Here is a 968,709-nt window from a genome sequence, read left to right as displayed (position 1 = left end):
CCCAGCGGGCCTGTCTTGCCTGGAGACTACCCAAGGTGCCTCCTCCTGGGCCCTGGGGTGGAAGCCGGGCCCAGGGACGCTGAGCCTGGCTTGTTTACTTAGGGCTCCTCCAAGGCACAGGGTGGACGGAGAGCTGGAAGAGGTGGCAGTGACCAACTCCCCTAGCTCTAGGCTGCGAAGGGCACAGCATCCCTAGAAGTGTGTTGCCAGAGGAACCAAGTTGCTATGTCTCAGAAACTTGGGTGCAGGTGCAAGAGCCCAGGCACATCCCACGCTGTCCACAAAAGCCGCTGGAAGAGGGCAAGGTGGAGCACCCTCCAGAGATGTCTCAATATGTGGACTGACAACCTGAGGTACCAGGGAGCCCTAGGGAAAGCCCAACTAGGCCTAGGGTCAGGAGGACAGGGAATGTACAGAGCCGTTGACACGTTTATCTTGGATTGGTTCACCCCGAGGTCAGAAAACTTTTCCTGCCCTGTGCTCTGTACCCATACCTGTGCTGGACCTGGGGAGGCAGAGATAAATTAATCTCCCTTCAGGCATCAGGGAGAGGAGGCAAGCAAATCTATAATCACTGTGCAAAGAGATTAGGGCTGTGCCAAGAGCTCAGAGAAGGCTTATAATCTCCCAGGCTGCAGGCGTCCACAAGGCTAAGTAAGAATTGGAGAGATGGCAAGAAGTGAGAAAGATGGTTCCACACATAGAACAGATTTCCAAAGACTTGGAGACCAGAGAGTACACGCAGTGAACAGAAGCCAAAGGTAAAGCCAGATGAAGGGGCAGGATACTGCAAGCCACTGCAAGGTGTCTGGACTTTATCCTGAGTGCAGGAGGGAGCCACAAAAGGGTTTCCAGCAGGAGACTTCCATGTTCAGAATTCTGAATCTCTGGATTGGAGTGGGGGAGGGGAAGATTAGAGGCAGAAGGAGATAACAGTAGTCAAGGAGAGGGAGCAAATGGTATTAAGTGGGTGAAATAGCCTTCCAATAAGCAGTCCTGCCTTCAAAGGATATCCAACCTTGAGGGCCTAAGCGTGGAATTTAGAGCCCAAACTCCACACTAACTTTACAACTTTCGGCCCCAGGCAGATGGTTGGTCTGCCAATTGGTACTACATGTAACATGACCCTTAGTATAGTAAAAGGCCCCAGAAGCTTAGCCAGCTCACCTCTCCTCCTCATAAAACGATGCAGTTTTGGGATGTGTGCCCCCTACCACCACCCCCCCACAATACCTCTCAGGTTATCATCTGGATGGAGAAAATGGACCTTCATCTAACCCCTCTGCCCTCGACACATGACTTTACCTGAACCAGGGGCTCAGCCAGCCAGGCCAGGGGGGAAGGCAAGAGGGAGATCATGGGCCCGTCAGCCCCACCACTGGGAGGGGACCAGAGAAGCTATAGGTGGCTTGAAAATTTCACCCATTCATCAAATGCTTAGCGATGCATCTGTGTTCCCAGCTACCATGCACCTGGAGAACACTTAAAAGGGCTCATGTCTTGGGGAAGGTTTCTGCTCTGGAGGAAACTGAGAACCCTAACCTGGAGTGATGAGGGCTGAGGCAGGGGGTGGGCACCAACTGCAGGAAGAGTGTTGCCACCTTTGTAAGAAAGGCAGCAGTGGCTGGGAGCTCTGCAGGCTGTGACGAATCAATACACAGACATCAGTATACAAACTGTCTCCACCCCTTTTCCTTAGCCAGGTTCAGGACCTCCCCCATAAGCTCCTCGTCAGGTCAGCTCCAAAGCTCTCTTAGGTGGCAGGAGGCCATCTGACTCACCTCCAGCCTTCTGAGAGCCCTGTGAAACCAGGAGGCCCAGGGACCCAGTGCAACAGATAGAACCCCAGACTTGGCCAGGCTGGTGGACAAGGACAGTGTGGGTCCCCTCTCCCTCCTGTGTGCATGCCAGCCAGGCTCGAGACTGAGGAAAACCATCCCTTTCATCAGCTGCTACAGGCCTGGCCCTGAATTCTCATCGCTGAAGGCTCTCCTGTGGCCTCTTGAGCCATGGAATGGTACAGCTTAGCTCAGTCCAGCCCCCCTTGTTCCACATTAGGGCAAATAGGAGCCTTGGAGGAAAGTCAGAGTTTAGAAAAGTTCCTCCTCTCCATGGCACACATCCCCCCAACACAAGCTCTTGTTTGATTTTTCCTCTGTGCCTGCTCCCTACCCCCATGCCCAGGCTGGCCAGAGGGGACACAAGGAGTGCCCTTGAGCAGTTCTCAATCTGGGCAGAGGCGATATGACCAGCCAACTACAATCGAAGAAAGTTAGTTGCTGAAGTCAGCACATGGTGCTGAGAAGACAGGGTCAGCACTTTGTCCTCAAGCGCTAGGCTGAGGAGTTTGGACTTGATCCAGGGGGCAACTGAGAGCCATTGAGGAGTTCTGAGCAGGAGTGACACCTGGAAGGACTGAGTATGCAGGACTGCAGGGGCAAGAGATGACCCACCCATCTTTGCACCAAGTCCAGTCTGCTTGCTGTGGCCTTTGGAAGACCTGCCACCCTCTCCAGCCTTGTCCCTCCCTCTTGTGCTCATATCAAAACCATGTGTCCCCAAAATACGATGAGCTAGGAGGAAGTCCTCAATCAGGGTGGCTGGAATGGATGGATAAGTATGGTGGTTACCAGACCAGAGAGGGGTTTGGGCATCTAAGTGGCCTGAGTTTAAGGTGGGCATGATGAGAACAGTGGGTGGAGCTTTCAGACCTGACTGGGCCCTCCCAGTTGGTCCCAGCTCTTAGGCAGGTCTCTCTGAGACCAGGGCAGGCATCACTGAGGTGTGCTAAAGCGAGACCATTTGAGGGCCAACATATTCAACCAGGATTTTGCCAGACGTCCTCAGTCAAGGAACACACACTAGCCCCTCCCCACCTGCTCCCCTGTAACTAACCCTTTCCCCACTACTTTTCCTGGGCCTTCAAAGTCCCCACACTCTAAACTCTATCTTAGCGACTGACCTCTACCCCTGCCTTTCCTTCCCCATAGCCCAGAAATGAATGTGACCCCTCCAGAGAAGGGGCTTGCCCAGGGAAACCACACTGATGGGAGAAGAGGTCTGAGGACAGAGCCCAACCCCAACAGGGAAGTGGGTCTTAAGACTTGGTACCTGGCCCACACAGGGTCCTCCCACAAGTTCTGACTAGCTCAGGATGCCTGAGGGGTCCACTGGGGCCTCTCTGTCTGTCCTGTTCCAGTTGGGGTATGAGGAAAGGCAAAGGGGGCATTTTGACTGAAACAGTTTTTTGTAAGAAAAATCAAATAAATTGTGCCTAAAGTTTGATGGCTGAGACTGAACCAAGCCTCAGTCTCTCTCCTGGGTGGGGCTCCTTCTCTGGAAGCACTGGTCTGGGAAGTTAGTTAGGGCAGCCTCGGTATGGAGTGACCCCATTAGCTGCACAGTGCCGCTATCATAGGGCGAGACTATCCTCCAGCCAGCCTCGAGCAGGAAGAGAACACCTGATCCCACTTAGAGAAGGGCCCTTGGGCCCAGCAAGAACTAGAAGTGACTTGCCCAAGGTCAAAGAGTGATGGGCTCTGGGAGGCCACTGGTATTGGTATCCTTATCTGCAAACAGAAGAGCAAGTGTGGGTGCATGGAGGGGCTGCTCCGGGACTGAGACAGGGGCCTTACCTGCCCAACCCCTGATTCAGGTCATCAGGGCTGGGGGTACTGACTGGCACAGGGGCCTGACCCTGAGTAGATGGGAGAAACAAGGCCTTGGCCCAGAGGGGAATCCCCCCCTCCTCACAGAGCTTTGAAAAGGGGAGGAAAAGCAGCATGTTTACAGCTGAGGAAGCAGAGGCGGTGCTGGGCAGGGACCTTTGGTCAGAACGCCCCTCCCAGTAAGCGGGCGGTGGTGGGCGGGGGGGGGGGGGGGGAGGCCCCATAAGATGTGGTAGCTGTTTGTTTGCTTCTCACTGCCAGAAGGAAATTAAAGAGAATCTGCCACTTCCTTCCGGCCCGAACGGGATGGTGGGGGCGGAAGGGGGGGTGGGCAGTGGCATGGGCGGGCAATCACAAGGGCCCCAAATTGCTGCCATCAGCAGCCTCCAGTGTTCTCTGCTCAGAGCAGGCACCTCACAGGTCTGAGCTCTAGCTGGGGTCAGACCCAGCACCCCCCCTCACCTGAGCTGGTCCCTTACTAGCGCACCAGATACCCTAATCGTTCCCCCAGACTCCATATCACCTCTCATCAGGAAAGCCAACTGACGGCCAGTACCTCAGGTTTACCATCAGGAGAATGGGCTTCTTGGACTTTCCTGGATCAACTCAAGTCCAGTGAGCATTAAAGGTGATAACCAACCCACCACCTCCATCTAGACTCGTAAGGATGGGTAGGAGAAATGTTTTAGAAAGCCCCAGCTCTGCACAGAGGGTGGAAGCAGAATAATTATGCCAGGACATCTGTCCACGTGTAAAGGTGCCAGGCTGAAGCAACCAGCCATGGGTAAGGGTGAAGGGTGTCTTTATTGCACTGTACCAATGTCAGGTTGGGGAGGTGCCACCTGAAAAGCTCCTGTTTTCAAAGAAAATACTGAGGTCACTGGGAACTTGGCTCTGCTACTCAGACCCACCAAAGGAGATGGGCACTCTGGGGATCCCTTGGCCTGTGCTCCAGGCTGCTGGCCCAGGCCAGAACCTCATAATTCCTGTCAGCAGTGGCAGCAAATTGTCCAGTGGCACCTGGCTGATGCTCTGCACCATAGCCATCCTAGGGCCAGGCCCAGGGAGGGGCTGACCAGGGTAGGGACAGTAGTCACCAGCCTTCCAGGGGGCTCTCTTTACCACTTGCCAAGGCTAAAAAGGGCTTCTTGCACAGCTCCCCAGGCATGACTGGCTCCTGAGCTCTGGGGTCCCCAGTGTCTTGGTCAGGGGCCTCCCGCTTGCGCTTGTGCAAGGAGGGGCCCTCCTCACGCAGCCGACCCTCAGGGAGGCCCTGGCTCCGCAGACAGACGATGGCTGCAGCCTGCTCCGCCAGTTTCTTGGACTTGTCCCTAGGCAGACGAGGCATGGGGCAATAAGGCAGGGAGACAGGCAGACTGGTTACAGGACTAGAGTCTGGGAGGCCTGACTCTACACGCCCTTGGCAGAGATTCTGACAAAACTAGGGAAGGGGTCATCACCCAGAGATGCCACTGCCCAGGTACACCATCCCCCTAACCCTCCCAGGCCAATGCGAGGATCAGGCCCTGTTGACAAGCCTCATGCCCACTGATAAGGAAACTCACCACAAGGTGGACTGGTACTTTTGTTCAGCAACAGTGACAACAGAACAGAAGAGGCGATCCAGGGGCCGTTGAACCTGGTACAGAGAGTGCAAAGGAAACAGGGATGGCTGCATGAGAGCAAGACGGCCAAGCCCTGGAGGGAAGTACTTCCCACCTAAATCAAATGAAGGCTACCTGTATCACATGCTCCTCCCCAGCAGAAGTGCCAGGTGCATCTTCCAGGGAAGAAACGTAGATACACAAACAGTCAGTGACATCCCAGTGTGTCAGGAGTTCTGTCATGGACCTAAGCAAAGGTCCGTCAGAGCCCTTAGCTGCATGTGACTATGGAGCTTCCTCCTACTGACATCTGGGTGGGCCAGGTCCCCCAAAATGAGAAGGAGTTCACCAGATGGCAAAGCGGTGAGAGGGGACAAGGACTGGGGCAAAGAAGGTACACCTGGCAGAGCGACCAGGTGATGTGGCGGACAGAGAGCTGAGTGGATGTGACCTGAAGCAGAAAGATACATGGGGGTCTCGTGCTCTGGGCTGAGGTAGTAGGGCTTGATCCCAAAGGTGCTGAGGAGCTGATGAGGACGTGAGCAAGGGGGACAGAAGCAAATTCGTTTTGGAAAAGTCACTCTGGCAGAAGGGAACCCAAGGCCCAGAAGATACAAGCTTGGAGGTCAGAAGGCCAGTCCAAAAGAGACTAGGCAACCTAAACAGGCCATGGGGACCAAAGAAAGTGAAGCAAGACCGTCTCAAAGTTTCCCCTGAGGGGCCCCAGACATGGGGCCCAATTCTGTGCCCCATCGGCTGAGGCCTGGTCCAAAAACATGTCAGTCTAACTTTTAGGTTTGAGCGTCCTTCCTAAGCCAATTGGCCCTCTCCAGAGAAGTCTCTCCTGCCTAAGCAATGCCACTGGAAGGGACTGGCTGAAGTAGCCTCTTAGGCCTCTAGTTCAGTTTTATGAAAGTGGCCAGAACTAGACAACAGGTCCACTGTCAAAGGGAAGGAGCTAGAAGGCAAAGAAGGCAAAGCCAGGCTCCAGCCAAGCAGTCTGGAGTGCACGTACGAGCTGTGGGTGGACTGGGGGTGGCGGCACTAGCTGTGGGAGTGCTGTGGGCTGGATGCAGGGCAGGCCACAGGCAGGAACTCACCGTTTCATACACAGGCTGTGCCAACTTCTCCCTCCGGCACCACTCCAGCAGGCACATCTTGGGGGTGATCTGGGGTGAGTATGCTCTCCTAAGGAAGGAGGGAAAGGTGTCAGGGCCCACCTACCATGAGAACTCCATTCCTCAGCAGGGGCCCTACTCAGTTCCTGGTAGGAGCTACAGGAATGAGACAGCAAACTCCTGCCTTAGGACTCCTGCACCTATTCCCTTGAGCTCCCATTTCTGTCCCACCAGTGGCTTGGGGCCTCAATTCTACCTAAAGGGAAGATGGGCTTCAGTTGTTTGGGGAATTGGAATGGGAAGTGAACTCCAGCACTCTGAGCTCCAGCCTGGAAAACAGCCTTCAACAGCCAAGAAGGAAGGTACAATTTGCCTCTCAAGACAACATCAGGAGGGAGTGGGTGGGAGTGGGGACACAGGTGGCCATACAGTGGTCTCAGGATCTAGCTCAGGGCCCACCCTGATTATGTCCACCAAGTGTCAGGGTGATCCGCTGCTGCCTTGGGCACAGTGGACTCCAGTTTCAGAGTCAGGCCATGTTCTAGCTTCCCACCAGGAGCTCTCCCTGAATATGACTGCCCAACAGCTGTGCCTATATCCCTCCTCCCAAGACTCTGCCAGACAAGACTGACTCCTGCTCTGCGCCTGGGGACCCCAGAAAGGTTCAGATTCCAGATCGCAGAGACAAGGATGAGGGCCCCATTCAAAGCTGAGTCACAGTCTGAGGCAATAACTGGCCTGAGGCTATTTCTGCCTAGAGAGGGCACCACGGGGCTAGCGAGGGGCAGTGAGGGTAGGCTGCTTAGGCAGGTGAGGGTTCAGGTCCTGCTGGTATTCTGGAGCTCCCTTCAGGCAGCTAATTCCTGAGGGCCAAGGAGAAAACACAGACTTTGAGGAACAGAGGGGACAAGTCTCCCCAGCCTGAGTTGTGGGAAGGGGTGGGTCAGGAAAAAGGTATAGTTTAGTCACCCTTGGGAAAGCATGCGCAACCCTGACAGCACTGCCTGGGCTTTCAGCGACTGTCTTCTCCAAAGTGCCTTCTTTGGGTTGCTGAAAACTGAGAACAAGCATCCAAACCAAGGAGATGTGTGGTCCCTAAGCTTGGCAATAACCATGGACGGCAGCCAGCTTGCTGGCCCAGTCAGACCTGAGGACACTGGCCCTGGCCCAAGCTGAGGCCGAGCTGGAGACCTACCGGTCAAACTTGACAGCCATCTTAATGATACCAGAGGTATCTTCAGCTGGCTCCTCCACCTCCTCTGGGCTCCTGGCCAAGAGTTTGGCCCGCCGGGCATCCAGCTCTCGTGTGGTCTCCTCATAGAAGGCACCAAGGCCAAAGGCCTCACTATGAAGGGACAAGCAGAGTAGGGGAAGCCCCTTAGTGGAGCCAGCATTCAGGAAACTACTGCAGGAGCCCAGGGCCCCACCACTGAGAAATGCCCCCCACATATACCCAAACACCACCAGGGCCTAGCCATCAGAAGGTGCTTTCTACACACCCCTGTGATCAGCCTGAACTGACAGATGGAGAATGAATGCAGGTCCCTGAGCGTGAGCACTGGAGGGCAGGCTGGGCTGGGTGGAGTAGATTCCAAAGGCCACCTGCAGCCTCTCTTCTGAGGAGGAACACACAGGCAGGTGTCCCTAGCCAGCAGTGAGTGAGTTGAGCTATACTGACCAAGCGCTGGGGGTATGCACAGCCTTGTCCTCATGCAGGCCCGTGGGAGGAAGACACGGAGGTCTGACCACTGACTGGTTCCCCACTTCCCGCCCTGACCACACACAGGCCAAGCCTAAACTGAGGTACCAGCCAGAGCTACAAAGTGATACTCTTGAGAGTTATCCTCTTGAGTTCACAAGATACTTGGGTCGAGCCGGTTAAGCTACATGGGCTAGGGACAGAATGAATACCACAAGCCCAGGGTGAGGAGGAAGGTTCTGGCAAGGCTCTTCCCTCTAGGAAGCATCTTAAGGGCTGGAGGACATTCATGAAGATGGCTGCCTGAGGGCAAGCCTAGTCCAGAAAGGCTTCTCTGGAGGAAGGAGAGTATAGACAGCTAATGTGCGGGGGAGACAGCATTCAGGCAGGAGACCCTGTACAAGCACAGGCAGACAGGGAGCTGTGGGAACAGGCACTAGACCAGGTTGTGAGGGGCCCCAAATGTCAACCACCTGAGCTGTAGCTCTACCAGATCTAGAGGATCAAGCGGTGGCCTCTCAGACTGCAAAGTGATGGGGTGTGGGTGCCGGCTCAGGCCAGGGGCTCCATTCTACAACCCCAACTCTCCTAACCATTGGATCTTGGTGGCCTGGCATGTGACAGATCTGTTACCAGGAAAGCCCCTTCCTCCCCAGGGATTCCCAAGCCCAGCCCTCACCTTCCTCCATCCTACTAGTGCGCTAGTTCCCGAAATTCTGCTCCTGAGATCAGTCCAGGGATGGAAAGTTCTAAAGATTTGAAAGTACCCCCTTCTGTGAGGCAAAGCTGTACCACCTCCCCACTCCAGCACATCCACCTCCAGAAGCTGTGTCCTGGGTCCCCTGGTAGAGTCAGCTTAGGGCTCAGAGTCAAGTCTGGGTAATGTCTGCAAGGACAGATGAACAGCCCATTGCCCCTCTCACCAAATTTCCTGGGAAGACTGGGCGGCATGGAGCAACCTCCCCTGGGGCGACTCCAGCTGTTCTCGTAGCATCTGGCACAAGCAGTACTTGGTGTTGGTGTAGTGGTTGTCATACTGCACAGCCTGAGAGAAGAACTGCCATGAGCCCCCCTGCTGCCCAGGCAGGCTCTGAGGCCTGAGCTCCGCTCTGATGGCAGGAAAAGGGGCTCCAAGGGGGCATCAGAGGGGCCTGCAGCCGAGGCAGTGTGACCCCATAAAAGAGCCCTCTCCATCTTGGCCATCTACTCCTCTAGTTAGTGGCACAATGCTTGAGGGTCACAACTGAGACCCACAGTCAGGAGCACACTCCACTGGACAGCCTAAGGTCCACATGCGCCTGGAGTTCCTCCTGCATCGGCTACCACAGAGGACCTGTTGCCGAGCATCTTCCAAGGCAGGGAGTGGGGAACAGCCAAGTTCTGGTGTGGCAGGACCAGCCCCGGGACAGGGGTGAGATTCTTCTACTCCTTATAACCATGGTGAGTGCCTGCCTCGCCCACATCTTAAACAGCCTGTCTCCAATTTCTCCCAACATGGGAAAAGCCCAGCACCATTGACCAAGCATGTTTGCACGTGTTACTTGTCACTTCATTGAGCTAAACAAGTAGTTACCACTACTCAGACTGGGAAATGCAGGCTCAGGGAGGCCAGACAACTGCCCAGGGATACCCAGTGGAAGTTGGCCTGGCTGGGGCAGGCAGGAGAGCAGTGGGTAAAGGGTGCCTCAGCCCCCCAGAATCCTCTCCCTGTCTCGCCCCCTATCAAATCTTCTAATACCTCCAGCAAGGCCTATGTCTTCAGTGCCTTGGAGGTGCGACCACATGTTCAGGACAAAGAAGGGATACGTGGGTAAGCCACGGCCAGCAGCAAGGCCTTGATTCAGCTTGTTTGGGACAGAAGGCACCTGGCTGGACCAGAAGCAGCCCTGCCTATGCTTGAAAGCCGCTCCCTTTCTCTGGCCCAACACACCCCCTTGAGGAGTTGCCAAGGGACAGGCTGAGAAGGAAGGATAACATCACCTTTCAGCCAGTGAGCAAGCTTGGCACTACTGAACGTGCCTTCCCTGCCACAGACCTGCCAACCGGCCGACCTAGACTGAGCTAAGCCCCCCTTGCCTCTGGTTGACCCAGGCCATTGGAGAGCCAACCTGCCCAACAGGACACCCAGAACCAAGAGGATGAAGGCTGCAGCATCAAGCAGAAGAGGCTCTAGAACAGAGGCTTCCCAGCTCTGGGCACAGGCCTCAGGGCCTCCAACCACCCCCAGCTTGCACAGCCCTGGGGACACCCACATGTCATGGCAGCCACAACTGCCCATGGCAGCCTGAGGATCTGAGAAGCTCCTGACCCCCCAGGTGGGTAGGAGCTCCAGGACTGAAGAGGAGGGTGGAAGTCTGCTCAGGGTGAGGGCTGCACTCTCTGCTCAGGCCCAACTCACTGAGGAATTCGAGGACCACTCACTATCTTTGCCGACAGACATGCACAGCTGGTCAGAGTCTCACAGGGTGCCAGGGCAGTGCCAAGGAAATAGTGCAGGTGTCAAAAAACTCCTTTACAGGGAAATGCCCGGGCACTACCATCAAACCCCGGGTGAGAAGAAAAAGCTATTACCTGAGGAGAGGGTCAAAGTTAGGCTATTTCCTAAGTCAGAGGCTAAAGCATTCTGGGAATTAGCAAGAGAAGACTTTTAGAAGTGACTATGACTGACGACCAGTAGACACGTCTTTACGGAGAGAATCTGTCCTCACAACAGCTACAGTGGCTCCTCCTGGCTGTGGCTCCTCTGGTGCCAACCCACTGGCATGAGTGACACAGACACCACTGTCATTGTGCATGCGTGTGTATGTGTAGGGGGGCAGGGGGTGACAGAGACTAAGAGAAAGATATCATGTGTTTGGGGTCCCAACAGCATCCTGGATCCAGAAGCCCTTGCTATGATCCTCACACCTTGAAAGCTTTAGAAGGGGGCAATGGTAGGGCCATGCCTCCCCAGCACCCTGCTCTTCACATTGCAGCCAGGGAAACCCAATGCTACGCTACACTAAAAAGAAAAGGAGAGGGACTTCCTTGGTGGCACAGTGGTTAAGAATCTGCCTGCCAATGCAGGGGACACGGGTTCAAGCCCTGGTCTGGGAAGATCCCACATGCCACGGAGCAACTAAGCCCGTGCGCCACAACTACTGAGCCTGCGCTCTAGAGACTGCAAGCCACAACTACTGAGTCCGTGAGCCACAACTACTAAAGCCCGCGCACCTAGAGCCCACGCTCTGCAACAAGAGAAGCCACCGCAATGAGAAGACCACGCACCGCAACGAAGAGTAGCCCCCGCTCGCCGCAACTAGAGAAAGCCCGCACACAGCAACGAAGACCCAACGCAGCCAAAAATAAATAAATAAATAAATAATAAATTTTTTAAAAAAGAAAAGAAAAGGAGAGCTGCTGGGGGCTGGGGGCTCACCCAAAGCACTTTCTGCAGGAATGTGGCAGACAGTGAGAAATGATTGTTTTGAAAAAGTGCATAGACATACGTATCTGATGTACTTCTGCATGACCTCCTCCAAGGGTCGTGGACCCTCCTTGAGGAAGATGGATGGGTTCCACATGGCCGCTCGGGCCACCATCACTGAAGAGGCTGCCGTGGCTTGTCGAAAGTCCTCTATATCCAAATATCCTTGGATGTGGTCGTGAGATCCTCCACTGAAAAGCAACAGTGGGGTGAGCGGTATCCCCATCCTTGTACAAGCAATTTCAGAAAAAGGCAACTCCTAAATCTGCCATTTATTCAGTGTGTGGCTTTGGCCAAGTCCTTCAGCTACGAGAGCTTCGGGACACTGGAGATTATAACACACACCCCACTGTGGGGTCAGGAGCACCAAGTGAGATAACAAAATAAAGCAGTCCAAACCGTGCCTGGCACTTAAGAGGTACTCCGGAGCGTTTACCTTCCTTCCCCCTCATCCCGAACAGTGGCTAAAGCCGGCCCACATCCGAAGGGCGGGGTCTGTACGTGGATACAGGGATCACAGGAAAACCCCCAGGCTGGGGCACCTATATGCCCACTGACGGCTGGGTCAAAACCCTAGAGAGGGAACAGACGCAGTGGTGGTCATGAGAGGAAGGAAGGAGGCCCGGTTTGGTTGCAATTTCCCTTTCAGCCACCCTGCAGCCCCTTGGAAACTGCTCTTTGTCTGTTCCATTAGGAGCCGGGCAGCAGCCTCAGCCCAGAGACAGCACTGTGTGTGAGAATGCGGGTGGGGGAACCCCTCTCAGGTGGCAACAGCAGCAACAGGGTCCAGGGTCTTGAGCAGCCCTACCCTCTCTCCAAGACACCCCTAACACCCCTTGGCCTGGGGACCACCCCACCCTTAGCTCCCCCGTCCCTCCCTCCAGTCAGGCATGCCTTTTGTCAGGGCTTTAGGGCTTCAGAACTTCTCTGTTCCCAACCTGCCATCAGACAGGTACAGGGTTGAGCTGGACTCCCGACTGGCCCACACAGGCCAGCTCCCCAGTGGCAACAGGACACTGCTGTCTTACTGCTAAGCCTTTGGGCTGGTCATCGGTACCTCACACCTGCCAGTCTAGGTTCTGGTCCTGTCACTGTCCAGGATGCTCATCTGGACTTTAGTCTGTGACCTGCCTCATGCTCCTGAGCCATGGCTCTCTGTGCTCTGCCTTGAGACGCCTCACCCTACACCCTACACACCTAACTCTGGGTGTGATGTCACCTTCCCCTGGGCCTGTTTCAGCAGCCACTCTCTTGCTCTCCCTAAACACTCCCACCTCAACCCGTGCATCGGAATGTCCTGGGCCCCTGTCTACTGCATACCTACATCGGCCACTCACCAGAGGCCAAGGGACACAATGGGCCCTTCTCAGCCTCACTGCCAAGTTCATTTTTGTCACACCCTTTTTTTCTTTTCTCTTACAGTCATTTTTTGATGCTATCGCATTCCATTTTCTATTTGTCAGTTCAAATGCCTTCCAAGTGAAGTGAGGCATAAAAAAATAAACGAGGAAGAAGGGAGGCTTACTTGGCTATGACAGGAATGGAGAGGGTTTCGGCGACTGCTTTGATGGCTTCACAGCTGACAGGGTGCTGAGGTCGCTCCTCCCGCTTCCTTGGAGATAAAGAGATGGGGCTGGGGACTGAGTGCCAAAGGTCACGTCACACTTAGCACCGGGTTATGTCAGCCAAATCCTACTGTCCTCCTTGCTGAACCTCAGGAAGGCCATGTGGCCAGCAGGGACAGGGCTCTGGGCTACAGGGGACGGCTCTCCCTGACCTCTGTTGTGCCGGGCAGCAGCAGCACAGGTCCATGCTGAGAAGGCAAGTCCAGCTCTCAAAGGTCTGCAGGTGAGGCATGGCTGCAGGAAGCCGATGTGGGTGGTCACACTGCCACTCCCCAGCTTCCCCTCATTTCTGCCAGAGATGAGGGACGGTGCCTTAAGAATGCTACCCCTACTGTCCCAGTCTTGCCCTCCCAGAGGGACTGGGAACAGCTGCCGCCACTCAGACTGGCCACTCCCACACAGCTGCGTGTGCTGAGGCGAAGTTGGGCAGCTGATCCTGGGGAGAGGCACCTGGCACAGGGTAGGCCCAGCAACCAGAGTAGGCCACAGACCATGGCTGTCACAAAGAGCCACAGGGGAGGCAAGACCACAACCCAGGGCCCCTGCATCCAAGGTCAACTGCAAGAAGCTCTTGTGTATGAGTGAGTGAGTCTTAGGGATGCTAAGGTAAGCCCTAACTTGAGCTGTGCACAGGGACAAGCCAGAGAGGTGGTCGACCAGAAAGCCCTTGCCCAGGTCCTATCTGCATGTGTCCCTCTGCTATACTCTTCAACAAAATTGTCAGGGGCCACAGGGCCTTACAAAGCCCTATCAACCCAGCCTCCACCTCCACCTCCCTGCTCCCCCAGCAGCCCAATTCTAGCCCATCTTTAACAACTTTGATGGCCAGAAAGTCCCTCTTTAAACTCACCCAAATCTGTCTTCCTAGTGTTTCCAACTACTGGGAAAAAGGAATAGCTTTATTTATTCAGAAAACACTCTATGCCAGGCACTGTGCCAAGGCTGTATATTCACAATCTCATAAAAGCCTCGTGACAACCCTATCAAGCAGAAATTATCTTAATTTCCAAATGAGGACTGTGGTGCTCAGAGAGGTTAAATGACTTGTCCAAGGATACACAGCCAACAAGCAGCAGACCTGGGATTTGAACCCAGACCTGGGATTTGAAACCAGGCAGTCTGAGCCCAGAGCCTGCTGCCTCCAGGAGGGGCCTGTGTGTACGCGTGTGTGGCCTTTCACCATCCCCTGCTGGCTTCAACACGCACAGCTCTGCTTTTCTGTTTTTATGTGTTGGAGTTCTGGGTTCCCTTCTCTGAAAATGCTGTAATAGATACAACCAGCAAAAAATGCACTGTTCCTACAAGACCCCTGAACTCAAAAGGAACACCACTCAAAAGAGAGGTCATCCTGGCCAAAGTTTGCTGACCTGGGATTCTGTACAAAAGTACATCCTGGACACGGGGAGCGAGTTCGACTGGGAAACCAAGGGTAGCCTTCAGCAATACCTCAGCTCTCAGTAGACAGCAGATTCAAGGACTGTTTAAAGTGGTCACTGTAACAGTTGGCAGTCCAACAAGGGCAGACAAAAGAGGCAGTGCCTTTAAAAGAACAGCAATCTGCCTGGGGTCATTCAAGGGAGGAGCTATTGCTGACTGTAGTGTAAAGAAAATGAGATTCAGAGTCAGAGTTCTAATTCCACCACTTCCTGGCTACGTGATATAATTTTGAGCAAATCACTCATTCTCTACCATTTACACGTCTTGAGGGTAGGGGTGTTTCTCCTTCCCATTGGTCCCTCTGTATCTCTAAAGCTCGGTGTAGTGCCTACCACCAGTAGATGCTCAATGAATGAAACAAAGAAAAATGCAACCCCCATAAAGAGTTTGACTGCCCTCTGAACTTAGGGGATATCAATGAGCTATGCAGAGCTAGGCTGTGTATGTAGAAGAGAAGCTGGTAGTCACCTGGGGTCTGGTGAAGAATCATTAAGATGGCTAGGGTCCTCCTTGCAAGTCAGTCACTAGTAAGGCAACCACTCACCTCCCATGAACCGCGATGGCTGCAATGCCGGTCCTCTCTATCCGCTTAACAAGGCTCAGGGTATCTTCCAGCTGAGGGACAGGACCACACAGGGTGTTTACTGAAGCCACAGAGGGAGCAGCTGCCAGCTCCTAAAGTGGGCTCAGCTCTACCCCCTCCTCCAAACATAACTCAGCCCCACAAGAATCATTCACACCCTCAAATCAGCATCCCCAGAGAAAATGGACCTTCAGATGTAAGATCTTTACCGATGGCAGGATGCGAATCTTGCAGGTCACAGGTCTCTGTGTCCCTTTAACAAGAGTGCTGAGGATCTGCAGTGGGAAGAATACAAGAGCATCTGCCTCTTCTGGAACAAACACCACAACTGCTTGTACTAATGAATTCTGCTCCATACCTGTGCGGCCCAGTGGCATGGACATGTTTATGTCCATGTATGTGTCCATGTGACTGCGTCTGTTGCACGCATATACATGGAAGCTCCATGAGGGAAGGAGTTCACCTTTTTCTCTGCTAGAGCCGCAGCACCAGCAGCCCCTTGCCTGGTATATAGCAGTATACATATATTTGGTAAATGAACGAATGAGTGAATGAATGCATGACTGGATCTGCATGAATGCTTGTACAGAACACAGTGATCCTTTGCCAGGGCAAACATCAGAATCACCTGGAGAGCCTAAGAAATACAGAATCTTAGATTCCACCTCATCTTTCCTGAATGAGTCTCTAGGGACAGGGCTTAGGAATATGTGATTTCAAAAGACTCTGCCCAACACATTCCCTCCACAAAATGATTCTGAGGCCTAACCCTGGTTGAGAACACATGGCTCACAGCTCCGTTCCTGATTGAAGGCATGTTTCCTGAGTGTTGTTCCAGGATCTGCCAAGTGAGTGAGCAGGAAAGTTTGAGCAGGTCCTGGCCCTGTCCTCAGGTACCCCCTCTCTTTAGGGGAGTCAGATATACAGGAATGAAACTGGCAAAGGAAAAGACAACATAGTCAACATATTTTAAAGTGTTTATTTTGCACAGTAATTGCAAAGGACTCCAAATAAAGATCAAGAAAGTCACACAGGAAAGTGTCAGGGAAGTAGCAAGTCCAGACAAAGAGTCAGACATCAAGAAAGGTGTAGATGACACTGCATGTCTGTGACCTTGCTATCTTTATCTTCTTCCCTCATCAAAAATTTTGGGCGAGGCAAGCTAGGGGGAAGGTGATGCCAAGAGCCCTCTTCCAAGAAACTGGATCCCTGTCCAGCAGAGCAGAGGGGACATCCAGGCAGCAGCTGCCAGCCTGGTTCTAGACAGGTGGGGGCAGCAGAGAGCCGGGTCACAAGAACCAGTGAAGGAGGCCTTTCTCTCAGGGACAGGCTAAGGCAGGCCCCTCCAGGAGACATTAGACCAAGAGCCTGGACTGATAGGACAGATCATGGGCAAGACAGGGCCTGCTGGCCCAGGCACAACTGCCAGAGGCTGACAGGAAAGAACAGTCCCCAGGTGCTGCCGCAGGAGGCTGACTGGGCCTGAGGTCCCAGGGTGACTCTGGCAGGGCTTAAAGGGGCACCTACCCTTTAAGGGAGGAAGAGGGACTGCCAGATCCATCAAGATACACAATAAAATTTCTCACTCTAGTCCTGTCCTTCAAGCTGACAATAAAATCTCTGGAGGGTTCCTTTGCAAGTGCTGACTCAGAATCCTCTGATGTCTGGTGATTTAAGCAACATCAGCTGCTTTGACCCAGTTCTCTGTTTTGCAGAGCTTCCTCTTGGTGTATTTTATCCAAGCAACTCTAAGCACCTTCTTCAGTTCATTTTCTGTTCATTTCACGTGCATGTTCAGGACCAGGAAGGAAATTAGTAACGAAAAGTCCTAGCCCTTTGCAAGAGTCACACTGAGAGGAAAGGGCAAATAGAGTCTGTCTTTTGGTCAGACTCTAGCAGAACCTCTCCTGGACCCAACTCTCCCAGATCCAAGCCACACCCCATGTCTCTGTGGCGTGAAAAGTCTGTGGGGGAAAAGGACCTGAGACGGGCCCGTATCTGGGCACATCTACCCACGGGCAGGCACATCTCCCCAGATCCACTGGTTGACTCAGGAAAAGCAGACTTTGGCTCCCCTGGTTGTTGGGGAGGGGGCAGGGAGGAGGACAGGAAAGCACAGGCCTGGGAATCAGTGAGAACTGAGCTCAAGTCCTGGCCCTGCTGATTGTTAGCCATGGCCCAAGTGCAGTGCACACAAGGGGATGCCCTGAGCAGCCGGGGGCCCAGGGAATGTGGGGCAGGGGTCAGAGAGAGGCTATTACTGATATAGAGTCTTAAACTGAGGTTCTTAATCCAGGGAGGGTACACCAGAGTCACCTGGGAAGCTTTTTCAAAAGACTGATACCCTCTCCCTGCCTCTGTCTACCCCAAGAATATGCAGAATTCTCAACAGATAGCATCCTTTTTAAAAAATTATTGTGGTAAAACATATATAACATACAATTGTCTGTCTTAACCATTTCTAAGTGTATAATTTAGTGGCATTAGCTCAAGATGTCATACAACCATCACCACTATCTATTTCCAAAAACTTTCATCGCCCCCAAACAAGCAGTCTTATTTTGAAAAAATCTCTAAGGTGGTCCTGAGATGTTCCCACAGATGGAACCATGGACCTAAAACACCAAGCCTGGAAGGACCTACAAAGCTCTCATCCAGCTCACCCAGTTTGCCAGCAGAATTTGAGCCTGAATCTAATCCATCCCACTCTTCCTGAGTCTCATTTGGCTTTACTGTAGAAGCCTGCATCCTCTCTTTCACAAGGCAAACCCTGTCCACTAGCCCGACCTGGCTCAACCGACCACCCTGCCAACCAGAGAATTAACGAAATGAACTGAGCTTCTGAGGGGTAGTGTTAACTCTGCTGCCTCATGTGTGAAATGTGCCCAAAGAAGGGCAGTAGCGAGGACAGAGCCAACAGCATGGGTGGGAGAAGCCAGGACGCCAGAGGATAACAGAAATGCCTGTATGTATGTGCTGTGAAGCAAACCACCCGCTACTGAGGCCCCTTCCCTAAGTGTGGAATGCACAGTAGTCCACGTCCACTCCAGCCTGCATACAGGTGTCTGACTGGAGGTCATTACCTGTGCCTGTCCACACACGGGAAAAATGAGGAGGCACCTAGCCCATAAACACACGAATTTTCCTAGATCCCAGACACAGTAGGGCTGGAAGAATAACACGGTTGAGCTGCTGACACAGCAGTGGCAGCTCTTAATGGTGGTGCCTTATCCCAAGTTGCTCTAGCCTATGGGAGGCACTAGGAGGCTTAAAGCCCAGAGGTGGAAGTGGGGATGGAGAATGAAAAGGAAATCAAAGGAGCTAAGGGGAGCAGCAAGGAGAAAGCTGGTGAACTGTGAGAGGAAAGTAAAAGGTGCATGTGGTATGGCAGAAGATGTCACTCCCACATGTACTGGCAGCTCACAACACTGGTGGCAAACATCAACCTGACCCTAAGGCCTCATAAACCTGGCCACCAGAATCACCAAGGGAAGGAGATCAGAAGAGACTAACTTCAGCTTACCTTGTATGGCCCTGGCCTGGCCTGCTCTCATACTGATGGTGGACTCCATCAGTGTACAAGGCACCCACTGATGCTCTCATCAAGCCCCCAGGGAGAGGCCAATCCCTTACCTGACACACACAGCCACTGAGCCTGCCCACCACCCACAGGTAGCCTGGCATATGCTCTCATGATCTTCTCAGAAGGGAGAGAGGCAATACAGAAGCGGCTCTAAATGAGTCCCTCAGGACCCCTGGCTCTCTACCGACATGTCCCTAGCCCTGGGCTTTTAAGGAACTCCAAGGCTACTGCAGGCTGGCTCAGGGGTTTCTGAACCTGGCTATATGTCAAAGTCACTGGAAAGCCTTTGAAAAAATTTCCAGACCCCGGGTGGAGTGACTGATTCTCTAAATCTGGGGGAAGGGTAGGGGAGGTGTTCCAGGCAACTCTAGTTCATAGGCATGTTTAAGGACCTCTGCTTTCACTCATGCAGGACTTACCTTCTCAATCTTGTCAGGATCTGATAGCAGGGCAGCTCCCATTCCTCCCTAAGGAAAAGCACACAGAGGGGCTCTTACAGCTGGAGGAGGGTGGCTCCTCCCTGTGGTATGGCAACCTGGCAGTACCCCAGCACTTGCCTCCAAGGAACCAAGGTCCACTGGCAATCGCCTGTGCCCACAACATCAGGGATCAGTTTGATGAATTCTAAGAGCCAGCACTCTGATCCCCTTAGCAAGACCCACAGATCTATCTAGAAGTGGGTTCTAAAAAATCATTTTTCAGGACTGCCCATTTCCTACCCAGGGTCTCAGTGCCTTAATAAACTAAACCCCACCAACTGCCAAGCCCTTAAAAAAACAATGGGTCATTCTTCCTTTGAAATGAGATCAAATGCAACTTCTTCCTATCCTACCGTCACTTGCTTGGATACCACCTCCGCCAGCAAAGCCACTCAGAGGCACACAACCTCCAAACCTTGTCCAGGCCCTGATCCCCTGCCAGCAACAATGGCCGGCCCAGTCCTGAGCACCCAGACCAATGTCAAACTCTAACAAAAGCCCTAGCTAATGGAATCAACAAACCCTGGAGTCACTTAAATCTCAGCATTAACACCAGGGGCTGTCTCTTAACGGTGTGATTACTGGTGATTTTATTGTTCTTTTTTGTACTTTTCTATATTATCCAAGTCCTGGGCAATGGTATGAATTACTTTAATAAGTGGAGCAGGGGAGAATGTTAAAAATCATTAAGAGTGAGGTGAAGGGGAGAAAAAGAAATCCAATAAATATATGCTGTCAAGTATATAGACTATGTACTAATGAATGCTCAAGGAATGTGCTCAGAAGGTTTAAATTCAGTTATTACAGTTTAATTTCATGTTTAAGAACTACACATTAGAACCAGAGAGAACCAGCGCGGACTGAGCCTGCATTTCAGAGGAGAGCTAAAAGAACAGAGCTACTAGCCCTGGGCTACCTCCAGATATAAACCTTACAGGCCTTCAGGAAGCCCTGGACACTCACCCTGACTCCATCTGTTCTTCACCTAACACATGATTCAGCCCTTCCTTGTTGAATCACAGGATCTAAAATCCAGTCTCACTGCCCCTTTGACAACAATGGCTTTTCCAATTGGTATTTCCTTCCTTCCTCGCTTTCTATTTAACTTCTTAACTTGCTTTTTAGAATAGGCAACATATTAAAAATCTTAAAGGCTCAAAAGGATAAAGAGTAAGAACTCTCCCTCCTTAGAAGGAGGGGAAACTATTCAATTAATTTTTTTAATATGACTTCGGTTTTTGAACCATGAGAAGAGAGCAGATATTCAGCTGGCATGTACTGGTACGGCACACTGGGAGGTATCTCTTCTGACTGGCTGCCAGTCTTTCCTCCCTCTACCCCCACCACTCACCCTGCCTCCCACTCCCAGTCCAATCATTTGCCAGCCAAATCCTATCAAAGTCTGCTCCAATTTGGCTTCTCTTGTCTCCATCCCTGGTCTCTCCTGTGGACCCAAAACACTCATCTCCGACATCTGTATCCTGACCTCTGGCCTCTTTCCACTTGAATACACTAGACACATGGCTTTCAGATTAGTATTTCTATTTATAGAATATATTTGGAAAGACACACAAGCAACTAGTAACATTGGTTTCCCCTGGGGGAAGAAACTAAGTTTCTGATCACAAGCCTTCTCTGTTTGAAAAAGATCAGAGGCATTTAAAATCAAAGTTCAGCTAATCTGGTCCCAACCAAGATTTCAATCCTGTGTTCCTCTGCTTCCTCTTCACTACCCACTTCCCAACCCTCTGGTCAAATCAAGGTTCCCTGCCTCTACTTCACATTGGCCTCTGGGTCCCTGCTTGTGCCACTTCCTCTGCCTGCAGAGTCCCAAACCTCCTCATCAAGGACTACATTTCCCCACAGGATCCTGAGTTTAAGGGCTGCCCTTCTGCTGCTTTCTCTGAGCTCATAGCAGTCCTGTCTGGTCTCTTCTGATATGACAGTGGGGACACATGTATTGCATCCTCTATTTTTATTCATGAAAAAACAAAGCCCGGTTCACATTATTCTTTCTTTTAACATTTACATCATTTGTTTTATTACTCGGGCACAAGTGCTGTGTGTGTGTGTGTGTGTGTGTGTGTATTTATTTATGTATATATGTATATGTTTGTGTGCACATTTAAAATTTTTCCTGAACCATTTGAGGGTAATTACATATATCATAGCCCTTGACCCCTAAATATTTCAGTGTGTATTTTCTAAGAATATGGATATTCTTACATAACCACAGAAGTTATCAACTTCATATATTTTCACTGATACAGTATTTTTAGCTAAGCTACAATGGTCTATATTCCAATTTTGCCAGTTGATCTAATAATATCCTTTTGAGCATTTTGCCCATTAGTACAGGATCTAGTCCAGACTCAGGTACTGTACTTAGTCGTCACCTCTTGTCAGTCTCCTTTAATCTGCACCCTATATTTGTGAAGAGTATAACAAAATCAGTTTACCTTGGTGGAATACTCTTTAGGACAGCCCATGTTGACGTCGATACCAGCCACATCATTTTCTCTGGAAAAACATGAAGGAGGAAAGATAATAAATATTCAACTTGAGGGTAGGACATAAAGTCAAAGGTATGCGTCTGTGCTCATGAAATTCTTAATGTTCCCTGGCCCTCTAAAACACACCAGCCCTCAGAGACAGAAGCTGAAAAATCCTGTCTCTAAAATGTGCAACAGCCTCTCCTCCTGGGTAGAGCTCCAGAGGAAGAACATAACGTGCTCACACATGTAGGAAGGGCTAGTTGTAGAGGATCTTGCTAGTTCTGAGTTGTATCAGATAACTCGAATATTGAATGACGGCCACACTGCACTCCATCCCAGAGTTCCAGTGCTAACTGGGTAGTGAAAGCCATAATGCATAAAAGTGACATAAGCACAAACGCCCTTTCCCAGATCACTGATTGTGGAGGAAGTGGAGGACTGTCTTCGCGTGCTAGGCTGCACAGCTGGCTTCCTCCAAACAAGTCTCAGACGTAGAAAGGACCCTTTCCTCATCATCTGCTACATACACAGTTACCAGTCTGCGACCAGCAGCAACGACTGCCCGAGTTCCTTCTCACCCTTGTTGTAATTAATAACAATAGCTAACAACTTACTAAACGCTCACTGCGTGCCACATACTGCAAAGACATTTACATGCATCATTTCATTTACCTTTCCCTATAACGCCAGAGGGAGGTGGTACTATTGGTATCATTTTATACATGAGGAAACTAAATTCTCAGTGAGGTTAAGTAACTTACCTAAGGCCACACAGTCAGCAGGTAGCAAAGCCAGAATTCCAACCCAGGTCTAAGTCTAAAGCCCCTCTCCTTAACCACATTATTCTCCTGCCTTCATTAATTTAGGAAACAGTAAGTCTTACCTACACTTCATGAGATTTAAAACCTCAGAGTTCACAGTCATGAGAGTCTCTGCAAAGGAAATCTCACAAATAAACACTAAAAAATAGGCTCCCACCCAGAGGTTCTCTGGAGTCCAGACACAGTGCGTTCACGTGAGTCCCAGGGCAGCCCTTGGATGCAACAAATAGAGAAAGGAACCTGAGCCTTTTAACCTGGAAACAGAAAGTAGTGGACTAGGAAGCAGGAGGGTGGTCACCGCCAAAGTCCCCAGGAACAGTAAGACCTCACAGCCCACAAGAGAAGCAAAGACAGTACCAAACAGGGAAGAACTTACACAAGCCTGGCCACAGCAAGAGCTCGCTCTGCATCTGAAGTCCCCTGGGAACACAAGAGGCTATATCAACCACTGCCCTGATACAGGTCCATATGCATAGACAAACACACTCAGGCACGCCATGCACACACACAGACACACACACACATCAGCAAGTGAAGTCCAACTGGCATTCTCTCAAACAGCTAGCCCACGGGACCAGCTCACTGTTGGAGGCCAAAAGTGGACCTGGAAGGCTGAGAAAATGTCATCAATGCTGGGAATACTTTCAAACATACAAAAAAGTTGGAAAAATTTTATAGTGAACATTCATATAACCACCACTTAGATTCTACAATTAACATTTTGCTATATTTGCTTTATCATAAGGCTACTCATTGTTATCAATTTTTTACAAACCTAAACATCATTCAGGAAGTATTTCTGAAAAAATACTAAGAAATGCCCAAAGCGAGAGAACTAGAGAATCACTACAATCCTAACACAAATCTTAACTACTCTTCAAGAAACTTAATTTCTTTTTATGGGAAATATATACAGATTACACAAAACAAAGACCATGATCTGAACAACCAATGCTAGGGAATAAAAATATACAGGTCATGCCAAATAGACAGTCCCTACAATGAAGGAAATTAAATTAAATTAAATTAAACTTGAGACTGGAGGCACGTAACAGACTGCTAATAGCTTAAACCATCTCCAACAGTGTAATCGCTCATGAGCAGATCTCTGAAAACCGTTTAAAGCAGGGTCTTCAGGAAGACTGAAGGCCACTGTGCAATGGAGCCCAGGCGTGTAACATTGGCCCGGCACAAGGCATGAGACGGGAAATGTGCTCTGTCCCGGGATATGGTACCATCTGGAAGACGACCCTGCTCTGCTCTCTTTCGCAGGTGCGGAAGACTACTCGGTCGTCGGGAGCAACAAAGTCGACTGTGCTGAGCGCCTCTGCAGGAAAAGACAAACATACAGGGCCACTCAGTGAAGAAGCAGGTTCAACCTCACCTAACCCCTGGAAGAAAACACAACAAAAGTATCACCTTGAAGGGAAAAACGGGATGCTAGAAGTACACTATACTTGAGAGAAATCAGGGTATACGTGGGAGACTTCTGAGGTGCTGATGATGGTCTATTCCCTGACCTAAGGATGGTGAGTTACACGGTCCTCGCTTTACAGTTATTTATTAAACCGTGTGCTGTGTTTTATGCACTTTCTCTGCATGGTGTTTACATTTTGCAGTTTTTTTTTGAGAAAAAGATTTTTTAATGAACTATTCATTGCTTTGGATTCCTTCTTTCTGCAATGTTTACTTTATTATGGAACCCTCAAAATAATACAAGATACAATATATTGTGAATATCTTTCTCATATATAATTGAGTTTTTTCCCACATTTCCTTCAGTCTATAAACCCAGAAATGACCTTTTTTAGAAGAAATTTTTCTGCTCAGCTAGAAGTGACCTCATGAATCTTTGGAATCATCTGTACTTTACATTTCTTTAAGAAAATTTTATTGGAGTATAGTTGGTTTACAATGTTGTGTTAGTTTCTGCTGTACAGCAAAGTAAATCAGTTATACATATACATACATCCACTCTTTTTTTAGATTCTTTTCCCATATAGGTCACTACAGAGTACTGAGTAGAGTTTCCTGTGCTATACAGTAGGTCCTTATTAGTTATCTATTTTATATATAGTAGTGTGTCTACGTCAATCCCGATCTCCCAATTGATCCCTCCCCCACCCCTTTCCCCCCTGGTAACCATAAGTCTGTTTTCTACATCTGTGACTCTATTTCTGTTTGGTAAATAAGTTCATTTTTATCATTTTTTTAGATTCCACATATAAGTGATATCATATGATATCATATAAGTGATAACATATGATATTTGTCTTTCTCTGTCTGACTTACTTCACTTAGTATGACAATCTCTTGGCCCACCCATGTTGCTGCAAATGACATTTCGCAATGCTTTTAACGTTGAAAAAAAAGATGTACAAAGATAAGAGGAACCTTATCTTTGCTTCAGATTTTGCCCAAATTTTCCCAGAAGATGTCACTCTGAAGTTCAGCAAAGTTGCTGTTCTTAATTACTTATCTATCATGTGCTAGGTACTGTGAGTGGAGACTTACGATATTACAGTCAATCCTCATTATTTGCAGTTGTGTATTTGCAAATTTGCCTGCTTGCTAAATTTATTTGTAACCCCCAAATCAACACTTGTGGTGTTTTCATGGTCATTCACAGACTGCAAAAAATTTCTGTCACCAATGCACACATTCCCAGCTGAGGTCAAACAAGGCAACATTCTGCCTTCTTGTTTCAGCTCTCATCCTGCAAACAAGTGTCTTTATGGTGGTATATTTAATGCCACTTTTTTTTTTTGCATTTTTGTGCTTTTTGTTGGTGATCTCAATGTTTAAAATGGCCCCAATCATACTGCTGAAGTGCTATCTAGTGTTCCTAAGCATAAGAAAGTTGTGGTGTGCCTTACGGAGAAAATACATGTGTTAGACAAGCTTTATTCAGGCATGAAATCATAGTGCTGTTGGTTATGAGTTCGATGTTAATGAATTAACAGTATATGTTAAATAATGTGTCTTTAAACAGAAAGACACATAAAACAAGGTTATATATTGATCTGAAATACATAATGAAAGAGCGTGACCAGAGGCTTACAGGAACCTAACTCTGTATTTCCCCTAGGAACAATGGTTCTGTATTCGCTAATTTGGTGTTCTGAGCAACTTTATAGAACATAACTATTGCAAACAACAAGAATCTCTCATGCTCTTCATAATGAAGTTCTACAATAGGTACTAACATTATTAGCTTTCAAAGATGACTATCACATGGAAGGGTCCAATGTGGCAGATGGGAGAATATGCCTATCTCAAAGGCTATTCTGAGAAATAAATGGGATCTTTAATGCACGTAAAGCACTTCCATAAAGGGGAGCTGTTATTATCATCCCAGCAACAAACAGATTAGAAGGTTAAAAAGGTGGGGTAACAGCACTGACATGTTGGGAGAGGTAATCGAAGTGATCACCAACAGCAGAGACTTCTCATGACTGGCAGTAAGCAGTCTGTGAGAAGAACGACAAAAACTGAGTGTGTTTATACTATGCTTTTCTGTTTAACATCAAAATACTGAAACCCCTGTTAAAGCACTGGCGAAATCAATTCTGGCACAGTCGTCTATAGGTATTGACATGGGAAAATGTCCTAATAGAAAAGTAAGTGGCAGGGACTTCCAGGGCAGTCCACTCGTTGGGACTCTGCGCTTCCACTGCATGGGGCATGGGTTCAGTCCCTGGTCGGGGAACTAGGATCCTGTGTACCACGCAGTGCGGCCAAAAAAAAGAAGAGAAAAGTAAGTGGCAAAACGTGTATAATGATCCCAAGTGTGTGTGTGTATAGGGGAGAGAGTATATATAAACATGTCATATTTTTATACACACACTTTACGAAATGTGTAAAAAGTACATGTTAATTCTCCTTGTGATTGCTCTTCAAGTATGGGATTATGGGGGATTTTCATTTTTTAGGTTATACACATCTATAACACTGAATTTTTCATAACACAAAGAAAATATAAATCTAAAACAAAAGACAAAATTGACAAAAGTTCTAGTGAACTTATATTAAGATTTCACAAGCGTGTATACTTTTCAAAAACCTCAAACAATACTACAACTCTCATCAAAGCAGAATCAGCCTCATCAATAAAGTATAAGCAAAACCACAACTCAGCACAACCACTTCCATTTGCAAAGGTCTTACATGTCCTTTATCTTATTTGATCCTCACTCCAACCCTGTAATTTAAGTAAAGCAGGGATTATAATTTTCCTTTTACAGCTAAAGGAACTGAGGCAGAGAGGTCAAGTGACTTGCCCAAGGTCACAGTTAGCAAGAGGCAGAGCCAGGATCAGTGCTGAAGCCATCCTGACCCCAAAGGTCCCTCCTGTACTATGAAACCTGGTGATTTATATGTCAGCAAGCCTGTTGGTAGAAGGCATTCTCAGCCTGTTTCACATCTGGCTATTTGTCATGGTCTCTGGAGGGCAGTGACTACTCTCAAGAGAGGATGTGGGGACTTTCCTGGTGGCGCAGTGGTTAAGAATACACCTGCCAATGCAGGGGACATGGGTTCACGCCCTGGTCCGGGAAGATCCCACATGCTGCGGAGCAACTAAGCCCGTGTGCCACAACTACTGAGCCCACGTGCTGCAACTACTGAAGCCGGTGCACCTAGAGCCTGTGCTCTGCAACAAGAGAAGCCACCGCAATGAGAAGCCTGCGCGCTGCAAAGAAGAGTAGCCCCCACTCGCTGCAACTAGAGGAAGCCCACGCTCAGCAATGAAGACCCAAGGCAGCCAAAAATTAATTAATTAATTACTTTTTAAAAAATTGGCTTATAATCAATGTATCTTTAAAAAAAAGAGAGCATGTGATCCACAAAATTACACAGGTAAGGAGCACCCTGGAGGTAACTGACACCCAGGCAAGGGCAGTGGTAGCACAGTTTGGGCATGACCGGGCATACACACAGTCCTGGGACCACAGCTGCACTCACCATTGACAACTCTCTTGCACTGAAGCATCTTGAGGTCAATCAGCTCCTGCAGAGGAATCAGAGGGCACATGTCAGTCCTGGACACATAGGTCCTGGGCATAGTGGGGAAGACCTTCATCACACACCTGATGGGGGCTACTTTGCCTGTCACCCTACTACCAACATCAAATCATGGCTTTGGGGACACGTAGTGCTGTCCTCCCCAACCAAGCATGGCAAGCATGGGCCTAAGTGAGCTCCCCTCCATCAGCTGCTCTTCCCAGGGACCTTGCAGAGTCTCGGGCCTAGAAGGATTGAGCCACTCAGGGAATCAGAGATCAGACAATAGCCTAGGATGTGGACACCTGGACTTTTCTCACCTACTAGTCTCAACTCTAGTCCATCCTCTCAAAGAACCTCCCACCTCATCCATATGCAAATGGCAAGATGAAGGGCTCCCAGGAAACGTCTAAGGACAAAAGTGGGGCCAATGAACGAAACACAGGGAGGAAGATTTGAGATTGACACAGGAAAGAAAAGTCTAAAACCCTATTCAACCTGGGTCACACTATGTGGAAATGAAAGGGGTGAGCTCCTCAGCTCTGGAGATATTCAAAGACTAAGGAAAGAAAGGAAAAAGGGAGTTCTTCAAAACCAGGATCATAAAAAACGAAAGGAAATTCAAGTCTCCTAAAGGGTTGACATTCTCTACCTCTTGGTGGGAGACAAGGCTGCTCTGCTTTGTTCAGTGATCATTTCAATAGATGTGGAAGACAGATCTGAAGAGCCAGGAACCTGTCACACTGCCCAGAAGCTCCTGCCCAGGGGTTCTGGGAGACCAGAAGAAGATAGAAAGAAACTCAGCCCTGGAACTCATCGCCATACTGACTCCCTATAAGCCTCAGCAAGTCACAATCCCAGCCAGGTGAGCACAATGGCCTTTGCTCCCTCACGGGAGCATTTAGGGCTAAAGTGGCCAAAGGTGTCCTATGGCATCCATGGGGATCCCCCCAGCATATCCACCATCCAGGTTAATACATGCTTTATGGGACTTCCCTGGTGGCGCAGTGGTTAAGACTCAAGCTCCCAATGCAGGGGGCCCGGCAAGCCACAACTAAGGAGCCCGCTTGCCACAACTAAGACCTGGCGCGACCAAATAAATAAATAAATAATATATATTTTTTAAAAGAATTTTTAAAAAAAGCATGCTCTAGGTATTTCTGTGGCTATTCTCTCTATGCTGCATCCAGGTCATCAAGTATCTGACACTCACCAGGCCTGACCACACAAATCACCACCACCAAGCAGTATGGATGCACGGTTGGCATCCAAGCCCCAAGAATCAGTGTGGTGTCCCAAGGGACGGACAGACCCCAACACAGAGCCCCTGTAGGCAGTGATCCTGGTTGCAGGGGCAGGCAAGAAAGCAGGTGGACAAGTGGGCAGCACTGAGTGGCCTGTGCTTATAAAAAGAAGGTTTGCAGCCAGGCTGAGCTTCGGCTAAGAACAAGCAGGGGAAAGTGAGGCAAAACCTTGCTGGGCCCCCACCCCTGCCAGCAGTAACTTGTCCTCCTTGGGATTCCTCAAACCCCCTGCCCAGTCTACTTTCACAGCCTGACCACTTCCTCTTTGTATGCTAGTTACAGATGCACCTGTCATACCTTTACCATTAGACAACAAACGCCCTGAGGAAGGTTCTCGCTTCACATAAAGGTGGGGTTTGAGGATGCTGACCAGGTCCTCCTCAGGGCCCCAAGAGGAGGAGTTGAGGCAAAATGGCCCTTGAATGGTCTTATTTTCTTTTCTGTCTCCCCACTACACTGAAAGAGACTTTGGGACCTGGTCACAGTCTCATTCATCTTTGCATCACTAGCACCTAGCACGTTGCTAGTGCTCACTGAACATCTGCTGGAGCCACTTCAATGCCTTACATGCAAGCAGATGCTCACCTGGTTGTTAAGTGGAGAAATTAAATTGTCATCAATAAAACCACACATGTGCCTGCTCACCCACACACCAACACTATTGTTTACCAATTTTATTCATTTTAGTTAGCTCTTTGGTTATAGAGTAGAACCTCACAGGTTTTTTTTCACTGCATTTCCTTAATTGGTGAAAACAAACATTGTTTTTCCACGTGGTAGAGTGTATCATCCAGGCATCTTCCTACCAAAGTGCCTTTTACATCTATACAAGTTGTGCAGAAAAAAAAACTATCTTTTGTCAAATTGGATGTTATTTTTCTGTCTCAATTATCACAAATATTTTTCCTTTATCAATATCACTTCCTCAATTTTTATCATACATATCTTTTTATTTCTATAGAAGAGACAACTCCAATTTTGCCACAAACAATGCCTTCTAATTCCCAAATCTATCTCCATCACAGTTAAGAATATAATTATAGGGCTCCCCTGGTGGCACAGTGGTTACGAATCCACCTGCCAATGCAGGAGACATGGGTTTGAGCCCTGGTCCGGGAAGATCCCACATGCCACGGAGCAACTAAGCCTGTGTGCCACAACTACTAAGCCTATGCTCTAGAGCCCACGAACCACAACTACTGAGCCATGTGCCACAACTACTGCAGCCCACGTGCCTAGAGCCCATGCTCCGCAACAAGAGAAGCCACAGCAATAACCCCACGCACCACAATGAAGAGTGGCCCCCACTCGCCACAAGTAGAGAAAAGCCCATGTGCAGCAACGAAGACCCAATGCAGCCATAAATAAATAAATAAATAAATAAATTTATTTAAGAAAAAGCATATAATTTTGATTGGTTTTTCTCTTCCTTTTAAAACTAATTTGCTTTTTAACTTATCTGAAAATTAAGGCCCTTTCTAAGTCACTTTTTATTCATATGGCTACCCAATGTTTGAACAGCATTTAATTTTAAACTGCCTTATTATATACGAGCTTATTCTTCCTTGTCTGTCACATGTTATGTTCCTATTACATCCTGCTGCCTTCATCTCCTCCATTCCACTTGGCTTGCTTTCTCTATCTGAGCTGATCTTGCTTATCACCAGTGTCTCTCCATTCTACCTTTCCATCCCCATCTCTGACCTATCTTCATAGTCTTTTAACCTCCAGCTTGGTTAAAGAATCTTTGGTATATCTCTGTTTTCAGAAACACAAATAAACTCAGATTGACAAACTGTGTGACTGCCCACTCAAAAAAAAAAAAATCACTGCCAAAATGAATAATGGGAGTTGCAAAAGGAGAGAAGGGATAGAATAAATATTTGAAGAAATAATGGCAGAAAATTTCCCAAATTTGATGAAAAACATTAATCTATACATCCAAGAAGCTCAACAAACTCCAAGTAGAATAAACTTAAAAGAGATCCACACCTAGACACATCACAATCAAACAGCTGAAAATCAAAGACAAAGAGATAATCTTGAAAGCAGCAAGAGAGAAGTGACTTACCATGTACAAGGGATTCTCAATAAGACTAACAACTGATTTTTCATGAGAAACAATGACAGCCAGAAACCAAGGAGGTGATTCACTAAAAACTATAAAATATTGTTTAAAGAAATTAAAGGAGATTTAAATAAATGAAAAGATATCCGGACTTCCCTGGTGGTCCAGTGGTTAAGACTCCACGCTCCCAATGCAGGGGGCCCGGGTTCGATCCCTAGTCAGGGAACTAGATCCCGCATGCCACAATTAAAGATCCCGGATGCTGCAACGAAGATCCCCTGTGCCGCACTAAGACCCGGCACAGTCAACTACATAAATAAATATTATTATTATTATTTTTTTTTAATAAATATTATTTTTTTAAAAAAAGATATATCATGTTCAACGACTGGAAGATTTAATATTGTTAAGATAGCAATATTCCCCAAACTGATCTGTAGATTCAACACAAACCCCATCAGAATCCTAGCTGCCATTTTTGCAGAAATTGACAAGATGATCCTAAAATTCATATGGAACCTAGAATAGACAAAACAATCTTGAAATAGAAGAATAAAGTTGGAGGATTCACACTTCCTAATCTCAAAACCCACTAGCAAACTATAATAATCAAGATGTATGGTACTGGCATAAGGATAGACACATAGACCAATGGAATAGATTTGAGAGTCCAGATACAAACCAAAACATCTATGACCAACTGATTTTTGACAAGAGTATCAAGACAATTTATTGGGGAAAGAACTGTCTTTTTAACAGGTGCTGGGACAACTGGATATCCACATGCAAGAAAATGAATTTTGATCCCTACCTCATAATGTACACAAAAATTAACTAAAAAAAAAATTAACTCAAAATGCATCCAAGACCTAAGTGTAAGAGCCAAAACTATAAAATTCATAGAAGAAAACCTAAGTATAAATCTTTGTGGCCTTAGATTAAGCAATAATTTCTTAGAGATGATACCAAAAGCACAAACAACAAAGGAAAAAATTAGGTAAATTGGACTTCATTAAAATTAAAAATTTTTGCATTGATGCAAAAAAATTTTGCATCAAAGGATACTATCAATAAATTGAATCAGGGACTTCCCTGGTGGTGCAGTGGTTGAGAATCCACCTGCCAACAAAGGGGACATGGGTTCTATCCCTGGTCCGGGGAGATCCCACATGCCACAGAACTGCTGAGCCCGCGCACCACAACTGCTGAGGCCCGTGCACCTAGAGCCCATGCTCCACACCAAGAAAAGCTGCCATAGTGGGAGGCCCGCACACTGCAACAAAGAACCAATGCAGCCACACACACAAAAAAAAAACCAAAGTGAATCAATTATACTTAAATAAAATTTTAAAAAATAAAACTAAAGTCTTTTAAAAAAATAAAGTGGAAAAGACGATCCACAGAATGGGAGAAAATATCAAATCATATATCTGATAAAGGTCTAGTATCCAGAATATATAAAGAACTCTTACAACTCTTAGAATAAAAAGACAAATAACTCAATTTAAAAATAGGCATAGCATAAAAAGAAATGAAATTGAATTATCTATAGTGAGGTGGATGGACCTAGAGTCTGTCATACAGAGTGAAGTCAGAGAGAGAAAAACAAATACCATGGCTAAAACATATATATGGAATCTAAAAAAAAAATGGTCTGATGACCCTAGGGGCAGGACAGGAATAAAGACGCAGGCGTAGAGAATGGACTTGAGGACACAGGGAGGGGGAAGGGTAAGCTGGGAAGAAGTGAGAGAGTGGCATTGACATGTATATACACTACCAAATGTAAAATAGCTAGCTAGTGGGAAGCAGCTGCATAGCACAGGGAGATCAGCTCAGTGCTTTGTGACCACCTAGAGGGGTGGGATAGGGAGGGTGGGAGGGAGACACAAGAGGGAGGAGATATGGGGATATATGTATACATATAGCTGATTCACTTTGTTATACAGCAGAAACTAACACACCATTGTAAAGCAATTATACTCCAATAACGATGTTAAAAAAAAAAGATATACTGATGGCCAAGAAGCATATAAAAACATGCTCAACAACACTAATCTTCAGAGAAATGCAAATCAAAACCACAATGAGCTATCACTTCACACCCATTAGCATGGGTACTATCAAAAAAAAAGAGAAAATAGCAAGTGTTGGCAAAGATTTTAGAAATTGTGGACTGCTCGTGGGATTGTAAAATGGCGCAAAAGACAGGGAAAACAGTATGGAAGTTCCTCAAAACATGAAAGTATCCTACTTCTGGGTATATATATATATATATATATCCCAAAGAATTGAAAGCTGGATCTCAAAGGAGTATCTGCACACCTACATGCACAACACTATTCAAAATAGCCAAGAGATAGAAGCAACCCAAATGTCCATCGACAGATGAATGGATAAGCAAAAGGTAGTATACATATTACATAATATGATATTATTCAGCCTAAAAATGGAAAGAAATCCTGTTACATAGTACAACATGGATGAACCTTGAGGTTATTATGCTAAGTGAAATAAGCCAGTCACAAAAAGACAAATATTGCATATTTCCACTTACATAAGGTAGCTAAAGTATTCAAATTCATAGAAACAGAAAGTAGAACGGTGGTTACCAGGGGCTGTGGGGAGAGGAGTTGTTGTTTAATGGGCATAGAGTTTCAGTTTTGCAAGATGAAAAAGTTCTAGAGATCTGTTTCACAACTACTGAACTGCACACTTAAAAACGGTTAATATGGTAAAATTTGTTATGTGTTTTTTGCCACACAAAAAAATTTAAGTACCCATTTTGGTAATCATAGTCTCTTAAGAATATTGCCTTCTCCCTTCATCCTGCCTATTAAAAGGTAGGTGTCCTCTCACGTCTAAGCCACTGGAGTCCTGTTGTTTTTGGTTTTTTGTTTTTATTTAATTTTTATTTGAGTGTAGTTGATTTACAATGTTGTGTTAGTTTCTGCTGTACAGCAAAGTGAATCAGTTATACATATACATATATCCACTATTTTTTAGATTCTTTTCACATATAGGTCATTACAGAGTATTGAGTAGAGTTCCCTGTGCTATACAGTAGGTTCTTATTAGTTATCTATTTTATAAATAGTAGTGTGTATATGTCAATCCCAATCTCCCAATTTATCCCCCTCTCTTTCCCCCAGGTAACCATAAATTTGTTTTGTACATCTGTGACTCTATTTCTGTTTTGTAAATAAGTCCATTTGTACCATTTTTTTAGATTCCACATATAAGTGATATCATGATATTTGTCTTTCTCTGTCTGATTTACTTCACTCAGTATGACAATACATGGTCTGTCCATCCATTGTTCTTATAAAAAGGAATAGGGGGCTTCCCTGGTGGCGCAGTGGTTAAGAATCCACCTGCCAGTGCAGGGGACACGGGTTCGAGCCCTGGTCCAGGAAGATCCCACATGCCACGAAGCAACTAAGCCCGTGAGCCACAACTACTAAGCCTGCGCTCCAGAACCCACGAGCCACAAATACTGAAGCCCGCGCGCCTAGAGCCCGTGCTCCGCAACAAGAGAAGCCACCGCAATGAGAAGCCCATGCACCGCAACGAAGAGTAGCCCCCACTCTCCACAACTAGAGAAAGCCCGCACGCAGCAATGAAGACCCAACGCAGCCAAAAATAAAACAAGTAAATTTTTTTAAAAAAGGAATAGTTAAGTGACATCTGATGAACCCCTAGAAAACTCCGTCAATAGGGCAGACCTTGGTGGGGAATCAGAGTACTGCTCCCTTAACCTTTGCTGAGCTGGTTCATCCTTTCTTCACCTCCAACTGCTGAGGGTTCTGCAGGCCTTTTAAGGAGCTGCCTGTATGCCTGGTATGCCCTAGGTCCTACACGAGGTCCTGAGAGGTGGATGGTGTGGTTTGACGATCTAACCCACAGATGGGTCACCTCAGGGGAACACAGTAAGTTCATCTACACAGCTGGCCTGCAGAGCAACTCTGGATCCACCAGGGGGCACCAGGCGCCATGCTGTGCCTTTCCCAGTACTCAGGGCCCAGTTCCCAGAGACCTACTCACCACAGGCAGGGGCCAGTTGGCCTGCCCACCGGCCTCTGCTCCACAGCAGCTAGGTCTGGGTAAAGGGCCTAGGTCTCTTCTGGCAGAGGTCCCTTAATTTATTCATAAGCTATATTGACTCTCCCAGAGCAAGTGCTCGTCAAACATACAAAGGGTTTAAAAAAAAAAAAAAATACAAAGGGTTTTAATCAGTATTTACTCTGCTCCAAACTCAAGAAGAGTCCTGGAAGAATGGATTAGTCACAATCATGAGGAAAACCAAGCTTTGACCAATTAGGAGAGTCACATTCTGAAGTCACCGCATAAATCCTGGGACCATGACTTCCCAAGTGCTTGAAAACAACCCTAAGAATTCTCAACAAAGCACCTGATGAAGCATCCGGAATCTGCGGGTCAGCTCTGTTTCTCACTACCCAGCTTCCGTGACCTCATCACAGACTGATTCCCCCAGGGCTATAAACATATAGTGGCTGTCTAGAGCAGACACCGTGCTGTCATACACTCACTCACTTCCATCCTGGTGTTTCACTCCACATTATCTCCAGGTGAATACAACTCCACCCTCTGGGGTCCCAGAAAAATGCTGCTCGCATAGCAAAAGTGAAGGCCAAGGAGGCTGAATATGTCAATGTAGGCACTACTGCCTTTTCCTCAATTTTAGCAACCCTCAGAATTGTGCCCCAGAATAAGTTTGAGCCCTGGTGAGCTGGTGCTTTAAAGGCCTGAAGCCTTTACCACCACTTGGTCTAAGAGAAGAAACCAGCAGGATGGCCACCGCAGGGACATAAATGAATCTGAAAATAAAGGGTTAGCACTCAATGGACCCACTCTTACTTTCCGTGACAGCACAAGATTAGGGAGAGTAGGGACATGAAGGGTCATCAGAGTAAGCAAATAATTGATGGAGACAGTATGTGAAGCATGGGTAGAGAGAAGAGGGACACTATACATCCCGGGCCTTGAAGCAACCATGCGGGGCTACAGCTGGACAGTGATGGAGTTGGGGCAGCAGGGAAGAAGCAGAGGGCTTCATCCTTGAGTCTGAGTCACCCCACAGGACCCTATTGGTAAACATGGACTAAGTGGATGAAGAGCTATCATGCACCCTCTGTCCTGGGGTAGAGGAGAATCACAAGTAATGAAAGGTAACAGCTGTTCTCTGGGATTTCATCTTTTTGGTTCCCAAGACCTCAGAATCTGAGTCCCTGATTCTTCATAGTTCCTCCTCCCAATCCCCTTCCAAATCCAAGAGGTTTTTTCTGGAGGCCAAGGAGAGTGCTGGCCAGGAAAGGCTATACCTAACCCATGGCTGACCACCCTGGGGCCAGAGTGTAGGCTCAAGGGTTGAGTGACCAGATGAATATGCTCAGCACACTACCACATTCCCCTGGGACTGGCCCCTGGGAACAGGCTCCTCCCTGCCGTAGGCACGTTCTGGCAGCCTGGAAGATTTATGGATGTACACTAACAGCCCATTTCACATGTTTGGGACCTCCTCACCTGTACTTTGACAAACCACTTAAAAGTCAGGTCTTGGGTCTCTGTGACCCTAAACTCTGGAAAATCCCTTTCTGACTCCCACCTTTGGACAACACATACTCCCTCCTTCCCATTTCACCTTGTCAGCACCCTAGATGCCTCTGCCCCTGCCCTGCTGTAGATACTGGCATGCCAATCCCTGCCATGGGCATCCCCCTGCCAGGCTTCTCAAGCTCTCCTTCCTATAAAGCTGCAAACCAGTATCACTGTGCACACCTGCCTGCCAGGCACATCTCCCAGTGCCCATTCCCCATGGGAATAGGACCAAAACACCTTCACTTCCTTTCCTCAGGTCCCTAGCCCACACTTGCCACCCTCATTTCCAACAGAAGACTGACTTCCTACATCTTGTAAAACAAGTCTCTCAGGCAAAACCCCTCAGTTTCCCTCATCATCTTCGCCCTCTCCTCCTTGCCCTATCTCAGTGGAAGGCAGGTCCTACCACCTCGTCAAGAATCCTGTCCCCTCCAAGACCTGGCCCTACAAATCCCCCTAATGCCCCAAATCTTCAGGCCTCCCCTCATTGTTAAGCCCTTCTTCCTACGCTACAAACAAGCAAGTTACCAACAAACAACTCCATTCACCCCTCTTCCTTCACCTCCAGCTATACACTTCCTCCCTTCACCTCTTGAATTTCTGGGGGGTAGTCAGCAGCCTTATTTCTACTTCCTCATTTTGCTGCTTACTCCTCAATCTATTAACCCCTCAAGTGTTCACATCTATGTGCCACAGCGGTGCCCTAATCAGGTAATTTTCTTTTTTAAAATTTATTATTTTATTTATTTATTTTGGCTGCACTGGGTCTTAGCTGCGGCACACGGGATCTTCGTTGCAGCATGCGGGCTTCTTAGTTGCGGCATGCAGACTCTTAGTTGTGGCATGCCTGCGGGATCTAGTTCCCTGACCAGGGATCAAACCCAGGCCCCCTGCATTGGGAGTGCGGAGTCTTACCCACTGGACCACCAGGGAAGTCCCTATACCAGTGTCTTTCTTTTCAATTAAACTTTTTTTTCTTTAATATTTATTTATTTATTTTGGCTGCACCAGGTCTCATTTGCGGCATGTGGGATCTTCGTTTCGGCGCGTTTAGTTGCAGCATGCGGTATGTTTAGCTGCAGCATGCGGGCTCTTAGTTGTGGCATGCAGGCTTCTTAGTTCAGCATGCGAACTCTTAGTTGTGGCATGCATGTGGGATCTAGTTCACCGACCAGGGATCGAACCCGGGCCCCCTGCATTGGGAGCGCAAAGTCTTAACCACTGGACTACCAGGGAAGACCCTACACCAGTGGCTTTCTTTTCAATTAAACTTTTTATTTTGAGATAATTGGAGGTTCACATGCAATTGTAAGAATGTGAGATTCTATGTACCCATTGCCCAATTTCTCCTCATGGTAACATCTTGCAAAACCGTAGTACAATATCGCAACCAGGATGTTGACACAGAATAGTTCTACCACCACAAGGATTCCCTGTGTTTCCCTTTTATAGCCACAGTCCTCATCCCACCGCCGGTGGCTCTTAAAGATGGAAATATCAGAAGCACTGGGGTAGTTTCTCTAACCTCTCACACCAACTAGAGGGACATATCAGGATTGGGGATTGCGGGGGAAGCTGCCCAGATAATTCTGATGCATGCCCAACTGAGAACCACTGCTCCCAGTCCCTACCCAATATCAGCTACTCCTGTAACTCTAGTTTTCCTAGAAGATGCTTTCTAAACCTGGGTCTCAAGTCTTAATGTTCTCCACAGCAGCCGGCCAGTAGCTGGTCCACTAGCTACTGCCACCAGAAAATCCTATGGTTCCCAAAAGCAGCCCCATCCAGCTTCCCTGGCCTGAATCTGGTCCTTTTCCTCCTCTTCCTGATCTTGAGTTCACTCATTCATGTACTGAATGTGTATTAACTCCTATGGGGGGCCACAGCAGTGACCTGACACGATGCTCATCTAGCCACCTGGCCCAGGTGTCCCACAATGCCTCCGTGCTGCCCAGGCTCCTGGTCCTCAGCAGGGCTCACAGGACTCCTGCGTGTTTGTGCTCTGCTGCCTTCAGTGAGCACCTGTGAAGGGAGAGCCCATTCTGCCTCCTCTGACTCCTGACCGCTCCCACCCACAGATGGGGAGGCTGCACCTGTGGAAGAGCTCTCCGGGAAGATCAGGAGCCCCTTACCTCACAGTACACAATGTCCGCTCCATAGTCCAGGGCCAGCAGCCGCATTGGGAGAGTCCCTACCCGAACCATAGGGGCTAAGATGAGTTTGTTGTGGTAGCACAGAGAGAGGCTGTTCACAATCATTCCTGAAGAAAGAGAGTCAGAAATTCAAATGGAGAAAATCTCTTCTGTTATCCAGAGAAGGCTTTCCTTCTTCTTTCCAACACATAGTATTTGGTTTTCCTTTTCTTTTATCGTAAAAATAATGCATGCTCATTTATGCATCCAACAAATATTTATTAAGTGTCTACTCTGTACCAGTCACTGTCCTAGTCTTTGGGGATACATTAGAGAAGAAAACAGACAAAAGATTCCTACTCTGGTAGAGCTTTCATTCCAGTGGGGAAAAAGGCAAAAACAATAAGCATAATAAGTAAATTACATAGTATGATGGAAAATTGATAGTGCTATAGAGTAAAAAAAAGCAAGGAGAAAGGAGATTGAAAACTGCAGATGGGTTAAAAATTTTTTCCAGTTTCACTGAGATAAAATTAACATATGATATTGTATTAGTTTAAGCTGTACAACATAAAGCTTTCACATATGTATATATCACCAAATGATTACCACAATAAGTTTAGACAATATCTATCACCTCACATAATTTTTTTCTCATCATGAGAACCTTTAAGATCTACTCTCTTTGCAACTTTCAGGATACAATACAGTATTACCGGGACTTCCGCGGTGGCACAGTGGTTAAGAATCTGCCTGCCAGTTCAGAGAACACGGGTTCGATCCCTAGTCTGGGAAGATCCCACATGCCGCGGAGCAACTAAGCCCGTGTGCCACAACTACTGAGCCTGCACTCTAGAGCCCGCAAGCCACAACTACTGAGCACACGTGCCGCAACTACTGAAACCCGCGCACCTAGAGCAGGTGCTCCGCAACAAGAGAAGCCACCACAATGAGAAGCCTGTGCACCGCAACAAAGAGGAGCCCCCACTCACCGCAACTAGAGAAAGCCCACGTGCAGCAACGAAGACCCAACACAGCCAAAAATAAACAAATAAATAAAATTTAAAAAGAAACAATACAGTATTGTTAACCATAGTTGCCATGCTGTACATTACATCCCAGAATGTATTTGTCTTGTAACTGGAAGTTTGTATCCTCTGACCACCTTCACCCATTTCCCCCCCACCTCATCCCCATAGGTTAAAATTTTAAATAGAGAAGCCCAGATAAGCTTCAATGAGAAGATGACATCTGAGCAGAGATTTGAGTTAGCCAAGTTGGTATCTAGTGGAAGAGTGCACAGGAGAAGAAAGGGCCAGTGCAAAGACCCTGGGGCAGGAGCTTGTCTGGTGTGTTAGAAGAACAGGAAGGAGGCCACTGTGGTTGCAGCACAGAAAGAAGAGAGTAATGGAAGTCAGATACACAATGGATGGAGAGCAGTAAGCAGATAGGACACAGTGGTCAGGCCCCGAATGGCCTTGTAGGACGCTCTGCGGGCTTTGTTAGCTCTTCACGATAGGAGCCAGTGAAGGGTTTTAAGGAGAGGAGTGGCATGACTGATCACATTCCCCATTATCACGGTGACTGCTGTATGAAAAACAGACTGTGGGGGCCACGGTAGACACAGGCAGATCAGTTAGAAGGCTCTTCACTCACCGATGTCAGAGATGATGGTGGCTCAGGACAGAGAGATAGCAGGGGAAGTGGTGAGAAGTGGTCACATTCTAAAAATATTTTAAAGGTAGAGCAACAGGAGTAAATCGAAGAAAATCAAAATCCCATGTCCCAGAGATAACTGTTAATTTATTTATTCTAAGCAAACATGGTCCCCTCTAAAAACCACAAAGCTTGCTAACTAACTTTTTACTCCTCAGCCTACTCCGGCCTGGCCTCCCCCTCTGCCACTCTCCCAAAACTGCTCTGATTAAAGTCACCAATTACCTCGAAGTTGCTCAATCTACGAGACACTGACCTGTCCTCAATCTTGTTTTGCTAGCAGCACATGGCATGGTTGAGCCTCCCCTCTTCCTTGATCTCTCTCCTCCCTGGGTTCGTCGACCACACACTCTCCCAGTTTTTCTCTCTACCCCTGCTTTTCAGTCTCTTTTGCTGGTTTCACCTCCTCCCCTCACAGGTTGAGGTTGCTCCTTAGTCGTGGGCCCTCTTCCCTTCTAATTTCACACATCCTCACAAATTTATTCACTCCCATGGTTTAAAATAGTGGCCATGATCATCTCCAAAGGCATCCCAACCTCACACCAACTGCTCAAAACACATCCCCACTGGGATGTCTTAAGGGCATCTTCTACTCAACATGTAGAAAACAAAGCCTTGATCTTCCCTCCTAAGCCTTGTCCTCTGTCTCCAATTATTTATTCAACAGACACTTACTGAGCCCCTAAGATATGTCAAGCACTGGTAGGCACTAGAGATAAAATGATGAAAGGGATACTTACAAATATGTTATAGAAAGGGGACTTACAAATATGTATGAAATTAAAACTGTGTATGGTGCTATGAAGGAGCAGTTACATAAGGCTGTGGGAGTCTATGTCAGCAGGAAAGAGACTCATGGGGGTTGAGGAGGGCCTCCCTTAAGAAATAATCTCTGGGGACTTCCCTGGTGGCGCAGTGGTTCAGAATCTGCCTGCCAGCACTATTTACAATAGCCAGGACATGGAAGCAACCTAAGTGTCCATCGACAGACGAATAGATAAAGAAGATGTGGCACATATATACAATGGAATATTACTCAGCCATAAAAAGAAACGAAACTGAGTTATTTGTAGCGAGGTGGATAGACCTAGAGCCTGTCATACAGAGTGAAGTAAGTCAGAAAGAGAAAAACAAATACCGTATGCTAACACATATATATGGAATCTAAAAAAAAAAAAAATGGTTCTAATGAACCTAGGGGCAGGACAGGAATAAAGACGCAGACACAGAGAATGGACTTGAGGACACGGGAAGGGGGAAGGGTAAGCTGGGATGAAGTAAGAGAGTAGCATTGACATATATATACTACCAAATGTAAAATAGCTAGCAAGTGGGAAGCAGCTGCATAGCACAGGGAGATCAGCTCAGTGCCTTGTGACCACCTAGAGGGGTAGGATCAGGAGGGTGGGAGGGAGACGCAAGAGGGAGGGGATATGGGGATATACGCATGCATATAGCTGATTCACTTTGTTATACAGCAGAAACTAACACACCATTGTAAAGCAATTATACTCCAATAAAGATGTTTTAAAAAAACAAACAATCCGCCTGCCAATGCAGGAGACACGGGTTTGCTCCCTGGTCCGGGAAGATCCCACATGCTGCAGAGCAACTAAGCCCGCGAGCCACCACTACTGAGCCCACGCGCCACAACTACTGAAGCCCGCACGCATAGAGCCCGTGCTCCGCAACAAGAGAAGCCACTGCAGTGAGAAGCCCGTGCACCGCAACGAAGAGTAGCCCCTGCTTGCCGCAACTACAGAAAGCCCACGCGCGGCAACAAAGACCCAACGCAACCAAAAATTAATTAATTAATCAATTAATTAAAACTTATATTAAAAAAAGAAAGAAAAGAAAGAAAAGAAAGAAAAAAATCTCTGCTGGGAATTCCCCGGTGGTCCAGTGGTTAGGACCCTGTGCCTCCAGTTCAGGGGGCCTGGGTTCAATCCCTGGTTGGGGAACTAAGATCCTGCAAGCTGGCGTCACAGCCCAAATAAAAATGAAATAAAATAAAATATAATAAAAGAAAACAAGAAAGAATCTCTGATTCAAGGTCTAGAGGATGAGAAGGTGTTTATCAGGTCAATATGTGGGGAGAAAAATTTTCCCATTTCAGTAAGTAGCACCTCCATTTACCCAATTACACATCCTTAACCCACATTCCCCACATCCAATTCATCACTATCTCCTATTCACCTCCAAGCCATCACTAACCTTCCAAATATGACTCTAACCTGCCTGCTTTACTCCATCTGCAAGGCCACCACTGTGCACAAAGCCAGTCTCCTAATGAGTCTCCCCAAATCTACTCCTGCCCCCTCCTATCCATTCTCTTACAATAGCCAGTATGGTGTCTGAAAAAGGCATCTCTGCTAACACCACTTCTCTGTTTATACCCTGCAATGCCTTCCCACCAAGTTTAGGATAAATCCCAAACAGATGATGGACTGGAGGTTGAAAGACAGGAAGGAGGTAGGGTGATAGGTTAGAAAGAGGGATAAAGGGTCTAGGCAAACAGCGAAAAGGGCTGAAAAGAAAATGATCAGCACTTGTACAACAGTCCTGATGCAGGCAGGAAAATGCAGGAATAGTGAAGGAATACCAATAGCCACTTTTTATTTCTGCAATGCCTTTGCAATTCCCAAAGTGCTTCATTTATAACTGTGATTCTCAAACCTAGCTGTACATTAGAATCATCTGGAGAGATTTTAAAAACTACCAATGGCCAGGCCTAACCCCAAGCCAATTAAATCAGAATATACAGTTCACTAGGGCAGGAATTTTGTCTGTTTTGTTCACTGTCCATATGAAAAGTACCTGGCACATACATGGTGCTCAGAAAATATTTACTAAATGAATAAATGAATGAAGGAATGTACCACTATCACCTGAGATCCAAGGAAGAATTCTTCTCAAACCTTAGGGAGTAAGCAGGCAACGTCAGTTACCATGGCAGCCCTGGGAAAAACATTACCGAGTGACACTAACACTCCCAGGAGCCTACATTTGTTTCCACAATAAGTAAACCTTTCTCATTTCTAAAGTACTATACTGTGAAATATGCATCTCAGTGACAACTAGAGGTTACTCAATGTCTGCTGTCAGCAGGAGGAAAAGAGAAGGGCCTTACACAGTAACTAAAGCAATGACAAGAAGAAACTAGGGGCCATGGGCAGAGACAGACAGGCTCAGACAGGCTCCAATCCCTATTACATTCTGAGGTGATCACATTGTAAGGGCTCCAGCATGAGAAAGCAGCCACTAACCAGCTACCCTGTCTCAAATATTTGGAGAAAGTCAATGCAAATACATACCTATGTATTATTCTTTTCTGATAATTCTTTCAGTGTATCCCTTCTGGCTTTGTGCAAAGCGATTCTTTGCTTTGTACCTGAAAAATGAGTGGCACATGTAAACAGATGAAACATGTCAGAGCAGACATCCAAGAGCTCTTCAGCTAACGAACGAGGAGCTCCGAGTTCTGGGAAAGAATCGTAAAAGTAGTGTAGAATCACAATATCTTAGAGCATCCTTTATATCAACTCCCCTCTATCATATCACCAATCAGTGGTCATCAGCCTATACATGAACTTTGCAGTGACAGAAAACCCAGCACTCTCTAGACAGATCTAGGCATTTCTAGTTGCTACAGCAGTCTATATCAAATTCAGAATCTGACTCCCAGTCAAGCATCAGTCCCAGTCTGCCTTCTGGAATGGTACACCCCATGGCACACCTCATCTCTTTTCCATCTGGCACATTTCCCAAACACATGAGGACAATTTTGTTCTTCCTAAAGTTCTCTTCTCCCTCGTCACCCTCCTAAATCACTCCTTCCTGTGTTTATAACTTTCAGGAGCCCCCAAGGTTTTCTCATCCCAAGGACATGACAACCACGGCATCAGTGTGCCTGCTACAGATTCTGGGAAAGGGGCAGGGCCACACAATAGTCTGGCAAATGTGACTGACCACCTGAAGTGAGAGTACATGTGACAACCTCAGCTTCTCTTCAGTCCTCAGCCTCTATCCAAGGTTTCTCCATAGCACACTACTGACATTTGGGGCCAGATAATTCTTTGGGGTGGTGGGGAGGGCTGTCCTATGCCTTGTACGATATGTAGTAGCATCCTGGCCTCTACCCACTAGAGGCCTGCAGCACCCCACCCCACCCCCCGGATGTGACAAAGAAAAATGTCTCCAGCCATTGTCAAATGTCCTGGGGGAAGGGTGAGGGCAAAATCACCCTCACGCAAGAGCCACTGCTCTATCCAATGACTCTGTTCACCCATGAGTACTCAAAACTCTCTCCTCTGCTGGCTTAACAGGTAACTCTCCAGAAAGTCTATCGTGTATCAAAATGCTATTTGAAATTTAATAGTATTTATCTCTATAACGGTATCTAATGAAAGTAAAACTCTTTCTCCAGATGTTAAGAACTTCCCAGATGGTTAATCCACATTTACCTTATCTCCTACCCCAGGCACTGGAAATTACAGAAATGATCTGACACCCATTTTCGGGATCCGTTCAAGAAGTACCAGTAGTGTAAGGCTTTTGGGCAACCTGAACAACTGAATTCAAGTAAAATATTCTGCCTGACCGTGGTTTTGTGAGACAAGCCACAAATCTGTAGCAGGACCCTCCTCGCTGCTATTTACGGAACTGAGGTATCTGACTGGAAAGCCGGTGGAGGTGAACTAGCCAAGAAAACAGTGGGTTCAGGATGAGAAGCTGGAAAGGATGACAAGGGAGGGGAGAATGACCCTCAGCTGAAAAGAGAGGGGAAAAGTACCAAGCGATGAGTTCTCTGGACTGAAGAGAAGATACGCTGAAGGCCATCAGCTTGCCCTCGGGGCCCTCAGCTCTCTGGGGAGCTCTAAGGGAAGGGTGAGCCTGGATCTACGACTCCGGACTCCTGGTCTCGGCCCCCAGGCCTCGGCCCCCAGGCCTGACCATTCACTCAGACTCTCAATAAATACTTGTAAAGTTACAGGAGGAGACCCGAACTGGCCAAGTCATGACAGGGGCTGTGAGGGCGACAAATGAGCGTTGCAGGGATCGGACATCGGATCGCCACAAGCCCTCCGCCCTCCTGGTTCGTAATGCCAGGGCCCCATTGCCGCGTATCGCCGGACCCCGGTCCTGCCTCCATCGCGCACCCTTCCCCAAGGTTGGCCGGGGCCTGGAGTCACCATCCCCTGTTCGGACCTACAGACCTCGCCGCTGCTGAGCTCTACAGATCCCGCTCCTTCCACACAGTTCGCCAATTCCGCGGGCCCTACTGAGCCGCGCCAGCCACCGTCCGCGAGGCCTTGGCGCGCCCGTGACGTCACTGTCGTGCGCCTCTCCCGCACCGAGGGGAGTATGGCTCTAGCGCGGCGGCCGGGGCTGTTGTCGCTCGTGGCTCGGTTGCTTCTGGCGCCTCGCCGGGACCTGACGGTCCGCGGTCCCAACGAGCCCCTGCCCGTGGTGCGCATTCCGCGGGCTCTACAGCGGCGGCAGGAAGAGCGGCAGAGCGGGCAGCGGAGCCCCCCGCGGCCGGTGCTGGTGCGACCTGGGTCGCTGCTGATCTCAGCGCGGCGACCGGAGTTGAACCAGCCGGCTCGCCTCACGCTGGGCCCTTGGGAACCCGCGCCACTCGCTTCGCGCGGCTGGAGGAATCGGCGCGCCCACGGGGACCATTTCTCCATCGAGCGCGCGCAACATGAGGCTCCAGCGCTGCGGAACCTCTCGCCCAAGGGCAGCTTCACCGATCTGGGTCTGGAGCGACGCGTTCTGAGCGCACTACAAGAGGCTGCTCCCGAAGTTGTTCGGCCCACAACCGTGCAGTCGAGTACCATTCCCCCACTCCTCCGCGGTCGCCACATCCTCTGCGCCGCAGAAACCGGCAGTGGCAAAACTCTTGGATACTTACTACCTCTCCTTCAACGGCTCTTGGGCCAGCCAAGCCTGGACCCTTGTCGTATCCCTGCGCCTCGAGGCCTGGTTCTTGTGCCTTCTCGAGAATTAGCCGAACAGGTGCGGGCCGTGGCCCAGCCTTTGGGCAGCTCCTTGGGCCTCCAGGTGCGGGAGTTAGGGGGAGGCCATGGCATGAGTAGGATCAGGCTGCAACTGTCCAAACATCCTCCAGCAGATATACTAGTGGCCACTCCGGGGGCTCTGTGGAAGGCCCTGAAAACTCAACTGATCAGCCTGGAGCAGCTCTCCTTCTTGGTGTTGGATGAGGCAGACACGCTGTTGGATGAAAGCTTCCTGGAACTGGTGGATTACATCTTGGAGGGGAGCCATATAGCAGAAGGCCCAGCTGACTTAAAAGACCCCTTCAATCCCAAAGCTCAGTTAGTGCTGGTGGGGGCCACATTTCCCGAAGGTGTAGGCCAGCTGCTGAGTAAAGTTGCCAGCTTAGACTCTCTAACCACTGTTACCAGTGACAAGCTCCACTGCATCATGCCTCATGTCAGACAGACATTCATGAGACTGAAGGGAACAGAGAAGGTGACTGGGTTGGTGCCGATCCTCAAGCAGCGTGACAGAGCGTATAGGACTGGCCCCGCAGGAAGTGTTCTGGTGTTCTGTAATTGCTCCAGCACTGTGAACTGGCTGGGGTATATTCTGGATGACCACAAAATCCAACACTTAAGACTGCAGGGACAGATGCCAGCCTCAATGAGAGCAGGCATCTTCCAGTCCTTCCAGAAGGGCTCCCGAGACATACTTCTCTGCACAGACATCGCCTCTCGGGGCCTGGACAGCACCCAGGTGGAGCTAGTCATCAATTATGATTTCCCTCTCACCCTGCAAGACTACATCCACAGAGCAGGGAGGGTGGGCCGGGTGGGGAGCGAAGTGCCAGGCACTGTCATCAGCTTTGTGACCCATCCCTGGGACGTGAGCCTGGTTCAGAAGATTGAGCTGGCAGCTCGCCGGAGGAGAAGCCTTCCAGGACTAGGTCCTCAGTGAGACAGCCTTTGCACCAGCAAACCTTATTGCAGCAGGCTTATATATGATGCCATAACAGGGACCTTTCCCTCTGTGCTGGATGGCTGAGCACACTTGTCAGTAGGGTGCTCTGGGCTGCCTAGTCACCTTCTGAAGGCCTGGGCTGCTGTCTGCCTTCAAAAGGTAAGCTGCTGGCCAACACTGGAGGGTGAACTACTAAGCATGGCTCTCTGTAGTCTTTCACATGAAGAATAAAGTCGATCTTGGCTCTGTATTGTGTCATGATTTCTTACAGTAAGCAGTGTTTCTATGGGTGTCCCTTAATAACAGTTTCCACTGGAGCACAATTCACTAGACTCTGAGAAGATTCACACTCCAAACTACCACACTTAGGACGAAGGCTCTTTCAATTGATGTTTTAGTTTAAATTTTATTTCCTGCCCCCAAACATCCATTAAGCCCCCAGGAGAAGGAAAAGGGGATGTGACTAGCAATAGAGAGAAACTTTCTTCACAACAATGGCCATGGCAAGCTTAGGCACTTTTGGTGAAATCTCTCTGGGAAGTACTGGCAGAGGAATAAAAGGCAAACTGACACAGAAGTATTGCTTGGTGTGCATTTCCAGGCTCTGCCTTCTTTCTCATCTCTTGGTGGCAGGTGGAGGAAGAGGAGAAAAGGTTAAACTTTTTTATAAACCGGCAGCATAAGCTTATAACATCCTCTCACTATCTCTGCATAGGTTCTAGTCTCTGCAGCACTACATAAGCTTTGCCCAAAGGAATGAACAGTTAAAAGTCAAGTGTAGTACTTCACCAAACAACTTAAAAATGCTTGCGCACTGGAAGGGATTAAGCTTCAGAGAACACACATGGACCCAGAGCAACTTTTGCCAAAAGAGAATATTGTGCTAAATGTACAGCCATAGCTCTTTTCCATATGAAGAAACAGTCAGAAGGATAAAAGAACTTGGTCAAAATCACACAAGTAAGTAGGACAGAATCTGGTCTGTCTGTCCTAAGGGTTGTGTTCTTTAACCACCAGGCTAGCTTTTCTCAAATCTGACTCATGCATAGAATAACTATACACCTCTGTTTGCCTTGAATATTCCCTGTTTATATGTATGCCTGCTGCAGTTTTTAATATTGCCCACTTTGACTCCCAAGAGCAACCGAGAATACACAATAATTTGGTCACTCTATCCATGGACCACTGTGGTGGACTGCCCAGGAAGCTTATTAAAAGTGCAGCTTCCTGAGCCCTACTCCAGATCTAGATAAGTTTTCTGAGGGTTGGCTCAAGAATCTAGGTACAAGTCTTTTTAAGTGCTTTTGTGGAACCCCCCAGGTGAGTCTCTCGCTCTCGTAAGTTAATAAACCATTTATTCTGCCTCCCCCAGATGCCCAGCCAGGTCCTGTTAAGGTAGGAGTCCCCCCACCACATCAGAGGGATGCTCCCAGCCAAGTAATCTCTGGAGCCTTGGAGAATCTGAATGGTCTCATGCTGGCCCACCTGCCATGACAAACCTCCTCCAGAGCATTCCCCTTCACATTTTACATTCTACCACTCCCAAAGGCAGTCTGCTCCAATGAGGCCTGACTTCGTCTGTCCTAACGTGCACCCGCTGATTCAAGCAGTTTAGGAATAGAAGGTGCTGTGGTTCTCCACCAGGGTGGCCCAACCTCTAAAATGGTAGTCCAAGCAGTCTCTACCTCCTGGGCACATCGCCTCTGCAACAGCCCCATTAAACGAATGTCCCATCTTTGCTTTTTCAAGGTCGGCAACAGGGAGTCCCCTCCTAAAGAAGGTTCTCTCTCATTGCCACACTATCAAAGGCTGCCCCAAATGTGGTTCCTTCCTGTGGGCCTGATCAGGCTAAGGGCAGAGTTGTCTCTTTCCTTCTCTGAGTCGGACCAAATCGTCTTAGTTACACCTCTTCACACTGTTGACCATGTTTTTCACGGGGGCTGCTGCTGAGCTTTTATCTCATTCTTTCATGGTGGAGAGAGAAAGGATTCTAATGATTTTTACTTCTAGGGGAGAGGGGAGTGTAATGATTATGTTGTCATTTTGTATTATGTCCTTTTGTCATGAATTTGTTTTCAATTTCATGTTAAAATGGGCCTATCATTCCCACTTTGTGAGGTCATTCAGCACCCTCATTTTGCACCTTTAACATCTCTCTCAGTATCACTTGGAAATGTTTGAAATGGCATGAGCTTGTCCTCACATTCCTATCAGCCATAAATCCGGAGCCCCGACATGAACCTAACCACTGAGCAGAACACCTCTCCACTACCTGTGTAACACTGGGTAGGCCCCTTAACCTCTTGGTTTTTTTAAGTCCTCAGCTGTAAAAATGTGAGGGTGCTATGAATTTATATTTGGGGCAGGACAAGGTCGAGAGAAGTGTGTCTTTGCTTTTTTTTTTTTTTTGCGGTACGCGGGCCTCTCACTGTGGTCGCCTCTCCCGTTGTGGAGCACAGGCTCCGGACGCGCAGGCTCAGCAGCCATGGCTCACGGGCCCAGCGGCTCCGCGGCATGTGGGATCTTGCCGGACCGGGCCACGAACCCGTGACCCCCGCATCGGCAGGCGGACTCTCAACCACTGCGCCACCAGGGAAGCCCTGTGTCTTTGCTTTTATTCTTCCAAACTGGGATGTCTTCCCTCTCTCCCCCATGGGTCCAAATCTCACTTGTCCTTCAGGCCCACTGCCAAGGAGCCTTCCCTGATTCCCCAGGCCACACAAATCTCTGCCTCTTAGGGTCAGTGCCATACAACCTAGCTGTCTCTTACGTTAATCTTGCCTCTCAAGCCAATCTCAGAATGTGGGTCTCTCTTGCCCTCCTGGGGATCCTGGGGCTGTGCCAGCCCACCGGCACGCCCCACATGGGGTGGTCTATTAGACTAGGGCATGGGTGGGGAGGCCCAGGTGTGAGGGGCCAGGCAGAGTACCTCTGCCTCTACCCTGTTCTCCTCCACAAAACTGCCCCTCCTCCTGAAGCCTGCCGCCCAAGTCACAGGTTCCTTATTATGACCTCACTGGGTAGTGATGACCTCACAGAACTTCTCACAGTTTCCATGGCAGGGTAACTATGCAAAAGTGCTGCCCTCAGAGAAACTTCCCTACCAGTTCTCCACCAGATACCAATCTCTTTTGTTGTCTGAGAGAGAATGTCTGACTGCATCGTCTATACTTACTCTGACCTGTGCTCTGTTCCCTGGGTGGGCAGTGCAGCAGGTACACCCAGACCGGGCATCTCTACAAGCAATATGGTGTACACACAACCCCACCTGGCTGGCACATGTTGCCGTGGGTCTTGCCCACCACATACACCTGAGCACTTTCACAGATGTAAGTAATACCAGTGACCTGGGACACCTTCAGGGACCCACAGTGCTCACTGCTGAGGACAAGTGAAAGGTCATCCCTGGACAAGTGTGCAGGACGGTTCTGATCTTTATAAATGTAGCCTTCCCCTTTGGGCTACAGGATGCTTCCATTCAGACCCTTTCCCGATTGGCCTCTTAGCAAAAGACAAGTGAATTTTGTTGGCAAATGGTAAATGGAGCAGTCTGAGGAAGAGGGCCACTCTAGAACCGCCCCTTCAAACCCAGGCACCTCTGTGCTGTCATGTAGACGTCTATATCGGTCCCCTCAGACACATCCCATACTCAGCTGCTGAGTACTAGGGGAGAAGGTGGTGCCATATTGATGGGAAGACCGGAAGAACCAAGGGGGGGTGATGAAGTGCTAATGAGACTGGAGGGCCGAGGAGATGGTGTCCCAGGAGGCTGGGTTGATGTGAGCCTAGACTTGGTACCCAGAACCCGGTTCTGAGTGTCCTGATCACTCTGCCTCAGCATTTGGCCTTGTTCTAATCTACATAAAAGTATCAGAGGGCTAGAGTTCAGTGTGGTTGAAACAGGAAGTATAAATGGGGCCCAAGAGGGGTTGCCAAGGTGGGTGGGGTTCTTAACCAATTTATATTAGATTATTTTTTTCCAAAACTTGAAAGACATTTCCATTAAAGCCTCAGAAGTGACAGACCATTAAAGCCTCAGAAGTGACAGACTGCAAGAAATGTTTTCTCTGTTGTGGAAGGGAGAGATGGAGAGGATCATGATTGCAATTACTTTCGGGCTCTACTGTTTCCCCTGGAAACGGTGGAGAGACTTCCTCATCTGCTGCAGCCCTAGGCTCTAGGGATTGCTTTTGCAGCCAGTGTCCCTTCTCTAGGGACTCATAGGGGTGATGGGCCAAGCCTGTGTTTTGGATGTCAAGTAGATTAAAGGTCTTCAGCTAGAAACTGGGAGAGACATGAGAGAGGGAAGTTCTGGCAGGAGACTGTGCACAGCAGAAGTGACTGATCAGTTCTGATTTTCTTTGCAGCAGCAGTGGCTCCCGTTTCTCCTCCTACACCTGGTCACTACCATGTCCTCTGCCGAGGGTGTGGAGAAACGCAGTTGGGCTGGCACGGGGAGACATACTCCCTAGTTGGTGGCAACCGGGTCTACGGGGATGTTCCTTTGGCCTCGCCAGCAAAGGTGGAAGCAGAGAAGCCAGTCCCTAGACGTGCTCCCAAGAGAAAGCACGCTCCGGAAGAGTCCGACAAAGATCTCAGTTGCTCCAGACCGAAAATCCGTCGATTGTAGCATGGTGCCCGGAGGCGGACTCCACAGAATCTTTCTGGCTGAGCCATTCTGAAGAGAGGGCAATGGTTTAACTGCCTAAGGCAGCGCCCCACCCCCCCGCCCCCCCACTGCCCACTGCCACAGATTTGAACCTGAGTCATTCTGCCTGAGCCTTCCTCAGCCAGGAGCCTCCTTCCACACTAAATGGCCGTAAGCAAGGAGCCTCAGAAACTGAGTTTTGAATGAGAATCTGCCCTGAACATCCCAGGGCTGAAGCTGGCCTGGAAGAAAACCTGACGTTCCTCTGCTCAATCCTCAGGGGCCCCTTTGTGAGCTGAAGAAAGAAAAGTCTACACTCTGCGAGCCGAGGAGGATGCAGGAGCACAGACAGGGTGCAGAGAAGCCTTAGCAGTCTACCACATGGGCTCCCGCCCCAAGCCATTGTCAGTGGCCACCACCACAAACCAGGGGGGAGCTGGGCTTTTTGAAACTGAAAGCAGCAATCTGTGGCTTCCCAAAGAACCTCCTGCCTGGGGTCTCAGGAGGCAGGACAGAGAGACCCAGGAAGACCTGCTCCCTGAAGCAAGAACAGGATGGAGAGTCAAGCAGCATGCACCCTGCCCCGAGGTTCACATGCTCCTTTATTGCCAGCCCTTTCTGTCCCCAGTGGGGTCACTTACTGCTCAATAAAATGTTTTTGTGTAACAGATTTCTAGGGTCGCCAGTGCTCAGACTTAGGTCACTACCCCTGTGCTAGGCATTCCTGCCACCCAGGAAAGGTTCCAAAGGTGGAACAGCTCCAGGGCGTGCCAGGGATCAGAGCAAAAACTTGAGAGGCTGGAGATGAAGGAGTTTGGGCACAGTCCCTAAAGCATCTCAGTGGTTGAGCTTCTGTGAGAAGGCACATCCCCAGTGTGTGTGTGTCTGTGTGTGTGTGTGTGTGTGTGTGTGTGTGTGTGTGTGTGTGTTGGGGGGAGGGGGTCCCTAGAGGAGGCAGCTGGGGGAGGGCCTGAGGCTGGAAATGGGGAATGGCGTGCGGCCTCTGAGCAAGCACAGGCACTTAGTCCTTGAGGTTTCTGGGGAAGCTAGAGCCACAAGGGCCACGAGATAAGGCAAGTGTAGCAGCAGAACCCAGGTGCCAGGTCTTTCCTCAGAATCTATACTTCTCCACGAGGCCGGGCCTTCCACACTGAGGTAGGAGGGATCCTGGCCAGAAGGTCAGCCAACAGCTCTGGGAGGAAGGTTGCTGTGGTGGGGGCTCTGCTGCCATGGAAATGACTTCATTTCCTTCCACTCAAATAGCCTGCTGACTGGGTTCCTGCTCTGTTGAGTAAAAGGGTCGCTGACTCTCCCCAGAAGGTTGTTCAGTTCACATCCCAAAAGTCCCTCTATTCAGGCCCTGAGGAGGTGTAGCAGCTCCTGAGGGCGCTCTTTCCTGAGGCTGGCTGACAGAAGTGGGGGAGGTTCCTGATAGTTCCCAGGTGCTGGTTGAGGTCCCCAGAGAATGGTCATGCAGTTTGGGGAGTCGAGTAGGTGGAGAGAGAAGGTCGGGGGCAGAGGGCCCCTTCCTGAATCCAGAGCTCACAAGGTTACCCCCCTCCCATTTCCAGAAACTATCTCTTCCCCCACACCAGCCACCATGGCCCAGTACCGGGAAACCGGGAGCCTAGAGCATCTGTAGCCACAGAGACACTCACACGCAGCCCTCGGGGTGGGCAGGGCCGGCTGCAGGCAGATGGGGATGACGTGTGCTCCCGGGAGGCCTCGGGCTGAAGGTGGCCCTCTGAGAGAAGCACCCCAGCTTGGACAGGAAGGTTAGAGGCGGGGGAGAGCAACCTAGGGCGCCCCCTCGGAGCAGTGGGAGTGTCAGACACACAGCCCGGGCGCTGCCCATCTGTGCCTCTGCAGGGGCTCCTAAAGCGCACTGCCCCTACCTCTGGCCAAGGGACTGGACAGCTCCTTAGGTCTCTGGGGTCTTCATCAGTTGTACTCTTGTTCCTCTCTCATCCTCCACACCCGGGGAAAGGAGCCCCCACAGGTTCTCAAGGAGACTGGAAGGCAGGGTGAATCTTGGGTGGGAAATGGCCCAAACAGGGGGCTCTGGGGTCCACTCCAAATCTGAAGTCCAGTCTAGAGCCAGCTGGGATCACTTCAGATCAAACCTCAGGACCCTCTAGTTGGTACTCTCGGTGCCAGGCCATGAAGGAACTGGCCTGTTTGGCCTACAGGCTGCAAAAAGGGGAATCAACAGAGGCCAGTCATCACCCCCACCCCTGCCCTGGAAGCCCCACACTGCTGACTTTCCATTCTTCAGATCACTTTGACCACATCAGGGCAGTCATTGGATGCAAGTTCATCGGGATTGGCGGAGATTATGACGGGGCTGGCCAGTGAGTGCTTCACCGTGGCTTGTCTCGGGCTGGCTGGGCAGCAGTGGGGCTTTCACAGCCACTGTGCCCACCACACTGTGGTCCTCATGGCCTTGACCATAGCCTCAGGTGTGCTGGCCCAACTGGTATCTCCCCTCCCCCAGGGTCTGCTTCCTGGGCTCTTCTGTCTTTTTGGCCCTACTCTAGGTCATCATATTTGTCTCAAACACCACAGAGAGCTCATCTGCCCAGCATCTGCGCCCATCCAGTGCCAGCAGACCCACGGCCTCTGAGCAGACTCTTAGCAAGGTCTGGGCTGGGCTAACCATCTTCTCTGCCTGCAGTTGGGCCTGTGCATGCAGGGGGGTCAACCCAGTTCTTAAAAAGCTTTTCTTCTCTTTATAAATGGAGGCAAAAATTGCATTCAGTGAAAGGCATAGATCTTAACAGTACAATTCGATGACTTTTGGTGAATAGTCGAGGTGCTTTTGGGGGCCTTCCTCTGAAGGATGAAGAGCAGGAGTGAATCATTTACTCTCTCCAAGTCTCCATTTTCCACATCTGACCAGGGCTGCGGTTCAGTGGACCCTGGACACATAGGGCTTCTGTTCTGACTCAGGACTAGGGAACAGGTCTGAGGCCCAATAGCTGGCTGGCTGGTGGCCACACAGGTTCCCACAGGGGCTGGAGGACGTGTCCATATACCCGGTACTGATAGAGGAGTTGCTGGGGCATGGCTGGAGTGAGGAAGAGCTCTGGGGTGTGCTTCGAGGAAACGTGCGGCAGGTCTTCAGACAGGTGGAACAGGTATGCTGGGCTGGGCAAAAGAGTAGCTCTGAGCAGATGGTCTGAGCAGGTGTATGCGGGGGTGCTGTGAGAGGTGCTGCCCGCTGACTGCCACCTCCAGGTACAGGAAGAGAACGAGGGACAGAGTCCCTTGGAGGATGAGTTCCCAGATGAGCAGCTGGGCAGCTCTTGCCGCTCCGTCCTCCCACGTCTGCATCAGAGAGAGGATCTGGCTCCAGACCAGAAACTAACCAGAGCTGCGGTTCGTGGGAATCCCATTTTGTCACCTAAGTGGTCATTCTCAAAATCTTGCCCCCACATGGGCCCAGGCCCCACAGTTATTGCTGCCTTCCCAGTCCTCATTATTTGGCTCTGGTGATCCAGTTAATCCTGCCAGATGTCACTTTGGCAGCCACAGATACCCCACAAAGTTTCCTTGCATGCGAGCACAAACATTTCGTGAAAATAAATGCTTTAGAAATGGAATCAGCGTGAGTGTCCTTCTCCGTGGTGGGGTCTGTGGTGCAGGCTCCCAATACTGGGGTTTGGTGGGGGACCCTGCAGTTTAGACACCGGATACTCAAGGAAGACCTGTTGGCATTGGCCTGAGGAAACACAGGTGGCTTGGCTCAGCACTGGAAGAAGACAGTGGGTGGCTCGGTTCCCTCTGTGTAGCTCACCTCAATCCAGATCCTGACCCACTGAGTACCACCTGGGGATCTTTCAGGGAATGCTGGTTCAGATGCCCAAGAAGAGAACATGCCTAGATCACAAATGATCTTTGTACCTATTTGGACAGAGCCCAGAATCTCAGGCTACTTAATGGGCCATGGACCTCCAATGGCTAGACTGCTCTGGATGTGGGCACACCTCCTCCCCTGTTCCTCAGGGACTTCCTCTCTAATCGGTTCAGACTACTTAGACAACCACCCCATCTTCCCCCAGTTCATTAATGATAATAGCAACTGCACTAATTATAGCCAAAATTGAGTTAATACACTGAGTTAATAATGAGAGGTAGGGCTTCCCTGGGGGCACAGTGGTTAAGAATCCACCTGCCAATGCAGGGGACACAGGTTCGAGCCCTGGTCCGGGAAGATCCAACATGCTGCGGAGCAGCTAAGCCCGTGCGCCACAACTACTGAGCCTGAACTCTAGAGCCAGCATGCCACAACTACTGAGCCCCACGTACCTAGAGCCCGTGCTCTGCAACGGGAGAGGCCGCCGCACTGAGAAGCCCGCGCACTGCTGCGGGAGTGGCCCCCGCTCGCCACAGCTAGAGAAAGCCCACGCGCAGCAATGAAGACCCAACGCAGTCAAAAATAAATAAATAAGATAAAATAAATAAGTTCATTTAAAACATAATGAGAGGTAATAATAATAAATAACATGATAAAAAAAGATAATGACTAATAAAAGATAATAGTTAATGCTAACAATCTACACATATCCCATTGGCTGAGCAATTTCATCCCAGCTATATATCCAAGAGGAATGCATACATATGTTCCCCAGTTCCCTAAAAAGGTATATGAAATAATATTTATAGCAGCACTATTCATAATACCACCAAATGCATTTCAAAATCAAACTTAACAGAAAAAAAAATCAAACTTCAAGGAGCCAAAGACCAAAGGTTGTTTTTTGGTTTTGGGGTGTTTTTTTTTGCCATGCAGTGCGGTTTGTGGGATTTCAGTTTCCCGACCAGGAACTGAACCCTTGCCTTAGGTAAGGAGAATGCGGGGTCCTAACCACTGGACCACCAGGGAATTCCCCCAAAGATTATCTTAAAAGCTGTCATAGGGCTTCCCTGGTGGCGCAGTGGTTGAGAGTCCGCCTGCCGATGCAGGGGACACGGGTTCGTGCCCCGGTCCGGGAGGATCCCACGTGCCGCGGAGAGGCTGGGCCCGTGGGCCATGGCCGCTGAGCCTGCGCGTCCGGAGCCTGTGCTCCGCAACGGGAGAGGCCACAACAGTGAGAGGCCCGTGTACGGCAAAAAAAAATTACTGAAGAATGTCACTTGGTCAAGAGAAATTGTCAAACATTCAATCTATCAATAGAAAATGAACTAAGCGAAGAAGCAGGTTTTGAAAATATTATTCATGAGTTTGCTTCCATTAAAGCCAGGGAAATAAAATTATAATTCTGGTTTGCGTGTAAGTAAAATATGGAAACATAAAATAGTGTTGTGAGTTTTAATACACCTACTTTTAAGTTCTTCCATTTTTTTCAACTATTTTAATATTCTGGAAAAACTAACCATTAAAAAATACATATATAATGTGTATAGAAGTACACATTTTTCCTCTTGCCTCAGGGTCCAAGTTGGCTGGTCTCTGAACTGTTACTCAGAAAGTTCTAATAGTGCTTTCTATTTGTTTCACCTGTTCTCTCCTTGCTTGACTTCTTTTGGATGGATTGAGCAGCACTCCGAGATCACCTTAATCCCATTTCAGAGCCTTCCAAGCTGAGCTGATCCAGCTCAGAGTCCAATTAGGGGGAAATGGGAAGAGGTGGAGGTTACTAGAAGATAGAAGCTTATAGAAGGGCCCTGTGTTGCTGGCGCTCAGACCTCTAGGGTATCTAAGGCTCTGCTCAGTCGGTACAGGTGTTCTGAATGGGCATGACAGGGCTGCTCAACGATGGCCAGAAGAAGTTGGAGCTCGCAGCCAACTGCCACTGCTTGGAGCCGCACTGACATAAACACAAAAAATGAGGGAGACATTCCTGTTTTCCTCTCCTGTCTTTCCATCTCCCTTTCTCTGGTAACTCCTACTGGCAGAATGTAATAGGAAGCCAGCTGGGTGGCTAGGAAATGTGGTTTCAAGAGTTCAAGCCCCAGCCTCACAGAGCAGAGAATAACATAAGGCTGGATCTAGAGTTGAGAGACAATTGTTTGATAACCAGGATTGCTGAGGCCTGATTCACTCTTTCCCCTAGGGTGCGCTGTCTTGTGTTCTAACTCCTCAGGGTTCTTCCTTACTTTTGGGGGACCCTGGATACTAATCTCTATTTCCTTAGCCCCACAAAGTCCCTAGTGGAAGAAACAGCCCAAAGACCTGGCCCACCTCTGAGTTTCCACCCTCCCTGGATCCTTCACAAGTAATTTTTCAGTATCTTGTTAACTCCCTGATGCCTTCCAGAAGATCCTTTTCATATTTTTCCCAACTTTTCTAATGATTGTCAGGAGGACTGTAACTTTGATTTATTTACTTAGTCAACCAGACATTTGAAACTGCGTATGCATTAATTTGATAACATTTTAAAATTAACTGTAAACATTATGCCCTCTCCTTTTACCTAAGACTAATATAGGAAACAAATGTATACGAAAAGCTTCTGCACTTTTGAGAAACTATCAGCAAAGTCATCATGCATTAGGTTGTTTAATGTCACTTAAATGAAGACCTCCGTGGCAGGTCAGCTCAGATGTATGAGTCACCAGAATATAAACACCTCCACCCCCCTTTGTCCTTCCTGAGCTGAGGAAGGCAAGCTGGAGGCAACCAGGTCAGACTTTGTCCTTACCCCTGAGGCATGAGAAAGAGGCAGGGGGCAGTGATGGACAGAGGGCAGTGGTCACCAGAGGCCAAGGTCCCTCTGGCGCCGAGAGGGGAGGCCGGCTTGTCAGGGAGTCCAAGAGAGAGGAGACACACACAAATGCAAAAGGCGGGGGACAACTCAGACTAGATTTCAGCCTGTGTTGTTGGCCCCTCTCAGCCTGGCAGGACCTGATGCAGGCCCAGGAGGCTCAGATGCCACCCAACTGCAGTTTTGAGATCAGTTCCCCCTAAACCGTAGCTTTTTCTGCAGAAAACAACGAATTATACTGTCCAGGCCACTGCCCAGCCGGGAAACCACCTTGTCCTAAAGCAGGAGTTCTGTCTATCCTTAGGAGACTAAGCCTCTCATGCTCTTAGCACCAAGGGCCCTAACTGGACCCTGTCCCCCTACTCTGTGCCTTGGAGACTCTTCCAGCTCTTTCCCCACAGCACAGTCATCCTGCTCAAACCAGACCTTTGCCTAGGCTACTGGCCAATCCAGATGCCCTCTCCACTCCCCTGCAGTATCCAAGCCCCATCCTTTCAAGGCTCAGCTACTGTTCTGGTGCCTTCATGAACCTCTTACCACCATGGCCAGCCTTCACCAGCACTGCCTCCGACTTCCCTCAGCCAGGATGACCATATACAAAAAAAGATGAGACAGGGGCCTCCCTGATGGCGCAGTGGTTGAGAGTCTGCCTGCCAGTGCAGGGGACACGGGTTCGTGCCCCGGTCTGGGAAGATCCCCACATGCCGCGGAGCGGCTGGGCCCGTGAGCCATGGCCGCTGAGCCTGCGCGTCCGGAGCCTGTGCTCTGCAAAGGAAGAGGCCGCAGCGGTGAGAGGCCCGCGTATCGCAAAAAAAAAAAAAAAAAAAGAGACATAAATTGACCAGGGAGTAGGTAACCCCCTTCCCAAGATGGCGACCATTAACTAATGTTTAGTATGTATATTCCTCTAGGGTCTTTTGTGTGTGTGTGTGTGTGTGTGTGTGTAACAACACATACACAGAAGTAAATTTTAACACGAGATACTAAAACAAAATGGTCTCCCATAAGTATTATTCTTACATTTCATTTTTATTAAAAATATATAGGGAATCACTTTTCTGTCCGTCAAAACATACAGATCGAATTCACTCTTCTGAATTCTAATTCTTCCTAGAATTTCATGGAATATTTAACCCGTTGGAGGGCGGGAATATCCCTGCAACTAAAACCCCACATGGACCTGCGACCTGCTTGGCTAGAGGTGAAATTAGGAAGATTCCTGGACCCCTCCCAGTTCCCCCACGGGCCTTCTCCCCGAGTCAGTAAGTACACACAGCTCAGGAGGGGTGGCTGGAGGGCCGGGAGCAGGGGCGGAGGGAGCCCGCGATGCATCGCTAGCGGGCGCTCGCAACAGAAGCCAGCGTGGCCCACTAGTGCGCCGTTCTAGTCGGGGCGGGAAGATCCTATCGCCCCCTGGCGGCCACGCTGTGAGGCGGCATTGTGGGTCCCCGCGCGTCTGTCGAGCGTCCTGACTCCAGCCGCGCGTCAGACGAGGCCGCGCCGCTGGGTCACCTACATCGACGGTCGGGACCCCATCGTCGCCCTCTGACTCTCGCTCGCCCCTCTCAGGCTCTCGAGACCCGCCTCTGCCCGCCTGCTCGGCCCTGTGCAGCATGCTGCCCGTAGGCCTCGAGGCTCCCCGCGCACTCACCCGGCGGCCTCTTCTGCGTCTGCTGCTCCTGCTGTGGCTGCTGCTGTGGCCGGTAACCCGCGCTCGGACCACGCAGGGAACCCCCAGCGCCTCGACCAGGCCGGACACCTCCAGCGCCCCAACAGCGCCGGGCTCCCCGAGAGCCCCGAGTCTGCATGAGCGCGCGCGGGCCCTGATGCGGGACTTCCGGCTCGTGGATGGGTGCGTCGGTGCTGTGTGCCGGCTGGTGGGGGCTGAACCCGACCCTGCGCAGGAGAGGAAGGGCTAGTAGGAGGCTCCCTCACACCACCCCTCTCTCCTCCATCACCCCTGGCGCCTTCGTCCCCATTACCCCGTTGTCGGTGGAACGCCCTACCTAAGAACTCCTCCTCAGGACTACCGTCTGTGTGAGGGAGGAGGTGGGCTGGGACAGAACAGGCCCAGGACCTGGAGGCCACGCCCCCTACTCTTACTTTGTCCTGACCCCACCCCCCCAGCCAGAACCACCTGCCCCTGTTCCTGAAACAGCATTTCCGGAACGAGCTACAGGAGGGCAACCTGCGCAATTTCAGCCTTGGCCAAACCAGCCTGGACAAGCTCAGGGATGGCCTCGTGGGTGCCCAGGTACCAGAGGGACACACTTAACGGCCGCTGGGGAATGTGGGGGCTACAGGAACCTGGGTAGACAGGCCTCTGACTATCAGAGGACACGCAGTCTGCCATCGTGGGGCTGCTGGAGAGTGCAGGGGTGTTGGAGGTCAAAGCAGGCCAGAGGCATGGGTGCCCAGGTTCTGTGGAGACTCAAAGAAAGTGATCAGAAAATCCTTGGCAAGCGTGGGGGCTCTGAAACCACAAAGGATATGGTGGATTGCCTTTGGGGCATTCACGTAGCACATGGACAAACGGCAGATGAGGACGGGTGCTGCCGGTTTGGCTGCTGGCAGCAAGCTGAATAGTCCTCAAGGTACCACGGGGTCATGCAGTGCCGCACTCAGGGCCACTGACCCAGATGAGTATCTTGGGGGCCGAGGAGGAGTAGCAGGCCAAGGGCACTTGGAGTCCACCCTGATCTCATTCTGGACCCCTGGACCAACCCCCAGTTCTGGTCAGCCTACGCACCATGCCACACCCAGGACCAGGATGCTGTGCGCCTCACGCTGGAGCAGATTGACCTCATTCGTCGCGTGTGTGCCTCCTACTCTGAACTGGAGCTTGTGACCTCAGCCAGAGGTGGGCTGGGGAATGGGAGGATAGTCAGGGCCTCACTCTGGTGGTTCTGGCCCTGGGCTCTGACCGCTTGATTCTCTGCCCTCTTCTAGGACTGAACAGCACTCAAAAGCTGGCTTGCCTTATTGGTGTGGAGGGTGGTCACTCACTAGACAGCAGCCTCTCTGTGCTGCGCAGTTTCTATCTGCTGGGAGTACGCTACCTGACACTCACCTTCACCTGCAACACGCCCTGGTGAGCAGTGCCTGGCCAGGGTGGAACGGTAGACGCATGGTGGGGAAACTGCCAGAGAGGTGAGGACAGAGGGGTCCACAGAGGGAGGCTGTGGGGTCTCAGCAGGTCCCTCACACTCCCAGAAAGCAGCTGGTCCAGATCCTCACCCTGTTCTGAGGTGGGATGGATGGACAGAGAGCCTGGAAGTCCAGGCTCTGTTGGCCAAGGTAGGGCCTGCTAGGTTGCCTTCCTCTGGCTGTCCTTCAGGGCAGAGAGTTCCACCAAGTTTCAACACTTCTACACCAACATCAGTGGGTTGACAAGCTTTGGTGAGGTAAGGACTCCTTTTCCACATCCTACCCCGCACGTTCCCTACAGATATGTGCATACACGTGCGTCCCTCCCGACCCACCCCCCTGCAAAAAAAAAACCCACCTGTCCCTGCAGAAGGTGATAGGGGAAATGAACCGCCTGGGCATGATGGTGGACTTGTCCTACGGGTCAGACACCTTGGCACGGCAAGCCCTGAAGGTGTCAAGGGCCCCTGTGATCTTCTCCCACTCAGCTGCCAAGGCTGTGTGCAACAATATGCTGAATGTTCCCGATGACATCCTGCAACTTCTGGTGAGCAGCCACCCCAGCCCTCAAACCTGGGACTAGGCATGCTTCATCCAAAGATCCTTTTTTTAAAAAATATTTATTTATTTATTCATTTATTTGGTTGCTCTGGGTCTTTGTTGAGGCAGGCAGGCTCCTTAGTTGCAGCATGAGAACTCTTAGTTGTGGCATGCATGTGGGATCTAGTTCCCTGACCAGGGATTGAACCTGGGCCCCCTGCATTAGGAGTGAGGAGTCTTAACCACTGCGCCACTAGGGAAGTCCCTATCCAAAGACCCTTGACCCTGAACAAAGCTACCAGCCCAGGCCTCACTCACCCTTGGGTTCCACCCAGGGGCCAAGAGAAGTGAAGCCTTACCCAACCCCTCAGGCAAGGAGTGAGCACTTACCCTATCAGGGCCCCCAGGGCATAGGTGGCAGGCCATCAGGCCGGAAGTGCCAAGCTGAGTGTCCACTTGTTTATCCATGTAGAAGAAAAATGGTGGCATTGTGATGGTGTCGCTGTCCACGGGGGTGCTGCCGTGTAACCTGTTTGCTAACGTGTCCACCGTGGCAGGTGAGCCCCGCTTCGACTCCTTGTGCAGTTGTAGCTTGGCCTGTGGCCACTAGGGCCCTCAGGACAGCTCTAGGCGTCTGGCGTACCTGCTGGGCCCTGGGCAGGCCTCCCAACAGCTCAGGGGAGCAGACACAGCTCTTCACTGCCCTGAACCCAGATCTAGGGATACAACCAGTGCTGATGGGTTTTGGGGAGGCAATTGCCTCTGCCTCTGAGTCTCACATTTGCTCCCACATCTCTGGAAAGGGCAGGCAGAGCCCCGCAACCAGGCTCTCAAGGAACCCAGAGGCATGGTGGCTCCTGGGCAGGAAAAGATCCAAAGGGGTTGGTGGCCCTGAGGTTCACTCTGGGTCCAGTGTCTAGCCTATAACCACTTCAGAACTCACAATGGGCTGGGAGCTCTGTGGAGTCAGCTGTTATGTCCTGGAGTGCTGTGGGCAGGGGAATTGGCCACGCTGAGTTCCCCCAGACCAGGGCTGGTCCCAGGATCTAACTCTAGCCTCGTGCTGCCCACCAAAACGCTCACCCCCTAGATCACTTTGACCACATCAGAGCCGTCACTGGATCTGAGTTCATCGGGATTAGCGGAAACTATGATGGGTCTGGCCGGTGAGTGTTTCCCCTGGGGTTTGTCTTGGGTGGGGGTTCAGTGGGGAGTCCTTTAGTCTCAGTTCCTTATCCCATGGTCCTCCCATCCTTCAGGCCTCCACCACAGACTCTGGTCTTCCAGCCCACCTGACATCTCCCCACTCCCAGGACCTCTTTCCTGGACTCTCCCTGTCCCTCCTGTGGCCCAGTGGACCCATTCCCACTCCAAGCCATCACAGTTGTTAAGTACCCACCCCCTCACAGGAGATCTCATCTGCCCAGCACATGCTCCACTCCCAGCCCAGTAGATGTGCTGTGGACTGAGCATCTGCTCGGCAGGTAAATGCTGCAGAAGCCCAGTCTTCAAGGAGCTTCCCAAGTTCCATTCAGTAGCCTGAAGAACACGGACCTTCATTTCCCGCATGTAGCTGGGGCTGGTGTGACAGTGGGCCCTAGGCCAGAATCGGGTCCACAGCTAGCCAGCTGGTGGCCACATAGGTTCCCACAGGGGCTGGAGGACGTGTCCACATACCCGGTACTGATAGAGGAGTTGCTGAGGCGTGGCTGGAGGGAGGAAGAGCTGCAGGGTGTCCTTCGTGGAAACCTGCTGCGGGTCTTCAGACAAGTGGAACAGGTATGCTGGGCTGGGCAAAAAGATGGTTCAGTGTTTCAGCAGGTGGCGGGCATGGGGGGGTGGGTGCTGGGGAAGCCACTGACTGCTGACTTTCATCCCCAGGTGAGAGAGGAAAACAGTGGCCAGAGCCCTGCGGGGGATGAATTTCCAAACAGGCAGGTGGGCAGGTCGTGCCACTCCCACCTGACTCAGCCTCAGAATGAACACCTGGCCACACACCGGGTGGGAAACAAGTGGCCAACCAATCAGGCCCTCCAGAGGCCCTCAAAAGCCTCCCCACACCTTGTTCTAGGGCTCATGGCTGCTGCCACCTTCTCAATCCTCATCCTGCGGCTCTGGTGACCTGGCCAGTCCTCCAGAGGTCACTGTGTCAAAGTCTCACAAAATTCCCCTCCTAGTGGTCCAGGCACAAACATAGGTGTGCTGAGAATAAATATTTTGGGTACAGAGCCAGGTGTGAATGTCCTTCCTTCTTCACAGGCAGGGGGGTTGGGTCTGGTGGGCTCTTGGTTGGTGAGCCGTCTTATGTTCTAGCCCCAGCTGCTCAAGATGGGTGGTTCCCATTGGCCTCCAGCTTTGTCTTTCTCAGGAAAGGCAGAGGCATCTTACCTTATTTTTCTAGAAGCCTGAGCCCACAGAAGAGCACTACGGAATCAAGTGCAGAGTTGATCCCATCGTGGAGTGTGACAGTGGTAGTTCCCAATCTCTCTCTGAAAGGTTTAAAAAATTTGTTTGTTTTTGTTTGTTTGTTTTTAAAGGGTGATACCTTTTGTAGCATAAACTAACTTGTTTGGAAATATCAAGAGAGGAAGCATGAAAAGCTTTTAGATTTTTCAGATAAGGTCCTCTTTTTTTTCTTAAACTGATTTTTTAATGGAGGTGGAGAAATCAGGTCTTGGAAAGAAAAAAAAAAAGGAACATAGTGCCATCTGCTCAGCTTACTACAGGCCTTCCATCTCGGACCACTTTCCTCTCCCAATCCACAAGGGTGGGCCAGAGCCAGATCGAAGTTCCTTCCATGGGAACTCGAAATTAGCAGAGAGACTACAGTGCCACGTATGACATAAATTGTGTCCATATATATGTGGGTCTGTCTTTGAATTCTGTTCCATTTATTTGGGCTATTTGTTTATTGTATTATCAATACTATAAAATTTTAATCACGGCAACTTTATTTTTTCTAATTAATTTATTTTTGGCTGCGTTGGGTCTTCGTTGTTGCACGCGGGCTTTCTCTAGTTGCGGCGAGCAGAGGCCACTCTTTGTTGCGGTGCGCAGGCTTCTCATTGCGGTGGCTTCTCTTGTTGCGGAGCATGGGCTCTAGGCACGTGGGCTTCAGTAGTTGTGGCACGCGGACTCAGTAGTTGTGGCTCGCGGGCTGTAGAGCGCAGGCTCAGTAGTTGTAGCGCACGGGCTTAGCTGCTCCGCGGCATGTGGGATCTTCCCGGACAGGAGCTCAGTGTCCCCTGCATTGGTAGGCAGATTCTTAACCACTGAGCCACCAGGGAAGTCCCATGTCGGCAACTTTAAAACAAGTCTTGACATCAAATAGAGTGAGTCTTCCCACTTTAAGAGCATCGTATCAGTAAATATTTGATCAGATAAGTAGATCCACAGTGAATGATATAAAATAAGAGATTTATTATAGGGATTAGACTTTATGCACATATAGGAGACAATGGAAAAGGCTGCTTGATCTGGTGTTGGGTATTAAATCTGTACAGGTAAGCTGGGCCAGAGTTAAAAAGGAGAGCTGGATGTGAGGTGGAGGAGAAGCTGAATGAACCCATAAGGACAAACTGGATGTCCATTTGTGAAAAAAAAAAAGAATATTTACCCCTAGTTCACACCATATAGAATAAAACATACAAAATAAAATTATTTGAATATGTTATTGATCCAAATGCGAAAGATAAAAGTACAAAACTCTTAGAAAGGGACTTCCCTGGTGGTCCAGTGGCTAAGACTCAGCGCTCCCAATGCAGGGGGCCCGGCTTTGATTCCTGGTCAGGGAACTAGATCGCACATGCTGCAACTAAGAGTTCACTTGCCACAGCTTAAAAGATTACACATGCCACAACGAAGATCCTGCACCAGCAATGAAGATCGCGAGTGCCACAACTAAGACCCAGCACGCTCTTCAATAAGTGATGCTGGGAAAACTGGACAGCTACAAGTAAAAGAATGAAATTATGAACACTAACACCATACACAAAAATAAACTCAAAATGGATTAAAGACCTAAATGTGAGACCGGACACTATAAAACTCTTAGAGGAAAACACAGGAAAAACACTCTTTGACATAAATCACAGCAAGATCTTTTTTGAACCACTTCCTTGAGCAATGGAAACAAAAACAAAAATAAATAAATGGGACCTAATGAAACTTAAAAGCTTTTGCACAGCAAAGGAAACTATAAACAAGATGAAAAGACAACCCTTAGAATGGGAGAAAATATTTGCAAACGAATCAATGGACAAAGGATTAATCTCTAAAATATATAAACAGCTCATGCAGCTCAATATTAAAGAAACAAACATCCCAATCAAAAAATGGGCAGAAGACCTAAATAGACATTTCTCCAAGATATACAGATGGCCAAGAAGCACATGAAAAGCTGCTCAACATCACTAATTATTAGAGAAATGCAAATCAAAACTACAATGAGGTATCACCTCACACCAGTCAGAATGGGCATCATCAGAAAATCTACAAACAACAAATGCTGGAGAGGGTGTGGAGAAAAGGGAACCCTCTTGCACTGTTGGTAGGAATGTAAATTGATACGGCCACTGTGGAGAACAGTATGGAGGTTCCTTAAAAAACTAAAAATAGAATTACCATATGACCCAGCAATCCCACTACTGGGCATATACCCAGAGAAAACCATAATTCAAAAAGACACATTCACCCCAGTGTTCATTGCAGCACTATTTACCGTAGCCAGGACATAGAAGCAACCTAAGTGTCCATCGACAGATGAATGGCTAAAGATGTGGTGCATATATACAATGGAATATTACTCAGCCATAAAAAGGAACGAAATTGAGTTATTTGTAATGAGGTGGATGGACCTAGAGTCTGTCATACAGAGTGAAGTAAGTCAGCAAGAGAAAAACAAATACCGTATGCTAACACATATATATGGAATCTAAAAAAATGGTTCTGATGAACCTAGAGGCAGGACAGGAATAAAGACGCAGACATAGAGAATGGACTTGAGGACACAGGGAGGGGGAAGGGTAAGCTGGGACGAAGTAAGAGAGTAGCATTGACATATATACATTACCAAATGTAAAATAGCTAGCTAGTGGGAAGCAGTTGCATAGCACAGGGATATTAGCTCGGTGCTTTGTGACCACCTAGAGGGGTGGGATAGGGAGGGTGGGAGGGAGACACAAGAGGGAGGAGATATGGGGATATATGTATACATATAGCTGATTCACTTTGTTATACAGCAGAAACTAACACACCATTGTAAAGCAATTATACTCCAATAAAGATGTTAAAGGAAAAAAAAAAAGACACATGCACCCCAATGTTCATTACAGCACTATTTACAATAGCCAGGTCATGGAAGCAACCTAAATGCCCATCGACAGATGAATGGATAAAGAAGATGTGGTACATAGATACAATGGAATATTACTCAGCCATAAAAAGGAACGAAATTGGGTCATTTGTAGAGTCATGGATGGATCTAGAGACTGTCATACAGAGTGAAGTAAGTCAGAAAGAGAAAAACAAATATCACATATTAATGCATATATGTGGAAGCTAGAAAAATGGTACAGATGATCCGGTTTGCAGGGCAGAAATAGAGACACAGATGTAGAGAACAAACGTATGGACACCAAGGGGGAAAAGTGGCAGGGGGGATGGTGGTGGTGGGATGAATTGGGAGATTGGGATTGACATATATATACTAATATGTATAACATAGATAACAAATAACCTACGTATAAAAATAAATAGAATAAAATTCAAAAAAGATGTTAAAAAAAAGACCCAGCGTGGCCAAATAAATAAATAAATACTAAAAAAAGAAAATGAAAAGGTAGTCAACTTTACTAGTCCCTAAGGACATGCAAAATAAAACTCACAAAAAAGGATAACTAAAATTCAACAGATGAAAGATACCAAGCGTTTGTAAGGGTGTGGAGCAGCAGGTATTCTCTCATACCCTGCTGGTGGCAGTGTAAACTGATAAAAACTGCATTGAAAAAGAGTTTGACATTATTTACTAAAGTTAAAGACGCATATTCCCAAGGATTTAATTTTTTTTTTCCCTAAAGACCCAGCAGAGGGACTTCCCTGGTGATTCAGTGGGTAAGACTCTGCGCTCCCAATGCAGGGGGCCCAGGTTCAATCCCTGGTTGGGGAACTAGATCCTACATGCATGCCACAACTGAGTTCTCATGCCACAGCTAAGAGCCTGCATGCTGCAACGATAATCTGGCATAGCCTGCATAAATAAATAGGTAAATTAATTAATTAATTAAATTAAAAATAAAGACCCAACAGAAATGCCTGCACACATGTGCACTGAAAGACATGAACAAATATATTTATAGAAGAGCTATTTTTAATAATTTCAAATTGAAAATAACCTAACAATAGAGAAATCAATGGTGCTATATTAACTCCATGGAAGAGTACACAGCAATGAAAAAGAACAAATTACAGTCACACGCCACAACTTGTGAGAATCTTACAAAATAATCTTGAGTGAAAGAAGCAAGATATAAAATAATACCTATCATATTATTCCATTTCTATAGAGTACAAAAACAAGCAAAACTGATCTATGATGTTAAAAGTCTGTTTAAGGGTATCCCCAGGGGAGGTAATGACTGGAAGGGGGCATGAGGAAGGGCCTCAGGATTGTTGGTAAAGTGCTCTTTCTTGATCTGGGTGCTGGTTACCTGGTGTGTTCATTTTGTGAACTATATACTGTATATTATTATGGTGTGTGAATATTTGGCCGCTGTTACACAATCGTCATTGGAAGCAGAAGTTCTGTTGAGGTATTCCTCACAACCAATAATCATTTTTTGTAAATGTTCCAAGTATACTTGACCAAAATAAGGAATTTTCCAATTGTTGTATGTAGAACTATATACATGTCCATTAGGTCACCGTCATTAATTGTGTTATTAAAATCTTTTATATCTTGCTGGGGGGGTTTTTGTGTTTTTTTTTTTGACCTATTTGTAAGCATGACAGTTGTGGTGAAATCTTCCACTGTGATGGTGTATGTATCAGTTTCTCCCTATAGTTCTAGCAATTTATTTTTATTGAAGTGAAATTCACATACCATAAAATTAACCATTTTAAAGTGAATAATTCAGTGGCATTTAGTATATTCACAATGTTGAACAACCACCACTTCTATCTAGTTCCAAAATATTTTAGTCACCCTAAAAGGAGACCCTCTACCCATTAAGCAGTTGCTCCCCATCCTTCTCTTTCCCCCTAACCACCAATCTGCTTTCTGTCTCTATGGATTTCCCTATCCTGGATATTTCTTACAAATGGAATCATATAATAGGTGACCTTTGTATCTGGCTTCCTACAGTTAGCATAATGTTGTCAAGGTTCATTCACGTTGTACTTTTTCTCCATTTTTATTTTACTCTTTTTCTGGAATTCCTATTGTGCAGATGTTAGAACTTGTTTTTCTATCCTCCCATATCTCTTTTCTGTTTTCTCTTTCTTTGTTTTTTATTTCTTCTTTTGGAAGAATTTCTTAACTTGGTCTTTCCAATTTATTGATTCATTCTCGATTATAACTTTATGCTATTAGATTACCTATTGTGTTGTTTCAATTATTGTGGTAATTTTAATATATGGTCCCATGTGCTTCTCCCATCCAAAGATGGGTTCCATGTCTGCCCACCCCTTGAATCTGGGCTTTGTAACTGCTTGACCAGTGAAATATGGCAAAAGTGATGCTGTGCCCATTTCCAGGCGTAGGCCCAGAGAACTGTCCTGCTTCTTGGGATGCTTACTCATGGACTGTAGCCACTATACTATGAGGAAGCCAAGCAGCCCAGGGAGAGGTCCACATGCAGAGGACCCAGCCCCTGGTGCACAGCCCCACTGAGCTCTTAGCCAATAACAATTTGCTGGTAATGTCAGTGAATCGTCTTTTTTTTTTTTTTTTTTTTGGTCACGCCCCACGGCTTGTGAGATCTTAGTTCCTGGACCAGGGACTGAACCCGGGTCCCTGGCAGTGGAAGCAGGAGTCCTAACCACTCAACGGCAAGGGAATTCCCATGAATCATCTTGAAAGTGAATCCTCCAGTCCTAACTGATGCCATGTAGAATAGAGATGAGCTTACTCAGCTTACTGATTTGTGAGCAAATAAATATTTTTGTTGATTGTTGCTTTAAGCCACTGTTTTGGGGTAATTTGTTATGAAGCCATAGATCACTGGAATAATTATATTTTTCTCTACCTTATATTTCTGCTTGTTCTTTTTTATATTTTCATGTTTCATATTGCTAATATTCTCCCTTATCTTTTGTAATATGTTTATTAGGCTAATTTTGAATTTTTCATCCATGTATTCTAATCATTTTCCTGATAGATGTTTTCTTTTGAAATGTCTGTTCTTCTAAATGTCTGTTAGTTTTTGCCTGTTATTATTGCCCACGAGTACCCCGATGGTACAGGCTATGTGACCAGTCAATAGTATGGGGGAAGTTGTATCCTAGCTACAGAGTCCCCCAGAGTCTAAGGTTTCAGTTGTGCTGTAGTGGCCTGTCTTCCACACAGCACCTGACCCCACCCCTGAGGAGAGAGGCCAGGTAAGAACTATGGGGAACCTTTGCAGAGCATCAGGGAAGACCAAGGAGGGGGCACCTGTTCATTCTTTAGTCAAAAAATGTGTTGGGACCAGGACTGAAGATACCAAGGTAATGAGACCAAAATGGTCCTGCCAATGTGAAATCCACAGTCTAGTGGGCATGAAAAATATTAAAGATCTCCACCAACACGTTTCTCCCTGCAGTGGGTCCTATGAAGGGAAAGTGCCCCAGGGGAACACAATCCAGGGGAGGGTGAAGCGGGGTAGGAGGGAGGTGGGGTGTGTTTCAGAGAAGTCTTCTGGGGAAGTGGAACTCCAAGCTGAGGCCTCCTCCACACAGAGGAGTTTGGTAAATGAGGGTGGGGGCAGAGGGTTGAAAGGCATTCTGCCAGGTGCAAGTGCTGCACAGAAACTCCTTGAGTTTGGGGAAGTGAAAGAAGCCAAAGCATCTGAGCATCTGGTCTTCCGTGATGCTCAGCCAGAAAGGCTGAGGCTGGGGAGGAGGATAGGGAGAGATGCAGCTGGAGAGGTTGGAGGGGCCAGAGGGAGCAGGGCCTTGTGGACCAAGAGAAGAGCTTGGGCTTTTTCTTCAGAAGAGGTGGCTCTACCAGGAGCAGGGAGTCCATTGGAAGGCTGCTACTGTGGGCAGGTGAAGGTGGCATGAAGGACAGGACAAAGCAACAGACCCTGGCCAGGATGACTGTGGGGTAGGGGACAGAATAGGGGTCAGCTCCGAGGTCTTCCTGCAGGGCCCAGCGACTCTGATCCCTTATTCTGCTCCAGAGTTTGGAGGTCAGAGGGCGCAGAGTCTGAGGTAGGTTGGAAAGATACCACTAATTCTGATATTCTAAAGCCCTCTGAGTTATAAAAGGGAGGAAAAAAATGGAGACAGAGGTGTGAGGTGGCCTCTGGGCTTTTCTGATAGAGAAACAAATAGCTAAAAGAATGGCCTAGAAAGATAAAGATGTTAAAGTAAAGCCAACTGGATACGTTATCTGAAGCAGTGGAGTAGAAAGTGAAAGAAAATTTAAGAGCAAAGAAGTAAATGGCTTGGGTAAAGGAATCCCTAAGAGGTGAGACAGTAAAAGATAAAACTGAGATGAAAGATCTTGGCTAAAGAATCCAATGCAGCGTCCAAAGAGGCAAACGGGGCTGGGCAAGGGGGATGGGTGTCCTTCCTACCGAGGCGGAAGCAGCCTCTACTGAAGGGGCAGGAATCCCCAGCAGCCTCCAACAGGGAGACATGGAGGGTGGGGGAAGGGAGGGGACTTTCCTGGGTTTCCGTTTCCAAGGTTGCGGAGGAGAGAGGTGGAAGAGAGAGATGATGAAAATGGGGAGGGGGTACTCAGGAATGGTGGGAGGCCCTGGGCAGGACCGGAATGACCTTTGCGCTCCTCCCTATCCTTCCCCGTCCCTGAATCACAGAAATGTCACTGAGCGCTCACTAGGCACAAAGCGCAGGGCCAATGCACCCCGTACCCCATCTCACGGCCCTCAAGCAGCCCCAAGAGGTGGAAGCACATTTCCCCATTTTACAAGTACCGCAACTAAGGCTCAGAGAGGGCGGCTCACCACCCGAGGTCACACAGGAATCGAGCCTACCCAGCGCGTGGAGTACTACTCCCGCCCCGGGGGCTTCACTCCGCTTGCCCCCCCCCTCAGGGAGGAGCCGGCCCGAGCCCCTCCTGCTCCCCGCCCCCGAGGGGCGGCCCGGGGGGCGGGCGGAGGAAGTGAGCGCAGCGGGGAGGAATGTGAGCGGGCGGGGCACGCCGGCCCGGGGCGGCGGGGACGGTCAGGCGGGCGGCAGGGGCGGCGGGCGCGGCGGGGCCGAGCGCGCAGGATGCCTCACTTCACCGTGGTGCCGGTGGACGGGCCGCGACGCGGCGACTATGACAACCTCGAGGGTATCAGTTGGGTGGACTACGGGGAGCGAGCCGATCGGGAGGACTCGGAGGGTGAGGACGCGCCCGGAGGGGTCCTGGGCGGGGGCGGGGGCAGGGAAGCTGGCCACGCGGGGCCCGCTCTCACACCGACGCCGGCCGGTGCGCGCACACGTCGATGCGGGCCCAACTTTTCTTAGACTGAGTCGCCGCCAGCAGTCCCTTACTCCGCGCGCGCAGAAACAATTTTCCTCGGCCCCCGGCGCCCGCGCTTAAGGTCGGGCCTCCCTCCCCGCCCCAGCTCCTCCCTTGCGGGCCGCGGGCGGGGGCTGCAGACGTGGCCAGGCCTGCCGGGCCAGCCGGGCCGCCCGGGGCGCGGAGAGCGCTGAGCCTCCATCTCTGGCCCTTCCCGGCTGGGAGCAACGACCGCAGCCCGGACCCCAGACCCTTCACTTCCTACCTCCTGTGAACCGCCCCTAAGCGCTTCCCGTCTTGCCTACACTTTTGTGCGGCAGCACCTCTTTCCCTAAGACTACCCTCTCTCTCCTCCCTTCCCCTCCCCTTCCCCCTTCCCTGCCAGCACTCCCGGGCCCTGGAAAGAAGGCTGTGCCTGCCTGAGGGGGTCAGTGGGTAACTGCCTGTGAGTGCACTTGCGTGGATCCCAGCTTACATCTGTAGGTACAGTGGGCATCTGTGGAGCACTCACACGGGACCAGGCTTGTCTAGGCACTTGAAGTGAATTAACTCGTTTAATCCTCCTAATTTCCCCCATGGGATAGGTCATGTTACTCAAGCTTAGGAAGGAGCGAATTGAGGCATGGAGCCTTTATGTAACTTGCTCTAGGGGATTCAAATCGAGGGTTGGAGCCTCCAGAGCCCTAACTCTTAACCTAGATGTTAAACTGGGCCTGAAGGTAAACCCCTCCTCCCCTCCTAGGTGCCTGCCCTTGACCCTTTCACCATCTCCTCCCCCAGGAGCCCCCCAGGGGGCTGTCCTTGCAGGGCCCACTCTTGGAGTCTGAACACTGCCGAGAACATGTGTCTGTATGTGTAGCAGCATATGCATGTGTAATTGTGCTTGTGCAAGTGTATAGCTGTGGGATACCGCAGAGTGAAGGTGGGGTCAGGATAGCACTTCTTGTGGGCCACCATTTCCTGCAGGGTTATCGATGATGAGGATGGTGATGTGACTGATGACAAATGCTTCGTCTGTGACTGACCGTGATGGAGATATGCAGGGAACGTGTGTGTTGGCATGTATCAGGTGATGTGATGTTGATCTGACGCTGATTTGTCTGTGATGGTGACATGACTGAGGTGACCCATGCCTGATGTGGGTGATGGCTATATGTGTGTCACCTGGCTGCTGTGTGAGGAGATGGCACAGGACAGTGGCAGAGGCTGCTGGACATCATGGTCATTTAACAGGCTTCACGGCTGTGTGGGTGCACACATCTCAACCCCTGCCCCATGCCGGCACCTGCCCCTAGCCTTGTTCCAGTGGCCAGAGCAGGAGCCAGCATCCACGCCTGCTCCTCTGTTAGCCCTTGGAGGCTCGCTCTCCCCAGAGGCTGGGCTGGGCTGGGCTGCATCCCTAAGATCAGCCTGGACCAGTGGGTAGGCAGAGCGGAGTCCTGCCTCTGGCCCCGCCTTGGCCTCTCACAGGCTGACTATAGGGAACTGGAGCTACATTGGCTGAGTCCTGCCAGGTCCCTCCAGGCTGGGCCAGCTCCTCCCGCTATCCCCCTTCTTCCTCCTCTTCCTCCCTTTCAGCCAGATCTTGACTGCGTCTGCGGTATGGGGGACACTCTGCACCCTGGTGAGTGGTTATGATCCTTCTTGGTGGGGGCTGCAAAGGGTTAGGGGCACGAAAATAGTGACCCCTCAGGTCCATCTTATGGGGACCCCCCAGCTTGGTGTCTGAATCTCTCAAGGTCCATACCTCTGCTCCAAAGGCCTAGATGAGCCTGTTCACCCAGCTCACTGTGGCCTGTGGGCAGGGGGTGAAGAGGCTCTAGAGGGGTACCCCTGGCAGATACCTGTGAGCAGAGGGATCAGGAGTGTCACCTGGATCCCTGCTTGCAGCTGGTACATTCACAGCTGCTGGCAGGAGCACACATATATGTGTACCTCACAGGCAGCGCCCAGGCCCAGCCTTCATGCTGTGGTTCGCCAGGGGTCTCAGGTGGTATCTGAGCAGCTTTGGCCTGGCAGGCATGCCCAGACCTGCCGTGGAATTTTTGGAATAGCTGAGGGCAGTGCAGATATCCAGGCACTGCTTAGACACCAGCCCCCCCCCCCACCCCAGTTCCCACAGTCCCATGGGAGCTGTCTTTAAATGAGGTTTTGGGGAACTCCACGGAATCCCTGTTGAGTGTCTGGCACCAGATTGTCCCTTTTCTGATGCATCTGGGCAGTTGGAAGAGTAGGTGTTACTAGCTCTACTTCATAGAAAAGGAAACCAAGGCAACACAGAGAGGGTAGGCAGGTTGCCCGGGGTCACACAGTGGGAGGTTCAGGAATCCAAGCTAGTCTGCTGGCCACTGAGCACCAAGAGCCTTGGGTATGCACACCCTGGCCAAATTGCAAACCCCAGACACTCTTCTCTAGTTAAAGGCTTGCACTGCACCCTGGGGTGCCTCCTGGGATGGGTGGGGGTCCAAAATAGGAGTAGAACCTACAACTCAGCTCCCACCTGGCTCTGGTGGATCCTGGGACCCAAGTTTGGCCCTCTCACTGAGTGACCTTGCCTCTGAATCTCTCTGAGCTTTACGTTCCTTGTTACTAAAAGGGGGTAAATGATATCTACTGGAGTGTTGCTCTGAGGACTAGAGGTAACCCTTGCAAGGGCTCTGAGCTGCCCTGGACTCATGGCTGAGGGACAAGGATCAGCTGGGTCTTAGAGGACCATCCACAGGCATTTTGGGGGAACTGCTGTGTGCTCAGCTCTGTGTTTTCTGGATACTAGTGCAGTCTTCAGAGAGATGAGGTTAACAGTGGTGGGGCAGGCTGCAGTGCAGGAGTTTAGAATAATTTATACTTTACTTTCAACCTACTTCCACAAAAGGATCAGAAGAGATGTGCAACAGAAATGCCTCCCCAAGGGACTGTTACTGTCAGGTCAAAACCGTGCAGAGGAAAGAGGCAAGGACTCTGAGACGAGGTAGATGGTGACTGCATCTAAAAAATAAATTTAGCTTAGAGGTTCCTGGCAGCCAAGGTAGAAAGGGAAATAAGATGAGCTCTTATAGTTGCCTTTTTTTGACAAAATGAAGCCTCTGACTTATTCAGGGGAGATTTTTTTTGTCACAAAAATCCAAGAGTACTTCTCAGAGGCTTCTCACTGAAGGGCTGTCAGTGTAATGGGCATTGTTACTGGGTTTTCAGATTTTTGTTGTGGCTTCTTATCCTGATCCTGAACAAGCATCAAGGGCACAGCAAACGTCACAGGGTGTCTGAGGAGCTACGTGACCCCACGAGGCTTTTTTAAAAAAATTATCTATTTATTTATTTTTGGGTGCGTTGGGTCTTCGTTGCTGCGCGCAGGCTTTCTCTAGTTGTGGTGAATGGGGGCTACTCTTTGTTGCGGTGCGCGGGCTTCTCATTGCGGTGGCTTCTCTTGTTGTGGAGCGTGGGCTCTAGGCACGTGGGTTTAAGTAGTTGTGGCACGCAGGCTCAGTAGTTGTGGTGCACTGGCTTAGTTGCTCCATGGCATGTGGGATCTTCCCAGACCAGGGCTCTAACCCATGTCCCCTGCAGTGACAGGCAGATTCTTAACCACTGCACCATCAGGGAAGTCCCCGCACGAGGCTTTAACATGGTTCTGTAGGTTGGCCTGAACTCCCACTACCTTTGTCCACTGTGCCGTTGGCATTACCCTACATACAGCCATGTAGCTTCTGGGACTGAGCTTCTTGGCTTACTTAGCTAATCCAGGTTCCTAGATGAGGCGATGTACCACTTTTACATACTGTGGGAAGGAACAGCTGATTTTGCCCCGGAAATTGTCATCAGCGTGCTTTCCCTGTCAGTCTCTTTGGACAGTAAAGAATCCACAGTGTAGCACCTGCTGAGTGATTGGTGGCTCAGAGAAGGCAAGTTAAGTCTCATACTGATGGCAAGAGGATGTATCAGATGGAAGAGGATGTATCATCGTTCAGTATTCTTAGCTGCAAACAAGAGAAATGGATTGCGGGCTATTTAACCAGAAAAGGTTGGCAGGTAGCTCTCACAAAATCAGGCATGGCTGGAATACCCCACTAGGCTGGATCAGTGAAGCCACTTCTGTTGCCGCCTCCATCACTGGACACCAGGCCAACACTGCTGCCACAGTCATTGCCATCCAACACCAACGTGGCTTGTTTGAACCAAGATGTCATCTTTCCATTTGCTGTGAAGCCTCCAGCCACTGCCACTGCAGCTGTCAGACTGTCTGAAGGGGGTTTTACTGTTAGCAACTAGAAAAGGAGTACTTGGTGTCTTCTGCCTGCTTGATGAAAAAATGGGAATGTCACCCACTGAGACTCACAGTGGACACAGTTTGGAAAACAGGGAAGAGTGTGAATGCCGGTGGCCAGAAAATGCAGCCAAGCTTTGAGAGTTGAGGCAGGCGTATTAAAAAAAGGTGCATCTGGCTCCTTTCTGTGAGGTTTTCTTGGTGCTGAGGCACTGCCTCACCAGCCTGGGGGGTAGGTGGATGCTGGGATTGGCCACTTGCCTAGTCTGGAGCAAGCAGCTGCGATCTGGGGACAGGGAGGTAGGTCAACAAGAGGGTCCTGCCAACAGTCCTGCTTAGTCCCACACCCACCTGGTCAGGCTTCCGTAGGGCTTTCCTAGATGACCCTAGACAGCTTCAGGCACCCACTTCCGCTCTCTGGCCAGTCTCCTGCTTGCCTCTCCTCCCGGCATGCCTCGGGTGGCCCTCAAGGACGCCCCTGCGCAGTGCATGGTGGGGTGGCTAGTAGGCGGCCGGCTGGCCATGGCGGCAGAAGGAGCCCTGTGTGGCTTCATCTGTCTGGAGGGCAGCACCTCGGGGGAGCCCTGAAGACACCGAGCCCTGGGCACCCGGCACACTGGATATTCCCGAAGGGCTGGAAAATGGGAATGTGTGTCTCAGGGGTGGTCTGAAGGTGGGCCATGACTGGGCCACGCCCTCCTGCAGTTGACTCTGCCCCTTGGTGTTAACACGTGCTGTCTGGGCCCTTCACACCTGTGCCCTCTGCTAGATGAGTGTACACGCTGTTTTTTTTTTTTCCTTTTTCTTTTTTTTTTTTTTCTTGCGCGGTACGCAGGCCTCTCACTGTTGTGGCCTGTCCCGTTGCGGAGCACAGGCTCCGGACACGCAGGCTCAGCGGCCATGGCTCACGGGCCCAGCCACTCTGCAGCACATGGGATCTTTCCGGACTGGGGCACGAACCCGTGTCCCCTGCATCGGCAGGCGGACTCTCAACCACTGTGCCACCAGGGAAGTCCTCTTTTTTTTAATTTATTTTATTTTTGGCTGAGTTGGGTATTCATTGCCGCGCGTGGGTTTTTCTCTAGTTGAGGCGGGCAGGGCCTACTCTTCGCTGCGGTGCGCGGGCTTCTCATTGCAGTGGCTTCTCTTGTTGCGAAGCACGGGCTCTAGGCACACGGGCTTCAGTAGTTGTGGCATGCAGGCTCAGTAGTTGTGGTGCACGGGCTCTGGAGCGCAGGCTCGGTAGTTGTGGCACACGGGCTTAGTTGCTCTGTGGCATGTGGGATCTTCCCGGACTAGGGCTTGAACCCGTGTCCCCTGCGTTGGCAGGCGGATTCTTAACCACTGCGCCACCAGGGAAGCCCTACGTGCTGGGTTTTGATCATAGGTCACTGCCAATTCTGGCCCTTTCAAGGAGGCTGGCAGGGTATGATGGGGAAACAGGCCCAGCATGGTAACACTGGCCCACAGAGTGCTCCACAGAGATGACGGCACGCCTGCTGGGGAGGAGTGCATGCTGGGGTTTCAGTAGGCAGCCCCTGACTGGGATTCCGTTCCTCTCTCTCCACAGGACATGGCAACCACAAGGAGAACAGCCCTTTTCTTTGTCCCATGGAAGCTTCCAGAGGAAGTGACTACCATGACAGGAACCTGGCACTGTTTGAGGTAGCTGAGGAGCCACTCTGGGCCCCAGGTGTGGCAGGGAGGTGGGTGGGCAGGGACCTGTCAGGACCCAAGCTTTAGCTCAGCAGACAGGCTGGATGTTGTGCCTCCTTATGTCTCGGCTTCTCCTCCAGTCTCCCCTTGTCTGTGTCGCTCCCTTGGCAGTCAGGCTGTGGTTCCCTCGGCCCTTTGAACTGAAACTGCTTTCCCAGAGGCCACTGTACCCCATTACCACCTCCAGGGGTGTTCACCTTTGACTTCCATGCAGCCCCTCAGCAAGGTCACCACCTCTCAGTATTTCTTGCCTCAGGATTTCCTTTGTCCCCTTCACTTTTAGGACTTCTCATAGTCCATGATTCTTCCCTCTCCTGTGAACTCTTCCCTGGCCTTCCTGGTTGACTCCTCTAACTCTGTCCCCATCAAGTTTACTGAGCCCTGGTCCTTCTCACCGGATCTGCCCCCTCTAGCCATATCTGCAACCTCAGTGGATGTCTCTTTGGAAACATTCCCAATTTTGTGCCTTTGAACTTGAATTTTATCATTTTCAGACTCAAGCTTAGAAGTTGTATCTGGATTGAAGTCATGGTTTAGGCCCCTAAATTCTGACCCACACATTCAGCTGCCCCATGGAAGTCTCATAAGCTCTTCAATCTCCATATACCTGCAAAGACCTGCATCTTTACTTCTTACACCAGACCAGCTTCTCCTCGTGTGTAGGGTCAGAAGGGAGCTGATAGACAGGGAAAGACTAAATGTGGGCCAGAGGCAGGCGGAGGCACAGTGCTGGGGAAGCTGTGCTGGATGCTGCATGGGAGCTGGAGCCCTGGGAGGCCTCTTGACCTGGCCCCACCTGCAGATGGGCTAGGGCTCCAGGATCCCATCTTGGGGATTGAGGTGGGTTACTCACAGGGTGTGAGGCCTGGTGAAGACCATCCAGGACAATCAGGGTTTGGGCAGATAAGAGAGACTTCACTTGTCCCACACCTCTTTTGACCTCCTTGGTTCCCTGGGGTGACTAGGGTGGCTTTTTTGTTGAGGGCAGATATGAGTCCCAGAGGCCTACTCACAGCTGGGAGGTGGCCAGGCCGAACAGGCAGACTAAAGCGTGCCATTCCCCTGTCTGCCAGCCATGCCCTGTCCTGCCCTTTCCCCCCAAGGCAGGTAGTTTTGCAAATGGGCTGGTAGTGATTGTAGCCAAGGTGGGGCAGAGAGAAGTGAGTCCTGGGGTGTGGCACCCACACCTGCCCAGTGGGCTGGCTTGGGTTTCCCCAGGCAAGAGCCCAGGCCTGCCTCAGGGCTTGGCAAGGGGCCAGAGGCCAGGCTGCTGTCTACACACAGGTAGCCTGGTGCCAGATTGCCCTGTGGCTCCGTTTACAGGAAGAGCTGGACATCCGCCCAAAGGTATCATCTCTTCTGGGCAAGCTCGTCAGCTACACCAACCTCACACAGGGCGCCAAGGAGCATGAGGAGGCTGAGATTGGAGAGGGTGCCCGCCGGAGAGCAGCCAAGGTGCGCTGGTCAGGGGCAGCAGAGAGGCCGCTCCTAGGAAGACAGATTCAACACCATGGAGTTGGCAGTTTCCCCACATAGTTATGAGCATCCTGGGGGAAGTAGGTGCCAGGTTTGGTGAGCATGGAGGATGGGCACTGAGTGCTTTGGGCTCAAGGAGGCTTCAAGGGGTGGGCCAGGGAGGTGGCCCTCAGGGCATAGGACCAGGGAGGCCCTCAAAAATAACAGTGGAACGTGACGTTACTTAGGTCTGTCTGTGTGTGAGGCATCATGCTAAGCAGTGGGCTTGGGTTCTTGTATGTTGTCTTCACAACAAAGCTGTGAGGCAGGTGCTGGTTTCATCCCCATTTTACAGATGAGGAAGCTTGAGTGTTGGGGTATTAAGTAACTTGCCTAAGGTGACTAAGCTAAACAAGATCAATGCATAACGCTGGGAGACTTGTGGGCTTACTGCGAGGTATGTGACTATAGAATGCCAGATCACTGGCATCCCATCAGGATGGATAAGGATATTACCTTTGGATCCAGGAACCTGGTTGTCCCTCGGGGCTATGTGACCTAGAGCAGTTGACTAAACCCTTTTGCTGTGTTAGCTCCACTGGCAGACCCCTCCGACAGTCCCTGGGTTCCTTGAGCACCAGGGTTGGGGGTGATAGGAGCATGCCTCTTGGGGCTTCCCTATCCCTCTGCTGGTCCCATCCCTAGTCACTATCCAGGCCTCTGGCCCTCCAGCCGTCCTCTCTTCGGGATGACTTTGCACATCTTTGCTCAGCTCCCCTGTGTGACAGGGCTCAATTTAACTGAATGCTGGGTTTTTCCCCCCCTACGTTTTCAGTTTGGAGGCAAAGAACGTTCCCTCCATGTCTACTGACTCCCTGAGGTTTGAGAAGAAGCTGTGATTTGGAAGCAGCTTGAGTCTGGCACTAGCTGTAGTATTCTTGCTGGAGGTCAGCACAGGCAGGAGGAGCTCTTGGTTGAAATAAGCCAAATCCCCAACCTCAGACCTGCCCATGAGATTTGGACCTTACTGAGGTGGGCCAAGGCGAGAGGCTGATGTGCACCCCTCAATTCTGGGAGGCAAACTAGCCCACGCTTGAGAGAGGGCTGACTATCTGTGGCTATCTGTGTTTAGCCCTGCAGTGGGTGATGGGATCCTTGGGTAAAAGCCTCCTCCCTGTCCCTTCAGACCAAGCCCAGGAAGCTGGTGGCTGGGAGTAAAAAGGTCCCTAAGAAAGGCTAGTGTACATCTCAACAAGGTGTCAGAAGAAATTCTGAGTTGGTGAAGGGCCATGGTCCCTTGGCCTTATGAGGAGCCTGTGAGGATGCTGGGGTCCAGCCTCAGCTTACCTGCCAGCTCACCTGGCCCTAGGTTAAAGATGTGAGAGGATGGCTGAGTGTCCCAGCGCCAGTGGCTTTTTCATGGAGAAAGCAGGAGCCTGGTCAAGTCCACAGAGAGTCAGTAGGAAGCTAGGGAGCTGGGGCCGCTGATCTGTGGCCCTCGCCCAGGCAGGTCTGAGCAGGGGCCTCAGAAAAGGAAAGCTTAAAGCCGGAAGGGCGGTCCTCCAACCAGACCACACCAAGACCCAAGGCAGCCTCTCTGTGGCAGCCGCTCCGCCTGTGGCCTGGTGACCTTCTGAGGCTGCCAGAGGTTATTTGGAGATGCAGAAAGCATTTCCGGCCCTGCCCTTTCCCACACTGCCCTTTTCCCAGAGTGACTCAGCCTCAAATGGGGGACTGGGAGCTGCTACTATCCAGTGGGTGGTCCAGGGCCTCTGAGAAGGGCTCAGACAGAGCCCAGATGAGGTGTGTCCGTTACCTACACTGTGCAGGACAGTTTGAGGGACCATTTGTTTTTACTCGGGCCCTTCTAGGCCCTTCTGTGGTCCTTAAGGCTGCACAAAGATACTGCCCCAGGCCTGGACCCTTGAGAAGAGTTCCTGTGACCAGAGTTCTTTCTCCCACCCCAGCTCCAGGGCAGCAGGCTTTGCTGGGGCTCTGGTGGAAGCTCTCAGGGCCCCACTACTCTGGGCTGCTCTCATGTGAGGCTCAGTTCTTCAGGAAGGCACCAGCACATGGGGCTCCCCTGGTGGTCTAGTGGTTAAGACTCTGCACTCCCAATGCAGGGGGCCTGGGTTCGATCCCTGGCCAGGGGACTAGATCCTGCATCCCGCAACTAAGAGCCCACATGGCCGCGACTAAGACCCAGCACAGCCAAATAAATAAATATTTTTTTAAAAAAAAGAAGAAGAAGGCGGCACCAGCCCTAATCCTGTGCTTCAGCGTCTGCCCTGACCTCCTGTTTGGCCCCTACTCTACCCTTAGGTAGCTGAGAAATCCTGCCTGGATATGCCCGTTAGACCTTCCCTACCTGCCCTCCAGCCTGAGTCTCTACTCTCTATGCAGGATTTTCCCAACAGGTTATCCCAGAGGCCTTCTAAGGCATCGCTCGCTGGGCTCAGGAGCACTTTTTGAGTACCAGCAGGGCCTGCTGATAATAGAACAGTGAACAAGCCACGTCTACCCAGTATGGTCATTCGAGTGAACAGTTACCGTGACCACTATGATAGAAGGGTATATCAGATGCTGAGGGGATGCAAGAGGAAGTACCAACTCCAGCTAAGGCAACCTGGGGGAACTTCCTGGGAGAGGAAGCAGTTACGTCTCCTGAAGGTTTAACTGAAGAGGAATTTGCCAGGCAGTGAGGCAGGGGTAACCCTCCCAGGCAGAGCCCAGCACATGCCCTGGTTCAGAGGCTCTGAGGGACTGATGTTGTCAGGAGCTGAGGCTGACAAAGGTGATGGGGCAGGCCTGGTGGCCCAAGCCAAGGAGGCTGGCCCACACTATGCATTACAGTATAGACAATGCAGAGGGGTTTTAGTAGGGATGATGAGATTGGACTTGGTTTTCAGAGACCTGTTCTGGCAGCAGAGCGGGCTGGAGTGTGGAGAGGTTGAGAGGCACAAGAAGGCACCATCCAGGTGCCCCAGATGTAGTGCCCCAGGTTCAGGGGACTAAGGCTGAGGCAAGGAAGGCTGATCTCAGGGCAGCTTGAGAGGCAGACTGGGCAGGACTCAGTGTCCACTGGACTGAACTGGGGGGTTGGAGAGAGGGAGGGTCAGGAACAACTTCTTAGACTCTGGCTTGGGTGACATGGGTCATGCTGGGTGGGAAGGTGGAGATCTGACACAGACCTCACTTTGCAGAAGTATAAAAGAGGAGAGGAAGGGAAGGGGGCAGTACCATGAGGGGGAGGTGAGGCTCAAAAGCTCACACGTGCGGTTTTGAAAAGAATCAGGTTTTATACCTTCCCAGTCCCAAACTGTTTCTTCATGTATCAAAGTCAACACAGACATCCTCCCACCTTACCCCCTGCACTCCCCAGGACTCCACTTGGAATATCCCTCTCCAACCTGTTCTCTGGTAGAACACCCTGGGGGCGGGGGACTGTCACGTGACCAGGGGCTGGCCTTCCGTGGAGCATCTGGGCCCCTCTGACGCTCTGTCTCCCCCTCCCTCTCTTGCTCCATAGGCACCCAGCATGGGCACCCTCATGGGGGTGTACCTGCCCTGCCTGCAGAATATCTTCGGGGTTATCCTCTTCCTGCGGCTGACCTGGATGGTGGGCACGGCCGGTGTGCTGCAGGCCCTCCTCATTGTGCTCATTTGCTGCTGTTGTGTGAGTATCCCAGCTGGGGCAGGGCCCCAGAGCCCACCCAGCTGAGCTGCTCACCTAGGCCCTCCTTTCCACAGACCTTGCTGACGGCCATCTCCATGAGCGCCATTGCCACCAACGGTGTGGTTCCAGGTGGGTGAGCACCACTCAGGCCTGAGGAGGGGATGGGCCCAGAATCCACCTTGACATGCCTAGGAACACTCATTGCCCCGCTTCCAGGCAGTTTTCTGGTGGGATCTTAGTCCTTGACGTGATGACAGTGCTACCACTTAGGAGCATCCTTGCTTGACAGAGTTTGAGATTGCTGTTGTTTTGTGTTTTGTTTGTTTGGGCTTTTTTTTGGATAAAAGTACTTTTTTTAAAAGCGGGGGCTGGGGCTGATAAAGAAGGTGATGGGGCATACCTGGTGGCCCAAGCCAAGGAGTCTGGGCCACACTGGATTACAGTATAGACAATGCAGAGGGTTTTCAGCCGGGATGATGAGATTGGACTTGGTTTTCAGAAACTCTGTTTTTTTACTTACTCAACCATGTATTTATATCACTGTGGACTCCTGGATATTTATTTTATTCTTTGGCTCATAATCTTAGTACCATCATTATTTATTGTTTTGCTTGACCTGTTCCACTCTGGCTATTTGGCTATTCGGGTTGGCTTCTGTGTTTGAATCCTTTTCTGTTTTTTTCAAATAACAGCTTTATTAGCATTAGTATAAAAGTAATAGGGGAAAAAAGGCAATATATGTTTACCATAGAGGGTTTGAAAGTGCAAAAACTGTAGAAAAGAAAATGAAAAGTACCCATAATCCCACCATCCTAAGGTCAAAACTGTTAGCCTTTTCATACATGGTCTTAGGGTCTTGTAAAGTATTGAGATGTATTGTTTTCCCCAAACTCTGTGTGTGTGTGTGTGTGTCTGTGTGTGTGTGTGTGTGTCTGTGTGTTTCTCAAGTGCTGGAAACAGTTCATTTGTGTTTTTAAAACAGGATTGACATTACCTAATTTTTGTTATTCTCCTACTCTTGGGTTCTACTTTTTCACTATTGTAAACATTATTGTCATAAACAGCCTTGCACACTGATCTTTGTTCACGCCCCTGGCAGTTTCCTTAGAAGAGGGTCCTAGAGGTGGGATTACAGCATGAAAGGGATTATTAGCCTTTTTAAAGCTTCTTGATCCCTGTTGCCAGATTTTTCACCAGAGAAGTTTCATCAGGAGCAGCTTCAACCAGCAGCATGGGATTGTTCTTGTCCCCTGCACCCTCACTGGCCCTGGGGTCCAGTGTTGACTCAGTCTTGCCAGGGGTGTTAGACTCTGATGGAAGCACAGATTCAGGGCAGGAGGGTCAGCCATGGACATTCACCCAGTGGCCGGCCCTAGGGGCAAAAAGCTAGTCCCTGCCCTGGTCTGGAGGGTCAGACTAACAGAGATAGCTCTTGGGAGGGGTGAGGCATGCTGAGATAGGACACACCCAACCAGGGGAGGCTGCGAGGACTGACCTAACTGCAGGGAGGTGGGGGACAGTAGGCCACTTAGGCTTTGCTGCGGACCTAGAGCTGCCCCAGCAGAGTATTCATGTCACTGGCCCGTGCTGGGTGTTGGAGTCAAATGGAAATCAGGTCCGACCGCAGCCTGGCCACTTATTAACCATGCTGCCTTGGGCAAGTCTTCTAACCCTTCTGCTCGTTCATAAATGGAAAAAGCAGTCCCTGTCCCTCTGGATGGTTGTGAAGGGTTGTCATGGGAGACGCCCCCTTGAAGAAGAACCAGCCTTGACCTATGTATGCTTTTTCTGTTGTAGCTGGGGGCTCCTATTTCATGATCTCCCGCTCGCTGGGACCAGAATTTGGAGGGGCTGTTGGCCTGTGCTTCTACCTGGGAACAACATTTGCAGCGGCTATGTACATCCTGGGGGCCATTGAGATCCTGCTGGTGAGTCAGGCTAAGCCTTGGCCAACTCTGGTCTTGTCCAAACAGTCCATTTCCCGTAGGCCCAGGCGGCTCATGCTCCCTTCACCTCTGGTCAGGGTCTAGGGCTTATAATGAGGGAGGCCTCTTCAAGGGAGAAAGATCTTTGTTCAAGCCAGTCTCCCCTTCAGCCCTTTCCCAGTTTGGGCCAGGCAAGCTAGGGGCCTGGCTGTCTTCACCTTGACCCTGGATGTTCCATCCACTCGGGCAACATTTCAACCATGGCAGGTGGTCTGTGAACTGCTGCATTTAACTCAGAGACAGATCTTGGTGGTGACTCAGAGCCTGCCTCCCAGGCTCATGTGGGCTCTAGCCATCTCTGTCTCCCCCAGGGCTCTGTGCTAATAAAGCCCTTCAGATCCATCTTATCCTCATCCCTAAATCAGGGTGAACAGCCACAGGACCCTGTTTGGAGGTCAGTGCCACCTCTGTGGGCCTCATGTGTGCTCTGAATCAGTTTCCCGCTTCCCACTGAACTGCCGTCGTGGTGGGAGAAGAGGGGGAGGAGCAGTGGGGAGCACAGGGTAAAGAGTGCCCACCCCTGGGCATCCAGACAGTAGATGTCTAGAGGAACTGCCTGTCTATTCCCACCTCCAGGTCCCCTGTCTGTTGCGTGGAGCCTGTTCCTGGATATTCTGGGGGTTTTGTTGTTTGTTTTTCTTTTTCTTTTTATAAATTTATTTATTCATTTATTTAATTTTTGGCTGCATTGGGTCTTTGCTGCTGCACGCGGGTTTTCTCTAGTTGCTGAGAACGGGGGCTACTCTTCGTTGCGGTGCGCGGGCTTCTCATTGCGGTGGCTTCTCTTGTTGCAGAGCATGGGCTCTAGGTGCGCGGGCTTCAGTAGTTGTGGCTCACGGGCTCTAGAGTGCAGGCTCAGTAGTTGCGGCGCATGAGCTTAGTTGCTCTGTGACATGTGGGATCTTCCTGGACCAGGGCTCAAACCCGTGTCCCTTGCATTGGCAGGCGGATTCTTAACCACTGCGCCACCAGGGAAGCCCTGTTTGTTTTTCTATTACCCACATTCCTACTTTTTTTTTTTTTTTTTCTTTTTTGCGGTACGCGAGCCTCTCACTGTTGTGGCCTCTCCCATTGCGGAGCACAGGCTCCGGACACGCAGGCTCAGCGGCCATGGCTCACGGGCCCAGCCGCTCGGCGGCATGTGGGATCCTCACGGACCGGGGCACGAACCCACATCCCCTGCATCGGCAGGCGGACTCTCAACCACTGCGCCACCAGGGAAGCCCCAACCCACATTCCTACATTTGTTATGTTGATTTTTTCTGTAAGGAAATTGTCCTTTTTCCATTTGTTTATTTATTCAACCATGTATTTATATCAGTATGGACTCCTGGGGATATATATATATATTTTTTTTTTTTTTTTTAAATAAATTTATTTATTTATTTATTTTTGGCTGCCTTGGGTCTTCGTTGCTGTGCGCGGGCTTTCTCTGGCTGTGGCGAGCCGGGGCTACTCTGTTGTGGTGCGGGCTTCTCATTGCAGTGGCTTCTCTTGTTGCGGAACACGGTCTCTAGGCAAGCGGGCTTCAGTAGTCGTGGCGCATGGGCTCAATAGTTGTGGCCTGCGGGCTCTAGAGCACAGGCTCAGTAGCTGTGGCACGCAGGCTTAGTTGCTCCACAGCATGTGGGATCTTCCCAGACCAGGGCTCGAACCCGTGTACCCTGAATTGGCAGGCAGCCTCCCAACCACTGCGCCACCAGGGAAGTCCCATGGACTCCTGGATATTTATTTTATTCTTTGGCTCATAATCCTGTGCTGTCATTATTTTTTTGCTCCTCAAACTGTTCCACTTCTGCTATTTAGCTATTCAGGTCAACTCCTGTGTCTGGATCCTTTTTTTCTTTTTTGTAAATAATGGCTTTTTTTTTTTTTAATTTATTTTAATTTATTTGTTTTTGGCTGCGTTGGGTCTTTGTTGCTGTGTGCGGGCTTTCTCTAGTTGCCGTGAGCAGGGGCTACTCTTCATTGCGGTGCGCGGGCTTCTCATTGTGGTGGCTTCTCTTGTTGTGGAGCACAGGCTCTAGGTGTGCGGGCTTCAGTAGTTGTGTCTCACGGGCTCTAGAGCGCAGGCTCAGTAGTTGTGGCACACGGGCTTAGTTGCTTCGCGGCATGTGGGATCTTCCCGGACCAGGGCTCGAACCCGTGTCCCCTGCATTGGCAAGCGGATTCTTAACCACTGTGCCACCAGGGAAGCCAATAATGGCTTTATTAAGAGATAATTCACATACCATACAATTCACTACCCATTTAAAGTATACAATTGGATGGTTTTTAGTATATTCATGAAGTTGTACAACTATCACCACAGTCAATTTTAGAACATTTTCATCACCCCAAGAAGAAATCCCATGGTCATTAGTGATCACTCTCCATTCCCCCCAGCCCTAGGCACCCATTAATCTGCTTTCTGTCTTCAATAAGATTTAATCAAGGACTCCCCTGGTGGTCTAGTGGTTAAGACTTCATGCTCCCCATGCAGGGGGCCCGGGTTCGATCCCTGGTCAGGAACTAGATCCCGCATGCTGCAACTAAAAGATCTTGTATGCCGCAACGAAGATCCCACACGCTGCAACAAAGATCCCACGTGCTGCACCTAAGACCCGGCGCAGCGAGATAGATAGATAGATAAAGATTTAATCAGGTTTACCTATTCTGGACTTGTCGTATACATGGACTCATACGATATATGCTCTTTTGTGACTGGCTTTTTCTGAATACTCTTTTTTGGTTTTGTTTTTTTTTGGCCGTGCAGCTTATGGGGTCTTAGTTCCCCAACCAGGGATTGAACCTGGGCCACGGCAGTGAAAGCACTGAGTCCTAACCACTGGACCGCCAGGGAACCCCCCTCTGGATACTCTTAAAAAAAGAAAACCAAAATATTGGGCTTGACTCTCCACATAGGAAGATTGAACCTCCTCTATCTGTTTTCTTGTTTCAGACCTACATTGCCCCACCAGCCGCCATTTTTTACCCAACAGACACTCATGACATGTCGAGTGCCACCTTGAACAATATGCGGGTGTATGGGACCATTTTTCTGACCTTCATGACCCTGGTGGTGTTTGTTGGTGTCAAGTATGTGAACAAATTTGCCTCGCTCTTCCTGGCCTGTGTGATCATCTCCATCCTCTCCATCTATGCTGGGGGCATCAAGTCTATTTTTGACCCTCCCGTGTTTCCGTAAGTAACCTGGGAATACATCCAGGCATTGCACTGACATCCTTCCCACGTGGATGGCCTTTGATGCCTTGAGTTGTAGAGGCTACAGGGTGGAAGCAGGTTGGGGTCTCTGGCTGAACAGGTGCTGATGCTTCTGTCCCCCCCTCCGCCCCACAGAGTATGTATGCTGGGCAATAGGACCCTGTCCCGGGACCAGTTTGATGTCTGTGCCAAGACAGCCGTGGTGGACAATGAGACGGTGGCCACTCGGCTCTGGAGCCTCTTCTGCCACAGCCCCAACCTCACCGCAGACTCCTGCGACCCCTACTTTCTGCTCAACAATGTGACTGAGATCCCTGGCATCCCTGGTGCAGCTGCTGGCGTGCTCCAGGGTGCGTCCTCCCTCCTGTCCTGCTCCTGCCCCCCACACTGAGCAGGAGGTAGGGAATGAGCACAGAAGGATGGATTAGCACAGAGCCGTCCTTGTGTGTCCAGCTCAGGAATGGGAGGCAGTTCTGGCTGCTTTCCCAGCCCAGCCGTGTCCTCTCAGCCTGGCTCCTGGCAGCTGGGTTTCGGGTGAACGGAGCCTGTTTGGCCAGTGTCCCAGGCCTTCAACAACCCCCAGAAAGTTCTGGCAGCCCATTTCTCCCCAGCCACCAGCCCCTGACCCTGCCTGTGATTGTTCTCACAGGAGCCATAAAGGGCCTCTGTCTAGGAGGCAGGCAGTGGCAGGTGATGGTGGTTCAGCCACCTTCGCCTTTCAGACTTGTAGCCAGACAGCTCCTTCCCTGTGGCCAGAGCAGCCCGGTGGCTGACACCGTAGCCATTCGGCTGAAGTCACCCCCCTGAACCCCGAGAACCTCTTACATTTGCAGCCTCTGGCTGGGCTGCCCCAAACTTCCCTGGGAAGTAGGTGGGGCTGCAGTGGTGATGCTGCTGCTCCCACAGAAAACCTGTGGAGCACCTACCTGGAGAAGGGTGAGGTCGTGGAGAAGCACGGGCTGCCCTCCACAGACGCCCTTGGCCTGAAGGAGAGCCTGCCCCTGTATGTGGTGGCCGACATCGCCACATCCTTCACCGTGCTAGTCGGCATCTTCTTCCCCTCCGTAACAGGTGAGCCCTCTTGCCCACCCACCCTGCCCTGCCCCCACTCCCGGGGAGCCCCTCAGGGAGTTTCCTTGTTTTTGGAGGCATTATGGCTGGCTCAAACCGCTCCGGGGACCTCCGAGATGCACAGAAGTCCATCCCAGTGGGGACCATTCTGGCCATTGTTACAACCTCCCTTGTGTGTATCCTTTCCCAGGCCTGGGGTGGGTGGGGAAGGGGGACAGGAGGTACTTGCCTGTGTATAAGTCACCAGCTGGCACGCGCAGACACACTCCCTATGTGTGCATGTGTACCTCACCCCTCACACACACACGCACACTCAAGGGGTGTGTACACAACACGAAACCCACAGCTGCAGGTGTCCCAGCTGAGTCTTCCAGCTAAGGCTTGGGCGAGGGGCCCTTGGGCGCTGTGCGGGGATGCACGGGGACGGCAGTGGCAGCGGAGGCCGAGCTTTCCTTGACGCAGCCACAGACTTCAGCAGCGTGGTTCTCTTTGGCGCCTGCATCGAGGGTGTGGTCCTCCGGGACAAGTGAGTGATCTGGGCCCCTCCCCGTGGCACTGGGCTCAGCTTTTGCTGCCCTGACACCGGCCCCCCTTGCACACGTGGTTCCACACATGTCCTCAGGCTGCTGGTTGCCAGTGGTGGGTCAGGCCCCAGCAGAACTTTTGCTTCTGAGAGGATGGTGACATCAGATCGGGACTGGGCTGAGGGGAAAGGATAGGGGCTGGTGGCCTGGCCTCTGCTGAGGGGCCAGAGCTCTGTCCACCATAGCCATCCTTCCTGACTTCTGCCAACCCTCACTCTGGGCGACCCCACCCAGGGTTTGGGGGGCTCCTTGCATGGAACATGGCCTGAGTCCGGCCCCTGCAGGTACGGCGATGGCGTCAGCAGGAACCTGGTGGTGGGCACGTTAGCCTGGCCTTCGCCCTGGGTCATCGTCATCGGCTCCTTCTTCTCAACCTGCGGCGCCGGCCTACAGAGCCTCACTGGGGCACCACGCCTGTTGCAGGCCATCGCCAAGGACAACATCATCCCCTTCCTCCGGGTGAGCCTTCTGCACTTCCCCACCGCCTGGGTGCTCCTGGCCCCTCACACCGGCTGGGGCAGAGAGGTAGGAGATAAGTATGGGCGCGTTTTATCCTGCTGGGGGCCAGGGCCATGCAGCTATCCATGGAGAGCTGCTGAGAGCTGCCCTGGCCCTGGCCCTGCCCTGCTGTTGGCAGAGCTGCTTGGGCCCAGAATCCCCAAGGCCTGTCTGTGGCTCATCCACAGCAGAGAGGCCTGAGGAAGTGGAGGGCAGAGGAACTCGTACCTAGCAGGATAGGCATGGGTGTGACCTGAGCCCCAGAAGGACTTCATGATAGAGGCCAGACTGTGACTTGTGGCCTTAGGTGTGGAATGGGGGCAGTGGAACCAACTTCTTCACTTCGGACCCCACTGACCCTGGTGCTTGCAGGTTTTTGGCCATGGCAAGGCAAATGGCGAACCAACATGGGCACTCCTCCTGACAGCACTCATCGCTGAGCTGGGCATCCTCATCGCCTCCCTTGACATGGTGGCCCCCATTCTATCCATGTGAGCTGGGGCTCAGGGCAGGGCTGGGGGATGGTCTTGGGAAAGGCTCCTTGCACTCTCAGCACTCCTCAGCCGGGGGCCCTGCCCAGCAGCTCTGTGACCCTGTCTGGTGTTGAGGGCGCAGTAGGGAGATGTGTCAGGCTGTATGGGGGAATGTTTGCCTGGCAGAGCTCAGCCACTTCTGCCTCTGGAGCAAGCCTGGCACTTACTCAGAAATTTTAAAGAGACCAGTAGGTCCCATGTGCCTCTGTGGGAGACCCCCAGAGCAGGGTCAGGGCAAGCATTGGTCTCTAGCACCTTGATGAGGCCACCACTACCTCATCCGTTTTCAAAGTTGTTTGCTTTTAAAGTTCTGGAATGCTGGGCATCTGAATCTGCCAGTGCCCTGCAGGAGGTGATGAGCACGCGGCAATTTCCAGGGGTCCTGGCGGCAGGGCTCGTGTCCTTGCTGTGTTCACCTCTGCCAGGGTTGGGGCCCACTCCACCTCTCTTCACACATCTTGCTCCACTGCCAGTGCTCCTTTTGCTTGTTCAGTTATGACTGAGCCAGCCTTCGCTGCCCCACTTAGCCTGTGAGACTGAGAGGGACCCCCTTCCCCCCGAAGTAGCTGCCCCCCAGCCCCAGCCAGGCCTGCTGGGGTCAGTGCTCTCTTGTTCCCCCCAGCACACCTCTGCCCATTACTGCCCAGCTCCACCCACACATCAGCGCACACCTGAAACTGTTCTTGCCACAGTCTTCTTGGGTGGTGGCCCCTTACTGCCCAAGTCAGAGGATGTATCTCAGCCTTATCACTTGGCTCCTCCTGGCAGCCCTAATGGGACACCTCATGGGAGTCCCTGCCCCCTGGCACGCCCTCTTTCGTAAGCCCTGCTGCCTTCTTGAGGATAAAGGTTGGCGTCCCCTCCACTCAGTCCTCTGCCCCTCAGCTGTCATTCCTGGAGGGCTCATGCGGTAGGCCTCCCCCATCCCAGTCTCCCACACCCACCGCAGTGTCCCTCAAGTGTCTTTAACTCAGTGATTCAAAATGGCCCTTGTTGTCTTCCCCTGACCCACTCTCCCCACATTCATGACAGCCCCTCATCCAACTGGTCACCCAGGCCAGAGGCCTGACTGTTGTCTAGCCGTCTCCAGACGCTGAGCCCTCCTCGATACCATCCTCTTCCACAGCTGTTCCCCCTGCCTGAACCCCCTTCCCCTCCTCTGCCTGTGAACACTTGCCCATCCTCTAAGACCTGGTTCTGCGGACACTGCTGCAGTGTCCCATCTGCATCAGGCTGTGGGACTGGGTGTGGTGAGGCTGAGAAGACCTGCCTGAGCCTGTGCACGGCAGGGCCATGACATGTCCTGGTTCCTCATCCAGGCCCAGCCTGGAAGGGCAGGGACATCAGGTACCTGGCTGCCAAGGAGGCCGCTCTGTACCGGCCACTCCCTGTGCTGCAGGTTCTTCCTGATGTGTTACCTGTTTGTGAACCTGGCCTGTGCTGTGCAGACGCTCCTAAGGACCCCCAACTGGCGGCCTCGGTTCAAGTACTATCACTGGTAAGTGCCAGCTGGGCCTGAGCCAGGTCCTCTGACACAAGAGCTGTTGGGGAAGCCGGGAGCCCCATTCTGGATGGGGTTTGAATTTTCTGGGCAGCAGTTGCTATTGGTGAGAGATTGGGGGTCTGGGCCTGGGGCCCTATTGGTCTCTCCCTGATTCTGGCCCTTTCCCACTCTCTGGCCCAGGGCGCTGTCCTTCCTGGGCATGAGCCTCTGCCTGGCTCTTATGTTTGTCTCGTCCTGGTACTATGCCCTGGTTGCCATGCTCATTGCCGGCATGATCTACAAGTACATTGAGTACCAAGGGTGAGTGAGGGCTGCCACCTGCTTGGGGCCTTTGGGCCACTCTTCATTGGGTTGTGGGGAGCTGAGCCGTCCTTTGTTAGCCACCGTGGTGCTGGGGCTGGGGGACTGTGATTCGGGCCTGGCCCCTTCATCTCACCTACACACGGACGCAACCCCTGGGTGGGACCAGGGGCTTACCAGGTTGTGGGGGCCTCTGCAGGGCTGAGAAGGAGTGGGGCGACGGGATCCGAGGCCTGTCCCTGAGTGCTGCCCGCTATGCACTGCTGCGGCTAGAGGAGGGACCTCCTCACACCAAGAACTGGCGGTGAGTCACGCCCGGCCTGGTGGGGCCCAGCTCAGGCACTGTGAGGGTGGGAGAGTCAAGAGGTGCTGGCTCCCCCTCCCTAGTCCGTGCTCCCTGTCCTGAGTTGCCAGGGGCAGCATCCTGCTTATTTGGCCCTTGGATCACTGCTACGTGTAGGGGCCTGTGAGCCAGGAAGGGAAGGAGCTGGGCTCCCTGGAAACCTCTGGCCCTGGTCTCAGGCTCCCTCTCCATTCGGCCACCACAGACCTCAGCTGCTGGTGCTGCTGAAGCTAGATGAGGACCTTCATGTGAAGTACCCACGGCTCCTCACTTTCGCCTCCCAGCTTAAGGCCGGCAAGGGCCTGACCATTGTTGGTTCTGTCATCCAGGGCAGCTTCTTGGAGAGCTATGGCGAGGCCCAGGCCGCTGAGCAGGTGCCTGCTGCAAGGGGACGGTGTTGGGAGGACACTGAACTGGACTAGAGTTGTCTGGGCTGCAGCTGGTGCACAGCCAGCCAGGTGGACAGCACTGCTGCCAGCTGAGAGCTGGCGCAAGGGGGTTATAACTGTTCCATCTTGAAAACATGGCATCTGGGTGGGCAGCTTGCCCCCGTCTCCTCCCCCACCCCCACCCCCACCCTCTGCGCCCTAGGGGCCTTGGTGGGGAGCCCAGCAGAGGGGACGCTGATGGCCTTGCTTTTTGACTCTGCTATGTTCCCCACAGACAATCAAGAACATGATGGAGATTGAGAAGGTGAAGGGCTTCTGCCAGGTGGTGGTGGCCAGCAAGGTGCGTGAGGGGCTGGCCCACCTCATCCAGTCTTGCGGCCTGGGTGGCATGAGGCATAACTCCGTGGTGCTGGGCTGGCCCTACGGCTGGCGACAGAGTGAGGACCCACGTGCCTGGAAGACCTTTATTGGTGCGTGAGGGTCAGGGCCTGGGCTCGACCACATAGGACAGGGGCAGGGGTCAAGTGGGGACAGAGGCCAGAGGGTCACAGGCTGATGATCAGTAGTGCCCCTCCTCCCCAGACACCGTGCGCTGCACCACGGCCGCCCACCTGGCCCTGCTCGTGCCCAAGAACATCGCCTTCTACCCCAGCAACCACGAGCGCTACCTGGAGGGCCACATCGATGTGTGGTGGATTGTCCACGACGGCGGCATGCTCATGCTCTTGCCCTTCCTGTTACGCCAGCACAAGGTGGGCCAGGCGGTTGGGCCCCGGTGAGAGGGGCTGGGCCCTTGAAGGGGTGGGGTGTGATTGAACCACCACCTTCTGTTGCCACAGGTCTGGAGGAAGTGCCGGATGCGCATCTTCACGGTGGCCCAGATGGATGACAACAGCATCCAGATGAAGAAGGATCTGGCTGTCTTCCTGTACCACCTGCGCCTCGAGGCAGAGGTGGAAGTGGTGGAGATGGTAAGCCACCTGCCCGACGTAGCCCTGTGGATACCCTGCCCCACGTAGCGCGGTCCTCATGGCTCACCCTCTCCCCAGCATAACAGCGACATCTCTGCATATACCTACGAGCGGACACTGATGATGGAGCAGCGCTCCCAGATGCTGCGGCAAATGAGGCTGACCAAGACTGAGCGGGAGCGAGAGGTCAGTGGCCTTCTCAGTCCAGGGCAGGGTCAGGCCTTGGGAGACGCCATCAGGTGGGAGCATCAGAATGATTCACCCCAGCCCCACCCATTTCCCTAAGGCTGGGTGATCACGCTGGGCCAGCCAGGCCCACCCTTTCCCATGGCACTGAGGAGACTTCCTCTGATTGTCCTCAGGCCCAGCTGGTCAAGGACCGGCACTCAGCCCTGCGGCTGGAGAGCCTGTACTCAGACGAGGAGGAAGAGTCTGCAGCTGGGACTGACAAGATCCAGATGACATGGACACGGGACAAATATATGGCAGCAGAGCCCTGGGACCCCAGCCATGCCCCTGACAACTTCCGGGAGCTGGTACATATTAAGCCGTGAGTGCAGCAGAAATGGACCCAGCCACATTAGGGTCTGGGGTTGGAGGTGGGATGGGGGCAGACAAGCCCTGTGGGTGGGCCAGGGGCGGGGCCCATGTTCAGCTGCATTACCTTCAGGGACCAATCCAATGTGCGGCGCATGCACACGGCTGTGAAGCTCAATGAAGTCATTGTCACACGCTCCCATGACGCCCGCCTGGTCCTACTGAACATGCCCGGCCCACCCAAGAACAGCGAGGGCGATGAGAACTGTATCCCTTTGTAAAGAGGTGGGCAGTGGGGAGGTGGACAGTGTGTGAGGTCAGGCCAGGAGCTCCTCTCCCTGGGTACCCTAGGGGGTGCCAGGGCACCCAGCTCTGACTGACGGGCCAAACTTCCCTGGGTGCCCCTTGGTGCTTCCCTGGGTGCTGCCTCCTTGACTCGATGCCCTACAGACATGGAGTTCCTGGAGGTGCTGACTGAGGGCCTCGAACGGGTGCTGTTGGTCCGTGGTGGTGGCCGTGAAGTCATCACCATCTACTCCTGAGCCCAATACAGACTTGTGGCCTAGAGTGGAGGCGTCCAGGGTAACAAACAGCCCCCTCCCAGCACCCGCCCGCCAGCCCTGCTTTGCCCAGCCCTGCCCTGGACCCAGCTTTGCTAGGTCTCCTTGGAGACTGGGCCCAGACCTGACAATGGAGGTGGATCCGAGGTCCTGCAAGACCCTGAGAGGTTTGGGGACTTCCTGTCCAGCACCCCAGGACGCCTGTCCTGACTCAGAAGACTGGTGGGGGCTGATGTGGGGTTTGAAGGCAGCTGGCCCAGGAGTGCTATTTATTGCATATTTATTGTTTGAATGTCACCATCAGAGAGGAGGGGAAGGGCGACCAGGGAGGGGTCTGGCCAAGCCAGCCTGCAGGAAGATCTGACTCAGGCTACTGTGGGCAGGGACTCCCACCAAGCCGAGCTGAATGGAACGAGCCAGCTGAAGCCTGACTTTTTTCAATAAAACATTGTGTACTTCTGGGCCTCCCGCTGCCCCGGCTCTGTTTCCCCTGGCACCAAGGGAAGGAGGCGGAACTGAACCCAGGCCCAGAGCTGGCTCCCTGAGGCTGTGCCCCTTTCCGGAAATCTCTGGCCACCCCCATTGGCCAGGCTGTCCCTCCCACTGACCCTGGGGCCCCTCCCACCCCAACTCCAGATAAGGCCAGCCCGGGACTGCTTCACTGGGCACTAGGCACAAGGGCTGGAATGGGGCCGCCCGGCTCCCCACGGCAGTGGGTCCTGCTGCTGCTGGGGCTGCTGCTTCCCCCCGCCGCCCCGTTCTGGCTCTTCAATGTGCTCTTCCCCCCGCACACCACGCCCAAGGCTGAGCTCAGTAACCACACACGGCCCGTCATCCTCGGTAAGCCCCCACCAGGCCCCTGATACACCAGGGCAGACCTTGGGGAACCTGGGCCCCAGCCCCTGGTAGCAGAGCCTGCTGAGGCCCTTCTGCCCTTGCATTAGCCCTGATCACTGCCTCAGCATCTGGAGGGGCCAAAGGCTTGTCCTGCAGAGAAATCAACCCCTTCTCGCACCACACTGTTCTCGTGTCTCGGAGTTGTCTCCCCGAGGTGGGTGGAGTAGAGGGTGGGTGTGCCTGAGGGCTTGGCTGGGACATTACAAGTTGTGGTCAGCTGTAGCCACTGGACCCCGGTCCAAGCCCCACCACTCCTTCCTCAGCCCCCACCCCGGCAATGACAAGGTGCCCAGCCCAGGTGAGCAGGAGAGGCTCATCAGGTCCTGCCCCTACTCCTAGGCCCGGCCCCACTCCCTTGTACTATTTGTTCTCCCCTTGGACTTTGGCAGTGATGGAGAGCCATGCTACATGTTTGCTTGGTGGGGGCAGGGGGCAGTGGCCTTGGCCCCTGTACCTTCCCTGACCGAGGGGAGCCTGGGCTTTGTGGGGACGGGGCAGGGGATGTGATCAGAAAGAGAGGGTCTTGTCCTTCATCCCTGGGGGTGGAGGGTGTGGGAGATGAAGGGGCGGGGCTGGTCACTGTAGTGTTGGGGAGGTGAGACCGGGGTGGGGTCCACTGCAGGGAAATGGGAGGGATCCAGAGTGAAGGCTGGTGCCCGCAGTGCCTGGCTGCCTGGGGAATCAGCTGGAAGCCAAGCTGGATAAACCAAATGTGGTGAACTGGATGTGCTACCGCAAGACAGACGACTTTTTCACCATCTGGCTGGATCTCAATATGTTCCTACCCGTTGGGGTAGACTGCTGGATCGATAACACCAGGTTCGTGCCATCCCCTCTGGCCTAGCCCCCCACCCTATTCCTTGGTTGCCGCTCCGCTGACTGTCCCACTGCCCCCAGGGTTGTCTACAACCGCAGCTCTGGGCGAGTATCCAATGCCCCCGGTGTACAGATCCGTGTTCCCGGCTTTGGCAAGACCTACTCTGTTGAGTATCTGGACAACAGCAAGTTGGCAGGTGTGTGTGTTGCAGGAAAGTGTGGGGCTGTAGGCTTGGTGGGCTTGCAGGAGCCACGGCCAGAACCCCCAGTGCCACTGCCTCGCCCACAGGTTACATGCACACACTGGTTCAGAACCTGGTCAACAATGGGTATGTGCGGGATGAGACGGTGCGGGCCGCCCCCTACGACTGGCGGCTGGAGCCCAGTGAGTGTCTCTGTGCATAGGGGGCTTGGGGCAGGGCAGGTGGCCCCTAGTCCCAGCTGTGCTGACCCATCCACCCACCCCTGCAGGCCAGCAGGAGGAGTACTACCTGAAGCTTGCTGGGCTAGTGGAGGAAATGCACGCTACCTACAGAAGGCCTGTCTTCCTCATTGGGCACAGCCTCGGCTGCCTGCACTTGCTCTATTTCTTACTGCGCCAGCCCCAGGCCTGGAAGGACCGCTTCATCGATGGTTTCATCTCTCTTGGGGCTCCCTGGGGTGGCTCCATCAAGCCCATGATAATCTTGGCCTCAGGTGAGAGGGCCTCTGATCACTTGTGTCCCATGGGGAGGGGTGGGGGGTGGAATGAAGCTGACCGTGGGCCTGCCCTCACTCCTGTTTCTTCTCACAATGCCAGGCTGGGGGTGTTGTCTACCACCTCTGGGGCACAGCCCCTTTCATTGGCCCTCTGAGAGCAGTGAGCCTGGCCTGGACCATTAGAGTGTCTCCCGACAGTGTCTCAGCGATAACAAAGGGGAAGTAAACAAAGAGGAAGTTAACCCCAGCAATCTGACTCATTGCTGAGGTCTGTTCCTTGTAGCCTCAGGTCCTACCCACTCAGCTTTCGGCTGCCTTCTGCTCCCAGGAGCCCCTTTGCCCAGGGATCTGCCCTAAGCCAGGGCCAGACCCCGGGAGCCCCTCTTGCCCTTCCCCAAGGAGTGGCATAGCTACCACCTGCGGAGCACCCACTGTATTCTGAGCACAGCCAGACGTGGCCTTACCCCTAGGAGCTTAAGTGAAGGAAACACTCCCCAGACTATATCAATGAGTGTCAAACAGAGATTGGTCTCATTTCATTCTTCCCAGAACACAGCTCTGAGCCCTGTGCAGCACAGGCCACAGGGGCCGACAGACACTTGCCTGAGAGAACTGCCAGCACCATCCCCCACTGTTCACACACACAGGAAACCCCTCCCTGCCCTCCTGTTGAAGCTCTAGAGCTCTGCCTCACAGAGGTGCCACTAGGGCTTCTCACTTAACAAGTACACATGGAGCCCCTCCTGAATGCCAGGCTGGTTCTAGTCCATGACTTGGAGTTGATGTTTGGAGTGGGCAAGACAAAGTTGAGCATCCAGCTGAGCTTGGGCTGGGGGGCAAGTTGTGGGCCGGGGGTAGCCAGGACTGGCTCCCTGCCCTACCTTGCTCTGTGTCCACAGGTGACAACCAGGGCATCCCAATCATGTCCAGCATCAAGCTGAAAGAGGAGCAGCGCATGACAACAGCATCCCCCTGGATGTTTCCCTCCAGCCAGGCATGGCCCGAGGACCACGTGTTCATTTCCACCCCCACCTTCAACTACACAAGCCGTGACTTGCAGCGCTTCTTTACAGACCTGCACTTTGAGGAAGGCTGGTACATGTGGTTACAGTCACGTGACCTGCTGGCAGGGCTCCCAGCACCTGGAGTGGAAGTATACTGTCTGTATGGCGTGGGCCTGCCCACACCCAGCACCTACATCTTTGACCATGGCTTCCCCTACACGGACCCTGTGGGTGTGCTCTATGAGGACGGGGATGACACTGTGGCCACGCGCAGCACCGAGCTCTGTGCCCAGTGGCAGGGCCTCCAACAGCAGCCTGTGCACCTGCTGCCTCTGCCTGGGGTACAGCACCTCAATATGGTCTTCAGCAACCAGACACTGGAGCACATCAATGCCATCCTGCTGGGTACCTACCGAAATAGCACCGCCGTACCCCCAACTGCCAGCCCAAGGCCCATGCCCCCTGAATAAAGACCTTCCTTTGCTGCTATAACCCCTGACGTGTGTTATGGGTTCAGGGAAAGACACTAGGGTCCTCACACCAGCACTCATTCATCTGCAGACCTGGTGCTTTGTGGAGCACAGGGCAAGAACAGCTTTGCTAGAGCCTGGGATTGAATTGGGCACCTTGAGATATACAGCTTCCCACTCTTCTGGTTGAGCTATTTAAGCAGCCTCTCTGTGCCTGCCTTTGCTCTGGGCATGGGGACTGGAGGGAGCTGCACACACAGCTGTAGAATGGGGGTACGTGGAGCCTAGGGTACAGGATGGAGAAGATCTGAGCTGCCCCTCCTAGCTCCCAAAAGGGCAGGTGAGACCCCACCTCTAGACAGACTTTTGAGTGCTAGGTGGGTGACAGAAGCACAAGAGTTTAGCATCTAGGAGAGTGACAGCCACTAAATAGGTCATTTCAATATTGAAGATTTAATTAATGGAGCTAAGTGATCTGAGAGAAAAGTTTAGGGAGGAACAAGGTGGTGATTCTTATGGGTCAGGGAAGGCTTCCCAGAGGAGGTGGTGCCTGTGCTGAGATCAGATGGAATGAGAAGGGTAACTGTAAAGACTGGTTTCAACCTAAGAGCAGCATGCAGCTGATACAGGGTTTAACCAGGGAAAGAGTGTGACCAGATCTCCAGTCTAGAAAAGAGCCCCCTCTCTGCAGGGCAGAGTGTAGCCTGGGGGTGGGGGGTGAGGGGCAGGAAGTGTGGGGAAACCAGAGAGGCCAGTGCAGTGTCCAGGGGAGAGGATGCTAGCTGAAACAAGCAGTAAGTAGGAGAAAGAAGTGGATAAAGGGTCATTTGGGATGTGAAATAAGGTTTAGCCATGGGTAGAGCCCAGCATGCCTACGAGCCACCAGATGGACACCTACGGTGCCCCTCTTGAGAGAGGGAAGACAGCATCCGAGACATGGAAGACGGAAGGATCAGCATCACCTTGGCCGAGGACTGAGCCTCCGTGTTTGAGGTTTTAGGAAGAAGGCAAAGGTAGCAAAAGAGAGGCAGGAGTTGGGAGAATGACAAATGGCAGCCATGATTGATGCTGTTGGAAGGCCACTAACAATAACAGAGACCTGGTCAATGTGACAGCCTCAGGACATTGGGACCTGAGGTTAGAGTTGGGGTCAGGGTAGGCAGAGCTCGGGGCTCAGGCTGGACAGTGGCCAGAGAGGAGGGATCTGTCCCTCTGTTCAGACAGAGGGCCCAGGAGCAGCATGGAGAGCCAGGCAAGAGGCATCTCCCCCTTCCCAAGCTGCCTAGGACCAGAGCTGAAGGTGAAAGTGAAAGAGAAGATGCAGAAAAGAGGGGCTGGCATGCTCTGAGGGAAGGTGAAAGCGAAAGGAGGAAGCTCAGTAGTGCAGCCCGAGAGAGGTCAAGGCTTCGGCCTTCCTCCGTGTTGATCCCACTCCTCTGACCCCCTGCCCACCCGGAGATGCAGAAGACAGCGCTAGAACCCCAAAAGGGCTTCTCCTTCGAAAACTGCGAGAGGTGAGTGGGGGGATGGTTGGTTCCCCACCTGCCTACGCCCTCAGTGGGGGCTTCCGGGAGTGGGAGCCCCAGGGTCTTTAAAATTCCTGGGGGCGAGGGTGGGGGAAGGTACGTGTGTGGAACGATTTGGGTTCCCAGGCTTACCCGAAAGGTGAGGGTAACCGGGACGGAGTTAGGGGATGTGATGACGGTCCCAGAAGAACTGAAACCTGGGTTTCTCCCCTCCGTTTCCAGAAACGCAGCCTTGGAACGCTCCCTCCCGGGGCTCCGTGTTCCTCATGCACGCAAGACCGGAACCACCATCGCAGGCCTTGTGTTCCGAGTGAGTAGGGCGTTGGGATTGTAACACTCAGAGGAGCGGCCGGGAATGGGAGGTGGGCACTGAACCAATGGGTCCTCCCCCCCCCAGGACGGGGTCATCCTGGGCGCGGATACGCGGGCCACTAACGATTCGATCGTGGCGTACCAGAGCTGCGAAAAGATCCACTTCATCGCCCCTAAAATCTAGTGAGCATTCCCCCGCCCAGTTCCCCCCTCAAGAACCGCCCCCTCGTTCCCATCCCGGGTCCCAGAACATCCATAGTCCCGCCCACACGAACCCTCCCTTCGCCTTCAGCTGCTGTGGGGCTGGAGTAGCCGCGGACGCAGAGATGACCACGCGGATGGCGGCGTCTAACATGGAGCTACACGCGCTGTCCACAGGCCGCGAGCCCCGCGTGGCCACGGTCACCCGCGCTTTGCGCCAGACGCTCTTCCGGTGCTGGGGCGGGGCTAAAATGATCCTGGGGAGGGGCAGTTGCGGGGAGGGCAGGGCTGAGAGGAGGCTTGACAGGAGGAAGGGCGGGGCCTCGAGGTCCGAGAGACCGGAAGAGGATGGCCTAAGAGGAGCTAAGAGAGTGGCAGGAAGGAACGCTGTTGGTCACGGGGCGCCAGACCACGGGAAGGGGCGGGGCTCGGGTGCAGGGGCGGTATCGAGGAGGGGCGGGACCTAGATTCCTGTGCGTTCGACTGACCGCACCCACTCCGCGAAAAGGTACCGGGGGTATGTGGGCGCCTCGCTGATTGTGGGCGGCGTAGACGTCACCGGACCGCAGCTCTACTGCGTGCACCCCCACGGCTCCTACAGCCGTCTGCCCTTCACGGCCCAGGGTGAGCGCTTCCGCCCCCTTCCCGCGAACCCCGCCCGTGGGACCTCAACGTTTATCCCGCGACTGGGAGGCCGCGGCTGACCTCCGATGCCCTTCCTGCCTGCAGGCTCCGGCCAGGATGCGGCCCTGGCAGTGCTGGAGGACCGGTTCCAGCCGAACATGACGGTGAGCGACATCTCCCCCCGCCCCCACTATGCGTGCATTGGTGGGAAGTGCACACCCGGGAGCTGGGGAAACGCAGAGGTACCCTGGCCTACTCTAGAGCTAGGCTTCTCGGAGGTGACGACTGAGTGGAGACTGAGGGGCCAGTGGAGTGAGGGTGAAGTGCTATTCCAACAGTGCTAAAGCTTGGACTGTCCCAGAAGTCAAAACTCAGGGCCATTTGGTGTTGAGGGAGAAGGGAACAGCAGGTGGGGTCGAGTCTGGATTTTGTTTAGGGTGGATGGAAGCAGAAGGCATATATCACTTTATAGGTGCTTATGGCCCAGAAAGAAAAAGGCAGTGAGCCAGGGATTGTGGGTGGGTGAATAGCCCACTGGAAGCAGAGCCACAAGTGTGACTCAGAGAAGTTTGTGAAGATGGGGGCAGTGGGAACATTGGGGTCTCTGGAAAGAGGGATACTGAAACCAGGGTAGAGGAGCCTGGGGTGGAGATGGGGGTGTAGGGAGAGAGAGGAGTTTGGGTGTGAGCAAATGGTAAATAGTCCAGCCTTCAAGATTAACAGTCTCCAGGCTGTAGCCTGAGGGTGATACTAAAGGGTCCATCAGGACTCACACACACACACATCTTTACAGCTGGAGGCAGCGCGGGAGCTGCTGGTGGAAGCCATCACTGCAGGGATCCTGGGTGACTTGGGCTCTGGGGGCAGTGTGGATGCATGTGTGATCACTGGGACCAGCGCCAAGCTGCTGCGAACACTGAGCTCTCCCACAGAGCCTATAGAGAGGTAGGAGCATAGGAGATGGGGGAATCACAGGGGAGGATGGGGTGGTAGTAAGGGAAATAGGGGGCTGCAAAGAGAAGACGGGCCACTTGATGAGGTCATCCTTTCTCCTTCCCAGGTCCAGACAGTACCGCTTTGCCCCTGGGACCACAGCTGTCCTGTCAGAGACAGTGATGCCGCTGACCCTGGAGCTGCTGGAGGAAACTGTGCAGGCCATGGATGTGGAGTGAAGTAGGCTGAGGCTTAGAGCTTGGAACAAGGAGGAATAAACCCAGAAAACACAAATACCTAGACAGATGGCTGTGTCCTTCTTGGGTGGAGGGGGACAAGCAGCCAGCGGGGCTCTGTGCCTAAGGTATCCCTGCAGGGCCACTTCCTCCCATGGCTTCAGTGCCTAGCCTAAGGGGTGCACTTCACCCATCACCTTAGGCATCTACCCCTCCAGAACCCCAGCCCTGGCAAGTATCACAGGCTCAAAGTAGAAAGCCCCCCTCCTGACTCTCCACACTACAGAGGCTCCCCCTACCACTCTCATGCCTTGCTCTTGCCCTCTAGTCCACTGAGGGCTGTTGTACAACCCAAAAGGCCCTATGTGTTGCCCCCACATAGAGCCTTTACCTGGCTCATCAGTGGCCAAGGACACAGCCCACAGCTCTCAGTCAGACCCCCCCCCATCCCCACTGATGGCTAAAATGCCGGTGGAGGAGCTGCTCCCTTATTCCAAGGGCAAGTTCTCACAAGCGCACTCCTCACCCCTACAACGGCTTTATCTGTGAAACCCTTCTGATGACCAGGCATACCTGAGGTGCTAACATGATGCTGAGCTTCTGTTTGCACGTGTTGGGCTGTGACTAAGGGGATTGACTCCAAGTTTTCTGGGTGCCAGGGATCACAGGGCTCATGTGGGGAGAGATAATATGACACATTTATCCAGCAGACTTTTGCTGAGCACTCACTGAGTGTCAGCCCAGGTGCAGGGTGCTAGTGGGAGCATCCTGCCTTGGGAGAGAATGGCTGAGCTCCCCTGGAGCTTTGGAACTGTTAGAGAGAGTCTGCCCAACCCCTGGGGAGGGTCTACTCCAGGCTGGACATCCCTGGGTCCCTGATTATGCTTTTTCCCTCAGTATTTTATTATGAAAATTTTAAAACATAAAATCTGGAAAAAAGTTGAACACCTATATACCCACTGCAGACTTTACAATTAGTATTTTGTTATATTTGCTTTACCATGTATCTATCTATCCTTCCCTCTAGTCAGCAATTAACTCATTTTTTTGACTGATGTGTTCTGGAATCAGCCAAAGCCCTCACACCCCTAGAAGGAGGCAAGCCAACTTACCTGTTGCAACTTTGCACACAGGGGTGTCTTCTCTCCCTCGGTTCAGGCTCACCTTGGGGCTCTACAGTGAATGGACTGTAGATACCAGGGGCTTGTCCATGGGAGCCCCAAGGCCTGGAGGCTGTCAGAGATTTGATGGCTGTCATTCTTCCACCCCTGATCTCCATCTAGGATCGGCCAGTCACCAAGGGCTCATACCTTGCCCTCCTGTGCACAAGGCCCCTCCTAGGTGTATCATCTCATCACGAACAGTGTGGGCTTTGGAGCCAGACAGATGAAGGTTTGGGTCCAAACACACCATGTGGCGGGAGAGTCAGCATCTCCCTGAGCAAACCGTGACACCCATTCCAAGTTGAAGAGGAATCACTGAGGTGATATGTTAGGATTTGCAACCCGCCAGCACCCCCGTCCTGGCCCTGGCCCTTCCACAGCAGAGCCGGTGCAGGTGGACATTCCCTCTACCAGTCAGGAACACCCCTGGGTGCTGAGCAGGCTTCTGTGAGTTTGGTGCTCCTGATAGCCCTGAGAGACTTCCCTGATCCCAGCCACCAGGTGGTTACCGTTAAGTCTAACCACAAGTCCTCGGTACCTGGTGCTCAACATTTGGGATGTGAGGTGGTTCAGGGATCCAGTCAGGGGCCAGGCTTTGGGAGGTGGAGGAGGTGAGAGCCTCACACCTGGGCTCTGTCTGATAAGTCAAGGCCTGAGTGGAGGACCTTGACCCAAAGAGACCCTCCTCCTGCCTAGAGCAAGGAGGAATAATGGCAGGGAGCTGAACCTCCACAGCTGCCTGGCCTCAGTCCTGGGACTTTGGCTCAAGGATGAAGAGAACCATAAAGCCAGGCCCAGTTCTCAACCTCACGCCTGCCACAGTGTTGCTGCTCAGCCTCATCCTTACCCTGGTCCTCCTTGGCTCCTCCTTGGCTCCTCCTTGGGTAAGTGGGCCTGGCCCAGCCCTGACTGAACAGCCTTAGGGCAACCCAGCTCCCAGCAGTAGCCCAGGCTTCCTGCTCAGGGGCTCAGGGCAGGGGCCAGGCTGGCTAGAAGGGAAGCAGGTGGACAGAGTGGGCAAAGGAGAAAGGATGTGGCAAGGCTGGGCAAGAGGGGGTCAGGGGCCAGTCTCACAAATGGGACAGGAGCTTGGGCTGGGCCCAAGAGCCGGGGAGGGTTTAGGAAGCTGAGAAGCAAAGGTTGGACGTGTAGTTTAGGAAGAGCCTTCTGGCTGCATGTGGGGTATGGACCGTTGAGGTCTGGACGGAGTGAAGAGGCTAGGAAGGAGACAGGAATATTCCTGGGGACAGGGAGAAAAATGGCCTGGGATCAGGGGTGGGGTGGAGTTGGGGAATGGTGGGGCGTAGGTTGGAGAGAGATGAGGAAGAATGAACAGAACTTGGGAACTGGTTGGATGGGGGCAACTGAGATAGCTATAGAGGCCCAGAGGTGCTCAGGGTGAGAAGGGGTAGTGATGAGCCCTCTTGATTTGGACCCCTCTTGGGGGGCACAGCCTGGGAGCACCCAGGAGGAGGAGAGGAGAGGTGTGCTGGGATGTGGGAAGCAGGTCCTCACCAGCCCAATGGTCAGGTTGTGGCGTTCCTGCCATCAGACCGGTGCTGAGCTTCAGCCAGAGGATTGTCAATGGGGAGAATGCAGTGCTGGGCTCGTGGCCCTGGCAGGTGTCCTTGCAGGTACATGCACCCTGGGGGTGGGGCAGGGTTTCAGGTGTTTCATGCCTGGGTGTAGCCTGGGCCCACGCCCACTTCTGACCCCTGACCCCAGGACAGCAACAGCTTCCACTTCTGCAGTGGTTCCCTCATCAGTCAGTCCTGGGTGGTCACTGCTGCCCACTGCAATGTTGTGTGAGTGCTTCCCTTCTACCTGCACCGCCCCCAGCCCCCACCCCCCCACGCCCTTGCCCTGGAGGCCCCTCTCTTGTCACTCTGCCCTCCTTGTGGCTGCCCAACCCCACTCTCACTGCAGCCCTGGCTGCCACTTTGTCATCCTGGGCGAGTATGACCTATCATCCAGCGCTGAGCCTTTGCAGGTTCTGTCCATCTTGCGGGTCAGTGCCTGGGCTGCAGATGGGGAAGGAAGAGTGGGCAGTGTAGGTGTGTGGGCTCTGGGGGTGAGGAATTCGGAGCATGCTCTGGCCTAGTCCCCTCAGCACCCATCACACTGGGGGCCTGTGCCCATCCCCATCCTGCATGGCCCCTTCCTGGCTCCGCAGGCCATCACGCACCCTTTCTGGAACCCCACCACCATGAACAACGATCTGATGCTACTAAAGCTCGCCTCCCCAGCCCAGTACACAACACACATCTCACCAGTTTGCCTGGCTTCCTCAAATGAGGTGCTGCCTGAAGGCCTCACGTGTCACCACTGGCTGCGGCCGCCTCAGCGGTGCGGGTAGGAATTTGGGCCAAAACTCTGGGTGGGAGGGCAGGGTGGGGACAAGTCATCTGGGACCTAACCACCCACTCCCGGCCCACAGGCAGTGTGACTCCTGCACGCCTGCAGCAGGTGATTCTGCCCCTGGTCACCGTGAGTCAGTGGCCAGCAATACTGGGGCTCACGCATCACCAATTCTATGATCTGTGCAGGGGCCTCGGGGCCTCCTCGTGCCAGGTGAGCACTGGCACCCTGTCCTGTCCTCTGCACTGTCCTGTGGCACTCCCACCCTCCACACTGACTTCTCCCCTCTCCTTCCATCAGGGTGAATGTGGAGGCCCGCTTGTCTGCCAGAAGGGGGACATGTGGGTGCTCACTGGTATTGTCTCCTGGGGCGCCAATAACTGCAACATGTGCGCGCCTGCCACGTACACTCAGGTTAGCAAGTTCAGTACCTGGATCAATCATAGCCTACAACCAAGCCCACCACAGGCCCTCTCCCCATCTCAGTCCAATAAAGACCCCAGGCTCTGTCCTCTTGTGTATGCCTGTCTGTCTTCCTGGTTCAGGGAAAAGCAGAGGCTAGGGCTTCCCTGGTGGCACAGTGGTTGAGGTTCCGCCTGCCGATGCAGGGGACACAGGTTCGTGCCCCGGTCCGGGAAGATCCCACATTCCTCGGAGCTGCTGGGCCCGTGAGCCATGGCCGCTGCACATCCAGAGCCTGTGCTCCGCAACGGGAGAGGCCACAACAGTGAGAGGCCTGTGTACCGCCAAAAAAAAAAAAAAAAAAAAAAAAAGAGAGAGGCTCTTGGGGGCCCCACTCCCCAAGCGGAGTTTGTCTTCTGGCACGGCAGGTGTTGAGGAGTTAGGATCCTCCTAGACTAGCCGTGACCAGGCTGGGCTCTTCCCACCTCCCCACCGCCTCCTGGGCAACCTCTTGTCCACAGCAAGAGACTGGGCTGTCGGAATGAATGGGCAGCTTTCCCTGGGGAAGGCAGCCTGTTTATTGAGTACAAAGGATACATTTACAAACTTGAGTACACAAAATAAATAACTGCACATTCTCCATCCACAGCCCATGGCATAAAGGCCCAAGTCTCCAAACTCCCTCCGTCTTACCTTCAGGACCAGGCCCATCCTGGCCAAAAGAAATAAATCCCCAGAGGCACTGGGGGAAGTAGGGGGAATTCTGAGGCCATGGGGCTTGGGCTTTCCACTGCCTTGTGCTAGGAGAACTGGAGACAGGAGGAGGGGGTGTACAAGGCACGAATGACTTGGCCCAGAGTGGTCTCTTTTGGCTTGGTTTCCCACTGGAGGTGGCACATGCAAAAAGAGGAGGGCCTAGCCCAAGGGAACCCACTGGGAGGAACTAAGAGCCAAACCCTCCCTGCTGGCAGGGGACCTGCAGTCCAGCTAAGGCTAAAGCTGGGCCCTGGCTCCTTCCCACCCACTGAAAGCAGCTGTGGAGGGACAGGGCTTGGGTTCCAGCCCCGTCTGTGGTGGTGGGGAGGCACCATGACTGACGCGGTATGGTCTGGCTCAGACCTCTGGGAAAGCAGCCACCCAATTCCACCCACCTCTCGCAGGGGCTCCCTCCAGACGGAGATTCAGCGGGGCCCAGAATGGAAGGGTAATGCTGTGAAAAGAAGCAGGGACAGGCTGGACTGAGCAAGGCCACCGTGAGAAGGTCAGTGCCCCAGGCACTCAGGGTTCAGAGGCAGGTCACACAGTATGGCTAAGTTCCAGGGGGAGCTGCGCAGAAGCTCAGCAGAAGGGGATAGGGTTGAGCACCCCGGGGACCCTCCCTCAATGCAGCAGCTCCTTCCTTCCGACTTCCTCTTGGAGGATAAAGGGAGAGCATGGTGCTCATTCCTCGGCCGCCCATACTCATGCCAGACACTAGATGGCTCCTTCATGCAGCTGCAGAGGAGGGAACAGCAGCACCTGAAGGGAGAGGCAACACCAAGGGTGGAACCCAGGCTGACACTGGAATCCTGATGGGGCTCTCCCTCGGAAGCCCCTGCCCTTTGCTTTGGCCCAGGTGCCCCCATCCCCCAGGTAGCAGCAGTGGGGCTCCTTTTAACCCCGCACAGTTGGGAAGGAGGCACCTGGGGAATAGAATGGGCATCCAAGGGGGAGAGGGAGGTGATAGTAGGCTCTGTAAAGAAGGCACTGAGTGCAGTAGGCTGGTGGGCAGGAACTCTCATAGTCAAAGAGAGGCTGAAGCCTGGAGCAAGCCTGCTACCAACATGGCCACACAGTCCAGAGGGCCAAGGACCATTCCACGGTCCTACCACGAGAGATCCTGGCAAGTCCTCGGGCCGGGAGGGGTCCCCAGGGGCACCATGAAGGAAGACAGATCTTGGCTGGGAGGTGGGAGGCTGTTTAGACTTAGCCTGGGGCTGAGAGTCCAGCCAAGGCACAAGCTGTGGGCCTACCTGGGCCTCTCACTGGAGCATAATCATGAGGATCAGGATGCCATGGAATGTGGGGCAGGGGGAGGGCAGACAGGAAGGCTTGGTAGAGGAAAGGGGGGATTCCAGAAGTAACTGTCCCAAAGAGTCCTGGGACCACAGGACACCCTCTACCTGGCACTGCATGCTCCTTTGGTCTAGGGAAGAGCCAAGAGGTGAGGAGACTGAAGGCCAGATCCTGCCCTTCCCCCAATATGTACCAGAGCAGTTGTCCAGCAAAAGGAGCATTAGTGCCAGACCAGGCTCCCCGTTCAGGGGGCTCGTATGCCCCAGGGCTCCCTCCACTCTGTCGCACCAGACTCAGGCCCAGGGTGAAGATGGGGACTGCTGAAGGCACAGAGAAGGGGCTGGGGCCATTCACCTACCACTGACCATACAGACCTATCTCTAGAGAGGGCGGTGGGCCCAGATGGCACAGCAATGTGTGGCCAGGCTGGGGCCATGCCATGTCAGCACCCCAGCCTGGCAGCTCAGCCATTGTACTGCTGCTGGTAGCGCAGGTTGAGCTCCCGCAGCTCTCGCTCCCGCACTCGGCGAGACTTGTTGGATCGTGTAGAGCGGCTGGAACGCGTGGACTGGGCAGATTTGGTGCTCTGGCAGCGCGAGGAGGCGCGTTTGAGGAGGTTCTGGGAGATGGAGCGGTGCAGATTCTTCATAGACGAAGAGGCTGCCATGCTCACCACCCACGGATGCCTCAGGGCCTGCAGTGCCGTCATACGGGCGCCGGGGTCCACCGTCAGCAGGCGGTCAATGAAGTCCTTGGCCAGGTTGGACACACTGGGCCAGGGCTAGAAGCCAAGGACAAGCATTAGAGCGAGCACACTCAACATTGCCCTGAACATCCCGATGATGTCACCTACACAGCACTCAGACCTGTCCAGTAGCCCTGCACTCTCCCCCTAGAGAGAGGAACTGCCCGGCTCCTCTCACGTAGAGCATTCCGGGCCTCCCCTTCCCACCCAGTGCTGACCCAGGCCACTGAGCAGAGGCTGCTCTCTGAGTGACAAGGAATGTGACAGGAGGAGAAGGATCCACCCCCTCCCTGAGGAGCAAACTTCAAAGGTGCCCTGGACTCAAAGCCTGGTTCAAGGAGGTGGCCCCCGTCAAGACCACCCAACCTACACCAGGACCACCATAACTCAGGGCGATTTAATGAGAACGACCCAAACCTTCCACCATATCTTGAGCCGGACTTAAGCTCCCATCACTGGATGCCCATACTGAGCCACTTCCTAGTCCTTAGAAACAGGGTCTGCCCTCCCTTCCAACTGAAAAAGTGGCCAAAATAATCACTGCATTCTCTGCATCAGCCTCAGCCTCAGCCTCTCAGCCATGAGGAGAAAAGGAAACAATTCAAGGCAACTAGATTTCTCCATGTGCTGGGATGGCAGGGGGATCCTGGGAGCCCAGCAGGGATTAGGACCCTTCTCAGGGGTGCTTCTCATGTCTGCATGACCTCTCTAAGCCACACAGGGGCTCCTGGCAGTACCCTGTGCCAGCCTCGTTTTAGTACATTCTTTCCTCAGCACAAAGCCTGCTCTGCTACATGCACCCACGGCTGCCTCATCTCAGCCACACACCAAACAGCCGTCTGTCTCAGGGCCTCAGCCTGCACAAACTGTCTTCACCTGGCTGAATCCTCAGGTTCTCAGGTTAAAGGACACTTGCTCACACTGCCTCTCTTAGCCACCAGTGCTAAGCAACTATTCGAATAATTTCAAGTTTATTGTTCCCATTTGACCATGCTTAGCTATTCACCAGTGCCTGGTGCCGGGCATACAGGAGGCACTCAGAAGACAGAGGCTCAGAGAGTAAACAGCCCATGCATGGCACCTGATGGGTGCCCTCTCCTGCAGCTGCTTCCAGGATGTGGGGCTCAGATGCCCGGGCCCTTGACTTACTCTGCTGAAGGAGGGCAGATGCAGCACTTCTCCGAGTCCCTGCATCTCTTGGGAGCACTCTGGCACGGGCTCTGACACTCTCCAAAGGGTGGGTGGCTAGGACTTCTGCTAAGCCTGCTCCAGGTGGTTTGGCTGGGATGCCAGGTGTCCTATCACCCTCCTTCCTGTCTGGTGAGAGGTCTAACTGTTCTACCCCATGGTGCCCTTCACCTTGAGGAGCCCCTGAACACACTCTCCAAGGGGCTCCGGAAAGTCTGAGAGCCCACATTTGGGGTAGCTGCATGCCCACTCAGCAGACACACTAACACAGTTATCACTACCCCCAGTCAGGCTTCCTTGACCCCCAACTCTTCCCTCATGCCTTTCCCCACTGATGTCGATGTACCGGGAGGCAGTGGGTGGGGTGGGGTAGGAAACAAGGAAAAGACTCATCTGGAGTCCTGAAGAAGGGGTGGAGCTACTTGTAGTTGTTATCCTTACTTGCCCTTTGGAAGGCAAATCTCAACTTTTACTGAGCTGAACTGGAAGAAAGTCACAGAAAGCCCAGATTTCTAAACAGCCACCTAACAGGGTCCTCCTCACCAATGGGCCAGCTCCCAGTGATTCCTGGCAAGCGACTGGCCTCCAGGAGGAGGGCAGTTAGGGCCCATAAATCCCGTGCTGTCTAAGAGCAGTGAGGGAGAGCAAGGAGCAACAGCCCTCCCACGCAGGCAGCCTGGTCCACATTTCCCTGCAGGCCTGTGTAACTCAGGGCTCTGATACTGAGGCTGACATGCAGGGTGACTGGACTAGACAGTTGCCACAGTAGCTGTGGGCTCTCAGTTCAAAAAAGCCCCATGGCTTGCTGCTGCCACCTGAACACAAAGAGCCATTGTGAGGGGCCAGCCAATCTAGACCACAGACACACTGTGGCCCCTGTCACTCATTTGAGAAATGGAGAGACGCAGGCATAATGGGGCCACTGATGGACAAAGCAAACCTAGAGCTGGAACAGGTCATGGGAATACCTGTGCTTGTGCTGCACTGCGGCTTTTATGGTCTCCAAGAAAAGGAGAAATCACTGGGGAACACACTGCAGCTCAGCCTAGCCTGTTGGTGGGACAGCTCCAAGACACAGCTGCCAGCCCAGGCCAGCCAAACAGGGCTGGGACATGGATTCTGCCCCTGGCCCTTGGTCCAGTCAAGCCAGAAGAGAGGCAACTCCTCTGCAAATGACAGAATAAAAAGTGGCGAACCAGGACTCACAAGTCAGGAACCTGAACACGGATGGATCGGAGGCATCCCCACTTCATAACCATACCCAGCCAAACAAACCAAGGCCCCCTGCAGCTCCAAACCAGTCCAGTGCAGTCCCAGATGGGCCTCCCACTAGACACGCACTGTGGGCTTAAGCATCTCCACCTCCAGAGTGACACAGGCTCACACCAGCTGTCAACCCCTGCTGCTTGTTGCCATGATCGCCAAAGTGAGCCGGATTGATCTGCCCCTCCTCCTCCCCCAGGCGCTCGCCTCTCCAATTACCTGGTACAGGCAGCAGTGTGAGGAATGCTGATGGGCTCATTAGTCTGAGGGCCTGCCCACCCTCTCTGGCAGGCCCCAGCTCTCCCCATCTTTGATGAACTGTGCGCAGGTGGGTCCCCTAAGACAATGTGACTCGAGCTGTCCTGACATGAGAACCGGGCTGTGCAATAGCACCCAGCCTAACCCTCACACACTGAGGGACCTGGAGCGGGAAGTCAAACAGGACAAACACGGGAAGGTGGTCCTCGAGCCAGCCCACTGACAGTGGGGCAGGGGCTTATGTTGACCTCCAGAATAGTGGCCCCTTGGAGGTCTCCAACAGGGCTCACAAAGGAGAAGCAAGGCCTTCCACACTCACCCATGGCCACACTTCTGACCAAGTCCAATTCAGCACCTCCTGAAAAAGCGATCGGGACCTCCCTGGTGGCACAGTGGTTTACACTCCGTGCTCCCAATGCAAGGGGCCCGGGTTCGACCCCTGGTCAGGAAACTAGATCCCACATGCATGCCGCAACTAAGAGTTCACATGCCACAACTAAGGAGCCCACGTGCCGCAACTAAGGAGCCAGCAAGCCACAACTAAGGAGCCGGCAAGATGCAACTAAAGAGCCCTCAAGCAGCAACGAAGGCACCCTCGAGCTGCAACTAAGCAGCCCGCCTGCTGCAACTAAGGAGCCCACGAGCCGCAAATAAGGAGCCCACCTGCCGCAACTAAGACCCAGCACAACCAAATAAAAAAAGAAAAAGAAAGCGATCAACACATGCAGACCAACCCACCTGCTTCCCCAACATGCTCAGGCCTCTGGAGCCACATGAGTATGTCTGGCAGCCTCTGACTGACTGGCCAGGTAACATTCTGTTCCTCATATGCAGCCAAGTGAGGAAAAGAAAAACGGGAAATTCCCTGGCAGTCCAGTGGTTAGGATTCCACTCTTCCACTGCAGGGGGCACGGGTTTGACCCCTGGTCGGGGAACTAAGATCCCACATACCGCACGGTGGAGCCAAAAGAAAGAAAAAGAAAAATGGGCATGAGGAAAAAGGAAAATGATAAACTGTCATGCTCTTCAGTTTCCACAGCTCTAACTGCAGCTGTGGGTAAAGGAGAGAACTTTTGCCTCAGTATACTTGGGGCCAGATCAGGGACACATGTAAGCCTCAGGTGGGTGGCAGAAGGGACAGGCCCCAGGTACCACCTGGCCAGTCTCCTAGAGGTTTCCACCCATTTCTGGGCTGGCAAAGAGCATGGGGCATGAAAGGGAATATCAAAATGTCAGTCAGCCTTGCCTCCAGACACTCAGGCCTCCGTGAGACCTGAGTGTGCAGAGGACAGCTGCAATACTCAGGGTGACAGCCCGCACCCTCCTGTCCACAAGTCAGTCTTTCATGAGCTGTGTGGGTGAGGGGTCCTGCCCCAAGAGGAGGACAAGAAGAGGCTGTAAGAGGAAGGGTATCACCTCCACCCTGTTTCTGACCATCGAGCTGGCCGCCCTTCTGCCTACCCTGTAACCCCCAGAGTCCTTGCAGTTCAGATACCTACTCCTGATGCTGTAACAGCAGAGAAACCAATAGGGTAGAAGAAGGATCTCCCCCATGAGTACTTCCTAACCAACTTCACCCTCCTCATCGCTCTGCTTCTGTGAGACCAGTCACTCCTGGTGACACTCAGCAGCTGAATCCAACTCTCCCTTCAGAGGGAGGCACCAGACCAGAAAGGGTTTGCCACTCCAGCTCAGAGGACACACTTCCTCCCGTCCCAGTCTCATTCACTTGCTCTAGCTCTAATGTCACAAGGGCCTGGCAAGAATGTTACCCAAGCTACTTCCATGGTCCTGCCTTGAGCCCCAGGGCTAAGGGAACAAGGGCTGGAACCAGCTCTCGAGGCCTAGGCTGCAGAGGGAGAAGGAAGCTGCTTCCTTCCAGCAGCAAACCCAGCTCATGGGGCATACCCTAGACTCCCTCTGGTAAGCAGGTCTGACGGCTCTCAAGTAAGGGGAGAAAAAGGCCTAGCGTCTCTTTGGGCTGGAAGCCCAGTGACCTGTGTTCTAGGTCTACCGTCTCGGCTGACCATAGAGAAATCACAGCCTCCTCACTTTTCATATGAAGGAGCTGAATGCAATGAATTCTAAGTCTCTTCCAGTTTATAAAGTCCTGGGCTGTAAGAAGATGGTTCCCCATCTTTTTTCCCCACTTGGCTGCATGTGAGGAAGAGCAGTAGAGCATCTAACGTTTAAGCTGACTTGATGTCTTGACCTTTATGGGTTCTCTTCCAGCCCATGATGACACTGGGGAAGGTTCCCTGGCAGAGAAGGAAGCCCAGGCAAAGAGATGCTAGGGGAAGAAGGGGGAGAAAGAAGCCTGGGCTTTGCTCCCATGACTCAGTTCTTCCCTCAACTTTGTCTCAACATGTGTCTTCAGATACAGCATTCCCATGTTCAAAGTCCTCCTTCCTGTACTGACATGGGCCTGAATGAGAGCAGAGAGAAGGGCACAGAGGATATTCTGGGAAATGGAGCTTCAGGTTTACTCAGGAGAGCAGAACTATTAGTGTGATAAGAACAGCACACTCTGATGTTAACCATGAGGAAAAGTGTTTTGAAAAAATCAGCACAATTAGACACTGTGGGGCTGTAGAGCCAGCATCTCCTCCTCTGGTCAAGACACTCACCATCCTGGTGTCTGGACTTCCAGAACAGACAGTATCCAACACGCTGAGACCACGCTGTGGGTGGGGGGACCTGAGCAGCAGAAAAGAAAGATGTTGAGGGAGAGAGGCTGACAGGAGAAAAAGGAGGAAGATAATAGAGGTTTAAACAGAGGCAGAGGAGCTTCCCTGGTGACGCAGTGGTTAAGAATTCGCCTGCCAATGCAGGGGACACGGGTTCGAGCCCTGGTCCGGGAATATCCCACATGCTGCGGAGCAACTAAGCCTGTGCACCACAACTACTGAGCCTGCGGTCTAGAGCCCACGAGCCACAACTACTGAGCCTGAGCACTAGAGCCCGCATGCCACAACTACTGAAGACTGCGCGCCTCAAGGTCATGCTCCGCAACAAGAGAAGCCGCCAAAATGAGAAGCCCACGCACCGCAGAGTAGCCCCTAAAAAAAAAAAAAAGAGTAGCCCCTGCTCGACACAACTAAAGAAAGACCACGCACAGCAACGAAGACCCAACGCAGCCAAATATAAATAAATAAATAAATTTATATATATAAAAAAAGAGGCAGAGACTCTCAAAGATAAAAATAAAATGAGAAAAGGCGTGACAACTTAAAGGATGGTAAAGCTGTGTTCTAAAACTTGAGATGGGGACTACCCTGGCAGTCCAGTGGTTAAGACTCTGTGCTTCCAATGCAGGGGGTGTGGGTTCAATCCCTGGTCTAAGATCCCACATGCTGTGCGGTGCGGCCAAGAAAATATTTTAAATTATTAGAGAAATGCAAATCAAAACTACAAGGAGGTATCACCTCACACCAGTCAGAATGGGCATCATCAGAAAATCTACAAACAACAAATGCTGGAGAGGGTGTGGAGAAAAGGGAACCCTCTTGCACTGTTAGTGGGAATGTAAATTGATACAGCCACGATGGAGAACAGTATGGAGGTTCCTTAAAAAACTAAAAATAGAACTACCATATGACCCAGCAATCCCACTACTGGGCATATACCCTGAGAAAACCATAATTCAAAGAGAGACATGCACCCCAATGTTCACTGCAGCACTATTTACAGTAGCCAGGACATGGAAGCAACCTAAGTGTCCACTGACAGATGAATGGATAAAGAAGATGTTGCACATATATACAATGGAATATTACTCAGCCATAAAAAGATACGAAATTGAGTTATTTGTAGTGAGGTGGATGGACCTAGAGTCTGTCATACAGAGTGAAGTTAAGTCAAAAAGAGAAAAACAAATACCGTATGCTAACACATATATATGGAATCTAAAAAAAAATTGTTCTGATGAACCCAGGGGCAGTACAGAAATAAAGACACAGACGTAGAGAATGGACTTGAGGACACGGAGCGGGGAAGGGTAAGGTGGGACGAAGTCAGAGAGTAGCATTGACATATATACACTATCAAATGTAAAACAGGTAGCTAGTGGGAAGCAGCTGCCTGGCACAGGGAGATCAGCTCTGTGCTTTGCAGCCACCTAGAGGGATGGGATAAGGAGGGTGGGAGGGAGACGCAAGAGGGAGGGGATATGGGGATATATGTATATGTACAGCTGATTCACTTTGTTATAAAGCAGAAACTAACACACCATTGTAAAGCAATTATACACCAATAAAGATGCTAAAAAAAAAAAAAAAAAGATTACCCGGCAAGGATCTCATTCAGATTCGATGGAGAAATCAAAAGCTCTACAGACAAGCAAAAGCTAAGAGAATTCAGCACCACAAAACCAGCTCTACAACAAATGCTAAAGGAACTTCTCTAAGTGGGAAACACAAGAGGAGAAAAGGACCTACAAAAACAAACCCATAACAATTAAGAAAATGGTAATAGGAACATACATATCAATAATTACCTTAAACATGAATGGATTAAATGCTCCAACTAAAAGACACAGGCTTGCTGAATGGATACAAAAACAAGACCCATCCATACGCTGTCTGCAAGAGACCCACTTCAGACCTAGGGACACATACAGACTGAAAGTGAGGGGATGGAAAAAGATATTCCATGCAAATGGAAATCAAAAGAAAGCTGGAGTAGCAATACTCATATCAGATAAAACAGACTTTAAAATAAAGAATGTTACAAGAGACAAGGAAGGACACTATATAATGATCAAGGGACCAATCCAAGAAGAGGATATAACAATTATAAACATATGTGTACCCAACACAGGAGCACCTCAATACATAAGGCAACTGCTAACAGCTCTAAAAGAGGAAATCGAGAGTAACACAATAATAGTGGGGGACTTTAACACCTCATTTACACCAATGGACAGATCATCCAGACAGAAAATTAATAAGGAAACACAAACTTTAAATGACACAACAGACCAGATAGATTTAATTGATATTTATAGGACATTCCATCCAAAACAGCAGATTACACTTTCTTCTCAAGTGCACACGGAACAAGCTCCAGGAGAGATCACATCTTGGGTCACAAATCAAGCCTTGGTAAATTTAAGAAAACGGAAATCATATCAAGCATCTTTTCTGACCAAAACACTAGGAGATTAGAAATCAATTACAGGGAAAAAAACGTAAAAAATACAAACACATGGAGGCTAAACAATACGTTACTAAATAACCAAGAGATCACTGAAGAAATCAAAGAGGAAATCAAAAAATACCTAGAGACAAATGACAATGAGAACACGACGATCCAAAACCTATGGGATGCAGCAAAAGCAGTTCTAAGAGGGAAGTTTATAGCAATACAAGCCTACCTCAAGAAACAAGAAAAATCTCAAATAAACAATCTAACCTTACACCTAAAGGAACTAGAGAAAAAAGAACAAACAAAATCCAAAGTTAGTAGAAGGAAAGAAATCATAAAGATCAGAGCAGAAATAAATGAAATAGAAACAAAGAAAACAAGAGCAAAGATCAATAAAACTAAAAGCTGGTTCTTTGAAAAGATAAACAAAATTGATAAACCTTTAGCCAGATTCATCAAGAAAAAGAGGGAGAGGACTCAAATCAATAAAATTAGAAATGAAAAAGGAGAAGTTACAACAGACACTGCAGAAATACAAAGCATCCTAAGAGACTACTAGAAGCAACTCTATGCCAATAAAATGGATAACCTGGAAGAAATGGACAAATTCTTAGAAAGGTATAACCTTCCAAGACTGAACCAGAAAGAAATAGAAAATATGAACAGACCAATCACAAGTAGTGAAACTGAAACTGTGAGGAAAAATCTTCCAACAAACAAAAGGCTAGGATCAGATTGCTTCACAGGTGAATTCTATCAAACATTTAGAGAAGAGCTAACACCCATCCTTCTCAAACTCTTCCAAAAAATTGCAGAGGAAGGAACACTCCCAAACTTATTCTATGAGGCCACCATCACCCTGATACCAAAACCAGACAAAGGTACTACATAAGAAGAAAATTACAGACCAGTATCACTGATGAATATAGATGCAAAAATCCTCAACAGTACACTAACAAACAGAATCAAACAACACATTAAAAGGATCAAACACCATGATCAAGTGGGATTTATCCCAGGGATGCAAGGATTCTTCAATATATGCAAATCAATCAATGTGATACACCATATTAACAAATTGAAGGATAAAAACCATATGATCATCTCAATAGATGCAGAAAAAGCTTTTGACAAAATTCAACAAATTATGATAAAAACTCTCCAGAAAGTGGGCATAGAGGGCACCTACCTCAACATAATAAAGGCCATATATGACAAACCCACAGCAAACATCATTCTCAATGGTGAAAGACTGAAAGCACTTCCTCTAAGATCCAGAACAAGACAAGGATGTCCACTCTCGCCACTATTATTCAACATAGTTTTGGAAATCCTAGCCTCAGCAACCAGACAAGAAAAAGAAATACAAATTGGAAAAGAAGTAAAATTGTCACTGTTTGCAGATGACATGATACTATACATAGAGAATCCTAAAGATGCCACCAGAAAACTACTAGAGCTAATCAATGAATTTGGTAAAGTTGCAGGATACAAAATTAATGCACAGAAATCTCTTGCATTCCTATACACTAACAACGAAAGATCAGAAAGAGAAATTAAGGAAACACTCCCATTCACCATTGCAACAAAAAGAATAAAATACCTAGTAATAAACCTACCTAAGGAGGTAAAAGACCTGTACTCAGAAAACTATAAGACACTGATGAAAGAAATCAAAGATGACACAAACAGATAGAGAGATATACTATGTTCTTGGATTGGAAGAATCAATATTGTGAAGATGACTATACTGCCCTGCTGCCGCGGAGCCAGGCGGAGGCAGAGGCGCAGGCACAGGTGCACTCAAGATTCGGCTCCACCCGTAACTCACCGCCATGGCCAAGGAAGGCATTGCTGCTGGAGGTGTAATGGACGTTAATACTGCTCTGCAAGAGGTGCTTAAGACCGCCCTCATCCACGATGGCCTAGCACATGGAATTCGCGAAGCTGCCAAAGCCTTAGACAAGCGCCAAGCCCATCTCTGTGTTCTTGCGTCCAACTGTGATGAGCCTATGTATGTCAAGTTGGTGGAGGCCCTTTGTGCTGAGCACCAAATCAACCTGATTAAGGTTGATGACAACAAGAAACTAGGGGAATGGGTAAGCCTCTGTAAAATTGACAGAGAGGGAAAACCCCGTAAAGTGGTTGGCTGCAGCTGTGTGGTGGTTAAGGACTATGGCAAAGAGTCTCAGGCCAAGGATATCATCGAGGAGTACTTCAAATGCAAGAAATGATCAAATAAAAAAACTGGGCTCTTGTTCCTCAAAAAAAAAAGACTACACTACCCAAAGCAATCTACAGATTCAGTGCAATCCCTATCAAATTACCAGTGGCATTTTTTACAGAACTAGAACAAAATATCTTAAAATTTGTATGGAGACACAAAAGACCCCGACTAGCCAAAGCAATCTTGAGGGAAAAAAACGGAGCTGGAGGAATCAGACTCCCTGACTTCAGACTATACTACAAAGCTACAGTAAAGAAGACAATATGGTACTGGCACAAAAACAGAAATATAGATCAATGGAACAGGATTGAAAGCCCAGAGATAAACCCACGCACCTATGGTCAACTAATCTATGACAAAGGAGGCAAGGATATACAATGGAGAAAAGACAGTCTTTTACAATAAGTGGTGCTGGGAGAACTGGACAGCTACATGTAAAAGAATGAAATTAGAACACTCCCTAACATCATACACAAAATAAACTCAAAATGGATTAGAGACCTAAATGTAAGACCAGACACTATAAAACCCTTAGAGGAAAACATAGGAAGAACACTCTTTGACATAAATCACAGCAAGATCTTTTTTGATCCACCTCCCACAAATAAAAACAAACAAATGGAACCTAATGAAACTTAAAAGCTTTTGCAAAGCAAAGGAAACTACAATCAAGATGAAAAGACAGGGCTTCCTTGGTGGCGCAGCGGTTAAGAATCCACCTGCCAATGCAGGGGACACGGGTTCGAGCTCTGGTCCGGGAAGATCCACATGCCACGGAGCAACTAAGCCCGTGTGCCACAACTACTGAGCCTGCGCTCTACAGCCTGCGTGCCACAACAACTGAAGCCCGCATGCCTAGAGTCCATGCTCCGCAACAAGAGAAGCCACCGCAATGAGAAGCCCCCGCTCACCGCAGTTAGAGAAAGCCCGCGTGCAGCAATGAAGACCCAACACAGCCAAAGATAAATGAAATTTTTTTTTAAAGTTGAGAAAAGACAAAAAGACAACACTCAGAATGGCAGAAAATATTTGCAAATGAGAAACAAAGGATTAAACTCCAAAATATATAAATAGCTCATGCAGCTCAATATTTAAAAAACAAACAACCCAATCAAAAAATGGGCAGAAGACCTAAATAGACATTTCTCCAAAGAAGACATACAGATGGCCAAGAAGCACATGAAAAGCTGCTCAACATCACTAATTATTAGAGAAATGCAAATCAAAACTACAATGAGGTATCACCTCACACCAGTCAGAATGGGCATCATCAGGAAATCTACAAACAACAAATGCTGGAGAGGGTGTGGAGAAATCGGAACCCTCTTGCACTGTTGGTGGGAATGTAAATTGATACGGCCACTATGGAGAAGAGTATGGAGGTTCCTTAAAAAACTAAAAATAGAATTACCATATGACCCAGCAATCCCACTACTGGGCATATACCCTGTCTTCAAAAAGACACATGCACCCCAATGTTCACTGCAGCACTATTTACAATAGCCAGGTCATGGAAGCAACCTAAATGCCCATCGACAGACAAATGGATAAAGAAGATGTGGTACACGGATACAATGGAATATTCAGCCATAAAAGGAACGAAATTGGGTCATTTGTAGAGACGCAGATGGATCTACAGACTGTCACACAGAGTGAAGCAAGTCAGAAAGAGAAAAACAAATATCATATATTAACGCATATATGTGGAAGCTAGAAAAATGGTACAGATGAACCGGTTTGCAGGGCAGAAACAGAGACAGAGATGTAGAGAACAAATGTACGTACACCAACGGGGGAAAGTGGCGGGGGGTTGGTGGTGGTGGGATGAATTGGGAGATTGGGATTGACATATATACACTAATATGTATAAAACAGATAACTAATAAGAACCTATGGTATAAAAAATAAACAAAATTAAATTTAAAAAAAACCCAAGAACAAAAAAACAATGTCCTGGAACAGCCCTAGAAGGTTCTGGATTTCAGAGCTAGCTACATAATGGTCTCTTCTATCTCCACTCAAGGGTTCTGCTGAAGTGAGGTGATTTCCAGGGCCTAACCTGGCTTTTTTTTTTTTTTTAACTTCTTCCCATTCTAATTTCTGAGGCAGTTTGGATCCCTGGTGGCTGTCAGCATGTCACCCCTACTGTGGCCTCTGTCCCCAGAGGCTTGTGTCCCTGGAACCCTGGGTACAAAGGACTCGGCTCAGGGCAGGCACTAGGTCTACATGGGTTGGCAGGATGAGTGAAGAGACGAAGGTGACTCAGTCTCCTGCTCCAGGCTGGCCGGGCCATGCTGCAGCAAAGCTCAGGTCTGGGCACCACACTCGCACTGGGAGACAGAGAAACCTACGAGGAAGGAGAGTCTGGAGAGGCACGGCCGGGGGGTGTGGTTGGATCAGGTCACCTTTAACCACCTCAGTGGGGGCAGGCAGGGGATGAGTGTGGGAGGTCATAAGCAGATTTAAAGAGGTCAGAATGTGGGAGAAACAAGAGCCCCAGCAGGTCCCAGAGGAACTCAAGGGCCTAGAAGCAACAGGGCCTGTGAAAGGGCAGAGCTATTGAGGCAGACAATGGGAAGAGCAGGAGAGGGAGGGGATGGGTAGGGCACCAGAAGCTGCTCTGAACGCAACCCACAATATACCCCTTTGTTGGAGGAGACCTCAGCAGGGCGGTGGGAAACAGCAGTAATGAAAGGACCTTGGGATAACGAGATGCTGTGGGTGGTCGGAGCAAGGTGTTTTGGCAAAAATGCTAAATGCAACAATGTGGGGAGATGGGCAAGTTTCTGCCACCACAGGAGGTGAGTGTGTAACCAGGGCAACAACAGCAGAGGGATGCCAAGAGGATGGGGCTCCAGGGAGCCAAGCAGTGGCCCAGAGGTGGCACATGAGCCCCTATCCACACTGGCCATGGGAACACGAGGCAATTAAAGGCATCCAGCAGAATCCAAGCACGAGCCCAGAAATACACCACCTGCCTCCTTGCATTCCGCTCTGCTGCCCACACACGTCCAGTCTCCAGCTCTCCCACGTCCCCCGTGCAGTCCACCCCATGGCTCTGGGGCAAGGTCTTATCCCTGCTCACCTGGCCACTCCGTCAGAGCATATGAAGCAGGTTGCATGAGCAGCCCCCACAGGCGCAGGCGCCCTTCACGTGGAGAGCACCAGAACACACCACATGCCCTGCACTTCATTTTACTCTCAACATCCCAGGGTAGAATGGCCAGTGTCAGAGTCACTTTTGGAAGTGGCAAACAGCTGGGATGGGAATGTAGATGTCAGCTCTGGCTCTGGACACTCATCCTACTGCAGGGCTATCAGAACTACCACATGGTGTAACTCACAGCCCCTGAGCAAGTGCCCCTTGGCCCAAGTTGATGGATGGTCAGCCTGCAGCCCAGAGACCTACCCCTGGAAAGCCACCTCCCACCAACACAATCCCCCGGGAAGTGGTAGATCGGTCCTGCAGGTGAGCTTCGTCTCCCACCAGGATTCTGTCCTCCGCCTGGCAGCACCAACTCTCCTGAACAAGGCTCTGTGAGAACCTTTGCCCAAGCCCACCTGTTCCTGGCGCAGTCACCTGGGCTCGCCCACAGCTCAGAGACTGCCCAAGCAGAGGAGGGTGACAATTAAAAGTTGCTAAACGTGGCAGACAGCAAAGCTGCTGATGGCATCACTCTGTCATCATTCCCACAAGAGCCTCTTCATCCATCCTGCCTCTAGGAATAGAACTCTTGACAAAAGCAATAACGTTAGGCCCACAACGTCACATTTCATGTCAGGTGAATCACAGAATCTCCAAGTTGGCGGGACCATAACAGTCCTCTAGTATGGTCTACAGATGGTGACTCACCTTCTGTGTCACTCCTTTAGAAGCAGCTGCTCCAGGCCTCCCATGACAGGAAGCTCCCTCTTTCAAGGTGACTCTTTGTGTCTTCAAACTGCTCTCACACTCACACAGGCCTTCCTCACATCTGGCCAACATGTATCTCCCGATCACTTCCAACATGACCCTAGCTTGGCCCTCGCCACTCCAGCACCTCCAGTCACTGGATAAAAATTCAGATTTCTCCTCTCAAAATCACCTGTCACAGGCTTTCCTTTCCAGAACTCTCTCCTCTTCCAAGATTCCTACATTTGCTTATAAGCAGGTCTGGCCAACAACCCCCTAAGTGCATCTCCAGCAGGCTCCCCACTTCTTCCTGGAGCCCAGCCCCAGAAGAGAACACTCCCAGCCAGCAGGAGCAGCCTAGTCTACCTGACAGTCACTTCTGGGTCCTTGCCCAGGGCCTCACCAGCAACCACTGGTGCTTCCCTCAAGAGAAGCAGGAGAAAGTATTGGGAGCATATGTATTGATACACATGCTGTCCTCAAGAACCTTACAGGCTGGGGAGGGAAAAGATGTCCACAGATGACAGCCTGGGAAAGTGCTGAAACAAAGACTCCAGCAACACGCTGAGGTGTATGTGTCAGGGAAAGTAGACTGTAGGCATGGGAAGGCCAAGAACTCTGAAGCCAAGATGGCCTGGATTCAAATCCCAAGCCTGCCACCCTCTCTGAGACCCTGGACAAGCTACTTAACCTCACTAGCCTCAGTTTACTAATCTATAAAATGAGGGGATTATATCCACTGACAAGATTATTGTAGAGATTAGACATGCTGGGTGGAGAACCCTCAGACCTGTGCCTGGTACTCAGTAGGCTACACAATGGCAATGGTTGACATGATTCTTAATGGAAGCAATCTTTGAATTGGATGATTGAGAGCCAGTCAAATTTCTTAGGCTGACATTGGGAATAGAGGGAAAATCCTGAGCAAAAGCATAGTGTGAGGAGTGAAAGGAGCAAACATCTCGGGCCCATGGTGTGTAGGGAATGGGGTGGAGCGTGGGGCCAGGGCTGGGGGCTAGAGTGTCTAGAGTGTCAGCATTGTGGGGCAGGTGCTGAAGGAGGCCCCACTTGTGTGCATCCCTCCACTGCTGGGTCCCAGGTGGGGATGTCAAAGCAGGACTCTACGTACTTTCCGGGGCAGAGGGCAGCTTGGGGTCTTTTCTCAATCTGCCTCGTGAGATGATGCTCCTCCTGCAGGGCTGCAGGAAGGCTCTGCCCCCCAACTCCTTCTCTTTCTAAACTATGGCTCACATGTACTATGTTGAGCCCACTCGCTAGAATCCTTGATCTGACCCAAACATCCCCAGGACACCAGGCTCCCCCATTCCAAACTGGGATTATTCCAACAGCCCCCAGTTAGCTTCCCTCCAGCTAGTCTCCCACAACACTTCCTGTTACATTTCCCCTTCACTGTCAGAGGGCTCCCTCCCACCTAATGCTTGGAATCTCCAAATAATCCCTGGCACTACAGAGCTCCCAGCAACAAACACCAGGCCTGGCCCAGCCTCATCAACCTCTGCTGTTATTCCCAAACAATCTCCTGTTTATTCTGGAGCACAGTGAGCAACATCCCCTTCTCTGAGCTTCCTCCTCCTCAAAGCCCACCTCCTGAAGGAAGTCCTCTATTCAAGTCCACAGAAACTACTGAGCCTGAAAGAGAGCTGCATGGATAGAGCCCCTGGGAAACAAGCACACCAGACAGTGTGGTATACATGAGAAACCACTATAAGGGGGCAGGGTGCCTATTAGAAAGGCACCAAGTGCCATGGGACTTACTGTCAGGTGAGGAATGCACACCTCCAAACCTTGCTGAGTTCAAAGTGGGCAGTCCCTTATTTGCACAAGAAGCTAGATGGAAACACCTCCCTGAGGCTCTCAGACAGGGCCTTGCTTACTCAGAATGCCTTCATAAGGGCAAATGACCATCACACAGTAGAAGACAGATGGTTGGGTGAGGATGGGGGCAGGGCCCAGTCCTAAGAAGGGGGGCCAATCCACCACCTGACCTGTGCCCCATGGCCCATGTTCCAGACTGCCCAGGCCTGTGCTGGCATGTGCCTGCCAACAGGGGTTCGTTCTGTGGCCATTTCCTATTCCTAGTCCTTTCTCCCGGGCAATCTCAAGTTTCATGGGGATGGGGAACAGGCCTTCATGTCTCTCTGCATCATCCCCAGTGCACTTACGGGTAGGCAATTACAAGCAAAAGAGAAAGATGCCTGGTCTCCAGCTCAGAGAGCCTGATCTAATGATAAGGCATCCTTACCCAGGAAATACCCCAGACAAACTCCTCCCAATCCAGAGCTCTCTGCAGATGGTGGTGGAATCTCCTCTCGGGGTCTGCCAAGCTCCTGGTAACAGACAGGTGCCATCAGTGCTGGCCAGGGATTTGAATCTGGGACTGGGAACTGATGTTTTCAGCTTCAGATGAAGGGCAGTGGGGGCCAAAGGTTGGGCAGTGCCCCCACACACACCGGGAGCCCCAGACCCGTGCCACGTGATTCCAGCAGAGCAGGAAGCAGAGTCTCAGGACTCAGTCTGTGGCCACAATAGGAGCAGGAAGCCTGAGTTCATTCCCCACCCTATTTATTTGTCATTCTCTCACCCTCAGATAATCAACAGCCAGTTAGCAAGGCTCTGCAAGCTCCCATTAGATAAACTGCCTGATCAACGACTGCCAGAATCAGGAACTCCTGGGCAAACCTACAGACTTCTGGAAAGAATCCTTCCTTTGTCAGCAACTCTTGGGAAACCTCCCTGCCTCCTGTAGCTAAGCTACACCACACAGAGCTCCAAGGGCAAGCCAGGCAGGGCCCTGGCACAACACTGCCTCTGTGAGGTGGATTCTGGCTCTTCTGACCTGTGATGAAACCCAGCCAAAGGGTGAGCAGGGCGGTGTCTGCTGTGACCACTGCATCACAGCCTGGGCTTCCCAGCCAGTTGGCATTTGTTTTGTTGAATCCATTTGGAGCACAAAAGAAAACATGAAAAACTTTAGGGGAGAGCTGGAGAATGTCCCAGTTTCTCCTTCACCTGTGGTCAGCACAGAGCTGGCTGCAAGAAGGTGGCTTCCCTCCCTTCCTCTCACCACCCTGAGGCACGTGATGTGGGGACCCCCTAGGGAAGGCCAGCCCCCATGCTCACAGGAGGGAAATCCTTGACTGACCCCATGACCATGTCCTGAAGCTGACAGGGAAGATGATCAAGCACAGGACCACAAGCACTGCAGGCACTTTGCCTTCATGAGGCTTTGAGGCAACTCCTGTAGGAAATGCTGCTCTGGGCCAATTGGTTGAGACCAGGGAGGGCCCAGTCCAACATTCCTGGGAGGAAAGCTGGGCTGCAGAAGGGAGCTGGTCCCAGAGCTCCCTCCCCTCTCCATGGGTTGTTCAGGAGGCATGGATAGCAGTGCAGGCCTGAGAGGAACACTGTGGGGAGCACTCTGCAGGGGCCACTTGGGGAGGGGCCCTCACTGCCTTGGCAGAATCCTGTCATCCTGCAAAGCTTACCTCACCTCCCACATAAAGCCATCACACATTCTTTTCTTCACAACCTCCCCAAGAACATTCTATCCAGCTTGCTGTGCTCACCGTTTCCTGTGGTGAGCCTTGTCTCCTACCCCGTCAGCATCCTGTCTGAGGACCAACCAGTTCTTACTCTTTCTGCACCTCCCTTCAGCTCCCAGCAGTGCTAAAACCTAACAGGTCTTTTCAGGCATCAGGACTATCAGTGGATCCAAAGACACAAACTGATGGCCTGCTGGTTGAATTAGGGCCAGAAGTAAGCATTTGCTGGGTTAAGCACATGGTACTGCTTAAATATGTGAATTATATTTTAACACTTTAAGATCAGATTTTCTGGCTTCTCTTTAAAAAACTAGAATGTCTGGGTGCATGGAGTCCACCCTGCTCTGTGGCAAAACTGGGCTGAGATGAGAAGCAGCTGTTCCTTTAGACAGGGCACAGTCATTAGCTTGCCCTAGTCCTCTGGACCAGATGCTATGGATGCCCTGTCCTGCTTCCTCTCAGCCCACCTCTGGGCTCGCCTGCAGCTGCAGTGCTCATGTGTGTGCTGACAGCTTCCCATGGCCAGTGCCTGTATCTCTCTGCTTCTTTGCCTGAGGACTTTCTCCACCACTAGTTGGCATTCAGAACAGCCCAGAAGTGCCAGGCATTTAAAGCCCCTGCAAAGAAATTCTCGACTCATACAATAGTCAGTGGATTAAAACCCACCCACTTTCTTGCCTCTCCGTGGTACAATTCTGAGCACATTCCACATGATTATTCACAGGGTCCTCAGTCTGCTCCCAAGTCCTTGTCTCAGGGCTCACTTTTGGGGAAATCCAAGCTAAGAATCCCTACTAGTCTCACTTTACCATTTTTACATCATCTGTCTGGCCCCACGAACATGGCCCTGAGAGCACATGCCCCTGATTAAGGGCTGTAGGATAGGAGCCCCCACCCACCCAGGGGCCTCCCAACGTCCCCGAGACAGAAGACTCACCTCCCCCGAGTAACTGTACTTGCCCCTGAGGATCTGCCGGTACAGCCGGGTGCGGTTGTCATCCTCAAAGGGCATGGTGCCACTGAGCAGGATGTAGGCGATGACGCCCAGCGCCCACATGTCGACTGAGTTGGTGTAGGGCTTGCGGACCAGGACCTCAGGGGCAATGTACTCGGGCGTGCCACAGGTGGTCTTCATCAGGCAGTCGTCACCCTTCTTGCGGGCACTGGCCAGGCCAAAGTCGGTGATGATGATCTTGGAGTCAGTGCCTGGGTGGTAGTAGAGCAGATTCTCAGGCTTGAGGTCTCGGTGTGTGATGCCCAGTGCATGCAGATACCGGACGCCATCCAGTACCATCTGCAGCACTCGAGTGGCGTCACGCTCAGTGAAAGAACCCTTGGCGATGATGCGGTCAAAGAGCTCTCCACCAGTGGCCAGCTCCATCACCATGTACACGCGCTCCTGTGTCTCAAACACCTCCACCAGCTGGATGATGTTGGCGTGGCGCACCCGGCGCAGCACACGCAGCTCCGACTCACACACCTCCCGCCCCTCCCGGTACTTGGTCTCAATCATCTTAATGGCATATGGCTGCCGGGTTGCCCGGTGCTCCACACGCACCACTCGGCTGAAGCTGCCTCGGCCAATCAGGGCTTTGATGTCGTACTTGGCTGTCACACGTGGGTCGAACTTGGCCCTGTACTTAGCCACCCTGGCCCTGCGTGGTGGCTCTGAGGGAGGCTCTGTGTGGCCAGTAGTGGGGGCACCAGGGCAGGGGTTTGCACCCTGACTGGCTTCTGGGAACCCAGCTTTCAGAGGGCCAACACTGTCCACCTCTGTAATGAAGTGCTTGTACACATCGCTCTTAGTGCCACTGAAGGGCTCCACCTTCTTGACCAGATCCAGCTGGACATCCTTGGGCGGCTCGGGAAGGACCTTGCTTGTCCCACAGCCCATCACGGACACGGGGGCATCCTCTCTAGCGAGGCTGGCAGAACCTGCTCTGCAGGCAGTGCCCCGTCTACACCTACACAGACAGAAGAAAGGAACTCAGCATAGCCAGGGACACTTCTGGAGGGATCCCAGCCATCCTCCTTACCCCCTCCCCCCTGGCCCTGGATAAACCCAGACTGAAGACCTGACTCTGGTATGGTTCCCTGGAAGGGAGAATGGCTTTGGCCCCTGAGTGCTTGGAGCCCAGATGCCATGAAGGATCCACATGAAAGACTGGGTCTGAGTTCCGTGGTCTTGATGTACATCTCCCTGGGTATAATTTTCATGCTGCTCTTCAACTCTGAAGAGGGGCAGGAACATGCACCAGGCTCAGCTGTCACTGCCTCCACCCTCCTCCCTACTCTCCCTGGGTCCCTTATCATAGTTGAAGTCCTATGTTTTTTAAAGGTTAAAATTATTCCTCTTATTACTCTGACTCATCTTTTCTGAAACGGGGGCGTGGAGTGTTGGAGGCCTGTTCTCCAACACTATCACCCACCAGGGTGTAGAAAGCCACTTCCCCAAGGCCTCCTCCCTCATGGATACCTTCCTAGTCCTCTAGGCCTCCTGCAGGGGTTGATCCCCCACTGCAACAACCCACCACCACCCACTGCTCTGGGTGCTGCCCTAACCTCACTCTTCCCTTGATGGCTCGCACTACTTTTCTAATGTACCATCTTCACCCTGGCAGTTTAACACCCTGTTCCATGGTCTCTCACTTCCCCAGTTTACCACATAGATGGCTAAAATGCCACACAAGTCCCAGAAATGGCTAAAATCAATTCCAGTGAAGTAGGAACCACAAGCCTTAGCACACTGCCACCAGAGAGCCACCAAACTAGCCTGGGCTTCATTTAAGAGGCAGAGGGGGGAACTTCCCTGGTGGCACAGTGCTTAAGAATCCACCTGCCAAGGCAGGGGACATGGGTTCGAGCCCTGGTCCGGGAAGATCCCACACGCCATGGAGTAAATAAGCCCGTGTGCCACAACTACTGAGCCTGCGTGCCACAACTACTGGAGTCCACGCGCCTAGAGCCCGTGCTCCACACCAAGAGAAGCCACCGCAACAAGAAGCCTGCGTACCACATAGAAGAGTAGTCCCCGCTTGCCGCAACTAGAGAAAGCCCGCGCAGCAAAGAAGACGCAGTGCAGCCAAAAAAAAAAAAAGAGGCAGAGGGGGCCTTGAGCTCAGAAAGGACACTAACAACTTCATCCAGATGAGACTCAGGCTGTGGATTGGGGCACTCTTCTTCCACGGGATGAGAATCCAGGAGACTTTCCCATTTGCTTTCCAGACAAAGATGTTCCAACTATTAATACCTTGTGGCTGGTGGGGCCCTGGACAAGTTGAAGTGCTGAAGTACCGTTTTCCAGAGGTCACTTCTATCCAGCCTGCCCTTCTCTAAGTCGATCTGAGGGCCCCAGGAGTGAAAGAAAAGAGCTGAGAATTTCCTATTAATTAGGATATACAGAATTGGGGATAAAATGATCAACTCAGAACAAGCGTTTACTGAACATCTACTAGCGATACAGGAATGAATAAGACGTCCAGTGCAGGTATATTTTAACATACCCAATATAGGCAAAACATGGTCAATAAACTCATTGTCTAAATGAAGAGCAAAACATCAAAACAGGTAATTTCAATATAACAAAGTAAATGTTAGGCTTGAGAAACAATAGTAGATACATGAATGACACAAGAATGACACAGGGATTAGGGAAAGCTTCCTGGAGGAGGCGACCCCCACGCTGAATTTGAAGTAAGAATGAGGCAGGTGAGGAAAGGTGGGAATGTTGTTTCAGGCAGAGAGAATGACACACTCAAAGGCTCAGAGGCCCAGAGCAGCATCCCGTGCCTGGGAATGTGCAGTCTGGTGATGTGAAGACAGAACTGGGGGCTGAAGTGTTGGAAGGTCAGCAGGAACTAGGCTGTGGAGAGCAGCCCAAGTTACAGCGAGGAGCCAGGACCTTCCTGGGAGGTGAAAGGAAGCTACCAAAGGGTTTACAAGGAGAGGCGACTCTGTGTTTAGAAACAAGTATAAGGCTGAACTGGAGGAGGGTCAAAGTGGACTGAAAGGGCCAGTGAGGAAGGTAGCAGCACAGACAGGGTGGCGGAATGGAGAGAGGTCAGCAGGAGAAGTGACAGGGACTGGAGGCTGGACATAGGGTTGAAAGGGAGGAGAGGACAGCACTCCAGTCCCTCACTCCAGCTCCTGGGCAGAAGGTCAGGAGTGCAGCAGGAGGGACAGGCTTGGGAAGCAGTAGGAAGAGTTCAGTTCTGGAAGTGCTGCAGTGGGGTGGCTGGATGTAGAATCTAATGGTTGAAAAGATCTGGTCAACCAAGGGGGAAAGAGGGGGATAAAATGGGAGATTGGGGTTGACATATACACACTGCTTTATATATAAAATAGATAATAAGGACCTACGGTATAGCACAGGGAACTCTACTCAATACCCTGTAATGACTGATATAGGAACAGAATCTAAAAAAGAGTGCATATATGTATATGTATAACTGATTCACTTTGCTGTACACCAGAAACTAACACAACATTGTAAATCAACTACACTCCAATAAAAATTAATTTAAAAACAAAAAAGAAGAAGGAAAAGAGCTGGTCAGGGTCAGAGATTCCATGGCTGCCCAGGGGCAACACCAACCCCCACCCCCAACCTGTTTCAAAGCCAGCAAAAGATCCCATGAAAGGCAGCAGAGGGAGACCCAGGGAGGTTTTTGCTGGGGCACCTTGAGGGTCACAGAGAACCCACACAGAGGCCCTGAGTGAGCGTCTGAATCCAAGATGGTGATAACTGACCAATGTGGCTCATGTGGTAATAACTGACCAATGTTCCCAAGGAAAAAGCTCACCTCTGAAATGTACACAAGACCTTGATTACCAATCCATCAGACAAAAAGACCAAAGATTAAGGGCTTAGGTTTTAATCAGTATGTCAGTATGACTCTCAGCAGAATGAGATTTATCTTGCCTCACATAAGAGGAAAAGATTCCTCAACCAACATGGGCTCTTCAGGATTTGCTGCAGTTTTCACCCAAATGCCCAGGAGATCCCATATAGCAGCTTAGGAAATCATGTTTAAACACAGGCATTTAAGGATTCCCTGGTGGCGCAGTGGTTAAGAATCCGCCTGCCAATGCAGGGGACACGGGTTCGAGCCCTGGTCCAGGAAGATCCCACATGCCGCAGAGCAACTAAGCCCGTATGCCACAACTACTGAGCCTGTGCTCTAGAGCCCGCGACCCACAACTACTGAGCATGCGTGCCACAACTACTGAAGCCCACGCACCTAGAGCCCGTGCTCCGAAACAAGAGAAGCCACCGCAATGAGAAGCCCACGCACCGCAACGAAGAGTAGCCCCCGCTCGCCCCAACTAGAGAAAGCCTGAGCACAGCAACGAAGACCCAATGCAGCCAAAAATAAATAAATTAATAAATTATAAAAAAATAATAAACAAAGGCATTTAGAAACAAGGTTCTTTTTCACAGAGGCCAAAGATTAGAACTGTGGACTTTGGAATTTTGCAGACTCATCTCTTCCTTCAGGGAAAATACAAGACTTAATACAGTAAAGGGCTGCAGCTCAGGAAAAAAAAGCTCTTGGGCCAGGATTCCTGAGGCAGAACACAGGCCCTGATCCCCAAGACCGCACTGTGAACAACATCTACCACCATTCAGAGAGAAGACAAATTGCATGGGTGACGCAGCACAGCTACTCAGATGTCACTTCTTCCTGGGGAGGAGGTACTACCCTAGATCTGCAAAATAAGTAACTGTCTCCAGGTGTACCCACAGGCTCTTTTTGTTTAGATGTGCATACCTAGTCTGGTCCTGATGAGAAAAACTAAGGTTTACAAAAGAAAAGGGCTGACTTTTCACTTTAAACAAAGTCTAAGCAAGGATCTCAAGTCAGCAGTGAGACAGCCAAAGATTATCCCTCTCTGACCTTCCTTATTCCTTTCTGGGACACAGTTTCTCTCATATTTGTTCCAATTAGAAACTCTTCAAAGACAGGCTGATGCTGGTACTCCACCTTCCCAACTACAGATCAAGAGTGCAGGAAAGAAAGTGCCAGCTCTGATGCGGGGAATTGCTGATGGCCTCCAGGTGATCATAGCTGCTCCACACTCCAATCACATCTGTTAAATTCTCTTTTCACATCAGTTAGGTGAAAAGGCAAACAGGGACAAGGGAAGCAGCTGGCAAAATTCCTTCTGTGAAGAGAGCAAAGTGTTTTCCTGTCCTCAGCTCTCATGTATGTGCCCCCAGCAGAGTGACGAGGGTGGGGGTGAATGAGGAAAGCCTCGAGAGGTGACCTCCCAGGAAGGTCATGCTATGCCACCTCTCACAATCACTATTCTGTCTCGTGACACCAATCCTAACACATCTTACAGAAAGTATTGAACTCTCTGGAGTCGGCCTCCACACCTTCAACTCCAAGCCTGATCCAAAGCACTCCTCAAAGAAGGTAAGCATATTGGACAGAGTGCAGCAGTAGGCGTGAGCATTCAGCACTACTGTCCTCGCTAACACTTTATAGAAATGACATGCCAAAAAGGTAGAAACTTGTCCAAAGCCACTCAGACAGTGACAGTCGAGAACAAGCCAAAATCTCATTCTCCATCCAGAGCTCCTTCCACCAAACCAGACAGACTCCAGAAGTGCCTGGGGCCTAGCTGAGCTCAGACTCACCAGGCCAAGGTCTCAATCCTTCCTCATACCACTCAGCTGATGAATCAAAGAACCTTCACTGAGGATCTTTTTTTTTTTTTTTAATTTATTTTTGGTTGTGTTGGGTCTTCATTGCTGTGCACGGGCTTTCTCTAGTTGTGGCAATCAGGGGCTACTCTTCGTTGTGGTGCGAGGCTTCTCATTACGGTGGCTTCTCTTGTTGCGGAGCACGGGCTCTAGGCTCACGGGCTTCAGTAGTTGCGGCACGCTGGCTCAGTAGCTGCGGCTCATGGGCTCTAGAGCTCAGGTTCAGCAGTTGTGGCACACAGGCTTAGTTGCTCCGCGGCATGTGGGATTTTCCTGGACCAGGGCTCGAATCCATGTCCCCTGCATTGGCAGGTGGATTCTTAACCACTGCGCCACCAGGGAAGCCCGAGGATCTTTTCTGAAGGGCATGTTCTGAAACCTCCATTCCACGTACAATCTGGGTCACACTGCTCACTGCTATACTCTAGATTACTTTTGATCACTAGAGTTGTCAGCCTTTTGAGGGAAGGGGCCACTTCTCAGGTTTCTAGAACTCTCTGGCTCCCAACCAAGTGCTGAGCTCCAAGCAGGCATTCAATGTTTGTTAACACTGAGTGAAAGGTGGGCTGGTTCTCAGGCTTCTTTTTGCTGCGGGGCAACAATCCCAGAACCTCAGAAATTTTCAAGTGGCAGGAAGAGGCCAGGTTGGTGGTTAAACCAAAGCCATGCTCTTTGGGCGCCTGTATAAATGTCCTCAAAAACAAAGGAAGCCAGAGTTCTCGGGTCTATTTGGGTCTTACAGATTGTTATCTGAACTCCAAAGCAAGTTTGTCCATAAACTGCCAGACTCATCTGTGGGGAGACCAGGGGCCTAGGAGCAGAGGACAGGGATGGATCCTGAAACAATTTTCCCGGCCACAGAAGTCTGTGGATGCCTCCCAGGCAGGCACCCAGCCCACTCCAATAACACCTCCTAAGACCGTTCTCCACGGCAAAGCTTCACAACCTTTTGCCTGCAAAGATCTCTATATTCTGCTCCCATGTTTTGAAAGACTGTCTATCAAAATGAAGTAGGCAGTAATCTCTCAGGAATCCCAGAAATAAGTAACTGCTAAACAGCACTTCTAACCATCACGAGGCAAGCAGGGATAGCAGGCAAAAAATTCTGTCACTTTAGATAAAAACCCCTGACCCTCACGCCACACACAAAAATAAACTCAAAATGGCTTATACACTTAAATATGAGACAAGACACCATAAAACTCCTAGAAGAGAACACAGGCAAAACATTCTCTGACATAAATCGTACCAATGTTTTCCTAGATCAGTTTCCCAAGTCAATAGAAATAAAATCAAAAATAAGCAAATGGGACCTAATCAAACTTATAAGCTTTTGCACAGCAAAGGAAACCATAAACAAATCAAAAAGACAACCTATGGAATGGGAGAAAATATTTGCAAATGATAGGACCAACAAGGGCTTAATTTCCAAATTATACAATCAGCACCTACAATTCAATAACAAAAAAACAAACAAACCAATCGAAAAATGGTTAGGGCTTCCCTGGTGGTGCAGTGGTTAAGAATCCGCCTGCCAATGCAGGGGACACAGGTTCGAGCCCTGGTCCGCGAAGATCCCACATGCCACGGAGCAACTAAGCCCGTGTGCCACAACTACTGAGCCTGCACTCTAGAGCCCGTGAGCCACAACTACTGAAGCCCACGTGCCACAACTACTGAAGCCCGCATGCCTAGAGCCCATGCTCCACAACAAGAGAAGCCACCGCAATGAGAAGCCGGCACACCACAACGAAGAGTAGCCCCCCCCCACCACAACTAGAGAAAGCCTGCGTGCAGCAACGAAGACCCAACGCAGCCAAAAATAAATATAAAGCAAATAAAATAAATAATTTTTTTTAAAAAAAGAAAGAAAAATGGTTAGAAGACCTAAATAGACATTTCTCCTGAAAAGACATACAAATGGCCGATAGGCACTTGAGAAGATGCTCATCATCGCTAATTACCAGAAAAATGCAAATCAAAACAGTGACGTACCACCTCACACCAGTCAGAATGGCCATCATTAAAAAATTGACACGGCTTTCCTGGTGGCACAGTGGTTGAGAGTCCGCCTGCTGATGCAGGGGACATGGGTTCGTGCCCCGGTCTAGTAAGATCCCACATGCCGCGGAGCAGCTAGGCCCGTAAGCCATGGCCGCTGAGCCTGCGCGTCCGGAGCCTGTGCTCCGCGACAGGAGAGGCCACAACAGTGAGAGGCCCGCGTACCGCAAAAAAAAAAAAAAAAAATGACAAATAATAAATGCTGGAGAGGGTGTGGAGAAAAGGGAAACTCTCTTACACTGTTGGGAGGAATGTAAATTGGTGCGGTCACTATGGAAAACAGTATGGAGGTTCCTCAAGAAACTAAAAATAGAGTTGCCATATGATCCAGCAATCCCACTCCTGGGCATATACTCAGAAAAAACTATAATGCAAAAAGATACATGCACCCCTATGTTCACAGCAGCACTATTTACAACAGGCAAGACATGGAAACAACCTAAATGTCCATCAACAGATGAATGGATAAAGATGGTGTGTGTGTGTGTGTGCGTGTGTGTGTGCGTGTGTGTGTGTGTGTGTGTAATGGAATATTACTCAGCCATTAAAAAGAATGAAATAATGCCATTTGCAGCAACATGGATGGACCTAGAGATTATCATACTAAGCAAAGTTAAGTCAGAGAAAGACAAATACCGTATGATATCACTTATATGTGGAATCTAAAATACGACACAAGTGAACATATCTACGAAACAAAAACAGACTCACAAATATAGAGAATGGACTTGTGGTTGCCAAGGGGCGGGGGGGAGGGAAGAATTGGGAGTCTAGGATTAGCAGATGCAAACTACTGTATATAGAATGGATAAACAACAAGATCCTACTGTATAGCACAGGGAACTATATTCAATATCCTGTGATACATCATAATGGAAAAGAATATGAAGAATATATATGTGTAACTGAGTCACTTTGCTGTACAGCAGAAATTAAACACAACACTGTAAATCAACTATACTTCAGTAAAATTAAAAAAAAACAAAACAAAACCCTAAACAAGGACCTCTGCAACCTTAGGGGGAACCACACGATTCTGCTTTCTGAAACAGGAGAACTGGGACTTCCCTTGTGGCGCAGTAGCTAAGAATCTGCCTGCCAATGCAGGGGACACGGGTTCATGCCCTGGTCCGGGAAGATCCCACATGCTGGAGAGCAACTAAGCCCATGCACCACAACTACTGAGCCTGAGGTCTAGAGCCCACGTGCCGCAACTACTGAGCCCGTGTGCTGCAAATACTGAGCCTGCATGCTGCAACTACTGAAGCCCATGCACCTAGAGCCCGTGCTCTGCAACAAGAGAAGCCACCGCAATGAGAAGCTCACACACCACAACAAAGAGTAGCCCCTGCTTGCCACAACTAGAGAAAGCCTGCGTGCAGCAACGAAGACCCAATGCAGCCATAAATAAATAAATAAATAAATATTTAGAAAACTAAAACAGGGAAACTGACACAAGACCCAGCAATTTCATTTTCAGAAATAATTCTACAAAACCACTTCCACAAGTACACAAAGATAGATTTGCAAAAGAAAGCTCATGGGACCATTCTTTATAATAATGAAAAAATTGAAACAACCCAAATATTCATCAGGAAGGAAATAATTAAATAAACTAAGATACATTCACATAATGGAATGCTCTGCAGCTGTTGAAATGAATGAGGTAAATCCATATATATTGACAAAGAAAGAAAGATACCCGTCAGTTTGAGTGGCTTTGTACTGGTATCCACGTCTGTGATGTACCAAGGAGTTTAAAACAGTCTGTGAAGGGACTTCCCCAGTGGTCCAGTGGTTAAACTCTGCGCTTCCACTGCAGGGGGGCAGGGGTTCAATCCCTGGTCGGGGTAGTTCCGCATGCTGCGTATTGCAGCCAAAAAAAAAAAAAAAAAAGAGTATGTGAAGCATATGTCTAATGAGAAATTTCTAAAAAGGTATAGACATATACATGGGAAAAAAATATCCTGGAAAGGTAGAAGAGAAGCTGTTGACAGTGACTGTCTCTAGGGTATGGGAATGTCGGGGGAACAGGTGGAAGGAAGGGAGACTCTTACTTCTCACATTACATACTGCTGTGCTATTGCTATATTTTAAAGTCATCACCACATATTATATTTTTAAAGTTAAAAAATACATATTGTAGAAATGTATAGACTAGTATATACATAAGAAAAAAAGCTGGGGGAATATACACCAAATTATTATACCAAATATACACCAAATTATTTTAAAAATGATTAGTGTTTGTGTCTAAAGACACAGTTCATTATTCACTTCCGTAATGTTTTAACTTTTAACACTATTTCATAATAAGAATTGTTATAACTTCTTTTTGGAATATAGTAACTCAGGACTCCACCTCTTAAAGACTCTACGCACCACTGCTCTACACGGTAATAACTGGTGAGCAGAGACTCCTGCTTTAGGGCTGAGAGAAGGAGAGTTCAACAGTTTGTCGTGTCCTCCTCATTTTATCCTGACCCTCAACTCCATCTGAGACATCCCACCCACTGCCCATCCCATCATCAGAAATACAGCCTCTGGCAATGTACCTGGGGTTCTCCTTCCAAAATCCCGAAGTTCAACCCATAAATATTTACTGAGCTCCTGCTGTGGGCCAGGAACTCTGCCAGGGGCTGTGACAGACAAAAAGAAGGCAGTTATAATCTCTGTTCTCAAGGAACTTACAGCCCAAATGGCTCCACACCAAGTGTCCCCTGATCCATTACTCTTATGATGCCCTGTGAGGCCACTTCAAGGCTGGCAGCCTGGAAGGGGTCCCTCTGTGATAATTTTCCTCTAGCAAATGAAAACAGCACATTTTTCTACTTTAGCATCACATGAGATGCCATGGCAACAGAGGGCTGTACCAAGAATTAGCTCAGTGATGACCTAGCCAACACAAATTGGCTTAATACTTACTGAGTAAGATTCCTGGAAGAAAAGAAAGTTCAAATAAATAAGTCTCTCTCCAGCTCTCAACAAGCGGAATTGTTTCCTTTCTTCCAGGGCTGTACTTCTCAAATTTTTCTCTGTGCACCCTGGGCCAATGGAGACAGCTGTTCTCAGCTATCTCAAAGCTTAAGGGTCAGTACTTTGGCACACCTATAGCCACTTCACATCACACACTTAGGAAGCAATGGAGAGGATCAAAGTTGCCCAAATAGGGCTTCCCTGGCGGCGCAGTGGTTGAGAGTCTGCCTGCCGATGCAGGGGACACGGGTTCGTGCCCCGGTCCGGGAAGATCCCACATGCCGCGGAGCGGCTGGGCCCGTGAGCCATGGCCGCTGGGCCTGTGCGTCCGGAGCCTGTGCTCCGCAACGGGAGAGGCCACAACAGTGAGAGGCCCGCGTACCGCAAAAAAAAAAAAAAAAAAAAGTTGCCCAAATAACATGCTCACACTTACAAAGTAAAAACAGACGGCTAAACCAAAGTCTCACTCACTTAACGATGAACTTGTGAGTGACTGAGAACCCCAGTATCTAGTTCAGATTTCACAGACACTAGGATCTTCTGGGGTATTCCATTCCAAGTGAGGCTCAGCTCTAGCTCAGTGTAAGAGGCAAACTAGGATCTTCTGGGGTATTCCATTCCAAGTGAGGCTCAGCTTTAGCTCATTGTAAGAGGCAAACAGGTTTCCTGAAAGCTGCACTTTCTTTAGATCATTTATACAACTTAACAAGAATTGCAATTAAACCTGGACAACATACTTATTCAGCAAACCCGCCCTCCAGTGAGTCAGCAATCCACATCTTTTCTAGGGGAGTAGCCAACTGCAACTGCCCTGAGTAGAAGCAGTTTTGTCAGAGCTATCTCTGATGATCAGAAATTACCTCAAGGAAATCACATAACATAAGGTAGCTTCCTACACAAGACTCAGTCTGAAGAGCAAACAGGCTTACTAAGATGAGATCCCCTTTTGACATGGAATAAACTCTGAGAAGAACAGCCATTAGTAATAACAGTGGCTTCCATTTCCTAAGTTTCAACTGTGCTAAGCGTCTTATATGCATTCTCACTCCTCTCTGCAACCACATAAAGTAGGCATGATTATTCCTATTACGGGATGAGCAAACTAGGACTCAAAGTACTTCAAGATCTCATAAAAGTCAAGAACTGAATCAAAGTCTTTCTTATTCCAAACCCCATACTTCTAACCACCAAATCATCCTGCCTCCCCAAGATATGGGAAATGAGACTGCAACAGCAGTTGTGTGCTACAAGGCACAGCTGACCCTTCCCACTGGACAAAGACACAACAGTTTCCTGGAGTAATGACAAAGATTTTCAACTAAGGAGCATAGTAAAGTCACCTGGAGAGTTTTTAAAAAATACAGATTCCGGGCTTCCCTGGTGGTGCAGTGGTTGAGAGTCCGCCTGCCGATGCAGGGGACACGGGTTCGTGCCCCGTTCCGGGAAGATCCCACATGCAGCGGAGCGGCTGGGCCTGTGAGCCATGGCCGCTGAGCCTGCGCGTCCTGAGCCTGTGCTCCGCAACGGGAGAGGCCACAGCAGGGAGAGGCCTGTGTACCGCAAAAAAAAAAAAAAAAAAAAAAAAAAAATACAGATTCCTACCAGATTCCAGATATTCTGCATCAAAATCTCAGAAAATGAGACTCTTGAATTTGTATTTTGAAAAACCACACTAGGAGATTTTAGATCATCAGGTTGACAAGGCTGCACCACCTACCACATGCATACGTGTGAATGTGCAAACAGGACACTCGCATTTGCTGTGCTCATCTCAGGTCCTGGCCCCTGATATGTGCTCAGTAGTATAGCTGAATCTGTATCCATTCTTAAATCAGCAACCTATCACAGTTGACTCAGCTCCTACTTTATGCCAAGCACAGAGCCAGACACTGATATGCAGACAGAAGACACAATCCCCAGGCCAACCATCAGGTGACACAACACAATAAACTCCAACAGTAGTCACATGAATTGAAGTACAGAGGAGTCAATGGTTACATGTGAAGGGAGGCTTTTCCAAGGAAATTAAATCTAAGGTGGATTTTAAAGGACAGATGTGAATTTTCCAAACTGGTGGGTGGAGGTGGGGGTGGGGGAAAGAAGAGTAGTACAAAGTGAGAAAATTGCGTATCTAAAGCGAAAGGGTGTTAAAACACAGAGCTAACGGCAGATGTACATACCTCCAACAACAAACTATGTAAGCAGGAGACAGAAGTGCCCAGGTGTTAACTTCGGGGTTATGCCAGATTATGAAGAGCCCTGAATGCCCTGCTACGAAGTTTGGCCTTTACCCTGCAGGTACCAAGGAGCCAGTTTTAGGCAATGAAGGACTTATTCAGATTTTCAAGTGGGAATTATCACTTCACAGTTTCAGGAGAGGGAGTGAGCGTGGGGGAGCTGGGCTTCCCTTTATAAAAGCAGAGGGATAACTGGCTTACAAAGCAGGCGACCCAGCTGGACTCAGGTGTGATTTTCCCCAGCCTGAACAAGGAAGAGACTAGCTGCCCCCCGACCCTGTCGTTCAGTAGCAAAATAGGAGGTGTGGAGTAGGTGCCAGACACGAGAAGGTAGGGAGGACAACCAGGTTGGTTCACCCTGACCGATGTCGACTGGCTGAACAGCTGGCAGGACAGCTGACCACGTCCACCTGGCCCTTGGGGCCTCAGAGACGGGCTACCCAGCGCAGCAGCATGTTTCAAGGCCAGTCAAGCCTCGGACACCAGGGACCCCAAGCAGCCATCGCCTGGCCTGCTACCCACTCCCCCTAGGCCCCGGCGCAGCGGGCACAGGCCGAGGGCTCCGGGCTGGGCAGGGACGGGCCCTGTGCTCCAGGAAGCGACCGTGTCTGCAGCTCGTCAGCCCCTCCCGCCCATGGGGCCGTCAGTCCTGGCCGGGCCGCCTCACCTCGCGCGGGCGGCGGGCTCTTCGGCGTCCGGGCGACTGTGCTGACCCTCTCCGGGCCACGGACACAGCCCCGACCACCGACACCGCCGCCGCCGCCGCCGCCATCCTCAGGCGTCAGCGTCGTGGCGTCATCACAGCGCGCTCTTGACGCCAAAACAAATCCGGGCCGCCCACGGGGCGGGACAGGGGCGGACTCGAGAGGGCCGGGCTACGCGGTTGGCGGCTCTCCGAGCGTGGCTTGCCAGTCAACGCCTTCAGGGCGGGGTCGGGCTCTCTCTGGGAGTAGGAGGTAAGTCTCTGTGTCGCTCCAAGTGTCTCGACCCTAGGTTTGGGGCAGGCACCGTGGGAAGTAGGGAGAAAGTTTCAATATTCAGGTTGGGGCAGGGCGCTTTATAGTGCGAGGTTGGGTGGATTTCCATGGAGATCCAGAGGTTAAGACTCCGCACTCCCAATTCAGGGGCCACGGGTTCGATCCCTGGTGGGGAAAATAAGATCCCGCATGCCGCGGGGCGCGGCCAAAAATAAAATAATAATATAGTGCGTGGTTGGGGACGTAGTGCATTTCAGGAGGTTTCTGGAAGTGCCTCTGGAACTCCGGAAAGGATCGGTATAAATTTAATTAACAAATCTATTTTTTTAACTGAAATTAAAATAATTCAGGCACTCAGATATGTTGAATTTGACCTCCATCACAGCGGAGTTGCAAATGGTTAACGAGAATAGATGAGATTAGTTTGGGGCCAACTTCAGAGTAAGTTTAATTATTTTTGTTTTTATTGTTACTAAATTTAGTATATCCTGAGGCTGCAAAACAAGTAGATTAAAGAAAAATTGTTACCATTAACAGTTCCTCTATAGGGTCAGAATTATCTCACTTAACTTTACAATCAACCCAGATTCGGGGTGGAGATGGGGGGGGAAATAAATGTCTCAAGTAATAAGGGGATTTTTTTTCCTTCTTTAATAATATTTTTATTACTTACCTTATATTTACTATTGGGGCGCAATCCACGTGCTTGGTGGAGTCTTTCACTGAGCAACCATGAAGAGCAGGGCTGGAGAACAACCCAGTTTCTTTCTTTAAGGCAACAGCATTCTTCCCCAACTGGCTGTGACTCAATAGGGATCACCATAAGGGAGAGATGGCATAGTTTGGCAGGATTTGAACCTGCGCAGGGAAACCCCAATGGATTTCTAGTCCATCACCTTAACCCCCCCTGCCCCCGGCCACAACTACTTTTGAGTGATGATGGGATTGTAATCTCCATACATCTTCCTCATTGCAGTCTGTTCATTTCTTAAAATCTTTATTGAGCCCTTACTTCATACATGGAATTGTCTTTAACTGTATAAGCTAATGTTATACTTTAAACCTAAACATATATTAACACCAATAAAATATCACAGTCTGTTTTATGTAGTAGGGCTTCATAAAAGATTTTATTAAAAAAGAAAACTTTAGGGACTTCTCTGGTGGTCCAGTGGTTAAGACTTCATGCTTCCACTGCAAGGGGGTGTGGGTTCAATCCCTGGTCAGGGAGCTAAAATCCCACAGGCCACTCAGCCAAAAATAAAATAAATAAAAATAAAAAAGAAAACTTAAAAAATTATTTCCATATGTCTAGTGTGATGCTTAAGGGAATGAACTTAGGGGCCAAGCAAACTTGGGATCATATCCCAGCTCTGACACTTCCACAGTTGTGTGAACTGAACTTAAGCAAGACATCTTCCCCTCCTTAAGCTTCATGTTTCTTATCTGTATAATGGGGATCATAGTCTTGACCTCACAATTATTGTGAGGGTTGAAAATAATACAGAATTCCAGGGTTGGTGGGGCTTAGAAATCCACACAACACCTCTATTTTACAGACATTCAGCAAATTAATTCAATAAATATTTATTGAGCCCTTGCTATGGAAGGTGCTGGCCTGGGCTCTGGTGAAGAACACGGGGGCCCTGAGATGAAGAGGTATATTGATGCAGAGGGGACTGGGCTCAGGATATCCAACCCCCAGATTCTCCCTTGAACAATAAGCTGTTCCATGTCTGCAGAGCTGCAAACATGAGAAGCACCATTATCATGATGCTCTGGCCTGGGCAGCTGTGTCTAGGGCCCAGCCCACTTGGCTCTCAGCCCACCCCTTTCCTGCAGCTCTGGGATAAAACACACAAAGCTCTTAAGCCCCTGGCCAGAGAGCAGATTCTGTCCCCAACCCCACCCCCCTGCACACACTCCAGGTCACTCAATTCCAGGGAAGAGCAGGGACTTAGGGGGCAAAAACCAGGGGAAAGTAGGTCACAGCAGGAGGATGGTAATCCCTTTGATGGCTGGCCAACACAATCGAGCCCCTGCTCCTGGCCACCCACCAAGAGTAAGAGTGGCTCTAGAAAGACTTTTGGGGTTTGGAGCCCCAGCACCATCCCTCCAAATAGTATGCTCAGGTTAAGAGGGCTGCCCCAAGAAGACACATCCTCCATACTGAAGTCATTCTCAGTCCAAGCTTTTGCTGACTGTAACACTTCCTGTGCAGGATTTAGCAATTCTGTTTTTCATTCCACGCACTCCCACAAGTACACTCTTTATACCCAGCCTTAGGCTGGGTGCTAGAGACACAAAGAGGACACTTGGGGAATCCAGAGTGGGGAATTCTGACCTAGACCCAGACAGTAAGAAGCCAGTGAACCAGTGTTATCCGTACAGAGACAGAAGAAAGCCCAGGAGCTGTGTGGACCTGAAGGAGGCTTCTGATTCAGCTTGGAGTCAGGGTTAGGGAGGCGGTAGGTGATACTGAACAAGAAGTAGGAGTTCACCAGGAGGAAATGAGGAAGGTTATTCTGAGCACAGAGAATAGATGTACAAAGAATAAAAGGCTGGCCTTTCCTTCTGGAAGATACTGGTGGTCAAAGGGGGTGGATCTGGGAGGGTTTTTTTCCTGAAACTTCTCCTTCAGGTGATGTGAGATGGGTAAGGAATGGCTGAGAGAGAGAGAAGTGGGGATAAAAATACAGGTGAATGAAGTACAGGAGAAAAGACAGGGCAGAGAGTGAGTTAACTGAGGCATCTTAGCTAACTGGAATGGGAGGGTGTTTGGGAAGCGTTGCTGAGGTAGGGCTCCTACATGATAAAGTAGGGTGGAGGTCTCTGGAGGCACCTGTCACCCTGGAGCCTAGTCAAGGGTCCTATCAGGCCTGAATCTGTCCTAGGGCCAACAACCTCCCAGCATGGGCTTTAGTGCAAACCTGGCCTGCCAAGTTCTGGACTCCCACCCCTCCTCCCCTCCCAGCTGATTGCCTGGGCCCCCCTTGTAAAGTCCTCTCCAACTCAGCCCCAGTTCTCCTCCACCATTTGTAAGTCTTGTATCCTTACCTCCTATCACCCTCTATCATGGTCCTTCTCTGAAACCCCCCTTAACCCAAGGACTGAGTAGGTAGATCACTCCTCTGTGCTACTACAGAGGGGGAGTTGAAGGAGTAGACTGAATAAAATGTCCTATATATAAACATAGCTGGCTTACATAGGGCCTTATAGACAATGAAAAGGAGTTTAATATCAGGATTAGTTTTTCAATTTAGAAAATGGAGAATAAAGTGGAGGGAGTGAGAGTAGAAGCCAGTGAGGAGGCCATGGCAGTGCCCACACAAGTCGTGGGGTGATGGCTTGGAAGAGGATCCTGGCAGGGACAGTAGATGACTGATCAATAGAGGGTCTCACCCTCTCTGAGGCCTCCTCCTTCCCTCAGGATTCTGCCTGTTCTGATTCTTGCTCTTCTCCACCATGATGAACTGGGGCTCCTCTGTGCTTCCAGAAAGCCTTCTGGGATTGTTCTGACCTCACACTGCACACCTCTTCTCAAAGAACGAGCTTGTGGAGAGCATAAGGCCAGAGGAACCCTCATCGTGACCCCAATTTCTGAAGCTCCAGGTCACCTCAGGTACTTGAATGTAGACTCCAATGGGGGCTCCCCATCTTCTGGAACAGGCTCCCCTCAGATGAATCAGGACCCCAGAGAAGGAGAGGAAAGGGTACTTAATCTGAACTGTGTCTTGAAGGCTAAGGTGGTAGTTCAGCAGAGGGAGGAGGAGGTGAGATGGACAGGAGCCTGGAAACTGGAAAGAACCTGGGGAGGGGGGTAGACTGGCTGAGGGTGGGGTTGTGGACACTCTATCACCTCACATGGCCCCTAGGGGCCAGGACAGGAGGGGCAGGTAGGGCTAGGAATGCCAGCCCGGGAGAACAGAGAAATATGTGCATTCCCACACATCTTGGGTCACCACCAGAAGTCTTGGAACCTGCTGGCAATGGAAAGCTCTGCACTGCCCCTGGGAAATGAGTGTTTGTGAAGAGAAAGACTGAGTCCCCTATGGTGGTCTTCAGCCCGCCCATCTCGTCCTGGGGATCAGCTTCTTGAGGCCTCCACCCCAGCCAGGTGGGCCGCAGTGGAAAGAAAGGAAGGAGCTTGGTACAAATATAAATACCTTTAATGAAAGCCGAGCGCTTTCGAGACGGGGCGGGGGGGTGGGCGGGGGGGGCGGGGGGGACACGCTGCTACCCGGCCAGACCGGCTAGGCCAGAGGACCCAGGAGGCAGGCGAGTGCCAAAGCAGCCGCCAGCAGAGGGGGCTCGGGGACCCGAGTGGGTGCTGGCGCTGTCGCCCGCAGCGTCTGCTGGTTGGTCTCTGGGCCCGCCCCGCGCTCCTGAAGGCGCTCCTGAAGGCGTACAGGGGTGCCGCACAGAGTGTGCAAATTATCTGGGTGTGGGGCCCGGCGAGCTTCTTGCTGTAGTGACTCCCACACGGCGGCGGCCTCCTCAGGGCAGCCCAACAGGACTCGCGAGGCACAGGTGTGGAAATCATTCCAAGACCTGTCAAGGGTTTGGAGTCAGGGTAATCAGGTGGGGCAGGGGGCTTTGGAATGGGAGGGAGGAGGTTCAGACCCCAAGGGTGTGGGGTTGGGCTGCTGCCCTCACGCCTGCCCGTACCTGCAGACGCTCTCCAGCTCACCTCCGCGGCCCATGCCGTCCCCCAAGCGGATGAGACACTCGGCAAAGCCCTGGTATATGGTGTCACAGCGGCCTGGGACCGCTGTGGTTGCTGCCAGGGGAGATACAAGGACTGGGGGTGGGGGTGGAGAATAGTTGATAGGATGAGGTGGCGTGCCCTCACCATCCCTGCCCCTCGCCGCCAAACCCCAGGGGCTTGTTTACCAGGGAGCGTTCTGGGGATGTGACTCAGCGTGAAAGGGGTGCCCCAGGGAACTAAGGGGCACATCTGGGGACCACCTGCCTCTGCCCCCTTCTAGGCAGACCTGGACAGGATAGGTGGGGATGGGGGAAGAAGAAGCCTCGTCCCAGGAGTTGGCTCTTCTTCCGAGCTTCTGGGTCCCAGGTCAGGTGAGAATGGTCCAAATGAGAGTACGGACATGGTGAAAGGAGGCAGGTCCCCTGGCAACTTCCAGTTTCTCTGCAGCCTAGACAATCTTTGTTTGGCCTTTCCATCCCCTCCCCAGAGACAGGTGTTTTCTGACGGGTAGGGGAGAATAGAGGGGGTTGGGATCCAGGTTCGACCCTAAGAGAGGACCTCAGAGATCCCACAGTTGGTCTGGGAGTCCCGCAAGAGGTCAAGTCTCCCCTTATCAGGATGGGGATTGTGGAATTTGGGGGTTCTTCCCTCCGAAACTAGGGTTCAGTTCCCACCCTCACTTTACATCCTGAAGCCACTGGCACACAATCCCTCCCTGGAGCCCTCTCACCTCCTCTCCACCCTGACTCTCAGCGCTCAGGAGGGCTGTGCCTCAGCTCCCACACAACCTACACCCAGCCTGGGGAGGGGGTGTGTGGACTGGGCTGGGTCCAGCACGCCGGCACTCACCAAGGGGCGGCAGCAGCAGCAGCAACAGCCCCAGTGCACAGGGCGGTTGCCAGCGGTGACAGAAGCGGCAGCACATCTTCCCTGGGCTGGGAGCCTAGTGCCAGAGCTGGCAGCTTGGAGTGCAGCCCTTCAGCCCAGCCCCGAGAAGGAGGAATTGTGATTGGATGGGGGGTGAGGGTGGAGCTCAAACCAGCCAGCAGCCCCGCCCCCCAGTTCAGATAGGCAAAGAAGGGAGGGACTCCAGAGAGAAGAACCCAGGAGCTCGGGGTGGTGCTGAGCTGATCCCAGGGCCCTTGCCTTGCCTCAGAGATGGAGAGCGGAGATCTGGGAAGGCAGTTGGGCAGATGAGGGTGGGTGTCCAGGGCCCTGGGGTGGGTTGGCCTAGACAGAGCTCCAGGAGAGGGGGCAGGTAACAAAGGGCAGTTATCAAAGTCATGCCAAAGACATACGAAAAGCATACACATACTCCATTTTATTCCAAAAGCATTTAATTGAATTTCTCAATGTTTTTCAAAAACAAAAAGAACCAAACTGGTGGTAAAAAGGAACATGGAAAATTCAACTAAAGTGGTGTCATAATCTCAGGGGTCATGCTCCAGGCATGGCAGAACCCAAGAAGGCACAATACCCACCCTGGGCCCAGCCTAAACCTGCTGGCTACCACAACCTATAGACCATAGCCAGTGCTATCCCCATCAAACACGCCAGAGGTGGGAGCCTGAGCAGGTAAAGGGCAGACATGACCCTGCTTTGGTCTGGGCCTGTCTGCTGACCTTCAGTGCCACCCCATCCTGGGCAAGGCAGGCTGAGCTAAGGGAGGCTGGGGGTCATAAGGCCGTGCAGCATGAGGCTGAGACGCCGGGCCGCTTTGCCAAGTGAGTTGTGTGGCTCCGCCTGCAGGAACTGGAAGAGCTTCTGGCGCACCTGGGCCATGACGGAGCCCATGTGGTCCCGAGTGATGGGGTCACTGTGGTCCAGGTGCATCACAGCCTCTTCCAGGTAGCTGGGGGTTTAGGAAAAGGACAGGCTACAGGTGACCTCCAGCAGAGAGGAGTGCCCCCTGGTGGCAATGAGGCCCAGAGGCTGATAATGGAGGCCTCAAAGCCTGAGATGGGTGGGGACAGAGGGGATTGGTGGAGAAAATTAAGGAGGGGAGTCAGGCAGGAGTGGGAGTCGCTGCTTTGAACTGCTCCCTGCCCTTCACCACAGCCCTAGTCCCTGACTATGCCCACTCACCTGAGCTTGAGGTCAGTTCGAGTGCCAAGGTCAGAGGCCAGCTGCTGGATGAGTGAAAGGAGTACAGGCTGGGAGAGGGGGCAAGGTGGCTGCCCAAAAACCTGGCCTGGGTCTACAGTTTCACACACGTACAGCACCAGGTTCAGGTCGGCAGCTGTCAGGGCCTGAGTAGAGAACAGAGTTTATAGCTAATGTCAGGACAGAATGCCTGCTTGTCTGGCTATGTGGCCTGGGAGAGGATGACCAGAGTAGGGCATCCTGAGGGGGATGCTTTGGGGCCCAGAGAGAGCACTGTAGGGCTGTGTTGTTACTCTAGGGAATCAGGAAAGTTTTCCTGAGAAGGGTGGTTCTGAAACAAGGTAGACTGAGGTAGGAAGAAAGGGATCCAGGGTCCAGACAGAGGGAAAAGCAAGGGAAATGCCCTGGAGGCCAAAGAGAACCAAAAAGAGTCTGCTGAGGCCAGACCACCCAAAGCATGATGGGTAGAGTGGAATGTATGATGTGTGAGCCTTGTCAGGAGACTCCTGACTCTATCTGGGCTTAGTGCCCGGCTTACCTGCTGGAAGGCCTGATTGAGGTGGCCCTGCTGCAGCAGCTGCAGGATATGGGCTTGCTGGGCTTGGCAGTCGAGGTGGGTGGCAGGGACAGGTGTGCCAGCGGCTGAGCGCATGGCCTGCATGATGCTAGAGGTGACGGCAGCCTGCTGCTCCTTGAGTGCCACACTCACCTCACCCTTAACAATGCGCTGCACCTGTGCTAAAATTGCCTCTTGCAGGCTGCAAAGGCAAGTGAGGGAGATGAGGCTGACAGGCAGTTGAGTCTGGCCCTTTCCAAACCCACCACCTTGCTCAGTGCCCTGCCCACACACCTGCCCACAGCCACGTGCAGCTGGTGCTGCACCTCAGCCCGAACGCTGCTGGACACGGTAGCCGCCATCTGCTCCGTGGCTCCCTGCAGTGTGCTGACCAGGCCCCGCAGCTGGGCCAGCACGGGCTCCCGCGCCTCCTGTTCTCGTGCCTTTCGGCTCTTCATGTGGCTCTCCAGCTGCTGCAAGTCTGAGAAGTGACCATGGGGGCCATGAGAGGGATGGTAGGGAGAAGACGAGAGCCCTTCCCTTCTTGGGGCATATGACCCTACTCACATTCCTGCGTGCCCAGTCGGAAGCTATCATTGATCTGCTGGAACATGGCCTGGCAGCTCTTCTCAAAGGCAGGCAGTACCACGCTCTGGAAGGCTTCACGGTAGGCGGCCTGCATTGGCCCCTGTAACGTGTCTGCGGCTGCTCGGGCAATGGCATCTGTTAAGTTCTGGGGGTGGACGAAGGGGCCTGAGTTGAAAGCTGAGCCCAAGCCCACCAACCACCAACCTCCCTCACCTTGGGCCCCATAGCACCTTGGACTTCAGCAGCTTGGAGATATTCTCTTTCATGCTACCCTCCACGGCTGTGAGTTTGGTGGCCACTGAGTTGCTCAGTTGGCCTGCCACGGGCTCCAGACTCCTAGACACACCTGGGACAGGGTGAGGAGGGAAAAGTAGAGCCATGAGAAGAAGCTTGACAGGTAGGGGGCCCCACTCCCATCTGGCCCACCCAGAAGTCTCCATGCAAAACTCACACGGAGGAACCGTCTTCTTGATCTCATCCCGTATGCTGCGCTCCAGCCGCCCAGCCACAGCTGAAGATAGCGCTTGGGACAGCTGTTGCGTCAGCTGCTCCTGCAGCTGCCCACCACGCTGCTGTCCCTCGGCCAGTGCCCGCTCCAGTCGCCGCTCTGCATTGTAGCTAAGGAACAGGGCTGCAGCAGGTCCCATATCCCTTCCTGGGCCAAGAATGCTGCTGCCGCCCCATGCTGTGCCACTGCCCACAAGGATACGCTCCTGCTCGTGCCGTGACTCTAGGGCACGTTCTACGTGGCCCGTGACGGTGCTCTGCAGGCCTTCAAGTTGGGTGCACAGACGCTGTAGCAGCTCTTCTTGGCTGTGCCGAAGCTGTGCCAGCTCTCTCTGCTGTTGCCAAATTAGTGCTGGCCAGTCCTCAGGGGCCTCTGCCACCTGCCAGAAACACCAACAGCCACATGAAGCCCGCCCCGCCCATCCCCACACACCAGACCAGGGGAAGGCTTGGACCCTACCCCACCCCCACAGGCAGGAGTCCCAGAAGCAGAAAGGGTGTTTGCTCGCTCACCTGGTGCTCTGTGAGCCGGGATCCCACGGACGAATCCCTGCCATAGAGGAGAAGCACCTCAGGCCATGTCAAGCAGGCAGCCTGAAGACCACCCCTCTCCCTGGCCCCAGGACCCGTCCTACCCGTCATCCTTTTTGCCCTTTCGCTTGAGCTTGGGTGAGGCCCGAGGGGATCCTTTGGTCTTCCAGTCCTTGGCAGGAAGACGTGGAGTGGGAACTTTGGTGCCAAAACCCCCTGCAGCAGAGGCCAGGCTGGCCACCTCATCATCATGGTCGCTGTGGGAAGGGCAGGGAGAGAAATAGGCACCTACCCACTTGTTGGCCCTCCCTGTGAGAGGAACGGTGCGGGGTGGTGCCTACCTTTGCTCGGCACTGGCATCCTGACTGTCGTGTTGCTGTAGCAGGTGATAAGGTGGTCGGTGAAAGGCCAGGCTCTTGTGCTTTTCCTGGAGGCCATTCCGGGGGCTGGGGGGACAGGCCAACTCAGCAGTGGATGATTCTATCTGAAGCCCCTACCATCAGCACATTTCCCACTCCTAAGCTCCTCACCTCTCTGCCAGGCTGCTGCAGGTCTCACGAGTAATGTCTGGTGCCGTAGGCCAGACCTGACTGTCAGGGGCCGTGGCCTCCTGGGTCAAGGCTGCCTCCAGGAGGGAAGGGGTACTATGCCGATCCCCATCCCCAGGGCCTCCATCCAGGCTAAGCTGGGGGCCAAGCTCGGGTCCCGGCCGGGGCCGTGGAGACAGCAGGTGTAGTGCTGAAGCAGCTGAGGCCATACTGTCTGGCTCCAGGCCCTCCGGAGCGGAGGAGCCAAAGCCACGAGACAGCGCCTCAGATGCGATCTCAGGGATATCCTGGGACAGGGCAGTGGAAGCCGAGGAGATAACATCGGGGGAGCGGGTGCGGCTGGGGGACGCCTGGGGTAGCCCCAGGGGCTCCACTTCCTGCAGCTCCAGGGATAGTGTAGAGGCAGCAGTAGGCACCTGAGGTAGGCCAAAGGTGGGAACTTAGGTGGTGGGAAGTAGGAGTAAAAGGAGTACAGAGACGAAGCACTGGCGTGTGTAGTGATGAGAGATGGGACAACAGGGAAGGGGGAGGAAGGTCAAAAATGGCCGCAGCCCAGGAGGAGAGGAGGTGGGGATGGAAAGGCTGAGGATCTGCCCTCCAGGGACACCGGGGGCTGAGATACCCTCAGGGGAAACATGGACCACCTGAGGAAGAGCAGGACCAGAAGACAAGGTGCTGTGGGAGGAGACTGCCGCCAGCCTTCCCACTCCCATATACCTGCTATACTGCACTTCACACACACCCACATACGCACCTGCCCAGGCCCTTTGGGAGGCAATTTGTCGGCCGGACTTGGGAGCAGGCCAGGCAGGAGGCTACGTGGGCTTGCCTGCAGGCTGCTGCTGCTGCTCATTGTCAGACCGCCATCCAGCTGTAGCTTGGGGTTCAAGGTCAGCTCCTCAGGTGGCCTGCTGGCAGGAAGGATGAAGTGTAAGCAGCCAGAGCCTGGCATCACCTGGCACCAGCCCCTGACATGCCCTAACTCTGACCCTCATTTCACCTGGGCAAGGAGGGGTCCACGGCCGAAGTACTGCTCATGGCAGACACCGCCGTAAGAGAGGAACTGCTGCTGCTGCTGCTGCTGCTACTGGGAGATGCAGCGATCTGGGGAGATGTGGAGAACGAGGGCTGTGGCTGTGGGGGGCACTCCCAGGGCCTCCCTCCCTGTGCCCCACACTCCTCCCGCAGCATACCTGCTGCAGGGAGGTGCTAGGTGTCATGAAGGCGTCAGGTGTCATCAGCTTGGGCTTGGTCTCACTGCTCAGACTGAGGAAGTCGGCAGGTGCAGGCAGCTCCACGATGCGTCGGAGGTCAGACTGGGAACCGTGAGTGGCCGATCCCAGGCCCTCAGAAGCCAGTTCTGGTCGAGACTCTCCAAATGCTGTGGGAAAAGCTGCCACTTGAGTCAGATCTCAGACTCCAGTCAGAGCCTGCTTTCCTGTCACCCCCAACTCACCAAAGTCCTCATGGGCAGGGTGTGTAGGGAGCGGGACCACCACGTCAGGGTTCAGCTGTGGCTGGAAGCGGATCTGTACATCTTGCAATGCCCTGCAGGGAGAGCAGGGGGAGAATATGAGAGTCAGAGTCAGCAGGGTAGGGAGGGGCACAGACAGGGCACAGGCAGGCCTCCCCAGCACACTCACTTAGTGTGCACACAAAAGAGCTTGATGAGCACACCAGCTGCAGACTCCATGGCACCAGCTCCGTGGGTCCCATCTGCAAGGACAATGTGGACGACTAAGCCCCTGGCCCTCTGAGCCTCAGCACTCCCCTACATCCCAGCACACATCCCTGACCCTGAGCGGCTCACCAGCCCCTAGGCTGTCATTCTCCTCCTCGGCTGGCAGCACCTCAGTGTGCCGCAGCCGGCAGCGACTCACAACCTGGATACCGAAGCTCAGCACAGGGTGGGTGAGCAGGAACTCAGAGATGGAGCTGAAGCAGGCACGGCCCTCCTCCTGGTTCTGCAGCAGTTCCATCACATAGAGGACCTGCACAGGTTGCGAGTTCACAGCTGAGCTCAGGGGCTGGGAAGATGTGGATGTGCCACACACACCCTTGTCCTCCCTGATGATATCAGCTCTGCCCAGAGTGTCCCCACTGCTGCCCACCTTCCGTTGTACATCGCTGAGAATCAGGTATTCTGCTGAGAGGTCCAGGCAAACCTTGAGGCTGGGGGGCACACTCACTGAGCTGAAGATATCTGGGGAGAAGCTGGAGGGGGTGGCCACGAGGCAGGATGAATGAGACTGAGAGGGTGGAAGGAACCCAACCCTGCCCCTGCCCAGCCCCACAGCCCCTGCTTACCGAATGGTCTGCAGGCAGGTCCAGGACACCGTGCACCACATCTTCAGCTCCCGATTCTGGTCAGCACCAGTAATAAGGAACCTCCAGAAGGGGACCCTGCAAAGCAACAAGGCACTGAGTGGCTGGCTGGGCCCCTGCTGGGAGCCCAAAGTCCAGCCCACCACCCTCCTGCCTGCCCACTCACTCACTCAGGATCCTGTTTCTTGTGGTTGTCACAGAACAGGAGGCAGGAAAGGGGCCTCCCATCGTGAGGCTTCCACTCGTGCAAACACCTGCAGGCAGGTATATGAGTGGCCTGAGTGGGTGATCTGATCTCCTACCTGGGAGAGCCCAGGCCCTCAGGCTCCGCCTTACCTTGGCTCATCCTGCCCCTCAATGTAAATCTGCCAGAACTTGACGAAGCCATCATGACTTGCGGTAGCCAGGACAGTCCCATCAGGTGAGAGGGCCCCTTCACTTAGGCACTGGGAAGAACCCAAAAAGCCTTGCTTTGCCACCTGACTAGAGGTGGGAGCAAGTCCTCCTCAGGTGAGGATGGCAGTGAGCTAGGCTGACCCAAAGCGGATCTGCGTGTTTGTATGAAAGACAATGAATGGGGGCGGGGTGCTGTAGAGAAAACCAGCTCCATAGGGTGCACGGTTAGGTGTGAGCGCCACAGGAGTCGGGTCCCTCTGTGCTCCGAATTCCCATGGCAGAGTGCTAGAAAGCTATGTGGGCAGCTGTGGGAACAGGGAATAGATGAGGGACATAAAGGGGTGGGGAGAGGAGGGCAGCAAAGGCAGTCAGTTGCAGGCTTACTGTGCTGTGGCCTTTTACCACGATGAAGCCCTGCTTGATCTGGCTGACATCCACGGGCCAGGTGCTGTGGTTGGAGCGGAGCATGTCCAGGTCCCACACCTCAGCCTAGCAGGTACAGGGAGGTGAGCGTTCAGCCCATGACCACACCATTGCTACTTGGTCCCCTCCTTTCCCCCCAGGCCCAGCCCCCTCACCCGGTCCTCATGCAACAGGGCCACCGTTGGGCTGCCCTCCTCACAGCAGTCCTCACTCTCTTCGGGGATGAAGGGGCACCAGATGATCCTGCGGAAGTGATTCAGTGGAGTGCCCTCTGGCTGTCGGATATGGACCAAGATCTCTTCTCTGAGCAGGGTGTTAAGGGCTAGGCAGGTGGATAATGAGGTATGTCTGGCAGACCCAGCTCCGCCCACTTTTCTTCAGTCCCCCATCCCACCCTGGGAAAGGATACTGAATTTTGCCATTAACCAGGGCCAAGCGCCACACAAACAGGTTGCCTGCCTCATCCAGGCAGGCCAGCTGTGGGGAATTGAGGTGTGCAAAGGCCAGATCAGCCACACTGCCTGTGAAGCCTTTGAGCAGGGTCCTCTCTGAAGTGCTGACACTGATCACCCGTACCATCGCTGAGCCGTTGTTGGCAGCTAGAATCAGGAGAGCGGTAGGCCATGAATAAGTATCTAGGCCCAGGCAGCAGCAGAGAAGCCCTGCCCTTGCCTGCCTCTCTGCCACTACCAGTCTCAATCTCTGTTTTCTCACTCGGCTCCAGAAGGCCTGGCAGAGCTGGGGCCAGCACAGACAAGCCTTCCATTATACCTCTACGGTCTGAGTGGGCTGAGTGACTGGACAGTAGAGCTGCATCTCTGGGGCTACTAGCAGAACACCTCCCTCCTCCGTACTGTGCCTACTCACCCCGAATAGCATAGGCCAAGAAAGAGTTGGACACAGCAATTAGGTTGCCATAGTAGTATTTCTGCTCCCAGTCATACTTGGCGACGGGCTGGATTTTCACCTGAGAATCAAGAGTGAGGAAGGTCACAGAAGTCGAGGGCTGGGGCAGCTTTCCTGGAGCTGAGGTAGCCCCCAGCATGCCTGGGGACAGTAGAGGCCATATGCGCAGGCCCAGCCACCCATTCACAACTCTTGGGGCCAGATTCCCACAGAGACTTGGCAGCCAACCCTGGCTTCCTGAGACTGGGATACACTACCTGTCTGTCAGGATAGTCCCCATAGGTACTGGCAGCATGGAATGGGGGAGGGACAGCCTAAGTGTGCCCCATCCACTATACATGCCATGACATCCTGGTGCCCACCTTGTTGCTCCCCCGTGCCTTGCTCGAGATGCTAGAGTCACTGCTGGCCACAATCTCCACCTCCTTGGCCAAAATCCCGATGCAGGTGGAACTGTCGTCTCCTAAGAGGCAGCTGGGGGGAGGGGTGCATAGCGTGACTCTTGTCCACCCAAAGTCTCGATGGGCAGGGTTGGGGGGAGAAGATACAGACACTCTGGTGAAAGTGTAAAGTCCCAGATGCCCAACTCTGCCTGGTTCACTGGTCCCCAAACCTACAGCTTCCCTTGCTCACCTCCCTCCTTGGGAATGGCCCTACTTCCATGCTAAACCAGGTGCCCAAACTTCAGATCCAGGCCAAGCCCTTGAGCTTGTCGTTGCCCCTCATCCTAGTGCAAACTCAGTGTGGTTAAGTGTTCCACCCCAGGTCATCTAGTGGGGAAGCATCAGAGGCTGCTGGACCCTCTCCCCTCCCCTTATGCCTTTAGTTCACAAATGCCTCAAAGACCCCATCACCACCACTCCCAGACACTCACATGACCTGCTTTTCCTGCAGGTTAATAGGAGGCATGGCTCGGAGACCAGGCTTGTTTGTTGAAGTACCATCACCCGAGCAGAGGGGGTCTGGGACCAGGAGCCCATTGAGATCTCCATTGTAGGCATTAGATGGTCGCTGGCTCTCTGCACTGGGACCTAGAGACAGAAAGGGCCACTCTGATGAAGTTATTCCACCTGCCCACTGGCCTCTCCTCCTGCAGAGCTTCACTCAAGAACCATGAGGTGCTCTAGGAACACTCAACAAGGCTTGTCAGTGGGGAGGAGGGCCCTTTGTTCAACCTTTATTCCATAAACACTGATGGTGAACCTAATGCATGCTAGGACCAAGGATGAGCATGAAGCTCTTCTACCTGGGGGAAGGGTATAAGAATGCTCTGAGTCCAATTAATACTCAGGCCTCGGTCGGTACAGAGGGACTCTGTGTACTTGAAGGAGGGCATGGGAAGGGTCAGGACAGACTTTACAGAGGAGGTACCATCAGAGCCAGCGTGGCTAGAACACACAAACACGGGAAGGATGGAGGGAAAACAAGGCTGCAGAGGTCTCAGGTATGAGGCTAGGGTGCTTAGATTTTCCCTGTGGTAATGAGAGCCACAAAAGTTTTAAATAGGAAAGTGACATGATCTGCTATGGCCAGAGGACTGACTGCTCTAAAGTAGCATGCAGGATAGTTGAGAATCCAGGTGAGAGATACCAGGGCCTACATCGGTGGGCTTCTAAGGCATGGAAAAACATGATAAGATGTGGAAGTAAGAAAGGAAGGAGACTGCCTGACACGGAAATGGCTCAGAAGAAGCCACCCTGGAGGAATGGACATGAAGGAGTTGGACAAAGAGTAGAGAAATTATGGGGTAGGGTGTGTAATCAGGAAAGACAGCCTTTCAGTTGTTTACATTGGCTGTGTTTCAAGCACCCTCATAGGTTCAGACACTACTCCAAAACTCCCAGGTAGCAAGGAGAGTAGGGCCTCATATTCAAGGAATATGACAAGTTTCTAGTCACAAAACTGCCTGGGGTCTCACATGGTCCTCCAGTGAGAGGAGACAAGCAAGGGCTACTTGGCAAACAGGGGAATCAAGTACCAGTCAGTAAGCAAAGAGTTAAGAGGACCACCTCACTTGCCTCAGAGCCACCTTAGCTGCTCAGGGGTAAGCTGACCACTCTCCTTTCCAGGCAGGCTACCATGAGGACAAACAAACAAGCTACACATTACCCATGCCAGGCTCTACCAAACCTTTGTGAAGACTAGTTTGCTAGCAGCTAATAAGCATGAGAGGGCCAAGCCAAGCCCATGAGTCCAAGGAGCACACACTCCAGGCCTGGGGAAAAGGGCTTGGTGGTTCCAGGCAGCAGACAGATTTTCTCAGAGATTAGAGGTTAGCTAAACCCAGGAGTGAGCACCAGTGCCTGCTTCCAAAGGGAGCCAGTTTGGGCTTTCCAGCAGGTTTCAGAACAGGGTCTGAGGAAACACCAATTCTCAGCTCTGGCCACTGCACATCCACACCTCCATTACCAGCCAGTCTCTCAACCACTACAACATTTCACAGGTCCCTGAACCTGCCATGAAACTTTGGTACTTTCACATATGCTATTTCCTCTTTGCAGAATGTCTTTCCTGACATCCAAGCCCGTCTCCATATTATAAGACCTAGCCTAAACATTGCTCTTCTCTCAGATCTGTTCTCAGGCATTCTCCAGCCCCCACCCCACCCACCCTATCCCCATCACAGTGCCAAACACTTCTCTCTTTCAATGAGAAGAGCATTATATTACACCTTGTTAGCTCTGTGTCCTAGGAGCTCACTGAGGGCAGGAGCAGCTGAGGTACCACTGCAGACCCAAGAAAAGTTTAAACGAATGGACGTAAACTAGGGCTTGCAAGATGTTTGTAGATCCAATCAGGACTGTGCAGTCTGTGATTTGCCTTAAACCCAAAGAGGACACGGAATTGGGGGTGGTCACCGTCGTCCTGAAAATCAGTTTCAGAATCGCATGCCTAGAGTCTGTATTCCAGAAGGAAGGGCAAGTTGCATAGGAGATCAGCGGCTCTTCATTACAGCGCCTAGGTCTAGATCCAGAGCTCCGCATACAGAGCCCAGACGAGGCCTCTGAACTATGCCAAAAGGGTAGGGAACCCGGGCCAGTCCCAGGAACACTAGAGACGTTGCGGCCAGGACACCTGGTGGGCTCTGCGAATTCAGAGAAGGTGCCTCACCTTCAGCCGAGACGCTGAAGGACGAGGCAGAACGGCCCGGCTCCGGGATGGGGCAGGATCGCACCCAGGGGTCTGCGCCCTTCAGCAAGCACGCTCAGGGATTTGCCGCTCCAACCCTCGTCTGCCCTCACCAGCCGGGAGGATGCAGAGCCGGTCCTGAGTGACCCGAGGGCCATGAGGGTGGCCGAGGCCCGCACCGCCCTTCTGCCCGCTCACCAAGGACCCACCCCCCACCGTTCCGGCTCACCCCCCGCGGGCCGGTCCAGCTTGAGGATGTCCCGCAGGTGCTGCGTGGCGTCCTCGATGTCGATGCTCGCGCAGGAGGAGGCCATGGGCCCAGCCGCGGGCGCCCGGGTCCGCGCCGCGTTCGTTCGCCGCCGCCGCGCACCGTCCAGCTGAGCACTACCCCGCCAGGACCAGACAGTGGGACCAGTCACTACACTCTGTCCACCCAAAGCTAGAAAACCGCCACCCGCGCCGCGTCCCTGAGCCCCGCCAACCCCACCAACCGCCTCCACTTCCGGCCCGCCCCAGACTCGGCTCCCGGAACCTGAGCAGAGCGGAGAAGAAAGGTTCCGGGCTGGGGGTCGGACGCTTCGCCCCTCCCGGAGCCCGCCCCTACCGCGGTCCTGCCCCTGCGCTAGTAGGGTCTGGGGAGTTCCTTGAGGCTGAGGCAGAGCAAATGTCCACCTACTGGACCGCCCAAAGCGCCCTACTTGCCTCAGGATATCCCGCCCGGTCCATGTCCACTCCCAAAGCATGGGCTCATGGTGGGCCTAGGACCGGGTCAATTTGGTTGCCCAAGCTGAATCCCTCAGATGCCCCAGGAGCAAGCTAAATTGGTAGGAGCCTCGGTTTCCCCTTTGGGAAGTGGGTCAGTGTAACCCAAGACCTGAGGGGACCCGTGAAGTCACGGACCCAGGAATTGCAAGGGCAGAGGAGATGGTCCCACCACAAACATCCCATTGTTCCCTAACGTCTCCCAGCATCCCCCTGCATGACCTGGCACCCTCAGGCAAAAAGAAAGGAACCATAGTTTACAAACACCTCTTTATTGCAGACATTTCAGGCACAGATACATGGAAAAGCTGTATTGCAGATTTTATACAGGGTGGTTTAAGAGGCAGCAGGTTTCTACCTCTCTCCCCAACCTCCACCCCCCAAATACACAGCAGCCAAGAAATCAGCCCCATTGAAATCTCCTGAGTATGCTGTCCTTTCAAACAGCACATCATCCAGCCCAGTGCCCAGTGTAGCCAGGCAACCAGTGGGGGGTCTGAGGAAGTCCTTGGCTTCCATCCATAGTGCAGGAGGGAAGGGGGCTGTGCAGGTCAGGCAAAGCTGTGGTGCCCTCACCAATCCTAAAACCCCTAACAGGGCATCAGCCCAAGTCCTGGGTTTGGTTCTAGCCTGTGGTTGCTACCTTGCCACGAGTTTTACACCACCAAGGTCTCAGGGCTCAAGGGCTAGATTTGTACTAGGCAAGGCTTGTCCCCAAAACTGAAGAGCAGAAACTGCCCCAACAGCTGAGACTTCCCGGGATTTGAAGATAGTGTGAAGGTGTGTGTGTGTGGTCAGGGAGGGAAATGGAGGAGGCCTAGAGATGCCTTGCAGAGGTCTCAGGGGTGAGAAATCCTAGAACCTAAATCCCTCAAACTCAGAATGCTTTCTTTCGTAGTTCTAAATCTATACTCCAACCCAACCGGGCCTGGCTCCATGGGCATTGGAGGCTGGCTGTTCGAGTTACTCCCCTTTGGGTATGATATCCACAGCAGATGGTACAGCATCAGAGCTGCCCTCTGCTTGGCTTGGGATTTACGGGGCACACTGGATGTGATCCTGACCCTTCTGTGGATAGAACAGGCCCTTTTCCCTCAAACCTCTGCTCATACTTGGCCTTGCTGAGCCCTCAGTTCAGAGGGCCTGAAGCTAATGGGCCATTTTTGCCAAGGCTTTTCCATCTTCGGTGGGGTTCTGGGTCATCTCACATGTTATTAGAGCTTTGACCCTACCCAGCGTAGACGTCACAGGAGGTGTCAGAACTGACTGCAGAGGCTTCAGCGCAAGGGAAGCTTCAGGTCAGACCTGAGCTCTGCCTGTCTGCAGCTCACTTTCCCAAGACCAGGTGGGCCATGGAGGGAACACTATGCCCTACAGGGCTTCTGAGAGAAGCCAGCTGAGAGTGCTGCTTCAGCGTTTTCTCCTTGCAACAGGTATCGCTGAAGTGGGGCAGAGGTGGGAGGGTGAGACATGAGAGAGCCAAGGAGGCAGGGTAGTTACTGATGCCCAGCCAACTATTAAACTAATTAAAACAATTTAAACTGTTAAGAAAATTTTTGTGGTTTTATTGTATCATGAGGCATTGAAACATCTGAACAAATCAATATCTCGGTGGTGAGGCAGCTGCTTTCTCCTTCACTTCTTTGGGTTACTAGAGCAACTTGTCAGTAGATTAAAAAAAAAAAAAAAAAAAGACAACCTTTCGCATTACTTAAGTCTTTCCAAGGCATGCGCTGGTACAACACAAACTTCTCCCATCAGATGCAACTAGTCTAGCGTCCAAACATCATGCACAATACCTCGGCAGCAGTAGCGCACTGCGCCCACTCCCACCGCGGCCCTGCTCATTTGTGTATGATATTTGGAGCATCTGGAGGAGCATGAATAATATCGGGAAGAGGAGGGAGGAGGAAACAGCATGAGTGCCTGGCTGGGAGGAGGTCAGCCGAAGTTGTGCAGGGCAAGCCTGAACATGTCATTGGTGCAAACCCAAGCATCATTGATGTTCTTTAATAGGAACATCTGGTGGAACCCCATGATGGGGTCTTCATCGGCCTGTGAGGAGAGAGAAAATGGTTCAGTAAGGTGGCCAAGGAACAGGAAGGGTGTTCAGCAGGAGGTGAACGCTGACTTTGGGATCAGGCCCTACAATTTGGACGCAAATCCTAGGAGAGCTAAGGGGTACTTGTGACTGAATTGACACAATGTATGAAACACTAAACTGGGCACTAAACTGGGCCTTGAGATGGCAGCTCACACTGCTATGTACACAAACTGCAGAACAACTCACCAGTTAGCTACAGCAACAGAGCAGAGAACGTACATGCCTCTGAACCCATGTTTCTGGGCACAAATGATCAATTTGAAAGAGTTCTGCAGCACTTACCATGTAACTCACAGTAATCTGAAAACTAAACAATCTTAGTGTCTGATTATGCCAGTTAGTCCAACCAGGAGAAGGTACTACTAATACTGACTATGGCCAAGTACATGAGAAAAGGCTCAAAACCAAGCTCACACTGATTACAGCTCTACAGGGGAAAAAAACCAATGCAGCACTATCAAGTAATCTGTTTCTTGTCACGTAACATATTTGCAACGAAAAAAGAAAGGCGAGAGACTTCCACCCAAACTGCAGAATACCCAGATGAGGCCTAGTTGAGGTAGGAGCCCAGCCAACCAACAGTGTTTCTAATATCACTGTTTTTTCTAGGAATTATCATCAGCAAGGAGGCAAATCAGTCTTTTGGGGGTTGGACAAAAACACCAGAAAGAACCTGAAGCCAGGTGGGAAGAGGCACTGCTAACTGATTCCAGCCTGGGAAAGTGGGCACTAAGACCCCAGGAGAGAGCTCCTCACTCCCAAGGCCTATTTGAGCACACTCTCTGGGCACGGTATCTTGGACAGGCAGGAGAAACTAACAGGAAAGAACAGGCCAGAAGGCAGGTCCGTCTGGGTCCACTGGAGAGGCCTAGCCCCCCCCCACTTTCTTCCACCCTTGTAACGGACTCAAGAAGCCCTGCCTAGCCTAGGGAGAAGGCATGTGGGCCTGTTATTCTGGGCCCCATGACGCCACAGGCCCAGGAGGTTGGAACCTGGTTAAGGGGCAGCTCATTTGTCCTGCTTTGGGAAGGAGGAGAGGCTTTTTTTGGAAATCAAGAATCTGGCTTCAGCCTGTTAGAGCATAACAAGGAGTTCCTGGGGGGTACGGGACCACAGGAAGGCTTTGAAGGTAACAGGTCTTGAGAAGTGGAAGGAGAACTGCAAAGAGAAGCAAGAGTTTCAGGAATCTGCTTTGCTCAGCAGGTGGAAGGATCAGCAGCCAGCTTGGGGAGTGGCAGCATGGACTCCAGCTCAGAATCAGCTGCCTACAGAAGGCCCACCTACACCTTGGGGCAGTGCAAAGGCCCAGTGGCTTGGATCACAGCCCCATCCTGCTCCTATACCTCTTGTCCCTTTTCCAAAAATGCTCTATACGAGTGCTCTCCAATAGGACTTGTTGCAATAACAGAAATGTTCTATGTTTGTGCTGTCCAATAGGCAGCCACAAGCACTTGAAGTATGACTAATGCAACTGAGGAACTACATTTTAATTTTATTTCACTTTACTTAATGTAATTTAAAAATCACCACATGTGGCTGATGGCTGTTGTACTGAGCTACACAGCTCTAGGCATCACTTTGGGTGTCCCCTGAGAAGCAGGACAGCAGCACTATTACCTTGAGCTGGCCCACAACCATGCTGATGATGCAGCTATCTGGCGTGGGCTGATGGTCCTGCGCCGTGATGCTATGCTGGATTTTCTGGAACGGAAGGCTCTGCAAAGGAAAGAGTGGGTGGTGGGCTGTGGCCAGTGGGGTGGGGAAGGAGCTGCCTGCAGCCCAGCCCTGGCCCTTACTTACAGACAATTTCTCCACAATGGCAGCTTTCCCCTGGAATTGCTGTCCTTCCCACGTAAGGCATGACGCGTCAATCTGAAAACCAGGAAACCTGGGGTCAGGGCTTCAGAGCACAAGGAGTATCTCTGAGGCCCTGAAAGGACCCTGAAAAGGGTCTTGCTTGGGGAAATTAGTTCATGTCTTAGTTTCCCTGCCTGTAAAGAAGGAAAATGAGGGTAACTTCCAAACTTTACAGGATGAACAACTTCTTTAATTACACCCCAGCACTGCAGAACCCAAGCTCTGAAAGACTATGTAACAAAATACAAACTTATTAATAAGTTCACTTCCCACCTTTTATTCAAGAAGTTGTATGGCCTTTGATATGCATGAGCTCCAGGCTGGCTATATGTGGCCAGGGCTCAGTCAAAAGCCATCCTGCTGCATGGTCAGTCAGCACCAGTCCCAGAAAAGCCATCAGTGAGTTCCAAAGAGGTCCTTCCCATGGGGTCAGAGAGGAATGGAGGCTGACAAGGCCTTGCCTGGGACCCTCCCTACCATCAACATGTAACCCACTACCTTCACTTCTTCCCCGCCCCATCTCTCCTGCCACAGCCTTCAGGGGCAGAACTCAAAAGTGCCTCTGCTACTTACCAGCTCTGACATTAAGCAAGCTACTTTTTTTTTCTCCCCCTGAGTCTCAGTTTCCTGATCTTTAAAAGGAACATGTGCTGAGGTTTATATAAAATGACATACATAAAGTACTCTTTTAGGACCTTGCTAACTCTTCTCTGGGTCAGGCCTGCTTTAATTGATTTTAAAAGCAATATGGTAGAAGTGCCAAGGATCCCAGAGTCATACCAGTTTGAGTTTTTAAAATTCTCTACCTATGATAATGACAATCAAATACCTGTGCTGGATTTGTCCTTCCACTGGTAAGATCCTTTTCTTTTCTTCAAAATTTCTGAACTGGCCCTGACTTTTTGGAGGGAGACACAAAGGAGTTTGCCCACAGCCCAGTCAGGCTGCAAGGCTATGCTGGATGACTCCTACCTCTCCTATCCTAGGCAGACCTGCTAGGCGTGGCCTGATCAATCACATTTCTGTCTTGGGCAGGGTCAAATACAATTAACTCTTGGTATATATGAACATCACTAAAATAGCAGCAAATCATACCTGCATAGAAGGGTTTCTCAAGACACACCAACCTCCCTGGACTAACCCCATTTGTTTCCCATGAGCATTCAGCGGCTTTTGGCCCCCCAAAGGAAGGTGGACCTGGGGCCTCCAGGAGAGACCAGTGGGGCACTGATGATGCTCATACCTGCTGCCTCCAGAGGGCACCATGAGCCGTAGCCTCTGTCTGCTGCTGCCCAAACTAGAACAGAGGCACTCCCAGGACCATGGAATGGCAAGCCCAGAACCTGCTGCCTAGGGTATCAGAATCCAGTCTTATAGATGACAGAAAGGAATGTGTGGACCAGGGAGTTGGGCTAGGCCTTAAGCCCCCTGTGCCATGGAGAGTAGCTCAGATAAAAGGGGACAGCCAAATTCAGTGAGGGCTGCCAGAACTTGTGAACTGGAGGCACTGGCCCAACATCTGAATTGATTCCCTGAGGTCCCGTTCTGGTCCTAGAGCTGAAGACTTACATAAATTGCGCCTAGTTGGGTTCTGTCGTTATCAAATAACTGGTAGTAATGTTGAATGAAGCTGGATCCAATCTGCTCCCAAATTGGCTTGTCTCCCATTCTGGAGCGTCACCCGGCCTCGTTGAGACCTGCAAGTCCAGTGAGACAGGGAGAGTAGTGTTGGTACCTTGGTACCGTGGAAGCAGGAGGTAGCCAGCCAGTCTCCTCACTGACCCCCACCCCTCCCAGACCTCCTTGAGTAGGGAGTCTTTTGCTGAGGTCTGTTCTCCCAGGAAACACAGAGAGGGCCCAGGGAACTGACAGGCGATCCCTCAATACAGACCAGTGCAGGGAGCCCAGAGGTGGACCAGACCCAGACCCTCCTTTGAGGGGCTCTCGTGGATGAAACAGCAGGATGGGTGCTGAGGGTGGAGCCAGGACAAAGGAAGGTCAGAGCAAGTCCAATGGAGGGATGGGCTTTTAAGGAGGAGCTAAGCACTCTCCCCATATCTTTTCATTTAATCCTCTCAACAACCTGCAAGGCTGTTGAGAGTTATTGCTATTCTTCCCACTTTGCAGGTCGGGAACTACTGATGTCTGTATGTGGAGTGTCTTCTATTGCAGCCTTCAGGCCCACTCCTTGTCCTGCTGAGACTCAGTACTCAGTCCCTCAACACTGCCCTCCGGGCTTACTGGCAGGTGGAAGAAGACCCAGTGGGAGTGGGGGGAAATGGCTCCTCAAGGCCCCAATTGCAACAAAGACAGCGAGTGACTCCCCCCGCACACACTTTGTCTTAAGAGGGTAGTTTACGTCTTTGAGGCCAGGTGACATGATTTCGTCACTGATGGGGGTTATATCTACCCACTTCAGAGCTGGAACCATGGGTTCAGAGGATCACAGGTAATAACAGAAATGTTGGGAGGGGAAATGAAGGCTGTGAGGGGGAAATGTGTCATGTCTTCACATCCCCATCCCAGCACTCACTCCATCAGAAGGGCTGCCCCTCTCCAGTCTCTGAGGGGGGGGAGGAGAGGGAGGGGTGGGCCCCCCCCGCTACAGATATCAGGGACCCCAGGCTGCTAGACGGAAAACCCAAGCCCCAGATGAAAGAGTCGCTCACGCTTTGGCAGGCCCGGGTAGGGTGGCGTGCATCTCCCTGCAGGATCCATGACAGCAGACCTGTGTGTTGCTCTGTAGTCATCTCTGACTGTAGAGGAGCCCACCCCCTCTCTCCTAATAACAGGAACTCTGAACCAAAGCAGTAAGGAGGTGGGTTTGGCCCTGGCAGACAACCATTGGCAGTAGTGGGATCTCACGCAAGTCACTGCACTTCTTAGGGCCTCAGCCCCCTTCTCTATAAGAGGGTGGAACCCTGAGGTTGCCAGTGGTTGTGGTCTCACTAAGGGAACCTAGTAAAGCCCTCAACTCAACATGGTAAGTGCTAGTTTGCTCCAGTCCCTATGACCTCACCCAAGGCCAGAAGAACCAGAGGGAAGGACAGTGTTAGTGGGCAGTGGCTTATCCCCAATCCAGCCAATCTCCCTGCCTGTGACCAACACTCCAGCCAATGAGGGGCCAGGAAGCTGAGCCAGCTTTATTTTAGGTCCCCTAGGAGGTGGTGGCACTAAAAATAGCAGCTCAGTGCTGGGATGACTAAGAAATGTCCAGGAAAGTCTAAAACAAGCAGAGGAGAAAGCTTGGACCCGGTCACGCCTGCTTGGGACAAGGTGTGTCCCAGTTCACACTCCGCCAAGAAATACATCAACAAATGGGAAAAACATAGGATCAACAGCTGGTCCCAGCTGCTCTGTCTTGGTCACATTTCCAAGGGGTCAGACTGTGACTGTACCACATGCAAACTTGGGTTACTGGAGGCAGGACACAGCCCCACATCTCGCATCTCTGCCCCTTCCACCCTAGTATTCACTATGCTTGGCTCACTCATTGTGGCCCAACCCTACCACATCACGCTCTCAAGATGCCTTGCTGAGCATCTTGAACTCTGGGGCAGGGGGAAAGCTGGAGGAATGGATGAGGGCCATCTCCCCCTCTGTCCTAAGCAGCCCTCAGGGAAGGTCTTGGAGAAAGGAGTATGCCAGTCAGAAGAAACAACATTAGCAAATGTCTAGAGCCTCAGAAAGAGATTAGGGCAGGAAACTGAGAAGCTGGAGATGGAGGATGAGGGGAAATAAGGCCAGAAGCTGATCCAAAGAAAAAAGAAGTGGCGCTATGTGGTGGGACAGTGAGGTGAAGGAAGTGGGGGGGTGTTTTTTCCTTTTTCAACATTGTTCTTAACAGTGTGATAACATGCTAATACAAAAACTACTTGGCAGAAGTAGTGGTAGAGTAAAGAGGTGGAGGGATAAAAGGACAAGAAGACCCCTTTGGCCCGGTGGAGTGGGGCAGGGCAGAGTGAGCTCTCCTGAGGAACAGGACTGCTCAGGGGCTCCCAGAAAGTGGGAGAAGGAACCTTCAAAAGAATGTGGACTGAAGACTTTGCTTTAAAGATGTCAAATGGGGCCGCTGAGGCCAACACCAACCTCGTTCGAGGCCTTCTTGACCTTGATGTGTTTATTTCTATGTCGTGATCACATCACCATGTGGTCAGATTCCACTGTCAGCCCACTTTACAGGTGGGAAAACCAAGGTTCAGCTGGTTGCCCCAAGCTCACCCAGTACATCAGTGCTGATACTGGGTTCTCTGGTCAAGGTCACTGCTTGCTTTCTGCTAACTTTGCATCCCTGAGCTCTAAACCACAAGGCTGTCCATGTCCCTCCCCTACAAAACCCTCACCCTTGGGTTAAAGGTCAAACCCCCAAAGCCCCACAGGTGGCTATTCACACCCATCCCTGACTCCTCAGCCATTCTCTCCTATCTCCATCCAGCTCCACACATAAACACACCAGAACTCTCTGAGTGCTTGCACCCTGTGTCTTTTGCACAGGTGAGTCCTCCTGCCGTGATGCCCGCCCTCCCCTCAGGTCACTGTTCAGATGCCACACATTTGGGTCCTCCTTTCCAGACTCAACTGTTGACTCCAACCCCACGTGCAAGTGCAAAGCCGTATCAACACACCCAGGGCTCATTCCTCTGCCTAAACACAGCTCTAGGCTGTGAGGGTTCCAGTGTGGTTCTTGCCACACCCAACCCCACCCCCTCAACCTCCCAGCACAGAGTCCAGCAAACTGCAGGATTTATAGTTTCTGACTCCAAATCTTCCACAAAGCTTTGCACTCATAGCCAGGAGGCAGCATTCCTGAGTCCAGAAAAAGCAACAGGGTGCAGAGCCCACCTCCCATCCCCATGCAACATAGAGGAGAGGTGGGCCAGGCTGGGAGGATGTTCCCCAGGATGGCCAGCCAGCCCTGACCTTGTTTCTAATATATTTATTGTGGAAAGAACAGCCTGGAAAGAAACAAAATGCCAAGGCTGAGGGGCAGCCTCACATCAGATTGGAGAGTGACCTTCATGACAGCTTCTCCTACAGCTCTTCCAAGAGGGCTGCTGACCACACCGTCTCCTGCTTCACTTAGGCTGACTAAGGCCAGGCTCCTCGAGGAGCAGAAATGACCTTGATGACCTCTCACCCACTGAGCTTCAGCCTTCACTGACCCTTAGGTCTCTGTGGGTGCAAAGACGCTCTAAAAATGTCTCATAAACCATGGCCCTTTCCCAATAAATTTGCGCAGAGGCAGAGATGCCCCAGCCTTGTGAATGATTTCAAGTCATTCATACTCCCTGAGGTTGTCACAGACCCCAGGTTAAAACCTCTGGCCCAGGAGATTCCATTGGGTAACAGAAAAAACTTCATTTTTATCCTCAAATTCTGGGTCAGTGTTTCCATATTCTGAAACTTGAAACAGCAATGTCCGGCTGATAATGTCTCATTTTCACTAATGTGTATTACGCGTAGAAATGTGCTAAGGGCTTTACATGCATTTGTTCTAACACCCTGTGAGTCAACTCCCATGTTAGAGATGAGCAAAATGAGGTCCAGCAAGGTCAGCTAATTTGCTCAAGGTCACAAGCCTAATAAATGGTGGAACTGGATGGAACCAGGCTTAGTGGACTCCAGAGCCAGGACTCCCAGTGATAACTAGTCTGGAGATAAAAATGAACAACATGGGGGCTTCCCTGGTGGTGCAGTGGTTAAGAATCTGTCTGCCAATGCAGGGGACACGGGTTCGAGCTCTGGTCCGGGAAGATCCCATATGCCGTGGAGCAACTAAGCCCGTGCGCCACAACTACTGAGCCTGCATGCCACAACTACTGAAGCCCACACACCTAGAGCCCATGCTCTGCAACAAAAGAAGCCACCACAATGAAGCCTGTGCACCACAACGAGGAGTAGCCCCTGCTCGCCACGACTAGAGAAAGCCCGTGCACAGCAATGAAGACCCAACACAGCCAAAAATAAATAAAAATAAAATAAATTAATAAAAAAAAAAAAAGAACAACATGTAGGGCTGAAGCCCTGATCTCTGACCTTGGCTTTCTCGGACAGGGGCAAGACAGGTCTGAACCAGGGCTTCTGCCTCCAAACAAAGGCACCAGGCAGACTGCCACACTAAACAATGGGTGTTTTCACGGGGGATGATCTCACAGTTTTCCCAAATCTTCAAAGTCACAACCCCATTCTACCATCTCAGCAAAACAGATATAGATGCTGGCCTAGCTGGACCTGGGTCAGGGCTGGAGGCAGGAAAGTGATGAGGAAGAGGACATTACTGACTCCAGACTAATAAAACAGAAGGATGCTCACCTCTGAGGGCCCATCACCGGGGTCCGCAGAGAATGCCAGATATGCTGAGCTTATAGTGGGACCCTTGAAATTGGCACCAACCGTCTCTATTACCCTCACACCTACTGTCTGCTAGGCCTCCAAGAGCCCTGAAGCAGAGGCTGAGAAGGACTCCGACAGGTGGGACTGACAGATAACCTTGGCTTAAACCCAGAGCACAGGCGTGCACTGTGGGGAGTGAGAGGGAAGGCTGCATAGTGCCTGTCCTTCAGGAACAAACTGCACCTCTTTCCATGATCTGAGGGGTGCTGTATATCCTGTCCTACGGCCCTCCAATGACTTCCCTTCCCATTCCCCACTGACAGTCTCAACCATTTATCCTGCCTTCAAGGCCCTGGGTGACCTGGCCTCCCAGCTATCCAACCTTGTCTCCTGCCACCCACTCCTTCCCGTCCTCTGCAGCCACTCTGGGCATTTTCCTGTTTCTGGAACATGTTGAGCCTGTCTCATTGGAGGGGTTTGCAACTGTTGATCCTTCTACCTGGATCACCCTTCTTCGTAGATCTCCATGTGTCTGCCTCCTTGTCACATATGTGTCAGGTCAAATGTTACCTCCTCATAGATACCTTCAGACACTGTGACCACTCCGTCTAAAGCAGCCACCCATTTACTCACTTCACCACCCCGTTTCATCTTCTTAGCACTTGTCACTGCATGAGATTGTCACATTTACATATTTGTTTATGGTCCGTCTCCCTGACTGGGGCACCCCTGTTCCCATGGTGCCTGGCCCAGCCCCTCTGCTCTGGAGGAGTGAGTTCTGGGCAAACCCCGTTCAATTTAAGTGGCCAAGTGACCCACTTCCCCTCCTCCCACACCTTCTGTCCAAGTTGTCAGGAAACAATCCGTTGCCTTCCACCCAGCCATCTGTCTGAGGCGTGTGGGAAGTGGGGCTTAGCCCCAAACACCCTCCCTCCCCCCACAAGGCTCTGATCACCTGAGGGACAACTGGGGCTGAACAGCAGGCACACAACCACTTCCCTCAAAGGCTTGGCCTCTAGCTTGCTTCTCCTCTCCCTCATGGTATGACCCTCTGACCCTGTCTCTTCATCAGTAATTATGAGGATGTTGAGGGGTAATCAACTGAGGGTATAAAACAGGACTCAGCTGTAAGCAGTCATTGGCAGGTGCTAGGTGAATACTAGGTCAAGAGCTAGGAAGAAGGTGGGTATCTCAGTCTCCTGTAGGGACACCACACTAAAGAGCAGCCTTGACCGAGGACTGGCAACAGCCTCATCCACCACTCCCCTGCCTGAAGTTGCGAGGGAAGTCAGCTAAGGTCTGCTGCCCAGATGGCTGGCCAGGACAGAACCCTCTCCTGGGGCAGACCCCTGATGTCTAGGTGCCCCCAGCACCCTAAGGGCCTTTTCCTTCTCTTCTATTTGAAGAAAGGGCTCCAGAGATTTCAGGCTGCCCTGGCTGGCCCAGAAGGTGAATCCCGAGACCTGCATTGTAGTCCCTCTGCTCCATGCTTATTCAGTCCTTGAGTGGCCACCCCTTCCCAGGTGGCTCAGGGATCTCTCAGGCCCCCGTCCTAGAGAGCTCCCATCCATGAACTTGCTGGTTCATGTACTGTAAGTCAAACTCCTGTAAGCCAAACAGTTACATGTGTTCTCTCATTGGAGTCTCACAGCCCTGTAAAGCTGGTGTGATTAGTGTAACTTTGTAGATGAAGAAACCAAGACTCTGAGAGATTAGGAAAGAATTCAAGACCACAGAAGGCCACTGGCATAGTCAGCATTAAAATGTCCACAAAATTGGCCTGGACTGGAGCAGCTGAGAGCCCATGTCAAGCAGCAGAAAGCATAGATGGCAAAATGAGGCTGTGAGGAATGGAGCCCAGGCCTTTTCTTCCCCTTTGAAATCAGCAAGCTCCATGGCCATCAGAACAGAAGCCTCTAAGTGCATGCTCAGCCTGTCAAAGCAGGTTTACAACCTACAAATGAGAACTTGCTTTGACCTGGGCCTGACCATCTCTGCAAGTGAACCAATGTCTCTTTACAGACATCCTTCCAGGGGGCCACAGTTTCTGCCCTGGTGAGACCCAGTGGCTCTAATGCAGCACCTGAGGCTTTAAGAAACAAACATTCCAGAATTCCCCCAGTTTACTGAGGCAAACTACCCTCAGTTCCCAGGTACCCTGGACACACCCCTCTCACGAGGGGAGGTTCTCCTTCTCCAGCATAGCCCCCACTCCAGCCTGGGTGCTTAAGGAGTTGGTACATAGCAGGTACCAGCAACAAATAAAGAGAAAGGCCTAGGGTAGTGAGAAGGGCCAACCCCAGCTCTCTTGTGTTCCTCTTCCCTGGCCACTAAGACACTTCCCTAGTTGTAGCCAGACCTGAGCAAATGATTCCTCCCAGGAAGACACATTCCAGCTGATAGGGTGAGAAGGAGAAGGCGCCACACAGACCTGGTGGTAAGGGTGATGACCAGAACGATCAGTCACTCCAGACTGACTCCAGGCCTGGAAGTCACTGCAGGGATAACCCACTGCTGTGGCCTCCCTCAGGGAGAGAGTCTTCAAGAATTCCTGTCACATATGGTCAAAGCAAGAGAATCACAGAATCTCAAAGTTAGGGAAGGGGTAGTCAACTCAAATCCAACTCCACACACACAAACATCCTCAAATGGCCCATCAGAAAAAAATAACTTTAAAAAGAGGCCCATCAGCATATACGACAAACCCACAGCAAACATCATTCTCAATGGTGAAATACTGAAAGCATTTCCTCTAAGATCAGGAACAAGACAAGGATGTCCACTCTCACCACTATTATTCAACATAGTTTTGGAAGTCCTAGCCACGGCAGTCAGAGAAGAAAAAGAAATAAAAGGAATACAAATTGGAAAAGAAGAAGTAAAACTGTCACTGTTTGCAGATGACATGATACTATACATAGAGAATCCTAAAGATGCCACCAGGAAACTACTAGAGCTCATCAATGAATTTGGTAAAGTTGTAGGACACAAAATTAATGCACAGAAATCTCTTGCAGTCCTACGCAATAACGATGAAAAAATCTGAAAGAGAAATTAAGGAAAGACTCCCATTTACCATTGTAACAAAAAGAATAAAATACCTAGGAATAAACCTACCTAAGGAGACAAAAGACCTGTATGAAGGAAACTATAAGACACTTATGAAAGAAATTAAAGACAACACAAACAGATGGAGAGATATACCATGTTCTTGGATTGGAAGAATCAATGTTGTGAAAATGACTATACTATCCAAAGCAATCTACAGATTCAATGCAAACCCTATCAAATTACCAGTGGCATTTTTTACAGAACTAGAACAAAAAATCTTAAAATTTGTATGGAGACACAAAAGACCCCGACTAGCCAAAGCAATCTTGAGGGAAAAAAACGGAGCTGGAGGAATCAGACTCCCTGACTTCAGACTATACTACAAAGCTACAGTAAAGAAGACAATATGGTACTGGCACAAAAACAGAAATATAGATCAATGGAACAGGATAGAAAGCCCAGAGATAAACCCACGCACCTATGGTCAACTAATCTACGACAAAGGAGGCAAGGATATACAATGGAGAAAAGACAGTCTCTTCAATAAGTGGTGCTGGGAAAACTGGACAGCTACATGTAAAAGAATGAAATTAGAACACTCCCTAACACCATATACAAAAATAAACTCAAAATGGATTAGGACCTAAATGTAAGACCGGACACTATAAAACTCTTAGAAGAAAACATAGGAAGAACACTCTTTGACATAAATCACAGCAAGATCTTTTTTGATCCACCTCCTAGAATAATGGAAATAAAAACAAAAATAAACAAATGGGACCTAATGAAACTTAAAAGCTTTTGCAAAGCAAAGGAAACTACAAACAAGACGAAAAGACATCCCTCAGAATGGGAGAAAATATTTGCAAACAAATCAATGGACAAAGGATTAATCTCCAAAATATATAAACAACCCATGCAGCTCAATATCAAAAAAATAAACAACCCAATCAAAACACGGGCAGAAGACCTAAACAGACATTTCTCCAAAGACATACAGATGGCCAAGAAGCACATGAAAAGATGCTCAACATCACTAATTATTAGAGAAATCTAAATCAAAACTACAATGAGGTATCACCTCACACCAGTTAGAATGGGCATCATCAGAAAATCTACAAACAGGACTTCCCTGGTGGCGCAGTGGCTAAGAATCCGCCTGCCAACGCAGGGGACACAGGTTTGACCTATGGTCTGGGAAGATCCCACATGCCACGGAGCAACTAAGCCCGTTCACAACTACTGAGCTTACGCTCTAGAGCCCATGAGCCACAACTACTGAAGCCCGCGTGCGTAGAGCCTGTGCTCCACAACAAGAGAAGCCACTGCACTGAAAAGCCCGCCTGCCACAACGAAGAATAGCTCCAACTCGCTGCAACTAGAGAAAGCCTATGCACAGCAATGAAGACCCAACGCAGCCAAAAATAAATAAATAAAACAAATAAATTTTATTAAAAAAAAAAGAAAATCTACAAACAACAAATGCTGGAGAGGGTGTGGAGAAATCGGAACCCTCTTGCACTGTTGGTGGGAATGTCAATTGATACAGCCACTATGGAAAACAGTATGGAGGTTCCTTAAAAAACAAAAAATAGAATTACCATATGACCCAGCAATCCCACTACTGGGCATATACCCAGAGAAAACCATAATTCAAAAAGACACATGCACCCCAATGTTCACTGCAGCACTATTTACTATAGCCAGGTCATGGAAGCAACCTAAATACCCATCAACAGACGAATGGATAAAGAAGATGTAGTATACACATACAATGGAATATTATTCAGCCGTAAAAAGGAACAAAATTGGGTCATTTGTAGAGATGTGGATGGATCTAGAGGCTGTCATACAGAGTGAAGTAAGTCAGAAAGAGAAAAACAAATATCGTATATTAATGCATACATGTGGAACCTAGAAAAATGGTACAGATGAACCGGTTTGCAAGGCAGAAATAGAGACACAGATGTAGAGAACAAACACATGGACACCAAGAGGGGAAAGTGGCGGGGGGGTGGTGGTGGTGGTGGTGGGATGAATTGGGAGATAGGGACTGACATGTATACACTAATATGTATAAAACAGACAACCAATAAGAACCTGCAGTATAAAAAATTAAATTAAATTAAATTAAATAAAAAAGGAGGCCCATCGGGCTTCCCTGGTGGTGCAGCGGTTGAGAGTTCGCCTGCCGATGCAGGGGACGCAGGTTCATGTCCTGGTCCGGGAAGATCCCACATGCTGCAGAGCGGCTGGGCCCGTGAGCCATGGCTGCTGAGCCTGCGCGTCCGGAGCCTGTGCTCCACAACGGGAGAGGCCACAACAGTGAGAGGCCTGCGTACCGCAAAAAAAAAAAAAAAAAAAAAGGAGGCCCATCAGGAGGTTCAGCTCAACCCCAGCACACAGAAATCCTGCCCAACTTTCAATGTCCATCCTGTGGAAAACTTTTTGGATCCACTACCCTCTCTCCAAAAGGACTATTCCCTTTCACTTACTTCTGGGGAGAGTGTCTCTGTCTGACTCTGGAAGATGTCCTGATATTTATCACTCCAGGAGCACTGGGCACTTGAATAAGTGACCTGAGAGGGTCTCAGAAGAGACAGAAGCCACAAACCCAGGTTCCAGGCAGGGAATAGGGCCACACACCACAGAATGCTGGTGAGACTCTCAGACACCAGGAGAATACCCAGCAGAGACCCCTGAGGAATGCAGGAGCTACCGATAGAAGACAGCTGCTAGACTCAACAGCCACAGCAATTTGGAGTGGTGACAGCCAAGTTTCTCAAGGGACCCCAGACTTTCCTGGCCCCAACATCCTGAAGTATACCTTGTTCTGTGGTTTCTCCAGGCACTGGAGAGGAGAGTGGGCTCACTAACAGACTTTCCTCTCTGGTACTCTACTCATTCAGAAGCCCCCTCTTTTGCAAAGGGCCAAGAGCCCCTTGTGGGTCCCTTCAACTTAGCCCTCAGCACATAATAGCAACATTACCTCTGTCTCTTCCACTACTGTGACATCCTTTCCCCAGCACCAGGACTTGGTAGGATTCATTATTCTACCTCCAGCCTCAGCCCAGTGGGCTGACATATAGAAAGCACTGCAAGAATGGTTGCTGAATAAAATGGATCATTGGTGTAAAAGGAGAAAAAAAAAAATTCAAGCAAGATACTAATGCCTCAGTAAGGGTATTCCAGAATTTTTTGATACAAGGTGCCTTCCAGTTCTAAAATTTGAGAATTCTTTCACTTAAATCATTCTTCCCATCCCAACCCACCAACTGCAAAGACAGCAGAATAAAGTGAAACGTGGCTCAGAGAGGAGAGGTGGTCTCCATGTCACTAAGGGACCTAGTTGAGCTGGTTGAGAGCCCAGCATCCTCACAGCCTGCCCGCTTGCTTACGCAGCCATATCCTGACTGTCCCATGCCAGGCCCCACCTCCCAAGTCAGCCCTACATGAATAGAGGGTGCAGACTGATTCTGGAGAACCTCAGGGTTCTGTAACGATTGGAATGAGAGGGAGGACCTGAATTCCTCCTGTTCCCAAGTAACCTTTGTTCCTTTTTCCCAAGGAACAGCAGCATTTTGACCTTGAAGAAAACCCTTGTTTTCAAGTCACCTAGGGCTTTGCAATGTGTGAACTAATCCACAGCCATAAAGCCTAATTCACCTTGACACCAGTGTCCTAGAAAGAACCAACCCAGACAATCTCAAGGTCTTGGAACAACTACTTATAGCACTAAGAAATCCAATCACACTGATCCTATTTGTGTCCTGTGGGTGGTCCCTCCTTGTTGCCCACCTCCACTGGCAAACCAGGCCTCTCCTAAGTCTGCTGAATGAACCTGACTCCCATGTGCTCGTGGGCTAGGATGTGGACTAGGAGGGTTGAGTCCAGAGAGAACGCAGGCCCTGGTGACGAGATCTGAACAGAACCTTCCTTGCCTGTCCTCCTTAACCAGGGAGAATGCAATTCAACTGCAGGAAAACTTCCAAGGCTAGAGTTCAATGACCAGAAAAATATTACCTGGGGAAATACTCAAGGGAAAAAAATTCCAAGGATGGTGGCTTCCTGCATTACAGGCCTAACTCAACTCTCCTAAAAGAACTGCATGCTGCTGAGGCCAGGTCTGCAGAGACTTAGCTGCTTCTTTATCCCTGCGAGAACTGTGGCTCAGAATCTACATTGGGGTCAGAGGAATCAAGGCTTAACGAACTGTCTCTTCTCCATATCCCATGGTCTTCTCTGGACTTGTCCCTTAATTTTATCACCAATCAGGAGTGCCTTTACAAAGCCTGCTAGAAGACTACTCTATGGCTAGATACTTCCCTACTCCCAGAAATCAATGGAGTCCTTAGAGCCATCATTAAAGGCAATTTCCCAAGGCCCAACCAGCTTCCTGCCTGTTCATAGGTCACTCAGTTGTTGGAAAGTGAGCAGGCAGGTGAGGGAAGCCTGACTTTGTGCAGCCTCCAGTTCTAGTCCTGCCACCCAGGCTTCAGAAGGGCCTCACAGAGCATCAATCTGAGCCCCACAGCCCAGATGTGCCCTATGCCCAATGTTGCTTGCAGCCCAGCCTCTTGTTTGGCACTAGGCTCAGGGACCTCAGACCTGGATTCTACTTTCCCCTCCATTAAACCCCACCTTACCGTTACCATTCTTATCGAATCATCCTCCTCTGTGGGAAAAGGGCAGATGACTCTGGGAGGGGCAGAAGTGAGGATTAGGCTGTGCTGAAGAGATCTAACGATGTGTTGGAGGCTCACACATTCAGCCTTACCTCCTTGGCTTCTTCCCTTCCTTCCCTCCCTCCACTAACGCGGCCGGCCAACCCACCCACGGCTGGGGCCTGATCACTGACAGAGAGAAGGGCGGGGACTGAGCCTACGAGCCCGGAGCAGCCTCATCTCATCAAGCCAGATCCTCCAAGACTGGCCGGGGATGAAGTCCCACGTGGAACCCCCTCCCTACCCCAGATTCCCTGACCCTGGCCTCGATGCAGGAGAATCTGAGTTCCAGGGTGGGAGATAGATTTCGTGCACTCTCAGCGGGCAGACAAGCAAGGGAGCGTTCGCCTACATCCTAGCCGAGCTATGGTTGAGAACCGGGTGAGGGTAGGGCTGCGGCAGGCGGGCGCCCTTACCCAGTGCTGACTCCGGAGCGGGCCTGGTGGCACCTGCCCATCCCCGGATCCTTGGCAGGCGGGCGGCAGAACGTGTGGCTGGGGTCCGCCCGCTAGCCTGCCTACAGAGTTTGCAGGACTCGGGCTGGCCGGGCTAGGCCAGACGGGGCGGGGCCCGGAGAGCCCCATCCGGGTGGTCCAGAACAGAGAAAAAGGCCCGGCCCCGGCGCAGTCCGGTGTGCCCGCCACGGGCACGGTACGCCTGAAATGGGTTCCTGGCTGTCTCTGTGTTCCCCCTGGCCGCCGCCTCAGAGGACCGACGGGAGGCGGAGCCGCACGCGACACATGGCCCCGGCCCCGCGCGGCTTCGGGCCGCCGGGGGGGGGGGGAGGGGAGGGGCGGCCCTGGGACTCGCAGCTGAGGCTCCAGGCGACCCGGAGCGCGGCTCCTGCGGCCCAGCCCCCGCCCCAGCGCGCTAGCCCAGACACTCACCCGACGGGCTGGCACGATGGCGGCAGCGGCGGCGGCAACCCAGCGCGGTCTGCGACCGACTGTCCCTTCCCCCCTGCCTTCCCTTGCCACCCCGCTGCACTCTGGGAAACGCAGTTCCCCCCGTTCTCCTTTTTGGCATAGGTGCGCCAGGAGAAAACTACAGTTCCCGACGTCCTATGCGCCGAGGCCCAGACACGGCCCGCAGCGCGGGAGGGGAGACTAAGTCAGGGAGGGAGGCCGCCGAGGCGAGCCCCTGAGAATTGTGGTCTAGCGGAAGCCTCTGGAACACCCGAGCTTGGCGCCAGGCGAGGGTCAGGGCTCAGTTATCGCCAAGTCCCAGCTGGTCCGGCCCAGCTCTGGTTGCGCGGCCGTTCGGTGTTGGCCCCGCCTCCGTGGGAGCTCGGCCTGGCCCCAAACTGGCCTAGCCGCCCCTCCCTGGGCCCTTGAGCTGTTTCCGCTCGCAAAGCCCCCTCCCCTTTGGTGCTCTGGCCGCCCCTGCAGCCCCTTCGAGTGTTGCTCTAAGGCCAGCCGGGGCGGAACGCACAGCTTCTGTTTTTCCAAACATTCTTGCGCCCTGCCCGGTGCTAGTCGGACCCAAAGCTGGTTTCAAGCAGGCGAGGCTTTTCTTGGGCTGGAGACAAGATTACTCTTTAGATTTCTGCAGTTAGGGTCTACAAGACATTCTCACAAGTTTGGTTTTTGTTTTTTTTCCAGCAGGCATGGCAGCTAAGAGTTTCATTTTTATTAAGAGAAAAGAGTAATAACTGGCACGCCCAAACCTTCCCCGTGATTTAAGTGATAAAATTGTCCATAATCTCCCTCCCGCCCATTGCCCTTTCCTTTCAACCCCCATTTTCATCGTTTCCCGGGCAACGCAAACTTTTGAAGTAAGGCCTGTCTCTAGTTCAGGCCTGCTGGGGAAATGCTCTGCAGCTAAGCCAGGGGGATCACAGGTAAAGTCTATAGCAACAAGTCTTCTCCTGACCAGAGATCTCTCAGTTCTCTTGTTCTTCCAGAAGGGTCCTTCACAGATCCTCACTGTCACCCCCACCGCTCCTCCCGGGAATGCCTCATACGACCAGGCTAGGCTTCTGTTTAATTAAATCCCAGATCTGTATTACTTTGCCTGACTAGATTCTTCTCTTATGACTCAGTCAGGGAGACTCTGTATTGCCCTGCTTGTGGTGTGTCTAGGACCTCCCTTGCTCTGAGCTGTCCTCCTCCCCTCCAGAAGCTAAAACACCAGATAGGTTGTGTGCTCACAACATTCAGACACCAGAGAGTCCTAGCCAGTCTGGCCCTCACCCTCTCCTGGGAGTGCTGCTGAGAGGTTCAAGTGAGCCAAAGCTGAAACAGTCTAAGTCCCTTCAACACACAGGAGCTAAAGGACACACTAAAGAGCATGGCTTGGGCCTGGGAAAGTCCTCACTCCTAATGAAGGAGGGTGGGGACAGTTGAGCAACTGATCCAATACCTACCCATAAAGGGCTTCAGTCCCACCTGGCCTGGAAGGTCACTGCTGTGCTTCCACCACCTTAGGACAAGCCAGAACTAACCCTAGGAAGGGACAGATACAGTCCCTTCCACATCTAGGTACTGCACAACCTATCTCCCACCCCTCCTCCCCACCACAGACTTGTTTCTCAAGTCAGTGCCAAGGGACCAGAAGGAGAGCAGAAATTAGAGACATTAATTTTAGAGTCATTCCAGTTTGAAAACACAGGGAAAGACCCCAGGTAAGTGGCTTTTTCCATAAGTAACAGAGAAAGGAGTCATATGCTTTATGGAGCCCAATAAGTGTCCATTTGTGCCCCAACACCCATGTTAAACATGACTAGCTTTAAAGGCATTTGTAGCTAGCTTTGAGCTAAATTACTTGGAACTATAGATAAAAATGTCACCTTGCCGCTACAATATCCAATCTAAAGAAAGATGTTAACAGCCAAGAAAATGAGTCAACGGGTCACAAATCCCAACTCCTATGCTTAAAGTCCTCTATGGATCCACCTCCTTCACAATGGAAATGTACCAAAGTCAAAGGTATCTGTATAAGAGTCCATGGCTGGCTCCAGCTACGGTCTTCACTTATTTAAGTAACTGCATGCCCATGTGTGCCAGACACCATACTAGGCCTAAGGGCTATAATAGTGAGCAAAATTCAACTCCAGCTGAAAATTCTTAAGGAATTCAAAACCCTCAGAGAAGTGGGCTGCCACTGTCAGTTTAGTTCTCAGTTGTTCCTTCTCCCAGTTGAAAGGACACAGGGAGCTAACCCATGGACAAACCAGGACCATTTGGTGCAATTTCCAGACCCTTCGGGGTGAGCTGGAACTCTGCAAAGACCTTATGAGGCCAGGGTCCTTGTGCTTAGGGCCTCTTTATGGAGAAACCTAGTCACTGAAGCATCTCTACTCTCAGGGTCAGCCTGGTCCTTGAGACCTAAAGCGGCAAAGGTGGAGGCCTATCAGGAAGTCCATCTCCCCATGTTTCAGGGACTCTTAGCTGAGTCCTTATAAAAATAAATTAGCGAAACCCAAATAAAAACCTTACTTTCTGTTTAATCTGTTTTGCCAAACAAACACAGTGAAAACTTTAGTCTGACTAATTGTACAGAAAATAGAATTTGTAACCAGTAGCAAACATAACAGGATAGACCAAAGTCCCTGGCAAGCTGGATCTCCATCAACAGGTCACCTAGATCCCCTTGTCGATGGCCTCCTGGGAGGGAGGTCCTAGGAGGCAGAGGCACAGATCTGCCAGTCCCCATCAGAATCACAGGCTGCACCTGGGAAGGAAAAGCACAAAAAGTAGAACTGATGTTACTTGGATCTCTTATCACTACACACAGAAGAGTTGTCTCTGATTGCCGGCCAAACTCAAGGTTTAGTTGTTTTCCCAAAGCCACAGTCCTTGGGCATCTCGCCTGCATCCCTAGGGGATAAGTTTCAAGTTCAGTGGTTCTGAAGCCTCTGCTTAACCAGAACCTGCAACATACACTTGGGGTTGGGGAGTGAAGGTAGGGAGGGGTAGACAAAGTCATAATTGCTGGTGTCACCAGTGCAGAGTCTGAGATCCCAGACTTCTGGACCTTGCTTCAGGAGGAAACAAGAGAGGGTGCTTGGTCACCAGCAAAAGAGTCCAGCTGCCCTAAGGCTCAGTACTGCCAACCTGTGCCCCAGGAGTATGAGGGAGTTCAACAGCGGCGGCCTCAGGTCCCTCTAAGCTGGCAGGAGTCTGGGAGTCCCGAAGGCCGAAAGGGGACTCGTTCACATTCCGTGCTTCTTGCGGATGACAGCCATGGCCAGCAGCCGATCCTTCTCGCGTAGTTCTTCACGGAGTTTGGCTTCGGTGAGACGCAGGTGACGGATGCTGCCCTTCATCTCCTTCATCTTCACCTCCATCAGCGCCAGGATGTCCCGCTGCTCGTTCAGCTTGCGCAAGAGCTCCTCCTCTGTGGTGCCTGACGACAACGAGTACGAGTGGTCGGAGCCAGTATCTGGGAAGCCCTCTTCCCCGACCACCACCAACTGGGGGCCCATGGGGCACTCGGCGGCCTCCAGCCCTGCTGTAGCAGCCTCTAGCTCCGACGCAGCGGCTGCGGCGGCTGCGCCTTCTGCGGCCGCGAACTCCACTTGCACCGTCAGGTCAATGGGCTTCACATCTTCTCCCGTGGGAGTGGTGGGAGCCGGAGGCACGGATCCCGGAGGCTGGCTGCTGTCCACAGCAGCCTGAAGGGTGAGGAGCACAGCCGCAGAAGCAGATACCAGGTTCGGCTGCAGCTGGGCGGTCTGGGCAGTGGAGGCGGACGGCGACGGCTGCTGCTGCTGCTGCTGCTGTTGTTGTTGCTGCTGCTGCTGTTGTTGCTGCTGCTGCTGCTGCCTGCGGCGGGCGGCTGCGGCCCCCGCGGGTCTGCGTGCTACTTTGCGCTCGTTGACGCCGCGCAGCGGGAAGATGGTGGGGACCCGCACCGTGTAGGTTTTGCGGCCGCCCTGGAAGTGAACGCTGCAGAGACGGTGGCCCGTGGTGGGCTGGAAGGTGGAGAAGCACCCACTGACGCCGGCACGGGACACATTCTTGAGCCAAAGGCGCCGCAGCTCAGCGTCCTTGGGAAACGTGTAGAAGTGCAACGCCTTGTCCCGGTGCGAGTTGTTGTAGCAGCCTGGCACGCAGCACGTAAAGCCAGGCATGGCTGCGCCGCGCGGCCCGGCCCGGCCCACCGACCTTCTGAGCCTTTCGACGGCCCGGTCGGTATGCCGCCGCCCGCCCCTCGACGGGCGGCACCGCGCGAGGCCTTCGGCGGCCTCCCACTACCGCCGCCCGGCGCGGCCGGCCTGGCCCGGCGCCCCGTGCCCAGAATACGCCTCCCGTCGGCCCGCGCCGAGCCAGCCGCCCAGCCGCCCGCCTGCGCTCCAGAGTGGGCCCCAGGGACGCCGCGAAGGACCGCCTGGGAAAGAGGACTACGCCCCCCACAATGCACCGCGGCAGAAGCCGCTCACTTCCGGAGCGGGGGCGCGCTTGTTCCGGTCTCTTTGCAGGGCACCGCGACAGCCCACGTAGAGCGGACTTTTCCCCTACACGGCTCACCCTCGGCGGACTAGAGAGGCGTATTCGGTTGGAACTCTGTCGCTTGGAGCGCCCTTCGCAAGGAACTGGAATCCTGATGGTGGTCGGGCGGCGCGCGTCTCTCCAGTGCGCAAGCGCCCTGGGCACATGCCCACGGAAACTACAAGTCCCGAAATGCCTTGCGCTAAACTTGGCGGCTGCGGCCTGGAGCGCCGCCTAAGGGAAAGGTCGGATTGCAAGCGGACCAGGATTCGGACGAGGTTGTGTTGTTCGCCGGAAGCGGTACCCCAACCTTGAGCTGCTGAGTCCACGGCATTCCTGCGGGGGAGGGGAGGAAGGACCTAAGCCTCAGCGCCCCAGAGGACCTCAGGGAACCCTTTTGTCTGCATTGGAGACTCTCCCCCGACTCAGATGCCGCTTGCCTTGACTGTCTTATTGACCTAAACATAGTCATCACTAGGCGCCTACTGTGCACCGAGCATAGTGCAGGGAGTTGGGAACCTTGCAGGAACCATACCGACCCGGTCTGACTATAGAGGGATGAGGGTCAGACTTTTGGATAATAGATGTGAATGAATGCACACTAATGGATGTCTAATCACAGAAATAAACGCTCCAAAAAAAAAAAAAAAATCAACAAGGGAGAGGGAAAAGTGGGAGGCGGAGGCCCAGGAAGAAAAAATCCACGAAAAGCTTGGTTAGGGAGGAGTCGCTGGTTTTTGCCCGGGAACCAGCTTGTAAGAACCTGAGGCAGGAAGGAGCTAGGCTCTGCCCTTAAGGATCCTCAAGGGTAGCCAGAATAGCAGAAGCTCCGAAAGATAACAAACTGGGCCAAGTTAAAAGATTTGTGATTTTATTCTGCCGGTGACTGGGAACTGTTGGAGGGGTGTTAAAGGAGAGGTTGGACAAGATTTGTATTGTAACAAGTCACCTCCCCACTCCCTCGACTTCCTTGGGGAAAGTGTTCTAAAGGGCAAGAGAAGCTGTGGAAAACCAGAGAGGAGGCCAGGCACTCGTCATGGAGAATTACCTGTAAGCTAGCCCTCCATTGCCGAGTTCCCCGTTTCTCCCACTTCTTGCCGTTCTTCACCCTTTCTCCTGACTCTCCTTCCTCACTTTTTTCTCTTCTGATTACAGACCACGGGTATGAATTCGAAGCCTAGTTTATATATTATTTCTAATTATTTGATATAAAAACAAAATAGATCGGGCCTTTTAAAAGTTTGCAAAAGCACTCCGAGTTAACTGTCACTTTTTTAGTTATTCCTTTTTATTTTTGGCTTCATTGGGTCGTTGTTGCCGCACACGGGCTTTTCTCTAGATGCGGCAAGCAGGGGCTACTCTTTGTTGCAGTCCTTGGGCTTCTCATTGCGGTGGCTTCACTTGTTGCAGAGCGCGGGCTCTAGGTGCGCGGGCTTCAATAGTTGTGGCGTGCGGGCTCTAGAGCACAGGCTCAGTAGTTGTGGTGCACAGGCTTAGTTGCTCCGCGGCATGTGGGATCTTCCCAGACCAGGGCTCGAACCCGTTTCCCCTGCATTGGCAGGCGGATTCCTAACCACTGCGCCACCAGGGAAGTCCAAGTTTGTTATTCTTTATTGTAAAACAGACCCATACTTAAAATGTTCTAGAAACATAAACGACAATGGGGAAAAAAAGAACTATTTTTCTGGTCCCAACACCCAAACATTACCATTGCATTTCTGTTTACAACCAATGTAATCCTTGGTTATTTGTGTGGATTTTTTTTTAAATTAATTAATTAATTTATTTTTGGCTGTGTTGGGTCTTCGTTTCTATGTGAGGGCTTTCTCTAGTTGCAGCAAGCGGGGGCCACTCTTCATCGTGGTGCGCGGGCCTCTCACTATCGTGGCCTCTCTGTTGCAGAGCACAGGCTCCAGACGCATAGGCTCAGTAGTTGTGGCTCACAGGCCTAGTTGCTCCACGGCATGTGGGATCTTCCCAGACCAGGGCTCGAACCCGTGTCCCCTGCATGGGCAGGCAGACTCTCAACCACTGCGCCACCAGGGAAGCCCCCAGTTTTTTTGATTGTTCGGTTTTGGTTTTGCTTTTTTGTGTTTTTTGGCCACACCACGCGGCTTGTGGGATTTTAGTTCTTGGATCAGGGATTGAATCCAGGCCCTCAGCAGTGAGAGTGCAGAGTCCTAACCACTGAACCACCAGGGAATTCCCCCAGTGTTTTATTATTTAAAACAATATTTATGGGGCTTCCCTGGTGGCACAGTGGTTGAGAGTCCGCCTGCCGATGCAGGGGACACAGGTTCGTGCCCTGGTCCGGGAGGATCCCTCACGCTGCAGAGCGGCTGGCCCCGTGAGCCATGGCTGCTGAGCCTGCGCGTCCAGAGCCTGTGCTCCGCAACGGGAGAGGCCACAACAGTGAGAGGCCCACGTATCGCAAAACAAAAACAAAAACAATATTTATAAAATATTATTATTATTTTGTCTGCATTGGGTCTTCGTTGCTGCACGCGGGCTTTCTCTAGTTGAGGCAAGAGGGAGCTATTCTTCGTTGCAGTGCACAGGCTTCTCACTGCAGTGGCTTCTCTTTGTTGTGGAGCACGGGCCCTAGGCGCGCAGACTTCAGTAGTTGTTGCTCGCGGGCTCTAGGCTCACCGGCTTCAGTAGCTGTGGAACTGAGGTTCCGTAGATGTGGCTTGCGGGCTCTAGAGCACAGGCTCAGTAGTTGTGGTGCACGGGTTTAGTTTCTCCGCAGCATGTGGGATCTTCCCGGACCAGGGCTCGAATGTCCTCTGAATTGGCAGGTGGATTCTTAACCACTACACCAGTAGGGCAGTCCCTGTGTTTTGTTTTGTTTTTTTGACAAATAGTAAATATAAAGTTTAATCAATCGTGTAAACACAGTAAAGACAATCTATGCAAACACAAATAATGCTGTGAAAAGTAAGCTCATTCTCAAATTGTTTTGAAAAGTTTTTAATGTTTTTTCCATATTATCCAGTCCAAAGCTTTACAAATAATAAATAAATATTGCACTTAGGTGGTTGATAGTGATCGTGGAACTGTGCCTGCAAAGGGCTAGCAATTTAAGCCAGATAACACAAAGGTCAGATCTAAATGACGAGGAATATTGATATGATTTTCCTCTGCAGTTCTCTAATTTTGAGAAGCAAGAATCTAATTTTTTTTTGCTCTATTTTTTAACATAAGCACAAATATGCCCATGCCACTGCCAGTATCTGAAACTTTACACACAATTTAGGAGCATGAAGGAGAACTCCACAGGAAACTCAGAGCTCAAGTTCTATTTCAGTTCCCATTAAAATGTAAGAAAGGGGGCAGGGGGCTGTCAATTGGTGAAAATATGGTAATGGAGTCTCCAGCATTAACAGAACTTTTGAGAGCCGAAATTCATCTCAGAATTGCTGATGTTTGGAGATTTTAACATCTCTGCTGGATCACAAACAGCCCACTAGCTTCTAAGCCCGCAAACTGATCTCTTGTGATAGATACAGGTCCTATAGACACATTGGTCTTTGCAAATGCAAATCTGATCAGGTCACATATAGAATACAGTTATTTTTTTCCTGGCCCAAATGTGTCTCTCCTCATCTTCGGAGAGGGAGATGAGAATGAGAGACATTCTCACAAATAGTCCCTGCTATTTATTCATGACCTGGCTTATTACTTGTCAGATCCTGAGTTAAACATTATCTAATTGACTCATTACACACACACACACCCTTATTAGGTGGTTATCACCCTCACCTTACCTTAGGTGAGGAAACCGAGGCTTCGACTGGCTGCACGTACTTGCCCAGGCTCAAGGTAAGGATGCCCGCAAAACCCGTTTGCTACCACCACTGTACACACCGGGCGAAGCCGGCGGCAGGACTAGAACTGCAATTCCCGTGGGGCTGTGCGGCAGCCTCGCGAGAGTTGACCTAAATTCAGCAGCATCGCGAGAGTTGGCTTAAATGTGGCGGCGGGAAGGCGGCGGTCTGAAGCGGCTACTGAAGGCGAACTACTGAAGCGGCTGGGAGGGCTGGCTGCTGAGGCGATGGCAGACAGCTATAGCCGGGACAGCGAGCCTACGACGCGCACGCTGCTACGGCGCGTGCTGGATACAGCGGATCCTCGCACCCCGCGGCGACCCCGGAGTGCTCGGACTGAGTATGTGAGGGCGCTGCCCCAACACAAGAGCAACCTGAGGGAGTGGGCGATGGGGTCCAGAGCTGACCCTGTTTGGAGACGGAAACTGAGTCTCGGAGAGGAGCAGAGTCCAGGGCTCTGAGAACAGGCTCCTTTCTCCTCGCTGGGATCGGGTCAGCTGTTTGTGCGCCCACCCCTGAGACTCCAGGCCGCTCGGGACCTCAGAGCTCAATTATACAGGCGCCCTTGGGGGTCCGCTTCTGGAAGCGAAGGATAGGTGCTCAGAATCTGGACCTCTGCTATGTTCTCTAGGCCAGTTTTCTCCAGAGTATGTCCAGGCATCTGCCCTGAACAGTCTCCCAAGCGGTTCCCAGCTGAAAGATGGGAAAGGAGTTGCAGAGCGTAGCCTGGGTAGCAGTCAGGAGGCAGGAACTGGAAAGATGCTTTGCTAGAGAGCAGCGAATTTGGCCTGACGTAGTGGGAGTGTCAGTGGGTGAGGGCTGTGGTGAGCTTATGGTGCAGAGAGGGTGGAAGATGGCATCTGCTGACTTCCTGGGGCAGTGCAGTTCCTTTATAGACAATGGGAAGCCATTCATTATAGTTTTTAGACCTGTGAGTGATGAAGTGGGAGTTGTGCCAGAGGAACATTTATGTGGTTCTGGAATCTGAGAGGGGATTGGATTGGAGAGAGTAGGGCTGGAGTGACCCATGTGGAGGTTGCTGTCAGACCCTGACTAGTACTTAAAAGGTTTAAAAATATTGAAATATCCCTGGATTGTTTTAGTGTCTAGAATGGATACATTTCCAGTTGTTCCTCTTATCTGTGTGGTTAACCCCTACTTCTGCCGTAGTCACCTCAGTGAAGCCTTCCTCAGCCCTTCTCTCTGGCTGGGTCATCATATTCCTTCTCTCTTCCCATACCCCTCGGCTCCCTTTCATCCACAACCCTGTTGACATAGAACTGGGAATAGGGCTGTGGGAGGGCAAGTGGTTTCTGGTCCCTGTGTCTGAGGGTAAAGGACTTCAGCCAAGATCCCTGACGAAGACCCGTCACTAGTTCACCCTCCCTACATAATTCTCACAATTGCTGCTCTTTACACAGTGTCCAGAGAGCCCTGCTTCAAACACCTTCCTCTAGGAGGCTGAGGAGCCAAACAAAGACGACTGCCAGGCGTTGTTCTAATAGAGCCAGGGTAAGTGCTCTACCCGCTGATCACTACAGGGCTCTGGTTGCCTTCGGGGGCTCTTGAGTTATAGCTCTGCTCTGGAGCCCACCTTGAGGGACTGTCAAGGCAAAGGAACAAACTGATTGCTTGATGCTTTTACCCAAAGTCTGTTGACAGATTGGCCCGTGTTCAAGCCAGTGGACACTTGGAGGAACAGACACCCCGGACTCTGCTGAAGAACATCTTACTAACTGGTGAGTGAGCACTGGCCTGCAGTGAGAATCAGGCACCAGCCCTGTGAAATCTCTCATTTAGGGCAGCCCTCCCTGCCAACTCCACTCTCTCCTTCCTATTTCTACAGCCCCAGAATCTTCCATCCTAATGCCAGAGTCAGTGGTGAAGCCAGTGCTGGCACCGCAGGTGGTCCAGGCTTCCAGACGGGAAAGCAGTCGGGGCAGGTGCAGTAAATTCCCTCCTTGGGCTAGGCTGCTGGGCATTACTAGTCAGGGAGCCTCTTGGGGCTCTAAGAGCCGGAGTTGGGTGCCCTGGCTTGTCTGAGAAAAGCTCCATCCTTGTAGCCTGGAGCTGCAGCTTCCTGAACTTGAGCCCCCCACAACCCTGGCTCCAGGTCTGCTGGCTCTTGGCAGAAGGAAGCAGAGACTGAGGTTGTCAGTGTTTCAGCAAGGAGTGGACTTGGGACTGCCTCCCTCCCAAGGTGAGGTCCTGGACAACACCTGTGGCCACCCTCTCTGTCCTCTGGAGAGACTGAGGAGGCCTGAGAGAGGCCTGGGTAACTTATTATGGTTTCTTTTTACATTCTCTTGCAGAGCCTCATGGGAATGTTGATGCCTCTTCCCTCACCAGGTGCTGTTGCCTGTTCCGGGAGTTGGTGGAGGAGAGGCTTGGGGAAGGGGGTGCTGAATAGAATGCAGTCTGGCCATAACTGCTCCATGCTCACAGCATGGTGGCTGGGTTCTAAGAGATGAGAGCACCGGGGCAGCTGGGGGACTCCTGGGGTGGGGGAGGGTGGTTGGACCTCAGGTACCTGACTTTCCTTTGTGCCTTGTCCCTCCCATCAGCTCCCTCAACTTGACCTTCGCCACACCTCTGCAAACACAATCAGTGAAAAGGCCTGGTTTGGCCCGCAGACCTCCTACCCGCCGAGCTGTAGATGTGGGTACATTTTTGCAGGATCTGCGAGATACTTCCCTGGCCTTGGCTCCTCCAGGTAGGGTTGAGATTTCTGTCTTCTGGCCTGTGGGGAAAGCTTTCCCCCCATGATTGATGGGAGGTGCTGCTGAGTCCAGGGCTGCTCCTCTCTCCTTTGAGTCAAGAACAGTGAGCAAGCCTGGCCAGTAGGTTTATGAGGACTTTCTGCTTTCTTTCTGCAAATTGCCTCTTGTCTTCCGGGGGCCCAGTCTTAGTCCCTCAGTATCTTCCAGGACCCCATATCCTTGAAGAGCTACAGGACTGAGGGTAGGAAAGGGGTGTGATATGGTGGCTGGAGCTTATTGGGAGGTTAAAAGGGGCTAGGTTTCAGGATCAGCTGTTCAGTCAGAGCTGACCTGGGAGCCTGATTCCAAAAGACAAGTCAAGTTCACCAGGATAAGAGAAGGGTTGCAGGCAGAGGGACCTGAATGAGAAGTGGAGAATGGAGGCATGGGTGAGCAGATTGGGTGGGGCAACCTATGGAGCCTGGGAATGCCAGGCTAAGGAGCAGAAAGGTAAGCAAGGAGAGCTGTGGAAGGGAGATTAGGCTTAGAATAGGCTCAGTCTTCTCTCTCTGAGGGCCACTTGGGCAGGCTTGTGGGTCCACTACCCAGGCCCTGGTGACTGGCTAGCAGAACAGCAGGTGGGCGTGCAAAACACTGAGTGCCAACTGGACCTTGATCTCCAGATGAGAGCCTCAGAACCCCTGTTGCTACTCTGCCAACAGACACAGTGTTGGAGGACACCCAGCCCTTCTCCCAGCCCTTGGTTGGCCGTTCCCCCAGTGTGCACCACTCCCTGCCTTGCTGCTCTCACTCTGGGGCTAAAGATGTGGAGAGGGCTGCCAGTCGCAGGACATGGAGCAGTGGGCTTGGGCTGCAGAACAACGGTGAGTATGTGGGGCACGCAACCTGGAGCCAAGCCTAGCTTAAGCAAGAATTGGCATTGGTGTTTTTTCCTCCTCAGGCCCATATGTGTACCCCGTCACCCCCGAGTCCCTTTGGAGGGCTGTTGATCCCTCCATCCAAGAGCAGAGTCAGTGTTGGGCCAGGAGATTCCAAACTAGTACCCTGGGGCTGCCTCTGGCCCTCTTCCCTCCTTGATGGGCTAGGCTGGGTTTTACTACTCCATCTTTACCTTTCTCAGAGCTACAGCCCTGGCCTACTGCTTTTCTAGCCTATATTCTCTCCCCTTGATTCAGGTGCTGGGAAAGCAGCCCAGCTTCTGGCAGGAAACGTGGAGGAGGTTGATGCCCTTGCTATGGGCTTTCCGAACATCAGCAGTAATATCTTTGGAGAAGATGGAGTAGAGCCCTTACAGAATGGAGTAGGTGAGGAGGCAGAGGAAAGAATGGAAGAAAGCTTGAGGGAAGTGGAGAAGGCAGCAGAAGCACAAGGATCCGCCAGAGCAGAAGAGCTTGAAGGACACATAGCAGTTACCGAAGCAGAGGGATCCTGGGGGGCTGTCGAGGCCAAGGAGCCAGAAGGATCTTCAGGGGATGGAGACACCTCTGGTAGAACAGGTAAGGGGCCCAGTGCAGGGATCAGGGGGTGGGTGGGTAAGGGACAGCTGTGTCCCTGGCCTTGGAGGAGGGGCTTACCTGGCTTGTGTTTCTGGGCACAGGTGGTCTTGGGCCAGGGAAACTCTGAAAGGCCCCTTGCTTGGCTGGAGCTAGATGGAGCCCTCGAGGAACAGGATAAGGAGGCTGTGGGGCTTCAGGGTTGAGTGAAATGGTCTGGCCTGTGCCCTCTGTAACCCTGCCCTTCCTCTGCAGCAAGTCCAGAGTTGGCCTCCAGCACCCCAGAGTTCCTTCGGGCCAGGCGACTTCAGTTTCTTGAGCCAGCTCCACCGCCTAGCACTGCAGTGTAAGATCCCACGACCCTGTTCCACATGGGCCTCTTGGAAGGGGGCAGGTACTAAGGTTGGCATTGGGTACCACAGAGTTATCACTCTTATCACTCTTCCTTTAGGTATGTAGATGATTACCCAGGAGAGCACCCTAAGGTGGGCTGGATGGGGCCCACTCAGCACATCTGACTGGTGCCTGCTTGCAGGGGCTTAGAGGAGCCTGGGCAGGGGGGAAGTGCCTAGGTTAGTATGCAGTCAGAGAAGGCTTCCTGGAGGAGGATTAGCAGAATGGGACAGGCAGCAGTGGGCTGAGTAGGGGGAATGTCCATGCCAAAGCCTGAGGATCATGGGCCTGAGCAAGTACTGGTTTGTATGATGAGGCTAGACTGGGACATTGTGTCCAGATTGTGGAGGGTTGGGGCCCCAGGGAAAGACCAGGCTTCTACATAGCCCCCTGTCCCCACTGCCCCCCAGAAATGGTTGGAGCTGTTGGTCCAGCCTGGTCAAGGAGCACAAGGGCCCCAGTCTTGGCAGGAGCCAGCAAGACTTATGTTTGATTAGCGGCCTCTTTAGGTAGCAGCAGTTCAGCTAACTCTGTTCACTCCTTGCCCCCAGGTTACCTTCAGAGCCTCCGGAGCCTCTGTCGGCCAGGCTTCCTCCCAAGCCCCGAATCCCTGGCTCCAGACCCCGTCAAGATCCCTACAAGACTGGACTGAACCACTATGCGAAACTCTTTAGCTTCTATGCTAAGATGCCTATGGAGAAGAAGGCTGTGGAGATGGTGGAGAAGTGGTGAGTCCTTGACACTTGGGGTGGGAGAGGAGCCCCTCAGATCATGAACAGTCTGTTTTACCCCTACTTTCTTGGCAGCCTGGACAAGTATTTCCAGCATCTTTGTGACGACCTGGAGGTATTTGCTGCTCATGCTGGCCGCAAGACTGTGAGGCCAGAGGACCTGGAGCTGCTGATGCGAAGGTAAGTGGATGGAAGCAGGGAGGTGCTGGGTGTGGGAGTGCTGGCGTTGATTCTCTCATTCTCTATCTTCCTCTGCTGCAGGCAGGGCCTGGTCAGTGACCAAGTCTCCCTGCATGTGCTCGTGGAGCGGCACCTGCCCCTGGAGTACCGACAGCAGCTCATCCCTTGTGCATTCAGTGGCAACACTGTCTTCCCTGCCCAGTAGTGGCCAGGCCTCAACACCTGCCCTGTCCCTACCTGGGGCCCCTTGGCCCCACATACACTTCTAGGTTTCCTCCCTGCCCCCCAGCATCAATAAAATGTCACAAACAGAATATGCTGTGCTTTGGTGCATGTTCTGGGACCAGCCAAGCAGGGACCAACCACCCTTCCCTTGACTCCCCAGCATAACCTAGAGAATAGCATGGGTTCAGACAAACAATTTTATAACAACAGTCAGAGGTTAGCAGCACGGGAGCACTCAGGCTGCCCACAGTGGCCTCAGCTTGCAGGTTCCTGCTCTCAGGGCCCCATATGCCTAACATCACTCATCTGAAGCTGTTCCAGTGCAGCCTGGAGCCTTATCACAATGCCTTCTTCCTTTTCCTCGCCCTCTTCTGGGAGTTCTGTCATGGGGAGCTGGAAGGCCTGGCTCAAATAGCTGTTTAGGGTCTGCTTGTCCAGGCTGGGATCAATGTTCATCAAGGCCTCACGTACCTTGGGTAGGGTCACCTCATCATGGCTGCCCCCACAAAGAAAGAGAGAGATAGACCTTGACTGTCCTCTCTGTACCTCAGACCCCAAGATGCCCTCTCCCAGGCTTGAGCAGTATGTAGTGCCCAGCAGCAAGCTCGGTGCATAGGGAGACCTGGGGCTTGAGGTGCTACTCTGTGGCCCAACCTGTAGGACTTGCCTATGACTAAGTGAGCCTGAGGTCCCCAGGGTCACTCACAGTTCCAGGTCCAGCTCCTGCTTTAACTCCTGTAAGTATTCATCCTTTTCATCCATGTACTGTTCCCACAGCTTTTGTACAAAGGGCACGCTCTGGCCCTCCTTGTCCTGGGAAGGGGCCACAAGGCAGGGTGAGAGTACACGGGCTAGGGTCCAGCAGAGGCTAGGGCAGGACTGGGCAAGCTCCTGGGCCCCAGCCCACCTCCATAAATAATACGCAGTAGTTGAGCAAGTCTGCATTGCTGCTGCTGGGATGCCAGCCCCCTGCCTCCATCAGCTCCTGAATTCTCTTGTCCTTCTTGAAGGGGAAAGTACTCTTGAGGGCAGTGCTGTAGGGAGATACGAGGGCTGACAGGCCTGGCTGATGCCTGCCTACCCATCTCCCCGCACCCCTCTGCCAGCCCCACTGGTGCTCAAAAGGGCAGAATGCACTGAGTCTGGCCTTTTCCCACCAGGCTCCCCTTCCCCCTGCATAGCTAGGAGCTTGGCCAGAGGTCATGCTGGGCTGAAGTTCGGGGTGGCCAACTGGTCTCGCACCTTAACTGCTCCATGGTTAGTAGCCCCTCGTTCTGGCTGTCAGCACTGGTCATCTCCTTCAGCAGCTATGCTGTTGTCTCATTCTGCTTGATGTACACACTCTCTTTCCTCTAGGGGGGAAGCGTTGACCATCTTGCTGTTTCCTAGAGGGGTGGGGATAGAACTGGCCTATGCCGGAGACAAAGGGTGGAGGGCCAGGCCCAAGCTTACCTTTCCCATCAAGACTGCATAGAACTGACTCATGACCTCATTGGAGTGGAAGAGCTTGGTATATTAAAAAATGGTGTAAGCCCAGGCCATGGCATCACCAGGCCCAAAGCGACGCTCCAGGAAATTGAAGAAGAAATCTGGGAACTTCTGCAGGGTAGGGGGAAGACTGCTTGGTCAGCCTGCCCCACGTCTGTTGGCCCTCCTCCCTGTTCCCTAGCACCTTGAGGGACACCCCCACCCCCCCATGCACCAGAGGACTCAGGCAGCCACACCAGGCCAAAATGGCTAGAGAGATCTGACCTGCTCCTCAGTGATACGTTCCTTCCAGGCATCCTTGAGGAGGTTTACCACATCCTTCTTGGTTGGCTTCTTGTTCTGCATGACACCATCAAACCGAAGGAAACGGGGGATGGATTCCCCATAACCCTGTATGGAACCATGTCAGCTTATCTCTGGGCCCCTCTGTAGCCCCACCAGCAAGCAGGGCAGAGCCCCAGATAGTTCCTCCAGAACCTCAAGTCTTCTCAGCAGCAAGGCCTGGCCATTCTGACTCTGGCCCCAAGCCTCCTGAGCCCAGGGACTCCCCTACCAGACCAGGGAAGAAGTCTTTCTCCTGGAGCAGCCCCTCACCAATCTCCAGGAGCACATCCACCAGCTGGTCGCTGTTCTTGCCCTCGGCCAGCATTTGCCAGCGATCTCGTCCTCCAGCCACCACATCTGCAGGTGGGGAGAGGGAGCTGGAGTCCAGACCACGCACTTGAGCAGTCCCTAGGGCTCCCATGGCCAGCATTACCTTCACACTTGGACCAGTCTGGCCGCGGTATGGCCATGTGCTGGATCTCCTGCAGCTCGGAGTATAACTGGTCCTGCTCCTTCAGCTCGTGTGCAACTGCAGCAGCATCTTGTGCTCCTTGCAGAACTCTTCATAGTCGTCTCTCAGGCTGTCCAGCTGTGGGCAGGGTGATTGGTCCTTGCTACTCACCTGCATGGCCCTTCGCTACCCTGCCTGCCCACCAGCACCTGCTCCTGCAGATCCTTGAGGGTCTTCTCCTGCATTTCAAAGTCCCTTCTGGGCACCACGTCTCCAAAGTTGGCCTTCACGGTGTTGAGTTCAATCTGCGTGCGGGTCAGTCTTGCCGGGCCATCTTCAGAGCCACTGTTAACTTCACAGGGTCCTCCTCCCAGACACCTGCCAGGGGGCCCGCCAGCTCACGTCACCCTGCCTCTGGTGCCTGTAGCCCAGGGCAGGGTTGAGTGTCCCTTGGGGCATGTCCCAGGTCTTCCTGCTCTCCCAGCTTGGGAACCCCTGAGTCTTTCCACAGTGCTACCAGCATAGGGCTTTGAGCTTAAATAGAGAAGCCCAGGATGTGGAGTACCAGGCCTGTCCTGCCCTTAGGGAGTCTAGGCTGCTTCAGCTGCCAGTGATTGTTTCCTTCGTAAACAACAAGTCTATGATTCTCAGGCCAGCTCAGAAGATCCACAGACCCAGGTGGCAGCAGGAACATCTCCCATCGTGAATGAGCAGATAATAGGAGAGTTGAATGAATAGGAGTGGTGAGAGCCAGATTCCTCTCCAGCACCTCTTCAGGGGAGAGAAACCCACCTTGGGCTTACCTGGGGACTGGGCTAGTGACATGTCTTCCCGCTGGTACCGTAGCTCATTCAGGTCTGCAATAAGGATCTCACGGGCATCTTGCTCGCTGAGGTAGCACAGATACTCCTCAGCCAAGTTCTTCCTCAGTTTGGTCACCTGTTGGGAAGAGAACAAGAAAGGTAGAAGGAGGAGGAGACTGGTCATTCCTGAGAATCCAGCAAAGTGCTGAAGCTTCCTCCTGTGGAGAAAATCTGGCAGCCAAGGAGCGGGACTCTGCTGGCATTTGGGGCCATACCAAGCCAGTGCTGAGCTGAGGAGGAGGGCAGCATGTGGAGAGAGGGGTATGGGGGGAGGTGGTGGCTCTGTATATCATTCCAGGCAGAAGGGTGGACAGAGCTAGGGGGTCACCCCAGGGCTGAAGCCCTGAAGGTCACCCCTGGGGTGGGAGTGGGAGGAATTCAGGGAGTTGGTCACCACATTACTCCCTTTCACCTCACTCTGCAATGAGATCTTCTCCTCATTTTTCTTATCAATGAAGTTTTAGCAAATTCATCTTCTCTTTCTTCAGCATGGAGATTTCATCTCTCTCCTTAGCCCTCATGGCCAGGATCCTCTCGTTGCAGTCCTCATTCACAGTGACAAGCTTCGCCTTCAGGGGCTCCAGAGCCCGAATCTTCTCCCTCTGGTCGGCTAAGCAGGGACAGGTGGGAGAGTCCCTTTGGGGCCATGGAGGACAAACAACCAGGAGACACTGATCCTGAGGTCACAGTGAGTGGCTATGTCCCTTGCAAACTCGAGGAGTCTATACATGCCTGTTCAAAGCATAGCTCCTGCTTAAGTCCTTCTTGCACTTGCTTTTAAACCAGGGGCAGAGTCCCGATGAGGACCAGGGTCTCACCTATGCCCTTTACCCATACGGCCTTTAGTCCTGCAGCTGCACCATGCCCAGCACCTCCTGAGCCTGGTGAGGGAAGCCCCCTCACTTCCCAGGGGTACACCCTCCCTTCTGGGCTTCACTGTCAATAGAAAAGATGCTCTATTTCCCACAGATACTGCCCCACCATGCTTCCCAAGAATGGGAGGTAGTCAGTTGCCCTGGGGTGCCCTATCACATGACAGTGTAAGCAAAAAGGCTAAGGGGGGCTTGGTGACCTCAAAGCCCAGTTTGTAGCTGCCCCAGCCCTGCTGCAGAACCCAGAAGGTCAGACTAGGATCCTCTCTGCCTCTTCCAGTCTGGGGCCAGGCAGGGAGGCTGCAGTCTTACCCAGAATCACCTCATATGCATTCTTGATGGAGGATAGCAATGGCTTGCATGTTTTGAAGTCCTCTATGAAAAATTCAAAGATCTCTCTGTAAGGCTGGCAAGAAAAGGGAAACTGTCACCTCCTGGCCTATAGCTGCCACCCTCAGTGGGACCTAAGTTTTTCTTTGCTTGGATTAGAAGTGTTCTAGCATGAAGCTGCCAGGCAACTCACATTCAAATAAATGCCACAGGCACCACTGGGGTCTCTCACAGTCAGGGAGCTGAGGGGCAGCTCCATCCCTCTCAGCTGCTCTCTGGTGACCTCTCCTGGTGCTGTCTCGGAGACCTGGCAGACGACCTGGGTCAGGACCTCCCCCTCTCTACCTGAGCCCCCTCTGGCTCTCCAGGCAGCCAGCCTCCTCCATGCACTGTGCTTCAGCTGGCCTCTTACCAGCACCCCTCCCCATCTTACAGCCCTGTGGAGGCAGGAGAAGGTCTAAGGCTCTAGCTTCCAAGTGGAGGTATGGTTTCTTGTCCCACTCGGACACACAGGAAGCTTTTGGAGGCAACATTGTGTACTGGAATGAGCACAGGCTCCCGAACCAGCCCTGAGTTTGAATCCTAGCTCCACTACTACATAGCCGGATGCCTTCTCTGAGCTTCTGCTTCTTTGTTGGCGAGGTTCCTTTAGCTTGTGAGACCATATCTAAGGCCCCACTCAGAGCCTGGCACACAGACAGTGCTCAGCAAATGCTTCTGTCAGTGACTAAGTCAGAAGTGAGGGGTTCCCAGTCATCATTTCCATCTGAGCAGGGATTGGGTGATTCCTTCCCTAATATGCATCAGAATCTAGGTTACATCTAGATTTCTCTCTGTATCTGGCTAAGTTCCTCAAGCTTGGGGCTGGTTACTGGGCTGGTAGACATTGTATGACCCCTGCTTGTCCAACTGCCAGGATTTAGGCTCCATTCACTGATACCCAGTGACCCAAGATAGGTGCTGGGCATCACAGAAGGGACTGGAGTCAGCATTCAGGCCACCTGACTCAGGTAAAGAAACCCAACCCTCAGGAGAGTTTTGGTTCCATGCTGGTAGACTTGCCTGCTCACTGGCTTTGTTAGAGAACAAGCTTCTCTTACCAGGAAGGGGAACTCAAGAGAGCTGGGAAAGGCTGGTCTCGCCTGAATGTCTGAAGTGCCTAGTCCTGGTGAGTAAGGTTTCTTCCCAGCCCTGCCCCTGCCCTCCCCCCAGTTATTCTGTGGCTCTGACCTGCAGCCTTAGCTCCTGGGCAGAATCTGTGCCCAGGTCCAGCAGGAGGAGCTCCTTGTGTAGGTAGTTCTCTAGTTGCTCTAGGTACCTTGGCTTGGTAGTGCCCAGGGGCTGCTGCTGCCAGCTACTGCAGGGAGTGGTGGACTGAGATGTGATGGACACCCCACCAGGCCCTTGTGCCCTGGGTCTGGGGCAGCAACACCCCTGCACTGTTTCTGGGCCCAGTCCGTCCACCATCAGGCTAACCCTGGTTTACCCTACTCGCTTCCGGTAGTCATCTGAACAGGGCTTTCGATTATGCAGAATGGTCTGGTCACTGATGTATGTAGGCCTTGGGGACAGGTGGCCACCGATGGAGAACGGACAGGACTATAAGAAGGGACAGGTGGGGTTACCATGACAATATTGCTCCCCTTCCTGATGTTCCTCTCCAGGCTCCTCCTCCACTCCTGGGTTCCGCCCCCCAACATCTCTTAATATGATTCGTAATTAAGACTGTGGTCCTTAGAGTTAGAGAGGGATTAGATTAAACCCTAGGGCCCCCTTATTGGTTATGTGACCACAGTCTGAGCCTCAGTCTCTGCATCTGTAAAATGGGAATGGTTGTGCTCCCCATTGCATTGTATTGATGTGAGAATGCAACGAGAAAGAATAGAGAGTGGTTTACACAGACTCAGGCACCTTCTAGGAGCTCAGTAAAGGTGAGTTCTGTAGGTTTGTCAGTGAGTATTGAATACCTATGCTATGAAAACAGATATGAGTACTTACTGGGACCATCTCTTGCCCCCACAGCACAGTCCAGCTAAAGAGAGACAGGGGAGGGCAGGCCCAGCCTCAAGCCTGGACTCTCAGGCAGGACTGCAGAGATGCAGCAGGGTGACCTGCGGACCCTGGGAGGAGACTAGGCTCTACCCCCTGGGGGAGGGGGAGGGGAGAGGTGGTAGGGCCCTGAAGCAGTGGGATCTCATTTTGAACCTTGAGCAGGGGTACGGGGTAGTAGTATTTATGAGCTTGTTTTTTCAACTTTTGATGAAATACTCAAAACATGAGAGAAAAAAATGACTCTCTTACCCAGCGAAGCCTACTTCTAGGGTTCATCCATTCAGTCATTCATTTGTTCATCAAACATTTCTGGGTCCATAGCACATGCCAGCCCCTGCTGGGTTCTGGGACATGAAGGAAGCTGGGGGTATGATGGAAGTGGGATGACAAATGAACTGATAAGCAGGTAGTAACTGAAGCTGATGCAGGTCACAGGAGTGTTGGGGCCCTGACTGGAGGGTGCCAGGGGAGGCTGGTCCTCTTAGAGGAGGAAGTGATGATGTCAGTGATTTCAGTAAACCTTGAGTGACTTCATGGGAGGAGCTGAGGTCACTCTGGAAGAGAGTGATGTGTCAGGGGAGGTGGGGGGGTGGTGCACAAAGACTGCCTGGGTAGCACCAATACCTCAGGGAAACAGCAGGAGTTTTGAAGGGCTATGAACAGCGGCCAATGCCCAAGGAGGGCAGGCTGGCTGAGGCTGAGGTCTGGGCTGGCCAGTGCATAGGGGACAGAGATGAAGCAGCAGCTTCATGCCTAAGGGCAGTCCTCAAAGCCTTACTTGTGACTATGAAAAAGTCAGAAAACTGCTAAGTGTCTAAAAACAGAAGATTCTTATACAGGCATGAAGTGTTTACAAAGAGGCTTAACATGTACTATATCTCTAAGCGTTAAGTAAAGCCTGAAATTAGAGAATAAGCACAACCAGGTAAGATGATAAACCAGAAAAGATGGAGGAAATAATCCAAAAGGTTATCAGTAATTATTCTCCAATGATAGGCCCATGGGTGCTTATGTGTCTGTAATCGTGTATTTTTCAAATTTTTCTACAATGCACATAAGTTACTTTGAAGTTTAAAAGAACATTGAATTATTGAATTCAGTATTAAAGCCTCCTCTGTGGAAGGCCCTGAGCCCAGCTTCCAGGTTCTTCTGAGATGGAGAGAGACTAGGCCTACCACCCATGTCCCACACATCCAGGTTCTAGGAGTCCTTCCAGGCTAATGGTAACTGGCTTCTGACCCTCTTAATGTGGAAAATGCCACTGTTTCCTTGGGCTCTTCTTTGCATTCTATTAGTTCTACCTATTTTTTCTCAATCTTGCATCATTCATCCTTTCCCTAAATATTTTGGAAAGTACATAGTAAGCCTTGTTGCTAGGTCCCAGGGAGGACTCCACCCTCTTGCAAGGGTCTAGGTTGACCCTATCTCTGTACTTCCAGAACTGATGGCATCATACTTCACACTCTTCATAGTCTTTTTTTTTTCCTAATTGAAGTATAGTTGATTTACAATGTTGTGTTAACACTCTTCATAGTCTTAAGTAACACTCAGCAAATATTGTGGAATAAATATTTAAGGGAGCACAATAATTTAGCTGGATGCAAGGCATAATAAAAACGAAAACGCTACTTATTGGGTGTATATGTTCACACATGCTTTCCCTGGGTCCAGAATGCTCCAGCTTGACTATTCAACCTTAGCATCTCAGGGGTTCTCCCTGATACTCTTCCCAATCCCAGCGCCCACACCTCCCCATCATCACACCCCCATCTTCTCTCAGAAACACAGACTTTGTCTGTCTTGTTTACCACTGTATCCACAGTGCCTGGCACACAGTGGGAATCAACAAATATTTGTTGAATAGATAAAAACATAGGGGGGGAAAGAGAGATGATGAAACAGAATTGTAAAGAGTTTAAAGCCCTCCTATCAAAATAAGCTACATCAAGCAGAGAAAAGTAAAAGATAAATACTAAGAGTAATACAGTTGATAATGACAGGTGAGTAGATTTATACATAAATTAAACAGAAATAAAGAAGGACAATCTTTTAATGTATACAAAAAACTAATCGTAGGCCACAGATAAGGTGTTAACACATTTTTAAATGAGAAACTGTATACCTTGGATTTCCTGATATAATACAATGAAATAAGAACTGATAATATAAACATACCTCTAAAACACTTAACCATTTACAGAAATTTAAAAATAAATTAATATTTTTCCCGACCCATTTATTACTTAAAGTAAAAATACAACATGTTATAGAAATGTTAAAATTACATGTTCAAAATGTTTGGGATATGATCAGAAAAGCACTCACAAGTTTTTAATTGCTTAAAATCCTTTCACTATCTAAAAATAAATGGTTGGGGCTTCCCTGGTGGCGCAGTGGTTAAGAATCCGCCTGCCAATGCAGGGGACACGGGTTCGAGCCCTGGTCCAGGAAGATCCCAATGCCGCGGAGCAACTAAGCCCGTGTACCACAACTACTGAGTCTGCGCTCTAGAGCCCGTGAGACACAACTACTGAAGCCCGCACACCTAGAGCCTGTGCTCCGCAACAAGAGAAGCCACCGCAATGAGAAGCCTGCGCACCACGACGAGGAGTAGCCCCCACTCGCCACAACTAGAGAAAGCCTGCGTGCAGCAATGAAGACCCAACGCAGCCAATCGATCAATCAATCAATCGTTCTGATGAACCTAGGGGCAGGACAGGAATAAAGACGCCGACATAGAGAATGGACTTGAGGACACGGGGAGGGGGGAAGGGTAAGCTGGGACGAAGTGAGAGAGTAGTATTAACGTATGTACACTACCAAATATAAAATAGCTAGCTAGTGGGAAGCAGCTGCATGGCACAGGGAAATCAGCTCAGTGCTTTGTGACCACCTAGAGGGGTGGGATAGGGAGGGTGGGAGGGACGTGCAAGAGGGAGGGGATATGGGGATATTTGTATACATATAGCTGATTCACTTTGTTATACAGCAGAAACTAACACAACATTGTAAAGCAATTACACTACAGTAAAGATGTAAAAAAATAAAATAAAATCCTTTCACTATTAGGAAAGAAAGCCTCAAGCCTGTGGTTGCCTGAAAAGGAAAAAAATATCAATAAAAATTTTAAACATAGGAAATAAAAGTAGAAATAGATAAACTGGAAACATGAGAAGCCAAACTTAAAAATCAAGACAGAAAAAGTTTTTTTGAAAGACTATTAAAATTGATGTGATTTTTATAAAAGGGCAAAGTAACCCTGGAAGACACCTGGGAAGTTGTCAAAAAAGCACCTAACCCTGGTCAGTTAATGATAAGTTTTTCACATTTTCAAGAGGTCAGGCCAACAAGCACATGAAAAGATGCTCAATATCGTTAATTATTAGAGAAATGCAAATCAAAAGTACAATGAGGTATCACTTCACACCAGTCAGAATGGCCATGATTAAAAAGTCTACAAATAATAAATGCTGGAGAGGGTGTGGAGAAAAAGGAACCCTCCTACACTGCTGGTAGGAATGTAAATTGGTGCAGCCACTATGGAGAACAGTATGGAGGTTTTTTGAAAAAACTAAAAATAGATTTACCATATGATCCTGCTCCTGGGCATATTTCCAGAGAAAATTGTAATTCGAAAAGATACATGCACCCCAATGTTCATAGCAGCACTATTTACAATAGCTAAGACATGGAAGCAACCTGAGTGTTGATCAACAGATGAATGGCTAAAGAAGATGTGGTACATATATACAATGGAATACTACTCTCAGTCATAAAAGAGAATGCAATAATGCCGTTTGCAGCAACACGGATGGACCTAGAGACTATCATATTAATGAAGTAAGTCAGAGAAACACAAATATATAATATCACTTATATGTGGAATCCAAAAAAATGATACAGGGCTTCCCTGGTGGCGCAGTGGTTAAGAATCTGCCTGCCAAAGCAGGGGACACGGGTTCGAGCCTTGGTCCGGGAAGATCCCACATGCCGCGGAGCAACTAAGCCCGTGCGCCACAACTGCTGAGCCTGCATGCCACAACTACTGAAGCCCATGCGCCCTAGAGCCCGTGCTCTGCAACAACAGAAGCCACCGCGATGAGAAGCCCACGCACCACAAGGACAAGTAGCCCCCGCTCTCCGCAACTAGAGAAAGCCCGCACAGCAACGAAGACCCAACGCAGCCAAAAATAAATAAATAAATTTATAAAAATAAAATAAAATAAAATTTAAAAATGATACAAATGAACTTATTTACAAAACATAAATAGGCTCACAGGCACAGAAAACAAACTTATGGTTACCAAATGGGATAGAGGGGTGGGTGTGGGGGAGATAAATTAGGAGTTTCGGATTAACATATACACACTACTATATATAAAACTGCTAAACGACAGGGACCTACTGTATAGCACAGGGAACTATATTCAATATCTTGTAATAACCTATAATGGAAAAGAACCTGAAAAAGAATATATATATTATATATGTAAAGCTGAATTACTTTTCTGTACACTTAAAACTAAGACAACATTGTAAATTAACCAGACTTCAGTTAAAAACAAACAAACAAACAAACAAAAAACAAGAACAAAAACAAAGGGAGACTAGCCTTGAAAATTTCCTGAGCAGACAAAACCAGTTTAGTCATAGAAATAAAGCTTAATTTAGCTTATTTGGGGAGACTTAAAAAATAAAAAAGGCCCATCTTCGTGCTCTGTCTGCCGTTTCTGTAAAGAGAAAAAAGTCACCCTACTTTGATTGCTGGGCATGTGCTGCTTTCTTGTCCTGGTTGTTAACAGCTGGTAAGGCCTCCACAAGCGGGTGGTTGGGAGGCGGCTTTCCCGGGAGCTCCGTGCTCTCTGCTTCCCCCTGCAGGTGAAAATGGGAAGGGCGGCCCCGGGGGTCGGGGGCGGCAGGAGGCAACAGCGTCCTCTGGTGGTTGAGAACGGTGTTACTGCCGCCGCGCAGAAGAAAGGGAGTGAAAGAGCCTGGCCCCAGGTCCACTGAGTAGGTGGCAGCTGAGGGGGACGGGGAGAAGGCGCCGCAAGTAATCGGATCTTTCGGGACTGTGGCTGCGCTTGGTCTCCGCTTAGAGTCCACATACCCCTTTCCCTCCCTGATGTCAGGGTCCCCATGTTTGAAGTACCCAGCCTCACAAAGTGTACAGCTCATGTGTCCCCAGATCCTCCAGACAAGACATACTCGCACAAAGAAAACCACCACAGCCCACAGTTCTCCACTGTGAGCTGGAGTTATAAATTTGCTCAGATGTGTTTTTTCACCTGTAAGATTTGGACAATGGCTGTTTGCTTTTTAAATAGTAATAACAATCTTATGATCGTATCAACAAAAGCCCCCAAATCTTAATAACACAGTATTTTTTTTTTAATTTCAGGGAAGAATATTCTTCCTTTTTTTTTTTTTTTTTTTTTTGCCACGCCACGTGGCATGCAGGAATGTAGGACCTTAGCTCCCAGACCGGGGATGGAACCTGTGCCCCCTGTAGTGGAAGTGTGCAGTCCTAACCACTGTACTGCCAGGGAATTCCCCAGCATTCATTTTTATTTTTATTTTTATTTATTTATTTATTTATTTTAGGTAAGAAGTGGATTTATTTAGAGAGAAACACACTACACAGACAGAGTGTGGGCCATCTCAGAACGTGAGAAAGGCACCAGGGTATGGGGTTGTTAGTTTTCATAGGGGTGGGTAATTTCATAGGCTAATAAGTGGGAGGAGTATTCCAGCTATTTTAGGAAGGGCCTAGGATTTCCGGGAATTGGGCCACCACCCACTTTTTGATCCTTATGGTCAGTCTTGGAACTGTCACGGCACCTGTGGATGTCATTTAGCTTGCTGATGTGAGCATATACTGAGGCTAAAGGTCTAGTGGAATTCGACTTGTCCGCCATCTTGGACCCATTGGGTTCTAATCAATTTATGTCATGTCCTCGGGCTATGTCATTCTTTCAAAGGCTGTGCCCTGCCCCCTTCCCTCCTGTTTCATTCCCCTCTCAGAGATTTTACTCCCATATTTTTATCGGAAGCAGAGGGCGATAGTCTGTCTTCTGTAACTGCTTCCAGGCTGAGTAGGGGCATCAATCCTGTCTGTCAGGGAGTAAAAATCTCCTGATGCCTGATCTAGGGGCCCCAGGGGCAGGGCAGCTCCTTGTTTTAAGTCGGTATGGGCTGGAATCCTCACATAGCCAGCATCTTAATGTGGAACTATTGTAATTGTTTCCGTAGCCTTTCTATGAATCTCCTTGATGATGAAGCACTTTTTTTTAACAGCATCAGAGTACAAAAATATAGTTTTAGATGCTATCCCTTCCAAGGTAGTCTCCCAACCAGGTGTTAGTTCCCTGGAAGTCGCAAAGAGATGGCACAGAAGACGTCACCAACGGTGTTGATGATGAACAGGAGTTGGTCTAGCTATAAGCTTATCACTGTCCCTTCGTGGTCACCAGCTGAAACTGTGCACGTCAAATACAGACTTGAACCCACGTGGCCGGGACTCAAACCCGGTCAAAACCCTGATTGGGACTCGAACCCACATGGCTGGGGCTCAAACCTGGCCAAAACCCAGACTGGGACTCAAACCCGGCCAAAACCCTAATTGGGACTCGAACCCTCATGGCTGGGGCTCAGACCCGGCCAACACCCACAGTCTTCCAACTGAGATCACACACCTGGTTTCAGGACTTAATGAAGCTCAGGTTCTTGACGTCTCATTGCAGAAAGAATTCAGTGAGAGACAAAGTAATAGGTAAGAAGTGGATTTATTTAGAGAGAAACACACTCCACAGACAGAGTGTGGGCCACCTCAGAAGGTGAGAAAGGCCCCCAGCATTCATTTTTATATAAAAACTTTAAAGAACATGAATGGAGGGAGAACCTGTCATGAGGCTGGTAAAGAGTCTCTACCTCCAGTGCAGAGCCAACAACACAATGGAGAAACATCCTTTACTACTGTCTTCACACATATACAGCAATTATGGTGCACATATACCAGCCACTCAAGTACCACATCAGGCACTGTGGCCATAAAGACAAAAAGATATAGTCATAGCTCTGAAGGACCTTGACAGATCTGGTGGGACCATCCCAGCACCCAGAAGAATGCCTGGCTCATGGCAGGCTGGATGAAGAAATGAGGTCCACGCCAGAATGCTGCGTTGCAGGGGAAGGTTATCTGTGGGTAGGAGCTGAGTCCCTCTCTGCTCGGGGAGGTCTGGGAAGCCTGTTCCGGTGAGGTGCAGCAAGTGTGCATGTTCCCCCACCCCAGAGCCTGCTGGGCCTGGCCTCTGAGCCACACTCCCCTAACTGGGGAGAAACCGCTTGGTGGGGCATGGTTCGGGTGGGTGGTGCTTTTGGGCTGCAAAGAGGGAGGCAGAAACGATCTGGGGATCAAAATTTAGGGTTCCAACAGGACACGGCCACTCAGAAGCAGCGTCTTCCGTTTCTGAGAAAGCTTGCGTTTCTGGGTATTCTTGGCTTCTGTGAGGAAGGAATCATCTACGATCACTCCTAAAGGTCGCAAGTGTGCTCTGCACAGAGAAGGAGAAGGAAGTGGTGGGTGACAGAGCCTTGAGTGGGAAGTACACTTCCGCTCTTCCCAGAGCCACAAGACATGGCTTCCTTTCCCCTCAGAGCCAGGCTCTGGGTCTTCCCAGTGCTGCCTCCAGATTCCCAGAGGTGCTGCCAGCAAGCTCCTGGCTTGGGGCCCAAACCATTTTCCCACATTCCCAGAAACCTTCTCATCACTAGAGTCTCAACAACTCCTGCAGTGGCAGGACACCCTCACCATGAACCCAGAGAACCCTGCAGGCCTATACTTCCCTTCAGTGTTTAGCTGTGGCTATGATGACAGTTCCGTGCATGTGACAGCCACATTCTGGGGGTGTGATACCAAAAGCAGGTGCTATAGGACAAGAAGTACAGGGTCTGGGGTCCAAGAGCCAGGGTGGGAGTCTTGAGCCTCTACTTACTGGCTGATAGGGCCCAGAGGCTGACATCTGTGTTTCCAATAGGGACCCCCTTGGGCAAGTCATTTAACTTCTTTCAGCCCCGTTTCCTCACAAGGAGGTGGAGACAGTTCTTGCATTTTCTATCTCACAATGTTGTGAAGTTTAAATAAGAGTAAAAGAGATATGCAAAAATAACCTGTAGGGACTTCCTCGGTGGCGCAGTGGTTAAGAATCCACCTGCCAATGCAGGGGACACGGGTTCAAGCCCTGGTACAGGAAGATCCCACATGCTGAAGAGCTACTAAGCCCGTGAGCCACAACTACTGAGCCTGCGCTCTAGAGCCCGCAAGCCACAACTACTGAAGCCCACACACCTACAGCCTGTGCTTTGAAACAAGAGAAGCCATGGCAATGAGAAGCCCGCGCACCACAGTGAAGAGTAGCCCCCGCTCGCCACAACTAGAAAAAGCCAGCAAGCAGCAACGAAGACCCAACGCAGCCAAAAAATTAAAAATTAATTAATTTAAAAAAACATTAAAAAAAATAAACTGTAAACTGCAAGGAGCTGCAGAGATATTAACTGTGACAGCAGGATGTGGGAAAAGTGGATCATAAGGAACCACTTTTAACTCCTAGGCCTCTTGGGGAGAGCCATCATTGCTCAAGCTAGGAAGGCATTTGGGGGTCTAGAGGAAGGGCTGCCTGTGGGCAGTCAGACTTAGGTGGAACAAAAGGAAGAAGTGATCCCAGTAATCCATGGTGGCGGCGGGTGGGAGTGATTTATGCCACCAGATAGACTTGTGTCTTCATTCCCCTTGCTAGCTGGTGGCCTTGGGTATGCTGTTTAACCTCTTGAAGCTCAGTGTCCTTGTCCATAAAACTGAGACAAGGATTACCCAAACTCCAGGGAAGTTGAGAGCAGTGACGTGATCCCAGTTGGGAAACCCTGTCCTGCAGGGTTCTTCAGTCCTACTTCATGGAGCAGTGACACCCCAAACTCCAGTTCTCTATTGTCTCTAAACTGAACAAGTGTGAGCAAACCATGTCGAATATGCAGCTGGTGTGGAAAAGGAAAGGCTTTTGCTCAGATGTTTATGGGTTTGAAACAGGATGCAGCAGATCAACCCACCTGCTCACTGGGTTAAATCATACCTTCCTGTCAAGACCAGTCAATTTTCTAAACTCTGTTCTTGCTCCTACTGGAACTACCACATGGGGCAATGTAAGCAAGAAAACTATGGGGAACTCTACAAATCCTGAGAAGTTGCCAGATGGAAAATCTCAGTAGGTAACATGTTAGGTTTTTTTTTGTTTGTTTTTTCAGAAAGAACTCAGTGAGAGACAAAGTGATATGTAAGAGGTGGATTTATTTGGAGAGAAACACACTCCACAGACAGAGTGTGGGCCATCTCAAAGGCGAGAGCGGCCGGTAACATGTTAGTTTTGAATGCCAAGGGAGACAGTAGTCAAAAACAGATTCGCAAATATTAATTTTAAAACCATCTGGGGCTTCACTGGTGGTGCAGTGGTTAAGAATCCACCTGCCAAAGCAGGGACACAGGTTCGAGCCCTGGTCCAGGAAGATCCCACATGCCGTGGAGCAACTAAGCCTGTGTGCCACAACTACTGAGCCTGCGCTCTAGAGCCCGCAAGCCACAACTACTGAGCCCGCATCCTGCAACTACTGAAGCCCACGAGCCACAACTACTGAGCCCGCATGCTGCAACTACCGAAGCCCGCGTGCCTAGAGCCCGTGCTCTGCAACAAGAGAAGCCACCGCAATGAGAAGCCTGTGCACTGCAACGAAGAGTAGCCCCCGCTCGTCGCAACTAGAGAAAGCCCGCTTGCAGCAACGAAGACCCAAAGCAGCCAAAAATAAATAAATAAAATAAATAAATTTAAAAACACCTGGTAGAGTCTATACACTTATCCAAAAAGCTTAGGATGCTTCTTTAGTATTATATTAAATATTTTACACCAATTCTCAGAGAGGAATGGGAAATAGATTATATTTCTACTTCAAAGGTGGAGAAAACTCAGTTATTTAACTAATAGCAAGCAGTGGGTTTGACAGGGGGTAAATCCTGGTATTGAGTGAAGTCAAGCTACTGAGTTCCATCCACAAATCTACTGTGCCAGGGATGTGAGGCTGATAGGAGAAAGCCAATGGGGAGGGGAAACCTGCCACAGGAAAATGCACAATTCAAAGGTCCCTTTATTTATTTTTTTGGGTACACTGTGTGGCTTGCGGGATCTTAGTTCCCCGAGCAGGGATTGAACCCAGGCCCTCGGCAGTAAGAGTGCAGTGTCCTAACCACTGGACCACCAGGGAATTCCCTCAAAGTCCCTTTTAGAGGGTCCTGCTGACATTCGTGTAGTGCTAAGGTCTGGCCCATGCTTCATCATCCTGGCCCTGCTCTAAGGTGAGCTGGAGGAGGACACCCACACTATTCCTCTAAGGGAAGCAGTGAGCTTGGCCCAATATACTACACACCACTAAACACTGGTGAATGAAGAATATGGGCAAGAATGATGTTTTGTACTGTCACCAAATTCAGCATCAGCAATTACATTGTGCTTCCTTCTTAAAATACATGGGGATTCTCTTTCTGAGTCCGTTTCATATCCCTTTCAAACATGATTGCAGTTTCCTAAATCATTCGTGTGCTGGGTAACAACACTCTTTCTCAAGCTTGCTGTCTGGTTTTTGTGATTCATTTCGTGACTTTTCTCGGCTTTCTCTGTCAAGGCGGCATTTAATTTCTTGACTTTTCTAGGCTTTCTCTGTCAAGGCAGCTGACCATGGGGGATTAGAGTTTAGGTGAGATCAGGTTTTTTGCATTAGGAATGAGTAGAAGCGAGAAAGTACATTCATTAAACACTTACTGAATCCTATTATGTGCAAGAGCTGTCATGAGAGCTTCATATATGCTGCCTAAATTTTCCCAACAGTTTAAGGTGGGCTGTGTCATTCCCATGTTTGAGATATGGAAACAGAGGCCCAGAACTTAAGAGCCTTCTCTAAGCTCTCAGAGCTAGAAAGGTATTTAGCCAAAATTTTTGTTTTAATATGTATACTTTGTGGCTTTCCTGGCTAACGGAGCTTGTTATCATATTTGCAGTGTCCAGATGCTGCACCCCTGAAGACAGGCAGGAGCTACCTTGAGGCCATGGGATGTTCTTGGGCTGCTTAGAGATGCTTCTTTGTCATAAGCCAGTGGGTGAAGAGGTTGTTTATCCTTGTGGCTAAGATCTCAGGTATGGGTCTCACATGGCTGGGTTCAAATACTAGCTCCATCACTTATAAACATGTGTAAGACACATGATCTCTTCAGGATTCTATTTCTTTATTTGTAAAATAGTGATATTACTACCTTATAGAGTTGTTGTGAGGGTTAAATATGGTGTAAAGAGCACTTGGCACACAATACACGCTTAATACGGAAAAGCTGGCTATTACTAATGATAAAGTGCGCCTGCCCTTTTACTAGAATATAACGACCTTCCTGGGCTGACAAGTCATCTGAGATTCTAACTGTGCACCACTGATTCTGTGGGGTTGGAGCCCCAAATCAAAGGACAGAGGCAGGAAGTGCAGAGGTCAGAATCAGGTACCATTTCTCTTTCTGGAAGTACTCAAGGCCTCCTCTCCGCCCTCAGTTAGGCCAGCGCCTACCTCAACGTGGTCGCGAAGCTGGGGCACTGCGGCTTCGGGGAGTCTATGACCCTATGGCAGCCGGGCAGCCAGCACCAGTGGCCAGGGAAGCTGTGGTAGTTTACAGCCCGTAGCCATGGCGACCAGGTCCCAGCAGCCCAGCGAAGGGGACGGGGTCAGGATTGTGCCACGCCTCCGAGCCCCGCACCCGCGGGCTGGGAGGAAGGCCAAGTAGCAAAGGTGGACTCGAACCGGGAATAGGGTGTCCTCAGAGTCAGTCACTATAGCGGATATGACCCTAGCGACCAGAACTGAGGCAGGGAGATAAACGGAGGCCATGGGGGAGAGAGGTGAACTGAGAGGCCGGAGCCGCGTTGCCAGCGGGAATTGTAGTTTTCGGTGTCCCAGTGTCTCAGCCGAGCAGGCTTATGGCTGAGCGGGTTTGTACTACATCTCCCAGAGATCCTTACGAGCCCAAGCTGGTCCGCCCCTGGAGAGCTCTGCATTGTGGGAAGTGGAGTCCAAAATGTGGCGAGGCATAGTGGTGTCGAAGGAGAGGTGCCAGACTGGGACTCGGTTTCCCTGCGGCCCAGGTTGGCTCGCTGGCCATTGGCTGAAAGAGGCGGATCTGGTCCCGCTTTTCCCCGCCCCCAGTGACACAATAGCAGCTCCCTCCAAGATGGCGGCGGCGACGGCGGACCTGGGAGCTGGGAACCTGCAGGTTGGAGACTCCTCCGGCGGGGGCACTGGATGCGGGCTGCCGTCCCCAGGGGAGCAGGAACTGAGCCGGCGCCTGCAGCGCCTGTATCCCGCGGTCAACCAGCACGAGACGCCGCTGCCGCGTTCCTGGAGCCCCAAGGACAAGTACAACTACATCGGCCTCTCCCAGGGCAACCTTCGCGTCCACTACAAAGGTATTGGCCTGTTTGGTCGCAGGGGGAGAAGGCCAGAGCGTCTGCGGGGTGGGTGTGCTGCCCAGCCCGTGCTCCATCACGTCCCTTACCCAGCTCGAGTGCTCCGGCTTGGGCCTTAGTTCCTGCGGGGTGTCTAGGGTGGTGGGGCTGACCAGGCCAAGGATTGACTGCCTAGTCTGCTCTGCCCTGAGACATCTGATGTCAGGAGAACCGCAGCAGGTGTCCAAACCCAGTGCTGGGGTGAACATTCTTCTCAGGGCCTTCCTGCTTCTTTTGGGGTACCTCCGACTCGAGCTAGGCCCTTCACCACTGCTTAGTTTCATAAGTGTCTGAAGAAAGGGGTGGTCACATCCCCTCCATTAGCCAGAGGCCCATGAGCTTGCTCACCTGCCAGACATCCCAGACAAGGCCTAGGGTTCTGCGCTAAAGTTGTGGGGGCGTCTTCCAGGGCTGCCTCTTCCTCCCCTAGTCTTCCAAGTGGGCTGCCTGTATCTTGGAGAGTCTGCCAGCAGCACTAGGGAATCTCTCACATATGCACCCACATTGCATGTACCCTCCTGTGGTTTGAATGGCAGTGTCTCAGGCAGAGCTGCTATTCTCAGGAGGAGGTGAGCCAAAGGTGGGAGGTTTATGTGTTTGCTCAGTTGTTTTCTAATTATTCCTTGGACTATGCAAGGGCTTTCTCTGGCCATGGAGGGGTGAAGTTGCCATGGAGCAGAGAAGAATGAGGCTTCCATTTGCATTTCCTTCTGCTGAAATTTCTTCCTTGCCCTCTTTTATTAGGTCATGGCAAAAATCACAAAGATGCAGCCTCAGTGCGTGCCACCCACCCCATACCTGCTGCCTGTGGCATTTATTACTTTGAGGTGAAGATTGTCAGCAAAGGAAGAGATGGGTAAGCCCCTCCTGACCACATTCTTTCCCCCAACACTGAACTGTTCCCTGTGGTCAGAGTTTGAGGTCTCCTGGTTGACACCTGTGACTGGTGTGAGCTGCTGAGCTGCATTGGTCTGGGCTGCAAAGGGTTGAATAGCGGATACCTCTGTTACCTGGCTGTGGGCATGGCCTGGTCTAAGCAGCAGCTTTTGATGACAAATAGGTACATTTTATAGAGGAGGAGCTTCTCTTTAGTGATAGTGTAATGAGATACATCAACAGGTCAGGGAAACAAATAACAAGTTTACATTAACAAATCAGCATCCAGAATGGAGTTCCCCCACTGTTGTGTGGTGTTTGTGACTTCCCTCCTTTCACACTCTTGCTGTATTCAAGGTTCCTTTTTATGGCATTTAGTCATGGTAGAGGCCCTTGTAGACTTCAAAGGGATAGTAGAGTCTTTGCAGCATTCATCAAAGCTGTGGCAGCCACTGGTCTGTCATCTTAGGGTAAACAGCATGCACATGGTCAGAATCAGATGAGCTTGCTACTCATAAACTTGTTTTTCAGTCCAGGGACTTGAACACCAGTTGGATCAGCTTTAGGAAGGTCCTCATTAAAGTCAGCATTAGGGAGGCTCCCTATTTTAGGGTGATCCAAGCAGATACAGGAAATCATAGGGGAGATTTTTCATTTTTCTTCCTTTTCTTCTCCTAGTCTCCCTTTTTTTCTGGCTGTTGTCACAAAGCAGGTGTTTAAGTTATGAAATAACATAATTTTAGCTGCTTTGGAAAGGTTTTCCTCATCAGACCTTAGGTCTGGTGTGGGTAGTTTGTGAACCCCACCAACGACCTTCCTTCCAACCCTGATGTGTGTTCTTGAGCATTCAGAATACTTCCTCTCTCCTAGAGACTGTTCCCCTTGTGGTACATGCAAAATGCCTGGCCAAGGGGCTCTGCTGGGGGCAATACTGCTGGAATTGGAGCTTTGCCTGCTTCTTCAGTGAAGTTGTAACATCTTTGCCGGGCAGGGCTCTGTGGTTGTGGGTAGGTCATGGGGCTTTGATCTCCTTGTCTGTACTCTGGGGAGCTAGGCCAGCATCTAAGCTACCTGTAATCCCAGAATTCTATGATTCTGAAGTTCTGATTGTGGCAAGCTATTGCATCTTTTACTTTTATCCCCATATAGAGCATTTACTGGTAGGAAGTTTATATTATTGGAGGGCTTTAAATCTTCTATTTTCCCTTTCCACCATCTGATAAAAGCGCATGTATTTAATGTGCTTGAACTAGTGTGAATGAGAACAGCCTCTTAAAACAAACACTGCAAAAATAGTTACAGTATAGACTGAAATGTTGGTGCTGCAGTCTCATATTGCCAAAGAAATGGAGGGGCATTTCCTAAACTTGTAGGGAGGAAAATGGATTATTTTCTCCAGAGTCCTTAATCGTAGATAACAGTGAGCTAATAAAAGACAAGAACGGTTTTTGAGAGGGTCTCTACATTTCAGTTTAAATGTGGAGACCTGGGTTCCTTCACCTGGCTTTTAACATTTCAGTTATAAGTGGATCTTGCTGGAAAAGGCCCTGTATCTTGTTAGATTGCCTTACTATAGGTATTGCCTGCAAATCCAAAGAAAGTTGAGCATCTTTTCCCAACTTTCTCAGCATTTTTACATGAGGTAAATATAGCTGTTAAGCTGACCTGGAAATCTCAGTTTTAGAAAGGTTCCAGGTCATGTATGCTTGTGGTGGCCTGCTTCAGTTGGCCACTGTCAGAGAAAAGGTGTGTGAATGTCACCTATGGCCTCTTTATGGAATCCCTGAAAGCCTTCCCATGTGGCTAAGATATAGCCAGATGGGCCAGGTGTGGTTTTCAGGAGGCCAAGGGCAGTTCCAGGGCAGACAGTGATCAGCTTGTTTCCTGTTTCCCATCAGTGTTGAAGGTGTTTGCTCCATGACCCAGGTGTTAACCGGTTATGTAGCTTTCCTGTATTATTTAGTTCCATCCTCATGGCATCTCTGGAAAGTGGCTGGAGCAGATGATGGTGTACCTGTTTTGTGGGTGAGCCCTGAGCCCCTGGGATGTTTGGTGACCTGCCCTGGCTGTGGGGCTTAGGGTGCAGCGGAGTAGCCTAACTTGTCAGATGCCCTCACCTGATCCCAGACACGTGTGTCCACGCTGCTGCTGCCTTTCCCTGTTGCATTCCTTCCCTGGGTAGAGTGAGGGAATGTCCAGTTGGATTCTTAGGGGATCACAGTGTTCTTAGGGGACAGAGCTGAAAGGTGCTTCATGCTGAGTGGGCCCAGACTGACTTACGTGCTTTGCACTGGGCTTGACTGACTTACCATCCCATTGAATCTGTAAACTTGTTTTTCTGTAGATTTGAGTACAGGCCTCCTTTGTAAAAGGTGTTTATGAACCCAGTTGTCAGTGTCATTGTTTTCCAGAAAGGCCTTTGTTCTGACGATGTCTTTTGTAGCAGAACACACTAAGCTTGTCTAATTAGAAAGGTTTCATTTCAAGGGTTATACTGATTCATACCTTCTGTGTGCCAGGTGCATGCTAGGTACAGGGAGAACAACAATAAAGCCTGCACAGGCCAGCCTTATCCTCAGAGAGCCTCTGGCCTATTCTGTAGAGAGTCCACTGAAAGGCTCTCTACAAGAGGAGGCAGAGCCTGGGTATGGTTTTGAGGGATGAGTAGGAGTTTCTCAGCAGGTGAGGCCTGTTGGGCCTAAAATGAGCCTGGTTGGTAACTGGCTTGACATCTCTGTGCCGGGCTTTCTGGGCACTCCTCAAATATAAGGGAGAGCTGGAGAAGGAGGGGTTATGTTTGAGCTAAGAGCCAGGCTTAGACTGATGGGCTTCAGCTGCATTTGCCGAGTCACCAGAGCTGGGAACCCCAGGAGCAGATCTGGTGGGGTGAGGAGACATCAGAGCCCTGCCACTGGTGCCAGGAGATAAGGGCATCTGGGTTGATCTTGTTAGGAAGCCAAGGAGGCCCTGAAACTGAGGGTCCCTGGGGAAATGACATGCTCAGGCAGAGTTCATGGACCTTTGGGTGTCTCCAGCTCTTAGTGATGACACATGGAGGGTGTGGCTGACTAGGCTGACAGATGCTCCAGTGTGACCCTCAAAATAGACTGTAACATCATCCCAGCAGTGGCGGCGGTGGTGGCCTCCTGACATGTGATGAGTGGCTCTACCCAAGAACAGCAAGCCTGGGCTATAGCACTGGATGGAGCTGCAGGGGTGGGATGCGGACGCTTTCCTCTCCTCTGCATCTGGTGCTCAGGCCCAAGCCCTGTGGCCCTTTGGCCACAGCCAGCCTGCCTTTCCTTTCACTTGCAGCCAGCTTCCTTTGGCCAGGCAGTAATGTGCTCATCCATTAATTCTCCACATGACAACGAGGCACCCATTGTTTTGTCCCAGGCCCAGACCTGGGCCCCAGGATAGGCCCTCCCTATCTAGAGAGGAGGCAGATAGGCCTGTGCACATGACCTCACAGGCTGGTGTAGGAAAAGCCCATCCATGGTGTGTGCTGTACCCAAGGGTGGCCCAGAGGTTGGACTTCCTCCTGTACCTGAGAGTCTGGGGAAAGCTTCATATAAGAGGTGATGATGCTGAATCTGGAAGGGTAGGTTGGAGGGTTCCAGATGGACAAAGTGAGAAGCGACGCTCTAGACGAAAGGAACAGTGCATCAAAGACGTGGAAGACAGAGCATGAGTTAGGCAGGGGCCAGGTCAGAAATACCTTATGTGCTTTTTCCAGAGAGCTTGGGCTTATCCTGAGGGCAGTAGCGATATACGAGGACTTTGCATCTGCCTGCACTTTTGTTATTTATTTATTTACTTGGCTGCTTGGGGTCTCAGTTGGGGCATGCGGGATCTTTAGTTGTGGCGTGTGAGATCCAGTTCCCTGACCAGGGATCGATCCCAGGCCCCCTGCTTTGGGAGCACGGAGTCTCAACCACTGGACCACCAGGGAAGTCCCCTGCCTGCACTTTTGAGAGTGGATAGGGGAGAAGAAACTCTGCTGGTTTGGTTCAGCCAGGCCCCTCTGGCTGAGATTCCTGTCCGGTGCAGGCCAGTGGCTTTATTTTTATTTTATTTTAAAGAATTATTTATTTATTTATTTATTTATTCATTCATTCATTGGCTGCATTGGGTCTTCGTTGCTGCGTGTGGACTTTCTCTAGTTGCGGTGAGCAGGGGCTACTCTTTGTTGTCTCTTGTTGCAGAGCATGGGCTCTAGGCGCGTGGGCTTCAGTAGTTGTGGCTCGCGAGCTCTAGAGTGCAGGCTCAGTAGTTGTGGCACATGGGCTTCGTTGCTCCGCGGCATGTGGGATCTTCCCGGACCAGGGCTCGAACCCGTGTCCCCTGCATTGGCAGGCGGATTCTTAGCCACTGTGCCACCAGGGAAGCCCTGGGCCAGTGACTTTAGGTCCTTGACTCTGGGCATGGCTTTCCTATAGCAGTTGTCTCTTCTCTCTCTTGGTTGGCCTTTCTCCTGTATGGTGGGATGCATAGGTAGGATGTTGAAGACTGGTAGCCAGAGTGGCTTCTTGGAGGTGAAAGGCCTCTGTGTGTGGCTGGTATTCTCTGGTACTCTGGTTTTGTTAAGTCCCATTTGAAAGACAACATTGTCCATGATTTTTCATGGAGACTCAGAGATCCACTCACCCAGTTAAGATCTCACCTGCCATGTTTCTGGTTTGCAGAGCTACTTGAGCGCAGGTCCTCCAGTCTAGAGACAGCTTGTGGCTGGCCTCTCACCCTGGGAACCCCACTCCAGTCTCTGTGCCTTGTACAGTGCTGTTGAGAAATTTGGTGCTCATCTGTGGACCTGGAGAAGGCCTGTCCTGCCAGCTCTGAGAAGTAGGTGCTGTCTTTGCCCAAGGCAGGTACAAACAGTGATCATGCCCTGTTCTCACCGACATCCCCCCAGTGCTCATGGCCTCAGGGGCAGATGCTGAGCTGTGGGCAGCATCTCTCCCTAGTAACACATTGCACTGTTTCTGGAGATGTGGTGTATTGGGGCTCTGGAGCAGCTTGGAGTGTTGTATTGCTTACCTGTATTGGGGGTTAAAGCCCAGGTCTAGTTGGGTGGGTGTACTGAGGTGCAGCTCTGGCCTAGAGTGAGAGGACTGGAGTCCACATGGCATCCTCTTTTCTGGTAAGACCTGTTCCTGCCCTGAGCACATCTGGGCTTCCCTGAGACCTCCCTGCCCACTGTATGTCACCACCCAGGCTCCAACTTCGAGGTGAGAGTGAGGAGTATGGCTTCTTTCTTCATAAATGGGGACTTTCTTGGTCAAAGATCAGCCTCTAGAGAAATTCCTAAAATTCACTTCACGCCTACCCCTCCCCCACCCCACCCCCATTATTTTTTGTTCTCGGGAATGTTTGGTCTTTTCTTTTCTTTTTGGGGGCCACACCGTGCAGCTTGCGGGATCTTAGTTCCCTGACCAGAGATCAAACCCGGGCCCCCTGCGGTGGAAGCGCAGAGTCCTAACCACCGGACCACCAGGGAATTCCCTGGTCTTTTCCCTAGATGAGTCACCAGGTAAGGGAGATTCCCTGTTAGAGGGGCAGCAGGGAGCTCATCAGAGTGGAGCACAGGAGGCTGGTCTCAGCAGCTCTGCATGGCAGGCACTGTGTGCCATCCTATTCTGGGACCATTGGGAGGGAATCAAGGGCCCAGAGTGGGTGGTCAGAGGTTAGAAGGAAGAGACCGATCACTAGGAGAGGGGTGGATAACACCGTGTCAAAATGCAAGGATGTTCCTCTGCCTCCCTAGAAATTTTGTTTAAAATCCACATAAAATGTCTTTCTAGCTCTAGGATCCTTGGTGTTCTGTTGTAATTGAATTGTGAGGTTGTGACTCTTGCTAGAAATGAGACAAGGGGACTTGGTGCTGGAACAGGGCCCAGCCCCCTGCCATGGAGGAGCCAGTGAAAGATGCTCTGGACTGTGTAGGGAAGTGGGGGAGGGGTAAGTCTTAGCATTCCTTGTACACTCTCTTCCTCTCCTACCTCTTGGACCTTAGAGATGGCCTGGGATTCAGGGAAGTTTAGGTTATGGATGACAAGTGTCAAGGCTCAAATAACCCCATTGTCCACTCAGCTTGCATGGCAAATGTTACGGATTGATAGCGGCATTTGTTCTTGTCCAGACAGAGCCCCAGATGTTTTCTCACTGCACAATGCACCAGGCAGCTGCTATCTTTTGGTCAGAGTTGCATCATGAGACAAAACCTACTTACTGGTCCTCAGGGCAGAGACAATTTAAGATGAGAAGAGGTGGAGAGAGGAGAAGGGCAGTTGTGCCCAGATGGTCCAAGGGCTCAGCTTGTCTCTTCTAGAGGACATTGCCGAGGCAGAGCTGAACCGAGAGGAAAGAAGTAGAGGGGATGGTTTGCTGAGCAGAACTGGTTATAACCTGGTCTGCAAAACCATGTGTCTGAAATTGGCATGGGCTATTTTATAGAATGCTCTCTTTTAATATCAACTGTTGTGTGAGGAGTTTATTGGTAGTTACATTTGCCTTGCCTTTTTTTTTATTTTTAATAAATTTATTTTTTTATTTTTAGCTGTGTTGGGTCTTCGTTTCTGTGCGAGGGCTTTCCCTAGTTGCTGTGAGCAGGGGCCACTCTTCATTGTGGTGCGCGGGCCTCTCACTATTGTGGCCTCTCTTGTTGCAGAGCACAGGCTCCGGATGCGCAGGCTCAGCAGCCGTGGCTCACGGGCCCAGCCGCTCCGTGCCATGTGGGATCTTCTCAGACCAGGGCTCGAACCCGTGTCCCCTGCAATGGCAGGCAGATTCTCAACCACTGCGCCACCAGGGAAGCCCAGGCTTGCCTTTTTTTTTTTTAAACAAAATGTATTTTTATTTTACCTATAATTTTTTTTTAAACTGTAAAGGAATACATTCGCTCTTGTAACACCTGACATGGTGTACATTTTAAAAATATCAATAGATAGCAGAAGGGACAGAGAGATGCAGGTTTAAACAAATCCAGGTTATTGCCATTATGTATGTTATATCATTTGAGACTAGTGCAGAAAACAGAAACGATTCCAGATATTTTAAGCAGGAAGGGGTTTATTACATGGAATTTGATGCTTTCAAAATCATTAGGACTTAGTTTCCATGTAATGGTAGGTTACTTGAATAAGACCCCGTGCTGAGAATAATGAAAGATGCTAAGTTACAAACCAGCAAACTCAAGGCCAGTTTCTGGATGAACACCTGTAACTAGAGAACACCTGTAACTAATTAAGGGTAATATCTGAGTACCTAAGAGCATTTGCTGTGTCCACACTGAGCTCTGCTCCAGCTTTATAATTACACAGGGCCAGAGAGGTTGGGGTCCAAAGCTTACGGGATGTGGGGTCTGGTGGGAACCCTCTCACGTTCAGGTGGGGTGCCAGTTGGTTATACCCTCTAGTTAAGGGCAGTGTCTTTGGTTTTGGAATGTGGTAAGCTCTGGAAATTTTCAAGGCTTGGTACCTGAGTTTCCCAGGAGATTCTTTAGGGAAGGAGCCAGAATGCAGGGTTGTGAATAAGCTGCCTAGGGCCACTCATGGGGGCTGTTCCTCCCCTTCCTGTCTTGTGGACTCTCTGGGTGTTTTGATGGTGCTGGTGGTAGTGTATGCATGAGTGTCTCCAGACCCACATTCAGAACCACCTTCCTCTCTGCAAGCATATCCTGTCTCATGGTCCCTTTGCCTTCAGGCTTGCTCTTTCTTGGATGGTACCGGGTTGGGCCCGTTCATCTAATACCCTTCCTCTCAGTGGGGGGGCCTGCACAGAATTGGGCTCAGTGCGTGACTGGGTGGCTTCCTGGTAGAGGGGCAGGGTTGGGGTGCGGCTGCTAGAGGAGCAGCTTGTACACAGTAGCTGGTGTCATGAAGGACTGTGGCTTTAAGCAGGTCCGTCAGACCAGGAAGTAAAATCCCCAGCATCAAATATTAGCCCTCGTTTCAGACCTAAATGTCAGTTGGTGTTTCTCCTGAAATGTCTCCCAGGGACCGTTTTGTAACCACGACCTCAGAGATCCCCTCTGTTGTGGAGGCTGTTGATTTCTTATCTGGGGCAGGTTCTGACAGAGACAAGATTGCCAGTCTTGCGAGCTGCGGCTTACGTGTTAGATGTTAAGAGGAAACTGTCCGATGAGATTCCAGTAGCTCCTTGGGGGGTCTGAGGCAGGGGACGGGGCAGTGGTGACTGGCCCTTTGACGTGAGAGGCTTGACGGCAGAGCTTACCTTCCTGCAGCCCCCGAGAGCCATCTCAGTCCTGAGGCTGAGGAGCTTGTCTCTTCTCTCCTCTTTGTCACTTCCTACCGGAGCTCTGTGAGCCTGGAGACGTTCAATTGATGGAACTTAAATTAAAAATGTTCAGGCAATTCCCTGGTGGTCCAGTGGTTAGGACTTGGCACTTTCACTGCCAGGGCCCTAGTTGGATCCCTGGTTGGGGAACTAAGATCCCGCAAGCCTTGTGGCACAGCCAAAAAAAAAAAGTTCAGGTCCCGTAATCATTGGCAACATTTGTTAAAAGTGTCTGTGGGCTTGCCAGTCCATAAAATCCACCTTCCCTCTAAGGAGAAATGGATGAAAAGTAAAAAGAGTTAGTTCTGTGTTCTTCACTCTTGTCATCTGCTGTGTGCTTATGGTGAGGGACTTCTTTCTTCTGGCCCTGACATGAGACCAGGATACTCTGATGCTTTCCACTGAGCTCTGCCAAGCCCTACTTGTCTTGTCCGGAAAAGCCAGATGAGGCTAATGCTGGCCTGCAGGGCCATAGGGGTGTTTTTGGTGACACTGTGTGTGTGTGTGTATGTATGTATGGTAAAATAAATATAAAACGTACCATTTTAGCCATTTTTAAAAAATAAATTTATTTATTTTTGGCTGCGTTGGGTCTCTGTTGCTGTGTGCGGGCTTTCTCTAGTTGTGGTGAGCGGGGGCTACTCTTCTTTGCAGTGCGTGGGCTTCTAATTGTGGTGGCTTCTCTTGCTGCGGAGCACGGGCTCTAGGCGCGAGGGCTTCAGTAGTTGTGGCACGTGGGCTTAGTTGCTCTGTGGCATGTGGGATCTTCCTGGACCAGGGATTGAACCCGTGTCCCCTGCACTGGCAGGCAGATTCTTAACCACTGCGCCACCAGGGAAGTGACCATCTTTTCAGTTCTTTTGAGTGTACACTTAAGAATTGCTTGATTAGCATTCCATGGCGGTCCAGTGGTTGGGGCTCTGTGCTTCCACTGCAGGGGGCCTGGGTTAGATCCCTGGTCAGGGAACTAGGATCCTACAAGCCCCTTGGTATGGCCAAAAAAAAGAATTGCTTGATTGTTCCATGTTTAACTTTTTGAAGAATCACCAAACGATTTTCCAAAGCAGCTATACAATTTTATATCCCCACCAGCAATGTGTGACGTTTCTAATTTCTCTACATCCTCACCAACAACTTATTTCCTTCTTTCTTCCTCCCTCCCTTCCTCATCCTAGGTGTGAATTAGTATCTCATTTTGGTTTTGGTTTGCAGTTCCTAATGACTAGTAACGTTGTGCATATTTTCATGTATTTATTGGCCATTTGTATATCTTCTTTGGCGATACAAATGTCTATTCAAGTCCTTTGGCTATTTTATAATTGTTTGTCTTTTTGTTGTTGAGTTGTAGGAATTCTATATATATTTTGAATAGTAGATCCTTATAGGATATATGAATTGGAAATATGTTCTCCCATTCTCTAGTTTGTCTTTTCACTTTTTTTTTTTGCCTCGCTGGGCAGCTTGTGGATTCTCAGTTCCCTGACCAGGGATCAAACCCGTGCCCCCTGCGGTGGGAGTGTGGAGTCCTAACCACTGTACCACCAGGGAATTCCCTCTTTTCACTTTCTTGATAATGACCTTTGATGCATAAAAGTTTTAATTTTGATGAAGTCCAGTTCATCTATTTTTTTCTTTTGGTGCTCATGCTTTTGGTATCATATCTAAGAATCCATGGCCTAAACCAAGGTCATGAATCTTTTCCCCTATGTTATCTTCTAAGAGTTTTATGGTTTTAGCTCTTGTATTATGATCATTGATCCGTTTTGAGTTAATTTTTATTTAAGGTATGAAGTAGAAATCCAGTTGTCCCAGCACCAATTGTTGAAGAGACTATTCTTTCCCCATTGAATGGACTTAGCATCCTTGTTGAAAGTAATTCAGCTGTATAAATTTATTTCTGGACTTTTACTTCTATTCTACTAGTCTATATGTCTACCTATGCCAGTACCACACTGTTTTGATTACTGTAGTTTTGTAGTAAGTTTTGAAATTGGGAAGTATGAATCCTTTAACTTTGTTCTTTCTTCAAGATTGTTTTAGCTACTTGGGATCCCTTGCAAGTCCATATGGATTTTGAGGACTGACTTTTCTATTTCTACAAAAAAGACTGTTGGAATTTTGATAGGGATTGTGTTGAATCTGTAAATCAATTTAGAGTATATTAACAATACTCTCCATCTTAACAATATTAAGCTTTCCAGTCCATGAACATGGGATGTCTTTCCATTTATTTTTGTCTTCTTTAATTTCTTTTAGCAATGTTTTATAATTTTTTGTATACAAACCTTTTATCTCCTTGGTTAAATTTATTCCTAAGGGTTTTTCTTGTTTGTTTCTTTGTTTGTTTTGATGCTATTGTAAATGGAATTGTTTTCTTAATTTTCTCCTTCGATTGTTCAGTGTTAGTATATTGAAACTGCTTCTTGTGTGTTGATTTTGCATCCTGCGACTTTGCTATTTATTAGCTAGTTTATTAGGTCTAGTAAGCTTTCTGTGTATTGTTTGGGACTTTCTATATATAGGATTTTCTAGATATAGGATCATGTCATCTGCAAATAGAGGTAGTTTTACTTATTCCTTTCCAATTTTTATTTCTTTTTCTTGTCTAATCGGTCTGAGTAGAACTTCCAGTGCAGTGTTGAATAGCAGTGGTGAAAGGTGGACATCCTTGTATTGTTCCTCATCTTAGGGTAAAAACTTTCAGTCTTTCACCATTGGGTATGTTGGCTGTGAGTTTTTCGTAAGTGCCCTTTATCATGTTGAGGAAGTTCCCTTTTGTTCCCAGTTTTCTGAGTGTTTTTATCATGAAGGGATGCTGGATTTTTCAAATGCTTTTTCTGTCAATTGAGATGATCGTGTGGTTTTCTTTTTCCTTCTTTCTGTTAATGCGGTTTATTATATTGATTGATTTTATTTTTTTCCTTTGGCTGCATTGAGTCTTCATTGCTGCGTGTGGGCTTTCTCTAGTTGCGGTGAGTGGGGGCTACTCTTCGTTGCGGTACGTGGGCTTCTCATTACAGTGGCTTCTCTTGTCGCGTAGCACAGGCTCTAGGCACGCAGGCTTCAGTAGTTGCAGCACGTGGGCTCAGTAGTTGTGGCACGCGGGCCCTAGAGCACGCTGGCTTCAGTAGTTGTGACGCATGGGCTCAGTAGTTGCGATGCGTGGGCTCTAGGGCACGCGGGCTTCAATATTTGTGGCTTGCGGCCCCTAGAGCACAGGCTCAGTAGTTGTGGCGCATGGGCTTAAGTTGCTCCACAGCATGTGGGATCTTCTTGGACCAGGGCTCGAACCCACGTCCCCTGCATTGGCAGGCGGATTCTTTTTTTTTTTTTTGCAGTACGCGGGCCTCTCACCAATGTGGCCTCTCCCGCCGCGGAGCACAGGTTCTGGACGCGCAGGCTCAGCAGCCATGGCTCACAGGCCCAGCCGCTCCGCGGCATGTGGGATCTTCCCGGACCGGGGCACGAACCTGTGTCCCCTGCATCGGCAGGCGGACTCTCAACCACTGCGCCACCAGGGAAGCCCCAGGCGGATTCTTAACCACTGCGCCAGGAAGTGCCTTGATTGATTTTCTTGTGTTAAATTGCCCTTGATTTCCTGGCATAAATCTCACTTGGTCGTGATATTAATCCTTTTAATGATGTTGAATTTGGTTTGCTATAGTTTTGTTGAGGATTTGTGCATCTCTCTTCAGAAGGTATATTGATCTATAATTTCCTTTTCTTTTGATGTCTTCTTGATGGCTTTTTGATTGCTGTTCCAGGGTCTGCCCCATCTTGGTCTTGGAACTGGGTACAACACATTTGCAACAGTACCCAGACATTATTCTGCCAAGAACCGAAGTCTCTAGGCCAGAGCTGGAAAGGTGCTTAGGAGCCCATTTAGTCCAGCCTCTCTTCTTCTGATAGGGAACCTGAGATGTGGGGTGAAATCAAAGACCCACAGTCCTGAGTTAGGCTGCAGTGTCTGAGACCAGGCTTCAGAGTCTGGGATGTTGTCTCTGGAGCCCTGCCGCAAAGTGTCCCTGTCACTTTAAAACTCTTCAGGGTCTTCTCTTCAGGAGGCAGGAAGGGAATGTCAGACTTGTTGCCAAAGAGGTTCCTTGCGTGGAGCGCTCCAAGCTATCTCTGAGGACCAGGTGGGGGATTACAGCAAAGGGGTGGTCTCCTCCCTCCAGGCCTTGCTGTATATCTTCGAAGGGTGTGAGAGTCCAGAGGCCTGCTTTCTAAGGTCCTGTCCTCTGTCTACCCCTAGGCCTGCCTGGGTCATGGAAGACTCTCCAGTCAATTAGAGCTGTGCTGAGGCTGTGTCACTTCAGCGGGGTCTCCTGAGGGTCTCCTCTGGGTTATGCTTGGGATGCACCAGGAGCCCCACCTCCTCTACTGAGCATGGATTTTGACCATTTCTTGCTGTTTCTGAAGGTGTGCTCTTCTGATGCAGATTCAGCCCTCCTGTCAAGGCTCAGGGAAGTGAGTATACTGAGGAGCTGACCATGAAGACCAGGTCCCTCATTGCGTCTCTCTGGCATTGAAATGTTGCCCTGGTACAATCCAGGGAGAGTCTGATGGGTGAGAGCCAGCAACCTCCTCAGTATGCAGCCATCAGCTGGCTCTTGAAAATGATTTTTCTATGATTATCAAAGTAATTTATGTTAATCGTAGAAAATCTGGAAAACTAAAGAGAAAAAGGAAGAATCTAAGCTGACTGGAACATGCTCGCAACTCTCTGCGTGACTGCAGTGGTTTCAGCGGACTGTTGCTTTTGTGGGAGAGTCAGCAGAGGCGGATGGAGGGCAGCACGGACCCCAGAAACGACCAGTCCATTCTCAAGGCTGGTCATTTTCCAGGGCCCTGGCTTGGACCTGCTGCCTCAGGGTGGACCTGGCTGTGTGGTCAGCCGAGGGCCACTGCTGCTGCTGCTGCTCTTCTCTCCTGCTCTCTGGGAGATCCTGACCCAGCCCTCTTCTCTCTGGAGCCTGACAGAGAGGCGGAGTCACTCTTCTAGCCCATGTTGTGGTTTTTGCGGTGAAGAGTAGAGACTGAGAAGGTAGAGGCCGACTCATGGCCTCTCTGCCATGAGAGCTCGTCTGTTGTCCCTCTACACTTACTGGCTGTTTCACCTCTCTGACAAATGCTATTTTCTATTTTGCTACCATATTAGAAGAAAGGAGTAAATCAGATGGGTTTACCTTACTTTCACTCATTTTATGGGGTAAATAACTGTTCCCCCAAGCTTCTCAGATATATCCTGCTACTTGAAAAGAAAGCCCTAGTGGAGATGTGAAGTGTGGGGAACTAAGCTCTGTCTGTGCCTGTCACCAGCTTGGGGAGTGAGAGCCCTTGTTGCGTCCCTCCCAGGAGACCATGGCAGCCTGTGTCTGTTAGTGTTCCTAGCATTGCCTGACCCATTACCAAGAAGGAAGCAAATGCTCACCTTCTTTCTCCTTGGCAGTCCCATGTAAACAGGCATTTGTTTTTAGATGTCCCAAGATCCAGGCCTTCAAGGATGGCCTACTTTCCTTTACCAGATTCCAATACTAGAAGAGCCTCCAGTGCATGAACTAGAGGACAGTGGGGTTGTCCACTCATTTCAGTGGCTGCCCTGAGGGCTCTCTGGATTCATGGTGATAGCTGAGGAAGCAGACTCTGACAGGCCAAGTGATGTGCCCTTGGGCACATGGTGAAGAGGTGATTTGAGTCTGGGTTTGTCCAATATATTTGCTCTGATACAGGTATGTTTCCTATTCAGCTGTTTGTGCACAGTGTAAAGGCTTGGAGCAGAGCTGGAGCAAGGCTGCTACTGACAGGCACTTAGGCTCCAAACTTTCCAAGTACGTCTCAGAATTGCCCTTTCTTTGGTGACTGGTTGTGTTGGGATGTGTCCTGGGCAGCTCCTCCCCCACCCAGTAAGTTCACCTTATTCTAAAGAACACTTGGCTCTCTCCACATCTTGCCGTCCCACTGTTTCTTTCCTTGTCCAGCCTTGTCATCTTCCACTGGGATGATTTTGGTAGCCTCTAGTTTTGCCTCTTCAATCCATTTTTCAAATATCAGATGTTTGATCAGTTGCGCCCTTTCTTAAACCCTTTCTGCAGCTTCCCAATGACCTCCCATGAAGTTCAAACTCCTTAAGCTAACATGCAGGCTGTGTGTGAATAGCTTGTTTCCGGCTCCAGCTTTGGCTCTTTTTAGGTCTACCCAAGCTGTGACCCAGCCACACTGAACTCTTCTCACTTCCTTGACCACGGGGCTGCTTTCTTGCCTCTACGCCTCAGCACATTCTGTTGCTTCTGCATGGAACAAGCTCCTTTTTTTTCCCCCTCATCTCCTTTACTAGGTCTTGGCTCAGCCTTCGCTTCCTCTGGGAACCCCCCACTCATTGCACCCTGATTCTCTGGCCCACCCCTGACTTGGCACTGGAAACTGTTCCAGGGCAGGGAATCCACCCTTGTGTCCCCAGCGCTGTACTAGGCACAGAAGATCTTTGTGGAATGGGTGACTACAGAGGCCTCTATGAAGAGACATTTATCACACCTGTTTTTACAACTTTAGCAAGGACCCAACAGCAGCAAACAACCCATTCATTTTCAAGTGCCACCAGAGATCAACGGAGGGGAGGCAGCATCTTAACATCATTCTTCCTGCTTCTTAGATCCAAAGGTGAACATACTTGGGTTTGGGTTTTTTTTCCTTATTGTTTTGCCTCATTCATGGCAGCCTATCGGAGAGCTGCGACCACATCAGTCCAGGACCTGGCAAGGCACTACACATGTTACTCATTGGTGATTTTTCTTTTTAATAAATTTATTTATTTTTGGCTGTGTTGGGTCTTCATTGCTGTGGGCGGGCTTTCTCTAGTTGCGGCGAGTGGGGGCTCTTCTTCATTGCGGTGTGCGGGTTTCTCATTGCGGTGGCTTCTCTTGCTGTGGAGCACAGGCTCTAGGCACGTGGGCTTCAGTAGTTGTGGCTCACAGACTCCAGAGCGCAGGCTCAGTAGTTGTGGAGCATAGGCTTAGTTGCTCCGCGGCATGTGGGATCTTCCCGGACCAGGGGTCAAACCTATGTCCTCTGCATTGGCAGGCGGATTCTTAACCACTGTGCCACCAGGAAAGTCCCCTCATTGGTGATTGAGAGGAAACCTCAGGTCTTACCTAGATTTTTTGTGAGTGGATGGAGAAGTGAACTTCCCTTGTGCCTGTTATGTCACTAGGTCTGTTGTTGTAAGTCATTTAATTTCACAGTGCTGAAGTCCAATGTCAGCAAGAGGGGAGAATAGTACTGGGGATGTTGTGGCTGAGTTCAGAGCTCACTTATCTGTCATATAGCTCTGTCATGACCTCATACCACCTAGAAGCTGAGGTTCCCATTGAAATGTGGCTGGGAGAGAGCCTGTGACTTTGGTGATAAAATTCTTTACCAACCTGTGAATGGATGAACCCTAGGCGTTTGTTGAATGTCCATTATTTGCCCAGCACTGCACTTGAGTCTTGCTTTTCCTCTGAGGGCTGGAGGCTCCGGCCCATAGCCCCAGCATCCTGAGGTGGGCAGCAGACACAGCACCTGTTCTCCCCACTGTGGCACGAGACGTAGGGTTGGAGCCTGCAGACTTAGACTCCATCTATTGTCCTTGTTTGTCTGGGTTGAGGGATTGATGTTTGGGAGATATCAGAACCAGATAAACTCATATTCACATGCTGGGTTTTTGGCCAGAGATGACACCTTGGAAAAGGCAGGTAAAGATATTATCTCCCTGGACCCTAAATGACCAAGCTTGAAGAGAGGAAAAGACTTTATGTAATAACAAATGTTATAATTGGTGGTAGTGGGCTTGAACCTTTTTTTTTTAAAGTTGTTCTGATATGTGTTCATTTATTTTATTGTGGTAAAATATAAATACATAACATAAAATTTACCATTTTAATCATTTTTAAGTGTACAGTTCAGTGGCCTTAAGTACATTAACATTGTTGTACAACCATCACCATCATCTGTCTCCAGAACTTTTTCCATCTTGCCAAACTGAAACTCTGTACCCATTAAACAATAACTCCCAATTCTCCCCTCCCCCTAGACCCTGGCAACCACCATTCTTTCTGTTTTTATGAATTTTATTTCATTTAGCATAGTGTCCTCAAGGTTCATCCATGTTGTAGCATTTGGCCGAATTTCTTTCCTTTTTACGGCTGTATAATATTCCATTGTGTGTATATACCATATTCTGTTTATCCACTCATCAACAGAAACTTTCTACCCGTTAAAAAACAAAAATTCAACTGGTGAATTTGAAGATTTAATTGGCTTTATTCAAGGGTTCATGAATTGGGCAACATCGCATTTAGCAAGTAGAGAGATACTCCTTCCAAGGGGTTGTACAAAATGAAAGGTTTTTATCTGGCAGAAGGAGGGTGGGGCAAGAAAGTTATTAGCAAAAGAAAAGAAAGGATTGTTTTAGGCAGGACATCTTTTGCAGGAAGGGAATGGTGGGGTTTTATCATGCAGATTACCTCAGTAGTGCTAATCAGGAAATTTCAGATTGATTGTTTAAAGGTCACATTCCTGAGAGAGGTTCAAAGTGCAATTAATTTTTTTTAAAATTAATTAATTAATTAATTTTTGGCTGTGTTCGGTCGTCGTTGCTGTGTGCGGGCTTTCTCTAGTTGCGGTGAGTGGGGGCTGCTCTTTGTTGCAGTGCATGGGCTTCTCATTGTCCTGGCTTCTCTTGTTGCAGAGCACGGGCTCTAGGTGCACAGGCTTCAGTAGTTGTGGCGCACAGGCTTAGTTGCTACGCGGCATGTGGGGATCTTCCCAGACCAGGGCTCCAACCCGGGTCCCCTGCGTTGGCAGGCAGATTCTTAACCACTGCGCCACCAGGGAAGCCCTAATTTTTTTTTTGCGGTACGCGAGCCTCTCACCGTTGCGGCCCCTCCCGCTGCGGAGCACAGGCTCCCGACGCGCAGGCCCAACGGCCACGGCCCACTGGCCCAGCTGCTCCGCGGCTCGTGGGACCCTCCCGGACCGGGGCACGAACCCGCGTCCCCCGCATCGGCAGGTGGACCCCCAACCACCGCGCCACCAGGGAAGCCCTACTTTTTTTTTTAAATTGGGGTATAGTTGATGTGTAGTGAAGTCTTGGTTTGCTGTCCTAGGGGCAGATAACTCCATTTTGGTCTTGTTATTTCTTTTTAATACACCTTTGGCTGATTGTGAATAAAGCCACTATGAATCTGGGTGTCCAGATACCTGTTAGAATTCTGCTTTCAATTCTTTTGGGTATATGCCCAGAAGTGGAATTGTTGGATCTTATGGTAATTCTGTTTGAATTGCCATATAATTAACTGCCATACTGTTTTCCACAGTGGCTGCACCATTAATACACATGGGTTTCAGTTTCTCTACATCCTCACTAATACTTGTTATTTTCTGGTTTTTTGATAATAACCATACTAAAGGGTGTGAAATGGTATCTCATTGTGGTTTTGATGTGTGTTTCCTAACAATTAGCGATGCTGAGCATCTTTTCATGTGCTGATTGGCCATGTGTATCTCTTGTTTATTCAAGTTGCCCATTTTAATAGAGTTGCTTGTTTTTTTGTTGTTGATTGTAAGAGTTCTTTGTATATCCTGGATATTAAACCCTTATCAGGTATATGATTTGCAAATATTTTTCCCATTTCTTTGGTTGCTTTTCTGTTGACAGTCCTTTGATGTACAAAAGTTAGATGTAGTCCAATTTATTTTTTCTTTTGTTGCCTGTGCTTTGGGTGTCCAAAGAATCCAGGAAATCATTGCCAATTCCAATGTCATAAAGCTTTTCTCCTCTGTTTTCTTCAAAGAGTTTTATAGTTTTAGGTTTTACATTTAGGTCTTTGATCCATTCTGAGTTAATTTTGCATATGGTGTATGGTAAGGGTCTCCAACTTCCTTCTATTTTTGTTGTTTTTTTTAATAAATTTATTTTATTTATTTTTGGTTGCGTTGGGTCTTTGTTGCTGTGCGAGGGCTTTCTCTAGTTGTGGCGAACAGGGGCTACTCTTCGTTGCAGTGCACGGGCTTCTCATTGTGGTGGTTTCTCTTGTTGTGGAGCACGGGCTCTAGGTGCGCAGGGTTCAGTAGTTGTGGCCCGTGGGCTCTAGAGCGCAGGGTTAGTAGTTGTGGCGCATGGGCTTAGTTGCTCTATGGCATGTGGGATCTTCCCGGACTAGGGCTCGAACATGTGTCCCCTGCATTGGCAGGCGGATTCTTAACCACTGCGCCACCAGGGAAGCCCCAACTTCATCCTTTTTCTTTTTTTTTTTACGGTATGCGGGCCTCTCACTATTGCGGCCTCTCCCATTGTGGAGCACAGGCTCCGGACGCGCAGGTTCAGCGGCCATGGCTCACAGGCCCAGCCGCTCCGCAACATGCGGGATCCTTTCGGACCGGGGCACGAACCCGTGTCCCCTGCATCGGCAGGCGGACTCTCAACCACTGCGCCACCAGGGAAGCCCCCAACTTCGTTCTTTTGCATGTGGATATCCAATTGTCCCAGCACCAGTTGTATATCTATTTGTATATCCACATGTCCCATTTGTTGAAAAGACTATCACTTTCGCATCGAATCGTCTTGGCATCTTTATTGAAATCAGTTGACCACATATAGGAGAGTTTATTTCTGGGTTCTTAATTTAATTTAATTAATTTATTTATTTTGGCTGCATTAGGTCTTCGTTGCTGTGCGTGGGCTTTCTCTAGTTGGGGCAGGCGGGGCCTACTCTTCATTTTGGTGCACAGGCTTCTCATTATGGTGGCTTCTCTTGTTGCGGAACATGGGCTCTAGGCGCCCGGGCTTCAGTAGTTGTGATGCGTGGGCTCAGTAGTTGTGGAGTATGGGCTTAGTTGCTTGCGGCATGTGGGATCTTCCCAGACCAGGGATCGAACCTGTGTCCCCTGAATTGGCAGGCGGATTCTTAACTACTACACCACCAGGGAAGTCCCCAACTTTTCTTTTCCCAAATGGATGGCATTGATTCTGTACATTGCTTTGGGTAGTATTGACATCTTAACAATATTGTCTTCCAGTCCGTGAACACAGATGTCTTTCCATTTATTTGTTTCTTTTTACTTATTTATTTAAATATTTAAATATTTGGCTGTGCTGGGTCTTATTTGCAGCATGTGGGATCTAGTTCCCTGACCAAGGACCGAACCCGGGCCCCCTGCATTGGGAGTGTGGAGTCTTAGCCACTGGACCAACAGGGAAGTCCCTGTGTCTTTTTGAAAATTTATTTATTTATAAAATTTTATTTATTTATTTATTAGCTGTGCCGCATGGCTTGCTGGTTCTTAGTTCCCTGACGAGGGATCAAACCCCGGGCCCCAACAGTGAAAGCCCTGAGTCCTAACCACTGGATTGCCAGGGAATTTCCTATTTCTGTCTTCTAAAATTTCAGCAACATTTTAGTTTTTAGTGTACAAGCTTTTTGCCTTCTTGGTAAAGTTAATTCCTAAGTATTTTATTTTTTTTGATGCTATTGTAAATGGAATTATTTTCTTGATTTCTTTTTTCCTTTGTTCAGTGTTTATGTTGAAGCACAACTGCTTTTTGTGTGTTGATTTTGTATCCTGTGACTTTGCTGAATTTGTTTGTTAGTACTAACAGTTTTTTGTGGAATATAGGATTCCTACATATAGGATCATGTCATCTGTGAACAGAGATAGTTTTACCTATTCCTTTCCAATTTGGATACCTTTTATTTCTTTTTCTTGTCTACTTGCTTTGGCTAGAACTTCTAATACTCTGTTGAATAGAAGTGGCGAAAGCAGGCATCTTTGTCCTGTTCCTGATCTTAGAGGAAAGGTTCTCATTCTTTCACCATTGGATATGATGTTAGCTGTGGGTTTCTCATATAAGGCCTTCCTTTTATTATGTTGAGATAGTTTCCTTTTATGCCTAGTTTGTTGAGTGTCTTTGAGAAGTAATTTAATATACCGTACAATTCACTCACAGTGTACAATTCACTGTTTTTTTAGTATATTCACAGTGTCCTTATAGTTTTTTTTCTGCTCTTTGCTGATCTTAGACTGGTTGGTTAACAGTTTTTAAGTGTATGAAGACTTGCTGGAAGGCTGCATCTTTTTGTAATTTTAGAACATCATACTTTTGGAAAAGACTTAATATCATCCAATGTTTGAAAAATTGGGACTCATTCCCTTTGAACACTGACTTAGCTTGACCTCATATGAACATGCAACTTAGGCTTCTGTGGGGCAGCTCCCTGTGTCATTGACACTCACGGGGGCATGACATCCAAGTGTGGGTATTGGTCTCCTCTGTGTGCTCTACCCTTAGCTTATCTACTCAGATTCTCAAGTTGACCCTGGGGTTTGAACAGAGGCTCCCAGGACATCCACTGGTAAACACTGTCCCACCTGTGGGGCAGAGTCTACAGGGAGGTGTTGAGGGCCAACTGCTGGAGGTGGAAGAGGCTTCCCCTATACAGAGACATAAGCAACTTGTGTTTGAGTGCATGTGCCTTAGTAGTTCCCTGTTCCCATGGGAAGTTGTGGAACCAGAGCTCTGTTGCTGGTGGCCAAGCATACTCTTCCTGGATGACCCTTGACCTCCCCTATTTGCAGTAGCCTTAAGCAGTTGGGGGTCACCCAGGAAGCACATGTGCTTCAAACACAAGCCCTCATCTTAGTGTCAGGAAACCTGTATGCCAGGGATGGGATCACATGTGATGTTGGGCAGAGGCCAGGCCCCTCTAAACAGGGCAGGATAAGTGGCCTGGCATCCAAGTCAGGAAAACTGGCTATGTTGCATTTGCATATGTTGATTGATGACTGCAGGGGCAGTTGGGGTAATTTGCTGCTTGGTCAGCTGTGGTGTAAAGGGAATGGAGACCAACTTTTGGCAGCATCTTCCACGTAAAGTAAGGAAGCTGATTATTTGGGCTGCTGTTTTTCTGGGCAAATGTGCAGGTTTTAGTCTAATGGGAATCCTGCCAGCAGGCTTACACAGCTTCTGCTCCTGATGGTCCTTGAAGGTCCCCTCCTGGCAGGAGGTAGCAGGCAGTTTGAGAGTCTTTTGAACCATGGGAGTCATTCTTTGAAGTGCTGTTCTTTTCCCTTTTCTCCTTTCCCTTCCCTCTCCTTTCCCCTAACCCCTTCAGGCCAGTTATTCGGCTGCTGCTATGTGTTGATGCTGTCGTTTCCTGGGTCCTGCCCAGCAAGATGGGGGGTAGCTGGTTTCAGGGGAAAATGGGTGGGTCAGAGCCTTCCTCCCTGCTCTCCAGCACCCAGTTGTGCAGCTGGCCAGAGAAGGGCAAAGGGGCATTTGCTGCAGGTGGAAGGCTCGCAGCTTCAGGAGCACCACGTTGTGAGGACTCTGGTAGTGTTAGGAAACAGGTACCTAAGGTGCATGGAACATGCCAGGAGAGAAAAAGAATGGCCCAAGGTGGGGAAATGTATGTAAAATGGTTTCTTGCAGAATTACAACAGGGAACAATTAGAATGTAAATGTAAGCTACTTGGAAATGGTCAAAATAAGGCAACCCCATGTAATTGCTTTTTTAAAAATACATTTTTATTGTGGTAAAATATACGTCACATAAATTTTATCACTTTTACTATTTTTAAGTGAACAGTTCAGTGGCATTAAGCTCATTCACATTGTTTTTATTTACTTATTTATTTTTGGTTGCATTGGGTCTTCGTTGCTGCACATGGGCTTCCTCTAGTTGCGGCGAGCGGGGTCTACTCTTCTTTGCCGTTGCACGGGCTTCTCGTTGCGGTGGCTTCTCTTGTTGCGAAGCACAGGCTCTAGGCACATGGGCTTCAATAGTTGCAGCACGCAGGCTCAGTAGTTGTGGCACACAGCCCTAGAACGCGTGGGCTTCAGTAGTTGCAGCGTGTGGGCTCTAGAGCGCAGGCTCAGTAGTTGTGGCACATGGGCTTAGATGCTCCGCGGCATGTGGGATTTTCCCGGACCAGAGATCAAACCCGTGTCCCCTGCATTGGCAGGCAGATTCTTAACCACTGCGCCACGAGGGAAGTCCTTATTCACATTGTTAATGCAACCGTAAAGTTACCCCTTAGCCGTCTTGGTTGGGGTAACCGTAAAGTTACCCCACGCCGTCTTGGTGTTTTCAATATTGTGAGCTTCTCAACTACCTCTTGATGCTCATATGCGGTTAATTCAGGCATCATGTGTGGGTTTCTACTATTTTACACTTAGATAGTGTTGACTTGTTTCTCTTATTTCTAAGTTCTTGGGGAAATAACTCACTGTTTCTTTGTACATTACAAATATTTAGACTAAAAAACCCTGTTCATTTCCTTTTCTGACCTGCCCTCTCATGAGTGCCACTGAGATATCTTTGACAGAGTTGCCCAGCATGGGTCCCACCTGGCTGTAGCTGCCTAAATTGTTTAGGTACCTGGGTGGGAAGAGTACGGGGTGGGTCTCTGGGGCCTCACACACCACCACCTTCAGCTTTGGATGACTGAGGAGACCAGTGGTGAATGGATAGGGCAAGGGTAATGAATTTGGAGACCCCAGAGAAGAAGCCCTGTGTGAGGGGTCTTTACGATCCTATATGGATCCAGCTGGCTTTACTTCTTCCATGTTTTGGTCTTTGCTGAAGAGTGACTTGTCCCTTTGGGCTTGATCTTGCATTATTCTGCCAAGCACTACCTAGGATTGAACTAGTTACTTTAGGCACTTCTTGGGAATAGATTCCGCCACCTTAGCTGGAGCCAGAAACCAAGGGACTGGAAGCAGTGACTCCAGGAAACTTTCCTCTGAAACTGAAGCCGGTGGTTCCTGGTTACAGACACTACCTCCTGTTTCTCCAGCTGCTTAAGGCATTGAGAGATTTCCATTAGAAAATCAAAATGTAAAGGTTCTCCAAGAACCACTAGTTTGTTAAAAGTGTCTCTACATTCATTGCTTTTCCTGTTTTTCTGTCTTTTACCAAGAAATATTTGAGAAGGGAGATGCATAATCATTTGCTAACCAGAATTTTTGTATGTATGCTTTTTCAAAGGTACATGGGAATAGGACTCTCAGCTCAAGGCGTCAACATGAACAGACTTCCTGGTGAGTCATTGGCTAAGAGAACATTTTTCTGCTCTCTTGATCCATTCTGTGATGAGAGTCATGGTGGCAGCCAACAAGCTGGAGAGGACTTTGTTTGCTGGCTGCCTACTTGCTAAGCCAAGCCATTGGGTGGAGGATCCTGAAAGGTGGCCATTGGGCCGGGCTGGTGTGGGCTTCCATTCCAAAAATTAATTGGCAAGTGATTGTCCTTCATGGAATTTGAACTGTTTACAGTCAAAACCAAGTGACCTGAGCTTGCTTCCAGTGGGAATACACCTCATTAGCCCTCACTGCTATTGGCCTTTGCTTACCAGCATGGGACTCTGGCATATATGGAGAGGAAGGCTGCCACCAACATTGGTTCCTTTTTTATCTTACCATGTTAATGACCAAAGTCTTTAAGTGACCTCCATGTGGAAGACAGTTGAGGCAGTTTCCTAATAAATAGGAGGATGTGCGTGAGACTTAGATTTACAGTCAGCAAACCTCAGATTTGTGGAAGGCTCTGGACCCTGCAGGTGGGCCTCCTCTACCACCCAGGCACCCTTTCAGCTGTTTTCTGCCCAGCAGTTCATGCCCAGTCCTGGGCTAGGCGCAGTTGAGGGGACAAAAGCCTCTACCAGAAGCTGGTGGGTTCTAGAATATGGTCCTCAGTCCATTTGTCCCTTGAGTGGTGTAAGTGGCATGGTGCAAGCTGTCCTGACACTGTCACGGAGGCAGGAAAAGTCCTTGTGTTTTTGCCCGGGCCCTCTCTACTTTTTGGCCTCTGACACAGAGAAGGCAGCTGGCTTTTTCCAAAGAGTGAGTAGCACTTAAACCGTATGTCTTTTCCAATCTATGTTTAATATCAATCAGGTTTTTCGTCATTGACTAATTTCAAGTACTTGAAATCTAGACCTGCTCAGGATTCAACTGTCAGGAACCTGACTTTTAAAAAAAAATTGGCTTTGATCTGAGCAAAAACTGTCCTTTAGTTATTAATCAGAATGTGTGTGGCATGTTTGGCCTCTTTGTGTAGCGTGCAGCTGTGATCTTTGTTATTCAAGCCTTGGCCTTAGCTGACTAGATGTATCTACAGTGTTCATAGCTCTGTCTCTTTGTGAACAGGGAGCTTAGAAAAATAATTTCCCATCAAAGGTAAACTGATTCTTAAATCTTTTTCTTGCACTAAATGTGCTCTTTGAACTTTTGCATGGCTTTGGTGGCAGAGAAAAGAGGCTTTTATAGGTTCGTTTTACAAAAGTAACTACTATAATCTGTTATTGGGTGGCACTTTAAGCAACTCTGAACATTGGTTAAATGAATTTTTGTTAATCTGTAAAAGGATACTATGCAGCCATGAAAAAAATGAGGAGGCTCTTCAAGTACTGTTTTGGAGTAATCTCTGGGATGTATCACTAAGTGAAAAATACAATGTATATTATGCTACCAAATGTAAAAAAAAATGAGGGAAAATGAATATATCTGTATCTGCTTGTACACGCATAGAATATCTTTGGAAAGCTAAGAAAAACTTGTAATATTGGCTGTCCCTTGGGACAGGGTGGCTGGGGATAGGACTGGGAAGGAAATTTTTCACTTTTGAAGCTTTCACATTTTCTTTCTTGTGAATATATTACCTGTTTTAAAAATATAAATAAAATTAAAATAAAATAACCAAAAGCAAATGCCCCTACATCAAGAAGCCCTCATGCCTGTCTTTTTTTTTTTTTTTTTTTTTTAATGCCTGTCTTTTAGCTGGTCTTGGAATGCAGTCTTTTACCATGTGCATGATATTCTGAGTTCCACACACTCATCCTTCTTTAGTAAGAATCGTTTTCACCTGGCCATTGGGTTTGGGATCCATGGTGTGGAGCAGGTGAGGTAGGAGGAGTTCAAGGTCTGCCTAAATTGACCTGAAACTGTTTGCGATGGAGCCATGTGGAGCTGTCTCAGTCTGTTTGCCTTGTTCATAAGATGGGTCTTTTGACCCCTCTGGGCTGCTTAGAGGTGAGCTGCGGGTCTTGTGCTTTGACATTGTTAATGTAACATTGTTGTGAAGTCGGACCCTGCCTGGCCCTGTAGGGAGAAGGGGCTTGGGGACAGTGGATAAGGTGTTAGTTCATGCACTAACACATCAGGAAAGCTAGCACCTTTTTTACATCCTCACTGGTGCATCTCTCTTTCGGCAAGAGAAAGGAGCCTCAGTGTTCTGTGGATATTGTACCTGTCTTCATTTTCACTCTGCCTGCCAGCTCCTGCGGGTTTTCCTTCCTGCTGTATCTGATCATCTCTCTGATTATTCCTTAAGGTGGAAAGTAGGAATCAGGTTGCATCTAGATAGGGATTCTCCCTAGGAATGATGGATGCCTCTGGCTTTCCCGGATACAGGGCTGGTTGAATGGCTGCGCAGACCTAGCACAGGACAGATGTAGGGATAGCAGCAAGACACTCCTCTCAGGAATGATGGGGGGGCCTGCCACTGTTTATCCCAGCACTGGGTTTGGAAGATCAGAATCCCCTTTGGTGCTTTCCATTTCCTGGGGTCACTGTGTGTGTGTGTGCACGTACATGCACGCATGTGTGTGTGTATGATGAGCGTAACATTCTCCAAAACCAAAAGTATCATCATTCATAAACAGTTATACCTGAAACTACTTGGATGTATTTTGGTAGTGAGGTGAGAGGTAGAGGATGATAACAGCTAAAGCCTTTCTGCCAGTTGCTTCTGATTTCTAAGAGGTCATTGGTTGAGGTGAAAGCTATTTGGACTGTTTGGATGTATGGTTGGTGGGAGGGGAGTGATGGTAGTGACCTTAGCTGTGTCTAGAATTTGAGACTTTGGTGTTAACTCCAGATGAGATGTTTGAGGGTTGATGTGTCTCCTTGATAGATACAGGTGTATTTAGTGGAGGGTAGCTGTAGGGGTGGTTACTGCACCACAGCACTGTGAAGTGGTGTTTCAGCCTGGCATTTAGGGGCAAATAGGAGTTTGCCCGATGGTTTTGGGCAGTGGTACTTTAGGGCCTGAGAGTGGATCCATAAGTTTTCTGCTGTGATGGGATGGCTTCCTGGGAACAGTCAGGATGAACCAGTTGAGGGAAGAGTCTTGTGTACTATGGCAAGGGGCCTGGACTTCTGTATATATAAGCAGTGGGAGCTGCAGGAGCGTTTGTTTTTTTTAATTTTTGTTGAAGTATAGTTGATTTACAATGTGGTGTTAGTTCCAGGTGTACAGCAGAGTGAATCAGTTATACATGTACATATATCCTCTCTTTTTTTTTTTTAAGATTCTTTTCCCGTATAGACTATTACAGACTATTGAGTAGAGTTCCCTGTGCTATACAGCAGGTTCTTATTAGTTATCTATTTTATATATAGTAGTGTGTATATGTCAGTTCCAATCTTCCAATTTATCCCTCCCCCGCCATATCCCCTGGTAACCATAAGTTTGTTTTCTACACCTGTGACTCTACTTCCGTTTTGTAAATAAGTTCATTTGTATCCTTTTTTTTAGATTCCACATATAAGTGATATCATATATTTGTCTTTCTGTGTCTGACTTACTTCACTCAGTATGACAGTCTCTAGGATCACTCGTGTTGCTGCAAATGGCATTATTTTGTTCTTTTTTATGGCTGAGTTTCAGGAGTGTTTTCAGCAGAGGCAAGATGTGATCATATTTGCTAGTCCAGGAGTGAACTAGTTTAGAAGAGGCCTTCTAGAAGGGGTCAAGGCTGGGCTGGGGCTCCTGGGCAGTAGAACTGTGAGAGCTCAGGCATGTCAGGGAACTTCAGGAGGTGGTAGATTAGTTTATCAGTGAATCCATCAGGGACAGTTGGTCTTTTAGGGAGGACATGTTTTGGTGTTCTCTTCCTCTCTTGTTAGCTTGTTCAAGTAGCAGCTTTTTCTTGTGGCATTGCTTTTAGTATATTCTGCTTTGGCCATCTGGTTCTCTTAATGTATAGGAAAATGACTATGATTAATATTACTGAAACCTAAAAATGTCTTTGTGACTGATCCTTTAGATTAATTGAATCCGTTTTGTTAATTATTAAATAAAGAACAATCACTGTTATCAATCTGTTGCTTTCTTTTTTTTTAATATTTATTTATTTATTTATTTTGGGTGCGCTGGTTGTTAGTTGCGGCACATGGGATCTTCGATGTGGCATGCGGGCTTCTTAGTTGCGGCATGCGGACCCTTAGTTGCGGCATGCATGCAGGATCTAGTTCCCCGACCAGGGATCGAACCTGGGCCCCCTGCATTGGGAGCGTGGAGTCTTACCCACTGGACCACTAGGGAAGTAAGTCTGTTTCATACATATTTTTAAATTGAGATATAATTAACATACCATAAAATTCACTCCTTTAAAGTGTACAATTCCGTGGTTTTAATATAGTTACAAAGTTGTGCTACCATCACTGCAGTCTAATTCCAGATTATTTTCATCATCCCAGAGAAAAACCCCATACCCATTAATAGTCATTCCTGGACTTTCCCTCCTTCTAGCCCCTGGAACCACTAATCTACTTTCTGTCTCCATGGATTTTCCTATTCTGGAGATTTCATATCAATGGAATCATATAATATGTTGCCCTTTGTGACTGGCTTCTTTCAGTTAGCGTGTTTTCGAAGTTCGCCTATGCTGTAGCATGTTTCAGAGCTTCATTCCTTCTTGTGGCAGAATATTATTCTGTTGTATGGATATATCACATTTTGCTTGTCCATGCATCTGTTGATGGTCATTTGGATTGTTTCCACCTTTTGGCTGTTATGATTGATGCTACTATAAACATTTGTGACAGGTTTTTTTTGTAGACATGTGTTTTCATTTCTCTTGACTGTATACCTAGGAGTAGAAATGCTCGGTCATATGGTAACACTGTTTAGTCATTTGAGGAGCTGCCAGACTGTTTTCCATAGTGGCTGCCCCATTTTACATTCCCACTAGCAGTGTATGAGGGTTGATTTCTCCATATCTTTGCCAACACTTGTTATTATCTGACTTTTTGATTATAGTCATCCTAGTGGGTGTGAAGTGGTATTTCATTGTGGTTTTCATTTCATTTCCCTGATGACTAATAATATCAAGCCTCTTTTCATGTGCTTATTGACCATTTGTCTGTCTTCCTTGGAGAAATGTCTATTAATATCTTTTACTTTTTTTTTTGGGGCCACGCTGCGTGGCTTGCCTATTTTTAAATTGGGTTATTTATCTTCTTATTATTGAGTTGTAAGAGTTCTTTATATGTTCAGGATACAAGTTTCTTGTCAGTTATATGATTTGAAAATCTTTTCCCCTATTTTATTTTTAATTTTTAAATTAAAAAAATTTTTTTATACAGCAGGTTATTAGTCATCAATTTTATACACATCAGTGTATACATGTCAATCCCAATCGCCCAATTCATCACACCACCATCCCCTATTCTTTAGGTTGACTTTCTTTTTTCATATCTTTTCTATTATGGTTTATTTTAAGCTATTGAATATAGTTCCCTGTGCTATACAGTAGGACCTTGTTGTTTATCTATTTTATATATAGTAGTTTGTATCTGCTAATCCCAAAGTCCTAATTTATCCCTCCCCTTACCCCCCCTTTCCTCTTTGGTAACCGTAAGTTTGTTCTTTATGTCTGTGACTCTGTTTCTGTTTTGTAAATAAATTCATTTGTATCATATTTTAGATTTCACATATACATGGTATCATATGGTATTTGTCTTTTTCTGACTTCACTTAGTATGATAATCTCTAGGTCCATCCATGTTGCTGCAAATGGCATTATTTTGTTGTTTTTTTATGGCTGAGTAGTGTTCCATTTTGTGTGTGTGTGTGTGTGTGTATTAGGTTGTCCTTTCTTTTATTCTTTTTTTTTTTTTCGGCCACACTGAGGCACGTGGGATCTTAGTTCCCCAACCAGGGATCGAACCCATGTCCCCTGCAGTGGAAGCACAGATTCTTAACCACTGGACTGCCAGGGAAGTTCCAGGTTGTCTTTTCTTGATATCTTTTGAAGTACAACAGTTTTTAATTTTGATGAAGTCCAATTTATCTATTTCTTTCTTTTGTTGCTCATGCTTTTGGTATCGTATCTAAGAATCCTTTGCCAAATCCAAGGTCGAGAATATTAAATATGTTTTCTTCTAAGAGGTTCATAATTTTACTCTTTTTTTTTGGCCACACCACATGGCATGTGGGATCTTAGTTCCCTGATCAGGAATTGAACCTGTTCCCCGTGCAGTGGAAGTGGGGAGTCCTAACCATTGGACTGCCAGGGAATTCCCATTTTACTCTTCTGTTTAGGTTTTTGATCCATTTTGAGTTAATTAAAAAAAATTAATTATTTATTGGGCTGAGCCAGGTCTTAGTTGCGGCGCGCGAGATCTTCGTTGCCATGTGTGGGATCTTCGTTGTGGCGTGCGGGATCTTTAGTTGTGGCACGCAAGCTTTCTCTAGTTGCAGCAAGTGGGGGCTACTCTTCGTTGTGGTGTGCAGGCTTCTCATCGCAGTGGCTTCTCTTGTTGCGGAGCACGGGCTGTAGGCACGTGGGCTTCAGTAGTTGCAGCATGCGGGCTCAGTAGTTGTGGCTTGATTAGAACTTAAAGTAGCTGGGTGAAGTGGGTATGGAGGTAGTGGAGGCAGTTCTCACCTTCCTTGAGGAACCCAGCAGACTCTCTGTTGCCTATGAATGGTTGATTGTGCTTTGCCAGGCCCTGAAAGTGCAGTTAAGGGGTAGCCGAAGAGCCTTCCAGGCAAGAGCACAGGACTTACTCCTCTGTCTCCACTCTGTCTTTGAACAGATCATGCCTCCAGAAACCCCAGTGTTTTGCTTAAGGTCCAGTAGACAGTGAACCCGCTTGCCCCAAAATGAGCTTACCTTCCTGCAGAAACCAGATCCTATACAGACTGCCAATAAACACATGAAAGAATGCTCAACATCATTAATCATTAGAGAAATGCAAATCAAAACTACAATGAGATATCATCTCACACCAGTCAGAATGGCCATCATCAAAAAATCTAGAAACAATAAATGCTGGAGAGGGTGTGGAGAAAAGGGAACCCTCTTGCACTGTTGGTGGGAATGTGAATTGGTACAGCCACTATGGAGAACAGTATGGAGGTTCCTTAAAAAACTAAAAATAGAATTACCATATGACCCAGCAATCCCACTACTGGGCATATACCCTGAGAAAACCATAATTCAAAAAGAGTCATGTACCAAAATGTTCATTGCAGCTCTATTTACAATAGCCCGGAGATGGAAACAACCTAAGTGCCCATCTTCGGATGAATGGATAAAGAAGATGTGGCACATATATACAATGGAATATTACTCAGCCATAAAAAGAAACGAAATTGAGCTATTTGTAATGAGGTGGATAGACCTAGAGTCTGTCATACAGAGTGAAGTAAGTCAGAAAGAGAAAGACAAATACCGTATGGTAACACATATATATGGAATTTAAGAAAAAAAAATGTCATGAAGAACCTAGGGGTAAGACAGGAATAAAGCCACAGACCTACTAGAGAACGGACTTGAGGATATGGGGAGGGGGAAGGGTGAGCTGTGACAAAGCGAGAGAGAGAGGCATGGACATATATACACTACCAAATGTAAGGTAGATAGCTAGTGGGAAGCAGCCGCATAGCACAGGGAGATCAGCTCGGTGCTTTGTGACCGCCTGGAGGGGTGGGATAGGGAGGGTGGGAGGGAGGGAGATGCAAGAGGGAAGAGATATGGGAACATATGTATATGTATAACTGATTCACTTTGTTATAAAGCAGAAACTAACACACCGTTGTAAAGCAGTTATACCCCAGTAAAGATGTTAAAAACAAAACAAAACAAAACAAAAAAACCAGATCCTCATGTGTTCCCTGTCTCTGTTGACAGTCACTGTCCACCTTGGCCCATAAGTGGGAGGAGACCTCAGAGTAATTGTCTCTCATCCTATGGTTCTGCTACTTCCCAAGCATCTCTTTAATTTGGCCCCTTTCTCTATCCCTACTCCATTGGGCTATTTCCATGGCCTCCTGATTAATCTCTTTACGTCAGGCCTCTGCTCTCCATTCCCTTTGTACACTCTGCCCCTTGCCTGCTTTGGATCTCTGACCCCTCTGCCCACAGGACACAGGTGCTGTGGGCCCTGCTCAGCCTTTTCTGCCACCTCTCCCCTCCACACACGCTGCACACCAGTATGCCTGTGTGGGACCCCAAACATCCTGCAGACATTTCCTGCTGTGCCCCTTGGCAGATGTCCTTCTTGCCCTGGAGGTGTCCTTCTTGCTTGTGACACCTCGTGCAGTCTTGCCTGACCCCTTCAGCCATGATCATGTCTCTGATGACACTTGCCACCCTGCCGCATGCGATCCTTCCACATTTATGCAACTGTATCCTTGCTGGGTTGTGAACTCCTTGGGGCTGGACCACATCTTTTTATAGCAGCTCTCCCAGAGTGAGCACAGATGCCCTTGGGCTATGGGAGCAGGCCATTCCTGCATTTCCCTGTGCTTTGCCTCAGTGAAGTAGCTTCAGTAAGCCAAATGTGTTTTGGAACCAGTGCCGAGTCAGGTCCCCCTGGCCTGCAACCTGCCTTGGGCTAGAAGCCTTCATCTGGAGCTCAGCCTCCCATCACCGCCCTATTGTGGCACTGGTAGTGCATGGGGGCTCTGCCACTACCTTCATTCTGTAGGAGGAGTCACTGTCTCCCCTTTTCTGTATGTCGGGGCTCAGTGTTGTTGAACCAACTACTGACTCACTTTTGCTCATGTGAAGAAAGACACCTAGGGCTGTGGTTGGCTTCCCGAGCAGTGTAGCTCAGTGGCCAAGAACATGGACTCTGGAGCCACACTGCATTTGCATCCTGGCAGCTGTGTTACCTAGAGCAAGTTCCTTAACTGCTCTGGGTCTCAGTTTCCCCATGTGTAAAATGGATGCGATACTAGTACCTAACTCATATGGGATGGGTATGGGGCTTGAGTGCTTAAAGCGCTTAGAATAGTGCCTGATACAAAAGAGGGGTACACAGATTTTAGCTTCTATTGTTATTGAGAAGGTTTTTTTTTTAATGTATGTATGTATGTATATATTTATTTATTTTTGGCTGCGTCGGGTCTTCATTGCTGTGCGTGGGCTTTCTGTAGTTGTGACGAGTGGGGGCTATTTTTCGTTGCTGTGCGCGGGCTTCTCATTGTGGTGGCTTCTCTTGTTGCAGAGCAGGGGCTCTAGGCGTGCGGGCTTCAGTAATTGTGGCATGTGGGCTCAGTAGTTGCGGCACGCGGGTTCTAGAGCTCAGGCTCAGTAGTTGTGACACATGGGCTTAGTTGCTCCACGGCATGTGGGATCTTCCTGGACCAGGAATTGAATCGGTGTCCCCTGCATTGGCAGGCGAATTCTTAATCACTGTGCCACCAGAGAAGTCCCCAGAAAGGTTTTTGTTTGTTTGTTTGTTTTTCCTACCTGAGGAAGAAAGTACCTATACATTTAAAGTTCTTTTATGGGTGTTTGTGTATCAGAGTGGAGTTAGGTGTAATCTGAACTACACTTTCTCTCCAGTGCTGTGTTTTCTGCATTTGAGTAGACACGTTTAGTACATTAGCTGGAGGTGAATTATGGAGGACAAAGATGGAATAGCAACCAAAGTCAGGATGTTGATGTTTTGAGTGTTTTCTTATAGGTTTTCCTGTACTGGCTCAGCAAGCCCATCTTTGCCTTTAGGGCTGTCAGGAGTCGAGGGTAGCCACGCCGAGGGTCTCACTTGGCTCTGGGAGCAGGTGGTAACAGGGAGGGCTTCTCGTGTGAGGCTGTGTGCTCAGTTTTTCCTGGGAACATATGGGCATGTTGTAGCTTGCATGGTCAGAGGTTTTCTGTTGGAAGATGTGGAAGTTTTGATGTTTATCTTTTATAAAGTGTTTTTGGCCTCCTTAAGTATGAACCAAGGAACAGGTGTGGCCCAAAATAAGAATGTCAGAACGCTTGGCTAAATGGCTTTGCAGCCAGGAAGGATGATCTGCAGGTAGGTGAGTGTACCTGCAGCCCCACCCTTCGGTTGTTGAGCTGGCAGCAAACCGCATGGGCTGGGATCCCTGGATTGGAGAAGCAGGAGGAAAGTCGGGGTGTGGATATAGGGGGATTTGGGCTTCTCCCAAGCTCGGGTGCTTTGAAGGGGGCAAGGATAGAACAGATCTTCCTTCTGTGTCTTGTACGTCAGACAGAGCCAGGGAGACTCAGGCTGTGTTGATAGGTGGCCTCATCCGCATCAGAGCTGGACAGCTGATAGTTTCCTCCTTGCCATTTCCTTGGAGGAGACAGCTGTTCTCTTGGGGTAGCATCTATTACCTTAATTACTACAACCCCTCAAAGGAGAACCCAGGCCCGTTGAGGCATCCTTTCCTTGAACTGTTGGAAAAGAAGCAGCTGGAAAACCACAGATGGGGATTGGGATGGGGGGCATATCTTCTGAAGCAAATGGCACCTGGCAGCTGGGCCTCAGTGGGGGTGAGAGGGGAGGGTGTAGTGGTAGGGCAAGGAGGGGTGGCAGGGCGACTGTCTGCTTGCATTCCACATGATGGGTCATGATCAAGTGAGCATCTTTTCCTCTCCCTGGAGCTGACCTTATTAAGACTGTTACCTTACTAACAGAGTGAGCTATTAGGAGCACACCCATGGGAGTGTTTGTGTCCTAACCCCTGTGGCTGGGGCCTGCTTCTGCTGGGTGGGACACATTCTGCAAACAGCTGATATTTCATATCTGCGTGTGCCATGGGAAAGGAACAGCAGATAGCAGAGATCAGGGCAGAGCCCTGAGGGTCCATGCCAGGTTCATGAGGGCAGAGGCTAGCTCCTGTCGGTGTGGCAATAAATAACTGAGTGTTGGATATCCTTTCTCTCTATCCTCCTAAGGATATGCAGAATAAGGTGTCTGCTCAGAGCAAATACCAATAGTAGGTGGCTTTGTGCAGCAGATGTCTTAGAGATTACTGACACGTAAGTGGGTTTCCAGTAGTCTGGAAGTGCTGTTAGTCTGTACCCACCAAATGGGGACTGCTTCTGTCCCACTCCATGTGGGCTGAGACCCTTGTTCCCCACAGCTGATGAGCCCCCTTTGTATTCATCATTGACCACCACCTCTCTTTGGAGCATCTTTCACCTAGGATCTACGTTGCTTCACAGGGGTCTGCCGTGGGGCTGCTCATTCCCTCTGTGAGGGAAGTCGTGCTTCTCTCCAGCTGAGAGGGTTGAATTATCAGGGCGCCACTGGGTGTCTGGGTTACCTCCTCCTAATCCCGGCAGTGCGCCTGGGAATAGGCCTCAGCAACCCTGGCTTGATTGTAGGTGCTGTACAAGCCTCCCAAGTGAGTACTGCCTGAGGCTGGTGAAGGGAAGAAACTGACTCGTGATGGTCCTGAGTTCACGCCTATAAGGTACCTTGAGGCAGCCCTCCCTGGAAAAGGGGGGCAGCCAGGAGATTCCCTGAAGCCACTGGAACAACTGCCCAGGACCTGCCCAGCTGTGGGAAGATAGGTTGGGGTTTATGCGCTTGGTGCTGCCCAACCCCTTGTTGCCTTTCTCATTCTGTTCTTTCTTTGAAATGTCCTTAGGAAATGACTGGGTGGGAGTGGAGGGATAGAAACCCAGAGGCCTTGTAGCTCTGGCAGCAGGCTCTACTGGGCAGTCCAGGCAGAGGGTGGTTTGGTAGTTGGGCCCAAGGGCCAGGTAGCTGGTCCAAACTCCTGGTGGTTCACATGGGGGTTAATGGTTTGTGCCACAGGACCCTCCCCAGTCCCTACTATGGAGCTTGTTTCATGTAAGAGGCCCTCTGTTTCCCTGCTGCTCCTCTCTGGGCCAGCAGTGCCCTTGGCCCTGTGGCCAGTTAAGCCCGTGGTCCTTTTCCATGGGCCTTTCTTACCTCACCCACAGGGAGAGCTGTATTACCACAGTGTATCAGGACTCCTTGGCAGCCTTTTGAAATGAGGCAGCCAAGATAACAAATAAGTTATTATTCCTGGGCCTGGGGATTTCTTGTCTACAGTATCCTGTTTTCTTCTTCCAGATACCAGCTCCTACCTCTCTGTAGCACAGAGGTAAAATTTTTGGATTTAAGGCTGTGTTTTTCAGGGCAAGTTAAGTCCTTTGAGATAAGAGGTTTCATCGACAGCAGAAGAGCCAGTTCTGAAACCTGAGTTTGTCAGTCTCTGAAAACAGAGATTATCAAGTGTCGTCTGGTGTGGCTGGAGGCTGGGGCCACATGAGGGTGGAGCTGAGTGGGGACCAGTTACTGCTCAACCTCTTGTTGCCTCCTTGAGGGAGTCTGTATCTAGGGGTCCTGGAAATACTGGACTACCACACTGGGCCTTCTTTTGGGAAGGGTTTTATGCATGCCCATTTCTCAGGATCTGGCAGTATGTGCGGAAAGTCACAGGCTCCTACATTACCAGGGGTCATCTGTCCACTAACTTTCCCCAGAAGTTCGAAAGGACCTTAGTGGAAATAAGGACAAGCCAAACCCAATCCCAGAGGAGAGATACCAAGGCCTGGGAGGTGAGGTTGTACCTCAGTTTAGTGGGACAGTTCACCCCTTTCCTTAGCCTGATTGAGCATGGATGACAGACCCAGCCTGTTCTCTGGGAGCCTGAGGCGTTGGCAGGTAGCCCTGCCAAATGTGCCAGATGCCACTTGAGCCATGTCTTAGCCAGACCCAGCAAGACCCACCCTGGATGTCCCTGGGCCTCTCCTGGCAATCAGGTATCTATTTCTGTCAGGGTTGGGGAGGAATATGACCTGTAGAAGGCCCCTTTTTATGCAGGTGCTGGCTGTACAGTCCCTCACCCTGCCCATGGCTTCAGGCTGACATCTATCTCAGTGTAGGGCCTGGGTGCCCCTATGAGGGCAGGCTCTACCTGGTGTCACAGCTATCTGCAGAGATAGCCTTTTTCTCCTGCCCTCTTTGCCTTGGCTTTCATGTTGAACTACCATAAAGAGAAGACCCTCCAGGGCACCCCTGACCCCTTTGGCCTGGAGCTGCCAGAAGCATCACCTTAGGCTTGTGTTGGTCCTGTTCCTTGGTCCCAAGGTTCCTAGAACTTGGGGTAACAGTCTTGTGAGTACTATGACAGGACTTCCTGATGCCACCACACGGAGTTTGCTGAATGAGAGAATCTCTTTTGCTTTCCCATTATCCATTGTCGAGCTGCTCCAGGCAGTGGGTCCTATCAGATTTTTTAAGATATTTGAGGTTATGGGGAAAACATTTGTCTGATGGATTTCCAGGGAGTGGTGACTCTGAGTGAGTGACCATCCTTGAGAAGCAGCCCTGCCATGAGGTCTCCTATGACATATGTGCTCTCTCCACGGTGACCCCAGGTTTAGGAAGCACCCTGGCTAAGCCAGCCCAGCGCCTTCCCTCCATAACCAGCCCCATGAATGACATGGCTGTTGAACTCTGCCGACTGCTCCGAGGGCCAGGTGACCTCCCCAGGAAACTGGGGACAAGTAAGAGTGGAACAGGCCTAGGACTGCCGTTGGCGGGCTGTTAGTTAGGAAAGCCAGCTCCACCCCGCTCGCTCCCTCAGGAAAGAAAGGAGCAGGAAGTCCGAAGTGCCCGGCTTGACCATGGAGCTGGTGTTAGAGACAGAGAGGGCAGGGAAACTTGCCAGGGAGTGCCTCCTGTAGGCTGGTGTTCCATGTCCATTCTCGTTTAATCTTCCACCAACCCTGAAAGAGTTCAGCCAAGGGAACTCAGAGGGCTAAGAAGAGACAGAATTGGGATTCAAACCCAAGTCTTTCTGATCCCAAAGTCCAGTGATGATCAGGATCCATTTCTTGGGGAGAGATGGCTGATTTGGTGGCATGGGGATCAGCGCTTAACTAGTTTGTGATGCCTGAGCTGGACCCTGTGTGCTGGTCATTTGCGGGCTAGGACTAGAACCTAGTGGACAGGCGCAGCACCAGTCCCCTTCCAGGTTTCTGTGCTAATGTGCTGATGATGTGGAAATCTTTCTACTCAGAAGTAGGAGTCCTCTCCATTCCTAGTTCCCCTGGGACTGAGGCCCTTGACGTGTCCTGCCATGTGGGAGTGGCATGGGGCAGCTCTTGGAGCAATCATGCTGGAGTCCCTGGCACCCCTATAGGGAGTCTCCCACCTTGAGGACACTGTAACCAGGGATGGCATCTGGGAGTGCCAAGATGGTGAGCCATTTCCTCAGCCACCCCCATACTTCTGTGATTGGGAGTTCCCCTCTGAGTGATGATGGAGGAGGAAGTGGGTGGTGCCAGAGCATCTGAACTGGGCACTTGGGGCCTCCTGCCTCCTGGCCTGAAGCCTCCTGGAGTGGCTTCTCCTTGCACCACTGGCATCTGATAGGTGTCTGACGTGGCAGGGATAGGCTTTTCGATGTGGGCACCAGGCTGGCTATCCATCCATTCTCTCTGGGAGAGACAGGGCTTATTCTCTTTGGAGAGGGAAGAATGGTTAGTTGGGTGGCACTCTCTGTCACAGTGTTGTCCCTATCATGCAGCACCAGCTATCCTTTGACCCAGAGCCACCTGGACCTGTCTCCCTACAGGGCCTGAAAGCTGTGCAGGGCAGCTGAGCCCCCTCGTTTTCTTCTGGCCCTCACATCCCACTGTCCTCTGAGACAGCTGGCTCTGGCCCTGTGGTGAGGGTGACAACTCTAATTCCTGGGCACATCACCCCAGCTTCACACCAGGCCCATCCAGGGATGGGTGACTGCTTATCCTGCCAGGGCTCACGCTTAGGAAGTTGTTGACTTTGACTCCAGGGCAGGAATAGGGGGTTGGAGGAGGTCCTGTCCTGAAGCTGAGGGTGGTGGGGCTGGAGGGGAGACTTACCCAGGCAGAGGTATGGGAAAGACCATAGTTGCTAGACTCTCTTAATGAGGAGGACTAAGAACCATGGGTTCTTCTAGAGCTGGCAGGGATATTTGCATCACCTACCCTGTTTCATAGATGAGGAAACTGAGACCAGAGAAGTTAAATGACTTTCCCAGGGATAGAGCCAGGTCTGCAGCCTCTTTCAAAGGTCCGGAAGTGGCTTCGCTATTAGTCTGTGTAAAAGGGGGCATGATATAGGCAGATTGCTCTAACTCCTTTGCTTTGCTTGAAAAGAAAAATCACGATAACAAAACTCACAGTCAAGCCCAGGATTGCCCATGGTGGTGTGTCAGCATGGTCTGACCCCAGTGTCTTGTACTTCAGGCTACCTGCCAGCCCTTGACCCATTTCCCTTTTCATTTCAACATACATTTCTTGAGCACCTACTGTGGGCCACGTGTTATGCAAGGTAAAGAAAAAGATGCTTGGATGTGGCCCCTTTAGTCAGAGAACTTTGGTTGCTTCAAGGTGGAGAATCCCATCTCTAACCAACTTGGTCAGCCAGACCTCAGGGCAAGCAGAGGAGTGAAGTCTTAGGGACTCAAATGGTGTCTGGGACTTTTCTTTCTGTCTCTGTCCCTGTCTTAAAAGTCCCTGCTTTCTGTTTATTAGCTTTAGTCTGTCAAACTGGCTTTCTACATGAAGTTGGAACAATGACAGCATAGAGCTTTGAGACCCGCTCTCCTCCCAGCTCCCTTGTACAAAAATTCCGGGAAGATCTCTTACTGGTCCAGCTTGGGTCAGGGAGGAGGCTAACTAGGATTGGCAGTCCCCACCGAAGCCACAGGGTTGGCACAGGGAAGGAGCTACTTCTTAGGAAAAGGAGTGCTATCCCCCAGTGAAGGGGAGCTGGCAGACAAATCCTGGCACTCCTTGTTCCCCTTTCCTGCTGTTTGTTCTTGCAGCCCTGGGGCACTTGTGCCCAGTCCCTTCTCAAAAGTTGATGGAACCCAGCCAGTTACCCACAGGGAGTAGTATTGGTCAGGTGACCAAGCCTAGGGTCCAGAAACCTTGTAGGGGTTACCTGAAGTTTGTTCTGATGGAGCCCAGTCTTCAGGAGCTCATGCTGTTCTACCTTTAAAGCATCTTCCTCTTCCCTACAATTGGTTGGGGCCACCCCAGGAAGGAGGAGGTTTTGTCTTCACCCTCATGGGTACCTGCTTGGAGCTTACTTGAATGTCCCTCAGAAGATAGGAGACCTGGCGACTTCCCTGGCGGTCCAGTGGTTAAGACTCTGCGCTTCCACTGCAGGGCATGCGGGTTTGATCCCTGGTCGGGAAACTAAATTCCCACAAGCCGCGTGCCTTGGCCAAAAAAAAAATAGGAGACCCAAGCTTCTGAGAGTGTAATCTGCAGGACCACAGGCCTTTGTGGAGCCTCTCAGTGCCTCAGCTTCCTCAGCCCTCAGATGGGGATTACCATACTTACTGATTGGTTTGGAGTCTTGGAATGTTTCTTACAAGTAGACACCTAGGGTCCTTTGACAATGATGTCTAATTGCTCCCCTTTCATTTTGTAGAGAAGGGAACCAAGGTCTGAGGAGGTGAGTGACTGCCCAGGGCCTACCATCTTGGAGGGACAGTGCTATGTCCAGGACCAGGCTGCAGGGGCCCTTCAGGCCACACTGGCTACCCTGGCACACAGGACTACAGTGTTTCTTTCTAAGAGAGGCCAAACCCCCCTCCTTAGCCCGAGACTGACAACACAAAACAGACTCACTGCAGAATGTGCAACAGCAGTTAGGCCTTGGCCTTGTAGTTTTTCTTCTGTCTGCCCGATTCCTCAAGAATGGCCGTGGTAGTACTAGCTTCTGTCTGCTATACAGCTTCTCAAGCCCTGGGGAGAAGGTTCATTGAGGGCGGGGTAACTGAATCCATTTAGAGTAACTTTGTGCCCTTTAACATGTCCTCATCTATTTTGGGCTTCTGGTGCCTTTCTCTTGTGTTTGTTCTGCCCTTTCTAGTCCTTGACTAGCCTGAATTTTTCTCCCAGAGGAAAAGCAGAAAGCCATTGTGTGAGGACAACACATAGGAAAATCCTCCAGTGACTTCATTTTAAGTTTTCTGTCCACACCACTGTTTGTTTAGTGAGTGTTCCCATGGCAGCCCTGCCACATCTGGGATGAGCCACAGTCATCTCACCTGCCTCATATTGCCACCCAACTGCTTAGATGTCTAATAAGACATCTCAAACTTAATGTGTCCTAAAGATCTCTTCCTTCTGCCCATCTTCCCTGTCTCTTAGTAAATGGTACCACCATCCACCCATTTGCCTGGACAAAAACCTGGGAGTCATCCTTACTTCCCCTCATACTATCAGTGCGCACATCCAGCAAACCCTGTCACCTCTGCTCCCAGTCTTTCCTAAGTCTCACTCAGATCCAGCCCCCCTGGCTCTGTTTCTCAGACATGCTGAGCTCATTCCCATTACCCCAAAAGTTCTTCCTTCTGATTCTCTCATCAAGCAGACCTCTGCTCAGGGGTCAGCCCTCAGCGAGGACTAACTTGACTACTCCATCTTGGTCAGTCCTCATCCCCAGTCCCACTTCCAGCCTATCATCTGGCTTTGTTTTCTTCAGAGCACATTTCCTCTACCAGGTGTTTTCTTGTTTGCTTATTGATTTACTTATATATTAATGTCTTCTCTGCTCCTTTCACACCACCCACCACCCTCACTTTGTCATCTCCATGGAGTAGGCCTTTATTAACTAATTGATGACAGTTGGATGATGTATGTTCTTTCCAGAGGATGGGAAAGTAGCACAGAGGCCTTTTTTTTTTTTTAATTTATTCATTTTATTTACTTTTTTTTGTCTGCACTGGGTCTTTGTTGCTACAGGCGGGCTTCTCACTGTGGTAGTGCACAGGCTCAGCTGCTCCACGGCATGTGGGATCTTCCCGGACCAGGGCTCGAACCCATGTCCCCCTGCATTGGCAGGCGGATTCTTAACCACTGTGCCACCAGCCACCAGGGAAGTCCAACACAGAGGTCTTAAACCAAGCTGCTGCTGCTGCTGCAGCCACTGTTACTAAATGAGCTGTATAATAACATTCTGTTTTTAACCCCAGCTACCTTTCAAACACATACATATACACCTTATACGCACACACAGGCTCTTAATTGTGTTTGGAAAAAATATTGGCTATGAAATGATAGCTTCAGTTGAATATACATTACAGCTCTGTGATTTTCTTTGAAAAGCTTTTAACTTCATAGCACTTTGACGAGCAAGAGACAAGTAGCTGAGGTGTTGCATCTCTGCACTGATCATTCCAGTTGCTCAGAAACAACTTCTATAGCCATAGTGGACTGTATTAGATTCCTATTGCTGCTGTAACAATAGTAGTGACTTAAAATAATCATTTTACAGTTCTGGAGGACAGAAGTCCTAAAATCAAGGTGTCAGCAGGGTAGTAGTCTTTCTGGAGGCTCTTGGGGAGAATCCATTTCCTTGCCCTTTTTAGCTTTTAGAGTCCACCTACATTCTTGATTTATGGCCCCCATCGTCCATCTTCATAGCCAGCAGTGTAATAGCATCTTTCATTCTTTCTTTGCTTCCACCGTCACATCACCTTTTCTGACTTGACTCTTCTGCCTCTCTCTTACAAGTACCCCTATAATTGTATTATCCTACCCTCCCTGCCCCCAGATAATCCAGGATAATCTCCCCATTTCAAGAGCCTTGACTTAATCACTTCTGGAAAATCTTTATTACCATGCAAGTTAGCATATTTCACAGGTTCTAGAGATTAGGACCTAGGACATCTTTCGGAGGCCTTATTCAGTGTGTCACAGGGACTATGAATTTTCTTCCTCTGGGCAAATCTATATAATTGACAAATCATTTGGAAATTGAAGAAAAACAAAACAGGAAAATGTATCTATTTTTCAGCCAAACTGAGGTGATGGTGAATCCTGAATTGACTCTAAATAAATATTTTTTTTTATTGAGTTCTTTAGTTTTTAAAAAATTTAAAATCCATATTTATAGCTTGAGTAGCTTGAGTTAAAAATCCAAAAATTCTATGGTAGGTTTGTCAAAATAATTATATAGTTTATTTTTGAAGAAAAGTATTCAAAAATACTTTAATTTTTATTTTAGGTCTTTGAAAATGTAAGCATCTGTTGTTTTGGTGATCATTATTGAGCACCTCCCTTACACTGAGACAAAAATAGCTCCCAGATATCCTTGAGTCACTGACCAAGTTGGAAACAGTTCTTCCGGATGATTTCTCTAGCTTTAATAAATCAAATGGCCACATTTGTATTCGTTTTTTAAGAGTTACCTACTGCTTCAAAAAAAAAAGTACCTACTGCTTCAATTGGAGAAAGCTAAAAAAAAAAAAAAAGCCTTCCAGTGTGTGTCTTTTACCTTCTAGACAGTAAAATCTGCATAAAAGATCTGTCACACAGGATCATCCTTGTGTGAGAAAGAAGTGGGCTGGAACTAGTCACTACACACAGACACACATACATGTATATGCACACACCTGTGTCACCGACTCCTGATGGTGGGGGTTGGGGGAAGGGTTAGGAAGCGGTGAGTGAGACAGGGACAGTCCCAGGAACAGTGACTGGTGATTGGAGAGGCTCAGCAGGAACCGGAATTGATCAAGGATGTGAGCAGTATGCTAGGGGAGGACCAAAGAATGTTACAGAAATCTTCAAGGGGCAAGCATGGGCAAACCCTGACGCACTGGCCAAAGGGAGGAGCCAGTGAGCACCTGTCAGCAGCGGTGGGCATAGTTCTGAGAGGAACCATAGGAACAGCAAGCAGTCTGTCTACAAGGACTCTTTGGGGACGGCTAGAATGGGCAGTGGCTTTGTTGGACAGTCTTCTCCCACAGCCACATGGCCTCAGGAGGTGGTAAGCAGTGGGCTTGGCTTTAGGGAAGGCTGTGCTGGTCAAGCAGCATAAAGAGAGCCCCACCACCATCCCTGGCATCCCAGGCCACTGGAGCAGAAGTTTGGGTTTCTAGCAGCTGCAGGGCACTGTAGCAGAATAGCCCATCTTGGGAGACTCCATGCCGAGAACTCAGGCCTCTAGCCTGAATTCTGGTGCTCCTGGCTTTCTCTGAATTACACATATGTTCTTTGTATGTGGGAAGTGGGGCTTCTTGCTTAGGAACCCTTTCCCAGTAGGCACTGTAATCTTCACAAAAGCTACCAGAACTAATTGGTGAGTTTGACAAGGATGCAGGATACCAGATGAATATATAAAAAATCAAATACATGTGTGTTTAATAGCTTTATTGAGATAAAATTTACATACCATAAAATCTACTCTTTTAAAGTGTACAGTTCAGTGGTTTTTAACATGTTTACAGAGTTGTGCAACCATTATCATAATCTAATTTTATTTTATTTTATTTATTTTTAAAAATAGAACCTATTGTTTGACCCTTAAGGATGCCCCACTTTCTGTACTCTTTTTTTAAAAATAAATTTATTTTTTAAATTTATTTATTTAGGCTGCTTTTGCTCTCCGTTGCTGTGCGCGGCCCTCCCCAGTTGCAGCAAGTGGGGGCCACTCCTCATTGTGGTGCGTGGGCTTCTCACTGCAGTGGCTTCTCTTGTTGCAGAGCACGGGCTCCAGTCGCGCGCGGGCTTCAGTAGTAGTGGCACTCAGGCTCAGTGGTTGTGGCTCTCCACAACTAGCTGCACACAGCAACGAAGACCCAACACATCCAAAAATAAATAAATAAAATAAATAAAAATTTAAAAATTCAATGTTATTATTAAAAAATATATATAATATTGAAAGTGAAATACTTAGAAATAAATTTGTTAAAAATCTGTTGAGAGAAATTAAAGAAGACCTAAATAAATGGAGAGGTATACCATGTTCATGGATTTGAATAATCAATATTATTAAGCTATCTATTCTCTCCAAATTGATCTGTAGATTCAACACAATCCCAATCAAAATCCCAGCAGCAAGTCAACTCTACACCAATTAAAAAAAAAAAAGTGGTAAAGAAAAAAAATCCCAGCAGGCCTTTGAGAGATACTGTTAAGAAAATGAAAAAGACAAGCCACAGACTGGGAGAAAATATTTGCAAAACACATTTTGTATCTAAAATATATCTATAACCTTATAGCTCAGTAAGATATACAACCCGAGTTTTTTAAAAAATGGGTTAAAAATTTGAATAGACAATTCAATAATTTTCTAATAAACTGATGGTAAATAAGTATATGAAAAGATGCTCAACATCCTTGGACATTGGGGAAATGCAAATTAAAGCCCCTACATACCTACTAAAATGTCTAAGAGAAGAAGAAAAAACCAAAACAACTGACAGTAACAAGTGCTGGTGAGATTGTGAACTCATACATTGCTGGTGGGAATGCAAAACAGTACTGCTACTTTGGAAAACAGTTTGGCAGTTTGTTATCAAGTAAAAGATATACTTATCTTGTGATGTGGCAGTACCACTTCTTAGTATTTACTTAAGAGAAATGAAAACATACATCTGCACAAAGACCTATATACAAATATTTATTGGCTTTATTCATAATAGCGAAAAATTAGAAACAACTATATGTCATCAACTAGTGAATGGACAAACTGTGGTATGTCCATACAATGGAGTACTACTCAGCAATAAAAGAAGCAAAATACTGGTACATCTAACAATGTGGATGAATCTCAAACGCATTATGCTAAGTGAAAGATGCCAGACACAAGAAACTCCAAATTCTGTGATTCCATTTATATGACATTCTGTAAAAGGCAAAACCATAGGAACAAATCAGATCAGTGCTGCCGGAGACTTGGGGGTGCGTGGAGTGGAATTGACTGCCAAGAGGCATGAGGAAAAACTCTTTGTAGTGATGGAAATGTTCTATATCTTGATCGTGGTGATGGTAACATTTGTTAAAACTTGTTCAAAAAAAAAAAAAACTTGTTCAACTATCAATTAAAAAGGAAGACTCTTATTACATGTAAATTATACTTAAGTTAAAAAAAACAACCACCATGGGACTTCCCTGGTGGCGCAGTGATTAGGAATCCGCCTGCCAGTGCAGGGGACACGGGTTCGAGCCCTGGTCTGGGAAGATCCCACATGCTGTGGAGCAACTAAGCCTGTGTGCTACAACTACTGAGCCCGTGTGCCACAACTACTGAAGCCCACACACCTAGAGCTCGTGCTCCACAACAAAGAGAAGCCATCAGGGTCTTCCCTGGTGGTGCAGTGGTTAAGAATCCGCCTGCCAATGCAGGGGACACGGGTTCGATCCCTGGTCCAGGAAGATGCCACATACCACGGAGCAGCTAAGCCCCTGCGACACCACTACTGAGCCTGCGCGCTAGAGCCCGCGAGCCACAACTGCTGAATCTGCACGCCACAACTACTGAAGCCCGTACGCCGAGAGCCCATTGCTCCTCAACAAGAGAAGCCACCGCAATGAGAAGCCTGCGCACCTCAATGAAGAGTAGCCCCCACTCGCCGCAACTAGAGAAAGCCCGCACGCAGCAACGAAGACCCAGTGCAGCCAGAAATAAATAAGATAAATAAATTAAAAAAAAGAAAAACAACAACCATGATACACCTCAGAGTTCAGTTCAAGCCTCTTCTCCTTCATGAGGCTTTCCCCAACCACCTCCTTGTTTCATGGCCCTCTGGTAAGTCCCTTCCGGGGCACTCATGGTTTTGGTTCCTGTCAACCACAGCTTGGGCTCCTTCTTCAGTAGGGCTGCCTCAACTCCTCAGGGCAGTGACTCGCTGAAGTCACTGCTCATTTTGCATAGCCAGACCCTGCCCACAGCTGGCTCTGTGAGAGGGCAGGAGTGCTGGTGAGGTGGTAGCAGGCTTGGGAGAGGAGCTCAGACCTGGGTGGGCTTCTGTGACTGTCTTGTTTTTCTCTCAAGTACCTCACCTCAGCTCTTGCTCTCTTTTCCCCCACAGGTTGGGATAAACATTCCTATGGTTACCATGGTGATGATGGGCATTCCTTCTGCTCCTCTGGGACTGGCCAGCCCTATGGTCCCACATTCACTACAGGAGACGTGATTGGCTGCTGCGTCAACCTCATCAATGGCACTTGCTTCTACACCAAGAATGGCCACAGCCTTGGTGGGTACATAGGGGACCTTGGAGGGTCTGCCCTGTGGAGCCCCTTGGGTTGGTGAGAGGCTTTGAAGCCAAAGCAGTGTTGTAGATCCTCTGCTGAGCTCAAGGCAACTGCAGTCATTTCCTAGCATCGGAGCCCTGCAAGGGGAACGGAGGGTATAGAAGTGGTCCCTTTGTTAATCCATCCATTCAGCAGCATTTATCGAGCCTGGGTCAGTGCTGAGAGAGCAGCAATGTCGTGGTCGTGCTCCTGGCCTGTGTGACACTCGTTGGAGCGAGGTTTAGGGTCAGTGAGAAGTTTGAGGGGCCCTAGTACATACTTCACAGTGGTAGTGATTTGCATGCCTGTCGCCTGGGCCCAGACTTTCTCTGGCCCTTCTGCAGGGCACTGGTTGCTATGGAGCAACAGTGAGGGCTGCTCTAGTACAGGAGGTAAACAGGCCGGAGTCAGATGGGGTCAGATCTCTTCTGGCCTGTTTGTGGTTAATAGACAGCAACCTGGACAGAGTTATATTAAAAAAGCCCCTTTGGTTAAACTGAGAAGGAGGGACTGATTGGAGTAAGGGCTGAGGAAGAGGCAGGTGGCATGAGCCGTGGCCGTGGTGATGGGTGCAGGCAGTGGAGAACAGGCCTGCAAAGGACTAGGGATGCCGCAGCGGAGCTTAGTGATAGATGGGGTGCACTGGAAAGAAGGGAACATGGTGAAGTGGCTAGATTAGTGGTGCTGTCAACTAGGATCAGAAACCCAGGAGAAGCAGCAGTCCTTGGAAGGTCTTGAGAACTCTGGAGGATACCTTGAAGAGTAGTCCTGTACACATATAGGAATTTAGGATTAGAAACTAAGAGAGAGGGGAACTTTGGCTATTCTGACACCTTGCCGTAGTAGGGCTGACTGCTATTTGGCCCTCGAGTGAGTGGAACCCGTGGCCAAAGTGGCCCTGAGGTAGTACCTAACTGCTGGGCCTGCCTGCCTGGGTTTGCAGAGGTCTCTAATCTGGCAGAACCCTACCAGCCAGGTTGACCACAGACCTTGCCAGGAAAGGGAGTTGGGCATTTTACTTTGAACCCAACTTGTAGGAGGCTCACTTCCCCTGGTTTGCGGGACAGTCAAAAAGGTGGCTGCCACTCCCCACATCCCTCTGTAGCTTCTCCAGGAGATGAGCCCGGGCAAAACCAGGGGACCTGGGTGGAAATGGGGTTTACTTGTGGCTGGGGCTGAGCGAGCAGGAGCCAGCATTCCTCAACAGGGCCGTCAGATGCCACAGCCTAGAATGGGCAGCCAAGAGCATAGCACAGACGATGCAGAGCTGACCCAGGTGCACATCCGGAAAAACTCTCCCCTGAAATCCATGGCCACCTAGCTGCAGTTGCTGGTATCCAGCCTGTGAGGAGCTAGCTGCTGGAGGGCAAGGCCAAGGTCTCAAGATGACTCCTCATTCCCCACTCTGTTCTCTGACTCCAGCTATTTCCTGCCTCTTGACTTTTCTGCTGTCAGAGTCCCAGGGGCCACTATTATGGGCTATCAGTCCTTACCCAAGCCCTGTTACACTTGCCTCTCCGAGCCAGGCCCAGTTCTGCCTGTCTGCTCTGAATACCTGCCCTCCTTACATCTCTTCAGCTTGTCCACACTTTGCTCAGAGCATGGCACCTGTTGTGGGACATAAGATTTGGGGCATATCTGCTGTCCCTTCTGCACCTGCACCTCCCTCCTCTGGGCCCTAAGGTCTTTGTCAGTCAGATCCCTAGGTCCCTAAGGAGCTCATGGCCACCTTAATGTCAGCCCAGACCCTCACACCGTTTTTATTTTATTTATTTGTTTATTTATTTAGGCTGGTTTGGGTCTTTGTTGCTGCACGCAGGCTTTCTCTAGTTGTGGCGAGTGGGGGCTACTCTTTCTTGCGGTGCGCAGGCTTCTCATTGCGGTGGCTGCTCTTGCTGCAGAGCGTGGGCTCTAGGTGCATGGGCTTCAGTAGTTGTGGCGCGTGGGCTCAGTAGTTGTGGGACGTGGGCTCAGTAGTTGTAGCTCGTGGGCTGTAGAGCTCAGGCTCAGTAGTTGTGGTGCACGGGCTTAGTTGCTCTGTGGCATGTGGGATATTCCCGGACCAGGGCTTGAACCCATGTCCCCTACATTGGCAGGCAGATTCTTAACCATTGCGCTACCAGAGAAGCCCCCTCACACTGTTTTTAAAAACTCATCTCCCAGGACTTCCCAGGCAGTCCAGTGGTTAAGACTCCACACTTTCCACTGCAGGGGGCATGGGTTTGATACCTGGTTGGGGAACTAAGATCCCACATGCCATGTGGCGCGACCAAAAAAAATAGAAAAATAAAAAAAACTCCTCTGTCTAGTATATGTTTTTTTTGTTTTGGTTTGGTTTTTTAAATTAATTTATTTATTTTTGGCTGCGTTGGGTCTTCATTGCTGTGAGCGGGTTTTCTCTAGTTGCAGTGAGCGGGGGCTACTCTTCATTGTGGTGTGCGGGCTTCTTTTTGCGGTGGCTTCTCTTATTGCGGAGCACGGGCTCTAGGCACGCAGGCTCAGTAGTTGTGTTGCATGGGCTTAGTTGCTCTGCATGTGGGATCTTCCCGGACCAGGACTCGAACCCATGTCCCCTGCATTGACAGGCAGATTCTTAACCACTGCACCACCTGGGAAGTTCCCCCTAGTACATGTTTATATAGACTCCATGGAAGTCCTCATACATCTTGTAATAAAACTTCCTTTAGGCCTATATTATCTATTTTTCAAGCCTGTCACGATCTTCTTTGGTCTTGCTTTTTCTATCTCGAATATTTGGTATCCTCTTCAGCATTGTATTAACCTAAATTTTGATAAACATGTTTATTTGTGTTTTCATCAAGATATAAAAATATTGGAAGAGGACAAGGCTGGATTTGAGCCCTTCAGCCTACAGCTTGTCCAGGTAGACACCAGCCATTTAAGAATCACTTCATTATGTTAATTGAATCTTGTGTTTTTCTGTCTTTTCCACAAGGATACTACTGAGACCTTACTAAAAAATGGATATGACCCGTCTTCTGCATTTTCTAGATCACGAAATTTGATGGAAAGTCAATGAAAGTGATAGACCACTTGGTGAATCTTCTAATGACCTTGTTTCCTTTTCACAAGCCAGCTTATCAATATAATGCACTTCAGAATCTCACGCAGGATCAGTGAGCCAATCATTGCTCTCTAACCTCAGAACATTTCTCCCTTTAGAGAAGCAGAGTGATGTTTCCTGCCTCTGGCCGCCCCGCTCCTTTTATTTGCTCCGTTGTCCTCTGTCACAGCACTCACCCTGTGTGTCATTGGTCAGTTGTCTGTGTAATTACTAGTTGCACACCATCTCTCTTGCTGGAGTTTGCAGCACTTTTAGGGCCAGGCTTACAGCTGGCTCCCTATTGTCTGTCATAAGGCCTAGCTCCTGGGAGGTCTCAGCAAATACTTGATGGGAGAACAAATGAACACTGAGTGAATGGAGACTGGAGACTGATGTCTCACCCACAAGTGGTCCATGAGCTTTCAGAGTAATTTTTTTTTTGCCTGCATTGCACAGCATGTGGGATCTTGGCTTTCCCACCAGGGATCGAACCCGCACCCCCTGCAGTGAAAGCGCGGATTCTTTTTCTTTTTTTTAAATAAATTTATTTATTTATTTTTGGCTTCGTTGGGTCCTCGTTGCTGCGCGTGGGACCTCTCTAGCTGTGGCGAGCAGGGGCCACTCTTCGCTGCGGTGCATGGGCCTCTCATTGTGGTGGCCTCCCCCGTTGCAGAGCATGGGCTCTAGGGCGCCTGGGCTTAGTTGCTCCGCGGCACGTGGAATCCTCCGAGACCAGGGCTCGAACCCGTGTCTCCTGAATTGGCAGGCAGACTCTTAACCACTGTGCCACCAGGGAAGCCCTGAAGCATGGATTCTTAACCACTGAACCCCCGGGGAAGTCCCCAGAGTAATTTTTATACAGGCTCTTTATACCCTCAGCCTCAGTGACCCCTGAGCTATGTCTTTTTGGCTCAGGGTACTTAGCAGCAGGTTTGAATGTCCTATTTGCATCCTGGATCTTTGCCTGGCCCTTCTCAGATCTTCCCGTGGGCCATCTCAGACCTTGCCATCACAATGTCTTTGTGGAGGCTCCCAGAGACCTACAGGGCTACAGGGAGCGATGTTGCCCTTGTTCAGTGCAATAGGGGGTGGAGTAGCCTCTTTCCTCATCCTCCTGGAAGCACCTCAAGGCCTTGTCCTTCCTGAGTGCCATTGTGAGTAGAGCTAGGCAAGCCCGAGTAGGTCATCCCCTGGGCAGAAATGTGGCAGTTGTCTCGCCCTGTGGCGCAACTCTAGCCAACTTGTACCTAGACCTCACAGTTTATGAAGCAGCTTTCATAGAGAATCTGTTTCTCCTTTCTTCTTGAGGTGTTGGGTATATTGTTACCCCCTTTTTTCAGATGGGCTCAGGGAGGTTGGGTAGCTTGCCAAAGGTCACACTGCAGATAATTGATGGAGACTGGACTCCACTTTCTTCCAGGGTTCTGTGGGCTTCTTCGCGAGCCTGGGAGTACAGCAGCAGTAGCCTGGCCACGCTGAGATTCATGGGGGCAGCTCCCATGCAGACCTGGTGGGTGGACACGGAGGGGCTTCCAGATTCCATCCTGCTAGTTCTGTGACTGCTGACTCTGCATGTGGGGCTCAGGAGTGGCCTCAGGCAGGAAGGTCATGGGTTTATGAACTTCTTTCACTGAGGAGCAAAATAGCCCAGTAAAGAATGTAAACAGTCTCTCTGTGCCTTGGTTTTTTCATATGTAAACTAGTGTCAGAGGCAGTATACACCTTCCAGGGTTGTTTTGAGGATTAAATGCTTCCTTGTAAGACATGATTCCAGTGCCCAGCACAGAGGAAGAACATGGGATGCTCACTTGGCTGCTGTCAGGATTCTGGCCCCAGGTTTACTGGGAGACCTATCATCAGACCCTCACCTGTTCTTCAGTCCTGCTGGGTTTCACTTTCTTTTTGGGGTGGAGTTGAGGGAGCAGACAGGGACCTCCAAATAGTCAGTGGTTTGAAAACCTCTCAGGCCGAAAGCGTAGGAGCTTCTAGAAGATATAAGAATTTAAAAAAATGGGAAGGCTATGAGCCCTTGGGAGAGTGTCCTTGGGCCTTGAGTCATTTCTCAATCTGCAGAATATGAATGCTCTGGTAGATATGCTGAGGCCCCTCTCCTGCTCAGGGCTGTTCCTATATTTAGGGTCCCTATCCCCTCTACCCTCACTTCTGATTTAGGACTAAGGTCCCTAGAAACACAGCTTCTTCTCTTGGCAGGAGGGTTCAGAGGGTACACAGGCCACTGTTAACTTGGGCTTTGTCAACTCAGAATCTCTGGGGACTCTGGGCAAGTATGGGCTGAAGATGGGCAGCTGCTGCCCTCTCTGTCTCCACTGCTCTGTCAGCTTAGAGATGATGTTGGAGCATCAGACTAGAAATGAGTCCAGTCCCACTAGCTTCTGCTGGTTTTATGACTGCTGGCAAATCATTTAACCTCTGAGGCTTACTTTCCACATCTGTAAAATGGGGATAAGAAAGTCTGCTACCCATAGTTGGTGTGAGGATCAGATGAGGTAATGGATGGAAAAGGGCCTGGCATACACGGCAGGTCTCCATAAATACATGTTGGATCAAGAGAACAATCAGGCCTAGAGAGGCCTCAGGGTAGATCATTTGGGTTTAGTCCTTCCTAGCAGGTTTTCCCTGAGAGGGTAGAAATGCTGTGGACAAATACCCAAATATCTGACTTCACTTCTGGCCAAGCGACTCAGCAAAGGGAAGGCCAGGGTGTAAACCTACCAGGCGGGACTTCCCTGGTAACGCAGTGGTTAAGAATCTGCTGGCCAATGCAGGGGACATGGGTTTGAGCCCTGATCCGGGAAGATCCCACATGCGGTGGTTCAATTAAGCCTGTGCGCCACAACTACTGAAGGCTGTGCGCCTAGAGCCCGTGCTCTGCAACAAGAGAAGCCACCACTATGAGAAGCCCACGCACTGCAACAAAGAGTAGCCCCCGCTCTTCGCAACTAGAGAAAGCCCACGCGCACAGCAACGAAGACTCGAAACAGCCAAAAATAAATAAATAAATAAATAAATAAATGTATTAAAAATATAAATAAAATAAAGTAAAATAAAAAATAAACCTACCAAGCCCTGGCTAGTGCTTGTCCTTCACCATAGGGGAGGTGTGATGACCAGCCCCTCCCCCAGCCATTGTGACGGACCCTCGCGGGGCCCACAGAGGCATGGGAAACCAGGTGGCCTGATGACTGTTCCTTTCCCTCCACAGGTATAGCCTTCACAGACCTCCCGGTAAGTACTACTATTGGGTCTCCTGCTCTGGCCCCGGGGGCCGACTGGGAAAGGGCATGGTGTTACCTGCAAGTGCAGGGTGTGGAGTCCTGCCCTTTCCCCAGCCAGGGATGTGTGCTGTGTCGTCAGCTTGAAGGTACCAGTAGGCGGTACCTGCCAGCCTTCTTCTCTCTCCAGCAGCAAGGCCTGGTCTTCCTCCATGACTCTTAGCAGGTGACAGAGATTTGTGGCATTTCCAAAGGCAGCTAGGAGGTAGGGGACGGTGTGGGCAGAGATGAGGTAGCTCCATGGTTCAGCTGGTCTGAACCAGTTCTGTGTGGCTTATAGCTAGTGGACCTGTGTGCAGAGTATAGAAAATTGTTCGTATAGAAACTTGTTCCTGAGCTGTTAGGGAGCCAGGTCCCTGTGCATACCCATCAAAGATCCCTGAGGAAAGCCAGTGCCCTAGAGGACTGAACCTGCTACTGTGCAGGGTACTCCTGGGCCAGAGAGGTGAGATTTATGGGTTTTTCTCCTCTTAGAAAAGGGTGAGGTTTCCTGCTGGCTTCGTTCAGGGCTCATCCCACCTCCTGCACTCCAGTCCTTCTTTGTCATGAGTCATCACAGGCCTTGTCACATGCAGGGCCTCCACCCAGAATGCTGGGATCCTGGCTTGGCTCTGTGTGCCCTGGCTGGGGTCTGGAAGGAGGAAAGGTTTGCTGACCCTGGGGGCTGCTTAGGGATCCTGGGCTCCCCTGTGATGCTGTAGGAATAGGAAATGCCCCTGTGATCTGAGGGGCCCTCTGAAGCCCAGACTGCCAACACGCAGGATCCTGTTAGAACCTCTGTCTATGTATCAAAATCCTTCCCTCCAACCTGGAGTCCCCAGAGAGGGGCTGTGGTCCTAAGCAAAGAAAGAGAACAGACACAGGAGGAGAATTCTGACCCTGAGTGGGGAAGAGTCTAGTGGTGGAGGTATGACATGAAACACCCAGACATGGATGTGATGGCACTCTGTGCCAAGTGCTAGAAAGGCTGAACCCAGTGTGCAGTACCGGCACGTGGTAGTCAGGAAAGATATGTGGTCTAAGGATGGAAGGTGGAAGAGAAGACTGGGGACCTGGGGCCAATGAGGAGGAGGCTGGTGAGGCATTGGGCTGTAGCAGTGGGAGCCATAGAAGGCATGGAGTGAGGGAGCAACCTGGCAAAAGCTGGTCAAGGCAGGGAATAGATGGGAAGCAGGGAGCCCCACACCCAGAGGGACATGCCCAAACCTCACTGGCCAGAAGATCCTCCTCTTAGTGAGCCTCAGACAGGAAGGGCAGCAGCCTTTCTTTACCCTTTTCCAGTGTCAGGGGGTCCATACCACCTAACCCCCTTGGCCATTTGGCCATACTCTCCTCTTCCTCCCCTCCTTTCCTCTCTCCCCGCATCCCTTCCTGCCCCCTCATATACCCCCCTTTTTTGTGGCAAAGGGATCCGTAGTCCTGGATCTTTCTGAGAGGAGCCATCATCCACCCCTGCGGCAGATCTTCACGGGCACACCTGCAGGGCTGTGGAGCCCAGCCTGCCTCTCTGTGCTCTGGCTGAGTCCCGAAGGGGGGCCTTGGGCTTTGGGAACACTACAGCCTCTGATGCAGGGCAAGAGACTCCATGATGAGCCTGCCTTGCTTTTCTTTTGCCATCTCCCCTCAAACTTTGGGGAATAGTGTCTCTGCTAGGGAGGTGGGCAGAATGTGGCTTAGCCGTGCCTCCCCCAGCCATGCTGCAATTCTCTCAAAGCCAAAGCAACGGCCTGCGGGAGCCAGCGCCTTCCCCTCTGTGCCGGAGGTGAGATGAGGCGAGGCCCTGCTGCCCCATTGCCCTCAGGGCCCAACTGACATTTCATTCTCCTCCTCAGGCCAACCTCTACCCCACCGTAGGCCTGCAGACACCTGGGGAGATTGTGGACGCCAACTTTGGGCAGCAACCCTTCCTGTTTGACATTGAGGACTACATGCGGGAGTGGCGTGCCAAGGTCCAGGGTACTGTCCACTGCTTCCCCATCAGTGCCCGGCTTGGCGAGTGGCAGGCGGTGCTGCAGAAGTGAGTGCCCCGCTCCTGCCCTTACCCAGCCCTGCCCCGTCCCAGGGGCCTCACTCTCCTGTAGGCCCCTGTACTGCTACAAGCTGCTCTTGTGAACTTTAGTGGGTAGCGTTCCTTCTGGAAAGCAATCCCAGGATGACTCTGCCTGCTGCTCTCCTGCTCCTCTCTTAGTTCAGTTCTCCAGAGCTGCTCCTAGTTAAACCTTTGCCCCCTCAACTGGATCGGAAGGCCCTGTATGTAATATCACCAGCAGGGCGGTTTTCCTTCCCCAGGTCATTTTGCAGAGGATGTGCTAGTATGCCCTGTGGTATCTTCCTCTGTGCACTTTTCTTTTCCATCATAGGGAGTGTCTGTCATACCATGACTCTGGCCTAAGGTCACCTCTCAGGGTCAGATCCAGCTAAGTCCCTTGCATCTGTGGCAGTGGTGGTGTGAAGAGGGTCCTCCCTAGGACCTAGCTGGCTGTTGGCTGATTAATTCCCAGCCTCTCCTGGGAAACAGTCTTGATGAGAATCCCAAGGGAGGCCAGATATGGTTCTCTCTTCCACTTGACAGCTGCAGGCCTGAGTGAGGCAATGACCTGTACCCACTCTGCCAGGAGGTGGGTTAGTTTGTTAGCTTGGCTCCCAGGGGTGGGCCGAGAAGGGCTGGGCTTCTACTAGCTCTGGTCATTGCCTTGCAGACACTGGGGTACCAGAGGCCAGCGGGTGGGGGTGGGTTGCACACTGGGTTCTTTGTGTAGCCTTCCTTTCTTTAGGGATTGATATTGAGGCAGGCCCCATGGGAGGGCTGAGGCAGGGGCTAGGTGGCCAGACCCTTCTCAGGAATAGCAGCACTACTACATCTTGTCCCCAGCCCCCAGAACTTATAAGAAGCCCTTCCTTGGAGGGCCAGCATGGTGCCAGTCCCCATAGCAGGCTTGCTGGGACAGGCAAGGGGAGAGGTGGGGCTGCCCCAGCTGTGTTGGGGAGGGACTAATACTCTCAGCTGACAGGGCCTGGGCTCAGCACGTGGGTGTATTTGTTTACATGTATGTATCTGTGTGCCTGTGTGTTCATATGTAGTATTTGCTGAGACCTGCATATAACTCATATCTGTGATTTCATATAACTTCGCTTTATGGACATTGTTAATGGCTGTATTATCTCGCAGACACATTTGCCACAAGCCCCTTGGCTGGCTTCCCTTGGTGGTAGGTTCAGGTTATTTCCTCTCTCTTGCTTGTGTAGGTCACCCTTTTGTACATAAAGAGTTTTCCATATTTAAGATTATTTTCTGGGTGTCCTTTCAAGAAGTGGAATTACTGAGTCAAAGGGACTGTACATTTTAGTGGCCTCTGACGTGCATATGGGCGCATCTGAACCGTGTTTTGTCAAGAATTTTTAACCTTGTGTTTATAATAATATAAGTATTATAATTCTTATTCATAATTAATGTTATAAATACATAATTTCATAATAAGAGGTTGTATATATTGACTTCTTGCTTTGCTAGGCACTTTATATGGATCATCTCATTTACCCCTTAAAACATGAGGGAACACACAGCTGAACTTCTGTGCCTTCTGCATGACAGCTCTTCAGACATTTGTGTTGGCAGTTATATTAATGACACTGACATATGCACACATCAAGGTATTCACTTTTGTACACATCAGATACGAGGACTCTACGTGTGCTGCTGCTTAGCCAGCTTCCAGTGGGATTAAATGGTTTCTGGGCATCAGGCTTCTCAGGGCCATCTCCCAAAGATTGTGTTCCTGTTGGCCACGTTACTGCCTGAAACCTTGGCTTCTTGGGCCCTTAATTTGTTGTGTATCGTGGGGTAACTTGGGTCGTGGGTTAGCTCCCCATCACCGTCTAGAGCCAACACTCCTGAGGGCCAGGTTCACCTGAGCTGGAATGTTTCTGCCGGGCGCGTGGGGCACCTGCAGAGGAGCTCCTGTGTCTGTAGAAGGTACGCACGTGGCATGCATCATCACTGGGCAGCTGCCAGACTGCTTGGCTGGCTGCCCTTCCAGGAAGCCCTCATAGAGACTCTCGGCAGTCTCTGGGTTTGCTTCAGGTCACAGGAGGCAGCCGCTTCTATAAGGAGATGGTATGTGCCTCTGTATGTACTTTTGTTATCATACTTGCCCACCTGTGGGCAGCATATCCCAGAGAAACTGCAGCCACTCCTCCAAGCTGTGAGGACAGATGTGGTGACCTGCCCCTCTTCTGCCTGACTGCATGAGCACTGGGGGATTTTTCATTTGTTTCAGCCCCTTTATTATTCTGTGGAGGTTGCACCTGTAAGATATGTTTAAGGAAGACCTAACAGGGAGATAGTCTGTCCCATCAGGGGGTTGGTGAGAAATGCAGTTCTTAAGTGTCACCTTGAGCATTTCCTTTTTTCTAGCATGGTCTCATCTTACCTGGTGCATCATGGGTATTGTGCCACGGCCACGGCTTTTGCCCGAATGACTGAAACCCCGATTCAGGAAGAACAAGCGTCCATAAAGAACAGACAAAGTAAGGTTGATTCTCCTCTCCCCTCTCCCTCCCTCTCTCACCTGTCCCTAATTCTGCTCTCTGGCTCATGACAGCCTTGGGTAACCTGTCAGGAGTCTGTTCAGCTCAGGTCCTCACCAGAAGACCGGCCCACAGCCCAGCCCCAGGCCCTTCTGTCCCTCTTTCAAGACCACACTGTCCAGAAGGACAGTCCAGCAGCATGGGAATGTCTCGGTGCAGCCTCCCTAATGCATACTCTGATGGCCTGGCACAGGCTGGGGCCTGGTATGGCTGGATCTTCCTCCATGCTTGTTTCCTTCCTCCAGCATCCTGGATTCCACTCAGCCTCCTGTTCACGGTCTTCGAGAAAGAGTGTGTTTGCATCTTACCAGTTCAGTGCCCTGCCTTTGCCACCATTTACTCAACCTTGGTAGTTCTGCCTGCCCCTGGGCAGAGAGGGGACTGAAGCAGTCAGACAGGGGGAAGGCTGATGCTCCGTGGCCACTGTGGTAGACCTTTCTCTGCTTCCCACCTCTGGTCCTGGGCTTTGCAGACCAGCAAAGAAGGAGCCAAAGGAAGCTTTCCTGGTATTCATACTAGCCTGCATACTGCGTGTTTGGGGCTCTTTTGTGGAAGGAGGGTGCTGGGAAAGAGGAAACAGCCCAGAAAGGAGATAGGAAGAGGAGAGGAGAGTGAGGGAGAGTAGGTGTGTGTGGACACGTGTGTCTGTGTGTGCCTGCTTGCATCACTCTGAGCCTGTCGTCTCTGTGTATGTGCATGTGTCTGTGTCTCCCAGAGAAGCCACGCCCAGCCAGACAGTCGGAAAGGGATCCCAGACTTGGGATCTACCCAGAAGTCGCTCCCAGCAAGACGCACCAGGCCCCAGGGCAAGAGCACGATGCCGATGGCCTTAGAGGTGTCAGCGTCAGAGCTGCCAGTGTGAGGAGGGTGACCTCCTCTCTCATCAGGGGGCGCGCCGCAGCCCCTGAAGACTGCCGAGACATGGGCCCTGGCCCAGAATCCATGAGCTCCCATTGGCAACCCCCTGTGAAGCCTGAGGAGAGAAGTCTGTCTGAAGAGGAGCCTCTCAGGCCACGAAGCTGCCCGGGTGCCCATCCTTAGATTATGCTCCCACAGCCAGGACCTCTTCCCCCGCCCAGGTCCCTGGCAACCTGTACTGCGTAGGAGCAGGCCTCCAAATTCAACCTGCTGCCTCTGGGCTAAGAGCACCCCCCTCCATTTTCCCCTCTTACTCTTTGAGGACTACCTGACACTTGACAGAAACCAGGATCTGTTGTGGGGCTGGTTGGCCAGGTTGTTTCTTCAGCCTCTTCTGTGAGCATCTCAGTGGGCTTGCCACTCTGAGCCAGCCCACCTGACTCTCAGCTGGTCCGTGCTTGGGGCTGGCAGTGTGTAGACGTGTGGCTGTGAGGAAGGTCTGCGGCCCCTCACTCACTGCCGCATTCTTGCTCTCTACAGAGATCCAGAAGCTGGTGCTGGAGGGCCGTGTGGGTGAGGCCATTGAGACCACACAGCGCTTCTACCCAGGGCTGCTGGAGCACAACCCCAACCTGCTCTTCATGCTCAAGTAAGTTTGGGGCACCGTCAGGTCCCCCACAGCCCAGCTGGTGGTGGGCATACACAACCCAGACCAAGCCCAGAGCGTTGCTGCTCTGCTCCTTCTGCAGGTGCCGACAGTTTGTGGAGATGGTGAATGGGACTGACAGTGAGGTCCGCAGCTTGAGCTCCCGAAGCCCCAAGTCCCAGGACAGCTACCCTGGCTCCCCAAGCCTCAGCCCCCGACACGGCCCCACTAGTTCCCACATGCACAACACAGGTCAGCCACTCTCCAGAGGGCTCTGGGAAGAACTGGTGTGGAGAAGCAAGGCCACCCATACACCCTTCCCTGGGATGGGCTCAGGGCTTGCTGCTGGATTGGGGGAAGGGAAGTGGGACCACTGTAGTTATTCCTGGGGCCCTGCTTGATGGCAAGCTGCCCCTCCTCTTCTGACTGTCCCCCGGCTTTTAGGAGGAGATAGTCCCAGCTGCAGCAATGGTGTCGCTTCCACCAAGAGCAAACAGAACCACAGTAAATACCCTCCGCCCAGCTCCTCCTCTTCCTCGTCGTCGTCCTCGTCCTCCTCATCTCCATCCTCAGTCAATTACTCCGAGTCCAACTCAACAGATTCCACCAAGTCCCAGCCCCACAGCAGTACCAGTAACCAGGAGACCAGGTGCCTGTTCTGCTCTGCTTCTTCCTCCTGCCTTCTGCTCTGCGCCCACTGCAGCCTGTCCTTTGAGCGCCACCCTGCCCTTTACCCCCACCTCCATCCCAGGTCTGTGCCTGGAATAGTAGCCGCTGAGCCACCAGGCCTGGCATTGGCTCCAGCTTCTGGTCCAACTCTTGATTCAGCTGCCACTTTCCTTGGCCCTGTCTTTCTCCAGAGGCACTGACACTGAGAATGTGGTTGCCTCCAAGAATACCAGGCCTCTCAGAACCCCCAGAGTCTATACTAAAGGAGCTTTTACTGGGCTTAGCTTGTGGTCAGCCAGGTTGGGCAGGCAGGGTTTTTAGGTTGCAGACTGTAGGTGGCTTTCAGTAGCCTTCCAGCATGCTACAGGGCTGAGCTGGGTTTGGCTTCCAGAGATGCCTATCAGGACTTAACCTGCCCTGGTCATTGGGGGTCAGGGGGTGTGTAGAAGGGGTGTATCAACTCAGAGGAGGGCCAGGGTGGGGACGGTCACAGAGGCAGCATGGGGACCAGAGTGGGAGTGAGATAACAAGCCTCTGGGATGGCTGGTGTCACAGTAGGGCCCAAGTATTAGAGCCTGGGAAGCCTGGGAGCTGTCCTTTCATGCCCTTTGGGGCGCCTCAGTTTACCCACTGCAAACTGCGGCTAAAGCCTAAATGGAGGCCCAACCAGGCTGCTCCAGTCACATCCCTTTTGCTAACTCCCACCTCAACCCTTCTCCACAGCGACAGTGAGATGGAGATGGAGGCGGAACATTACCCCAATGGTGTGCTGGAGAGCATGTCCACACGCATTGTCAATGGTGCCTACAAGCATGAAGACCTGCAGACGGATGAGTCCAGCATGGGTAAGGCCATGCCCCTGCATGGTGTTCCACAGGCGGCATTGCTCAGTCCCGTTGTCCTCTCCCCTCTGTGGTGGTTGGGATGGGCAGGCTTTGGTGGCTGGAGAAGCTCTATCCAGATCTGGTCCACTGCCTCCTTAGCCAATCATGAATCGGTGCTTGAGGTGGGAAGGCCTCAGCCTGCTGCCCAGAACAAGTTCCCAGCGTTTGTAGCTGGAGGGAGCTGGTGAGAGCAGACACCTTATGAACACCCTTGTATCTTGCAGAGGGTGGGAAGAGGGCAAGCTTGAGTCCCGTCTGACTCCTAGACCATGGGCTATAGGTGGACATAAGAGGAGCTCAGCTCCGGATGGTCCACCTGCTCGTCTCAGCCCTCACTTGCCTCTAGCAGAAGCTGCGCCACCCCAGCCTACCCCCAGCCAAGGTCCTTCTTGTCGTGCTCTCTTTGGGGACCCCACCCCAGCCCTCCCTTTCTCTCTTCACCCTCCTGATGTGCTCTCTGCTGGGCTCTGGGTGCAGATGATGGGCATCCTCGGCGGCAGCTCTGCGGGGGCAATCAGGCGGCCACAGAAAGGATTATCCTGTTTGGCCGTGAGTTGCAGGCACTGAGTGAGCAGCTGGGCCGGGAATACGGCAAGAATTTGGCCCACACAGAGATGCTGCAGGTACAGGACAAGCCAGGCCCTCATACAGAATGGGCCCCCATTTGGTGGTGGGGCAGTGTGACTGTGGGAGGGCACTGGGGGCAGGCAGCAGCAACGGGACAGTGGGCTCTGGTCAAGTCTGCAGTGGGGAACAGGACATCCAGGGTACACCCACCCTCTCTACGTTCTGGGGAGGACACAGCCCTACCTGACCCTTCGGTCAGGGTATGTTGTGCTCTCCGTGGGCACCACACAGGGCCCTGTATCCCCCTGGAGCCATGGAGGAGGGGGTGCGTGGTGCGTGCCACAGTCCTTTCAAGAATGCCCTGTCCTTTAGGATGCCTTTAGCCTGCTTGCGTACTCAGACCCCTGGAGCTGCCCAGTTGGCCAGCAGCTTGACCCCATCCAGAGGGAGCCTGTATGCGCTGCCCTCAACAGCGCCATTTTAGGTAAGTGGATCTAACAAAAACAGAAGCTGGCCTATGAGTACCTAGGTTGGCCCCTTCACCCCTCCCTAGAAATTGCTGATGTTTATCCAAATCTGGGCAGTGAGCTCTGCCCAGAGGCTCTCTGGTGACCCATAGGACTGTTGGGCTCCCATGGCTGAACCTAAACCCTCACCTCCCTCTGCCCAACTGAGTTGGCTGGCTAGATCATGATGGGCCCTAGACTATGACCCTGGGCCTTGGCTAGCTCATTGCTCTAAAGAAAGCTGAGATTCACAGGCAGGGCCATGGCCTGGTGACACAGAGACACATGAACGCTCTGTTCCAAGAGATTCTGTCCACTCCCCCCACCTTCTGCTCCCAAGGGAACTTTGACCTGGGCTTAGCCCTGAGCAGGGCAGTGACCAGGCCTTGTCTTTTCTCCACAGAGTCTCAGAACCTGCCAAAGCAGCCCCCTCTGATGCTCGCCTTGGGCCAGGCATCTGAATGTCTACGGCTCATGGCCCGAGCGGGCCTGGGATCTTGCTCCTTTGCCAGAGTCGACGACTACTTGCACTAGCTGACCACACTGTCTGGCCCCACCTGGCCCTCCCTCGGCCCCAGGGCTGGAGCAGCCCTGCCCTCCATCGGCACCTGGTGCAGGGACCTGGAAGCCATGGGCAGAGTCCACTCCTCTTGCCTGGCCTCCCCCGTTCCTCTCCTTCCTTCCCTTCCTTCCTTTCTTTTTCTCCCACCCTCAGTCTCTCTCTCTCCCCCCTTCATGTGCAGCGGCCTATGACACAGTATTGTCTGGTTACTTCTATTTTGAAAGAAGGGGTTTGTTTTGAGGAGAGGTTGGGGTTTTTTAATCTCCCCCCCCCCCCCGACTGAGCCACCAGTATTTATCTCTGGAGAGTTTGTGCTGAGCTGGTTTCTGCTAATTTAGTGGTGAAGCCTATCCAAGTTGGTGATAGCTTATTATTTTCATAAGTAAAAAAAAATGAGATTATATATATATAAATATATATATTAAAAAAAGACACAGTATTTATCGTAGTGTTAGTGGTCCAGCACCTCTTGGGTGAAGCTGTCCAGACACCATACGTTTTTGAGGCCAACTCATTTAAAAAGAATCATCTCTGTCACCTCAGCCAAGTGATTCGTTTATTTCAGGCTTCCCCTTTGTTGAGCCACAGGCCCAGCTGCAGCCTAGGGAAGCCCAGTAGGCTTTGGGGGCCACATAGTGGGCAGGTCAGGCTAAGCTGGTTTGCAGCATCTGAGAGGTGTGGGTCCCTAGGCCCCTGAGAGCTGAACTGAGCAGAGAACTGCAGGGCCCAGGTCCAAAGAAGAGATGAATTGGCCCCGGGGCTACACAGCAGAGCAAGGGAGTTAGAGGGCCCTTGGCTAGCACGCTATCTATCGTTCTACCCTGCCTCTCACTGCCTGCCTTGCCTCTCTCTCTCTTCCCTTTTCAACATCCTGCCTGCCTTTGTTGTTAAGATGGCCAAATAATTCATTTACTCTAAATTGATTGCCTGAGAGCTGCTGAGTGTCAGGCTGCGGGGAGGAAGTCTCCATACCCAGGACAGAGGCCCTTGAGTACAGGGGCTGCCTTTTTCCTGCCTGGATCGTCACCGTCTCTGCACAGCTCTGGTGGAATTGATGCTTTCTGTTGGAAAGCCAAGCCTTGTGGAGACAGATTTTTGGGCTGCCAGTCGCTGGATTGGATGGAACCCTTGACCCCCTAGGCCAGGCCTCACTGTAGCTGTGCCAGGCAGCTCCTTTGCAGTTTGGCCCCGGCCACTCTTAGGAAAGACTGTTAAGAATATTTGCTGGCCAGAGGAAAGGACCTCATGGGCTTTACAAATGTCCCACCGTCCATGTCAGACGGATCCTCACAGCTCGTGGGTCAGAAACAGTCCCGGTACTGCCATCAGGGAATCAGGAGAGGAAGGGTTACGATGCTGCCAGGACTTAGGCCGGCCATCTGTGGAGAGGACAGACTGCCCAGGAGGAAGAAAGGGAAGAGGCCTGCCAGAGGAGCACCAGGATGGGCTGGGATTTCCCCATCGGCCTCACAGTGGGAGGGAGTACCCAAGCAGCCCCTGCAAAGGGGCAAGGTCAGAAGTCGAGCTTCCAGTCCCTGCCTGGATCTGGGCTGGCCAAGCTCCTGCTTTCCATCAGTGGATTCAGGAATGGTTGGTGTGGCCTGAGATATTCAGTGCCCACCAGGACTCGCTGGGCCTACAGCTGGACAACAAGAGAAATGATTGAGTTGGACTAACTGCTGGTGATGGGCCCAGTGGCCCTGTGCTCTCCCAGAATTCTGCCCTGGGACATGATCCTGTAGGCTGCTGCTTTTTTCTTGGTCCCTACTAGGGCCCCAGCTGGCATCCCAGAGACTGCAACCCATCAGGGGAATGTTGTCCTGTCTGTAAAGGAAATTCATCCTGTGCAAACTTGGGGATGCCTAGCTCCCAAACCAAGAAGTTGGAAACATCAGGCTCTTAAAATGGTCAGAAGCAAGCAGGATTGGGAATTAAAACCAGAGGCTTTTGCAACTGGAACGAAGTTCAGAGAACATCTACTCCAACAGTCCTCTCCTTTTATAGATAAGGAAACAGGCCCAGGAGATTAAGTGACTTGGCCAAAGTCACACAAGAAATTAGGGCAGAACTGGGACTAACCTCATTCCTGAGGATTGGACAACACTGTTTAGTCCTAAAGCTGAATGGCGGGTGAGGGGTTAGGCTGGCGAGGCCTCCAGCAGTGTCTGCGCAGCTGGTACCTTCAGGGGTGTGTCAGGGATGGGGATGGGTGCCTGGGCTTGGGTTGTAGAGCAGCTGAGCAGCCCAGGAGGGCTCAGGACAGCTGTGTGCTGCTTGGGGTTGGGTGTCCGCCTGCCTCACACTCAGTACCCATGGCCACCTCCCCATTTTCTGTGCCTTATCTCACTGTTTCAGCTGAGTCCAAGTTGTTTACTCTGTTCCTCTCCAGAGGGGCTTTCTGTCCCAGTTGGACAGCATAGCTTTGGGACATAAGCCTTTGCCCCACAAGCCGTGGAGAGGTCCAAACTCAAGCTGCTTGAGCCCACTGTCTTGCTGACAGTCCAGGCCTGCCTGCCAGCCCGAGGAGCCCCTTATGCACACCCAGTCCTGCCAGCCTGCTTCCGGGAGCCGAGAGTGGGGAAGGCACCTGGGAGGAGTCCCGGTGAAGAGCTGAACTTGAACCAAGGAGGCAGGAAGAAGACCTGGCTCTGTTGGGTTGTTCAGCCCTCGGGGAGCAGCCTTCCCTACTTACCTTTTCCTCTTGCTTCACCAAATGGTCGCTCCTTCCAGAGCAGAAACTGGCGGACATGCAAAGAAAGCCAGAACCCCTATTCCTCACCTACATGGGTCTGTGGCTGGGTGTCGGCCGGCAGAACAGGGACACCAAGAGATGGAGAAGCGGGGACTGCCCAGCCTCCCAGCACCTTCCTACCCCTTAAGCAAGCACAAAGAAGATGAGGCAGAGACCTGTCAGAGCTGAAAGTTCCTTTGGTCGCTCACAACTCAGGTATGCACACCGTGTGGCAGCTGGGCAGGAGAGCCCTACTTGACCACCAGCCCCGTGCACACGGACCTGTGGCCAGATTGTGGACTCTGGCTGCCTCAGGCGCCGCATCTTTGCATTGGGTTTTCCTCCATTAGTAACTACAGCTGACACAGATGTCCTCCACATCGTGCACACTGGTTCTGCCTTTGTCCTCGCAAGTTGATACTTGGCATTAGCATGAAACTTGTGGGTGTGGGAGGGTTTAGAGAGAATTCTAACACAAAACATCCTATTAAATTGTACTTGAGAGATGAAAAAACTCCTGTTGTATTTTGACAGAATTATTTTTATTAAAATACACATCCATGAGTAGTCACGAGTGTCTGGTCTCTGTTGTGAGTCTTGCTGGGATTGGCACCCTTGGTGTGGCACAGCCATCCTGGAGGGCTTGGCCCCTTCCCAGGCTACTTGTCGAGTGCCTAGGCCCCTGGTGTCTCAAGGATTCTCAAGACTTTTTGCAAGACCCCAAAGAGCATAGATACTTAAAGCTTTGATTCTCTCCCGCGAAACAGCTTTCATCTGAGACAAAGAAAAAGTAGCAAATACAAAAAGGTGGGCCATAGGACCTCTTCTCCTCAAATTAAGATTTTAATGCATTCTAAATACGCTTGCTCCAAACACTGGTCACAGCTCTTCTGAGGGGTATTAAGGTTAGCTTCCTTTCAGTCTGAGGAAAAGAGCTCATGCTCAAAATCCCAGTTTGGGTGACCCCAGAAAATTAACCTTTCTCAGCTTCATTTTCCCCATTCTTAACATGTTAATCCTGCTTCCCCATGGTGACAGAGGATTACAGCATGCACAGGGCAGGGCTTGGCACCTAGGGACACAGTACATATGACCACCCTGCCTCCACGAGGATGCTCCCTAGTGTGACTGGCCTGCTCCTGCCTCAAGCTGCCTCCTCTGCTCGCAAGGCACCAGGGTTTTAAGCAGAGGAGGCATAAAATAGATTATGTTGCTGTCCACCTGGAGACAAGACTCGAAGCAAAGAAACCATCTAGAAGGACAAGGCCAAACACAAGAAGGCAGGTTTGAGAAATATTTAGGGGATGTTAGCACCACAGGATGAGTGACCGGATGTGAGGGAGATCGGGGTAGCAAGAGACAAGGCAACTGCAGGCTTTTTGTTGGGGTGAAAGGATGGATAATATAGGGATATATTATCCACAAGATAATACAGGGAACAGAAGGGAATGGGTGGTGGCTAAAAGTCACTGGAGTGAGGAGGTTTGCTGGAGAGCATATAAATCTATCTCAGAGAGACAGGTTTCCTGGAACTGGAGAAGGGTTCTGTGACCCAGTAAATAATGAAAACTGTCATGGATGCGCACAGTGAACATCACCCACTAATTGAAAGCTCTAAAAATCCTGTGTTAAGATGTGTAGCTTAACCCAGCATTTTCCAAACTTACATTACTACAGAATGCTTCCCTCAGGGGCATTTTACAGGACTCTCAGGGAAAAGCTAGTGTAGAGGGAAGAGTGGAGTATTAGATTAAGCACAAATGTCTGGTTCCATAAGTAAAGCCACAGTAAATTCATTTCCCTCCAGACACATTTCCAACATAGCCTGTTTTACACTAAGGCTTACCGGTTTATTTCGCTGCTCTAGCGGACAGTTGGTGAAACAAAGGGTACTCTCGTTACAAAGTGGTGTTTATTTGGGGGGAACTAGGTTCCAGTAAAGAGATCTGGAGGACTGAGGTCACAGTCTTGAAAAGCACTGACTTGTAAGGAACAACCAAAGAACATCCAGAAGAGGACCCCAGACAGGCACGAAAAAGCGAGTCATTAGGAGTCAGAAAGCCGCGAAGTCCGGCGAATTCGAGAGAACTGTCGTTCCGCAAAGATACATCGTTATCCAGCAGCAGACCTTCCTTCTTTCTGGGACAACCAATGCTCACCACACTACTCAGACCCTCCTCGCTCTTGCTGCCGGGCGACAGACCGGAAAGAAGCCTAGGCTGGGAAACCTCTCCGTCTGCCGCCTCCACCGCCGGAAACGAATGACCAGGGCTTCCAGCCAGACTGCTTAACCTCCGCCCCCAACCAGCGAGCATGCGCAGCTCTCGGCCACGGCCCCTCCCTACGGTGGTCCACCCCCGTCAGGGAGCATGCGCAGACCTCCCGCCGTCCCGCCCCTCCCTTTCCAGACCCCGGTTCCTTAGAAACCAGGCGGCGCGTTCCCGGTGGCTGCGCGCTAGATTCTGGGGCCCGTGCGTCCCCGCCAGCCTTCCTCAAGGAGGGCTGGTGGCCGCCGAGACCCGTCCAGACCCTTGGTCTCCGGTGCGGCGCAGGGCGGGGCATGCCAGTTTGCCAGGTGAGAGGCGGCCGGCGACGGCGGGTGAGGATGAAGAAGGGCATGGCGCGGCGGCGAGCGGGCGCCTGCCGGGCCTCCTCCGCGGCTCGGCGCCCGAGGTCGGAGGCGGGGATACGCAGAGCTGGGGCTGGAGGGGGCCGTTCTAACAGCCAGCGCGGGCTCGGAGTTCGGGGGTCGCCCCAGAGTTCGTCCTCCCGCCTCAGAAATAGGACCTGCAAGTTTGGTCGTAGGATTTTAGAATTTTGGCTCCTGGAAGGACCTCGGCCATAACCCATCCCTTTACCGGACGCGAAAACCTAGGCTTCCCCGCCCTGTGCCGAGCAGAACCCCCTACCTGTGTGAGGACCGACGCTTTGTGGATAAGAATGTGAGGTATGGGAACCTCAGACAAAGGGCTCGTGGGGTAGCTGGTCCATCGTCTTTCAGAATGAGATGGTACTTTTGGGGGATAAATCTTTAAGAAAAGAGCGTTCAGGTGGCAGGTGGGAGAAGGGACACTCCAGAAGGTGCGGTGGCTCTGCCAGTCCCGGAGTGTCCACTGGCCACATCTCCCTGGGCCTGGCCTACCTTTGAAGCTCAAGAAGGAAGCAGATGGACTTGCGAAGACAAAAGGTGAGGTGAAGTATTCTCAAGGCATTATCAGATGAATGGTGAGGGAGGAAGAGGGGGCCGGGAGATCAGGACTTGTGAATGGTGGTGTGAAGAGTTTACAGCAGCATGTAAAGAACAAGACAGGAGTAGAAAAGTTTAAAGCTGCCTTGGTTAGATACCAAGGAAGGTTATAAACCTTATTTTTGTTCATTGTTCCCACAGTGTCATGCTGAGGGCAAGACACACGAGGAAGGAAGTAGGTGGCTTTTAGTATCCAGAAACTGGTCGCACAGGGCAGAGGACCTTTGTAAGCTATGGGGCACAGAGGTCTCAGAAGGAAGAGCCCCGAGTCTGTGATCTTCAGGTGAACTGAACAACTGTTTAAATTAGAAAAGACACTTAATGCATTATTGTGATGTGGAGAGATATGGAGAAGATGGTAGTCAGGAAATCTAGATACATTCTTATTTATTTATTTTTGGCTGCCGTTGGGTCTTCGTTGCTGGGCGCGGGCTTTCTCTAGTTGCAGAGAGCAGGGGCTCCTCTTCGTTGTGGTAGGCGGGCTTCTCATTGCAGTGGCTTCTCTTGTTGCGGAGCACGGGCTCTAGGTGCACAGGCTTCAATAGTTGTGGCACGTGGGCTCAGTAGTTGTGGCTCATGGGCTCTAGAGCGCAGGCTCAGTAGTTGTGGCGCACGGGCTCAGTTGCTCCGCGGCATGTGGGATCTTCCGGGACCAGGGATCAAACCCTTGTCCCCTGCATTGGCAGGCGGATTCTCAACCACTGCGCCACCAGGGAAGCCCCTAGATACATTCTTGATAAGGAAACTCATTTCCTTCTGAAAAGCTACACCAGGGAACAAGAGTTTTAAGGCCATCCATTTTACAGAAAACATGAAAAAGTTAGTGCTTTTGGACTAGGAGTTTAGAGAATTTATCTGTACCAAGAGCTGAAAATTTTCAGCAGACAGTACTATTGGTAGACACCCACCCCACCCCCACCATTTTACAGCTAAAGATTCTATTGTGAGAGACTTTCTCTTACCACCTGGTTGTTCTATACCTTTCCTATGGAATGATTGGTCTGGATCTGATCTGTTATTTTTATTTGTTGGGAAAATGCAAATATGTGATTTCTATAGTAATACTAGAACCCATTAGTAGTAGGATTAGCAATGAAAAAATAAGTACTCCCCCAAAAGACATAAATGTTTGTAATATGGGGAAAAGAAGTGTGTGATTTTTAAAAGATGGTCCCTGATTCTAATCATCGAAGTCAGTTTGTTGCTAGCTTGATAAAACTAATTATCATTGTGTATTTGACTTTGCTGCAGGGTTGTTGTTTTTTTTTACCCCTCAGAGTGATAAGAGAAGATGCATTGAAAGTATGATGATGTTAATAGGTAAAATTAGTTTAAGGAAGAAAGCTTTGTTCTTCCAGTGTCCATAACTATGGCAATTGCGGCTTTGCATTTTATTGACTTTTCTTCCATCTCTGGAAATATTTGTATAAATACCTCAAGAAATAATGGGGTATTATCAGAAGGATACGTAATCTGTGGGGGAACGTTGGCACTGTTAACCAAATCCTGTCAGAAAAGCTTTATGAAAATTATTGTATTCTGTGTAGAAACCCTCATTACTTTAGCATTGGCCCAGATAGAAGACAGACAAGTAGGCCAAAATCAAAGTAGATGGAAGGGAGCAATTACCATCTGTGGCACTGGATAGGGGGTGGGAGGGTACTTTGAATGTCAGTGCAAATACTTCCTTGAATGAGCATTTGGAGAAGATAATGCTTAAATGTGGTGAGTGTGCCCCATGGATTTGTGTGCATTATTTTTGCCCCTCTAATCAGAAAGACACTTGTTTTCAGAGGAGAAAGATGCGCACACTCTCAAAGTGTTTCTTCATTGCTATGGCAATGAGACCTTTGACAAATAATTACTTAACATCCATTCCATTTTCTGGGACAGCTGAGCGCAGTTATCAAACCTGGCCTGTAGTAAAGTAATCAACAGTATTTAACAGGCCAACTTACCAGATAAACCAGTAATGCTAGCAGGATTTACTTTCACTGAACTGCTTTTCTAGTTATACAATAAGAGGAGAAATAAAATGGGCACACAGCGTGATCTCATGTAGGAAGTTGTAATACAGAGTTGGTGTTCGGAAAACACAGGAATCAGCGACCACTCACTCAGAAGCAGAAGAGCCCTTCTGATGCCTAACAAGTCACTTGTGTGTTTTTATAATAGGAGGTCCAATTCTAGGATAAATCCACTATTAGAATTGGACAGCGTCTAGAAAAAAATTGGTTGTTTTGCTATATTTGAGAATTCATTTACAGTATAGTAATAGGACATTATTTTTCTTACATACAAATAAAAGCAGCTTTGTATTAGTAAACTTCAGGACAGCCTAAAAGTCCAAATTACTTGAAAATTTAGATGTCAGGTGTTTTTAAGAGTGGGGAATGAAAGATAGTTGAAATAAGTTTGGGCTCATGAAAATCAGAATGATAAAAGATGCTGAGAAAAACATGAAAACAGTAAGACTTCCCAGCACACTAACATTCACTTATGAATTAGCCATTAGGCCAGGAATGAGCTCATTCAAGTACCATGTCTTTAAACCCAGACAAAGGAAATGAGAAATGGAGTAAATATTTCTTTTTCATGATGATAGGAATGAACACTTAGAAAATAGGATTAAACATTAAGAAGGAAGAGGTGAATGTTCCTGCATTACTTAAATACACTCAAACCCTACCCTTAACACGTGTTCTTTAGTTCCTGCTCTTAGAAGGGGAATTGCAAGTAGTGCCTTTGTCCTAAGTACTGTCGGTTTTCAAGGTTGCCAGTGACAAAATGCCACACTCTTTGGGACCCAGGATTGCCAGGAACTACTGTGGGGATACCTCAGTCTCCCAACCACCTCTCAGAGCCATTCCCAGAAGCTGCTTCTGTAATGGTTCCTATCTGTCTTCTACTATGAAAGATTAGGAACGAAGGCTTTGAGGAATGGGAACTAAGTACTGAGCACAGTCTTCCTTTCTGGCCTGGGATAACTCTGCTTCTCTCAAACTGTCAGCTCTCAATTTCTCATGAGAATAGATAATCCCAAAATACAACCGGAAACGCTTCTACTTGGCTTTGAGATTTACCATATCACTTTACAACCTCAAAATCTTTATTATTTACTTTCACGATTATATTTTGCTTAGAATGATAATGTTAGGCAAATCATGTAATTTCTGGGCCATAATTTCTTAACCTGTATAATGGTTATAACAGAAAATTGGAAAATGACATAGGTGCCTAACACTAGAGAAAGGAAAAGCTGGTTCATGTAGTCAGTAAAATACCACGTAACCCTTAAAAACTGTCTGTGACAACATGAAAAATGCATGTCAAAATAGTAAGTGAAAAAAAATCAGGATACAAAGTTGTGAATACAGTTGGATTACAAGTACATCAAACAGATGTAAAAACTTAGCAAAAAGGAACATAAAAAGAACACATAGTAATTTTCTATAATGAGTAAATATTAAAACAAAGAAACCAACAAACCCCTCCTGAAAGTTTCTTGCTTGTGTAAAGAATGATACTGAACTCGTTTTCTCTCTGCGAGCCTTCACCCCTTCTTGCTCTCTGACTGTATTAAAAGTGGTGGAGGGAGAACGGTGGCAGGGACGGGGCAGCACTGATGTTCCTAATTAACTCAGGTGTCATGAACCAAACAGTAGTGCAGTTACCTAGGATAATGAATTTACATGTGCGTATTTGAAAGGTGACTGTACAGATCTCATGCTGCTTTCTAAGACTGCTATTTCTTTTGGTGCTCGTTGATGAATAGTTTTGACTCTTAGGGTCTCTTTTGGTGCTTGTTGATGGATGGTTTTGTATTATAGCATCTCAAAGCACATTTTAGGATGTTCCACGTGGTTAATGGTTTCTGCAGCTTGGTGGTGGTTCCTGCTAGGAAATGGTTATCATCTCAGAGGGGCCTGTCTGGGGGTGGCTCTGGGAGCCTGTGAGATGTGTATTTGTCATCCAGGCGTCCTCTCATTGTCAGGGAAATGGGAGATGGTAGAGAGATCAGCTGTACTTCCTGTTACTTTTCAGCCTTTTGCACTCATATTTCTGTGCCAGGTGCTAAGGGGACATAGCTTGCTTTTTGAAGCACTGGGGGAAATGATTGAACATAGTATTTCTTATCTGATCTTATTTTCGAAGCTAAATCATTGTGCTTAAACGGCTGTTTTGGTTTCCCCGACCGAAGGCTTGCTCCCGATCATGGTAGTTATTCTTTTAAAATTTTTGTCTTTGTTTCTCCTTCCTTCACTGCTTAATATTCCTGATATGCTAAGATTGTTGTCCAAAGAACATTTAAATGCCTTCAGGTAATTTCCAAATTATTATAGGAGTGTTACCAAATACCTTGAAGTGTTAAGTTTCAGGGACCTGTTATCTCCTTAATACAGTCTTGGTCCTGAAAGAGCTTAGAGTCTCAATAGTGAGGTAAGACATTGAGCATCATTTAAACAATACTCGAAAATTCTAAAATACTAAAATGAATGGCTATTTTCAGGTGGGCATATCCCATATACACCCTGTATTTTATAACCGGCCTCCTTCATTACACATTAACCAAAAGGAAAACAGGAAAAAGGGGTGTTATGGCAAAGACTGTCCTGAGATTAGATTATTTTACATCTCAGGTTTAACACAGCTGAGCATGATCATGGCCTAGTTGGTAAGCAGTTTTCCGCATACAAGTCGAGATGTTTGTGAAGGGCACCAGGCATGTCCAGTCACTGGAGAACTACTCAACCTTCCTGGTGACCAGAGGCCATATAACAGAGTTAGAGAACACCGGTCAGGGTTGTTGTGTTCTGGGGTGCCCTAAGAACATCCTACACCCAAAATCTGAAGGAAGGCAGATAGGTAATTCTCTAAAGCGTCTCTTGCTGCCATAGAAATAGCCATTTTCACAGCGACAGGATGCTTGTATGCATATAGAATGTGGAAAACACAAAGGAAACCTTAGTAAATTAGGTTTGCACATTGAAAAATGTTTTATTATTACAATTAAAAACTCACCCTCTTCTTGGGATTACAGGTAAAACCAAAGTATGTAATATACCTCACTCTAGGGTTGGCTACTTCACATGCATCACAGCCAAGTGTGCTTTACTTCAGCAAAGGCAGAGTCTTTGTCACATGCCTGCCACTCATTGTGTTCCTCTGTCAAATTATTCCTTGGTATTCAGCAGTGGGTGTAGCAAGAAATGGAAACTAAGCTCCAGGAACCTGACCTGTCTGGATCACTGCTCCGTGCCCCACCTTCTGGCATAATGCCTGACTCATTGTTGCCCTTACAAATATTAGGGAACGAATGAGGAAAGAACTCTGGTGACTGGATATTGTACCATTAAGTGGAGTGAGGGAGCACAGGAGAAGGAGAGGAAAGATGATTTTGGGTTGGGAGAAGCTGGACGGTCTCTCGGGTGGGATTTCCAGTAGACACTTAGAAGTATAGAGCCAGTTAAGGACGTTTGCGTGGAGGTCAGAGTGAAGTTGAAGGATTAGATAAAATTGCTCTGTGAGAGAGTAGGGCTGAGGATGGAATTTTCAGGTTGATGTCAGTCTAGAACTCACTGTTAAGGCAATCTTTGAAAAAATAATCTCGTTATTGCCAGGCTTTCAAAAGCAATAAAGAATTAATGCAGCTGGTAGATAAGTACTTTTTCTTACTGTGATCATCCGCTGAAACTAACTTTCAGATAATAATTATCCAGATACCTCTGTGGGTGTTCAATTTACTTCTCCTTTATGACCCAATTTAGCTGACCCTTTTGTACATTGTGTAGTTACACCTCATTAGACAGGTCATTAGGCCTTTCATTAGTGTCCCTCCTAGGACACTGTGTGGAGGGTAGCGCAGAGGTGGGGAACTGGCATTTTTGGCTAGGGCTGGGTATGCTTTCCTGCTCTCTGGTGGCTGCCTGACAGTTTACCTCCGTGTCAGCTTGTAGAAATGGGGGAATAGCATTTCTTTCCCTGGTCCTGTTTGTGTTTTTGCTGTCAGTGAGAAGGCGGCGATCTCTATGTCATTGAGTCAGTGTAAGACACTTAAAATAAACAAATCATAGAAAAACTAAACCTTGCCACAGAGCCTTTGGATCGTTGAAACCCAGGGACCAAAGTATTTGTCATAACTCATGTGTAAAACTCAATGCCTGTTTGTTTTGTTTGGCTTTTATTTTTCAATGGAAACATACATGTAGGTAAAGAAACACTTTCACATTTATCTGAAAGCAGTCCTTCAGAAAGCAGTGTTACCCTTTCAGACTATAAGTACAGCTGGTTCATGGGGAGCTCTAACTGAACTGCAGGTAGTCCCTCTGCTGTGAACATGTAGTTCAGAACTCAAGCTGCATACTTCCCCTGGTTCCTGCTCAGGCTCGGGTGATGAGGTGTGGTTGTCTTCCCCCTTGGGTCCAGCACTGCTATCCACCCAGTGGCAGCGTGTCTACCACAGTGGCTCAATTCCAGGTGTTGGGAGGCCCAAAGGAGGGCTGGGGGACAGTTAGACATACCTTTCTAATTAGTTCTTGGTACATGACTGATGGTGAAGGCCACATGGAAGGCTACTAATTTCCCCACCAGTTTCCTGGGTTTTGCAAAAGGAGGATTGAGCTTAAAATTGACCTTTATGTTTTAATTTTATCTCCTTTACCATGCTCAAGAATTATGCTCTTATGTTATAGATCCCTTTGCAACTGGATGTTACATCATGGCACCCCCCTCCTATGGTAATGTTCCACGTATCAGTTCTGGAGCATCATTCAGAGAAGCTTATATTCAGGGAATTCGCTGGTGGTCCAGTGGTTAGGACTCGGCGCTTTCACTGCCGGGGCTTGGGTTCAATCCCTGGGCAGGGAACTAAGATCCTGCAAGCCCTGTGGTGTGGCCAAAAAAAACAACAACAAAGAAGCTTATATTCTTAAAGATTTTAGAACATATTTTGTTTACAGTAGGAAGGAGGGACTTCCCTGGTGGCACAGTGGATAAGAATTCGCCTGCCAATGCAGGGGACACGGGTTCGATTCCTGGCCTGGGAAGATCCCACATGCCGTGGAGCAACTAAGCCTGCGTGCCACAACTACTGAGCCCGTGTGCCGCAACTACTGAGGCCAGTGCTTCTAGAGCCCGTGCTCCTCAACAAGAGAAGCCACTGCAAGGAGAAGCCTGAGCACCGCAACAAAGAGTAGCCCCAGCTCGCCACAACTAGAGAAAGCCGGCGTGCAGCAACAAAGAACCAACACAGCCAAAAATAAATAGAATTAAATCTTAAAAAAAAAAATAAAATAGGAAGGAAAAGAAGAACTTGAGCAGGAAAAACTGTTGCCTTCTAGTCAGTGCAGCTACCACAAAGGCTTTGACCTGACTTCTTGATTCATCTGTTCTCGTACTTATTCATTCATATGCTCATTCCTCAATCATTACGCAGCAGCACCTACTCAGCTTCAGACACTGCTCTGTCCTGGTGACAGCAAAGTGTGAGATGGGCAACGTCTTGACATCATGACAGATCCCAGTGAAGTGTGACGGGCACTGTGAAAGCCAAAGCTCAGGCACAGCTTTTCTGAAGAAGTGGTGTTTAACTGGAGCCCTAACAGATCTGAGAAGGAGTTATCCTGAGGAAATAAGAAAAAGAAAAGATTGTTTCAGGCAGAGCAAACAGTTTGGACCAGAATCTCAGAGCAGGACTGAAAGAGTTAGATTTGGTAGTTGCTAGCATGCTGAGTGCAGTGTAAAGGGGAAAGTGGTAAGGTGGTGAGATGGGAAAAGGCCCAACCCACACTGGGGAGAGCCCGTGAAGGAATTTGGGCTTTATCTTAGGGTCACTTAGAGGCTGGGGAAGGAAATGGTCAGGTCCATTTCCATCGAGACTCACTCGATGTCTGTTCAGGGAACCAGAGCAGTGGATGAATTCAAGGGGCATTAAGATGTCCAATTGATGGGTTGTAGGGATGGACTGGCTGTGGGGGCAGGAAGGCTTCACTGCAGCCAGAGTGGTTCCTTAGGAGCTGGTTAGGTTTGAATCACTATCACTTGAGTCCACTATCACTTACTTTCCCTTCACGATTGTCTGTTGGCATTTGACTGAACATAGCCCCTAAGTGCTGGATCACTGTGGTCCTGCAAGCCTCGATTGATTATTTATTTACTTACTTAACTTATTTATTTATGTATTTATTTATGGCTGCATTGGGTCTTCGTTGCTGCACACGGGCTTTCTCTAGTTGCGGCAAATGGGGGCTACTCTTCGTTGCAGTGCGCGGGCTTCTCATTGCGGTGGCTTCTCTTGTTTCGGAGCATGGGCTCTAGGCGTGCGGGCTTCAGTAGTTGTGGCTCATGGACTTAGTTGCTCCACGGCATGTGGGATCTTCCCGGACCAGGGCTCAAACCCGTGTCCCCTGCATTGGCAGGCAGATTTTTTTTTTTTTTTTTTTTTTTTTGCGGTACGCGGGCCTCTCACTGTTGTGGCCTCTCCCGTTGCGGAGCACAGGCTCCGGACGCGCAGGCTCAGTCGCCATGGCTCATGGGCCTAGCTGCTCTGCGGCATGTGGGATCTTCCCGGATCGGGGCACGAACCCGTGTCCCCTGCATCGGCAGGCGGACTCTCAACCACTGCGCCACCAGGGAAGCCCAGCAGGTGGATTCTTAACCACTGCGCGCCACCGGAGAAGTCCCAAGGCTTGATTTACAGTGTGCTTCTCTGTTAGAGAGAGGAAACTTGACTACAAGGGGTCTGAGCTAACTGATAAGCTTGAGTCATGTCATGTAGAGGAGTGGTGGTAGTTGGAGAGACAGTTCTGGGTGAGGGCCCCTCTTGACAGGTCAAGTTGTAGCTTAAGACTGAGAGCATCAGCTCATTTTCCTAATCCCAATTGGCAGACAGAGCTATTCTGTTATATGATGCTTTCTTTCCTAAACCATTAAACCAGATTCTGCCCAAGACTATTTAATTAACAACGTAAGTACTCTCTTTATTACATTTGTGAATATATCCCAAGATCATACAGAATTATATACAGTTTTGATGAGTTCAGTATATACGTCTTTGTTTATTGATTAACTATGCAGAAGCAAGGACTGATATCTTTCATTTTTTTCAGCAAATATTTACTGAGCACCCACTACATATCAGACCTTGTTTTAGGAACTTGGGGGTACAGCAGTGAACAAAACAGACAAAAAATTCCCTTTCCTCAAGGAGCATGCTTTCTAGCAGGGGTGGTAGGATGAGACCAACAATGGGAAGATAAACCTGTTTCTGATAAGACAGCATTTGAGTAGAGACCTGAAGGAAGTGAGGGAGTGAGTAAGCCAAATTGATATCATCTGTACAGTAGAGGGAACAGCCAGCGCAAAGGCCCTGAGACAGAGACATACCTGGTATGTCTGAGATACATACAGCAGTAAACCACTGTGGCTGGAGCAGAGTGAACAAAGGGAAGAGAAATTGGGTATAAGGTCAGAAAGAGGATAGGGTGCAGACAGATCACATAGGGCCTTTTGTAGGTCAGGGGAAGAACCTTGGCTTTTATTATAAGAGAGATGGAAAGCTTGTGGCGCCTTCGGGCAGGGGAGTGGCTTGATCTGACTTACATTTTAATTGCGTCACTCACAGTGCTTTGTTGACAATAGATTGGGGAGCATGGGAAGGGGCAGGGTAGAATCTGGGAGACCAGGTGGGCTGTCATAGTAACACTGGAGAGAGGTGATAGTGACTTGAACTAAGGTGGTGGCAATAGAGTAGTAGGAAGTGCTTGGATACAGGATGCGTTTTGAAGGTAGAGAGCCAGCAAAACTTGTTTTTATGGATCAGGTGAGAAGTGTGAGAGAAAAAGAAGGATCAAAGACTACTCCAAGGTTTTGATTTGAACAGTTGGAAAATTTGTGTTACCAGTTCCTGAGATGAAGCCATTGTGGGAAGAGAGAGTTTGGTGGGGAGAAACATCAGGAGTTTAGTTCTGGACACCAAGTCGAAATGTACATCAGATAGGCGGTTGTTTATACTAGCCTGGAGCTCAAGGAAGAGGACCTGGCTGATAACTTTGGGAGTTGTCAGAGAATAGATAGTATTTAAAGCCATGAGACTGAATAGGATCATCAGTCATGAGCCAGGAGCAATGGTTACCATAGTCATTATCAGGAGAAACTAGCAGAGAAATGGCCAGAGAGGTAGGAGGAAACACAGCTAATGTTACAATCTGTTTTAAAAATAAATTGGGGGACTTCCCTAATGTCTTAGTGGTTCAGAATCCGCCTACCAATGGAGGAGACATGGGTTCGAGCCCTGGTCTGGGAAGATCCCACATGCCGCGGAGCAGCTAAGCCCGTGTGCCACAACTACTGAGCCTGTGCTCTAGAGCCCGCGAGCCACAACTACTGAGCCCGCGTGCCACAACTACTGAAGCCCGCGTGCCTAGAGCCCGTGCTCCGCAACAAGAGAAGTCACCACAATGAGAAGCCCATGTGCTGCAACCAAGAGTAACCCCTGCTCACTACAACTAGAGAAAGCCCCGTGCGCAGCAACAAAGACCCAACGCAGCCAAAAATAAAAATAAATTAATTAAAAAAAATAGATTGGGGAATTCGCTGGCTGTCCAGTGGTTAGGACTCTGTGCTTTCAACACGGAGGGCACGGGTTCAATCCCTGGTTGGAGAACTAAGATCCTGCAAACGACATGGCACGATAAATAAATAAATAAATACATAAATAGGGAGGGAGGGAGGAAGGAAGGAGGGAAGGGAAGGAAAGGGAAGGGAAGGAAAGGAAGGAAGAAAGATAGGAAGATTGATTGAGGGCCCAACTCAATAACTAGGGTCCTGGCCTCATCACTGGCCACAATGCTTTATTTTAGCGTATTTTATATTAAGATACAATTACTGAAAAAATTCATCCTCAGAAAAATCTAATTCCCAAACAAGCCCCTTGGTACTGGCCCCTTGGAATGTGTCTGAGGGGCCAGAGGCCTGTGGCAAAGTCTGAGGAGGGATGCCCTAAGGGTGCACAGCTCTCAAAGGCTGCTGCTGCTGGGGAGTTCCAGCTGTGGGCTGGTTATGGGGCGTGGGGGGGTGGGAGCTGAGCTAGCCACCCTTGTGGTGTGCTAACCTTATTGCCCAACCTGTACAGCTACAACCACAAACTGTTACACATTATTTCTCACTTATAGCCATCATTAACTTCACCTGCCTACGGCGATACCGGAGAAGAACTCCTTTCTGAACCCTCACTTCCTTAGTATGAGTTGTTCGTGAGTGGTGAGGACTTGCCTAACACCCACAGCTCAGCAGCTCATCCAGTGTGATGTTGGTTAGGGAAAAGTGCCCTCTTCAGATCCTCAGCAAGTGCCGAGACTTAGTAGATCATTGGCCTTAGCTTGGCTTCAGCCATTTTCTCCATACAGTCATCCCTCGGTACGTGTGTGTGTGTGTGTGTGTGCGTGCGCGCGCATGCGTGTGCGCACGGGTGGGTGTGGGGGTGTGGTTCCAGGACCCCTGTGGATACCAAAATACGCACATGCTCAAGCCCCTTATATAAAATGGCATATAACATACATTCTCTCATATGCTTTATATCATCTCTAGATTACTTAAAATACCTAATACAATGTAAATGCTATGTAAATAGTTAATACAATGTAAAACTATGTAAATAGTCACTGGTGTGCAGCAAATTCTAGTTTTATGTTTTGGAACATTCTGGTATTTTCTTTTTTTTTTTAATATCTTAGATCCATGGTTGGTTGAATCTGAGGATGCTTAGATACGGAGGGCCAACTGTATTGGTACCAAAAGTATTCTTACACGGTTTTTGTTTTGTTTTAAAGGAAAGAGACTTTTAATTCACACATGTCCATTTAATTTGATTATAGATGAAATCTGCAGGGTGCAAGTAGGTTGTTCTATACCCTTAGACACCACTTATGGTGGTTAAAAATTGAGGTATAATTTACATACAATTAAATGAACAGATGCTAAGTATTCAGTTTGATGAGTTGTGACAAATATATCCCCATGTAACCACAATGCAACACAAGATATAGAGTATTTCCACCATCATTCATTTCCTGGTGCCCCTTTCTGGTCGGTTCCACACCTCTCTCCTCCACACCCCAACTTGCCAACCACCACGCTGCCACTTCTGACTGCTGTCATTAATAAGTAAGGTTTGCCTGTTCCTGTACCTCAAATAAATGGAATCCTACAGTATGGGGGGTTTTTTGGTGTGTGTGCCTAACATCTTTCACTCAACATAATATTTTTAAGATTCACACATGTTGTTGCATATATTAGTAGTTCATTCATTTTTACTGCTTTTCTGTATTCCATTGTATGCCTATACCATAATTTGTTTATCTAATCTCATTCATAAACATTTGGGTTTATTACCAGTTTGGGGCTAAGATGAATTAGGACTGCTGAGAACGTTTTTTGTGGACGTATGTTTTCATTTTCTTGGGTAAATATCTACGAGTGGAGTTGCTGTGTCATTGAGTTGATATATGTTTAACTTTAGAAGAAAACGTCAGTTTTCCAAAGAGACTGTACTATTTTACACTGCCACCAACAATGTATGAGAGTTGTATTTGCTCCATATCCTCTCCAAACTTTGGGATTGTCAGTCTTTTTTTTTTTCTTTGCCATTCTACCAAGTATTTTGAGTATCTCAGCAGTGGTTTTAGTTTGCATATGCCTGATAACTAATGATGTGGAGTACCTTTTCATGTGCTTATTGGCTTTTCCTGTATCTTTTGTGTGAAGCAATCAAAGTCCTTTGACATTTAAAAAAAATCAAGTTGTTCATTTTTTCATCTTTGATTTATAGGATTTCTTCTGCATACAAGTCCTTTGTTACGTATGTGTTTGGCAAATATTTTTTGCTAATCTGTGGCTTACCTCTTTATTTTTTTAGTGGAGTCTTAATGAGCAGAAATTCTTTAAATTTTTGAAATCCAGTTTATCAATGGGTTAATCCTTTTTGTGTCCTGTCCAAGAAATCTTTACCTATTCCATGGACTTGAAAATGTTCTCTGATACGTTTTTCTAGAAGCTTTATGGTTCTGGCTTTTACATTTAGGTCTTTGATTCATTTTGAATTAATTTTTGTGTACACAGTGAGAAATGAAGGGTCAGGTTTTTTGTTTGCCATATGGAAATCTAATTGTTCCAACACCATTTTTAAAAAATTAATTTATTTATTTATTTTCGGCTGTGTTGAGTTTTCATTGCTGCGCCTGGGCTTTATTTAGTTGCGGTGAGCGGGGGCTACTCTTTGTTGGTGGTGCGCAGGCTTCTCATTGCATGGTGTCTCTTGTTGCGGAGCACGGACTCTAGGCGCATAGGCTTCAGTAGTTGTGGCTCGCAGGCTCCAGAGCACAGGCTCAGTAGTTGTGGCTCACAGGCTTAGTTGCTTCGCAGCATGTGGGATCTTTCCTGACCAAGGCTTGAACCCACGTCCCCTGCATTGGCAGACGGATTATTAACCACTGCGCCACCAGGGAAGCCCACAACACCATTTTTTTTTTTTTTTTTGGTGGTACGCGGGCCTCTCACTGTTGTGGCCTCTCCCGTTGCGGAGCACAGGCTCCGGACGCGCAGGCTCAGCGGCCATGGCTCACGGGCCCAGCCGCTCCGCGGCATGTGGGATCTTCCCGTACCAGGGCACGAACCCGTGTCCCCTGCATTGGCAGGCGGACTCTCAACCACTGCGCCAGCAGGGAAGCCCAACAACACCATTTTTTAAAAAGAGTTTTCTTTCCCCATTGAATTGATTTAATACTTTGGCTGAAAATCAATTGACTGCATTTGTGTGGCTTGTAGGGTAAATATACTATTACAAGGCAGTAAGTTGGTCTGTAGAAATCCCTAATGGCTTTTGAAGCCTGGCAGTGAAAAATAGAAAGCATAATTTGTAACTTAAAAATATATGTTACAAGGCAAAGTATTATAGATTTTTTAATAGCTTGGATGGAACTACCCCGGCTCCATCCATCTGTAAGCTTCTGAATATCTTTATGATTCTAATAGCATCAGGAAGACAAAATTCCAGAACAAGTAATGACACTTGATAAAAAACCCTGAGGGCTTCCCTGGTGGTGCAGTAGTTAAGAATCTGCCTGCCAATGCAGGGTTCAAGCCCTGGTCCAGGAAGATCCCACGTGCCGCGGAGCAACTAAGCCCATCTACCACAACTACTGAGCCTGTGCTCTAGAGCCAGCGAGCCACAACTACTGAGCCTGCGTGCCACAGCTACTGAAGCCCACGCGCCTAGAGCCCATGCTCCGCAACAAGAGAAGCCACCGCAATGAGAGGCCTGCACACTGCAATGAAGAGTAGCCCCTGCTCGCTCCAACTAAAAAGAAAGGTCATGCACAGCAACGAAGACCCAGTGCGGCCATAAATAAATAAATAAATAAATAAATAAATTTATTTATTTAAAAATAAAAACCTGTCATTTATACACCGATGTTCATAAAAGCATTGTTCACAGTAGCTAAAATGTGGAAGCTGCCCAAGTGTCTACTGACAGATGAATGAATAAACAAAATGTGGTATGTGCATGCAGTGGAATATTATCCAGCCTTAAAAGGAAGGAAATTCTGACACATGCTACAACATGGGTGAGCCTTGAGGACGTTGTGCTAAGTGAAATAAGCCAGTCACAAAAGCACAAGTATAATATGGTTACACTTATATGAGGTACCTAGGGTAGTCAGACCCATATAGACAGAAAGTAGAACGGTAGTTCCCAGGGGCTGGGGGGAGGGGGAATGGGGAGTTATCGTTTAATGGATATAGAGTTTTAGTTCTGCAGGGTGAAAAGAGTTCCGTGGATGGGTGGTGGTGAGTGTGCACAGCAGTGTGAATGTGCTGAATGCCACTGAACTGTACAGTTTTAAATGGTTAGGATGGTAAATTTGATGTTATGTGTATTTTACCACAATTAAAATTTTTGAAAACCTAACTATACAAGTACAGAATATTAGGACATGTGCAAAATCCTACCATGTGTCAGGATGACATGGCTGTCTAAATTCTAAAATGAATGGAAGCAACAGTAGTGTAATGTACAGGGAAGAAGGCCAGAATATGCTCAGGATATGGTGTTCAGTTCTGGGGCTGCATTTCAGGGGCATATTGACAATCTAGACAATGGACAAACCAGAGCAGCCTTAGCCAGCAGGATAGAGAATGTGAGGAAGGTCTGAGGGAATTAAGGGAGTTCAGTCTGTAAAGGAGTGTATCAGTTAGCTTTTGTGGTATAACAAACAACCTCAAAATTCAGTACCTGAAGACAAACATTGATTATTTCTCATGGTTCTTAGGGTGACCTGGATGGTGGTTCTGGTCCAGGTAAGCTCAGCTAGAACTGGATAGCCTGAAATGATCTCAGTCAACTGGCAGTTTACTCACTGTCAGCTGGAGCAGAGGGCATGACTTGGTCACATGTTTCTTATGATCCATTAGGATGGCCTGGGCTCGTTCACATGCTGATGCCTCCAGAGATCCCAGGAGTTGCAACAGAGCAAGCCTTAATGCACAAGTACTTTTCAAACCTCTTCTGTCATGTTGCTAATGTCCCATTGGCCAAAGCAAGTGACATGGCTAAGTACAGAGTCACTGTGCGAAGTGATTGACCACCCAAGGCATGAAAACAAGGAAGGGAATTACTGTGGCCATCTGCAAACAACCTAGGAAACGTAGAGGAAACATGAGAGTTTCATTAGCAACATCACAGGTTGTTCCACAGTGTAGAAGTAAGACCAATGGGATGGAAGTTAAATGAGGGTAGACTTCATGTCAGTCTGAAGTGGAACTTTCTGGCTAAAGTGGCCCCAGAGGAACAGAAGCGGACCACCAGTAAAAGGAGGGCCTTGCCATTGGATGTGTTGGAGAAGCTCTATGACCAGCTTTCTGACCAACTTGGACCTGTTACATCATCTCCAGGAAGCCTTTTCTGCTTGCACACCACCTGGGGCCCATGTAGTTAATGGTGCTCTTCTCTGTGCCACACACAGGTTCCTGTTGCTCTATCATACCATATAACAAATGTGTTTACCTGCCTGTCTTGTTGATGAAATGGAGTTCCTTAAGGGTATGGATGACATCTGATTCACCATCTCAGTGCCAATATCTGCAGGAAATTGCGTTCCATCCTCAGATTGCCTCCTGGTGGTCAGGTGTATGTGGCAACAGCCATAGAATCTGCATTTCAGGCAGAATGAAGGGGGAGGTGGGGGGGGAATATGCCCGACAACTGAGATTGCCGTCTTTTTAATTTATTTATTTTGGCTGTGCCGGGTCTTAGTTGTGGCATGCGGGATCTTTTTTGCGGCATGCAGGCTCTTTTTTTATTTTTATTTATTTTTATAAATTTATTTATTTTATTTTATTTTTGACTGCGTTGGGTCTTTGTGGCTGCGCGCGGGCTTCCTCTAGTTGTGGCGAGCGGGGGCTACTCTTCGTTGCGGTGCATGGGCTTCTCACTGTGGTGGCTTCTCTTGTTGCGGAGCACGGGCTCTAGGCGTGTGGGCTTCAGTAGTTGTGGTACACGGGCTCAGTAGTTGTGGCTCACGGGCTCTAGAGCGCAGGCTCAGTAGTTGTGACGCACGGGCTTAGTTGCTCTGCGGCATGTGGGATCTTCCTGGACCAGGGCTCAAACCCGTGTCCCCTGCATTGGCAGGCGGGTTCTTAACCACTGCGCCACCAGGGAAGTCCCCCAGGCTCTTTTTTTAGTTGCGGCGTGGGGTTCTTAGTTGCAGCGTGCAGGATCTAGTTCCCTGACCAGGGATCAAACCTGGACCCCCTGCATTGGAGTGTGGAGTTTTAACCACTGGACCACCAGGGAAGTCCCGCCCTATCTTAAAAGAACGTTTCCAGAAACTCTACCAAACTGTACCTTGTATTATTTGTCTTCCTAGACACACCTCTTTGCAAGGGAGGCTGGAAAATATAGGTTTTAGCTCAGCACGCTGAAACCCCCAACATTATAAACAAATTGTTGGTAGAAAAGGATTCATAGGCACCTTCTGCCCAGGGTCTGACCCCTACTTAAGCTGCCTAATGAATGAGTGACCTCTCTGAAGTTATGCACTAACGCCAGAGTTCCCAGAATCTGTGACTCTTCACCCACACAGTGAGGTAGGGTGTTCTTTTTATCATAATCCTGGCTACCTTCATGACTATACGCTGTCACTTGGAGCTCCTGGCCTTATAACCCCTGGGATAGGGCAGGGATCAGCACACCTTTTCCGTAAAGGGCCAGATGGTAAATATTTTAGGCTTTGTGGGCCATATGGTCTATGTTGCAGCTACTTTGCTGTCGTAGCACATAGATAAAGGAATGGGTGAAACTATGTTCCAGTAAAACTTTTTACAAAAACGGACTTCCCTGGTGGTCCAGCAGTAAAGAATCTGCCTTACAATGCAGGGGATGCAGGTTCAATCCCTGGTCAGGGAAGTAAGATCCCACATGCTGCGGGGCAACTAAGCCCGCGCAGCACAACTACTGAGCTTGTGTGCCTCAACTAGAGCCCATGTGCTGCAAACTACAGAGCCCATGCGCTCTGGAACCCGAGTGCCACAACTACAGAGCCCACACACCCTGGAGCCTGCACGCCACAACTAGAGAGCCCACACGCTGCAACTAAGACCTGATGCAGCCATAAATAAATAAATAATAAATTTTTTAAAAAAAAAAACAGGTGTCATATTGGATTTGGCCCACCTCTGTGATGGGGAGTGGGTCTCGTCCTGTGGTTTTGCAGAAGCTGTGGCTCCATGGACTAGACATACAGAAGGTTAGATGATATTTAGCCAGTCTGGGAAGAACAGAATCCACAAATCCCAGTTTTGGCACGTGTCTCAACCGTCAGGCCTCATGGCTTCCCTGTTTCTCTTAATGATACTACAACTTCCCAGGCTTAGAACTTCAATATCAATTTTTAGGGGGTCACATTTTTTTAAAATATAATTTACATACCAGTAAAATTGACCATTTTTAGTGTACAGTTCTATGAGTTTTGACAAATGCATATAGTCATATAACCACCACCATAGTCAAGATATAGAACAGTTCCTTCACCATTCCCCACCCCCAAAATTCCCTTGTGGCATTTTGTAGTCTCCTCAGGCCCCTGACCCCAATTCTTGGGAACCACTGATCTATTATTCTGCCCCTATAATTTGCCTTTTTTATTATATGATGTAAATGGAATCATGCAGTATGGAGCCTTTGGAGTCTAGCATATTTCATCTAGCATATAATACATTTGAAATTCATCCATGTCGTGGCGTGTATTAGTAGTTCATCCATGTCGTGGCGTGTATTAGTAGTTCTTTTTTTATTGCTGAGTAGTATTCCATTACATTAATATACTACCGTTTGTTGATCCACTCACCAGTTGAAGGACATTTGTGTTGGTTCCAAGTTTTGGCAGTTACAAATAAAGCCAACATTAGACATTATAAAGTAAGCCTTCACATATGGGTTTTTGTGTGAACATAAGTTTTCATTTCTCTTGGTTAATAGCTGGAAGTGGGATTGCTAGGTTGTATGCTGTGTATATTTAACTTAAAAGACGACACACTGTTTTCCAAAGTGGCTGTATCATTTTTCATTTTCACTAACACTGAACAGCTGCTTTATATCCTCGCCAGTTTTTGATATCAGATTTTCTGAATTTCACACATTCCAATAGGTGTGTAGTTGTAATAAATAAGTTTTAATTTGCATTTCTAATTAATGCAATTGAATAACTAATCTCATGACTTGATATGTTGAATTATAGTAATTGATTTTAGAATATTGAAACAGCCTTACATTTTCTTGGTCATCATGCATTGTCCTTTTAACACATTGCTGGATTCAGTTTGCTAATACTTTGTTGAGGATTTTGTGCCTATGTTCATGCGGGATGTTGGTCTATAGTTTGGCGCCATTTTTGGCTTTTCCCTCTCTGCTCATAATCCCAGGTCCTATTGATAGCTGTCTGCTCCACTTCATTCCCTCCGTCAGACCCTCCTTATCTCTTATTTTATATCTTAACTGGTTCTCTGTGTCTAGTGTCTCCTGAACTCTATTCCACCTACATCAAATTAAAAAAAAAGAAAATTCAGTACTTTGATTTGTTTACTGTGTTAGTTAGGGTCCAGGCAGGACACAGCCCGCACATTCAGAGGGCTATTGAAAAGCCTTTAATGGAGAGATTATTTACCATGGCGAGTGCGGTAAGGGAAACCTACAAGGGATGGTGGCCCACCCAGGGACTGACAGGGACTAGCTACAGCTGATACTGTTACCACCTTAGGCACAGTGGGGGAAGGGAGGGGTACAGGAACCCAGCAAAATCTGTGGCTATGGGAGAGGGGTCCACCGTAGGCACTGACCTGGGTCAAGGATCACAGCTCCTGCCAGAGCCACATGCTGGTAGGGAGAGAGGCAGAGAATGAATAGTGTAACCTTTCTTCCTGTGCTCTGATCTCCTCCTGAGATTGGCTGGACCCAGATGGAAGCCAGAGGGCCTGAAGCCCACGTGATATAGTTCTTAGAGACTGACCTTCTGATTCGTGGGGGACAGAGCAGAGTAGAGGCGATCAGGTGGCGAAGGTGGGACAGAGCAAAAGTACCGAGCACACCCACCAATCAAAGTCCAAACTCCTTAGATTAGCACTTGTGCCACCAGCTGTGGCTCCTACTCCCTTTCTGACTTGTTGCTCCCAAAGTTAAGACTGTGTCTTTTCATCTTTTTATCCCCTACAGTCTCCCTGGGGCCCTCAATAAAGGTGCGATGTATGAACAGAGCAATATTGGTTTGAATGGTGGAGCTGAGGCAAGCAGTCGCCAAGCCAGGGAGCAGAATGAACTTTCCTGGCTCACACTCATCGCTAAGGATGAGAGAAGAGTTGTTCCACACGTACAAGCCTCTGTTTTTACAGAGGCTCAGAGAAGCTCAGTAACCTGCTCCAGGTTTCACAGCTAGTTGTGGCAGGTGTGTTACACAAAACCAGCTGTGGAACGCTGGAAGAGTTACCTAGCCACTCTAAGCTTCTGCTTTCCTCATCTATAAGACAGGGTTGCATGGACTTGAAGGGATATACTGTACATTACACTAACACTGCCTGGCCTATTGCACTCACTGCATATTAGCTTAGAATATTATCTTCATAGTCCTACACAGCTTTCGAAGAGGAGATATCTAAGGCAGTCATACATAGCTTTAAAAAAAAAAAATCCATGTAGTGACTTACTATGGGCCAGGCCCTGTTTTAAATGCTCATGAATATTAACTCATTTAATCCTTAACTCCTCTATGAAGTACATACAGTTAACCCCATTTTACAGATGAGGAAACAGAGGCACAGAATGATTAAGAAACTTACCTGACGTTACCTAGTTGGTCAGTGGTGGAGCCAGGATCTGAGCCCAGGCAAGGTTGGCTGCAGATTCCATGCTTCTAACCTCTGTGCTACCTTCCCCATAACCTATAACCTTGTCAAACTATATATAGTCAGTCCTGTCAAGGCACTTTTCCCCCTCCATTCCTGACCAGCATATGATGATTGGAATGCATGTGAGCTAGGCAGGACTGGGTTTGTGGAGATCTTTGGAGGCACATGAAAGGTATGTACAAGGATGTTGGGGGCAAGCAATAGGACATGTTGGGGTGAGAAAGGGTAATCACTGAAATAAATGAGGAAAACCAGTTCTGTCTACTGGAGCAGGAAATACCTAGTCAAGCTTGCCTAGCTTCATGCCATCTGGCTTCCTCAGAGGCCAGCTCTTGCGCCTTTATTTATGGATGTTAATGAAGCTGCCCTTTGAGTCACTGTCAGTGAAACAGAGGTTATTAAAATCTCTTCTAATCCATTCTGTTGTTTTAAGCCACCAGTGCAAATATACGCCCAAATATAATTAGAGCATGAAGGAATGAGGTGTGAGAGAGGAAGAAGTGTGCCCTGGGCAGGAATTTAGAGAGGACACGGACATCCTTGCTTATGGTGGCTATGTCTCACTCACCTGACCCTTAGAGCTGTTGTAATGAATCACCCACAAAGTTTAAGCAGAATCTTACTGTGTAGTGCTACAGATTTTACACTCTCAAGCTCCATGACTTGTAAGTAACCCCCCAAAAACCTGTAAATGCAGGAAGTGACCAAAATAGCTAAAGGGAGTTCAGGACATGAAAATTATAGAAGATAGTATGTGACTGACCTGTTCTCTAACTAGAAAGGAATCCTGTAAGGGCAAGAGAATTATCAGCAAAGAGGAAAGAGAGGTGGCTGAGAGGCCACGGACATTATTCACCATCAGAAAGAAAGATGGGACTTCCCTGGCAGTCCAGTGGTTAAGACTCTGTGCTTCCAATGCAGGAAGCACGGGTTCGATCCCCGTTTGGGGAACTAAGATCCCACATAAGCTAGAACCCAATGGTAGAAATGGTAGCGTGCAGGGAACAAGCCAAGCTCCACAGCCCAGAGAGTAGAGACAGGAGGAGGCAGGAAGCTGACAGGGGTCTGGAGTTAGAGGCAGCTCAAGTCATGCTTATGTCCGTGGTTCACAAAGGCACAGGTGTCCTTCAGGTAGGATCAAGCAGTACTGTAGGATGCTGCACTGTGGGCTATACAGGCAAACCAACCCCTAACAGAGATGTGTACTTCGCACAGTTCAGTTGTATCTACGGTAGAAGCAAAAGAGAAGCTGGATCTGAAAATGAAATTAAGAAAACAGTTCCATTTACTATAGCATCAAATAAAATAAAATACTTAGAAATAAATTTAACATAAAAGTACTAACTTATACTCTAAAAACTACAAAACATTGTTGAAAGAAATTAGACATCCCATGTTCATGAATCAGAAAACTTAATATTGTTAAGGTGACAACAGTCCCCAAACTGATCTACAGATTCAGAGCAATCTCTATCAAAATCCCAGATTGACAAACTGATCCTAAAATTTATAGGAAAATACAAGGGTCCCATAATAGCCAAAATAATATTTAAAAAGAACAAAGTTAGAAGACTCACACTTACTGATTTCGGAACTTACTATAAGTTCAGGACAGATGTATAGACCAATGGAATAAAATTGAGAGTCCATAAATAAACCCATACATTTATGATCAACTGATTTTCGGTAAAGGTGCCAAGGTCATTCTGGGGGAAAGACTAGTCTCTTCAACAAATGGGGCTGGAACAACTAAATAACCAAATATAGAAGAATAAAGTTAATTAGTATACCGGGGACTTCCAAGTCTGCAGCACAAGCCCAGCTTTCTCTCCAGAGCTTCACACCCATCTATTCTAAGCTCCACAAAACCCACATGACCAAACCTGAACAGAAGCAGTAAAGTAAGATGGTGAGAACATCTTACTTTACTGTACCTCCCAATTCCTTCCTTTCCCCCATCCCTTAATTTACCTTCTGTCTCCAAGGATTTGCCTGTTCTGAATATTTTATATAAATGGAATCATATGTGGCCTTCTGTGACTAGCTTCTTTCACTTAGCATAATGTTTTCAAGGTTCATCTGTGTTGTAGCTTGTATCAGTACTTCATTACTTGTTGTGGCTGAATAGTACTACTTTGTATGGTTATACCAGATTTTGTTTACCAATTCAGCAGTTGATGGACATTTGGGTTGTTTCTACTTTTTGGCTGTTATGATTAATTCTCCTGTGAACATTCATGTACAAGTTTATATGTTAATATGATCTAAAAGGGGCTCAATAAACAACTGTTCCGCACTGTTTAATTCTCCCAGAAAGAAAAAATGCACTCATCAGCTGTTACTCTGAAGCCATTGTTTTCATCTTGAGTAACTGTCTCCCCACCTTTTAACTGGTTTATAGCTAGTAATTTCACAGAGCGTTCTTCTTACTAGGTTATCTAGGTAAGTGTTTTGAAACTCATCTCTTTTGGAGATAACCCTTGAAAGTGACCCTACCTAAAGCTAGACCTGTCTTGAGATTTCTGGATCTTGCAGGGCTTTGTAAGTCATACTAAAGCATCTGGACTTCATACTGAGTCCAATGGGAAGTCACTGAAGTGTTTAAAAAGGAAGGGAGTGATGTGATTCCGTTTGCATTTTAGAAAGATCTCTGCGCAGTATGAGGAATGGATGAAGGAAGGAAAGAATGGAAGCAAGAGAGATCAAGTAGAAGGTTGTTGCAGTCATCCAGGTGAGTGGCGCTGGGGGCTAGACTAGGGCAATGGCAGAGGGGATATCAAAGAAGGGGTAGATTTAAGACATAATAAAGAGGGAGGATCAACAAGACTTGATGACGAGTTACCTGTACAGGTAAGGGAATAAAGAGATTGCGATGCTGGCCAGCTTTCTGAGTTGAGGAACTGAGTTGATGGTGGTGACACACCAAGAGACAGAGAATACAGGAAGAAAATGTTTGAGGGAAGGCTTGTGATAATTATTAAATGCTGACTGTATACTAGATACTTCACTGGGCACTTACAACCGGACCTCATTTAATCTTCAAAAAACCCCAGGAGCTAAACAGCATTAGACCTGCTTTTCCCATGAAAAACATTGCATTCAGCTAGGAAGTGGTGAGGCCAGAATTTGAACCCAGATGTCCTGGATGCCTTCACTTTGTGTGTTCTCACCGTCTTACTTTACTGCTTCTGTTCAGGTTTGGTCATGTGGGTTTTGTGGAGCTTAGAATATATGGGTGTGAGGCTCTGGAGAGAAAGCTGGGCTTGTGCTGCAGATTTGGAAGTCACTGGTATACTAATTAAAGCCTGGGACATGAGTAGGAAAAAGAATATGTGGAGCAAGAAGAGAAGAGGACACCTCTGACAGAACCTCGAGAAGCTCAACATTGAAGGAGCTGAGGATAAGAGCAGGGGAGCCTGAAAGTAGTGCTCAGAAATGACCAGAAAGGTGGGGGGATGGCATGGATGGAGAAGGAAGAGATGTATATGTCGCTAGTGCTCACAGTTGGGGAAGGAGGTAGTTAATTATTATGGATTTACAAAAGGAATGCCATGTCTCCATTAAACTGACAAATAGGTTGACTGATCTGTGAGGAGATGCAAGTAAAGCAATGTTATGTGGATAAAAGTAGAACAGCATTTGGATATCCAACATTTGGATACAACTTTTTAAAAATTGTGATTTGCAGAAATTAGTCAGATTTTTTAAAAAGATAATTGGTAGACTAAGGGACTGTAAGTGTTTATAAAATTATTATTTAAAATGGTACAGGACCTTGGGAGTTCCCTGGCGGTCTAGTGGTTAGGACTTGGCACTTTCACTGCCATGGGCCCGGGTTCAATCCCTGGTCGCAGAACTAAGATCCCACAAGCTGCGTGGCTTGGCCTAAATAAATAAATTAATTAATTAAAAATAATAATAACTAAATAAAATGGTACAGGACCTGTGGAAAACAGTATTGCAGTTCCTCATAAAATTAAAAACAGATTTACCATATGATCCAGCAATTCCACCTCTGGGTATATACCCAAAAGAATTGGAAGCAGAGTCTGGAAGAAGTATTTGTACACCCATGTTCATAACAGCATTATTCATAGTAGCTAAGATGTGGAAGCTATCCAGGTGTTCGTGTACAGATGAATGTGTAAGCAAAATGTGGTATATACATACAATGGAATATTATTCAACCTCAAAAAGGGAGGAAATTCTGACATAAGCTACACCATGGATGAACCTTGAGGACATGCTAAGTGAAATAAGCCAGTCACAAAAGGACAAATGCTATAGGATTCCACTTATATAAGGTACCTACAGTAGTCAGATTCATAGAGACATGGTGGTTGCCAGGGGCTGGGGGGAGGGGTTGAAATGAGAAGTTATTGTTTAACGGGGACAGAGTTTCAGTTTTGCAATGTGAAAAGAGTTTTGGAAGTAGATGATGGTGATGGTTACACAACGGTATGAATGTACGTAATACCACTGAGCTGTACACTTAAAAATGGTTAAGATAGTAAATTTTATGTGTATTTTACCACAATAAAATAAGAACCAAAAAAAAAAGAAAGTGATGGTGACACAGCCTCATCCCTACAGTCTGATTCAGTGGGTCTGGGGTCACCAATGACTCTATGCACAGCTAGTGTGGGGACCACTGGTTTAGCTGAGGGAGTGCTGTGTGGAGAAACCTGAACCCTGCACACACCTAAATCTCACTGTGGTTTCCAAGCAGACTTTAGTTCGGTCTCGTTCTTTATTTCATTTTATAAACCCTTGTGATCAGAAGGAAGAACTCCATAATAAGTAAGAAACATTCATTGTAGAAAATTTAGCAAAGTTCAGAAAACAAAAATCATCCACAATCCCATCAATGTGAGTAATAATTATTAAATTCAGGTCCTTCCGTTATGTCCTCTGTATGGAGTATGGTTATTGATAGAGATATCCTGTATAGTCTCATACATACATACACCTTTTGTGCTTTTTCTGGTTTTGTTTTAAACGAAATTGTTGTCATCCTTCACGTACTGTTTTCTGTCTTTTCAGTGAATACATGGTGATGTCTTTCAGGTCATTGAGGGCCTTCTACTCATGATTTTCAGTGGCTCTGTAGTGTTAGCAATCTAACCCACTACTGTTATTGAACATCTATCTCATTTCCCAATTTTTCACTATCTTAGTCAACGTTAGCATGGATATTTTTATATTAAAAATTTCATTCTGGGCTTCCCTGGTGGCGCAGTGGTTAAGAATCCGCCTGCCAATGCAGCGGACACGGGTTTGATCCCTGGTCCAGGAAGATCCCACATGCCGCGGAGCAACTAAGCCTGTGTGCCACAACTACCGAGCCCCACAATGAGAAGCCAGTGCACCGCAATGAAGATCCAATGCAGCCAAAAATAAATAAATTTCATTCTAAATATCCTTGTTATTGCTGCTGCTGCTGCTGCCAGTTTGGTAGTTGAAATTTTTTTTTGGTATTTTTGGTTTCTAGTGAACATTTTCCTATGCTTGCTACCCTTAACTTTTAAATTATAACGTGTATAGCACCTAAATAGTTCTCTTTCATCTTTTACTGTAATATAACAGCACTCTTCTTTTTCTTCTGTAATATAATATCATAGAATCATGAACTTGTACAAATTAAGGCCCTGGAGGTTAAATGGTTTGACCAGAGTCACACCGAAAATTAAGTAACAGAACAGAAATTTGAACCTAGCTTTACTCATTTTTCATCCTTCCTCCTCCTAGTAGATAGATATTGCTAATATCCTTAAGTCTCCATGGGAGAAGCTTCTGCAGCGTTTCAGTTTGGAGCAATATTTCGTTTGTCTTTTGTGGCAGAGAACTTGCTGCTTCTGAATCAGCCCAGAAAGTAGCCTCAGCTGAGTGTGCCCTCCACTAACAGCCAGTGTCCTGCTTGCTGTTCCAGGAGCCATGTGTGACCAGGACTATGGGATGGTCGTACTCATGCTGGAGACTCTTGTGAGGAGATGAGTTGGTGAACAGAGAAGCCAGCATGAAGATGCTTCCCGGAGTGGGCGTGTTTGGGACTGGCAGCTCTGCCCGGGTTCTGGTCCCACTGCTGCGGGCAGAAGGGTTCACGGTGGAGGCCCTGTGGGGGAAGACTGAGGAGGAGGCGAAGCAGCTTGCCGAGGAGATGAACATCACCTTCTACACCAGCCGGACCGATGACGTCTTGCTGCATCAAGACGTGGATCTGGTGTGCATCAACATCCCCCCTCCGCTTACCCGACAGATATCTGTGAAGGCTCTAGGTACGGACAGTCAGGCCATAGCAAGGGCAGATTGCGCCTCCCTCTCAGTGGTCCTTGAGTGACACTGCTCTCCTCTGGGCCTGGGTGGTCCTTCTTGGGCCTGGGTCTGGGACAGCACTCATCCCTGAAGCAGTGCCGAGGGAGGGCACGTTGGGAGGCCTTATGGCTGGGGGAGGAAATGCTCCAGTGGCTGGGAGACATTCAGCGTTCCCCACCTCCAATAAGTAAATCCCTGAGCAAAAATTAAGCAAATGTCTTTCGAGTTGGCCTGTCACAGGGGCTAGAGATTATTACATCTCAGGCATTGTAAAGTTTGCCTCTGTGAAGTCAGAGTTCAAAGACCTGGGCACTGGGGAATTGGCTGTGATTGATGCATTTGTTCTTCCATTTCTGTGGCACCACAGAAAGGAGAAGAGGATGTGTATCAAGGCTGCCGTTTCTCATATTTTGTCAGTCCTTGACTAGATTGAGCACACACCCTTCCCGCCAAGCTTTGCAATTTTGTATGCCAGAGGGTGGGAAGGCTCTCTGACAGCGCTGGGTTTCCCTGACGGGATCCACAGATCAGCCTGCTCACATCTCTCCTCCCTCCGGAAATAGTTTGCTCGGCCACCTCCTGCCTCTGGCTGGGCATGGCTTGGTGCGCTGTTCTCCTGCAGTTCCTGTTGGGCTTCTCTTTCCTGTCAACTGTAGAAAAATTATTCTCTTTGTCTTATGTAGGAATCAGAATCTAATTTAGTAGGAAAACAAACCAGTAAACATTCATCCAGCAGTTTTTTAAAAAATGTCTCCTGTGTGCTAGACATTGTCCTGATGTCGTTCTTGACATTCAGAGCAGTGTTGGATTGGAGCTGTCTCTGCTTTCAGATTTCACAGTCCAGTTGAAGAGACTAGAAGTAACACACATTGCAAGGTAAATGAGAAAAGACTTAAGTAACAATTCAGGTAGCATATAATTAATTGACAGAGTAATTGTTTTATATAAGGTGATGGGAGCCAGGTGTCCCTCTGATGCAGTCAGAGATCTGTGGGTCCAGGAACTGGTAGGCCGTGAGGCTGACCGCCACTCCTCCTGGCCACTACCATGGTGGAGGGTCCAAGGCTCTGCTGCTTGTGTCTCCCGTAGTCTGAGGATAAGAGGGTGTCTGTCACCTCTAGCCCAGTGGGTTGGAGAGGATAAGTGTTCATTGAAGTGAGCAGGAATAGCAGTTTGTCTGGTTGTTGATTTAGGGCATGTAAGTTTTGGCCAAAAATTATAGATGGTTTGTCTTTTTCCAGAGACCTCTCTCTGAGGATGTGTGACATTGGAGCTATTCACTGGCCCTAGATTTTTAGGGCAGATAATGCTCCCAGATTGGGTTTAGAACTAGACTTAAGCCAACACTTTAACAGAGGGCTGGTTCAAGGGAATCAAGCTACCATGGTCACTTGACTTCTCACCATTCCTTGTGGCATGAATGCAGGTTGGTGAGGCCGGGTGTGTGCAGAGGCAGAGTGCTAGAGACTCTGGTTGCCTTCTTGAACTTTAGGGTCCCCACAGAGGCCATTTCTGAGCTGTGTAAGAAGAAAGAGGAAACCCCAGAGTTCTTTGGGCCCAAGCCTGCTGTTTTCCTGATACAGGAAAACATTGGACTTTGGGCCATTTAATATAAACAGGAAGGACAGGGATGACCAGAAGCTTCTGGGGTCTTGTATCCCAGCCCTCAGTGAAGTAAGGCCATCAGCCTTCTCTCCACATCTCTGTTGTCAGGAAGGAGGAGGCTATGAATGAGGGTCTTTGGTCTGTTCTTGCAGGTACATGACCACAGGGCCAATTTGGTTGGGCTGGGAGAGCCCTTGTCAGCTGGACCTGCCCTCAGGCACTGCCCACTTAGGCCCCAAAGGAGTCACTGAGCCTGTTGTGACCATGAAGTTGACTCCCTGTGTGCTTGCTTGCTTTTTTTTTTTTTTTTAAGTGAGAATTCTGTCTTAATTTTAACTTATACGGAAGAGGGCATGAGAACTCCTCCAGTTTTCCCAAATGACTTGGTGTGAGTACATGCACTGCTGTAGGTAGAGCACCAAACTGACCTTGACATCAGACCCCACTTCTGACCCTATTTCTGTCCCTCTCAACCTGTGTGGGCCCCTGTGAAATGAGGGTATCATTCAGCCTTTCCAGCATGATATATGACTGCCTCCGAGTACTGACCAAGAAAGACACTGGCATCACGTTACAAGGGAAAGCCAGGCTTTCCTGTTGTCCCACATGGAACAGCAGATTTGTTTAAATTAAATTCACATCAAAAATAAATGGTAGGCATCTCCTCTGGATGTTCGTTAGGTAAGTGTTCACTGAGTTGAATGTAGCTTAGAAATGGAACTAAGCGTTCTGAGTCATCTCAAATGTGAAACACTTTTCTGTAGGTTGGAGGACTATATATGTATATATCTTTATAAATATAAATTTATTTATTTATGGCCGCATTGGGTCTTCGTTGCTGCGCGTGAGCTTTCTCTAGTTGCAGTGCGCGGGCTTCTCATTGTGGTGACTTCTCTTGTTGTGGAGCACGGGCTCTAGGTGCACGGGCTTCAGTAGTTGTGGCACGCGGGCTCAGTAGTTGTGGCTCGTGGACTCTAGAGCACAGGCTCAGTAGTTGTGGCGCACACACTTAGTTGCTCTGTGACATGTGGGATCTTCCTGGACCAGGGCTCGAACCCGTGTCTCCTGCATTGGCAGGCAGATTCTTAACCACTTTGCCACCAGGGAAGTCCCTGGAGAACTGTATTTAAATTAATGCCTCAAAAGCATGACCCATTCTTTCCTCCTGTAATGTAAAGCTCTGGAAGGAGCTCCTTCTTGGACCTCCCTCCCACCCCCACCCCCCCATCCCACCTATCTAGCTTATCACAGAGTACCGAGCTGAGCTCCCTGTGCTATACCACAGGTTCCCACTAGCTATCTGGTTTACACATGGTAGTGTACTTATGTCAAACCTAATCTCCCAATTCATCCCATCCTCTCCTTCCCCCACTGTGTCCACACATCTGTTCTTTATGCATCTCTGTTCCTGCGCTGCAAATAGGTTCATCTGTACCATTTTTCTAGATTCCACATGTATGCATTAATATACAATATTTGGTTTTCTCTCTGACTTACTTCACACTGTATGACAGCCTGGGTCCATCCACGTCTCTACAAATGACCGTATTCTGTTCTTTATTATGGCTGAGTAATATTCCATTGTATATATGTACCACATCTTCTCTATCCATTCATCTGTCGATGGACACTTAGGTTGTTTCCAGGTCCTAGCTATTGTAAATAGTGCTGCAATGAACATTGGGGTACATGTGTCTTTTTGAATTATGGTTTTATCAGGGTCTTATTTTCTACTTTTGTTTGACTTTTCATTTTCTTCCACCTCAGATTTCATCTGTGTGGCTTTCCCATGAATTCCTTAAAGGAGAGGGAGGGACTCTAATGTTTTATTTCTCAATTTATAAGTGGTTCAGAAAAATTTTAATGTACAAAGTGCCGCACCATTTTTGCCATAGTTGAATGTTTTCTTAAATCTGTCACTAAAAGGTAAGTTTCTGTGCCCAGTTCTTGGCACTTGTGTGCTTCATTAGAAAAATGCTGGGTTTGCCAATCCTTTCCCCATGGGCTCTTAAGATAACAAGGGATCATTCCTCAAGCAGCCTGACCCAGAAAATATAATCCCAAGAACACCAGTCCCTTGGGATGCCTTCCCTGACCCCCAGTCCAGATCAGGTCCCTGCTATATCTTTCATATTAACATTAATATCATCTTCATTGCATTTATCACAAGTGCAATTCTACTTGTATTCATAGGATAATTTGATTAATGGCTTTCTCTCCCACTAAACTGTAGGTTGTCTGAAAGTAGAGATCATGCCTGATGTTGTATCCTCTGAGCTTAGCACAGGGCCTGGCACACTGGTTGAATGGAAGTGTTCACAAATTCTACCTGTGCAAGCCCAGTCTGCTGGTGTGACTCAGGGAGCTGACAGGGGCTTGTGACCCAGGAGAGACTGGGCTGTGGGCAGCAGTGATTCTGTCTGGTGGCTATCAAACTTTCTTTTCTAAGTAGCAGAACATTCTTTGTTAAAAAAAAAAAAAAGGCAGAATCCATGGATTTTGTAAAACATAAAAGTGTTGCTTTTTCTGGGGCTGCTTCTCTTCCCTGCTGTTTGAAATCATTTGTCTAGTCCCACACCTCTAAAGGGAAACAGCGATGTTGTCCCAGAGCTGTGAACCTGTGGTGCGTTACTAAGGAACAAAGAGGTGGTTTGGGGCAGCTTCTCAGGGCACTTTACTCCTAGGTCGTCTGGGGAGCATGAGCTGGAGAGAGGCTTGCAGTCTGGAACTTGTTCAGCCTCCAGAAGATCTGAGCTAATGGCACTCGGCATCCATGCTTTCCCCATTCCCTGGAGACAAAAGTGGTTTTCAGCTTCTCTAATATCTCGTTGATTTCCTAACAGGAAAGCTAGATAAACTTAAATAAACATGTCTTTCAAGGCAACACCACTCTTCCTAAAGGTACAGGACCTGTGCAGCTGGCCTGCAGGAGCCTGGTTTAACTCAAGATGGCCTTTAGCTCCCACACTAGTAATACTACTGGGTCCCAAGTTCAAGAGCTCTCTTACTGTTCAGGCTCAAGAAGGAAGGCCTCTTCCCCTTCCCTGACCTCTCGTGGCATGAAGTAAATATTACTTACTCTAGTTTTATCACCACCAAACTCTCAGCAGCCACAGGAGTCCTTTTCCTCCCAACCCACCTCCTCTCCTCCCCACATTGCAGTGTCCACCCCAACCCCTGCTGTGCATAGTTGTAGCAGGAAGCCTCTGGGTTGGCCAGAGCTGCTGCCAGGTGGCCAGATTCTCACCCAGTACTGTGATTCTCCTGTCCCCAATCCTAAAACCCCACAAGTGTGGGGAAGCATTGGAGACCCTCCAAGAGCAGAAAGTGATAGCAGTTAGGGGCTACTATCCTTGTAGGGCCCCGCTCCAGCTCTGGACCCCTGTGCAAGGACCTCTCCCCTTGCCTTGGCCCCCTGCCCTTTCCACACTGCTCCCCGCCTTGGGCATGTAACGCTTGGCTAGCCGTTCTCCTGTTGTCCTGCCAGTACCTGTTGTAAAGCTTTCATTACCGTTTAGAGGAGAGCAGGAGATTTCAACAGTTTTGTAAAGTGAAGAGATTGAATTGGGTCATAGGCTACACACGTGTTCCTCCTTGCCGCAGCACTGAGCTTCGTAACACTGGGAGTTCATGCCCGAGAATCCCATATGTGCAGATGGCACATGCTCTGTGGGGTTCTTGAGGGTCAGGGTGGCAGGGGAGAGGGTAGGAAGTGAGGGGAGCTTGGAAGGATTGGCCAAAGGCACCAGATTATCTCCTGTGGGCTTTGTCAGGATGTGAGCTTCCAAAGGACTGGTCTGGGCCTAACTCTATGAGAGGCCTGATAAACAGCACATAGAATAAGAAAACTCATCTATGTTCATGTTGATCTTTAAACTTCTTTTTAAAAATTAAAATTTCAAAATATTGAACATTGATATTATTGGCCTGGAAATGTAGCTTCTGTGTGAGTCTTAAAATCTGAGTCACAGTGGACCCTTTTTTTCCTCTATTTATGACATCTGCCGGGTCTCTCTCATGGTGATGGTTATAAAATGTACCGGGGACAGAGCTGTGCTGGGCTGAGCACTTTACATATACTGCCTTCATTTGACTTACTATTCTACCCTGCATGGTAGATGTGACTCTCCTTTTACAGTGTAGTAAACCAAAGCCCAGAGAGGTTTAGAAATGTCCCAGGTCATGCAGCAACCAAGCGAGAGAACCAGAATTTGAATCCCAGAGTGGCTCCAAAGCTCGAGTTTGGCACCAATAAATGGCCCTTTCTGAGCAGTCAGCTGTCCTGGGGCCCCATTGTTTCTGTTGCAAGGTGGCCAGACAAGTTCCCCTCCTGAGCCTGTGTGAACAGAATCCATCAGAAGAAGCTACACCCAGGGACTTCCCCGGTGGTCCAGTGGGTGGGACTCTGCGCTCGCATCGTGGGGGGCCCAGGTTCAATCCTTGGTTAGGGAACTAGATCCTGCATGCTGCAACTAAGAGTTCACATGCTGCGACTAAGAATTCCGCATGCTGCAACTAAAAGAAAAGATCCCGCAGGCCACAGTGAGGATCCTGTGTGTGCAACTGGGACCCAGCGCAGCCTAAATTAATAAATAAATATTTTTTATTTATTAAAATAAAAAATTAAATAAAAATGTAAAAAAGAAGAAGCCGGACTTCCCTGGTGGTGCAGTGGTAAAGAATCCGCCTGCCAATGCAGGGGACATGGGTTTGAGCCCCGGTCCTGGAGGATCCCACATGCCGCGGAGCAACTAAGCCCGTGTGCCACAACTACTGAGCCTGCGCTCTAGAGCCCGCAAGCCACAACTACTGATGCCTGTGCGCCTAGAGCCCGTGCTCCGCAACAAGAGAAGCCACCACAATGAGAAGCCCACACACCGCAACGAAGAGTAGCCCCTGCTCGCTGCAACTGGAGAAAGCCCATGCGCGGCAACAAAGACCCAACGCAGCCAAAAATAAATAAATAAATAAATAAAATGTATAAAAAAAAAAAAAAGACTGAGGGAGACCAGTTAAGTTACCATTGCAATAATCCAGGCAAAAAAGTGTGGTGACTTGGATGAGGAAGGTGGCACTGGTGGTAGTGGGAACTGGTGAGATCCTGGATGTAGTTTGAAAGCTAAGCCAACAGGACTTACTGATGATTGAAAGTGGGATGGATGTGAGTGACATCCGTGATTTTGGCTTGAGAAACGGGGAGAAATGAATCGCCATTGACTGAGATGGAGGAAACGCAGGGAAGGGAGTATCAAGAGCTCAGTTTGGGATTCCAACCCCAAACCTACCCCACCACCTTGAATGTCTTTGTGAGTGATGCTACCAATTATCTATCCAATTTCCTACATTTCTTATCGACCCTGTGTAAACCCTCCGACCTGTTTCCTGGTGTGCACTCAGGACTTTAGGAATCCCAGCCCTTTCCTCAGTGCCTTTGCACATGCAGTTTCCTGCCTGGGTGTCCTTTCCCCCTTATGCTCCTTGGAACATCTGCTTCCTTAAAGATCACCCTGGCGGCACTCCCCCATGAAGTCTTCCCTTATTCTGCCATCTGTACCAGACCCTTGAGCTTGTTCCCTCAAGAAGCCCATGACTTCTTGGGTGAATTGAGGTCGTGGAATTTGAGTTGCACCCCAAGGGCAGTGTCTGTGGAATGAGTAATGGAATAACTGGATGTCTTCACCCTTCCCTAGCTTGCTGTACCCCAAAACTTGTGTGTGTCCAGTCCATACGACCTCTTGGGCTTTGTAAGTTTTCTGTTGAAGATACTAGCATAAGACTTTCTTCTGCTTGAACCTTCCCAAGCTCACAGGAATACTCCAGGAGTTGGTGTCTTTTGGCTGTTCGTACCCTCATGAGCTTTCATCTCATGATGTGGAGGAGTGTTGATCCCTTCCTTTTCCTTGTGTGGGAGCTGCTCAGTCCTCTTGGTCTCTCTCTTCAGGGCTTTGTCTAGCTTTGTTTTGCTCTCTGGGTGCATTCCAGCTGCGATGTACTCAGAACAGGCATGAGACAGAAAGGATGTTTTCTCTCCCTTTCCCCTCCTACTGGAGCCAAGCATTTTCGGGCCTTATGACTACACTAACTTGCTGAACCAGTGTTTTCAGAGGACAATCTGCGAGGAATCTTAGAGCCCTTTCTGCAGTTACAACTGAGAGTGCCAAGCTCATCCCCTAGAATATAGATTTGATTTTCTTACCCCAAGCTGATGATCTAATAAATGCATAAAGGTACATAAGCATGTCCAAGAAGCATGTCCACCTCTCCAGCCCACTTGTATTAGGCAGTGTTCTCGAGATAAACAGAACCAGGAGGATGTATATTGAGAGAGGGTGGTAGAGATTTATTTTCTAAAAACTGATTCATGCTATTGTAGGAGCTGACAGATCTGAAATCTACAGAGCAAATCTGAATTCCAGCAAGAGGTGATGTTGCAGACTTGAGTCTGAAGGCAGTCTGGAGGCAGAATTCCTTCCTCTTTAGGGAACTTCAGTCTTTTTTCTCAAGGCCTTCATCTGATGAGTTGAGGCCTACCCACATTATGGAGGGTAATCTGCTCTACTCAAAGTCTACTGGTTTAAATGTTAATTTAAAGATCTAAAGATATCTTCCCAGCAGTGTCTAGACTAGTATTCGATGGGCACCATAACCTAACCAAGTTGACACATAAAATTAACCTTGTACCACCTCTCTACCTCCCACTCCTGGTTTGCACCTTCTGCCTCTACTCCTTTCATTTTTCCTTTAAGAACTTGCTTCTCTTTCTCGAGCCCGTAACTCTTTCTCTAGTCCCAGTCACTGGGTGCTGTTTTCATCCAAGCTGATCACCTTTCCTCTTGTCCCAGGTCACCACCTGGTCTGAGGCAGCTTTCCTGAGTCACCTGCCTTCCAGAAATGGGTTTTCTTTTCCCAGCGTAAACCCCTTGGAACTTCGAGATTTCCTGCTGTGTTTTATTCTCAGGCATTGGGAAGAATGTGGTCTGTGAGAAGGCAGCAACCTCGGTGGACGCCTTCCGGATGGTGACAGCCTCGCGCTACTACCCGCAGCTGATGAGCCTGGTGGGGAACGTGCTGCGCTTCCTGCCTGCCTTCGTGCGCATGAAGCAGCTGATTGCCGAGCACTACGTGGGCGCAGTGATGATCTGTGATGCCCGCGTCTACTCGGGCAGCCTGCTCAGCCCCAGCTACGGCTGGATCTGTGATGAGCTCATGGGCGGTGGGGGCCTGCACACCATGGGCACCTACATTGTGGACCTGCTGACCCACCTGACTGGCCAGAAGGCCGAGAAGGTACATGGGCTGCTCAAGACCTTTGTGAGGCAGAATGCAGCCATCCGCGGCATCCGGCATGTCACCAGCGATGACTTCTGTTTCTTCCAGATGCTCATGGGCGGGGGTGTGTGCAGCACAGTAACACTCAACTTCAACATGCCAGGCGCCTTTGTGCACGAGGTCATGGTGGTGGGCTCTGCGGGACGCCTTGTTGCCCGGGGAGCTGACCTCTACGGGCAGAAGAACTCTGCCACACAAGAGGAGCTGCTGCTGAGGGACTCGCTGGCTGTGGGCACGGGGCTCCCCGAGCAGGGGCCCCAGGATGTCCCGCTGCTTTACCTGAAGGGCATGGTCTACATGGTGCAGGCCCTGCGCCAGTCCTTCCAGGGGCAGGGGGACCGCCGCACGTGGGACCATACCCCCGTCTCCATGGCCGCCTCATTCGAGGATGGGCTCTACATGCAGAGCGTGGTGGATGCCATCAAACGGTCGAGCCGATCCGGGGAGTGGGAGGCTGTGGAGGTGCTGACGGAGGAGCCCGACGCCAACCAGAACCTGTGCGAGGCGCTCCAGCGGAATAACCTGTGAGCCTGCACGTGGGCTCCCTGCCACGGGGCAAAGGGTGAGGGAGGAGCTGTGATGGGAGGGCTTGGTTATAGCACAGTGTCTTTCATTTGATAGGTCAACTTGGGCAGAGTTGAATTCGGGTGAATCCGAAGGTGGCCCCAGGAGAACGCCCCCTCCAGTGCTCATGTACTCCTCAGACTGGTGAGGCGGTGCCGTTCCTATTGCCATGGCTGAGAGGGCCGGCACACTGCACAGGGCGGAGCTGCCCCAGTGTGTGAGCAGTTCCAGCAAAGGCTTGACTTGGGGGCTTCATCAGCCTATTTGTGGTCTTAACTGGATGAGAAAGCACAGCAGGGAGCCAGCTTGGCTTGATTCCTCAGGCCTGAGGAGAAATGGCAAGAGGCCTTGTTTCCATGCCCGTCCTGGGCTGGGGCATCTCAGGAATGGTGAGGGCAGGAAGTCATCCCTCAGGGATCTGCACCTGCCCTTGCTCCCATGTGACCAAGCCCTTCCGGCCTCCAGGCTGCCCCTTCCCTGGCAGGGAGGAGGGGTTCTGTAGTAGAAGAGCTCTCAGGGGCTGTTGACCTAGGGCAGAGGGCCCCTGAGTTGGCAGAGAGGAGACAAGGGAGAGCTCTGGGACATCTGATAAATGTTAATAAATCAGAAAGTCTGACACTGTGACATGTGGTTGTTGGTTGTTTGTTTGGTAGATTGGGTTTCTTTAATAATGAAAGGCTTGTTGATTGTTGTAGATTTGTTTCTATTTTTCTCTTTCCTCATGGCTCCATGGCAGCCCTGACCTGCTCTGGATCCTTCACTATCTGGCGGGACACACAGGCTCCTACCACTGTCTGCCCTCATCTCCTGGCTTATTCCTTGCAGCTGAATCCCTCCGGAGCCCTCCAAGAAGTCTTTCCTCAGCAAACAGGACTTAAGACTTCAGGGGGCCAATCAGGCTTGATGTTTAAGGGGAGATAGTGGGAGAGTTTGAGGTCTCTCTGGGCTGGAGGTCAGGAAGGGTTCTGTTCTTGAAACCAAGGGGTTGGCTCCAGAGGAGCCCTGGGAGAGGAGGGGTGAGGAGTGGCCCCAGGGAGGCTAGACGGGGTGAACTGGAGGAAGGTGCTGCCCCTCGGAAGCATTGTAGCCGGGGTGTAGCCGAGCACTGCCTGGCCTAGCCAGCCAGTCTCCAGCTCTGCTTTTACTAACCTGTTGTCCCCACAGGAAGAGGCTTTTAACCCTGTCAGTCAGAGGCAGGTGGGGCAGGACGGTGGGAAAGGACACATCTACTCCTTTGTTTCCTCTGCCAGAATTAAGTCTGGACCAAACTTTCCCCTTCTCTAATCTTCCCTCTTTCTGGCCTGCTGTGGACTCCTCACCAGAAAGAGAAAGGCTCAGAGAGGGCTCCCTCTTCCTCCTGGCACCCTTTATAGGAGTCACCAGGCCTATTTTCCTGTATTGTCCTGGTTTCAGACCTTGTCTTTGTGAGATAAAATAACAGTGGCTAGTGTTGGGGTGTACTTATTGCATATTGGGGCCCCTGGGATAGATGGTTCACGTGTATTATTCTATTTAATATCCAAACCACTCTACGAGGTACTACTATTAATATTCCCGTTATTCAGAGCAGAGAGGGGCAAAGTTACTTGCCTCCTGTAAGTTATAAGTGACAGAGCTAGGAGCCTGGTCAGGGTCCTCTTACTACAGAGCCTGACCCTGAACTATTCCTTCCTTAGTGCCTGTGGCATCTCAGACTCTTGAGTGCCCAGGCATTGCCCCTCCCCGCTCGGGTCCTTATCCAGGTTACATTCCTCTCTACAGCAGGAATCTCAGCCTGGCCTGAACTAGTAGGTGGACTGTAGAAAGAATCCCACCAGGCAGGATACTGGTAGAGGTGAAGGAAAAGAAGCTGCTCCCTTCCTCCCGGCTCAGCTCCAGGTCATCCTTCTGTGTGTTAACAGGATGTTGAGATCCCCCCTAAATTTGGGTATTGACCAAGAAAGCACATGCATCTATTGCATCCGACTCAGATGCTCTTACTTAAGAAAGGGCCACGTTATTGACCCACAGTGGCACTTAGGTTTTATAGGACTGCAACAAAACCTCTGGTTTACAAAGATGGATTCCGACCAAGTCCTGGGGCCGACTGTACATGGGCTTAGGGCAGAGCTACTCTTGAGGACCCAGGTCCTCTGTTGGTACTCTGCAGAACCTAGGTCCATGGCCATCCCTCAGACATCTTTACCATCTTGTATCTCTTGGATTGGTGAGGGGGAAGAGAGGTACCATGAAGTGACCCAGATGCCTGTTCCCAAAGAAGCCAGCAGGGTTCTGGTTCCCAGAGGTGACAGTCAACTGGTTCCAGGCTTGTCCTGCAGCTCCCCCTCCTGGAGGAAGTCAGCATCACCTTCCAGGACCTGTTTCCCAAATCTCAGGATCTTCCTTGGGTCAAAATAAAGTTTTTCCAAGCCAATGAAAAGGCAGTTAGCTTTTCCTCTCTGTTACAGCAAGCAGAAGAGAACTTCCAGAATACCTTTTGCTTATTTTCCAACCCCCAACCAAATCTAGGCCTCGCGCTCACCCAGACAATGGCAGCAGCCTCCTCACCTCCCTATCCCCAGTCTTTCCCTTCCTTATTCGGCCCTTCACGCTGATGCCCAAGCGACCTCTCCAAAACGTCAGGCCAATATCCCTCGTTGCCTACACCCAGCCTGGTCTGATAGCCAGGCCTCTGCTTCAGCCATGCTAAATGGCCCTCCTACATGGGGCTGACACCTTCCACACTAGTGAGGCTTCATCCCTGGCATATCCTCTGATTGGAAGGCCACCCAACTCTCTCCTTCAGGAAGCAGCTGGAGAGCTGCCTCTTCACTCCTGCAGGCAAAGTGGCAGTCACCCCCACTACCTGTGGCGCCACAGCTTTGGTCCTCAGCCCTTTCGTTATCACGTCTCCTTGAATTATGCTGCCTCAGCATTGCACACTTAGAGTGAGCTTCTAGGAGTGGTAGTGGTGTCTTGTTCCTTTCTGTGGCTACTATCACCCACCCTGCTTAGACAAGCCTGACAAGTGAATAAGCCCTCAGGAAACAGACTGATTCTTCTGTGGTTACTGAGTATTTCCTACGTCACCTGTGAAGAGATAGGAACAGATCTTCCTTATCAGTGCTGGCCTGGCCGACACCTCCAGCCCTGGAGACCACACAGAGAAAGGAGATGCTCAGCCTTCTTGGGTCAGGCCTTAGCCAGAGAGCCCCCAGGTTCAGAGATCTTCAGGGCTCAGGAAAGGGCAGGCCCTCCCTGGGCCCCAGGGTGTGGTCTCATGCAAGGCCACTCCTTTGCAGGCCTCTGCTTCCTCAGCCATAAAGTCAGGAGATCAAACTCAGTTATCTTGAAGAGCCCTCTACCTCTAAAATTCTTGGAGAATTCGTGCTCATCCCTATGGACAGCATTTCAGTCTGCATGGTCCCTGTAGAAGTATCTCCTAGCTCAGTCAAGTCACTGCCCAGGGAGAAGTGTGGGCAAAAAAATAAATGTCCTGACCCCATGGCTTGCCCTGAGGCCTTGTCATGGGGCCAGTGAGCATCTAAGTGACCCTTAAAAGAGGGAACAGCCTGGGATTATGCCCATTTTCTTCCTACTTCCTCCATCTGGGCCTGCCCACCCCCTCCCTTCCTGGATGGCCAGGCCATTATTACAGGGGCCCCCCCATATGGTCCTGGACTTTGGATGGCCTTAACCTTTCAGATCCTAACCTGTCCCTCTCTGCAGCTTCCTTGGCTCCCCACCTTGGTCTCCTTATCTTGGTGCCTTTCATGGGGCCCCTCTGTTAGGTGGATGCGGTGCAATGACACATGCCCTTGGGGAGTTCACAGTCTAGTCCCCGAAATAGTTCTATAACCCACAGTGATAGTAGCGTGTAGATGCTACAGTGCAGGGCAATACAGCACTGGGTACTGCCTGGCTCAGCAGGAAGCAAGGCACTGTGAGTCTTCAAGGGCACATGTATACTAGCCAGGTTGAGGGTGAAGAAATAAAGGCATTTTAGGCAGGGGAAACCCCACAGGCAGAGAGGGAAGGTAAGAAAAGGTGTAGTTGGTCAGGGAATTACAGGAAGCCACTAAAAAGTTTTAAGGTAGCTGGGGTAAAAGGGGCAGGGTGCTAGAGGGGTAGCAACACCATCAGGGGTTCAGGAGTGTGTAGCAGAATCATTGGGTGGGTTGGTGGGGCAAGGGCCCACCGGCAGGGAGACTAGTGAGCTCTCACCTGGAGATGACAGTGTCCCAGGCAAGGGTGCTGACGGGTGTCCAAGAGATTCTCTGTCTGAGAGGGTAGATTCACCTGCCTTCATGCCTGATTAGCTGGCAGGAGTCAATGAGCAAAGAATAGGATGGGGTCTGGGGTGCTATCAGGATTTTGGCTTGAACAATTGTGTAGATGAGAAACAGGAAGAAAAGCAGGTTGGAGGGAGGAGAAATCCATTTAATCTGGAATTCCCTGTGTTTACGATGTCTGAGGGACATGCAAGAGGACCAGGAGGCAGCAGGATAGGGGCTTTCCAAAATGGCCAGCACTGGCCCCCTCTTCCCAGAGACCCCTGAGGATGAGGCGCTGCAGTCATCCAGTGGCTCAGCCACAGGGGTCCAAAGAGAACATTCACCTCTACCACCACCCCTTGCCTGCCAGAAAAAGGCACCAATTCCTCTGTCACCAGGCCACTCTGGGGGCAAAGTCTGGTCCAGCTGTGAGAGCTGCCCCTCCTGGGACAGGCAAATGAACTCTGCCACCTCAGAAGGAGGATTCCAACTGTTGGCCCCCTCAAGGTCAGATCAACGCAGGCCCCTTCCCTGGGAGACAGGGAGCAAGGCCAAGCACCTGCTTCCCATGACCTGACAGTTCTTTTCCTTTCTCTTCCCCAAGTTCTTCCTTACCAACCGCCTTTCCATCCCCACTGTTATCTTGTCTGATCTTCAGGTTCATCTGAGGAGGTTTTAAATGCACAGAACCAGGCCCCGCCCCTGCAGATTCTGATTCATTTAGGTCTGGGGTAGTGCCCAGGAATCTATATTTCTGTCAAGTTCTTGGGCAATCCAGTTCACTGTACTGGGGAATCCTCCACCCTTCTTCCCAGCCTCTCCCTCTTCAGGCATCTTATTTGGGGGATCACAGTCTGAGAAAAGGAAAAACGTTTATTTTTAGCAAACCCAAGGTCCCAAGTAGGGGTAGGGGCAGAATCCCCTCTTCCACCTGAGTGCCTAGGGCCATAGACTGCTGCTCTGGTTCAGGCTTGGGAGAAGGGGAGCCCCCAGTGGGGCAGGACAGTCACTTGTATTGAGGAGAGGGTGGGGGTACAAGTGGGGCAGCGCAGACACTTAGCATCTTGTTGGTGTCCACCTGAGTTGACTTGAGCATCTCAGCCCTGAGGCAACCGCTGACGCCCAGGCTGGGCAAACCCCCAGGCTCCTCGCCAGCTTCCTCTCCCAGGGGAACCAGAGTGTAGGTGGGGGTCATGAACATATTGGGGCAGGGCAAAGTGAGGCCTGAGCCCAGCTCATCTGCCGTGGGCAGCAAGGCCTACAGTTGTTCCACACCTGTCTCCTTGGGGATGAGGGCCAGCTCCGACTCAGGCTTCACCTCAGCCTCGGCCTCCCTGTCCCCCTCCTGTGCCTGGTTCAGCTCAGGGTTGCAATAGTTGATGTACTGGTACAGGGGCCGCAGGCGCTGGGCCTTTCCTGCAAGGACCCGGGGCAGGGCAGGTGCTGGAGCGCTAAGCTGTGCCATGTCAGGGGTCCAGCAGGCGGGGGATAAAGGGAAGGCCTGGGGAATGCCACTCACGCTCCAGTCCTAAGGTCTCTGAGGGCGCAGACACTGTGCTGGCCACCACAGGGAGCACTGGGGTTCCCACACTCTTGCGCTTCTTGGCTTTTTTGTGCTGTTTGGCAGACGGCGAGGGCTCACTCTGGCTACTCTCCCGCTCCTCCCTCTGCAGCGGCATCCCCTGTGGCAGCTCAGCTTCAGTCCTAGGATGGGCTTGGTGGCTAGGTCCTGGGAGGCTAGGGGACAAGAAGGCCTGAGGAGCCAGCCTCCAGCCTTGGCTCCTGTGCCCTGTCCTAGGGAATAGCCCTGTCTACCTACCACCCCAGGCCCAGATTCTTGTCCCTTTCCTGGTCAGTGAGGCCTGGGGCTGGACAGGGGCCAAGAGCTCATGAGTTCAGCCCCTTACAAGGCTTTGAGACTCCCTCTCTGGATGTTCCCTACATCAGAGCTCTTGAGGGACAGAAGAAGGGAGGAGTGATGGTGGTGGCAGGGGATAAGTATGTACACTGCAGGAATGCCCGATTTAGGAATCCTACGTAATCCACCCCCATTCCACCTCCCCAGCCCTTCAGCTTCTTCCCTCTGAAAGCCCCCTCACTTGACCGGCTTCCTCTTCAGACCATGACTGGTCCTCACAATGGAAGCCATAGGCCTGGGGCCTCTCTCCTCTAGTGCCTGCACCTCTGGCTTGTGCCTCTCTTCCTCCAGCTTGAGTCTTTCCTCCTGGATCTTTGGCTCTGAGACTGGCCCTGTTGGACACTTGTCTTCACCCTGGGTTTGGCAGGCTTCATGGGCTGGCACTAGGCACTGGTCTCCCATAACTGGACACTAGAGGTGACACATAGGTAACTGGTCACCATGGCCAGGCAAAGGATACAGGGATCAGCCATTAGATACCAAATATGGATGAAGGGCACCAGCCCATGCCCCTCCCAGGCTGTGGAGCCTGTCCTGGCAGTTAGGGGGTCATTGCACAGAAGCTGGTCTCCTAAAGCTCTGTGGCCAAGTGTTTGAAGGCTAGACAGCCTAATGGTCACCTCAGAATTCTGCGCATGGCCACCAGGCACCACCGTAAGCTGTGACTGCCCCAATGCTGTTCCCTCTTGGGCCCCTGGCCGCTTCTCAGCCCCTGCTGAGACCATGGCTGCGGAGGATCAGCGCATCCTCGACGGTTGCTTGGGGGACGTGGGGGGTGGGAGGTGGAGGGCGGACCCTAGACTGGTAGACCGTGAGCTGACCCCGGAGAAGGGCCGGGTTGCGAAGGGCAACTGGCAGCCGGTCTGGCCCCACCCTCAGCTGGAACTACAAGCCCCAGAAGGCTTTGCGCCAGGGGGCATTGGCCCCTGACCTCAGGGACGGAAACCATTGTTACCTGGCAACAGCAAAGAGGTCGGGTGGCGGCAGTGGGCGGTGAAACTGCTCGGGTGAGTACCCTGCTCGGGTGAGTACCCTGCTCGGGTGAGTACCCTGCCCGGGTGCGGGGCTGCCAGCGGGGCAGGGAAGTGGGCTGAGAGCGGAGGTGGCGAGCGCAGGCCAGGGTCGGGAGGCGGGGCGAGGGCCAGGAACGCAGGCAAAGCGGCACAGCTGGGGTCAGGGTCCGGGTCCAGCGAGGAGGTACTGGGCTGAGGAAGGGGGTTCGGGGCCGGAGATGCGTAGCCCGGCAGGCCTCGGTGCATTGTTGCAGAAGGACGACGGCGGCATGTGCGAGGGTCCGTCCCGCATCTCGGGGCCCATCCCCCCAGACCCTACGCTCTGTCCTGACTGCTACCGGCAGCCGGCCTCGGGTGAGTTGTGGGGTGCCTCACCCTGGCGAAGCCAGAGCAAGGGTCGGGCCCAGCTCCACCATTGAACTCTGCGCTCCGCCCCGTCTGGCCTCTCAGCCCAAGGGCGCCTTGAGGGAAGCACGCTGAAGTTGGGCCTGCTGACTCCGGACCCCGACCTAGACGCCACCCCTCCCCGCGGCCCCCGCATCGGTCCCGGAGCCCGAGAAATCCTGGAGCGTGGTCGGCGCGGCATGGGTGGCGTGCTGCTGCAGCTCAGGGGTATTTCCCTAGGCCCAGGGGCCTCTCCCAAGAGTAAGTTCTGGACAGAAAGGACGAGGCGAGTCTGAAGTCAAAGCTGAGATCAAAAGCAGCTGCTTCTCCTTCCCTGAGGAAGGCTTAGGCTTTACCTCTCTGACTGTTAGTTTCCCCGACTATAAAAGTCCTCTCTTCTTCCTCGCAGGAGAGGACTAGATGAGGTATCCCCCAGAAAACCCATAGCTCAGCTTCATTAATTCATGCATCAATGAAAGGTTGTTTCTTGAGTGTCTCCTGTGTGCCAGGCCCTATAGGTGCTAGGAAAACAAGGTTGGAGAAGAGCATCATCGAATCAAGATGAGAGACAATAAACAAGTGAACTGGTGAATATGATATGCAAGATGATTAATGGTATACTTCGCAATAAAAAAATGTAGAAAATCATCAGGAATAGAAGAAGATAATTACTGTGTGAGGAAAGGAACAAGGTGACGAGGTGGACTTAGATGGAGATGTTAGGGAGATCTTTCTGTGGGAGGCAGGGTGTGGGCCTCTGTGTTCACTGTTGTGAGTTGGATTGCATGGGCTGTATGTAGGGCAGAGCCTGGCAACATCTTTTCCCCAGGGAAGGACCCTAAAGACCATGAGAAGGAGAACCTGAGGCGGATCAGGGAGATCCAGAGGCGCTTCCGTGAGCAGGAGCACAGCCGGGAGCAGGACCAGTCCAGGCCCCTGAAGGCTCTCTGGCGCTCACCCAAGTATGACAAAGTGAAGTCCCATGTCAAGGCCCAGCTGCAGGTACCTGCCTCAGGCAGCCAGAAGTATTGCCCATCTTTTTGACAATTATACTCTGATCTGAGTTATGAGGAGGGTGGAAAACCACAGGGAACTAAGGTAACAGGGGACTAAGAGATAGCTGGTTCTACTGCAGAGTGGGGCTGGGGGGCTTTCTCAGAAGTGATGATGGCTGGGTGATTCTGAGGGGCAAGTAGGAATTAGGCCAGGGGAGGATGGAGGAGAACATTCTATAGAGATGGAACCTCACGGATAGAAGTCCTAAGACCAGAGGGAGTGTGGGCAGTGGGGATGCTGTGTTCAATTCACTGTGAGGGAAGAAGAGCGTGAGGTTAGGCCAAGAAGTCACCTGTACCCACATCATAAAGGGCCACATAATCCACTTCTTACCTTTATTTCTAAGGACAATGGGAAGGGCAGGGGTAGGGGTATGTATGGTGGTAGGATTCTATCTGGGTAGATAGTGGCACCACTTCTCTATCCACGGGTCTGAGACGGAGAGGCAGGATTGAGAGAAAAGACAATAAGGTCATATGTGGATGTGTTGAATCAGGAGCATTTATGGGGCTCGCAGGGAGTGGGAATATGTCCAGCAAGCAGGTGGAGAATCAGATGTGGATGTCAGGAGTGAGATCCAGGAGTTATTGAGGATCTGGCAGAGGAAGATGAGACCAGGGAAGTGACCCTGGATTTGAGGGCTTGGAGACCAGCTGTTGGTGACCTTGGTGGGGACAGAGCCAGAAATCTTGGCTAGGAAGGAAAGAAAAAAGAAATGGTGGCTGAAGCCAGGACTGAGATAGAAGGAGGGGTATTTGTTTTCTTAAAGATGTGAGAAACACACATGTTTAAATGCTGATGAGGAGAAGTCCTCCTTCATGACGAAGGAGGCCAATTCCAGAGGACTGGTGATAGAGAAAGATCCTGAAAGGCAGGAAGGGCAGAGTCTTGGTCTTATGGCTTGAGACCCTGACCTCAGCCTGACTGATCCCTCTGCTATGCCTTGGCCTACAGGAGCCCAGCCCTGCCTCTGGGACAGAGCCTGCCCACTTCCTGAGGGCACATTCCCGTTGCGGCCCTGGGTTCCCACCACCCCGTGTCCCCAGTCCCCAGCTAACCCCACCAGGTCCCAATGCTAAGGTGAGAGGATGTGTGAGGGCTGGGAGGTAGGGCAGGGATTCTGGGGAGGTTCAGGGGCACAACACAGTGCTACCTCATCATGCTTGACATGTCCTGCAGGGCCCAGGCCCAAGTGTGGACTTCATTACCCACAATGCTCGCACTGCCAAGAGGGCCCCCCGGCGTCATTCTCGCTCGCTGCAAGTCCTGGCACAGGTGCTGGAGCAGCAACGGCAGGCCCAGGAGCACTACAACGCCACACAGAAGGGTCACGTTCCCCATTAGTAGGTCCTACTGCCCAACACCCAGGGTAAGGGACGCTTATGGTGGGTGGGAGCCAACATCTGCCCTGGGATTATCAATCCTGAGTCTGTTGCATCGCAGCTTGTTGGAGCGGAGGGATCTGTGGCGGCAGGAGGCTGAGGCCCGTCAGCACAGCCAGCCGGACCCGGCCATGCCGCCTGGCCACACTTGCATGCCTGAGAACCAGCGGCTGGAGACACTGAGCAATCTGCTCCAGAGTGAGTATGTGGCCAAAGGAAGCTGGATGGGGAACCCACTGGGGACCATGCACCCCTGCCCAGCACTTACTGTTCCTGGGGCCCCTGTAGGCCAGAGCCAGCTGCTGCGTGAGCTGGTGCTATTGCCTGCTGGGGCGGATTCACTGAGAGCCCAGAGCCATCGTGCTGAGCTGGACCGGAAACTGATGCAGGTAGAGGAGGCCATCAAGATCTTTTCCCGCCCCAAGGTCTTTGTGAAGATGGATGCCTGAGCCCTTTTATGGGGATAGAATCAGGGGTCTCACTGAGGATCGCTACATGGTTATAAAGGGCAGGACTGGTCCCCATCATAGAGTGGAGTTCGAAGACAGGAGCAGTGGGTGGGCAGTATCCCCAGAGCACTCTTCCCAGTCACTGGTGGCTGTGGAAGGGCCATCCCAGCCTCTTAACCCCTTTGTCAAAATTAAACCTTTTGTACACAGTGGGGTTTGTTTCCATAAGAGCTTTTCTTACCCTAGAAATGCCAAGTCTGGTGTCCTTCCTGCTGCTTGACTACAGGAAGGTTTCTCTGCTGCCCTTATCACTCCTCCACTTCTGCCTCATGTCCAGGCCAGAAGGCAAGATTGTGGGATCAAGGAGGAGGCTAGGGCTGGGAAACAGAAGGACCATAACTGCATTTGTAGAAAACCTTTAATGTTCCCCAGACTGAGAGGGCCCCATGAGCAAGCTAAAAAACCCCACTGGGGAAGTCCCTGCCATGTCCCAGCAGCCGGGAAGGGCAAGGGGTTGCATCTTTGCCTGTCAGAGGCTGAAGCCACTACCATCTCCTTGAATGCTACTCTCCCAGCCAGAGCTGGCCTGCTCCTTATCATCCAGGGAGGGCAGAGAGCTGCGGGCATCAGGAAGTAGGTGGCTTGGGTGCAGGTCCCAGCATGGAGGCCCCTGAGACAGCCCATTGGAACAGGGAGGCTCGCGGTTCTCAATGATCAGATCACTGCTGTCGTCGTCGCTATCAGGCTCAGCAGGCCCAGGCCCAGCAGAAGGAGGCCCTGTCAGACGCCCAGATGCCCCACGCACCACATTATTGCGCTGATTGGCTGGCTTGACAGTGACAATGAGGTTGTGGCTGTTCGCGACCATCATGTCTGTCACTTGGTCCAAGGTCTTCCCAGCTACCTCAATGCCATTGACCTCGAGGATCTCATCACTGACTGCCAGCAGCCCTGTACTCTCAGCCAGGCCCCCTCGTACCAGGCGGGAGATGAAGATGCCTGGAACCCGTTCCAGGCCCTGGGGAGCTACGCGCACACTCATGCCATCTCGGATGTAGAAACCCAGGGGGCGGTCGGAACCATGCTTATGCAGCCGCACCCGTCGGTGGGTCTCAGGCAGTAGGTCCACATCTATGACTGAAGAAACCTGGCGGAAATCATGTGGCAGGCTGATTAGCAGGGGTGGCCGCGTGCGCAGGGATGCCACTGGCCGAAGTAGGAGCCCTTTCTTGCGCCGCTGCAGAGAGTTGGAGGCAAAGGCCAGGCCACTGGAATCAGCTTCTGCTGCAGGAGAGGGGGACGCTGAGATCAGAGACCCTGCTTTCCCATTTGGGCCCTTTTCCATCAGACCAAGGCCTGAGGAAGGGGGCACTGTAGCTACTTCCTGCCACTTGGAGGTCAGGCCAAGGGCAGGGACTGCAGAGGGTGAAGCCTGGGCACACTGGGCATGGACTAACCCTTCTAGACTTGCCCTGTCACCCTACCCCACAGAGGCTGCCCACTGTACCCCATCCTCCTCACCCCGCTTCTGCACTAGCAGGCGCAGCGGCGGGGGCCCACTGGCCAGGGCCCGGCGCAGGCTGTCGTCGTTGGTGAGGGGCAGTAGGTTGCCGTGAGCATCCGTATAGCCAAGCAGCACGTCCAGGCCCGGGATCTGGTGTACCGCACGCAGCAACCGAGAGAACTCTTGGAAGCCGCTCACCGAAGCGCGGGGCAGCGCGAAGCGTCGGAACTCGGCATCAAACTAGAGGCCGGGGTGGGGGGGCGGGGAGGGGTTAGGATGGAGTCCGTGCCCTTTCTCACCACGGGTCCAAAGGTGGCAGGGGTGAGAAAGACGGGGGGGGGGCTTCACAACAGCTGCAGCCTTGCACCCAGTACAAGGGACGCTGTCCAAGGTCTTCTCCCCGCCCTCAGGTACCCAGGCCACAGAGGGACTCTTGAGGCCGACAGTAGAAGGAAGGAGGATGGATGGGGGAAAGCGAGAAGAAAAGCCGAAGAATGGGACGTGGAGGATGGAGGAGAGAAAAAGGTGGGGACCAAGGAGTCAGGAAGGGGAGAGTGAGGGAATTGCAAGCGCCTAGGGCCGAGGCCGGAGCCGGGGCTGGAGGGGCCCTTACTTTGCTCTTCACCTCGACGATGCTGTCGGGACTGCGTGCCGGAGTCCTCTGCGGCCTGGCCATGGCGGGGCCAGGCGGGCCGGGGATGATGCCCCAGGCGGACCGCCGAGGCGCAGGTGCACAGCCCGGCCGGCCCGCGCCGCCCCGCCCCTGGCGGTAGCACTCGCCCCGCCCTCCTGTCCGGACCGTGACGTCAAGAGGGCAGCGACGGGGAGTTGAACGCGGAGTCCACGTTTCCTAGGAAACGGAGATAAGGGTGGGAGAATCTTTGCGTCCTTCTACGTCATTACGCTACGGTCCCCGCTTCCCGGGAATCTGGGGGAGGGGCTTGGCCAATCCGAGGGGGGAGAGAGGGAAGTATTTGTTGAATGCTGTGTACCTTTTTGTAATTTATCATGTTAATCATTTTTAAAATTAATTTTTTTTTGGCTGTGTTGGGTCTTTGTTGCTGGGCGCGGGTTTTTTTCTAGTTGCCGCAAGCGGGGGCTACTCTTTCGTCGCAGTGGGCAGGCTTCCCATTGCGGTGGCTTCTCTTGTTGTGGAGCACGGGCTCCAGTGGTTGTGGCACGCGGGCTCAGTATTTGTGGCTCACGGGCTCTAGAGCGCAGGCTTAGTAGTTGTGGCGCACGGGCTCAGTTGCTCAGCGGCATGTAGGATCCCGGACCAGGGTTCGAATCCATGTCCCCTGCATTGGCAGGCGGATTCTTAACCACTGCTCCACCAGGGAAGCGTGAATGGTATATACTTTTATTTCCACTGGCCTAACAAGACTGCGCATTTTGTAGATGAGGAAACTGAGTCACAACAAATAATTGCTGAACTCCTTGGGGTCACAGGCGTTGAAGTGGCTTTGAGCCACCCACTCGGACCACCCTTGGCTGGAGCCTCAGGCCCCAGATCCCTCCCACTCCATCGGAGCCAGCCCTTGGCCCCTTCCTGCCCAGTGCCACAGGAGTCTTGAAGAACGGCGCAAACGCCCGGCCGCTGCTTGGAGAGATGCTCGGGTAAGAGTAAGCAGGACAGCATAGAGTTGAACCAACACGGGTCTGCAAATAACTTCCCGAATAGGACGCGCTCGTGCGCACGCGCGGGCACGCTCATGGGCGGGACCTCGACCTCAGGTCCCGCCCAGCCGCCGTACGTTTCCTCTTCCGAGGAGAGGCGGGGCCGCAGCGCCCGCGGGAAACGCGGTCCCGGTTTGCTCGGCTGGCAACCGCGGCGGGAATGGCAGGCTTGGGGAGTCTGGTCCTGCGGCCTTGGATTCGAGAGCTGGTTCTAGGGTCAGAGGCACTCTCAAGCCCGCGGGCGGGGCAGCTGCTCAAGGTGAGTCCCCACCCCCTTCTCAGGGCCGGGAGACCAGTGCTGGGCCCCGTGCGGTGGGTTTGACGCAGGTCGTCGCCGTCAGGTACTGCAGGAGGCCGAGGCCCCGGGCCCGTCCCGCGCTCCCGACACGTCTGAAGGGGCCACGCTACTTGTGTCTGACGGGACCCACAGTATTCGATGCTTGGTGACGCGGGAGGCTCTGAACGCCTCGGACTGGTGAGAGAGGTTCCGCGGAGCCTGGGAAGATTGGAATCCGGTGGGAGACCACGAGCCTTGAGCCCGAAGTGGGCGGGTTTCAGGCGGGCGGGCCCCAGGCGGGCGGGGCAGTGTTCAGGCAAGCGCGTTAGTGAGGATCGCGCTCGCTGCAGGGAGGAGAAGGAGTTCGGCTTTCGAGGGGCAGAAGGCCGGCTGCTGCTACTGCAAAACTGCGGGGTCCGCGTCCAAGTCGCCGAGGCAGGCGCGGTGAGTGTTGAGGCTGGCTTCGGTGGGTTACTGGGCCCGACTTCCTGACAACTCCTGAAACCCGGTCCCTGAACTCACTCCTCCAGCACGCGGAGTTCTACCTCCAGGTGGACCGCTTCAGCCTGCTGCCCACGGAGCAGCCCCGGGAACGGGTGACTGGTTGGTAAGTGATGCCTCTACCCTCCAGCTGTACTCCCCACACAGGCCTGGCTGGCGTTGGCATAGGCCTTGGGCTCCTAGTTATATTGACTGCCTCCTACTTCTCCTTCCCAGCAATCAGGACCCGGATGTGCGGAAAAAGCTCTATGACTGCTTGGAGTGAGTTTGGGGTTGGGCTCTTGGGTCAGGTGTGGTTCGGTCAGGGAATGGAAAATCTGTGTTATCAGGTAGGCTTCAGGATTTTTTCTCAGGCTTGTTCCCTCTTTCTCTAGGGAGCACCTTTCAGAGTCCACCTCTCCCAGTGCAGGTACTTATAGGGGTTGGCCAGTTGCCCATACTCCCTGTAGAGTGATCTCTCCAGCCATCAGCCCCCTGCTTCCTTAATAAGCTCTTCTCCCCCCTCCACCCCCACCCCCACCCCCGTTCCTCTTCTTTGAGCTTCAGCCCATCCCCGGGTCCTCTGTCCCTAGGCCTTTCACTGTCCCAACTTCTGGATGAGGTAGAGGAGGACCAGGAGCATCGGGGGGCGCTAGTGAGCCTGGCTGAGAGCTGTCTGATGCTGGCAGGCCCTTGCACAGCACCCCCCCTCACCCGCTGGGCGGCCTCACGCTGCAGAGCCACGGTCAGTCTGGGGCTTCTCTTGGGAAATGTCGGAGTGGGGAGTTGGGCAAGGGCCAAACTGAATGTTCTCATCCTACAGGGAGAAGCTGTGTACTCTGTCCCCAGCCTATGGCTGCACATCTCTGAGAATGACCAGCAAATCCTGAGCTCTCTGGGCCCAGGTCAGAGGGCACAGGGTAAGGAGGACTGGAGAGGTCAAGAGGGGAGTGCCTGCATGCCCAGTGCCCCCCGTGCTGATAAGCCTCCCCTGACCACCAGGCCCTGAGCTACCCCCACCACACCCGGCTCTACAGGACCTATCTCTGACTCTCATCTCCTCTCCTCCTTCCTCACCCAGTTCCTCAGGTAAGCTGGTGCTCAGGCCCCATGTTCTTGGTGCTGTTTATCAGTTAGATGCCTGGGCAACACAGGATGCTGTGAAAGGGTACACAGCTGGGTGGGGAGGTGAACACAGTTCCTGCAGGCCTATGTTCACAGGTCATTCAGCTAGTCTGAGCTGAGAGGTCTGTGCCCATGGTGAGTCCCCTTCCTCCTCAGGAACCCCTGCCCTACCCAGCCACATGCTGTCAGAGGAAAGTGGTGCCAGTATCAGCCTTCTACCTGCCTTGCCCTTGGCTGCTGCAGACCCAGCGCAGAAGGGCAGCTCCCAGCCCCTGTCAGCCATCTGCTCAGCCCATGGCCCCCTGCCCCCCAGTTCCCCACACCCCAGCCATGTACCCAACTCCCCACCCCTGAGCTGCACCCCAAATCTGTCACCCCTTGGCCATGTCCCCAGTCTACACCAAGCCCCTGTAACCATGGCCCAGAGGCCTAGTCTGGAGTTCAAGGAGCTAGGGTTACCCCCTAAGACTCGGCAGCACTCTCCAAGGACAAGAACCACCAAGGAAGCCCTGGAGTCCAGCTCTGTCTGGGTGAGCATAGCACCCCTTACAACTGGAGAGTAGAATGGGGCTGGGCTGGGGGTAGCCTTGGATGAGGTTAGGGGCCTTTTTGGCCCCTCTCCAGACACAATACCCGCCCCCTTCAGGACCCCGCAAAGAGGCATCGTGACGGTTCTGCCTTCCAATATGAGTACGAGCCACCCTGCCCCTCCCTGTGTGCCCAGGTCCAAGCTGCCAGGTGAGTGCCTGGGGGTGCCCCCACTCTCTTGGTTACCCGTCCCAGTCTCCATTGGCCTACAACCATGGTTCTCTTCCCAGGCTCCCTCCCCAGCTTGTGGCCTGGGCCTTGCACTTTCTGATGGAGCCACAGCCAGAGGCTGAACTAACCCAGGTGTGAGGGGTCGTAAGCACGTGGGAGGATGCGTGCACGGGTCCGTGCCTGGGGGTGGATAAACAGGGCTTCACACCAGCTTCCTTTAAGTTTTTTAATAAAATAATCTCATGCGGCAGGAAAGGAGAAGGTCAGGGGTTGGGGCCGCCGCCTCTTTGGTCTGTGGCTGGGGATGGTGGGCTCCGCTCAGGGCCTGAGGGCTCTGTAGACTGTGGGGGTAGAGGCTCGGCTCCGAGGCCAGATCCTGCACAGGGAGAGAGGAAGGGTCAGGACTGGACTGAGCAGGCCTGCCGCCCACCCAACTGGCTCCAGCCCCCTTTACCTATGCTTGGAGATGGAGGTGCCTCAAGCTTTGGCCTGCGCTTGAGGACAGGTGAGCGCTGCAGCCGCCGGGGCCGTTCTGAGGGATACAGAAAGACTTGGGGAGGGTTGCTAAGGGCTTGCTGCCTGTCCTCGACCCCCACGCACACTTGCCTTCAGAGCCTCCCCCTTCCCCAGCATCCTCCCACCCCTGGCAGAGGTTGCTTTTGTGGAGGTAGAAGCCAGGGCTAGTAGGAAGGGCTTCTCAGACCCTTGCTCCTGGCCCCTGGCTCCCTGATTTCTCAACCCCTCACGCCACTGGTGGCCCCCTCCGAGGACCAGAGCCTCGAAGGGAGCCCCCCCTCCCCCATCTCCTCCTGCACTCAAGCACACATGGAGGTGTCTCCCCTCACCAACAGGGGCCTGGAGCTGGTCCTCATGCACAGACACTGCTCGTCGACCCGCCAAGAGAGGCCTCGGCCTCAGCTGGCCATCTGGGGGAGGCCAGGGTATCAGGGTATGGTCCCAACATCTGCCCCCCGCTCCAGCCCTTGCCTCCCACCTTCAGGGTCTCCAGAGGAGCTGAGTTCCCAGTAGGGACTCCTCCAGGCCCTAGCCCAGTATTGGGTGGGGGCTAGGGTACCTGCTTACCTTCATTCCTGGAGCCTAAGCAAGAATCCTCTGGGAGGCCCAGGCTGTCTGGGGAGGGGCTGGCTCTTCGGAGGCTTGGGCTGGGACAAGGGGAGGGGGGGCCTGGACCATCCTGTTGACCCCAGCCACGGCCCCTGAGCTCTGCATTCAGCTGCTGCCCTAGTGTCTTCCAGGTGGCAGACTCGGGCCCCTGGCCCCCTGGACCAGGTCTGCATGAAGGGTCTGCAGGGAGAAAGGTGTCAGCCAAGACCTGGGCCAGGCGTCGGAAGTGAACCTGACCAATGGTTTGATCCCCTCCAGCCTGTCCCTGCATGACCCCACATGACCCCCAACATACACAGTGGCCCTCACTCACCAGCAGACACAGAGTGGGTGCGGGACTTGATCGAGATGGGAGGAGCCTCTGTGGAACTGTCCATAATGTCACCTGCAAAGGCAGGGCTAGGGGCTTAGGCTTAGTGAGGGGAAGAAAAACATGGCTATTCCCACTCTTCTGCCAGGGAGAGCAAACCCCTTCCCACTCTTCTGCCAGGGGAGCAAATCTCCTCCCCAGAAATGTACTGCACTAGCCCAGGGTCCCACTTACCATCCGAGCCAGCCTTCTTGATCTCTCCATCTTTGCTCTGTAGGAAATAGGGAAGTTAAGCTTGATCCTGTCCCACCCTCGTGCTAGCTTTGTCCTTTTATTCATTCTTGTTATAACCGCCACTAAATGCCCACCGTGGGCTGGGCAAGAACATGGCAAACCCAGTCCTGGTCCTCTTGGAGCTCAGTCTGTGATGGTGGACAGTTAACACACAGAAACATATGCAAGCACAGACACAGAAAGTAATTTCTTAATTCTGTGATTCACTTTCTATACCTTAATGTTTCTAAATTCAAGCTGAGTTTCACTTCATTTGTGTTTCTTATTTTCCTGAAGTTATTAAAGGGATAGTCCGTAGGGTGGTGGTTCTTATTAGGAACTGTGATCAGAGAGTGGCATTAGCAGGGGGGCCATGGAAGAGAGTGAAGGAAGGCCCACAGGGAAATACAGGGATGGATGAAGAGGGACCTGGTGTAGCCCATGGGTGGGGATGAGAGGCTGGAAGTGGGGCAGGGAGGAGTTCCAGACAGAGGAACCTGTGTAGAGGCTCTGAGATGAACCGGGGTTGAGAGCAGTGAGGTGAAAGCAGTGACCAGGGCTGAGACCCCACTGGGCCTTGAGGCAGGATCAGGAGTCAGGGCAATGTCTTGAGGGAGGAAGCCCCTGGAGGATTTGCTATTTCAAATGCAGATGGCAAAGCCAGATGTCTGTCAGATCATCTGTTAGACCATCCACTTCAAGGAGGAGGTATCAGTGGCCTGGGTCAGGGTAGAAGCCAAGAGAGAGAAGAAAGGTTGACTGATGACTTTTGTGGGGAGGGGAAAGAATCGACAGACCTGTCATGAGTCTCCTCCTGGTCACATAAATCACCCACATAAAACGAGCTACGTGTCACCTGCCTCCTCACTTCCCACGTGTGTCCCTTCCCAGCTCACTTGCTTCCTCTTGCCTTCGGCACTCCCGCTGCCTCTGCTCACGCCGATCCTCTGCAGCATCACTTGTACTCGCTGTTCAAAGGTTGGGGCCAGCTCTGTGTCTCCCCGCTCCAGGGGCTGCTGCTGGGACAGAGATAACCCGAGTGGGGAGAGAGCCCACTGCCCTCACTGTTCCTGCAGAGCCTTCACTCCCTGTCACCAGGCCTCACCTTGTCAGGTCTGGCACCCAACGTTGTCTCCTCCTCCTCAGCAGGTAGCAGTATCATGGAGTAGGCCTTGCTTTCCCGAGTGTACCGAGGCCGACTCCTGCGGGTAGGGTCGGGGCTGCTGGTGCCCCCCTCAGCCCCACCAGCCTCCTCACCACGGCCAGGACGGGCTGGTGGCCGAAGCAAGTCCCCAAGTGTGGTTTTTCGAGAGCGGGGAGCTGCCCCAGGGCTGGTCTCTAGATCAGGCCGTGACGCACGTGTTGAACGAGGCTTCTTGAAGGCAAAGAGAGTGCCCAGCTTCTTTCGAAGTGTACGGGGGACAGGGGTGGTACCCCCCTCGGCTGCCGGGTCCTCCTCGGGGGCCCAGCTGTGGGGACAGCTAGCAGTAAGTGGGAAGGCCCATGGAGCATTCCACCCTCTCCCACCCCTTGCAATTGCCCCTTACTCACAGGCGATCCTGATGGATCAGCCTTTTGGAGAAGAATTCCTCCACGCCCTCGTCCACACGGGCACTGAGCCCATTCCCTTCCTGCGGCAGGGCCGGGGGCACCTGAGGAACACCACAGGGTTAAGGCTCCAGGCTGAGTGCAACTGTGACTTCTCTCCCCCTTCCTTGTCCAACGGCAGGCTCTGGGCAACTCCAGGACTTGGGAGCTGCAGTGACCCTATAGGGCTGCTGACACAAGCTCTCCCACTGTGCAGCTGGTGGGCAGAGATGCTGGTTTCACGTACCCCCCCTCGCCTGTAGTTGGCCCTGGACATAACCAGTTCACACCCATGCTTGTCCCACAGAGTATCCTAAACACCCTGAACCACCTGGTCACCAGCAGGCTAGAGCCCACGCACCCGCTGGGTCACACGTTCCCACTTGCCACCCCCTCTGCTCCAAACAGTTCCCTGCAGTACCCTCCACCCCACCCCACCCCGCCTGCTGCCGGCTCAGCGGCGCCTGCTGCTGCGTCAGACCCTCTGGGGGGCCTCAAGCCGGCTCCTCCCCGCCTCTGGCCCCGTGCCCACTGCCCGCGCCAGTACCCAGCCCACACACACACCCGCACCGGACGTGCAGTAAACGCAGGATTGTCCCCACAGCCAGGGGCCCAGCATCTTTCATTAACCCCGGGGGAGGGAGGATAAGACAGACGCCCCCTCTCGCACATCTACCCATGCAGCGGCCAACCTGAGGCACAGTCCTACACCCAAGCGCTCCCCCAACAAAATCCACACACTCGTGACCCTGCATGAGCATGGGGTGGGGGGTTGGCCAGGAAGAAGCCAGAACTCGGCAGTATGACCAGGTGGTCTTGGGCACCCACCTCCCTGCCGGCCATCACCCGTAAGGCGCGAACGGGCGACTCGCGACCCCCAATTTCACGAGCTCTGGAGTGGGGGTAGGGCGCTCACCTGGGGGCCCCCCGGCGGCGGGCGGTGGTGGTGCTGGCGTCGTGGCCGCGGCCGGGCCCGGGTCGGATGGCGCAGGGGCTGCCCGGCGGGTGGCAGGTCCATGCGAGGCAATGGGCCGGCCAGGGGCCCAGGGGCGGCGGGGCTCGGAGAGCCACGAGCAGATGGCCCCGCCTGCGGCTCTGCATCTTCCCCCGGAGCCGCCAGCTCGGGCTCCGGCTCTGGTTCCTCAGCAGCACCTGAGCGGAGAGCACCAGAAGAGCACCAAGCGCCAAGCCCAGGGAGGTGGCAGCGGCGGCGCTAGGGCGGCGGGGGACCCGCCCAGGGCGCGGGGAGGGGCCCAGCTACGCTGCCCGCCCCCCCACCCGCCCCTCCCCCTCCGCCGCTGTCCGTGGTGCTGAGCGCGGCCCCGAGCGGCGCGCGGCGCCGCCAAGCATGCGCATCTTGGGGGTAGGGAAGGGGTGGGGGGGGCGGGGAGGTAACGAGGTGAGAGGAGGCTGTGTCCCGGCCCTGGTCTGCTCAGGTCCCACCTTGTGCTAACTGACCACAGCGGACCCCAACTTTGCACGCTGCACGGGGGTCCTGGCCCAGCCCACTCAAGGGTCAGGGAGTTCCCGGGACAGGGGTGAATGTATGTGTCCAGGTGTCCAGGTCTAATGGAACTTCAGCCCAACCTGAGTAGCTCTCTTTCCCTGGGTCCTGACTTACTGTGAGTGGAGGGGACCAGGTGAAGACAGCGGTTGGATTCAGGCCACTTCTGTGGAGGACTGTCATCCTAGTGGGGAAGACACAAACTCAGCCTGGGGTGGCGGGGAGCTGCCTCCCCTCCTTCTACACTCCAGAACAAGATGGGAAGATCTAGGGTTCTAGGCCCAGAGTTCTAGGACCACCTACCTTCTGTTCCTCTTCATTCTCCTTTTCCTTCTCCTCAGGGAAGAAAAGACCTTCCAATTCCCCAGGCCCAAGGGGGCTGGGCTCGCCTCCATCTAGTGCCGGTATGACAGGGGGCGTTGCCTCTGTTGCCTGTTGAGCCAGACTCTCCACCTGCAATACCAGGCACCCCAAAGATGGGAGGCAGGACCTCAGCCATAGTCGTATCAGTGCAAAGGGAACCCTGAAATACCCCTGGGCTATCTGACCCCAGAAGACATTACAGAACCCCTGCAAGGCAGTGGCTGTGCGTGTGCGTGTGCGTAAGCACGCAGTTCCTGCTCACCAGCCGATCCCGGGCTGCACTCAGACCCGCAACAGCCTGAGCCACAATGCTCTCTGCCAAGGTCCCTGTGACTGACAGGCGCATGTCCCTGACGGCAACAGAGGGCAAGGGTTAGTGTGCTGTCTCTACCCAGCCCAGCCCAGCCCAGCCCTATCCAGCCTACCTGAGCCTCGTGAAGGCATCTTGCAGCAGGTGCTCTGGGAGCAGCTCTGGGAGACCCCTTGAGCCTCCCAGGACCCCCTCTAGCTGCTCCCTCCACCTGGGTCCCTGCAGCATCTGTGGGCAGAGGCTCCTTGTGGTGTCCAGTGTGGTCTGAGTGAAGTCCTGGGCAAACGTCAGAGCATGGTGAGGGTGTGGCTGGGGCCCAGACCAATTGGCTTGAGGCTCCAACCCTCACAGAACATTGACTCAGGGGATATCACAGGCAAGCCTATGGATGGGGGTCAAGCCTGAATATGGAGGTGGGGCTGGGGCAAGGGCACTATCTCACCTGAATGTCCCGGCGGCAGACCTCGCCCACCTGTCCCAGGAGGCCCTCCAGCTTCTGCCGCAGCTGCCATTGGTGGCTTGGGGAGCTCCCAGCCTCATGTAGAATGGGGAGAATCTGGAGACCATGGAGGAAAAGGAGTTGCAAATTGACACCTAAGAGGGGAAGGGTCCTCGTAGTGGGAGGGGGTGCTCACACTGAGAGAGAAGTTGGCGTTTTGGATGGCATCCTCGGCCTGGTGCACAGCAGCTTCACCCTGGGGCCCAGCCCCACAGCCCAGCAACTCCACATGCTCCTGCACCGACTGACATAGTTCATTCACTTCCTGGAAGGCAAGAGGAATCAGTCTCAGCCTGGTCCCCTCCCCATCCCCTGACTGCTTCCTTCCCAAGGTGTCCAACAGGGTGAGTGAGGTCCTGAAACTGATACCATCAGGACAGCCACTTAGGGACCCTATCTGTTCAAGGAGGGAGAGCAATGTCTCCTTTAGTTCACTGTAGGTACTTTATATATACTTCCTAAGTGTCCAGAATGGGAAGGAAAAGAGCTGTTAGTCATGTCAGTGTTTTAGAAGCTCAGTCTGTTCATCATCCAGCTAGAGGACAGATTGAGGGATGAAGAGAAATGGGAGTGAGGAGTCATGGAGGAAGGATCAGGGGCAGAGAAGGATGGCTGGGGTGGGAGTAAAGAGTGGTGTGTTTGAGAGAGTCGGTCAAGAGGCAGAACCAAGGAGGTCTGTGGGGGCTTCGGTGTGGCCAAGAGAGACATGGACTGAAGCTCTGTCCACAGCACTTGGTGGGTGTGGGCACCAGTGAGATTGGGCTCCAGGGTAGAGAGAAGAGAGAGACGTGGGAGACGATGAGATCACTTGAAGACACAAAATGTGAAGCCCCTGCAGGATGTCTGGGTCACGATGCCTGGGCTCTGGAGCTTGGGAGAGAAGTGGGAATTGGGAATGGATGGATGGGGAACATCTCACCAAGACAAGGTACTGGAGGGAGATGAAGCCAGAAAAAGGGTCACTGGGTTTGGCCACAACAAAGGTCAGTGGAGAGGGGAGGGAAGCTCTGTGAATAGGAAGTCACAGGTGGGGCTACAGTTGGGGGTGGAGAGAAATGATTGAAGATTTTAAAATACCTCCTGTCTTTGACAGGGGAGCCTATTTAAATGCTTTAAGGGAATTCCCTGCAGTCCAATGGTTAGGACTCCACACTTCCACTGCAGCAGCCCCAGGGTCAATCCCTGGTCCGGGAACTAAGATCCCGCAAGCTGTGCAGAGCAGCCAGAAAATAAAAAAATAAAAATAAAAGGTTTGTAGGAGATACACGCTGTAAAGTATTTGCATAGGTGACAGGGCATATTGCTGGCAACATGCTCTTAAATAGCTCAGGACAAAAAAAGTTCTGTGTGCTAGTCTTGTAATTTTTCTGTAAGTTTAAAATTAGTTCAAAATTAAAAGAAAGAAAAAAATGCTTTAAAAAAGCAACTAGGAGTGTTATTTGGGGAAACTATTTCAAGAGCCTTTGGCTCCTCTGCAGATCAAGGAACGGGACTTGTCTGGGACAGCAGGATTCAGGCACCATGGCCCCAGGAAAGTCAGAGCCTCAGACTTATGGAGGCTCTCAGCTGCCACAGCTCTCCCCATCCCCTACCTTCTGTGTGTGCTCAACGTCGAGGGAGGGGATTCTGACCTGTTCGGAGGGGTCTGACCCCAGACCTAGTGGCTTCGGGTGGGAGGTGCAGTCAGTAGAAGCGTGGTCTGCGCGGTTGTTCCGCAGGAGACAGGCTTGGATCTGGGCACAAGAGATATTGAGAACTGGTGGGGGGTGGGGCCAAGGCACAGAGGAGGGCGGGGAAGAGAGGGAACCCCCACCTGATGCACCGCACGTGCTGTCAGTTCAGGGCGGCTGCGCTGCGCCTGGGCCACATCGTTCAGTGGCAGAGGCATGGCCTTCAGGCTGCGGTTCTGCTCCAGGGCCTGTGCCACATCCAGCAGGCCCAGAGCAGACGTGTGGTTCCGGTCCCAGACCACAGACCTGGGCCGGGCCAGGGTTCAGTCGGGGGTGGAGCTCTGCAAGGCCCCACCCAACCCCGCTTGCCTTTCCATTCGTCTGGAGCACCCCTGTGCTCCACTTGCTCCGCTTCGTTCAGCTCTGCCCCTTAGCCCAGTAAGCCCCTCCATACACGCCCTCCTCCCCCATTTGGTCCCATCCCTCTGACCCCGCCCACCGGAGCCTCGTGTTGACCCGAAGCGCCTTGGCCAGCATCTTGGCGCCGGTGTCCCCCATGGCGTTGCCGCTGATATCCAGGGCTCTCAGGTTAGGATTGGTGCCCAGGGCCCGGAGCAGGACGCTGGCGCCCAGTTTCAGTCGCGACTCAGCCACGGACAAAGACTGCAGGGGCTGGGGTTAAGAGAAAGCCATTTGTGGTTGGAGTCAGGGGTCAGCAAGCAAGGCAGGTCAGGGAGCAGGGGTCCATCGCCTGAGGATCCTGCATGGTTCTGTGAACTCACACAGTCGTCATCCTGCATGAGCTGAACAATCCGGTGCAGGACGTCGTCCAGGGTCTCCCTGTGGGCAGGGGCAGCGGTTGGCGGGAGACCCGGGTGGTGGGGTGCTGTTGGGAGGCCCAGGAGTGAGATGCGGGCTCACTTGCACCGGACGTTGAAGTTCCTTCCAAGCGCCACGTGTCGCAGGGACCGACTCCTCCCGATGGCCAGCACCAGAGTCACCATGTCTGAGCCGAAGCCTGGGGGTGGCTCAGGTCAGGCACAAGGCGAGGCTGCGGGAGTGGGAGGGGTGGGAATTTGGAGGATGATGGGAGGATGGGTTTCTGGGCAGCCTCACCATTATCTGCCAGATCCAGGGAGCTCACTGCGCCAGCGTCGCACACTAAGTCTTGAATCACCTGAGCGCCGGCGGAGCGCAGCTGAAGGTGGAAGGTGGAATGCGCTCAGGCCAACAGGCCACAGGTGGGGAGGATTAGGCCCTCAACTGCCCAGCGCTTCCGCCTCGCAGCCCCAGCCCCACAGCCGATGTGTGGGCCCACTGCCCGCTCTCGTCTCTGGGCCGGGCGCTCACCTCACAAGCGCTGAGGTCCAGGTGCAGGTCGTCCATGTGTGTGTTGAGCGCGAGGCCTTCCAAAAGCGCCCTGGGAGGGAATGTCACAGGGGGTGGCGGGAGCTGGGAACAGGGGCCCTAGAGCGCGAATAGCAAGAAGGAAGGGCCAGGATGCCAGGGGGGTCATGGGTGCGATACGAGCGGGGTGAGGTGCTGGAGGCCAGGCCTGGTGGTGGCCGCACAGACGGGGGCCTGGCCGTGGGCAGGGACACTGACCTGAGAGCGTCGGGCGGCAGTTTGCAGCCCGCCAGGCACAGGTACCGAAGCGTCCCGGCGCGGCTGAGGAAGAGCTGCAGCGCGTCCGGCGCAGCCCTGGACTTCCTGGGGCGGGGAGCGGGAGCATTTGGCTTCCTGGCGCGGGAAGGCGGCTCCCGGCAGAGCCCCACCCCCGCCCCGTCCCGCCCCGTCCGCCTTACGTGCGGGAGAACACGTTCCTCGAAGCGTCGAGGTGTGTGAGGCTGGCGCAGCAGCCGCGGGACAGCGAGGCGAAGAGCTGCGGGAGGAGCGTGTGGGCTACACTGGCCGGGGGACTGAGCCCCTTCCCGCCCTGCCCTCCAGTCGACCCTTGGGCCTCAGGCCTTGCCAGCCCGACAAATCATCCCCCCCCACTGACCACCCCCTCACAGTGTCCAGGGCGGTGTCAGTGCCTGCGAGATTCAGGAACGTCAGAACATTAGGACGGCTCAGGAAACTATAGAGGCCCTGGTGGGAGGATGGAGATGGGAGGGAGGGAGTCAGGGATCACCCCACCAAAAGCTTCCTGACACCCCACTGCCTGCGGCGCCCCCAATCACCGCCCTAAGGATGGCCACTCACCCCATTGTCCTCCGAGGCCCCCAGTGCCCCGGGATTCCCAGAAAGGTCCAAGTGGGTTAGGGCAGAGTCAAAGGCTGCATTGAAAGCCAGCGCCCGGCCCAGAGCCCTCATTCCTGGTGGTGGAGGAGGGGCTCACAATCAGGCTGCCCCACCTCCCAGCTCCACCTCCCCCAGCCATCCTCAGCCCACCTACCTCGCGGCGTCAACCCAGTCTGTGCCAGGGTGAGTCTTCTCAGGGCTCCAGGATGATGCTCTAGGTGTCTGCTGAGTGCAGCCACGCCTGGGGGATGGGGGCAGCCATATGGGTCTCACCTCCTCCAGCGCCAGCCCCCGGGGGGTTCCCCAGGCTCAGCCGTACCTCGGTCATCCAGCACGTTCCCCGCCAGGCTGAGTTCCCGCAACCCGGAGCTCGTGTGCCCTGCCAGGGCCTGGGCCAGTCGCCGGACAAAGTCTCTGGGGACCAGACCCCAGATGTGAGGCTCTGACCCTGGATTCCCAACTCCTCCCCAGGCCACTAGTCTCTCCATCCCAAGCCCCCAGACTCCGCTCCCCAATCCCTACACTGTGCCCCTACCCCCTCAGGCCACAGGTCTCCAGCACCAGCTCCTCCAGGTGGGATGACTGACTCATCATGTGCAGAATCTGTTCCAAGACCTCAAGGCTCTGAGAACCAGAGGATGGGGGGCGCTCAGTGGGCTACACCCCGGCCCCCAGGCCACGCCCCCACCCCCGCCGCCGCGCCTATGCTCTCACCAGCTTCATGTCCACGCAGGAGAGGCACCGGAACCACAGGTTGTAAGACAGGGCGGCCACACTCAAGGCCAGGTCCCTGGGTGGAAGAAAGGGCAGGGGCAGAGCTCAGGGCCCTCCAGCCAGATCCTAGGCCCAGCATCCCCCCTCCATGGAGAGGCTAAGGCCCAGGAATGTGGGTCATGGAATCTTCCTCTCTTCACAGACCTTGCAGGCCACTCACCGACTTCCCAGATGGCTGAAGTCGCCTAGGCTGAAATGGCGGCAGCCCTGACGATGGTAGATGGTGTCCACATCCTGGGTGGGAAGAAAGTACCTCCAACTTACTTGGGACACAAGGCATAGGGAGGGACTCAAAGCACATGGGGGATCAGATGTCTCCAGAGCCTCCAGAGAGGGCCCTACTCTCACCCACTGAATCTCCTCTCGGAAAGGGAAGCCATTGTAGTCACACAGAGCCTCATATGTCTCCGAAAAGCCACCTGAGTTGGTACCAGGGGTGTGATGGAGCAGGGGTGGGGGAAAGAGAGAGACAAAAGGTCAGAGATGGAGGAAGATCAGCCCGAAACTGGGTAGTGGCTGTGCCTTGAGTGGCTCTGTTCAGTTTGTGAGACCTCCAAATCCAGGGGTCAGGATGCAGGAGGGGGTAGGCTGAAAGCCCTGTGTGGCCCCACCTTGGCCCTTACCACAGGGGCTGCTGGGCGAGGTGGCCTCTGAGGGGCTGCTTCTCTCCAGCCGAGCCAGCATGGAGGGGGGCGTGGGCCTCCGGAATAGCTTCCTGAGGAGGGACATGGAGAAGGGGGCAAGGGACTTCTAGGCCCTGGAAGTGAGGTCACCCACTGCGCCATCCAGACCACCCCTTGCTGCCCTTCTTCCCCGCCAGCCCCCTCAGTTGCTGGGCCTCACCCAAGGGTGGAGCAAGGGAAGACCTTCCTGATGGCAGCAGCGATGTGCTGGGCCAGCTGTTCCAGGGCAGCCACACCAGGAAATTCCAGGACCAGATCAGGCAGGGACTCCAGCTCAAAGGTGACCTGGGGTGGGTGGGGCAGGGGCTGGGCTCCAAGTGTGGGGCAGGTTGGGGGGAGGGGAAGACCAGACTGCAGGCCCTGGTGGGGCACTAGGGGTCTCACCTGAGGGGGTGTCTCCTGCAGCGCCATGGCCTGGACCTCCAGGTAGCTGAACGTGCAGTCCACCTGCGGAGCGCCTGGGTCAGCCTGGACTAAGGCCTGAGCCCCACCCTCTTGGGAGCCCAGTCCTTTGTGCAGCCTGGATCTCAGAGCTGGACCTGCCTACACTCCAGTCCTGCCTGCTCCCGGGAGCCCAGAGCTGTTGGAAGGGCAGAGCCCGCAAGGACACCACCACAGATGCAGCCCTCATCAAGGAAGCTGCTGGAGGGCAAAGGGGTGGCAGCTGGGCCCTGGGACTCACCCTCAGGGGAAGGCAGGTGTGGAGCAGGTAGGCTCTCCATCGCAGCAGTGCCTGAGGGGAGAGAGTGTCTAACACCCTGGGCAGGGCAAGAGCCTCTTTCTGCCGGGGCCCCAGTGGCCCTCCCAGCCTCTGCCCCTGCCATACCAGGACATGACCTTGCTCAGCACCCTCCCGCTCTGGCAGCCAGGTTTTCAGCAGCAGCTCTGCCTCCTTGGGCCACAGGAACCTGGTGATCTCGCCTGTGGAAGGGCAGCCTGCTGGGCAACTGGTCCTCCCATGGAGGTCAATTCATGCCCACGGTCTGCATCGGGCTAGGGGGCCTGGGCTCATCTCTGGGCCAGCGAGGAAGGAGTGGAGTGGATTTCGGCCGCCAAGCCCTCCCGAGGAGCAGAGGGAACCGCTTGCCCGGTGCCACGAGGCGCTGGGTGGGCCTCTGCTTTCTGGGGCCGCTCTGCTTCCTCCCAGCCAAGAAGGCGACAAGGGCCAGGGCTTACCTCGCAGCTCGCAGGATATGCCGTCGGGGGTCTGGGCCATGCGGCCGGCCCGGCGGCCGGGTGGCCCAAGGAGCTCCGACGAGAAACGGTAGCGGCGGGCGAGCACAGGAAGCCTGGGGCCTCGGCGCGCACTGCAGCCACCTGCTCCTCCTGCAGCGGAAGGTAAGCGCCGCTTCCTGCCAGGCCGCCCCCGACCCGGCTCCTCCCTGCCAGGCCTCCGCGGGCTGGGAGAAGTCGCGCGGGTACGACGGTGTAGGAGGGGGGCAGATCCCAGCTGCCCGCCCGCGCCGTCGCTCAGGAGCTACTCCGTTAGGGCAGACCTGGGGAGGGAAGGGAGAGGTGTGGCCGGGAGGGTCTCGCGTGTCGCGTGCCTCTTTCGGTTCCTACCCCACTACTTCCACCCCGCGCCACAGTCCCCGCCGCGAGCACCAGGGGGCGCTGCCCGCTCGGGGAATCTCTGCGGCCCACCTCGGTCCGTCCCCTCCAAAGCCCAGCGGGGAAGATGGACAGCACTTAGGACGCAAGGGGCGTCTGTTCAGAAAGGAGCATCGGATCCCTCCTAAACCTGGAGGGCCCTATCTGTTGCTCCTAACCTGGAGTCCCTCAACCCGTCGGAGAGTCACAAACTGTTGACAGGGTGGAAAAAACACCAGATGGGCCCCACAGCCTTCTCTGTGGCAGAGGTTCCTTAGCTTTCATCAAGTTCAAGCTAGGTCAGGGCCAGAAAATGGGGGTGTACCATCAGGGGGCAGCCAGCCCCAAGGGCTGCAGGGAGGGATGGAGTGACTCATGAGCAAGGCAATGTATGTGTGTGTGTGGGTCCTCTCATGTCTGCATTCTCCCTGAGCTGGAGAGTTTGAGGAGGGGGGAACCACTAGGAGAGAGGCCTAGGAGGCCATCAGGTCATGGGATGCATGATACCCTATAAAAGACCAGGGACCTAGGGACTTCCCTGGTGGTGCAGTGGTTAAGACTCTGCGCTCCCAATGCAGCGGGCCCGGGTGCAACCCCGGGTCAGGGAACTAGATCCCACGTACATGCCACAACCAAGGAGCCCGCCTGCTGTAACCAAGACCCGGTGCAACCAAATAAATAAATAAAATAAATATTAAAAAAAAAACCAGGCACCTAGATTCCTGAGGGTTCAGAGGAGGGGATTCCATTTTTTTCTTCCATTAGTCTAATTAAACTCTATGAGATAAGGAACAGCCCTCTACCCTGCCCACAGCTCAGCCAGGCAGAGGTGAAACAACCTGAGAGGAGGTGAGAGACACTGGGCAGTCTCTTGGTTTCTTTCCCATCTCCAGCTACCCCTCCTCACCTTGAGGCCTAGAGGCAGTGGGAGCATTTTCCAGTCATCTGACTACCACCATCCCCCACAAAATCTCATCTCCCTTTGCTGAGGTCCACCATAGATTAGGACAAAGTAGAAACTGAATAGTAACAACTTGGAGGAAGCCCCCTTCCCTAAAGCAGCAGGCCCAGGTGTGATAGCCCAGGGCTGACAGGGCAAGACTCAGCCGGAGAGGGTGCTGAGTTCCTGCCAACAGAGGTGAGAGGATGTCCTGCTCTGCTGCCTCCCAACTTGAGAGAGAGTTCAGGTTAAGACTCTCACAAGAGACCACACAGAACCCACCAACTGCTTCTAGGGTGTGAGCTCAGTAGCTCTCACACACAGTATGGCCAAGTGGCCAAGAATGAAGGTTCTGAAAGCACACTGCCTGAATTCAAGTCCTGACTCCACCTCTTACTGGCTGTTTGACACTGAGTAAGTCACAATCTTTCTGCGCATCCAGTTCCTGTTTTGTAAGCTGGAGCTATTAACTTACCTTGAAGTGTAAGGATTAAATGTTTACAGAGGTGCTCACAACAGTGGCTGGAACTCAGGGAACACTCATATTTGCCAAGTCTTACCAGGGCAACCTTAAGACTCCAGAACAGAAGGATAGAAAACCCCCCTCACTGGGATTTTTCTGTTTTGAATGACAAGAATGAGAAATACAAGAGGGAATAAGTGCCAAAGGGTTCGAGCTGCTCCCAGGTGGAGGGCGTCTTGAGACCAACAGCTGCACTGGAGGCATAAGCCCCTGTCTAGTGAATGCTGTGAGGACAAGCAGGGGGCTGCGGAGGAGGAAACCAGGATCAGCCTGGAGATTAGGATGGGGTGCCAGGCTAGCCACACATCTCCGTAACTGCTGGCCGTCAGGGTGGTGGTGACAGAACAAGCATAACTGCTATCAGAGACCAAGTGGGACTCAGCTCCCACAAGTGAGTGACTCATGAGAGGGAGAGAGGCCTTCAACTTGTTCAAGACTGTCTCTGTGTTCTAGACAGCATGACACTCCGTGGGTGCTCAGGAAATGCTAAAAGCTCATAATGAGGAATAAGCCCCGCCTGCACAGGGTGACAGGCCAGGCTGCAGCTCCCAGAACTGCCAGGAGGCTCCCGTCTCCCGTGTGGAGTAAGAGTGTGAAGGTTTCACATTTAATGGAGTCACACAGGATGTATCATGGGCTATGCCAATGGAGGAATCTCCTTCCGGCCTTAGCTGCATCACAATGTCACTTTTCTTGCCCCCTCCCCAACCCAAACCAACCTACTTGTAAACAATTTGAATATATACAATTAGAACAGAAAAGCTATGCTGAAGATACAGATAAACTGCTTGCTGTTCTATGAAGAGATTTTCTGTTATACTTAAAAAAAAAATTGTTGGGACTTCCCTGGTGGCGCAGTGGTTAAGAATCCGCCTGCCAATGCAGGGGACACGGGTTCGAGCCCTGGTCCGGGAAGATCCCACATGCCGCAGAGCCACTAAGCCCGTGCGCCACAACTACTGAGCCTGTGTGCCACGACTACTGAAGCCCGCACGCCTAGAGCCCATGTCCCGCAACAAGAGAAACCACAGCAATGAGAAGCCCGCACACCACAATGAAGAGTAGCCCCCGCTCGCCACAACTAGAGAAAGCCCACGTGCAGCAATGAAGACCCAACTCAACCAAAAAAATAAATAAGTAAAATTAATTTTAAAAAAAATTGTTTTGGGGGGTGGGGGTGGGGCGGCTGTGTGGCTTGCAGGATCCCAGTTCCCCGACCAGGGATCGAACCCGGGCCCCCTGCAGTGGAAGCACAGAGTCCCAACCACTGGACCACCAGGGAAGGCCCTATGCTTAAAATTTTTAAAAAGCTATGTGGCCACTGAAACAACTCTGGTAGGGGGTGCTCTGGTTCCTGGTGGCAGTGGGGGTTAGCCCATGCCTGGGATGGAGACCAAATGCCCTGACAGCCTCGGGCCACTAACATTCAGTCCAAGTTGCTGATTGCCTGGTTCACAGTCCCAAGGCTCCTGACGATACCGATTTTTCTGGGAGACCCGACTGTATGGATACCACAAACCAGCTGACGCCTTCACACAGCTTCTCCACTGTTACTTACTTTTCACTGAAAACTGGAATTCTGGTTAAAAAACCCTATAATTACCTCGAGATCATAAAAGCTATTTATGACAAACCCACAGCCAATATAATACTCAACGGTGAAAAGCTGAAAGCCTTCCCACTAAAATCTGGAAGAAGACAAGGATGCCCTCTCTCACCTCTTCTATTCAACACAGAATTGGAAGTCCTAGCCACAGCAAACAAGAAAAAGAAATAAAAGGTATCCAAATTGGGGGACTTCCCTGGTGGTGCAGTGGTTAAAAGCCACCTGCCCATGCAGGGGACACAGGTTCGAGCCCTGGTCCGGGAAGATCCCACATGCCACGGAGCAGCTAAGCCTGTGCACCACAACTACTGAAGCTCATGTGCCTAACAAGAAGCCCCCGCAGTGAGAAGCCTGCGCACCGCAACAAAGAGTAGCCCCCTGCTTGCCTCAACTAGAGAAAGCCTGTGTGCAGCAACGAAGACCCAACGCAGCCAAAAATAAATTTTTTAAAAAAGTATCCAAATTGGAAGGGAAGAGGTAAAACTGTCATTATATGCAGATGATATGACACTATATACAGAAAACCCTAAAGACTCCACACAAAAACTACCAGAACCGATAAATGAATTCAGCAAGATACAAGATTAACATACTGGTTACACTTCTTTACACCAACAAGGAAATATCACAAAGGGAATGTAAAAAAAATACCTTTTAAAATCGCAATCCAAAGAATACTTAGGAATAAATCTCACCAAGGAGGTGAAAGACTTACAGGCTGAGAACTATAAAACATTAATAAAGGAAACTGAAGATGATTTAAAGAAATGGAAATATACCCCATGCTATTGGATTGGAAGAATTAATAATGTTAAAATGGCCATACTACCCAAAGCAATCTACAGTTTTAATGAGACTCCTATCCAGTTACCCATGATATTTTTCACAGAACTAGAACAAATAATCCTAAAATTCATGTGGAACCATAGAAGACCCAGAACTGCCAAAGCGATCCTGAAGAAAAAGAACAAAGCAGGAGGCATAACCCTCCAAGACTTCAGACAATACTACAAAGCTACAGTAATCAAAACTGGCATAAAAACAGACATATGGATCAATGGAACAGAGTAGAGAGCCCAGAAATAAACCCAAACCTTCAGTCAATTTATCTTTGACAACGGAGGCAGGAGAATATATAATGGGGGTTTCTCTGGTGGCGCAGTCGTTAAGAATCCGCCTGCCAATGCAGGGGACATGGGTTCGAGCCCTGATCTGGGAAGATCCCACATGTCACAGAGCAACTAAGCCTGTGCGCCACAGCTACTGAGCCTGCGCTCTAGAGCCCACGAGCCACAGCTACTGAGCCTGTGCACCACAACTACTGAAGCCCACATGCCTAGAGCCCATGCTCCACAACAAGAGAAGCCACCACAATGAGAAGCCCACTCACTGCACCGAAGAGTAGCCCCCGCTCACCGTAACTAGAGAAAGCTGTGCACAGCAATGAAGACCCAATGCAGCCAAAAATAAATAAATTAATATATATATATATATATATATATATAATGGGAAAAAGACAGTCTCTTCAGCAAGTGGTATGGGGAAAGCTGGGACAGCTGCATGTAAATCAATGAAGTCAGAACACACTCTCTCACCATACACAAAAATAAACTCAAATGGCTTAAAGACTTAAACATAAGACATGACACCATAAAACTCCTAGAAGGGAACATAGGCAAAACATTCTCTGACACAAATTGTACCAATGTTCTTAGGTCAGTCTCCCAAGGCAATAGAAATAAAAACAAAAATAAACAAATGGGACTTAATCAAACTTACAAGCTTTTGCACAGCAAAGGAAACCATAAAAAAACTGAAAAGACAACCTATGGAATGGGAGAAAATACCTGCAAATGATGTGAATGACAAGGGCTTAATTTCCAAAATATACGAACAGTTCATACAACAAAGAAAAACAAACAACCGAAGCTAAAAATGGGCAGAAGACCTAAATAGCCATTTCTCCAAAGAAGAAACACAGATGACAATATGCACATGAAAAGATGCTCAACATCACTAATTATTAGAGAAATGCAAACCAAAACTACAATGAGGTACCACCTCACACCAGTCAGAATGGCCATCATTATAAAGTCTACAAATAACATGCTGGAGAGGGTATGGAGAAAAGGGAACCCTCCTACACTGTTGATGGGAATGTAAGCTGGTGCAGCCAGTATGGAGGTTCCTCAGAAAACTAAACCATAATTCAAAAAGATACATGCACCCCTATGTTCAAAGCAGCACTATTTGCAACAGCCAAGACACGGAAACCACCTAAATGTCCATCGACAGATGAATGGATAAAGAAGATGTGGTACGTATATACAGTGGAATACTACTCAGCCATAAAAAAGAATGAAATAATGCCATTTGCAGCAACATGGATGCAACTAGAGATTATCATACTAAGTAAGTCAGAAAGACAAATACCGTATGATATCACTTACATGTGGAATCTAAACTATGACACGAATGCACTCATCTATGAAAGAGAAACAGAATCACGGACATAGAGAACAGACTGGTGGTGGTGGTTGCCAAGTGGGAGGGGGGATGGGGGAGGGATGGAGTGGGAGGCTGAGGTTAGCTGATGTAAGCTTTTATATATAGAATGGATAAACAACAAGGTCCTACTGTATAACACAGAGAACTATATTTAATATCGTATGACAGGGGTCTTCCCTGGTGGTGCAGTGGATAAGACTCTGTGCTCCCAATGCAGGGGGCTCAGGTTTGATCCCTGGTCTGGGAACGAGATCCCACATGCATGCTGCAACAAAGAATTTGCATGCCACAACTAAGGAGCCCACCTGCCACAACTATAGACCCGGTGCAACCAAATAAATAAATAAAAATGAAAAAAAAATCCTATGATAAGCCATAATGCAAAGTAGTATTAAATAAAAAAGAATGTATATATAACTTAATCAACATCACTGTACAGCAGTAATTAACATACTGTAAATACTTCAATTAAAAAAAAATTAAAAACAAACAAAAAACATATAATTAGTGGCCAAAGCTTTCACCTAAAAGGGGCTTGCCAAAGGAATCTACCCAGAAATGGCCAACAGCAGCAAAATGGTATTACACTAATGCATAAACTTCCTAACACACTCCCTTTCCATTCTGCTTCCTAGGTGCTAACAAGCAGCTGTGCTATATAGGACTCTCTCCCCACAGCCTGGTGGTGGCACATCTGTCTCCCTTTCAAATGAACTTCTCTAGGGCAGACTGGGCCCAGATTCTCTCTGTTCCCCTGCACTTGGCAGAGCTCAATGTATTTTGATCCCAGCTCACCTTGAGCTGAGATCTCGAGGCCAAAGATTCCCATCAGCCCTTTCTCCTCTAAGCTCTCTGACCCACCTGCTCTACCACAGGCAACCGGCTCTTCAGTTGGATCATGGGGCTGGCAGCTGTATACACTCACCTCTCTACTCACGTACCACTTTTGGGGCACTGAAACTTGCAGCAGGATGCACTCAATATTCCATCACCTGCCAAGATCATCTCTCATTTGCTAGAGAGGAAGTGGTCATCCTGGAAACATAGCTTGCGTCTGAAAGGCTAGGAGGCCTGCACTGCCTGAGGCTACGCACACAGACCCCTCTGGGCCCCTCGTTAAGCAGGAATCACACAAGTTGGAGTGTTTGGAGCACTTGTTAATCCGTTATGATTTATTAGCTGTACAGCAGTAGATCCTCCTCCCCAGCTTTCAACCCCATTACATATTTTATTACAGGTCTCATGTTGGCGTCCTAAAATAATGAAAAATATCACACAGTACAGCTAAGTACAAAATGCATCAACCTAGAGTCTGATAGCTAACTGATGGCTCTCTTAAAAGCAATACACAGAAGAAAAAAGTGTTTGAAATCAGCAAGACTGAGGCTCTCTAAAAAACACATTTTAAACATGTGACAGTTCATGTGCAAGAATCACTTTTTAGTTGGTTTTGCTTCACATTATTATTTTTTGAAGATTCAAAGTTTAAATTACTGACCTAGTGAAATTTTCTGGCCCAGCTTTTAAGAGCTGCTGTGACCCACTCATAATCACCCTTCTGCTTTAACAGAGGATGTATAAAACACAAAATTCAGCTACAAACAAAGCAAAGAAAATGTAGATGGGAAATCATAACAAAGTTAATTGTACAAGGTTCAAATGCTGGCTCCATGGGCTGGAAAATTATGATCTTCCATGTGGGTGTCCGTCACTAGCGGGCAGCAGTCTGGGTGCCATTCTGCTACATGATTGTGATCCAATTCCTTGTCAACATTTACATACTACAGTCTGTGGAAACTTAATTTGCAAGTAATTAAAATGCTGGGTTTTCTTACACTGCACTTCTTTTCAACCTCGTAATTAATGGAAAAGATTAAAATGTAAAAAAAGTTATTTACAAGCTTGACCATACCAGAAACTTTGCCAAGAAAGAGGCAAAGTCTTCAGGACAGAAACCAATCGTAGCATGCCATACTACTGGTGTGCAACTGACTCCAAGCAAAGAGAGTCAGGGCAAAGCAAAAGCAAAAACCAGTTTAAAAGTCTAAGTCCTTCCCAAGTCTGCATTTACAATTAAAAACTCTCCTGGGAAGAAGACCATAGAACTCTGGGAAACCCAGTGGTGGTTTCTGGAGTGGTTTACCATAGCAAGAGAGAGGGTTCAATGTCTCTGTTTCCATCTAAGAAAACCAGTTAGGCGTCAACACTGTCCTCAGCACTTCACAGTAAACCCTCAGGGACTCAGAACATTCCATTATTTGCTAACATCAAACAGCAAGTTCTAGTTAAATCACATTTTTCTAACATCATCCTTGAAGTTTTAGTTCTCAGTATGTTTGGTAAAATGATGCTTTTCCCAAAGCCAAAAGAAGAAAGAAGGGAGAAAAATTAAGATGCGGGCCGTTTAAACACAGCCCAGAGCAGTCCTGGCAACGAGCGAGGCCCCGCCATCACCGGTCCATCATGCTGAGGATCATCTCGGGCGTGAGGTCTCCGTTGGGGGCATCTGTGGCGGCTGGCTGGGGCTCCTCTTCCTCCCCCTCCGCAGGCTCTGCGTCTGGCTCTTTTTTGACTTCAACTATAATGTTCTCAATTGCACCTGTATTCTGGTCTTCGACCTGAATAATGGCTGTTGCTGGCAAAGAAGAGCATGAACAAAACAAATGCTCCATTAAAGCCCCCAAGGATTGCAAGGGTCTTTTCAGACTTGACACTAAATGAATGTCAGCAACACAGGAAAGCCTTAGATTCGATACAGAGAAAGTCAGTCAAAAAGACCTAATAACCTAAAATGCAGCCATACACAAAGCCCCACTACTCTAGATACTATCAAAGAACAAAATGTTGACATTCCTCTTCATATGACTCCCAAATTGCGTATTAAAAAACTTAGTTTTCCTTTATGTCATAAATTTGGGCTTCATAATAGTGTGTGTGAGACAGGCAAAAAATGCAGATGGTGCGGGACTAGGAATACTTCACAGAGTGTGGGGATGTAGGTCCGTTTTAGAGATGACCCACCTATAGCAAAGAACCTGACATTTTTGAGTCTGAAGTCCTCCCAACACCCAGGGCCCTCCCGCCAGTTCACTCACTCAAATGTGTGTAGGCAAAATAGTTCCCGGGATCTTTAGAGTCAACCACCCCACTGCAATAAGACATCTGGACACGGGGCTCAGGGAGCATGTTAAAAAAATAGATGAAACCCTGTATTTGTTAAAGAAAGAAAAAAAATTGCCAGCTTTTAGGAGATTCATGAATAGGACAGAGACCTGAGACCCTGCAGAGCCTGCTGTCACAAGGGCCACGTCCCGTACAGGACTGCTACATGGTGTGACGTGGAGGGTGAACACCTCCTCTGTGTCCTCTCATAAATCAGGAGGCCAGCAATAGAATCCACCGGCCTAGATTTCTTAGGAGGGACAGTGTCAGCTCAGAAATTGCTTTTTCCCTCTATCTTTTAAAATTTGGCTGTTTTACGTTCATTACCACATCAATTTTGCCAGCTGACTATGACTCTGGTTGTTTTGTAAAACTCTCCCACATTAACAGTACCCACCTTGTAGAACATAAGTACCCTTCTACTCTGGATTTTCTCTTACTGAAACCTAACAGGCCTCTAGAGATGTTCCTCCGTAAAAACCAAAAAATCGCTTCCTGAGAGTTTGTTCCCAGTGTGACCTTAATTTGTTCTCATGGCTCAGTTCCCATCTACCCAAAGAATAAGGACCTGTCTGCCTTCCCCACGTGTTAGGAGAGGACGCCAGCCTGCTGTGCTGAGACAGTCAACTTACGCTGGGTCTGTTTGGGCTGGTTGGTTCTGCCAGGGGGGCGTCCTCTCCGCTTCTTGGCAGGTGGTGGGGCTGGGGTCACAGGCTGAGGCTCTGGCTCGGGTTCAATCTCCACGGCAGGCTCCTCCTCATCCTCATTGTCATCCAGGTCTGGCTCAGCATTTTCTTCTCATGAAATCAGGAAGAAGAGGTAGTGGGGCAAGGAGAAGAGTGGTGGAAGAAAAAATAACACACAAATAATCACATATTCTGTGAAGTCTAGTTACGTATTTATTTTCATCGTTAAAAGCCCATTTAAAAAATGCTTTCACTGGAATTTTTGTTATCAGTGTTAACAGAGTAAACTGGTATTGATGCAGAATAAGCAAATCAACCCAAATACTATTGTTCATATTTTATGTGGACTGGATATTACTTTTTTCTATCAGCTTTAGATATCAGAATATTGAGTTTTGAATTCTTAGAGGCAAATCCACAATATGCCAGTTATATTAAAAAAACCCACAAATGGTGTTCTAAGTTGAAAATGAAACAAATGTTCCCTCTACCTACTACACAAGGATAAAGCAGGACACTAAGCCTGATATGGACCCCTGAAGAGTGATAGAAGGTGTGCATGCACGTCTGTGTGTATGAAGTTCTTGAAGCACCGTGAGGTCCTATTTCCTAGGAAAAGCATAAGGCCAAGTTTTGGGATTTAATTTAATTCCCAGCTGTTCCAAACCTAACAGGTCATTCTTAACTCCCTTACCTTCTCCCGAATGCCATTATCACATAAAAGGAGAGGGAACTACTATAGAAAGAACACTGACGAGGAGCCTGATAATACGGTTTTGAGTCTCAGATATCCTAAGTGTGTGACCTGGGACCATGACCACACTGAACCTCAGTTTCCTTGTGTAATCTCTAAAGCACTCCCAAGGATCACAAGGACTGAGATAATGTCTGTAATCGTACTCTGTAACTCACATTCTACTACATAATCACAGTTGATTTTTACACTGTACATCACAGTTTAAAAATTCTCCATTATTCCATTTAGGCTTCATTAAATAAGAGATATTACCCTCATTTTATAGAAATAGAGAGAAGCTAAGTGATTTGTAAGGCACAACTAACCACAGTTTGGGGCTGTTCTGCTGCCCACACCTATAGGCAACCAAAGAGTTCTTGCTACCCCTCCCCCATTGCCAAGGCACAAAATGTACCCCGTCTGCCTTCCTCCAAGAAATGCAGGTTACAAGCACATTCTCCTTCTCTAGCACCAAATGTTTAAATTTAGAAGTCTGTGGGTAAATGCCTGATCTTCAGGACAAAATGCCTTATTTGCCAAGCGACTGAAATCCTAAGTGAAAATGTGGGGAACGTACTGGTACGTGGCAGAGTGTCAAGGACGACACGCTTTCCTGCTGAACTTATTCAAGCCCCCTATTGCCTAAGTTGGCCCAATGCCTAGAAAATTAAACAAGTTCAGTCAGAATTGGGGGAAAAAGCACACAAAGAAGGTTAATAGGGTCAAAGGCTTATTGGCTGGGAGAGATTTTGGCAAAAAGCCTTTGAAAATAGCAGTAGACTCTGCTGGTCAATTTCTGCCGATGGCCAACAGGCAGAACTTCTGGGAGGGAACAAATATGACTGTGTGGCCTTCACCAGCCCAGAAATTCTGGGATAAAGAGACACTAGGGAGCTTCCCTGGTGGCACAGTGGTTGAGAGTCCGCCTGCCGATGCAGGGGAGGCGGGTTCGTGCCCCGGTCTGGGAGGATCCCACATGCCGCGAAGCGGCTAGGCCCATGAGCCATGGCCGCTGAGCCTGCGCGTCTGGAGCCTGTGCTCCGCAACTGGAGAGGTCACAACAGTGAGAGGCCCACGTACCGCAAAAAAAAAAAAAAAAAGAGACACTAGGTATGAGGTCCAAAACCAAACACTGTGCTGTACAAACCAGGAGTGCAGAAGACAAAAGGAGGAACTGTAGAAACCTATTAGGAACTGTCAATAAACTGCAGGTGAAAGATGCTTCTAGTAAAGTACAATTAGAGAACAGAGCTGGTCTTGTTGGTAGATGAACCACAGAAATGAACAGGGAAGAACCATAAGAAAAAAGGGTATGGGACAATGTCTGTGAGTAGGAGGCTCTGCAACGAAGAGCAACTACAGGTATCCTGAAGCTCAAGGTTATCTGTGGATCTCTGCTGGTACTTGAGGCCCTCTGACATTCCTTGGCACCTCCCAACAGTCCACTCAATTTCTTAGGCAAACAAAGGGATCCCACAAAATTCTCAGTAGAGAGTGATGCGCTTTTATAAAAATTAAGCAAAGTGACATTTTAAAAGAGGCATTCACTTAAAACCGAGTGAATGAAGATATTGCTTAAAATAGATTTTCTACTAAAAAAGGCAGCAAAAAATAAACTACTCTTATGCTTAGATGAATATTCTCCCAGAAACAGTTAAAGTTCTGAATAGAAAAGTGAAGCCTTTATTAAGATAAAAAAACAAAAGGGACTTTGTTATAGATTTACATATTAAAAACCTAGTACTGGGGCTTCCCTGGTGGCACAGTGGTTGAGAGTCTGCCTGCCGATGCAGGGGACACAGGTTCGTGCCCCGGCCCGGGAAGATCCCACATGCCTCGGAGCGGCTGGGCCCATGAGCCATGGCCGCTGAGCCTGCGCGTCCGGAGCCTGTGCTCCGCAATGGGAGAGGCCACAGCAGTGAGAGGCCCGCATACCGCAAACAAACAAACAAACAACAAAAAAAACCCTAGTACTTTCATGAACAAGTTTTATAATAAAACCAATAAAGTAACATAAGTTCTTTAATACATTTTCAGAAATTTCATTTCCTTCCCCACTATTTCTACTGACAAGCAATGCAGAAGACAAAATGAGAACTCCTTAGAAATACATTAGGCATCATCTGTAAGTGCATTCTCCAAAACAAAACCCCTCTACATCCTTTTCCACAAAAACCTTAAATCTTTAAGTCACAGATGTGACTTCTTAACTGGCTGCCAGTAGCCCAAGTATCCACATTATAAAACCTAACACTATGGAATAAGTTTGTATAATCAAACGTGATTCCTACATTACCAACACCTTTGTCTGCCACCCCTTTCATGAGTCTAGCACCACAACGCATATACTTTCTGTCTGGATTTCATGACTAACACCCCAAAGAACATCAATGGTAGGAAAATAAGCAAAGTTTTAAATTATAAATGGAGAGATTAAGGTAGGAAGAGAAAGGCTGACCTTCATGGATTTGATCAACACATCTCAAGGCTAGGCTGACACAGGCAGTCAAACCAGAAGTTGGTCAGGATGCTTAAGCAACCTTCTTCATGTCCATTAGATTCACTGCTCAAATCTAGACCAGCTTCCTAAATGTAAAAGCTATGAACATAGAAAAGAAACTCTGCTGGCCTTAGAATATCACTAATCTGAGTAAATTGAGTAAAGATATTAATTTTGCTTTGGCTTTAACTGAACATAACATATAATATCTTATCAAGCAATGGAATGCCATGAGAAAAAAAAAAGAAAAAAAAAATTTGCTCCAGGGATAAACTAACTGCTGTTGTAAATATATACATACATCAGGAAGATTAGAGGTTTAAAGGAAGTATGAGAGACTGGCTTATCTCTGTATTCCAGCATGTCCATATGTAAATACACCGGAAACTCTGCACCAAAACCTGCCATGTATAACTAACTCAAGAAACAAGTTACTTACCACTGTCAGAGGAGTCTTCCTTTTTAGAGCGCATCTTTCTTTTCCTTCCACGTTTACTCTTCTTCGTTTCTCCTCCATTTTCCCCTTCTACACCATCTGGACCAGCACAATTATCAGCATGTCTTGCCATGGTATTCTAACAAAAGGAACAAAACCGTCTTTCACATTACTAAAAAAGGTAAGATTAAAATTGGAAGTTCTCTTTTAGTTTAATAAAAAAAACAACCGGGTGGCAGCGGGTGTGGGGGGGAATCCTATTAAGTCTCAATGTTCTAGTATCTGCTCAATGTGTCCTGAACATACTCTCCCCATCAGAGGAAATGGTCTCCATCTGGAGGGGGCAGGGAGAGAGACAAGGGTGGGCAAGAGAGGAGAGTTGCTCAGAAGATGAGGTTGGATCCTCTGAGCAGGGGAGAATCAGACCAACCTCCCTGTCCTGTGCAGACCTGACAAACATGGTCCTAAGTGAAGATCCAGGACAGAACTGTTAAAAAAAAAAAAAGTACGGAGTTCCCAGGACTTCCCTGGTGGTCCAGTGGCTAAGATTCCACGCTCCCAAAACAGGGGGCCTGGGTTCAATCCCTGGTCAGGGAACTAGATCCCACATGCCACAACTAAGAGTTCACATGATGCACCTAAAGAGCCCACATGCTGCAACAAAGATCCTGCAGGCCACAACTAAGACCTGGTGCGGCCAAATAAATAAATAAATAAAAATATACTGAGTTCCCCATCAGTGGAAGGGTTCACACATGGACAGAAAACCTCAAGGTGGGGATGACTGACCCTTTTCCAAATGACAGTTCATCTCTATATTTATAAGCTCAGTGGAAAAAACTGCCCTGCTTTGCAGTGGAAGCTCAAGAACGTGGTATCAAGAACTGTGAGACAGGAAGTAAAGTTCTGACTCTTACCCGGCGTGTAAATGTTTTCCCACACTTAGAACAGACGAAGGCCGCGGGGACAAAGTTGGGGTCATGATAGCGTTTGAAGTGCATGTCAAGGAGCTGTTTCTGGCGGAAGGTCTTGTCGCAGTGACTGCAGGCATAAGGCTTCTCCCCGGTGTGGGTGCGCTTATGCATGATCATGTGCCTCTCCTGAAAGAAAGTGGGGTGGGGGAAGGTCTCAGAGCCTGTCCTAGGGCTGCTACCTCAGCCACCATCTGTGTGCGTGTAGCTGACAAGACCTTTCTCTCCCAAGGGTCTAGGCTCAAAGCTGCTTATTGAGAGGATAAAGTTAACCATACTGGGGTACAAAACTGCTTCCCCAAATCCTAGGACAGATTCGCTCACTCCTGCTGGGCTGCTTCTGTAGATCACTCCACTCCCAAGCATCAGGCCCCAGGACCAGATTCTTCCCTTCTCTCAAGTCCGGGACTTACTTCCCATGGTTTTGAGAAAAGCTAGCAGTCTGCCTGGAGCGGGTGGAGGGTAGGGGAAGGTGTGACTGAATAAAACTGTCAGTTGGAACCAGACATGATACAATCGAGAAGCAGGACCTTTGGTGACAATCTCATAAACCACGTTTGAAAATATTATCCTTAAAAATAGTCACCATACAAGGTATATAAAAACCCTCTGATAAAACCTAACAATAATGGGACATCAACCGTTTTCTAACTATGAAAGGCTCTACCTGTCTGCAAGCGTAATCACACTGATCACACTTAAAGCGCTTCTCGTTCTTATGTGACTTCTGGTGCTGGATGAGGGCATAGCGCTCATGAAACACAGCATCGCAGTATCGGCATTTCTTGCCCTGCTCAATGTAGGAATGCTGCTTTCGCAAGTGGACACCTGAAAGCAAAATAGAAAGCGCGGTCCAACTTGTGAAAACACAAACAAGCATTTCAAAGAGTTAAGAATACATTTCTTTCTGCTTCTTAAAATAATTACTCTGGCTGTTATACAGAAAATGAATAAAAAGAATAACAGACGTGGGGAGACTAGTTGAGACGTTGAAACTGGATAGGTGAAAGAAGGTGGTGGTTTGGATAAAGGAGATGGCAGTGGGTACGGAGGGAAGGAGAAGAACTAAGAGTGATGAGAGACCTAAGAAGTTGAATCGACAGGATTGAGTGACTGGCCAGAGAGTGAGGAAGAGAAAGGTGGGTATCAGGAATGACCTCCAGGTTTCTGGCTTGGAAAACTGAGCAGATGGTGGGCCATTTACTGAGACAAGGAATAGTGGAACAGGGCTGAAGCCCAAGCTGTGTTTATCTCTGGGGCAAGGGAGTAAAGGGGTTTTAGACCTTCAGTTTTGGACATGTTGAAGTTGAAATGCCAATGATATCAAGTAGGGATAGGGATGGCAAGGAATAGATGGGTACATAAGCCTAAATCAGAGGACAGATTTGGAGTAGGATTTGAGTGAGACCAAGAGAACTGATGAAATCACTAAGGCAAAGAAAGAAAGAGTATGGGTCATGCCTTAAGAAACCTAACAGTTAAGGCCAGTGAGAGGAAAAAGGATTAAAACAAGAGAAGGCTGAGAAGGAACAGTCAGAGAAATCAGAAGAAAACCAACAGGATATAGTGCCATGAAAGCCAAAGGAAGACAGTGTTTTAAGGAGGAGGGTGCAGCCCGCTATGAATAATGATGCTTAGAGATCAAGGCAGATGGGGGAGTTGAACGTTTCCTGCATTCTGCAATGTGGGGTCATTGGTGATCTTAGTCAGTCACTTTATAGAGTGATGGGTATAAGCCAGATGGGAAGGAAACTAGAAGCTGAGGAAGAGAGGGCTGTGAGGGATATAACTCTTCATGAGCATTGGCTAGAAAGGAAATAAGAGTTAAACCTAGAAGGGAAAGACTTTTTTTTTTAAAAAAAAGAGAGATGAAAGCACATTTAGAGTTGAGGCGGAAGATTAAGGAGTGAGAACATGAAAATGAAGGTAAAGATGCGATACCTGACCATGGAAAGGCTGCCAAGAACACAGGAGAGTGGGATCAGGGCAAAGGGACAGGCCACAGACAAGAAGAGTGACACAAACTCTCTAGTAGCAGATGGGGAAAGAGGATGAATGCAGGCAGATTTACACATCTGATAACAGGAAATGTGAAGTTTCAACCTGTTGCCTTTATTTTTTTGTGAAGTAGGAAAAGAGGTTACATACTGAGACCAGGGAGGCAAAGAGAAAAGGGAAGGAAGATCAGAGGTTTAAAGAAAGTTAACAATGATTTATCCTACTCTGTCATGGAACCTCCCACATCGCAGGCACCCAAACATTTGTGGAATGAATGAATGAATGGACAAACTCACTGAGGAGAATGGGAGCACAATTGATGAGGACAAACAGATGGATTACTCAGCCCAGCTGCATTTGGGATCATGAATTTATGGTGCTACCAATCTGCTCAATCAAGGTGATATCACATCAAACTTAAAGAGGGCCAATTCTGGGGAATGGAAATAAGGTAGGGGAAAGGGATGGCTCACTTTTAACTCTCTACACATGTTCACTATATGAAGGCCTTTTATACACACATATATTATTCCAAATAATTTTTAGGCCTCAACTTTCCCCTTCTGGTCCTCGGATAGAGACTTAATAAAGACTTTCTTTCATACATTCTTATTAAATACTTACAATAATGATTCTGTAAAGTAGGAATTATTCTTATACCTCAGTTAAAAAAAAAAGACTTCGAGCAGTAAGTATTTGAAGGTGAATCTAGACTCTGGTAGGTCTGTCAAGATTCTCCATGCTTTCCTGTGTCCCAAAAATGATGAATCTTAATTATTGCATATTAGTGTGAAATCAGACCTGCTTTGGGGAACACAAACTTGGTTGGGAATAGTTTTGGGAGATAACTATTATTTGACAGCTCCTAGGCAATTAAGTGCCTCATAAAGAACTCGTTATGCAGGGTCTAAGGGGTTTCATGCAAGTATAAAACACTCAAGGTTTTTATTCGCATCATGAAAGTGAGTAACTTAAAAAAAAAACTAAATAATTCAAACAGAGGCCTAACAGCTCACACACTGCCATGAGATATTACTGGTTTAGGTTTTTGTTTCTATACAGTGCGAACAGTAAAACTCTTTCATTTACCTGAGGACAGTACCTCTTAAGTTCTTCTAACAAAGTCCTTTCAAGAGCAGAGTAGGATGAACACATGACCCACTGGATCTTATGTGGAGCCCAAAGTCCTCTACTTCAAGCTCACAGTTTCATCTTAAAAACATTAGTCAGTCTACAGTTTGTTCAATATAGTCATATTAACGTAAAAATGTTTTAAGACACCAGCTCAATTGTATAACTTTACTCAAAACCTTCTGAGTATAACCGATGCTGCAGAAAGACAGGCCAAGTTTATGCTGTGGCTCAGTATGATCCTGATATGACCTGGGTACTTATGTACTCCCCTGTGTGAGAAACAGCTCTAGAGAGTTCGAGAGGACTCAAGTCCAGCTTTGCCACTCATAAGCTGTGTTGTGTAGCTTTGGTCAAGACATCTGTTCATCATCTATAAAGCTAGAATATACCTTGATGACTTCATATGGTAGTTGTGAAGATCAAATGAGTAAAGAAGTAAAATAAAAGTAAAAGACAACCTGGAAAGTACAATTTATCTAAGTTTATATATTATTATTATTATTCAGGGAGCAATGAATTTTAGATAGAGAACAGACTGGGGCAATATTTTTATCTCTTTTAAATAATAAAAATGAAGGGATAAATCCAGGTGACCTTATCTTTAAGAATATGGGTCACAGTATGGGACTTCCCTGGTGGTGCAGTGGTTAAGAATCTGCATGCATGCCAATGCAGGTGACATGGTTCGAGCCCTGGTCCAGGAAGATCCCACATGCCGCAGAGCAACTAAGCCCGTGAGCCACAACTACTGAGCCTGAGCTCTAGAGCCCACAAGCCACAACTACCGAGCGTGCATGCCACAACTACTGAAGCCCGCATGCCTAGAGCCTGTGCTCTGCAACAAAAGAGGCCACTGCAATTAGGGGCCCACGCACCACAACAAAGAGTAGCCCCCACTCGTTGCAACTACAAAAAGCCTGCGCGCAGCAACGAAGACGCAACGCAGCCACAAATAAATGAGTAAATAGATAAATAAATTAAAAAAAAAAAAGAATATGGGTCATACTAAAATTTCTACCACCGAACTCTGCCTCTATATAAACTCTAGTTTAATTATGCACAGAAATATAGCTATCACCAAACCAATAAAAACAGTCCCATTACCTAAAGTACAAATATTGTGAAAAAAACCTGAAGTCAACTGACCTTAGTTCGAATCATACTATGTCACTTCTCTATTTGGGGGCTTTAATTATACTGTTTTCTCTCATTACAGCTGCCATTAATTTATAGCTGAGCTATAGTCAGGGGAGAATCTTGTAGCCTAGCTTCAGTAAGAGAAAGAAGACAGAAGAAAGTATCACTAGCACCTAAGCAATGACTTTTATTAAACAGCAGGCCATTCACATTCACAAAACTTACATGAAGGAAGTAATTTGTGATCTCCATTATTTTCACAAATTTGTCAAAATATATTTTTCATTTGCCACTAGTTAATTTACTTACCCAAATCACTTTTTCGGGCTATGACAGTGTCACAGTGGGGACAGTGAAATTTGGCCACATTTTCTGTGTGCTTCTGTAAAATGTGCATCTTCATGGTACCACTTTGGGTAAACCGTGCATGACAAATATAACATTCATAAGGTTTTTCCCCTTAAAAGGAAATACAAAATGAACAACTTAGATGAAATAACTGAATACTATCATTTAATTGGAGGGTAATCCAGGTGGCAGATGTGCTAATCCACAGAGAATCTACAGTTCTTAATTTAGGAAGGATGAGGCTCAGGCCCACTGCCTGGCTCATGCCTATCTTCAGAGATGGAAAAGAAGTCCCAAACTATGGCCACCACCTCTGCTTTGCCCAGCTCTGCCACGGAGTCCTTCACATTTTAGTAAGAGTAGTTCCTACAGCAGTACTTACCTTTGGGGGAAAGCAGACGGGATGACAGGAGGACCTGCAAGATTTTCTTTTTAGGAAAAGAGAGTACTCTGGAAAACTGACAAGTTGGGTTACTTATGTAACCTACCCAGACTTCTTCTAACAGTAAAAACTTTCCATTCTCCAATGTATATTCAGAGCAATGAACTCCAAAGATATGCCAGAGAAGCATTTATCAATTATATACTACTCTCATGCCAGCTTCCATTCGGGTAACTAATAGGGGCATGTGGTGGTTCACAGGGTCCCACGGGATCCACTAAAAAGCGGTTCATTAATACGAGGAAGGGAGAAGTCCTACCTGAATGGGTTCTCATGTGCCTTTTCAGCTTGTATGTGTCCCTGCTGGCATAACTGCATAAGCTGCACTGGAAAGGACGCTCTCCAGTGTGAGAGCGAATGTGACGTTTTAATTTGCTGACCTGAAACACAAAAGCAACCGAACCTCTTAAACTTTCGTTAACATAGATTGTGACATGAGAATACTGTGGGTCAGGCACAAAAGCTTATTTTTTGGACACTGCAGTTCATAATACAGAAGAAGTCTAAAAGACAGTATTTCTTCCTCCTCATTATTTCTAACTGTTGCCTCTCAAATCCCTATCATAATCCAAGGGAAAAGGGTAAAATGGATAGGGGCATAGATGAGTCAAGATGGGCTATTATTAACTGTTAGGCTGGGTGATAGGTACATGGGGGTGTATTATACTAGTCTATCTACTTCTACATATGTTTGAAATTTTCCATAATAGTTTTAAAATAATCCATGCTTATTTATGGATCAATTTTCTAACAAATTTTGAATCCAAGTTAATAAATGCATTTTAATTCCCTTAAGTCTCTCTTCCTATCATCAGCACTTCCCTGACAAACCAGGCACCAGGGGCCTCTCACCTTCCTCACTATGGACTTATGCTTTTCATCTTTCATTAAGTACCTTTCCAACAGAACAGTGACCTTCAAACTTGACTCTAAGAAGTGTTTTGAACACTAATGTTTCCTTTGAAAATTTTAAAAAGTGTTCCAATTTTTACATTAAAATCTCCCTGTATTTCTAAGTGCTATATAGTCAAATTCCACACACTGTAAGGCTAAAGAATGGTCCCAACAGCATTACTGAATAATTCTCTTTCCAAAACTTGCCTATTTATCATATATTAAATTCCTATATACACAAGGATCTATTCTTTTTCAACAAACTATTTGTTTATTCCTGCTCCAATATCACAGTCTTCATTTACCATATAGTTTTCAAACAGCCAATAGCACAAGCCCCTCATTCTTTTTTTTGTTTTTTAAATTTATTTATTCATTTATTTATGGCTGCGTTGGGTCTTCATTGCTGTGTGCGGGCTTTCTCTAGTTGTGGCGAGTGGGGGCTACTCTTTGTTGTGGTGTGCAGGCTTCTCATTGCGGTGGCTTCTCTTGTGGAGCACGGGCTCTAGGTGCACAGGCTTCAGTAGTTGTGGCATGTGGGCTCAGTAGTTGTGGCTCACTGGCTCTAGAGCGCAGGCTCAGTAGCTGTGGTGCACAGGCTTAGTTGCTCCACGGCATGTGGGATCTCCCCAGACTAGGGCTCAAACCCGTGTCCCATGCATTGACAGGTGGATTCTTAGACACTGAGCCACCAGGGAAGCCCAAGCCCCTCATTCGTTTTTCAAAATTTTCTTAGTCATTCATATTTACTCTTCCAGCTGAAATTTAGAATCAAGCTGAAATGTGTATTTATTTATGTCCTTTGGAAAAATGTGAGACGTTTTCTTCTTACGGGTAGGTATCAGATGTTTTTTGCTGTTCAGTTTATCCCTAGGTCATTTTATTGCTGTTAAGAGTTTGAACCTGTTTCCTACTATTGATATTGTATAAATAAGTCACTGATTCTTGTGTATTTATCTTGGATCTGACCAGCCAAATGAACTCTTACTGCTTTAGGTTTTTCAGCCAATACTCCTGAATTTTCTATGTAAGCAAATATGTCTGTAAGACATGACAGTTTTGTCTTTCCATTTATAATTCATTTATTATTTTATACTATTAGCTAGGATTTCCAATACAATGTTGAAATGGTAACAGTAGGAATGGAAATCTTGTTCCAAAGTTTAATGGGAATACTTCCAGTGTTTCAGAGTTAATTAGGCTGGGTTTACTATAGCTTTCCAGTATATACTCCTTATAATAAATTTTTTTTTTTTTTTTTGGCTGCATTGGGTCTTCGTTGCTGCACGGGCTTTCTCTAGTGGCAGCGAGCGGGGGCTGCTCTTTGTTGCAGTGTGCAGGCTTAGCTGCTCCACGGCTTGTGGGATCTCCCCGGACCAGGGCTGAACCAGTGTTCCCTGCATTGGCAGGCAGATTCTTAACCACTGTGCCACCAGGGAAGTCCCTAAAGATATTTTTTTCTACTCTTGACTTGCTAGAACTCTAAACAGTAATAAGTATTAAATTTTATGATTTTTCAATAACCTATAGAAATGATATGGTTTTTCTTTAATCTCTCAGTGTAGTACAAACCAATAATATCCTAATGCTGAATTATTCTTGCATTTTAGATACATTCTATTTAGTAATCACTTATTTTTAAATCTATTACCAAATCTGGTTTGTTAATTCACTTAGAATTTTGGTTTTTCTGTGAGAAACAGAAACAGTCTTCTTTTGGAAGTATCCTTATCCAGCTTTGGTAACAGGGTAGCCTCAAACAATAAAGGTGATAAATAAAGCAAGCAAGCAAGCAAGCAAGCAAGCAAGCTAGCTAGCTAGCTAGCTAGCTGATGGGCCTTAGTTGCAGCACGTAGGATCTTAGTTGTGGCACACAGGACCTTCATTATGGCACACAGGATCTTTTAGTTGCATGTGGGATCTTTTAGTTGAGGCATGTGGGATCTAGTTCCCTCACCAGGGATGGAGCCCAGGCCCCCTGCATTGGGAGCGCAGAATCTTAGCCACTGGAGCACTAGGGAAGTCCCTAAAATCTTCCATTTTGAAGTGCTCTTGGTATAGTTACTCACGTCTTTGAAGTTTGGTAGAACTTGCCTGTAATAATATGTGGATCAGTGCTCTGTTTTATTAGATGATTTTTTAAAAATTAATTAATTATATTTTGGCTGAGTTGGGTCTTTGTTGCTGCATGTGGGCTTTCTCTAATTGTGGCGAGCGAGGGCTACTCTTCGTTGTAGTGTGTGGGCTTCTCATTGCAGTGGCTTCTCATTGCGGAGCACAGGCTCTACATGCGCGGGCTTCAGTAGTTGCAGCACACGGACTCAGTAGCTGCAGCACGTGGGCCCTAGAGTGCGCAGGCTTCAACAGTTGTGGCGTGTGGGCTCTAGAGCGCAGGCTCAGTAGTTGTGGCGCATGGGCACAGTTGCTCCAAGGCATGTGGGGTTGTGGTGGGTCTTCCTGAACCAGGGCTCGAACCTGTGTTCCCTGCATTGGCAGGCAGGTTCTTAACCACTGTGCCACCAGGGAAGTTCCTATTGCTCCTTTTTGTTTTTGTTCTTTTTTTTTGGTTGCGGGTCTTAGTTGCGGCATGCATGTGGGATCTAGTTCCCTGACCAGGGATCGAACCTGGGCCTTATCCACCGCACCACCAGGGAAGTCCCGTTACTACTCTTTTTTTAATGGGAAAAACCTTTCACACTCATTACAGGTTTTTTTTTTTTGGTGGTAGGGAGGGGGAGTGGGAGTGTAGTAATCTAGCAAGATTTTCTATCTTGTATTAAGTCAGTATGAGGACAGTTCATACTGGAATCATGATGATCTTCAGAGAGGAACCAACAAGGAGCTGAATACTCACTTCTACACTGGCGTAATCGCACATGGAACACTTAAATGGCTTCTCATGGGTGTGTTTGTAACGACGATGCCGCACCAATTCTCCACTAGTCACAAAGGCCATGTCGCAGTCTGGGCACTTGTGAGGACGAGTACCTAGAGAAAGGAGGGTATAAAAGAAAGACAAGATTAAGGGCACAGTTAATTACAGAGTTCAATGTGTGACACAACTGCTACATGAGGTTGGACCCTGGTCATCTCATCAACCCTGAGAGTAGCTCCAAAAACTATGGGTGAGCCCAGCTGACTTTACAACACTAACCCCAAAATATTAGAAACACATGCCAAACATTTAGTTTCTCTTAATTATCCATTTGAGTATGCTGCCTTTGAATACAAAATATTTTTTACCCCTATTTTGTGAATATTCTGGTCACTATGGATTAAAGGTTAACAGAAACACCATTCTGTTTCAACCCTTCTAAAAAATATACAACATCTTTAAACCTCAATTTTTATCAAGTACAGGCCACAGAATTAATAGTTATTTGACTCAAGATCCTTTTACACATCAAATCTTACTGTTATGATTATACATATAGGGCCACTGGGCTGTCCATATTGACCAACTTTTTCTTTAAAAAAAATACAAATATAATAACATGTTTTCTGTATAAATTTGGTTTGATAAGGTATTCTAGAGATTTATCAAAGGCTTTATAAAGTAGTATTGCCTTTTATGTTATGTGATTTAAACAGATCATTTTCAAACATCAATATCTAATTTCTGTGATCTGAAAGTCAAATCATGGAGTATTTAAATATTTTTATGAACTAATAATATACCCTCTATATTTGTTTTGTTTTTTCTTTCACTGAGATAACCTTACTGTTTTTAATATGTCTTCCCATAGTAGCCCCATAACATAACATTACTTTAGTAGATCTTCTCTAGCCACTTTATATTCTGAACACTGCACTGAAAATATCCTGCCCAGGTAATAATGATAATAAAGAGATAAAGCTGACAGTAGAACACAGTGCTACCTTCATAGGTTATTATTTAGAAACTAGGGACTATCTGTAATTGTGGGCTGTGGGTAAGGGGTGAACAGCAAGATAATCTCAAACACCAAAATCAAAGGCTACCTTTGAGAATGGAATTAAGAAGAGTCACAATGTAATGAATGGGTCCAGCCATCTGCAGAAATGATTATCCCAGAGATTGAGAAAACACTGGAGAGGGAAATGTGATTGGATATGATAGTAACTAGAAAGTTCCAAAGAATGTTCATTTGCTCAATTTGCTTCTTTACTACCACTGAGGATTAAGAGTGAAGGATAGAGTTCTTATCTATGAAAAATGTATAGTCTGGTGGTACAAACAGGTAAGTAAAACAATGACTAACAAGAGAAGGAAAGCAACATCCATTTCTATTAGGACAAGGTAAGTTGAAAACAAAGAATTTCCAATGTTTACCTAGTATTATCTAGGGGAGAGAAAGAGGCCTGCCTCTGGTAGACATAAGCATGGCAATTAGGAAAGAAGTGGACACTGCTGTGGGACAGAAGTTTTCATCGGGTTGACCCACATGACTGCCTACATCCCTCTGCTCAAGGTCCATGGCTCACCAAGTCACCCTTCAATTGCTACAGCATCCTGACATAGGCAAAGGCGCCCCCTAGAATGCAATACGACTGCATCTAGAAAATAAAAAGGTATATTCCTCCACATAAACTGATTTTCTGATATGAATCTGACTCTTGAGGATTTGGTTAGTATGAATTAGTCCTGCCAAATCATTCCTGAATAACCAGACAGACTGAATTTCTTATTTTCAAAGCTGAGGACTAGACCATGACATGCAGCGCCCACATCAAGGCACTCCCGTTCTGGCAAGTCCTATAATGCGGCCAGCTGCTTTCATGTAGTCATATGCCCTTTCCCTAGGGTTTCAAACTACCAAATAAAAAATATTATTATCAAGTGTCTGGGTAGAAGCTAGGTAGTTGGTGAAAAGTGGCCAAGTCACATTAGCAAATATACTAATGCACAGTATACTGCTCATTGGCCAATCCCTACTTGATCACATTCATCAGACAACCAGCACATCAAATAAAAAATAATCATCATATAAAATGAGGTGGAGAATCTGGATAGAGGAAAGCTATTCTGCATGAAGAACTAGGTGAAAAAAGTTTCTATTAGCACTTGCAGCCAAACGCCAACACCAGAGCCCAGAAGAGAGTCTAAAGAGAGCTTTAGCCCATAGTCTCTCCTCTTTAGTGACCCCAGAACATGACTGCAGCCAACATGAAGCTAATATTAGAGTATTAAGTATGTGTGGACCATGAATAAATAAATGTTTGAATTGCTGGAATGGTGCCTTAAATTTTCCATTCTGGGATTATGAATTATCTTCTTTGAGGTAAAACAACCAGAAACCATAGTTTTTACAAAGGTAGGATTTCATTTTTATTTCTAATGTTCTTCCTCATAATGCCTGGCAATTACTGCCTGGGAATTTAGGGGGGGTTAGTTTTTGTCATTGCTGTTAAAACCTTAGCAACACAGTGGTGATACCTTTGGGAAATATTATAGGTTAACTACCACAGAAAATATTTTTCTGAATCACCATCCTTATAAAATTTAGATTATTTTCCACTAAACTTTCTTTACATTTGCCTATAACTAAGTCCATCTGCTTACAATAAATCAAGATCACAAAGAGGGTACCATAAGAAAGAACAAAAATTCTTCCCACTCTTATTCCCACTGGAATCAGCTTAGATGATATTTAAAACCCAAGTTTAAACCTTTGCTATGCTGTAGCCCCCAACATTCTTTTTTTTTTTTGCGGTACGCGGGCCTCTCACTGTTGTGGCCTCTCCCGTTGCGGAGCACAGGCTCCGTACGCGCAGGCTCAGCGGCCATGGCTCAGGGGCCCAGCCGCTCTGCGGCATGTGGGATCTTCCCGGACCGGGGCGTGAACCCGTGTCCCCTGCATCGGCAGGCGGACTCTCAACCACTGCGCCACCAGGGAAGCCCCACCCCCAACATTCTTAACCAGCACCCACCTGTGTGTGTGTTAAGGTGATTCCTCAGAAGGGTGACTGTCCTGAATGCCCTGCCACAGAGATGGCACTTGTGTGGTCTCTCATCAGTGTGACTTTTCATGTGCCGATCCAAATTTGAACGCCGTGGACATGTGTAACTGCAAAGCTCACACTGGAATGTCTTCTTTACACCTATGTGCAAAATAAAACACTTACTTGTTGCAGGGTTTCAAAGTGTTAAGATTAATCCTCATCTTAAACTTCCACAAATATATTTCATTAGCCTTTTATAACTAAAGCCAACTAAGTCACATTGAGTTATAATTATCTCATGCCACTAATAGATTTACTTCTTTCTCTTCAGAACTTAAGAAGTACTCAATCTGGAAAAACTTCTTTTAGACTGGTGCCCACATCACAATCTTTAAAATAAATGCATTTAATGTAAAATCACCTGCACAGGCACTGTGTTATGTGCTTTATCCCAAAAAGGTTTTATGAGAGTATAATGGATAAACTCATTTTACCTTTCTTTTTAATTTTTGTTGGTTTTGGAGGCTTCATGTTACCAACCACTTTCTCTGCGTTAACCTCTGACAGCAGACCCTCCTGCTGCTCTTCCTCAAAATCGTACACAGACACATCCACATCTTTGCCCTCCTCCGTGTAACGCAGTTTGCTCTTTTTGGTTTTCTTTGTTTTTTTGGCTGGTGGTTGATAGTCTGGGTCTTTTTGCCAACTAGGATCTTCCTGAGGCGGAAGTTCCCCTTGCTCTAGCGTCTCCACCTCTCCATTGGCCCCCACTTTTACCACTTGAAACCCTTCAGGCAAAGGTAAGGTGTGACATATCATGGGTTCACTTTCTGCAAGGCCCTCTTTAGACACTTCATTCTCATAAGCCCCCTGAAGTTCTTCTACTGAAGTGGTAGCAACAGGTACAGTCACGGGAACGGGTACTTGCACAAGCTGAAGTTCTCCTATGTTTATAGGCTGTTCCTCCATATTTACAACCTGCAAGGTTATAATCTGGGTATCGTCTACAGCAGCCTCTGCTTCTGGAGCAACTGCACCCTCCATTACTTCAGTCTTCATCTGAAGAAGGGTAGGATCCAGCTGTTCCATCATTACCATCTGTACACTGCTATTGACATCCTGGACCACCTCACCCCCATCAGTCTGGTTCTGGGGTAGGTGGCAAGCGTCCTCTTCTTGGCCCCCTTCCCGGCGTCTCTGGTAAGTCTTTCTCTCCTTTCCTTTAATGAAAGTTTCAGACTCTTCCACAATGGCTTCAACCGCCTCACCTTCCATTTCCCCTTCCTTTATTAAGGGAGAACACAGATTATTATATAAAATAAAATTTGCCTAATTGAAAACATATACATTTTAAACAAAAAAGACCCCGATGAATGAATTAGGCACCAGTGGTTGTTAATATTACAAAAAGACACAACAGATATTATTTACCTCCTGATGGAAGAATGGAATACCACCTATGAAGCAGTCTTGTCAAACAAAACAAAAAAATCTGAAACGAATCAAGCCTCTAGATCCAACTACCAATTAACAGGAAACTGGTGACAGATGATATTAAATTACACTACAGGGATGAAATTCAGACTGAAGGAAACTGCAGGAATAACTACCCAGTTTCTTCTTCAAATAAATCACCAGGAGAAAAAAAAATGGGAAGGGTAGAGGGAGAACCTACAGATCAGTGTTTCTCAACCTGGGGTGACTATGCCTCCAAGAGACATCTGGCAAGGCCTGGACACATTTCTGGTTGTCACTACTGCGGCAGGTGTGCTACCAGTATCTAGTAGATGCTCTGGCAGAGGCCAGAGATGTTACTAAACATCCTGCTATGCACAGGTCAGTCCTCCACAGCAAAGAATTAATGGTCCCCAAAAGTCAATAGTGCAGAGGTTGAGAAACTCTGATATAGACAAAAGAGGCCTAAGAGATACAGCAATCACAGTGTATGGATCCTGTTTGGATTCTGATTCAAACCAACAAATGGTTTAAAAAATTGCCACGAGGACTTCCCTGGTGGCACAGTGGATAAGAATCCCCCTGCCAGTGCAGGGGACACAGGTTTGATCCCTGGTCTGGGAAGATCCCACATGCCGCAGAGCAACTAAGCCCGTGCACCACAACTACTGAGCCTGTGCTCTAGAGCCCACGTGCCACAGCTACTGAAGCCCATGCACCTAGAGCCACAAGAGTAGCCACCGCAAGAAGAAGCCTGCGCACCACAACGAAGAGTAGCCCCCGCTCGCCACAACTAGAGAAAGCTCGCACGCAGCAACTAAGACCCAACACAGCCCAAAATAAATAAAATGAAATCTTTTTTTTTTTTTTTTTAAAGGGACTTCCCTGGTGGCACAGTGGTGAAGAGTCCACCTGCCAATGCAGGGGACATGGGTTCGAGCCCTGGTCCGGGAAGACCCCACATGCCACGGAGCAACTAAGCCCGTGCGCCGCAACTACTGAGCCTACGCTCTAGAGCCTGTGCTCCGCAACAAGAAGCCCACACACTGCAACAAAGAGTAGCCCCCGCTCGTAGCAACGAAGACCCAACACAGCCAAAAATAAAGAAATAAATTTATTAAAAAAGAAAAAAGCCACAAGACAATGAGATTCAACTCTGACTGGATATTTGTTATTAAAGAGTTATTCACAAAACTGGTTTAAATCTTACACATTTCTTATATCTGGCAGAGGACCTCACTGTTTTTAACTAAATTCTCTCTTAGAAAACAAGCCACCAGAGTTTTTTTTGGAGCCAAAATCAGAACTTGGATCCAGATTCCAATAGTCCTGCTTGTAGCTACACACACCGCTACCTCCTGTCTCATACCATCAACTTGACATTCATGTATCTCTCTTGTCTGTAAGACCATGAGTTCCTTGAGGACAGACCATGAAAACAAGTAGTTTTTACTCTTGAGCACTACGCCCAGGTTGGTAAGAACACAATAAATGCTAACTGAATATATAATAGAAAACAGAAAAAAAAAATCAGTTTTTTTCTGATTCACAGTTTCTGGCTCTTATGTCTTGTGAGTGCTGAGAGTACCCAGATACCTAAGAATAAAAGGAGTTTGATCAATTATGTAATTCATATCAATAATCTGACTTAACAAAACTGACAAATACATAAAAGGTTAATTCAAAATTAAAATTTAAAGTGTTTTGTATTCTTGCCCTCGTCTCAAACAAAGCTTTTGCTACTTCTATTAGAGACACGTTTCTTCAATTCAGGTACCTTAACACTATCCATACTAGCAGTCAGAGAAGGCTCTCTAAGTCAGGACCACCTGTAAAGCAGTACAAAGACTAAGACTATGCAGGCCTGGTCCTGCATTCTAGGAGTTATTGTCTAACAAAAAAGACAGAATAGGTACAATGGCTCAAGGTAAAAGTGGTAGGTTTGGAGAACCCTACATAACCAGGTGTGAGATCAAGATGGGCAGGATATTTAAAGACAGCATGGTGTGTGTGCACACACACAAATTTTGCAGGGGAGGGGGTCCCTACGTAGAAAAAATATATGACGGAATTGGTTATGAGAAAGAATAAAACAGTTAAAGAAAAAAAGACTTAAAAAGCACAGGATAAGGCTTCCCTGGTGGTGCAGTGGTTGAGAGTCCGCCTGCCGATGCAGGGGACACGGGTTCGTGCCCCGGTCCGGGAAGATCCCACATGCCGCGGAGCGGCTGGGCCCATGAGCCATGGCCACTGAGCCTGTACGTCCGGAGCCTGTGCTCCGCAACGGGAGAGGGCACAACAGTGAGAGGCCCGCGTACCGCAAAAAAAAAAAAAAAAAAAAAAAGGCACAGGACAGAGGAAAGGGTAGAAAGAGATAGAAGAAAGATGAGTATACTGGTTGTGGCCATAGATTGGACGGTCTTGAATGACAAAATATTAAGACTATACTCATTTGGCTGTCAATGGGAAATCACATATGCTTCCTTTCTTTCTTTCCTTTTTAAAATTTTATTTATTTTATTTTTGGCCGCATTGGGTCTTTGTTGCTGCGTATGGGCTTTCTCTAGTTGCAGCGAGTGGAGGCTACTCTTCATTGTGGTGCACGGGCTTCTCATTGCGGTGGCTTCTCTTGTCGCAGAGCACGGGCTCTAGGCACGCGGGCTTCAGTAGTTGTGGCACATGGGCTTAGTTGCTCCGCAGCATGTGGGATCTTCCCGGACCAGGGCTCGAACCCACGTCGCCTGCACTGGCAGGGGGATTCTTAACCACTGTGCCACCAGGGAAGTCCCACATACGCTTTCTGAGCAGGGGAAATTAAGATTTACTTGGTTCATAAAGAATAGTGCTTGATTTCTTCAACAAAGTGTATCCGTATTTTTGCAAAAGGGAAAGATGCATGATACATATAATGCCCTCTGGCTTTCAAGGCCCTTCAGTATCTGACCCCAGATAACCTATTCAGATTCATGACTTGTTGGTCTTTAGCCATTACTTTTCCCTGTATGTGTCTGCTAATAAAACAACCACACTATTATGCACTTAAAATTTTTCTCAAAATGATCCATTTCCCCAGTTGGCTTATTAAAGCTCTTTGAGGGCAAAAGCCAGGCTTGAAGCAACCTACACATTTGGACAGATTCAGCAAACCTCACCATCTGCATGGAACGAAAACCAAGGCTAATGGAAAACCTTGTGGGTTGTTGGGTTGTCCTGATTTGTTCTGCCATTACCTGCTTTCATTAGTCCCTTATTCTCAACAACCAAGAGTATATATACTATTGATACAATGCTCAATGCAAAGATCTCTTACAATCTGTTCCATTAACAGCAAGGACAAATATAACAAAATGTTACCAGAGAACATGAGGGTCAAGGGACATTTGTGAAGTGCTTTGTAATTTGCCTGTAAATAAAAAATGTCTGCGCATCAATGTGCTAGCATTTTTATAAGATCTTATTTATATTTCTGATCACGAAAGACTACTTGAGCCAAGATCCTAACTATAATTACTTTTATATAACCAATACTGTTCAGATGGATTTGTCTCGGGACAGGAATGTTCTATACTGGCACTATCCAATAGAAATATAATGGAAGCCACAAAAGTGAGCCACGTATGTACCATTAAAAAATTTCCAGGGACTTCCCTGGTAGCACAGTGGTTAAGAATCCGCCTGCTAATGCGGGAAGATCCCACATGTTGTGGAGCAACTAAGCCCGTGCACCACAACTACTGAACCTGCACTCTAGAACCTGTGAGCCACAACTACTGAAGCCCGCGCTCTGCAACAAGAGAAACCACTGCAATGAGAAGCCCACGCACCACAATGGAGAGTAGCCCCCGCTTGACACAACTAGAGAAAGCCCGTAAGCAGCAACAAGACCCAACACCACCAAAAATAAAAACAAATTAAAAAAAAATAAAATTTTCTAGTAGCCATATTTAACAAGAAACAGGTGAAATTAATTTTAGTAATCTATTTTATTTAACCCAGTATGTCCAAAATATTATCATTTCAAGATGAAATCAATATAAAAAATCGAGATATTGTATATTCTTTCTTCATAAGCCTCTGAAATCTGGTATATATTTTACAGTACACCTCAATCTGAACTAGTCACACTGTAAGTTCCCAACAGCCACATGTGGTTAAGGGCTACTGTACTGGACAGCACAGTTTATACCTCTGTTATTCAAAGTATGATCTGAGGACCAGCAGCGTTGGCTTAACCTTGGAACTTGTTAGAAACACAGAACTTCAGGCTCCACCCTTGACCCACAGAATCAGAATTTGCAACTTAATAGATCCCTAAGTGGTGTCATATATTAAAGTTTGAGATGTACTACTTTATACCATTACTCTTCTCACATTTTTTTTTTTTTGCGGTACGCGAGCCCCTCACTGTTGTGGCCTCTCCCGTTGCGGAGCACAGGCTCTGGACTCCCGGGCTCAGCGGCCATGGCTCCCGGGCCCAGCCGTTCCGCGGCATGTGGGATCTTCCCGGACCGAGGCACGAACCCGTGTCCCCTGCATCGGCAGGCGGACTCTCAACCACTGCGCCACCAGGGAAGCCCTCACATTTTTTAAAAAAGCATTTTCCAGTCCATGAAGGTCTGAAATTAGTACCCCAGCAAAGATGATAACTTCAATGTTGGAGTTAGGAACAGAGAAAAAGCCCCATCCACCTTGGAAACAGTCTTGGAAAAGTATCAAAGGACAAAAAATTCACAAGCTGTAAATGTTAACGCTAGCCCTGCCACAGAATCACTACATAATCCCAGGCTATTTAGATATCCTCAATAATAAAGCCGGTAGAGGGACTTCCCTGGTGGCGCAGTAGTTAAGAATCCGCCTTCCAATGCAGGGGATGTGGGTTCGATCCCTGGTCAGGGAACTAGATCCCACATGCATGCTGCAACTAAGAGTTTGCATGCCACAACTCAGGAGCCCGTGCGCCACAACTAAGGAGTCTGAGAGCCTCAACTAAGTAGCCTGCCTGCCAAAACTAAGACCTGGCGCAACCAAAATAAATTAAAAAAAAAAAGTGGATGAAAAACATTTAATCTCTGAGCTCTGTGACATTTTGTAGCACACAACAATTTGAAGAACACAGAAAAATCCATGTTGTCTCTGCCATGAATTTGAGAACTTAAAATATTAGAAATTGCTTTTAATAACCAAGTACAACCTAAAAGAGGTTATGGAATTATAAACCAGGTGAAAAAGAATTGGTACAAAGGAGTACAAATTGAAACCAACTGTGCTGCCAGGGGGTTGAGCTGACAAGAGTGTTCTCTCACTGTGAAAAAACACATGGCACAAGGTCCATGAACATCAGCATCTATTCAGGGTCTTAAAGCAGTAGGTTCTATTTTCACAAAGAAAAATCAGACACAAAGTAGCAAGCCACCAGCCTCACCCATACACTGCTTGGAAATTCCTGCCAGCAGTGCATCCCTTCAGCAGTGGATCCTTCTACTTAACTTCCACCAAGGAAAAGGAGTCTATGAATCAGTAACAAACTTAATAGCCTGGACCAGGTCACTCTCCTCACTCCCTGGGGACTGTACTCTCCTAGCTGTATCACCCCGTTAGCGGTTCTGATCCATCCCTTTCCTCCCCCTATGGACTCAGCTGTGCCTCCTGCTTTCCACTCAGTTCCTCTGGAGTCTCTCGTGTTCTCTGCCTCTCTCCTTGCTTGAGTTAGGCATGCTTTCTAGATTTTGTCAAATCTTTTTGTGGACCAACGCCATTAAAAACGGGTTTACATTAACTTCTGGACACAACTTTTTCAGATTATTAAAGCATATTAGTCTATTTATAGAAGTCTGGAAAATGAAGTACATATAAAATTTTTTTAAAAAGTTGTTCGCAATTCCTATACCTAGAGATAATCACCTAGTATACTTTGGTGCTGTTTTCTGAGTTTTTTTCCTCTTATGGATATGTATTTTTAAATATAGATGAGATCGTGTATATGGCTTTGCTCTTAAGAACCTGTCCTTGCCCTGTCTAGCCCTCTGTGGTCCCTGTGCTTGGTCTACAAGCAACATTCACCAGGAACCACACCAGCCAACCCAAAGGCCTCCCCCTCATCCTCAAACTCAGTTTCTTTGGCATATAACAGTATGAAACTCATACTCTTCCTTCATCAGCCTTTCAGAATTCTCCCTTGGCTTCCCTTGTCTCTGAGAGCTCCTCCACCAGCCGCTCTGAGCACATCAAGGCTCTGGCTCTGTTCCCTTCTCCGTAGCCATTCGGTTCACTAGCCGTTTTACTTCAGCTGTCTCCACCCAAATCCACATGCGCAAACCCACAGTTTCACTGCCTAAAGGATCTCTCTCATGTGTTTGGCTATCACCTTCAACTCAATGGCATTGGATAAGGAATAAAGAAACCTGGGGAATTTCCTCGCAGCCCAGTGGTTAGGACTCAGCGCTTTCACTGCTGTGGCCTGGATTCGATCCCTGGTGGGGCAACTAAAATCCCGCAAGCTGCAAGGTGCGGCTTGAAAAAAAAGAAAAGAAAGAAACCTAGATTCTAATCCCTAATCCAACCAAATGAGCTTGGCAAATGGGTTAGTCTTCTGGGCTGCAGTAGCACACAAAAAATGGAACTCTGAAGACCAGATCCTTCCTGTATTCTCTACCATCTTGGTGAAAAACTGAAGCTTAGGAACACTTTTAAAAAAATCATTCTATCAACTTATGGGCAGAAGATGGGGCAGGAGGAGGTTCCCTCAGACTGAGGCAGAGTGAAACTGGCACATGGGGGTGAGGGAGCTGGAAGAGAGGAAAATGGTATTTGAGCACCACCCTGCTCTTGCTCACTGCTGTTCTCTCACTGTGAAAAAAACACATGCTGACCGGTTGAGTGGGAGGATACACAGGCCCAGACTCTAACGCAAAGGCCCCTGAGGTCAAGGCCCCTGAGGTCTGCCTATGCTCCTACACCACCAGCCTGGCCTGAATCCTAGGGGAACCTGCTGGATCAGCCCTCCCCCTCTTGCCTGTCAGCTCTATATTGCTCAAATCTTTTAATCTTAAAACTCCTCTTAACGCCTCTTGACAATTTAGCATCTGCCATCTCCGTATTCCCCCACACTCAACCCCACACTAGCTGTCTCTATACCTTTACTTCTCTTCCATGCCTCATTTCACCAGTCTGGTTTCTGTTCCCCAATACTCTACTGAACTGCTCTGAAGCCAGCAATGGCCCTTAACTGGTAAATCCAAAGGAGACTTTTCTGTCCTTATCTGACTTGACCTCTCTGTGGAATTCAGCATCCTATTCTAGGCTTTATCCCAGAATTATGCCAGACCATCAGAAAGCTGGGTATACTTGGGTCACATGGTCTTATCCCCTACAGAACTTGCTTTCACCAAGTTTTGTTTTGGCATTATGCCCATGGCTTACACTAAAGTATACATGGGAGAAATTTCATTTGGAGTTACATGCTTAGAAAAGCTTTGCTTCAACTAAGCAATTTTTTTCTTTCACTGTGAGACCTATGTAACAGGATCATGTTACCATTACTTTAGCTGGCCACACCCTAATAAATCTTTTTCCTCTCAAACTATGTAGTAACCTTTTATTCTAATTTATTCTAATTTGTATTTTCTGGGGTTTTGACTTTATATCATTTACCATTTGTATTTTCTATACATTTCTTCAAATTCTTTGTGGAACAAGATGAGCTATAAATAAACCTGAAATTGTATACACATATATATTTAATAGAAAATACAGAAAAACACAGAAATACAAAGTTGTAACAATCTTAACATAACCTCAATTCAAAATTTGCAGACCTATTTGAAGATCACAAAACTCTTCTAGGAGGCATAAAAGACCTCACTAAATAGGGGACACTACTATCTATATCCATGATCAGAAAGGCCAAACATTGTAAAGATGTTAATTATTTCTAGTTCATTTAATCTTCAAAATCTCTGAAAAATAAACAAGATATTGAGGATAGCAATAAAATTTCTGAAAAATGAAGCCCACTTTTTTTTTTTTTTTGGCCGCATTGGGTCTTCGTTGCTGTATGCCAGCTTTCTCTAGTTTCAACGAGCTGGGGCTACTCTTCATTGCAGTGCGTGGGCTTCTCATTGCGGTGGCTTCTCTTGCTGCGGAGCACGGGCTCTAGGCGTGCGGGCTTCAGTAGTTGTGGTGCCTGGGCTCAGCAGTTGTGGTTCGAGGGTTATGGAGCGCAGGCTCAGTAGTTGTGGCGCACAGGCTTAGCTGCTCCGCGGCATGTGGGATCTTCCCGGACCAGGGCTTGAACCCATGTCCCCTGTATTGGCAGGCGGATTCTTAACCACTGTGCCACCAGGGAAGTCCCCAGTAATTGTAAATTTTATAAGAATAAGACAAATACCAAAAGAGAAAGCTGGGAAAAGGACACAAGTACATCATTCAAAGAAATACAAATGGCAGATGAGTGAGAAAAAAAAAAAACACAACCAAATCTCCTAAACATTGAGAGGAATACAAATTAAAATAATGTCACAGCATTTTACCTCTATTAAACTGTTAAGGCTGTTTTAAAGGATAACTCCCAATGTTGGTCAAGGTGCAGTGAAATGAGCGAGGTAACTCACAGATACAGAGAACAATCTAGTGGTTGCCAGACAGGAGGTGAGTTGGCAGGGTGGGCGAAATGGGTGAAGGGGACTAGAAGTACAAACTACCAGTTACAAAATAAATGTTAAAGAGAAAAAAAAATATTAACTTTGTATGGTGTGCAATCTAAAAAAATATTGAATCACTATGTTGCACACCTGAAACTAATATAATGTTGGCGGTAAACTATACTTCAATGAAAAAACTCAAAAAAACAGCAAGGTAACTGGTGATATGAATCAAGAATTTTTAAAATATTCAAATTACTGTGATCCAGTAATTCCACTTCAAACTGTATGCCCAGAAATAATCAGAAGACTTCCCTGGTGGTTCAGGCTAAGAGTCCGCCTGCCAATGCAAGAGACACGGGTTTGAGCCCTGGCCGGGAAGATCCCACATGTTGCGGAGCAAGTAAGCCCATGTGCCACAACTACTGAGCCTGCGCTCTAAAGCCCACAAGCTACAACTACTGAGCCCGCGTGCCACAACTACTGAAGCCCGCATGCTTAGAGCCCGTCCTCTGCAACAAGAGAAGCCACTGAAGTGAGAAGTTCACACACCACAATGAAGAGTAGTCCCGGCACACTACAACTAGAGAAAGCCCGTGCGTAGCAACGAACACCCAATGCAGCCAAAAATAAATATTAAAAAAATAAATTAATTAAAAAAAAAGAAATAATCAGAGATGAACACGAAGATTATAAGGACATTATTAATCAAGAGTGAATAATTATAAACAACCTAAAGGTACAACCACAGGAGAATAGTTAAATTTGGTAAATGATGATACATCCATGAAATAGAATATTATGCAGATATTAAAAATCATGTTTTAATATAATCCTTATATGAGGAAAATGCTAGCTCCATATCTAAAAAAAAGGGGGGGGGCAAGAGGAGAAACAGAATGGAATAGTCATTAAGAGCTTAGGCTTTCCAACCAGAGACCTGCATTCCAATTCTGGTTCTTCTACTTACTAGCAGTGTGGCCTGGAGTGAGACATGCTACCCTTCTGTGCCTCAGTTTCCTTTTCTACAAAACAAAGATAATAATCGTATCCATTTCACTGGCTGTCATAAAGATTAAATAAAACAATGCAGGCAGAGCCTGGCTACTTTGCTCCTCTGTATCCTTATAGGTCACCCCAGAAGGCAATGAACACATGTTAGCTTAACATATGACCTTTCTGTTTCTTAGAATTCTAATCACAAACCTTAGATAAATTTTCCCCACAAAAATGACTTCTCTGATAAACTACCAATTATCTACAGAGTGAAGGTAGCAACCAGTAGACAGAATCTGGTGACTGATCAAATCCAGGAATGAAAAAGAAAAAGAGCCAAAAAGGAACAAAACAGCCTCCCAGGCTGGTCTATAAGTCTGTCCAGCATATTGCTTCCAGACTAAATCTTCCTGAAATGAGGCAGAAAAACTCATGAGGACTGAGGGTTACTCAATCAACTCCGAACTCTTTGGCTTCGATCCCAGAGTTCTGTATGATTTGTTACCATCCTTTTGACCCATCCAACCTCACCTTTGGGGTATCTCCCACACAAGAGCCTACTGTCTTGTCCCCTCCAGGTCAAGTTATCCCCTATTCAAAGTCTTCTCAACCTTGACCAGTGCAGACTGAACTCTAATTTATTTGTTTCATTTTGTTATTTTGTCTGTAATATACTGTTCTATGTATCTGTCTTTTCCCCTAATAGACTATAAGGGCAGGTACTATGCCTTTTACTTCTGAATACTCTATAGCAATGAACACAAAAACAGTGTTAGGTAAGCAGCAGACATTCAATACTGGTGTCACTGTCATATGAAACATGTATAAATGGTTCCTGCACATGACAAAAGCAGGAAGAGAACATGGAAAAACAAAACCTTGTTTGTATGCTATGTGGAACCTTAACTATATGAATTTATATCCTTTATTGCTATGTTTGTGTCATTTCTCAAATAGAAAAAAATAAGTCTTAACAACACAAGTACAGGTTTAAGATTTCAAAAATCCTGCCACAAAAATAAAAGCTAATTGTGAATACATTAATTTTTGAAGATGTTAAGACTTAGTAATTTATCACCTGATTATGTGGCTAGATAGCAAATGTGTCAGGTTATTTCTCAAAGGAAAACAACCAAAATAACCTTTCATACTCACTAGTTCAGAGTTTAGTCATTTGGGGACACTGGTTATTATAAAATATATGTGTACTAAGAATAACAAATGTGCATTGAGAATAAGACAGTAGAGAAGGACAATTTCCAGAAGTCTGCTTTATAAATGAAATCACCAAAACTTTTTGTTTAATACACTACTGTTGTTCTCTACAGGGACAACAGATAGCTAAAACCCCAACTTATTTCCTGGAGCATATCAGAAGACCGTCTACACTCTTGGCAAGAAACAGCAGCCCCAACTCCCCACTGAGATTCCATAAGCCACAGCAATTCTGAAATAGCCTAACATGGAGGTCACCTAACAACTTGCCTTCAGACTGCTCAATACAAAACATCAGACATCATTAGAAGGCAGAGGAGAGAGGAGACACCTTGTAGCTTTCTCTTTTCTAGATCTTTAAATTGGAAGAATGCTTTTAGCCAGGAGGCTGAAAAACCTAGTCCAGTATTCTGACTGCAGAGGATACTAAGTGTCATTAGGACAAGGAAAAAAAAAAAGGAATTACAAATAAGTAACCAGTTTCTCCTGAGAATGAAAGGAAAAGCTGACTTTTATTAGATGCAGAACACTAGCCAAAAATAACAAAAATTATTTACCCTTTTGGAACAAAGGTTAGGTTTAAAAAGTCAAATAAAATAACCATTTTATTCTACTATTTCTGAAAATATATACATCATCATCTTATCTGACAGCTTAAGATAACTCAAAGCAAAGTATCATGCTGATTAATACTGAGTACCAGGAAAGTTGCAAACTACCATAAAGAATGGGGAGGAGCTGAGTGGAAAGGATGACTCAGTCTGAGAAGCAGAAAAACATTAGCGTCCATTTACTTCAGGGTGACTGGAAGCAGAAGCAGCCTTTATCTGAAGTAGCACTCACCTACTCAGTCACATGTACACCTTTCTCTTCCCTATTGTGTGCCATTAACTTTAATAAGAACAGATGGGGCATTTGGGGGAGGGGGGAGAAGTAATTAAAAGGGAAATAAAATTGTATCTCTTTTAAGTAAAAAAGGTTAAGAGCACCCCAGTTTTTAACCCACCCTTCTCCCCATTTGTTAACATTAAAAGGTGCAGTCCAAGCAGAACAATGATTCTAACAGCTACTTGAAAAAATCTATTTATGGAGAGCTTTGAACCTAGGAGATAAGGAAATACATACATACTAATAAAATATTTGTAATTGCAACAATATTAATTCAACAATATGGTGAAACAATCATAGGAGGTGAAAGAATTCTTTAGCTACAAAGAATAAGAAGGGCTAAACCAATAATAATTCTTTTATCAAAAGGCACCTGATGCTGGGTACACAGAAATTAATTTCCCTTTTAATTACTTGGAAAAAAAAGTCCTAACTGCATAGGGCTTGGTTCTCAGAGAGCTCCTCAGCTGACAGGGAGACAAAGAGAACAAGAAACAAGAGCTATATAGTGTGTGCTATAACAGAGGTTAACACATACTTCCCACCATCCTGGCAAAAAGAATAGCTTAAGCTGGTGAAGGAGGCCTTTAACAAGAGGAATTGCTAAAGGTGGATCTTAAAGGATAAAATAGACCTTGACAGGCGAACTACAGTAGAGAGAAACATTCTAGCAGAGGAAACAGTAAGTGGAAAAGACTTAAATATGTACGGAATTAGACAAACTTTGTGCAAAAAAATTCAAGTGGGACTGCATTAAACCACCTTGTTTATTATTGTGACCTGGTTTCATAGGTCATGTTCTAGGCCCTCATTAAGGGTACCCTGTTTATTTCACTTATTGGACGTGAAACAGAAGACAAAGCCTTTCTGGCAGTCAGCATCCTAATGCCACAGTATGGATTGGAGGCTGCCTCCCAGGCACGAGCTATCCCTCTCTGCTTTCTACAGCCTGAATGACACTTTTGCTGGCATACAGCAACCTAATGCCTCATTTCTCCTTGTTCTCCCAAGGGTGACTATGTCAGAGACCACCAGGTCCCTCCTTGCCCTGCTCCAGGCCCATAATCCTGAAAGCAGCTCAGAGTTAAGACTGTCTTTAGAGTGCTCCTACAATGTTTCATCACTGAGAATATGAGAAAGGTTGGGGATGTACAGCAAGTATCACCTTGAATAAATAATTATGTTATAAAAAGGAATAAATTACACACATACAGTATAAAATATACAGTACACCTATGGATTGGGGGCAGGTTCTACCTGAGCAGTGGTTCCCAAACCTGGTTGGTGTCAAAATCACCTGGTGAGCTTTCAAATGCACAGATCCCAGAGATTCTGATTCAATAGGTCTGGGGTGGGACAGACCTTATTTCAAAAGGTCCCAAGGTAATCCTGATATAGAATGCCTGCTGACTATGGCTTTGAAGTGACTGACCTATTGATAGAACACAACAGTTATGCACCCTAAATGCAAGTCGACATAAATCAAAACCACTCAAATACCCATGGTTTTCTACTATTAGAATTTTTGGTTCATTCTTTACAACAAAGAATCATTTCATTTATTTATTTGGAATAATAAAAAAAAAGCCTACCTCAAAACTAATATGATTCCCATATAAGCAATAATGGAAGTTCTAAAATTTCACCTCTATTGTGGGTAGCATCAATATCAAAAGATCTCTCTAGATGGTATGGACAAGCTCAACATACGACAAAAGGAAAAAGGGGGAAAGAAAAAGAGAAATGGACACGCATAACGGAGTGAATTCATGGTTTTGCAGTGTGTGTCAGTGACCACGTGGCCACTGCTCCAGGGTCTCTATAACCCAGTACTCACTCCTGAAGGCTACTTTGTAGAAACAAGACCATTTTATTTGGTAAATGGGATCTCCTATAAGGTCAAGGTTAAATCAGAGTCAACAGCTTAAACAATGTCTGTACTAAAGGCATAGTAATAGCAATAATAAGTGGCAATATACTGCCTTTGAACAAAGATCAAAAAACAGTTAATATGAAAAAAATACAGAGACATCCTTAGTGAGTAAACAGTATAGCATAAAATATGAATAATAGTTAAAGTGTTGTTCAACAGAACAAAGAAATCTGAAAAACAGAAAAAGGCTATACACGCATAGGAACACAGAGAAGTTTAAACAATAAAAGAAACAAAATGCTACTTTGAACTAATATTAGGTTATAAAAACAAGTAATCTGTCAACTTGGTTACTCCTGAGAAAGATGGAAACAAATAGAGGAAAAAAAGAAATATAAAACGTAAAATAGCTAGCTAGCGGGAAGCAGCCGCATAGCACAGGGAGATCAGCTCTGTGCTTTGTGACCACCTAGAGGGGTGGGATAGGGAGGGTGGGAGGGAGGGAGACACAAGAGGGAAGAGATATGGGAACATATGTATATATATAACTGATTGACTTTGTTATAAAGCAGAAACTAACACACCATTGTAAAGCAATTATACTCCAATAAAGATGTTAAAAAAAAAAAAGAAATACAGACAAAAGCTTAATCAAATACTCAAAAGACAAGACAAAAGAAGGGTCAAAGGCCTTGTCCGCCAAGGAGCTGGAAAGTAAAAAATGTATTACATAATAAAATTTATTCCCAACAGGAAACCAAGTCACTACTATTTTATAGTCTCAACATATACCTACAACAAAAAGATTTTAAACAGAAGTAGAAAGCTGTAAGATACAAATAAAACAGAAACACAAGAAATACTAAAAACAATTAGGGTGTCCTCTATTATTATAGTTCTGTACCATACTTCTGTGAATGTATAGTATCTTGCACACACTTAACAATTTGTGACAGTGACTATGCTATGCTATACCAGAGTTTTGTAATACCAGAGTTTATCTAAAAAGTAGTAGGCTGGGGGCTTCCCTAGTGGTGCAGTGGTTAAGAATCCACCTGCCAATGCAGGGGACATGGGTTTGAGCTCTGGTCCGGGAAGGTCCCACATGCCGCAGAGCAACGAAGCCCGTGCGCCACAACTACTGAGCCTGCGCTCTAGAGCCTGCAAGCCACAACGACTGAGCCTGCAAGCCACAACTACTGAAGCCCGCACGCCTAGAGCCCGTGCTCCGCAACGAAGTGTAGCCCCTGCTCACCTCAACTAGAGAAAGCCCACGCGCAGCAACGAAGACCCAACACAGCCAAAAATAAATAAAATAAATAAAATAAATTAAAAAAAAAAAAAAAAAGCATCTGCCTTCCAATGCAGGTGACATGGGTTCGATCCCTGGTTGGGGAACTAAGATGCCACATGCTGTGGGGCAACTAAGCCCATGTGCCACGCTACTGAGCCCACGCTCTGCAACTGGAGAGAAGCCCAAGTGCCGCAATAAAGATCCTGCGTGCTGCAACTAAGACCCAAAGCAGCCAAAAAAAAAAAAAGATAGTCTACCAGACTGGCTCTCCCCCCACTCCATTAGGGTATGTTTTAAACTAGAAAGGCTGCTTTAAGTCAGGGTATAATTCCCCCCCCCGCCCTCCCCACTGCACACAAAGCATCAAGATATCTGTCTGCTCTTTTCTTCAAAAGCCCTCACCCATCTAGGACACTTTAGGACTCTATTTCCTCCTTCCTTGTTGGGGAAGCTAGTGTATCACCTACCTCTTTCAAAATAAGAAACACAGGATTTAATTTCAGTGTGAAAAATGCTTAGAGCTATAGCTATATACTTGATAGGATTCTGAATAGATTAAAGTCTATGCACTCAAAGTTACAATTAACTTGGCTTTCATTCAAAGTCAATTTACTCTTATTTTAGAAATAATTCAAACCATGGGGAATAAGGAGACATGAAGTATTAGAGGCAAACAGCTAAGGCCAACAACAAGGAATAGTTTAGAAAGCTTAACATTTAGCAATAAGGAAGTATGTTCCCAGTAATTTGAGGTAACATAGGGTATCTAACAAGGAAAATGTTCGTAACATATAACATGAAAAAAGGTTACAAAAGAGGACACAGGATAGGATTCCAGCTTAGTTTAACAAAACAAAACAAAAAATACAACAAAACTAGACAAACAGCAATTCTGTTGAGATCCCCTACCTTAAGTCAGGCCGACATTATATCTTGCCTGGCCAAGTGCGATGGCCTCCTGACTAGTTTCCCTGCTTTCCCTCTTGCTCCATTACCACCCATTTTTTACACAGTGGCCACAGATTTCTAAAATATAAATTCATTATCAGCAAGGAGACTTCCCTTCTGAAACCTCCCATGCTATAAAACTCTTAGGCTGAAGTCTAAACCCTTTCACTGGGCCTACAGGGTCCTTCAAGGCCCTATCAGCAGATCTGCATCCAGCCTCATCCACTCTGCTCTAGTCACTGCTTTCAGTATCCAGAACGTCCTAGGTTTCTTTTCTCTTGCCTCTGGGCCTTTGTACATGCCACCCCTCTTCTAGGAATATATAAGCAGTTCAACGTCTATGAATTTATCGTACAGATACACTAGTACATGTGCCCAAAGAGCTGTACGCAAGAAGGATAATTATTATAGCATCTTTCTCTAACAGCAAAAGATCGAAAACAACTCAAATGTCCAGAACAATGTGTATAGTATGCTACCATTTGTGTTTTTTTAAAAAAAGATACATAAACACATGTTTATATATATGTAGAATTTTCTCTGGAAGGATATATGAAAAATTGGTAATATTTATTACCTCTGGGGAAGAAAACTGAGGGATGAGAGGCAGGGGGAAGTTATTACTTTTCACTATTATCATTTTGTACTGTCTGAAATATTTCCTCTCATGTCCTTGTATTGAATGTGGTAGTCACAGAACACTTGCACAATTACATGTTGTTGTTGTTGTTGTTGTTGTTGTTGTTTTTGCGGTACGCGGGCCTCTCACTGTTGTGGCCTCTCCCGTTGTGGAGCACAGGCTCCAGACGCACAGACTCAGTGGCCATGGCTCATGGGCCTAGCCGCTCCGCGGCATGTGGGATCTTCCCGGACCGGGGCACGAACCCGTGTCCCCTGCATCGGCAGGCGGACTCTCAACCACTACGCCACCAGGGAAGCCCTACATGTTGTTTTAAAACCTGTACCATACGTACATGCCCATTTACAAAAGTGGAGGAAAAAACCGAAAGGAAACACACCAAACTATTAATAGTGTTTACCTCTAGGGAAAAGAGTAAAAGGTTCATTAGGTTCTAGTATAATTCTACAATTGTTAGACTCTACCAAAGAATGAAACTAAACATTACTCGAATGATACAAAAAAAGTTTAAGACCAAATTTAAGTAAGGAAAGTTTTAAGAATTGTCACTGCAACCTCAATTCCCTCTAACACTTGGGCAGATACACGGCTGCCAGTGCCCTCCACCTGCCTGCACTTTTGCAACTGTTCCTGCAAGGCTCTCGAGCCTAGCTTTACTAGGCAAAAATACTTTTATTATTTCTTTATACTTATTGGAAAGCTTCAGTACTACTTCCTATTGCATTGTATTCCTTTTTCCCTTTAAAAATTATACAATACAGATAATAGGAGAAAACTCTGATAAGCAAGAATATGAACTTATACATTTTACATAAACATAGTTTATATCCAGTCCCCTCCCCACATATACACGTATTTACTCTCACACGAAATCACATTGTGCATACTATTTGATAATCTGCTTTCTTTATGTAGCATGTCTCAAATCCCTCTCCATTTCAATATATTTCTAGATGTAATAAAATGGTTGCATGACATTCTATTACAGTTGTCCCTGGGTATCCACAGGGAATTGGCTCCAGGACACCTCCCAGCCCTGGCCAGATACCCAAATCTGTGGATGCTCAAGTCCCTTATATATAAAATGGCACAGTATAATGGTCCCTCTTTATCGCAGTTGGTTGAATCTGCAGATACAGAGGACTATCTGTAAATAGGTGTATTATAATTTAATTAGTCCTCTATTGTTGAATATTGTTACTCCTAAATTTTGATAATTCTGAGAAAAAAAACCTATTTGCATTATAAAATAACTATGTTATAAAACTACAGAAAACCAAGAAAAGTCACCCCAAACCTAACCACCCTCACACTACTAGTTTATTTTGTTCTGACTAGTGTTTTGATGCCTATCCATTTAGTCTTTTTTTCCTTGGCATTCATTCATTCAAACAAGCTCTTGCTATATGCCAGGTTATTACTGTTTGAGTTTTTCTTTACTTTTCTTCCATAACAATTTTTTGTACCATATTTTAATTTTTTTCTTCAAGTTTTACTTAGATATAATTGATGTATAGCATTGTAATAAGTTCAAGGTGTACAGCATACGATTTGACTTACATACATCATGAAATATTTACCACAGTAAGTTTAGTGAACATCCATCATTTCATACAAATATAAAATTAAAGAAATAGAAAAAAATATTTTTCTCCATGATGAGACTCTTAGGATTTACTCTTAACTTTCATATATAACATACAGCAGTTGTTAATTATACTTATCACCTTGCACATATAAGCACTCTAAGTGCTTATGTATCTTATACATAAGTGCTTATGTATCTTATAAATGGAAGTTTGTATCTTTTGACTGCCTTCATCCAATTCCCTGCCTACCCCTCCCCCCACCATGTACTATATTAAAAAACAAAAACAAAAACTTCTCATAAGCATTTTGCTGGTTAATAGTCTTCCCAATCAGCTTTTTTTTAGTGGTTGTCGAACATCACTTCCAACATGGGATTTGATCCTGTTTACTTATCCGTTTGTCTACTGCTCAATATATTTTCTGATTAACTTCCGGATAAGTCCCACTTAAGTTCACTTAACTTTTGTACTCTCTGGTGGTCATCACTATTCGATTCAATGCAAAATATATACAATGACCAACTACTGCTAAAGTGTAAAGATCATCGCTTTACCCCTATGTAGCACATTATAGTTAGTTACAAACACACAGCTGACTCTCAAAGAACATGGGGTTTAGGGGAGAGCTGAACTTCCATGTAGTTTAAAATCCAAGTTTAATTTATAGTCAGCCCTCCATATACACCACACCCTCATTAGTGGATTCAGCCAACTGTGGGTTGTAGCACCTTAGTATTTACTAGTACCGTAGTATTTACTATGGGGGAAAAAAAATCTGTGTATAAGTGGACCAAGCAGTTCAAGCCCACATTGTTCAAGGGCCAACTGTATATATTTCCCCCTAACGATACTACATTTAACTGTCATAAGCCTCCAATACAGTAGATATATCATTTTACAAATGGGAAGGAAGGGACAAGGAAGTAACCCTTAATGAACTTGCCACAGCTATTAAGCTGCACACTGGCTAAGCTCTGGTGCCCTAGTAAGATTAAAATCTAATTTTATGCTTCCTTTGTATTTCCTGATACACCTAGATCAGGGTCTCTCCTCCAGAAAGCCTTTCCCAACACCTTTCACTAACTTCTGTAACTGACCATCCTCCCTGCACCCTGAACATAGTTTTATCAGAGCACTGACAACACTTATTTATAGATCTCTTACCCCATACTCTACTTAAGACCCTCAGGAAAAAGAACCTTTTCTTACTCATCTTGAAATCCCCAGTCACCTAATGCACTCCCTGGCACAAAGTAGAAAGGCAAGTGTTCAAAGGATGGAATGAGCACATTACAAGTGCTCAATAAATAAATATTGCAGGTATTTAGAGCACATCTGAGTTGATCCAATTTACATCATTTCACAGAAAGTCACACTTCAGTATATCTAGAACCAGTTAGGTTCAAATATAAAACCTGTATTCAAAGAGCAGGCATTATCAATACAGAAAATGTAATTCTTAAGTGCCATTTACATTAAGAGCAATACTCTAGTAACAATACTTAGAAATTGTAAAACACACAAAACAGTTAAGAATAGATGCTTTCAAATAATTATTTTAGGAGTCATAAGGTCCACAGCTTAGGATTTAGCCATTTTATTATGACTCTGACTAACCTTAATGGGGGCGGGGGGGGGGAGGGTACAAAAACCAGTATAAATTGTTAATTATGCTTGAGTTAATGTGACATTTGTTTTCAAAATTCTGTTTTGTAGAATTTACAGTTTTAGACCTGATTTTGCTCATTACTGCTGCTTTTCTTTTAAATTATAATTCTTATGTCATTGGAATGGTCTTGATGACTTGGTCCAGCCATCTAGAACTGTCTACCAATCTGCAAAGAGCTCTTGTTCATGTTGGGCATGTGTAGTAACATGCATACAAGCAAACAAGCTCCATTTAATACAATTTAACTTCTACAGTCCACAGTAGATACTACAGGGGACAAAGTAAGGAGCTGGATGGTAGAGCTGTTACATAGCTCGAAAGTACTGCTTCTCAAATGTTTGCACCGTAGTACCTATACAAATAGGGCTTCCCACTCCCAAGCACTCGTGCCCTATTTTGTTGAAGACCTGTGTTATCTTAGACAGTCATAGAGTTCACATTCTTCTCCTAAAATATACATCTGCTTTAATGTAAGAAAATTTGTAATTACTTACCAGTTAAATTACTTAACTCACCGCCCCCTCAGTGAGCACAATTGAAGCTCCAAGAAGATGGGTCATGTTTATCTTGTGGCTTCAAGTACCCCGGAATCATACCACTTTGTACCCTAAGGGTATTCATATCCCAGTTTGAGAACCAGGGATCTAAACAATTAAACTAGTCATAACACTTAAAAGTGACCAAAATGTTCTTACAACCCCATTCCCAAAACTCTTAAGGCTAGTTTTCTCAATAACTTTTCAAATCAGTATTGTTTCTCTTTTCAGCAGCTCATTAGTATGCACTGTGTGTCAACATTAAAAGAACCTGCAGGGCACAAGTTATTTCTGGAGCGACAGAATACTAGCACATACATCTTGTCCTTCATATCTATCGAGGTACCAAGCTGCCCACTTGGAAAACAGAGCTGAAGAAGAGAAGAGCTTTCACTCCTGTTCCCTTCCTCCTCTCTATTTTCCAGGCACAGCTTGTAAGAAAAATCTTAATAGTCATTTAGATGATTCATTCATATAAGCTTATCTAATCTCAGCATTTGTAACCCTCACTTTTCCACTCCTTTTCGCCATTACACAAGTGCAATTAAACTATTTTCACATTTTTTAGGGGATAAGAAAGATGTTCTTCCTGGTAGCCTGAGAAGAGATGATTTTCACACCTAGAACCCTACTTTATTGTTAATGAAATCCCAAAGCCCAGTAGACTCTGACATTTATGAGAGGCCTGTTTCGAGTTCCCTATACTGTTCATTATATTTCATAGCAGAAATTGTAGGCTAAAGTAAATTTTAAGTGACCCTTGCAAATGTTTTTTAAAAAATTATTTATAATGACTGTAACACTATGAAGCAAACATGGGTTATCAGCTAGGTTAACTCAAATTAAGTGAGACAATTTTCATCTAGGATACCAGCTTCCCCAATAATAGGATTCCATCTGTTCCTCATCAAAATTACAAATTGCCACAAGCCCTGGACTTGAGGTCATTTGCCAAGAGTCAAAATATACATTTTGGAATGTATATTTGGGTTGAATGAAATGTATATTTGGAGTGTATTTTGGGCTTCTACAGAAAAGCAGCCACCATATCCTTGTGTCTTTCTATGTACATACTCAGAATGGTACTTGATGCTTTATACACATTCTCATCAACTCCGAGAATAGTCTCTTTAACTGGTATTATTCTCACAAATAAGGACTGTAGGAGTAGAAACGTTAAGTAATTTGCCCAGCGTCACCCAGCTAGTATACAATAGTGCACGCAGAGTTTCAAATGGAGTACTGCCTGAATATAAAGCTTGTATGCCCTCAATCACCCACTGTCCTGTATGTCCTATACCCAAGAATGATCCAGCAAATCCTCCAACCCCAGGAAGGTCTTATTACTCCTATTTTTAAGACCAAGAAATGGAAACAGCATTTACCTCTCCGTGGCTGCAAAGTCAGTTTGAGCAGGGAAGACAGAACTCAGCTCTTAAGCCTCTGGTCAGCAATCTGTCCACTACTGCATCTTGTTCTTTGGCCCCAGGTCTGTGATCATTCTAAAATAGAAGCACAAATCATTTTATGAACACCAAACACACACAAATGCAGATACAGTATGAAAAGCAAAATGAGGGCAAGAGGAAGACTAATAAAATTGGGAAACAATATACTTGCTAAAATGTCACATTACTAATTGACATGCTGTAAATGTCTATCAAGTCAATAATAAAACCTTCACTTATTTTTTTTTAAATTTTAATTTTTTACAGTACGCGGGCCTCTCACTGTTGTGGCCTCTCCCGTTGCTGTGCACAGGCTCCGGACGCGCAGGCTCAGTGGCCATGGCTCACAGGCCCAGCCGCTCTGCGGCATGTGGGATCTTCCCGGACCGGGGCACGAACCCGTGTCCCCTGCATCGGTAGGCAGACACTCAACCACTGCACCACCAGGGAAGCCCCCTTTACTTATTTTTTTAAACATTTGCTAAATATATAAAGAACTGAAGTTTCTGATTATCAAAATAGCACCCCATTGTGACCTTGCAACCAAATAATGTAAATACAGTTAAACTACCAAAAAATTAATTCTTACAGATGCAGTTATACTCCTTTAACAGTTTATTTCCTTATCTTCAGCAAGTAGTGGTTTTACTGATTAAGTTAGTTTAAACCACAAGTAAAGACTGTATTTTTCATGTAATAAGATAACTATGGGGGGAGCTTTCACTACTGACCTTTGAAAATCCTAGAAGCACAGCAACGAAATATCTTTTTTTAGACAGATAACAAAATACTTTTAGGTCATATTGTTACTTGACAATTCTCTCCCTAAAATACAAATAAATGGACTGTCAGGCTTCAGGCAATGGCAGAGTGGTACTTATCCGTGGCAGGGGGTGGGGGGGAGAAACTCCCAAATGAAATGAAAGAGCTAAATTTAAGCATTTCCAAAGAATTTGGCATATGAGGTAATTAAGAGGGAACCCATCTCATAACTAAAGCCCACAAAACTAAACTGATATAATACTTTACCAGATGAAGGTAAAGAAAAGTCTCCTCTGTTGAAAAGGCAATTTATAACAACATAAGAAGAGAATTAGTGCATTTAGTCCACGAAACACTTTTGTATTGGAGTCCATATATTGTCACTAATGTGCGTCAAAAGGAATGAAATTTTATGCCCCTGAAAACTGATGGGTGACTAAAATAAGATCAAGTGTGGAAAAATCACTATTCTTGGAGTATATGTTAGCAGTCTATATGCAATGCCACATCTTTGCATTCAAATACTAAACACTGAGAAAATGCACAAAGGTACTTCCAGGGAAGATATGAAGACAACAACTAGAGAAAGTTTGGGGATGTTTTAAAAAAAATATATGGTATGCCAAATCTACACATTTAATTGTGAACCACGGTCTTCAAAGTTATACATTACTTGCCATTATTGTTCTTTCTAAACCTGTATACTCTTTCTCAAAGCATTAAATTATGACAAATCCTACTTGTTTGAAGAGGGACCTAATTTTTGGCAAAAAAGCTTCTAGTCGTCTGAAACCAAGATAGGTAAACAAGTTAGACAGATGGTCAACTAGGTTTCTGGTTTAAAAAAATGAAATACAGCCTATAAAGTAGTTAATGTAGAGTGAATTTGATGCCAGTAGCATCCCTGAAGCAAAAAAACAGCCTCTGGAGGAACATTCTGCCAGCAGGCACCACTCTGCAAGGCTCTGCCTCAGGGCCCTAGTCAGCCACAGGTGGCTTCTGCCACTCCCAAGGAACTCCCCAAGCCACTCAGAGAAGTCCTTGGTGGGTGCCCTCATTTTTTCTATGTCCTTTAAAGCAAAATCCTAAAGCTCTTAAAATTTGAATGCATATTAAGGATAACTTTTACAGCTCCTAAATTTTAAGCTGGTTGAATGGATCCCTAAAGATAACTTTTACAGCTACTTTTTTTTTTTTTTTTTTTTGCGGTACACGGGACTCTCGCTGTTGTGGCCTCTCCCATTGCGGAGCACAGGCTCCGGACGCGCAGGCTCAGCGGCCATGGCTCACGGGCCCAGGCGCTCCGTGGCAATGTGGGATCTTCCCGGACCGGGGCACGAACCCGCGTCCTCTGCATCGTCAGGCGGACTCTCAACCACTGCGCCACCAGGGAAGCCCTACAGCTACTCTTAAATAAGCAGTATTTTCCTATGTTTACCAGCTACTCTTAAATAAGCAGTATTTTCCTAGGTAGGTAATCATTCCTGTTGTAATCTTCCTCATACTAGTGATTTAAGTTTCTTTGGGTAAACTTATGTCCTCAATTTATTCTCTCTGTAAACTTAGTTTTCCAATAAAAACAAAGGGGACTTCCCTGGTGGTCCGGTGGTTAAGACTCTTAAAAAAAAAAAAAAAAAGACTCTGCACTCCCAATGCAGGGGGCACCGGTTAGATCTCCGGGTTCTATCTCTGGTCAGGAAACTAAGATCCCGCATGGTGCACGGTGCAGCAAAACAAACAAAGTATGAATCCTGGCATACAGGAAATCTTAAAGGACAGCAACTCTGTAGACAAGATCTATACCATTAAAACGACATAAAGGGGACTTCCCTGGTGGCGCGGTGGTTAGGAGTCCACCTGCCAATGCAGGGGACACGGGCTCGAGCTCTGGTCCAGAAAGATCCCGCATGCCGTGAAGCAACTAAGCCCATGTGTCACAACTACCGAGCCCACACAACAAGAGAAGCCACCACAATGAGAAGCCTGCGCACGGCAACGAAGAGTAGCCCCCCCGTCGCGACAACTAGAGAAAGCCCACGCACAGCAAGGAAGACCCAACACAGCCATACACATACACATACATACATAAATAAATAGAGTATTAAAAAAAAAAAGACATAAACGATGTGTAAGACCAAGAAGCTGATGGCTGTACATGGCACAACTGAAATCAAGAAGCAAAACATGGTCTATAGAGCACAGTGCTACTGGGAAAACAAGCTTTCCTCCTGACTCAACTACAGACCCGCTGGATTTTAACCCGTGTGGACCTTATTTTAATAAGTAAAACATGCCACCTGCCATCCATAATTTCAAAAGGAAAGTAAAACTGAAAATTACAAGAATGCCAAAAATTACACAAACGGACCAATGTTTTAGACAATTAAGCGTGGTTCTATTCTCAAGCCTGATGCTCCATCAACACTACTGCATTTAGTTACTTAGGGCAACTTTATTATGGAGGAGAGGGAGAAGGAACATTTTTGTAGGGTTCAAAAAAGTAATGTTGAAAACACTCCCCTATGGAGGCATTTGCTGCAGAATCCTACAGATTGAGATTACACACAGTAGACCGGTCAATTTTGCTTAGCACCAGGCTGTTTTAATATCCTCATAAACTTAACATAGTCTCCCCACTCCCCCTCCCCGCTATTTAATCAAGACTTTCCTCTCTCCAAAGCAACCCCAGTTGATACATCAAGTGCTGCACGATATTGTATTAAGGTACTAGAATATTTGAGGAAAAAGAAAAAACTGGCAATTCGACAGGAAGCTTTTTAATGATGCAAGAGAACTTAAGGACAGAATAAATTTAACATACATTCCCTGTTTAACTTCTTTTGCCACCTAAAGGGGACCTGGAATTTTAACTTTCCTATTTGATGTAAACTCAAAGAAAGCAGGAAGACGCAACATATGCGAATGTTTACTTATTGCTGAACTCAGGGCTGCAGGAAGTCAGCTACTAAAAAGTAGTTACATTACGCGTAGATATTTATAAACCAACTGCAACTAGTGACCCAGGATTTAATTACAACATCATCCCTCATATTTCAGCATATGGGCAAATTACCAGTGGAGTCAAGAATAAATTCATTCTGCCCTACTGGCGCTTTAGATCGGGTTGCACAATCCCGGGGCAAAACTGCCTTCGCCTAGCCCTAAAAGCATCAGGTACTAAATACTGTAGTAAGTTAGCGTCAGGACGTTTTAAAGCGAGACGGAAACTCAAGAGTGCCTGAACCAATTTAGCCAGCCCATAATCCCGAATTCAGGAATCTGTCACGTCACTTGAGATCATAATGAAATTAAGTTTTGATCCCTTTGAGATCTCTTAGCGCACAAAGTCAGGCTCCTATCACTGCGAGGGGAATCCGACCCTGGCTCGAGAAAAACTTGTGGAACTCGTGTCCTTTCCGCCCACCGTGGGGGGGGGCCGCACCGGTCGGGTCGGGCGAGGAGCCCGGGCGCTAGTTTGGGGGCGCAGTGGGGCTCGGCGGGGGCGGCGAGCGCGCATCCCCCCGCCCGCTCAGGCGGCGTCGAGGCGCGAGCAGCTCAGCCAGCCTTGCAGAGGGAGCTCTCGGCAGCTCTGGGGTCCCTCTACTCGCAGCCGCAGCAGCGCCGCCTGCGCCACTCGGTGGAGACGGACACCAGCGGCGGCGATGCGCGGACTGGGAGCGACCGCGGAGCAGCCGGGCGGCGGGGGACGCTCGCAAGGCCGCAGGGTAGGTTCCGGGACTGGGCAGGCTGGAGGATGGGCAGCCCGAGAGGCGTCGGCAAGGGCCCGACACCCATACTGCATGGAGACCTGGCTGCGCGCGCGGTGGCTGGGTGTCGACACTTGAGCGAGGCGGGCGCGGAAGCCGGGGAGCGGAGATCGCCTCTCGGCTGAGGCCACCCATGACGGGAGGGGCGGAGGGCAGAGGGCGGGCCGCGGCCGGGTGATCGGTCGGGCCAAGAGCTGGCCTCGAGGGCAGAGACAAAGGAAGGAAAATGGAGTCGCCAGCGCGCGGGCCTCTGTCGGTGCCACCGCCGGAGGCCTAGCGCGCCGTAGGAGGGAGGCCTAGCGAGCGAGCGAGCGGGCGGACGGGGTGGGGGGGGGGGGGCCGGGCCGCGGCGGCGACGGGCAATGGCGGCGGCCGCGCCGCAGCAGGGACGGTAGAGGGAGACAAACACCCCCCGGCGGCGGCGCTGGCGCCGGGCTACAGCCAGCGCCGACCGGAGCGGCCCCATCGTGACACCTAGAGGCGGCCCGCGAAACCTCCTCCACCCGGGGCCCCCTTACCTCCGCGCCACACCCCCCGCAGCGCTCGCTCCGCCGCCGCTCCACCGCTCCGGCCACCCGGCGTCCCCAGCCAGCTCCGCGCACCCGCACCGGCTACCGCCACCGCCGCTGCCGCCAAAGAAGCAGCTCCGCGCACGGTTTAATCGCTCCACAGACTCGGACACAAAATGGCGGCGGCGCGGTGCAGTGCGCCTGCGTCGGCGCTGCCGGGGCCGCGGGTGCTGATAAGGGAAGAGACGGGTGGGGGGGCCGGTCGGGCGACGAGTGGAGGGCGGGGGAGGAAAGGTGAGGGGAGGGGTTCGCGCAGGGCAGCATGGGAGGCGGCCCCGGGCGCCAACTTTCAAAAGCGGGCGCGATGGCGTCACGGGACGCGCTGCGGGTCGCGTCACGCCGCACGCGCCCTAGACCGGTCGCGCGTGGGTTCTTAGGGAGCCCGAGGTCCGGGCTCCCGCTGGGTGGGGCTTCCTGGGCGGAGGCAGTCGCCTCTGGGCGGTCCAGGATCCCGGCCCGGTTGACCTGGTTCCTTAGCTGCAGTCACCCGCTCTGAATCCGTAAGGGAGGGGGTCGGGGGGGAGGGTGTTTGGAGGAAGCGCGCGCGGGGCTAGGCGGTGGGGCTAGGCGGTGGGGCTGAGGCGGTTCTTGGGCGGGGCCCCGCAGGGGGCCCCGCCCCAGTCTCCTCCCTAGCAGGGCCGGACCCGCCCTCCGAGCGCAGCTCCGCAGCCCGCCACCGGGTAAGGCCGGGCGGGTCCCTTCTCACTCCCGGCTCCTCAGAAACAATCCAGCGCCTGCGAGCCACGGCAAGCAGGGCTGTCCTTGCCCCGCGGTTTTGGGGGATCTCTCCCCCCTACAAGAGGGCCTCCTAATACCGGGTGTGAGAGAAGAGGGCGAGGGCTTTCTGGTGTGACCAGGCCATCTCAGCCCGGAGAGGCCAGAAGAAGACCAGACTTGATGCTTTTATACGATCGTAGCAGTCTTTTGCTAAAAGGACTTTCTGTATTTGGAGCGGCGTAATTGTGTATTTTAAAACGTACATTTCTTGTTTTTGCCCGAGAGCTGTTGAGCTCTTTGTGGGCGGGGTCCTTCAGCCCCTCACAGTGCGGTCGCCCCTCCACCTCCCTGAGATGCACCTGCGGACTCTACCCAACCAGCGGTAAAATTCCCAGAAGACTGACTGGAAGATGTTCTGGTGGCTCAGGGAGGAGAGTCTTTGATACTTATGGTAATCTGACTCAGGACTGTATTCTCAACGCCCTTACCTTAGATCACGAAGAACAAACGGACCCAGCGTTAAGTGGGCAGCTTCTGTTCCATTGAGCTGATTGTTCCATTATGAGAATGTTAGCCCAATGTTGACAGATATTTTGTTTTTTTTCTTTTTAAAGGAAATCTGGGGGGGGGGGTTGTGTGTAAAATCTCCAGGTGTTGGCAACTAAATCAGATGTTTTAAAACTGCATGAGCTGATTAAGCCGCACGTGGGGGCTGTCAGTTTATAAGACCTCTGACTTGGAGGAAAGAGTGAAGAGAAGTTCCAAGGCCAAATCCTAGGCACTCCAGCATTTAGAGATAGGGTAATGGAGAAGGAGACTGAGAAGGAACAGCCGGGAAGACAGAAGGAAGTCCACGGTGTTGAATTTGGAATCCAAGGGCAGAGAAGAATTCAGGTAGGAGGGGAATGGTCAACTGTGTTTAGTGCTGCTGAGGGGTAAACTTGGGCCAGAAACATGGCTATATTGAATTGGTCACCTTGGAAGACGAGATTATCATTGGTGACTTTGGCTTGATTCATGTTGGTAAATCAGAGGAGTGGACCTGACTAGAATGGGTTGAAGAGTGAACAGGAAAGTGAGGAAATAAAGACAGCACACATAGGCAACATGAGAGAAGCTTAGCTGCGAAGGGAGCAAAGAAATTCAGGGATAAATGTGGAAGGATATGGGGTTAAGGGAGGATGAAAGAATTCTAGAGCATGTTCTAAAAGATGAAAGGGTTCTAGAGCATGTTTATTTGTCATTGGGAGTGTGATACGGGAGAGTGAAGCCTTGCTTGACTTTTTTTTTTTTTTTTTTCCTGCGCCACAGGGCTTGCAGGATCTTAGTTCCCTGACCAGGGATCGAACCCAGGCCCACAGGAGTGAAAGCGCTTAACCACTGGCCTGCCAGGGAATTCACTTGCTTGACATAAACCAGGGTGAAGTTCATGGGAGGATATAAGGAAACTGGGAGGATTGACCCTGGATAGAAACAGGATGCTTCCACTGTGGGAATTAGGGTAACAAGGGTGAAGATGGGTGCAAATGCAGGGGAGAGAGAAAGAAAGCTTGCAGTTTTCCTAGTGGGACTGCCTTGGTGGTATGGGGTACCCATTTGAAGTTTGTGATCATGAGTTTAAAGTTAAACCAGTTGGCCCAGTGTGCGGTTTTTCTCTAAGCAACATTCAGCTGCTTGGGTACAGACATGAAGAAAAGGGATAATTTGGTTTCTCAGCACCAACACCCAAGTTTTCTGATTTCTAGTAATAGGTACTTGCCTTATGAGATTATTTACTATTCTCAAAATGTGTGAAGTATCTGGAAAATTTACATGTGATCCCTTTTTCTAGAAACCAAATTATTCCAGTAGTCTCTTATGTACACCTGAGGACTCAAGCATAAAGAAAAGGCAAACTTAGAGAAAAATTACCAGACACCTCTGGAATATTTGCATTTTTTTCAGCCCTCCACTCCAAACAGCTCCTGGTATACTTAGGAACTATGTACTGGAAACAAAGCTGACTTACACTTTAATGCTTAGCTTCTTTTCCTTCTGGTACCTTTAATAATCTGACTAATTCGCTTTCTCTAAGACCTTGCTCAAACCATCTTATCTTTAAGCTTCAAGAGTGTCTTCTAGTACTTCCCTGGTGGCGCAGCAGTTAAGAATCTGCCTGCCAATGCAGGGACATGGGTTTAAGCCTTGGTCCGGGAAGATCCTACATGCCGCGGAGCAGCTAAGCCCGTGCACCACAACTACTGAGCCTGCGCTCTAGAGCCCACGAGCCACAACTACTGAAGCCGGCACACCTAGAGCCCGTGCTCCGCAACAAAAAGAAGCCAGCGCAATGGGAAGCCCACGCACCACAATGAAGAATAGCGCCCGCTCGCTGCAACTAGAGGAAGCCCGCGTGCAGCAACAAATGCCCAACGCAGCCAAAAATAAATAAATAAATTTATTTTTTAAAAAAAGAATGTCTTCTTTATGTTTATTTATTTTTTTTCTTACTAGTCATCCATTTTATCCACATCAGTGTATACATGTCAATCCCAATCTCCCAATTCATCACCCCACAACCTCCCCCCGACACCCGCTTCCCCCCTTGGTGTCCATATGTTTTTTCTCTACTTCTGTGTCTCAATTTCTGCTCGGCAAACCAGTTCATCTGTAGCATTTTCTAGGTTCCACATATATGCGTTAATATATGATATTTATTTTTCTCTTTCTGACTTACTTCACTCTGTATGACAGTCTCTAGATCCAACCACATCTTTACAAATGACCCAATTTCGTTCCTTTTTATGGCTGAGTAATATTCCATTGTTTCTATGTACCACATCTTCTTTATCCATTCGTCTGTCGATGGGCATTTAGGTTGCTTCCATGACCTGGCTATTGTAAATAGTGCTGCAATGAACATTGGGGTGCATGTGTCTTTTTGAATTATGGTTTTCTCAGGGTATATGCCCAGTAGTGGGATTGCTGGGTCATACGGTAATTCTATTTTTAGTTCTTTAAGGAAACTCCATACTGTTCTCCATAGTGGCTGTATCAACTTACATTCCCATCAACAGTGCAAGAGGGTTCCCTTTTCTCCACACCTCTAAAGCATTCATGTGTTTAAATATAAGGCAATGTATTGATTTATTGATTTATTTAGTTTGGCTGCGCCCAGTCTTAGTTGCGGCAGGCAGGATCCTTTTTAGTTGCGGCATGCGGACTCTTAGTTGTGGCATGCATACAGGATCTAGTTCCCCAACCAGGGATGAAATCCGGGCCCCGTGCATTGGGAACACAGAGTCTTACCCACTGGACCACCAAAGAAGTCCAAGGCAATGCATTTAGATGGCAAAACCCCTCAATTGTATTTACAATTATATTTACAACTGCTAAGGTCTGAATATGTGTCCTCCCCAAAATGCGTATGTTGAAATCCTAATGCTAGATGTGATGGTATTATTAAGTGGGGCCTTTGGGAGGTGCTTAAGTCCTGAGGGCAGAACCCTCATAAATGGGGCTAGTGCCTTATAAAAGAAGTTTCATAGAGCTCCTAGCCCCTTCCACCATGTGAGGACATGGCAAGAAGTCACAGCTATGAACCAGGAAAAGGGCCTTCACCAGAATATGACCATGTTGGTGCCTTGACCTCAGATTTTCCAGCCTCCAGAACTGTGGACAGTAAACATCTGCTGTTTATAAGCCGCCCAGTCAGTGGTATTTTGTTACAGCAGAGCCTGAATGGACTAAGACAACTACTATATTTATATTATATCAACTATAATTACAACTATATGACCTCTGAGGCATCAGTTAGAAACCAGGAATGGGGTCCAAGTGGCCTTGGAGCCTGCTCTCTGAAGACAAAGATTCCCATATGCTGCTCTTACATGGCTGAGAAAATGCTGAGGATCACTAGGAAGGAACAAAAGGAAATGTTTTCTTCTTGCAGGAAATGGTGATGTGTCCTACTTCATGAAATTGGCCCCAAAGACCAAGGAACGGAAAGCCAAACCAACAGGATAGGCTGTTTCATGCTGGATAGAAACAAGGTGAGAAGGAAAAGTAATATGATGAGAGCCTGTGGAACAGTTGGGATGATAAAAATAAGGACAGGTTTGTTCCCTGCAGTACTATCCCAGACTGCGTCACCAACGAGAACTGCTGTGACTTAAAAGCACCAAGTGATTTAAGGAAGTGTTCTTCCCATGGACTATCTCAGGTTTGTAGTCCACAGGAGTTCAGGGCATTATCAGCAGAAGGCTGTCAGCTTACCACATGGCACTGGTGAAGTCACCACGTTCTAGGATCTGGCCCTCAGCCTCAAGAGTGGATTCCTTCCTTAGGGACTCATCAGGTGCCCAGGAGCTTGATGGATAAGCCAAGTGACTAAACTGGGAAGCGGACGGGTGCTCACATGCTGGCAAAAGGCATATTCTCACCTATAGGAGAGCCTCCTGGGAAGCCATATTACTGGAAAGCTTTGGTAAGCAGTTCCTTAGGTTGAGATGTAATTTATATAACTTAAATGTTTAATATCATCCTCTGTGATGCTGGAGTCAGATTGTCTGCCATTTGAATCTTGTCTTGGCTCCTTATTAGCTGTGTGATCTTGGGTGAATTAGTAACGACTCAACTGCAGGTTTCTTCTCCATAAGATAGGATGATAATTGTACTTTACTAAGGACTGAATGAGAAAATGCAAGTAAAACTTTAGGCATAGTTCTAGGCAGCACTAATCATACAATAAATGTAAACTATCATTATTATTTCTTTTATTTTTATGCTTCTTAGTAACCTACCCTCACTCCCAAATCTACCTTCTGATGGACATGGTCTTTCTAGATTAATTAATAGAATTACTGACTAAGCGTTCCTTGGCCTGGAAGCCATTCTTTCCAAGAAAAGTGTACTTTGTGCTGTAATTCTCAGGAGAACAATGCTATTTCCAACATCTTCCTTAGCTCCCACTATTGCCCCCAGGTAAAGCTTGCAATAATCTTGATCATTTATGTGTTTTTTGGAACTCATTAAGCAAGAGAATCAACAAATGGAGGAGAGATGTGCTGATTTTCTAAGTAACAATGGGCAAGACACTTCCTGCCCACTTTGGGGGTAAGACGTAAAGCTACACTTGAACACTCCCATTTCTCTGTGTCTGTTGAGGACATGTGTAAGATATATTCCAATTCAGCAAAGATTTATTGAGTACCAGCTATGTTCAGCTCCCTTTCTAGGCACTGGGGATACAAAGATGACCCAAGATGTGTTTCCTGCCCTTAAACTCAAAATTTAGAAAACAAAACCAAAAAACATTTAATGCGTTAATTGTTATAATGAGAAGAAATGAACTCATAGATAAAGGAGCAAATCATTCCCCAGGAGTATCTCATTTCAACTGGGTGTTAAAGGATCAGAAGGCATTAACGAGGCAAAGGTGTGTAAGGTGAAGAGCCATAATCAAGGACATAAAAGGGTAGAAGAGTGTTGGGGGGACAGCAAGTCATCCCATACTTTGAACTAGGGTGTAGTGATACTAAACCTTATGTTTGGAAAGCTTTCAATGTCAGCTGCCAAGGCGAACCGCTTTCTCCTAAATTTTAAAGACCTGCCCTTCTACATCATCTCCTACCCAGACCACAGGAATTTTTTTCCATATTGATGTCTGCTTTCTTCAGACCCCTGTAAAAACCCTGTTTATTTTTTACCTCTCAGCTCAAACTACTGCTCTCTAAAGTCTAAAGAAGGACTTTGCTTGGGCCTACATCTCACATTTGAGAAGTAGGTCACTTTTGTTCTCTTTGCTCTTACCTGCATTTTTCAGGTATTCATTGATCACCCTTAAATATTCCATTTAATCTGTACACTTTTCACTTTGCAAAACCTTCATGCCTGCTCTTTCAACTGATGTTCACAGTTCTTTTTGAAGAGCCAGCCACAGTTTTGTCCTAAGCTCTAGAAATGAAGTGACTTGCTCAGAGTCGTCCAGTAACTTGGCAAAACCAGAATGAGTACTCAGATCTTCCAGCCCCACCCTCTCTCTTCCTGTTCTTTCACTGGCTGCTCAGGGCTCCTCACTGTTAGGTAGCATTTCCATTTTTATAGGGATCCTCTGGACATGATGCTTTAGCTCAGGGGCTGCTTGGGAGGGGGAAGAGGAAAGTAGGTCTATCGGGCAGGCTCTGGGCCTCTCTGCTCCCTCATTTTCTCCCCCTTCTCCTAATTTTATGTGATTTGTTTAAGGGTAAAAAGGTGTCTGCCCTTTAATGCAAGTTGGACACTATTGCCTTAACCCAAAGGAAGAGCTTTTTTTAAAAAACATAATTTTATTTTAGTTTATTATTTATTTATTTTGGGGGTGCACACCACGCAGCTAGGATCTCAGTTCTCTGACAAGGGATTGAACCTGCGCCCTCTGCATTGGAAGCGCTGAGTCTTAACCACTGGACTGCCTGGGAAGTCCCAGGAAGGGCTTTAATGGAGGAAATTCCAGCCACTTGGAAAGCAGATAGCAGAGGTATTTGGAATCATGACTTATTAATCTGTAACCTGAATAACTGCTCGATGCCCAGGTCTATGCTCAAGGCTAGGGTAATACTGGAGAAAGATGATGTCCCTAGTCCTCAAGGGCCTTATGTTTTGTCTTATATTAGTCTGGAGACACTAAACCTCATGAGCATTAGTAGGTAAAAGTCAAGGATGGAGAAGCAAGTAAAAGGCATGAGCTGCATGTGTGGGAGGAACAGATTGGTCACTGGATATCAGTAAAGCAAGGAGGACTCTCAAAGTTCTGCCTCTAGCCTACACCCTTCTTTTCTTGCCCAGCTCTATGTATCTAGCTTCTTTCTGGACACTTCCTCCTGGATGGCTCCCAGGCCACCCTTATGAGCCTTGTCACTCTCCTCCCAATTTGCTTCTCTAGGGCTCCCCCTTTTCAGTGAAGGATGCCACAACCCATCCACCACACAGGCCAGGAACCTGAGCTTCATTTTCTCATCTCCCACATCCCATCAATCTCCAAATCCTGTCCATTCTACCTTCAGAACATCCCTTCACTCTAACCTCTCTATCTCCACTGCCTCCAACCTGGCTCAGGCACTGTCACTCTGACCACAGCCGCAGACTCCTCACTGCTCCCTGCTTCCTCCCTCCACACAACTGCCAAAGCAACCTTTCCAAAGCACAGATGTGATCACAAAATTCCCCTGCTTCAAGCCCATGGATGACTCCACAGTGTTCTGGGGGTAAATCCCAAACTCCTCAGCCACTCCACAAGCCCCTTTCTAACTGCCCCCTCTGGCCCCTGTGGATGCAGCTTGCTTGCCGCCTCCACTGGTCTGATCTCAGTTCTCCCTCCCTATATTGTCCCCTGCTCAGGCTTCCATTCCACTCCTTATTTGAGATCCCCATGGTAAAAGTGCATTTTTTTTTTTTTTTGCGGTACGTGGGCCTCTCACTGTTGTGGCCTCTTCCGTTGCGGAGCACAGGCCCAGTGGCCATGGCTCACAGGCCCAGCCGCTCCGCAGCATGTGGGATCTTCCCGGACTGGGGCATGAACCCGCGTCCCCTGCATCGGCAGGCGGACTCTCAACCACTGCGCCACCAGGAAAGCCCAAAAGTGCATTTAAAAAAAATTAATTTATATTTTGGCTGCATTGGGTCTTCGTTGCTGTGCACAGGCTTTCTCTAGTTGCAGCGAGGGGCTACTCTCTGTTGCGGTGTGCAAGCTTCTCATCACGGTGGCTTCTCTTGCTGCGGAGCACGGGCTCTAGGCGCGTGGGCTTCAGTAGTTGTGGCTCACGTACTCTAGAGCACAGGCTCAGTAGTTATGGCGCACGGGCTTAGTTGCTCCACAGCATGTGGGGTCTTCCTGGACAAGGGCTTGAACCATGTCCCCGAGCATTGGCAGGCGGATTCTTAACCATTGTGCTACCAGGGAAGTCCCAGTAAAAGTGCATTCTGAAGAGCTATGTTTCATGGGGGACTCTGGGGAGTATTTTGAGTATCCAGGCTTTTTCTGCATTAAACATACACTGTCCTTTCATGTTCAAAATATTTTCAGATCATGTTAAGTTTTAGCGGTATTCATCAAAAGCTATTTCTTGACCCACTTTTGCTGGGAACAGTAAAGGCAGATGCAGCCTGATTAAATAGAGAACTGCCTGGAGCACGTGTTTAAAATACAGATTCCCTGGCCTCTGAATTTGAATCTCCACGGAAGTTCTCAGGTGACTCTTACAATCGGGTAAGTTGGGAAGACCTAACCTGATTTCATTTATAAGAAACATCCAGGGACCTCCCTGGCGGTCCAGTGGTTAAGAGTCCACGCTTCCACTGCAGGGGGTGCGGGTTCGATCCCTGGTCGGGGAACTAAGACCCACATGCTGCATGGTGCGGCCAAAAAAAAAAAAATGTCTAGAATAGGCAAATCTATAGGATCTGTGGTTACAGTAGGTTAGTGGTTGCCTCGGGGTCTGGGGGCCGGGAAAGGGAAGGGGATGTAGAGTTCCCAGGGATGATACCTAAAGAGTGCCAAGTTTCTTTTGGGGTTGATGAAATCTCTAAAATTGATTGTGATGATTGTACAACTCTGTAAATATACTAAAAGCCACTACTGAATTGCACATTTTAAATGGGTGAATTGCATGGTACGTGGACTAAATCTCAATAAAGCTGTTTAAAAACAAAGCAAAACACTTGGACCGAGCTCTACAAGCAAGGCAACCAATCACCTTTCGCAGACTTGGGTGGTACCTGTTACCTAGTCAGCAAATACTTACGGATGTATATATTGGAGGGTACAAAGTAAATGAGCAATTGCAATGGGGTGTGATTCCCCTAGTACTGTACTAGGGGAAATGCATGCTTCTGTGACAGGAGCCCAGTGGAAGGGAAGCTTCCTGAAGAAATTTGTGATGTCTAGGTTGAAGCCTATCAGGTAACCAGGCATTAGCAAGGCAAGATGAGGAGTGGGAAGAGTGTACCACAGAGGGGCACGCAAGCCCTGCGGGTGGTTCGGTGAGGTCCAGTGCAGACTGAGAAGTTAGGTGGCAGACGTGAGGCTGGAGAGAGGAACACACTTAAAAGCCTTTGTGAGCCAGGTTGAGGGGGCTGGAATTTTCCCTAAGAGAAACTGTAGTGGTGGGTTTATGTTTTTAGAAATCACTTTGCACCATGGAGAATGGACGGAAGAAGGGCAAGATCAGAGGCAGGGAGCCTGTGAGGGGGCAGTTTTAGTGTTTAGGAGAGAGGTCAACATGTCCTGAAACTGAGTGGTGCCAATGGGGATAAAGAGAAGCAGACAGAATTTAGAAATATTTAGGGCATTTAATTGAGAAGATTCTGATGGCTGGGAAGAGGGGACAGGGAAAGAGTCAAGGGTGAGGCCGAGTTGCGTGGCTTGAGTACCTGAGTACTTTCTCCAGAAGTTCTGGAGGAGAAACAGGTTTTGAGATAAGTTTGATTTTGAGAATGCTGTTCAAAAGGTGTCCAGTCACCAGTTGGATATGGGGGTTGGGAGGTGAGAGAGCCGTGTGAATCACTGGCACACAGCCTCAGCGTATAGATGGAAGCCAGAGAAATGGATGAGGTGGTTCAGGGAGTGTGTTTCAAAAGAGAGGAGAAAAGGGCCTAGAATGGAATCCTGTGGAGTGATGTTTATAAGAGGATGCCTGAGGAGGAGGTGGAGGAGAAAGTTGTAAGGAGTTTCAGAGGAAATAGCTACAAACGTTGGTGTTAGCATGGCAATTCATCTGCTTATTCAGCTGCTCCAAGTCAGTACTTATTGAAGACCCATATGCCCTGGGTGTCTTCAGAGATAAGTGAGACGTGACCATTGACATTAAACTTAAACTGTGACCCCATTGCACACCCCATTGCAGCCTTCTGAAACAAGAGGCCCCTTCTCGCAGGTCAATGACAGTCTTATTTTCCAAATGATAGACGTTCTTCCTGAGCTGTTTGTATAGGCCCGGGAGTCCTTCCCAAGCTCACCCTTCTGTATTACGTAGGCCCAGAAGAGCCAGGTCTGGCAGCCAAGCCAAGAGCCTTCTGTCCATGGGTGATGGATGGCCTAAATAGGGCACTCCAGGGCTGTTTGGGGTTGGGGGGAGCATGTCATATGCCTAGGGTTCAGCAGATTGTACCCACACACCAGGCAGAAGCACATAAGGAAATCACCCCCGCTCTGTAGGCGAGACAAAGAAGCAGTTCTCTTCCCACGTGCCAACCCATCTGCTTCTTTGCATTTACCAACACGCCTTTTTTTTTTTTTTTCTTTTTTTTTGGTTCTCTGCAGCTTTGACTACATGAGGAAGAAGAGTGGGAGACTGGAGGAAAGGTAAGGTTGGAGGAGGGCAAAAGGAAACGAGGGGAGTCGGGGGAGCCTCCAGGGACCACCAACACAATAAATTGTATCCTGGACTACCTCAGCCTGGTCCTTTTGCAGTGCATGCTTATTAGTTTCTTCCGGGGAGACCCCCAACGATGGTGGCCAAGGCATGGCTGTGGCCTTGATGGACCTGATTGATGGGGTGCTTCTCAGTGTGTCACAGAACTTGGAGGCCCACTTCCTTCTGTCCCCTCAAGTGGCTGGCACAGGCTCCACAGGACAGCTGGGGCAGGCTTTCCCTGCTCTGGTGCATTTGACTCCCGATGGTGTCATCAACCTCCCATCACTGGAGACAGCAGGCTCTCAACTGTCCAGAGTCGCGGGAGTGAGTGCCTCCCCAGACCTGTGTGACAGCAGGGTAGGAGATAGGAGGTGTGCTAGGAGCAGCTTTGCCCTGTGGGAAGACCTATGTGAGGCTATGTGTATTAGGGGAGGGCAAGGTGTACAGGAGGGAGGACAAGGGCTCTCCCTGCTCCCCACCATCTCACAGACATGGGCCTGAGCCAGGGTACAGGAGGCCATCCAGCCTGACTTCAAGTCACTGATGGAGAGGGGTTGAGTGGCTGTTCTGGGGTTGGTTCACACTGCTCTGAGCTGGGTAGGGTTAGTGGGGCAAGGGCCCGAGGCTCTTTTTGTCTTGGCCTTGATAGTCCTTCGGCTGTACCTCATAGTGCCCTAATTCTAGCTCCTGCACCCTCTGACCTTCATATCCACCCTCACCTAGAGCTGAATACGAGGCTCGGGATTCAGGACTCTCCTTGTAGAGGACAGAGTTAGGTACCTTATCCCTTCCCAGAATTGGAATGCAGAGATGTAGAGCCATTCAAAGTTCCAATGACAGTCCCAGTTGACCCCTGGCTGGGATATTTTCCCATCCTACATTTCTTGCCCAGGCCCTGTCTTCTCCTGTGGGTTAAGCCATGAACTTGTGCTAGTCCAGTCACCCCCGCCTGCACTTTCACAGGACATGGTCAGCCAGTGTTCACTTCCTCTTTGCCCACCACACAGGCCACGCTTTGGATGTCAGTGGACAGTCCTGCCCTACTAGGGGACCTCTCGTGGGGCCTCAGGCCTGAGGGGCTCCTAGGGGTGGTCCTGGGACTGCAGCCCTGATGCAGGGGCCCCTGCGGCAGGCCCAGGCTGTGGCCAGCTTTGGGTACTGGCTTGGTCTCTATCGTTTGTTTGCCTTCCCCTCCCCTACCACTCCAGCCGACCACCCCAAAACTGAGTTACACTATCCCTCCCATGCCACCCGTCACAGTCACAGAGGGAGCACAGCGCTGCGCCTATGCGCTGAGGGCTGTCAGCCTGCCCCCACCCAACTGGAATGAGCCACCTGCATCCACACACAGGTGTTTCCTGTGCTCCTTCCTGTTACCGTTTTTTTTTTTTTCTGCTCAGCTTGGCTTCCCCAGCAGGTGGTTAAGGGCCCGGCCAAACCTCTTCATACACAGCTCTAAAACACAGGGGGGCAGGGCTCTCTGGGGATCTGGGTCACCCCCCAGTGGGGACTGTTGGCATCTCATTGGCTCTACCTGAGTGCAGGGACACAGACTCCCCCCAGGGTGTCACGCTGCTGTGCTACAGCCACAGGTACTGGGACGCCAGAGTGGGCTCAGGGAGTGGGGAAGGCCCTGCTCTTGCACTGTCTCCACTGAAAGCTCTGGAGGGAGAGGGGAAGGGTGGCAGACCTGTTTCTCCAGCCTTGAGTGTGGGCCTCCCTCGGGCCCTCCTTAGAACAGGCCTGCCATGCTGAAGTCCCCCCACCCTCAGCCTCCTCCCATTGAACACTTAACTTTCTGGGGTTAATAAACTCACGTGAGCCCTCTCCCTAGAGCCCTCTTTCCTGAAGCAGCACAAGCCTGCCAGCTGTGGCGAGGTCACAGGGTTTAGTCAGGTTTGTTATTATGGAGAGGAGGTGGCTCAGGGAGAGGAGTGACCTTCTGTTTAGAGTCACAGGGCAGCCATCCGGATCTCCTGCCTCCCAGGCCCCAGCTCTTGCCCTGGGCAAGAATCTCCTCTCAACTACCCAGCGCTCAAGGAGCTCCTTGTGCTCAGCCCCTTCTGTAGGAAGCTGCCTGGGCTGAGGCGTAGACCCAGAAGCCTGGCATTCCCTGACAGGGTTCTGCTGCTCCCTGGTGGCCAGAAGCTCCAGCCACCACCACACCTTTTCCTGCCTGCTTCCTCTTTGCCTCCTGGCCAAGTGAGCTGGCTGCCAGGGAGCCATTCCCAGGACTGGCACCCTTTGGGCCTTCTCTAGGCCAACTCCACAGTTTGGCTCCAGTCTAGGCCCACAGCTTCCAGGCCCAGGGTACACCCACCTGCAGGCTGGGCCTCCTCAGCAACACTCCACCACCCTCTTCCTCTGCCCTCTTTTCCAAGCGCAGTTCCAGCCTCTGGGCTCTCTTCCATCTGGATTTCCAGGGCAAAAGCACATGGCATTGTCACAGTTGGAGTGTGGACACACTAGTGTCAGGGCCACAGCCAGAGTGTGCTGGAGCAGAAGGTCAGTAGTGCACCAGTCCAGGCTACGTAGGAAAGGCATTTTGCTTTTTTATTTTCTGTAAAACTCTGTAAATAAAATACAAAACCAAGGGACGTGGCAGGGCAGAGGCAGGACGGCCAGGCCCGGGACACCGATCTATGGCAAGTGTGCTGAGCTGAGGCTGGGAGGCACTTGACTGCGGCACTGACTCTACCCACCCCGAGGACAAAAGGAGAATATATTAGATTTTCATTGATAGGAATCTGTGAGGGAGGAGTGTCTGGAGCCAGCCCTCACCCTCCCTGCCAGTGCCTGGTAAGCCCTGAAAGTGGGGGGAAGGGGCACTGGGGGCCGGTGGGTGGGGTGTTTAAAATGCCGTGCTGGCCATGCTGCCGGGCCCGAAGATGCGGGGCAGGGCATCCAGTGACTCCTCCAGCCGTCGATGGGCAGACTGTCCCTCTTCTCCTGTAATGGATAAAGATGGGATCAGGAGAGGCCCTAGCCCCGCCCTGGCCCTCCCACCCCTGACCCCATCTCACCCCTATTCCCAGCAGCCAAAATGTCATAGAACTCAACTTGACCCATATCTCCCATTCCCCAGTCTCACCGCATTGCTGCAGGCTCTGCCGAGCTGCTTCCCTCACGGCTTCTGTGTCCGTTTGGCACAGGTACACCAGGGGCTCAATGCCTTCAGGAGCCTACCGGGGGAGACAGCATTGAGGTGGGCCCAGTGCAGCAGGTGAGAAAGGCTCAGGACCCAGGGCTTGGGGAGCTGGGAGGGGAGGGAAAGGGGTCACCTTGATGCAGCCCAGGGCCAAGCAGCCAGCCACTCTCGTCTGCACATCCTCATCCTCGAGCTGGTCCAGGAAGCAGAGTAGAGCCTGGTTAAGGGTGGGAGGGCAGACTTAGCCAGACACTGGGAGCCTGGGACCCCAGCCTTTGCCCTCAGGGAGCCCTGCCTGACTCTTACCCTTTCCCGGAAGGCAGGGCCCAGTGACAGGCTCCGGAGCTGAGTGCTGACAGCAGCCATGACCTTGTTGTTGCCATGGACAAGCAGGGAGCTGAGGGCCCGGAGCCCATCCCTTCGAAGCCGCCCCTCAGGTGCCAACCTCAGGGCTTTCAGCACCACAGCCTGGTCATCTGAGTTCAGATTCCGCACCAGTAACACTGAAAAAAGGAAGCCGGGCGGGGGGTGTCAGTTGGAACAAGCTGGCAGGGCAAAGAGCCTCCCGGGGTGGGTTCTTTTGTACCTTCATGTCCTGAATTCACACCTTCAGACCCACCCATAGCATCAGGCCACTTTGTGACCAGGGCTGCTGCCTCACCCTCCTCGGCAGTCTCGGTCACATAGGCTTCCATGGAGGAGCTGTCCAAGGCTTCGAAGTAACTCCAGAACTGGTAGACGGTGAGCTGCTCTCCAGGGCCTGACTGGGGCCTCCGGGGCAGCTTCTGCCCCAGGGCATCCTCCAGGAACTTGACACACACTGTGGGAGGCAGTGCCGCAGGTCTCAGGGTGTGGATGGACCTGGGCCCTTAGGGGGAAGAGTGCTCCCACCCCACGTGCAGGTGCAGGGACCCAGCACAAAAGGGTCCAATCTGGGCCCTTTTGTGCTGAGGCATGAGCCTTCGATGTTTCTTCCCAGTGCTCATCTCAGCATGTCTGTGGGCTGACCTGGCTTTCCCTGAGGTCCCATCACTGGGGATCTGAGAAAGGAGAGCAAAGGGCGCAGGTAGGCAGCCCACTCACCAGCCTCGGCTAAGCCTGGCTGGCGCAGGGAGAGACGGGCGCCGTACTGATTGCAGAAGGTGAGGAGCACCCGCTCCACAGGGCAGATGAAGGGGCTGAGTCCCTCTGTACATTGGTCCCAGAAGGTCAGGAAGCCGGGCCGGGAGGCCGAGAACTGCACCACTGTGAGGAGGTGCAGGAAACTGTCAGCAACAGGACAGGCCGGTGGGGAGACAGGCGCATAGGTGGGATAGGGCAAGGGAGGAACTTTGGGGCAGACATGAGGCAGAGCCCACACAGCTTTTACCTTCCTGGGCAGAGGTGGCAGGGATTTCCCATCGCCTGCTAAGCTCACATACTGCTTCGAGCACTCGGGCCTCCCGTAGTAGCCGCTCCAGGGCCCATGCCTCTTGGCAGCGCAGGGGCCCAAATGTGCCCAGTTTCTGGAGAGTAGGGGTGGCCAAGTAGCTCAGACCTCAAGACAGAGCTTAGGGAGGGTGGAGACCAGGGACTACCAGTCCCTGCATGCATCGGGAGAGACTTGGGGGAGCCAGAGTGTGGGAGGTGTTCCATTCAGCAAGAGCCAGGCCCTGGGACATTGGGGAGTGGAACTTAGAGGAGGTGTGCAGGGCCAGGATTGAAGTGTAGGGCTCCCTGGGGGAAGGGGCTACAAGGGAAGGGTGGGGGAATACCACTAGCCTCACCAGCAGGAGGCGGCTGCAGTGGTACAGATGCTGGACCAAGGCAGTGTCCAGAGCTGGACACTCTGTGCTGAGGGGTCGGGCACTAGGTGAGTCGAGGCTGTCCTCAGCCCCAGGCTCCGGGCTGTTTGGGGGCCTAAGAGAAAAATGGGGTCAACCGCCCCAGGAGCACACATCATCATCTGGTCACCAGAGTATTTTTATTAAGTTCCCCCCATCCGAGAACAGAACACATCATGCACAAACAACAGACAATGGGTAAGTTCACGGAGGACTTCCAGAAGGAGGAAAGGGCTGGGACCAGCAGGTGGTAGCAGGGGTCTCCAGAGCCTGTCTGCCCAGGGCTACCTCCAGCTAGGACTGCTGGGACCTCTGGGGCCGCCGGGGCTGGGATGGGCGGGAGTAGGGTTGCAGGCGGGATGGTCTACGCAATGTGGACTGCAAGGGATTGCGGCCCAAGGGGCGCAGGGCACGGGGCCATAACCTAGGCAGCACTGGAGGGAGGAGGGGCTGGGCATGACCTTCAACTGGGAATCGGCAAAGGCCACTCTGGGACAAAGACCCAAGGGGCCAGGGTCTCTGGGAAAGCTGGGGTCCAGACAGAGGGGGTTGATGCTGGGGGGCACAGGATGCATGGGGAGGCACAGTAAAGGCTCGTTCATAGGGTAGGTTCAAGGTGAGGCCAAGGAAGAGAGGAGGAGCTGGAGGCTCAGGAGCTGGTGGGGACCGATGGAGGAGGCAGACACTGCAGGGATGAGGAGGAAGGTGACCAGAAGCACTGGGGATACAGATGGGATTAAAAACATGAGCAACAAGGACACACGAGGAGTACATGGGAGGGATGAACACAGATGTACCCGCCAGCAAGTCCATCCCCTCCCACCCACCTCCCTCAAGCCCACCACCCATCTTACTGCTCTCTTTACGTGCTCCCCCGGCCTCACCTCACCTGTTCCCCTTTCTCGCCTTTCTCCTTCACCTGCTACTCACCTCCCCTCTTCCCCCGCTCCTAGCCCCTCTCACCTGTCCCCAGGACTGTCATTGTCTTCATCTTCATTGAGGAAGCTGAAGCTCTCCAGGGCATGCTCCACAGTGATGCTAAGACTGGACGCCCGGCTGCGAGTCAGGCCTTGTCTCTGCTGGGGTTGTGAAGGGCGTCAGAGCTGTCGCCCCTGCCTGGCTGCCCTCCCTGCGCTGCCGCAAACCAGCCCAGCCCTCCTCACCATAAGCAGACTCTCCAGCCGTGTCACCTCCTGCTCCAGGCCCTGCAGCTCAGGAAACTGGCCACGATAGTCATCCAGGGCAGCCATTAGGGCCCCCAGTGCCTCTTCCAGTTTCCTGTCCCCAGCACCTCCAGCTGCCCCTGGAACTGGGGCCTGGGCAGCCCTGGCCACTCTAGGGTCTGAATGCTGGGGCACAGGGGCTAGGGGTGAGGGAGGGGGACTTGGGCTCTGACGGATGGCTTCTGGGAGTTTTGGGGAAGGGCTTGTGAGGGGTTCCCAACTGGAGCAGGTAGGACTTGGGTGGGAGGTGCTGAGGGCTATGGGGTCTGCCTGAGTGCAGGAAGTGGAGGCTGGGTAGCTACAGGACAGGGGGTCGATGCCTGGGAGGGGAGGGTCTGTGTTTGCAGAGGGGTTGGAGAGCGTGGCAAGGTCTAGAAAAGTGGAAGGGCTTACAGTTATAAGCGTGGGACTTGTGACAGAATGGGTAGGACTCCCGGTGATCTGGACTGGGTCCTTAGCATTGGGTGTAGCGGTGTGAGTTGAAATCCTGGCTGTGTGAGTAGGGGTTGCAGTAGTGTGGGTACTGCTTGTGGTGGTGTGGGTAGAGCTTGCAGTAGTGTTGGCAGGGCTTATTATGGTATGGGTGGGGCTCGTTATGGTATGGGTAGGGCTTGCAGTAGTATGGGTGGGGCTAGTGGTAGTGTGGGTGGGGCTTATGGTAGTCTGGGCTGGGTCTGTGATACTGGGGGTAGGGCCTGCAGTAGAGAGGGTAGAGATCACGTGTTTGTTGGTGGGGCTTGTGACAGTGTGTGTCAGGTTTGTGACAGTGTGTGTCAGGTTTGTGACAGTGTGGCTGAGGCTTGTGGTGGTCTGGACTGGGTCTGCAGTATTGGGGACAGGAGCTACAGGAGTGACGGTAGAAAGCATCGGCTTGTGGGTGGGACTTGTGGTCTGGACTGACCCTGTGGTACTGGGGGTAGGGCCTGTAATAGTGATGGTAGAGACCACAGTCTTGTGGGTAGAACCTGTGGTAGTGTGAGTAAGGCTTGGAGCACTATGGGTAGGGCTTACAACACTAGAGGTGGCGCTTGTAGTGGTGTGCGTGGGGTCTGGCAATTCAGGATAGCTAGAATTTATGGTCTTGTTAACTGAGTCTAGGTGTGCAGAGGGGGCAGGGTCTGTAGATGTGTGGGCGGGGCCTGTTGTACTGAGAGTGGGGCTTATGGCAGAATGGCCAGGGTCCAGGGCAGAAGGGACAGGACTAGGGTGCTCCCCATGTGTGGGATCTGGATGTGCAGGTGGGCTGGGTCCCTGGACTAGACTTTCTAGGCCTGCAGCCTCCACTGAAGCCTCAGCCATGGCAGCATCCACACTGGCCTCACTGATATGGCTCAGAGTCCGGCTATAGGGGGCATGCCCATTGGCCAGGGCTGGGGCCATGGCCCCCTCCTCATCCACGGTTCCAGAAGTGGAGGTCTCAGCCCTACGGAAGGCAACCTGGATGGGCAGAGGCTCAGGCTGCTGCACCAGGGGCCTGGGGGCTGAGGAGTGGCGCGCAGTGCCTGAGAGCTGTGGGCTAGAGGAGTCATCGGAAGATTCGGACGACAGGGACCACGCTGTCCCATTCTCCAGCTCCTCCTGCCGCCTCAGCATATTCTAGGAGAGAGAAAAGGACATCTCAGGACCACCCCCGGCAAACCCCTGGAGGGGGGGCTGAGCCTGGGATGTGACTCACATAGAAGGCCTGTTCCCGAAGTGAGGGCGTGTCTGGTGGGCTCTGGCTGTAGGTGGAGAAGCGCTTGGTGACTGTGGAGGCCTTGTTGACAGTAGAAGCAGCTGAGGGCTGGTCATCCTTGTCGAAGGGACTGGAGAGGGAAGAAGCTGTTAGAAGGTGCTAACATCAAGCCCCAGCCCCGTCTCCAAGCCCCTCAGCCCCACGAACCTCCACGTGACTTCCAGGCTGAGCTTGATGGTGCCGAGGTCATTAATGTCCACAGCTACAACCTGGGGCAGGGCAGCGAACAGATCCTTGGTCTCACAGGAGACGCTGCCTACAACCACATGGTTGGCCAGGCCCTTCAGTTCTGTCACCTGTAGCCAAGAATGCATGGTGGGGTCACAAGGGTGTAGGGGTCATGAGATTGTGGGAGATCAGAGGTCTGAATTTGCATAGAGGTTATGTGACAGTCACAGGGTCATTGGGCCATGAGGAAGTTACAGGGAATGGAGTTCTCAGGGTAATGGGGCCATGGAGGCTCAAAGCAGCCTGGGAGCACGGGGACCACAGAGGTCTAAATTTGTAGTCATTGAGGTCGTGGGAGTCACAGCCTCATGAGAGTTCAGGGATCATATATTCACAAAGTCAGGCGATCACAAGGAAATCACAGGGTCATGAAGGTCAAGGGGTCACGCATTCACAGAGGGCCATGGAACCAGATGGGGGTCACAGGGGTAAGGGTCTCAGGGTCATGAGGATCATAAGGGGTTCACAGGGTCATAGAGCCACAGGATCTTGGTGTCCTATGGTTCTGGGCAGAGACATCACCTTGATGGACAGGAACTCCGTGAGCAGAGGAAGAAAGACGGTTTCCTCACTGTCCCACACCTGCTTTCCACTACCCTCTATGCGGCCCCGTAGTTTCCAGCGCTGACGCCCATATTTCATGCAGATCTAGGGGGAAGAGGCAGGTTGAAGCAGCCCTTGGTGTTGCGACCCTGCCATCCCAGCCCTTCCCTGCCCATCCTCCTACCTCATACTGATCACCCACACATAGCCTGGCGAAGCCGGCCAGCCCTGGGAGTGGGGGAGAAGTAGATGAGCTGGGTCCAGGGGTCTCAGGCACACACCTCCCTCTCCCCGCCACCAGTCGGCCTCACCACTTGGTACCTTTCATCCGGAGATGGAACTCGCCCAGCTGTGCTTCCAGCTCGCTCTCCAGCAGGCACATGCTCTGAGAGGGATGGGCAGGGACAGGAGGAGGTCAAGAACCAGTCCCCTCTCACCAGCTCTGCCACACTCTGTGCCTCTGCCTCACAGGCACACATCCCTCACCTCTGTGTACTCCCGATGCCCCCGAGTAGCCTCGGCCAGGCTGTCCCGGGCCTCACGGCTCCCTGGGGAGCCGGTGCTGTAGGCCCGGACCATGTTGTAGGCGCCATCCCGGAGACGCCGCTGGACACAGTATGCCTCATACAGCTCGTCGATCTGGGCAGATGAGTGGGGTGGCAGAGGGGGGATTGAGACTCACTACTGGGGTTGCTCACCCAGGGCCTAGCATCATCCCATCTCCCTGTGATACCCAATCCCCCACCCCACGCTGCAAGCACACACGCATGCTGCACAAGTACCTTGCTGGCGTGGAACTCCAGCCGTCGTAGGAAGCGTTCAATGGACTTGACTTGCTGGGGGAGAGGTGCGTTAGGAGAAGCCTGAGGCCCAGGGCCCTTTACCTCCCCCTGAGCCAACCTCTTCCAACACCATTCTCTATACACTCACCTTGTCTAAGTCATACAGGAAGCCCTGCGGGGAGAGATGAGGGGGGCATTAGGAGGTAGGGGAAGTACTCCAGCAGGGGCAGTTGCTCACCCAGACCTACCTAGCTCCTCTTCATCACAGCCTTCCTCCCTCTCACACCACAGACCACAGCCATTCCAGTCAAAGCAGGGACTGACCTACCTTCCCACGTGCCTCGTCTTTGCTGGTGTCATAGATTTGGTCCCCAAGGCCCCTCTAGTACTCTTCCCCCCACCTCTTCCATGGGATCCCTCCCCTGGCCCACTGCCTTTTCTACAACCCCTAGGAAGAGAGCTCTGTGCCTCTTCATGCATGGTTCCCTCTACCAGGGAACTCCTGTTCATGCTTCAAGACCCAGCAGAAATGTTTCTTCCTCTGGGAAGCCCTGACCTGTCCCCCAGGCAGAACCATGGCTCTCCCTCAGTACCACTACAACATAATCTTATGCTGTCCATGTCTGTGGGGTTTGACCCAACCCACTGGAAGCTCCCATGGACAGGCACTGGGTCCCAGGCAAAGTACATGCAGCCTGGGAAAGCTGAGGAGAGGAACCTCCCCAGCCTTCCCTGATACCCCCTTTTCTAGTCACACCTGGACCAAATCACCCCAGAAAACAGCTCTGATGTCACCCAGGGCTGGTGCTGCCCAGTCCCCCACACCACAAGAGCAAAGGGCATATTAATCCTGGGCATACGGGATGCCAACCCTTCACTTACCAGGCGGGAATTCCTCTTGGACTCCCTTATCTGTCTTTGGAGTTTCTCCTGCTCCTGCTGGTGCACTTCCAAATAGGCCCTGGGGAAAGGGGTGACCACAAGAGTTATCTTACCTCTCCAGCTTCTACCTGCCCAGGGAACAAGCAGTGAGGAGAGGGTGTGAGGCTGGGGAAGGCTCCTACTAGCAGAAAGGGAATGAGGACTTAGGGAGGGATCATGGGACAAGGCATTGGGAGGGCACTGCTTACGTCAGGCCTCGCTTGAGCGCCGTGTACACCAGGTCCAGCCGCTCAGGCTGTGGGACCTTGGGGGCCGGGTGCGCCACTGAAAACATCTTGGACACTCGGGAGAGCGCTGGGGGCTTCCGTGGGGGCCCCGGGGGACTGAAGGCTGGGAAGCTCCTGAAGAAGAGACTGCACTCAGGAAGGGGCAAGAAGTCATTCCCCAAGCCCTCACTTGCACACTCCAACCCGGTCAGACTCTCTTGACCCCATAAGCCCCCCTCTGCCGCGTACCTGGGCCCCCGCTCCTGGCTGCCGAGGACGCCTGCGAAGGACTGGCTCCTATTGACCCGGGCGCTGAGCAGGCGGCGCTGCGGCCGCACCGACAGGGACATCATGGAATGAGTCCGCGCGGGGCTCCCTGGGGGTGGCGAGGGAGGATGTCCAGCGCCAATCAGGCCCTTGAAGCCCCCTCCCCGCGGCCCCGACTCTGTATCTCAGTCCTGCCGGCCACGGCCTGAGGCTGGAGTCCGAACCCCAGCTGCCCTGGTGCTTATGACAGGGCGGCCGCGGGTGACTCGGTGTCGGACTCAGCGTGGCCTCGGCTACGCCCCCACTTCCTGCAGAGGTGAGGGCTCCGCCTGCCGCGCGGGGCAGGAAGGGGGGTCGCACTGGGACCCTCCCCGGGCTGGGAAGGGGCAGGAAAGGGGAGGGGCGCGCAAAGAATGTGCGGAAGCGCCTGTTTACCCGGGGGTGGGGCGGGCTCCCCAGCCCTGCCCTGACCTCCTCCCCCCAAGTGGACCAGGAGCTCCCACGCCCACACCCCGAGAGGCCGTAGGAGGTCACGGGGCGGAGCGGGGTGCGTGCTTTGAGCCCAGCGGAGCTGCCTGGCAGGCCCGGCCTGTGCAGGTTGGGCTCCCCACACCGGCCGCCCTGCGGAAGCTGCTCCCCTCCAGCCCCCACCCGCTCCGAGGCGCCCAGACGCCAGAGCCCTCCCGGTGCCCAGAGCCGGGGGATTCCCAGGTTGGGGGGCAGTGCCGAGAAGTGCCCCGCCCCCTCCGCTTTCCTGAGACTCCAACCGGGAAACTGAGTCACAGACAGCAGCCTTTGCCCGTGACCTTAGCAGGAAGAGATCCTCCGCAGACCCCCACACCGCTCCGGCGAAACACGCGCCCCAGGCCCACAGAACGCGGCCCGCAGCCCCCTGGGACCAGCCCCGGAGCCTCCGCAGCCCCGGACCAGGTCCTACCTCTCTTCTTGGAGTTCATGGTAAGTCCAGGACAGCCCTCCAAGCTCCGTGCTTGCCCCCCGTGTCCCCGCCGGCCCAGGGCCACTCGGTGCCGGCCGGGCTGGGCTCCGCGCTCGCTCCCAGCGACTCTGGCTCCTGCTTCAGCTCCTCCTGGCGCCGCCCCCCGCCCAGTTCCTGCCGCCTGACTCAGCCCGCCGGGATGGGGCGGGACCCGCCGGACCACGGGGCCACCTGGCCCTTGGCCCCCCTCCCAGCCTCTGGGAGGGGTGACTGGAGGTTCCCCTCAGGCAGGGGACTTACAGGGGTCTTCTCGGCTGGGTCAGGAGTGTGGGTAAAGGGAGTCGAGGGCGGCGGTGAATATGGAGGGATAAACAGAGTGAGGACACCGGGTGGGGCTGAATTGGGTGCAGTTAGCACAGGGGGCTCATAGTGTGGCTGTTGAGGGGTGCTGAGAGAGAGCTGGACACAGAGGGCTGAGAGTTGGGGTTCTGAGTGTGTGAAGGCTAGAGAGCAGGGGCTGAGAGAGTAGAAGGAAGGGCTGGGGGTGCTGAGTGGAGGGACTGTGCCAAAGGACGGCAGAGAAGCACTGAGCATGAGGGGGTTTGGAGGCTGAGAAGGAGCTAAAAGTGGGGGACTGGATCAACCCCATATTATGTGTTGCTACCGAGAGAAGGAAGAGAAGCAACTGGGTGCAGAGAGTCCCATAGCACCATGCACCACCCCCATCCCTCCACCCTCAGAGGGGATGCTCAGTCTGGACACCCTCTCTACCCCCAGGCCACAGGGTAGAGGATCCGGTCCCATTCCCCAATCAGGGCCTTCTCTCTGGCAGAAGCTGCATCCTAGGGCAGAGGCCCCATCCTTCTGGCCCCCACCTCACCTGGGCTGAATCCCCTTGGTGTTGGCCCTTTCTTGCCCCCAGTATCTCTTTATTGACTATCCCTATCCAACTCTAGCCTGGATAAAGGCCACCATACTCAGGGTCCATTGAGCATCTCATCCTCTCAGATGGCCTGGGTGCTCCCCCACCCCATAAACACTCTTGCTCCTTGATGCTCAATTCTGCTGCACTGGGCTTACTTTTTCCCCAAGAGGCTGGGGTGGGCCCAGGGGTCTGCATTTCCAACCAGCCCACCACCCCGCTACAGATTCAGATGCAAGATGTCCAAGGATCCTAGTTTGAGAAATGCTATCTCCCCCTCCTTCCTTGAAGACTGGATGCTGTGCACCCTATGCTGGCAGCTATGCATTCCCATGGATTGCCCACTCAACACTGGCCTCTGCTCTGTGCAGCCACCCTCCATGGGAACACCCCAGTTTCATCACCTGGCTCTGGAATGACCCTTTCCTAAATCAGAACCACATCTCCATCACCCCCTCCTCACCTGCCTTCTACCTGTGACCTCTTGAGACCTCAGCTCATTTATTCAGCTATTTACCAAGTGACAACCCTATGCAAGTCTCTGGAGATAACAGCTGGAATTGCACAGACATTGCCCTGCACAGAGCTCACAATCCGCCTCTGCTTCCTTTCTCTCTGCCAGTTCCCTCCTACCTTCTCTTCTCTACCTTCCTTGCACACCCTTCTCCCCAGCCTGGATCTGCAGCCACCACTCCAGCTTGCTCGCCTGCTACCAATATCCCCAGCACCCTGGGCTTCTCTATTACCTGGCAGAAACCAACCCTGGGCAACCTAACCCCCTGCCTTCTCTGCACCTGTGCACAGGCTGGCGGGAGCTGCCAGAGGTCTTGGCACAGCAGCTGGGCTGGAAAAGAGCAAATCTCAACCTCAGCCAGGCTTTTGTTTCCCATGCGGGAAATCCTCATGTGTGACCTTAGCCATCTCTCTCCCTTTCCATGGAAGATGAGTGTTTCAAACTTTCTCCACAAGCCTCAAACAAGCTCAAGTCACTCCCACATAAAAGATGAAAACAACCTTGGAAACCATCCAAATGCCCATCAGTAGATAATGGAATGCTATACAACAAAAAGAATGGACAATATACAACCACATGCAACAATGTGGATGAATCCTACAGACATAATGTTGAGTGAAAAAAGCAAGACCACAAGAGAGGATATATGTTTGAGTTCCTTGATATAAAGTTCAAAAACAGTTAAACTTAATCTATGGTGACAGAAGTCAGAATAGTAGTGACTATTAATAGTAGTGACACTACCCCTGGGGAGTAGTGACTGGAAGGGAGCGCAAGGGGGCTGACAGGGTACTGATTATGTTCTGTTTCCTAATCTGGGTTGTATTTCCTGATCCTATATGGGTGTGTTCCTTTGTGAAAATGTCTTGTGAGCTGTACAGTTAGGACATATACCCTTTCTGTGTGAATATTATATTTCAGTATAAAGTTAACTTTAAATAAATAACTACAAAAAGAAATGACCCCTGTGGACTCCCAGCCTCTTTCTAGCTACCCTACCCCTCACCCTATTTGGCTCTTTTAGAGCCAAGTTTCTTGAAGAGGTGTCTACCTCCATTTCCTCTCCAAACCCACCCACTCTTCTTCCTATCTTGGTACAGCTTCTATACCCAGTACTCCCCTGACTGGTCTGGACAAGGTCACCAGTGACTTCCCCATTGCTGAATCCAGTGTCCAATGTTTGGTCCTTATCCTGCTTGATCTCAGCAAAGCTTTTCACTGTGTAGTTCTCTTCCTCTTCCTTGAGCCTTTCCTTGTCTTGGATTTCAAGAGACAACGTGCCTCTGGCTTTCCACCTATCGCTCTGGCTGCACATTATTATTTTCCCAGAGGATCTGCCTTTCTCCCCATCCCTGAATGGGCCTCATCCTCCCCACTCATGGGCTGGGTACATCTCCCACAGCTTAATGCCATCTAAATTTTGCCAGCTTCCATATCTCTTCTTTGCCCAAACCGTTCTTCTGAGCACCAGGCCTGTTTATCCAGCTGCCTGCTTGATACCTCCTGGAAGCTGAGTGACAATGTGGAGTGGGTTATTAGGGATGTGCTAAGTTTGAAGGCCCCAAACTAAAGTCACCACTTTCCTCCTCAAACCTGACTCTCCCCAGTCTTAACCTCTCCCCGACAGCCCCACCATCTATTTATCCAGTTGTTCAAGACAGAAACTAGGAATCATCATGGATCCCTCAGCCTCTGTTACCCCCACATCTACTCAGCCACCCACTCCTGCCGTCTCTGGAATCTGCCCCCTCACCTCCACCCCTATAGCTAGAACTCAAGGCCAAGCCATCACCAATTCTCACCTAGAACCCTACAGCAGCTTCCTAATGGGTTCCCTGTCTCCATGCTAACCCACAATGATCTATTCAATAACAGCATTGCCCCTCTTGAAATTCCAGTCACCTGACAATGCTAAAAACTGTCCTTTATCAAGTGATTTCTATGCCAAGCACTGTGCTTAATTAACAAACATCATCTCATTTAATTCTGGCAACAAACCTACGGGGTGTGTCCTATTAGCCCCACTTCACAGGTGAGAAACCTGAGGCTAACTGGCTGTGTGACTTTGGGCGAGACATTTCTTAACCTTTTGGGGCTGCAGGTATCCATCTGTTAAATGAGGATAACAACAATAATAATAACAACTATCTCACAGGGCTGTTGGGAGGATGAAATGAGATACTTCCTCTACTGGGAGTGTTCAGGGAAGGGAGAATTGTATGTGGAGTACAGAAGTTGGGGTGGACACAGTACCTCACTGTAAACACACAACAAATGTTAACTGATGTTATTAACAATTATTAATCTGCCCAAGATTACACAGCTGTTAAGTGGTAGGGCCAGGATTCAAACCCCAGGACTCTAAATCTTTAACTTCCCTCTATTCTAACTCTTGTGAAACATCCATGGGCATTCCTCTACCCCAAGGATAAAGTCCAGACTCTCTAACATGACCCACAAGACCTTCAGGCTCTGTCCCTTCCCTCATATACCTTCCTCCTCCCCTCTGTTCCCCCCATGATTGTTCTGTTCCAGATACTGTGAATTCTCCCCGTGCCTGTAGGCTCTTCAGCATTTAAGCAGCAGCTCTCATTGATCCTGTATCCTCTTCCCACTACTCTGAGCCTGGCCAGCTCCCTCTCTTTCTTCAAGTCTTACCCTACTACTTCTTCCTCAAAGAAGCCTGCCTTGGATTGGGCCCCCCTTTAAGGTGCCTCATAGTGTCCTCTCTCTGATCCCTGAGGCCACATAACTCAGTTGTCAGTTCCCCTTTAGGGTCTGTCTTCCAACCAGATTGTGAACTCTGGGGGCTGAGGCCTGTCTGCTTTGCTCACTGCTGTACCCTCTGCGCCCTGCACCAAAGCAATGAAGGAAGGCAGGAGCTGATTATGAGTTGGGGGCTGACTGAACTGGGTTGCCCAGATACAGGTAGATCCTGAGCTGCTGGAGGGGTAGATTTCAAGTCTCTATCTACCCCAACTCCTCTACCTCATGGACAATTTCCTTTTCCTTTCCTTACTTTCTGATTGTATCAGCAGGTGGGCTTTTGCCCTCTGAGAATGGGGCTGGGTGGGGGTTCCCTGGGATTCTGGAACTGAGTAGGTGGGCTGGACTCAGAGTAGGCTGAGTGTCCCATCAATTTTCTTTCTCTGGGCTTCTGCCACAGGGACCAGGATGTATAACTGTTGGTCTAAATGACCATTAGAATATCAATCTAAGTGACAATTCCAGGGGGTGAATAGGCAGGATCTCCCCTGCTGGGGGTGGGGGAAGGGAAAGAGCTGAACCCCTTGAGCTAAGGGAGAGGGGCCACCTCAACTGGTGCTGATAAGAGCCAGGGGATTTTCTGGACTTATGGCAGCCCTGAAGTCTGTTCTGGACATGGGAAAGAACCCAGGTCTCAAGGGTGATGGGGCCTGCAGCATAGCCAGCTCAGGGCAGCTAGGAATGGAACTCTGCCCGCTTGCGTGGCCCCAGATTCCGCGGCCTCTAATACCCTCTACACGCCAAAACTGGTGCACTTGCGTGGGTCAGGAGGTCCCGCCACCTGTGCGGCCCAGCTCAGTGGTATGCCAGGCCAGCCGCTTTCCCGGGAGTCTCCAGTCCAGCCCCGCCCCACCGCAGGGCCGTCCAGGACTGAGGTAAACAGACGCTAAAAATAACCCGGGCAAGGGGCGGCTTCAAGGAAGAATGGGGTCCCTCCTGAGCCTGCCCCTGTCTCCATGGCAACTGCCCCAAACCCGGCTGCTGACATCATGCCGCAGCTGCGGGAGCAGGGAGGGAAGGGGGCGCGGTGCGGCCTGGGACCCCCCACCCCGGAACCGGGCGGAGGCGGCCGGGTGGCCTCACTTCCTGCCGGCCCCCTCCCTGGTCAGCTGGTCACATTCCCGGACGGCGGCGCACTGGAAGCCTTGTGGCCTCCCCCGGGCCGGGCCTGGCAGAGGCGCTAGTCCGAGCTGCAGCGAGGGGCCCGCAGTGACTCAGCCGCGTCCTCCCCGCCAGCTTTTCCACCCGGGGAGGACCCAGCCCAGCGCCCTGTGTGCTCCCCTCATCCCCACCCATTTCCAGTTACCCCTCTGCAGCTGCTGCCCCACAGGACCCAGGACAGAGAGGTTTTTTTTTGTTGGGTTGTTTTTGTTTGTTTATTGTTTTTGACAGGGAGGTTTTGTACCTCACTCTCCAATTCTCATCTCTCTCCCCGCCCACCCATCCCCGCCGCTACCCTCCATGCCGGGGAAGCGGATGGTGCAGTGGCAAGAATTCAAATCTGGGTCTAATTCCCACCTCTCTCCAAACCAGCTGTGTGACCTTCAGAATATTACTTAACCTCTCTGGGCCAGTTTCTGCATTTGCCAGATCGTCTGGTAACCCTCCTCAGAAGGCTGTGCCGGCACTGAGCGATGCAGGCCCAGGGCAAGCCCCACAGATGGCCCACCGTATTGTTACACTGGACTGCACACAGTAGGTGCTCGGCCAGCCAGCCTGGACATATATTAGAAGCAACCCAGAACTGGCTGAGATGGGTCAGTCTTGGAGGCTGGACTCAGGCCTAACGGGGAGAGGAGAACAGAGGGTGCTGAAGCCAGGCTTACCCAGACCCCTAGCCCTGGTGAGCAGCCCCTTCCCCAAACTGGTTCTGCAGGCTGCCCAGGCCTGGCTGCTTGCAGAATTCCCACACCAGCCTCTCATTTCCAGGTACAGAGTCCGTTCCCCTACGGTGCCGGAGCTATCCTCTCCGGCCTGGGCCGCACCAGATTTGGGCGAAGAGCCCAGCCCAAGGCCGGATCGGCCACCTCGGCTCGGGGCCCAAAGCGGCTTAGGCCAGCCGGTGAGGCCAGAGAGATTAGCTCATCTCGGAGGCGGGCCTGCACCCCTTGTCGCCCTCTCCCCATTCCCAGCTCAGTCTCTCCTGCGGCGAGGGCAGTGGGGCTCCCGATGAGCGTCCGTGCCAGGGCCCAGGCTGGCGCCAAGGGCCCACCCTCAGGCCTGGCCCACCCCAGAGCCCCGGGGCACAGGCCGCCTGGGCCTTGCCGTGGGAAGGAAGGAGGCAGCGCCGGGTGCGGCAGGCCCAGAGGCGGCGGCTTTTGTGGGCGTCCTCCGCGCCCGAGAGGAGGGGAGGAACGACACCGCGAGGCCTGGGTTCCGGGGATGGGGCGATACGGGACAGGGCCTCAGCCGGGGCAGCAGATCTGGGACTCCCCAGGCGGGGGTAGGCACCAGAACCTCCGCGCCTGACCCCCGCCCTGCCCGCGGTCCCCGGAAACGGCGGGGACACTCACATGGCTGCGCTGGGCTGCGCGGACTTCGCGCTCTCCGTGCACTGGTCGCTGCCCGGCTAGGTCGCGCCGCAGCTGCCGCGGTCACCGCCGCTGCTGCCCGCCCCTCCCTCTGCTCCGCCGCCTGCAGCCCAGACGCCCCGCTCCTCCCCTGGCCAGCTGGGCCCCACCCCCTGCGCTCCCGCGGCTCCCGCACCCCTGGAGGCGCTCACGGCTCGCTCCGCCCTCTAGGCTAACGGGGCAGGCCGGTGGCTGGCGGCGTCCACCAGCTTGACGGGGCGGGGCGAGGCGGGACAGGGCGGGGTGTGGGGGGAACCCTGGACGACACGCGGGCGGTGGGAGTTCTCATTGCTCGGGATCCGGATACATATGCGGGAATAGGGCGGCTTTCGGAGAACCATTAGCAAAGGCAGGAAGGAACCATTCCTTCCCATGCAGACCCCAAAACCGGTGCACCGGAGAGCCTCGCCTGCCTGCTCCCTCCTTGAATTCCGTGGGCTCTAGAGACCTTTCAGGCCCCCATATGTGAAACAGGTCCTGGAGAGACCACGGCTGGGTTGAGTTGGTTGGAGGAAAGGATCAGGGCCAGTTTCAGAGAGGGGAACAGGAAGGCCTGAAGGCTACTCATCAGACACCTTCTGGGTCTGGACGCTGCCCCCGAGCCCTGCCCGTCCGCCGGCCTCAGTTTCCCTGCTGTGGGGGCAGGCTGTCCTTCCTGCCACCATCTGACACCGGTAAGTCTGAGCTCTTAGCCAGGCCACGCACTCACCACTCACTGGGTACTGCCATCTGCGGAGTCTCGGGCCTTGCTCTGGAAGCATGGGTGAGGACCCTGGCAAGGTCTGGGTACATGTTGTCCAAGGGGGCCAGAACCCAGTCTTTTCCAATGAGGGGCTAGAATACTGGCTCTCCCCTGGAGTGGGTTACGGTGGAGCTGACAGCTGACCTCACACTGGGGTAAAAGGGCCAGCTCCACTCCCCCACCCCTCCCATCAATAAGACAACACCGGTCCTCTCCAACCCCACCCTTCAGGCTTCACTCTGTAGTCTGTCACCTTTAGAGGTAGCAGGGGGCACTGACATCCTCTCCCTCGCTAGCTCTTACCAAAGACACACCTCACCTTCTCCCAGTTCTCCCCCTCTCCAGCCCCTCCTCTTTGCCTTCCTTTGCAGCACCCCCTTTTCTGTAGTCAGTAGACCTGGGGATTGCTTCCAGAGACTGGGTTCTTCTTTCTGTTTGCCCCCACCCTAAAATATCCAGTCTCAGGACTTCATCCGTCCTCTGCTGAACATCCTGAGCCTTCCCCTGTGCCCAGAGCCCTCTCCTGTTCCAGAGTCCCTGATGACCCACCAGATCTCATGACCTTCACCAGAGGGACTCTTCTTCCTTTGTTCTCATCTCTGCAAAGCACCACTGTCCACCTAGGCTCCCACCCAAGTGAGGCTGGGCCTCTCTGGAGCTCTCAAAACTGGCACCAATTGGACCCTGCCCACCTGGAAAGTCATCTCCTCAGCAAGGCATCCTCTGACCACCTTCTCTGAAGACAGCCTCTCCTTGGTACTCTCTGTCCCCATGTCCTGTGGACTCATGCCTTCATGTCACCCATCACCACCAGGTAGCATGTGTGCCCGTGTGTGCTCACGCACCTAAGCCTGCCTCACTGTGAGTCTCTAAGCTCTGTGGGGGCAGGGGCCACAGATGTCCTCATCACCACTGTCCCTGGCTCATATTGGGAATTCAAGAAATATTTATCAAATGAGAGATTGAATGAATGAGTAAATGCATGAACCCTGGACGTCCCCCTCTCTACCCCCACCTTAATTCAGCCTCCTAGTCCTGTAGATTCTATCTCCTTAACATGTTTCAGATTTGTTCCCTCCCTGCACCTCACCTCCCACTATTAGAACTCTGTCGTTTATTAATTCACTCAACAAACACCCACTAACCATTCAGGGCTGGGCAGCATGCTGGCCCCTGGGGTGGCAGTGGCACAGAGTTGTCCCTGTGCCATTGCTTGAGACTCTGATGAGGCAGCGGTGATTGTGGGGACTCACCAGGGTACTGTCTGAGGAACTCTTTCTTGGCCTGCAATTCTGGAATTCCACTTCCAGAAAATTCCCAATTGTAATAGATAACGCCCTTGCTTGTCACAGTCAATCAGTCTCTCTGTCCAGTGTCTGGCCACATCTCTGCATTGTCACAGCTGGTACCCAGGTCTGGGCCACTGTCTTTTCTGGCCTCCCTGCTGCCTCCTTTGTACCCTACAGTTGTTGTCCACCCAACAGCTCGAGTGATCTTTTTGGGGTTTTTTTGGCTACATCTTGTGGCTTGTGGGATCTTAGCTCTCCAACCAGGGATCAAACCTGGGCCCCCTGCAGTGGAAGCATGGAGTCCTAACCACTGGACCGCCAGGGAATTCCCTCAAGTGATCTTTTAAATCATAAGTCAGGGCTTCCCTGGTGGCGCGGTGGTTGAGGGTCTGCGTGCCGATGCAGGGAACACGGGTTCATGCCCCGGTCCGGGAAGATCCCACATGCCGCGGAGCGGCTGGGCCCCTGAGCCATGGCTGCTGAGCCTGTGCATCCGGAGCCTGTGCTCCGCAATGGGAGAGGCCACAATGGTGAGAGGCCCGCGTACCGCAAAAAAACCCAAAAAAACAAATTAAATCATAAGTCAGTTCATATTGGTTCCCCAGTGCCCTCAGGATACGTCCAGACTCTGTAGTAAGGCCTCCAAGACCCAGGAGATCTGGCCTTAGATGACCTCACCTCCTCATCTCCCACCTGTCCTGCCAGCCCTTCCTGCTCTGTTTCCACTACACCAGCCTCCCTGCGGATCCCTGGACATGGCCCCTACTCTCTGGCCTCTGTCTCTTCTCCCAGCCTCCTTTCTGCCTGGGATGCTCCTCTCCCTTATCCACTTGGAAAAGAGCTCAAATGTCACCTCCTCCAAGAAACCTGTGTCCTCTGGCTTCCCACTCACCCCTTCTGAGTACCCATCACTGCCTATTGTCCTTGTCTGTGACCACTCCTGGTTCCCCATCCTTTTTCCATCAGGGCCAGGCATGGATGGGGCTGCAGTGAGCAGACGGGACACCTGAGGCTTCACCTGGCCCTCTCCCCCTGTTCAGGGGCCTTGAGGGAGTGACAGCCTCCGAAGATCATGGGGTGCTAGAGGCCTGCCAGGCCTCTCCACAGCAACCAGTGAGCCAGGGGAGGAAGGACACAGCTGACACCCATTTCACAGAGGCGCCATCTGAGGCTCAGGGAAGGCAGGGCCTTTCCACGGTCAGAGGAAGGGGCAGCATCTGAGCTCCAATTCCGCTCACCGAATCCTAATTAGTTTGGCTCTGTCTGAGTCAGGCATCATTCCCTGAGTATTCGCTCTGCTGGTGCTGGCTGGGAGCTAGGGCAGAGCACTGAATCATCACCATTTCTACCTTTGAGCAGTTCACATTCCTGAAGGGATGGGCTCTGGCCTGAGAAAAAAAAATCCCTCTAATAGATGGCAGAGGGTGGTGAGAACCATAGTGAACTCCAGTTCCTCACACATGGTGCAGCTAGTTCCACTTTTGAGAGTAACGCGGTTCGAGTCCCAAAACGCAGAAAAACAGAAGCTTCCCTCGCCCCACCCCACAGCCCCCATGGCTACAGCTCTCTGGTGTGCAACGTCACCCCCCAGCTTCCTGTGACGGGACAGAATAAAGTCTGCCCCTTACTGCGCCTGTGCTCACAGGCCTCAGATAGGATGTACACATTCATTCATTCATTTGCCAGATATTCAGCAAGCTTTCGTGGAGCCTGGTGTGTGCTCGGCCCTGGGGGTTCCAGAAGGGTGGACAGAGGTGAGGCTACCCAGTCCCTGCGCTTGGGGACTCACTGTCAATTAGGGCAGGTCATCCCTGAGTCTCTACACCTCTTATGTCACCAGTGTGAATGTGCGACTGTGATTGTGTCTGTGTGCACATTTATGTGTGTGAGAGAAGGTGTGTCCTGGTTAGGAAGGGCTTTGTAGGAATGGGGCAAGTTGTTGAGGCTCCCTAGGCAGGCAGGGGGTGGGTCTTTAGAGGAGCATCTGGGGCAGAGAGCACAGCAGAGTTCAAGGTACAGGAGGGAGGAGCAGCCTCCTTTGCTGGCGGGAAGTAGAAGCTTAATGTGGTGGGAGAATTGTTTATGTGTTGGGGATGAAGTCAGCCATGAGGGGCTTTGGGGACTGGCTAAGGAGCATGGAGGGTGATGGGAACCTGGGCTTTAAGCTGGGGAATTCTGTGGCCATATCTGTGCTTTGCAAAGGTCATTCAGGCAGTGCTTGGAGGGGGGCAGGTAGAGGCAGATATCATTTCCCTGCCAAGGTCATGGTGGCCTGTGCCAGAGTTGAGGCAGTAGAGATGGAAACATTCAAGAGATGTTCAGGAGGCAAAATGGACGGCTGGGTGACCGATGGGATGTGAGGTCTAGAGAGGCAAGCATCCCAGATCATGCCAGAGTTTTGGGCCTGGGTGACGGGTGTTTTTCAGTGATGTGGAGAGGCCTGGAGGATCAGGTTAGGGGAAGGTGACATGGTCACTTTCGGCAGGTGGCATCTGAGGGATCTGGGAACTATCCATCCAGGAGGAGCTGTCCTGAAGACAGGTGGACATGTGGGTAGAGGAAAGAGGTATCCAGGCTAGAGACAGCTTTTGGAGGCGATGATGGTCAACTGGCTCACCAAGAGATCAAATGTGAGAGGGACCAGGGCACTGTGCTCCGCTAGGGCACTTCAGTGGGTGGTGGGGGCAGATGCAGGCTTTAAGGGGGCTAAGTGTGGGTCTGTGGGTGTGCCTGGACCTGCCACCACCTCCGCCTGCCTCCAGTCCCAGCCTGGCCCCTACTGCCCAATGTGTGTGTCAAAGGGCAAGGGCCAGGGATGCTGCCCGCGTTTAAGTCTTGGCTTTAGCACTCTCACCTTGCGGTTCCTGTAGCCACTTCTCTTTTCTGATGCTTTAACTGCACTCATCCATTCACTCACGAAAACTGCACTTTTAAGAGGTACTCTGTCTCATTAATAATCAACACAATGCAAATGTAAACAAGAGACTTTTTTTTGCTCTCTGAGATTGGCAGTGATGGACATGATGTGTAAGTGGATACTTTGTAGAGAATGGGAACTGGTTTGAGTATTTAAGAGTAGTTTTTTCAGTATATATCAGGATGTCAAGTGCAAACCCTCCTTTTCACCCTGAAGTTCCACTTCAAGAAATTTAGGGCTTCCCTGGTGGTGCAGTGGTTAAGAATCTGCCTGCCAGTGCAGGGGACACGGGTTCGGGCCCTGGTCCGGGAAGATCCCACATGCCGTGGAGCAACTAAGCCCATGCACCACAACTACTGAGCCTGTGCTCTAGAGCCCACGAGCCACAACTACTGAGCCTGCATGCCACAACTACTGAAGCCCACGCGATTAGAGCCCGTGCTCTGCAACAAGAGAAGCCACAACAATGAGAAGTCTGCGCACTGCAATGAAGAGTAGCCCCCGCTCGCCACAACTAGAGAAAGCCTGCGCAGGTCAACGAAGACCCAACACAGCCAAAAATAAAAACAAATAAATAAATTTATATTAAAAAGATAAACAAATAAATAAAAAGAAAAAAAGTAAAAGAAATTTATCCCAGGGACTTTCCTGGTGGCACAGTGGATAAACTCTGTGCTCCCAATGCAGGGGGCCTGGGTTCGGTCCCTGGTCAGGGAACTAGATCCCACATGCATGCCACAGCTGAGGAGCCCGTGTGCCGCAACTAAGACCCCATGCTGCCAAATAAATAAATAAATATTTTTTTAAAAAAGAAATTTATCCCAAAGGAAGAGGTATCCAGGCAAGAAAAGATGTGTCTAATTGCTGGCTTGTTCAATCAGAGGTAAAGGGATGGCACAGTCCTGGTGACCATCAGTGGGAGACAGAGGGTGAAGGAGGTTCGTGTGTGCCCTGAGATAACCCCTGGCCACTGAAAATGGATGTGGGGCATGGATTGAGCATCTACTATGTGCCTGGCATCATTCTGGATGCTGGGGACACAGAGGCAGACCAGATAGGCAAGGTCACTGCTCTCAAGGAGTTCACACTCCAGCCCAAGGAAACAGACAATAATCAAGCTCACATATCTGTAAGATGACTTCAGAGAGAAGGAGAAGCTGTGGAGAAAACAAACCAGGGTGATGTGATTTGGAGCGATGGGGCTAAGGTGCTACTTTAGTCAGGGTGGTCAGCGTAGGCCTCTTTGAGACAGTAACTTTGGAGCCAAGACCTGAATGTCAAGAAGGAAACAGTCACGAAATGATACAAAGAAAGAGTACAGTCGACCCTCTGTATCTGCGGGGGCTGACTGTACTACGTTATTTGATACAGGGACTTGAGCGTCTACAGATTTTGGTATCGGTGAGGGGGTCCTGGAACCAATCCCCAGAGGGTACCGAGGGACCACTGTATTCCAGGCAGGGGAAACAGCTGGGGCAACAGCTTGGAGGTGGGAATGACCTTGCTGTATTTGAGTCATGTAGGCTAGGATAGAGGGAAAGAAGGTAAGGTCTGAGAGGTGGCAGAGTCAGGTCAGGCAGAGTAGGGAGTGAGGGTTTTATATCTCTGAATAGGGAAAGGTGCTCAACACAACAGACACAGAGGACTGGGGGAAAGCACCAGAACAGACACCCGTTCTCCTGTAGCAGGAGTCTCCTCCGGTCAAACCTGTATCCATTGCCCTGGAGAGCTGTCAGGAGGCCTGTCCCAGCAGTGGCCATCATCTCTGGGCATAATTTCATGTGGCTTTCTTTTCTTCTTTGTATTTACTTATACAAAGAATGGTTTTTAATAAATGTATCATACATGGCCATTATGTATTCAGGCATTACCAGGCCCGCCCCTGCACCAGGTGGGTTTAAGCTTCTAGTCCGGAGTCGCCAGGCTCGACAGGTGACTTCCCTGGGGACTCACCCCCAGGTCGGGCTATCTCTGCCATTGTCCTGGGTGATCCAGCTTTGGCCTCCAGGGGCACCTGTGAGCAGGGCCTTGCTGGGGTGGGGTGACTGTGTCTCTCCGGCTGGGCCAGGCATTCTTCCTTCCTTCCTGAGACTCCCTTCTCCTAAGGAACAAGTGGGAGGGACATCTGTGCCTCTCCCAGATCCTGGGATGAGTTGCTTGCCTGGGACTCTTTCACCAGGCCCCCTAGCAAAGGCTCCAGTGTGTGGTGTGTAGTTTACTTCTGAGTTCCTACCACTACGCGAACTGTTCTGACAGAGATGTGGAGGGTGTCGAGGTGGGGAAAGGCCTAGTCACTAGGCATCTGGCAATACCCTCCACACATGGGATAATGACCTGGAGGCTAACGATCTTCAAACTGACCCCTGCCCCAGCCAAGCCCAAGACATAGTCTTGGTCTTTGGCGCCACCACGTGGGAAGTCTCTACACTGCAGTAACAGGCTTCACAAAATACCTCCAAACTCCAGGAGGTGCCCACTTACCCCAAGCCACATTTTCGTGAATGGACAGTCACTGGACTGTGCAGTGCGCAACCGCTTCAGCCCTATGCAGCGGTCCTGCTCACACTCAGACCTGGTTGCATATCATGGTCACAGGGAAGGCCACCACCACCATTAAAACCTCCTCCAGACTTGAGCCTTTTTGTAAAAGTTCCCTGACCCTCCACTTTTCAGTCCTCTCCGCCTTTGACCTGATCCACGTGTGTTGAACACGTATGATCTTCCCCCTCTTCTGAAACTCCCTCTGGCTTCTGTGACTGCTCCTCTTGGATTTCTAGCTGCTTCTCAGGCTATATCTCTTCATGCCCCTCTGTGGGCTCCTCAGGGTGCTGGGTCCCCTTCCCTCATCCTTGATTCTTTTCTACAGGCCATCCTGACAGCTTCCAGGGCCTTGTTTCTGTTCCCACAGTGATGCCTTGAGTCTTCGTTCCCCATCTCTTGTGCCATTTCCCCACTTAAGATGACCCTTGGGCATCCCAAACTCACTGTATAAAGTCGACCCCATCTCTTCTCCTCAGAACTGCTCTCCCTCCCAGGTTCTCAGGTTAGTCTGGGTGGCCTTTCCCCTGACACCTCTTTGGCCATCAGGTTGCCCCATCTTCTCTGCCCCTTGGCCAGGGCACCATCTGCACCTCCTTTCTGGCCTCTTAGTGTTCTTGGTTTCACCCGGCCTGGTCCATTCTCTACAGAGCCGCTTGATGGCTTCTGTATATTAAACCCTGTCCCTTCTCACTTCCCCGCTGGCCCTTCATCTCTGGCCAGTTCCTCCCCATGAGGTCCTAGCTCAGCCAGACTGAACTTCTTTGTTCCGTGAATACATCCTGCTTTCCCACGCCTCCATATCTTTGCACAGGCTGTTCTGTGCATCTTTTTTGTTTCCTTCACCTGGTAACTCCTGCCTACCCTTTAGGTCTCAGCTCAGACACCACTTCCTCTGGGATACCTCCCTGGACCCCAGGCCAGGTCAGTAACCTCTTCACTCTCACAATGCCCTGTGCTTCGCACATCACAGACCTTGTCTGCCTCCCCTCCCTAAAGGGCCACCTGCTCCTCTCCAGGGATCCCACACCAAGACTAGCTCTAGGTCGAGTCACCTGACTCTGTGCCTGGTTCTCAGATTCAGAGGTCCTAGATCTCAAAAGTCATCAAGTTGCAGAGAGAGCAAGGCCATGCCTGAGGCCAGTGAACCAGTGGCCAGGCTGGGATGGGAACTAAGACTCTTACCTTCCCTCCCCAGGCTCCCCTGCTCCCCCAGATGCCATTGTGAGTTGAGTAAGTCTCCTTGAGGGCCCGAAGGACTTTGACCAGCAGGGAGTTGGCAGACCTCTGGCCTGGGGGGAAGGCAGCCATCAGCCTGGGCTCTTGGGAGCCCAGAGAGGTGGCGGAGGCTGTCCCAGAAAGCAGACTGGTGACTCCAGGCCAGCACATCTGATGAAAGTGTTTAATGAGACTCCTTTCTCCCACAGAGCTGTGCAGTGGGAGTGTGGCCTAGAAGTCATGCAGGGAGGACTTGGATTCCTGAAGGGGGTGGTGGCAGCTGTTAGGGCCCCTGGGTTAATTATCTCCAGCGTCACACAGAAGAGAATGTGCTGAGGAGAGACCTCCCCCACCTGGCCTCGGCTCGTCAGGGCAAGGGTCTCTCCAGGACTCAACCTGCTCCCCACCAGGCTGGGGTCCGAACATCAGCTTGGTGTTCCCTCAGGCCTCAGCTCCCCCCATCCCACTCTGGCCCCAAAGGGACTCCTGGCTCTTCCCTGAGACTTCTTTGTGGGGTCCCACCTCTGGGCCTTCGCTCTTGCTGTGCCCTCTGCCTGCTCCGTGGCTGGGCCCAGCTCACTTGCTCAAGGAGCTCAGTAAACACTGGTGAATTGAATTGCTCTGTAAATAAACAGAAAGTGCCAAATAGACTGCCTGGCACTTAGGAGATGCACCTCCCTAAATCTGCTAAGCAAACAAATAACCCGAAATGAGAGAAGTGAAAGGATTCATCCAGTCTTTTCTTGTGCTTTTGTCCCCCAAACTGCTCGCCATTCATTTCTTCCAAGGAGCCCTGCTCTCTCTGATCCAGGCCTCTGCCTGAAATTTAGCCTGACCTTCGGTGTGTCTAGACAATCCTACCCTAGGTGTCAAGAAGCCTTCTAGGATTCCCACAGTGGCTCATACCCCTGAACCTTCCTCCTTGTCACTTGGCACAAGTATGATGACTTACTCAACGGCTGTGAGTTCTGTAGGACCAGGGACCACGGTGCCTCATGGACTACTCTACGCCCAGTGCCCAGCACAGGAACTTGATGGATGCTCATAAATATCAACTATTGCATTAGGAATGACTGTAGGCCTTGGAACACTGGGGTATTTTCTCCCTCTCTGAAACTGCCTGGATAATTTGCAGAGTTGGTTCCATCAGTCATTCCAAATTGCCCAAATGCCCAGGCTCTCACTTGAGCCCTGTCTGGTCCCTTGCTATTTCTCTAGTCTTTCTCACTGTTGTTTTTCTCCTTGAGTTCCCACAAGAGCATAGAGACTTGACAGTTTCACGCTAAAGCTGAAAACCTTCCCCAAGCTTCCTCCTTGCTTGTTTCCTGGAATCTGCTTTCCAATCTCTCTTGGCTTATAAAGCCAGTGACTCATTTACTGAGCCAGGCGTCTCCACAAGGATTTCTTTCTTGCAGAAAATGTGAAAGGAGCGGGTGACACCGTCCTTCATCCCCATCCTCTCTTGGCCCTGGCTTTTTAAAATCTAAAACCCCAGATTTGTTGTATCACGAGAGGCGGTGGAATTGCTGGGTTTCCCCTTGACATAGGCAGCCCTCCTTAAACCAGGACCCTTGTATCCCCAGGGGCTCACCTTAAGGCATTTTCAGAGCTTTCAGAGTTTTCAGATCCCCAACCTCCAGACTCCACAATGGCAGAGAATCACCTTTGTTTCCTTGCTAACCTTCCACATAATCACAACCTCTGGCTCTCCCTGGAAATCTAGAAAACTATAGGAATGTATCTAATGCCCTTTCAAGATGCCAAGCCTTCACATCCTTCATAGGCGCTAGAAATCACACACATGCATAATTTCTAATTTGTGATAAAAATTTTCAAGTGAAAATGATAGGGTTTGCAGCTTGCACATCAGCTGTCCCTGGCAGGAGTTTTCACATTGAACTGGTGGGGAATTGTACAGACATCACCCACACTCACCCAGATGACCTGGGTGAGTGTGGGTGCCGGTCCATGTGAATTCTGAGAGAATCTGTGGCAGCTGGGAGGGGTGTGGAGTGGGATTTTAGGGACCGCTGATGCAACTGGTTGGATGGGGGTTGAATGAGGGTGTCCAAAAATCTTAGTGGGTGTTTGAAAGGCTAGGTATGTATTTGTGTTAAATTCCTGAGGGTTATCAAAGGCACTGCTTGAATAAAAAATGCTTTGCATTTTTTCATTGTTTTCCTTTCAGTGCAACAAAGCAGAAGGATGGCTTGTGGACAGTGAATTAACCAGGGTTAAACAAAATTTGAAAAACGATGCTGGAGGAGTCCAATAACTCTTATCATCTTCATAGTCATCATCAATAACATAGAGTAACAACAGTCATCATTTTTGAGGACCTAATAAGTACCATACGGCTGTATGCACACACACACACACACACACACACACACACACACACTCTTGGGTATCACGGCACATACCAGTCAAGGTAGTCTTATCTACTGTGCGTCCCCTATTCTGCTATTCTACACTGGTCTTGGAACCTTTTACCCAGGACATATTTTATGGGATTCAGTGCAAAATAAAAAGGTAGAGCACCTTGTTCAGAATGATTATGAATTTCAAGGTGGCGACAGCAGGGCATTAAACAAGTGTGGGACCCTTTCGAGCAGGTTGCCCTGTGTGACTAAACAGCTCTCAGGCCTGTGAAGCAGGTCCTGCTTTCACCTCTGTCTAGGTGCACTGCTCAAACTTTTCTCCACTGGAAAGATTTCCCCCCACAGCTGGGGGTGCAGTGCAAGAGCAGTTCATTGTCAGTTTGTTTCTTTCACACCAAAACAACACGTCCTTGAACCAAGCCTGGGCTTTCTCCCTCTATTAGCCATTTGCTGGGTACCCCACCTGATGCATGGGTGTGAGATGAGCGATAGGTATCAGTGCAACAGTGTTAGGCAACATTGGTATTTGAGCCACCTGTTGATAGAGATTACTTATACTATTTGGATCTACCTAAGCTTGAGCTGGGATATACAAGATCTAATTAATGATGGACTCACTGCTTGGCCTGGCCAACCTAACGATTTTGTGTGTCGGCCAGCACCCAGTTCATGACGAGCAGGTCTAGCCACATGTTCACATGATGACCCACAGTCATGAACTCAGTCAATAACCAAGGTCAGCAATTTCTCTTCTAATGTTGTAGAAGAGAGTCCCTGTGACTCTCCTGTTGGGGCTTGCCCAAGGCTCCCCACAGCATCTTTCTCTGTGATGGAATCTACCTGATTGTTTGACATAAGCGGCAGGAATGCTCATACTGTAGCCTGGACCTGCTACAGAGTCCACTCTCGTTCTAGAAATCACTCGAAATTAGCAACCTTCCACATCGCCTGATAAATGGAACAGTGAGAATACAAGAGAATTTTGTATTCTTCCTCCAAAACCCAAACGGGAACAGAGGCACAAAAACAGTGGAAAAACAGAAAGTGAATATTAAAATCATGGAACTAAATCAACCGTATCAATAATATGAGTAATAATTAGATGTAAATGTACTACAATGCCAAGTCAAGGGCAGAGATTCTCCGATGAACAGAAAAGTAAGACCCAACTATATGCTGTCTATAATTACGCTCACTTTAAATATAAAGACATAAATAAGGTGAAAGTAAAGAATGGATAAAGATACGCCAAGCTGACGGTGAGCCTAGGAAAGCTGCAGTGGCAATAGCCCTATCAGACGTGGTAGACTTCAAGAGAATGGGTGTTATCCAAGCTAAACAGGGAAATCCATATGGATAAAATCATTCACTGGGAAGTCATAATAATCAGACATGTGTGTATATGTAGTAACAGAGCTTCAAAATATTTGAAGAAAAAAACTGACAGAAAAGGGAAGAACTAGACGAATCTATAATAATCATTGAAGACTTTTATACCCCACACATCAAAGAATAAAACAGCTGGACTAAATAATAAGGAAATACATAGAAGAACAGTAGAACGCTGTCAAGTACCCTGACTGTAACGGACATCTGTGAACACTAAACAGCTGCAGCGTTCATCTTCTTTCCCAGCAAACGCGCTCCCTTCACCACGATAGACCATATGTCCACCCATCAGATGATATCCACAAAATTCAAAGAATGTGCCAAGTATGTTCTGTGACCACGGTGGAAGGAAATGAAAATGAATAACGAGGAGATTCACAGAAAAATCTCAAACATTTGGAAATCATACAACACACGTAAAGGATCCGTAGGTCAAAGGAGACATTTCACAGGAAATTAGAAAATATTCTGAATGAAGTGATAATAAAAACTAAACATATCAAAATTTGTGGGATATACTGAGGCAGTGATTAGAGAGAAATTTACAGCTTAAAACACTTACATTGTAGAAAAGAAAAACATAAAGGGGGGGATTAGTCCAGCAACATTCTCATGGCTTTGTGGTAACAATGCAGAGTATGAGCACTGCAGGGCAAGAGACTCCTCCTGGTTTCCCTGCCTACAGGCTCCCATCCCTCTCACATGGTAGCCCGGAATATCTAAAACACAAAACTGTCTGTCACTCCCCTGCTCCAAACCCTCCCATGGCTCCCCACTGCTTCAGGGTGAAACTCAAAATGGACCTTGGCAAGGTCCATTTTTCTTTATTTTTTACAAATATTTATTTATTTATTTTTGGCTGCGTTGGGTTTTCGTTACTGCACACAGGCTTTCTCTAGTTGCAGTGAGCGGGGGCTACTCTTCGATGCGGTGCGTGCGCTTCTCATTGTGTTGGCTTCTCTTTGTTGCAGAGCACGGGCTCTAGGCACGTGGGTTTCAGTAGTTGTGGCATGTGGGCTCAGTAGTTGTAGCTCGCAGGCTCTAGAGTGCAGGCTCAGTAGTTGTGGTGCACGGGCTTAGTTGCTCCGTGGCATGTGGGATCTTCCCGGACCAGGGCTTGAACCCGTATCCCCTGCATTGGCAGGCAGATTCTAAACCACTGCGTCACCAGGGAAGTCCCAAGCTGACCTTTTCTGACCTTGCTCCTGCTCAACTTTACCTCTCATGCCAGGCCTTGTTTGTCTGTGTGCTGCATCTGGCTTCCTGAACGGTCCCTTGAAATCAAGAGGTTTTTTTTCTCCTCTGTCTTTTTTTGCTCTAGAACTAGGGTTGCCAGATAAAATACCTCGACTCCCAGTTAAACTTGAATTTCAAATAAATAATGAATAACTTTTTAGTATAAGAATGTCCCCGGGCTTCCCTGGTGGCGCAGTGGTTGAGGGTCCACCTGCCGATGCAGGAGACGCGGGTTCGTGCCCTGGTCCAGGAGGATCCCACATGACGCGGAGCGGCTGGGCCTGTGAGCCATGGCCGCTGGGCCTGCGCGTCCGGAGCCTGTGCTCTGCAACGGGAGAGGCCACAGCAATGAGAGGCCTGCATACCGCAAAAAAGAAAAAAAAAAAAAAAGAATGTCCCCAATATTGCACGGGGTATATGTATATACTAAAAAAGTATTCATTGTTCATCTGAAGTTCAAATTTAACTGGGTGTTAATTTTATTTTTTTTTTATTTGCCAAATCTGGCAACCTTACCCAGAACTGGCACATGGTGTTCCATCTGCCCTTTCCTTGCTTCTCTGCATGGGTGACTCCTTTTCCTGAGTCAGGTCTCAGCTTAGAAATACTCCTCCCCAGGAAGACAGTTCTCCCTCCCCCTTTCTCAAGCTGAGGCTATAGTTGTCTCATTACTGTGCCTGAGCTGTGCCCCCCAGGCAGGGTAGGTCCACCTCATTCACTGCTAACTCCTCAATCCCTGGTATAGTGTCTAGCACTTGGTGACTACTCAATAAATACTTGTTGAAGGAACAAGTGCTGACCTAGGTCCTAGCTATGGGGCTAGAGAGCTGGCCCACTTCCTGCCTTTCAAGCCCTTCCCCCCAGTAGGGGATGCATCAGTTATCTATCACTGCAAACAAACCACTCCAAAAATTAGTGACTTAGAAACACAGCAGCCATGTAGTTTGCTCACGAATCTACAAAATGAGCAGAGCTCAGCAGGCACAGCTCAGCTCTGCACCCCGCACCCCTAACCCCTAACACACACAGCTGGGGTAGGAGAATCCACTTCCAAGATAACTCACTCACATGGCTTTCAAGTTGGTGCTGTATGCTGCTTCTCTCCACAGGTGCCTCTCCACAGGGTGGCTGGGGCTTCCTCACAGCGTGACAGCTGGGTTCCAAGAGCAGTGTCTCAAAGGAGACAGAAAATGGCAGATGCTAGTTTTCTAAGGCCTAGATCTGGGAACTAGTACAGTGTCACTTCCACCATATTTTATTGGTTAAGTAGTTGCAGAGTCCATATTCAAGGAGAGGGGTCATAGACCCCTGTCTCTAAATGGAACAAGCGCTAAAGAGTTTTGTGACCGTGTTTTAAAGCTACCACAGGAGAGAATACTCACCACAAAGGAACTGACAGAACGTATCATCAGCACCAGTCTGAGTGTATGACGGTTCATAGGATGCTTTTCTCTCCATGGTGTGCAGCACGGGCCAAAATATTCAGGGAGTCTTAGAGTGACATAGGGCAGGAGCGACAGAGAGAGGAAGCAAGGGAGCAAGACAGAGAGAGGGAGCAGAGAGAGAGGTGTGCGAGGTAAGGAAAGTCCTCCCTCGGAGCAAGAAGAATGTGGGCAACTCAGCCAATGTAGGCACTTACGATAACGGTACCTGAAGGGAGGCTGCACAGTTGGCACCTGTCATGGGTCCGTTGGGATGTTGTAAACAGACAATTTCAAATTGAATTCTTTTCTTTTGGTTTTGAAAAAAAATTAGTCTATAGAAAGCTGACAGAACAGTCAAATGAACAACCCACACACCTGTCACCTAGTGTCACTAATGGTTAACATTTTACCACATTTGCTCTTTGAAAGTAAGTTACAAACGAGACATCTCCCTCCCCAATCCTTCGGCCTGCATTCCCTCTCCCGCCCCACTCCCTCCCACCAACCTTCCCACCCAGCAGTGTACTCTCTGCACCAGTGGTTTCACTTGGGGTGATTTTGTCCCCCAGGGATTATTTGACAATGTCAAACAGAGACTTTTTTTTTTTTTGCGGTACGTGGGCCTCTCACTGTTGTGGCCTCTCCCGTTGTGGAGCACAGGCTCCAGACGTGCAGGCTCAGCGGCCATGGCTCACGGGCCCAGCCGTTCCGTGGCATGTGGGATCTTCCCGGACCGGGGCACGAACCCGTGTCCCCTACATCGGCAGGCGGACTCTCAACCACTGTGCCACCAGGGAAGCCTGACATTTTTTAAATTACATTTTTTATTGAGAAAAAATTCACGTAAGATAAAATTCACCATTTAACCATTTTAAGGTATTTCTTTAGTAAATTCATGATGTGATGCAACCTTCATTGCTAATTCTAAACCATCTCTGACTTTTCGACTTGTTGCACCTGAAGCGGTGCTCCTGACACCTAGAGGGCAGGGGCCAGAAATGCTGCTAAAGTCCCAGAAGAGAGAATTATCTGTCTCCAAAGTGTTGAGGCTGAGAGACCCCACTCTACACCATTAGAGCACCACATCACATCCAAGGAAATAAGCAGCCATTCAGTCGTGTCATCCCTACTGGTCTCAAGAATGCCTTTACAGCATTTTTATTTCAGTTCAGGAGGCAAGGTTCACATGTTTGGTTGTTAGGTCTTTTTAGTCTCTTTTAATATAGAAGAGTATTCTCTGCCCCATACTCAGCCTTTTTGTCTGATTACTTTTTGTAAGAGTTCAGGCCAGTTTTAGCACCTCATTCTGTTTCCATATTTTATTATTATCTTTTTTTATTGAAGTGCAGTTGATTTACAGTGCTGTGCCAATCTCTGCTGTACAGCAAAGTGACTCAGTTTTACATACATAGACACATTCTTTTTTTTTAATATTCTTTTCCATTATGGTTTATCCCAGGAGATTGGATATAGTTCCCTGTTAGCACCATATTCTGGATTTACCTGACTGCTTCCTCAAGATTAGATTCACGTTAAACAATTTTGGTAAGAATATTATATTGGTGATTATTGCATCACGTCAGGGGGCCCATAAGATGAGGTTGCTGTGCTATTTATGACGTTGAAACTGGATGATGATGTAGTTCACAAGATAGAAGGTAGCTGCCCCCCACACCTCGCCCACCTAAGTATGGGGTCTAGGCAGCCAGCCTAGTTGGCTTACCCTTTCTGAAAAGTAGGCATGGCCTGGGGAGGGTGACTCTCACCCAGTGGGGAATCCTCAGGCCCTCCTCCCTTCTTTCTGCTGCCTTACCTTCTGAGTTCAAGGGGAAGGCCCCAAGAGCTAGTGGTTCCCTTTGCCAACCCCAGGGAGCAGGCCCCAGCCCAGTTCACTGGGAGGCCATGGGAGGACACCTTGTTCCTTGGTTCCCAGGAAGAAGAAAACTGAAGGGCAGATGTGGGCTGAACCCCTCGAGGCTGGAACCTGGAAGCTGAGGGTGTGGACAAGTGGGGGACAGGGGGTTGTGATGCTGGAAACTGCAGGGCCCAGTAGCATTCCTGTGATGAACAACTGGGCAAAAGCTGCACTGAGGTCACTCCCTACCTTCTTCCTTTCAGAACACTCCATCCACCTTTAGGAACCCTCTTTAAATACCAATACCACCTCCTCCAGGTGGTATTTCCTTCCTCCTACCAGTGGTGCAGGAAGAAGGAAATCTTGACTGCTGTTCTCACAGCACTTCAGGCTAGATAGAACCACTGCCAGGACAAAAATTCTCTCCCGTTACACTGGAAGTGAGAACTTGAGAACCTGCACAATGCTTTTTTGAGTCAGCGTTGAAGCAACATATAAAAATTCAGTTTTCTGGCTTTTCTTGAAACATCTGAAGCTCTGGCAACACTGGGGCTACATCTCCACCTGGTGTCAATGGCTTCCCCTTTCAGGCCAAGCACGCCCCACACCTCCCCAGTATTGAGTTATGTGTGTGGCTTTTAGTCTTACTCCTGAACCATTGCCAACGCTGAAGTTGAGAACTATTTCTCTGTACCCATGTCTCCAAAATAAGTATAACAATAAAAGAGAGGTCAAAGAGTCATGCGCTTCAGGGAAAATGGGAGAAGGCACATTTCTTTGTGGAACTGAAGAATATTCCTGTGTACTTACAATGCAATCAAAGGAGGTCTGTATTAAAAATATATATATAGGGACTTCCCAGGTGGTCCAGTGGGTAAGACTCCACGCTCCCAATGTAGGGGGCCTGGGTTTGATCCCTGGTCGGGGAACTAGATCCTGCTTGTCACAACTAAGAGTTCGCATGCTGCAACTAAAAAGTCTGCATGCCACAACTAAAAAAAAAGAAGATCCCACGTGCTGCAACTAAGACCTGGCGCAGCCAAAATAAATAAATAAATATATATTTTTTAAGTCAAGTTAAAAAATAATAATTATATATATATATATGTATGACCCTAAGTGTCATTGTGTCTTAGCATCATGGTTGGTTGCGAGGGGTTTCGGTGGAATGTCACACTTCTCAGTTTGACTCAGCTCCACCACTTACAAACTTTGTGACCTCAGACAAGACTGTTATGATACCCAGACCCTCTGCAGTTTAAGCTCTCTCTGGACCACCTGAACACAGCCCAACTGCTATCTTAGCAATAGAACACCCTGAGCACATGCTTTCAAGGCTGTGCTGAGGAAGAATGAGATCTCACACCCAAAATCATTCTTGTCTGGGCTGGCAATTTGCCCAGAGTCAACACCTGCCCAAGCCAAAAGCCAAACCTGGCTTACAAGGGCAGATTTTTGGCCCTGACCTTGGCAGAAGGTGCTGTCCCTTGTGATACTCTACCTCCAAGGCCACAGACGAGGCAAGGCCTCTGGAGGTCAGGACATTTGTCACTCACAGGCTGATCTTAGGGATGCTCAGGGTCTGTAAGGGCTCAGCTGGGGTCAAGGGAGGACCAACAGGCCCTGCCCAGATCAAAGGAACTCACCGTGAGTTCTCTAGCCACAGACTCCAGCAGTAGATGCCAGCAGGATTTTCAGGACCAGGACCAGTGAATTCTAGGATAAAGATCTCTCCTGTAGGATGCAAGCGAGGAAGCAGGAGGCTTCTGAGGCTGCTGGAATCCAGTTTGTGTCTACAAAGGGAAACAAGCCTTAGAATGAAGCATTTACCACAAGAGATGTACACAAGAGATGTAAAGAAACTGAAGATATCAGTTGGGAATGTGGTTAGTCTCAAGTAAGAGAAAAACCTAACAGTAGCTTAAACAAATATTTGTTTCATGTTTGTCTCATGCAATAAGATATCAGGAGGTGGGCAGACCAGGGTTGGTGCAACTGCTTTACAATGTTGCGGAGGCATGCTCTGCTTCTCTTGTCCACCATCTTTAGCAAGCTAGTCCATTCTTAAGGTTGTTGCCTCATTGCCTTACGGTCAGAAGTTGGCGGCTACAGCTCTAAGCATTATACTCACATTCTCAGCAGGAAGTTGAAGGGAAAAGAAGCAGAAAAGGGAGACATTTCTGCCAGAGAAGCAACTTTCCCAGAAGCCCTCAACGTAAGTCTTGTGGGTCACAATGTATCCCAGGGACACCATGAACTCTTAGGGAATCTGAGAAAGTTAGTCTGTTTAACTAGGCACTTCCCCAAACAAAAATGGCCTTCTTTTTTGGAGGAGGGGGGAATAGGTATTAGGAAGGCAACTGGCTGTGTCTGCCACATCAACTCCTTATAAAATCAAAAGGCATTGTATCAAACTTCATCTGAAACCAGCCCTACTTCTGGACTGTTCAATTAAATGAGCCAATAAACTATGTTTATAATTTAAGACAGTTTGAATCGAGCTTTCTGTTCATTACAACTGCTGTCATCTCATTGATACCATTTTTTTCTTTTTACTATTTTTATTTTGCATTATAAAAAAAAACCACCAACAACCAGTAACAAACTGCTTTTCTTTACATTCATATGGATTTTAGGAAATTATTTTCTTTGCCCCTGGAGAAATAACCTACAGACAAAAAAATAAGTAGTATCACATTGTGAAATCTGCAAATCCCAGAAGTCAACAGATTGAAGACACCCCCAAGGACAGGGAAGAAAACAAGTGTCACAAGAGACAAGACAAGCACATATCCTGATAGCAAGCTGGGGAAACGACCATTTTCAATGCCATTGATCCAGATAATAGGTACCCTTCTTCTCCTGGCACCCACTGCCACCATCTCCAAGGGGTGATTTTTGGTCTGTGGTCTGAAGAACTCTTCAAACGACATAAGTTGCTTTGAGGAGAGGTGCAATGAGAGAGGTTCAAGTACGAATAAGGATCATGCCAAAGTCCAAAGTCAGGGAAGAACCCACAGTGAAAAGGAAACCCGTGTGACCACCACCCAGATATAAAACATTCAAGATATAAAACATTTCCAGGGACTTCCCTGGCAGTGCAGTTGGTTAAGACTTCGCCTTCCAATGCAGGGGGTGTGGGTTCAATCCCTGGTCGGGGAGCTAAGATCCCACATGCCTCACGGCCAAAAAACAAAAACATAAAAAAAAAAAACAGAAGCAATATTGTAACAAATTCAATACAGACTTTAAAAATGGTCCACATCAGGGCTTCCCTGGTGGCGCAGTGGTTGAGAGTCCGCCTGCCGATGCAGGGGACACGGGTTCGTGCCCCGGTCCGGGAAGATTCCACATGCCGCGGAGTGGATGGGCCCGTGAGCCATGGCCGCTGAGCCTGTGCTCCGCAACGGGAGAGGCCACAACGGTGAGAGGCCCGCGTACCACAAAAAAAAAAAAAAAAAAAAAAAAAAGGTCCACATCAAAAAAAAAATCTTTAAAAATAAAATAAAAAAACATTTCCAGCACTGCAGAAGTCTTCCCAATTCCCCTCACTCAGTCAATAATGCCCCCAGAGTTAACCACTATTCAGAGCTCCATCATCATTTATTACAGTTTTGTCTGGTTTTGAACGTCATGTAAATGGAATCATACCATATTCACTCTTCTGTGGCTTGCACCTTTTGTTCAACTTTACGTCTGTGAGATTCGTCCGTGTTGTTGTGTATAGCAGTTCATTCACTTTTTATAGCTGTGCAGTTTCCAGCTGTATGAATACACCATTATTTATCCATTTTCCTGTTGATGGATATTTGGATTATTTCTAGTTTTTAGCTGTCATGAATAAAGTTTCTAAGAACATTCTATACACATACCTTTTACTAGGCATTGCACCCACTTCTCTTGGGTTTGTACCAAAGAGTAAACTTGCTAGGTGGAAGGTCAGGCGTAGTAGTTATAGTAAACACCACAGTTTTATTTTTTCATGTTCTCTGCCCTTAGTAAACACATTTTAATGCAGCATTAAGTGAAGATAATCTTAACAAGAAGAGATTACTGATATTTGTAGCTTTCACAATTTTTTCTAAAGAGTGCAGGCAGAAAAATAATTTGTATCAGGTGAGATCTTATAAATATTAAATCCTAACAAATGCCATTAAATATGAAACAAAATATTGACTCTATTTCAGAATATAGTTTATGGTTAACATAAATTTAATACAGAATTTTCAACTACCAATTTAGCTTAATTAAAAGGTATAATTTTCTCAATCCTGATTAAATAAAAGCAAAAGCATGTACAGCATCCTCTCCCTCTGAGACTTTTTTTTTTTTTTTGCGGTACGTGGGCCTCTCACTGTTGTGGCCTCTCCCGTTGCGGAGCACAGGCTCCGGATGAGCAGGCTCAGTGGCCATGGCTCATGGGCGCAGCCACTCCGCGGCATGTGGGATATTCCCGGACCGGGGCACGAAACCATGTCCCCTACATCGGCAGGCGGACTCTCAACCACTGCGCCACCAGGGAAGCTCCCTCTGAGATTTTTTAACGGAATGCTTGAGAAAGTTTGGTGTTGGAGTTATAATTACCCAACAGTGATTCTGCTGATTCCTTTTGAATTAAGGTATTAAGATCACTACTAACCAAAATACATTAATTGAAAGAAAGGTTGGAGATACAGTGAATTCTAATGGTATCCTGTAAACGTATACATGTATTGATAGATAATACTATACAATACAAACCAGCAACACTGGCTAGGGGAATTAGTATCCATGCATGCCCTACTAAGCCTTCCCAGTAGCTAGCTCCATGCTCAGAAAACTCAACTTGCAACCTATAATAACATATTTATCAAGAGTTTAGTACTTGTCACAGGCAGTTTATATTCCCACAGGTCAGGAGTGGCTTATAGGAGATTTTTAAAAATTAAAGTATAGTTGATTTACAATGTTGTATTAGTTTCAGGTACACAACATGGTGATTCAATACTTTTACAGAATATACTCCATTTAAAGTTATTATAGGGACTTCTCTAGTGGCCCAGTAGGAAGGACTCCATGCTCCCAATGCAGGGGGCCCGGGTTCGATCCCTGGCTGGGGAACTAGATCCCACATGCCACAGCTAAGAGTCCACATGCCGCAACTAAGATGTGACACAGCCGAAAAATAAATATTAAAAAAAATAAAGTTATTATAAAATATTGGCTATAATCCCTGTGCTGTACCACAGTTTTTTTTTTTTTAATAAAAATTTATTTAGTTTCGGCTGCGTTGGGTCTTCATTGCTACACATGGGCTTTCTCTAGTTGCGGTGAACGGGGGCTACTCTTCGTCATGGCAGACAGGCTTCTCATTGTGGTGGCTTCTCTTGTTGCAGAGCATGGGCTCTAGGCACGCGGGCTTCAGTAGTTGTGGCACATGGGCTCAGTAGTTGTGGCTCGCGGGCTCTAGAGCACAGGCTCAGTAGTTGTGGCACACAGGCTTAGCTGCTCCACAGCATGTGGGATCTTCCCGGACCAGGGCTTGAACCTGTGTCCCCTGCATTGGCAGGCAGATTCTTAGCCACTGCGCCACCAGGGAAGTCCCCAGTTTTCTTTTTACCTCTTACCGGTTCTAGTTACTTCATATCCTCGCCAACACTTGGTATTGTCAATCTTTTAGTCAATCTAATCAGTGTATAGTAGTTCTAGTTACTTCATATCCTTGCCAACACTTGGTACTGTCAACCTTTTAGTCATTCTAGTCAGCGTATAGTAGTATCTCATTGTGGTTTTAACTCCCATTTCTCTATGAATTAAATTTCTCTAGTGACATTGAGCACCTTTCCACATGCTTATTGGCCATTGGGAAATCCTTTTTTGTGACGGGTCTGTTCAAGTCCTTTTTCCTTAATGACTATGTAATTCTGCATGAGTCATTTTTTGAGTCTATGCATTGTAATGTTCTTTTCCCAGTTTGTGGCTTATCTTTTCACTTTCTTAATTATCTTTAATTAATGACCAGAAGTTCTTAGTTGTTTGTTTGTTTTGGGTGTTTTTGGCCCTGCAGCTTGTAGGATCTTAGTTCTCCCACCAAGGGATGGAACCTGGGGCCCCAGCAGTGAGAGCACTGAGTCCTAACCACTGGACCACCAGGGAATTCCCAGAAGTTCTTGGTTTTGTTCTTTTTTTAAAAAAAAATTATTTATTTATTTATTTGGCTGCATTGGGTCTTTGTTGCTGTGTGCAGGCTTTCTCTAGTTGCAGCGAGCAGGGGCTACTCTTCATCGTGGTGTGCGGGCTTCTCACTGCGGTAGCTTTTCTTGTTGCAGAGCATGGGCTGTAGGCCTGCAGGCTCAGTAGTTGCGGCGCACAGGCTCTGGGTAGCATGGGCTTCAGTAGTTGTAGCGCACGGGCTCAGCTGCTCCGCAGCATGTGGGATCTTCCCAGACCAGGGCTTGAACCCGTGTCCCCTGCATTGGCAGGTGGATTCTTAACCACTGCGCCACCAGGGAAGTCCAAGTTCTTAGTTTTAATGAAGTCAAATTTATCAGTCTTTGATGGTTAGCACTTTGTCTTATTTAAGAAATCTTTACCTACTCCAAGGTTATGAAGATAGTGGTTTTTTCCCCTAGAATCTTTATTTGTTTTGCCTTCACAATTATGTTGATGATCCATCTCAAATTAATTTTTGTGAAGGCTGCAAAGTACAGGTAAAACAGTCACTTGCTCCCACCCTGTTTATTGAAAATGTTTTCACCCCACTTGAAGAATCTTATGTAGTTAATTTTCAACCATTTTTCTTTTCTAATATATCCACTTAAATATGCATTGCTTTAGCTGCATCCCATTAAGTTTTGATGTATTTCATTATCATTCAGTTTGAAACATTTCTAGTTTCCTTTGTGATTTCTTCTTTGATTCGTGGGCTACTTAGAAATGTGGCCACAAGCATAAGGACACTCAGCACAGCTCTACCAGCCAACTGAGCGCACTGGAGCAGCTGCTTAATTTTGTCTTTGTACCCCTGGGAGCTCTGTGGGTGGGTGACAGATTCCCACAGGCAGAAGGTGTGTGTGGGGAGACACGTTAGGGCTGAGCCCTGTCCCCGAGGCGCACGCACGCGTGCCCACACACACACACACACACACACACACACCAACCATGCCTCTTCTCCAGCTCTAAAACATACCCTGGGCCGTGCGAGGAAGGAGGGAAAGCAGGTCAACCCCTTTTTAGCTGAGTAATCAAAGCTAAGTCACTTAAAGCTTTCTGATCTGTAAAACGGGGATGATAATGTTTAGTTACATGTTCTACTGAGAGTTAAACATATGGACTGGGAGTCTTGCTATGGGGCACTGGGTAAACTTGTAGCAGGTAAAGGGATGAGGCAGAGAGGAAAACTTACCTCTATGACAGATCCTGACACAAAGTCTGGCTTTGGCTAGAGTTGGGGAGGAGGACTCCTACCCAGGGCTTTGTGGAGATAGTTTATGCAGGGCCTACAGGGGCAAAAGTGGGGTTGCTGGCAGGGGCCACCCTATGAGCTCTTTCTCCCATATGGGCAAAGGCTTGGTTCCTGGGTGAGAACTGCGCCCAGGGGGACTGGTTTAAGCTGGAAGGTTATCCTTTCCATCCAACACCCCCAGATGACGGCTCCCCCACAGGACTCATTCCCCTCCCAGCTCCCATACCTCCACCTCCTAGACCTTCTTTGTAGCTGGAGGCATAGGAGATGAGGAGGGGTAAAAACAGAAAGGAGTGAGTCCAGAGAACTCTGGGAGCAGCCGCAGCTCTCTCTCCTTTCTTGAGCTGACCTTCAGCTCACCTTGAACCTGTCAAGCCAGGTACCCTCTTATCTCACCTCTGTGCCGATTACCCTAGGTTGTATCTTTTTATTTATTTATTTGGCTGCATTGGGTCTTCGTTGCTGCACAGGGGCTTTCCCTAGTTGCGGCAAGTGGGGGCTACTCTTCGTTGTGGTGCGCGGGCTTCTCATTGCGGTGGCTTCTCTTGTTGCTGAGCACGGGCTCTAGGCGCGTGGGCTTCAGTAGTTGTGGCTCGTGGGCTCTAGAGCGCAGGCTCAGTAGTTGTGCTGCATGGGTTTAGTTGTTCCGCGGCATGTGGAATCCTTCTGGACCAGGGCTCAAACCTGTGTCCCCTGCATTGGCAGGCAGATTCTTAACCACTGTACCACCAGGGGAGTCCTAGGCTGTACCTTTTTGCCTATGTCCAGAGTTCCTGTAGCCTCTCTTCTTACTTGCACAGAACATGAGTGGCAGGGATGAGCAGGTTGAGAACTCCTGGGTCTTTAGCAGGAAGAGCAGTTTCTAGGTTGAGAGTCATTTCCAGACAGTCCAGTGGTTCTTGTTGTGCAAACACCTTTGTTCCTGGGGCTCCAGCTGAGCCACTGAACGTCCTCACGGAGTCAGGTTGCTCCATTCTATGGGGATGGATTAGAAACAATTTAGGGGACATCCCAAGTGCCTCTCCCTAGCCCAACAGTGCCATGCCTCTGTGGAGGGTTGCTGGGGACTCAATTTCACTCCCCAGAAATTCTGTTATACCCAAGAGTCCTCTTATCACTTGGAATGGAACAAGCTGTGCACCACTTTGGTGGGTTTCCTGTGAGTGTGGGTGCTGATGTCCTGCTTTGGACATATTAAGGGCATGGATACCCTGTGGCAGAAGGTAGGGTCCTGCAACGCCTCCAGAAACTGAAGATTTCACCCAGAAAAGTAGGACCTGGCAGGCAGGAGGAGGGACTGGTTACCTCTCTGGATGTCTGAAGATTTGGACCCTAGGGGTTGTAGATGTCTTTAGAATGGGTTGAAGTTGGCGTTTAGGATGGCCTTTGCCGCCTTGGAGGGGCCCATGAATCCAAACTGCAAGTCACATCCTATGAGTCAGATTGGCTGGGCCTATTTGTTTTCCCTGTCCCTTTTGTGAAATTTCATCTGAGCACTCCAGCCACAGCCCAGGTGTTCTGGGGACCCCAATAAAGGGCCCATTACCAGCACTGAAGGGGAGGCCTGTGGGGGGAGAGGAAGAGGGAGTTAGAGCAAGGCCCGAGGGGGAAGGAGTGTCTCTGGGCCTGAGCCCCCTTACAGTCAGGGGAAGGGCTGTTCCATCCACCAGCTGGCCCTGCACCATGCTCTGCTCTCCCTGGCTTGACCCCAGCCTACCCTTTCATTGGCAACAGGCAAGCCCATGAAGCCTGGCTGACCCCAGAAATCAGGAGCTTCAGGTCGCCACGGCCTCTGACCAAACCTTGAAGTATAGACCCCTTGGCATAGTGCTCGTCATGCAGCATGTGCTCAGATAGTTCTCAAATGAATGGGAGAATGGCAAGCACTGGCATTCATGCAACAAACATGACTCTCCCACCTAGGGGGTCCTGATCACAGTGGGACCCCCTCCAGCTGAGGGCTTAAGAGACACCAGCCTGGAAGACCTAAATAGACTTTTCTCCCAAGAAGACATACAGGTGGCCAATATGCACATGAAAAGATGCTCAGCATTGCTAATTATTAGAGAAATGCAAATCAAAACTACAGTGAGGTACCACCTCACACTGGTCAGAATGGCCATCATTAAAAAGTCTGCAGGGACTTTCCTGGTGGTGCAGTGGTTAAGAATCCTCCTGCCAATGCAGGGGACACAGGTTCAAGCCCTGGTCGGGGAAGATCCCACGTGCCGCGGAGCAACTAAACCCGTGTGCCACAACTACTGAGTCTGCGCTCTAGAGCCCGCGAGCCACAACTACTGAGCCCACGTGCCACAACTACTGAAGCCCGCACACCACAACGAAGAGTAGCCCCTGCTCGCTGCAACTAGAGAAAGCCCGCGCACAGCAACGAAGACCCAATGCAGCCAAAAATAAATAAATAAAATAAATAAATTTATTTTTTTAAAAAAGTCTGCAAATAACAAATGCTGGAGAGGGTGTGGAGAAAAGGGAACCCTCCTATGCTGTTGGTGGGAAAGTAAATTGGTGCAGCCACTATGGAGAACAGTATGGAGGTTCCTCAAAAAACTAAAAATAGAGTTGCCATGTGATCCGGGAATCCCACTACTGGGCATATATGTGGACAAAACTATAATTCGAAAAGATACAAGCACCCCTATGTTCATAGCAGCACTATTCACAATAATCAAGACATGGAAACAACCTAAATGTCCATTGACAGATGAATGGTTAAAGATGTGGGGTGTGTGTGTATATATATATATATATATATATATATATATATATATATACACACACAATGGAATATTACTCAGCCATGAAAAGAATGAAATAATGCCATTTGCAGCTACATGGATGGACCTAGAGATTATCATACTAAGCAAAGTAAGTCAGAAAGAGAAAGACAAATACCATATGATATCGCTTATATGTGGAATCTAAAATATGACACAAATGAACTTATCTATGAAACAAAAACAGACTCCCAGACATAGAGAACAGACTTGTAGTTGCCAAGCGGGGGAGGGGGGAGGGCTGATTGGGAGGTTGGGACTAGCAGATGCAAACTATTATACATAGAATGGATAAACAACAAGGTCCTATTATATAGCACAGGGAACTATATTCAATATCCTGTAATGAACCATAATGGAAAATAATATGAAAAAGAACATATATATGTATAACTGAATCACTTTGCTGTACACCAGAAGCTAACACAACATTCTGAGTCAACTATATTCAATCAAAAAAAATATAGATATGGGAACATATGTATATGTATAACTGATTCACTTTGTTATAAAGCAGAAACTAACACCATTGTAAAGCAATTATACTCTAATAAAGATGTTAAATATATATATATACACACACACATATATATATATATATATATATATATATACACCAGCCTGGGATAACCCCCTTCCATCCTGCTCCCCTCCCTGGATTAATGAGGGGGCTGCACATCTCCAAGCAACCTCTGGCTTTTGGAAGTCCTACAGATGAACCATGGCGCCAGGGACAGCGTGCTGGGTGAGGATCCACCTATCAGAATGAAGCTAGGGCTTCCCTCGTGGCGCAGTGGTTAAGAATCCACCTGCCAATGCAGGAGACACAGGTTCGAGCCCTGGTCCGGGAAGATCCCACATGCCGCAGAGCAGCTAAGCCCATGCGCCACAACTACTGAGCCTGCGCTCTAGAGCCCTCAAGCCACAGCTACTGAGCCCGCGTGCCACAACTACTGAAGCCCACGCGCCTAGAGTCCATGCTCTGCAACAAGAAGCCACTGCATTGACAAGCCTGAGCACCGCAACGAAGAGCAGCCCCTGCTCACTGCGACTAGAGAAAGGCCCGCGCGCGGCAACGAAAACCCAATGCTGCCAAAAATAAATTAATAAATAAATAAATTTAAATAAAAATATGTTTTTTAAAAAAAGGATGAAGCTGGATTAGGAGAGCCAGTGGGTGCTCTGCTGCCCCCTGTGGGACAAAGCAGGAACAGCACCCTTGGGTGAGAACTACCTTGCTGGAGGAAAAAGAGGAGGAGGGGTAGGGATCAAGCATCCCTCCTTGTCCCCACACTTGATCTTTGGCACAGAGCATCCACACTCCCCCCCTTCTCCTCCTTGAAGTCAGGGTCCCTATGCTTGGGGTCCAACCTCAGCCTTACGAAGTAGGCTTTGCATCCTCCCAGGTCTGCCAAATCCTCCACCCAGAACATGCCGCACATTTCTGAAGGTCTTTCTGCCAAAAAGCATTGTCCTGGGAACATCAGGCCAGTTCCAGACCCAAAAAATCACTCACGCAGTGTTTGTACTTAGCAAATGGAAAGGGGTCCTGAGGAGCCTTTTATAGACTACTAGGTGTAGGCAACTGTGTTCATCAGGAAGAAAGATAGGGACTTCTCTGGTGGCGCAGTGGTTAAGAATCCGCCTTCCAATGCAAGGAACACGGGTTCAATCCCGAGTCCAGGAAGATCCCACATGCCGTGGAGCAACTAAGCCCGTGTGCCACAACTACTGAGCCTGCGCGCCACAACTTCTGAAGCCTGCGCACCTAGAGCCCGTGCTCCGCAACAAGAGAAGCCACCGCAATGAGAAACCCGTGCACCGCAGTGAAGAGAAGCCCCCACTCACCTCAACTAGAGAAAGCCCACAGGCAGCAACGAAGACCCAACGCAGCCAAAAATAAATAAATTTCTTTTTTTTAAAAAGGGAAGGGCTTCCCTGGTGGCGCAGTGGTTGAGAGTCCGCCTGCCGATGCAGGGGACACGGGTTCGTGCCCCGGTCTGGGAGGATCCCACATGCTGCGGAGCGGCTGGGCCCGTGAGCCATGTCCTCTGAGCCTGCGCGTCTGGAGCCTGTGCTCCGCAATGGGAGAGGCCACAACAGTGAGAGGCCCACGTACCGCCAAAAAAAAAAGGAAGAAAGATAAACATAAGGATCAACAAATGCTAGGAAAATAGAAAATGATGGGAAGGCAGAAACTTAATTGTAACAAAATTTGGTAAATCAAGCCAAAGACTGATTATTGGCAAAGATTAATAAAATTTGATAAACCAATGGAAAATTAACTTTAAATACAGATTTACAATTCACAGATAGACAAATAGATAGAGATACAGAGTTATAACAAGAAACCCATAGGCTGTGTTTTGGGCCAATTCAGTGGTGATGGGAGGGCAGCTGGGTGGGGTGGGAAGGGGCATAAACAAATGTTTTATTATGGAAAATTTCAAACATATACAAAAGTAGCAGTATTAGGATAACAAAGCCCATGTACTCACCACCCAGCTTCAACAATTACCAGCTCATGAAAAATTCTGTTTCATCTATATCACCTCCTGCTATCCCCCCTACTTCAGATTATTTTGAGGCAAATACCATATTTCATATAATTTTATCAGTAAATATATCATTTTTCTCTAAAAGAATCTTTTTTTTAAAAAAAACATGACTACAATACCATTATCACAACTAAAAAAGTTAACAGTTATTCCTTAATGTCATCAAATATCCAATGTTTATATTTCTTTGGTCTTTCCACTGTGTTTTTTTGGCCACGATGCGCAGGATGTGGGATCTTAGTTCCCCGACCAGGGATCGAACCCATGCCCCCTGCAGTGGAAGCGCAGAGCCTTCCCTGAACCACCAGGGAAGTCCCACTATTCCACTTTGGTTGTTGGTTTTCTTGACTGTCTTCCCCACTGGATCCGATCAGGGACCTTGGCAGCCCCTGCTGTCCATGGATGGGGCCAATACACCTGTGTTCACACACCCAAGTGAAGACAGCCACTGATCTGTAGGTGAGCAAAGACACTAAGGGCCTAGCTGGCAGGAGCACCCCCGTTCCAAGATGAAGAGCTGTCCTTAGCATGAGCGCTGACCAGGCTCAGCCAGGTGCTCAGAGCCCCCGCCTCACCTCTCCTGGGGCACCCTGCCAAAATACTCACACAGTCCCTGCTCCTTACCACCATCTCTTCAGCCAGAACCTCCAAGGATGGGGCCAGGGCATAAAGATTTGGGGAAAATGTCTCGGGTACATTTGATGTATTACCCTTCCTGAGCTCCATGTGGCCCAACCAAGATGGGGGCACACCTGGGTGCCTGATACCTTCACCCTGCACCACTATAAGAAACCCCTGGGGTGGGCCACTGAGCTCAGCTATGGCTTCTGGGAAACAAAGGTTAATGTCAGTTGCCAGGGAGGCCTTGACACCAGGTCTGCTTTGTGACAGAGTCACCAAAACAGCCAGCACCATTCCCGGGGGAGAAATGGGGACTGGCCCTTTGTTGGATTATCCATGGACTACCTCCCCAGAGGGGCTTTCCCTCACTCCCCTGCTCCTCCCCTGGGCCATAGTAGGTGACCCTCTGAGCTCCTAGGACTGTTACCCTGGGCCAACCACAAGCGAGTCCAATGCCAGCCTGATCCCAGAACAGACATCAATGCCCATCTGTGGAAGAAGACTGCCACAGGCTCACCCTCTGCAGAGCGCCCCTCTCCACACAACTCTCTCCCCAAGACCAATTGCTGTGTTGACACCAGGCCAGAAGCTGCCAGATGATAACCTATGGTTTCCAAGTGCTTTCTGGAAGGACTTCCTCAGGCCTCGCCCTGGTCAGAATAGCCCCAACAGCCTCTACATCCTCCTCCAGCTGTCTTGGGCCAGCTGCTTGTATATTGAGTCCTGGAAGCTGACTCAGCCTGCATCCCCATCCCCAAGTGGCAAGTGTGTAATAAAGTGCCCTTGGCGGGGCCGGTGAGGGAAGGCTGGGGCAGGTGGGGTCCTGTGTGTCCCACCATCTCTGTGAAAGGGCGGTCCTCACATCTGCCCTGTGCTGATGAGGCCAGGCGTGGGCACAGGCCTGACAACGCCGGGCGGAAAGGAGCAGCCATTAGCACTAATGAGGCAGGCGGCCTGAAAGCTTTTTACTTTGAAGCTCCTCGTCCACCCAGGGAACAGTCCGTTCGGCCACCTTGGCTTCCAGGAACCCCAGGCAGAAAAGGGTGCGGGGGCAGGAGCAGGGCTGGGGTTTTGGAGAAGCCTGGAGGAAGAAGGGGGAGGAGAGGTAGGGCCAGAGATGGAGGCAGAGGGCCTGCTTTTGGCTAAGTGGGCTTCTCCCCTCCCCTCTCTCCCCTCAAAAACCCAGGGTCTAGGTCTCCACCCCAACCCCACCCCGCTCTGGTCACTGGCCCATCACCCCCTCCAATGCCCTTGACCCAAGTTCCTGGAAGCAAAGGGAACATGCCATGCGTAGGGTCTGAATGAGCATCTCCGGGGCCACAAATTAAATTAAGTGTTCAGGGCCGCCTTCCTTGTTATTGCTAATGGCTCCAGCCTACCCATCCCCATTCCCCAGGTCCCTGTCCTGGGGAATGAATGTGGGGGCCCTGGGCACCCTATCTTGTTCCCAAACTTTGATTGGTTCCTGGAGACCTCACTCCAAACTGGAGATGGGTACCCCTCTTATAGAGCCCAGGTTCCAGTGAGAGAGGCCTGAACTGTGCCCCCACCGTCTGGGGGGGCGCCCTCATGCCCTGGCTGCAGGGAGCAGTCACGTGTGGGCCCTTCATTAGACCCTGCCATATAAACCGAGGGCATGGGGTGGCCAGGAACTCTTGGGGCAAGGATCCAGCAAGCAGAGGTAAGTCCTCAGGTTGGGCAGAGACTCCTACTCTCTAGGGGTCTTCTGTCTGGGATAGGGCACCTAGAGGGTGTTCTAGGGATGAAGAGGGACTAAGTGATGGGTCTTCCCGCTGAGCCAGGCCATGCTGACCACAGTGCTGCTGAGTTGTGCCCTGCTGCTGGCAATGCCCACCGGGCAGGGGGCCCAGATGGGCTTGGCTCCCCTGGAGGGCATCGGAAGGCCTGACCAAGCCTTGTTCCCAGAGCTCCAAGGTCAGTGTGGGCAGGGGTGGGGATGGGTGGGGCCTGGACACTCTCTGGCCACTAACTATTCTGCCTGGTATGAGCCCTCTTTCCCCCTTCCCAATCCCAGGCCTGGGAGGTGGGTGTCTTGTGCATGGGGTTTTCTGTCCTCACATCATCTGTCCCAGGCCTGGGCCTGCAGCCCCCGCTGAAGAGGACAACGGCAGAACAGGTGGAAGAGGCTCTGCTGCAGGAGGCAGAGGCCAAGGCCTTGGCAGAGGTAACTGCTCAGGAAAAGGGCTGAGGCCACAATCTCTGGGTGGGGGGATCAGGCATCAACCTCCATCTCCACTTGGTGACCCTCTCACTTGGGGTGACACTGCAGACCATCCCTCCCCATGCTCCACTGACGTCCCGCCTTGATTGGGTCAGGTCCCTGAAGCTGCCGCTGAAGGCCCATGTTACCCAACCCCTGCAGGTGCTAGATCCGGAAGGACGCAAGCCGCGCTCCCCGCGTCGCTGCGTAAGGCTGCACGAGTCCTGTCTGGGACACCAGGTACCATGCTGCGACCCATGTGCCACGTGCTACTGCCGTTTCTTCAACGCCTTCTGCTACTGCCGCAAGCTGGGTACTGCCGCGAACCCCTGCAGCCGCACCTAGTTGGCCGACGTCGGGGTCGGGGCTGGGGCAGGGGAGCGACAATAAAGGATGGGACCAACCCCAGGGTTGTGGCGTTATTTCGAACGTGACCGTCGGAGGGGGGAGGTCATGGCAGGGGCAAAGGTGTCTCCAAGCCAAGACACCACACACACATCCCTACCCCAGGGCCTGCGCTGTCCCATCATGAGTCACTTACATGCATGCTCTTAGAGTGCCAGGCGTCGTTGGGAGAAGCAGAGGAGGGCCGCGCTCCTACCCTTGAGAATCTTATATAATAAATGAGGGGAAGGGAGGGCGCAACGCAGCATAGGAGCTGTAGCTCCCAGCAGGCTAACAAAACATTAGGCTCCAGGGCCTGCTTGCGTTAACTCGACGCGTGACCCGCAGCGAAGCCTTCCCCTCACCGGACTTCAGTTCCTTTCAGGGGAAGGCTGATAACAGTCTGGAATATTTCCAAGCATAAGAAGCGCCGCCCACTCCCATCTTTACTCCTCTGGCCGCCACAGCACCACGTGCACCAGACTCGGGAAATCTAGAGTGAAGGCCCAATCGAATCCCCGCGGCCACGGGCGCCACCACGCGGTCGGCCTTGGACACTCCAAGCCGCTCCCGCCGAGGAGCAGGAGGCCCTCTTCCCCTCAGCGCGCAGGCGCCAGTGGGCGGTCCCCAGCCCACACCTGCGCAACCATTCCGCGAGAAACCACCCGGAAGCCGGGCGCCGCTCAGAGCCCCGCCCCGTTGTGGTCACGTGGGCCGCTTGCGCGTCACCTGATGCGCTTGACAGCCCGCTGCGGGCGCCGCGTCAGCTGATCTTGGAGTTGTGCTGCGTGCCGGCAGGTCCGGGTCCTCCGGTCCAGCCGCCCCCGCCGCAGCCATGTCGTTCTTCCCGGAGCTTTACTTCAACGTGGACAATGGCTACTTGGAGGGACTGGTGCGCGGCCTGAAGGCCGGGGTGCTCAGCCAGACGGACTACCTCAACCTGGTTCAGTGCGAGACGCTCGAGGGTGAGCCGCGGGGCCGGGCTGCGGGGCCTCGAAAGGCCGGCAGGGAGGCCGGCGCGGGCCTGAAGGTTCTGAGGTTTGGGAGTGGAAGCTGGGGGTTCTCGAAGGGCCTGAGAGGTCGGGGAACCGGATCCGGGCCTGAGAGGCCTGCTGGGAATCCGGGGGCTAATGGCGGGTGCGCCGGAAGGGAATATACCTCCATTTGCGGCTCCGTGTGGGCCCAAACGCAAACAAGGCTTTAAGAACCGCAGTGGTTCGCCTCTGCTGGGGCCACTTCTTCCCCGTTCTGCCCACCATGTAGTTTGGAAGAGAGGGTCTCTCGGGAGTGGTTAGCTGGTGTGAGATGTGCTCGTACAAGCCTCTTTACCCTGACGTAGCCAGAGAGCTGTCTCGTGGCAAAGCTTAGGGAAGCTAAGCGGAAAAGTCCCCGGCTTTCCCTCCCAGCACATACACCAAGGGCTTTGGGCTCATTGTGTCTTCACGTTGGCCTGCGCAGTGAGCCTTTCTGGGGAATTACTGAGCCAGCTTAGCGAGAGTTTCCTCCCATCGCCGATCCACTGGCTGAGCGGTCTTCTGAAGGCACTGTTTGGGAGAGCCCTGAAAGTCGGGAAGTTCATACACCTGTATTTGACAATAATTCCCACTCGCTCCATGAGGAAACCCTGTTCAGACAGGGTTTCCTAGCACAAGAATGGTGAGAAGCTGAGTTCCACTTTTTCTCAGGACACACAGCTCCAAAGTGGAATTGACTCTGTGAGGCGCAGCATCAGATTTACTGAATTAGAGACTTCCCTGATTCCAGTCTTCTCTTCCTCCTCCCGCTACCCACCGCCGCCCCCCAGGTGATAGTGAAGGGCACAGTGGCTGGGCTGTGAGTTCCCATCCCTGACCTCCAGGTTATATCCTCGAACAGAGGTACTGCTAGCCTCCTGGTTGGTAGCTGGAGGGGGAAGATGGCCAGATGATTCGCCTTCTGGAGAAAATTTTCTCATCATAAACTTACTGAGGTTAAAAGTGAGCTCAGTTAAAAAAACAGTTATGTACCTTGCAAATTGGACCCGTAATGTGAAAATAAATACCTTTAAGTTTTAAAACTTACTGCAGTTCAAATACAATTGTGGGCATTATGGTTTTAACATAAATGTGCAAAAAAGTCTTTCACCTCCCTTATGAGAGTGGAGGTGGGGACGGAGAGGAGAGCACTTTAGGGTGCTGGGTTGTAGGAACTTGACAGCAACCTCATTGTCCTCACTGTGGCAAACAGAGGAGAAACAGAGAGAGGCTGCACAGGGCAGGGCTTGGCACACAGTGGTATTTAATGGGAGTTTTGTGGACTGATTGGGACTGAAGGAAGATCTTTATTTGCTTAAATCTGAATGCGGACACCATTGATTACCAACTGGCATTTGGTAAACTTGTTTCTCTTCTAGGCTTTCCTCACTCCTGCTGCCCTCCTACCCCACCCGTGTAGAGCTTCTGGGGGCACGGGGTTCCCATCTTCCCAGCAGACGCTCCATCATCCCCCATAAACATGTTAAGCCATTCTTCCTACAGCACTGCTCACACATGGTCCCCTTGTGGATCACCATCCAGCCCTTTAGTGTGACATTCAGGGATTCCCTCGCTCTTTCACACATGTTCCTTTCCTTCATGCAAGCCATCCCCCAGCTTTTGGTGCACATTGTGTGGTGGACTTTGAACTTTCAAATCTGACTTTGAATCCCAGCCGCACCAATTACTGAATCACTTTAGACAAGTTATTTAACATCTCTGGGTCTTGGGTTCATCGTCTGACACATTAACAGCACCTATCTCACAAGGTTGAGAGATGTCAACAAGTTATTATGTGTAAAACACTTAACTCAGCACCAAGCACAGAATAAGTGCTAAGTAAATGTTAGCTCGTTTCAGTATTATTTGCACTAGCCATTTTCTCTGCTTCCTTCTTACTCCCGTGAAACCCAGTGATTCCCACCCTTTAATGCCCAGACCCAGTACCATCCCATCTTAGAACCCCTTTGTGGACATGCTAGGCTAGAATGTTGTCCCCCTCCATCCAGTTGCAGCTCTTGTGTTTGTTTGTGCTGCTTTCCTAGAAGTCTGTCAACACAGAGTTTGAGATTCTTGGGACTCTAGGCTGGAGATGCTCAGGACTTTCAGGGGCTGGAGATAACCAGAGGCAGGAAGGATTGACCAGAAACTCCACTTGTCCTCTACAGAAAGGCCTCTGCTCCTGAAGGTCACCCCAGAGGCCTGACCTCCAGCCCTTTGTTGCTGGGTGTTTTTGCTTCCTTATCTCCAGGGAAAAGGGAAAGGGGGGGGGGAGAGGGGAGGGAGGTGGGAAGGAGAGACCAAGGAAGCCTGTGGTCCCTATGAAATCTGTAGGTGTGTCCTGAGATGATGAGGTTTCCAAAGAACATGTTTTAGAAGTGGAACAGTTTCCAGAAGGCTCAGGACATTGGGTGGAGGGTGTTTATTTGTTCTGCAAGGTACAGGAAGTACATATAGACGCTCCACCACACCGTAGCCTTCCTTCTTGGCTTCTACTCCATCAGGGCGTCTGCTTCTGACCTCTTTTGCTAGAACTCAGCCTCTTAGGACCACTGAAGTCCATGTATCCTCCATTGTCCATCTTGCTTGATTGTCTCTTTTCAGAGGTAGGAGAAGGTCCTAGCCCTTGGTGAACTGAGGGGACAGAGCTAGGTGGTCACAAAAGCTCTTTTCAGCTCTGAGTGTTTTGGATGTGTTGAGTACCTTCTAGAAGTTGGGTCCTGTGCTAGGGACTTGTGGGGAAGAGGAGGTGGGTCAGAGATACACAAAGAGAAATCATACAGGATTACTTTGAATGTTTTCACTCATTCCACATATACTTGTAAAGCACCTCTTTTATGCCAGGCACAGCAGTAGGGTCTGAGGTACTTTGTTGAATGATGTTCCCCTTGACCCTCACAGTCTGGGGGTGGAGGTCAGTGGGGCCAGAAGACATTAAGAGATCAGTGTAGCATAGCGGTTACAAATGTGGGCTTACTACTGCACGTTTCTGTGGCCATGTAACTGCTCTCTCCTGAGTTTCATCATCCGTAAAATGGAAATAATAATAAATAAAATGATACGTATCTTTACTGATGGGGTGGTTGTGAAAGCTAAACAAGATAATCCCTGTAAAACACTTAGCATGAACTTGGCACATGGTAAGTACTGAGTCAGTGTGCTAGCTGCAGTTATTGTTATTTTAAAGCAAAGGAAATATATAATTGCATATTAAGGGTGTTACCTGTGAAAGGGACAGTGGAGAAATGATAGAGAATCAGAGGGGAACTTTCTGTAGAGAGTGTGGCTGGTTCAGGCCCTGCTGAGGAAGGATATTCGAGCTGAGGTGTGGACAATGAGGAGCCAGCTGTGCAGAGAGCTAGGCCAGGGATGGGGTGGAGTGGGGTGGGGGACATTTCGGGCAGAGCGACCAGCATAACAAGGAGAAATAGTTGGGCCAATCAGAGGGACCAAAAGGAGTCCTGGGTGGTAGGGTGCGGGGGACAAGAGCACAAATCTGCTCGGAACCCAGACCCTTGGTTTAAAAACATCAGGCTTAGCCCAGGGGAGGAAGCCCCTGGCCCCTCAGCACTGGGTGTGGAGGCAGAGAGAGTGGTGGCAGGGGCACCACCTTCCACAGAGGCCTGCCGAATTTGAGGTGGTCGGATGTGACTAAGTGAATGTATTTCAGATCATGAGGAACATATGTCGTGCTAATTCGATGTTCAAGTCTTCGTTTGCTCATTCAAAAAACGCTTCCTGAAGGCCTACTGTGTGCCAGCTTCTGTGCCTCATAAGAGAGCCAGGCAGGTATTTCAGGTATTACCATAGTTCTGAGATTGAACCCTTAGCTTTGACCTTGGCTTCAGCCTAAAAGCATTGCTATTAATTTGTCTGACTGGCTGCTGGGAATACAGGTATGAGTGAGACTCTGGCCCTGCCCTGCAGAATTTTTCCCCTTTCCTCTTTTCTCTTTAAAACTATTTATTATGGAAATCATTAAACATATACAAATTAGAGGGAATAATATAACGAACCTATAAGTAATAATCACCTAATTACAACAGTGATCAACTTTTGTTGTTATCAATCTTGTTTCAGTAATAGCTGCATTTATCCCCCCACTCTCAAATTATTTTGAAGTAAATCCCAGACAGCATATCATTTCAGCTGTAAATATTTTGGTGTTTCTAAAAAAGATCATGATTTATTTTTTTTTAACAACCACAATCCGATTAGTCCTCCTTTAAAAGAAACAATAGTTTTTGATGTCATCAAATATCCATTTCGTGTTTAGATTTGTCTGATTGTCTCAAACGATTTTTTAATACAATTTGTTTCAAGTGGGGTCCAATTATGATCCATATATTTCAATTGATTGATGCTATCAGAAGTCTTTTAGTATATAGGTTTTCTGTCTCACTTTTCCTTTTATTTACTGAAGAAGCTGGGTCTTTTAATTTATAGATTTTCCTTCCATCTCAACTTTGCTGATTATATCCCTCCTGTATAGTTTAATGTGTTCCTCTGTCCCTTGTTTTTCCTGTAAATTGATAGTTAGATCTAAAGACCTAATTAGATTCTGGTTCTATTTTTTTTAAACAATATTTAATAGATGACATTTGTGCTTCTATTGAGAGTTGTTTCTCTTTAGTTGTTTCCCTTTTTATGACATAGGAACCATTGACATTTATTGCCTAGAACCATTATTTCATTAGGGGTTGCAAAATGGTGATATTTTAATTTTATGTTTCCTTCTGCAATTGCTAGCTTGAATACTTCTATACCTGGAAATTGCCAGTAATCAACTACTTGGTTACCCTGAAATACAGTCTGTATAGGAGAGGCAGGATAAATGCTTAATTCTTTCCCATATTTACTAGCTTCCAAAATTATGAGTTGGTTTTCCAACATCCTCCAAAGATGACTCATGAGGTTTGTTTGTTCTTCTTTTTGTTTGTTTAGTATCATAACACACTTATGGATTTTAATATATTTGTTGTGCTTCAGTCTTTTAACTTTATCAGTGCTCAAATTGTCCTTTGGCCAGTGGGAGCTTATACAATAGGCTGCCTGTTGTATAAGTTTTTTGACATAACCCTGTAGCCTTCCTTACTACTGAGATGACAATATATTCTAATGTTATCTTGTACATTTGTTGACCCAGACCTAGAGTCATCGTTTCTCTTAGGGGACCTGATTCTTTTTATAGGAAAATGATATTTAGAGACCAAAATCTGAGTCCAGGGGTTTCTCACTGTTGCTGAGTTGGTCATTATTCCTAGGATTTTTCTATGAATTAGCTCCCTTCTTACTTAGAAACTTGGAAAATACAGAGAAGCCTATGGCTTGCTGGATTATGCAGCTGTAACTCAGCTGATGGGTACCAGATGCCAGTTCCTAATTTGGAATGGGGGCTCCCCCTGACACTTGGACCATTCAGTACATATCCTTCCTGTTGTAAAGAAATATGCTTAGCATTCAGAAGGAGGAACCCTATGATCTTCTCAACTTCCATGTGAGTTAGGTGGTCCCGAGTGATTGTTTTCCTCAGCCAGTGAGTTAGATGCTCAGGGACTATGATTGAAGAGCTCACATGTGTGATATGCTGGTTCTTTCAGAACACTGTATCCCTCTCTGTTCTGAGTCACTTGTCTTTTGTTCATTACAACATTTCCTTCTGCATTTCAACATTATTTCACAAGACACAGTCTCATATAGGAAGAGGAAAGTGAGACTCCTGGCTGGCCTTGGCCAAATCACCGGTCACATCAAACTGCAGATACAAACATAGATGGTGTCTCCAGGAGTGGCACTAATTAGCTGTTAGTGGCACAGTTAGTTATTCAGCACTAATTATAGTATGGCCAGGAATGTGGCTGGAAAGAGATCAGCTTTGAAGGATTGCAAAAACCACAAGAAGGGCTTTGTCCTGAATGCAGGGGATGGGAGGGTAAAACTACTGGACTTGTACTTCAGAATGTACCTGCAGTTTGAAAAGTGTTTTGGGGGTCGGGGCCACACTGAAGGTGGGAAGAACAGTCTGCAGAATCTTATATAAGTAATCCAGGGCAGAGAAGATGATGGCAGCCTGTCTTCAGGCATTGGTAGGGAGCATTGTGGGGTGGGGGTGGGGATTATAGGAAGAGGAGTTGATAGGATTTGAGGGTTGGATAAGGAGACTGAGGAAGAAGGAAGAGTCAAGGCTGATGTCTCCTCTCTGGCTTAGGCAACTGTGTAGGTGGCAAGTGAAATGATAGTGGACTGTGGAAGGAACAGGTTGGAGAAAGAGTGAGAAGATGGGATTGAGGGATCTGTGAGCCATCTGAGTGAAGATGTGGAGACTACTTTTGCTGCTCAGGTGTGAGGTCTGAGCTTGGGGAATCAGGGTAGAAGTGTGGCCACTGACCCCAAGAGAGAGCATAGAATCAAAAGAGTAGAGGCCCTAGATGAGAGAGACCCTCCCCGCATAGGGCTTCCGTTAAGCAAGGATAGGGCAAAAGATGGTCCTGCCAGAAAGAGCAAAGGCATCCCCTGAGAGGTTGGTAGCCCCAAGAGAGAAAAAGAAGGGGGTGGTGACTGACAAACATGACCAAGAGATTGAAATAAAGTCAGACAGTTCTTCATTTGGTTTTGCCATTCAGAGGTCATTGGTGACCTTAATGAGTACAGAGGAGAGCAGGGCTAGAAGCTGACAGCAGTGCATGGAGTGGTTGGGCAGAGACAACATACAGACAGAGCAGAGCTCACCAATGAACTCAACTCACTGATGAATCCCTGCTCAGCCTGTTACTAGCTTTGTGACCCTGGGCAAGTGGTTTATCCTCAGCTGCATAATGAGAGTTTTTTTTTTGTTTTTTTTTTTTTGCGGTACGCGGGCCTCTCACTGTTGTGGCCTCTCCCATTGCGGAGCACAGGCTCTGGACGCGCAGGCTCAGTGGCCATGGCTCACGGGCCCAGCCGCTCCGCGGCATGTGGGATCTTCCCGGACCGGGGCACGAACCCGTCACCCCTGCATCGGCAGGCGGACTCTTAACCACTGTGCCACCAGGGAAGCCCCGAGAGTATTTTTTAAATTAATTAATTAATTTATGGCTGCATTGGGTCTTCATTGCTGCATGCGGGCTTTCTCTAGTTGCAGTGAGCAGGGCTACTCTTCATTGAGGTGCACGGGCTTCTTATTGTGGGGGCTTCTCTTGTTGCGGAGCACGGGCTCTAGACGCACAGGCTTCAGTAGTTGTGGCTCTCGGGCTCTAGAGCACAGGCTTAGTAGTTGTGGCGCGAGGGCTTTGTTGCTCCGCGGCATGTGGGATCCTCCCGGACCAGGGCTCAAACCTGTGTCCCCTGCATTGGTAGGTGGATTCTCAACCACTATGCCACCAGGGAAACCCACAATGAGAGTATTAATAGGATCACTCTGAAATGTTAGTGACATGTAAGCACAGGGCCTGGAGCCGAGAGAGCAGTCAGGGAAGCCAGCTGCTCCCACTGTGGTCATTCCTTCCTGTCACTCCTGGGAGGCAGGCACCATGCTGGGCCTCGAGTGGGTAATGAAAACATGTCACACAGGCCTTGCTTGGGTGCAGGTGTGCCTAATGGACAGACTGGTGGACATCAAAACAGCATTGAATGTCCAGTAGGCACGTGGTACACTTTGGGGCAGTGGGAGCATGTGAGGAGTAGCAGTTAAAGGGTACAGGGCTTCTTTTTGGGGTAATGAAAATGTTCTAAAATTGTGGTGATGGTTGCACAACTCTGAATATACTAAAAACCATTGAATTGTACATTTTAAATGGGAAAATTGTATGATACATGAATTATATCTCAGTGAAGTTGTCACACACAAAAAATTAGCCAGGTCAAGGAGTGGGGAAGAAGGAATGGCATTAGCAGTCTCAGAAACGTGAAACTGCATAGAATATCAGGAGAACTTTGGGAACTGGGAAGAGAGAGTAGAGCATGTGTCGGGTGTGCAGGGCTGAGGGTGGATAGGCGCATTGGGCTGGTTCATTGAAGGCCTTGGGTGCCTTGGAAAGATACATAGCTTAGGAGGGCTGAGAGTTGTGTTTAAAAAAAGAGAGAGAGAGAGAGAGATTCTTCAGTTAGGTCAAGGTCTGTGTGTGGGAAATGTCTTGCTTAAGAGTTTATGTTCTTGCCTGGAAACACTTTGTTCCATTTTGTTTGTCAGAGGAGAATATATCGATTTGGTGAAACTGCGTGACCACGGCTTAGACAGCAAGACAAGCTTAGCTTGGTCCAGAATTTCTCAGAGTCAGATGTGATCCAGAGGAAGAGAGAACAGGGTTCTTACAATCCAGTGACCACAAACACGAGAGAGGAGCTTGGGAGGCGTTGGGGGAAGGGTGTACACGTGGAGAGGGTTTGCACTTGGACCGAAGGGAACAACTACATTGAGTCTCTGAGCTGTGAGAGCCTGCGCCCACACACACCTGACGTTTTCCCTTCAGTGTCTCATGGCCCATGTTGTCCCGACTGCCCCAGGCAGTGGCATTGCTGTGTGAAGAGGCATTTCCCCCCTACCCCCAGCACCCAATGATTGATGAGCTGGCATGGATCGCTGGTGGTGACTTGACTGTTCCTCTCCAGCTGGCTGCTGCTGCAAGAGGATGAGGCCCCAGAGCAGGGGTGGAGGCGAGGGGTAGGCAGGAGGGAGGTCTTGCTGCCATGAGCCAGCTTGGATTTGATCTGTCAGTAGATGAAGGAGGGGGGAATTGTGAAGGGGACGAGCGTTGGTGGTGTGATGTGAAACTTGATGTGGGGCTCAGGAGGTTGGGTTTGGAGGAGCCAGGCTAGAAGCAGGTGCTATTCCAGCTCTCTGGGTGAGAGAATGGGGCTCAACTGGGGCAGGAGTGGCACGTGGGCAGAAGAGGGACTGGGTCAGAGACCAGCTTAGGGCATGAGACTGATAAGATTGGGCCAGTCTGCCTTAGGTATGGTGGTGAGAGGGGTTAGAAGTTAGTTAGAAGTAACATGTCTGGGTGGGTGCTGGAACTGCTTCTGAGATGGGGACCACTGGAGGAGGAGAAGGTTTGGGGCATGGACAGGGTGGTGGAGGAGGAGGTGTTCTATCTCAGAAGTGCTGAGTCAGAGTGTCTGAGGGAGGTGGCTGTGTGGATCTGGAGCTCAGGGGAAGTAGCACTAAAGATACCAATCTGGAAGTCATCAGCACACTGGCGGCCGGCAGCTCAGCCCACGCCCTGCCATCTGTTGGCTTGCAACCAGGGCAAGCCTCCCTTGGAAGCCTGGTCCTGCCCACAAGTCCTGCCAGGAGGCTGGAGAGCAGCCTTAATGGCGGGCCAAGTGGACATAAGCGTGGCCTGAGGAGGATACCTGGCGTGGAGCCTAATTTGGCGAGCAGAGCAGGGAGAGCCACAGCCAGGGATTCCCCTCCAGATCCCTGCCGTGCCTCCTGCATGACTGGGCATGGTGGTTTCTTTTCTTTTTTGGTCTCCTTTTTAACTAAACATAACTTGAAAAGAAATTCCAAAAATAGAGTTGGTGGAAGGGTGACTTGGTGTAGATCCTTGGGGGACAAGTTTTTACTGCCTTGTTTAAACATTGCATGTATATGTGCTGTGTGGCCCTATATACCCAGTTACAGGATCGTATCCCCTAAATTAGCACAGGATGGCACATACAGAGGTGTTCACACCAGCCCTGTTGGTAACTGCAACCTGTTAGAACCAGCGGAGTAGCCGTTGATGGCTTTGGTTAAATAAATCATGGTCTGTGCTTACAGTGGAATACTATTCCAGTGCTCAAAAGTGTGATGTTCCATGAAGACTGATTTAGAAACATCTCGCTAGGTGAGAAATTGCAAAGCGTTGCATGTAATATAGTCCCATTTTAGTAGAATGCCAGGTAATGTGCACATGGAAACGTGTTTGGAAGCATAGGCAACAAGTCTAGAGTGGCAGCCTCTGCAGAGAGGGATTGGAAAGGCTGGGAGGGGGAATATGTCAGTTTTAAATTTTACGTACCTTCCATTGTTCAAATGTGTCATAGTGAACAAATGTTTTATAATTTAAAACATCCGCTAAAGATATGTAAAATAAAGGAAATTTGAACATACAGGCGAGCAAAGAGAAGGTACTTACACCCATCCGCCATCCAAGCCAAGACCCCTGCTGGTGACCCTGGAGTGTTCTTCCAGATTTTCGTTCACAGCATTGTAGGGTTGGTCTGAGCCTTAGGGAGCCCCCATCAAGCCCCTTCTCTTTACACCAGAAGACTCAGTGTCCAGGGGATGCATGAGGGCCAGGGCCAGATACTTCATGTCACTCAGACTAGAGCCCCAAAGCCCCTGTCCACGTGCAGCTCACCTCTCACCTGCCCATTTTTCTCTCTTTCCCTTGTCGCCACTTCCCCATCGCTACTTCTTGCTTTCCCTTCACTGATTACATCTTGCGCTAGTATATACTTTAGCCTGGTTTTATCTGGGAAGCTGTTTATGGTCAAGATAGTCCACACAGGAACTGATAACCCCCGTTTCATAAGCCCTGCCCCAGAGTTCATGTCAGAACTTGCTCTGGTGGGTGTTAACACATTTGTCCTCGGATTTACTCCCTGATTTCTTGGGCCTGGTTTCTGAGGTGGAGCCAGTGTCTGAACCTGTGCTTAGGACCTTTTGAGGTGACCTCAGCACAGGCAAATGTCAGTCATCCAGGACCCTTGAAGATGAGGCTTTCTGGGTGGCCAGGGTTTCTGTATGGAAGAGAGGGAAAGATCCAAATTTTGAACATTTTGCATAAACCCATTCTGGAATGTATTAGTCTCACTTTCTTGCTTTCACAGTGGCACACACTAAATAAACATAGCAGACTTTCTCCCGAATTAGGGCTGTTAGACTTGAAACGAGATGACACCAAACCACTGTCCCTGAGGGCCCAGGTCTGCCTCCAGTAGTTTGTCCCTGGCCCCCTGTGGTCAGAGCGCCTGCTACAGCACCCTAGAACCTTTTCTTACTTGTAGCTGTTGTTGTGCTTTGGGTTCAGCTGTTAGATGCCCTCCAGCTTGTTGGAAGGGTCAGCATTAAGAATGAACAGGTGTGAAGACGTGATGCAATGGTCTGTCTTGTAAATCACCTCTGCCTGCTCAGAGTCAGGACCCTAGGGCCTCTCTGGGTCACCAGGACCTTTCTTGAGTTGTGTGTGAGGCCAGGCATCAGGCAGACCGTGGCTCCCTTTCTGGCCAACTGTGTGACACTATGCATGTGATTTAATGCCTTGAAGCTAGTTTGCCCACCTGTAAAATGAAACAGAAATCACTTGCAGTTGTTAGGACTCAACAGCACATGCCTAGCCAGAGTGAATGCTCAATAGATATTTGTATGATTGGATGAGCAGCAGGTCTTTATTGGTACTGGCAGGGGGCCAGAGTGTGGGCTGTGGGGGAGGGGAAGCTGAGGCCCCCGTCCTGGAGGGGTGCACCATGTTGTAGATTGTCCTGTTTCTGGGTTATTAAGCACTTTTTGTTGTTGTTGTTACAGCATTAAACATTAGAGACAGCGGGTAGAGAGCTGGATAAAGGGATTTGGAGATTTGGAAGCGTCTGGCCGAATTGGAGGACAAGGGTGGAGAGAGCTGAGGATGACCAGGCTTCCTCTGTAACCTCTTCAGTTTTGCCCCTCAGAAGGCCCCTTGCTTCACTGATGCAAGACAGACCAGTCCCTCATGATCAGACTCATGCTCGCCTTGTCTCCATTCTGGCTTTCCCGACTCACGTCCACCTCAGTCCTATTCTTGTTCTTTGTGACACATTTCTCCATAGCTCTGCAGGTGCCTGCAGCCTATTCCCTCAGGGATCAACGGCTGGGGGAGATGCAGACCAGGAGTCTGAGGCTGTTATTAAATCGCGTGGAGCCAGAGCAGAGCCTCTGGCTGTTGACGGTGCCATCCTCCCTTTGGCCACAAGGTGGTGGAACAGGACCATTCCGCTGCTTGAGAGCCAGGGAAGGGGGTGTGGCCGGATCCACTGGTGCATCTCCTCTGCTTCTCTGTGCAGCACCTGCTTTTAGCCGCTGTCCCTTGGGACTCTGCCCCGGGGCCCTACTTCCCTCACCCAAGCCCCAGTGGGCCTTCCCGGATTAAGTAGGGCTCAGTGTCTCCTGTCTGTCCATCTCTTCCCACCCTCACCTCCCTGTGCCCCAGCTTCCTGGGTTAGGAAGGGGAAGGCCAGGGAGAATTCCCTGATGCTGTCCACCTTGTGCCCAGTGCAGACTACTCCAGCCTTGACCACCAAGCTGTTCTTGTTTACTTCCACGTGGGTCGTGCTGGCAGTCCTCAGAGTCGGAGCGGCAGCTTCAGCTTCAGCTTCAGCACAGTGTGCTAGCTATGAACCAAGGGTCTTGGTAGCTCCAAGTAGGAGCTTGAAGCTGCTCAGGAGTCAGGGCCACGCTTCCTAGGCTCCCAGAAGCACCATCCTTCCCCAGGTGGCCTCCACTTTGGTCCTGCTACTCTGGTCCCTCCAGGAGACAGAAAATTCATCCTCAGGACAGACTCCTCTCCTCCAGCCTTCTTCAGCACTTTGGGAACATGTAGGGGTGCATGTGGCACATACAGGTACATGTGTGTAGGATGACTCTGGAAGAGGCCCAAATCAGGCACCCCAGACTCTCTAGAGTATAGGTACATACAGTCATGTTATCAGGTAATTGACAGCTCTCCACCCTGCACCCCGCTTTGGAGGGGTCTTTCCATTGGCCTCCCTGGCTTCTGCCTCATCCAACACTGACTCCTTAGTTGATTAAAAAAAAATAAAAAAAACTAGCCTGTGTGGGAATATTGGCCTTCTTCTTCTTTTAGAGGCAGGAAAATCAAGGCCCTGAAGGGCCATTTATTAGGCTGGGCCTGACACCTGTTCTGCCCATCTGCACTCAGCACCCTGCAGCTCAAGGGGCTGGGGTGGGGCTGCCCCCATGTGTGTGGGTGGTCCTGAGGGGTGGCAGGCAGACCTGTGGCGGGGAAAGGGATGTGTGGAGGAACAGCCCTGACTGGGTGCCGGGCACTGCTTTCCTGGCCAACTCTGGCCTGGCCCTGGGCCAGACCTTGTCCCCCCCTTGGCTACTCAGGCAATGATTTTCAGGCTTTGACCTCAGCTGAGGCTTCGTGTTTGGCTGGAGGATGGGGCTTTCCCCTCCAAGGAGTCATCTGTGGTGTCTTTGCTGCTGCAACTCAGCTTTTCCTGCTTGCCACACTGCTCCACAGCCCCGGGTCTCCCCGGCACCTGCTGTGAACTCTGCCAGGGCTGCTTCCTGGATACCCAGGCCTCTGGCCTCACCCTGAGCCCCTGCGTGGCCCTCAGGGGCTGAGGTCGCACAGAGTCAGTGAGATCCAGGCCTGGTCAGGGTAGAGAGTGTCAGAGTTGGCCAGGCCCCTGGAAGTAACCTTATATAACCCTCTTATTTTACCTGGGAAATTGGGTCCTGGTGAGGCCCGAGGCCTTGCTTATGGTCTCCTGACAACCGTCTTGCTTCTCCTGTCCAGTCATTCTACATTTTTTGATTCTTTCCTTCATTTTTTCACTGAAGGCTGCCTGGACTATGCCTCTTTGTGCCCGGCCCCCAACTCGGGAAGGGGTGGTCAGGTGAAAGAGACCCTGATTCTGGGGCCCTTGCCATTCCCCCAGGGCTTGCCACATGGTATCTAGCATGGGAATTAAGGGTTGGGAGTCGAGGAATACAGGTGAGCTGCGACCCATGACCTGGCACACAGGGCCCAAGGATGCCAGTCATGGGTCGTAGCTCACCCATTTCCCCCACCTTCAACACTTTAAACTCCAAACGAGATGCCGTGTGGCAAGGCCTGGGGAAAGTGGAGTGCTATGAGATTCCCGAAGCAGGCGACCACCTCTCTCCCAGGGCCAGCCTGAGTGCTGATCAGACTCAATCTGGTGTGTTACTGCTTCCCCTGTGTGTTTCCTGTCAGCCCCTTGAGCGGGGGGTGGGGGGTGGGGTGAGGGGGTCAGGGGTCCTGGACAGGACCAGCTTGGATGCTACTGTTCCTGCCACTTCCTGCCTGGCCCAGGCCTCTTGGGTCTGCTGGGCATGAGTATGGAATGGCTCAACTCTGCTCCTGGCCCGGGTTGCTTGGTCTTGTTTCTGTGAACTGCAGGGAAGGAGGCTTCGTGCTGAGAACAGCGTGGCTCGCAGCCCCAAATGAGGCCTGATCCTGAGAGCTCATCCATAGGGCCTAGGTCTGAGCACAATGAGTATTTCCATAGCTTGGACTCTAGGTACCGTGGAGCCGGCATGATGCTCCAGCCAGGATCCAGCCTGATCTGGCTTAATTTCACAGGAACAGCAGCCCCTGCAACCCTAAAACTGCTTTCCCCTAGTTGAAGTGAGCTCCATCTTTTCTTAGGGTCCTTCCTCCAAAGGACTATGCATGTAGAACAGAAGCCAAGCATCAAGGGCAGAGAGGATTGCTCAGGCGGTGTGGGCCAGTGGACCCAGGAGCCAGACATGGGCATGAGCCAGCTTTTGAGAAGCTCCCTGCCACAGCTGGCCTTTCCCGGGCTGCCTGGCGCCTGGCCACGCAGGGCCACTTTACCTCTTCTTGTTCAACACCCAGGCAAACATACATCTTTGGGAAAGTGAAAAGAAGCTCTTCGCTCGCAGCCCCAGATCCACTCCAACCTGCCTGCACTGTAACTGTGGTGGTAAGCCTGGAGAAGAAAGAGCTTGTTCAGGGTCAAAGTACAGGGCAGCAGCAGAGGTGTGGGCCCTGCCTCCCAGGGCGAGGCTGGCTCACTTGATTCTCAGCCTGGGCTGTGGAGGGCAACAAGGGAAGCTGCCCTGCAAGCCCTGTGTCTCCTGGGACATGCCAGTTCCATGGGGCCCTGGGTGCGGACGTCCTGATGAGGGGCTATCCAGGCGGATCTCCACTCAGTCAGAGGAGAGCTTCTTGGAACTTGCCCTGGGTGCAGCAGTAACCAGTTCTGCCCCTCCCTTTGGCACGTGGGACTGTCACCTGCCTGGCACCCTCCTGACTGTCGGGTGGGTTGACTTCCTCATGGGCTGTGAGTGATGCTTTCATTCTCCCAGCTGCAGGGACGAGGTGTTCCTGAGGGTAATTACATGTGCTTCTGTCACCACCTGCCACCTGTCTCGGAGCAAGGAGAAGGGTGGTGAACCTTGCTGCCACCTAGACAGCACACATCCTGCTGCCTCCTAGACAAGGGGAGTGACACTCCCGCTAATCAAATCTCTGATTCTGATATGCTGGTGGGTGGTGTCATCCGGGCCACTTCTACAAATCAGCCCCATCCCCCTTCTGCAAATGCCATACCTCACTGAAAGGCCTCCAGTATGAAACAAAATGCCAGCCTAGGGACCTAGGAAGAAGAACTCGCTGTCCTTTTCCTGCAGGATCTCTGCCTTATGCCAGCTGAAACCCAGTAACTTGCATGTGGCTGTGCCAGCAGTAGCCTCCAGGTTCTTCCCGAGACTGCTGGCCCGCCAGCCCGGGGGCTTCCCATGGAGCAACGGCTGCCCTTGGCTGCACCTGCTCCCGAGGACGGCAGGGCAATAGCTCACCATGTGGTGGGTGGTGCGGAGTTGGGTCCTAGCCTCTGTCCGGGTCCTTGGGGTCGGGCTGCCCAAAGCTCTGTATGATCCTGCTCATAGGTGAGGTGAGACATGGGAGTCCCAGATTTTGAGCCCACTTTGTTCATCCTTCCCCAGGACATAGCAGAGTGTGGCCTGTGCGTGTGCGTGCCCGTGCTGCACAAGGGCCCCTGGGGAGAGGACACACCAGAGCCCTGGGGAAGGGTCGGGACCATGGGAAGGAAGGGCAGGGGCACACTGTGGAGCGCTGAGTGGGACGGCCTGAGCAACAGACTGGAGTCAGAACACAGACCACCTGACTGGGACTGAGCCTCTCCATTGGTGAGCTCTGGGTGGGATCCTCTCTGTGGAGCTCTGGGTGTGCCGTGCCATGCTCAGTTTTCTCTGTATAACACTGTCTCTGTTCAGTGTCTACCCTCGGAGGCTGGCACTGCAGGGCCTTTCACCAGGTGACTGGCCAGGAGCCTGGGTCCAGAGATTCCACCTGCTGCTCAGGGCCAAGCTGTGGGACAAGATGTGAACTCAGGTCACTGTGGTCCCAAAGCCCAGGGTCCCTCTCCCTTGTCCCACTAAACCACCTAAGGAGCTATGTCCTGAAACCAGTGACCTGGCAAAGTGGGGCTTCAGAGAGGGGCTGTGGCTGTGCATGGACATTGTCCTGGGCTAGCAAGAGGCTGTGGACACGTCAGTTTGGGGTGGGGGCAATCCCAAGGCTCTGGATGGGGAATGCCAGGCGACACCTGAGGGAGGGGAGGAAGAGCTGGTATTTGATAGGAAGAGTTGGAACCCAGGGCTAGTCAGTTACATGAGGTCTACAGGGAGCCTGTCATGGGCCTGGTAGAGGCCTGGGGATGAGGAGGATGCTTAGTCTGTGCCGCAGCCCCCAGGTAAACCCAGGGTTAATGGTTTCCATGCTGTGGCTCCCACGCTGGGAGTTCCAGATGTGGCGCTCTGACCCTGCAGAGCCAGCCAACCAGTGCACACATCTGCTTTGGAGCTGAGATGAAGAAAAGAGGTCTCCCCCACCCCCAGAGCCTGGGGAGGAGACTCAAACACAGTCCATTTGCTGGGGGGGGCGGTGGTTATGGCTCCATTGGGCCACCAGCCTGGCTGTCTGTCCACATCTGTCCATTTGTCTGAGTTTTCCCTGCTTTGAGCCCCTGGAAGTTGCAGCATTAGAGAGCCCTTAGGGCAGAACGAGCACTGGAGGTAGAGCCCAGGTCCAGTCCCTTCAAAGCAGTCCCTTCACCTGGGCCCAGCAAAGTGGTAGAACAGGCTCCAGGGCTCTACCACCCTCGCAGGGAGTGGCAGGATGGGCACGCTAGGCTCTAGGGAGCATATTTGCACATCTGGTTTCACTCAGCGGGCCTCAATTCCTGAAAACCCCTGAGCTCCCCAGGAGAGCATCGTTGAGTGACCTCTGGAAAAGCAGAAGTGAAGTCTGGGAACACACTGTCCTCTCACACTGTGCCGTGGCCAGCTGGCCAGCAAGGCCCCTCCGTGGGCCATGAGGCCGTGGGTGAGTCTAAAGCAGGGGGCCGCCCCGCCTAGTGTACTGTGCCAGGGCTGCCTCTGTGCCTGCTGGGCCCCTGGGGCAGCGTGAGACCAACCCCTGGCCTGGGCCAAGACCCTCCCTCCCTGCCTCCCTGGGGCCTTTGCTGCAGAGGCTTGGGGACTGGAGACGCCGTGTGCTGCCTGCCCCTGGGAGCCCTGGTGGGGCTGAAAGATCACTTTCAGGGCTGGCAGGATCTGGGAAGGGTTTCAGGAAGTGGATGGGAGGCAGGGCTGCCCAGCTGCCACCTCTCAAGGTCTGGCTGGAGCTGGCTGCCAAGCCCACACTTGGTCCCTCAGAGAGCAGAGAGTGTTGGACAGGCTAGGGGTCTTCATGCCCTCCTGCTAATCAGGGGCAAGAGTGGTAATCAGAGGTGCTAGCTGGGGCCTGGGCTCTGCTGGTGAGGGGTCCTGGCCCAGACGACCTGGGTTGGGGGTTGGCAGGCAGTGGAGGGACAGGTGGCAGCTATGGGGCCTCCTTGAGTCTGGCATGGCCCTGGGAGGAACAGTCATGCCAGGTGGGTGTTGGGCTACAACCTGCCCAGGCGCCTTCAAAGAGCTCAGCTGGATCCTGCTGGAACAGGGCAATGGTCTTTGACACAGGCAATCTCAAGGTGGACAGGGGTGCCCTGTGGAGGAGGGAGGGCAGGGCTCTCACTTGCCAGGCTGGGGTGTGCCCTCCCAAACCAGCCTCTCTGGCTGGGCCTGAGGAAGCAGCCCTGTTTCCTGGACTTCAAGGGCTTCTCTCGCGGGCACCCTGTGGACTTGCCTGGAGCACTTGCTTGTGCCAGAGATCACAGGCAGGTCACCCTAACCGGAGAATAGCACCGGTAGAGCAGAGAGTCAAGGGCTAAGGCTGAGGCTGTGCTAGGGCTGAGGGTGTGGGGCCTCACAGGCTGGGGAGAGGAGGCCAGGCTCTGGGGCCGCGGGGGCTGCTGGGTAAAGGTGACAGCGACACATTGGAGTTGGAAAACAACACTCTGGTGATAGTATGGAGAGTGGACTTGGGAGCTGGGAGCCAAGATGTGGGGCAGGAGACCAGCAAAAGGGCACCGTGGCGGTGAGGACACCTGAGCGGCCCCGGGAAGTGAAGTTGGGGGGATAGTCACCAGAACATTGGGACAGGCAACACTGGGAAGCAGAGGAGGTCTGGGAGGGTCCTGGGTGGGGTTGAGGGGCCCTGAGGAGCTGGCCCAAGGCCCTCAGGGGAGGCTGCAGGCCACGGGAAACTGAGCTGATTGGCTTCCTCTGAGGAGGGCTTTAGGTTGTACTGCAGAGAGAACTTCCTGACAGCAGCAGCATCTTCTTGGACGTGAGAACTCAGCCTCTGAGGAAGTCTTTTGCTGTGAGAGATCCCAGACTGGCCAGACATTCCTGATGCCGGGCCATGGATGGGAGGATTTGGGGTAGACAGCTGGGCTTGTGGGTAGACCAGAGCAGTCCCCCACGTCTGTGCTAACCATAACACTGCTCACACCTCAGCCCAGGCACGTCTGGGGCTCTCAGGGGCTGTCACCGAGGCTTTCAGGCTTCAGAACACAGAGCAGAATTAGCCCCTGCCTTCCCAGAGCCCCTGGCGTCCTCGTCTGCCCTCGGGGGCTGGGCCAGGGCTGGGTGGCCGAGTCTCCCACAAAGCTCTCAACAAGTTCCAGGCCTCTTCTCCTATGCTCTGATCCCACCCCCAGTCACACCTCCTCCACATCCCTCGGAGAGAGCAGGAAGCTGGAGGGGAGGGGGCTGGTTTCTAATGGGCCTGTCCCAGCCCTGAGGACTGTGTAAAGGGCTTGGGGCTGCCAGCCACTGGGCCTGGCTGCCAGGTTTCTTGAACAGAGTCAGAGCTGGTTCAGAAGCCCTGTGTGGTCTGAGCCAAAGGATCGGCTAGCCTGCCTGCCTCCAAGTTGCCTTCTTGGCTAGTGGGCTGTCCCCTCACCCTGGGTCACAGGGAGAAGTGGGTCTTGGCCAGGGGAAGTGGTCTGGAATGGCCCTCTGATGTCGTCACTGGGGGCTTTTAAAAATGAGTTTCCTGGTAAGGAAAACTCAGGCCTTGGGCAGGATTCTCGGTAGAATCTCCCGGGTTTGCTCTGATTCGACAAACACTAGCAGAAACCACCCGGTCGTCTGTGTTCCAGCAGCCAAGTCCCCAGATGCAGCGTCAGCAGAATGCAGTAGCCAAGACACAGGGATGTTTGCTTTAAGGTCCATGCTAAGCCCCAGGGGTGGGGGGCATGCAAAGGAGAATCCACCCATCAGCTTTGCCCCTCTTATTCACACGTACTACCTTCTGAAGGAATGGCTGGCACCACAAGTGATGCCAGAGGGGTTATCTGTGAACCATGACAGTCTAGGGCCCCCGTCAGGTGGGCAGTGAGTGTCCAGGTTGCCTCCAAGGCTGTGGAGGGGCCTGCTGTGGCCCCTCTTACCTCTCTGCCACCTGCCAGCTCTTCTGGAACTAAAGTCTGCCTGGGCAGCTGGGTCCATATCTGAAAGGCCCATCCTGGGCCAAGGGCCATGGGAGAATGGTCAAAAATGTAAGGGGTGGGGGAGGAGAGGAGACCAGAGTTGGGGATGGAGAGAATCCACCAGGTCTGATCTATATCCCCAGCCTCTCTATGCTTGACTGTGGGACTCGACACGTTTCATGTTTCCTCTGATTTCCCTTTTTTGAGTCTGTGAAATGGGCATGGCTGGTGGGTCCAGCACATAGGTTGCTCCTGGCATGGCGTTAAGTATTCAGCAGGGCCCATCTGTTTCCAGTTAGAGTTGGTCTTGGTTCCCGCCTTGTGTTGGGGTGCTGCTTCCCACCTCATCAGTGCCAGGCGTTGAGTGGAGTTGGTGGGGGCTGGAGAGGAGAGAGAGGGTGCTTGGTGGTGGGGGACTTGGGGAGCAAGGCTGCCCAGGGAGGGCAGCCCCGTGGAGCAGGTGAGGCTGGGGCGCAGAGGTTTCACGCGGCTGGAGAGATCGGGCAGCTGTAGTGGAGGTGTAGCACAGCACTTGGGGAAGCCTTCCGGCAGCAAGTGCAAGGATGCCAGGCGAGGGGGTGTCGGGAGGCCTGGCCCCTGGTTGCTTTGGAGGATAGGAATCAGGAGGCCGGGCTGGGGTCCAGGGCCCAAACTCACTGTCCCAGAGAATAGTGGGACCACTGGCATGAGGGGCCCCGCCAAGAGGACTGGGTTTTGCCCTGCTTTTTGCCCTGTGCATCTGGTCTGGCTTCCAAGCCCTGGCTGTGGCCTGTCACCGCCTGAGAAGGGCTCTTTGCTGCTGCAGTGGCTGGATGGATAAATGGACAGGTTTGAGCTGGCAGCTGCTGTGCCAGACCGTCAGACAGAGAACACCACATCCCGGCCTGGGCTTCCAGCTGCTGTCCGCACTGTGGCTTCCCCTAGTGGGGATTGGAGCACCTACTTTGCCCAGGCCATAACTCCCTGCCCACTAGTTTTTTCAAGTATCACAATGTTTACTGATAGATAAAAGATGTAAAAGCAGGGCATATGACATATGACTTGTAGAGTTAATTTCAGTATGAAAATAAGAGGTACCAATTCATATTCTCACCATTTGTTTCATACCCACAAAAACCACTTCGAGGGCATTAACTATCTCTCAAAACTTACCAGTTTTGTGCAAGTAAACCATGTTTCTTTTTTTTTTTAAATAAATTTATTTATTTTTTATTTTTGGCTGCATTGGGTCTTTGTTGCTGCGCGTGGTCTTTCTCTAGTTGCGGTGCGCGGGCTTCTCATTGCGGTGGCTTCTCTTGTTGCGGAGCACGGGCTCTAGGCGTGTGGGCTTCAGTAGTTGTGGCTCATGGGCTTAGTTGCTCCCCAGCATGTGGAATCTTCCCTGACCAGGGCTTGAACCCATGTCCCCTGCATTGGCAGACGGATTCTTAACCACTGCGCCACCAGGGAAGCCACCCATGTTTCTTTAAAAAACACAAAACAAAATACTTGTGCACTTATCCAGAGTCAGGGATATTAAAAGCTAGCTTGTAAAACCTATCACTAGTGGTGGAAATACAGGCTTATGCTCATACAGTGAAATCCCTCAATTAGAGTTAAGAATTTTTCTGTAACAACCAAATGGTTAATCAAATACTGCAACAACTCGAGCATTACTGAGCAAAGCACCTTCTTACCCCATGCCTTATTCCAGGTGTAGGTGGGCCTTGGCCACACTGGTGAGGAGGGGGAAGAATGGACCCAGGGCAGGGCTCACAGCAGACGGCCGGGGGTGAGGATGGAGGGGTGTGCACACCTCCTGGGAAAAATGGCAGCGGGGTCCACGGGGCAGAGCAGGGGGCTGGTGGCTTCTCCCTGCCCCTCCTTGCCCTCAGTTCGGTCCCCCTTTTGGGTGGCCACCGGAAAAAAGGTGTGAATGGTAGAGCGATGGCAAAGGCAGTGGATGATGAAGGCCTCCTGCAGGCCTCACAAGGTTCAAGTCCACTCTGAGTGACCAGGAGCCACAGAGGACAGGAGTGCTGACTGCCACCTGGGTGCAGGTAGAAAGTGGCCACTCCGATGGCATGCACCCCTCCATTCCTCCCTCCCTCCACGCCTCCCTCCCATATACTCTTCCATCTCTTCTTTGGCACACCTGACTCTGGGCTGGGAGCATTCTCCTCCTGATGGGGTACAGGAGGAGGGGCACCACAGGGGTCCCCTAAGTCTGTGGAGCGATGATGTGCCCCACTCGCCCTTCTTCTCTAAGCAGCCTGGTATAGCATGGCCCTCCAGGTCCACAGACACACGGGGAGGCCTTAAGCCGGGGCAAGGGGAGTGGCGCTTGTGGAAATGTTCACAGGTGTCACCCTTCCTGTCATCCTCTGGGCAACCTTCCAGGGCACAGAAAGCATGCATTCCTCAGTCAGCAGAAGCCAGCCTCCACTGTTGGACCTTAATCCACACTCACATGCATATGCACACATGGGTCCCTCCTCAGCCACTGTCCTTGGTCCTGCCATCACTACCACAGTGTCCCCCATTTCAAAGCCCAGTAGCAAACCCTCCTGCTGTCTTCACCAGCCCTCTATCGAGTCTTCCATTTATTCCACGGTTACTTACTGAACATGAAAATGCACCAGAACATACTGTGTTCTAGACTCTAGCATACTGCAGTGACCCAGAGTCCCTGCTATCATGGTTTATGTGCCCCGTGCCAGGTGGCATGTGATGTGTTACAAAGAAAAATGGCACAAATGAAGGGACAGAGTGGTGGGGCTATAGGAGAAGCCTCTGAAGATGGGCATTTGAGGAGAGCTCATCACTTTCCAAGCAAGGGGGCAGGGAAAGGGCCTGAGGTGAGGATGTGCAGATGAGTGATGGGGTCTGCCTGGTGTTTTAAGATCGCTCTGGCTGCTGGGTGGAGAAGAGACTGGGGGATGGGATGCACGGGCAACAGCTGTGAGACAGGTTGTTGCCACGATTCCCCTGGGACTCACCTGTCCTGCCTCCCCAGGGCCCTTCTGCTCTGTCCTCTCCTCCCTTTTCCCTCACTCCTGCTCTGAAGAGCTCAGGAGAGCCCGTGGGCTTGGCTTGCCTGCCTCCAGCTACTCCTCAGGCAAGGCCAGTCTTTCTCCCCAGCCTCATCTCCCCCTCACACCGCTCATTTGCCCTTTAGGCCACTCCTCACTCATGCCATCCTGCTAGCTGCTTCCTTTGCATTTTCCTGTCCCCGCGTTTTGCCTGGCCCAGCCTGGAGTGTCCTTTCAGTCCTATCTTGGTGCCCTCTCCACTTTACCCTTGGCCTGGGGCATGTCCTTCATTTCATATGCATTGTTTCTGCCTGGGGGTACGTTGGCTTGCTCCTTTAACCCTGAGGCTCTGGAGGGTAGGGCCCATGTCTTATTCTGCTTTAAGTTAGGGCCATCCTGGAGCCCACCATGCAGGAGAGCCTCAAAGGCTGTGGGTTGTGAATGGCACCTTGGGTTGGGGTTTCCCAGTTTTTCTTGTCATTTGGGGGAACAATGGTTTTACTTGTACTTGGACTCTGGGGCCCAGTGTCCTGGCTTTGGCCTGACTGCCCTGGAGTAGGCTCTGAGCCAACAGGGAGGTGGAGGCAGGGACAGGAGGTCAGGGTAGCAGCAGGGCACAACTGCAGGCGAGGGTCTGGGACCCAGAGTCGGGGTGGGGACAGGGACTTGGGGTCCTGGGGAGGCTCAGCACGGCCGGCTCTCACCCCCCACCCTTGGGTTTCAGACCTGAAGCTGCACCTGCAGAGCACCGACTACGGCAACTTCCTGGCCAATGAGGCATCACCGCTGACAGTGTCCGTCATCGATGACCGGCTCAAGGAGAAGATGGTGGTGGAGTTCCGCCATATGAGGAACCATGCCTATGAGCCGCTCGCCAGCTTCCTGGACTTCATTACGTGAGTGTTCTCTATAGTGCCTTTTCCCCCCACCGGATGGGACAGCTCCTCTGTCAGCAGGGTCCTCCTGGGTTGGGTGGCTGGGCTGCTTATTCAACAATGCTGGGCCCAGGCCACCACCTATAAAATGGGGTCACCAGCCACTTCAATGCTGTCTGGGAACCTGGTGGGCAGGCCCGAGTGTCCCACGCTGTAGTGCTGGATGAAGCTGCTTTCCCTGTGTCCCTGGTGTCAACAGGCATCAGGAATGACAGGAGCCCTTTCCCTCGTTCACCCTATAACACTCACCCTGAACACTCACCAGGCCCCCACTGCCCATGATGGGGTTGGGGGATAGGTAGAGCTTTGAAGAGTCAGGTTTTGGGATGGACCATTCAGGCCCTATGACCTTGTGTGGGCTGAGGCTCCTCTGTTGTCTCTGACCATGGCCCTGGGTCTCAGGGAGAAGTGGGGCAAGGCGGAGAGGGTGCTGAACACCTGGCTGCCTTTCCCAGTTCTGGCCCAGGCCCCCATGCTAACAACCCTTGGCTGCCCAGCGTTCTTACTGTCTAATCCTTGGGTGCAACCCTGCCTCCACTAAGCTCCTGGAGAAGAGGAAAGGACCCTGAGACCTATAGGCTGGGGAGGGCACTTGGACGAGACAGCCTCTGCTCACCAGGTGTGCCTGTGGAAACAGGGAGGTAGAGAGGCCCCTTCTGCCAGGATGGCCCAGGAGCCATGAGCCAGGGCCTGGTGGACAAAGAGTTGGCCCTGGCCCAGGTGGCTGCCCAGTGCAGGTGGTGGACAGAGACATCGGTGGCTGGCTTACATGAGCGTGCTCTGCACTGCTGGAGTGTGAGTATGTTGTGGGGAAGCCTTTCCAGGCGCTCTTCTGGGTACTGTCTAGCTTTAACCCTTCCCTGCTGGTGGGACCCCCGGATCCGTGGGACCTGCCATACCTCCTACCCTAATACTTACAGGGACAGGGCTGGATGCCTGCTGCTTGGCCTGCTTCCCACCCCCAGCCAGGAGCAGCCATTTACTCGCTCAAGTAGGGGCTGCAACCAGAAGGGCTCTATCCTTGGGTTGAGGCCACAGGCTGGGACACTTGAAGGGCTCAGGCTGGGAAGCAGGATGTCTCCTGGCCACAGGTCTCCTTCCGGGGGACCTCCCTGCTGTCCTGGCTGGATCCATATCACACTGCCCTGGCCTCCATCAGGGTACAGCCGACATAGTCCTTCTGGGCAGGAGGCTAGAGATGGCATGTGTCTCGTGCTGCCACATTGGGGGTCATACTGCAGTGCCCATCTGTCAATCAACCCCTAGCCTGGGCCTGGGTGTCATTTACCCCAAGGCCAGAGCTGAAGGACATACCAGGAAGCAGTGCATTTATTGCCAGAGCCCAGCCTTCACCTTGTTTGCACAGGGCTCCTTCAGCTTCCTGGTGAATGTTCTGGCCTTGCTAGCTAGGCTGGCCAGAGGAGGCTGACCCCATGCCAGTGGTCAGAGGGCAGATGTCATCCATCCTGCCGCCTGCTTGGCCACCTGCCTGTGCTGCCAGCCCCTGGCCTGTCTTGGTGCCCTCAGAGGCTTGGTCTTAGCCTGCCAGGCCATGAAACTGGAGAGGGCTCTGAGCGTGACTGAGGCTGCATGGCCGCCAGCTGTTTGCTGGAGGTTGGCTGCAAGCACCAAGCGTGCTTAAAGCAGCCAAGCACTATCCTGTGGCAGGCTGTCACTTCCCCGCCCCTTCCATTCATGGGTGATTGTGGCTCACAGTCTTCCCATCCCCTCAGTCCTGCTCTGTCTCAGGAATAGCTCGGCAGCCACGTGTCAGCCTGTCTGAGCCTGTGGCTGCTTGTTCATGACCTCGTCATCTCCAGTGACCTGCTCCTCTGCTCTCCACTTGAGCCACCCCCACGATGGCTGCCCAAGAACATGTCACCACCTGGAACTGCGCCGGCCCTGAAATCGCTGAGTCAGGCACCCCGTCTCTACCCACAGCCTTCAGGCCTTCCAGCCCACTCTCAGCCCCTTGTGGGACATGGGTTCCGGACTCAGCAGGGCTCTGGACCTTGCTTCCTCCCCTGCCACCCCTTCTGTCTTCATTTTCCTCCCTCCCCAGCTGAGGTTCCCTGGTCCATCATTCAAGCACTCTTCTGCCAACATCCGCAGCGCTCTTGGCCGCCCATCTCATGGTCCCACCCGGCTGGCAGCTCCCCAGCCCTGGAGGAAGCGCAGCAGCCTCCAGCCTCGAGGCGCCCTCCCCCACCTCCGCTGCCGGGAGCAGAGCCGGGGAAGCCAGTGTTGGGTGGATTTTCCCTGCTGCCAGACATGCACACTTACTAGTTCAGCTGGCCTGGACTGTCCCTGCCCAGCTGGCCACTCGCTCTCCCTACTCAGCACCCTGCAGCTCCCCACCGAGGGTGGGAAGACCACCTCCCCATCTTAAACACCATTCATCTCCTGCCCCCAGCCTTCTCTCTGGGTAGATGGCCCACCTCTTCCTCCACAGAGACAGTAGAAGCCAGTCCACCTCCCAGCACTGTGTCTGTGCCCCCCAACCGCGTTCCAATGGCAGAGGTACCCTCCTCTTCTCTTGGGTCCTTCTGCTGATGTCCTGAGTCCCCTCCCCCCACTCCCTGAACCCTGAGGGCCACTCATCTGCACTCCTGTCTGTGCAGCCCCTTCCCTTCCAGATTCTTCCCAACAGCATCTAAACAAGTTCAAATCTCTCACACCATTAAAAACCCATCTTGTGCGGCCTGAACTTTTACATTCACTCTGTGTTCTCTCACCTCCTGCATCCTGAGCCTCCAGTCCGCTTCCAGCCATCCCATCACTCCACCAAAGGCCCCGGCTAAGGTCACCGCTGACCTTCATGTGGCCAGGGTCTCCAGACCTAATAGGAGCCACACCCGTCTTACCTCCTCCCAGCAGTCTCCTTTCTCTCATGGTGTCTCTTCGATTTACCTCCTTCCTCCCCGGCTGCTCCTCCTCTTCCTTCTCCACTCCACCTCCGTAACCTCCTCCACCCTGGCTCATCCCAGGAGTAAGGAGTGTTGCAGAAAGGGCTGAAGGCTTTCACAGGGGCCTGTCCAGGGGACCTCCCCAGGCCAGGGACTCACCACTGTCTTCCCTGAGGAGGTGGCTGTTTGGCTGAGGGGAAGGGCATTTGAAAGAAGAATTGGGGGAAGGCAGGGGGAACCATACATGTCCCGAGCAGGTGGAGCACGGGGCCCCTGGCTCTGTGACCCTCTGGGAAGGAAGCAGATACCCTAGAGATGTCCAGAGGAATGTTACCGGAAAGGAGAGTGCCATCCCCAGGTGATGGACGCGTCAGCTAGATGCCCATTCCTGGATGTGGGGGCTTGAGGGAGCAATGCTAGTGCTACCCACAGACAGAGCTGGCCCAGGATGGCTGGAACTGGTTTCTCCAGGAGGCGGTGAGTTCCTTGTCATTGCAGGTGTGCAAGCAGAAGCTGGGCAAGGTGTCCTCTGCCCTCCTGTGTGAGAGACAGTGTCCAGTGCTTTTGTAGATCCCAGCCAGCCTTGAGCCAACACACATGACCAGTATTCAGCTCTGGGCCAGGTGCAGTGCCAGGAGGGAGGGAGACTTATGGATGCAATAGGATGGGTGCCAGTGGTGGTGCAGATAGCTTCTGGGGAGGCCTGTGGGAAGCTGCCACAAATGGAACCAGGGGCTTCAGCATTGAGAGGACTCGAGGGTCAGATGGGGTTCGAGAGGCCACTCAGAGTGGGTGGCCAGAGTGGAGGCAGCTGCCTCATGTGTGGTAGACAGGCCCTGAGTGAGAGAGGTCCCTCTGAAGTAGACTGTCATCAGTCATGTGGTTTTGAGATGATTCAGCTCAATTTCATGATGATAACATGTAATACATCACTGTACCAAGGGCTCCTTCCAGACTCAGCCATTCACTTGCTGTCTGACATGGGGTGGAGCCTCTGTTGGGTTCTCTGAGCTTCAGAGGAGACTTTGATCTGGGCCATCCCATATGGTGTCCTATGAGAGAGTAGGCCCCAGAAAGGAAGCTGGGAGAGAATGGCTTGTGGAGAAGTGAGTTTGGTCTCTGGGGATTCCCGGGTGGGCCCCAAAGGCTTTGTCCTTAGATGAGTGAGCCTCCCTGGAGGGGCCGTCTCCAGTGTGTAGCACCTGCCTGAAGCCCAGGCACCCATTGGCAGAGCCCGGGCACGGTGACCTGCACCATCTGGGGGAGGTGAGGTCTCATATTCTACTGTACCACCAGCCTGGAGTGGGCAGCTGGAAAGAAGCTTTGTCCTGGGACAATGGCCCCAAGTGCCCAGTGGGCCTGTCAGCACACCTGCCACTCTCCCCAGGTCAAATTTTCCAAACCTTGGGCTCTGCTGGGTCACAGCAGGTATCAGGTGTCCTTAGGCCTCCCTATTCTGGCCCCCCAGCCTTCACTGTCCACAACCACCATTTCTGAGCTGATAGCAGGGTCTCTGTAGGCTGTGGTTTCTGGGTCCTGGGCTCGAGCCGGCTCCGGCCCTGAGGGAGAGCATGCAGGTGCCCTTTGATGCTGAGAAGTCTCAGGTCTCAGGCTGGGTCAGGGAGGACCCAACTGGACCTCAGGAGAGGGGCAGGATTTTAATAAGGAGAAGGTCAGGGCATCACTGGCTCTGCTGGGGGCTGTACTTCAGTCATCCTAATTGCAGAGGGGAAACTGAGGCTTGACAGGTAATGTGCTGAAGCCACAGCTTGATATCTGTGTTCACTTTCCACCTGGGCAGTGCTCTGTAGGACTCAGATGTGATTGAGCACAGGTACGGTTACTAGCAGCTTCTGCTGGGAGCTGTAGTTGGGCCGACTGGCCGGGTAGTCATCATGGCCTATCCAGCGCCAAGCCTGGCCCCCCGGGGCCAAATGATGAGACCATGGGAGCAAGCCATCATGCTCCAGCAGGTGGCGCCAAAGGGCACAGCAGAGGGACAGGGCTTGGCTAGGGGCTGGGAAGACTTCTTGGAGGAAGTGACTTTCTAAACCCCATCCCAAGACTTCTTTTGGCCCAGGCTGACTCTTGAAGGCACAGGGTGAGGGAGGGCCTCAGGGCAGAGGAATACAGACTGCCCTACGCCCACCCCAAGAGGGCCTCTTTGGCCTGGCGGGCAGACGCCTGTCCACTCCCCAACTGTCTTCCTCTGGAGGGAGATGCTGACCAGCTGGAACCTCACACTCTCCTATTAAGGCCAAATGAAGGGAGGACTGGTGGAGTGGCTTTCTGGGGGCAGGGAGGCAGCAGCTCAAGCCAGACGACGAGGAGGATTTCCCTGCCTGCTGAAGGCCTTCACCCTGGGGGAAAAGCAGACAGCTGGGCCGGCATCATCTCTGCCATGCCCTGCCTCCTTTCATCCCAGGAAAGGAGATTCTGGCTCTCATTGGGCAGGGGAGAGAAATCAGGGGCTACTGCCATAGTAACCTTACAGTTGACCCGGGGGAGGGAGCCGCTGGGCCTGGCACAGGGTCATCCAAAGCTGGTCTAGCCTGGATTAGAAGGGGGCCTTGGAAGGGGCTGGGGAGCTTTACTTGGCTTAGCATTTCCCTTGGTGCCCAGCCAGGACTTCTAGCAGGAGAGTCTGGGGGCAGCCAGGGGGTGCTATCACCAGCCCTCACAACTGCTGTCAGGGCTGAAAAGTGAATCATAGCCATCCTGTTCCACATCACTGGAGGGACAGCAGCAAAGCCAGACAGTGGAGTCTTCCCACAGGGCTCAGCTCCGAGCCGGGTCAGGACCCTGACGATTGCCAAGGCACCTTCCTTGGGCCCTGACACCAGCCCCGTCCCCAACATAAATGAATACCCTGTGGTGCGAGGAGTGGAGAGGTTTAGAGAAAGGAAACTGACTTGTGAAGATTCCTCTGAGAAGATAAGGCTAGATGGGGAGTGTAGAGTCAAGGCATGGGGACCTGGATGTGGGTGGAGGTACATGGACACTGACCAAGAGACATAATGCTTCTCTGATTTATGATGTGACAGGGCCTGGGGCCTGCAACCTCTGTGTCTCATATCCTCTGACAGTGGGGCTGGTGATGCTGGTGGTTGTGGGATCAGTTGGGTAGAACAGCTCGAAGAGGTACAGCTTTCTCCCCGTCCCTGCCCAAAGTCTGGTGAGAGCGTGAACGAGCATCTTTGGGTTCGGCGATGGGGACTTTGTGGCTGTCTCAGGGAACACGATGGCTACAGTGGGGCTGGATGGGACACAGGTGGAGTGTTGCAGGGGTCCTGCGGTGCTTGAGATTCTGGAGGCATCAGGGGCACGAGGGATGTGCTGTCCAGGGTAGGGACAATGCAGGCTGGGGCTGGAGACCAAGGCACAAAGCTCTGGTGGGATCTCTCTCAGGTCCCTCGACTCTGCCAGCTCTGTCAGGTTGGGGCAAAAGGCTGGCCGTTTGAGCCCCTCGACTCGCAGCTGTGAATGGGCCCTGCCTGAAGCCCTCAGTTTGAGAAGGCAGGCCTGTCTCTTCTCAGCACACATCCTGTGGCTGACCCAGCCGGATTGGGGGCAGAGAGAGGGCAGCTGCCTGGCCCCAAGCCCGGGAGAGCAGAGGTCATAGCAGGGCACTGGGCTGGGTGGGAGTTGGGGGAGTGTGTAGCAGGCAGGGGGGTGGGGGTCAGGCGGGGACAGGAGCTGTGGTTTCTTCCTCCTGCCGCCTTCCTGGCAGGCCCTGTGGGAGTTCCCCCCGTAGCCAGCCCTCTGAGCTGAGGTCTAGGCCACCACCTCCTTACTTTTTTTCCCTTGGAATTGGGGGCCACTTCGTACCTTGGACAGCCTCAAGATACTGTCACAGGACAGCTGTTGGCCCACCCAACAGCCAGGGTGTGCTCAGTGCCCAATTCAGGGCAGCAGCCTCCAGTCCAGCTCCCACCCTTCAGTGGGAGCCCCACTCTGGCCTTGGAGCTGAACCCCCAGGCCTCATCCAGCTGCCTCATGCCCTGAGATCATCAGTGGTGACAAGCTGGAGGAATGTTGTGGCTCCTGCAGCCTGACTGGGGCCCTCTCGCCCTCTTCACCCCATTTCTCACACAGGTGACTACACGGAACTCTTGGCCACAGCCCCTTTGTGGCATTGTCTCAATGGGTGGAGGCAGAGCTTGCCCGTTGCCAAGTCTGAGCTGGGTAGCCCCACCCCTCCCCAGCTCTCCAGCCCCCTCTGCTGCCCATGCACTGTCCAGAGCGGGCCTTCTGTGCTGGAGGGGACTGACCTGAGCCCAGGCTCCTTCCAGGTCTCTGGGTCTCCTCCAGGCCATCCGGGTGGATCTTCAGGCCCTAAAGGAGGAGGCAGTGCCCTGTCTTCAGAGTGGGCTGCACAGGGCAGCTGTCTGCCTGCTTGTCTCAGCCTGACTGACCAGGGGCCTTACTCCAGGGACCCTCCCTCTGAGTCTTCTCTGGTTTTCCCTAGAGAAGCTTCTCCCCACTCCACTCCTCAGCCTCTCCTCCTCTTGCCATCTCCCCCTCTGTCCCCACCAGCAGCCAGAGTGCTTGTGGTACTCCTTGCTTATATCCTGCTCATGGGTCCCTCGTGCTCAAAACGAAGTCAGGACCCTCAGCCGGGCCCACAGGACCCGCCTCTAGGCTCCAGCCTGCTGGCAGCACCGTGCCGGTTCCCTTCCTTCTGCCAACCGTGACCGTGCTCAGTTCCTTGAGGCATCCGCCACTCAGCGATTGCTTCCAGGCCTTTGCACACACTGTTCCCTCTTCCCAGAACGTGCTTTCATCTCCCAGTTCTTTCATCCCCCATGCTGGCCCGTGCGCCTCACCTCCGTGCGCCCGTGCTTCCCGTGTCCTGCCAGAACACTGTTCACACCTGGGGGGTAGTTACTACCTGCTTCCTGATCACTCGTGGGGTATGTGTTCTCCCCCCCGACCCAGGGAGGGGCTGTGTCTGTCCTGTGCTTCTGGTGCCGGAGGAGGGGCACCCTTGGACAGGGAGAGGAGCCTGAGGTGGTGCTCGCCGCTGAGGGGCTGGTGGCCTGCGCCGCGTGGGGGCAGGGGCGCGGTGCTGCACCAAGACTTCAAGGGCTGCCGCGCTGCTGTGTGCCTCCCGCAGCTACAGCTACATGATTGACAACGTAATCCTGCTCATCACGGGCACGCTGCACCAGCGCTCTATCGCCGAGCTCGTGCCCAAGTGCCACCCACTTGGCAGCTTTGAGCAGATGGAGGCCGTGAACATCGCGCAGACGCCCGCCGAGCTCTACAATGCCATTCTGGTGGACACGCCCCTGGGTGAGCTACCCTGGCGGAGGAGGGAGGTGGCAGGCAGCGGCATCAGTGTCAGTGCCTCTGTGTGGGGTTTTCGGACCCCCGGGGGCGGCCCTAAGCCAGAAAGCGAGGTCCGCCCACTGCTGCTTACCCTTCTCTTCCCTTCCGCTTCGCCTCCCATTCTCTCCTCCTCACCTGCCTTTTGCTCCCTTCCTGTTGCTTTTGCTGGGCCAGGCTGACTAGCCCCAGGGCCTGACTCAGACCATCTCATTTTGTGAATCTGTCTGATTTCTCCGAATGCAGAGGAAGGCTGAGCTCACGGAGAGTGGAGAGAGGGTTTCGGGTCCCTTGGAGTCTTGGGAGCTCTGACAGACCGTGGCCCTAAGCTGGGCTGGAGTGGCTTGCTGCCTGTGAGGCAGAGGAGGCGAGCAAAGAGCTTCACTTACCTCCACAAAGCAGATCCCAGGGGCCAAGTCAGGCAGTGTCCGGCAGGATGCAGAGTTCATGTCAGAGGCCAAGGAAGGAAGGGGAACTGGGAGCTTCCTGCAGGGCCCCGCCTAGGCAGCACTGGCTCCTGCCTGCCTTGGAGGGAGGCTGGGGAGAAGGCACTAAGGCTGTCACCAGCTAGTGACCTCATAGCCAGAGTCCTAGTCCCCAGGGCACCACCTCCAGGAAGCCACCAGGGTTGAACAACTGGGCCCTAAGCTGCACTTGGTCCTGCACTAAGAGGCCTAAGCCCTACTTGCTGGCCTTATCTGCACAAGATCTTATCTCTCACAATAACTCTGAGCTAGTTCTGGGCTGTTGGTGGCTTCTTCAGTTTCTTCACCTTTAAAGAAGAAACAGACCAGTGAGTCCGTGGGTCCCTGGGGATCGAGGGGCTCTATCCTGCGTTGGCCTCTAATTCCCAGCCCTCCAGCGGCCCCCTGGGTCACTGCTCCATGCTCACCCAGCTGTCATGCTCATTCCTTGTTCTAAGGAGAAGGACGGTTTTCCAAATGTGGGCCCCAGGCTCTCCTGGGAGATGCAGAAAAGTGGGCGTCAGGCCCAGAATCCACAGCTGCCCCTCGAGAAGGGAGGATGTCACAGCCTCTTATGCAAGCCTTTCTTTGGCATGATCTGAGCTTGGGTCTGCCCCAGAGGCGATTAGATCATGTTATGGCTGGCCGCCTCCTTTATAAATCAGTTTTAGGAGCAAGAAGGCAGGAGAAGCTCAGGTCAGTACACATGGCCTGGAGTATTGCTTCGGCCACTTCTAAGGCAGTAGTCCAGGCCAGGTTGAGTGCCCCCCAATTACCAGCCAGATGGGCCTTGTGGCAGGGGTCCTCTGTGCCCTGCAGGGGCAGTTGAACATTAGCACAATTCTTGCTTCGGCCGAGTCCACTCGCCTGCCCCTCATACCCACGTCTTTCCTCCCCAGCGGCTTTTTTCCAGGACTGCATCTCAGAGCAGGACCTTGATGAGATGAACATCGAGATCATCCGAAACACGCTGTACAAGGTAGTGCCCCTGGACCCAGTGGTGGTGAAGTAGGTGGGTGGGGCCACGGGCACAGTGGGCTGATGATTTATGTGGGGTGCTGGGACAGGACACAGCTGCTCCAGGCTCCTCTCCCAGGGGCTTATCTGCTCACTCTCTGGCTCCCGTGACTGGTGCAAGACTTCATGGAACAGGTTCTCCATCCCCTGGGCCCAGATCAAATCAGCAGGAGTGGCTGGTGCTCCGCAGCTTGGCCTGTCAGAGCGGGCTCCTGAATGGCCACTCCCCCTGCATCCAGGAGCGTTACTGGCCACCACCCAGGCCATAGCTCTCAGGCTCACCCCCCCTGGACTGTCACCAGAAAGGACAGGCACCTGAGCACGGTGTGGGGAGGAACACAGCCAGGCATAGCCAGGTCCCTGTGTCCCCAGGTTCCCAGGTCTAGAACCAGTGCTGTGGCCCATCATCTTCAACCCCACCCACCTTCTGCTTCCCACCAGGCTGTGGGACAAGCTTGTGACCCCTGGAAATAGAGTGGGCTTGGGATTCCTGGCTCAGTCCTGCCCTGGCCCAAAGAGGTTAGGAGCAGGACTGAGAGCCAAGGAAGGGGGCCGGCCAGGGACCAGTGAGGGCTTTTGGGGGCAGACTGGGCCCTGGCCACGGTGAGGACCTCTGAAGCCAGGACCTCTGATGGGTCAGTAGTGGGCAGGCCCTGAAGGGGGCCTGAAGATAGCACTGGCCAGCAGCCCTGCTGACCTAACCCTGAGAACGCCTGTCTCTTGGATCTTCATGGTGAGGCTCTTCTCCTATCCTAGTTGGAACTAGGTGGCCAACACAGTGGCAGCCTGAGCGCAGGCCCTCCAATCTCCCTGCGGGGGTTTGGGCCAGGGTGCAGGGAGGGTCTGGAGGTAGGTGAAGAGCCTACCTGGAGGTTGTAGTAGTGTAGGCAGGAGGACAGCACATGCAGAAGCAAGTGTGGAACATGGGCCAAGCGGCAAGCAGTTTGCCGTGGAAGTGCAGGTTCCAGATGGACAGTGGGAGACAGGTCTGGAAAAAAAGGCAGGCACAGGATCAAGTCACCCAGGGTCTTGAACACCAGGCCAGAAGTTTGAATTTTATCCTGTGGGCAGGGTCGGCCAACGAAGGTTTCCAACAGGGTGGAGTATCATCAGAATGTGAGGACAGACTAGAGGGGACAAGACTAGAGGAAGGAAGATTATTGGCTTCTTTACTCCTCAGGACTGCCCTAGGAGCTGGGTGGGCATCAGTATCCCCATTTGTAAGACAAGGAAACTGAGGGCTTAGAGAAGGAGGGTGGGTTGCCTGAAGCCACTTGCTAGACACTGGCAGCACGGCTCAGCTTGTCTGCAAAGCGAGCGCTCTCGTTTGCCTGCCAGTAGGGAGAGAAAGAGGGAGATGGGGAGGGTGGGGTGAGGGGGGCCATGGGGGGGGCGGGCAGGCAGTGAGAGCCGGCTCAGGTGTGCCAGTGCTCACGCTGCCCGCAGCCCCCGCCCACCCCCACGAGGCTGTGCCTGCCCAGCTGGCCCACTGCCGGCTTCCTTGCCCTGAGGCAGGGTGAGGGGTGCGGCTGTCCCCCCAGCCTCACCCACACCGTCACCGGGCCTGACTGGTTCTAGCTGGAGTCACTGGCGAGGGCTGCCTGGGCACCAGCTTGTAAACACCGACCCAATGATACAGGCACCGTGCCAGGACCGCCTGTCAGGCGATGTCCCAGCCCAGTGGCCACAGATGGGAGATTAGGCGGACCCCCAGTAGCGGGTGGGAACTGTAGGCAGCTGGTGCAGCAGACATGGGCTGGCAGACTCCAGGGGACAGGATGGGGGTGGGAAGGTGACCTTGGTACCTGGGCCTCTGGGGTCTTGCCAGTTTCTTCAGCTCCTGAGCCTCCTGAAGAGAGTCTGGGCCTATGCCACCAGTCTCCACCACCCTGGGGTCAGCGTCTCCAGGATCAGTCCAGCTCGGCAAAGGCTGGTGGCTTCCCCCACAGATAGGAACTGCAGGCCCCACTGGGGCAGGCCTGGAGATTTGGACACACCCAGCTTGGCTGGCCACGGGGAAGGAGGTGGCTGGGGACAGTCCCAGAGGGACTAAACAGTGCCACTAATCAATGGTAGGATTGGCAGCTACCACGCGAGCCCTCTGCTATGCTGGGGTCCACTCTCCCTTTCCAGGCTTCTTTCCCCCTGACCTGTTCTAGACTTTTGTTTCCTGTGACCCCAGTGGTCACCTCAGGCCTTCCCCTGAGCCCAGCTTGCCCAGTGCTGCTGGCCAGGCTCAGCCTGGGCTCGTGGACTCCTGGGTGTCATCTCACCTCCTCTCTTGGGTCAGTAGAACCTGTGGCCCACATCAGCAGGTGGTGGGTGGAATGTTCTCTGCTCCTTAGAGGGCAGACCTCAGTACAGAAAGCTTTCCCTGCCTCCCAGCCCTCACCCCCAGCTCAGGAGAATAGTCTCTAGCCTGTAGAGCTGGAGTTCTTGTGGCCATGCCACCAAGTGGGACCCCGGAGCACCTGAGTAGAGGGAGCTCCCCAGGGGTCATGAGACTCTCCCCCTTTCCTTGACATGGAGAGCTTCAGGGAAGGAAGCCTGCCTGGGCCTAGCTAGTTTCAGGAATTAGTCGTGGGAGGGACCTGAGGCCTGGGCTGACCTGGCTTCTCCTCATGCCCAGCAGATCCAATTTGCCTGGGCAGGAAGTGCTTGTTCCCACCGGCAGCCTGTGTGTCCAGCCATCACATTGCAGGGCTGACATCTGTGCTGGCAATAACCATCCCTCAGGAGGAGCTGGGCTGACAGTACAGTTTGGTTCCTGCTGCGTGATGCCTGGGAACTACCTAGGGGATGGGAAGAGGAGGAGGTGCTCTTTAAGGTGGGGTGCTGAGAGGGGCCAAGGCACCCAGTCCAGGCCATCCCCTTGAACTCTCAGGGGTCACCATCCTTCACTGGCCCATCGACACGTGGTTTTCTGAGGAGAGAGGGGAGGAGGGGAGATTTGGGGGAAGGGCAGGCAGAGCAGCAGGGGGAAGACAGAGCCCTTCTCTGAGCCTGGCACTCCATGGGATGAGGGTGTGAGGGGCACCGCACCATGAAGCAGACAGTGGGCCAGAAATTGTTCTGTAACTACTGGGTGGGGAGAGGCAGCAGGCTACTGCTACTCGGCTGATTAACAGTCGGAAATCTGTGGATGTTTCAGGGGCTCTGACACGGGGGCTGCCCTGGCCACGGTTATGATGTTTGGATTCACCATGAATGGGGTCAGGGAGGGAAGGAGGGAACTGTGAGGAGGAGGCCTGGCAGACCCCCTCAAGTCTCCCTGCCTGGGCTGAGGAAGCCCCATGCTCTGCACAGGCCTACCTGGAGTCCTTCTACAAGTTCTGCACCCTGCTGGGGGGGACCACAGCCGATGCCATGTGTCCCATCCTGGAGGTGAGTGCCTGCCCACCCTGCCGCCTGCTGGTCCCCCATCCCTCGCCTGGGGGAAGCCCTGCCAACTGACTGGCTGCTGCCTCCCTCCCCGTCCCTCTCTCCTTGCCTGTGCGCTGGCCCCACAGTTCGAAGCAGACCGCCGCGCCTTCATCATCACCATCAACTCCTTCGGCACAGAGCTTTCCAAGGAGGACCGTGCCAAGCTCTTTCCGCACTGCGGTCGTCTCTACCCTGAGGGCCTGGCCCAGCTGGCTCGGGCTGACGACTACGAGCAGGTCAAGAACGTGGCCGACTACTACCCGGTGAGTGCCCTGGCTGTTGAACGGTGGGCGGGCATGTTGGCACCCACATCCCCACCCCATACCCAACAGCACCCTCATGCTCATGCTTCCCCCTGCTCCCCTGGGCCAGGAGTACAAGCTGCTCTTCGAGGGTGCGGGCAGCAACCCTGGAGACAAGACCCTGGAGGACCGATTCTTTGAGCATGAGGTGAGTGCTGGCCCTGCCCATCCTAGGGAGGGGTTGGTGGCTTAGGCCTGACTCTGGTCATGGCCACCTGCACACCACTCCTGCCTGTGTCTGCAGGTGAAACTGAACAAGTTGGCCTTCCTGAACCAGTTCCACTTTGGTGTTTTCTACGCCTTTGTGAAGCTCAAGGAGCAGGAGTGTCGCAACATTGTATGGATCGCGGAGTGCATCGCCCAGCGCCACCGAGCCAAGATCGACAACTACATCCCCATCTTCTAGCACCCTGGCCCAAGGCTCCCCACAAGTGTGTGTGTGCGCCTGTGTGTCTGCGTGTGCTGTGACAAAGCTCACGGCTCACCTACGTGCCCTGGGGGGTAGCACACTGTCCTAGTGGCTGCCCAGCTTCCCTGACCCTCTCTGAGACTGCTCTTGGGCCTGAAAAGGGGCTGGGCACCTGCTCCCCCCACCAAGGATGGACCAAGCCCCCCACCTCCAGAGCAAGGAGGCCCCCTCAGCCCTATGTTTACAGCCGCTGACGTATCTGAGAAGCATGTGGTCACGTTTGTGTTCCTCCCTAACCTGAGAACCCCTGGGGGCAGCGTGAACCTCCTCCTCCCTCAGCGGGTCCCCCAGAGCCGTGGCGCAGGGGCAGGATAGAGCGTGCGTGTCCTTGGGGAATAGGGGAAGTAGCTCTGCCCCTCTGAGACAATAAAAGCTGCCCTCTCTAAGCCCAGCTGTCTTCTGTCTCCTTTGGGCCCTAGTCCCTCTCCCAGATCCCCAACTCCCCTCGGGCCCCACCCTCGCTGAGCCCACCCCCACCTAAACCTTCTACCTTCCTTCCTCGGGTGGCAGCCCTAGGCTGGCCCTGTCCCTGTGTGGCCAGATTCCTCAGGGTGGGGAAAGTCAGTGGAGGATTAGCCCCTTCCTCTGCTGGAGGCTCTGACAGGCCTGTGGTGCTGGCTCCTGACTCTAGAGGGCGCCCAGGCCTCCCTCTTTGCTTCATTGAGCCCCAGAACTCCCTGGGCTGGGGTCATTACCCCCATTTCACTATGAGGAAACCTATGGATAAATGATCTGCCCAAGGTTGTTGAAGGGGGTTGGGTGTTAACCAGAGTCTATGCCCAGAGCCTCGGCCCCCAGGCGGTGCCCAGTCTGTTTCACAGCCACAGCCTGTCACCTAGGCGAACGTAGCATCTCCCCCATTCTAGGAGAAATAAAAATTTGTCTTTATTCAAAAAGTGGCAATCAGGCAAGTAGAATATGCAGCCTCCCTGTGGCTTGGGGGGCTTGGGGTGGGTGGTCAGGGCCCTAATTCTTGAGCCAGTCAAGAAACAGTGGGATTCACCCTTCAAATCGCAGCACTGAGGCACTGGTGCCAAGAAATAATCCTGAGGGGGTCCCCAACCTTCCCAGTCATTCCTTAGTTTGCAGAGGCATTGTCTGCAGGATACTGTCAAAGGCTACAGCTGAGTCTTGCACTAAACTCCCCATCCAGCTGGGTTCTCCAAGGTGCATGGTGGAGCCTTGTGCCCAGGAGGGTCTGTTTGGGCTCATGAAGCAGGAGAGGCCCGGAGGTTCACGGGGAAGCAGCCTCACCAGGCCTGGCCTGTGACATTGGCAGTGGGTGGGGTTGGGGTCCTTTAGGCCAGGCTTTGGGGCAGACCTGGGGGGTCAGAATGCCCAGGGGAGGACCAAGGGCATAAGGGATCTCCTCTGCCGGAGCAGTTCTATGCACGTACTGCTCATTGGGCAGTGGGGGAAGGGCCCGGTTTAGGGCCTGGGTCCTGGGCTACATCCCGGGCAGAGGTAAGGCCAGGCTGGCTGGGCCGCAGTGCTCTTGGCACATAGGGACTGATGAAGAAGGACTGCAGGAAACGGCGCCGCAGGCCCTCAGGCAGGTAGTAGTGGATGAAGTACATGAGCCCCAGGCCATGGCCTGGGTAATAGCGGCGGCGTGGTTGAGCCGCCAGCAGCGCATCGGTGATGGCATCTACAACCGGGCTGAGGTCTGGCAGTGCTTGGCTCAGACAATGCAGGAACTGCCCGTTCAAGTGCTCGATGTAGTCCTCACCGTAGGCCTGCAGCAGCTCTCGGGGCAGGTTGGCCAGCAGCTGCCGCTTGCGCTCTTCCCACTGGTCCATGTCTTTCACTGCCTCTGGGGAAGGAGTGGCAAGGTCAGAGTGGGGTCTGTTAGGGAAGCCAAAGCCAGACCCAGGTCTCTCTAACTCACAACCTGAGACCCGCCCCCAGCCAAAGCCACGCCCATTCCACAGACCCCACCCCACTCCAGAGAAGACCACACCCACTTCACCTTCCCCCCTCCCCCACTACACCACACAGGCCCCAGCCCCAAATCCCTGAACCTCACCTGTCTTGAAGCAGGCAGGCTGGATGACGCTGACCTTGACACCCCAGGGCAAAAGTTCACAACTGAACGTGTCCATGAGCAACGCGACAGCCGCTTTGGAGGTCCCATAGGCAGCCAAGCACGGAAAAGGCATGTCTCCTGGGGATGGATTGGGAGTGGGCAGCTCAGCCTAGGCCAGGGGCTCCAGCACCTCTCCCCGCCCTGCAGGGGCACCTTTTCTGCTCCGGTGTGGGAGGACCCTCACCTGCTGGGCTGCTCACGGTCACGATGCGCCCGCTGGAATGGCGCAGCAGTGGCAAGAGGCCCTTGGTCATCTCAAGTGTACCGAAGAAGTTCACCTCCATGCAGCTGCGGAATGTGGACACTGGAGACAGCTCCGCATCTGCCACGAGGATGTTCTGACCCGCGTTGTTGACCAAGCCCCACAGACCTGAAGGCATGGAGCCAGGAGGGAAGCTGAGGGTCAGCTCGGCAGCAGACCTCCAACCCCTGCCCCCTCACACCTGCCGAGCCGTGCCCTTTCCTGGCGGAGCTGAGCCTACTGACCAGTGCTGGCGGTGTGGGCCTTGGTGAACTCCAGCACGCGGCTAATGTCCGCTGGCTTGGTCAGGTCCATCTGTAGCAGCTTTAAACGAGGAGAACAGCAGGCACGCAGCTCTAGGGCACCAGGGCTATTCAAATCCAACACGGTAGCCAGCACTGTGAAGCCCAGCGCATCCAGCTTCTTGGCCGTCGCCTTGCCAAAACCAGAGTCACAGCCTGGCCAGGGAAGGACAGCCAGTGAACTCCCACTGTGGCCCAGTCCGGCCTGAGACAACCCCAGGGTCACCACGGTCTGGATGGGATACAGGCCTCTGACACCCAATGTACCAGCAGTCAGCAGCCCTCCCTTCTTTTCCTGGCAGGCTTTGCCCCTCTGGCTGAGCACCTGAGTACCAACTCTTTCACAACTGTCATCTCCCTGACGACTCATAGCTACCCCATCAAACGTGGCTTATGATCCCCACTTTACAGATGAGGAAACTGAGTCCTAGTAATGCTAAGTTGCTTCCCAAAGTCACTCAGGCAGCATATAGTAAGGTCAGGACTCTATTGCAGGTCAGCCAGTCCCAGCTGAGACCCAGTCCCAGCTCTGATGTCCTTCTGTCTGGTCGATATCAGGCCTCAGCTCGCATGCGCAGTATTACTGCACAGCCTCCCTTCCTTTCTCACTGCCTTTGCCCAGGCTTCTTCTTCTTACCTGGACACTGAAGCAGCTCCCTTTTGTAGTGCTGTCCCATCTTGCCCCCTTGGATCCATTCTCTACCTAAGCAGCCAGAGGGATCCTTCCAAAAATGACAATATCCCTCTGCTGCTGAAAACCTCTCCAAGGCTCCCCACAGCCCTTAGCAGGAAGCTGAAGTCCTCTATTCCCATCATCCAGACCCTGTACAACCTGAGAGCCACCTTCCTTTCCAGCCTCAACACCCTCAACTATTATTCCTGGCTCTAGGCAAGTTGGAGGCCCATCCGTACTTCACCCCTGACCACCACCCTTGGAATTCCAATCAGTGGCAACACTGGAGCATTCTCTGAGCCCCAGACCACTTGCCCCCAGGACAGGGGCACAATGGATGAAGATAAGAACAGATCTGCGTTAGAATCCCTTCCCATGCCCACCAAGTGTGACCTGAGGTCAGTTACCACTCTTGGAGGCCTAATTTCCTGTCTTTGGTATGTAGAGAGATGAACCACCAGGCAGAGCCAGCCAGTGGGTCTGATAAACCCCTGCTTCCTTGATTGTTCCCATTCCAATCCGGCTCCACGGGTGGCCAACCAGGGCTGGGAGCAGTGAGGGAGGAGGCTCTCTGGAGCCTGCCCCTGTGGTGGTCTTGCTGAGCAGAAGCTGCAAAGTGGTTCTGCACAACGAGTTCCCCCCATTTCAGCCCTGTCCCCTCTGTTAAGGCAGAGAACAAAGCTAGGCAGGGGTCTGCAAGCTGGGATTTGTGTGGCTGGGGACCCACCAGCAAGCCCCAGTGGAGGGGTATTTCCTGGGCAAGTCTGGCTGGGGGAGGGGAGTGAGCGCCCTTGTGTGTATGTGTGTGTTTGTGTGTGTGTCCCCATTTGCCTAAGCTCCCTTCCAGAGCAGACAGCCCCTTCACAGGGAAACTGAGGCCTTCCAGAACCTCAGCTCTGCGGTCCCAACACAGTCACCCAAGCCTTTCACACCCTCTTGCTCACCTGCACACACATTGCGATACCTGCACATAACTCCAACCTACATGCAGTGAGCCATGAACAACAATGGGCTCACTCCCATGAGACCCCAGCAGTGCACAGCTGTGCACACAAGGCACCCAACCACTCAACCCAAACCCTGACCCCAGGGCTGAGCTCCCCAAGTAGCCTTGGCCAGCGGTTCTCAGGGAGGGGTGGGTGGCAGCTCTGGCAGCCTCAAGACACAGCGTTCCTAGCAGGTGAGGCAGGGCCTGGTCACCTACTTGTCTGGCAGTCCGTGGTGAGAGAGGAAACCCCAGAGTTTGGGGGCATTGGGAAGCTTGGAGGCCTACTCTTGATGCTTACGTGGGGTGGGCTGGGCAGTCTTCTTCCCCTCCTCCCTCACGGGGCTTTGCAACCAGAGCTGAGGGAAGCCCAATTCACAAAAGGCATCCCTCCTCTCACCTCACTCTCAGGCTCGAGGCTAGGAGATGTAACAGCGGCAGCACAAAGGCCTGGGGTGAGATCCCAGGAAAGACTGCCTGGGTCACTAATATCTGCAGATGGCCTGGGTCCTGTTGAGATAACTCATTAATTAGAAGGCAGGAGGGGAGCTGCCTCATCCCTGGGGAAAGAAGCTCCCTGCTTCAATACCAGGAGGTCTGTCATCTCTCCTTCCTTAAACCACTAAAACTGGGGTCCCTTGAAACTTCACACTCCACCCTGAACTAGGGTCTCTCCCATCCAGCCTGAGCCCTGCTCTGTCTCCACCATCTTAACTGAAGCCCAAACCCTCATGCCACCTTCACCCACCTCAGTACATTCTGGCTTCTTGCCAGGCATTCAAGGCCCCTTCCAAGGAAACAACCTTATATCCCACCACATCTCAGCAGCCAGACTGGTTACTGACTGTCCCCTGCCCAGGCCATGCTCATTCCTGCCTCAAGCTTCTATCCCACACCCTTTGTCTAATCCAAAACACCTTCCACACTCCACCTATCTCCACCCAGCCTCTGAGGCACAGCTCAAGGATGGCCTCCTCTGGGAAGTTCTTCCAGCTCCATCTGATCATGCAGGGCCCCCTGCTAGACTGAGGTCTCCGAGAAGCCAGTCAGCCGGTGGCTGCCCCCAGCCCAGGCCCAATGCAAGGGCAGAGCCCTGAGCACCTGTCCAAAGCCATGGGGGTTAGGGGAGAGACCGGGCTGCCCCTCCTCCATACAACGGAGCCAGTGCCCACTGGCCTTTCTCCCCCTCCCCACTTCAGGCTGGGCCTCAGCTTCTCCTTCCCTCCTTCTGATGACAGATTTATTCCTTGCTCCACACAAAGAGAGCTCAGCCAGGTGACCAGAGGCACCTGAGCCCAGCTCTCCAAGACCTCACCTCCTTCCTGGGCACAGAGGACCAGGAGGAATGGTGGTGGCGTGCTGGGTGCAGACTCTGGACAGCTACTTCAGCAATTTAGGTTTGGGTGGTGGGATCTGAGAGGCAGCCAAATGCCCAGCTGTCCCTCATGATGACCTCAAGCTTTTCTGGACTCCAAGGAGCCCAGACAATTGGGGGTCCTAACTCTTCATCTAAGCCTATTCCTCTAATCCCAGGGAAGAGGAGATGGTACCTCCCACGTGGGGATGTTAGGCAGAGTTCAAAGGGTGACCATCCTCTGAAGTCCCTCAGAGCAGTGTCCTCTGTCCAAAGACTGCTCTCTTGGACAGGGACATAGCATAAACCCCAAACTCCAGAAGGCTCCTTCTTTCTTAGCTACAAGTTTCCCCTGTGCACCTGCCCGCTCCCTGCCTCATTCTCCCTCCAACACTCCCTGAAGCCACAGGTAGTTAACCCGGACTTGGGGAGGTGCCCTGCTTTTCCTACTTGGCTGGTTCCCTGCACCCAGGGGAGAGGGACTCCCCCACTCCTGGGCTAGGGGTCCCGCCTTGCCTTGGCATGCCCACGGGGAGCCCTCTGAGTGTCCGGTCCCGCCCTCGAACCTGGAATCCCCGCGCTCCGCGCCCCGCGCACTCACCGGTGATGAGCACCGCGCGAGTCGCCACGGGCAGGCGCTGCGGGCGCGCCAGGCGGGACAACACGATCCAGCCGGTGGCGGCCAACACAGCAAGTGCGGCCAGCGGGGGCAGCAGGCGCTGGCACAGCCAGTCGAGCGCGGCCAGCAGCGCCAGCGCCGCCAGCAGCGGGCGGCCCAGACGCAGGTCCGCGCGCAGCAGCTGCAGCAGCGCACGGGCCGCCACAAGCAGCCAGGCGCCGCCCGACGGCCAGGGCCAGCTCTCCATGGCGGCCGGGCCGGGCTGGGCCGGGGCGGGGCAGGGGCCGGGCTGGAGAGCAGGGATTGGGACTCGGGGCCGGGGCGCGGGGTGGTGCAGAACACCAGCCAGGGGCGGGAGAGATACTCGCTTTCTCTGTTAGCCCTCGGGCCGAGTTTATAAAGAGCCCCGGGGGCGGGGGCGAGGGCGGAGCGGAGGCGGGGAAGGGGCGGGGCTTTCCTTTACTTCTCTCCTCTCACCCACTGCCCGGCAGGTGCCCCCACCTCTACCTCCCGCCCTCTACCACGCCCCCGAGGCCAGATCCGCTTTCGAAGAAGCCGGAACCGAGTCCCAAAGTTGCTGCTCGAGGAGCAGCCGCCTCGCCACCCGCCGCGCCCGGGAGAGGTCCGGTCGGTCTAGCCCTAGTGCCCCGCATCCGCTCACTCCTGCGCCCCGACATGTGCGCCCTGGGCGGCTGAGCCGCGGCTCCCAGGTGAGCACATCCACAGCTCACACTTGCTCGGGACGCCTGAGGACACGCGCAACCTTCAGCCAAGTTCCCCACACTGACAGCACCGCCGCGGTCGCCGGGCTTGCCGGAACACCGCGGGCAACCAGCTCGCCCTCACCAGGCAGCCGCGGCCAACGCCGGCACACGTAACGTACTCGGACGCCCTGCGCCGCTGCAGGTGCCTGGCACACACGCCCTGACGTGCTCTCACACCTAAGCTGCCCGTAGCCACCGACCGATTTGGGGCAGGGGGCTGGGGGGAGGAGGGTGACCGACCGGGTTCGCGAGTCTCTGCCCCGCCTTCCCTCTTCCTTCCACTTTCCAGCCCTGGGGATGCAGCAACCTCACCTCCTCCTGGCACACAAGTGTATATGTGTGGGCGCGGGTGTGTGGAGGCGCGGTTCTGAGGAAGCATGTAGGCCTCCCATTAACTCCAGCCCACCCCCCAACCCCAGGGACTCCAAGAGCCTGGCCAATGGGGACACCTGGGGAGTCAGTGAGGGCAGCCTCTAGGACAGGGTGATCCCTGCCCTGCTCTTAGGATTCCCCAGGGTATAAAATAAGTGAATGTGGGTGCATTTCCCTGCCTGTGTGTATGAAGTTCTGTGTTGATGCGGGGCCTAGTGGCCCCCCACCTTGCCCACCCCAGTGTCTGGCACCCTGTGCTTGGCATCCATGCCAGACTCTGCAGGCACTATGAGTTGGTGTCAGTACCTTGCTGCCAGGTCCTGTGCTGAGGTCAGTAGGTCAGCCCATGGCAGAGGGGTCCCTGCTTCTTATGGACCCTTGCCCAGTGCTTCATCCATGCCTGCACTAGGTCCTTGGAGGTCATGGACCCCTCCCAATCCTCTTGCCCATTCTCTATCTTAGATGCTCAGCTAGTGTGCCAGGGCTTCAAGGCAATGCTTCCTCCAAAGCCTTCTCTGCCATACAGGCATGGCCCCCTGATGAGCCGGGGGAGTCTCAGGGATGGGCTGGGAGTCAGACCCACTTAAGGGGAAGGTGAAGGACCCATGTCCTTCCCAGAGCCACTTCTGTGCTTCCACCTATTCCTCCTCCTGTAAGTACAGGTTACAAGCTAGCCCTGGCCCAGGGAGGCAGGACTTGCCTGGGGAGGTCCTGCCTGACTTTGGGTACATGACCTTGTGTGCCTGTGTATGCCTGTATTTGTGTACACTCGTGTCCGTGGGCTCCATAGCTTGTCCATACACAAATGACATGTCTCTCCCTGTGCCATAACCCTGTATGTGCATGTAAGTACATGTGTGTGTGTGTGTGTGTGTGTGTTGTGTGTGTTTTCAGTGACTCCCTTGGTCTGGGTCCGTTCTCTGGAAACTCAGGGAAACATTCACCCTCCAAAACCTGCTGACTCCTGTTGTCCTCAATCTGTGTCCCAGTCTCAGAGGTGGACACAGCACCCTTGACCTGGCCTCCTGATCTGAGCTGTAGACCCTGGGTTGGTGGGACCCTCCCCTCCCAGCTCTAGTTGTCCTACTGAGAGTCTGGCTGTGATTTCTCCAGCTTCAGACCATTAAGGGCTTCCCCTTGGGACTGCAAAGGGGATGTAGAGGAGAGGAAGAGGGGTCCCAGGCAGCTTTCAAGGTCAAGGCCACACAGGTAGTGCCAGTGCTTGCCAGAGCAGGAGTCAAAGGGTAGGGAGGTGGAAGTGGGAAAGCAAGGTGAAAACAGAGTCTGAGAAACAAGATGTTACACTGTCCTGGGGAGGAAACATGAAGGATCCTGACTCATTGGGAAGCCCACGACGGGGAGAGAGACTTGCTGAGAGGGGATGTAGGGAATTGTCTTTGGTTGTGGAGTCTAGGATGGCTAGGATGGGCTGGAGGTATTGCCTGTTCAGCTTCTGGGACACTGTGCCACCTTAGACAGAAATATTAGCCTTGCATGGTTTGGGTCTCGTGGGACTGGATGATCTGTCACATTTTTATTTAACCTGCCCCTCCAGAAATTCATCCTACGTCCTAGGCCAGGCGGCCAGGAGGCCAGGCGGTCAGGCCTCCTTCCCAGGATCTATGCGCCAGCCCCCTGTGACCTCCTCAGCCACTGACCCCTTACCTCGCATCAGGTGGAGACATTCTGGAAGTAGAAAGAAGGCGGTTCAGGCAGTCATGACTGGGAGGGGCTGGCCCAGCCCTGTCTGAGGCCTGGTGCCAGGCTGTGGCTGCCCAAGGGCAGAGAACCAGCCTCTGCCAGAACCAAGAGTCTGGGCTGGCAGGGTCCTCCAGGGAAGAGAAGGGAAGGGGGTGGGGGCAGACGGCAGGAGCCCCAGCAGATAAGGCCAGGCCTGGCAGGGGCCGAGGAATGAAGGGCAAGCAGAAGGAGCAGAGCCCCTGAGCCACCCCACCTCTAAGCCCTCAACCCATAGTTTTCCTTCGTCCTTAGTCTCACCCCTCGCCACCCCCCCCACCCCGAGTCAGAAACCTGGTGAGCCAACCCCCCACCCCACCCCCTGTGCCCCAGGCTCCGGAGGGCCGTGCGGTGGCCAGGGCCTGGCAGGCTGGCCCCGGCCTGTTCCTGCCGAGCCCGGCGGCTCACTGGCCCCATCTACTGGCCTTTGGGGGAGGGCATGGCTCTGAAAGGAGTACCGGGAAGGTAACCAACTGCTGGACCTGAGGATGGTAGGAACAGAAATCCAGGATGGGGTGTGCCAAGTGGCAGTCTCTGAGAGCTCATGTTCTGTTCCCTGACCACACCAGGTTTCTGCAGCCAAGCACTCACTTATCACCTCTTCTTCCTTCCTCTGTGGTCAGGCTGTGGAAGCCTCACGCTCAGTCCCTCCCCCACCACGAGCTCATCTTCAGGTTCGGAGGCAGCAGAGTCCCAAGGAGGCCCTGCCTTGTATTCTGCTTACCCCCTGGCACCCCATCACTCCTCCCTCCTGGCACAATGGCAGAGGGGAGCCTCTTCCTGCCAATGGCCAATCTTTCCACCCGAGTTCCAGACCCCACCCCTCCCCGTCCTCACAGGGAGCAAACTTTTATTGAGTTCCTACTTCATGCCGGGCCCTGTGCTGCGCACCGTGGCTGTCATAACTAACCACTGGCTCCCTCCCAGCAGCATGCACGCTGGCTCGCTCTGGCCTCTCCCTCTGGTAATCGCAATAAAGAACTTCTCTCACTCAATCCTATATCCCTTTCCCCAAGCATTGTTCTCATGCTCCCCGCCACCATTCTCAGCCGCGTTTCTCGAAAACTGTCTATAGTCACCATCTCCCCTCTCCGCTCCCCACTCTAGCTCTGAGTCAGCTCCCGCTCCTGACCACGCCAAGGGTCGCCAATGATGACATCCTAGTCCTCACGTACCATGGATACACCTCTGCTTTCAGTTAACTCCTCAGTACCCCAGGCCCTTTCTCCCTTTGGCACCTGCAAAGCCACTGCTGCTGGGTTTCCTCCTACCTCTCTGGCTCTCCCTCTCAGCCTCCTTCACAAGCTTCTCTTCCCTGTGGGTGAACCTCTGGCTGTGGAAGCCTCATGCTCAGTCCCTCCCCCACCATGAGTTCATCTTCCTACTCACATATTGGCGACTCCCATGCTTCTTTCCAGCCAAGGCCTTGCTCTTAACTCCAGGCCCACATGTCCAGCTGCCCCCAGATGCCTCCCGTGGACACCCATAGGCCCCTTACACTCAGCATGTCCAAAACTGGCCTCATCATCTCCCTAGTTCTGGCAGCCAACCCCTCCTACCTCATCCTCAATCTTCATTCCATGCACTGGCCTCCAAACCTCTTGCTCTGCCCCAAGCCCTGGGTTGGGGTGCAGAAGCCTCACAATAGCCCTTTGTAGTGGGTATCATCATTACTATTTTACATTCAAGGAAACTGAGGCTTCTGGAGGCTAGGAAAATTGTTCAAGGTCTCAAACTCAGGTTCACTTAAGTTTGAATCTTGGACCAGCCCCAAGATTCAAAATCAAGTGTACCAGAGCCCGAAGTCTGGCTCTGTTAATGCAGAGCTAAGTTTGCCACATGTGCCCTCTTAGACTTCATTCTGAGGGCAAAGGAGAGCTGGGAGTAGTCTTGAGCAAATAAGGCCCCTGTCCCAGTTGGCCAGGAAATGGGTTTGGGGACAAGGAAAGAGGGGAGGCTGGGAGTCCTGTTGGTGCATCCCTACGAGGGACAGAAGCAAAGGTCTGTTTTGGATAAACAGCCCGAAGTGCTCGTGGACATGTGAGGGCTGAGCCCAGAGGTAGCTGGGTGCCCATGGTCCCCAGCACGTCACTCACGTGGCACAAGAGCCTGGGAGACTGCCAACTCACCAGGCATGAACTGAGTCCCCCATCCCTCTCCTCTAGGCTGTGCACCTGGAAGTCAGGCCCTTCGCTTACTGGGGAGAAGGGTTGGGGAAATGCAGGAAGCCAGGAGTATCACTTGCATTTTCAAACCGTGTCCAGCCCCCTTCTCTGAACTTCTTTTCTTTTGCTTCCAGGATTGAAGGCAGGTATTTGGGGATCAGGGCCCTCGAGTTTGGAAAACACTAAGAGAATTTGCTCTAAAGGGTTTTGTGGACCAGCCCCAGGGGAAAGGCAAGCCCCAGCTGAGAACACTTGCTGGGACAGCTTGGTTAACTCCAGGTGAAACTGGTCTTCTTGGGTCCTGCAGTGAGGCTCTGAGTTATTCATAATCCTCTACCACATTTACTATGTGCTTGCTGTGGGCCAGTCCTTGTGTTTGCCTTCCTCATGCTTAATTTTATTTACTATCCTCACATTATCCCTATGATGCAGGTACTACCATTCTATACATTAGAAAACAGACTCAGAGAGACTCAGTGACATGCCCTAGGTCACTCAGCCGTCCAGACACTCTGCTCCCAGCCATCAGGCAGCACTGCCCCCTGGCCTTCAGCCTAGGAGGTTGGCATTTTTCAGTGGGCAACCGCCAGGTGAAAGACTATCAACCTTTGAAAATTTGCTTCTGGGAGTTTAGGGGTTTTGAGCATGAGCCACCCATTTTTCTTGCTTGGCCCTGCGCTAAAACTTTTTCTGCTCCAAAACATTTTAAAAAGTAAAATAAAATAAAATAAAATTTGCTTCTGGATTAGAAACATGTCTCCCAATGGTAGAATTAAGGCAAGTTGTTAAAACTAATTCCAAAACTTGCTTCCTTACAACTTCCATCACCCTGATTCAGGCCTTTTCTTGGCAGAACAACTGCAAAAGATACAAAAATTAGTTGCTGTTGGCTGGCTGGTTTAATTTATTTGCATATACATAATTCAGTCCCACCCCTTGTGGCTAATACCCTCCTTGGGGAGCTGTGGCTGTTTTCTGATTGCTGGTGGGGAGGCCTGTGTGTGTTGTTTTTTCAAATAAACTGAAACCAGATGGAGGGGGTTTTGTTCACTGCCCTGCCTCCAATTTTCTCCAGCAAATTCCTTGAAAAGCCAACCACCTATGAGTGGTGCCTATTCTCCTTGGAGGTCCCTCACCGCTGGTATGCAAATAGCAAGTGGGGCTGGGATTTCTAAAAGTGAAAACAAAGAGAGGAGAAAGAAGCTTCTTGGCGCAAGGGCTTTTGGGCACAGGGCAGGGTCATCTCCCTGTGGAGTCCCGATTTTCGGTCTGCACTTACAGTTTCTGTCCTCATCTCCTTCCCTCTCCCCTGAGTTGGGAATTGAGCTGGGCTTGAGTCAAAATCACCTGGACCAATCACTTGGTGAAAATATGGATTTCAGAGCCCAATCCACACCTCCTTTGCAGCGCTAACCACTGGCACGAGACCCCAACTCTCAGGATGGGTTGATCTTTGAGTCAGTGGAGAGGGTTATCTTCTAGAAGGGGCCCAAGCCACTCTTGCTTTCATCCTGGGAAGACCAGTTGCTTAAGATGGTTATAGAAATATTTTTAACCGCCAGCCAGGTCTAAGGCTTTGTAATGCCCCTCGAGCACCTCATCAAGAGATTCCTAAAAAAAAAAGAGATTCCTTGTTCAGAGCGATAAGCAAGGGTACGCACTGGTCACAGTGCCAGGGGTTAACGTTTTTCTTTGGAAGTTGAATTGTGCATTGTCATAGTGAAGTATGACCCAGTACCCAGGCTGGGAGAACACTTCTTTCCCAGCTCCAACCTTCATTCCTGCTCATATCTCTGTTCTTTCGGATTCCAAGGCTTTTTAGATAATTGTGTCAGGTTACATAAGCTTTCGAGATATGAACACTCAAAGGAAATTCCTCTGGGAGCAGGCATGAGGGGTTCTACCACATAGTTTGCTTTAAAGTATTTGAGGAAAAATTCAGGTGCCTCAGCCCTGCACATTTCTGAAATAAAGTAAGAATAGTCAATGACTTTGTATGCATGTACCATTCCCCATAGAAATGAGGAAGCAAAAAGACAGATATCATGCTGAATAGAGAAACCCCTCCCAGGGGAGCATGTGCAGGGCCAGGTGGAAGCCAGTTGCAAAGAGGGCAGCTTTGACCGGGCTGCCATGGAAATCCTTATCAGCACAGGGTACCTTTTATTTTTTTCCCCTTTCTGCATCTGAGATAACACACGTGGCAAATACAGGCCTTCCATTTTCCAAGAAACATAAAATAAAAACTGAATTACTGGCAGAGAAGCTTTAAAATCTTTGGTTCCTAGGATACTGGGAATACATTCTCCACACACCCGTGATCTTTATTTCATTTGCCTCCGAGGGATAGCCCTGCATCATCTCTGTTGCATAAGGTGCTGTTTCCAAACACCTTGTTCCTAACTGGAGACACAGAATAAGTTTTATCTAGGTCTGAGAGAGTTCTTGGAGGGATGACATCGTGTTCCAAGCTGCACTGGTCAGAGTCAACAGTGAGAAAGCTGCCAGAGTCTTCTCACCAAGGAAGCTGAGAGAATATTGTAAATACCAAATGGCACTTCTTTCTTAAAGCATAAAATGGTCACAAACACTACTTAACAAGGAAAAATTAATGGGAGGAAAACGTCTTGAATGTAGCAAATAAAAAAAAATCTTTACAAGGGACATGGAAATAATAGATTTACTATGATGAAGGGACGATAATATAGGAAAGTCAATTTTTACACCAAAAATAATTCAACAAGTATTATTTACCTTACAAAAGGCTTCACAAAAGAATTCCTATAAGTAGCTCTATCCTTTCATTTGTTTGTTCCCTCCTTCGTTCATTCAGCAAACATCTACTGAGTGCTTACTGTGTTCCAGGCTCCATGCTTAGGGAAGCCATGGTGAGTTAGATAAATATTCCTCCCCTTGTGGTCTCTGTGTCTGGCTGGAGGACAGCCCCTAATCAGATCACTATGCAGTCAAGGAGCCACTACTGACAGAAGGAACTAGACAGCAGAGTCTTGTGACCTCTTCTATTCTGAGGGTCAGAGAAAGTTCTCCTGGAGGAAGTGATGTTCCAGGTATCAAACGCATCACATGCAAAGGCCCCTAGTATAAGAGGGAGTCTGGTCCTTCAGGGAAAGGGAGGTCAGGAGGCTGCAGAGGTCAGCTGGAGCCAGGGGGCAAGGGAGGTTTTGATTCTAATTTCATGGTATATCGAAATACTGCTCCCCGGGGAGCAGGGAGAGTCACTGAGAGTTGTAGCAAGAAGTAAAATAATCAGTTTGCCTTCTTTTCTTTCCTTCTTTGTTTTTTTTAAAGACAGCCACAAGCTGTGAGGAGAACGGACTGATGGGGATGGGGAGCCCGCAGTGGAAGCGAAAGACCAGTCATGAGGGTGCTATGTTTGCCAGGGCAAGAGATGCTGGCGGCCATGGGGACAAGCCAATTGGATGGGCTGACTCATCCAAGGCCCACTGGAAAGTGTACTGGGACCCAGACAAAATGGACCCAGAGAACAAGAGCCGTGGCTAACCATATCCCACCAGGTGAATTTGATAATTAAAATTTAACTCCATTTGTTAATGAAACGGAGAGGATCATTTCCTGATTGAAAGACAAGTAGGGTCTAGATTATACGTATCAATGTCCACTACCAATGGAACATTCTGTGTGCTTCACATGCAGGACCACATTTTTAGGCCTCATCGTGGCTCTATGCAGTAGCTATTGTTATCCCTGTTTCACATAGGAGCAAACTGAGATTTAGAGAGGTTAAGGAATTTGCCCAGCTGGCGACTGGCAGAGCTGGGATTGAAACAGGTAACCACCGACATGCCCTGGGACAAGTGACAAGTCCCAGGAAGCCTGGGCATACATTGGCTCTAATTAAGAATGGGCTGCTGGATCCAGCCCAGGGTGGGAGGAGCTTCCTGGGAGTCTCTTCTGGCAATTCTAGGAGTCAGGTAAGCTAGCTTGGAACCTTGTCACACACATGTGCACAAGTTCTTTAAACCACAGTTGGGTTTTTCTGTCCCTACAGCCTGGGCTGTTCACCCTGGGCAGACCTGCCTTGCTGGTCAGGGGCAGCTGCTCTGGGCAGGAACAAGTCCTGCCCTAAGAGATGACTTCTGTCCCAGAAAAATGTGTCTCATGTTTTCATAGAAACTGGCCAGAGGGGGCAGTAGGAGCTGAAACTACACTCGAAGTAAAGGGAACCCTGTGGGAAAGAGCCTGGGGTGGGAGCGAAAGACTTGGGTTCCAGGAATGGCACCAATCAGGGGACAGGGATGAGGAGGTGGACAGGAGCTCGCTGAGCTGGGCTTTCAAGCCACACTTTGGCATTTCAATTGATCCTAAAGGCAAAAGGAAGCCCTGGAAGTATCTTAAACAGAAGACTGATGAGGTGATGTTAGCAATGTGTGGCCTTCCTCGGTAGGTGATGCCCTGGGCCTTGTCAGGTTCTGGATTGGTTACCACACCAGGCTGACAGACTCAGAACACCATCAAATTGCCTGTGCCTTTAAGAAGCAAATTTGGCCAGAGGGAGTCTTCTTTTCAGAGAGCTTGGCCTGAAGTCACTCAGATAGACATCCAGGGAATCTGGGCAGTCAGTTTTGTTTCAAATGAAATAGCTTTAATTGGATAAATGCATGTATATACTTAACCCTATTTGAAACCCACTGTATTAGTTTCCTATTGCTGATACAACAAAGTGCCACAAATTCAGTGGCTTAAAACAACATGAATTTATTATCTTACATTTCTGGAGGTCAGAAGTTTGAAATGGGTCTCACTGGGCTAATGTCAAGGGGTCAGCTGACTGGTTCCTTCTGGAGGCTCTAGGGGAGGATCTGTTCCCTTGCCTTTTCCAGATTCCAGAGGACACCTGTATTCGTTGGCTCATGGCTTCTTCCTCTATCTTCAAAGCCAGAAGTATACTGTTTTCAAATCTCTCTGACCTCTGCTTTCATCATGACATATACTCCCACTCTGACCCTCACATGACTCTCTCTTATAAGGGCCCTTGTGATTATACTGAGCTCACCTGGATAATCTAGGATAATCTCTCCCATCTCAAGATCCTTATCATATCTGCAAAGTACACTTTGTCATGTGAGGTAACATATTCATAGGTTCCAGAAATTAGGATATGGACATCTTTGGGAAGCCGTTATTCAGACTACCACCCACTTTAACAAATAAAGAGAAAGAATGATAAGCCTGGCAGCTAGGAGGAGAATGGACTGGAAGCAGGCAGGCTGATGTTAGGGAGACAAACAGAAGGCTGCTGCAGAGTCAGCAAGAAAGATGCTGGTGGTCTGGGCTACAGTGGGGTGGGAAGAATGAACACAGGACGTATTTCAGAGGGAGGACTGCCTGGTCTTGGGGACTGTATGGGTTAGCTGGGCAAGGACTAGGGGGAGACTGGGTAGGTAATGGTGCCCTTCAGAGGGCCTGAAGGGAGGAGCAGGTTTGTGGCAAGGATGAAGAGGGCAGATAGGGATATGTTGCATTTAGATACCCACGGGACACCTAGAAGTGCCTGGGAGGCAGATGGACCCAGGGTCCACAAGGCTTGACTCTCCAGTCCCTCCCTTCCCTGTGGGCATAGAAGGGCTCACCCTCCACCTCGATTTCTGGGTCACCATCTCTTTTCTACCCTAAGTTCTACAATTCCAGATAAGAGTTGAGGAGTCATCTTGTATTTCTGAGGCCAGAGTAGCACTGATATTTATTCCACATCAAGTTTGAGTTTATCAGTCCTGGAAACAAGAATTTGCATGATAGAGAGATAAAGACACTTGCACAGGACCCACAATTGGCATATGACAGAGCAGGAGTTGCTATGTTGCTTTTGTTGTATGTTTGTGGCTGATAATTTTAGGGACAGGGATGTTTTCTGTCCAGCCCATTCTGAGCAGGTAGCCAGCCAGCTGCTCACCTTTTTAGGGCCTTGCAGATATGGATAGGACAGCTGGTGGAAGACAAAGTCTCTTCCTGTCTTTTGAGAAAGCCTGAGCTCATAGAACACTCACATTCTGACTGTCCCCAAGTGGAGGGGAGAGGGAGCATTCAGGGAAACCAAGTTCAGCAGGGAGGTCCCTCAGGCAGGGAAAGGGAAGAGAGTCTGCAGGCCCTGGGACAGAGGAAGTAAGTGCCTGTCCCCTGGCAGCCCCGGTGCAGCAGGCATGGCCCCACAAGGCCCAAATCTAAAAGTCCTGTAGGTGGGTGGGACAATGGCTGTGGCCTTAGTACCAGAGAGGACCCATGACCAGACAGTGCTTCCCACAGTGTTTGCTCCTGCAGGAGATCCTGAGTCCTTGGAATAACCTGGGTGAAGAGAAGACTAGTAGAGGCCAAGACTGAATTTCCCATCAGCCTGGAATATGGGAGCTCCCAGTAGGATTTATGCTTGATTCAAAGGAAATAAAGAGGGCTTCCTTGGTGGCACAGTGGTTAAGAATCCGCCTGCCAAGGCAGGGTACACGGGTTCGATCCCTGGTCCGGGAAGATCCCACATGCTGTGGAGCAACTAAGCCCATGTGCCACAACTACTGAGCCTGTGCTCTAGAGCCCGCAAGCCACAACTACTGAGCCCACGTGCCACAACTACTGAAGCCCACGTGGCTAGAGCCCATGCTCCGCAGCAAGAGAAGCCACGACAATGAGAAGCTCGCACACCCCAACGAAGAGTAGTCCCCGCGCACTGCAACTAGAGAAAGCTCGCGCACAGCAACGAAGACCCAACACAGCCAAAAAATAAATAAATAAATGCATAAATAAAGGAAATAAAGAAAGAAGATGTTATTATTATTATTACTACAACTACTATTATTTGGCTGCACCGTGGGTCTTATGGGACCTTAGTTCCCCGGCCAGAGATTGAACAGGACCAGGGATTGAACCCGACTAGGAATTGAACCCAGGCCATTGACAGTGAGAGCGCAGAGTCCTAACCACTGGACTGCCAGGGAAGTCCCAGAAAGGAGATATTTTGAGCTCTTATACTTCACACTTTATATTATGGGCCACAATATGTATACTGTATTTATTTGTCTCTAGATCTGTCTTCCCCTTAGCCTGTAATCTCCCTGAAGGACAGGGATCTCGTGGGTGTTCCCCATGGTATGTCCAGTGCCCAGCACATACTCATTAAAAAGTGTGCAGGCTGACTGAGGGTCTCCCTGAGAGGGGTGGGCTCAGGGGGGAAACTGGAGGGGAATACCTCTGGGACAAGTTAGGATTTCGAGAAGACAAGCTGTGGATTGGGGGTGGGGAAAGTCGGTTTTTGAGAAGAAATGTTGGAAAGGAACGGAGAATGGTTGGGCTAGGACGCCAGGGGGTCCCTGGTGAGCCCCGCCCGGAGCCAGGGTGCCGGCGCGACGTGACGCAGCGGTTTGGCCGCTGTGGGGCGCCGTAGCCCGCGCCGTTGCCAGGGGAACGGGCCCGCGCCGGACTAGGCCCAGCCCGTCTCAGCCTCGCCCCGCGGTACAGCCAGCACGCTCGAGCCGGAGCCGGAGGACTTGCGGGCCTAACCTCCCCCGCGCGGCCCGGGATGGGGCCCCGATCCGGGGCGCACCGCCTCCGGGTCTCGGGGACCGTCTCCGCTGCGAGAGTCTGAAGCGCCGCCGCCCTGGGGTGGGTGGACGGCCAGGCGTGGGGGCTGAGCCGCTGAGTGACCTTGGCAAGGCCGACCTGGCTCGGCCGACGACGCGCAGGTGAGGAGCCCCCGCTGCAGTTCTCACCTCGAAGCCTGGCATGAGCCACGGGGCCAGAGCTGCCGCCGCCCGGCCGAGCTCTGCCCCTGGATCCCGCGGCCTGGGCTCCAGGTACCGGGCAGAGCGCCCGGCTTCCTTCTAGCATTCATCCGGTTCACAGATTTGCATTGACCGTCTGCTGTGTGCCAGGCTTTTTGCCAGGCGCGGGGCCACGGAGGGGTCCAGAGAGGACGCCGCGGTTCTCCAGAACCCGCAGTGTTAAGAAGGGGCGGGGCGGGGGGTGCGGGGAGCAGGCGCCAGATACACGACTAAAGTGATTTCAGGTCGGGTTAAATGCTCTGGTGCTGAAATGAAGGGAGGTGGTGAGGGAGGGTCCGCTCTATCATGTGACTTTTAAGCCAAGAGCTGAAGGTTGAAAAGGAGCCAGCATTGTGATCAGGGTAACTGTGTTTCTGGAAGAGGCAAAAGCAAATGCAAAGATCTGGAGGGAGCAGGTCCAGAGGAACAGCAAGCATGAGGGGAGCCTTGAAGGATGCGGTGGCGGTTTCAACTTTATCCTAGCAGGAGAAGGAAACCATTGAGGAGTTTTGATGAATTTCAAGTTTTGAAAAGCTCACCTCACTCTGGTGAGGTGAGCAGTGTGATTGTGACAGGGCACACCAGGATGTCAGTTGAGGGCCATCCTAGTTCTGCCAGTCTAGCTGTGCCTCCTAGAATTTACTTAGTCTCTTTGAGACTCAGTGTCCTCATCTGTGAAAGGGGCATATTGTTCTGCATGTTGTTTATGAGGGAGAAAGTGAGGGGCCATTGACATCTGAGACCAATGACTAGAGAGGCCTATGAGAACAATTTGAAATGATAGGACCTACCTCAGAGAGTTGTGAGGGTTTAATAAGTGAATTCCATCAAAACACTTAAAGCAGTGCCTAGCACAGAATAAATGCCCTCTAAATGCTAGCGATGGTTATTGTTATTGTTGAAATACCGTAGGGGAGCAATGACTGGGGCTTGGATTAGGGTGATGGCAGCAGAAATGGTAAGAAGTGGCTTAACTTCCTTTCTTGAAGGAGAACTGGATTTAGAGATGGGTGAGGTGTGGTCCCTGTTTTTGTGGAACTGGTGGTTCACAGTGGGAGATGGGTTTGTAAACAGATAATCACCATGAGATTCAATAAAAGCAACATTGGTACTTAATTAGCCAGGTTTTTTTCTTTTGTTTTTCTTACTTATCTGTTCTGTCACAACTTTGTTCTTGATGACGGTTTCTTGGTGGGTGTTGCTCAAGGCTTGCTTCTGCCATCATGGGAGTTGATTTCCTGGTTAAAATCAAAAATGCTTGCCTCTGCTCACTGGCCTTGTTTCAGCTCCAAGTTGCTCCCTTCTTCTTGTCCTCTTTCCTTGGCTTAACTTGAATCCCAAATAGTTTGCAGTGGTTGCTTCAGGAAGAGAATTGCACAGGAAATGTCTGCAGACCACGTCAGCTCAGGAATGACTGAGGTTTCAAGCTTTTCCTGCCCTAGCATCAGACTTCTGCGTGTTGTTGCTGTGAGGAGCCCAGCCACATATGAGACCAATGACTAGAGAGGTCTATGAGAAAGGCTTGAGGTTCCAGTTCATTCTCTGGGAGTTGTTGTGATGTGTATCTCTTAGTCAAACTAGCCACTTCCCAGAATCTTAAGTCCAGAGACTTCTTTGGCACCTGTGGGTAATTCTAATAAACAAAATACTTGCCCCTTGAAAGTTCTTTTATAAATGACATTTTGTGCTGTAAAACAGTGTGCACCATGCAGCATTTTCTTTCCAGCCCCTCCCTTAGATGGTTAAATTGGGCATCTGTTAAACCTCAGTGAAAATGGGTTTAAAAGTAGATCCTGGGAAAAACCCAGAAAACTTGTTTTGAAGTATCCACAGAAAATCACACACACAACAACCATAAATCCTCTAGCTAAAAGAAAAGATGGTTGGGAATGAAACCTTCCTGTGGCATGCACCTTCCCTTTGGGTTCTGGAGTCACGGGGAGCTGAGCTGACCTTCAGCTGAGAACTGGAACAAGGTCCTGCCCAGCTGCTCCTCTGTTGTGCTGCCTGGTTGTCTGATTCCAGCTTTAACAAAAGCCGTAACAGCTCACAGGGAGCTCTTCAGCTGAACAACTCAGGACTTCTTTCGAGAGTGAGAAAGCATTGAACTAAAACTGAGTGCTCTTTTGTTGCATGGTTGTTAGGCAAGATTTCCTTGTTTGCCTGGCGCAGTACTGGGCTCTAGATCACACGAGCACATTTGGTCCACATGGCAGCCCACTGGGGCCAGGAGGGTAAGAGATGACACCCTTCAGTTATTTATTTGATGTATATATCTTTTTCAAAAGTAGTACATGCACATGGTAAAAAAAAAAAAAAAATCCAAACAGCACCAAGGAGTACATAGTAGAAGCAAATCTCTCTCATCCCCAGCCACTGGATCACCTTCTCACAGGCTATCCCTATGTTTGCTTTCTTGCATTTCTTTCCAGAGAGAACCTGTGCATATAGGAATGTAGATGTCTATCCATCCACCTTGGTTTTCACTCACTCGCGGCACACTCTACAACTGTCCCACATCTTGCTTTTCTGCTTAACTGTGTATCAAAAGTCATTTCATCCCTCATTATTTTTGATGTTATATAGCATTCCATTGTGTGGATGTGCCATATATTTGTTTATGTTGTTTTTTGTCCTTTATTATTACAAACAAGATTGCAATGAATCTTTGTGCACTTTATGAGCATATGTATAAGATAAATACCTAGAAATGGAATGTCTTGGCTCAAGGGTATATGTGTTCTCAAGTTTGGTAGACATTACCAAATTGCTTTCCAGCTAACCTTTTTGAAAAATAAATAAAGGAGAGATCCAAAGAGATGGCTTTGTGAAATTTGCCCACCAGGTTCCTCAATCTGTGAGTGGCAACGCAGGGACCAGAACCAGGCTATGTCTCCAGGCCTAGCCCTCTTCCCTGGTTCCAACCTGTTTCTCCTTGTTGGTAACTCAGATCTCCAGGCCCTCCAAGCCCCCACATCAGCCCTGTCACCTCTCTTCTGACCCCATCACTGTACCTTCCCAGTTCTGTGGCCTCTACCAACAAACCCTCTGGTAACTAAGTAGATTCTTTCCTGAAATTCTCAGACATCTTGCAAAAATGCAGGGATGCCTACAGCCTCTCCAGGGCTGGTACTTTTCACCTCAGTCTGGTTCTTTTACAATGCTATTCATGAATCTCAGAACAACATTCCTAAATATTTTTTTTTGGTGAGAGTAGAGGTGGGCAGGAGGGAAGTGGACCAGTCAGGTAACTATTCTGTAGTTCATAATGAGAACCTGAAATGGTAAGATTTTCCTCACTTAAATTAGGCATATAAATTAAGGTAGCCTAACCTTATTTGGAAAATGCTATTTTAGACTTTTAGCAAGTCAATGTTAACATAGATTATTGTCATCCTAGCAATGGCCTTCCCCTTGTTGGGACAGGGAGGGACCTGCACAGGCCCTCCAGCCTCCCTCAGAAGCCAGGTGGGCCCTTGGCTTACCAGGGCAGTGGCTACCTTTGGCCTAACACTCCACGGGGCCGCTTTGCTCTTGTCTTCTTTCTGTCTCCACCAGCTTAACTCTGTTGTTTGCTCGTGGCAGGAGAAGGTACTTGAGAATCTTTTGTCAAGGCCCACATACCTCTCAGCCCACCAAAGATACAGCAGGGCATCAGGGAGCTTGTGGGCTTGACCCCCACTTCCCACCCAACTCCTCCCAGTGGCTGCTGGGCTGCTGCCCTCCCTACGCCAGCCTGCTGTGGTGTCACCTCCCCCCATGCCTTTTCGCTTCTTGCTCATGCCCTCCTTCCCAGTGTGAATAGAAAGCTTTCTAAAACACCCATCACCTTTATGTCAACTCCCCTGTTTAAACTTTCTGTGATTCCCTGTGGCTCTTTCAACAGTGCCTAAACTTACTCACCTGGCCTCCTGTGATCACCTTGTTACTGAACCAAAGTCGGATCTGCTTGCCCAACATGTAGCAAAGACAACCTGCTGACGCCAGGCTGTGGTGAAGGCAAGTACGGTGTTTACTGCAGGATGCCAAGCAAAGGGAGTGGGAGACATGCCTCAGGTCCACTCCAGCTTGGTCTTTGAGTTAGAATTTTATTTTATTTTATTTTTTTTCGGTGGGGAGAGGGAGGAGAACAAAGAGGCTGGGATTAATCATCGTCCTGTGACATTTTTGTGACATTTCTTAATTGTAGTTTCAGGAGTCAGAATGTCTCTAGTTTATGATTCTTTGGCCAGGTGGTCCATGGCTCAGGGATCTGTTAGCTCATCTTGCCCTGGAGAAACAACCTGAGTTTGTACATTAATGATGACATCTATAGTAGCAATTTTAGTACATTAATGATGTCATCGACAACAGCAGTTTTAGTCATGTGACTCTGGTTGTTTAGTGTTCAGTTAGCACAGGATTGAGGTCAGAGGTGACTTGAAAGGGAATCAAGTTTTGGATAGAGAGATTAATCATAATCTTGGTAAGGGAACTTGGTTTTAGGGGCACTTGGTTTCAACCTAGGATCTGACCCTGCAACTTCCCAGGGCTCATCTCTCTCTCTCTCTCTCTCTCTCTCTCTCTCTCTCTCTCTCTCTGGATCTTGCCATACTGAATGGCTGGCCCTTGCAGGGCTGCCAGAATACCATTCACCCACTTCCCTGAAATCTGTCTGGGCCCCCAGAAAGCAAGCCCCTGAGGGCAGGAACATGGTCTCATCTGTGTTTACATCTTTAACGCACAAGGGGGCTGGACCGCAATAAGCACTGACTGGGCCAAGGCATGAGTGCACAAGCTGGCCATGTTGTCTGGTAGCAGAACCGCGCATCTTTTAATCTGGTCTCCTAGGGAAGTGCTGAGAGGGGTAGGACAGCCAGAGAAGTCCCTGGGTCTGGTGACAGTGTGGTCCCATCCATGCTTGAAGCCTCATCTTGGATTATCTCCTACCTCCAAGCCCTTTTAATCAAAATTTTTGGGGCCAAAAGAATTTGTGGCCACCAACTCCACAAGGGAAAATATCATCAGTTAAGAGTTGGTTGTCTCAGGCTTTAGTTGCAGGCGGCATGGTACCAGGCTGCCCCTCCCGCAAGGGACTTACACCCAACAGCACCACCATCCCCTCATCCATGGTCTCATACAAGTGGTACCTCTCTGGGCCAAGGGTACTGGGGTTCGGTATCAGAGCAACCCCTAAGGCTGTTTGTGGTAGGCCCCTGGCCTCAGGTGGTGACTCCTCCTGCCTCAGGTGTCAGGGATGCAGCAGCACTGGGGGTGCCTGTGGCCACGGCCAGCCCACTCTGGAAGTGAGGACCTGTCAGCCAGCCATGTACCTCTGCTTCTTTCTTTATAAACTACCTCAAGGTGTTGGGTTATTCAGGTGTGAGGATGGCAAAGAGAAAGTCAGGACTTAGGAATCCCAATTAATGGGTTCCCTTCAAAGAAGTTGCCCTGGTGATATGGCTGGAGAACCTATGTGGAAGCCACAGGGATTTGTCCTCCTGAGCAGAACTGCCCAGCTCAACTGTATACACTGGGCTTGACCAGATGATCTTTGTTTCCAAAAATCAAGGACAAAGATTTGCCACCTCTGGGGACATTCCAAATAAAGTGAGGCCATCTTTTTGATCACCTTTGTCATCTTTGATCAAAGCTGAGAAGTTTAGAATGACAATCCAGTGGCCCAGCTCTTATGACAATGTGTTCCTTGGGACTACTGGCTTAAGAAAGCAACTTGAACCAACCCCATCACTTTGGGCATAACCTCATAAAACCTCACAGAATATCAGATGCAGTAGCCTCCTCAGTCTGGAGAGATGAGGACACCCCAGAGGGCTATTTTAAGGGTAATCATAACGTCTACCATTTAGGGAACATTTATGTGTCAACGCTTTACCTACAGTTTTGCTGATCTATATACAGCCCTAGGTAGGCATCCCTACCCCTGTTTTTCAGATGAAGAAACTTAAGCCACTCAGCTAGTAAGTGAAGAACCAGGACTTGAACCTAGATCTGTTTCCTCCAAAGCTGGGGCTCTTTTTTCACCTTTCGTTGCTTTTTACTGAAGACAAAGCAAGTGACCAAAGAATTCCAGTGGAGTCCCTGGGAGAAAACTAGGGTCACTCCATTTAGCTTTGTGATGAAGCTACTCAGACTCTCCAGGTTTGGTTTACAGAAGGCTCTGGGCCTCAGGTGGGATGAAGGGCAGAGTGGCTGAGTGTGAGTGTCTGGAAGCTAGGGTAACAGCCATGGGGCTGGCGTGGGGCGGGGAGGGGGTATGGGTGCCTGGCGACTGTGCAGATTGAAGACAGGGCAGAACGGGCCAGATGGCTTTGGGTGAGTCAGGATTCCTCATCATTTACCGTGCCCACATTTCCTTTTATTTCAGATGTTTTCAAGTCAGAAAACATTTACTGAGCACCTACTATGTACAAGGTATGTTCTGGGTGCTTGGGGGAGGGGTTGTGGGGAACAGAGGTGAATGAATCACAGTACCTTTGCTGCCCTTAGGGGGAGCTGGCATAACAGGGGGGCAGACATGGAGATGGCAAAGTGTTCCAAACAGCAAAGTGACTTGCCCAATAAAGACTGAGTGTGACTGACTAACTTGGGACATCAGGGAAAGCTTCCTGGATGAGGTGATGCTTGCAGTGGGCTCTGAAGGTCAGGTCACATTTTGTTGGGTTTAGAAGTGAGGAAGGTGTTCAAGGCAGATGTGCTGAGCAGGGTCTGCCATACCCTTTGTCTTAGTCAGACTCCCTGGCCAACAGGCATGGACTCCTGAAAGGAGAGTCCAGCTGCCAGGGTTTTTTCTGCAGCTCTTGACCTTCCCACCAAGAGCTCCGAATTGGCCTGTCTACCCAGGTGGGGCACTGCCTGCCCAGGCTCTGGTCCCACCTCAGGCCCAGAGATACTGGGGTTGGGCTCTTTCTCCTGTAATGACAGGCCTACCCGTCTGCCCTGCATGTATCTTTGAGCACTGAGTCAGCTCTTGGGCTGAGCGATGGTGGGATGGGGGTAAAGAGTGCTGCCATCTGGTGGTTTGGCTCTGACCAAGGCCTGTCTTTCCCTGAACTCCCTCAAGTGAGTCAAAGGCATCAGTTCACCTTTTTGTTCTCACTGTACCAGGGCCACATTTACTTAGAGAAACATGGTCATTTCCACTGCTGGAGGGAACCAATGAGGATTCCTCCCCTCTCTTGTGTGCTGGCTTCTCTCCAGCCAAGAAGCCCCAGGTAGCTTATCTGAGGCACAGGGGAGATGGTTCAGGGTCCCCTAGTCCTTAAAGGGATTACATGCTTGCTGAGGGGCAGAGGCCAGTTCCCTCTTTTGAACACCTCCACTCCCTGTTTCCCTAAGCAAAGTGTAGCGGGGCCCTCTCTGACACTTGCATTTGGGCCTCAGGACAGAGGTGACTAATCCCGACAGAATCAGCATGTGTTCTCATCGCTCTGGCCTCAGCCTGATATTGTTACCAGATGAGAACATGTCTTATTGGGTTTAACTCTGATGGCTGTGGAGACAGAGCAGAATAACAGGCAGTCACACTGTGAGCTGAATAAACCCTGGAACTTCCTACCTTGTCCTGGCTAGGACTGGGGCCAGAACTTTTTCTGGGGCTTTGAGACTAGCACTCTACTGCCATCCTCCCTCACTGCCAGGCTTCTCATGCTAGGGCCCCGGATTCCCCTGCAGAGTAGCTGGAGATGGCTTCACATACTAGCCTGCCCCTCCTGCTGAAACCTGACTGCAGGCACGGGGCTCTGGGCTCCAGCCTGGGCCTCCTCAGGCTAATGATCTTTCTACCCTTTCTCCCTCTGGAGATGAACATCTGCAACAAGCCCTCTAACAAGACAGCCCCTGAGAAGAATGTGTGGACAGCACCTGCACAGGCCAGCGGACCCTCCCCGGAGCTGCAGGGCCAGCGGTCCCGCCGGAATGGGTGGAGCTGGCCCCCTCACCCGCTCCAGATTGTGGCCTGGCTGCTGTACCTCTTCTTTGCTGTGATTGGCTTTGGGGTCCTTGTTCCCCTCCTGCCTCACCACTGGGTGCCTGCTGGCTATGCTGTATCCTTGGGAAAGTGTGGGACTGGTACATAGAAGAGTGGGGACAATGGATGGAGGGACATGGGCAAGGCCTGAAGCTGGGTTCCAGAGCCTCAGAGAGTGCAGATGGGCCCTGTCTCTGCCTGGGGGGACCAGTTGCCTACCTGCCTGGCCTCCAACCCCCATCTGACCCCTCTGCCTGATTGGGTGAGGGAACAGGCCTAACGAACCTTGGAGCGTTGAAAGCCCCACACAGATGGGAACCTCATCAACTGAGGTACCACGAGAGCAATTACAGAAGAGAACCTTAAAGCTCTCTTTAAGCTAATTGTGTCCAGAGCTCAACAAGGGATAAAAGAGAGTACCTTATTCCATTTATGAAATAATTTTTCACTTTTTGGAAAGAATAATGGTAGAATTCCTTTACATGGTAAGTTTCCTGGTACATTTAAAATATGGTTTTATTTACAGAGATTATTATGCTGTACCCAGGACTGTTTAGGAGCTCATCGATTTTATAAATCAGACTCTTTTAGGGTAAGGTTGAATTGACAAGAGGAGGGATAAATATGCCCTGGAAGCTCCTGGGAATTGTGACAAACATGAGCTTGCCTGAACTTAGTGATGTGACTGCCCCAGCCCTGGCCACAACCCCCAGGAGCAGAGGATGTGGCTGCAAGTCTGGGCGGTTGAGGGGCAGCATGTGGCCATGTGCCCCAGTCCAGAGGGTGCCCATGAGAGTGTGCCTTGGTGTGTGTGCTTCATGGAGATGATTCTTTGGGCCTCTGGGAGAAGGTGGCCTAGGGTGAGCTAAAGGAGTTAGCAGGGATGAATTTGAAAGTCTCAGGCGTAGAGTCAGCACCCTTTAACTCAGCCCTTTCAGAGCTGCACAAGGCTGAGCAGCTTCTGCCAGCTCTCCACGTCTTAGCCTCCTCCTCTGACAGGAGTCCTGCCTGCTTCCCAGGCAGGGGACAAGGAGCACACAAGGATGTGTGTGTGTGAGCACCAGAACGTATGAGCCATGAATGTGAGCATGCTGTCTTGGGAAACCATAGAGCCCTTGGCTGGTGGGTAGCCAGGGCAGGTGGGTGGAGAAAGACTCAAGAGAAGGTCGTTGGTCTCCGACGCTAGCAGTGTCACTGAGGGGCTTCCTGGTTCACTGGGGCCCAGGGCCTAGTCATCAACTTTGTACATGAAAACTAGACTTTCTCTGAGGTGACCAGCAGGGCTTAGTCAGTGCTGTTAAGTAGAACGCTTCATGGAACATTCCTCCCATGATCCGGAATGGGTACACCACTCACTCAGGACTACCTGGCTTTCTGCCATCAGGGTACCTGGGAAGCCAGATTAATAACCACATGTTTTGGAGTGAGCAGAATCAGAGCAAATAACAGTAACCAAGAGTAACTAGCATTTATTGAGCACTTATATGTGCCAGGCACTGTGCCAACCCCTATACATGGATGATCTTGTTCAACTCTCATAATAATCTGTAAGGAAGGTGTTCTCCCCACTTTCATAAAAGAAGTTGGGGCTCAGAGAGATTATAAAGTTTTTTTTTTAATTTTTATTTATTTTATTTTTGGCTGTGTTGGGTCTTTGTTGCTGCACGTGGGCTTTCCTCTGGTTGCTGCAAGCGGGGGCTACTCTTCATTGCGGTGCGAGGGCTTGTCATGCGGTGGCTTCTCTTGTTGTGGAGCATGGGCTCTAGGCGCTCAGGCTTCAGTAGTTGTGGTGCGTGGGCTCAGTAGTTGTGGCTCGCAGGCTCTAGAGCGCAGGCTCAGTAGTTGTGGCGCACAGCCTTAGTTGCTCCGCGGCATGTGGGATCTTCCTGGCCCAGGGCTGGAACCCGTGTCCCCTGCCTTGGCAGGCGGATTCTTAACCACCGTGCCACCACGGAAGCCCTCAGAGAGGGCACACAATTGCTACCCAGTGAGGCCAGGAGGACTGCTCAGGCAGTCTGACTCTGAGGCAGTGGGATGGTTTGAGGGTTTTGTCCTCCCCATATTTATTGCTTTGGGCAATGCTGGAGGCTCTTAGAACCACCTGGTTTGGCACTCCCATTTCCAGGCCTGAATGGTTCTCTGTCCTCCCTTCAAAGCTACTTTCCTTCTGCAGGCTCCCTCAGGGGCCCCTGCAGAATGAGGTAGGGTAAGGGTGTATACCAAGCACTCACCTTGCACCTAGAACTTGCCTGGGCCCTAGGGTTGCAAAGATGGGTAAAACAGGGCCCCAGCTCTAGATGTTCCGCTTCCAACAGGAGGAAAGCCTTGTAGGTTGGAGATCATCACATGGTAAGTATGGGGGTAGGGATTTATACAGCAGACTGTGAGTGCAGGAAGAGGGCCATGTAGACCAACATCACCACCCAGATGCATACCTGTTGCTCTCAGCTCCCCTCCTTCCCTCTTCCTGGCCTCTCTAGGTACTCTTGGCTCCGCCCCTTTTCTTCATCACCTATATCTAGTCAGTCATCAAGTCCTGTTGATTTTGCCTCCTAAAAATCTATTGTATTTGCCCTCTTTTCTCCCCACTGCCATCTGCCTCTTTTACCTAGATGACCATTTCGTTTCCACACAGGTCTCCCCACACATGCTCTCACCCCGGCCAGTCCATCTCTATCCCTGCAGCGAGAGTGCCCTTTCAAAAAACAAATATGATAAAGTTACTCCCCAGCTTAACACCCTCTAATAGCTTCTTCCTGCCTTAAGGTTCAAGATCATCATGGCTCTCCACATTCTGGACTCTGCTTATCTCCCCAGCATCTTCTTATTTTATTTCCTCTGTTGTTCTCTGTTGCAACAACAGTGGTCTCTGCCTGGAAGCTCCTAGCCTCTCTCTCCACCCCAATACCCAGCTAAGTTAGAAGTCAAGACCTAGCAGCCCATGGGCCAGTTTGGCTTACAGATTTTTTTTTTTTTAATTGAGGGATAATGAACACACAAAATGGACATATCTTAAGTATTTCTTTGGCAGGTACATTTAAAAAATATTTATTTCCTTGTCAACATTTTAAAAATGAGATGCCTCATATATCCAGACACAAATCCATATTTCTGGTTCCTTCTGAAAAGCCAGAATTTGGTGACATGGGCTCTCTTTCTTGCATGGCACCAATAAGCTGAGCTGGAACCACACATCTAGTTGGGACTCTGCTTGTTCCCAGTACCCAGCCAGGCCCCCTTTCCTCTTTATATTACCTGCCATGTTCCTGTTATCTGTTTCTCTCTAAGTCTCAACTGAGATGATACTTCCTCAGGGAAACTTTCCAGATCCCTTCAGACTAGATGAGGTCACCTGGTTACAAACTCACATAGTCCCCTGAACTTTTGTTATTGCAATCAACCTACTCTGTGTTTTCTGCCAGACTGTAGGCTCCCTGGGGCTAGGGACCAAGTCTGTCTTGCTCCTGCCATATCCTCAGTGCCTGGCATAGAGAAAGACCTCAGTAAATAGCTGAATGAATGAACCAGGGGGGTGGGGGGGAGGGAAGAAGTGTTGGAGCAGGCAGGAAACTAAATGTTTGCCCACATTCATTGTGTCTGAAGAGAGCCTGGAATGGTAAGGAGTAGTGGTTGGTGATACCAGAGAGGTTTGAGAGGATTCAGAGGAAAAGGGGCCGTGAACACTGAGCTGAAGAGTAAACTTTAGCTTGAGAGCCACTGCAGGAGTTTAAGCAGGCAAGGCTTTAGGTTTAAGCTTTTTCAGAGCTCACTACCCAAGTAAAGGGTACTCAAGGGGACGCAGACATGAGAAGCAGAGTCAGGAGACTATGGAATAACCCAGGCAAGAGGTGACAGCCTGACCCACAGCCAGGGCCGTAGGGATAGAGAGGTTGTGTTGGGCCACAGGATTGTCTCTTTCAGCTCTGGTATAGCACATTAGGGTGGAGCCTGGCTCCTGCAGACATGTAGGAAAATTTGGCTTCTAGGAAGAGGAAGAAAAAAAGGAGGTTGGACAGCTGATGGATGGAGGATAAGTGATGGAGAGATGATGTCTACTTGGCTAGCAAGAGGATGGATGGATGGATCGACAGATAGCTAGATGGAGGGTGGATGGCTGCCTGGATGGAATCTATTAGTGAAGTTTTACACATTCACTTTGCAGTAAGTTGTCAGCATACTGTGTCCAGCATTTGGTCCAGCTGCTGAGCTGATAGATCCTGGAAGATCTGTGTTTCAGGAATTAGCCATGCTGCCCCCTGGCCAGCCCCTGAACATGTTAGGCCATCCCAGACATTCAGCCCCAGGCCTCCAAGTACCTGGACTCTAGATTGGGGAGGCAGTGGATATATGAGGCCCTGTCTGCAAGTGATTCTCCAACTGGCCTGGCTGCTGGAAGAGGATGTCTTCTTCCTTCTCAGAGCTGACTTCCTGTGAAAGAAAGATAAACAAGCTTAGAACTTATATTTTGGGTCCTTCAACCTTTAGAGGATGATCTCTCTCAGTCTCATTTAACCATTTAGAATCGGAAGCCAGGTCGGGTTCTGAGGCGAGATGAGCCAGGGCCTTCGCCAGGCCTGGATTAGTGAGGCCAGGGCCCTGTAGCTGGTCCCCTCAGCAGCAGCAGGCAGTGCTGGCTTGTGAGCTCCATTACCAGATAGCCCCTCTGCCCTTCCGTGTGGGGCGCAGGTAGGAGGTGGCACGGGCAGAGAGTCTCTGCACTGGGGAGGCACATGTAGGTAGAGAGCAGTTCTCTGGCCACAGGAAGCAGAAGTGGGGCTCTCAGCTGGCAGTGTGGAGTGAGTCTTTAACCTGTTGGGCCAGTGCATGGGCGCCATCTTTGCTGGTCACCTCGTGGTGCACCTGACTGCTGTTTCCATCGACCCAGCAGATGCCAACGTGCGGGACAAGAGCTATGCTGGGCCCCTGCCCATCTTCAACCGCAGCCAGCATGCACACGTCATTGAAGACCTGCACTGCAACTTGTGCGATGTGGATGTGTGAGTGCGTGTGGACGGGGTGTGTGTGGCCGATGAGTGTGCCCGGGGAACTGCCGGCGGGAGCTGAAGGCAGACAGGGGCATGCCCAGGCTTTACAGTCATTCTGAAGCCTCAGAACCCTCTTATTTCACACAGTCAAGAATCTTAGTGGAGTGACAGAGAACTGGGTGAGGGAGAAGGTGATTGGAAACAGAAGATAAGGAATAGCATTTCCAACAAAGTAGGACAATTGGCCCTGCCACAAACACTTCTGATGACTAACTCCACCAGTAACCACCCCCCTTCTCTCACCAGCATTCCCAGGTATGGGCGGAGAGGGGAGCAACACTTGACTCCTTACCATGTGCTAAGTGCTTATGAACAACCACCCTGCAGAGTGGGCAACATCTTTCTCACTTCACAGAGGAGGAAGAGTCCAATGCTCAGAAAGGCTGAGTGGCCTGAGGTTGGTCATATGGCTACTGGGCAGCCAGATTCACAACCCAGCCTGCCTGGCCCCGAAGCCAATACTGCTATCCTTGTTTATGCACGAAGAATCTGAGGCCCAGAGACGCCAAGTGACTTACTCCAGGTCACATTGAGGGGTCAGAATGTACAGAGCCCATACCCCCTTGGCTGGTCCAGACTGCCTCCCTAAGCCCCTCTCTGGAGGATCCCAGTCTCCCAGCCTTAGGTAGGGGATCAGGGATGGGGGTATGGTTCAAGGCTAGCTCCACACTTTTAATATTAAGCCCCAAGCAGCCTGTTGAAGGGGTTCTGTCCACAGGACAGAGAAAGAGCCAATGGCATTAAGATGCTGAGGACTTCGGCACCAGACCATCCTTTCTTTCACTAGACACCAGTCAGCGCGTTGTTCCTCAGTGGATGCCCTGGCAGTCGCTGCGTATTCCAGGGCTCCATTCTGTTCTGGGGGAGGGGGTCGAAATTTATTCTTCCACTCTCCTTTGGCCTTTCCTGGTTCCTCCCTGGGGCAGGGAGACTCTCTTGCATTCCTAATGTAGCCTCACCTCACCTGACTCACTGCGGTGAACTGCTTACTGCTCACCCAGGTGTCTGCTTACCCCTCTTCCTTTGGCTCCCTTTGGATTAGCCCAGATAGACTGGGGTTTTCTGGAAGAATGCCAGGAAAATTCCCATAGTCTGGCAGAGAAACAGGGACTCAAAAAATGGCGATGTCAGGAAGAGCAACGCAGGCCCTGGGTCCAGCAGCCTTGCTCTCTTCTGCGCCCTGGCCGGGCAGAGGGGGTCCTTGCTTGGAAAGGAAACTCCGTTTTCGTTTCACGCCACCATCACGCGGGTGCACTGTCCCAGAGCGGGACAGTATAACGCCGCCTACACCTCCTCCCGCCGCTGGGTACACCTCCCGTCCCCGCCCCCACCCCCACCCCCACCCCCACCCCGTCTCTTCAGAAGCGCTGCTTCCTCCGGGTGCCCCGCCCCACAGTGCCCCCCGCCAGAGGGCGCGCGTGCTCCCCTTTGACGCGCTCCGCTCTCCGCTTAGGCGCGGGTGGGTGACCCGCTCCAGGCGGGGAACCGGCAACCCCCCAGCCAGGCCGGGCAGCAAAAGGCGGGAGAAGCCCGCAACCGTGCTGTGCCCCCTCCCCACCGCAGGAGTGCTCGTTCCAAGCACTGCAGCGCCTGCAACAAATGCGTGTGCGGCTTCGACCACCACTGCAAGTGGCTCAACAACTGCGTGGGCGAGAGGAACTACCGGTGAGAGCCAGGCCCGGGCCACAGGGGTGCCTGGCGATGCCTGTGTCTGTGCGAGCCAGGGGCCTTGAACCTGTGTATGGGGCGGGGCGATGATAGGGGTACTTGGGGGACCTGTGCGCTGGTGTGCGTTAGTGTGTGTGCTGGTCTGCGGGTGATGCTCCCGATGGCTTCCGCCTGAGAGCGATGAGGGTAGGTTTGGAGTCTTTCTCCTGCTGGCCCAGGGAGAGGTGGGGAGCCTGTTGGGGGTGGCCGCCTATACTCACCTTTGCCCTAAGGTTTTGGCTTCGTGAGGAGTCAGGGCTGTGGGGTCAGAGGCCCAGCTCCCCATCCTAACCACCGGCCCTTCTGAGCTCTGGGCCCTTGCCCAGCTGGAGCACCTGGGTGCTGACAGCTGCCCACGGCTGGGCCCAGGCTCTTTCTACACAGTGTGGCATCTGCCTTACTGGGCGTCCTGCTCCTCGTGCTGGTGGCCACTTATGTCTTTGTGGAGTTCTTTGTCAACCCCATGCAGCTGCGTACCAACCGCCACTTTGAAGGTCAGTGTGGGCTCCAGGCCCACTCCCATCCCCCAACCCTGGGCCTGTTCTGGTCACTGGTTACATCCCTGGCTGAGCACAGTCTGCCTGTGCCTTGCAGTCTTGAAGAATCACACAGATGTGTGGTTCGTGTTCCTGCCTGCTGCCCCTGTGGAGACACAGGCTCCTGCCATCCTGGCTCTGGCTGCCCTTCTCATCCTTCTGGGCCTGCTCTCCACAGCCCTGCTCGGCCACCTGCTCTGCTTCCACATTTATCTCAGTAAGTGCCCCCTGCCCCTACCCCCACGTATACACCCACACCTGCCTTTCAGGGGATGGGAGTCCCTAAGCTGGAGGAAGTTACCCAGTTTGGGCTGTAGAGCCCTGAAACTGTGCCCCTTCCTAGCGCTGGCTCTTTAATGGTGACCTGGTCTCACTCTATGGCTTAGTGTATATGGGGACGATGGTTTTAGCCTGTGGTTGGGTACCCTCCCTCAGCTTCTGCACTCCAGGGTTCCTTTTCCATTGCACTGAGCCCTCTCTTCACCCCCTCAGTGTGGCACAAGCTCACCACCTATGAATACATCGTGCAGCATCGTCCGCCCCAGGAGGCAAAGGGGGCCCACAGGGAGCTTGAGTCATGTCCCCCCAGGATGCGGCCCATTCAGGTATAGAAGTGGCCCAGAGGGCTGAGGGAGTGGGAGAAGGGGTGTGGGAGGGGTGGTGGGCTGTGCAACGAGTAGCCAGTGACAAGACGGGGCAAAGGGAAGCGGGCCTGGAAGAGCAGCTGGGGTAGGGGGTGCTGGAGGCAGCAGAGGCGAGGGCAAGCCTGTACTAAGCACGTGCCTACTTGCTCAAGTGTGGGCACAGCCAGAGGAAGCCCTGTGTTTCCCCGACCCCAGGGGAAAGGCTCGAAGCATGTGCTGGAGGGCACAGAACGTGGGAGCCTGGAAGCAGGCAGGTTGGGGCCGCAGGAGAAGAGAGAGGGATGGATCAAGGACTGGGTTACCAGGATAGAGCCATCAGTTCTTTCCACCTGTGACCCTGAGCCCTTATACCCATTACCTCATTTAAATCTTGAAACAGCCCATGAGGCAGGTAATGCTACCGTACCCATGTTGCAGATGAACATATTGAGGCCAAGAAAGATTAAGCAAGCTGGGTCTAGGAAGAGTTAAGGTCTCTGCACCCTGAAGCAGGAATCCTCCAGCCCAGGCTCGGGGCCTGGCCAGCCCAGCTGTTGATCAGCCTATCCCCATTCCCATGCCCCTTGGCTTCCTGAGGTCAGCAGCTGGGGGTGGGGTGGTCCAGTCCTTGGAGCCCCCAGGGACTGGGAAGGCAGGGGGCCCAGGCAGGCCTTGTTGGGAAGGCTGAGCCCTGGATCCGAAGTCCTCATGGCAACTGGACACAAACACAGGCTGGTGGGTGGATTGGGGGAGTGCTTGGGACCCCACCTCTCCTGTTCTCATCACCAGGGGTGGGCCAGGCTGCCAGGCCTGGGTAGGCCTGGGGGAGTGATGGCTGTTGGTGGAAACCCCCTCCCCCCCCCCCGCAACTGCCACACTGCTGGGTACCTGCCCTGGTGCTGGGCACGGAACCCATGTAAGCACAGTGGCAGCCATCCCGGGAGTGGGCACCATCCCTATCCCTACTTCACAGAGGAGACTGAGGCTCAGAGAGGTAGGCAGGAGACTTTCTCAAGCTTCACAGCCAGTGCCCATTGAGGCAGGGCTGGCCCTGGGATCTCCAGACTCGAATGCTCAGGACCCCTGCTCTGTAGTTACCGCCTGCTTAGGCTTTGGGGCCAGATGTGCCAGCAGCAAGGGCATTTAATACCATCGGAAAATGACCTGAGGGAGACGTCGGCAGAGGGAGAAGGGGTGTGTTTGTCCCATCGTACAGAGGAGAGCTGAGGCTGAGAGGTGCCATGTACCATTCAGGAATGTGCAAGTTTTGAATATCTCTGAGGGAGGATTGTAGGGACAGCTGGGGGAGGGGAATTTGAATGGGGACACCCTGGTGGCACCCTCAAACTTCCCCAGCTGGCTAGGGCCTGGCTCCTGTCCCAATCTGGCTCCTCAGGCTTCTGAGACCATCCTCTACTGCTGCCCTGCCCTCTGCCCTACACTTCTAGAACCCAGGGGCACCAGGGTAGGCTTTGCCCCCTCTCTCCTGGGCCCTGGAGGGGTGCTAGGTGCACACTGGTGAAGAGGAAATGTGGGGGGGGGAAGGATTCCCTTGGCGTCCCAGCCCTTGTGACTGGCCTTTGACTCCTTCCTCTTTCCCAGGGCTCCTCTGCTCAGGCTGGCACCCCCACACTCCTCCCCAAAGGGCCAGCCTGGGCAGGTGTTGGGCACAGGGCTTGCCCAGGGTTCATTCTCTGCCTCTGTGTAGCCAGCCGGTGACTGGCTGGGCTCTGGCCCCCAGATCTGCTAGGGCCATCCAGCAGGCAGCCTCCCCACCCCCACCCTGAGCAGGAATGTGGGAGGGGCCCCACTCTGGAGCCGTTGCCCCCAAACATAGGCTTGTTTTAGAGACGGTGTTGCTGTTACAGTGTCATCTCTGCATTAGTCAGGATGCCCGGGTCTCCATGGAAACGACTGCCGAGTCGCGACAGCTGTCCGGTGCCCTACCCCCAGCCACCCCACATCCTCCGCCAGGCTCCCTTCTCGGACTGTTTTTCCTGGCTTTTGTTTCCTCACCTGCAGTCCTCTTGGGTGCGGCTCGGCGCTTGCTGCATGCTGGGGTGCAAGCGTAGGCCACTCCTGCTACCTCCTGGCTTCAGACCCCTTCACTTTCAGGGGTTGGGTCTGCTACTCCCATGGTCACTGTGAGGATCAGCGACTAAACAAGACAGAGAACACCCATAAGCCTGGTCCCAGGTGGGGCTGTGGCGCTGTTTTTTCCACCACCTATTGCTTCCCTTTACCGGTAGAAGTTGGGGAGACTGCTCATCCCCCCACTCCCCGCCAGCAGCTGAGATTGTGTCTGGTACTCTGAGGACTCAGCTCCGAGGGAACCATGGATTCCTGCAGGTAGCCTCGCAGCCTCTGGTGCACACCCGGGTGTGTGAACTGCCCAGTCTCCCAACTAGGGAAAAACATCGGTTCAGAGACTGGAGCCCTGGGAGGAGCCAGGAGCAGGAGAGGGCCTCTCTGAGTCCCTCTTCTCCCCAACCCAACTTGGCCAGAACAGCTCTAGACTGGGTACGTTGGACACATGAGGCTGGAGGCTTCCTGGAGGAGGTGGAGTTTGACTAAATGAAGTGAGGAAAATGGTGGGGGTGGGGTAAGGTACAAACACAGGTGTTTTAAGCCTCGTTCTGCATTGGGGTTTTCCCAGCATACCTGGGAAGCCTGAAGGACAGCCCTAGACCTCTGTGCCCAGACCTCCCACAGTGACCAGTAAGGGGGTGTTGCATCCAAGATAGAGTGGGCCCAGGACCCAGAAGGCCCTGGACCCACACCTGGCCTCCCAGCCTCCCTCACCTCCATCTTCCCCAGGAGATGGAGTTCTACATGCGGACCTTCAGCCATGTGCGCCCAGAGCCCCCTGGCCAGGCCAGGCCTGCCTCAGTGAATGCTAAGTGAGTGCAACCTGGGCAAGTGCCACCTCACATCTCCCATTGGCATGGCAGGGCCATCTGAGGTGGGAGAAAGCGGTTAGGCCAAAGCCAAGGGACAGGTCTTGGTCCAGGCTATCATGGCCTGGGACAGATCAATGCGCCTTTCCAGCTAGGAAGGGAGGCTTATTTTAGGACCTCCAACAGGGTGGGATTTGAAGGAACAACAGCATCCAGCATTTATCCTCCCACTTCCCCTTCAGCCCCTCCCGGTTCCTTGCCACCCGCGGCCACGTGGAGCCTCCACCGCCCTCCTCCCCAGAGACTCTCGCTCTGCCCCCCCGGATCCGACCCCAGGTAGGGGGGGATTGTGCTGGGCCCCCTGCCCAGGTTTGAAGGGGATGGGAAAGAAGCCTCTACCCCTCTCCACTCCTGCGCGTCTTTTGGCGATGTGAGGTCTGGGGAAGGGGTACTCAGGCTCCCCCCTGTCTCTGCAGAAAAAAAGGAAGCGGCGCATGTATAAGGTACGGACCTCCAGAACCTTGGACCGGGAGCCCCCGTTGCCCAGGCTGCCGGGTGAGCGCCCCTTCCTGACCGGATCCTGCTCGGGGAGCTACGAGGGAGGGAAAGGTAGGGCCCTAAGTGAGTAGCAGCTCCTAGTCTCACGTTCCCTTCCGGCCCCATAGGGCCGCGGACCCCCCGCCGCCGCTCTAGCTCGTCGTCGGATTCCGCTGACGCCAGCCCTGCAGGCGCCTACCACTCGGCGTCAGCCGAGTCCATGGACGAGATTCCAGTGGCTCAGACGCGCCTAGGCAGCGCCGGGGTGGCGCTGCAGGCGCGTGCGCCGGCCGTTTTCGTAAGCCCGAGTAGCGGCGAGCCCGGTGCGCGGGGCGGCCCGGAAGCCGGTCCCGCTTAGCTGGGACAAGAAACAGGGATGGCGGAGGAAAGGCGGGACAGACTCTCTATGCAACACCCCCCACCCCCGCCGTACTGAGTGCACTTTAGGGGCCGCTAAGGGCCGGCGGGATCGGCCCCCTCCCCCACGACTCAGCAATAACAGCCCCACCAGCCGTGATGCTCCAATAAACTTTTTTATGCTTTTGCGGAGTTAGTGCATACCTTCTTAATGGCAAGGGCCACGGGCCCTCCTGGAGCCGGACCATTGCAAGTCAGCCTAGGGGCAGAGGGTGAGGTGGGTTCCCCCCGCACACACACCGTACGCTGGGTGGCCACCCAGATTGTCATATGGAGAAGCTCAGGTACGGGGCTCCTGGTTGGGAAAGGTCCTAGAAGCTGCCTGGAGGAGGTTATTTTTCTTGAAGGTAGGGTTTGCACTTGGTGAGAGGAGGGGAAGCAGGCTTTGGGGTCGGGAGGCAGCAGCGGAAGCAGAGACTGCGAGGCTAACACCGGGCTGGGGTGGGAATAAATGAGGACGCGGACCCAGGAAGTCCAGGAGCTTTTCCCTGGCCGCGGGAGAGACGTCGGTGTACCAGCATTTGGGGGCTGGCACTCGTGATTCGTTTACTGTCCCCTCCCGCCCCCAGTGACCCGGAGTTGTGACCTGGGATGCCACACGCTCATTGGAGAGCTGTGGTCTTGAGCCAGCTTTAGACCCCACTGTCACTAAGGGAAGGGACCTTCCCACTCCTCTGCACGCCCCCCCCCCACGCCCCCCGCCAAAGGCCTTCGGTTGCTGCTCTGGGAAGTTGGATCTCCCCTGGAGGCGGGGATCAGCTTTGAACTTCAGGTCTGGTCACCCCAGCCACAGATGCAGCGGGATGAGACTATCGCAGCAGCTCCGCCCCCGCGGAGAGCGGAGAGGGCGGGGTCGGGTAGGTGGAGCCAGCGTGACCTTGGTCACTCTCCCGCCGAGACAGCCCCGGGGGTGGGACTCGCCGTCTCTATGGAGACCGAGAAACAAGGGAATAATACGGCGGAACCGCCCGGCCTGCAGTCCCGCCCCAGAGCCGGCAGGGAGCAGAGCTGTGGAGCCGCCTAGTCTCCTGCGTCCATCGGTCCATTCTTGCGTCTTTCTTTCTGTCCATCGAACGTGCACTGCAGGAGCAGCCACGAGGGAGAAGCCGGTAGGAGACCCCGGCGCCGACCACTCTAATCAATATCCTGCACGATAAGAAGGGGGTGGGGTGGGAGCGGCCTGGGAGGGGTCCCAACCCTGGATGGTACCGAGTTGAGGACACCAGCTGAGTGGTCCTGCCCTGGGCCCAAACGTTCCACCCCCCACCCCCAACTCCTTGCTGACTGATTACTCCAGCTGTCCCAGCGGGAGCGAGCGTGGCCTGCAGACCCCTGGGACCGGGGCCTGTGACTTGGCACCACCTGATCAGCCTGAAATTACCAAGAATCCATCTTCTCACAGACAGAAGTGAGCACAGGTGCAGGGTCCTGCTAGGCGCCTGGAACAAGCATCCTGTGGCACTCAAGCTCCCCCAGACTTTACCCTTGGTGAACAAAGTGCGGGTCTCCTTCAGATTGCTGGTGGGAGATTGCATTGTAGGGAGAGGGAAGGGGAGTGCTGTTTGAAAGGGATTCTGGACCCACCGAGTTGCTGCAATGTAGGCGCTGTGGGTGATCCCAGTTCCAGAAACTGCAACTTAGGGATGGGTGAGTGTGGTGACCCGGGGAGGGTTTTCAGTGTTAAGGCCAGTGGTAGTGGAAGGCGGGTAGGCAGGCAGGCTCCAGGCTGTGGTCACTGGAGGCTCTATTATAAAAGGGAGAGGTGGAAGATAGTTGCTGAGGACACAACTGAGGGTGTGGTCAGGGGCTGCAGATGTATGGAGAGAGGGTGAATTGTGAGGCTCTGGTTAGGGGTCTCAGTAAAGCCTGTGGGTGTGTGAACGGGGGACCCAGTCCCAGGGCTTCCCGTGTATGGATGGAAGTGGCTGCAGTGCAGGGCTGAGGGTGTGGTCAGGGAGGCCTCAGTACCAGGCTGTGTTACATGGAGGGAGTTTCAGTGCAGAGCTGAGGGTGTGGTTGGGGACTGCAGTGGGTACTGTGGGCAAGTGTGGGGAAGACCCTTTAGTGCAGGGCTGAGGGTTATTATTGGGGGGCCTCAGTACAGGGCTGTTAGTATATGTGTGGGGCGTGCATGCTGAGGGAATGGACCGGGGCCCTTTGTCCCAGGGCTGTGGGTGTGGTCAGGGGACTGCAGTAAGGGGTGTGGGGGGCACTTCAGTGCAGGGCTGGTGTGGTCAGGGAGGTCTGAGTACCAGGTTAAGGGGTGTGGTCAGTGGGACTAAGGCCGAAGGTATGGAGGGCCAGGGCTAAGTGCACACAGCTGTGAGAGTGTGGACTAGTGTGGTGGTGCTCAGGGTGTGGCCAGGAGGCCTCCATAGAGGGCTGAAGGTGTAGACATTGGGGAAGTGTGCCTCAGCGCAGAGCGTAGGTGTGAGGATTACAGGGCCAAGGCCACGGTCTCACTTGCCATCATGCCTCTAGGGGCTCATAACTCTACAACCCCCACTCAGGCTAGCCCCTCAATCTCCTGCTCCTCCTAAACTCCACAGATTGGGACGTTACAGCCCCAATGGCTGGAAAGGGGCCAGGAAGCCACGGTTGTGCCCCAGGTGCTGGGAGTGCTGATGTGCCCCACCCGTAAGCCCATTCTCCAGCCCAGCCCAGCAGCACTGGGAGCTTCTCCCTGAGCTGCCCTGACACCCTCCTGCCCTTAACAACATTCTCCAAGCAGTACCACCCTCCGTTAGCAACTGTCTCCAGGCTTCACAAACTGTGGCCAGGCCAGCCCCAAGTTCCCCTTCCCTCATGTTTTTGTTTAATAGCAAATAGTAACAAGGTCCCAGCTGGGCCAGCTGCACCCCTGCCTGTGCTCTGGCTCCCTTCTCAGCCTGGGCTGGGTCTTGCTGGGTCCTCATGACCCTGAGTGAGACACTGTCCTCACTAAATACCTGCCCAAGCAGCAGCCTGGCCTGGTCCTGACCCAGCCTGGCATGGAACTCCCAGGGAGGGGGCCCGCTCTGCCACCCTCACTTCCACCCAAGCAGGCCTTGTGCCAGGGCCAGACAAAGCCATGGCCCCAGCTGCCGCTCTCACAGTTTTTCTGGACAGTGCTACTCTGTTCCCAGCCTGGTGCGAGCATCATGATTTCATCTTCTGAACTCCACTCTGAGCCAGGCTGGCATTAAGTGACAGGACCTTTCCTCTCGGGGCTCTTCCTCACGGCTCTGGGGCCCAGTCAGACATTGAGTACTGGCCCCTTTCTGCAGGCAGCTCCATCTCCAGTTCTGAGGGTATGTGGCAGAAGTGCCTGCAACTTCAACCTTGCAGGTTTTGAGGTAGAGGCAGTGATGCTCTGTGCCTTGGGGGGTGGGGGGGAGAGCTTGGCTAGGAGGTGACCAAGGTGGGTCCCTAACAGGGTGGCATGGCAGCGAGCACAGATGTGGCTGGGCTGGAGGAAAGCTTCCGCAAGTTTGCCATCCATGGTGATCCCAAGGCCAGTGGGCACGAGCTGAATGGCAAGAACTGGGCCAAGCTGTGCAAGGACTGCAAGGTGGCTGACGGAAAGGCTGTGACAGGGACCGATGTCGACATCGTCTTCTCCAAAGTCAAGTGAGCCCCAGGCATTCCCTCCTTCTGATGTTCCCAGAAGGGGAATTGGGGGGCTGGAACCAGGGAGGATGTGGAGAAGGGGGAAAACTCATGGTGTCCACATACCTGGCAGGGGGAAGTCTGCCCGGGTCATCAACTATGAGGAGTTCAAGAAGGCCCTAGAAGAGCTGGCACCCAAGCGATTCAAGGGGAAGAGCAAGGAGGAGGCCTTTGATGCCATCTGCCAGCTGGTGGCAGGCAAGGAACCAGCCAATGTGGGTGTTACTGTAAGTGCCCTGATGGTCTCGGCTGGCCACTGAGGGGGGGTATGGGGAATCTTGGCTGGGGTTGGAAGGGCTGGGCTCCCTAACCAGGTACCCCTGGGGGAACTCTGTCCAAACAGAAAGCAAAAACAGGGGGTGCTGTGGAACGGCTGACTGACACCAGCAAGTACACGGGCTCCCACAAGGAACGCTTCGATGAGAGCGGCAAGGGCAAGGGCATTGCTGGGCGGCAGGACATCCTGGATGACAGTGGCTATGTGAGTGCCTACAAGAATGCAGGTACCTATGATGCCAAGGTGAAGAAGTGAGGCCTGGGAAGGCCTCCCCTAGCACGGCTGCCCCTGCCAGAGGCTCAGGCCTGCGCCTAAGGGGCATGTGGAGCAAGAGAGCCCGGTCCCCTCCTTGCTGGATCTGCCGCCCAGCGCTTCCTGCCCAGCCCTATGGGGCCAGCCCACCAGACCTCTGACCCAGACTGCTCTGCATCCCCTTCCCCTTTTTCTTTCCCCCTCGACTTCTGTCTGTCTGAGGAGAGTCTGTGCCTATAGCCTCACCACCCCAACCTCGCCCCGGGCATGGCTAACCCCTGCCTGCTTGCCTCATATTTAAGCTGCTGCTCTGGCCAAGTGCCTAATTCTTACCCGGACCTCAATAAAGCCACCTTTTGTACCAATATGGCCTGGTCAGGTATATGACAACAAGGGTAATGACATTCACACCCCACGACCCCTCTGTCATCAACCCCTTCCAAGGCGCACTCTGCTGATTCTTCCACTGGCAGCCCCGCCCAAAAAAAGACACACACCAGGCCCCTTCCATTAGCACAGAGCCAGGCTGAATGAGGATGCTCTATAGGAAAATCAAAAGCCTTTTACCTCAGCCCTGACCTAGAGTTCTGACATCATGGCTATCTTCCCGCAATTAGGGCCTCAGTCTTGGCCTCTCGGCTTTCACAGCAGGTGCGGGCGATGAGACAGCAAACTCAGACTGGGCTAAGCATTGGTGGGGCCCAGTGCCAGGCCTCAGCTCTAAGCTTGCTGACAGGCCTCCACTCCAGAGGGCTACCAAGGTGAGTCATTCTGGGCTGCATCTCAGAATATCAGAAAATGCAAGACAGCAGACAGTAGACAGTTCAACTCCCAATTTTATAGCTGAGGAAACTCAGGCCCAGAGAGTGAAAGGGCTTCTGCAGAACAGAGGCCAGAACCATGCCTCTTGCCTCCCTGGCCAGGCTGTTTCTAACACAGCAAGCCCCAACACTGATTTCCAAAAATGAGGCTGGATGGCCAGCAATAGAACTTGGCACCCAACATCAGCCTTTGACAGGTGAGCAGGGTGTCCAACACTGAAGGGGCCTCTTCTTGCTGATTCCCTCCCATCTGTTCATCATCCCAGGTTGCAGGGCAGTGGCGGGGAGGGGGTCCTCTCTCTGATCCTGAGAACTCCTGGGAGCTTTCAGATCAACCTTTTCTCCCCTCTGAGGTTCTCAGTGTTAGGCCAGAGTTATTCCCAAGTCTAAGGCTTTGGGGCCAACTCTCCCTCCTTCCTGCTGACAAGTGGGCTGGATGGAACTCAGGGACTGCCCAGAGTCCCTAAGAGTGCTAGAAAAGGCTTAAAAGGCACACATCCACAAATATTTTTTCTTGACCCAGATAATAAAGCAAAGCAGCACAACTGTTTATTCCCTCTCCCTCGGGCTGTTCTAGGATGTTCTTGCCCCAGGTGGCCCCGGAGTCCCTTGAGCCCAAAGTCACTTGGAGTGAGGGTAAAGAGTGGTAGTGTGGCTTGGAACAGAGACGCTGGGGGGTGAGGTGGGAATTAGAAAGCAGAGATCATCACCTGGTCACAGCAGAGCCTTGCCTAATGGCTGACAGTTGTGGGATCCTCCTGACTCCGCTGACCTTGCATTGCTCAGGGAAGAGTTTCAGACAGCTCTACCTCTCCCACCAGCATACAGTAAGAGGAATACTTCCTCCAGCCCTGGGGAATTGGTTTAAATTGCAAGCTTACTTAAATTAGCATAATAGGAGAGAAACCCAAATCCTGCAAATTGGCCTGGTCCAGGTTATTAAGCTATGAAGCTGCAGGTGAGATTACCATCCAGTGCGTATGGGAGCAGCAGTTTGGCCCCTCCTGTGATTGGCAGTGTGGCTTAGAGGAGCCCAGAGAGAGAACTGGCCGAGTCCCGAAACTCCACCTTGTAGGAGTAAAGCCCCCTCTTCTTTAAAAGTTATGGAGCCTGAGGGAAATCAAGGCCCACCCAGAGCCAGGAAGACCCTTAGTCTAGCAGAATCTGGTTCATGGCAGGAACTGACCAAACAATGCCACTTCAGCCCTTCCGTTATCACTGCTCCATCTCCCCATAGCCTCCTCATAGTGGAAAGCTTTGGGTACCCTTGCTAGCAAAGCCAGTTGGGCAAGGAAGAGAAGTTAGGATCTGTGGGATGGAGCCATTAAAACCCGCTATGTATAACTGGCGGGAGGGCCAAACCTCAGAGGGGCCCTGCCTCTCCTTTTGGAGAACTTCCCTGAGGACCTGTTTTCCATCCCAGCCTTGTTTCCTTCTTTCTCCTAATAGTGCCAGGCCCAGGGTGAGGAATTCTTGTCCACTTATTTTCTACTTGCTTCAGGGGTCTCCCTCCACTCCATGTTGAGCCCACTTAGCCCCATAGGGCAACAACTCTTTGGCCCTTCCCTTGATGCCACCAATCCCTACCCCTGCCCTCTGGACCAAGGGCCACACAGTGAAAATCAGAAACACAGTTGACCTCTGCATGAGTGGCCAGCAACCCTAGAGAGGGGCCTGGCCTAGGGTAGGACCAGCCACTTTCAGTGACAATAGAAAATAGAGTGGAAGGTGACTTAGTCTGGGTCAGGTTCTTTGCTCCTCCTTAGAGGTACCCTGAATAGGTTCTGGGCTAGCATTCATAGGAGATTCATAGGAGAAGGAAGGGAGGGCTGGGTTGTAGAAAGAAGTCCGTTATCCCTGCCCCCACCTCCCCTAGCCCCCATCGGCTGTCCAGTAAGTTGGCCTGTGCACTGGGCTGGGATGGTGAAATATGACAACACAGGGCTATAAGGCTACTAGCTAAGGCTACCCTACCTGGGCAAGGCTTAGGCTCTTTGGAGGCCTCTCAATGGGGCCAAGACAGGCCCATGAGAGCGGGGAGGGGGGCTGTTCTAACTGACATTTCCAGAGAAAACGAGCTGACTCTAGCTCCCTCAGAGCCATGCAGCTCAAAGAAACTTATGGCTCCTCTGTGCATGCTCCTTTGGGGAACCTACATAAAATTGAGAGATCTGTAGATTTTATTTATAACTTAGAGATGTGTGATCTTAGTTGTGATCTTCATGTCTCATTATTACAGCAATAGCTCTCCTTCCCTGCACAGGATCTGGGTCAGGGGAGCAAATAAGTGTCTAATCTTTCCACCTGCCTCTCTCTCTGACATGACCCTGAAGATGAAGAGAAGTACAATATGACATTAGGTTAAACAGTCCTTTGCCCTGTACAGCTCTCTGGCAACATTAGCTACTTGTGCAACCTTGAAGTAGAGACATACCTAGAGCCACTTGCATTATCTTTTCCCATTGATGCCTAATCAATCAGGATTAAAGAAAAGATTGATTCTCAGTCTGAAATACAAGGTACTGACATGTAAAGTGGATGCTGAGCCCAAAGCTAACTTTCAGAAGCCACACCTCTGGTCTGGACTGCACCAGCCTTCTCTCTTATCTCTCTAGCTCCTCTCTGGTCCACTCCACATGGCCGGGGGTCAATCTACTCTTCTTATAGAGAAGATTGCCTTCCCAATCTAAAATCTTTTGGGAGCCATGCGACCTAGCTCCTGTGTATCTCCTCTCAGGCCCTCCATTCCCTGAATGAACCATGTTCCTTCCCATTTCATGGCCATTGCTTATGCTATTTCTCTCTGCAGCTCTCCCCACTGCCTCTGCCCTCAATCCTATGCTTTGCCTGGTGACCTGCTATTCAATTCTTCAGGTCTTGGTTGAAAGATCATTTCTATAGGGGACATTTTCCTGATATCACACCTCCCTCCCAGGCTAGGACAGGTCCCCCAGTTATATACTGTCATAGCACCATGGCCTACGTCTTCTCTGCCCGGTGATCCCTCTGGGGGCCTGACTCTTCTACTCTGTACTCTTGGCCTAGGAGGCCCTGCACCCCCTCTACCTGGTACCATTGTACTCATTCTGCCAAGCTTCCACTCAAACAAGTCCTCACTGATGCCTTCTCCAATTCTCCAGAGTAGGAATTACCTACTCTCTGTCTGTCTTTCCAGGATCTCTCTAGGCTTTTATTTAGGCCTGTTTGGTACCAATGGCAAGCTTTGAGCTCCATCACACAACTAAACTGTTGGCTGCTCCAGGAAGACACCGGACCTTGTCACCTTTTCACTATGGTGGGAGAAAACCCAAAACACGTTTGATGAACTGATCAATAGAGGTTCTCCAAAATTTCTGCTAACACAAAACATACCTGGCCATGGATGTTCTTTTTAAACTTCCTACTACACAGTTTCAACTGACACTTGGGAAAAATGTCTAGTGTTCTTTTCTTTTTGACATTTTCAGCCAAACGTTTCTATGTGATATGATGCCTAGGACTAAGTGCCAACTATTTATGTGGGCAGAAGGAAAGAACGACTTGATGGGAGGAGATAGAAAGAAATAAAAAGGACCAACATAGTCTAATTAAAATAAGATTTTTTTCTTAATCTTGTGAGTGAATACCACCATACTAGTGGCAATGACACTGAGAGCCCCCTGGGGCTGAGAGGGAAGCTGCAAAAAAGGTGTGCAGTGCTAGCTCCATAGACTAGGCTCTGGGACAGAGTCTGAAACACTCTGTATTAGATACTAACCCGTATCATGTGCCACTGGTGAGGAGGAAGACAGAGTGCTTTTCCCAAAGGGCGATGATCTCCCCAAATGATGACTCTTCTCAGGCGGCAGGAGTGCTTTCCCAGAATAACCTTTTTGCTCTTTAGTCAGCTGCTGCAGCAGATACTCATTAGTTACCACCAGGGATCTGAGGCATGGGCGAAAAAGACAGTCATGAAGTCATAAAAGCAAAGTCGTTGCCATTCTGACCTGAAATGTTTGCTAAAGATAAATGTAAAAAAATAAATAAATAAAAATTAAAAAATAAATGTAAAATGAAGTAACATCTTTAAATAGAAAGAACTGTCTGATTTATGAGTTGGTTATTTTAAAAGCAGGCAGACAGTTTATTTATTCATTGCAGTTCTGTTTACGTTCCAGACTGACTGTAGCAATAACATAGTTCACATTTTATATAGTGATTGTTCTGATCTTTCCAAAGCACTTTCATGATGAAGTAAGTAGACGCACGGGGAGACTAGCACCTGACCAGACCTCCAATTTCTATCCCCAAATCTTAATTTCTACTTCTTCTAATCTATCCTGCCTCTGCAATTAAACTCATGGTGCTAGTCATGACTGTATTCTTGGACTCTGTATTACCATGTAATGTTGGACGCTATCAGAGGCTGCCCCTCCCCGCCAAAAAAGATGCACGCACAGTGCTATTCACTGCAACACTATCTGCGAGAGCAAGACACTGTAATGTCCGTCAGTAGAGGACTAACTGAATACACACACAGCGGAGTCCTATGCATGTATAAAAAGAGCGAGAGCTAACTCTATACGCCACTGCAAAATGATTTCTAGATAAAATGTTAAAGCAACATTATGCCTCTTTTTATATAATAGAGGGGGAACACAAATACACACCCACACCTGCAATGGAAGGCTAGTGGGAAGGAAGGAAAGGATAGAGGAGACAGGTAAGGAAGCTAGATTTGTCTGAATTTATCTGATTTTGTGGATCTGACTTTGGGACCATGTAAGTTTTACATTAATTATACACAAGATTAAATCAAAATAATAAAAATATTCCCTATGAATCAAACAAAATGAAATGAATTGAACCTGTATATTGAATTGATGGTTTAACAACACACAGAAGAATTATTTCAAGTTACTCTAAAATATAGCATCACTAAAGATATATATCTTAATGTTCTCAAATTGTGGTCCCTAGGCCAGAAGCAAGAGCATCACCTGGAAACTTACTAGAAATGCAAATTCTCAGTTCCCAACCCAGATCTGCTGAATCAGAAACTGGTGTGCTCTGGAAAGCAGTATTTTGATCCCTGAGCAAACTGGCCTGGATACAGGTGGTTTGCACACAGAATAGAGTTAATTTGAAAAGTATATAGATATTAACTTGCCAAGTAAGACAAAGGAGATAAAGGAAAGTAAATATCTGCTTCCAGAAGTCAGCTAGATGGACCCAGTCCTACCTCTGACTTTCGTGGAGAAGGGCCACTATCTCCTCCAGCTTTTTCAGCTGGGCAAGCTCCTGGTTCAGGCAAGCCACCTGCATGTTCAGCTGTTGGTTTTTGTGCAGAAGATCATCTACAAAGGTTACAGTAGCCAGGGGTGAGAGGATTCCAAGTGGCTAGTCTTGAGCAGAGCTTGAGTGATCAGGGAGACATCTTGAAGAGTTGGGGGCCCCACTGCACCCACCTCCACCCTCCATTCATCATTCCCTCCCTTGGAAACAGCAGATATAGTGGCAAGAATATAGGGTTTCACAACAAACATATCTGAATTAAAATTCAACCACTTAATCTTGCACGCTAGTTCATTTTGGTGAGTTTCACTAGAGCTAGTAACCATGCTGGGTAGCACTGTTATAAGGAGTCAGTGAGACATCTGTGCTCACATAGCATAGGCAGTCAACACATATTTGGTCTCCTTGTATTCTCCATTTTGGTTCATGAATGTATGTCCTTCACTCTGTACGGAATATGTGAAAACATCTAGAACTGTGTCAGGCACATGACAGTAGCTCAGTGAGTGCTTTCAGAAACTGGGTTTGTGGCCAAGGCATATCTAGCTTTCCAAATATGTTGCCACTGCCTGCAATAATAAGGTAGGTAAAAGCACAGGAACTCTGGTCCTAAGCAAGTCAGTCTTCTAGAACAGTACTTAAACTTTAATATGCTTACAGATCACCTGGGGATCTTTTTAGAAAACAGATTCTGATTCAGTAGGTCTGAGGTGAGGCCAGATGTTCTATAGGTCTAACAAGCTCCCAGGTGATGCTAATGTTGCGATGTGTGGCTCACATTTTGAGTAGCAAGGTTTTGGAAGGTGGAAATCAGGGCTGCAACAGCTGTATTTATCACCAGTAATCCAAAATAGAGAACTGGGTCTCATGGCTGATTGAAAATAGGTATCTGGGGCTTCCCTGGTGGCGCAGTGGTTAAGAACCCGCCTGTCAATGCAGGGGACATGGGTTCGAGCCCTGGTCTGGGAAGATCCCACATGCCACGGAGCAACTAAGTCCGTGCGCCACAGCTACTGAGCCTGTGCTCTAGAGCCTGCGAGCCACAACTACTGAAGCCTGCGTGCCTAGAGCCCGTGTTCCGCAACATGAGAAGCCACTGCAATGAGAAGTCCGCACGCCTCAACGAAAAGTAGCCCCCGCTCGCCGCAACTAGAGAAAAGCCCGCGCGCAGCAACGGACACCCAACGCAGCCAAAAATAAATAAATAAATAAATTTATTTAAAAAAAAGAAAGTAGGTACCTAGTGAATAAACACCTATTTATTTTCAGTGCAGGTAAGTGGAGAATGATGTCTTGATAATTCAGGCTTATGAATATCAGATAGTGATGAGATTCAACTCTGGAAATTCAATGCTGATTTCCAAATCAAATTCCTCATTCAAATCCAAATACCCATAATGTTTGTTTGTGGGTGCTGAGCTAGAAGCTTAAAGTCGAGGTAGACTTTATCTACCTAAACTATACTAATAATAAAGTAGTACAAATCAAGAATTCAATGTATTATTTTTCAAGTATATATTCAAGTATTATTTTTCACTTATCATAATGGCAAAAAAATATAATACCCAGTGTTGGCAAGGGTGAAATGAAAAGGCATTCAAATACATACTTACTGCCGATATAAGTGTAAACTGAAACCATCTTTCTTGGGAATGATGTGTGTAACCTCATGATGTGTGTAAACCTCGAAAATGTCCACATCTTTTGACCCACTAATTCTACTTCTAGGAATGTCTGCTAGGAAAATAGTCTAAAATGTACACAAAGATCTATATACACAGATATTAATAGCTGCATTATTTATCACAGCATAAATATTAGGACTCTCAGCTCCATCAGAAGAGAAGAAAGAGAATCTTAGAGAAGCATTTTCACTCTAGGGTCTTCTATTTCAGGTCTTTCGAATGTTTGGAAATTCTTAGAATTAGAATTATTTATAATATAAAAGTGGCAGCTTTATTTAATAGCTAACATTAAAAACAACTATATAGAGAACTGAATAGAGAAATATGGTATATTCGTGTAACATTATAGGAAATGCCTGTGCTATTAAATTAATAACATTAGGTTGTAGAAATCAATTGCCTAGGGTAGAGAGTAGTGGGAACTGAGTGCACAAGGGTCAAACTTTCTAGAGTACAGAAGTGTTCTGTATTTTGACTGGGATGGAGTTAAATGAATATATATATATCTGTCAAAACTCATCAAACTTAAAATGTGTGTATTTTGTTGTACATAAATTAGTTTTTAAAAATCAAGACACAAATTTTAATTCTGAGTTAAATATATGTATAGGCATATGGTGAAAGAAAATATACCAAAAACACTAATTGTAGTTATTTCTGGGTAGTGAGATTATATTTTCCTTATATTTTTCAAACTTTCTGTAAAGAATACGATCTTCTGCTATAATCAGAAAAAACAAGTGTCTTTCTCAAAAATAATGACAATAATAACACATTTGTAAATGCTTTACACTGATAAAAGAGTAAACTCTTTTACTCTGGTAACTCAAGTCACCTGCATTACAACTCTGAAGCTAGATGGTTGTTTCCATTTAGGAAGCCATGTGAGCTCTGGATGACGAAGCTTATTAAACGGGCCATCTATAAACAAACGGTTGTCTTGGGATGCACCACACATTGCTTTCCTGAACTTACCATAAGTGTGGGACTGGTGCGCACTCACAATCGAGGTGGTAGCACCTTCCTCCAACTGCTGGATTTTTTCTGACAAAATAAGGTTTTCCTCCAGCACTCTGACCAGTTTTTGCTTCAAACTTTCCTTTAGATTAGAAAACAAAATACAAACACATTAAGAATCTGAAATTCTGAGGACTGCTTTTAGAAAACTGAAAAAATCTTTCCTCTGTTTAGTGATAAACTGAATGGAGGTCAGCATCTCTCTTTCTCACTAGAATTTTAATTCATTGGTAAACATAGCTCAAGTGCAGCAAACAAATTTATCACATGCAATTGCAATCTTTCCTGTGAGTTATCCACTACTCTTGCAGAACAAGTGGTTGTTCTGACAAGTGGCCAGCATCTGAGTCACCTATCTAAAGTTTCTAGAAACTAAACTGGATGCCTGAAAATCCTCTAATGTTAAGAAAAGGGGGGGAAAAAGCCTAAGAATATGAGTCCCTTCTTTCGCTCCCAGAGCCAGCAGCCTAACACTCTAGGAATGGCCCCTGGTTTAGGGCTCTCCATTAGAAGGGAGGAAAGATAATCCCAGAGACATCTAACTTCCCTCATCTGAATCAAACCATAACCTTCAAGAACATTGTCCTAAATGGTTTCATTCTAGGGCCTTCTTTTTTTCTTTTTCCATTTCAAGTCTTTCCTTAGAATTTTTGGATTAGGGCTAGGATTAGGGAGTCATCCCTGCAAAACCTCCAAGCTGTCCCTGCAAGTTTTGTGTTCCAGATTTGCACAGACTGACTTTTCTAAATTTCAGTTCAGAAACATCTAGATGCTCATGGTGATGATGTTCTTTATGGCACAGACCTGTTCTAGTCTTGTGCCCCATCCTTTTCTAGTAAAGGAAGAGTAGGAAAAGAAGCTGAGAGCAGCATACCATGTCATTAGGGACCAGCTGCCCCGTCGTCTTCAGTTCCATCTCCCTCTTGTGGGAGGGTTTTGATGTATCTTCAGGACGTGAGTGACACCACTGCTGAGAAGGAGCAGGGACTACCAAAGTCAGAAGCAGATCTCGGGCAGGACCTGCCAAAAATTCAGGTTGGGCACACGGGCCAATCTTAAAAGCTAAAGCACAGAATTCCTGGTCAATAACTACCAGCTCTGTAGGACAAACAGGGTAATCTAATATCCCCTTTTTTCAAGAATTTAGTAAGTGGCTGTAAGAGATGTTTCATGATGGAGATAAAAAATTATCGGCTTCCCTGGTGGCGCAGTGGTTAAGAATCCACCTGCCAATGCAGGGGACAAGGGTTCAAGCCCTGGTCTTGGAAGTTCCCACATGCCACGGAGCAACGAAGGCCGTGCGCCACAACTACTGAGACTGCGCTCTAGAGCCCGCGAGCTACAACAACTGACCCACGCACCACAACTACGGAAGCCCGCGTTCCTAGAGCCTGTGCTCCGCAACGAGAAGCCACCGCAATGAGAAGCCCATGCACCGCAACGAAGAGTAGCCCCCGCTCACTGCAACTAGAGAAAGCACGCACGCTGCAAGGAAGACGCAATGCAGCCAAAAATAAATAAATAAAATTAATTTAAAAAATTATATCCCACATCTATGGAGAAACAACAGCAGACCCACGTGAGTGCATGCTCTGTGCTATTATCTAATCACTGATGAGTGGCTCCTGGGGATAATTTCCTACAAAACAAGAGCAAAGGATCAATGTGGGAAGGAAAGTAACTGGGCTAAGACTTCTTTTCCTGTATGTCCCTTTAGAAATGAAAAAAAGAGGGCTTCCCTGGTGGCGCAGTTGTTAAGAATCTGCCTGCCAATGCAGGGGGACACGGGTTTGAGACCTGGTCCGGGAAGATCCCACATGCCTCGGAGCAACTAAGTCCGTGAGCCACAGCTACTGAAGCCCGCGCGCCTAGAGCCCGTGCTCCGCAACAAGAGAAGCCACCACAATGAGAAGCCCTCACACTGCAACAAAGAGTAGCCCCCACTCACCACAACTAGAGAAAGCCCGCGCACAGCAACAGACCCAGCGCAGCCAAAAATAAATAAATAAAAGAAATTTAAAAAAAGAAAAGTTAAGCCCAAACAACTTTAAAGTTTCTAGTTTTTTACTTAAACTTTTACCACCACCAACAGCTCCTTGAATTCTTCTTACATTAAACAACAAATAAACACATGGGGACAATATTTGCAAAACTGTTTTCTCCCAAGTTCCTAAAAAAGAAGCCCTAAAAAAGAGTCCACATCATTTAGTCACTGGAGTTTTTTGAATCATATTTTTCGAATCGAATATTTCAACAGGCATCTCAGAACTCTAATGATCAAACCCAATTTCTGTTGTATTTATTGTTGGCACTTTCCCAAGGATCATAAAATCCTTTTGTAATCATTAACATGACCATGCTCTATTTTATATCTCATCACTCAAAGACTGTCAAGAAAAACTTACAGGAGGAACAAGACAATTGGTACATGAGGGAAGAGTGCTGATAAAAACAAACAGGGAAGGGAATTCTCTAGAGGTCCAGTGGTTAGGACTCGGTGCTTTCACTGCAGTGGGCCCGGGGTTCGATCCCTGGTCGGGGAATTAAGATCCTGCAAGCTGTTCTGTGCAGCCAAAAACAAACAAGCAAACAAACAACAGGTTAGAAGAAGATTATAAGAAAAATGCAGGTTTGTCAATCACTGTGTGGCTGAGAAATTTTGGTAAGTGATCATGAGAACAATTTTCCCTGCAAGTTAAGGGGACTGAGTGGCTTTTATCAGAACATAGAGCAGAAACACGAAGCAGAAGCAAGGTCTGAGCCCTTCTCCAGGAACTGAGAATGCACTCACTTACCCAGAAACTTCTTGTTGAGGAGGAGGGAGCCGGAACCGTTCCAGTGCTTATCCACAAGCTCCAGGAGCTGTCTGAGGACAGTGGCCACATGGGATGCTCTGGCAGAGATTGGGGGACTGTGGTTTCCTGGCAAACCATGCAAACTGCCCAGGTCACTAGAGAGAGGCTCAAGAAAAAAAACAAAAAAACCAACCATTTGTCATTCTAATGCAATAAGGGAAGTAAAAATCCAGACATTTAAAGTGTTAACATTGGGCTTCCCTGGTGGCGTAGTGGTTGAGAGTCCACCTGCCGATGCAGGGGACACGGGTTCGTGCCCTGGTCTGGGAAGATCCCACATGCCGCGGAGTGGCTGGGCCCGTGAGCCATGGCCGCTGAGCCTGCGCGTCTGGAGCCTGTGCTCCGCAATGGGAGAGGCCACAACAGTGAAAGGCCCGCGTACCGCAAAAAAAAAAAAAAAAAGTGTTAACATTAAAAAAAGAAAGTTGGTTTCATCTTTCAATTTGGATTTGAATAGAATATTAATGTCTAAGGCAAATACAATAATATATACAAGGATAATTTCAAAGGTAACAGTATCTTCTATGATAATTTTCTGTAGAGATTTTTAGAAGAAAACAAAAAATGTTTTAACACCTATGTCTATGGCTCAATGTATTATGTTATGTAATATGGAAAGATTAAACTGTAGAACATTTTTTAAGGTATTATATATCATAAAATAAAATGGGGAGTAATTTAATAAAAGTCATAACTCATAAGCTTATATTTAGTATATTAATATATAATAAACATAAATATCCCATAACATTTTAAAAGTTATGTTAAATGTTATTGTTGGACCCAGTACTAAAGATACTTTTTATTCAGTAAGAATCTTATGTATATAGATGTATAGGTAGAGCTCTCCAATGAAACTCCCAATTGTTTATTCATTCAGATATGATGTATATGTCTATTTATTTAGTCATGTCTGAATGAATAAAAAACAATTGGGAATTTTACTGGACAGATCAATCTACAAATCTTTTCTGTAGGGTCTCAAGGGACTTCAAGAAAGCTGTTATATATTAAAAACATCCAAATTATTTCTCAATCTTTGGCTCTTTTGATATTAAAACTATAGATGATTAATTAGATAATGCTGTCACATATGACAACTGTGAAGCAGAACACCAGACACTGATACCTATGACTTGAGTCACACAGGTGGTCTATAATTAATAAGGAAAAGCATTACAAATGGGATAAACATTTATTCAACAGATCTGTACTGAACACTGATCATGTGCATGGAGAGCTCTACATAAGGACTGTGAACATATGAAGAAGTAAAAGGTGAGGTCCTTAAGAAGTTAACAACCTGATTAGGAAGAAAAGTCATAGAAAAACTGGTTACACTACAAGCCCACTTGAGAGGATCTTGTCAAAAATGGATATTTACTGTCATTGATTTTTCATGTATTGGTAATTCTGTGTACGCATCATGGAACAACTTAGAAACACATACATGCCTTTACGTATTTTCTTTCATTTATCACAATGCAGTGAGAGTGAGGGATAATTTTTTTATGAACTTTGGAATAATTTTGTTACTTTTAATTTTCAGCAAATTAAAAGCTGAAAAGCCATGCCTCATGGCTTTTAAAAATTTTTTTTTTTTTTTTTTTTTTTGCGGTACGCGGGCCTCTCACTGTTGTGGCCTCTCCTGTTGCTCCAGACGCACAGGCTCAGCGGCCATGGCTCACGGGCCCAGCCGCTCCGCAGCATGTGGGATCTTCCCAGACCGGGGCACGAACCCGCGTCCCCTGCATCGGCAGGCGGACTCTCAACCACTGCGCCACCAGGGAAGCCCTAAAAATTAATTTTTATAATTTGTCTATGATTCTAAAGTCAGTTGGTCAAAAATAAATTTTCACAAATTCATGTTTGGTTTAATTTTGTGTGTTTTTTTATATGGGATTATTTTTTATAACTTTATTTTTTTAACATCTTTATTGGGGTATAATTGCTTTACAATGGTGTGTTAGTTTCTGCTTTATAACAAAGTGAATCAGTTATACATATACATATGTTCCCATATCTCTTCCCTCTTGTGTCTCCCTCCCTCCCACCCTCCCTATCCCACCCCTCCAGGCGGTCACAAAGCACCGATCTGATATTCCTGTGCTATGCGGCTGCTTCCCACTAGCTATCTACCTAACGTTTGGTAGTGTATATATGTCCATGCCTCTCTCTCGCTTTGTCACAGCTCACCCTTCCCCCTCCTCATATCCTCAAGTTATAACTTTTTAAATGCTATTCTGATTTATACCTTTCTAGAAACTGAACAATGTATTTCTTTTATATTTATATTCAAACAGCTCTTTTACAACTCTTCATATAAAGAAATATAGTACCTAACAGGAAAAAATAAATGGGAATTTTTAAGATAGTCCAGAAAAGTGCATTGAGATTTTAATTGCTATTTTAACAATCCTATCACATGAAATAGAGGTGGAAAAATCTCCTAGAACACGTCTTATTAATATAGCACCCAAATATCCTAAGTGTTTCTGTACCTTCGCCCTAAATACATTAACACCAGTGCTCTTTGTCTGGAAAAATAGGCATCAGTGGCTGAAAATGGAAAACAAAAAAGGACCAAAAAGTCAAAAAAGTATTACAAGACTGCCCCCTTTGGTGCACAAAAATTACAACCACCTCCAAAGTTTTGAAAACTGAATAGAAAGTATTTAAAGGGTAAAAAAACCAACCAATGAAACAACAAAACCCCCTTATAAACCCATGTCAATGTGCAAAAAGATTTCCATCAACTGAAAAATAAGTGACTAGAAATAGTTGTTTTTGACCAAATCCCCTGCTTTCTCACAAGGCAGTAAATGATTCGTATGACAAAGATTATGGGTTCAAGGGAAGAGCATGCCCCAAGAGCTATAGTTCTTTTAACTAATGAGAAGAAAGCTTCATGATGGAAGTAGGGCCTGGAGAAAAATTAATATTCAAACAGATGAGAGGAGAGAAGAAGGCATTCTCCATGGAGGGATGTATGCAATGGCAGCAACAAAACTTAGTTACTAAGTAAGAACAACACTAACTATCATACTACAATTTTATGAAATGATTGTATTGTGTATGTGGGAATGGCTCTTGATTTGTTGTTCATTCTCAGCTAAAAATCCCTTGGAAAATCTAATTCATCTTCTTAATCTAATTCATCTTGGAAAAAACTGGAATAATTTAAATTCCTGGAAAGGAAAGCAATCCTTTTAGAAGAAAGATCCCAAGCAAGTTAGTGATTTGTAGCCAAAGCAAATGTGTAAACATGATAGGATTATAAACATCAATGCTACAGAGATCACTCTTCAGCCAACCCTGAGGCCCTGGCAACTTCTGCATTCCTTCCTGTGGTAAACTCTGTTCACCACTTCTTATTATCAATGTACTTCTCCACCATGTTTATGCTCTGGAAGTAGATTAGGGACCCTGCTCCCTGTGACATAAATGAGGAAATGCTGCAGAAGGGGAATGACCTTCCCAAGGGCAAAAGAATCACAGGCTTTGGCCTGGCAGTATTACCCACTGGCCTCTGAAAATCCCTTTGAATTTCTACCTCTTTTCATCCGAAGCACCACCACCAAAACAGAACCCCATTCTGCTCTTGGACCTGATGTGATTTTGCACAAGCACAAACAAGCCAACACTTGCCTCGCTGCCTGTAGCATCTCTGAAACCATGTTTTGGATTCAGGGTATCAAGGATATTTTCTTTCCGTTTGGATCCTCTTCTCGATGGGCTTAATGACCCCTTGGTCAAACTCTCTCTGTTTTCTGAAGTCCCAGTAGGCAACAGCAGTGTCCGCAGAGAGTCTCCCAGGATGGTGTTGTTTGGGAAAGAACCATGTGCTGGTGTTAAATCGCCGAGGCTGGTGGATAAGTTTTGCTCTACATTCACCAGCACAGCAGGGTCGCTGTTGAAATGGGTTGTGGCATACAGATCTGTGAAGGAAACAGGCCAGGAGATGAACCTGCTCTTCAACTGTCTCATGTCTTACTTCCATCCTTACCCTGTCTGGAGCCCAAGGGTCATAATGATCTCTCCCTAGCATATACCCTCAACTTTCTGGACCCTTTCTCTCTCCCTCCACCTGACAAAACCCCAACTCTGGTTAAATCCAACTGTGCACATACTCCAAGCCTACAGCAGAGCAGTGGGAAGTGACTGGAGAACAACATATATCTCTTTCCAACATCTTCACTTTAAATTCATAACCACTATCTTAACTGGGCCCGGCTATCCTAATACATTACTCTAATCAATTTACTCTTCTATTCTTTTTTTTAATTTTAATTTATATTGGAGTATAGTTGATTAACAATGTTATATTGGTTTCAGGTGTACAGCAAAGTGATTCAGTCTTACATATACATGTATCTCCTCTTTTTCAAATTCTTTTCTCATTTTTTAAAATGTTTATTTATTTGGCTGCGCTGGGTCTTAGTTGCAGCATGCAGGATTTTTAGTTGCGGCATGTGGGATCTAGTTCCCTGACCAGGGATCAAACCTGGGCCCCGTGCATTAGGAGCGAGGAGTCTTAGCCACTGGACCACCAGGGAAGTCCTACTCTTGTATTCTTTGAGATCACTATTTCACATCTCTCTTCTCCTCAAACTTCCAACACCTTCTCCCCCCTCCTCACTCTCAGTTGCTGATCTCTTTACTTCTCTGAGCAAAAGAGAGGCAATCAAAGAAAACATCTATGTGATCTAACCACTAAATCTACCAATTCCATCTGTATTTGTGTCTATAAATTCCCTCCCTTCCTTCTTGTAATAGATGAACTATCTGTGCTTCTATCCAAGGCCAACCTCTCCACTGGTGGACTGGATTCCATCTCCTCTTGACCACTCCCCAATTTTTTTTCTTGTAATTGTCCCTTTTCTCTCCTGCATCATCAATTTTCCCTCTACTGGATCATTTCCACCATGATCTCCTTGATTCCATCCCCCTTCCAGCTACATTTCCATGTCTTTGCTCCCCTTCACTGCAAAACTCCTTGAAGGGGTCATATATACTCGGTAACTCTACCGCTTCTCCTTTGATTCTTTCTCGAACTCACCTCAACAAGGCTTTTATTAACAACGCATCTCCTGAAGCTGCTCACTAATGCGTTGCCAAATACCATGATCATTTCTCAGTCCCAGAAGTGTTAAAGACATCTATTAAGGACATCTGACAATGTATTTATAACTCCCTCCTTCTTGAAACATATTCTTCACTTGGCTTCCAGAATACCACTCCTTCTTGGCTTTTTTTTTTTTCCTCCTACCTTAGTAGCTGCCTCTTTCTTGCTCTCCATGATGGTTTCTCTTTATCTACGAGATTTCTAATTGTTGGAGGACTCAGATTAGTCCTCAGATATCTTTTCTATCTATATTCACTCCCTTGGGGAGATCTCATCTAGTCTGTTTTAATGCCATCCACACACTTAATTCCCAGCCCCACCTTCTTCCCTGAACTCCAGACTAATATGTCTACTTATCAAATTGGCATCTCTGAGAAGTTTTAATAGTCACCTCAAACTTAAGCTGACAAAGACCAACTCTTGGTATCCATCCTAAAACCTGTTCCTCACACTCTTTTCCATCTGAGTAAAATGGTAACTCCATTCTTCCAGTTATTCAGACTTGAAACCTAGGAGTTATCCTTGACCTTCTTTCTCTCACACTTCATCCTCAATCCACCAACAAATCATGGAGTGTTATCTTCAGAACATATTCAGAATCTATTTCTCACCACCTACACTGCTATCTCTCTAGTTCAAGCTACCATCATCTCTTATCCAGATTCTAATCTGTTAATTTTAAAAACTTCTATCCTTGCTCTCCATTGTCTATTCTCAACTCAGCAGCCAGAGTAATTCTTAAGTTAGATCATGTCACTCCTCTGCTACAAACTCTCCAACAGCTTCTGATCTCACCCAGAATAAATGTCTGGCTATCTGACTTCATCTATACTCTTTACCTGGCTCACTCTGCAGCAGCAGCCCTGGCCTCCTCATTGTTTCTTGAATATGCCAAGCATGTTCCAGCCTCAGGAACTTTGCACTTACTATTTCCACTGTCTAAAATTTCTCCCCCCAGTTATCCACATGGCTCACACTCTCACTTCATTCAAGTCTCTACTTTTATGATATCTCACCTGAGAAGCTTACCCTGACCATTCTATCTAAAACATCACCTCCTCCATATTACTCTCTAATATCCTTATGTTACTTTCCTTCACAACACTTATCATAACCTGACATATATTTTATGTTTATTTTTGTTTGCTACTTTATCTGCAGAGATAGAATAGTATCTGGCACATAGTGGGTATTCAATACATTTTGTTGAATAAATAAATAACTAAGGAGTGGTCTCTTACCCTTAAACTAGCTTTTTCTGAAAAAGTAACTCAGAATAGAAGTGCTTGTGGCCAGAGAAGACTAGATGTAACTAAAAATATGTCCCAGGATGCTATCAATATTTAACTAAAATAACATATAGTTATGAATCTGCATTTCTATAAATTGTCTATAAATTTTCTCTAATATATCTATCATGTTAAACACATACCCTGCAGATTTCTCAAGGCTCTATGGACCACTGGTGACTTTATTTATTTATTTATTTATTTTCAGCTTGCAGGATCTTAGTTCCCCAACCAGGGATTGAACCCACGCCCTAGGCAGTGAAAGTACAGAGTCCTAACCACTGGACTGCCAGGGAATTCCCCAATCTAAGAAATATTAATTCCAAAATTTCCAGTTATACTTCAATCTTCATGCCTATGAAAGAGGTCTATAAACTTAACAGGAAGCTATTACCTGAACTAAGCTTCAAAAGCCTTCCAGTGCTGAAGTCAGGGTTTGACAGAGAAGTCAGTAAGTCTCCGCAGGAATGGGATGTGGTGGCCTTCATGTTATTTGAAGGTTTTGTGCTATATTCTCGGTAGTTCCTGCTTCTCTGAGGCCTTTTACCAAGACTTCCATGCAGGGATGGATTTTGAGAATAATGACTATCATCATTTTCTAGACCAGCATCTGAAGTTAACTGATAGGGATGAATCTGTCTAGAATCACCCACATCCAGGCGTTTACCCAATGAGGCGTCATGGGTAAGCTGATAAGTATCAGGTTTTGGTATCAAATCCTTTTCTGGAGAAGAACCTGAAGACTTGTTGTCCAAAAAAGATATTCGGTACCCTTCTCTAGCCATCTTCTCTGGGGTTCGAACTGTGGATTGATGAGGCAAGTAGCGTCTGAATTCTAACCATCACCAAGGGGGAAAAAAAAACAAAAGACAATGAGAATTCTTCTTAGGGTATCCTTGTTCACTGGATATACCTCTGTCTACCAAAAAAAAGTTCTCAGGAAGAGATGGTTTATAATTTTTATAAATGGTAGCATAAAGTGATAAAAGGATTCCTACATGGAAAAACAAAACATGTTGGACATTGTGTAGACAGTAAAGAATCTGTAACATTCTGGAGACAAATTTCATGTCAACCTAATCCTGTATGAATTTCCTTCTAAAACTGTAGTGTCAGAGTTTTCTATATACGATTTCTACTATTTTGGTGCACTCCCACATGACAAAAGTTGTGATCTTAGGTATTCAGACAATAGTTGGTAGGTCTATGATTTCATAGATGCCTCGCAATAAAGCTAAACTCACTCCTACCCCCAACCTCTACCCAGAGGATCTAGGTTCACACATTGGGAACCACTATCCTAAGCAAATTAAATGGCAGGAAATGCAAAACCTATGAAAATCCCTAATCCAGCTATAAAGTATTTCTCTCAGACAGGTGTATCTGTCATCTCCAAAAAGCCTCAGAGTAGGGCAAGTAGAGTATCAGACAAAAAGAGAAGTCTTTGTGCTCCGTGGGGCTTTCAGAGATTCATACGCTTGAAGGCCTTCCTGAGTTAGTCACATTAACTTTAAAAAAGTGGAACCAAGTACCTTCTATCTCTACAGAACCTTTAAGAATATCAACATTTTTACCAAGGGCCAGTCTATACAGTAGGGGAAAGGTTATAGAACAATATCTTTATGTAAGAAAAAGAATCTAAGAACAAGTAATGAGATTAGATAATTCAGACTATCCCTCCTGTTGAAGATATTTAAAAAGTGGGATGATATACGTTCTTAAAAGCATCAAAGAGCTAATAAGCTAGTGAGGAATATCTAGGCCAAAATCTAGAAAACCGCAAGAACTCATATAGGTGTGTCTAGCACTTAAAGTGACTTTTACCCTAAGGCGCTTTAGAGTGAAAGGTACAGAAGTCCAAGTTCAGGATCCATCCAAGGTAAGGAGTAGGAGAAACCACCCCCTCACCCACTCCCCACATTAATATGGAATCCTAATCAGGATATAATCTTCAAAGTTAAGGTAAACTGGAAATAAACCAGCCCTTGTACACTGGTAATCCAGGTTTGCATCATCTGGGTGGTCCAGGGAACCTCAAGTCTTAAGCTTGGATTAAGGTGATTCCAGGCTGATAGTTCCCCAGGCAACTGGTAGAAGCAAATGAAAATCTGATCTGGAAAAGATATCTTCATGTAAGACTTTAAATCATTCCTACAAATAGTTTTTAAAATACAATAGCCAGTAAGTAGCCAAAACAAAAAAGGAAATAAGACAACACAAGTGAGAATGAGTAGAAAAACCAGACAACATGCACAAAAATTGGAATTAACAGATGCAGCCTATAAGATGGCTATTTTTACTATGTTTAAAGATATATAAAACAGCTGGGTGGGCTTCCCTGCTAGCGCAGTGGTTGGGGGTCCGCCTGCCAATGCAGGGGATGCGGGTTCATGCCCTGGTCCGGGAGGATCCCGCATGCCGCGGAGCGGCTGGGCCCGTGGGCCGTGGCCGCTGGGCCTGCGCGTCTGAAGCCTGTGCCGCCAAAAAAGTGACCCAGCAGATTTGAAAAAGAACCAAATCGAATTTATAAAACTTAAAATAAACTACTGAGATTAAGAATTCAGAAGACAAGCTTAACAACAGATTAGACACAGCTGAAAAGAATGTTAGTGAATTTAAATATGGGTCAGAAGGAGTTATCCAGAATGCAGATCAAACCAAAGAAAGATAAAAAATATAAAAGAATAAGAGACAAAGAGGACAAAGTGAAAGAGGACATACATTTACTTAATCAAGAGTCCCAGAAGGACAAGATAGAAAAAATGGGACATAAATAATTTTTGAAGCACTTTACAGAAATAATGAGACAGAATTCACAAATTCAAGTGTAGTAAATACCAAACAGGATAAACAAAAAGAAGTCCACACACCATAGTGAAATGCAGAAAATCAAAGACAATTGGAAAATCTTAAAAGCAGCCAGAGGAAAAATAAGACAGATTATCCTTGCAGGAGTGACAAATTTCCAGCTCAGTGGTCCCCAACCTTTTTGGCACCAGGGACCGGTTTTCGTGGGCGACAGTTTTTCCACGGACCTGGTCGGGGGCGTGGGGGTGTTTCAGGTGGTGATGCAAGTGATGGTTCAGCCAGTGATGTAAGCGATGGTTCAGCTGGTAATGCAAGCAATGGGGAGCGATGGGGAGTGGTAGATGAAGCTTCGCTCACTCGCCCATCGCTCACCTCCTGCTGTGCAAGCCCAGGGATGGGGGTGGGGGGGACCCCTGTTCTAGCTGACTTCTCAAAAGCAACTACAAAAGATAGAATACAGTGTAATACCTTCAATATTTTGAAAGAAATAACTGCCAACATAGAAACTTATACCCAGGGCTTCCCTGGTGGCACAGTGGTTGAGAATCTGCCTGCCAATGCAGGGGACACAGGTTCGAGCCCTGGTCTGGGAAGATCCTACATGCCACGGAGCAACTAGGTCCATGAGCCACAACTACTGGGCCTGCGCGTCTGGAGCCTGTACTCCGCAACAAGAGAGGCCGCGATAGTGAGAGGCCCACGCACCGTGATGAAGAGTGGCCCCCGCTCGCCGCAACTAGAGAAAGCCCTTGCACAGAAACAAAGACCCAACACAGTCAAAAGTAATAAAAAAAAAAAAAAAAGAAAGAAAGAAACTTATACCCAGCCAAAATACCCTTTAAGAATGATAGTGAAATTGGGGCATTTTCAGACAAAAACTGAAAGAATTCATCACGAATAGATCCACACTAAAGAAAATTCTAAAAGATGTACTATAAGCTAGAGGAAAACTATCTCAGAAGTGAAGTCTGGGATTAAAAAAAAAGAGACGTAAAGGGACTGCCCTGGCAGTCCAGTGGTTTAGAATCCATGCTTCCAATACAGGGGGTGCGGGTTTGATCCCTGGTCAGGGAACTAAGATCCCACATGCCGCGTGGTGCGGCCAAAAAATTAAAATAAAAAAAAAAGAGCAAAGTGGTAAATACATGGATAAATTTAAATGAACAATGACTTTATAAAAATAGTATCTTGTGAATTTTAAAAATATAGAGAATTAAAATCTATAATAATACATAAATCAGGAGGGATTAAAAGGAGTAAATTACTTTAAGGTCTTTGAATTATACAAGAGAAGAGTTAAGGTATTGATTAATTTTAAAGTTGAATAAGTTAAGGACACATATTATAGTTTTGGGAATAATACCAAAAGCATAGAAACAGTGTGTAACTGTAAACTAGCAGAAAGAAAAAAATGGATGAATAAAACCATAATAGGGCTTCCCTGGTGGCGCAGTGGTTGAGAGTCCGCCTGCCGATGCAGGGGACGCGGGTTCGTGCCCCGGTCCGGGAAGATTCCACATGCCGCGGAGCGGCTGGGCCCGTGAGCCATGGCCGCTGATCCTGCGCGTCCGGAGCCTGTGCTCCGCAACGGGAGAGGCCACAACAGTGAGAGGCCCGCGTACCGCAAAAAAAACAAAAACAAAAAACATAATAAATCCAAAAGAAGGCAAGAAAGGTAAAAGAAACAAGGAATAGTCAGCCAATACAAAAAGTCAAGAACAAAGTAAGTCAGAATATCCACTCTTCAACCTGAAAGAACTCACAGGTCACTAAGCATCCAGGGCAGCCCCTTATGAAAGCAGAAAAGAATTCATCACGTAGTCTCCCAGGACTGAGACATCTCCATCTTCTCCCAAATCCCATCACACCTAGATTTCTCTGACTAGTGTGGAGAAAAATACTGTAAGCAAAATATTTACCATCTTCCTGGTGATTCTCACTTGGTATCTCCTTTCTTGCCACTTCCTGCATCTAAAAAAAAGTTTGAAAGTTTAGGAGAAGGGAGTCAATGGGCATTCAGACATGAGTTTAACTAGAACAGGGAGGTTCAGAATACTTTCCTATTAGTAAGCAAGTCCATCCTTGCAAACTAGGGGAAAAGATCTTCAAGCAAAGGTCCAGATTTAAGCTTATTTTAAAATAGTCACAATACAAAGAGATTCTAGAGTTGCTCTGGAGCAGATAAGGAGATGCCTTGAAAAGACAAAATATCCTTAGATGGTAAAGGACATACCAAACAGTGAAATATTGTATTTTCTCTGCTTTAGATAACTCAGCATAGAAGTTAGATGGTACCACCTTTTCCAACTTATTTCTGCTTGAAGAACTCCCATACTTATTTTACCTCTAGTAAAGCTGAGTATCAACCATAGGAGCTACTGAGACTTTTTAATAGGCTGAAAATTAATCTAAGGCATAATTGAGCAAGGATTGATACAAAGTAGAAAGCTTTCTAGAGTTTGCTTTTTACAAAATCATCTTCAAGTATTCAGCATCTTTTTGGTAGTTATGCAGAGAAAGAAATCTTACTTCCTATTTCTTAAACTAAGAGGACATATAGTAGGCTATTCAATTTCTTCTTCTCTCGCACTTCAAGAAGTAATTTCAAAGTTTTTAATCTAAAAAGTGCTATTTAATGTTAACTGTAGATTATAGTATATTTTGTCTCCATTTCCTTTAAAAGAATACCAAAAAAAAAAAAAAAAAAAAAAAAAAGAATACCAAATTTTTTAAAAAATGGTAATTGAAAAAAAAAAATGGTAATTGAAATAGTTTCTAAATCACCCAAGTAGAATCTCCAAAAACAAAGAAACCAACTAAATGTTAATCTGTCTTTTTATAAAATGAAGGTATTATAAATTCAACCTGAAATCTTACTATATTTTTCTTTGTACAGTGTTGATTATCCAAACTGTGGATTAATCAGTCTTTCCTTCTCTTCTTTCTCCTTCTGGCTATTTTCAGCAAACTTATTGCTCATAATTTATCAATAAAAATGCAGACAAAAGGAGAAGTTGAAGTAGTCAATTCTGCTTCCTGCATCATATTCATTCATATAAATAAGTAATGGACTCCCACCAATTTTTTTCTCTAAAAACTAATTTTTAATTCTTCCCTCATCTTGCATGGTCTCTATCTCTTCATTGCCCACAACTTCTATGCCATCTTTACCGCTTAACTTTTCTTTTTTTGTGTTTCAATGAAGAGGCAGTGTTGGGAGAGCCACCCCTGAGATGTTAAGATACAGTAATTAAAAGGCAGAGGTAGAAAATGTAAAGAAGCCAGGTAACAGGAAATGGAGACATTGGGTAGAGAGGAGAATACTGAAAACCAGACAAAACCTGTAACAGTTGTATCCCTGTTTGAGTGCCAAAATGCCTGGCATAAAATGTGCTAAAGTTATATGTATAAATATACTACATCTGATCAGGTACTGGGGGAGAGGGAAAGGGGAGATTGAAATTAATGGAGAAGGCCCTTTGCATCCTGTCTTGTGCTTTCCTTTTAAAGTGTCTAACATGCCTTCATCAAAAAAGTCCTCTTAAGTCAGACAGAGAAAGACAATATCATATATAGCTTATATGTGGAGTCTTAAAAAATGATACAAATGAACTTATTTACAAAACAGAACTAGAGTCACAGATGTAGAAAACAAACTTAATGGTTACCAAGGGGGAAGGGGAGAGGGATAAATTGGGAGATTGGGATTGACATATACACACTACTATATATAAAACAGATAACTAATAAGAACCTGCTGTATAGCACAGGGAACTCTACTCAATACTCTGTAATGACCTATCAGGAAAAGAATCTAAAAAAGAGTGGATATATGTATATGTATAACTGATTCACTTTGCTGTACAGCAGAAACTAACACAAAATTGTAAATCAACTACACTCCAATAAAAATTAATTTTAAAAAGTCCTCTTAGACCTTCACAATAATTGAGAGTCCACTGGATTATTAGCATTAATCATTGATTAGTCAACAGATCAGCAGGAAAGTGAGTACATTACCTGTGTCCCCAGTGGCAAAGTGTCTAATTTCTGATCTGGTATACCATTGCCCTGGGTTACAGAAGTACTTGTTGGGGAATCCTTTATTTCCCAGTTAGGGAAGGGAATAAAAAGTCCTTTGTTTGAGCCTGTGTCAAAAGAAAAGGCATACAATGAAGCACTGACCAGACTTTAAAGGCAACATGTCATATGGAAAGATACTAGAAGAGAAGTCACAAGATTGAGAGTTAGTCCTGGTGCCGCTACTTGGAGACCATGTGAACTTGGACAAACTGCTCAACCTCTCTCAATCTCTCCACTTGTAAAACAGTGATGATAAAATCTAAATTTTCTTTCTCTTAGAGTTGAGGTGAGGTTAAAACAAGACAATGGATATGAAATGGCTTCATAAATTATGAAATGCTCAAGAGAAATTAAGAAGAAGGCAAATATTTTGCATATTTCTGAAGTGAATATATAATAAACTTTGACACCAATTCAACAATCTCCAGCTACAGGGGGAGATGGCTGGAAATAGACTCCTGACATCAGGCATCTCCAGGGCTTTAATCAACAGTCTGCAATGATTTGTCATTTTAAATCAGCTTCATCATTTCAAACCAGCTTCTTTCTGCCTTGATCTCCTCATTTGTTCAAAGAAAAAGACTAATCAGGACCTATTTCATAGAAACAAATGCCAAATCCTTAGGTTTCCCAGTATTTTTGCCTACCATTAGAGAAACAACTTTAAAAATAGAAAGGAAAAACAAACAAAAACTGTATCCTATCCTGGCCACCTCAAAAAGAGTTTGTTAGGATTTCTATTAGATTGTAACACTTGTACAAAAGTTTTTGCATATACTTGATCAATACTTATTGATTGCAGAATTCTGGGATTTGGGGTCTTCTGGGGGACCCATGGATGAAAATAAGAGGGTTTTTTTTAGGGAGGTTTTTTTCTCTAGTAGGATTGGATAAGAATTAAGATAGTTTCCAAAGTTTGGGCCTTAGTCAAACAGTGTGCTCTTCTGCTAGTTCCCATGTTCAGGCTCTGGCAACAGAAAGCTACTATAAGGCAGGGCAACTGAGAATACAGAGTGAGAATAAAGCCAGCCTTTTGAAAATCCAGCCCTTTAGTCCATTTGGAGCTCTAAAATGCTTCTTATTTCTGAGTTGCCTTTTGGGAATGAAATGTCCTACTACTTCAATACAAGATGTTCTTCCACCCTTGTACTTGACAGAACTGTATTTCTCAAAGTGACATAAGCTGTCAAAGTTTATGTTCTGTGGTTCCTTTGCAGTAGCAACACAGGAAGAAAAAAAAAACCAAGGTGAAGCAGAAATTGCTGATTTTAACCTGATTCTTAGTAGAAAATTAGAATGGTTAGTAAGCTGTGACTTTGGGTTCAAGGCTCCTCTTAACCCTTTCCTACAGAACAACACAAACTTCCCAGGTGTCCAAGACCCAGCTCCATCCTGGTTTTTGTTCTACCCTGCTAATACTCTTTTTTAGATTCACAGGTTCTTTTTCTTTCAGCCTACCTCTTGGTTCAAACAAATCCCCCAAGGTCCAAACTCTTTGCTGGATGCTATCATACCTTCTCTTTGGTGTCAGCTATCTCCCAAATCTGGTTGACCTTAAATCTAACTCTCTTAACTCTGATCTGTCGTTTCATGTCCAGACAAGTTTTTTGAACTGCCCCCCAAAGTGTGCCCTATAGACAACTAAAAAGTCAGTATTTTCTTTTTTTGTGTGTGTGGGATTTTAATTCCCCGACCAGGGACTGAATCTGGGCCCAGCAGTGAAAGTGCTGAGTCCTAACCACTGGACCACCAGAGAATTCCCAATTATTTTCTAAATCGAACTCATAATCTTCACTTCCAGGCCTACTTCTGCTGATGGTCCTCACCTCCATCCCTAACCCTCGTCTTAATACTGGCATTCCTATTCACCCAATCCCTCAAGATAGAAACTTGTTCTTTGATGTTCTCTCTCTCATCTCAAATGTCAATCAATTATCAAATTCTATAGAATCACTTTTTTTGGTGGGGGGAATCTTTATTTTAATTGAGGTATAACGTACATGCCATGTAAGTCACCCTTTTACAGAATACAATTCAGTGATTTTTACTGTATTCACAAAGTTGTACAACCATCACCACCTTCACTTTCATCACCCCAAAACAAACCAAATTAACTGTCACTCTCAATTCTCTCCTCCCCACCAGCCCCTAGCAAACATCAAATAGGATTTGCTTATTCTGGACATTTCATGTAGATGGAATAATGTTTGACCTTTTGTATCTGGTTTCTGTCAAGTAGCATGATGCTTTCAAGATAAATATTGTAGCATGTATCAGTACTTCAATCATTTTTAGGCTGAAAAATATGCCTTATATGGATATGCCATTATTTTGTTTCTCCATTCATCAGCTGATAGACTTTTCGGATATTATGGATAATGCTGATTTCATTCCTGTACAAGTCTTTGTGTGGACATATGTTTTCATTTCTCTTGGGTATATATCTAGGGGTGAAATTGCTGGGTCAAATGGTAACTCTAACTTTTTGAGGAACTTCTAAATTGTTTTCCAAAGAAGCTATACCATTTTCCTTTCCCACCAGAAATGTATGAAGGTTCCAATTTTTCCACATCTTTGCCGTCACTTGTTATCTGTGCTTTTGATTCTAGCCATCCTAGTGGGTGTGAAATGGTATCTTCCTTGTGGTTTTGATTTGCATTTCCCTGATGGCTAGTGATGTTGAATATCTTTCATGTGCTTGTTGGCTAGTTGCATAACTTCTTTAGAGAAATGTCTATTCAATCTTTTGCCCATTTTCTAATTGGGTTGTTTGTCTTTTTGTTATTGATTTGTAAGAGTTTTTTGTATAGAATGGATACTAGACCCTTGTCAGATATATGATTTGCAAATATTGTCTCCCATTCTGTGGGTTGCTTTTTTACTTTCTTTGTTTTCTTAATTAATTTATTATTATTATTATTATTTTGGCCACACCTTGCGGCATGAGGGATCTTGTAAGTTCCCCAACCAGGGATGGAACCCATGCTCCCTCCAGTGGAAGCACGAAGTCCTAACCACTGGACTGCCAGGGAATTCCCCAGCTTTTTTAACTTTCTTGATAGTGTCCTTTGAAACACAAAAGTTTTAAATTTTTATAAAGTGTGACTCATCTATTTTTTCTTTGGTTGTTACACTTCTGGTGCCATATTCAAGATATAGGCTCACTCCTGAAAAAGATAAACCGACACCTTGCTCTGCTACATTATGACTAAGCATGTCATGTACCACAGTCAGGAAAAATCAGGAAAAAGAAACAATTTGCATTCTGAGATAATTTTTTTCTTGTCTTATACTTCAATTTATTTTCTTCTTTTTCTTCAGATGTAAAATATATCCAACACTTAATTCCAAAATCAAATGTATTTATGACATTGTTGTCCAGCCCAGGTTTTTATACCCATATAACCAATGTGATAGGACCATAATTCATTATCTTTTTACCACTGAAAATTGTTTTATATTTTTAATGACAGAGAAATGGCTTTATAATGCTGATGCTGGTGGCAAAGAACTAATAGTTGGCTACTTCAATTACCAGTAATCTTATATGGATGAGGCCCTGCTTCACACATTTGGCCAAAAACCTTGCAACCCATCTGAGGTAGAAACAGAGATGCACTACCCAGATCCCTTTCAAGGAGGACTTGATTTACTCTTCAGAGTGTGTCTCAGCTACAGAGAACTACCTCCTGATGTCATGCCCTTCCAGAGGCAGTCCATATGCAGTGACCAAATGGGGCCCAGGGGCAGTCCTTGCTCTAGAGCTGTCCCTCTGCTCAACTCTGCTTCCTCTCCTTCCTTTCGATATTGATCTCTAATAAACATCTTGTACCCTAGATTCCACTGAGATAAAATTTTGAGAGCAGAAATAATGGGTCTAACACTAGCCTCCAAAATAAATGAAGGGGACTTCCCTGGTGGTCCAATGGTTAAGACTCCGTGCTCCCAATGCAGGGGGCCCAGGTTCGATCCCTGGTCAGGGAACTAGATCCCCATGCTGCAACTAAGAGTCCGCCACAACTAAAGATCCCGCACGTGGCAATGAAGATCCTGCGTGCTGCAACTAAGACCCAGTGCAGCCAAATAAATAAAGAAATATTTAAAACAAAACAAAAAAACCCAAAATAAATGAAGATTTGCTATTTCCTTTAAATTGCTTATCCCCAATGAGGACAACTTAATCCCAGACTTTTGAAATAATATATATGATATATATTATCATATATTATTAGTATATATAAATAATATATATTATAGTGTATATAATATATATTAATATATGATAGCCATTGTAGATATGATAATAATGAAAGGAAATTATAGTTTTTCCCGTCATGAACAGACTGCCTAAGTAATCTTCTGTTTTTCCGCCTTAAATACCTGATATGTATTTCATTCAAAATTCAACTCTTTGAAGTTTGGACTCCCTAGCAAAACATTGCAGGTAAAAACACTTAATGTTTTATCTCCAAGTTTTCTTTTCATATCCTCAAGGATTTAATCAATCTGTACCTCCTCATTTGCATTCACACTGCTATTATTGCCCTATGTCAGGACATGTCCTTATTATCTCCCATTGGGACTACTGTTCCAATTTAGAGTTATCTCTCTGTCACACATTTAATCATGCTTACCACCTAAAACACCTTTGCTACCCATTTTCAAGAGAATAAAATGAAAATGTTTAGTAAAGGGGCCCTTTGCAACTTGGCTTTAGTCAAGCACCTTAGCTCCAGTCACAAGCTGAGTCAATTTCCTAATCTGTCACACCTGTTTCTTCTACTTCTCTATGCACTTAACACCCAACTATGCCAATGAATTCTATTTGAATGCCCAACCTAAATGTCTCCTTTTTGTGAAGTCTTTTCCCAGGTCCCCAATCAGTACTAACTGCTAGTGCCTCTCCCCCATAGTTCTTTATCTCTATCACAGTCGAACTCATGTCTCAGCCTGACTTGTAACCTAATAGCTATGATAAATCTCTCTGGTGTGGGAGTATCTGAAGATCTGACACTGTTGTATCATTTCCTAATGTGCCTAGCCTCTAACACAAGATTTTCCAGTAGATATACACTTGTTCGCTGAATTGCTCTCACATCCATTGTGTCAGAGATTGACAGTTGCCCTCCACTATATCCTTTATTCACCTCTTAGAACCCCCAATAACATCCCTAGACTGCCAACATCTGGATTTCTATATGAGGGAGAAATGAACTTCTATCTGCCACAAAACCTTTCCTCATTTGCTCCTAGCACACCCTAAGCCTCTATAGCATATGCCTATCTACATTAGTGTTTCTCAAACTCAACATCCTCATAAACTCTGAAATACGAATCCAGTTTGAGAAACTTCAATTTAAGAAACTCAGTGTATAAAAAGATATTTTAAAAAGCAGATTATATTGGGTGACAGTTTGCAAATTTCTCACAAAACTAAACACTTGGTATTTACCCAAAGGAGTTGAAAGCTTATGTCCATACAACCACCTGCAAATAGATGTCTATAGCAGCTTTTTTCATAATTGCCCAAACCTGGGAACAATCAAGATGTTTTTCAGTAGGTGAATGGATAAACAAATATTCCGGATAATAATAATGGAATATTATTAAGCACTAAAAAGAAAGTAGCTACCAAGCCATGAAAAAATACAAAGGAAACTTCAATGCATATTACTAAGTAGATGAAGCCAATCTGAAAAGGCTACATACTGTACGATTCCAACTATATGACATTCTGGAAAAGGCAAAACTGTGGAGACGGGAAGATGGCAGAGTAAGAAGCATCTGGCATCTGTCTCCCACCTAGGCAACAACTGCACTGGCAGAATTCTGTTGTAACTATTTTGGAATTCTGGAGTCTACTGAAGACTTGCAACTTCTGGGGGAAGATGTGGAAGGTAAATTAGGGTTAATTTTGCTTAATTCAGTTCTTAGCAAAGTAGCAGCTACCCATCACTCATTCCTCATACAAAAGAATGAAGCTGGACCCTTACCTAACACATACACAAAAATTAACTCAGAATGGACCAAAGACCTAAATGTAACACCTTAAACTATAAAACTCTTAGAAGAAAACATAGGGAAAATGCTTCATGACACTGGATTTGGCAATGTGACACCAAAAGCAAAGCAACAAAGGAAAAAATAGACAAATTGAACATCATGAAAAATTAAGGGGCTTCCCTGGTGGCACAGTGGTTAAGAATCCGCCTGCCAATGCAGGGGACACAGGTTCGAGCCCTGGTCCAGAAAGATCCCACATGCCACGGAGCAACTAAGCCTGTGTGCCACAACTGTTGAGCCTGCGCTCTAGAGCCCACGAGCCACAACTACTGAGCCCACACGCCACAACTACTGAAGCCCGCGTGCCTAGAGCCCATGCTCCGCAACGAGAAACCACCACAATGAGAAGCCCACGCACTGCTACGAAGAGTAGCCCCTGCTCGCAGCAACTAGAGAAAGCCCACACGCAGCAACAAAGACCCAACGCAGCCAAAAATAAATAAAATAAATTTATTTTAAAAAATTAAAAATTTTGTGCCTCTAAAAACAATATCCACAGAGTAACAAGGCAACCCACAGAATGGGAGAAAATATTTGCAAATCATATATCTGATAAGGGATTAATAGCTAGAATATATAGAGAACTGCTAACACTCAGCAACAAAAAAACAAACAACCTGATTCAATAGCAAAGGACCTGAATAGACATTTCTCCAAACGAAGATATACAAATGGCCAATAAGCACACAAAAAAATACTCAACATCACTGATCATTAGGGAAATACAAATTTAAAAATACAAGATACCACCTCACACCCATTAGGATGGCTACTATCAAAAAACCAGAAAATAACAAACGTTGGGAAGGATGTAGAGAAATCAGAACTCTTGCGCATTGTTCGTGGGAATATAAAATGGTACAGCTGCTATGGACAACAGTATGGCAGTTCCTAAAAAAAAATAAAAATAAAATTACTATATGATCCAGTAATTTCAGTTTTGCGTGCAAACCCCAAAGAAGTGAAAGCAGGGTCTTGAGAGATATTTGTATACCCATGTTCATAGCAGCATTATTCACAATAGCTAAAACATGGGAGCAACCCAAGTGTCCATCAACAAGTGAATAGATAAACAAAATGTGCCACAAATAACTGCAATCTAGAGCCCGTGCTCTGCAACAAGAGAAGCCACCACAACAAGAAGCCCAGGCACCGCAATGAAGAGTAGCCCCCACTTGCTGCAACTAGAGAAAGCCTGTGAGCAGAAACAAAGACCCAACGCAGTCAAAAATAAATTAATAAAAATAAATAAATCTATTAAAAAATATATGGAGATGGTAAAAAGATCAGTGGTTGCCAGGGGTCAGAAGGGGAGAAAGGGATAGCTAGGTAAGCACAGAGTATAGGGCAGTGAAACTATTCTGTGTGACACTAAAATGGCAGATACATGTTATTATACATTTGCCAAATCCATAGAATGTACAACAGTAAGAATGAACCCTAAAGTAAACTAAGGACTTTGGGTGATGATGTGTCACTGTAGATTCATCAGTTCTAACAAAAGCACCACTCTGATGCCTGATGTTGGTAGTGGGGGAGGCCTTGCATGTGTGGAGGCAGGAGGCATATGGGAACTCTGTATTTCTGTTCAGTTTTGCTGTAAATCTAAAGCTGTTCTAAAAAATATTCTATTTTTTAAATAGCAGACTAATACTGCAAAAGAGTATTTTTGCTTTTACATCTTTTAAATATTTTTCATAACTGCATCAAACAAAAGCAAAAAATTAAAGGGTCTCACATTGCCTATGGACCTCTAAGATATATCCCTGGACTAGGAGTCCACAACCCTGAGTTCGAGGAATACTAATCTGTATCATTCATTTGACGTTTTCATATGCACTGCCTGAAATTGTGTTACTTAGCTCTTTCATGTTTGTCTCATTATCCTAATTATGTTGCAAGTGATTCAGGGAATGGCTACATTTTCTATTTCCAGAATATATGTTCTAGAAGATAAATTATGTGAGTCTACAAAAAAAGGAAAAGAATTTTGGTTGAGAAATCAAAAAATTTCACTAAAAAGAATGGACTTTGAGTAGGGTCATAAAGAAAGATCAGGATTTTGATTCAAGCATTCCAAGCAGAGGGGACAGCATTAGTTCAGGGGCAGAAGAGAGAAAAAGGAAGAACGATGTGAGAAGGAGGGAGTGGTTTGGTTTGATTGAAGCATTGGATACTGTAGTTGAGAAACAGGAGATAAGGTTTCAGGGTAGGTTGAAGAGATAACCTGCAGCCACTGTTTAGAGAAGCCCTGTGGGTCAGATTAAGGACTCTTAATTCAGTAGGTGAGTGGGAGTCATGCAAGTTTTTGAGCAGGCAAGTATAATAATCACAGCTGAGTTTTAAGAGAATGAAAGAAGAGACTGGGAGGCAGCATGGTGTAATGTTTAAGAGGACTTTGATGACAGATGGACTAGAGTTTGCATCCCAGCTCTACCACTTACTGTATAATTAGAGCAAGTTATTTCACCTCTTTGGACCACAGTTTCCTCATGTGTAAAACAAGGATAATTATAACCACCTTCAAGATTGTTGTGAGGATTAAATGAGACAATACACAGGGCCTAGCCCAGAGTCTATACTCAGTAAATGATAGCTATTAGGCATGCCTGTTAAGAGACTATTAGGAAAGGGAAAAGGCTTGTTAATTGTGTAGGGTAAGGTATGAACATTCAGCTGGACTTTAGGGGAGGGGCAGCATCAATCCCCGCTCTGGTTCTGAGCCTCAGCAATGGGAAAGTGGTGGTAACACTAATGAAACCCTAAGAGCTGTTTAGGGCTGAAGGAAAGGGGTTCATTTGGTTTTCTAACATGTTTAGCTTGAGGGGCTGGAAAATTATTCAGTGGTGATTCCAAGTGTATATTAATAGTTGGTCAACAGAAATGGGGGACTGGTGCAGAGAAACTGGTACAAGTTGTCAAAGCTAGACCAACATATTTAAGAGTCATCTACAGGGAGGAAATAAAGCAAGCTGTGGAAATAGATGAGATCAATAGGGCAAAGAGTAGAGAAAGAAGAGAGTCTGAAGGCATAGCCTAGGTATGCTTATTTTAGGGGTATGGGAAAGAGAGAGGGAACTTTGAAAGAGTCAAAGATTATGTGGTTAGGAGACTAGGATGAGGATCCATGACAGTGAGTTTCCCTGCCATCCTAAATGATTGGTAGAAAGCACTGTTTTGAACAATTGAGCTAGTGGGAAATATTTTTCAGAAAGTTTTCTCCTAGCCTGTGGCACAACCATTAACGTGGTATAACCACTTTAGTCATGTTGGATTACCAACAGTGCTTACAGGCAACACTCCCCAGGGATCTAGCACAAACATAATTTTCAGGGGAAAGCAAAGCTCTTTAACGTTTCAACATGGCAAAATAAATTTTACATTAAAAAAAATTCCAGCAACAGCTGGAGCTTCCAAGAACCTTTAGAAATAGGCCCTGTGTCTAGTAAAGCAGTTTGTTCTCAGTAAAGACCGTGCACTTTAAAACGTTATAATTCATGGAGTGACTCTGTGTGTGCTAATGATGTAATATGATATAAATGAAGTTTAACTCAGCTCATACAAATAAAGGCAGTCAAATTATGCTTTAGTGTATCTTTGTCTTTCTGGAAATGGATATATAAATGCTTGTACCTAGAAAAAAACCAAGAAAGCTACATACCAAATTAACTGGGATTCTCTTTAGGGGACAGGCTTCTGAGTGATTAAAATATTGTTCTTCATGCTTTTCAGTATTTTCCAAAATTATTACAATAGAATTTCATCAATTTTGAAATATAAAAAATGCTATTTAAGATGAAGTAGAGCAATCCATGGTCCATGACTTACATGTGCTGAGACTTCCAAGAAAGGAAAATAAAAATCATACCTCACTATGGCTTATTTTACCATGAAATACTGTGAAAATAACTTGTCAATTAATGTCTACATAGATAGATAAGAAGTCAGGAAATAAAATATTGTATGTTACAAACTGAAAACCCTTAATGTCTAAACTGCATAGTCAGTCTATTAGTTACTGTTGAGATTTTAAGGATTAATTTTTAGAGTTTGTATATAATTCAATAGACCCTTCAAAGGGACAGAGGCCTTGATACAAAAGAAAGTTTTCTCAATTAAAAGGTCATCTGATGAGTATCAAATTAATCTATAAGGGCACACTGAATGCAATTTCTCCAGTGGAAAGCTTTCTTCTAGCCTGTGGCATGACCATTAATGTGGCATAACCACTTTATTCACGTTGGATTACCAATAGTGTGTACGGGCAACAATCCCCAAGAATATAGCACAAACACAAGAGATTCTGTAGCTGCAAAGGTTCAAGGTGGAGAAGCCCAGAAGGCTAATGGTGTGAGCTGCATTGATGCAGATGAGTCCTGAGTCTCTGGTTAATGAATCCTGTGGAGATCAGTAATGCAATTTTCAGGATGGCCTAATGATATAAAGTGATATAAGTGAAATTGAACTGAGTACAGCTTGTGCACTTTGATGGGTTTTGGCTTAGGCCTACTCAGTAAATAGGGCCCTTCTGGCAGTGAAAGAAAAGAGGAAAAATACAAGCCAGTAAATTTTGTGCTTTCTTCAAATGTGGTTATTTCTCAACTATTTTGTCTTCATCCTACTCAAGATTGGCCATGAAAACAGAAACAACTAATGTTTTAATCGTTTTGTGATCAGAAAGGGAAAACTTACCAGTTTCAATCCTGTCATCAACATCAGTGCTGACTTTTGATGCAGTGCTCTCATTTGCTACACAGTTTTTCACTGTCTTCTCCCTAGAGCTACCACATCGAATAATTTATTTAAAACTCAAAAGAAGCTTCTGAGAGCACCAGTAAAGGCTATTTAGAAAACATTATTTCAGGGTGATCAGATTTCTTTTTTCAAATGCTCTAGAACATATTATTTTCACAAATATTTCAGTTAAAGCTATTTTTTAAAAAGTCATATTTTTATTGGGAATAATGAGAGAGAAAGACACTCTAGTTCAGCTTTTAAAGCATGAAAGCCAGAAAGTTCAGAACTTACTCTGTTTTCTTGACACAAACTTAGGTCTGGGTGATTGAGGGAATAGTATTTCATATTATAAAATAATAATATTTTCTTTTGTATCAAAAAACTCATAGTTAGGACACAGAAAAGAAGGTTCTTCTACCAAGAATTATAATGGAGACAACTATAGCCATTAGTTTGAAAAAGAGATAAGAAAGGCAGGTGTTTGCACTTGGTTGATGTAGTATAGTAAGATTGGGAAGTACAGATTGGGAAATACAGTAAGTACAGACAGCCTAGACTATAAGCCAGGCACTTTACACCCACCATTTCATTTAATCATAAAAGCTCTCCTATTAATCTATTATCACCATTTTATAGGTTGGGGGACCTGGGACTCAGAAAGGCTTTAAAAAAAAACCTTCACCCAAGGTTGGAGAGCTTATAAAGTATTAATGCTAACACCAGGCACTTGAGCAACATTTTACCTCTGTTTTTGCAGTCACTATAAGGTAACTAAACAGAAATATAGTGATGAAAATTATTTGCCTCACTAGTAAGTTTATTCAGTTATACATTAACTCATCTTTGGATTTCTATAGTAAACAAGGTACCCCAATGCATATAAAATAGGAATTAATTTACAAAGTACATATACAAATAATTTTTAAGACATATTCCATTTCTTTCTACAGCAGGGTGAATTTTAGTCTATGTAAATTAACCTAAGTAAATAAACTTGACTTTAAAAAAAAGGGAGCTTAAAAAAATAGGGAACTAAGGCTGCTCTCTGAGGATTACATTATAAAATATATAATGGATCAGAGCAGAGACAGGCAAAGTCAGTGGAAACGAGCAAGATCCCAGGCCGACAGGCACTGACTTCACTCATTCATCATTCAACAAATTACTCCTTAGCACCTTATATGGGCCAGACATTGTTCTAGGCACTAGGGATACTGCAGTAAACAAGACAAGCAAGGTCTTTGTTCTCATGGAGCTTATGGTCTAGTGGAGGGGAAAGACAATAAAGAAGTAAACAAATAAAAAACATTCTGGGGAAGAATATTTAATGTTGTGTGGATATTTTCATATTTTATCAAATTAAAAAAGGTATGTATAGGAAGAAAATTGCTATAAAATAAATGTAATATATTTATTATTTTATATTTACATATTGATTATATAATATATAATGTTATATATTGTTATAATATATAAACATGCACACACAAAACACACACACACACACACACACACACACACACACACATACATGTACCTAAGACTAAGAGGATATTTACCATAATACAATTAGTATTTATTTCTGTGTAGTGGGATTATGAGTGGCTTATTCCTTGTTTTTTTCTCTACTTTCCATATTCTCAACAATAAACCCACATTACTTTTACCATCAGAAAAAAGTACTAATAGATATATCTACATGTGTATATAGGTACACAGATGTCTGGAAGGATGCATACCAAACATTACTAGTAGTTAACTCGGTAGCAAAATATGGGGTGATTTTGACTTTTTTTCCCTGTACTTCTGTATTATTTAAATTGTTTATAATAAACTTCTATTTTTCAAAAATAATAAAGCAACTTTTTTTCAAAAGCATGAGTTTTGGGGTAGAAAATATGGTACCTTACTTTGATAGAATTTTGGTAATAAGAAATAGAAAAAAATCTACCATTCAGATACTTTAGAGCTTAAAGGTCCATTTACTTTTGGTTTTGTACAGAAATGCTTCCCTTATCATTCTTTAACAAATTTATCTCTAACGACCCTGCGCATGGTAATGTAATCCTCCTAATTCAATGGGAAAAGACCATGTACTGATTTATAACTCTACCAAGAAAGGGTTGGTATACACTTATGGGGATGATAAGTAATACCATAATATCCCTATCTATAAACTTTGAACAACAACTTTAGAGAATGTACAACGATTATATCCAAAGAAGACCCAATAGTTCAAGAAAGCAGAAATGTTCCACTGAGGGCCAGATTCTCACCCCAGATAAATCTCAAAATGTTGCATAGATACTTTCATTTCTGATCTGAGGATTCTTACAACTTGTAGAGATTTCTGCTGCAAAATGAAGAAAGTTAAGCAGGAATTCACTATTCTCTGTCCAGAACCAAACTAAAAAAATTTTTTGTAAAAAATCTTCTTACCTTTTTTCCACCTCTAAAAGAAAATTTTCATTGTTACCCAACTGACTAAAATGCAGCTTGGCAGCCTTTCTCTCACTTTCTCGTACGGCTCGGTCATCTAGAGGCAAAAACCATGGTCTGAGCATGTTTCTTTTTGGAGTAAACAGTAATGGGTCAGAAAAGCATATTCACAGAGTAAAAACTAAAGATCAGTCTCATCTTTTGTTAGAGATGGGTCACAGAATAATGCTATTATGTTGTCACTGGAGCACTAGTAACTCAGGGAGACTACAGGGACACCATAGCAACAACTGCCACATAAGTGTAACTACCTTTGCAGCAAAGTACAGCTTGGGCAGCAAACAATCCAAATGGCCTAATCTTAAGGCTGAAAGTTACACCATTTCTGAAAGACTTTTCTTAGTTCCTCTATAATAACTTTCCCAGGGGCATGTAACATAGAAGTTTATATCAATAAGAAATGTATACTCAACAATAAAATTATAAAGAAATACAGACTAACTCATTTGAAGGAATATTTATTGTTCCTTGACAACTAAGCCCCAAAGAGTTGTTGTATTCGTTTTCTATTGCTAATTCAGTTACAAAGTTGGGGCACCTGGAAAAATAAATCTCAACCTGGAAACTTTTTGTTGGGGAGGAAGTGGTGGTGAAACCATCAACTGAAGAAAACTAAAGCTGGAAGTAACTGATAAAATCATAGATTGTCATTCAATAAACAATAAAAGGACTCGTCATACATCCTGCCAAAACAAAAGAGTTACATAAATATTGACTAATAAACAAATATATCCTGCCAGTGCATACTCTGGGCCAACATCCAAAAGGTTAGGAGGCAGCTGGTTTAAAGTAAGATTCTGGGGCAAAGAACAGGGGAGGAGGGTCTCACCCAGTTTCTCCAGAGTTTGTAGCGTGTACACAGCAAAGAGCCTATAATCTGTATCTTTCCTGACAACAGGATTGAGTCTCAAATCTAGTTCTTTGAGGAAGGGTAAAGGCTGTAGGCGGGACACCTCCACTAAGGAAGGAATGTTGTTATAATATAAATTCAGGTCTTGGAGTGAACATAAATACTGGATGCCCTGCAAGGAAAAGACTACATTGTGAAACTGCACATTGGGAAGCACTAGGAATCTCACAGATCAAGATGGAAATACAACTACTACTTTCCATCCTTAAACAGTTACCTGAGACACCCATGAGAAAGGCAGGGTTGAAATTCGCATTTAGTTGCCTGAGAATAAGAATGCTGCAGCCCATGGACACTGGATGTGCTATACATTAAATAATTCATAGATATCATACATTTCCTCCTTTATAAGCTCTGACATCCAAATATCTGCGGTCAGTTCTCTACTTCTGTTGCCCCCCATCACTCTCCCAATCCAATCCTTCTCAGTGGTAGCCAGGCCAAGTCACTTTTGCACTTCTCTCACCCTTGCTATAACCACTCTCCTGACCCCAGGAGCACCTCAATTTAAAAGAGGGAGGGAGGGAGGCAAAAGAAAGATGGTTCTGGGGAGAATGGCAGGGAAAAAAATTAAGTGTGTATGTATATGTTCTTATATCTCAAGACCTCACTTTTAGGGTGAATGGACTATATGGCAAAACAAAACAATGCAATCTCCAAGTCTTCCCTCCTGGACCAGTCAAGAGCCCCTTTTGTCCTTGTTTTCCTCTTCAGAGTTACTGCCACCCTACAAGCTCCCCATCCTCCAATCAGTCAGTTCTCCTTGGTAGAAATGTTCTGCCTTCTTCTGTTCTATTTCTGTGGACTTAGCAACCCCACCCCCCTCCCTCCACTTCTCTAGCAACAGTACAATCAGAACTGGGACACTGGAGAAGAAAAGCCACAATTTTTCTCCTTTGCTAAAACTTACTATCGAAAATAATTGTTTAATTTTCATGTATTTGGCTAGTTAGGTGCTTGTGTCCAACACTAAATTTCAGGACAATATTTCAAAACATGTACATATATGTATAATCACATACTGTTAGTAGTAAAAATGGTTACCATAAAAGGAACTCTGTCATTGAGAGTTATTTCAGAAAGGTAAAATTATTTTCCATCATGTATTTATAAAATAATGTTTTTATTCTCCTCTCATTTAAAATTAACCTTTTTATAATTGCAGGAAGTTTAGAAAACTCAAAGATATATTCAAAACATTTCTGAATAGAACACTGTTTACAGTTGGATGCATTTCTTTCTGGCTTTTTTCAGCTCCACTAACTTCTACATTGTGAAAGGGTCAATGGTTGGGAATATTTATCAGTGCTTTTGGCCTCACTCTCAGGGCAGTACACCATTAGGACTGTCTTTAAATGTGTCTGATGTCCCAGCTCAAGTAATCTTTTAATGTCTCATTGTAAAAGTCAAGGAAACAATTCTTATCCTCCTCTCATGTTTCCCAGTTGGCATAAATTCATGTATTCCCCAACGCTACACTAGAACTAAACACAAAACATTTCTCCCCTGGGAAAATTAAGCAAAATGATTCAGAACTGCTAGAGATGAATACATGCAGATAAATCATAGATGCAAAAAATTTGTAAAACTAACATTTATTAAGTACTTCCTATATGCCAAACACTACAGGAGTCTTATATATGTAATATTTGATTACACGTGCTAATTTGATTAATCTTCACAACAGTTTTCAGCCAATTTACAGAAATGGAACAAAAGAGAGTAAAAAAGCAAATGACAGCAATGTTCACTCAATTTTTTTTAGTCTGAAAAGAGCAATCAGATAAAAATACATATGAGAAGAGGAGACCTAAATAACTCTGTACTAATACTTTCTGAAATTTGTGGGCCAAATACAAAGGGCTGTTATCAAAGAGTCTAAAGACCAAGTTCAACTTGGAATTTCTGCTTTTGGAATCCTAGTTGGAAATTTGATCTAGCTTGGATTTCTTCTTTTGGGGCCCTTAGTTTTAGACCTTGAGATTGGGTCTAATTTGTGTTGTTGAACAAGTTTCCCCTAAGAAATGCAAAACTGGAGGAATAATCCAGATCATTAACCAATCCTGGATAGAATCTGTCTTTCACCTTCAGTCTTGCACAGAAGGGCTTTATCAAGACAGCCCCATAGCTGGGCAAAAAGGGAACAGTGGAAGAAATACCATTTGGGGGTCCATGCAAAGAAAATAAAACTTCCATCTCTGTGTGTTTGGGCATTTATATTTGTAGAGCTCGTTCTGTGCGTTTGCTAATCCTCACACTTTCTGCTTAAGCATGCTCCCACCTACTTTCCTAAACTGCCCTCTGCACCACCACCTCCTGGCATGGAAATTTTTGTTTTTAAGACCATCATTTCCTCCCCCTCCTAGAAAAAACTCACAGTAGCAACTTAGGCCATGCACCAACATCATCAGAATCCCCTGGGAATGCCCTGGACCCACCATAGATTTATTAACTTAGAGTCTCTCTCGGAATAGGGACTAAGACTCTGTACTTTTATTATTATTATATATTTATTTATTTATTTTTGGCCATGCTGCATGGCTTGTAGAATCTTAGTTCCCTGACCAGGGATTGAACCCGAGCCCTCAGCAGTGAAAGCAGAGTCCTAATTACTGGACCACCAGGGAATTCCCAAGAATCTGTACTTTTAACAGTGCTCCTCATAATTTTTTTAACATACATTAAAAATTGTACTATGGCCCTAGGCAGTGATAGTTTAATATAGTTTTCTCTCAGTATAAAAGGAATTTTTCCCCAATATTTTATAATAAAAAAAAGTCAAACATAAAAGAATTTCACAGTGAATAATAAAATTTAGTTTGGAAACATTTAAAAGGAAGATGCTATATTCCCCAGGCTGATATTATCTACCTTTTATTTCTTATTTCATCAAAAAAATAAACTGACTGGTCATAGAATATAGAACTTACCTTCAGGCTAGTGATCAAATTTCTTGATAAATCTAAGGATCGGAGACTTTTAAAATTTCTGAAGGCATCACCAATGGAATGGATTTTTCCAGCGTAAGATCCCTGCAATGAAAGAGACTCCACCAGTTCTGAAAAGAGATCATCAGTAGATATATTATGATCTCGGCTTGGATAAAGAGCAGAGTCACTGAAAACAGGCCTTCCTTCCTCCCGTATCTCATCTGTGAAAGATCCTACATTCAAGGCTCATAAGAAGATCAGATCACCCTTTTAAAATCATCAATATGGGGCTTCCCGGTGGCACAGTGGTTGAGAGTCCGCCTGACGATGCAGGGGACATGGGTTCGTACCCCGGTCCGGGAAGATCCCACATGCCATGGAGTGGCTAGGCCCGTGAGCCATGGCCGCTGAGCCTGTGCATCCGGAGCCTGTGCTCCGCAACGGGAGAGGCCACAACAGTGAGAGGCCCGCGCAAAAAAAGAATCAATATGGTCTTACGCAGTGACGCCAAGCCTTGGTTTTACAGAACACTTGAGTTCTCTAATTACCCTGAAGGATGTAGTAAAAGTCTCCAAAAGTTCTCAAAACAAACAAATTCAGCAATCCCACTGCGAGGATTTAGCCCTATAGATAATACTCACAACATTTTGCCAGGATATATAATGTAGACCAGAAGGATGTCAATCACAGGAAAGTTTTAGGAGGAAGGAAGGGAGGGAGGGAGGGAGGAAAAGGAGAAAAACAAAACTGTCAAAGAGCCCATCAGGAGAAGAGTAGAACTAGATGGCCTAAGCAGCAGTTCATTGATACAATGGACAATGTACTAGATCTGTGACCTTGTACAAGTCACTTAACTTCTCTGTGCATCGGTTTCCTTATCTGTAAAATGGAGATAATAGTACTTACCTCACAAGATGTTGTAGGGATTAAATGAATATATATATATATGTGTGTATATAAAGATATATACATATATATGTGTGTGTATACAAAACTTAGAACAGTGCCTGACACATGGTGCTATATACATGTTAATTATTGTTATGCAGTCATTAAAAAGAATGAGGTAGATTTGTAGATGCTCATATGGAAAGATCTCCAAGACATTAAGTGAGGGAAAAGTATGACTCTGTGTCTGGGTGTGTGATTGTGTTTTAAAGAATATATATGTGTGTGTGTATGTAGGTATGTGGGTATATGTGTATATATATATATATTATATATATATATATACACACATACATATGTACATGCATACATATATGTCAACTAGACTTCTAACAGCACTGAAAAGAGGAGAATCTCAAAACTGCCAAGAGGAGCTCACTGGCAAGTGTGGTGGGCCAAAATGAGAACAGCAACCAAAACTGGAAGGAGTTTCTGCAGAATCCCATTTGCAGATGACTGCCAGGGGATTGCATTGAAATAAGCTCTTAAGGTGCTGGAGCAGTCTGGAGCAGTCTAGGACCTATAAACTATAAAAAGTATGAAACTGAAGATCCCTTTCAAGGCAAGACTCATCCCTGAGAGAAATCAGTGGGAGTAGAATCCACATTGAAGGGGAGAGAGACAATAGGTTCAAAAGAAAGAGAAGGTCCAGATACAAGTCAGGGAGGGAGGCAGAGATAGCAGTTCTCCGCAAGCTTAAAGCCCTATTTTTAGTACTTTGTGAACACAACAGAAGAGGGAGCTCCAAAACCTTGAAACTAGGAAAGCTATTCTGGCCCACTCTTCCCATCTAAAAGTATAGAAAACGTAATGCACTTTAACAAAGAGACACAGAAAAGGTTTACAGTCATATTTTATATGAGGTTATTAAAACAAAAAAGAAAAAAGAGCAGAATAGCATCCTTAAAGAATGAAAGCACTCCAAAAAGATACATTCACAAAACAAATGAAAATTTTAACTTAGTATTTCAAAACAAATTTCAAAAGCTAAAAGATGTCATAACAAAATGTAACAGTTCTCAAAACATGGTCCCTAGACCCCTGGAGGTCCCTGAGACATGTACAGGGGTCCACAAAATCAAAACTATTTTTAAAAATTATTTTCATAATAATATTAGAACATTAATAGCTCTTTTTGCTGTGTTGACATTTGCATGTATGGTGTAAAAGCAAAAACTACTGAGGCCTTAGGATGAGTCAAGGCAGTGGCATCAAACTTCATTCTTAGTCATTGTATTCGTCACCATTGTATGCTTGCAGTTAAAAAAAAAAGCCACTTTCTCTTAAGAATGCCCTTGAAAAAGCAATAAAAATGGTTAATTTTAGTAAATCTTGACGCTTGAGTATGTCTTTTTTATATTGTGTGACCAAACAGGAAGTACGCATGAAGTACTTCTGCTTAATACTGAAGTATGGTGGGTGCCTTGAGGGAAAACACTTGTGTGGATTTTGAGATGCCAGCTTAACTAACACCCCCCCCTTTTTTTTTTGAACACCATTTTTACCTGAAAAATCTGACACACTATGGTTATTCAGACTTGAATAGTTGGCAGACATTTTCTTGAAAATAAAGAAAGTGAGGCTGTCACTTCAGGAAAACAAGTGACAGCAACTGTTGTCAATTATAGCATATGAGCTTCCAAGCTGAAATTAGAATTTTGATAAACTTGTATTTGCCACCATAAACTTGATAGATTCCAAAACCTAAAGATATCTCTGATGAGATTTGTGATGATACTAACAAACATGATTTTTTAATGTAACAAAATGAAATTTGCCAGTATTTGGAAGACAGACATAACTCAGTGAGTTAATATTTTTCAAATGACGGATGCCTGATGTTACTACAAAATCATACACGGGTAAAAGATCTGTTTAAATGCAAAATTACCTGGGGAATTCCCTGGTGGTCCAGTGATTAAGAGTCCATCTTCTAATTCAGGGGACGTGGGTTTGATACCTGGTCAGGGAACTAGGATCCCACGTGCCACGGGGCAACTAAGCCCTCGCCACTGAGCACGTGTGCCTCAACTAGAGAGCCTGTGTGCCGCAAACTAAGGGGCCAAACGCTCTGCAGTCTGTGCATTGCAACTAGAGAGAAGCCTGTGCACCACAAGGAAAGATCCTGTGTGCTGCAACTAAGACCCGACGCAGCCAAAAATTAAAAAAAATAAAAATAAATGCAAGATTAACAATAGATTTTTTTTTTTTTTTTTTTTTTGCGGTACGCGGGCCTCTCACTGTTGTGGCCTCTCCCGTTGCGGAGCACAGGCTCCGGACGCGCAGGATCAGCGGCCATGGCTCACGGGCCCAACCGCTCCGCGGCATGTGGGATCCTCCCAGACCGGGGCACGAACCCGTGTCCCCTGCATCGGCAGGCGGACCCTCAACCACTGCACCACCAGGGAAGCCCCTGCAGTGATCATTTTGCAATGTATACAAACATCAAACCATTATACTGTATGCCTGAAACTAAGTTAATGTTATATGTCAATTATACCTCAATTAAAAGATTAAAAAAAATTTTTTAAAGAATCAGTGGTTGCCAGAGGTTACATACTGTATGATTACAACTATATGACATTCTGAAAAAGGCAACAGGAAAAAGGTCAGTGGTTTCCAGGGGTTCAGTGGTGAGGGATGGAAGAATAGGTGGAGCACTGGGGATTTTTAGGGCAGTGAAACTGTTCTGTTGATACTGTAATGGTGGACACATGACTATACATTTGTCAAAAACCCCAAAACTGTACAACACAAAGAGTGAACCCTAATGTAAACTATCGACTTTAGTTAATAATAACGTATTATTATTGGTTCAACAGCCATAACAAATGTACCACATGAATGCAAGTTATTAATAATAGGAAAACTGAGAGGGGATATGGGGGAGGTGTGATGGGGGGAAGAGTATATGGGAACTCTTTTATCCTTTCTTTCCTATACAAACTGTGCCTCAGGATAACCAAATAGTTGGCGTGAGGAAATATCTTTTTATATAAGTATTACAACTAACAAATATTAATGAATTTTAAAATTATCATTTTGCAATCCCGAATGAATTAATGGATCCTAGGCAATCATATTCAATGACTGAGAATATCACAAAAAGAACACCAGATGTTATATACTTCCTGATGGAAGTATACACCATCACTTATGAAGTGGTCTTGCAAAAAAACCCAAAAAAACAGGGACTTCCCGGGTTGCGCAGTGGTTAAGAATCCGCCCGCCAGTGCAGGGGACATGGGTTCGATCCCTGGTCCTGGAAGATCCCACATGCCGAGGAGCAACTAAGCCCTTTCACCACAACTACTGAGCCTGTGCTCTAGAGCCCACGAGCCACAACTAACTGAGCCCGCGTGCTGCAACTACTGAAGCCCATGTGTCCAGAGCCCATGCTCTGCAACAAGAGAAGCCACTGCAGTGAGAAGCCCGCACACCTCAATGAAGAGTAGGCTCCCCTCACCACAACTAGAGAAAGCCTGTGCACAGCAACGAAGACCCAACACAGCCAAAAATAAATTAAAAAAAAAAATCAAACCTGAATGTGATCAAGCCTTATCTAACTACCAATTCATAGGAAATACAAGGAACAGAGGTAAATGTTAAACATCTTAGGAATGTAGTGAGCAAAATCCAGATTGTAAGAAATTATTCAGGACATGACTAGTTTCTTCAAAAACAATAGAAAATACAAGAAAAATAATGGGAAGAACCTGTAGATCAAATAAGATTTAAGGTAAATATCAACCAATTGCAATAGACCTTACACAGATCCTGATTCCAAAAATTAAAAAAAAAAAGAAAAAATGTATAGGACAGTGGGGAAATTAGAAAACTAATTGGATATTTGATAATATTAAGAAATTGCTGTTAAGTATTTTTAGGTTTTATATGTGATTTTAAAAAAAGAGTTCCAGGGACTTCCCTGGTGGTGCAGTGGTTAAGAATCTGCCTGGCAATGCAGGGTCCACGGGAATCGAGCCCTGGTGGGGGAAGATCCCACATGCCGCGGAGCTACTGAGCCTGTGCTCTGGAGCCCCTGCTCTGCAGCAAGAGAAGTCACCTCAATGAAGAGTAGCCCCCGCTTGCCATAACTAGAGAAAGCCCACGTGCAGCAACGAAGACCCAACGCAGCCAAAAATAAGTTAATTAATTAATTAATTAAAAAGATTTACTGTTAAGCCATGGTAATTACAAAAGTCTGATATTGGTGCAGGAGTAGATAAAGTGAACAATGGAACAGAACAGAAAACCCAGAAACAGACCCACATTTATAAAGTGACTTGGAATATAGCAGAGATAACACTACAAAATAGGTTCTGGGAAAACTGGCTATTAGCATAGAAAAATACAATTATATTATATCACATATCATATATAAAAATAAACTCCAAATAGATTAGATTTTTTTAAAATTTGGAATCCATTGTTTCCAGATATCAAACGAAACAGATCATAGTTAATTAATTAATTAATTATTTTTTTTTTTTGGCTTCGTTGGGTCTTCATTGCTGCGCTCAGGCTTTCTCTAGTTGCGGGGAGTGGGGGCTACCCTTCATTGCGGTGCGCGGGCTTCTCATTGTGGTGGCTTCTCTTGTTGTGGAGCACGGGCTCTAGGTGTGTGGGCTTCAGTAGTTGTGGCGCACAGGCTTAGCTGCTCCGCGGCATGTGGGATCTTCCCCTACCAGGGCTCGGGCCCGTGTCCCCTGCATGAGCAGGCAGATTCTTAACCACTGAGCCACCAGGGAAGCCCCTGGAAAATTAGACATAATGTGAAAAGCAAAGCTGCAGAATTTTTAGAAAAAAAATGCAGGACCCTATTACATCAGTGTAGGGGAAAACTTCATAAATAAGACACAAAAATCACACATCATAAGGAAAAATAAACTTGACTACCTTAAGATGAAAATTTTCTGCATGACAAAGGATAATTATTTATTAGAAATTTTTAGTACAGAGAAATATAACAAAGAAAACAAACATACAGAAAAGGTCTATAATTGTACCACCAAGATTATCCCTTTGGATATTAAAAAGAAAGTAATGCTTATTACACAGCCAGAAAATTCTAACAGTACAGAAAAGTACAGAATGAAAGTAAAAGCCTCCCTCCCCCAAGGTGACCACTGTGATTTTATATAGAAGAATTTTAGAATGCATATACCAGCACATTCATTTAACTGAAAAGTATCCATGTTTTGGGAATTCCCTGGCCGTCCAGGGGTTAGGACTCTGCTCTCTCACTGCCCAGGGCCTGGGTTCAATCCCTCGTTGGGGAATGAAGATGTGCAAGCCACGTGGCGGAAGGATAGAAAGAAAGAAAGAAGGAAGGAAGGGAGGATGGAAGGGAGGAAAGAAAAGTATCCATGTTTTATTGGTAAGTAAAAAAAGCAACTTGCCAAATAGTATATATGCTCTATTCCTTAAAAAAATAAAAAAGGATACCTATGTATGTATGTTTGTATAAGCAACAGAAAAGGAGAGGGAAGAATATTCTTTTACTTTAGATAGTTTTGTATCGTTTGAATTGTCAGAATGAACACAATTTTGTTATTCACATGTAATAAAAACAAGCTAACAAGCAAAAAAAAAAAATCCTGCCACATATTATTCTAGCTGGAAAATGGAAGGGGTATGTGCCCTCCCCAAATCAAATTGAATAAATTTTTAAAAAAGGAAAGGAAAAAAGAAAAGAAAGGTACACCAGCATGTCAAGCCAATGAAGCTTTTCTTAGATAACTTGTAAATTAGGGGAGCTCAAAGTATTAATAGTTTGGAAAAGAAAAACCTGAAATATCTACATCAATCTATCTATATGCACACCAAACCATTATCTTTGGGGTGGGGTGGGGGATTTCCAGAAGAAGGACCGATTAATACCCTCTTTGCTCACTCATGTAGTGTTTGACTGTTACCAGCATGTATTAATTTTGATAAATTTTAAATAACAAATAATTTAAATAAAATAAAACCAAGTTATTGCATATCCCACAAATAAAAAGTACTAGAGGAAGAAAGGTAACTTTGTCACGGTTAGAGCACAGGCTCTGGAATCAGAGTCCTGGGTTAATAAACTCTGGCTGCATTACTTACGGCTGTGCGGCTTCGGGCAAGAGTCTAAACCCAATTTTCCTCAACTGTAAAATAGGAACAGTAACAGCATCTGCTTCACAGTCTTGTTATGGGGATTAAATAATGCAGGGAAAGCATTTAACACAGGGTCTGCCATTACGATGCAGTGAATTTAGGAGGGCTAAAAGTTGAATCAGGAACGCTGATAACTTTCCCAACATTTCTACTCCTTAAAAACTTAGAAAGCAAGCTGTGTGAGTCAGACCCCAGGTCAGAGGTGGGGTCAGCAGTCATTCCGCCCGTTTTACCTCTAGGACGAAGTCAAGGCACTGATCTAAACGCCTCGAGAGATCAGCTACTATTCCTTTTACATCAGACCCCTTTCTGAGTCTCAAAAGGAGGCTACGCATCCAGATGGATCAAATGAATCGCCAAGTTCTCGAGGTGAAGACTGGACGAAGAGAGGGGCTGATGAAGGAACATCCTTTCCCATTTCACCCCAACCAGGAAAAGCCCTCCTGGGTCGTTAGTTTCCGAAACTGCCAAAATTAACGCCCTTTGTGGCTCCTCAATAGCACCCCGACCTCAAAAGCCCTTCTCACCGCGCTTCCCTTCTCCCGCCAATACCCCTCTTGGGGCTCATTTTCCTTCCACTAGTTCAGACTGTCCAGTTCTGTGTTCCTGGCCTCAGGGTCCGCGTAACCTTGTTTCTCCTTCTCCATTTTAGACTCGGCTTCTCTCCCTCAATTTCTCGCCCTCCGCCCCAGACTCCGCAGTTACTTCAGTTCCTTCACCTCTACTTCACTGTAACCCTTCCGCTTCAGTAAGCCCTCCTCCGCCTCAGAGACCGCTCCTCCACCGCCGTTCCCCACCATCTACCTCATATTCCTCTGCCTCCCCCTGTTTTCTCCCCTCAGCCTCTAACCCCAAGCTCCCGATCCAGGCCCTCCCGGCCTGGCCCTACCGGATTGCTCCAGGGTCAGCGCCCCCAGGCGGCGGATGCCCTCCTCGTCCAGCTCCCACTGCTCCGCCATTCCCGCCCACCTGCCCCACTCCGCCGCTCACCTGTCACCGCCCGCGAGGCCGCCCGGCGCGCGCCAAGCCCCGCCCCACGCCTCCAGGCCCCGCCCTGCCCCGCGCGCCGCCGCGCTTCCGGGGGCCGTTATTGCCCGGGTCACGCTCCTGCCCACCCGCCTCAGGACCGTAGACCATGGTATGGAGCCCGCCCTGGCGGGAGCCCCAAAACCGCTAAAACTGCGAATGGGTGCGATGTGGCGGAGGATTAGGGCTGTGGGGTTAGGAACCTGACTCTGGGACACGGGGTGGATATAGCCCCAGCTTTGAAGGGTTTGGGGGCTAGTTCTGAGGAGTCAGAAGAGAGTTGAAGTGTTATATAGCTCTGAGGGTGTGGGGGACGCCAGGTCTGAAGGGTGGGAGTGTTCTTCTGACGCGGTGGTCTCCATATCTCTAGTTCTTGGGAATGTTGTCTCTGAGGCAAGGCGGTGGGCGGGAGGGTGACCGTGGTGGGTGTGGGGGGATCTGAAGGATTGGGTTGGAGGGCAGCTCTCTGAGGCATGATGGGAAGCTCCAGATATAAAACGTTGTCTCTGAGGAGTTGAGGTCCTGTCTTTTTTTTTTTTTTTTTTAATTTTATTTATTTTTGGCTGTGTTGGGTGTTCGTTTCTATGCGAGGGCTTTCTCTAGTTGCGGCAAGCGGGGGCCACTCTTCATCGCAGTGCGCGGGCCTCTCACTATCGCGGCCTCTCTTGTTGCGGAGCACAGGCTCCAGACGCGCAGGCTCAGTAGTTGTGGCTCACAGGCCTAGTTGCTCCGCGGCATGTGGGATCTTCCCAGACCAGGACTCGAACCCGTGTCCCCTGCATCGGCAGGCGAATTCTTAACCACTGCACCACCAGGGAAGCCCGAGGTCCTGTTTTTAGAGCATGAGGCAGTTCTAGTTCTAGAAACTGATTTGGAAGGAGCTCCTCTGGGAGAGAGGGCTCAGTGTGGAAAAGAGAGATACCCTTTGGGATGGGGTCAGATGACTATGCTGGGGCTACCCCATTTCCTGCAGTCAATCTGGCAAGAAGCCTTTTGTCCTTCAAGTACTACAGGCCCCCAGCCTGTGACTGAGGGCTCTTCCCAGGCCGGGGTAGTTCTGCGCTAACCAGCTCCTGAGCAGTCTTTGGGAAGAAAACTCTGGAAAGCATAACCACATCCTTAACCCCAACCCTCCCTCCAGCAGGCTTCTCTTGAGAGCCCACCTGTGGATGGGCCATGTACCTGTAAGAAGGAGGCAAACTCTGTGGCAAGACCTCTTGCCATACCCTATCTTTAAAGAGGAACTGAGACCAGAACTGTGGCTCACCTTCAAGGAGCAGGTTTTATTTGGCACCCAAAATATGCACACTTGGGACACTTTCACTGAGTTCTCAAGCAGCCTGTCACCTTTAAGGAGAATAGAAAGCAAAATCAAGAGTCCTTGCATATTTATGCTTTCTGGTCTAGGTGGGGTCCTTAGTTACCCTCAGCTTGTCATGTTCAGCCTTACCTATGTTTAGAAAGGCCAGGACTTAAAAGTTTAGATTAACTCACTAGATTGGCTTTTCCAGCTCTGCTGCTGTGAGTCGTGACACCATTACAGTTTGTAATCTTTCTCTTCATGTCCCTTTTAATTCTTCTAGCCTCAAACGGGCCATGTATAATTGTTTTTCTTTATATCTGAATATATCAACAAGGCTTGTTAGAAGAGAACCCCACCCCCTTCTTTATTGCATGCATTTATTTTCCTAACTCAGCTGTCAAAATAGGAGATGCAGATTTCTGTTGGAGAAGTGGGCTTTTCCTGCCTTGAGAAACCACCTCTTATTTTAACATTCTTTCCCCCCACCAACATTTTAATACAAATTTTGAAACATTCAGAAAGTTTGAAAGAATTTTACGGTGAAACTATATACCCACCACCTAGATTCTACAATGAATATTTTGCTGTAATTATTTAATTACATATCCTCTATCCATCCTTCTATCAATTCATCTTAGCTTTTGATAAATTTTAAAATAAGTTACAAATATTGGTACATTGCACCCCAATCACTTCAGCATGCATAATGTTTACCTAGAATTTGTTAACCTAAAACCATCAGTTTTTTTTTTACCAGCAAAACAGGTTTATTTGGGAGCAGTAAAGAACTGCAACTCAGGACATGCAACCAGGGTGAACCACATGCAAGTCGGGTAAAGCAAAAGAGGAAACTCTTTTATAGGGAGAAGGGGAAGTTGGGAGGGGCTGTTATAAACAAAAAAATCCATTGGAGGAAACTGGGAGTTTGAAGTATAGTGACTTTTCATTGGCTGAGTTGTGCCAGGCAAGGAGAAAAATCTTTCTTCCTCCTGCTGGCCAATAGTAAGGTAGTATCACCTCCTGCTGGAGCTTTGAGTTATGTCTCTTCCGTTGGATCTTTTATTGACCTTGAGTGGCATGTGTGTGAGAGCTCCCTCTTCTGGCCTCCTGACTCCATTTTAGTGAGGCTTCCCTTTATTTTCACAAATTCAGTATTGTTTTGTGGTTCTTTTTTAGGTAAAATGTTACATACTATTTACGACTCTAAATTTTTTATAAGAGTAGTGCTCCTTGAGTGTTTTTTTCTATTAATATAATTTATTATAACAATAGGCCACATGATCATCTCTAGTGACCAGAATATGGTTTTGTTTTTTTTTTTACATCTTTATTGGAGTATAATTGCTTTACAATGGTGTGTTAGTTTCTGCTTTACTTGAGTGTTTTTTTTTTTTAAAGTCTGATACAGATTGTGTGTTTGATATCTTTCTGCTTTTTTGTAGTGTTGATAAGTTAGGTCATCTTGAAGCAAAATGGACAATTTGTTTATGAATAGATAACCTTCAACTTTTAACAATGAACTGAGGAAGGTTAATGATCTTTGCTGCTTTTGTATATATAAAAAGGAACCCACAGCATTCAGCCATCCTGCCATGGCCTTAATAATGTAATGTCTCTGCAGGTATGATTCCAAGAGAGCCCTGACATATTCAGTGGGGAGGGGAGCACCTCATCATAACTCTTTCAAAAAGAGCTTTATTAAGATATAATTCACATACCTTTCAATTTACTGTTTTAAAGTGTACTATTCAGTGGTTTTTAGTATGGTCACAGAGCTGTACAGCCATCACCACAATCAATTTTAGAACATTTCCATCATCCCAAAGAGAAATTCCATACGTATTACTAGTCATTTTCCATTTCCCCTCCAACCTCCCCAGCCCTAGGCAACCACTAATCTATTCTCTCTCTCTCTAAATTTGCCTATTCTGCACATTACATATAGATGGAATAATATGTGGTCTTTAGCATCTGGCTTCTTTCACTTTGCATAATGTTTTAAGGTTTCGTCTATGTTCTAATGTGTATCAGTACTTCATTCCTTTTTATTGACAAATAGCATTGCATTGTATGAATACATTACAGTTTGTTTACTAGTTCATCAGCTGATGGACATTTTGGTTGTTTCTACTTTTGGGCTATTATAAATAATTCTTCTATGAATGCCTGCAGATTTTGCTTGCAAATTTGCCTGCAAATTTTGTTTGGTTATAGGTTTTCATTCCTCTTGCGCTTATATCTGGAAATGGAATTGCGAACCATGTAAGAACTCTGTGTTTAATGTTTTGAGGAACCACTGAACTGTTTTGCAGAGCAGCTGCACCATTTTACACTCCCATCAGCAGTGTATGAGATTTCTAATTTCTCCAGTCTTTGTCAACGCTTGTTATTATCTTTTTTTTTTTTTTTTTTTTTTTTGCGCTACGCGGGCCTCTCACTGTTGTGGCCTCTCCCGTTGTGGAGCACAGGCTCCGGACGCGCAGGCTCAGCGGCCATGGCTCACAGGCCTAGCCGCTCCGCGGCATGTGGGATCTTCCCGGACCGGGGCATGAACCCATGTCCCCTGCATCGGCAGGCGGACTCTCAACCACTGCGTCACCGGGGAAGCCCATTACCTATTATTTTGATTCAGGTCATCCTAGTGGGTGTTAAATGGTATCTCATTGTGAGTTTTGCTTTGCATTTCCCTAATGACTAATGAGGCTAAGTATGTTTTCATGTGCTATTGGCCATTTGTGAATCTTCTTTGAAGAAATGTCTATTTAGATTCTTAACCCACTTTTAAATTTGGTTATTTGTCTTTCTATTATTGAGTAGTAAATGTTCTTTTTACATAGTCTAAGTACAGATTCTTTATCAGATAGATGATTTGTTCCATTATATGGGTTGTCTTTTTACTTTCTTGATGATGTCTTTTGAAGCACAAATGTTTTTACTTTTGATGAAGTTTTATTTATTTATTGGTTTGTTTATTTATTTATTTCACTTTTGCTTTTTGTATCTTATCTAAGAAGGCATTGCATAATCCAAGGTCATGAAGATTTTGTTTTCTTCTAAGGGTTTTATATCTTTACCTCTTATTTTTAGGTTTATTATCCATTTGGTGTTAATTTTTTGTATGGTGTGGGGTAGGAATCCAACTTTTTTTTTTTTTTTTTTTTGCATGTGGATGTCCAGTTGTCCCAGCACCATTTTTTGAAAAGGCTCTTCTTTACCCATTGTCTTTTCTTGTCTCTCTTGTCAAAATTAATTAACCATAAATGCAATGGTTTATTTCTGGACTCTTAATTCCGTTTCAGTTATTCAAATGTCTGTCCTTGTGCAGTAGCACACCATCTTGATTACTGTAGTATGTTTTTGTTTTGTTTTTTTTGTTTGTTTTTGTAGTATGTTTTGAAAGTGTGAAGTGTGAATCCTCAAATTTCATTCTCCTTTTTCAAGATTGTTTTGATTATTCTGTGTCCCTTGTATTTCCATATGAATTTTAACATCAGCGTGTCAATTTTTGCAAAAGAAAAAAAAGCAGTTGGAATTTTCATAGGGATTGTGTTCAATTGTACAATAGATCAATTTGAAGAGTATTGCTACCATAACAGTATTGTCTTCTGATCCGTGAACATGGGATGTTTTTCCATTTATTTAGGTGTTTTAAATTTTCTTTCAACTATGTTTTGACGTTTTCAGAGTACAAGCATTGCACTTCTTTTGTTAAATTTATTCTTAATTACTTTATTCTTTTTGATACTGTTGTGAATGGAATTGTTTTCTTAATTTCATTTTTGTGTTGTTCATTGCTAGTGTATGAAAATACAGTTGATTTTTTATATTGATCTGTACCCTTCAACCTTCTTGAACTCATTTCTAATAATTTATTATTATTAGATAATAAATAAATAATTAGATAATAAATAATCCTGCATTCCTCAGGATTTTCTTTATGCAAGATCACATCATCTACAAATAGAAATAATTTTACTTCTTCCTTTCCAATATGGATGCTTTTTATTTCCTTTTATTGCATAGATCTCTTTTCATTTTCCCTTTAGGAGGAGGCTGGTATGCCTCATGAGTCAGCAGAGGATTTGTTTCATTTCAATGTCGGGGGCTGGCATTTCTCAGTTCCCAGAAGCAAACTCGCGCAGTTCCCAGACTCCCTGTTATGGAAGGAGGCTTCAGCGTTGACCTCTTCGGAAAGCCAGAGGCTGTTCATTGACAGAGATGGTTCCACATTCAGGCATGTGCACTATTACCTCTACACCTCCAAACTCTCCTTCTCCAGTTGTGCAGAACTGAACTTGCTCTATGAGCAAGCACTGGGTTTGCAGCTGATGCCTTTGCTGCAGGTAAGATACTCTTGTCTTCCAGGAGTGGTGATCAGTAACATAGGCCTTACATCACTAAAATATTGTGTCCTTTTATATATTCGTTGCTGAGATGATCCTCTTAATGAGGAAGTGTGATGAGTTAGATAAGGTAATAAACGGAACACTAGAAATGCATGTTCTGAATAAAGGATTTCATCCTGACTGTGCCTTATCTATGCTAGCAGCCACCACAGACCCAGGATAGGACTTTCCACGGCCTGAAAGGGTGTTCTTGACTCTTGGAAATCCTAGCTTAAGCTTCTTCTTTCTTTTGTTGTTGAATTTTAAAAGGTGGAAACACTAGAAATTGTAGGATTTTCTACATACACTGTGTCTGAGATTTAAAATCTAAAAGACTTGTCAAGAACATTACTTCTTGGGACTTCCCTGATGGCCCAGTGGTTAAGAATCCTCCTGCCATTGCAGGGGACATGGGTTCAATCCCTGTTCCGGGAAGATCCCACGTGCTGCAGAGCAACTAAGCCTGTGCGCCACAACTGCTGAGCCTGCGCTCTAGAGCCCGAGAGCCACAACTACTGAGCCTATGTGCCTAGAGCCCGTGCTTCAGAACAAGAGAAGCCACCACAATGAGAAGCCTACTCGCCGCAACTACAGAAAGCCCGTGCGCAGCAACGAAGACCCAATGCAGCCAAAAAATAATTAATTAATTAATTTTAAAAAAAAGGACATCACTTCTCACTGCGCCTGTTAGGTACACAGTGTTCACTTACAGCAAAGTAAAACGTCCTCCAAACTGCAGAATCTTTCATTTGTCTTCAGTTCTCTGTTTTCCAAGACTTCTTTTCTCGGTGTAAGAGCTTTAAATACCTTTACTTTTAAACCATCATAGTATCACTGAAGAACATTACCTTCTTTCCTAATTTTTCTCCAGACTACAGAAATCATTTCTGTGGTTTATCTTAATTAGTTTATTCTTAGTTTTTGAACAATGATATTTTTTTAACCTGGAAGAACTAAATATTATGACTGGGAAGGACCATTGGCCATGCTCCATGTTAATCCTACTGTCTGGACAAGGTGTTGTTTATTCTGTCTTCACGAGCGCTGACTGACAAGCCACAGTGCAGCTCAGTGCACTATGAACTATGCCTCTCCAACACCTCATAGAAGAGAATTGAGGTAGACCATGCATATCTGGGTCATATGGGAATGAGAACATTTCATAATGCATATTTTTATGGACACTGTTTACGAAATCAGTGTTTTCTCTTAAAAGGTATTATACATTTGGAAATCAAAATCTTTAACATACTCCAGTGCAAGTTGTTGTATATTCTTTTCTTTTTATTTTTTTTAAAGTTACCTACCCGAAATAAAAATTTTTTCAACTATCCCAGGAACTGAGTACTAGAATTGCTTACAATTGGCTTTTAAATCACTTAAACAGCCCGGATTGTCAAGATGGCTGCTGATTTTTTTGGGGGGGCGGTTGCACCACACGGCTTGTTTACTGACCAGGGATCGAACCTGGGCCCCTGGCAGTGGAAACGCAGAGTCCTTACCACTGGACTGCCAGGGAATTCCCAAGATTGCTAATGATTCTATACCAAAGCACCATTTTGTGGGGAAAAGGAGGGAGTCACTTGCAGAAAATCAAAGAGATCAAGGCAATTTTTTGAAGAACCATTTTAAAGAGCACAAGCCTATTATACAGTTTATCAGCCCTTTAATTCCTTTGATGTCCTTACTTCCCAAATTGAAACAAAATATATTTGGGAAGCAACTTCTAAATGGGAGGTAACAACTCAGAAGCCAATGAATTGGTCCAATTCCAAAGTTCCAAGTTGTGTGAGCAGTAGTATTTGAGGAATCATATGGATCTGCCTCCCTAAAACAGACCAAAAAATAAGTGCTTATGTTTTGGAAATGGTGCTCTAAATAAACATTTAAGCCGGCCCAGCTGAAGTGGTATTTATTCGTTGAAGCAGGGTGTAAATATAGCTGGAGAATCAACAGCAATCTCAAGCAAATCAACAACCTCACTCGTTTCCATCGCTTTCCCCACTCCTAAGGCCTGTCCACATACTCAGGTTCTTGCCTAAATGTACAAACATTTTGCTTGGAGAAAATGGAGTTTGCCAGTTCTAGTCTAAAGACCCTTCTCAGGCAGCCCACCTTAATGCATTCAGCCAGTATTTATTGAAAGCACTGTGGTTACCAGACATTATTCCTATGGGCTTTAAGGAAAACATAGGATAATCCAATAAAAATATAATATAAACCACATATGTGAGCCACATGTGTAATTTAAATTTTTCTAGTAGCCACATTAAAAAAAAACCAAGTGAAATTAATTTTAATAATATATTTTATTTAACCCAGTATATTTAAATACTGTCATTTCAATATGTAATGAATATTTTAAAATTAATATATTTTACATTCTTTTTATGTACTAAGTCTTCAAAATCTGATGTGTATTTTACACTTAAAGCACATCTCAGATTCAGACTATCACATTTCAAGTACTCAATAGCCATATATGGCTAATGGCTACCATATTGGACAGCACATATCTAAATTGTTCTAACCTGTTAGTGCTGCTCACTGTAGAGTCCTTCAGATTTAGCCCCTAGCAATAAAAATGGGACTTTGCCTCCCACTAACTAAAGTTCCCATGCACGCAACAGGAGGCATATCCTACACAGGATTATCTATAATATAGTAAACTTTGTTGGAAAGCCATATAGGAGCCAACAAGTAGAATGAGATGGGAAGCTTCTGGAGGACAGGTGCCTGAGCTCACACTGCTGCTCTGCTCTCTACCTTTCCTCATCCCCTCACATCCCTACCCTTTATCTCTCCCGTCCCCCAGCCCCGTCCACCTGCCCACCCCACCTCCCCCTGGCCTGTAGCTTTGGCCTTCAAAGGGCACGCTCAATACCTATTATTGTCTTGATTCTAAGTGTAACATTTATTGTGTATTGAGCACTAATCACAGGCCAAGCACTGGAGCTATAGGCATAAACCATACAGCCATACAAGGTCAGATAGAGGTGTGTGCTATGAAGAATAGAGCAGTGTTTCCTGTGTAATAGTGAAGGAGGATGGCATTTCTGTATTCTAGAACTTCTTGTGGTTTCAGAATGTGTTTATATGATTTTCTTTTTGTATGTATAGTTTTTATTTATTCTGTCAGTCACTGCCCTCATAGTACTGGAATTTAGTTGAAAGAATAAAGCATTTACATCTAATCTGCTTGTTTTGTAATGTACTGATGTGTAGTATGTGGTAAGGAGATAGCAAGTGACTGAGGCCAGCTACTCCTTTAGAAAGAGTGGTCAGGGCTGGCCTCATTGACAAGGCAACATTTGAGCAGAAGACCGAATGAAAAAGGGACAAGTCATGCAGGCGTCTGGGAAAGAGCTTTGAGGCATAAGGAACGACAAACACAAATGCCCTGAGGTTAAACGAGTGACTTGGGAGAGGCAGACTCAGCAGCCATTGTCAGGTGCAATGAGAAGTAAGGAGATGCCAGGGCTTCCCTGGTGGTCTAGTGGTTAAGACTCCGCGCTTCCAGTGCAGGGGGTGTGGGTTCAACCCCTGGCTGGGGAACTAAGATTCCACATGCCATTCAGTGTGGGAAAAAAACAAAAAAAGTAGGGAGATGCCAGAAACAGATAAGGTCAGAGGAGGCTATGGACCAAATCTTGCAGAGTCTCACAGGTGACACTGAAGACCCAGGATCTATTCTAAATGTTATAGGTACCTCTCGGAGATGTTTAAAGAAAGAAGTAAAATTATCAAATTTAACATTTTAAAAGATCATTAGACCTTGGGTTAAGCAATGTTTTCTCAGGTACAGCATCAAAAGCACAAGCAACAAAGGAAAAAATAGATGAATTTTGAATTTCTTCAAAATTTTAAAATTTTGTGCTTCAAAGGACACCATCAAGAAAGTAAAAAGACCACACACAGAATGGAACAAAATATTTGCAAATCACATATCTGATAAGGGACATGTATCCAGAATATATAAAGAACACTTACAACTAAACAACAGAAAGACAATCAAATTTTAAAGTGAGCAAAGGATTTGAGTAGACATTTCTCCAAAGAAGATATACAAATGGGCAATAAGCACATGAAAAATGCTCAATATCATTAGCCATCAAAGAAATGCAAATCAAAACCATGATGAATTACCACTTCACATCCACTAGAATGCCTCTCATCAAAAAGACAGTAACTGGTGTTGGCAAAGATATGGAGAAACTGGAACCCTCATACACTGCTGATGGGAATGTAAATTTGTGCAACCTCTTTGGAAAACAGTCTGGCAGTTCCTCAAAAAGTTAAACATATCATTATGACCCAGCAGTCCCACTCCCACGTATATACCCAAGAGAAATTAAAACCTACAGGATGTCCACACAAACACTTGTAGACAAATGTTCATAGCAGCATTATTCATAATAGCCAAGAAGTGGAAACAACCTGTATGTTCATCAGCTGATAAATGGACAAACAAAATGATATATCCATACAATGGATTATTATTTGTCAATAAAAAGGAATGAAGTACTGATACACGTAACAACAAAGATGAACTTTGAAATGTTATGCTAAGTGAAAGAAGTCAGACACAAAAGACCATATACTGTATGATTCCATTTATATAAAATGTGCAGAATACACAAAGTTAATAGGGACAGAAAGTAGATTAGTGGTTGCCTAAGGCCAAGGTATGGGGTGAGAAGGATAGGGTGAGCAAAAATAGGCAGTGGACTGTAAATGGGTACAGGGTTTCTTTTTATCATGTTAAGATAGATTGTGATGATGGTTGCACAACTCTGTAAACATACTTAAAATCATTGAATTGTATAAGTGAGTAAATTTTATCTTTATATATAATATAAAACTTATTCACATTAGATATAATATGAAATATATTTCAATAGAGCTATAAAAACATCATTAACTTCTGGCTTGACATTAGACCTGGAGTCAGCAAACTATTTATATCCCATGGACCAAATCCAGCCTACTACCTTTTTTGTACAACCTGTGAGCTAAGAATTGCTTTTACAGTTTTAGATGGTTGAAAAAAATCAAAAGAAAAATATTTTGTGGCACATAAAAATTATATGAAATTCAAATTTCAGTGTTCATTAACAAACTTTTATTGGAACACACCAAGTTTATTTGTTTATATATTGTCTATAGCTGTTCTCAAGCCACAATACAGAGTTGAATAGTTGCAACAGGGACTATATTCTCAAAGCCTAAAATATTTACTATCTGGCCTTTTACAGAAAAAATTTTGTTGACCCCTGGCCTAGACTCTACTGGGGCAAGGGAGGAGCAGGAAGACAAGTTAGGAGGCTCCTGAAGCATTCAAATGAAAGATAGTGATGGTTTGGCCTAAGGTGGTAATGGTAGATTTAGAAGTGTTCAAATTCTGGATATGTCTTGATGACAGAACTGATAGGGTTTGCTGATGAATTGGAGGTAGAGTGAGAGAGAATGGATAACTCCTCTGTTTGTATCCTGGGCAATCAGGTGAAAGATGTATTCTGAGGTGCAGGCTCAGAGGGAAAAATGAGGAGTTCGGATTTGAATGTATTAAGTTTGAGAGGCAAGAAAATGGTGTTTGTTAAACATCCAAGTGGTGATGGGGAGGAGGCAGCCAGATGTATAGGTGTGGAATTCATGGAAGCAGTCAGGTCTAGAGACATAAATTTGGAGTCATCAAAGTTGGTATGTAAATCCATGAGCCTGGATGCTTAGGAATGTCATATCTTGTTCACAGGGGAGATATAAACTAGTCATTACAGGTCTGTACATTAATGTCACAGTGCTTCCTAGGAACTTCTGTGTAATTTGGGAAGTCCCCTTTGTGTAAATGTAAGCTGCTCCAAGCCTCTCATGCTATCAGCTTGGATGGGAGTCATAGCTGCTACTGCAGAGTGTGAAATTTTTCTTCAGGGTAACTCACAAGGGTTCAAGGTTCATGGCAGACTGTTGATTCCCTTTCACTTGCCCCCTTGAAGTCCACTGAGGACTTAGTACGTTGACAGTATATGCTGCTTGCGTTTCCTTTTTCATTGCCTTCTGAGGACTTCTAAGTTTGGAAACTTAAATCGTTCCACCTGTGAGTGTTCGGCTACCAGCAAGCAACCCAAAAATGCCTGCATTCCTTGTGCTCAAGGGAGCCAGAGAGTTTTTATGTTGATCACACAAATGATGCTTTTAAGAAAACAGACCACTGACGAGTCTCACATTTCCTATTACTCATGATGTGAAGACAGATTACCACTGTGATCTTGTAAAGGAAGGTTATGTAAACAGCAGATATTTATCCCAACAGTGTAGCTCATCTGTGGATATGGGTAAGTGGACAGCTCAAGTGTAAGTGCCTTGACATGGCATCAGGGCTCCTCACAGGACAGCCCATCTGCTTGTCCTGACTCATATCCCAACACATATACATACCTACATGCATGCATGGGCACATACGCATGCACATATGCGCACGCACACACACACACACACACACACACACACACACACCCCTCAGTGTTCAGGCATGTCACTGAGCACCCTAAATGCTTTCTCTCCACACCTTTTCACTTGCTGTTCCCTCTTTCTAGAATGCTTCCCCTTCAAGATTTAGCCTAAATGAGGCCCACTGGAAGACTAGCCTGACATTTCCAGGTAGAGTTTTGCCTCTCTGCTCTCAGATCAGTGCTAATTCTGTTGAGACCATGTATTCATATGTCTTTCTCCCTCACTAGCTTGTATTCTTTTCATGTTCACATTCCCAGCATCTCAGTACTGGGCCTGTAACAGGTGTTTAATAAATATCTTCAGAGAGAACATTGAATGATATACCCAAGATGACCTGTGAAGGCTGAATCTACTTCAGGGTGAGGGGGCCGGAGCTGGCAGTGGAGGGGCAGGTTTGAGACGATGATACGTGTGTCTTATTTGGCTTGTTTGGCTGATAGCAGCTGTTCTGAATATCCTTTTGTTCTACCGGCCTTGCTTCCTTTGAGCTTCCAAGTGGTGCTGGCCCTCCTTGTCTTTACAAAGCAGTTGGAGATTTGCAATCTCCCCCAAGCTCTCTTACCATCACATTCCTTCCAACAGTCCACATCAGAGCATAAGGCATCTCTGAGCACTGCTGCTGCTTTGGAAAACCTCCATTAAGTCCCAAGGCTCTGCCAGTAGGGCATTTGTCAGCCATCTTTTGGCAACCACATACACACACACACACACACACACACACACACACACTCGCCCCTGTGCCATCAGTCTTATGTTCCATCTGATTGACATATTTTTTCACTATTATCTAGGCCGAAAGCAATATCAGTTATCCTTGTGCTAGCAAGTAGCCATTTGAATTCAGGTCTGTATTTCCCTAAAGAAATCCTCCCTGTAATAACTTTCTGGGTCATAATATATAAAGAGTAAAAGTACTAGAAGTAACATTCAGGCAGAAAAAAAGGGAATTGAAATCCACAGAAGACCAGCCACATGCTCTGTGGCAACTTCAGTCAGCAAAGCCAAAGGACAGCTGGAAGCATGGGCTCTCTGAAGTGCTCTTCACTCATTCATTCATTCATTCCACAAAAATATATTGAGATCCCACAGACACTATTGTGGGTGCTGCAAATACAGCAGAGAACAAAACAGGCAGGGTCCTCCTGGCAGACAGTAAATAAATAAGTAGGTGTTATTGAGACCAACAAAGCATTTTGAAGGGGTTAAGGGATGCTTCCCGTGGATTCTTACAGCACCCAAATGGCTTCCCATGAGAAGAAGCCCTTGTATTTCTAGAAATCAGAGCAAGAATTGGCTGAGAAAGTTTAGAAAAAAACCTAGTTGAGGCTCCTGGGCCTAATGCTTCCAGCATGTCTTGAGTGGCAGGAATTGCGATCTTTGTAGATTTACTTGTTTGTGTGTTTTGTTTTTTTTCCTTTTCAAGATTTGTCAAACACACCTTTTTTGGGGGAAAATGGTACTGCTTACACTTTACATTAGTGGAAGTAGCAGGAAATGGAGATTTCATTTCTATAAATTAGATCATTCTTCCCTCAACTAGCACATCTCTCAAGCTAGTTGGACTCTCATTACTGACCCGCCCCAAAGGACACACCTGGGTACCAAAGAGCACCTCCAAATAATGCATCTAGGTCCATCCTCAAACAGGTTGTTCTCCCAGGTAGGGATTTCCCTCCCCCAACATGTCGCCTCCCCAGTGGCTGATTTAGAGTTGTTCAAGGGCACCACTGTTTCTTCCACTGAGAATCTCGGGATTTGAATCTGCAGATAAAGTAAATGGCAGGTTCAGGTTCCAGTGATTCGGTTAGCTTAGGATAGGCTTGGAATGATATGCTGTCTCTTTTAAGCTCTCCCTAGTTTCACTTCCTTTTCATGCTTCTTCACCCAATGTCTTTCAATCCATTACTGATCAGACCCAAGCTGAGCCCTTTCTTCCTGTCATCCTGTCTCCATCTCCTTCATCCCTGTCCTTCACCCCATTAGATCTTCCCTCTGGACTCCAGCTCCCAAGTTGGAATTGCTGCCTCCACTGTCCTCTGAACTCTCTGGTCTCTGCCCATTGTAATCCTGAGCTGGCTTTTCCTATGGTTTTGGATTCTCACCATCTTTCTCAGTTTTTATGAGTGCAGTCTGCTTCTCTGCCAGCTCCTTTTGGCCCCCCCATGTCTCATTTTGCTTTTCATTCCAGAGGACTCAGCTCTCCAGCCCTCCATTTTTATGCATTCTTTCATTCAACACAGCGGTTCTGAGCACTTACTACATACTAGGCTCTAGACTAGAAGCTGGGGTTGCATCAATCCAGTCCTTTTTCCAGGAGCCTCGGTAGAGGGGGACGGACAGGCCTGAAACCAAGCCACAGGCTGAGATAGAAAAGTTTGCAGGGGTCTCTGGGAACAGAGGGGGAGGATGAACCACTCTGGCTGGGGGAAGCTCCAGGCTCTTCAGGCAGGGAAGGGAGGAGAGCGGTATTTTGGGAAGAGGGAACAGCATACATAAAGTTGAGGAGGTATCACTGAACATGGTGTGTCTTTGGAGTTTTATGCAGTTAATGTCACAGATGATGGGGTGGAGACAGAAATAATGGTGGCAGGTGAAGCTGGAAAGGTAGTTTGAGATTTGACCACTAAAAGGAAGGAAACTAACATAATATTTCCTTTAATCCTTACAACATCTTCCAGATTTTACTGTCTCCACTTTGCATGTGAGGAGCCTGAGGCTTGCAGAGGTTAAGTGACAAATGGGAGGCAGCTGGTTAAGAAAAGTGGTTAAGAGCACAGGCTCTAGCATCCTGAGTTCCAGTCCTAGCATCTCCACTTACTTGGGGCACTGAGTCCTCTTTCTCTTCCTGGATCTTGTTTCCTATTTGCTAAAAGAGAGTGATAGTACTAGAGCCTACTTTGTGAGTGGGGGGACGTTATGAGGATTCAGTTTAAAAGTGCCTGAGCAGTAAATGTTAGCTCTTAAGTGTCAGAGTCAAGATTGAAACCCCAGTCTGTCTGAGTTCAAGGCCCTTGTATTGCTCGTGTATACCCTGCTCCTGGTTCTTGATTGTGAAGGAGCTTACGTGCACTGCTAAAGAGAATTTGGACTTGATCCCATAGGTAATGGGGAGCACTGAAGATTTTTAGGATGGGGAGTGGTTTGGACTCATTTTCCTGTTTGAAAAATCACTGAGTGGAGAGGGCCTGGGGACAAGGAGACCAGGACTGGGGGAAGGGAGAGGAGAGAAGGGGTGGTGCCAAGAGCAGAAGATGGAGTCCTAGGACTTGCTGGCTGACTGGGTGGAGATGGTGTGAATATCATTCAAATCACAGTCCCTGCTTTGAATCCTTCAATGGCTTCTCTTAACCAGGGGATAGACTCCTCATCCCAGCTGACAGAGCTCTTCACTCTCTGGCTCTTATTTACTGCTCTGAATTCACCTCGCACACTCCCTCAACCTCCATACACCTTAAACAAAGCCACATTCAAGGCAGAGAAGCAGGTGGATGAGCATATATCCCTACCTACTGTCCCCCTGACCCTGTCCTGTCCCTTCTGTGCACAGTCACCATTTTCCTTTCTTTGCCTCACAGCACAAATACTGCCAGGCTATTATCCCTCACCTTAACTCAATAATCCTGCCCACCCACTGATACAGAATCTGTTCCAGCCTCTCAGTAACCTTCCTGGCACCTCATTTTTATTCCTTTTTGCCCAAGACCAACTACTCCCTCATACGGAAATCAACCTCTCACTGATTTTCCTCCTGAGAACGGCTACAGTTTGACATAGAAGCTAAAGTCGTGTGCAGTCTTGAGCAAAGAGGGACAAGAAAGCTTGGGTCCCCTTCTAATGCTGTCGAAAGAAATCCCAGAGTTCCTGGAGGTCCTGAAACTTCATAACTGATGCTGCCTCTTATCTCAGTATATGTAAACTGTGGGATCCAGGCACAGTATCTGACTGTGGCCCTGGTGTTGTACAAGTATTTCTCAAATGAATGAATGACAGACTCACTTCTGCTGTTTCACGCATGCACTGTTCTCCTCCATTGTCAGTGCCAACAGGAAAGCACTCCACATGACCCTGCCATTGTCCAGTCCTTCCACAAATCCATCAGCCCCCCAGAGTGGGGAAGATTACCCGCTCCAGTCCTCTCCTTTTACAGACCTTAAGCAGTTGTGAGGGTGCATTTTATAGCCATGGCCACCAGAGGGCTCTTCTCAAAGCTCAGGATTCCCTTGAGCAGCTTCACAAGAGCTTCACCTGTGTAGCTAAGCAGGTTCTTTTATCAGTTTCTTACTGCATCTGAGGTGTTCTGTCCATTCTGAGGCTCTTAGAGAAAGAACTGGTCATGTGGTGCCTTTAGAGGACTACTTTTCTAGCTATTTCCAAAAATTTCTTGGGAAAATACTATTTTCTTCTAAGCAAGGGACAGAAAAAATGGGCTTGATGTTATGGTAATCTGCGCCCTGTGCAGGACTTTTTAGGGAGGGTAGGTCCCTGAATGTGGGCAGCATGAAGACTCTACTCTGGGCTTCAGCCCAACCTAGCTGGGGTACTCCATTCCAGCCTCAGCCCACCCCTGGTCACCTGCTCCTTCAAGTGGAGAAGCTGGACTTGGAAGACTGCTTGGGCAACTCACAAATCCTTTGACTGCAACTGTCTCATCAGCAAAGTGGGAATGCAAACACCACATCTATCTCAGAGAGCTGTGTCAGGGTAAATGAGCAAATGTAGGTAAAAGTGCTTTGAAAAGTGTGATGCTCAGTGCCACCTCCATTTCCCTACTTAAATAAATCACATTCCAGGATTAGGATGAGCACAAACAATAAGCAGATCACAATTATAACAGGTCAAAAGGGTTTCTGAACTCTTGAGGAGAACTGATAGCAGAAAATCTCAAGTTTTTAATTATTAAATATAAATTACTCTTAAGATTGCATAAGATAAATTTCTATCAATCAAAATTATAATCCAGAAAAACTGTTTCAAAATCAGAAAAGAAATAGTCATTGATATTTTGAATATCAGCATATCATCTTATAGACGTACATTTTTACATTTTTGTAAGTGACTATTTCAAAACATTTTACCAAAGTAAGTCACAAACTATTTTTCCTGGTATTTTACCCTAGACTTGGTAGATAGTTACTTGGTTTAAAATTTTCAAAGCAATAATCTTCTTTATCTCACAGACTCTAGATAATCTGAAGGAAGGGAAATACCATCTACGTGTGAGGCCTGCAGACATACCTGTTGCTGAGAGAGCATCTTTGAACTACTGGCGAACATGGAAGTGTATCAGCAAACCCTCAGAATTTCCTATAAAGAGCCCAGCCTTCACAGGTATAACCACAGGCTGACCTTTTCTGAAGCCCAGACCAGCTTCCCTTCTCACTCTAACAGAAGTGGCTTCAATCCAGAGAGTGCCCTGATTTCTGAACTAGTTCTGGATGATTCCTCTACCTTCCTGTCATCTCCTTTGAGCTTGTACCTGCCACATGCCCTCTCCATGACTTCTTACTCACTGGAACTAAACATCCTTCTCCATGTTCATTCCCCTGCATGCTGGTTTCACTTGGGCAAGGCTGGGCTGCATTCCACCCCGTCCTATTGGTCAGGGCACTCCACCATACTTTCAAGTCACCTCTAACCACCACACAAGGAATGTCTCCAAATGATCACTGTCTGGTGGGTGCCTTGCAGCATAGATCCACCTACCTGGGACACCAGAATAGCCATTCATGATTATTGATGGGTTTTGAGCTTTCGGGAGAGTCAAAAGGATCTATTTTATCTGTAGGTCATCCATTTTATCTGTGGTTGGTTTGATCAATTCAAAAAAAACAAATAGGTAACCAGTATGAATTTAATGACTGAGTATATAAGCCAAAATTTCACATGTCCCACTGCCCTTCACTGCAGAAAACTAGATTTCCATGCCCTGCTCCCCACCACACTTCTGCCAACCTAGGGTTACATCTGAAAAGAGTGAGTGAGAAGAAGGAGGTATATGGCAGGGACCATCTCTGGGGTGATCTCTTCAGCTTCCTCTGGGGTCCCTGGGTTAGTGAGAGCCCTGCCCACTTCTGAGAGCCCTGGCCTCTGGGAGGTGGTGACGCCCCTCTACATGTTCTCCTCCAGGCCTACATGATAAGGCACCTTTGGGACTTATGGATACACCACTGTTAGACACAGAAGAGGACGTGCACTACTGCTTCCTGCCCCTAGACCTAGTGGCCAAGTATCCAAGCCTGGTAACTGAAGACAATCTGCTGTGGCTGGCTAAGACCGTGGCCCTCATCGAGTGCGAGTGCAGCGAGTTCCGCTTCATTGGTGATTGCTCTATCTGGGGGGTTGGGGGAGGGGGAGTGGGGGGAGGGGGGTGGGGTGGCAGCAGGCTGATAGGACCCATCCACCCCTCCTAACCCCACACCACTTGGAGGCCCAGCATGGGGCTTAGGGCCTCAGGAGCTTCCCTGGGCAGAGCTGGTGGATGCATGACAGAGCCTTCCTGGAAGCAAATGGATTCCCAGCATTAGACTCCCACTAGCCTCAGGGCTATTTTATTCCCTGTTCATTTTGGAATGGCCTGGGTGTAAAGGAGCACTGGAAACTAGCTGCAGTGGTGTCATGGGCCACAGGAGTTAGTGTAAAGGGCAAGACCCTGAGCTGGACTCCAAACTACTTATCTCTCTGCCTTTATGTATCCAACTGGGCTCTAGACCTCAGTTCCTCTCACCATAAAATGAGGGAATAGGGTTGTTTCAAAGGATGGTCCCTTCCTCCTCTCATTTCCACTAAACTCAGGATAAAAGGGAAGAAGGGTGGATGGTGAAATGTTCCCCAGAATCATTGTAGAATTGTCCACCTGAGCTAGTGGCCTAAGGAGGGATGAGATCTTCAAGCCTGGACAGAAGAGAGCCTCCCTCCTCCACCAGGACAGGCTCTGGTGGGGTGTGAACTGAACTGATTCCAAGATGCTGCTGCTGCCTATATGAATAGGGCAGGAAATACCCCAATTGTACTGGGGACCAAATGCCTGGAACCCCAGCCTTTCATAGTCACAGTCACCTGGAAAGTTGTCTATAATGTGCTTCTGAATCTCCAAGTTGATTCACACAGGACAGTAGCATTGGCTCCATCTCTGCCTCCCACACTGCAGTCCAGGCAGGGAAAAACTGCAAGAGCCACCTGCCAACCCAGGCTCAGCCAGGCCCTTCCTCTCTAAGTGGCAAGACAACCCCCTCTTTTGGAATGACCTGCTCTTGGGTTAAGACTCACAGGGTAAGTCTCAGGGCCAGTGTGTGCTCACCAGGAAGGCCTGGCTTGGGAGCCCCAGGCCAGCCCATGGGAAGCCACACCCACGGACTCAGACACAGGAAAACAAAGTAATTTGGGGTTTTTCACCTTGAAAACCACAGACTGAAAGCTAATCTAACCAGGTATGTTTAGAAATTGTTTTGGAATAAGGAGCCCCTAGGATAAGTTGTAGCACCAAAAACCTGCCAAAACCTGGACCTGCAATTAGATCAGAAATAACCTTGTTAACCCATTTTGTTTCCTTTTGTTTTTCAAGTGAATTTTCTCCGCTCACAGAAGATTTTACTACCAGATAATTTCTCCAACATAGATGTGTTAGAAGCAGAAGTGGAAATTCTGGAAATCCCTGAGCTCAGTGAAGCTGTGAGGTTGTACCGAATGAACATGGGTATGTCACCAGGGGAACCTTGGCCTCCCCTTGACATCCTGGGGCAGTCTGGGCTTTAGCCAGAAAAGCCAAAAACAAACATCTTCCCTCCCACAACCACTCTGGGCTTTGGGTGGTAGTGAGAGAAGCAGGTGTTCTGGCTGACTTAGAATCTGAGAAGAGAAATTTCAGTCTGAAACCCAGTGTGCCCTCTGTCTGCTCAGTCTTGCCACTGACCTGTAGGTAGCTCAGCCCAGCCTGGGTGGGGAAACCGGGCCAGAGTGTCCAGAGGAGGGAAGTTGGGCCTAAGGCCCGGCTTCCCAAGGTCAGGGGAGGTCTGCCCTCCTTGTGGATGTGTCAAGCAACTGGGAACTTGTAACTAACCCCTACCTGCCACTCCCATCCTTCCTCTTCCAGGCATAGCTGGAGGGCGTGGGAAATTCCCCATAGGACTTCAGTTATCCCACACACACCCCAGTTCCTTTGTCCCCCCTACTTCAAATCCCTGGCTGCTGTGCCTGTTTCTGCCTGCTCCTGACACTTCCTGACCCTGGTCCAGGCCTTCAAGTTCCCGGCCCAACCTCATTCCAATTTGCTCCTCATATTTTTTATTTGCCTTTCACCATCCCATTTCCCAAACCCTGCATGTCTATGGAAGCTACTGTGCATGTTGCAGGAGCTAGCTACCTTAGCGTGGCCTCAGCTGGCATTCTGAGAATATATAGAACTGTCTTGCACATGTGAAGTTTGGCCTTCATGTCACCAGATATTTATTCCATGGGAATCAGACTTTCCCTACTTTTAGGCCAGCTCTCCCAGACTCTTCCCCAGGCAAGTGGAGTCCTATCCTATTTGGGGGTAGTGGCATCCTGCTGCAGGTCCCAGGAGCCTGTCTTGGGATCTTACAACCCACTTCAAAGGGTGTAAGTTCAAACCTCTCCCCCAAAGACTTCTGTTCCTTCAGAGAACATGGGTCAGAGAGATGAGTAGACCGGTGCATGCTGCACAAGAGCTATGTGAAGTTGGAAGGGAAGCATGCCTGTGGACAGGCTCTGTAAGCCATAAAGCAGCCCCCAAACACAAAGCATGTTTTTTGTCTTTTATAAAGCACCATAACTAAGGGAAACAGCTCTCGTAGCCTTGGAAGTAGAGGCGCTCTCAAATCTCAGCTCTGCCCCATCTAGCTTTGGTATTTGGGGCAAGGTTCTTAACTGGCCTCTCAGGACACAGTTTCCTCATCTGTGATAAGAGGAGAGTACTACCCCTCTTGTAGGATTGGAGATGACCCATGAAAATCACCTGGCAGCTTGCCACTGGCCCACTGTTGCCACTGGAACAGGGTCCTGTAGACTGTGCATTGTGCCCACTGCAGGAGAACAAGGTTTCACCCATGAGCCCGCAATTCAAATATCCAACCTGAAAGTAACACTACACAGTGTGTCTCCAGGGAAAATTCTGCCCAAGAGTGATAGGTACTGTGAATCCGGGAAGCCTGTAATGCACATTAGGTTCAATGCTGTGGTTGTCATTCTTTACCCATGGATAATTAGAGCAGAGTTTGGAACTAAGGGAAATTCCTGCAGAGGCTGGGGCCAGATGGCTGTTATTCTGAAATTCAAATGTTAGTGATACAGCTAATTAATCTACCCCCCATACCCACCCCGCCTCTCAACAAATAGTTTTGACCTCTAAACCTGACTGAATATAAGAAAAACTATACTGATTTCGAGCGGATCCAGATTTGGCTGTGCAAGGAAATACGTTTCCTCAAAGTCTCTTTAGTTACTGATTTAAGGCAGCAGTAGGAAGCAAGACCCAAAGCTTCCAGTACAGTTATGACCATGAGGGATCTAGGAGTCACCCCTTTCTCTCTGGCACAGGTGGCTGTTCCCGGACCTCCTGTCCTCCTCCAAGCCCTGGGAAGGGGGGCCGTGCAGCAGGCCTAGAGTCTGTGAAGCCACTGTACATGATGACCCTGGGTCTGCTTGTCAAGTACCCAGACTCCGCACTAGGACAGCTCCGCATCGAGAGCACTCTGGATGGAAGTAGACTGTACATCACTGGGAACGGGGTCCTCTTCCAGCACGTTAAGTAAGGCCCTCCTCAGAGCACAGCTTGGTCCCACTCAGGCTGAGCTTTACCTTTCTTGAGGAACCAACCTGGGGCCCTGCCCATGAGCCAGAGATTGTGTCCTTGGGGACAAAATGATCATTTTAGCCACTCCCACTACCCACACCAGCACCACCAAATTTGGGCCTCGGAGGAGAGGCCTGGTGCCAAGGTATAATGTTCCCAAGGTTCAAAGGTCTCACACTGTTTCATATTTCCATCCTCTGTGATCTATTGCTCTGGTTCTAGCCCTGTGCTAGGTCTGAGGTGACCAGGCCAATCACAACACTTAGGGTGCTGGATAGTCCCCCTCCTTCAAAGGTCCTCCCCACAACCCTTGGGAGGCTCACTGACACACAGAAAGAGCCAGGGGTGAGCCCCCCCGCAAGAAGCAAGGCAAGGCAAGCTTCCTGGAGGAGGTGATACCTGGCCTCTGCCTTGTGGGATGAGCTCAGAATGTTCCCATTAGCGCAGGGGCATGGATTCTAATCCTGTTTTTTAAATTAATTTAATCAATTCGTTAATTAATTAATTTATGGCTGCGTTGGGTCTTCGTTGCTGTACACGGGCTTTCTCTAGTTGTGGCGAGAGGGGGCTACTCTTCGTTGCAGTACATGGGCTTCTCATTGCAGTGGCTTCTTTTGTTGTGGAGCACCTGCTCTACGCACGCGGGCCTCAGCAGTTGTGGTGCATGGGCTTCAGTAGTTGTGGCTCGCGGGCTCTAGAGCACAGGCTCAGTAGTTGTGATGCATGGGCTTAGTTGCTCCGCGACATGTGGGATCTTCCCGGAACAGGGCTCGAACCCATGTCCCCTGCATTGGCAGGCGGGTTCTTAACCACTGCACCACCAGGGAAGCCCCTAACCCTGTTTTTTTTGGGTTTTTTTAGATATTTGCCATGTATTTCTTCTCAGGTCTTTTTTTAAAATTAATTAATATGTATATATATTTAACATCTTTATTGGGGTATAATTGCTTTACAATGGTGTGTTAGTTTCTGCTTTATAACAAAGTGAATCAGTTATACATATACATATGTTCCCATATCTCTTCCCTCTTGTGTCTCCCTCCCTCCCACCCTCCCTATCCCACCCCTCCAGGCGGTCACAAAGCACCGAGCCAATATCCCTGTGCCATGCGGCTGCTTCCCACTAACTATCTACCTTACGTTTGTTAGTGTATATGTGTCCATGCCTCTCTCTCGCCCTGTCACAGCTCACCCTTCCCCCTCCCCATATCCTCAAGTCCGTTCTCCAGTAGGTCTGTGTCTTTATTCCTGTCTTACCCCTAGGTTCTTCATGACATTATTTTTTTTCTTAAATTCCATATATATGTGTTAGCATACTGTATTTGTCTTTTTCTTTCTGACTTACTTCACTCTGTATGACAGACTCTAGGTCTATCTACCTCATTACAAATAGCTCAATTTCATTTCTTTTTATGGCTGAGTAATATATATTTTTTATTTTTGGCTGTGTTGGGTCTTAGTTTCTGTGCGAGGGCTTTCTCTAGCTGCGGCAAGCAGGGGCCACTCTTCATCGCAGTGCGCGGGCCTCTCACTGTCGCGGCCTCTCTTGTTGCGGAGCACAGGCTCCAGACGCGCAGGCTCAGTAGTTGTGGCTCACGGGTCCAGTTGCTCCGCGGCATGTGGGATCTTCCCAGACCAGGGCTCGAACCCGTGTCCCCTGCATTGACAGGCAGATTCTCAACCACTGCGCCACCAGGGAAGCCCCCTAATCCTGTTTTATAGAAAGGTAAACAGGTTCAGAGTAGGGCAACTCTCTTAGGCTCACTAAATACACTGGTACCAAAACTAAAGATAGAAGTGGGTTTTCCTGAGCACCTGGGGAGAGGGTCAGCCAACCCCAAACACTGTCTTACCCCAAAACTGTCATTTGTGGCCCACACCATCCATTTCTCCCGGAGATGTCCCACCCCGATGTCACAGGCACAGAGGGCAAAGACAAGTGCCTTTGGAGGTGCGGGGTTTCCTGGGCATACAAGGTATCAGTAATCTCCCAAACTGTGACAGGCTGCCACCTAGTGACTGAGATGTCTTGGGCAGATATTTATGGGGGCAAAAATGGAGTGACTGGGCCCTGGCCTGGATTCTGGAACCTGAGACAGGGCTTGGAGGCTTGCAATTAGTCAATTTAGAGGGCTTTGCTGAAATAGGTCAAACTCAGCTGCAAAAGGGTGAGCCTATGTGTCCAAGTATACCCCCCTATGAGACGTCATCAGAAACCAGTTAAGGAAATGATGTTAGTGGCCACAGGCTTGAGTTAGTGTAAGGGCAAGACATTCTAGACATGGAAGGTTGACAGGCTGGACTCCCTTGGGGTACAGTGCTGAGGCTCTCTGTGACAGACCTTTCCTCTGGGCAGGAACTGGCTGGGGACTTGCCGGCTGCCCCTGACTGAGACCATTTCTGAGGTGTACGAGCTCTGTGCCTTCCTGGACAAGAGGGACATCACCTATGAGCCAATGAAAGTGGCTCTGAAGACTCATCTGGAGCCGAGGACTCTGGCACCCATGGATGTGCTCAGTAAATAAAGAAGCTTCTCAGTTTGAATTCAACATCAGAGGAGGGTCTAGGGGATCACAGAGGAAAGATAAGGCTGGCTAGAACCAGGAACTGTAGATGGAACAGAAAAGGAAAGCTAGACTAACATCTGTGGGTTTCGCCTAAAAGGAAACTTTCCTGTTAGGTGACCCCTCCCCACCCCAAGCCCACAGGTAGCCTCAAGTAGTCCAGGCTGAGCTGTGCAGACTGACCCAGTTGGGGGGCCACATGGGACCCCAAGGGCATGCCTGCTCTGGCTCTGGGAGCCGATGCTATGCCCATTTGGTCCTCGCAGCCATCCAGGGAAGAATGATCCCTGGGTCCATTTAACAAAAAAAGCAGAGGCTCTGGGAGGTAACTTGCTTATATTACTAGATCATGGTCAAGCTGGGATTTAAATCTGAGTCTAAAGCCAATGTTGTTTCACCAGCTGCCTATAACTGTTTCCTAACAAAAAGTGTTTTAGATCAATTTATGCTATATTACTATCATTCAGCAACATTCAGTACTTATTTGAGCACCTACCATATACCAGGACAGTAGATAACACTAGAGGTACAGAAGAGAGCAAAACAGACTCAGTTTCTATCTTCATGAGGTTCACAATCTATATACCTCTTGGTTATATCATCTATTTATATACCCTTCATTCATTACAAAGCTCATTAGAAACTGGTTCTTAATACAGAACAAAGCCTAAATCTAGTCACCCCAGGAAAAGGGTCATGAGTTCATCTTCCCAGAATAAAGCCCCATTCTCCAGACATGCCTCGAGGCTTGGTCTCTATAGAAGTGATAGTGATTTGATGAGACGCTGGCTCTATGATATATGCCAAACCATAAGCACAAACATACAGAGGGACTCCTAGCTCCGGTCTGAGTGGCCATGTGGAAAATTACACACCCAGCCAGAAACCAGAAGCAGTTAGCAAGGTAGGTAGAAAGGTACATTAGCCAAGCTTTCTTGGGAGAGGTGGGCCAGGGGAAGAACAGCAGTGCCCTTGGGGTTGGTGGCCCTCCCCCAACCCAGAGTCACCAGCTGACCCTCCAAGCTGCTATTGACACCCAGGAAACCATATGGTGAGCCACAGGGAAGGCCTGAGGAGCAGAAAAGGTTGATGTCAGGGATTTCTGCTGCTTCTCAGACTAGGCAACAGAATATGACTGATGAAGATATTGTGTCTTAACATGTAATGGACAAAATGCCCTACCTAATTTCCCTTCTGGCCACGTGATGTGTTCCCTCTCATTGGTTTCCTTAGATGAGGAGTGGACGGCAGAAATCACTGTGTATTCCCCTCAACAGATCGTCAAAGTTTATGTTGGAAGCCACTGGTATGCAACCACCTTGCAGACCCTGCTGAAGGTACTGCTGGCCTGAGGCTGCCCTCGTCTCCTTTTGGCTTCTGCGGCTGAGAAGAATCTGTCACCTGACCCGTACACAGCCTTCAGCACCTGCTTAAGGCTGATTAAGAAGCAAGGACCTTCCCTCTGCTCCATGGCCCAAAGTGCTTTTATTGTATGAGCAGCATTCTGGGAAGGCTTTTAGGAGTTTGGGTAGGGATGAGGCCAGTCTGAGGCACCTGGACTGAGCAGGACATAGGGTGAGGTTCCAGATGCCTCAAGAGAGTGGTCTAGGAGCCAGCAAAACTTGAAGCAGAGATGATGTGCTTCTCCCTAGATGCTCTGCTCCTCATTATGGCTCCTTGTGGCCAACAAGATAAGGAGATGGAAATCCCAAAGCCTCTGCTCTAGAATGGTTAGGAAAACGAAGAGAAGGCTGACCTGCCCCTTAATAAGGATGTAGCCCTTTAACAGACTAACAAGAGTCTGGTGTCCAACCCTTTGCAGTATCCAGAACTGCTGTCCAACCCTCAGAGAGTGTACTGGATCACATATGGACAGACCCTGCTGATCCACGGGGATGGCCAAATGTTTCGACACATTCTCAACTTCCTGAGACTTGGAAAACTATTTTTACCATCTGAATTTAAGTGAGTGAAGGAAGGAAATCATATAATGAAACCCCATCCCTCTTCAAGACGGAAATTTGAGTTTGTAGCCTTCAGGGAGATTATATTATTTCCAACATGTGAACTGCTGTTCAAGGCAGCAGCTCTGGAGGCTTATAACCCCACCCACACTCCCACTCCAGATGCCCAGTGCGACATCTTGTCATTTGCAGGGAATGGCCCCTCCTCTGCCAGGAGGTGGAGGAATACCACATCCCATCCCTCTCAGAAGCTCTTATCCAATGTGAGGCATACAAGTAAGGAAACTGCTCCTGACACCATGTTCTAAAGTTTGAACCTTTATATTCCTCTTGGGAATCCTGTCCTAAGTCTCACCTCCCAGTAGGACCTGTTCTCCTTAGAGTTAAGGGGGTGGAGCAGGCCCAGGATTGGGCAGGGACCTAAGCAAAACCCTTTAAAGCCCCTTCTCCCCTGCTGTCTAGAGTTAACTCCCAGCCAAAGGGCAGACCTGGTCGATGGACTAGTGGAAGCTTCTGCTTACTAACCAAACCCTCTTGGAGTCTGCAGGTCATGGATCCAGGAGAAAGAATCTGGAAATGAAGTTTTTCCCATCAGAAGGCTGCATGTGGTGACAGAAGGGCCAGGGTCACTGGTGGAGTTCAGTAGAGATGCCAAAGAAGTAAGTCCCAGCATTCTTTGGTTTGGTGTTATCCTGAAAGAGCACCAGCACAGGGCTCACAGGGCAGACCGCTACTGAGGGGTATGGCAAAATGAAAGAGCCGGGCCTACATGGCTCCTGGCACAGTGACTGGTTTCTGAACCTGGAGGGAGACATCAGGAAATGCTGGCTGCCTGTGGCCTGGGATGCTGATATGTCCCTTTGGTGTGTGAAAGGACCCTGGGCTGGTACCACCCCCACTCAGACTGAGCAAATATCAAATGTAATAACCATGTGGGGGATGGGATTGTTCTGGGTAAGCAAGTGAAGTCTTAGAGACCCAGCTTATGAGATCTTGGGTAAGGCTTCGATGTGGAAGCACAGAATGCACAGAGCTGCTGTGCCCTCCCTCTCCAGACCACAGCTTGCATGCCTATGGAGTTCCAAGACTGCAGTGACAGGACTCCACGGAACAAGGCCAAGGGGACCCTGGCCAGGTCCAGCCAGATAGAGGAGGCTGAGCAGTACTTCCAGACAATCCAGGTGTCCCTATGCCGAGGTGCCAAGAGGGCGGGTAATCCCAGCACATACTCACACTGTCCTGGTCTATGTGCCAACCCTAGACACTGGGGGGCCCACCCTGAGAGTCCTCCCAAGAAGAAGTGTACCACAGTCAACCTCACACAGAAATCTGAAAGCAAAGACCCTCCTGTCACCCCCATGCAAAAACTCATCTCCCTGGTAAGGGAATGGGACATGGTCAATTGCAAACAATGGGAATTCCAGCCACTGCCAGGCCCCCCGAGCAGCTCCTTGGAGGAAGCCACCCTGAAGCTCCCCTCAGGAGGTGAGGCTGTTTCCCAGCCCAGCACCTCAGCTTCCTGGAAAGGCCATTACACAGCCTCAGAGAAGGACCCAGGCCCACAGGCAGGGGCTGGAGCTGGAACCAAAGACAAGGAGCCAGAGCCAACTTTTAAGCCATACTTCCCCATGAAAAGAGCTGTCACCTTGAAGGACTGGGGCAAGCAGAGCCCAAAGGAGAGAGGTGAGTCCTGTCCCATCCTTGACCTAATTCTCATTTACAACAGAGAAGGCAAACCTTGGCCAAGACCACAGAGCGAGTCAGTGATTAAGGGGGACTAGAGCTCTGCACTCACTGATGCCAAGCAGAAGACCCAGAAATGACAGGCACACTGGCATGACTTGGGGGCTTGAGAAACTACTTGAGGCATATGGGAGGAAGTGCCTATAAAGTGATAGGAGCACAGAGAAGGGTTGGGGGCTGAGGAGTCAGCAGGGGAAAGAAGGAGAAGCCTTGGGTGCTTGAGGAAACAAGTCATGCGTCTAGCAGCTGGAGACCAGGCTTCACATGAAGTGATAAAGAGATAAGGCTGAAGACATAAGGAAATCAGGACAGGTCTTGTGGGTCAGGTTCAGGACCTAGCAGTTTGTTCTGATCCGAAGGGGAGTGGACAGCCACTGAAGCATTCTAAACAAGGAAGCAAGCAGTCAGGTGTGCATTTAGAAAGTTTGTTCCAGGGCAGAGGAAATGCAGCAGCAGGAGGATACGTGTTAGAAATGCCAAGATCATTCTAGATGAAACAAGTTAGGCAGTTGGAAGAAGCAGGAAAGTATCAGGCCAAGGAGGGGGCAGGTTTCTGGTTTGGGTGATTGCAAGGGGGTGGATGGTTACTGAGGTAGGAAGGACAAGAGAAGTAGGACTTGGGGAAGATGACACATTGCATGTGAGGTACTGATGGACATCCAAGGGGAGAAGTCCAGAAGACAGGAGGGTATATGGGGACTGGGCTGAATAGACAGGTGTGTGTGTGGTGGGCAAGTATGGAGCAGCCCAGGGAAGTGAGCTGAGAACTGCTATGACGGACTGTTTCCTCTGCTCCTTCAAAGTCCTTCCTACAGTATTCTGTCATTTTCCCTTTTAGTGGCTCAGGCCCTGCTTGGAGGGGTCTTCTTGTGCCCCACCTGTGAGCCCCAAGTTGGTTTCTCAAGCATATTTTTTTTAAATTTATTTCTGGCTGCGCTGGTCTTTGTTGCTGCACACGAGCTTTCTCTAGTCGTGGCAAGCTGGGGCTACTCTTAATTGCAGTGTGCAGGCTTTCTCATTGCGGTGGCTTCTCTTGTTGCGGAGCATGGGCTCTAGGACCATGGGCTTCAGGAGTTGCAGCACGTGGGCTCAGTAGTTGTGGCTTGAGGGCTCTAGAGCACAGGCTCAGTAGTTGTGGCGCACAGGCTTAGCTGCTCCGCGGCATGTGGGATCTTCCCGGAACAGGGATCGAACCCATGTCCCCTGCATGCGCAGGCAGATTCTTTTTTTTTTTTTAATAAATTTATTTATTTATTTTTGCCTGCGTTGGGTCTTTGTTGCTGTGCACGGGCTTTCTCTAGTTGTAGCGAGCGGGGGCTACTCTTCATTGCAGTGGCTGGGCTTCTCATTGCGGTGGCTTCAGTTGTTGTGGAGCACAGGCTCTAGGTACATGGGCTTCAGTAGTTGTGGCTCGAGGGCTCTAGAGCGCAGGCGCAGTAGTTGTGGCACGCAGGCTTAGTTGCTCTGCGGCACATGGGATCTTCCCGGAGTAGGAATCAAACCTGTGTCCCCTGCATTGGCAGGCAGATTCTTAACCACTGTGCCACCAGGGAAGTCCCTCAAGCATATTCTTCAGAATGGACATGCATCAGCAACTCCCCACAAAAGCTCCTCTCATAATTTTACTAAGATTTCCAGTCCCCAGCTGGGTTATTATCAGCTCTATTTACTACCAGTCCTAGTTCAACAGAGGATTTGGAAAGTTTCTTGGAGTTCTGAAATTCAGGACTTGGCTTGCAGTGATTCAAGGGCAATGTAGAGAGGAGAGCCAGAACATGCCCCTGCCAGCCCAGGGTACCACTTCTGAGAAGCTGGAGGCAAAGGCTCGTGACTGACTGTACTGGTCTGTTGCCAGAGGTCTCCTCCCTGCTTGGGCTCTGAGGTGGCTTAAGGAAAGCCCTCTCCCCATGTTGTTTTCACAGAAAGTCCTGCCCCTGAGCAGTCTCTGCCTGAGGCCAGTGAGATGGACAGCACAGGGGTCATCCTCAAAGTGACCCACCCCCCCGTGGTGGGTAGTGATGGCTCCTGCATGTTCTTTGAGGACAGCATCATCTATACCACACAGATGGACAACCTCACACACATGCCACCCACAGCCAGCCCCCAGCCCCGAGGTAAGGCTCTGGAGCCATGCCTGGCCCTGCACTTCCTTGTGGAGATGCCTGAGCCCTCACCCAGGGTACTTCAGGGATACAGTCTCCCTTGGAAGCCCTACACCTCTCCCTTACTCCGGGCTGGCTCTAAGGCTCTAGCCGTGACAGATGTGGCCACATCCACTCTCTCCTCCACAGAGGTGACTTTCCTGAGTTTCTCTCTGTCCTGGGAAGAGATGTTTTACGCACAGAAATGTCACTGCTTCCTGACTGACATCATTCTGGATTCCATCAGGCAAAAGGACCCCAAAGCCATCACAGCCAAGGTGGTCTCCCTGGCCAACCGGCTGTGGGTACGTGTGATAGGCCTCAGGTCTTGTTCCTTCCCCACTTTCCCTTGCCTCCACGGTAAGTAGGCAAGGCAAGAGGAAGCAAGCCAAGATACAGGGTCAGGGGAATAAGGGGAAGAGATCAGGGGCAGAAGGGCAGGGACAGGGAGACAGGGCAGCAGCATCTGGGCCAAGCCTTGGCCAAGGGGCAGTTTGAACTGATAGTATCCTCTGACCTCTGCAGCTCCTGCAGGCCCAGGGAAGCCCCTGCTCTGCATCCCACTCTGAGGGGCTGGGAGCAAATGTGTGTCACACTGCTGCCCCCAGGCCTGCCTGACTGTGGGCTCTTCTGGCAGACCCTGAACATCAGCCCCAAGCAGTTTGTGGTGGACTTGCTGGCCATCACTGGCTTCAAGGATGACCAGTACACCCAGGAACATCTGTACAGCTGGGTGGAGGTGAGGGCCTCCTGCACCCCACTGGGAATGGCGACCCTCCAGATGCCTCAGATGTACACTGTCTTGCTGCATGAGGGCCAGGCCAGTGCTGCCCAGAAGGCAAGACAGGCAAGGAGACCTCTAGTCTCTGGTCCCAGGGAGGGAGGAACAATGGATGAAATTAACCTGTCTAGAGTGGTCAAAAAGCAGTATTCAGGCCACTGGTTTTTGTAGTTTTCCTCCCATTTTACCAATTTAGCCTTCATCACTAACAACCCTGACTATACTCAGGGAAGCACATTCTACGAGCTCAAGGTTTTGGGGTGCTGAAATCCGAGAAACTACTGGGAGTCAGATAGATGTTTTCAATGACTGATACCAACTTCACCTACTCAGCCATGATGTCAGTACTTTTGTACATTCCTTTTACACTTAAGCTGCTTTAAAGCAGTTTTTACAAAGAAAAGGAAAATGTTCAATAAGGGCAAAGGAATGACTCAGGTTTTTTGTTTTTTGATTCCTTAAAATAATTTTAGGATTCACATTTTTATTTTAACATTGTAGGTGAAAAAGATTTAGCTAATTTTTCATTAATCTGGCATTTCTGTAATCAAGTACATTACTATAACATCTTTCACTATAAACACAAAAGTGCCAAGTTACTATCCTCTGCCTAGTCTACTGAGTGGAATGTGAAGTCAGCATCTACGACTAGAAAGTGGAAAACCAGTGGCAGGAAACATGCACTTTTGGCCCTCTATTCATTCTGTTGTGTTCCCTGGTAGCCACTCGAAACCACAGGTCTGTGAGACGCCTTTAGGCAGAAGTGAGCTCAACAGCATCAAGTAGCCTTGCCTTGACCCTGCCCCCACCCAGATAGGAGGACCCCATCCACACAGCCAGGAAGTCAGGAATAAGACCAGCCTTTTCCTTCCAGCTCACGCTGCCTTTTGCCAGGAAATACGGCCGCTGTGTGGACCTGCTCATCCAGAGGGGCCTGTCGAGGTCTGTCTCTTACTCTCTCCTGAGCAAGTATTTACAAGATGGCTAAGGTACCCAGAGAAGCTGCCCCACAAACACCCCATCCCATCGCCAAGGTTCATTTTAACTGGGGATGTCCCCAGAATGTGTGTGCCCGTCCAAGGGTGTGTTAGTTTATTTTTTATTGTAAACAAAGAATAAATCACAAGTCAAGGGTCTGGACTCCGTCTCTGAGACACCAAAGACCTTACAACCAGTGAAATAATCTTAAACTGAAATCTATTCAAAAAGCTTTGAATCAATATAGCCAAACTGACCCAGGAAAGAAGGGCCTGGGCCTAGGGAGCCAGGGTAGACAAGAGTAAGAGTCCAACAGGGATGAGCTTGGCTTTGAGACCAGGGGTTGGGAAGCAGTGGCTAGGAACCCACCTGTATTCCTACTGAGGGGTGGGGCAGCCCAGTCACTAGATGTCCCACCAGCCTACAGCATAGAAACAAACACCCACCCTCTGTTCTGGGTGGGAACTGGGGTGGGAGCTGGAGATGGGGAGAGAAAAAGGGGACATGAGGCCAGGGGCCCAGAATCAGGGTGCTCATTTAGGCTCTGCAACTAGCATCCCCTGGAGAGGTCCCTGGTGATCTGTCCAATGACACAGACATCAGAAAGGGTAGTCAACAGGGCTGTGCATGTGGGCTGGAAGCGACCCAGGTGCCACCCATGGCCTGGTCGTAGCAGATCTTGAGAGAGGTGATGTTCCTTGGATCTAGCAACTCCTGGATCCACTGCCCACCTTCAAGCCCAGGCTCAGACCTGTGGTGCAAAGCTAGGCACGAACATGTATTTCCCTGGCTCGGGGTCCAGGTGGGGTCTCTGAGGAATGGCTCTGACCTACCACCCCCATTTCCACCTAAAAGCAAGGCAGCCATAGGCCCAGGCAGGGCTGAGAAAGGGCTGGTGGGTATAAGGCTAAATGGAACTCACATAGGACAAGTCCTCCAGGCCCCTGCCCAGGGCCTGCCCTGACACACAGCTGCTGTCCGAGCCACTGGAGCCACTGGCTGACGGGCACTGGGAGGAGACCTCTGAGTCCTCAGGAACTAATAAGGGAGACTGGGTGAGCTGTCAGCAGAGGAGGCCCAGACCCCAAGCCATGCCCTCCTGCCTCTGGCCAAGCCCAGACCTACTCAAAGATGGCTGGCTGCCCAGCTCAGCTTCAGTCTCCAGTATTGCTTCCTCTGGGAAGCTGGTGGAATACAGGGGCCAGCGGAAGCCCAGAACAGCTGGGTCTCTGTACAGATGCAGGTTGAGGGACCCCAGTACAGAGCAAGAAGCAGGATCTTCAGAAAGGGAGCTTGAGGCCCCCAGGTAAGGGCTGTCATAGTCAAATGGGGCCACAGCAATGGAGGCCCGAGAGCGAACTTCTGTATGAGAAAGAGGGTCAGGTTGGGACAGGCCAGAGCCCAGGTGGGCCAAGGTCCTGAGACGAGCGCAGGCTACGGCTGACAGAGGTCCATGTTGCCGCCTGTGCAGCTCTCCTCACCCCAACCCCCTGCAGCCTGCCTGCTACCTTGGCACTTCAGGATATAGTTGACGGTGCGGTCGTTGATAGCTTCTTTGCTGGGGGCGATGTCCTGGAAGGCCTTGTTCCCCACACCCAAGGACACCATCTCAGCCATGCGCACCTCTGGGTGGAGAGTGGACATCTGGACATGAGCCCAGCCCTTTATCACTCTTTCCCCTTACATTAGTCTCTCCTGTACACCCATAGCCTGCAGACTGTCCTGTGCGCTGAGCCTTTCCCAACAATCCCACGAGGTGTCATAATTCTCTTTTTAAAGATGAGGCCTCTGACACTCAGAGGTTAATACTGTGTGCACATTCTGAGACTGACTGCAGGACTTCCTGACTTTGGAGTTCTTTCCCCTGCGCTGGCTGCCGCTGAGGGACCTTTTCCACCCTCCCAAGTATTTCCAGGTCCCTAGGCCCTCCTTGGGGCCCCTCTGGGACAATGTAAGCTCTCCAAGGAGGGGAGTGTGGGGTGAAATGGGGCAGGGACCCACCCTTGTTGTGGACAGCCTGCCTCCAGAGCAGTCGGGAGATGTCAGCTGTCCAAGCCTGCTTCGTGGCCAAGCTGGCAGCTTGTAGCACAAAGGTGTCCCTGGCCTTGCGACGGCGAAACCAGACCTCAAAGCGCAGATTGCTATCCCCAGAGCACTCAGTGAGGCCAAGGTCTGCCATCTGTGTGGCCAGGAAAGGAGCTTAGTGAGGCACTGGGGGTGCAGGGGGTAGAGGGAGGGGTTGGGTGGGCCTACCTTGAAGGAGCGCTTGTAGGCAAATGTGTCGATGCCTTTGGGTCCTCGGCGAGGCTTGCTGAAAAGCAACAGCTCCTCAAAGAGGAAAACACGACGCAGGGACTTGTGGCGCCCAGAGCACACCGTGAACTCATCCTGTCGGACCAACTGCCCCTGTTCCTTGAGGTTGACCTGCCAAGTTGGGGCCCAGTGGGTTCCCAGCCTCTTCTGCCCCCTCCCTTCACACCCACTGCCCCTGCCCACCACAGCCTGCGATGACTCACGTCACAGCCCTGGATGGCATCCATGGCTAGCAAGTCATTGCCGTGTCGCAGCTGGAAGCGCACGAGGCTCTGGGCAGCCCGCAGGGCACTCAGCTCTGGCACGGTTCCCCCGCAGGCCCGTGCCAGCTCTTGCAGCAGCAGTGTGTACTTGCTCATGCGCTGGATGGGCTTCAGCAGATAGGAGGCCAAGTCCAAGTGGTCCCCCAGTGCTTGCTGCTTGTCCTGCCAGGTGCGTAAGAGACCGTCAGGGAGCTTCAGGTTACCTGCTCCATCCCCCACTCCCACTACAGTCTCAGGCTCACCTACCCTGAAAAAGATGTGACCATAGCTGGTCATCAGGGCATCGGAGCATGGTTTATTCTTGCTGTAGAGTGCGTACATCCCAAACTGCACCCTCTGCAAAGATACACAGCTTGGTCTGGTGCAAATGGGCCAGCATCCAAGGGGGCCAAACCACTCTCAGTTTGGGAGGACCAAAATGCCTAAAGGTCCCAAGGAGGCCTCCCCACACAGAGCCAATGTGCCCTGCTTTGAATGACGGGTGATCTGGCAAGAGACACTGTGCGGAGAGGGGCTTGCCCTCAGGCCCTCCGGGGAAGAAGTCCCGCATACAGCTTTGCTGCTCCCACAGCTCTGAGAGCAGTGCTCTAATCTCACCTCACCTCAGACTACACCTTCCCTTGCTCACTACACTATGCTACACTGACTTCTCTCTTCCTTGACCACTGGGCCTCTTTCCTGCCCAGGGCTTTGCACTTGATCTTTCCTCTGGGTGGAATGCTCTGACTGCAGCCCCTCCCTCTGGCCTTAGCTCAAACATCAGCTCCTCTAAGCGGCCTCTCTAATTGCTCTCTCTAAAGGGGATACCTCTGCCTTGCTGCTAACTCACAATCACCTATCTATCCCATTTTTCCCCCCCTAACCTCAACTATAACATGGAATTATCTTTTTTACTTTTATGTCTCCTCTGCTAAACTAAGAGCACCCTGAAAAACAGGGACCGGTTGGTCCTGCTCATAGCTGTACCCATCACAGGGCCTGACCCCAAGCACGTGCCCAGTAGCTCTCTGTTGAATGTGGCAGAATCAGCCAGGGCCTGTACGGCCTGAGGAGCTTACATGGCGCAGGAAAGCATAGGCCACCCGGGGTGGGTGCTGGGTACAGGCCTCCAGCTCACGCAAGAAGAAATGGCGGTGGAAGTCCCGCAGCTTCTCCAGGTTGCCAAAGAGGTGGGCGCGCTGGCCACGGAGGCCCTGGGGCACATCAGGGCGATCCAGCTCGGGGAAGTAGTTCTCCATGGTATAGTCAAGAGCACGGACATACTCCCGCTCTGTAGCCACCATCTCCGCCAGCACCAGCTGGAGTCTACCAGGTAGGTGGAATCAGGACCCAAGACATCTGCCCTGCCACACTGCCCTCCCCGCCCTGCTCACTGCCTACCTGTTGGGACTCCTGGGTTCAGAGCCACCTGGCGGAGGCATGGTGGGGCATGACCCTGACTGGGCACCAACTCCAGCCTCTGGTCTGTGGCAGGCAGCCACAATGGCCTCATGGTGGCAGTGGTGGGCAGATTCTCTGAGACTCAGTCCCAGATTCCGATCAAGGCTGTATGCCTTCCTCAGGGGAGGGGTAGCAGGTACAGCCAGTACCCGGCTGACACACAAGCTAGCGGTGCTACCTGTCAGTGGTGGCTTCACAGCAGCTTCCAACTTCTGGTCCAGGGCCAGCCAGGTGTCCTGGCACCGCGCCCAGGCCCAGCGGCACTCCTGGCGGATACCCTCAGATCCCAGCCCTGTGGCTAGAGCCCACATCTTTCGGAAGTGGGCAGGAGGCAAGTCAGGATGCTTGGTCCAATGCAACTGCAGCCGTTGCAGCACAACCCCTGGGCGTTCCTGTTCCAGCTCTGCCAACACCCGCTGCCCCTCCTCAGCCCACATCAAGGCCTGCAACACCAAAGCCAGATAAGCATTGAGGAAGGATCCCACCAAGACTGCTGAGCCTTCTCCTCTACCTCCCCCCATCCCCATAGAATGTTGGCCCCAGGCTGCATCCTCAGTGGTAGGATTTTGGGGTCAGACTGAAGACAAGAAAAGAAAACAGGCAAGGTATACAACAAAGCCCAAGCTGTCGTAGAGCCGAGCAGCCGCCCCTCTGGCTTCACTGACCGCCTGGAGCCAGGGGTGGGACCCCTCACCCACCTGCCTGAAGAGCTGCAACAGCCTCTCAGCATCCGCCAGCCGCTGCCGCCGCTGGGCTAAAGCCCTACAGAAGTCAGTCAGCTGGGCTTGCAGGGTCAGAAAGCGGGCCCCAGCGGGGCCCAGTTCAGCCGCATCCCAGCCAACCAGTGGCTGCAGAAGTTTCTCCCCTCGCCTGACCTGCTCCTGGAGACAGAGACTGGGCTCACCAAGCCCGGGCCTGGTAGTGCAGCCCGCGAGCCCTGGTCTTTTCCACAGATGTCTACATGTCCTCATCAGTCACTTCTGTGAGGACCTTCCCTCCACCCCCAACCCATTCCCCTCTCTCTCCGTGCTCAATGAACAGGTAACTAAACTCACCTGGGCAATTCGGTCCAGGTCCCCAAAAGGGCCTTGGGCCTGAAGCAGCATGTCCAATGAGGGTTCCCTTGGCTCCTCAAGTGCTGGCCAACCCACCTGCTGTAGCCACACTTCAATCTGGAGGAGTACAAAGAAAGAAAAGAGAGCTGCTGTGGGGTGGGGGTGATGCTTGAGACGAAAGGTGACGCCCACCTGGGCAGATAGTTCTCACCTGGTGCAGCTCGCCCTCCTGGGCCTCCAGCATCTGGACCAACTCCAGTGCTTGTACTCGCTGGTTACTCTGCAGGGTCAGTTGGTGCAGCAATCCATCCACACGACCATACAGCTCCTCAACCTCGTCCACTGCAGGCCTGGTGCATGGTACATGTCTTAGCGCCCCTGCTGAGTGCCTAGCTCCACTCCACCCTGTCCTAGGACCACAATCCTGGCTGGTTCTGAGCCAGCCACTGAGTCCTTGGCATGGGATATGGTGGGCTGGGGAAAGATTTGGGCTTGCACCTACCTGTAGTCTGGGCTCAGGGTCACCTCTGGAACCTCCTGCTTCAGCCATGCCAGCTCCAAGGCTCCCTGGCACTGTAGCCATGCCAACTGAGGTGAGTCTAGCACATGCTGCATCAGGACCCGTGCCTGCTGCAGCAGCCGACCGACTTCCTGTGATTAAGGGCAACAGGCAGTGGAGGTGTGCATGGGAGAAGAGGAAGAAGATAGGGAGCATTCGGGGAGGTGCTGAAAGGAGACACTCACCCCAGACTCCATGGGCTGGGGCACAGCCTTCATGCTCTCAATGGCCCCCTGGAGCAGGGCACAAAGCACCTGGCAGCTCTGCTGTAGGGTTTCCAGACGCTGTGAGCAGAGGCAGGCATGACCAGGGCAGTGCACAGTGCTAGTCCCAGGCATCTTGGATCCCAGGCCACTGCACTGCTCAAGCCAGCCCAGGGGAGCCTCCTCTGCTGGCCAGATTGCCTGCCTACCCACCCTATGCCCCACCCAGTGCACTGACCATCCGGAAGCCCAGCCAGGCCTGGTGGCAGTAAAGCAGGCCTCCTCCTAGTGAAGTGGGCAACCCCGAGGTGGAGATGTGGGTCAGCAGGCTCTGATCAGAGGACAGCTGCTCTAACTGAAGAAAAAGAAGATGTACTGGACTCAGGCCTGGTGGGGAAGTGCCCCACCTCCACCCTGGCCAAATGGCTCAGTCCCTACCTGCAGCCCTGAAGGCACCTCCTGAGGCATCTTTCCCATTAGCAGCACCTGGTGCACCGACCCTGGGGCTGCTTCCTGCAAGGAATCTGAGCTCAGCCCTGCTTCTAACCCTATAAAAAGGGTTGTGGGGGGGAAGAGGAGAGCTATAATCCTGTACTCACTTGCAGCTGGCTGAGCCCCCAGAAGAGGGAAGAGATTGGGGAACAAATTCGGGCATCCACTAACACGGTCAGTCCCAGGGCCTGTACTTTGGGCCTAAAGGAGCAGGCTTTGGTTCAGTATCTGTTTCCACAACCCTGCCATCCCCTTGCTCAGGTTCTGTCCCCCAACCTCCACCCCGCAACCTGGGGATGCTTCGCAGGTAGAGCAGGAGGCGGATGAGTTCATGGCTGCTGCACTTGGGGTGAAGCCAGGCCGGGTTATGGGCACTCAGAAGCAGCACTGCCCTGCCTTCTACATCCCGAGTGCCTGTGCGGAGAAGGCGGTGAACACCTGCACAATCAAGTCACCCCACCTCTTCTGCCTCTAGTGTCTCCCAGTTACCTGGCAGGGCAGCCAGGCCACTGGCAAGCAGCTCCCAGGCGAGGTCTTGGGCCAGGAGGCTGTCAGTGGACTTAAGGAGCCTGGATCCGTTGGGGTCTTGGGAAGGAAAATGGCTTGGGTCTACATTGGGCCATTTACCCAGAGACCCCTACGTGAACTTGGGCTTTAGCCTGAGTAGAGTCAGAGGCCTCCACACCTCCAGGTACCCTCACTCCCTTCCAAGACTTTCCTTCCTTACCTGCCTCCAGTAGCTCTGATGATGTCTCAGATAAAAGATCCCCGAGGTTCACAGGGTCACTGTCCAACCCTTCAGGGTCCAAGCGGATTGGCATTGCCCTGCCTGAAACTGAGTCCCCTGCCAAGCCTCCTCCTTGGCTGTCATTCTCACCCTGTGCCAGACTAAGGTGGGAGAACATTGGGCATAGGAGGATCTCCATTCCAGAGGAGGCTGGTTCCTCCCGCTGGACTAAGGAACCTCCTAATACACCCCTCTGGCCATCCCCCGACCCATCTGCAACCTTCTGTCCTGGAGTTGACTGACGCTCACCAGGCAGAGGGCTGCCCTGTAGCCCTTCCCCCTGGGCTGCCCCTGCTGGTGGGCTTGGAGGATTGGGGTCCTGCATCTGGAGAGCAGGTTCCCCCTCATCCCAGGCATCTCTGAAACTGCACACAGCAAACCTCCAGTCGGTGGCGTGGCCCTGGGAGGCTGAGGACTCATCCCCATCCTCCAGGGGCCCTTCCATCACCCCTTCCTTAAGGGTGGACCTACTCCCGGCAAGTGGCAGAGGAGCTAAGCCCTCGGTGTGAACTGAGGCCTCAGCTCATCCAGGAAACAGGTTGAAGATGGTCGGGTAGGGCTGAGCGGGCGATGCAGGTAGAAGGCACTAGGCCGTAGGAGATGCCAGTCTTGGTGCTCGGCTCAGGGAGCGCAGTCAGTGCCGCAGTTCAGGCCTGAGGAGCGGGGAGAAGAGCCGGTGTCTCTCCCCCCAGCTCACGGCTCGCGGGTCCACGCTCACTTGGGCCTTCGCCGGGAGCGCCCCAAGCTCGAACGCTCACTTGCCGCCACGCTGGGCGGGCCTACGCAGGTGGGACGCTCACGGGGTGGGCGGAGCGCTGCCTCGTGCTCGCGCTCCCGTGAGCCCAGCCGACCCTGGCGCCCCCCTCCCCCCGCCACCGGGGGACTCGCGCGCCCGCTCCCTCCCTCCCTCGCTCGCCCGCCCGCCCGCCGCGCTCACGCCCGGGGTACGCGCCGAGGGGAACCCCGAACCCGGGAGGCCAGGCAGCCAGAGCCCTCGAACGTACCACACCGCCGCCTCGACGGCGGGTACGGCGCGGCGCCTGGTGTTGACCGGCGCCGCCTCCTGGCCGCGGGGGCGGGAACGACCGCGGCAGAGGACCGGGCGCCACGCCGCACCGCCCCCTGGGGGCCGGAAGACGCAGCCACAGCCCACCCGCCAGGCCCGACGGCAGCCGCCTGAGCCGGCCGGAAAGCGCGAAAACGCGGGCTCTCGCAGCGCCCCCGGCCCATCCACCCCCTCGTCCCCCGCGGGCCCGGACGCCTCAGCTTCACCGCCCTCCCCCGCGCCGCCGCCCAAGCCCCCGCTGACTCTGACTTGGCTTCTCAGTTCGCCGGTTGGGGCAGCGACCAACGGCCTTCCCACCGCGCCTGCTCAGCGCGCCGGAAGCGCTCCCCCGCTGGGGAAGGCGGCGTAGGTGCGCGAGGGTGAGTGAGCAAGGGGTCCGCCTGGGGCTGAGGGAAGGGGCTTGCAGGGTGGCGGCGTAGGGGAGGGGGGCGCTTCTGCTCTTGAATGCACGCAGGATGCGGGGAGCCCTACCACAGCCTCCCTCAGCAAGACAAGGAGCACTCGTTCCTGTCAGCTGGGAGAAGAAAAGTGTGGTCCCAGGGGCCCAGGAGGCCTCTAGGAAGACACCCTAAACCCAGGCCAGCTGCTTGGTGCTGCTGGCAGCCAGTAGGGGTATCTTCATGGAGGGTGGGAGGGAGGGGCCCTTCCATTGCAGACCCCATCTTCCTTCCAGTCCTCAGTCCCAGGCACCAAGAGCCAGGTTGTATTATGCCATGATGGGCTGCTGTTTGGGTTAGAGAGAAGGAGGAGGCAGGGAGGGGGCTCTGTGGTGGGAGCTGACCCAGACCTGCCAGGAATCCACCAATCCGCCAGGCCCAGCCCCACCACTCGCTTGCGCTTGCGTTCCTGCACTTCTTTCATATACACTCCCTCCCCAGCCCCACACCCCTCCCACAAAATCCCACCGAGGAGGCTGAGACTGAGGTCAGGATTCTGGAACCAGAGGGCCAGCTCTGCTCTTCCACTTACCTGATGGGTGAGCTCCAGTAACTCAGTTGTCTTTGAGCCTCATCTTACTCACCTGTAAAAAAAAAAAAGGAAGAAAAAAGAAAAGAAAGTCATTCTTTCCTCCTGGGATTGCCCCGAGAACTAGGAAAGATCCTGTATGTCGAAGGTCCCCTTGCTGCCAGCTCTTGGGCGGTGTTCGTGTCCTGCCCCTCATTTCATCCTCAGTTGGGGGACCCTGAACTGGTGAAAGTCACTTGGACAGTTGACCTGTGAGATCTCTCCCAGCTCTGAGGTGTGAAGTCCCTTTGGTGCATGTGGGCCTGCTGTACCATAACATGCTCAGGCCCTTGGTTCCTTGTGGGGAGAGGGCAGTGGGTGCAGTGGCTTCCCTGGCTCTAAGGTAGTCAGCTCCTTCATGAGCCCAGGGAGGCTGCCAGAGGAGGGAACCTGGGCATCAGAAGCAGGCACAGAGGGAACAATAGCAATCCTCCCCTCCCCACCATCGCAGCTGCCACGTCAGCACCAAGTCCAGGTTCTCAGAGCAGCTGCCCAGGAGCCTTCTTCATGAGGGGATCTGGCTGTGAGTGCGGAGCCTCGGAGTTGTCCTGCTCCATCCCCAACCCCCAGCAGGCCCTCTCATCCCACCCTCCTCTAGCTTCAGCGAGCATCAGGACCAACCTTGGCTCCCTCCCCAGCTGTCCTAGAGCCGCCCCACTGAGTCACTGCCTCCAGCTCCCTCCCTCCCCTTCTGCTGCCCACTGTCTGCCCACCCCCACCCACCAGCCAGGCCCCCTGTGAGCCCTAAGAGCTGGTTGGACCTGCTGGCAGGCACATGTACCCCTCCAGTGCTAAGAGAGACCTCAAGCCACAGGCCATAACTGACCCCAGCACCCCTGAGCGCAGGCAGACAGACTGATTCAGCAGCAGGGCCAGGCCTTGGTTTATTCACTCTACATAGAATGTATGCTGTAAGCTTTGCGAAGACAGAGACTGTGTTTTATCCACTTCCACTTCTATACTTCTAGCACCTAGCACAGGGCCTGGAATAAATGTTGAGGGGTGCCCGAGACTGGTCGCACTACCCCTGTCCTCCTGAGGTTCCCCATTTATGAGCCAGGTGTAAACCAGAGTCACAAATGGAGACAGATTCAGAGGCTCGGTCTGAAAGGGATGCAGAAGAGGCAAAGAGCTGCAGGATGCACAGCCCCAGGATGGCAAAGATACAGATAGAAATGGGGACAAACTGAGCCTAGTGGGGAGCACTGGGGACTGGGCCTGGAGCCAGCCTGTGCCAATGACCACAGCAGGCTCTGTGGGCTGAGCTTGCAGGACTGAACAGTGACTCATGGGGCCCATCTCTGTGGCTCTCCTGGCAGCAAAATCTACTCACAGCAGCCTTTTCCACTGAGATCATAAAATGGGGATAGGCCTCCCTCCCCTGCCCCTTCCCCAGCCTTCCCTCAGCTTTGCATTTCTTACCAACATGACTCAACCAAAAATGAAGTGGGAGCTCTGTGCCTCAAGGAGCCTAGTGATAAGAGATCCACAGTCATTGCCCTCATTCCATCCCAAACCTTGCATACCCTTTTTAGTACTGCCCCAGACAGTTAAGTTGACAGATACCCTAAACCCTCCAGATCTCTCTCACCTCTGGCCTGAATAACTCCAGACTCCTTAGTGTGGTCTTCAAGACCTTCTAGAGGCATCACAGCCTTCCTGACCAGCTCTTACACAGGCCTGGAAAACTCATCTGATCACAAGTCTTGTCTCAAACTGTCTCCTGTACCTGGTAGGCCCATGTCCATCTCCCCAGGTCAAAATCCTTCCTCCTTCAAGGCACTGGAGGCCACTTCTGCCATCCTGCCTAGTCAGGTGGTGACTTGCTTGTTCTCCTGCATCCCAGGTGCCTGCCTCCTCCCGGCTGTGCTCACCTGCTTTCTTACCCTCAGTCTGCTCATCTCTGACCAACCCTATTTGCCTGGAAGTCCCCCCTTTCTTTTACCCAGCTCCAGGCCCAGGAGCCCCTCTGCACCCCCGTCCCCTACACCATCAGTTGTCTGATGATGGGGATTTTATTTCTAAATCTTTCTAATCTCGTAATTTTTGAAGGATGTGGTGTCTGGACCACCTTCCTCTGGAGACCTGGTTAAGATTACAAATGGCTGGGCTCCCATAGACCTGCTGAGTCAGAACCTTTGGGGTAGGCCCAGGAATCTGTGTTTGACAAGCTCCCAGTGATACTGAGGTCTGAGAATGGCTGCCTGCCCTCTTCAGCACAAGCACCTTCACATCCCTGGGCTGCTGGAGGAGCCTCCCAACAGGTCTTCCATTTCTAGCCTTTCCTCCTACCAACCCTTCCTCCACGTGGGGTTTCACACATCCTCCACCTGGCACCAGCTACATTCGAGCTCCCTAATGCGCATCACTGCCCGCACTCCCCAGATCATAATTCTCCAGGCTGGCTTTCTGCCACCTCCAAAACTCAGTGGGGTTACCCCACCCAAGCCTTTGTGTCCCTGGCTGGTCTCTCCCCAGCACATCACCCACTGCTCCTTGCTTTTCACCATGTGTGCTCCAGATATCTTTTATTCATGCTGCTCTTCCCACCTAGAATGCACCCATGCAATTTTGCCCATGTTGTCAGAGCCCCTCCACACACACACACACACACACACACACACACTCATGCTTCTCCCAAAGCCCTCCCAGATTTCCTCAAGGCCTCATATGTTCCTTGGCTTGTAATGTAACACCAATGATGACAAACATAATCCCTTACCATGGGCCAGGCTGTCTACTAGGTTTTTACATTTCATCATCTAATCCAGACAGCAACCTTATGAAGTAAGTATGATTGTTACCTCATTTTAGAGATGAAGACACTGGGGCTCAGAGAGAATATGTGACATACCTAAGATAACATAGCCAGTGAGTGAGAGCTGGGACTAACCGCTGGGCCTTAACACTGCCGACTATAAGCAGTGTGAGGGCAAAGCCTAAAAGTCACTCTTCCTTCTCTTCACACCTTCCCCAGGCATGACACAGAAAAAATGTTGACTAAATCTGTAACCTTTGCAGTGTGTTGGGTCCTTCAGATCTGTAAAGATTACGCACAGGATGGTGGCTACCTAGGGCTAGGCAGAGGGTGAGGAGTGACGGCTGATGGTAGTTTCTTTTGGGGACGATGAAAACATTCTAAACTAAGGCTGTGGTGAGGGTTGCACAATTCTGTGAATATGTTAAAGACCACTGAACTGTACATTTTAAATGGGTGAATTTGATGGGGTGTGTGTTAGGTGTCAATAAAGATAGATACTTTTTTTTTTTTTTTAATTCTCCAGCACAGTGGAAATTGAATCTGGGTCTGGGATTTCTGTCCCTAATGTTTCTGGACCCCACAGTATCCAATTTGTGTCGGAAACACTCAAGGTAACCAGCTCCCTTGAGATTGTCCTCCCACCCGCCAGGTGCAGAACACTTCTGTTCATTTGTCCTACACCTCCCTCCGGGTGTTTAAGGAAGGCTTATCCGGTCCCAGTGTGTGGTGGCTGCATCTTTGGGCACCTTGGCACCTGACCTCTGGGGTCTCTTTTCCTACAGGTTGTTCCCATTTTGTGGACTCCCAGTTCTGTGACCCTGTGCCCATACAGCAATCCCCCGGACTGCAGGCATCCTGTAAGGTGACGTATTGGGAAGGAATGGGAGAGGAGGGAGGGAGGGCCATAGGGCCTAACAGTCCTTCCCAGGACCCCAGGACCCCCCTCCCCATTCTCTATCCAGGAAGCCCTGGGGCAGGGAGTTGGCAGTTTCCATCTCCCTCACCACCTGCCCTCTTGCCTCCTGCCCACACCCCAGAACCCCCAGACACATGGACACAGGACACACATCCATCCAAGAGATGTTTAATGTATCTTAGGTTCAAAGTACAAAATACAGGGCAGGCGCTAACCCCAGGAAAGTCACCTGCCACCCAGTCAGCCCCTTACCACTGCAGTCAGGTATCCCAGCCCCAGAGCAGTGGAGCAGTGGCCCTGGGATACCTGGCTCCTTTCCTGTTTGGGGAATAACAAGGTGACAATGTGGGTGGGAGCCCAGAGACCATCGTCTCCCCTCCTCATAAAACCCAGACCCAAGGATCTGAAAGGTCCAAACTTGGACACAGACCAGCAGATCCCTCAGAGTAACCCTGGCTAAGAAGCAGCCCTGTTGTGAAGCCTGGCCCAGCCCTGTGGCCATAGTCCTGGAAAAGGAGGAACTATTGCCCCAGTGACTGGCAGCAAAGGGAAGGAGATAAAGCAAGGAGTGGAGACAGATTCCCACTGCCCTAAGCAAATTGATTATGGGTAGCTGACCCAACAGAGCAGCAAAGCCTGCTGCACCTCCCACCCCATACCCTCTGAGGACCAGCCCCTCACGGAGCCTTCTGTCGGGGTACTGTCCTTGCACTGGCGCTAGGGAGGAGATGGAGGGCAGGAAAGGCCAGTGTCAGCTGAGGAATGATGCCCTTGCTTTGCGGGCAAGAACATCTGCGTAGAGTCACCCCATGAGGACCCTCTGGGGAAGGGGCATCAACTACCCGCATCTCTGGGCCTTGCCCCTAGAAGCTCTGGACTGGGTCTTGAGCCAGGGTAAGGGCCTTACTGAAAGGGAAAGTGGCAGGAGTTAGAAGCAAGGAGGGTGGTGAAAAAGGTCCCTGTGAGGACCAGCCCAGGAGACCCTTCTGACCTGCCCCAAGGGAGCCCAGTTGCTACTTCAGTCCAGGCCCCTCTAGCCCCATGTCAGGTTGAGTGGGCTTCTCTGCCCGTTGTGCAGGGAAGGTTTCCACAGGGGCTCGGCCCCCTGCTCCTCCTCGAGTCCCTGGGCTACAGCCGGCCACCTCTGTTGAACTGGATGCACCAGTGGGAGTTGGCGGTGCCTGGGCTGAGATGAGTGTGGTCCTCGTGTCCCATGAGGGGCTGCAGCTCCTGCTGCTGGGGGATGTCAGCACTGCTCTCGCTGTGAGAGCGGCCAGCCTTGGCCAGGCTTGTGGGAAAAGCAAAGCTAGGGCGTAGATCAGAAGGCAGGTTGAGAGGGGCCTGGGGCTCTTCAGTGACCAGTGAGCGGGGAGGCAGGCGGGTCATAGGTGGGGCCTGGGTACAGGGTGGGGATGCCAGGCTCTCCAGGGACGAGATGCTTTGGTTCCAGCCTGTCTGCATGTCCACGGGCACAATCTTGGTGGTCTCTGAGGACACGTAGACTGCCAGGTCCCCCTGCCCACTCTTCCAGGGCAGCTCCTTCTCTGCACAGGTTGGGGAAGGAGGTATGATGCGTGGGCTTGGACACACCTCAAGGCTCCCTGGGGACAGAGTACACATGCACTCATTACCAATCCAGTGGAATCTTTCTCAAGTATAAGCACACTTTCAATAAATCAGTTCATTCCACAGTTGCCACATAACATCCATGTGTGCAGTTATTTGATGCATGCCTTGCCAAGTGGAAGCGCCACAGCTGGTTTTGCTCCCCATAGTATGCTCAGCACCTAGCACAGGGCTGGGCACGTAGCAGTTGCTCAACAAATACCTATTGAACAAATGAAAATAACTAAAGCAAGAGAAAGCGGGATCAAGGCAAGAAAAAACCCATCTACGATCAGCCCTCACCCAACTTGCAGTGCTAGTCTTAAACCACATCCTGCCAAGCCCCATCCCAGGGTGAGACAGCAGCAGAGTGAGGAAGATCTTGAGGCTTGGCCACTGGGCTCCTTGCCTGAGTTCCCACCACAGCCCTTTGGTGCGACAGAGTCCAGGAGTGTGAGCTCATGTGAACCTAACAACAGGCTAAAGCTGTGCCGGCGAGGGGGATGCCAGAGCACAGGGGACCTGAGAATCCCAGAACTGCTGGCAGCCAGCATGGAAGGCCTGGCCGCTGCATTACAGGAAGTCTGAGGTTCTGAAAGAGGAAACCTGGGAAAGAGCAGCCCTCTGGCCACCTACCACCCCTTGTTCTCCAAAGTCAAGCTCAATGCCTTGTGTATAATAGGTGCTCAGTATGTGTCTGCTCATTGATAAAGTCCTGAGCCCTCCAAAAATCTTGACTGAGTATGTTATGAAATGTATTAGTTCTGTGATTGAAAGTAAAACTACCTCTCTTGAAAGACCTGGGATGCTGGATTGAATTTTAACAACAACAAAAACTAAACAAAAAACTTCAGTGTTGGGCTTCCATGGTGGCGCAGTGGTTAAGGATCCGCCTGCCAATGCAGGGGACATGGGTTCGAGCCCTGGCCCGGGAAGATCCCACATGCCGCGGAGCAACTAAGCCCGTGCGCCACAACTACTGAGCCTGAGCTCTAGAGCCCGCGAGCCACAATTGCTGAGCCCACGTGCCACAACTACTGAAGCCTATGCGCCTAGAGCCCGTGCTCCGCAACAAGAGAAGCCACGGCAATGAGAAGCCCACGCGCTGCAACGAAGAGTAGCCCCCGCTCACCGCAACTAGAGAAAGCCCGTGCACAGCAACGAAGACCCAACACAGCCAAAAATTAATTAATTAATTAAAAAAAAAAACTTCAGTGTTCACCTTTAGAGGATGCTGGGGAACTAACTGTTGGTATGAAAACTGATAAATAAAATGAAAAATTCAAGCATTTATCCATTCTTCCCTATATGAACTGTACCTCAAAGTAACTAATTGATGAAGGGAAGGTTTTTTTATAGAAGAATTACTGTTAATCAATGCAGATGAAAAAAGAGACAAAGAATATCACCACTGTGCAACCCCTAATGAAATGCTGGATCTGGCAGTGATCACCAATGGCTGCCAAGACCGTCTGATGAAAAGTTGACAGGGAACTTGATAATGGATGGATCAAGCCAACAACAGCTAAAGCCTGTTATCAACGTTAACCTCACAAAAAGAGAGACACCCAGATGCTTCCCGGTGTGATGAATGCAATAGGAGGTACAGCATCACCACCTATGAAGTATGCTTACCAGATCTGATCTGGATTTAATTATTGGTTTAGAGGAAATATAAGGGTCAGTGAAACATATTAAATGATGCTTTGGGGATGCAATCAGCAAAATCCAGATAAGGAAAGACTGGGGGACAAAGAATCAGGTTATTTCAATAAATCCAGTGGAAGAAAAAAAGGTATTGGTGGGGGGAACCTATAAATCAGGGTTTTTCAAACTTGACATTATTGACATGTTGGAAGAGATACTTTGTTGTAGGGGGGCTGTCCTGTGCATGGTAGGATGTTTACCAGCATCCCTGGCCTCTACCCACTCACTGCAGAGGTAGCCCTCCAGCTGTGACAACCCAAGATGTCTCCAGACAATCCCCTAGAGGGCAAAATCCCTCCACCACTACCCTCTTCAGAATCACTGCTGTAGATTAGAAGAGACTTATCAACCGGATTTCATGGGTGGGTCTTGTCTGGATTTTTATTTGAACAAACCTACTGTAAAAAAACATTAAGACAATCAGGGAAACTTGAACACTGACTGGTATCTGATAACAAAGATTTTGGATATGATAATGGTATTGTGGTTATATTTTTAAGAAGAATCCTTATCTTTTAGAGATACATGCTGAAGTATTTTTTGATAAAGTGATAATGATATTTGAGATTTGCTTCAAAAGAATCCAGTGAAGAGAGGGGCATAGTGAAGGGTATGGATGAAATAAGATTGGTTAGGAGTAGATAATTATTGAAGCTGGCTGGTGGATAGATGGGAAGTTTATTTTACTATTCTGTCTATTGTATATTTTGAAATTTTCTATAATATGTTTTTTAAAAGACACCTAGGGTGCTTGAGCCAACTCAGGCTCCTCTCTCAGGTCAGGCTGCCACCCTCACCGGGTCTGTACCTGAGGGCTGGTGTGCTGAGCATGGGTCACAACGGAGCCTGGTGTTAGGTTTGCTCGTCACCTCGTGTTTCTCGCCAGAGAGTAAAGGGAGGCGGCACGGCAGTAAAAAGGCTTTGGGCTTTGAATCGGGTGGGTCAGGTTCAAATTCTGGTTCTGCTGGCTCTGGACAAGTCCCAAATTCCTTTGAGCTCAGTTTCCCCATCTTGGTTGTTGTGAGGATTGAATTAGATCATGTATGTCAGGTGTCTGACATAAAGGAGATGCTTAGTAAATGCTGGTTGGTGAATAGATGAGTGAATAGGAAGAGGTATTGTCTGGAGTAGAGGCCATCAGTGAAGGGGGAGGAAACCAGCTGCACAGTTCCAGAGGGAGGTAGGCGGGAGGAAGCCATTACCTGAAACTTTGCCCTCTTGGAGAACCTCACTGGTAGCCCGAGCCACAAAGATGATCCCTTCATCGTCCTCCTTCTCTGTCTCCGAACTGTCGCTGTCCTCCTCCTCCTCAGACTCTACGGTTAATATCACAGCAGCTGGAGAGGGACAAGAGCCAAGTGGGGTTGGCCACCAGTAGCTGCCTCTTGGTACTGCACAACCCCAAGCCGGACCCCCTGTCCACCCAGGTAGAGCCCGCAGTTGGCAGGGACACCTGCTTTGTCCTGTGGCTGTTACAGCACTGGCCTATGGAGTTGGGTGTTTGAGAGGAAGGGAGGTGGGGCTGCAGAGCTGAAGGAGGCAACAGGGAAAGCCAAGTCCTCAGAGGAAGCCATCAGGAAAGTCACACTTTCCAGCTCCCCCATCATCTCTCAGCCCCAGATCCCATCGTCAACTGGAAGCATAAACATCTGGAGGGCTGGAAGGCCCATCAGTGTGCAGCTCATCCAAACTCCTGGTTTTATAGACGGGGACACCAGGGTTCACCCATCCTTCAAGGCCCAGACCAAGCTCCCCCTTTTATGACACCTTCTCCAAGTCCTCAAGGCCTGTAACCTGTAGTTAGCTATCTGATGTCACAGATGTCTAATAACTGCTTAGATATGTTCAGCTTTGAAATCAAGTATGCCCATCTAGTCCCTGAGGGGAAGAGCCCCAGTTTATGGTATTGAATGCTGTACAGAGGAGGTCCTTCAGGCTTCTGGCTGATGGGCCCCTGCCCTTTCCCTCCCTATCCCATCCTCAACTCCACCCCACTCCCTGCTTGCCTGTGTCCTGGAAGCCCAGGTCTCGAGGAGGTTTCCCATTTGTAGCCTCCGTGTTAGCCATGCCATCCTTCTAAGGACCAAAAAACAAAAAACCCTAAGCCTCTGGCCTGGCTCCAAACTCCAACCCTGTCGTCTGGTGGGGTCAACAGGACAGGTCTTCCTGATGCAGCAGGGAAGGGAATCTGTCAATCCCAATGGTTCTACCATCCCTTGACCCACCCCCACCCCCACCCCCGCAAGTGTGGAGTCTGACATGCCCCAGCAAGGACACTCAGTACGTCAGCTTGGGCTGAATAAGGAGCTCATGGAGTCCCCCCAACGAGGAATCTGCCTTTCTCCTGCCCATTTCACCTCTGGTAGGTGGTCCTGCTGCCTCCCAGCATGTGACCACATGGACAAGAGGCTGATCTCCTTCTGAAGCCCTTGCCTTCCCCTTCTGGGGCTCCAGGAAGATGCAAAAGGGAACCCAAGCTGCTGCAGCCCCCAAGTCCCTGAGAATTATCCATCTAGGGGGGGCCCCCTAGGCTGGATTCCAATACTTGGGAGCTCAAAACTGCGTGCCGTCAGCCTGCAGCTGCAGACAGGAGTCCCAGAGAAAGCACATGCCTTCTTGCGGCCGGCCTTGCGGGGTCGTGGCTTGCTCTTGGTGAAGCAGATGTTGTGCTTGGTGGGCTTAAAGGACTCCAGCCGCCGCTTCATGTTCTGCTGGAAGACCTCCTTGTCCTGGCGCTCCTGCGCATCCTCAGAGATGAAGTGGCGGCTGCAGCTGGCTTTGTACTGACAATGACAGCCCCGCCCTGCCGTGAGGCTGGGTGTCCTGGCCTCCCACAGGGACCCCAGGCCACAGCCCCATGTTCACCATAGCTCCTGCCAGCCTACTGTTGCCAGAACTAGCCATGGATTGAAAAAACAAAACAAAACAAAAAATACAGTAGGGACCCAGCCAGACTCTATACTCTCTATATGCTCAGTTCACTGGGGGAAAACTTTCCTTTATCCCAGAACCTGTTCCCTCAAATTTGGCTTTCCGTATTCCCTACTGCCCTCTCCCAGTTCTCTCTGATCTGAAGTGACAAGAGGCAGGGGACCCTGTGTCTTGTCCCTCAGGGCTACTGTGAGGCCAAGGGGGGCATTTCCTTCTTTGTACCTCTGTTTATCTGAGCCTGGTCCACATGCCAGGCCCATTTGCCTCCTTTTAACTACACAGGACTCTCTGTCCAGCTGGAACTCTCCTGCTAGCCAGTTCTACAGCCACCACCGTGACTCCGCAGGCTGCACTTTGAACTTCCATGACTACCTGTCTTGATACCTTCGACCCCCTCAGTCCCACAATACCTGAATTGGTGTCCAATTCAGGACCACCCCCATCTCCTCTTTCCAACTCTTTCTCATAAAGACCAAGCCCACTACACACTCACTTAGACCGTCTCCACCTCTGCCCTTGACTGCTGAGAGGCCTTTTCATTACCTAGTGGTAACCCCCCAAAGTACTGCCCGCATGTTCCCAATCATTTGTCTTGCCTCACATCCCCAGTCTGGTCCCTTTCCTTTGCCTCATATTTCCTGCTTCCCTGAGCTGGATCTAAGAGCCCCCTTTAAGTCTCCTCCCAGCTACCCTCTTCTACACGCTCACACAGAGGTGCCCCTCTCTTCTGGGCATGCGGGGGCCCAGCTCCTTCACAGGGCTCCTCACTCCCCAACCCAGGCCTCCACTTTGCTTAGCTCACTCCCTGCCTCCAGCAGTTCCCTGCTCTGCTCCCTCCTCCCTCCCGGTCCTCCACTCTCCTGCATCTTCAATCCTTCCCTCGACACTGGCCCCCCTCCCTCTGCTTTTAAGCATGCTCCTGCCCTTACCTCCTTGAAAAAGGCCTTTCCATTGATACCATTGCCTCGCTTTTGCTGCCAGACTTTTACACTTACATTCTGACACTTCCCCTAGTACCCATTCCTTGACTATCAGAGAAACAGCTCCATGTACATGTATAGCTGATTCACTTTGTTATAAAGCGGAAACTAACACACCATTATAAAGCGATTATACTCCAATAAAGATGTTAAAAAAAAAAAAAGAATAAAAAAAGAAATGCAAACTAAAAAAAAAATACAGCTCCAGGGGGGTTTGCCTGATTACAACTTCAATGTGCTGCTTTCTCCCTGGTCAGCAGTGCCATGGCCTCTGGTTAGGCAACATCTGTGCAACGTCCAGCCCTCCTTATGCCCCAGGCCTCCGAGACACCATCTGCTACTGCCCCTCCAAGGGCTCCTTCTCTCTCCTCCGCTGGCTCCCCTTCCTTTTCTTACATGTGCATTCCTCAGTGTTGTCCTTGGCCCCCCTCTCTCCCCTCTAAATGCCCTCCCCAGTGAAAGTGTCCTCTCTCAGTGCCAGCTAGCCCAGGGATACATCTGTGTTTCCCAAACATCAGCCATCAGACCAGCTACATGTGAATCCCCTCAGGGGACTTATTAAGAGCAGATTCCTCATCCTATTGCACACTACAGGATCAGACTCTCCAGGAGAAGCCAGGAATATGTATTCTAGCAAGCTCCCTGGGAGATTCTGATGTAGCCAGGCCAGGAAACCTCTGATATAGATTGCTTCCAAATCTTTATCTCCAGCCCGTATCTCTCTCCTAAACTATAATCTTATGTTTCTAACTGCATACTAGATACTTCTGTCTCTCTCTGATGATATTTCTGTGAAGAACATGAGGAATTATGGATTGTGTTCTGGCATAACTAAGTGGATTTAGAACTGGTTGAGTAACCATACCCAAAAAATTCTTGATCAAGGTCAGTCTGGAGGAAAGTCTTTAGTAGCATGCCACAGGGCTCTGTCCTCAGCTCTATCCTGTTCAACATCTGTATGTTGATTTTGATGAATACAAAGTTAACAGGCTTAGCAAATTTTCCTATGATGTGAATCTGAGGAGATATTTGGTGGCAGACATGGGATCCAAACAATGGAATGATGGGCTAAATCAAATAAGATGACATTTAACAGGGATAAGCACAATCTTAATCCAGTTTTTTTTTTAATTGACTTCACAAGAACTGGTTGGACTGAACCATTGACCAATCTTACACACACACATCCACAGACAGTCAGTCATTATGTACTTCCTGATGTAATACAATAAGAAATACACAGCACACCTATCGAATGTTCCTGAATACAACCGGGCCTCCAGATTTAACTACCAAGAAATACAGTATGTAGAGGAACATGTTAAACACCACCACTGGAATGCAATCAGCAGAATCTGTAAAATGGAACATTCTCTGAGATAATGGATCCAGTTTCTTCAGTAAGTAAATAATGAGAAAAAAAGGAAGACAAAACTATCACAGATTTTTTTAAAAAATAGAGACATGTTTACTAAATGCAAACTGTGGACTTTATTTGGATCCTGACTTGAACAAACCAGCTGGAAAAAGGTATTTATTGGCCACTGGCTGGATATTTGAGGTGAGAAGGAATCACTGTTATTTGTTGTAAGTGATAAGGGCACTATGGCTTTTTTTTTTAAAGAATTCTTGCCACCTAGAGATACATATGGAAATAGAGATGATATGATGTCTGGAGTTTGCTGTAAGATAATAAAGTGTAGCTGGGGCGTAGGGGGGGACAGAATGTAACAGAATTGACCATGCATTGAAAATTATTGGAGGTGAGTGGTGGTTAAATGAGTTATTCTCTCTAGTTTTCTGAACGACAGAAATTTTCCATAAGAAAAAAGTAAACAAAACCAAAAAACAAACAAACAAAAAACCCCACAGGTTAGATGCAACAGGGTTTAATAGTCATTAACTGAGGAAGACATGGTGGGTTGCCTGACTGTAAGGACAATATGGGGCCTCAGGGTGGTGAGCCAAAGCTGGAGGGATTCTGGGCTGTGGGAAGAGAATGGCAAGTTCCAGAACTAGAAAGGTGAAAGAGCCCCTGTGCCAAACCCAGGCCACGGCAGTGAAAGCCCAGAGTCCTAACCACTAGGCTACCAGAGAACTCCAAGAGCCCTCATTTCTAATGACTAAAGAAGGCACACCAAGGACAGGAGCTGCTGGCCTGAGGGCAAGGAGGCCTGTGTGGAAGGAAGCTGTTTTGAAACCTTTGCAGACTACTCTGCAGAGCTGCAGAGAGTCAAATCAGGACCAGTGGGAGAAAATTAAAGGAAACCAATCTGTCTCAGCGGTAGAAACAGCCTTGACTGTTAAAGCTGCCAAGAATGGTAACAGCTGGCTTCTCATTTCAAAAAGGTTCAAGGTAATGGCTTGCTGCCCCCTTGTGGGGTTGCAACAGATTCCTTCCTGTATGGGTTGGGCCTTTCCAACCCCAAAGCTTCATGACCTGCATTGGACTAAACTCACATTACCTAAAGCAGATGTCTGCCTCCCCCAGGTTAAGGTGGTCCTGCAGGCGGCTTCCTCAGCACTCCTGTTCTGTGACCCCATCAAGCCCTCTGTATCTCCTGCTCTCCCCTTCCTGGCTGATCACACAGTTCTTTGTGCTCCTCTCCCTTCCGACCACCCGGGTCTAATCCACAGTGGTTCACTCCAGCTTCCCAGCTGGCTCTCCCAGCCTCTCAACTCAACCCCTCCAGTTTGATCTGCCCTCTGCTACCAGAGAAGACATTCTTAAACAGCTCTTGTAACAGGCCAACCTTTCTCAAAAAAAAAACTAAAGGTTATAACCAACAAGATGAAGCCCACACTCTTCAACTGGGCATCCATAGCTCTCCACAAGCTGGTGCCAGCTGCCTCTTAAGCCTTCCATTGTGGCCTCCCCAGACAATGCTCCCCCTCAGAATTCTGCCCTGCCTGTTCTCACCCTGTAGCGAGGTTTGTAAAGGCCTCCACAGAGCAGGTGGTGCATCACAGCATCCTCACGGTCCCGGCCGCTGCGTACTGTGTCAATCACCTGCAGATCCAGACATGCTCCACTGCCACTCTCCCTCCTGCAGGAGGGAGGAGACACGTGTGCTAGGGACGGGCCAGGAGGCACAGGCCAGGGGAAGGGCAGAAGCAAAGGTGCTCACAAATCTTCCCCAGAAGGGATTCAGAGAGAGGGCGCAATAGAGAGGAGCTTGAGGAAGGGGAAGGGGGCTCAAGGACTTACAGCAGGTTGGTGACAGAGGTCTCTGCCACAGAATTGCGGCTGGGCATAGAGGGCAGAGTGAGCCCGGTGGAGGACAAGACGTGGCCTCCCTGCAGGGGCCAAGTCAGAGGTCAAAATGGCAATCAGATGAAAGGTGGCCCAGACAATCAGAGGGTAATAAAAAGAATAACAATGGTTAACACACTTTGCTCTTTTGAAGTTCCAGGGACTGTGCTAGGCACTTTTTATACTGAATCTACAAAACTCTGACAGAGGTACTTTTACTCGTGCTTTCTTACAGTTGAAACTGAGGCTCCGAGAGGATAAGTGACTTACCCAAGGTCACAAGCGTGAGATGATAACTGAACCACATCTCCTGACTCCAGAGTCCAGCTGTTTCCCACCTTCCTGTACTGCCTGCTAGACTCTACATTTCAGCATCAGGCCAGGCTCGTTCCTGCAGCTGCCACTTCACAAGACTATGGAGTCTGTTGGGAATTCCCAACTCCCTGCTCAGGGCCTGCCTGCTTGTCACCGCTTCCTGCCTTGCCCTGCTGGCCACCTGCCCACCCACCATTGTCTGCCGGCCCACCTGGTCCACGAAGCTGATGGCATCCCGGATGTTGAGTCTGTAGTACACATCCCAAATCTGGTCCCGGATGCGGTAGGCTGACCGCCGCATCAACAGCTGACTCAGGTACTTCTTATCAAACTGCTCCCACCTACAGAGGATGCCAGGCCCGGTCCTGAGTGCCATCCCCAAGGCCTGGGCGGCTGGCCCTTCCTCAGACAGGGCAGGGGCACCGCCAGCGCTGGGCCTATGTCTCTTGGTGTGGGCATCAGTCAGGGAGAATCTTGAAGCTGGTCCCTGCCCTTATGGAACTGACAGTGTTGTAGGAAAGCCTGACATTAATGAAGTTATTACATATAACTGTAAAATTACAACCATGGTAAGAACTATAAAGGATAATTATAGAGTATGATAGGGATTTGTCCTAGTCAGGGAGGCCAGGGAAACCTCCCTAAGGACTTGATGCCTGTGGTAAGATCTGAAGGATGAATAGAGGTTAAGTAGGTGAGAGGGAGGCAAAGGAATGTTCTAGTAGAAAGAACAACATGTGCACAGGTCCCAGTGGCCAGGGCCGGGGGAGCATGGTGGGTTCTGAGTTTCTAAAACAGGGTTCATTTCATTGGCAGACAGATAGTCAAAGACACAGCTGAGCACAATGCGGCTGGTGTCTGGAGGTGCCAGACCATGCAGGGCAGAGCTGCGCAGGCCTCACTGGGGAGCCTTGTCTTATCCTGAGAGTACTGGGACACCAGTACTGCCAGTACTGCCCGAAGGGCTTCAGGAAGAAGTTGCCCAGCCTGAGCCTGACTGTGTCCCTCCTCAGAAGTGTGCACATCCCCCATGCTGCCCTGGCTGGTGAGGCTGCCGCTGCTGAAGGAGCCTCGGAGCAGCTCCCTCACCTGTCCCTCCAGTAGTGATAGCCATGGTGCCCCACAACGTCCTCCACTGCAGCCAGAATGTGGTCAAAAGTCTAGAAGGGGGGTGGGTAGGGGGACCGGATCAGGACTCTGCTCAAAATAGGAGAAGGGAGAGAGGGACAGGCGGAGGGATGGGGTTCTGGTACCCACGTGCTCATGCAGCTCCTGGTTCAGGGTAGGTTTGTGATGCTCACTCCTCTTCACCTTCAGCCACTTGACCAGTGGCTTGATGGTCAGGCCCTACGGACAGGCAGCCAGTGAGCCCTGCCCTGTCCAGCTCCCTGCTGCCTTTCCCTCCTCATAGTTAGGCTTCAGCTTCTGTATCCCCACCTCACTGCACTCAAGGTCTGGGAAGTCAGGCCCCCCTGCCTCCCACAAGAGGAGGAGGAGCCCCTCTCCCATAGGCTCTAAGCCTCCCCCAGGGCCTGCCAGACCCTCTCCCCATCCAGCCTCGTGGGCGCTCCCACCTGCACGATGACTGTGAAGAAGACCACCACAATAGTGGTGGCTACAAAGTAGTCCTTGGCAGGGATCTTGGTCCTGTCCAGGAGGATGACGAGAGCGAAGGCCACAGCCCCCCGCAGGCCCCCATAGGACATCACCACCTGGTCAATCTTGTCCAGAGGGACCAGCCGGAACTGATTCAACACCCACGTCTGCAGGACTACGCCTACAGCAGGAGGGAGGCCAGTGGGAGCAGGGTGTTGGAGGGCACGCCTACAGCAGGAGTGGAGGGCGCTGGGCATGGATGGCACCAAGTATGTGGGCTAAGGTCTGACGGGCTGGGAGGGGTGAGCAATAAGGGGAGGCTTAGAAATTGTTGTCAAGGATGTGGACTCAGACTGGGAGATGAGCTGGGAGGGTGGGCAGGAAGGAGGGTGGGAAAGCAGAGGGTGCCGGCAATACCGAGGGCTCGGAAGAACAGGATGAAGAAGAGGGTGCCCAGCACCAGCCCAGAGTCCCAGGCCCACTTGGAAGAGTCCACGGCCGAGATGCCAAGCAGCATGAAGATGATGGTCTCAGCGCAGCTGGCTAGAGTCTTCATCGTGTACTTGACAGCTGTGCGGGACTTATGGGAGATGTTGGCCTCCACGTACTTCTTACAGCCCAGGCCACACATAGTCACCCTGGGAGAGGAATGGAGAGTTAGGGCGAGTGAGGAGGGGCCACAGGAAGCACAGCCCTTGGGGTTTGAGCATGCACAGGAGAGGGTGTTGCCCATCACAGGATGTCAGATTCTCAGAGCCAAAGCCCAGGGAGGCATGGAGACCATCCAAGGGTAGGTAGTGGTGGTCCTGGGATAAAAGGCTCCGAATCTCCAGGCTTCCCTCTCGGTGCCTTCTGGAGGGGGAAGGTGGGAGAAACATGCTCTGACTAGCGCACTGTCTGAGCCACCTTTTAGAGTTCTGTGGCCACCAGAGCCAGTAGCACCAGGCCTCAAAGTCCACTTCCAGCTCAGCCTACACCCCAGAGAGCACTTTAAGCAGAGGAATTCTGGGCTCTGGGGTGCCCAGGACAGCCCTAGAGGCAGGTCCTGGAATGTTACCTGAGGCTTAGTATCTCCCCAGGGGAGTCTGAAGCTCCCACTCCCGCAAGGGCTCAGGGAGACCTATGGACTCCTCCGGGTCCTGCTTCTGTCCATGTGAGGGCGACCATCTCCAGTGCCCCCTCCCAGCTGCCTGCCTGCAAGGCCCCCAGGACTCACGCAAGAATGGCGGAGAGCGAGGCCATTTCAGCAGTAAGGTAGGCTGCGTAGGCGAGGAGGAAGACCAGCAGAGGCTCGATGATGCGGACCCGCTTGGTGAAGCGTGTGGTCAGGGCCAGGAGGAAGGCAAAGACTAAGCCCACGGCTGCCCCGCCCAGACTGACCACAAACAAGGAGGCTGGGGGAGGAGTGGGTTGTCAGCATGACCCCTGGCCCGGACCCCACCAGGGCTGACAAGACTGCTGCCTGGCAGGGAGTGGAGGATGATGCCCACTGTGCATGCCCACTGTGCTCCCCAGGGGTCAGGGTCCCAGAGCTAGGATTCCAGGAAAGGCCCTCCTTCTCAGGTTCTCAGGGCCCTATTTCTCCATACATGAGGGAAGGGAATGAGGCAACCCGAGCAGCGTCCTCTGTCCTGACGCGGTGCGGGGCAGGGGCTCAGCAACCCAGGGGAGGCAGACCTCCAGTGCCCGCCAAGAGGGAGGAAATACTGACCGACTCCCTTCAGGTAGTCAGTGGCCTGCACGTTGGCAGAGCCCATCTCCACAAAAGAGTTGCAGACCTTGTACAGCACCTAAGCGAGAAGAGGAGCATCAGGAGCGGCGGGGGAAGGTGGCAGCCTGGACTGTGTGGAGACGGCGAGGCAGGGCCCGGGGAGGAGTGGGGCCTGGTCAGAGCATGGCAGCCTGGGGTCAAGGAACGGCAGCGAGCTGAGCACTCTCACCACAGTAACTGCATCGTTGAGCAGGGACTCGCCGAAGACGATGATAAAGAGGGTCTCGTTGACATGCACCTCCTCAAAGACAGCCAGCACGGCCACGGGGTCCACTGCTGAGATGAGGCTCCCGAACAGCAGGAAGTCCAGCAAGCCAGCCTGCACTCTAGGGGCTTTCGAGGGACAGATGAGGGACAGCAAATGGTGAGGTACTGAATTGCCTACAGCAGTCCCTGTGACAAGCCCAGACTCCAGCCCCACTATTAAAACAAGTATCCCCAGAGAGGACCTGGGACGGTGAAGAGAGCGTCGGCCTGCAGGTCAGGAGACCTTAGGTCTTGAGCCTAAGGCCTGCCTTTGCCACTTACCAGCTCTGTGATGTTGGCACTGTCATTGTCACATGACTTCTCATAGGCCATGCCTCCTCATGTGCCTGCCTAACAGTACTGCTGCAAAAATCAACCCAGGAGATGGCTACGAGAGCTCTATGTAACCTGGAAAGCTAAGGTGGCACTGACAGTAAGAACTGCAGCAACAGTAATACTAACCACCAGCAGGTGGAAGTTGGCTGCTGACTGGCTTTATTCGGGAGAAGAACGAAAGGGAGTGCTTTCTCCCACACCGGTGGTTCTCAGCCTAAGGAATTCGACACGTCTGAATTATCAACATTCAGGCTTGAATGGATTTGGGGGCCAGGGAATGAGGAAGAAGGGAGCAGGACAGGGCAGCCTGAAGGCAAAGAGCCTCAGGAAAACAGACCTCTCCTGCTCACTTTGGACCTGATACCAAATGAGTTTAAGGGCCTCTATTTCCTCATCCATTAAAGTGGGACAAATTATAACCCCAGCAAGGTTGCTATGAAGAGCCAGTGGGATGAGTAAAGAGAGAACACCCAGTGTAGTGTCTTGCATTCTGTGGATGTATAATATGTATTTATTAAAAATAATAATAAAAACAGAAAACCACCCTGATGTGACCTGGGCAGAGCCCTCACAGGAAAGGTGAGCTGTGCCTCAGGGGAGCCAGGCTGGCAAGTGGCAGTATGGTATCAGGGCAGGAGGCAGCCAGAGTCCCAGCCTTGGCAGTCCACACACAGCTGGGAGCCAGGCCCCTACTCAGCTGTCATCTGCAGAAGCCCAGACTCATCTGGCAGGGACCTAAATGAAGGCTGAAGGCTCATCTGGAGCATTGCCTCACACTCCAGTTGGGAGGGACCTAAGATGGAGCTCTCAGGGCATGGCTGTCATCAACACAGGATCTTCAGAGCTGGAGGAGAAGGGAGTTGGGTGATGAGGCTGGCATAGCCTCCCGCTACCAGTCCAGATCTTAAGGTCACTCACCCACAAGTCCAGCCTGCTGCAGGCCCCAGAGGGCAGCACCTGTCGTGAAGGCATTCCAGAGTGTGCCCACCACAGCGTAGGTGAGGATGGCGCCCAGGTTGTCAAAGAATAGCCGGCTAGGCATGAAATAGCCCGAGTCCAGCACGATAGGAGGCAACAGGAAGAGGAAGAAGGTGCCTGGCTCCAGCTGGTATTCAGCTTTCTTGGCCACAGCCAAGACAATGCCCCCCAGCACCAGTCCCAGCAAAATCAGCAGGCAGCTCTCAGGGACCAGAGACGTCACCTTCCGAGACAAGTGAAACACTACAATGCAAGAAGAGGGCAAGAGGTATCAGCTTATAGGATGCGCGCGCGCGCGCGCGCACACACACACACACACACACACACACACACACACACAGTGGCCTATAACCTCCCAGTCTTAGAAGTTTATTCAAGGCCGAGACCCCTGACACTGGGACCAAGGAAGAAGAAACATTCAGGACTGCTAGAATCTCCAGCCTCCAGGGCTTCAAATCCCCCACTGCAGCCAAAGTTGTCTGTTTCTTGGTGCTTCTGTCATGGTAACCTAGACCTTTGCTTACTTTTTCCACCTCTGGAAATGCCCCCTCCTCTCTACTCTCACCCTTGAAGGACCTCACCTTTCTCTGATCTCCCTTATCCATTGCCATTATTTGAATCTCAGCAAATACTAGGTATATTTTTATGCATAACACAGCTGTAAAAATCAGGACCTCTGGAGTCAGGCTGCCTGGGTTTAAAGCCTAGCTCTTCCATTTACTAGTTCTGTGACCTTGGAGCAAATAACTTCACCTCTTTCATTTTCAGTTTTCCCATCAGTAAAATGGGGATAAAAACAGTAATGATCTCATAGGATTGTTGTGAGGTTTAAGTAAGGCAGTCTACTCAAAAGCACTTAGCCCAGTGGTTTACAGTAAGCACTCTATAAATGTTACCTATTATTGTGCCCTGCCTCTCGAGCTAGACCATAATGCATAACATACCTCCTAGGAGCACTGTAGACCTCCTAGCCCAATGTGCTTTTCATTATATAGGCTCACTAAGGACTCAGTGGTTTAAAAAGCATTAAGTTTAGCAGTCAGAGATCCAGTTCTTCTTCTGGCTCCATTCCTTCCTAATTGTGTGATCTCAGGCAAATTATTTAATTTACCTGAATTCCAATTTCTTCTGTAATATGGGAAAAGATACCCATCACACAGGGTGAGGATAAAATGATATAGTGTGAATTTTCCTAGCAGAATGTCAGACACATAATAGGATCTCAGCAAATGTTAATTCAGTATGACTCTGAGAGAAAATAATAACAGATCTGTCCCTAGGAAAGAAGAGGAGGTTTTCTAGCCCTATTGCCACTCCTACCTTTGCCTCCTAATATAAACTATTTTGGCTTTCCCTTGGGACCTGAGACCAGATGAGCACCTCTCCCCAGACAATCCCTAGAGTGGTAGGTAGTGAGGGAAGCCTCTGTGTTAGGCTGTGTGAGACCCAATGCCAAGACAGTGCCCTTTGGAAGCTGTACCCAGAGAGCCTAGGGCAGTGCCTGGCACATGGTGGGATCTACATAAATATTTGGTGAATAAAAGGAAAAAAAAATCTCCTGGTAATGAAGCTGGGGGAAGGTATCTCTGAACATTCTACCCATCTCCCCTGCCCCCATTCCCAAGGATTTTGTTTTCTTTTGTTTTGTTTGATGAGAAAAAGGCTCTCTTCTACCTCCATAGGAGATGTCATCCAAGCTAGAAAAAGCACTATGATTTATGGGGGAAACTACAGTCATTGCTGTAAACCCTAAATAAGACAGGAACTCTCCAACTGGCAGACTTCTCAGCAAACCCAATTCTTGGCTCCCAAATCTGAGGCTCCTCCCACCTTGCTCTCATTGCTGCCAGGCCCTAAGGTGAGCTCAGCCATAGCTCTTCCCACACTCATCCCTACCTTTGGTCCCCCTTTCCTCTCCTTCAGGGACTTTATTCCATCCTTATCTCCAGAGCATGTATTAATCCCAGTAAAAACCCTTCACAAAAGCTGTTCTCTGACAGCACTAGGCTCCCTGAGGGCATTTCAAGCCCCATTTTCCATTATTAATGGGCTGCCACAGCAGAGTGGAGAGTTCTTCTGTTCCTGCCCAGCCCCCACCCCCAGCTGTGTCCCTGGGGGGAGAAGGGGGCAAATCCTAGACTGTGATTCCTACATGAAGACTGTATTGGTGAGACTGGAGTACAGGCTGTGCCTGCATAGATGGGGAGTGAGTAGCAACGGCTCAGCTATAATTAGTCACCCCCACAGCAGAGCCTGCACAACAGGGAGAGGGAGGAGGGTCTGTGGTGGGAGGAGGGACCACTGGCTGCTGTGGGGAGGAAGGGGCAGAGGCAAGGAAAAGCAGCTCTATTCAAGGAAAGGAGTCTGAAGCACAACCTTTATTGTGCAGACTGAAGGAGACTGGATGTATGAAAGCATCTAGTGCAGGCAGTGCAGAGTCTAAAGCCCCAATAAATGGAAGTTTCTTATATCCTGAGGAGGGAAGAAGGTAGACCTGAATTGGGGTGGGGGGCACAGCTAGGCACAAGAAGGGGGCACCTTTAGGGGAGCAGAGGGGGGATAGAGGAAAAGTGGCAGTTTAGTATCCCAAGAGAATGGACACTTGGCGGTGGCCTCCAGGGAAGGCTGCTTCCTCAGAACCAGGATGCCTGGGTTTGTAGGAGAACACCATCCCCTCAATGTCCCCACACGTCTTCACTGCTGACAGAAGCTTTTAGGAGGCTGGGGATTGGTGGAGGAGAGCCCAGATCAAAGAGCTTACTTCAAGGAGAAGAGAGGAAAGGGCAAAGGAATCTAGGGATGGGGCTGGAGAGAGCTGGGGCAGCCCTTTGAGAAGGCAAATCCTCAGGGCTCCCACTCGAGGAGAAGGGGAGGAGGGAGATCAACAAGAAGAGGCGCAGAAACAATGTGAGAGCCTGGATTTGTGGAATCGGAAGCTAGGTCGGGGCACTCTGCAAGAAGCCGGCCCGGATCTGGGGACTAGGGGTTGGGGGCGGGTCCAGTGACGGCCGCCGGCTCTGGCGCACGCACACACGCACTCACCGATTTTAGCCAGGCTGGCCACCAGGATCCAGAGGGCTACCAGGTAGGGCGCCTCCACCTCGTGCCACTGCCAGCGGAAGAGCGCCAACCCTGGGGGAGGCTCACCCGGCGACCCCGGCTCCTGGGTGGGCTCTTCGGTTGCTCCCGCCCCCGCCAGGGGCAGCCAGAGCAGCGGCAGTGCGGCGCGCAGCATCCTGCCGCCTGCCTAGCAGCCCTCCCGGCACCGTACGGCCGCCGGCCCCGCGTCGCCGCCGCCGCCGCCTACCGGCCGCCCCCGCGTCACAGGCACGTGGGGCCCGCTCCCCCCAATCCCGGCTCCGATACCCCCAAGCCAGGTCCGGACTCCGAGACCCTGCCCCGGGCGTCCGTAGTGCGGACGCCTGCCCCTCCGCTCTAAACCAGTCCCGACTCTGGAAATTCCCCAGTGCAGCCCTTCCCCAAGTCCTGCAACCTATTCCTTCAAGCGCGCTCCCCCAAACTCTCCCAAAACCTTCCCCGACCCGGATTCAGAGCTGTGAGCGGCCACAGCCCTCCAGGGGCACCTCTGCATTCCACCAGCCGGTGGCGACGGTGGCGACGGCCAGCCGCTGGAGTGACCGGGGTCTGCCGGGGGGCGGGGTCCAGGCGGGAGGAGCGCGGCCCCGCCACCGAGAGTGCTGTCAGCGGCCAGCAGCCGGTCCCCGATACCGAGGCCGCGGGCTCCGGCGCTGCCGGGTGCAGACTGGAGGGGCCCCCTTCGGGTCCCCGCCCAGACCAGAGCTGCGCACGCGCACTGGGCCCGTTTTAGAAAGCCGTGAGGGACAACTGTCCCCATCGTCCCCAGAAATCCCAAGGCCCAGATTGGGCCCAGCTCATTCCAGGCTGAATAGGAGGCAGTTCCTCTTCATTTACCAAACCGGCCTCCCTTTCCCTTAAACTACAGTGAACGCTTCTCACCTTTTCCATGAGACAATGAAGGAAACGTATCTTCTCCCCTAAACTATGGAAACCCCAGTCTATCTATTCCCTTCAAACTAAGAGGGATCCACCCAACCTCTTCCCCAAACTTGAGGGGACATTCGGCTTATCTTGCCCCAAACTGAAAAGGACCGTTTCCACTTTTCATTCAAGCTGAAGGGCAACCCATCCCCGTTCTTCCCTAAAATTGAGGGTAACGTTCTACCTCGCCGCCAAACTGAGTCATCCCATCCTTTTCCCAGAATTAGGGGCACCCTTACCTCTTTTTCCTCCAACTAAAGGTAAATGATCCCACCTCTTCCTTCGAATCGAGTGTAATCTATTTTCACTTCTTGCTCTAAACTGAAAGGGACCCATCTACCTGCTTTCTCCAAATGAGGGAAGCCCATCCACTTCATCCCTCAGCTGAAGGAATCAGGACCTTTCGCCCCTAAACTGAGGGGGACCTGACGGGCCACGATCCGAAGAAACTTGCACCCCACCTTGCCCTAAAGAGAGCGCAGCCTCACCGCCCCCAAGCCCAAAGAAAGCCTCCCCGTGCTCCGCGCGCTCTCGAAGTGGGTGAGGGGCGCGCGAGCTCGGGTTTTCCCCCAGACTAGCCAGTGAACTAACAGGACCATGATCACGCCCTCTGAGTGGCTGGCTGCAGTCTCCGCCACCGGCAGCGGTTGCCCACCCCTAGCCTCCGGAGACTACTATTGGCTCCACCCCCTTCCTCCGCCCCGCCTCCGCCTGGCTCCGCCCCTCTTCTTCGGCGTCCGGCTCGGTCCCGCCCAGACTGCGAGCTAGTTGAGGAGACGCCGCGGCGCGGCCGGGACCCGCCCGGAGGCGCACTGAGCGAGCCACTGGCGGAGCCATGGCCGGCCAGGAAGACCGCGGGGACGGGGAGCCGGTATCAGTGGTGACCGTGCGGGTGCAGTACCTAGAGGACACCGACCCTTTCGCATGTGCCAACTTCCCGGAGCCGCGCCGGGCCCCCACCTGCAGCCTGGACGGGGCGCTGCCCCTGAGCGCGCAGATACCCGCGCTGCACCACCTGCTGGGGGCGCCGCTCAAGGTAAGGGGAGCCGGAGAAAGGTTGGGGGCGACCGAGGGTTCAGGGTCAGCGCCATGAAAGCTTTTGGGAGCCCCTCGAGGAGAGGCTGGAGCGGGTGCGCTCCTCCGGGAAAGTTTTGTACTGGGGACCCAAGGTACACGTTGCCCGGCTTGTTGGGGAACGCCTCTCAAGTTGAGGGAAGCTGAAGGAGGGAGGATGGGAGCTTGTACTCTGCGGCACCCAGGCTGGCCCTCGAAATGAGGCCCACCTGGGGAGGCGCTCGGGGTCCGCTCGCTGCCAGTCGGCCTGGTTAACTGCTCTGGATAGGGTGGCGTGGGTGTTTGCGCGGTAGCGGACTTAGGAGAGGGAGCTGGGGATAGAACAGCTTTCACCTGCTTCAGGTCAGGTGGGGGTGGGACCACGCGGAGGGCGGACCCGGGGCGGGCCGCTGGAGGTGTCTGGAGGTTGGATTGGGTCCAGCCGGACGGCGTGTTGTCCCTGCCTGGTGAGGCCCGGCTGGGGAGTGCCGGTGGAGAAGAGTCTTCACGGGCTGAGGGGAGTTCCCGGGAAGCGGCCTGGCCCGGGACACCCCGAGCGCGGGAGGCTGCACTGGTGGAAGAGCCCTTTGAGTCACCGCCCCCACCATCTCGTACAGCTGCCGCCGCCGGCCGGGAAGCTGGTAGGGAGGGAGCGGGCCGGGCTAATTTTAAACCGCCGGCCTGCCCTCGTTTGCCTGCACCCCAGAACCGACTCGTGCACAGTGCCGGGAGAGGCCCTTTTCCAGATGGCCCGCCCTACCTCCCCTCCTGCTCGCTGCGCTCAGTCCCCCGCAGGCAGCCTTTTCCGGCGCACTCGCAGGCACCCTGTTTCCGGGCCAGAACTCTGGGAGGCACACAAATCACCTCCCGGGGTGCCCCGCCAGCCAGGCAGCACCAAGTGGTGAGGAAGAGAAGAGAGAGTTGGTGGAGATGCCCTCCCCTGATCCCAGGCTTAGCTGGGCGCCGAGTTGCGCAAACTTGCCCCCCGGGCCTGGGGTCTCCCCTGGAATGTGCCCCAGGCGCCAGGCCCCCGGCTTACATTCCTAGCGCTGCGGGCCTGCCCCGCCTCCGAGCGCGGGCTGGAGAAGTGCTGAGACTATTGGCCTGGGGAGTGGCGCGTATGAGCAAAGCCCAGGCTTTCAAGGACAAAGATTGAAGATAGCAGCACATTGCCCTCTCCAGAGTTTTGACGCGACCCCTTCTTGTCCTGCCCTGTTCAAAGGGGCAAACTGAAGTGGACCTAAAAGGAGCACCTCCAGCCAGAGGCCACCTCCCATTCACAATGGGCTCTGGGGAGAGAGGGGTGCTGAACTGAGGCCAGGTTCCTGCCTCCAAGCTCCTGGAACTCCTAGTACTGAAATAAGCCTGGAGCACTACAGAGAACATAGTATTCCTCCCACCCCGGACTCGAGGACAGAACTTAGCCCTAACACCCCTCTTCCCAATTAGGGGCAAGTTTGGGAGGTCAGCTACAGGAAAAAGGATCAGAATTACCCCTTGCCTCTCCCCCTCATTTAGGGACCCATCACCACCACCCCTTCAACCAGGGCTCTGCCCTCTGTTCTCTGCTCCCTAGCTGTCCCCAACAGGCAGACTATGGGGGCCTGCACACTGGGTTACCACTGTGCTTGGAGCCAGGACTCCCTGGGGCTGGCAGCTCTGCCAGGAATGGTCAGCTGCACTGTGATGTGCTCATCCCAAATATAAACTGTGACCACAGCCCCAGAATAGAAGGCCAGAGGAAGAAGGGCTGAGAGTAGGGCAGGGACAGGGACATCAGAGAGCTGAGGGAGGGGGAGCAGGGCTCCTCCTTGTAGGGAATGTCAACAGCTGGTCCCTCCCCTAGTCCTATAAGTGGGTGGCCCAGGGGCACAGACATGACTCAGGCCTGCTCCACAGCCCTCTAGAGGGGAGAGGTGGCCCAGAAACCCAGGCATCCCCATCCCAGGCTGTAGAGCAAAATAAGAGGGAGGGGTTCTGTGCTCACTGTTTCAGCCTCTGCACAGTTATCCAGCAGGAGAACAGTTCACAGCCAAATGACCTCTGCCTCCCATTCTGGCCACTGACGCCCATCATCCCCCCATACCCTGCCCCTTCCCTGGGAATGTACAGAGGCCCAGCCCACTTTCCCTCTGTGGCTCCACCCACACACACCCCACTGGGCTGTGGCTTGCCTATAGAGTTCCCCTGGGGGCTTCCTTTTTAAATGTTTCAAAGCTCTCAGGTCTGAAAAGGCCTTGCTCATTTCCTCTCAGTCTAGGAGGAAGCTCCTGGCCACAGCCTCTGACTCATCTCCTGGCCCTGGGGGGTGGGATAGGGGGTGTCCTGGCAGTGCCTTGGGTCATGTGTTGTGTCCCCAGGGGAACTCAGGAATATCTGTCTCCCCTCTGTGCCAGAGCCCAGGGACCTGCCCCTGCCCCAGGGGAGAACCTGGCCCTCTGGCCCTGCCTCATTGTTTTACCCAGAGCTGCCCAGTCCCACCCTCCCTGCTACCCTGTCCCACTCTCCCGTGCTACCCCTTTGCCCTTCTGGGCCTGCCTCACGAGCCCCTCCCTGATATCCAAAGGCCCTGCCACATCTGGGATAGCACAGACTCCTTTCTCCCTGGGCTCTGGGCAGAGGGACCTGGGTACTGCTCTGACCCTCATGCAAAGGCCAGATGAGCCCCCTATTCCTAGCAGCAGAGATAGCCCTAGCAATCTGTTCATTACCAGCAACTTTGTTTCCCCAACTGCTGCTAAACATTAGAGTGGAGCAGGGGTGGTACTTGTTTCCTGACCTTGCCCATCCCTACTCCAGCCTCAGTTTATCCCTAAGGAGCAGTTGTGACAAAGGGGCTAAAGTGTGAACCTGACCTTCTGGGACAGGGACCAACTGGAGGGGTCCCAGAAGACTCTTAAGGGTAAGATGGGGTGCTCTGGTGATGAACTGCCCTTTCCTTTTTTGTTGTGGAGGTCTCTTTGGGAGACTATAGAAGATTGTGATGTGGGCATGAGTCATGGTCTCCTCCCATCTTTCCCTGGGGCCAGCATATCCAGTCTGTTCATTCTGGGTTGCAGCCTGGTAAGGGACCCGAACTTAGTCCTGGCAGAAGTACGCACTGTTACCCCAATGTGTATGATGTGTGTGTGTTCATTTGTGTTCCCTTGCTGGAACTAAGAGGACCAGTTTGGGGTATTTGTACAGTTCAGAAAGCTGAGGGGCGGTCTCCAGCCCTCACTCCACCTCCCCTGCAGGGCTCCCTGGAGCACTTCCAAAGTCCATTGGCCCAAGATCTAGGTCAGTTAGCCCTGGTTCCATTCAGCCTGGGGCAAATTCACAGAATTTCTGAGCCTTGGTTTCCTCACCTGTAAAAGGATTATCAGGAGAATCAAAGGAACCAGGCAGCCCAGTGTGTGACACAGAGGAGGCGTAACAAATGTGGGCTTCCCTCCTCAAGACCCATTCATGTCATCTCATTCAGGAAGCCAAGGTCCAGTTGGAGACCCAAGATAAAAGGGAAGGAGGGGGCTTCCCTGGTGGCGCAGTGGTTGAGAGTCCGCCTGCCGATGCAGGGGACACGGGTTTGTGCCCAGGTCCGGGAAGATCCCACATGCCGCGGAGCGGCTGGTCCCGTGAGCCGTGGCCGCTGAGCCTGCGCATCCGGAGCCTGTGCGCCTGCGCATTCGGAGCGTGTGCTCCACAACGGGAGAGGCCACAACGGTCTTACATTTTTAGGAAAGGAGAAGAAAAAGGTAGTTAACAAATTATTTCCTAAAACAAGAGTCCTTCAGCATGTAATTCTGCACTTTTCTCCATCTTCCTTGCCCCTGGCATTCTCACTCGATTATACTGTTATGAAAAATATTGGGTAGTAGGCAACATGGTGTCCTAAGCTTGTAAAACCATATGTAACAAGTTGGTTTGGGCTGCCAGAAAAGCCTAGCCCAAGGAATCAAGAGAAAAGTGGGCTGGGGCAAGATAGGGGTAGGAGATTAAGAGGTACAAGCTACTATATATAAAATAAATAAGCTACAAGGATATATTGTACAGCACAAGGAATATAGCCAATATTTTATAACAATTTTAAATGGAGTATAATTTTTTTTTTCTTTTGGCCATGCTGCGCAGCTTGTGGAATCCTGGTTCCCTGACGACCAGGGGTAGAACTCAGGGCCCAGGCGGTGAAAGCGCGGAGTCCTAACCACTGCACCGCCAGGGAATTCCCAAGTATAATCTTTAAAAATTGTGGATCACTATGTTGTACGCCTGAAACTTATACAATATTGTAAATCTGCTATACCTCAATAAATATAAACAAATAAATAGAGAAAAGTGGGCTGGAGGCTGAAGCGAGGAGCTGAGCCTGGGAAGAATGAGGGAGAGACTCCACCCCAAGACAAACATCAGAGAAGTGTGGAAGACAAGAGCCAGGAGGGAGTCCAACATGTGGGCCTACACTGACCCTGTGCTGACCCCAAGTACTGTCCTCAGGGACTAGGGTTTGGGCTTACGCCAGCCTGGCCCAGTCCCAGGGTGTGAGAAACAAGGCCCAGGGGTTTAGCGCTCAGAAGGGTGACCCCAGGATGGGTCTAGAGATTGTCATACAGAGTGAAGTAAGTCAGAAAGAGAAAAACAAATATCGTATATTAACGCATACATGTGGAACCTAGAAAAATGCTACAGATGAACCAGTTTGCAGGGCAGAAATTGAGACACACATGTAGAGAATAAATGTATGGACACCAAGGGGGGAAAGTGGCAGGGGGTGGTGGTGATGGGATGAATTGGGAGATTGGGATTGACATATATACACTAATATGTATAAAATAGATAACTAATACGAACCTGCTGTAAAAAAAAAATAAATAAAATTTAAAAATTTTTTTAAAAAAAGGGTGACTTCAGGAAGGGGCCAGTGGTGTGAGGGACAAGCAACACCCAGCTGGCAGGAAGTCTCCGCTCCTTGGAGCTTGCCTGACCCTGCTCCCCGCTCCATCTCCACCCGGGACAGACAGTTAAGGGTGGGGGGCATTGTCCCGGAGGCTTTGGGCTGGCTGTTACCTCTGGACCTCCTCCCCAGAAATGGGGCCCTGGCAGGATAAGACAGGTGAAGTGGCTAGGGAGCCACTGCTACCACCACAGAGGGAAAGGGGCTCATGTGAGGAAGCTGGGGATGGTAGAGCATTCAGTCTTCAGGACCGTGCCCCAAATGGATGCAGGTATTCTGGAAGGCGAGGGCCACGCTCAGCTCGCTTGGAATTAGAGCCTGCAACTGTGCGTGCAGGAGGGGAAGAGTGCTTGCTGGATCTGAGCTTTCTGTGGGTGTGCTTCTCACCTGTGCGTGGCCAGTAGCATATATATACCCTGCCTGACTGTATTCTTCGGTGTGTAAGCCACTCCCAGGTGGAATCTGCTCACTCCTCCAGTGTTTACCTTTACAGCACCCCACCCCTCCCCTTTCTTAGCACCCATGGCAGTTGTGCTTCTACATTTATTTGTGGCCTTTTTCTGAGTCAGACCTGCCTGCCTCCCCAGCGGGGTTGGAAGACAGGGAAGGCAGAGGCAGTATGTTGTTCCCTGCTATGTCCTCAGCACCTAAAACCAGTCTGGTTCGTGACTATTTGAATGAACGAGCTATTCTATATGTGTGTGATTTGGGGGGTCTCTGAGGGGGTTTGTGACTTTGGGGGAAATATGTTTCTCTAGGGTCCCAGAGTCCTCCAGTCCAAGGCAGAAGGAGATGTAACTGTGCCTGGCTTGGGGGGGTGGGCGGTGGTTGGCTGCTGAGTCACCATGTGGGAAGATGAGTCAGGAGGAATGTGGGGCTGCCCTCAGCTGAGCTGGCCCTGGGCAAAGGACCCCAGCCCTGGGGCCTTGCTGCCCCATCTCAGGGCTCATTCCCAGTAGGCCCTGGAGAAGATGACTCTGCTCCCAGGGAGGGGAGAGAGGCCAGGCCTGCCCAAGGGAGGGCAGGCAGCCAAGCAGGAAGTGGGACAGAAAACAGGCTGGAGTGTTTGTCCTATGTCCCACGTCCCACGCAGGAGCCTGGGGGGGTGGGAAGGAGTGGGAGGTGTGGGTGTCACCAAAGGGCCTTACAGGCTGAACTCAGGCTCTCAGGCATGAGCAGGGGTACTAAGCAGAGGAGGGGTAGGGGCAGGAGCTGGACTCCCTTAACCCCAGGGGACCAAGGGCAGCTGGAAGTCCTTGGGCTGGGTCCAGAGCAGGGCAGGGCTGACAGAACATCAGGACAAATGTTGGGGTTGACTTTCCCAGTAAGATGGAGACCAGAAGACACTCTGCCTCTCCAGAGGTGGGCTTTCCCTGGGCCTCTCAAGAAGCACCACCACTCAAGTCAAGGGAACTTTGCTGAGCCGTGCACACTGGCACTGTGCTACATGGTGTAGGCATCAGGGAGTGGCACGGTGCTGCCCTCAGACTCTCCAGAGTCACCTCACTAGGCTTTTCTACAGGCACTTCTCAAGGGGCCAAGAGTCATCCTGGTGGTGGTGATGGTGGTGGTGATGGTGGTGGTGGTGGTGGTGGTGATGATGGTGGGAAGCCAGCTCAGGGGGGTGGGAGACATGGGCAGCAGACTCATGGGTGGAGCACCTGACTTGTTACGGTGCAGGTTCCAGGGACCCACTGTAGGCTGACTGAGTCAGACCCTAAAACCTGGTGTTTAATAGGCCTCTTGGAGGTCTCTGAGGTCCAGCTAGGACCATGGTGACTGTAGCCCACTTGGGGCAGGGCAAAGACCCTCAGGCTTGGAGGGACTGGGAGCCCTTCTCACTATCTTAACTCGGGGAGACACACGTCCCCCCCTCTCAGCTGGGTTTGCACCTCCCAGCATTCTTAACACTTTCTCCCTGGGTGTTGAATGTTCACAGCTGCGAACTTCCTTGAAAGCAGGAACTTCCTCCTATTTTCTCTCCATTCCCCTTCCTCATTCATGTTCAGTAGCTCAACAACCATTTAGGGAGCACTTGCTTTGTGCTAAGTGCTGTGATAGGCTCTGCAGACATTGCATGGACAAGACAGACATGGTGCCTGAACCCAGAGAACACACAGTTAGTGGGGAAGGAGACTAGTGTCTAGGATGTGTGGAAGGCCTCAGAGGAGGGTACACACAAGGGCTGGAGGGATTTGCATAGCATTGGCTAGAGGAGTCCGGGAAGGCTTTCCAAAAAAGCATTATCTGGGAATTCCCTGGCGGTCCAGTGGTTAGGACTCCACGCTTTCACTGCCAAGGGCGCGGGTTCTATCCCTGGTCAGGGAACTAAGATCCCACAAGCCGCATGGTGTGGCAAAAAAAAAAAAAAAAGCATTATCTAATCTGAAACCTAAAGAATGGGTAGGTATGAGGCAGGAGAAAAGCTCTTTGAGCCACATGAGCTTTGCACATAGTAGGCCCATGAGAAATGACTGCTGAAGGAATGCATGGCTGTACACTGCAGGCCCTTGTGGTGTGCCTCTGCCAGCACCCTGAGTGGGAGGTAGGAGGTCATGGGGTCTCCATACGTACTCCTGCCACCTCTTCCCCAGCCCTGACAGCTGTTCCCTTTGCCCCCAGCTAGAGGACTGTGCCCTGCAAGTGTCTCCGTCTGGATACTACCTGGACCCTGAGCTGTCCCTAGAAGAGCAACGGGAGATGCTGGAGGGTTTTTTTGAAGAGATCAGGTCAGAGCTGATGGGGCCAGGAAGGCTAGGCTGGCTCCCACCCTTGCCCCCATGCTGGAGGGGCTGGCTCAGGTGTCAGCAGCCAAGACACTTGATCTCTAGCCAGGGCTGTGGGTCTCCTCCTACCACCCCAGGGAACTGTGCCAGGGGAATCCCAAGGCCTGGCCAGTGTTACCTGCTGCCTGGGACCGGGGTGGGGGCTCTCCTACATACCTGAGATGCCTGTGTTCTTCAAACCCTCCTATCTGGACAACCCTTTGGCTTGGAGAAGCATCTGGGGAGAAAGGAGCTGTGGCCAGGTTTTGGCTGCCTTGGTGTGGGTGGAGAGACCCTGAGGAATGGGCTGGGAGCTGCTGACTGGGCTACTTGATTCCAGCAAAGGGCGGAAGCCTACTCTGATCCTGCGGACCCAGCTTTCTCTGAGAGTCAATGCCATCTTAGGTGAGTGTGTGAGGATATCAGCGTCGAGTGCCTCCCCTCCCCCCAGCCCCGGTTGTCTCCGTTTCTTTCAGGCCTGTGCTGGACAGCAGACAGAGTAGATGGGAGATGGGATGTGCGACTCCTCCCATTCCTATCCTGACCTCTTCTTCCAGGGCAGCTGCTAGACTGCGGTCGGGCTTGCCCAGAGTCAGGGAGTGGAGGAGGAGGTGGGGGGTTCAAGAGTACTAGAAGATTCTTTGATGGGGGGTTGTGGTTGCGTCCCAGTAGAAGGGGGTGGGGGGCTTGTGGTGTGTCCTCTTGAGGTTTCCATGCCCACCTACCTCTTGCAGAAAAGTTGTATGGCTCCAGTGGCCCTGAGCTCCGCCGCTCCCTCTTCTCACTAAAGCAGATCTTCCAGGTGAGGCCCAGAGGTGGGCTGGGGGTGAGCATCCAGGCTGAACCTCCCCCCACTAAACTCCCCCATGGTGCCCGCAGGAGGACAAGGACCTGGTGCCTGAATTCGTGCACTCAGAGGGGCTGAGTTGCCTAATCCATGTGGGCGCTGCTGCCGACCACAACTACCAGAGCTACATCCTCCGAGGTCAGCCTCACCCCTCCCCCATGACCCCTGCCTTCAGTGACCCCTTACTGACCTTTTCTTGTCCCTGTGTCCCCAGCACTAGGCCAGCTGATGCTTTTTGTGGATGGGATGCTGGGGGTGGTGGCCCACAGTGAGACCGTGCAGTGGCTGTACACGCTGTGTGCCAGCCTGGTAAGTGGCCCTCCACCCAGCCATGTACCCTTTTCCCACTGCCTCTCTCTGGGCCTCAGTTTCCTCTTCTGCAAAGTGGTCTCGAATGGAGGGGGTCTGTGGCCCCTCTAAGCCTCAAAGTCACTTCAGTACCTGGGCCTAGAGATGGCTCTTTCTGCCTAGACTCTCCTCTCTGGGTCCAGCCCCAGGAGCCCTTCCCCCTCCCCACCAGGAGCCAGCACAGGTCTGGCCCAAGCCCCACTCATGTATGGTGACCCCTTCCCCCCAGTCCCGCTTGGTGGTGAAGACAGCCCTGAAGCTGCTGCTGGTGTTTGTGGAGTACTCTGAGAGCAACGCACCACTGTTCATCCGTGCAGTCAACTCTGTGGCCAGCACCACGGGTCAGAAACTGTCCCTCCCTCCTCCATTGCTCAGGGCCCTCTCTCCTACTTGTTCCCATATGACTGCTCCCTATCTGGGTGACAGGTGCTCTTCCATGGGCCAATTTGGTGTCCATCCTGGAGGAGAAGAATGGCGCTGACCCCGAGTTGCTGGTGTACACCGTCACCCTCATCAACAAGGTGGGATAGGGGGAGCAAAGGGGGAGCCAGGTGCCATTCTGGGCCCCTCAGGCTCTTGACTTCTGCTCTCCATCAGCTTTAGCCTTGCCGTCCTATCCCCACCCTCCAGACTCTGGCAGCGCTCCCGGATCAGGACTCCTTCTACGACGTGACGGATGCACTGGAGCAGCAGGGCATGGAGGCACTGGTCCAGCGCCACTTGGGCACCGCGGGCACTGACGTCGACCTGCGCGCCCAGCTTATGCTCTATGAGGTGGGCTGGGCGGGCTGGGCTGTCAGGGCCCGAAGGCAGGAGAGAGGAGGGGAGGGAGGGAGGCCGTTCTCCAGTGCCCCACCCCACCTACTTGGGCCTCAGTCGCTCCCATCTGGGCTCAACTCTCCTAGAGCGCCCTGCGGTTGGAGGATGGGGACATGGAAGAAGCCGTCACAGGTGGGCGGCGCATCACCCGCCGAAAGCCTTCCTCAGAGGAAGGCAAGAGGATCCGCCGATCTCTAGAAGTGCGCTCCCCGGAGCCTGGGTAAGAACGAACTGCCTTGGCAGAGGCGGAGGGGTGGAACCGCCAGGAGGAGCCCTGCCTCCTGACAGGCCACATCTCTAGCTCCACAGGCCCCGCCTCACCAGTAGTCTCCACCTCCTCCTCCGCCAGCCCAGCCCTGCCGACCGGCCCCACCTCCAGCCCCGTAGGCCCCGCCCCACCTACAGGCCCCGCCTCCAGCGCCGTGGGCCCTGTCTCTGGCCTCCATACCACCTTGAGCCTCTTTCCTACCATCTCCGTGACGCCCTCACCCAACAGTTCCTGCGAGAGGAGCATCTACAAGTAAGTAGGGAGATAGAGCCTGTCCCGGGAGTCTTTCCTCCAACTGTCCCTCCACTCTGCGCTCCTCCACGGGCCCTCCGTCCTCCTCTGCCCAAACTTCTCTGCCCAAACGCGTGCTTTCTTTCTCTTTCTTTCCAGACTTCACCAAACTGCTCCTGTTTGGTAAGTGACTGCTGGGGGGTGGGGTTCGGCTCTGACTGGACCTCCTCCTCCTGCGGCTTCTCTTCTTTCTGGCATTCTGCCTGTTTTGTCAATGTCATCTGTCTCTCTACCCCCTTCTGTCTTTCTCTGTCACTGTCTGACTCTCCTGTTTTGCTCTTTGTCTTTTACTGCACCCTGTCCTGTGTCATGTCAGTCTCTCCCCTCCACTTCCAGTTTCCTCACATCATGCCTCCCCCTCTCCCTCCTCTTCCCACTGTGGCTGGGAAGGAACCCCTGATCACTGCCCAGCTCTGTGTGGGTGTGAGCAACTGGGCTCTGGGGTGAAGCACGTACCACAATTACCATTTTTTCCTCTCATTCCCCCCTACCCAGGGCCCGTGAGAGCCCATCTGTCCCCCAGTTCCCTACTGGGCAGGCCAGGCTGGAGTAAGTACAGAGGCCAGCCTGCCAGGCCTGCCATGTGCTCAGGGCTTCAGCATTGCTTCCCCCAGCAGGGGTCCCATGTGCCTGATGCAGCCAGAGCTGGGGGACTCTCCCAGACTTATGTGTCCTCAGTTACCCAAGGACTAAGCACTAGGAAACAGTTCACTGGGGTCATAGAGGTCCCAGTGCTTTAACAGTTGACACCTTAACAGCTTTGATCAGTGATGAGGATGTGGACTCGCAACCCGGAGCCCATTCTCCTGTGTCCTAAACCCAGGATTAGAGCTGGGAGGGGATCTAGAGTGCTGTGTGGTGCGGAGGTGGAGGAGCAGCCTCCATCTAAGGGAAGGACAGAGACTGAGTGCCGACAGAGGCTGGAGGGACCAAAAAAGAGATGGGATCACCTTTATGACTTCAACGTAAACTGAGTGCCTTTCGTTTACCAGGCCCTTTTCTGGGCATAGGCCATAGCTCTCAGAAGCTGCTAGACATGCCAAGGGAGGGACGGCCTGGTGTGCCCATTGGGACAGGTATCCCCTCCCCCTGCTCTAAGGGTCCTTGTCTAGAATCAGAACAGTGAACATGAACAGCAGCAAGGTTGCAAGTTAGATGTTAAGTAGAACTTTTCCCCGTATGTTGAACTGGGAATACTGGGTTGGTAGTGACCCTCCCCAGATGTGGAAGACTGAACAGGGGCTGGCCTTGGGGTGGGGGTGGGGGGGCAGGTTCCGGTTCTGCTCAGCGCATGGACTGTTCCCTGTGTGTCTGTGTGTGCCTGCAGTTAGGGGCAGTGCCCAGGGGCCCAGCAAGGCATGTGCACCACCCTGGGCTGGGGTGTGTCAGACACCCTCACTGACAAGTCCCTCCCCCCAGAGCCCGGTTCCTGGAGAATGTAGCAGCAGCAGAAACAGAAAAGCAGGCTGCGCTGGCCCAGGGCCAGGCAGAGACATTGGCTGGAGCCATGCCCGATGATATCGATGGACACCCAGGTGAGCAGGTGGGTGGGCAGGATCCACCCATGTTGCCCTGTTGCTCCACAGAGGACGTGACACTGACGGCTGTTTCCCTTTTTCTAGACACCCAAGAATTACGGGGCTCCCCAGAACCAGCCCCTGTACCCGGAACACCCCAGAGCACTGCCCCTCAAATCCTGCTCCGTACTCGGCACAGCCTCAAGCCAGAGCCCAAGGAGCCATTGGCCCCACCAAGCCCCAAGGCTGAGCCCATCCGGGAGCTCCCTACCAGCATACCCAGCCTCTGCATTGGGGACCTGGACTTCTCAGACCTGGGGGAGGATGAAGACCAGGACGTGCTGAACACGGAGTCTGTGGAGGCGGGGAAAGGGGTCCCGCCCCCGCCACCCCCGCTCCCGGGAGGCCCCCCACCTCCTCCGCCACCACCACCCCCACCCATCAAAAGCTCCTTCCCACCACCACCCCCAGCTGCCGCTCTTCCCCCCTCAGCACCTGATGGCCTAGCCCTTCCCACCAAGAGGAAGACAGTAAAACTCTTCTGGCGGGAGCTAAAGCTGGCTGGGGTCCATGGAGGCTCTGGCAGCCGCTTTGGGCCCTGCCCCACCCTGTGGGCCTCACTAGAGCCTGTCTCGGTGGATACAGCCCGGCTAGAACACCTGTTCGAGTCCCGTGCCAAGGACGTGCTGCCTTCCAAGGTAAACGTGCCCTCGTCTGCAAGGTAACCCTAGGGGAGAGGGGAGGCAGTCAGAGCTCAAGCGTCTGAACTGCTGGGGCTGCCACTCATTTCCCACATGGGGAAACCGAGGCAAAGAAAGGAGTAGCGACTTGTCTGAGGTCCTTCAATAAGGATTCAACCCAACCCTAACTAGCGTCTAAGCCCATCCCAAGGCCTTACACATCCCAGATCCCTGGTTGTGGGGTAATCCCATCATTTAGCCATTCAGAGTGGGGCCTTAGTGTGCCCTCTTAGATTGTTGCCCCAGCTAGACCCTTTCCCAACCTTACACTGCCCTTCCCCCAATTTCAAAGAAAGCTGGTGAGGGCCGCCGCACAGTGACCACCGTGCTGGACCCCAAGCGCAGCAACGCCATCAACATCGGCCTAACCACGCTGCCACCTGTGCACGTCATTAAGGCTGCCCTGCTCAACTTTGATGAGTTTGCTGTCAGCAAGGATGGCATTGAGGTAGGGATACCCAGCTAAGGGTGCAGCAAGTCCGGCCCTCTCCTTTGGTCAGTGGGCATTTCCTGTCCCTCCAGTGGTGGGCATGGGCTTGGCATTTCCCCAGATTCTGGGGCTGCCCCAGATGACCTAGGGAGGAGTCAAGACCAATACCTGAGGCCTCAGGCCAGCACTGAGTGGCCTATGTGGGCCGGTGGGTGCATTCTCAGAAGCTACTGACCATGATGCCCACAGAGGAGGAGCGGCAGAAGATCGAGGAGGCCCAGCTGGCCAATCCTGACATACCCCTGGGCCCAGCCGAGAACTTCCTGATGACTCTCGCTTCCATCAGGGGCCTGGCTGCCCGCCTACAACTATGGGCCTTCAAGCTGGATTATGACAGCATGGAGCGGGTACCTGGGTCATGGGATGGGACAGGCAGTGGGGACAGGTGAGCATGATGACCACGTAGTCTGAGTCCCTGGTCTCCCACACCAGGAAATTGCAGAGCCACTGTTTGACCTGAAAGTGGGCATGCAACAGCTGGTGCAAAATGCCACCTTCCACTGCATCCTGGCCACCCTGCTGGCTGTGGGCAACTTCCTCAACGGCTCCCAGGTGAGCTGAGAGCACATGAGGTCGGGGCCCGGGGCTCTGGAGCCAGCCAGCCTCAGGCTCAGGCTCAGACGGGGTCCTTTCAGAGCAGCGGCTTTGAGCTGAGCTACCTGGAGAAGGTGTCAGAGGTGAAAGACACGGTGCGCCGACAGTCACTGCTGCATCATCTCTGCTCCCTGGTGCTCCAGACCCGGCCTGATTCCTCTGACCTCTACTCAGAAATTCCTGCCCTGATCCGCTGTGCCAAGGTCAGCACCTGCCAGAGGCTTGACTAAGACTGGCCGTGGCATGAGGGAGCACTGCTTCTCTCCCTAAGTGGGCTGCTGGGCCAGGGCTTGCTTAGGCTACAGGCATGCACGTGGGCTGTGTCCTCTAGCAGAAACTCTTTCTTCTATTGGTATGGCTACACCTACTCTGTCTTTAGGTCTGTTTAGCTGCCACTTATCCCAGGAAACCTTCTCCCTTCTCCACTGCATCAGATGGACTTGTCTGTCTCTTGCATCAGACTGTGAGCTTTTGGAGGGCAGGGGCCGGATCTCGGCTGTGTCCTCAGGGCCCAGGCTAGTCATCCCAGCACAGAGGCAGCTCAGGTGGTGTCTTTCTGTGGGGGGACAGCATGTGTACTCCCTGCTTTTCCAGGTGGACTTTGAGCAGCTGACTGAGAACCTGGGGCAGCTGGAGCGCCGGAGCCGGGCAGCCGAAGAGAGCCTGCGGAGCTTGTCCAAGCACGAGCTGGCTCCAACCCTGCGTGCCCGCCTCACCCACTTCCTGGCCCACTGTACCCGCCGTGTTGCCATGCTGAGGGTCGTGCACCGCCGTGTCTGCAACAGGTGGGGGCGTGGGCCAGAGAGAGGTAGGACTGCCACCACCATCCCTCAAACCCCAAGCAGGACTCACCACTCCTCCCCACCCCAACCTGGCTAGGTTCCACGCCTTCCTGCTGTACCTGGGATACACAGCGGAGGCAGCCCGTGAGGCGCGCATCATGCAGTTCTGCCACACGCTGCGGGAGTTCGCACTGGAGTATCGGACTTGCCGGGACCGGGTGCTGCAGCAGCAGCAGAAGCGGGCCACATACCGTGAGCGCAACAAGACCCGGGGACGCATGATCACCGAGGTGGGTGTCCCTTCCGGGTCTTGACTGCCACCCCCATGGTTTTCTTCCTCTACTCCCAACCCACCCCTTTCTTCTCTCCAGACAGAGAAGTTCTCAGGTGTGGCAGCTGGGGAAACCCCCAGCAACCCATCTATCCCAGTGGCTGTGAGCAGTGGGCCAGGAGAGGGTGATGCCGACAGTCATGCCAGCATGAAGAGTCTGCTGGCCAGCAAGCCTGAGGACACCACACATGGCCGCCGCAGCAGAGGTGGGACCTACGGCCGCTGGGGGCAGTGGGCTCTGGGGCCGCTTTGGCCTCACCTCCCTATCTGGCTCCCTCAGGCATGGTCCAGAGCAGCTCCCCAGTCATGCCCACAACAGTGGGGCCCTGCACTGTACCCCCAGAAGAACCTCCAGGCTCCAGTTTACCCAGTGACACTTCAGATGAGATCATGGACCTGCTGGTGCAGTCAGTGACCAAGAGCAGTCCTCGTGCCTCAGCTGCTCGGGAACGCAAGCGTTCCCGTGGCAACCGCAAGTCTTGTGAGTATTCCCCCCACACCCACTGCCCACCTTAACTCCATCAACCCCCTCCAACCCTGCTCTGTCCTTGCAGTGAGACGGACGTTGAAGAGCGGGCTCGGAGAGGACCTGGTACAGGCGCTAGGACTGAGCAAGGGTCCTGGCCTGGAAGTGTGAAGGTGCTGCCTCCACAATACCTATCTATCTGGGCCCCAGCCTGCAGTGCAGGAGACTATGGTGAGGAGGGACCACAGCACAATTCTGGGCCTCTTCTCAACTCGAGGGCCAGTGGCTGCATTCTCAGAAGAGAGAATGGCCCGTGGCCAGTGCCGTGAGCAGTATTAGCTGTGCGTGCCTGTGTGAGTGTGCGTGTGCATGTATGAGCTCCCTGGACACGTGGAGCATAATAAAGTTTTCCTAGCCAATCCAAGAGCCTTTTTCTTCTTTCAAAGTACCCACCACACTGTGCCTGTAGCAGAAGTAAAATACCAAAGGACTGGCTGTTCCTGCCTTATCTCTATCACCCACACAGCCATTATCCACATTGTAAGCCATTTATTCACCAATCCTATACCTTAGACTACCTTTGGCCCTTGGGCTAGGCCCTCATTGCTCCTGGCATGGAGGCCATGTAGCCTGATTGATAGAGCCACCCGGGGCCCAGAAACCTGTAGCCACAACGTCAGTGGCTATAACCGCTTCATCTGCCGCCGCTCCTGTCGGCGCTGCCGTTTCTCGTTGTGCTCTGGTGCTGGGGCGCCACTGTCTGCTGTAAACCAAGGGCCCAGTACATTGACCCACAGGAGGTAAAGGGCTCTCCCCGGCGCCTAGGAGAGAAAAGGGAGCTTGAAGCCAGGTGCAGGAAATGAAAGAAGAGAAGGGGTAGCTGCCCCAGCTCCTCGTTGGGAGCCCCACGACCCACGTACCAGAAGCCAGAAGGACCAGATGTAGAGGGAGAAGCAGCTGAGCACCTGCACAATAGCTGTCAGTAGGATCACATCTTTAAGGTGCCTGTGGATAGAAGGGAGGCTGCAACGGCCAAAAACAGTGGACGGAGAATTCCCTGGCGGTCCAGTGGTTAGGCCTCCGTGCTTTCACTGCTGAGGGCCCAGGTTCGATCCCTGGTCGGGGAACTAAGATCCCACAAGCCGCACAGAACAGCCAAAAAAAAAATTTTTTTTTTTTAATTAAATAAAACAGGGGCTTCCCTGGTGGCGCAGTGGTTGAGAGTCCGCCTGCCGATGCAGGGGACACGGGTTCGTGCCCAGGTCCGGGAAGATCCCACATGCCGCGGAGCGGCTGGGCCCGTGAGCCATGGCCGCTGAGCCTGCGCATCCGGAGCCTGTGCTCCGCAACGGGAGAGGCCACAACAGTGAGAGACCCGCGTACCGCAAAAAAATAAAAATAAAAAATAATAGATGGGCCCTAGTTCAACTCCCTTCCACCCTCTTCAAGTCACAGGTAGCTGTGGGTCTTGGGCCCCAGCACCCCAGCCCTGGCGCCGCTCACCTGGGCTGACAGCGGGGGACACTCACTCTGCCATGCCCTGCTCCATGTTGAGATCCATTCCACCATCCATCAGGGCCCCATCCTCAGAGAAGGCTGCCCTTGCCATCGAGCTCATAGAGTGGTAGCTGGCTCCGTATACTGCCAGACTAAAGCCCAGGGCCATCTGCCGAACAAGAATGGGGGTATCAAAGGCCAGCCACCGACCCTATGTGCTTACCCACTTCCCAGGATGCAGGACACTTACCCAGGCCCAAAATGAAGCAGATGAGTAGAAGAAGACCAGGGTGACAAGACAGTAAATGGCCTGTAAGCAGACACAGGATCAGGCTGTGATCGAAAGCTTACTAGGGACTTCCCTGGTGGCACAGTGGTTAGGAATCCGCCTGCCAATGCAGGGGACACTGGTTCGATCCCTGGTCTGGGAGGATCCCACATGCTGCGGAGCAACTAGGCCCATACACCACAACTACTGAAGCCCACGTGCCTAGAGCCCGTGCTCCACAAGAGGAGCCACCGCGATGAGAAGCCCGCGCACTGCAACGAAGAGTAGCCCCCACTTGCCACAACTAGAGAAAGCCCATGCACAGCAACAAGGACCCAATGCAGCCATAAATAAATAAATAAATAATGAAATTTTTAATGAAAAAGAAATCTAAAAAGCTTACTAAACCATGGACCTCCCTCGACTCTGACCAAGATATTAGGCCAGGTGATGGAAGAAGACAAGTCGTTTCTTATACGGTTGGGGGAAGAGGTCTGCTTCCTGAATACCCAGACTCCCCTCCGACATTTCAGCCCAGGAAAGAAGCCCCTCTGTATTTAGGATGGGAAGGGCTCTCCAGTCAATCTGAGACTCACACCCTCATTTCGTTTTTGGTTTTTTGTTTTGACTATTCAGCACTTTCTTGTGCCAGGGTCCTTTCTCATCTACTTTTAGTTGGAGTTTTCTTCTGGAGCTTTAGCTGTCATACACTGCCACCACTCCACCCCACCAAACAGAGCTGAGGGCTATGGAACATTGGGTGGGCACAGAAGCAAGGAGGGAGGCACTTACATTGGCCCCCAGTATGATTCGCAGGTAGAACTTCAAGGTCTCTTTGTTCTCCTCAAATATCTGCTTCTTCCCTCTCGTGCCCACTTTGCCCTTGGGCTGAAGAGAGATGACGAGATGCTGTCAGAACCCTCATCAGCCAGGGTCTTCCTTATCCTCCCCACCATTCCGGTTAGCTACAGAGTTTCATCTGCACCTCAGCCGAGTCTCCGTGGTGCTCAAAGCTAGCACAATTCTTGGGATGTCCACCCCTCCTCCAAACCATCCTGCTTAGGGCTGACAGCATCTTTCCAGCACACCCAGCAATGACCGCCTCCTGCTCGGGCTGGGAACAATCCAACACTAGGCTGGTATCTCCTGAATCCTCTGATAAGGCTCAGTTTTGGGCTGACAAACCCTTCAGAGGGGATCCCTGAGGGGGCTTGAATGGCGACCCTCTCCGGCCTCTGCTAGAGTAAACCAGATCTGGGCTAACGCCTACCCCGCCTCAAGCCCCTCAGATCTCCAGCTAGTCCTGACACTGTCTGGTACTGACGCCCACCCCTCTCCGGCACCAGCTCTGGTACGTTCCTGCGTCTCTCCACTCCCCGCCTTAATCTAGTACGGTCCAGCCACCGGATGGCACCTCCCTCTGGCCGACCCACTGCCCTTGATGTCCTTCCTCTGTTTTCAGTCTCCCGCCCCGAGAATGCTTTGCCTTGCGGACCCCGCCCTACTCGCCCTCCTTACCGCCATGGTGCGACGCAAACACCCAGCCGGGGAAAGATGGGAGAGCGACCGAAACAGCACTCAGTAGGGACCACATCTGCTGCACAGGCACTTCCGGTGCAGACCCAAATCGTAAGCAACTGGGACGGAAGTGGGAAATCCACTTCCTTCCCAGGACTTCACTTCCCAGAAAGCCTTGCGCGGGGGCGGAGGCGGCAGGGATGCGATGGCTGAATCTCTGCCCTGGAGGTGAGAGGAGGCCGCCCTCAGGCCTAGCTCGGGACAGGCCCCGCCCTCGGGGTCCCAGGCTGTGGGGAGCGGCTGTCAGACAGCTCGCCTGGGCCCCGCCCGTCTGGCGGAAACAACCAGCCCGGGAGATCCAAGGACCTGCTGGCTATGGGTAACGGCCCCGCCTTGGGGCCACCCCATCCCCTTACCTTGGGCGACCATCCTCTCCTTCCCCATCGGCCCCAAGAGATGGCCGCTCTGTCACCTCAGCGAGGACAGGGCCTCTGCCTACCCTGCATCTCTTGAGATGGCCGCCCCTCCCCCTCAGCTCTGGAAGATGTCCGCTCCATCCCATCATCCCCGAAGGTTAAACCGATCTTATCCCCATTGGCCCCTTGGAATGGTCGCTCTATTCCCTCCTCCCCGAGAGACGGCTGCCCCTTCCCCTGGCGGTGGAAAACAGAATGCCCCCTCCCATCAACTTCGGGCATGGTCTCTGAGTTCCCTCACCGGGGACAGGCCTGCTCCCCGCTCCCTCGGCCCCTAGTGATGGCCATCCCTGCTTCCTTCACCCCATGGGACGTTTGCTCCCTCTTCTTAGCCTGGAGCAAGACCACTCTGCCGCTGTTATCCAGAGAGAGATGATAAGTTTTGTCCCCAGTGGCCTCTTGGGATGGTCTCTTCATCCCTTTTCCCCTGAGAGCTGGCAACCCCCTCCCTCAGCCAAGGGAGACAGGCCACCCTTTCCCCATCAGCCCTTGGAATGGTGCTCCTTTCCCTTAGCAAATACAGGACTGCTTCAACCCCAGTGAGCCCCCTGCGATGGCATCCTTCTCCCCTTTGGCCCCGGAGGATATCTGTTCCATCCCCATAGATCTCAGAGATGACCAGTCTTATCTCTAGTAGCTCCTTGGGATGGGGTTCGTTGGGTGGCCACTCCACCCTTATCACTGCTTCTTCTGGTCCCTCTAGAAAGGCCTCCCCGCTTCTCAGCTCAAAGAATCATGCTTCCTCCCCTCAGGGAGGACAGGTTTGTTGCCCTCCCTTTGCTCCTTGGATTGACTGCTGAGCCCCAGAAGACAGGATGGCCACTATCTTACCTCGGCTCAGTCAGGTTTTCCTGCCTCCCCTTGGGGATAGGGGCGTGATCAGTCCCAGTCCCCATCGGTGTTCTCTTGCCCATGCCTAGCCTCCCTGGTCCAGAGGCTGTTCTCCCCAGTCATTCTCCTCTCAGTAATGATCTGCTTTATCTTCCCACCCCTTCCTTGAGCAAACCTTTGGTGAAAATAGAGGTGAAAGACTGTCCATCCTTACTTAATGCAATCCAGTAAGTATTGACTGAGTACCTTCTGTGTACTAGGGATCAGAGAAGGAAAGAAGAGATCAGAGTGGACTGGGAAAAAGGTCCACATAGGCAAAAGGAGATAAGGAAATAGACATGCTGTGTTTGTAGGACAGTGAGGAGACTGGATTATGGAAGCTCTGGAATCAGGGGTCCAGTCAAGCATGGAGGCCTGGCAATGCTGACCCAGGAGAAGAGATTTTGTCTTGAGGGGACTGGGAAACCCTGAAGGTTTTCATCAGGAGTGCACTGAGACTGAAAGCTGTGTTTTAGGAAAATTAACCTTGTTGCATTGTGAGGAATGATTAGCAAGGATGAGCCTGGATGCAGGGAGATCAGGTGGGAAATTGTGGAAGGAATGAAGGCAGGGGTGATGAAGATCTGGGCTACTAAGGTGGTAAGTTTTCAAAGGCAGAAATGTTAGTAACAGCAATCCAGGAACCATTTATGGACAACCTACTAGATGTGAAGCATATTATATCTATTAAATATATATATATATATAAATTATATTATGTATATATAACTTAATCCCCATCATAGGACTATGATCTAGATTTTTAATATCCCCATTTTACAGGTGTGGAAACTGAGGCTCAGAGAGTTCAAGTACCTTGCCTGAGGTCACACAGCTAGGAATTTGTGGAGCTGGGATTTGAATGAGTCTAAGTTAGCCTGGCCTAAAGCCTGTGCTTTACACCTATATCTGAGAGCAAGGGACAGAAGAGCATGAAGAGTACACAGTATTATCAGGATCATCAGGTGAGATGCACTGTTGGCATTGAAGCTCAGGGGCTGGAAAGTTGGGAGGAGGGGCTGCTTTGGACTGAGGTTGAGATGAAGGTGATGGTAAAACATTTGGATGAAGAATCCTGTGGACAGTTGGCAATACTAAACTAGCACATGAATGATAAAACAATATGTCCATATTGAATTGCTGGTTATTCCTATAGAGGTAACTGTTAAAGCCATGCAAATGAATTTATTATCCTAGAAAGTAACAGACTGAAAGGCCCAGGTCTGAACCCTGGGAGCCACAGAAGAATCCAGAAACAGGGCAGTTGGAGTGGTGAGTGGAGCCCTAGAAAACACAGTGTCACAGAAGTCAAGGAGGGAAGATTCCAGAAGAAAAGAATAGTTAATATCAGATAATTCCTGGTCTCACAGGCAACTCCCTTCCCCAGTCCCTAATAGGGCCTCCACTCCCACGCACCCCCAGCCTCACAGAGCGTAGGTGGAGTGAGAGTCTAAGCCTACCAGGCTGTTAAGACTTTCTTGCTGAGAATCTTAACAGTCAGCTGAGTAGCCTAGTTGGCAGTGAAGAGGATGGGAAAAGAGTGCGGTCCCAGTGTAACTTCCTGAAGATCAGAGAAGGAACACCTGACTTGCTGTGTTCTAGATCGTTTGCCAGACACTTCACCATGTTATTTAATTGTCACAACAACCCATTTAAATCTCACTACAATTGTCTTTTTATAGATAAGGAAAATAAGGCTCGGAGAGGTCACTTGAGAGAATAAGGATCTAAACTAGGTTTATCTGGTCCCAATGCCCAGGTTCTTTTTACCAACTTGAGCAGGAAGTTTGATTTTTATCAGTCAGAGCAAGCCTGCATCCAGGTGGTGCTCAGGAGAGGTTCGTTCCCAGTAAAGATACCTGGCGGCTGGAGAGGGGAAGTGAAGACTCCATGAAGCTTAGGATCCAAGATGAACTAGAAGCCAGTGCTCTAGTCCCCTCTGACCTACTGTGCTATCAGCTAGAGAAGGTTCCAAAGGCCCCCACCAGCACTAACAGCCCCCAATGCCCATTCTTTTTCCCTCAGATGCTCACATATATTCTGAGCTTCCTGCCTCTGTCAGATCAGAAAGAGGCCTCCCTCGTGAGTTGGGCTTGGTGCTGTGCAGCCCAGAATGCCCTTCGGGAGGTAAGGTACCCGCCCTCACCTGGCCCATTCTCACTTCAGCTTGCTCCTGGCCCTGCTCATGCATCATTCATTCACTCATTCCTGCATACTTACTCATACGTGCTTGGCTCTGGGTACAGTGCTGGGGCTCTACAGATGAATAAAACTCCCCTGAGAAGCTCCTAGTCCAGTGAAGGAGAAACACAAATATGTGAGTGATCATGATGTCGTGTGCTCGGTGCTGTGACACTGGAATGAAGGGTGCCATGGGGACATGAAGAAGGACATCGAAGGAGACTGGCAGCATCAGGAAAGGCTTCCTGAAGGAATAGGATGAGGATGAAGGTTGGTCTTCCAGAACTCATATCAGCACAGGTGAAGGCACCAAAATGTGAAATAGGTCTGGAAACGACCACACAGGTTCCCTATGACTGGAACTTAGGTGTGTGTGTGAGAAGTGGTGGGAGATGAGGCTAGAAAGGGGTCAGACAGCGAGAGGTGCCAGGTGGCATTGCTGGGACTTTCTCCTGGTTATCATCGTGGGGCCTTTAAAGAAATGTGAGGCAGGGGACTGACATGTGGTGATTTGTGTGTTAGACATCTGCAGTGCAGAGTGGACTGAGAGGGCGAGTCGGAGTGCAGGGAGACAGCCCACTAGGAGTTGAATACAGGCATCTGTGCTCGTTTGAAGGGCAGCAATGATAGCTCTTTGTTTCAATTTTGACTTCTTTGATTATCACTGAGGTTGAACAGTTTTCTCATGAGCTGACCATTTACATTTCCCTCTTTTGTGTATTTGTGTTCCTTGTCCATTTAACTATTGGGGTCTTAGTATTTTTCTTATCCATTTGTATGAACTTTTTATAATTAAAGAGATTAACCTTTTACATATTTATTGAAATACATTCCTAATATATTTGCCTTTTAATTTGATTTGTAGATATGTGTTTGTTTATGAGGTTAAATATCTAGGTTGTTGATTCTGAACTTTTCTTTCTTATTTCTTCCATTGCTTTAGAGATCCTTTGCCTCTCTTCAGAGATCTGATAAATATATACTTATATTTTGTGTCTTTCTTTTTAATTAGAATTTACTTTTTAGATCAGTTTTAGGCTCACAGCAAAATTGTTTCTTGTGTTTTATGGTTTGAATTTTTATATTAATTATATTTTTATTGGTGTAATTTATTATGATTTCTGCTCTAAGGTAAGGAGCTAAACTGATTAGTTTTCAAATAGCCCAAATACCATTTATGTATAATGAGTTGGAAGCCTCCTCTGTCATATATTAAATGTGTGTGTTTAAGTAGGGTCTGTTGTTGAGTTCTCTCTCCAGTGTCATTGAGCTTAGTGTCTAAAGGAATTTGATTTGAACTTGTTGAAAATTTGAAGTATAAGACATCTAAATGGTGAGATCCAGTTGGCAGTTGGGTTTCTGAGAGAGGAATTCAAGAGAAGGGTCTAGGTAATAAATATATATGTGGGTGTCATTAAAGAACAGGTGGGCGTTTAAGCCATGGATCTGAGTCCCTTCCCCTAGGGAGAGCGCGAGGAGCCCTGAAGAGCAGGCCACAGAGAATGCCCCCGAGCGGACACCAGTCCAAAGGCACGGAGAGGAGGAGGGGCCTACAGAGGGGGCTGAGGAGATCCCAGTGAGAGGAGGACACACAAGTCAAAGGTGAAGAGCATTTCAAGTGTTGAGTGGATGAGTAACAGTGTCAAATCCCACAAAGAGTCCAGAAAATAAAGAACAGATAGTGTCCGTGATGTTTGACATACAGGGTGGTCACCAATGGCTTCAGTAACATTTGGCATCTGGGGAAAAAGGCCGGGTAGGTTGAAGAGTGAATGAGAGAAGAAAGGATATGTAGAGGATGACCTCACTTGCAAGAAATTTCCCCATGAAAAGAAGAAAATAAATAGAATTGTAAAGAGAAGTTGAGGTGGGCTAAACAAAGGATTTTAACTGGGAGAAATCTCTAATGTGTTTATGTGCTGAAGGAGTCACTAGTGAGTGTAGGGAGGAGAGAGGTCAGGAATGGCAGCCACCACCTGAGGTGGCAGCCAGACAGGCTTCAGTAAACAAGGCTTGGTCTTGGGTAGGATGGAGAGGATGTCACCTCTCCTGAGGAAGTGAAGGGGTGGGGGTGGCAATGTGAAGCTGTTTGCTGAGGCAGTTCCTTAAAGCCTGGTGGGTTCTTTGTGTGGTGACCGTGGAGGCCAGGTTGTCTTAGGGGAGTAAGTAGGAGGCAGAGGCCAGGGCCTCAGCAGAGGTTTGGAATATTCACACAGCAGGAGGAAGATGGGAAGTTACCAGAGACACAGGGAGGGGCCTCACTCACTCAGGTGGTGATACTGCCTCTCTGTGCCCAGCACTCTGCTGAGCCCTAGGAGTGCAGGGTTGGGGCTGACACAGCACCCAGAGTTGATAGTGAGAGGGAGACAGCACAAGCCAAAAGGAGCAGGTAGGGTGCTGCACTCAAAGTTGTATGAGGCACACCAAGGATGCAGAGAGAAGATTCACAAAAGACTTCATGGAGAAGGGGATGCTTGGGCTAAATCTCCAGAGAGGAATAAATGCTTGCTAAATAGACAAGTAGGAGTAGGTGAGGGGTCAGACCCACCCACCCCACCCACCCCTGCCAAAAATAAACAGAAAACAGCTGAACCCAGCCAGGGGAGCATGAGACAATAGAAGGGCTTGAGTGCCAGTCAGGAAGCTCAGTCTCCATGCTGTGCAGTGGCGAACCATCAAAGGGCCTGAAGAGTGTCGTCAATTGCCTTTTGTAAGGATCACCCTGGTGACAATAGCAAGGATAGACTGGAGCCAGGGAGACTGGAGGCCCGGACCCTGATCAGGAGGAAACTGCTTAATATATTTCTGACAGACAATAAGGACACCTGAACTAAGGCAGAGCAATGAGGGGGGAGCAGAGGGACATATTACAATGTATCAAAGAGATGGAATGGAAAGGACTTCCATCATTGTGGATGTGAGGGAGCGGTCTAGGATGACTCCCAGATTTCTGACTTAGGTGATGTGGTAGAGGGCACTGAGAGTTTAGGAGAAGGGCCAGAGACCAGCAATAGGACAGTAAACTCAGATTTGGGCATATTGCATCCTTGAATCCGGAGAGAGGTCCATCAGATCATGGCTCCCAGTATCTGGTGCTCAGGAAGAAGGTGTGGAAAACAAAGTAGTTGGAATGGGATGAAGTCTGCTGGGTACACGTGGAGGGAGTGTGTGTGTGTGTGTGTGTGTGTGTGTGTGTGTGTGTGTGTGTTAGAATGGAACAACCCATGGATAACCCACTGGTCTACGGACTGGGTCCTTCTCTTCTTTGGTGACCCTGAATGGAAAGCAGGCTAGAAGGTAGGAGAGCCAAGAGGGCAGAGTCTCGGAACCCCCAGTGGGAGAGAGCATCAGGGGAGACTGGCCATCCATAGCAGGCAGCATGGCATGGCAGAGAGGACACTTGTGGGAAGTCTTCAGGGGAGCCCCCAGATGCTGGTGACCTTGCCAGAGAGGAGCTGTTGCTGGGAATGAGTGATTCTGTGGGGGCAGTGGTGGAGGGGTAAGTGGGCAAAGCCATGGTAAAGAGGTGGCCACAGTGGGTGTGGGCGCCCATGTGCTTCCAAGCAGCTTGACAGTGGAGGGGAGGGGGTGAAAGGTGAGAAGAGGGGATGCAGGATCAAGGGAGGCCTTTGCTAAGACTCCGGGGTGTTTGTGGACTCTGGGGAACGAGCAGTGGAAAGGCAGGGTTCTCAGAGGAGAGGGTGGGGGACAGGCTCAGTAGGCCGGGAGAAGGGGGTCACCCTGAACCAAAGAGCAGGAGAGGGAAGGAGGTTAGGATGGGTCCTGCCAGGGGTGGGCTGGTGGATGTGAACAGGGAAAAGGGAGGGCCTTCCCACCTAAGGGGCTTTGGTTTCTTTTTGAAATGGTCAGGTCATCTGTAAGAAGGCTGGAGTGAGGGGAGGGAGCTACAGTAGCGTCAGGGGCTGGAGAAGATAGTGGGCTTGGAGAGAAGTCTGAGGGGAGTGAGAAGAGAGGGGGAGGCAGTGAGGAGGTGGGAGTGGGCAGGCCAGTGCTGACAGTGCAGGCACGAGGGGAGGCCACGGCTTCCTCGGGCAGAATTCTGTATCCCCAGCACACACCCAGAGGAGGCAGCGGTCTCATCATCCCTGGCCAGGCAGGGGGCAAGGAGAATGGGCACAGACAGCAGCATGACAGGCAGGGCCACAAGGACCCTGAGGAGAGGTAATCCAGGGGAGGCCTCTTGGAGTCCAGCAAGGAAGGAGAGCACAGAAGAAGCCAAGTGGGCAGTCAGGCCCCGGGGATAAAGGTGAGATTGGTATAGGAGTAAGGGAGGGAGGAAAAGGAGGAGACCAGGGTCAGAGTTTGGGATCGTAGAGTCTACCATTTTAGCACTGGGGCTTCTCCAGCTAACTCTGAACTCCAGATAGAACATTGACAAAGACCCGTTTGGTGCCTCTGCAAAACTCAGTCCCCCACTCCACCCCCAGGGCTGGGAGTGCTGGGAAGCCAGGCCACAGATACCTGAGCATCTAGGGCCCTGCCGGCACCACGTCCCAGAGACCAATCTGCGGAACCCTGTTGGCAGGAACCATCTCCCAGGGCTCAGCAGCTTGATAAGGAGGTGGAGCCCCAGCTAGTAGGTGCTACAGAAGATTCTGGCTGACCAAGGCCAAGCTGGGGCCTATATGGCTCCAGACCAGGCTAGGATACTAGACTTCATGACTTCTTATTCTCCCTGACCTGCCCCCACTTAATTCCATATTTTCTCAAATAAGAAGGTAGACAAAGGCAGCACCCCAACAATACACCCAGGCTCTGTCCGTACCAGGGCGGGGGTGCTATTTGCCTGCCACTGGGCTGGTCACTGAAGAACTCAGGACGGCTCCCACCCCCTGCGGCCTTCTCTTGCCCAAGGCGTCTATAACGCCTCTGGAAATGACCCCCAAAGTCTGACTCCTCTCTGGAGACCAAAGCCTCTGGGCACCAGGGCATATATTTTCTCAAAGGGCTTCTGGAAAACAGGCGTGTTAACTTTGGATTCCTGTGCCAGCAGACAGGAGGGCCACGTCTCCGTCAGATGGCTTTTCAAGTCTGCACACAGGCCTGCCATCTCAGCTCAGGACTTCAGTAGTTACGACAGAGTCCTGGCCTCTCACAGTCAAGGGACATGTATTGCTTTTAGCAAGTTTAGGGCATTTTCCAAATGATTTCGCATTTACTCTTAAGATGCCGGCATTGGGAAGGGAGGAGCCCAGGGGGCTAGTCGGCCCCTCTGTGATGGGGTGGCTGAAGCTGGAGCAGGTACCTGTGTAGTCCTCCCTTAGGCCTTTAGAAGCATCTTCCTAGGGCCTGGGAAGGGGGACTTTCCTACACTGGGGCCAAGGACCAGAACCCAGAAGCCTGCTGCTCTGCCCCCACAGATGATAAATATCCCTAACAGGCTGCTCCTGGGCTCCTGTATTTGAGTCCCAGGTAGACCACCTCGGTGATGGCTTACAGGCTTCCTCCTCCCCACCAAGAAAAACAGTGGGGAGCAAGGAGGCAGTCTAAAATCTCACCCTGGCCCCATAGCTGGAAGTCCTTTAGGCCAGGCCCTGCCCCATTATTGGGTAGCTTTTGCTGCCACCTGCCAGCCCTGTACTTGGACGCTGGGCTGTTCATCTACCTTGTTCACAGGAAGGCAGTTGGGAGAGGGAAGAACTTTCCTGGCAGCCAGGACTCAGGAAGACAGGGAAAGAAGGAAGACTGGAGGCTGCTGGAGCTGGGGCCTGCGGGGGTGGCATGTGACTATTGGGGGCAGGTGCTGCCTGGCAACCAGCACCGCTCTGCACTCCCCCAGCCAGAGTTCATTCTACTCATCATCAGACTGGCTCATCTGTCGTCACTGCAGGGCTTTGAAAGGGCTGGAGGCACGCTTTACCTTTCCTTTCTAGAACCTTTTCTCCCTGATCTTTTCGGTACCCTCCCGAACCTCACACACTGAGATCTTCCCCAGCTCTCCTTAAATCTGAGAGAGGGACCCAGGTCCTCGGGAGTCCCCACTACCCCACTGTCTCCCAGCGTCCACGCGGGGAATCTGTGGGGAGAGCTCATCTCATCCATACTGACCACAGGGTCTGAAATGGGAACCTGGTTTGACACCCTGATTCCCGTGAAATTCGCCCGGCGCTGGTCTCCCTCTTACCGTACGCTCCTCCTTCCCGTGAGGACAGCCATAGTCAGCTGCTTCTCTCTGGGGCAGAAGCCAGGCTGATTCTCCACACCTGGGAATGAGTTCCACACGTCTTCCTGGGAGAATCCTGTTGATAAGTATCTTGCGGGGAGTGCGTATTAGGCGTCATTTCTACCTTTCTGGTTCCCTTTTGATGATGTTCTGTGGAGAACAAGCAGGGAATGTCAGCTTGTTCTTGCCGTTACTCACAGGACAGGTTTTTTGGGGAGCTTGCTTGTGAAAACAAGAGCCTTTGAGTACCACTTGCCTGCAACCTGGGCGTTGGTCAGGGGTAGAGAAATGGGGCTAGGATTTTAGAAGCCAAGTCCTCTTCTCCCTCCCCCCACAGACCAGTTCCACACATTCCTGTAGCTACTGTCCTTTGGCTCCTTCTGGCACAAGGTCAGGGAAGGTTCCACAAAAACATCTCCCTCACTGGGGGCTCCCCAAACTGGTAAACAAGCCAGCTTTTTCCCACAACAACTTAGCCCTGAGCTTGCCTCCCAGCCCCACCCAACTCCGACTGTGTGCTCCCCGCGCTCGCTCCCCTGTTCCTCTACGGCAGGGCCAACTCAGCTTCCTCCCTGCCTCTGAAATTCATCCTATGAACTCCTGCCCACAGAAACGGGAGGCTTCTCCCTCCTTACCTGGACAGATAAGACAGACCCTCTAAAGATGAGCCCCAGGGCTCACAAGCACGTCTTGAAGTCTCGAGCCTGAAGGGCCTACACTTGTGAGCGCGCCCACGCCCCCACGCATGCGCACACCACACTCAGTGCGTGAGCACGTTTTCACTCACACACAAAACCCATTTTTGTAAACATTCATGTGGCTGAGACACTAAATGTGTGTGGCCACCAGGGGACCTCGGCCTCACTGCCTGTCCCAGATCTCTGGCATCTGGGCCACGGGGAATTGTGCTGAGCAACACCTGCGTACCTTCTTCCCGCCCTCAGCTGTTCCGAGGGCTATTTATATGCTCTCGCGAAAGTGGGGGAAGCTGACTGCTTAGCTAAGGCCAAGCTGAGGCCCTGGATTTGGAGCCGAGTCCATGGGTCTCAGGGCCACCTTCTGAAAGTCCCAAAAGTTGGGGTCCAGCATACTTTGTCCTCCTGCTGCCGGGGGGCTTCTCTGGCTCTCCTCCAGGTCCCCCCCAGCCCTCCTGTACTCAGCGTGCTAAGTCCCCACTCTGGCCCAGGCCCTCCATAGGCATTCAGTCCTGTCCGTCACTAACCTTCCTGTCCTCCCCTCGTAGTCGTCCCCTTGGACCCCCAGTGGGACCCATCCTCCCAGCTTCCACTTCCCAACAGCACCCCCTCAAGCACACATGACACCACACACCACAGTGGGTCCCCATTGTAGAAAACCCCTTCCCTGACCTGCCCTCAAATCTGGCCAGCGAATTGCCCCCAGACCCGATGGCCAGCACACTCTTGAGACCAGAGTGTGTTAACCCCGGGCCCGCTGCTGTCCCATAGGCCAACGCAAGGTACAACATCCCCGTGTCCTCTGCCTCCCTTCCGACCGTCAAGAGCCTGCGTCTCAGGGGCATCTGCTGCCATCAGCCTGACCAACCTGGATGGCTCGCCGGCTTCACACCAGGTGCTGCAGTCTGTTGCCTACCACCTGGGCCTGCACTTGCAGAGCTTGTGCCTTGGTGGGGGCAGCCCCACAGAGGCCTCCTTCGTGGCCCTGATCCTGGGCTGCCCGGCCCTGCGTTTCCTTGACCTCAGTGGCTGCAACAGCCTTTTCACGTCAGGCATGCTGCTAGCTCAGCCCAAGACAGCACAGCGGGTCCAGCAGGCACTGAGCGGCCTCCGTGAGCTCAGTCTGGCTAGCCTGCGGGACCTGACCGATCTCAGCTTCAACCGGCTCAGCAGTTGTGTCCTCAGCCTGGAGCGCCTCTCCTTGGCCTGCTGCCACCTCACCTTCGAGCCAGGCCCAGCCCAGGGCTCCATCGGCCCCCAGGATTCCTCCCCTTCCCAACTCTCCTTCCGCAACCTGCTGCAATTCGTGAAGGAGCAGGCTGGTAGGCTGCACGCCCTGGGCCTGAGTGGCACTGGCTTGCCACCCGAGGCCCTGCAGGCCCTGGGCCAGGTGGCCGGGCTGCAACTGCAGGAGCTGAGCCTGCACAGCTGCCGGGACCTCTTCACAGAGGCTGTGGCCACCCTTTGCCACCAGCAACCAGGCCTTACCTTCCTGGACCTCAGCGGCTGCTCAGAACTGGCTGACGGGGCACTCTTGGCTGTGAGCCGGGGCCTGCGGCGTCTGTGGCACCTGAGCCTGAGGAAGCTGCAGCGGCTGACGGATGCGAGGTGCTCAGCCCTAGGGGGCCTGCGGGAGCTGCAGAGCCTCGACATGGCCGAGTGCAGCTTGGTGAGAGGGCGGGAATCGGCCCAGGCCCTGGGCTTGGTGTGCGGAGCTCCACACCCACTGGCCTCCCTCAGCCTGGCCTACTGCTCCTCACTCAAGGTGAGCATCCCATCCCCTTCCTTCCTTCCTTCCTTCCTTCCTCACCAGGACCAGGGATTGGGGGAACTGGGAGCGTGGCGCCAGGGAGGCGCCCAGTGTTTGTGTCCAAGGAGTAGTTAGAGCTGAACTGGGGACACAGTCGGGAAGAGGAAAGGAGCCTAGACAGACAGGTCTGCTGCCAGCACTCCTCCCCGCAGCCCCACAGTGGGTCCAGGTAGAGGGAGGTCCAGGAGACCAGGGGGCCCAGCCCACAAGGTGGCACATACCTCACGAGCCAAGTGATTGGTGACCACTGCAGTCTGGGGAGGGGAGTGAGGGTGGGTGTTCTGAGGGCCAGGAAGGCTGATGAAAGGGGTGACAGAACTGAGCCCTGCGGGGAAGGGGTACCAAGGTTACACAGCCGTCATGGTTCAGGCAGGGCCCAAGGGAGGTAACGTGACGTGGGAGCAGAAGGGTCATTTCTTGACTGAAGCCAGTTCCTTCAATAGGGCTCAGCCCTGTCCCTCTGGGTGGCGTCCCTGTCTTCCTGCAGTGTCAGTCTCTTCCTCTTTAGCAAATTATTACTTCAATCTAGCACTGTGCCCAGAGCATTGCCCGCCTGAAAAGCATCTCAGCCTTTTCCTCCAAGTGCCCCTCTTCCCCTGCCCTACTCCATCCTCACGGCTTCACCACTGTGCATCTCTCAGCTGCTCTCTCTGGGGCCCCGCCTTCCCGTGTCTCTGCATCCCTCTACAAAGCTGCTTCCTCTGTTCTGCCCTTAGTTCCTGCTCCTGGTGGTGGCAGCCCTACCCGCTCTGTGACCTCACAGTCCTAGAGGGAGCATATTTGACTGGCTCAGTGAGAATCAGATGTCCACCACTGGTTCTGGGAGCACAGGCAGGGTGAACACCTTAGAAACTTTCACCTGCATCCTTCCTGCCCCAGCCAACCTAGGCATTTGCTTTTCTCCTGGCGTCCCACCACTGCAGCCCACCAGGTCCACTCACACTCACCAGCACAGGAATATTGTTGCTTCCTTCCGTGGACCCTGTGGCAGCTTCCTGTTGCCTGTGGGGCTGGAACCTTGGGCAGAACCTTCCTAGTGACCCCCGCCAAGCCCGGTGACACAGGCACAAGCCACCACTCCATTGCCCTCTCCCTCTTCCACTTCCCTCCTAGGACGCCTCAGTGCTCTCCCTGATGCTAGCGCTGGGCCCAAGCCTCAGGGTGCTAGACTTATCCTCCTGCGTGGCCCCCCACCAACCGGACCGTGCAGGCCATCTGCACCTACCTCACCCACCTGTCAGTCCCGCGCCTGGCCTGGTGCAAGGAGCTCCGTGACCAGGGGCTTCTGGGCTTGGGGCAACCAAGTGAGGAGACTCTGCAGGGGCCGCAGGCGTGGGACCCTCGAGGTCATGGCGGGCGGGGCAGTCCCTGGGCTCAGCTGCCCTCCTGCCCCTCCTGCGCCTGTCTCTGGGAACAGCTGAAGGCCAAACTCAGGAGGAATCTGGGAAGCAAGGGTTTCCTCTCACAGCCACCCCGAGAGGTGGGCATCGGGCCTCCAGCTGCAAAAGGACCCTTCTCCCCGGCCACAGGGCCCGCCCTACTCACGCTGCAGGCCCTACGGGACTTGGACCTCACAGCCTGCAGCAAGCTGACTGATGCCAGTTTGACCAAGGTGTGGGGCTGGGGATGTGGATAGGCTGAGGGCCCTGCGGCTGAAGCCAGCGGTCGGGGCCAACCCACTTTTTGCCTGGAAAAAGTCATTTCTCATTGGCTTCTGCTGCCCGTAGCCATTCCTCTGGCTGGGGGTAGGGGAAGCTGGAAGGGCTCCAGCGCCACACCACCCGCCCCCCGCCATCCTCACAGATGCTCCAGGTCCCCCAGCTGAGGCGGCTGTCACTGAGCCTGTTGCCAGCACTCACAGAAAAGGGCTTGCTGGCTGCGGCCAGAGGCTGCCCCAGCGTGGAGCGCTTGGTGCTGAGTCACTGCAGCCACCTCAGCGACGAGGGCTGGGTCCAGGCAGCCGGCTCCCGGCCAAGGCTGCAGCACCTCAACCTGTCCAGGTGCAGTCAGCGCTCGGAGCAGTGAGTGTGTCCGGTGCTACACAGTGTAGGGGCTGGGCTGGGGCCCCGTGCCGGGTCAAGCGCTCGCCCAGTGGCCTCCCTGCGGAACGCTGGGTTCCACTGGGCAGGCGTGCAAGCAGCTCCGGATGGCAGATGTGGCCATGTGTCCTGGCATCAGCATGGCTTCCGTCAGGCGCTTCCAAGCCCAACTGCCTGAGGTGACCTGCGTCCAGTCCTGCTTCGTGGGAGGGGCTGACCTGACCCTAACACTCTGAGGCCAGGTCAGTAACCAGCCCTGTGGCTCAGCCTCTGTCACCTCCAGAGGCTCCAGGCCTGGCCTCTTGACCAGGAGTTTGACTCAGTGCCTCCCACCTCCCTCTGCTACATGCCCCAGAGCCCCTTCCCCAAGCTAAAAACCCCTTTTCTAGGACTAAGGGTGGGACTATATCAGGGCAGCCCAAGGGGCTTCCTGCCCCAGTCTGCCCCACGGCCCAGCAGGAACCTTTTCCAGCTACATGTCGCTGCCACAGGCCCCTGGAAATGCCAGCTCCTGCTCTCCTGTCCAGGCCTGGGTCCAGAGGCCAGGCCCACAGGTGGGCTGGGTCTGGTGCTGGGAGGAACAGACCCTGTGCCTCTGGCCCTGCCCCTTCTCACACTAAGGCCTGTGCTGTTCCCCACAGCTCTCCCAGCCCCCTACCAGCACTGAGCTTTAGCAGCCAAGCCACAGTCTTTGTTGTATACACAAGATTAAAAATTCCAGATCTCACCTCCTTGTCCGAAGTTCTCAGACCAAAGGGCCCCTTCCCTCCCCACCTCAGATGAAGCAGCCCAGCCCAGGGACAATGTGTAGGAAACACCAGAGGAACAGTTTCTTCCTCACACCTGGCCCAAAGCCCTACAGGTGCCCCCAGCAGGTCCTAGCTTCTTCCCCACAGGGTGGGAGACTCCAGAGGCCTCTCCCCAGCACAAGCCCCAGGACATGTCCTGCAGCAAAGGCATGTCTGTGTACCCTCATCCCAGCCAGATCCCAGGAGCAGTGATTAAGGCTGCCTGAGTCAGTGAGGCTGTTTTCAGCACACACACCCACACACACACAAAAGACACTGAAGAGGATAGCATCTGTGGGTAGGAAGGGTCATTAGAGGTCTAGTCCAACCTCCTAAACAGAGACAGAAGCTATAAGCTTAGCCTGGGAGGTCAAGGAAAGACTCAAGTCAGTGAAAAAAGAGGAGGGAGGGAAGGAGACAATTAGGCAGAAGGGACCAGGGAGGTGCACATGGGCAGGCCAGAGCTGGCGCCGGGTGTAGGGGTAGTCCCAGTCCCATGGCAGGCAGGGAGGATGCCAGCTTGGACCGAGCATCCTTGGTCCACATGCTTGTGACTCTGTAAGCCACAAGCACTCTGTTGAAAGGGCTAAACCACAACGCGTCTGCAACCCATCTCAATTCTGTTCAATCATGGTACCGTGACCATTATCCACGGTCAATAGGGAGACACCGAAGAATACAGGGGAGACAGTGTGTGTGTGAGTGTGTAATCAGATCGGCTTCCTGTTTGAGAAAGCAGTGTGGTAGTTGGTATTGAGAAGACTGGAAGGGCGAGACAGGAGGCAGGAAGTCAGGAGGTTCCTGCCAAGATGATGGTGGCCTGTAACAAGGGACTGGAGACACTGAGAAGGAAGAATTGATGGTATTAGGAGACTTAACTGCACTTGGGCTCCCCATTTGCACCTTGAACTCAACAGGGACTATTCTAAGTGCAGTGGGAAGTCTGAATGCAGGAGTGGGCACGTGGGGCCCTGAATGCCCAAGTCAGAAGCATAGCTAGAGAGGGGGAACAAATACTCCCCCAGAACATTCTTCAAAGGAGGTGTCGTATCATCAGTTTTTAGGTAACATGGTGATGGTTAACACTTAAAAAAGATATTTTGAGGAGGCACTGGGAAAGAGAGGTAGTGAGAGGCATGGAGGAGGTCAGAGGGTGGTGGCTGGCAGCTTCCAGCCTGCCCGTGGGTCCTGTGGGTGGGTGTGCTCCTCTTTGCCTCAGAGGCTTGGGGTCTATGACCATAGCCTCCAAGCTTCACCTCCAGCTGGCCTGTCTGTGGCCCCCACCCCACCCATGCTGCTGCAGTTGGGTTTTAATCAGAATGCAGGCTTGCTGCACTAAATTCCCTCTTGTCAGAATCAGCCTACATCCTCCCACTGGCCTGGGGAACATCTTTTGGAACCTTGAGTTTGCCCTTCAGCACAAAGCATACCCAACTTCACATCTCTCCCTTCACGCCTCTCAACAGGAGGCCGTCACGACCCACAAATGACGCAGGGGAAGGGCCAAGCAGGGTTGAGGACTGAGCTCAGACTGTCAGGAGTCTTCTTCTGGAAACATGGCTCCCAGACTAGGCTCCTGTTAATGGCGCCCAGAAAGGCATCCACTTGGGGAAATGCCTCCTGCCCTACCACCTCACCCTCAGCTGGCTGGCAGCCCCAGACCTCTCTCAGCTGGTGCCCCCAGACTACAGGCCATCCTTCTTTGCAGGCCTAGCACTGAGGGAGGCTGAGGACTCACGTTGGAGAAGGGTAACAGGGCCAGCCGGTCCCCACCGTCCTTCAGAACACCAGCCCCTGAACTGTAGCTGCCCAGGTTTGCGGCCCCAAGCTGTGGCCCTGGCCTGACGCCCTCATCTTATCTGCCAGCTAAGCTTGAAGGCAGGCTTAGCCTGCAGGGTTCAGAGCTCGCTCAACACATGTCTAAGAGCCAAGCAGACTTTATTTCTGCTGCAGCCTCTGCTGGTCAGGGTGCCTGTGCTTCTCCCCCCCTCCACCCTTTGTGGCCACCACAGTGGCAGCAGCTGTGGCCCTTGGCCAACCTCACTGTCAAGGTTCAGTGATGCTGCAGTCGTAGCAGAAGTTGAAGTTGGTGGGGGGCGGGGGAACGGGGGGTGGCTGCTCAGGGATGGGCACATTTTCCAGCTCCAGCAACCGCAGCTTGGTTTCCATGGTCAGCAGCTGCTCCAGGTCCAGCCGTGTCTGCTCACTGCCCATGGGACTGCCCAGCAGGGCGCTCAGCCCATCTGTCCACAGGTGGAACTGGGGATGGGGCCATCTCCATGAGGGCCTTCCCGTCTCCTCCCCTGCCCGTCTGCCCGACTCTGCTCAGCCTGCCCAGACACTCACCTCCCGTTTGGATGGGGCAACGAAGTTGAGGTATGCCTCCTCCTCCCCGTGGTCATAGCTGACTGAGAAAGCTAACTCACAGACGTCCTGGGGAAGCAAGGGAGCCAGGAGCACTAAGCAGGGGGCATGGCAGGAGCGGGCGGGAAGGAGCCCCTGGTCCCCACTGCACTCACCTTGTTCTGCTTTCCCGAGCCCTTCTCCCGGACGTGGGGGCAGTCCTTGCCTGTCAGCAGTGCCCTGATGTCGGCCACAGGGACTGCAGGAAGAAGGTAGGGCTGACCACTGGGACCCCAGGCGGTCCCGGGGTGGGGCGGCGGTCTGGGAAGAGCAGGTGTCTGACCCCCACCCTGCCCTCCTTACGCTGCTCAGGCAGGCTCTCGGGGGCGGGCGGGCCGACGCCCTCCTCCACATCCCCATACTGCAGCACCTTGTGGTTGGGGGACAGGCAGCAGAACCACAGCTTGTCTGTGGGCAGAAAGGGTAAGAGGGAAGGAGTGATGAGAGGGACACGCCCTGACCCCAGCCCAGCCGCTCTCCAGCCCCACTGCCCAAGCAATGACCCTGGCGCCGTCGGCTGCTGATCTTGCGGAAGAGTGTCCCCTCGCAGAGGCGGAGCAAACGCTGCTGTCGGATCAGGCCCATGAGCTCTGGCTTCAGCTTCTCCCGCAGCTCCCTGGGGAAGGGGGGGAGGGGGCTCGCTGAACAGGACGACCTGGGCCTGAGCGAGGCCCAGGGGGCAGCAGGGAAGGTGGGGGCTAGGACTGGGACCCATCCCCACCAACTCACAGAATGGGAGGAGCCAGTGTGCCTTCCTGATGCAGCCGCTCTGTCTGCCGCAGGCGCAGGACCTCCCCGTAGGTGAGCGCGTTCACCTTGGTTCGGAAGAGCTCCAGGGAGCTGGGCTTCAGGGCCAGCGTGCGGGCCAGCTGCTCCCGCACCACTTGCGTGACCTGGGGCCACCCCAAGCTTAGCTCAGGGCCTGAGTTCTGGGCCCCGACCCACAACAATCCCCTGCCCTGGCCCAGGTTTCCCTGTTCCCGCCCTACGCACCTTGTCAAAGTCTTCCTGAGTGGCCCGCATCTCCTTCCAGGTCTTATTCAGCAGCTGGATGCTCACACAGAAGAGCTCATGGAAGCTCTGGTCTTGGCCAAAGAACATGGGCGAAAAGTCCTGGGCAGTTTCGGAGCCTGGAGCGGGGGGGCAGGAGGGGCTCAGGGAGAAAGTGTGTGCAGCCCCTGGCCCTCTCTGCCCTTCCGTCCCCCGTTCCTGGACACGCTGTGCCCAGTACCACTCACAGGGCTCCCCGACATGGAGCAGTTCACACAGCAGCACAGTCAGCTGGATGCTGCTCCGGGCAAAGGGACACTCGTGCTTGTCCTCACGGCTGCTGTTCTCCAACACAAACTGGGGTGGTGGGAGCACAGGATGGGGTGGGGAGTCACGACTGAGGCTGTGGAGACCCCCCGCCTAGGTGGCAACCTGCCGTATCCCACCCCACCCTGTCACTGACCCGGCTGTAGGCGCTGGGCGCGTGTCTGGAGAAGTAGAGCATGTTGTCCAGGGCCAGCAGGCCAGGGGGCACACGCTCCAGGTCCTGCGCAGGGTTGCTGTTCTGGGGGAAGGGGGAAAGGCAGCTGAGGAAGGGCCCAGCCCTCTGGAACAACAGCAGCCCTGGCTTGAGGCAAGGGCAGGGAGCTGGATAGGGGTCACTCACAGAGAAGCCCAGTTTGCGGAACTCGCGGGCACAGAGGGAACGGCGACGGTCAGCACTCAGCCCAGTGCCCAGGGACTCCCCCTCCGGTTCAAAGGCAGCCTGACGCAGGGCCTGCAGCTGCTCCCGCTGCTCCTGGGGTCATTGTTGGAGTGGTGTTAAGACTGAAGATTCAAGGCCAAGCTCCAGCCGTCCCCAGCCTCGTGTGCCCCAAAGGCACCTACCTGGCTGTAGGGGTCCAGTGGCGTCCGCATGCGTGGCTCCAGCAGCCCCAGCGTCAGGGCCTGCAGTACGTACAAGTGGTGAGCCATCTCGTCGCCCAGTGGCACTGCACTATGGATGATGTTCTGGAGAACAGCCAGTTCACGGGTGTGAGTGTGGGCCACGAGGAGAGGAGCGGGGAAGGGTCTGCCTGGCCTGGTCCTTCCTACCTTGTAGATGAACTGGCGAAGGTTTCTCTGCCACAGGTAGTCAAGCATGTGCTGAGGTGGGTGGGAAGGGGACTCAGGTGATTTAGCCCCACCATGAGCACCCATCCTGCAGGCCCACTGTGGAGCACACTGCCCACCAGCTCCTCCCCCCACCAATCCAGCCACTGGTTTGACACCCACCTTACGTTCAGCAGCACTGGCCCCCTGCAGCAAAGCTGTCAGCAGTGCCATGGCCTTGGTTTGCAGCTGCTGGTTCATCCTGAGACAGGAAGAGGGCTCAGCCGGCCATCCAGGGTCCAGCCCCGCTCCACTCATCTGTACCCCACCTCCAGACACTTACACCTGTAGGTGCACCAGCAGCCTATCCAGTGGCACCTCACTCTTGACCAGCTGGCCCAGGGCAGGGCTGCTCAAGGTCACACTCTCCAGCAACCCCAGGGCCAGGGGCTGCACAGATGCATCCATGAGGTTCATGTTCACATAGCACACCACCTTTAGAGGAGCAGGGGTTGTCACCACCTCAGCACCATGGAAGGCCAGACCCTGACACCACTCCACTGCCCCCACCTGTTACCTCTAGAAAAGCCCACCCACCTTCCTAACAAAGGGGATGCTGAGCGTCTCCCAGGACACCACGCCATGCTCCATGAGCTCCAAGAAGGCCCTCAGTGCGAGGGCCAGCACCTCTCCTAGGCTGGGGAGACATGTGGGGCTGAGAGGACCAGACCAGGACGCCCAGCCCCACCATGTCCACCACCCACCACAGCCCTGTGCTCACTCGTCCCCATCCTCAATGATGGAGCCTAGTCTCTGAAGCCCATCACGGCTGATGACTTCCCGGGTGAAGGTCATGTCTGGGGCCAGCAGAACGAGGTGCTGAAGGGCTTCCCGGCGCCCTTCACAACTCTCGCTCTGCAGCCCACGCAACAACCGCTCAGCCTCAAGGTCCTGCCAGGGGTGGGAGCAAGAACAGGTGAGGAGGTAAGGAGTGGGAACTGGGGATGTGGGGACTTGGGGTCCACTAGGTGGGGCACTACTGGGCTGGAGCTGGGGCTAGGGCTGGGGCCTCCAGACCTAGGGCCCAGGTGCCAGTGGCGGGCAGAGAAGAGGCATAGCAGAGGGGCACAGAATGAGGGCATGGTCGGGAGGGACATTACTGGGGCAGTACTGAGACACAGGATGCTGCCATTCTTTATCTCCGTGCGGTTCTGGAAAAGATGGCAGAAAATGAAGAGAAGTCAAGAAGGGCTCTGAGGATTCGTTAATTGGGGTTGTCAATAAGGGAGGATTTGGGAGTCAGTGAAAGAAAGATCAGGTTCCAGAGAGTGGGATGATGACTCTGAGTCAGAGCCAGGTGGGTTAAAGGGGTCATAGAGTGGAATGTGGGGCGGGGATGGGACTCACGTTCTCAGTGATGTATCTCCTGTGCCCATCGGCAAACTGTAGGGCATAGCGCTCAGAGTGAGGCAAGCTCCACCTGCGGGCAGCAGAGGCTCAGCGAGGCGGGTAGGGGGCGCCCTCTCCCTCCTGCCCTCCCACCTGCCCTCCCACCAGCCACCCTGCGTGCCCCGGCAGACCCGCACTCACGCGTCGCACACCTCCTTCAGCACAGCGGCCAGGGGTTTTGCCTACAAGTGGAACAGTCACTCACCGGATGGGATTGGGAGCTGGGGAGGAGCCTGGGGGAGGGGGGGTGGGCTATTCGAGGGGAAAGGGACGACCCGGAGGTAGGTGGTGGGGTGGACGGAGGCCAGACAGTCCGGGTGACCTGGTCCAGCTGGATGAGCTGCGGGATGGCGTCACGCATCTGGACGGCGATCTTCACTACATTCCGCGGGGGCACCATAGTCTACCCGAGGTGGGGGCCTCTGTACTTTCCAGATGTGCAACTTCCCGCCGAGGGCACACCTGGTCTGAGGCCCCTGAGGACGAAGGTGTTCCTCTGCCCGAGACTTGGTTCCCGTGGCCCGCACTCACAGCCCAGGCTCCCACTCCCGAAAAGGCGCCGCGGCCTTCCCAAGGGAGCCAGAGCAGAGGCTAGTTCCGGGTTGGAGTCCCCGGGGGTAGGAGGGTAGGAGGGTGCCTCCCCGCCCCGCCCCGCAGAGGCGGCCCCGCCCCGCCCCAAGGTGCGGCAGGTGGGGGGGGAGGGCGGGCTGTCAGCACCGCCACACCTTTTCCAGAAAGTTGACCCGCCCGTTCCCACCACCAATCCAGCACAGTCCCAGGGAGGATCCCTGAAAGAACCAGATCAAAGACAGCCTTAGGCATGGTCTTTATTCATTTGGACACTGTACAAATATTACAATTTCCTTTTGTTGCAAAAAGTATAAAAATAATCTTTATATAGGAATCCATTCGTTACTGCAAATCTTTCTAAATCTCTGCAAATGGCTCTAAATGAGGATAAATGAATAAACAAGAGGGGGACTGTGGGGCAGAGGGAGGCCGGGCCAATCCTCAGGGACTCTCCCGACCAGATTCCTAGCTAGAGATCTCCATTCCTCCTGTTAGCAACCTGCCCGCCCCAACAGGTTCTCAGGGCCAAGGGTCCAGCAGAAAGGGAGCACACGAGCAGTACAGAAGGAGCTGTGTGATCCGCGTGGGGAGAAGTGAAGGAGGCTAGGCTAGGTGCTAGCAAGTGCCCAGCCCCACCCCATGCTTCCTCCTGGAGAGGGAGGGGCTGGCAGGTACAGGGCAGTGGGGCTGGACGCGCTGCCCTAAGGAGGGTGATGGAGGGTCCTTGGATCTGTGCCACTGGGTGGCAGCTGAAACTGAACTCTGAGAGGGCTGGGGGAGGCTACCAGGTAGGGGAAGGCCCCCAAAAAGGAGTGGCAAACACTTTGGCTCCACAGTGGAGAGGGCTAAGCCCCTTTCCCCTGCTCTCCCAGCACAGAACAGGTGTTGGTGCAGGAGTGGGACTTGTGGCCAGAACTGTGCAGTGAGGGAAGGCTGGGGAAGCCAGGAGTCTACGGCTCTCAAGCTGTGTAGGGGTGGGGTGGGGGGAGGTCCCCAGGCAGCCCCCAGGTTAGACAGTCTGTGCCCCAGCCACAAAGGGCATGCCCCTGTCAGTCAGAGGTTGAGAACAGGCACATCAAAGAGGTCACAGACACCTTCACTCTCATCCAGGTTGTAGATGTAATCGTGGTCTCCAGGGGGTGGAGAAAGGCGGAGGAGGGGTGCAAACACTGCAGAGAGCAACAGGCTGAGGCCCCAGGGCCAAGACCCCACCCAGCAGCCACCCAAACCCTGCCCACACACACCCACCCCCCACCTGCCTGGGCCACCTACCTTCTGAGGACATCAGCTCCTCCAAGAGCTCTGAGCTCATGCACTCTGGGGATGGAGGGAGAGCTCAGTTACATTCTGGCTCCTGCCTCTCCACCCACCAAAGCCCATGAAGGGGACCACCCAGCCACCATCAGGAACTTTACCCTTTGCCCAGGTACCGGGCACAACCATAAGGTCCTCAGAAGGGCAAGAAAATGGCCCTAACACCCAATGAGCTGTGCCCCTCACCCCAACCCCAGGGAAGAACAGAGCCCTACCTCGAGTGGGATCAAAGATTTCTGACAGCTCTTTGGGGAGCTCCAGAACTGAAAGACAAGAAAGCCATGCTCAAGGGCACAGAGATCCAGCCTGGTCCCACTCTAGCCCCCACTTCCCCAGATCCTTTATCACCCACCCAGGGGCTCCATACAGCTGAGATGTAGGTCCTGCACCAGACCAAGCCGGCACTGTCTGCAAGTCTTCCCTACCAGACCTGAATTCCTCGGTGCCAAAGGACCACTGTAGGTAATCAGTACAGCCCTTCTAACTCAGTGGTTTGGCAGAAGGGCAGCACACCCTCTCCATTTCTAAGCTCAGAGTACATACCCTGTCTGATGGAGGATACTCTGTCTGATGCAGGATGCCCTGTCTGACAGAGGATGTCCTGTCCATCCCTGCCCTTGCTAAGCACCTACTTGGTGCCAGGCTCAGAGACCACAGCCCAGGCCAGTCACCTGGCAGAGGAGGAGGCACTCTTAAATAGGGGATAGTGCTACAGGGTGATGACACTGCTACAAAGGTCTAACCAGGAGGACACACATGGGAAACAGAGGAAAGGAGTGCTGGAGCTGGATCACGAGGGATTTCATATGCCAGGTTTAGGGGCTCTGGTTTTATCCAGCAGACCTTTGGGAGCTGTTAAAGGTAATTTTGTAGACAGAGAAATGCCAGTCAGGCTGTGTTTCAAACAGATTCTTGTCAGTCGGGGTGAAGAAGATGCTGAAGAACTTAGGGTAGAGGTGGCTGGCAGTGATCCTGAGTGTTAGGATACATGAGGCCATCCATGGGGGATGTCTGCAAGAGAACTCACTAAGCTGATGTGGGGTGGGGAGCAGGAGAAGGAGGGAGAAGGAGGGAGAGCTGGAGTTGACCCCAGGTGTCAGGCCTGGGTGACTAGGGCCAGTGGTCGGGTATGCACAAAGGTGGAAATCCAAGTTTCAGTTGAGGACACATGGGAATGAAGTGCCCACTGGATGTGCAGAGGAAGGCACGTGGACACAAGAGATTAAGTTCAGGCAAAAGGCCTAGGCAAGATGGAGGCTGGGATTCATCTACCCAGAACTGGGGCCCTCCACAGGTGTGGAATGAGCCAGAGATCTGGGAAACCAGATTTAAAGGAATGCCAGGGAGAGGTCAGAAGAAGAAGCCAATTAAGGGAGAAGAGCCAAGAGCTGACATCATTAATGCCAAAGGAGAAAAAAGAGCATCAACACAGAGCAAGAGAGCACCAGAGCAAATTGGCCAGAAACCTGCTGGAGCTGGCTGTCAAAGCTGGGCAACTTATCAAGAGTAGCACTGGTGTAGCATGGGGTGGGGGTTTGGGGTCCTGACTGCCGCAACCTGAAGGCTGACTAGGAGACCAGGGTATGGAGTAGAATGGAGATGACTTTATCAAGGAGTCCAAACACAGAGGATATAGGGAAGAAGAGAGAGAGACACAGGCGATGAAGTGTCATTTAACGAGGAGAGACTTAGCAGTGCTTGAGGGCCGAGGAGAATGAGTCCTGGAAAAAGCAAACGCTCAAGTCACAAGATGGAGAGGAGATACCAGGCAGATGACACCACCTCTCCTAAGAACATACTGCCCACCTTTGGAGCCTGAGGGCCATACCACAGCCCGTTCCCCAGGAGAGCATTCACACCTTCCTGAGACCAGGGTCCAAGGGGTGGCAGGCAGGGCTTAAGGGAGGGCCAGGGAGTTCTGTGTCAGCCCAGGAAGGGGGCAAAGGGGCACCAGCACCAAGCCAGAGGCCAGGCTCCTCACCTTGGCTGGCAGAGCTCTGGTTGATGGCAGGGGGCTGACCAGCTTTGGCTGAGGAGATAGGAGAGCTGGGTTCCAAGCCCAACTCTGTTTCTGACCTAGGACTGTCTGAGGCTGGGTTCTCACTGCTGCCAAGGGGACAAGTACTCACCACCTGTGGGGTCTGCCTTGATGGGCTCAAAGGAGGTAGAAGGGTTGGGTCCGGATGAACTGCTATTGCTGCTGCTGCTGCTGCTGCTGTCCAACAGGGCAGAGGACTGCAGCGGCCGGGTGTCCAGTGCTGTCAGGCCTAGCGGGAGGGAGCTGAGCTCACCACCGTCCTTGTTATCGGTTCCAGGGATAGCACTCACTGCAACCACATCCCCCAAACCCAGTCACTTGGGGACAGGAAGCAGGGTATTGAAGCTGGCCGTGCTAGAAGCCACAGCCAGGATGATTAGCACCCTAGTTCCTAGGCCCAAGGAAACTTAGGCACTGCCCATCACTCCCAAAAAGGTAACGTGAAAATTAGTCACTGAAGGAGACAAGAGCATGAAGCCTGCAGGAGGGAGACTCACGGACATGGCCCCTGTGACCACACTTCAAGAGGGGCTGCCAGGGCAACTGTGACATTGGCAGATCTGGGGGAAAACTGCCACCACTAATGCCGCTTCACACAGTCAGAACTTCCCTGTTAACAAGGGCCATTCGCTGCACTAGCAAGGAGAGGCCTGCGGGATGGGGGAGCAGGAGAAAGAACGGCACAGGGTCCCTTCCACTCTGAGTACGGCATTCCATCACACAGAGGTATTGCCTCTTGGGCCCCAGAAATCACCCCATCACCACATGGCCATTGTGCCTCACCTGTGAGCTCAGCGGCTGGACCGGCCACCCCCTGGGCTTCGGTGCTGCCGGGAACAGGGTTGGGGGTGGTCACCTGGGGACTGCTTGGGCGTGAGGCATCCTGGGGCGGGACCAGAGCAGGCTTGGGCAGAGGTGGAGGGGTAGAGACAGCAGGTGGGCTCTGGAGCAGATCTTCGGGTGGCGGCACAGGCACCGCCACAGGTGGTGAGCTCCATGCCTCCTTGTTCACCAGCAGCACCTCGATGGGGCCACTTACGCTCTTCAGGTGAATCTGGTACTTCTTCTGCCCATTGAGGCCCTACCGGTGAGGGTGTGGGGTGGAGGACAGGTGGAATTGGAAGCAGGCCCGGCTCCTGCCTGACCCTGGGCAAGGGCCAGTGTCCTCTCCCACCCTAGGCTGCCCGTTCTCCTAGATAACCTCAAACCCCAGGCCTCCCCCTACCTGCCCCACCCGGGACTTATCGGGCTCCACAGCCAGCACCCGCCCTCACCCCGCATGGCTGGGCTGAGCACCCACCTCTGGGATGGGCACCTCCAGGCTGGTGCCCGATGGGGCCCGGATGGCAAGGAGGGTGTCTCCTAGGATGACAAGGAGGATGGATCAAGGCCCATGCGCTCAGTCTGAACTGAGAATGGAGTGCCTATCCCTTAGAGTAAGGAAGGAGATAATGGTCTCTGAGGGGCTGGACAGTAGGCTGGGGCAGAGAACTAAAACTTTTCTCCTCCTAAGAGCCCAGGAGTCAATAACCAGAAAATCTGGGTTCAGACACATAGAGCAAAAGATTGCTGGCCATGGGCACCTCACTTGATTGATGGGGCTGCTCCCCAAGCGTAGATGTTCTAGCCAAGGCCAACATCCCTTCCCCTGAACCAGACTGGGAGATGCAAGATGAACAAGAAACAGTTCCTGTACCTACAAGGCAACTAAACTAACCGTAGATTGGAAGTGGGCACCATTGCCCCCTGCATACAAGCATACATGAACATGCAAACACACGTTCTCCCTTGTATGCTTCTGTCACATGTGAGAAGCCAAACCTAGGGGACGATGCAGGTAGGGGTTGACCCAGGGACCCAGCCCAGGATTCTTGTACCCTCTCAGTATGGTTAGCCTCCATAGGGTCCCAGTGACCCTCAAACCCAGGACTTACCCTGTCTGGTTCTTCTTTGGGCAGCCCCAGGAACCCTCTTAAGAGACAGAAATCTCTTGGGCACTGAGTCCACTGCTCAGGGCTGTGGCTCAACCCATCCCCACCCCCATCTCCCCCTACCCAGGCTCTGCTCACCAGCAAAGCATCTGCAGATGTCCTCATGAGTCACGTAGGCCAAGGTGTGGGGGTTAAGGAGAACGGCTGATGCCCTGCCCGTGGCGACAGATGGCTGACCACAGAGAAGACCCAGCTCTCCAGGAGAGGTCTGACATATATGCTCTCAAAGAAAGTCCTGAGCCCTGGGGTCTACATAGGGAGGGATCACAGTCCAAGACTGGTGGGCGAGAGGCTCTGAGGAAGGAGCCTGAGGCTGGAACCTGGCCAGGAGCTGTAGGACCACCCTCCCAAGAGGGATAGGGACTAGTGGACCACAAGCAAACCCAGCTGGACTAGAGGGCCCCTCGCCCACTCCCCTGGAGCAGGGACTGCCAGGAGGATATCAGCTGTTCTGCACGTCCTCTGTGACGTTCCGGATGCTCTGCTGCACCCACACCTTGTGCTGGTCTAGTTCTTGCTCTCGCTGCTGCAGCTCCTCGATCTCTGCCTTGAGCTCAATCAGCTTGTCCGCGATCTCCCGGGTATTGCAGCCAGGCCCCACGCCCCTGAGCCCGGGGAGTGGAGCTGAGAGGGGCTGCCAGGAACTCTGGGTCCCACGGCCCCTGCTCTCTCTTGCACCCTCCACCCCACACCCCTGACGCTTCTGGGTAGGAGATCCCGTTGCCCTCCCTGGTGCCCCCACTCACTTCCACTGGATGCTATTCTTGGATTTTTTCTCGATCAGCCCGATACCTTCCAGCACGTTAGTAATGTCATAAATCCGCCGCTTCTGGCGAACAGCTAGGGTGTCAGCTGCCTGGCAGGCAGAAGAGAGTGGGGAATGCTCAGCCCCACTCTCAGGTGAGACTTAGTCTGGAGCAGTCTGAAAAGGGGGTGGCCTTGATTCCAACCCTCCTCCCAGGCACTACAGCAGCTCGGGACTGTGGGGCGGGAAGAGGCCTGGCGCCGCCTGAGCTGATGTTCTGATGCTCTTCTCCCCACGCCTGCCGGGGAGGGCCACGAGGACCAACACCTGCAGCCCCAAGCCTGGCACATAGCTGACGCCCAATGGCCTCGGCCGAATGAATGAAACAGCTCCCGGCCTCCCTCCTGTGAGAAAGCACATGGATGGCGGCCTGCTCTGAGGGCTCAGCTGGGCCGCCCCGGGGGTTCCCGCTACCGGCCCAGGCCTGGTCCACCATCCCCCCTGTCGCCCCTTAGCCCGGGCCTCACCAGCTTGAGGTCAAGCACGCCGTCCTTTGCCTCCTGCAGAAGCGACACGAACTTGGTAGTGAGAAGTCCCAAACTCTTCTCGTGCCGGCTTGGGGTGCCCGGGGGCGGCGGCGCCTGTGGCCCGGCCTCCGCCATAGCGCCCTCCCGCCACCTCCCCTCAGCCAGGCCAGGCCAGGCCGGCGCCGCCGCCACTTCCGCTTCCGTTCCTGGCCTCCAGGCCGCCGGCGCCAGCATCGCTGCTTCCGCTTCCGCTCCGCGCCCTCCCAGGGAATCCAGCACAATTCATCTCTGCGAACACAGCCGAAAAACTTCGGGGACCATCAACAATTGTCCAACCGCCGAAGAGGACGAAAATAACCCCAGGATCCCCGGAGACCAGCGTTGTTAAGGAAGGATGTGGAGGAAGTCTTTGGGCAGCCTCGGCAGCAGGGAAGGAGGAGCCACTGGAACCTTACGGGCTGGCCAACCTGCCCCAACTCCACTAACTCTACCCCAACCCTCATCTCAGGAGAGGAGACTGTGCTGCCTGATGAACCCAATGTGTTTCCCCAAACCTGCTCCTAAAGGCTGCCCCACTGTCTTGGGATCACCCATCCTATTCCTGTCCTTCACTTCCTGCCAAACAGCAAGCACTAACTACATCTAGCTTGTCCACTTGTCTCCATCCCCACTCTCTTTCCCTGACCCCAGCCTCATCTTTCTCTTATCTCCACACTGCAGTGCTCAGAGGCCATGGGATTATAACCACTTTTCAACCAGTGCAAACATGTTTACCTATGTGTAAATACATGTAAAGCGCTTAGAGCTGTTCCTGGCATGTGGGAGGACTGTGTGTTTGCTAGTATCATTTCGTTATTTTTAACATTGTCATTATTTATTATTGTTTACTTTAGGTCAAGTTGTTTGGGAAACAGGGATGTGCCTGCAAGAAGTTTACTGAGAAGCCACACTTGTAAAGGCGTAAGACAGGCAGAATCGGGCAGAGAGGAGAATTAAACTGCTATGCAGTTAAAATAGAGGCCTCAGAGACTTCCCTGGCCGTCCAATGGTTAAGACTTCGCCTTCCAATGCAGGGGGTGTGGGTTCAATCCCTGGTCAGGGAGCTAAGATCCCACATGCCTCACGGCCAAAATAGCAAAACGTAAAACAGAAGCAATATTGTAACAAATTCAATAGAGACTTTAAAAATGGTCCACATCAAAAAACTCTTGGGCTTCCCTGGTGGCGCAGTGGTTTAGAGTCCGCTTGCCGATGCAGGGGACGCGGGTTCACGCCCCGGTCCGGGAAGATCCTACATGCCGTGGAGCGCCTGGGCCCGTGAGCCATGGCCGCTGAGCCTGCGCATCCGGAGCCTGTGCTCTGGAACGGGAGAGGCCACAACAGTGAGAGGCCCGCGTACCGCAAAAATAAATAAATAAATAAAATAAGCAAATTAATTTTTTAAAAAAATCTTTAAAACAGAGAACTTGGCCCATCCTACTCGGAGCTCTGAAACTGGGGTGACTCTTCCAAGGCCTTCCAAGGCAAGGGTACCTGGCCTTTATACCCTAACATTGACTGAGAGACTCAGCTGTGAGACCTCAACAGCCTACATCTCTGGCAGCTGGGGGAACAAGTATCTTTGTCCTGAAGGGTGGATTCGGGTAGTAGCCAGTGTCCACTACATTATTACTACCTAGTAGTCCCTTCCATGGCTCCCTTTAACTCCCAAGACAAACATAGCTTTCATAGCCCTTCCACCCGTCTCTGCCATCACCTACCACACACTGTCTTCACAACAGCCTGTCGTCTCTTGCTCCTGTGCAGAAGCACACCTACCTCTGAAGGGCCTGTCAACACAGTTGTCACACTGTGATGTTGCCTACACCCATATTTGCACACCTCGCTCTCCACCCAGGTTGGGGCCATCTAGTCCATGTCTGTGTCCTGAGCACAACAGAACCTGCATAGGCTGCTCAAGCCTCAATGATCACAGGGAGTACACCCCCCCTCCCCGCGAGGAAGTGGCGCCCAGCCCTCCCCACTCTGTCCCACAGTGCAGATGCTCTTTCCTGTTGGGAATAAAGTACCAGAGACTCAGCTTCCTTCCTTTCTGCATGTGGCCTTGGAGAGGGCGGGACCTTGGAGGGAGGAGGGAGCTCCTGGGCAGAGAGGTGGGACAGAGGCTTCCTTGGGGAGAGGAAGTCTCTTGCTGCATGCTGAGGTGTGGGTCTCATGAGCCAGTGGTGGGAGTACCCAGCTCTGCCAAGAAGGCCAGGGGAGAGGGCCATCCTCAAGGCCAAGGCTATCTGTGGAGGAGGGAGAACTGGACGCCTGGCCAAGCCTGGTGAGTTCCATATCAAACTGTCCTCTGCAACTCAGAGCAGGAGCGGTGTCCAGTGGAGGCCCATGCCTACCCTGTTTCACTTGCATCTGAGGGGCAAAACTGAGAAACCCGGCAGGCAAAGGTGTCTCAGGTTCCTTCTCATCACACCCACCTCCCTCTCATTTCCTGAGGGGGCTGGGCAAGAACCTTCCTCCTTCTCAGTGGGGCCTAGACGGAAGCTGCAACTCAGAGGCGCTCCCACTCTACTTGCTCTAACCTGGACCTTTGCCCCTATTCCTACCTCTGCTCCGGCTCCACCAGCCATGGACTCAGCAGCCAGGGACAAAATGCAGCCCGCACTTCCCCCTGGTATGAGCCCTTCTGGGTGGGCTGAGGGGGGGATGGTGGCAAGAAAGATGGGGATGGTGGGGTTGGTCCTCCCTGCCAGGTCTGCCTGGAGCTCTATAGGGAGGGCAGGGAGAGGAGTGGACTGCCCTGGGGGACAGGCCGAGGGGTAGGAAGGGAAGCAGATTTGGCAGCCACTTCCTGCAGGCCCTGCCCAACTGACGCGGCTGCCCAGGCTCTTCCTGCCCAGGGCCTGAGTGGCCGGAGCAGGAGAGGGCGGAGCAGCTGGCCCGGGGTGCAGCACTCAAGTGGGCCTCGGGCATCTTCTACCGGCCAGAGCAGCTGGCCAGGCTCGGCCAGTACCGTAGCCGCGAGGTGCAGCGTACCTGTTCCCTGGAAGCACGCATCAAGGTGGGCATCAGGCAGGAGGCAGGAGTGCTGAGGGCGGGCTGCAGGACTGGCCAGGCCTCACTGGCTGCCTCCCTCCCACAGTCGGTGGTGCAGTCATACCTGGAGGGTGTGAAGACCGGTGTGCGGCAGCTGGCCTGGGCCCTTGAGGCCGTGCAGGGAGCCCGCGAAGCCCTGGGCCAGGCTCATGGGTTGCTCTGGGGTATGGCTGAGGCTGCACAGACCCTAGAACCCCTGCGGGAGCAGGTTGTGCAACACAAGCAACTGCAGGCCATGTCTCAGCTGTTGCCCCGGCTGCGAGCTGGTGAGTGTGTAGGGCCCTAGGCCGCAGTCCTCCGACAGGTAGTCGACAAACACCATCACTGATCAAGGGCCTGGGGCGCCAGTGGGAGATTACATGGGCGGACACATGGGCGACCTCCCAGAGAGTAACTCAGGCTTCAAATGGCATATGAAGCAAGGGTGCATATTAGTTCATTCTGGGGTTCCCAAGCATGGGATGTCTGAGTCAGGACTGACACCAAGTGGCTCTGGCCAACCTGGCTGTTAATTTACTAAACTATTTCCCTAACGGCGTGGATGAATAGCCACTGGCATGTTCCCCCCAGTTCCTTCCTGCCTTCCCTCCAAGATCCCTGACTTCCTCATGTTCCATCAGCTCAAGGGTTTACCCCTGGCCCACCATGTAGGCCCTTCCCTGGGTCCTTTCAGATTGACCAATGCTCTACTGTACTGATAATTAAATATTTTACACATCACCCCAGCCCCAGGGCCTCAGCATCTACTGCTATACCCACTGCACAGGTGGGAAGGCTGAGACCCAGGGCTGCCTCTTCTCCCCGCTTAGTGCCTGCTGCATTGGCCCACACACAGACCCTGATTGATGCCCAGCGACTCTTGGAGGCATATGTGAGCCTTCGGGAACTGGAGCAGCTACAAGAGGAGACGTGGGCACCTCTCGGGGGCCTGGAGTTGCCAGTGTTCGAGGGGCTGGGCCCTCTGGCTGAGGCTTTGGGCCAGGCTGTGGAGGCGGCTGCAGGGGCTGCAGGGCGGCTGGCACGGGAGGATCCAGCCCTTCTGGTGGCTGCTATGCGTGTGGCCGAAGTGGACGCTGGGCGCACAACCTCCCTGGAGCAGGCTGCCCGGGACTGGCGGCAGCGCTGTCTGCGGGCACTACAGGAGGGCTTGGAGCAGATCCACTTTGGGACACCTCTGCAGCCTGGGCCAGGGGCACTAGCAGAGTGGCTGGAGGCTCTGCGGGTGGCTCTACCAGCAGAGTTGGCTGCGGCTGAGGCACTGGTAGCACCCTGCTGCCCACCACACTACAACGTGGTCCGGCTGTGGGCCCACACCCTGCACAGCGGCCTGCGCCGCTGCCTGCAGCAACTCCTGGAAGGGCCTCAGCTGGAAGCTGCCGATGCCTTCACCTTGCTGCATTGGGCACTGCATGTGTACCTGGGGTCAGTGTCCCTGGGGCAATGGGAAGTGGGTTCATCAAAGGCTGGAGGCTCAATGTAACACTGGGCTACCCATGTCTAGGCCAGAAATGATGGGGAGCCTGGAATTAGGGCCCGAGGCTGATGTGTCTGATCTGGAGCCCCTCCTGACCCTGGAGAACATCGAGCAGTTGGAGGCAATATTTGTGGCCAAAGTCCAGGTGAGTAGTTGGGGCCTGGGTTCAGAGCAGCTCTGCCACCAGCTGTGGGCCTGTATCTGTGGAGTCGCATGTCCACCTGTCTCTAGCAGTGTCAGTGCCCTGCTACATACTGCTGCACCTTGCCTCTTTCCCCAGGCAAGTGTGGCCCAGTGGCTGCAGAAGGCACTGGACGGGGATGTAGCTGAGTGGGGCCGAGAGCAGGAGCCTGACACAGACCCATCTGGCTTCTACCACTCACCAATGCCAGCCATCGTGCTGCAGGTGGGTGAAAAGTGGCAAGGCAGGGGGGCAGCTCTCATAGGGAAAGGGAAAGAGGGCAGGACTAGGACTCTGCTGATGGCTGCCCATCCCTGTCTGTAGATCCTGGAAGAGAACATTCGCGTGACCAGAATGGTCAGTGAGTCACTGCAGCGGCGGGTGCATGGCGTGGCACTGTCAGAACTGAGCGCATTCCTAAGGAGGTCTGCCAAGGCACTGACCCACTCCCAACCCCTGGCCCTGATCCTGGGGCAGCGCTAAGGGGCTCTGAGTGATAAGACACACCTGTGGAAAAGGGCTCCTTCAAAACAGGGCCTTGGGTATCTTGGAGGTGGGGCCAGAGTACCAAGGACTGGGGTTGCACACAGCGACAGCAGATACAGGAGCCGCCTCTGCCCTTTGCAGCTTCAGTGATGCTCTGATCCGATTCTCCCGAGACCACCTCAGGGGGGAAGCAACGGCCCCTCATTACGTGCCCTACCTACTGGCCACCCTCAACCACCAATCAGCACTCAGGTACCAGGAGGCCCCCGCCGAACCCCACCTTCAGTAACCCCTGACTGAACACCTATTAGGTATGGACCCAGCTCACACTAGGCCTTTCGGAATTTTGGACTCACATAGCCCTGGGGTTCCTATCCTAGTTCTACTAATTACTAGCTGTGTGACCTTGGGCCAGTTACCTAATCTTTCTGAATCTTGCTTTTGTCATCAGTAGTATATGGGTAATAATGGACATTCTGAGAATCACATGAGATAACATAAAATGTACCTACCACAGTACCTGGCACATAGTGTCAATTATTCATTCATTCAACAAATATTTATCAAGGCCCTACTCTGTGCCAGGTTATGTCTGGCATTACAGCTGTGAACAAAACAAAAACATTCCCTTCTTCTTGGGTCTCATGTTCTTTGGGGTGGGGGCAGAGAGGACAAACAAATTAACGATGATTTTGACTCCCTCCTGACTGGGATTAACTCTCTCCCCTTACCGAAACAGAAACTGAAAGACATGACTTGCCCAAGGTCACACCGCGAATTAGAGGCAGGTGCAGCTGGCCTGTGTCCCTTCTAGTTCGCTGAGCCCACCACTCCCATCTTCACTCCGTGGCCCAGACTTTCAGAAGTGCAGGGAGCCGCCCTTCTTGCCCCCTCACGGAACACACTTGCGGCACTAGGTGGCGCCCGAGTGGCTAGACAACGGAAGGCCTCTCGGGCCTTGGCCTTGGTCCTGAAGCCGTACTTTTGGTCGGTCCAGCTCCTCCGTGTCCGTCCTGCAGCCCGACTGGGTGGCTCCTGGGGCCTTGGCTCCGGTGGAGGCAGCGCTGGACGAGTTGCAGAGGAGGATCTGCCGCCTGGTGTTGGAGGCGCTGCTGGCGGAGCTACAGGTGAGGCTTCAGATGGAGATAGGGGTGGGAGAAGGAGATACAGCGTATGCATGGGGGGTCTCTGCGGGGAATGCCGGATCTGAATCGTCCCTCCAGCCGCGTCTCTGACCTCCGCTCCAGCCCCTATTCGCTGCTCTGCCCTCTCGCCGGTGGCTGTCGAGCCCAGAGCTGCTGGATGACGTGTGCGAGCGGACCGCGAGCTTCTGCCAGGACTTCCGACATGTGCGGGATCCTGTGGTCCAGGTGCGTTTGCGGGTAAAGGCTGGGGAGGGGGGAAAGCGCCCATGGGAAAAGCGTCCCGGAACCATTTGATCGTGCTCCCCGCAGCTGCTGCTGGCTGAGGCGGAGCGTACCGTGGTGCTGCAGTACCTACATGCGCTGATGCAAGGCCGCCTAGTGTGCCGCGGTGCTGACGAGCGGACCCAGGCGGCCGAGCGCCTGCGGCACGATGCCGCCCAGCTTCGGGAGCTTTTCCTCGGTTTGGTGAGAATCTGGGTGAGCAGATGGGCGGGAGTCTCAGTGGTTGGGTAGGGGCCGAGGGCTGGAGAGAGACCAACCCCGACGTGTTCAGGGCCTGGAGGAGAGCGTTCAGTGCGCGCCAGTGCTGCTCGCCTTGAGGGAGCTGCTGAACCTCCGCGACCCCACGCTGCTTGGTCTCGAGGTGGCAGGCTTGCGGCAACAATTTCCCGACGTGAGGTGCGAAGACCGGCCGGGAAGGGAGGAGGGACCCGGGGGGGGGGGCTGGGCGGGGCTTACGCACCTGTACTCCATAGCGAGGATCACGTCTCCGCCCTCTTGGACCTGCGCGGGGACGTGTCCCGAGAGCAGCGCCTGGCCGCACTCAGCTCTCTGCAGGCCGGCCCGCAGCCCTCGCCCCCAGCGGGTGGACGCGCACTCTTCAGCCTCGTGCCAGCACCTGCACCCCCGCTGTCCTCCTGCCTCCCCTCGGGGTCCTGTGCCTGACCCTCGGCTGCCCCCAGAATAAAGCCACGGCCCCCGTACGCCTGAATTGTGTGCGTTGGAGAAGGGGGGATAGAAATAAAAGTCCCCGCGAAGGTCAGGGGTTCCAAGTGCAGTGACATACCTAAGGTATCCTGTCTCTAGTTCTGAAATACGTCTGCGCCCCACCTATCCCGGCATCAGACCTGTATATGGGCTGCTTTCCCAAGCACCCGGGCTTCCGCCGCTGTATGCGGACTACATCCCCACGTGTCCGTGCGCCGGCAGCGAGCTCGCGTCTCCCGCGCGACTGCTGAGTCCAACCACGGAGGTGGAGGGGGCGGGCTTAAGACAACACCCCACCCAGGGGCGTGACCCGATGGTAGACCCCCTCCGGCTCTACCTGGCCCCACCCCCAGCCATGTCCTCGGGCGCTTGAGGCCGCGGAGATTGACGTGAATCCGCGCGCCTTCGTCTGAGCGTGCGCGTGCCCGAGTGCGTGCGTCACCAGTGTCGGCTCCCGAGGGCTGGGCAGCCGGCGGCCGGGGTTGCGGAGTGGGAACGGCGGCGGCGAGAAGAGGATTGAACAGGTGGGGGCGCGGCACGCGGACGGAATCCCCCCACCCCCGAGAGGCCGAGAAGGCGTTCGACGCGACCCCTCCTCATCCACCAGGGAACCCCGCTCCATTGTCCTCCGGCCCCGCCCTCCATTGGGCACGCCCTTTGCCCCATCCCCCGCCTCTTATTGGCTGGAGGTCACGCCCCTCCTCGATCTCCCAGTCCCCATTGGCTCCTCTTCCACGTTATCCTCTCCCGGAGTTTCTTATTGGCTCAGGCCACACCCTCTCATTTATCACCAGACTCCGCCTTCAGCCTGGGCTCCTCCCACAACCATCTTTCATTCAGTCTGCGTCTAGAGCTGGCTACTTTGGTCATGGGGGTGAATCAGACCCGTCCCTGCCCTCAGGGAGTTCAGGGGATGATGGGGGGACACGGACCTAGGCTCCAACAGTGACAGCCTAGGATGGTAAAGAAGCCGCCTGGGCACTGGGAACCTTTAAGACGCTGGCAAGGCTTCCCGGAGGAAGTGAGGCCTAAACCAAGTCCTGAAGAATGGTTAAGGAGTTTGCCACGGGGAGACATTGGGAGGGCATTCTTGGCAGAAGGACCTGAGACATGAAAGAAACAGGCATATTCTGGTAATTGCAAAGAGGTAGGTCAAATGAAAGAAGTGGAGATGAAGGGGATTAGTACAAGCAGAGGCCCGGAGACCAGTGAGGAATCCAGAAAAGTGTATAGTTAGTTCAGGGGAGGGAAGCCTGCGGCCTGAAATCTTTTCCAGCAGCTTGTCACTAGGCAGAGTGCCGGGAGGAGGGGGAGGGGATCAGAACTAGATGGGGAAGCATAAGTGCAGGGAAGGTATGATTCCAGTTCTGAGAAGGACAAGGGCTCTTGGTTTCATTCCTTTATTAAGCAACTGTTCTGGGGACACAGCTGTGAACACTTAAAAGGAGAAAACAGATAAGCTCACTTGTACTGTACTTCAGATGGTGATAACTGCATCATAGGACAATATTGTGGAGAAGGGGAGGTTGTGGTGGAGAGTGTCTAGGGTAGGTTTATTTTATAGAGGGTGTGTTAGGGAGGCTTTTCTAAAAAGATATTTGTACAGAAATCTGAGGAAAGTGAGAGTGACCCCTGCAGTTATATGAGGGGAAAGCACTCCAGACGGGGGACATGTTCAGTTTGAGATACCTGTTAGACGTTCAAGTAAAGATGTTGAACGGAGAACTGGCAACACTAGTCTGAAGTTCATGGAAGAAGTTTGGGCTGACATATTTAAAACCATGAGAGTGGATGAGATCACCTAGGGAGTGAGCATAAACGGAGAAGAGGAGAGAATTTTCCAAGTTCTGGACATTATAGTGTCAAGAGGTCAGAAAGATAGGGATTACCAGCAAGTAAGACCAAGAAGAAACAGCCAGTGAGGTGGGAGAACCATGTTCCAGTGTATTTGGGAACCAAGTGGAGAACATGGCCAAGCCAAGATGAAGTCATTAACTTTGTCAAGCTCTGCTGATCAATATGAAGATCATTGGTGACCTTGGTCAGATCAGTTTTGATAGAGAGTGGGGGACAAAAGCCCCCACTTGAAGCGAAATTGAAGAGAGAACAGGAAAGAAGGGATTGGAGACTGAGTATAGACGACTTGAGGTGTTGTGTTGCCCTAGGAAACCGCTGGAGGGAGATGCAGTGGAGCTGGAAGCGTGTGGGGTCAAGTGAGGGTTTTGTTTTGTTTTTTAAGATGGAGAAATAACAACATGTGTTTATACTGATGGGAAGAATCCAGTAGAGAGGAAGAGATTGATGATGCAGGAGATGTAGGAAAGGAGAGGAATGCTGGAATTATGTCCCTGAGCAGGCAGGAGAGTTTGGAGGCTGGAGCCTTCAGTCAGTCTCTGGGGAGAGACTGGGTTGGACTGAGCCCTGGTACAGAGTCAGGGGTGAGTGTCCTGACACTGGCCTTGGATGACTGCTAGAAAGATGACTTTAGGGGACAGACCAGGGATTGGCTTGGATTTGCTGAAGTTTCCCTCTGCTCACCAAAAGCTGATTCTAATTTGGATTTGAGCAGATGGCCCAGGGAGAGAGAGCATTCCAGGTGGAGGGACTAGCATAAGCAAGGGGCCTGCAGGCATTCAAACTGACTGAGGCCCAATCCCAATGGGCTGGAGGAAGTGGATGGAGCCAGGAGGGAGGGGCGGGGTGAGACTGAGAAAATGCCATAGGTAGAAGGCAGGTAGAAGGTAGTGAGACCCCCTCACCTGTCATCATGGCAGCTGAGGCTACACTGTACCAAACTCCCAGTCTGGGTGGGCGCTGAGCACAGGGATTAGAAGAATCATGAATAGGGGCTTAGGCCTTGCTCTCAGAAGCTCACAGTCTAAGGGGATTTGAGTAACCACCATCTAGCTGGGTGTATGAGACTCTTCCTCCTGCTTTCCCCCAGTCCAGCTTACTTGGGTGAGCCTGCTGGAGGGGATGGACACTAGGGTGGAGGTGAGGGGTCAGGTTAGAACCTGGCGTCAGGTCCTGGGCCCGCCAAAGGCCCAGCAAGGGCAGTGTGGATGGAGCACAAGGCCTGCTGGTCCTCAGGCCACACCCACTCATGCTGGTCTCCACATGCCTTTCTGTGTCTCCAGAAGTCGACCGTGTGGGGAGTTGGAGTGACCCAGCTGGATGTGACCACCAGGACAGAATGGTGCTGGACTCAGGGGCTCAGGTGTATGAGCAGGCACCCCCCAGCCCACCATCCAGTCCCTCATCCTTGGGCCATAGGCTGAGGCCCTCAGACCGAGATGGGACAGCACTGTACCCCTGGCCTCGGTCCCTGGCCTTCCCCCTGGCTCTCTCAGTCCGCTCAGCCCTGCGGCCCCGACCTGAGCCGCAGCCCTGCTCAGAGCTGCACTTGGGCCACCGTGGCCACATGCGTCGCAGTGAGAGCACCTACACCGTAAACAGTATTGGCCGGCGGGGGGGCAGCACCCAGGGTCGGGCACCACCTGGACAGGGACGGGACCCAGGTGGGGGCACCCTGCGGCCTGCGGCCTCCCTGCCTCACATTGCTAAGACTCGAAAGGATGCAGGCCGTGGTGCCAGCAAGAGCCCCTGCATGTTGGTGGCTCTGCGGCCAACCAACATGGACCGTGAGCGGGACAAGTTCTTCCAGTCCCATTACACCTACAACCCACAGTTCGAGTACCAGGAGCCCATGCCTACGGCTGTGCTGGAGAAGTACAGTGAGGCCTCTGGACAGTTCCTCCATCAGGTCAGTGCAGACTGCCCACCTCACCCTGGCCCTTCCACCTGAGAGGCCTGGCCTGACCTGCCGCTGTGGCCCTTTGTGCAGGCGGTTGGCATCATTGAGGCTGTCCTGGAGAAGTTTGGTACCTATGAGCACTTTGAGGCTGCGACTGGGGGCCAGCTGCTGACCAAGTGCCAGATCTGGTCCATTGTGCGCAAATACATGCAGAAGGAGGGCTGTGCTGGGGAGGTGAGTTCGCCCTGCCTGCGAGGCCCCCTTTCCACATGCTCCAAACCAGGCTGCTGAGTGGGCAATGCCAGGCCCAGCTCTACACTGATGGAGCTAGTGACCTCGGGCAAGCCCTGCCCCTGCCCCTGCCCCGGTAAGGTGGGAGCTGGCTCCAAGCAGTGGTGGGGAAGGGTAGGTGTTGTGGCCAAGTGTCCAGCCTGGCTGCCTTGTGGCCTTAGCGGGCCCATCGGCACACTTGCCCCTGGGCTGGTGGCCGTGGCTCAGGGCTCTGCCGCCCGCAGGTTGTGGTGCAGCTGAGTGAGGACCTGCTGTCCCAGGCAGTGATGATGGTGGAGAACAGCCGACCAACACTGGCCATCAACCTGACCGGAGCCCGCCAGTATTGGTTGGAGGGCATGCTGCGGCACGAGATAGGTCAGGGTGTGGGTAGGCGGGTGGGCGGGTAGGGGTGAGAGGGGGCTAGGACAAGGGGGGGGCAGTGAGGGTCTCCAGTAACCCCACCCCCTCTCTTTCTTCCCCTTCCCTCCGGAGGATGGGCCCCTTCCCTTCAGGAGCAGCTACCTCCTTCCTCTGGCTCACAGACATAGGCCAGAACATGCCAGCCCACTCTCTGGGCTCACCCTCATTTCTTGTTCCTTCTGGGTATCTTTTCCTCCCTCTACTTCCTCTATGATTTCCCTTGACAGTGGGGCAAGACTGCTGAGGCCCAGACAGGCCAGAGGGAGAGCCCTAAGGGTCCCACAAGCCCAGCCAACATGCAGGCCCTCCCCGGTGGGTGGAAGTTCAGATCCTGGGAATGGAATTAGCTGAAAACACACAGAGCTGGGTTTAGGAGGGGTTAGGGCCAGCCTGGAAAAGCGAGCATGGGACACTAATTACTAGTCTTTTCTGTCTGTCCCTCCTCATCAAGAATCCTGTTGCTCTGGGCAAAAGATGGTTTTTGCTGGGGACATCAGCATGATATGGGCATGCAGGATGTGGGGCTGGGGTAGTGTGTGAGTTCCTGCACCTCTCTGGGGGCTTGGGGGGCAGTGTGAGTTTGGGAGAGTTTGTGTGGGTGTGTGTAGCCCTGGACGGGTGAGGGAGGGTTCATGTATGTGAGACTCTGGATCCTTGGGTGTGAGTTCACCTGAGGAGAGTCTTCATGCTGCCTGGGGTTGGGTGAGTATGAGTTTGGGGTGGAGGGGACTTGTGTAAGAGCCTGACTTTAGAGGCATAAGGATATGTGAGTCGCTGGCTAGAGGTCCAGCTGGGCAGACCAGGACCCAGGCTGGGCAGGAGGGTCCCTTGGATGCGCGGCCCAGCGCAGCCTCTCCCTCGCCCACCCCACAGGTACCCACTACCTGCGGGGCGTGAACAACGCGCGGCAGCCGTGGCACAGCGCCGAGGGCCGGCTGCAGTATGGGCTGCGGCCAGCGAACCCCACCGAGGAGGGCCTGGCCAGCCTGCACAGTGTCCTGTTCCGCAAGCAGCCCTTCCTGTGGCGCGCCGCGCTGCTCTACTACACCATTCACCGCGCCGCGCACATGTCCTTCCGCCAGCTGTTCCAGGACCTGGCGCGCTACGTGCAGGACGCCGACGTGCGCTGGGAGTACTGCGTGCGCGCCAAGCGCGGCCAGACTGACACCTCGCTGCCCGGTGGGCGCCTGTGCAGTGGGGAGTGTCCTGATCTGTGGCAGGGGTGCGGGGGGGGTTCAGGTGGGGCTTTGGGCCTAGGGCTCACGGCCCTCCCGTGTCCACAGGCTGCTTCAGCAAGGATCAGGTGTACCTGGATGGCATCGTGCGCATTCTGCGGCATCGCCAGACCATCGATTTCCCCCTGCTGACCTCGCTGGGCAAGGTGAGGGACCACGCGCCTTCGGAGGGCCCAGCCAGCTCTCCCCATCACTGCAGTGTTCCCTGAGCCTCTGATTGGAACTCAACTGAGGACTGGGTGCCAGGCCTCTCTGATGGGGGCAGCGTGGGTGGAGGTGAGCACAGGAGGTGAAATGACGGTCTGGCAGCCAATATAGGTGCTTGAGCCAGCCCACAGGTGTGTGTGTAGACACTGCACTTCAAAGGAGGTGAGAGCATTCCAGGCCAAGGGAGCAATCAGGAAGGCCTGGGGAAGGAGGCTGGAGAAATGGCCAGGGAACAAGTCCTTGGCGCTGGGTATTTGTGCCAGGCTGAGGAAGTCGAATTTCATCCAAAGCAATGGGGAATCCTAGGAGCTTTGAGCAGAAGAATGGCACAGATGGTTTGCTTTAGAAGGCTCCCTCTGTCATATGGGAGGAGAGGCCTAGGGAAGGGAGTGCAGGGGGGAAAGGAGGAGGCCTTTCCAATCACTTTTGCAGACTTGATGGTGGTCTGGCATAACCCAGCAGTGGCCGTGCAGTTGGAGGGGAAGCAGCAAGCTGGAGAGATCTTCAGAGAGTGGATCTTTTTAACTCAGTGGCCACTCTGAGTGGGAGGGTGACAGATTCTACGCCCCCACCTGGAATGTGACCTAGGGGACTGTGAGGAGGGTGGGGATGGCATAGGCTGGCACCCAGTAATGCTGGATATGGGGAGTCTGAGGTGCCTGAAGGATATCCCGGGGAAGGCGTTCAGAAGGCAGTTGGATACCCAGGTTTGGAGGTGAGGGGGGAAGCTGGACTGGAGACAGGAGTGAGGTTGTAGGACATAGATGATAAAAGAAGGTGTTGAGAGAAAGAGCAAACACCCAGGACTGAGCCTCGGGGTACATAACATTGGGAGTGGATCAGGAGGGGAGAGGGAGGAGTTCCAGGAGCAAAGGGCTATGGGCCATTGCAAGAGAGCTGGGACCAGCTGCCTGAAAGCCAGGGCACCCTGCCTACTCCTGAGGCCCAGCTTTCTTCCTGCAGGTGTCCTATGAGGATGTAGATCACCTTCGGCCCCATGGGGTGCTGGACAACACCCGGGTGCCCCACTTCATGCAGGACTTAGCACGCTACCGGCAGCAGCTGGAGCACATCATGACCACCAACCGGCTGGATGAGGCAGAGCTGGGCCGCCTGCTGCCTGATGACTGATACTGGTTGAGGGCTACAGGCAGGGGCCCTGGAAAGAGGGCTCCAGATCAGCCCCCAGAACATGAAGCTGGCTGCTCTGTGCTTCCACAGCCTGCGTGTTTCTTGGGGAATGGGGAGGGCAGAAGCATTTCAGGAGGGAGGAGAGGCAACAGCAGAGAGTTTGTGTCCCTTGCTAGCCTCCCTGGACCCTGAAGGCCAACAGCAGCATGTCAGGCAAACTAAATCTGCCCTCCTGTCTCCAGCTGCCTTTTGAGCAGAGGAAAAGCCTGGGGGCAGGAGGGAAGCTGGATGGGGATGAGGGGGTGGCTTGGGAGTAGAAACTTGTTCTTGCACGAGATGGCTTTGGGTGTCTGCATACTCCAGTCTTTTCCTCCCCCACCTGGCCCCTTGGTGCTCCTTCAGCTTTCATGCTGTCTACCTCTCACTGGGTCCTGGTGGGGATCTCCCTTCTTCTGGGGTGATTGCCTGAGCCTGAGGTCCTGGCTTTCACACAGACTCAAGGAGCAGGGATCCTGGTAGTAGAGACCCAGCTGGGCTGGGGTGTGCTTTCCAGCATTTTGCCTCTCCCACTGTCATGTATTTATTCCTTATTTATGTGCTCTACTTACTGGGGCTGGGACGCAGCAGTTTCTGAAGGTTCGATGGAGGGAACAGGGCTCCTCTGGAAGGCACCGACTATTCCTAGCTCCACTCACTCACACACACACACACACACACACACACACGCCTTGTGAATCAAGCTAAGAGCTCACCTGGCCCTGCCTTCATCCCCTGCACTGGCCTCTACTGTCCCTGTCTTTGCCCACACCCTCACAGCTGGTCTCTGGAAGAGGTTGGCATAGCCTGGCAGCAGCCACAATGAAGCCTGAGGGGCAGGCCCCTCGTTCCTAGTTCTGAGCCCCTCCTAGACCAGGAGAGGTGCCAAGATAATTGTTGCTTCCAGTTTCATCTCAGACTCAGCTGTGTGAGGTTGACCCTGTCCTACTCCCTCCCTTGGCCTTAGTTTTCCCATCTGAAAACCTGGAAACACAGCTGCAAAGTCCTTATTCATTTAGTCAGTGAATATGTATAGAGCGCCTTCTGTGTGCCAGTTAACTGGTCACAACCCTCACTGAGCTCCCAGTCCCGAGAGAAGCCAATTAAAACAATTACAATGAACTGTGTGGGCTCTGCCTACTTGAGATCCCTTTCTCTTTCTAGTCTCACTTCCCAAGGTGGTGAGCTCTAGCCTTCTCTAAGTGGAAAGAAGTACCCTTTTCCTGGCTCTTTGTGCCAGGCCTAGGGGCTTTCATGAGGTGGGGCTGGTGACTACACATGTCCCCAAATGGTTCACGAGGATAAAAGGGCTGTGGAGCAGGGCCCAAGGGTCTGGCCCTTGTCCCACTGGGGACTCTCCAGGGGTACAGCTTGGGCTATTGAGGAATGGAAAGGGGTTGAGGACTGGGCCGTGGGCACAGGGCTGCCCGGGTCATTGGGACTTAGAGGTACAAATCCACACCCTAGTTCCTGGGCGAAGAGCCAGAATCACAGAGTCCAAGCTGACCCTCCAGAGTTTATTCACTTTCAGTGGTACTGGGACAGAGGGAGCCTTCGTGGCATCTGACCCCGGCAGGGCAGGATCCTAGATCCCATCCTGCTAGGGCGAGGAGCGGCCTGTCAGCTTTAAGGCTTTCAGGAATCTAGAGATGACGGAAGGGGTGTGGTCAGTCAGGTGGACGCCCCCCTCCGCCCCCCAGGCCACGCCCTCCCACCAGGTTTGGTCGGCCTCACACCTTCAGATTCGTCCCCAGCCTCTAGGTCTGGCTCCGGCTCCAGTTCTGGCTCTGGTTCTGTCCCTGGCTCTGGTTCAGGATCCATTTGGGGTTCCAACTCCGGCTCAGCCCCTTCAGGGGTCTCAGCTTCCAGCTCTGGCTCAGTTTCCTCGAGGGTTCCGGATTGCGCTGCCTCGGAGTCCTCAGGACCCCGGGCCTCATCGCAATCTGAAGCTCTGGGCAGCCAGGGGCATGCGGTCCCTGGGCCAGCTGCCTCAGGAGCCCAGTGGCCTGGGCATGGAGGGTCGTAGCTTCGTTCTCGGTAGCCTACGGAGGAGGTGGGAGTGTCTCAGATTCATTTTACCCCTCTGAGGTTTCCCCTGCACACGTGCGGGTCTTTGGGGAAGACCTCAACTCCTTGCTCCCACGCCACGCCCCCTCCTCTGACCTAGGCCCCATCCCCGCGCGCGCTCTCACCCGTGCCCACGTGCTGCCAGTCCCAGGCGGGGTCGGGCGCGCGCACGGTTCGCTGGGCGCAGCTCAGCAGCTCCTGGCAGGCGGCTTCGCCCTTGCTTTGCACCAGCAGCAGCAGGCGGCGTACCCTGCGCTCGGCATCAGGCAGCGCGTCCAACGCCTCGTATTCGGGCCCGGTGAGCACGCCCCGTGCCAGCAGCGCATCCAGCAGCAGCCCCGAGTCCGACTGCAGCGTCTCTACCAGGCGTTTCCGCTCGCGATCGATCGTCTCTGATGGCCTCTCCTGCGTGTTGCCCATGGTGGGGGCTGCATGGGAGGTGGGGGGAGAGAGGTAGTGGGGGCCGGAGCTCCCCTGACCTTGACCTCTCTCCCAGGGCCCCAGTGAACACCCGTGACTGGGGTCTCTACTCTGACGGCTCTCCCCAAGCATGTCTTCCCTCCTGAGCCCCTGCCACCTGCAGATCCTGCGATCCATTCAGACCCAGTTTATCCAAACTAACTTCTCTTTCCCAACCTGCTTCCCCAACTTAACAGGCAGAAAGACCTACAACTGATCCTGATACCCCCACACCCAGCTTGCAGTCAGGTTCTTCCCAGTCTGTCCAATATTTCTGTCAACCTCACCACTTACTTAGTCTAGCCTTTCACTTCCATCCTAGACCCTGCAGAGCCCCGAATCCCCCCACTCCCAGATCCTGAAGTGCTAAGAGCCTCCGCTGCTCCTCTCACCCACCGGAGGAAGTCCAGACCCCTTATCCTGAGGTCCATCCTTCCAGGACAGGCCCTGCCCCTGCACCACCTCACCAATGCCACCACCATGTTGTAACCCCAAAGTGGTCTCATGGTCTCTCCTGGTTCTAATACCTGAGCAGGGATACCTGAATTCCCTTGAGTCTTAGCTCTGACCAAGATCTCCTGACATCACCTGAGACCAAACTGTCTCCCTGCTGCCCTGGGAATGATTTACAGCCATCATCTTTAAGTACCCAGGGCCCAACTCACAAAAGCTACCAGCAAACATTGAATTTTCACTGTTTTCCTCCATAGATCCTCCCATTTTGAGAGGCTGTCTCTTCCAAACAGCAGGTGTTAGGCAGAAATTAATCTGCTTTGTTCATTTATTGACAACCAAGGACAATGGCCCATCTCCTCTTGGGTGGCCTGACCCAGGCAGCAAGGCCCCTGGCATTAAGGGCAATTAGGTCAGGCCCTGGACCACTCCCCCTCTCAGCCCATCTCCCCTGGCCTTGGCTTTGTCCACAAAACACCCTCCTGGATCTCATCCTCCCTTTGGGGTCCCTCCTTTACCTCCTTACCTGGTTCTAGGTCTAGGATTTGGTCCTAGCCCCCATCCTGCTTCCCAGGTCTCACTACCTGGTGCCATGCTATGCCTCCCTGGTCACTTCACCCCTCCTAGCCATACTGAAGTGTCAGACCTTCCCCCAGGCCACGAGCAGAGACCAGGACTACCCTTTACCCCTCTCTCTCCCTTCATGTCCCATCAGGGACAAATGCTGCTCCTCCACTTCTCAGTGAGTTATCAGCATCTCCCTCAACCCCTCTATGGTCACCTCATCTCCTATAACAGTCTCTCTGAGTACCGCTCACTCCTATCCCATCACCCCCACAGAACAGTGACTTTGACAACTCTCTGGGGTAGGGCTTTTGTCCCCATTTTACAGATAAGGGGACAGGCTCAGAGAGATCAAGTGGCAGAAGTGGAATCTGACTTGCTCCAGCCTGAACTACAAGGTCTCCTGCCAAGCACAATGTCAGCCGTAACTACCTGTCCCCCACCCCCCACAGCTTATCAGAGAGAATCCCGACTATCTGTTCACTTCCCACCCCCTGGACAGCCAGGCTTTCCCCCACTTCCCTCCACCACTCAGTACTGGCACTTCCCAAACTTCGCAGGTGCTGTTGCCTAGGCCTGGAATGCCCTTTCCTCCCTCCATGCTGTGGATCCATCCTCCAAGACTCAAATGTCCCCTCATCCACCCCAATGCCTGAGTGTCCCACAAGCAGACTGGTTCCTTCTCCGTATCCCAGTGAACAACATACACCCTCACCACTAGGCTGACATCACTGCACTGTGTACTGTGGATCCTCTGCCCTCTTCACTTGAGGCTTCCAAAGCCTGTCCCCCAAATCGAGTGCAGGAAGGGAGGGAGGACAGAACCCACTCTGTACAGGTGCAGAGAGGGAGGAGGAAGATTAGACTGGCCCCTCCTTCTCTCTCATGCCTCCCCAAGTTCTTTTCATGTTAGCCTCCTCCTTCCGTTACCCCGAGTCCTGTCCTCTGTCCTGTCTGGGGTGCAGAGACACCAGCTGGTACAGGTCCTCACCCTGAAACTCAATGCTCAGAAGTGAATACCGAAGTTATCTCCTTCAGTGCTCACAGCCCAGATCCTTCCCGGAGCACCAGGCAGCTCCAGTTACGAGGCGTGGACGGGGTCTCTGCCGCCCTCCCCACCTCGCTCCCCGCGCGTCCTTTTGCTAGGGAGCGAAGGTGGTGGAAAACTGCGGGAGCCTTTGAGCACGTGCGAACCCTTAACTCCCCTCCACCCAGCCCCAGAGCTAGAGTCCTGCCGAGGGGCGGGGCTCACAGACCTCCTTCGGGTGCGGCTGGTTTTGGTGGGGCGCGGATTTTGCCCAAACTCAGTTTCTCTTCCCCACCGCAGCCGAGGGTCCGGGGAGCTCCCGGTCCGTGCGCTCCCGGCGGCCCCACTCACTGGTCAAGCCTTGGCTGGGGAGGAGATGACGAGGCAGAAAGGGCCGGGCGGGGTAGAGATGGAAGCAGCAGCTGCGGCGGGGGCGGGCCGGCCAGGGCTGCCGGGAACCCGGAGGGGGTGGGGAAAGGGGGCCATTCTTCCCGGGACGCGGGGAGGCAGGTCGCGGAAGCCGCGTACCGCCCGGGCTCGTACACGTAGTCGGCTTTCCCTCTTCACCCCTGGCGCGCCGATTGAGTCAGGGAGGGGACAGTTAAGCCCGCGGCCCCAAGTACCCCGGCAATTCCCAGGCGTTTTACACCCATCTTTGCCTGTCACAGACAAGGCTCAGAGGAGACCAGCTTACCCAGGCTCACAGAACGGATGCACTGCGGTGCTGGGTGTGACCCCAAAAGTCCCCGCTTCCCGGAGGTCGCAGTGGCCACGCGCCAGCCCTGGATTCGGACCCGGAGGATGGGGCCTAAGCAGGAGAACTAGGGGCAGGCTCCCCAAGCACCTCCACCCTTCAAGTGTTCCTCGATTAAAGCCCTAGGATCTGGACGCTGCTACGAATGCCAAGTCGCCCCCCACCCATGACTTCTGTGCTCCATGGTCGGTAGAGAAAAGAGACCAGAAACACAGAAAAAAACGCAGTTTTATGCAGGGCTCGGTATTGGAGAGGGGCTGCCAAAGTAGGAGGGGCTTCACTCAGCCTCCAGCAGGGGCTCAAGGAAGCCGAGCCGGGCGTGCTGGCGGCCAGCCCACCCCTCAGCCAGGCTGGTTTCAGAGTGGAGAGGGCTCTCAGGGGGAGGGGTTGGCCCCTGGGCTCAGGTAGGAGGCGCGGCTCTCAGGGGCGCTGTAAATGGTTAAAGCTCCCGGCAGGCTGAGGGCTGGGCCTCCCAAAGCGGCTTGGACATCCAGCAGGAGTGGTGCCCCCAGCATGGAGTCCTTCCCTAGGAGGAGTGGGGCTGTGCTCAGCGGGGAGAAATGGTCGCCTCCTTTCTTCAGGGAAGGAGAGCTTCACTCGCCTTGCCCTCCGGTCAGTTAGGATGAAACATCCACTCTCAACCCCCCCCCCCACCCCACTCTCTTCCAGTGGCTCAAGCAGCTTAAGCAGTACTCTGCAGAGCAGCCTGCCTCCGGGGATTTCCCTCCAAAACACCAACTGCCCCGCCCACGCAATCCTGGTAGCTCAGGCCCCTATGGGCCTCCCCCAGGTCCTGAGTCACCACAATTATTACCTGGCCCTGGAGAATTTAACCCCTTGACCGCCAGCTCAGTCTCACCCTTCTCTGGAACCAAGGGCTGCAACTGCATAAGAGAACCCCAGGAAGCAGCTGGGGAGGGGAGCTGGGGCTTTGGCTGAGGGAGAACAGCTGTGGACTAAAGGGCTTGGCTGAACAACCCTGAACCCCCTGCCCTTCCCACCCCCGTCTTACCAGGGACAGCTCCATGTCTAAGTCCATGAGAGTCCACTCCCGCCCTTGGAGGCTGGTGCCCAGCACCTAGGGGGAGCTCTGGGTCAGTGGTGTCCTCCCCAGGCTGCACAAACAGCTGGACCCCACCAAGCCCCATGCCTCTGCCCTGCTGAAGGTGTACTCACATCTAGGGGCCCTGCAGGCTCCACACTTTCAGGGGGGGCCCGAAGCAGCATTGGAGGCAACACACTCTCCGGGCTCCGGGCTCCTCTCTCCAGGTCCAGAGGCCCCCTGTGCACGGAAAACTGCCGTTGGCCTGCAGTGCCCAACCCCACCCCCCATTAGGTTCCCAAGGAACCTGAATACATCAGGATCTAAATCTGACAACATATAGAAAATGCTGGAAGACGATCCCTCACACACACATAGAGGGGCACACAGAGAGTGCCTCTACTTCCTACTTTTGGCCTGAGGTTTGGGTTGTGTCCCCTCCCTATGCAATTATCAATATCAGTGGTTCTTAAACTGTTGCGTACTTTACAAGCACCCCAGTGGTTGCATTTAAAATGCAGATTCCTGAGCCCTACCACTGACATGTTTCCACTTTCTAGGGGCCTCTGAAGCTGGTACTCCTTAGAGCAGCTCTGAGAAATCAGGTGAGACCGTGGTGCCCAACCGACCAGCCAGCCACCAAGGGGCAGAGAAGGCTGGGAAGTCTGGGGGCTAGTTAGTGCTGATCTAGCTGCAGAAGTGGCCCACAGGGCTTACAGTCAAAAATGGTCTCTCTGCTCACCTGTCAGGAACCTCCCTGGGGCCTCTTGGTTCAGGCTGCTGGGCACTCCTGGGCCCCTCGGGGCTAAGGCTCCCTTTCCCTTCCAGGATGGCCTGCACCACAGCCACAGGCAGCGGTGGGGGTGCTGTCACGCAGAAGTCACACTCGTTTGGGGCCAGGGCCAGCCCGGCCTCGCCTTCCCCCCCTGGGCTGGCTGGCTCTTCTTTGAGCAGTGCCAGGCCCTTCTCCCTGCACCAGAGAAAAGCTTCAGCCAGACCCTGGCACTGACCTCTCCCCCCTCCCCACAGCCATCTGGGCTGCCAGGCCCTCAGCCACAGGCTCCCCAGAGGGCAGCCCCTATCCCTCTTACCTCCTGCCACCACTGGAGGGAGAAAGCCTGGTTCCTTCAGGGGATGGAGAGTCTTCCGGAATGTCAGAGATGATGGGGCCCCTGGCCCTGTGAGGGCTGCTGAGGCCCAGGGTGGTCTCTGGGAGAGGCTGTAAGTAGAAGATGAGGCCCAGCCCTTCACCTCAAGCCACAGGGTAAGCCAGAACCCAACCAGTACCACATGGGCTAGATCTAAGGGGGAAGGTTTGAGGGAGGAAGCTGGGCCCATGCTGGGGAGCCTGGGTCTGGTGGGAGGGAAAGCTGGCCTCCATCTTCTCTTCTTTTTGGGGAATGTGGAAAGGGAACAGGCTCTCCATAAACCGAGCTGTGCTCTAGGGAAGAGAGAAGCAAAAACCTACCGATTGGATAAAGTAGGGGTCCTGCAGGAGGGCACCAGGTAGGGGGCAGGCGTTGAATTTGGCTGGTGTTGGGCACCCCTCATCCAGCATCAGGGACCTGTGCAGGGTGGCCAGGGCACAGGCAGGGGGCTGGGTAGGTTCATCTCCCATGCCCCTCAGCCTGCACCACCTCCCTCCCACAGGCCCCAGCAGCCAAGTCAGCAGAGCTGAGGCCTGTTGCCAGGGCATCAGTCACATGCTAGAGGCAGAAGGGGCTCCCCCCAGAGATGGGGGCCCTTAGGGGGTAGAGAGGAGAGGGAGGGAGTGTGGTTTGAGACCCAGACCCTCTGCTGTTGGGATGCTTTGGGGTGAGGGGTAAGGGGATGATGGGGTGGAAATATGGGGTTAAGGTCCTGGAACTGAGGGGTCTGAGAGAGGGGGTTTTGGTGGCAGAGTTGGGGGTAGAGGGGGAAAGCCCTGGAAGGGGGCCCTTGGGGGGATGGCCATTGGGTGAGGAAGACTGTAATGCAGGGAAAAAGAATGAGGATTCCAGGTGAAGGGGCTTCTGGAGGAGAAGGAGTCCTGCCTGGGTTTCTGTGAGGGTCCTGGAAGGGGTGGGGGCGTCCCTGGGTTTCTCACTCACAGCTTTCTCTTAGTTCCTGCGCTGCTGGACCCCGCCTGAAGTGGCCCAAAGAGGCACTGGATCAGCTTAAGAGAAAGCAAAGGGTTAACTCATACTTTGGACCTTGCCCCCCACCCTAACGAGGCACTCCAGGTGGCTTCCAGGACTGGGGGGCGGGTGGTACGTTCAGGAGTGAGAGAGAGAAGTGGGGTAGGGGGAAGAGGAACACCTTGCCAATGACCCGGTGCTGCTGACCGTGGCTCTGCCGCAGCGTCACCACCTCCCTCCACAAGATCTCGTTCTGCCTGGGGGAAAGGCGTGGGAGGGTGCTGAGGCATCTGAGAGTTCGCCCGGTCACCACCCCCCACAGAATGGCAGGCCTGAACCCGCGCCCACTCGGATGATCACCCGTCCATAGACAACAGACTTCCTCAGCTCGGCCCATTGGTCTTGATGGAGGCGCCAAGGCATGAGAGAGGAAGGAGCTGCCTAGAAACGCTTGGAAGCCAGTGCCCCCTCGCCCAGACCCTCCCTTCCCCCTCCCCCTCCTCCTCCGCCCCCTCCCCCGCACTGCCTGAGCTCCCGCAGCCGCGCCTCGGTGCTCTCCTGCACTCCCCGAAAAGCCTGCACCTCGCCCAGAAGACGGCCCAGGTCCTCAGGGCGCCAGCGGCCGTCGTCGCCGCGCAGCGCAGGCACCTGCAGGTGGGAGGCACCCTCAAGTCAGAGTCGCAGGAAACAGCTGTCCCACCTCCACCCCTGTTTGCTGGTTCCTGCAGGCCGCCCCCACCTTACGCCGCACGCGTTCCAGTAATTGCTCTCGGCCGCGCACGAAGCTCGGGTGCTGGAACTCGACGTGGTCCCGTTCCGGCCTCAGCAGGCCACCCTGCTCGATGCTCACCACCTTCCGAAAACCGTCTAGGGAGTAGGGCGTGGGGGCGTAAATTGCCCCGCCCCCCCCCGCACCAAGTCACCCACGCCCGCGTCCCTACCGGCCCTAGGGACTCACACATGTTGAGTTGCCGCACAAAGCTCGCCATGTTGCTGTGCTTGAAGTACTGGGGCAGCACTTCCTTGGCAAAGCGGCTCTGGTCGCTGACGAGGAAACTGGTCCCGCTCTGTGGAGAACGCCGCCCGCCCACCCACCGTGCGGGCGGAGACCAGACGACACCGTGAGCGGTGCCCGCCCACGGCGAAGCCAGCGCTCTGGCGCGCGCGCATACACACTCGCACTCACTCTGGGGACCGAGGCTGCCATTCGTGGGGACGTGGGACGAGGCCAGGCCAGAACCAGCTCTGGCCTAGCCTGGGGCGACCACAATCTCTATCCCAGCCCACCCAGACTCCGTACTCGGTTCTCTGAAAGTAAGAGCAGAGGGCAAACCTGGGTTCCAGCCCCGGACGGCTCCCAGACCCGCGATGTGACTCTGAGCTAGAACCAGGCCCAGCCCTTCCCTTCTCCTGGCCTCTCTGTGTTCCAATCTGTCTGATGGGCAGGGTGGGAACTAAATGACCTGGAAGATCCTTCGGGTTCTAGGTCTCCTCCAGAAGGCTCCCACCCTTTTCCTCTGCCCGGAGGAAGTCGCCTCACCTCCATCTCGAATACCCCCTCCAAGCCGTCGCATACCCTGGACGGCTGAATCAAGGGACCCTCATCCCCGTCCCAGGCAGGGACTGGGTGAGCGTGGACGTTCACTGACGTGGAGGAATCCCGGGGACCACTGAGGAAGTCGAAAGGCCCCAGCCCTCACCGGGCTCCAGCGGATCAGGTGGTCGGTGCCCGGGTCGCCCACCAGCGCCCACAGCTTGCCAAGGAAGGCTGGCACGGGACTAGGGCCCGGCTCCGTGGGCAGCGCGGCTGGCGCTTCCTGCATGGCGCAGTCCCGGCCCCGTTTAACGCTTGGGCCCGGCCGCCGCGGGCTTGTCAAAGCCGCGGAAAGTGCTGCGTTTGCCTCCCGCTCCGCCCTACTCCGCCTCCCGGCGCCGGGTCAGGTGGGGGCCACGTGCGAACCAGCGGGGCGGGGCTCTGACCGCGGCCTCAGCACTGGCAGACAGAAAGGGCAGTATGTGCGTGGGGGCGGGGTGCGGTAGGGAGGTAGACCTGCGTCCGAGTCCCACCACTCTCTCAGGCCCGCTGTTTCCTCCTTTGTTCTTCGGGAGAATCCAGCGTACACCGTGTGGTGTGGGCTGGGAAAGTCCTATAAGGCGATGGCGTGGGCATAGTGAAGCCTCGGGTAGAGGAGCAGATAGGAGCGAGCTTGAGAGCGGGAGGGTGGGGGAAGGAGAAGCTGGCCCCCTCCCGCCGAACCCTGGGGCGTTGTCATTCCGAAGATGCAAGTGCCCCGACACTGACCCCCGCAGCCGCACCAGTGGAAGTAAACCGTGAGGTCTCGAACTCTCCCACCCCTGCCCGGACCCCTCCTCCGGCATCTGCTGGTTCTCCTCCCTCCCCCTTCAGAGCGGACCCGGCCTTTCACAGGACGTAGAGGTACTGCTCGATTTATTTCACACTCAACCCTGAGGCATGCTTTGAACCAGTGCCCTCCCTCCTCCCACGCCGGGGCCGCCGAGCAAGTTTGCAGAGGACTGGGGTTAGAGGAGGGTGAGCCCCGTATGGCGGGGACAGTGGGTGTCTGCAGATGTTGACAGCAACGCGTGGACTCAGGTTGCTCCGGGCTGGTACTGACGCCATCCCACAGCCCCCAATCCTCGAGAGGGACAAGAGACAACAGAGTCCTAAAGGAGCGGACTAGCAGCTGACGCGCCCCGGGGCAAACCCACGCAGCATCTCAGAGGCCACACGTCCGCAGGGAGGGGAAAGAGGGTTTGTCGCCTCACGCCACAAGCGTGGGCCGCCAGGGATGCGGCTCCCGCGTCAGCTTGAGCGTGTAGCTGCGCAGGCGCGGGCAGTGCGTGCGGAAGGCATGCAGCACGGAGGGTCGCACCACGCAGAAGCAGTGCACTTCGCGCAGGCCCACGCAGCGCTCTGCCAGCTCCTCCAGCGCGGCGTCCAGCTCGGCAGAGGCGGCAGCGCGCACCTCGAGCGCGCGCAAGGTTGCGGCGTAGTGGCACGCTGCGAAGCGCACCGGGCCTACGGTGTCCCCAGAGAGGCTGAGGCGCAGCGCAGCCACGGGCACAGCAGGCTGCAGGACGCGTGTCACGCTCTCGGCAGGCAGAGCCGGCTCCAGCTCCAGCTCTACGGCCAGTCCAGGGTGGCGGCGGCTGAGCTCGGCCCAGGCTTCGTTAGGCAGGGGCGACGCGCGTGCGTCTTCGGGACATGCGCACCGCAGGGCCAGGAGCTCAAAAGGTGCGCGGTCTGGCGCCGCCAGTGCCTCGAGCGCGGTGCGCGACAGGCTGGCCAGGTGCAGGCCGAGGGCGCGCAGGCAGGGGCAGGCCTCTAGTAGCTCCAGCACGGAGCCTGGCCCCACGCTGCCCACCAGCGTACTGTTATCCAGGAAAAGGCTGCAGAGCTCCGGGCAGCTGTGTGCCACCTGCAGCACCAGCGCGTCGTCCAGTGTGAAGGGCAAGCGCCTTAGGTCGAGGTGGCGCAGCGCGCGGGCGGCCCTACAGAGGGCGTGCACGGCGTCCAGAACGTCGCGACCCGAGTCGAAGAGCCGCTTTTCTCCGCGGCACTCCAGGCACAGGCCTCGCAGCTCGGGGTTACGGCCAGCCAGTGCGGTCAGCAACTCTATGGCCGCCAGGCGGCTCGGCTCCCTGGACGGCACAAATTCCAGACGTAGATTCTGAACGTGGTCCAGGCAAGCGGACAGGTACTGCGGCTGCATGCCTTCTAGCTCACAGTCGCAACTTGGGGGTAGAGTGGTGGAGAAAAGGCATCAGCCGGCCGAGTCCCCGCGACCTGGAGAGAGGCCTCTAACCCACCCCTCAGCTTGGGTTCCAGCTACCATCCCCACTTCCTGCCCCCTCCCCACATACCTCCCTGTCCCGACCATGCCTGGTCGCTCCAAGGTGATGCTAGAAGGGAACTCCCATCCTATCCATTTAGAAGACTTCAGATGCATCTGCCGCTGGTTGAAACCTTGCCACGGAGAGCCAATGATATTTTAAGAACAGGGCTTTCTCAGCGGTCTTTAAGGAGGCGGGGCGTGGGCTCTGGATTGCCAGGTTCACATTTGCCTCTGCTACTTCTCAGCTGAGTAAGGAAGCGATTAAATCTCTCTGCCTCAATCTTCTATCTGTGCAACGGAGATAATAATACCACCTATCTACCATCTAACATAAAGTTTTAGTGAGGATTAAATAAATTAATATGTGTAAGGCACTTAGAACAATGGTTGGTACACAGTTGGTGGCCAATAAATGTTAGAAATTATTACACTTTGGGGGGGGCCCATGCATGTGGAATCTTAGTTCCCTGACCAGGGATCGAACTCACGCCCCCTGAATTGGAAATGCCCAGTCAACCACTGGACCGCTGGAAGTCCTGATTACGCTTTTTAATATGGGGAGAGTCACTGTGTCTCCCCAAGCCCTGACTCCACCGAACCAGGGAGAAGGCGGGAGGGGGAGGAGCCTGCTCACCTGATGTTCGTGTTGTGCCACACAGTGCTGCAGGTGGCAGCGGCAGCCCAAGTTCTGCAAACCCTCGCGGCAGCGGCGCGGTCCCGCAGGGGCAGGTGACGGAAAATGAGTGCCAGCACCTCCTCCGGCAGTTGTTCTCCAGGCTCCGCCATGGCCGGGCGCAGGGTGGGGGTTCCGCTGCAGGAAGGCCGAAGTGTTGAGGGAAACACCTGGAGCCTACGTGTAGAAATGCTTGTAGCCCAGGAGCTGCTATGTAATTTGCAGAGCCCAGTGCAAAATGAAAATGTGGGTCTCTTTGTTCAAAACATTATTAAGGGTTTCAGACAGTGACAGCAGAGCATTTAACCAAGTTATTAAACCAAGCCTGGGGCCCTGTGCAGTGCACAGGTCTCAGACCCATGAAGTCTGCCCTGGATGCCGAGGATCTCTGATTCTCCTTTAAACTACGTTCTCACTTGTTGAGCAAATCCACGTTTTATGCTATATTAGAAGGAACTCAACCACGACCGGTGCACCACGTTGATAAAGCCGAATACCGGATTTGGGATGATGCTATGGGATCTTTCTTCTAGTTACCAAAGTTTTCTCTGAGCAAGTTGGAAGGCGGATGCACAGGCTCTGACTCCAGACAACCACGTCCTCCCCCCAGCTCAGAGGGCCCCTCTTGCCTCCCCCTGCCTCCCTATACTACACGCTTACAGCCTCCATATGGCCCAGACTAGTCTCACAGGGGTCACTGAACTGCTTTCCTCCCAATTTCGACCCTGAGTACTAGGGGAGGACTAAGCCCAAGCACCGAGGACCATTGAAATGAGGCATTCTCAAAGGGCGCGGGGGCATCAGAATCACTTGGACACTTGTTCACACTACAGATTCCACGGCCCCACCTACTAAGTTAGGCTCTCCAAAAAGAGTAGGGCCCAGGAATCTGAATTTCAACAAGCGCCGGTGGATTCTACAGGTCCCAAGTTGAGAAACCCGGTCCTACCCCCGCCAGTCACTAGAGAGTAACGATAGGGTTAATAGGGCGGGAGCATTAGGGAAAACTTTTAATTGGCAGAGACCACAAGCCAATCAGAAAGCAGGGACGCGGGTGGGGCACAACCGAATCCGCCCAGAGAAGGGAGGCTCTTTCGTCCACCTCGCAGGGGGAGGTGTCCCGAGTGCTTCCAAGAGAAGGCCGGCGGGGCGGAGAAAGTCTTGGGTTTCTGGGGCCTGAGGAACCCTGGGTTCAAGTTCCGATCCTGAACCCCAAGCAGCCCAGGCTCCCGTTGGGCGGCTTAGGTTCAGCTGGAATTCGGCAGACCCACCTCAGAGAGAGCGCGGTCTTTGTTGGAAAATGTGCGTCCTCTTTGAAGTTGTCAATTTTAGTTTAAGGTCCTTAAAGGTTTTCGTACCCAACGTTTCACGCCACTGGCCAGTTTTCTATTTTCTAGGCTAACGGTCCCTGCTGGAATTTGCGCCTCGCGTATCCTGGGGCTTCTGATACCCTCCACCAGGCCTGAACTTGGGACCCACCGGCACCCCGTTCAGAGTGTCAGGGAGTATCAGAGATCAGAGATCTTCAAGCTCTACCACACAGAAGGCACCAGAAACGTCTGGTCCTCAAGGGGCGCCTCCTTGTTGATCCATCCTTTGCCCGCTGGAGGAAGAGGAGCAGCTCTCACCCTGGGGCCCTCCGGCCTCGTAAGAACCACAAGTCCTCGAAGTCCCTTGCCGCGGGCTGTTCTCCCTGCTGTCTAACCTCAGGCGCCAGTTTCTTACCTGCTCAGCGGACCAGGTGGGTTTTGCCCAGAGACTGGGGACTGGCGGCGATGGACAGTGGTGGGAAGGAACCGCGGGGAGCCCGAGGGGCGGGACGCCGGGACAGAAGGGGCGGCTCGGACTGGGGCGCCGCCCCTGCGCTCCGCGCACACCCGGAAGCAGCGCGAATCCAGTGGAGCCGGGCGGGCGTGGGAATCCGGGACAAGCCGAGGCGGCCAGGTTAGTGCAGAGGGTGGGTGGGCTTCCCAGTGCCGGCAGGAGCCGAGGTGGATCCTGGCTCAGAAGCATGGGCGCGGCGCGGTTGTCATCCGCGGCTGCTCGGGTCAGGTGGTGGTGGTGGCCTATTGGGCTGTTTCCGTGGGAGGCGGGAGAGAGGGTACGGACCTTGGTCCCCGAAAGTTCCTTGTCCCAGTTAGGGGATTTCAAGGGGCGGCAGGACCCTGTGGGTGAGAGGACGGGGTGGGGCTGTTTCTGAACAGATATTTGAGCAGAAACCCTTTGCCCTCCCCGGCCAGTAGCAAGAGCAGAACTCCAGAACGAGGGAGGCCGGGGAGCTCCCCTCGAGAGCTCGGGAGCGGCCCAGCTGAGTAGGATGCTGGGACTCTCAGCCTGTCAGTCCTTGAGGGGCCACGCCCGCCAGCAGGCCGTCACCGTCCACCCGGCCAGAGGTGGGGCTACCCGGGGACTGTTAGGCCGTGTTAATAGAACGCTGCACCGGCTGGCTCCCGGTCATAGGGGCATATTTTCTTGAGTCGGTATCCAGCTAAGAGTTCCTAGAACCCAGCCCGGCCCCGCCCGCAGAGAGGCGGACTCTGGGTGGGTGGGGCGCGGGGCTTCCCGAGGAGGGGCTTCTTTGGAAGGACACGTAGAAAGGAGTTCCCAAGGGTGCGAAACGAGCCAAGGGCCCCGGCCGCTTCTCAAAGGTTATCTGTCCTTCTCGACCTCTAGCCTGGCAGGCCTGTTTGACTTCTGTTTGACTTCTCCCATTTGTCCAGTCGTAGTGAGTGTGAGGGAGCTTCCCCCCTCCTCCAGGTTTTCAATGTCCCGCAGGTAGGCCTGCTGGGGAGACTACCACCCTTACTTATCCACCCCTTGGGGCGGGACTGCATCTACGGGGTTTACATAAAGTAGAATATTGCTAAATACAGTGAAAATAAAAATCACGCCAAGTCTCCCCCTTCCCCAACAGAGGTAAACAATGGTAACTTCCTGTTAATTTCCAGACTATGGTTTTGGGTAAACACACAAGTATTAATATGTCTTCTACCAAAAGATTATGGGGGGGCGGTGCTCAAAAGGTACATCCCTGTGCTCAGACGCAGGGCAGGGTTATCAAGTATTATTTTTCTTGCCAGGTCTGGGTGATGCTGGAGCGCTCCTTCCTAGGTACTGTCCCAGATTTGGCTCTCACGTTAGGGTTTGGGGGCAGAGCTGAAACACAGAGTAAACAGAAATGATTTAGCTCACATAATGGAAAAGTCCAAGATGGGACACAGTGTGGTTAGGAGTGCACTTCATCTCTTGGCTCTGTAGCCTCCTGTGCCAGTTTCATTCTCAGTCAGGCTGTTCCCAAGCAGTGGCAGAGAACTACCCTTCCTTCTAGCTCAGCTTCAAGATAGGAAGGGAAACTTATGCCTCTTTCCTATTGATCCAGCCAAATTTGCAGGTTGATTTTGATTGGTCCAACTTGAATCCTGTGCCCAACTCTGAACAAATCATTTCAGGAAGGCGAATGGAATATGCAGATTGGCTAGGCCTGTTTCACTTGCCCAGGCCTGGAGCTAGGGAGTGGAGTTAGCCCCTCCAACAGGCATGTGGATTGAGACAAGGGAAGAGGGAAGGCCCCAGAGGTCAGTCAGGATTGCGGGAGGGAATCTGGGCAGGCGCAAACTACAGGTGTCCTTTGAAGTGAAGCCTGGAGATATAGTAGGAATTCAGGTCAGAAAACCAAAGTGGGGGCTCTGGTCCCACAGGGATCCTGGGGGCTCAAATTTAAGCTGAGGGCATACCATACCAGCACATGGGTCTGGTTTTGCTGTGGGGCATGGGCACCATCCAGGATAAGGATGTCTCCAGTCAGCTTTGAAAAGAGAGACACTCGGGCTTCCCTGGTGGCGCAGTGGTTGGGGGTCCGCCTGCCAATGCAGGGAAGCGGGCTCGTGCCCCGGTCCGGGAGGCTCCCGCGTGCCGCAGAGCGGCTGGGCCCGTGGGCCATGGCTGCTGGGCCTGCGCGTCCGGGGCCTGTGCTCCGCGAGGGGAGGGGCCACAACAGTGAGAGGCCCTCGTACCGCAACAAAAAAAAAGAGAGACACCCTGGCCTGAGGAGGGAGCAGAACTTGTTGTTTCTACTGCAACATTTGTCCCTCTCCTCTTCCATCCCTGTGACCCTGGGCTCTTTCTCTGAGAAGACAGTGGAGAGACAGTCCTCACTGAAAACCTTGGCTGGGCTGGGCTGGGCTGTGCAGAGCCAGAAGCACAAGGGGCTGCCTGTGGGATGATGAACTTACCCTCATAAGTATGCCAGCTGGGTGGGGACGGCTGGATGTCAGCTGAGGGGACAGCTCGGCCACGTGGGACTGGACAGTTGTCTCCAGAGCTGGGTTGGGGTGATCTGAATGCCTATCTCTGTCCCCAGGAGACAAGATGGCGGCTGGGCCAAATGGGCTGGAGGAGTGGGTGGGCAGTGCCTACCTATTTGTGGAGTCCTCGCTGGACAAGGTGGTCTTGTCGGATGCCTACGCTCACCCGCAGCAGAAAGTGGCGGTGTACAGGGCTCTGCAGACTGCCCTGGCAGGTGCGTGAGTGGTCAGGCACTTGGAGAGGAAAGGCCGGCCTGGGGCCTTTTGTGGGCGGGGCCAGGGACTGAGACCTCACCTCTTCAACTCTGTGGGCCTGTGCTTAACCACCACTTTAAGGAAAAGATTCGTTAGGGAAGGGAGGAGGAGGACGCCTGGTTGTGTAGGGTCTGTCTTCTCTGTGTATGCATGTGTGCCCTTGGGTGTAGACTTGTGTCTCTTGTGTCTCTGTATGATCTATCTATGTGCGCACTAACGTCCCCCTGCTCCATGCCCCCCCACTCCCCGGATCAGCCCGCTCACTGCTGTCTACTAATCGTGCCTCTCTCTTCTTTTCCTCTCTCACTGCAGCACTCCTTGCCCAAGACCCCCTCCCCAGTACCTACCTTTCGGGTCCCCTTTTCCCATCTCAGGGCAGAGGCCACTAGAGGTTGAAGCCAATAGGGGGATCTGGCTCCGGCCTCAGAGCGACGAGAGCCCCTCTCCTTCCAGGGCGGGGGGAGCCACACTAGAAGGCCAAAAACCTGAGACCTCTCGCCCCCTGTCCCGCCAGCCACCTACCCAGAGGGCTTGGCTGCCCAGGGCAAACGCCCCTTTCTACCCTGCAAAGTCTCTTGCATGTCCTTTTTGCCCACCCTCATTTGGGGCTTCAGGATTGGGGATAGAGTAGCACACACTCCATCCTAGGGTGCTCCCTGTGATAGGTCCTGGCCTTTATTCTGGGTTGTTGCTGTTTGCATCCCAATTTGCTTCCCAGCTGGGAGCTCTGGCGTATAGCCGCGCCCCTAGGTCTGGGGATGGGGAGGGCGTCTTACCCGGGGCTTCATCCGTCCTCCGGCCTCTTGGAGAATGGCCCCGCAGGGGGACCGCATGCCACCTGACTGCCTGCCTCCGCAGAGAGTGGCGGGAGCCCCGACGTGCTGCAGATGCTCAAGATCCACCGCAGCGATCCGCAGCTGATCGTGCAGTTGCGTTTCAGCGGGCGCCAGGCCTGCGGCCGCTTCCTCCGCACCTACCGCGAGGGGGCACTGCGCGCCGCGCTGCAAGGGTGCTTGGCGGCGGAGCTGACCCTGCACTCCGTGCCGCTGCAACTGGAGCTGCGCGCCGGCGCGGAGCAGCTAGATGCCTTGCTGACCGACGAGGAGCGCTGTTTGAATTGCATCTTCGCCCAGAAGGTGCGGCCGGGCTGGGGCCAGGGTGGGGTGGGGATTCGCGGCTAAGACCCCCACCGACGCCGCACTCCCCTCCCTAGCCCGACCGGCTCCGGGATGAGGAACTAACAGAGTTGGAGGATGCGCTCAGGAATCTGACGTGCGGCTCGGGGGGCCAAGGGGGCGACGTGGAGGGCGCTCCGGCCCCCTCGCAGTCTCTGGCACCCTCTCCGTCGGAGGAGAAGCCGCCGCCGCCGCCGCCGCCGCCGTCGTCTGGCCAGACTTTTCTGTTCCATGGTCAGCCCGTAGGTGAGACTCCCGGAGAGAAGCAGAGGCAGGATCCTCGGGAGGATGGAGTTTGGGGAGGGGCGAGGTCTGCGCGGGATAGTCGCGGGGCGGAAATGGAAGGGTGTCCCGAGCTCACTCCGCTTCCCACTCCCCCTGCAGTGAACCGGCCGCTGAGCCTGCAGGACCAACAGACGTTCGCGCGCTCAGTGGGCCTCAAGTGGCGCAAGGTGGGGCGCTCCTTGCAGCGCGGCTGTCGTGCATTGCGGGACCCGGCGCTTGACTCACTGGCCTATGAATACGAGCGTGAAGGGCTGTATGAGCAGGCCTTCCAGCTGCTGCGGCGCTTCGTGCAGGCCGAGGGCCGCCGCGCCACGCTGCAGCGCCTGGTGGAGGCGCTCGAGGAGAACGAACTCACCAGCCTGGCAGAGGACTTGCTGGGCCTCGCAAATCCCCATGGCGGCCTGGCCTAGCCTGGGTACCAGAGAAAGGGGCAGTCGGCCAGTTGCCCAGCCAGGGTTTGGAGCACCTGGGTGACTGTAGGGTCCCTTCTAATGCTACTGCTGACCTCCTGTCCACCCACGGGACTCTGACGCCATACTTACAACCAGATATGGCTGCCCTCTCCAAGAGTCAGACAAGCACCCACAATGTCTGCTGGGGTGCCACTGGAGGTTCTGTTCTAGATACTAGGATAGAGACAGAGCGTATGGGTGACCTGCTGCAAGAGGTCGACCTCACCTTTTCCCACCGCAGAAGAGGGGCTTTCAGCCAGACCTTACCTCTTCATTCACAGAACAATTCATTACTATTCATTAATTCAATATAATTCATTAAGGACCTGCTGTATCCTAGGCATCATCCTGGGTGCTGCAAATACTGTGGTGAACAAAACACACGAATCCTGCCTGTCCCCAGTTCACACTCAGTCTGAGACTCTGAATATTAAGAAACAGTAATAAAATACTACCAGTTTTTTGATGTGAAAAATACAAGGAGTTATGGGAGCAACTGAGCAGGGGCCTAACCCAGGTTAGGGGTTAGGCTTCCTGGGAGAGAAATGAGTGTGAATGTTGTGGGTGGTGGAATGAGAGAAGGGCAATATTCTGGGCATGGTCAGCCTCAGGTGAGGTCTTGAGGAAGGTGAGAGGAAGGGGTTTAGAACAGAAGGTTTAGAGTGGCTGGATCTAAGGGTGGGTGGATTTGCAGAGACCCATTGGTGAGTGGGGGAGGCAGAGAGCATGGGGTCAGGTAAGCCAATTTACAGAGTTTGGATTTTATCTGGAGGCTAGTGAGAGGCCTTTAAAGGGTTTTGGCAGTTAAGGCTGGGAGGCTGGTGAGGATGCCGAGAGAGAGAAAAGACAGTGCCCCAGGCTGGGGCAGTTAGCAGCAGAGATGGAGGGAAGGGATGAACATTGAGTTAGGACAAAGGACAACAGGCCTGGTGACACTGAATGAGGGAGGTGGGAGAGGACTCCAGAGTTTCTGCCTTTGCCAGTTGGAGGGAAGGTGGAGCTGCCTGCTGAAGGGAGGTGAAGTGCTTGCTCTGTTTGGGACAAGTTGGGCATGATGTTCCTGTAGAACATCCAGGGAGAGAGTCCAAGGATAGCTGGATCTATAGTTTTGAGTTCAGGAGAGTGTCGAGGCCCAGGATTCAGAAATGTACAGGTGGGAGTGGGTGGGGTGGCCCAGGGGGAGGTCCTGAAGGTCACCAACCAGAAAAAAGAGCAACCCAAATTGCAAGGAGGAAAACCAGATTTGGAAGCCAGGGGAATACCCACCTGCTGTGATGGAGGCTGCAAATCTGTCAAAGCTGCGGAGTGTCCACTGGAGTCAGGGAAAAGGTTACTAGGTGGGGGCTGTTTCTGGGACACGGTGTGGACAGCCTGAAACCAGACCACAGGAGGGATGGGAGGTGAGGCAGCAGAGACAGCCGGAGTAGAGGACTCCTGAGAAGTCTGTGACCGGGAGAGGGAGGCTCAGGTCAGAGGGTTTATTTTGTAAGGGAGAATATTGGTGGGAAGAAGTCAGAAGGCGCAGTCACAGCCACTGGAAAGAGGATGGCACTGGGTAGCAGTGCTGGTTCTCACAGTCTGCCCTCAGAAACTCTTGGGTGGGGTGGGGCGGGGCGGGGTGGGGTGGGTGTTGTCTACTCCAGGCCCCACTGCATGGCTGGGACCTGGAGGCTCTGAGTTCCAAGAAGAGAGAGGTGGCAGCCAGAGCTGGGCAAGGCCTGGGCCCCAATCTCCAGAGCGCCTCTCTGCCCGCCTGTGTCCACATCAAACCCTTTGCTCACTGGTCTACTTCAGGAGTCCCCCAAGCTAAACCAATCCCTGCCAGCCCTACCTGGCCTGCAGTGGGCCCAGGCTTGGTTATTTCTTCCTGCAGGAGGTGATGATGGCCTGGGGCACTAGGGACTAAAGAACTCAGAACTGCCTCTGGAGAGACAGACTGAAGTGCTCACCTGTGAAGTTAAAGCAGACAGGGTTGGCCCCCCTCTCCTGCATCCAAGTGGATGGATAGGGAGAGGGGCAAGGGAGGACAGAGGAAAGAGTCTTGGACTGAATTCCAGAAGATCTGGGACAGTGCTCTTACCTTCTGCCTGTACGATCCTGGGCAAGTCACTTAACTCCCTGAGGGGCAGCGTCCCCCATCTGGGCATGATCAATGACAGCTGCTGCCAGGGTTGTGAGAATTGCGCATGCAGTTTTGTTGGTCCTTGTGTGCGTGGTGTGTCTGCTGGCGGGCATGGCAGAGCCAGGAGAGAGGAGGCAGCCATGTATCCGGGGCACTTTTTGGACCCTGTCTTGCGGAACCAGGGCTCCTGGAAAGCTGAGGAGAGGCACTTCCAAGGATGGCCTGGGAGGGGTCGATGCCAAGCCCTCCTGCGCTGGGGCTCCTGCCCAGCCCAGGCCCTTTCTGCTCCGGAGAGGCAGGGGTGGGGAAACTAACCAGAAAGGTTAATGCTTCTTCCCGTCCGCCGGAAAGGCAGAATTGGGAAGTTTGAGCCTGCACGGAGACCAGAACTCACCTCTTTGAGCTTCCCAGAGAGAGCTGACCGTGAGGATCCCTCTCAGAGATTAGTCTCCACTAGGAGACAGCGCTCCGGCAGCGCCAGGGCGGAGCTGACTGAGCTCCAGATGTCCGGGCGCACACAGCTGTAGGGTCACGTGGCAGCGGCCCCGGCCCCCCTTCCTGCCAACGTTGCATTTGGCCCAGGCCCCGTCCATGGCCGCCCTTGGGACCCCGCGCTGAGCCCCGGAGGCCCCGGCATCCGGGGCCACGCCGCTCCCAAGGGCCGAACGTGTATCAGGATCCCAAGGACCGCCGTGGTGGGTAGGGATGGGTAGAAGGGATTCAGCCTCAACGCGGGAAGAGGGTGGGGCCGAGGCTCCGCGTCTCCCTGTTCTGGCTCTGGGGCACCGTGCTAGGCCGGAGCTGAGAGGGTGGGAGTCGGCTATTAGGAGGAACTTCTTGCCCCTTCAGGGTGCCCATCCCGGTGGGGGGTCAGGGCCCAAAGTAGGAGGACAACGGAGGGGGATGAACAGCCGGCAGCTGGAGACCCCAGGCGTGTGGTCTCCCGCGCCCTACCCCCGGGGAGGGCGGGGCCGGAGCCCCTGCCGGCTGCTGGCTTCCTTGTCTTGAGCCCCTGACTGAGTCTCTCCGCAGGGGCCGCGGGCGCCTGCCAGGCGGACATGAGGCGGAGGCTGCGCCTACGCGGAGAAGCGTCGCTCACGCTGCTCCTCGGCGCCGCCCTCGGCCTCCTGCTCTATGCGCAGCGCGATGGCGCGGCCCCGACGACGAACGCGCCGCGAGCTCAAGGGAGGGCGGCGCCGGGGCCCACCCCGGGGCTCCGTGTATTTCAGGCGCCGGACGCGGGCGCAGCCCCGCCGGCCTACGAAGAGGATACGCCGGAGCCGCCCACGCCCACGGGACCTTTTGACTTTGGCCGCTATCTTCGAGCCAAGGACCAGCGGCGCTTCCCTCTCCTCATTAACCAGGCGCACAAGTGCCGAGGAAATGGCGCACCCCCCGGCGGACCCGACCTGCTCATCGCCGTCAAGTCGGTGGCTGCGGACTTCGAGCGGCGCCAAGCAGTGCGCCAGACGTGGGGTGCTGAGGGTCGCGTGCAGGGGGCGCTAGTGCGCCGGGTGTTTTTGCTGGGCGTGCCCCGGGGCGCGGGCACAGACGGGGCAGACGCGGAGGGGGCGGGCACTCGAACGCACTGGAGCGCCCTGCTGCGTGCTGAGAGCCGTGCGTACGCGGACATCCTGCTCTGGGCCTTCGACGACACTTTCTTCAACCTAACGCTCAAGGAGATCCATTTTCTGGCCTGGGCCTCCGCCTACTGCCCCGACGTGCGCTTCGTCTTTAAGGGCGACGCCGACGTGTTTGTGCACGTGGGAAACCTGCTGGAGTTCCTGGCGCCAAGGGACCCGGAGCAGGACCTGCTTGCAGGTGACGTGATAGTGCAGGCGCGGCCAATCCGCGTGCGGGCCAGCAAGTACTACATCCCTGAGGCTGTGTACGGCCTGCCCGCCTACCCGGCCTACGCAGGCGGCGGCGGCTTCGTTCTCTCGCGGGCCACGCTGCGCCGCCTGGCCGGTGCCTGCGCGCAGGTTGAGCTTTTCCCCATTGACGACGTCTTTTTGGGCATGTGTCTACAGCGCCTGCGTCTCACGCCTGAGCCTCACCCTGCTTTCCGCACCTTTGGCATCCCTCGACCTTCAGCCGCTCCGCACCTCCGCACCTTCGACCCCTGCTTTTACCGCGAGCTGGTTGTAGTGCACGGGCTCTCGGCTGCTGACATATGGCTTATGTGGCACTTGCTGCACCGGCCACACGGGCCAGCCTGTGCGCATCCATGGCCTGTCGCTGCGGGTCCCTTCCAGTGGGCCCCCTAGCCACCTGTCACAGCTCGATAAGTCCCCCTCATTCAGACCCAGGAGGTAAGTGGGAGGTAGCTTGAAGGGTAGGTTTCCCAGGCGGATTAGTGCTGTGTATGTGATTCTTCCCCAGAAAGGGGCATCCAGGTGTCTTCCTCCAGAAGGTCCCAGGGAGTGAAGATTGAGGTTGGTTCCTGCTGACACACCCTATTGGGAGGTGATCTGGAACCAATCTAATGGTGGCCCTTTGAGACAGCCAGGGCTGAGGTGGTGGAGAACCAGGCTCTTTGCCAAGCAGGTGAACGTGCCTGGTCCTCCTAGTAGGGAGGTGGGTGGGGGTGGGGGTGGCAGAGGCTCATGGAATCTGACCATACTTCTTAGTTTGGAACCCCTAGAGTGAGGCCAACAAATGCAGATCTTTCTCAAGGCTGGACCCCACAGGGATGGGTAGGGGCCTGGCCTCAGTCCTCATGGAACCGGCAGCCATTCTGCCACAACTCAATCTGCAAGTAGGTGTTTTGCTTCCTATCTGCCCCTTCAAACTGCATTCTTAGCCACGTCTAGGTCTTTAGATCTGCTTTCCTGGGGCCAAGCCCTCCTGAGCCCTGGACTAGCTGGAACATTAGGGATGGAGACACACAGGGACTGAGCGCATTGTCCTACCTAGTCTTCCCCCATATCCAGCTACCCACCTACTACACCCACACAACTGTGCCATTCTCCCACTGGAGCCTGTGCTACCCCCTTCAGAGGAGCCAAGGAACCTTTTTCTAAGATGACTCCTCCAGCTGTAAGTTTCCCCATATTCTTCAACCACCCCCTTTCTCAAAAAAATCAACGCCTCCACGCTCATTTTAGTATAAACATCCCAGCAACAGCACATGGGGAGCTGTCGTGGAGGGCATAGGTCTTTATTGGAGGAGGGGTACGGGCAGGGCATGAGGAAGGTTCCCCCATGCTAGGAGGATGGGAACAGTCCTGGCTGCCCCACAGTGGGATGTGTGAGGGTCTCTGGCCAGGCCACAGTCCACACGGGAAGACACCAGTCACAAAGTCATGGGAACGCCACACAAGCCTGGCTGTAGGCCCAGGCACCACACAGGCGCCCAGGGCAGGTCCCCTGCACATTCATTGTTAAACTATACAGGATGAGGCTGTACATGAGTTAATTACAAAAGAGTCATATTTACAAAAATCTGTACACACATTTGAAAAACTCACAAAATTGTCATCTATGTATCACAAGTTGCTAGACCAAAATATTAAAAATGGGATAAAATTATACATTTCTCTTCTCAATTCTTTTCAAAAGGATTAATATTTTTAAAGCACATATGCTACTTTCCTTAGCAAGTCCCACGAAGAGACTGAGCAGCCCAGCCCTCCATGAGCCCCAGAGGCCTTGAGCCGTGAATGGGCCCAGCCAGGGGACACTGCCCAGAGCTGAGGCAGGGGGGCCAAGCCCACAGTGCAGAACAGAATGCTGAAACACAAAAAAAGAAGGAAGATGTCTTTGGCTAAAACTTTGGCATTAAAACAAAGAGGCAAACAGGATGGAAACATGCAGCCCTGCCAGCCAGGTTGGGGCAGAGTAGGGGAACAGGCGGCCTTGAAGGCTGGCTCCAAGAGGGGTGGGAACCAGGCCTGGGCACATACCTTGATAGTAGAAAGTTGTGTTTCAACCAGTTCGGTGTGCCTACTGGGCCTGGCAGGGAGCACGTGCAAGAAAGAAACAGGGAAGGGCAAGTGGGCCACCTTGGCCACAGCCAGCTCATCAAGTAACTAAAGTGGATGTAGTGCAAAAGTTGCAACCAAGTACTACGGACATGCTACCTGCTTGCCTTAAGGGTCATGTGGCAATGTTGGGCCAAAGGCAGGACCCTGTCCTTGTCTGGGTGCCTGTGTCCTCAGCCAGAGAAAGAGCCCCAAGTTTTCCCAATGTGTTGGGGACAGGGGAGACAGAACCCTGTCTCCTTACATGTTAGTCGAGAGCTCCAGGGTCCAGGTATCAAGGCTCAGAGTTTGTGCTTCTCTTTGCAGTCTGTGTCCCCTGTTGGCACCAGCAGGCTGAGATCGCACAGAAGAATATTTGGGCCTCTCACCCCATGGCAGAGCACCCAGCCTGAGCCCCACCTCAAAATACCACAACAGCCCTTCCACACTGGCAAGGTGTCCAAGAAAACCCACAGGGTGGCCTGCTGAACAGGATGCGATACACAGTTCCATGGGGCAGAGGGGCATGGGTGGTGATGTTCCTAGGGGAGTTCCGCGGTTCTCAGGTGGGCACCAGGCCTGGGGGGGCCATAAAGGGTCACTGAGGCAATGTGGTTGTTCTGCATGACCTGTTATGAGAAGAGGACAGCGAATCAAGGGGGAGGAGTTGAAGGGATGTAAGCAGAGCAGGCAATCAGACCCACAAAAACCGGCAGTGGCATCAGTCCTGTGCTGTGACTGAAGAGAAGGGACTTGAGGCAGCTCCTGTGCACAGGGGCTGGAGGTTGTGTGTGCAACCCACCTGCACACGGGGCTGGACTGACCCCTCAACACCCCCCAACTCATGCTAAGGGGGGCATCTCTGCTCCTGTGTCTGCCTGTTTCTCTGGGATATATAAACTTCACCACACCCATTTGTCCAGTCCTTCTGGAACTGCTAGAGGTCTGCTGAAGGTATGGCATCCAGATGGGAAAACAGGGGCAGCCCATTCTTCTCCCAAGCCAGTGGGGCCTCTATAGCCACTCACCCCACAGCACATTCATTCACATGGCATTTAAAGGCCCCCAACACCCCCGGACTGAGCCCCACTTGCTCTGTGGTTACCTTTCCTATTGTACTCACATTTTCAAATATAAATGTGGGATCCCCATTTCCTCTCATCTTGTTGGATTAACCTGCCCAGCAGGGCCCTCAGGCCCTCCCCAATCTCCCTCTCAATCACTTGCCTGTCCTCGCCATGACCACCGGCCACTCAACCCCCAGGGCTTACCTCAAAGATCATCCGCTGAAGACCAAAGCAGAACGTGGAGCCAAATGGGTTGGTGTTGTTCGGGGAGGAGGACCTGAGGCCGGGGAAGCCACAGTTAGAGGGGCAGACAGAGGCCAAGGCCAGGCAGGGCATCCGGTTCCTTTTGGGATGGGGGCTATTAGCCAGTGGTCCCTCATAGCTGTGAGTGTTTCCCACACAGGCCCTTGAGGTCCTAGGCATAGTGATGGGTCTCATTCAAGCACCAAATCCTACATAGTCCAGCTGGCACAGAAAGTTAACATGCAGTTGGACTGGAGTGGTGCAAAGTCAGGAGGGAGAGGGAGCGTCAGGCAGGATGCAACCAGGTATTGGGCTGTGAACTAAAGCAGGTTGCAGCTTTGATAGGGAAAAGGGGGCCCAGGACAGCTAGTCAAAACTGCCTCCCTTTCTGAATAACTAGAGGCAAAAAGGTCCCCATACCTGGAGGTAGGTGGGAGAGGGGGGAGCTATCCCAAGGGGCAGCCTCTCTGGTGTGAGTAAACATGCAGAACAGCTGGCCTAGTCCTAACACGCAGGGTTGCAGCAGGAAGCATGTTTGTGGCAACATCAGAAGTTTGTCGTTTCTGTCATTAAGCCATACCCACTGCTAGGGCTCCCTGGGCCTTCTGGGCTGTGAGGACCCGGATGGGGTGATCAGAGGCAGCAACCTCCCGCTCACCTGTGCAGGACAACAGGTTTCTCCACAGGGTGGCCCAGGAGGTCCTGGATGTTGTCCCACTGTAAGAGGGATGCGGGTGACAGGGGATTAGCAGGGACCCGACCCTACCCGTGACAAATGGCTGGCCCAAAGGACATGGGAACCCAGACTGCTGGCAGACTCATGCCTACCTCATTTTCAGACTGCATCAGGTGGGAAAATAGGAGCTTACCTTGCTGTAGGTCGTGCATGTTTCTGTCTGACCATCTGTGTTTTCTGAAAAGACAACACAGGGTGGTTGGTATCTGGCCTGGCCCAGATTCAGTTCCACACCTGCTCAGGTAGATGTCTCAGCCCACCTGTGACCCCAGTCCTAGCCACCCTATGCACTGGGATTGAAGTTCGGAAACCAGCAATCCCATGGTCACAGGATAAGACCTTGAGGGCCTCCAGGAGACTACAGACCAAGAACACTGTGGGCCCCAGAACACAGAGCCCAACCCAGAGGAGCTGAGGCTATGGGCAGGAGCAGGTGGGCAAAGATGCCACAAACCCAACCACTGCCACCCTCTCTGCATGGATCAATCTCTTCTCATCATGAGAGATTGATTCTAAAATCCTTTCCTTACCCTGAGGACACTGACTACTCACCTCTCTTTACAGTTAGTGGGATCTTGAACTCACAGCGGTGATAACTAGAGAAAGAAGGCAGATGGGTAAAGGCTGAACCCCTTGGGAGGCCTTGACCACCCCCACATCTCAACTCTGCACCCCAGGAAAAACAGGATCAAGCACACTTGCCCAAAGCCCTGGCTCTGGGCCTGACACAGTGTTCCCTGGGAGAGGCCAGATCTGGGCACTGGAGTCAAACCAAAAAGGGCACAGCTTGGGGGCTCTGAAGACCCTATCACCTCAGATAAGAGGCCAAGCTTTCTGAATCTATTTCCCTATTTGTAAAATGGGTATAAATGGAGAGATATAAGGAAATGGGTACTATACCAGGAACAGAGCCAACACTCAGGAAATGTTTGCTTTCCATGAAATAGCAAACATCCAAAGCCACAAGCTCTCTTTCCTGGAGGGGCAGGTACAGGTATACTCACATATTAAAATTATAATGTCCAGGGTAATTGGTGTGTAGGACAAATTTCTTCACTTTGTGTGTATTCGCATCAAAGAGGATGTCCTGGGATAGAAAACAAGGATGCCCAAGTGGGGAAAGTTACTGAGGCAGGGCAGGGGGCTTTCGAGGGCATGTCCAACTTAGAGACACCCACTCCACAATGGGGATGCCCTTGGGGAACAGCTTTCTCCCAAATAACAATCAAGGGGACAGCTGAGGCTGAGTGCGAAGGGATGACGACATACATCGAACCATCTACAGGCCTCGTCATTCCAAACCTTGTACCAGTAGGCCCAAAAGGCACAAGGGACTACAGCTCCCACTGCTTGGGAACTCAAACACGGTCAGGGACATCTTTCCTGACCAAAAACACCTGATAAAAAATGTAACCGAGTGCTTGCTTCAGCAGCACATATACTAAAGTTGGAACGATACAGAGAAGATTAGCATGGCCCCTGCACAAGGATGACATGCAAATTCGTGAAGTGTTCCATATTTTTTAAAAGACGTTAAAAAGGGCTTCCCTGGTGGCGCAGTGGTTGAGAGTCCGCCTGCCAATGCAGGGGACACGGGCTCATGACCCGGTCCGGGAAGATCCCACATGCCGCGGAGCGGCTGGGCCCGTGAGCCATGGCTGCTGAGCCTGCGCGTCTGGAGCCTGTGCTCCGCAACGGGAGAGGTCACAACAGTGAGAGGCCCGCGTACCGCAAAAAAAAAAAAAAAAAAAAGGTAACCGAGCACAGATTTTGGCTTACAGGCTAACAAGAAGATTCAGGGGCCACCTGACTCTCAAGGGACTCAAGGCACCTGGCTATTCTGAATGCCATGACCTGCCAGACCCTTCTGGCTTCCACAGGCCCTCTCTGTGGGAGTCAGCAACCCTTGGAACTGAAGTAAAGGCTAGCCTCTAGCCAGGACTCAGATCTGGATTTGACACTGCCTATCAAACACCTCTTCGTACCCCGCCACACCCTTCTCAGGTTCATATCCTGTCAGCTGTTCTGCCTGAGACCCCAGGGTTACCCCTGACTCCAGCCCTCCACCAATAGCCACACCATGTCCCATCAGGGCTGGTCCATTCGCTCCATCTTCCCTGACACCTATCATCACTGGCCCTTGAGAACTCAAAAAGAGGTTCAGCTTGGGACTTCCCTGGTGGCGCAGTGGTTAAGACTCCACGCTCCCAATGCAGGGGGCCCGGGTTCGATCCCTGGTCAGGGAACTAGATCTCACATGCATGCTGCAACTAAGGAGCCCACCTGCCACAACTAAGGAGCTGGTGAGCCCCAACTAAGAAGCACACGTGCTGCAACTAAAGGAGCTGGTGAGCTGCAACTAAGGAGTCTGCCTGCTGCAGCTAAGACCCAGTGCAACCAAATAAATAAATAAAATAAACATTAAAAAAAAAAAAAAAAAAAAAAGAGGTTCAGCTTACAACTGTGCCATTCCCTCCTGCCACCATCCTACCCTCAAGAGTTTATGATCCCATTGCCTCTCCCCTGCTACTCCCGGCTCCTCTTTGGTCTTTTCCACACTGGCAGACCCAGTCCTCCTCCTTTCTCCCTCTCTGGAGTGTACCATTTCTTTGCTGCTTCTGGGTCCCAGGCCCTAGAAACCTGAAAGGTTAGAAAACCCAATATCCAGGCTAGCCCTACCCTCTGAGCTCTATCCTGCTGGTGCAGTTTTCTTTACACTATCATTTCTCTCACACACACATCTACCAGCTGGACTGTCAGCACTGATGGCCACAGCTCCATTCAGCACCGTACGTCCAGAGCACAGGGCCGCAGCAATGCCTCTGGGACGATCCCCTAAAAATACACAAGCACACTCCCAGACTTTAAGCCTTTTTTGTCTACCTGTTTTTTGGCTCCAGAAGAGGGTCCTATGCTCTACAAAACAGCAGTTCCCAAAATATCTTAACCTGAATGACTCCTGCAGCCTCTACTTGTGGAGCATGTTTCTCTCAGAAAAGAAATGAAGACATACCAGAGGACCCAGTGTTTCTCAGCAATGGTGGTGACAGGAAAGGTCTACTTTGGGGGTACCAATGCCAATGCAAGACGACCCTGGTAAAGCCAGCTAGGGCGAGGTTTCCTGCAGCCAGGCATGGTGAAAGCTGCATGTATGCACACAGGTATGCCCAGGGGCACTGCACACTCCCACAGAAATGGAACCCTTCTCTAAGGAATCACAACTTACCACTCCGAGAGTGAAGTAGTTAAAAAAGTAGTCATTGCACTTCGATGGAACTTGCTTATGAGGAGAAGGAGAATGAATCTTCATCTGTTGGGGAAAAAATAACAATGAATTAAAATCCAACCCCTTAATACATTTAATTCTTGGATTAAATGAATCTACAAATTGTGTTTCTTGTATAACGTTAATCTGTTGGGGAAGCAAGAGTGTGGGAGTCCCACATGCTCGTGCCGAACAACCCAGCCAGCTTTGGTTGACTATAGACTGTGCCTTGGTCTCCAAGGAAAGGCACAACAATCTGACCAACAGGGGTCGGAAAAGAGCTTTCAATTTACTTTTCCATCAGCTTTAATACAGCAGGTCCTATGGGAAAACAGCAGTTTACATTTACTCAGTATTAAGTTAAAGTTGATTAAAAAAAAAGAGAGAGAGAGAGACACCACCTATTCACTTTATAAACACATTTTCCCTACCTTGTCTTCTGACTTGTAGAAGACCTTGTGTGGAGAGCCAAGCATGCTAAGAACATCTTGGCAGGAATCGCCAAAATACACTGAGCGTTCAAATACCCGCATCTTGGCATCTGCTAATAAGCCGGGTCCACAACCTGGAGAGAACAAGGTACAGGTGGTCAGGTTCCCAGTCAGAGCCTGTGACCCTGCAGCCCAGGGTCCCGGGAGCCCTAGAGAGGCCAGTGGCTGCACGCTGCATTATCAGGTTTGGCTGAGGGGAAAGACTGCATGTAAGCTGAAGTACCAGGTCACCAGGACTTGAGATGCTAGAAGAGATCACTATCTACTCAAAATAATGTGAGAGATTCACTCAATCCCACAAAAGTGATACAGAGCTCTAGAAAAGTCATTCACTGACTCGGCAAATACTCAGTCATTGACACCATGGGCTAGGACACTTTGCTAGATGCTGAGGAAACAATGGTGAGCAGAACAGGCGCAGTCTCTGCCCACACTGGAGCTTATGGCATGAAGATTCCAATCAGGCCATCACAACTGTGGTACAATAAACAGCAGCACAGGTGCTACGGAAATATATAAATGGGTGCTTATTATAGCTTGCCACTTTCTAGGTCCTGACAAGATACAAGGATTTACGTTAAGAAGTACTTCTTGGGGGGGCTTCCCTGGTGGCGCAGTGGTTGAGAGTCTGCCTGCCGATGCAGGGGACGCAGGTTTGTGCCCTGGTCCGGGAGGATCCCACATGCCGCGGAGCGGCTGGGCCCATGAGCCGTGGCCGCTGAGCCTGCACGTCTGGGGCCTGTGCTCTGCAACGGGAGAGGCCACAGCAGTGAGAGGCCCGCGTACCCCCCCAAAAAAAAGAAGTACTTCTTGGGGCTTCTCTTGTGGCGCAGTGGTTAAGAATCTGCCTGCCAATGCAGGGGACATGGGTTCAAGCCCTGATCCGGGAAAATCCCACATGCCACGGAGCAACTAAGGCCGTGCGCCACAACTACTGAGCCTGTGCTCTAGAGCCCACAAGCCACAACTACTAAGCCCACGTGCTGCATCTACTGAAGCCCACGCTCTAGAGCCTGTGCTCCGCAACGAGAAGCCACCGCAATGAGAAGCCTGTACACTGCAACTAGAGGAAGCCCGCATGCAGCAATGAAGACCCAACACAACCAAAAATAACAAATAAAAATAAAATATATTAAAAAAAAAAAGTACTTCTCAATGGTAACCCCCAACCTGAGACTGGACCTGAAGATCACTCTATAAAAGAGCCAAGAGCAAAGCACACACTAACTTTTAACTCCCTAATTCTACAAACACCAGACCCACTAACACTCAAAAGAGACAAACCAGGCAAGTGGGAGAAAGAAAAAAACCTGATTTGCCAGAAGTTTCTTCGTTGGGAAGAATCTTTCAACCCTGACTTTGCCTAATACATTTCAGAAATGGTTCTAGTTAAACACACACATACACAGAAGTGGTTGTGGAATAGCAACAGACACACCAAGGGTAAAATTTCCCCCATTCTGTGGATGAGAAGACAAAGTGTTTTGCTCAAAATTATAAAAGGAAGCCAAGAAACCAAGGACTGCAATTCCTGGTACCATGATAACCACCACCATCACCTTACTCTACACAGGGCTTTATAGCTGACAAAGCTCTTTCTTGTATAACAATCCATTTGTTATATACAGAAGACTTCAGGGATCCAAACTCTGAAACAAAGAGGTACTGAGTTCTCCAACTAACCCAAGAGTCTTAAGTCACAGCACATATAAACTGAGTGGCAAAATAAGAGCTGTTTCAAATCCCACTCCTGACACATACACACACACAGCTGTGTGTACATTAACTAGGTCTTGGGAAAAACCACGGTCTACATTAACCTCTGTCTATAAATCCTGCACTTAGGCAAGCCTGGGTGACCTATGGAACCCACCAAAAGTCCTGTCAAGGTGGACTGTGTGCCCATGTCTCCAAGTACCAGATACTTGTGAATGTCCAGGTAGGGCTACAGGGGAGACACCCTTTACAGGTGAGCCTCCTCTCTTGTCTCACTCTACCTGAAGCCTCCTCAGGTAAATTACCCTTAGTTCTTTTTAGGAGACTATTTTAGTTTCTGATTCCCTGGAATGAGTCATCCTATAAATTATTGTGGGGATCAAGACAATTGAATGGACTTTCCATGTTAAAAGCATCACTGTAGGGGCTTCCCTGGTGGTGCAGTGGTTGAGAGTCTGCCTGCCGATGCAGGGGACACGGGTTCGTGCCCCGGACCGGGAAGATCCCACATGCCGCGGAGCAACTAAGCCTGTGCTCCACAACTACTGAGCCTGCACTCTAGAGCCCACGAGCCACAACTACTGAAGCCCGTGCGCCTAGAGCCTGTGCTCCACAACAAAAGAAGACACTGCAATGAGAGGCCCATGCACCGCAAGAATAGACCCCGATCACCGCAACTAGAGAAAGGCTGTGTCCAGTAATGAAAACCCAACGCAGCTAAAAAATAAATTTATTTAAAAAATTATATATATAATTAATTATTAAAAAAAAGAAAAGAAAAGAAAAGAAATTTCTAACCTGGAGGCTGTGAACTGTCTAATTGTTCAGGGGAGTGAGTTCAGTTTATATACCAGACTCTAAACGGTTGAGAACGGATGCCCCAGAGACTGATGCAAGACCCCAGCTTACAAACAAACACTGGCTAGAATGTGAACTCCATTAAGGCACAGCCCCATCATGGAGCTCAAAGTCCCCAGGCCATCTTTATGGAGGCAAACTATACACAGGAGGATCTCGGTACCACTAAGTATAATCCAAAGGTCCGAAGGAGTTGAGATTGTCCACACAAGAAAATACAAGATAAGGCGTGAATCCTGGAGAGACCAGCTACTGAAGGCAGCAACTCTTTTTGTTCAGTCAACAAAACTGACCAGGGTATGGCTATACCACAATTCAACAAACTCCTCTTGCCAGTCTACTCTGAGAAATTAGCACAAAGGGTGGAAAACGAGACAACATACAACACTGAGCCCATAAGATATATCTCCAGGACGCAGAAACCACTGCAAAGCTACATAAGTACACAGAGGCTGATGTACCTGCCGAGGGAAGAAGTTTTACTGCCATTTATTAAGATTTGCTCAAAATAAGACTGTCTTGTCCCTTCACAAATTTAAATGAAAACTTTTAACCATAAACATCAGCACCATTTGTCTTCTACCAACTATCCTAAGGACGTGGGATTTTAGACTATCACAACAAGGATACAACGGAGAATCCACCACCCCAAAGCCAGTAACTGACCTGCGGCAAGTAGGCGAAGTCGTAAACCTGAGGGTCCAGTTCCATCTCGAAGAACATCTACACTCTCAGCGTACACATTGCCCAAGAAACAGCTCAGGGGCATCGCGGGAGCCCTGGGGGAAGGCACAGTGAGCAGAGGCTTTGCCCTCCCTCCCAGGGAGCCCATGGCCTTAGCATGAAGCTTGTGCTCCCCTACACGTACTTGGTATCCTGTAGGCTGTTTCCACTGTAGATGTACATTCGTTTCACAGTTGCTCCGTGCGGTATCTGGAGAGAAGCCAGACCATGGGCAAAATTGGGCTGCAAACACAAGACAAATATTTTAATAAAAGCACACTGTGGGCCATGTGACTCAGGCTCTGGCACTTTCCTGATACTCATATGGTCTTCAAGAACTGGCCAGGTCACGAAAGTAAGGAATTTAGAATTGGAATATCTCAGTTTCAGATAGAACTCTGCTACTGGTACTGCCTTACCTGGTACAAATTTTCTGTATCTATTTCCTCATCTATAAAAATGGGTATGGTTACCTACAGTGTAGAAAGATGGGACTGTGGTTTCTGAGAAACTTTGAAGTTTGCTTGTTTTATTTATCAAGATTATTAAAACTCTTGATATTAAAAAAAAAACTGGCCAGGTCAAAGCACACAGTCCAACCTGTCTCCAGGTCAATAAATTCACCTAATCATGCAAGTTCATCTTTAATTTTACTTAGTTTTTCATTCCTTCATCAGGGAGAAAATGTAGAAATGCCTCCTTTAATAAAATGTAAAACTTACAAAAAGCTATCATTTCATAACACTAAGGATGCTGTTGCCTAAGGATGAATTCTCTCAAATTCCAGGCCATTAAGAAAAACTGTGGTGATTTGGAGTTTTAAAGCACACGGCGTGGATTTACCTCTGCAAAGTGAGCTCGACCTCACTCTTCAGTTGAAAGCGCCCTCTTCCTGGGAATGCCAGCCTGGGCTTTGTTCTATCAGCTTCCCCCACTGTACCCCCCATTGGCCTCCGAAGACCTCAGAGATCAGGAAGCCAAAGAAAGAGCACCTATCCAGCCTCCTCCAATGGTACTCTGCTGACCCGTATCGCCTGGGCACCGGGCAATAAATATCAGGGAAAGACAAAGGCTAACCTCGTACTTGGGAGCCTCAGTCCATGAATCTAGCTGAAAAGAGAAAGACAGTCCTCTGAAGTTCAGGTGGAAGAGCTGCTCAGCGGAGTTGTACACTGTGGGAGTGGGGAGAAGAAATGGCATGGTTGAATGGCATCAGAAGTTGTGAACACAAACCAGCCTGGCAGGGAGTAATGGCTGGCAACACCTTCCTTGTGTCTCATCTCTGAACTGACCTACTAGACTGAAAACAAGAGGAAAGAGCTTTCCTTCACACCCAAGTACCAATCCCCAAATCCGACAGGAACATGGCTACAGATGACCAGAGGAATCAAATGGACTTGGCTTACCTCCAGGATGGGTCGCACCAAAAGACTGGTCAATCTGCTCAATGGTGGGAGCTATGGCTTGAGAATTGAAATGCACACCACTGAAAAACAGAGATACTTTTTAATACCAGGCTTTGCAAGATGGGCTCACAGATCATTGGAGATGGTGGCTGAAGAGTTACTCTTAAAACACAGGTGAGTGAGTCTACTATTGTATCAAAATAAAAGTTTAACTATAGAACTTTTAAATAAGAGACAATAAATGAGGTCATAAATAGTCAATTCTCCTGAGGTTGATACAGAGAATTAGTCCTCTAGGACCTCCCAAGACAATTGTGGCCACCAGGCCAGTTCAGAAGGAAATCAATCTGGCCTCAGCCCCATGGCATTTAGACTTGGATAAAGAGTACTCAGAAATAGACACTGTTAATGTGTTTTCCCAGGATGCATACTAGTAGTTTGCTTGAAAAGGAGCTTTCTTAAAAAGGGATGAATGTCTTAAAAGTGTACAGCCAAGCGAGGCAGCTTGTTTTCCTAACAAGCAGAAGAACCAGCACTCATGGATTGGGTGAACGGGTATGTGGATGGGGAGGAATGGATCCCAAGCAAAGGAAAAATACCTGGGAGGGGGGTGGGCTTGGGAGCAAAGAGAGGCGAATGATCTCAGATAATGAGCATGAAGATAAATCATTTACAATTTTAAGGAAAATGTTTAAGGTTAAGAATACTTTAAAAAAATTATCACTTATGGAAAACCTCTGCTTTTTAAAATATTTATTTTATTGAAGTATAGTTGATTTACAATGTTCTGTTAATTTCTGCTGTACAGCAAAGTGATTCAATTATATATACATTCTTTTTCATAGTCTTTCCATTATGGTTTATTACAGGATGCTGAAAATAGTTTCCCATGCTATACAGTAGGACCTTGTTGTCTATCTATTCTATATATAATAGCTTGCATCTGGAACCGCTGTTTTTAACCAGGCACTGTGCTATATGCTTTACCAGTATTATCTCATGTCATCTTCCTAACCCAGCAACCTGATTATTGGTTTCATTTCTCTGATGAGAAAACAAACTCAAAGAGGTTAAGTGACTTGCCCAATTTCACAGAGTAATAAAATGAAGAAGTCATAACCCCAACCCAGGGAAGCCTGACTCTAGAACCCTCACTCTTACCCACCACTGTCTCTTAAGAGGGCAGGTCTCAAGTGCAGACCCTGAGGTACAGAAGGCCCCAACAAGACTAAAAGATAATCAGAATCTGCAGGGGTCAGTGCTATCATGCATTTGCTTTATCCACTTCTCTGCTGGCAAACACTGCTTGAGTCAGCCCAGGAACTGATCCCTTACACACCCTCGAGAAGGTAAGCCTGTTAAGGAAGCTTACTGAACGGAATATTCTAGATGCCAGCACAGCGCCTTACCATAATGGAGGTTCAAATATTTGTGCATCATACAGGCACAAACACATCCCATTTTCATTCTAAAAAGCAGATTTTGGCCCCCCAAATAGTAATCCTTTTGGCATTCTCTTTAGCATAGGCCTTGAAGTCAGATGTATCTGGTTTGTCCCACCTCTGTTGGTAATGAACACATAAAGAGGTGCCAAAAGAGGCCGTGCAGGGAAGGGTAGCTATGACCCAGGGGACAGCCACAGACCTCTGAGCTGAGGTCCTGCTTTGTTGTGGGATTAAATAAGTTGTCACATATGTGAAGTGTTTTACACACAGTGTGTTCTTAATGAGGTTTCCTTCTCTTCCTCAGGAAACTGAATAGACTTGGAGGCTGCAGGAGGAAATCATGGCACCAGGCTGTAATCCCAGAACTGCTGCAGATGGGAATCCTTTACCAACTTAATATGGGTAGTAGATAAAGCCCCTGTGTACCAAGCCTATGACACATACCAGGAGAAAACTTACCAATATTTTAACTTTACTTTAGTCAAGTCATATACTTCAATCACCTAAAAACAAAAATTTAAGAGCTGTTAGTGCTCTGCAGTTGAAAAAGATTAATTAGAAAGACATTTATAGAGTAGTGAAGAAAAAAAAATTATCACTAGTTGAAATTCTCCAGAAGCACTGCACATTACGTTTTTTTTTTTTTTTATAAATTTATTTATTTTATTTTTGACTGTGTTGGGTCTTCGTTGCTGCATGCGGGCTCTTCTCTGGTTGTGGCGCACAGGCTTCTCATTGTGGTGGCTTCTCTTGTTGGGAGCATGGGCTCTAGGCACGCGGGCTTCAGTTGTTGTGGCACATGGGCTTCTCATTGCAGTGCTTCTGTTGTTGTGGAGCACGGGGTCTAGGTGCGCGGGCTTCAGTAGTTGTGGCTCATGGGCTCTAGAGTGCAGGTTCAGTAGTTGTGGCGCACAGGCTTAGCTGCTCCGCGGCATGTGGGATCTTCCTGGACCAAGGCTCAAACCCGTGTCCCCTGCATTGGCAGGCGGATTCTTAACCACTGCCCCACCAGGGAAGCCCCTGTTCTTATTTTTAACTCTGGAAGAAAAACCCATACCACACACACAGCATAAACTCACCCTACCCCTCTTTCTAGTGGATTGTTCAACAGATGTCCATGGATGTTCTGCATCAGGTTTTTAGATATCATCTAGTGCTGGGTCACATAAAAGATTGTACATACCATGCTACAGGACAGTAAAACCCTCCACAGAAACAAATTCATGCTGTTTGTGAAGGCTGTAACCTGTAAGGGTGATACTGAGCCCCCTTCCTTTTATTATATACTTTGTTGCATTATAAAAACCCAAATCAAGTCCCTTTCAAAAATAGCTTCAAAATACTGTGGTTTACAAAAACAAAAAAAGATGGAGGGAGAGGTCTATCCTACTAGAAAACAAGTCATATTACCTTAGCTTAGGTCAAGTGTGACAATATTCAGCTATATCCCTAACGAAGAGCATCTGGTCAAACCTGGAGAACCTCAGGACCCTTGTGAAGTTTCAAAAGGTTCAGCCTCAGATGAAATGTCAAGAACTCAGAAATGAGACAAAGGAAAAGGTATCGAACTCTCAGCCACTAGCAATGCCAAGTAATGAGCGTTGTGAAGTCTTTTATGACAATGGCGTCAAGGGCTAGGCAGGCAGTAGCATAGCTGGCTGAGGCCTAGAGCACCATCTGGTATCCTACAGCTGGGAGGTTTGGCCCCCATTGAAGAAGCACAAGCAGAGCTGGTTCAATGTCTGTTTGCCCTGACAATCAGGGCTTCATCCTGGGAAGGGCTGTGGGACACTGGGTACAGGAGCATCTGGCATTGTCACAGGAACAGAGACATAACAGGCAGTTCATTCTTGGTCAGACTTGTCTCTAACTTTGTTTGAGAATCATAACTGAACCACAAATTGGGCACCTCTTCACTATAAGGTGCAGCTATTCTGATCCTACCTGCTGCTAAGAATCACTCCCTCTGCTGGGCTGTTGTAGCACTTCAATCTACCCTTTCCTACACTATTAGTATATGCTGCTCACTGGTACCGCTATTAGCATATGCTGTTCACTGGTACCACTGAGTTAAGCCCCTTGAGGTCTGGCTGATTAGTTTGTACAGAGGAGGTATACAACACATGTCAGGGAGTCAGCTGGGTATGAAGATAGCTAAGGGCAATATGAAGCTCAAAAATATGAAAAGTGGTGCCAAGAGAGGTCATGCAAGGGCAGGGGAATAGCTGTGATTCATGACACTATCTTCAGAAAGCCTGGGCATGGCAGTGTGTTATGCCAAACTGGTATGCCATTTTACTGAGGCCGGGGTCCCATGCTGGCAGAGGCCTCAACCCTCAGCCAGAATCCCTGCTTGTATAGCAGAGGCAAGCACTCTGCCTCTTTGAGTGCTACTACTATGGCTGGCTAACGATCCCCCAAGGGCTGCCCATCGCTCACCCTGTGGGCCTCCAGGATATTCTTGCTGTGACACTATCATTCACCTGCCAACAGCCCACACCAACACTTATGGTGTGGCACCTGTGACATGAAGGACTCTAAGACAGTCAGCACTCTGGGTCCCTTGCCAGAATCAACAAGCAGATTTTGACCTACGGAGCTTGCTGGGCCATAGGGACAAGTAGCTGGGGAAATCTGAAGTCCATGGTTTTCCACCCTCTGGGCTGGAAAGGACCTTGATTTCCCTAGAAGAGAAGACATGGCAGCACCCAAGATAGGAAAGGAAAAGACACGTGGCTGTAAAGATTGTGACTTGTGAAGCCTCATTCCATAATGCTCTCTCATAGACAGGGAGTGAGAGGATGGGGAAACTGCAGGACATAGCATCGGGGAGAAGCAGCTTCTGAAGCCCTTGGATGGAGGGGCAGGCAGATGGGTGAGGTCAGACTTGGTACCAACCAAGGCACCTGAGGGATTACTTCCTCAGTTTCCAGAGGCTCAGGCAGGGCCCCAGCCCCTCTTTCTTCATAGGGACCCCACAGAAGGCAGAGAGAAGGTTCTACCCTATCTCTTCCCATTCCTCACTTTTCTGCGTAGTATGCTTACACTATTTTCTTCAGCTTTTATCACATCTATTTCCCATACTCATCAACAAACCTCAGCCATTTCTATTCCCAGTGGCCAGTTACTGCACTCTGGTAACATAGGGTTAAAAGCTTGGTGTCAGCTAGACCACTTATCCTCTGTCCCTCTGTTATTTCATTGGTAAGAAGTACCACTTACAGGCTTGTTAAGATTAAATTAGGAAATGCATGGGAAACACTCAGCCATGTGCCTAACATGTACTAAGTGCTCACTAAATATATAACATTGTCCTCACCATGCTGTAACTCTATGGTAGGCTGCCTATCTATCCCCCACTGTTGTCTATTTAGGTTGCTTCTGGCTTTTCATTACTATGAAAAGCCCTGCTGTAAATATCTGGCATTACTACCCTCCCCATAATCTTTTTGGGTTATGTTTCCTAAAGTGGATTTACCAAGTTAAAAACAAATGACTCTTTGTAAAGGTGTTTACAGATTAATTTCCCCTAATTTGTGATGAAGCCACACTGAAGACCACCTTCTACCCTTTGCCAGTGTGGAACTTCTGGTCAGTAAAGACAGGATGACTGAGCCTACAAGAGGAGGCAAGGGTGTTGTGGGGATAAGAATGTTCACATCAAACTTTCCTTTTGGAAAACCATCATAAATGAGGAATTCTTATTCCACGTACAGATCATTTTTCCATGTTGTCTTCCAAGCCTTTTGGAAAGGCAACTCTATATATAACCTAACCAGGACGATGGCTCTGGCATGCCACTGCCCTGAGCCACATTCAACCTTATGACTCTGAGGCATGAGTCTGACGTCACATGACTAACCTTTCATGTCCAGGCATTTGTAAATAGTGTGTTAAAAACATCGTGGACTGAAACAGGTGTTAGTAAACTAAACTTGACTGCCAATTAAGACAACCCTACATACCAGCAAGTTGTTTGTTTACATTTCCTTTTTTTTTTGCGGTATGCGGGCCTTTCACTGCTGTGGCCTCTCCCGTTGCGGAGCACAGGCTCCGGACGCACAGGCCCAGCGACCATGGCTCACGGGCCCAGCTGCTCTGCGGCATGTGGGATCCTCCCGGACCGGGGCACGAACCCGCGCCCCCTACATTGGCAGGCGGACCCCCAACCACCGCGCCACCAGGGAAGCCCTACATTTCCTTTTAAAGGGGCTCAAGAATCAACTCAGTGCTGGTGGTGTTAAGGTCCAAGCTTCGGCATTTTAGGAAGAACAGTTTCCATTTTTCATATTCCCAGTCTTATTGTTTGACCCAAGAATGAAGCAAAACAACAAGATATAAAAACCTTACTAGGGCTTCCCTGGTGGCGCAGTGGTTGAGAGTCTGCCTGCCAATGCAGGGGACACGGGTTCATGCCCCGGTCTGGGAAGATCCCACATGCCGCGGAGCAACTAAGCCCGTGCGCCACAACTACTGAGCCCACGTGCCTAGAGCCTGTGCTCCGCAACAAGAGAAGCCACCACAATGAGAAGTCTACGCACCGCAAGGAAGAAGAGTTCCCACTCACCGCAACTAGAGAAAGCCCCCGTGCAGCAATGAAGACCCAACGCAGCCAAAAATAAATAAATAAAATAAATGCCAAATACTTAGCTCTTCTCATTTTCCTATTCAACATAAAAGCCCCCTCCCCACAGCATGTTCCCAAATCTTCAACACTCTTTCCCCTTCACCTCTGGAGCCTGGGGCTGGAGTCCTTCCCAGCCTCTTTCCAACCATCCCAATCCACCTCCAGCTTCTCTCTTTTTAGGGGAACAGGCACAGCTTCAGTCCCCTATATTGTGGTTGTCTCTAAAACACAAAAGTCTACTCCCACTTATGAGTTTCAGAAACATCCCACAACGTCACACGTTAATCAGCCTGACGTGAAACTTTACTCGTCATTTATAGTTACCTTAAGTCTCTGATTGAAAGCATCAAACAGTAGTTTGATCCCGTCCTGAGTCAGGTTAAGGATGAGGTCATGGCTTAGAGGAGACTACAAAAAACCAAAATAATAAATAAATACACACTCTGAACATGTAGTATTCTCACCAGCACCCACTGAAACCTTATAGCATAAATGCAGTGTACAGGGAATATCTAAGTGTAGACAGCTGACAGGTTTGGAAGCCAGAAACTGGTTTGTGAACGCAGTGTCCTCTACTTCCAGCCTCTGAGTTATTACCTGGGGGAAAAGGCCAAAATTATGTGAGTATACAGGCCATTTTCTTTCAAGGGTCCCGGGTCCACATTTGTAGCATGGGTTTACTGCTGTCAAACCTACAGAGTAGTTGATGAGGAATAAAAGCCTTGTAAAAGGCCTCGCCAGGATCCAAACTCAGCAAGTAATGGTCAATGCATGTTAGCTGAACCTATGTCCGTTCACTCCCAGGCTGTCTGTACTGTGCCACCCACAGGAAAACACATTTTATTCTTTGACTGTTTTATGCCAGATTCCAGGACAAAGAAGTACCTTGTGATCTGATTATGTATGAGATGACACTCTTATTACTCCTCCCTCCCTCCCCGCACCATCCCGTATCAGAAAGTGAAAAGCCCAAGTCTAATACCTAAGGAGTCATATTTCTACATTTGCCCCTTCTGAGTCCTGGGGGGAGGGGAGCAGCAGCAAATCAGTGGACAGAGCTGGCCTTGAGTCTTGGTGAGCTGGTGACCTTAAGTGACTCTCTAAACTTCTCTGAGCTCTAGTTTCTTCATGGGAATACCATCATCCCTTCCCCTCCAGGGTTGTTATGAGGACATAGATAGTAGATCAGAAAGCACCAAGCTCAGCACTCAGCATACAGTACTCTTTCCTAGAGTCTGCCCCACCTGCCTGCTTCTGTGCCAATGCAATCAATTCAAAGTCTGAAGACTCTCCATATGCCTGAACCAGGCTGCCCAGAAGTAGAAAAAAAACACCACCATCCAAACCCCTGCCCCTTCTTGAAACTGGCACACAGCTGTCAAAAGGGTTTAGACAAGTTTCTTTATAGAGCTTCTCAAGGTAGGCCCAGTAAATGAAAGTATGCCTGTGAGAGACAGAGATATGGGCTGCAAGGCCAGGTGCCACTGCTGGTGTGGGCCTTACTGGAAAAATTCTCTAGAAGGAGCTTTCTGAGATTAGCTCAGATTGTCTGCTCCCCTCCACCCCACTGAGCTTCACAAGACAGCAGGCCCAGGTGGCACCATTATGCCTGGCAAACACTAGAAGAAAGAATGTTGTAATTTTCCAGTAGGTCTGTATGAATGTCTAAAACCATTAGGTGTCAAGCACGATAATGGAATAATGAACCCTGACCTTAGGTCACTTATTCTCAACCCAGAATACACAGTTCTATTTCTGAGAGGGCTAGTCCATGGTGGTAAGCAGGATGAAGCAAGATTTTAGCCATCTTTCAAGATCCTTGCTTGGAGTATCTGAATTTTCTTACACGCTCCCAACATCTGATCATTTTTTCCCTGCCATTGTTACAATTCAGGACATAACTAAGCAATTTTCAAAAGCAAGCAATTTTCAAAAGCAAGCAAATCATCCTCACAATTAATGTTTTATTAGTACTTTATATCTACAGAACCAAAATACATATGTACTATGTGGTGTTTAAGCAGGTACTTTCCAGTTCAGTAAAGCTGTCTCTGCTAGTTGTTAACATCTCTTCCCTGTAAGAAAGGTGGGACCTACTTGATATGCACATTTAATTTCCAAGGTGTGATTTGCTAGAGACAGGATATTTCTGAAATGTTTAATGGGGCCAAATGATTTTCTGCACATGATGGGAAGCAAAGACACAAATGGGAAAGGAAGGGAAGGAGGGCAGAAGAGGACAGGACCCACATTTAAGAAGCACCATATGAGAGCTCTGAGAGACTATTTCCTCTTGATCCTCATCAAAAGATTATTCTATTATAAGGAAACCATATCCACTTTACAGAAGGAGAACCAGTCGGGTTATTAACTTGCTACAGTCGGACAACCAAGAAATGGGGAAAAGCATAGATCTGAACCAAGGTTTGGATTTAAAAACCTATGATTCCAGGGGCTTCCCTGGTGGCGCAGTGGTTGGGAATCCACCTGCCAATACAGGAGACACAGTTTTGAGCCCTGGCCCGGGAAGATCCCACATGCCGCGGAACAATTAAGCCCGTGAGCCACAACTAGTGAGGCTATGTGCCACAACTACTGAAGCCCGTGCACCTAGAGCCTGTGCTCCGCAACAAGAGAAGCCACCGCAATGAAGAGTAGTCCCTGCTCGCTGCAACTAGAGAAAAGCCCCGCATGCAGCAACAAAGACCCAATGCAGCCAAAAGTAAATAAATAAATAAACAAATAAATAAATAGAACAAACGAAAAAAACCCCAAAACCCTATGATTCCGGCTGCTTAGAAGACACTGGGGGAAATTAGCTTAATTAATGTTAAAACTACTATTTGTACCCAAAGACTGGAATGACAGACAACAAGGTAGTGATATATGAAATATACTTCATTTAAAATAATTGGTTAAGAAAGTTTAAAGCCTACTTTCTAATGTATCTAATCTTGGGTGCTTAAATCTGATTTAACTAAATGTACTGGTGGCTATAAGCTCAAGAAGTAAGCCCATTATACCTGTTTTGATGGCTGCTACCTGTCCTGAGTAAGTCCCTCATGGTCTAACACTGAAAGTCAAATAAGGTTAGGGATGATCTGAGTGCAAAAAAGAGGAAGTCACCATCCTTCACTTAATAAATGAGAAACCATTTTGGCATTGTGGCTCCACGAACCTCTGCCCAAGTCCTGTGTTTTGTGGTAGGCACAAGGATATCCAAGCACTTGCTTGGAGATTAAGCATTCCCTGTCTCAGAAGGACCCCTCACAGGGGCCTCACTAGGCTGGCAGAGGGGTACAGTACTATGAAATATAATGTTTGGGTATAGGTAACAGGCTCAACTCTGACACTAAGCCAAACTGGGAAGCCTCACAGAAATCTCACCCACCTCTAATCCACAACATTCTTCATGTCAAAAATAAGCTGTCAATTGCTTTAGGATCAGAAACTAATTGAAACAAATGGAAATAAAATCATCATTTTGGTACTTAAAGGGTCTCAGAAAAGGCATTGAGAACATCTTATAGCCTGTGTAGGATCAAAACTATTCCCTGAGGTTTATGACACATAGGGCACCACAAAGGTTGCTCCACAGTGTCTGTGTCCAGAAGAACTACGGATTCCAGTGAGTTCAACAGAAGGGAGACTGCATTTTTAGAGATAAGAAGAATCTTATTTCTAAAGGTCTATAAAAATGTTTCTAACTTTACTTATAAAACCTAATAAAAGAAATCCTGATGTTCAAAAAGTTCTGCTCCAGTGCCAACCTAAAATATAGTATACTCTTTCTGGAAACTGAAAAGGTCCTTGTAGGTACATATAACATTATACTATAGGGGTTAATTCTGGGCACAACATTAATAGAGACTACCATAAATCAGACCAAAAAAAAAAAAAAAGTAAAACATGTCCATTAACTTGGAGCCAATGTTTTGTAATTTCCATATATCAGATCATTCTCAGTAAAGGGGTGAGCTATACCTGCTTTTTTTCAAGTCTGGGATGCTGTGCTAGCTAGAAATCTGTACTGCAACAATCCTGAACACAAACCAAAGCAATCAACAAAGCAGAAAAGACTAAACATGAAAGTGGAAGGCAAGCACCCTAGAAGACCAGACAATCCTTGAGGTGACCACCCACTGAAAAAGTCCCTTTTAAGAGCCAGTAGGTAAGTCAAACATAATAAAAAAAAACCAAGTTTGGTTATTACGGCTCGTCTAAGCTTGGCAGCACTAGATTATCAAAACCACAAGTTTCAGAATCAAAGAAAATGTACTTGGTAACTGACTAGTGTTGAAGACTCTCCCATTCAGATGCATTGACCTAGGAATTCCTGCCAGTCATTATCTCCCAGAGCATCAGCCTCCAGAAGTGATTCACTAAGTAGGGATGCTATTTCAGTAAACAAATCAGCCACCACTCACCTGTTCACTGTAGAGAACCTGGACATTTTTTATGATGCGACAGTGCTTCTGAAGAATGGCTACTGCCTGAGCCAGAGGCATTCCTGAAATAAAGCAAGGACACCTGTGTGGTTACTTGGGCTATCCATTTACTGGCATCTATCACTGTACTTGGCATTAGTCCCTGTAGTAAAGCCTGGGGTGGGAGCAGAGGCCACTAAAGTCTATGGACATATTGAGTAAATAAACGTTCAATAAGCAGTAAGAGCTAGAGAATAAAGTTAACGGCAAGCACTAAGGGAATAAGTGGATTGTATAAGGGGAGGGAGTAACTATAAAAGACTTCCTGGAAATGGGGACTTCCATGTTGATCCCAAGCAGGCAAAGGGCTTAGAGAAAGCAAGTCAGCAGGAACCAAAGAATAGAGTAAGAAATGCACTGACTGCATGACTCTGGAGGCCAAGGTTCTGATTCTCACTCTGCCATGATTACATATAACCTAGGCAGGTCCTTCCTCTCTTCCCTTCTGATATCTGTCTCCTCTTTTAGTCTGCAGGAGCACATGATTTGTAAGGGCTCATTTAAAAAGTGAAAAAAAATCACACATTTACCAGAATCAACTTATTTTATGAAGGATTTCAATGGATTCTCACTTATCAACCCACAAACATCCTCTAAATCTTAACACTTGATTTTTTAACTTGTGGGCCATTTTAAACAAATTTACATATGCCCCCGGTTTAAGAAATCCAGATCCCAATGACATCTCAAAGATTCCAGGGACTCATGGGGAACAGCAAAAAGTATGTTCTCACAGAGTGCATTATATTTCAAACAAGAAACTCACAGAGACAATCCAAAAACAAAGTTTCATGAGTGCAAGGACAGTGTCTGTGTTATTCACCACTCTCTGGATGCCCAGCACTGGGGACCCATACAGTGGCTGTTGAATAAACATTTATTTAGTGGGACTGAAGGATTATGGGCTAGGTAATAAGAGAAAGGAAGAAGGACCACCATATGACCTTGGGGCAGCACTGTGGCTCACATTCAAGATCAGTTTACCTCTGATTCCAGGAGAGATGTGCAGAAAAGAGCTCACACACAAAGAATTAGAAAGTTAAAAAATGTGTGACCCATCTACATTTAAACAATGATCTAATCCTGCCTCCATTCAATGGTCCATTCTACGGTTTGAAGAAAGTTGGAGGGAACCACACCTTAAGGTACTTCCCAGCCTTCTATAGCATAGAGCCTGGCACATAGTAGAGACTTAAATGTTTGTTGAGAATATGAACAAGTTGATGCACCATTCAGCTTTGCCATTCCTGAAATGGAGGAGCATCTATGCTGTCTCTCCCATAGGGAATGGGCAAACATCCATGTAGGCAAGACAGATAACCTCAGGTGCTGAGAAAGAGAAGGCCACATGGCACAAACCAGTTTCTTGAGGGATGGTTCTTTTGCACCTAACCACATCAAATTCCTGGCCTTGGAATCTTTGGGTCCTGAGGCTTCCAGGGAGTAACCCACCTGGAGGAGACAAAGCAGCCACCAACGACCAGTTGTCACACAGCTGCTGGTAAAGGAAGGCTACAAAAGGTCTCTAAAGGGAACCAACCATGTATATGGCAAAGAAACCCGAGCACCATTCTAGCTCTAAGAGTTACCTAACCCCCCAAAGGGTGTGGAGTATATGGTCAGTCTACACATCCTACACCTTACTCATTATTTGCCTGCTTATAACCCTCCAGTGGTTTCACAATCCAGGGGGATAAAACCCAAACAACATGCCATCACCTAACAGCCCTGAATATTCTGGACCTTGGCCACCTCCTCTACTCTTTCCACTGCTCACCAAGCCTCCCTTTGTTCCTAGCACACATCAAGCTCTTGGCCACCTTAGGCTTTTGCACTAACTCAACTCTGCTGAAATGTTCTTCCCATAGCTGGTTCTTCCCACTCTTCAGGTCTTGGCTCACACTTCACTTCCCTGACTGCCTTATCTAATGAAGCCTCCCATTCCATTTATTTATCTGTAAGAGTCTCCCCTACATGCCTCCTTGAGGACAGAGACAATGTCTGTCTTACGACTGTATCCTCAGCACTCAATCACCATGCCCACCACACAACAGTAAGTGGTTCTATGTACCTGTCGAGCTCTGAATGAGTGAAATAAAGCAATTAGGTACAATACATAGATCCTGTAGGCCCTTAGGACCACCCTCTCCCTCTGAGAAGTCTCATCCTGTCTCCATCAATACCACTCTTTCCTGCTGTTCCTCCAACTTTCCCAAGTCTCTATGATGGGCAGTATTTCCTTCTGCCCATCCCTCACTCACCCAAACAACTAGTTTCTGACTTACATCTCAATCTGTTTTCTGTATATATCAAAAGGCAAATAGGGACTTCCCTGGCGGTCCAGTGGTTAAGATTCCACACTCCCAATGCAGGGGGCCCAGGTTTGATCCCTGGCCAGGGAACTAGATCCCGCATGCCGCAACTAAAGATCCCACGTGGCACAACTAAGACCTGGTGCAGCCAAATAAATAAATAAATATTTTAAATAAATAAATAAACCTTTAAAAAAAGGCAAATAAAGAGTTGACAGATTAAAAGTGACTTTTTAATCTTCTCTTCAATCTGGCCTCTCCTCTGTATTCTGGATCTCATCTCTAACACAGTCACTCAAGCCAGAAACCTCTAGATTCCTCTTCCTTATCCATATCTCCAAATCTAGTCTCCAAACTTTCTTCCTAAACCCATGCCCACAACACTTTACTAATAGGCATCCTTTTTTCCACTGAACAGAGACTCTTTGATAGTGTCCCAGGCAGCTAACTACAAATAGGGAATCTGGGGATCTGATCTTCTTCCACTAGTACATCACGCTCTAATTAAAATACCAAGTTGCTTGCAGCTCCCCACACCGTCTATCTTTCCCACTTTTTTTTTTTTTTTTTTTTAAAACCTGACTGGAAGATTTATGTCTATGGAAGTGTAGTTGAAAAATCTGGCAGTAGACTTCTGATAGGGCCTTCCTGGTGCTCACTGGCTCCAGGAATGGTATTGGTTCCTACAGATTAATAAGAAGCCTTCTCTGAACTCCCAGGTCAGGTCAAGTCTCTTCTCCCCTTCCACAGCACCCTATACAACCTCTACGTCATTATAATAAAATGAACTATTTCTGTACTCCTTCCCTCCCACTAGACTAAGCTCTTCTGGGCTTATGACCACTTCTTACTCAATTTTCAATGATTATAAGCAGAGTCCACATAATGACCCTTCAATAGAGTAAGCCCCCAGTCTCTCTGGAACAAGGTAATCTCAGAGAAGACCATTCTCCAGTGACCCTTTAAATCTACCTTGCTTGGGCATTTTCAAGATTAATTTTTAAAAAAATTTTTATTGGAGTATAGTTGATATAAAATGTTGTGTTAGTTTCTGCTGTACAGCAAAGTGAATCAGTTATACATATACATATGTCCACTCTTTTTTAGATTCTTTTCCCATATAGGTCATTACAGAGTACTGAGAAGAGTTCCCTGTGCTATACAGTAGGTCCTTGTTAGTTATCAATTTTTTTCAAGATTAATTTAAAAACAAATTTAGAGATATGTCTCCATACCAATACATCCTGCAAGTCTCATTGAAAACATTTCAAGTTTGCACTGCCTTTACTCCACTATTGGTCAACTCATGGGTGGCACTCTCAGAGATTCCTCTCTGCCTAGGCTTTCCTGTCTCTGTGTTGTTGGCATTTCCCTAATCTCCCAAGAGTACACAAAGGCCAGGAAGGCAGCCAAAAAGCTGGATGCAGCTCCTCACTGTGCCAGGTGGATGATGGCAAGGGCTAGATATATCTGCATTTGCACAGATTCCAAAAAGAAACCTGGAGACAAAGCTGAGCCCATACTCAGAAGGACAGAGCAGTGAGAAGCAGAAAATCCGTTAGGCTTCTTTTTCTCCTCTCTGCCTTTCCGAGCCTGTTCTTCATCTGGCAAATGGAGGTTACCTTACAGGGTTGTGGTGACTTTAGTCTAGCCTAAGAATGTAATTCTAAAGCACAGATCCACTTACTAGACCTATCCCTACCTATCAGCCTCAAGTGCAGTTTAAATGTGTTGAGGGCTGGGAAGAAGATTGAGAAAGAGGGAAAAATTACTTTTTTATAAAAAGCTTGGGGAAGTTAAATGACCACCATCTCTCAGACAGACACAATTCAAAAATATGAATTTTTTTTTTTGGTCATGCTGCGCGGCTTGTGGGATCTTAGTTCCCCGAGGAACTAAGCTTTCACTCAAAGTTCAATTCTGGGCCCAATGTACAAAAATGCTCTTTTCACTGTTTGTGGTTGCTACTTAGACAGCCTAAAAGAACTACCCAAATCCTTAATTCCTAGAAACTGGCAAAGTTAGGAGTAGGGGTTAAGGTATCAAAGCAACAGTTGACAGAAGAAGCCTTACTCTCCCACCCAATTTTTTTGAAATCTCAAATGATATCCTAATCACTACTTTTGACCCAGAGACTGCACTACAGAGACCCACAACCTGGTCACACCATTAAGCACAGTTTGAAGCTATAGTTACAGTTTTCACTCCACCCTGTGAAGTCTTGGTATGAGCATAAGCTGTGGTTAGGGGAGGTTCTTTCCTAACTAGAAGCCAAACAGCATCAGCATGACAAATGGGCCTGGCGGCAAAGATATTATTATTAGCCTCTCAATCAAGTTCTTGGTGCTTCACAAGAAGCTGCAATGTTACGAGAGAAGGTGACTGAAAATTCTCAATAAAACTGGCTCCTACAACCCAGAGGAGGATTGTTGTGTTCAGTTCACGGAGACACTGAGCACCAGCAAATCTGTTCTGCAGTTTCTCAACTACCCTATCTCCATAGACATGAGTCTTCCAGATTCAAGGATAAGCTATAGCCCAATGGAGCAGCTGCCTCAGTCCAGTAGCCCAAATTAGTGTGACAAAAGTTCAGCCCTGCACAAACAAACAGCACAGACACCCACTCCCCATCCCCTCTTCCTAGTGCTGGAACATAAAAGTAAACACCCTCTGGGGTTACCGAATGCAAATGATTGTACACATAAAGGTAGTGACGTTGAGGAAAGGGAAAAAATGGGCCAAAACTCACAAAATGGCCAAGCTGCATTTTCTACAAGCTAAATGTTACTTTCCCCGAACTCCTATTTCATTCAACCTTTAACTCTCTCGGCTAAGGTCTGGGTTTAGATTACACCACACATCAACCACATTAAAAACGAGAAGGAAGCTAGTCAGAAGTTCCTTTAACACACACAAACTCTCCTTAACTCCCCTGACCAGACACCCGACATCTGACGATGAGAACAGTGCCTGGGTTTCTCCTAGAGGCTACCCACAGCCCAGAAGAGCAAAGGGAGACAGACCACTGTGGCGGTGTTTAAGGGTGTCAGTCACTTCTTAGTTATTTGGTCTGTAAAATGGGGATAGAAATAACAAGAGTAGCGACCCCGGCGGCATACTTGAGATAATTATGCAGAGGAGAATAGGGCCTGGCCCTGAATCAATGTCTGGGGCGTGTCAGCCATTGTTATTGTTATTATTACTGAAGCACTGCCCCAGGAGGGGCCCCGCCGAGGCCTGATGCAAGGGCGTCAGGGCCTGGCAGAGCGGCACGCTGCCGAGCCGGGGCGGTCGGAGCGGGCATCTAGTGGCTGGAGCTCCAAAGAGCCGAGGAGACGCGGGCGCAGGGGAGTAAGGAGCAGAGCCCAGAGGTGGGAAGGGCCAGAAAGGAAGGAAGGAAGGAAGGATCAGCGAGTAGGGTCGTGAGGGAGGACCCCATACTCACCCAGAGCGAATTCCCATTGCTCATTTCCCAGAGAGCGCTCGGGCACTACCTCCAGATCCAGCATTGGTTCGGCTCGCCGGGGCGGCCTCCCTGCGGCAGTGCGGACGGGACCGGAGCTGAAGAAACAAAGCAGCAGGTGACCCACCGCCCCCGCCGACCCGCGGCAGCCCTGTTCTCCACCTCTACCCGGTCGCCAGCGCTACCGGCCCAACACCACACCTCACCTGACCTCACCTCACCTCACCGGCAGCAGCCTTCAGCAGCGGCGGCAGCAGGAGCGTCTGCGGCAAAAGTGGCGTGCGGGGCCGTAAAGTGTGGCAGAGGCGGGGCGAAGGCGGGATTTCAATCGCGGGGGAGGAGCTAAGGCGGAGTCACTCAGGCGCAAACTCCGGATAGGCTGCTGCGACAGTCCGGGCGAAGGCAGAGAGAGGCCTGAGTGCTGGCGCTCTTGGAACGAGGAGCGCCGTACTCTGTGAACCTCTACATCTGCACACCACACCGCACACGTTTCACACAAGGATGTCTGAACCACGCAATACATGCATGTGACATGGCTGTACAGCACCTGTCTGCCGTCTCTGCATGTACGGCCCACTCACAGTCACTGGGCGCAAAAGGCGAGTTCCGAGGGCGCACCACCTGAGGTCCAGCGGGGAGGGAGGACACGGAGTCTCAAAGCCCAAGACGCGCCAGCGCCCTGGCACTCCCGGTTGGTGCCGAGACTGACAGCGGCCGCAGCTGCCTCTAGTTGTTCAGGAATGATTCCTTCTCGCTGTGGCCCCTGGGGCTCGGGTCGAACTCAGAGCAACCGAGGAGTGGGCTCGAGCTTGTGCGTAGGGGCGGGGCGGGGGGCAGTTGAGGGAGAGGACTAGGGTAGAGGGGAGGAGCTAAGCCCGACCTCCTGGCTGAGTACCTTCAGCTGTGCGCAGCCCCCAGGGCAGCAGCTCCGACTCCGCCAGAGCCGGCTTTGCCGCCAACGCTGTGTGGTTTTGACCAAACCGCTTGTACTCTTTGTGCCTCAGTTGCCTCATTTACAAGTCGGGAGTAGGGGGTCTTTTAGCCTGTTCAGCCTGAGCTATTGGCCCGTGCCCTGGGACACTTTAAAACTGAAAGACAACCAGGCTTCTTCTGGAGCTGACCCTTGGTGAATGCAGCCTCCGGATTCTCACAACCACCCTGAGATGCAAGATTGGTTATAATCTCACTTTACAGGCAGGAAAAAAAATGAGGCCCAGATTGGCTAAAGGCCTTGTGGACCTAGGCGGTAGAACTCAAATTCTTTGCATTACATTGCCCCGGGAGAAAGGTTTTCAGCAGGGGAGAGAGTGACATGCTAAATTCTTAAACTGGCTTGATAGGAGTGTAACATGGAAGGCTCTATCAAAACTTGGCCACTGCTACTGGCAGTGGTTAAGAATCTGCCTGCCAATGCAGGGGACACGGGTTTGATCCCTGGTCCAGGAAGATCCCACATGCCCCGGAGCAACTAAGCTGGTGTGCCACAACTACTGAGCCTGTGCTCTAGAGCTCGTTAGCCACAACTACTGAGCCCACGTGCCACAACTACTGAGCCCACGAGCCACAACTACTGAAGCCCTCGCACCTAGAGCTGGTGCTCCATGACGAGAAGCCACTGCAATGAGAAGTCCGCGCACCGCAATGAAGAGTAGCCCCGCTCGGCGCAACTAGAGAAAGCCAGCACACAGCAAAGAAGACCCAGCGCAGCCAAAAATAAATAAATAAATAAATAAATTTCAAAAACAGACAAACATGGAGGGACTTACCTGGTGGTCCAGTGGGTAAGACTTTGTGCTCCTGATGGAGGGGGCCCAGGTTTGACCCCTGGTTGGGGAACTAGATCCCACATGCATGTGGCAACTAAGAAGTCTGCATGCCACAACTAAGAGCCCGTATGCCACAACTAAGACCCAGTGCAGCCAAAATAAATAAATAAATATTGAAAGACAAATACGGAGAAGGATGTCCATTTGCAGAATCCTATGCCAAAATAATAGAACTAAGTCACTGAGATGTCCACCAGTAGGAAAGTGGCTAACTAAACTCTGATATATATGTATAATAGGATCCATTTTTTAAAATGAAGTATATTTCTATATGCTGATGTGGAAGGAGCTCCAAGAGAAAAAAGCCAGGTGCAAAATTGTATAGTATGACCCATTTTTTTCCTGTAAAATCAGAAATAAAAGAAACATTGGCCTTAGGGCTTCCCTGGCAGTCCAGTGGTTAAGACTCCTCCATGCTTCCATTGCAGGGGGCACGGGTTCCATCCCTGGTCAGGGAACTAAGATTCTGTATGCTGTGCGCATGGTGCGGCCAAAAAAATAAATAAATAAAATAGAACATTGGCCATACCATAAAAGGGAGAACATTTCTTGAAAGATAAACAAAAAATTATCAGTAATACCGAATACAGGGAAAGAGGCAGAGGCCAGTGATCAGGGGGACATTTACCTCTTACAATGTGTGGCAAGCATTAAAGATGTGTTGTTGGGCAGCTGGCCTGGAGAAAAACATAAGGTTGGTGGGGAGTAATCTTAGTCAATTTGGAATGTCTGAATTTAACTCAAATCCAACTAGACTAGGAATGGTTCTTCTATTTAAAAAACACTTGGAGGGACTTATTTCCGGTGGACAAAGAAGGGTATAAGAGAGGAAGGAGAAAGAGAAAGCCACACACTATGGATAACAACGTGATGATGAAATAAAATCCATATTTTATGGCAAGACAAGAAAAAGTTAAACATAAAATTTGGGCCTCCTCCCTCCCCTTTAGTGTGTGTTATGCACCTGCATTAACCAGACCTCCTTAGGAGATAACATTCCTTCTTAATCTCATCAAGGGTCACAACTCCTTGAGATAACCTTTCTTCTTAATCTTGTAAGGGGCCATGATGACCCATGACCCACTACTCACCTGGTATGCATGATCTGGATTGTGTAAACTGTCAATAGTATGTCATTTATTGTACAGCCCTCTGTCTCAAAAACTTATATAACTGTGCTTTGACCTCTAACGGGTGGAAGAGTTCTCAGGGCTTCCTGAGAGGCAGTTCCCACGTTATAATCCTCAATTTGGCTTGAATAAAATTTTCTATTTCTTTCTTGAATCGACTGATGAATTTTTTCATCAACAGTGAAAAGGATTTTTAGTTTGGAAAACCCAAGAGGAAGAACAAGGTTGGAGATGCCCCTAAGAATCTCCTTACTGGGATAACAGACAGGTTTCTGTGTACAATGTCAGTCAACAACAAATGGTTATATTAGCTCATTGTGCTATCCCAAGCCATTGACATAAGTGTGATCCATCCAGGTTTTTGTCAGGGGTAGGAGTGACAGCTTTGGGATGGTAGTCTGGGAGGAGACCAGAGTCCAGAGCCTGATACACAGAGCAGAAGCAGGAGGTGTACTCAGGGGAGTAGGACCACTTGGGAGAATGTCAGCAACTGCTGTTCCCCCGAACTGAGGATGCGGATGTTCAGAGATATTGAACTGGATGTTGGTGAACTGCTAAGACCTTCAGGGGAGCACAGGTAGTCATCGAGGTGGTCCAAGTCAGATATGCAGGGACAGCCTCAGGTCAGGGTATAGTGAGTGATTAAGTACATGGACTGGGAATTTGAATCCCAGTTCTGTCCTTTAAGAGTTTTATGCCTTGGGCAAGTTACTTAATTTCTCCATGCCTTAGTTTTCCTCATTTGTAAAATGACCATAACTTCACAGATTTGTTAGGAGGACTGCAATTGTAAGAGTGTCTGAGTTATGGTAAAAGCTTTGTGTGTAACTAAAAATTAAAAAAAAAAATCTAGTAGTAGGCCTTCCCCGGTGGTCCAGTGGTTAAGACTCCACACTTCCACTGCCAGGGGCACGGGTTTCATCCCTGGTTGGGGAACTAAGATCCTGCATGCCGTGCAGCATGGCCAAAAAAAGAAATAAATAATAAAAAAATTTTTTAAATGAATTGTTTTTTAAAAAACCTACAGAGCTGTTAATTAAAAAAAAAATCTAGTACTGACAGAGAACTGATGGAATCCACTGGCAGGATCTACAGATTGGATGTAGACAATGACAGAGAAAAAGAGTCAGGGATAAAAACACAGGTTTCCAGGGCTTCCCTGGTGGCACAGTGTTTGGGGGTCCGCCTGCCGATGCAGGGGGCGCGGGTTCGTGCCCTGGTCCGGGAGGATCCCACATGCCGCAGAGCGGCTGGGCTCGTGGGCCATAGCCACTGGGCCTGCGCGTCCAGAGCCTGTGCTCCGCCTGTGCTCCGCAACAGGGGAGGCCGCAGTGGTGAGAGGCCCGCGTACCGCAAAAAAAAAAAACAACAAAAAACCCCCACAAGTTTCCAGCTTTGGGTAGCTGGATGGATGGTGGTGTCAAGATAGGAAAGTAGCTGGGGGAACTGACACTGGAGGCTGGAAGGATGCTAATCCTTTCGTTAAAACTGTCACATGTGGTAATTTAGGAGGCAGGAAATGTACCAAGTTTGAAGCCCTAGCTGAAGAGCTTGGAAAGCAGAATCTTAGTACCATGATTACTAATTGCTTGTATTTATCAAGGTAAAAAACAAAAAACAAAAAACCAGGGATGGGGCCATGGGTCATGGAAAGCGATGAATTGGGGAGTCTCTCCCAATCAGTCTTACAAAGAACACTCCCCTCTCAGAGTAGGGGGCCTTCAAATGTTCTCCCTAATGACATTTCATAACTGTCATTTCGTAAAAGACCAATGACTTGATTCTTCCCTTTCTGAATGGAAGTGTTTCCTGCAGTTTTCCTGTCCCTATTTCACCACTGTATATTGGCTGTGTGGGCAGATAACCACATATCACAGAATTTTAGTTCAATACCTGATCAGCTGGGACTTTTAGGTTGTCTCCCATGGTAGATATATTTTGTTGAGGGCAAGAGAGTAAAATTAAATATTTAATAATTCAAAGGGTGGCCTGTGATAGTCATTGGAGCTATTCACAAATATTCTCTTTCCTGGGCAAAAGGTAGGATTGTGGTTTTCTGCCCAGATGCAGCTGGGCATGGCCTTGTGATTTGCTAGGTCCAATGAAATGTAAACAGAAGTCTCATGTGTCAATTTCAGGTGACAGTTTTAAAAGTCAGTGCCCCTTTCATCACACTATTTTCTTGGCTCTGTCACATGGCTGGCAATGTTCCAGTGATGGCTCTGTCAGCCTAGGTCAATCACTGATGGGTATTTAACAAATAAGAGATAAGTCTTTAAGCCAATAAAATTTGGGGGTCTTTAGGCAACACAACCAGCCTATCCAGATAAGAGAAATGGGGGAAAATTGCCAGTTATGTCTCCTGTACTTTTTTCTCCAGCTTGAAGTGTTTCCATGACCACTAAACTACCCTTAATCTCCCTACTGGGTCACCATATGATCAGTGGGACTGACTTGCTGCTTCTAGTCTTGTTCTATCAACCAAAACGAGCTTTATCAACCACCCATTCCCTCAAACTCCCAACCGCTCAGTGGCTTCCTGCTTGCCCTAGGGAATTGTCCAGACACTTTAACATGGCTGGAAAAGCCCATCCAGCACTGCTTGTGACCCTCATCCAGGCCCCTGTTGACCCTTTCAGATTTGTCTCACTGCGGCAGCGCCCCCTCCACTCCATGGTCCAGTCGTACTCAACTGCGCCTAGTTTCTCAAACTTGCCATGTTACCTGTAATACTTTCATCATCTTCTCAATGCTGTAATAATGTCTGCCATCTTTCAGATGTCAGCTCAGATGTCTCAAGGAAGGCTTTTCTTGAGCACCCAGACCAAGTTAGATGTGCCCCGTAACAGCCACAACTTCCAGTACAACTTTAAACAATATTGCTTTTGTTTACGTTTTGAGCCAGATTGCAGGTTCCGTGAGGGCAGAGACAGTGTCTCTTTAGGGCACTGGATATATACATTTTTTCCCCTAAATGATCCTAGGAGGTAAAATAATCATACTTTGTTTTAATCTCTTTTTTTAAACAGTGATAGTAAGCCTCAATATTTCTTTTTAACATTTTTCCTTTTAGTTGTATGATCTGTCCTTTGCCCACTTACAATCCTAATATTGTTGTAAGCCAATACATGCAATTTAAAATTTTCTACTAGCCACATTAAAAAGGAAAAAGGTAGTTAATTTTAATGTATTTTATTTAACCCAATATAACCCAGTATATAAAAATATTTTAACATGTAAGCAAAATTAAAAATTAAATCTTTTTTTTCTTTTGTATTAGATTTTGATATTTAGTATTTTACACTAACAGTGCATCTCAACCTGGACACAAAATTTTCAAAGGCTAACATGGAATGTAGTCCTCCCAAAACAAAGTTTTAACAGAAAAATATTTAACACTGCCTCAGTTTTTAAATTAAAACATAAATTCAGTTTCTTGGTTTTACTAGCCACATTTCAAGTGCTCGACAGCCACACATGGCTAGTACCTACCATACATGGATATACATGATTTCTCTAACAAAAAATTTCTCCCTGTATCTTATCTTCTCACATTTTCAAATGTTTCTGAAACCTGAAAAAGGCCAATAATGACTTTAAGTTGCTTATTCTGGCCAAAAGCTGAGAATTGACTAATACAGTGACTTTTAGAGTTATCTTGTATTTAAATGAACTAAACCGCCATTTCCACCCGTGATTCTACTCTACAAATTATAATTTTCGAGACTCGGAACATCTTTGAAATGCCATATCCGTATATATGGTGGTGATGCAGGAAAGGGAATTGATGCTACCAGGAGAATCACGCCTTGAAATATGCCTGCAAGTGACTGAAATCTTACCTTTAAAGAATGTTTGGGAGATCAAAACGCCAATGTTGTTGTTTTTTTTTTTGGCTGTGCCACACAGCCTGTGGGATCTTAGATCCCTGATCAGGGATCGAACCCGCACCCCCTGCATTGGAAGCGCTGAGTCCTAACAAATGCACTGCCAGGGAAGTCCTCCAGTGTTGTCTTATAAGTACTCAGTTACATATATAAATATGGCAAAATGGCTGTGGTGGTTTTAAAAATATGTCCATAAACTCTTTGACACCTCCCCCTTCAAGATGAAGCTTAATAACTCCTCCCTTTCACTGTGGGCCTAACCCAGCAACTCACTTCTAACATAATGAAATATGGCAGCCCAAGATTAGGTTATTAAGATGTGGCTTTGGACTTCCCTGGTGGCGCAGTGGTTAGGAATCCGCCTGCCAATGCAGGGGACACGGGTTAGAGCCCTGGTCCAGGAAGATCCCACATGCCACGGAGCAACTAAGCCCATGTGCCATGACTACTGAGTCTGCACTCTAGAGCCTGCGAGCCACAACTACTGAGTCCACGTGCCGCAACTACTGAAGCCAGTGCGCCTAGAGCCCGAGTTCCGAAACAAGAGAAGCTACTGCAATGAGAAGCCCGCGCACCACAACGGAGAAGCCCCGCTCGTCACAACTAGAGGAAGTCCGCATGCAGCAACAAAGACCCAACGCAGCCAAAAAAAAAAAAAAAAAAAAGATGTGGCTTTCATCTTAGGCATGCACTCTTCCTTGGATCACTTGCTCTGGGAAAGCCAGCTGCCAAGTCATGAGCTGCCCTATGGAGACACCCACGTGCCAAGGAAGGACTTCTTCATCCCCAGCACCTAGGAATCAAGGGCTTACACCCAATGGCCTGTGAGAAACTGAGGCCAGTCAATGGCCACATGAGTGGGCTTGGAAGGGGATCCTTCAGCCACAAGTAAGCCTTGAGATGACGATAGCTCAGGTTGACAATCTGACTCTAACTTCAGGAGAGACCCTGGATCAGACCACTGGGCTTAGCTTCTTCCAGATTTCTGACCCACAGAAACTGTGGGATGATGTTTACTGTTTTAGGCTGCTAAATTTGGGGGCAATGTATTATGTAGCAATGGATAATCCACACAATGGCTTATAGCTTGAAAAAGCTCCCCAGTGCCAAATGAGGCATACATCAAGTAAGAGATTTCTTTTTCCAGGTAGCCCCAAACTAACATATCCAAATACCTGTTTCTAGAGGTGATATACTTATTGAAACCATGATGCTACTGGTCAAATAATTTTTGAAATTAACCCTCAGAGTATGAATCTTATTCTTTGGAATTTTGCTTCATGGTACCAATTCAGCATTTAAAGGTATTTGTTATTTGCAATAAGTCTGGTAGTGAATAAGTAAATTTTTCCTTATGGATCAAGCTTAGGACATACTTCTAGAGTAAAAGGCTTAATTTTCTGATGTAGGAAAATGCCAAGCAAAGTCCTAAGAATGTCTGAAATGACACCAGCACAATCAAATTGAGTGTATATTCCTAAAATGAATAGTTTGAAAGATGGTAGTTATTTGGATGTGTAATTTTTGGAATTCTTCCTTCCCTCCAAGGTCACTACTCTATAGTCATACCTCATAGGATGGGTAAATCAAGGCAGATTTTTTGAAAACTATAATACACACTGGGAAATTAGTATTCTTTGTGTTATATACATTAAAGATTTTCTTTGGAATTAACAGAAATGACCACTAGATGCCACTGCTGTTGGTGGTGGTTTTTATTTTAAGCTTAAAAAGCAGAATGCAAGAACAGCTCAGAAACAAAATAAATTTTTATGTCATAATGAACACCAGAACAGAAATTGTTGGATTATGTTAATAAAGAGCCAAAACCCAGAAGTTCACTACACAGAAGTTTATTGTGAAAGTAAATTAAACATACAAACACACAATATGGCTAATGGTGGCAAAAGCAATCTGGTAGCTTAAGGCAAGTTTTAATGAGGATGAATTTAGAAAAGATGATGCAATGATGTAATTGTGTTTAAATATAGATTATGGAAAAATATCAAATTGTACCAATAACTTAAAAAAAAGCAGTTTTCAAAGCCTGCACCTTTGGAAGAAAAAGGGCTCATGATCTTAATGCCAGCATTAAGACAGATGGAAGCAGCACAATGCTAAATGACAGTATGTACAGAAGGATGGCAACATGAACATTTAGTAACATTTGATCTTAGTTACTGGTGGACTGAAAGCCCTTAGCTAGAAACAATAGAGAAAAATGTGCCATCATCATGTTATTAGAAAAGAAAAAATTTAAGTGCAGAAGTCAAAAACCAAGGAGCTCTGTGATAAAGTAACCTTAAAACAGCACTTTAAGGACCACTTAAAAGGTGATTCCCTCAGGGAAAATTAGGGCACTGAGTGTGTAAACATGTGAGCTGCACAACACCAAATACCAACCAAATTCATTCATAGTACTTAGTTACACAAGATCAGCATGGTCTTTTATGATGCATTATTGTTTATAACAATTTAAACACACTCCTTTACCATGCATGACTTCAAATATATAACAAATATTTTTATTCTGAGATACAGGATATGTTTATGAATTATAAGACCTATATACAATGAAAGTCACACCTCCCTTATCAGTCAAGTATACATATATGTTTTAAATGCAATGACCTTATTCAGACTTCAGTTCATTTTCTGAATTGACCATGTCAGTTTTTCAAACTCTTTAAAATAATGCCATTCTATTTTGATAAAATACATTTTTGCAAAAATTCAGAAATGTAGTAACATTTAATTATGACCAAAAATGACCATGAAAAATATTTGTAAGGAGGTACCAAATGACTTAGCACTTTTTTCCAGTCTTGTATTAAAAAAAAAAAAAGTTGCAATCAATTTGATAGTGAGCCTATTTTAAAAATATTCTTATACTAATTCATCTCAAAAGGTTCTATTAATAGTCCTTTTGGAAAATACCATATATATAACCTGTGAATTTTTTTCCAGAATAATTAATGGAAGAAAATGTATCCTCTGCACAGATGTACATTTTCTCTCTAAGACTAATCTTTCATCACCTAGAATTGTTTTTACAAAAGCATGCATTATAAAATACACATAAAAGCAGCTATCTTAAACATGATTTTAATACAACATTACCTTTGTAGCTGATTCATCACTGTCTCCAGTTTAATATGCTGTTACATACATGAAGAAGCTCCAGTATCCCTTTTCTGATTGACTTTAAAAAAAAAAAAATCCCTGAATAAAACAGAAGCCAGCCTGTGACTTCTTTAGGCATTTCAGTAGAATATTATCATATATGGAGAATATCTCCACACAAACTCATGAATACAGAACAGAATCTAAAACAGATCTGGGGCAGACCAGAGTTAATACCAATTAAAATTTATGTTTAAAAAGGAAAGAAAAGGAGCTGATTATCAACATTTAAAAGGATACTGCAACTTTAACAACTGTAAACTTTGTGTTAGAAGGTGTGGCAGACAGCTCTATGCTACTAGGTTTTTAACTTGTAAATAATGCAAACCATCAGCAGTTTTAAAATGCCATAGACTATAAAAACACAGAAGGAAACAAAACAAAAAAACCAAGAACATTTATCTAAAATGAAGCTGTATAACCAACACATCTAAAATAAAAAAAAAAATAGAGCAACTGATTAGGGGAAAAAAACCCTCTGATAAAAATTTTAATTTCTTGACCTGTTCTAAAATGACATGAACTTTTAAATTAAAATGGTGGAAAAAAAGAGCTTTACAAGTGGATAGTTTCAACTCACTAAAATAATGTCAACAAGGTAAGCTTGCATAGAAGAAAATTTCAAATAATTACTGGCTACATGCATACAAAATTAGAAATGCAGGTATTGTATCATAGTGCAAAACCATGGCAGTTGTGATGTCTTGTTACTGCCTAAGGTTGAGAAATAGACCGTAGTACCTCCAGTTATCACAGTTTCTGGTCAATTATTTCTGCCGACTAGAAATGAATATGTAAAGATGGGGGGGCACATCTTTTGTGCCACTAATTAGCGAAGTTTGAGGTCATCACCACCACCTAAACTGGATCCAGGACTAGGGTCTTGTTGTCTTCTTGCCTGCAATGACAAAATCATAATTTAGGGTTAAAACATGTTTTGAAAATCAAAGTGCTAATAAATAAATGTTACAGTAGCACATAAGAAAAGTTTGCAACTAAAAAAATTTTCAGCCAGTATCTCCACATGTAAGAAGAAAAAGAACAATTTAGATTATGTATGAAATATTGTGTTAAAGTTTCCTTAAAATCCAAGAATAAAAAATCTCATTATATTCAAAAGAGCATTATCAAAATATGTACTGTGGATAAAAGAGCAACAAACCTACATTTATAGCTTTGGGAATAAAGGGTTTAACTTGAACACATGATCCAATCACCTTAGAAGCAAACTTTCCCATTTTCCCTTTTAATGCTAGCTGACATTTTACACACTACTATATATAAAATAGATAAACAAGAACCTACTGTATAGCACAGGGAACTATACTCAGTATTTTGTAATAACCTATAAGGGAAAAGTATACATATATATCTATATATATATCTATATCTATCTGTCTATCTATATATATATCTGAATCACTGTGCTGCACACCTGAAATTAACACAACATTGTAAATCAACTATACTTCTGCATGTACTTGTCCGGTTTTCCCAGCACCATTTATTGAAGAGGCTGTCTTGTCTCCATTGTATATTCTTGCCTCCTCTGTCATAGACAGGTGGCCACAGGTGTGTGGGTTTACCTCTGGGCTTTCTTACCTGTACCATTGATCTATATTTCTGGTTTTGTGCCAGTACCATATATTGTCTTGATTACTGCAGCTTTGTGGTATAGTCTGAAGCTGGGGAGCCTGATTCCTCCAGCTCCACTTTTCTTTCTCAAGATTGCTTTGGCTATTTGGGGTCTTTTGTGTTTCCATATAAATTGTATAATTTTTTTGTTCTAATTCTGTGGAAAATGCCATTGGTAATTTGATAGGGATTGCACTGAACCTGTAGATTGCTTTGGGTAGTATAGTCATTTTCACAATATTGATTCTTCCAATCCAGGAGCATGGTATATTTCTCCACCTGTTTATGCCATCTTTGATTTCTTTCATCAGTGTTTTATAGTTTTCTGAGTACAGGTCTTTTGCCTCCTCAGGTAGGTTTATTCCTAGGTATTTTATTCCTTTCGTTGTGATGGTAAATGGGATTGTTTCCTTAATTTCTCTTTCTGATCTTTTGTTATTAGTGTATAGGAATGCCAGAGATTTCTGTGCATTAATTTTGTATCCTGCAACCTTACCAAATTCATTGATTAGTTCTAGTAGTTTTCTGGTGGCATCTTTAGGATTTTCTATGTATAGTATCATGTCATTAGCAAACAGTGACAGTTTTATTTCCTCTTTTCCAATTTGTATTCCTTTTACTTCTTTTTCTTCTCTGATTGCTGTGGCTAGGACTTCCAATACTACGTTGAATAACAGTGGTGAGAGTGGATATCCTTGTCTTGTTCCTGATTTTAGAGGAAAAGCTTTCAGCTTTTCACCATTGAGAATGATGTTTGCTGTGGGTTTGTCATCTATGGCCTGTATTATGTTGAGGTACGTTCCCTCTATGCCCACTTTCTGGAGAATTTTTATCATAAATAGGTGTTGAATTTTGTCAAAAGCTTTTTCTGCATCTATTGAGATGATCATATGGTTTTTATTCTTTAATTTGTTAATATGGTGTATCACATTGATTGTTTTGTGAATACTGAAGAATCCTTGCATCCCTGGGATAAATCCCACTTGATCATGTTGTATGATCTTTTTAATGTGTTGTTGGATTCTGTTTGCTAGTATTTTGAGGAAATTAGAACACTCTCTAACACCATACACAAAAATAAACTCAAAATGGATTAAAGTCCTAAATGTTAGGCCAGACACTAAAACTCTTAGAGGAAAACATAGGAAAAAACACCCTTTGACATAAATCACAGCAAGATCTTTTATGACCCACTGCCTAGTGTAATGAAAATAAAAACAAAAATAAGTGAATGGGACCTAATTAAACTTAAAAGCTTTTGAACAGCAAAGGAAACCATAAACAAGACAAAAGACAATCCACAGAATGGGAGAAAATATTTGCAAACGAATCAATGAACAAAGGATTAATCTCCAAAATATATAAACAGCTCATGTATCTCAATATCAAAAAAACAAACAACCCAATCAAAAAATGGGCAGAAGACCTAACCAGACATTTCAGCAAAGAAGACATACAGATGGCCAAGAAACAATGAAAAGATGCTCACCAGCACTAATTATTAGAGAAATGCAAATCAAAACTACAATGAGGTATCACCTCACACCAGTCAGAATGGCCATCATCAGAAAATCTACAAACAATAAATGCTAGAGAGGTTGCAGAGAAAAGGGAACCCTCTTGCACTGTTTGTGGGAATGTAAATTGATACAGCCACTGTGGAGAACAGTATGTTGGTTCCTTAAAAAGCTAAAAATAGAATTACCATATGACCCAGCAATCCCACTACTGGGCATATACCCAGAGAAAACCATAATTCAAAAAGACACATATAGGGCTTCCCTGGTGGCGCAGTGATTAAGAATCTGCCTGCCCATGCAGGGGACATGGGTTCGAGCCCTGGTCTGGGAAGATCCCACATGCTGTGTAGCAACTAAGCCCATGCGCCACAACTACTGAGCCTGTGCTCTAGAGCCCGCGGGCCACAACTACTGAGCTTGTGTGCCACAACTACTGAAGCCCGCACGCCTAGAGCCTGTGCTCCGCAACAAGAGAAGCCACTGCAATGAGAAGCCCACATACCGCATACCGCAACAAAGAGTAGCCCTTGCTCACCACACTAGAGAAAGCCCGCGTGAGCAACCAGGACCCATCACAGCCAAAAAAAAAAAAAAAAAGACACATATACCCCGATGTTCATTGCAGCACTATTTATAATAGCCAGGACATGGAAACAAACTAAATGTCCACCAAAAGATGAATGGATAAAGAAGATGTGGTACATATATACAATGGAATATTACTCAGCCATAAAAAGAAATGAAATTGGGTCATTTGTAGAGATGTGGATGGACCTAGGGTCTGTCATACAGAGTGAAGCAAGACAGAAAGAGAAAAACAAATATCATATATTAATGCATATATGTGGAATCTAGAAAAATGGTACAGATGAACCTATTTGCAGGGCAGGAATAGAGAGGCAGATGTACAGAACAGACGTGTGGACACAGGGTGGGAAGGGGAGGGTGGGATGAATTGGGAGATTAGGTTTGACATAAATACACTACCAGGTGTAAAACAGATAGCTGCTGGGAACCTGCTGTATAGCACAGGGAGCTCAGCTTGGTGCTCTGTGATGGCCTAGTTGGGTGGCATGGTGGGGGGAAAGGAGGTACAGGAGGGAGGGGATGTGTGTATGCACATGGTTGATTCACTTTGCTGTGCAGCAGAAATTAACACAACATTGTAAAGCAATTATACTCCAATAAAAAAAATTATTGTGAGACAACCAGAAAAAAAAAAAGTTAACAAAGGAATTCCAATACCAGATTAGGGAACTGATAGTTACCAAATGTTATTTTTTCCAATAAACAAGTTGTATTTTATATTAAGACATTTAAAAAATAAATTTAACACCAATAATAGCAAAAAAATCAACTATACTTCAATAAAATATATATAAATGAATAAATAAAAATTAAAAAAAATAGCTGACATTTATTGTGCACCAACTATATGCTGGGCACTGTTCTAAGCAATTTCCATGGACGAACCAATTTAATCCCTGCCAATTACCTATAACATAGGTGCTATTGTTTATCCATTTTACAGATAAAGAAACTGAGTCACACAGAAGTATATGGCCTATAAATTATGTGACTGAAAAATGTAATACTGAATTTCATGTCTCAATGAATTCCATCTCTGCCAACTGAATTTTAACTAGGAATCTCTATCTCAAGAAATAAAATTCAGAATTACTATGGATAAAGTATTGTCTCAAAAGCAAAAACGGAAGTATATTAGAATCTTTGGTGCACTTATATATTCAGAAGTATCTTTACAACAATACTTAACAACTAAGAGGCTTGACAATCATAAACATTGAGGATTTCAAGTTTCACTGTAGAATAAACATTTGTTTAAACGATGGCAAATTACTTAATAGAGAACATCTAAGAACTAACATACTGTGCATGACACTCTCTACTAATATAAAGTTTTAAAAGAACATAGTGCCCCCCTTTGATCCACACATAGTATTTACTTTCAGTCTCTTTCACAAATTCCAATGCATCTTTCTTCTATAAGTGTTTTCTAGTGACTACAAACGTCAGTCAAGCACAAACATCTGTTTGTATACAGAACCTAGTTCCCTCAGCAATAGTTTTCCTATGTTAGATAAAGGCTACTCCATTTTACCAGTTATTATTTAGGGCAAAAACCCCTTAACATCTCTCACACCCAACAGCAAATTCTGACATCTCTACATTTAAATATGTCCTGAATCTGACCACTTCTGACTGACTCTACCACTCTTACCCTAGTCCAAGCCACCATCATCTTTCATGTGGATCTTGTTTTAGCCACCTCTGTTATATGCCAGCAACTGGGACTAACTGCAATTACCTGTGCAATCCTTAGCTAAATGGAATTATGTATTATTATCACCAATTGACTGTCCATTATCTGTCAGTTTTTGGAAACAAATTTAACCAGAAATAGAAATGTTCTGATTTCAATGGTTAAGATCTAAAACAATTAGAGAAAGAGCATCCTTGACCTTCAAAGAAACAGCTTAACAAGTCACACCTGTACTGTAAAATCATGTTTAGTCAGAAGCTCCAGTTATATCATCATTTCTCAAGATGGTTAATGTTGTTTAGACAGAAATGACACAGCTTTATTAACTTTCAAACAAATTATATAAAACCCAACACTAACTTCCGTGGTCTTTCTTATAAACTGTGATATATTTCTCTAGCAAATCTTAACTATTTATTAGCAGACTGCATGCTGACTAAATTTTAGCACATTCCTTTCATTTAACTAGTCAGGTTAATGTTATGCTGCATGGGTGCAGACTGAAAGAGCTATGGAATGCATATGCATTAGGAAAACAATTTATGTTCCATACAGAATCAATGTTAAATGTAATGTAAGGACTGATCAATTCTGCAAAATTAGAGATGGTGATATAAGCATCTGGTTTCAGTCAATGAAGGTTAGAAAGGGGCTGAGCAATGAAGAAACACACTGAGAAAAATCAATCCTAATTATACATTTATAAATTACTACTAACCTACCAGTAATACTTTGTGAAAAGAATATTTCAGCTTTTGTCTTGGGATAAGAGTAATTTTCAAATTATTTTAATAATGGGATGACTCCAAATAAGTGACAAAAAAACAGTCATCAGCAGCTGGAGTTCTCCCTACTGGTCAGGGCTGTGCAGAGGTTGCCATGGGTTTATTTGTTTAAAATATATTTTTGGTAAAAGCATGGAAAGAAAAGCTGTTTTGCTATTTACTTGTGTTTTTCATTTCTATTTACATTGTAAAGAAGGAATGAGGAAGATGTAAACGAAGACACTATGAAGGAGAATCAAAGATTAAAAAAAGTAAGGGAAGTCTGAAAGAGTATGAATGAGAGCAGAAGAGGGAAGAATGAGAGAGCTGGGAGACTGGGAGGAAATTTAATGCTGGAGAGGAAGATGTATGGGCTGTCATATGAAGGAGACAAATACAGAAACATTTAGGTTAATGAAATAGCTTCCACAGGACTGGAATTCAACAACTGGATGCGCTGCCTTGGGAAGCAGTGCTTTCTACTGTAGCAGTTTTCTAATGGAGGTTGGATGTTTTAGAATGACTTCTGTGAGTCACAAACTAGACTAGATGATGGCAAAGAAACTCTCTGAACTTGGTTATTCCAAAAACATAAAGTCCATAATTTCTAGTTTCTTTCTCCCCAGTCAATCCACATAGGTCCTTGATTTTAACTTTTTATTAAGTTATTTCAGAATAGGGTTTTAATATAAAGCAGACACCCATGAGCCTGTTCAGAATACAAATCTGTTTTTAATATTTATAAGTATTAAAATCTAGAAATTTGGGCTTCCCTGGTGGCGCAGTGGTTGGGAGTCTGCCTGCCGGTGCAGGGGGCACGGGTTCGTGCCCCGGTCCGGGAGGATCCCACATGCCGCGGAGCGGCTAGGTCCGTGGGCCACGGCCACTGGGCCTGCGCGTCCGGAGCCTGTGCTCCGCAGCAGGAGAGGCCGCAGCGGTGAGAGGCCCGCGAACTGAAAAAAAAAAAAAAAAAAAACAAACTATAAATTTTACTACAGACCCCTCACTACCAGTCACTCCTATTTTCTTTCTTTCAGTATACCATCACCCAGAAACATGGCAAATCCAGTTTCTAGATGGCAGTCATAGGATGTGTTCGAAATGAAGAGACAAAGAATATTCACCGAATACTGGAGCTTTCCCTACTGGTCTGGGCTGTGCAGAAGTAGCCAAGAGCAGGGCTACCCAAATGAAAATGAATAAAACCTGGTTGATTTCCATTCTTTTATTATCAAGATCATCAAACTGCAGAAAACTCTTCATGAGAAAATGCCCTAATAACTAAAAATAGATCCAATTTATTGAGTGTATACTATATCCAGATAATGTGCAAATCACTTTATGTTTGACACTTGGCTAAAAGTCAGAACATGGCATGACAGAATTTTAGAGCAGCACAGTACTTTACAGAGATCTAGTTCAACTCTCACATTACAGATGATAGGCCCAAGACCAAGAATGTTAAATGATTCCTCCAAGGTTTCAGAGTTAGGTGGCGGCAGTGAGAACACAAACTCACAACTCTAAAAAGACGAACCTTTAACTTCCAATTAGCATTAATGTCAGCCTCCTAAGTCACTGATATTTCTCCTGACTACTAAGGCTGGAAGAGACACAAAGTAGAAATTTTAAGTCCTAATATGAGAGAAAGGAATGCAATTTCTCCAAACTCATTAAAAATGTAAAAACAAGGTGAGCAGACAATCATAAACACCTGTCAGATAAGTAGACTGCAAGAGCTGGTCTAACAGGCACATCAAAAAATACAGTTCGGGGGCTTCCCTGGTGGCGCAGTGGTTGCGAGTCCGCCTGCCAATGCAGGGGACGCAGGTTTGTGCCCCGGTCCGGAGAATCCCACGTGCTGCGGAGCGGCTGGGCCCATGGGCCATGGCCGCTGGGCCTGAACGTCCGGAGCCTATGCTCCGCAGCGGGAGAGGCCCGCGTACCGCAGGAAAAAAATATATATATATACAGTTCTTACAAAGTATACAACTTCAGGAAAACTTTAACTATAAGGTGGCATTTTAAAATAAAAGAGATAGTGGAAATAACTGACATTTCCAGGCTTGGATTAGGGTGGCTCTACCAAGTTAGCAATGTGAGCTTATACAAGCCTCTTATCCTCTTTCAGCCTCAGTTCCTCAAAATTGAGATACATCTTATAAGAGCATTTAAGAATCAAGTGTAAAACAAATATTGCAGCATATACTGCCTGGCACATAGTAAGCATTCATGCTGTTGCTATCACAACAAAGCTGCTCCTAACTTCCCAATTTATCTGTATGAACTTCTCAAATGTTAAAAAAATCTGCATCCTGCAGATAAGAGTAACTTTTACAGGCTAAAATAAAGTTAAAACAAAATAAATTTTAATAAAACCTACATCTCTTATGATAGAGACCAAACCAAGACCCTGTTTTTCTCTTAGTATGGGAGCAGCAGAGCTAGAATCCTTGTCCTCGTTAATCCTCTTCCGATTCTCATTCTTTTTTGTTTTGTTTTAAAATTTTATATTTTAATAGGATTTTCTTTTTTATAAATTTATTTATTTATTTATTTATAGCTGAGTTGGGTCTTCATTGCTCCGCACGGGCTTTCTCTAGTTGTGGAGAGCAGGGGCTACTCTTCGTTGGGGTGTGCGGGCTTCTCATTGTGGTGGCTTCTCTTGTTGCAGAGCAAGGGCTCTAGGTGCACAGGCTTCAGTAGTTGTGGCATGTGGGCTCAAGAGTTGTAGCACACGGGCTTAGCTGCTCCGCGGCATGTGGGATCTTCCCGGACCAGGGCTCGAACCCGTGTCCCCTGCATTGGCAGGCGGATTCTTAACCACTGCACCACCAGGGAAGCCCTCTCATTCTTTTTTTTTTTCGATTCTCATTCTTAGTCTGAGTTCATATTCTCGGTTCACTTTCATCTACTGCCTATACCTAAAACACACCTCAGGAAGGCCCAGAAGAGACAGACATTTATGTTCATTTGTCCTTACATAAAAATAAGTGTTGGTAGAGTTAAGTGATATGAAAACTGAAGTCTGTGGGAATTTAAAATAAATAGAGGCTGTGATTCTTTTTCTTGGACCACACAGAATCGAAGGCTCCAAAAACATACAAAACACAAATATAAAAACCACAGTCTTTCACTTGTTTTTATTTCCAAATAGTCTCCACATAAAATTCTCATATGATTTACTGAACTTTACTTTTAAAACTGCCTATAGCAGAATAAGCAATAACTATTTACCCATTCTCTGACATTAAAGATAATTTATTTGCTAACGCTTTTATAACCCAACCAAATGAAAGCATTTTCTAGGTAATGACAGAGAGAAAATCTCTTTCAGCACCCTGTCACCTTGCAGCTGAATTAAGAGCCAACAGTACTGTACCACAGTTTTAGGTTAAGAGGCCAATGAAGCTGAAGGCAGTCCCTAGACACACCAAGAGTGTGTATGAGTTGCTATAAAACAGATGACAGAGGTATCTTTCCAACTTATTTATGACAAAAGCACTCAGTCTGTACCTTATTAGCCTCAATCTTCCTTCACAAAATCCCAAAGTAAGGTACTGGAATTACAGTTATAGAGATGTGTAACCTGAAGGACTGCCATGGATAACAGGTCAACAGTTTTAAATAATGGTAAGATACTCAGGTAAAAAGGCACTGGGCCACTTCTATGTGGCAACAGATATCAATGGGCAGGGAGGCACTTTACAGAAGAAATGTCTGTGATTATTATTTTTTTTAAAGTCTACTTTTTATTAAAGTACAGAAGAGTGTACAAATCATATATATGAGTGATGAATTTTCAGAAAGTGAACACACCCATGTAACTAGCCTCCAGATCAAGAAATATAATATCACCAAATGTGGGAAGTTCCCTCTTTGTACCCCCTCCTTGTCACTACCCAAGCCCAAGAGAAGCCAGAAAAGTTCAAGATCCTTTTCTATTGTTAAAAAACAAAGAAAGAAAGAAACAAACACCAGGATATAAAATAGCTTGGCAACATATCTTTGACTTTCAGAGTCTACAGTTAGGATATGCCTGCCTTTATTGCCACTCTGAGCCAAGGTGCATAAAAAGAGTGGATGAAGGAACTAGCTTCCAATGAGTTCCATTTTAAATGTCAGATACTGAGTCAGGCAGCACCCTTGGAGGTAAGGTGTTAGCTCCATTTTACAGATGAGGGTCAAGAGGATAAGCAACTTTCCCAATGTCACATGGCAACAAGTAGAGCTAGGACTCAAAACCAGGGCAATTTATTAGAAGCCTCATCCTCATCTACTACCTCAAAGGTTCTCAAGTTACATTCTGCCAGTTACTGGGTTCCCTGAACACATTCCAGGGACTCTAGAGGGGGACCAGAATAATCCCTACCCCTGCTTCACCCAGAGCAGCGCCCCTTTAAGCTATTTTATACATTAAGGTTCTGTATAAATTTCAAACGAAGACAGGATTTCACATTTTTAAAAACTGCCTATATGTCAGAGAAAACAGATAGCAAGTTCTAGAATCTTCTGTTTTCATCATTCTGTGTTAACACTAGCAACAATTTTTCTCTTCTTGATAGGTAACAGATGCACATGATACAAAATTCAAAAGGTATGAAAGATAAACAATGAAAAGTAATCACTCAAGGAGTATTAGAACTGATTTCAGGTTAAAAGACACTGGGGAAAACCAAAACCACTTGGAGTTCTGCTTCCCACTGTGAGTAACCTTAATCAGATACACATATTAAATGTTCATGAGCACCACTGTTACAAGTTTAGCATGTCAGGGCTAGAGGCCTCAGAGGTTATCCAAACAGGGGTAGGACATCCGTAAGCCTCTGTGCTGCCAGGATCTTAAGCCTCCAAGGACCACTTACTGGGTTACTGCCACCCAAGAGTTACCACTGCTCCTTGGCCCTTGTCTTTAGTCAGTCATCAGGACCACCCAGTAGAACCATTATTATTCTTTTCTTCCTCAGTTTTTTCTTTGCCAGGCAAAATGGTTACTAACTTCTTCTGGTTCTGGCATATTTTATTTTTCAACTTAATCATCTTTATGGGTGATGTGGAAATTCTTTTCCCAGTGCTGGGCTGTATTTGTGGAGAACTTCTGCTTAGGAAGATGGTTTAAGTCTTCACCCTCCCTTTCATTAACCAACTATTTGAAAAGAGAGCAGGTCAATTAATTTTCTCAGAGTCTCAGTTTCTTCAAATGTAATAAGAATTTTACCCAGGTGAGTGTAAGAAAACCATTTTTTATAAAATTGTTACTTTTTAAAAAACAAAATTAAAAACAAACAAATAAAAACAATGTTCAATTATATTTTGTAAGACCCCCTTATAGATGTTTGAATTACAGGGGAAAAAATGCAACATTTTCCCCCAATGTTCTCCTTTTAGGAAAAAGGAGGTAAACTACAAGAAATAAGCTGATATTAGGAATCTGTCATGATTTTTTTTTTTAAAGAGAAGCAAAATACACATGCACAAAGTGCCAAAAGACATGCATACCCAAAACTCCCCTAAGAGACTGCCAGTGCAAGCTCTGGGGTCAGATTCCAGCCCAATTTTCCAGATAACAGCTCTCTATGAGAACTTTTAAAATTACTGCCATAAGGGACTATGGATCTTAAATCATTGATGAAAATCTAACCATTTTCTCTATGCTGTAGGTCATAATGCAGGAAAAGTGCCCTGATACACTTTAGAGAACTAAAACAATGTTCTTGTTAGCCAGATAATTCAATTAACTTGAACCAGCACTGTGGTAGAGCTTTTAGCGTTAAAGTACTTTAGAGCTATTTTTTACTGAAGGCATACACACATATCAAGCACCATACTAAGTGCCTTATAAGCACTTTCCCATTTAATTCTCACAATTTCTATGAGAAAACGCACTTAAGAGAGGTTAGCAATTAATGCACCAGGAATCTCAACTACGCCTGACTACAAAGCCCATGTGCTCAATCACTGACATAAAACTCACTAGAAACAATCTATCTGAGCAACAAATTATCTGACACCTCTGTCAACAGACTATATTTTTGTTCATACACAAATACAAACATATGCACATATAAACTCACACACCAAAATGTTTTTCTTCAAGTAACATTATTTATAATAATCAAATTAACATTTTAGAGAAGACAATTCTTAGCCTCAACTAATCTATAATTTTATTTAAAGCAAATCATATAAAAAAACTCCTAATTGTTCCATTAATTGGCAAATAGTTATTCTTCAAATATAATGTAGCTGAACAGCACTTTTTATAAAACAATTCTTATATTCATTTAAAGCCATGTTAGCTTGCTCTAGAAAGATTGACCAATCATGTTCTCTGACATGACAAGATCTTTTTCCTTCACTCCTTTGCATACACTGTTCCTTCTGTCCAGAAAGCTTTCCCCAGCTTGTGTAGCTGGCAAACTCACATTCTTCCTTCAAATCCCTGCAAGTATATTCTCCTGTGAATCCCCCAGGCAGAGGCAGATGCAAGTGCTCCTTCCTCTGCACTGCCACTGTTCCCCTTTAAGTACAGGTGCTGCTAAAGCAGACTGCAATTATCTGTTTATACATCTATTTTCCCTCAAGACTGATAGATGTTCAAGGACAGAAACCATGCATTTTCATCTATATATTTCCCAGTCCCTAATGCAGAATCTAGCACAACACAGGTGGAGTTCATTACTTAATAAATTACCTAGCTAATATAAACCAACAAATTGTAAACATTTAAAAATCTTTCCAGAGACCATTAACATGTATTATTCTACTTTAACGTACAGGCTCTAGTTTTCAGACAGGCAGAGTAGGAGCTATTTTTTGAAGCTCTCCATTTGACAACTAAATGCAATGTACAAAACACTGTGGTGGGTAATGTGGAGGTCAAAAAATCAGGGGCCCCACTTCACTGGTGATCACACTACGGTAGAGTACAGACAACTTTATAATTGTTTTAACATCCTGTTCAATAAGAACAATGATAGAAATGAGAAGTGCTCTGGAAACGACAAAGTAGAAGGGCTAATTATGATTAAGAAGATTGGAGGGCTTCCCTGGTGGCACAGTGGTTGGGAGTCCGCCTGCCGATGCAGGGGACATGGGTTTGTGCCCCAGTCCGGGAAGATCCCACATGCCGCGGAGTGGCTGGGCCAGTGAGACATGGCTGCTGAGCCTGCGTGTCCGGAGCCTGTGCTCCGCAATGGGAGAGGCCACAACAGTGAGAGGCCTGCACACCGAAAAAAAAAAAATATATATATATATAAATATATATGAAATAGTATCAGCTGACACCTAGTCAGTGCCACATTCTCTAAAAGTGCTTTCACATGTATTTACTCATTTAATCCTTACAATGACCCTATGAGATAGGCACAATTAGCCCTATTTTATAGATGAGGAAACTCAGGCACCGAAAGGTGAAATAATTTGTCAGAGGTGATAAAGTGCCAGAGCCAGATTCAGATCTTGCCATCTGGCTCTAGAGTCTGGGCTCTTAACCACTGTCTTTGCATGCGCGCACACACACACACACACTTTTATATTAATTTAAATAGTGTATGTATAATTTAGTGAATGAAAAAACAACATTTTCTCTACTATGTAACAATGACTTAAAAAAATTTTTTAACGTGGAAAAACTACCAACATAAAAATTACCATCTTAACCACCTTTAAGTGTACAGTTCAGTAGTGTTAAGTAAGCACATTCACACTGTTGTGCAACCTATCTCCAGAACTCTTTTTAATGCCTGGAAATTATTCTATTTCGTTGATAGTCATATCAAATTTAAACACTGGACAAGACTAAATTTGAGTGTTTAAGACTGAAGTAGACATGGATAATAAAACTATAAAAAGACACAAGGAAGTGATTACTATAAAAACTGAGAAAATTATTATTTTTGAAGGGAGGGAAAAGGTCATAATTAGATGTACACATGGAGGGGGCTACTGGGGTAACTGTCACATTTTTATTTTTTTTTACCTGGATGGTTATAAGGGTGATATTAGCCTTCTAATAATTAAGCTACATATTTTTTGATGTAGATTTGGTGTGTACTTTACCATAAAAAGGTTAAAAGAAAAATAGTCTAGGTTAATTCCATTCTTTGAGTAGTTTGAAAATAAATTTTCCTCTAGTGAAGAGACTATACAAATGACTGAAAATTATGTTACAAAATCAAGACAAATATTTATAGAAAAGTGGGAAATAATGTTACTCCCAGAGAGTTTAATAATGTTGTAAAAATATGTATCCTATGATAACGTAAGGTAATTTTTACATATAATCTGAAAGATAATTAAGAAAAAAGAGGTAAGATATTTGGATCAATCAATTAATAGAAAATATACCTTATTATAGTAAATTTTTTTTTGAGGACCAATAAATGAGGAATTCATGTACAACCTTAAAATTAAGACTTTCTTTATAGCAATTACATTTAATAAACACAAAGTCACAGAGTACAACTTTTAAAAAATTAAAGACATTGAACTACTAAACTATTTAAAATCATTATGCACAAACATCACAAATAGAGCCTGAGAGTTTTGGGGAAAGTACTAACCAGTTACTGCCAGCAGCTGTGAAACTCTCACCTCCATTTCCTCCCGATGAGACCTGTCTCTATCTTCAAATTCACGTGTCCTTCTCCGGGCCTCTTCAAAGGCCTGTTGTGCTAATGCATCCTCCTGCTGTCATAAGAATATATGAAATAGATACTTTAATTTTGATTTATAATAAAAAAAATTGGGGGGTGTCTTATTTTTTGAAAGAAATGAACAGCAGAGTATTTCTCAAAACATCAAAGCCATAAAAAAATTCAGAGCAACTTCTAAAAGAAAACTTCAGTATTTTCATGTTCTATTATAACACCTTGGAAATAGTAATCGTGTTCAGTCATATTCTAACAACTGAAAATGCTCTTTCCTTTCTGTCCTTACCTCATCCTCTTCACCAAAGTAAAATCCTGATCAAGTCAATATTTAAAACATAGAAGTATAAGGAAAAAGAAATTATTAAATACTTCTACAGTGTGGGGATAAGACAGGCCAGGCGCTCTAAGAATGACACTAAAGCCAGAAATATAAAAGAGAATATTAACATAATCGACTATACAAATGTTAGAAACTTCTAGACAACAAAAAGAAAATTCCAAGGGATATTATCAACAAAAATTTATCTGTAACATATAACAAATCTATCCTAATCCTTTCCCAACTAATGGATAAAGATCTGAAGGAAACCCAGATACTTCAAACTTCTTGTGTCTAAAAGGTAACCAATTTAAACTTTCCCTTTACACTTCTTTAGTCTGGATGGTGGCACTACTCACTCATTTTGGTCAAGAACTGGAGCTGCCTTTGACACTTCACTCTCCCCGTCTCCATAGAGCCAATCAACCACCAAATCCTATCCATCTGACCTCCTATTTTTTGAATCTTTAGGCTCCTTTTCATTCCTACATTTTCCTAGTTCAGGATCCTAAGATCTTTCACCCAAATTACTGCAAAGTCTCTTCCTGTTTCCATTCTGTCATCCCCCAATCCAAAACACAGCCATCAGAGCGTGCCTTCTAAAGGACAATCTGACCACAATACTCCCCAACTTAAAGCTCCCTCGTTGTCTACAGCACAGGATGCTCAAGTGTGTGATTTGCAGTCACGCACTTCTCAACACTAGGATTTTCAATGGCACACTTGAAGAAACTAAAATATCAAAAACAATGCCAAAAAAGTCATCAATATTCACTGTCCTAGTTTCATTACAGCAAGGGGTGGCCAGGTAACTATGTTCTAGCCAATGATATAGAAGTGTAAGTCAATGAATGGGCCTTCTGAGAAAGTCATTTAAGAGACATGTCACCTTTCCTTCTTCCTGGGAACCGATGCAATGACCAGCGATACAGCAACCATCTTGCAAACATAATACTGGGGATGTTGCCACACACTGAGCATAGTACAGCAGGAAAATGAAAAGAGCCACAGCCCCTGATAATATAATTGCCTGAACTGCATACTGTTGATATCTTATTCTGTGTGATAAATCCTTTACTTGGCTCTGTTAGTAGGGTTGTTTGATACTTGCAATTTTCACTGACACAAGGTCTATAACTTAAACTAAAGTGAAAGGTGTGATCAAGTCTCCATTCTTATGTTGCATTTACTAGCTCTGTGACCCAGGGCAAGGTATTTCATTTTCTAAGCCTCAGTAAACTCACATGTAAAATGCACGTAGTAGTAATACTTATGTCTCAAGATTAAATGAGATAACATATAAAAATGCTTAAGTGCACTACCTGACAACATTCAATAAATGCTATTATTTTATAAGCATTTGTGAACATGTAAAATTTACACGTGACTAAACATTACTATAAATAGCAACTGTATTCTCAGAATGTACTACATAAGCCAGAGGCACCTGCAAAAGAACACTGTTCCCAAATGCCAAGGACTTTCTCTTATTTGATTAGATATCAACCAGGACAGGTCTGCTGTTAACAGGATATCCCTTCTGTCCTGTGCATTCATTCACTTTTTCATTTATTCCACAAATATTCCGTGAGTCTGTATTATGCCCAAGTCACTGTGCTGGGTGCCATGCATACAATGTGTGGGAGCAAATGGTGCTTTTCCTTATAGTTTCTGGTCTAGAAGGGCAGGTGGACAATGAACAAATAATTACAAAAATCAATATATCAGTGTGACTTAGTAAAGGATTACAAGATGAAATGAGAGCATGTAAAACGAGATGTAATCTAACTCCCTAAGGAAGTTATTAGCCACTCATGTGCATCTAGCAATGATCATAGATTTTTACCTTATTAAAATTTAAAAAAGTATTATTACTAATATTTGAAGTAAAATAAGCTAAGAGAGATTTGGTAGCTCTCTATTCTCTAATTCCAGCTTCTATCTTGGTCTTTTCTAGTAAGATGTGAAATGTATGTGCAATGAACAGAGTCTGCACTTTAAATGGTTAAATCTGAAAGATGATCAGTGATCCAGTGTTATCCTGATCCTTTCCTGTTGCGAACTTAAGTAACACCTCCCTTTCAAGGACAGCATAAAGGGTACTTACTGATAAAACTATACACTCACCCATAAAGTGTGCTCAAATGGATAGGGACAAATAACCTTATCCAGACTCAGGTGGTGGGAGGCTTTCAGCACTCCAGTCCCCACCAGCTACTTGTTATACTAGCCTGTTACTCCACGGTCTATACCACAGTCTGCACAAAGTAGTCAGGTGGGGTCATCATAAAAGGTGGCTGGGTGTTTGTGAAACCCACGTGGTAAATAAAGACCTAGCAGTGCTCTCATAGAGCATATATATACACTATTCTTAACCATTCTTGCTACACTAATTTTGTCTTTATTGTATTGCTAAATCTACAATTATATTTATTTTACAGTTTGGTAATACTTACCTTTCTGTGCAATGAATTTAAAAAATAGAAGTATATATTTAATGAAAAATTAAGAATCAAATTCATTTCCAAGAAAGCTGATGATGAATGCATAATTTGTACAAAATAACGACATTTCCTATTCTCTGTGGGGACCAGAATGATATCTCTGATCGCATGAAAACCAAAAGAAATAAATCTGCTGAAGAAGCATCAACATATACTTCAAAGGCGACAATTTAACATGTGCAGCTGCAAACGGTACATTTAACACCATTCTGTAAAACATAACTTTTTATTTACATCAAACGACTCTTCTAAATTTTCACTCACATTCTCATCAACATACAAAAAGCAAAGCTGTTCATATGTTGGCTTTGCTGACAGAAAAACCCTGCAAAAAGCTAAAGGATACCAGTTTTACATCAGTGTCATTAGGTAATTCAAATAGAAAATCTGTTCAACCCAATATGGTTCAATTTTTCTCATCATATTATAGAATCAAAATAGAACTTTTGGAAGGTCATTATATTGAAGGTGAAACATATTTTTGTGACTGCTAATTTAAAAAGTACAAAAATGAAGATAGAGTTATTGGTTCTTAAACTGATAATACAAATACAAATGTTGGTGGAGCAAACATTTAAACACCGTATAAGAAATAACATTCTCAGTGAATTTTTAAAACTATGAAATAGAAATTTACTAGTAATTAGTTGTGGTACACATGAAATTCATAATTGTTATCCAAACAATTCTTATCCAAAGTACTGAGGTATTCTACCAATCATTTAGACATTAGAGTTGCATAAATTACAAATATATTTATGTATCCACAGTTAAAGTGACTGAACTATAAAATTTCTGTGACAAAGCTGATGCTGAATACAAATAAATTCACATGACATTATACAGGCACTTTGGATTTTAGAAATTTGAGCCTTTGAAGAACTTCTATGAAATCAACCTAGTTCCTAAAATGGCATTGATCTCTTTTTTTTTTTTGTAAATGAGTCCTCAGTTATATTTTGTTCAAAATTAGTTGGAAATCTCTGATTAAAGTATTCAATGGTGAAGCATCAAATTTTTCAGTTTTCCAAGCTTTTAGAGAATTGCAATTATTGAAAATCAAACATAAAGACAACACTGAAATTTATCCTACAAATTACAGAAAATAAAGAAATGAAAGTATATCAGCAAACATGATTCAATTTTGAGTTTATACAATTATACTCAGAAATATCTTCATTTGTGGGAAACTTTTAAAACATTTTATTGAACTATTTACACATACAAAAAAGTACACATATCTTAAGGCTGTGTTGTCCAATACTGTAGCCACTAGCCACGTGTGACTACTGCATACTTGAAATGTTGCTAATTTGAGTCTGTAAGTGGAAAATACACACTGGATTTCAAATACTTGTTACCAAAACAGGTAAATATCCCAATAAATATTTATATTGATTTTATGTTCAAATGATAATATTTTGGATATACTGGGATAAATAAAATATAAAAATTAATAATTTTCAAACCTTTTTAAAATGTGGCTTTTAAAAAATTTTAATTTACATAATGTGGCTCACATTTGAATTCTACTGGACAGCACTGTCCTAAAAGATACCTTGATGAATCTTCAGAAACTGAACTTTCCATGTAACTAAAAGCCATATGAAGAGACAGAACAGCACCAGCATCTCAGAGGTCGTCTTCTCCTCCATTCCAGGAACTACCCTCCTCTCCCAAGGATAAACCACTATCCTTCCTTTTAACAACATGTATTATTAGTTTTACCTATTTTTGTACTTTTATATAAATGTATTCATATAGCATGTGCTTTTCTAATACACTCAATGTATTTGTGAAATTCACCCATATTGGTACGCTAGTTGTAGTTTTTCATTTTCATTGTATTTCTCTGTATGAACATGCAATTTATCCATTTGACTGTTAGTGGGCATTTGGGCAGTTTATAGTTTCTGGCTATTAACCAATAATGCCTCTACAATGTCCTAGTACCTATCTTTTGACGAATATATGTATTCATTCCCATTGCATACCATGCCTCAGGACAGAACTGCTGGATCATAGGTATACACATGTGCAGTTTTAGTATTTATTGCCAAATGTTGTGTCAACTTTATGTAATCAAACACCACACCAACTGTTGTTCCGCATCCTTGCCAACGTTTGTCAAAGGTACTCTGAACAAAGGCAAAAAGACAATACCTGTGAAAATATTTCAGTTGAAATACTTATACAATTTAATTTTTAAAAATGTAATTGTGACTATCCTCTGTTTATCTCTTAGCCTACCAGGTACCTGAGCATCTATTGGAGAGTTTTGTTCTCACATGGCAGAGAGAGAGATTGAGCAAGCTTAGCTCCCTTGTGCATGTCTTATCAGGACACTAATCCTATCATATCAGGGCCCCACTCTTAGGACTCATTTAACCTTAACAGACCCCATAAAGGTCCTATCTCCAAATACAGTCATATTGGAAGTTGGGGGTTCAAAATATGAATTTTGGGGGAACACAAACATGCCGTCCACAATAGCTGGTAAGTGGTGGGGCCAGGAATCACAATTACATGACCATGAAGCGCCTACTCCTAACTTCTATACTTCATTGCCTCTTTACATTTACTATCTTCCAGAAGACTGGGGGATGGGGAAAGCTCCAGAGAAGTGCTGACTGTTGACTGAACGGTTGGTATCCCCTGCTTTAAAATTTTTATATTATGTAAGACCTATTATTATATTAGTTTACTATGACAACATATGGTACTTATCAAAGTACTTACTTTGATAAGTAAGTGATAAAGCCCTATTTGTGGACCAGGGCAACAAAGCAGGGAAATTTTCAGTATGGAAAATACTGTGGGCTAAACTTTAAATTTTTACCTATCACTTTAATAAAATATTTCAGTTTTAGAAGTCAACTCAATCTGAAATTCACCCTTACATAAATTCAATCTGCTGTATCACTTCTTACAGAAACAGCCTTCTAAACTGCCAATTATTTACTATTTTTCTGAAGGAATTAGGTATTCCTTATCCCTGTGGAAATCAAGGTAGCAGAGATTCTTTCTTAAGAATTTTAACTTTGAACCTGAATTTTTTACTAGGAAGGTTTAATTTTTTGATCTCTTAAGAAGAAAATTCCTACATTTCCATATATGGTGAGCAAAATGGGAATAACAGAAATAACAAAAAGAGAGCTCCTTTTTATTCTTGCCATTATTTTAACTTTATTAAGAGGATTAATATTAAACAACTGAAAAAATTAACACCCGCTAATAATCAGATACTCTGACATGTTCTTTCAGCATTTTGAATATGTCATCACACTATCTTCTGGCCTCCATAATTTCAAAAGACAAGTCAGCTCTTAATCTTATTGTGGCTCCCTTGTATGTAATGAGGCCTATTTCTTGCTGCTTTTAAGATTCTCTTTGTTTTTCAACAGTTTGGCTATGATGCACCTAGTTGTGGATTTCTTTCTGCTTACCCTACTTGGAGTTCGTTAAACTTCTTGGACATGGAGATGAATATTTTTCATCAAATTTAGAAGTTTTCAGCCATTATTTCTTAAAACATATTTTCTGCCCCTTTCTTTCTCTCCTTATCGCCTGGGACTTTCATTACATATATGTTGGTCTGTGTGCTGGTGTCCTACAATCTCTGATACTGTTCATTTTTCTTTGTTCTTTCTGTTCTTGAGACTGGATAATCTCTATTAATCTATGTTCAAGTTCACTAATTCTTCTGCCAGCTTAAATCTGTTGAGTCTGTGAATTTTTCATTTCAGTTATTGTACTTTTCAATTCTAGAATTTCTACTTGATTCTTTTTAAAAATTTAGATCTCTTTATTAATATTCTGTCTTTCATGAGTCACTGTCATAACTGTCCTTCAATTCTTTAAAGGAAGAAATTTTCCTTTAGCTCTTTGAACACACTGAAAAAGAATTGCTTTTAAGTCTTTTGTCACTACGAACCATCATTTGAGGCAGAGTATCTACTGCCTGCTTTTTCCCCTGAGTATCAGTCACACTTTTGTGCTTATTTGCATGTCTTATAATTTCCTGTTAAAAACTGGATATTTTAGATAATATACTGTAGCAACTCTGAATTCTGACCCCTGCCTCCAGCCTGTTGTTGCTGTTTTCTGTTTGTCTACTTAGTGACTTGCCTAGTTGTGTGGAGTCTGTTTCCCCAGCAGTGTGCAGCCTCTGATGTCACTGCTTAGTTTTTTTTCTTTTTAAGCCTTGCTTTCTAGGGGGTTGCCCCTGGGTCAGCATAACCTAGTGGTCAGCCAATGATTGGTCAGAGGTTTTGCTTAAACACCTTGAGTCAGAAGGCTTCTAATCCTTTGCCATGGGATCTGTGTGTGGCTTACTTTCAAAGTGCAGGTAGTTTATCAGTCTACCCTGTATTCAGCCAGGGACTAGCAGCTTTCAATGGCTCTCTCTGTCCTCTCTTGAATAGGTGTAGCCTTGCACATGTACATAGCCTTTTGGACCATGAGAGGTTAAGTGTGATCTCAATAAGGCTTACTTTAGCTATCTCTTTCCCTAGATTTCCCTGATAAATTTCTGGCTAGTCTGCCATTTTGTTGCTTCCTGAAACATTAGTTTTCTCCAATTGTTTGCCACAGAGACTGCTATTGTTTTCAATAACAGCCCTGGATATGTATTTTTCCAAGTGCTATTCTAAATAAAGTCAGCTCCCTCTGAGAGGACAGCAGAGCTGCCAGTCCTCATGGCTCTACCCTGCCCAGGGTAGGACTTGAGGAACCACAGAGCTAAGGGAGATGGGAGCAGCTCCCGACAAAAATGCCAGACTCTCACTGTTCTTACTGAAATTCACTAGCTTTGTTTGAATAAATGCCTCTCAATATATATCCTTTGGTTAATTTCCAGAGACCTTAAATGGGTTTTTGTTTGTTTGTTTACAATTTTGTTAAGTTTAATCACTGCTTTTTGGAGAGAGAATCTGCCAAGCTCCTCACTCAGCCATTTCAAAAGTGCTGCTCCTACATTTTATTTTAAACTGGCCCCCCCCCGCCATAATGTGCTATGGATCCAGAACAAATATTAAACAGAACCATCTACTACACTTTGAAGTGCCCCACTAAGCATATAGTGGTAATCCAGTGCAATTTAGAACCACTGAAGGAAAAACCTTCCCCAAACCAGGACCAATATTTGGGTCTCAATCTCTTCAGAATTCATCAATATTATGAGAACATGAGACTTTCTATACTTACTCTTTTTAAAAAATACTTCCTAGCTGTAGTTGATAACAACAAACTGTATATAAAAAGAGACAAGGAAGGCGGGGAGGCCCATGGATGGAAGAGAGTGTGTGTGTGTGTGTACTGGGCGGGGGGGTCAAGAATGGAGAGAGGGTCAAAAAAGAGGGTCAAAAATTAGGGCTTCCCTGGTGGCGCACTGGTTGAGAGTCCGCCTACCGATGCAGGGGAAACGGGTTCGTGCCCCGGTCCGGGAAGATCCCACATGCCGCGGAGCGGCTGGGCCCATGAGCCATGGCTGCTGAGCCTGCGCGTCTGGAGCCTGTGCTCCGCAATGGGAGAGGCCACAACAGTGAGAGGCCCGCGTACCGCAGGAAAAAAAAAAAAAATTAGAGAAAGGGCCTTCCCTCATCCCCCATCAGAGCTGGCACCCAGGGGAGGGTTCTTGAGGGAGCTGTGAGGGTCCACAGACGTGCCTCAGCCTATGAGATGGTAGAAGATCCAGCATCCAAAAGTGACCCAGTGACTGGCCCAGCTGAGCTCTGACCACTTGTGGACAGTGTATGCCATGCTGTAGCCCTGCTCCTCTGTGGTATCGTCCACATCAACGTCAAACAGGGAGCCCAGGTAGGTCAGGTGGAAGATGGCCAGGGCCCCAAAGAGCAGATTTAAGGCTCGCACCCCCAAGCCCAAACGATGCTGGTGTGAACAGTCTGGTGGGCACCTTTTCGACAAGACACAGGCACTGAGGATCCGAGCCAGGCGCTTTCGGAGGATGTGCTCCACATAAGTGATAAATGCCAGGGACAGCAGCACCGCAGCCAGGTGGAAGCTAAAGCCGTGCAGGAGGGCACTGGTTGCATAGGTGACCAGCACGGCTGAAAAGGTCCCGAGGTGGAGAGCATTCTTGAAAACATAGTTATTTAGCCAACAAGACATGGGCAGGTTCCAGCTTGTGACAACTTCCACCATGGACCGGGGCAGCTCCACATTCAGTGGCTTAGAGACCGTCAGGTCCCATTCCAGGTGACCCTTCTCCTCGGTGAAGCCAGCCCCCGCCAATGTGGCTGTGGCCTCAGATAGAAAGCCCACAAAATAGTTGCTGAAGTGGAAGGAGACAGCACTCTCGTAGGCTCGCAGCCACTTGTGAAGGAGGTGGTCACCATCAAGGGGAATGAAGTAGGGGAAGAGGTAGGGGCCCACACAGGTGGACAGCACAAGGCACAGCAGGGCCAGCACCAGGCTCTGGGCCACCTTCTGCAGCCACTGGCGGCTCAGCGGGAGGCCTTGGACAGCCTGTAGGTAGCTGTGGAAGGATATCCAGGGCCCAAAGACGATGGTGCCCACAAAGTAGAGGTAGCCCATGAACTCCACGGGCGAGGGCACCACACCCACCTCGCCCCGGTCCAGATCGAAGCCCAGAGACACTGCCTTCATGGCCACAATCATCTGGGCCCCTCGCATCTTGTGCCATGTCACAGTGTCCACCATGTGCATCTCACCCATAAGTAGGTAGATGAAGATGGTGACGGAGAGGAAGACGCCACGATGGGAGGAACGTCGGCAGAGGAACAGCACGAGGTAGCACAGAAGGCAGAGCAGCATGACCCAAACCATGTGCAGCTGGAAGAAGTGGTAGAGGCTGAAGAACCCACCTGCCACGGTGCTTGCATGCTTCAGGTAGGATGGCAACCCAAGCCTCCCGAGGAGGCGGCAGGCGAGGCAGATGGCAAGGAGCAGCCAGATCTGGTCAAGGCCCTGCTGGGCAGTAGGCAGGAGACAGCCCTGTAGGAGCTGCTGGAAAAATTCCTGGCGGCTGAAGGTGGCCATTGTGGACCCCCACGGATGGATGAACAGACGGATAGGCTTGGCAGTAAAGAAGCTGCGGTCCAGGGGCCCAGGGACACACCACCGCCACCACTGTCGCCGCCTCCTCCGGGCAGCCTCCCCCGCAAGCTGCAAGGCCGGGACCAGCTGAGGCTCCCAGGGCAGCACTGTATACTTACTCTTAAAGACTGGGTAAAATAGATCTCCAGACAAAGGCAAGATTAGGGGTAAATAAAGGGACCACAGTCAGTAAAGCCTGAAGTCACCCTACCTGGGCTCGCTCCTCATCAAACTCCAGGCAGCCCATACCATCCAGTCTCTGGAGATCAATCCAACCTTTCCAGATAACACAGACTCCATTCAGAATCATAGGAGCCTTCAAATATACCTAAGACACAGAGAGAAGGATGAAAACCAATGATAAGCCATCAGACACATAAAAAACAAAGGATAAACTTACTTATGAAAACTGTTTTTTTGGGGGGGAAAAAAATAAATTATAAAATTAAGAATTGTAGGAAAGTATACAAAGCACAGCCTCTGACCATATTCTATAAATTAAGTTAATCTGGTTTACCAGGATTTTATTTCTAGTCACAATTTTTCCAGATTATTTATTTTTTTAAAGATTTAATTTTATTTTCATTTTTGGCTGTGTTGGGTCTTCGTTGCTGCGTGTGGGCTTTGTCCAGTTGGGCTTCTCGTTGTGGTGGCTTCTCTTGTTGTTGAGCACAGGCTCTAGGTGTGTGGGCTTTAGTAGTTGTGGCACGCGGGCTCTAGTAGTTGTGGCACGCGGGCTCAGTAGTTGTGGCTGCGGGCTCTAGAGCACAGGCTCAGTAGTTGTGGTGCACGAGCTTAGTTGCTCCGCGGCATGTGGGATCTCCCTGGACCAGGGCTCGAACCCGTGTCCCCTACACTGGCAGGAGGATTCTTATCCAATGCATCACTGGGGAAGTCCCTCCAGATTATTATTTTTTTATTTTTACTTTTTTTTTGTAGTACGTGGGCCTCTCACTGTCGTGGCCTCTCCCGTTGCGGAGCACAGGCTCCGGACGCGCAGGCTCAGCGGCCATGGCTCACGGGCCCAGCCGCTCCGCGGCGTGTGGGATCTTTCCGGACCGGGGCACAAACCCGCGTCCCCTGCATCGGCAGGCGGACTCTCAACCACTGCGCCATCAGGAAAGCCCCAGATTATTTTTAAAAGGAAGTTTTACAGATTTTGTAAAAACTGTAGTAAGGTGATACTTGAAGTGACATTGTTTCTTTTGCAGCGGAAGCTAGGACAATCAGGTACTTCGCTTTAATTTTTGAATCTTGAGTAGGAAGACATAAAGATGTAAATCAACTGGAATTGACTAGCCCCTGAAAAGAGCACGCACTGTTTCTCCCTGTTTGGATACCTGGAGCCACCCAAGGTCAGGTTCTTCATATTTCCTTTCCATTTTATAAGCTACATCATAGATTCCTGGTAAGTAATGCTGTTTTTCTTTCTTTTTCTTTTTTTACTTAAGTTAGCCAGAGTTGATTTCTACCACTTTTAGCCAAAGAACCTTAACTGATACAACATTTATTTATGCATACTAAACATAAGAGAGTTCTTCTGTTTCAAGTATATAACCCTCGAGCAAAAGTCACTTTAGGTATGATTTCCAAATTTAAATCACTTTCATTTTTGATCACCAAATTAATTTTCATATTGCCTGTAAATATATTTGTTCTCAAGAGCAATTAAGGATCCATCAAGAAAGGAAAGGTGCTAATGCTATCATCTTGAGGTGAGTATTTTACTGTGATATAGTAAGAAAATATAAAAGAGAAGAAAAGAGAAATTTGTTAGTTCTTACAATCTCCCTCATCATAACAACATTTTATTCTAATAAGTACTTCAAAAAAAAAAAACCCCAACATTGTTATTTTAGGTCTTCTCTACCTCATTTAACACAGGCTTCTGAATAAAAATCAGCATAGATTTTTTTTTTTATCATTTACTGCCTTAACAAGATCTTTTAAATGCAGAGGATGCAGGACTTCAATGAGTTTTCAAAATTCCAAGTTATCCAATATATCTTTATAAATAAGGTTCTTCATCTGCTTACATCAAATATATTTTCTTCGGATAATCTCAGTGCTTTTGTGAGCTAAAATTAGCATTATTTATTACCTATAATTATATACTCAGTAAGGCAGTTTCTCATTTTGAGGAAAAAGCTGGAAGCATCAACTTTTTCTTTACTCAATTCAGCAGTTTCTTCAACAAAAAAAAATCATGAGGCATTCTTGTTTTACAGAGGTTTAATAAAAATAACTTATTAAATTATTAATTATGTCAGTAATTAAAAATATGCAACAAAAATGACTACTGAGACACCTGTAAAATAAAACCTAGAGGACTGGGCTTCCTTGGTGGAGCAGTGGTTGAGAGTCCGCCTGCCAATGCAGGGGACACGGGTTCGTGCCCCGGTCCGGGAAGATCCCACACGCCGCAGAGCGGCTGGGCCCGTGAGCCATGGCCGCTAAGCCTGCGCGTCCAGAGCCTGTGCTCCGCAACAGGAGAGGCCACGACAGTGAGAGGCCCGCGTACCAAAAACAAAAAACAAACAAAAAAAAACCTAGAGGACTTATGCCTTCTCAGTGCATATTTAAGCCATTCCCCTCCACTAGTAAACACAACTGTTTTTCCTGTTAAGGGTCCCAATAAACCATGCTGAATCAATTTCTACTGATATTGGAAAAAAAGCCAAAAACATAAGGTTCCATTTCTCCTCCCATTTGGACCAAGGGAAACAGTCTACAGTTATAGCTGAAACCGTTTAACCACACATTTCCTTCTGTTCTGATAAGTGCTCATTCCTTTCCACACTGTGAATTTAAAACTCCACTGGTATGCACCTAAGTTGAACAAGTAACTGTGACGACCTCATATTCGATACCTCACTAAACCTAAAATAACCCTCTGAATTGCCTATTAATATAACTTGACTTACCACATCTACTAATCAAGATTCCCACTTACTCTTTCCAACAGAGGAGTGGGTGCTACACAATCAGGAGCACAGCATCTCACTTATCTATCTACCTCATTATTTTAAATTCTCACACTAAACAAAGAGATAATCCTCATCTAATAGCAGAGAAAGGTCAACTTCATGATCAGATTCTATATTCTTCATCAATGACTTACATCTTTTAGATTCAAAGATTCCATAATCTAGCTTATTCATATTACCTTCCATAGTCAAAAAATATTTTCCTTACGAAATTACCAAGCTCGTAAACAGCTGATTTATCACTTCTTTATAAAAGTTTTCTCATGACTAAGAAAACCACTGATCTGCTTTGGAAAATTCCTAAATGGGTTCAGAAAATGGCTACCATTCATAATCAAGGCTAGTGCCTGGAACTGTAATTTAAAATATTTAGATGATCCTGTGATTTACTTAGATTGTTCACATTTAAATAAATACAGTTTTATGTGTAGACCTTCAAAGTAAACGCTTGGCACTTTCGTACATTCATGAATACCAAACCTTGAAGTACAAAGAAAAACTCTCTTACTTTGGCATTTTGTAATGTAATTTAATAATGTCATTTAAACATTCAGACATTTTTCACTGAAAATAATGATGGTTTATTTCATACTGTGAAAAGAAAATGTATTAGAATATGACCTAGGGTTTAAACCCACTGTCCTAGAACAATTAAATGTTTTATATAAAATGAATTCTATAAAGCCTTTAAAATGGGTAATATTCAGCTAATCACACACAAAAATAACAAAACAGCTTGCTTATCTTTCCAAAAGTAAAATATTAGAGGATGTGTTTAAGACTTCACAGAAAGTTAAAAGTGACTGCAGCCTTACATTTTGTGTTCTTTTGGAAATAAGGTAAAAGTATTGCACAATTTTTTAATCAGCTCAATCTCTAAGTATCAGCATTTGTGATGTTATTTCAATCCAAATTACACAATCACTTTTCTTTCACATTTGTAGCTTTAAATTCCACATCACTGTAGCAGCAGAGCTTCAGCAAAAACATGTACGCACCAACTGTGGCATTATCCATATAATGGGATACCATTCAGCCATAAAAAGGAATAAAGTAGTGATACACGCTACAACATGGATGAATCTTGAAAACATTATGCTAAGTGAAAGAAACCAGAAAAAGGCCACATACTTTATGATTCCATTTATATGAAACATCCAGAATAGGTAAATATAGAGACAGAAAGGATATCAGTGGTTCCCAGGGGCTGGGGGGAGGGGGGAATGAGGAGTGACTGTTAATAAGTACAGGATTTCTTTTTAGGGTGATGAAAATGTTTTGGAATGACAGAGTGGTGACAGCTGCACAATTCTGTGAATATACTAAAAATCCCTGGATTTTTAGTTAATTTAGTGAAGGATGAATTTTATGGTCTATGAATTTTATCTCAATAGAGCTATTATAAAAAATATTTGCAATAAGTTTTATCTGTTACATAGGTGACATCTACAAGATATGTATATGGAGATTTTTGAGCAGGCAGTTGCATATAGGATTCTAGCACTCTGTGAAGAGGTATGGGCTGATGATACAAACCTGGCAGCCATCAACAACACAGTGGTATTTATTTAAATCCAGGGGAAAGGAAGAGATTACTCAAGCAGTAAGTAGAAGGAGAAAAGAGGGGGACCCATGAAGAACCCTAAGGAAATTCAACTTTCAGATGTATTCTCTCAGAAGAGAATAATCCAGCAGAGCAGCCTATGAACTGCCAGTGAAGAAACAGGAAAACATGCAAAGAGCCTAGTGGCTAAAGGTTAAGTTAAAGGCCCCCAAGTAAAAGTTTCCCCTTTGTTGGCTGCATAAGATTTTGAAGTATTACGTTACAGTATCTTAGGTCACTCATAACTTTTAGCAATGTTCTTATATAAGGCAGGAGTTCTTAGTCTGGAGTTCAGAAAACCCACATGAGTTTGGGTTTATGGATAAGTTTCAAGAAGACCAGAAACCTCCCAAAATTCTGTGTAAAAATGTATGTTCGTGTCCATGTGCATTTTTCTAAGCAAGTCCAATGCTTTCACCAAATTCTCAAAAGGGTGTACAAGGGGAAAAGGATTCAACTATGACAGTAAAAATGCAATTCTTCCCTTTCCCCTCATAGACACCAAGGTCTTTGTATCACCAAGCTTGAGAGATGATAAATACCCTTCATTTAGTAAAGGGACCAAACTGCTTAAGCAGCTAAACATTAGTTACCCTGGGTTTTGAAATGTGCCAGAGGAAGGATAAGAGAGAACTTAGTTAGTTTCCTATTTATCAACCTGTACAAAATAGTTCTATCTCTGAGTCTGGAGTCTCTTATTCTGAGAGGATATAAATTTGGAATAAACAGTGGCATTTTCAATTGCCCTTTCTTCTACAATACTATAATGGATGTTCAGTGTTTCTAGCTCCTAGGTAGCTGGACTGAGAATAGAAATTGAGCGTACAAAGGGATAGCAGAAAGAGTTCCCTTTAGTGAGTGGCTCTGAAGAAGATAATTTCAAGATAATTAAAACAGAATAATTGTAAATTTGCAAAGACTCCCATGCACACTGGTACTGAGCCATAACATCAAGATACACAGAAACCAAGTGTCAAAGCTATTGATAAAAGCAAGAAGCAGATACCTCACCCTCAAAAAACCCATTTCAATTGGAAAGAATATTTCATTTCCTTATAGTAAACTATCAGAGCTCAAATAATTGTGACTCTAGCCAATAAACTTAGATATTAGGGAAAACAGTAGAGGAAATGATCAGTACCCCTTAGGCCCTCAGGACAAACCTGAATAATGATTAATAGAAGAACAGAAATACACCTGGAATTTAGAAATGTTTTTCTTGTAGCTTTCCTATAATTTCAATTTGAAAGGATTCACCTACTCAACAGATGTATATTACCTGTCATTTTGTACGTGGTATTATCATAAGGGCAGAGGGGAATACATGATGATTTTTTAAAAAATTGTATCCCACCACCCCAAAAAAGATTCCAACACCAGTTAAACTCTTTAATAAGAGCGGAATGCATACAAAAAGAACTGTAAGAATTAAAACTGAATTCACCCATTATATTTAAGTAGGACTCACTTAACTCCTAAGGTTAATGGAATGTTCCATTGACAGTAATAAAATTGTAAGGAGCTGGATCCAGCAGCTTTGCAACCTCTTTTTAAAGACCACAGTTCTAACAAAGTTGCATATAAACATGACCAGGATATAATATCTGAAGATTATCTACCTGAAAAATCTAAAATATTCAACTGAAAAACCAAGTGAATTAATGAGTTCAATAAAGTGGCTGGTTATATAAAAAAAAAAAAAACCAACAACTTTCCTGTATTACAACAGTAACTACTTAGAAAATAAAATGAAAAATTAAAAAAACAAACCTTATTTTAAAATAGCATTGGGATTTCCCTGGTGGCGCAGTGGTTAAGAATCCGCCTGCTAATGCAGGGGACACGGGTTCGAGCCCTGGTCCAGGAAGATCCCACATGCCGCGGAGCAACTAAGCCTGTGCGCCACAACTACTGAGCCTATGCTCTAGAGCCCGCAAGCCACAACTACTGGGCCTGTGTGCCACAGCTACTGAAGCCCGCGCACCTAGAGCCCGTGCTCCGCAACAAGAGAAGCCACCACGATGAGAAGCCTGCACATCGTAATGAAGAGTAGCCCCTGCTTGCCGCAACTAGAGAAAAACTGCACGCAGCAAGAAGACCCAACGCAGCCAAAAATTAATAAATAAATAAATTTATATTTTAAAAAATAGCATTAAAAGTATCTACTAAGAATAAATTTAATACGAAACAGGTAGGCTCTATAAGAAGAAAATACCTAATTTTTGAAACACAGAAAGAGACTTGAAAAACTAGTGAGATGTTATGTTCTCTAATGGTAAGACTACAAATGCCAATTTAGCCCAAAGTAATCCTTATTTTAAGGAAATTCCAGTAAAATCTCAAAATAACGTTTTCTGGAATTTACAAAGTAAGTCTATAACTCATACAAAAGAATCAGACTATCCAAGAGAATAAAAGAAAATATTTTTCTGCTCTTTCAGCTATTAAGACCTGTGACAATGCAAGCAGTACATATGCAGTAGTGCTGTGGCAGCCAGAAACAACTTGATGGAATAAACAAAAAAATTAAAAAACAAAACCACATATACAAGTACTTAATAAATGAAAAGGGTAACATTTCAAATCAATGGTAAAAGGGTATTTTACTTAACCAGTGGAGATGGGAAAACTGACTACCATTAAAAAAAAAAGTTTGAAAAAAAATAAAATGGCTAAAGTATTAAAATAAAACAAGGTAACTATTTCTAAACTAAAGGTAAAAATTTTTTAAATTAGGAACTTCCCTGGTGGTTGACTGGGTAAGACTCTGCGCTCCCAATGCAGGGGGCCCAGGTTTGATCCCTGGTCAGGAAACTAGATCCTGCGTGCTTGTGGCAACTAAGCGTCCGCATGCCGCGACGAAGCTCCCATGTGCCGCAACTAAGACCCGGCGTAACGTACATACATAAATATTTTTAAAAAAAATTTTTAAATTAAAAATCTTAATAATGTGTATGAGAAGAGATATCAGGTTCTACCACATTGTCAGAGGGAGCGTGAACTGGCTAACAATTCCGGGAAGGCATTTTTTGGCAACAGTGTGAATTTTCCTCTTACAAACAGCTCGTGGGGCTCGATATCAAAAACAACAAACAACCCAATAAAAAAATGGGCAGAAGACCTAAATAGACATTTCTCCAAAGAAGACATACAGATGGCCAAGAGACACATGAAAAGATGCTCAAAATTGCTTATTATTAGAGAAATGCAAATCAAAATTACAATCAGATATCGCCTCACACCAGTCAGAATGGCCATCATTAAAAAGTGTCTACAAACAATAAATGCTGGAGAGGGTGTGGAGAAAAGGGTACATTGGTACAGGCACTGTGGAGAACAGTATGGAGGTTCCTTAAAAAACTAAAAACAGAGCTACCATATGATCCAGCAATCCCACTCCTGGACATATATCCGGAGAAAAACAGGGTTCAAAAGGATACATGTACCCCAATGTTCATTGTAGCACTGTTTACAATAGCCAAGACATGGAAACAACCTAAAGGTCCATCAACGGATGAATGGATAAAGAAGACGTGGTACAATATATACAATGTAATATTACTCAGCCATTGAAAAGAATGAAATAATGCCATTTGCAGCAACATGGATGGACCTGGAGATTATCATACTAAGTGAAGTCAGACAGAGAAAGACAAATATCATATGATATCACTTATATATGCAGAATCTAAAAAAAAAGTGATACAAATGAACTTATTTGCAAAACAGACTCACAGACTCACAGCTTTAGAGAACAAACTTATGGTTACCAGGGGAGAAGCGTGGTGGGGAGGGATAGATTGGGAGTTTGGGATTGACATGTACACACTACTATATCTACTACAGATAACCAGCAAGGACCTAGTGTATAGCACAGGGAACTCTGCTCAATATTCTGTAATAACCTAAACGGGAAAAGAATTTGAAAAAGAATAGATACACGTATATGTAAAACTGAATCACTTTGCTGTACACCTGAAACTAACACAACATTGTTAATCAACTATGCTCCAATATAAAAATAAAGAAGTTTTTTAAAGTGTGAAATTTCCTTTGACCCAGCAATGTCATGCCTATGAACGTATCCTAAAATTTAATCAAAGATGTACACAGAGTATTTGATTACAAGGCTGTTCACTCTTAAGGGTTTTTTAATAATGGCAAAAGGTTACAAATAACCTAGATGCTCAACATCTTGTTGTTTAATGTTGAATCGATAATCTATATTAAACAAGGTGTCTTTAAACAGAAACATACATAAAAAAGATTATGTATTAACTGGCTGAGGAGGTGTTGTGACCAGACGCTTGCAGGAACCTAACTCTGTATTTTCCGTGGAAGAAGTTGTTCGGTGTTCACTAATTCCACATCTGCAGGGACTTTATAGAAGATAACTACCATAAATTAGGAGAATCAACCATAATTATTTTTTAAAGGAAAGGAATATTATCACTATGCTTAACCCCAAGACAGCATGGGAAGAGTAAAAACTAAATGTACTTTATAATCAGATAAAACCTGGATTTAAATCCTGGTTCTAACAGTGTATTTGAGACCAATCATTTAAGATTGCTAATAAGCCTCAGATTCCTCACATGTAAAATCAAGGCTAAATAATACCTCTTTCATAGCTGATAGTAAAAATTAGTTAAGCCAATGTACATACACTTATGAAACATACAGAGCACCATAGAAACTGAATGCTTACACACAATACTTCCACCAAAGTTTTACACAGTGATTTCTCTCCAAGGGAAAGAAGCCATTTTTTTTTGAGACAATGAACAGTTGATCACACCAATGAATCAAAAGATAAGCAATAATACTGGGATGGCCACAGGCACCCAGGAAAACAAGATATTCCACAAAGGAAGTATGCACCCTGCCTTTTAGTTGTAATCATTTCTGTAGTCTATTTAACAGATTCCTTTAGAAGATACTTGGTTCTGACTCATTCTCCTTTAGTCACATGTTCCTCCTCATTTAGAAATGCATAGTCAGCTGCTTGCCTGTTGGATAATCATTACAGACAGTCATTCAATCTCACTTGCCTCTGAATCATAACTGGGTTGCATGTTAAGTGTAAAAATTAGCTTCTTCTATAGTGATTTAATGTAATTTACCAATCTACTTCTTACAGTTCAAAACAGAAAACAGTACTTCTTGCAGAAATCGTAACATGGATTAACACAGAATGTGCCTGGAACTTAAAAGATTAAGCAAGCAAACGTGTGCACGCGCGTGCATGCACACACGCAGACAGACGCACACTCAATAAATGGATGTGTTAACCAAACCCATCCTAAAAGGCATATGGAAAATGAATTAAAATATGTAAAAGTAAAGAAAAAAAAAGGCATAGGGACCTGAATAGCCAAAACAATCTTAAAAGAACAAAACTGGAGGATTCACACTTCCCAATTTCAAAACTTACTGTAAAGATTCATTAATCAAAACAGTATTAAAAAAAACAGCATAGTATTGGCATAAAGACATATAGACCAATGGACTAGAGTAAAACACCCAGAAATAAATCCTCACATAGGTGGTCAAATGATTTTTGACAAGGGTGCCCAGACCATTCAATGGGGAAAGGACATTCAATGGTGTGAGGCGATATCTGATTGTAGTTTGTTTTTTTTTGCTGTACGCGGGCCTCTCACTGTTGTGGCCTCTCCCGTTGCGGAGCACAAGCTCCGGACGTGCAGGCTCAGCGGCCATGGCTCACGGGCCCAGCCGCTCTGCGGCATGTGGGATCTTCTCGGACTGCGGCACGAACCCGTGTCCCCTGCATCGGCAGGCAGACTCTCAACCACTGTGCCACCAGGGAAGCCCTGATTGTAGTTTTGATTTGCATTTCTCTTCAATGGGGAAGAATAAAGTTGGACTCTTACCTAACACCATCTACAAAAATTACTTCAAAATGTACCAAAGACCTAAATGTAAGACCTAAAACTATAAAACTCTTAGAAGCAAGGATAAAATCTTCATGACACTGGATTTAACAATGATTTCTTGGGGATGACACCAAAGAAACAGGTAACAACAACAAAAATAGACAAACTGGACTTTATTAAAATTTAAAAAATTTGTACATCAAAAGACACTATCAGGGCTTCCCTGGGGAACGGGGGACATGTGTTCGAGCCCTGGTCTGGGAAGATCCCACATGCCGCGGAGCAGCTAAGCCCGTGCACCACAACTACTGAGCCTGCACTCCAGATCCCGCAAGCCACAACTCCTGAAGGCCAGGCACTTAGAGCCCATGCTCTGCAACAAGAGAAGCCACCACAATGAGAAGCCCACACGCCACAATGAAGAGTAGACCCTGCTCACCGCAACCAGAGAAAGCCCGCACACAGCAACAAAGACCCAACGCAGCCATAAATAAATAAATACATACATACATACAATTTTTTAAAAAAAGGACACATGCACCCCAATGTTCATTGCAGTACTATTTACAATAGCCAGGTCATGGAAGCAACCTAAATGTCCATCGACAGATGAATGGATAAAGAAGATGTGGTACATATATACAATGGAATATTACTCAGCCATAAAAAGGAACGAAATTGGGTCATTTGTAGAGACGTGGATGGACCTAGAGACTGTCATACAGAGTGAAGTAAGTCAGAAAGAGAAAAACAAATATCATATGTTAACATATATATGTGGAACCTAGAAAAATGGTACAGATGAACTGGTTTGCAGGGCAGAAATAGAGACATAGATGTAGAGAACAAATGTATGGACACCAAGGGGGGAAAGTGGTGGTGGGGTGGTGGTGGTGATGTAATGAATTGGGAGATTGGGATTGACATATATACACTAATGTGTATAAAATGGATAACTAATAAGAACCTGTTGTATAAAAAAATAAAATTCTAAGAAAAAAAAGAAAAGTTACATGATATAAGACTTAAAAGAAAAAAAAAAGAATATAGCTTCTGGGGACAACATGTGGCAATTCCTCAAAAAATTAAGAAGAGAATTACCATATGATCCAGCAATTCCACTTCTGGGTATATACCTAAAAGAACTGAAAGCAGGGTCTCTAAGACATATTTGCACACCCATGTCCATAACAGCAGTATTTACAATAGCTAAAACATGGAAACAACCCACATGTCCACTGATGAATGAATAGATAAGCAAAATGTGGTTTATATATACAATAGAATATTATTATTCAGCCTTTGTTTTTCGTTTTCTTTTTTTTTTTTTTTTTTGCGGTACGCGGGCCTCTCACTGTTGTGGCCTCTCCTGTTGCGGAGCACAGGCTCCGGACGCGCAGGCTCAGCGGCCATGGCTCACGGGCCCAGCCGCTCCGCGGCATGTGGGATCCTCCCGGACTGGGGCATGAACCCGTGTCCCCTGCATCAGCAGGCAGACTCCCAACCACTGCGCCACCAGGGAAGCCCTCAGCCTTTTAAAGAAGGAAGTTCTGCAATATGCTACAATATGGATGAATCTTCCAGACATTATACTAAATGAAATATGCCAGTCATAAAAAGACAAATACTGTACGATTCCACTTATAAGAGGTACTTAGAGTAGTCAAAATCACAGAGAAAGAAGAATGGTGGCTACCAGGAACAAAGGGGAAGGGGGAGTCGAGGAATGGGGAGTTACTGTTTAATGGGTATAGAGTTTGTTTTATAAAATAAAAAGAGTTATGGGAAAACTCATGTAAAAAGGAAGCAGTTCATGGTGAACCTAGAATCAGAAAATATAGAGCAGCCCACTTCCTCTGATCATTATTTCCTCCAGACCTCCAGCATACTGTGAACAATGGCTCACATTGTGCCAGATGCCCCAAATCCAGAATGAGCCCTAGGTTTTCCATAACCTACTCATGACTCGGCTCACAACCTTCCCCAGAGGCTTTTAAAATTCGCCAGGAAGCTGAATCCAGAAGTAACACTGAGATTTTGTTCAGCTTATCTCCTAGGAACTTTCATGTTGTACTGACATTATAGTCCTTTATTTACATTGCCATGAAGTTTGTGCTTGCTATATTCAGTTTTTCAAAATTAAACAAATCACTGTTTAGAAATACATCCACAGGAACAAGATGATAAAGAAAAGCAAGGAAGTAAATATATTAATCAAGGTAGTGAGAAGTTTTTGTGGAGGGGGGAATAGGACTGTGAAGTTTTTTAAGGCATCACTATCCAACATAAATATAATGGGAACCACAAATGCAACTCACATATATAAATGTAAATTTTCTAGCAGCCATGTTTAAAACACTAAAAAGAAACAGGTAAAATTAATCCCAGTAATGTTACTTAACCAAATATATCTAAAATATTATTTCAACGTGTAATCAATATAAAAATTATTGAGATATCTTACATGCTTCTTTTTTTTGTACCAAGTTTTCAAAATTCACTGTGTACTTTTCCACATACAGCACGTGTCAACTAGACTAGCCACGTTTTAAGTGCTCAATAGTCACATGTGGGGACTTCCCTGGTGGTGGAGTGGTTAATACTCCACGCTCCCAATGCAGGGGCCCCGATTTTGATCCCTGGCCAGGGAACTAGATCCCACATTCATGCCAAAACTAAGGAGTCCACCTGCCACAACTAAAAGAGCCCATGTGCTACAACTAAGGAACCAGTAAGCTGCAACTAAGGAGCCCACCTGCTACAAACTAAGACTTGGTGCAACCAAATAAATAAATGTTTAAAAAAATAAATAATATTGCTAAAAAAAAAAAAGCCACACGTGGCTAGTGGCTACCTACTAGACATCACATGGATGTTCCTTTTATTATTATTCCTAAAACTGTACATATGTTTTTTAAAAATTAATTAATTTATTTTTGGCTGCATTGGGTCTTCCTTACTGCGCGCGGGCTACTCATCATTGCGGTGCGCGGGCTTCTCACTGCGGTAGCTTCTCTTGTTGCGGAGCACGGGATCTAGGCGTGCGGGCTTCAGTAGTTGTGGCATACAGGCTCAGTAGTTGTGGCTCACGGGCTCTAGAGCGCAGGCTCAGTAGTTGTGGCGCACGGGCTTAGTTGCTCCACGGCATGTGGGATCTTCCCAGACTAGGGCTCAAACTCATGTCCCCTGCACTGGCAGGTGGATTCTCAACCACTGCTCCACCAGGGAAGTCCCCATACATATGTTTTTATCTACTCTTTCATAAGATCACTTAACAAATGAAAACATGACTAGCTTTTAAGGGGAAAATGCGTTAAATAACAAACATTTAAAAAGTAAAATATGCAGAAATAGCCCACCTAATTTGGGACATTTTATAAGGTATTTTAAGTGTCAATAAAAATCACTGTATTAAATTTTACAACACAAAAAGTATGCTGAAATATTATACTGGTTTTATTGTACAGTCCCACAGACTTAATGTCATGTGTTGCAAATTTTCACTAAACATCATTTTTCAGAAGAATGCTCCACCTAGACACACTGATGGTCCATCGTCTGGAAGAGCCATTCCTTCTGTGAGCCATCTGAGAAGATGCTCACGCACCAACAACATTCATACTCTGAGATATACATGGCTTTGTTAAGTAGAAAAAACCTTAGATTTTTAGTCTAGTCTAAACTTTGGTAATCTGTAATATGATTTATATTCTTACACAAAACTGTCCTTCACGGAGGTATATTTAAAATTCCTGGGAATTCCCTGGTGGTCCAGTGGGTAGGGCTCTGTGTTCCAAATGCAGGGGGCCTGGGTTCAATCCCTGGTCGGGGAGCTAGATCCCACATGCATGCGCAACTAGGAGTCTGCATGCCGCAACTGAAAGCTCCACATGCCACGACTGGGAGTCTGCACGCCACAGCTAAGAAGTCCGAATGCCGCAACTAAGAGTCCGCATGTCACAACTAAGAAGTCCGCATGCCACAACTAAAAATCTCGCATGCCACAATGAAGTTCCCACGTGCCGCAACTAGGGCCACTGCAACTAAGACTTGGTGCAGCCAAAATAAATAAATAAATAATAACAACAACAACAAAAATTCCTGCTGGCTTTCTCACTGTATACAAAAGTAATGTTAGCATAAGCATCACAAACCACCATCAACTTTAACACTGTGAGGCCCTGAATGCTATTTCTGGACTCTCTGCAACTCCAAGCCTCTACTTGGAACTCACTTTGCTTAAAGAAGTCCCTATCCCACCCCAAAACAGCTCCATATAGCTCCCTTCATTTCTTAACTCTCTCTTACCGGTACTTTTTCACTCAGGTTTAACAAGCATTACCACTTTAGGTTTATATAAATTCTTTACAGCTCTCAAAACTTTTCCAAGTCCTATCTGACGTTTACAACCATCCAATAAGAAGAAAAAGTTTAAAAGAAGAAATTAAAACTGAGAGATTAAATAATTCACTTGCAGAAGGTCACAGAGCCAGTAAGTGGTACAAGCTAACACCCAAAACTCATAACTCTATACATTCACCCAAACCACAGGTGCATTAATGGACTGCATTATTAATGTTTCCTAAGTATTTCAGGACACGTAAAAATAGACTATTTCCCTAAAAATAAATAGAGACTGGACAGTCAATTTCATGGTTAAATCCTTAGCCATCTAGAACAATAAATGACATGAACTCTTCACATGACTTCAGAATATACTATATGAATATCCCACCCCCAACCCAAAATAGACAGTTTACTAGTTCTGCCATCTTAATTCTGTGATTCAAAGTAAACAATGCGTTTTAAAAAATACATTTATTTATTTACTTGGCTGCACTGGGTCTTAGTTGTGGCACACGGGTTCTCTAGTTGTGGTGCACGGGCTCTAGAGCATGCAGGCTCTAGAGCATGCAGGCTTAGTTGCCCCAGCATGTGGGACCTTAGTTCCCTGACCAGGGATTGAACCCGCGTCCCCTGCATTGGAAGGCGTTTTTAAGAGAGTCCTAAAATGTTCTGACCCAAGAGGTACAATTTCAAGTGAAAAACATACAAAATTAAGTTATAAAATTCTTTGTTCCTTAACTAAGACCAAAAAAAGGTAATGAAATAAAAGAGGCAGACGCTATTTATTGTAACCCATTCTGAGTCAACTCTGTTAAGAATTATTTCTAAAAGTATTACAGCTGACTTTACCAAATTATTAACAGAAAAAATTGATTATGTGTAGTTTTCCAGCAGTTTATCATCACAAATATCATTTGCACTGTTAGAAAAACAATTCAAGAAAAGTTAAAGTTGAAAGGAAAAAGATGGAAGTTAAAGGTTGTTCTGAAGTCATCAAATGAGGTCAAAAATGACCATATTAAAATATTCACTTTAAAAGAAAGAATAACTTGGTGGGCCAAAATATTCAATAACTTTGGGAAGTGGTATGTGGAGTTTCTAGCAACTTACCTAATGATTATTAGCAGCAGTGTGGTAAACTGCAAACAACACAGACTCTTGGGGTAAAAGACCTGGGTCTCGATCCTGGCTCTACCTAGGAAACAGATTACATGACTACTAAAGATTTATTTAGCCTCTCTAGGCCCCAGTTTCCTCAGCTGTAAAGTCAAGTTATCATTAAATGTGTTCCAATATCAAATAAAAGACTTCACTATAGCGCAGGATTAAGAGAAGTAGTAATGTATATATCATCTAGTACTAGTGGTGGTGATCACCATAAAAGCTAGTTTGTAGATTGTCAAAATGTATTTTAAATGGTCGAGTTCTGAAAACGTTCTGAATTTGATAGTGGTGATGCACACTGTGAATATATTAAAAACCACTGAATTGTACAGACGGATGAGATGGTGAATTCTATGTTACATGAATTTTACTGCAATTAAAAAAAGAAAAAATGGCCCAGCAGCAATGTTCTGGATAGCAAAGGGATGGCAAGCCAGGACTGAAAAGCTGGAATAAGCAACACCCTCAAAAAATTTAGAAGGGTTTTCCCAAAGGGCCATTATTTAAAACAATACTCTGCAAGTGAAGCCAGACACTTATTAAAAATTATCATTTGGGCTTCCCTGGTGGCGCAGTGGTTGTGAGTCCACCTGCCGATGCAGGGGACACGGGCTCGTGCCCTGGTCCAGGAAGATCCCACATGCCGCGGAGCGGCTGGGCCCGTGAGCCATGGCCGCTAAGCCTGCGCATCCGGAGCCTGTGCTCTGCAACGGGAGAGGCCACAACAGTGAGAGGCCCGCGTACCGCAAAAAAAAAAAAAAAAAAAAAAAATATATATCATTTAATATGGGCATAATATTTTATTTATTTGAAAACATCTAAATTCTCCTAATGGAAATGCTGCAGTCACATGTTCCTAGGCTACCCTTTTGTTTTTTTGGTTTTTGTTTTTTTGGGGCTGCGTTGGGTCTTCATTGCTGCGCGCAGGCTCTTCCTAGCTGTGGTGAGCTGGGGCTGCTCTTCCTTGCGGTGCGAGGGCTTCCCATTGCAGTGGCTTCTCTTGTTGCACAGCACGGGCTCTAGGTGCGTGGGCTTCAGGAGTTGTGGCCTGCGGGCTCATTAGCTGTGGCACGCAGGCTCTAGAGGGCAGGCTCAGTAGTTGTGGCGCACAGGCGTAGTTGCTCCGTGGCATGTGGGATCTTCCCAGACGAGGGCTCAAACCTGTGTCTCCGGCATTGGCAGGCGGATTCTTAACCACTGCGCCACCAGGGAAGCCCTACCTTTTTTTTTTTTTGAAGTACGCGGGCCTCTCACTGCTGTGGCCTCTCCCGTTGCAGAGCACAGGCTCCGGACGCACAGGCTCAGCGGCCATGGCTCACTGGCCCAGTGGCCATGGCTCACTGGTCCAGCCGCTCCGCGGCATGTGGGATCCTCCCAGACCGGGGCACGAACCCGCGTACCCTGCATCGGCAGGCGGACTCTCAACCACTGCGCCACCAGGGAAGCCCTACCCTTTTGTTTTAATCTGAAGATTAATCTGCCTTCATATCTAAAGTTTTAAAACACAGAAGGGCTTAGTATTGACTGTATACATGGAAGAAAGGTTTTCCCCTGTAAAAACAACCTGCCAACCATTCCCAGACTTGACCCTTTCCTGCTGAGGACACACAGTACAGCACAGCAAAGTATCAGAGTCCTAAAAGCACAGTTACACTGCCAAAAGGCACATTTTAAGTGTTATTTTAAATTCTTGGTTCCTAAATACACATCAATTTGAGAAGGCCCAGCCTAAATTGAAAAGCTCATAGTAGATAATAATTTCCAACTATTTACATTGTACACTTTCATAAAAGAAGGTAACAGTAATTAAACTCCCCACCAAATCACTGTCTATAACATGAAGAACACAGTTAGCTAGTCTGTGGCTTCTAATATTCTGTAGAAAACTAAGTATCAAAGAAGTGATATCAAATAAATAAAGTCTCTAAGTCTGCTCAAGCTAAATAGCATTAAAATTTACAAATGCTTTCTTCTCAGTAAAAAGGAGATCATAAAAGTATCAATCTATGTTATCTATGTAGCAATTAAAACAGCACCTGGCACATAGCCAGTGCTACAGAACTGTTTGCTATTATTATTCTAATTCTTAAATGAGGAAATTAGAGTACACAGGAGCAAAGGGAGTCCCATATATTCAGACGTAGTTAATAAACGTTTTCTGCCCACCAAAACGCCTTTACTAGAATGCCCAAAATTTTCTGTAGGAGAGAAAAAGATTTTTCATATGATTGCCATGTGTACAGTATTGACTGACTACTGTTTCCTACATTTGCAAAGATTTCCTAGATGGATGAAGACTCATGTGTGCTCGTTAGGTACATCGATGTCCATATTTCTCATCTTTTTATTCTAAAAATTAACACTGATAATCATTTTGTTGCTTCTTTCTTATACAAAGGTATCTATTTCTGATTTTTCTATTCTTTGATAGTTAATAACAGTAAGATCAGAAAGATATGGATATTTTAATGTCAGATAAAAAAGTATCCTACAATTAATAAGATGTGCAGAAAATTCAAAGATAAAAAGTAAATGCTATATCAAATAGAATAATTTTTACTTTAAAATTTAAATATACACAGAAAAAAATAAGAACAGCAATATAACAAAACATTAACAATGGTTTTCTAAGAGGTAGGTTATGGATGATTTTTATATCTTTTCTAAAAGTGTATTTTCCAAATTTTTATTTCTTTTGTCAGGAAAAAGGTTATTTTAAAACACTACATTGAGGGACTTTCCTGGTGGTGCAGTGGTTAAGAATGCCAATGCAGGGGACACGGGTTCTATCCCTGGTCCGGGAAGATCCCACATGCCGCGGAGCAACTAAGCCCATGAACCACAACTACTGAGCCCACGTGCCGCAACTACCGAAGCCCGCGCACCTAGAGCCGGTGCTCCACAACAAGAGAAGCCACCGTAAAGAGAAGCCGGCGCACCACAATAAAGAGTAGCCCTTGCTTGCCGCAACTAGAGAAAGCCCGTGCGCAGCAACAAAGACCCAACACAGCCAAAAATAAAATAAATAAATTTATATATATAAAAAAAACCCCACTACATTGAAACAACACAGATGAACCTTAAAGACATTATGCTAAGGGGAATAAGTCAGTCACAACAGGACAAATACCATATGATTCCACTTATAAGAGGTACCTAAAGGAATCAAATTCACAAAGACAGAAGTAGAATGGCAGTTGCCAGGGGCTGGGGGCATGGGAAAGGAGAATGGAGAATTATGGTTAATGGGTACAGAGTTTCAGTTTGAGGAAGATGACAAAAGTTCTGGAGATGGATGGTGGTGACAGTTACACAACAGTTTTAATATACTTAACGATACTGAACTGTACAGTTAAAAACCGTTAAAATGGTAAATTTTTTGTGATGTGTATTTTACCATAATAAACAAAATAAAAACACAAGCTCAAAAAAACCAACCAACCAAACAAACAAACCCAAACATGGAGGTCCAGTGGTTAAGACTCTGCTTCCAATGCAGAAGGCATGGGTTCGATCCCTGGTTGGGGAACTAAGATCCTATGCGCCACGCAACGCGGCAATCAATCAATCAATCAATCAATAAAGACTTAAAGAAAAATACATCAAGCTCTTGAAGGAACTACCATTAATTTCAAGATTATCAACATTATGAGCCAGGCAGCATTAAAGTTTACAAATGAGAGAAAGTTAAGAGAGGCACAACAGAAGCCAAAATTACACTTCCATTATAGCAGTTTTGACAGAATCTGTATTTATATTTCCTAATACAATGTTTTTCTAAATAAATATTTTAAAACCGGGGCCCACTGCATTGGGAGCGCAGAGTCTTAACCACTGGACCACCAGTGAAGTCCCCTAATACAACGTTTTATATGCAGTCAAGGCTATCTCTACTTTAAAACAGACTCATAATAAAACTTCAATTGCAAAAATATCGATAAAGAACTTGTATTTAATACATAAAAAATGCTTACATCTCAATAATAACTTGATATCAAAAAATGGGCAAAAGTTTTGAACAGACACTGCCAAAGATACACAAATGGCACACGAGCACATAAAACATGCTCAACATCATTAGTCACTAGGGAGATGCAAATTAAAACCAAAATGAGATACCACTACAAACTCACTAAAATGTCTAAAATTAAAAAGACCAACAGTACAAAGTGTTAGTAAAGATGTGAAGTAACTGAAACTTTCGTACATGGCTAGTTGGAATGTGAAACTGTACAGCCACTTTGGAGAGCAGTTTGACAGTTCCTTAAAAAGTTATACTCATGAAACAACCCAGTAATTTCAGTCCTATATATCTACCTAAGAGAAATGAAAACAAATGTCTACATAAAAGACTCGTATATAAATGTTCAAAGCAGCAGAGTAGCCAAAACAAGGGGATATAACTCAAATGGCCATCAACTGGTAAATGGATAAAGAAAGTGTTACAAGTCCAAACAGTGGAATACTACTCAGTAATAAAAAGGAATGGACTACTATACACACAATACAGATGAATTTCAAGAGCAAGTTGCTAAGTACAAAAGACTACATACTGTATGATTCCATTTATATGAAATTCCAGAAAAGACAAAATAGTATGTAATAGAAAGGAGATAGTGGTTACCTGAAATGACACTGCCTGCAAAGGGGCATGAGGGAACTTTCTGAGGTTATGGAAATATTCTGTATCTTTATTGTGGTAGTAATCACACCAACTACTGTACACATTTGTCACTGAATTATATACCTTAAATAGGTGAATTCTGTTGTATATAAATTATATCTCAATAATGACAATTGAAAAAAAAAATTACAAAAGAAAATGGGAAGCAGTAAAGCTGGGATATAGCAGCCCTTCTCAAAAACTGATTTCTTTAGTTGAACATTTCAATAGTCTTTATCCTTGAAGTGTTTGAATTAATCATTCAAAAATACTGGGGTAGGAAACAGAAGCAAAAAGGGAAAGAATTAAGGATGTTTCTCTCAGACATATTTTCTGACATCTCTAGCTTGAAATATATAATTGAGATATGGCCAAGACTAAAATGTTATCTTTACATTAAAAGGTAAATCTAGGCAAATAATGCAATTCAAGAAAAGGGGAAAAGATCAGTGCTGTGTATCAATTATATCTCAAAAAACCTGGGAGAAAAAAGAGAGGAAAAAAAAAGAGTACATCATCTTCAAATACTTCAGAGGTACATTTACCATATATGAAAATTAACGTAACTCTAACTGGAAGGTACTATGATATTCTCATTTTTAAACATTATTATTTCTTCATGAAGTCAGTCAACTCTTCTTGGATTTAAAAATTGTTGAAATAGGGCTTCCCTGGTGGCTCAGTGTTAAGAATCCGCCTGCCAAGGCAGGGGACACGGGTTTGAGCCCTGGTCCGGGAAGATCCCACATGCCGCGGAGAAACTAAGCCCGTGTGCCACAACTACTGAGCCTACGCTCTAGAGCCCGCAAGCCACAACTACTGAGCCCGTGTGCCACAACTACTGAAGCCCACGCGTCTAGAGCCCGTGCTCCGCAACAAGAGAAGCCACTGCAATGAGAAGCCCGTGCACTGCTACAAAGAGTAGCCCCCTCTCCACAACCAGAGAAAGCCCATGCACAGCAACGAAGACCCAATGCAGCCAAAAATAAATAAAATAAATTTATTTTTAAAAATTATTGAAATAAAACTTTTCTAAAAGCCCAGATTACTTATTTCAATGCACTGAACTGTTGATAACTAAGTGCTGGAAAATATACTTCATGTTTAGTTGAATTGAAATACTTAAAGTCTAGATCTGACAAGTTAGTTGTAAAGTTGCTTCAATTTCTCTTGGGGAAACCACATTCCGAAGCGTTACCACAGATATCTTTTATTTGGAGTGACTGGGCTGTATAAGGAGGAGAGGGAACTTGCTGCTGAGCCTGAATACGGATTTCTCAAAGCTAACATTAAGGAGTCCTCTAAACTCTGCCAAATTGTGGATGGTATATAAACAGACACAATATTTATTTTGGGACAAAGATCCTGCAAGCAAGTAAGCAAAACACTCCAGAAGCAGCAGTCACAGACCTTTGAAGACATTTAAAACAAGAGTTTGTCCTCATGCATTAAATCAAATGCTGTTAAATTCTGCTTTCTTATTTTATGCTGATGAAAATGAATGATAAAAGATTTTCATTTTAAGTATAAATGTTCAGAAAGGACAAAAAAAGTAAAACACATAACTTATCAAAAATGTTTAAAAGTACCTACTCTAACGCCATACACATTATAATTACTCCCAATGTCTGCTATTAACATTACCTGACTATCAATTAAAATCATAAGGTATAAATAGCAATGCAACAACCATATAAAGTTTAACTGCTTTTTCTGGGACCAGACAGTATATTCTAGATATATCTAGATAAAACTAGATAGTATATTCAATTTCCATAGAAAAAATGGTAAATAGCACTATAAAGTTCATTTGTTCAGTTTATAAAGTGTTTTCATACCCTTCATGCTCACAAACTAGGATCACGTAGTAAGCATAAACAATCATTAATTTAAAAACCTAAGGAGGCTTTCAAAAACACAATGCATGCAAAAACCATTACTCTGACCACTCAAGACTAATAACTTATGGTCAACCATAATTATCTGCATTTGTTTGAAATAAAAATCAATTGGAAATAGATTCTAAGAGGAAAGATCAAATGAATTGGGTGTTGTTTGGTCTACAAAAATTTAACATAAGAATGATTTCAATTCTATCTGTTGCATCCCTTGTCTTCTGACAGCTAAATTAGAGGAAAGCAGTTTAAGTTAAGGAAGAATTATAAACATTTTGGCTGTTTAGGTTTATAAAATACCAGGATGGACCACTTGGGAAAGATGCAGTCTCCCAACATAGTAGAGCTACCTGAAGTGAAGCTGACCTAAGGCACTCTACAGCACTAAAACTCCTTGATTATCTATAATCTCACCCTACAAACCCATCAAATAGCCTAACTTTGGATAGGGCTTTACAATTTAAAAGGCATTTTCACATATTCTGGTACGTCATTTAATCCTCACATGAGGTATATGAATAGGGAAGACATTCTGATTCCCATTTACAGGTAAGGAAACCAGTTATGATTGTCTTTTGTCTTATATCCAGAGCTCTTTCCACTACACTGTATTATTTTAAACCTCTTCTAAGAAAGACCCTTATTAAGAGTCAATGTAGACAACTCACTAGATACCTGGGTGCAAAAGTTTCAAATATATTTGCAAGACTATAAAATTGTGTGCTCTGACTTGATGGTCAGTTATCCATTAACAGACGTTCCTTACTGAAGACCCTTGGTTTGAAAATATTCCTACAAACACAAAGGTAGAAAGAATGAATAAAAGGACTGGTTTTGCTATGACCACTTTCTTAGATCATAAAGCCGTATTTCAAATCAAAGAGACTATGGAGCTTCTGTTTCCTATCAGCATTCTAATTTTTTTCTGAATTCATCAAATTTAAGTGAACATTGTGGTAGCCAGCCTCCAAGATGGCCCCAATGACCCCAGCCTCCTCTCATGTTTGTGAATAAACCAACCCCCTCCCTGTTGAGTGTGGGCTAGACTTAGTGACTCACTTCTAATGAACAGGAGAAGACACAAGTGATCAGAGAATAGGTCATAAAAAGCAGGGTGACCTCATTCTTTTTCTCTCTATGGAGAGGAACATGTGACTAGGAACTGAAGCCACTGACCAAAAGTGATGAGTGAGCTTGGAAGGGGATCCTTTAGCTCCAGCCAAGCCCTCAGAGGCTGCACAGCCCCAAGAGCTTGACTGCAATCTCCTAGGAGACCCTAAGCCAGAACCACCCAGCCAAGCCACTCCCAGATTCCTGTAAAAGGGCACGAGGGGACTGAAACATTATCTGGATTGTGGGTGGTGTTTACATGGGTGTGTACATTTGTTAAAACTCAAATTATACACTTAAAGTGGGTGCATTTTTTGGTAAGTAAACTATACTTCAATAAAGTTGATTTAAAAAAAAAAGCCACTGAACTCTTGAGATAAGCAAAGGGTCACTTATGAAAAAACAGTGCCATAACTTAAGAAGTTAAGGGTGGGTGGTGAGAAAACAGAAGCTGCAACAAGCTACCACCACAAACTCACATATACTAAACTGCTCCTCAAAATTGCTCCACCCACAGCTTTTCTCATCTCAGATGACAGTAATCCCATACTCCCAGCTGCTCTAACCAGAAAGTTAAGAGTCATTCTTTTTTTTTTTTAATTTATTTATTTATTTTTGGCTGTGTTGGGTCTTCGTTGCTGCGCGCAGGCTTTCTCTGGTTGCGGCGAGTGGGGGCTACTCTTTGTTGCAGTGCCCAGGCTTCTCATTGCGGTGGCTTCTCTTGTTGTGGAGCACGGGCTCTAGGTTCGTGGGCTTCAGTAGTTGCAGCACGCAGGCTCAGTAGTTATGGTGCACGAGCTTAGCTGCTACGCGGCATGTGGGATCTTCCCAGACCAGGGCTCAAACCCGCGTCCCCTGCATTGGCAGGCGGATTCTTAACCACTGTGCCACCAGGAAAGCCCAGAGTCATTCGTTTTTTTAAAGATTTTTTAAAAAAAATTATTTATTAATTTATTTTATTTTTGGCTGAGCTGGGTCTTCGTTGCTGCCCGTGGGCTTTCTCTAGTTGTGGCGAGTAGGGGCTACTTTTCGTTGTGGTGCACGGGATTCTCATTGCAATGGCTTCTCTTATTGCGGAGCATGGGCTCTAGGAGCACGGGCTTCAGTGGTTGTGGCTTGTGAGCTCAGCAGTTGTGGCTTGTGGGCTCTAGAGCACAGGCTCAGTAGTTGTGGCACACAGGCTTAGCTGCTCTATGCCACGTGGGATCTTCCCGGACCAGGGCTCAAACCCGTGTCTCCCGCATTAGCAGGCGGATTCTTAACCACTGCGCCACCAGGGAAGCCCCTGGAGTCATTCTTGACTCTCACACCTTACATCCAATCCATAAGCAAATCCTGTTGGCTCTACCTCAAAATATATCCAGACTATGACTACTTCTCACCACTTCCATTGCTACCAGCCTAGTCTCTCACCGAGACTAAAGCAATAGCCCAACTGGTCCCCCTGCTTCACTCTTGCCCCCTAAACCTGTTAACCCAGCAGCTAGAGTGATCCTTTCAAAACTTAAGGCAGATCATATCACTGATGTGCTCAAAAAGCAGAAACTACTCCCCACTCCACTCAGAATAAAGTCCACCTTGTTGCATGGTCTCCCATAGTCACATAAACCGGCTCCTTGACATCTCCTTCATCTCTTCTACTCCTCTCCTCCTCACTCAGTCTACTCCAGCCATACCGGCCCGCTTGTTGTTTAATAAACACACTGTGCAAGCTCCCACTCTAGGGCCTTTACAAGGCTGTGTCCTCTGTCTGGAACATCTTTCCTTCAGATATCTGCATGGCTCATCATTCCCTAACCTCCTTCGGGTCTCTGCTCAAATATGACCTTCTCTACCCAGACTATCCTATTTAAAATTACAGACATTCCTGTTCATTGATAACCCTTATTTTACTCTAATTTTCCTTTTTTTCCAGAGCACTTACCACTCTGTAACATATTACATACCTTATGTACTATGCATATTGCCTACTACTCCATTCCTTCCATAAAACAACCTCTAGGACAGGATCTTTGTTTTGTTCACTGATGCATCTCAAGTGCCCAGGACAGTGTTCACTCAGTATACATAACAGGTGTTCAACAAAGAACTTCTGAATGAATTTTTGAGTAACTGTGTCAGGTACTGAGCTAAGCACTTTATATACACTATTTCATTTAATCACTACGGCCACCCTGGGAGATATGTATTAAACTCACGTTATAATTGAGGACCATAAAGATAAAATAACTTGTCCAAAGTTATAGAGTAATAAATGAAGTAGTATATGAAGCCAGGACTTAATTATACCTAACTTGAAAGGCTTAACCACTCATCTTCTCAAAGCTGGGTCTGAATGGGAAGAGAACTAAGCTGCCTTAGGATGTAACAAGGTCAAGAGTATGTGGAAGAAGAGACACTGATTTTGGATCCAATATAAGGAGCAGAGGCAAATAATTAACATTTAGGGAAATTCCTTCAATTTGCTTTGCTTCTAGTCCTATGGGCACAGAAATAAACGTTAATGGTTATCAGAAAGACATCATAAAAAAGGAGGACGAGAAATAAGAGACCCTGTAGCCTGAGCTCTATGGATGAGAAAACACGGGTTATCTTTTCTCTAAATTCACTGGAGTACTTATTTATCCCAGTGGTATAGAGTGATATACTAGCAGGGTTTTTTTTTCATTAAATTTTTTTTCCCCTAGATTCTACTGGCGTAGTACAAGTGTTGGTAAAATTATATTTGAGAAATATATCATCTATGCACAAACATTTACAGATTTAAATCTGAGGGAAAGATACAGATTTCTGCCAGCATTACCATCCTTGGAACACAGCCACGTTCATTTGTTTACGTATTGTCTATGGCTCCTTTCACACTGTAACAGCGAACCTGAGTAGTTGCAACAGAGAACATACGCCTGCAAAACTGAAAATATTTTCTCTCTGGCCCTTTACAGAAAAAAAATTATAAAACAAGTATTAAAATATAAGTTTCTTACATCAGTTCTAGCACTCTTCCTGATATATTTGAAAACAAAACCTCTAAATTCTAGAATAAGCCATCTAACGTTTTTGTTCTTGTTGATCATATAACTGAAAACATCTCAATGGCTTAAGTCCAAAGATAATGTGGTCTTGTACTTCCTTGGTGGCGCTTAAGTCCAAAGATAATGTGGTCTTGTACTTCCTTGGTGGCGCAGTGGTTAAGAATCCGCCTGCCAATGCAGGGGACACAGGTTGAAGCCCTGGTCCGGGAAGATCCCACGTGCCGCAGAGCAACTAAGCTCGTGCGCCACAACTACTGAGCCTATGCTCTAGGGCCCATGTGCCACAACTACTGAGCCCACGTGCCACAGCTACTGAAGCCCGTGTGCCTAGAGCCCGTGCTCCACAACAAGAGAAGCCTGCGCACCGCAACAAAGAGTAGCTCCCGCTCGCCACAACTAGAGAAAGCCCATGTGCAGCAACGAAGACCCAACACAGCCAAAATCAATCAATCAATAAAATTTATTTTTAAAAATAATAAATAAATAAAATTAAAGGAAACAAAAAAACCCCTCTTCGTTGTATATATACAAAATAAGAAAATCCTTTTCGGAGGGGTGGTGGTGGTGGGATGAATTGGGAGATTGGGATTGACATGTATACACTAATATGTATAAAATAGATAACAATAAGAACCTGCTGTATAAAAAATAAAATTCAAAAATTCAATCAATAAATAAAAAGAAAATCCTTTTCCTAATACAGTCCAATACAAAAATCTTTTAAGTTCCTCAAAGGACTATTTAGATGTTCCTTATGTTTTGCAAATAAAGTGATAGGTTATACTATTCACGATGACACTTAGAAAAGTAATTTAGCAAGTTAATAAAAATAGGTATAGAAATACACTGCAAAGGAAACAGGAGAAATACTGAGTACAAAATGAGGTCAAAAAATTTTCTTTAAATATTTTATTTCAAGAAGTCAATTTCCACATTAAAAGATGAACCAATCCAAGATATTATTCATTAACATTTCATCAAAATCATAAACACATTTAACTTAGATTTTAATATGGCTCTCAGCTTAAACATTTCCAACTACATTTTCCATATATTCAACCTAAACTTCCAACATAATAATTTTAAGACATTTATGTTTCCCAGAAGCTTTTCCTCAAAACAAAAAAATTATTTCCAAGTTAACATCTTCACATTGTTTTTCTCAAAATTAAATCTGCTATATTAACAGAAGTAGAAAGCTAACCATAAACTATTTCCAAATATTATTAAATTTTAAACCTACACAGGCTTTTCCCATTTTTCTCTAAATTTCATTTTTTTTTTTACAACACTATAGTCACACACATTTTAGTAGAACAAAAAATTTCTTGTCAACACTTCAAAGGAATTAAGTTTCAAATGTTACATGTAAGAAAGCACACTACTCTCTTTAAGGGCTAGAACTTTCTATGGCAAATGATATAAACATGAAATTAGCAATAAAATTATATAAAAAATTTGATTTTTAAAAATTGTATTATATCTTTATAATACGGAATGAAAACAAATCTGATCATATGCCTGAATAATCAAACCTGTGATCTATTTATTAAAATGTAAATCATCAGATAATCTCTAGTAATAAAACAATCCACAGTATTTCAAATTGCAAAGAAATGTTTCCTACCTTGCCTGCTTCTCTTTCTAAGTCGACATACTCTCGGCTAGGTGTTTGTCGCTGTTCTCCCTGCCAGCTGGCCGGAAAAAACTGGAGAGACAGATTGGTTCCTGTGGCCACAAAAGCCTTTTAGAAAAATCAATACAAACAGGATCAGGAGCAGGACATTACATAAATTATGCAGGCAGTCATTTATTTTTACATCAGTTTCTGTCTTAAGCCAGGCAGCACCAAGATTACTTAAAAGTAAAAAAACATGCACTCATCATTTTTCTTAAGTATTAAGTTACAAACATCTGATTCCATTTTGAGGACATTTGCCATTGGCTGCTTAAATATAAAATCAGACATGGAATCAATACTTTCTTTCAGGTCATTTTTTGCTGACGTTAGTATAGTGCACTGCTAATGTCTAACCAGAAGCCACCATCACTGTATTTAAAAACCTGTATTTTTAAATGTGAAAATCACTGAAGAGCTGAATATTTTGAATTTTAAAGCATACCACAATTTAAAGTTGTGCAAATGAGACATTTTAATTTTTCCTGATTTCTCTTGCTCAAAGAAACACTATGCTCCAAAACCCATGTTAAAAATGCACTTGGAGATGACTGGAAGTGAAAATATCTCCACAATATATCACATTGGGAGGAGCTCATTATCATGAATAAACTAACCAAATATCACTTCAAGTGCTTTTTAATAACCAAAATTTATAAGATGAAGACAATATCCTCCATTATGGTTTTTAGCAGAATTCTCTCTCAGAGACAAAAATTCTAGTTTCAGGAAAGGCTCAGCTTAAAAAATACAGACCTTTTCATCCCCATAGGTGTCTATTTTATCCAGTTTCCCAAATTCCAGTCACTTGCACAGTGAATACAAATAAATGTTAATACCTTCCTACTGAAAATAAAAATGCACCTGGGACTGTCTCTCCTCTGATAAACCATACACTAGCATGTGATGTGACTACTTCTCATCTCTCTAAAACCTTGGATGATTAAAAAAATATGCATTTTCTAAAACCCGACTTTAGGAGAACTGATTCTGACAATAACAAAAGAGTATTCATCTAATATTTATAAAAGATTTGGACGGCACAGCTCAACAGACAGAACAATCTAAAACCATTTCAATACAGTCTCATTCTGTGTAGCCCCTGAGCAATTTACTCTATATTTCCCCCAAGTAAAAAATGGAAATAACCATGTCCCTCTTCCCCAGGGTAAATATGAAAGAAATAAGTAAAAAACATTTGAAAAAAATTTTTTTTCATCATCTAAATGTAAACTCTTCTTTGTTGAAATCAGAGAACTTTTTGTTTGTTTTATTTTACTAACTAAAGTTCTTAAGCATAATTTGTTTCCAAGCATAGTCTTCATCTGAAAGCAAGGGGTTCACATTTTTGGGCAATTTGTTTAAAGCATTAGTTGATTCAGCTATCCGCTAGTTCCCCTGATGATTAAGGGCTTAGATTCTTTAGAGATAAAAATTACAGTACTTCCTATGATTGGTACTAGTAGGTACAACTGTCAACCTAACTGCTAAACCTCTACAGACATCTTTAATGGCATTTCCCTAATCACTGGGATACCTTTTCTTGTGGTAAATGTTTTATATGAATAGAGGCTGAACAAACATCAATATTACAATATTAATCTTAAAAAAAAAATTGTCCACTATTAGCATAAGTTTAAAAAACAACCACTGAACTGAAATGAATAATAGTTCAAATGAAAACAGACACTAGGTGGCAAACTGCCTAGGCTGTGTGACCTGAGGCAAATTACTTAACTCTGAACCTCAGTTTCCAGTATTTGTAAAGTGCTTAGAACAGTACCAAGTAAATGCTACATGTATTTGCTAAATACAATGAGAAGTAATTTTGAGCTGAAGAAGACAGCCAACCTTGTCAGTCTCAGATAATGAAATTCTCAGGGCAGATAAGAGATTCTGCCCATGAATGAATACCCTCCGTCAAAATCCCGCAGCCATGTTTCTTCAGTATTCACCTAGTTACAAATCCTTCTGCCACCAGTGTACCCCAAATCAGCTCTGTGTTAGGTGAAGACATTCTGCAGCTCTTATTACCTCACCTCCTGCCTGAAGGCCAACCTCAGGAGAGATTTCCTGCTTCATCACTTCATGTCCATTATCTCAACAACATCCCTCTCTGAGACAGAAGTGGTAAAAACAGATCACTCTAAAATACCATTTCCCAAATTTATCTGACCACAGAACTCTTTATTTTATTTTATTTTTTTTACTGGAACACCTACATATACCTAGGAGTTGGGAAAATTCTGTTTGAAAACACAAAGATGTCACACTGGTAAAAGTGTCTGTATGGAGGATTTCTAGAATGTCCTGACTATACTTTACAGGTTTCATTAAACTGTAAAATAGCACACCTGTGCCAGTCCAACATACCTTTTATTCTTCCATCTTCAGGATTAAAAATACATAGTTTTTACTGCTTTCACAGTAGTCACCGTACCTCTCATAAGTATTTTTTTCTTTTATTAATCATTAGTGTTGAAGATATCTCTAACACTCCTACTACAAGAGCTTATATAAGGAATAAATCAGGTTTTACCAAATAAATTCTACCCCTCACCCATAATCACTTTTATTTCATGCTATGATATGGAGTCTGGATAAGTTTTATAACTAAGAAGAGATGAGCATCACAGCCTTACACTGTTTCGCATCTAAATACAAAATAAATCCTTCAATAACCTCACTGATAAAGTTAAGGAGATGTTCATAATAAAAAGAATAAAATAGAGGGGAGAAAGTGTTGGATATAGTTTTGGGAACTACGCATATTTTTATCATACATGGCTGCTGTCAAAATAGAAGCCAAAAAATGCCTTTTCCACGCCTATTTTCCACCACCAAGTAAGTAAAAACCACAGCCTGTTTATAAGTCATAAGATATATTTTGGGCATTAAGCGAAGTAACCTCTAAATTCAAATAATCAAGTACTTATGATGCAAAAGACACTGTGCAAAACCCATACAGAGGGGGCACATACGGAATTAATGTGGTCTCCATCCTCTAGAAGCTAAAAATCTCTCAATTTAAATATGGCTAACATTGAATTAAAGGGGGGGAAACTAGAAAGAGAGGGAAATGTGAAATTCCTTCCAAAAATAAAGTTACTTCCAAAACATCCATGGGTTGGGTATACCATCCACCTATTCCAAAAGGAAATTCAGACAAAGGATGATATAATCACTGAGCCAACTAATGAATGATTCTTCTACCACTCAGTGCCAAAACCAGAAAGTATTTGTCCTATACATTTGAATCATATAACTATTACAAACACTCAAAAAAGTGGGCTAAAATCTAGACACTTTCTTTTATAATGTGCAATAATGACCAAATATTCTAGAGTTCCTAATAAATTTGGCCAGTATCTTCTCATGATCTGTAATACAATTCTAAAAAGCCTTCATTTTAAGCATCAAAATATTTTTTAAAAATAAACGATTTCAGTGATGAAAAGGGAGAATTTTATGATATGTGAATTATGTCTCAATACCAATAAATAGATTCTCTACTGTACAAGGAATGGGAGAAGCAAATGTTTCAATATGTCTTCCTATTGTTAACCTAAATTCAAACTGCTTCCATACCTTCAAGTGTGTGCAGATGCAATGGTCCAAGTCATGGAGCAGATAATCAGGTTCCATTATACAGTGCTACAACTTTTTTAAAAATTAATAATCAACCTCTTCTCTTTAGTTTTTTCCTATGCACTTTTTGGCTTCATCATTCTCTCTTCATTAGCACCTCCAGTAGGACAAACCAAAAGGAGATGAGGGGAACTAGGACACTTGAATTTTTTTCAACATTAGGTTTCATGGAGGTAAGGCACCAAATCCACCACCTAAAACAGGGCCTCGGATCAACAGTGGGTTTTGCAAATCCATGCAATTCTTTAGTAACTTCAGGCCTAAACGGGATATGTTTTTTAGGTTTGGGGAAAAAACAAAAACAAAAAAACACCAAATGGTTTCTTTCTGATTCTCCTGAAGCTTAACATTCTAAGAAAAGAAGATGGCACGTTCTTGAGGGCTTTTTTCCCCCCTCTATTAGGACAACAGATAACTGGATTTACTCTCAGATTTATTCTCAGCTATACTGAAAATAAGACAGTTTCACATATAGGTTTACGAAAAATCTAGCGTCTAAGACACAAACTATCGCCCAAGAATCAGAACCCTGAACGAAGCCCAATTTTTTCCGTAAGGGTGTTTTCTTCCTACTAATAACCGACCCTTTCTTTAATCAGTGTCACAGCCTATACAACGACCTTTCCTTGTTTAGTTGGGCTCCGGTTTGAGTTCCACTCGCGGCAAAGTGTTTGCCGAGTCGTGTCTGGGAAACATAATCCACCCGCCGAGAACCACTGGGAAGAGTCTCCCCGCGAGGACGCGGCCCGCCAGTGTCTGGTTTCGCATTTTGAATCCCGAGTAGGAAGTGAGACGGCGCCCGCTCAGTTCCGGGAGCCGCGGCGTCCGCGGCGCCGTCCGGAACCGGCCTGGGCCGCGGCGGCCCCCGCGCAACAAGTGACCCGCGCGCGGCTTGCTCCCCTGTGCCCCCGGCCCCGCCGACTTACGATTTCCGAGCGGCCGTCGCGGCAGGCGTTCTGGAAGCGCGCCTGGCGCTCCTCGTGGGGCCGGTCCCTGAAGCCCGTGTACTTAATCTGCAAGGCAGAGACGGCCCGAAATCAGAAGCCAAATCCGCGATGCCGCCCGCCCCGCGCGGCACCGATAAGGGCAACCAGAGTCTGCGGGCAGATGGCTGCCCGGGCGAGACTGCCCCTCCGCAGGCGCGCCGGCGCGGGGTTCCCGGGAGCCGCGCCGCCCAAACTTTTCTCCGCCCGGGCCCGCTCGGGGCGCGCCGCGGCCTCCCCGCCGCCCGCCTGCCTCACCTCACATTCGCGGCTCAGCTTCCTGAAGAACTCCTCGTTCTCGAACTTGCTTCTCTGGTCGGGCACGACGCGCGGCATCTTCCCGCCCCGAGGCTGCGCCGGCCGGCCGGGCTCCGGGCTTCCGCGGGCACCCGCTGGCCGGCTCTGCGCTGACCGACTGACCGCGCACCCGCGGCGCCCTGACTCTCGCTTCTCTTTGTTTCAGGCGCCCGCCCGCGTGGGCTCCCGCGCCGGGAGTCTGAGGTGCCGCCGCCCGCTCGAGCCCAGCCCACGCCGCCGCCGCCGCCGCCGCCGCCGCCGCCGCCGCCTCAGCAGTTGCCTACCGCCCGCGCGGACCCAGCACTCTCCGCCTCCGGCCGCCGCCGCCGCCGCCGCCACTTCCTCTCACCGCCCACCTCGCTAGCCCGCCCGCCCCGCCCCCGTCGGCCCCACCCCTCCTCCTCGCGCGCCCGCCCGCCCCAAACTCCAGCAAACAAAACGCACCATTCACAACTCCGCGCCGCGCATGCGCTGCCTGTCCGCTCTCGGCGCCGCTGGGCTGCAGCGAAGCGGAGCTCCTCCCGCGGCGTGGCCCTGTTCCTCTGGACCGCCCGCGTGCCACTTGGTGTGGAATCGTCCGGTGGGGATCTGCCCGGTTCTTGGAGACAGGGAGCGGCCCATGCGGGTTCTTCCTTTCCACTGGAACTTTTGGGCTCCACAGCAGCGCGGAGTAACCCCAAAATGTCACGTGAACGCGAGGAAACTGAAGTCCTTGGAGACTTTGCGTCCGAGAACCGACCGGGAGGGGTGTAGGCTGTGCACATCAAAGACTAAAGGTGGAAAGAGACCAAAGAATCCATCTGAATCCGCATAATGGTGGAAAGGTCGGAGCTGTTGGAGTCAGAAGGGCCTCAAGTGGGATCTTACTCAACTCCCCTGCCTGCTGGCTGAGGCCCTTAGATAGGCACTGGACCGCGCTAAGCCTCAGTTTGCGTTTTTCCAAAATGCAGGCTCTCACAAGCTCGCAGTGTTAGCATGAGAGCCTTTACGTAATTCTAGCACATGATGAGCACTCAATAAATTTAAGTTTCTAAAGAACAAGCTGACTTATATAACCCAATACCAGTTCATATATTTACACAAATGTGCAACAAGATCCACAAGTTCTAGGGAAGTCATTTAGCCCAAGCTGGAGAGAGCCTGATATGGGATTTATGGCAGAGCTTGACTCAAAGTTGGTCTTCAATAAATTCTGATCCTTAAAATCTCAGCTTGTCAAAAACTCAGTCCAAGTATGGCAAATAGGTGCCAACTCTGATTGACAGTAGCTGGCCTTATTGCAAAGGATTGTGAGGATACACTTAAGTTCACAGGAATTAGTGCCAAGGGCAGTTGGCAATGTCTGCCTGAATGCAGGATTTGGCAGACTTTCCCACCCCTTTCTAGTCCAGTCCAATCTCGTTTTTACGGATATGGAACTCAGCTAGGATGATGGAGTATCCTGGTTTTAGCAGTGAAAGTCCCATGTCCCAGGAAACCACTCAGTCCCTGGCAAACTGGATTGGTTGTTCACCCTGAGGTCCAGTTAGTGACTGATTGCCCGAGGTCAGGGAGAGAGTTTTCAGCAAAAGCAAACCTGTAGGCTGGTAGTTTTAACAAACACACTCTTTCTGAATAGCAAACATAGAATCAACTCCTTCTAAGGGCATGCTCCCTGGCCTACACCTAGCCAGTGTGAATGTATGTCTGTACACAAACAGAAAGGGTATACATAGTTACGGATGTCACCAACCACTGTTGTTGGGCCTCCAGCTATCCCAGAATCTTTCCCTCAGGTGTCTTTCAATTGCAAGTGACTGAAAACCAATTCAAAAAAACTTAAAGCTAAAAAGTTGTCAGTTTTACTTTAAGTAAACAAATCACAGAGAGGGACTCTTCGTTTCTCCATTGCTTCTCACTGCTAATTCTCTCAGCATCTCTTCGATGGCATTCATTTCCTGACAAAGGATGGGAGCAGCCACTTCTCCATCTCCAAAGTCTCCATCTCCCAGATTGGCCCAGTCTGGGTCACATACTCTCCCCTCTGCCAAAATCACCATTTCCAGGCAGATGTGATGACACTGGCCAACTAAAGTCACATGCTCTCCCATTGCGGATTGGGGGCCTGAGATTGGCAGCTTCAGAGAGAAGCTGATGGTTCAAAGAAGGGAATAGCAGTTTTCCCAAAAGGAGGGAGTCAGAGTAGTACATGGTGCACCCACTGAACAGTTTGTATCAGCTACATCTGGCAAAAGGTGCCATTTTAGTTTCACTGCCTAAAGATTCTGGTGAAACTGAAGGGGGAACCTTCACATCAGCACAAAGTGTGGATACAACCAGCCTTAAAACATCTGCACTTTATGTTGGGAGGTAAGTGAGGCAGCCTCTACCCCAAGTTACCAAGGCAGAACTAAGTCAGTCACAAGGAATAGAAGTTTTCATCCATCTGCTGCTTCTCCCTTAAGTCTTTCCAGTTCAACTAAGAAGACCTTTGGGCACTAGGACAACACAGCCATTGTTTAAATGAGAGGAAGGTGATGAGTTTGCTCTCAGTCAATATGGACTGTGGTCTGGGGAGCAGAGTTTCTGCTGTTGACTTCAATAGCAGGAAAAAAGGATATCCCCTGTGACACCATGCAACACCACCACATTCTGTTCAGGTAGACATTTGTGTAAAACCTTTCATTTCTGTCTCCAAAAGATGATTCACAGGGAAGCACTCTTACTCCACAGTGGGTCCAGGTAGGGCTCACGGACCTGCAGCTGACCTTGGTGTTTGGATTCTAGCAATAATCGTTTCTGCCCTGGGAAATGTGGAATAAATAAAAGTTGAAATCTCACTGGAGTGGCCTAGATGCTCAGACAGACATGAACTTCTTGTTGTTGTTCCCAAGTTTTATTCAAGAACTCGTACAAAATATTCCAGATAGTTGAATTTTAATCCTCATCTTCCCCCACTTCTTCATCTCGATTAATCTGGAAGAAATGCAATTCGTAACGCTCTTTGCTGTTAGCAACTACGCATAACCAATCATGTAGATTATTCTTCTTCAAATATTTTTTGGTGAGATATTTCAGATACCTTTTGGGAGAAGGCACCTCAGACATTACAGTCATCCTGCTCTTGCTTCTCTTGATTGTTACAACCCCTCCACCAAGATTCCCAGCTTTTCCGTTCACTTTGATTCTCTCCTAAAGAAACTGCTCAAAATCGGCAGCATCCATGATTCCATCTTTTGCAGGGTGGATGCAGTCAAGGGTAAACTTCAGTACTAGCTTCTTTTTTTGCCCCCCTTCGCCACAAGCTTTTTCACAGGGGCCTTGGCAGCAGCAGAGCCAGAAAGCCCCCATGAACTTTTTTGACAAGGAAAAGGTCATGGTCAAGACAAATCCCTTCTAGGCTTAAGGGGGCAGGACTCGGAGCAGCGGGAGTTCAGAGCAGGACAGAGCAATCTAAGTGTCAGCCTCACGGGGGTGGGGGTTGGGGGGGATGACGGCCTGAAGGAAAGGGATGGGAAAGTCTGCCAGGCAGACCCAGAACAGCAGCACCACAGACAGCCTTTGGCAACTCCAGGCCACAGGGTAACCCACACTCGCCATTGTCTGGCATCCAACCGGCCAGGATGACCGGGAAACGAGCCGCAGGCTGAAGGAGGCCATCTCCTCGACTGACCTCTGTATGCCTTTTTTGGTTGTTGTTAAATTTTTTTCACTTATTTTAAAAACTGGATTAAAGGAAATTAATAAAGGAAAATTTCGCCTACATCAGGTATATTTAGCTCTGTGCTTCTGTCCAGATGAGTATGGATTGGTCCAGGCACCACCCAGTGAAGGAGTTTGCTAAGAGCCAGCTCTAGCAGGGCCCACAGATGGAAGCCTGAGGGTGTCTGTCCATTGCCTAGAAACACCCTCCCAACCCCACAAACCTGGCTGAATTCTCTGAAGCCCTGCTGCTCGGAGCCTTCCTCTCCTAAGGATTCCGTCAGCCCAGGGCCTCCTCTCTCCTGCTTTCCCAGTGGGCAGCTGCTCCCACTGATCTTGGATGGTGGGCAGAGAAAGCACGATACCCCTGAGTAGGGTATTGAGGGAACCCTTAATTGTCTGGCCCAACTGTGAATCTCTGAACTGGGTGCTTTTATGCCCCTTATGTCAGTTAATTCCCACAACCACCTTCTAAGACAGTCCTCCTTGTCCCTGTCTGACAGATAAGGAAATAGAGGCTCTGAAAAGGTAAATAAGTGACCACAGGATATGGACAAGACCCTGATCCATGAGAGGTAATGAAATGGCTAAGCCTTTGGGGTGTATCCTCTTTGTCCACTCCTCAGCATAACCCTGCAAGTTTGTCGTTATTGACCCTGTTCTACAGATGAGAAAACTGGGGTTCAGAGGGGCTGGTGCCCTTAACCATTCCATTCCAAGGCCTGTACCGGTAGAGATGCCAAAAGTCCTGCTTGTCTCCTTAACTGAACTGCGAGCTTGTGGAGAGCTGTGGCTGGGGTCATTCCTCCTGAAGCACCCTACCATGCTCCCAAAGGGGCCCCAACGGGTTGAATGAAGGGGGTCCTACTGTGGGCCTTGAGGCAGGACGTGGCTCTTGCCCTTGATGGTTGCACATTCCTGCCCCCTGAGCCCAGCTGTTTGTCCCTCCTTGGCTTGGAAGGTCAAGGCCTAGACGTCCTGCCTCCCAGGTCCAGCAGAAAGGATGGCTTTATACAGATCTGGTGTTAGCTGCCACCCACACCTGCCTCTCCTCAAAGTGAGGGTGAAGTCCTTCCAGGTCCCTGAGCCACTGGTGCACTATTTCCTGAAGAAAGTTTCCCGTCAGTTAGTGAGGAAATAGTGTACCATCTTGAAGCTGAAATAGGATCTGGAGCCACAAATGAATGTTGAGGGGGGTGGAAGAGAAGGAGAATCAGGGGCTGGCACAGAGCCACTAAAGCCTGGCTCTCCCCAGCTTCTAGTTTTTGGATGGAGATGAGCTTAAGTCCAGGATGAGGGTGTCATCTGCCTAAATGAGGCAGTTTCCTGAGTCCTAAATAACTTTTTGGAGATATAATTTACATACCATACAATTCACCCTTAGGCCCTTAAGAATTTCCCCTCCAGGAGGTTTTCCCGCTTCTTAACTGCCCTGCCACACTCCCTCCATCAGCTCAGCCATCCCAGAGGGAGAGGAAAGCAGAGAGGAGCAAGTTTCCCCAGAAGAGCATTTCTTCAGTGTTGGGATCAATAAACCCGTTTGCTTAAAAGGAACCAGATGATTTCATCCTTGTAATTACAAGTTTGACGTTTGCAAATCTTGCCCAGGCTCCAAATGAGCCTCTTTGTCATGGGAGGTGGAGGAGTTTGTCTGGATGGCTGGGGTTGGGGACTGAACCTGGTGTGGTGCGAAGAGGGCCAGGCTGGTGTCAGGGGGCCTGGCTGACCATCTGTGAGGGCTGCTGGACTGCTCCCCTTCCCCTCCCCTACTCTCCAAGTTTCTGGAGGGTGATGGGAAACAGACTACACTAGGGAACTGGAGAATGCGGTGCTCTAACCACAGCGCCCTCCTGCTTAAACCCCTCCCCCAAGTCTCCGGTCTGCCTATGGCTGAGAGGCAAAGTCCCTCAGCCCAGCATTCGTGATCCCCTGACAGTCATTACTTTCCTTCCTAATCCCATCTCCCATCATTTCTCCCCATGGCACCCTGTAATCCAGCCACACTGGCCTGCCTGCGTTTCCCACATGCCTCGGTGCCTTTGCTCTAACTGTTCCCTCTACCGAGCATGACTTCCTCCCTCTTCTCTGCTAGGAAAACTCATACTTTTTCTTTAAATATGAGTTCAGGGGCCTTTGATTGTCCTCTGCAGAGTGACTGCACCACAGTGTCACCTCATTCTCTCCGTTGTGTCCATTCAATATGCCAGGGAGATGGTCAGCACACCTAGGACACAGCAGTACCCTCGGTTCTGGAAGGAGTTGGCTCCCCACTAATTTGTGTTTATTTTACTTCTGTGCAGGCTTCATGTGAGTGTCTCTCACTCCACCCTTACATTTCGTTTTAATTATTTAAAACTTGTGTGTATTTATTGTAGAAAATTTAGGAAATATAGGAAAAGAAGAGAGTCCACCACTTCAAAACAATCACTGCTAACATTTCAGTATATTTTCTTTGGCCTCTTTCTATCCACATTTCTTCACCCAGCTATGACATTCTATATGTACAGTTTTGAATGTTCCATTATGACCTAACCCTATGACATAAGTATTTTCCCACGTAATCATATAAAACTCCTAATGGCATCTTAGCTGATCCCCTGTTGTCGGACATCTATTTAGGTTGTTTCCCATTATTCACTGTTATAAAATAAGGCTTCTGTGAACATCGTGGTGCTTAAGGCTTTTTCTTAAAAGTTTTGGATAGTGTTTTTAGGGTCAGTTTCCAGAAATAGATCCACTATGTCAAAAGACACAGGCATTTTAAGCTTCCTGATACCTGTAGCCAAATTTCTCTTTGGCACTGCCTCTTCTCTCTTCTTGAGTCTTAAAAATCTGTTCCCTCCTCCCTCCATTTCTCTTCTCACTATCTCAGACACAGGAAATGCCAACCAAGAATAAACCAAGACCTGCAGAGAGAGATCAATGGATCAATAAGGCAGGTTGAATAATTCAACACTCAGTTCTGGCTCATTCATCAACTCTTGAGTCCAAATGCATCCTCTTTTACCATCTCTCCTTTTGTCTCTCTGCTGATACCTTGACACCTTGCTCTGTTCTTGGATTCTTTCCCAAATTTGACAGGCTCTAAACCATCCTTGCAGGCAGGGCTTCCCATCATGCTGTAACATTGCCTTATAAATAGGCAGACAGAATTACTAGCCAATGTCCACCTCACCGGCCTGCTTTCCCTCTAGGAACATGAGGAATAATTAATAAAGCAGACAATAGCCCTCTTCCTCTAGATGACACTTCTGAGTGAGTGGTCAAGGAGTTCAGCTTCAGACTGTTCCAGCCCTGCCTAACTTCCTCTGTTTAGCTTGCTTCTTTCCCCTTCTCAGCCAAGCAAATTCATACTCTTTCATTAAATGTGGGTTCAGAGGCCTCTGAGAAATCTTTCTCAACTGTGCTGGGCAGAATGACTGCCCCATAGCATCCCCTCACCAACGCCTGCCCTGGAGGCTAAATGCAACCTCCTCAAGGACACCTCACAGTCTTGGTAGCTTCCCCAGCCCCACCTTATGCTAACTTCATCTTGCTCCCTCCTGCCCAAGGGGAGCTCCCAGCATGCCTTGCAGCTTGAGTAGTGTTGGTGATTAACATGGACACAGAGATGCACCACCCAGATCCCTCTTCAGTGAAGGACTTGTTACCCCAGCAGCTGGGATGCTCTTATCCCCCTCAGGGATTTCCTGAGCTGCAGAGAGCTACCTGCAGGTCACTCTTCCTTCCTGGGCAGCTCACATCCAATGACTGATCAAGATGGGATTGTAAAGGCCCAGCAGGGCAATGCTGATGGGTCATAATAGCTCTAAAGCTCCCCGTGGAGTCAGCTGAAGCTGTTGTTGGGCCTGCAGTGGAGCTTGGCTTCTCCCTCCACCCAGTTCTGCTTCCTTCCTCTCCCATCAACAGGTTCTGATCCCAAGGGCACTCCTTAAAAAACAGCCTGTGGCACTTCCCTCGTGGCACAGTGGTTAAGAATCTGCCTTCCAATGCAGGGGACACAGGTTTGAGCCCTGGTCCGGGTGGATCCCATGTGCCGCGGAGCAACTAAGCCTGTGCGCCACGACTATTGCACTCTAGAGCCCACGAGCCACAACTACTGAGCCCGTGTGCCACAACTACTGAAGCCTGCATGCCTAGAGCCCGTGCTCCGCAACAAGAGAAGCCACCACAATGAGAAGCCCACGCACCACAATGAAGAGTAGCCCCCACTTACCACTAGGAAAAGCCCACGTGCAGCAACGAAGACCCAACGCAGCCTCAAAAAATAAATAAATTTATTAAAACAAAACAAAACAAAAAACAGCCTGAAGGTAAAGCTTCCTAGAGAGCTCAGCAGTGACAAAGAGTGATTCCCAAGCAAGCTTCACTCAGTGCCATATCCCTTACTTTACCTGGGCCTGTCCTGAGCTAGATCCTGCCCAATGAGATGCTGTGGGTAAGCCTTCTTTATAAATATGTTTTAATGTCTTAGGTTTTATTTTTAAAAGTGTTAAAAAACTGTTTTGGAAGAGATATGAGCCATTTTGGGACAATGGTTGTCTGGTATGAGCTGAGATTCCTCCTTTGTATAATATGCACACTACATAACATTTGCTTTAGTACAAGCAATTTTCCAAACACTTTCTCACTGGACTCTCCCAAGGTAAGGAGGGAAGGAATGACTGTCCTATTTTGTAGCTCAGAAAATTGAGACTCACAACAAGTGATTGATTCTTTTAAGGGCATGTGGCCAGGTAGCTCCAGAGATCCCAGGAGAGCAAAGGAGTCCTGAAGTTGAAGAAATTCAGTCCTTTCAATCTTTGTCAGAGCAACCTGATGTCAGAGATATTTAGTGACTTGCCTGAGAACCCAGAGCTAGCTGGTTCCTCAGATTTCTAATAAAAAAATTGAGGACAGAGACATCTACTCATACTTGTCAAGGCTGTTTTGGCTTCAAGTGACAAAAACCCAATTAAAACTAACTTCCACAAAAAAAGGGAATGTATCAGTTCATTTAATTGAAAATTCTTGGTTCAGGCATGGCTAGATCCAGGTGTTCAAGCACTGAAACCAGAAATCTGTCTCTGTCTCTCTTTCTGTCTCTGTCTGTCTGTCTCTCTTTCTCTCGGTCTCTTTGTTATGTTTTAGCTTCATTCACATGCTGACTCACCTTCAAGAGGTAAGGACTACTCTTTCCTGATATTCCCACAAAAATCTTGGGATTGACTTTAATAGGCCAAATTTGGGTTACGTGCTCATCCCTGAAGTGTGGACACTGTGAATCTCTGTGGACAGGGTGATGTCATAGGAAAAGGAAAGGATATACTGGGCAGCCAAAAACATCTGTACAAAGTGTCTGACACAAAGTTATAAACTCTCAAAGCATGGTGGCTATGACAATCTTTAAGGTCCTTTCTAGCTATGAAATTCTAGGATTTGTACAACTTCATACTTTGATAAAAATCCAGCTGTAAATGTTGGCCATCAAGGGAAGAACTGGATAACAACTTGAGTCCATACAAGGTCCAGTCAAAATATCATAAAATGAGGTGGCTTCCTTGGCCATCAAGGGAAGAACTGGATAACAACTTGAGTCCATACAAGGTCCAGTCAAAATATCATAAAATGAGGTGGCTTCCTTGGCCATGCAGTGGTTAAGACTCCATGCTTCCACTGCAGGGGGCGTCGGTTCGATCCCGGGTCAGGGAGCTAAGATCCCACATGCCTCACACTGTGGCCAAAAGAAACCCCCTCAAAAAAAAAAAACAAACCATAAAATGAACTAAGAAGGGCCTGAAAAAGGAAGCTGGCTTAACAAGGCTGGGGAGTTAATGATCTCCTACAGCAGAGGATAGCTGCCTGTGGTGTACCTCCTTTTGTAGCTGAGCCAGAGACAGTGGCAGTGCCAGGGTCAGAGTGGCCCTGGAAGGGATTCCCTGTGGCTCTGGGGTCTGCTACATCCATAGCCCCTTCAAAGGATTCTGCTTCACATAATCTGGCTGGCCTGGTGGCCGGACCAGTTCTGGGAGCTGAAGGTAAACATGGACAGGCTGGAGGGGAGGACGGAGCTGCAAAGACTGTCCAGTGTGGATGCTTTGGGTTAGGTGGTAACCAAGAGATCCCATCAGAGCCTTCTCTGAGGCATGGGTGTTGTACTTGTGCGTGTAGGTGGCAAGTTCAGAGGAGGTAGGACATGGAGCTCAGGTAACATCCTGGGACTCATTCACACTGTAAACCAGGTAAATGATGCTCCCTGGAGGTGTGTCTTGCAACAGCTCTTCTGGCTTCCATAATACCTGGAAGTGGGAGGGAGGTCTGTGCCACCAGAATGAGGTCCACATCCAGATTGTTTCCCTGCTGCCTTGGTCCCACTACCAAGAGTTGTTTGGATATGGTTCCATCCTCCCTCTTCGAAAAGTTATTCTTTTCCCAGATATGCTGAGTATTATAGATGTATTGGTCACCTAGAAGGCAGGCAAGGTCAGAACTCCTCCTGGCAGAGAGGATCAGAGAGGCCCACCGAGTGTCTGAGATCACAGAGCAGAAGGAACAGTTGTATTCAATCCCAAGTCCCCTGTCCATCAGCAGCCTTTCCTAGCACTGTAGAATCCCATGATTCAGGAGCAAAAAACTCATGGTGGTGTCCCCACCAGATAATGAGAGCCCCAGCAACAGGGCCAGCGTTTTGGAGTCTTGGGTCTGGGGTCTTTGGAAGGCCCTGGAAGCTACTAGTCCTTCCCTCAGGCCAGAAGAGCTGCTCCTTAGGCAAGAGACATGAATCAGCACCAGGAGCCTCTGTCAGCTTTTGATGAATTTTCCCGCCACTAGTGCTAATTTCCTGAAAGGCTTTTCTTCCACCTTCAGGCTCCCCTTCAAAATGGTCCTGGCTCCTTCACAGTAGAAGATACGTAATGGTCACCCAGTGACCCCTTGGTGAAGCCACAGGCATGCTCCTCCATAGCACCTACGGCTGAACAGGCTGGGAGTAGACAGGAGTCCTGGACCGTAGCTGGAAGGGCCCGGGGCTGGAGCAGTGTCCTACCCCAGAGATTGCTCCCAGTGCACTGAAGAGTGGAAACCAGACCTAGATAGGCAAGTGGCTTGCTTGAGGACACACACAGCAGAACAAGCCCAGACAGGAACACACAGCTCCCAAACTCTGCCTAAAAGAGATATGTTGACCTCTGCTCCGTGAGGCCACCTGCTCTCAGCCTCTGAGTTCTTTCAGGGCTCACGTGGACCTTCCTCCCCTTCTGATTTGCTCCACGGACAAATAGGCCCAGACTCAACCCCCTGTGGCCATGGAGCTATTGTTGCAATGATAGAGGGTCAGTGGCAGGAGGCTGCAGTACTATCTTGATTAGCTTATGCAGGGGGAGGGGGCGTGGAGGGGGGAGCTTCCTCAGCAACACCTGGCCCTGCCTGTGCCCTCACCTTGGACTGCACTCCCTCTTGGGGCTTTTCCTGGTCCCACTTGGTTGGGGCAGAGATACCCCAGGCCCTGCGGAGGGTTCACATGAGTTCCCAGGCTGGGCTGGGTGGGAGAGCTCTGAGCCAGGGGCCCACCTGTGGATGGGGGAGAGGGGGTGTTCAGAGTTGACCTCGCTCATCTGCTTTATGAAATTGTTTGCTCTGTTCCATGTCCAGAACTCACTGTCCAGTTCTGCACCACCCTCCCCTGGCCTCCCCACTTCTTCCCTCTCCTCCTCCAGTTGCTCTGTACTCTGTAACCTCCTGGAAGATAAGCCTGACCAGGACATGTCCTTCCCATGGCTCCCCAGTACCTCAGTGTAGAGGCCATGCTCTCTCCCAGGCTTACAGGACTGGTCCTCCAGCTCTGGGCCTGGTTCCTCTTTTAGCCGTTACGTGTGGGCCAAAATGACGCAGAACTGTTGGGATGGAACAGGCTAATTCCTGCCTCCAGGCCTGTCTTTCTGCTGCACCTCTGATGCAGCTCCCCCTCCCTCTCCACCTCCATCCCCTCCTGTCTTTCCTACTGGTCCTTTCAGGTGCTCCTCCTGGAAGCCCTCCTGACACCCCAACCCAACCCAAGATAGGTCATCCCTGTGCTCCCACAGCCTTTCCAGATGACCCTTTCTATCATGCCCCCAAGGGCCTCCGCAGTCAGACAACTGAGATGAGAAACAGGGCCCACTGCCCCCTTCTGAGTGCCCAGGTACTGCCCTTCTCCAGCCTGGACAGCCCCCGGCACTGCCCTGGCTCTCTGTCCATTTGCTTGTCTGGGCGTGTGTCCACCTGCTTCTGTTTCTTTCCTCCACTCCCTGGCTTTCTCGGCAGATCGTTCCACAGCCTCTTTCACCTGTCTCCGTACCTTTCCTCATGCTTTAATTCAATACGCTGTCATCTCATTCCACAAAGGACCCAAGGTGCTATCTGTGTCATTGTCTCCCTTCCTCACTCAGTCCCCATGCCCCAATTTCTCAGTTTTCCCCCCTGCCACACACACAGCTAATGAGCTTGGTACGGAGAAAGGGGAATTCTCACTCCCTTAGAAGTGATCCCTTCTCCCTCACAGGAAGTCTGGCCCACCAGGGCCTGAGTGAGGTTCTAGGGCACAAGGCAGGCCCCCAGCCCTTCCCTACCAAGGCCAGACCTGAGTGGGGGGGTCACAGGGAAAAAGCCACCCTGAACCCCACACTACTGCATCCAGGACTGGTCAAGGGACTCAGCACCTCTAACCCAGCCCCTTGTGGCACAGGTGGGGGAAACAGAAGTATCCTGCAGTAGATCTCTTTGGTGAACCCCATTTGCGAACCTTCCTGCCAAACCCTTCCCCACTGCTTCTTCCCTTCCTCAGCCTCATCCAGTGTGTCCTGGGCTTAGGCCCACCTTGTCCCTCAGTACAGGGCTCAAGTGTGTCCAGCTTGGGCCGAAAAGGAGTCAGTTGGGGGAAGGGGAAGCCCTGAAGTGGTAATGCCTGCCCCTTTCCTTCACCTGAAGTCTCCCTGGACTGCAGAGTTTCCATTAGTTTGGGATCCCAGCCAAGCCCCTGGAGCTTCTGCCCACAGCCTGAGGGCTCCTGGAGGGCAAGACTGATGCCTCTTGGGTCTCCCAAAGCCTACAGGTGGGTGAGGCAGGTTGTGCAGGGCAGGGACCAAGCGGAGGAAGTCCATGCATTCATGCATCGGTGAAAGAGACCTGTGGCCCGGCACTGCCCACCCACCCTTCTGCCCACCTCCTCTTGCACGGGAGCATTAATCAAGCACAAGCCGAGGCTTTCTAAAGCCAGGTCCTGCTAAGGCTTCCAAAAGGGAACTGCTCTGGGCTCAGCCAGCCTAGGCCAGAGCTTCGGAGGTCCCGAAGTCAAAGGACCTTGAGGCTGTAAGAGGGCCTCCCCCACCCTCCCCCACCCCCACCCGCCCGCCGCTGCGCCGCTGCAGCCCGCCTGCCTGGCTATTGAAGAAGGCAGGCGCCGGGGCGCAGGCCGTCGGGGGTGCAGGAGCCCTCACAGGGAGGGAGGCCCCCGTTCCGCTCACCCCCACCACCCATCGGTGGCGAGTTGCAGCTCCCGGCGCCCTCGCGTCCGCCCGGGCTCTGGCCCCACGCCAGGCGCCTGGATCCATCACTGCAGTTGGCTGGAGGCCGGACGGCGCGTCCCCCGGGGCTCCCAGGCGGCTGGCGCTGTCTGCCGGGCAGGGAAGGCGGCGGCGGCGGCGGCGCTGCGGGGCTGCGGTCAGCGCGGGCACAGCCGAGGGGCTGCGTCTCCCGCACTAATTGGCCCTTCCCCAGGCGCCACGGCCGGTGATTGCTGCTTCAGTGGGTGGGGATCTCGGGGTGTTGGAGGAGAGGAAGGGTCGAGCTGAGCCGCAGGGGCCCGCAGGAGACGCGTGTGCGCGCCCGCTTCCTAGGCCAGCTTTGCAGCGGTGCGCCTCCGTGCTCAGAGTGGCCCGGGCGAGCCGAGGTAAACTTGGAGAAAAGCCACAGAATTGTCCTGGGGTCTTCACCAAGATCTAATCAGTTCTGAGAACCGCTCCCTGCCTGGTAGGGTCTGGCAGGGGATTTAGGAAGGACTCTGGGTGGCCATCGGGGGATCCCAGCGAAGGCATGAAGACAGGGTGGAGACAGGGCAGTGGGTAGCCCTCTCCAACCCCCTCATCCAGGAGTGCCATCCGCGAGGAGCAGACAGGAAGAGAGGTACCCTCCGGGGCGGATGGGGAGGGTATGAGGCAGGGACGATGGGAGGCAGGGGCCCAGCTCACCATCCAGGCTGCCTACCAGAGTTCTTGCTTGAATTCCTAGAGAAGGTCCTAGAGTTTCCCAGAGTCCTTTATGATCCTCACAGCTGCTGCAGCCTGACTGGCTTCCGCTCAGCTGCTCTCCCTCTAATTTGGGGAAGAATAGCTTCTGGGTGGCTGTTTGGAGAAACTCCCTTCCCCAGACCTGTGTGAGAAAGCCTGAGGAGGGGAGAACTGAGGGACCCTCAGAAGCAGGTCTGGACCAGCCTGGATCCTCAGGGCAGAATGTCCCCTGTAGGCACTGGGGTGAATCAAGCCCAGCTAAACCTCAGCCAGGTGATGAAGTGATGAAGACTCTGAGCACTGCGGTGCCACTCTGGGAAATGGCCTGATGGAAGAGACCCCAGGCTAGGGGTGATGTCACCTGCAGGGGTGGGGAGAATTGCACCCATGAGATGCAAAAGTGGGGACCACTGGCCATGGCTGGGCAGCCTGAAGGCACTCAGAGAGGGCAGAAGCTGGGAGGGAGTCAGGAGTTCTGGGCTGGAGTCCTAGACCTAGAGCCAGTGCCGTCCTGTCTCTGGGCATCCTTGTTCTGGTCTGTTCAACGGGCCCCAGGGGTCCCAGAGGGGATCTAGTGTTGTTATAGTGGTTCTGCTGGTGTAACAACCAGAAAGGGCCTCCCTCTGCTGCTGGGCTAGCAGTGTGGGAGAGGGGGCCATATGCTTCCCAGGGCCCCAATTATCTGCACTGATAGCTCTTAGCCTTTCTCTGCTGCCCAAGTTGGAGGGAACAACCATATCTGAGACCCCCATCCTGTCCCTTGGGCACCTCAGACTTCATGTGCCCAAAACTTGCTCCAGCCACACCCTATCTGGGTGTTGTCCCTTACCCATAGCATCCACCTAGCCCCAGGGGCCTTCCCTCTATCCTCTGGTCATCCGTATGCTGCAGCTGCCCCTGTCCTGTCCACTTGGCCTCCTGCATCACTCTGCAGCCATCCTCTACTGTCCATCCTTTCTACCTCTATTTCAGAAACAGCCCCCATTAGATATGCCACCCCCCACCCCAAGCTGGTCTCCAAGCCTCTGCTTGTGCTTCTTTTTAACCCAGTTCCAGCAGACTGAGCCAACTCTAAATGCACATCTGATTGTGTCACTCCCCTGCTTAAAATCTCCCCCTGCTTGGGACTTCCCTGGTGGCGCAGTGGTTAAGAATCCACCTGCCAATGCAGGGGACACGGGTTCGAGCCCTGGTCTGGGAAGATCCCACATGCCGCGGAGCAACTAAGCCCGTGCGCCAAAACTACTGAGCCTGTGCTGTAGAACCCGCGTGCCGCAGCTACTGAAGCCCGCGCGCCTAGAGCCCGTGCTCCGCAGAAAGAGAAGCCACCACAATGAGAAGCCCACGCACTGAAATGAAGAGTAGCCCCCACATGCAGCAACAAAGACCCAATGCAGCCAAAAATAAATAAATAAATACAAGACTTGACCTTTAAAAAAAAATCTTTCCCTGCTCTCCAGTGCATTCTCAATAAAGTTGCTTAACTTCTCTGGGCCTCACTTTCTTCATCTGTAGAGTGGAGAAGACTTCTCTTTTTGCAGAGGGAAGAAAGGGAATACTCTTCTTTTTGGATTGTTGAGGTTATTAACAAATGAATACACCTAAGGTGCTTAGAAGAGTGACCAGCACATGGAATGTGCTCCAGTGTTTGAGCATTATTATTGTGGCCCACAAGGCCTTGTGTGATGTGGTCCCTGCTCACTGCCCAGCCACATGTCCCTCACAGGGCACCTGACCTTACACCCACAGTACAGGAACACTCCAGGTCAGTGGTACCCCAGGAGTCAGGGGCAAAGCCCAGTCTCTAACCCAGGCCTGACTCCCAGGCCTGGTCGGTGGCCCCAACCCTGCCCAGAGGGCAGATGGGGGGCTCTGTTTCAGGCATAGAGCTCTGGGGGAACGTGGAGGGGCAGGAGGTGCTGGGTGATCTTTATGGCCCACCACATCCATAGTGTTAGCATTGCCCTTCCTGGGCTGGCTTGGTTTTCTCATCAGTGCTCCCTGAATGTAATGGACATCCTTGGCTGTGCGGGGCGTACCCATGGCAGGGGTGAGGGCAGGTCTGTGGACCGGAATGTTCTTGCACATGCAAATCTTCACACGTATCTGTGCAGAAACCGTAGGCCATGCGGGCCTGCGTCCCTGCTTTGGTCTATCTGAGTACTGCACTCACCAGTCCCGAGATGCACATGGCCCCTGATGACAGGCCAAACAAGGTCACCCAACCTGGGTCTCCGCCGAAAGGCTGCGATGTTCTTCGGCACCCAGCGCAGAGCTGCAACCTGGTCCAGCGGCGCCCAGTTCCCGCGGGCCTGGCTATCGCCTGTGCTGAGCGCGCGGGGCTCACGATCAGGGTCCGGAGCCCCGACGCTTGGGTACTGGGGGCCCCCGCCTCGCCCCCTGTGTCCCTCAGAGACTGGGTCTTACCACCGCATCTCCTTCCTTATAATTGGGCACCGCCCCATTGAGGCGGTAGCAAGCACCTGTCTGCTCCAACAAGCATTAGACCATGCCCCTGTCACGCCCCTCACGCGGACACGCCCCATAGGGCGTGCCTCTTTCCTTCCGCCCAATCCTCTCCTCCCCCCTCCCTGAGCCCAAGTCCAGAGGAGGCCCCGCCCCTGGTCCCCGCCTCGGGTTCCCGGCCCCGCCCACCTAAGGAAGCCCAGGACACCGAGGCTGTGGTGCAGAAGCACTAGCACCACTTTCTCCCGGGGTGCCAATTTGGAGCCATCATACGTGGAAGCGGAGCCCACGAGGAAGGCGTGTCCTGGGAACCAGACCATCACCTGGGCGAGAAGGGCTGAGGCCTGAGCGGGACAGTGGGGTGCTTGAGTGGGATGGTGCGTGGTTGAAGGCTGAGTACTCACAGGCAGCAGAGGGTCCTCGAGCGCTCCTACTGGCGCGCACACATTCAGGTACAGACAGTCCTCACTGAAATGCAGCCACTTGTATTTTTTGTGTGTGTTGAAGTACATGGAGGTGATCTGCCCCCAGGACTCCTGAAGGCACCTGTGGGCACGATGTGAGTTGGGGCCCAGCGCTGCAAGAATAGTGGGGAGAGTGGTTTCAACCCAGGTTCTGCAGTGAGGGGCCAGAACCCAAAGCAAAATCCAGGCAATATGTGTGTATGTGTGTGCGTGTGTGTATCCGTGTCCTAGCAGCCTTCACTAACGTTAGGTCCAGGGATGGGAGGCAGGTTGGCACCTGCTGCCTGTGCCTTGCCTTATGGGTCTGCCTGGGGAGCGGTTCCCTGCTCCTGCTGGAGACACATTGGTGCTGTCAAGCCATAAACCTGGGTGCCCTGGGCACCTCGTTTCCTTCATGCCCTGTCCTCCGCTCAGTCTCTGTTCTGCCTCACAAACAACCTTTGAATAGGCCCCCTCTGTCCATCTCAGGGCTGCTGCCCTGTGAAGGCCACCACCACTCTGGCCAGGACTCTGCCCCTGCCTCTTCATCTCCCCTGCAACTCATCCTCCACATGCTGGCCAGAGAGATTGATAGACAACACAAATCTGACCACGTCATTCCCCTCCTCATTACCTTCCCTGGCTCCTCCTGCCCTCATGCACCCACACTGACCTAGGCCCTCCTTTCCATCTAGTCATGTCCTTCCCAGCCATTCTTTGTTCCAAATACACATGACCCCTTGCCTCTCACCTGCAAGCCCCTGTACTTCTGTTCTGTCTACCAAATGCCTTCTCCTCTGCCCAGCAAACTCCTACTCACATTTAAGGTCCAGCTTAAGTGGTGCCCCCTCTGCTGGGCACTTTCCCCTCTGTGCTTCCCAAAGCTCTATCCACCATTGACTACAATACTGGGTTGGAGTTATTTTGATTGGTTGTTTTTACTCCCAAAGGGCAGGGATGTAGGTGTATTCATCTGATTCCTGGCACTTGGCCCTGTGCCTTGCACTGTGTGGACATCTGGTATACTTATGGAGCTTAGGCTATTGGTCCACCTTGCCTTTTCTCCCTGCTGGCCCAGCCCTGAGGGTGGCTATTCTTATAACAGCTGGGGCTGGGCCCATTTGACTGAATGCAGGAATCCCTGTCTACCTATTCCTCTGTTCCTTTCTCTTGTCCCAGCCTGTCTTCAGTGTGTGTATGTGTGTGTGAACGTAGGTGTAATCCACTCCCACCTCCCTAACCCTAGAGCATCACCTGCTCCCTTTCAGTCTTCCCAACAGCACTTCAACATACCTTGGTCCAAACCTATCCTCTACCAGCCACCTTCTCCAACAACTATGCTATCTCTCTCTTCCCCTCAAGGCCAAATGTTTCAACAAGTTGTCCTTCCCTCGCCCCCACCAGCTGCTCCACGGTCACCAGCAGGCAGCTTGTCTCTGGCTCTACAGATTGTCTTCGGCCTTCCTTGCTTGACCTCTTGGCAGGAGCTAGTGTCGTTAGGATGCTGTCCAATAAATCACATGCAGCATCCCAGCAGGAAAGCCAGGCCTCTTACAGCCTAGAACAGGGGTTATAAGCATTTGAGGCATCTGTCCCCAACCCGCCACCAAAGCCATTTTCGTCCAGGTCACCAGTGACTTCCATCTTGCTGAATCTCTCTCATCATCTTACTTGCCCTGGTAGCCCCTCTATATGGTTGACCACACTCTCCTTCTTGAACAGCTTTCCTTCTCTGGGCTTCTGTAATCCCACTCTCCTGACTTTTCTGCCACCTCACACTTCCTCTTCTTCCTGGCCTAAGCTGGAGAGCGCCCCAGGCCTCAACCCTCATTTCTCTTTTCATGCTGATTATTCTTTCCTGAGCTGCTGTCCTTCAGGCCTAGGGCTCCACACTGTTAACCTGCTGATGCCCAGTCTCCTTCCAGCTCCATTTATCCAGACTACCTACCCCACATCTCTACATGGATAACTATCAGATATGTCAAACTTAACATGCCCCCAAATGAACTCTTGTTTTGCCCAAAACTGCTCTTGATCTAGTCTTCTCCATTTCAGTAAATTGTACCTCTATTCCCCTTGCTGCTCTGCCCTGAAACCAGTTTTTATCCTTGATGATTATTCTTCCCTCGTGGCTCACATCCAATTCTCTAGCAAATCCTGTCAATTTTACCTTCAAAATAAATCTGGAGCCTGACCACTCCCACCACCTCCACTGTAACTACTCTGGTGGAAGCCACCATCTCTGTAACAGCTTCCTCTCTCCCTGTTCCCCACTTAATTGCCACCCCACAGTCTGTTCTAAGCCATCCACACATTCTTACACCTAACACTCTGTGTTCCGAACAGCCAGTGTCTGACAGCTCATGGCCAATGTTCCAACAACTGACACCCAGACTCCTATGCAAGGGACACCCCAATCTCTAAACCCCCGATCCTCAGGGTTCTAACAATGGTTATTCCATGTTCTGTCACCTGATCCGTGCAGTTCCAAATAACAGTCACACAATGTTCAGAATACCTTGGTTTCTCTTAGTGATGGCCAGTGTTTTAACAACCAACATGCCAGTGTTCTAGTAACAGTCAATCATGTTCTAACAGTGGACACCGTGTTTTTGGGCTTCCCTGGTGGCGCAGTGGTTGAGAGTCCCCCTGCCGATGCAGGGGACGGGGGTTCGTGCCCCGGTCCGGGAAGATCCCACATGCCGCGGAGCGGCTGGGCCCGTGAGCCATGGCCGCTGAGCCTGCGCGTCTGGAGCCTGTGCTCCGCAACGGGAGAGGCCGCAACAGTGAGAGGCCCGCGTACCACAAAAATAAAAAATAATAATAAAAAAATAACAGTGGACACCGTGTTTTTAACAACTAGACATCCAGTGTGGTAGTTGTAGTTTTCTATATCACCTGACACCCAGGTTCTCACAGTAGACATTTTTCTAAAGCCAATACTTTATCCAACTGATGCTGAACACTGTTAATGTTCACCACAGAATGTTCTGGACAGTGGGTTACTCAATGGTCTATGTAAACAGTAAATACACTTGTTCTTGGTAAACTGCCAAGTCCAGTGCGTCAAAGGGCAGCCATTGTCCCAACATGCTCATGTGATTCAGGGCTTGAGCCCAGCTAGAGGTTGCACTGAGACCCTGGGACATTAAAACTGAAACTGAGCCCATGCCCTCCCCATTTTGGCCTCCTTCTGCAGGGAAGGGCTGGTGGTGCCACATGGGCTTGTTCTTAGGTTCAAGCACCAAGGAAGAGGGAAGAGCTCAGGGTTCACTCTGTGTGTGTGTGTGTGTGTGTGTACTGCTCCTCACACACATTTAGGGAAACTCAGCTCCCCAGCAGGTCCTGGGGGCACAGTCAGTATGCACCTCCTCCTTGCCTGGAGCTCTCGCATGAGAGAATCAAGAACAGCATTATTAGTGCCTTAAACACCATCTGGACCAGCCACTTCATTATATAGGTTTGGAAACTGAGGCCCAGAATGGTTGCCAGGACTGCCTGTGGCCACACAGAGCACCCTTTTCAGTGGGTTGTTCAAACCCCGGCCCAGAGGCAGGCATAGGTTCACCGCCTTCCTCAGGGTCTGCCCACCTCCCAGGGGACAGTCCTCTGGCTCTTACATTGGGGCACAGGTGGTAGCATCTCTGATTCCTTCCCAGGACTCTGGGGGTTCTGGGGCAGTGAACCTGCAGGCACCCACAGGAGGTCTGTAGAAGGGAACTCCTAGGAAGGCATTGATGGGTGTCTTCCCCACGTGTACCTGCTTTCTTGGAGGGTCCCATATTTGGTAACCACTAGAGGCTCCTTGGTATGCAAGGCACCTAGGAAGAGAGAAGAAGGGTCACCCTGGACACCGAAAACACCTTGGCCCATCTGCCACAGGCACCAGCACCAGCTTGAAGCTTTTCACAATTGTGTATTTGTCTTCTTTTTCTGTGTTCCTCTTAGTATTTTTCTCTATCGTTATTTGATTTAAGATTTCAAAGTTATGTTGGTAGATGCATAAAAGTTCATGTCTGTTATATGAATACTTTCCCGTTGGTCATTTAATGTATCATTTAATGTCAATAAATGTGTCATTTATTTTGATTTCTGTTTGTCTGATATTGGTATGACTATATATCTTTCTTGTTGCTAACATCTGCCTGGCATTTTTCTGGGAAGAAATCACACACATATATGCATTCTCACACATATATCCACACTCACATTAATATTTACATGTACACGCAAATTTATACACACATGGGTATATATGAGCACAGCTCATTTACAAAAAAAAAAACATGGGGAAACACAAGAGTTAAATGCGTGCCCAGGGCTTCCCTGGTGGTGCAGTGTTAAGAATCCATCTGCCAATGCAAGAGACATGGGTTCGAGCCCTGGGCCGGGAAGATCCCACATGCCGTGGAGCATGCCTGGCTCCACAACCACTGAAGCCCGAGCGCCTAGAGCCCATGCTCCACAACAAGAGAAGTCACGACAATGGGAAGCCTGCGCACCTCAACGAAGGGTAGCCCCCACTCACCGCAACTAGAGAAAGCCCGCGCGCAGCAACGAAGACCCAACACAGCCAAAAATAAAGTTAAAAATTAATTAATTAATTAATCTTTAAAAAATGTGTGCCCACATGCATATAAGTATAGTTATATATAGGTTACAATGTATCCATATGTAGCATACATTCACATCTGTACACTACAAGCATACCTACACCATAGCTAGCTCTTGCAAGGGATACAAACTACACCAAGTTGAATTTAGACTCTGCCAATGGACACCTCTTGTTCTACGCCCTCACCCTGCCTCGCTCCTGTTGCTGAGGGTTGCTGAGACCTCACATTTGTTGCCCCTTCCTGAAGCACCCCTGTCCTTTCTTTCTCCTCCTCCCCATTTATCAAAACTGAATTTTTTGGGAATTCACTGGTGATCCAGTGGTTAGGACTCTGCACTCTCACTGCCGAGGGCCCGGGTTCAATCCCTGGTCAGGGAACTAAGATCTCACAAGCCACATGGAAAAAAAACAAAACAAAAAAAACACCTGAATTTTTCTGTGCCCTGGTCCCCTGGAGGCTCACTCTGGAAAGTGACAGAAGGCAAATCTGATCCAAATTTTATTGAACTTGATTGTGCATGAGAATCACCTGGGGGAATCATTGGGAAATTCAGATTCTTAGGTACCCCCTACACCCTCTGAAAGGGAATCTCAGGTTGCATCAGGAAATTAGATTTACAACCCTCTCTAGGAGACTTTGATGCAACTGCTTTTTGGAACAGCATTTGGTATTGGTGTGGTAAGAACACGCCCTCACACCCCAGCTGCAGGTGGCCAAAAATACCTCTCTGCCCACATCCCCAGGTCTCTACTGGTCTTACATAAGCAATATCCAGGCACAAAGAATTGGCTGTAATGGTGGCCCTTCAGGCATGGAGGCAGGTCAGTGGCAGCAAGGGGCCATCTCAAATCTCCTCTGTGTATGTAGCCCTTTGCAATTTACAAAGCCCTTTCACATGGTCCTCTCACATAGGCTTCTCATTTGCCCTGGGAGGAGTGGGGTGAGGCTTGGAGGCCCAGAGATGATCAGTGACCAGCCTGAGGTCTCATAGGACAGAGCCAGGAGGCCAAGGTCTATCATATTACCCAGATTTGCCCTGAATTCTGGGTCCACTTATTGAATAGCCGACGACTGTGATTGACTGAGCCTTGATTATAGCTTGGTGCTGGGCCAAACACTTATGTGCCATTTTACCTCATCCTCCTAAAACATGTATAAGGTAACTGTTACTATGTTCCCACTACACAAACATGGATGGAAGTTCAAAGAGTTATATAACTTGCCCAAAGTGACACAGAATGGCTCACATCAGAGTTCTGCTCTAAAGAGTAGTGTTTTTTGTTTTTTGTTTTTGTGGTACGTGGGCCTCTTACTCTTGTGGCCTCTCCCGTTGCGGAGCACAGGCTCCGGACGCACAGGCTCAGCGGCCATGGCTCACGGGCCCAGCCGCTCCGCGGCATGTGGGATCTTCCCAGACGGGGGCACGAACCCGCGTCCCCTGCATCGGCAGGCGGACTCTCAACCACTGTGCCACCAGGGAAGCCCAACAGTAGTGTTTTACTGTCCTCACCCCAGCCACTGGGGGCACCTAAGCACGTGACAGAGTGCTCTACACCCCTGAACAGGAGCTGAGGTGGAGTGGTCTCCATCCCAGCTCTGCTATCCAGAGGCAATATGTAAGCACTTATGAAAACAATATTCCACATTTTTAGTAGTCATAAAATGTTAATTAAAACCAGGAGTCACAATTTCCACCTAATAAATTACAAATGATGGCACCCAATTGTGGCAAAGATACAATGAAAAGGACATTCACATATACTGTTAGTGTAGGATAAATTGATACACCACCGCAGGAAAATAATTTGGCAAAATGTATAAGAGCCATAAAATGTTCACATAGTTTTCTGACTATTTTCATAAGGGGTCCCACCCTTATGAAAATAGTCAGAAATGCATTAAAAGAAAGACTTTTATGAACCATAGTCATATATGCTATCGTGAGTACGGGAAGCATTATTTGTATCTGGGGACCAGGCAACATAAATATAACTATAAACTTGTTATAAACTGTTTATGGTATGATTTTAAGTGAATAAAAGCAGAGTATAAAATTGTATGCATGCTAATATCACAACTATATACAAATATGCAATAAAAAAACTAAGAGAAAATGTGCCAAAATGCTAAAAGCGGTTTTAGCGAAGTTTCTCTCAAGTTAAAAAAATTTTTAATGCAGGGACTTCCCTGGTGGTCCAGCAGTTAAAACTCCGGTTCCACTGCAGGGGGCACAGGTTCGATCCCTGGTCGGGGAACTAAGATCATGCATGCTGCGTGATGTGGCCAAAAAAACCATTTTTTAAAATGCATTAATATGGGCAAAACTTATTTATGATAGAGGTCAGAACAGTGGTTACTTTGAGGGTATTGACTGGGAAGGGGCATGTCGGGTGCTGGAAATGTTCTAGATCTTGATCTGGTTGGTGGTTACATGATGGTTTTACACACACACACACACACACACATACACTAATATATATATACTAATACGAATTTTATATAATATTAATTTTATAAAGAATATAAATATACAATCATAAATTATAAACATATAAAATTATGTAAATTATAAGATACATTTTATAAAAATGTAAATATAAATGTCCACACTCCCAGCTCTCTACCACCCATCCTCCCAGACGTCTAAATGTCCCTGCCCTGCTGCCCCCAGGAGAGGTTGAGCTGTTGGCCTGTCCCTCTGTGTGTGAGTATCTATGTTTGGCGCTGGGTATGTACATGCTTGCCTGTGTCTACTGGGAGCATCTACCAGTCCCTTGCCTGGTGGCTGGGTCCAGGTGTGCACGTCTGATCCTGCAGTACCCCCTGGTGCTCACACACTCACAGTGCTCACAGGACCCTTCCTGTCACCCTGCCACGGAGAGGTTCCCTGGGTCTACCAGTCCCTGCCCTGCAGGGCCTGTTCCGTCTGAGTTTGTGGGTGCCCCTGGCTTGCTCCCCTCAGCTCTGTGGCTCTGGGTCCTGGGGCAGGGCCATCGGTGGATGGAGGATGCCCTGGCCGGCAGGGGAGGGGAGTTCCGTGAGTAGTGGCCCAGGGAAAGGAGAATAGAGAGGCAAGAAGACTGGAATCCCAGGAGCACCCCTTGTCTGAGCACTCCCCCAAGCCACTGGGGCCGTGCCAGGCCATTCCCCTCCCTCCCTGTGAGGAGAAAATCCTAGAAGCTGGGGGGAGGAGGAGGAGAGGCAGGGAAAGTTGGCAGTGAGACAGGGTCTGAGGCCTCACCGGCAGGCTTGCCCAACCCCTCAGAGCCCTTTGGCAATGGTGACACCAAAGCTGGTGACGTCCCCCGCCCAACAACCCCTGCCTCCCCGTGGCTGCCAGGTGTGCTGCGCCCTCAAGCCCGCAGGAAGAGGCCTGTTTGTACATCCAGCATGGTCAAAACCGAGCCCTTGATTCCCAGCCCAGTCCTGCCGGCCTCCACGCAGCCCCGGGAAGTCTTCCTTCTCCCACCTTTGTGTCCCCTTGGATACCAGGTCTGCCTGTTGCTTCTAAATCTAGAGCCCACCAGTGCCTTCCACCTACCCGGAAGCCCCCACTGACCCCCTCCCTGCTCTCCCTGTCCGCGCTCTCACCCACAACCTCCAACCTGTTCATGTCATCCCCGGGTTACCAGTCCAGCCCACAAGGGCCCTCACAGCCTGGTCTTTGCTGGCCTCTCCAGATGTACAGAACTGTGTTTTCTCAGCACATCTCAACCTCCAGGCCTTTGTTCCTGCCGTTCCCTCTACCAGGAACACCCTTCCTCTTTGTTCCCATCCCTCGAGCCTACTCTTCTGGCCTGTGCAACTTCTGCTTGTCCTTCAGGTCTCAGTTTAGATGTCCCCCCTCCACTGTCCCAAGTCACAGCCGGTCTATGCCTCCTCACGCCTATAGCCCTTTGCGTCCCCGGTGACACACTGGGAATGGGGCCTGTTTAACCTGTCAGGCTCTCTTATCAGCTTGTGGGGGCAAGTTTCCTGGTGGAAAGAGGGGAGAAGAATAGGAGGCCTTCAAGGCCGGTATAAAGAACTTGAACTTGCCCCGGGGGTGACAGGGAGCTTTTGAGCAGAGGAATGGCACGACTCAGAACCCCTCTGGTTTATGACTCTCTTTGCTGCCCCAAATAAACTTTCTCCAAACGCAACTGGTCTCACCTGCAAGTGTTTTTCATGTAACCGTCAGCAGCCAGGAACTTAGTCAGACTGAGGAAGGGTATGTGTGGGACCAGAGTTGGCAGGATGGGATTCAGCGGGGGCAGGGGAAGTCATTGTGATATGTATTAAAATCCAGATTTCTCAAGGGAATGGTGCATTGATCCTCAAAAAAAGAAATGTGTGCCCCCCTACTCAAAAACCTCTGGCTGCTTTTTACCTGTTGTAGCCTGAGTGGGTAGACCTCGTCTACCTTGTGACAACAGCCTGACTGATGCACTAGTCCAGATGCCTCCCCCAACCTGTTCTCCTGTGTCCCGGTGGGTGCTCCGCGACCTGTGCCAAGCAGCCCAGAAGGTGATCTTCCCTAGCTGGAGCGGGAGGAAAGAGCCCAGGCAGGCCATAAAGGGGTGAGGTGCTGGCGCTGGGAAGCTTGCATCTCACGTCCAAGGGTCAGGGCTCTGGCCCTGCCGGACTCTGCTCTGCCTTGTACAAGGGCCAAGACTGGGCAGCACGGACAAAGGGACTTCCCTCAGCCCTAGTCAGAGGCCTCTGGGGCCTGAGATCTGTTCTCGGCTGGATCCCCTTATGCCTCAGGACTCCTCTGACTCCAGGTCTCTGCCGTCGGAGTCCGCCCACTCTTCTGGTCAGGGAGGACAACACCTGTGCAGAACTAAGCGGAGCTGTGGTGCCTAAAGGGCCTGGGTTCAAGTCCAGCAGTCACCGTTCTCACACTTTCTCAGTCTTTCACTCACTCACCAAGCATCCTCTGATTCCAAGTCCTGACTGATCCAACTATGGGAGATGCAGAGTGCGGTCAGGCTGATTTCCACACTCAGAGCTTCTCAGAGCAGGACAGAAACACTGACACTGACAATGCTAGCTTAGAGTGGGCTATGCTGTAATGGACACAGATAGGGCCAGGACCAGAGAAGGCAGGGAAGACTTCCTAGAGGAGGACGGTCCTCTGGGGAGCTTGAGGTATGAACTGGAACTCGCCATGAAGCAAGTGGGAAGAGGGAGAAGTTTGGGCAAAGGCCCCCTAGATGGGCAGTAGGTGATATGTCAAAGGAGTCATGGAGGGGCTGATGCTTTAAGGGACATGACCACCCATCAGCCTGGTTTGGGTTAAAGTCTCTTAGCAGGGGTGAAGGAGGCTGCCTTGTTGGGACGTGGCCACCCCTCAGGTTGGCCCCCAGCCCAGAAGACCCAGGACCTGCCTCCGAGCTCCCCCTGGGCCTTCCTGCCCTTCTGCTTCTGCTGCCACTGCCAGATCTTGGTGGGAAGTGTCTCTGCCCAGAACTGCTGTCGGGCCTTCCTTAGCTTCTGGCTGACCCGTGGCACCAGGCTGATTTCCAGGTATTGCTCTCAACAGTTGAATGGGGGCCAAGGAGGCAGCCCCTTGCCATTGGGATCCCTGGCTGGGAGGAATGAATGAAGACAAAGGTCTCCTGTATTGCTCCCTGGGAGGCAGATCTGAGTAGTCTAGGCCAAAAGCCAGGCATGCCTCTTTGCTTACTCACCCTGTCCAGGAGAAGTGGGTCCACTGGGCCATCATGGTGAGGCTCAGCTCCTGCTCCTCCCCTGTGGCTTCTGGAAAGGTTATGAGAGGGACAGACCTGGATCAAGGTCACGTGGGTCCTGGAGGAGACTCAAGGGTCCCCTCTGATGACCTGAGACCTCTGTTCCTGCATGCCCCGCCCTACCCTGGTGGAGCCGGCAGCCTAAGGATCTTGTGTCTGTTCATCCTCACCCGGCATGGAGCTCTCATCCATGAGGAAAGGACCCCCGAAGATGAAGGTCTTCTCAGCCCCATGATCAGCCCGCACCCAGGCCGGCTTGATCTTCGCAAAAGAACTGGGTCGATGCTGGAACTCATAGAAAAAGATGGAGACCCCAGAATCTGTGGAGAGATGGCTGGATGAGAAGTAGATACCCACAGCCTGATCAGGTCCTATCTTTGGTAAGCCAGGCTCATCATAACACCAATACAAGTAATAATAATGATGATGACAAAATGATGAACAGCAAGCCTTTACTGAGTGCTTGCTAGGTGTTGAGCACCATTCCATGTACTTTATGTGTCATTGTTCATTTTATCCTCATAAAAACCTATGGATTAGCTCATTACGTATTATTATTGCCATTTTACAAATGAGGAGACTGAGGCACAGAAGGGTTAGGTATCTGCCGGAGGTCACAAAGACAGGAACCTGGAGCTGTTCTAGGACTGTGTTAGAGATTAGCCATGAGGTTTGGAGGAAGCAAGACTTTTCTCCCAGGAGAAGGGCTGAAAGCAGAAGAAATCACTCATGAGTCAATTGAATCCCTGAGAATTGGTGATAAGTCCTGCTGGGTGACCTTTGGCAAGTCACTGCACCTCTCTGTGCCTTGGTTTTCTCCTCTGCAGAGTGCCCTGCCAGAGTCGCCTCTCATTGCTGTGACACTGCATCCCTGAGATGAAGTGGAGAGTGGGGGTAGCAGTGGAGCGTGGCACCATGTCACTTGTGATAACTCAGCTCCTGGGCCCAGGTGGGAAAGGTGGGACAGGTAGACAGGGATAGGCTTACCTTGGAGGTTTCTGGAAAAATTCAATGTTCATGACAACGTTGCTTATCAATTCCTGGAAGGCTTCTCATTTGGCTTGTCCATCTGAGCTGCTGTGTAGGTATTCATCTATAATGGTGGCATCACCTCAGTGGGCACATCCTGGGGCAAGAGGCCTGCTCAGGTCCCACAGCCACAGCAGACCCTCCCAAGAAGCTCCACACCCTCCTGCCTGGCCTGTCTCATGTTCCAGGGCTCATGTGCCAGGAGCTAGCCACTTGCTGTCCTTGGGGGTTCTAGATGGTGTCTGGGAGGGATAAGGTCAGATCTGGAGTAAAATACTAGCTCTGCAATCACTGCTTGGCTGTGTGACCTCAGACAGGTCGCTGAGCCTCTCTGAAAGGTAGCTCCTCCCTGGAAGGTTGTTTGGCAGCCTATGTGAAGTACAGCATTCTGGCCTGGAGCACGTGCTCAGTTGAAGTTAACCAGGAAGTTAGTGAGAGAACAAATCATGGGCACTCCCCATGGCTCCAGAGAGCAGTGATGAGGTTGTGTGAATGAGGAGGGCTCTGGGGGGTCTCAAAGAAGGGAAATGAACATAGATTGAGCACCTCCTGGATACCAGCTCCTTGGTAGACTCTTCAAATGCAGCATCCAGTATCCTTAAACAGCTCACATGGGTGGGATGTATCATCCCCATTTACAGGTGAAGAAATGGGCTCAGAGGGGTTAGGATAACTGTGGACAAGTAGCTAGGGTTGGGATTTGACCCCAGGTCCGCCTGGTTTCACATCTGACAATGCAATCTTAATAGCTGAAGCTCTGGGATCAGACAACTGGCTCAAGCTCTGCCTCTGCCCTTTACCCATCATGAGACCTGGAGCCTCAGTTCCCTCATCTGTAAAATAAGGATAATGAAAGTCCCTACTTCACAGGGTTGTAATGAGGATCAAAGGAGATGAATGCCTGTCCCAGTGCTCAGCACAACACAGTTCCTGGCAGAGAGTATGTGCTCATTAAGGGGCAGTCTAGGGCTTCCCTGGTGGCGCAGTGGTTGAGGGTCCGCCTGCCGATGCAGGGGACACGGGTTCGTGCCCCAGTCCGGGTAGATCCCACATGCCGCGGAGCAGCTGGGCCCGTGAGCCATGGCCTCTGAGCCTGCGCATCCGGAGCCTGCGCTCCGCAACGGGAGAGGCCACAACAGTGAGATGCCCGCGTACCGCAAAACAAACAAACAAACAAACAAAAAAACCAATTGTGTTTCTATACACTAGCAATGAACAATCTGAAGATGATATTAAGAAAACCATTCCATTTACAATAGCATCAAAAAGAATAGAATACTTAGGAATAAATTTAATAAGGGAAGTTCAAGACTGTACATTAAAAACTAGAAAACATAATTGAGAGAAATTAAAGAAGACCTAACTAAATGGAAAGATGTTCCATGTTCATGGGTTAGAAAACTTAATATTGTTAAAATGGTAATACTTCCCAAACTGATCTATACACTCAGTGTGATCCCTATAAGAATCTCAGCTGCTTTTTTTTTTTTTCCAGAAATGAACAAGCCGATCATAATTCACTTGGAAATGCAAGGGACCCAGAATAGCCAAACAATTATTATGGATTGATATGTGTCTCCACGTAAAATATATGTGGAGTCATAACCCCCAGTACCTCGGAATGTGACCTCATTTAAAGATAAGGCCGTTAGTCAAATAAAGATGATTACAGAGGTGGGCCCTAGTCTAATATGCCTGGTGTCCTTGTAAAAGGGAGAAATTTGGACACAGAGACAGATGGGTCAGAGGGAAGACAATGTGAAGCCAGAGGGAGAATGCCATCTATAAGCCAAGGAATGTGTGAGGCTACCAGAAACTAGGAAAGAGGCATGGATTCTCTCACACAGCACTCAGAAGGAACCAACCCTGCTAACACCTTGATTTCAGACTTGTAGCCTCTAGGATTGTGAGACAATTAACTTCTCTTGTTTAAGTCACCCAGACTGTGGTCCTTTGTTATGGCAACTCCGGCAAAATAATACAGCAACCCTGAAAAAGAAGAACAAAGCTGGGGAATTCACACTTCCCAATTTCAAAACTTACTACAAAACTCCAGTAATCAAGATAGTGTGGTAGTAGCATAAGGATAGACATAAAAATTAACAGAGTAGAACTGAAAGCCCAGAAACAAGCTCCTTCATTCATGACCAATTGATTTTCAGTAAGGGCACCAAGACAGTTCAATAAGTAAAGAATAGGTTTTTTTCAACAAACGATGCAGGGACAGCTGGATAACCACATGCAAAAGAATCCCTAATTCATACCATATACAAAAATTAACTTCAGATGAATGTAATTCATTCATGTAACAGTTAAAACTATAAAATTCTTAGAAGAAATCATAGAGGTAAATCTTTATGACCTTGGATTAAGCAATCATTTTTTAGATATGACACAAAAAGGCCAAGCAACAAAAGAAAAAATAAATTAAACCTCATCAAAATAAAGAATTTTTGTGTTGCAAAGGTTACTGTCAGCAAAGTGAAAAGACAACCCACAGAATGGGAAAAATAGTTGCAAATCATATATTGGATAAGAGACTTGTATCTAGAATACACGTAAATCTTTACCACTAAACAATAAAAAGGCAAATAATCCAAATGGTCAAAAGATTTCAGAAGACATTTCTCCAAAGGAGATATAAAAAGGGCCAATAAGCGCATGAAAAGATGTTCACTATTTTAGTCACTAGGGAAGTGCAACTCAAAACCACAATGAGGTACCACTTCACACCCACTGGGATGACTACCATCAAAACAAAAGATATTAACAAGAATTGGCAAGGATGTGGAGTGATTGAAATCCTCACACACTGCTGGTGGGAACGTAAAATGGTGCAGCTACTTTGGAAAACAGTTCAGCAGTTCCTGAAATGATGAAACAAAGAGTTGCTATATGACCCAGAGTTTCCATTCCTAAGTATATAACCAAGAGAAATTAAGTCATATGTTTGCACAAAAACTGGTACATAAATGTTCTTAGTAGGGGAATCCATAAGAGCCAAAAATGTGGAAACAACCCAACTGTCTATCAACTGATGGATGGATAAACAAAATGTGGTATATCCATACAGTAGGCTATTCAGCCACAGAAAGGAATGAAGTACTGGTATCTGTTACAACATACATGAACCTTGAAAACATTATATTAGATGAAAGAAGTCATACACAAAAAACCATATACTGGGATTTCCCTGGTGGTCCAGTGGGTGAGACTCCGAGCCCCCAACGCAGGGGTCCCCAGTTCCATCCCTGCTTGGGGAACTAGATTCTACATGCGTGCCACAACTAAGAGTTTGCATGCCGCAACTAAAAGATCCCGCATGCCGCAACTAAGACCTGGCACAGCCAAAATAAATAAACAATATTTAAAAACCAAACGACCCCCCCCAAAAAAACCCCAAAACCCATATATTGTATGATTCTATTCTATGAAATGTCCAGAATAGGCAAATCCATAGATTTGACAGAAAGTAGATGCGTGATTTTCAGGGGCTGGGGGTGGTGGTGCGGGGAGGGATGGGAAGTGACTGCTAATGGGCACCGGCTTGTTTCTGGGTGATGCTGATGCAAACGTTCTGGACTAAGATAGTGGTGATGGTGGCACAACTTGGTGAATATACTAAAAACCACTGAACTGTACACTTTAAAGGGGTAAATGTTATGGTATGTAAATTACATTTTTAAAAAAAAGTTGAGATTTGGGCTTCCCTGGTGGTGCAGTGGTTAAGAGTCTGCCTGCCAATGCAGGGGACACGGGTTCGACCCCTGGTCCGGGACGATCCCACATGCCGCGGAGCAACTGGGCCCGTGCGCCACAACTGCTGAGCCTGCGCTCTGGAGTCTGCGAGCCGCGGGTGCTGAAGCCCCCCGCGCCTGGAGCCCGTGCTCCGCAACAAGAGAGGCCACTGCATTGAGAGGCCTGCGCACCGCAACTAAGAGTGGCCCCTGCTCGCCGCAGCTAGAGAAAGCCCGCACACAGCCACGAAGACCCAACGCAGCCAAATATAAATAAATTTATATTTTTTAAAAAAGTTGACATTTAAAAATTGTGGTCTGCAAATGCTGGTAAAGTTGCAATGAAACTTGTAGACTCCAGGGACTTCCCTGGCGGTCCAGTGGTTAGGACTCCACGCTTCCACTGCAAGGGGCATCGGTTTGATCCCCGGCTGGGGAACTAAGATCCTGCAAGCCGTGCAGTACTTCCAAAACAAAGCAAGACACCTGTAGACTTTGCTGGTGGCAGTTTAAATCGGCAGAGCAGTTTCAGAAAGTGTTACGCCAATGGTGACACGTAAGAAATGGAGAGGTCTCCATAAGGTATATGAGTTACTTTCCATGGCTAAAGCTTTCACCATGGATATTTAGTAAACAGCTAGTTGGCTGAAAAATGTACAGTTTATGGAAATTCACATAACATACAATAAACCATTATAAAGTATACAGTTCAGTGGCACTTAGTGTGTTTGCAATTTTGTGTAACTACCACATCTCTCTAGTTACAAAACTCTTTCACTTCCCCAGCAATACACCCTGTACCCATTAAGTAGTCGCTCTCCATTCCCACCCCTACCCCCCTCACCTCACACAACAATACCCCCATCCCCTGATGACCTGATAACCATTAATCTGCTCTCTGCCTCTATGGATTTACCTATCCTGGATGTATCACATAAAAGCAATCATACGATATGTGACCTTTTGTGTCTGGCTTCTTTCACTTAGCACCATGTTTTTGAGGTTCATCTAAGTTGCAGCACATATCAGTACTTCATTCCTTTTTCATGGCCGAATAATATTTCACTGTGGCTGCACCACAATTTTTTTATCCATTCATTCATTGAAGGGCATTTGGGTTGTTTCTACCTTTTGACTATTATGAATAGTACTGCTATAAACATTTATTTATACATTTCTCTGTGGTCCTATGTTTTCATTTCTCTTGGCTGTATAGCTAGGAATGGAATTGCTGGTCATATGGTAATTCTGTGTTTAATGTTCTGAAAAACAAACAAGCTCTTTTCCACAGTGGTTGGATGATGCTGTTATAGAGCCTCAGCACCTTGGGCCTGAGCAGCTCTGCCAAGGGGCCCGAGGACTGAGGATACCCAGGGTGTATGTTGGGGGTGACTCTCAGGTAGGCCTGCTCTCTTGGAGGACCCTCAAATGACAGGGCAGAAGCAGGGCACTACCCTCCAGTGGCCCTGAGACCCGGGGTAGGGATGATGGAGGAAAGGGGGCAGGAAGACTGCTATTAACAACTCGAATCCCATTCCAAATGCAGGGAAGATGTGACTTAAGAGCCAGCCCTCCTGCACTCAAATCCTGGCTCTCCCAAGTGGCAGCTGTGTGACCTAATACAAGTTACTTCACAGCTCTGGGCCTAGTTTTGTCATCCATAAAACAGTGATGATAACAGGAACCAACCTCATAGGGTTAAAGTGAGGTTACATTGTGAAAACACGAGGCGAGAAACAGAGCCAATGGGAGCCTGTTCTTGTGTCAGGCCGGATCTCTCAGGGTGTCTGTCTCTCTGCTGGCTTGGGAGACTCCCACTCCAAGGCGGGGCAGGACTTACCTCTGGGCCTCAGTGTCAGGAACATGGCTGGCTGGGAGTGGGAGGTGGGGGGATGGGTGGAGAGTACGAGGCACTGGCAAATACTTGCTGATTCAAACGGTTGGATGTGCTGATTCAATGAGGGACAGGGTGAGGGTCATGCCTGGACTAGGTGCCAGATCCTCTCCTGGGGTTCCAGCTGGCACCTCGAGTTGGAGAGCCTGAGGATCAAACTTCTGCCAGAAATAACCAGTGCAGCTTCCTGCATCCTCTTTGGAAGGCTCCCTGGTGGGGCTGTTCCCTCTCCCATAACCTTGACACATAGGTACATTCAGGGCCTCATGAGAAAGAGAGAGACTGAGAAAGAGAGAGAGAGAGGCAGGTAACCAACCACAATGAGATGCCACTACATACCAATTAAATTAATCAAATGTAAAAGACTGATAAGACCAAGTGTTGGCAAGGGTCTGGAACAATTGGACCCCACCTATATGGCCGGTGGGCGTGCAGACATGGAACAGTCAACTTGGAAGACAGTTGGGCACCTTCTTTAAAAGTTAAGCATACACTCTCCACATGACCCTGCGATTCCACTCTTAGCTATTTACTATTTACAAAATGAAAGCATACGTCCACACAAGGACTTATCTGAAAACGTTCATAGCAACTTTATTGAAAATAGCCAAAAAATAGAAATCACTCAGATGTCCATCAATGGATGAATGGATAAAATGTGGCATGTCATATATGGAATACTATTCAGCAAGAAAAGAGAACTACTAGTTGAATCTCAAAAACATCATGCTAAGAGACAGAAGCTGGTAAAAGAATGATTTCACTTCTATGACATTTTAGAAAAGGCAAACTATAGCAACAGAAAGCGATTTAGTGGTTGTGAGGGACCAGGGTCAGGGCAGTGCAAAGTGGCGTAAAGGAACTTTTTTTTTTTTAAGATTTTTTTTTTGATGTGGATCATTTTTAAAGTCTTTATTGAATTTGTTACAATATTGCCTCTAGTTTATGTTTTGGCTTTTTGGCCACGAGGCATGTGGGATCCCAGCTCCCTGACCAGGGATCAAACCCGCACCCCCCGCATTAGAAGGTGAAGTCCTAACAACTGGACCACTAGGGAAGTCCCTAAAGGAACTTTTCTGAGCAATGGATGCATCCTAAAACTTGATGTGATGGTGGTTGTATGTCTTATACATTTATCCCAATTTATCAAACTGTACACCTAAAATGGGTGAATTTGATTGTATGTAAATTATTCCACAATAAAGCTGTTAAAAAAAATAAGATTAACTAAAACTAGTCCTAAAAACTAGTTCTGGGAATCCACTTTTGGGAAGTATACTGTGCATATGCAGGACTGAAAAACAGAGGCATGCATGCCATAGGTGCTCAATAAATGCTTTCAGGATGCGGGGGTGGCGGAAGCATTAGCACCAGGCAGTGTTCTTTAGAAGGAAAGCTCCTTCCGGCTCCAGAGTTGGTCATCTCAAGCTTAAGGTTATGCTTGTCTGCCATCTGGTGGCCATAGTTGGCAATGCAGGAATCTCCAGCCTTCAAGCCCAACTTCAGGAGGCTCTATGGTGGGGCAGAAAGAAGGGGGACCTTCCTCCTGGGAAACCTGGTGCCCAGAGGGTCAGAGATAGGGAGTCCTGGATCTATGAGAAGAGGGATACAGCTTCTTAATAATAGAGAGAAAGTGCTTTGGTGGCACAAACAGGCAGCGTGAACATAATTGGTACCTCTGCATGTTGAGATAAAATGTAAGATAGGGTTTTTATGTGGGCTGGAGATGGTGCAGGGGGAATAAAAGTTTGGGGAAAACAATGAGATAAGTAGGAAAACTAATCACGTGGATACCCACAGTGAATTGGTGAGTTGGGCGATGCTCAGCAGAGGGGGTAGGGGAGGGGGGCAGGGTAGCAAGGGGAATTCTAAAAGGCAAGAGGAGACCTCCCTGGATGAAGAGGCCCTTGGGAGCCAGCCGACAGGAGTCTCTTCCCCTAGATATGCCTGGATCTTCTGACCCCTCAATCCTACTTCCAGGAAACATCCCACAGATAAACATCTTCATGGATGTGCTACAGTCATGTAAAGCTTGGGCCCTACAGTGTCTGTAGAACCACTGAGAATGAAGACAAACTTCCGGAGGCAGTGACTGAGGAACCTGCCTGCTTCTCCTGGCCAGTGGGCAGCTGGTCCAGGCTCCAGGGACCCATGGACAAGCCCACTCTGAGTTCCTACAAAAAATGGGGTCAGTTACCTCCGTGGGACACTGATAAGTGAATGAGTAGGTTGTTTAAATGTCAATGATAGACGACACTTAATCTAGGGGACAATGAGTGGGGACAGGGACACTTACATTCTTAGTAGTTGGGAGCCTCAGTGGGGCTGAGATCTCAGAGCTCCCAGGCTCCTGGTATCCAGGCTTCCTATTGGCCATTTACAGATGGAAAGCATGGGGGCCTTGCTGAGAGCCAAGTGTGGGCGACATGCCCCAAAGCACCTTCCTTCAGAGGGAGAGGAGAAAGAGGGTGGGGCGGGAGTGGAGGTGAGGAAGGGAGGATGGGGCCCAGGGCCCAGTGGGGTGTTGAGGAAGGTAAACTTCCATTGGGGTTTGCTCATCCAGCTTCCTGGGAGGGTTTATGGATTGTGTCTAACAAGAGAGGACCCATGGCAGGCTTGGGAGCTAACATCATGCAGTAGGTTCTTCAATGTTTGCTGGATGGATGGATGGGTAGACAAATGAATGAATGAATAAATGAATGGCTATGTGAATGAAGGAAAAAACTACTGGCTCCTCACTGGGTGTGTGTGGGCACATCCAGCAGACCCCCACCTACACTCAAGCCCACCCCTCCACCCCCCTCCCCCCAGACGCAGGCAGTTACAGTTCTGTGTGCTTCTCCTTGGCCTCCATTAGCTCCCGTATCTTCTGGGGTAGGGTCTTCGTCCAGAACTGCAGCCTGTGGGCCTTCAGGGCTCGGCCCACTGCAGGCTGCGTGTTCAGCTGCATGTACTGCTCCTCCTGGTTGAACACAGGCCAGTGGGGCAGACCCTCGCCGTTGGGGTTCCTGTAGACATGCCCTCCCGTGGGGCAGTGTGAAGGTCACTCTGGGCCCTACCCAGCCCAGACAGAGCACCGTGACTGGGGTCAGGCAAGGCAGCCAAACAAGCTTGGGGAATGGGGGTGGGGTTCCAGAAGGAGGAAAGAAACTACCTCCCACCAGAGCGTCAGCTCCGCAGGGGACAGGGCGGCCTCTGTCCCTTCCTGATAGAGGGAGACTCTGCAGATAACAGCACTGTCACCCCCCATCCAGGTCACCCCAAGATGGAATGAGTGTCCAGCACCCATAAGGCCCCTTTCTGTCCAGGAGGGTCCTGGAGCTGGGGAGGGGGCTGCCATGCAATTAAGGACACATCCACTAATGAAGTCACCACAGACAAGGGGAGCCCAGGATGGGCTCAAGCCCTGCCCTCCCCACCGTGGAGGTTAAAGTAGGAGTGTGACATCTCACCCATTTCGAGCAAAGTTGGCCCAATACTTCGTCATCTTCCTGCTCAGCAGCTCCTCCTCCTCAGTGAGTTGGACTACAGAGCAAGAGGACAAGCGTCCAGGTCAGGGCAACTCAGCCCGGCATGTGGGTCATTCCCCCTCACCCCATCCCAGGCTCCTCCTGCCATCCCAAGGCCTGGCTCTCTGCCCGCTCCCCAGGCCCTCTCCTTGCCCAAACCCCATATATTCATCCCGGCCTCTGGCTGACCCAACACTGGGCTCATCCCTGACCCAGAAGGCTCCCATCTTCTGACAGCAGAAGGCCATTTAAGAAATAAATATGGGGCTTCCCTGGTGGCGCAGTGGTTGAGAGTCCGCCTGCCGATGCAGGGGACGCGGGTTCGTGCCCCGGTCTGGGAAGATCCCACGTGCCGCGGAGTGGCTGGGCCCATGAGCCATGGCCGCTGAGCCTGCGCGTCCGGAGCCTGTGCTCCGCAATGAGAGAGGCCACAACAGTGAGAGGCCCGCGTACCGCAAAAAAAAAAGAAAAGAAAGAAATATGAAAAAGAAAGAAAGCAAGGAATGAAGGAAGGGAGGGAAAGAAAGAGAGAGAGAAAGGAAGGAAGAAAGAAAGGAGGGAGGGAGGAAAGAAAAGAAAGAAAAAAAGGAAGAAAGAAAGAGAGAGAGAGAGAGAGAGAGGGAGGGAGGGAGGGAGGGAGGAAGGAAGGAAGGAAGGAAGAAAGAAAGAAAGAGGCCTTTCAAACACCCCCTCTGCACCCATGCCAGAAACCCAAGGTCAGGGTAGGGAGAGCTGGAGGGAGCACGGGTTCCAGTCTGAAGAATGCTACACTCCAATTCAAGCTCAATTTTTCTAGCTGTCACGTCTTGGACACCTGATCCCCTCCTCCAGCTAAGCCTCAGTTTCCTCGCCTGTACAGTGAGGGCAATCACCCTCACTCAGGGTCTTAGCCAATGTCCCATCCCACATCCTGGGAATGAGGAGCCTCTGAGAGACCCCCACTAGGAAGACTCACTGTGGCTGCTCCCGAAAGGACTTCTGAAGATGAAGTGAACCTCATCTCCATGGTCTGCCCTCACATAGCTCGGCCTGAAATCCCTGAAGAAGCTCGGCTGATGCTGGAACTCGTAGAAGTAGACAGGGGCGTAGGAACCTGGGGAGGTGCGGAAGACGGGCCGTGGCCTGGCGGCCCCTCACCTGGAGCTTTCTTGCATCACCCATGGTGATGACATAGCTAAGTCCAAAGCTGGTTGGAATCTGGACAATGGGGTGGAGGAGCCCCAGGCTGGAGCAAGGGCAGTGGGAAGGGCCTGGGTTCAAATTGTGGCCTTGGAACTTCCTAGGCTATGGTTTTAGACAAGTCACTGAAGGTCACTGAGCCTGTTTCCTCCTCCGTAAAATGGGGTAAATGTCTGTCTCTTAGACTAGCCATGAGGATTTACCACGATGAAGGATATCAAGTGCCAGGCACCAATAAATAGACATGGTCTAGGTTTTGGACACCAGTAGACCTCATCTGGCACCTGCAGCTCTGAGTGGCCCCCTAGCCAGTCTGGCCTTAGTGCAGATGTACTCACACTGCAACTTTGCTACTTGGAGTGCAGGGGTCACGAAGATGCAGTCCCCCAGGATCTCACGGAACTGGATTCGGAGGGTCTGGGGGTCCTCACTGTCCCCTATGTACTCCTCCATCAACAGGTCGCCAAACTCAGGCGGCATCATCTGTGCCAGGGGATCAGGAAGGGGCAGGTTAGGCAGGCTGGCGGGGCCGGGCCGCAGCAGAGGCAGGACCGGGAGACGGATCCTGGGATGGGATAGGGAATCGGGGAAAGGGGCCAAGCTCTGGGCGAGGGGTGCTGCATGCACAGGATATCTGGGGGCTGGGTTTCCCGTGCCTTGGGAGAGGAAAGGAGCCCCCTCCCCATGTGGGCAGGTCCCCAGGAACCTCACCATCATTTTTGATATTTTCTGCAAGCCATCCTTTATGGTCTCTGTCCATTTCCTTCTGGGCGTCAGAATTGTTCATGAACTGGGTGGTGGGGGAGTATCGAGTTGGAGATACGATGGGCCTGGAGCTACGAAGCCCCGAGGCCTTCCCACTGGATGGGCTCCCCCGCACCTGGAGGCTTGGGAGTGGGCCTCACCGAGGGGATGATCCAACTGTATTCATCGTTGTTTACACCAATGATGCTGGGGACAGGGTGCAAGTCGGCAGAGGCCAGCAGCTCCTGGGGGTGCTTGGGCAGGAAGATCCCGTCCACCAGGCCAGGGATGATGCTGAAGGGCTAAGGGACACTCAAGGTCAGGTTGCAGACAATTCTGATGCCGCAGACATCTTCCACCCCTTCTTGGCTCGTCCCAGAATGCTCACACCCACCCCAGCAGGTCCTATACCTGCCTCAGCATGGCCTGGCCTCGATTTCCCATCCAGGGCTGTGAGGACACCAAGGTGAGGAGCTACAGTAACTTGCCCAGGGAGGATGAAGGGCACCCAGGCTTGCCTGCCCCACACCTACTGGACCCTTCCCTCCACAGCCATGTCCATCAGTCAAACCTTGTTGATGGCCAGAATCTCCTCTTCACTCTTGTGCCGCAGGCAGTCCACCAGGGCCTCTGAGTCAACCTGGCCACAGGCAGACAGGTTGGCCACCACCTGTAAAGAGACCAGGCAGCGGCTGGCTCATGCTTCCAGGTAGGGGAGAGAGGTTTGCCCAGTGCCCCAATTGGAGGCAGGTGTACCCCAAATCTCACAGAGTATTGTGAATGGATTCCTACAGTTTTGAAATTGTTCCAACTTCCCTGATGCTCAGAGGACTCTGCCAGGGGTGCCATCCCACCTGCCTAGATGGCCCTGCCTATGATGGGGGCCCCCAGCGCAGCAGTCTTGTGGGCCACAGAATGTACTCAGCCTCTGCACTGACAGAGGCCTGTGAATTCTGACCCTTGGACAATCCCCACATAGGTGGCTGTTTCCAAGGTCCTCTGATGGCAGGGGAGTCCTTGTTATCCCCATTTAACAGACAGAGTAATGGAGGCTGAGAGGTAAGAGATGGGGCAGCAGGTCTGGGCTTCCCACGGTTGGGGGCACTCACTGTGGAGACCACGTCAGATGAGTTGGCGGTGAAGCTGGGCAGCAGAGCCACGCCACTCTCCATGATAGCACAGTGGAAGAGTCCTTTGGACATGGGGGACACAACATGCAAAGACACGCTCATGCCACCCGCAGACGCACCAAAAATGGTGACATGGTCAGGGTTGCCTCCAAAGTAGATGATATTCTGCTGGACCCAGCGTAGTGCGGCCACTTGATCCAGGTAGCCCCAGTTGCCAGTTGCGTGTTTGTCTCCAGTGCTGAGAGGTGGCAGGGATGAGGGTCATGGGACTGTCCTGGCTCCATCAGCCTGCGTTGCCGAGCCCAGCCCCAGTCTCACCTGAAGAAGCCCAGCAAACCCAGGCGGTACTGGATAACGACCACCACCACGTCCTCGAAGGCCGCCAGAGCAGAGCCGTCATACGTGGAAGCCATGCCCATGACAAACCCACCACCGTGGATCCACACCATCACCTGGCGAATCCAAGGCACAGACACCACATGGCTCCCACCAAGCCCAAACCCCATCAGCGCTGCTACCTAAACTAACCACCACTTTGGCTCTGTCCTCCTAGCCACACGGACAGAGCTCCAGCAAGACAAAGTGGTGTCTTCACGACCTAGGCTGAAGGCAACCCAAGTTCTATCAGGAAAACCGGGCCTCCCACACTTTGGGGCCCGTCCCACATACCGAAGCCCGGCTCCATTTCTCCCAGAACCCTCTCTGACATGGAAAGAAAAGGGATGTCTCTCTGATCACCCCACATGCACGCACATTAATTACAAGTGTGCTCTATTCTCATTGGCCCAACAGATAATCCATGGCTGGGGTCTCCGGCCACCGCAAAGTGCATCCCTCAGCACCTGAGTGGGTCCTGGGTATGAGTTGGTTGGGTATAGGTCCTGGGTCCCTACCAGGGCCACAGTTTCTGATGTCTGGGAGCAGCCAGGGTTCTGTGACCCTGTGCCCAGGCATCAGCCACCCATGCTGGGTAAGAAATACTCTCTTGGATCTGATAGTAAGAAGCTTCTTAACAGGGTCCACACTGCAGTGGGGCCCAGGCTGATCTTGTTCTTTTCAATCTTCTGCAGAAGAAATGTCCTCCCACCCCTTAGCCAGCTGTGGCCTGGCACTCACAGGCAGCTTAGAGCCCTCATGGGAATGGGCAGGTGTGTAGATGTTGAGGTACAGGCAGTCTTCAGACATGGAGGTAGAAGGCAGGGTCACATTCAGTAGTTTCAGAGTCATTCCTTTCATGCTAGCGAAGTCCTGCAGACACCTGGTGACCGTGGCAGGCAGTCAGTCCTGGGGCCATGCTGTGGCCATAACCAGATCCTGGGCCCAGATATGCTCCCAACTACCCTTAGTCCCACTTCCTCTGATACCTCACTCACATGTGATCCCTCCCTTTGCACCAAGCTACAGGCCACAGACTCTGGAGAAGCTGGGATGGAGCCTAGTCTTCCAGGAGGCCTCAAGCTTATGAGGGCCTTGGATATCAATCCTCCTGAGGTTGAGAAATCTTGACTCTGGAGGGTCTCTATGAGAACGATTGGTTGCATGTGTTGACATTCACCACCATATCACTGTACTCAGGCAGACCTGGAACAGGGGAGTAGCCTGTATACGTGTGCTGCCAAAAGGAATGGATTAATTTCTCATGAGAAGGGCAGTGGGACATCCCTCATCCCAAGTCAGACTCTCAGGGAACCTCATCACTCACAGTTTCCAGTTTCAAGAACACACACACCCCTTGGTCAACGGCATCTGGCCCTGTCGGTTGGCACAGTGACTGTGCAGAGCGGGGTCTTCTGCTCCTCAGGGATCTACAGTGTCTGCTGCTAGAGTCAGGAGCTCCTACGAGGTTCAAACCTCTCCCAGAGATACCTCCTCTGGTGGCAGAGATCACCTGTCACAACTAGAACCTAGGGAGTTGTGTGTCTCTGCTTGTCCCTTCAGCTTGTGGAGGTAATGCTCTTTGAGTGCTAAGCCCTCAGTCTGGGAAAGTTACTTCACCCTTTCAAGCCCCTGCATGCTTATCAGAAAAATGCATGTGAAAATCCACCAAACTCAGAGGGAAAACTGGCTGTTTTGAAATGACATGAAATGACAACTGCAGCCTGGCCCAGAGCTCAGAGTACCCTCTATCCCAGGGCTTAGAGTTCCCTGGACCCCCTGCTTACTTGGCTGGGTGGGAGGTCCCATCCTTTATACCACTCCAAGATTCCGGGGGCTCCGGGGGCGCAAACCGCAACAGCCCTAGAGGTGGCTTGGCGAAGGGAATTCCCAAGAAGGTGTGGATCCCCACATCAGTGTTCTTCACATGGACGAGGCTCCCCTGCACCTGGCCCGTGTGCGTGGTCCGCACGGGGCTGGAAGAGTCCTGGCCTGTGGGCAGAGAGATGGACATCAGGGTTGGGTCTCCCCATTTAGCCGCCCTCCCAGACTGCTGATGTCGCCACCTCCTTCCTGTCCTCAGCTCAGCTCAAGGGACACTGATCTACCAACACTTGCTTTACAGATTTCCTGCCTGTAACTCTGCGCCCCCCACCCCCAACTGCCTTCACTGCCCCAGCCTTTTCCACCATGCTCACTGAGGCTCCTTGGGGCTTGGCACCATGGTTTAGCCTCAAACAAATAGTCACAAATGAGCTTGATGGAGTGAGAGTGTCCTTTCTACTCACTGTGTGCCAGGTCCTAGGAGGCAGTAGGAGAACTGTGGGAATCGGACAGACAAGATTCCTGTCCTTAAGGATCTCACACTCTAGGTGGCAAGAATGACATAAAGAAAGTATCCTCCAAACAAAGAGTGATAGTATGAGGAGAGCTACAAAGAGAAGGGCAGCTGTGTCTAGAACATAAAAAGCACAGCCCGCCCTGCTATGGGGATCAGGGAGGCAGAAAGAGATTGAAAGTCCCCTAACAGAGAAAAAGCTGATATTATTATTTTTGTTTTTTTAATTCATTTATTTTATTTATTTATTTTTTGCTGTGTTGAGTCTTTGTTGCTGTGCGAGGGCTTTCTCTAGTTGCGGCGAGCGGGGGCTACTCTTCATTGCGGTGCACGGGCTTCTCATTGCGGTGGCTTCTCTTGTTGCAGAGCACGGGCTCTGGGTGCACGGGCTTCAGTAGTTGTGGCTCGCGGGCTCTAGAGTGCAGGCTCAGTAGTTGTGGCACATGGGCTTACTTGCTCTATGGCATGTGGGATCTTCCCGGACCAGGGGTCGAACCCATGTCCCCTGCATTGGCAGGTGGATTCCTAACCACTGCGCCACCAGGGAAGCCCAGAGCTGATATTCTTAATAGATAAAGAATTTCTATAAATGAATAAGAAATATGCCAGCTACGCATATTTGGTGAAAGAATATGTTCAGACAGAATAAGGAATATCAGTAAATGGCTCTTACACAAATGAGGAGATGTTCATCTCACTCATGCTAAGAGAAATGCACATTGAAATCTGACTGTGATGTCAACAACTTATTTTGTCACAGAAAGCAAGACAATCAGACATTCTATGTTTTCTGTTGGAAGTCCACTGCACCACATATGAAGTAGTCTTGTCCCCAAACAAAACAAAGCAAAACCTAAAATCTGAATCTGATCAAGCCTCTGGAACATAAACACAAGTTTACGGGCATACAGGGGACAGAGAAACAGTTAAAAGACACCCTAGGGATGTAATCAGCAAGACCCAAACTCTGTTATATGTGTAATCTAAAAAAAAATGATACAGATGAACTTATTTACAAAACAGTGACTCACAGACATAGAAAACAAACTTATGGTTACCAAAGCGACAAAGGGGGGAGGGATAAATTAGGATTTGGGGATTAACACAAACACAGTACTATATATAAAATAACCAACAAGGACCTATTGTATAGCACAGGGAGTTATACTCAATAACTTGTAATAATCTATAAGGGAAAACATTCTGAATATATAATATATATAACTGAACCACTTTACTGTACGCCTGAAACTAACACAACATTATAAATCAACTATACTTCAGGAAAAACAAAAACAAAAAAACCCTCAAACTCTGGGATACTCTCCAGAACAAACTGGTTTCTTCAACACAGCAACAAAATTACAAGAAAAATAAAAGAGAGGCAGAGGAGGAATCTGAAGATTGAAAGAGACTCATGAAATACTTCAAAAAGATAGATAATAATAAATATTGGAAAGGATGTGGAAAAACTGGAACCTTTGTATATTGCCGGTGGGAAGGGAGAATGGTGCAGGTGCTTTGGAAAACACCCTGGCAGTTTTTCAAAAGGTTAAACATAGGACTTCCCTGGTGGTGCAGTGGTTAAGAATCTGCCTCCCAACGCAGGGGACACGGGTTCGAGCCCTGGTCCGGGAAGATCCCACATGCCGCAGAGCAACTAAGCCCGTGCACCACAACTACTGAGCCCGTATGCCACAACTACTGAAGCCCGCGCACCTAGAGCCCGTGCTCCGCAACAAAAGAAGCCACTGCACCGCAACAAAGAGTAGCCCCTGTTCGCCACAACTAGAGAAAGCTCGCGCGCAGCAACGAAGACCCAACACAGCCAAAAATAAATAAATTAATTAATTTTTTTAAAAAAAGGTTAAATAGAGTTACCACAGGACCCAGCAATCCCACTCCTAGGTATAAACCCAAGAGAATTGAAAACATATGTCCACAAAAAAACTTGTGTATGAGTGTTCATAGCAGGATTATTTATAATAGCCAAAAAGTGGAAACAATCCAAATGTCCATCAACTGATAAATGGATTGATAAGATGTACCATATCTATACAATGGAATATTATTCAGCAATAAAAAGAAGTACCGAACATGCTACAATACGGATGAAACTTGAAAATACGCTAAGTGAAAAAAGCCAGTCACAAAGGGCCACATATTGGATTATTTCATTTATACTTCCAGAATTGGTGTATTCATAGAGACAGAAATGTTGTGGAAAGAGGAATTGATGTGGTAAACTCTGTGACTATACTAAAAACCACTTTAAATGGGTAAAAGTTATGCCATGTGAATCATATCTCAAATCTGTTATTAAAAAAAGCACATCTACTAATGTTTAAAGTAAGAACTTTGTTTAAATCGTGGTTTTAAAAAAGTCATAAATATCATGAGATAATATGAAATAAGAATATTTGACTAGATGTTTGATTACATTAAGAAATTATGAGACATATATTTCTTCTTTTAGTAGGACATGATAAAAAAAATTACAGGTGAGGGGCTTCCCTGGTGGCGCAGTGGTTGAGAGTCCGCCTGCCGATGCAGGGGACACTGGTTCGTGCCCCGGTCCAGGAAGATCCCACATGCCGCGGAGCGGCTGGGCCCGTGAGCCATGGCCGCTGAGCCTGCGGTCAGGAGCCTGTGCTCCGCAACGGGAGAGGCCACAACAGTGAGAGGCCCGCGTACCGCAAAAAAAAAAAAAAAAAATTACAGGTGATATGATGTCTGGGATTTGCTTCAAATAATGGTGCAAAGGAGAGGTGATAATCCAGACAAAACTAAGTTGCCCAGGTCTTGATAACATTAAAGGTAGATCATGGTACACTGAGTTTGTTATATTATTCTCGCTACCTCAGATGAGGAGCCCTGAGGTGCTGTGTGACCTCGGGCAGTCCTGACCCTCTCTGTGCCTCAGGGCGCAGGGAGGTATCCAGTCAGGCTCCCAATTCCCCTGGTGTTATCTCCACTGGCTCCCACCTCCCTGGCGCCTTTCCTCCTGCAGGCTCAGGCTCTGCTTCTGCAGAATTTGGCAGATTTGAGCCTGGTTTCATAATAAAAAGTAAAAAAAAAAAGAAAGAAAACAAAAAAAACATCCTTATGGAACTACATTACCCTACACCCATTAGATTAATGTGGATGAATGCACCTGACGACACCTGGTGTGGGTGAGGCCGAAGTTAGCAGCTATTCACATGCTCCACAGAGGGCAACTGAACAGTGCCTTTCCAAGTCAGAAGACTCATCCTTCTCCCGAGGAACACGCTGTCTACATAAGTCCTTTGTGGGATGTAACGTCTGCCCATGTAATTCACTGCCTCCACCGACCTTTAATGCTTGATGTTTGTTATAGCAAAAGACAAAACCTGCTAAAATGTTCCTGAGCAGAGGCTAGTTACATCAAGGATGCTTCCTCCTTGAAGAGAAGCCCTTTCATTAAACAGTATGAATAAGTTCTACCATGTGGGCATGTGGAGAGGTCACTCCCTGTGTCAGGAAGTGGAAAAGCCAGGGACCAAAAAGGGAGGCAATGTGTGACCATTTGGGTGAAAACCAAGGATGCATGCACACATCCATTCTTGGGTAAACTCCTGGTTAGTGTGTGGAAGGCCCTGGGGACCTAGATGGTCCCTGCCTATAAGCCAGGACTGGGTGGGAAAGGAGAGGGTCAGACCCATCATCTGTGCTTGCCAGTTCTTCTTTTCTGAAAGTGGGTCCCATCCAACATAGCAACATTTTTAGAAAGAGGCATCAGCGAGGCCTCGCAGATCGTGGCGCTGGAAGGTTCCAGTGACCTCTTAGAGCCTGGTGAGCAAGGGGTAAGGGCAGAAGCACGATTGGTTGGGCCTCAGGGTAGTCCTGAGTGTGGACGCTACCCAGGCAGATTCGACTGGGAAGGGAGAGGATAATCAGGTCCCACAGGCAGAGCCCGTTTGGATTAGAGGATCACGCCCTTCAAGAGGAGCGCAGGGGACCTCCCTAGTGGCCCAGTGGTTAAGACTCCACACTCCCCAAGGTGGGGGGTGTGGGTTCGATCCCTGGTCAGGGAACTAGATCCCACATGCTGCAACTAAAAGATCCCATGTGCTGCAACTAAAGATCCCGCATGCTGCAAGGAAGATCCTGCACGCGGCAATGAAGATCCAGCGTGCTGCAACTAAGACCTGGCGCAGCCAAATAAATAAAAAAAATTTTTTTTTAAAAGAGGGGGCACAGGAGCTGGAGCTGTGCCCAGGTGCCGTGCCCACATAGTGTAAGCTATAAAGGCTACCAGTAAGGGCTGGCACAAAGAGAGATCACCTTTGCCCTGGAGGTCAAGACCTGCCCTCATTCGGGGTGGGTGCATGGGGTGAAGAGAAGCACGTGGAAGTCTGTCTGATAGTAGGATGTGGTGGCTGGGGGATGGGGGCTTCTGTAAGCTTAGCCAGTAACCTTGCCCAGGGCTCCTGTGGAGAGGGGATCAGTGGGTGTCAGGACACCCCTCTGGCCAAGGGCCGAGCCAAATGGCGGCGGGAAGGTATAATTATTGCTGTTATTACCCCCGTCAGCACCAGCTCCACCACAAACACTCGCAGGGAAATGTCCCAAATAACTCCCCAGCCCCGGCGATGCTCAGAGCCCCTAGGGCCTGCTTGCGCCTTGGGGTAGTGCGACTTGGGGCAGCCCAAACTCTCTCTGCGCCTCAGGGGGCGCAGAGATGGCGTCGTATCCCTCACACGGTTCTGGTGCTGGAACTCTCCACCGGCTCCCACCTCCCGGACGCCTTTCCTCCCGCAGCCTCAGGTCCTGCCTCTGCAGAATTTGGCAAATCCTACCCCGGTACCTGCCGCCCCGCGTCGGAGCCTCACCCTGGCCCGGGACAAGGAGAAGCAGGACCCCGAAGGCCACGGCTCTCAGCCGCTTGCGAAGTCGGTCCAGCTGCATCGTGGGCTCACAGGTCTTTTCTGCACTATCGACGGACATGCTGCTTTTCACCAAGAGGCTGCGCAGGGACGCATCCAGCCGTCGACGATTGAGTGTCTCGCCCAGGCCTGGACTTTGTACTGGGAAGGGAGTAGGCGGGGAAAGACGGGTTTGGCAGGAAAGCAGGACAGAACGGGGAAAGGCCAGTGGCAGGAAGGGGCTAGCACAGCCACTTCCCCTCTGTCCTCTTGGGCCTCCTCCGCAGGGACCTTGAGGCTTCTGCAGCCCCTCCGCAATACCAAGAACCCTCTCCACAAACCTGCGTTCAGTGTCCTTATAGTCACAGGCCCGACAAGTGTGTTCCAAGGGGGAGAGAGAGGGAGCAATAATCTGTGATTGGGGAAACGAGGAGAGCTTCCTTGACGAGGTGCACGGTCAGGATTCCCATAGACAGATGAATAAAAACAACCTTCGTTCAGAGTGAAAGGAACCGCCCGAGTAAAGGCAGGGTAGTCTGACGGCCCTTCATTCCAAAAACTCCTCCTTGCTTTCGGGGATCGATTTCCTGGGTCCGCCTTCATCCCCCTATCGTCCCTGGTCTGAGGGTCTCTGTGGGCCCTCCTCCCTACTCGGCAAAGGCCGGCCTTCTGAAATGCACACCTGATTGTGGCACTCATCTTAATGACACCCTTAACCCCACCCCGTGTCTTTCCCTGTCCCCACCTCCCGTCAAAATCGAGGTCACGGTCCTTTATCCATTGGACAAACATTTGAAGAACGTCTTTAGGGCCGCACGCTGGGAACCGGGAGAGCACTCCCAGGCCCAAGGTGCAGCGGGGGCTGCAGGTGCGTCACTGGGAAGTTCCGAAACGCAGTGAACCGTGCCAGTACAGAGGCAACTCTGGGCGCCCGCCCAGCCTAAGGGGCAGGCCTCTCGGAGGAAGTGATGCCTGACGGTACGCCTGGCTCAATCTCAAGACGGGTCTTTAGTGCCCCAGCCTTGGCCTGCGCCGCCAGGCACCCTCCCGGTTCGCACACCGTGGTCCCTTCTCTGTGTCTTTGTTGGAGCGCTCGGCATTTTCTCGGATCCGCGTAGAGAGCGCGCGGAGGCAGCCGCCCCACCCAAACCGCAGGCGGAATACCAGCAGGGCCGGGTGTCCCTCGCGTTACCCCGTCGCCACGCCACGCCACGCCCCCTTCCCGTTCCCCGGAAATACACCGTAGGAGCGGAAGCGCCCGCCTGCAGTTGCCGGCAGCAGTTCCGCGATGGTGGGCGGCGGCGGGATGGGGGGCGGCCTCCTCGAGAACGCTAACCCCCTCATCTACGAGCGCTCTGGGGAGCGGCCAGTGACCGCGGGCGAGGAGGACGAGCAGGTTCCAGACAGCATCGACGCGCGCGAGATCTTCGATATCCGCCGCTGCCGGGCGCGGGCGGGTTCGCGGGGGCCTGGGAGGTGGTGGGATGAAGTGATGTCCAGTAGTCGGTGGAGCTGTAGTAGGGCCGGGCAATCCCGGAGGGGGGTTCTGAGTGGGCAGAGGCGCAGAGTCCCCTTTCCTTCACTTGCCACATCTGATTCGCTCCATCAATGACCCGGAGCATCCACTGACGCTGGAAGAATTGAACGTAGTAGAGCAAGTCCGGGTTCAGGTGAGTCACTCGCAGCGTCCAGGGGAGCGACTTGTTCGGGAGAGTCAGAAGGTCTCAGCTGTGCACCAGAGGCCTGGCGTTCTCTCAGCTCACGGACTCCTCAGGGGATCTTTGGAACGGTGTGTGTGTGTGTGTGTGTGTGTGTGTGTGTGTGTGTGTGTGCGCCCATTTTATGGATGAGGAGACTGAGACGCATACTGATTAGATGACTTCCCTGAAGCAACAAACTAAGAAGAGGGTCAATGGGCTAGACGGGCCATGACTCCTAACATCCCACCTCTCCAACCAGGTGAGCGACCCCGAAAGCACAGTGGCCGTGGCCTTCACACCCACCATTCCGCACTGCAGTATGGCCACACTTATTGGCCTGTCCATCAAAGTCAAGCTTCTGCGATCCCTTCCCCAGCGTTTCAAGGTAAGGTGGAACTGAGCCCTGGGGGTGGGGCAGGCATGAGTGTCTACTACTGAGGAGGACATGGAGAGCATGAACTTGAACATCAGAGTGAGATCTGGAAGGATCCCAGCTAGCAGAGATGAAACTGGGAGGAGGCTTTCCAGTTGGATGGGACAAGAATAAAGACCCAAGCTGGAAAGTGCAGAAAAGTAGTGAGGAGTGTGGCAGGAAGGGCAGTAGGGAGCTGTAGGTAAGTTTGGAGCAGGGATGGGGCGCAGGTGGGCCTTTAAGTCAGTAGCAATTGGCCAGTCCTTTGGGTAGAGATGGAATGGCTGTGAGTGGGTTTGGGGTGTAATGGAAGGGCCGGAGTCCAGAGGCATGATTAGGAAGAAGGATCAAATGGAGGTGGTGAGTGGGGAGAGGGGAAAGGGGGTAGCCAGGTGTGTGAGTGCTCAGGCCCCACCTATTTCCCTCCCAGCTGGACGTGCACATTACCCCAGGGACCCATGCCTCGGAGCATGCAGGTAAGTATGGGCTGGTGTTGAGGCATTAGCCCGGAGTCTCCCCGCTTGCCATGGTGGTCTGTAGGGCAAGATTAGGGGGACGGTTGGGGGTTTGGCACTAGGTGGGTGACCCCAGTGGAGGTGGCAGCCTAGACCTAAGCTGGCCTGACTTGAGTGTCCTGTGTTTACCATGTTCTCCCACTCCTGCCCTCTCCCTCTCCTAAGTACACAGGACCAGGGTTGTCAGGCTTTATAGTATAGGAAGCAGACATGAGTGGCCAGGTGGGAAGGGGTCACAAGAAGGTGGGGTAGGTGTTGGCTCAGGTGGTTGGGGTAGCCTGACCAAGGTTTGGGATCCTGGGAAGGCGGCGACAGGAGGGCTTTGTTGGTGGGGGTATAAATATATTTCACCACTCTCTTCTTTCCACCCAGTGAACAAGCAGCTTGCGGATAAAGAGCGGGTGGCAGCCGCCCTAGAGAACACCCATCTGCTGGAGGTTGTGAACCAGTGCCTATCAGCCCGCTCCTGAGCCTGAATTTTTGCTCCCAGCCCCACGCAGGGCTCATGGCCTTGTTTTCTTGAACCACTGACAATAAGAAACTAACATTTTGCATTTTGTAATAAACCCTTAATTTATATTCATTTCTCAGCATGCCTGAGAGTCTTTCATCTCAGTGGGGGTCACTCTGGGTTTGGGGTAGGGGTGGTAGTGAGTGCCTATACAGGCTGGGTCAATGAGGTTTGGTTCATTTTTTAAATTTCTCCCAATGGTTTGATTAGGAAAAGTTGCAAGTATGCCAAAAAATTGAAAGAATATTGTAGTGAACACTTTTGTATACCCACCACCTAGATTTAACAGTTGTTAACATGTTGCAGCTTTGGTTCTATTTATGTGTGTGTAGAATATAAATATACTTGAAAGTAAGCTGCAGACACGTGACCCTTCATTTCTCGGTACTTCATCCTGTGTCTCCTAAGAATAAGCCTGTAACCACAGTACTGTTATTTGGCCCCTAAATGAACAATTCTCTGACACTAATATCTAATATCCAGGCATGTATGAATTTCTCCCAAAATGTCATTCATAGTTGTTTTTTAAGTCAGGCTCCAGTCAAGTTTCGTGTATTGCATTTGGTTGTCATCTCTCTTTAGCCTCTTCTAGAACTGCCTCCCTGCCTCCCTACCTTTTAATCTTTCTTGACACTGACTATTTTGAAAAGCCCAGATGAGTTGTCCTGGAGAAGTCCCACAGTCTGATTTGTTGTTTTGTCTGCTGTGTTTCCTATAAACTAGAAGTTGGTTGAGTTCAGGTTTGAGTTGACTAGTGAGAACCTTGCCCAGGAGTGTTGTATGTATCCTTAGCATCCATCAGTAGCTGTGTGATACCAGCTTGTCCCCACTGTTGGTGATGATCAGTTTGGTCCCCTGGTCAGGGCAGTGCCAGCAGATCTCTCTGCTGAAAGCCATCTGAAGCACTGTCTCCACCAGCAGCCTGGGAAACGTGTGGCACCCCAGGTGCTCAGGTCTGGGGCCTCTGCCTCGCTGAGCACAGTTGGTCACCAGGATGGACCGTGGGGCTTAGACCTCGGATCAGCCAGTCAGGAGTCCTAATGTCACAATCCCCTGCCTGCATTTCCTTCTCTGAGGAAAAATGCGGATATTAAGAAGACTTGCCCACCTGGTGGGCAGAGGCCTCAGCAGGGACCCTGGCCGCTTGGCAAATCTGTTTTTGGGGGCCTCCTGACAACATTGGACCTGTCCTGAGAGTGGGCATTGGCCGAAGCTTTTATATATACTATCCAGTCAGTCAGTTCTCAAGCCAGCCCTGTGTGGCAGTTGCTGTTCTTTATCATCTCTGTTTTGCAGATGAGGAAAGAAGAATCTAGAATAAGTAACTGACTCCCCAAGACCTCCAGTTAGGGAGTAGAGGAACCTCAGCTGGTCAGCAGGTACTGCTCAGCTGGCAGGGGGTGCTGTTGCCTAGCTGGAGGGGCCTACGCCCACCTCCAATCCCCACTTGCAGGCGGGAGTAGCTTCGCCACCTAGTGACCAAGATCTGGCTGCTCAGAGGGGTTAAGCCATCGACCCACGTCACCCAGTTTCTTCATGTGTCATATGGCGAGACACAATAGCTTAGGACTGCTCTGGAGATTTAAAATGGATCTGGGACCATTTCATGTGATCTTCCAGGCAGAGTACCTCCCACTTCCACAGATGAAGAAGCTCAGTGCTCCAGAGAGGCAGGAGGCCACCCAGGGCCCCGCAGGCCCCAGGGAGCCTCCCCAACCACCAATACCCAGCTGTAGGCTTTACGACGTGTGTACTTCTGCACTGACAGCCCGCTGTGTCTAGGTGTCTGTGGTGTCTGTGTTCACCTGGGGGTGGGAGGTCACGGGGGAGGCAGGTGTCACTGAGTCATTCAGCTGGCTCTCCTGGCAGCCAGGCCACGGTGGACGAGGATCATCAAGCTGCTCGTATCCAGCTGGCATATCAGATTGTCCCCTTGTCAGTCTTGACTCATCTGTGCGTGGCCCACGGCTGCCTGCAGGGACACCATTTGTGAATCCTGGGCTAGTGCCCAGGGAACTTTCTGGAATCCCAGCTGCTGTCTGAGAACATGGGGGTGGGAGGGGTGGGGTGAAGTTTTAGGTCCCTGAAGCCCTCCACCAGGGGTGTGTGGCTGTGCTGTTTCTGGCCTGTGACTACTCAGGCCTCGGTTACCATGTCTACAAAATGGGAACAACAAATCATAGCTGAGTGAGACGGACCCAGAGATTAGATGACATGTATGAACAGGCCCAGCTATGTCCATTTTTGCTCATCATGATTCCCAAAGCACAAGGGCCTGGCACACAGTAGTAGGTACTTAGTACAGGTCAGTGGAATGAATGAATTGAGACTTAGAACAGAAGGACTGGGGTGTGGGAGCTGTGGTGTAAGGAGGGCCGGGAATACTGAAATCCAGCCAAGTTGCCTTTGCAGCATTTTGCTACCCGAGGGAAGGGGAAGGGCATGGGGTCCCACAGAGAAAAGGTGGGTATGGGGGAGAGGGGAGAGGTATCTGCATCTGCCCCTCTCCTGGGCAGACCACCATTCTGGAGAGAATGGAGCAGAAGCAGGAAAGAAGAAGCAGGAGAGGGCCCAGGGATTCACTCAACCTGTCCTGTCCAACTAAGGGTGATAATAAAAGTGTTCATATCGAGATATTACTATAGGCCAGACATGTGCCAACCACCTTACCTCTGCATTTTGTGTTATTTATATCTTATAACAAACCCCATGAAGACATTATCCCTGTTCTACACAAGCGGGAACTGAGGCTCAGCCAAGCTAAATGGGCAGAGGTGAAACAGCTAGTAAGGTGCAGAGCTGGGATTTGAAGGCTGGGCTATCCTAGGGGTATTCAAGCCTCAGTTTGCTCCTTCTGGGCAGCCAAGCTCAGCCCAGAGAACTGAGAGGACCAGGAGGTGGGAATGGGGGTGTTTCAAGGTCATGTCCTGGCATGGTTCCCCTGGCCCCTGGCCATACCGATGCTTGTGATGGGTCTGGCCTGTTGCAGAATGCTTGGGGCCTGAGTGGCCCAATGTGGATGCAGTTCCCTTGGCAATGAGGAAACATTGCTGAGGTCAAGAGCTTAGATTATCAGAGGGGAAACCCAGCCCTAATTCCTTGCATGGCTCCCTGCTTGGAAGGACCACAGCTACCCCCCACACCCACCCTCTGTTGGACATCCAGGGGCTCTTGTCAGCAGCAAGGTCATGTGTAAGGTGGTTAGGAGGGGCCATAAGCAGCCCAGCAGCGTTCCTGATGGGAAGTAGTTTGCTGGCTCTTAAGACTTTTGTTCCTTTTGTTTTGCTTTGTTGTTTTTTAATTTTTTGGCCGTGCCACACGGCATGTGGGATCTTAGTTCCCCAACTGGGGATCGAACCCGTGCCCCCTGCACAGGAAGCGCAAGGTCTTAACCACTGGACTGCCAGGGAAGTCCCAAGACTTTCGTTCTTTGACAGAAGGCTTAACCCATGACTCCCTCTTCCCTCTGGATCTCGTCCAGGAAGCTAGAGCCAACATGGGATTGCCCAGGCCTCCAAGACCCCCCAGGCCACGTGAAGAACACAAATAGATAGATCACCCCTCAGTCCAGGCCTTGTCTAACTTTGAGGACCTCAAGTACCAGACGGGCCTGCATGAACCCTCTTAAGCAGGCCCTCCTCATTCCAAGGCCCTCTCAGATGTTGCCAAGGAAACTGATGCAGCAGTCAGACAGACCTGACCCAGGTCTCCATGACAACCTACAGCAGCCCACTAGGATCCATCCCTCCGTGATGTCACCTGAGCCCTGAATGGGTGCCCCCCACCCCCACCACACTCATCACAATCGTGCGTCACTCCAATAGCGAGTCCCTGCCACAGAGTACCTCACAGCGTGCCTGTTCCCAGTCTCCACACACCCCAAACGTGAGCAAGGCAGTTTATAGCTGGCCACCCTGAGGCTGGGAGGGAGGCAAGACCCAGGAGCCTGGAGGCAGATTCGGGACTAGAGCCCAAGCCTCCCCATTACATCTCCTCCCCTCTGTGCCCCAGCACCCTCCCTGGGTTGAGGAGGGGCTGATCTCTGGGTAGTGGTAGCACCAAGTGGTGGCTAAACCCCCACCCCGCTGACCCCATCCCTACTCTACAACTATGCCCCTTCTGAATGGGAGCCTGAACCTCCAGGCCCTGTGTGTGCCCTGAACTGCAGGCGCAGTCTGAGACTAAAGGGAAGGAAGGAGACATTGCAGACTCTTAGAGTGGCTGGAGCTGGACCTGACCCTGGTCTAGTCTCACCCCTATCCGCTCCTGCTGGCATCTGACACCTGTCTGCCAGGATTTCCCCAACTTTGGGCAACCTCCAGGCCAGGACCAGAATGACCAGGGCCGGGTATTTTTAGCAGAGTTACAGGCAGCTGCCTGGAGGGCGCTGAGGGGGAGGTGGTGCTGACTTCATCCTTTTCCTTCTCTGGGCCTGTATTCCCTCCCCAAGGTTCAAGCTGCCCCTCTACCTGCACCACACTGCCAGCGGGCCTCCCTTCCTTGCCCCCTCCCCCAAACAGCTCTCCAAGGGCCCCCAGGGGCTCAGGTGTCACTAACCCTCATCCTGAAGGGCAGGCTCATCAGGTGGAATCTTCAGCTGCCAAGGGCAGGGATGAGAGTGGGGAAGGACCTGGTGCTGAGGCTAGAAGGCTGGATTTAGGGCCCCTAAATTCTAGCTCAGATACCAGCAGGTGGGGAATGGGTGACATGGGCAGTGAAGGGTGAAGTCTGTCCAACCTGTAACTGGTCTGCTTGCTTGGGCGACAGGCCAGGACTGGGAGAGAGGGAAAGGAGAAATCACTTTTAAAGGGCCAGACCTCAATTCTTCCCTAGTGGGGACTTGGCGCACTTGGCTGGTCGGGGCTTTCCCCCTGGCCCCCACCCGTGGTGGCACCCTCCACCTCCATCGCCCTCCTCCGCACCATTCACGTGCTCCCTTTCCTTCTCCCTTTTCCCTCCTTACCTGCCCCCCTCCTCCCCAGCCCCCCCCGCCACACACACACATACACACACACACACACACACACACACACACACACACACACACACACACACGCTCAGACCGGGCTGTTGTCTGCGGAGTCTGCCCCTGCCCCGCCCTTGCGGGTGAGGCGGGAGCTGGGTGGGTGTGAGGTTCTAGGAGGAGGGCGGGGAATTCCCCTCGGGAGAGGGGGACGGACATGTCAGCCCCCGGACAGCGCAGCCCTGAGCGAGCGCGGGGGTGGCGGCGGGGGCGGGCAGAGGCTTAAATAGGCGGCTCTGGAGCCCGGACCCGGTGCGGACCGAGAAGGCAGCGGCTGCGACAGCGTCGAGTGTCCGAGCCTGGGTCTGCGAGTGGATTGTATCTGAGCCCGGGACCTACCTAGTCCTGACCGCGTCCGTGTGTGACTGGGTAAGTGTCCTGGCAGAGCGGGGTGGGGGTGGTCTCACCGTCTAGGATGAACGAGTCAGGAGGATGGGTCACAAGTTAGGGCGCAAGGACCTTCTGCGGCATGTCCTGGGCCCTGAGCATCTTTCTTGACCCGTGGTCGGGCAGGCGCGTCCCGGGTCCAGCTTCCCACTCCATCTCCACCGCGGCTCACGCGGCCATCTGGATTCCCGTTCCCCAGACGGCGTCCGACGCGATGACTCTGAACGGCGGCGGCAGCGGAGCGGGCGGGAGCCGCGGTGGGGGCCGCGAGCGCGAGCGCCGTCGGGGCAGCACACCCTGGGGTCCGGCGCCCCCGCTGCACCGCCGGAGCATGCCTGTGGACGAGCGCGACCTGCAGGCGGCGCTGGCTCCGGGAGCTCTGACAACGGCCGAGGCTGGGACTGGGGCCCAGGGTCCGAGGCTGGACTGGCCCGAGGGCTCCTCCGACTCGCTCAGCTCAGGAGGCAGCGATTCAGACGAGAGCATTTACAAGGTGCTGCTGCTGGGGGCGCCTGGCGTCGGCAAGAGTGCTCTGGCGCGCATCTTTGGTGGTATAGAGGACGGGCCTGAAGCAGAGGCCGCAGGTGAGGGGCTGGGAGGGACTGTTCAAGGGAGGGGCGAGCACAGGGTTAGGACTGGGAGCTACAGGACTGGGGACCAGGGTTAAAAGCAGCAGATAACAACAGGATTCTGAAGACACTTTGAGAATCTGCCTCTACCTACCCCTTTCACAGATGGGGAAACTAAGGGAGAAGGTACCCCAGCCCTTAGTAGGGAAAGAAGTGCTTAGAGTAGTAGAAGGGCATACGATTAATTACTCTGTAGTCTGGGGACAGGATATCCCTCCCTGCCAGGATGGGCAAGAACCCAGCCAGAGGGAGTTTCTAGGAGAGGAGTCCTAGGTAACCAAGGTCCCCAGGGGATGTCTGTTCTAACTCAGGCCACTGTGGTCAGAACCACCCTGGGTCTCAGGCTACAGGAGGGCAGGGAGCACAGGAGTGGCTACCCAGGACATTGCTAGCTTGGGGAAGGGGTGCCTAGGTGGAGGCCAGGCACACCGTGCCCTCCAACCCCCCATTTCTCAGCCCTGTCACTTCTGTTGCTACATAGCAGCCATCAGTGGAGGAGAAGGTTAGGAGGGCTCTGGGGAGGAGTTGAAGGGTGTGGCCAGAACAGGAAACCTGGTGTATTGGAGGAGGGCGGCTCTTGGCAGCCAGCAGGTAACCTGACTACTGGTCTCCTGCCTAGGGCACACGTATGATCGCTCCATCATGGTGGATGGAGAAGAGGCAGCGCTCATGGTCTATGACATTTGGGAGCAGGTAAGATGCAGGCTGAGACCAGGACAGGGTGGGATGGGTGAGCTGGGGGTAGGAACCTGCTGGGAGTGACAGCCTTGTAGCTGGGGCATGAGGACTATTGGGTAAATATGTGTCTGTGTTCCCTAGGATGGGGGCCGCTGGCTACCTGGCCACTGCATGGCCATGGGAGATGCATATGTCATTGTGTATTCAGTGACGGACAAGGACAGCTTTGAGAAGGCCTCAGAGCTTCGGGTCCAGCTGCGGAGGGCGCGGCAGACAGAAGACGTGCCCATCATCCTAGTGGGCAACAAGAGCGACCTGGTGCGCTCTCGTGAGGTCTCCTTGGATGGTGAGCAGGGAGTGGGTCAGAAAGGGAGGGAGATCCTGGCTGGGCTGTGGTCCACTCAGTCTTGACTCAGCTCGAGTCCCTGGGGATCATCAGTGGCTAAAAATGTTTAGGAAGAAAACTCAGGGAGATGGGGGAGAGCTTCTGCCCTCCCACAGGACTCCCAAAGACCTGAGTGCTGGGGAAAGGACCAAATGAGCTAGGGGAGGTGAAGGCTGCTGGACGCTGGGCTGGGCCACCTCAGAGCCCTCCTTTTCTGTCTTCTTTGTCCCTGGCCTGGCATATGAGGGGTGAGGAGAGTGCAGGGAATCAGGCCAGGAGTTCAGAGCCTGGATTCCAGGCCAGGGCCAGTCTCAGCATAGTCTTGCCCTTGGGGAGCACCCCCCTCTTGGACTCAGCATCATCCTCTGTGGCCCCCAGACCTGAGCCCCGCAGAGGAACCAACCGTGACTTGGTGATGTCCCCCCTATTCTACCCATCATTCATCATGATATAACATCAAGCCATAAAACACTAAGCTGTTCAGCAAAGTTTTCATTTTGTTGACTACTACAGCACTTCCATTTAAATATCAAACTTCAAATTATTTCAATAAATGAGTCTCCTTTTGTGGGCCTCTGTGAGCTCCTTAAACGTGGGCACGCTCTGCCAATTGGGTGACCCAGTGATGCCTGGGCCCCTCTGTACAGGAGCTGGTGTCTTTGTGTTTCTGGGGAAGACCCAGGGATGTGGTAGCTGCCATGGGGTGGCCAGGGTTTGAGTGGGCTGCTCACCCCCCGCCCCACCCTTTGTTTATTGACTTGTGCCTGTCCGCACCCACACCAGAGGGCCGGGCCTGTGCCGTGGTCTTCGACTGCAAGTTTATTGAGACGTCGGCTGCGCTGCACCACAATGTCCAGGCGCTGTTTGAGGGTGTCGTGCGCCAGATACGCCTGCGCAGGGACAGCAAAGAGGCCAACGCACGTCGGCAAGCGGGTACTCGGCGGCGAGAGAGCCTTGGCAAGAAGGCGAAGCGCTTCCTGGGCCGCATCGTCGCTCGAAACAGCCGCAAGATGGCCTTGCGTGCCAAGTCCAAGTCCTGCCACGACCTCTCCGTGCTCTAGGTCCTGGGGCACTCACCGTGTTGTGCAGACAGATGGGCAGATTGGTGGGCTGGCCCAGCCAACTGCCCAAGGTGCCCCAGGGCTGGCTCAGACTCTGGGTATCCCCCACCTCATGGTCATGGACAGAGAGACAGTGCTGCCCAAGGAGGTGGCTCCCAGTGGCCATCAAGGGCTGGGCCCACAGAGATGCCTGTGCAGGCCCATGTGCATCCACACAGCAGCCTGAGCCCAGCCTGTGGAGCAGGCCTATGAGTGGGGAGAGGACTCTGCCTTTCTCTACACCCGTGGTGTGCATGCCCTGGAGGGAGGCTGTTCAGTGCCGTGGCTATTTGTTTACATGCAGATTTTTGTAATAAAGACTATTTCCTGATAGGTCAGGGCTGTTGACTCTGTGTTTCCTTTGATTGGGGGGCTGCAGGAGCAGGAAGGTTTCCTGAAGTTGAGGAACATACAAGGCTGGTTCCTGAAGCCGCCCCACCCTAGTGTGTGGCCTTGACTATTCTAATGTTTGGGCCCAGATATAGCCAGCTGGGTCAGAGGGGCAGGTGTGGGTGGGGACCTGGTTGGGGAGTCTAAGCAGCAGGAAGAGACATGAATCCCACCCAGCCCGTTATCCAGATTCTTCTGAGCTGGAGCCTGGCATTGCCTAGCTGATAAAAGGCTCAGTTACCCCACTGTATGTAAGGGAAATGGAGGCTGCCCAAGGGACCACGTCCTGCCCCAGGTGTCATGGCCAAACAAGAACCCTGGGTCCGGCTCCTGGGCGGGTGTCTCTGCCCTGCTCCCCACTGAGGGACTGGAAATCTGCTGAGGTGGAGTGGCTGTGGAAGACTTCTGAGACTCCCTGGCTGGAGAAGGAGGCCGCTGGTTTGTTAAGGCTGGGATGAGGAAGGCGCACTCAGGCGGACTTGAGTCCACATGTCTCCCCACCTCCCGGCTGAGGCTGGCCTACTAGGAAGGGAGTGGGGGGCGGAGGACAGGGAGGGTTCACTGTTCTCCCCGCTGTGAGTGGCCAGGCCAGAGCATCCCATGCTCCGCATTGGCTAATGTGGGAGCAGGTCCCTGGAGCCCTCCTTTCCTGGAAGGAGAGTCCTTGCATTTGTGCATAATGGAGGTGTGCATCTCCCCACCACCCACACCTGGGAAGAGGAGCCTTCTGGGCATTGGTGCCTGCTAGGAGTTTTCCCGCATCATTTCAGGAGGGAGCATCCCCATTCAGCAATGGCAGACAGGGGACAGAAGCACTTGCCCGAGGCCACACGGGCAGAAGTGGCTGAGTGGGGACTGGTATATGTCTGCCCACCTTGGGAGACCAGAAGCAGCCTGGGGCAAGGCTGGGGACAGTTTCTGAGAAGGTTCCAGGCCAGGGTCCATACATTTTTTTTAAAATTTATTTTTATTTTAATATAGCAGTTTCTTATTAGTTATCTATTTTTATACATATTAGTGTATATATGTCAATCCCAATCTCCCAACTCATCCCAACACCTTCCCCACCCCTGCTTCCCCCATTGGTGTCCATACATTTGTTCTCTACATCTGTGTCTCAATTTCTGCTCGGCAAACCAGTTCATCTGTAGCATTTTCTAGGTTCCACATATATGCGTTAATATATGATATTTATTTTTCTCTTTCTGACTTACTTCACTCTGTATGACAGTCTCTAGATCCAACCACATCTCTACAAATGACCCAATTTCGTTCCTTTTTATGGCTGAGTAATATTCCATTGATTCTATGTACCACATCTTCTTTATCCGTTCATCTGTTGATGGGCATTTAGGTTGCTTCCATGTCCTGGCTATTGTAAATAGAGCTGCAATGAACACTGGGGTGCATGTGTCTTTTTGAACTATGGTTTCCTCTGGGTATGTGCCCAGTAGTGGGATTGCTGGGTCATATGGTAATTCTATTTTTAGTTTTTTAAGGAACCTCCATACTGTTCTCCATAGTGGCTGTATCAATCTACATTCCCACCAACAGTGCAAGAGGGTTCCCTTTTCTCCTCACCCTCTCCAGCATTTGCTGTTTGTAGATTTTCTGATGATGCCCATTCTGACTGGTGTGAGGTGATACCTCATTGTAGTTTTGATTTCCATTTCTCTAATGATTAGTGATATTGAGCATCTTTTCATGTGCCTCTTGGCCATCTGTATGTCTTCTTTGGACAAATGTCTATTCAGGTCTTCTGCCCGTTTTTTGATTGGGTTGTTTGTTTTTCTAATATTGAGCTGCATGAGCTGTTTATATATTTTGGAGAGTAATCCTTTGTTTATTTGCTTGCAAATATTTTCTCCCATTCTGAGGGTTGTCTTTTCATCTCATTTATAGTTTCCTTTGCTTTGCAAAAGCTTTTAAGTTTCATTGGGTCCCATTTGCCCCCTCATTGGGGGCAGGGCCCCTGGTCAGCTCTGCAATTCCCTCAAGGTCACCTGAGCTGGCTCAGTCTTTTCTCTCCTTCTCAGAGGCACAAGACAGTACATTTTCCCAGCCTGGTCGGTGTCCAGGGGCTAGTGTGAGCACTTAGGGAGGCTCAGGGGATCTCACAGGCTGCTGTCCCCCCACCCCACCCCCTGGTCCCACTGGTGGGTGGTGTGGAGCCCTAAGTATCCAGTTCAGGTAATGCACTGCTCCCCTATCCTGCACGTGCCACCTCTAGCTCCTTATCTTAGTTCCACAAGCCACCTGGGAGCTGCCAGGGCCGGGCAAGGGCCAGATCATTACTGGGTCCCTGATTCTTGCTCTGGAGGGCTTCCCAGTCTGATGGAAGAGACAGCCAATGACAACCTGGTGTCCTCTCTGTGTTGATAGAGATAGCACTTGTCATGGGGGCGTGGGGGAGGGCCAGATATTCCCACAGGAGAACGCTGAACAAGCTTGGGAGTCCAGGGAAGAGTTCCCGGGAGAGGGGAATATTTGAGCTGAGTACTGAAGCCGGAGCAAGTGCTTAGCAGACAGATGAAGGGGTGGGAAGGGCATTCCAGACAAAAGGAACAGAGTGGGCCAAGGCAGAGCTGCACATGCTGGTACGCAGCAGGGAGAAGGGGGAGCGAGTCTGGAGCCACGGAAAAAATAGTCAGGTCCAAACCCAGAGGGCTGAGAAGTATCCACTGGGCCGTGTAGGGGTGGGACAAGCGCCAGGTCGATGATCTCCCCACCCCCTGGGGCCGGCGGTCATGGATGCTGAGCAGCCCCCAGCTTTCCAAAGTCAATGAGTAACTTGGGGGGCTGGGCAGGGCCAGGCCTGCTGCTGTGGGCCCAGTGGTGTTTTCCACTCCTGAGCGAGCATGGCTGGCCCGCCTACCTGCTCAAGTGTCCGCCCTGCCCTGTTCCACCCGGTCCGGCCTGGCCAGCACTCCCCGTAGAAAGAGTTCTCTCACCTGGAGGCTGGACCAAGGAAGCCAACCTCAGGCACCGGCGGGTGAGGGTCTGGGAGTGGAGGGTGGGCAGGGCTGAGGCTGGTGTTGGTGGTGGGGGAAGGAGAAACACTGCCCTGTCGTCCAGGGAAGAGTTCCCGGGACTGGTTGGCGGGGCTGTCTGTGCTCTGTGCGCCCAGCTCCGCGCTAACTGCTGGAAAATGCTGAGACGAGGGCAGGGCTCCTGCCCCGCGGGGACTCCCCCATGGCTGAAGGATGGCAGTGGGCGGTAGAACAGTCCTGTAGACCCTGAACCCTGAGTCCTCTGTTCCAGGAGGAGTTCTCCTGTGGTCAAGTCTTCCATGACCTTGGTCAGGCTCTGCCCTTCAGGCCTTGCCGGCAACGTGAGGCGACCACAGGAAGTGGCCCTCAGAGTCGTCAGGGTCTTTCGAGCTTCAAACTTTTGTGACTTGGGGTGCTTCTGGGAAATGACCACTTTGGGATCTACGAGCTGGGGAGGCCATGGGGGGAAGGAGACAAAGATCTGGAGGTGAAACTCCCATGGAGACCCTTGTGGGCACAAGAATGAAGAAATGCAGGGCAGCTGGGCCTGGGGGTCTTGATGGGCCTGGCCAAGGAGCTGGACACTACCCTGCAGGCAATGGGGAGCGGCAGGCCCTTAAAAGGGGAGGAAGAGGAGGCCAGTCTGTCCTGAGGGCCCTCTGGCTATGTGTATGCAGTGGGCTCAGGCAGGGGACAAGGGCGGGGGCAGTGTCCAAGTGGGTGGGAGGGGGAGGGGCAGCTCTGAGAGTTGCTGGTCCAGCTGAAAAAGGAGGGACCGTTGTACCCCATGGGGCCTGGGGAAGCCATGGCCCCGGGGCTGAGGGGGGATGAGGGGAGGAAGACTTCCTAGAGAGAGGAACCATCTTGCCCACTGATCTGGGCTGGATCCTTACTGCCATGTCCCTCAGGCCCATCCTGACCATGGTTCCTGCCTGGCTGTGTCTGCTTTGCCTCTTCATCCCCCAGGTGAGCTGGGCCCTGCTCCTCACCCTTAGATCCTAGCTTTGGTTGGTACCCTCGCCCGCTACTCTGCCTGGACCAGTTGCACTGACTATGGATGGTAGTGTTTGGGGGATGGTGATGAGGGCTGGCTACAGGCCTGTTGTGGGGTCAGGAGGTCAAAGGCCAGGGGGTGGATGGGCTAAGGTATGGCCAGGCCCAGGGAAGGGGCAGAATTCCCCTTCCCTGTCAGGTCCCGGCCCCCACGGCAGGAAGGTACAGCTTGCTGACGTGGTGAGAATCCTCCCACAGGCTTTCCCCGGGGCCCAGCCTGCAGAGGTGTATGTGGACGTCCCGGAAAACTACGGTGGAAATTTCCCTTTGTACTTGACCAAGGTGAGCCTGAGATATGCGTGGGCTGCCCTCCCCACAAGTCCTGCTTCCCCTACCTCCAGCACTCCTTTCTCTTTCTTGCTCTGGCTTTCTTTCAACCCTGCTTTCGAGACAGTATGTGGTATAGCGTGAATGACTAATAAGATTTTAATCCCAGAAGAAAGTAGAGCTTTAAGTTTAAGGATGAAGTGATGGGGGGGGGGTTTCAAGCTTTAGAAAGTAGGTCACAGAGTATAGAGAGCATCAGGCACAGAGGAAAGAGCCCTGGCTTTGAATTTCCACCCTGTTCCTTACTGGCTTTGTGACCTCAGGCAAGTGCCAACGCTCTCTAAGCCTCAGTCTCCCCACATATAAAATGGGGCCATAAGATGGAGCGGGCATCCTCCAGGCCCGGCCCCCACTCTCTTCACCTCTGTTCTCTCCTCGCCAGCTACCACTGCCCCGTAAGGAGACTGAGGGCCAGATTGTTCTGTCAGGAGACTCAGGCGTGGCAGCTGAGGGCCCCTTTGCTGTGGATCCACAGTCTGGCTTCCTGCTGGTGACCAGGGCCCTGGACCGGGAGGAACAGGCAGAGTACCAGCTACAGGTACGACTGGGCCAGGGGTAGGAGAAAGCCACCAAGGCAAGGTGGGGCACTGACTACCCTTCCCTGCCAGGTCACCCTGGAGACAGAGGATGGACGTGTCTTGTGGGGCCCGCAGCATGTGCTTGTGCACGTGAAGGATGAGAATGACCAGGTGCCCCATTTCTCCCAGGCCATCTACAAAGTTCAGCTGAGCCAGGGCACCAGGCCTGGTGAGTGCCCAAAGCAGCCAGCTCACAGCAAGGTCAGGTGGCCACTGATCGGAGAACAGAGAGTAAAGAGATGGCCATAGAATTGGCATAGGGACAAGGCAGTCAGGGTCCAAGTCGCCCCCTCCCATTTCTGTCCCATCCTGCACCCTCCCTATCGCACTGAGGGTCCACAGGTGAGTTCCAGCTACTCTTGGCCTCAGTTTGCTCATCTATGAAGTGGGGTGAAGAGCCATGGCTCACCTTCAGGATCCTGATATGATGATGAATACAGAAGGAAGACCCAGGGAGAGATAAAGGAAGCTTGGGAGGCTCTCCCCACCCCTTCACCCCTAATGGTGAACCCTCTCCACACATACCAGGTGTCCCCTTCTTCTTCCTTGAGGCTTCGGACGGGGATGCGCCAGGCACAGCCAACTCGGATCTTCGATTCCACATCCTGAACCAGGCCCCATCCCAGCCTTCCGCAGATATGTTCCAGCTGGAGCCTCAGCTGGGGGCTCTGGCTCTCAGCCCCGAGGGTGAGCCTGAGCTGGGTGTGAAGAGGCGGGAGGGTTGGGAAAAGCTGGGGAAGGTTGCATGTGAGCTGCAGGATGGGTTGGAGCTTGAGAGATAAAGCAGGCGGAAAAAGTATTCCAGCTGGAGAGAGCAGCAAGGCAAAAACATGGGGGGAGGCAGGACCATGCATGGAGAGTTAAGGAATGGTGTGGATGGAAGTGCCTCAACCCTACATTCTGCAGACTTGGGCCTAAGAGACAAGGATATGAGAGACCTGAGGGGTTATGGCCCAGGACACTGCTGGGAGACCTTGGGAGTGATGGCAGGAGAGACCTGGACCTGGGAGTTCAGACCAGAGGCACAGGTCGGGGAAGGAAAGAAAAGCCAGTCACACACCCACTCAGCCAGCCACCCATTCATCCATCTACCATGCAAACGTACATACAGTCCATCTATCCAACCGTCCATCCACATGCCCAAATCCCCATCTTTCTACCCTCTCAAACCCCCATCCATCCACCTAGTCAACTGTCCATTTATCCAATCGGTCATTCACTCATCTACCTATCCACCCGTTTACCGCCCCCCATCCTGGTCATCCACCTATCCAGTCTATCAACCATTCATTGTGTGGACAGATGTGGAAGTGATTTTGCAAACCGTCAAGTCCTGGTTGGATGCTCACAATGGTGCTAAAGGTCCCTCTCATCCATTGGCCAAGAGAGTATCCTGAACACATGACATATGCTTGGCTTTGTGTTTGGTACCAGGATGCACTGGCCCCCTGTTCAGCTGACCACCCTGCCCCTTCTAGGGAGCACCAGCCTAGATCAGGCTCTGGAGGGGCCATACCAGCTGTTGGTACAGGTCAAGGACATGGGTGACCAGGCCTCGGGCCACCAGGCCACAGCCACCGTAGATGTCTCCATAGTAGAAAACACCTGGGTGCCCCTAGATCCTGTCCACCTGGCAGAGAATCTCCAAGTTCCGTACCCACACCACATTGCCCAGGTGAGTAAGTGGCTGTTAGCAGCTGAAATAACCCCATGGATGGTGTAGCTGGGCCTGAGTCTCGTGGAGATTTGGGGGGGTGGGTCTGGGGCTCAACTTGACCCCCTGTTCCTCCCCTACCTATGCTCCTCCCTCCACTGTCCCCAATAGTTCTCAAGATGCAGTGAGCGTATCAGGCCCTGGGACCAGGCCCTTAGCTCCTCACCTGCTATCCTCTGGCAGGCGTGGCTCTGTGCTCTGACCTCCTGAGCTGACCCCAGCCTTCCTCAGCAGAACAGCTGCCACCTCCTTGCTGCCATGGGGATTGTCACCCAGGCCAGGAATGTCTCAGGCTCCTCGAGGAATGCCCTGGGGTCAGGCCCAGCCTGAGAGGGCAGAGAACAAAACAACCTGGTCATCCAGGCACTTTGGGCAAGATCCAGGCTTGGACCAGGGCAAGGCCACCGTGGAGCTGTCACAAGTGCCCTGAAAGAAAAGGACCCTACCTGGACCCCAGAGAGGGCAGCAACTTGCCTGGGGTCACAAAACAGTTGGTGCCCAGGCTCCCTACCCAGGAACAGTTGGAATATAAGGGCTGACATGGGCTATTCCTGCCCCTCGTCCTGGGGGCCCTCATTCTGTGTCCCCCTCCCAGGTACATTGGAGTGGGGGGGATGTACATTATCACCTGGAGAGCCAGCCCCTTGGACCCTTTGATGTGGACAAGGAGGGGAAACTCTACGTGACCAGGGAGCTGGACCGAGAAGCCCAGGCTGAGGTGAGGTGAGGGGAAAGCCAGGAGGACAGGCTGAGGGGTGCTTGGTCCCCGTCCAGTGGGCTTCCGGGGGTGTCACATCCCCCACAGGCACTGAGGCAGAAGAGCTGGAGCTGGCCACCAGAAGGGAACCCAGACCCAGGCCAGGCTGGAGCTGCCCCTGGTCTTCATCTGAAGCCCTCCACTGCCCGCTATAGTACCTGCTCCGGGTGCGGGCTCAGAATACCCGCGGCGAGGACTACGCGGCCGAACCTCTGGAGCTGTCTGTGGTGGTGATGGATGAGAATGACAACATGCCTGTCTGCCCCCCACGAGGCCCCGCAATCAGCATTCCTGAGCTCAGCCCCCCAGGTGGGCTATGAGCCTTGTCAGGGGGTGGGGGAGGGGTGAAGTCCCTGTGAGCTATCCCATCTTGCTCTCCTCTGGGATGGGACAAGCCCCAGGTCCCTATATCAATGTCTCATCCCCAACACATACACACACATGCACACACACACACACACACACACACACACACACACACACAAGAAGAGTGGGTGAGGAAAGGCCTCGAGGCCTGGCTGTGGTCCCATCCATGTGGGTGATGTCTTCGCAGGCACCAAGGTGGCTAAGCTTTCGGTAGAGGATGCTGATGCCCCCGGTTCCCCCAACTCCCACATTGTGTATCGGCTGCTGAGCCCCGAGCCTGAGGAGGGGGCAGAGGGGAAAGCTTTCGAGCTGGACTCCACCTTGGGCAGTGTAACACTGGGGGATGCCCCCCTCCAAGCTGGCCAGAACATCTTGCTTCAGGTGCTGGTCATTGACCTGGGAGGAGCAGAGGGCGGTAAGTGCCCTGAAGGTGACCAGGGATCCCTGACCCCTCTGTTCCCACCCTGGCCTCCCCAACATGCCCTCCCCTGCCTCAGGCCTCAGCAGCACCTGTGAGATTGCAGTCACGATCACGGATATCAATGACCATGCCCCTGAGTTCACCACTTCCCAGGTAAGCAGGAACAGGGGAGGACACCTTGAGAAGGTGCTAACGGGGGGGCTCACAGCCCCTCCCCATCTCTCCAGATTGAGCCCCTAAGCCTCCCTGAGGACACAGAGCCTGGGACTCTGGTGACCACACTCATGGCCACTGACGCTGACCTTGAGCCTGCCTTCCGCCTCATGGACTTTGCCATTGAGGCAGGGGATGTGGAGGGAAACTTCGGCCTGGATTGGGAGCCAGACTCTGGTCGTGTCCAGCTGCGACTCCTCAAGGTGAGGGGCTAGGGGTGGGGGAGTGGCGCACACATACACACATTCATGCACAGGGTGCCAAGCCGTGGCCCACACAGTGACCCGGGCCCCACTGGTTCCAGAACCTCAGCTATGAGGCAGCTCCAAGTCACAAGTTGGTGGTGGTGGTGCGGAGCGTGGCAGAGCCGGTGGGGCCAGACCCAGGCCCTGGAGCCACAGTCACCGTGACTGTGCTGGTGCAAAGGGTGGTGCCACCCCCTCAGTTGGACCAGGAGAGCTACGAGGCCAGTGTCCCAGTCAGCACCCCTGCTGGCTCCCTCCTGCTGACCATCCGGCCCTCAGACCCCATGAGCAATCCCCTCAGGTGAGCCAGAAGACCAGCCCCTTAGCTGGGCTGGACCACCCCTGCTTCCTCGGATGATCCCAGGGCCTCAGAGGGAGCTCACATTATCTACAGCCTGCAATGTTCCTCAAACATTAATGTGAAGGTTGTGACCCCTGGTGGGGATCAAGGCTGGATGGAGAGGGGTGTTTGGACCCCGTGAGGGCTCAGACGTTGCTTCCGCATACTGTCCTGGACCAGGCCCTCTGCCAGCCGCCCGCCCAGACTGCAGCGCCGGGTGCTGTTCCCAGGCTCTCGCTCTATCCGGCCCCTTCGTAGGCTGACCTGGGAATAGTGGAAATGAGTCAGGCCCCCCAGGCTCTGAGAGTCCCTCCCTCGGCCACAGTATCTGTGGTTTAAGCCCTGCCCCCCAACGAGTCCGTTAAGCTGGAGCGAGATCACGGGCACTGCTGCTGCCCTCAAGTCACAAAGGGCATGTGGAACTTGGGCAGATCACATGACCCAGAAGGTCTCTGGGCAAGACATCATATGTGGTCCCTGCCTCCCTGCCCCATCTTCTTTGACCCTCAGGTTCTCCCTGGTCAATGACTCAGAGGGCTGGCTCTGCATAGAGGAGGTCTCCGGGGAGGTGCACATAGCCCGGGCCCTGCAGGGTGCACAGCCTGGGGACATGTACACAGTGCTCGTGGAGGCCCAGGATGCAGGTATGGCCAGGCTGTGGTGGGGGCCTCTGGGAAGGTGAGAAAACCTAAGACAGACAGGCAGGGCGAAGCTTCCTCCCCAGCGCCCTTGCTGGCACCCGCTCTGCTCCAGGCAGGAGGGATGGGCAAGGGGCTGCGGCCAGTATACTTCTCTGAGAAGGCCTGGCCTCTGCCTCCCCTCTCAGACCACCCTTCCCTCCAGACACACCTGCCACCCCCCAACCTCAGCCCCGGAAGGCCTCTCAGGGTGTCAGTTTCAGACACAGGCTGGGAGCAGAGGGGGTGGGACCGGGGCGTGGGGAGGGAGGGCCAGGGGCTCTCCTGGGGCAGGCGTGCCAGGAAGTGAGCCTGGATGGGACGCTGAGGTCAGGTGGGGAGGACTCTGAATGCCATTTTGACAGGCTGAAGAGCTGGCCCAAGGGCGGGTCCGTCAGGAAGGCAGGTTTCAGCTCTGAGCTGGGCTGTCCTGTGACAGGGGTGAGCTCATCTATAGTCAGGGCATTTCCACATTGTTGGGCCCTGGCACCAGGGGCCAGGGTGGGGTGGGGGGACAGTGAGAACGAGCTTGGTATCCAGAAGGGCACAGAAAGGCCTGGCAGCTGTTTAGATAGTGAAGGGGGTGAAGTGCATTGTGAGGAAGAGAGAGGGGATGGAGAGGAGGGGGTCAAGGGGAGGGAGGGGGCGTGGAAGGGGACTCACAGGGTGAGACTGATGGGCTGTGGGGAAGGGGACCAGGCCAGGGACTCTGAATTCACCCCACCCCCAGAAGGGCCCAGGCCAGCTCAGCACTACCTCCTCTGCAGATGAGCCAATGCTGAGCACCTCTGCGACCCTCGTGATCCACTTCCTGAAGGCCCCTTCTGCCCCAACCCCGACTCTGGCTCCTGAGCCCTCCAGACACCTCTGCACACCCCGCCAGGACCGTGGCGTGGTTGTCGGTGGACCCAGAGGGGACCCTGACCTGGCCGGCGGACACGGTCCCTACAGCTTTGCCCTTGGTCCCAACCCCACGGCGCAGCGGGATTGGCGCCTCCGGGCTCTCAATGGTGTGTAGTGGGGGAAGCAGGGAGGCTGTGGCCAAGGTGGGGAGTGGATGGCGCTTAGAAGGGAGATGCCATGGGGCTGGGCCTCGGGGAGCGGGCTAGTGACTCTGATCGCTGCTTATGGTCCCAACAGGGTCCCATGCCTACCTCACCCTGGGCCTGCATTGGGTGGAGCCACGCGAACACGTAGTCCCCATAGTTGTCAGCCGCCATGACCGGGTGTGGCAGATCCAGGTCCGAGGTGAGGCCGGGCTGGGGTGCAGCCAAGGTCAGGGGCCTGTGGTTCCTGAGGGAACCCCTGAGATGCAGGGGGAGGAGCTGGGCAACACATCTACGGGCTCATAAGGACAGCATATGCCTGAGTACACCTGCATATGTGTGGCTGGGCGCACAGACTGCAGTGCACACAGGCACGTGCACAGAGGAGCTTGCATCCCCCTGCCACACGCATGAACACAGCGTATGCACCAAAACCCACATACTGGCCAGCTGGGCTGGGCTGAGGGCTCTGAGGAGCTGGGGAGCCCGCCTCCACTGCCCTTACCTTCCTCCCCTGCCTCTCCCCAGTGATCGTGTGTCGCTGCAATGTGGAGGGGCAGTGCATGCGCAAGGTGGGCCGCATGAAGGGCATGCCCACGAAGCTGTCAGCGGTGGGCATCCTCGTGGGCACCCTGATAGCAATAGGTAATGGAGGTTGGGCTCCTGTGTGGGGGAGGGCAATGGTGGCTGGAGCCACAGCCTCTGGATAAACAGTGCCCCCCGTCCCATGGTGTCCCCACAGGGATGGAGAAGGAGCCCCCCAACTCTTCTAGTCATTATGCTGTTGCCTCCTGTTATCATAGTCAAGATCATCCTCATTGATAACAGCATTTACTGTTACTGCTATGCATTAACTGTGTATCAGGCCTTATGCCAAGCATAGGATTATTGCGTTGAATCCTCCCTACAACCCTGTGGCGCTGGCATTTCCCCATTTTCCAGATGAGGTCACTGATGCTCAGAGAGGTTAAGTGATTTGTCTGAGGTTACACAGCCAGGGTGTGGCAGAGCCCAGCTCTTTCCAGCCTAACTCTTTCAGTCCAAGCCTCCCTCTCTCTCCCCTTTGTTTCTTTAGCCCCTTAAATTTTGTTCCTGGCTGGTTTTCTTTGCTGGTTCTAGCACATTGCTACAGTGTGCCTTTCTCTCAGAGGTCCGTGGGAACAACTCACTGGCTCCCAGATGATCCCCACCCAAACTGTTCCCCAGAGAAAGGGGCCTTGGAGGCTGGGGTGTTCTGGCCCTGGTGAGGGCTGAGCAGGCCAAGCAGTCAGGCTCCTTCAGGCACCGGAACCACAGAGTCATACCCAGCCCAGCCTTGGGGATGCTGTCTAGGGAACTTTGCTGCCTTATTAAATCAATACCAACAGCAAGGAGTCCCTAGTGATAGACAAGTTCTATGGCCCTTTCGGAGGGCTGATCTATCCCTCTCCGGCCCCTCAGGCATCTTCCTCATCCTCGTCTTCACCCACTTGACCCTGGCGAGGAAGAAGGACCTAGATCAGCCAGTAGACAGTGTGCCCCTGAAGGCGGCGCTTTAAATGGTCCAGGCAGCCCCTGCTGGGAACTTGGCCTCTGGCTCCATCTGAATCCACTGGGAGATGGCCCAGCACTCCAGATCCACGAGGGCCAGGACAGGGCAGAAGCCCCTTCACCTGCCCTAGGGTGGAGGCAACATCACCAGACGTATCTGCAGAGCCTGCACACGGACTAAACGGGCTGCCCGTGGGAGCACTTCACATGGCTCATGTTTGTCCAATAATAAAGCCTCGGAGAACTGGGCGTGGGTCCTAGAGGACTGTGGGCCCATGTCCAGGTGTCCATGTGCGTGTGTGCATTATCCATGTCCACCTGCCCTTTCATCCCTTCCCCATCTCTGGCTGCACAGAAAGGGTGTGGGGGCTTGAGGGATGAGCCTGGGGTCCCCAGCGGGGAAAGACACAGGGGCATCATATGGGCTCTTGGTGAGATCCTGAGGCTAGAGCAAGGTGGGTCATTTCTGTGGGCATTCGGAGAACACTGGCTGCAGGCCCTGCATGGGTTAACTGTCCAGGTGATGGTTGAGGAGGGTGTCCCTGAGAGTGCTATTTCTGTGTTTGCCTGGATATCATCTTTGCTCTGGGGGGGTGCACCTTGTGAGTCCATGTCCTGTACTCATGTGTGAGCATACTTGTGTCCAGTCTGCAAAAAGAGAAGGGGGAATTATTCAGATGGACACCACTGGGGTGGAATAGGAACCCTCGTGGCTCACCCTGCCCCTGCCTCAGGTGAACCCCTTCCCCTGGCCGAAGATTAAGCCATGGCCCTGGTGCTAAGCCCTGACCGCATCTCCAGACTGACTTCTGATCCCTGACCCTTGACTGACCCCAGACACATGCTGATCCCCCATGCCTTCATCCCAACGGTCTCTGGGGAGCCGGGGTGGGACTTGTTGTCCCAGGCACCCTGAGCTGATGATGGTAAATCACGGGGAAGGGAGAAAAACAACCTCATTGGGGCCCAGGCCCTATTTTTAGGAGATAATCTCTTCACTCCTGGCAGATTCTGTGGGATGGAGGCCAAGCCCAGCCAAGAGAGATGGGGCAGGCATCCTGGCTGGCCTGGGGGAGCGTGGGAAACTCAGCCTGGATCCCCAGCCCAGGGAGAGACCCTGAGGCTGATCCCAGCCACTCTGGGCCCAGGTCCCCTCTCCCCACCCACACCCCCATCCTCCACGGGAGGTTCTGCTGACTACTGTGGTCCAAGCAGAGCTTCCCGCCCCTCTCCTAGGATCCTCTGCTTGGCCTGTACCCACTCAGAAGTCTTCAGGGTGCAAAGTTCTTCGAAAGCAGATCTCATCTAATCTTTCCGTCAACCTACGAGGGCAGGCTTATCGGCCCCATTTTCCAGTGAAGGATCTTGAAGGTCAGGGAGATTAAGGGCTGCTGCTGGGAGTCTTAGAAGCAGGGCACAAGGTGAGACTGTCTGGTCAAGGTTTATCTTACTGCTCCAGCAGTGTCCACAGCCTTCAGCTGGGCTCTGCTCCCATGAGGTCCCCCAGAAGAGCCTTAGAGAGCACTGAGGCCAGCAACTTCTAATCAAGTTGGAAAAGTAAATCACAAAGAGGTGGGGAGACCTTCCCAAGTTCATCCAGCCAGTGGGATGCAGCACCTGAGCTGGAACCCTGGAACCCCTGCTTTCTGGGTCCTTGTTCTGGATAGATAGATAGGCTAATAGGTGGGTGAGTGGATGCATGGATGGATGGGTGGGTTGGTGGATGATGGGTGGGTAGATGGGTAGATGGATGGATAGGTGGTGGTGGTGGGGGTAAATGGATGGATGTATGGGTTGGTAAGCAGGTAGGTGGAACCCCAGCCAAGGAAAGGATGGATGACAGGATACCAGGGCATATTAAGGCATCTGCCCCAATTTGAGGGTTCCTTCCTTAAGCCTCCAGACCTCAAAATACTTTCTGCTTGTGGGGCTGACAACAGGGTCCACAATCCCCAGTTTTCCTGAGCATTTGTGGACATAAGCCTCTCCTGCAATCCTCAGCCCCTTCTATAGAGTAAAGTGAGGGTCATAGAGGGGCGTGGCTTCTCCCGGGTCTCAGAGGGAGAGAAACAAGAAGCTGGTGCTTGTTTGTGGGCTTGGTGGTAGGTCAGCAAGTGCTTGTGCAGATTCACGCTAGTGAGCGGGCCTTACTCTGCAGGCAGCGGGGCCTGGACCCTGCGAGGGCAAAGTGGGGGATAACTGGTGGCTCAGTGTGGGCAGAAGAACACGTGATTCATGCTCTGCCTCATCCTTGCTGTGTGTTCCCAGGTGAGTCTCGTTACCTCTCTGAGCCTCGGTTTACTTGTTGATAAAATGGGCTGGCTCAGATGGAGTTGTTGAGAGGACTACGCGAGATAATCCCCCCAAAATGTGTAGCACAATGCCGGGCACACAGCAGGAGCTCAATCAACATGGCTTTCCCTGGTCCATGGAGTGTGGGGAGGACTTACCTCAGATGCCTATAGCCACAGACTCACACACTCCCCATGGGCCCCATGGGCCCAGGCTTTTGCGGGGCGGAGTGTGGAGAGGGGCCCCAACTCCAGCTCTCACACGGCCCTGGAAAGACATCTGCCTCCAGCCTTGGCTCCTTGCCAGCTCCAAGGCTCTCTCTGGGTGACGCTGAGGGTTCTCATGGGGTTCAGACTGGTCTGGAGGCTCCCCCCGTTGGGGAGCTCATGGTCTCCCTCTCCCAGGCTCCTTCCAGAGGCACAGGGCCAGATCAAAGGGACCCAGCACTGAGGACTGGGAGGCGGGCTTGGAAAGAATGTAAACATGAGGATATTTTTAAACTTTTTCCAGCTCCAGAGATTAGGGCTCTTGAAGCAAGAGGCCCAGAGGTCAGTCCGGCCCTTGCTCACAAAGGAAGAAACAGTCTTGGGACCTCAGAGACCCCCCACCCCACTCACATCTACCAATACCCATCCTAAGACTCTAGCTTGGGCCTCAGGGCAGGAGTTCTTCCTCTGATCTCACCTCCAGACGTCCTGCTGCTGCGGGGTAATGTGTCTCTAATGAGGGGGTCTCAGGGACATGCGAGGACCCAAAGGGTTGAGGGGTTTTGGGGGCCTACCTGAGAGCTAGTGCTAAGAGACTGAGCCTGGAGACACCATGGCAGCCCTGTCACTCCATCAGGTGTGCGTGTGTGCCTGTGTGCACACGCATGTGCCTATGGGTGTGTAAGTGTGCGTTAAACTCTAGTCTGCGTGGTGTAAGCATGCGAGGAGCCCAGCCCAGCCCCTTCCTTCTTCCCCCTCCCTGGCATACCTGGCCCCTTCCCCCTGGGACTCCTTGGGTCAGTGGGGAACATGGGGGGGCAGGCAGGAGGTAGGCTTGAGGGTCAAGGAGAAGAGAACAGGCAAGATGAGGAGAGCAAGCGTGCTGCGAGGGGTGAGGAGGCTGGGGGAGGAGCTGGGTCCAGGTCTGAGCCATGCAGTGAGTCAGGCTGTGAGAGCTTCAGGGGCCACCGATCTGGGGACCGCAGAACTCAGCCTCATCTCCCTTAATTACCCCCAGGTGTCACAGTGACTCAGGAACTTGGATGCAAGCCTCCTTAGATCTCCCTGCTTCAGATATCGTGGTGACGCTCATCCTGGGTTCCATGACAACAGCCTCTTCCCTCAGAGTGATGCAGCCACCCTTGCACACCCATGTGACGCAGTGGAGCACACACAGGAGTGTCACAGGGAGACTCATAGAGGGGACTCAGCCACAACATGTGCCATATCCCAGGGACTCCCATACCCTTACCCCATCCACATCCCCACTGACCGGGAAGTCAAAGGGTCAGAGTTCACATGGGCACTTAGGAGACGCCAGGCAGCAGGTACCAGGACCACAAGGGCCCCTAGCATGTGGAGAGGCCTTGCTGGCCATTTTCCATGCTTCAGGGGGCTGCTGTGTTACCTTACCCTGCTTATCGGCCCAGAGAGGGACAGTGTCTGGCTCCAGGTCACACAGCTCGTCAGTGGAGGGCAGGGCTCAGGCCCCAGGCCAGGATCCACAGGGCAGTGTGCTCCCCTCCATGTCCCTTCCACTGAGGCAGCAGGGGAAGGGGATGAGGCTTGGTGCTTTATCATAAGGTGTGGTGGGACTCAAGGGCAATGGGTGGGAGGTGGCGAATGTGTCTGATGGGAAGAGGGACCTAGAGACTTATCCTCAGTCTGAGGGCCAGAGCTGCCTGCCTGAAGCTGTCGCTGTGCTGTCCCTGTGTACATGCCCACTCAGCAGGGCTGTTGCTATTCTTACCCACTTGGTGGTGGCAGCAGGGTCAGAGATAGTGGCTAGGTGGGAGCGAGTCATGAGCACCAGTCCCTTATCGGACACGTTCCCTGGAAACTTGGCAGGGGCTGCCAGGCTTTGGGAGCCTGGACAGGGCGGGTGAGGCAGTCACAGGGACAGGGTGGGGGGATGGGCTCACTCGGAACAAGGCCCTGTGCCAGCTCAGCTGTCTCTCCTACAGCTAGGCAAGCTCCCATCAGAATTGGCCAGGGGTTTCCAGTGGAATTTCTGCCCATGTGGTCATTAACACCCTCAAGTCATCCTTAGCTTCCTACCCAGTCCACCCCAGAATGGACCACCTCTGAGCTTTCAATGCCCGAGAAGGTAAGGTGTTGGCTTCCCCAGCGAGGCTGTAGGCAGGGGCCACATTTACAGGGAGAGCACTGTACTGTGAGCCACAGGGGCCCAGGCTGACCGCTGTCCTGCCCGCTTTCTAGCTGTGTGACCTTGGGTAAGTCACTTCCCTTCCTCTGAACTTCTGTTTCCTTACCATTTCCGGGGCTGTTGTAGGAATGACAAAGTCCAACAGTCAGGAAGGTGGACTGAGGGCTGCAAATACGTGTGTGTCTCTGCACACGGCCAGGATGGGGAGAGGGAGACACGTGGGTTCCCCACCTTGGAGACTCCCGCCCCATGGATTTTCCATTGGCACGTCGGCACCCTCTCCCCAAAATAGTCCCTACGAGCCGTATGCGACAGAGCCCAGACTGAGGGGACTTTTTTTAGCCGCCCTCTGTCAGCTCTCTAGCGGCCGCTATTTTGAGCCCCAACGCCTGAAGGAGTAGGGCCAAGTGAGGGCTGGGGTCAGCTCAGTGGGTCTGGCTGGCTCCCCGAAGGCATCCCCGAGGGGCCAGCCATGCCCTCTCAGGCCCAGCGCTGCTGGCAAGGAGAACACAGCATCCCCTGTGTACTGGGCCTGAGGGCTCAGTAGCCCACCTCCAAGGAAGCTGCAGACCTGGCAAAAACCATCCTCATTTATGGCGCTCACCCCATAGGCCACTGGCCATGGCCCCCGAGAGAAGAGCACGTTGTAGGGATTAACTGAGATAACACAAGCAGAACCCTAACTTAGCACAGGGGCTGACACATAATTGGCCCTCAAAAAATGGGAATAGCTAGGATTATTATTGTCATCACAGCTACAGTCATTCTTGGTTTAGTTGTTACAGTAACATTTTTATCAGGTTTCCTTCTAGTCTTTTTTTCTGTGCATTTATCTTATGTCACTGAGTTCAGGTCACAAAACTCCTCCCCCCTCCACACATTTGATTTCAGTAGAAAGGAGCCCCTAAGTCTGCTGGGGTACCTCTCTCTGCATCTCTGGGCCCCACTCCCAGGGATCACCCCTCTATAAATAGCCTTTGGGGTCCATGACCCCTAAGACTGTACTTGACCTTCCAGAGTGTCTATGGTATGCCCACAGCTTCTGTCATCTCCTCAAATGTCATCAACCACTGCCCCATAGGATTCCAGGGCTCCAGAATCTGAATGTTGAGTTTAGGAGCTGGTTTCCCAGATGGCTCCTGCACCTGGATTCTAGAACTCTCTGGCTAACACCTAAGGAAATGGGGCTTGCTTCCACAGATAGATGTGAGAAAGAATTTTCTGGCTGTTCAGGTGCATAAGATTAAGCAATGGACCATGAGGACAAATGATCCATTTGTCAGTTTCCTAGTCTTTGTTGGGGTTGGGGGAGGGTGTGGGCTGCCAGGAAGAAGGGATGGGGGTAGGGAGCCAGATTCTGGAACGTGGCTGGGCAGGGCAAGAAAGGGAGCGTGGCTGAGCCAGGCCTCCGCCTTCCCCACTGGGGTCAGTTCCCAGCAGGTCAGCTGGGACTGGGGAGTCACATGTTTTACCCTCACCCCAAGGGGTTACTGTACAAGGTGAGACTTCCTTGTTACCCGAAGGACAAAAGTAGATCCCAGGTGATGGTCAGTGATCCATGCCCAGAACCATCAAGGTTATTCTGAGGGTGGCAGGCACAGGGCCAGCCCAGGCTCGGTCAAGTGGGACTGAGCTGGAAGTGGCATCCTGAGCCTGCAGGCTGTCCCTGCCATTTTGGGAATCCTGAATGGGGTGGGGGGACTGGAGCCATAAGCAGGCCGATCCTCAATAGGTGGGCTTAGATAGAATTCTGACTTGGCCACGTGACCTTGGGCAAGCCACTTGGTATCTCCCAGCATCGGCTTCCTTGTCAAACGATGGGAACCTTGATCCCTGCTTCTCAGGGTGGTTGAGAGAACCCTGTGAAGCTGACAGATGGTGCTCAATAAATGCATGAATCTCCACTTCAGCTGTCCTAGAATCCAGAGACGGGACTTCCCTGGCAGTCCGGTGGTTAGGACTCCACACTTCTACTGCAGGGGGCATGAGTTGGATCCCTAGTTGGGGAACTAAGATCCCACAGGCTGTGTGGCGTGGCTAAAAAAAAAAAAAAAGAATCCAGAGAAGACAAGGGCCTTGCCTGTGTAGCTCCGCCACCAAAACGCCCCTTCCCCGCCAATCTGAAGGAACCGGAGTCAGGCACAAAAGCACATTTCTGGAAGGGCCAGTGGGGATTTTCCAGGAACAACTCCATCTAGCTGGAGAATTCCATTTCTGGCCCTGCTGCCCAGGGCTCAGGCTAAGGAGGGGATGCTCTGGCTCATTCCAGTTCTGCCCACTTCCTGCTCCTCGCCTGCAAAGCCCAGATCAGGGTGTCCCACACTGTATTCTCTTGCTGTTTGCTCTGGAGTGTGAGGGACCTGAGGTTCTGAGGTCCCCCTTGGAGCCCTGACACAGAACAGTGCTGGGCACAAAATTGGTCCTCTCCTGACCCCCCCCCCTTCCTGGGGTCCTCCCTTTCCTTCATCCAACATGTCTTAGCATTTTCCATGGAGCCAACCCCTGACCTCGGGGTCACCCCCGATGAACACGGACAAGCCAATATGATGGACACTGACCTGCGGGACAGATGGCACCTGACACAGCTCATGGGTGGAGGTGACCCAGGCAGCTGGAGTGGGGAAGTGTAGCCAGTTTGGGACAGCTGCCTGGGCAGAGGCTCAGAGGGTTAAGACTTACTGAGATGTAAGGAGAAGGGGTTTGAGGGAGTCGGGTGGGCATTGAGGTCCAGGTGGGAGCTGAACTGAACACATTTATTTATTGAGCTGGAACTGGACCCCAATCCCCTTCCCAGTCCAGGCCTCTCCCCTCCACAGCTACCCGCACGAGGGTTTTCCCTGGGTTTGTCGAGAAACGGGGAGAGTCCTCTCAGGGGAAGGCCAGACTGGCAAGTAGGAATCTCAAGACATAACAGGGCATTAGAGCTGGGCCTAAGGGGACGCAGCTCAGCTCACCACAAGGGATATTCCACCCTCTAGGATATTCCTGCACCCACAAAATGCACTTTCCGCCCACAAAGGTCCCTGTGGAGTGACAGGACACTCAGATCTGCTGGGAGCAAAGCTCTTGTAGGGTCCCAGCTGGGCCTCATGGACCCCTAGACCCATTCTGCCATTTTATCGCAACTTCAGCCCACCACCTGTGCCGTATCCAGCTTCGGCCACCGCTCCGCCCCTCGGGACGGGGAACACGGTCCCCCTCCACCCTGTAGGCTGGCGCCAAGGTTTATGATCCAGCACAAAAGACGCTGAGAGCCACAAGGGTGGAAAAAGTTACCCAGTTCTAAATCAGCCAGTCTTTGGGTGATCTCATCCCCTTCCCAATATAGTCGCAGTCCCCTCCCCCATGAACCAGCCCCTGGCCAATGCAGTTAGTCACGAGGGAGCTGGTGGAGGGGCGGACTGCGTGCCCGCGCGCGTGCACGCGCGTGTGCGTGTGTGTGTGTGTGGGGGGGAGTTCTGGGGGGAGGGATTTCAACTTGGGGTTGTACTGTACATTCTGTTTTGCAATCCGATTTCCTATCCCCTCATTTACAGGATTTACATTTAGTAGTTTTCCTGTCAAATAATAAAGATCTTCCATCATCACTTTATTTTTTCACTATCACTTTTAAAGTCCACCTGGATGGTTGTGCTAGAATCTATTTGTCCAGTATGTAGAGGAAGGACATGTCAGCAGTGTCCAGTTTCTCTTTCTTACAAATACCAGTGCTATGACCATTTTTGTTCAAACCCCTTTGTACCGTTGCCTGATCCTCCCTCCTTCCCTCCCTCCCTCCCTCCCTCTCTGTCTGTCTGTCTGTCTCTTTCGGATAAATTCTAACAGGTGCTGGGTGAGAGAACAGGCTTCACTGTATGACTGATGAGTTCTGAGCCCTCCCCTAAGCCAGAGGTGCCAGGCCCAGGGCAGGGAGGGGATCCAAGACCAATCCAGGACCACGGGGTCAGGGGAACAGGGCAGGCTGTGGTCTGCTGGTCCCTCCTGCTGCTCAAGGCCAGCCTCCACCCCTAGCTTCCACCTGCTCTTGCCTCCCCAACTCCACAGGCCAGACAGACTGGGGACGCAGGGAAAGGCCATATACGAGGTCTGTCCTGTGTTGTATTCACATAGTCCCACCCCAGGCACAAGAGGACCCCACAGTCCATCCAGTTCTCGTCTTGCCAAGTATTCCCCGCAGCTTCTGCTAGAATGCTTCCACGGACCAAGAGCTTACTCCACCTGCCAGGCTTTTGGGGAGCAGACAGGGCATTTTAAAAAAAATCAGATGAGTAGATATTCAACAGAATTGCATGATCTCTTAGCAATTGCACAAAAGCTACAAGGAAGCTTTGGAGACAAGCACCAGGGTTTGAAACTCAGCTCTGCATTTACTAGTTTTATGACCTTGGGCACATAATTTTATCCCTCCAGGTTCAGTTTCATCATCTGTAAAATGGGTTCATAATACTTGCTTCATATGGTTGCGAGGACAAGGGATTGGCTCTTGTGATTATGGAGGTTAAGTCCCACCATCTGCTGTGCAAGCTGGAGGCTCAGGAAAACCAGTGGTGTGGTTCCAGTCCAAATCCAAAGGCCTACGAACCAGAGGAGCCAAGGATATAAGTCCCAGTCAGAGTCCAAAGGTCTGAGGTATCCGAGGTCAGAAGATGGATGTCCCAGCTCAACAGAGAGCAACTTTCCTCTTCCTTCCACTTTTTTGTTCTATCCCAGCCCTCAATGGATTAGATGATGTCTACCCACTTCTTTACTCAGTCTACTGATTAAAATGCTAATCTGTTCTGGAAACACCCTCACAGATGTGGACCTTAAAACCCTTACCTTAAACCACAGCCAGGAATAAGAGGTGGAGGGTTCTAGGCTATATCCCAGAGGTGACAGGGCGCTGGCCTGACCCTTAGAAGAGGTGACTCCAGCTTGTGGGGTAAGACAAAGACCGCTTTCTCTTTTCTCACTCCTTCCTCTATGTGTGACTGTTGTGCCCGCACACCTGGGGAGGAGGAGTCTGAGCTTTCCCTTGGAGCAGAGGAGTGACACGGCCAGATTTGAGTCTGACCAAGACGGCTCTGATAGCTGTATGCTGGGAGGAGTTGACCAGAGGGGGCATCTATTGTTTGGGGGTGGAGGAGGGTAAAGGTGATTTGGACCATTCTTGGGGCTGGGACAGGTGGTGGGCAGGAGGCAGTGAACCCCAAAGCTGCTGGTGGGGGCTGTGGGACTGGCTGCAGGGAGCAGAGTGTGGAGGTGGGAAGGGTTCAGAGATGTGGGGCAGTCCCCAGAAAGGAACACCCACACTGGGGGAGACCAGAAAAGGTGACAGCCACCCCCTCGCCTCTCTTAGGATCCCAACAGCCCCTTCCCCACAAGGCAGGGCTGCGTGACCGAAGGACAGGGTCCTTCCCCTCCTACCACCCACTCGTTCAAGCCCCAAGGACATCCAGGGCCAGGTGAGGCTCCCGGAAGGGGGGGTCCAGGCTGCAGTTCCCGGAGACCCTGCTCCACCTGGGCGTGAGGCTCAGGGCCTCGTTTTCTCTGGAACGCTTTCCTCCTACTCCTGCTGCAGCGGGCGCCAACGTGGCTCGATGCTGACATCTAGAGGCAGCCACCCGCCTCATGTTGCTTGACCACAGCATCCCACGGCAAAGGCCTGTGCCACCAGGGCTCCACGTTGGTGCTCCTGTCATGCCATCCTCAGATTTAGAGACCAAGCCACCAGGCAGAGCTCTGAAGAGGTCCAGCTCCTCCACCCTTCCCTGCCAAAGCCCAGTGTGTGGTCAGCAAGGCCCCTGGAACCCCAAGTCAGCCTGTGGACACCCTCCCCTTCCACAACCAAGGAGCATCTTGGCTTATTGACGACATTTCCCCGTCCCCCCACCCACTGCTCTGCTTTGTTTCAGAGGAAGGGTCATCCCAGCAGCTCAGCTCTCACAAAGCCAACTTCTCATCTCTACCTCACTGTCTAGGCCCATCCTGTGTCCTGAGTCCCACGTGAGAATACCCAATGGCCCTCATCTTTCCTTAGTGATCTTTTTAGCTAATTGTTCATTTTCATCCATCCACGCCCACGGTCTTTTCTGGGTCTGGACACTCCTCACCCGCCTCTCCTCACTTCCATGCCACCCACTCATAGTTTTCCTCCTACTTCTCTGATCTCTCTTTTGCTGGTTCCTCTCTATCTGCTCTTCCCTCGATCATCCATTCATCCATCCACCCATCCATCCATCCATCCACCCATCTGCCCCCCATCCCTCCTTATTCATTGTACAATCAGTAGGACAGGAGGCTAAGCCTGACATTACAGGGATGAGGGTGGGGAGGAGAAAAACAAGGACAAATGCCCAGCAGCACCTGGTGGCAACACCGCAGGGCAAGTGGGGGGATTGAGGTGAGACTTTCTGCGTTGTCCCCACCCCACTCCGCACTGATGAAGAGCAAGCCATGTCCTCTCTGAGGTCGCTGCGTGGCCTTGTCCACTTCCCCATCCCCAGAGATCACCTGAGGGGCTCCTGCTTGCCCACTCAGCCACTTTTGGCCAGCTCCCCCTCAACCTTCACTACAACTCTTGCCCCTACTTCCACAATATACCCAGAGCCCCGTCCCAGACCCCCGGGCTGGCCCTTCCCCATCCCCATTGTGCCCAGTGTCATGAGCCAATCCCCGGACAGCTCTGCATGCCGGGCCCCGGGGCCACACAAGGTGTTTGCAGGTGGACTGGACAGAGCAGTAGCTCACGGCAGACATTCCTTCTATTCATCTGCTGCACGGAGACGGCGCTGTGAAGCCACACACCTCAGATGGGACTCGAACCCACAATATTCCAACTGAAAACCACAACTCGTCTCAGGACTTAATGAAACTCAGGTTGTTTGTGTCTCGGCGCAGAAGTAATTCAGCAAGAGGCAAAGTGACAGGTAAGAAGTAAATTTATTAATAGCCTTTGTAAAGAGGCTGCAGGAAAATGGGGCCTGAGAGGATGGTCATGTCGCAGGTCTCTGTCGAGTTCCTGGGATGGGCTGCCAAGCGAGGGTCCCTGGCTTCATGCAGGGGAGAATTCAAGAGCTAGCGAGCCATAGTAAAGTGAAAGCAGAGATACACATTTCCATAGGCAGAAGGTGAGGGGGCCCCGAAATACGGGGTGGTTAGTTTTCTGGTTTTGGGGTTTTTTTAATTTATTTTATTATTTACTTTTGGCTGCATTGGGTCTTTGTTGCTGCGCGCCAGCTTTCTCTAGTTGCCGTGAGCAGGGGCTTCTCTTCACTGCGGTGCGCGGGCTTCTCGTTGCGGTGGCTTCTCTTGTTCTGGAGCACGGGCTCTAGGCGCGTGGGCTTCAGTAGTTGCAGCACGCGGGCTCAGTAGTTGTGGCTCGCGGGCTCTAGAGCGCAGGCTCAGTAGTTGTGGCGCACAGGCTTAGTTGCTCCACTGCATGTGGGATCCTCCGGGACCAGGGTTCGAACTCACGTCCCCTGCATTGGCGGGCAGATTCTTAACCACTGTACCACCAGGGAAGTCCCTAGGTGGTTAGTTTTTATGGGCTGGGTAATTTCATAGGCTAATAAGTGGGAGGATTATTCCAACTATTTTGGGGAAAGGGCAGGGATTTCCAGGGTGACGTCTTGGTAATCTCAATCATCCGCCTTCTGGTTCCAACCAGTCTGAGGTCCACAGTGCTTGCGGTGAGCACGCAGTCACCATTCTCCACCTGGGGGGGTGGGGTGGGGTTTAGTTCCTTCAGAACAACTCAAAGCTAAGTGTCAGATTGCTACATATTCACCTTGAGGAGGAACTGTTTTATCCATGAGCTATTGTCATTACTTTTGTTGTTTAACTGGTTTTCCTTTGTTTCTGAATTCCCTCACTTCCCTAATTAGTAACTCTTGTGCCGCTCTTTGGAACTCTGGGAAAGCCTAGGAGACCAGGGCCTTTTCTACAAATAAAAAACAGGAGACGGGAGGGGGGGGCAGCTTTTGTATCCAGGGGGCCCCACAGGGTCCTGTTTGGTTTCACTTATTCCATCGCCAGTGAAAGTCGGAAGGGGAACTCTGGCCCCCTTAATCCCCACTTGCTCCTCCCAGCCAGGAACAGGTAAGGTCAGGGCTCAATGGAACAAACACACTATGACCCATGGAGGTCCAGTAGAGGTTCACCCATCCATCCCAGAGGGAGCTGCTTGGAGTGCCAGCTACCCACGATACAGAGGGTCACTAGCCTGGGAACTACTTAAGGCCATTTAGTAGCATCAAATAAAATGGAAGCAAAAACTCTAGAGGTGAAAAGAACAGTATAAATTGACTTCCCCCTCTAGTTAAAGAGCGCAATGTTTAAAATTTAATTCTCCCTGTTTTCCCTCTATGTTTTTCGAGTTCCAAATGATGGGATATTGGAATGCATGGGTTATTCATCTAGCTTCTTGTCACCAAGCCCTACTTCTCCACCCACACACCCTGTGCCAAAAGTGGGCCATGAGATTTTCCCTGCATTATTATCCCTTTCTGAAAGCCCAGTATTGGGACATGTGCACAGCACAGTGGACTTGGTTCAAATTCCTGCCCTACCACAGTGTCAGGGGCAAGTTTTCAAGCCTCTGGGCCTGTTTTCATCATGTTATAAAGAAGGAGACAGCTCCTCCATTACCCTTAGCAGACCTCAGACATTCCCTTTTCTATCTTTCTCTCCCCCAAATCTGCTCCTCCTCAAGGCCCAGTTTAACCACCCTAGCCCATACTAAATTTAACAACTTAATAGTTGTATTTGCATTTTAAGAAGCACCCACTGGAGCTGTCCTTATGAGCTGTATCACGCAGAGGCAATGAGATAAAAGTCAGTGCGGGCGGGATGGAGTGGGGTCTTCAACTCTATCTAGGTAGCTAACTAGGCATCTTCCCCAAAGCTGGCTCTGAATTTAAGATTAACAAAGAAGCTGGTTTTACAAGGCCAGTTAAATAATGTGAAATCCCAGCAGGCCTTGGCCCTGAGTGTGTGGAGACCCTCACAACAAAAGCCTTCACACTTCCTTTTCATTCTTTTCAGCTTCCCACACTGTTAACATTAAGCAAGGACTTCCTGTGTGCTCAGCAGTCATCGAAAATTTGCAAAGAAAATTTCTCTCTTGGGTGGACTGTTGAACAGGCCAGACAAAGGCGGTGAAACAAAGGCTGGCCTAATCTAGTACCCTAAGGACCTTCAACATGCGAATATTCAAAAACAAAAGAAACCAAATCTCACTTTTCCTCTCTTATTTACAAATCTCATTTAAATCTCTCTCATGGTTAGAAAATCAGTGTCAAAAAAACATTGGTATACACTTTACAATACCAATGTCAGTAAATATTAAAGAACATGGTTAATAATTTTTCCAAGTAAATGTTTGATAAGAAATATTTTCAAGGAGGCCAGTTAAACTAAACGTCAGGGGCCCAAGGCATCGGGAACAGAGCCTCAGCCTGCTCAGTAGACAGTCGCGCTGCAGTCCATGTGTGTTTTCCACTTGGTAACACACGTGGCAGCTCACAGGAAAAAGCGGTACCACCAGCCTTTATTCCCCAGCCTCAAAGCCACACCAGGGCATTCTCTGCTATGGGAGTCATGTTCAGCGACAAATGAACCACTAACAATGAAACTAGGATAGCTCAGTTCCAGGATATCCTGATTTAACCTGGGAAGTTAAGGTTTCCCCAAGATTGTCAAACGAAAAATAGGTCACTAGGGGCTGATGGATGAAAGAGTCAAGCTAGACTCATTCTGGATACACTGTCGTGTTCTATACAGTTAATCATTCTATTCTTTAATTCAAGTTTGAGCTGTTTCTATTTCCCTCATATAAAAGGTGTCAGCTCAGTTGTGTCTAAACTAAGTCTTAACCCACTCGATCTTTTAGGCCAATCGTACTTCTGGGAAAAATATGTTTATATATTAACATACCTCAAAGTTTACACTTTCATTATAATAAATTAGCTTTAAGGTTACAAATAACGTCTCAGAAAACTGAATAAGTAACTTGACCTAGCATGCTAACTTGAATTTAGAACTTCTCTATCCATTTTGACCAATCCCCAGAATCAGCAGAACTGTATTATTTACATATAAAACAATATCTAAAACATGCCAATATTACCATTTCTTACCTAAAACAGTAAATATGCTGTTTAAAGCACCAAAGCATACTTTATTCAAAAGTGACATCCTAAACATTAAAGATTCAATCTCATTTTTTTAGTTCATTTCAGAAGTCTCAATATCAGAATCTTTACATAAAAGGAATGATAAGTGTTTCCGAAGACCTGACAAAGTACCACCAACCCCCTCTCAAATCCCAGTGTCCTCAAGTGGTAGTCCATGTGCCTCAGGAAGGCCAGTGACAGCAGAACTGTGGTCAGGGAATCAGACATGCTGGGGTTTAACCAGGAGGTGCTCCATGGAGCATTCATGGCAAGAGCAGACAGAGTTCACAATGGCAAAAGGCAGACAAGAAACCAGCCTTTCCTCTCTCTCAATATACCAATTAGAAAGCAGGAAATCTATTAGGCTGAGAAAAAACAGAGATACCCTTGAAGGAATAGGTGGGAAGTCTGTATTCTCTCAACTGTCACACAGGTTACTTAATCAGGTATATTTATGACCCAAGCTAGGCTCCAAAACAGGATTCAGACCCTGTAATCCCGGTAAATGAGAGCGTGCACCAGGGTTTAGCTCGCATAAAGAACAAGGGTGTCAGACAAGCAGTCTTCGGCTCTAGTAACAAACCGTCATGCAAGCTGAATGACAGGGATTCACGTTTTATTTCTGAGTTAAGATCTAGGAGATCAGAAGGAAGATTAATAGTTTCAGAATAAAAGGACCAAGGCTTAAGCACTCAAAGGAGAATTTCTTAGATGAAGCCATATCAGTAAATGCACAGGGAAGTATCCGCAGGCTAGAAGTTTCTCAACACTTGAATGTCCTGAATGTGGACAAAAATGTGGAAGTCAAACCTAGCTGTTTGCTTTCCTTTCAGTACGAAAGGGGGTGAGGAGAGCGATCAATGAAGACAGTGCAGGAACATAAAAAGTGTCAGTTTTTGTGGGATTATATTTGTGTTTCCATTTAGGGACACATTTCCTGTTGTTTAAATGCTACAGCAATTCAGAACATGAAATTCATCCCCCCAGAAAGGATCCACATGGTTTAATTTTCAAATAAACACAGACTGTGCAGCCCACAGAAGCCAGTACAGGTTACATTTGTTTTTGCCCCAACGCCTATATTAAATAAGGCCTAGTTCCTGAGGAGTAGCAATGGCCATTTATCCCACAATCTATGGGCAAGTGTCCCATCTGAAAAATCTCACTCCTCCCTCTTCCCCACTGCCCCTCGGGATGCATGCAGCTAGGGAGACTAAGTGACCGTTCTCAGGTCCTTCATGTTTTTACCTCTCCAGATTGAGGCTGAATTTTAAGTCTAGAATCCACTGTATAAGCAGTCCTGCCTAAACTGTCTGTCACAATTACCACATGCAATCTTGAATTTTCTCCTTCCCTGCAACCATGTGAATTGGGAGCATTCTTTCTAGACAGTATTGCACAGTCAGCAGCAGGGTGAGGGAGTTCAGCATAGCAGAGGGGGAAGGAACATTAGGTGGAATTAGAAGAATGTCTGAGAGGTATAATCAGAAAGGTTAAGTGCTATGAGTAAATCTGCAGAGATTTACTAAACCCCGGAGGAAATTTTATTAATGCAGGAAAGGAGTTAAGGCTCAGACAGAAGTAAGCTCCTAGCATGGCTCAAAGGTTCAGGGGGTGGGACTCAGTGGAAAAGTCCGAAAGCTGCACAAATAAATTCAGCCGGTTCAGAGGCCTGGCCACCTTCACCCTCAGCTGAAAACCAAGAAAACTCATTCCAAGCATGCGCGCTTAGAGCAGGCCTGTTTGCAAGTTTGAGGACTCAATTTTAAAATAAACTAAATCAGAACTAGAATGCAGCATTACAAAATGTTTTCACAAGTAAAATCATACACACAAAAAAGTTAGAATATTGCATAGAAAAGTGTCCTGTAATATGCTTTGTAAACCTAGGTCTTTAGGAACTTCAAAATAAAAAACAAACAAAACCTCCCTTCATAGTCTAGAAGGCCATGATTACGAATTGAGAATTACCAACTTTGCAGATTTTTGTATCAAGACCTCATAAGATCCTGAACTTCTTCATATCCTTAGAATCATGATTAATTTTATACTTCGCAGGCTCAGGCTGACACAGTTTAACAACAGTGTATTTATAAAAGGACTTGGGTTACACGAGCCCCAGCCAAGTCTACGGTCTCTGTGTTCCACCCTTTCTGCGTAGAAGAGGTGACCAAAACATGCAGGGACATAAAATCACTACTATTGTTTTTAATCCTAGGCTGTTTTTTCTGTCACGTTAGTCTATTATTAAGCAAGCTACATCTGCCTGCCCTTTAACAACAAGGTCTAAATAGCCAGTTTAAGGGTAAGTGAAAATGTCTTAGAAGAGCATTTAAGTTAACCTTGGCAACAGGATGGGAGACTCTTAACTCCCCTTGTAAGATGCACCAATCGAGTCTGAGTTAAAATATACCACAGTGACAGAGATATCATCCCTGTACATCCTTGCCAAGTCCTCCGGCAATGTCAGCATCGCCGACAGCCGCTCAGGCTCCATCTCCCCGTACTCGTTGCTCCCTATGGCGTATCTGATCAGACGTGTGGCTGCGTTTTGGTCGGTGGCGTGGAGCCCCTGGGCTTTCCTCTGCAGCAGCAGGCTCTGCATGAGTCCCAGGTTGGCGGGTCTCTGGGCCAGATCTGGCTTGTGCCGACACACTTCAGCCAGGTGCTCCACCACCAGCCTCACCACATCCTCATTGCCCAGCACATCCCACAGGCCATCAGAGGCCAGCACAAGGAACTTATCCTGGGGCCTCAGCCTGTGGTATGTGACCTCAGGCCTGGCCGTCAGGTAAGGTGGAGTGTAGTAGTGTGTGGGGGTGAACTGGTAAATGTTGAGGGCCTCGGTGTCAAAGCCCCGCTCCAGGACACCGCGCTGCAGCTCTTTACTCCACTTCAGCTGGACGTCCCCGAAGGCCCTGCAGGGCATGAGGACACCCAGCAGCCTGTTGTCCATGATGATTGTCCTGTGCTCTGACTCAGGATGCTCCCTCTTTAGCCGTGACAGCTCGGTTGGGTTCCAGGCATTGTGGTCCCGGGTGAGGGGCAGACAAGACCACATGCCATTGTCCTCCTGGACACCAAGGATGGCCCGGCAGTCACCAGCGTTTGCCACATGCAAGTGAACTCCATTGACATGGGCCATGCAAGCTGTTGCCCCTGAGAAAGCAACCTGGAGTGAAAGGTTCCTGGTCATCTCATCTTCCAGGGCGGCCTGGATCTCTAGCGAGATGTCAGAATCCAGCCTCTGGAAGGAGTACATTAATGCTTCCTCAATGTTCAGCCCCATTTCCATGTGCAGGTTCAGCAGCTCCTGCCAGTAGACACGGAGGTGATCAAGGTGCACTGACGTGACATCCTTGTAGATACTGTCCCCTGGGTGCTTGAGCCACTGCAGAATGGGCAGCAGGGGCTTCATGCTTTCCATCGCCCCCTCCATCTGCTCCAGCGTCTGCTGGGACATCAGTGACACTGCCACATAGTAGAAGAGCCTCTCGCTTACCGCTTGAGCACATGCGTGGCCCCCATGTCCATCGAAGACACCAAACATCAGCCCATTGGTCTGCAGGCAGGCGGCTACACCTCCCCGGTCCTCCACTGGGAAATTGGCAGCCAGCTGGTTGCTCTCAAACCGCAACACCGAACTTGGGACTCCACCGACAAGGTCAAGAATCTTGTGGGCCGACTCACCGGCTCGCAGCACTTCATTTACCTGCTCAGGGCTGAGCGGCAAGTGGAAATCATCTTCCTCTGTTGATGTGTGTCTATAGGCTTTCTGCAGAGCAATGCCACCACATGAGGCATTGTTTTTTAGGGTGACTGGCCCCTGGGGAAAGAGCCTCCATTTTGATTTAATCCTATTTGAGGCATATCTTGAATATAAACGTTGTCCCCCTTGTAATGTGGCAATGCTGTTTCTTGCAGAATTGAAAATCCAGTAGGACACAGTACTTGACATTCTGAAACTGTATGAGCGAATGTGTTCCTTCAGCAAAAAGTTTTTTTTTTAAACCTGAAAATTTGAGAGTTTAAGAAAGTTTTAAATTTAATTTTTTAAAAATGATGACTTCTGAAAACACTTAATCTCAAAATACTTAAGCAAGTCTCCACACCTCCCATTATAATATATAATCATATTTCAGAAAATGGGTTTTTAAACACTCTCTGATCTTAAAGAGTCACTGAGGGCTACCCCAGAGGCCACCTTTTCCTCCTTCCCAAATCCTTTCCCTTGCCAGGGCCCTGTGCTCAGCTCCCACGTTCACTCTCCCCAGTAGGCTTTAAGTGTTCATTTAAATATAAGCTCTTTCTTGCTCCCCAGCTATCTTGGTGGCTGCTTTCTGTTGGACGCCATCCAGCACCTAAACCAGGAAGATGGTGGCAGCAAAGAAGATGGAAAAGTCGCCGGAGACAGATCAATTCTAGGCTCCAGCTGGTTATGGTAAGTGGAAAGTATGTGCTGGGGTACAAGCAGACTCTGAAGATGATCAGACAAGGCAAAGTGAACCTGGTCCTCCTCGCCAACAACGGCCCAGCCTTGAGGAAATCTGAACTAGAGTACTACACCATGTTGGCCAAAACTGGTGTCCGTCACTACAGCGGCAATAATATTGAATTGGGCACAGCATGAGGAAAGTACTACAGAGTATGTACACTGATCCAGGTGATGATTAGAAACAAGCCAGAAGAAACTGGTGAAAAGTAAATCATGCAAAGTTTCTTTAATAAAACTGGCCAGAGCTTGTTCTACATGTATGTAAATGAATGCCTCAAACAGTGGCTAAACATGGCCATTTCAGAGGCCCAAAAGCACACTAGGTATGATACTAGCTGTCTAGCAGCAGACACACTACTTCACTTGCCTGAGTTCCAGTTGTCCATCCGTGGAATGGGAATATTAGTTTCATACGGTTTTGTGACGGTTTAAAGAAATATAACCCTTCGGCTCCAAAAAAGGTATTATTACTTTTATCATTAGGTGTATCATTGGGGATTAGAGGTTGTTTCCACTGTGTCTCTACTTATAAAATACCAAACTGCAACACCTAACGCCTCAACCTTTCCCCTACTTAGGGTTGTTTTTTTGTGTGTGTGTGTGATACGCGGGCCTCTCACTGCTGTGGCCTCTCCTGTTGCGGAGCACAGGCTCCGGACGCACAGGCTCAGCGGCCATGGCTCACGGGCCCAGCCGCTCCGCGGCATGTGGGATCTTCCCAGACCAGGGCACGAACCCGCGTCCCCTGAATCGGAAGGCGGACTCTCAACCACTGCGCCACCAGGGAAGCCCCCCTACTTAGGTTTTAACCTACTTATTTCCCAAGGCTGGCATCAGTAGGTCAAAGGGTGTAGACTCATATTGCCAAACTGAGTTCCAAAAGGTTCACATCTGCCTCCACAAGGGCATGAAGGAAGCAGTTTCCTAAGCACTTTCAACAGCCTCTGGTGGTATTTTTCCTTAGACAAAAAAAAAAAAAGCTGCTCTATTTTCTATTTTCTCTGGTGACCCGGGAGGAGAGTTTCCACGTGTTTTCAGATTTCGTTTATGAATCCTGCCCTCCTCAAGTTTTTCTGTTGGGGTGTGGAGAGTGCCCACACTTGAGGACCGCCCACTCTCCCCAGCCCACCCCGCCGAACTACGAACTGGTGCGGTCGGGCAGGGCGCGCAGAGGGCGCCCCCCCCTGCCCCCCAACCCCACCCCCAGCCCTGCAGAGAAGCCAGGCGGCGATGCCCGACGCAAGGCGGTCTGCCGCAGACCGGACCCAGACAATTTCGCGTATCTAAAGAAAACAGATCCCAAAGTCAAGCCTCACAGATAAGAAAGAGCGCGGCCTCCTAAGTCCAACAAGCCCTATCTCCCTCAAACCCTGGCGCGGCCACGTCCCTGAGCCCTAGCTTCCGGGTCTATAAAAAAGGAGAACTCAGTTGAGATGCTGAGCTCACAGAGGGTACTCCGAGGGCTAAAACAGCTACTGCGGAAGTCCCGGTACACAGCCAAAGGCCCTGCGCAAGGCCGCGAACCCACGTGGCGCGTGCGCGCGAGACGGGTGACCGTAGCTGTGACCAAGGCTCTTCCCCGTCCGCCGCGGGCCCGCCCCCTCACCTCACCTCCACTCTCCACCCCATCACGTGAGCCGATGCTGCGGGCCGGAGCGGACCCGGCGAGGTTAGAGGTTTTCACATCCCGCGCTCACCCCCTTCCCTACATCGCACCCTGGTCCTTCTCTCACCCGCTTGCGCCAAAGCCGCCGGGTCCGTCAGTCAATTCTGCGCCAGCCTACGGTGCCGCAGCTGCCCCCACCCCGGACTCACCTCCCTGAAGGAACCTCTTGTGCTGATCCAGCTAGAGAAGGAAGCATCCTCTCGCCACCCTTTATTGGTTCATCCGTGGAGGCGGGCACCTGACGGACAGCGTAATTGCCCAATGGCTGAGGAGTGAGAGAGGGCGGAATCCAGAGGGGCCCAATCTGGTTCCTCCCCCTCCCCCGCCCATCCTACCCAACCTTTACCCACACCCCCCTCAGGCTCTGACCTTGGGTAGGCTCGGCGCCGGGCTTCGGGACCAGGAAGTCTTGTGGCTGAGCACCCCCACCACGTGACACCCCCCCTCCCCGTTCTGCGCACCCCAAACCGAGCAACCTCTACCATTCCTCACTGTTGTTAATAATACCCCACGGCTTCCTCTCCATTTCTGTGCTGACCAGTTCAGACCCCTCTCCCAGGCGCCACACACTTCTATATCCACTTGGACGCCTCCCTCTGGAGGCCCTATGTACACCTTAAACATAGCTTGTCTGGAACTCATCTTTCGCCAGACCTGCTCTTCCTCTCCTCCCCTAACCCAGTAACGGCCCCATCATCTGCTCAGAGACCCAAGCACCAAGCCTGGGAGTCATTTTGACTCCTCTTCCCTCACCCCCACCCGTCTCCTGTCTGTTATCTAACCCTGTTCATCTCACCTCCTAAATCTCTCTCCAATCCAACTATTTGCCTCCAGCTACCCTCCCACTCCACTGCAACCTTCTCATCTGGTCTCCCCACCTGTGACTTCAACTTAGCCCTAGTTGCTCTGCTTCTACAGATCAGGTAGGTGACCCTTCTACAGCTCAAATTGCTGCTGTAAAGACTTCATTGGCTCCCCACCAACCACTGGGCTTTGAACTGACAATTACATTGGCACGGCCACTGATGGTTACCACAATAGTTAGTGGTTGGTACGCTGAGAAAGGTTGAGAACCAGGACACCAGATATCTCCTCAGTCCCTTCCATTGTGGAATTCCAGTTATGGCCTGCTGGAATTGCTTTACTAGAACTCAGCTATTATCTCTGATAAATCAAGTGCAGTCTTCCCTGGAGGCAGAGAAAAATAGGAGACGACCAGAAAAGGCCACTTAGAGCCCTGAAAAGGTGGTCTTCTGGAAGGAAGACACACTGGCTTACCTGGGGAGCCTGGCCAGCCCACCTGGATCCAAGGACATGGCTGCCATAAAACAGCTCCTGTCAGACTTGCCTCTGATATGATATTCATACCGCCACTCACCCTTGGCCCTTTCTGGAAGTTCTACCAGTAAGTAAGGATTTGCAATATCTCTCTTCCTGGATATAAATATGGCTGTTTCATACTTAAACTAAAATTAACTCCAAGGGATTCTAAATAAATGGGTACAATTATTATTTTGTATAGATAGTCCATTTGGAGTTATAGAAGGTTGTCCTTCAGCACAGAGGCAGCACAGCTTATGGGTGCCTACGATATGTCAGGCCCTGGGCCAACTGCAGGGGACACACAGATGGCTGCCCTCACCACACTTTCCTGAGAATATTACATCACTCTAATGTCTGAAACCACTGAGTTTCTAAGTTACCACACACACACCACTTCCAAAGTAAAAATGCACCCTTGAGGATTTTGTGTGCACTGGAACTTTTGTTTAAAGGGTATAACCAGCTTAGTTTCCCTATACATGATGGCTAGCCCAAGAACCCTATCCAGTCTCCCAAGGCTTCCTTGTCACAAGGTCTTATTAGAAAAAAATGAAGGAAAAGGACTTATCTCTGCCCTGAGAAAGGGAAAGCAGCAGCTCAGCTGTCATTTTCCAAGAAAATATGTAAAAATACTCTGTCTCACTCAAAACCAAGCAAATGTGAATTAAAATGAGATACTGATTTTTTTCAGTCAACCTGACAAACATTAAAACATGATTAATACCTAATGTTGGTGAGTGGGCATTGCTATCTTGGCAGGTGGGAGTGTAATTTGAGGCTGCCCAATGGACAGATCTTTGACCCACTAATTCTACTTCTTCTAATTTATCCTACAGAGGCAGTCAAAGGCAAACCTTACAAATTTTCTACAATAAATACACATTACTCCATCTGTATAATATCTTGTATAATTAGAAAAAAAAAAAAAAAAAAAAAGAAGCAGGGGCTTCCCTGGTGGCGCAGTGGTTGAGAGTCTGCCTGCCGATGCAGTGGACACGGGTTCGTGCCCTGGTCCGGGAAGATCCCACATGCCGCGGAGCGGCTGGGCCCATGAGCCATGGCTGCTGAGCCATGGCCGCTGAGCCTGCGTGTCTGGAGCCTGTGCTCCGCAACGGGAGAGGCCACAACAGTGAGAGGCCCGCGTACCGCAAAAAAAAAAAAAAAAAGAAGCAAAACTGTATTTTAAAAACGGAGGAGTGGCGGGGGTAGGGAGATAGATCTCTTAGATGATTCTGGCCAAGTCCCCTGATTCCCTAGCAATGCAGATAAGACCATCTATGGAATGTTAGGAAAGCTGGATTTGAGGATGATCTTGTGTCAGGAGGAATTGAGATGGTGGCAGAAGGTTTTTGTCTAACTGTCAAAACCATATCTGGCCTGATATCTGGGAGAGTTTATAAAAAACCTCAGATGGGGCTTCCCTGGTGGCGCAGCGGTTGAGAGTCCGCCTGCCGATGCAGGGGATACGGGTTTGTGCCCCGGTCTGGGAGGATCCCACATGCCGCGGAGCGGCTGGGCCCGTGAGCCATGGCCGCTGAGCCTGCGCGTCCAGAGGCTGTGCTCCATGGCGGGAGAGGCCACAGCAGTGAGGGGCCTGCGTGCCGCAAAAAAAAAAAAAAAAAACCTCAGATGTCTTCTTTGCCAACATGAGCTTGCCCTTGCGATGTTTCTGTGTTATCATTGCTGCCCAAGGCAGCTGAATAAGCCCAGAAAAGCCTTCTTGCTGATCTGAGCACATTTGTGCCATCCTAAATCAAGTGATTTAACTTCACCACCTTTTAACCAAGCAGGTGGCTTTCCCTGGCACTGTCCTCTCCCAAACTGATCACGCACGGGCACGTACACACATACACACACACACACACACACACACACACACACACACACACACCACCTCCATTTCCTTTAGAGGGAATGGTTACCAATTCCTGCAGAGCAGCAAACTCAGGGACATATTTAGCAAGTCTTGAGGATGCTCGTGACAAAGGCTTGGGAGTTTTTGAAAAATACAAGTCCTGCCTCAGCCCTCTTAAACCTGTTCTGAAGCAACAGCACTGACAGACTTGCCAGTTTATCAGGAGGCCTCAGAATGGTTATGTTAAGCTCCTAGCTTCTAGAGCCAACCTAAGATTGCCCTTCTGTAGAAGATGGGCAGAGCCTTTGAGGGGAAATACGACCTGTGTTTCTGTCTCTTTAAGGCTTCTCCAAACACAAGTCAATCTTTTTCAGCTGCCTGATGGAACAGCTGCAGCCAGGGCTGTGATGACCTAGGCCAGGGGGCAGCTTCTTCTGTGACACTCAACTAATCATTCCCTTTGCCACCACCATCCCACACCCATTCTCACTCAGGCCATATTAACTGGCAAGCTCAGAATTTTCCATCACCCTGGAGTCCCAAGCCTGAGGCCCAGCTCTGCCACCTACTTGCTATGTGATCCTGGGCCAGTCATTTCCTCTCTTGGAGTCTCTGTAGAACTACTTGGAGAGGGCAGTTGTGTGGCCCTTGGAGTTGTCATTTGTACTCTAGGTTGCCAATGACGTATCTCTTCTTGAAAGTAAATCTGGAGAGAAGTAGAAGAACAGAAATAGGGGCCTAGTGTGGGGAAGAGGAAGCAAGAGGAAGTTGGGAGACGACCTGGAGCCCCCCAGAAGCACACTTTCTGTTCTTTCCCTTGCAGCTCCATCCTTTGCTACCCTGTGAAACAATAGTCCTCCGGGCAACTTTGAATGCTCTCTTGCCCCTCCTGTGGAGGCCACGCCCTGAGCTCCCAGGGTGCCCCTTTCAGGCAGGGTCAGAGGTGGAATGTCAGCACCTTGGCCTGAGCACACCCCCAACGCCCAACAGGAAGCCAAGAGTCAGGTTGGAAAGTCCAGGAAGGAGCTATTGACCAGGACAGAATTCAGATGGAAAAACCAGATTACAACAAAGAAGAGAAGGCATTTGATAATAACAGCAATTATTTCTGCATCTCTCCCCACCCCCGCTTTCTCTTTGCACATGCCTTTGCGGGCAAAGAAAAGTTTAGTAGGACACATGCCAGCAGTTAAAAATGATCATCTCTGCAGGAACTTTCACATTCTTTGCCAGTCCATTTATTTCTTTATTTCCTTTTTTAAAAAATGTTTTTAACAGGCAGCATGTATTTAATAATCAGAAAAACCCCAATAATGTCTATCCGACATAATTACACATGGGAGTGGGGAGGAAGAAGGCACAGCACAGGCTTGGTAGGGGCTGTTCAGGGGCAAGAGAGGCAGCTGGGGATAGGACAGGGTCCTGGAGGAGCCTGATGTTTTACATGGGGAATGAGGAAGTTTTATCTGATAAGATAAGCTTTGGACAGACATCTGAAGGAAGTTAGGGAGTGAGCCTGGCAGTATCTGGGAGAAAGCATTTGATGGAGAGAAAATAGCAGGGACAAAGGTCCTGGCCTTGCTAACCAAGGGAAGGGCTTGAATTTTATAGCCAGGTCTGCCTGTCTCATCTCCAAGCCTTTGGCCAGGGCTGGGAAGAACTTGAAGGAGCATCTCACCCATGCTTTCCTAAAGTGTGCTCCATGGAACATAATCCCAGAAAATATTCTGAGAGAAGAGGACCACATCCATACTACCCTGCACTGGAAGAGATTCACAATGAACAATGGCTTAGTCAAGGTGCTGAAAAATTGTGCAGTAAAAGAAATTCATCCAACTTCATAGCAGCAATTCAAAACAGTTCACCATGAACCTCCTTTTTGCTGTAAAATCTAGTCACATCTGGCAGAACACATATACTTTGTGAGATGCCCATATATCCATTCTTGGAAGAGCAAAATAGAGTCCGAAGACCTGAATGTACTTCTGCATGTTCTCCTTTAAGCTTGTGGCTAAGAGGAGTCTGGGCCTTGGCCTCTGGACTCTCAGCCAAGCCACATTCCTAGAAGCTTCTTATCTATATTTGATAGCCTGAGGGACCAGTTTAGGCTTCTCCAAAGCCAGAGAGAGAGCCCCTGTACACTGTACAGGGTACCCTCTCACCATGCTGTGTTTTTGTTTAGCCATCTTTAGGTAAAGACTATAACTTAATAGGAACTTCATCTTCATGTATGCTAACAATGTATGCGTCTTTTCTGAACCTGGTCCTCCAGTGGGCAATGCAGGGCTGGTGCATTTCAACCACACTCATGACAAATCAAATATACTTTAATCAGGCAATAGCGACAATTGAAGCCTCTATCTGAACACCCCACTTCTTGTAGAAGTCTGGGAGTCTGTGGACTGGGTTTGTTTTTTTTTCCTATAGGATTTTTTAAAAATTGAAGAATAGTTGATTTACCATGTTGTGTTAATTTCTGCTGTAAAGCAAAGTGATTCAGTTATACATATATATCCATTCTTTTTTAATATTATTTTCTATTATGGTTTATCATGGGGTATTGAATATATTTAGTTCTCTGTGCTATACAGTAGGACCTTGTTGTTTATCCATTCTATATATAATAGCTTACATCTGCTAACCTCAACCTCCCACTCCATCCCTCCTCCAACCCTCTCCCCCTTGGCAACCACAGGTCTGTTCTCTATGTCCATGAGTCTGTTTCTCTTTTGGAGATAGGTTCATCTGTGTCATATTTTAGATTCCACATATAAGTGACATCATATGGTATTTGTCTTTCTCTTTCTGACTTACTTCGCTTAGTATGATAATCTCTAGTTGCATCCATGTTGCTGCAAATGGCATTATTTTGTTCTCTTTTATGGTTGAGTAGTATTCCACTGTATATCTGTACCACATCTTCTTTTTTTTTTTGCAGTACGCGGGCCTCTCACTGCTGTGGCCTCTCCTGTTGCGGAGCACAGGCTCCGGACGCACAGGCTCAGCGGCCATGGCTCATGGGCCCAGCCGCTCCGCGGCATGTGGAATATTCCGGGACCGGGGCACGAACCCGTGTCCCCTGCATCGGCAGGCGGACTCTCAACCACTGCGCCACCAGGGAAGCCCTGTACCACATCTTCTTTATCCATTCACTTATTGATGGACATTTAGGTTGTTACCATGTCTTGGCTATTGTGAATGGGGTGCATGTATCTTTTTTTTTTAATTTTTAAATTTAATTTTATTTATTTTTTTATACAGCAGGTTTGTATTAGTCATCCATTTCATACATATTAGTGTATACATGTCAATCCCAATCGCCCAATTCATCCCACGACCACCCCCACCTCCCTGCCACTTTCCCCCCTTGGTGTCCATACGTTTGTTCTCCACGTCTGTGTCTCTATTTCTGTCCTGCAAACCAGTTCATCTGTATCATTTTTCTAGGTTCCACATATATGCGTTAATATACGATATTTGTTCTTCTCTTTCTGACTTACTTCACTCTGTATGACAGTCTCTAGATCCATCCACATCTCTACAAATGACCCAATTTCGTTCCTTTTTATGGCTGAGTAATATTCCATTGTATCTATGTACCACATCTTCTTTATCTATTCGTCTGTCGATGGGCATTTAGGTTGCTTCCATGACCTGGCTATTGTAAATAGTGCTGCAGTGAACATTGGGGTGCATGTGTCTTTTTGAATTACAGTTTTCTCTGGGTATGTGCCCAGTAGCGGGATTGCTGGGTCATATTGTATCTTTTTGAATTAGAGTTTTGTCTGGATACATGCCCAGGAGTGGGATTGCTGGATCATATGGTAATTCTATTTTTAGTTTTCTGAGGAACCTCCATACTGTCTTCCATAGTGGCTGCACCAACTTACATTACTTACTTGCCAACAGTGCTGTGGACTGGGTATTTTTTCTTCCCTGCTAAGGACCAGTGTGGCACTGTGGCCTTGGGACTCATTTATGAAATGCCAAGCCCCTCAGTACTTTTTACACCTGCCTTCCCAGAAGACAAGAGCCTCTTTTGCCTCTGAAAGCGCACCCCGTGTAATGTGGTTTCAGAGGCTGGGCCTAGGGTTGGGCAGACACAAGAACCCCAGCTCTGCCATTGATTGGACACATGACTTGGGCAGGGGGCCTCGGGTGAATTTAGAGCCTCTGTTTCTCCATCTGCTGAATGGGGGCAGCCATTCCCATGTATGTTGTCGGGGTGACCCCCCCCAGGTGTGTTGTGACTACAGAATGGGGGCAGGGGACAGTATGTGGGGTGTTGAAGCAGAGCTGTCCTCCTTTTCTTGGCTCCAGAAATATTTCTGTCTAAAGAACTAGGACCTGTCACTGTAATCAGGGCACCCCCGCCCCCAGACTCTGCTGGAGACTGGGTCAAATTTAATTCAGCTTTTTTCCATGTTCACCTTCAGTTCCATGTAACTACCTCCAGGCCTTTGTCCCTGTTGTTCCCCTGCCTGGAATGCCCTCCTCTATCCTCCATACCTTTGGGGAACAGTGGGACCACTGTCTCAGACTTTCATGCATGCCCTCTCCCCAGCAGCCCAGTGGTCTCGGTGGCACTGACCAGCTGCCTACTCCACCCAGTGCTGGACCCCCTGGGCAGCAGAGGAAGCAAGAGCTTAGGATGCTAGTGAAGCAGGAGCACAAACAAGAGCAAAAAATATTTTAACAAGTAGTAACCTGCTGGGCAAGTTTGTTTGCTAGCACAGCTGGGCTGGGCCCCCGCTAGTGATCACTGGCTGGGATGGACCAAAGACCAAGCTACACACGGCCACCAGGGGGCGTAAGGCGTAAACACACCGCGGGAAGCACCTGAGTGTGTGTGTGTACATCCCTCTACAGTGCTTAGTGCCAGGAACTGACAGTCAGTGGTGGAGAGGCTGAATGCCTTTTAAGGGGCTTACAGAGTGGTGGCTCAGGCTTGGCTCTGAATGTTGGCCAATGCTGATCCCAGCAACTCCCGCTCTGTGACCCAGAGCAAGTGTCTTAATCAGTCTTATCCTCAATATCTCATCTGCCAAATGGGAATAAGAATGGTGCCCACCTCAAAAGGTATTGGGTTTAATTAAATGAGTCAGTCCATGGATTGTGTTCACTGGTTGCTCACACCGCAGGCTCATGGAGCATGTTCTCAGGGTCACCAAAGGAAGGTGCTTTAAAATAATTTTTTATTTAATATTTTATTAAAAGCATAATGGGAGAAATCAGAACTATGTTTAACTTCTTTATAGTTACCTGTCAGTTTAGTATCATATTGTATTGTTTTTATATCTGATTACACAGGTGAGGGTCCTATAATCCTTTTGGTGTTTGGCTTAACTGGCTTTTCAGCCCAGAGAGGTCCCCAGAGGTCCCCAGCTACAGATGATGGGGCCCCCATGTCTGTTGGGAGGTGCACTTCCTGAGAGATCCAGAGCAGTTGAGCAGATGTCCATGCAGGGCCCAGGAAAGTAGGCCCTGGTGGCATCCTCTGAGGGAGGAGTTGGGGGATGGGTAGCAAGGTCCACATAGGGTCCCCGATCCTCCATGCCCAGAGACCAGCCTGCTACCCAGGAGCTGGCCATGGGGAGGCCCCACCTTAGAAACCCCATCAGTGCTCTCATCCATGCCCCCTCCTCCTTCAGGTCACGCCCAACCTTCTACCCTACACCCCCCCAGGTGCACACCCTGTGGTTCTCTGACCCCCAGATGACCTCCCCATTTGTCCCCTAGACTTGTGGTACCACCTCAGAAAGCATTTGGAGAATCTGGGGTCAGTTGTCACATGGCTGAGGAGACCCTGGCATTTGGGGTGGTCAGGGTGCTAGGAGTCCTACAGGATAGATTCACACAACAAAGGATTGTCTGAGTCTTGTCCCACCTTCAAACATCTCACCTGGATGTTCAAACAGGTGAAGAATCTGTTTATCTCCATTGGAGTCTACAACCTTGTTCCATTTTATTTGGAAGTACAAAATAATGCCTGCACAGGTTTAATATGTAGCAAATTATCATAGTTTGTGTCATTTGGTATTTTACCAGGAGTTGTTCACCAAATAGGAAAGTCTCACAATGATGGCAACAATACTCGTGCTCCTCTGCCTGGAATGCATTCATAGCTGCCATGTTATAGGGCTTCTGAGTATGGGCGCAAACACAGGAAGACTTCATTACATCCTTGTGCCCCAGCATTTACATACTGCCACACATATCACTTTATTGAAAATTATATTATTTGTATATATAGATATATCTTATTATGCATTATAAATGACTGTGCTTTATATTACAACTAAAGTGTTACACTGATTTTTTGAAATTATGTGTAGAGATAAGTTATATTTTCTTCAATTTTCATTGTAGGCTCATAATGGGAGGTATGGCGTTTATTATTCTGAAAAGGAGGCTCTGAGAATCTCACGAACATACTATGAGCAAAAAATCCAGAAACCAAGGATATTTCTGAAGTAAATACTTTCATTTAGTTGAAGTTCGAAACCAGACAAATGTAATTTATGCTATTAAAAGTCAGGACAGTGGTGACTTTGGGGAGGTAGGAACGTAATGAGGACTTGGGGGTATGGAGTGCTGGAAACATGCTTTTGCTGATCTGGGTGCTGGTTGCACATGTGGGTTCAGATTGTGAAAGTTCATTGGCTGTATGTACTTTTCTGTATATATGTTATGCTTCCATTTAAAAATAACAACAAAAAACAAAGTTAACATCACCAGTGATGGGACAAATCAATACCATGTGCTGAAGCAACATGGGACTGTCTTGTGATATTCCCACAAAAAGTACATAACCCGAGTCTCTTCAAGAGAAAACACCTGACAAACCCAGCTGAGGGACATCCTACTACATCACTGGCCTGTGCTCTCCAACCGTATCAAGGTTGTGAAAGACAAAGACACACTGAGGAACTTGTCCAGAGAAAAGGAGACTTAAGGGACTGGACAACTGAATGCAATGCATGGTCTGGGAATTTGGGGGGTTTACAGAGACGTTATGGGGACAGTGAGGAAAATTTGAATAAGGTACATTGATTAGATAATAGCGACGTAACAGTGTTAATTTCCTGATTTTGATTCTTGTACTGTGGTTATGTAAGAGAATGTCTTTGTTTTTAGGAAAAACCACAGAAGTATTTAGAGGTGAAAGGGTATCATGGCTGCAACTTATTCTCAAAGAGTTTTAAAAAATGTATATATGAAGAAAGAGAGTGGGAGAGAGCAAAAGTGATAAAATGGGGAGCCTGGGTGGCCAGTCTATGGCTATTCATTGTATTTTTTCAACTTTTCCATAAATCTTAAAATATGCTATAGTAAAACGTTGGGATTTAGGGGCTCCAGGTCTGATAGTGGAACCCTAAACGTTGGCTCTTCCTTTTTCTGTTCCCACAGCCACAACCCCAGTTCTCCTGGGTGTCAGTGTGAAGAGGGACAGATAAAGAAGGAAGTAAAGCCTGGCATTTCCTGACATGGTGGCGAGGTCTTGTGTGGGCGCTGAGGGCCCATCTCTAAGCGTCTTAACTTACAGCAAGGCTTAGTGAAGTTGGCTGGGGTTGGTAGCTCTTGCCAGCTGCCTGACACCTGACTTTCTTTCCTCAGCATGACCTCTGACCTCAGGGGGCACTGGGATCAAGGCAGGTGCCCCAAAGACTGTAGAGCTGGCTGCTGTGCCCCGACCCCGGCTCCCAGAGTTGCCGGAACTGCCACTGGCGCCAGCTAAAGCAGCCAGGTTGGTGTTCAGCGTTCCACCCCCAGCCCAGGGTCAAAGGACACGTGTGAGCAACTGTACCTGGCCGATCTGAGCTGCACGGGATGAGGGCCCCCCCAGTCCCCTCTGCTGCCCTCAGAAACCACAGGCTTCTGGATTTAGTGCTGGGGCCAAGGCTTTGAAGGCTTGGCTGCCCCCAAAATATCTTTTCAGCTCACCTGCCCCTGCCTGAAATTATGCCATTTGAGCTCTTCTCTCCTAGGAGAGACCATTTCCAAACACTGACTTCTCCTAAAGTACAGACCTCGTGTTGCAGTGGTCATAGTTCATGGACTTGGGTAAACACATCAAATGCCGTTATTTTCTGTAAATCAGTCGAATCTAGCTCTGAGCTCCCATTACATTGGGCTGGGAGGAAACTCATCCCAGGTATTCTCCCGTCACATTGATGGGCAAGGTCCTGGGGATCATGGGGGGCTCTTCTGGTCATCTGTCCCTGCAGTTTTGTCCCAGCACTATGTCCCCTTTCAGTTTAGGGGGCACAGGGGGTCACCTGCATCCTGAGATCCAGAGCTGTCTGCCCCCCACTCGGTCACAGCCTGACTCTCCCTCTGGGAAATCTGCTTTCTCTCCTCCCTCAAGTCCTACCTTAAGCCCCTTGGGCCTCCCATTAACACATTTTACAGATGGGGAAACCAAGGCCAAGAGAAGAGATCACAGAGCAGACTGAAAAGGAGATGATAAAGTCATTCCCCCGTAAGTTACTGTGTGCCCCTTCCAGGGCCACTTGCCTTTCCTCAGAGAACCATTCTCAACTGTGAGCACTGAAGCTCAAATGGCAGGATTTCAGGCTCCAAGATAGGCAAGCAGGGAGTAATTCGGTGTAGGGGTCTTTCTGCTACATTAGGCTCTCGTGATGGGTGAAGAGCACAGGGCCAGGGGTCATAAATCCTACCTCTCCCACCAACTTATTTCAGCAGACTCTGTTCTGTGTCTGGGCCTCAGTTGTTCTATCTGTAGAGTGGGGTCAGACCAGGAATCCTCTAGGCCTGCACACTCTGGGATTCCCTGAGCAATTTATTGATCCCTGACATGGCTTCCTCTGGCTGAAAAAGGTATACCCCCAAATTCTACTCCTGAACACTCAGGAGAAGCAGCAGCAGCAAGGATTCACCACCCCCCAGTTCCCCCAGAGGCTGGGCAACCGGAGAGATAGGGCAGTGAGACACCCGTGCCCAGACACCTGTGCCCAGAGCAACCAACAACTTGTCACTCAGAGCAGGAGCGGAGAGAGGAGGAGCAGGAGAAAGAGCCCCTTTCTGAAGACCCAAGAGACACATGGGGGCCCAACTGAGCCCGGGGCGCCTGTGTCCCCATGCCTTCCCTGCAATGCCTGTCCCAGTAGGGCAGCTCAGTGGGAATAAAGAGCCACCAGCTCACCCTCACATGCCCCTGAAGACAGCATTTGGGTTGCAGCTGGAGGGATTTAGATTAGACTCACAGACTGCCAAACCAGGAACTGCCAGGGCACGGGCATGAGTCCATTCAGCGGGGCCAGGGAGGGGCAGCAGGAGGAGCTTATGAACTGCACCTGACAACATTTGCACTTGAGCCCCGAGTTAGAAGGTGAATTCAGGCCAAGATGCCCAGTGCTTTCTGAGCCTCAGGGAGAGTTTTCTTCCTCCAATCTGGGAGGCTTTTAGCCCCTGATGTAGCCCTCCAGTGGCTCCTCATGGTTCCTGGATGTAAGGGCAAACTCCTGCCTGGCATTTGAGGCCTCCAGAGCCTGGGGACCCCTGTGTCCCCAACCACACATCTCCTCTTTGTCGATACATGCTGAGCAAGAGCCAGGCCTCCCTCCTCTCTGTCTGGTAAATGTTCACTGCTGCTGAGGCTTTTGTGCCTCCGCTGGGACGCTAACGACTTTGCTCTGGGCCCCTCTTCCAGGAAGACCTCCCAGATTAGTCAAGTCTCCTCAACCAAGCCAGGATCCTTCTCAGGGACACTACCACCTCCCCCAACTCTTGACAGTCTCTTGCAATCAGTTCCTTCCTGAGGGTCTTGGGCTTTTTCCCAGTGGAACAGCAAAGGTCCTGCAGGGTGGCCTGGGACAGGGTCAGCCAGGCTGGAGGAAGGTGGGGAGTTCGGGAGGTTTCCCGGAGGAGGGAGGCCCTGACAGAGGGAGCCAAGTTGGTATCAAATGTTCTGAGAATGCCCTTGTCGAGGACAGAGGCTTGGAGCAGATCTGACTCATTCCTGCCATCGCGTTGTCTGGCTCTGGGCCCAGCCAGAGGGCCTGCTTGGACCCCTTGCTAGCAGATGGCCTTGCAAAGAGTGACATCTGTTTTGGGCTATGCTATCCAATCTGGTAGCCATTGGCCACATGTGTTCTTGGGCACTTGAAATGTGGCTAATTTGAGTTGAGCTGTGCAGTGAGTGTGAAATACTCACTGGATTTCAAAAATTTAGCCCCCAGGGCTTCCCGGGTGGCGCAGTGGTTAAGAATCTGCCTGCCAATGCGGGGGACATGGGTTTGAGCCCTGGTCCGGGAAGATCCCACATGCCAGGGAGCAACTAAGCCCATGTGCTACAACTGAGCCTGTACTCTAGAGCCTGAGAGCCACAACTACTAAAGCCCTCAAGCCTAGAGCCCGTGCTCCGCAGCAAGAGAAGCCACTGCAATGAGAAGCCCGTGCAACCCAACGAAGACCCAAGCCAGCCAAAAGTAAATTAATTAATTAATTAAAAAAAAATTTAGCCCCCCAAATAATGTAAAATATCTCATTAATTTTTCATATTGATGATATGTTAAAATGGTAAGATATTTTGGATATAACTGAGTCAACTAAAATATATTCTTCAAATGAAATATACATTTTTCTTTTATATAAGATTTTTATTATTTTAAAATTTTATTTTTGTTTTTTTCTTCTAGTTTATTGAGATATAATTGACATACATCACTGTATAAATTTAAGGGGTACAGCATAATGATTTGACTTATATACATCATGAAATGACTGTCACAATCAGTTTAGTGAACATCCATCATCTCGTATGGATAAAAAATTAAAGAAATAGAAAAATCTTCCTTGTGACGAGAACTCTTAGGATTTACCCCTTAACAGCTATCACGTATAACTTACAGCAGTGTTCATTATATTTATCATGTTGTACATTACATCCCTAGTACTAATTTATCTTATAACTGGTTTGTGCCTTTTGACTGCCTTCATCCAATCACCCCCTACCCACACACCCCCGCCTCTGGTAACTACAAATTTGATTTCTTTTTCTATGAGTTTGTTTTTGAAGTATGATTGACCTACATCACTATGTTAGTTTCTGGCACACAACATAGTGATTCGATATCGCGATACATTTCAAAATGATCACTGCTCTAAGTCTAGTTACAATCTGTCACCATACAAAGATATTACATAATTCTTGACTATGTTCTTCACATTGTACATCTCGTACCTGTGACTCATTTATTTTGCATGTGGAACTTTGTACCTCTTGATCTCCCACATCTATTACTTTCCTCCGCCACTCCTTCCCCTGGGCCCTGCAGTCCAGATCTCTTAGAGGGTCACCTGGCTGCCCTGGGAGGGCCTCTCTGGGATCTTGGGAGCGAGCAGAGCCCACCTTGTCTTGGGTACCCCAAATGTGCCCAGCATTTGCTCCAGGAAGCAATCTTGCCATGGATGAGGATTCAGGACCCAGTCCTGGCTCCCTTGAGGTTGGCCATCCCTATTGGATGTAATAGAGTCAAACCTTGCACTGTAATTATAACAGGAGGAGGCCACTTTGGTTTTAAAATAGTTTTAAATTTAAAAAATGGGGCTTCCCTGGTGGCGCAGTGGTTAAGAATCTGCCTGCCAATGCAGGGGACACGGGTTCGAGCCCTGGCCCGGGAAGATCCCACATGCCGCGAAGCAACTAAGCCCGTGAGCCATAACTACTGAGCCTGCACTCTAGAGCCCGTGAGCCACAACTACTGAGCCCATGTGCCACAACTAATGAAGCCCACCTACCTGGGCCTGTGCTCCACAACAAGAGAAGCCACCGCAACGAGAGGCCCGCACACTGCAGCGAAGAGTGGCCCCCACTCGCTGCAACTAGAGAAAGCCCATGCGTAGCAACAAAGACCCAACGCAGTCAAAGATAGTAAATAAATAAAAATTTTTAAAAAAATAAATGAATTAAGTGGAAGGATGTAAGGAATGAGGAATCCTGGCAGCCTTGGGATAATTATTTTAAAATCAGCTCCCATTTCTCAAGTCCTCTGCAGTGCCAGGACTGTGGTGCCACCATCCCTGGGAGGTGGCGGTGGGGTGCTAAGACCCCTGGCAGGACCAGTCGTATTAGGCCTATTTGTTCACCACTATGCTCAGTGCTCTGGCGTAGAGCAGGAGAGTTAGCAGACAGATCCAGCTTCAAATTTTGCTTGGCCACTTGCTTATTTAACCTCCCCCAGCCTCATCTTCCTCATCTGTAACATGGGGGTGATGACAGTTCTTAGATCATAGGGAGAGTCAGACATCTGCCCCAGGCCCTTTACCTGCCTTCAGGGGCAGCATTACTAGCGTTACTTCCCTGCGGCCACCTGCCCCCAGGCTGGGCAAACACTGTCCTCCAGACACTATTCTTTTCACCATCTCCTGAAACATGGAGAGAGCAAATGGCCCCCAGATTGGGCCAGGGGTGCCAGCCAGGCTGAAACTGTGTCTGGCCCTGTGCTGGAGCAGCATTTGCTGAGGGCCACTCTGGGGACAGGTTTGCCTTGAGCATGAGAATGGAAGGGGGGAGTCAACAGAGCAAGCCTCTCCCTTACCTGCCTCCCTGGTCTCGAAGCTAGAAGTCTAAGGCCTAATTCTACCCTCTCCTCGTGGCCTCACCCAAAACCCAGAAGTATCCCATGACCCTGGAGTGCCCTTCTGGTATAGTGACAATGACAGGAGCTGTGGCCAAAGTGAGTAGACCGATGCGCCCCTAGCCCCGCTGGTACCTGCAGCTTGGCCTCCTTCCCAAGGATGTTCAGACACACCACCGGCCCATCTTTCCAAAAGCCTCGACCCTGTGGCCCCTCAGCTATCACTTTCTTCCCCTTCACAACCACACGTATACATTTGCTGTCCCGGTTTTACTTCCCCTCACTCCTCAGCCCCCTCACTGTCCACCACCTGCCCCTGTCCTGGCTCATGGGGCACAGTGATGGCTGGGTCTCTAAACCTTCTGGACTGGGGCTGGGACTAGGGTGAGTCCAGCGAGGCACTTACGGTGCACATTTAAGGAGACACGCACCCTCAGCGTCATACAAATGCAGGGTCGGGGCCTGAGGGGGTGTGCCTCCTTAAATTTTGCACCCTAAGAGATCACTTGCCTCACCCCAGCCCCAGCCCTGCCTCAGACTCCTCAGCAGCCCCCAATGCCCCTTTCCAAACTCTCCCACCTAGGTATCTCAGATGCCACTCTGTGGCTTTCCCTCTGAGCGGATCCTCCGCAGGGCCGTGCGCTGGTTCTGTGCTAGATCCTGGGTCCCTTCTCTCACTGAGCACCCTCCCCCTCCCTCCCCTCAGCCTCACCCACCACCTTGAGTGAAGATGCTCCAAAGCAGCACCCTCCACCCTCCACCTCTCTCCTCGGCTCAGACACCAACACCCCAGAGCTTCCTAGCACTCCTCTCAGGGCCCCACAAAAGCTGTGTGTCCATCCTGGTCTGCTGCTGCCCAGGCTTTCCTGTCCTCTGTCTCCGCCCAGGGACACACCCTGCACTCCCCTCCACCCTCACAGAGAGCCAAATGCTATCTTTGGGCTCCACCTCCTAGGTCCCTCTCATCCAGCCCCCTTCTCCCGGCCTCCACCACCCTGTATTCTTTCTCCTGGCCACTGGCCACCACCTTCTCTTGCTGCCAGTCCTACCTGCCAACTCACACTCTACAGGGATCTCCCAGCCTTTGCACATCTGCCCCTGCCCCTCCTCTACTCCAGATCCTTCCTGACTCTCATTAGCCTTGGGAGAGAGTCCCAGGCCCTCCCCCAGGGCTCCAGCCCCACTTGTTCTTCTCTGTTCCACAAACACCCTGGGCTCTCACCTGGGAGCTGGCACACCTGCTCTTCCCTGAGCTCAAACATGCCGTTCCCTTCTCTCTGCCTTGGAATACTGGTTGGAATTTAATTTCTTCACCAGATGAGGACATCACAGTGTGAGCTCAGGGTGGGGAAAGTAGGCTCCCCCTTTTCTCTGCCCCCACGGCCCCTGCCCCGCCGTCTGTATCACCCTCACCTGTCCGGTGCCCACGGCCCTCTGAACATCCTGTGCTTGACTCATCACCACGGCCGCCCCGATGCCTGGGACAGCACGTGACAGAACACAGGCACTCAACGGGTATTTGCTGCATGAATGCATGAATTTATTAATCAGTGCATGGATGGATTGTCATGTAGGCGGCTTTGGTGGCTGGGTGGGGACGAAGGGAGATACTCCGTAAGCTGTAGCCAGTGCCTGCCTATGGCGGCAGGTGGCTGGAGGGAGAAGGTCATGTCACCTCCAGCAGGCTGGGTCCTGATTTTAATGGCCTGGCAGTGAGGTGCGTGCATGGCGGAGGCCTGCAGAAGAGGTAACACCGAGAGGGCAGCTCTGCCCACTTCTAATTATTGCTTGAGTCTTTCTGGCAATGCCAGCTGCCTGCCCTGGAGAGTTTGGTCTCATCCATCACAGTGTGAGCTCAGGGTGGGGCTGCTGCCATTGCCAGCGGGGAAGACAAGAGGAGGTTCCCAGGGGCCTTTGGGTGTTGGAGAGCAGAGGCAGCCTTAGGCTCGGACCATGCTCAGCTCCTGTCCTTCCTGTCCCCAGGGCAGCTGAAAGGTGTCCCCCGACTTGAGGGTCCCATCGAGAAGCCTCCAGCATGGCCAAGGAGCAAGCCAGCTGAAGTGGGGTCCACAGCAGCCCTACGCAGGGAGCCTTGGATGGTTTGGTGTCTGCTGACATGGAAGCCCTTGGGAAGATGGTGCTTCAGTGGCCGGCTGGGCAGGTAGGCAGCTCAGGCCCAGAAGGAGGCCTTGACCACACGGCCCTTCAGTGGCTGTGGCGGCCGGAAGTTGTTCACCATGTGGATCCTCTCATCATCCTCTGTGGTGAAAAGCAGGCTCCGGAATTTCTCCATCTTAAGGCAGAAGAGATACTCAGTGCAGAATGGGGGCGCTGTGGTCCTCTCTGATCCCAGACACAACATCTGGCATACCCTGCCCAGCCAGTTCTGCCCCTCTCTCCTCTTTCCCCTAGGGCTTGTCCCTACTTCTCCCCACTCATGTCCTCTTTGGGAACCCAACCTCAGCTACTTACTCACTGAAGAGCCTCTGGACCTGGACCCTGCTCCACCTAGTTCCAGTTCCTGTCCAGCTAAGAATCATCGGTAAAGGCAGCGTCCAGATCCTAACACACGAGGGGTGGTCCCAGGACCCAGGGATCTCTCCTTCTAGTCTGTGTCCAGGTCCTAATAACTAACAACCAAGCTGACTCCCACCCAAGGATCTAAACATTTATTAGCAAAAGATGGGAGCCTTGATGGTGGGACCACAGGCTGTGGGCTGCTGGTTGGGAGAGTCACACTGTCCGGGTGTGCCTGAGTGTCGCATCCTTCCATCTGGTACTCTGGGACGGCTCACCTGCCTCTCAGAGATGCTGATGGGCTCCCGGAGCACAATCCAGGTGACGCTCTCGCTCAGTGGGGGTGTTGTCAGGGAGCCAGGGTAGGTCCAGTAGTGCCGGCTGGCAGGCAGGAGGTACTTGGGGTTGAAGCAGCTGAACTGGGCCTTGGTGCCCTGGGGCACGGTGGGGGACCCAGGAGTCAGCAAAGACCTCCCAACAGGATGAGAGCAACACCCTCCCCACCGATTTCTGTCAATAGGATTTAGGCTTCTCCTTGGCCCATTGATGCAAATTGTGGCCAGATGTCTGTGATCCCAGAGGCTATATTCCAGCCTGGCTGGCCCTCTCCACCCATTCCCTTGTATGTAAAAGCTGTGGTTCCTAAAGCTCTTTGGGCACCATGTTCTCTCCCTTGCCTTCAACAGAGCTTAATGGCGCTGCTGGTCAGAGAACCGTTAATGTGACAGGCATCTCATCAATCCTATGCCCACCCAGACTTCACGCTGGGCATTCAGTGGGGCCGTGGACCCTGATGACGAGGAGTCAGTTGCAGGGCACCACAGGTGCTGACCTGCACCCTTCACCTCTGCCAGGGTTTGCTGCCAGGATGGAGGAGTGGATGGGCCCACTCCATGATCTAGCCTCTTCCTTCCTCCCCACCAGGCTGCTGTAGATCAAGGGCATGGACCCCTGGTCTCACCTTAAACCGAACCATGTAGAGTGCATCTGTCAGACGGTTCATGCTGGGGTGCTCGTCCCCCGTCTGTCAGGGAGAAGTAGTGTGAGGCCAGATCTCACTGTGTTCTGGAGCTAGGGGTGGTACCAGGCCTCCCATGGCCTTCTGGGCCCAGGTAACCCCCTCACCTCCAGGAAGACACCAACCACAGCCAGGCCATCGGGTGCTGAGGCCGCCTCCCCAAAGGTGCTGTACTTCTTGGCATTCCAATGAACCAGGTGCAGCTACAGGGGCAACGACAGGCCAGGCCAGTGCTTAGTGCCTCCCAGGGGCCATGGGAGCTCAGAGCCAGGCTTCCCTCACTCCCACCGGACTCCTGGCCCCTCTGCGGGAGGGGCGGGCCACAGATAGCATTTACCCTGTTCTGGGCCTGACCCTTTTCTGAGCCCCAAGGGACCAAAGAGATCGGGCCCTGCCCTCCGTGAACTGTGAAACAGATAATGACTATCCAGTGTGACACCTCCCTGAGGAAGTGAAGCCTGCAGCTGAGTCCAAAGAATAAGAAGGGGGTTATCAGATGGAACTCTTGGGACAAGGTATTCCAGGCTGAAAGAACAGCAGCCTGGAGATACGAAAGAGCCAGGTGTGGGCAGGGGATTCATCACATGCAGGTCAATATGGGAAGAGGTCAAGGGAGATGAGGCCAGGCAAGGCCAGTTCATGCAGGGCCTTGAATGCCAGGCTTAATCCTTGAAGGGTTGTTAGTAAGGCTGTGGTGGGACTGGATTTGTCCGTCATAAAATTCCTTCTGGACACACAGATCAGGACGACAGTAGGCAGAGTTCAGGTGGAAGACCTGAACTTCAGGTGAAGGGCGTCTCTCCCAAAGGTCCCCGAGTGACTTCACTCTCTCCAGTACCCCACACCAGGCACCTGTCAAGACCCTGGCTCCCCAGTCCCCAACTCCTTCCCCAAGTGGTAAAGGGATTCAGGTAGAGGAGGGTCTTACTTCGCTGGGGAATGACTTGCCGTCCACCGTGTGCTCTGAGCCCTCACTGTGCTTCTTGCCCCAGTGGAAATGGAGCTGCTTGAGCCGGTAGGGCCCATCCAGGGGGCCCCCAGTCACCACTGCGGGGAGAAGGGCGGTGTGTAGCAATTGCTGTGAGAGAGCCCACACCGCCCGCAGACAGCAGCGCCAATATCAGGGCAGTGCTCAGGAGAGGGATAAACTTTTCATTTGCAACATTCCTTGCTCTAAGTGGACTTGGATCAGCCCCCGCCCAGTTCCCTATGCCCTTAGCTGGGCCAGGGCAGAAATCCTGGAGCCCTGTAGGTGACAGAGGAGTCTGGTACACTGAGTGGGTATATCTCTCCATCTGGATCCTCCCCACTCTTGCCCAGTTTCGAGTGGAAGCTGGGACTTTGCCTCTCAGGCCCCGATTATCACTAACAATAGACCTCCCAGGTCTGGAGCCCTGACCCACAGCTGGGTCGGAAAAATTCTTTTCTTTAGTCCTCATAGTAGCTCATGAAAGATAAAACCTATTATTATTTCTATTTTATAAAGGAGGAACTGAGGCACAGAGAGGGCAAGGCATTTGCCCAAGGTCACACAGCAAGGCACTGAGCTAGGATATAAGCCTGCATCTACTTCATATAAGTTCAGAGCCCAAGGCCCTAATCACCAGGTCGTGCTGCCTCCCCAGAACCTGGAGGCTCCCCAGGACCTGATGTCTAGAGGCCAGCTCCTAAGGGTCCCCACTCTGATGGTCAGGCCCAGGTACCTCCAATGTCCCTCCTTCATGCCCTCTTTGGCAAGCCCCACTTATGCTGGTTTTGTGAATTTCCCACTCTGATACCTGGCGAGCTGGGGCCACTCACAAGGCCTCCTGGGACTGATTGAATTTCCAGCTGAAAGAGATCTGGCAGTGGAGGGAGCCCCAGCCAGGGCAGAATGTGAGCTCCTGGATCAGGTGACGGCCCTGGGCTCAGAGCTCCACTAGGCCCCTTGAGGACGGGTGACCAGGGCAGGGCCTTGCCCCCTGTGGGCCCTTCAAGGAGGAGGACCATGGGACAGCCCAGAGGCCCATTCTTGCTGTCCTGCCTCATCTGAGAAGCGGGGCCTGTCCATGGCAATGCTGGGTGGTTGACTGAGCCTGGGGCTGATGGCTGTGGGCCAGGGCAGGAGTAGGCAGCTCCCTGCTATGGGCTGGGAGGGCCCACTCTTCTGAGCATGACCCACCTGGGACTCCACAGTGCAGTCTCTTAGGGAGTGAACTGCCTCCCTAAACCTTGAGCTTGGCTCCCTTAGCCTCCTCTCTCCACCCTGACCATAGAACACACTGCCATTCACTGTGTACTTCCTATGTGTTCAGCAGTCTGCAGACATTAATCCCCACAGTGACCTAGAGGGGGACACATTGTTACCTGTTACCCCCTTGGCCAGACGTGGGACTGAGGCTCAGAAAGGTAGGTATCCTGCCCAAGGTCACACAGCTGGGGAGTGGCAGAGACCCAACTGTCTCACTCCCAAGCCTACTTTCTTCCCACTGGTCCCCTACCCCTGAGGCCTGGGCATTCTGATCGGGGACGGAACCCAAACCAAGTCAGAAAGTGAGCCCCTGGATCAGTGGTCCAGAGGAATGTTTCCTTGGGCCTTCGCCTGCCAAGAGTGGCCTTCACTGAGCTATTGATGTCTGAATTGAGCCCTCAGTGCCCTCTGAAGGCTGTTTAGAAGATCCAACCATTTGAAAACTGCTCCTTCATAAACTGTGATCTAAGGTCATCAAGAGCTCCATGTCCCTCCCCAAAGTTCTGGGTGGGAGGCTTTTCTTAGAATTCAGTACCAAGAATGCTGTGTCTCTCTTCTGAGGATCTGCTGGATTTCCTACCTTCTGCAACAAGAACTATAACTGATCCTCTTTCCCCTTTTCCCTAGCCTACCAGGGAACTCAGAGTTAAGCAACTAAGATCATTCCTATCTGGCTTTCCTCCCCTTCTCTGCCCTTTGATTTTCTATTTGAAACTTAAGTTTCCCTGAGTGCTTTCATTGTGCGTATGGGGGGGTTGGGGGAGGCGACAGAGGGGCAAAGTACCAGTCACTTCCTTACATAAGAAACTTTAGCAGGTTCCCTCCTTACCCCACTTCATCCCTCACAGGCCTGGTCATAAGGACAAAAATCCCTTTACTAAGGAGCACTCCCGAGGCTTCTGTCCAAGAATTTATCATGAAGGAACCCGAACTCTAATCCCAGGGCAAAGAGACCTTGGAAGGAGCTGCTACAAGTTCCCACTGGCCTCTCTTTTGTCCAGGATGGTTGGGATCTTGAGGCTGTAGGTGGGTTGGAGAAAAGACCTTTGGAGTGGGACCAGGCTGGTTCTGGCCCTCCCCAGCTCAGTGAGTCTCTACTTGCCCAACTTAGAGGTAGGTTCTTGAGAAGAATAAAAGAACTGCCTGTGACCTTAGCAAGGGGCCTGGCACACTGAACATTTTATTTCCGTTCTCTCTCTGCTGGGCTTGGCCAGATCACACAGAGAGGAGGGTTTGGCCTTAGGCCACACAGCAGCTCAGTGATGGGGCAGGGAGTGAAAACAAACCTGACCTAAAGCACAACTGAAAGAGAAGAAAGAGAATTAGCATTTCTTGAGCATCTGCTATATGCCAGCACTACAAACATCACTTCAGTTTTTCATTTCTCCTCTCTATGATCCTAGGGAGGAAAACAGGGTCTTAATGCTCCCATCCTATGCATCAGGAGACTGAGGCTCAGCCTAAGGCTTCACAGCTGGTGAGCAGTGGAGCCTTCCTTCCCTACCACGGCATGCTGCCCCTCCTGAGCCTGCCCGAAACAGGTTAGGATCCCGGGGGGAAGGGTACCAGGGTCCGGCAAACATCACCATAAGGGCCACTTACCAGTTCGGTCATCACTGTCATTGAAGTCCACTTGGACAGAGTGGCCATTGTTGGCGATGCTGAGGGACGTGCAGGACTCATAGGAAAGCTCCAGTGTCCTCAGGCTGGGCGAGTACACAGCCTTTCTGGATACGATATTGATTGGTGACTGGCGGTCTCCCTGGGCAATGGGATACAGCTTGTGCCAGTGTGAGGGGCCTGCAGATGGGGAGAGGGCAAGGACTCAGGCCAGCCTGAATCTCTGGGCTGCAGACTGAGGGCACCTGTAGGGGATGGTCCATGGCTCCCTGCTTTGGAGCCATGAGGTGTGGAGCTCCAATCCCAGCTCTGCCACTTCCCCTCTCAGCCTCCATTCCCTTGTCTGCGAAATGGCCTCACTAAAACTCTCCACCCAGAGCTGATAGGAGGCCCAGAGAGGTAATGCATGGAAGGCAGCCCAAAAAAGCTACAGGCTCAGGGGCAGTTTGGGGTAGTGGGTCCTCCCCGACAGGCAGTATTGCTTAGAGAGGTCCCCGGGCTCCCGAACTCCCTTACCTGACCCTACCAGGTATCTGGCCTCTTCCTGCACTTTGGCCAAGTTCGAGTTGGTGTTTGTGAAAATGACAACAAAAGTTCACATCAACCTCGCTTTGGCTCTGTGACATGAATTTGCTCCTCATACCAGCCTCGTGAAGTAGAAACGAGCATGATCCCCATTTCACAGATGAAGGAACTGAGGGCCACTGGCGCATGTGCGCGCACACACTTGGGCACTGGTATAAATACACAGTGTGTGCATGCATTGCCCCCAGCTGCCCTCCCCAGACATGTGCAGGTCCGGGGAGATTTTCACGTGTGCACACATATATGCACAGTGACCTGAGCTCACCGCACCCAGAGCCATCAGGCCCAGTAACACATGTGTACAAACACATAGCCCTGCCAACTACCTCTGACACACACATACGCACCCTCACACACAGCTATCCCCTGTTGCAAACCCAGGTCTGCACTAAGAGACTACAGCAAAACACATGCTCGTGCACACACATACACACACGCACACACACGCACACACACCTGCATGCACACCCACGAGCACCCACCACCTGCCTCCCAGAGACTCCATCTGCAGCCGAGAGGCTCGGCATCTCCCCGGGGAACATCCTGAGATGCAGCCTATTTTTAGAGCTATTGCCGGCTGGTGCTTCTCCCCGTTTTTGGCTTCTTAAGTTTTCCTGAGAAAACAGCAGCAGGTGCCGACAAAGCTGTGTCCCCAGTGGATGACTCAGAATCATGGCCCAGACCCACTGGGTTATTTTTGAAGTCCTGTGAGCATGCTGCATGCCGGCACCTCCATCCTCTGTCTTTTCCTCCCTCATCGCAACTAGACTGGGTGGCCCAGGACTGGGCGAGGGGCAGCAGCTTCAGGGTGGCCAGCTATGGGGCAGACCTATTGGGATACTGGACACAGTGCAGGTGGGCAGGACCAGCAAGAAGGCTGGAGTCAGGGGGAAGCACCCTGAAGCTGGCTGGGAGCAGGTGCTGGGGGGGAAGAGGATCTTCTATGGGTCGTGTCAACCTGCCCCTTCTCTGCCTCTCTCTACATCTCTGCTGATCTCTGTTGCCTTTTTCTGAAAGTCTCTTTCTAGCTTTTGCATGTCTAGATTTGGGGTTCTCCTCTCCAGAATATTCTCCTGTGTGCTTGGGGTCCCAGAGGGGCCAGAGACACCACAGCACCTCCCTAACTCCTTCTGGCCCATTGTAACCTCCAAACCCCCAGGCTTTGTAGCCTAGGACCCCCGCCCACCCTCACAGAGTGCCTGTCTCTCCTCAGATGAGTGGGACGGGGCTGTTCCTCCCACCAGCACTTCCGCTTCTCCCCACCCCCACCTGCCTTGCCTGGGTTTCATCCTGGCAGCCTGGATCTTTGCTCCTCATTGTTCATCTCGGGAAAAGCAAGAAACCCTTATCCCACACCCCGACCCCAGTTTGGTAAGAAATAGCCCAAAAGGAACTGACTTGCCCCAGTCTCACACTCAAGCCTTCTGGCTCTCACCGTCTGCCTCTTCTCCCTTCCTCTGCATCTTAAGTAAACTGAGGCAGGACCGAGGAGCTATTCTCCCGGTCAGACCAGGAGGCTGGTGTGGGCCACGGGCTCCCATGCCTCACACCTGGACGTGCTCAAACACCCTCCCCGAGGCAGACACCCAGACACATCCGTGAGCCCCCAGATGCTCCCTTCCTTCACATACCTGCCGACTCGAAAGCTCGGACGCTTCGACCGGGAAACTCTCTGCGCAGGACACCGCGCCCTTGCCCACGGGGAGCCCAGCTCGCCGGAGGTCCCGGCACACACGCGTGCGCGCTCCCCGCACAGACACCGCGCACAGCGCTCCGCCGGGACCGCCCCCCGCTGCCCTGGGCTACCTTCACCCGCTGCGCACTCCGGCGATGAGTGAGTGTCCCGGCCCGGGTCAGAGCGAACGGGGCCGTCAGGGGCTGCGCGGAAGAGGCGGCTGGACGCGCTCGGCCGCGGGGTGGCTAGCTGGCGGCGGGGCCGGCCGGGGTGCAGCGCGGACTTTGCGCCAGGTGCGGGGGGAGGCAGGGCTCGGGCCGGGCGGGTGGGCCGGGTACTGGGGAACGGATGGGAGAGGGATCCCGGTCCCGCCTATAGGATAGGGGGCTTGAGGGTACCGCAAACCCGGCTGGGCGCGAGGGTCAGGAGCGAGTCCCAGCGGGTGGGGGCCGGCCGGGGTCTGCGCCTACCGTCGTTGTGGCCGTAGCCCCAGCCGTGGTGGCCGGTCATGCTGTTGCCGTCCCCGCAGCCGTGCACCTGCCGGCTCGGCTCAGTTCTGCTCGCTCGGACTGCGGCTCCGGCCCCGCTCGCTGCCGCGGAGCAGCCTCTTAAAGCGGCGGCAGGCGGGAGGAGCAGTTCCCAGGCGACCCGCCCCCCACCCCCCCCAGCCGGGCGAGAGGGGCCGGCCCTGCCCCGCCCTCGCCCACCCGCCCTCAGGCCAGTTGAGCCCCGAGTTGAGATGCGAGATGCGGGGGGTGGGTGGGGGGCGGTCAAGGGGACCTAAACCCCAGCCCCATCCCCACCCTGGCCCTGGTCGGAGCACTCTCCCTCCTTACCTCCAGCCCGTGTACAGGCTCTGGGGCAGGAGAAACGGCCAATGCTGAGGGCGGCCTCTGTTTCTCCACATCCCATCTATTCCCCAGGCTTGTCACCGGGCAGTAAATCCCACCACCAGAGACCTGGGCTCTGGGCCCTGAGTCCTCTTGGACTGGGACCCTTTTAAACTGCAGATTGCACTGACCATCAGGTGTCCAGAACTGGAGCTTCCCCTGTTTGCCAGACACTGGCAAGTTCTGGGCCAAGCTTTGGGTCCTTCCTGTCATCTAACCCTCTCAGCTTCCCTACAACAATGGGTGGTCCTTCCATTAGCCCTATTTCACAGAACAGGAGACTGAGGCCCAGAGAGGTGAAGTGACTTGCCCGAGGTCATCTAGCCAGAGAGTGAGGGATTTACTCTTAGTTTGTCTCACTCCTAGGCTCTTGTGCTCTTTACTACTTCCCCTTGGTGCTGGGGGCAAAGGGGTCCTGTGGTTGGGATCTGGGAGCCCTGGGCTAGGAGGAGGCCTCGGGCAGAACCGGAGCCTCAAAGGGGGAGTGGGGAGTTTGGGCTTTAACCACTGGTCATTAAGACAGACAGACCCACAGACACCAGCTGGCTTTCCCATGGAACTAAGTCTGAGGCCTTGCCTCCACCCTCTCCTTCTCCTCCTGGCTTCCTCCTCTGTCTGGGTCTCTTTGCCTATTCCTCTACAGCCCGCTGTTTGTCCCTCCTTTCCTTGCCTCTCCATGACCTTTGGCACACCTGCTGGGAGCTCAGGGCCTCCACCCTGCACTCAATCTCAGTGTCTGCCTTGGCCCAACATTTTCCCACCCACAAGGCCTGGTCCTTGCTGTGCCCTCCACCTGGGACGTCCTCTGTCTTCCACCCACTGGCTGCAGCCGGCCCAATCCGACTCATCTGAGGATGTGGCCTTATGCCAAGGATAGGGCTTGTCTCTGGCTAGGCCGCAGCAGGCAGTTTTGGGAAGACAAACAGATGAGTGGATAGAAGGACAGACAACTGATCCCACCCAGGGGCTTGTACCCAACCAGAGTTGAAGGGCCGTTTGTGAAATGTCTGCTGGTCTGACCTCTACCAGAGGAGACTATTTCAGGCCCTGTTGTTGGCTGACCTTGTGAAGGAATGTGCCATCTTGTCTGCCAGGCTCCCCTATATCTGTGTGGCTGTCTTGATTTCCCTCTCCCAGGCCCTGAACCCCTCAGGTCCCCAAGTAGAGTTGTGGAGATCAAGGGACAACTGGTCGCTGGGCCAAGGTCAGTCAGTGACTTCCCAACACTGCCTAGATGCTCCTCCCTGACCCAAGAGCTGGAAGGGGCCCTTAATAGAAATCTGACCCTAGGGCAGGGGGGCAGGGCATCATAATAAACATGTAGGGGGTGGCCCCCAAGACTGTCATGTGACAGGGCATGCAACCTTGTCAAGGTCCCAGGTCTCCAAACCAGGAATGTCATCTTTAGACCAAGAAGACAAAGACTAGCTTCAGAGTGAGGACTGCAGTCTCCGGTCATCTCCCAGAAGAGCCAGCCACTCTTCTCCTGGGGGAGTTGCAACACTTTCAGGGCCTGGGGATGGGCCCAAATGTGTCTACTTCATTGACCTACTTCCCCCTCACTGTGACCCAGAAGACATTTCCATGTTTATTTCTGGTGCTAAAAAAGTTGGGATTACTTAGTTTTGAATCCAGTTTCATCCGCACAGCAACCCCACTTTACAGATGAGGAAAGCAAGGCTCAGAGAAGTTGAGTTAAGCTGTACAGTGAGCAACTGAGCAAGAATGAAAACCCAGGGCTGCTGAGTCCCTTATTCAGCATGTCTAAAATCACCAGGAGAGGGGAGGAAGTGGATTTTAAATTTGATTATCATTTGTGTATATATGCAAGACTCTCTTCACAATGACTTAAGAGAAGCTAGGGAGAGTGTTTGCCTCCAGGGTGGAGACTGGGAGCCCCGAAGGGTGGGGGAGGGTGCGGAATGGGGGTGGGAGGGACACTCTTTACTGCCTACTCCTTTTGAAAGAATTAAAGTATTGCCTCTTTAACAACCAGATAAAAGTTGATCCAATTCTTTCCTTCCTATATCCTGTCTTTGGCAATTTTCTCTGGGTGCTGGAGAACTGGGAACTCAGGTAGGTAAGAGGAGCTGATGGAGTCTGCCTGTCTCAGGTGAAGCTCCAGTTTCCCTGCAGCCCACTCAGGTCAACTTGGGAAAGACTGTGCCCCCATTCAGGCACCTCCTGTCTCAATTACGTGCCGTCTTTAAAGCTGAATTGATTTCACTGCTCTGGAGTTTACTCTTTGGTCTCACTGGCATCAGTGGCCTCCTGGATTTTGCTGTTTCTGGAGGAGAGGGAGGGTAGGGATGTGTGAGCCATAAGGAAGGGCTGGAGAAGGAGGGCAGGAGCAGATTGCACAGCCACACCTCATTCATTGCGAACTTGACCAGATCTCACTTCCCCTCTCAAAGTTACAAGTCTCTCTTCTCTATAACAATGAGGTGATTGGGGCATCATCCCAGCCCTGACCACCTCATGGGATCCCTGTGAACATTGGTTGAGACAACAGTTGTCCAGTGCTGCACCAACAGGCAGAATCTTGCCTGCTCTTCACTGTGTGTTGTGCACATGGCCAACGGGCCAGACCGAAGACCTAGAGACTCTAAGATCAAAATTACAGCTTATTGTGGGTTGTTTTTTGTTTTTTTAAAAATTTATTTATTTTTGGCTGCATTGGGTCTTCATTGCTGCACGTGGGCTTTCTCTAGCTGTGGAGAGCAGGAGCTACTCTTCATTGGGGTGCATGGGCTTCGCATTGCGGTGGCTTCTCTTGTTGTGGAGCACGGGCTCTAGGTGCGCGGGCTTCAGTAGTTGTGGCTCGCGGGCTCTAGGGCACAGGCTCAGTAGTTGTGTGTGGTGCACGGGCTTAGTTGCTCCGCGGCATGTGGGATCTTCCCGGACTAGGGATCGAACCCGTGTCCCCTGCATTGGCAGGCGGATTCTCAACCACTGCACCACCAGGGAAGTCCTGCACCTGTTTTCCGATCTATCAGATGGGAATAGAGAATCGAGAGGGCTAATAGGATGGTCAGGTGAGGTGATATCTGTGAGTGTCCTGGAACCAAGTATGTACTCTCAGAACTCTGTTCTTTCCCCTTCTCCTTAGCTTGTTTGGGCACATTTAAACCAAACATTCCTTTTCCAGTTACAGTGGTAGCACCTATTTATTGTAGAAAATTTGGGAGAATCAGAAAAGCATAGTAAAGAAAATTAAAATCACTGGTCATATTACCACCCAAGAATCACCACTGTTAACATTGTAGTGACCATACTGCCGGGCTTTTTCAATATGTATTAGTAGTACTTAAAAGACAATCGGAATCATATGTGGAGCTTTGTGACCAGTTTTTTTTTTTTTTTTCACTTCATGCCCTATGATAAGCATTTCCCTGTGTCATCAGTCTTGGAGAACTTGACACTTAATAATTGCACAGTGCTCTAGTATGTGGATTATTTCCAGTTTTCACAATTGTAAAGGCACTGCAGTGGGCATGCTTATTTATACATCTTTGTGTGTGTGTCTGATGATTTCCCTGGGAAAGTGGTATAACCAAATAAGATGAGGTACACATTGTGGGTAAGGCATTTTAAAATGTAGAAGGTATGGTGGAAATAGTTTTAGAAATTTATTCTTTCATTCAAAGCATTTATTGAAGACTTATTAGATGCGAAGGGCTGAGCCAGGCATGGGTGATACAATTGTGAACATTACAGACCCACAGTTTTCTCAGCCGAGGGGTGGAGGAAAGAGGCAAGAGATTGGCCAATGAGCACCAGGATGAGAAGGGCTGGGATAGATAAGGTCAGGTAGGGAGGGCTAGTAGCTAAGGCCTGGGAGTGTGTCCTAGGTTGTGATTCATTCTTCCTGGCTGGTTTCCCAAAGATTATAACCTCTTCCAGGGCAGAGGTAGCCCCAAACTTCCTGGAAGCCCAAGTATCCTGTCTCCTCCAGCTGAGACCAACCAGGATGGGTAAAATAATAGACCTAAGCTGGGTCTGGCTAGATCTGTAGGGGTGTTTGTTTCTAATCCCTGTGCCACCTTTTAATAGCTGTGAGAATTTGGAATTTTGCTCACCTCTCCAAGTGTCTGCTCTCTTGGGTATAAAATGGGGTAAACAGTAGTATCTATTGCATTGGGTGAGTACAATGAGCACAGAATGGTGATGCGTGTCAAGGGCCTGCCTGGCATATGAGTACTCAGTAAACAGGGGTTGTATAGGGATTTGGGGGCTCAGTTTTCCCACCTGTTCAGTGGGAGATTGGCCTAGGTTGGTGGTTCTCAAACTTGAGCATGCATCAGAATCACCAGGAGAGCTTCTTAAAAGTTTCCGAGGCCTCACTCCAGAGTTTCTGTTTCAGCAGGTCTGGAATGGGGCCTGAGAATTTGCACTTCTAACAAGTTCCCAGGTGATACTGATGCTTCTGGTCCAGGGCCTCACTTAGAAAACCAATGGTCTAAATGAATGCAGCCTTTGTTTCCTGTTCTGATACCTTTGATTCCCTGTCTTCTATAATAGGAAGAACTTGTGAGGTGCCCTGAGTTCCCAGATGGCAGGGTTTGTGTCTGGTCAACCGCCATGGCTCCATCACAGGCACCTTTCCATGCTGTTATGGGTTGAATTAGATCCCCCAAAAGTTGTTGAAGTCCTAACCCCCAGGACCTTTGAATGTAATCTTATTTGGAAATATGGTTTTTGTAGATATAATCAAGTTAAGATGAGGTCATTAGGGCGGGCCCTGATCCAATGTGACTTATAAGAAGAGAAGAAATACAGAGACATGAGGGGAGAATATCTATGATGATGCAGGCAGAGACTGAAGAGCTACATACAGCTGTAAGCCAAGGAGTACTAGCAAACCACCAGAAGCTAGGAAGGCCAGGACAGATTCTTCCCTTTAAGCTTCAGAAGGAGCATACTGCGCACACTTTAATTTTGGACTTCCAGCTTTCAGAACTGTGAAACAATGAATTTCTATAGTTTGTACCAGTCTGTGGTACTTTGTTACAGCCGCTTTAGGAAAATAATACACTGAAGCATCTTTTTTACGGGACACCACCAACACAAACCTTTTTCAAAATCTTATATTTCTTCATAGGCAGTATGACTCCCCTCTGCCAAATTTGGGGATGTTTTCATTCATGCAGTCCATGATTGCACTGAACCCTCACCTGTCGCCTTTTGACCTTCCCACATTCCGTGGTTGTATTTTATTATCCCTTATATTTCACCTGTCCAATTGAAAGGAGGACATGTGACAGCATAAGCACATGACAAACTGGGAGAGTCTCATGCCTCTGTTTCCCATCAGTTGTGTTCCATGGGTGCTATGTAGGGATCAGGGAAGTCATGAGTGGGTGTGCCCCCACCTGATCCTGGAGACAGCACCTAGGGGGAATTACATCCATCATCGCTGCATCATTACTGTTAAACTGTGCTCCTTCCCCTGTTCCCATTCCAGGGTGGGTTGGGGTGGAGATCTGTGCCCATTTTCACCTTATTTCAGGTAATTATTAACCTGAAGATGCCTGTAGAGTCTGGGAGATAGAGAGGAAGGAATCCTCATGTCCCTCCAGTCTCCTTTCTCTCCCCCTTCCTCATGGGGTAATCCCCTTCTTTGGCATCCATCCCCAAAGGGATGTTTCTTTTCTGGAAGTGGAGGGCTTTAAATTCCACCTTGCTTTTATGTTCTCTTCTCAGTCCTCGTGACCTGGCCCCTGCGGTCCCTCAAACTTCCCCTGACCACTCCCTACCCTTCACCTAACTCCACACCACACCAAAGTTTAGTGCCTCAGCCTGTCATGCCTCCTCTGCCTCCCAGGGATGACACCTGCTGTTCCTTCTGCTTAAAACATTCTACTTTGCCCACACCACGTGAAACATTCCTGGAGAGGGGGAGTGGGTGGGGTTCCTCTGCCCACCTCTCAGCTCCCCAGCTTCACATTGTCTAGTGAGTACTCCTTTACCGTCCCTCTCCTGTCTTGGGACAATGAAC

At 49.9% G+C, this 968,709-nt stretch overlaps 54 protein-coding genes, 1 long non-coding RNA gene, 3 other non-coding genes and 3 pseudogenes across 143 annotated transcripts; 31 read left to right on the top strand and 30 right to left on the bottom strand.

The window, feature by feature from the left end:
• Positions 1 to 4,453: 4,453 nt before the first annotated feature.
• DUS2 (dihydrouridine synthase 2) lies at positions 4,454 to 45,727 on the bottom strand. 6 transcript variants are annotated; one of them, XM_089903256.1, is made up of 18 exons: positions 45,635 to 45,727; positions 43,733 to 43,809; positions 40,359 to 40,426; positions 38,703 to 38,830; positions 27,541 to 27,586; positions 23,814 to 23,905; positions 22,955 to 22,998; positions 21,722 to 21,782; positions 19,203 to 19,250; positions 15,410 to 15,475; positions 15,162 to 15,232; positions 13,081 to 13,167; positions 11,578 to 11,746; positions 9,013 to 9,134; positions 7,586 to 7,735; positions 6,373 to 6,460; positions 5,234 to 5,307; positions 4,454 to 4,999 (listed from the first exon to the last, which is right to left on the bottom strand). In XM_089903256.1, exons 4-18 carry the CDS (start codon positions 38,826 to 38,828, stop codon positions 4,762 to 4,764), a joined length of 1,482 nt encoding a protein of 493 aa, XP_089759382.1. In that variant the 5' UTR covers positions 38,829 to 38,830; positions 40,359 to 40,426; positions 43,733 to 43,809; positions 45,635 to 45,727; the 3' UTR covers positions 4,454 to 4,761. The 6 variants fall into 6 exon arrangements, 4 of the variants coding, with proteins under 4 accessions (XP_089759382.1, XP_089759381.1, XP_089759383.1 ...); XR_016391014.1 differs by lacking the exon at positions 40,359 to 40,426 and adding an exon at positions 5,408 to 5,448 and having other exon boundaries at positions 4,962 to 4,999; XM_089903255.1 differs by lacking the exon at positions 40,359 to 40,426.
• Positions 45,728 to 45,768: 41 nt separating this feature from the next.
• DDX28 (DEAD-box helicase 28) lies at positions 45,769 to 48,496 on the top strand. The gene has a single exon (XM_022583570.2). The coding sequence runs from the start codon at positions 45,783 to 45,785 to the stop codon at positions 47,376 to 47,378; it is 1,596 nt and encodes a 531-aa protein (XP_022439278.2). The 5' UTR covers positions 45,769 to 45,782; the 3' UTR covers positions 47,379 to 48,496.
• A 1,879-nt stretch (positions 48,497 to 50,375) lies between these two features.
• Positions 50,376 to 52,053, top strand: DPEP2NB (DPEP2 neighbor). The gene is given in 2 exon segments (XM_022583409.2): positions 50,376 to 50,596; positions 51,749 to 52,053. Coding segments are annotated over 2 exon segments (372 nt in total). The 5' UTR covers positions 50,376 to 50,529.
• A 2,019-nt stretch (positions 52,054 to 54,072) lies between these two features.
• LOC111179350 (dipeptidase 3) lies at positions 54,073 to 65,351 on the top strand. Its single transcript, XM_089903242.1, is given in 13 exon segments — positions 54,073 to 54,380; positions 55,031 to 55,167; positions 60,393 to 60,588; positions 60,864 to 60,990; positions 61,467 to 61,596; positions 61,686 to 61,827; positions 62,074 to 62,140; positions 62,254 to 62,430; positions 62,896 to 62,980; positions 63,514 to 63,589; positions 63,696 to 63,814; positions 63,817 to 63,907; positions 64,067 to 65,351. Coding segments are annotated over 13 exon segments (2,016 nt in total). The 5' UTR covers positions 54,073 to 54,189; the 3' UTR covers positions 64,545 to 65,351.
• Positions 65,352 to 72,804: 7,453 nt separating this feature from the next.
• SLC12A4 (solute carrier family 12 member 4) lies at positions 72,805 to 97,143 on the top strand. 5 transcript variants are annotated; one of them, XM_089903238.1, is made up of 25 exons: positions 72,830 to 72,972; positions 74,671 to 74,716; positions 78,924 to 79,018; positions 80,393 to 80,524; positions 84,054 to 84,200; positions 84,275 to 84,329; positions 85,998 to 86,128; positions 89,127 to 89,368; positions 89,525 to 89,739; positions 90,296 to 90,460; positions 90,538 to 90,636; positions 90,929 to 90,986; positions 91,329 to 91,503; positions 91,915 to 92,033; positions 93,475 to 93,573; positions 93,760 to 93,879; positions 94,079 to 94,183; positions 94,428 to 94,596; positions 94,886 to 95,081; positions 95,194 to 95,363; positions 95,451 to 95,582; positions 95,661 to 95,768; positions 95,945 to 96,132; positions 96,253 to 96,386; positions 96,570 to 97,143. In XM_089903238.1, exons 1-25 carry the CDS (start codon positions 72,907 to 72,909, stop codon positions 96,659 to 96,661), a joined length of 3,258 nt encoding a protein of 1,085 aa, XP_089759364.1. In that variant the 5' UTR covers positions 72,830 to 72,906; the 3' UTR covers positions 96,662 to 97,143. The 5 variants fall into 5 exon arrangements, 3 of the variants coding, with proteins under 3 accessions (XP_089759363.1, XP_022439121.2, XP_089759364.1); XR_016391008.1 differs by lacking the exon at positions 74,671 to 74,716 and having other exon boundaries at positions 72,807 to 72,972; positions 91,329 to 91,569; positions 95,945 to 96,118; XM_089903237.1 differs by lacking the exon at positions 74,671 to 74,716 and having other exon boundaries at positions 72,808 to 72,972; positions 91,329 to 91,569.
• Positions 82,605 to 82,677, top strand: TRNAG-CCC (transfer RNA glycine (anticodon CCC)). The gene has a single exon. It is a non-coding gene; the product is annotated as a tRNA-Gly (tRNA).
• A 112-nt stretch (positions 97,144 to 97,255) lies between the features above and the next one.
• Positions 97,256 to 101,834, top strand: LCAT (lecithin-cholesterol acyltransferase). Of its 2 annotated transcripts, none has more exons than XM_022583416.2 (6): positions 97,256 to 97,519; positions 98,239 to 98,395; positions 98,474 to 98,589; positions 98,682 to 98,777; positions 98,864 to 99,088; positions 99,991 to 101,834. In XM_022583416.2, the coding sequence occupies exons 1-6, from the start codon at positions 97,366 to 97,368 to the stop codon at positions 100,563 to 100,565; spliced, it is 1,323 nt and encodes a 440-aa protein (XP_022439124.1). In that variant the 5' UTR covers positions 97,256 to 97,365; the 3' UTR covers positions 100,566 to 101,834. The 2 variants fall into 2 exon arrangements, with proteins under 2 accessions (XP_022439124.1, XP_089759366.1); XM_089903240.1 differs by having other exon boundaries at positions 97,407 to 97,519; positions 97,624 to 98,395.
• Positions 101,835 to 101,941: 107 nt separating this feature from the next.
• Positions 101,942 to 104,457, top strand: PSMB10 (proteasome 20S subunit beta 10). Of its 2 annotated transcripts, XM_022583419.2 has the most exons (8): positions 101,946 to 102,079; positions 102,314 to 102,401; positions 102,489 to 102,586; positions 102,696 to 102,836; positions 103,113 to 103,228; positions 103,334 to 103,392; positions 104,022 to 104,173; positions 104,289 to 104,457. In XM_022583419.2, exons 1-8 carry the CDS (start codon positions 102,024 to 102,026, stop codon positions 104,398 to 104,400), a joined length of 822 nt encoding a protein of 273 aa, XP_022439127.1. In that variant the 5' UTR covers positions 101,946 to 102,023; the 3' UTR covers positions 104,401 to 104,457. The 2 variants fall into 2 exon arrangements, with proteins under 2 accessions (XP_089759367.1, XP_022439127.1); XM_089903241.1 differs by lacking the exon at positions 104,022 to 104,173 and having other exon boundaries at positions 101,942 to 102,079.
• Positions 104,458 to 104,862: 405 nt separating this feature from the next.
• Positions 104,863 to 114,843, top strand: CTRL (chymotrypsin like). The gene is given in 10 exon segments (XM_089902480.1): positions 104,863 to 104,896; positions 106,980 to 107,194; positions 107,286 to 107,365; positions 107,487 to 107,568; positions 107,734 to 107,879; positions 107,881 to 107,912; positions 107,998 to 108,059; positions 108,061 to 108,109; positions 108,112 to 108,131; positions 108,219 to 114,843. Coding segments are annotated over 10 exon segments (1,008 nt in total). The 3' UTR covers positions 108,507 to 114,843.
• PSKH1 (protein serine kinase H1) lies at positions 108,855 to 143,411 on the bottom strand. Of its 3 annotated transcripts, XM_089903239.1 has the most exons (5): positions 143,307 to 143,404; positions 139,982 to 140,065; positions 139,129 to 139,289; positions 129,594 to 130,620; positions 108,855 to 111,156 (listed from the first exon to the last, which is right to left on the bottom strand). In XM_089903239.1, the coding sequence occupies exons 4-5, from the start codon at positions 130,548 to 130,550 to the stop codon at positions 110,839 to 110,841; spliced, it is 1,275 nt and encodes a 424-aa protein (XP_089759365.1). In that variant the 5' UTR covers positions 130,551 to 130,620; positions 139,129 to 139,289; positions 139,982 to 140,065; positions 143,307 to 143,404; the 3' UTR covers positions 108,855 to 110,838. The 3 variants fall into 3 exon arrangements, with proteins under 3 accessions (XP_089759365.1, XP_022439130.1, XP_022439128.2); XM_022583422.2 differs by lacking the exons at positions 139,129 to 139,289; positions 139,982 to 140,065 and having other exon boundaries at positions 143,307 to 143,411; XM_022583420.3 differs by lacking the exons at positions 139,982 to 140,065; positions 143,307 to 143,404 and having other exon boundaries at positions 139,129 to 139,935.
• Positions 120,791 to 121,253, top strand: LOC111179618 (small ribosomal subunit protein eS12 pseudogene; annotated as a pseudogene).
• Positions 143,412 to 144,574: 1,163 nt separating the features above from the next.
• NRN1L (neuritin 1 like) lies at positions 144,575 to 149,321 on the bottom strand. 2 transcript variants are annotated; one of them, XM_022583429.3, is made up of 3 exons: positions 149,174 to 149,321; positions 148,285 to 148,417; positions 144,575 to 148,167 (listed from the first exon to the last, which is right to left on the bottom strand). In XM_022583429.3, the coding sequence occupies exons 1-3, from the start codon at positions 149,247 to 149,249 to the stop codon at positions 147,870 to 147,872; spliced, it is 507 nt and encodes a 168-aa protein (XP_022439137.2). In that variant the 5' UTR covers positions 149,250 to 149,321; the 3' UTR covers positions 144,575 to 147,869. The 2 variants fall into 2 exon arrangements, with proteins under 2 accessions (XP_022439137.2, XP_022439136.1); XM_022583428.2 differs by lacking the exon at positions 149,174 to 149,321 and adding an exon at positions 148,611 to 149,130.
• A 278-nt stretch (positions 149,322 to 149,599) lies between these two features.
• Positions 149,600 to 160,814, bottom strand: EDC4 (enhancer of mRNA decapping 4). 9 transcript variants are annotated; one of them, XM_022583424.3, is made up of 29 exons: positions 160,566 to 160,812; positions 158,082 to 158,238; positions 157,570 to 157,681; positions 157,169 to 157,268; positions 156,711 to 156,900; positions 156,457 to 156,604; positions 156,263 to 156,367; positions 155,819 to 155,928; positions 155,653 to 155,736; positions 155,465 to 155,560; positions 155,269 to 155,371; positions 154,968 to 155,148; positions 154,801 to 154,873; positions 154,614 to 154,705; positions 154,351 to 154,550; positions 154,158 to 154,261; positions 153,912 to 154,068; positions 153,140 to 153,573; positions 152,951 to 153,055; positions 152,714 to 152,866; positions 152,592 to 152,628; positions 152,281 to 152,458; positions 152,023 to 152,178; positions 151,802 to 151,917; positions 151,551 to 151,716; positions 151,278 to 151,464; positions 150,966 to 151,185; positions 150,410 to 150,573; positions 149,605 to 150,176 (listed from the first exon to the last, which is right to left on the bottom strand). In XM_022583424.3, exons 1-29 carry the CDS (start codon positions 160,648 to 160,650, stop codon positions 149,984 to 149,986), a joined length of 4,206 nt encoding a protein of 1,401 aa, XP_022439132.2. In that variant the 5' UTR covers positions 160,651 to 160,812; the 3' UTR covers positions 149,605 to 149,983. The 9 variants fall into 9 exon arrangements, with proteins under 9 accessions (XP_089759337.1, XP_089759335.1, XP_089759338.1 ...); XM_022583425.3 differs by having other exon boundaries at positions 149,606 to 150,176; positions 153,912 to 154,065; XM_022583426.3 differs by having other exon boundaries at positions 149,607 to 150,176; positions 154,351 to 154,538; positions 160,566 to 160,811.
• A 1,826-nt stretch (positions 160,815 to 162,640) lies between these two features.
• Positions 162,641 to 180,162, bottom strand: NUTF2 (nuclear transport factor 2). 4 transcript variants are annotated; one of them, XM_022583430.3, is made up of 5 exons: positions 180,055 to 180,162; positions 166,629 to 166,756; positions 165,003 to 165,074; positions 164,820 to 164,918; positions 162,641 to 163,153 (listed from the first exon to the last, which is right to left on the bottom strand). In XM_022583430.3, the coding sequence occupies exons 2-5, from the start codon at positions 166,725 to 166,727 to the stop codon at positions 163,040 to 163,042; spliced, it is 384 nt and encodes a 127-aa protein (XP_022439138.1). In that variant the 5' UTR covers positions 166,728 to 166,756; positions 180,055 to 180,162; the 3' UTR covers positions 162,641 to 163,039. The 4 variants fall into 4 exon arrangements, with proteins under 4 accessions (XP_022439138.1, XP_030616950.1, XP_089759359.1 ...); XM_030761090.2 differs by lacking the exon at positions 180,055 to 180,162 and adding an exon at positions 179,584 to 179,894; XM_089903233.1 differs by lacking the exon at positions 180,055 to 180,162 and adding an exon at positions 179,090 to 179,123.
• Positions 180,163 to 182,594: 2,432 nt separating this feature from the next.
• Positions 182,595 to 184,710, bottom strand: THAP11 (THAP domain containing 11). The gene has a single exon (XM_022583431.3). It carries the CDS (start codon positions 184,239 to 184,241, stop codon positions 183,321 to 183,323), a length of 921 nt encoding a protein of 306 aa, XP_022439139.2. The 5' UTR covers positions 184,242 to 184,710; the 3' UTR covers positions 182,595 to 183,320.
• Positions 184,711 to 188,302: 3,592 nt separating this feature from the next.
• Positions 188,303 to 198,496, top strand: CENPT (centromere protein T). Its single transcript, XM_022582829.2, has 13 exons — positions 188,303 to 188,766; positions 189,848 to 189,938; positions 190,078 to 190,165; positions 190,273 to 190,369; positions 190,490 to 190,626; positions 190,739 to 190,775; positions 190,991 to 191,139; positions 191,848 to 192,009; positions 192,322 to 192,642; positions 192,895 to 192,985; positions 193,584 to 193,760; positions 193,839 to 193,943; positions 194,025 to 198,496. The coding sequence occupies exons 1-13, from the start codon at positions 188,654 to 188,656 to the stop codon at positions 194,146 to 194,148; spliced, it is 1,692 nt and encodes a 563-aa protein (XP_022438537.1). The 5' UTR covers positions 188,303 to 188,653; the 3' UTR covers positions 194,149 to 198,496.
• Positions 193,898 to 208,997, bottom strand: TSNAXIP1 (translin associated factor X interacting protein 1). Its single transcript, XM_089903235.1, is given in 19 exon segments — positions 193,898 to 194,664; positions 194,875 to 194,981; positions 195,076 to 195,202; positions 195,411 to 195,520; positions 195,621 to 195,767; positions 195,921 to 196,046; positions 196,210 to 196,337; positions 196,414 to 196,503; positions 196,506 to 196,569; positions 196,641 to 196,750; positions 196,753 to 196,809; positions 197,235 to 197,370; positions 197,707 to 197,748; positions 197,750 to 197,904; positions 198,479 to 198,572; positions 199,727 to 199,853; positions 199,983 to 200,095; positions 207,984 to 208,133; positions 208,136 to 208,997. Coding segments are annotated over 19 exon segments (2,301 nt in total). The 5' UTR covers positions 208,313 to 208,997; the 3' UTR covers positions 193,898 to 194,423.
• A 1,780-nt stretch (positions 208,998 to 210,777) lies between these two features.
• TRNAK-CUU (transfer RNA lysine (anticodon CUU)) lies at positions 210,778 to 210,850 on the bottom strand. Its single transcript has one exon. It is a non-coding gene; the product is annotated as a tRNA-Lys (tRNA).
• Positions 210,851 to 212,684: 1,834 nt separating this feature from the next.
• Positions 212,685 to 279,317, top strand: RANBP10 (RAN binding protein 10). 7 transcript variants are annotated; one of them, XM_022583432.2, is made up of 14 exons: positions 212,685 to 213,087; positions 213,871 to 213,982; positions 237,324 to 237,376; positions 260,169 to 260,336; positions 266,661 to 266,683; positions 268,563 to 268,747; positions 271,145 to 271,257; positions 272,716 to 272,824; positions 272,925 to 273,073; positions 273,266 to 273,470; positions 274,214 to 274,335; positions 274,852 to 274,997; positions 275,314 to 275,425; positions 275,851 to 279,317. In XM_022583432.2, the coding sequence occupies exons 1-14, from the start codon at positions 212,700 to 212,702 to the stop codon at positions 275,979 to 275,981; spliced, it is 2,016 nt and encodes a 671-aa protein (XP_022439140.2). In that variant the 5' UTR covers positions 212,685 to 212,699; the 3' UTR covers positions 275,982 to 279,317. The 7 variants fall into 7 exon arrangements, with proteins under 7 accessions (XP_022439140.2, XP_089759347.1, XP_089759346.1 ...); XM_089903220.1 differs by lacking the exon at positions 212,685 to 213,087 and adding an exon at positions 228,850 to 228,957 and having other exon boundaries at positions 213,894 to 213,982; XM_089903219.1 differs by lacking the exon at positions 212,685 to 213,087 and adding an exon at positions 228,635 to 228,957 and having other exon boundaries at positions 213,966 to 213,982.
• Positions 279,318 to 281,324: 2,007 nt separating this feature from the next.
• GFOD2 (Gfo/Idh/MocA-like oxidoreductase domain containing 2) lies at positions 281,325 to 318,872 on the top strand. Of its 3 annotated transcripts, none has more exons than XM_089903227.1 (5): positions 281,325 to 281,927; positions 305,081 to 305,169; positions 308,368 to 308,713; positions 317,314 to 318,208; positions 318,306 to 318,872. In XM_089903227.1, the coding sequence occupies exons 3-5, from the start codon at positions 308,455 to 308,457 to the stop codon at positions 318,394 to 318,396; spliced, it is 1,245 nt and encodes a 414-aa protein (XP_089759353.1). In that variant the 5' UTR covers positions 281,325 to 281,927; positions 305,081 to 305,169; positions 308,368 to 308,454; the 3' UTR covers positions 318,397 to 318,872. The 3 variants fall into 3 exon arrangements, with proteins under 3 accessions (XP_089759353.1, XP_022439146.1, XP_022439145.1); XM_022583438.2 differs by lacking the exon at positions 281,325 to 281,927 and having other exon boundaries at positions 292,707 to 305,169; positions 317,314 to 317,642; positions 317,733 to 318,208; XM_022583437.2 differs by lacking the exon at positions 281,325 to 281,927 and having other exon boundaries at positions 292,710 to 305,169; positions 317,314 to 318,872.
• Positions 318,873 to 318,975: 103 nt separating this feature from the next.
• ENKD1 (enkurin domain containing 1) lies at positions 318,976 to 331,817 on the top strand. Of its 3 annotated transcripts, XR_016391005.1 has the most exons (9): positions 318,976 to 325,786; positions 325,883 to 326,077; positions 326,646 to 326,818; positions 327,827 to 327,952; positions 328,052 to 328,215; positions 328,316 to 328,452; positions 328,543 to 328,643; positions 330,618 to 330,732; positions 331,657 to 331,817. XR_016391005.1 is itself a non-coding variant. In XM_022583447.2 (7 exons), the coding sequence occupies exons 1-7, from the start codon at positions 325,651 to 325,653 to the stop codon at positions 328,701 to 328,703; spliced, it is 1,092 nt and encodes a 363-aa protein (XP_022439155.1). In that variant the 5' UTR covers positions 318,976 to 325,650; the 3' UTR covers positions 328,704 to 329,668. The 3 variants fall into 3 exon arrangements, 2 of the variants coding, with proteins under 2 accessions (XP_022439155.1, XP_089759354.1); XM_022583447.2 differs by lacking the exons at positions 330,618 to 330,732; positions 331,657 to 331,817 and having other exon boundaries at positions 328,543 to 329,668; XM_089903228.1 differs by lacking the exons at positions 330,618 to 330,732; positions 331,657 to 331,817 and having other exon boundaries at positions 328,316 to 329,668.
• Positions 323,486 to 325,281, bottom strand: C20H16orf86 (chromosome 20 C16orf86 homolog). The gene is given in 4 exon segments (XM_089903236.1): positions 323,486 to 323,944; positions 324,021 to 324,238; positions 324,601 to 324,830; positions 325,040 to 325,281. Coding segments are annotated over 4 exon segments (990 nt in total). The 5' UTR covers positions 325,145 to 325,281; the 3' UTR covers positions 323,486 to 323,507.
• PARD6A (par-6 family cell polarity regulator alpha) lies at positions 328,869 to 330,953 on the bottom strand. The gene is made up of 3 exons (XM_022583450.3): positions 330,821 to 330,953; positions 330,225 to 330,447; positions 328,869 to 329,987 (listed from the first exon to the last, which is right to left on the bottom strand). The coding sequence occupies exons 1-3, from the start codon at positions 330,881 to 330,883 to the stop codon at positions 329,233 to 329,235; spliced, it is 1,041 nt and encodes a 346-aa protein (XP_022439158.1). The 5' UTR covers positions 330,884 to 330,953; the 3' UTR covers positions 328,869 to 329,232.
• A 53-nt stretch (positions 331,818 to 331,870) lies between the features above and the next one.
• Positions 331,871 to 336,551, top strand: ACD (ACD shelterin complex subunit and telomerase recruitment factor). 2 transcript variants are annotated; one of them, XM_022583444.3, is made up of 12 exons: positions 331,871 to 332,143; positions 332,226 to 332,359; positions 332,512 to 332,605; positions 332,692 to 332,768; positions 332,879 to 332,923; positions 333,037 to 333,071; positions 333,235 to 333,386; positions 333,465 to 333,546; positions 333,644 to 333,730; positions 333,923 to 334,296; positions 334,413 to 334,504; positions 334,585 to 336,551. In XM_022583444.3, the coding sequence occupies exons 1-12, from the start codon at positions 332,045 to 332,047 to the stop codon at positions 334,661 to 334,663; spliced, it is 1,350 nt and encodes a 449-aa protein (XP_022439152.1). In that variant the 5' UTR covers positions 331,871 to 332,044; the 3' UTR covers positions 334,664 to 336,551. The 2 variants fall into 2 exon arrangements, with proteins under 2 accessions (XP_022439152.1, XP_022439149.1); XM_022583441.3 differs by having other exon boundaries at positions 331,873 to 332,143; positions 333,465 to 333,561.
• CARMIL2 (capping protein regulator and myosin 1 linker 2) lies at positions 334,738 to 347,194 on the bottom strand. Of its 4 annotated transcripts, none has more exons than XM_030761092.2 (39): positions 347,044 to 347,194; positions 346,694 to 346,788; positions 346,550 to 346,600; positions 346,252 to 346,314; positions 346,028 to 346,152; positions 345,808 to 345,899; positions 345,533 to 345,603; positions 345,345 to 345,418; positions 345,125 to 345,200; positions 344,946 to 345,034; positions 344,730 to 344,824; positions 344,565 to 344,651; positions 344,372 to 344,484; positions 344,180 to 344,257; positions 343,972 to 344,048; positions 343,772 to 343,876; positions 343,517 to 343,586; positions 343,283 to 343,364; positions 343,088 to 343,184; positions 342,949 to 343,006; positions 342,666 to 342,838; positions 342,310 to 342,472; positions 342,128 to 342,229; positions 340,633 to 340,761; positions 340,440 to 340,553; positions 340,113 to 340,273; positions 339,950 to 340,037; positions 339,628 to 339,777; positions 339,442 to 339,508; positions 338,737 to 338,972; positions 337,785 to 337,885; positions 337,339 to 337,702; positions 337,130 to 337,252; positions 336,195 to 336,231; positions 335,964 to 336,035; positions 335,609 to 335,830; positions 335,371 to 335,451; positions 334,980 to 335,057; positions 334,738 to 334,901 (listed from the first exon to the last, which is right to left on the bottom strand). In XM_030761092.2, the coding sequence occupies exons 1-39, from the start codon at positions 347,081 to 347,083 to the stop codon at positions 334,789 to 334,791; spliced, it is 4,212 nt and encodes a 1,403-aa protein (XP_030616952.1). In that variant the 5' UTR covers positions 347,084 to 347,194; the 3' UTR covers positions 334,738 to 334,788. The 4 variants fall into 4 exon arrangements, with proteins under 4 accessions (XP_030616952.1, XP_030616953.1, XP_089759334.1 ...); XM_030761093.2 differs by having other exon boundaries at positions 337,130 to 337,249; positions 347,044 to 347,193; XM_089903208.1 differs by having other exon boundaries at positions 345,345 to 345,603.
• Positions 347,195 to 354,176: 6,982 nt separating this feature from the next.
• CTCF (CCCTC-binding factor) lies at positions 354,177 to 401,772 on the bottom strand. 4 transcript variants are annotated; one of them, XM_022583458.3, is made up of 13 exons: positions 401,638 to 401,771; positions 396,528 to 396,644; positions 395,101 to 395,213; positions 373,895 to 374,684; positions 373,389 to 373,559; positions 370,333 to 370,466; positions 366,844 to 366,964; positions 366,104 to 366,253; positions 362,193 to 362,353; positions 361,472 to 361,654; positions 360,558 to 360,693; positions 356,829 to 356,990; positions 354,177 to 355,669 (listed from the first exon to the last, which is right to left on the bottom strand). In XM_022583458.3, exons 4-13 carry the CDS (start codon positions 374,673 to 374,675, stop codon positions 355,485 to 355,487), a joined length of 2,184 nt encoding a protein of 727 aa, XP_022439166.1. In that variant the 5' UTR covers positions 374,676 to 374,684; positions 395,101 to 395,213; positions 396,528 to 396,644; positions 401,638 to 401,771; the 3' UTR covers positions 354,177 to 355,484. The 4 variants fall into 4 exon arrangements, with proteins under 4 accessions (XP_022439166.1, XP_022439165.1, XP_022439167.1 ...); XM_022583457.3 differs by lacking the exon at positions 395,101 to 395,213; XM_022583459.3 differs by lacking the exon at positions 395,101 to 395,213 and having other exon boundaries at positions 354,177 to 355,663.
• Positions 401,773 to 415,310: 13,538 nt separating this feature from the next.
• RIPOR1 (RHO family interacting cell polarization regulator 1) lies at positions 415,311 to 431,429 on the bottom strand. 5 transcript variants are annotated; one of them, XM_022583455.3, is made up of 22 exons: positions 431,325 to 431,429; positions 423,655 to 423,781; positions 423,388 to 423,540; positions 423,140 to 423,218; positions 422,406 to 422,429; positions 422,258 to 422,311; positions 421,962 to 422,114; positions 421,797 to 421,860; positions 421,660 to 421,703; positions 421,455 to 421,580; positions 420,852 to 421,000; positions 420,645 to 420,774; positions 418,910 to 420,565; positions 418,710 to 418,825; positions 417,690 to 417,822; positions 417,293 to 417,428; positions 417,007 to 417,168; positions 416,585 to 416,743; positions 416,230 to 416,426; positions 416,057 to 416,140; positions 415,867 to 415,957; positions 415,311 to 415,724 (listed from the first exon to the last, which is right to left on the bottom strand). In XM_022583455.3, exons 2-22 carry the CDS (start codon positions 423,756 to 423,758, stop codon positions 415,627 to 415,629), a joined length of 3,912 nt encoding a protein of 1,303 aa, XP_022439163.2. In that variant the 5' UTR covers positions 423,759 to 423,781; positions 431,325 to 431,429; the 3' UTR covers positions 415,311 to 415,626. The 5 variants fall into 5 exon arrangements, with proteins under 5 accessions (XP_022439163.2, XP_089759340.1, XP_089759341.1 ...); XM_089903214.1 differs by lacking the exon at positions 431,325 to 431,429 and adding an exon at positions 430,638 to 430,749; XM_089903215.1 differs by lacking the exon at positions 431,325 to 431,429 and adding an exon at positions 424,610 to 424,763 and having other exon boundaries at positions 416,932 to 417,168.
• LOC149744686 (uncharacterized) lies at positions 423,762 to 426,329 on the top strand (annotated as a pseudogene).
• On the top strand, positions 424,526 to 464,743 carry AGRP (agouti related neuropeptide). The gene is given in 4 exon segments (XM_089903231.1): positions 424,526 to 424,629; positions 442,274 to 463,852; positions 463,855 to 463,973; positions 464,172 to 464,743. Coding segments are annotated over 3 exon segments (561 nt in total). The 5' UTR covers positions 424,526 to 424,629; positions 442,274 to 463,593; the 3' UTR covers positions 464,355 to 464,743.
• Positions 464,744 to 465,130: 387 nt separating this feature from the next.
• Positions 465,131 to 503,222, top strand: ATP6V0D1 (ATPase H+ transporting V0 subunit d1). Of its 2 annotated transcripts, none has more exons than XM_022583465.3 (8): positions 465,131 to 465,358; positions 488,717 to 488,888; positions 496,950 to 497,128; positions 498,525 to 498,604; positions 501,932 to 502,026; positions 502,152 to 502,328; positions 502,438 to 502,515; positions 502,612 to 502,724. In XM_022583465.3, the coding sequence occupies exons 1-8, from the start codon at positions 465,229 to 465,231 to the stop codon at positions 502,613 to 502,615; spliced, it is 915 nt and encodes a 304-aa protein (XP_022439173.1). In that variant the 5' UTR covers positions 465,131 to 465,228; the 3' UTR covers positions 502,616 to 502,724. The 2 variants fall into 2 exon arrangements, with proteins under 2 accessions (XP_022439173.1, XP_022439172.1); XM_022583464.3 differs by having other exon boundaries at positions 465,134 to 465,358; positions 501,949 to 502,026; positions 502,612 to 503,222.
• Positions 485,385 to 498,525, bottom strand: LOC149744685 (uncharacterized). Its single transcript, XR_016391007.1, has 3 exons — positions 497,551 to 498,525; positions 492,168 to 492,370; positions 485,385 to 486,444 (listed from the first exon to the last, which is right to left on the bottom strand). It is a non-coding gene; the product is annotated as an uncharacterized LOC149744685 (long non-coding RNA).
• A 465-nt stretch (positions 503,223 to 503,687) lies between the features above and the next one.
• HSD11B2 (hydroxysteroid 11-beta dehydrogenase 2) lies at positions 503,688 to 509,948 on the bottom strand. Its single transcript, XM_022583463.2, has 5 exons — positions 509,079 to 509,948; positions 505,409 to 505,621; positions 505,107 to 505,292; positions 504,863 to 505,000; positions 503,688 to 504,649 (listed from the first exon to the last, which is right to left on the bottom strand). The coding sequence occupies exons 1-5, from the start codon at positions 509,341 to 509,343 to the stop codon at positions 504,237 to 504,239; spliced, it is 1,215 nt and encodes a 404-aa protein (XP_022439171.1). The 5' UTR covers positions 509,344 to 509,948; the 3' UTR covers positions 503,688 to 504,236.
• Positions 509,949 to 521,543: 11,595 nt separating this feature from the next.
• ZDHHC1 (zDHHC palmitoyltransferase 1) lies at positions 521,544 to 541,764 on the top strand. 5 transcript variants are annotated; one of them, XM_089903226.1, is made up of 13 exons: positions 521,550 to 521,843; positions 525,808 to 525,920; positions 528,289 to 528,335; positions 529,724 to 529,966; positions 534,712 to 534,887; positions 536,499 to 536,600; positions 537,012 to 537,136; positions 537,219 to 537,395; positions 537,671 to 537,783; positions 540,619 to 540,701; positions 540,941 to 541,034; positions 541,175 to 541,201; positions 541,364 to 541,763. In XM_089903226.1, exons 3-13 carry the CDS (start codon positions 528,327 to 528,329, stop codon positions 541,487 to 541,489), a joined length of 1,275 nt encoding a protein of 424 aa, XP_089759352.1. In that variant the 5' UTR covers positions 521,550 to 521,843; positions 525,808 to 525,920; positions 528,289 to 528,326; the 3' UTR covers positions 541,490 to 541,763. The 5 variants fall into 5 exon arrangements, with proteins under 5 accessions (XP_089759351.1, XP_089759352.1, XP_089759350.1 ...); XM_089903224.1 differs by having other exon boundaries at positions 521,553 to 521,843; positions 541,175 to 541,253; positions 541,364 to 541,762; XM_022583469.3 differs by having other exon boundaries at positions 521,565 to 521,843; positions 537,237 to 537,395; positions 541,175 to 541,253; positions 541,364 to 541,758.
• A 237-nt stretch (positions 541,765 to 542,001) lies between these two features.
• TPPP3 (tubulin polymerization promoting protein family member 3) lies at positions 542,002 to 555,393 on the top strand. 3 transcript variants are annotated; one of them, XM_089903229.1, is made up of 4 exons: positions 542,002 to 542,761; positions 545,068 to 545,261; positions 545,374 to 545,527; positions 545,644 to 555,393. In XM_089903229.1, the coding sequence occupies exons 1-4, from the start codon at positions 542,456 to 542,458 to the stop codon at positions 545,830 to 545,832; spliced, it is 843 nt and encodes a 280-aa protein (XP_089759355.1). In that variant the 5' UTR covers positions 542,002 to 542,455; the 3' UTR covers positions 545,833 to 555,393. The 3 variants fall into 3 exon arrangements, with proteins under 3 accessions (XP_089759355.1, XP_022439184.1, XP_089759356.1); XM_022583476.2 differs by having other exon boundaries at positions 542,664 to 544,942; XM_089903230.1 differs by having other exon boundaries at positions 542,664 to 545,261.
• Positions 550,233 to 596,001, bottom strand: LRRC36 (leucine rich repeat containing 36). Its single transcript, XM_022583467.3, is given in 14 exon segments — positions 550,233 to 550,574; positions 551,872 to 551,986; positions 554,585 to 554,708; positions 555,501 to 555,646; positions 557,422 to 557,587; positions 561,130 to 561,419; positions 564,290 to 564,730; positions 568,623 to 568,674; positions 570,724 to 570,851; positions 581,542 to 581,630; positions 584,026 to 584,122; positions 584,915 to 585,107; positions 587,926 to 588,053; positions 595,913 to 596,001. Coding segments are annotated over 14 exon segments (2,265 nt in total). The 5' UTR covers positions 595,983 to 596,001; the 3' UTR covers positions 550,233 to 550,348.
• Positions 596,002 to 596,083: 82 nt separating this feature from the next.
• KCTD19 (potassium channel tetramerization domain containing 19) lies at positions 596,084 to 630,115 on the top strand. The gene is made up of 16 exons (XM_022583478.3): positions 596,084 to 596,161; positions 601,399 to 601,695; positions 613,425 to 613,575; positions 614,374 to 614,565; positions 615,809 to 615,940; positions 617,800 to 618,010; positions 620,412 to 620,572; positions 621,853 to 621,956; positions 622,442 to 622,584; positions 622,776 to 622,859; positions 623,131 to 623,242; positions 623,639 to 624,266; positions 626,249 to 626,440; positions 626,618 to 626,772; positions 627,105 to 627,206; positions 628,123 to 630,115. The coding sequence occupies exons 1-16, from the start codon at positions 596,159 to 596,161 to the stop codon at positions 628,234 to 628,236; spliced, it is 2,781 nt and encodes a 926-aa protein (XP_022439186.1). The 5' UTR covers positions 596,084 to 596,158; the 3' UTR covers positions 628,237 to 630,115.
• Positions 628,341 to 636,236, bottom strand: PLEKHG4 (pleckstrin homology and RhoGEF domain containing G4). The gene is made up of 19 exons (XM_089903234.1): positions 635,279 to 636,236; positions 635,041 to 635,136; positions 634,842 to 634,965; positions 634,659 to 634,752; positions 634,498 to 634,572; positions 634,298 to 634,414; positions 634,042 to 634,140; positions 633,800 to 633,948; positions 633,509 to 633,647; positions 633,298 to 633,414; positions 632,941 to 633,123; positions 632,183 to 632,685; positions 631,861 to 632,107; positions 630,743 to 631,138; positions 630,480 to 630,650; positions 630,228 to 630,405; positions 629,735 to 629,851; positions 629,352 to 629,588; positions 628,341 to 629,264 (listed from the first exon to the last, which is right to left on the bottom strand). The coding sequence occupies exons 1-19, from the start codon at positions 635,781 to 635,783 to the stop codon at positions 629,134 to 629,136; spliced, it is 3,678 nt and encodes a 1,225-aa protein (XP_089759360.1). The 5' UTR covers positions 635,784 to 636,236; the 3' UTR covers positions 628,341 to 629,133.
• Positions 636,237 to 641,238: 5,002 nt separating this feature from the next.
• On the bottom strand, positions 641,239 to 661,474 carry SLC9A5 (solute carrier family 9 member A5). Of its 3 annotated transcripts, none has more exons than XM_089903190.1 (16): positions 659,847 to 661,474; positions 656,745 to 657,047; positions 655,414 to 655,577; positions 655,185 to 655,263; positions 654,690 to 654,867; positions 653,891 to 654,111; positions 653,452 to 653,654; positions 653,135 to 653,224; positions 652,967 to 653,037; positions 652,059 to 652,218; positions 651,518 to 651,606; positions 651,230 to 651,356; positions 647,011 to 647,181; positions 646,405 to 646,474; positions 645,601 to 645,735; positions 641,239 to 642,687 (listed from the first exon to the last, which is right to left on the bottom strand). In XM_089903190.1, the coding sequence occupies exons 1-16, from the start codon at positions 660,037 to 660,039 to the stop codon at positions 642,215 to 642,217; spliced, it is 2,727 nt and encodes a 908-aa protein (XP_089759316.1). In that variant the 5' UTR covers positions 660,040 to 661,474; the 3' UTR covers positions 641,239 to 642,214. The 3 variants fall into 3 exon arrangements, with proteins under 3 accessions (XP_089759316.1, XP_022439189.1, XP_022439195.1); XM_022583481.3 differs by having other exon boundaries at positions 652,089 to 652,218; positions 659,847 to 661,471; XM_022583487.3 differs by lacking the exons at positions 655,414 to 655,577; positions 656,745 to 657,047; positions 659,847 to 661,474 and having other exon boundaries at positions 652,089 to 652,218; positions 654,690 to 654,781.
• A 118-nt stretch (positions 661,475 to 661,592) lies between these two features.
• Positions 661,593 to 677,508, top strand: FHOD1 (formin homology 2 domain containing 1). 2 transcript variants are annotated; one of them, XM_022583479.3, is made up of 24 exons: positions 661,593 to 661,860; positions 669,430 to 669,536; positions 669,913 to 669,977; positions 670,307 to 670,374; positions 670,452 to 670,557; positions 670,634 to 670,728; positions 670,997 to 671,108; positions 671,194 to 671,288; positions 671,398 to 671,541; positions 671,673 to 671,806; positions 671,888 to 672,106; positions 672,245 to 672,268; positions 672,641 to 672,694; positions 673,565 to 673,680; positions 673,768 to 674,360; positions 674,695 to 674,850; positions 675,057 to 675,239; positions 675,325 to 675,444; positions 675,528 to 675,689; positions 676,081 to 676,271; positions 676,366 to 676,558; positions 676,640 to 676,805; positions 676,880 to 677,080; positions 677,154 to 677,508. In XM_022583479.3, the coding sequence occupies exons 1-24, from the start codon at positions 661,660 to 661,662 to the stop codon at positions 677,234 to 677,236; spliced, it is 3,588 nt and encodes a 1,195-aa protein (XP_022439187.1). In that variant the 5' UTR covers positions 661,593 to 661,659; the 3' UTR covers positions 677,237 to 677,508. The 2 variants fall into 2 exon arrangements, with proteins under 2 accessions (XP_022439187.1, XP_022439188.1); XM_022583480.2 differs by lacking the exons at positions 672,245 to 672,268; positions 672,641 to 672,694 and having other exon boundaries at positions 661,594 to 661,860.
• TMEM208 (transmembrane protein 208) lies at positions 668,982 to 680,462 on the bottom strand. Of its 3 annotated transcripts, none has more exons than XM_022583501.3 (6): positions 680,349 to 680,462; positions 679,623 to 679,718; positions 678,813 to 678,872; positions 678,595 to 678,731; positions 677,986 to 678,070; positions 668,982 to 677,886 (listed from the first exon to the last, which is right to left on the bottom strand). In XM_022583501.3, exons 1-6 carry the CDS (start codon positions 680,352 to 680,354, stop codon positions 677,749 to 677,751), a joined length of 522 nt encoding a protein of 173 aa, XP_022439209.1. In that variant the 5' UTR covers positions 680,355 to 680,462; the 3' UTR covers positions 668,982 to 677,748. The 3 variants fall into 3 exon arrangements, with proteins under 3 accessions (XP_022439209.1, XP_089759331.1, XP_022439210.1); XM_089903205.1 differs by lacking the exon at positions 680,349 to 680,462 and adding an exon at positions 679,816 to 680,082; XM_022583502.3 differs by lacking the exon at positions 678,813 to 678,872.
• LOC111179645 (Leucine-rich repeat-containing protein 29) lies at positions 680,063 to 694,371 on the top strand. The gene is given in 6 exon segments (XM_089903193.1): positions 680,063 to 682,659; positions 683,720 to 683,821; positions 691,526 to 691,606; positions 691,608 to 692,519; positions 693,678 to 693,752; positions 693,754 to 694,371. Coding segments are annotated over 6 exon segments (1,650 nt in total). The 5' UTR covers positions 680,063 to 682,626; the 3' UTR covers positions 694,201 to 694,371.
• On the bottom strand, positions 681,249 to 701,956 carry ELMO3 (engulfment and cell motility 3). 3 transcript variants are annotated; one of them, XR_016391004.1, is made up of 21 exons: positions 701,648 to 701,956; positions 701,467 to 701,507; positions 701,284 to 701,356; positions 701,037 to 701,087; positions 700,658 to 700,827; positions 700,474 to 700,573; positions 700,220 to 700,371; positions 700,060 to 700,138; positions 699,880 to 699,930; positions 699,673 to 699,795; positions 699,452 to 699,583; positions 699,248 to 699,349; positions 699,033 to 699,141; positions 698,788 to 698,924; positions 698,524 to 698,687; positions 698,298 to 698,410; positions 698,098 to 698,202; positions 697,911 to 697,993; positions 697,738 to 697,824; positions 690,021 to 690,209; positions 681,249 to 684,120 (listed from the first exon to the last, which is right to left on the bottom strand). XR_016391004.1 is itself a non-coding variant. In XM_022583493.3 (20 exons), exons 1-20 carry the CDS (start codon positions 701,723 to 701,725, stop codon positions 697,438 to 697,440), a joined length of 2,163 nt encoding a protein of 720 aa, XP_022439201.1. In that variant the 5' UTR covers positions 701,726 to 701,956; the 3' UTR covers positions 697,313 to 697,437. The 3 variants fall into 3 exon arrangements, 2 of the variants coding, with proteins under 2 accessions (XP_022439201.1, XP_022439204.1); XM_022583493.3 differs by lacking the exons at positions 681,249 to 684,120; positions 690,021 to 690,209 and adding an exon at positions 697,313 to 697,650; XM_022583496.3 differs by lacking the exons at positions 681,249 to 684,120; positions 690,021 to 690,209 and adding an exon at positions 697,518 to 697,634.
• A 182-nt stretch (positions 701,957 to 702,138) lies between these two features.
• On the bottom strand, positions 702,139 to 708,798 carry E2F4 (E2F transcription factor 4). Of its 4 annotated transcripts, none has more exons than XM_022583499.2 (10): positions 708,511 to 708,759; positions 707,985 to 708,094; positions 707,682 to 707,843; positions 707,317 to 707,360; positions 706,548 to 706,609; positions 706,031 to 706,328; positions 705,339 to 705,536; positions 703,425 to 703,472; positions 703,168 to 703,212; positions 702,139 to 703,064 (listed from the first exon to the last, which is right to left on the bottom strand). In XM_022583499.2, the coding sequence occupies exons 1-10, from the start codon at positions 708,742 to 708,744 to the stop codon at positions 702,949 to 702,951; spliced, it is 1,317 nt and encodes a 438-aa protein (XP_022439207.1). In that variant the 5' UTR covers positions 708,745 to 708,759; the 3' UTR covers positions 702,139 to 702,948. The 4 variants fall into 4 exon arrangements, with proteins under 4 accessions (XP_022439207.1, XP_022439208.1, XP_089759323.1 ...); XM_022583500.3 differs by having other exon boundaries at positions 705,339 to 705,476; XM_089903197.1 differs by lacking the exon at positions 703,425 to 703,472 and having other exon boundaries at positions 708,511 to 708,787.
• A 1,873-nt stretch (positions 708,799 to 710,671) lies between these two features.
• Positions 710,672 to 715,953, top strand: EXOC3L1 (exocyst complex component 3 like 1). 4 transcript variants are annotated; one of them, XM_022583488.3, is made up of 14 exons: positions 710,672 to 710,836; positions 711,137 to 711,184; positions 711,396 to 711,571; positions 711,653 to 711,872; positions 712,416 to 713,028; positions 713,108 to 713,225; positions 713,361 to 713,486; positions 713,586 to 713,686; positions 713,889 to 713,999; positions 714,745 to 714,874; positions 714,995 to 715,117; positions 715,202 to 715,369; positions 715,446 to 715,570; positions 715,648 to 715,953. In XM_022583488.3, the coding sequence occupies exons 1-14, from the start codon at positions 710,725 to 710,727 to the stop codon at positions 715,835 to 715,837; spliced, it is 2,361 nt and encodes a 786-aa protein (XP_022439196.3). In that variant the 5' UTR covers positions 710,672 to 710,724; the 3' UTR covers positions 715,838 to 715,953. The 4 variants fall into 4 exon arrangements, with proteins under 4 accessions (XP_022439196.3, XP_022439197.2, XP_089759317.1 ...); XM_022583489.3 differs by lacking the exon at positions 710,672 to 710,836 and having other exon boundaries at positions 710,905 to 711,184; positions 715,202 to 715,357; XM_089903192.1 differs by lacking the exon at positions 710,672 to 710,836 and having other exon boundaries at positions 711,126 to 711,184; positions 711,411 to 711,571; positions 715,202 to 715,357.
• A 284-nt stretch (positions 715,954 to 716,237) lies between these two features.
• MATCAP1 (microtubule associated tyrosine carboxypeptidase 1) lies at positions 716,238 to 724,728 on the top strand. Of its 3 annotated transcripts, XM_089903194.1 has the most exons (7): positions 716,238 to 716,403; positions 719,017 to 719,642; positions 719,724 to 719,867; positions 720,149 to 720,281; positions 721,200 to 721,505; positions 721,610 to 721,707; positions 722,732 to 724,728. In XM_089903194.1, the coding sequence occupies exons 2-7, from the start codon at positions 719,073 to 719,075 to the stop codon at positions 722,897 to 722,899; spliced, it is 1,419 nt and encodes a 472-aa protein (XP_089759320.1). In that variant the 5' UTR covers positions 716,238 to 716,403; positions 719,017 to 719,072; the 3' UTR covers positions 722,900 to 724,728. The 3 variants fall into 3 exon arrangements, with proteins under 3 accessions (XP_089759320.1, XP_022439212.2, XP_089759321.1); XM_022583504.3 differs by having other exon boundaries at positions 716,238 to 719,642; XM_089903195.1 differs by lacking the exons at positions 716,238 to 716,403; positions 722,732 to 724,728 and having other exon boundaries at positions 718,859 to 719,642; positions 721,610 to 721,966.
• NOL3 (nucleolar protein 3) lies at positions 722,893 to 727,829 on the bottom strand. 3 transcript variants are annotated; one of them, XM_022583514.3, is made up of 4 exons: positions 727,735 to 727,829; positions 725,128 to 725,430; positions 724,672 to 724,977; positions 722,893 to 724,578 (listed from the first exon to the last, which is right to left on the bottom strand). In XM_022583514.3, the coding sequence occupies exons 2-4, from the start codon at positions 725,420 to 725,422 to the stop codon at positions 724,571 to 724,573; spliced, it is 609 nt and encodes a 202-aa protein (XP_022439222.1). In that variant the 5' UTR covers positions 725,423 to 725,430; positions 727,735 to 727,829; the 3' UTR covers positions 722,893 to 724,570. The 3 variants fall into 3 exon arrangements, with proteins under 3 accessions (XP_022439222.1, XP_022439224.1, XP_022439225.2); XM_022583516.2 differs by having other exon boundaries at positions 727,470 to 727,785; XM_022583517.2 differs by lacking the exon at positions 727,735 to 727,829 and having other exon boundaries at positions 725,128 to 727,463.
• A 640-nt stretch (positions 727,830 to 728,469) lies between these two features.
• HSF4 (heat shock transcription factor 4) lies at positions 728,470 to 733,356 on the bottom strand. Of its 2 annotated transcripts, none has more exons than XM_089903207.1 (13): positions 733,119 to 733,356; positions 732,377 to 732,485; positions 732,158 to 732,285; positions 731,942 to 732,066; positions 731,600 to 731,675; positions 731,392 to 731,456; positions 730,770 to 730,866; positions 730,393 to 730,546; positions 730,044 to 730,167; positions 729,436 to 729,541; positions 729,272 to 729,337; positions 729,074 to 729,143; positions 728,470 to 728,785 (listed from the first exon to the last, which is right to left on the bottom strand). In XM_089903207.1, exons 1-13 carry the CDS (start codon positions 733,239 to 733,241, stop codon positions 728,634 to 728,636), a joined length of 1,395 nt encoding a protein of 464 aa, XP_089759333.1. In that variant the 5' UTR covers positions 733,242 to 733,356; the 3' UTR covers positions 728,470 to 728,633. The 2 variants fall into 2 exon arrangements, with proteins under 2 accessions (XP_089759333.1, XP_022439214.1); XM_022583506.2 differs by having other exon boundaries at positions 730,044 to 730,271; positions 730,393 to 730,520.
• Positions 733,357 to 733,784: 428 nt separating this feature from the next.
• On the bottom strand, positions 733,785 to 737,743 carry FBXL8 (F-box and leucine rich repeat protein 8). Of its 2 annotated transcripts, none has more exons than XM_022583511.3 (3): positions 737,674 to 737,743; positions 735,910 to 736,086; positions 733,785 to 735,174 (listed from the first exon to the last, which is right to left on the bottom strand). In XM_022583511.3, exons 2-3 carry the CDS (start codon positions 736,059 to 736,061, stop codon positions 734,202 to 734,204), a joined length of 1,125 nt encoding a protein of 374 aa, XP_022439219.1. In that variant the 5' UTR covers positions 736,062 to 736,086; positions 737,674 to 737,743; the 3' UTR covers positions 733,785 to 734,201. The 2 variants fall into 2 exon arrangements, with proteins under 2 accessions (XP_022439219.1, XP_022439220.1); XM_022583512.3 differs by lacking the exon at positions 737,674 to 737,743 and adding an exon at positions 735,304 to 735,563 and having other exon boundaries at positions 735,910 to 736,020.
• Positions 737,107 to 742,882, top strand: TRADD (TNFRSF1A associated via death domain). 3 transcript variants are annotated; one of them, XM_089903204.1, is made up of 6 exons: positions 737,107 to 737,250; positions 737,331 to 737,689; positions 740,309 to 740,467; positions 741,366 to 741,643; positions 741,721 to 741,928; positions 742,067 to 742,882. In XM_089903204.1, the coding sequence occupies exons 3-6, from the start codon at positions 740,317 to 740,319 to the stop codon at positions 742,375 to 742,377; spliced, it is 948 nt and encodes a 315-aa protein (XP_089759330.1). In that variant the 5' UTR covers positions 737,107 to 737,250; positions 737,331 to 737,689; positions 740,309 to 740,316; the 3' UTR covers positions 742,378 to 742,882. The 3 variants fall into 3 exon arrangements, with proteins under 3 accessions (XP_089759330.1, XP_022439218.2, XP_022439217.2); XM_022583510.3 differs by having other exon boundaries at positions 737,107 to 737,689; XM_022583509.3 differs by lacking the exons at positions 737,107 to 737,250; positions 737,331 to 737,689 and adding an exon at positions 737,806 to 737,892.
• Positions 742,883 to 744,049: 1,167 nt separating this feature from the next.
• B3GNT9 (UDP-GlcNAc:betaGal beta-1,3-N-acetylglucosaminyltransferase 9) lies at positions 744,050 to 752,265 on the top strand. Its single transcript, XM_089903203.1, has one exon. It carries the CDS (start codon positions 745,600 to 745,602, stop codon positions 746,806 to 746,808), a length of 1,209 nt encoding a protein of 402 aa, XP_089759329.1. The 5' UTR covers positions 744,050 to 745,599; the 3' UTR covers positions 746,809 to 752,265.
• Positions 747,644 to 775,666, bottom strand: PHAF1 (phagophore assembly factor 1). 5 transcript variants are annotated; one of them, XM_089903199.1, is made up of 17 exons: positions 775,564 to 775,666; positions 775,325 to 775,440; positions 769,508 to 769,590; positions 765,405 to 765,488; positions 760,913 to 760,956; positions 759,009 to 759,088; positions 758,680 to 758,774; positions 757,748 to 757,845; positions 757,546 to 757,658; positions 754,246 to 754,379; positions 753,776 to 753,859; positions 751,554 to 751,636; positions 751,102 to 751,145; positions 750,683 to 750,726; positions 750,472 to 750,530; positions 749,775 to 749,847; positions 747,645 to 749,132 (listed from the first exon to the last, which is right to left on the bottom strand). In XM_089903199.1, the coding sequence occupies exons 2-17, from the start codon at positions 775,386 to 775,388 to the stop codon at positions 749,046 to 749,048; spliced, it is 1,269 nt and encodes a 422-aa protein (XP_089759325.1). In that variant the 5' UTR covers positions 775,389 to 775,440; positions 775,564 to 775,666; the 3' UTR covers positions 747,645 to 749,045. The 5 variants fall into 5 exon arrangements, with proteins under 5 accessions (XP_089759328.1, XP_089759325.1, XP_022439215.1 ...); XM_022583507.3 differs by having other exon boundaries at positions 775,549 to 775,645; XM_089903200.1 differs by having other exon boundaries at positions 775,559 to 775,637.
• Positions 751,967 to 752,073, top strand: LOC115802540 (U6 spliceosomal RNA). The gene has a single exon (XR_004022999.1). It is a non-coding gene; the product is annotated as a U6 spliceosomal RNA (small nuclear RNA).
• An 8,356-nt stretch (positions 775,667 to 784,022) lies between the features above and the next one.
• On the bottom strand, positions 784,023 to 843,698 carry CBFB (core-binding factor subunit beta). 3 transcript variants are annotated; one of them, XM_022583519.2, is made up of 6 exons: positions 843,391 to 843,677; positions 843,076 to 843,162; positions 838,451 to 838,567; positions 810,337 to 810,453; positions 800,167 to 800,262; positions 784,023 to 786,266 (listed from the first exon to the last, which is right to left on the bottom strand). In XM_022583519.2, exons 1-6 carry the CDS (start codon positions 843,466 to 843,468, stop codon positions 786,198 to 786,200), a joined length of 564 nt encoding a protein of 187 aa, XP_022439227.1. In that variant the 5' UTR covers positions 843,469 to 843,677; the 3' UTR covers positions 784,023 to 786,197. The 3 variants fall into 3 exon arrangements, with proteins under 3 accessions (XP_022439227.1, XP_022439226.1, XP_089759322.1); XM_022583518.3 differs by lacking the exons at positions 784,023 to 786,266; positions 800,167 to 800,262 and adding an exon at positions 805,193 to 809,861 and having other exon boundaries at positions 843,391 to 843,692; XM_089903196.1 differs by lacking the exons at positions 784,023 to 786,266; positions 800,167 to 800,262; positions 843,076 to 843,162 and adding an exon at positions 805,193 to 809,861 and having other exon boundaries at positions 843,391 to 843,698.
• Positions 843,699 to 844,110: 412 nt separating this feature from the next.
• On the bottom strand, positions 844,111 to 879,421 carry LOC111179714 (carboxylesterase 3). The gene is given in 9 exon segments (XM_089902479.1): positions 844,111 to 844,199; positions 860,222 to 860,394; positions 863,881 to 864,081; positions 870,549 to 870,618; positions 870,779 to 870,928; positions 871,596 to 871,621; positions 871,623 to 871,713; positions 871,716 to 871,734; positions 879,374 to 879,421. Coding segments are annotated over 8 exon segments (717 nt in total). The 3' UTR covers positions 844,111 to 844,199; positions 860,222 to 860,282.
• Positions 879,422 to 880,089: 668 nt separating this feature from the next.
• LOC111179660 (cocaine esterase) lies at positions 880,090 to 891,658 on the bottom strand. Its single transcript, XM_022583525.3, is given in 13 exon segments — positions 880,090 to 880,276; positions 880,721 to 880,793; positions 881,733 to 881,870; positions 882,295 to 882,439; positions 882,668 to 882,704; positions 882,706 to 882,746; positions 882,862 to 883,002; positions 883,272 to 883,370; positions 883,810 to 884,068; positions 884,149 to 884,282; positions 884,947 to 885,088; positions 885,993 to 886,197; positions 891,397 to 891,658. Coding segments are annotated over 13 exon segments (1,716 nt in total). The 5' UTR covers positions 891,512 to 891,658.
• Positions 891,659 to 892,631: 973 nt separating this feature from the next.
• CIAO2B (cytosolic iron-sulfur assembly component 2B) lies at positions 892,632 to 894,649 on the top strand. Its single transcript, XM_089903206.1, has 5 exons — positions 892,632 to 892,861; positions 893,022 to 893,099; positions 893,389 to 893,514; positions 893,972 to 894,017; positions 894,429 to 894,649. The coding sequence occupies exons 1-5, from the start codon at positions 892,718 to 892,720 to the stop codon at positions 894,524 to 894,526; spliced, it is 492 nt and encodes a 163-aa protein (XP_089759332.1). The 5' UTR covers positions 892,632 to 892,717; the 3' UTR covers positions 894,527 to 894,649.
• Positions 894,650 to 899,998: 5,349 nt separating this feature from the next.
• On the top strand, positions 899,999 to 902,971 carry RRAD (RRAD, Ras related glycolysis inhibitor and calcium channel regulator). Its single transcript, XM_022583526.3, has 4 exons — positions 899,999 to 900,561; positions 901,226 to 901,299; positions 901,426 to 901,630; positions 902,453 to 902,971. The coding sequence occupies exons 1-4, from the start codon at positions 900,060 to 900,062 to the stop codon at positions 902,728 to 902,730; spliced, it is 1,059 nt and encodes a 352-aa protein (XP_022439234.2). The 5' UTR covers positions 899,999 to 900,059; the 3' UTR covers positions 902,731 to 902,971.
• A 2,961-nt stretch (positions 902,972 to 905,932) lies between these two features.
• Positions 905,933 to 915,773, top strand: CDH16 (cadherin 16). Of its 5 annotated transcripts, none has more exons than XM_089903186.1 (17): positions 905,933 to 906,151; positions 907,401 to 907,484; positions 907,912 to 908,067; positions 908,138 to 908,276; positions 908,636 to 908,794; positions 909,586 to 909,782; positions 910,417 to 910,539; positions 910,734 to 910,887; positions 911,132 to 911,359; positions 911,442 to 911,518; positions 911,593 to 911,781; positions 911,883 to 912,124; positions 912,674 to 912,807; positions 913,608 to 913,850; positions 913,981 to 914,088; positions 914,415 to 914,531; positions 915,327 to 915,773. In XM_089903186.1, the coding sequence occupies exons 1-17, from the start codon at positions 905,942 to 905,944 to the stop codon at positions 915,422 to 915,424; spliced, it is 2,658 nt and encodes an 885-aa protein (XP_089759312.1). In that variant the 5' UTR covers positions 905,933 to 905,941; the 3' UTR covers positions 915,425 to 915,773. The 5 variants fall into 5 exon arrangements, with proteins under 5 accessions (XP_089759312.1, XP_089759314.1, XP_022439231.2 ...); XM_089903188.1 differs by lacking the exon at positions 905,933 to 906,151 and adding an exon at positions 906,574 to 907,115 and having other exon boundaries at positions 912,674 to 912,803; positions 913,724 to 913,850; XM_022583523.2 differs by lacking the exon at positions 905,933 to 906,151 and adding an exon at positions 906,574 to 907,115.
• An 11,210-nt stretch (positions 915,774 to 926,983) lies between these two features.
• On the bottom strand, positions 926,984 to 936,603 carry PDP2 (pyruvate dehydrogenase phosphatase catalytic subunit 2). Of its 2 annotated transcripts, none has more exons than XM_022583530.3 (2): positions 936,546 to 936,603; positions 926,984 to 934,247 (listed from the first exon to the last, which is right to left on the bottom strand). In XM_022583530.3, the coding sequence occupies exon 2, from the start codon at positions 934,191 to 934,193 to the stop codon at positions 932,601 to 932,603; it is 1,593 nt and encodes a 530-aa protein (XP_022439238.2). In that variant the 5' UTR covers positions 934,194 to 934,247; positions 936,546 to 936,603; the 3' UTR covers positions 926,984 to 932,600. The 2 variants fall into 2 exon arrangements, with proteins under 2 accessions (XP_022439238.2, XP_022439237.2); XM_022583529.2 differs by having other exon boundaries at positions 936,464 to 936,546.
• On the top strand, positions 934,491 to 935,174 carry LOC115802515 (large ribosomal subunit protein eL30 pseudogene; annotated as a pseudogene).
• A 17,664-nt stretch (positions 936,604 to 954,267) lies between the features above and the next one.
• CA7 (carbonic anhydrase 7) lies at positions 954,268 to 962,439 on the bottom strand. The gene is made up of 7 exons (XM_022583531.2): positions 962,292 to 962,439; positions 959,544 to 959,741; positions 956,640 to 956,758; positions 955,819 to 955,914; positions 955,655 to 955,717; positions 954,972 to 955,127; positions 954,268 to 954,469 (listed from the first exon to the last, which is right to left on the bottom strand). The coding sequence occupies exons 1-7, from the start codon at positions 962,329 to 962,331 to the stop codon at positions 954,347 to 954,349; spliced, it is 795 nt and encodes a 264-aa protein (XP_022439239.1). The 5' UTR covers positions 962,332 to 962,439; the 3' UTR covers positions 954,268 to 954,346.
• Positions 962,440 to 968,709: the final 6,270 nt, after the last annotated feature.

Source organism: Delphinapterus leucas, chromosome 20, assembly GCF_059928025.1.
Source record: "Delphinapterus leucas isolate spDelLeu-1000000601 "Yukka" chromosome 20, BTC_Dleu_Yukka2, whole genome shotgun sequence".
NCBI lineage: Eukaryota > Metazoa > Chordata > Mammalia > Artiodactyla > Monodontidae > Delphinapterus > Delphinapterus leucas.
This window is presented reverse-complemented; position numbering and strand designations above follow the sequence as displayed.

Excerpts from the sequence above, each read along its gene's own strand:
- DUS2 (XM_089903256.1), bottom strand. The coding sequence starts at position 38,828 with ATGATTGTGAACAGCCTCTCTCTGTGCTACCACAACAAACTCATCTTA. Across the intron at positions 19,251-21,721 it reads CTAAAGAGTATTCCACCAAG|GGAGGAATGGGAGCTGCCCT; the intron begins GTAAACTGATTT and ends GCTTTTCCTTAG. Across the intron at positions 13,168-15,161 it reads GCCATCGCGGTTCATGGGAG|GAAGCGGGAGGAGCGACCTC; the intron begins GTGAGTGGTTGC and ends TTTATCTCCAAG.
- DDX28 (XM_022583570.2), top strand. The coding sequence starts at position 45,783 with ATGGCTCTAGCGCGGCGGCCGGGGCTGTTGTCGCTCGTGGCTCGGTTG.
- SLC12A4 (XM_089903237.1), top strand. The coding sequence starts at position 72,858 with ATGCCTCACTTCACCGTGGTGCCGGTGGACGGGCCGCGACGCGGCGAC. Across the intron at positions 84,330-85,997 it reads CACCAACGGTGTGGTTCCAG|CTGGGGGCTCCTATTTCATG; the intron begins GTGGGTGAGCAC and ends TTTCTGTTGTAG. Across the intron at positions 96,387-96,569 it reads CAGCGAGGGCGATGAGAACT|ACATGGAGTTCCTGGAGGTG; the intron begins GTATCCCTTTGT and ends GATGCCCTACAG.
- LCAT (XM_022583416.2), top strand. The coding sequence starts at position 97,366 with ATGGGGCCGCCCGGCTCCCCACGGCAGTGGGTCCTGCTGCTGCTGGGG. Across the intron at positions 98,396-98,473 it reads TGCTGGATCGATAACACCAG|GGTTGTCTACAACCGCAGCT; the intron begins GTTCGTGCCATC and ends CACTGCCCCCAG. Across the intron at positions 99,089-99,990 it reads CATGATAATCTTGGCCTCAG|GTGACAACCAGGGCATCCCA; the intron begins GTGAGAGGGCCT and ends CTGTGTCCACAG.
- PSMB10 (XM_022583419.2), top strand. The coding sequence starts at position 102,024 with ATGCAGAAGACAGCGCTAGAACCCCAAAAGGGCTTCTCCTTCGAAAAC. Across the intron at positions 102,587-102,695 it reads TTCATCGCCCCTAAAATCTA|CTGCTGTGGGGCTGGAGTAG; the intron begins GTGAGCATTCCC and ends CTTCGCCTTCAG. Across the intron at positions 104,174-104,288 it reads CCCACAGAGCCTATAGAGAG|GTCCAGACAGTACCGCTTTG; the intron begins GTAGGAGCATAG and ends TCTCCTTCCCAG.
- PSKH1 (XM_022583420.3), bottom strand. The coding sequence starts at position 139,337 with ATGCTTCACATACTCTTTTTTTTTTTTTTTTTTGGCTGCAATACGCAG. Across the intron at positions 130,621-139,128 it reads AAAGCCACTCAAACTGACGG|GTGTAGACGGGGCACTGCCT; the intron begins GTATCTTTCTTT and ends CTGTCTGTGTAG. Across the intron at positions 111,157-129,593 it reads AGTACAGTTACTCGGGGGAG|CCCTGGCCCAGTGTGTCCAA; the intron begins GTGAGTCTTCTG and ends CTTGGCTTCTAG.
- NRN1L (XM_022583428.2), bottom strand. The coding sequence starts at position 148,800 with ATGGAAAGGCCAAACAAAGATTGTCTAGGCTGCAGAGAAACTGGAAGT. Across the intron at positions 148,418-148,610 it reads TCCCCACCTATCCTGTCCAG|TCCTTGTATCTCCCCTGGCA; the intron begins GTCTGCCTAGAA and ends CCCCACCCCCAG. Across the intron at positions 148,168-148,284 it reads GAGCTGGAGAGCGTCTGCAG|GTCTTGGAATGATTTCCACA; the intron begins GTACGGGCAGGC and ends AACCCTTGACAG.
- EDC4 (XM_089903209.1), bottom strand. The coding sequence starts at position 160,650 with ATGGCCTCCTCCTGCGCGAGCATCGACATCGAGGACGCCACGCAGCAC. Across the intron at positions 154,874-154,967 it reads GAATGACAGCCTAGGGGCTG|ATGGGACCCACGGAGCTGGT; the intron begins GTGAGCCGCTCA and ends TTGTCCTTGCAG. Across the intron at positions 152,867-152,950 it reads GATGCCAGTGCCGAGCAAAG|CGACCATGATGATGAGGTGG; the intron begins GTAGGCACCACC and ends CCCTTCCCACAG.
- NUTF2 (XM_022583430.3), bottom strand. The coding sequence starts at position 166,727 with ATGGGAGACAAGCCAATTTGGGAGCAGATTGGATCCAGCTTCATTCAA. Across the intron at positions 164,919-165,002 it reads CCATTGTGGAGAAATTGTCT|AGCCTTCCGTTCCAGAAAAT; the intron begins GTAAGTAAGGGC and ends TTTCCTTTGCAG. Across the intron at positions 163,154-164,819 it reads TGGTTGTGGGCCAGCTCAAG|GCCGATGAAGACCCCATCAT; the intron begins GTAATAGTGCTG and ends CTCTCCTCACAG.
- THAP11 (XM_022583431.3), bottom strand. The coding sequence starts at position 184,241 with ATGCCTGGCTTTACGTGCTGCGTGCCAGGCTGCTACAACAACTCGCAC.
- CENPT (XM_022582829.2), top strand. The coding sequence starts at position 188,654 with ATGGCAGACAGCTATAGCCGGGACAGCGAGCCTACGACGCGCACGCTG. Across the intron at positions 190,776-190,990 it reads GATGCCTCTTCCCTCACCAG|CTCCCTCAACTTGACCTTCG; the intron begins GTGCTGTTGCCT and ends CCCTCCCATCAG. Across the intron at positions 193,944-194,024 it reads CTGGAGCTGCTGATGCGAAG|GCAGGGCCTGGTCAGTGACC; the intron begins GTAAGTGGATGG and ends CCTCTGCTGCAG.
- RANBP10 (XM_022583432.2), top strand. The coding sequence starts at position 212,700 with ATGTGGCGAGGCATAGTGGTGTCGAAGGAGAGGTGCCAGACTGGGACT. Across the intron at positions 266,684-268,562 it reads TAGCCTTCACAGACCTCCCG|GCCAACCTCTACCCCACCGT; the intron begins GTAAGTACTACT and ends TCTCCTCCTCAG. Across the intron at positions 273,471-274,213 it reads ACCAGTAACCAGGAGACCAG|CGACAGTGAGATGGAGATGG; the intron begins GTGCCTGTTCTG and ends CCTTCTCCACAG.
- GFOD2 (XM_089903227.1), top strand. The coding sequence starts at position 308,455 with ATGAAGATGCTTCCCGGAGTGGGCGTGTTTGGGACTGGCAGCTCTGCC. Across the intron at positions 308,714-317,313 it reads GATATCTGTGAAGGCTCTAG|GCATTGGGAAGAATGTGGTC; the intron begins GTACGGACAGTC and ends TTTTATTCTCAG. Across the intron at positions 318,209-318,305 it reads GCGCTCCAGCGGAATAACCT|GTCAACTTGGGCAGAGTTGA; the intron begins GTGAGCCTGCAC and ends TTCATTTGATAG.
- ENKD1 (XM_089903228.1), top strand. The coding sequence starts at position 325,651 with ATGCGTAGCCCGGCAGGCCTCGGTGCATTGTTGCAGAAGGACGACGGC. Across the intron at positions 325,787-325,882 it reads CTACCGGCAGCCGGCCTCGG|CCCAAGGGCGCCTTGAGGGA; the intron begins GTGAGTTGTGGG and ends CTGGCCTCTCAG. Across the intron at positions 326,819-327,826 it reads ATGTCAAGGCCCAGCTGCAG|GAGCCCAGCCCTGCCTCTGG; the intron begins GTACCTGCCTCA and ends CTTGGCCTACAG.
- PARD6A (XM_022583450.3), bottom strand. The coding sequence starts at position 330,883 with ATGGCCAGGCCGCAGAGGACTCCGGCACGCAGTCCCGACAGCATCGTC. Across the intron at positions 330,448-330,820 it reads TCGTCGAGGTGAAGAGCAAA|TTTGATGCCGAGTTCCGACG; the intron begins GTAAGGGCCCCT and ends CCCGGCCTCTAG. Across the intron at positions 329,988-330,224 it reads CCTGCTAGTGCAGAAGCGGG|CAGAAGCTGATTCCAGTGGC; the intron begins GTGAGGAGGATG and ends CCTCTCCTGCAG.
- ACD (XM_022583441.3), top strand. The coding sequence starts at position 332,045 with ATGGCAGGCTTGGGGAGTCTGGTCCTGCGGCCTTGGATTCGAGAGCTG. Across the intron at positions 332,360-332,511 it reads GCTCTGAACGCCTCGGACTG|GGAGGAGAAGGAGTTCGGCT; the intron begins GTGAGAGAGGTT and ends CGCTCGCTGCAG. Across the intron at positions 334,505-334,584 it reads GCCCAGGTCCAAGCTGCCAG|GCTCCCTCCCCAGCTTGTGG; the intron begins GTGAGTGCCTGG and ends TTCTCTTCCCAG.
- CARMIL2 (XM_089903208.1), bottom strand. The coding sequence starts at position 347,083 with ATGGCCCAGACCCCCGACGGCATATCCTGCGAGCTGCGAG. Across the intron at positions 345,604-345,807 it reads CTCGCCCAGCAGCCCCTGTG|GTGGCTTTTCGGAGACATAT; the intron begins GTAAGGGCCAAG and ends GTACCAACTCAG. Across the intron at positions 339,509-339,627 it reads AGAATGAAGAGGAACAGAAG|GATGACAGTCCTCCACAGAA; the intron begins GTAGGTGGTCCT and ends CTTCCCCACTAG.
- CTCF (XM_022583458.3), bottom strand. The coding sequence starts at position 374,675 with ATGGAAGGTGAGGCGGTTGAAGCCATTGTGGAAGAGTCTGAAACTTTC. Across the intron at positions 366,965-370,332 it reads GCGATTACGCCAGTGTAGAA|GTCAGCAAATTAAAACGTCA; the intron begins GTGAGTATTCAG and ends TTTGTGTTTCAG. Across the intron at positions 360,694-361,471 it reads GGAAAACATTTACACGCCGG|AATACCATGGCAAGACATGC; the intron begins GTAAGAGTCAGA and ends TCCTTTTGTTAG.
- RIPOR1 (XM_089903214.1), bottom strand. The coding sequence starts at position 430,734 with ATGAGAGGCTGGTGTGGGAATTCTGCAAGCAGCCAGGCCTGGGCAGCC. Across the intron at positions 421,861-421,961 it reads GGCATCGGGAGTACACAGAG|AGCATGTGCCTGCTGGAGAG; the intron begins GTGAGGGATGTG and ends CATCCCTCTCAG. Across the intron at positions 416,744-417,006 it reads GCCAGGCTTAGCCGAGGCTG|TGTGTGTCAAGTTCCTGGAG; the intron begins GTGAGTGGGCTG and ends TGCCTCCCACAG.
- ATP6V0D1 (XM_022583464.3), top strand. The coding sequence starts at position 465,229 with ATGTCGTTCTTCCCGGAGCTTTACTTCAACGTGGACAATGGCTACTTG. Across the intron at positions 498,605-501,948 it reads TCCGAAACACGCTGTACAAG|GCCTACCTGGAGTCCTTCTA; the intron begins GTAGTGCCCCTG and ends TGCTCTGCACAG. Across the intron at positions 502,516-502,611 it reads ACCGATTCTTTGAGCATGAG|GTGAAACTGAACAAGTTGGC; the intron begins GTGAGTGCTGGC and ends CTGTGTCTGCAG.
- HSD11B2 (XM_022583463.2), bottom strand. The coding sequence starts at position 509,343 with ATGGAGAGCTGGCCCTGGCCGTCGGGCGGCGCCTGGCTGCTTGTGGCG. Across the intron at positions 505,622-509,078 it reads TCGCGCGGTGCTCATCACCG|GCTGTGACTCTGGTTTTGGC; the intron begins GTGAGTGCGCGG and ends TTCCCTGGCCAG. Across the intron at positions 505,293-505,408 it reads GGCCCACACCGCCAGCACTG|GTCTGTGGGGCTTGGTCAAC; the intron begins GTCAGTAGGCTC and ends CCATGCCTTCAG.
- ZDHHC1 (XM_022583473.3), top strand. The coding sequence starts at position 529,607 with ATGGCTTCACATACTAGCCTGCCCCTCCTGCTGAAACCTGACTGCAGG. Across the intron at positions 537,784-540,618 it reads CCAGGATGCGGCCCATTCAG|GAGATGGAGTTCTACATGCG; the intron begins GTATAGAAGTGG and ends CATCTTCCCCAG. Across the intron at positions 541,035-541,174 it reads CCCCCCGGATCCGACCCCAG|AAAAAAAGGAAGCGGCGCAT; the intron begins GTAGGGGGGGAT and ends CTGTCTCTGCAG.
- TPPP3 (XM_089903229.1), top strand. The coding sequence starts at position 542,456 with ATGAGACTATCGCAGCAGCTCCGCCCCCGCGGAGAGCGGAGAGGGCGG. Across the intron at positions 542,762-545,067 it reads CAGCCACGAGGGAGAAGCCG|GGTGGCATGGCAGCGAGCAC; the intron begins GTAGGAGACCCC and ends GGTCCCTAACAG. Across the intron at positions 545,528-545,643 it reads CAGCCAATGTGGGTGTTACT|AAAGCAAAAACAGGGGGTGC; the intron begins GTAAGTGCCCTG and ends CTGTCCAAACAG.
- KCTD19 (XM_022583478.3), top strand. Across the intron at positions 615,941-617,799 it reads GTTGTACCGAATGAACATGG|GTGGCTGTTCCCGGACCTCC; the intron begins GTATGTCACCAG and ends TCTCTGGCACAG. Across the intron at positions 623,243-623,638 it reads TCAGTAGAGATGCCAAAGAA|ACCACAGCTTGCATGCCTAT; the intron begins GTAAGTCCCAGC and ends CTCCCTCTCCAG.
- PLEKHG4 (XM_089903234.1), bottom strand. The coding sequence starts at position 635,783 with ATGGAAGGGCCCCTGGAGGATGGGGATGAGTCCTCAGCCTCCCAGGGC. Across the intron at positions 632,686-632,940 it reads TGTTGCAGCTCTTCAGGCAG|GCCTTGATGTGGGCTGAGGA; the intron begins GTGGGTGAGGGG and ends TTGGTGTTGCAG. Across the intron at positions 630,651-630,742 it reads ATGCCATCCAGGGCTGTGAC|GTCAACCTCAAGGAACAGGG; the intron begins GTGAGTCATCGC and ends CCAACTTGGCAG.
- SLC9A5 (XM_089903190.1), bottom strand. The coding sequence starts at position 660,039 with ATGCTGCGCGCCGCACTGCCGCTGCTCTGGCTGCCCCTGGCGGGGGCG. Across the intron at positions 654,868-655,184 it reads TGACTACCTGAAGGGAGTCG|CCTCCTTGTTTGTGGTCAGT; the intron begins GTCAGTATTTCC and ends CTCCTCCCCCAG. Across the intron at positions 642,688-645,600 it reads CCAAGAGGGCAAAGTTTCAG|GGAGCCTTGAGGTGTGTCCA; the intron begins GTAATGGCTTCC and ends CTCTGTCCCCAG.
- FHOD1 (XM_022583479.3), top strand. The coding sequence starts at position 661,660 with ATGGCCGGCCAGGAAGACCGCGGGGACGGGGAGCCGGTATCAGTGGTG. Across the intron at positions 669,978-670,306 it reads GAGAGTCAATGCCATCTTAG|AAAAGTTGTATGGCTCCAGT; the intron begins GTGAGTGTGTGA and ends TACCTCTTGCAG. Across the intron at positions 670,558-670,633 it reads CCAGAGCTACATCCTCCGAG|CACTAGGCCAGCTGATGCTT; the intron begins GTCAGCCTCACC and ends CTGTGTCCCCAG.
- TMEM208 (XM_089903205.1), bottom strand. The coding sequence starts at position 679,905 with ATGCTGTCAGCCCTAAGCAGGATGGTTTGGAGGAGGGGTGGACATCCC. Across the intron at positions 678,873-679,622 it reads GAATCATACTGGGGGCCAAT|GCCATTTACTGTCTTGTCAC; the intron begins GTAAGTGCCTCC and ends GTCTGCTTACAG. Across the intron at positions 678,732-678,812 it reads CTGCTTCATTTTGGGCCTGG|ATGGCCCTGGGCTTTAGTCT; the intron begins GTAAGTGTCCTG and ends CTTGTTCGGCAG.
- ELMO3 (XM_022583493.3), bottom strand. The coding sequence starts at position 701,725 with ATGGTGCCCCCGCGGAATGTAGTGAAGATCGCCGTCCAGATGCGTGAC. Across the intron at positions 701,357-701,466 it reads CTGAAGGAGGTGTGCGACGC|GTGGAGCTTGCCTCACTCTG; the intron begins GTGAGTGCGGGT and ends TGCTGCCCGCAG. Across the intron at positions 698,925-699,032 it reads GCTCCATGTCGGGGAGCCCT|GCTCCGAAACTGCCCAGGAC; the intron begins GTGAGTGGTACT and ends CCCCCGCTCCAG.
- E2F4 (XM_022583499.2), bottom strand. The coding sequence starts at position 708,744 with ATGCTGGCGCCGGCGGCCTGGAGGCCAGGAACGGAAGCGGAAGTGGCG. Across the intron at positions 707,844-707,984 it reads AAGAATAGCATCCAGTGGAA|GGGCGTGGGGCCTGGCTGCA; the intron begins GTGAGTGGGGGC and ends CCCCGGGCTCAG. Across the intron at positions 705,537-706,030 it reads TCCAGCCGCTGAGCTCACAG|TGAGTGCTATCCCTGGAACC; the intron begins GTGAGGCACAAT and ends ATGTGGTTGCAG.
- EXOC3L1 (XM_022583488.3), top strand. The coding sequence starts at position 710,725 with ATGAGCCAGTGGTGGGAGTACCCAGCTCTGCCAAGAAGGCCAGGGGAG. Across the intron at positions 711,572-711,652 it reads CCCTGGAAGCACGCATCAAG|TCGGTGGTGCAGTCATACCT; the intron begins GTGGGCATCAGG and ends TCCCTCCCACAG. Across the intron at positions 715,370-715,445 it reads TCGGTTTGGTGAGAATCTGG|GGCCTGGAGGAGAGCGTTCA; the intron begins GTGAGCAGATGG and ends CGACGTGTTCAG.
- MATCAP1 (XM_022583504.3), top strand. The coding sequence starts at position 718,983 with ATGCTGGTCTCCACATGCCTTTCTGTGTCTCCAGAAGTCGACCGTGTG. Across the intron at positions 720,282-721,199 it reads CATGCTGCGGCACGAGATAG|GTACCCACTACCTGCGGGGC; the intron begins GTCAGGGTGTGG and ends CCCACCCCACAG. Across the intron at positions 721,506-721,609 it reads GACTGACACCTCGCTGCCCG|GCTGCTTCAGCAAGGATCAG; the intron begins GTGGGCGCCTGT and ends CCGTGTCCACAG.
- NOL3 (XM_022583517.2), bottom strand. The coding sequence starts at position 725,599 with ATGGATCGCAGGATCTGCAGGTGGCAGGGGCTCAGGAGGGAAGACATG. Across the intron at positions 724,978-725,127 it reads CTGGCAGCACGTGGGCACGG|GCTACCGAGAACGAAGCTAC; the intron begins GTGAGAGCGCGC and ends CCTCCTCCGTAG.
- HSF4 (XM_022583506.2), bottom strand. The coding sequence starts at position 733,241 with ATGCAGGAAGCGCCAGCCGCGCTGCCCACGGAGCCGGGCCCTAGTCCC. Across the intron at positions 731,676-731,941 it reads CGGCTGCGGGAGCTCAGGCA|GCAGAACGAGATCTTGTGGA; the intron begins GTGCGGGGGAGG and ends CCTTTCCCCCAG. Across the intron at positions 731,457-731,599 it reads AGCACCGGGTCATTGGCAAG|CTGATCCAGTGCCTCTTTGG; the intron begins GTGTTCCTCTTC and ends CTTTCTCTTAAG.
- FBXL8 (XM_022583511.3), bottom strand. The coding sequence starts at position 736,061 with ATGGCGGAGCCTGGAGAACAACTGCCGGAGGAGGTGCTGGCACTCATT. Across the intron at positions 735,175-735,909 it reads TGGCACAACACGAACATCAG|TTGCGACTGTGAGCTAGAAG; the intron begins GTGAGCAGGCTC and ends TCTACCCCCAAG.
- TRADD (XM_089903204.1), top strand. The coding sequence starts at position 740,317 with ATGGCGGCTGGGCCAAATGGGCTGGAGGAGTGGGTGGGCAGTGCCTAC. Across the intron at positions 741,644-741,720 it reads ATTGCATCTTCGCCCAGAAG|CCCGACCGGCTCCGGGATGA; the intron begins GTGCGGCCGGGC and ends TCCCCTCCCTAG. Across the intron at positions 741,929-742,066 it reads GTTCCATGGTCAGCCCGTAG|TGAACCGGCCGCTGAGCCTG; the intron begins GTGAGACTCCCG and ends CTCCCCCTGCAG.
- B3GNT9 (XM_089903203.1), top strand. The coding sequence starts at position 745,600 with ATGAGGCGGAGGCTGCGCCTACGCGGAGAAGCGTCGCTCACGCTGCTC.
- PHAF1 (XM_089903199.1), bottom strand. The coding sequence starts at position 775,388 with ATGCTGGATCTGGAGGTAGTGCCCGAGCGCTCTCTGGGAAATGAGCAA. Across the intron at positions 753,860-754,245 it reads TCTACAAGTCAGAAGACAAG|ATGAAGATTCATTCTCCTTC; the intron begins GTAGGGAAAATG and ends TTTCCCCAACAG. Across the intron at positions 751,146-751,553 it reads GGACATTATAATTTTAATAT|TTATCACCGCTGTGAGTTCA; the intron begins GTGAGTATACCT and ends TTCTTTCTCTAG.
- CBFB (XM_022583518.3), bottom strand. The coding sequence starts at position 843,468 with ATGCCGCGCGTCGTGCCCGACCAGAGAAGCAAGTTCGAGAACGAGGAG. Across the intron at positions 838,568-843,075 it reads GCGACGGCCGCTCGGAAATC|GCTTTTGTGGCCACAGGAAC; the intron begins GTAAGTCGGCGG and ends TTTTTCTAAAAG. Across the intron at positions 809,862-810,336 it reads TTGATGAGGAGCGAGCCCAG|CTGCACATGGTTTGGGTCAT; the intron begins GTAGGGTGACTT and ends CACTTCTTCCAG.
- CIAO2B (XM_089903206.1), top strand. The coding sequence starts at position 892,718 with ATGGTGGGCGGCGGCGGGATGGGGGGCGGCCTCCTCGAGAACGCTAAC. Across the intron at positions 892,862-893,021 it reads ACGCGCGCGAGATCTTCGAT|CTGATTCGCTCCATCAATGA; the intron begins ATCCGCCGCTGC and ends CACTTGCCACAT. Across the intron at positions 893,515-893,971 it reads CCCTTCCCCAGCGTTTCAAG|CTGGACGTGCACATTACCCC; the intron begins GTAAGGTGGAAC and ends TTTCCCTCCCAG.
- RRAD (XM_022583526.3), top strand. The coding sequence starts at position 900,060 with ATGTCCTGGGCCCTGAGCATCTTTCTTGACCCGTGGTCGGGCAGGCGC. Across the intron at positions 900,562-901,225 it reads GCCTGAAGCAGAGGCCGCAG|GGCACACGTATGATCGCTCC; the intron begins GTGAGGGGCTGG and ends TCTCCTGCCTAG. Across the intron at positions 901,300-901,425 it reads TCTATGACATTTGGGAGCAG|GATGGGGGCCGCTGGCTACC; the intron begins GTAAGATGCAGG and ends TGTGTTCCCTAG.
- CDH16 (XM_089903186.1), top strand. The coding sequence starts at position 905,942 with ATGAGTAACTTGGGGGGCTGGGCAGGGCCAGGCCTGCTGCTGTGGGCC. Across the intron at positions 906,152-907,400 it reads CCAACCTCAGGCACCGGCGG|GCTTTCCCCGGGGCCCAGCC; the intron begins GTGAGGGTCTGG and ends ATCCTCCCACAG. Across the intron at positions 914,532-915,326 it reads GGGCACCCTGATAGCAATAG|GCATCTTCCTCATCCTCGTC; the intron begins GTAATGGAGGTT and ends CCGGCCCCTCAG.
- PDP2 (XM_022583530.3), bottom strand. The coding sequence starts at position 934,193 with ATGTCAAGTACTGTGTCCTACTGGATTTTCAATTCTGCAAGAAACAGC.
- CA7 (XM_022583531.2), bottom strand. The coding sequence starts at position 962,331 with ATGACCGGCCACCACGGCTGGGGCTACGGCCACAACGACG. Across the intron at positions 955,128-955,654 it reads TCTACATGGTTCGGTTTAAG|GGCACCAAGGCCCAGTTCAG; the intron begins GTGAGACCAGGG and ends ACCGTGCCCCAG. Across the intron at positions 954,470-954,971 it reads TCAGCATCTCTGAGAGGCAG|ATGGAGAAATTCCGGAGCCT; the intron begins GTGAGCCGTCCC and ends TTCTGCCTTAAG.